The sequence below is a fragment of the Archocentrus centrarchus genome, chromosome 14 (assembly GCF_007364275.1).
Source record: "Archocentrus centrarchus isolate MPI-CPG fArcCen1 chromosome 14, fArcCen1, whole genome shotgun sequence".
Taxonomy (NCBI): domain Eukaryota; kingdom Metazoa; phylum Chordata; class Actinopteri; order Cichliformes; family Cichlidae; genus Archocentrus; species Archocentrus centrarchus.
Window position 1 is genome coordinate 11,007,692 of NC_044359.1, and position 936,043 is coordinate 11,943,734.

Consider the following 936,043-nt stretch of genomic DNA (forward strand, 5'->3'; position numbering starts at 1 on the left):
TACCTTCAGACAAGATGTGAAGCATCATACCCATTTTATCATCTGAGGAAAAGATACTCCACATCTGGATAAAAGATCATCCTCTTCACAGCAAGCCTCATCTCCTGCACTGCAGTCTGAGTAGCGTTAAAGCTAGTGTCCTTAAAAAAAAAGTTTTCTCTGATAAACTGATTATAATCTTACATCGTATGAGTTTATTCACCAAGTGTCCAACAATGTTGCACAGACAGGTTCACCAGTGCCAGCAAACAGCAGCCCTTACTGACAGAAAAGTTTAGGATATCTTCAACAACTCACCTCAGTATCGCTGTTATGGGTCACTAGTGCACTTCACCGACTCATCGTCCGGTATCGGACTCCTCCAGACTAATTAAAGGTGGATGCTTCTCACCAAACGTTGATAGCTGAGGTTAACAGTGGACTCGCAGCCTTCCAAAACAGGGAAAAACTCAGACGGATCCAGATCCGGGCCAAACAGTGGCAGAAATATGCCGGCTGGCTGCAGCCGTTAAGGGAATCAGTCTAAATTTAATGTATTGAGTTTTCTTGGTTGGCTAAAACATGTTTGTCCTATAGCAGCCACCATAGCTAGAAGTATACACTTGAATTGGGAGGGGTAAGAATAGAACTTAGTTGGCTGCACTCCACTGACATCTAGTGGTGAATATTTTACACACCACCTTTAACTTGCCATGAAATAATGAACAGACCTCACCACATTATTTAACTTCTTGTCAATAGTCTAGTTACTTTTGAGGTTCGGAAAATGGATACTGGATATAAAAATAGCTACTAAACATTTAATGCAATGCTTTGATTAAAAAAAAAAAAAAATTCGAATTAAAGCATAAAGTCTCACTTCAGTCATGTTTAAAATCCACTGATGATGCACAGAGGCAAAACTACAAATATGTCATTATCCAAAAACTTATGGACCCAACTGTATAATTCATACAGCTCTCATATGGGTGCTGAGGGTGCCACCCAACTCACAGTGCCATTCCCACAGCACCCCCTCTGACCGTGGAGCAAGTGTGTCCTCAGTCTCTGCTGGACAGTCTGATCCACTCAGGTTTACACAACGATAAAAGGTTACAAAGAAAACCTGCAAGCAGCACATCAAATAAAAGGAAAAGATGATTTTCAATTTGAAGTTTAATGTTAATTCCATGCTGTGTTTCAGTAAGAATACAGATGGTACTTGTGGCTCCGGTGAGAATATCCAGTAGTACAAATCAGATTCACTTTACACATACTGAACAGAAGGAGGAGGAGAAGGAGGAAAAGGAGAAGAAGGGGATAGAGGAAACCTGAAAGAGTCAAGGGAGTAAAGATTCAGCAGGCCTCTATTTCCCAAACTGTTTTTAGATAGTGCCAATGCAAAACTGCATTACATTACAATCAAAGAGTGTTGAGCAATCCCCTCCCACGCTCACACATATGCACATTTTGTCTGTTAAAAAGCCATTACCTAACTATCTGCCATTAGCAAAAGCACTACAGCCTCGCAGCACAATACTTGGTCCAAGAGTGGACAAGGAGAGAGGTCGAAGTGATGCTCGGAGATCGGGGGGGGGGGAGAAAAATGCGTTGAAGAAGCAGGTTCGGTAACCACAAAACATGTAAAGAGGGCACTTAGTTCTTCCTAAAAGCTTTGACGCATCCCTTTAAACCTCCCATCGCTGTTGTGTTTCCTCAATGTGACAACTGACGAAGCACGGACAAGATACTGATCATAAACACACACACAGGAAAACAACAAAGTATCATCTTTAAATAAACTCTTGCACGTGTGTTACAAATACAGGCAAGTGTACTTGGCAACAGATGATAACAGCAAAGTAAAGCAAAAATAAACAGTGTAAGAGGATGTGAAACAAAGGGATACAGGCTGGCAAAAAAACAAAAAAAAACAAAAAATTAATGAAAAGAGGAAAAACCCCGGGGTGGGAAACGAGGGCGATGACGTGCATACGAGGAGAAAAAGTGAGAGACGGGTGGAAATGGAGGGAAAGGTAGAGAAAGAGTGGGCTGCAGAGTAAACCCAGCTGAAAACTGTGCCTGGGGACAGGAAATAGTGCTGGGAGGAGAGAGTTAAGAGAGGAGGAGGAAGAAGAAGTGGAGGAGGAGGAGGAGGGCTTGTCTTGGGTTGTTCGGTCTCACTGGGCCTCATCCTCCGCATCTTGCAGTGCTTCTTTGTTCTGTTCTTCACCTGAGACGGAGACAAAAACACGAACAGTCACTGGGCTGCTGCCACCGCTAACCTGAAGAGCAGCTTGAACTGAAGCAGCATGGATATCCAGACCATCCTTAATAACACTACGGGGCAGTTTGACAGTCATGGACTAAACCAAGACCATAACATTAGAATTTTTAGGCTTCATCCATCTTTGGGAAACTGGCTGTAAAAGCAGAAAATGATCAAACACTCTCATAAAAGTACTTCACAGAGCAGAATATGTACTTAGTTTTGCTAGAAGTAAGATAGCAGCACTACTTTAAAGCCCTTTCCGCTCCAAATGGAATGAATTACAGTATCAGGGTTTGGCCCGCCCTGTAACCTACTGTCACCTTAAAGGAAATTAGGAGGTGCTGAACACAGCAGGGGTTCAGGACCTGGCAGCTCAAGTGTTTCACTCACATTTGAGACTATTTTACATTTCAAGTTTTTACCCAAGTCACCACAAACGCTCTGGCCACCCTTCATGTGCACTGCTGTTGTTGTCGCTGTTACTAAAGCTATTTTTCAAGTGGATCTAACATCGTCGGACTCAAACACTTAGCGATGATGTGAGAATATAATCATGGTTTTTAGGACACTCAAGCCTAACGTTAGGCAGCATAACATTAGCTCATAACCAGCTGTTACAGTTGGTTTGTTGTCAGACATCTGGAGATGGGAGGGTCACATGTGTAATCTGATGCCACCATTGGTAATAAACATGCATGCTTATGTGCTTTTTCTTATGTTAGAGCCCTGACGTCAGTTCAGTTGAGGTGAGGAGGAAGAGGATGAGCTGGAGATGAGAGAGGAGAGGGCAGTGGCAGAGGAGGCAGATGAAGAGAAGGAGAAAAATGTTGAAAATATGAATGTACAGCTCTAAAAGGGTCGTGTATACTTTGAAACAGCTATCTGTGATATTTAAATTAAAACTAACTTATAATTGACACTCCCCACACCCACCCCACCCAGACCAATCCTCCTGTTGTTCCCACCCTCACAGGAATGCTTCAAGCACAACAGCGGTTACGAGGACACTGTCACAGTTTATGCTGGAGCTGAAGCAAAGAAGCAGCAAAACAACTGAGACAGTGAACCCAAGTGAAGTGAGAGAAAACCTATTTTTAAAGTGGCTAACAGCAGCACCTGTTACTCCAACGGCTATCAATAGCTTCACAGATAAAAAGCTGATAAGAGTCCCTTATCAATCCGCCTGTTCAATGGGTTTAAACGTGAAGGAAAGCTGCTCCCACACAGTGACAAGGCTACAGAATAAAGAACATTTAGAAATAAAAACTATCTGTATGCAAACTGACTGCTAGCTCAGTTTGCCTCCATCTTCAAGCAGTGATGGATGCAGTATGCAGGGGCATCTCTGAAGTGGGGATGGCTGACTTTAGTGCATATGCTTCTATATAAGTTCCCCTCTTTAGGAGGGGAGTATTTAAATTAATCAAAACAAACGTGATTGAGTGAGGTAACGACTGTGTTCCACTAAACATCGTACAGGTCAGTTTTTATGGTGGAGTAGTTTATCACTGCACCCTGCTGGCTATTAGAAAGAATGCAGCTTTAAGCCACTTCTGCATGTGACACAGGAACTACAGCCATCTTTCAGATACAGTGTTTTTGTTGGTTTTTTTTGTTTCAGCCATGCATTTTAACAAGGTAACATCAGTCATGTGTCGACATCTGTCATGTAATGATTTTAATCAAATTATAAATTAAACTGAAATTCAGGTGAGCTAAAAATCTGAGCTGATATATATATGATCGGCTCATAAATGCTAAAAATAACACACAAACTGCAACTTTCACCAGTGACCGTCGACGTGCAGTCCAGTGGGTTCTGTGCCTTGCAAACGAGCTGGGGAAGGGGGGGTGCCTTGTGAACCTGTGCGACTGGTTGCTTAGAAAGGTTACCATGGAGACAGCACAGCCATCCGTGTAATGAAGCGTTAAGAGGCACAAATAACAAAAGGCCTGAGAATCCATCATGATTAAAATAGCAAGCGTAACGGTGCTCATTAGCACCGCGGCTAACTGGGATGTGAGAAAGCTGCAGGACACGGAGCAGCAGCCTCACATTGCAGCTACTGCAGTTTATGTCATGTCACACTTGAGCAAGGCTGCGTTCGCCGGCTTCCAAACCCCGACTCGCTCACACATATATCTGCTGTGATGCCCCAGTGGGCAGGATTTAGTGACACCGACGTGCATTTGTGAAGGAGCAGAGTGTCCGCAAGTCCTTATGGTTAAATTAGAAGCTGAAATCATTTGTATGGTCACAGGACAAAAGTCAGCTTGTGTTTCTGTAGTTCAGATTTCATATTAAAAGGTTTACACTCACAACAAGCCCACGACTGTTCAGCCAGTGGTTAGACTGCAGGAAGGTAGGAATCACTGATAACTGACAAATTCCTGCAACAATAGTAATTTTGAAGGGAAGTTTCCAGTATTTTCTATCAATTACATACTGTCGCAACAGTGGATGCTCATATTAAACCTGGCCTCTGGTTTCACATTATGAGGGCAGTGTATGTCCGGGTGATCCCTGTGAGCTACGAGTTCAGGATTCAGACTGCTCTAAATACTGTTTCCTGCAGTTTTTTCTACTCTTGGCTCTGTATGATGTCAGAGTTCCTGAGAGGGGGTGGCCAATCAGAAGAAAGTTTGCTTAAAGGGAGAGAAACTAAAAGAGCTGGTTTAAAAAACAAACAGTATAAGATAAACACAAATTATTTTTATCATGCAAAGCCACTCTTGTAGAGTCTAAGAATAAAAATACGGAGCATATAAGTATAAAAATTAATGGAAACTAGGTGCCCACAGGTACATGGTCTTTCTAATTTAGACGTATTGTCAAATTATTTTCAAATACATCTCGTAATGTTTTAAGCACCTAAATATTTTAAGAGCATAAAGATATAAACATGAAACCAACATATTAAGTTTTTAAAATGTTTACAACTCAAATGTGAACACATTTTATTTGCTTTGATAATTAATTAAAATAAAAATAACTAGTGGAGCAGCAGCTAAGCTGGGAAGCAGAGACGGGACTTGAGCTGTTCACTGAGCAGTATTTCAGCTTTGTACCGAAGCTTTTACTGACTTGCGGACACCCTGAAGACACTGAAACACACAGTGCTGAAAAAGGTGGAAAAGTTTAGTAATACAATGAGACAAATTACAGCTCTGTAATCCTAAAAGGCTGGACTTGGTGCTGTGAGTAAGTTAGTGAGGATTGTTAGGATGGTGAGGCAAGAGTATCAACTTGAAGTGGTGGATACAAAAAGAAAAAAAAAGCCCAAGACAGGAGGAACGACTTACAAAATACATCTCTATAATGGAGAAGAGAGAAGGATAGCTGTCCTTAAGAATCTACGGGGAGAGGAGAAGTTAGAAGATTTTGTGAGTACCGAACCTGAAAAGATTGAGCGATTTTATAGAAACCACAGGAAACCTTGAGTTATTCTGTTTGCTAGATTTTTTAGTATTTCTGGCTAATTTAAAGACCATCTTTCCCCTAAAGAGGCTGTATTAAGGGCAATTGATGGCTTTTTACCCAGAAATGAAGCTGATAGAGACGATACTAAATTACAGCCTGAAAAGCAAAGCTTCTCTCACCGTCTCCCTGCACATCTGAGGTCCATAGTGTCAAGTTGTCACGTAGCAACTGCATGATAAGCGTAGAGTCCTTATAGCTTTCCTCACTCAGCGTATCCAGTTCTGCAATGGCGTTGTCAAATGCCTCCTTCGCCAACCTGTCAGCAGAGAAAACGCGAGATAACGCGGTCACTCACAGCAAACTGCACACTTTACTTCATACAGTGAAAGCACAGTTGGTATGTAAAGTGAAGCCAGAGTGGAGGTGCCCCAAACTGCATTATTTTTAATGGTCAACAAGGCGGCGACTCCTTTGGCTGTGAAGATGTCCACAGGAAAAATATCTTCTGCTCCCTTCCCCTCTTCAGCAAACACTTTCCTGATGACTGTGGACTCAAATGCTTGTTTTGGTCGAAATTATGAAGTTAATTTTTGGTCATTATCAGGTCCACCCCCGTGTCAAAAACACCAAAATGGCAAAAAATATTTTTCTTAATTCAGGAACCCATCTGAACATTTATATATGCCATCCATTCATTCATTTTCTGCTGCTTATCTGGATCCAGGTTACAAGGGCAGCAGTCTAAACCCCAGCCACCTCCTCCAGCTCTTTAGAGAGGACTCCAAAGCATTCCCAAACCAGCCAGGAGACATAACTCCAGTGCATCCTCGGCGTGCCCTGAGGTCTCCTCCCAGTCGGACATGCCTGAAACACCTCAGCAGGAGGCAGCCTGGTCAGACACCCAAACCAACCAACTGGCTGGTGCCACTGTGATATTTTTTTAAAACTGGAAAACTATTCCTTTAATGATAAGATATGCTAGTGAGAGGAGGCCAAAAAAAAAAAAAAAAGAGAGAGTCAATATGTGGTTTAATAGCCAGTTCATAATTCAATCCACACATCTATAAAATTTAAATCTGTACTTTCTGAAGTGCTCTCCCATCATTACAAGTTAGAGCTAAAGAGGTGTATTTGTAAGAACTGGCTCCAAGCTGCAGGTTTCCTGAGAGTAATTAAGCTGCAGAAATATCCAACAGCTGAAACACGCACTCCTGCTTTCTTTTCATGTGGCATTTAAACCACGACAGAACAGAGGATATTAAAAACATGTGGATGTCATTTACCAAACTGGACAAATAAGAAACTGCAGCAGCTGTCTTATTCCCTAAAAACAGGGCTGAAATTGTCCAATCTATCCCACTGGATGGCTAAAGTCCAAAACGATGCCCCCCCTTCGTGTTTTGTCCTCTCTTGAAAGTCATGAAGGTCTGAACCGCTCGTATCATCTGACTCTTCTTACTTCAGCCCTGGTACAAATGAACATTACAGAGGTCGCATCAAACCTCTGTAACCCCATCAAAGATGCCACAGGACGCCCTGCTAGCCTACATAGAAACCTGTACTTCAAAAAGAACTCGTTCACTTACCTGCAAGCACGGTCCGGTGAGTTGAGGATTTCATAATAGAAAACAGAAAAGTTAAGGGCCAGCCCCAGACGAATGGGGTGCGTTGAGGGGAGTTCGATCATGGCGATGTCACTCGCAGCTTTGTACGCTACCAAACTGTTCTCAGCTGCCTCCTTCCTGTCGTTGCCTGTGGCAAACTCTGCCAGGTACCTGTGGTAATCTCCCTTCCTGAGCGACGCAAACACAAAGGCCGAAGGACACATCAGCATTCACACTACAGGGTAAAGTTACATTTAACTAGCCAAAGTAAATCAGGGGTATCAGTTGATATTTATAATGCAGCATGGGACAAATATACAAGGAATTTTTATTTAAATGAATAAAGACCATGTTAGGTTCACAGAAATGCATTTAAAAGACCGGAGCAGCAGGATCTAGAAACTTCTTTACTGTAAACACATGCCGTTTTGTTTACAGCTTAAAGCCTGCTCAGAGATGCATCTTTCAGGGAGCAGCTAAATGACTCTGCTGTAATGGGGTTTCATTTACTCCAAAGTTTTTGATATTCCTTGAATCTATTTTTAAAATTTAAAAGTGGTACTGTGAACCACTTCATGCTCGGTGATAGAGCTTAAAAATGCACCGGATTTTTCTGACAGGTCTATTTTTAAAAAGGTACTGAAAGCAAAAAAGTAACAATAAAAAAAGTGTTTACCACATAGCCTCAGCTCCACCTCAACCTATCATGGATTATTTTAAATGGGACAAGGCTGCACTGCTCTAAATAAGGCCACAAAAATGTCAAAAATACTAAATAATTAATATCTCATCATCAACTGTGATTAAAAGTTAGACTACTTCTCTTTTTGTGCAAGATGCAACAACAAAACTGCCTCTCAAAATGAGAGGAAACCTCCTGTTAGCAAATGTTAGCGTTAAATGGCCACGCTACTCAGAAATTAACATTTGCTTCTTTAATGATCAATTTTGGCACGAGCAAGAAAACATTAAGAAGCTGATATACACACACACAACAACAACAACTTAGAATCAAGAACTCCTTCTGAACATCCCAGAGTGACCCCAACAATCACACCAGCTTACATCATGAATTCACCCTGGTAATATTAAAGTGGATATTTAACATTTTACTACTAAAGCTTTGCATGGTTCATACTGTAGTATTTAAAAAAAATAAATAAATAAAGGAAAAGGTCCTTATTCATTTTTTAACTGGATCTCAGTGCAGCCCCTCAATTCATCCACTACTTCAAATTAGCAATTTTAACTCCTCCCCCTTTAAACCAACTTTCTCCTCACTGGCTGTCTCTTGCAGACATGTGGTCTGAAAAGCAGGTGGGTGGGGCTGAGCATCATCTCAGTGAGATGACCGTACTGACTGGTCATCTCACCGATCGGTTTGGCCACTAGCAGTGTGCCATGTCTGCAAACACTCGTTAACTGCTAGCTGAGTGGTAGTAAAACTTAAGAGTGAGACCCAAAATGGAAACAGGATGTTGGTGTCTGTTTCCAGTTTGGCACTTTTCACAGTTTCTAAAGTCAGCCATGCAAACTACAGGCAATCGTGGCAGCCTGTTAGCGATCAAAGCAATCACAAGGTGGTTTTTGCCAATTGGTTCTTCCTTAGCGACCGGTGGTTACCAGGGCGTCGCTGACTAATCTCTAGGCCTGTGTGAGCGAAACTTTAGCAATCCATTTCCCAGCGACTGACAATGTAGAGTCAAATGGTCACACCAGCCTAGAGACTGGTCTGTAACCATCTGGCAACCGTGGTCATGAGTATTAATAAGGAAACGTGTAACAGGTCCCCTTTAATATTAGTGCACGTTCAAAAGATAAGTGGGTGCCTACATTTTGTAGTAGAAAACCTTAGATTCTCCCGTGGTAGCAGCTAAGATGAGATGCTTGTCCAGTACATCCAGAATGTCATTGCAGATTGATTTCAGCTCTTTCTCAACCTGCAGAACAAAGAAAAACAGACAGATGCATCTGCGAGTGAGCCGTGAGGTCAGTCACTGCAGATCAAAATCCTCCTGATAATGAAACAGGGAAAAATTCAGATTTCAAAATGATTCACGACCGGATCGTTTTTGGTGCCCCACAAGCAAAGCGCGTCGTATTTCAGATACTTCCATTAGTACACTGTGTTCTCACACATGTAGCGTGTGTGAACTTTGAACTTCCTGGCTTTCACAATAAAAGCCCCCATTATATTGCCATACTATGTGATGGCTATTTATGGCAGATTTCAGTATTAAAATCTCCTCAAATTTATTTATTTTAGTTATGAAACAGATTGCTTAATGAATAAATATTTGTTGTTTATGAAGCTTATTTTGTGATAAAACAAAGAAGAAGTGCATCAGATCTGGGTTTAAAACAGTGTCTAACCGTTTTCCTGTATTCGCGGATCATCTTTAGTTTGTCTTCGCCTCCTTTGTTTTCTTCTTTCTGTTCGAGGCTGCTGATTATCCTCCAGGAGGCTCTTCTGGCTCCGATTACGTTCTTGTACGCTACCGAGAGAAGGTTCCTCTCCTCCACCGTCAGCTCCACGTCCATGCTGGCCACCTTCTTCATCGACTCCACCATTTCTGAAAGAAGCACAGGGAAGCAAAAAGCAAACATTAGACACTATTTGATCAGAAGCCACAAGCTGAACTTCTCTCAGCCCCAACAATGGATCCACAGTGAATGAGGCCAGAGCGTTTAAGTCCAGTTTAGCAGGTGTAGTTATTTGCACCTGGTTGTTCATTGGACTGAATACAAAATTATTTGCCCCGATAATAAATGGAAGCAATCGTGGGACTACTATGCTTTTCCTTATTTTAAAGCTCACACTAAGCACTCAGAGGCTGCTTTTTTTTTTTTTTCTTCCCTAATAAGTGATTCCTAATAAACTCCACCCACCTAAGAGATGGGCTCCAACCAGATTTTCTGAAAGGTGGGGAAAGGGTGCTGCATAAAGGCCCAGTAAAAGATAAGAAATAAGAGTCATTTTGAACTGTGAATCATACAAAGCTACTCTAGTAGATGTCAAAAAGAAAAATATGGAGCTAGAAATTCACATAATAGGTGCCCTTCACATATTTTCATTACATCAGGGTTGAAATTATAAAGAGCAGGGCTAAATAACAGAAAAGACAGATATTAAGTACCAAGTCTTCCATCACAGGCATTAATGTTCAGTTTTTCTTAATTGAAAACAAGCCCATCTTCATCCAATTAGCTGAGTCCTGACAGGTTTTTGTCACATTTAGTGATTTATTAATGGAGCACCTAATGTAGACATTTATCACCCACGGACACAAAAACTGAGCCAGGACATTAAACCAGAGGTCTGAGCTCACCAATCTTCAGTACTTTAAAACATTTCATGTCTGAGTCAGTGTGAATCACAGAAACCAGAGACACGGTGAGGAAAAAAAAAACAAAATGTAACGATCTGGCACTTATCTCAGGAGCAGTTCAATGTGCTGTTTCTCCAGGGATTCATTTAAATGAGACACAATGTGAAGCCTCTAATCAGAAACAAACACTGAAAATGAACTGGTTCTGCTTCAACTTAGAATTATATATCTTTAAAAAGAACTTTCAGTCAAAGAGTAGCATATCATAATTTACATAAGAAGCATCAAGGGTGGCAGGGTGAAGAGAGAAAAAAAAAAGAAGCCATTATTGTCTTCAGTACTAGTTGACTGAAGCCACACACCCCCATTAGAAACATCTAATTTAGCTGTAATTTCTTGCCCTGTCGCCCAGCCCTGCGCTGGAGGGAAAACACAAATGCCAGTCATTCAGCTTGTGACGCCACAAACGTATCATCAGAAAAAGGCAGCAGCAGCAGCTGGTTTACAAGCCAGGAGATGAAATATGCTGTTCCATGTGTCCGCTCTACCTCAGACTACTCTCAAAGCAAATCAGTGAGCTCCGTATGCCCCCCCCCCCCTTTTCCATTTTTTGGCCACAGCGGCTTTTCTGTCAAGTGAAGACAGGAAATGGGGAAAAGGCATTTTTCAGGAGGGCAGCGGCTGGTCCCTGACCGCCTGCCTCCATCATAAAAGATGTAGCTAACCAATGAGCAAAACTAGACCAAAATTTACAAAACAGAATGTTTTATTCAGTATGACCTGAATTGAGAAAATGAGAATATAAATTCATCAGCAAAGTGTTTACAGAGGTCCGAGCAACTGCAGGTACTGCCCCCTGGTGACCATCAAAAAGAATGCAGATTTAAGGCACTTCTGTTTTGGCTTCACCTCACAGACCCAGAAGCTACGTCCATCTTTTACACCGTCTATCTAGGGTCATTCTGCAAGTGCAGATGTGGTCAATGAGAGGCCCACGCAGCAGTGGACTATCACATCTCAGAGAACTGGCACAGTAGCCCAAAAGTGGACCAGGCAAGACACCCTGACTGACCTAGAGAGAAAGCTCTTTTCCTATTATTAAATGCTACTGGTGCATGAGGCAGAGCAGGCTTGATCCCTGGCTCCTCTAGTCTGAATGTTTAAGTATCCTTGGGCAAGATACTGAACCCCGAGATGCCCCTGATGCATCCATCAGAGTGCAGTTAAAGCACTTTGGCACAAGGTGCTCGTATGAGGGCTTAAATAGAGTAGAAAAGCACTTCGCAAGTACCAAAATCCAGTATGCAGCAGCCATTATCATATTTCTCTCAGTTTGTTTAAAATGTATGACTGCCAGCTCTCTGTTCCTGTGATGTTTTATTCCTTTTGCCTTCTGTTCCTCTTCCTCACATTCTTCAGTTGGAAGCTTTTTATACGCAGCAGCAGCAGCACCCCAGAAATACAGGCCAACCTAAAAATAGCACAAACACAGACACTGGTGTGTTTGTGTATACAATGATTAACCCATAAAAATGCATGATTAAACAGAAATTTATACTGATGGCAGGGACGTTTATGCACCCATGTACAAAAAAAAAAAAAAAGTCTGACACTTAACCAAATGGCTACAATTAGCCAAACTATTCAGAAAACTTTTGATGAGAAAGAGGTTCATTTACACACACACACACACACTGAACCAGACAAATGTTGCTGAGACACCCGTGTGTGTGTGTGTGTGTGTGTGTGTGTGTGTGTGTGTGTGTGTGTGTGTGTGTGTGTGTGTGTGTGTGTGCGCGCAGAGTGGACAGTTTAACAAATCAGAGGTGTTTCCACACAACTCCGGATATTTTCTTAAGCTACCCCTTCACACGGGAAGCACACAGCAGGAGGCAGCCCACTTCACACTGGGGCTCTATGGTATACTGGTCCTAACTTCACCCATGACACAAATACTGATAAACTGGAGGACAGCCAAAGTGCCAGCTGTGGTTTTCATAACACTGGTCACGGAGAGCCCCCTTCTTACTCACGGTTTTAATCATATAATGCAAGAATTAACAGTCAATAATCCCTCACTAATTCTCTTACACAGGGTAAACATCATGACACACCATAAGCTGAAGTGTAAACTAGGGCATGCTGGGTAATGCTAACATACAATCTGCTGGAAGGGGCTCCATCAGGTGGATGAACTTTGGAGAAGAGAGCAGACGCACTCCAAAATAAATAAGGGGAGCTCTGTCTGCTGTTTATTATTAAAAATGAGACTCGTTTCACTTCTATTCTGATTACACCGCATCAATTTCCACTTTGGGCAGGACTGAAGGCAGCTCCGCCCAAACTCAGTGACAGGAAACCACAGATGATATAAAACATGGACGTAGCTCCTGGGTTGAAAAAAAAAAATTGAAGGCAACGAGGAAGGGTCTTAAACCTGCCTTCTATCTGGTGATAGCTGTGGCTGCAAAAAGACTTCCAGTCCTTTAGAAGTCTACAGGAATATGGCTTTAAGAGCACTTTCCCTCTGAGTTTATGGGCTCAGTCACTCACAGTAAGTCCATCAATCCATTCTCTTCCGCTTATCCTGTTCAGGGTCAGGGGGGCTGGAGCCTATCCCAGCTGACATAAAATAAATAAAAAGGTCATATTTTGAAAACCTTGGTCAAACTACATTTCAAAAAGGAGGTTTATCCATTTTATGCTCACTGGCTAACAACTTGCCAGCAGTTTCCCTGTCAGAGCCGCCCCTCGTCCTCATGTGGTGAACGGGTTTATCAAACCTGGACTTCAGAAACCTGTGGTTAACTTTATACAGTACTCAAGGACAGGTGTTTTTACCTGGAAACTGATATTTTGAGTCACAAAATGAGGTTTACACACGAGCAATAACAAACCAATGTTGACTTTATTTTAAAACAGTGGCAAACAAAAAAGCAGCACAACATACAGCCTGCTAAGGACCCCCTCTCTCTATACCTGTGCCAATGTTTTTATTAACAGAGCATATGGTTATTTACTGTTCTGAAAGACTTCTATTTTATGACAATGAAACTGATAAATGTAGGGATTAGGAGTATAATGGATGTGGGGGGTTTTGGGGGTTATTTTTTGCAGAAACAGGAATTTAACAAAGACAAACAAAGGCAGGCCATACTAATAAGGCTTCTTTGTACATTTAAATTAAAACAGAAAATAGCTTAAGATTACTGAAATTCAGGTACTGGCACACCTGGACTTCTGATGAAGACTGCAGTTTAGGTGCATAACTAACATTTAATAGCGGCCAAGCTGAATACCACCTTGTAGGCCTTGGAGTTTGTCAACTACAGCGCCAACTGAGACCACTCAGGAGCTCTTAAAAAGTAGGTCCGCAGTAAAATTCCTCTAACGTGATTTAAAGAGCTTAATTACATGCAAGTTTTCCATTAGCCTCACTGCCACACGGTCTCCTTTAAGCGCTTGATGGGAACGATATGTTAGCAGTAACTGGGGCCATTTTCTGTGGGTTTTCCTCTCTTTATTGATCAGCTTCAGTGGAGCTGCGGGTCATATTTGCCGGGGTGTGGGCGCTCGACGTGGTTTTTCTGAATGGAGTTTGGCGTGACGGGGCTGAAGAAAGGCTAGCCAGCTAGTTAGCCGTTAGAATAGCTTGCTATCTGAGAAGAGAAGCTCAGCTCCGCGTTAACTAACACAAATGTCCGCTGGCAGTAGGGCACACCGCGGGGCACGCTTCCCAGCACGTTGGCTGCGCCTTTCCCGTGAGCTGAAAATTACATTTAACCGTATGCTGTTTCATTCGGCTGGGGAAACCTCCGCCATTTTGTCTCGTTTCACCCAACAAATCCATGTGAACTGCTTCACCTGCGTCTCCAAACCCCCTGCGCAGGGAGACAGAGGGGGAAAGAGGGGCCAGGCGGTCCGCAGCCACCGATATCTGTCCGCAGCCTTACCGTCATATCTTTCCGCTTGTTCGGCGAGTTTAGCCTGGTATACTAAGTTCTCTCTGTCCGCCATGGTGCTCGGATACTGAGGCTTTTCGGTGCGTCCCGGTGGAAAGGGAGTATATCGGCTGCTCTGCGATTTCTGGTGGTGGATCAGCAACAGCACTGTCGCTCCGCTGAGCCGAAGAGCCACCGGTAACACTGGCGTAAAGATGGCGTCGCTGCTCCATCCGGGAAATCCACGCAGCGGATTCATCCACGCCTACACCCCCGAGCTGAGTCAAGAAAATACGTTTAAAAATAAAATAAATGCAAAATAAAGGTAATGTTTTTAAAAAGAAAAACATAACATTTAAAAAGCCCCCCAAATCAAATTAAATTATAAAATTTTAATAAACTAAACGAAATGGGAATTAAATTAAATTCACTCAACTATGGGTAATCTGGAATCACCAATTAACCTAACCCCACTAACTGCATGTCTTTGGACTGTGGGAGGAAACCGGAGTACCCGGAGAAAGCAGACACGGGGAGAACACGCAAACTCCACACAGAACCCAACAACGGTGCTAACCACCACGCCACCGTGCTGCCCCTAATAAAATAAATACAAAATATTTAAATAAAATCAATCAAAAATAAAACTATTTCAACCAGTAGATTAAAAAAAAAGTCTCAAAGTAAACCACTCTTAGAGGTCACCCCTCCAAATTGTTATTTCAAGCCAACACATTTAACACCTCAACAATTCACTTGCATTATTTATTAATAATCAATCTGCGATTCAACATGCCGAGAAAGCACAAATAAGCAATTATATTATATATAGCTCAGCAATTAATCATTAGCTGAGCTAATGATTAATTTCCAACTATAACAAGTGAGACATTAATGTTGAATAAAACTATTCAGTTATGATGCTTAACTTTAATTTCAGGAGTTTGCTTATCACAGGAGCACTTCCACCCTTCATTCATCAACTAAACTTAAATTAATATTTCTCATGTCAAATATTGAAATGCGATTAAAATGCGATTAATTTCGATTAATTAATTACAAAGCTTGTAATTAATTCAATTAATTTTTTTAATCGAGTCCCACCCCTAATTAATTTAAGTTTAGTTGATGAATAAATCAATATACATAAGCTTAAACTTCAAAATTTTGTGTATTTTCCCACCAGTCTACTACACAGACCAATGAAGGGTGGAAGTGCTCCTGTGATAAGCAAACTCCTGAAATTAAAGTTAAGCATCATAACTGGATAGTTTTATTCAACATTAATGTCTCACTTGTTATAGTTGGAAATTAATCATTCTCTCAGCTGTATTCCTTGATGTTGAAATATGTTATGCTTGTTTTAACAGTTTATTTTGAATTAAAGACTTAAAATTAAACCACAAAAAGGAGAAAAAGTTCGTTCTCCGTTTAACCAGCTGCTGTTACACAGCTGTGCTTCGCACTCACGGTTGCTAGGCGACATGAGCTACACAGAGGTGACGGCAGCTGATATGAAGGCTAGCCGCTCACTTCCGGCCTTTGTGGTGTTCGTGGGCTGCGAAAGACGTGGGCCGGGTCCTTCACAGGATGCGGCCCCTAATTTGGACATTGTGCGTCGATATAATCTGTATGCCGGGAACTCGCGCACTGAGAAACGTTCCACGGTGCAAAGTGCGATTAAAATGCGTTAACATTTTTAACGCGTTAATTTCCCCATAATTAATTAATCGAAATTAACGCGTTAAAATCCCAGCCCTAATATATACATATATATATATGCATGTGTGTACATATACACTTTTTCTTATGGTCTTATTTGTACTCTACACTACACTATATCACTGCTGCTGTTCCTCCATCTCTAACCCGAGCCAGTAGCAACGTAATTTCATTCTAATATGCAATCATGTATGGTGTAATTTGAATGACAATAAAGTCTATGTCTAAAATGAGACAATATACAATTTTTTTATTAACTAATTATCATTGTCCTTTTGCTACTAAGTAAAATAACAGATTATATACAATAAAATGAGAATTCAACACAGCTCTGACCATTTTTTCATTTGCTGTAATATAGTTTATGATGTAAATCTTGGAATTTCTTTACAATTATGTTGTAATGGCCACCATGTGGGTTTCATGTTGCCAGTAGCACAAACTTCTTGGCTCATCTGTATCAGACACCAAGCCGTTATTAGTCAGGTAATCCATTTAAAATGCTCCAAAAGGCTCGAACAGAACAGACACAGATAAGGGCTCCTGGTTAACGCCCTGAAGCCGAGTTGAGGCCCAGCAGATGCCACTGGCTCCTGTCAATCAAAGCTTTCACGCCCCCAGCTCAATTATCCAAGTGGATGAGTTTAAAAAGAAAAAAAATAAATAAATAAATCAGCTCACCCAGTTTTTAATGAGGGTGGGGACTATCCATAGAGGCTAAAACTGCTCCAAAAAAATGAAGGGAACACTGGATCACAGTATAACACAGTCAGTTAAACTTCAGGGATATCAATCTGCCCCATTGGGAAGTAGGAATCACTGGGAATCAGTTTCAGCTGCTTCTGTGCACTTACGAGGTTACAGGACAACAACCAAAAAGATAGATGTTTGCCCTCTCGACTGATTTTTCTAGTTTTGCTACTTTTTTTTTTTAAATCACTGCTGGCATTTAAAGAAAGAAAAAAAAAGTTTCCAACCCTCCATTGTAGAGTGTCCACACTGCAAATTCAGCACTAATAAATCTTGAATGTAGATACAAATAGAATAACTTCACACACTGATGTAAGGCCCACCCTGACAGTTCAGTATATTTTTATTGACTGGGGTACATTAACAGATTACATGCTGCAGAAAATAAAAAGCTAATGTCAACTTCAAAATCGTCACCCTCTTAAAATAATGGCTTAAGTCATTTTTTTTAGGTTTTTCAGAAAAGAAAAAAAAAAATGAACCAAAACATTGAAAATATGATTTATAGGCAAAATTTAAAAAAAATGACCATCCATTATTTCAAGAGGGTGACAAAATATATTTTCATGCCATTTGACACAATGTATACAATCTCTTTAGAAAAATGTTTTTTTGTTTGTTGAGATCCTCTTCACGTGTGAGTGAAATGGCACAAAAATTATATACCCACTGTGGAAATTTACAAAGAAAAAAGGGCAATCAAACTTTATTTGGTATGGTTTTCTTGAGCTGCTGAGGAGATGAGGTGCATGTTGGTAGGCGAACAGTCTGCTGTGGCAGAGCCGAGTTACACTCAGGTGAAAGAGGGAGCTCTGTGCCACACAACACCCCAAAAAATCACTTTGCATGAATGCAGTACAAAAAAATAAAAATAAAAAAAAAATAATTAACTGATACCACAACAAAAATGGCCAAAGCAGAGAGTTAGACACCAGCAGCGAAACATCTTATTGATGTCAGATGACAGCTGGTGCTTTCAATTCATATTCATATTTCTCTATTCTAGTTCATGTGTCCTTACAAATAACCTTTAGAAAAATAAAAATCACTGTGATTTCACACCACATTTAATATACACTTTAAAATCACAGAGACAGCAGCAGCAGATTTCACACCGTTATCACAGCAGTCATTTAGCGTTGACTGGACTTCTGTAAGCTCCACGCAAGCACTCAAAAATGTCTCCTTTGGGATGCGGAAATATTGCATGAATTTATTAATGCAGCACAGACTGGGCTGTACAGACTGTGTATGGTTATAAAACATGACATTAATGCAGGTGTACAAAAATATTTTCCATAAATCTGAGTCAACAACAAAAAAAAATCTGAAGGAAAATTACACACATTGTAAACTCAACACAGCGTCTGCACTCATGTTTGTGAAATTGTGTCAAACCTCCCCACCGAAACACAGCTGCGATCATTTACAGCATTTTAAGAACTCTGTAGGTTTTAATCAATAAATGTGCCTTTGACTGCATCATTATTACAGGTTTGAAGGCATTTTGAGATTCTTGATTTACCTCCTCACAGTCGGCTTTCTTCATTTCAGAGGGGCAGTCTATTTTTGGTCCCGTCTGGCCTGTAATGCATGACGCCCACTTTTAGAGACGTCCGCCTTCTCTTGAATGGACTCCGAACCGGACTCGCCACATGATGCTTAAAGCACCGAGAAATGTGTGTGAAAAGCACATCACATCGTCTTCTTTCAGAAATCAAAGAGGAAAACTACCAAAAAAAAACCAACTGAGTTTTGCATTTAAAAAATTTTTTCTTTAGAAACAAAGAAGTCAAACTTCACTAAAAACAATGTGGAAAAAAAAAAAGAAGAGAAACTAGAGTTTGGGGAAAAATGTAAACAGTAATGTGCATGTAAAAAAGGATCTAATACAAATACAGAGGAAATTCCTTTAGTTTGTTATATTTGGTCATATTTGCCAACCTTACCCCCACCCTAATATAATAATAAATAAAGATTAATACTACCATCTATGACTAAATAACAAGACTACCATTGAAACCAGTAAAACCAAACTGACACTAAACTGAAAGTTGGAAACTCTCTCTGGCAACAAAAACATTCAAAACTAATGAAAAGATACTAAATTATCGCAACTCTGACACAAGCTACAACCTGTTTTTACAACCAGTATTTATGCACACAAAAAGCAGCCTGAAAGAGTTCCAAGAGTACAACAAAACCATGAGGCAGCTATCTCTTTGGGGAATGCATTTATGTAGGAAGGAGTTCATTCATTCAGGTGTGTCACAGGTGGGAAGTGTAACAGTTTTGGACCACGGCCTCTACAGCAGGCATGTCCACACTGAGCACATTACCCTGATACCCGAGCGACTGCATGCACGTTTTCTCGTGAATAAAGTAGAAATTGTGGCAAAGATGTTTGGGACACGCAGGCGAGGCTCAGAAAAGTCTTACATGATGCGGCATCTATAGTGGCTGAAAGCTGAAGCAGTCAGAGCTGCGCCTACTCCCACGGCAAAGTGGACAGAGTGCTGCTAAAGCCCCAGCACTGGGTGCAACAGCATTTCTGGTGGAAATCCAGCTCTCCATTCAGCGCCACCCGTGGGTCAAAGAGCCACTGGTAGTGCCAATTTTTTTCTCCACAATCAGTGGTCAATATTATATTTATTCACTGACAACTGAACTACCATCTTCTGAGCTAGCTATACTGAGAACTGGGTGATGATTTAGATGCAGCTCAAGTTTTTCAAATGTAGTTTTGGATGCTTTGAGCACAATATGGCAAAGTGGTGTTAAAGTCCATTATATCCAAGAGAAGGAAGACATCGCTAAAACTGCAGGGCTCATGCTGAAACAGTCTAGATGAGAGGTTCTCAAACTGTAGGGGTGTGGGCAACAAGGTGAAAAATACTTATGTATATTTTGGGGAGTCTGATGATGGTAGTGGACCATCTCCATTATTGACAAATATAAACTTTTTGTCCACAAAGTTTGAGAACCCCAGAAAAACAAAACATCTCCATCTGGTTTTGGGTTGCATGTGTTAGGAGAACATCGCCTTATCCTCCATCCCCTAATAAACAAACACAGAAGGGACATTTTATCTTTGAACTTCTAAATGTGGAGAAGCCCAAAGATAAAAATGCATTTGTGGGCGTGTCCTCGAGACTTCGGGCCGGTCACGTCCTACTTTAACTTCTCATCTTTTCCAAGAACACATAAGGCCGAGAGGATGCAGACCCTCCCTAGTAACCAACAAAAAACAAAATCTATGTGCAGCTGGGGTTCTTTCCTCACCGTCTTCCTGTTTGTTAAGCACTGACAGCAAAAATCATGACAAAGATGATAAAACGAGTTTCCGACTTGGTAAAAAATATAGGTTGCAACCAATCGTGCACCAATTTTAAGACTTGGAGAAGCACTTTTTCCTCTCATCCCATAAGAGCCCACAGACATTTCTCTTTCGAGGAAAATTTATAAAGCATTTCAAAAATCTTTTAAACTACAAACATATTTAAGAACATTTCCTTGACATGCGAAACTGACACCGGTGTCACAGTGGGTTCTTATGGGACTTATACACAGTGTTTTATCAGTCTCAATGCCATTCACCACATTTTACAACCATTTTCAAGTCGGTAATTGAAGAAAAACATCCCGAAGTTGCTCATTTCTCTCCCCGCTTCTGAGAACAAAGATGTTCTTGAGTAACAGACGAGTTTCTGGTTTCTATTTATATAACAGGCCTGTGAATGTTCATAAAAGCTTTATGCGTAATTATACCATGTGTGCTCAACTTGAGAAACAATAAGGTTACAGCAAATGCCATCCACGGCACCTTATGGCACAATAAAAGACATGAAAGGACACGTCTGTTTTAGCAGTAATACATTTAAAAATTTTTAAAAAGGTGGATTTTATCTTAAAAGCATCTCTGAATGACAGTGCCCTACCAGCCCACCCAGAGGACAAAAATAAAATCCCTCAACCTTTAAAGCATCCTCAGGGGATTGTTCCTTCCTCTGTGACGGGGCGCTTATTTTGTTCTTTCACACTCGCGTGTTTGAATAGCAATGAAATAAAAGGTGTACAGTCTCTGGCCATAAATTGTAAAAGAAGTTCAACATAAAGAGGGGAAATGTTTACAGTATTTAGCATGTAAGGTGTGTGTGTGTGTGTATATATATATATATATATATATATATATATATATATATATATAATATTTTCCACTTTCTGTACAACAAAAAAAGAGAGTGGGTTTGTAGTGTGGGGTGTAGTAAGGTGGTAAAGTTGTCTTTATATGAAGTATGTCCTTCTCCATAAGACAGTCATCAGGGAAAGTGTTTCACTCCTAGGTTCATAGTCTAGGACAAACCCCAGAAAGACTCACAGATACATGAATCTGTGAGAGAAGCAGAGTTTTATCTCCCGTGTGCAATCGATCGTTTCCCTCCTGCAGGTGTCAGTGAAAGGTAGTGGGCGGGGATGCACAGATACAACAGGAAGGAAGAGGAAGAGGAGGGTGCCTGCTGTGTATGGTGCAGAGCTCAATACTGGGCTGGAAGTATGTAAACTAGAGTTTGACTGATATCGGTCACCGGTGCTTATTATGCCCTCAAACTGTCTGAAATTACATTTTGTTAATGTTAATTTAAACCATTTTCACACATTTTCTATTTATTGCCTCAGAATCTCTAAAATTGTTCAGGTTCGGCAGTTTCTATCAACATGCTCAGAATCAATACATCCACGTAGCTTCAATGCCCCGCTGAGCTGAGGGTGGCTTTCGCACCTGCAATCGGGTTCTTTTTGGTCCAATTTTCGCTTTTCCATAATCTGGTTTATACCATTTGTGCAGATGTACTACGAGGAAAAGTACAGAGCTCCAACAGTCCAGCAGAGTGAAACAGTTTTTTGCTGGACAAGTTTGAACCTTGTACGAAAAGTCAGAATCTTGTGTGAACAACTTTCAATTTGTGAAAACGTGTTTGTAACTCGTGCGAGCCGCTTTTAATCTTGTGCGAGGTGAAGAGAAGTGATGCTACCATGTACGGGCATGTTTTAATGTCAAGCAAACAACTTAATAAATTTCACACTGCTGGACTTTTGGGCTCTATGTAGTAAAAAGATACGGACTTGCAGATCACAGCTTTAGTAACTGTTAGCCTTTAGCATTAGCTAAGCTAATAATGAGCATTACTAATATTGTTATTGACTGGATCTGATATTATATGAACTGTGCCTTTTAAGAAAAAAAAAACTGTTGAATCAGCACAATAACCCTCAGATGTCACTCACACTCTTATTCTTCCATAATTCTACAGATCAGACACACAGACTGATTGGGAGATGACTGCGAGAGTTCATTGTGATCACATGTATTTAACAGTTGTTCAGCTTTTGGATTTGTGTTCAAATTAAATATCAGTTATTTTAAACTGGAAAACAACCTGCACCAGAGTAAGACTGTAGTATGGGGTAAACACCAACCAGAGTGAAAGATTTAGCACCCTAAAACAATGTCTTACATCTGTTCAACTATCATCATACAAAAAGTAAGTTAAATAACTCATTAATTGGAATAAATTATTGACTTGCTCGTTTCATGGTTGCCTAACAAAGGTTAAATACACCCCTTTCTTGTGAAACGATTAACCGATCTTCCAGTGTCTTTCTGGAATAAACCGATAAAGTGGAAGCCAGCAGTGATTTTTGACAACGGAGGCAAACCGATATCAGTCCAACCATAGTGTAAACTCTTAGCATGACTTAAGTTCATCAAAAAGACATTAGGCGAGATCACCCAACAGTCACACCCAACATGTCAGCGTGGGCAAGAAACACTGACCACTTCAGCGCAGAGTTTCATACACTCTGTGCTTGCAGAAATCTTCTTCTATCCCAGCATGGCGAAGCTGAAAGAGACGGGGTGTGCTGGAGGTGCCGGGAGTGCCTGCGGTTCTCAGCTCTCGTCATCTGGATTGTGCTGTTCCAACAATCGAACGTGGGTGAAAGGAAAGTGGCCTCGTTTGCCTTTGCATTCACCCTCCCACTGGCCGTTCACGTTGATCTTGGTCACTTTTACCGTGTCCCCCACCTGTTAAATGACAAAAAAAAAAAACGTTGGAAAGTCAGGAATGTTGGACAATCCTTATACGTCCTCTTTCCGTTCTATATAAACTGGCACATGGAAGTCAACCTTATCAATACAAGCGTGACATCTGACTTGTATCAAGCCTGCAGAAAGAAAAGCATTGATGTAAAATTGATTGACCCATCTTCATTTTACAGCTGCAGAGAAACTATACAGGCTGGATTACAGGATTGATACGTTTCCATGTTTACCAGCTTTCATCTGATAATCAGATCTGGCCATTTGATTCACTGGATTTACTCAAACTGATACTGTGTTCATGTTGTGTTTTTCCTCCCAGCTGTGAGTGACACATTTATCCCACAAAGGTCATTTTTAGTGAACACAGAAGCAATTCAAATTTTTCACGAGAGTCAAAGAAACAGGCCAACAGGACAGAATCAGCTATGATCCCATCTGTACAGCTGTGTATGTGATCATGGATATAGTTCAGTAGATTGGCTCCAGATAAAAGCAACATTTTACAAGCTGGAAGGAGACAAAACTGTATTTGCCTATGACTGTCAACTTAATATCAGCTGATATACTGGCAGAATTTTTTACTCCTTAGCATCAGCCCCAATAATCCAGTATCAGGCAGATACTGTTAAAAACTGAGTGTTTTTAACAGTCTATATCTGGGCACTGACAGCACAAATATTCTGCTGACCATTCTAACAGCAGCAGACATTTATAAACAGTGTAATGTCATCTTATCTGCTTTATGTCACACGCAGCAGTGGCTTCTGTCTTTCCTGAGGACACTCAAATAAATAATGGATTTTAAAAGGGGGGCCCTGCTGAAAGCAGTTCAACCACAGACTGGGCGACATGCTATCACCCCCCCAAATAAAGAATTTTGACTTTGACTTGACTTGAAAGCTCTCAAAGGAATTTGCTGACATAACCACCAAAGTAGGGCTGAAACGATTTCTCGAGTAACTCGAATAAGTCGATTAAAAAATTTTTTAAAAATCCTCGAAGCAAATTTGTTGCTTTAAACGCTTCGTTTAAACTCTGCAGCTCAGGTGTCTCAGTGTAAATGGAGCATTTCACCCGCATTAGCAGCATTTAACTTCTCCGTCGTCGTCTTTTTGTGGGTTTAATGGTGGTGGGTAAACCAACTTATAGCTGCATTACCGCCACCTACTGAACTGAAGTGTGGCTCAGGCGTTAGAAAAAAACCCTCAGATTTTAAAAAGTTCTCTGAGGCTGCGACGGATTAACATTGAGTGGATCATCCCTGACATGTTTTCCACGCCTCCACCGCTCTCTGCCGTGTTTGTGTGTTGTCCTCGCTGTGCTGAGAATTTCAGCTGTTAGCTCCCAAAATGGATCGCACCACAGTCTGCTAGCACGCATTAGCACTAGCAATTGTTCTGTACCGGAAGGACCCCACCCCCCAACAAAATATTTTTTATACTTTAATGCCTGATAAGTGATTAAAAATAAACCTGCATTAGAAACGAATTTAGGAGAATGCTTGCATAAAGCATTACCACATTATGCTCATGCAGACCCCAATTTTTCAACAAAAACACTTAATATAACAGCCGCAGGTAGCTGTTTTATGTGCAGTCTGTCTGCACAAGCGCAAAGGGGTGGAGCCACTATAGAGACGGTGAGCTCAGGTGGAGCGAAAGGAAAAGTTTTCCTAGCATCCAAAACACAAGCTTTTTTTCCTGTAATCAACACTAAACCTTTACCGAGAAACAGCTGAAGGTCCTTCATCAAACACCTGATCAGCATATGTTAAGTGAAGAAAAGAGAACTTTGGAGCTCCTCCATCCACCCTGTTTGTTTCACACAGAGAAAAACTGCAGTACTGAAGTTAAAATATGCAGATGAACTGTTAATACGAAAAAAGGATTTCTTATCAGATTACTCGATTCATCGATGGAATCATCAATAGAATACTCGAATACTAAAATAATCGATAGTTGCAGCCCTACACCAAAGTGACCAATTATTCTCCCAGTGTTCCTCTATTGGAGTGCCATACCATTACTGTTCAGTATTTTTTATGATAAAAATAATCAGTCGCAGCCAGTGTTGGATTTGCTACCCAAAAATGTATTTATTGCATATTACTCTTTACCTTTTAAACAATAACGTATTACATATTTAGTCCCTGCAGAAAGTAATTTGTTACACCCTGTGAACATGCTAGTTAACAGAATAACACTAAACCTTTCACAGCACTGTCAGAGTAATGAGGACACACAAAAGATTTTTCTTTTGGGTGGTGAGGGACATGAGCTCACCCTGTAAGGAATTTTAGGTTCAGACTAATGAGTGTTTTTCACCATAAAGCCTGACTCTCAAGGGTGATCGCTGGCAAACAGAGACCCAGGTGGCAATGAGCTCGCACACCTTGGGAGAACCTGCACGGCAAATCAAAGCCAACCACCAACGGCCGCACACCACCAAAAGCAGGCCGAGGGAGAATTCCTGAGTAATCCAAGATCAAAGGCAGCTGCTAATAACCCCTGTGAGTTTTACCTCCTCTGGATAGCACATCTTGTCAACCAAAGGCTCTTTTTGTCTATTATCTTGGTTGAGCTCAACTACATGAGTGAGTTTGAGCAAAAAATAAATAAAAACTAATGGTTTTATCTGTATTACTTAACAGCTGAAAACCAAAATTATAACTGAAATTGAAATCTGATCGATAGCCCTGCCTTAGATTCAATATAAAAGAACATGTTGATTCTGCATGTGCTTTGCAGACTTTTGACATGTTTGCTGAGGTGGATTGCTGTTTCTGGACTGAGCAGTTCACTCTTTACTGTCACATTCTGGCCCTTTGTGCAATAAATTAGAAGTAATCATCGCTCCTTTGTTGTATATTGCGCTCTCATTCATGCCTTTGCTCCTGCAAATAAAAAGATGCGCTGTAAAAAAGGTTCTATCCACTCATCATGCAGATAATTGAACTTGTGTAGTGAAAGTAACAATATCATGTTTAATTAGCTGTAATCTGATTATTGAATTTAGTAAAGCATTATATTTGAGTCACAGACTAATGTAATTGTATGGTAATGCACCCTAGGACTGTGCTGATTGGATGATGGCATCTGGGACTGATTATGGTCAAAGTGAGTGGTGATAGCTTACCAGTCAAGACAATTTTTTTTAATCTCATTTCCCCATTGATGCTATAGGTCTAAGGTAAATAGGTAAAGAGCTAGCAAGTGTTATGACATAACACCATTTTAGCAGTTTTTTTGGGGGGGGCACGTTTGGGCCACACACTGTGCATTATGGAGGGTGGATAACATCCTCTGCTACCCAGTGTGGAAGCCATCTGCAACAGGCAATCCAACATGGAAATGACAGGATGACTGGACTATGGAGCAAACCACCCCAACCCTGATGATTGAGAACCACTGCTCTAGTCTTTTCAGTTATACATCAGCAGAAAGTAATTTAACAGCGTTGTGCTTCCCTGGACCTCAGTGGTAATGAATGTACAATGCAACATTCACATTAACCCAATGAGCTGCAGTGTGTGCGTGAAGAGAGGCCACTGTAAAGGATCTATGTCTGTGTTTCTGTGAGGAGCCATCTCCACAGTGAATGTCCTCATGTGCGCTGTCAGTGTGCATTTGTAAAGACAGTGTGTGTGTGCTCATATGCATGAGTAAGCCATTACAACAATCAGGACAATCTACACTGCCTCGGCTCAGACCCGTTCAAAAAAAAAAAAAAAAAACAGAGGGAGAGGAAACTGAGGGGGGAAAGTGGTTCACAATAAACAAGAGGAAATAATCACCGATAAGATTAGTACCTCCAGAGCCAGCGCCGTCTTGTCGTAGGCGTTGGGCACCCTCTTCTGAATCGCTCGGGCATAGACCGGCCCGTTCTGTAGGTTGGGGAGCTGAGTGTTGACCACGGGCTGAGCGTACTGGCCCGGTTCTCCCAGAGCAGTGGCCTGAGGGGAACCTGTTCCATCTGTGCTGCCTGCTACCCCTCCAACAAGCCCTCCCTGTCCAGTCCCCACAACCGCGGGACCCAGACCAGCAGCCGTGGGTGAGGCGGGCCGGTACCTTTCCACATAGGGTACGGGGATCATCCCGACTCGGCCCTCCTGGTTAGTAGCGTTCCACCACTGCTCCTCTGGCTTCTCCAGCACACGCAAGATGTCCCCCCTGCGGAAGGGGAGATCCTCATAGTCGTTCCCAGGGAAGTCAAAAAGCGCCCGGACATACTCGCCTTCTTCGGTCTGTTGGGGGACCACGCCAGTGGGGGAGCTGATGATGCCCGAGTGCCTGGCTCTGTTTACAGGCTCTATGAGTGTTGTGGTGTCCAGGTAGTGGATCTTGTAGAATTCCAGCAGACCTGGCAGCCCATCAAACTCCTGATCCCCAATCCGAAACCGACAAGGTGCCAACCCTGGTGGAGGAAATGAGACTGTTAGCTCGCTGAAGGTAAATCATAACCGAAACAATTAAAAAAAACAAACATACAAATGCCTTCAGCTTCAACAGATCTGCCCACATACTTAATTTTTATACATACAGATTGATATATATAAATAATATGATTTTTATGTGGGAGAAATAAATATATAAATAGTAGAGGATCCAGGTCAACTTACCATGTCATAATTTTAAATAAACTAAAGTCCTTCCAGAAGCAGGTCTGACCACTTTCCAACTCCTCCAGGAGGAACAGTTATTTTGAACTTTAATTTAAAGGGTCAGCATCTACTGTGTGCACGTGTCAGTGCACAGACACGACTGGCTCTTTCACTGTTATCTTTGCAGTCCCTTAAAAATTTATATTCAGTATTCTTTGAGTATCATGTCTCATTTATGAGTTTTCTCATCCCGATTTGCACCAAATCTGAATGGGTTCTTCCTCCCCTTTGACCAAATTTCCTGACTTTTTAATAATCCCTTGCTGACTCAAAGGAATGATACCCAATTCATTTTAAATCCAGGTCATTTAAGAACAAGTTCCAAACTGTCCAAACTCTTGCGTACTGCTCAACTATGACTTTTTTTTTTTTTAAACACATCTTCTCTGTTATCACATTGTGCTCAGACAATGTGATAACAGGCCTGAAAAACAGATAAAAAGTGCCAAAACTTGCAGTTCCCCTAATGGCAGACGGGTATCCCAGTATCAATGTTCGAATGAAATCAAAAGTGGCAACAGCAGAGAAGAAGGTGAGAACTGAGTTGTGTAAACTTCAAATATCTGCTCAGTCTATCAAGATACGGCCTATTTTACAAATAAGCTGTATCTTTGGTGTTTGGTTTATTTCAGTGTTTTATTTGTTCTGGAGCAAAACGGTTTGGCTGAGATTAACATTAAACTCCATAAAGGTATTTTTTTATTTAACTTCAGTGTCTCACTGGATCACTGTCAGCATGTTTTGAACAGCATCTTTCACTCATCTTTATTCCCTCACACAGAAATGTGTTACACTTGTTTTAAAAGCTTATTTTTGATCAAAACTGGTATTAAAAATACTTTAATTCAGGGAGTGAATTGAGAGCCTTTTTGCCTGGAGCAGAAATATCTGGACAGGTCTGTTGATGCTGTCCATAAAGATCCTGATATGAGGGCATCTCCAGAAAAGATCAAATTATGCTTTTAATATTTATTCAGCTGTATTTTATACACCAAGTGTCTGTTGTAAGTTATGCGAGTCTACTAGAATACAATAAAATCATTTTACCATCTGAGCTGTTTGTTTTTCATTCAGTAGGTCATGTACACATGTCTAATATTTCTACTGAAAGAGATTAAATGTATGCTTCAGGCATGCAGTGACTGTTGCTTAACTGTATGAAGCTTATCAGACACAATGAAACAGATCATATAAATGTCTTGATGCTGGAAGACAACTAGTAACGGTGCAGAGCTGCATGAATGTCCCACCAGTTTGTTGCCAGTTGCATAGATAACTCATAACTCATACAGCCTATTATTTGCAATTGTCAAAGCCATGGGATCTTCAATCAGATTCTAGATAATCGGGTGTAAGAGTACTTTAGTGCTCAGGCCTCCTGAAAAGTGGGCGTCACCCACTCAACACAGAAGGGGTTCATCTGAAAATGAGGCATAACATTTTCTTTTCCTATCCCCCTAACCTAACACCATTAGCATGTAATGTCATCAGATTTGGAGGCGGTGATTTCCAAAGTTGTGCTGATTTCATGCTGTTCTTATCTGGAGCTACTCTTCATTAGTCTGTTAGTTCTCCATCCTCTGGATTGAACATGGTCACTTCCAGCTCCAGAGTACCAACAAGGCAGTGACCAAATTACAAGTCCAGAAACAAACGGGTGACATCCTGGTGGACCATCTTTTCTATGCAGTCTATGGGTCACAAACCTGAGCACACTTACATTTGGGGAATAATGAACTTGACTCTGCACCAATAAAGGCAAACAGTATTTATCCATACTTCTCACTAACTTACAAATTTCCACAGTGGCCTAATACAACTAGAGAAACGCAAAAAAAAAAAAAAAAAAAAAGGGAAGAGCAGCAGAACAAGTTTCTGCAGGATGTTGATTCGGGAATGACTCAACTGTGAGTTTGTGTCACTTTGAGTGTCTGCCCTGATTCAAACAGCACCACAGCTTTGTAAAGTTTGTAATTTCAAAAGAAATGTGACTGCTGGCCTGTGAATCATTTTGCGTAGTTTCTTTTACCGTCTATGATGCCATCCCTGATTTACTACAGGGAAACGGAGACGCAGAAGCTCAGAAAGGCGACGATTGCGCAACAGCCTCGAGCACAGTGGCAGACCTGTAAGCATGGGTGTGTGTTTGTGCGTGTGTGCAACAGGGCCTGATCACAGACATTCCTGAAGTGCCAATCTGACCAGTCATCCCCCAGTTGTGACAGCAGAACTCCCCCCGTTCATTCAATCCCTGCAGCAGCAGAAGCAGCCCAAACCAGCTCACCTCACCTCTCTACCTGCTGCTAAACAGGAAACACTGCCTCAAACCCTCAGCAGAGGAAAATGTATTGCTGTTAACCAGAACAGTGGCTGAATGACTAGAAAGTGACTGCTTGTTGAAGATGATGGCTTATTAGGAGGACTTATACTCTCCTTTAAATAAAAGTATTGACCTTTATTTCACAGTAACTGGCTTTCGTTAGCCAGTTCAACCTTTGTTGAACTGAGTAAAAATATATGCTGAATTTATAATGGGAGCTTCAACATAACAGAAACGTTATGTACCTGTGGGTACTGTACATGTATATTTGTGGATTTAGGGAGAGAGTGTCATATTGCGCAATTCCTGAAGGGACTTCAGTGGTCAATGTGAAAAGTGAAGATTTTATTTAAAAAAACAAGTGAGAAGTTTATTACATACATGCCGAATATAGAATGAAGCTTTAAAAACTCATAAGGTGTGCTTGATTGGATAAATAAGAGCACATTTGTGGATTTAGCGAGATCTTGTTGAATTGGACGATTCCTGAGGTTTGTCTGGCGTGGCTTTGAGGAAACAGGAGATAGTTAAGTGTGTACGCCCCATGTGTAAAGTTTTATTGTTGTTGTTTTTTACAGAGTGAAGATTTTATTATTATATGAATGCAGACTTTAAAACTGAGCTTCAAAAACACTAAAAAAAAAGAAAAAGTGTACCTCTCTTTGGTAAAGAAAGGGTATGCTTGTAGAGTTACTCCGATCTTGTTAAATTGGACAATTCCTAAAGGGAGTCTGGCGTGGCTTGATGAGAGTGGGCTAAATCCTAGCAAAGCAGGTTTAAAATGAAAGCCCTCCTTATATTAGAGACAAGTCCAACGTTACCTGAGCCAGACGGCAGACTGTTACTGATGCTGCTGATGATATAATGGGACACCCTGGAGTTCTCCGACACGGACAGCACGTAGTCTCCAGGGCTGGTTATCGAGTCCCTCACGAGGAAAACACCATGTCTCTGTCCCTGTAAAAGGGAAACCGCCTCCTGGCGGCTCAGTCTCCCCCAGTACCAGCTAGCACGGTCTTCGGCATCAAAATTACCGGCCATGGCTGTGAAATCCGTCCAAGGCTTGAGGCCTTTTCCCCTTCGCCTCTCCCTATCCGCAACTCATACAAAACTTTGGTTGACTAACACTCCCGCTGGAAAAACGTTACAACGGGACGATTTTAGTAACGTCTAACCGTAACGTCAAAGGGTTTATCTCGGCGGAACGAATCCTGCACCACAAATCCAAATGATCTACTTCTTGATATTTAAAATAACTAAAAAAATCATAACTAACGTGCAACAAGAAACTCCAGGGCTGAAATGGCGGATCTAGGGAAAAGTTGACCTCATCTACCGGAAGGGATGCCCGGTCAATGGGAAGCGGTGCGTTCACGCCCCTTAAAAACATTGGAAATCTGCCAAACAATCTTTCTACTTCTTTTAGATTACAGCAACATTTAATACTGCTGCCTTCTGCTTATTTATTTGTCTGTTTCTTCTTTTATTGATTGCGTCCTCAGTCTCTTAGCTTACAAATTTTCCAAATATTCGTTCCTTAGAAATGTAAGCACTCAGATTGAAGCCGTAAAAGCACCACTGAAGTTCCAAAACGTTAATATTGTGAAAATCGTAAAATACAGTTTTTAATGCCCCTTTATTCTTATAACAAATAAAATTAACCACAAATAATTTTAAACAAAAATTGTAATCCCTGTCTTGAACTGGCTAAAATCAACTACTCACACATGGAAAAAAAAAAAAGCTCAGTCATTAGCCTTTTGCTCCATATTTGCTCTACCGGTAGATGGCAATGTAGTCTGGCCCAGTCCCCGATGATGTCCTACTACGTAGTAAAATTGTCTCCCGGTTCTGTTCCGCTGAATACAGTGCATGGATTAACTATGATTAAACACTTTTTTTTTTTTTGGAAAGCGGAGTTCAGTTTTACTAACCACACCCAGCTCTGACTAATGCCAGACCTGCTGAATCAATAAATCACTTAAAAAGAACTCGTCTGACAAAGTGAAGCAAGCTAAAAGATCTTAAAAAGCAACATGTCACGCTGCAATCTAAAGAATCAACTGAGAAATTATGTCTTTGACATCTGTTAGTCTGGAAAGTGTTACAATGCCGTTTCTAAAGCAAACCACGGTGAGAGCCATTTTATACAAATGGAGAAATCTTGGAACAGCGATGAACGTTCCCAGGAGTGGCTCAAAGACTCATCCAGGAGCCAGGTCAGAGAAGAACCCAGAATAACATCAAAATAACTGCAGGCCTCACGTGTCTCAGTTCAGGTCAGAGTTCACGATAGAAGGAGACTGGGCAAAACTGGCATCTCCAAGGAGAAACCCACTGCTGACCAAAAAAGAACACAAAGGCTCGTCTCATATTTGCTCTTAATGATCTCCAAGACTTTTGGGAAATCATTCCGTGGACTGACGAGGAAAAAGCTGAATTTTTTGAAAGGTTTGAGTCCCGTTACACCTGCATAAACTAACAGCATTTCATAAAAAGTACATCATACCAACAGTCAAACGTGGTGGTGGTAGTGTGATGGTGTGTGGCTGCTTTGCTGCTTCAGGACGACTTGCTGTAACTGATGGAACCGTGAATTCTGCTCTCTACCAGAAAATCCTGAAGGACAACGTCCGGCTATCAGTTCATGACCTGAAGCTCAAGCTCACTTGGATTATGTAGCAGGACAATGATCCCAAACACACCAGCGAGTCCTCCTCTGAATGGCTCCAAAGAAAAATTAAGGTTTTGGAGTGGCCTGGTCAAAGTCTGGACTTAAATCCGATTGAGAAGCCTATTACAAGAAAAGGACATCACTCATGTGCAGACAACTCCTCCTTTTATTACAGGTGATGTTTGTGTCCTTATTGATGTGAATACTACACAAGGCCGACTTCCTTTTATCAAAAACAGCACATTTAGAGCCTCACATGTCACAGTATGAGCTGCAGGAAAGCGTTTTATGAAGTCCACTACAAATGCTGAAGAAACTGTGGGAAACAGTTGAATGCACACACACACACACACACACGCACACACACACACACACAGTATAAAACTGATCAACATATTATTTGTGATTTGGCACAGACAGCTGAGACTTCCTGTTAGTTTGCGTCACTTTAGGCTCCTCATTCAAAGTGTTTAAAACACGTGTAGACTTCGTGACATGCTCTGATACAGAGTTATTCAAACTTCTTCAGGTGGTTGTAGAGGGACTGGACGTATGTGAACACACACATGGGATCGGGCTTGTCCCCCATCTCCAGCATGTCCTCCACCTCGATCAGACGCAGACAGTCAGCCTGCTCCCTGAAAGAGAAACAGAGCACATCCAAACATACACTGATGTTTTATTATGTTTTATGAGCAAATCACTGTAAATTTGTTCCTGTAAAATAAGAATGAACTTGTCGCTGTCGATGTCAGCATCATCTTTACTACTTAACACCGGCAGAAGCTAATAATTCATTTAAACAAACATTAAGCACCTGCCCCGGTCATTTTACTATATTTTAAGTACAGTAAGTAAAACTCTAGTGGCCACACCCACCAGTAATTTACTGTACTTCTACTGGGTGACCTTTACTCCACAACACTGCTGACGGTAATTATTTATCAGTTTCTCAGTTCATAACTAATTTATCAATTAGCAATGAAAAAGTAATTTCTTTGCTTTCATTATTGTCCTTTTATTCACAACAGACATCACGATGTGGAAACTGATGTTTCAAGTAGTCTTGAGACTCTTGAGTCTTGAGAGAGGATGCTTCACTCTGGTAACCAAGAAAACAGAGTTTCAAAAGAAGTGGAAACAGTTCTATTTTAATCCAAACCATGACCTTTTTCTAAAATTAACCCAGCATATTTTCTCATAAATGTATAACCTTATATTTCCAACTCAAGCCCAAGCTTTTTTTCCCTCTTATTTATTTTAAATGTTTAATCTTGTAAATTTAGCTTCATCTCGGAAGACTGACCTCCTCTCCTGGCTTCATAATTTATTATTCCACCTAAAATGGACCTTTTATCACAGTGAACACAATCACTTGCCGCCTCTTCTAGCCAGCTTACTCTGCGGTAGTGAAGGCCAGCTCTAAGTTGTGTTTGCGGTTTGCAGGGTCAAGAGAGTTGTATTCAAACTCCAGAGGGAAGAAGGAGTGGACCAGGGCGCAGAAGGCCATCCCATCACTCCAGCTGGACGAGAAGTTCTGGATGTCTATGTTCTGAGAGGTTACAAGAAAAAAGAAGAAAACAATCACTCATGTGTTTCTTTTTCATTGGTTTATTTATTCAGTGTTGACTCCCAGAGCAGTCCTGGCAGTATTTAGTAATACACAATGTATCTACCTGAAGAAATTACCAACCAGAAACCCCAGGAGCTGAAGACTGAAGCTTCCTGTGTGGTACAGAACATCCATGAAGTTTCTCTGTTAGTCTACTACTTAGCACTAATTAGCTGATATCTGTGGTTTGAACCTGTTTATGGATGAATCTTTTTAACCAAGCTTTCTGGCATCAGTTGATAACTTAGCACTCCACCTTTCATACAAATACAGTCCCTTCTGGCTCCAAAAAAAAGACTTCATAGTGCCAGCCAAAAACCCTGATGCTGGGGCTTCAAAATGAGTCCAAAGCATAGACAATATAAAAATTTTCCTTGAGGTCACCCGCTGATTTGTCATGTTTACAGAGATCAGGGCCGAGGCCTGTTTCTCTACAGATTTCTACTGAGGTTTTGTAGACATGTGACCACTGACTGTGTGACGTTAAGTTGTCTGCCATTGTGAAGGTGTGACAATCATGGTGACAGGATGAAGTGATGAGACCCCAGTCACAAAGGCTTAGAGACTGGCCTGCAACCATCTGGCAACCACCAGTTATGAGGGAAAAAGTATTATCCAACGAGGTGCTGGAAGTTGATGGCAGTTGCTGGGAAAATGATTGCTCCAGTCACACAGGTCTGTGGACCATTCCCCAACCATCCTGTCATCAATCAGTTGGCAAAAACCTTCTTGTGATTGCTTTGGGTGCTAACACGTTGTAGACAAACACTGTTCAATTGCTCTCTGAGCTGTAGTGAAACTGTGAAAAGTGCAGAACAAACCAAAAATGGAGACCATTGATCTTCAAATAAAGTTGCACCTTTTGAAACATGTTGGCTGCAGCGCTGAGGCACAACTTTTACTTTGAAGGCGAACACTCTCCATTTCCAGTTTGCTTCGTATTTTTTCAAGTTTTGCTACCACTCGGCTAGCAGTTAGCGAGTATTTGCAGGCAAACATGAAAAACTACAGGCAACCTGCTAGCAATCAAAGCAATCACTAGAAGGTTTTTGGTGCAGTAACTTCTTTGAATCTAAATTTACCCAGTGACAGCCAGCAACCTCCAGGAACCACCACTGCCAACCAGTTGGAGAACACACATTTTTCCATAGCAACCAGTGTTTGGATTGCATCCAACTCTCGAGCAATGACTTTATGCGAGGAATGTCAATAGGACTGAAAGGCTATGATCGCCTGGTGGCCATTAAAAAGAATGCAGGTTTAAGGTGCTTCACATTGTCTTTTAGACCGTCTGTGGTCCAGAAACCAGTGGGTGACATTGCGGTGACTACATCCATCTTTACATGCGGTCTGTGGAAATTACCATCCAATGACTTTGGGAGGAGCCTGCAACAGCCCACAACTGAAGCAGAGTGGTAGAGTATTATAATATTTTATTTTTCTCCAGTTGTCACAAGCAATGAAAAGACATGTTAAGTCTTAAGCCTCTGCTTTTTTATTTAATATAATTCATTACATTTAGTAATTGTTCTTTGAGAGAACATAAAAGTATATCCAGCAGCCATACCTGATAGCCAATGGTTTTGGAGCGACACCACTCCAACAGGATATGTTTTATACCACTGGCACTGGACACACCAAAGCTCTGAGAGCGCTTCAGTTTAGGCTTCGAGTCTTTTGGCCTGTTGGAGGCAAATGCAGCTCATTTTACAGCTGAAGAACGAGTTACAAAGGAAAAAACACAACACAGTTTATACTCTGTTACTTTATAGGCTCCGAGTTCATCCTTTCAAATAAAGCCCGTTTGGCTTGAGCACCATTGGAGCGTGGAAGTGTTTGCGACTTCATCACATCCTGTTTAAAGTCGCCCCCTGCTGGCTTGTTCGCTTTCCTGTGGAGAACCAGCAGAAAACAATATGAAGCATCAGGATGGGGTTTGAGAATGTTTGACTAAAGCAGCCATTCAGACAGAGTAAAGATTAAGTCAGATTAACCAGGGTTGATGGTCACAACTTACTTGTCTAAATTAGGTGAGAAGCCAGATTTTATGATTGATTTGGAGGGAAGTAATTTTTCTGTAGAACAAAAGGAGAACAAGTAATTAGCAAGAAAAAAAAAAGACAATACCAGAAAGAAATCACAAGCCCCTGTGATCTGTTATAAATGGGCCCGAAGAGGGTTTACCTGCAGACTGAGGGAAGCTCACACTTCTCTTTAAACTGGGGCTGGGTGTTTTAAGTACTGGCACTAAATTGATCAAATAAGAAACAGTTGTCAACCTTTAAAAATAACTAGAATAGGAACAAAAGAAGCAGATAACATAACTCACCACGTTTAAAGGGATATTCTCCAGGTTTTACTGCAGGTTCCTGCGAGGCTGAAAGGCTTAAAGACTGAGCCGTTAAAGCAGACGATGAAGACTCTGTGTTGGGTTTGGTCATGGCAGAAAGTGGCACGTGAGGCTTTACTTCACTGGTGTCTAAAGAAGAGAATTAAACATGTTTTAAAATGAGGGGCCAAACCGAACAACACTGCCGATACCGCAGCAGGGCACGCACCACGTCTAAATGGATATTCGCCTCGCTTTATCGTTGGTGATTGTGGCATCAACAGGTTTGGCACTGAAGCTGCACTCTGATCAGATTTAGATGCAGCGGGACCGTCAGAGCTGCTTTTGGTTAACGCTGTGAGAGGAAGATGGGGCAAAGCCTGAGACTCAGTCGCTAATTGATCCTGGGATACCTGGGACCTTTGTTCCTTTGCGCCACCTGCACAGGTGGAGATAATACAGTATTAAAATGAAAAGAACCTAAACTAATACAAAAAAAATTTAAGTGGCAAACAAGACATTCTCCAGTGTTGGGTTCATAAATCACTAAAAACAAGACAGGTCTAGGTCTTCCTGAACCATGACAGGACCACATACTTGTGAGTAAAACCAGGAAAAACTGGTAAGAAACAACAACAAAGATTGGTTGACAGATTTATAAGAATTACCAGACCAGAGGGGTCATCACATTAATGGGTTACTGGAGTATGTTGAGCCTAAGGTCAGAGTTTTCGGTGTCATGGAGGTTGCTCTCTTTTAGCTTTAACACATCACCATCGAACTTATACCGTACACAAAACCTGGTCTGGACCAGGCTACTCAACTCAATTCAGTTCACTTTCATTATATCGCACCAACTCACAACAACCGTCGCCTCAAGGTGCTTTATACTGTAGGTAAAGATGCTACAGTATTAGAAAGAAACCCCAACAATCACGCAACCCCCCATGAACAAACACTTGGCAACAGTGGGAAGGAAAAACTCCCTTTTAACAGGAAGAAGCCTCTGGCAGAACCAGGCTCAAGGAGGGGCAGTCATCTGTTGTGACCAGGTGGAAGTGAGGGGAAAGAAAAAGGAAAGTTTTAAGCCTAATCTTAAAAGTAGAGAGAGTGTCTATCTCTAGAGTCCAAACTGGGAGCTGGTTCCACAGAAGAGGGGCCTGAGCGCTGAAGGCTCTGCCTCCCATTCTACTCTTAGAAACTCAAAGAACCACAAGTAAGCCCGCTATCTGCAAGGGAAGTGCTCTGTTGGGTTATGTTCTGAGTTTCGTCTATAAAAGGCACATTTTCAGTGATTTTGTATGCTGCAAGTGTGACACAGATTCGCTTCTGCAGAAACACATTTTATAAATACAGCACGTTGAGCCATATCTTGCTAATGAAACAGAAGAAAGCCATGTAGTAAAGCTACAGCAGCACAAACTGGCACTGACATGGCAATTTGTGTGTAGTTGATGAAGAAAATACAAGATTTTTCCCCCCCCAAATTGCTGTATATAAATGGTATGACTTCTATTTTGTTTCATGCTCTGATGAAGGTCACAAGGCTGAAACGTTAGCATGTTTGTTGGCATGGCAAAATAATTTGGTGAAATTGAGATTTGTCACCTATTTCCCTGAAGTTCTGTGCTAGTGCTACCTATTGCCTTTAGATACTCAATGCTGGAGCAATGTGATTTTGGCTTAGCACCACAGATGAATGCACTGGGAACGTTCATCCTCTTCAGAGATTTCTTCTTCATCAGGCTGTGGGAGAGAATCAGGCCTGAATGCACTGAACAGCTTTTAATATTTAAGTGGATCATTACCTCTAAACAGCTATCGTGTTAGAAATAAAAGGCAGCAATTAGAGTGGTAACATAAATAAATCAAACAATTAATGATTTTCTGCAGTGCTGCTCTTTTGACCTATCTGCATCACTGGTGTCGCCTTCAGTTTTGTGCAGATGAAGAGTGAAATTACACATAAAACACTATTTTTCATGCTCAGAGCCTGAAACAGAAAACCTGACTTAACAGAAACAGTTGACGACCACCAGCATAATTCCCGTCATCTCTGAGTGATATGTTGAATGTACCGCACCCCTCTGTCACCATGAATGGGTGCAAAGATGGACTGACAACTTGAGAACTGACTCAAGAGTCTAAATGTAACCTTGAGCCAAAAAAGAAGTGGCTTATTTAGGCAGCAGAAAATTAAATTCCTCCAGGACCTCTGAACCTCAGTGACCTAAATCCCAGAGTATCTACAGACCGCTCGAACAAAGCCAGATTTTCACAAGAGTTAAAATGTCATAAAAGCATCTTCCAAACCTGCAGAGTAGCATCATAATAAATAATACTTGAGTTAACTGACCTCTTATAAAAGGATATTCCCCTGCTTCCCCTGCTGTAGATGGAGCAGGTTTGGCTGCCTCTGCACCGGCTCTAGTTGTCATGGCAGTGACGGGAAGATGAGGCTGGGGTTCATCAGCATCTGAAAAAAGAGACAATCTAAAGTCCAAATGGAACTGATGGTTTGAAGCATTATATTTGGTGAGTGCCTGCAGTCTTTGTTTGGAGAAACCTGGGAAGGCTGGTTTTGAACTAATGATGCTTTGCTAGAGTTAAAAAATTTTTTCTCTTTAGGCAGTATTTAATAAACAATTCGATTCAATTCTATTTATATAGTGCAAATTCACAACAGTCACCTCAGGGTGCTTTATATTCAGATGTCATCACTTCGTCTGGAAGATGATCCAAAACTGTCAGCCTCAGATGAGAGGAAATTTGTTAGGATGTTCAGGAACAACTCAGGAACCACCAAGGCTCAAGGCTGCCATGAACTGGAAACTGCTGGAACACCAGAATCACTGTCTACAGCAGGGCTCTTCAACTCCAGGCCTCGAGAGCCTCTGTCCTGCAGGTTTTAGATGTGTCCCTGATCCAACACACCTGAGTCAAATGGCTGAATTACCTCCTCAGTATGCAGTCAAGTTCTCCAGAGTCCTGCTAATGACTTCTATATTTGACTCAGGTGTGTTGAAGCAGAGACACATCTAAAACCTGCAGGACAGGGGCTCTCAAGGCCTGGAGCTGAAGAGCCCCGGGCTACAGTGAAGCGACTTTTACATCACCGTGGGCTGAGAGGGCGCCGACCAAGTAAGAAATCGGCACCTTTAAACTCGATTGAAATTTGCAGCTGCCCACATGGACGAGCCAAATGCCTTCTGGTTTGATGGTTAGACGATTGCTGTTGTTTTGGTACCAGTGGTACTGGTACACTGCACAAAGTGGATGGAATAATGAAGAAGGAGGACTAACTCCAAATTCTCGAACTTCAGTTCAACAGCTAGATGGTTGAAACTTGGACAGAACTGTGTGTTCCAACAGGACAATGATCCCAAACACACATAAAAACTGGGTTGGACTGGATAAAGCAGGCTAACATTAAACTTCTGGAATGGCCTTCCCAGATCCTCGACCTCAAACCTACTGAAAAATTGTGGACCATGCTTTAAAGCCAGGGTCATGTAAGGAAATCAACCAATTTAAATGAACTCTACCAATTCTGCCAAGAAGAGTGGTCAAATATCTCGTCTGGATTATGCCAGAAGTTTGCTGATGGCTACCAAAAGCATCTGGTCAAGGTACAAATTGCTATTATATAATATTAGCAGGGGTGTATGTATATATTTGAGCCTGTATGTATACTTTTGGCCCTGTGTGGATTAGAGAAAATCCAAAATAACTTGTGCACCCAATTCTTGTTTTCTAAAGTTATTAAAGATGTGTGCTGTACAATCAACCCACCCTGGACAAAGAACAGCTCAAAGGAATCATTAAAAGCCTCAAAATTACCACAACATTGATGCCTATGAGGGGATGTAAACTTCTGATTGAAGGTGTAAATACAATACACTGCAGCGCACACTCGCAACGTTCGATTTATGAATCTATGTGTTTATTTTCTTTTACACGTTCATGTTCATCTCAGTTTTAATGCCAAAATAAATCTCTGCACAAACAAACAACAACTTGGACCTCATGAGATGGAAAGAGATGGTTTAAAAAAAATGTATAACCGCAAGACAAAAAAAGAGGAAATGCATTTTAAAATGGGATTTTTGGATATTGTGTGATATGTACAAAACACTGCTGAGTGTAACGGGCATTTTCAGGGTTTATAGCAAAACATTTGGTTTTGTGGATATATTCTCCATTCTGGGTAATGTAGAAGTTTTTGGGATTTGTTGCCTTGTATTAGAAACTGTTGCAACATCAACGTAGCAAAGGGAACATAAAAATTCCATTTTGAGCTTAAAATCATTTTAAATGTCTTTATATAAATCTAAAGTGAAGTGTGAACTAATGAAAAGAGGACATGAACTGACGTGAACTGGGAGTTTCCACAGCTGAAGACTCTGAGGTGTGTTTGGTGATGGCAGTCAGAGGTCGGTGGGACTGTGGAGCAGCTTCAGCGGGCTGGGTCACGTCGGCGTCTGCAGAGAATACAAAGTCAAAAGTAAAATCAGCCCGAAGAGTCACCCTGTCTGGAAGTGGAGGTGATGCTGCCTACCTTGGTGTCTCTCTTGTGCAGTGGGGGCTACATGGGCGACATTTTTCTCTCCTCTCGCTTCAGTTCCCTGTTCAGTAGAGACGTGGAGGTCAAAACACCCACTTCTATTATTTAGGTCAACATTAATAAATGAATGATATCATAATAGCCTCAAAAAAACAAAGGCAATAAGATGATGATGTAATAACACTGAGCTGTGGAGAGGATGGATAAGGATTCCTGCAAAACACGCGTCCTTTATTGGCATCTTATTTCAGACCAATTAATGCCACAGTAACCTCAAATACAGTATACTGGTTCATAAAGAGGCTGGGCCATGAGGGAAAATTATAGTATCATAGTATTATTTGTACTTCAGAGTGAGGAGGTGGTCTGGTCAGACCAGTAAAACCAGCTCTGCTTCATATGGCTGTGACTGGAAATATTGTCTCTTGCATACAAATTCTGATCTATTCAAAGAGATTAAAGTGGACCTATTATGCTTTACCTTAATTTAAGATCATTAATATATTATAGCAGTGGCAGGTGCTCATACTGAACATAGCCAAAGTTTCAAATAATGAGGCCAAAGTGTGTAAAAGTAATTGCGGCGAGCCAAAAGCTCAGGCTTCAGGCAGCTTTATTTACCCTGTCATCTCAGACACACGCCTGCATGTGAGGGGCAGCCAATCAAAAGAGCTGTCTTAAAGGGGGAGGAGCTAAAACAGCTTGTTTCACAAGTGTCGCAATAAGGCCCAGTATGAGATCAATAAGGATTATTTTGCACCGTGAATCATGCAAATCTACTCTAGTAAAGTCCAAGAGTAAAGATACTGAAATTTAAAGCAACACTGAAGTGAAATCAGGAAGGGTGGGGGGGGGGGGGGGGGGGGGGGGGGTGAAGAGCAAATGATCTGCTCAATACTTAAGATAAGATAAGATAAGATAAAACTTTAATGATCCCACGACGGGGAAATTTGTGCATTACAGCAGCTCAATACAGAGAAAAAAAATGAAACGGATGAGTAAGAACAAATAACTAAACTAAAAACTAAAACTAAAATTCAATAGAATAAAATAAAATAGCAAAAAACTATACACATATACATAAGCACTATATACATAAATATATATATGTATATATATATATATATTTACATATACACACATATACACACACGTCAAACACTATATACAGATATCAAAATATTATATACATTTGTAGCCGGTAAGGTACACAGCATACACGGTATGCATTATATGGGTGAGTGTAATAAATAAAATGTATCTGACTGTATGGATAAAGTGATGGCAGTGTAGGTAAAGTGTCCAAGTGACTCATGACATCATGATGTGTTATACAGTCTAACTACTGTTGGGATGAATGACCTGCGAAAGCGCTCCTTCCTGCAGCGAGGATGTTTCAGTCTCTGACTGAAGGAGCTGCTCAGCTCACCCACGGTCTCATGAAGAGGGTGATGGGGGTTGTTCATGATGGATGTCAGCTTTGCTAACATCCTCCTCTCACCCACCACCATCACAGACTCCAGAGGACATCCCAACACAGAGCTAGACCTCCGCACCAGTTTGTCGATCCTGCTCCTGTCCCTTTCGGTGCATCCACCCCCCCAGCAGGCCACTGCGTAGAAAAGGGCAGATGCTACCACTGTGTCATAAAAGGTCTTTAACAGAGTCCTGCAGACACCAAAGGACCTCCGTCTCCTCAGCAGGTGGAGTCGACTCTGGCCCTTCTTATACAGGACGTCTGTGTTTGTACTCCAGTCCAGCTTGTTATTGAGATGAACACCCAGGTACTTGTAGGCGACCACTGTCTCAATGTCCTTTCCCTGGATGTTCACCAGTGCTGTAGGGGGTGGCTTCCTCCTGAAGTCTATGATCATCTCCTTCGTCTTGCTGGCGTTGATTTGGAGTGCGTAGTTCTCACACCAGCCGACAAAGTCACTGATGACCCCCCTGTATTCCTGGTCGTTCCCATCTGATACGCATCCGATGATGGCCGTATCATCTGAGAACTTCTGTAGGTGGCAATGGTCTGAATTGTACCTGAAATCTGAGGTGTACAGACTGAACAGGAAGGGTGAGAGGACAGTGCCCTGTGGCGCCCCCGTGCTGCAGACTACTACATCAGACACACAGTCATGGCACCTCACATACTGTGGTCTGTTGGTGAGGTAGTTGATGATCCATGCCGTCAGCTGCTTGTCCACTCCGGCTCCCTCCATCTTCCCTCTCAGTAGTGCAGGCTGGATGGTGTTGAAAGCACTGGAGAAGTCAAAGAACATGACCCTCACAGTGTTCCCTGCCTGCTCTAGGTGAGAGGGGGATCTGTGCAGCAGGTAGATGACGGCATCGTCCACCCCGATGCCAGGCTGGTAGGCGAACTGCAGGGGGTCCAGCGCTGAGCTCACCAGTGGGCGGAGGTGGTGCAGGATGAGCCTCTCCATGGTCTTCATCAGGTGAGAAGTCAAGGCCACAGGTCTGTAGTGGTTGGACTCCCTGGGATGTGTGATCTTTGGCACTGGAACTATGCAGGAAGTCTTCCACAGTTCAGGAACCCTCTCCAGATTCAGGCTCAGGTTGAAGATGTGCAGGACCACCTGACAGAGCTGGTCTGCACAATCCCTGAGCAGTCTGGAGCTGATTCCATCTGGACCCGCTGCCTTCCTGATCTTCGTCTTCCTGAGCTGACTTCTCACCTGATCAGCTGTGAGGTGGATGTGAGGCTGGGTTTGGGTGGTTGATGGGGCTGGCTCCGCTGTGGGTGAGGGTGAGGAGAGCGCAGGCAATGATGGCATTGCACCAGGAGAGAGGGGGGTCAGCATAGGGAAGGGAGCAGATGGGAGCTGAGGGGTGGGGGAGGTGGTCAACGACCCAGAGTCAAATCTATTGAAAAACAGATTCAAGTTGTTAGCCCACCCCCGGTCAGCAGACACTGTGGCTCCTCCATTGTCCTCAAAGTGGCCAGAGATTTTTTTCATGTTTCTCCAGACTTCTCGGACTCTGTTATGTTGGAGCTGTTCCTCCATCTTCCTCCTGAAGCTCTCTTTGCCTCTCCGGATCTTGTATTTTACATCCTTTTGCACTCTCCTCAGTTCCTCCTTGTCTCCAGATCTGAAGGCCCTCTTCTTCTCGTTCAGCAGGGCCTTCAGCTCTGGGGTCACCCACGGTTTATTGTTGGAGAAGCACCGTACCTTCTTGGTTGGCACAGTGTTCTCCACACAGAAGTTCATGTAGTCTGTGATGCAGTGGGTGAGGGCGTCGATGTCCTCACCGTGAGGCCTGCAGAGTTCCTGCCAGTCTGTACATTCAAAACAGTCTCTCAGGGCCTCACTGCAGTCCTCAGACCACAGTCTTATTGTCTTCTTGGTGGGGGGTTTCCTCTTCACAATGGGGGTGTAGGTGGGGTGAAGAATGACCAGGTTGTGGTCTGAGTGGCCAAGCGGGGGTAGAGGTGATGAGCTGTAAGCCTCCTTTGTGTTGGCAAACAGCAGGTCTATAGTTTTATTGTCCCTTGTGTGGCAGTCGACATATTGGGTGAAGTTAGGGAGAGTGGAAGAAGGTGAGGCATGGTTGAAGTCCCCAGAGATGATAATCAGGGACTGCGGATGTGCCGTCTGTAACTGAGAGACGGTGGTGTGGATGTCCTCACAGGCTGCTGTAGCGTCGGCCGACGGCGGGATGTAAACAATTAACACAATAACATGTGAAAACTCCCGGGCCAGGTGGTATGGCCGAACGCTAACCGCTAACAGTTCAATGTCTTTGGTACAGCGCTGCTCCTTCACAGTGATGTGTCCTGGGTTACACCATCTCTCATTAACGTACATCGCCAGTCCCCCACCTCTCCTCTTACCACTCTCCCTCATGCTCCGGTCCGCTCTCACCAGCTGAAAGCCCTCCAATGTTACGACTTCAGCATGAAGTTTTGAGGTGATCATCAACACATGCCGCTCACTGTGTCTGTGTTTATACATTTGCTTTGGCAACTTCACTCATTCAATTTCTCACAACACACAGCGACGGTCCTTTTGTTGTTCACAGCGCGGCACGCCGTGGAGCTAAAATTAATTTAAGGCCTTTATCGCTCATTGCAAACCTGCTGGTATGTGTGTGTGTGTGTGTGTGTGTGTGTGTGTGTGTGTGTGTGTGTGTGTGTGTGTGTGTGTGTGTGTGTGTGTGTGTGTGTGTGTGTGCTCACTTTTCTGCTTGTGTGATCTTCAGCTGTTAACAGCTGACAGCTTCTCCTTTAATGACAGCTGTGGCCAACAAACCCATGTTCCCACTGAGAGGCTATTTTAGATCTTGCAATCAGCAAGAGTTTCCGCTGCACTCTTCTTACATCCCAATATAACCCCAAATGGATGCTTTGGAAATCAGGGAGTTAGGTTGAGCAGTTCAAACAGCACCTAAGTATATCACCATGAAGCTGTGGCCTGTATTCACCCTATCTCCCACCCCGCAGCTTTCCAACCACAGGCAGTGCTCATAACAGTATGAATATCCAGTCCATCATCAGGTGGGAGATTAGCACCATGGTGATCTGCAGGCTCCACAGTAGCTGCTGTCTGACTCTGTCTGACCCCAGTAATCTCTGCAACCTCTGGATGAGTTCACCCCTACAAGCTCCTGCTTAGAAACATGCTTTGGCTAGATACAAACACACAGGCAAAGGCATGGCTATCCCTTCAGATGAAATTATAGGCTAAAAACTCCAGGTCAGCTGGGGCTCCAGTTTGCATGTTTTCCTTGTGACTGTCTGGATTTCCTCTGGGTCCTCCCTGAGTCCAGAGGCATGCATGTTAGGGCTAAATTGTGACTGAATTAGCTGTAGGTGTGGCTATGAGCGTGAATGATGTGTCTGTCTCTTTGTTAGCCCTGTGATGGATGGAGACCTGTCCAGTGTGTACTACGCCTCTCAGTCTGTCTCAGGTGGGATAGGTTCCAGTCCCCTGCAATCCTAGCTGCATAAACATTTAAGAAAATGGATGGATGGAAACAGCCCATCTAGAAAATGTGCAGCAAGCACCTGAATGCCTGTCGATCAGGCTAATGCACTCTATTTAACAACGGATTATAAGTCACCTCTGGAGATCCACTGAGCGCTATGTCGCATTTTATTTTCTTTCAGCCCACTGTTTTGGTTTTATAACCAGAGTTTAGTTCACAAACCTCATTTTCAGCCGCAGCAGGCAGCTGTTTTCAGTGTAAAAGCCGACAAACCTAATGCACAGAGTGAGCTAGCAATGAGGGCATGTTTAGATTCTTGAGACAATTTCAAATAGTGTTGCTTCCTGTCTGGTGGGTGTTTATAGGTGTTATTTCAGAGGTTGAAACAAAGTGTGAACATCTGGTGATGACAGCAGAGATTTCCTGCTGGTCATTAAAGACATTACATCATAAGGCATGCGGCTCTGGCTTCAACTCATGGGCAACACAGCAATACACAATATCTACTTAAATGACAGCCACCGTTTTGAGGACAGTCTCTCAGAGAGTTGGATCCTTTTTACTAACTTGAGGCTCCCTCCACAGTTTCCCCCTTAACCCTCTGGGGTCTGGGGTATAATTGGCTGTTTTTGACTACTTCTGAGTTTACCTTTATCGTTCACCTTAGAAACTGCTTAGCACCAATAGGAAAGGGGATGTTGTAAATTGTTTTGTTTTGTTTTTTGTTTTATTCACAAGCACTTCCGGCTATCAAATATCCAGTTTTTGCCTTTTTTCCTATATGAGGACAATATACAGGAAAAAGCACCGCGTAACTTATTGATCATTACTCTGATTTGACTTTTTACTTGGCCTATCAACACAATTTAAAAACTGGTACATAGTTTGAAGTCCGCACGCGGAGACTTGGCGAGACAGCATCCTGTTGTTACGTCATCTTAAGTCGGGGATGTAATTTGGGTGCACTGGTGTGTCCGTTGACCCCAGAGGGTTAATAAGAACTTTTATAATTTACCTGTTAGGATACAAGAAAGGCTTAAGGTTAGGGGTGGGGCCAACTTAAGTGATGTTGAGACTTTGTCACTGATTATCGTCACTTCTAGCGCCAAAAATCCAACATAACGGCAGTCCCCACCCACCCAACTGTGATGTCACGTTGGTTACCTCCATCTTTTAAATACAGTCTGTTTGTTAAAGTGGAAAATGATGGAGCTGAGAATCATTTGAGATCATTTTAAAACGGGGGGTGGGTGGGGGTGTTGAACTGTTATTCGTTGGAGTTTGGGGGGGGGGGGGGGGGGGGGGTCCAATATTTGGGAAAAGACCAGGTGACCTCAGCGTGGAGGAATGTTGGAAGGCTGTGTGCTTTGACAGGACAGCTGGCTGTCCCTCTCGGGGTGTGGGCTGGGGGGAGACTTTATCTCACAGGGATGTAGGGACGCAATTCAACTTTCCATTAGGAGATCTGAGACTTGGATTGGCTAGGAAACAAGATTCCTGAGTGATTAGAGGACAGACATTTATTTTTGTACCTGTCATCTGAGCGTGTGTGTGTGTGAGTTATATCAAACAATGCCCCCTCGTATGTGTGCTGTTACAAGCGTGTCGTGTAGCACGCTGTTCTTATTCGTATCCTTTTCATGAAGTCCACTACGCCCCTGATGGTGCATGATGTGATCACTTCACCATGATATGCTCGCTTGTTTGCTCGTGTTTAACCGTGTTAGAAGGTTGCAGTTGTTGGTGAGCATGCAAAGGCTCAGAAGAGCTGCAGCTCACTTCTGAATCGCAAACCCAAAAATACATGTGCCCTTTGGAGGACCTGCTGTCATAAAAGCAGGTCATGAGGAGAAGAGGGCTGATAAGGGGGTAGGGGAGAGTGTAAGTGTGTGTTTGTATTTGTGGTGGGATTCATTTCAAAAAGGATAACTACACAGATATTCAGCATTAATAAAGCTAAATGGTATTACACTGCTGGATTATATTAAAGTAGACCTATTATGCTTTTCCTACATTTCTGTCATATATGTACAGTTATAAAGTCTCAAATACTGAGATCACTGAATGTACGAGTAACCCCTGTGAGCCAGATTGGCAGAATTCAGTCAGCTCTAAACACTCCCTTTAAGACTATTTTTTCTACTCATGGCTTTGTATGATGTCAGCAAGTGTGGATATCCTAAAATGACCAGTCCAGACACACATGTCTGGCTCTCAGGACCAGCTGCTCAAACCTTCTGTTTGTGAGGGGCAGCCAATCAGAAGAAATCTGACTTCAGGATGAACTGAAAGGCTACACCGTATGAGATAAATAATTATTTTAAAGTCTGAATCATGCAGAGCCACTTTAGTAGCGTCCAAGAATAAAAAAAAATTGGCCTGCATAATCTGTCATCTGATCTTTTTAAGGGTTCTGTGTTTTTAACACCTGCAGACGAGCAGTTTTAATGATGCTACACAGTTATGCAATTTCTGTTAAGAAGCATCCGGCCATGTTCCAGTTTAGAGTGATGTTGCAGCAATGCGCAGTGACATTTTGGAAGGATCACAGCTCAGAACATTCACGTGGTGTGAGTTTGCTTAACATGAGATGTTGGACTGGGTCAGGTGTACCTGTTAATGACAGAGGTCTAACAGCACTTCCCTTACAAAGACGGACCTGCCAAACCCCCCATGTGAATTTTCATACACATGTAAATGAGCTGTCCCGCTAACAAACATACAAACCGAACCAATCACACAACCTTGTTGGTGGAGGTACTGCAAGTATATAACCTCTAAACAGTTATCGGCTAGGGATGAGATTTTTCTGTTCTAGAAGCTTCTTTCTTTCTGTTTGCACTCTTTGTTTTATCATCCAATCACCTTTGCGCAGGCTTTGGTTGCATGCAGGTAAACAGTCCATGTGGAGAGTGAGAGAAGAATTAAATTAGGCTAATTGCAACCTTGGAACCATTGGCTACCATACGACAAAGTTTATCTGGATTTATAAACCACGGCTGGATTAGAGAACAGGAAGCAGAGTTAAAAACCGAAGAAATTCTGTTTTAAAAGTCTTCACACTCACAAACTTATGCCTGAAGCCTTCCTTCTTGTTTTTGTTAATCATCTGAGACCACTGGCATTTAAGCTGGTGTTTCGGTGGTGACCAAGAACCCTTTCTGCATCTTTGCTGGATCTAACATATCTTATTTTCCATCTACATATTCATCTAACTCCTGATATTTCAGGTGTGGATATCTAGTGATATTCTATTCTATTTCAGTAGAATTACAGACTGAATACTCACATTAATCTCAGCATGTCTCTTTGCTCTCCATGGAGGAGGACCGGGGGCAGCAGCTTGACTCAATCCTCCACTGAACCCAGACGGTTCAGAGGATGCGGAGTGACCTGGCTGGTTGTTTTCAGAGTTAACCAGACCCCTCTGCTCCTCCTCGGTCTTATATTGAATCTGCACATGACCATTCTCTAATCTTTGCTCCTCAGCCTTCCCCTTCATCTCGATCTTCACCCCTGAGAGACCCTCTACCAGGTGGCTGAGGGCCTCCAGCTTCGCCCTGAGCTGCAGGTTCTCCTCCTGGAGCCTGGTAACCGCCTCAGCCAAAGGTCCATTGCAAATGCACAGCTCCTCGATCCTTTGCTCAATACGCTGCTTGAAAGCACTCACGTCCACGTGCACCTCCCTTACAGCAGCTTGCAGCGTGTCCTTGAACTGAACAAGAGCCTCGTTCACTGCTGCCTCCTGACCCCGTTCTGGAGCTTCATCCATGGCTTTTTCAGCAACCCTCACCAACCCTTGGCTTCAAGTCAGATAAGAAATGAGGGGCCTCAGCATGAAGCTCTAAACCAAACCTTCAACTTATCCTCTACTTCCTCAAAATGAAATGATCAAATAATTCTGCGCTCTCGTCTCACTCCTTCTAAAAATGTTTCAAGGACATCTGATGTCTTCCATGACAGTTTTTCCAGTAAAGACACAGGAAGGTTCTAAAGGAGGTTCCAAAAGACTTCTTAACAGGAACTCATTAAAGTCCCATCAAGCTCCATGGAGGACTTCTCTCAACACGAGTGTTCGCTTACTCTTCCCTCTCATCTAGTCAAAGCAAGAGCAGAGAGTTGTTATTTATAAGTCATGGAAAACTCGTGCACAATGACATCTTGGAAAAAGAGATTATGTGCTGCACGGGCAGATCATTTTCTCAGTGCGCGCAGGAGATGGGGAATGATCAAACTAACCTTTCAAAGGAATCCAGTTGAAGTGGCAAATAATTTTCTGCCGCCCTCCTCTGCGGCAGTGCATCCACTTTGGGTTTCCTGGACGTCTACCCCCCAACACGCTGCCCCTGCTGCTCAGCGTGGTGTCTGAGCTAAAAGTGCCTCCACAGATTGGGAGCAACAGGTTTGTGTCTGTATTTTGGGACATAAAGGGGGCGGGAAAAGATAAAACAGGAGGAGGAGCTGGAATTGTTCAAGTGTTTTATCTCTAGAGGCGGTGGTTGCGTTATCTTGGTGATCAGGGTCTTCTTGGGTACGTTTTGAAACTTTATTTAAATCATAGTTATTTTACTGTTAATGAAAAATGAAATGACAATAAGTCATGAGTAATGTTATAATTTACGCTTATGGAATGAGTTTGTGTAACTAAAGAAATTGTATGAATGTTGTAGGACGCATAGCTGATGAGAGACATATGCAACATTTTATAAAATGTATACTTTACTAAATCTAATATTTTTGTGATAATAATCACTGAGTCAGTGACCAAGATGAGCTTACAGGTAGAATCTCATCAATTTCTTTGTCTATGCTAAATGCATTTTTTCCAGATCATATATTTAATTTGAAAGACTCACCTTAGAAAGACATCTGCAGAGATTGTGGTTAACTTACAGCTTAAATGTGTCTTAATCGCTTTAAGTTAATCATATAGCCTGTCAGGCTCAGCTTATATGATACGCTATATAGTTTCACAGTATAACCTCAAAGAAATCCAGCAGTTTCGCTTGAGCCAACACCGCCTCCAGGTGACCGTGACTTTACAACATTACAGGCAAGAATGTGGAGAAGTAACATCCATCTGTGGTTAATCATGTTTCTGCTAAACATTTTAACACATTTAGAGACACAAAGGCAATGGGAAAAACAGAGACTTATTCAAAACAGTCTATCAAATCAAATTTATTGAATTTTAAAGGGGTCCTCTGAATTCACAAGCTGCAATGGTACATAACTCCTCATTTGATCTCATTTTCGGATGGGAAATTTCGTCAAAAAAAAAAAAAGGTCACACTACAAAAAAAGACAGATGCATCAATCCTGATATATATGTATGAAAAATTAGGACACTATCAAAAATAATACGGGGCAGGAAGTGTTAAAGGTTGTGAAGGTGCTGCATTTTAGTCAATCAAGAAGGGCAAGTGATATGGACAGAATGTTAAGATTTCAATCCAAACCTCCAAAACAGACACATCCAGCTAAACCGACAGACACAATGCAAACAAACTCAAGCCTATGAGAGATATTTAAATATTTGCAGCACTCATGAAATCCTCAAAAATGTGAAATATGAGAAACAATTTACATAAATGCCTTAATTTCAACAGGATCAAGTAACAAGGTGTATTGCCAGCATGCTGATAAATGCACACTTTTAGCAGTTTAACGTGAACCTGTTATGCTCTTCCATATTTTCTGTTACAAAGTGGATGCTCATATTAAACATGACCAAAGTTTCAAATAATTATATAATAAAACAGGCTTAAGTCTGCTTTTAACATTTGGTTTCAAGTAGTGTTTTCTACTCTTGGCTCTGTATGATGTCAGTGGGAGCAGATATCCCTAATATGGTTAGCAAAGAAACCCCGCCCACCTGGGAGGAGGGGAAACATTGGCTTACAGGGGCAGGCTGTAAAACTGCTTGAGACCCCATTATAAGACAAATAATAATTTTGAACCTTGAATCATGCAAGGCAAGAATAAAAAATTAATAATAAATATAGACTTGGAAATGAGTATCACAGGTCAACTTTAAACCAGCTGAAATGCTCATTGCATGAGACATTTTTTTGAGACCAAAATGGCTTAATTTATAATTTCTTTGAGGATATGAGGATGAAACAATAAACATGACAAATACAGCCACAACCTGTAAACACTGCCTGCCATCTTAGCTCTTTTTACTGAGTTTTTATGGATGTCACAAATAGATTTTTCACAAGGCACTGGAGACCAAGTTTGGTTCACTGTCCACAGATCAAAATCAGTCCCTGCAACAGTTTTTCTTTCTTTTTTTGTTTTTTGCAGTGTCAATATTCCAGCCTGTTCAAAATCTATACGGTTAAATGCATTTTATTCACATCTTATCAAAGGAAACAGCAGAATATTGTTTTCTAATGTTAAATGTACTCCCAATAAGCACACATCATCTAATATAACTTGAATATTGTAGTTAAAATTTTAAAAGCCCAGTCTAACTTTAAAACCAACATCTTACTTTAAACCTCCTCCAGCCCGACTACTGCTCCATCAGAAAGAGAAGGATCAAACCTGAAAGGTATGTGAAGATAAAGAAAGCAGCAAAAACTACATCCTGTGCCACAGTACGAGAAGAGACCCCACTGTCATCATTTCCATCACAAAAAATCCGTTAATTTGACCTTTAAATAACAGGAACATAACACAGAAATTGGTCACTGAATGCTTTGTCTTTAAATAAAAGATTAGTAGCTTGGGCTAAAGTGTTAGCATGGAAATTTAACACCGCTTGCAAAAAGATGTTTAAGGGTTAACAATCACTTATAGTCTACAGCAACTCAATATATAGCACTGCTGTGTATGCTAAATGATTAGCATAAAGTATTCTATCCCCAACAATAATATTTAGGAAAAAGGCTGCAATTATTCAGCACTTTTAGGACTATGCTGGCATTGGCTTATACCAGCGTTGGCTTATGCTAGCAGTAGTTTATAACAGTGTTAGCCTATATTGGCTTTAGATCACACTAGCATGAGCTTATGCTAGCATTAGCCTATGCTACCACAACCTTATACTAGCATTAACCAATGCTACCACTAGCTTGTAGGGGCTTATGCTAACATTAGACTTTGCCAGCATTATCTTATGCCAGCTAGCTTATACTAGCATTAGCATATGCTAGTATTAGGCTCTGTAAGCATTAGCATGGTCCAATATATCCAGTGTTGCTCACAGATGGATTTTAACTGTCCAAGTGCCCAGTTTAACCTTGGAACAGGTGTTCAGTGGTGTTCCAAGGTTAAACAACACTCTTACATATAAGAAATGAATATGATTTCAGTATTAATGTGTCCAAATAACATCAGTAATTATTTAACATGACTTCTCAGCCACTGTGCTAGAATGATTCAGCACACTGCTGCAAAAAAGTTTAGGGTCACTCTAAAATGTTTGTTTTTGAAAGAAAAGCACCATTGTTGAGTATCTTTTAGATCTGTTTAAAGCCTCAAAATGGCCAAACAAGAGGAGCTTTCTTCTGAAACCAGTTTGTAAAATACCAAGTCAATTCATTCAGTTTTCATACCACAGCGAAGCTGAACACAGCTGCCTTGAACAGAACAGAAACAATAGCTGTAGAGCAAAAGGATAAGAAAATCCATCTCTAGGCTGAGGAACAGACACCTCACAGATTCTTGGAAGTAATTTATATAATGATCAAGGACCCTAAAATGATAAAGCCTTGCATTATGTCTCCAAATCAGTGCACTGAATTTATTAATTTTTTTCACATTGTAAATAGTTGCAGTGGAAACTGGTTGCCCAGATGCAACCACTTTGATTGCAAGGGGATGCACAGGTTGCCTGGTGGGAAGCAACCTGCCTTCCATTAAACATCAATAATGATTTATGGTTAAAGGGGATCAACTGTGCTTTTCCTTATTTTCTATCATTACAGTGGTGGATACTCATGTTAAATTTGACCAGAGTTTCAAACATTGAAGCTGCTCTGTACACTCAGTTTCAGACAGCTTTGTCTACTCCTAAATATGAAAACACAAGCCCCACCCACCTGCTGTTCAAATTTATGAGGGGCAGCCAATCAGAAGATGTATAAAAGAAACAGCTCCTTTCAGACAGAACAAAAGGATTGTTTTAAACTATGAATCGAGCAAAGCCAGAGGCCAAGAATAAAGAAAACATGGAGCTAAAAATGAACTTTTCCTTCAAAAAACAAACTGACCCCAAAATGCTATGTGGTAGCGTAGAGGATTTTCTCCGATACATCCCAATGTTGGTGAGCTTATCGGACACAAAGAGGAGACTGGAGGGTAGTTAGGTTTTTAAGTGAGAAGTGGGTAACTTTAAGCTATAAGACAAATCACTTACAGTGTTTTATAACGCACTGAAGACAAATCTGACTACAGTCCCCGTGATTAACTAAAGTGCCTGACAGTCTTTGGTTTACCAACCCCTAGAAGCTGAAGAATCACAAGCCATGTCAGGAGGTATAAATCCAAGAAAAAAAAATCAAACAGATGCTTTTAAAAACATCACATAGAAAGAAACTGCACTCTCTTCTAGATGTGATCCTCTTCAGAATCAGTCTCACAGTTTCATCGTCTTACAATAAACCTCTACATTACTCACACACACACTATCCTAACAATTTCATCAAACCCTGAGAAAAAGAGGATGAATTTAAGGTCTTCTATATTAAGAGTCTAAAGAGAGAGAGTGAGAGATATGTATTTAAACTACTCATGATTTAGTCATATGGCAGTGATGCTCTTGAGCAATGGAAGTAATGTGGTTGCTTCAGTTTGAAAAAATAAAAGTCAATAAAGGGTGCAAGGAAGAAATTTCAAATGGTTAATAAAGAAGTTCTGGTGTTGAAATTGGGGAAAACTTTAAAGAAATATACTGGAATGTTTAAATATATATATATATTTTACATTTTTAAGTATTTGTCCCATGATTTCAAAACTAAGACTAAGTCTTATTAGTGCAGCCACTTAACTTTAGACTTCCTGTTCAGCTGAATGGTCAAAAAGCGAGTTCCTGATCATTTTGAAATCTACTAAAGTCCTCTTAGGACAATGTCAAGAAAATGACATTTATGCAAACTATTAAGACAGGCTCGACTTTAAGGGTGTTACACCTAAAAACACACAAACAAACAAACCAAAAAACAAACAAACACATTTTTTTGTTTTTTTACAAGTTCTGGCTGAAAATGGGATCAGGTGTTAAATATGTTAGGTTTCAATAATCCTGGTTAGCAGTCATCACCTTCAACCACTCCTCCAAACACAAGATGATGACAACAAATGTGTCAGTTTTTTTTTTTCCATGGAGGGTGGGGTCATACTGGCCAAAAACTTGAAATACAGTGTATAAATCTCAATGCAGCAGACAAACAGCCTTCAGAATGGACAAGCAGTGGATGATCCTGACAGCAGAGGGCAGCAGAGAGGCAGTGAGGGCTCATTGTGCTCTGCTAGCTGCACAGAAAACAACCAAGAGATGGAGATGAGTTCAAATGAAGGAAAAGAGCAGAAATAGTGAGAAAGTAACTCTGACTAGAGTGAAACCCACTGATTATGTCTGCAGTGAAAGAGGAGACTTTAAACAAAGACTGGAGCCACACTCATATCTATCAATCTCAGAGGTCACCTCGGGACACCAAGGAGATTCAAGTCCAGACCTTCTAAGAAGTTTCTTACATGTAGCACACATTAGAAAACAGTCCACTGAGACATTTCTCCCTTCTGGAAATACTCTGTTTGGTTTGAGTGTGGGGTGCTGCTCGGGCAAAAGTGTGCAACTACAATGACCCTCCATTGCCAGTCCTCACAGTGTAACTCTAGCAGACTCGATGAACCGTGTGCATTCTTCATGTGATAGCTGTAAAAGTTCGGAACCCTGAATCTGTGGTTCTGTCTTTAGCCATTTTGCACCAGTGTAAACACCATGTGTGCAAATACATACTGAGAAATAGTTGTAACTTGCATATGTCATCTGCACCCTCTCCCTAATAAACAGAGTTTTGCCTTTCACCAAAGAGAAATCACTAGATGTGTAATAAAAATACTGAGGTAGCTCAGACTCACTGCCTTAACTGGGGATGGATCTGAACTTCGGATTTGGAGAATCGTTACACCCCCCTACATGTAAAAAAAAAGTACCACCCAATGAACTGATATGAGGTTTTTACATTTTTTTGACAATTTCGGCTGCATAAATCCAGCATTGGTCTGACTCACAAACCTCACTAAAAGCAAGTGGGAGAAATTCAGCTGAAAGATGCAGAAAAGCAGCACAAAGAGCGAGGAGTGTTTCCACCAACAGTGGCCTGATCATCTGTGGACAAACGCACCCTGATGCACTCCAGCTAACCCTGACAAACAAGCCCATCATTCAGCCACCCGGCGCTCCTCCGCCTCTTCCTCATGCTGCTGGTCAGCTAACAGGCCGTGCACTCACGACACTCAGCGCATTTTTTGCCCCCTCACACTCAGGTTGTGGTGTTCAGACTCACAGAGGGGAAAATACATGCACTGTCATTACTAAGTATTAAATTGTGTATCTAATATGAACAATCACTTTGATCCCATCCCATAATCTAGATGACAACGGGCAAAACTTCAGATAAAACTGGTCTACTTGTACTACTGTTACATTATTTTTGTCATTTATAAAATGTGTCATTAAAAAAAAGGGGAATTTGAAACTAAAGATGCAAAAATTATGGACTAATACAAGGCTGTTTGCTGCATGCCTTAAAATCACTGCAACATGTCCATGTGCACTATAACAAACTAATAATCAATATGCAACAGATTAATAATTAATTAAAACATTAAAAAACAACTAAGACTCGATATAAGACTGAAATGTAGAGCAGGGTCTCAAGAGCACGTGAGTTTGATATGACCTGATGTCCGTTTAGTATACATGCACCATCATTTGTTTTGCATAGACTGAATTCTTTAGGAAACATGCATAAAATGCATAATATGCTGAATTTATTCCAGGGTCTTGATTGTATATTAAAACTTATCCCGCAGCATTTTTTTTTAAAATTCATTCTTCATTTTACCCAATAAAAAGGTCCTCTCTACTCTAGTCAATATATATATAGGTAATATTTAATGTAACTAAACCCTGATGTAAATCTAAAAAAAAAAAAAATCTTATGTGATGAATGCTCAATGCAGCCCCTGATATACAAATGCATATAAATCTCTGGCGCTTCAGAGAAAAAATAGGAAGTATCTGCCTGATCATTTGTGGTGAGTTTGCCCCGGTGAGCCACACTGTTCACCTCTGACCTCGGCCCTGAGTTCAGCTGCGAGCCATCTGACCTCAAACTCTCATCAGGCCTCACTGCACCTCCCATATCACCCCTCTGCGGTCAGATCGGACTGATTTTCAACCACAGCTTGTAACCACGAATCCCATCCCAAGATGCACTACATCAGCTCGGGCTGTCAGCATTGGCAGCTGCAATGCTGCAGTGTCCAAAAAAACCCCCTCGCATATAAAAACAACACTCACTGACACAGCAGGAACTCAAAAACAGAACTCTGAGATGATGTGATCATGGACTTCTGTGACTCCACCGACAGAAAAGATAAAGTCCAAAAAAATAGAAATATATAATATCAGACTTGATATGAAGTTGGCTGATCTCACCTGACAGTGCACCTCATTTAGGGCACATTTAAAAAAAAAAACAAACAAAAAAAAACATCACTCACTGTCAGTCCTGTTCTGGCCACTTGCACATGTCCCTGAATCTCAAATGTCCACAGGGAGCAAACATCAGGTTTTCTTTCAAACCGACCCAACTTTTGGGTCATGACTCGTGATGAGAGCGGGGCCTAAAGCTACAAACACAACGATTTCCACTGAAAGACTGCAGAGTCCAAAACCAAGTGTCTGAACCCCATAAACAGGAGCCACAGTTCCTTTAAAGACAGCATAAAAGATTAACACATCCACTGTAATGTCACCCACTAGTGAAGTTTTAGCGTCCAAGTTTTTTTTTTTTTTAAGTTCTTGTTAACCTCTTTTGGGGTTATTTCCTGTTTTACTTTGAAGGTCTGTTGTCTTTTGTGTCTTGTTAGTTTTACTTCCTGTCTCCCCCTGATACTTTTCACCTTTGTTGTCTGGTTTGTTTGGTACGTTTGCATTGGCGTAATGTTTGATTTTTTTTGCTACATCAACTTTCTGCTTTTCTCCAAAATTTAATTTGGTCACAGTTTTGACCCACTGGAGAAGATCCAGCACACATGAGGAACAAGTAGAAGTGGTCAGAACAGGACTTAAAGGGGGCGATTTAGGAATAACTGCATGAGAAGGTGACCTTGAAGAAGAGCTCGACCTTAATTTACACCAGGTATGATTTTTATCTGCTGAGGAGCTTCTCACTCGTGGCATGCATTTAGTGCCAGTTTGAGGAAAAATAATCTCAGGACAAGACCTTACAATATTATTATTATGTTGTTTAAAAAAAAAATTAAAAATTGTAATGGAGGGCTATTTCTTATCCAATCATGGTGTCACACTGTAATTATTATTCAGACCTCGAAAGCAACATTGGTCTTTATTTTCCTCAGAAATCTGAGAAAAATAAAAAAAAGGTTCCCTACAAACACTGATGAACTCAAAACCTGAAAATGAAGAGTGGAAACACTGTGATGAAGGTGAGAGAGTAGGTAATGCCGTTCTATATGAGAAACCAATCAACAGGTGAAAAGTCAGAGGCTATCACATTGACCGGGTAACGTGTAGCTGCTTTCAGATCTCAAATGTGGTCAAGGTGAAGCTTACATCCTCTCTCTGCTAACACTGCCTGAATTTGCATCCCACCCACCACAGGTCCCAATCCTTCCCATCAGTGTCACAAATAAAAAGCTTTGAAAGGAAATCCAACTATCTGACACGTTACTCTCCAAAACCAGTCATAACACCCACTAACACCCACTGTAACAGACCATCCCAATCAGCAGCTGTAAACAGTTGGAGTAAGAGACAGGATAATATCTTTTCTTTAGTTTCAGGTGTCTTTGCTCCCACATTTCACTCGCAGTGAGGTGAACATGACCTTTTTTTTTTCCCCCAGTAAATGTAGACAGACACGGTGAAGCACTTCAACGAGATCCAGGCTAGGGTCAAATCCCAAAAAGTTAAAATCACTAAACTTCAGTAGTAGAGTTAGATCGGAGGCGGAGAGGTCCACGTAGGCAGAGGAGCTGAAGTGTGCAGAAAATGCCCAGGAGTTGTGGAACAAGAGCAGGCAGTCCTGGTGTACTACAGTACAATGGTTGGGCTGAGTTGCGTTAGTAGCTGAGTGTGCGGCTAGAGCGAACGGTTGTGGTCCGTATATCAATCGTCCTTTGAACTGTCAGTGACGGCGGCCACCACAGGAGATGAGGCCGGGCTGCGGCTGCGCTGGTAAAGACGATAGCCCTTTCGGCAGAGTAGGACAAACCAGTAGACCTGCGGCGCCAGGATGCACGCGTTGCCCAGGTTGGCGGACAGCGGCAGGTGGAAGGGCACGCTGTAGAGAGGGATGCCGTAGTGGCGGCCGTACATCCAGTACATGAAGGGGAAGAGGGCGATGCGGCACATGAAGAAGGTGAATAGGACCATACCGCCATTGACCTTGTGCAGCCAACAGTCCTGGAGGCCGAGCTGGTGGAAAGACAAAAAAAAAGACAGGAGCAAAACAGGATGAAGAGATAGGTTCAGAGGAGCACTGAGAGGCACAGTGAGAACACATTTTCCAAACTACAATTATTTTGGATGACTCATCCATACATTTACATTTGGGTTTGTAAAAGAGCATACCTGTGCTCTAACGCGTGCCCGGAGCTCCATTAAGGATTACCCCAACTCCCTATGTTATGTTAACAGGTGCTTCTGCACTGATCTGACAGATCCATCCCATCCTGACTCAAAAAGCTTTGTGACAATGAGCACCTGATCCATTCGTTTCAGTTGTGCGTGGTTTATGACACCACATCAGCAGCAGCACGTTGGGTCTGAGCCGAAGCGCTAATGTAACACAGAAGAAGCTAACAACAAAGCGACAGCAGCTTGGAGGTACTTAACTCTGCCTATAACAGTGGCTCTTATTTATATATATGCAAATGTTTTTAATTTATCAGTCAGCTCCACATCTAGGATCTGTGCACGTGGAGCTGGGGACACCGAAGTGTTTCCAAACCAGACAAGAGATGTAATCTCTCCAGGGTTGAAAATACCTGACCTGTGTGATCTCCAGAAGGTCTCCAGGAGCCCGAAGCTAAATTTACCCATCCAGTAAACTTATATTCTTGGATGTACTTATTTGCCACATGTGATTTTATAAAGGTTAGAAAGTAATGTTTAACTTGAGCCTCACAGTGAGGATTACTGCTTATTCATTTAACACTGATGTAGATCAGTAATCGTTATCAGTGTGGATACATCCCTTATTCTAAATTGGTTGTAGGTGTGAACTGTTGCCTGTCTCTTTGTGTTAGCCCTGAGACAGACTGTACCACCCTCCCGCCCCCTGACAGATGGGACAGGCTCCAGAAAAGTTGTTGCAAACTGTATACAAGAGGGTTTATATGTTTGAACATTGCACCACTTCAGTTTTTAGTCAGTAACATTGGCATCATTTTGGTGTGATGCATATTAATGATTTGTAGGACTTTCCCTTTTATATCCTGATGTACTGAAACAGTCGAATGGTACACTGCAGGACCTGAAAGCAGAAATCTTGCAACATAAACTTAAAACTCTTCAGAGCATGCTTTATATACATTATTTACTTTATTTTTTATTTAATTAAGTCACAGTATCTACTTTCCAGTTTTATTTTATTATTCTGGCCTTTTGATTCTTTTGATCTATTTGATCCATCATTACTTTATCTTATTCACTTACTTTAAACTTTGTGCTGCTTGTATGAAGGAAAAAAGGTTAAATGCATGGTAACTAACTTGTATTTCAGAAAGAAATTAAAGTTTGTCAGATATAATTAAATGATAACACTAACTTCTGCAGGAAAAAACAAAAATCCCACACTTATTTTTCTCAGTCAAAGGGATAGGAAACCTGGAAATTAAAGATTCACGCATGATTTTTGTTTTCGGAAAGAGTTACATCCAACAACAAAGATCATGTGCGCGTCTTTAATGTGAAAGACTCAGTGTTCCCTTTCCCACACAACAGCAATCAGCACTGCTGATTGGAGCACTAAAGCAGTCTGAGAGGTTTCTGTTAGTGCTGACTAACTCCAAAAGATGGCAGCAGTGAAGCTTTGCTCTGTTCTTTAAGTCTGCCAACACCAGATGTCAGCAAAGACCCGAGAGTCCACGGTCCACTGGTTTCACTGAGCTACACAGTAAGGCTCTTCTATTCTTAGAAAAGATGGTTTGTAAGGCAGTCAGCCCTTTTACTAAAGTGTAGGGTATAAAGCTCTTTGTATAGCAAAACTAATGAACATTAGCTGAAACAGCTGAGAGGCAGGGAGAGCGAGCAGTGCCCGAATGCTGCTGACTGATGTGTTTTTTTTTTGGTGAGCCATGCAGCTTAATTATTGATAGAACAGTGACAAGCAACATCCCAAACGAAATGGAGATACTCAGGTTTTTGCTGCTGCAGTGCTCTGCAGGTCACCTGTGTAGGAACAGCTAAGAAAAAGGATAAATTGCTTTGTTTAGGCTGAACACAAGAGAAGTTAGGCTGGATGGCTGAAGTTCATATCATACATACACTGTACATTTGTGTGTGTCTGTGAGTAAAAGTTATATATACCTGAAATATAACCCCAATTCCAGATAATTTGGCACAGAGTGCACTGATTCATGAATCTCATAAAACCAGATTTTATTCACAATAGAATATAGAAAGCATATCAAATGTTTAAACTGAGAAAACGTGCTATTTGTGGAGGTCACAGTGAACATTGTATGTGAGATTTCTGATTTCCATGAAGATCTCCAGAAGAACATATATACTTAAGGAGAAATGATACCTATTTAATAAGGTCTGGGAATCTTTCTCGAACTTTGCACAGGATTTGGATTTAGGTCACCTGAACAATTATTTCATATAAACCATGCAATACTTAGTTATGTATACAGAATTAGGATCTAAAGTCATCTAATATTTAATATTCTGTTTACAATCTCTTTTTGTTTTGTTAACTAAATTACTTTATTGCTCTATATTACTCCCCAATATTTATTTTTCAGTGCATAGTTATTTTTATTTTATTTATTTTAATTTCAGATGAGTTTTTACCTTATTAAAATATTGTTTTGTATTTTATTTAATTTTGCTATAACAGTCTAGTTATTCTGTAGTGACAGATTTGTTTAACTTAATTTTTTAAAATTATTTATCTACCTTTTTTTGTTAATGGAAAAAAGGCTCTCGTTAAGCATTTCCAATATAGCACTGAAATTTTAATAAATATGAGATGACACCTTCATGCATTTCTTTAAATTATTAAATGTACTGATTATAAATTCCTGTGTTTAAAAACCAAAATGAACTAAATCTATGAACAAAGTGTGAAGAAACAACAGTCATGACTTTATATTCAGACCAAATATTAATTTGTTGGAAGAGATATCGACTGAAATTCAACTATGGCTAGGCTGTACTTTCCTGTAACACTAATCTGCACCACAAGATGGTGCTGTGAGCCAGTGTAAGTTTTATTTAACTAGTTAGGCATTAGGAGCATATTCATCTTTACAAGGGCACCATGGCAAAAGGAAATGTCTTTTAACCCTTTAATTATCACAGGCCCACAGAAATAAAACAATTTAAAGATTTTTAGTGAGTTTACTATGGAGTATTAGTATGAAGGAGTATTAGTATGAAGGAGAATTTGTATGAAGGGGTATTAGAATGGAGCATTAGTATGAAAGAGTAGTAGTATGAAGGAGCATTAGTATGAAGGAGCATTTGTATGAAGGAGTATTAGAATGGAGTATTAGTATGAAGGAGCATTAGTCTGAAGGAGTATTAGTATGGAGGAGCATTAGTATGAAGGAGTATTAGAATGGAGTATTAGTATGAAGAAGCATTAGTATGAAGGAGTATTAGTATGAAAGAGTATTAGTATGAAGGAGTATTAGTACGAAGGAGTATTAGAATGGAGTATTAGTATGAAGGAGTATTAGTATAAAGGAGTATTTGTATAAAAGAGTATTAGAATGGAGTATTAGTATGAAGGAGTATTAGTATGAAGGAGCATTAGTATGAAAGAGTAGTAGTATGAAGGAGCATTTGTATAAAGGGGTATTAGAATGGAGTATTAGTATGAAGGAGCATTTGTATGAAGGAGTATTAGAATGGAGTATTAGTATGAAGGAGCATTAGTCTGAAGGAGTATTAGTATGGAGGAGCATTAGTATGAAGGAGTATTAGAATGGAGTATTAGTATGAAGAAGCATTAGTATGGAGTATTAGTATGAAGGAGTATTAGTACGAAGGAGTATTAGAATGGCGTATTAGTATGAAGGAGTATTAGTATAAAGGAGCATTAGTATGAAGGAGTATTAGTATGGAGGAGCATTAGTATGAAGGAGTATTAGAATGGAGTATTAGTATGAAGAAGCATTAGTATGGAGTATTATTATGAAAGAGTATTAGTATGAAGGAGTATTAGTATGAAGGAGTATTAGAATGGAGTATTAGTATGAAGGAGTATTAGGGCCACATTGAGAAAAAAATTGTGCATTTTGAGAATAAAGTTAAAATTTCAAGAAAAAACTCGAAATATTATTTTGAGATTAAAGTCGTCATTTCAAGTCAAACAACTGCCGTGGCTGCTACACCCTCTACAAAATTCCTTGGGTAGATGAAGCAACTTGATCAGCTGCCTTATTGTGTTCTGTGATTCTACATATCCCCACTGTACTGCTCGAAGGTGCAACCATCGATATCCTTACATCCACCAATGCCAGTTTGTGTTTTTTCCTTCTGAGCAGATGCAGCTTTCTGCACCATCTCTGTAATGTTGTCATACTTATCACTACATCGTGTTTATGTACTAAAAGATTTTATTTACTAAATTGTTAATAAAACCAATTCTAAAGTATAGTTTCACTAACTCATCAACATTTTGGAGAGAGTATAGCAGACGTGGTGTGGCAGATGTTTGACTTGACATGACAACTTTAATCTCCACATTTTGACTTTTTTCTCAGAATTTTGATGTTATTCTCAAATTGCACAATTTATTTATTTTTTCTCAATGTGGCTCCAATACTCGCTCATAGTTTACAGGTTAGACTAACTTGGGGCCCTTATCTTTACAATGAAAACTATAAGGAAAGTATGATTTCAAACCCTGACAGGATTAGTTTGCTTAGTTAAATTAAAAGCAGCACTTGCATTTGCATCCATCCCCACTTTGATTATATTTAACCAAGGTTGTGAGCAAATTAGGCTCTTTATGACATATTATTAACATTTGGCTTTATAGTGAAACTTTTCATTAAAAAAACACACACACACACACACACACACACACACACACACACACACACACACACACACACACACACACACACACACACACAGTACAGTGGCTCACTACACGCCCTCTCAAATACAAGTGAAATGATGACAAAGGACTAAGAGTGGCGTGTTACAACTCTGTGCCTTCTGGTCAGTATTTCTTTTGATGATTAACCTGTTCTTTCTCCCCCCTCCTCAGTTATGAGTGGCCAGAGGGCACAGACTGGCTGTGTCGCCTCCATCAGCACCCACCTTTGTCTTCAGTTGCTTTCTGAAGCTAATCGTTAGTTTCAATCATTAGTTACTAACAGTCTTGTTTTCATTTGTTTTTATTCATTTAGTTTAACACTGGCTTAGGGGAGAAGTCTGAATCTGATGGCCCACAGTCTTGCTGAATCAAGGCCTTCTTCCTCTGTTGTCTGCCCCCCCCCCCCCCCCCCCATACTTATTAAATATCCATATTTTTGTTCAGAGCCATGGATTTTACTAGGGCATTATATCACAAATTCATTTAAAATTTTGTTTACATCCTGTTCACATTATACATGAAACACATAGAACAAAGATTCTCAGCAGAGGATTGAAAATCAGCTTCTGCTCCAAGTCATAGTAAAAATATACCAGATATATGGAGCCAGTGCACACAGGCCACAGCAGCACTGAATGATTAAAACATTTTGTAAAGAGGTCACAGCGAAGAGATTACCTTCAAAGAAATTCCAATACACCCAAAACTCTTTCTACTTGAGTTATATCCAGAAGCAAACAAATATAATAATAGTGAAGAAGAAAAGCAAAACAAAAGCAAAACAAAACTCCAAAGCTGCTCGTCAGTATCTTGAAGTCTACAAATCAAGACAATTAAGTCAAAGGTGATTTTGGTGCTTCCAGGTTTCAAGAGGAAAACTTGAAACATGAGAATCATCCTCAGTCATCAGCTAAAGGTTTGACACGAACATAAAAATCAATCTCATGTATGACTACACCTGCAACACAATACAGCCTCATCAAAAACATGTTTCTTGAGATATATTTATTAGGGTTCTCAAAGTAGATATATACAAATTTGTTAGTTGTGACACATGTATAGAGAACCCCCCCCCCCCCCCCCCCCCTTTTCCCTTCCCTCCTCATAACATGAACATTTTCGACAGAACAAATAAACACACAGCATGTCGCCCACTATCCAACGAGCATAATAATAATTAAAGCCGCAAGCGGCGATAATAGGCCCTCGCCGGCCGCCGCCCAAGCGCTGGTGCCGATTTGAACCGTGCTTTTCCGGCCGTGCCAGTTTTAGCCGTTTTTTTGGCTGCTACATGTGAAATTTTGAAATGGATGAATTGGCTAACTCAACGAAAAAGATGCCATTTTCCGGACTTTGCCATGGCAACGTCTTACATATTACATCTTTTTCACCTGTAGGTTTTATGTTCAGGGAGATGTGGAGAATGCGTGTACCAAATTTCAGGCATTTGTATGCATTTTTGAGAAAGCAAGGGTCATTTTTCCATCGCAGAAATTTCACATTTTTTCCCATAGGGATAAAATGGGACAGTTTTGGCATCGTCATGGGAACAGCGTCCAAAATATGACATAGGTGTGATTGACTTTTTTGATCAGGCTGACATCAGCAATCTGTGTACCAAATTTCATGTATTTCGGACAAACTAAGCAGAAACTTTAGTATGGGGGATTTTTCGCTTTTTCCCATAGGGATAAAATGGGGCATTTCGGGCGCCGCCATGACAACACGGTAGAAAGTAGAGTATGGGTGTGATTGGCTTTTTTGATCGGGATGATGTCAGGAATGTTGTCACAAATTTTGATGCATTTCAGACAAACTGAAATTCTGGACCTCCATACAAATTTTTGTTTGCTTCTGTAGGTGGCGCTATTGCAACTAGAAACTTGATTCCCTAATTGTGGGTTCAGGCTGGTTCAGTAAACAAGTTATTAAATTTTGAGGCTGATCGGCCAAAGATTGTGCGAACGAATGCACAAAGAAAATTGCGGCGAGACACAAAAACGAAGGGCAAATTTATGCGGTTGCCATGGCAACACCGTTAAATATTCTATAAAACCCCGAATAACTTTTGATGCCCCACTTGTGTAGATGATCCTGAGCGATTTTCGTTACAGTCGGTTAAACGCCTTAGGACAAGTTGATTCAAATACGAGGTGTGCAAAAATGGTGACTCGGCAAAGGTCAAAGTTCAATCCACAATGGCCGACTTCCTGTTTGTCAGGCGGCAACTTCATAATGTAATTTTTTGTCAGTCTTCATATGGTCTTTTTGTGACGCGAATTTGGTGGTTCTGTGGACAACTTTTTTTTCGTCCCTCCCATAGGAATGCAAAATTTCAATTTTCTAGGGGGCGCTGTTTCGCCACTTTTTTGAGTTTTTTAATGGCGCCAAAAAAAAACAAAATGTTTCACCAGACCTGGCTTGCATGGACAAATTGGTGAGTTTTCGTATATGTTCAGGGGGTCAAATTAGCGATCGTTTACTCAGAAAGAATAAGAATTAAAGCCGCAAGCGGCGATAATAGGCCCTCGCCGGCTGCCACCCAAGCACTGGTGCCGATTTGAACCGTGCTTTTCCGGCCGTGCCAGTTTTAGCCGTTTTTTTGGCTGCTACGTGTGAAATTTTGAAATGGATGAATTGGCTAACTCAACGAAAAAGATGCCATTTTCCGGACTTTGCCATGGCAACGTCTTACATATTACATCTTTTTCACCTGTAGGTTTTATGTTCAGGGAGATGTGGAGAATGTGTGTACCAAATTTCAGGCATTTGTATGCATTTTTGAGAAAGCAAGGGGCATTTTTCCATCGCAGAAATTTCACATTTTTTCCCATAGGGATAAAATGGGACAGTTTTGGCATCGTCATGGGAACAGCGTCCAAAATATGACATAGGTGTGATTGACTTTTTTGATCAGGCTGACATCAGCAATCTGTGTACCAAATTTCATGTATTTCGGACAAACTAAGCAGAAACTTTAGTATGGGGGATTTTTCGCTTTTTCCCATAGGGATAAAATGGGGCATTTCGGGCGCCGCCATGACAACACGGTAGAAAGTAGAGTATGGGTGTGATTGGCTTTTTTGATCGGGATGATGTCAGGAATGTTGTCACAAATTTTGATGCATTTCAGACAAACTGAAATTCTGGACCTCCATACAAATTTTTGTTTGCTTCTGTAGGTGGCGCTATTGCAACTAGAAACTTGATTCCCTAATTGTGGGTTCAGGCTGGTTCAGTAAACAAGTTATTAAATTTTGAGGCTGATCGGCCAAAGATTGTGCGAACGAATGCACAAAGAAAATTGCGGCGAGACACAAAAACGAAGGGCAAATTTATGCGGTTGCCATGGCAACACCGTTAAATATTCTATAAAACCCCGAATAACTTTTGATGCCCCACTTGTGTAGATGATCCTGAGCGATTTTCGTTACAGTCGGTTAAACGCCTTAGGACAAGTTGATTCAAATACGAGGTGTGCAAAAATGGTGACTCGGCAAAGGTCAAAGTTCAATCCACAATGGCCGACTTCCTGTTTGTCAGGCGGCAACTTCATAATGTAATTTTTTGTCAGTCTTCATATGGTCTTTTTGTGACGCGAATTTGGTGGTTCTGTGGACAACTTTTTTTTCGTCCCTCCCATAGGAATGCAAAATTTCAATTTTCTAGGGGGCGCTGTTTCGCCACTTTTTTGAGTTTTTTAATGGCGCCAAAAAAAAACAAAATGTTTCACCAGACCTGGCTTGCATGGAAAAATTGGTGAGTTTTCGTATATGTTCAGGGGGTCAAATTAGCGATCGTTTACTCAGAAAGAATAAGAATAATAATAATGAACAATTCTAACGATTCCAATAATGCGCCATTCCAGTCACCTTCATATATACGTTTTCGGAAACGTCTCGACCCGACGCACGTTGTCATGAGGTCCATTGTCAATGACGAGCGCGTTGCGCTCGTCATTGACCCACTTTCGTCGCGCAAGCTAGCTCATGACGCTAACGATTTCAATTATGGGCTGCTCCATTCACCCCCATATATACGTTTTCGAGAAGCGTTCGACCTGACCTACCTTGTTTGAGGGTCCGTTGTCAAAGTCGAGCGCTTCGCGCTCGACTTTTACCTTTTTCGTTTTTCGCGCGAGCTAATACAATAGGCTCCTCGCCGATCACTTCGTGAGGCTCGGGCCTAATAATGGAGAAGGCCAACGATTCCAATAATGCGCCATTCCAGTCACCTTCATATATACGTTTTCGGAAACGTCTCGACACGACCAACGTTGTCGTGAGGTCCATGGTCAATGACGAGCGCGTTGCGCTCGTCATTGACCCAATTTCGTCGCGCAAGCTAGCTGATGACGCTAACGATTTCAATTATGGCCTGTTCCATTCACCCCCATATATACGTTTTCGAGAAGCGTTCGACCTGACCTACCTTGTTTGAGGGTCCATTGTCAAAGTCGAGCGCTTCGCTGTGAGATTGTTGCGCTCGACTTTGACCCTTTTTCGTTTTTCGCGCGAGCGAATACAATAGGCTCCTCGCCGATCACTTCGTGAGGCTCGGGCCTAATAATAATAATGAACAATTCTAACGATTCCAATAATGCGCCAATCCAGTCACCTTCATATATACGTTTTCGGAAACGTCTCGACCCGACGCACGTTGTCATGAGGTCCAGGGTCAATGACGAGCGCAACGCGCTCGTCATTGACCCACTTTCGTCGCGCAAGCTAGCTCATGACGCTAACGATTTCAATTATGGGCTGCTCCATTCACCCCCATATATACGTTTTCGAGAAGCGTTCGACCTGACCTACCTTGTTTGAGGGTCCGTTGTCAAAGTCGAGCGCTTCGCGCTCGACTTTGACCTTTTTTCGTTTTTCGCGCGAGCGAATACAATAGGCTCCTCGCCGATCACTTCGTGAGGCTCGGGCCTAATTAAAAAAAAGGGGGGTGGTCCATGTTGACCCTTATGTAAATGTAAAGTTCAGGCCTGTGGGGTCAAGTCTGACCAAGAGTGGTTTCCATATCTTGAAGAATCCCTCACTGTTATCCCGTAGTGTGTAGGTTAGTTTTTCCAGTGGAAGAATTCTCAAGAGTTCCTTGTACCAGTCACTCAGTGTGGGGGCATCCTCTGATATCCAGAACTTACGGATGGCCTTCCTTGCAGCATGCAGGCATATTCCTATCATTTTAGTATTCTGTGTGTTCCTTGCACTGTCCACTTTGGCTGCCAAGATACAATAAATGGGTGATAATTCTAGGTTGTACCCCAACAAAGAGGTCACCTCATCCTGTACGTCACCCCAAAACTTCTTAATCTTTGCACATTTCCAAAACATGGGTGTGTACGTCCCAGACTCTAGGTTGCATTTACTGCAGGTCGAAGAACCCAACCCCAGCCTTCCCCTCAGTGCCGGTGTGATGTGGAGCCTGTGCAGTATTTTGAATTGTGTCTGTCTGTCTGCATTGCAAGTCAGAATATTATGTGTGTTTTTCAAGACTGATGTCCAAATATCTTCCTCAATATGCCAATCTAGATCCATTTGTCATATGGTCACAAGAGCAGTCTAAATTCAATCCAAGAGTCTCATAAACATGAGAGATAAATTTCTTTGATTTGGTCCTAGTAAGGATGTCCTCTAGGAACGATGTCTTTGGGGCCCTAGCCTTTTTATGTATAAAATGCCTTATCTGTAGAAAGCGGTAGAAGTGAGATTGTTGCAAACTATATTTATCTTTTAGGTTCTCAAATGATTCCATTACTTCTCCTTCAAAAAAATTTAGCGAGGCAATCTAGACCCTTATCTCGCCACACTTTAAACACTGGATCCTGATATGACGGGGGGAAATCAGGGTTACTCCACACAGCGGCTAGCAAAGAGAAGCGGTTCTTCAGTTTAAAATATGTCTTGATCTTGTTACATGTAATTAGTGTGTTCAGTACTCTATAATTGTTTTGGACCTCAGTTTTCGCCTTCTTATAGGTAATTAAGGGGCAGTCTTTTAGATTCAACATACCACAGTTTTGAGATTGTATTCCAATCCATGTGTTAGTACTATCTGGATTAACCCACTCTTTCAGGTATCTTATTTGAGCCACCCAGTAATACAAACACATGTTCGGGACTCCAACTCCTCCTTTCTCCTCACCCCTTTGTAGCCTGCCTAATTTCATTCTAACCTTTTTCTCCTGCCAGATAAAATGTGTAAATACCTTATTGAGATTTGTAAAAAAGCTGTTTGGAATCGAGTTTGGCAGCATTTCGAGAGTGTATAACATCCTAGGTAATATATTCATTTTAAGCACACTCATCCTGCCCAACCAGGAGACAGGTAAAGTTCCCCATCTGAGTAGGTATTTACTCCAGCCATAATTGGCTCCAGGTTGAGTTTAACCAGTTTTTTAAGAGAGGGGCCGATTCTGTCATGTCCTGGGCCGGTGGCCCAGTGTCTTATGTTTTCTTGGTATTGTTTTTGTTTCTCGGGTTATGTTTTGTTGTCTTTTGTGTTTGCCCTTAGTTAGTTATTTCTGGTTCCTTGTGTCTCCTAGTGTTGTATCTAAGGTCTGCGTCTCTGTCCTGAGTCTGTGTGCCAGTTCCCCATGTTGAGTCAGCATGTACCTTGGTTTGTCACTTCTTGTTTTATTTTGACAGTCTGGTTTTCCCTGTGCTTTGTGTTTAGTTTTGCTTCCCCTGTGTTATTAGTTTCATTTGCCTCACCTGCTGTGCCCTGCTGTTTCCTCTTACCTTGATTACCCATCGTGTATTTAAGCCCTCAGTTTCCATGTGTTCTTTGTCGCGTCGTTGATGTTTTCGTGCCATTGTGTTCCTGTGTTTCCTGTGTTTTCCCTGCGTCACCCTCTGTAGGATTTTTTGTATTCATTACCCCCCAACCTTATTAAACTCCTTTTAAGTTATGCCTATCTCCGGAGTCCTGCATTTTGGTCCATCCTCACCCGTCTCATCGCTGGCCATAACAGATTCTTATTCCAAGGTAAGTTATTCCCGCCGGTGACCAGTGGAAGGGGAAGTTACTGGGCATAGTAGAGCCCGTCACAGCCCCCACCGGCATGACCTCAGTCTTTGACAGGCTAACCTTAAAACCTGACACATGTCCAAACTGCTCTAAACATTCCATCAAGTGTGGGATGGATGTATCAATCTTATCTAAAAAAAAGAAGTACATCATCTGCATAGAGAGCGATTTTATGTATTCTGTCGCCAACCTCTATCCCCTTTATCTTGGTTTCAGTTCTTATAAGCTCTGCCAATGGCTCAATAGCCAGTGCGAACAGGAGGGAGCTCAGTGGACACCCCTGTCGGGTTCCCCGCTCCAGAAGGAAGGTATCTGAGCAATGGGAGTTGACAATTATAGAGGCTTTAGGGGATCGATATACTAATTTTACCCATTCAATGAATCCTTTCCCAATTTTAAATTTGTCTATAACACGAAAAAGAAAAGGCCATTCTACTCTATCAAAGGCTTTTAATGAGTCCAGGGACATCACTAATCCCTGTATGGCATTATTACGAGCGAACTGTATTATATTCATAAGCCTCTTGATGTTGTGGAAGGAGTTTCTTCCCTTAATAATCCTGTTTGATCAGGCTTCACCAAGCCAGCGATCAATGGTTCGAGCTTAAGAGTCAACACCTTTGCCAAAATTTTTGCGTCTACATTGATAAGTGAGACGGGTCTGTAAGAGGCCGGATCTTCTGGGTCTTTGTTTTTTTTCAAGATTAGACAGATGTTAGCTAGTGCCATTGTTTCTGGCAATCAATGTGTACCGTATTTTTCGGACTATACGTCGCTCCGGAGTATAGGTCGCACCAGCCAAAAAATGCATAATAAAGAAGAAAAAAACATATATAGGTCGCACTGGACTATAAGTCGCACTTTTTTTGGGGGGGGGGGTTTGATAGAATCCGAGACCCAGAGCAGAAATTCCATCTTGAACGGCAATTTAAAATAATAATGGATTAAAGAACAGGACGAACACGGTTACGCCTACGTTATGCTAACGTAGCACATTCAGCTACATGACGCACAACGAACACGTGTTCGGTATGTTAACGTAACATTAAGTTATTCAGATAACCATAGCATAAAGAACATACTAACAAGTTAACCAAACCATCAATCCATTGAATTCTTCATCCTCGGTGTCACTTCTAAACAATTCCGTACACTCCGTAGATGAAGCGCCGCTTCCTCTTCTGTGTCGCGTTAGTCAGACTCGTCGTCAGCTGCAGTTCCAGTTATTCCAGCCTTTCTGAATCCCAACAGGATGGTTTGTCACTGAAGCCCATGTTTTCTTGATCCATCCAATGACTTCCAGGAAAGTTGGGTGGCGCATTCTCCCAGTTGCCGTTAAGCTGTGCTCTCCATCCATCATCCACTGCGCCCACAGGTTACGCAAGACTGCCTTAAAGCTGCAGTTCACGGAGATGTCAAGTGGCTGGAGTATTTTGGTTCATGTGTTATAAATGTCACATATACGTCGCTCCGGAGTATAGGTCGCACCCCCAGCCAAACTATGAAAAAAAGTGCGACTTATACTCCGGAAAATACGGTAGTACCGAAGCTGTAGTGGAAGGTTTTAATTAGATCAGTGGTAAGATTATGCTTATATGCTTTAAACCATTCAGCTGGAAATCCGTCAGGCCCTGGTGATTTCCCACTGCGCAATAGTGTTATAACCTCCAATATTTCCCCATCCTGTATTGGCCTACCCATCATGTCTTGCTGGTCTTTTGTTAGTGTTGGCAGCTTAACTCAAGAAAGAAATTCATCCAGTTGCTCTTCCGTGCAGCGTGGCGGGGAAAAGCATCCTGTAGGGTACCACTCATCGCTCTGAGAGATCTTTTCACCTCATTAAACTCGCGTCTCTTCTTCTCCACAGCCGGCGAGAAATCCTCAAAGATGTGTATTTGGCTCCTGGACATGGTAATTTCACCCATGTTTCGTGACTTCTGCACAATCAGCTGCTTGTCCGCATAGTTGTGGAGGCGAATGTAAACGACCCTCGGTCGGGCCTGCTCCGCTCTCAGCATCGCGGGACTGCGGTGACATCTGTTAGTTTTAATCCGGCCGTTCTTCACTGTGAGGTCCAAAACTCTTGGAAGCCACGTTTCAAAAAATTCTTTGGTGTTGTCCCCCTCTGTGCATTCTGGTAGGTTGACAATCTTTATGTTGTTGCGCCTGGATCTGTTCTCCTGGTCCTCCATCCCATTGATGACCTCTCTCAGCTGTACCTCGGTGTGCTCCAGTTTGGTTCATAGCTCAGTCACTGTATCTTCCGTGTCGGATATTCTTTGTTCCGCGCCCTCCACTCTTTGCTCTATCACCTTCACATTTTCACACACCGAGTTCACTGACTTGGCTATTTGGTCGAGTTTTGTGTCCAAGCTGGAGCTAAGCTTAGCTGGTTGACTTATCTTGTCAACCAGGCTGTCTATGTCCTCTCTCTCCGCCATTTTGTCAGGCTTGCTAGCTTCTTGGTTCGACTGAATTCTTCGATTTTTCGCTCGCTGAGTTCGCTTACTGTCTGGCATCTTTGCCCAGAGTTCATGTAGTGACATATCTCTCAGCTTTGGACTGTCTTATTTGCATTAATCTGCCTCAAATGTGCCAAAGAGACACTGGTAGCTCGGGAGCTCCGCTCCTGTGCTCCTACTCTCTTCGCATCACATGGTACCCCCATCAAAAACATGTTTAAATACAGGACTACGGTATAATGAGCAGGCTGAATGTCAGTATCTTAAAGTCTGCACATCGAGACAGTTAAGTCCAGGTTTCAAGAGAAAAGGATGTTAAGAACTTAGGTGAACATAACGCTTGCATGTCAAATAATCTCAGATAAAGTTTCTAAAGATGTTAACGTTAGTAGCAGCCAGGACTGAAGGTCTGTATCCAGACAGTTTAAAGTGTAGTTAACTTTCTGATATCATCATAGGCGGCGTCTTTGACGTCAGTTAAAATGACTCTTTTCTTTATTCCCTGATTGCCGAGACTTGGCAGAACAATTTAATAAAAAATTTACATGACTTGGACCTCAGAGGGTTAATGGTGCTGGTGGGACACGTGCTAATGTTTGCAGCTTTATGTTGGAGTACACTGATTAATGCCCGGCTGTCAAACATACATCCCGCGGGCCAGACTTTGTCCGCCAAAGGGTCCAATCCAGCCCATTAAATGGCTTTGAAAAAAGTGGAAACTCTATTAAAAAATAGATATTTTCTGTGAACTCACATAATTTCTAGGTTTTTTTTAAATTATAAAGTTCTTTCTTTCTTATAGTGTAGGCCCAATGGGCTGTGCTTATGGATTTATTTGTTTTATTATTTTATAATTTTCTACAGCAATATTTCTTTATAATGTAGAAAAACATACATCTCAGGGATTGAATGTGCAAACTTCTTTGTACTTAAAATAAGGGGAAGAATTTGGTCTGATCCACTTAAGGTGAAACTGGGGTATGTTTGGCCCATGATTTGAAATGTGTTTGACACCCCTTGATTAACACATCCCTTGCACTGTATTTTCACTCCAGAAAAGGTGGATGACTACAATGCAATGCCGGGCAGGCCTGAGCCCATTTACAGCTGCTAACTTGCTCAGAGGTAGGTATTTGTCAAATAATTTTCCATCATAGCTGGGCACTAGTTGCTCTAACAGGTATCTGCAGCCCTATGATGTCTACAAATACATTTACTGCTAAAAGCTATGGTACAGAATACAGGGCAGATGCAGGACTTCAAGGTTTGTTTCAGGTGAATGCTCATTTGTACGTGCCATCTCACCTGAATAAGTATCTTCCCCAGGGACACGAAGGGTGTGCTGAGCTCTGTTACAAACAAGCAGCCGATGAAGAAATCCCCCTGGTCCTTTCTGAAGAACTGAGGAGCAGACAGAGCACACACAGACTGAGCAAACAAATGCAAGCATGGAAAAAAAACACACACACACACTGAGCTGATGTTCAAGGACAACTTCTTGAACAATCTCAATGGAAAATGATTCAAAAGACGGGGAAAATATCAGAGTTTACACTGACTAACACATCTGGACTGAAGCTACTTTTAGCCACCCTCGTGTTCATCTTAAAATTTTAATAAAACCATGAAATATTTCTTCAAAAGTAATATTTCACTTAAAATAGCCTTCAGTAGCCTTCTATAATATTTTTGTATATTTTTCATTCTATGCTCTATATTTAGTGCTTTATTGGGGTTCTTTTTTTCCCCCAGTACATTAAAGGAGGATGTTAGATCAGTGTGGATCTGTTATAGCAGGAAGACTCTGACAGGATTTAAACAGGATTTTTCTTTAGTTATCGCTCAGCAGCAGCTCTTTAAAGGCTCGGTGCACCTGCGACAGACCTAAATCCCCAAACGGCTCTCTGTGATCGCCCTCGCTTTCATGTGGTGCTGTTGGATAAACAGTCAAAAGGAAAACAAAACTTAGCAGATTTATTATTTCTTCACCTAATTTACTTCCTGGTGGAAAAGCAATAAGTCGTTTTGACTGAAGTGCAAAAGCCAGGATGGTGGGTGTGCCGAAAATCTGTTTGAATTTAAACACCGAAGATCCTGATTCCCACCTCAGCTCCTACCCACTCCGTGTCCCATTTAGGGATGCCACAAGAGCTGATGATTTGGCAAAATTCAGAAAAGAGGACAGTATTTGCTTCTCAGGTACTGTAGGTGTCTAAAATGCTATCTATTCAGAGAGCGAGTGCAGCCATCCGTCAGGCCTGCAGCCCTGGGTGGTGGCTTTGAACTGGTAACTACCACTGTACAAAACAAAGAACAATAAAATACGAAAATTACGTTTAACTGAATAGTATTCCTGGCACCGACTAGTCCCCACTTTTAACTATGGAATCACGCTGCATTTATATCTTACTATATATAATTTATGCTACTTGTTTCTATTATGGAAACTTTTCTGTGTATTTTTCTTTTTTGTGAAGAACCCTTGTAACCCTGAATTTGGTAACTGCTATACCAATAAACTTATTATTACTGTCCACCCAAGTAAAGTCTAAGCGTGATAAACACAGTCTTCAGAAATGCTGATTCTGGAGAATGAACTGCAATCACCACCAACCGTTACGTGAGTGCTAAGCTCTGTGCTGGAACCTCTTGCGGGAATAAAGCCTGTACTGTACTCCACATATACTGAGCAGGTTTCCGTCTGAATGTGGGTTAAAATCCACAACTTACACACAGTGGCAACTAAGTAAACCCTTTTAACTGATAATATTATATACCCTCTACATTTTTTATACAATCCCACAACCACAGAGGCAGATATGTTACTCTACCACAACTTCAGTGTGGCCAAAAAGGTGGGGGGTGGGGGTGGGGGCTGATGTCCTGTACATAACTAATGAATGAAGCTTTCAAATATTGACCAGCAGCACAGTGCTGTGTGGTTAGCGCTGGCACCCTAGAGTAGATGAGCCAGTCTAGATGGATAAAGAGACTCCAGGCAAAAGACAAGCCCTGTCTGGTAGTCCAGCTTTCTTTGTGCCGTCAATAAATAAAGCATGAGCCGCTGTAGACGTGGCTTTGCCATCTGGCTACAAAACAATGACAGAGACCACAGACGGGAACATTACACCATGCCTACCAGACTACCTGACTACCTCATCCCACCCCCAGCTGCCGAGAATGTGAGTGTGTTAACTTTATACAACACATTGTTTAAAACATTACTGTACCCATATTTCCCCCCTCAAACACCAACTTACACTGCAGGAAAAACTTTTGTCTTATAATGATTTCTAAAAAGCCGACTTTGAGAGTTTCAAAAATTGCATAAAGTGCACAAAGTGTTATGACCTTTAGATGTTCAGATTCTTATAGGTTATACAGTATCACCCAAAATGGTCACGAATATACTGCTAGAGTGATAAGGAACTGTAATCATCCAGAAGAAGAACAAGAAGTCCACCAACAGGTGGTCTGATGTTCTGGCGACTAAACAAGGGGGAAAAATAGACTAACCGACTAGTCTAAAACTAAGAAACACTCAGATATCAAGTTACATTTTAGGACTCTTTAATGGACAATGTCAAAAACTGTCTAAATAAAGGCATTTAAAACCATTAATCACATTCTTCTATAATGAATCGCACTTTAAATGCTGCCTAATTGTGTGGCATCGTGCATTATGAACACTGCAAGTTAGAAGAAAAACAACTTAAAATTAATTAATGTTAAATATATGAAAACACGTTACTGCAAACGATGTTTACACATCATTCAAATATGACAAAATTACATCTGAAAAAACAAATAAATTGCAACTGCAAAGCTAAAATCTAAAATAATAATACCAACATCCATCCATCCATTTTTTTATCTGGGGCCAGGTCGCAGGGTCGCAGCCTGAGCAGTGAAGCATAGACCTCCCTCTCCCCCAGCCTCCTCCTCCAGCTTACCCCCGATTCAGACTTCAGCGCTGGGTCTTAGTAGATCTATGACGTGACCTACGTAAGTGTCCAATGTTGTTTCTGATGTTTATACCTGTGCAGGTGCATTGCATGTGTTAATTACCTTTCAGTCGTGTGCCGGTGTTTTACATGCAGAGATGGCCGACAGAAACATAAAATGCTGGGACTTTTTCCGCTCCTGGGTCCTACTCTTTGCTATGGTCAGTTTTTTCACTTCTTTGTACAAACTTGGGGGAAGTAGCTGGAAATGCATGGAAGGGAATGACAGTGTTTCCCGGGAGGTGCACTTCAGGTTACTGTAAAACTTCAAAAATAATTAACAATAGGCCTGGGTGGCTAAGTGGTTAAAGCCGGCGACCACTTACATATGCCACGTTGTGGTGCGGGCTCAAGTCCCGGCCTGTCGCCAATTTGCCCGCATGTCTTCCCCTGTATCGCTGCCTAATTTCCGGTCTCTCCTCTACTGCAAATAAAGCTGCTGTGGCCAAAAAATAACAATATTAGACCTAATAAAAATATCAGGCCAAGATTCACAGAGTTATGGCGTTCTTCTATAACGATGTCAGGGCTGCAGCTCCATCTGATGGCAGATTGCTGTGTAACATTTAGGACAACTACTTACTACACTGGGCATCAATTAAAATCTTAACAATTAGGCTAACCGACTAGAACATCTGGTACCGACAAGTGACAGTAGTGAAGATTAGTCATCTAGTTGCGCACATCCCTATATCACATCACCATATTAATTAAAAGGAAATGGCTAAGTAAAACCAGGAATAAAATTGCTAAAATTGTAATAACTCAAAAAAAACAAACCACTGAGAATACTGTCACTTACTGTGTGTGGCATTAATATCGTAAGAACTAAGTGGTCTGAGATTTTTAGTAGCTCTATGGTACATTTATGGATGAAAATCCAAGATGACATCTTTCTCCAGGTCACAAGATTTTCAGAAAACATGACCTCATGACACGGTATCAGTTTGAACATCCTAGGTCACATGTTTTTGAGTTACTGCATTCGCAAAGTTGAAAAATAGCCGCCCATCCGTCCGCCAAGCTGCCAAGAGGTGGGAGTTCTGAAATGACGCCTTCTGTATTCTGACTTATCACTATTTTGGGGCTCAATTTGCTTTGTCTCTACTGAAACCCAAGGACTGCAGGACTGCTTGGTGATAGTGTTCTTATCTGGAGGATGGCATAAAGCGAACTGTCTGCATAAGTGGTGCCTGAAGCTTTATCACACATCAAATTCTGGACGGATATCTATGGGAGAACTCTGTAATAGCCAAACATGTTGCACTCATACAGGTTGCAGATGTTCATAACAATCTTTCCATACTAAATTTAAATATACATTTAACATTACTCATCAGGCTCACAGAAAATAGCCAGAGAAGAGGAACTACCATCACCAGCTGTCCACCTACTAGCAAAGAAACACTAGCCAGGACGGGGCAGGGATAGCTGGTTAGCAGCGATGAAATTTCAAAATGGGAACAAGAAAACTCCCCTCTAGCAAATAAATTGCAGGTGGCATTATTATTATTTTGGACAGATGAAAAACGTGTTACAAATACTAGAATTGCAAAACATACTCGAGACCTGGATGGCCACCCTAGTAACGTTTTTATATGGGAAAAAACAGATATTATCAACATGCCTTTTTTGCTGATGCAACAGGCTTCAAAATATCACCTGTCATAACAGGAACTGCACAGGCTAATAAAACCAGGCCCATAACCACAATGAACAATAACTGGACTCTTAAACTGATACATCTAAATAAAATACAATAAAAACTAGTCTTTTCTTCCTCCTGCAGGCAACTGTCCTTAAATATCCTAGTGAAGAAATTCTACCAGGTCATGTATTACACGGGTAGGCCAAAGTGGTGTGGCACCAACAATGAGGGAACCAGAGAAACAAAAGGGAGGCAAGGAAAGTTTAGAGAACAGAGAGGATGACTGCAGCTGGAGCTGAATAATGTAGGGTAATGTGATCTCATGTAGCCACTGTAAACAAAGGGTTAGGTTTCCACTGCACCTGGCCTGCTAACCTGGGATACTATTTGGAAAAGAGAGTGTCTATATTACATGTTCTGTAAAATCTGGAGTCTGGAGCCAAAAGCCTGCACAACCTAACTCAAGTGTTTATACCATTGTGTAGTCAAACATAGTACAAAGTGTCTTTGGTTATACGATTTGTCTCCAAACAGAAATTGCAGCCCCTAAAGAAGTTATAACAAACCCCTTGACATTTACTCAAGTATAATTAATATTTTTGTTTACTAAATGGTCAGAAATAGCAGAAAAGGGCATAAATCACCGTCAAATGAGGTAACAGACTTTGTCACCCACAAAGGTCTATTCTGAACCCTGAAAAATGGAATCATCAAAGTGAGTAACTAATGAGAAGATCAAGAACTTTTCCCAAAACCGGTTGCATACTTTTTAACCTTCAAGTGACAGAGTAGGGTCATACTGTGCAAGTCTTAAGCTGCCCTCATTTCTTTATGCTTTGCTTCCAAGGAGCCAGACTTTATTTATAAAGTGGTCTTCAGAAATAGTTCTCCAGGTTTTCTGAAGTTTTTCTTTGAACATATTTAGTCTTGTTCTCAGCTACTAGTTGCTTTAGTTTAATTCCTCCCTCAGTGGTCCATCCTCTTGTGTCAAGTCTCCTGTTTTAAGTTTCTTCATGTTCCCGTTTCCCCCGTTACATTATCACATGTCCTGTTTTATTTTGAGAGTTTGTGTTCATGTGTTTTGCTTTTACTTTTGCTTCCTTTGTCTTGTCTCCTGAGATTTTGTTCACCTGTGTCTTGTTCTCCCCAGTGTTCTCCACTTCCTCTACCTAACATTCTGTGTATATATTATCATTAGCTATGTCCAAATTCAAGGACCGCATCCTTCAAAGGACCCGGCCTACACAGACCGCAATTAAGCGATATCTTGATAAAACAAGCTGATATTTGAGGTTTACACATTTACATTTTGCTTCTAAACCACCAAAAGACTGAATGCATTTTATTTGGCGATATTGCAACCACAGACATCAGTGCTCTGCCTTTTAAGTTAAATAAAACAGTTAGAAATCTCGGGGTAATATTTGACCAGGAGTTTAACTTTGATAAATTAACTCTGTAGTCAAATCTAGCTTTTATCATCTGCATTTTCTGACTAAAGTTAAATCTTTTGTAAACCACACTGACTGAGAGAAGGCCATTCATGCATTTGTCAGTTCTAGATTTGATTATTGTAATGGTCTTTATATTGGTGTCCATCAGTCATCTCTAAGACAACTTCAGCTTGTCCAGAATGCAGCTGCCCGCCTCTTAACCAACACCTCTAGACGTGAGCACATTACCCGTTCTATTCTCTTTGCACTGGCTTCCTGTTCAACTTAGAATTGAGATTAAAATTTTAATGTTTGTTTTTAAAGCGTTAAATAGACTAGCCCCGCCATATTTATCTGAACTTTTAAGCCTTCCTGTACATGGGAGATCTCTGAGGTCATCCAGTTACCTTTTATTAGATGTCCCAAGAACTAGGTTAAAGCACTGGGGTTACCGGGCCTTTTCAGTGGCAGCACCCCAACTGTGGAACAACCTCCCTTTAGATCTTCGATTAACTTCTGACCAGAGAATCTTTAAGTCTAAAGTTAAGACTTATCTTTTAGACAGGCTTTTAATACCATGCAGTGGAATGGCATTTTCCTTATTTTCCTTTTTATTGTTGTTTTTGTGTATTTCTTCCGTGATGTAACTTTTATTGAACTTTTTGATGTAACTTTTACTGTAAAGTGCTTTGGTCAACTTGGTTGTTGTTAAGTGCTATATCTATTAATCAATCAATCAATCAATCAATCAATCAATCAATCAATCAATTCTTGCCTAAAAACATCTTAAAAGTTTATTTTGTGTCACAGAAACAGTCATATTTCTAACTTTTTGGCTGTTATCCTCTGCCATTGTGTTTGAGTTGTGCAATGAATCATGAATGAATCATGAATCATGGGATATGGTAGGCCACCTTTCAAATTTGAGAAAAGAAGGATGCATTCGTCAACCGCATTTGAAGGAGTCTTCGAATTTGGACAGCCTTCGTCGCTTCACTGTGACGTAATTGGCCTACAAATGCAGCCTTCAAAGGATGAATTTGGACACAGCTCATGTCTCCCCTTGTCCTCGGTCAGAGCATCTGTTCCCAGCCCCAGTGAGTTTTTAGTGTCATGTTTCCCAAGCTTTCAGTTCTCAGTATGTTTTTCTAGTGTTATGTTTTTGTAGTCCACACTTCTCAGTTCCCTTTTTGTACTCTCTGTTTCACCTTGGATGGAGTTCAACAGCCATTCATTAAATAGCTCACTTTATGTTAAATCCAGTCTGGCTCTACAGGCCTGTGCTTGGGTCCTCACTTCATTCACACTTCACAAGGTCACTGACCTTAACAAAATACTGACTGTCAAGCTCATGGTATAAACTCTGTTTTGTCTTATATACTGTATTTCCATTTATATTTACCTCCGCCAAGGAGGTTATGTTTTTGGTCGCATTGGTTTGTTTGTCTGTCTGTTTGTCAGCAGGATTACTCCAAAAGTTATGAACGGATTTCGATGAAATTTTGTTGAGTGGTTGGAAATGACAAGAGGAAGAAGTGATTAAATTTTGGCGGTGATCCGGATCACGATCTGGATCCAGGAATTTTTTTAAGGATTCTTCACTATTGCGGGATAGGGGGTTATTGTTGTCTGGGAAAGATGAAAGATTATTTCACAGTATTTAGATACACGTATTACAGCGTCAGTGACCCTATGGCCTTGGCGGAGGGGTTTGCGCTCTCTGAGTGCTTCTAGTTGTAGATGTTTTAATAAATCATTGCACCTATTTCCTAGGAAAATATAAGGCAATGAGCTCAAGACTTTAAAAAATACATACAGTACTGTCCTAAACATTAGAAGCTTTTATTTGATTATCTTTTTTCCATTTGACCATGGATAAACGATGTGCTGCTGCAGAAGCATTGATTTTCAGTAGTTCTGCACAAAATATTTTGTCTACATATCTACATGTTTGTTTAGATTTTGTTTAAACAGAGCACAAAGTTAAATGGATGAAACAGCAGCCTGCCTAATATGACTTCATGTGTTACTGATTAAACACACCAGATATTTTGGCTAAAATAAAATGATAATGTGACATATAACTTCTCCAACACTGCGTATGGTTGAAAATGGAATTTTTCTAGCATTATTGAAACAAAGAAAATTTGTTTTGTAAGAAGTAATAAAGACTGACTGAATAAATGTAACTCTGTTACTATAATGTGTGGGTGTTAATTTTTTTCCTGGTAAAAATTATTTAAAAAAAACAATTATTTGCATCTAAAGCATTTTAGAATATCTGCTGTAGATAAAGGAAGCAGTATAGGTATGAAAAACACAAACAGAGCCATTAATTATATTCATATTTCCATAGTTAAACTAGTTAGAGGCTTGATGTTAAACAGTGAGCTTGGGTTCAGCAGTTTGCCTGTCACAACTGCACTAAAAGCCTCTGATCTGCTGGCAGCTTCGTCCAATTCCATAATTAAATTCAGTGTATATTCACTTAAAATACTTCTTACAGGCCTTGGGTAGTTTTAAATGGTACAGAGATCATTGCCTGGCTGCTACTGTTCTTCTAACACTCATATTTCAGCAGAAAACAGCATACACCTATCGTTCTCATTTCACATATCCTCAGTTTGAAACCATTACAATTCAAGGATGCAAAGGACAAAAGAATACTTTTCTTTCTTTGAACAAATGCAAGCAATCAATAACTAATAGCTGGGTGTTCTTTCCCTCCCAGCTATGTATTCCCACTGGAAAAGCACTTGTTTTCCTCTTTATTCAAGCAGTAGTGTTTAGGGGGAAAATGCACATTAGAAGATAGTTGTTAGTTGAATACAGAGTCAAATCATTTTTGTCTCTGATTTGTTTTTATTTTAATTTGGTTTTAAATGTTTTCTTTTTTTTCAGTTTAGTTTCAAATACATTCCTGACTGGGCTTGTTTGTTTCCATTCAGTTTTTAATGCTATAAAATGTTTAGTTTTAGTTAAGTCTTCATTAATTTCAGTGTTAATTTTAGCTCTTGTTATTATGACATGAGTGGTGTTTGTAAGATCTAAGAAGTTTAAAAGCAATCTAAGAAGTTTTTTTTAATAGTATATGTTATATGTAGTATTTTATAACTCATGCACCTGTATACTGGGATTAGGGGCGTGGCCACTTTGTTCTGTCAAAGGCCAATCAAACTGATCAGACTCACCTCCACTATATCAAATCACTCAACAGGACCTCTCCTCTCTGTTGGTGCTGTTGGTTATTTTGTAGCATTTAACATGGCTTGCTGTGTTGTGGACCATCCAAGAAGTTTGTCCTTCAGTTCTGGCTTCAGTTCAGTGTATTACTTAGCATTAATTAGCAAATATGAGCACGTGTGCGTGCGTGCATGCATGCATTTTTGACCCGTACAGTTTATGGGTGCAGCCTGTTTTTCTAGTGTTAACTTGTAGTTTGAGACTATAATTACTTTGGCTGAGTAAGATCTGTTTTTTCACTCTGAGGGTTGGATGTTTTCTTTTAATAGTAGAAATTTAGCTCAGGTGCCACACACCCTATTCACTCCCAATAGTTACCATCATACTTTACTTTAACTCCATGTTACCAACATGGTGTTAAAGCTGCAAGCTTCTCACACTGCTTTAGCTAAAAGAAAAAAAAAAAGGTTTCCAAAAAAAAGCACCTAGCAACAACTTCAGTGACCTTTAGGACAATTACTAGTATCTCCCTACAAGGTTTCACCCTCTCATTGCTGGCATAACCCTCTCTCCATCTCTCATGCTCAGAGAGCACCAGAGATGGAAACTATTGTTTCACTCCTTATTTCCATTTATTGTAATTATTATTTCCTTTATTCTCTACCTTTTTTTTTTTTAAAAATGCCATATAAAAAGTTGCTGTTCAGCACTGGCTCAGTACAGCCTGTGAAAGGACTCTTAATTAGTTTAATCCACCTATTTGTAACAGAACTGACACCATCATTGTTTCTGTGGTTTTCTCAGTCCTTTCTCAGTTCCCTAAAGAGGAAGTAAAGCACTCTGCTTCACAGCTACACTGATAATGATGCTTTCAGACACCGCTGAAGGGAATTCAAAAAGACGCCAATGCTTGGTTAAGTATGAAAATGTTGTGTTGAAGATTTGTTTATATGTATGCTTGACTCCATAATCCACAAACAGCTTTAAGAGCATGCGCAGCAACTCTGAGGAACTGTTTACTGTACATTAACAAAGCAGTGAGATAACAGATGTTATGGTGGATTAGCATGATGACGCATGTTTTTGATTTTATGGCAAAGCTTTTTTTTTTAAATCAAATTACTTGTTTCCTCTTAATTCCAGGCAGAAGTCAATTTATTTCAACTGAGTTCTAAAAAGAAAAAAAAAAAAAAAAGGAACTTGTGGAATGAAATCTATTTTTTGCCACCACTTAAGTAATCATTAGGAGATAATGCAGCTTAAAGCAAGGATTGATTTGAAACCACTGCACAACATTAGAGTGCTCAGTAATAAAGCTTTACTGGCAGTGGACAGTTATAAAAGAAGACATGAAGAGAATAATAACCTCCTTCAAGATGAATCTAGTACCATAAACCAATGCCTGATTGAAAGCATATTTAACATCATTAAAATCACTGCAATATACTAAGAACACTGATTTCCTCATGTAGTTGATTAACCCACATCCAATGAAGGATTTTAATGCCCCCAACATATTCAGTTTGCTATTATGGAAAATAATCTTGTCATAGCATATTTGATTTTGTCATTTTTCCTTTAAAAAAATCATGTAAATAATAACAGTGTATCCCCACACAGACTTTAAAATAGTAGGGCAGGCTGCCCAAATATATGTGACCACTCACTTTTAGCCTTTTTTTTTTTTTTTTACTTGTTTAATCTCTCTGAGAGAACAGAGGCATGTGCAATCAATTTACTGGTGCCCTCACTCTTATTCTGAAAGGTCAGACTCTGCTAACCAGTAAGCTTCAGCCCTTCATGCCCTTCTCGTGTTTCCCTCCCAGGTGGCTTGCTCTTCTCTTCTGTTTGCTATTGAGGTAATCCTCAAGGCGCACCATTTGGGTGGATCATGACTTTGTGTCAAACATACATTATTAGTGGAACTGCACAACAAGTAATGAGTGAAATTTTAACTTAGTATATTAGTTCACAGCACAGGCCCTGACTCAGGGTGAGGAGGACATCAAAATTTGGGAGGGGAAAGAAGTAGATCATATTCTTGGATGAAGCAGACCATAAATGGTACATGGACTGGTTTTTATGTAGTGCTTTTCATGAGAACTCAAAAAGCTTAATACAGGATGTCTCATTCACACACAGATTCTACAGTTGCTTTCTATCTAACATTAACAAACACAATCCAATGAATGCATTCAGAGTTACTCCGGGTTCAGTATCTTGGATACTGCCCATTGCAGACTGCAACAGCCAGGGATCAAACCACCAACCTTCCGATTATTAGATGACCTGCTCTACCTCCTGAGCTACATCCACCCCGACTAACTACCAGTGCAGATGACCAAGCACGCTATGGAAAGCCACCCGTCTAATGATAAAGACCTGGTTAGGGTCGCCACTGTCTCCCACGCAAACAGCACCATGGCCAGTGTATGAGTGGGTCAGTCTTTACTGCCATTTCGGTGATATATCACTGCAGGAGCTCAAGAAGTCACAAATTACAGAGAAGAAAATGCTACAACAGCTTGAAAAGATGAGACATCCTGGGAAAAATGTTTGAGACCTCCACAGTTTGTTTTCTGTTTCTTCTTTTACTCCTACCCCAGAGCTGATGTGGATGTTTTTCTGAGTGGCAATGCCTATCCTTCAGGAGACAGCAGCAAGTCCAGTGTCAGTATAAATGGTTACGGGTTTGTGACAAGGTCACAGCTGGCATGCGCGACAACCAGTGCAGTGACCGTAAACAAGGCTTAAAATAGCACCAAGTAGGGCTGGGCGATATATTGAGCCGATATCGTTTATATCGCTATAGTCTATGTCGTGTTACAATCATACTTGTAGATCCACCAGTTCACACTGCCCTGCCTCTCCTCCCTCACCGCTTCACCCGTAAATCATGCAGGAAACGACAGCATGGCAGTGTTGCCAGCTTAGCGACTTTGTTGCTAGATTTAGCGGCTTTTCAGACCCCCAGGGGCCTTTTTTTCCCCCAAAAAGCGACTAGCGACAAATTTAGCGACTTTTCCCTGTGATGTCGGCAACTTTTGGAGAGTTTTGGAAACTTGAAATCTTCTGCTGTCGGCATGTTTTGTGCACATACAGCCTTCATACTGTGTCCATTCAGACACTTTGGCATCACCCGGACCCCCAGAAGTCCCTGGCTGCAGGCAAGAAGTTGGTTTGTACCGTAAGTCACATGACCTTAATAGCGGAAGTGGGTCTTTTTCGTGTGCTTATAGACACCACATTGAGTGGGTGGGCCCGTTGCTGTGATACGTCAGCGCATATGTCTATGGATTTACTGAGCTGGCTAGAATCCTGCTGACTGAAGGATGGAAGTTTGTTCATTCAGTCTGTTTACATGTTTTACATGTTTCGTTATTTGCACAGAGTACTAGATGTACAGGAGTACACACAGAAGGAAGCACTTTGGTGAAGTCTGCTTCACTGCAGACTAGCTTTTTAAAGAATCTGTCAGCCTTTGCTATTTTTGCTCTCTATTTTTTCTATTTACATTTTAATAGTACAGCTGTGAGTCTTTTGTTATGGAGGAAAAAACATTAATTTATTTGAGGAGCATTATTATTTAAATATGCCAATAGTTGATTTTTGAGCAAGTTCTCATGTATATCCACAGCTGTATGTTAATAAAAGTGCCTGTGTGACATTTAGAACATGTAGCTTTGACTCAGAAGTGCCTTTCTGTTTATACCTTATGGAAAGAAAAATATTCCTCCGTGAATCGCCACCTTATCGTGGTGGAGGGGTTTGTGTGTCCCAGTGATCCCAGGAGCTATGTTGTCTGGGGGCTTGTCCCCCTGGCAGGGTCTCCCATGGCAAACTGGTCCTGGGTGAGGGTCCAGACAAAGAGCGGTTCAGAAGACCCTTATGAGTGAAAAAACAAGGGAACAGTTTACCCTGCCCGGGATAGGGTTACCGGGGCCCCACCCTGGAGCCAGGCCTGGGGAGGGAGCTCGAGGGAGAGCGTCTGGTGGCCAGGCATTAGCCCGTGGTGCTTGGCCGGGCGCAGCCCGAAGAGGTTACATGGGCCCGCCCTCCTGCAGGCCCACCACCCGCAGGAGGTGTCGTAGGGGTCGGGTGCAATGTGTGTCGGGCGGTGGCCGAGGGCGAAGGCCCTGGCGGACCGATCCCCGGCTATCGAAACTGGCTGTTGGGACATGGAATGTCACCTCTCTGGTGGGGAAGGAGCCTGAGCTAGTGCGTGAGGTTGAGAGATACCAGCTAGACATAGTTGGGCTCACCTCAACGCATGGCCTGGGCTCTGGAACCAGTCTCCTGGAGAAGGGCTGGACTCTGTTCCAGTCTGGAGTTGCCCTCGGTGAGAGGCGGCGAGCTGGGGTGGGTATTCTTGTATCCCCCCGGCTTGCTGCCTGTACGTCGGAGTTTTCACCGGTGGACGAGAGGGTAGTTTCCCTGCGCCTTCGGGCTGGGGAACGGGTCCTGACTGTTGTTTGCGCTTATGCGCCGAATGACAGTTCAGGGTACCCACCCTTTTTGGAGTTGCTGGGTGGGGTGCTGGAGAGTGCTACATCTGGTGACTCCATAGTCTTGCTGGGAGACTTCAACGCTCACGTGGGCAATGCCAGTGAGACCTGGAGGGGCGTGATTGGGAGGAACGGCCTGCCCGATCTGAACCCGAATGGTGTTTTGTTATTGGACTTCTGTGCAAACCACAGTTTGTCCATAACAAACACCGTGTTCGAACACAAGGATGTCCATAAGTGCACATGGCACCAGGACACCCTAGGTCGCAGGTCGATGATCGATTTTGTAATCGTATCATCAGATCTGCGGCCGTATGTTCTGGACACTCGGGTGAAGAGAGGAGCTGAGCTGTCAACTGATCACCACCTGGTGGTGAGTTGGATCAGGTGGCGGGGGAAGATGCTGGACAGACCTGGCACACCTAAACGTATTGTGAGGGTGCGCTGGGAACGCCTGGCAGAAGCCCCAGTCCGGGAGATCTTCACCTCCCACCTCCGGCAGAACTTCGACAGCATTCCGAGGGAGGCTGAGGACATTGAGTCCGAATGGACCATGTTCCGCACCTCCATTGTTGAGGCTGCTGCTCAGAGCTGTGGCTGCAAGGTGGTTGGTGCCTGTCGTGGTGGTAACCCCCGAACCAGATGGTGGTCACCAGAGGTGAAGGGAGCCATCAAGCTGAAGAAAGAGTCCTATCGGGCTTGGTTAGCCTGTGGGACTCCGGAGGCAGCTGACAGGTATCGACAGGCCAAGCGGAATGCAGCTCGGGTAGTGGCCAAAGCAAAAACTCGGGTGTGGGAGGAGTTTGGTGAGGCTATGGAAAAAGACTTTCGGACGGCATCGAAGCGATTCTGGCAAACCGTCAGGCGACTCAGGAGGGGAAAGCAGTGCTTCACTCACACTGTTTATAGTGCGGGGGGGGTGCTGCTGACTTCAACTGAGGCTATAGTCGGACGGTGGAAGGAATACTTCGAGGACCTTCTGAATCCCACTGACACGCCTTCTGTAGTGGAAGCAGAGTCTGGGGATGAGGGGGATGACTTGACCATCACTGGGGGTGAGGTCACTGAGGTAGTTAAACAACTCCTTGGTGGCAGAGCCCCTGGGGTGGACGAGATTCGCCCTGAGTTCCTGAAGGCTCTGGATGTTGTAGGGCTGTCTTGGTTGACACGCCTCTGCAACATCGCGTGGAGATCTGGGGCAGTGCCATTGGATTGGCAGACCGGGGTGGTGGTCCCCATCTTTAAGAAGGGAGACCGGAGGGTGTGCTCCAACTTTCGGGGGATCACACTCCTCAGCCTCCCCGGTAAGGTCTATGCCAGGGTGCTGGAAAGGAGGGTGCGTCCGTTAGTCGAACCTCGGATTCAGGAGGAACAATGCGGTTTTCGTCCTAGTCGTGGAACGCTGGACCAGCTCTTTATCCTCTCAAGGATATTCGAGTGTGCGTGGGAGTTTGCCCAACCAGTCTACATGTGCTTTGTGGACTTGGAGAAGGCATTCGACCGTGTTCCTCGGGGTGTTCTTTGGGAGGTTCTGCGGGAGTATGGGGTGTCTGGCCCATTGTTGCGGGCCATTCAGTCCCTGTACAACCACAGTGAGAGCTTGGTCCGTATAGCCGGTAATAAGTCGGATTTGTTTCCTGTGGGTGTTGGACTCCGTCAGGGCTGCCCTTTGTCACCGATTCTGTTCATAATTTTTATGGACAGAATTTCTAGGCGTAGCCAGGTGGCGGAAGGCTTCTTCCTTGGTGGCCTCAGAGTCTCATCTCTGCTTTTTGCAGATGATGCGGTTCTGTTGGCTTCATCAGGGGGGGGCCTCCAGCTCGCAGTGGAACGGTTCGCAGCCGAGTGTGAAGCGGCTGGCATGAGAATCAGCACCTCTAAGTCTGAGGCCATGGTCCTCAGCCGGAAAAGGGTGGAGTGCCATCTCCGGCTCAGGAACGAGTTCTTGCCTCAAGTGGAGGAGTTTAAGTATCTCGGGGTCTTGTTCACGAGTGATGGGCGAAGGGAACGGGAGATCGACAGGCGGATCGGGGCTGCTTCTGCAGTGATGCGGACGCTGCACCGGTCCGTCGTGGTGAAGAGGGAGCTTAGCGTAAAAGCGAGGCTCTCGATTTACCGGTCGATCTACGTTCCTACCCTCACCTATGGTCACGAGCTTTGGGTAGTGACCGAAAGAATAAGATCGCGAATACAAGCGGCAGAAATGAGTTTCCTTCGAAGGGTGGCTGGCCTCTCCCTTAGAGATAAGGTGAGGAGTGCGGCCATCCGGGAGGGACTCAGAGTAGAGCCGCTGCTCCTCCACATCGAAAGGAGCCAGTTGAGGTGGCTCGGGCATCTGATTAGGTTGCCTCCTGGCCGCCTCCTGGGTGAGGTGTTCCGGGCATGTCCCACCGGGAAGAGGCCCCGTGGTAGACCCAGGACACGCTGGAGAGATTATGTATCTCGGCTGGCCTGGGAACGCCTTGGGGTCCCTCCGGATGAGCTGGAGGAGGTGGCTGGGGAGAGGGAAGCTTGGGCTTCTCTGCTTAGGCTTCTGCCCCCGCGACCCGGCCCCGGATAAGCGGAAGAAAATGGATGGATGGATGGATGGATGGATGGAAAGAAAAATAACGAGATATATATCGTATATCGCCATTCAGCTAAAAAATATCAAAATATTCTTTTTGGTCCATATTGCCCAGCTCTAGCACCAAGGAAGCTAAAGAGGCTCTTGTGTAAAAATAAAAAAATAAATCACTGAGAGAAACTTGGCCTATCAAATGCTCAATCTGAATGAGAGGCATATGAATACAGGTGTGTCTTGAAATTCTAGTTCCTCCCTTGATTATCCTTGTGTTAGAAATCCACTGCTCTTTATCCCACAGCTGCTTCCCCAGAGAGGATCTGTACTTCAGCTGTACAGTCTTGGGCTGCAGTAGGTGACAGCAACCCCTCGACTGCTAAGGAATCTGCTGAAATTTTGGAGCCCACTTGAACAATGATCTGCAGAACAAGGGCTACCACCTCCAGCTCCAGTACAGGAACCTAATATTTGAGGAGACAGAGACTGGAGGGTCAGCTGATTATATATATAAAAAATTAAACCGTGACATCTGAAAGAGTGAAGATGAACACCGGCTTTAGCACCATTGCTGTTAATTCCTTCCAGTATCCCATGTAGCAAGCTAGTAGTCTATCACCAACAGTATTTGCCTGTGTGACTGTTAGTTATCTTAATTATTCATCTGTGCTACTGACATGGCCTCATAAACGCTGTCTCAATCCCTCCCTCATTTTTCCCCATCAGCCCTCCTCACCAGTGTGACAGGCAGCAGGATGGTGAGCAGGGCAATGTGATGTAGGACCAGCAGGAACTCCCTGCGGACAAAGGAGTTTATGGTCCTCAGTGAATGCTGCTTGTAGTCCTCGTGCCCTTTGACGTGGTAGCGGTAGTAGTGACTGAGGTACATGGCAAAGATGTCGTACGTCATGTAGGGAACACCGTACCAGATGACAAAGTAGGTGGCCAGCCAGTGCCTGAAGAGGACAAAATACAATGCAAGTTATAAATGTATATGTCTACAACTAACAGTGGATTAAACCACATAAAAACTGATATCTTACATGAATGACAAAAATTTTCAAATATTCAAACAGTCACTTAACGATTAAAAAAACAAATAGTTTCTCACACAATTTTTTTGTCCTAAAAGAAATACATAATTTCCCTTATTTTTAGCAGCCCCTTGCATGATGTAACGTATGCACTGATAGCAGTCGCTCACTCAGGATTATCTTTAATGTTTTTCTTTAATTTTATTTCCTCGAGAAAACAGAATTTCAAATTTAACAATTGGCAAGTGTTAAAAAATGATTCAGCTTCAATAAAAAATGAATTACAGCAAGAAGTTGAGCCTGATACCAAAATGAAGGTAAAAACCTTTGATATGATTAATCGTTTATCCAGCTTATTTTCAGTCAGTTTCTTAGGTATACCTGCTCAGCTACTCATTTACAGAAATATCTAATCAGCCAATCACACGGCAACAATGCAGCACATTTAGGGATATGGTCAAAATGACCTGCTGGAGCATCAGAATGGGAAAGGTGATTTAAATGACTTTGACCGTGGCATGGTTGGTGGCGTCAAGACAGACTGGTCTTTCAGAAACCCCTGATCCACTGGGATTTTCCCACACAACCATCTCTAAAGTTTACAGAGAATGGTCTAAAAAGAAAATGTCCAGTTAGCAGCAGTCCTCTGGGTGAAAATGCTTTGTTCGTGTCAGAGGTCAGAAAACAATGGACTGACTGCTTCGAGCTGTAGCGGTGGTGTAATGGTGTGGGGAATATTTCCTTTGCACACTTTGGGCCCTTCAGTAACAACTGAGCATCATTTTAACACCGCAGCCTACCTGAGTATTTTTGCTGACCATGTCCCATCTGTTCACAAAGCTCGAATTTCAAAGTGTTTTCTTGCACATGACAATGATTTGACTGTAACTCTAATGGCCTCCACAGTCACCAGATCTCAGTCCATTGGACCACCTTTGGGATGTGGTGGAATGGAAGCGTCACATCATGACATCATGGATGTGCAGCTGACAAATCTGCAGCAACTGTGTGACGCTATCATGTCAACATGTACCAAAATTTCTGAGAAATGCCTGCAGCACCTTGTTGAATCTGTGCCATTAAGAATTACAGCAGTACTGAAGGCAAAACCCAGTTGCAAGATGTACCTAATAAAGTGGGCGGTAAATTTAGAAGAGAAGCAGAAGAAGAGACCTTGCAGAAATATCTCCGCAACACACGACACATTGTGATTTAATAGCACTATCGCAGTATTCGGTCCTACAAAAGTTATAGAAGATGTAAATGACATTTACTTTCAGTGGACATAAACTAAAACAGGCACTCTTTAACTTACCCGTCTGACATGCAAAGCATCCTAAGGCTTTAAGATAAGCTTGTGTAAGTACAGCAAAATAAACAGCTTGGATTCCTGCAGTAGCCTAATGAGTGCCTATTACTGTGATGGTTAATTATGTGGACAGAAAGACCCCTGACCTTCCACTGACTTCTTTAGCTTTTTAAGGTCAGTGGATGGAGATCAAGAACAGTAAGGCACAACACACAGCTCAGGGGTAATCAAGGCTACATGAGCTGATTCTGTAAAATAAAGTATATACTTTCTGTATTCAACAACAACAACAAAAACAAAAAAAAACACTCCTCCCCCACACATGCATACAACAGAGGATAACCTGCTCTCTTGCTATATAACTTATCATTGGTGTAAAGAGCATAATAACAGAATAGAAATAAAAATTTGACCAGCATCCCATACTTGTGTTTTTTTTTGCTGTTATGTGATTGCTTCAGTTTGCCTGTTTGTTATCAGGATTATTCAAACAGTTATGATCACATACTTGTGAAAATTTTACTAGTGCTGTAGCTCAGCCCTTTTAAAAATGACCAACTTTCCAAGTCAATCTGGATCTAGAGCCATGAATGTTTGGAAGGAATCTTTACGATTCCAAGATAGGGGATACTTGAACATTTTGTGTCTTCACTAAGTTGTGCATGGAGCAGAGGTCATTTTCAGCCTTGGCGGAGGTATGCAGGACTGCTCAGGCTCTCTCCTAAATAACAACAAAAAAAGCACTTAGCTTCTTATTTATTATAGATTACTACAAAAAAATGGCCGACAGCTCTGTGCATCCCTAGTTTTGTTTGTCTCTCAAGTATAAAGTATAGTAGAGAAAATATGTGTAGTGTTGCAGAGATATTTCTGCAAGGTCTTAATTTTGTAGCTTTGGGCATATTTCTCTTCTGTGCTCATCAAAGGTCATGGCTAAGATCTAAAATCAAACGCACAAATTGTTAAATGTGGGGAAAAAAACAAAAACAGTTAGACAAACAGTTTAGCCAAATCATATTAACCACTTAATTTGGAGCTAATGCTAGAGTCTGGCCAATCAGGTCAGTTTGAGCTACTTTAGCGTTGCTATTGTGCAGTTTATACACCAAGAACTGCATTTTCTGCAGCTGAGGCACTGAAGGCTAAAAGAAGAGACAGGTTGTGATGCAGAATATAAGTATTCATGGGTCTAACTCTGGAGCATAAGCCCCCGGGCTGAGTGCACGTCACAGGACAGCAGAACTGAGCAGCGCTGTGGAGGAATTAAGCTTTGCGGGTGAAGGGGAGGGGTGGCAAGAGATTAGCAGCCTGAAACTGGGACTGCCAGGGTCCGGTCGCTGACTCAGTGAAGGATTAATAGGCTGGCATTAACCTAGCGTCACACCTTCCTCAACTACACAGAGTGGCTAGTGCTACGCTAACAATAACTCATTGCCAGCTGGCTGATGTGGAGGCCGAATGAAAGCAACTGGTAGAATAAGAGAAGCAGGCAAACTGTTGCCCAAGGAAAGATACTGATCTATCTATCATAAAGCAAGTATTCTGCTTGCTGTATGCTGCAAGTATGCTGCCTGCTGCTAAAAAAAATAAATAATAAAGGAAAACTTTTTAATCAGAGTAAAGCATCAAGTCCACTAAACTTCTGGAATACTGATCTGGTCAGTTAAGTAGCAGAGGGGGTTGTTAACCAGTTTCAGCTGCTTTGGTGTTAATGAAATTAACAACAGGTGAACTAGAGGGGCAACAATGAGACAACCTCCAAAACAGGAATGGTTTTACAGGTGGAGGCCACTGACATTTTTCCCTCCTCATCTTTTCTGTTTTTCACTAGTTTTGCATTTGATTAGGGTCAGTGTCACTACTGGTAGCATGAGGCCATACCTGGATCCTACAGCGGTTGCACAGATAGTCCAACTCCCCCAGGATGGCACATCAATAATGTTTGCTGTGTCTCCCAGCAGTCTTAAGACCATACCATTGACTGGCCCCCATGCTTGCTAGAGGTGTAAGGGTTCAAGCCACAGTTCAGTGGACTGTGAACAGATCACAGTTCAGGGCACAGGTTTTGGTCCATCTGACACTGCCAGGTTGCACCTCAAACTCTCTAGGAGCTCAGTAATGCCCTCGTCCAGATCTGGAAGGAGACCCAGGACACCATCCATCGTTTCATTTGGAGCATGCCTCGACGCTGTCTGGCACGCATGGGGACATGGGGATACAAACTACTGAGTAGTCTGGTACCTACGCTGGGATTTCCCAGAGATCTTCTGAATTTTTTTTAATCAATTCCTGATAAAGCAGAACCATTTAAATATGACTTGGCATTAGACTTGGCTCTGATGCAACAATCCCTCCTGCTTCACAGGCTAGCACATTCAGTTTCAAGAAGCTCAGTTTAGCAAGCAGACCTGTTACGGTAATGGCTGTCACTCAGATGTGATGCAACAAACCATCCTCTCAACCTCTCTGCTGAAGTTTTAGGACTGCAATGTTGCTCTATTTTCTTGGTGACCAGCATGCAGTTTCCCAGTTACACTAAAATACCCAAATAACAGACTTTATTGCTGTGACATAAAAACAAGATGAAGAAAATCACAGCAGCTAAGGCTATGCTAATGACAAAAATGCAAAGTAATGCTAGCAGCCAAGTGAGCAGAAAGCCACAGAATAACCAAAATGGGCGCCTGGGTGGTGAAGCCGGCGACCACATACATATGCCGCATTGCGGTGTGGGCGGCACAGGTTCGAGTCCCGGCCCGTCGCCAATTTGCTCGTGTGTCTTCCCCTGTATCTTTCCCCCATTTCCTGTCTCTCTCCACTGCCCATAAAAGCCACTGTGGCCAAAAATGTGTAAAAAAAAAAGGTCTCTGATTAAACATGAAACGCTCTGATGGTGGTACTTCTCTTATCGTTTGCTGATTTGATTTAAAAAGGGTCACTTTAGACCATCATGTAAAAGTTATTGATTTATTTCTGTAGTCCCTGGCAACAAAATAACAAACAAAAAAAAGGCAGAAAAACATCAATGTGGCATATGAAACATTGAAGAAAGTATAAAAACCTCAGTGGTACCAACAGTTAATAGAACAATGACATTTCTTGCTGTTATGACAGCTTATATTTAAGACATTACGAATAATATAGCAGACTTTTGAGTAACCCAGAGGATTGGTGTGACAGAAGAGGTTGCAAGCGATAGGGTGAGATGGAGGCGATGACCTGCTTTGGTGACCCCTAACGGGAGCGGCCGAAAGAAGAAGAACAAGAGGACGACAGCTGCAAATGTATATCTGCTCTAATCTGATCTTCATTTCAACCTCACAAGCAGGCCGAGATCGTGCAGCTTCTGCAACAGATCATTAAGCAACTTGGTTCACCGTTAGCAGGCTGTCACTAACATTTATGTTTGAGTCAGTGAGACAAAATGAGGCCTGACTAACCACTGTTTCATTAAAGGGATTATTTACATGACGTCTCACCTGTCGTTAATGACGCTGCCGCAGCATGAAGACACGACAATGGCTCCTGCTGTGGTTGCCATGGCAGCATGGATGGAGGACACCAGTCTGCAAAAAGAGAGAATACTGTCACTTATACACTTAATGGCTTCAATATGTAATAGAAATGTGGAATGATATTAGCATGGCTGAAAACATGAGGAGAAAGGTAATATCTGTTCAGTTACTGTCCGCAGAGGAGACATTATGATTTTGGTGATTCTCTAGTGAACACATGGGCAAACTGTGGCCAAACGTCTGGAAGTGTCCCGTGGACATCTCAATAAGGCCAGTCACATCGTAAGAGAAAAACAAAACTTCTTGGCCTGGATAGTTCAAAACTTTAATTTCTTGGTTTATGATCAACATCTCTATCAATTCAGCTGTACTTTGTTTTTAGCACTAATTAGCAAGTGTTAGGATGCCAACATATTAACGCACAGCTGAGCCCAGGGGGTTTTGTGAGTCAGCATGGGCCTTTGGGGCGTGATATAAGCACAAGCAAGGTGTGCATATAGCTGACACCATGACTCTGTGTTACGGAGGTCTGTCCATTATCCTGTTAGTGCTGGCCATTTGATAAAGAAGATATGCAATTTATGCCTGATTAAATGACAACCTCCGACATCGCTACCACAGATGATTGCACCTATTCAAGCCAATGCTTGCAATCCCAGAAAATGGAGCATTTCAGAAACAGTTCTCTGATTCACACTGCTTAAAGGAGACATATCATGCTTTTAAATCCTTCCTTTTCATATGTAAATCATTCACTTGTGGTCTATATAAAGTAGAACTGCAATGCTTTGGTCTGAATTCCTCATTTACACCTGTTCTGAGGCGCGTCTTAGAGCAGCTCGTTTTGGTGTGGTCTCTTTAAATGTGGATGAGACATTTCACGCCCCGCCCCACTCCAGGTCGCAGAGTGTTCCGCTCCACCCCTTTCGGCCATTTTTGTGGTTTAATAGCAGCGATACGATTACCTAGCAGCAGAGAAATGGACACATCGAAGAGGCAATGTAAGGAATCGTGTGGGTTAATACACCCAACAACCGAACATTTTGACTCGACTACTTGCAACTTCGGCATAACTGAACCTGGACTACAAAATCACAGTGAGAAAAAAATGGCAGATTCACAAAAATGGTTAGCCAGAAGTCCATGTCCTTGTTTAGCAGTCCCACAGCAAATACTGTGACCTAATAGACAAGAAAACATAACAGGGAATAGAGAAAACTGAACAGACTGAAAAATATGACCCAAAAAGAATATAAAGATATCTACGCAGCACTCCTAGACACTCAAAGTACACACAAAAATGTATTTAAGGGCTAAAAAAGTGGATTTTGCATGATATGTCCCCTTTAAAATTGCATTGTGTTTACTTCTAACAAAAAGCCAAGTCAAGCTGCACAGAGCAGAAGAGGGGGACAGGAAGTTGGCTACAAGAACAGCAGAGAGAATCAGAGGAAATTAAAAATAAAAAACCTCGTACAGACATAATAGAGACACAATGTCAAAGCTGCCACCTGATGTATTTCAGGGGCTAATAGTCCTGTAATCAGCAGCAGTTAGCTCACAGACACATGAGAGTCCATAGCACTGAAAGAGCCCTGAATAAAAATTTATAGTAGAGTTTCATAACATAACATGGCAGCTGTCCTGACTCTAAAGAGCTTTCAGCTGTCTGGTAGTAGACATATCTACTTTATCTGTGATAAAGTCATAATAAAGATCCATGGAAGTATATTTATGGATTTTCTTCAATAACTACTGGATAAGGTGCATTAACATGGCAACTGTTCAGTTCTCTGCAGTACAAGTATATCCTCTATAAAATAAAAAGCTTTAAAAAATTATTTTGGGGGGCAAATTCAGAAAACATTTTTGTGAGACTTACTTGTTACCACTGAAACTGAAGTTATGGCTGTTCCTGGGCTTTACAATAATTACCCAAACTGCTGCCTTGTGCCAAGACTCATTTCTATAGGTCAGTGGTTCTCAAACTCTTTCCATCGTCCCCCACTTTGGGGATGAAATCTCTTCCCTAACCCTAACCCCAGTTTGAGAAACACTGCTATAGGCACTTTGCTTAGAAGATTACACCAGTGTAAAGTTCATATACTAAGTTAGCATTTATGTCACTGCACTTCCTACTAGAATCTTGTTTCTACAGTTTGGGCTTTGCCACAATTATGAATAATCTCAGAAAACAAAAAGGCAGATGTTGGTTTAGTTTTCTCTGATGCCAGGAAGTAAATTATTGGATCAAATAATATTCACTCTTTCAGTAGATTATCATATAACACATCCCCGTCTAACTCAAATTATACATATTTTTTGGCATATCAATATGATTCAGAGCTCTAGGAAAAGTCAGACCTGCAAGTTCAGTGTACCATGATGGGATTAGCAGCACTTGGCTTCAACTTTCCTAATCTATAAACAGACCCGTGACATAGGAGAACTTGGTACATCTTTATTTGAAGTGCCACTCTGCAGTCGAGTAACACATGCCTAACATTCACCAGCCTCACACCTATGTAAAGAGAAAATTTACAAACTTATGAGATGTGACTGATGTTTTATAGCTACTTGCACATATTTATGGCTAACTTAGATTTAAAACATTATGAAAAAATAAATACCAACTGTAATGTTGTGAATTTGATAAATGTTTTATTCACAGTCACAGAGAAATAAAATTTCTTTTCCTCCTCATGGTTCAACAGAGTTATTTTGTTAAATTTAAACAGGTCACTGGATTATATCACCAATTTATTTTTTATTTTTTTCCAAACTATGAATGACTGCTTTTGCTCAGAGTAGCTCTCTCCTTGGACGCTCTCCAACTTGGCAGCACTGACACTAAGCTGCTTTGAAAACACAAAACATGTCCTTTATTCCCCAGCAGTCACTGCGGCCATGATAGACAGTCCTCCATTTAACACACCGCTTTGTTGACTGATTTTCCTGATGGGTCTGTTTTACGTCCCCACCTACTCATCAGCACGATGAATGGAGACAAATACATGCTACCTAACAGGCTCTGTGTGTTCTGTCCTGTCTCACTATGCCCTCTGTTTTCTTTTCTTTCCCTTCACCTCTGAACAGAGAGTTCCCCTTCCTGTTAAAAGGGATTTTTTCCTTCCCACCATTGCAAAGTGCTTGCTCATAGGAGACTGACTGATTGCTGGATGGTTTTTTTTTCACCAATACTGTAAGGTCTTCATAGAATCAAGTGCCATGAGGTGACCGTGGTCGTGATTTGGCGCCACACAAACACACATGTATGGGATAATTACTTAGCCCTTGTTAATAATAGATGAGAGGCTTGAGTGAAATACAAAGGTAAATTATTTCTTAGGAATGGGGGAAATTAATGCTGCACAAACTCCAGGTTGGGGACTATTTTAATTTTTATTTTACCACCAAAAATTAAGGAAGTGTGCATATCTTAACAGTAATTATATCAAGGTATCTCAAAGGTCTGTCCTAATGTAGAGTATTTATTTTCTAATTTATTTATGTATCTTATAAGATATACAGCAGCTGATTGTTTAACCAAGCTTGTTGGTTTCTCATAAACTTCTTCAGTTTCCAAACACAAACAAACTAACAGCAACATTTGAACAGTTCAAGTTGGACTAGTTGACATAAAGATCTTCTACATTGAGGCTAGCTACAGAAGTATGATTAGGTTAATACAGAGAAAATTTGCTTAAGTCCAGGTTGATAGTCCCTGATGGGCAGAGAGAAATACCATCCTATGGCAGGAAGAAGACAGTGAAAACAATCAAACTTCAGCCAAGATAGAGTCCGAGATGAGCCCAACCTTAACACGAGGTTAGTCATTATTGTTTAGTCAACTAAGATATTAGTTGCTAGGAACAACTCTAATTCAGTATGACCCAAAATGTCTGACTAGTCCCATAAACTCATCAAGAAAGTCTTAACAGAGGTCGAGTTTGGGGGCTGTTTTACCTATAGACTTCTACAGGACTTTTCTGCATCCACAGGTATTGCCCCTGGTGGACATAAAAAAGAATGCATGTTTAAGGCACTTCCACACAAGTTTCACTTTTCAGACCCAGAAGCTACGTCTATTTCTTATACTGTCTGTGTATAGACCCTTTTACTGTCTGTAAACAATGATGATGTAGGTAACGATGCGCGCGCATTTTGGAAACAGAAATATGGCTGAGTTTAATAGGGTTTCAATCTACGAGAAGGGATTATCAAGAAAGATCGTGAAAACTACCTGCAAAAATGAACTTTGACCACCAGCAACCGACTCCCCGATCCTTGTGGTACATTAGCAAGTGGCCCAATATCCAGTGGCCAGATATATACGTGTATTTGGTGGAGAAACCCAGCGTATACAGAGATGTTATGCGCATACAAGTTCACTGGATGCTTACAATTATGTTGTTTGCGGCCGTGTACCGAACATCAATATCATGATACAGACTCAGAGTTTTGTGTCTTGAAGGCAGAAGTTCTTCAAAGTCAAAGACAAGGAAACAGGACCGCTGTGTATGAGGCTCGGGTCATTGTAAACAAGTCAGAGAACTACGTCCTTACAGCGAATTGTACCTGCATGGCAGCATAAGTACTTTGTTAAATTTCTTTTCTAGCTTGCTAAGAGTTTTTCGGCTGCAGATATTATTGATTTACAATGGAAAAAAAAAAATATACTGTTCCAGTCAAAAGTTTGGACACACTCAACCATTCACATGTGAGTCTGCTCATACTTTTTGACTGGCACTGCATATTGGAATCTATAGTGCAATTAAATATTAATTTAAAAATCAGGACTCTCTGAGTCCAGCGATGCCTCACCTGTAAATAGCCAGCCACACTACAGTTTATAAGCCAAATAGCCTACCAGCTAATGCTGTTTACTTTAGATATTAGTATTTATCTAAATCTGACATTCCAGTAAAACCAGAGTAGATAAATAACTTTACCTGATATGAAATGGGCGCTTCAAACAGGAGCATTTCTGATCGTGTCCTCAGTCCAATTTTTATCAATACATTTGATGGCTTGCAACCACAAGAGCCTCTGTTTTCTCTAAAACGGCCGTGATCCCGTGGGAATTCGGTACAACATCAGTCCACTTTTGGTAGAGTAGTGATTCTGACAGGCAAACACCCAACAGCCAGACATTTTGATGCTGATATCACTTTTAAATCACGTTTTACCGCTGTGCAGTCTCGTTGATATTATTGATTTGAACGGAGTAGCAGTCCACTTCTGTTGCCAGAGTGCGCGTGCATCCTTTGATGACGTAGGCCATAAAAGGGTCTATAGGGCAACCTGAAGTGGCTGAAGTTGAAAAAAGTAGCAATAAATGCCATTAATGCATGTTTCCTGGTCTCGATCATGAGCGCACACCTTATAATGAGAGCTGATTGCAAGTTCCCCTTCATCCACTGGGGTATTATTACACATGCATCCACAAAGCCCCAAACTCTCCCAGTCTGATTGACTAATGATTACCATTTGCACCCAGACATACTCAGATTTAGAAGGCCAAAAGACTGCTTTCTTTCATTTTTAAATGGTGTGCTACAAATGGCAGTGCTGAGAAACAAACCTGTTGTCACCCTTTATAGGCGAACGCGGCCACGCTACCAGCTTCAGCGAGCGAACGATAGCCATGTGACACGCAAATACAAAACCACAGGCCTGGGCTGAGAAAATTTAACAGGCCTCGCTCTCTTTCCTCCACAAACTCAATCCCCTCACCCCAGCCTAACTGCCTTCTAAGGCTGTATGGTCTCATACTCTGTCACAAGACTCAGTTGATACAGCCAGTTCATTGTGTGTCCGCCAGTAACCCCCTCTCTCCATCCTGCTGCTCAAAAGTTGAGTTCGATGGGGTGAGGAGTGTGCGGTGGGGAAAAAGGGAAAGAATGCTTTGTTGCCTTGTTCGGTAATGTTGTCTTTTCTTTCCTGCTGTGTCAGGCCAGCGAACAACCTCAGCTTCCCTTTCAGTGCAACCAGGTCTTCACACTGACTGTTTTGTTGCACATGGACTACTTGTGTCATGTTTTCTCTCTCTCTCTCTCTCTCTCTCTCTCTCTCTCTCACTCACTCACTCACTCACTCACTCACTCTCTCTCTCTCTCTCACACACACACACAGACACACAAAATCTGACAGTCAGGAGTGGTGTTTTCGTTCCTCCAGTAAATGGGCTACGTAATGTGTAGGTCCATGGGCACTGCACCAGAGCAAAAGAAAGTGACAAGAGAGGCAAAAAAAAAAAGCAAACAGGGTAAAGTGCATTTCATGGGAAGAAGGAACTCTCGCTCTCAGAACCCCTTAATTGTACAAGTGGAAGCTGGAACGTCACTGGCTGCTTGGTCGTCTATACAGGAAATTTTTAGTTTAGTGCATAAAGAGTGTAATGCAGCAGATTTTTCTTTTTACTGTGACACAGCGAAAGCGAATCAAAAGTCTAATGTCAAAGAGTAGAAATTTAAAAAAAAAAAGGCCGGGTGCTTCCAAGACAGGGACCAGGTCTGCCACAACTCAGTCAGCTGCTCTCTTCAAACCAAGTTTGGTGTATCAAGACAGCGATAAAACAGCAATCACTTTGCGATTGAAAGAGGTCAAGTTGGCAATTATATGCAATCAGACTGCATAATACAGGGATTAACTGTTATAAATCGCAAATCTATTGCTGTCTACATCATAGGTGTCTAGAGCCAGTGGCCAATCGGGAGCACGTGGCCGGCTGTGAACAGTCAACTTAATGTGCAAACACTTATGAGCCACGCAGAATCCACACATCGCAGGTGACACTGAAATGAACATATCTTTCACAAATATGTAATTAATTGGCATTTACAGCTAACATAAAGTTGATTGTTTAGGGATAATAAACATGTTAGTGGTACAAAGCATGATACAGGCAGAGGAACTAGATATTATTTCCATGGTTTAGCGATGGAGGACAAGTGCAACATCCCCTCAGGCACCGTGGCTTGTAAGAACGATCTTTTCCGATAGCTGAACATTTGTAAATGAGCAGAAGGGTTATTCAGGAATAGGCTTCGGTGTTTTCCAGTGCATAGCTAACTCAGCAGTCGGCCCAGACCGGAGCTCAGAGGAGGATTAGCCAGAGTGACAGCTTACAAATGAGTGCTGAACTGAGCTGTGCAAATGTGAGCCAGTCACAGGGATGCAACCCCCCACCCCACCCCAAAAAAACACAACACATACCATATCAATTAATACTAATGAGATTCAAAGTTATACAAGTTGCTAATGTAATGATTTTGTTCACATGGATTGTTCAACTCAAAAATTTACTGTGTGACTACTTTGAATGTTGGTACAAGAGTCCAACTGATGCTGGGTTTTTGTGGCTGATTTTTGTGGCCAAATTATAAGAAAGTATAATATAACACTGGCTGATATCAACATACATATCAGCCGATATTTGACAGTGTAAAGAAAAGGGAAAATTGTGAGGTTATTAAAAATTTTATCTACTCAAAATTGGTCTTTTGGGGGGTTTGACTAGTTATGCATACATGTGTATGCATAACAAGTCAAGGCCAAGAGTCTGCGTTGCCTTATTTAAATGTAGTCCTCTTATTTCTCGCCATTTGATAAATAGAAGTATATTTTATACATGTGTAAGTTAATACCACTTTATAATAACTGCTTAAAAATAACTGTCGGTCCTGATGATTTTCCTTTGGCAGGGAAAATCATGTTACTGTTTCTCAACTTTGCAGCAATGTTAAGGGCTCGGAGCACCTTACCATAAAAACACCATAGACCTGTATATAAAAGATGGAAATAGCAACCGTAACATCACCCATTGGTTTCATTTTTTAAACCTCAAGCTAAGTATTTTCAACCAAGGTTATTATCGTTAACTAAAACTAAGAACTAAAATTAGATAACTAAAAATTAATTTAGATAACTAAAATAAATTAAACAATAAAACTGAAACAGGAATGTGGAAAACTAAACAAAAATAAACAGTGGAAATAGCCTTAGTAGATAGCTTGGTAAAACTTTAATCACAGCTTGCTGATGAGACTTTGATGGACATGTTCATTGAGACTGACTTCAGTTCACGTAAAGGAAGCAGAAAAAACAGGAGAGTGATCTACAACTTTTAAGGAGTACTGCACAAAAGGACTCTTTCCAACAATCTGCAAGGACTGCATGCTAACACTGTGATGTTTTCCGATTACGGCTATACTGAGGTGAGTTTTTGAGGATATCCTGAACTCTTCTGTCAGTAAGCGCTGCTGTTGGCTTGCATTAGTCAAACTTTATTTGAAGTGGATCTAACATTGTTGGACTCTTAGAAAAAAACTACTCAAATCCCTTTCATGCATAGTGGTCACTACAGTGGACGGCTGTTCAAAGCTGTTCTCTTGTATATGCCTGTGTTTTGTTGTTATAGTTGCATATCAGTCAACACAGTGGATGCTTGTGCATCATCCCATACACTGCTACCGATTGGCCAGTCATGGGGAGTTGCTTTATTTATTTTTATTTGTTATTTGAATGTAATTAACAGAATCAGGATTCGTGAATATTAGCAGTAGTGACAGTCGATCTGAGGATGCAATATCATTTTCTGTTATTGGTGTGTTAAATACACATTTCTTTGTTGAAAAGTCAAACGCATGGTGTCCAGCTGAATGGACATACCGTATTTTCCGGAGTATAAGTCGCACTTTTTTTCATAGTTTGGCTGGGGGTGCGACCTATACTCCGGAGCGACGTATATGTGACATTTATAACACATGAACCAAAATACTCCAGCCACTTGACATCTCCCTGAACTGCAGCTTTAAGGCAGTCTTGCGTAACCTGTGGGCGCAGTGGATGATGGATGGAGAGCACAGCTTAACGGCAACTGGGAGAATGCGCCACCCAACTTTCCTGGAAGTCATTGGATGGATCAAGAAACCATGGGCTTCAGTGACAAACCATCCTGTTGGGATTCAGAAAGGCTGGAATAATTGGAACTGCAGCTGACGACGAGTCTGACTAACGCGACACAGAAGAGGAAGCGGCGCTTCGTCTACGGAGTGTACGGAATTGTTTAGAAGTGACACCGAGGATGAAGAATTCAATGGATTGATGGTTTGGTTAACTTGTTAGTATGTTCTTTATGCTATGGTTATCTGAATAACTTAATGTTACGTTAACATACCGAACACGTGTTCGTTGTGCGTCATGTAGCTGAATGTGCTACGTTAGCATAACGTAGGCGTAACCGTGTTCGTCCTGTTCTTTAATCCATTATTATTTTAAATTGCCGTTCAAGATGGAATTTCTGCTCTGGGTCTCGGATTCTATCAACCCCCCCCCCAAAAAGTGCGACTTATAGTCCAGTGCGACCTATATATGTTTTTTTCTTCTTTATTATGCATTTTTTGGCTGGTGCGACCTATACTCCGGAGCGACGTATAGTCCGAAAAATACGGTATTTGTAACTCCATGAAAAATAGGTTCATAAACAAAATTGTAATTGCATTTTTTTTCTTGCCTAAAGAGAAATAAAAACATTCAGAAAAAAAAAATCTTGACTAAGGATCTCATAATTCATGCATGAAAGGGCTACGACGTGAGAATCTAATCAAGCGTTTTATAGGAGGGAAAGTGTGATTTTTAGGACAGTCAAGCCTAACATTAGCTGACATAATGCTAGCTTATAAGCAGTTGTTGTTTATTGTTTAGCCGGCTCGTTCTCAGCTGTCTGGAGGCGGGATAGTCGCATGTCTAATCTGCTGACAATAAGTAACTGCAACAACACTGGGATTAAATGAGCATGTTTATGCGCGTTTTTGAGTCTGAAGGTGCAGGCACAAATTTTAAAGTCCTTTCACAGCACATGCATGCCCACAAGTTCTCTTCTACTCCACCTTTACGTACTACGTATGTAGACATTTTCTAGCCACATACATAAAACATGAATAGGCAGAACGTGATGTCAATCTTGGCCGCTATATTTAAGATGGTGGAGCAACATGGGAACTTCCACAAACTGGTGCCTGCCCCTATGTGTTTTAAATCGATTCATTCTAAGTTTACAAGAATGCATGAATTTGTTGGAAAATGGAATTACACACTAATCAATGTATGAGTACAGCATTTTTTTTTCCTATTTAAATCAACTAAAAAAAAGACTATCGTTAACATTTTCTCTTAAGTTTTTTGGCTGGTTTTTATTATTCCTTATATTGAGGGCATAATTGTTATTCTTTGATAGATAAATTTAAAAAACTGTAGCAAAAAAAGTAGTCAGAAATGCATAAGAAGAATCAACAGTACTGAACAAGCCAATCACAATAGTGACAGTACCAGGGGGTGCATGGCTTAGGGTCTCTGGAGGGGTTTGCGTACCTACAGCCACCATGCTTGACAGCTGGTGCAGTGTTCTTAAATTTGAAAGCCCCACCTTTACTCCTCCAAACATACTTCTTGTCATTGTGGTGGTAGCTTTATTTTTTCTCTCCTGACCATAAAACGTTTCTCCAGTCATTCGGCTTGTCCGGGGAGCTTCAAATTTCAGTTGAGCTCGAAGGTGTCTATTTTGGACCAGGGGCTTCTTTCTTGGCTGATACCCTCTCAGTCTATTATGATAAAACTGATTTCATTGTGGACAGTGATGCTGGTGTTCCGGCAGTTTCCAGTTTATGGCAGGCATAAGCTTTGGTGGTTCCTGTGTTGTTCCTGAACATCCTAACCTATTTCCTCTCATCTGAGGGTGACACTTTGGTCTTCTTCCAGAGCTCAGGAAAGTGGTGACACATATAGATAACTTGTACTTGTGTACAATTGTTTGAACTGATTATCCTGGAATCTGCAGTTGTTTGGAAATGGCACCAACTTGCGTAAATCTACAAATCTTCTTCTTCTTAGATCTTTACTAAGTTTCTTGGACTTTGTTCTAGGTATTGGTCAACCCAATCAGTGCTGTCAAACAAATCCTTTTTGGGCTTTTTAAGACACTGTAGGTCTTTCAGCACCACTTACTGAAAGATTTAAGTGAGTGTATGCGTATATCTGGCCTGTATGCATGTTAGTGCAACTTTATAAGCACATTATTATCGATTTCACAGGCATGCACCTAAATAACAAAGCACTCTGTGCGTTATGCTTATAAAGACTCTTAAAAAACCCGCTGTGGTATTTTCCTACAGGGACCCATAGTTTGGATTTGCTGTATCTGCAAATCACCGTTACAATGAGTCTTCGAGGATTATTGAGCCCAGTTTGCAGAAAAGCGAGCACAACAAAAACAAAATGTAGAAATAAATAGTAAGACACGTCTTGCATAAAACGACCACAGTGGATAGTCAATATAAATAAGTTTCCGCAATTTATTTAAAAAAAAAAAAATACAACATACCAACGAGCTAACGGGATGAGGGAAATGTTGGTAGCTACAGAGCGCGGAGTAAGCTAGGTGCTAGTTAGTGAGTTTGTGTTGTATAAAGTGGTGAGTTTACGCCGGTTTACCTCTCGCTGACCAGCACCACGTCGGCATCGCTCCAATGTTTGAAGACACACGGCAGGACCCTCCTGAAGGCGAAGAAGAGACCGGGGAAAACTACGGCGCCACACGCTAAAACTTGCAACATCCTGCTCATATTTTCCTCTCGACCCGGCCGGACACCTGACTCTCTCTCTCCCCTCCGCGAGCTTCGACCGTTTACGCGCGGCTATGAGGCATTTTTCACGCGGCCGGGCTTCGGTGTTTTTCACCGGGAACAGTCCACCATCAAGACACACGCTCACACTCACACATACACACGCTCACACACACACACACTCAGCTGAGGCTCAGCAGCAGCAGCACCGCCAGCGTCGAGCTAACGGCAAAGAAACACGGGCTTTCGGTCTAGACTTTCAAAATAAAACTCGACCGCCGAACTCCCTGTAAGGGAACCGTTAAAACGCAACACCCCCTTTCTGCTTTTACTTTGAAGGCCAACCTTTTCGCAGCATTTACGGTAAATTTAACAACTTGAAATTTAACAGTGCATCACTATATTTTTGCCTGTATTTTCAGCTTAACCTACGTCTAAATATTAATGCTTTTCCAACTGCCGTGTATGTGTTATAGCACATAGGAGAACTACCCCTTTTACTTTAGCGAAAGTAGTCACATCACAAAATCAAAATAGTTGCATAAGCAATTCAATTCGTTAGTTCTCCACTTGGGGGCAGTACAAGTGTTATATCATCACCAGGTTTCTGTGACTAATGTGTTAGAGCACTTGTCAGCAGATAGAGCTAAATTATCAGATGAGTAAGAGCCATGTGTAGTATTCACCCTCAACTGAGTGACTGAGTAAAACCGTGTGTGGCATTCAAATTCTTCTCTGTGCTCAGCAGCTCATCACTAACTTGTTGCTGATGAAAGGTGCCTTCTGCTGCTGAAAATGAGGGGTTATGTGGATGGGGAAAATCCTTAAAAACCCAATTAAAACAGTCTAAAGAGACACAGCGCTAACAATTAAAGAAAAAAAGTGGGGAGCTTCTACCACTGAATCAACACCTGTGACTCTGTTTCTGTATCTGGCCGCCTCTAACCTGAGGCCACCCGTCTCAGATACTGCTATCAGCTGTCAAGCCAACTCTCCCTTTAAAGTCAGTTAACCTGACTTTACTGGCTCTGCCAGGTAGCGTCTGGTAGCTGGTTGTAGAGTGTCTGGCATCAAGATTTTATCTGATCCTTTATTTCTGTTTGTTTAACTTCAATTCCATTGTTTGTTTGTTTTTTGTTTGTTTTTAAATTTGTAGCTCAGTTTTTAAAAGGACATATTATTTAAAGCCGGTTATTATTACAGAATAAACATTATTAATGTGTTTTTCCTTATTAAAAGCTCTTTGAGTTGAGTAGGTTTTAGAATTCTGCATTGGTTTCCAAATGGTTCATAATGTTTAGGTAAAAGTTTAAGAAAAAGCAGAGCACTCCTGTGCTGGCTGTTTATCTCCGTTTATTGCATATCTGAATGGCACTGTGGAGGGTGTGGAAATGCAGCCAGCTCAGAGGGAAAAAAAAAAAAAAAAGGTTCATTATGAGCACAAAGCAAATGGCGACGTGGCTTATCTGAATGCAAATTGCACGTGGTAGTTGCTTTTCTTATCATCATCATAGATGCACAAGTAAAACCTGAACATACTCATCTCTGTGGTTGCCTCACTCAAATGTAACATCCTGCCAAAAACATTACAATTTTATTTGCAAGAAGGGATTCAGTTCACTGCACACAGCTGCACATGCAGTCGTTAAAAATTAAGTTTTCGTGGGACTCGCTGTAGTCCTGAGAAAAACTGAGCCGACGCCATGATTTGGCCTCTGGAACCACCTGTAGGAGCAAGAACTAGTTGAACTAATCATTTTCCGTGTGAGGTTATCAGTCTCTCGCATCTTTGTGGAGGAATTTTGGTGGCTTCAGTTCATTGAGGTTTGAGGGCATTCATTTATGCACAACTCTCTTAAAGTCCCACTGCAGTCACGTTGAGGTCTGGACTTTGACCGGGCCATTGCAACACCTAAATTCTTTTCATTTTCATCCATTCTGCTGTAAATTTGCTGCTGTCTTTGGGATCACTGTCCTGTTGCGTGAGCCAGTTTCAGCCAAGCTTTTGCTGTCAGACAGATGGCCTCACATTTAACTCTATAATACTTTGGTATACAAAGGAGTTCATGGCCGACTCAGTGCCTCCAAGGTGCTCAGGTCCTGTGGCTGCAGAACAAGCCCAAATCATTATGCAAGTGGTCCACTTGCTGATGATCATTTAATCACTGCATTTGATTAGCAGCACCTCACTTTCTTAACTATGGAAACAGTAAGGGTATGCTTTTACAGCACAGATTTCCAGCTGGTATTTATCAGGCTGTAATAGGTGAAGTAATTTTACAGAATTGAGATTCGTTTAATTAAACAAGGTAAACACTGAAATCACAAAAACCTTAAGGCTTCATTTTGATGGTGTCGGGGAGACAGAGGAACTCAAAAAATGAGCTGCCACAGTGCTGTGTGAATGCTTGAGATGATTGTGATTGTTTTTATTACTAATTGATCTAACAGTTTTATGCTTGCGTAATTAGATAATAAGTGTTGTCTTGCTATAAAGTGTCGGAAAACAATGAAAAATGTCAGATCACAATTCGCCTAAAGCCACACGCAACATCTTTAATGTGTTCATGTTGTTCATTAACTTAAATGCACACCCACACAAGCCAGGAATAATTTCAGTGCCAAAACAGGTAGATGAATTATTAATAATGCTTTGGATATTGGACCCTTATCTTATTTGCCATCTACAGTACCAGTCAAAAGCTTGGATGCACTCACCCATTCATTTAAAATCACCTGAATGGGTGAGTGTGTCCAGACTTTTGACTGGTGCTGTATACGGGTCATTTAAATATGTACATCTGGATTTTTCCATGACAGATATCAATAACTACAATGAGGAGTGTATCTGGTGCCTTTAGATAAGCTGTAAATAACTTGACAAGTACCTTATCAGCATGTGATTCCTGATTGTAAATGTGACTGTTATGAGAGTTAAACTGTATCCTGGTGAAATCTAAACTCAGACTATGACTTTGTGTGTAACTGGCTGCCAGATAAATACGTTACATTGTTTCAAGAACAGGCATGGCATGACCTTTGTCAGAGAAGTATATGGTGCTTAGGTCTGACAGGAAGCACTGCAGCTGCGTCCTCACTGTAACTGTAATGAGGAACATATGTCATGAAACGTGTGCTGCAGTCATGAACGCTATCAGCTTGCTCTCTAAAAGCCGAGAGAGAAAATCTGAGAGGCAAAGAGAATTTAAAAAACATTTGTTAAAATATGCGGCCTATTAGTTTGATACCCCGTAAGTGAACCAGGGTTCAGTTTTCCTTGACATCATTGCCTGTCTTATCCTGTTACTGATATCTTGTCAAGGTAAATTGCCCCCAGTAGTTTTACAGTTTTGGAGGTGTGGTAAATTTGCTTTGAAATTTTTTCCTACGTCACTTTTTAGTATCCATTCGCAATGACACCAGACCACGAAAGATCTCACAATCTTTACTAATTCAGAATCCGTGGAGTGTGCCCGTGCCACATCAGGACAGGTGCTGGAGTAATTTCAGAGGACATATGTTAAACAGTATGGGTTAGGCCCATATCTTACCCTCATACACATGTGCAGACTGGAACTAAATTTACTGGAAGTAAATTTAGTAAAGGCTACAGCATGTCTCTATGGCACGTAGAGAGCAGAGGTCACATTCAAACTTTCCATCACTTCACCCGCTGGTGTTGAAGTCCTGTACAGCCTTCCTCCACGCCTGTGTCACTTGGATGTGGTCCAAGAGCAAATCTTCCACTATCTGTTTACAGCGTTCACTGGAGAAGATTAAACAACCATAATCCAGGCAAGAGTTTCCTGCAAATCGCAACTTAGAATGCAAAGTGTATAATACTGAAACTAACTAGAGGAGATAATACCCACACATCACAGTTTTCACTTTAATGGAAGTTTATTTAAACAGATTTGCTCTCAGGGGTTCCACAAGGGTCTGATCTCAGACACTCGTCTATTTTTTAATACTTCCTTCTGTTGGGTGGGTTTTATAGCTAAAGATAGTTTATTACTTTTATTCTGGTGACTCATTTAATTATGACATTTATTGAAGTAACAAAGTTATATTTATATGACACATTCTCCCCTGGTTACTACTGAGAGGCACTTTTTTAACAGGCACAGGTTTTTATTCAGTCATCCTTATTCAGTGGCTACGCCATCATCAGTTTACAGACCCCAGGCAAGTTGATTTTGATGGTCAAACAGAGACATACAGTGTATATGTACAAAATAGTTTTAAATCCCTCTATAGGACACTGTGCCTCACTGAAAAATTTGAATTCACAAAATGCTTTAAAGTATCAATTATTGAATTGAAAATGAGGCTGCCGGACCATTTTTATAAGTTGCGAAAGCCTTCAGAGTAGCTTGCAGAGCATGCGTGTCATCTAGCTGAATATTGTCGCTAACTTCAGTGGCAACTGCAACGATTTTAGTCCTTAACTCCACCAAGGAGGTTATGTTTTTGGTATTGTTTGTGTGTGTGTCATTCTGTCGGCAGACGCAATAGTTCAAAAAGTTTTAAATGACTTCTGATCAAACTTTGTAGGGGTGTAGAGTGGGGTTATGCTAATGAGCCATTAAAATTTGGCTTACATCCACCAAGGTCTTCAAGGTCGACTTAATGATTTATTGGTGGAAAATTGACAAAAAGCCTTATAACTTAGAAACTGATTCATAGTCTTACTTGCTTTCATTAACATGCTACACCCTGCTCATTTTAGTCTACAGAATCAAAGTGAAAAAACTGAACATTTATTGTTTTACAGGAATTTTCTACCCCTTTATTAGGTACGCCTCGCTAGTATTGTGTTGGACCCCCTTTTGCCTTCAGAGTTGTCTTCATTCTTCATGGCACAGATTCAACAAGGTTCTGGAAACATTCCTCAGAGATTTTGGTCCATATTGGCATGATAGCGTCGCACAGTTGCTGCAGATTTGTCAGCTCCACATCCATGATGTGAATCTCCTGTTCCACCACATTCCAAAGGTGCTCTTTTGGGAAGTTTAAATAAAGTACAAGAGAGCTGGCTAAGAGAGTTCAGGCTGTGTTGAAGAATATAGGTGGTCATACCAAATATCGACTTTCAAGCTCATGAGAATTATAAAAACTTGTTTTTTGCCTTTTATACTGCATTTCCATTTATGTTTGTGGATGTTTCAATAAACGGCTGCACCCATTTCCCATTTTCCTAGCAAAATATAAAGAAACGAGGGGAATCTCAAGAGTTCTGCACCACATATTCATATTCTCGCTGACCTTTTTTGTCTTTTGAAATGAGCCCACTAATAAAATTGAAACGAAAGTGGCGACAGGTAATGTGTCAATCTAAAAAAGTACAGGAACCACTTGATCGCTATCAAATAAATTTAGTGAAGACTACAACATGTCTCTATGAAATGTAGAGGGCAGAGATCACATTCAAACTTTACATCACTTCACCTGCTGGTGTTGAAGTCCTGTAAAGCCGTCCTCCACGCCTGTGTCCCTTGGATGCGGCCCAAGAAAAAAAAAAATTTTTTACTGTCTGTTTACAGCGTTCACTGGAGAAGATTAAACAACCATAATCCAGACAAGAGTTATGTTTCCTGTAAATTGCAACTTAGAATGCAAAGAGTATAATACTGAAACTAACTAGAGGAGATAATACCCACACATCACAGTTTTCACTTTAATGGAAGTTTATTTAAACAGATTTGCTCTTAGGGGTTCCACAAGGGTCTGATCTCAGACATTTTTTTTTTAAATACTTCCTTCTGCTCATAGCTAAAGATAGAACAGTTTATTACTTACTGGCCTGGCATCAGGGTGGATGATGCCATCATCTACCTCCTGCACCGAGCTCTGACTAATAATAGTATTATTATTAGGCCCGAGCCTCCCGAAGGGATCGGCGAGGAGCCTATTGTATTCGCTCGCGCGAAAAACGAAAAAGGGTCAAAGTCGAGCGCAAAGCGCAAAGCGCTCGACTTTGACAACGGACCCTCAAACAAGGTAGGCCAGGTCGAACGCTTCTCGAAAACGTATATATGGGGGTGAATGGAGCAGCCCATAATTGAAATCATTAGCATCATCAGCTAGCTTGCGCGACGAAATTGGGTCAATGACGAGCGCAACGCGAACACGTGGGTCGCGTCGAGACGTTTCCGAAAACGTATATATGAAGGTGACTGGATTGGCGCATTATTGGAATCGTTAGAATTGTTCATTATTATTATTAGGCCCGAGCCGACGAAGTCTCGGCGAGGAGCCTATTGGATTCACTATGCCACATACCCCAAAATGCGTTAAAATCCCCACGGTCGCATGGGACGCGGTCGCCAGTGACCCCTGACCTCATAGGGACGTGGGTCAGGACGAGACGTTTCCGAAAAGGTATGCGTCGGGGTGACTGGGAAAACGCCTAATTGTTTTTGCTCGAATTCTCCATTATTCTTTATTATTATTATTATTAGGCCCGAGCCGACGAAGTCTCGGCGAGGAGCCTATTGGATTCACTATGCAACATACCCCAAAATGCGTTAAAATCCCCACGGTCGCATGGGACGCGGTCGCCAGTGACCCCTGACCTCATAGGGACGTGGGTCAGGTCGAGACGTTTCCGAAAAGGTATGCGTCGGGGTGACTGGGAAAACGCCTAATTGTTTTTGCTCGAATTCTCCATTATTCTTTATTATTATTATTATTATTTTTCTTTATTATTATTATTATACTTTCTCTCTCTTTGAACCCAATTTTGACCCCCTGAACATGCGCGAAAAGTCACCATTTTTTGCATGGTGGTCAGGTCTGGCGAAAAATTACGTATTTTAACCCCTTAACTGGCAGCAAAAAAATCACCTGACAAAAACTACATAACACCCTCTGGTTATTATTGGCTCTGAACAACCCATTTCATAGCCTATTAATCGGCTGCGTCTGGTCCGCGGGCCGAATGAAGTGCATTTATATGGCAGGCTAGACCCGCCCATTTTGACTGACACCTCATTCGGCCAATCATGTTAAGAAATGGGTTTCCCAGAGCCAATAATACTCAGAGGGCGTCACGTAGCTTTGTCAGGTGATTTGGTGCAGCCAGTTACATGATTGGCCGAATGACGTGTCAATAAAAATGGGAGGGTCTAGCCTGCCATATAAAAGGGACTACAAACGGCCCGTCACCGGGCCCTTGCCAGTTAAGGGGTTAATGTCGCCACAAACTAACTCAAAAACACGGCTACACTGCGCCCCCTGGAAATTTCATTTTTCGGGCCCCTATGGGAGAGGCCAAATTCAAGTTTGCCCTAGATTCATGAAATTCTCGTCACACATAGATCATGTCAGGACAAACAAAAAATCCTCTTGAGGCACCCCTGCATGACCCACAGGAAATCCACCAGGTTCACTTGAAATTTGGCTTTCGCCGAGTCAGCAATTTCGCTCACCTTGTATTTGCGCGAACTTCTCCTACAGCATTTGACCCACAAACACCAAAATGGCTCAGCATCATTTAGAGACATAGGGCATCTAAAGTTATCGAAGGCTTCGTATTCCTTTCAATTATCTTGTCACACTAGGCCCCTGAAGTTGGCCTTCGTTTGACCAATAATTCCGGTCCTCTTTCCTGCCATCAATCGCACATGCTTTGCCCGATCTGCCCCAAAATGGAATCATTTATGAACACACCTACACTGAATCCATAAGTGCAGAAACCACGTCGATTGATGCCATAGCGCCCCCTACAGAACAAAATGAAAATTTGTATGGGGGTCCACAAAATTAGTTTCTCTGGTATGCATGAAAATTTTTGTACACAATCCTCAGATCCTCCTGGTCAGAAAAGGCAATCAGACCTATGCCCAATTTTGCACGCCACACGCGCCACCACACCGCAAATGTGCGTTGCGTTTATATGGGGAGCCAACAATTTACTTTCTCAGACATGCATGCAATTCGAGACAAACATTCTTTACCCCAGCACGATCAAAAAAGTCAATGACACCCATGTCCACATTCCCACAGGAAATCCGCTAGCTTGGCTTGAAATTCTGTTTTTGCCAATTTTGCACTGTTGGACACCTCGTATTTGCGCGAACTTCTCCTAGGGCATTTGACCCACTAAACCCAAAATGGCTCAGCATTATCTAGAGACATGGGGCATCCAAAGTTATCGAAGACTTCGTATTCAATTCAACGGGCTTGTCACACGAGGCCCCTGAATTTGGCGTTCGTTTGACCAAAAATTTCTGTCCTCTTTCCTGCCATCAATCGCACGTGCTTTGCCCGATCTGCCCCAAAATGGAATCATTTATGAACACACCTACACTGAATCCATAAGTGGAGAAACAATGGCGATTGCTGCAATAGCGCCCCCTACAGAAGAAACTGCAATTTTGTATGGAGGTCCACCGCATTACTTTCTTTGAAATGCATGAAAATTTTTTTACATGTTCTTCAGATACTCCTGATCAGAAAAGTCAATCAGACCTATGCCCTTTTTTGCACGCTGCAGCCGTGACCACCACCCCAATGTCAACATGACGTCACTATGGAGAAACCACTACCTTGTCACACGTATTGCGCAATCACTCACGCACTCTTTCTGCACTTTGCTTGCCATTTCCTTTCCCTTATGTACTGGACAAGACTTAATTTAGATTTGTGGATTCAGAGCAACAAGTGCACTAGTGCCCCCTACAGATGGAACAAAAGCATTAGATGGTGGGAATCACATTTAGGTTTTCTGAAATGCATGAAAAAAGGTAGAAAACTTCGCCACAGTCAAATAGATAGATTCAACAGTGTTATCATGTCCATCCTTGCCAAGATTTTCATCTTTTGCCAGTGGGGATTACATTTGGCAGAACAGGTGGCTCTCTGACAGCTTGAAGGGGGATCTCAGGTGGCTCGCAGGTGGGTTGCAGGCTGTTTGCAGGGCAGGTTGTTCGCAGGGAAGGCAGGTCGCAGGTTGCAGGAGCAGCGGCTCTCAGGCGGCATGCAGTGGGGTTTGCGGGGCTCGCAGGTGGCTGGCTGGAGATTTGCGGAGCTCGTAGGTGGCTCGCTGGGGGTTCGCGGGGGCTCACTTGCGGCTCGCGCTGGGTTTGGCGGTCGCGCAGGCAGCGAGGGCCGTAAAACGCCGCTTGCGGCTTTAATTAGGCCCGAGCCGACGAAGTCTCGGCGAGGAGCCTATTGGATTCACTATGCCACATACCCCAAAATGCGTTAAAATCCCCACGGTCGCATGGGACGCGGTCGCCAGTGACCCCTGACCTCATAGGGACGTGGGTCAGGACGAGACGTTTCCGAAAAGGTATGCGTCGGGGTGACTGGGAAAACGCCTAATTGTTTTTGCTCGAATTCTCCATTATTCTTTATTATTATTATTTTTATTAGGCCCGAGCCGACGAAGTCTCGGCGAGGAGCCTATTGGATTCACTATGCCACATACCCCAAAATGCGTTAAAATCCCCACGGTCGCATGGGACGCGGTCGCCAGTGACCCCTGACCTCATAGGGACGTGGGTCAGGACGAGACGTTTCCGAAAAGGTATGCGTCGGGGTGACTGGGAAAACGCCTAATTGTTTTTGCTCGAATTCTCCATTATTCTTTATTAGGCCCGAGCCGACGAAGTCTCGGCGAGGAGCCTATTGGATTCACTATGCCACATACCCCAAAATGCGTTAAAATCCCCACGGTCGCATGGGACGCGGTCGCCAGTGACCCCCGACCTCATAGGGACGTGGGTCAGGTCGAGACGTTTCCGAAAAGGTATGCGTCGGGGTGACTGGGAAAACGCCTAATTGTTTTTGCTCGAATTCTCCATTATTCTTTATTATTATTAGGCCCGAGCCGACGAAGTCTCGGCGAGGAGCCTATTGGATTCGCTATGCCACATACCCCAAAATGCGTTAAAATCCCCACGGTCGCATGGGACGCGGTCGCCAGTGACCCCTGACCTCATAGGGACGTGGGTCAGGTCGAGACGTTTCCGAAAAGGTATGCGTCGGGGTGACTGGGAAAACGCCTAATTGTTTTTGCTCGAATTCTCCATTATTCTTTATTATTATTTTTCTTTATTATTATTATACTTTCTCTCTCTTTGAACCCAAATTTGACCCCCTGAATGTGCACGAAAAGTCACCATTTTTTGCATGGTGGTCAGGTCTGGCGAAAAATTACGTATTTTAATGTCGCCACAAACTAACTCCAAAACACGGCTCCACAGCGCCCCCTGGAAATTTCATTTTTCGGTGCCCTTATGGGAGAGGCCAAATTCAAGTTTGCCCTAGAGTCATGAAATTCTCGTCACACATAGAGCATGTCTGGACAAACAATAAATCCTCTTGAGGCACCCCTCCATGACCCACAGGAAATCCACCAGGTTGACTTGAAATTTGGCTTTCGCCGAGTCAGCAATTTCGCTCACCTTGTATTTGCGCGAACTTCTCCTACAGCATTTGACCCACAAACACCAAAACGGCTCAGCATCATTTAGAGACATAGGGCATCTAAAGTTATCGAAGGCTTCGTATTCAATTCAATGGTCTTGTCACACTAGGCCCCTGAAGTTGGCCTTCGTTTGACCAAAAATTCCGGTCCTCTTTCCTGCCATCAATCGCACATGCTTTGCCCGATCTGCCCCAAAATGGAATCATTTATGAACACACCTACACTGAATCCATAAGTGCAGAAACCACGTCGATTGATGCCATAGCGCCCCCTACAGAACAAAATGAAAATTTGTATGGGGGTCCACAAAATTAGTTTCTCTGGTATGCATGAAAATTTTTTTACACAATCTTCTGATCCTCCTGGTCAGAAAAGGCAATCAGACCTATGCCCAATTTTGCACGCCACAGGCGCCACCACACCGCAAATGTGCGTTGCGTTTATATGGGGAGCCAACAATTTACTTTCTCAGACATGCATGCAATTCGAGACAAACATTCTGTACCCCAGCACGATCAAAACAGTCAATGAGACCCATGCCCACATTCCCACAGGAAATCCGCTAGCTTGGCTTGAAATTCTGTTTTTGCCAATTTTGCACTGTTGGACACCTCATATTTGCTCGAACTTCTCCTAGGGCATTTGACGCGCTAACACCAAAATGCCTCTGCATCATCTAGAGACATAGGGCATCCAAAGTTATCGAAGGCTTCGTATTCAATTCAACGGGCTTGTCACATGAGGCCCCTGACTTTGGCGTTCGTTTGACCAAACATTCCCGTCCTCTTTCCTGCCATCAATCGCACGTGCTTTGCCCGATCTGCCCCAAAATAGAATAATTTATGAACACACCTACACTGAATCCATAAGTGGAGAAACAATGGCGATTGCTGCAATAGCGCCCCCTACAGAAGAAACTGCAATTTTGTATGGAGGTCCACCGCATTAGTTTCTTTGAAATGCATGAAAATTTTTTTACATGTTCTTCAGATACTCCTGATCAGAAAAGTCAATCAGACCTATGCCCTATTTTGCACGCTGCAGCCGTGACCACCACCCCAATGTCAACATGACGTCACTATGGAGAAACCACAACCTTGTCACACGTATTGCGCAATCACTCACGCACTCTTTCTGCACTTTGCTTGCAATTTCCTTTCCCTTATGTACTGGACAAGACTTAATTTAGATTTGTGGATTCAGAGCAACAAGTGCACTAGTGCCCCCTACAGATGGAACAAAAGCATTAGATGGTGGGAATCACATTTAGGTTTTCTGAAATGCATGAAAAAAGGTAGAAAACTTCGCAACAGTCAAATAGATAGATTCAACAGTGTTATCATGTCCATCCTTGCCAAGATTTTCATCTTTTGCCAGTGGGGATTACATTTGGCAGAACAGGTGGCTCTCTGACAGCTTGAAGGGGGATCTCAGGTGGCTCGCAGGTGGGTTGCAGGCTGTTTGAAGGGCAGGTTGTTCGCAGGGAAGGCAGGTCGCAGGTTGCAGGAGCAGCGGCTCTCAGGCGGCATGCAGTGGGGTTTGCGGGGCTCGCAGGTGGCTGGCTGGAGATTTGCGGAGCTTGTAGGTGGCTCGCTGGGGGTTCGCGGGGGCTCACTTGCGGCTCGCGCTGGGTTTGGCGGTCGCGCAGGCAGCGAGGGCCGTAAAACGCCGCTTGCGGCTTTAATTATTATTATTATTATTATTATTATACTTTCTCTCTCTTTGAACCCAATTTTGACCCCCTGAACATGCGCGAAAAGTCACCATTTTTTGCATGGTGGTCAGGTCTGGCGAAAAATTACGTATTTTAATGTCGCCACAAACTAACTCAAAAACACGGCTACACTGCGCCCCCTGGAAATTTCATTTTTCGGGCCCCTATGGGAGAGGCCAAATTCAAGTTTGCCCTAGATTCATGAAATTCTCGTCACACATAGATCATGTCAGGACAAACAAAAAATCCTCTTGAGGCACCCCTGCATGACCCACAGGAAATCCACCAGGTTCACTTGAAATTTGGCTTTTGCCGAGTCAGCAATTTCGCTCACCTTGTATTTGCGCGAACTTCTCCTACAGCATTTGACCCACAAACACCAAAATGGCTCAGCATCATTTAGAGACATAGGGCATCTAAAGTTATCGAAGGCTTCGTATTCATTTCAATTGTCTTGTCACACTAGGCCCCTGAAGTTGGCCTTCGTTTGACCAATAATTCCGGTCCTCTTTCCTGCCATCAATCGCACATGCTTTGCCCGATCTGCCCCAAAATGGAATCATTTATGAACACACCTACACTGAATCCATAAGTGCAGAAACCACGTCGATTGATGCCATAGCGCCCCCTACAGAACAAAATGAAAATTTGTATGGGGGTCCACAAAATTAGTTTCTCTGGTATGCATGAAAATTTTTGTACACAATCCTCAGATCCTCCTGGTCAGAAAAGGCAATCAGACCTACGCCCAATTTTGCACGCCACACGCGCCACCACACCGCAAATGTGCGTTGCGTTTATATGGGGAGCCAACAATTTACTTTCTCAGACATGCATGCAATTCGAGACAAACATTCTTTACCCCAGCACGATCAAAAAAGTCAATGACACCCATGTCCACATTCCCACAGGAAATCCGCTAGCTTGGCTTGAAATTCTGTTTTTGCCAATTTTGCACTGTTGGACACCTCGTATTTGCGCGAACTTCTCCTAGGGCATTTGACCCACTAAACCCAAAATGGCTCAGCATTATCTAGAGACATGGGGCATCCAAAGTTATCGAAGGCTTCGTATTCAATTCAACGGGCTTGTCACACGAGGCCCCTGAATTTGGCGTTCCTTTGACCAAAAATTTCTGTCCTCTTTCCTGCCATCAATCGCACGTGCTTTGCCCGATCTGCCCCAAAATGGAATCATTTATGAACACACCTACACTGAATCCATAAGTGGAGAAACAATGGCGATTGCTGCAATAGCGCCCCCTACAGAAGAAACTGCAATTTTGTATGGAGGTCCCCCGCATTACTTTCTTTGAAATGCATGAAAATTTTTTTACATGTTCTTCAGATACTCCTGATCCGAAAAGTCAATCAGACCTATGCCCTTTTTTGCACGCTGCAGCCGTGACCACCACCCCAATGTCAACATGACGTCACTATGGACAAACCACAACCTTGTCACACGTATTGCGCAATCACTCACGCACTCTTTCTGCACTTTGCTTGCCATTTCCTTTCCCTTATGTACTGGACAAGACTTAATTTAGATTTGTGGATTCAGAGCAACAAGTGCACTAGTGCCCCCTACAGATGGAACAAAAGCATTAGATGGTGGGAATCACATTTAGGTTTTCTGAAATGCATGAAAAAAGGTAGACAACTTCGCGACAGTCAAATAGATAGATTCAACAGTGTTATCATGTCCATCCTTGCCAAGATTTTCATCTTTTGCCAGTGGGGATTACATTTGGCAGAACAGGTGGCTCTCTGACAGCTTGAAGGGGGATCTCAGGTGGCTCGCAGGTGGGTTGCAGGCTGTTTGCAGGGCAGGTTGTTCGCAGGGAAGGCAGGTCGCAGGTTGCAGGAGCAGCGGCTCTCAGGCGGCATGCAGTGGGGTTTGCGGGGCTCGCAGGTGGCTGGCTGGAGATTTGCGGAGCTCGTAGGTGGCTCGCTGGGGGTTCGCGGGGGCTCACTTGCGGCTCGCGCTGGGTTTGGCGGTCGCGCAGGCAGCGAGGGCCGTAAAACGCCGCTTGCGGCTTTAATTATTATTATTATTATTATTATTATTATACTTTCTCTCTCTTTGAACCCAATTTTGACCCCCTGAACATGCGCGAAAAGTCACCATTTTTTGCATGGTGGTCAGGTCTGGCGAAAAATTACGTATTTTAATGTCGCCACAAACTAACTCAAAAACACGGCTACACTGCGCCCCCTGGAAATTTCATTTTTCGGGCCCCTATGGGAGAGGCCAAATTCAAGTTTGCCCTAGATTCATGAAATTCTCGTCACACATAGATCATGTCAGGACAAACAAAAAATCCTCTTGAGGCACCCCTGCATGACCCACAGGAAATCCACCAGGTTCACTTGAAATTTGGCTTTTGCCGAGTCAGCAATTTCGCTCACCTTGTATTTGCGCGAACTTCTCCTACAGCATTTGACCCACAAACACCAAAATGGCTCAGCATCATTTAGAGACATAGGGCATCTAAAGTTATCGAAGGCTTCGTATTCATTTCAATTGTCTTGTCACACTAGGCCCCTGAAGTTGGCCTTCGTTTGACCAATAATTCCGGTCCTCTTTCCTGCCATCAATCGCACATGCTTTGCCCGATCAGCCCCAAAATGGAATCAATTATGAACACACCTACACTGAATCCATAAGTGCAGAAACCACGTCGATTGATGCCATAGCGCCCCCTACAGAACAAAATGAAAATTTGTATGGGGGTCCACAAAATTAGTTTCTCTGGTATGCATGAAAATTTTTTTACACAATCCTCAGATCCTCCTGGTCAGAAAAGGCAATCAGACCTATGCCCAATTTTGCACGCCACACGCGCCACCACACCGCAAATGTGCGTTGCGTTTATATGGGGAGCCAACAATTTACTTTCTCAGACATGCATGCAATTCGAGACAAACATTCTGTACCCCAGCACGATCAAAAAAGTCAATGACACCCATGTCCACATTCCCACAGGAAATCCGCTAGCTTGGCTTGAAATTCTGTTTTTGCCAATTTTGCACTGTTGGACACCTCGTATTTGCGCGAACTTCTCCTAGGGCATTTGACCCACTAAACCCAAAATGGCTCAGCATTATCTAGAGACATGGGGCATCCAAAGTTATCGAAGGCTTCGTATTCAATTCAACGGGCTTGTCACACGAGGCCCCTGAATTTGGCGTTCGTTTGACCAAAAATTTCTGTCCTCTTTCCTGCCATCAATCGCACGTGCTTTGCCCGATCTGCCCCAAAATGGAATCATTTATGAACACACCTACACTGAATCCATAAGTGGAGAAACAATGGCGATTGCTGCAATAGCGCCCCCTACAGAAGAAACTGCAATTTTGTATGGAGGTCCACCGCATTACTTTCTTTGAAATGCATGAAAATTTTTTTACATGTTCTTCAGATACTCCTGATCAGAAAAGTCAATCAGACCTATGCCCTTTTTTGCACGCTGCAGCCGTGACCACCACCCCAATGTCAACATGACGTCACTATGGAGAAACCACAACCTTGTCACACGTATTGCGCAATCACTCACGCACTCTTTCTGCACTTTGCTTGCCATTTCCTTTCCCTTATGTACTGGACAAGACTTAATTTAGATTTGTGGATTCAGAGCAACAAGTGCACTAGTGCCCCCTACAGATGGAACAAAAGCATTAGATGGTGGGAATCACATTTAGGTTTTCTGAAATGCATGAAAAAAGGTAGACAACTTCGCGACAGTCAAATAGATAGATTCAACAGTGTTATCATGTCCATCCTTGCCAAGATTTTCATCTTTTGCCAGTGGGGATTACATTTGGCAGAACAGGTGGCTCTCTGACAGCTTGAAGGGGGATCTCAGGTGGCTCGCAGGTGGGTTGCAGGCTGTTTGCAGGGCAGGTTGTTCGCAGGGAAGGCAGGTCGCAGGTTGCAGGAGCAGCGGCTCTCAGGCGGCATGCAGTGGGGTTTGCGGGGCTCGCAGGTGGCTGGCTGGAGATTTGCGGAGCTCGTAGGTGGCTCGCTGGGGGTTCGCGGGGGCTCACTTGCGGCTCGCGCTGGGTTTGGCGGTCGCGCAGGCAGCGAGGGCCGTAAAACGCCGCTTGCGGCTTTAATTATTATTTTTCTTTATTATTATTATACTTTCTCTCTCTTTGAACCTAAATTTGACCCCCTGAACATGCGCGAAAAGTCACCATTTTTTGCATGGTGGTCAGGTCTGGCGAAAAATTACGTATTTTAATGTCGCCACAAACTAACTCCAAAACACGGCTCCACAGCGCCCCCTGGAAATTTCATTTTTCGGTGCCCTTATGGGAGAGGCCAAATTCAAGTTTGCCCTAGAGTCATGAAATTCTCGTCACACATAGAGCATGTCTGGACAAACAATAAATCCTCTTGAGGCACCCCTCCATGACCCACAGGAAATCCACCAGGTTCACTTGAAATTTGGCTTTCGCCGAGTCAGCAATTTCGCTCACCTTGTATTTGCGCGAACTTCTCCTAGAGCATTTGACCCACAAACACCAAAATGGCTCAGCATCATTTAGAGACATAGGGCATCTAAAGTTATCGAAGGCTTCGTATTCAATTCAATGGTCTTGTCACACTAGGCCCCTGAAGTTGGCCTTCGTTTGACCAAAAATTCCGGTCCTCTTTCCTGCCATCAATCGCACATGCTTTGCCCGATCTGCCCCAAAATGGAATCATTTATGAACACACCTACACTGAATCCATAAGTGCAGAAACCACGTCGATTGATGCCATAGCGCCCCCTACAGAACAAAATGAAAATTTGTATGGGGGTCCACAAAATTAGTTTCTCTGGTATGCATGAAAATTTTTGTACACAATCTTCAGATCCTCCTGGTCAGAAAAGGCAATAAGACCTATGCCCAATTTTGCACGCCACACGCGCCACCACACCGCAAATGTGCGTTGCGTTTATATGGGGAGCCAACAATTTACTTTCTCAGACATGCATGCAATTCGAGACAAACATTCTGTACCCCAGCACGATCAAAAAAGTCAATGACACCCATGTCCACATTCCCACAGGAAATCCGCTAGCTTGGCTTGAAATTCTGTTTTTGCCAATTTTGCACTGTTGGACACCTCATATTTGCTCAAACTTCTCCTAGGGCATTTGACGCACTAACACCAAAATGGCTCTGCATCATCTAGAGACATAGGGCATCCAAAGTTATCGAAGGCTTCGTATTCAATTCAACGGGCTTGTCACATGAGGCCCCTGAATTTGGCGTTCGTTTGACCAAAAATTCCCGTCCTCTTTCCTGCCATCAATCGCACGTGCTTTGCCCGATCTGCCCCAAAATGGAATCATTTATGAACACACCTACACTGAATCCATAAGTGGAGAAACAATGGCGATTGCTGCAATAGCGCCCCCTACAGAAGAAACTGCAATTTTGTATGGAGGTCCACCGCATTAGTTTCTTTGAAATGCATGAAAATTTTTTTACATGTTCTTCAGATACTCCTGATCAGAAAAGTCAATCAGACCTATGCCCTATTTTGCACGCTGCAGCCGTGACCACCACCCCAATGTCAACATGACGTCACTATGGAGAAACCACAACCTTGTCACACGTATTGCGCAATCACTCACGCACTCTTTCTGCACTTTGCTTGCCATTTCCTTTCCCTTATGTACTGGACAAGACTTAATTTAGATTTGTGGATTCAGAGCAACAAGTGCACTAGTGCCCCCTACAGATGGAACAAAAGCATTAGATGGTGGGAATCACATTTAGGTTTTCTGAAATGCATGAAAAAAGGTAGACAACTTCGCGACAGTCAAATAGATAGATTCAACAGTGTTATCATGTCCATCCTTGCGAAGATTTTCATCTTTTGCCAGTGGGGATTACATTTGGCAGAACAGGTGGCTCTCTGACAGCTTGAAGGGGGATCTCAGGTGGCTCGCAGGTGGGTTGCAGGCTGTTTGCAGGGCAGGTTGTTCGCAGGGAAGGCAGGTCGCAGGTTGCAGGAGCAGCGGCTCTCAGGCGGCATGCAGTGGGGTTTGCGGGGCTCGCAGGTGGCTGGCTGGAGATTTGCGGAGCTCGTAGGTGGCTCGCTGGGGGTTCGCGGGGGCTCACTTGCGGCTCGCGCTGGGTTTGGCGGTCGCGCAGGCAGCGAGGGCCGTAAAACGCCGCTTGCGGCTTTAATTATTATTATTTCTTATTATTATTATACTTTCTCTCTCTTTGAACCCAATTTGACCCCCTGAACATGCGCGAAAAGTCACCATTTTTTGCATGGTGGTCAGGTCTGGCGAAAAATTACGTATTTTAATGTCGCCACAAACTAACTCAAAAACACGGCTACACTGCGCCCCCTGGAAATTTCATTTTTCGGGCCCCTATGGGAGAGGCCAAATTCAAGTTTGCCCTAGATTCATGAAATTCTCGTCACACATAGATCATGTCAGGACAAACAAAAAATCCTCTTGAGGCACCCCTGCATGACCCACAGGAAATCCACCAGGTTCACTTGAAATTTGGCTTTTGCCGAGTCAGCAATTTCGCTCACCTTGTATTTGCGCGAACTTCTCCTACAGCATTTGACCCACAAACACCAAAATGGCTCAGCATCATTTAGAGACATAGGGCATCTAAAGTTATCGAAGGCTTCGTATTCATTTCAATTGTCTTGTCACACTAGGCCCCTGAAGTTGGCCTTCGTTTGACCAATAATTCCGGTCCTCTTTCCTGCCATCAATCGCACATGCTTTGCCCGATCTGCCCCAAAATGGAATCATTTATGAACACACCTACACTGAATCCATAAGTGCAGAAACCACGTCGATTGATGCCATAGCGCCCCCTACAGAACAAAATGAAAATTTGTATGGGGGTCCACAAAATTAGTTTCTCTGGTATGCATGAAAATTTTTGTACACAATCCTCAGATCCTCCTGGTCAGAAAAGGCAATCAGACCTATGCCCAATTTTGCACGCCACACGCGCCACCACACCGCACATGTGCGTTGCGTTTATATGGGGAGCCAACAATTTACTTTCTCAGACATGCATGCAATTCGAGACAAACATTCTTTACCCCAGCACGATCAAAAAAGTCAATGACACCCATGTCCACATTCCCACAGGAAATCCGCTAGCTTGGCTTGAAATTCTGTTTTTGCCAATTTTGCACTGTTGGACACCTCGTATTTGCGCGAACTTCTCCTAGGGCATTTGACGCACTAACACCAAAATGGCTCATGCATCATCTAGAGACATAGGGCATCCAAAGTTATCGAAGGCTTCGTATTCAATTCAACGGGCTTGTCACATGAGGCCCCTGAATTTGGCGTTCGTTTGACCAAAAATTCCCGTCCTCTTTCCTGCCATCAATCGCACGTGCTTTGCCCGATCTGCCCCAAAATAGAATCATTTATGAACACACCTACACTGAATCCATACGTGGAGAAACAATGGCGATTGCTGCAATAGCGCCCCCTACAGAAGAAACTGAAATTTTGTATGGAGGTCCACCGCATTGGTTTCTTTGAAATGCATGAAAATTTTTTTACATGTTCTTCAGATACTCCTGATCAGAAAAGTCAATCAGACCTATGCCCTATTTTGCACGCTGCAGCCGTGACCACCACCCCAATGTCAAGATGACATCATTATGGAGAAACCACAACCTTCTCACACGTATTGCGCAATCACTCACGCACTCTTTCTGCACTTTGCTTGCATTTCCTTTCCCTTATGTACTGTACAAGACTTCATTTAGATTTGTGGATTCAGAGCAACAAGTGCACTAGTGCCCCCTACAGATGGAACAACAGCATTAGATAGTGGGAATCACATTTAGGTTTTCTGAAATGCATGAAAAAAGGTAGAAAACTTCGCCACAGTCAAATAGATAGATTCAACAGGTGTTATCATGTCCATCCTTGCCAAGATTTTCATCTTTTGCCAGTGGGGATTACATTTGGCAGAACAGGTGGCTCTCTGACAGCTTGAAGGGGGATCTCAGGTGGCTCGCAGGTGGGTTGCTGGCTGTTTGCAGGGCAGGTTGTTCGCAGGGAAGGCAGGTCGCAGGTTGCAGGAGCAGCGGCTCTCAGGCGGCATGCAGTGGGGTTTGCGGGGCTCGCAGGTGGCTGGCTGGAGATTTGCGGAGCTCGTAGGTGGCTCGCTGGGGGTTCGCGGGGGCTCACTTGCGGCTCGCGCTGGGTTTGGCGGTCGCGCAGGCAGCGAGGGCCGTAAAACGCCGCTTGCGGCTTTAATTATTATTATTATTATTATACTTTCTCTCTCTTTGAACCCAATTTGACCCCCTGAACATGCGCGAAAAGTCACCATTTTTTGCATGGTGGTCAGGTCTGGCGAAAAATTACGTATTTTAATGTCGCCACAAACTAACTCCAAAACACGGCTCCACAGCGCCCCCTGGAAATTTCATTTTTCGGGCCCCTATGGGAGAGGCCAAATTCAAGTTTGCCCTAGAGTCATGAAATTCTCGTCACACATAGAGCATGTCTGGACAAACAATAAATCCTCTTGAGGCACCCCTCCATGACCCACAGGAAATCCACCAGGTTCACTTGAAATTTGGCTTTTGCCGAGTCAGCAATTTCGCTCACCTTGTATTTGCGCGAACTTCTCCTAGAGCATTTGACCCACAAACACCAAAATGGCTCAGCATCATTTAGAGACATAGGGCATCTAAAGTTATCGAAGGCTTCGTATTCAATTCAGTGGTCTTGTCACACTAGGCCCCTGAAGTTGGCCTTCGTTTGACCAAAATTCCGGTCCTCTTTCCTGCCATCAATCGCACATGTTTTGCCCGATCTGCCCCAAAATGGAATCATTTATGAACACACCTACACTGAATCCATAAGTGCAGAAACCACGTCGATTGATGCCATAGCGCCCCCTACAGAACAAAATGAAAATTTGTATGGGGGTCCACAAAATTAGTTTCTCTGGTATGCATGAAAATTTTTTTACACAATCCTCAGATCCTCCTGGTCAGAAAAGGCAATCAGACCTATGCCCAATTTTGCACGCCACACGCGCCACCACACCGCAAATGTGCGTTGCGTTTATATGGGGAGCCAACAATTTACTTTCTCAGACATGCATGCAATTCGAGACAAACATTCTGTACCCCAGCACGATCAAAAAAGTCAATGACACCCATGCCCACATTCCCACAGGAAATCCGCTAGCTTGGCTTGAAATTCTGTTTTTGCCAATTTTGCACTGTTGGACACCTCATATTTGCTCGAACTTCTCCTAGGGCATTTGACGCGCTAACACCAAAATGGCTCTGCATCATCTAGAGACATAGGGCATCCAAAGTTATCGAAGGCTTCGTATTCAATTCAACGGGCTTGTCACATGAGGCCCCTGAATTTGGCGTTCGTTTGACCAAAAATTCCGGTCCTCTTTCCTGCCATCAATCGCACGTGCTTTGCCCGATCTGCCCCAAAATGGAATCATTTATGAACACACCTACACTGAATCCATAAGTGGAGAAACAATGGCGATTGCTGCAATAGCGCCCCCTACAGAAGAAGCTGCAATTTTGTATGGAGGTCCACCGCATTAGTTTCTTTGAAATGCATGAAAATTTTTTTACATGTTCTTCACATACTCCTGATCAGAAAAGTCAATCAGACCTATGCCCTATTTTGCACGCTGCAGCCGTGACCACCACCCCAATGTCAAGATGACGTCACTATGGAGAAACCACAACCTTGTCACACGTATTGCGCAATCACTCACGCACTCTTTCTGCACTTTGCTTGCAATTTCCTTTCCCTTATGTACTGGACAAGACTTAATTTAGATTTGTGGATTCAGAGCAACAAGTGCACTAGTGCCCCCTACAGATGGAACAAAAGCATTAGATGGTGGGAATCACATTTAGGTTTTCTGAAATGCATGAAAAAAGGTAGAAAACTTCGCAACAGTCAAATAGATAGATTCAACAGTGTTATCATGTCCATCCTTGCCAAGATTTTCATCTTTTGCCAGTGGGGATTACATTTGGCAGAACAGGTGGCTCTCTGACAGCTTGAAGGGGGATCTCAGGTGGCTCGCAGGTGGGTTGCAGGCTGTTTGCAGGGCAGGTTGTTCGCAGGGAAGGCAGGTCGCAGGTTGCAGGAGCAGCGGCTCTCAGGCGGCATGCAGTGGGGTTTGCGGGGCTCGCAGGTGGCTGGCTGGAGATTTGCGGAGCTCGTAGGTGGCTCGCTGGGGGTTCGCGGGGGCTCACTTGCGGCTCGCGCTGGGTTTGGCGGTCGCGCAGGCAGCGAGGGCCGTAAAACGCCGCTTGCGGCTTTAATTATTATTAGGCCCGAGCCGACGAAGTCTCGGCGAGGAGCCTATTGGATTCACTATGCCACATACCCCAAAATGCGTTAAAATCCCCACGGTCGCATGGGACGCGGTCGCCAGTGACCCCTGACCTCATAGGGACGTGGGTCAGGTCGAGACGTTTCCGAAAAGGTATGCGTCGGGGTGACTGGGAAAACGCCTAATTGTTTTTGCTCGAATTCTCCATTATTCTTTATTATTATTATTATTATTATTATTATTATTATTATACTTTCTCTCTCTTTGAACCCAATTTGACCCCCTGAACATGCGCGAAAAGTCACCATTTTTTGCATGGTGGTCAGGTCTGGCGAAAAATTACGTATTTTAATGTCGCCACAAACTAACTCAAAAACACGGCTACACTGCGCCCCCTGGAAATTTCATTTTTCGGGCCCCTATGGGAGAGGCCAAATTCAAGTTTGCCCTAGATTCATGAAATTCTCGTCACACATAGATCATGTCAGGACAAACAAAAATCCTCTTGAGGCACCCCTGCATGACCCACAGGAAATCCACCAGGTTCACTTGAAATTTGGCTTTTGCCGAGTCAGCAATTTCGCTCACCTTGTATTTGCGCGAACTTCTCCTACAGCATTTGACCCACAAACACCAAAATGGCTCAGCATCATTTAGAGACATAGGGCATCTAAAGTTATCGAAGGCTTCGTATTCATTTCAATTGTCTTGTCACACTAGGCCCCTGAAGTTGGCCTTCGTTTGACCAATAATTCCGGTCCTCTTTCCTGCCATCAATCGCACATGCTTTGCCCGATCTGCCCCAAAATGGAATCATTTATGAACACACCTACACTGAATCCATAAGTGCAGAAACCACGTCGATTGATGCCATAGCGCCCCCTACAGAACAAAATGAAAATTTGTATGGGGGTCCACAAAATTAGTTTCTCTGGTATGCATGAAAATTTTTGTACACAATCCTCAGATCCTCCTGGTCAGAAAAGGCAATCAGACCTATGCCCAATTTTGCACGCCACACGCGCCACCACACCGCAAATGTGCGTTGCGTTTATATGGGGAGCCAACAATTTACTTTCTCAGACATGCATGCAATTCGAGACAAACATTCTTTACCCCAGCACGATCAAAAAAGTCAATGACACCCATGTCCACATTCCCACAGGAAATCCGCTAGCTTGGCTTGAAATTCTGTTTTTGCCAATTTTGCACTGTTGGACACCTCGTATTTGCGCGAACTTCTCCTAGGGCATTTGACCCACTAAACCCAAAATGGCTCAGCATTATCTAGAGACATGGGGCATCCAAAGTTATCGAAGGCTTCGTATTCAATTCAACGGGCTTGTCACACGAGGCCCCTGAATTTGGCGTTCGTTTGACCAAAAATTTCTGTCCTCTTTCCTGCCATCAATCGCACGTGCTTTGCCCGATCTGCCCCAAAATGGAATCATTTATGAACACACCTACACTGAATCCATAAGTGGAGAAACAATGGCGATTGCTGCAATAGCGCCCCCTACAGAAGAAACTGCAATTTTGTATGGAGGTCCACCGCATTACTTTCTTTGAAATGCATGAAAATTTTTTTACATGTTCTTCAGATACTCCTGATCAGAAAAGTCAATCAGACCTATGCCCTTTTTTGCACGCTGCAGCCGTGACCACCACCCCAATGTCAACATGACGTCACTATGGAGAAACCACAACCTTGTCACACGTATTGCGCAATCACTCACGCACTCTTTCTGCACTTTGCTTGCCATTTCCTTTCCCTTATGTACTGGACAAGACTTAATTTAGATTTGTGGATTCAGAGCAACAAGTGCACTAGTGCCCCCTACAGATGGAACAAAAGCATTAGATGGTGGGAATCACATTTAGGTTTTCTGAAATGCATGAAAAAAGGTAGACAACTTCGCGACAGTCAAATAGATAGATTCAACAGTGTTATCATGTCCATCCTTGCCAAGATTTTCATCTTTTGCCAGTGGGGATTACATTTGGCAGAACAGGTGGCTCTCTGACAGCTTGAAGGGGGATCTCAGGTGGCTCGCAGGTGGGTTGCAGGCTGTTTGCAGGGCAGGTTGTTCGCAGGGAAGGCAGGTCGCAGGTTGCAGGAGCAGCGGCTCTCAGGCGGCATGCAGTGGGGTTTGCGGGGCTCGCAGGTGGCTGGCTGGAGATTTGCGGAGCTCGTAGGTGGCTCGCTGGGGGTTCGCGGGGGCTCACTGGCGGCTCGCGCTGGGTTTGGCGGTCGCGCAGGCAGCGAGGGCCGTAAAACGCCGCTTGCGGCTTTAATTATTATTATACTTTCTCTCTCTTTGAACCTAAATTTGACCCCCTGAACATGCGCGAAAAGTCACCATTTTTTGCATGGTGGTCAGGTCTGGCGAAAAATTACGTATTTTAATGTCGCCACAAACTAACTCAAAACCACGGCTACACTGCGCCCCCTGGAAATTTCATTTTTCGGGCCCCTATGGGAGAGGCCAAATTCAAGTTTGCCCTAGATTCATGAAATTCTCGTCACACATAGATCATGTCAGGACAAACAAAAAATCCTCTTGAGGCACCCCTGCATGACCCACAGGAAATCCACCAGGTTCACTTGAAATTTGGCTTTTGCCGAGTCAGCAATTTCGCTCACCTTGTATTTGCGCGAACTTCTCCTACAGCATTTGACCCACAAACACCAAAATGGCTCAGCATCATTTAGAGACATAGGGCATCTAAAGTTATCGAAGGCTTCGTATTCATTTCAATTGTCTTGTCACACTAGGCCCCTGAAGTTGGCCTTCGTTTGACCAATAATTCCGGTCCTCTTTCCTGCCATCAATCGCACATGCTTTGCCCGATCTGCCCCAAAATGGAATCATTTATGAACACACCTACACTGAATCCATAAGTGCAGAAACCACGTCGATTGATGCCATAGCGCCCCCTACAGAACAAAATGAAAATTTGTATGGGGGTCCACAAAATTAGTTTCTCTGGTATGCATGAAAATTTTTGTACACAATCCTCAGATCCTCCTGGTCAGAAAAGGCAATCAGACCTATGCCCAATTTTGCACGCCACACGCGCCACCACACCGCAAATGTGCGTTGCGTTTATATGGGGAGCCAACAATTTACTTTCTCAGACATGCATGCAATTCGAGACAAACATTCTTTACCCCAGCACGATCAAAAAAGTCAATGACACCCATGCCCACATTCCCACAGGAAATCCGCTAGCTTGGCTTGAAATTCTGTTTTTGCCAATTTTGCACTGTTGGACACCTCGTATTTGCGCGAACTTCTCCTAGGGCATTTGACCCACTAAACCCAAAATGGCTCAGCATTATCTAGAGACATGGGGCATCCAAAGTTATCGAAGGCTTCGTATTCAATTCAACTGGGCTTGTCACACGAGGCCCCTGAACTTGGCGTTCGTTTGACCAAAAATTTCTGTCCTCTTTCCTGCCATCAATCGCACGTGCTTTGCCCGATCTGCCCCAAAATGGAATCATTTATGAACACACCTACACTGAATCCATAAGTGGAGAAACAATGGCGATTGCTGCAATAGCGCCCCCTACAGAAGAAACTGCAATTTTGTATGGAGGTCCACCGCATTACTTTCTTTGAAATGCATGAAAATTTTTTTACATGTTCTTCAGATACTCCTGATCAGAAAAGTCAATCAGACCTATGCCCTTTTTTGCACGCTGCAGCCGTGACCACCACCCCAATGTCAACATGACGTCACTATGGAGAAACCACAACCTTGTCACACGTATTGCACAATCACTCACGCACTCTTTCTGCACCTTGCTTGCCATTTCCTTTCCCTTATGTACTGGACAAGACTTAATTTAGATTTGTTGATTCAGAGCAACAAGTGCACTAGTGCCCCCTACAGATGGAACAAAAGCATTAGATGGTGGGAATCACATTTAGGTTTTCTGAAATGCATGAAAAAAGGTAGACAACTTCGCGACAGTCAAATAGATAGATTCAACAGTGTTATCATGTCCATCCTTGCCAAGATTTTCATCTTTTGCCAGTGGGGATTACATTTGGCAGAACAGGTGGCTCTCTGACAGCTTGAAGGGGGATCTCAGGTGGCTCGCAGGTGGGTTGCAGGCTGTTTGCAGGGCAGGTTGTTCGCAGGGAAGGCAGGTCGCAGGTTGCAGGAGCAGCGGCTCTCAGGCGGCATGCAGTGGGGTTTGCGGGGCTCGCAGGTGGCTGGCTGGAGATTTGCGGAGCTCGCAGGTGGCCCGCGGGGGGTTCGCGGGGGCTCACTGGCGGCTCGCGCTGGGTTTGGCGGTCGCGCAGGCAGCGAGGGCCGTAAAACGCCGCTTGCGGCTTTAATTCTTTATTATTATTATTCTTTCTGAGTAAACGATCGCTAATTTGACCCCCTGAACATATACGAAAACTCACCAATTTTTCCATGCAAGCCAGGTCTGGCGAAAAATTTTGTTTTTTAATGGCGTCATTAAAAAACTCAACAAAGTGGCGAAACGGCGCCCCCTAGAAATTTGAAATTTCGCATTCCTATGGGAGGGGCAAAAAAAAAGTAGCCTGCAGAACCACCAAAGTCGCGTCAGAAAAAGACCATATGAAGACCGACAAAAAATTACATTATGGAGTTGCCGCCTGACAAACAGGAAGTCGGCCATCTTGGACTGAACTTTGACCTTTGCCAATTCAACATTTTTGGACACCTCGTACTTGAATTAACTTGTCCTAGGGCATTAAACCGACTAGCACCAAAATCGCTCAGGAACATCTTCACAAGTGGGGCATCAAAAGTTGTGCGAGGTTTTATAGAATATTCAACGGTGTTGCCATGGCAACCGCATAAATTTGCCCTTCGTTTTTGCGTCTCGCCGCAAATTTGTTTCGCCATTCGTTCACACAATCTTTGGCCGATCAGCCTCAAAATTTTATCACTTATGTACTGAACCAGCCTGAACCCACAATTAGGGAATCAAGTTTCTAGTTGCAATAGCGCCCCCTACAGAAGCAAACAAATGTTTGTATGGAGGTCCAGAATTTTAGTTTCACTGAAATGCATGAAAATTTGTGTCAACATTCTTGACGTCATCCTGATCAAAAAAGCCAATGACACCCATGCTCTATTTTCTACCACGTTGCCATGGCGGAGCTCGAAATGCCCCATTTTATCCCTATGGGAAAAAGCGAAAAATCCCCCATACTAAAGTTTCTGCTTAGTTTGCCCGAAATACATGAAATTTGGTACACAGATTGCTGATGTCAGCCTGATCAAAAAAGTCAATCACACCTATGTCATATTTTGGACGCTGTTCCCATGACGATGCCAAAACTGCCCCCTTTTTATCCCTATGGGAAAAAACTTAAAATTTCTGCAATATAAAAATGACCATATCTTTCTCAAAAATGCATAGAAATGCCTGAAATTTGGTACACGTATTCTTCATATCTCCCTGAACTAAAAACCTACAGGTTAAAATGATGTAATATGTAAGACGTTGCCATGGCAAAGTCCGGAAAATGGCATCTTTTTCCTTGAGTTAGCCAATTCATCCATTTCAAAATTTCACACATAGCACTTAAAAAAACGGCTAAAACTGGCACGGCCGGAAAAGCACGGTTCAAATCGGCACCAGCACTTGGGCGGCGGCCGGCGAGGGCCTATTATCGCTGCTTGCAGCTTTAATTAGTATTATTGTTATTATTATTAAGGTTAATCTTGTTTGTTGGTTTTATATATATATATATATATATATATATATATATATATATATATATATATAAATAATAGCAAATAATTACACTCAAAATTATGTCATGTGTATTAAAATGGCTGACAACAGGCCAAAAAAAAGCCTGCACTTTGTACTTATTTTTACTGCGCTACAAACTTCTTAAAGTACATTTAAAAAGAACAAAATGAATATATACAAAATACACTACTATTCCCTTTAAAAGTAAATACTGCCCAGAGAGTGAGGGCTGCACTCTCAGAGTGCTTCTTGCTGCATTTCTTTTGGAAGTGCTGCACTCATATCTGGATGAATCACATTTTCAATCAAACAGAAATTTAAGAAAATTAATTTCTGTATTTGTTTGTTTTGTTTCTTGCCTCTTGGGTAATCTGGGTAATGGAGCCTAGCTGAGTTTCTTGTCTACTCATTCACCAACTCCTTTGGGCTCTTGAGGGCCCAGACTCTCAGCCCCACTCGATTGTTCGTCCCTTCTTTATACCCGTTTAGATTCCTGCCAGTCACATGCCTGCTATCAGTACAGTCTAACATGCCTCACTGATCACAGTCAACAATGGGAAGCAGCCATCTGATAAGAACGAGAAGGTACAAGTCTGTGCAGGCAAACCTGACATTAATACAAGCCTACATGATGATTTGATCTCACTTTTAAGATTTAAAAAAAATACAAAGGAGCTTCCTGCCTCAGAATCATTCTGGAAACACGGCCCAATTATTTTGGTCAGTAGCCTCTAATGCATTAGTCTTTTTTCCCCCCTCGACTCCTTCGTTAAAAACAAAAACAAGAGGCATCAGTTTAAGTCAAACCTACTGTATCCCTCTAGCAAATCACTTCTGTGGCTCGTAGTGTGATGCAGAAACCATTTGTACTTTCTCCTTGTGGTGCATTAAAGCACTTAATGGTTTGTCTTCCTCACACACTCGCCCTGCTTAAATCCAATCCAATAATAGCAGATGACAGACATCTGAGAAGAAAGTCCAGATCTGCTGAGATGCTTTTGGATCTATCGCAGCTCATGTAGCTGACCCACTCTCAAAACTATCTTCTTTTCCCTTATTATTTAAAAACAAACAAACATATAGCTATGTTATTGGTTCATATGGATTTTTAATCATAATTTAGAAAATATGCTGTATAGCATAAATAAACAAGTTACCTCTCTTTCCTGCTTCTTTACCTCCACCTTAGCCTAGCAGCGTAACCCAAACCTAAATCTCTTATTTTCATTAACATGCTCATTTTAGTCGGTTCATCTGAGTCACTCATAATGTGATCTGCTTCACTTAAATTGCCCCTCCCCCACCATAAGATTAATTAGGTTACACATTTTTATTTAAATTTCCCACAGCAAAAGACATGACTTAAATTGGAACAGTGCAGTTACAAGTTAACCCAAATTAAGATATATTAAATGTAGAACAGCAGTCAAATAAAAACAAAGAAAGTGTGCAAATATAGAGCTATAAATAGCAAAAAAGCAGTGTGCAAATTAGAATACAGACAAAGAATTGAATATTTTAAATAGTTATATAAACAAAAACCAAGCTGAAAAAAATGCACGTGCATAAAATCAGTCATATAACAAACACCAGTGTATTTAAGTACTTATTTATTGGAATATTTAACCTATTATTTACTTAAATCACTGACTGCAGTGAAGTCAATGATCCAGTTCAGTGGAATCACCCGAGTTTCCGGTGGGTCCGCTCCACTTGCCCGCTGTCCACTCACCCGCTGTCCACTCGCTCGCCTTTTGTATTAGCAGCAGCAGCTAGTTAGAGGACTCATCTGATTCGCATTAGCGGAGTTTTGCAGTCTAAATCACAAGAAGTTAATAAAATAATTTTTATGCATACATAACACTAATAATTTAGTGTTAAAGCCGCTGACTTTGTGCCGAATGTGCCACAACCAGACCAGATTAGCTTCCTTAGCTTTTCAAAATTTTCCCTTTATGGAAAACTAGAAACTGTAAGTCAATCAATGGCAGCCTGTGTGAATCTCAAAGATACTCTTGTTTCCGTTTAATTTATATATTCCTCTACCATAAGGCTGTTATCAATACACAGCTGCATGTTTAAAGAGTAGGTTTTCAGGTTCACACATGAATATTAACAGCGGGCCTTTTTCACTGGCTCAGAAAAGGGGAAACTCTTCCCGAGCTGCATGGGTTTGTATTTGTTGTCCAGTGGCTGGTGACTGTGGGAGAAGGGGGAAAACAAAGTAGGCAGCTTTGAATCTTCTGCTCCAAATCGTGTTAAGGATACGCTGCTGTGCTATGGTGACCGTGTGTTTTCAGCAACAGTCTACTGGACAGCTCACCAAGCTGAACAAACAGAAGGCAGTGACCATGATTTAGCAGGCTGTGGAGCCTCTGTATTTAGACTTTCCAGCCACCACTGCTGTTAGCAAGTCTCTCAAAGAAAAAGTGAAGAAGCCAAAACTACATGAAGACCTCAAATGTGATTTTACAGGCAAGTACAGCTCTGTAGAAATGTGTACATTAGTATTATTATTAGTGGACCCATGAAACCAGAAAGGAGGTAAGAATTGCTTTATTTATTTATTTGCAAGTTTTCCTCAGAAATATACAACAAAGCAGACACAACAGGGCGTGAAGTCAAGGGAAAGCTCATGAGTATTGAATATTAATAGGAAACCAAGATAAAAGCTTCAGTATCAAACCCAGATTAATTTGTAACATGATTATGTAATTTTGCTCTTGCTTGTGAGGGGGAAAAAAAAAGTAATTCGTCCACAAGAGGTGCCGCTCAGGTAAACATGCCCAGTTATTTTAGGCAGATGACCTTCCTTCTCTTGAAGTTAGCCTCTGTTTTTGATGTTACCATCAGAACGGCCTTCTATAAAGGGCTTTGCTACATTTTTACCACATATTGATCACTTTTGTGACTGTTGAAGACGAGCAGCGGAAGTTAAAAAAGCAGACAGCCCTAAATTCTTCACAGGTTGGCTCCTACTGCTTTACTCTGCCCGCACTCCTAGCACCTTTAGCTTTTATATCCTACAGGAATTGATACTTCCTTATGTGTTTCTATATACTAAACATACATCAGAAGGTGAGCCATAAATAACCAATTACATCACCTTGGAAAGCATTAATATTCCTTTTTAATCAATACATGTTGCAACACTATTCTCCACACTGACCTCTGGTAACACAATAAATAGGTAAGAGGGCTGAAATGACTGGGTGGGGTGATAACAGGGTCATAAAAGCAGCTCTCTGACTATATCTGGTCAAGTGAAGGGAAGAAAGGCATCAGTGTGACACTCGCGAAGGTGAGCAAGTCAGCTTTCCTCCTGAGGCTTTCTTCTTGAATCGTCCCTCGACTGCAGTGGCGTCCAGGTAAATACTTATTAACTCTCCATTTAGACCACAAATATTGAGAGATTTTGCACTTTTTGTAATTAGATTTACAAATAAATCAATGATGTGTTGGCGATGCAGAGGCATCAAACGTAAATTAATATAGGAGCATTATATTGGCATTTATTTCAAATATTATTATTTTTTTGCCTGTTACAAAGATTATTCCCACACATCGTTCACACTCGCTTGATTGAAGCTACTGTTTTCTGTCTCACATGATAGGGCCAGGTGAAACCCAAATGGGGTCATAAACTCTATTCAGGAAGTAGAAGAAATAGAATAAATGAGTTTAAGAGGCATATCACTCGCTACCAAATTGAAAATGAACATTTTCAGACATGAAAGCATAAACGTTGCTATAATGAAAAGATTTTCACTCTGAGTGAAATTAACTCATCGTCACATTTGTGCTTTTGTGTCTTTCATGCAGCTTACAACCTGAGGAGTCTCTTTAACTACGCTGATTAATTCCCCGATTTCGTGGCACAATGAAACTGAATCTTCTACAGACTTTTTGCCTTCTCGGCACAGGTAAAATTGTACTTTTTAAAGCACCAAATACCCAAAAAATGATTTTTAAGAGAGCTTCTAACTTTAGACAACTAAAGGTTACAAATTTATTGTTATCCCATGGGAAGGATCACAAGATTCCTTTTTTAAAAGCATTTCTAACCAGTTTTCCCTCAAATGGTAGCTAACTACGCAATATTGGGCATTTATACTACAAACAACTTTGTTTAAATTCATAATTCAAGATGATTTTAAAAGAACTTAAAAAGATTTCAATGGTTAATTTTGTATTTCACTACAGCGACCTTTCATTTATTGGGAGCTGGATGTTCTGTTTCATGGTGTTAGCACAGAATCTGTGGTGGAAGAGTGAGATGATTAAAATCATATCATAGCACTTACTTTAGTGTGAGCAAGCTTATATTTGTTAAGTATCGAGATAAAGAAATCCCTTATGGTGGTGGTCCTGACCGACGTTAAAGCATTTCCTGGTAATCAAACTGAAGGTTCATGGGAGTCACGAAGACAGAGTCGTAAATGTTGAAACTATTATAAGTCTTAGTCATTCTTGGGCTTTTTAACAGAGCTGTTAGACCAAAGGTTGAGTTTATTATCTCTGATATTGTCCCTATAAGAACATGAAGCTGTAAACATGTACTGAACTCTAATATCATGACAGCTTGGATGATAAATTGCCCCATTAAAAACATTTTTGACACATGATAGAAAATGTTATGATTAAAAAAACAAGTCTAAAGTCAGCACTTGTAACTAGTTTCTGCTAGCGTCAAGGGAAGAGAGGAACCTTTGCATGACTCTGCCTTTTAACCTTTTGATTTTCCTAACAGTAATGCTGTGTGGAGCACAGGAGGGCAGCACAGTAACAAGTGTTCCAGCCAGTTCAACCACTGCAGCCATGGTCACCTCAAGTGCAGCTGCCTCCACCGCATCTATCGCAACCACAGCTGACATATCCAACATAACCACAGCCGATGCATCCAATATGACCACGGTCGACACGTCCAGCACCACTATTTCTGAATCAGTTGCCCCCAGTCCAACACCTAATAACGATGGAGGGCTTTCATCAGGTGCAATAGCAGGCATCACCATCGGCTCTATTGCTGGCGTGGCTCTAATCGGTCAGTACTACACATGAGCATGAATTTACTGCCATCTTTTTTCCTCGATCGCATATCAACTGTTATCCATTAACAAGGATGGTGCTGGGGAAGAGCCACAGCAACCGGAAGTATGTTTCGGAGACACAGAATCCTACTCTTACCAACCAGAGGCAAACACTAAAAGAAATAAATTATGAAAATGAACCAGAAGTAAAATGTATTAGTTATAGTTAAAGACTTACAACTATAACCCCTTGCAATGAAGTAGCTCAAAGACAAATTACATGTTAGAAAACATAATTGAGAGTTTTTATGCTGCAGTGCGTCTCACAATTTTGACCATTTAACCAATTATTTCTTATTCAAAACTTAAGTATGTGAAAATTATTACATAAGTTAACAGCACTCAATATAATTAATTTTAGCTTAACTTTTTAGCTAACTTTTCATTTTCTTTTTCTTTTCTTTTTGTTGATGAACTGATATATAAACAATGGATCACACTAATAAGTACTGTGGCTCTTTCTTAATGGAGTAGCGTACCCCAAGTCAAACCATGATTTGCGCATGTAGCACATTAACACATGGCTAATAAATGGCTTAAATGTGGTGTTGATATTCATATTTATCCTACAAAGAAGCTGCTTAAGTTTGGAAAACTTGAGTTCTTTAAGAGGCAAATAAACGAGTCCAAACTCTAATGGCTTAAAACTCCAAATCACTAAAAAAAAAAATCTATTTATCTTTATTCCAGGTGGTGGCGTCTTTGGTGCACTCAAGTACACGAAGAGGATCTAAGACCAGCGGTTGTATAACATGGATTTAAATGGTTATAGAGCACCAGATGAAACATGTTCTATCCTGAGATCAGACTTAATCCAGATCATGCTAAGTGGACAGAGAAAGGTTTAACTGTCTGAAAGGCCCAAGAAGAAATAAAATGATATATGTGTAATATATGTATATCCAAGATTATGGTATCATGGGCCAAGAGGAAGACATAGTAATTTCACCACTTAGCTGTTTTGATTGTGTCACTGAAAACCAGAAAATAATCCTTAGCTGATCAATAAATTTACATTATAATATGAAATGCATTTTATATATTTATATCTTTATTGACAGATTCTGCTCATCTAGTGGGTTTAAATGTATTTAATTTTATGACTGTATCTTCATAATATCCCTCACATGTTTTATGTTTTGCTTCAGTATGAAGGGTAGATTCTATTTAACCATAATAAGTCTCATTTTGTATAGAGACAAGGGTGCATACATGTAAGCTTTTGTGTTCTTTTATAAAGGAAAAAACATCTATGTAAGTGGATACATATATTTCTTTTTAAGCAAAGTAATTTAACTTTATTGATAACATTTTCTTAAGATTAATTTGGCTTTTTGCTCAGATGCTGTGATTTTCTAGTGAAAACCTGTGCAATTACCATGTATTAAATAAATAACTGCCTGTTCCACCCCTTTTCTTTATCTGCCCTTTATAGCATGATACAGTATCTAATTAAGGAGTGGCTCGAGCCATCTAGGTAAAATCCAGCTGTTGATTACGCACGTATTTTTTCTGTAGCTGAGTTGTTTGTTCAGTTTATGAATTTATGATTTTTCCACCCATCACGGGTTCAGCGCTTCAGTTTATTGTTGGTAAAGACAGAGCAAAAACCAATCACTGGAACTTGACTGAGAAACAAATATTTTGTCTAGGACTGGTTAAGTGTAAGAATTTTTATTTATTGACAATCAATCAATAAAAACTTTAACACACAAAAGAGGAAAACAACTTTAAATGTCTCGTTTTAGCTAATGTTAGCTAGCCACCAGCACATCTAAAACTTTCTGTAACAAAGTACAAAAACAAAAGAATCAACAAAGGAATCAAGCTATACTCTGAGCACTTTATTAGGTATATTATTAGGTATAACTATAATATTTGTGGTTCCAAAGCTGTGGTGCTAAATGGTAATAATAAAACTATCAGCAGGAGCCGCTAGGTATGAATGCTAGCACCTTCTTAGCTTACCATTAACACAAAGGCTGAAAAATTTTACAGCTAAACACAATGCTGTGCTTATTTATTCCACGCAAACACTGAAGGAAAAAAAACTTTGCTGTTTACATAATGCAGCTAATGGGTGACAGCTAGCTATCTGAATGTTTCTCTCATTCCACAGAAGCTGTTGAAAGCCACAAAGCCTGACTCAGCTGATTTTATTTACTTAACCTTTGTTTAACCAGGATAATGTCTGGGTTAAGATAGATAGCTGTACAATAAATGATGGACACACACACCAATAAATAGGATTCATAAATATACCACTGCACATAAGAAATAGTCTAGTAAAATACAGGAACAACAATAATTTAGGAATGATAATGCCAATTAAGTGTAAACTGTGAATGTAAGTTGTTGTCTCAGGCCAACACATGAGGGTAGTAACATTCAGGCAAAAGTTCCTGCCTTAAATTCCTTTGGTGTAACCTGAGGGTTGTACTACTAAGTGAGACTAACGAGTTAGTGAGCTATGAAAGACGCTCTGGTTACCTGGCAAAATCACTGCTGTAACTTATACTGAAACCATAAGAGTTTCATTTTAAAATCATCTGGAAGCACAACCTTTTTCACCAACTTGCTGTTTTAAGGCATGTTTTATGTGCAGTATAGATCCTCTGCACAAACATATTGGTGACACAGTTGGAGTTTTGGGGAAAAGGTGAGTTTTGTTTACCCAAAAAAAATGCAAAAAATAATTTGTACAAATTATACAAACACAAAACTAACCAAATACCTCACTCAGGAGTCAAAGAAAACAAACAGCATATTTAAAATAAATAACTTAGACAGTATATACTAGAGCTGTATTCAAAAGCACATCAGACGTCCCAACACCAGAGGAAAAAAATAGAGAAAACAATTTAACACCAAATATGTGAATTTAACAAAGCTGAACACAGAAAGGCTGACTACATGTATGCACTACAAATGGAACTAATGTATTTCAACAATGTCAAATAATATGATGATATGTGAACTCAAGAATTGTGTGCTGTTATTTATGTCTGTGTATGTGCAATGTGTATGAAACTAAGATAGCACAAATATGTTGTGTAATCGTATGGGGTGTCCGGCTGTTGTGTGGCTGTTTCAGAGCTCGAATGTACAAATAAACAAAAGCACTGAGAGGCACTCAAGGATCAAATGAACTAAAATTTAAATGTTTTTATTTTATGCTCTGTGTGCCAGGTTATCTGCAGTATTAATTTTTTTTTTTTTTTTGCAAGACTGTTGCATTTTACTGTTATATATTTTTTATTCTTTTAAGATTTTTATCACCATCATCATCTGATAATGTCTCTCGATTGGAGTCTCATAGAGAGCATCTCGTGAGGAAGAAGAGTCACATAAAAAGGGGCATGAGTGCCTACAGAAAGCTCAGCTTAACAGAGAATAATTGGTAACTATTACCATTGTGATACCCGTTGTCTCAAACTGGGGTTTTAGGTTTTGTCAAGCTAGCTAGTGCAAAGCATTACATTTTCTTTGTATTATACCCCCAGCTCCTTAAGATTTAGTTGATTTTGCAGCGATTGACAGGAGGGGGGAACCTTTTTCCAAATTCAGCGTGAAGCTTCAGGACAGTGAAATGGAATAAGTCTTGGGATGAAAACAATAACTTCCCATGCTTTTTATGATGACTGTATATAGATAAGTAAGAAAGACAGGAGAAAAGCAAGAATAGTCTTAAAAATAATACCAGTTTTTGAGTAAGTGCTTTAAGGTTTGTGCCTCACTGCTCCATGATACATGGTATCCAGTGTAAGCATGTGTATAAACAACATCACCACAATCTAGCACTGAAGCAACAAGGCTCTATCAAGCCTTAAAGGACAGACAGGACTAGATTTTAAAGTATAAACCCAGTTTCAGTTTTCTTTTGTGTGCTGTAACAGAAGGAGAGTCCTCATTCATTGTAGTATCCTTACTGAGATCCTGACTCACGTCTCAGAGCCCTGGACTGTAGAGAAACAATAAAAGGCTCGGTGGTTAGGTCAGTTTTTTAACCTTTTAAAAAAAAAAAATGCTTTAAATCAAGAAGATGATCCCCGCTGCTGGTTTACTCACTTTACGTCTGAGCGCGTAAGTGCAGAGGGTTTGTGTGTTTGGCTATAGATGTGCGTGTGGTGAAACCAAAAGAATCTGCAGCAAATTTTATCTCTCCAGTCTGACCCCTGACACCGAGTGTTGTTCCATGTTAACAAAATGTTAGCAGAACTTTAACTAGCACTGAGGAGAGATAGTGCTTCCAATACCACCTTAAGCATTTGATGGGAAGTTAATATTCAACATATAAAGGGTTATTTATTGCTTGAAATAATCAATGTCTTAGCATCTGGGGTATAACACGTCTTAAAGACAGCTGATATAAACCAAGAGGAGAGGACCGATACAACCTAAACAAAACACGTGACATTATTACAGGTAATTACAACGGATCTCTTTATTTTAAGTTGACACCAGTTAAAAGTAAAGAAACTAATGAACACTGCTAAATACAAAGACATAGCTTTGATATCAAACGAGGTGACCAGCGGCTCAAACTCACACAGTGTCAGGTTTGCATTTTAAAGTGGACTTCAGCCCAGGTGACTGCTTCATCATTTTATGGTACGGTCATTTGCTGTGGCAGTGTCAACACTGGGGGCGCTTGGTAACAACAGCTAAAAACACTGCTTCTCCCCATGCAGGCAAATAGCTTTTAAGACCCTGAGCTGTGAGATCAGTCCATATGGTGAGCACGACCGCCAAAAGGAACTGTTTGTATGTGGGGGAGGGAAGTGTCCTGCCTGTGTGTATGACAGTGGAAAGGACATTTTTACTGACTGTAGGGTTACATAATCTTGTGTTATGTTATGGGCTCATTTTTCTCAAATACAGCCCCATACATTTTATAAAAAAAAAAACAACAACCCCAATCATCAGTTGTTATACTTGATAACAAAGTTGCTCTGTTGTTGTTGATCATTTGAGTACAGCGAACTCATTGTTAAGAAACCAGTTTGAGATGATTTGAGCTTTGTGACATGGTGTGTTATCCTGCTAGAAGCAGCTGTCAGAAGATGGGTACACTGTGGTCATAAAGGGATGGACTTCATCAGCAGCAATATGCAGGTACGCTGTGGCCTTTAAATGATGCCCAGTTGGTACTAAGAGTCCCAAAGAGTACTAAGAAAATATCGCCCACACCATGACACCACCAGCAGCAGCAGCCTGAATTGTTGATACAAGGCAGAATGGATCCACTCTTTCATGCTGTTTACACCAAATTCCAACCCTACAATCCAAAAGTCAATTTAATTCAATTTCATTCATATAGCACCAAATCACAACAAAAAGTCACCTCAAGGCTCTTTATATTGTAGGTAAAGACCCTACAATAATTACAGAGAAAACTCAACACTCAAAACGACCACCTATGAGCAAGCACTTGGTGACAGTGGGAAGAAAAAAAAACTGCCTTTTTACAGGAAGAAACCTCCAGCAGAACCAGACTCAGGGAGGGGCAGTCATCTGCTGTGACTGGTTGGGCTGAAGGGAGAGAGACAGGAGAAAAGACACACTGTGGAAGAGAGACAGAGATTAATAATAACTAATGATTAAATGCAGAGTGGTGTATAAACAGAATTAAAAGAGGTTAATGAAAAGAACCCCCCAGCAGCCTAGGCCTAGTGCAGCAAAACTAAGGGGGTGGTTCAGGGTCACCTGATCCAGCCCTAACTATAAGCTTGATCAAAAAGGAAAGTTTTAAGCCTAATCTTAAAACTAGAGAGGGTGTCTGTCTCTGAATCCAAGCTGGGAGCTGGTTCCACAGAAGAGGGGCCTGAAAGCTGAAGGCTCTGCCTCCCATTCTACTCTTAAGCATCCTAGGAACCACAAGTAAGCCAGCAGTCTGAGAGCGAAGTGCTCTGTTGGGGTGATATGGTACTATAAGGTCTTTAAGATAAGATGGGGCCTGAATGTTCAAGACCTTGTGTGTGAGGAGAAGAATTTTAAATTCTATTCTGGATTTAACAGGGAGCCAATGAAGAGAAGCCAAAATGGGAGAAAGTCACAGCTGAAAACGTTCTGTTCTCCAATTATGGTGATCCTGCACGGACCACAGCCTGTTTCCCACTCTTAGCTGACAGGAGCTACACTCAGTGTGGTCTTCTGCTGCTGTAGTCCATCCGCTTCAAGATTTGAAGTTTTGTGCTCTTCTGAGATGCTCTTCTGTACACCTCAGCTGTAAAGAGTGGTTATTTGGAGTTAGTGCTGCCTTCCTATCAGCTTGAAGCAATTTGGCCCTTCTCCTCTGATCTTTAGCAACAATAAGGTATTTTCAGAACTGCCACTCACTGGATATTTTCCCTTTTTCAGCGATTCTCTGTAAATCCTGGAGACAGCTGTGTGGGAAAATCCTAGTAGATCAGCAGATTTTGAAATACTCAGACCAGCCCATCTGGGACCAACAACCATACCACGTTTAAAGCCACATAAATCACCTTTCTTCCCCCATTCTGATGCTCAGTTTGAACTTCAGGTCATCTTGACCATGTTTACATGTCTAAATGAACTGAGCTGCAGCCATGCCTGTTTAGATTTTTTTAAATAACATTTGTATTTATTAATGAAGTAAAAGCAACAATGACCAAACAGTCAACACTGGTATACAAGGGGCAATATACAGAATAACCATCTGTTCAGTAGTCAGAAATTATGTACATCAAAAACAGTTCAAGTTGGGGCACAAGATATGTTTTGGACACCTGGAGAAGTTTGGATCAAGATGGGAATTCCTTCCCAAATGGGTTTGATACAGTTCCATTTAGTTTTATTTTGGCTTTTGGTTTATTATATAGTGCTTTAGTGTTTATTATATAGTACACTCCTTTAGGATCAAAGAGATCGTTGCTTCTTTCCCAGAGTGGGGAGCAATGCCAGGTTTAAGCACCTGGTTGTACATGATTCTAGGGATGGAACGCAAATTTGATTATATGTTTACATATAATGACAATAAAGTCTTCTTAAAGGTCTTTCATCTCCCTGTACCACTCTGCTGGGAAGCCATCAGGTCCTGGTGTGTTATCGGCTTTTGAATGTGCTATTGCTTTTTTTTTTTTAACTTCATCTTCTGTTATGTCCTGTTATGACTTATTTTGTTCCATATCCACCCTAGGAAGCTCTGTGTGGTCCAAAAATTGTCTAGTCTCATCCCCATCTGTTCCCTGTTTAGATATTTGTGATACTCAGCAGTTGAACAGGTGTATACTTTTACTTAACCAATTTTCTGTTGTTTTTGCATTCAGAGAACATTTCATCCCTTTAGAATTATAAGGGTCTATCTGACAGTTTTGATAAAAGTGACTTATTGTCATATTCTTATTCGTTGAGAGATTTTTTCCAATTATATACGACTTTGGCTTTGACTTTTTATTCACAAAACAAAAAGGTTCTATCTGCAAAATCAAGCTTTAACTTGGTGTTATAAGGTTCTATTATTTAATATCTCAAAACTGGTCAGAATGCAGATAGAACCTTATAATTCTAAGGGGACGATTTTCTGTCAAATAACATTTCTGTTTTTAATTATAGGATAAAATCTGATTTAATTTACTGCAGTAGCATTTCTTTATCCATCTATCTATCCATCCATTTTCTTCCACTTATCCTTTTCAGGGTCGTAGGGTAGAAAAACCAAGGCGTCTTGCAGAAATTTCATAAGAAATATCAGAGATTCAATGTGTGGTTCAGATCAAACTGGGCTGAATATGACCCACAATGTAAAAAGAGATGGACACTAAATCCTCAACATGTGTTTTAGATTCAATCCAAACTAGTCTGCTCAAGGATGCTTTGCCATTAATCAGTAATTACAAATCAGATCAATCTATCTTTATTAAAAGCGATACACTTTTCACCTCTTCCTAAAAGCCCAAACTAGCTGACAGCACTACATGAAACAATCAGGAGGATAAACCTAAACAGGCTTAAAGTCAGTCCAGCTGACTCTGGATATTTGGAGGTTTGAACTCCCCTGAAACTCAACAAATCAGTGAATGAATAAATCTGCACCAAGGCTGTTTTCATTTAATGGATCATATCCAGTTTATAATAAACTGATAAATAGCAGTCCCCATGCATCCACAGCTCTTGTATGCTAGGCTAACATGGCACCGATCCCACTGACTGTGCTAAAACTCAGTTTGTGTTACAGTGGCGATAACACTTGGGCCTGCTCTGATAACTTTATCTTTGCTCCTCACAAACTGGCCGAGTCACAAACAGATCATCTGTCTGAACCCCTGAAACCTAATATCTCTCTCTCTCACACACACACACACACACACACACACACACAGAGCTTTTCCTTCAGGCGTTAACCAGCTCTGTGGCTCAAGGATAAGAGTCAAGGGGGGGAAGAATGGTGGAGGTGAGTACTAGAGATAAAACGGGGCCTTAAAAATTGTTTTTACTTTAGATGCTTTTACCCAAAACAGTAAAATCTTGTATACCCAGCTGTCACTGGGTGAGAGGCAGGCACATCCTAGATAAACCTTCCTCTTCCTAGGCATGAATGAGAACTGCATGACTGTACACAGCTCCCTCTAGTGGGGGAGGACCTATATCACATGATCACATTTAATGTGGGTCAGAGGTGCTCATTCAGCCTGTAGTTTTAGGCCTCTGGTTGTAGCACAGAGGGATTTCTTGTGTGCAGTTTTAATATATATATATATATATATATATATATATATATATATATATATATATATATATATATATATATATATATATATATAAATAACTCTTCTTCAACCTTTCAGTCTTAGCCCTCAGGCAGCGGTAACGCCGGCCTGATGGGAGCAGGGAGAAGAGAGAGTGTCCGGGGTGGCTGGGCTGTTTTAGGATCTTCATGGCCCTCAGCCTGCACTGCTTGGTGTAAATGTCCTGCAGGTTGGGGAGGGTGGTTCTGATGGTCCGTTCAGCCGAACGAACCACCCTTTTTAGGGCCATGAAGTCCTGCTTGATGCAGTTTCCCATCCAGGTGGTGATGCTCCCACGCATGATGCTCTCGATGGTGCAGGTGTAAAAGTTCCTGAGCACCTTGAGTGGGAGCTTGAAGTCTCTCAGCCGCCTGAGGAGGTAGAGACGCTGTCTGGCCTTCTTCACAGTGATGTTTATGTGATGAGTCCAGGACAGGTCCTGTGAGATGGTCACTCCCAGGTATTTGAAAGTGTCCACTCTTTCCACCTCAGCACCACTGATGACAAGTGGATGGTAGTCCCTCTGCTGCTTCCTGCTGAAGTCCACGATCAGTTCCTTCGTTTTGCTGACGTTGAGCAGGAGGTGGTTCTCCTGGCACCAGTTCTCCAGGCGGGAGACCTCTCTCCTGTAGGCTGTCTCCTCATTGTGAGAGATTAGTCCCACAACAGCAGTGTCGTCAGCAAACTTGATGATGACGTTGGACTCTGACGTGGCCTCGCAGTCATGGGTGTCCAGTGAGTACAGCAGAGGGCTGAGCACACAGCCTTGGGGGGATCCAGTGTTGAGGGTGAGGGAGGATGAGGTGAGGTGACCCACTCGTACCACCTGTGGTCTGCTGGTCAGGAAGCTATATATATATATATATATATATATATATATGTGTGTTAAGTTAGCAAAACAAAAGGGGAAAATTTAAGATAAATGAATATGATTGTTTTTTTGGGGGGGGCAATGTGTGCTGATGTACTTCATTTTTTCTTCTGAAAGAGGGCAAAAATGTTTGAGAATTGCTGCATTAAAAGAAATACTTCCCCTTCAAAAATCTTGCTTATTTTCCTCTGCTCTTAAGTGCTATTTATCCATCTAGATGTTTAAGTGAGAGTTGTCCGATTTGGGCAAAATCAGCCGCAGAAACACCCGTCTTATCCTGATTACAGTGGAAATAAATGGCTCTTACCTTGTGTTGTTCAAAGCAGTGGGAATAACATTTATTTCCAGAAATCAAACCGCTCAGAGCAAGGTTTGCAGATTTCTTTGAGCATCACAGGGCAAGTGCCATCTGACATTGTATTCAAGAGAATGCTGCATTCCTACAGCTATTATCTATAAAACTGGGCACAACAAAACTAGATCAGGGGCGTCAAATATGCAGCCAGACCACTGGTGGGTTTGCAAACTGTGGAAATTACATGGAAGTTACTAATTCAATATTTTCAATAACATGCTGTGTTGCTCCTGGGGGAGGTGGTACACTGAAAGTTAAAAGTATTTCTGGACCTTAAGAAGAGACCTTCTCCTGGCAACCCTTCCAAACAAGCCATACTTGTTATTTTTCCAGTTTTACTGTCCTGAACTTTAACGTTTAACATGCTGACTGAGGCCTGTAAAGTCTGAGATGTAGCTCTTGGGTTTTTTGCAGTTTCTCTGAGCATTGCTCGGTCTGACCATGGGGCGAATTTGCTGGGATTTCCATATTGTGGCATTGTGTTATAATACATACCTGGATGCTCCAGAACAGCAAAACTGCCAGACCCTCTGTTTTCATGGAGGTTCTCACACTTGCTGGTCAGTTAATCAAGTGCATTTGATTAGCAGCACCTGGCTGCTACCTTCAGCCTTAATTCATAGCTACTTTCAGCTTCTCCCTGGTCAAAAGGGGTCGTCTCATTGGGCAGGCTCGAGATACGAAAGATCATACCTGTGCTTGATGCGAAAACCCAAAGGAAAGCAACGTCACCGGCATATGGATAAAAATGCCATCCTCTTCCTCCTCATCTCAAGTATCATCTCCTGAACTGAAGTCAGGGCCTTAGCACATGAAAACATGCATATACATGCTTATTCATTCCTGATATTGTCGCAATTACTTATTGTCAGCAGATCTCCAGACAGTTGCCATTGAGATGGCTATAGCCCTTTTAATACCGACCCTGACAGAACATACTGCAAATGTCCCGCCGTTCTCGGACTTCCGGAAACAATTACCTTAATAACCCTATGTTGGGTCTGAAGCGCAATTTCTCGGCTTTCAGAAACCGTTCAAATGTTTCCGATAGGGGAAACGATTGCGTAATTACGGTAATTCATTTGATCTTACGTCTCAGCCGTGCTCGGTATTAACCTGCTGTTCACAGCAAGTAAGGGCAGGTAACAGGCCATCGCCTGATAATAGAGCAGCTGGTTATAAGCTAACATTATGTCAGCTAATGCTAGCTAGTGTGCTAAAAAATCACACTTTCCCTTTGATAAGCAGTTTGATTACATTCTCATATCATATGAGGTTTTATTCACTCAGTGTCCAGCAATGATAAATCCACTTCAAAGACAGTTTCACTATCGCCTGCTAACACAGGCTAACAGAGGGTAACAGCAGTGCTTACTGACAGAAATATTCAGCATGTCCTCAACAACTCAACTCAGTATTGCTGTCATGGCTCAGAAATGAGCTTCACTCCTTTCACAACGTTTTACAGCCTCCTCCAGAATAAATAAAGGTGGACGCTTCTCACCGGGCATCGACAGCTGAGGTAAACAGTGGACACAGCGGAAAAACTTCAGGGCACATCTGGTCCAGAGTCACTTTATCTCAGTACATTCACGACAGATGAAGGGTGGCCAGAGTTTTTGAGGTGACCAGGGAGTAAAAATGTAAAACTCTGCAAAATATTTAATTGACTGTTAACTGATCATATAATTTTTTTTTTACTAAGTCTTGATATTATTCAAATATGTTAAAATAGTCTGTTTTTGCTCTTTTTCTGATTTTACACACATCAATTTTATTTATATAGCGCCAAATCACAACAAATGGTCACCTCAAGGAGCTTTATATTGCAAGGTAAAAACGACCCCCTATGAGCAGCACTCGGTGACAGTGGGAAGGAAAAACTCCCTTTTAACAGGAAGAAACCTCCAGCAGAACCAGGCTCAGGGAGGGGCAGTCATCTGCTGCGACTGGTTGGGGCTGAAGGGATAGAGACAGGACAAAAGACACACTGTGGAAGAGCCAGAAATTAATAACTAATGATTAAGTGCAGATTGGGGTATAAACAGAGTAAAAAAAGGTGAATGAAAAGAAACAGTGCATCATAGGAACCCCCCAGCAGCCTAGGCGTATTGCAGCATAACTAAGGGATGGTTCAGTCACCTGATCCAGCCCTAACTCTAAGCTTGATCATAAAGGAAAGTTTTAAGCCTAATCTTAAAAATAGAGAGGGCTCCCAAATCCAAATTCCTGTACCTTTAAGGCCTGAAAAGCCAGATTGTTGGATGAAAATCAAGAAGAAACAAATCTTGATCTAAAGTTCAGGTAGCTCAAAGGTACTGCTCTCCAGCAAGTCTTAATCAGCAGGTGTGTTTGGATCAGGCTCCAAAAAGCATTAGCAAGGTGACTTTCTATTAGGGATTCTGTGTATTCAGCTCAAACTAATTCATTTGACTGGATCAGCAACCGTGTGCAACATGTGAGGCAGGATTTCTGCTGTGAAATGTGGAAACAGAATAATCACATGATGCAGGGTAAGTTAGTGATTTTAATAATTTACAGACTCTGAACCGACTTTAAGGGTTTAAAGTCGGTCACATATTTCCTGGAAGAAGCTGCTTTGGTATGTGCTTGGTACGACTTTTCCACATTCACTGTGCTGTTCATAAATACTGTACAAAAATATAATAAACTGTCCTTTCTGCACTGGTGGAGAGGTAAACCATAAAGCTTTTTTAAATTATATACATATGCACACCAAAGGTCTGACATCATATTAAATAGAATAAATTATATCTTGCATTTGGTGCATGAGGCCTGCTTCTCAAGTCTCTGTAATAACAATAAAGTCTTTAACATTAATAATCTATATTTTAAAAAAAAGAATCCACTCAAGTGGCCAAAAAAAAGTTTCAAAATGTCCTTTTTAGAAAAAAAAAAGAAGAAGAAGAAAGAAACAGGCTTGCACATTGCAAGCAGCATCACTGCTGTGCACTTTTTCAACAAAGGAAGATATATTTTCCCCACTGTTTCACTTCAACCCATCCTATGAGAGAAGCTCTACATCCTTCAGCGTAAATGAGTCTTCACATCCACCATTCAGTGTCTCAGTGCTCCATTTTCACAGTTTGTAATGGCAGGACTCTCTCCACTAGGTGGAGCTATCTCCCGGCAGGCAGTTTCTTGTTTTTTCTTTCCCCTTTCGGTCCAAGTTAAGTGCAGCTCATTGCTCCTCGAGGGTGCCTAAAGTCGGCATGTCTGATATTTACTGTGTGAGGGGGTGGCCAGCTCGTAGAAGAGGACGTAGGCATTGCTGCTGCGAACCTGGCTGGAGGACATCGGGCTCACCCTGCACAGAACACAGCATAAAGTTAAATATCCACACAATATGAACCCAGCTGCAGACATGAACAGACATGTCTACACTTTATCTGCATAGTGAGACACCTTTATACATTTGAGGTCAGCTTTATGCAGTTAAAATGAGGTCATTTTCATTTGACAGCAGGTATATACAGCTTAATTAGACTTTAAACCATTCTGCCAGTCTGATAAGATGATACTGAGGTAATACGATGATGTGAGAGCTGATACCTGGAGTCATTGTAGCTGTACCACTCCCCCAGAGCTGAGTTCTTGCAGTAGGCTGTGTAATGGCCTCCCAAAGCGTTTCCAGTGTGGTTGGACACTGCATAGAGGTTATACACAGGGCGCTCTGCAGGGAGAGACAACACAGCCATCAGTCAACAGTGGCAAAACTAAAACAGATCGATCATCCTCCTCTCATTTGGCAAATACATACCGCTGGGTTCTGAGGAAAACTCCCACAGGTCCAGATCCTTAAGAGGGAAGTTGACATAAGTGGAGAGCTTGCTAGCCCAGATGTTGGAGTCTGAGAATCGCTTCAGGTCTGAGGGAACACTGAGTCAAGGAACAAAACTGGTTCAAAAATATTTAACATGATACTTTACATGATCTTTATATTAAACCACACATTATGAAATCTATGTGGCTAGCAACTTAAGAAAAAATTAAATAAACATATGGGCAGTGGACAGTCGCTAGGGAAAAGTACATTCTGCAACCGGTTGGTGAGTGGTTGCTGCAGGTTGCTGGCTCCTGTGAAACTGGCCGCAAAGAGGTACATAGTGCTTGACCAGCCTGGTAGAACAAGCTACTAGTGGCTTAATGGTGAAGCCGGCGACCACATACACACGCCGCGTTGCGGTGCGGGCGGCGCAGGTTCGCATCCTGGCCTGTCGCCAATTTGCCCGCGTGTCTTCCCTTGTATCTTTCCCCCATTTCCTGTCTCTCTCTATACTATCGATAAAAGCCGCTGTGGCCAAAAATGAAAAAAAAAAAAAAAGTGTTGTTGGAGATGAACTTTACAAAAGTCTATGGGCTACAGAAGCAGTAGCCCTTAAATTAATCTAAACACTGGCTCACTAAGCTCAGTGACAACTAAATCATCCATAAATGTATTGAATTTTAATGAGTATCATTAAAATGCCTCTGTAAACATTAAACAAAATGCAAAGATGCGAGGAAAGGATACGGAGTACGAGGATCTGAGGGAACTTCTGGATGCTGAACCTCTTGGTGCATTTTCTTCTGCCTTTGCATTTAGTGCACGTCTAAGAAAGAGACAAACACAGTGTAGGCAGTGTAATCAATATGTTGCATCATCTTTACAGAAGAAAGTAAGACTTGGGTTATTTATGTACTGCTTCTTACTGGTCTCTCTTCTCCATCCAGCACATCTTCTTTTGTAAAGAGTCTCAAGCAGTCTTTGAGAGTCACTTCGCCCGTGCTCTTCTGTGGAGGCAGAAAACAGTCAGAAAAATTGCCCTACATGAAGACTTACCTAAAGCTTATGATTAACTGCTGCAACTTCTACAAAACTACAGGTTTATAGGCTTAAAAAGTAAAAAAAAATGTAAACATGCATACAGTTTTCAAATCCATGATATACACAGTGTAATACTTAAAGACTGTATTAGTGGCCACGTGTGTGTGTGTGTGTGTGTGTGTGTTACCTGTGCAATAGGGATGGAGAGATCCCAAAATGGATCGAACACAGTGGAGCGGAAACCACAAGCTGTGCAAGTCAGAGAGCTTTTCAGCTGCCCCACAAACAGATCTATGAGCAGGATGGAAGATTACATTAAACATTCATATATGTTTTAGGCTTGTTTAAGGTTATTATGCAGCTATGGCTCAATAAATCACACACACCCACTATTTTGCTGTCCTCTCTCGCCAAGTACATATTCCACATCCGCCTGCCTTTTTCATCATCCCTGTAAAGAAAACCAGCATAAATCAAACCAATGTTAAGTTTATTTGCAAGCCAGTCACCAAAAATTCAATTAAAGCCTCTTTAAGAGCCTTTGCATATGAGATATTGATAAATATGGGATTTGTTCACAAGAATTCACAAAGTTTGGGAGGTATTATGTTTTCTCAACTGCACACAAGACTAAAGAATCTTCAGGAAAGTCAATTACACCATAATTATAGATGATAACTCTATTGACCACTGCGGCCCGATCAGGCATGCAGGCAGATTATGAGTGACTTATTGATGATACAGGTGAGAGGTGTGTGACGTGTAGACTCACAAGAGGTGGTCAAAGTCCTCGACAGACACTTTAGGACGGATCGTCACCCGGTTGACCTCATTGTGGAGACCGTCCAATAAGAAGCGCAGGAATTCCTGAGCATCCTGTTGGCTGCCGAGGGACAAATTTTAATTTTAATATGCTCGTCAACCCTGCATGGCTTTAAGGTGGATTTTTAAAGAGCGAGGAAAACTCACTTGCAACCAACAAATTTTGGAGCACATCTCTGGACCTGGTTCCTGAATTCAGAGGGACTGACGGAGTCGGTGTTCACAGAGGTCCACAGGCGCTGAGTCAGCTTAGCAAACTCTGAGGTCACCGACATAGGAAGACAGAAAATTAGACTGCCGTCGTTCACATGTTTACGCAACTTGAGGAGGGAATTCCTTTGACTTAAGATCTGCTAAAATTACCGTCCATGAGAGCAGTGTTTGTCCTGCAGTTGTTGTTGAGGTCTGTGAGGTGGCCGTTTCTCAGGCAGTAATCTCTCAGCTCTGAAGTGTTACTCAGACATTGGAGGATGGAGTTCATGAAACACTACAACACACAGACAGAGAAACCCAGTAATTACCTAAGTGAAGACTCACCTGGTGGCTTTAGCTGGGCAAAGCACAGCGTGAGTTACATTCCAAGAACACAAAAGACACTCACCGTGTTACCCAGGTTCCTCAAACCCACCAGGCCCTGAAGACTCTTGTTCTGTTCACAGAAAGAGACATTTGATATGAATGATAAGGCTCAACATTAAAGAGTTACGTAACAGAAAATCTGAGCAACATTTTACATCAACTTTCTGAGGACTGTAATGATAAGTGCCAAAAATCTGTCTTTTGGCTCTGCAGGAAGCCCAAAAATGTATCTGCCAATGTTGGTCTTTTTTTGGATGCTACAAGCTGTTTATTTTTGAGGGCGCTGTTTCCTTTACTCAGTAGCACTGAGTCCAACCGCACACAACCATAATCACTGAGCCCCCAGCTCTATGATAGTAATCATCCTCTGGCCCTTTTTCTTAATACATATGGAAGTAGTTACCTTAGAAATAAAACTGTGTCCTCAGTGGTTTTGATTTAATGTTGGCAGTGTAATTCTTTGGCCCGTGTACAAGACCACAACATTAATAGTTCACACATTTTAAGCGCAGAAAGGTCCACATCCTGAGGGGATGGTTACATGTCCCTGCTTTGTCAGAACAAAACAAGTATGGCCTACACAAAAATATACTTTGCAGTAATCCAATAATTTCAAGGTTGAAAAATGTGACTATTCGAATCTATGAATGCAAACTAAATGATTTCTTCTTTTTTCTGCATCTGTTTCACATTTTGAGACACCAGGCTGCAGGTTCACGGTGCTAAAAAGAAGGCCACAGACATTTATTGCTCTTTCCTTGCTGCACCAGCTAACAGATCAGCTGGCACTCACACTCAGCTCAGTGCGATCAAACTGCTGTGTGACAGCAGCTTTGACAGATTCCTGAACGAGCCTCGAAGGACAGGCTGGCATTCATTCATTCATTCATGCTATGACGGTCGCATTGGTGGCATGGGTGCACTGTGGATATCAGCTACTGTTCCACCTGCTTAGATTAGATACCACGTTTTTTTGGGTGATGTCTCTCCCTGCACCCGTGACTGCAATAAGCCCACGAGCTCACACCAGCTGTGACATAACGCGAGCATGTGACACAGACCTGTGACAGAAACTCCTCCTGTGAGTGTGCAGCGTGGCGTTCAGCTGTTTGTGTGAAGTTCCACATCGCTGCCTGAAGTCACGGATCAACTGGTTTAGTTTTGGACATAACTGGTGCCACTGGTAAGGTGGCGTTAATGATCTGTGGCCCGTGACTGATGCAGGTGTCCACACACAAAAAACAATTTGCTGTGTATCAGCTGACGGGGTCATTTCACTGAGCGAGACTGCTGATGTGTGAGAACGAAGTGTTTATGGCTTTATTGACACTTTTTTACCCCCACAAACTAACCCTGGCTGTGAGGATGGAAAACTCAAAAATCCAAATATCTGCAACATAACTAAATGCTAATTTCACCCTTGCATGAACAGGGATAATGACTCGGAGCTGAAGCTGACGCTCGGTTCACCGTCAGCGTGCGCGTAAAGATTTGTGCCACCTGTGCTTCTGTCAGTGTGGCGCCCCCGATGAGGTTATTTCCGCAAGCTGCTCCTCAGCTGTCAGCAAAAGTGTCGATGCACGACGGTGTTGAGTTGCCCCTCGTCATCATTCTACACTCTTACTACGATTGTTCCCTCACTGAGCACCTGCTACAGGTCACTAACCTGTCAGAAGAAATATTTGTGATCTGGATGTGCTTTGTTGGAGTCTGTGTCTGATATTTAACTTTACTGATTGTTTTAGGAAGACGGGAGCTTGGAATCAGTTTAAGAAGTCTATTTAAGTCATATTTTGGTATCTGGTATCTGACCTGATGCTTCTGTGGCTTCAAGGTGCAACAAAATGGACCAAAACTGACTTGAAACCTGATGCTCTTAAGTATTAATCCTCTAATAATATATTTTTAGTCAGTGTTAAAGCTGCACAGGATGCTGGTATTTTGGGTTCTGGGTTACATCTGGATATCTGAAGAACAAGAGGATATAATAGCCTCTAAATCACGTAATTATTGAGTGACAATTTAATTGAATTGTATTTATATAATGCCAAATCACAACAGTTGTCACCTCAAGGTGCTTTATATTACAACATTAGAGAGAAAACCCCAACAATCAGATGAATCTATGAGCAGCACTTGGCAACAGTGGGAAGGAAAAACTCCCTTTAAACAGGAAGAAACCTCCATCAGAACCAGGCAAAGAGAGGTATATAGTTTGGCCAAATTTTAGAAAATTTCTTTTTATAATTATTATGCTCGTTGGATAGTGGGCGACCTGCTGTGTGTTTATTTGTTCTGTCAAAAATGTTCATGTTATGAGGAGGGAAGGGAAAAGAGGGGGGAAAAAAGGAAAAGAGGGGATTTCTCTATATATGTGTCACAACTAACAAATGTGTATGTATCTACTTTGAGAATCCTAATAAATATATCTCAAAAAAAAAAAAATTCAAGGCTTTCCTTTTTCTTTTTGGTCTGGTGTAATACTCCTGTGGCATATTTCTTATCTCACCAAACAGATTATATCTGTGTTGCAGCGCTTGAGCTGAGCAGGAAGCGTGTATCTGATTACAGGTTGGTAATGTTTAACATGAACAAATCTAAGCATATTTGAACAAGGTAATGTTATTTTTTCATTTTCTTCCTCTTATGTGCCGCTGTGTCTTTATGAGCACGTTTAGCTGAGAGCTTTGGTACCTCATCATTACTCATTTCCATCCTTCAAAATAGAAGTATGACTATATCAGCTATTAACATTTCCTTTGCCTAAAATCTTTGTGTTTCTTTTCTTCTCTGCAGTATTTGAAGGTGACCATATGGCGTGGGCCCCATCTACTCCCGTGCTCCGGTGAGCACCGGACGGCGGGGTTCGGCACACGCAGCAGGCAGCTTTTGATTTAAACAACCCATCCAAAATATATAAATATATATCAGTGGAAGTGATGCGTTCAGGTGAAACAGAGCACGCCATGCTGGCTGGTGTGACTTCAAACAGAAAAGAGAGAGAGCGAACGCAATGTCCTAAACCAGCGCTGCATGCCTGCCCATATAACATGTGATGAAGCAGGCAGCGCTCCTGCACAGGCACCGTGCCAGCTCTGCTGCCACTCACTTGGAAACAGTATAAACATAAATCATTGCTTCATCAAAAGCAGGGCTGGGACATACTCAAGTAGAAGTACTGGTACCTTCCTGAAACCGTGCCAAGAATAGGAAGTGATTATCAAAAACACACACATTTAAAATAAACTATAAGTTATTAGATCTTTTGTTGTTTGTTTGAACAGTCAGATTCAGCTGTTTGCAGACAGCTGTGAAGAGCTGCACCCTGGAGTGGAGCTGGAGATAAGCTGCTGCTAACAGCTCCCTCTGGCTGTACTTTGACTTTGAGCTGAAGGCTAAAGTCAGCATGCTGACATGTTTGAACTAATAATAAAAAAAAGCTCAAATTCAGATCTTCAGTGCCATTCCCTGCTTAGACTGGATTGTGAGCATGCTGGTATTTGCAGACACAAAGTAAGGTGGATAAACTGATCAGATGTAGATTTATTTCCAGCTACTCTGATATTCTAATGATTCAGGTCCTGAAAAATATATGGATCTGCTGCTTTTCCGAGTGATCACGAACTAAATGTGTTTGGATGCAGCGCTGTCAGTCATGAACTGAGTCATGTAGTAGCTGGGCTTTGGCAAATGGCAATGCCATCATTGCAAACAATTAGCTGAACAAATGACAGCACTACATTAAAACTCTGAGGATCATCAGAGAAACTGGGAAGAGTCTTCTGAGTAAACCAATAATATCTCCTATCAGCGAGGGCTGGATGTGTACCTGGTGACCTCAGGTGGACACCGCAGACCCACATGGACCCACATGTGCGGCTCTACGTGTGAACAAAATGTCCTGTGCAGATGACAAGTAGACAGTCTGGGTACTTTCCTTATCAGCAGCTCTCCTTCCTATTACACAACCAGTGCCACACTTGAATCGTTAATAACGATGCAGAGGTTACGAGCAGCCCCGTAACCCCTCTGCACTGTGTTCCTGCCTGTGTGTGTGTGTGTGTGTGTTACAGCCCAGTACTTCTCCACTTCAGTACCAGTGACCAACTAAAGGTCAGGTTCAGACTTCCACCTCTTCCACTGGCTCTCATTGGCTTTAAAAGTTTAATGAAAAAAGGCTCAAGAGGTGATTCAACTAACTCCTTTAAGGCCTGCAAATTTCACCGCCTGTCTCATTCACAAATTTAACTGGTTTGCACCATCCTCACATATCTGCAGTCTATTTTACTCTTGTTGTCACAGCTCTCCTCGTTTATCATCAGGTTTTTATGCTTAATGCATTATTACTCACACTTTTATTGCTATATCGGTACAGAAATATACCTAGCTGTTACTCTCAACTACAAAAATAGCCTCCTCAGGGCTCAGGCCCCCCACAATAATAAATCATGGTGACACCCCTGGAAAACCAGTTTAGGACTACATACAAAGGCATAAAAAAACTTTTTCTTTTTTTTAATTTTCAAAAAGTCTTTGAGAATCAAAATTAAAGCCTGCAGGAAGAGGATGCTTTGAGACAGGTGAGGCAGGTGCTGCACTCACCTTGGCCTGGGTGATGATCAGACCCATGAAGGTGGACACCAGCACGGACCGGGACAGCGGGTGGCTCCTGCGCCTCATGTCCGGTTTGTCATAGGGGAAAGCGGCCGGCTCCTCCGGTACCGTCACGGTGTAAGAGTGTCGCAGAGAGGGCATGTTCGCGCTGCCGAATGTTGTCCGATACAAAGGTTGCAGTGTCATCCAAAAGACAGCTGGACACGCGCAGGTCCTTCACTGAAGACGGGGTCAGGTGTAAGTAAATGGATGCTGAGTTCACGCGCGTGGGATCCCGCTGTGCGTGCGCAAAGTCTGCCTGTCTCTTCCGTCGCTCACCTGCTCGCAGCTCTCCGGTGTTGTATCAGAGACAGCGTGAGTTGGAGTTTTTTACTGCCTGCCCCTCCCACTCCGAAACGACTGACGCTGCCTTTACGTGCTGTGGGAGATCTGAAAGCTATCGACTTGGCGCATCGGCAGGTCTGAAATGATGTCAATAAACAGCAAAAAATAAATTCCAGTACCCTCAATAAAGTCATGTATGCAAAAGCCTGTGGAAGGAAGTATATGAAATATCAAAATGCTCACTGTGAGTGACAGATATATCACAGACATACAAATTCCATACAAAATCAGCCAGATCATGCTGGAAAAAAGCCACATTTTGGTTTTAGATTTAGACACTAGGAGCTGGTGTATAATTGACCGGGTTGCAGTTTTTAACAGGCGGTTTTACAGCCGTGTGAATTTCAGTGATATCACCCGTCCTTTAGTAGTTATGGAAGCTCAATAAACCTGGAAAAAAATTAACTCAATTTAAAAAGCAGTGTACTAAGAAAATATTCACTGCATGAAGATACATTTTGCATGGCTTCATTTATGATGCTAAAGTATATCTCAGATTAGTTTATTCTGATGGGGGTGGGAGGTGGACCATGGACACATGGACCATATATTACTATGATACACGCACTGTACACCATCATAGTAAGCTACATTATTCTTAAAGATATCATTAATTTCCAGTTCTAAAAAAAATCAACCAAACAAAAAAAAAAAAAAAAAAAAAAAAAAAACTGGAAGACTTGTTTTTACGTAACTATTAACTTGCATCTCTGCTGTTAATGCGTGACTTAAAGTGTAAATGAAAAAATATATTTTACTAGAAATGCTATTTAAAGCTGAATTGTGAAACTTTCCAATAACGCTGGCGACGCTGACGCATCACTGCAGAGAACAGCAGTCAGCGAGTTGTGTGTCTAAACAGGTATTTTTACATGACACAGGCTGCTCTGGACAACGTTATTGGAATTTGAGACGTTTTTGGAGCAAAAGATTTGATAGTTACTCATTTTTATAGACTGAACTAGTTTGGCCTTAAACACTAAAACCATCTGAGAGCCGGGTTACCCATTCTCTGCAGCTCTGTGTTGGTGCCTTCTGAGAACCAGCCCACATTTTGCAAGAACTGAGAGCCAATTTTTAGCACAAGTGGGGTCATTTCTGCTTGAAGAATATTGTGGATGGCAGAATCTGTGGGCTGCAGCTACCAATCACTGGTGAATTTATTTATTTTTTGGTCCTGGCAGTCTTTATTTGGTAGAAATTACAGAACCGGTTCTACATCGGGCACCATCTGCACCAAACTGGTGGAAAAGTGGTAACAGAAAGAAAACCACTGGATTAACCCTGACACTGCGCTGTTTGTCTTCTGTGCTGTCGTGTTTTTATGTTACAGGTTTCATCCATATGGTGACCAGTAAATATATTTATCAACCATACATAGAGGTATAAAACATACAATAATGATTAGAATAGTTCACCACGAGCTGGATTAAAGTTCAATTACCTCAAATGTAAGAACATAACCTGAACATTGTTTCTGTAAAAAGAGTTATTTTGTTACAATAATATCAGAAATCAGTGAATAAAAAAAACACCGTAACCTTAAGGTTTTTTTTTTTTAAAAGAGGTGAATATCTTTTAATATCTTTTACACTGAGTATATATTATCTGAGAAGGAGCTTAAAATTTTATTGTCAAGGCCACAAGGGTAATGTTTGAGTACTCTCACCACTCCATTCAGCCTATCAGTGCTGATGATTCAGAATCAGCTCAAAGAGCAGCTGGGCTGCGGTATCGTGTGTCTTGATGAAGGACAACAGCAATGGCATAAAGTAGGAGGCAAAGATAAATGTATTTCACAGCTCTGTAACACATAACAGGGAACAGTTTGCTGCTTGCACTATTAGAGAAAAGAAGCAGTCCTGCTTCACCTGCAGGATTTCGTGGATAGAAACTATTATAAAATCTGTTGGCAAAGAAGTAAAAGCCCTCATCAGCTTTATTCTCCAAACTCTGCCCCTTGCAGAGTCTTCTGGCCTTGACTTTGTTCTTTAGATTGTGGTCCTGATTTGACACAGAAACAGCTGATAAGAAGCTTGTAAACCTTAATAAACTTCTGTCTATCATTTCATCTGCTGGCTGCAACAGCGAGAGCATTAAAATTGTGGAGCAAAGTCTGGCGGCGTCACAGCCTCGTAATGCCAAAATTAGCTGATGAATCAGATTTTATACATCTATGTAGCATTGTATAAGGAAATGGTGAAACTAGGTCTTTTAGTCAAAGTTAGTGTCCTCAGGAGTTTATGAATATTGGCTCCAAATTTTATGAGACTATGACCAGCTACTGCTTTGTAGCACATAACATCCATACGCGCAGCCGAGTCCCCGTCATACTACCAAACCATGGAAAACAATGATGTGCATAAAGCACCAGTGAGGCAACAGCAAAGCAAGCCCAGCCAGAAAACTGAATGAGGGAACTGCTTTTGACCAATGCCATAATTAAACACCCACATACACAGAAGAGGAATGAAGCTTCGTCACATTCCTGTCATGGATCATTGTCACTACATGTTCAACTGGATACACTTTCTTTGGGTCAGGCTAGCTTAGGGGAGTGGTGGCCTAGAGGAGAAGAAGAGGGTTTATGAGGTCTTATGACTGAGACAACTGAGAGGTTGCTGGTTCGAACGGGAAAAATTTGGATTTCCACCCTTAGATGAACTGAAATGGATTGAAAACTAATAACCATCTGGAACCTTCAGGAATCTGAAACCCGTGAGGGAAAAGCCCCAGAGAACCCTCAGACTGGCACTGGAAAGTTGAAGTGATCCCTGTCTCCTCTCTCAGTTTCACCACTGTGCGCCCTTGAGCAAGGCTCTTAACCCCCCAAGTTGCTCCCCGAGCGCTTTCTAGCTGCCCCCTGCTCCACATGTTGTGCTGCATGTGTGATGGCTTTATTGCAGAATCTGAATTTCACTGCATGTATGTGTGTGTGTGACAATAAAAGTTGTTGTTCTTGGCTGCGGGTTTGTCAGGTCAGGCAGAGCCTGTTTAAGTAGCATTCTATGAGAGGGGGAATATCGGATGATAATCTGTAAGATATTTTCTTGTCATTGTTCACTGTTTCGTGTCACAGTCCTGATGTAGCTTGTTTAAAAGACAAAACCTGGAAGAGATTTTTTTTAGTTTTAGTTTAAATTATTTTGGTGACCCTTTAATTGATTATTTTTGTAGTATCTTAGTTTTTCCAGCGTTGTGGTCCCGACACACTCGCCTCACAGCTGGTTACAGAAAGACCAGTGCTGTTTGTCCAGTTTGGACTGATGGAAGCTTAGAAATCCAATCATCCGAATTTTTGGTTCTACTCCGCCACGCAGAAACAGACACTCCAACACTCCTCCAGATGTAATCCATTTTGATTCAGCTCTACTGAGTCTGATTGAGTTTGTACTGTTTCTGTATCCCTCATAGGCAGCCTTACTAGGGCCCAAACAGCTGCCCAGAAACCAGGTATCCCCAGGTCATATTTGGGAAAAATCCTGGTATCAATATATACGCCACGCCCACACAGTGCAGCCAGGAACGTTATCTTCCATCCCCACGGCAATCCATAACGTAGCCAGCCGGGTATGTAGTCGGACCAGAGGAAAGAGGGTTCCCCTTCTCCCAATCTCCTCATGATGAGAATTTGATCATCAATAGTGTTGAGAGGCCAACTGACCAGATCCATAATTTAATTTCCAGTTCAGGGATGTGTAAAGGGACGCTCTAAGCAGCGACGCAGCAAAAGCAGGGTAGATAGGGAGGATGGGAAGAAGAGAAAAATGTATCCGTCTCCACCGAGAGCAGGAAGGAAAAAAAAAAACAACAACAACAATGACAACTGACTTGTTGCCAGTTAACCTAATCAAACTTAGCACAAAAAGTAAATAAATTTGTGTTTGGTTGATTATTTTGGTTGATTATACCATTGTTGTAACAATGCTACTTGGCAATAATTCTTATACTGTTAGAAAGCCTGTTTATTTCCCCTTAAATGTAGCCACGTTGATATGGAAAATACATTTGTGGTCAGATCTTCTCTGCCAATGGCAAATGGCTTATTCTGCTATTGACTCTTGTTTGGTGGCATCTATTGGATTGGATTTATTGCACATCGCGGATCGTGGGGTGTGGGTAACATAATTTCAGTTCTCCGCCTGTCTTGTACATTCGGCAGCAATTGACAATAAAAGTTGAGTTGAGTTGGATGATTGAAGTCTGAAGAAACAAGAAACACTGGGAATTTAACAGTTTATTCATTGAACAATCAGGGGCCTCAGCAGCATGTGGAAGGACCATATACAGCCTGGCACCTCCTCCTCCTCATGTTGGTCACACACTGCTGTGGGATGGCATCCCATTCTTCAACCAGCATTTTTCACAAGTCAGACAGTGTGGTTGCGTTGGTCAGTCTGGCACGAACAACACGGCCAAGTTGATCCCACAAGTGTTCAGCGAGGTTAAGGTCAGGACTGCAGAAAGGCCATCCCATCCTCTCCACTCCCAAATTCTGGAGGTAGTCTCTGATAAACCTCGCTCTGTGGGGGCGAGCGCTCTCATTTTGTTGCATAGAGTTTGGAAATATGGGATTGCCGCTGGTTGCAGAATTTTGATATCTCCCTGCATTGAGATTCCCCCAATCATTAGATGCCTGGGTATAATCCACACACTCAATGCTGCTGCTCAACCCACAAATGTATTTTCCTTACAAATGTGGCTCCATTTAAGGGGAAATAAACAGGCTTTCCAATGGTATAAAATTCATTGCCAAGAAGCATTGTTACAACGAAGAAATAATCAACCAAACACAAATGTCCTTACTTTTTGTGCCATTTAGTTACCAAATGTTTTTTTTAAAAAAGGTGTTGTAGTTTGGCAGGATGCTTCCATCTAACTGTATTTGATTTACTTTAAACCTGCAGTAGATTATTAATTGTTAATGCTGCTAATCAATAAAGGAATCTTAAATTCCTTCTGTAGAACAAAATCTCTTTGCTAAGCATCAAAACATCCTCATATCTCAGTTTGGACTGTGGTGAACTGATCACAGTGGGAATTACACTTGATAAAGTTCAGATAACAGTCATGGGCTGAGCACTGTGGTAATCATGCCTGAAGGCTGTTATGCAATGAGCTGGAGTACATGCATGCCATAAAAATGAACTAACTCACAGAAATGCAGGTTTAATGTTGCTATTGTTTCACCATGAGCATAAGAGAGCTGCCTTGACAGTTCTGTCCCAAATAATTATATGAATCAGTTGCAACAAAACAACACCCTATTTTTTTTTTTTTTAATCACATTAGTCCTGGTTAAGCACTTCCACTTTGCTCTTGCACGCCCAGGCGAGGCCTCTGTGCTTGAGGAAATCCATTGAGTAATAGTCATGTTTGAACAAACCCAGGGAATACTTTCCGTACACTCACTCACTTTGCTGCTTTCAGCAAATCAAGGATGATAAAACACCATCAGCTTTACAAAATAAGTAACAAATGCATGAAGAATTGCTTTGGCAGTAAAAACTGGTCTGTAGATGGTGAGTAAGAAGGAGAGCCTGAGTGGAAATGTAATATTTTACACTCACCGGCCACTTTACGAGGTGCAACTGTTCTTCAGCCAATCACATGGCAGCAACTCAAGACATTCAGGCATATAGTCATGATCAAGAGGAAAATCAAACTGAGCCGCAGAAGAAAGGTGATTTACGTGTCTTTGAATGCAGCATGGTTGTTGCTGGGACTGGTCTGAGTATTTCAGAAACTGCTGATCTACTGGACATCTTTAGGGTTTATAGAGAACGGTCCAAAAAAGAGAAACTATCCAGTGAGCAGCAGCTCTCTGGGTGCAAATGCTTTGCTGGTGCCTGAAGTCAGAGGACAATGGTCAGACTGCTTTGAGCTGATAGGAAGGCAACAGTAACTCAAACATTAACACTTACAACCAAGGTATGCATAAGATCATCTCTGGGTCCACAACACATTGAACCTTGAAGCAGATGGGCTACAGTAGCAGAAGACCACACCGAGTGCCTGTTCTGTCAGCTGAGAAGTCATATATGTCAAATTCATTCAAAATATGTTAGTTGGTTAGTTTTAGGGACAAAAAAGTGACCCTGTTACGTACTAAAACTACCAGGTTCATGTAAAGCTCTGTCCCAGCTTTGTGCTGCAGACAAGAAATACACTAATGCAGAGCTGCTACGAAGCTACTATGAGCCATTAATTCCACTTACTGGATCAATATTGGATGTGATTTGTTGCATATTTTCATGCTCAGAAGTGTCTGCATTTTATTTAGACTGCACGCAAATCCAGTTGACAGAGTTCTGACATTTCTTACAGCCACTGTAGCTGCAGACTGTCACACAAAGAAAGGGCAATTCTATAAGCCACATTATGTCAGAAAGGTACGAATCACACAGTTTTTGACCAAAAATTATTGACACAGACAATTTACTACCCCCTGGACACTACCATCCTCACCAGTTTCATTAGATAACTTGGAAAATCCGCACTGCTTTGGATTTTTTTTTTTTTTTTTGCCAGAATTTGTGAATCCATCAATCAGTTCATCCAGCCAGTTTCACTTCAAAGCAGGGTTGCAGGTTGCTGGAGGCACCTGTTACACCCTGGACAGATCACTATTGATCACAGGCAGAATATGAGCACGCCTCTGGTAATCAAAAGAAGGCTTTAAGCACAGAATATATTTAGTGACAATGGGAAACAATTTTATCTGGAAGAATGATTCATGAGCACACGCACACACCCAGAAATAAACACACCTACAAACTTACATAAGCATTGATACAGAATAGGCTGAGTAAGGGAGGGAAACTAGGTCTTAGACTTCAACTTTGTTTTCACTACCAACATGTAAACAGAGGACATTTGTATGACATTTACATAATCGGTGACCTTACTGACCTGCATATGGCAGAGCAGGACTGAATGGAGTCGGGTTGAGCGCCGGTCTCACGCATGTCCTAGCTTGTTGTCTGCTTATGTAAAAGCAACATTATGGTTTACCAAATTACTCTTATGAGGAAAGTTTAGTTTTGAGTATTTACTGGGCCTTTAAATCAGCTGTTAACTGCAGTTTCTGTGTCTTTTCAGTTTTGCTAGCTGCTTGTGTGAGGACCTGGTTGCCTTAAACTGAAATTGTCTCCTTATTGGAAGCATTTCCTTAACGTGGACTCTTACATCAAAGTGCTCGTGCTGTGGGGTGAGTGTAAAGCGTTTGGCAGCTCCTCAAGTGTTGTTGGCAGCGCTTCACTTTCCTCTCAGCTCAGTTGTTACTTGGACTGTGTGAAGAAGTGCAATTGCTTTTCATTGTTTTCAGTTTAATCATTTTTGTATTTTAAATCATGGTCTGAAACACCAAAAATCCCACACTGGATATTTTTAAAATTTTCATTCTGTGCAGCATGTGTGTGTACAAGCCTTAAAGCCACCGTTCTACTGGGCAGGCACAGGGTGTTGCAAACATTTACAGGAAGTGTGCTGCAGGATCCACTGGACTCACAGGGTGACAGAATAATTTAGCAGCAGGGAGCTGGTAGGCACACCGAAACAACCTTAAAGAGGACCTGGTATTCTAATTTCCATTTGCATGCTTTTGTTCTTGGACTCTGTTAGCGTAAGCTTTGCATGTTTCACAGGTCAAAATAATCCTTGCTGATACTTGGCTTCTGATTGGCTGCTCCTCATAAACAGAAGGTTTGAACAGGTGGTTGGGGAATATATTTCCTCACACATTAGAGATTTTTTTTTAACTTAAGTCCTCATTAAGAGTATTACTTTGTGAAGTGGGTATGGATTATTAGGTTTACTTACGCTTTAATATTCTGGTTTCTTCCCTCAGCTTGTTTCTAACAAAATTTCTATGTTTGAAGAGTAATGAAATACTGCACCTCTGGTCTAACTGTCACTTATGACATCATCGTTATTATTCAGTATAGTAAACACTTTAGCCTCTTAGCATCCACCAGGGTTTAGGGTTCGGTTGCACTTTAGCCATACGCAAAGGTGTTAGCTTCCAAATCAAGACTCATTTTGGCCTCACAGCTGTGGGACAGATGTGGGCCTAACCCTGTCACTAATTCTAATCATGCCCCTCAGGACCTGGTGGATATTAAGAGGTTAATTGAATTTGTTTTGCCAGTAGCTTTTAACAACCCCAACTGTTTACTATTGTAACTTTTCTTAGTCTTGTGGCTAATTAAGCTGATTAATTGATTACTTATCACTGTATATTTGACCCAGCTTCAACTTCTTTCTCAGTAACAGTCAGCTGCTGCGACATGTCACTGACAGCCGACAGATGACGACAGTGAACAGAAATCCTTCAAAGGAGCGACTCCAAGCCTGTTACACTGTGGAAAGAATTCAAACGGTACAGTCATGAGTGGATGACACATCATTTAATTAGAACTGGAGCTTGTTGCTAGGAGACGGCAGCTTGGATCGGATGTTTACCGAGTGTCAGATACTGAAATAACATACAAATAACTTTACAATGAAACACAACCAATCGTGCAGGCTTTCAGTTCATTTCAGGTGACAAATTCTGCTTTAATGCGCGGGTGCGGCGCAGGGCTGCACGCTCTGCATGAAATAAAAACTGACTCACACTGACTTTGAGAACTTCTTCATTTATTTATAGAAAGATGATGTTGCTCTCAAAGAATACAACACCTTTTAGTCATTTAGTTTTAAACAGCAAAAAAAAAAAAAAAAAGAAAAGATACAGATTATTAAAAAATAGACATAAACCACCAAACCGACAAGGACTGTACATTTGTACACAGAAGGCAGCAACTGCTCTATTTGGTATCTGTGTAATTGCACCAAATTGTCAAATATCAAACAGAGTTTAAGAAGTCTGAAGAATTTGTAAGATGTGGGGTCACCAGTTATTGATATTAAAACCCTTAAAAGCAGCTGATTGTGAGCTATATTTAAACTATGCAATAATTCTTCCACTCCTCATGGGAAGAGTGTTTGAAAACACATTGAAAGGGAGGAGAAGACTGAAACTGGTTAGTTTAGAAATGACTGAAATTAATCGTCTAACTTACAGCCCCTCTGCTCATACTAACATAGAAAGGTAAAAATACACCAATAAGGCAACATCATTAAAACCACTTGCACGAGTGAAGTGAAAAATATTGATCAACTAGTTAAAATGAAATATTCTGATGGGAAACCTTGGGTCCCGTCCTTCATGTGTTGAAGGCTGACTTAGCCTGACTCAGTCTACAAATTCCTGTTTTTCTTTCTTTCTTCTTCTTTTTTTCTAGCATTTGGTTAGATTCAGGCAACAAAAATACTTCTTTAAGTTTAGAAAAGATTGTGTTTTTCTTTTCATAACTTTCCAATCCATGCTAGCTCCACTCCAAAACACGAAGCCAAAGGATCTGTCCGACTGCCGGACAGCAGAGGGCGTCCCCTGATGTCCCGTGTTGGTGTGAGTCAGAGCTGCACACAGCGTTCAGCAGGTGCTTTTAATGTTGTGGCTGAATGACATTTTAAACAGTATTCATTTCACAAGGTGCTCTCTTCACACATAAATCCTCATTTTATTCAGAAACTCTACTTTACAATGCAGTGCGCCATTGTTTACATTATGAAGTAATCATCTTTTCACACAGTTATCATTTCACATAATCCTTAACCTTCTTTGCTGTTGTAGGTTTTATTGGTTTAGAGAAATAAATGTCGTAATTAGGAAGTACATATATAAGCACAGTCGCACAGGCAGAAGGAAGGATTTGTTTGTTTCTGGGTAATACTTGGCATTGTGACACACCTGACAGTGTCAGCTGTCAGTTTCTTAATGAAATCTGTACAGTTTCACCACTTTCTTAAGAAACGGCACGTTCAAATGTCACATATAACAACTTCACCTCTTCCTGTTCTCTCAGGCTTCTCATCAAAAAGTTACACCTGAGCGGTATAGGCCAAAAAACAGCGTTATCGTTTGGCGAACCCAATCCTAGTGCTAAACACAGGCTGTGTAATAAACATGGACGTAGTGTTGGGGTCTGAACAGTGAAGCCATTGCAGCTTAAGGTCTAATGGCCAGCAGGGGGACCACTCTCCCAGATGGTTTTATGGCCTGTTCAGAAGTTTCAAGACTTACTGAATTTAATTTTGCAAATTATGATCCCCATTAGAGTCAAAACCGACCATAAACCACAGCATGCTTTATGTCAGGCCCAACTTGAGATTAACAAGCCTATGAATGAACAGTATACTCAATTTTTCAGTTAGTTCCACCCCTCACTCTTCATGTCCAGTATCATCACACCAAGATCCTCAGCACGAGGCTATGCCCATCTTTTATTTATAGTTTATGGTATTGATAAATAAGCTTCTTTCCCATTTGGATCCAAATGTCATGCCTATATGAGATTGCAGACTGAATGTCAGCATAATAACTTTTTGTTGTTGTTTGGTTCATAGGGTTTTTTTTCTAAATTAAAATTTCTCTTTTCATTTTTTGTTTCATTTGACTAACAGTCTAAACTATAAGAGAAAAAACCCTCCACTGAGAAGCTCAAAATGTCATTAATTTACAAATTAATAATGAAAAATTGCAAGTAGTTATGGCAACCAATTAGTTGACGTTCTCTTACCAGGTGATTGAAAAGGTCGCAACCTGGCAACCTGCTTCCAAACAACCGTGGTCTTAGACTGACAACAGTCACTCTCACTCTCTTGCCAACACACTGCAATCAATCTGAGTCAGTCTGCAACTTGTCTGCAACATATCTCTTTGCAACAGGGGACTTGCCAACTAGTTGCATTCTGGTCATTTTCTATGTAAAAGCACGCTTGTTGAGCACCTATGCCAAGTTGCTGTTAAATCGCTGTCCTGCAGCAACTACGTCACCATTTGTGGAAGAATATTTGTTTCAAATCTGTGAGGTTCTGGCTGGACTCTGAATGTACGTCGTTAATGTGAATTTCTCTTTAATGCGAATTTGATTTGAATACGAATGTGATTTGCAGCAGATCACATAAAATCACACAATTATCACAAACAGATTGCATGTAATTACCAATTTTACTCCATTCAATTGCAAACCGACTCCCTCTTATCACCGTTTTGATGCACCAAAGTCATTTTTAAGATGGCAACTCGCTGTGAGCGGTCAAAGACCTGTTCCCGTTTTTGAAGCAATAATTTCAAAGGCAGTGAAATCTTAAGTTCATTGCACACGGCTGCAATAAGTTTTCCCCAGTGTGACTAGAATAATATCAGGCATAAATACAAAAAGATGGAATCACATTTTAGTTTCTGCAAATTATTGCAATTATGTTTCCTTCAACTAATCAATAACATTACTGCTTATTGTTTTTTTTTTTTAATTTGGCCACTGTCTTTCCGTAACTGTCACTATGTGATTTTAACTGTTTTACATTCATATTCCTTCAAGTTTATATGTCTAGGATTGGAAAAAGATTTTCTTTGGCACCATCTGGTGGTAGCATCCATAATATGTTAATTTCCTACAAAGAAAAAATGTTATAATCAACTTAAAATAATCTACACATAGTGGCTTTAAGTGAGTGATAAACACAGTCAGGTGTCCTGATAAATAAAGGAGCAGATGGGGGTGAAGAAAAACAAAGTGGTGAAACTGACTGGCTGTCCATGTATCTAGAAAGCTGACTTAACTTTTTTTGTATCAATGAAATGTAGAGACAAAAATTAGTCAGTGTACAGTAAATTCTGTCTTGACTTACTGACTGAAACACAACTGATCTACTGGCTAATCAATGATGATACTTTGTGCATATTCAAGTCTTTTTTGTGTGTGTGTGTGTTTGATCTTTGTCATTTATTGCCTTCTCACAGCTCACAGAGTGTTAGGAGAGGAGAAGAGTATGAATATGAGCCAGACACATGGAGATCACAGCGCTGACGCTCAGGACAGGAATCTCAGGTGTGACTTTACTGCTTGAGCTCACAGCTGGAAAAAGAAAAGGGAGTGATGCTATCATGTCCGCATGGACCAAAATCTTAGGAATGTTTTCAGCAGCTTGTTGAATCTCTGCCACAGAGACTTAATTATGAATCGGACAGCAAAGCATGTCCAAGCAAGGTTTACCTAATAAAGTGTCTGCTGAGTGTATATACAAGAGCTAAACTGTGCAATTACAATTCATTGGCTTTGGTTCAATTACTCAAATCACGTGAAACTTGATGAATACTGTAAACTTTTGAGAAACGTAAAAATACTTTCTTGGGGACACTGATTTAGGATCTGTTTCTATTTTTTTAGGGCTGATATTGCCACTGTTTAGGTCATACTATGATTCAATACGGCAAAGAAAAAAAAAACCCTAACAACCTTATAATCAGGTGTGTAGGATATATATTCATATGCTGTCCTTACCCCGGCAGCTCTTCCCATCTCTTTGCAGCATCCCAGTCACACAGCTGCAAATGGGCCCAGTGACCTTACTGGTGCAGATTTGCTCACACCCTCCATTGTTCTCCTCACACCAGTCAGCCTCTGAAGAGACATCAGAAGTTAAGTTCTAGCTTTTTGTTTTGCCAGAGACCCCTTCAGTAAAAAAAAAGTCAGTCACATGTATTTTACACAATGACTATAATAAGTAGAAATTCTATTTATACTTAGACAGAAGTGGAAAGAAAAAAAAACTAGCTGTGAGCTCTTAATACTTATAGTCACCTCTCCTTCTTATGGGTCCCACTGACAGTATGTGCTCTTTATGATCACTGTCCTCTGAGTACATTCTTCTCTTGTGTGGGCAATTCTGCGCATACAGTTCATTGATACGTTAATACACAAACACACAGCAGGCTGCGTTCTTATTTTTAATTAAAAGTTTGTCTTGATTTTCTCACCACTTTGCAGGCATTTGTTTCTGAGTCGCACAGAGAAACGTCACAGTGCAGGTGGACCTCGTCGTAATCCCCGATGAACTTGAAGACGGTTACGTGGAAGCGGCAGGTGAGTGATACGCCGTTCTCTGCCATGCCGATGGTGTTGTCCTTAATGTTTGGGCACCTAGAATAGGCAAGATATCAAATATACTGTAGCTGAGAAGCCAGCTGCAGGACGGGTGAGGCAGAAGGCTCAACAAAAGGTGGGCTTTGAATGTGGATAATTTAAACATCTAAAATAAACAAAGTCAAAAAAGGGAGTCGAAACATTAATCCAAAATGCAAGACACAAAAGGCACAAGAAAAACCAGTGCATGCATTGGATATTTAAGAAGTACCAGCAGGAACATAAGAAACAATGAAAACAGAGAGGAGGGCAGGACTATTTATACACACTCAAGACTAAGTGGGAGATTGGAAATAGGAGGGGAATGAAACACAGGTGAATAGTCAGACAGGGAAGATGCAAAACTAAACCAGGAAATGAACAGCAACCACTGACCACTGACACAAGGAGAAACTGAAACATGAAGGACATAATAAACACAAGTGAACTAATTCAGGGGGGACACAGAAAGACAAAGTTACAATGACCAAACACAAGGAAAGGAATTAAAACTGACTCAGGACATAAACAAAGTGAAGCAGGAAGTAAACAAAAGACAACTACTCATAATCACAGAGACAAGAAGACTCAGGGACTAACATAACACTGAGGGAATAACTATATCGGAGAAACGGGAATCAAAGAATAATAGCAATAATATCACCAGAAATAAAATTTACAACTAGAGTAATAAAAACAATTAAAACACAAATCCAAAAACACAAAACAATAAGGAAAGAATCAAAAACAACACAAAACCTTTGGACCACAGCAGTTAGAGTGCTTTATCCTAAACACCTTAAGCATTTTATTTACCTCACATCCATAGTCAATTTAGAATCACCAGTTAACCTACAGTAACATGCATGTGTGAGGACTGTGGCGGAAGCCGGAGTACCTGGAGACAACTCGTGCCGGCACAGTGAGGGCACAGATGCACAGAAAGGCCCCAGACAACCAGGAGATTCAAACTATAAGCCTTCTCGCCATGAGGCTTCTGAAAATGGGGGACTAAGTAAATAAAATTGCTGTCATTGCTAAAAAGTTAATGCAATACTTTTGTAAAACCTCTTGAATTGAAGCTGAAAGTCTGCACTTCAATCACATCTTGACTGTTTGATGTAAAATTGTGTCATTGTCCAAAAACGCTGGACCTGATTTCCACTTGGTTTGACTTTAAACATGCAACAAAAGTCATAAAGATCTACAGTAGCTTCAGCCAGGGGGGAAAAAAGAGTCCTTCTACATTGTGGTTTACACCATCTCTATCTCAACATTATCCTGGATTACATGAAAAGAAGAAGGCTACAGAAAAACTGTACCAAGTTCTCCAAGATCATTCATCTACCAGAGTGGTTCCCATGATCAAAAGTGCTGCGACCCACTTAAAAACCAGAAAATCCCATGGGGCCCCCACTTGAAGGCCACAGCCCACACTTTGGGAATCACTGATCTACCAAATACCCTAAAAACTGTGCATTTTTAACCACAAGTGATAAAATCTCGACTTTTCCACTTTATTTTCAATAATTTTTGGTCCCAGGACTAGAAAACCCCTTTATCTTACCCTCTCTCAATGATGATATAGCGGAGTCTGTCACTGCTGTAGCGGGATGGTGTGGCCCAGCACATATTCACTATAAGGATGAGCTGGTTTTCATCCGCTCCTTCCACAAAGACGCCTACATAGAGGATGTCCCGAGTGCTGAGCACCACCTCCCCTTCTCGATATGGATGACGGTATGAGGAGTTCTTATACAGAGCCATCTTGGTCACAAAGTTTCCTTCCTGGGTCGGTAGGGTGAGGTTAATGACGCTGGAGGACAGAAGAAAAAGAAATGATGATCCAAGTGGCCAGCTGCCATGTCACACTGTTGCTGCAAATTTGTGTTTTGCTCTGTCTGACCTGAGCATGGGTTTGAGGACAGTCTCCAGTGAGATCTTCAGGTCCAGCTCATAGGCGCAGGAAAACTCCACGTTGATGGTCTTGTCTCTGGTGATGATGTTCCCAGTGTTGTTCACACTCTCTATCCACACAGTGTTCTTATACATGATGTGTGTGCCATTGGACTGTCAGAGACAAAAGGGAGGGGTTATTCTGGGTTCTTTTTTTTTTATTTAACCCATACACAGAAAATATTAAAAGTGTAGAGTCATGAAAAAAGAAAGCACACCCTCTTTCTGTTTTAAGATTTACATATCAAGACATAATAAAAACTCATCTGGTCCTCAGCAAGTCTTACATTTAGTTAAATATAACCTCAGATGAAGAACAAGATGACATTGAGAGGGTAAGTAGCAGCCAGGTGCTGCTAATCAAATGAACTTCATTAACTTGATCATCAGAAAGAGTAACCGCCCCTATGAAAGCAGAGGTTTTGTCAGTTTGCTGCTTTGGAGCATTCAGGTGAGTGTCAACACAATTCCAAGGAGAAAAGACATCAGCAGTGAATTTAAAGAAGCAATTATTGCTGCCCATCAAACTGAGAAAGATTATTCACAAACACAGTTGCCAGTCTACCCAGGAGTGGACAATCCAGCAAATTCACCTCAAGGTCAAACTGTGCAATGCTCAGAAAAACTCCCAAAAAATCCAAGAGCTCCATCTGAGACTCTCCAGGCCTCAGTTAGTATGTTAAATGTTAAAGTTCATGACAGCACAGTTAGAAAAAGACTGAACAAGAATGGCTTGCTTGGAAGGGCTGCCAGGAAAAAAACCCTCTTCTGTCTACATGGCAACACAACTTAGGTATGCAAAGGCACATCTGAACAAACTTCAGGAACAATGTCCTTTTGGACAGACAAGAACAAAGTGGAGATGTTTGGTGATTATGCGCAGTGCCACATTTGGTGAAAACCAATCACAGCATCAGCAGAAACACCTCATACCAACTGTGGTGGTGGATTTGAGCTTGTTCTGCAGCTACAGGAACTGGGCACCTTGCAGTCATTGAGTCACCCATGAACTCCTCTGTATACCAAAGTACTCTAGAGCCACATATGGGGCTATCTCTCTGACAGCTAAAGCTTGGCTCAAACTGGGTCATGCAACAGGACAATGATCCCAAATACAGCAGCAAAGCTGTATTATAAATACAGCAGAATGGCTGAAAAAAAGAATCAAGGTGTTGCAGCTGGTTCACTCGCGGCTTCTGCATTTTGGTGTCATTTTTGTGAAAGAAATCATGACATGGTGTAATATGTCATTTGTTATTGTTCATCTGAGGCTGTATTTAAATAATTTTAAGACCTAGGAATAGTAAAACCTTAGATCTGAAAGTGGGTGTGCTTTCGTTTTCACGACTGTTGGTAAGTAGTTAGTTTAGCTTGGCACAAAAACAGGAACACAATGTGTGATTCACTGAGTTTTAGCATGGAAAGTGTGTTTTTCTCCCCCTTGTTCAGGCCTCATACTAAGCTGGGCCAAACAGATCCCTACTTTAACTTTGTACTGACCTGTACGATGGAGCCACAGTGTCCCTTAGTGTTGTTGATGTGGAAAGAGATGAAGTCCTCTCCCTCAATGCCAGTGCAGTGCTCGTCGTTGATCCTGACGTCTTCCCGTTCAAAGCCCAGCTGGAAGAGCTTACACTTAGAGATGGAAACCTCCATCTGAGCATGCTTACAGGTCACCTCTGCTTGGATGATGTCATCATCACCTGAGAGACACCAACACAGAATACATGTTTTTGCATGCTTCTTGGCACACAGCATGCATTTTACCGCACAACATGGATCCCCAGCCAGAACGGAACTGAGGATGATTCTCTGTGTGGTATTTGATGACAGCTATGACAATAGCGAAGTTAATGTAAATGCCAAAAACTGAAAGAAAGGAAAAATATCACAAACTATACATGAACACTAGAAGGGGAAATGGAACTAAACTTAGCACAAAAAGTAAGGAAAATTTGTGTTTGGTGGATTATTTCTTTGTTGTAACAATGCTTCTTGGCAATAAATCTTATACTATAGGAAAATGCATTTATGAGCTGAGCAGCAGAGTTCAGTATGTGGATTGCACCCATGAAAAACTTGCCAACTCTTCTCTGCTGCTCAACCCACAAATGCATTTTCCTTACAAACGTGGCAGCATTTAAAGGGGAAATAAACATGCTTTACAACAGTCTGGGATTTACTGCCAAGAAACACAATTTCCTTTTGTGCTAAGTTAATCAAGATATATTTTTTTTATTCAATAATTCAATAGCTCTAAATACCACACTCATTTTAAACTAACAAAACAAAAAAACAAAACAAAAAAAACCCTCCTTAAAGGGATTAAACGCTGAAGTATTTCTCTGTAGCTTTTAAAATATCCGGCTAAACACGTAACAGTCAGAGTATCTGATATTTACAACTTAGTGGTTGGGGTTGGATGAAGCTCTCACCTTCAGAAATGGTGGGTAACTCAGGACAGCCACACAGGTCGCCTCCGTTCTCCAGCTCACAGGTGAAGTTTGTGCAGATCTCTCCTGCACAGGGGTCATAGATCCATTCTGCTAAAGACAGGTCCACACACAATGTTAGCTGTCACACACACACACACACTGGCAATCTTAACTAATCAAGTTGATTATATAAGAATTTATAATAGATGAGACCCAATACTTTTACTTTTAGTTGACCTGGTAAATTTAGTTCTGCTCTGTTTTAAACAATGGGCACTGAATTCAGTCTGAGAGAGGCTCACGGTGCCCTTACAGCAGTTCTCTTGGGTGATCCACTTGGTGGTGAGGGTGCCCATGGCCCGGCAAGCTTCTGCGTAGGCCGCCAGTGATCCACAGACCTGAGCCTTGCGATGATTGTAGCAGCCGTCCAGGTAACAGGACTGGTAGAAGGGACGGGGATCCAGCAGGCCGTGGCACGGCTGGAAGAAGCCCTTGAGCTGGGTGAGCTTCTGACAGGCGTCTTCACTCTGCAGAGCCAGGACAGCTGTGTTGTCGCAGGACTGAGCCAAAGCCACATACTGGGTCTCATCGCAGCTGGAGGAGAAAGACCAGCATCCAACTGTCAAAGTTATTAGGACCTGAGTAATGAAGGTGCAAATGCCCCACTGGAATTGCTTTGCCTGCTATTATTAAGAAAATGATGCACATTTGAGAATCATTTACTTAGATACACAAAAAGTGATGTTTGTTAATATCCAGCGCTTGAGATGATTCTTGCTCGCAGGAAAATCCTCGAGGTGTGTGAAGGTCTGATCAACTTTGGCTTTAATTTTCTTTATTTGCTATTGCATGAGCATCTTTGCACTAATGGTGTACAAGATGATTCAATCAGAGTAAGTAAAAATGAGAAATACCACTCCACTATTTGAGCCACTCTGCCAATAGTGTGTGCGAGTGTGGGAGCTTCATCTTACCTGTTCTGCATGCCGTTGGTCTTCCAGCTCTGCGCCAGTTCCAGTGCGCTGACAGCTGGCTTGCCCCTGGAGGTGATGTAGTCATCGCTGGGGTCCCCGTTGAAATTCCCACAAAGGCCACACACCTTGTTCTGGAGCCGCTGGCCCATTGTGATGCTCAGGGTGTTAAAGTGGTTGTACCGTACCTGGATGTCCTGGGGTGTGTCGATGACAATGAAACCTTCAGATGTGGACAGGCGTGTCATCAGCCCTGTTACAAATGGTACAGATACCGGTGTGCCATTAACCTGGGAAGACAGGGGAGGCGCAGGCATTCAGATTTTTGACTCAGAAATCTAAAGCCAGCATTAAAACCTGACACACGACATGCTAAATTCAGGCATTTCTTATCATACGTAAGGTTTGACCACTATGGAATCTCAGATTTTGGCAGGCAAAATTTGTGCAATAAACTGTAAAATTGGCATTATTTCCTTACAGTAGGGGTTACAAATACTCCACTGCTATTAAAATACCCAAATATCCCTTTAAATATCCATTCATCTCTTTTATTAAGTGCTAATTTGCAGCATCTCTTTGAAGCTGGTTGGGCCGCCTCAACTCATGCAGCAGCTATTTTGGTATACCATGACCATATCAAAAGCAGGCCAGTTGGGTAATGCAGTTTCAGTGCAGTGTCAGGAGGCTATGCCCCGCCCTCCCTCCCGGGGTGAAGAGTGTTGTAACATGAGACCTGCCATTGGTCACACGCTGAGCTCAAAAAGCTGTGTCCAAACAGCAACTTTCCCACTGGGTTGTTGTCTCAGTAAAACAGTACAGTACAAAGTTGCAGGTGCACTCGTGCCCTCAGATGTTAGCTGTCACTCTGCCAGGGGTGTCTCTATATGGCGGCAATGAGAGGCATTCCACTAGGGGAAAATCTGTGCAGCGGGATCCTTGACAGTGCCTTGCACATTTGCTAGGTTCCACCAGCTTAATGTGGCCTTGGGACCCAAGCTGTTCTAGCCAGAACTAGCTTCAGCTGTTCTGCTGTTGGCTGACCAGGAAGCTGTTCCTTGTGACACTGCTGGTAGAAGGGAATGAACCTGAATGGAAGTTACGGAGGTAACTATGGTTCTGTGAATTCCCGGATCACTGCAATTCCTGCTGGCCACTCGGAATGTCTCAGTGCGAGAAGATTCCATGATTATTACTAAAGATTATGTGACTTTGTTTACATCAAATATTGACCTGCTTGGAGCACAAGGAGACACATCCACATTGTTTAGTCATTGGCAGTCATCCAGGAATTCACAGAATCACGGTTACTTATAAATTACAGGACACCCGGCTACCCCCATGGAACCTGTTTCTGACAGTTTGGTCAGAAGTATGCACGAGTACCCCACTGGAGGTAATTTTGTTGGACACTGGCAGTGCCCCTCCTGCTACTCATCGTGCAAGGGAACAGATACGAGCCATGCTTCTGGGTGGATGCAGTGTTGTCGTCCTGTCCAGCTCTCCTCATGTAACAGCAAACCTTCTGGCAACGCCATATAACCTGAATGGGATCCAAGTGCTATCTCATGCTACCAGCAGTGAAAAGGACACTAGCAAAAAAGCAAAACTAGAGAGAAAAATCAGTAAGGAAAGATGAGCAGAGAGCAACGGTCTGTGGCCATCACCTGTAAAACCATTCCTTTCTGGGGGTTGTCTTGTTCTTGCCTCTCCAGTGCACCTGCTGTGATTTGCACCAAAGCAGATGAATTTGGATTTAAAAAGATTTCTGCTTCCTAATTAGACACATTGATATCCCTGAAATTTAACTGACTTTGTGTTATACTATGATGATACACTCTTTCTTTTCTTTTTGAGCAGTATATATAATTATGTAGATATATGACAGAATTTTTTTTTTTTTATATTTTTGGCCACAGCAGCTTTTACTGACAGTGGAGAGAGACAGGAAACGAGGGGGAAAATTGGCGACGGGCCGGGATGCGAACCCTCGCTGCCCGCACCGCAGCACGGCTTGTGCATGCGGTCACTGGCTTTACCACTAAGCCACCCAGGCACTGACAAAATCTTTTTATTATTTTGACCTAGTAACAATAAAATAAAGGACAGAAATGAAAGACAAACGGAGATGGAACATTTAAGTAAAACATGTTTGGGGTCAGTTAGACCCCAAAGAGCTCACAATCCTTGTGAGTAATGAAAAAAAAAACATGTGATAGCAGAAATCAAAATATTTCATTTCATAGAGTTTCAGAGTTAAAAATAAAACATACCCAAGGCACTACTTTAAATAACAAATGGCTTTATTCCCATGGTATGATCACATTTACCCCCGCCCCAACAAAAAAAACCTCACCAAACTTTCATATCTGGGTAAGAATTTAGTAGCTTGTATAGCTGAATCTTTGTTTCCTGTAGTTCAGGGCTGGAAGTGTGAAAATGAGTCAGCATGTAACTGCATGAATGTTGGTAACACCATGTGGCAGCATTTTCAAACTTGAGCAAACAAACTAAAGATGCAAACTAAACAGGTTTTTGTTTACACCTAAACTGGAAATGCTGTCTTTTTCTCCTGGGTGGGATTCAAAAGCAACGTGTCAACGGCATCACCGATGGGCAGGAATGTAAATTTGGCTGATTTCACTTTTATAAACGATATCACTGAGTGTTAGCATTTAACAAATAAGAACTGAGACAGCCTGAAGCTAAGATTATGACAATCTGAGCCTCTTCAGTGCATTACAACTAATGCCAACATGGTTCTTAAGGCAGTTCATAAAACGATGTTAATGTTGGCTCACTCAGATCAGGCAGGATTAAGGCTCATTGGGAGCTACAGTTTAAGGCAATCAGTCATTAAGTGCCTCTGTGACTGCACTTACAGCCGAGCGATACGGCCTAATAGGCTATTAGTGCTGAGGTAATTGGTAAATTGGGCTGCAAGAACTTTTTCAAGTATTCAGGAAAGAGAGCGAGACCTGAATCTGATCTGTTTGTTCAGCTTAATAAAGGCTTCTTTGACTGCAGCCATATGGGCAGCAGAAAGTAACTCGATCACATAAACACAAAAATGTCCTGACTGAGGCAATTTCTCCATTAAAGCTGGATTAAAAGAAGAAGAAATAGCACAGTGCTGCTCAGTCTCACTAATGAAAAGTTGAATTCGTAAGCAATAAAAAGCAACCTTAGTATACATTTCATATTGTGATGGCTTCAGTCAAGTTGTTGGCTACACATTTCTGTGTCAGAGTTCTTTATTTTACTTAATTTATGACTCTCTTTAACTATGTTTTGGCATATAACATTATTCCATGATCATATTATTGTTGTTCACAGTGCTGAGCAAAGGTGCATAGGCATGCTGTTTTGGTCTGGTACACACCAAAGGTGCAGAGAAAGGGTGTGAACTTGAATACAACTTGAATACAACAGCATCCCATGATTTAATATTTCATGTTAGTTAATGATTCTGAAATACTGGTAACAGCCAATAATGCTTTAAAGATTTTAATCATCATCAGCAGCAGCAGCAGCAGCAGCAGCACGTCAGCCATTCTGTCTCATCAAGACACTGATGAAGAAAGGAAAAGATTCAGATAAAGTATTTGAGAAGTTATGTCAAATATGGGAAAAAAAATTATATAAACTTTCCCTCTTAATGTTTCCAGTTGATAGAACAGTTAGTGCAGAGTGGCTCCATAGTGTAGTAATTTACATATTCATATAACAAGTGAAAGATTCCCAAATTCATCCTGGGAAGACACACAAATCCCTATTGGGTTGCATCAGGAAGAGCATCTGGTGTAAAAAATCTGCTAAATCAAACATGCTGATCTACCTGCTGTGGCTGCAGCTGGAAGCAGCTTTATTACAGTTGGTGCAGAGGCTGTAAAAACTGGCTCGGTGCTACACCGCAGCCTCTGTATCTTCCTCCTATCAACAACCCAGGACACTAAGCTACAGGGGAAACGAGGACGTTCACTAAAAAAACTCAATCAATTTTCTTTTCCTTCTTTCTGCTGCTCTTTTAGGGGCTGCCATAGTGGGTTATCTACCTCCATCTCCCCCATTTCTCCTCTGTCACACCAACCCGCTGCAAGTCTTCTGTCACTACATTCATGAATCTTCTCTGCCCTCTTTTCTTCCTGCCTGGCAGCTCCATATTCAACATCCTTTCCCAAATATAACCCCTATTCCTCCTCTGCACATGCCCAAACCATCTCAGCAGCGCCTCTCTAACTTTGTCTCCAAACTGCTCGACCTCACATGTCTCTCTGATGTACTCATTTCCAATCCTGTCTATCCTGGTCACTCCCAGTGAAAATCCTAGCAAAGGAAAGTAAAAAGATGATTTAATGTTAAGCTATAAATTATTTCCAGAATTGTTTCATGCAAACATGTTTTTTTTTTTTTCAGGTAGTACACTCACTGCCTACAGAGAGATATGCAGTGTTTTTAAATATGACTGTGCAAGAGTCAACAGCAATAAGGCAAGCCAACATTATTCAGATAGCCCTGTAAACACTATACACATGTCAAAGTTTCAGAATTATAAAGCTACACAGCATGTGGCTGCCCACTACAAATATTGTCTCCTTATGCTTATTTCCAGCTAATGGGCAGGCATGATTGAAATGGGAATACCATGACCTGAAGTGGAATGAGGGACAGGTGTAAAATTAGCTGATATGGCTGACAAGCAATCTGTTTACACATATTGCGTACACCAGCATAACGTTTGGATTTTTGCATCATGTTTTTGGCCACCTGACAAATTTTCTAGCTCCATTCTGGTTGCCACCAGCTTGTGGGAAAAAAAAAAAATCTTAATATTTTAGTTGTTAGAATGTCTGAAAGAAAGAAATAGGGGAGAAAAAGATACTCCTCCAACAGCTGGATGAATCTAGTCTCATCTGTAATGATTTAGATCTGTGTGATTTGTGTAGTTAGGTTATTTATTTTACCTTGACAGTGCTGCCAGAGATGAGTATATTCTCCTCATTGATGTACAGGTAGACATGGGAGATGGTGGTGAGGTTGGGCGTGCTCCATTTATCAAAGTTAGCAATGAGCTGGAAAGAGAGGTCAGGCAGCTTGCGACAGTTTGTGGACAGGACGAAGGAGCACGAGGCCGGCAGTCGCAGCGACGCCCCATCAAACGTCCTGAAGACTCCGCCGCCCGACGCCACGCAGTGCTGGGAGCGTCGCGCAAAGCAGCCCCGCACTCCGTGCCGTAGGGTGCACTCCTCCTCCGCCTTGCATCGCCTTGGATTGCACTGAATCAGGTTTCGTCCGATGCACTGGCAGCGTTTGGTGCAGTCGCTGTTCCAAAACAGCTGCTTGGGCTAAAATAAAGAAAACTGTTAAGATTAGAGCAGAAACCGTTGATGCACTGGTTAGCTGCAGATAGTGTTTTAATTGTTTTATCGAGGTTAATCGCCTAAGCTAGTAGCGGATGAAAAAAATGTTTCTATAGTATGATTCTACATTTGTGATGCGCTTTTGCAACACGGGGTTTTGTGTTGTGAATAATTACACTTATTGGTTGATCCAGAAAAGTTCAGCTCATTTTGTTCCATATTATTTCTATACTTTACAGCCCCAAATGACACACTGACATAAAAACATTTATACTTTATAATTTATGTATGCAAAATGAGTTCAATTTACACGTTGAGCTGGGTGGGAGACTGACCTCATAGTATTTGGCATCAGTGTAGCAGCCACAGTTCTGAGGCAGGATGCAGTTCTTGCCGTTGAGCACGTATCCCTGGTCGCACTGGCAGCCCTCCACGCAGTCCTGGCTGCAGTCCCTTTGGCCGCGGGCTGGGGCACACTGGGGCGGGCAAACTGACATGCAACTGGAGTAGTGGCTGTTAGGTGGACAGCTCTGGACTGGGAGCAGGCAGGTTGGCAACGATATTAGCTAACATTTGCATTTACTCCACTCTTCATTTAGCTGGTCTTTGGTTTTCATGGGTAAGAAACAGTTGGTCACAGCAAGAGCTCGTGCAGCCAGACAGCAGCTATTTGGAAATGTATTTTTTCTATATTATTATATTATTTCTGAGTGTAAACGAGGAGAGGTGCACTTAGAACCTGGTTACCTGAGCTTAGCATAAGGATCCAGAGTAAAAGAAAGTCCCTATCAACATCTTTTGAAAGGGACTAATTAGCATGATGTAGCACGTTTGCTTAGCACATGAATATACAAACAAAATTGCTGTGTTGAAACTTCCTGTGTGCTTCATTTTATAATTATGATTAGGGCTGGATCAGGTGAGTCTGAACCATCCCTTAGTTCTGCTGCAACAAGAATTTTTGGTGCTAGAAGTTTTCTGGAGTCCATTTGTAGTCCATGTGCTGCTAACCTGTCATGTCTGAGCAAGCTTCCTTTGCATCCTTTGCATGCTGAAATCCATCAGATAACTATTGTTTATTGTCTGACAAAGTTTCACCTTTTTATTTTGGTTTTTCCATTTATCTGTATGGAAATCTTGTCCTGGATATCTGCTTCCTATATCGGCTAAGTCAGCTGTAGACCGCAGGGTACAAAACCTCCAACATCAGCAAACTAGCCTGCGGGTTCACAGATTGCTCCACTAAAGGCTCAGGCTGCTGGACGACTGCCCATGATGCACTGAGCGTTTCACCTCTATTTCCCTGTTTTCAGCCAGCATACATTCATATGCTATTGTTACATATCTTTTTTTCTCTTCACTCTCCCCTCACTAGAACCAGCAAATGAATATAGCTGCCTCTACTGGAGAGTTCTTCCTGTTAAAAGGGAGTCCCCCCCCCCACTGTCTCCAAGTGCTGCTCACAGATGATTGTTGGATTTCTATATCTATAATGTCCATGCAAATCTAATTTAATTAAACTGGATGAATTTGCTTTAATTGTAGAAGATTATCTCTAGTAAAGATGCAGACACATCTCAAACTTAAAATGATGTCTCTGATTTTAAGAAAGAAAATGTATCTCGTGTAATATGATGGGAAAAAAAAAAACTCCACTACTGCACACCAACCTGAGCATCTACTCACCACACGGTGTGTCGCTCCTCCAGTTGGTGACAGACACCCCCTGGATCTGACAGGTGCTGGCATAGATCTGCAGCCAGTTACAGATTGTATCGTGAGTTCCCTGGTCCAAGCAGGTATCCTGGAGGCAGCTTTGATAAAAGAATGCTGGCGCCACCTTGCTGTGACAACGTGCAAACACGCCTCCTCGATCGACAAGTAACCCACACAGCCTCACTGCCTCGGGCTCCACAAACACATAAAGTCCGTCTCCGATGTGGAAACGTATGCCTGCGCTGACTCCGTTCGCTTCATTGTCGGTGCCGACGTTCATGTTGGCATCAGCCGCCATGAGAGGGGTGTCGTTTTGGACGCTTTTCTCTCCCAGGCCACAGCGTGGGCAGGAGTCTCCGCAACCCACCTGGCAGAAGGTGTCCCTCTCTGCCCAGGCCATACCCCAGTCAGTGGTGGAAAGGGTGGGTGGGGACAGGGACACGCCCTGGCAGAGGCCACAGGTGGTGTTGTAGAGGTCGCGGGGTAAAGTCAACAAGAGGAGTGTGTTCCAGTCAAAGGCCACCTTCAGGCCGAAATCTGTCTCCAAAATGAGGTGCATGCCAAAGGTGAAGATATTGACCTTTCCTGGACCCAGCCTCAGGGGTAGATACAAACGCTCCTTATTCACCTGAGTGAAGAGAGAGCATGTAAAACTGGTGCTACTTTAAACAGGCTCAACATAATGATTATAACACAAACTCATTCCTACAGGAACAACTTCCAGAAGTAGAAGTTTGACTCTCTAATCTGACTGACTTGCAAATTTTCAAAGTATGTGGGGAAACCCAGGCGATGAATAGATACTATTAAGACTGACTGAAAGAGTGTCTGTGAATTCCTCTCAATCTAATTGTCTAAGTGAGAGAGAGCAAAACAGAGAAAATTAAAGAAAAAGTGTGTGAGCGAGTGTGTGGGTGGATGTGTCATTTCTGTTCCTCCTCAGATCTTTTAGTCGGTTTGTGAACCCGGTCCAAATGTCGCTCAGGGTCGGAGTTTTGTCTGAGCCAAATCCAGCCTGATAAAAGATGCCCATTGAAATTAGATCCACCTTAAGCCAATCAAAGAGGAATTCACCCTCTGCCTGGTTATTCTATCGGCTTGATTAGAAATAACATGTCCTCACACATGCAATAACTACGACCTTCACAGGGCAAGAAAAAAAAAAAAACTGTTAAAGATGACCTCATTCCACAGGCATTCTCATATGTGAATCTGGTGCTTACCGTGACGGTGTTTTTGTAGCTTCGAGATGCTTCAATTTCATACTCGTAGACCTCCAGCACAAAGCCCCTCACCCAAATTGCTTGGCTTGTGTCTCTATCCTCATTACGAACTGCCAGTTTAAATGGAGGAAAGGTTCTGCTGATGGTTGTTTGCTCCCTTCTGCATCTGGTAGTGACCATCCTAAGAGTGCAAGAGCTCTGCAGCTCAAATGGCACACCACCAAACGGCAGAAAATGTCCATAACCGGCTGCCACGCACACAGCCTCAGCGCGTGGCTGGCAATAATACAGGCTGTCATTCTCCTGGCAGTACTCTTCAGGGTGACACGGTGCGAGCTGACAGTATACACTGTTGTCAGAGCCATTGCAGTAGCAGCGTTCCTGGCACTCCCAGTCTGTCCAGAAAGTCTGATTAGTGGCCAGCTGGCGCCCGTGGTACATGCACCCACAATCGCTGCGTGCCACGCACAGGCCATCCTGCAGTGCAAAGCCGTCTTCGCACTGACATCCCTCCTGACAAGGCAGGGGGCACGGCTCTTCGGGTTCATCCAAGTTGGCACAGGTCAGAGGGCAGGCACTGGTGCACTCATCAAAATGACTGTTCGCTGGACAGGGAAGAGCTGAGACAGAAGAGAGAGAGGTCAGGGAAAGCAAGATTGAAGCCAAGAATGGCTGACTGTGTTCAATGTTTAATCAAGCACCTTGTGTTTTAGGTCGTCCTCTTCACGTGTAGTACAAAATACACTGTGTCTCACATCAAACTAAGACTAACAAAGGCAGCAAACTACACTGGCATCAAATGAAAGCCATGTGTTGAGCCCTCCATCTATCCATTTACCTAATCATTAATACATTTCAGGGTCACGGGGGGGGATTGGAGCCAATCCCATGTGACTTTGGCGGTGAGGCAGGTTGCCCACTGGACAGGCGGCCAGTCCATCAAAGGGCTGAACTGATGGTTGCAGCCTGTGAATCCAAGCTGATGCCTTTTTAGAGCTATCTTTTAAAACTTTAAGGCTTGAGAGACAGTGGCGGAGTAACACAGAGGTAGATATCTGCATACAGTAGAGCAGAACCTAATACTCACAACAGTTACAGGCGTCACTATACATGATTATTACTGAAACAATATCATTGTTACCGGCTTTTCCAACAGCTCCAAATAGGTGAGATGATAGAAAGAATCGTCTGCCACAGAGGAAATTAAATATTGAAATAGTACTGGTGGCATTTTTGGATCTATTCCAGAGACAGGAAGCAGGGAAAACACGCTAATTAAAAGTACGCCTCGCATCAAATTCATATCAGTGTCTTTACAGGTTTTACTTGTGTAAATAGAAATAAATAACACCTTTGATGTGTTGTACAAAAGCTTGCCCATCTACTGGGGCTAGATAGGCACGAGACAACTCGCAGTTGGGAATTGTTGACGTTACCACTAACCTTATGGGACAGTCCACAATTCTCATGCAAAAAATAGCCTAATTACCCATTATGAAACAATTCTTTCCACAATGCTGGTGGTAAAACTCAAAAATAGTGTATGGCAGTGCCACAACAGTAAACAGGAGGGTCAAGTGTGTTTCCAGGGGCATATGAAAATAAGTTTGTACTCTGATAACTCTGACAGTAACTTCTAAACTAAATTACTATGGAAGCGCATCTCAGATATACCCACATACAGCACAAACACAAAGAGCATGTCTTTAGTTAGGTTGGTTTTTTAAAGGCATGGTCAGTCTTTGTTGTTTAAAAAAAAAAAGGTTAAAAACGGGGTGGCACAGCAGAGCAGTGGTTAGTACTGTTGCTTCACAGCAAAAGAGGGTCCTGGTTTCAAAATCACCAGCCAGTTGGGGCCTTTCTATGTGGAGTTTGCATGTTCTCTTTGTGCCTGTGCAGGTTCTCTCCAGGGACTCTGGCTTTCTCCCACAGTTGAAAGACACCCTGTGATGGACTGGAGACCTGTCCTGGATGTACCCTGCTTCTTGTTCTCTGAAAGCTGGGATAGTCTTCATGGATGGATTAATAATAGTAGGACAGGCTCCAGACTATTTATTCCATCTGCTTACTAAACACAGTCTTTAATCACAGGTCAGAATTTGTTAGCTGTTCCTCTTACACGATTATAGACTCGGGAGTCTGTGACTGTGGTACCAAGACTTTGGAACAATCTTCCACTCCAACTGCATTTAGCCGACTCTCTGGACTCCTTTGTAATGCTATTAACAGAACTTTATTTTGCTATTATATTGTTAGATTTTTAAAATATTTTTTTGTAGAATGCTTTGCGACTGCTTGTCTGCAAAAAGCGCTTTATAAATAAACTTATAAAGTAACTTATAAAGTAAATAGTAACTAAGTATTAAGTAACTATTTAATTACACAGTTTATGGATCTGCAGAGATGATTTCCCTTTTTTAGCCTGAGCTTGATGATAAATGACGTGCTAGTCTTTCTAATGACCAGCAGGAGACAGCTTCTCCAGTTTCAAAAAGAAAGGCTGTTGTATAGAAATCTGTGGAAAAATGGCTATTGGTGCACTTTGTCTGTGACCTCAGTAATCACTTTCCTGTGAGTTTATGGCCTCAGTTGTTACTTTGAAGTCTCACTGAAGTCAGATTGTAAATTATGATCCCCATTAGCCTTAAAAAAGCAGGACCATGCAGGATGTGATTCAGGGTGGCCTTGATTTTCCAGTCATTTAACTTGTTTTGCGACATCACACTTCAATCCCATCCAACTTTTACATAGATAAAAAAAAACCCAAACTGTTACTCACGACAGTTGGTGGCGCTCCTCCATGAAGCAAGTCCTACTTGAGCATCCTGGCAGGCGGTGGCGTAAGCTTGCAGCGAAGAACACAGGGCTGAGCGGTTCCCTTCCCTCACGCACATGTTGTACAAACAGTTCCTGAAGAACGGCGAGGGGTTGACCACGGCGTGACATGCAAGAAAGGAACTGTTCCCGGGGTCGTTGATGTTGCCGCACATCCAAGGACTCTGGTAGAGACGCAAATCTGTGCACATGCGATACAAGTCATCACAGTCCCCGTTGCAAGTAAGATCATCAGCAATGGACCGCCAGCCCTCTGTGAACTGTTCAATAGACTCTGCCTGGCGTCCATTTGGTAGGCGAAGGTCATCAGTTGCATTGCTATTGAAGACACCACAAAGACCACAAGTAACATTGTAGAAGAGGGTTGAAAGGGAGATATTGAGGAATCCTTGGTGTGTGTAGTGGACACGAAGCAGACCACGGGACTCCACCACTGTTGCATTGCCTGGTGCTCTGTAGATCATCATTGTCTCCATTGGATGGACATATGGGAGTGACACTGTTTCACCATTCACCTGCAAAACAAAAAGGTGGAACATGTTCTAGTGGTTCTCAATCTCTTTCTTGTTTGACTTACATCTAACACCTTGTCAAATGGACTCAAGAAGCCCTTCATTAAAACCACCTTTCATGTTCCAACATGGATTTATGTGAACTAGTAAGTTTGTCAGGGGCTGGCAGCTCTCAGGCTTGTGATGTTTCAAACATGCTTTTACCTTCACGCTCTCATGCTGTCCAAACAAATCTCAAGCCAAATATGAAAAAGATCTTGGTGATTTTTCAAAAACTTATTAAAAACAAGATTTGTTAAGATCACTTTTTTAGTCTTAAAGGCCGTTACACACCGGACGCGTTGCATATTTTAGAATAAATTGTCCTCATAAAACACACAAATTCCCGCAGTTTCATAGGATCCAATGAGTACATCTCCAAAACAAGCGAGCTGCTCTCTCATTTATGAATGTGGCACGACAGCAGGGACTTTGTAATTTACTCTTGTCATGGGTTCGATCAAAATCTAACTGAATATTATAAACCACTTTTCTACAACAATGACAGACACACTTTGAAATCATTTGCTACACAAGTTCAGGTGCTTCATACAGCTGTCAAAACTAAAACTGTACATCTAAAAATTAATTTAACAGAATAACAGAATCTATCAGATTGTTCTGTGTCTTAATGTCAGAGTTAAGTCTTAATGAGGTTGATAAGTCTGTTAACTTACACAGCTTTCTGTCCTGACTTGAAATAGGCAAAACTCAATTAGTGTGGTATGACCTTTTACCAGGCTTGCTGAGAACAGTGCATTTAATACTAAACTATGCAGTGCACTTCCTCTCCCACACACTATCACTCCTACTTTAGCTGGAGCAGCTGTGTGTTTAACCTCTTCATATTTTTTTTATAATATTAAAGCAGTATCATTCTTTGTGAGACTGCAATTCACGTGAACCTGCTTGTAAGCTAGACTGGGAAACCCTGGGCTAACTTAGCCAGCTGTCAACCAGCTTTAGGCAAGGATTATACTTTCCACGTCCTAGGGTCTGCTCAGCTCAGAGTGACATCATATGATGAGCGCGAGGGTTGGTGCAGATCAGGGTTATTATAGTTAACGAAAACGAACGAAATAACGAAAACTGAAATTGAAAAAACATTGTCGTTAACTGAAATAAATAAAAACTAAAATTAAAAGGAAGAAACGACAACTAACTAAAACTGAATTGTGAGTTTACGAAACTAACTAAAACTAACTGAAATTATAGATATTGTTATTTTTTCAAAAGTCTTGTGGATTGATATGAAATCATTTTTTTCCTCTCTCCGAGTTTAAGCTCGGAACGCCGTCGGGCAAATGGGTGCGCATGTGCGTGCGTGCGCACACCGCGCTGCTCCTCAGAGAGTCCCATGTGGTGTTTTTTTTGTTTTTTTTTACTATGATAGCACAGATAGCAGCGAGTGTCTTGTTGTGGATGATGTTGTGGATGATGTACGGAACACTTCTTAGTCAGGAAAAAAAACACCAACATCAAAGTAGACCTGAGAAGCGCACACAAGGCAGCTACGGAAACCGCTCTCATCCTACAAGGCAACCTGGCCTCCACCTCCAGAGAAACGTGACTACTCGTCGGGTCAACGCAGCCCACAACGTTGTGTTTAGTCCTTGTGCGTTTCCGGCTACTTTATCAGTCAGATAATAACAATCAGGACTAATAATCAAAGCATCAATATAAGGACTCACAAATGTCAGCAAATTCCTGGAGGGAGCTGCTGAAACTATGGGAATGGACGTGAAGGAATGAAGAAAGTGAAAAAACAGGGACAAATATGTTTGCACCCTAAAAACTGAGCACAAAGAGCGAGGACCAAAAAACCCCCAGCACACAACCACAAGGTAATTAACACACGCAATCCAGCTATACATGCATAAATGCGGACATGAGGTCGGACACTTCCGTAGGCTACATAGGCCGCAAAGACCCTGCAAGTCTAATCAGCGAGCATCTAACCAAGCTAGCTCCAAAACAGAAGCAGCATCAGGTGGAGAGAACATCAGGATGCAGCTGGATTTGAGCTTTGACTCCTTCAAGGAGTTTGTTTTTGTCAAACACCACATGTAGCTGTTGTTAATCTGCTGCCCTGAGGCTGAACTTTATTGGGAGTTTATTGTAGAATTTATCGAGTTTTGGAGTTCATATTGTTAGCAGTTTCTCCCTGTTGATGTTCATGTGTGTCCTTAATATTACACACATTTAGCATGTAGTTCTGCTGTCTGTGAACAGTTGGTTGCTGAATTTATTTCTTTAAAGGGTATCTTTAAAGCGTACCTGATTAAGTATGAAAATACTAAAACTAATACTGAAACTAACTAAAACTAAGCATAAAACCAAAAATAAAAACTAATAAAAACGAGCAAAACCACTCTGAAAACTAATTAAAACTAACTGAATTAGAGAAAAAAAAGTAAAAACTAACTAAAACTAAACTATAATGTAAAATCCAAAACTATTATAACCCTGGTGCAGATGTTTTCATATCTGTTTTTTGTGGCCACGTGCACTCATCCGCTGAGAATTTACATGACAATGTACGAACTGCACACACGCCCCAGGTGGCAGAGTTCAAGCGAACTTTAAATAAGTATAACAGAAATGACATTGCAGACGGTAGGTCTTCAGCTATCTGTGTCTGCAGCAAAGTACAGTATAACTGGGGCCTTATGTGACCGCTTAGCCTCACTGCTGATGTTAGGGTAAGTGAAGCCAGTTAACGGAAAGATATCCCGGCTATGCTGAACGTGCCTTGTAGAATACAGTTCAGATAGACACTGTTTCACAGTGTTATGGGACATTTTTCCCTTGTTTTCCCATTCTTATAGCTATTTCTTTTAGCTAACAATTTCCAGCATATTTTAGCTAGCTGCTGCAGCAGTTAATGTTTCTTCATCCATGATTTTAGTTCGGAATTCAAACTGAGCTAGCTAAAATATTGCAACCTTTTTTTTTTTTATTTGCAGTTAGCTGTTTCAGCTATATATACATTTAAATGTGTTCATTCATACTGTTAACTTACAGTTCAAACTGGTAATGCATTCATTTACCAAATAGTTCAGAGTTGATTCATTTTTCTTAACAATTTTAACTGTTAACCACACATAACCTCTTCTAACCACCCATTTGTTTACATTATGACTTCTTCTTTCAGCTCTTCCCTTTAGGGCCTCCATCTCACCCTATCCCTACCACCTTCCTCTGTCACACCAACCCTCTGCATATCCTCCTCCATTACATCCATGAATTTTCTTCCTTTGTCTTAGGCCATCAGTAGCACAGTTTCCACCAGCACCCTGTTGGCCAACAGCACCGGAAGCGGTCATAACCTGGACCCAACTGATCCGGTATGGAAATCTTCCCAAAGCTGGGCTCATTTGTTCACCTTATTACAAGATCATTTAAATAATTCATGTATTTATTTTGGCTGTTTATTTCTACTGCTAATGCTTATCCATGTCTTTGAATGAATCTTTCTGTTTAAACCTGAACTTAAGTCACAATTCTAGCTTTTTCAGTTAAAGGGGAATCTGTCCATCTGTCCCCTGGTGGTACTTTCCCAGCTGCCAAAAGCAGATAACCAGAAGGTTTTTGTTTCTTATTTAAAGAAAAACAAACAAACAAACTAACCTTTACTGTATCAAAATCCACCCCTCCCATCTGTGCCTCCAGGTTAGCCAGTGCAACTACCACAGGCCTTTTCCAAGCAGGACCTTTGTTGACCAGCCTCCTGCCTATCTTCACTTCCACCATTGAGCCGTTTGCTGGCACAGGAGCACACAGCTTCAGTAAGTAGTAAGAGCTGTCGTCTGGGAACTGCAGGAAGCTGCCATCAAAGGAGGATGTCACTGAGTTCTGGGTGATTGAGCACACGCCTTCTCTTCGAGGGTAGCAACCCAGCAAGCCAACCTCTGCCACACACACCTCACCCTCCTTACAGGACTCATTGAAACAAGAGACTTGCTCAGCAGGCCCACAGGTACAGCGGAGGGTACATTCGCCTTCTTCACCGCTGGGACCTACCCAGAAAGTCTCATTAAGGTGGTAATAGAGGCCATTATGCACACAGCCACAGTCTTCACGCAGTACGCAGCGGCTGCCACTGAGAACGTAGCCTGGTTCACACTGGCAGCCTTCAGTGCAAGGATGAGCACAATACAAGGGGGCGGTGAGGTCTGAGCAGGAAGCTGGACAGGCACTTGTGCACACTTGATACTGGCTGAACTCTGGACATGACCAAGCTGAGAAATATCAAGGGAAAATAAAAGATTTCAGATTACACGTGGTCGATAAGTACATTTGTGTAAATTGATGAATTTCAGCAAACTGAATCTCACCACAGAAGGTGCGAGATCTCCAAGGTCGTATCGTGACACCAAGGGTCTGGCAGGCTAGAGCATAGGCCTGGATTGCCTGGCATAGAGTAGTGATATTATCCTTGTTGCTGCACATGTCATATACACAGCTGTACACAAAGGCTGTAGGATCCACTACAGCTCTGCAGTCCCTGAAAGGTCCGTCAGTTTTGTTGATTAGCCCACAGTAGTCAGACCGAAAGTAGAAGGCTTCTGTAAGAGGGTCGCACACACTGCAGTTCTGTGCACATCCATCTGTACACCTCCAGTCCGTGTCCTCTGCTCTCCAGCTGCCCCCCAACTCCACCACGCTTTCTGCCAGAGAGCCATCAGGTAATACAGGATCATCGGCAGGGTCATCGTTATAGTTACCACAAAGGCCACAAGTGTTGTTGAAGTAGGAGCTGGGTAGGGAGATGGATGCATAGTGTTGGCCATCGTAAGTTACCAAGAGTCCAAAGTCTGTTTCCAAAGCAATGGCAACCCCAGATTGGTACACCCTGATAGCACCAAGCTGGAGTTGGACTGGTAAAGTCTTCACTAAGCCATCCACCTAAAGACAGACAAACAGGAAATTTTGGTAAGGGAACAATGGATGCAGGTAGAAATCATTGACCAGTAGTCTTACACTGCATATCCAGGTAGGTGTATCCAGGAGGGAAGCAGCTATGTGTTTACTGTCTACATCCATAGATTCTCACCTGGACTGTTCCAGAACTTCCTTTTGGCAACATGACTCGGTGACCATACACCTCCACTGTGACATCTCTAAGCCAGGAAACAGAGGCAGCTCCACGGTTCTCATTTTTGGCCTCTACACTAAAGAAAGGCAGTCCCACCACCTCCCAGCAGGGCCGAGCCAGCAGGTAGGTGCAGGTGCCCTGGAAGTGATAGAGGAAGCCGTCGAAGGTGTGGTAATGAGGATCCCCGAAGACCACACAAGTGCTGGTGCGAGTGGGCTGGCAGTAAAAGGCTCCTTCCAGCTGCTCACACGTTTCAAGCTGGCCACACGGAGCCTCTTGACACTGCACCTCATTATCAATGTCGAGGCAGCGGCACCGCTGTGAGCACCTGTCAGACAACCAGAAGATCTCTCCCCGTCTGTAGTAACGCCCTGGAAAGGATGTAGTACAAAACACAGAGGTAGCAGTAGAGTAGCATTTCACTGACTACTTTTAGTGTAAACTGGAGTGAAGAAGCTGCAGCTGCGTTGCAGAAAGTCAACCTGCATGCACATTATCAGTGTTTGATGTTTGACTTGCCATTGTAGCTGCAGCCATTGGCAGGATTTATCAGCTCAGTGTCTACACGGAAGAACCATCGCCCAGGAATATTTACATTAGTTGTCTGTTCAATGTTCACTACGTCATTTGACCGTGATCCCGGCAGGTTGAAGAAGTGGCCGATATCTCCACCATTAAAACCTGACTGAAAAGGGGACAGTTGTGACAGATGTGAGGTCAAATGTCCTTGAGATAACTTCTGCATCCGAAAGCATTATTGTTCATATGAAATTAGGAGGCACAGTGAGAATACCTGAGCTGTTGTCCCACCCAGTCCTGTTAAAGGATCTCCACCACTGGCTGTTCCTGTACTCCATGTGATTTCTCCATAGTTGAACATACTGAAGAACGCCACGCCATCTGAGATGAGTACAGTTTGGAATGTGTTCACCTTTTAATCAAACAAAAGGATTAAACAGACTTTAAAAAGGAGAAAAATTAATATACATGAAAAAAACCCTGTAGAATAAAAGAGAGTCATTTGATCATTTAATATTTGCAAAACAACCTGGCACCTCTTGAAAAGAAAGCTTGCACGCACACAGGTGGGTGATTTTTGTGAATTGCATGGTAGCTGAACTGATAAACCATTAATAAATATATTTGAAAGGGTTTGGTTCAAATGTACAAAAATGTATGTGACAGTTTTGGCTGGTTAAAAATATTCTGGTGTAAGTTCTAATCTATGAGCCCCTTTGGTACGTACACTATATGGACAAAAGTACGGGGCCACCTACACAACACCTGCAGGAGCTGCTCAACCATGGGAAACCATGCATGAAGCTCCAGAAGGTGCACGTGTTAATGCTAGAGGAGGTTTGGCACGTTGGCAGCTTGAGGACCATAAAATGTATGCAAACACGTGCACAGCATTACATTTAAATGGCCTCCCTGAGCACAGGTGAAGAGCATAACTTACAGTAGCATATTAGTTCTTGATGATACTTTACTTTATTGATCCCACAATGGGGAAATTACAGTTAACAGAACACCCATCCAAGAAGACAATCAGAACAAACATGGGGAGATAGGTGAACTGTGGCCATGCTGCCCCCCTTCTGGAGGCGCTGCCATTAAAAAGACAGAAACAATAGTGAAAACATATAACCTTCATATTTATGAAGGTTTTTAAATTATAGCAACCAGGTGGCAATTAGTGAAGGTTGTAGATGTATTTTATATACAGTATTAAAGCCTGTGTACACTACAACAGATGAGGAAATGCTGCATGTGTGGGATTTTTCCCTTTTGACTAACTAGTTCTTATCCAGATACTGAAAGAGAATGACCAGAAGAGTTTACATGACAACTATGCCCAAGTTAAAACTTTACCGGAGTTGTCTGGCTTCCTCCGTAAAACGTGACTTGGTGCCATGTTGCAATAAAGACCCAGTTGGCAGTAAAAGTGGGCATGTTTTTAAAATATTTCCGGACATCTTGCGTTGCTCTTTCCAGAATTTCCGGCTCGGTGGTCTCCCGGTAGTACACGTCTCCGCGGATGCCGTTGTGCACATCTGCCCAAAGTGGAGCAATAAATGATCTGCTGTCACTCAGGGGAAAAGCCTCTGGTGTGAACTGGCTAACCTGCACGTTGAAGGAGATTACACCATTGTTGTTGACCTGTGAGAAGAAAGAATGGGATATTTGTTTGAGCAGCACAATGCAGCATGTTAGTTTATGGTGATGACTGCAGGAGTTGGTGTTGAAGGCTTACATAGATGGAGCGGTAGGGGATATTGAAGAAAATAAAAGGGTTGAGCAAAGTAACTTCGGGAGAGCTTCCATCATCCATCTTTGGAGTCTCTAGATCCCTATGGCCAGGTCCATATGGATACAGGATATCCTGAGTGTTGGCTTTAAAAATAATGTAGAAGAGCTCATTAAACTTTAAAAAAAAACTGAGGAAACCACTATAGAGGATGGTTTGCTGCAGAGTACAGGGTAACTTAATATTTATACATCTCATACCTCTCATGTGTGCAAAGATGCTGAAGAGATGGAGTAGAATGACTGGACAGCCTGGTCTGACCATACTAAAAAAACAAACAAAAAAAAACAGAGAAACAAACGTGAAGTCATGTTACTTAATCTGTGCTGCATTTTCCTTAAAGGTAATGAAAGGCAGGAAGACATGAGTCATAGGACAACTTCCCATAAGCGAAGCTGTGAGACAAAAGAAGTGAAGAGGTAGAACCATCAAACCAACGTCACGTTACTTCTTTAAAAATCAGGCTCCCAGGTCTCCCCTGAGGAACCCTGAAAAGGCCCTATTATGCATGCCAGAACAATGTGTCAGGATCACATTTGCCTTAACGTCCCTTGTGAGCCTCAAACAGTGGACCACAGGCCTCTCTGTGCCTCAGTTCCCTGCAGCTGACAGGACTGGCCAGCTCTGCTCCAGAGTTTCTGTGTCTGAAGCCGCGAGGCTGCTTAGGACCTCATTACCACTTCTGTTTGGGACCTATCCATGCCTTGTTGGCTAAAGGGAGAGGAGCATAAACACTGGGGCACTAATGGCTTTAAGTGAGTAGGTTTGAATCGCTGAGGTCCTTGGAGTAGCCCTTAGGGACCTGGCTTGGCAAGTTTCCCGTTGGCAAAACCACATGTACAGCCAAACTGGCAGAGTGTACAGTCATCTTATAACATTTAATCTTAATTGTTAAATAAACTGAACTGAAAAAAAAGAGAGATACTGACTGTATATTCAGTGGGTTTAAAAAAAAAAAAAAAAATCACAGCTAGTGTTAAAGCTTAAGCTGATTCCTTCCAGATATCACAGGTTTCATGAGACATTAGCCTTTCCCAGGCAATGTTCAGTTCAACTGTACACCTTTGATGCTTTATTAGAAACTTATTACCAATTAGCTGGCCTGCAAGTTGCAAGAGATAGTTACTTTCTAAGCCCGTTGGACATTTACTGATTAAAAAATTATGCATCTGTTTCATTTTAAAGAGGATTTAATTGATTTCTCTGGATAAACATTGTTTGAGGAGGTTCATATTGTTCCAGTCAACTTGGTTTGGCCACTCGTACATAGTTTAAAAGTTTGCATATTTCAGTAGTTGGCAGTTAAGTTTGTAAGGCAGTGCTTGCTGTAGCTGTGTAGGTGCACCTATATAGGTGCATTTATTGGAGCACTTCAAAAATATTTTAAATATAATTTAAAAGGAAACGATATGGTTTCATCTCATTATACATGAATCATGAAATGAAAAACTATGTCAGAAAAACTTGTCCGCTAATAGAGTAAAGATGTAAATCTGGACCATCTCTGTCTGCAGTATTAACCAATGAAATTAAGGAAACTTACTTCTTTTCCCTTTTTAATACAGCAGCTGGACTTTAGTGTGATCTTGGAATATTTATGTAAATCCCAACGACCAAAATCTTAACTGCTGAAAAGATGAGACGGGACTTTCAGCATGTAACTGATACACAGAGAATGTGAGACCAATTCGGGAAATCTCCCAAATCTCTCTCAAATGTGTGAATTCTATTCAGGCACACATTTAATTGTGTTCAGGTGTGCCAAGGTTAGTGGGGACTGCTGAGAGAGGTCTGCTGTAATGTCATCAGCCTCTCATCACACATTGTTAACAGAAAGATTTACCACAAGTGATCTTTTCACTCCTGTGGCTGACCATCTTATCTGACTGGGATTAAGTCCTTTTAGTGGCTTTTAAGGTGGCAATTAAGATAAAGCCCGAACACGACACTAAAAGGTGTTTATCTCTTCATCTCTGCTGTCACACTCAAAAAGAGACACTCATGTTGTATCGAAGAAACATTAGAAGCTAATTCACTCAAGGAGGCTCATTATTATAAAGATTTATAGTTAGATAGATATGATTGTCTATATAGAATAGAATAGAAGGCCTTTATTTGTCATTATACAGAATCCACAATGAGATTGGAAGATCAAACAACAACCTAAATGTTTTTACCTGCTTCATTCAAAGAGTGAAAAATAAGCTAGTGGCAAAAGCAAAAATCACATTTTAGAGTTCAATCTAAAGTTGTTTAAGGGGGAGGAAATAAAGGGAAAAACATGCATTTAAACTAAAAAAGTTTGTAACCCTTTAACGTGTATGCAATACTGGAATCAACCCCAGTAGAAAACCAATAATCCCAACAATCTTCCATAGATAGTGTTATTTTCTAACTGCCCCCAAAAACAACTCCTATGAGATAAGTAAAGTATAAAATGTACTAATTGAAGGCAGTATAATTTCCTTGCTCCACCACAGTCGGGTGACAAATAAAGAAACTACTGATGAAATGGAGTGGAGGACAAAATGATGGACTCACCTGCCTTCAGGAGATGGACATCTAGCACCTCACTATTCTAACCTGGCAGTCTCCACAGAGCAGTCTCCCATCCAGCGAGTGATGGAGGGGGTAAAGAGAGGCAGTTGAAGTGATGAGCAGCTGGATGTCCTGATGGAAGAGCGCTTCTTGTACACGTCCGGCTCCACCGCAGAATCAACAAGAAGCCGGAGGTTTTTGTTCTGCCTAAACCGGTGATGTCCTCGAAGGAGTAAATGAGATTCTGCGGAAGGGGCTTTGCCTAAAGGAGCAGGTGCAAACTTTACCTGGGATAGTGTTCACCTTAATCTGAGATCAGTGTTTGGGGACAGGGGGAGGGTGGGGAGGAGAGGGGACTTGAGAGGTGGGACAGCTGAGGAATCCGAGGAAGTGAGAGAGTGGAAACAGAGCAATGTGCAAGAAGGTGAGAGGGGAGGTCAGAGGTGGAAAAACAAAAGAGAATTACTGTATCGAGACATGTTTTAAATACCGCTGAAAAGGAATGTTTTGTACAAAGAGAGGCTCTCATGGGATGAATAAAGCCTTTTGGGCAGGATCGGTCATCAACAGCAGCAAAGTGCCAATTGATGATAAAATGTGTCTCTGGTGGACGATTTGGTGGAAAACACTGTGGCTTTTATGTTTTTGGAATGAATGACTGACCACCTGAAGCAGCAGTTCAAAATGTTGCTCTCTTTTTGTGCCAATAGTGTAAAATAGTGTAAAATAAGGTCGGCTCAGACGCTGCCTTTGCATCGGGACTCAGTTGTGGTATGGCCTCACTAGAGTTTACTCAGTACAGTTACAGCTCAGGGCACCTGAGCACACAAGCTCACCGAAGTAGTACAGTCTCACTCTGGGGGCATTTATGGACAAAAAACAGAAACACACACACAGTCTGAGACCTAGCTTTTTAGCTCCGTGGCAGGTAGAATTACAGAATTAACATCAGTCACTTTGGATACTCTGTGTATCCCCCCCCCCCTTTTTTTTTTTAATTAGGAACAGCCTCATTTACAGGGTTATACAAGACACTTCATTTCCATAGATGCTGGAGAGATACTGAGGGGAAATCTCAGGTGGATCCATGCTGATAGGGTCTGGGAAGGAGAGGGCAGTCAGTTGGGCCTTTGTTGCCATAGGACAGTGGAAGTAATTGGAGAGGCAGGGAGCAAGATGTGTGAAAGGCTCCAGGACTGAGGGCAGACCCCGGGCTCCCATTAAGCAGCACTGAGACTCTCTGCGGAGGCTTCTTTTATACCTCCCACGTCTTGTTGTGTAAATGGTCACATACTCTTAACCAAGCTGTGAAAGAGAATGTCATACAAAGAGGGACAAAAAAAAGTTAACAGTTACAGGTGACCCAGTGGGCTGAGGGCGCTTCCTGACCTAGGGTTTGTGTTTTGGGAAATGTTGTAGATGGAGAAGTTGGAAAGACCTAGATGGTCTTGTGATTGAACTCTCCCTTTGCTTACAGATAAAGCTTCTTCTTTTTCTTCTGTATTCATGGGTGATCATCTGATGTTTGCTCTGTTAAAGGGGAAAGTGTGTCAGATTTACACATCACAGCAAGGAGTTCTGGGCCCAAAGAGCACATTAGCTTGTAATATGTGAGCTGATTACAAGCATGCAGGTCTGAGACATCTTATAGTTTGTCTTCTTGTAGCATTTACACAAGAATGCAATGAAATAAAGTTTGTTTAGATTTTCTAAATGTCATTTAAAAGACTATATGGGCCCTATTCTTATATCACACACGGTTTATGATCTATGAGTTGTGGGTGTGGTGCGACAGGTCCTGACTTCAGATCCTGGACAAGTGCCCAAAAATGTTGTAGTCCCCAAATCCATGACGGCATATACCATAACGATGCCAACATGAGTCCCCTGCACTTAAAAGAAAAGTTAATGATTCAAAAATAATTACTTGCACCAAACTGAGCACAGATGGCAGAGATGGGAAACCAGCAAAAATAACTAAAAGAGGGAGAACACCTTAACCTGAGTGTTATTCCCCTCTGCAACCCCTATTCTTCTTCTTCTTCTTCTTGTGGTTCATTTTTATTGGTGTTTGGCAAACCACGAAATGGTGCATTACCGCCACCAACCCCTACTCTCCTTGCAGTGGCAGTGCAAGAGGCTTCAGGTGTTGTCTGGGTTTAATTGCTGATTGACTACACATGATGAGGTAACAGTATAATCCATTTTTCTTAAAACTCTGGTGACAGCCTCCACATTATGTTGCAGCTTTTGAACCAGGTTGGAACACAAATTATACAATAAACAAAACTAATAAAATCAAATTCAAAGACAAGACTGCCGTTAAACCCAACTCAACTAATAAATAATAAAACTGCAAAAGCAACTAAGGATTAAGGTTGGAGCTGGTACAGCGTTACTGGCTTTATGTGTAGGTAAGCCTCCAGAGACATAGCACTAAGGGAGAGGGGAGGAACAGAATGCAGGTTAATAATGGATAATCTGAAGACATAGAAAATGATCAAAATGAGAATGTACTGCCATACTTAGTACTTAAGTGTGCAGTGTGTAACATGTGAGTAACTTGGAAGCTGTAGTAAGGCCTCATCCATGCAGACCAGTTGGCAAGCTGCTTCAGGTTGCTGGGTAAAACTGAAATAAAAAGAGGTATAGGGTTCTGTACTTCTTGAGATTGCATCGGCAAATTGCTGTGGTCGCCCCTAGTTTGCAGAGAAACTCATCTGCAAACACTAGCCAACTACTCTCCAAGCGGCAGTAAAATTATGAAAAGTGCGATGCAAATCAGATATGGAAATAGTTCTCCTTCAAAATAAAAGTTCTTTTTCACAACTGCAGCCAACACGTTTCAAAAGACGAAACTTTTACTTAGAAAGCAAATGGTCTCTGTTTTTAGTTTGTCACACTTTTCACAGTTTCCCTACCACTTGGAGAGTAGATGGTGAGTGTTTGCAGATAAGTTGGCATCTTACATGCAAACTTTGGGGAACCACAGCAATCTGACAGTGACCAATGCAGTGTTTGTGACCAATTTCACCCAGGACCAGCCAACATCCACTCACCAACTGATCAGGCAATACATATTTTTCCCCAGCGACCTGTGGTTGCTAACCAGCCTTTAGGCCTGCGGGACTCGGGCTTTAGCAATTGATTTCACATAGTGATTGCAACTGCTTCTAAATGGCCAAAATAAAAGAAATAAGGAAACTGATGTAACTTCACAACATAGTTTTAATGCAGTAATTAGTCTCAAACCTTGGTAGCTAGAAATATTTAAGAAACATGAAAAAATTACTAGAAATAAAATATATAATAATCTTTATGATACTCCCCAGTACATTACAGCCTTGATATTCACAGTAGATCCTGCTGGCTCCTCTTGGTTACACTGTTGCTTACAGATGGCAAGAGCTTAAATGTCATTTTTTTGCAACTGCCGAACTGAATCAAAGCTATGTAGACTTGAAGATCTGTTTTCACATGTGCCAGCATATATCTTTTGGTTTTTCATCAATAGCATAATCGAGGTTCTCTGAGATCCATTGTCATTCTGGTCATTGTTCAAACTCAGGTGCTTTCAGCCAATTGCTTCAAGTGTTTACTGGCTGACTTCCCCAGCCTCCTTCAAATCCATTCATGAGTTCCTCAGTACGAACAGGTTAGAAATGCAACTGAATGTCCCAAACATGCATAAATTTCATTTTTACCGTGCTTAAAGTTGGTTATGAGACATTACGTCCATCAAAGGAGTGCATTGTGTGGGAACAGGGTCAAAGTATCCAGCATCACAAGTTTTTGGAGAATCCATCAAGCCTGACCTTCACATAAAAAGGTCCTGGACTGGATACCCACTGAGCTCTGTTTAGCAGTCACCTAATCCTTGGAGTGGGTCACTTTAATTCAACCCCTTATGCCCAGCAGTTGGCTCTGCCCTGCCCTCCTCTCCCTTCTTTCCATTGACAATAGTGGACCTCCTTCCAGTAACCCAAACCTTCTTACCCCAATGACTCCTTCACCCCAGCAAACAATAGGCCCTGTTTAGCCTTCCTGCCCTTAGTCCCACTTCATAATGCAATGGGGCAAATCAAGGGCAGATCAGAGTACCAACTGCACAGCCAAGCCCTGTTTACACAACAAGGTGCTTTGTGGGATGGATGCAATTCAACTGCAACAATCCTTAAACTTCAGCTTAACACCAGTTAGAGTATGTTCATACTCTCGGGATAAAATAAGATCGCAGAATGCTTGTTTATGCAACACTAGTCAAAAACTTGCTAACTAATGTGTTGTACTTGTTTACAATATCCATGTTTGATTCTATCCAGGAATTCAATATCCAGTGGGTTGATTGGCTGATTTCCATGTAGAATCCCCAGCTGCACAGCACTCAGCAATGCCTGTGCCTACAAATTCAAGTAATCCTTTTTTTTTTTTTTTTTTGCATTTTTGGCCACAGCAGCTTTTTATCATAGTGGAGAGAGACAGGAAATGGGGGAAAGACACAGGGGAAGACACGCAGGCAAACTGGCGACAGGCCGGGATGCGAACCCGCGCCGCCCGCACTGCAACGCGGCATATGTATGTGGTCGCCGGCTTCACCACTAAGCCACCCAGGCACCCCAAATTCAAGGAATCCTCATTAGAAATGTTTCACACAAAAGATTTTTTTTTTAGGTGAGGCAGTGATTACTGTGGGCAGTGAATAGCCCACAGGTACCCGAATTCATAGTGACTACTTACTAAAGTAAAAAGATAAGAGCAAGGGCTTTAAAATGGGAAAAAACAATAAGAAATCTACACATGGTGAGTTACACGAGGAAGACGGAGTTGACCAAACTTCACCTGCTAACAGCACCATTGAGGATAATGACATGCTAGCAGATGAGGTGGAACAAGCTAGCAAAGTGAGGACTTTATACTTAGAGAACTGAGAGAATTCAGGAAAGATAAGGGTGTGCAGCTGAAAGTAATCCAAGAAGATATAAATAAAGCAAACACGAGAGTGGAGGGGGCTGAAGAAAGGATAATGAATGCTGAAACTCGATTACAAGTAAACGAGGAGGCAGTAACAGAGATGCTCAAACTACATATTGAAATGGACATGAAGCTGACGGACCTAGAGGGACGTCCAGAAGAGAAAATATTAGAATATATGGCATCAAAGAAGGAGCAGAAGACAATGCCCCATCTGTGATGGTGTTTGTGGAAGGTCTATTGGGGAGCAAACTGGAGGTGCCAGATTCTCGAGAGTGCATTGTGCTCTAGTGCCAAAGCCACCATCAAATGTGGCACCAAGATCCATCGTGGCCAAAATGGCCAGCTACAGGACAAAAGAACAAATATTAAAACTAGCTTGGCAGAAACGTGGGTTTGAGTATCTGGGAAACAAGGTTAGTCTGGATCATGATTGTGCACCTGAAGTCCTGAAACAGCAGAGGTGAGCGGAGGTACCCTGTTATATGGCTTGGTGGAGGAAGTGACTGGTGACCTGGCAAAGAGGGGATTCCCGGTAACGGTCATCAAACATCTGGAGACTCTAATGGAGCAGATTTATCGTCTCTCATGGCACAGAGAGAAGACAAGGGCCTAGGGAATAAGGAGCGGACCTGGGACTACAAGGACAGACTTAAAGTGTTTAGATGCTAAGATCAGGAATAACCACAGTATACAGAGAATCTGTTAAGTAAATGATCCAGTGGTGAGTGGATGTGTTTTGGGTTTTTTTTCCTCTTTTTGCATGTGTGTGGGTGTGTTATTGTTGTCGCTCCTTTTTTCTTTTTCCTTTTTCTTATGTTGAGGAAGAAACTGTTCAAATATGGATGTGCACCTGTAGGGAATTTTTTTAATTTTTTTTAAAAAAAGGAACTGAGTATGGCAACAGACAATGAAAATGTTCGGGTGTTCCACGTATGCTGCCAAAAGAATGGACTCTAGCCGGATGGCAAAGGAAGACCCTTTCCCACCAGCAGGTGAGAGAGGCCCCCCTTTGAAGCCCCCCTTCTTTCGGGGCTTGTCTAGGGTCATATTGGGGACCCCACATTTGGAAGTCAACTTATTTGTTTTGTATTTTACTTTTATTCAAGGATGATAAAATGATTCATTTGTTGCTGTGGTTCTGTGCAGTTTTAATGTTGGTATAATGTTTGTTTATGTATGTTCGGGAAAGGGTGGATTGCACAGGGGTTGGCCACATTCAAAATATCCAGAAGGTTAGAGTATGGTCAGTGGTAAGGTGAAAGTAATATCTTATAATGTGAATGGTCTGCTGAATCCAGTGAAATGTAGTAAGATTGAGAAAGGAACAAGTACACTGAACATACAGGAAACTCACCTAGACTTTAAAGAACATGAGAAATTGAAAAGAATGGGATTTACAAATGTTTTCTCCTCCTCTTACAAATCTGGGTGAAGAAGAGGAGTTGCTATCCTTCAATCAGGTAAATTACACTTTGAAAAAGTACTCGAGAGAACTGACAAGGAGGGACGGTTTATATTAGTCAGGGGAAACATTGAGCTGAATCCAGTCACGTTGTTAAATATATATGCAACACCAGGAAGTGACATCCATTTCTTCAAGAAAATTGCTGATTTGATGATAACTGAGACAGTGGGCATTCTAATCTGTGGGGGAGATCTGAAGATCACTTACAGCTGAAACTAGACACTTCTAATGGGAAAGCACAGAGTACGAAATCACTAGTTAAGAAAACCAATACATTATTTGAAGAGGTAGACTTAATCGATATATGGAGAGACTTGCACCCTAAACAAAGGGATTACATGCATTAGTCCACAACCCACTCATACACAAGAATAGATTATTTTATAACATTCGGAAAAGACATAGATAAATAAACACCTGTGAAACTGGAACAATAGATTTAAGTGATCACGCACTGGTATACCTTTCTGTTGATTCCATCCATCCATCCTGTTCAGGGTTGTGGGGGGCTGAAGCCTATCCCAGCTGTTATAGGGAAAGAGGTGGGGTACACCCTGTACAGGTTGCCAGCCTGTCGCAGGGCTAACACAGAAAGACAGACAACCATACACACCTATGGACCAATTAACCCAACTCCAGTAACTGCAGGAGGAAACCCACGCAGACACGGGGAGAACATGCAAGCTCCACACAGAGAGGCCCGGGCCAAGGTGGATTCAAACCGAGACCTTCTAGCTGTGAGGCAGTAGTGCTAACCACCATGCCACTGTGCTGCCTTCTGTTGATTTAAACCTACAAACAAAAAGAATAAATAACTGGAAACTAAATTCAAGTTTACTCAATGATCCTCATACAAAAGAACAGATTAAAAGCGAGATCCAACTCTATTTAGAGACGAATGACACTGGGGGAAGCCCTGAAGCCTGTCCTGAGAGGGAAAATTATAGCAATATTTTCTTACAAGTAAAAGATGAGAGAGAAAGATCATTTTCTGGATTCTCTGGAATTACCAAAGTTAAACAAAGAACAGAATAAAATAATGATTGAAGACATAACAGAAAAGGAGCAAGCTCAAATTAAACAAATCACTAGGGTCATATACAGCAGAATGGTATAAGGAGCTAATACCAGTGATGATTCCTATATTGAATTAGGTTTTAAAGAAGGTGGAAACACCACCCAGCTGGAAAGAAATAATACTGGCAATTCCAAAAGAAAATAAAAGATAAATTAGAAGGCGGATCATATAGACCAGTATCAGTTCTGAACATAGATTATAGAGACTCGAAAAGCACCTACCTAACTTGATACACAATGATCAGACAGGCTTTATATGAGAGCGTCAAACGCAAGATAATGTATGACGGACATTACAAATAATTAGTCACATTCAAGAGAATAAAATAGCTGCAATGGTAATTAGCATGGATGCGGAAAAGGCATTCAGTTCAGTAAACTGGAGTTTCCTTTATCGAGTTCTATGTAGATTTGGTCTACATGAAACAATAATTAAAACAATACAGGCATTGTATAACAAACCTACAGCTAGAGTTAAAGTTAATGGCAGCCTCTCAAGGAGGTTTGTTTTGGAAAGAGGCACAAGGCAGGGTTGTGTGTGCTCACCACTATTATTTACATTATATCTTTTACTCAATATATAAGACAAAATAAAGGGTATAAATGTCCATGGGAAAGAGCATAACTTAGCTTGATTTGCAGATGATACTTTAATCTTTTTGGGTTAACCAACAAGCTCTCTATTAAGTTAACACAGTCATTTGAATATCTTGGTCATCTATTGGGATATAAAATGAATATAAATAAAACACAGCAGCTTAAATACAATAACATCCCGCCAGAAGAAATAAGGAAAAGGTATCATATAGCATGGCAAACAGAATGTCTTAAATATTTGGGAGTTATAGTACCAGAAGACCTCGCAGAACTATTAGAATGCAAATACTCACCAATACAATAGAAAATTAAAGAAAATATAATGAGATGGAACCTAATTCTTCAGCTTTAGCTCAATAATAGATTCCATAAAAATGAGTATTCTCCCCAAATTAATTATATTTATTCCTAAATCTACCAATACAAATAGGCCAAAAACAATTGAATGAATGAGAGAAACTCTTGTACAGATACATATGGCAGGGAAAAAAGCCTAGGATTTGATATAAAACCCTACAGTTGGCAAAAAGAAATGGAGGATGGGGGCTTCCCTCTTTCAGGGATCACTAATTAAGACCAACGATATGCTGGTGTAACCCTTCATATGATGCTCAGTGGAAAAGGGAAATGGGTGCCTGACCCCAATTCCCATACAAGCACTTATAGCTGATAGCAACCTTCAAAACTTCATAAAAAACAGAAAACTCATGGATCAAGCTGACCCTTAAAATATAGAAGGCAGCAATAACAAAATACAAATTAGAAGAGGATACAGTGATTCTTAAGTGATATGAAACACAATTTGCCCCAAATAAATTAGACACAAGATTTAGGACTAATGGCCTTATGTATGATAATGAAGGGAAACACACTATTAAGTTTTGAAATAATCAAAGAATAATATTCACTAGAAGCACAGGCTTTCTTTCGTTATTTACAGATGATATATTTTGTAAGTGATAAAATAAAACGTGTCTGAATCAAGCAAACAGCTGCTGGACCTGTTTAAAAAGCCATATGGTTCAAACAAAGACAGTGGTATTATTTCAGGTCTTTATAAAGGGCTTATGTACATGAATGCACACTCAATCCTTTATATAAAAACAAAATGAGAAATGGAGGGAGAATTAGACATAATGGAGGAAGACTGGATAAGAATCTGGGAGTATCAATGGAAATGTAACAGCTCACTGAGATGGAGTGAGTTTGGCTGGAAAAGCCTGATTAGATTTTAATCACACCTTACCAGAAATCTCATAAAGGTAACTCTCCAGCTTGTTTTATTTTCTGGACTTGTGCCTGAAGGATGGACAAATATTTTGTTAGCAGCAGGTAAAAAGGCTCTCACCAAAAATTGTCTTTCTTAGGAAAGCCCAGCTTTGAACATGTGGATGGAAATTACAATGAGTATATGCAGGATGGAGAAAATAACCACGGATATAAAAGGACCTGTTTGTTTCACGATGGAAGAAATTGATGGACTACAGAATACCACGCAGGCCTGTAATTAACTTTAGTTACTGTACTATTTACAGGATATATATATATATATATATATATATATATATATATATATATATATATATATATATATATATATATATATATATATACACACACACACACACACACATAAAATACAGCTTTCTAACTAAAGGACCAAATGCCTCCTTAGATGCCAGCCCTTGACAAGGTGTTCCTGATGCGGACAGTGTGCTGAGGAGTGGGTAGTGGTGGGTGGCAGAGATATCCTACACAGGATTAGTGCTGTGTTGCTGGAAGACGGGGCGAATAAGAGGGAATGCACCAGAAACGCAACACCACCTGACACATATGGAATGGACTTTTTGCAGCTCAACAGAGAAAGAGAGAAGGTCTGCAGGATTCCTCCAATCTTCTCCACAACCAGGCATTAAGAAATGGAGCTGTGCACGCTGATCACGTCTCTGTTTAGCTTGTAACACGAGCAGTGTGCCACTCTATGCTTCGTCTTTCACTGAGAATGTTGAAATGTCAACATGTAAAGAGGCCTATTCATTTATTATTGAATTAATCTGAATATTTGTCAGTTTTTATACTGACCACTACTTTTTTGCACCAGTTGGAGTGTTGTGTCCACATTTACTTCCTGTGATAGCGAATGGAGGCATAGGCTGATCAATAAGTCTCACCAGTACCTCGGTCCACAGTGAGCTCAAACACAACAGTCACTGGTATGTAGTAATGATGCTTAAATGGTATTAACACACCACACTTACACAAATGCTTTTTCTTCTCTTGCTGTCCTCATGTAGCAGACCACAGTGGTGTATCAGGAACACAGAAGAAAAAAGAAATAAATTAAAGGCCTCTGTGTGTGTGTGTGTTTGCAAATTTATGAGAAAAAAGGCAAATGTAAAAGAAAAAAACAGCACATTTATGGTAAGAAACGAGAACTGTGTGAGAAAAAAAGGCAAATGTTCAAAATGTGCCAAAACGGCAAATTTCTGAGAAAAAATCTGGCAAATAAAAAAAAAAAAAGAGGCAAATTTGCCAATTAGAAAATTTGCCATATTTTTGTAAGGAATTCACTGAGCTCCTGAGAGCAACCCATTCTTTCACAGATGAAGCAGTCTGCATGCCTAGGTGCTTGGTTTATACACCTGTGGCCATGCAAGTGGTTGGAACACCTGAACTCAATGATTTGGATGAGCGAGTGAATACTTTTGGCAATATAGTGTATAAACACACCATAGCAGTGTCACCACACTGCAAGAGGGTCCTGGGTTTGAATCCACTGGTCGTCTGTGGAGTTTGTGGGTGCTCTGGGTACTCCACAGTACAAATACATGCATGTAAGGTGTTAGCTGCAGGTGTGAATGTGAATGGTTAACCTTCCAACAGACTGGCAATCTGTCCAAGGTCACCAGCTCTTCCTATGACAGCTGGGACAGGCTCCAGCCAAAATGTGAACCTGAACAAGGGGAAGAAATTGAATGAATGGAGGTGCATTTGATTAGCATGGATGGAGACTATTTGCCTGCCTGAACTATAAAATGTAACGAAGCAATTAGCTGGAATAATCAACTTTTATTTATTTTATTTAAGAGAATTGAAAGCACCTTTATACAGTACAGGCATAGAAACAGCATTAAGATCGCAATAATGCAAACAAGAATTAAAAGTGCACAGAAGAAAGAAATACAGAAAGCTTACAAAATATAAATTAAAACACCACACTCTAACCAGCACAAGGCAAAGTGTATTTTAGGACATATTTTTTTTAAACTTCTAAATCTGTAAGTAAACTCTGTTTTGGTATTACTGAAAGGTAGAGATAAAGGTGACGGGAGCAGTTAATATTCTAGAAATGCCATAATTACAAATGCCCATAAACAATATGGTTTCCCTGAAATGACACGTCTCATACACAACAAAATATTTAAAGATACAAAGAAATACCAGACTGTGCAAACAACCCAACACCTCCCAGTGATTTAAAACAAAAAAAAATTCACTCATCCCAGCACTTCGCAAGAAGCCACTCATCATAACATAGATTAATGCAAGTCAGTAAAACAAAGAGATCTCCAGTTATCTACTACACAAAGAAAAGCAGTCAGTCCAGATGGCGCTGTAAGGCTGTCTCAGGACAACTGCACCCCAAACATATGCTCACATGCCTTATCCGAACATGCTCAAGAGAAGCATTTTGTACTGGAAGCTCTAACTAGGGGCTAAAGCAGACAAGAACTTCATCTTTAGCCATGATTCCAACTTTACTTCACTTGCTACCAAAGAACACATGAAAAATGCACCATTATGGTTATGACACGTAGTTTAAATGACTACACCTGTAATGCGCCAGCTGGTAAAACACAGCAAAGAGCAGCCAAAGCCTTAAAAGCTCTGTAAATGTTCAGGTGATAAGATGCTCCTGTTTCTGGACTGAAAAATTCCTGTTGATGATCAGTAGATGAGAATGTGCTTGTGTCAAATTATGCTATTTCTTTCATCACCAGTGCGATTCAGTGGAAAAGTTCTCAACACCAGGTGCTGCGAAACAGCACAAACTAGAAGCGAGGGGTCTGTGAGACCGATGTAAAGCAGAGAGACTCGGGTGGACCGGCGAGGGCCAAGAAACTGTTTAGTGAACCCGTTCTAACCTAAATGCAGCGGAAGTGTCTGTGACACAGCAGCTGGTGTGTGGTTACCATACAGAGCAGGCCTCGACGCTTCTCAGCTGCTTTAGCAAGGTGAGAGAGCCGCTCCATTCATGCGCGGGACAGCCAGAAGACCTGCCGTAACTTGAGCATCAGCACTCCTTCTTTTCTCTGTCCCAGACCAGAGCTCACCTCAAACGTGTCTCATCTTTCTGCCAGGTCGTCTCGACTGAGAGGTATCCGTGTGTGTGCGTGCGGATGACTCCCCCTTCCCCCAAATACATGGCATTTATGCATCAGCTCGGGGGTTATCCCGGGATTTTTAACTACGCTCGCGGGAAAGAGTCTGATCTGGGTAACAAGAAGTAGTAGGGAATTATTTGTGTTGCTTACCTTCAGACTTTCCCTTGAGGAAAATTAAAAAAAAAAAAATCTAACCTTCTCTGCCTAAATAAAGGTTAGAAAAAGATCATCAGAAAAATATTAATAAAATGTAAATTTTTTGTTTATTTTTAATGCAGTGCAATTGTGGATGGTACCAAATTTACAAAACTCTTGGCACGACAAACAAATCGAGAGTCCATGTTAAAGCCTGATTCGTCGCTACATGAATATGGGCCCTTTTTGTTTTTGCCACTATGGTTGCTTTTAGGAAGCGTAATAGGTTGGAATAATTTTAAGCCAGACTATATAAAGTTTACTGCTGCCAGTTTATAGTAAACAAGCTTCAACTCTAATGAAAGAAAAGTCACTACGGAGTCACAATGTGCACTGAAAAGGAGTAGAAAGCATGACTTGAGCTGGCATTTCTGATACCCAATGAATGATTTCTATTTGAAGTTTTGTCACCTAATTTTAATATATTAAAATTTTTTTAAAAAACCCAACTAATTAGTCCCCAGTTTGGTACCAGTGGGTAAGGGAAGCTTTTTAAATCTATAAACGCTTTAATCATAAAGTGATTTTAGTTCTGAAATTCATGTGCAATGTGCGCATTTAATTAATAATAAGGGAAGAAATTTTTTTCATTAAAGAAAGTATTTGATTTGTACGAAGTAAAGTGTGATCTCAATGTTCTACAGCCATGTCCCTAAAAAAAAACACACCTGGTGCATTTGGCCGATCTCGCCCTCAAGGTCATCTTAAACCACCTGCACATGCTCTCCACGATTTTACGTTGAACCTCAGAGAGAAAACTGAACTGACTTTCACGTTTAATGAGAGCTTCTCTGGCTACAATCCTGAGACCAGTCAGCAGTTTTCAATCCAAGAGCCCGCAGTTTTCCAGCCTGAAAGTGACACATCAGGTGAAAGGCGCAAAGAGTCAAGACTGCTATCAATCCAGAGGTGCACGAGTGGAAGACCCTGAAGGGGAGACGGGCCAAAGTCAGGTATGATTTTTTTGGTCATTAAGGGCACGGTCCTAGAACTTTTTGATCGCACCTCCTGCAACATGTTTCATGCAAACTGCAGTTGTAGCTCAAGCCACATGAAGCATAATAATTTGTGACTTGCATTCAAGTCTGTGTAAATGTCAAACTACTATGTGCAAATATACTATTGCATAAATGTGTTTACTATTTTGTTTGGGCACCAAACCTCTTTACATTCAAAAAACCCAACCATTCAAAAAAAAAAAAATAAAATAAAATCAAATAAAATAATTTTCTAAAATCCCTCCAGTCCCAGTCATCCAAAGCTAGAAAACCTCCCGACTCAAAAACCCGAGGAGCTGCAGCGGCTTTTGTCCCTGGGCACTACCAGAATCTCATCGCCGTCTCGAATGCTGTAAGAATGGAGGGCCCGGCTGCCGCACTTCAGCTCCTCCGGTCCGAAGACTGAACTCATCTCTTGGTCAATGTAGAACAGCCTGATCCCATTGATTGGCAGCTGCAGCAGAGCCTTGAGGTGTTTCTTTAGGTCGCCCACTGTTTGCTCCAGACGGAGGCTGACTGTTTCCACCCTGTCACCCCAGCGAACAATCACCATGGTGCAGCGAGGACTCAGGTCTACCTCTGCCAATGGAGCCAGATTGCCATACTTGGACACAAGGATACTGTACCTGTGACAAAGCAGAGCTTGTGTTTTATTTGCTATTAGATCAACTGAATGACTTCAGAGACATGATAAAAACAAAGATATACAAACTCAAGGAATCCTCATTAGAAATGTTTCACACAAAAGATGGGATTTTTTGGGTGGGGCAGTGATTACTTAGAATCTAGCTGCGGTAGTGAGGTTTCCAGGTTCAGTATCACTGAATGGAGCCCTAATCTAAAAATTATCTTCTGCATCCACATTTGGCAACTGAGGCCGTGATGCTGTAATAGCAGATACACATCTAGAAACTGTTCCAGTGGTCATGGACAATATACAAATCTGACATAGCGTCTGAAAAGTGAAGCCAGTGCCGAAGTGTCTCAGGGTGTTTTCATACCTACAGTTCATTTACTCTGAGCTGTATCAGCTGATGAGTTTGTAAACTTGCAGCTTTTTCCCCCGGCTCCGTTTCTTTTCACACAGAAAGTGAACCAAAATGTGTCACGACAAACCACGTCAGAGCAGGCAGTCCGCCTACTGGCCAGATCTGTCTGGGACAGGAGCAACAAAGGGGAATACAGGAAGAAGGTGCTGTGTTCTGGAATAGTGCACAGCAAGTGAGCCCTTGGTTAATTTTACAGCTAGCTGGTACAGCTTATGTATTCTGCACATTTATGGCGCTCTGCCACATCCCAGAATGCAAAGCACACTGAGTACAAGAAGGCATTTAGCTCAAACTTGCAGCGTACACTTGGTTGGATGGAAGCCAGATCATGTTCTCACTATAAATGGACTGCTCTGGAATTTTTCTGGAAGCAGATCCAGACCACCGGACCCACACCAAAGGGGTCTGGGTACAGCTGCTCTGGTCTGTACCCAAGTGTAATTACCATGGTCACATCCGCACAAACAAACTGCAACAAGGAAGAAAAAAGACCAGAATTCAATTTAAATGGAAATGGTGTGAAAACACCCTTGAACCTGCACTCTTTATTACAGCCACAGGGGGGCGATACCCGTGGTTGCCAAAAGACTTCTGGTCATATAGAAATCCACCATGGTGCTGCAGGTACTCTGCTGAATTTATTTACTTATTTTGTAAATTTGCCCATTCTAAATTTCATAAAGGAGGATTTTCCAGGGTATACTCAATTAGGGCTGCAACTATTGATTATTTTAGTAATCGAGTACTCTACTGATTATTCCACTGATTACTTGAGTAACCGGATAAGAAATACTTTTTTCATATTAACAGTTCATCTGCATATTTTAACTTCTGTACTGCAGTTTTTCTCTGTGTGAAACAAACAGCAGTGGATGGAGCAGCTACAACGTTCTCTTTTCTTCACTTGCTGATCAGGTGGTTGATGACCGTCAATTGTGTCCCAGTAAAGGTTTAATGGTAGTTACAGGGGGAAAAAGCTTCTTTTGGATGCTAGAAAAACATTTACGTCTGCTACACCTGAGCTCACCATCTCTATAACGGCTCTGTCCCTTTGCGCAGACAGACTGCACGTAAAACAACTGCCTGCTGTTATCAGTGTTTTTGTTGAAAAACTGGGGGCTGCAAGAGCGTAATGTTGTAATGCTTTATATTCACAGGCATTCTCCTAAATACATTTCTACTGCAGGTCTATATTTAGTCACTAATCAGGGATTAAAGTATAAAAAAATATTTTGACGGGGTAAGGGTCCTTCTGGTACCGAACGATTGCTAATGCTAATAGCAGCGCTTGCTAGCAAACCACAGTTATAGCGATCTGTTCTGGGAGCTGAAGTAGAGAAAAAATAACAGGTGAAATTCTTAGCACAAAGAGCACAACACACAAACATGGCAGAAAGTGGTGGAGGTGTGGAAAAACATGTCAGCGATGATCCACTTTGTGTTAAAGGGAATCTGTCACAGCAACGGAGAACTTTTTAGAATCTGACAGGTTTTTTAACTCCTGATCCACACTGTAGTCCAGTAGGTGGCGGTAATGCAGCTCTAAGCTGGTTTGCCCACCGCTATTAAACCCACAAGAAGAAGATGATGATGGAGAACTTTAATGCTGCTAATGCGGGTGAAACGCTCCGCTTACACGGAGACACCTGAGCGCTGCAGATTTAAAGCATCGAAGCAACAAATCTGCTTTGAGGATTTTTTATAAAAGAATTATTCGAGTTACTCGAGGAATGGTTGCAGCCCTATACTCATTGCCTTATGACTTGTGATTGACAAATTTTTAGCCAATAAAATCTGCCACGCAGCTCACATGAAGGCTTCAAAATGGGACTTCATAAACCGAGGACCACAGGTTGGTCTATAAATCCACCCTGCCCTCTTATGGAAATACCAATTACAAGAGTGGCTTTTCAATCTTAATCACACCTTGTTCAATCATCCATTTACAAATTTAACAATAAGCTGTATTAAATAAAACTTTAAACTAGAGGCTGAGAAGATAAACTCATTGAAAGAGCCTACTGAGGTCATAAATCAGGTTAAAATTGGGGTAATTTTCTTATAGACTTCTATATGAACAGACAACCTCTTTGCAACCTCTGCTGGCCGTTCTGAAGAATGCAGGTTTAAGGCTGATCTGCACTGGCTTCACTTCAGACCCACAGGTTATATCCACTGTTAATGCACACCTTTCCTTTTTCCCCCTTATGGTGAAGTATAGACCTAAAAGAGTAAGTATCTTTGAGACACTTCAGTGGTCACCCCAGATGAAAAAAAAATGACTTTAAACTCAGGCTAATGAATGCATAAGCTATGAGAGTTTAAGAGGCAGAGAAACAGAAGTTTTCTTGCCACTTGCTTGCCGTGAGAAAGCTCTCAGCTATCTCAGGGGAACGCGTGTTCGAGATAAGGCCCCAGGAACGATTAAATAAAATCCAGGAGAAAAGGCCTGTGCTTTCAAAGCTACTGTAACAGCTGGGCCAATCAAAGCAATTTCACTTCCCTCCCCAAAACTCCTCCACAAAGACGCTGCCCTGGCCCAGGGTTTTCTGGCCAAACTTGTGGTCCACCCTGGGAATTCTCCTCTAAGGCCACAGTGCACAAAGTGCTATTCTAAGGGAAGCCATTTACCTAAGAGGCTTCATTTAAGGTGGTAATCATGGTATAATGGGGAAAACAATGCTGCAGGTGATAAGAAGTTGGCATTCCTGTCATTTCATCATTCTTTGATTACTGCAGAAGAAATCCCAACATTACAAAGGTAAGAGACACCATCTAGCTGAGAGGTTCTTTTAGGCATTTCATCTTAACTCATTCTCTCATTTCTCCAGTCATTTAGTTGAAAGATGACCAGCTCAAAAAGTTAAAATGTCGATTTTCCCACTTCTCTCGCTGAGACTGTGGCTCTGTTTAGACCCACTGATTGCTAACTTCACCGGATATGCCGACTCTCAGGTTTCTTTTTTAACTCTTGCCTCTGCTCTGTCTCGCCACTAATGCTTCCTGTCCCGTGCTTGTTTCTTTTGTTTGTTTTTTTTAAAGAAACTGTTGAGATGTATCTATCTCTGTTAGTCCAGTTTATGGTTTGAGAACACGTTTATAGTTACTCAAAGCCAGGCCGTGTCAGATGTGTTCACTTGAGAGGCTGTGACCCACCTGCAGAGCTCTGATCTCTTGGGGTAGCGAGGCCGCAGCCTCATCCGAAAGGAAAGGGGATAGCTGCGCGTTCATTGCTTACTGAGTGTGTCCCACACCCCAGTAACACCCATGTGCACATGAACAGTCACGGTGATCCCCAACCCTGGACCTACACTGGGAACGTGGCACCGAACCAAAACCACAAATGCAACAGTTGACGAAAGAAAATAAAAATCAGCGAGATGGAAGTGAGCACAAAGAAAAAGAAGTCTTTAGATGGTTATGAATGAGGTTTAACATAAAAAAAAGACGACAACCAGAGTTTTTCCACAGTTAATAAAACAATTTATAGCTAGGAGTGCTCTGATAGCTCATGTGACATCAGAAAACAAATCAATCTCTCAAATTAAGGCTTCAGGCTGACAGAGGTGTATACATAAAAAAAAAAAAAAAAAAAAAAAAATCAACCTGCTACCTGGTGTATCAGTTTTCCCAATCAGAGAATTCCCAGCACAAAGGACTCATTGAGCAGGGAGAGAGTGGCGGCATTGTCTCCCAAAGGTTAGTTTCCCCCAGTCAGAGACTACACCTTCCTCCAGAAATCCCTCCCCAACATTCTGCTGAGGTTAAGTGGAATGCAGTCAGTGAATTATTTCACCCCCATAAGACCCCCCGAGGAAGGTTTTCCAAAAGGGTGGGAAAAAAAAATCATATAGAATACTGAATGTGAATTAAGGACAGAGATGGAGGGTGGTTACTAATGTTACCAGGTGTTATTAGAAAACATAACTGGCATTTATGTTTTCTAATTGAAAGCCGGTGCGGACACCTGGCGCTCCATATTCGAGCCATAAGTAACGACTTTCAGTATGAATTTTACTCATTTAAATGTTGCAATAGCAGAAATGATGAAACAATCTGACGGCAGCCACTGAGTTTAGAATTGAGTTTATTGATTAACATAATATACAACATATTTTTTTAAATCATTATTTTAGTCATTTCAATCAATTCAATTCAGTCTTAAAATCAATCACAATTCACAGGTTACTGCCTGTAAATTGACAAATGTGACCTCGGCCACAATTTGCGTGTAATTTTGACTAAAATCTGAGGAAGAGAAGCGATTCTTATGAATTGTGGGTGGCTGACAGACACCTCGCCATCAGTCCTTTAGCTGGATGAGCTACAAATGAAAAAAATATCCTCTTTCCTGCTTTTGCAAATTTGCAACATTTACCATCTTAAATACTTGGGCTCAACCATCCAAAGCAAAGGACAGTGCACAGGAGAGGTGAAGAAGAGAGTGTTTAGGGCAGGGTGGAGCGAGTGAAGATGAGTGTCTGGGGTAATTTGTGACAGAGGGATAGCAGCGAGAGTGAAAGGGAAGGTTTACAGGATGGTGCTGAGCCCTGCTTCGATGTAATGGAGATGGTGGCTCTGACACAGAGACGGGAGGCTGAGGTGGCAGAGCTGAAGATGCTCAGATTCTCACTGAGTGACCAGGATGGAAAAGATGCACACGTTTTTCAAACCCGTTTCTACACTGTGCTCACACTCAGAGACAATAAATTCTAAACTCCTGTGTAGGTCTACTAAGTAAAATTGACAATAAGTTACAGTAAAAAAATATCAATAACTACCCACTCACATGAGGGGATTTTTAGCTATTAAGGATTAAATAATTATGCAATGAAGCAATTAAAAACAATAAAATGATGAAAACAAGTGGCAGTCAGTGGGATATCAGTGCATAAAGTTTATTTGAGATTTGTATGAAGCATCCAAAATGAAGTCTCATTTTTAAATGATTATACTTTAGTTAATGCATTCCCTTTTATATTTATATAATAACAGCCTACAAATTAGATCAATTAATATCAAATGACCTTCTTTGTGGCACAGTTGGGACATTGGTGACCAGTTGCTTTAGATTAAAGAATAAGCTGGTTGTTGAATTACCTTCACTTAGCCTAAACCAAACCAGGAAACTTTATAACTAATATTTAACTACCACTAGTTAGTTTAACTTTGGACTCTCATATTGTTGTTATGATCAATATGGCTATTTTGGAGGGTGTGGTTGTGGTGCTGTTAAACTGTATTGCACCACATTAAGAGGCATTTCTCAGAGTTACCGTATTTTGCGGATCATAAGGCGCATGATAAAACATATGTAGAGCGAAACAAAAGCGTCAGGTAAATTGAACTTTATTCAACTCATTCACAATAACTCAGAATATTGTTCAGTTGTAAAAAATACAGAAAAATACACTCACATTTTAAATCATTCATCTTCCACAAATCCATCAAATTCCTCATCTTCAGTGTCTGAGTTGAACAGTTGGGCGATTTCGGCATCAAGCATGCCAGGTTCCCTCTCGTCATTATCCGAGTCAGTCTTGTTGTTGTTACTGTGGCATCGCCTGGACCTCTCTTTGGCCCTGAGGGGGACAGCACACACACCCCTGGACCTCGATTCGTCCTTTAGCGACTTCTGGTGACTTTTGAGACAGCCAACAGCGAGTTTTGTTGCACAAAAGTTGGCAACAGCGCCGGCCGCTGATCGCCAGATTACGCACAAACATCCGGGCCAGCATAGATGAAAACAGGCCAAATCCATCATTGTTTTCTGCTGTTTACTGCGTACGGTTTCCATTTTTGGAACAATGCTTCTACTTATTGTTGAATTTATCTCCGGCGGCTTCGGCTGCTTTCCACACCTGCTGCGCCGCACTCACAGCTTGTTCCTGTCTAATATCGTCAGTAGAGTCATTTTGTGAATCGATGATGGCCTATTTTAGAGAATTCAATGAGGCTTTTGAACTGATCTGCCAGACCGGAGGAAATATCGCTGCAGACCACGCACTGGTGTGGATGCCTCGGCCATCGGCGATCAGACGGCAGCGCTCAACTATTTGAAAAGCGTACGCTGGGTGTTACCCCCCCTCCCCCCTGTTGTACGCTTTGTACTATCTGGAAAATGTTGGTATTTGTGAAGCATCCCTTAACAAAGTCACACTAAAACATTGACAGATTTTTGAGCGCAGTGTACCACATAAAATTGGTTCAAGGTTAGTTAGCACAACAAGAATTCATACATAAGGCGCACTGCCGATTTTTGAGGAAATTTAAGGATTTTTAAGTGCGTCTTATAGTCCGAAAAATACGGTACTCGAGCCTCAGTGACGTAAAGGCAGTTTCACAGCATTCTGTCATTTTCCATTAATGGGGAGAAACTGTGATTCTGTCTAAGTAAAAAAAAAAAAAAAAGATTAATATTGTTTTTGTACTTTTTTGTTGTTGTTTCACTTTTTTTTGGTATTAAAGTTGGACATTAAACTCACCACATCAAAGTCCTTTAGGCAGCAAGTCTCACCTGTTGGCAAGGCATCTAAAAACAACTCCAGTTGCTTATTTGTTTTGAAGAATTATTTAAACTCATTTTAATTTCAAAGGTCACGAGGACACAAAAGCTGCAAGTTTGAATCACCAGTCAAATCTGCTTTTGAAAAACATCTGGACCGTATACTTCTACCACCATCTCTGCAGAATTCTCCCATAGACTTTTATTCAGGATTATTTGTGCACCTTGACACATCTTTTATAATCTCTGACCACACACTTTATTGCTTTTGATGACATGTAAAGTCCAGCCATCCAGAAACTGAACTCTGACACAGCGCTGATAACATTTTCAATTATTGTTGTTACAGTTTTTACTTAGCGCTGTGAATGATTGATATCCAAGAGTAAACGCCTTCGTTACAACTGGGTGTGAACTGGAAAATGTGTGTGGATGACACTGTACCTCTCAGGGCGCTCCTGTTCTGGACAGTCCTGGTAGTACCTGATGAAGAACCTCTCAGCATCCTCTCTCTCACCATTAGACACAGCACCCCCATTCAGCACCATTACAGAGGGCAGCCTGAGGGGAGGTGCAGTGTTAAATGTGTTCACAGAGTATTTAGATGATGATGTTACTGAACAAACAGGCATCTGGCTTCAGACTTACTGTGCTAGAAGGAGGCTCCGTCTCTCCTCAGTGCTGTAAGACTCCAGTAAAGGAATTCCTTTTGCTTTGACCTCCACCAGCTTGGGAAAGAAATTCAGCCTTTCAATGTCTGCCCATTTCCTAAGACCTGAATTAGATTACATTAGATTAGATTAAATTTATAATAATAATCAGTGATGGCATAGTTATCTTGAAAAAGTAATGTGATTTCTGATTACTCCTCTAAAAAGTAACTTAGTTACTTTACTGATTAATTAATTTTAGAAGTAACTAAGTTAGATTACAAGTTACATTCAACAGCTGCCGGTGTTGTGCCAAAAAAGATTGCCTGTATTTAAACGGCTGTAAATGACTTGTTGACCTATAATCTGTGAAACATATCTCTCATGAATGATATCAGGTCATTTTGAGTGAGAAACAGCATTTTTATCACAAGGTAGAAGCTGCACTCAGTTTTTGGCAAAGTGACTTTAATATCTTTGTTTTTTATCAAGGTAAAAACTGTCATTGACATTAAAAATGTATTTTAAACCGAAATCTGGTTCAGAAGGCTGTAGAAATCACAACAAATATAACATCACAGTTCTATGAAGATATTTTAAGTGGCCAAAAATCACTGGATTGATTATAATGTAGGTACAATAACACAGACTCCTAAAGATTCCTGCAAAACAGGTTATTTCTGTATTTTATATATAAGCCCTTCATAAATCATGCTGACTGCACTCTATTTACCAATATAAGCGAAGACATTACACATAAAAGCACACAGAAACATCGGAATCACTTTATGGCAGACGATTGCTTTTGCCCCCCCCCAAAAGAATAATAATGACAACCATGAACCGAGGGCGAGTCAGCCGTGTTTAAGGGCAGCATTTCCTCTACTACATGCGGTCCGACCAACTTCTTCAGCTCTCCCTCACTTAGTGGTTTTGTACCAAAGTCCAGCTTTTGTTGTTTGGGTGCTGGGGGGGGCCTTCTGCATTAGCTGCAGCTCTGCTTCACCACCTGCTGGGACTCGCTCTGTAAGTGTGACTGTGCCGTGCTGCGACTCCAAATGTTTCTTTAACTTGGACGTAGTGCTTTTGAAGCTAGATAGCACTTTGTCACCAGCACAGAGTGCACCACTAACCTTGATATTGTCATCTTTAGCTGACACAAACTCACAATAGTGCCTGTATTTCCAGCTAGAAATCGTGCATCTCTCTCCTCCCTCCATTGTTTACGTTTGTGTCACTGTGCTGTTATTGTCCTCATGATGAAAACAGGCGATTCACTCCTCCGTGAATCGCCACCTTATCGTGGTTGAGAGGTTTGTGTGTCCCAGTGATCCAAGGAGCTATGTTAAAACGGGAATTAATTGTCGCATCGACCAGACGTCACTCCCCGAGACACAAGAACAAAGCAAAAATATATCTTTGTGCTGAGGAAAATGACAAAAACAGTAACGCACAGTGACTTGGATGAGTTACTTTAATCTGATTACTGGATTGCAAATAATAACGCGTTATATTACTCGTTACCAGAAAAAAGTAGTCAGAGTAACGCGTTACTGACATCACTAATAATAATAAAAAACATTAAAACCAGTTTAGGGGTATTTATTCACACATTACACTGACAGATAAAAAAGTGCAGCTTTTACTCTTCAGACCTGAGTTGTTGAGGTTGATGCTGCGAAGGTTGGGAAAGAGACTCTCCAGTGTCTCCTTGGTGTCTCCCACAGAGTCCACACTGTTATTGGCCAGCACCAGTGTGCTCAGATTGGGGTACAGCAGCCCAAATTTCCTCACTTCCGCCCAGTCCTGCAGCTGGTTTTCTGTGATCTGCAGCAGGCGTAGCGACGGGCAGGACGTCTGGGATTCGGACACGGTATTGTAGCCGTTGAGACACAGGAAGAGCTCCTCCAGCCTAGAAGATGAGGTGCAAGGAATTTTTTTTTTTTAAATCTAACATATAAAGCAGGTAAAGGACAAGACATTATTCAGTTAATATGTGCATAAGACCAAAACTGTCTTATTTGTCACAACATTTTCTGACTTTTCTACCCTGTCCTGAATACAAGGCAAATTATAGGCCAAATCATTTCCTTAAGCTGCCAGTTTGTGTGGCAGCTTAAGGAAATGCTACTAACTGTTGAAGCAGGTTGTTCTGTGTGGAGGGCTGTAACCAGGGTTGGTTTCTCTTAATGCATCATGTGTAGCATCTGCGCTCTATTTACAAGAAGAAAAGGCTACAGTTCTGAAGAGACTAGGTCCTAGAGTTGCAGTATCATCAAAACCAGAAATTTGAAAACTGTAAAGAACTTTATTTTATACATCTCTTCTGCAGGAGTGACTGTGCATATAGAAATAAGGAAGATGAGGGTTGTATATGTGAAACAATGAAAAAAACATAAATAACAAAATACATAATTAGTCTTTCACTTGAAAATAAAATAGCACAAGTGAAAAAGTTACTCACTACCAACCACGCCTCTGATTCACTCCTTGTGGCTAAACCAACCAATTATTATTCCTCACGAGCCATGAGTCAACCTGACCCCCTAAACACAACCCAGTGGGAGAGGCCGTGGTCATAACTTCGTAGAATTCCCATAGTCTTTTCAAAGTAAAAGCCATCTATAGTGTCACACATTGATTCGTACCAGTTTTTTACCGTCTTGTTTTGAAACCTCAGTGGCCACATTGCTGGCTACGCCGTGTCTGTGTGTTCAAGATAACGAAGGAACACGTCACTAATCTGCTCACTAGCAGAGTTTTGGTCAGAAATGTTATATACAGTCACTTTTTACAGTTCTTTGAAAAACTAAGTACATCCTATGATTCAGTAGCTTGTAGAACCACCTTTAGCAGCAATAACTTTTATTACTTTGTTTTGTCAGTCTCTCCCAACACTGTGGAGACTTCGTTGCTTCAACTCTCTTACGTCCCTTTTCCACTAGCTACACAGCTCAACTCGATTCGGTTTTTAGGGTTTTCCATTAGGTGGTACTACCTGGTACCAAGTACTTTTTTAGTACCTACTCAGTTGGGGGTCCAAGTGAGCCGAGTCGAGCCAAAAATGTGACGTCAACAGACCGCACGCCACTGATTGGCCAGGGAGTGACGTCACTAGATGAGTCATGAGTGTGACTCCTTCACAAGAATCAAACCTGCCATTTTTGAAACCTGGCACTTAGGGAGATAGCTACACACTAACCAACACTGCGGTACAATGATGAGGTGCAGGTGTTTTTGTGGCTTGGTGGCTGACGACAGAATCTAGAGCTAGATGAAGCAACCATTTGTGTTTGTGCCAATACATCACATGAGTTTTGGGCCATCTTGCTATAATGACCTCACCCATATGGTACTCAATTGTAATGGAAAACGACAGAAACAGAGTTGAGTCGAGCCGAGTAAGTAGCCTGGCTGAGGTCTGGACTTTGACTGGGCCTTTGCAATACCTTGATTCAGCCTTTCTGCTGAAGATTTGTTGGTGTGCTTGGGATCATTGTCCTGCTGCATGACCGCATTTGGGTCAAGCTTTAGCTGTCAGACAGATGGCCTCATATTTGACTCTAGAATACTTTGGTATACAAAGGAGTTCATGGTCGACTCAATGGCTGAAAGGTGCCCAGGTCCTGTGGCTGCAAAACAAGCCCAAATCATCACACCACGGTTGGTATGAGGTGTTTGTGCTGATATGCTGTGTTTGGTTTTCTCCAAACGGGTTGCTGTGCATCACATCCTAACACCTCCACTTTAGTCTCATCTGTCCAAAGCACAGCAGTCTAGAAGTCTTGTTTGTTCAGACAACTTTGCAAACTGCCATGTTTTTTTTAAAGAAAAGAAGCTTCCTCATGGCAGCCTTCCAAACAAGACATACTTGTTCGGTCTTATTTCTAATTGTGCTGTTTAACGTGCTAACTGAGGCCTGCAGGGTCTGAGATGTAGCTTCTGGGATTTTTGCAGTTTCTTTGAGCATTGCACAGTCTGACCATTCAGTGACATCAGACATCCATTCCTGGAAAGATTGTGGGATCGTGTGATCACACACCTGAATGCTCCAGACCGGCAAACTGCCAAAACTTCTGCTTTTATAAAGGTGGTCACACTTGCTGATGATCAGTTAATCAAGTGCATTTGATTATCAGCAGCTGGATGCTACTTACCCTCTCAAATCCTAAGGAAGCAACAAGGGTGCAGTTTTTTTTTTTTTCTTTTACAGAGCGACCTGTGAAAACTTTTCCTGACTATAAATCTGGATATACAGACGATTTGACAAAAAGCATTTTTTTTTAATAAAAAAAAAAAAAAAAGTAGAAAAACACTGGCACAAACATAAGCATACACAAACTTTTCCATGCTTCGTCACTTACTCTGGTGTGTGTTGTGTAAGCGTGTGAACAGTGTCCCAGCTGATTTGTGTGTTAATGAGGACCAGTCGCCGGACCCTGGAAAAAACCTCGGCCATGGTCGGCTCCAGATGCACGCCGCTTAGTGGGTTCATGCTCAGGTTGAGGAAGTCCAGGTGAGGGATGCTGGAAACGATGGTGCCAATCTGGCAAAACCATGCACAGAGTTATAAATAATATAGGCCCAGTTTCCCGTACAGGGATTATGTCTAATCCTGGACTAAATACTTTTTCCTATTTTGGTCTTCACTGACTTTTTCCTTTTAGTCTAGGACCATGCTTAATCCATGACTGGGAAACCGGCTGACAAAGTTATAAAACTTTCCAAATAATTTTTATTTTAAAAAACATTATTTTTCCAGCCTACCTACATAACTCGAATATATATAAAACCTTTTTTTTTTTTTTTTTTGCACTGTGTTCACATTTTCCTTCATTCTGATTTTAGGCCAGATACATAATGCATCAGTAATATCTGGTTTAGTTTTACATGGGCTTTAAGTCCAGATTAGCTAGCTCCTTTGGCTTCTGGATGGCAAATAAATGAAAAGGGGGCTTGCTGCTAAACCCTGTGTGAATGACAGGAGTTTAATGAATTAAACGATTTGTAGCCTATTTATTTATTTATTGGTTAATAAAAAAAAAAAAGATCAGCCAACCCTACCTATTAATAAATGAGTACTCCTTCTGGAAGCCAATTAACCTGAGAGGTACTAGGTGTTCCAGCTGGCACAGCAGGAGGGAGCTCTTCCTCCAGCCAGCACCAGGATCCTTCAACCCTCAACACAAAGCTGTTGCATACACTATTTGTAAAATAACAACATGGTGTAACTCCAAGGATTTGTTTGTTTGTTTTGGCTTGACAGGATGTTTTGGAAGAGTGACAGGCATGCAGCACAACCCAGCCTCCAGTGACTTTTATTAATTACACAGATTCAAACACACAGACTCAGATTCAAACAGTGACCTGCACTGGTATGTTCTGTATATTGTACAGCAACTGAAACCAGCATATACACTGAAAATGCACAATACATGCTTTTTAGCTAAATTACAGCTAGCTGGCTAACCTTGGCTTGCTTCTTCACTCGCAGTAAAGCATGCAATGTGATATCTGAAGCAATGTTCATTTGTTTTTTGACCATATGTGTTGGGAGTCTGTGTAGTGCAGGGCATTATTTTTAATACATCAAAATTACTATCAACTGTGACCAAGCAAATTATATTTTGTGAAAAAGTCCCATTTCACATAAAGTACTGGTCTAAATTTAGGCCTTTTTCACTGCAGACAGTAGCATAGAGGCAGCGCTCCAACTATATTGTTTCAAACAAAAGCCAGGTGGTTCTGCTTTTATGAAAAATTTATGTAAACTAAACTAAAACTCCAAGAAACCCACCTCTCCCCAGTCGTTCAGCTGATTGTGGGACAGGTCAAGCTCTACCACGTGGGCACAGAAAGCTGCGATGTCTTGCCTGTCGCCGGCTTTACTGATTCCACTGTCATTCAGAACCAGTGCGCTGGGCAAGAAGAGGCGGTCTGCAAACAGGAAACTCAAGTCAGTTCAGCCCTTCATTCAGAGCTCTACACTGAATTTATCACAAGTGATAGCACTGCTCACGCGGCATAATCGCAGCCCTGAAATAACTTCCTCTATAATCCATCACCTTTGACAGGGGACCCCGGAGGCCGGGGCAGAACGACCACTCCTACACCTTGGCCATAGGGGAAGTTCTCTGGGTTATACTTGTCACTGAGGACTTGGACGAAGGTGCGCACTTCATCTTCATCAGAGGACTCCATGGTTCCAGCCCTGAACAGGTATCCATGCAAGAGAAAAAAAAAGAAAGGCTTTTAGGTTGTGCAGCTTGTGGAACCATGATGACAGTTACACCGGGCCCCGGGTCAGCTGTAATATTTTACACTTGCCGCTTTTTCCACCGACGGGGTTCCGGTGCCGGTGCCAGTATTTGAACTGTTCAGCGGTTTTTCCACCACGAACGCACTCAGTGCTCGGCCGAAAAACAGGTTCAACTCGGGCCCCGCAAGCTAGCTGGTCTCGAACCAAGAAGGCGTGATGAAAGCGGCAGAAGGGCGTGACTGCCGTCTCAACATAAACTTTTCTACCATATTACATGTGTATTACATGAGAAAAGCGAAGCGATTTTCACGGCTGTGAATTATGTTGGGCTCTAAGGCTGAACTTGCTGCTTTGTATCAGTTCATATCACAGATAAACGGACACAAAGTGCGTACGTGTCGTCTTGCTCGTATTTTCTGTCTGTGTTTACCTCAGTGCTGCACACAGATGCTGCAGTAGTTTGGTTTGGACCGTAAAATGTGTTCGCAGCACAAGAAAGGGGAGCGTGTTCTCCCACGTTATTGCGCTTTGGTTTCCGTTTTCAGACGACGACCCGCCCACACTCATACATAAAGGAGCGGTTCGCAAGCGCGGTGGAAACGCGGGCCCGTTCCTAAGCTTTTCACCGGTTCTTTTGGAAACAGCATGGGCACCGGAACCCCAGTGGATATATATATATATATATATATGTGTGTGTGTGTGTGTGTGTATACATACACAGAGGTGGCATAAGTACAGACATTCTGTGCTCAAGTACAAGTACTTATGTTAAAAAATACTTTGGTAAAAGTTGAAGTACTGGTTCAACTTCTTAAGTAAAAGTACAGGCTCTGAAATGTACTCAAAGAAGGTAAAAGTAGCAGGTTGTATAAATGTTGAATTCAGTAAATGAATCTCAGCATCAGCAGCTTTGATTCAAACTCATCTCTGCTGCACTGATGTAACCTGTAACTCATGATCACAGCCTCTGTGCTCCAGTCCAACATGGAGCTTTACTATAAATACAGTACAATAATCTGACCTGTTTTCATACTATCTTTGAATTACACAAAGTCAGCATACCTAAGTTTGTCCTCAGTCCTTACCTTTAAATTTAACCTCTATTCTTCCTCTCCTGTCCTCTTTCTTACATCTTTCTCCCTGAGTGAGCGTCTCTCTCTAGCTGGCAGACACACTGTGCGACAAACTGGAGACACTCTGTGTGTTTGCTCATATTTGTTGAGCATTTTCAAACATTGCATTTAAAATTACCTGACACGTTACTCCCTTTATTTTTGCTAGCTAAGATGCTGAAGTACTGCAAGCACAACTACGGATGTCTGCACTTGGTCTGACCCACTGTAACCCCTGATTATAGCACTATAAATGATACATTATTATATGGTTTTGCCTCCTTAATCTCATTGTATGCGGTAAGCCCCGGTGATGGAGGATACGCCAGTAGGATTGTCTCTTACATGTTACTGTTCCTCCATTTAGGCTCAGATCGTTTGATGTCTGACGGCGCACTGACCGGAAATTGCAAACTTTTCTCAGACGTTAAACCTAAAGTAACGAGTCTGTTTTGAAAATGTAAGAAGTAGAAAGTACAGATATTTGTGTAAAAATGTAGGGAGTAAAAGTAAAAAGTCAGAAAACTCTGACAGAGCAGATTAATGCTTTTTTCTTTTTTTTGCATTTAAATGTATTTTAGAAATAAATCATCCTCATAAAACACACTGTGAAAAAAATGAAGTCGACATCAAGCGATGATATAATGAGGTCCTGATATTTCTAAACATGAGGACGAAGAAACGAGAAAGCAGCAGCAGGGAGGGTCACAGCCTGTGATACTTCAGGCTCTCAGGGGGCAGTCTGAGCTCTTGTTGGCAGAGCTGGGATCACATCTGAGGCAGAGAAATTATTTCAGAGAACCCACTGACCCGGACCAGCGTGTAGTTGTGTGCCTGAGGTAACGCTATATTATTTTACTGTTCCTACATCACTGTATTGTATTATATATTAGAAATCAACCTCATCACACAACCCCTTATAAGCAAGCACAAAGCAACAGTGGGAAGGAAAAACTCCCTTTTAACAGGAAGAAACCTCCAGCAGAACCAGGCTCAGGGAGGGGCAGCCATCTGCTGTGACTGGTTGGGGGTGAGGAGAGGGAGATAGGACAAAAGACACACTATGGGGGAGGGAGCCAGCATTTAATAATTATATTAATAGTAATGGGACCGGGTTTGCCCTCTTGAACAAAGACACACCTGTTAAGTGAGGTAACAAACTCATGACCATAACTACATGCAGAAGAATCATGCTTATGTGCAGACTCCACACCACCACCTGACAGTTCTGATGGTACTCTGCTACACGTGCTGCAGATGGTGCCGTGAGTGGGCTCTGAGATGCTCTTTTATTCCTTTGTAACTAATAACGCCTTGAAGCGACTGTTGTCATGATTTGACGCGATATACACTGTACTGCCAAAAGTATTTACTCACCCATCCAAATCACTCAATTCAGGTGTTCCAGTCACTTCCACAGCCACAGGTGTATCAAACCAAGCACCTAGGCATGCAGACTGCTTCTACAAACATATGTGAAAGAATAGGTCACTCTCAGGAGCTCAGTGAACTCCAGCGTGGTACCGTGATAGGATGATATCTGTGTTACAAGTGCAGTCGTGAAATTTCTTCACTACTAAATATTCCACAGTCAGCTGTTGGTGGTATTATAACAAAGTGTCTTTTGTCTTTGTTCTATATTCTTCTGTGCACGTGTTAAAGGATAAAAAGGTCTAAAAATAACCCACAAACATCACAGAATTAACTACAAGTCACAGATGGCAGAAACGTGAAAAGCATAGCAGCACTGACAAGAGCAGGTGCACGGCTGACAGCGAGGCGCTTCCTTAGTGAAGGCACCTGTTCCTACTGAAATCCATTTTCTGCTATGATTATAATTTCTGTTGCCATTCCTGCTGTAAAATGATTAGCTGGCTGAGCAATTATTTAACTAAATCAACAGAAAATGTAGATTTTCTGTGGGCTGGTTTTAAATCAGTAGGGGACAAAAACCCAGCGGGCAGGATTCGATGACCTGTAAGCATACATCAATCAATGTTACTGCCAGAAAGAGGAAACAAAAAGATTCAAACTTATAATAATTTGCCTCAGTTTTTCCTCCTTTCTTGCATGTTGCAGTATCCAAAAATGCTCTGTTATGTATAGTTTTGTGATACAATAACATATATCCTCGACCTTGCCTGTCCACCCAGCACTCACCGTCTCACTCAACCCCGATCAGCCCTATCAGTTTCAGATAAACGCCGTCTGATCATCTTAAACTCAGCCCACCTGAAGTTGTGTGTTTGTGAAAAGACTGAGCGTTTCATCCGGACTCTGTCTGATGTTTCTGTCATAGATCGTTTCTCATTACACAGATCCCCCGATTCTTACCTCTGATGTAGCAGAGACCAAAGGAAAGACTGCTTTCACCAGCACATCAGATCACATGCCTCGGTCCCTGCTGAGAGAAAATGATGAGAAACAGAGTCAGGGAAAACTTATTTTTAAGCTTGCAGGCATAAAATGCCCCCGGACAACCGAAAAACTGCACAGAAAGACAGGCTCGACTCCACATCACAGGCAGTGAAACTTGCATTACGTGACAAACAAAGGCAAGGTAGGCTGACAGCTGAGTTCCTGAGATGAAAACAACTGTTTATGTGGTATAACTGGGGAAGCAGTCAAGCCCAGTGCACGGAAATCAAGAAGCTGTGATGGACGTATGTCAGACTAACCTGCTCTCAGTGCTTTATGCAGAAAAAACACAGACTTTTAAAAGCCTGGCATAATCTGTTTCTTTTTTTCTGGAATCTTTTTGTTTCAAAAGTTTCTTCTAGATCCTTTTGTTCAGTTCGGCACAATTGGCAGGAAGTTGGCTTTTAAAACAAAAAAATTAAATATTACCAGCTGCTCGCTGCTGCCAATAGCGGTGCAGTTCCACCTGTAATGGTACCAAACTGCCAATAAAGAGTACGTTTTTCAGACAATAACAAACAACCTGAACTGATAAATGTTACCCGAACTGAACGTAAACCCACAACGACTTGTAAAAAGGTCAAAGCTGTTACTGTAAAAGTTGCAGACGCTTGCTGATAGGCGAAGCTATTTTAAACCGACATATTTTTAACAGGGTACGGGGAAAACGGTGTTCTGGTCAGATAACGAGCGTCGATTCGGGGGGGCTGCCTGCTCACACCGAGGCCTAGCTGTGCGATGTCGCTCGTTTAAGGATAACAAACTGTAAGGCGACATTTAAACAGTGCTACAGGGTGTGTTTGAACATTTAAGCACAACACGAGCCAACGACACAACTGTCAACCTCGAAAAAGCGTGCAACACGTTGGCTGTAAATTCACATCGGTAAAGACATTTCGGGGACTGCTGGGGCAAGGTCACTATCAGGGCCTCCAAAGTTCGCTACACAGGTAACTGCTCGTGCTGTATTTTGGAAGTGATACGGTACATTCTGAGCGTGCAGCCACTCACCTTCCGCGGAACCCCCGTCTGCGGTCTGTTTGTTTTTGTTGTTCTTCGGTTAGTTGACAGCTTAAGACACGCCCACTTTACCGGAAGTTACGTAGTTCAAATGCGGACTGGAAATTATTTTTTTCTTTAAAATCGAATAAGCAAAATATACAAGACATAAAAACAAGGAATTAACGAAATAATAGTAATAATAATAATAATAATAATAATAATAATGATAATAACGTGACTGTTACTTTGTCATTTACGATTTGAATCAGCAAAATAAATTTCACTTCAACAGATTGAATAGGTTGCTTTTACAGAGAATTTTTGAATAACAGACACAGTATATTTATTACCTTTGCAGCAAAGGTGAAAATGGCATAAAGTATTTGCCCCTTTCCTGTTTTCCTTTTTTTTATATATATTTGTCACACTTACATGTTTCAGATCATATTAGACAAACCTAATTAAACAAAAAACGCAGTTTTTCAATGATTATTTCATTTACTGAAGGGAAAAAGTTATCCAAACCGTAAGTGCTCCCCTTGTTAAATCATTAACTAATTCTGATTGTATTTAATATAAAAATTTCTTTGCTGATTTGAAACATGTAAGCGTGACAAATAAGCACAAAAAAATCAGAAAGGGAGCAAATACTTTTTCACATTTTTTTTTTAAACTTAAAAAATATCTTCTGTGTAAAGTCTATGGTGACTACTAAAGCTTCAGTGCTCCTGTATTTTAATTTGCAAAAACACTTAAAGACATGTGTAAAACGATACTTCACTTATATGTCAGGGTGCAGATTTATGATTGTTATATGACAGTGATTTAACTTTTCATTTGCACATCAATCACTTCCATTAATGTTCATCTCATAATTTTATTAAATTGCATTTAATTAAACTGGTTTCAAGCATTCAGACAAAAAAGTCTCAATCACTCAGTATGAGTAACCTTTGCAAATGATGAATCCTTTGAACTTTAAAATATGAAATTCCTTTTTCTGCTCAGAAAAAGGAATTAAATACAGTTTGTGTATTTTTAACCATCATTGGCTTAAATTTTTTTTTCTTAGAGTATCATTTGCAACATAAATATTTGTCACAGGAAGCAACAGGCCTACATCATGTTGCCACTAGATGGCAGTCTTGTATAAATCAAGTATTTTGTGCTCATGTGGCCCAAGAGAGGTTTTTGAGTTGTGTGCAGCCCTCAGGGTCAGTTCACCCTCCTCTCTTTTTTTTAATACAGGGCAAAAATATGTGATAAACAATCCCATATACGAAGACTTTACCATCGAAAAGCAGTGGTTAAAGAGGTGTTTAGATCCTCAAGATAAACTACCAGTATATACATAAAAAAAAAAAAAAAAAGACTCCATGCAAGTGAAAGCCCTGCATTTAAAACATCAGGGTAAATCTACTTTGCTGCAGGGAAACTGAAAAAACGCATCATTATTAAATACAGACTGTGGCATAATGCTGTGTCTGTAAAATGTTGTTTGTTTGAATCTGCTGTGTGACCGGGCCTTTGTGGGCTTAAATTTCCTCTCTGTGGCTCCCTGTTTCTTCACTTTCCTTCCCACAGTATAAAAACAGTTTAAGCTAAGTGAGTGTTTGCTTCTACAAAATGTAATTTTATCATCATGCCACGCAGCGACTCATCCCTCATGGGATTATAAGACAGCTTTAAAAATTAATAATACACCAGATTGTGGTTTTCCAACAAGAATGTGGTGGAATATCCTTACTTCAGAAAAAAAAAGGGGCAATTGGATAAATAAAGTAATCATAGCCATCGTTATCGCTCATTCATTATTGACAGACGGCTCTCTCATCAAGCTCCCATGTGCTATATTAATACAAAAAATAGCTAATCTTACAGTTTAAAAAAAAAAAAAAATTCCACCCTGGACAAATTTCTATTTTTTCTTTGTTAGTGTATAAATTCATTTCAGTAAGAAGGTTCCAGGTTTTTTTTTTTGTTCAGAAGTAGCTCTTTTAATTCATCAAAGACAAAAAGTTGTATAATTTTCAATAAAGCTGTATGTAATTTCCCAGTATGTTTTCCAGGAACGTTTAGTCTTGACCACATGGTGCAGACATATTGACACTCCTGTGTTATACCAGCTCTATGTGACATAAGCAGGGTGTACCTCACTGCTCACCCAGGCCATCTGGAGCAGTCTTTGATCCTCAAGAATGAGAAGGTGGCACATTTGACTCTGATCCATCAGTGTATGTGTAGCACTTTTTAGCACTGTGAGGCTGAACATTGGTAAATACTGGAATAATGCAAAAACACAAACTGCAGAGGTTTAGTTTTGATTTTTAACTTTGTCTGAGCAGCGGCTTAGACTGAAATACTGCTCCAGCCTTCATATCTATATTTCATGAAGTTTAGTACAGACATTTTTGGGTGCATGCAGGAGGATGTTGACTTTGCTGTTTCTATAAATGTCCTCTCATTGTCATTATTCTCTCTCTCAGTATGAATTATAATAACTATAACTATAACCCCAAACACCTGCTAACATAGCTGCGAATTCTACACCTTTATATTCCTGCCGACACACCACGCTTTTAAATTGATCAAAATCCGTGGTGCTTAAAACCGTGTTATCTCCTTGTGCCAGGAGCTGTTGCGCATGAGTCTGTCCAAAGTCCACCCACGGCTCAAATAATGCAGCTGTGCCAGACAGCCAACGAATTACAGACATATCCAAAAGTTTTGTTGACCCACAGAGCAGTGAGTGAGCTGTCTGTCCATGGAGAGCAGCTGTGGGAGTCGCGCAAACAACAGGGGGGAAAAAAAGCAGCTAACAAACATGGTGTCCCCATCTCTCGCCATCTCTTTAGTTTGCCACATTCAGATCATAACCTCGAGGTTCACATCATATCTTCCAACGATAAATATCCCATCCAAACAGAAGCAGCTGCAGCTTCTCTAACGTAATTAACCCCAAACATTTTGGAACAGTTGGGAGAATTTTTTGGGAGAAACAAACTGTGTTTACAGTTGGTAAAAAGATTTGTACCAATTTGTGAGTAAGTCATGCAGAGCAGCTCCAGCTACTTCTGCAGACTTTATCCTGGAAGAACAATATGTAATTTGATATGTTTATTGTTACTTTCCTGATTTATATGTCACAATATACTTCTAAATAGCTTTTGTATTTTACAGCTTTGCAGAGCAGGAACAAGAAGACAAACAGTTACAGCTGCAGTCAGAGTTTTACATCCGTTCGTCATGAGCATGAATGTTGAGGTAATTAACTCACTCAGCGAACAATGTAACAAAATATAGTGCTGACCTGGTTAGCTGCCTGTGTTTACAATCCCTATAAATGATAGATTTGTGTTACATATCAATCTTACATTGTCCTTCATGATGTTTTACTGTTTCTAAAAGGTGAATAAACTGAAAATAGGAGCCACTTCACTCTTACACAGATATCCTAAGGTTATAGGTGTCATGTCCTGGGCCGTTGGCCCAGCGTTTTGTGTTAATTTATTTCCTGAGTTTGTCCTCCCTGTATGTTTGTCATGTTCCCAGTGTTGTGACTTGTCTGCGTGTTCCTTGGTTTATCACTTCCTGTTTTATTTTGCCAATGTGATTTCCTTGTGCTTTGTGTTTAGCTTTGCTTCCCCTGTGTAATTAGTTTCATTTGCCTCACCTGTTGTTCCCTGCTGTTTCCTCTTGCCCTGATTACCCATTGTGTATTTAAGCCCTCAGTTTTCATTTGTTCTCTGTCGCGTCGTTGATGTTTTGTGCCCGCATGTTCCTGTGTTCCCTGTGCCTGCCCTTCGTCTCCCTGTGCCTCCCTTCCAAGGTTTTTGTATTTGTGTTTCCCCGTTGAAATAAATCCCCTTTTTAGTTATGTTTGCTTCTGGAGTCCTTCATGTGAGTCCTTCCTCGTCCGTTTCCTCCCCGGCCATGACAGAACGACGCGACCATTACAAAACCCCCTCCGGCTCCAATTTTTTCGACGGCACTCGTCTAGCGCTGGGGGGCCCGGCGTCTTTGAACAGTCCCCGTCATCGTCACTCACCTGCCTCCCCTTTCGCTGATCCCTCCCTTCCTCGGCAGCCGCGGAGGAGAGGGAGTTCCCGGCAGCAACGGCGGAAGGCACCCCGAGACCCGAGCGGTATAACGCCGCGGACCGCTTCACCACTTCACACCCAATCCTCCGTTTCCGTGAGTAACACTGGCTTCAACGCTACTATGCCTGCGGACAATTATTCCCGTCACCCCCCTGCCTTTCCCCTCCCTGAGGTGGCAAAGCAGACCATTATCTGTTGGGTGGATTCACTGGTTATGGACCTTCTGGCTGACCCATGTGAGCAGGAACAGCAACAGCTCACGGCCCAGCTGCAAGGGCTAGTCGATGATTACCCTTGGTTATTTGGCTCTCTGCATGGGTTAGTGCAGGATTTCTTAACCTCCACCCTTCACCTACAGCAGTCCCCAGTGTCAGCTCATTCTCAGTCCCCAGTGTCAGCGCATTCTCAGTGCCCGGTGTCAGCTGTGTCTCAGTCTCCCCAGTCAGCTGTGCCTCAGGCTGCTTCCACGCAGTCAGCTCCTCTCCCTAGCTCGCAGTCAGTCTCCTCGCAGTCAGTCTCCTCGCAGTCAGTCTCCTCGCAGTCAGTCTCCTCGCAGTCAGTCTCCTCGCAGTCAGTCTCCTCGCAGTCAGTCTCCTCGCAGTCAGTCTCCTCGCAGTCAGCTCTAACGCCCTTAGCTCCTGCTCTCTCTAGCTCGCAGTCTGCTCTTTCTGTCTCCCGGCCTGCTTCCACGCGGCCAGTTTTGACGTACTCAGGCCCCTCTAGCCTTCAGTCGGTTTCCCTAATGTCTGTTCACCCTAGCACTCTGTCAGTTCCTCCAGTGTCAGTTCCTCCAGTGTCAGCTCCTCCTCAGTCGCAGTGTTCCCAGTCAGCTGTAGCTCCAGCTCCTCCTCAGTCGCAGTGTTCCCAGTCAGCTGTAGCTCCAGCTCCTCCTCAGTCGCAGTGTTCCCAGTCAGCTGTAGCTCCAGCTCCTCCTCAGTCGCAGTGTTCCCAGTCAGCTGTAGCTCCAGCTCCTCCTCAGTCGCAGTCTCAGACCCCTCAGTTAGCTCCAACTCCCTCTGCTCACCCTGCTCCCGCTCCCTTGGCTCCAGCTCCCCCTGCACCCGTACCTGTTCCGCGGGTGGGGGCAGCCACGGACGGGCTGACCTCTGCACCCGTACCTGTTCCGCGGGTGGGGGCAGCCACGGACGGGCTGACCTCTGCACCCGTTCCTGTTCCGCGGGTGGGGGCAACCAGGTCCAAGCCTTCGCATCGGTTTTCTGTGTTAGCTGCAGCAGCAGGGTCTCAGTCAGCTCTAGCTCCAGTCGCTCTCCCTCGCCTTCAGTCAGCTCCAGTAACTCTTCCTCGGTCCCCAGTGTCAGCTGTTTCAGTGCCCTCTCAGTCAGTTCCCTCAGCCCCTGTCTTAGTTCCTTCGGTTTTGGTCCCAGTTCCCTCAGCTCCTGCTCCTTCTGTAGCTCCAGTAGTGTCAGCTCCCTCTCAGGCCCCAGTGTCAGCGAGCTCTCGGTCTGTCTCCACGCAGCCAGATCTCCCTAGCTCTCGGTCTGTCTCCACGCAGCCAGATCTCCCTAGCTCTCGGTCTGTCTCCACGCAGCCAGATCTCCCTAGCTCTCGGTCTGTCTCCACGCAGCCAGATCTCCCTAGCTCTCGGTCTGTCTCCACGCAGCCAGATCTCCCTAGCTCTCGGTCTGTCTCCACGCAGCCAGATCTCCCTAGCTCTCGGTCTGTCTCCACGCAGCCAGATCTCCCTAGCTCTCGGTCTGTCTCCACGCAGCCAGATCTCCCTAGCTCTCGGTCTGTCTCCACGCAGCCAGATCTCCCTAGCTCTCGGTCTGTCTCCACGCAGCCAGATCTCCCTAGCTCTCGGTCTGTCTCCACGCAGCCAGATCTCCCTAGCTCTCGGTCTGTTTCCACGCAGCCAGATCTCCCTAGCTCACAGCCCGCTCTCTCTGGCTCCCGGCCTGCTTCCACGCAGCCAGTCGTCTCCCGGCCTGCTTCCACGCAGCCAGTCGTCTCCCGGCCTGCTTCCACGCAGCCAGTCGTCTCCCGGCCTGCTTCCACGCAGCCAGTCGTCTCCCGGCCTGCTTCCACGCAGCCAGTCGTCTCCCGGCCTGCTTCCACGCAGCCAGTCGTCTCCCGGCCTGCTTCCACGCAGCCAGTCCAGTCGTCTCCCGGCCTGCTTCCACGCAGCCAGTCGTCTCCCGGCCTGCTTCCACGCAGCCAGTCGTCTCCCGGCCTGCTTCCACGCAGCCAGTCGTCTCCCGGCCTGCTTCCACGCAGCCAGTCGTCTCCCGGCCTGCTTCCACGCAGCCAGTCGTCTCCCGGCCTGCTTCCACGCAGCCAGTCGTCTCCCGGCCTGCTTCCACGCAGCCAGTCGTCTCCCGGCCTGCTTCCACGCAGCCAGTCGTCTCCCGGCCTGCTTCCACGCAGCCAGTCGTCTCCCGGCCTGCTTCCACGCAGCCAGTCGTCTCCCGGCCTGCTTCCACGCAGCCAGTCGTCTCCCGGCCTGCTTCCACGCAGCCAGTCGTCTCCCGGCCTGCTTCCACGCAGCCAGTCGTCTCCCGGCCTGCTTCCACGCAGCCAGTCGTCTCCCGGCCTGCTTCCACGCAGTCCCCTGCACCTCTGCTATTCCTCGAGCAGCCCCTGCTGCTCAATAAAGCAGCAGTGTGCCCTGTTCCGCGGTCCCAGCCTACGCATCCGGTGCCTCACTATGTAGGCCCCGTTCAGCCCATGGGCTCAGCTCACTCCAAGCCGATGGGGGTCTCCGCTCATTCCGAGCCGATGGGGGTCTCCGCTCAGTCCGAGCACTCCGCGCCAGAGGGCCCCGCTCAGTCCGAGCCAGGGGGTCCCGCTCAGTCCGAGCCAGGGGGTCCCGCTCAGTCCGAGCGCTCCGCGCCAGAGGGTCCCGCTCAGTCCGAGCGCTCCGCGCCAGAGGGTCCCGCTCAGTCTGAGCCGATGGGGGTCTCCGCTCAGTCCGAGCCAGGGGGTCCCGCTCAGTCCGAGCGCTCCGCGCCAGAGGGTCCCGCTCAGTCCGAGCCGATGGGGGTCTCCGCTCAGTCCGAGCGCTCCGCGCACGAGGGTCCCGCTCAGTCCGAGCCGATGGGGGTCTCCGCTCAGTCCGAGCGCTCCGAGCCAGGGGGTCCCGCTCAGTCCGAGCCGGTGGGGGTCTCTGCTCAGTCCGAGCGCTCCACGTCACCCGAGGGTTCCCCACCAGAGCCCGGGGTCGCCCTTCTCCGCCGCCGCATGCCCCGCGGTCGGCCTCCAGTGTCTGCTCCCCGTCGCCGCCGCCGCACGCCCCGCGGTCGGCCTCCGGTGACCCCTCCTCGTCGCCGCCCCCGCTGGGAGCGCGGTCGGCCTCCAGTGACTCCCCCTCGTCGTCGCCGCCGCCGCTGGGAGCGCGGTCGGCCTCCAGTGACTCCCCCTCGTCGTCGCCGCCGCCGCTGGGAGCGCGGTCGGCCTCCAGTGACTCCCCCTCGTCCTCGTCGCCGCCGCCGCTGGGAGCGCGGTCGGCCTCCAGTGATTCCCTCTCGTCCTCGTCGCCGCCGCCGCTGGGAGCGCGGTCGGCCGCCAGTGATTCCCTCTCGTCCTCGTCGCCGCCGCCGCTGGGAGCGCGGTCGGCCTCCAGTGATTCCCTCTCGTCCTCGTCGCCGCCGCCGCTGGGAGCGCGGTCGGCCTCCCTCGTTGGGATTTTGCTTTGTGGCCCCTTGGCCTCTGCGGCCTCCTGAACTGTGTGTTTTTTGTTTTTGGATTTCCCACTGACTCCCCTGAACTGTGGACTGTTTTTTCCCCTGCTGTTTTTTGTTTTGTCATAGCTCCTGGACTGTTCCTTGTTTCGGCCCCCTGTTTTGGACATTGGACTGTCTCCGGCCTTGTGCCGTCGCCTTTTGTTCTGGTCCTGTGTTTTTGTTTTCTTCCTGTCCGGGTTTGATTTGTTTTGTTCACGCCCTGTGCTTTCTGTTTTGCTCCCTGTCTTTGTTTTTGTTTCGGGCCCTCCCTCCTGGTCCCCCGCCTCCCGCCCTTGTCTGGTTTTGTTTCTGGTTTTGGCCGTCGGGAGCCGGCCTTTGAGGGGGGGGTACTGTCATGTCCTGGGCCGTTGGCCCAGCGTTTTGTGTTAATTTATTTCCTGAGTTTGTCCTCCCTGTATGTTTGTCATGTTCCCAGTGTTGTGACTTGTCTGCGTGTTCCTTGGTTTATCACTTCCTGTTTTATTTTGCCAATGTGATTTCCTTGTGCTTTGTGTTTAGCTTTGCTTCCCCTGTGTAATTAGTTTCATTTGCCTCACCTGTTGTTCCCTGCTGTTTCCTCTTGCCCTGATTACCCATTGTGTATTTAAGCCCTCAGTTTTCATTTGTTCTCTGTCGCGTCGTTGATGTTTTGTGCCCGCATGTTCCTGTGTTCCCTGTGCCTGCCCTTCGTCTCCCTGTGCCTCCCTTCCAAGGTTTTTGTATTTGTGTTTCCCCGTTGAAATAAATCCCCTTTTTAGTTATGTTTGCTTCTGGAGTCCTTCATGTGAGTCCTTCCTCGTCCGTTTCCTCCCCGGCCATGACAATAGGGCTGCTGGTTTGCTGTGTTTTTCATGTCAATAAATCCCATCAACAACAACGGGGCTCAAAGGCACAAATATATAAAACATACCAGGATTTGGAAACATAGGTAATACCTGTTAATACATTATAATGCATATGAAAAAAGGCTTTACCAAAAAATAAAGCTGAGAAAATAAGCAGCAGACTTTTATCACTCATGTATACTCATCACAACCTTTTGCAAAGGCACAAAGTTGATTTTCACGCACTTTGCTGCCTGATTATTTTTAACGTGCTTCTATGATATGGTAAAGATCACAAGGATTTCACAAGTTTCAACAATCGCTATTGGAGAATAAATAACAATTTTGTTTTGCCACTGCCAAAACTTTTGACCACGACTGTAAATGGGCATCTTTTTGTGTGTGTGTGTGTGTGTGTGTGTGTGTGTGTGTGTGTGTGTGCTGAGGGAAGCATAGCTGTGTTAAAGATGTCTGACAATATTTTATATTTTTCTTATTATCAAATGTTTGGTTCCAAAATAAAAGGGAGCTGAATTAGTAACAAATATTGTGCGTTTTTAAAGCCCGATAAATCGCATTCTCTGTACAGTACTGTGCAGTAGTCTTGAGCCACCCACCCCTCATTTCTTTATATTTTGCCAGGCAAATAGGAAAAAGGTCTATGAAACCTACAGTGTATAAGGCACAGATGAGTTTTTACAGTTCTAATAAGCTTGAAGGTTAATATTTGGTACGACCATCTTTATTCTTCCGCACAGCCTAAACTCTGTTTGCCAAGATTTCTTGTAATTTCTTTATGTGGGGTTCAGAAATAATTCTCCAGGTTTCCTGAAGGACATTCAAAGCTCTTCTTTAGGTGTTTGCTGCCTTTTGTTATGTTCTGTCAAGATGATCCCACAATGCTCTGGGCACTGGGGAGGCCAACACATGACTCAGTGTGTCATTGTCTGTTTTACCTAAGTTTATTTTTACTGCATTGGTGGTGTGTTTGGGATCATTGCTGAAAAATGAACCTGTTGCCAATCAGACTTTTTCCAAATGGTATTGCACGGCAACCCGGTGGTTGTGCACGGTGAAGATGGCTGTAGACACTGTGTACCTCTCTCCTGACCTCCTCCATACATATCGATGAAGATTTGAACCAAAGATTTCACATTTGGATTCACCTCTCCATCAGACCTTCTGTCACTGACTTGCAGTCCAGTTCTTGTGTAGTTTCAAACACCTCAGCCTTTCCTCCCAGCTACTTTTCCTTAAGAATGGCTTCTTGACAGCCACCCTTCCACTGAAACCATTTCTGATAAAGCTTCAGTGAACAGTAGATGGATCAACTGAAGGCCCAAATGCAACTCTCAGGTCCTGTGTCAGGTCATTGCTGGATTATTTTTCAATTTCTTAATGACATGACTTTCAGATACTTAAGGACATACTGCGCACCATGCTGAGACGTGCAAAGTTTTCAGCTAACAGTTTTTTGGGAATCATCTTGTTGGTGAATGCTATCGAAAAAAAATTTTATTTAATTCTGTCAAACTGTGTTATCTTTGGCATTTTTCATAGATTCAACTAAAGAAAGGCTGCTAGTAACAAAGTGCCTAAAGAAGCAATTTAAAATTGGTTCTTTGTTGTGTTCCTGGACTGAAAATGAGTGAAAAAGCAGCCAGTGCTTGGAAAAACTTTGAAAGACCTTCAGAAAGCCTGGATATTGCTACTGCTCAATGCCACTTTAAAAAAAACTGCAGGTCTGGCTACTTGGAGGGCAGTACAATGGCGCGGTGGTTAGCACTGCTGGGTCCTGGGTTTGAATCTACCATCTGGGTGGGGCCTTCTGTGCTGAGGTTTGCATGTTCTCCCCACGTCTCCCACAGTCCAAAGACATAAAGTCAGTGGAGTTTGGTTAAATTGGCTGAAGAAGTGGAAGAATACGGATGGCTACTTGGACCTAAATATAAAGAAATGAGGACTTAAGACCTCCCCACAGTACTGTATCATCTATGTTACAGACCTCCTTGACTGACATTCCACAACACAGGGTAACACTGAGACTGATCATGTTAGTTTGCTTAGAAATAGCTCATAAAAGTACAAATATAGATCACATTTTGAGTCTTTGAGAGTAATTCTGTGCAAAGTAGAGGCCAAAATACTTACAAGATACTTCTTAAGTCTGCATGCTGTTCTTGTTTCAGTGTTGTCATTCTGTAGCAAATATGAAAAATATGTAAGGAGGGTTTTAATATTTTATTATGCACCAATTAACTAGAGATGAACAGGCTCCCAATTTTTGGCATGCAACTTCATGTTTGCTTGTTCATGTCACTTTCTTGGAATGGTGAAATACACATTAACATGTTCTAACACCACAAGAAGCGCCTGGAAAGTGTTTTTTTTTAATTACCAGTGCTCATTTGTTATATTGTAATTTTACATTATAAGGCAAGATGCTGAATATTAATAAGTGTTTATGGAAACCATGCATAAAAACAATCTAAGCAATATATTTACAGTGTTTTCATTACATCCATATTCAGCCCTATGGGCAACAATGACTGCAAACCACTCACTCTGACTCTCACTTTGCTAGTTTACTGTTAGCCATCAGCCTGCACACTGCAGCTAAAATACTGTTGGTGTTTCAAATTGTCGAGCCTGCTCTTCAACACAAGTGCTAACCCAACTTTTTTTCTTAACTTGCAGCTGTAGTTTATCACCAGATTTGTTGAGGCACAAACAAAAAAAGCTCCCTCTGAATGTGTCTGACTCTAGGACATTTTGAGTGAACCATATTAATTGTGTGATTCACTCAGCTTGGTTTAGTTGTTTCAAATTAACTGGCTTGTGTGGCTTTAACAAGTGCACATTTTTGAGTTAAACCTGCTCAAGGGGACTTTGTTTAAAAAGATGACACAGATATATTAATTAATTACATTGGAAATAGGTATTTTTAATTGATTAAATAACTCATCAAGTTCATTTTTTTCAGTGTGGAGGAAATAGCTTCTGCATTTGGTGGCGTGCCTTATCACGTGTGCGATGAGCTGCCTCAGAATAGAATAGCTAACGAGTGAAGGACAATAGAAGAAGCTACGTTGGCTCCTATTTTTTTCTCGCATTAATATTGGTGTTCATTCTGAATAATGAACCTCTTCATGAACTGAATCATCTGTAAACTTGTAGTTAATCTTCAGTTGCAGCCCTAATACCGACTATGGAATGGAGCAAACATCAACCACATGCTCTACACGGACGACATCAAGCTGTGTGCCAGGAGTAAAACAGATATTGATTCACTGATCCATACTACCAGGATCTACAGCAATGATATTGTAAAGTCATTCGGACTGGAGTCTGATGGTAACAAAGAGAGGGAAGGTAGTAAGAACTGATGGGATTGCACTACCAGTAGGCAACATTTGCAGACATTGAGGACAGCTACAAGTACCTTGGAATCCCACAGGCAAATGGGAACCATGAAGAGGCTGCTAAGAAAGCTGCAACCCCCAAGTACCTGCAGAGGGTAAGGCAAGTCCTGAAGAGTCAGCTGAATGGGAAGAACAAGATCTGGGCAATCAACACCTATCCCCTGCCAGTTGTCAGTTACCCTGCTGGGATAATAAGCTGGCCAAAGGAGGAGATGGAAGGGACTGACATCAAGACAAGAAAGCTCCATACCATGCATGGAGGGTTTTACCCCAAATCCAGCACCCTGAGACTGTACGCTAAGTGGAAGGAAGGAGGCTGAGAACTAGTGAGTGTCAGAACCACTATCCTAGACGAAACAACAAAGATCCATGAATACATCAGCAAGATGGCCACAAAGTATCATGTGCGGTAACGCTTTCTTTTAAGGCCCGCCCTTAGGCCGTAGCTATCCTGTAAGTAAATTTTAGTTATGTGAAATTACGCCGTAATTATTTTTACTATGGCTGAATTATTTTTTAATTCTGCCGTAATTATTTTTAATTCCGCTGTAGTAAAAATAATTACAGTGGAATTAAAAATAATTACGGCATAATTCCACATAACTAAAATTTACTTACAGGATAGTTACGGCCTAAGGGCGGGCCTTAAAAGAAAGTGTTACATCATGTGCTTAGTGAGTATGTCAGGCAGCAGAAACCAGAGAAAGAAGAAGAGGAAGAACAGAACCATCATGGAAGAACGGGCCTCTGCACGACATATACCACAGGCAGATAGAATAAGTGGCTGATATAGAAAAATCCTACCAACGTCTGGACAAAGCTGGACTGACAGACAGCACAGAGGCACTAATCATGGAAGGACAGGAACAAGCTCCGAGAACAAGATCGATAAAGTTTGACCCAAGGTCAAAATGGACACGCCCCCAAGGGTGGTTGAGAATAACAGAACTAAGATCCTGTGGGACTTCCAGATACAGACAAACTTGTGATGGCTAACCCACCGGACATCGTAGTGGTGGACAAACAAAGGAAGAAAGTCGTGGTGATAGATGCAGCAATACCAAGTGACGGCAACAGAAAGAAAGAATATGAGATGCTCGACAAATACCAAGGGCTCAAAGAAGAGCTAGAAAGGATGTGAAGGTGAAGGAACACTTGGGGCAGTGACCCCCACACTGGAAGAGTGGCTCCAACAGATTCCAGGAACGACATCCAAGATCTCTGTCCAGAAGAGCGCAGTCCTGGGGACAGGTCTGGGAACAGCTAAGATACTGTGCAGGACCCTCAAGCTTGGAGGACAAAGACCAACCACAGGATGAGCTAGAATTTTTTATATATTTTTATATGGAATTTTTATATATATATATATATATATATATATATATATATATATATATATATATATATATATATATATACAACATCCCATAAAGGAAAAAAAGCTTTAGATAAGAAAAAACAACATGATTAAAATGAAGAATCCTGATTGCCAAACAAAACAGCACCACATAAACATCTTCTGACTGCAGTGAGTCGAGCTTCTAAATAAAGATGCCTGCTGGGAATTATGAGAGGCAGCCGTCAAGATCTCCCACTGTGGCTGAAATGCTTACAAGAGAATTCATGCCCTGGATGTCAAATAGCGACTCCTAAGGAAACAGAAGCTCTTTGGCAACTTATCTAACATTTCACCTGTGGATACATCCTTTTTTAAACAAAATCTTACATATCAATTGAAGTGTTTCATAACTGTTTATCACGAATAAGTGCCAAGTGGTACACGGTGGTTCTGAATTTAGAAACTACTGTAAATACATCATCAGGTGATTGAGCTGACTTAAACAAGACCAGCACTTTCTCTAAGCTATAAAAGGAAATGATGTCATTGTGAATCACCTGCAGACATTCTGAGAAGACTCACAGAACTGACCTGGGTAATATTAGGCTAATCCCCATGTTGTTATTTTAGGGCAGGGATTAAATTGTAAAAGCATGTCATACATGTGTAGATGAATCAATGGGACGAGGCCTACAGGAGTTCAATTTATGAGTGTGTAATAAGAGTGTTCAACAACTTAAACATTGTATGGCACTGCCTGCTCAGGCAGAGAGATCAGTCCAGAAGGAGTGAGGGGGGGGTGAGACAGGATAAGAGGGCGTGGTCTCCTAATCCAGATCCTCCTGATAAGTGCCAGATTAATCTACCAGTACCTCACTATCTGCAGGACAGAGGGAATATAAACACAAGCAGGGGCATCCAAAAGCAGACACAGGCTCATACAGGTGGATAAACATCAAAAAAAAAAAGCCAGAAGACTTTTGGTCTTTTGCTTCTGGATTATTACCAAAACAAACTGACAAAAGGGACACCAGCTCAGGATTATGGCGCTCCTGAAGTCAGGCTGGTTGTGGAGACAGAGTGAGTGAGAGCTTTTATTTTTGCTCTGTTTTGATGACTTCACTGTTATGACTCAGGGTCTTCTTATAAAAACTAGTGTTAATAACTTATAGGATCAATTATTTGACCTGAATTAATGTACAAAAACGTGTAGGTTTCTTTTTCGCAGCCTCACTTTGGTTTTATTTTTTGAAAAATGAAGCTTTACTAAAACAAAAATATAATTATAAGACAAAGTTTGTCTTGTAATTAAAATATTAATTCTTATTAGTATTGTATTATTAGTATTGCATTAGTATTTTCTTTTCTTTCTTTTTAAAATCTGTTTTTAAGTAGATTTTAAGTATGAACAGCAACAACTGGACTATACAAGTATGTATTTGTGGCAGTAAACACATTACTTACATTTACATTTTATCGCACCTTTTTTGGTAAATGTCAGCCTGTTACTGCATAAAAAGCACAGTAAAATTTATTCTAAACCTTTTGCATTGTTGCAGATTATACTTTTGTGCCGAGTTTCTAAAAGACTCATCATTTCCTTTTTAAAGCTGCTCGTGGAATACAGCATTGTTTCAAAGTGCTAACTGCTAAGCTAGATGCCTCACGTGTCACAGATGGCCAATACTGGATGGATTCATAACAAAATTTTGGAGTTTTCAAAAGCTGTCGTTCAGTCATTCTGACTGACAGTTTAAAATTAAAAATACAAAAAAAGGGTAAAAAAGATTTTTAGCATCCTTTGAAGAATTGCTGCAATGTCACGTGCCAAGCAGGATAATTTAGAGAGGAAAAAGTAGTAAAACTACATAAAAAAAAATACTTGTTACATATGGGTCAAAATTTATGTTGACACATTTTAATCAGTGAGGGGCTAACATCAGCTAATGTATCAGCCCAGCTTGTTTGTAAGTCTGCTTCTAATCAGACCTAATACATCTGAGGTGTTTTTCTTACGTGTCTTGACACTCAGCATTTTCTAGAAAACAAAATCTGTACCAATTATAAAACTCTACCCTTTGTAACTTATAATCTCATTATTTGTTCTTGGCCTTGTCTTTAAGTGGCTTATCGAGGAGAGTCAATAGGGATGCACCTGGTGAGGGGGGGGGACTACATTCAAAACACACATTTTTATTTTACAAAATGTGATGCAAAGGTTGTAACAAAAGGATGTTAAACTGAGGGTTCCTCAGCACCCTTCCAAGCACTAATGCTACATTGTGTTTCACGTGTGTCCTCTTTAGCTTCTGTCCTAAAACGCTGGAAGCTAAACTGGTGTGACCTGTGGATCGATGGGAGCCTTTGCTTCTACAAATCAGACAACCGGCGAGAGCTGGAGCATCGCGTCAGTCTGAAGACGGCATGCATAGATGTGCAGTCCGGTCAGGAATGTGGAGGTACGCCACGGGAATATGAAACAATTATGACTAGAAGTGACCTTCACTACTCCTTCACCATTGGAGATTCTACATAAAAGGTAGATGCGTGGAAGTGCTTTAAATCTGCAATTTATTTAAAGACCATCACGGGGTGACTCCTCTGTTAGTCAGACTCTACAAAAGTTTATGAGAAAACAATTAGATTTCTCACTTTTTTATGACCATAGGCATAAATATGGTGCCAGAAGTGAGCTTAAAATGCAAACTCATCAGCTAATATTAGCTAACTTGGTGAAAATGCTGCATCCAAACATGCTTCTAACTAGTGCAAAGTGCTTCTAAGTAAGATAGAAATAAAATACCATTATTTTAATACTAAGCAAATTTATTCAGCTGCAGATTTTTCACATTATTTTACACAGCATTTTTTGTAATTTTATGTATTTAAGAGTAATGGGAAAATGTAGAATTTCTAGCGTTTTACAGTGTACCATTTGAGTGTGCAGCGTTCTCGGTCTCAGTTTAATCCAGCACTCGCTTCATACCCCTGATGACAATGGGGGGGTGCTCAAAGCTGAACTCGAAGCTTCAAAATAGTACAAATAAATAAAACCTATATACAGCGTATGTTTATCATACATTTGCATTTCATGATTGCACTCCACACAGCAGATGCTTAGATTACCTTATGTCCTGCTGTGCTTCCATGACAAAAACATATATTCTCACAGTAGGGATGATAGCAATCAAAAATACAAATATACAGTAGGTTTTACCTCATTTATTCTCACTTTTTGTTCACCGATTTCCAGAGTATAATTACTCCTTTAATTTTGCTGTAGGTGTGACTCCACCAGAGAGTAATCCCAGGGAGAATCTCATCGTGGTTCACCTCATGCACGCCTCAACACTCAACCTGTGCGCCAACAGTGAAGATGAATCAATGTAGGTATTCACACTTCACCCCATTCTTCCCCTACTGACTTCACAACCATCCATCAGTTCCTCAGTCCCGTTTATCTATTTTTCAGAGCATGGAAACTGACTCTACTACAGACCAGAAGAAACCCGGTGAGTCTGTCATGTTCTCCACGATAGTCCAAACATAATCAGTGAGCTCTCTGATAGCGTGTCCACTGTATGGCTAAAAGCAGCGTTTTGCTTTTTTACCATAGGTGTTCACATATGACCCGTATGATGACTCCTATCAGGCTGTCCCGCTCAACAGCTACCACACTGTCTACATCACACCTGGAGTAGGACCAGGTAAGATGTCATAGTTTAACACAGAAAATTAGACTTATTATAGTACATACATTATAGTATACACTACTCACAAAAAGTTAGGGATATTTGGCTTTTGGGTGAAATTTCAGGACGAGATTAAAATGCATTCAAACCTTTACAGGTGAACTTAATGTGACCTTCTCTAAGCTTTTGAAAGCACATGTCCAACTGTTAAATGTTTCAGAAATTTTTGCACAAGTTGCTGTTCTCTAACGAGGAGCTTAATGGCAAAATTCACAACAGGTGTTTGATCCTCGAATCGACCAATAAATGTCCTGGTTCAATTGTTTCAATAAATTGTTTGAGATGAGGAAATCACCAGTGCATCCTTCATGATATGATATCACTGTAGCAAGAACTTTTTCCATTTTCCATAAATTTCACCTGAAGCCAAATGTCCCTAACTTTTTGTGAGTAGTGTATATGCATAATATAAAAAAACATAAGGCAAAGCATAATAGTTACCCTTTAATTTGTACTTTTGGGACAATAAAATTAGGTAAATAAATTAAGTTAATCAGGTATTTGCCAATTGAAGCACTTTGAAGCTGTATTTGACCCTACACTAGGAAAAATTTAAACAAGTTTGCCAGTGCTGCGGTCTGTACCAACAACAACAGCATTGATTTACATTTATTATCCTCGACTCTATCCTAACAAACATACGCTGAACCGGGTTATGAGGGTTCTTTTCAGAACCTTCTAAACAACAGAGAGTCTGAATCTGGGAAGCAAACATTTCAGCAGTAATCTAAATAGTTGTCACTAACACACAGCCACTATGGACACTACAGTATGTTCAATAAAACATCACAAGAACTGAGCACCTGTGATGTAACCAGTATGTAACCTGGTAGCAAGCTGTCATACACTCCTGATCAAAATCTTAAGACCAGTTAAAAAATTGCAAGAATTTGCATTTTGCACTATTGGATCTTAAGAAGGTTCTAAGTAGAGCTTCACAATGCTAAAAGAAGAAATCGGTGCAAGAGACAAAAACTTTTGAGCAGGGAATTTATTGAAAACTGCATTTACCATCAAACATGATTTTTTCAGCTGATCAAAAGTTTAAGACCACAGCCTTTAAAAGCCAAAAGCTGTGGAAAAATTTGGGTTCCATGTCATTTTCTGTCAAGTCTTTACACTGTCAAGACCTCCTGATGGCAAAGGAAAAAAAAGCTCACTGACTTTGAACGTGGTAGGATTGTTGAGCTGCATAAGCAAGGCCTCTCACAACGTGCCATCGCTGTTGAGGTTGGACGCAGTAAGACAGTCATTTTGCATTTTTTAAATGATCCTGAGGGTTATGGAACAAAAAAGTCAAGTGGTAGACCCAAAGAAATTTCACCAGCGCTGAGCCCCAGGATCTGATTGGCTGTCCGTCAAGACAAGGGACGATCCTGTACCCAAATTAAGGCCATTACTGGTGCTGACTGCAGCCCAATAACCATCAGACGGCATCTGCGAGGGAAGGGCTTCAGAAACAAAAAAACGTCTTCAAAGGCCACGTCTTCTTCAATGCCACAAAATTGCCCGTTTGGACTTTGCAAGGGCGCACCCAACATGGGACATTGAAAGGTGGAAGAAAGTTGTTTTTTTCCCCCACTGTTTACCTCCACACACCAGCTGAATGTGTGATCTAATTGAATTCTGAGTGTTTGATTTAGGGCACTTGACACTCCTGCTGGGCAGTGCTTTAAATCAGTAATGGATTGACTAGAACAAAGCAGCCTTTTTTTAAACGAGCAGTGCTTAGACTAATAACAGTAATTGGTATGCTAATCATTATTTTTGTTTGTGATGCAACTGTTTCATACTTTAGCAGGACACAAGTACACACTCTTACTCTGCAAATGAGCCAAGCAGCAGGCGATTACATCTGAGTCCCAGGGGCGTAGGAATGAGTTTCCTACTGGGGGGGGACACATATCGGAAACCTGACAGATCCATAAATACTCTGAGAAAAGCATTAAAAAAAATGCTATTTGATCTTTTACTTTCTTATTTTTCAAATGTTTCTTGGAAAAATAGTGTTGTGTACACTTACATGATTGCATGTATAATTTACATATGTATATGTTTTATCATATGTGTATAATCGTAGGACGTGGGCAAACTGGCTTGATCACAATTAATTGTTACCAGTGCACAGATAATTGTTACCAATTCACAGATAAATGTTACCAGTGCATACTTACCAATGCACAGATGTTACCAATGAACAGATAAATGTTACCAGTGCACAGATAAATGTTAGCAATTCACAGATAAATGTTACCAGTGCACAGATAATTATTACCAGTGCACAGATAAATGTTACCAGTGCACAGATAAATGATACCAATGCACAGATAAATGTTACCAGTGCATACTTACCAATGCACAGATGTTACCAATGAACAGATAAATGTTACCAGTGCACAGATAAATGTTAGCAATTCACAGATAAATATTACCAGTGCACAGATAAATGTTACCAGTGCACAGATAAATGTTACCAGTGCACAGATAAATGATACCAATGCACAGATAAATGTTACCAGTGCACAGAGAAATGTTACCAATACACAGATAAATTGTCCCCTTAGTATTAGAAGGTTCTGACATTTTTGACGAAACTGAGTTATTGTCATATACTTATTTGCTGACCACTACAATATGTAAGAGATTTTTTTCAAATATATATACTTTTGGGCGTTTTATTCACAAAATAATAAGGTTCTATCTGCAAAATCAAGCTTTAACTTGGTACTATAAGGTTCTATCTGTAAACCAATAGGCACTTGAAATGTTCACAAGAGAGCCAATCAGGCTGCTTCTTTTTTATAATGTTGGTGCCCAATGTCAAGCAAAGGAGCAGAGGAGATGCTAGAGAAAATGTTTCATGGTAAGCTGGGGCTGTTTACAAGACATCTAAAGCTTGAGGATTTCAAAAATGAGGTGACAACAGACAGAAGTCCTAATGGCAGGAAAATTCTTAACTTGTGATTTCTTTTTTTTTGATTGCACTGAGCTGTTTCTTTGCACTGTTAGCTACGAAGCTACTGAGCCAACGCTAGTTTTGTATTGTTTGTCTGTGGTCAGTGCTAACATAAAAAAACAAACAATGTAGTTGGTAATATTGAGAATAGTCAAAGGTCATAATATAAGTTACCTCACATATAAAATATTATTGATTGAAGAATGACTTCAGATTTTAATATATTCTATGACCTAGCAGTGGTACCATGCTAATGAGCTCTGTCTATTTTTATTTCTGTCATCAAACTCCAGAAGAGCAAGTAAAAGAAAAAAACACCAGAAAAGGGACAGCAAAGAAATTGTTAAATTTTTCCTGAATAAATACAACCGAAAGAAAACAGTTCATTGTCATTTTTATAGCAGAATGATTTTAATTAAAGATCCAAGTTTTAAAAATCTACCTTTTAAGTGGGATGAGTTTTTATTTGGATTTTTGTACTTAGTGGACATGGACTCAGAATCTAAATGTTTGTTCAGAATTTTAAAGAATGCTTTTTCAGGTAGATTGCAGCTTGTAAAATTTAAAAAGATCTAGGCTAAATGGGAAAAAAAACCAAAACATTGTGGTAAATTATCCAGAATTAGTTTGACTCTCTGCACAAATTTTATTGAAATTTGAGTTTGTTTATATGTCAAAGTATACACCACCTAAATTTATATCAAATGTTAATTTTGTTCTATTTATTTATTATAAATTTTATTTTTACTTGTTGGTTTTCATATAATTATATGTTGAGTTATCTTAAGAAAAATTTGGAAAAATAAGGGATGGGAAAAAAGAGGGCTCAGTCTGCCAACATGAGTTTAATGAAAAGTTTGATTTTTTTTTTTTTTTTTTAATTGTACAATTTTAAAATTGTGTAATAGATGTTGTGCAGCAAGGCAGCATGGTGGTTAACACTACTGCCTCACAGCTAGATTGACATCTAGGTCTGGGTTCAATTCCACCTTGGCCCAGGTCTCTCTGTGTGGAGTTTGCATGTTTTCCCTGTGTCTGTGTGGGTTTCCTCCCACAGTCCAAAGCCACGCAGTTACTGGGGTTAGGTTAATTGGTCACTCTAAATTGCCCATAGGTGTGAATGGTTGTCTGTCTCTCTGTGTTAGCCCTGCGACAGGCTGGCGACCTATACAGGGTGTACTGTGCTTCTCACCCTATGTCAGCTGTGATAGGCTCCAGACCTTCCCCCTCACGACCCTGAACAGAACAAGTGGAAGAGAATGGATGGATGGAGATGTTGTGGCATTGAAACATTCAAAGATAAAACTTTGTCAAGCATCATCTTCTTCTAGTAAAGGGAAGGGAAATGTGTCCGTAAAAACAGTTTGCCATGAAAGAAGAAATTTTAAAAAATGTCACAGAATTCATTAAATTTGATTTAACCATACTTGTGGACACTCTATTATATCTTTAATTTTATGGTTTAAAACTTACTATAAGTTAACTATTTTTCATTCCTTGAAAATCAGTAGTAGTTATCACATTTTGCAGATAGAACCTTCTAATTCCAAACAAAAAAGGAGTTTTTAGAATTAGAAGGTTCTATCTACATAATACTTGTTCAAAAAAAAGAAACAAAAAAAAAAAACATTTGCACATTTAAAAGGATTTTGATATTACTGATTTAGAATACATATAGGGTGTGTTTCATAATCATGTGTGAACAAGACTTATTCCATGTGTAATTTTTGCTATACAGAGTGCAAAAACTTTAAAGCTCAATATCTCAAAACTGGTCAGAACATAGATAGAACCTTATAATTCTAAGGGGACAAAATGTTACCAGTGCACAAATAAATGTTACCAATTCACAGATAAATGTTACCAATTCACAGATAAATGTTACCAGTGCACAGATAAATGTTACCAATTCACAGATAAATGTTACCAGTGCACAGATAAATGTTACCAGTGCACAGATAAATGTTACCAATTCACAGATAAATGTTACCAGTGCACAGATAAATGTTACCAATGAACAGATAAATGTTACCAGTGCACAGATAAATGTTACCAATTCACAGATAAATGTTACCAGTGCACAGATAAATGTTACCAATGAACAGATAAATGTTACCAGTGCACAGATAAATGTTACCAATGCACAGATAAATGTTACCAGTGCATAGATAAATGTTACCAATGCATAGATAATTGTTATCAGTGCATAGACAAATATTACCAGTGCATAGATAATTGTTATCAGTGCATACACAAATATTACCAGTGCATAGATAATTGTTATCAGTGCATACACAAATATTACCAGTGCATAGATAATTGTTACAAATGTATAGATAATTGTTACCAGTGCACAGATAAATGTTACCAATGCATAGTTACCAGTGCACAGATAATTGTTACCAGTGCACAGATAAATGTTACCAATACATCAGTGATGTGCAGTCAGGGGAGGCAGGTGAGGCACGGCCTCACCTGTCATCGTGGAAATATAAAATTAAAAAATAAATTAAATGGTTATATTCATTCAGTGATTTGTATTTTAAAGTTCTTTTCCATTTAACTACGCCATTTTTAGATTAGTTTTTTCAAAATCGCTGAATTTTCGCATTTGCCGGTCAAATACTAAGAGACGAACGGTGAGGCACCAGCCCGGCGAGCCGCACCACGGATTGCGCAATCCGTGGTGCGGCTCAGTATAGTCATTGCCAATGACTACTAACTGTGCTGGCATGCTATGCAGTGAGACCGGATTACTTTCCCTTTGCATGTGGCTATTAAAATGTTCTAACACTTTTACTATATGAACTAAATTTCTATATTTTAGCTGGTGTATATAATGCACAGTTTTTTTTTTTGTTTTTTTCATTAACAACTGTATGTGTGTGTAATGCATTCTTGTGTTGAGCGATCATGAAACTGCTGCGAAGAGACACTAGGTGAGGCACGCAGTTCTCGTGCCTCATGGTAGGGGGCGCTGGTGATCCCAGGGACTCTACGACTCCTCGGTGGCAAGCTACCATAAACAGTTTAGCAAGGCCAGTTAGTTTTTCCTGTTGCTTGGCCTTATGTTCAACATGGAAGATTACATAACTCAACTGAAAGAATTTTCTAAACTGGACTTTCAATCGAAGCAGAAGATAATAATTAAAGGAAGACCAACACCGGAGCTAAAAGGTTTGCTTCAGACTATGTTAATGTTAAACAAAACAACTGTTGCCAATCAAATGGTGAATAAGCTATATGTTTGTAAATCTGATGTGATGACGTCAGTGCCTCACCAGTCACGACCCTCACCTCACGTCACTGCAATACATAGTTACCAGTGCACAGATAATTGTTACCAGTGCACAGATAATTGTTACCAGTGCACAGATAATTGTTACCAGTGCACAGATAAATGTTACCAATGCATAGTTACCAGTGCACACATAAATGTTACCAATGTATAGTTACCAGTGCACAGATAATTGTTACCAGTGCACAGATAAATGTTACCAATACATAGTTACCAGTGCCCAGATAAATGTTACCAGTGCACAGATAAATGTTACCAGTGCACAGATAATTGTTACCAGTGCACAGATAAATGTTACCAATGCATAGTTACCAGTGCACACATAAATGTTACCAATGTATAGTTACCAGTGCACAGATAATTGTTACCAGTGCACAGATAAATGTTACCAATACATAGTTACCAGTGCCCAGATAAATGTTACCAGTGCACAGATAATTGTTACCAGTGCACAGATAAATGTTACCAATGCATAGTTACCAGTGCACACATAAATGTTACCAATGCATAGTTACCAGTGCACAGATAATTGTTACCAGTGCACAGATAATTGTTACCAATGCATAGTTACCAGTGCCCAGATAAATGTTACCAGTGCACAGATAATTGTTACCAGTGCACAGATAATTGTTACCAGTGCACAGATAAATGTTACCAATGCATAGTTACCAGTGCACACATAAATGTTACCAATGCATAGTTACCAGTGCACAGATAATTGTTACCAGTGCACACATAAATGTTACCAATGCATAGTTACCAGTGCACAGATAAATGTTACCAGTGCACAGATAATTGTTACCAGTGCATGGACAAATGTTACCAGTGCACTAGCATAAAGTATCATTACAAATGTATGTGAGCTTGGGGGCCCCCTGGTGGTGGTAGCCGCATATGTCGCCTATGCCTCAGTCCGGCTCTGTTCATGGCAACGATCCCGACAGACTGTTTTACCTCATTCAAGAGTTTCTGACTCCTGCTGCTGTCTCCCACCTCCCAAACACTCAGAACCGTTCAGAGGAAGGCAGAGAGTGCATGTTGTGCCTTCAAAATAAAAGCACGCGAGTTAAAGATTTCAAAATCAAGTATTTTTCTCCTCTGCTGTGTAATTTTTGGTTGGGACAAATGCGCCTGTCTCCAATATTGGGGGGGACACGTCCCCTCCATCCCCCCCGGTTCCTACGCCTATGCTGAGTCCTTTAGATACTTCACTTAAGTAGTTTTTGATGTTTGGGGACATACTAAATTAAACCTGGATAAAGTTTACTTTATCTAGTTTCCTATATGTTTTATACTTTCACCCAGTACTGGGTTGGATGCCCTTTTGCCTTCAGAAATTCTTTAGATCTTCATGGCACAGATTAAACACAGCACTAGAAACTTTCTCCCTGAGATTTTGACATCCTAGCATCACACAGTTGCTGCAGTATTATTAGCTTCACAGTCATGATGTGATCTCCCGCTCCACCGCATCCCAAAGGTGAACTGCGAGATTGAGATCTGGTGACTTTGGAGGCCATCTGAGTACAGTGAAGTCATCGTCATATTCAAGAAACCAGTCTGAGATGAGTTGAGCTGTCTGACATGGCAGGTTATCCCACTGTTTCCAATTTTGTTGAGCCTGTGCAAACTGTAGCCTTGGTTTTTTTGCTCTTAGCTGACAGAAGTGGCGCCTGGTTTGGTCTGCTGCTGCTGCTGCTGCTGTAGCCCATCAGAGATGTTCAGATTTCAGAGATGCTCTTCAGCATACTTGAAATGTAATAAGTGGATCTTTGAGTTACTGCTACCTTACTATCAGAAGTCTGGGCATTCTCCTCTAAACTCTAGGATCAACAGGGCATTTTCACCCGGGGATGATGCTCCCTGGGTATTTTCTCTCCCTCTTTGCCCATGCTCTGTAAACCCCAGGGATGGTTGTTTCTATGCTGTATATAAATGTTTATTCAGATTTGGTCATGTGCAAGAGAAATTTTATTTAATGAATTTGTGCCAAGGCTTGCTTAGTCCTCTAGGGGGTCCTAGAAGCAAAGCTGGGGTTTGGAGCCGTTTGCCTTCATGTTTTTTTGTTTTGTGCTTCGTTTATGTATTTTCTTGCAGTTTAGACACGTGCACTGTAGTAATGTTTTGCACAGAAGCCTATTAAACCTTCAATAAGGAACTCCTGTGTTACATTACGTAACACAGGAGCTAGGATTTGAGACAGCTAGGATTTGAGACAAGCCAACACTTAAATTCAGGACCAGGATGCAAAAGGCCTTCGCCAGTAAATAAGTTCAGTTCATCGTTATTGCAAAATCCATCTGAAAAACATCTGAATGATCTTAAAGGTGTGGATTTTTATGACAACCCCGAGCCCTCATAAGTTTTCTTAGCACACAAAGCAGCCATCATGTTAACCCCAAATGGTAAATGTGTCTTCTGCCTTTTTTTTTTTTTTTTTTTAAAGGAACCCACCAGGTGGTTGTTCAAAGGGACCCGTTTGATGGAGTGGTGGAGCATCTAGCACTGGGAATGCTAGCAGGAATGGCAGCAGGGGCAGCCATGCGGTCCTTCCTCTGGATGCCCTTGTTTTTCTGCTGAGATGACTGACATTACTGACAGGACAGCAAAGCCTGCCTGTCACCAGAGCAAGGGAGTTGGACATCTAACAGGCATGTGTAGAACAGGCTTTTACATCACATTTGCTGTGATAAAAAGCTGCTGCAGTGATTCTTTTTTTTTTTTTAATATGAGCATATAAAACTTGGATTGTCATTCTAAATGTGTAAAATACTGATGTTCTGTTAGATGCTGGTGGTGCACAAGGTGCCCTTTGTTGTCTGTGCTTTGACAGAGTGGCTGAAGAGCAAACATTACTCTTTTAAAGTGTACAGAATCACAAGTTTGTTAGCCAGGAGACCGTGGCTCTAGATGTTTCGGAGATTTTTGCGCTTTGTTTTCAATTGTTTCATTTATTTATTTTGCTTTAAACTGTTAAATTTAAGCACCAAAAACTACTTGTTTAGATTTATGCATCAAAGCTCTTTATTAGATTTGGGAAACCCTGCATGCTTAAAAACGAACTCCAAGAACGCCGAGGTGTCCGTTGCACATGTCAGTACGTGACGAGCTGGGAATGAAAAACCAGTCTCACTACTGCTATAAACCTGCTGTGTGGCTGCACGGGCAGCAAAGAACACCTTGTGTATGGTTTTGAAAATGCAGGGAGTTTGACAAAACAGATGCAATGAATGTATATGTTTCTTTTTGATTTTAAATGCAGCACGCTTTATCCACTTATGAGCCTGTACAAAGCAGGAAGTTGGTTTTGCATGTGAATGTTCGTTTACCTGCTGAATTTTTCACTCTGTGTAGTTTGTAAGACATATTGAGATTTTACTAGAAAATAAGCAGACATATTAAAATAAAATGCTGTTAATTATAATGAAGCTCACTTCACTGTAAAACAATCCGAGCTTGAGGCCTTCATTGGGAGCTGGGACTGACTCAACTGCCTGAGGATGGGCAGATGACGAGTTCAGTAGCTCACACTTTAAGTTCAAAGTGTTTCAAACTACAACTGAAGTCCAACAACTATGGAAGCCCGTTTCCACCAATGGAAAAAAAAAATGGATGGCAAAAAACTTTTTTTTTTGACATCCATAAGTTAAAATTTCAGGTTTTTATCTCAAAATTTTGACTTGCTTGAAATTTTGAGATAAATTCTAATTCAAAACCTAATTCAAACTTCTGACAACAATTCACAAGTGAGGAAATAACTTGAAATTTTGAGTTAAGTTATTGAAGTGAAAGAAAAAAAAAGGAAAAAAAAAAAAAACAGTGGCAGAAACAAGTTTCCATAAACAACAATCTAAATCTAAATTATAACAGAAGGTGATGAAGATCATGAGATGTGACATTAAGGTTCAGAAAATATTTATTGAATATTTATTTATTGAATAAAGTGCATTTTTAATTTATTATTTTTGTTAATATTTCCAAAAAGCCACAAATCATTCTACTCTGTATCAACACACTGTGACTGATGATAATCTCAGCATATGGGCTGTGTGAGCCACAGTTTCATGATCTTCCAGTGCAAAGTGAGCACAGCTGATTCACTTTGGCTCTACTCTGATTTCTAACCTGTCAAATAAAACTTGTGGTGATAGCGGACCGCTGTGAAACCACCCTCAGGTCTGGCTTCTGACTGAAGCAGCTCCAGTAGCTCCAGCCTTCTGAAGATCCTCGAGTCTCTCTGCTGTGTGATTCAGTGGTTTGCAAAAAGCACTTACACTACAACCCCTTCAGTTCAATTCTCACAAAGGCTTATTTGGCACATACATAAACTCCAATTATTCTCCTGGAATTTAGCAAGTTGTCTTTACAAAAATAGAGATCACTTTATGAAATTAATTATCACTCTTACTCCTCTTTACATGCGACTCTTTTCTGAGCCCGTCCATTCACTTGCACATTAGCCTTTAGTCCATCATCTCCTAACTTTCCCTCTGCTTGAAGTTTCCGGATCAGATCGTGGGGACCCTTCCCCATCAGAGCTGATGGGTGCCTGTAGGAGCCTCCCAGGCGGTCCCACAGAGTGAAATATTGACCGTAGTTGTAGTCAAAGAAAAGGTGGTGGTCGGTGTGGTGAGCTGAGCCATTGATGACGCTCGTTAAAGCTCCGGGGACGCGATAGTCGCCGTCGTGGATGGAGATGGTCCAGATGTTAACGAATACGTAAAGAGCCAAGTAGAGCACCTTGTGGAGGGGGAAGAGGAATGGGTATATGTGGTAGGGCAGTCCTTGCAGGAAGCCGTCCACTGGATGAAAAGCGTGGCTGGCAAAGGGAGTGGGGATCTTCCATATGTGGTGCGGTTTGTGAAACAGCTGTGGTTGACAAGAGAGCAAAGAGGTCAATAAAGTTTAATAGCATTTGAAATATTGACAATTTACTTGCAGTAATCATGCAGTCATATTAGGTACATCCTCAGTGTTCACATTAGGAGAACAGAATTCCAGCTGATACTTCCACATCATTCCATTTCTACTATTCAGCAATTACAGTGTTGATGTGGCAAAAAAACTAAACAAAATAAAGCACTTTCCCTGTGCTCACCTTGTAAATAAGTTTATGGTGTAAGAAGCGGTGAATCCAGTAGATACACATGTCGGTAAAAAACAGGAATGAAATCATACTCAGGAAAAGGCCGGGCCAGCCTGAAAGCACAGAGGTCAGATGACCACCAAAAACTCGGGTGTGTTCGCGGTTTTAAGATTTTAAAATGTTAAAAAGCTGCTTCTTCAACTCACCCAGGGGAGAATCAGAGACGTTGTTGTACAGTTTGCTGTAGCCTCTGACCTCAGCGAAAAACAAAGCCACGGTGGGAACGCTGATCCAGGGAAGAGAGGTCATTGCATATCTGATTTCTCGCCATACCTGATTCTAAAAAAGGAAATCATAAAAAAGGAAAAAAAAAAAAGTATATATTGTAAAAATGAAGAAAAGAAAGAAAAGTGGTGAGTTTCTGTTATCAACTTTGAAACATCACCTGCTAATCACAGCTAAATTATGTAAATCACACTCTGCACCTTACAGCTGGTATTGTTAGTGTTCGGTGTTATTTGATAGGCTTAACTCACTGGTGTTGTAACTGTTCAATCAGTAAAACACAGAATATAAAACCCTTTGTCAATACTAGCTGAGAAAGGCTTGGAATATTCTTTTTTTTTCTATAAATCCCAAAGACAAAAAGCAAACAGTGAATTTATTCTACTACTAAACTCACTCTACATTCCCAAAGCCTGTTGTGTGTCATTTTTCTGTGCTGGAGGCCCATCTTTCTATCTAAAGCCTGTTAAAAACACATCAGCAGTAGGGTCTGCTGAGGCAGACTTAAAGGTTTATGGTATCTTTGCAGTAACAATGTAACTGATGATGAAATGGTACGAAATAGTACCCATCAGTCACATCGGCAAACTTTCTCAAGAGCTTTGCAAACACACAAAAATAAACAAACTATCATCAAAAAGTGAACTACGGCTGGGAAAACAACAGTACACATTTTATTCACTCCTTTCAATTAGAATACAAACACTGTTTTCTAGAACAGATAATTTTGTGCAAATTATGGCTGCTGTCATATTCGTAGGCTCCGAGGTTTCCTAAACTCAGGAAACTACAGATTAATATCTTTATGCATTATTTTCTCTTTGAATAGGACTGAAGTGCAGCTCAGCACACAGTAACAGACACTTCATTTGTCAGTCACCTTTTTACACATAACCTTTTGATTAGCCGATCAAAAACAGTAAAATGTTGCTTGTACAGCTCATATTAAAAAAGAGATGTTTATTTATCTATTAAGAAAAATTCTCTAAAGATTAAGATCGACGTGCCCAAGAAGGCAGAAGAAATGTAACAATCTGAAACACAACCACACAAATACTGTCACACAGTACAAAACAGGTGAACACAATATCCAGATCATAGGCAATAAAATATTAAGACCTATGAGGTACAATATCAAATCATCAGTGCAACTTTAAGAGCAGTTGTGCATTTTCCTGATACTGATGTAGCCTCATTTCTTTCATCCATCCATTCATTTTCTTCTGCTTATCCTGATTTGTTGCAGCCAAATGCAGGCTTCCTCAGACCTTTATGTATGTTACCATACGTGAGAATATTATTCACTCAGCTGCACCATCAATAAAGTGGGATGAAACATCCTCATATAATGAGAAGGAACTCTGAAAGTTTATCGAGCACACTACAACAAAATGCACACAGCACTTGCACAACACTGCAGTTGTACTTTATTCCTTCTAATGGTGCGTTCACACCAAATTGTGAAGCAAAGCTTTCATTCTGCATGATTACATGCAAAGTTTATGCAACGAGGCAAACTGGCGCAGAGCGACACAAACAGAAGAGAAAGTGTTTGCATACAAGTTAAAACATTTCAACCTTGGTGAAAAATTAGCTTATGCTTATGAGATTCTCCTGACAAGCATGTGGACGCTGATCGAGTGCAGCCGGAGCGGTTTTATAGAGAGGCAAGAAAAAAAAAGGAGCGGTCCAATAATCATGGCTCTCCAGTGCGACTGTATTCATGTCACGCTTGGTGTGAGAGCATCATAAGAAAACCTCATCCTGTTGCCCTAAATACTCACTTGTGCACAAAAAGTATATTAATCTCCAGCTGAAAATAGGCCACAGAGGATGCACTTCCTATAAAACTGGAGTCACTTTTCTCATACAATAATTTGTTCACTTCTTTTCTGAAACTCGTTTATAAATACGTGACCAGTTCACATGTTCAGGGAGTATGAGTAGATCTGGGCGATATGGGGGGGGATCTGTCAATATTGATATATATAAATCAAATCACTGTTTCTGTCAAGCGTAAAGGTTCCTTTTTTCCTCCGAAAACTAAAATCTTTTTTTTTTTACTTTTTTTTTTAATTATACAAATAAACTAAAATCTTAATTCTGACCAAACCAAGGAGAACATAAACTAACACACTCACTCAATTGTGGTCCAGTTACGCTCCAAGGCCAAAAATAAACAAACACAAATTTGTTTAAAAAAGGCAGCACTGTCTCAGTGAAGTGGACAGCGAGGCTCATATAAGCATCAGATGTGCAATTTGACCACAAACTGGATGTGTTGGTGAAGTGTGGCACAGCTGCTCAGCAGTCTCTCTACACTCCAGCTGGGGAAGCGCTGCCTGAGACAAATGTTTACGGCTGGTAACGAGGATCAGTTACTTTAATCAGCTGCTTAAATCTGACGTTTTCAACTGTGCTTCCTGGCACCATGTGGTTTTTTTTTTTTTTTTTAAACAAAAAAAGGAGGCTGTTGCGTTTGCGATGTCACTGTGTCTCTTTGTTTTTTGTCACAAGGGTGAAAGTGTCTGGGACTGTAAAGTCTTGTGTTGCTTGTGTATTGCATTGTGTAGGTAAATGGTGAACTGTGCACTGATGCTAAAAACCATGTGTGGTATTACCCGTCTTTGTGGGAAAATGTTTTTAACACAGTTTGCGGCGCATGCTGCTCTGCTTCTTTGTCACACTTTAAATAACCCAAATCTCGCCTCTCTTCTTGTTTTGAGCCTCGAGTTGGGGCATCGTGTTCGGTAACGCCGTAGTTTAAGTTTTCATTTACATTTTCTGTTGTCACTCTGTCTTTCAGCTCACTCACGCTCCTAACATGCTGGTGCGTATGGCTGCAGTAGCCCTAACATCAGCACATGTGCTGCTGCTGCTGCTCCTCCTGCTCTGTTGTTTTATTAACCAGTATGAGAGGACTAAAGGGTCTGAGCACATTTTCAGTCCAAAAAAGCACTTTGGTTGAAAACAAAATTGAAAAAAAAAAACCCTCAAAAAAACAAACAAACTGTGAGTAAAATTCCTTTATAAACACTTTCTTCTGTGTAACACAAATTCAAATACAATGAAAGTCCAAAAGTGTGTACCTGTGCGATTAATCTCATTCAGACTTAAAAGATACACCAGATGGGCCCAATCAAAACACTACATATAGGTTTGTAAGTCTGTTAGGCAGTAAATGCATTGACAACAATACAAGCAGTGAAGTCAGTAACATAAACAACTATAAAATACAGTTAGTTCAAAATAAAAATGCTATTAATTCTAGCTTCTGAAGCCACAGTGTGTACACTATAATAATTTGCAAGTGGTCCCATAAATCTGAGCACCCCTTTGCAGATACGAAGGTCAGTTGATTGCAGGAGTTTAGCTCTGCCAACACTCAAGTTTATTACCGCATCTGTCATAAAACAAGATACGGGCTTCATACCTCTAAGAAGTGTGGGTGTTTCATCAGATTGTGGTCGAAGATGAAGTAATAGCTGATGGCTCCCAGGCCGAGGTACAAAACTGCAGCTCCGAGGTTCGTCACCACCAACAGGCTGATAATCTGCCGCAGGGCCCCGTCCTCAGGCCACGATGCAGGGTACACGTACGGCGTGAAGACGTAGTAGTCGGCGACATTCAGCACGAGGTCCATGGCTGAATCTGTAAAAGTACAACACACACATACACACACACACACACACACACACACACACACACAGAGAGAGAGAGAAAAGAAGACATAAGAGCACATCCTTAAAGTCACCATTCTCTTTTTCGTGGTGGTTAATAGCCGAGTTATTTATAGGTGCAGTTCTGGTAAATAGTGAGAAGAGATTTGGGCCCTCTGATCCCTGGAAAGAGTCCAAATCCCAACACTGCAGCACTTTCAAATCTCGTCACAGTTAATTTGATTTATTTGCAGTTTTCATTTCGATGCCTGATGTTGATTTAATTTGACAAAAGTCTTTGGATTCAAATTTATATCAGTTTCGGTCAGATTTTTGACGAAAGCATTTTAATCTAGATTTTTTTTTTTTTTGTCAGTGTCAGTGAGACTGTTTACTCTCATTTATTCACTTTTAATTTCCCATCCATCATCTTCTGTTTATCTGAAGTCAGGTTGTGGTAGCAGACTAAGCAGGGGTACACTAGACAGCCTTATTCTCAGCAACACTTTCCAGTTCCTCCCTGTGGTGTTGACAGGCCACATGAGACATACAGTCTCTTCAGTGGGTTCTGAGTCTTCCCCAGCATCTTCTCCCAGTTGTCTGTAAAAAAGTGCCCAAACCACCTCAACTGGTGTCCAAGCTGCTCCCCCAGTCTCAGTTCATTTTCATATCTTCTAAAATTTACAGCCATCTTTGAGTGATGCAGAAACAGAAAAGTAGCAGACCGTATGCCACTCGTGGTTTAGTAGCATATGGCGATTCATATAGTGGCATGCTGTTGCTGCCAGGTAGCAAGTTGGTGGCATTCTATCAACACCTGCTGCTGCTTGATGCTGATCGGCCACTCTTGGCTGCCAACTGAACATATTCAGATTTAACACCAAAGCTGCTACTTTCTAGTTTCAGTCTGAACACGCAATGCAGGCAAGCAAATGCACTTAAAGTCACAGAATGTTAGGCTATCATTGCCTTCCTTGTAGTTGGGTTACATGTTTTTGAAGCCAGTGCAGGCATAACTAGTTTTCCAATTAATATCAGACAGGAAAAAACAAAAAAACAAAAAGCTGGATATTCATTATTTAAAATAATATACATGCAGGATCACAACAGCAGATCAGTGAAAACTGACACATGTAACAGCAAGAGTGGTGGGTTTGTGCCGGGAGTGAGATGCCAGTGAGAAGTGGTATATGCCTCTGGATTTGGTGTGGTAGGCCAGTGACAAATGGCATGCTAAATAATTTACCATACCTTCTTCATAAGTATTCTTGTACATATTAAGTTATATGTGATTTAATGTGCGATTATGTTCAAAAGTATTTACTTGTCTGCCTTCACACACATATGAACTTGAGTGACGTCCCATTCTTAACCCATAGGGTTTAATATGATGTTGGCCCACTCTTTGCACCTATAACAGCTTCAACTCTTCTGGGAAGGCTTTCCACAAGGTTTAGGAGTGTTTATGGGAATTTCTGACCATTCTTCCAGAAGCACATTTGTGAGATCAAACACTGATGTTGGATGAGAAGGCCTGGCTCACAGTCTTTGCTCTAATTCATCCCAAAGGTGTTCTATCAGGTTGAGGTCAGGACTCTGTGCAGGCCAGTCAAGTTCTTCCACATCAAACTGGCTCATCCATGTCTTTATGGAGCTGCTTTGTGCACTGGTGTGCAGTCATGTTGGAACTGTTCCCACAAAGTTGGGAGCATAAAATTGTCCAAAATGTCTTGATATACTAAAGCATTAAGAGTTCAGTTCGATTAAATTTTATTTATATAGTGCCAAATCACAACAGTCAATTAAACTTAGTTCCTTTCACTGGCACTAAGGCGCAGAGTCCAACTCCTGAAAAACACCGCCGCACTATAATCCCCCCTCCATCAAACTTTACACTTGGCACAGTCAGACAAGTACCGTTCTCCTCGCAACTGCCAAATGGAAAAGCGTGATTCATCACTCCAGAGAACACGTCTCCATTGCTCTAGAGTCCAGTGGCAGCGTTCTTTACACCACTGGATCCAATACTTTTCATTGTGCTTGGTGATGTAAGGCTTGGATGCAGCTGCTCGGCCATGGAAACCCATTCCATGAAGCTCTCTATGTGCTCAAGAACAGCACATAGAGAGCTTCATGGAAACCCATTCCATGAAGCTCTCTATGCGCTGTTCTTGAGCACATAGAGAGCTTCATGGAAACCCATTCCATGAAGCTCTCTATGTGCTGTTCTTGAGCTAATCTGAAGGACACATGAAGTTTGGAGGTCTGTAGTGACTGACTCTGCAGGAAGTTGGCGACCTCTGCGTACTATGTGCCTCAGCATCAACTGACCCCACTCTGTGATTTTATGTAGCCTACCACTTCATGGCTGAGTTGCTGTCGTTCCCAATCACTTCCACTTTGTTATAATTCCACTAACAGCTGACTGTGAAATATTTAGTAGTGAGGAAATTTCACAACCGGAGTTGTTGCACAGGTATCATCCTATCACGGTACCACGCTGGAATTCACTGAGCTCCTGAGAGCGACCCATTCTTTTACTAATGTTTGCAGAAGCAGTCTGCATGCCTAGGTGCTTGGTTTGATACACCTGTGGCCATGGAAGTTATTGGAACACCTGAATTCAGTGATTTGGATGGGTGAGCGAATCCTTGTGGAAATATAGTGTATACGGTTAGACTACACTGTTGTGAATTTGAAATTGTGTTACATTCCACTGTTATGTAACCCAACAAGAGAAAGGACAATACTGTCAGTCTTTGCATCATGGATGGAAGCAACAAACCACCTGAGAGTGGCATATGCCACTGCACTAGCTGTGCCATCGGCCGCTTTTCGTTGGTTAGATAGGTTAGATAACACAGCGTGACTGTCACACAGATAACGGTAATGAAAGGCGAAACAACGGCTCAGAAGCCACGGGTCGCTGAATACGTATCTGCATTGTCCGGCTTTAACATTGTTTCAGTTTCAATCGAAAAGCATCGATAAAGCGTTTCGTCACAGCTCTGATTCTCTCCTATTTTTTTCCTCAATTTTTTTCTAACAAAATTAAGAATGTCTATTTTGATTCATGCTAAATTAAAGCGGAATTGGCGCACACAAACAAAGTCAACTCGGGAAGTTTTGCCAGGCACATACATGAATGCAAAAGCGGGACTGTAACTCGTGTCAGACATACGCCTAGACACGCTGCTTATTTTTTATTTTAATCGCATTAACAGACACCAAAAAGGCTGCAACAGAGTATAATATACGTCAGCTGCACTGCCATACTATTAACATAAAGTTAGAGCGACAATTGTAAAAAGCACTGTACCTTTTCTTGGTTGCAGTTATTCCGGAACAACAGTGGACTGTTTACTCACCTAAAGTCGGGAAGACGACCAATCAATATCGAGCTTCTCAAGAACGTCACATGAAAACACACCAATGAGCGACGAGTTTCTCATCACGGCAGGCTTGTTGTGTTTCCCCATTGGCCGGTTGAAGGATCTGCTCATGGCGTTACTGAATGAGTGCAGAAGGTCCTGCTACAGCTGGATCATCAGGACAGGAGCTGAAACACCCTAAAAGAAGTCTGACCTGAGCCACGAAACGTCCCGATTGTGCGCCACTGTCACACACACAGAAACAACACTACAAAACTTCATTTACAAATGTATTTACTGAGAGTCTTCCAATGTTTTTCAACAGAGTGCACTTCCCTTGTAATGAACGGACAGATTACATAAACTTTGGGAGACATCGCTGCAATTCGGCATCCCCCAGCATCCACCCTGGCTTCCTTTTTCATCTCCCATTCAATAGTCTTTCTACGATTAGACCAGTTTGCTTTAAGACAGATTCTTTATGCAATTTTAGAGCACTGATAAATTATTATGCTGACATGCCGAAATAAAGACAACACATTAAAGGAATTAAAATTAAACCCTGACAGCTGCGCATTTTAATGCAGTTGAAAAGGAAAATTATATTCCATGATGTATGTATTAAGTTTGGCTTACTGGGATGCTAGAAATACCTCAGACTGAACAGACTGCCTTTAAAATGACAACTTTCCCAGCTTCATACTCTTGTTGTTTGACTGTGATATAAGATAAACTACAGCTACTTTATTGCCCCAAAGGTGGGAAATGACTACAGCAGCTACAAATAAATAAATAAACACAGTAAACACAATATAGCTTAAATAAGCAAAATGGTGTAAAACAAATGTAAAAACTAATGTGAAATAAAAATGATAAAGTAAAATAAATACACATCAAAAAAATCTTAAAGAGTAATATGATTATATACTAAAGTAGAATATCTTAGTTTCAACAGAAAAATAATTAACAGTGCCTTACCAGTTGTAAGCCATTTTTAATCCTGCCAGAAATCTTGGGTGAATATTTTGCTACCAAATTAAACTTCCAAATGAAAGTTTGGTGTTGATGGTGACAAATTGCTTTTTATTTTGCCATAAAAGTGATGCCTCGGTGGCCACAAGATGTCAGCGGTGCTCTAGTGTACAGGTGAGAGCAGCCCCAGCCGTGACTGATATATTACTCATGACCACAGGCACTGTGGGAATATCCAGAGATTTTATGGCTGTACCACCGGACATTAGTGTATTTTAGTGTAACACATGGATTTATTATTGGACACTATTACTTTCTATGTGAAAGTATAGGACTATTACAGGAAAAAGCAGTAAAATTGTTATACTATAACCCTCCATAAAAGCTTTTTAGGGTTGATTATATTATATTATATTATATTATATTATATTATATTATATTATATTATATTATATTATATTATATTATATTATATTATATTATATTACATTACATTATATTGTATTATGCACAATACTCTGCGTTTAAATACACCACGAATAAAGACTAGAATTTATGCATCTCTTCTTTACGTTGTGATTTTCTTAACATTGTTCTTTACTTTCTTTATCCAGTTTTCCACTCCTATTTCATGACATGCACAATCCTTATTTGTCAATATAATGATAAATAACATCAACAAAAAAACTTGCAAGGTACTGTGCAAAAGTCTTGAACCACCCCTCACTGACGTGCATTTATGAACATGTGCAAACACACATAGAAATACATTATATGAGGCAAAAATAGAGTTTGTACAAGTCTAACAAGCTTGAAAGTCAATATTTGGTGTGACCACCTTCATTCTTCACCACAATCTGAACTCTCTGAAGCAGCTTTATTCTCATTTCTTTAAGCAGTCTTCAGGATTAGTTGTCCGGACTTCTTGAAGGACATTCAATGCTCTTCTTTGGATGTTTCTGCCTTTTGTTCCGTTCTCTGTTTAGATGATCCCACACTGCTTCAATAATGTTGAGGTCTGGGCTCTGTGGAGGCCAATCCATGACTGACAGTGTTCCAGTTTGTGAAGCTGCTGGATCAAAACCTCAAATTATGAACTTTTCTATGTTCATAATTCCATCAATTTTGACAAGATCCCCAACAACCCCAAACACGACAGAGCGTCTGCTGTGTTTTACAGATGGCTGTAGACTCGCACTCTTGTACCTCTCTCCTGACCTCTTCCATACTTAGTGATGTCAGTTTCTACCAAACATTCCCAATTTGGATTCATTACTCCATAAGACCTGTTGCTATGGATTTTAGGTAGAACTCTTGTATAATTGGACATACCTCACCCTTCTTGACAGCCACCCTTCCACTGAGCTGGATCTCCAGCTTTGATAGTAGCTTGTTTTTACTGATTTTAAAACACTGACATGCTTCCTGGTTCTTAGTCAGTGTTGATGTTGATCTTCTGCTCATTTACAGTTCCCAAGCGTTGTGTGCAACCTCTTTCATTGGGTCTGTTGTCACAGTAGGATTCCACCATGTTGTCAGTGTCTTGCTCCAATAGCCAACTTTCTCATCAGATTCCCCAACATCTGATATAAATTCATTATTTTATATATAGGACCAATTCCATTGTTAAGTATCCTGCACGTATGGGTAAAGAGAGTGTGTATTTGAGTGGAACTCTCTCTACTTCAGAGGGAAGTTGGTGTTCTGAATGCACCAAGAGTTGTCTAATAGTCTGTGAAGGCATCTCCCTCTGTGTGCAGAAAAACACGCACCAATCAGGGTATCTGCAGAGAAGCAACCATCACGCTGAGCTCCAGATAACCTGCTGTTCATCATCTGTGGATGTGTCACTTTGGGAAATGTAATCAAAAACTGGAGAAACTTGCTGCAACACAGTCACAGTTTAGCATTTCAAGTCATAATATATTTGATTATCTTGCCACTTCACTGGTTACAATTCATGTCTGCAGCGAGCAATTGTCATTCTCACTATCAGTCATCAAAAACAGTGGTGGGGTGGCTGTAGCTCAGGAGGTAGAGCATGGCATCTACCAATCGGAAGGTTGGCGGTTGGATCCTTGGCCGCTCCAGTCTGCGTGCCAAAGTACCCTTGGGCAAGATAGTGAACTCCAAGTTGCGCTCCGATGCATTCACTTTGTTAGGTATAACAAAAAGTGCTTGTATGGGTGAATGAGGCATGTTTGAGTGCTCAAGCAGAGTAGAAAAGCGCTATATGAGAACCAGTTCATTTGCCATTCTTTTTAATTATTATAATTGTTTTTACCCAGAAAAATTCATCTAACACTTTGCAGCAGCTCCCAGCTTCACACTGGTGATGCTGCATATATAAACCTGAGTGCACCTGAGCCCAAATTAAATGGACATATTTCATCCTGACGTACGAGAGCCACTTAGTGACACCTCCGCATACGAGTTTCAGGTTAAAGCACACTCCAGATCATTCACAGAAGAACATGCTACCAAACACTTGTAAATAATAAGAACCGCAATCCTGTTTTTATTGACAAAATTAATGCACGTCTTGATCATCCTCGCCGAGAGATTGGCTGGTTCAGACTTTCCTGCGCATAAACCATCCAAACTGTCACGAGAACCACTTCACCTCCTCTTTTGGATTTGGTTACTGTGGGCCACAGCTGCTGCTGTTTAGTCAGTTTGGGGCTGTGGCTGCATCTGCTCATAAATAACACAGTCTCATAAAATTTAATGAAATGAGAATTAACTATGACACACAGATTATGCTGTATGAATACTGCAAAAATCATTTTTCTCTACTTTGAATGGTTTTATGTGACAAAAGCACAAAGTGGAGGCAGTTTTTTTTTTTTTTTTTTTTGGTCCTTATCGTTCATAATGCTGCATATTACAACTTTGGATTAAAGCTATTTTTTTTTTTAAAAACAGCCAGAGGACAGAAATGCTACAACAACCCTGGAGGAAAGAGTCTTGACATATCATAACGGCACTGCTCACATCCCATCAAAGCATTGCTGGCATTCGAATTCATAATGCATTCACAAACTGAATCTTCCAGCTGAACCAGCCGTTCTGAATCATTATTGTTGCGGACCAAATCGGGCTCATTTTGCTTTGGAGCCCACTTGAAGAGAGACTCTAAGTGCTATTGTCAGCTCCGCTGTTTAAAAGCTATCTGAAAGACTGCACAAGCCTCAGAAACAATCATGTTGTGATAAATCAGTTACCGATTGGTGGCTGCTGAGCTATTAACCTAATAAACAATGCTTGTCCAGGCCAGCACTAAACTATAGGAAACTATCCCAGCAGCAAACTGTATTTACTACCAAATAAAGTGCTGTAACATAAAAATGATGCTTATTGTCATTGTCTCTACACTGGAGCGCCCTCTATTCACCTGTTGAATCTCAATTAAGTACTCAGTGGTGCTTTAGCCCCGGTTTGGTCTGCCAGCTTCAGAGGGAAATGTCAAACACTTTGGCTTGCAGGACATTTGACTGCTCGTTCTCGGGCCAGAAAACACATTTCCGTGAATTGGAGCAGTGTGCGAGCACAATTTTACAGCACATATTTACAACATAGGATTTTGCAGAGCCCAAGGACTTTGTATGCTGTGTGAGCAGGCCCATAATTAAAAGCACTTTGCAAATGAGCTCGTGATAAATGTTACAATTAAACCGTGTTAAATGATATACAGGTCTTCTTCTGTCTTTTTCTTGTTCTGGCTGCTCCCGTTGGGGGTCACCACATGAGATCATCAATTGCTATCTCTTCCTTTCCTCTCCATCTTCTTCTGTCAAACCAGCTTCTCTCAGCACATCCATAACCTTCTTCTTTGGCTTTCCTTTTATTTCTTTTTGCGAGGGAGCTCCATCATTACAATCCGTCTCCCAGTATACCCAGCATTTCATGCCCAAACCAACGTAATCTCTTTTGAAGCTTGTTGCGTGTATGCCTTCCTATCAGTTCAATGATGAACTGGACAAAATCTTAATACAAGCAACACATAGATAAGTTCAATAACACAGGAGCCAGTATACTGACTTGATTAATCTAAAAATCCAGGAAAGACTGAATGGCCCACTTCTGCTTAAGAAGCCACAGCAAACAAGGAATGATGACCCACAGGTGCGATACCACCTCCAGGTGTGTAATCAGGGATCCAAGTAAACCCCACCTACAGAAACACCAGTGCAGGGCTCCTGCATGCTGCTACACACACACACACACACACACACACACACACACACACACACACACACACACACACACCACAGAGGAGAGAGAGCAAAAGGGGAAAAGAAAACAAATCCAGGCACAGAGAACTGGCAGTCCATGATATTAGTACAGTCTGTATTGTTAGTATAGTTTGTATAATTTATGCCTCCATTGTTTTTATTCTATTTCTTGTGCATATTAAGCTGCTGGATGCCCTAATTTCCCTCAGGATCAATAAAGTATCTATCTATATATATATCTATCTATCTATCTATCGATCTATCGATCTATCGATATGTGCAGAGAGTAGGGCCTTGTTAAAAGGTAGGCTAAATAATACGCTTCTCCCATTTTAGTTTATACACTATAATAAACAAAGCCTTCTATGAACTTGTAAGGGATTAATATTTATTAAGTTACAAAATATTGTCTACTTAGTTAACGAAGTATCAGCTTAGTCACCTAATCTCTGGGGAGTTTTTCTCTGCCTTTTCATGCAATGAAGCAGCTGTTTTGGTGCAGATTGTACATCTTTGAACTATCCAGCCTGAGCTTCCCCTCTGATGTACACATTCCTAATCCTGTCCTTTTCTGTCACTACCACTGCAAATCTCTGTATCTTTAACGCAGCAGCCATTGGCTCCACCTCCTGCTTTTTTCTCCAGCTGCACTGTTACCCATGTAGTTTGGCTGCTCTTCACATACACTGTATAAAAGATGGACATGGCCACTGGGTCTGATAACTGAAGCCAAAGTGGGATGGCCAGCAGGAGATGACTCCTGTGATTGGAAAAAAGACCTCTGGTTGTGTAGAAGTCTATGTGAAAAAGCCCCCCCCACCCGGACTCTCTTTGCTCTGTGACCTTAGTAAACACTCTCCAGATGATTTTATTGACTCAGTCATGAATTTCAGGTCATATTGACTAAAAACATGAAGATAATTTTGTAAACTGTGGTCTTTTTTGTAGCCAGAAAGGATATCTGACTGGTATGCTCACACTAAGTTTCACGCTCATTCCTCACTTGTGGTTTCAAAACACTGCGATGGAAAAAAATGTTCAGATTGAGGCTTCATAACAGGATTTAACTAACCTATGTGTAATATTAAGGTGGCTACACCCATCTTATGCTGTCTGTACTCCTTTACTTCTCTCCTGCACCTTCTTTCTTCAGACAGTTAATCTCAAGCACTTAAACTCAACCAACTTCACCATCTCTACGCCTTGCATCCTAACCATTCCACCGTCCTCCCTCTCATTCACACACATTTTCTGTCTTGCTCCTACTGACATTTCATTCCTCTTTTCTCAACCTTTCCAGGATCTCCACTTTCACTACAGATCATAATATCACCTGCAAACATATAGTCCACGCAGGCTCTTGCCTGATCTCATCTGTCAGCCTGCTGATCAGCACTGCAGACAGGAAAGGGCTTAAAGCCAACCCTTGGTGTAATCCCACCTCCACCATGAACCCATCTGTCACTCCTACTGCACACATCACCACTGTGTCACGTTGCTAATACATATCCTCAAAACACTCTTATTTACATGACAAATACAAGGTTTCCTATTCTGAAACCTTAAAAATGTTAAAGTGATAAAAGTAAGCTTAAACTAAATGCGGTCTTGTGTTAAAGTTACACCTTCATTTGTTGCAACACTTACTAATACTAAAGTTGACTGGTTCTCGTTTCTTTTAGAAAAGAGGTGTAAAAGTTATGTGAAGTGCAGCAGCTCAGTGCATGAACGTAAAGCATCAATTTTTTATTAACTCTCTGAGGGCTAAGACATCATAGGTGATCACGCTAACACCAAGCTATCAGAATATGTAATTTTTGCTCTCTTTAAAAAAAAAAAAACAAATATCTGGGCAATCAGAGGACAAAGACATGCATTAAAAACCAATAGTCCTTTTTGCTTGTCCCCAAAACATAGGGTTGGGGTTTAAGGCTAGGGTTCACTTTGACCTAACCTAACTTAATAGCAAGAGGTACCTTGGTTAACGTGCATAGTGTATGAACATGCACTAGCTCATGTTATGTATGTATGTGTGTATGCTGATCAATGCCTTGTTAAAGCACATTACTCTCATGAGATCTGTAATCTTTAAAGATGGGTCAGGTAATGGGAGCAATCAAGTGCCTGCAGCAAAAGTGGAAAAAAAAAAAAATCTATTTTTCATTCATTCAGGCAGTTAAAACAAATAATTGTTGCAGCCAAAACATTAAAAGTCTAAGGTGCAGAGAGCATTTTCAAGTCCAGCTGTGTTCTGCACCAAATCAGTCTAAACTCGTGTGTCAAGATCCTGAGCATCCCAACTGGAAACATCGCAAAGCGGGATGGGATGTGCATGGTGTAAGGCTCTGCAGCGGGTGATTAACACTCCACAGAATATCAGCGACACCAAGGTGAGGTGTCTGCAGAGAGCCCAAAGGACACTAAAAGACAATACTCATCCGGGCCACAGCAGGGTCACCCTGCTGCCATCTGGTAAGCGGATGCAGAAGGTTCTGCTGCTGCATCACCAGATTTCAGAGCCATTTCTTTCCTCAGGCTGAGAGATCACTGAAATCATTCTGCACACTTTAATCTTTTAAAAAGTTTTTTTTTTTCTTTTAAATTTAGTAGCATGAAGAGTCTACATCTATGATCTTGTTGTGTAACCTTTTGTTTACTCTTGTTAAAGAGAAAATGAACTGCACTGTTACTGTTAAAGACAATAAAAAAGCATTATTGTAAAGAAAAACACAATATGCTATAATATTGTAACCCACTTTAATTTATTCTCTTATAAATAGCAAGAATTCAGTGTATTGAAGCTATTTATTTATTTTTTTTGTTAATATTGCTTCATCAGCCCTGGTCCACAGATGACTAATGCCACTTTCAAATGAAACTTGTGCGACTGTGTTTTCAACATGAGAGGTCAAGAGCACGATACTCTTCCTATTCAGCCAGTTTAAGTTGTGAGATCGCTGTTGCTAGGTGACTGACAATCAAAAGTGAACTTTGCCTCGTTCCCCTTTCAAAGATGGTAAATGAAGCGAGCTTTCTTACATTTGAGAGTCAAAGGAAGAAACATTAAAAACAAAAGGTAAGAAAATGTCATTTTCAGAAGCACACGTAATTCTTGTATAAATTAACACAACAAATTAACTCATGGCATCACATATGATGCCATGAATCCAATCACCCTATGCGAAAGCACCATAAGCCTTCCTTAGCATTTTTCAGCATGCTGTAGATTATTATCATTAGTAAACTTTTCAGTGATTGAATTTTTCCAGTGATGGGAATGGGCTCTTCAAAATATTCACAGTCCACTGAATTAAGCGCCTTAAAACATATTTAAATGCAAATTACCTTTCAAGACACAGCATGCTCCACCCATTCCACTTTGATGATTTAAGTTCACTCATCACACAGGTAGCTCTTTCATCTCTTTGAAGCTATCTATTTGTAGATCCTGCACATCCTGAGAGGTACAGTCTGATGTAATTCTTCCTCACAGAGAGGTAAAGGAAGGTGCTTTTTTTTGAAGGGGGTTCTCTCAAGCTTTTTAGATGCTTTGCTTGCTTTCCTTTGTACTCTTCTAACAGTGAAGGCCAGTTCACAGCAAAATATGTTGGTTTTTGTTTTCAGTCCAAATTGGACGAGCAAATTAAATGAAAATTGTTACCATTCCTTTAGACAGGAAAGGAAGCCTTGGACTTTTCATTCATTTGAAATATGTGCTGCCAACAAATACCAACTGAAACTGAAATTAAAAGCACCTGAAAGAACATTTATATTATGGTTATCTTTGCTTGCTGTTTGCTACCATAGACTGTATGTTCTTAAAAGTTAAAAACGAAAAAGAAAAAAAGATGAACAAAAAATATGTACATTCATATCATGTAGGTGAAAAAAAAGTGATGTGATGTGATGAATCTGGCCACCAAAATGTGTGATTTTATATAATAATATATTGAAAACTGACTTTGCTGATTGCTCTCGTATTTGATAGTTGAACACTATTTACTGCTCCCTGATTAGCTCCAGAAGCCAGTCGGTTTCCTTGAACTTCAAATTGCCCAACTTTATAGCAGAAGTAAACATGTTTACAGCCAGGTAAATGCAAAAGTTTTGGTCTCTGTAAAATATTTTCACCACCATGATCAATGCACAGGAGGTGGATTTATTTTTTATATAGGCAACCCATTTAAACTTTATCAAATAATAGCGAGTTGCTAGCTGCCTGTCATGAACCTCTTTACTGTATCTGTCATGTTTGTCCCTTTTGGATCATTTTAATGTAATCATGAGACAATTATACACTGGTTTGATGTGTGGTAAAATCCACTAACAGACCCTCCCACAAATCTGTGTCATCTGTGGATGCATTTTACTTACCAAGCTAGCAAGAATTAGCTCAAAATTTAGGCTTCAGTTACGCAAGCCTGGAGTCTGATTAGCAACCATCTGGCAACCACTGGTCACTAGGGAAATATGTGTATTCCCTGACCAGTTGCGATTGTGAGTGGTTGCTCGAGGTTGCTGGCAGCCCTTGTAAAATCAGTTGCTTAAGCCTCATTCACACAGGCCTCGAGATCAGTCAGTGAACCCCTGGTAACCTCTGGTTGCTAGAAAAACTGAGTCTTGCTGCCAGTTGACAAGTGGTTTAGAGGTTGTGGCCAGTCACTAGTGACTAGCATAAAACTGGTTACAAACAGGTATACAGTGCTGTACTAAAAGCTTCCTTGAGATTGCCTTGGTTGCCAGCAGATTGCTGCAATTCCTCGCAACTTGCATGGCAGGCACTGATCTGGCTGCAAACGCAAGCTTCTCGCCAAGTGGTAGTGAAACTGTGAAAAGTGCAACACGAACCAGAAATAGACCATCCGCTTTGAAAGTTGTTTCCAAAGAAGCTACTTTTACTTTGAAGGCAAATGTTCTCCAGTTCTGGTTTCCATTGCACGTTTTCAAATTTTACTACAGCTTGGAGGGTAAATGTTGAGTGTTTGCAGACGAGTCTTTAATGTAAACTACACGAGACCGCTGCAGTCTGCTTGTGACCAAAGGAGGTTTTTGGTGCAGCACCCTCTATTTGACTCATTTCAATCAGCATCAGCCAGAAAGCTCTAGCAACCACTATCAACTGGTTGGGGAATAAATATTTTTTCCCCTTATGACTGGTCATTGCCAGACTCTTGCTGACTGGTCCCTAGGTCGGTGTGACTGAGGCATTAAGAAGCAGAATGCAAAATGTGAGGCTTCAAAAAAAAACAAAAAAATAAAATGAAATTTCCACAAACCCAAAGTGGCTAAGAAGGTGAGGAGCTCAGTCACTCAGGAGGGTCTCAGAGTAGATCACTTGCTCCTTTAAGTGGTTTGGGCATCTGACCAGGATGCCTCCTGGGCGTCTTCTAGCTGAGAGTTTTGGGCATGTCCCACTGGGCGGAGGCCCCAGCACAAAGCCATGAGGATGGATGGCTGGATGGTATTTTTTAGCAAAGTTTAAAATACACCATTTATTTTCATATACTTTATCAAAACACAATAACAACAACAATAATGATGCAAACCAAACGAGATGATTCTTCTGATTGTGTTATTGAAGCAAATACTGCTTGTTGTGGTTTGCTTCATCTCATTTTCGCCAAAAGACACTTCAATTATATAAGAGTCACAGATATAAAGACAGAACGCACACAAAGGCAATCCACAGTGCTGCAGCATCAGGCACCAATTCTTTCTGTGATGCGGTTTGGTCAGTTTACAACAAAGGGTTAGGATGAAACAGGCTAATTTTGCTGTCATGGCGGCCCTTTTCCCCGTTTTACAGCGTGAAAGTTAGAGCCTTCTTTTGGTTAGATCTGTAATCACTATCCAATCTGCCTGGAGGAGAAAAAGAAATTTAATTTGACAAGGAGGTAATGAACCCATGCAGCCATTATCTTAGATAACCCATTTGAGAGACTGGTTGAGCACTGATGAAAATTCTATTAAACATAGCTGGCTGATTTCTCTATTTTGTTCAGTGGCAGAAAAGCCTTTTTTACCCTTGCCAATTTACTTTGAACTCTCAGAGTTGCCAAGGATCATTATATCAAGGAGCTTCAAACACTCACCCTTTACTTAATGATTCAAAGGCAACAACCCTAGACTTTGGGCTAATAACCTCTGTGATGCATACACAAGATACCTAGGCAAGTGCGGGACATACTTTTACTTTCAGTTTCTTTGCATTCAAAGCAGGATTAATTTGTTAGATACAGGTTTTGAAGATGTTTTGTTTTTAAATGCACTTTGACTCTCAATTAAAAGCTGATTCCGCTTTGCTTCACTTTTCAGCAAACCTAAAATATCCATTCCCTCCCTGTGGTCTATAAGTCCACAAAGTAGATCTTATTGTTCGATATGCACTATTTGGCATCTAGGAGGTGTAACTGCAGGCGCAACTGCCATAAATATGGTAATACAATACAAAAAAACTCTTTAATTTCTTCAATTATCAAAGCTATTTCTTATATGTTTGTTGTGTTAAAGTGCCCTAACAAAATCATTTCCCAACTTTGGGGTAAATAATGTAGATCTTACCTTCACACGACCCTCATCAAAAGCTAAAGACAGCATCAATTATTTCTACAGATGTTTACAAATTACATATAGCATATCTCCATCCAGGTGTCACCCTTGTCATAGTAATTATCAGAGAGGAGGTAAAGAAAGAAGCTACAAAGAAAGCTGAGCATCTCTACTTACCTTATAACATTTGCAAATACCCTTTGACAGTGCTCGATATGACTCCGTGCATACTTTAACTGTGGCTTAATCTAGGGGAGTGCAAATAGACTTAAAATTACGTGGTAATGCTGTAGTCAATATCTCCTTAATTACTCTTGATAAGAGAAAGTGATACAAATTTTCTGTAAATGAACTCTTTTTAAACTATAACAACTTGGTGGCATCTTATTTGTATTTCCCATCATTTCCCCCACCTTACCAAAGTCTTGAGTGGGAGGATGCCAAAAAAAGAGGGTGATTTCACGAAACATATTTAATGAATGTGACATTGTTATCTGAATCACTGTCACAGGCACAGCTGGATCATCTGCCAGTGGGCTGTGTGTGCGTGCTTTGTGTCTATTTGTGCAACAAAAAAAAAAGAAAAATGTGATGTTTCAACAGTGAGAATAAACAGTTGCCTGTATTTGTACCATAGTGCCCCCCCCTTTTCTACTTACCGTTACATTAGAAAGAACACTTAAGTTTTAATTAGTTTGTGAAAGTTTTCATTGTTTTAGTTTTTTCATTTGATTGTGTTTGAAAGAAAAGTAGAACTTTTATCAACTTTGTGTTTTCTAAAAATATATTTGCCAAATACTACATGTTAAATGAAGCTGTATTTTGGTTTTAGCACTAATTAGCAACTGTTATCATGAAAATGTGTGGGTGGCGAACATAAGCTTTGTGAACATGAGCAAGCTGATTGTTTTGTGTCCAAGCATCCTCACAAAGCTGCGAGTGTACCTGCAGACCCCTAATCTGGTAGCACAGTGCTACAAGATTAACGCCATCATCCGATAGCGCCGGCCTGTGAAAGTTTCCTGGCTAGAAGCCCGTCTTCACTCTCATCAAAATACAAGAGAAAGTGATGTATTTCCTTGACAATATGATTTAAAAAAAAAACATAAACAACACAGGCTGCTGGCTATAAATTGCTAATGCTATCCAGTTTTATTTCAAGTGCTAATGCTAATATGTGACTCACTTGCCACTGGGACACAAACTTCAATACAAGAGCAGTAAATTTAGGTCAGAGTAATATCACGAACTAAGCACCTCCTATTACCAGTTTTAGTTCACTTCTTATATGAATAAATACATTTATATAAATATGTACTAGGTATACTTGCAAGTAATTTCACAGTGAATGTCTGTTATAAAACCTGGAAATGCTTTAAAACACCTGTGTGGTGCACAAGCAATAGTGTAAGAAACCAAGAACTAAGATTTTATAAGCGGCTATTCTGAAAATCTAATTTTTAATGAGACTAAAGATAGCAGATATAGTGAAAGACATAAGGCTTTAGCAGGAAGAGTCACTTAACATGTTCAAAAGTCAGTTTTAAACAGGTATATTTCCCTGTTGTAAGCTAAACCATTTTAAACATATCTATAATAGCAGTAAGTGGAAGATTGAGGTCCCGTTTACACGAGAATGTTTTCAAGGTGAAAACTGTAAAGTTTTGTTGTGTTTTGAGTCCCTAAAAATGGCACAATTTGAAAACGTTTCCAGAGTGGAGCATTTTCTAAACGCTCCGTTCTCTGTCTCTGTGTAAACGGTAAAACGCTACTCTCTGAAAATAGGAGGTACTGGCACATGCATACAATGGTTGCAACTCCTATACCCACACTTCCAACTTGTGTATTTTAGCATCTCTTGCTCTTCCATGTGAACGGGGATCATTTTTAAAACGTTTCCGTACTTTTTGAAAACAAAAATGGAAAAACAATACCGTTTCCACTGGATTATTCTGGTGTAAACGTGGTCTCAGAAAGCTAACACCATCATGTCTGTGAGAGCGATAGCTGACTACAATAGCTAGCTAAGATAGCATTTGCTAACACATTGCTATCATTAGTTTTACAGCTAGGTATAGGGTGCTAAAATAATAACTTTGTTTACTGCAATCATTCATTCATGAACTATTTCCTGTTGTTTATATGGGTTTAGTCAAGCACTGTCTTTATTTAATTTTCTTTAAGTTTTTTTTTTTTTTTTTTACATTATATGATGGTTACAGTGCTTTGATAGCGACTATGGTTTTACCAAGTTCATTTCAGTTAAGTAAAACTAATTGTCAAATAGCCTTGGAAAAAAACCCCCAGAATTTATTTAAATAAAATGTTTATGTGCAGCGTTGGCATTATGGCAAGCTTTGGGGGTTCAGACCTTTTCAGAAAGGTCACTATGCCCCCCTCAGCTGAATTCTACAACTATAAGTAAGTCACACTAAAAGTTTTTGCAGCTCAAATTCAAGTTAACTCTTTGGTTAGCAGTAGCTTGGTGCTTCTGCAGGAACTGCTGTAGCGAGCATGACTGAGGAGGATGCTGACTTTGGGGCAGATGTGCCTCTGGAAGTCAGACTTTGGGAAAAAAAGATCATCCACAAGCCTGTGCAGCTAGTTTTAAAGCATCATCTCACTTGCACATTGCAAAACAATTGGAAGCATGAAGCCAACTAGTATGTGGTGACTTCAATGATGTACTTCTACACCTAGAGAACACATATTTTCTGCTTAGTCCACTTTGCAATATAAGACAGATATTTTTTTGTACTTTTATAACTTTTATATGCAAGCGTATTTGTAATCATGCATACCAGTTCATCATGTGGTTTAAAGTAGCTTGTTTATGCTTAAATTTGTAGTGTAGCCCACAGGACTGCCTCTTGCATTTCTTTTAAATGTAGATTAACTGTTCTTGCTCTGCATTTGAGTTTATAAGCTCTGTTTTGTGGACACAGTGTGTGTGAGTGTGTAAAGCACAAAGCTGGTTGCCTGTCCAGTTCATATGCTTTGGTCCCAGGCCTGTATATGCATTGCACTATATGCATTAATTCACGTGTTTTTTATTTAAATAGTACAATAAAATTGAATATACATTCCTGTTCAGTACTTGTTGTATCAATTTGATTTAATATCAGTTTAGGTAACAAGTTAATCAAGATAACTCATTGTACTAAAGTCATTATGGGAGCAAATAAGAGGCTGCTTTATTGTATTATTTACTGAAGTTTCTGGATCAACAGCAAACTTTAAACAGAAACTGAATTCATGACACCAAACTACAGCACAAATATGATGTTTGTGAAGACGTTTTTTGGTCTCCTCACTTGGCTGCTCAACCTGTTCAAACCTGAGATTAGACCTTGGCTAGGGGCCTCACAGCATGAATGTTCAAATTATGAAATGGTAAAATCTGAAGCCATGTGTGCTCCATTTAATATTTATCAACTCCTGGATGCATGTCAGTATTTATTTGTTCCTTGCCTCCTTGTATATTCATGACATGAATAATGCCATGTATGTTAATCAGATGCCAGACCAAGAGCAGTGTCTCAAAGCATCCTTCTGGAAAATCAATCATCTGCACGGCTCCTTAGCATCAACCAACTCTGCTGCTCCCCAGACAGCACAGCTGAGAAGTGTACCGTCTCCTTTTTTCATATTGCTGGACTAACCACAGGCACTGATTAGCAGCATCCCTCCCCCCTGATAGATGCTTTGTGCCTGATTTTAATGAACTGCTTTGCATTAGCGAGCGCTTCTCCCCTCCCTGTGCACTTGCCTTGACTTGCTCCCTTGCAGTCCAGCAAACCAGGGCAGAGATACTGTGGAAAAAAAAAAAAAAATAGTCAACACATCTATCAGTAAGCAGTGGGCCAGGCACACTCTGAGCCAAGACAGAAATATTGACAAAATGTCTGCTAGCCATCTTATTATCTTGCCCAGGGTTGCAGTTGGCAAAATAGCACATGCTGGAGGCAGCGGCGGCACTGATGGTGGAGGGGTGTGTGTATTTCCATGTGTGTGTTCTGCCGGTAGAAAGAAGCCAATGTTTGTAGAGCTTGCAACCCTGACACCCTGTTGTTGTACTGCTGGGCTTTGAGTGCTGCACCATCATCTGTGGTATTAGTGTTTCTGGCTGTGATAGTGAGCTAGAAGCAGATACCAAATGAGAACACATCTAATAATGAATCATTCACTCACTACATGTCTGCTCTTGGTATGAATTGATGGTATATTGCTGTGGCAACATGAGCCAAACACCAGTTGCTCAGCAGAGACTATGTCCAAAAATTTAATGAAATGAGCACAATGTCATCATTAAAGGCTGTAATACAGGAGATGGGTCAGAAACAGAAATTTGCTTCATGCTGAGGATAATGCAGTGCAGTGGAGAGTAAAGGCCATTTCATCTCATTCCAAAGAATATTTGTGTTTATAATAGCTGTTGTCCTAGAAATTGCATGTTACTAAGTTGTTTTCCCAAATATGTTGTGGTGACAGATGTAATACTACATTTATTAACTTTTCTGACAACATAGGTACAGCCTGATGTACATCTGTGGTTAGTTTTAGACCAAAAAAAAACATGGATTAAAATGTTGAACATTATGCCTTCTACACCCTAAAGACAGATCTTTCTGCTTTAAGAACAAAACTGGTTTTGTAGGAGGCCCTAGTCATATAGGCCTAGAGACCAGTTGGTGACCCCCAGGCAACCTTTGGTCACTAGGGAAAAAATGTGTATTCCCTGACGGGTTGTTGGCAGTTGCTGTGAAATAGATTGCTAAAGCCCCAGTTATGTGATACTGGGGTGGCTGTAGCTCTGGAGGTAGAGCAGGTCACCCACTGATCTGAAGGTCAGCGGTTCGATTCCTGGCTACTCCAGACTGTATGCCAATGTATCCTTGGGCAAGATACTTAGCCACAAGTTGTTCTCCGATGCAACTGTTTGAACGTGAATGTTAGATAATAAAAAGCACTTAGCTTAGATAATCATGGAAGTGCTTGTATGAATGGGTGTGAATGGGGTAAATGTAAACATGTTGTGTAAGTGCTTTGAGTGCTCAGACAGAGTAGAAAAGTGCTATGTAAGAACTAGTCCATTTACCATTCATGCACCGGGGCCAACTCAGGGTTCAGTGTCTTGCCACAAGGACACTTTGACATACAAACTGGAGAAAGCGGGGATCAAACCACCAACCTTCCAATTAGTAGACAACCCACTCTATATCCTGAGCCACAGCCGCACCTGACAGTTTGATGCCAGTCGTTGGGTGAAATCGGTCAGGTATATAGTGCTGCAACAAAGACCTCCTTGCAGTTGCTTTGGTTTTTAGCAGATTGATGCAGCTGCCCTGTGGCAATCTGCTAGCGATTGCAAGGATATTTTCAGAGCAGCACCTGTGACCAGTCCTTGTGGTTAATTTCACCTATGGTAGCAACAGCCTGCAACCTCCAGCAATGACACCTCACAAAGCATGAAACCAAATACCAGAGAAAGCTCTGGAAAATGTCTTGTGTTAATATTATTAACGCATATTAACTTCTTTTTGATTGACTTCCTGTAAAATTGATCATAAAATGTACATTTCTTCACTTTGCTGTTTGAGTTCCATCATATCTCAAAGACTACAGATATGTGCCACTAGTCAGCGTGACATTTAAATGTTGCTACACTAATTTTATGTTTTGATGATTAGGGTTTTGTGTCTCTTGGAGTTTATTAATATTTGATTTCTTGTGTCTTAGTTTATTCTTGCCTCCACAGTACGCTCCTGTGTCCTGTTGTCAAGACTGTCTTTGTGTTCAGGATCTCCCTGTTAAGTTACTTCCCGCCTTAATTTGTTAGTCATCTGTCTCCTGCCTTGATGTTAGTCTTACTTCCTTTATCATTGTCTTAATTAGTTTCAGCTGTGTCTTGTTATTCTTATGTTTACACTTCCTGATTACCTCCTGTGTGTATCTAAAGCCTCAATTTGCATCTGTTCTTTGTTGAGCCATACCGTGTTTGCCTTTATGGACTCTTATTTGCTGCCTTTCAGACTTCTTGCTTCAACTTAATAAAAGGTTCGTTTCTTTGTTTATCAAGTATGACCCAGTAGTTTGCATTTGGATTTCTTTCCATGCATGTGACATGCATCCTTTTATTAAATTAACTGTTGGTTCTAAGATTGTGTACAGCCACCCACTGCTAGCCAAGGTGATATAATCGAGCAGGATGTAAAATAAGACAAACAGTGCTCTTCTCTACGATGACTAAGAGCGACTAAGTAAACAAGTGTAACTTCTCTGGCACAGCAATGCATAACCACTTTTCAGTATAGATGTCTGGATGTTACCCTGGAAGGAAAGAGGGCTGCTGGTGCTAGCAGTGCTAATGTTAGCTACAGTCTGCAGATGAATCTGATATCATGCGTATGAATGGCACAAAGTGCTGCATGAGTAGTGTTCATATGGACAACGTTTAACCTCATCCAATAGATTGTGCTTTTCTGACTTTTAGGACTAGTCGATTCGTTTTTTTTCTCCTGTTTAATCAGCCAGTGGATTAGCTACAGGGAGCATCACTATTAAAGACCTCGCAGCACCAAGTCATCCCAATACAGCACTACTCTCCGGATGCAGGCTTACTTGTGGTTAGAGTTCCCAAAAGTATAATAGAAGGAAGAATGTCTGGCCATCGTTCTCTGGCACCAGCTTGCAGTTTGGCTTCAGGAAGCATACACCTTCACTACTTTTAACTTTCCTTTTTGATAAAGCTTATAGTTGGAACCGGATCAGTGATCTGCTCCATATCTCAGTTACGCTGCCAAAATCCCACACTGCTGGAGCATCTCCCTCGATGCAGTGGCCACACCCCCTCTGCTCTCCTTTCTTTTATTCCCAGTGATACTGTCTACAATATTGCATGTCATTAACTTTGTGTCTTTTCTTTCCCTGCACTGTTCGGCATATATCGCTGCTCTGTACCTGATCTGCAGTTACTGCACCCATCAACCTTTTACAGTAAGTGTGCAGCTGGTGTTGCCTAAAACAGTGGATCAAACTTGCAACAGGCTACACGAGGACTGTTTTAAGATATGAATCCTTAATTTGTCACTGCCCATCAAACCACATACCAAACATTCCAGCTACACTAATGTTTTTCCAAGCTTCTCCGAAGCTTTTGAGTATTTAATCAGTTTGCTATCCTAAGATTTAGTTAATGTTTGCTGTCATGTAGCTACCTCTTAAGAGAGTCAAAGTTCTATTAAACAAAGTAAAGAACTGTCAGATTAAAATCTTATGTGCACCTAGTTTTCAACTCCATGAAATCCAAACACATTAAGATAATCTGCTGGAGAATCTCGCACTGACTTGACACGAGTTACAGCACAAGAGGCCATTTATTAGTGACAATAGTTGATATTCTGTTAATCCACCTGGATAAAAAGAAGACCTACGTTGACATTTTAAAATTCATGTTTCATCATGTAAAAAAGAACACATTACTCACTCCAAATGATGTAGCTACCAACATCTGAATGTGGTGACTACTGTGAGTAACATACAGTTTGCTCCTCCTGACTTAGAAGGTATAATCATATTTCTCACTGAAAATTATTCTCAGTTTGCCAGCTAGTAGAAGCATAGTCATTGATAAAAGCAGCATATACAGTATGGAAAATGTTTGAAGGACTGGCTTTGTGTTATTTCTCACAATGACCCTGGGTTATGAGGAAGTGCAGCAGAGATGCCCTTCACACTGAAAGGACTTCCTTGGGCCACAATTTAAAGGGCACTCTTTTTTTTTTTTTTAAATGAAATGTTTCTTTCCTTCTCCTTGACATCTTGCTTGTTACTTTCATCAAAAAGAAATAGAGGTAAGAAGAGGTCAAATCAACATCCAAACAATGGAAGGGTGAGGTGCAGAAGGTTCTAGAAATGGCAAAGGGTGTACAAAGTAGCCAACGTTTAAGAAAAATGTTTGAAAAGGCTCTTTGTTCACGAGTTTCAATGTGTGTTTTGCTGATAAATCCTTCAACAGCACACCCCACAAACGAACTGGCTTAGTAATTGAAAAGGTGGCAGCTAAGTCCAAGGGCTGTTTACTGGCTGAATGGAGAAAAATGTGTGCTGACGGATGAGATGCAAATTATATGCACACTGTAAGTTGGAATCTTAAATAAATTAAAGTATGACAAATGACAGAAAATCTGATAGTATAGCAAAGAAACTTTGTAGAGAGCTGCATAGTTTTATCTAAAAGACTTCAAGTGGATTTACGGGATGTATGACTCAGGTATGAAGAAAAAAAGACAAAAAAATATTCAAACCTGAAACTGTGACCAACTCAAATTCTGAATTTAGCACTCCAAGTATTAAAGTAGGTTTATTTGGTGAAGAGAAATAACTAGTGGTTTAGTGATTGTGCAGTGACAAACACAGGTAGGTAAAGACAATCTTTAAAGATGTATTGACACAGAGCATTAGCCAGTATGGATACAAAGCATCTGCAACAATCTTGGCTCTGCAAATAGTGATGCCAGTTTTCCCCCCATTCTGTCTGTTGGTTGGTCCAGGCTGAAATATGTCAACAGCTATAGGATAGATTGCCAGTTTTCCATTGCCCACGGGGTGACTCTACTAATGTCACCAGCAGTTTGACATGTTTGGCTTTTAGAGAAAACAATTTCCATAAAATTTAAGTCCAAACATTCAGAACAGATTTATTTCCAATTTATCTCTCTCTCTCTGTGTCTCTCATTTTCAAAAATAAACCTAACAAGGACTCAGAGGTAAACCTACTTTATCTCATACATTTCGAGAGACACGCAAGCTGGAGCTATTTCTTGATGGACCAAACTCTACCCATGCAGCGCAGCAGATAAATTAACATTACAGGGAAATTGCTCACAGGTGGATACAAGTATCAAAATTGGTACATAAGCTCTGTTATGATTGCTTTTTTGATAAAGACTGTTAGAAAATTGAAAGCAGCCATTAGAAAAAGTCATGATGGTGGTGATTTTCATAATGGCTATTGACAAAGGCAAGAAAATATATATATTTATTTAATTACTGGATTACATGTCCCTCTTTTTTTTTTTTTTTTACCAGATAAAGTAATTTGTGTCAAATCATGCACTTACAAAAGTGCCTTAATAAGTCTGAAATTACTCCATTTTTTTTTTTTTAATAATTCACTAACAAGATGCAGTGAATTATTATTTGTAATACAGATAATATCAGTGTGTGTGGATCAGCTTGCAGTGTAAAAAGGAAAGAGTAAAGAATAAAGTCCTATAAAAGTCGCAGTCTATTTACCACAGACTAAACTAGGAGAGTGTGGAAAAATAAACTTACAAACTTACAAACTCAATAGTGTTGTTGGATGAGTTACACGTGTCGGCCAATATACCAGACAGCTGGGTCGGTCACCTGCATCAAGAAGATTCTTTTTGTAGCCATTTGAAAACCTCAGGAAAGGGTAGTAAAAGTGCTATATTAATTACAGTCATTTACCACGGACTAAACTGGGGGAAGGTGGAACATTAACTAACTAACCTTAAAACTTTAGTTACATGAGTTAGCAGTGTCACAAGGGTAGCAGTGCAGTGGGTAGGTGCTCACCAGAGGGTCACTGGTTCTAGTCCCCGTCTGAGCGCATGCTGTTGTTGTGTCCCTGGGCAAGACCCTTGACCCACATTGCCTGAGTGTGAATGTGGTTGGAGGGGCCGTAGGTGCAAATTAGCAGCCACGCTTCTGTCAGACTGACCCAGGGCAGCTGTGGCTACATTAGTAGCTTACCACCACCAAGTATGACTGAAGTGTGAATGAATAGTGCATGAAATAGTAAAGCGTCTTTGAGTGTCTAGAAAAGCGCTATATAAGACTGATGCATTATTATTATATAAGAAATAGCTGGGCAGCACAGTTGTGCTTTGGTCACCTCACAGTGAAAAGGTTCTTGGTTTGAAACTGTCCAAAGATGTGTGTGTCAGGTTAACTGGTGATTATTAAAGTTGATGTGACAGTAAGTGTCTTTCTGTGTTAACCTGTTCAAAAAAAATGGAATAAATAACTGGTTTAAAAAAAAATTGAGGACAGGATGTGTTAACGTGAGAGAGCTGAGCCTGGGATAAAAGGGTTTCCATGCATCAAATGCATACAGTTAAATTAATTGCACAGGAATAAATTGGGACCAAATGAATGTTAAATGTCCAAACCTTTATAGTCTTATCAAAAGGGTACTCCTCAACCTCCACAGCACTGTGTAGCTAACATATGTGTCCCTGCAATAATTTAGTTTTACTTGAAACAAAGAAGCTCTGAAGAAGTTTTTAAGCTATAAATTTGACTTCCTTATAGTCAAAGCTCACAAATCGAGAGTAAAACCTTCTGAAAATTATTCAGAGGCTGAAATTCTGCAGTAAAACAGATGTTTCCTAAGACGGACATTTTTAAATTTAGAAACTTCAAGTGACTAATGGGATTTTTCAAATTACTGACTCCAGAGGGACAAACATGCAAATTTTGGTGCTTGTATCCACTTTTGATAGATTGCTTCAGCTATCTGCTGCACTAATGCTACCAAATCTAGAAACTTTATGTGGATGGCAATTAAAAGCATGAATACTGTTATACAGCTCATTTCGAACTTGGAATGAGTCACAGGGTGTTTGGACATTAAATAAGCCATTGTGGAAAGATGATTGTAGGCGTTCACTAAAGAGATAAACAGGCATAAAGAACAAAAATGACTCATTTTAAAGGAAGAGCAGGACAGCATCTGGTGTTAGAGGAAGTGCCGTCCACATATTGCTCCCATCTATACCAGAAGTTTTGCATTGGGGAAACTTTAAGTCACAGTCAGCATTAGCTGATTCAGCCAGACTCAAGGTACATATGTAAACAGTGACAAATTAGAGGAAAAACCTAAAACCTTGAACCCCCCCCCCCCCAGGGGGATCTAGTGGCTTCTGTTGAGCTCCAGTCAGAATTTTGCTGGCATGGTTAAGGGTCCACTGCAAATCAGCACAAAGTTTTTCTGAGGTGCACATTTTTGAACTCTCAGCACCCCCCCCCCCCCCCCCCCCCCACACACACACACACACAGCACCCAGGCAGTGGCAGGTGAAAAAAAGGATGAAACTACAGTTGATTTTAGAACAGCAGAGGAAAACCGCATTAATTAGGGAAATGTGACCTGAGTGCTTCTCAGAACTTCCCTGTTTCCTGTGGAAGCCAGTCACTTGAGATGCCTTTTGGGAAGCTGCCAAACGCTGCAGGGATAATTGAAAAATTTAGGGCCTGTTTGAGTCCCTGAACAATGTGGAATTACTGTCCACACACTACAAGGTCCTGCTGAGAGTTGAGCAGTCACTGTGTCCAAACGAGCATGAGAAGACGGCAGTTATTGATTCCTAATGTTGGAAAAAAGGGGGTTTGTTGCAAACACTCCAGTAATATGATACAGAAAGAAGGAAAGGATATCAAAGATGCTGCTTTAAAAACATTAAACTATAAGAAAAAATAACAACACACACACACAAATGACTACAGACAGTGGTTATATAAACAGCAACTGTAACTTGGAGCAAGTAAGAAGTTGTTCTGGATCAAGTGTTTATTATGCATAGAGTTACTTCTCAGTGTGATATATATATATATATATATATATATATATATATATATATATATATATATATATATATATATATATATATATATATATATATGAATTTGCAACAGTCATACAAATACAGATAAATGCTTTCTGCCATTGTGTTTAAGCCGCTGATTCTTTGATAACAGCTGAGTTTAATCTTGTTTACTTTTGAAGAAAGCTCTAAGAGAGATGGAGAGTAGGTTTTTGAGCCACCATCCCCACGAATATCAGATTAAAGTGAAAGAAGTAACAACAACAACCAGAGAACAAACATCTTGATTTTGTTGTTTCTTCTTATCAGGTCCATTCACTGAGTCAGACTTGGCAATCTAAAGCTGGAATTAACAATGATGTAGCAGCGGGGCTCGAGGGATACCGCTGTCAGTCAGTCAGTCAGCCTAGCACTTTGGTCAAGTCTGAATGAGCTTCGCAGCTTTTGGATGGACTGCAATAAAATTTTGTGCAGATGTTTGTGCAGAGAAGGACTCCCGGTGGTTCTCTCTGTTGCTACTTGTAGGTCGGCAGTCTTGCTTCGTAGGGCAGAGGCTGACAAACTTCTCAAACATTACTCCGTGCTCGCACACTAGTTGGCTGCGCTACAGAGCAGCAGAAATGGTTGGTTGTGTTGTGTTCGTGTCTTATCGGCATGAATGTTTCCTTTTTCGTACAATTAGGTCCATAAGTATTTGTAGTTTTGTCTCTGTACACCACCACAGTGGACTTTAAATGAAATTACAGACTTTCTGCTTCAATTCGAGGGGTTTTACAAATATTTTACATTTTTTAGGAATTACAGCCATTTAAAAAAAAAATAGTCCCCAATTTTTAGAGGCTCAAAAATATAGAATTGGATAGACTGACATTTTAAATATAAGGTTTGAGTTTAATATTAGGATGAAAAAAATGAAAGCGTTCCACTTAATACATTAAAAACTCCAGATTTATTTATTTGATCAGTCATAAAATAATAAGGGAACAGGCCTCACCCGGCCTCATAGAAACTGCTCGTCAATATTGAGCCTCTGCAAATGGAGCATTATGTATAAAAACGGCTGTAATTCTTAAACAGTTCATTCTTTTGTTAAAACCCTTGAACTGAAGCTGAAAGCACTTCAATCATAACTTTTATTTATAATCCAATGTGGTGGTATACAAAGGAAAAATATTACTTTAAAAATGTATAATGTGCAAATACTTATGGAACTAACTACAGTATATATGCACTTTAATGATACAACACAAGTTACAAGATTTGTAGCAACTTGTTTTGCGGACCTGCTGGCTGTTCACTGCAGACCTCTGGCTCTTGGGCTGAACTTTGACAACCACTGCTGTTAGGAAGTGTGACTATTAGAAAGTAGTATAGATAGTACACCATAAAGTCCCTTTTTTTCTTAGAAAGATAAAAACCTGCATTCAGCTGCTTCCTTATTAACATGGAGCTGCCACAGTGGCTTTATTTGGTGAATTTTTATGCCAGGTGCCCTTCCTGATGCAACCCCTGAGGGATTTGTGTCTCCCTCCGGGATTAGTTCTTATTAAACGTGATTGTCATTTTGTGAAATGTGGTCCCATTTAGAGATGATGAAGCAGAATTTTGCTTTAGGACAAGTGATTCATAAGTCGCCACCCGAAGGATGTGGATAGTGTCCAGGTTCTTAGTCAGAGCAGATTCTCCAAAAAATGAAAATGATGCTGGCCAAATGCCAATCTCAAGGCTTCGAAACAAAACAATGGATGACATCATGACTACAACTTCTTCTTCTGCAGACTCTGTGTTCTTGATTTATAACCTCATGTCTTTGTATATGTTTCTAAAACCTCTAAAGTTTGGGATAATGTTTGATTTTTGGTGTCATGTCAGAATATTGGATCCCACTGTAAAAGAATAACTATTTTTTTGGTCCTATGCTTAACAATGTTAAAAAAATGTGTGGTGTTCAACTTTACATCGGACAGTGTGCAGCAGGACGCTGCATGTATTTCAGTTCTCCGCTGTAGGGTGTCATAAAACCAAACACACTGCACATGCAGTACAGATAGCAGTGCTTACTGCCAGCCAAAGCTGCAGCTCTTGAACAATTACTGTCTGAAACAGACACACTGAAGCAATGCAGTTGTATCCCAAAGGCTGGAAAAATGAGCATGCACCTGGAAAGTTGCCAAATTAAATCCCAAGACTGCCAGAGACAGTCTGGGAGGAGAACATGAATGACTGGTGCTTTCTGTGTTTATATAGCAGACAATACAAATAAAGCTTAGGATGAATTGGACCTACTGTGAAATTTGATTGGGATGAATGGACCTTGATGTTCTTTCTCTCTGTCCCCAATCTCTTTTAATTTACTGGTGTTGTGGAGGATATGGTTCTCATCATTAATCAGCAAGACAAATGAATCCTCAGCTCGGCGTGAGAGAGTGAGAGAGAGAGAGCGAGAGCGCTAGCAACACAGAAAGGAAGAGAGGTGGAAAAAGAAAGGAAGGGGTGGGGTATATAAATCAAGTCTGCTTTGATTAATTCACCTTGGTCTAGAGGACATGGCTAATAAGATCCATTAGATCGATATACAGAATTCTCATGTTTTCAGCTGTATGTCAATAAAAAAAGAAACAAAATCAGCTAGATCATTCAAAATGGTTAATTACACCCAGGCTAATGAAAATCTTTACATTTAGTGACACCAATTAGTAATGTTCAGCTCAAATTACAATCATTTCCAGAGTGGGTGATTATCAGATTGAGGTTATTCTTTCTGTGACGTTCTGGTAAAAACTATCAGTAAGTAATAAGCAAAAAAGACAAAGTTAGTGCTGAACTTTCTCAAATGTCAATCAATACACCAAATTTTAGCAGGAGGAGCTGTTGTTCATTTAAACTGATCAAACTGAAGATATAGCCGTCCGATTTTTACCTGTCCCTCACCCTAGATTACCCCCCCCCCCCCCCATACATTTTGTTCCTTTGTCCATACTCTTGATATAATATTTAATCCATGTGAAGCAGCAGCCACTGCTGTGCACTACCTTATCTGTCCACTAAAGGGCACTCTAGCGCCTGTTTCAGAGCAAATCTGTGCGTCAAAGAAGTAGAGGCACTTCAGATGGAAGTCTAACAGGCAGGAGGAGGGCTGCAACATCTGAACAATTTTTTTTTTTTTAAATGGTCAGAATATATACACTGTGTTTAAAATCTACAACCCATGTTGTTTTTCCTTCCAGCTGATAAATACAGTGAGTTTAACGCTGACAATGTGTTTTTAGTGGAGACCCCTGAGCTTTCTTAGAGATAATTTCCCTGATCTAGACAATGCCGAGCGTTAGGTAAAATATGCAATAGGCATTAAGGAAAACAGAAGGGAAAAATGGTTCAGTAACTGCTTTTAATTAAAACAAGATAGTTTATGGTATATATTTAACTGCTACAGCAGATTATTACTTGCATTGTTTATTTTTAGCTGCTTAGTCATTTTGTAATTTTTCTAGATGGTTACACACCAAAAAAAAAAAAAAAAAAAAAAAGCAAAAAAGAACGGTTCTCACTCACACACAACAGCAATTAGGAATTCTCTTTTTGGAGGGATATAAATGAGCGTTTAAGTGCTGAATGACACATTTGGCTAACCATGCTAATGTGTGGAATTGCATCTGCTTAAATAAGATTCCTCTTCAATTAGAGCAGACAGAGTAGCTCAGATTTCCTTCATTAAGAGAACCCTCAGGACAAAATGCTGACAGCTGACGTGTTGTTGGATTAAACTTGACCCGAGGGTTAGATACTACCCCAACGTCATAAAAGCTTGGCTTGGAGTTCCTTCTCCATATTCTACAACAGCAAAAGTGACTTGTCATGACTTATATACCATTAAAAGTCCCTGTGTAACAAAAACAGATAGACTTCCTGTGAGAAGGCACACAAGGAGCCTTACAACCTTCGGGACCGTTTAGTTTATAACCCCATTGCGAGGAGCAGAGATATATTAAACCCACAGGCAGAAGAAATCCATGGATTAAACACGGATGTTCAAGACCGTGTCAGCTGTCTTGAATGCCATAAAGGCAGTTCAAACACACAGATGGCAGTGACTGAACTGTACAGTCTTATTTCATACCTGTGACCAAGACCATTTGGCTTAATTTAGACATTCAGTGGGTGAGCACATGTTCAGTCTAACACAACACACCGTGTAATTGCTTTCAACTCTAAGATGTTCATATGTTTTGTCTCTTTAACTGCACCCACACTTCCCTTATGTAAGGGGAAGGGGGGAGACACTGGGTGCAGTGCAATATAATTCAATACAACACCAACACGTATTTCAGGCTCCATAATAAACCTGCTCAGACACAGTATCAGCACATTTAGAATATTTAGTTTTACAAAGGTCATATTTGCCACAGGGCTGTGCTACTCTATGACTTGGTTCTTACTGATGTAACTATGATTCTGTGAGTATAAGGATATAGGCTGCGCAAAGCATATCTTGCAAACACCATGCTTTTAATAAAATATATATAGAGACAGGATCATAGGCAGTGAAGCTTTTCTTTTGAAAAGCTGGAAATGCAATGTAACAAATTGGTGTAAAAAACAGAGCAAATGTATACAAACATCTTTGAATACAGTTGTACAGTACATTGTAGATGCTGATGCCTTTAAGGAAAAAAATACCAACAGCAAACTATTGTATATTTACCATATTTATGGTATAATCCATGTTTTTCCTTTGATGAACTTATAGCCCAACGGGAATGTAAATATCTAGCCTCAATTCATTAGTGGTGTTATGACTATTATTTCAGCAACAAAGTTCAAGAGAGACAAGAAATCAGGATGCATCGTTATCTTTTAAATAATAAACTGTTTACGGAAATTACAGCAGAACACACACACACACACACACACACACACACACACACACACACACACACACACACACACACACACACACACACAATAACTGTACAATTGCAAAAGCAGCTGACAACATTTTACCATAAACTTATACTCTATACAGCACAAAGGCCGACAGTAATTTTTAACAATAAGAAACTTATTGGAGATTACATACACGCTGTAAAACAGCAGTTAAAAGCTGGTGAGTTTAGCTGCTTTACTCTCGTATAACATTATAGTTTTAATTTATAGTATGAGGCTTAAATGAATGAAAAATTTCTAAAATCCTAGGCAAATGCAATTTTGATTTGACCCTGTCAGGGATAAAGATAAAGGACCTAAATGTAGGTCATAAAGGCAGACAAACAGGAATACGGTTGGGCACATGGATCAGAGAAAAACATGGTTAGCAGATAAAGAACATAATACTGCATTACAGGGAGAACTGAGAAATGATTTGTCACAGAAAAAGAGGGGGACAGGACTGTTTATACACCATGGGCACACAGTTGAAAACAAGTAGATGTTAACATAAAAATAAAAAGTTATGAGGAAAATAAATACTCAAGTAAAGTACAGATATATGAAACATGGACTGATTTCATTAACAAAGTATTTGCATTTTGTTACTTACTGTTAAGATCGTTGGGTTGGCCTGGTTTTGTTTTCATTTTCTCTATTTTCTGTGGTCACTCTCAGGTAAAGTTGCTGGGCTGGCTTGGTATCCCCGCTCCACACTGGGGCGGAGTTTTCCTGACGAAGTTATCCTTCCCGCATCTGTTGAGTATGAAGCAATCAAGCAACAAATATATCTGGTACCACAGCTCTTCATCATCACCATTATGCCTGCCTGGAATCTTCCCTGGAAACCTGTTTGTTCCAGTCACCACTCACGTCTGAGCTGTGGATGCCACCAGCACTGCTCCATTGTATTTACCAAATCCTGCGAAGAAAGGAACTCTCCTGCTCACACCCTACCTGCCAGCTAATCACTCGTGTCGCCTCATAACCTCTGGAAACCCACCAGCCACCTCAGTAAAGCTCTCGTTCACCTCAGCAAAAAGTAAGACAATCCTGAATATCCAAAAGACTTTGTGCCATATCCATACCACCCTTGAATCAGCATTAACAAAGCTCCTGTCTGCTCCCCTGAACCGAAGCCATCAATTCACTCCTTGCTATAGTCGTCATCTTACCGTCACTCAACTCAAGAAACCTTTCAAACTAGTCAACAGTTGCTGAGTCTGCTCACTAAGTCCAGTTTAAATCAAACTATGACAACCACAAAGTGAAACACAGCGAGAGACTCAATCCCAACAAACATTTAAACAGCAAATAATCGTCGACTGGCAATCTGTTCTCAAAGTCTGGTCATGGCTGAAAAGTAGTTGGAAAAAGAAACCCAAAAATGTTTTCCTTCATCGTAATGGAAAAAAAAAAAAAAAATCAAGATGAGGTGAAAAAGAAGTTCATGAGGCCTTAAAGGAGAGCCAAGAAAATCTGATTGCTCCTACACAAGGATGTGTCATTATGTAATGGAGGTTGTTAAATGTTGCTTCAGCAGTGAATGTGGAACAGGATTATCTTGCTTCCTTTTGTAAACGTTGGTCCAGCATATCTTGCTCAAGGGGATAAGAAATTAAGCAGTGAAGCACTGAAGCAGAGTTTTACTGGGTCTTACGATAATTGCCACCGAGATACTTCTGTAATATTTCACTTAGTCAGAAACCTCTCATTGCAAGAGCAGCATTTGACCGCAACCCTGCTCACAATCAGCTGAATCCTGCGGGGGATTTCTGTGCTCAAGCAAGCTTTTTGTTAAAATACAGCAAAATTAAAACATGAAATTAAAAGTGTTCTGATCATGTAGAGGTCATGAAGATTCAGCAGCAGATATGAAGGCTTGCACAACTCTGCACTACTAACATCAGTACATCAGTATGAGTAACGCTGAATGTTAAGATAATTGTTCTGAAGATAACTCCATAGTGTACCTTCATCAATGATATTGAATAAATAAAGCTAAGGGCAGGGCCTTTGCTAGATTATATATATTTCCTACTAAAAGCTATTTCTCTCACAGCTTTCTGATCATTTAGGAATTTTAAATGAAGCTAACAAATTCAATAAGGAAGATCTGAAGTCACTCATCGGCTTTCCCGGGTGCTCGGCTGCAAGTTTATTCTTCACATCACTTCCATTTTCACATGCTGTCTAACTCAAAGCTCATCATTGCTCTGGTCCAATCATCTTTTTGTCCCCCGTCTTCAAGTCAGTCAGCGTCCACTCTGCGCACTTTAATTCTCACTGATTACCTGCCATTCTCCCTTACAGACCCACCTCCTCCCCATCTCCACCCAAGTCACTCAGTGCTCCATCCAAGCCTCTATCTTTTTTTTTCCATTTTTGGCCACAGCGGCTTTTTGTGACAGTGGAGAGAGACAGGAAATGGGGGAAAGATACAGGGGAAGACAGGCGGGCAAATTGGCGCCGGGCCGGGGCGCAAACCCGGGCCGCCCGCACCGCAACGCGGGTTGTGTATGTGGTCGCGGCTTCACCACTAAGCCACCCAGGCGCCCAAGCCTCTGTCTTTATCTTCACCACCGCCAGCGTCTAGACTTCAGGGCAGTCCTTTCCTAATTCCTATCACCATTCTGCCACGATGGGCCATCACAGTCTAGCTCAGGGATCCTCAAATCCGGGCCTCGAGGGCTGGTGTCCTGCAGATTTTAGATGTGTCCCTGATCCAACACACCTGAATCAAATGGCTGAATTACCTCCTCAGTATGCAGTCAAGTTCTCCAGAGTCCTGCTAATGACTTCTATGTTTGATTCAGGTGTGTTGGATCAGGGACACAACTAAAACCTGCAGGACACTGGACCTCGAGGCCTGGATTTGAGGATGCCTGGTCTAGCTTAAGTGAATTCTGTATATCAGTAAATCATGTTCGTGAGGCCGTGGTTGTGGTTGAATAGCTGGTTTCTTAGGAAGGTTCCTAACTGTAAGGTGACCAGAAAGCAACTGTGTGGCAGCCATTGCTGTAACTTGCTAATGTGCAGCTACTGTATGTTTTGAACGTTCAACAATTCCTTAAACACAGAGCTGGACCGTGAATCTAACGCTTCACTGAAGAACAGCTTGTTAAAAAGCTGTTGCCTTGTGTGAAGCACTTTTTTAAAGGGGGTTTAGAAAAGTGCCCCATGATGATAATAAGCATTATTAAAAAGATCAAAGGGAAGTGCAAGTTGCATTGGTTATGTCATTATTTTCAACACTGCTTTTAGGATTTTATGATGATCGTTAATGAATTTAACTTAGAGATGCTAAAAGCCTTAATGAAGGGAGAGCGAAAGTGGAACTCTTCAGTGGGAAGAGAAGTGAGTGGACAGCAGGGTGACGGCATTTATTAATACAGACATTTCCTTTCATTGTCACAAGGATTTAAACAATTCTTTTGGCATTTCGTGAAGTTTGTCTGGATGCAGCAGGAGAAATATCAGTCAGTCATCCAAATGACTTCTTCAGCCTCAGTTGCCTGCAGCCTTCCCCAAACTTATAAACACTGCAGATTCATAACAGTCGAAATCGAAACAAGCAGTTTTATGATCATTAATATGAAAATTGTCATGACCATGTGTAGTGTTCACAGAGATTTGGGGAATGGGTGCAATCATACAGTAGCACTGGGAGATGGTGAAAGATGTACATTTCAGCCCCCTCATGAATGGCCTCCTTAACTCCACTCCATGTTCCACCCTGTCCAGGATGTGCACATCCTCACTGATGACACATTTATGGTAAACGGGAAAGTTCTTATATAGTGCTTTTCTACTCTACCTGAGCACTCAAAGCGCTTTATACAACAACTTTGCATTTACCTGCTGACACACACATTCATACTCCGACGGCTGGGGTTCAGCATCTTGCCCAAGGATACTTTGGCATGCAGACTGGAGCAGCCAGGAATCGAACCATTAACCTTCCAATCAGTAGAGGACCTGCTCTACTTTCTGAGCCACAGCCACCCCGTGAGTTAATTATTAGAATAATGAAATATTTTTCACATTTAAAAATGTTGCATCCAGATGAACTGAATCAACTTTTTGGGCTTTCATGACATGGATTATTGAGCGTTCACCAAGCTAGTTACATTTATTAATTTGTGTTTCTGGAATTTTTTTTTTTATGTGTGTGTGTGTGTGTGTGTGTGTGTGTGTGTGTGTGTGTGTGTGTGTGTGTACACAAATTTGCCCCTTTAACTTTTGCTTCCCTCAACATGAATTTGCACGACTGAGGCCTATGCGTTACAAAACAGGAATCCATCTTATCCGAGTAACTTCAGGCTTAACCTTGATTGTCTAACGCTGTGTGGCAGGCAGGATAGGACCCCCGAAATGCAGACTCCGGAAACAGAAGATCAACTCAAAAGCAAAGCTTTATTGCTGGAAATTAAATTATAAACAAGAAGCAGACCAGGAACTAATTGCACTGGGGGCACTAACTATGAGGAGAACGCCAGAGACAGAGCTGAAAACAACGACGCAACAAAGGACACGGGAAACCTGAGACAATAAATACATGGAAGGATGATCAGGGAACGGGCAACAGGTGGGGGGGGGGGCACAACTGAAGGTAATCACAGAAACGAGTCCTGGGGCCAATTCCAGGAAGCAGGTTCAACAAACTCTGAGTTTAAAAACAGACTGAGTTTCCCGTTCCAGAACAGCTGATCAGACTGAGTATGTTCACCATGAGTAAGGAAAGAAAGCCATCATCAATGGAGCTCCGACACCAGGATTCACCATGGCAACGGGTAAATAAAGAGCGGAGCCTCCATTTTAATCCGATGGATGGAGGATCGCACGTGTCAGTGTGGAGCATGACATGTAATCAGCCTGACCCACTCTGTCATTATCATAGACAGAATAAAAGTTTGTTATCAAATATATAATTTCTGTTATAATGTCTGCTGTCATCATTTACACAACTTGAACCTCCATCAGATGAAGCTGAATCCTGATTTTACATTTGCTTTATAAAATCTAATTATTCAGCCTGACGGACAAACTGCAGGAGGCAGAAAGTGAAGATAAAAATGTGGAGAAACAGCTCAGACTGAGTTTACTGCCCGACCTGTGTGTTAGAGACTGAGACAGCAGCAGACCCCGGGGCAGAGCTGACCTCAGGTCAGTTTTTATTTAATAAAAACTGTTTTTGCTGCAGTTAACGACAGTTCAGTTTATGGCCATTTAATTGTTTAAATAATCATACAGTAAAAATGAGATCTATTGATGGAATAGCACCCTCACTTTATTCATTTTTTAAATGGAGAAATTCACTTTTTCTGCCATTACTGAATAAAAATGCGTAATGAGATTTAGAGAAAAACTGCTTCAGTGTTTCTAGCTTAACTGTTTCCAATCTGATCTAAGATCAGCTTCATTGATAGATGACGGCTCTCTGACAGCCACAGCATTAGTGTTTCACACTGAGTTACTGTTAGAGGTCAGAGGTCAGTCATAGTTTCATATTTAGCTGAAAACATGCAGAGCAGCTTTCCAAGTCTGTAATGAATGTAAAGTTTTATCAATAAAGTCAAAAAATGTATAATGAATGTCTCAGCTTTATAGGTTTCAGATATTTCAGGACAGTTTTGGGAGGATGAGACATTTTAATTAAAGAATGCAGATTGTGTCGGGAAAATGAATCCATTATGAACGGATCCGGACTGGATGAGCTGGGAAATGACTGGAGCTTGAGCTGGATCTGGGCCTTATGAATCAGTGATCCTGATCTGTTTGGATCCTCCTGCTCTGCAGGTGGACTCGGACACAGTTTGCTGATCCCTTATAGAGCTGATGATCACCAATTTAGGTCATTTTCAGTGAAAATATGTGGAAATTCATACTCTGAATTTCAGACACCGGAACTTTCAAAATGTTGTTTTAAGTCACTTTAAATCCATTTAGTTCAGTTTTCAAGTTGTAAAATCATTTCAGCCTCATCTTCACTTAAACATTCCCATCATCTCCAGGATCCCCTTCAGGTCAGGGGATGTACAGGCCTACAGCACAGCCAGGGCCAAGCTGAGGAGGGGCATAAAAAGGGCCAAATACCACTACAAAAGGAAGGTAGAAGAACACTTCTCCAACTCCAACCCCCAACGTATGTGGCAAGGACTTCAGATTTTTACAGACTACAGGACCACCCACCCCTCCCCCGCCTCCTCTGATGTCTCCTTCCTCAACGAGCTCAACAACTTTTATGCTCGTTTTGAGAAGGGGAACCCAACAACTGCAACAAAGGCAGATGTGACCCCAGACCACCAACCACTGACCCTCTCCCTCACCGATGTAGGAGCGGTGCTGAGCAGGATTAAAGTCCACAAGGCAGCAGGTCTTGATGGCATCCCTGGACGTGTTCTCAGAGCGTGCTCTGGGGAGCTGGCAGGAGTGTTGACAGACATATTCAGCCTGTCCTTGGCCCGTGCTGTGGTACAGACCTGCTTCAAATCCACCTCCATCATCCCGATACCCAAAATCTCCAACCCATCAAGTCTTAATGACTACCGTCCGGTAGCCCTCACCCCCATCATCACAAAATGCTTCGAGCGGCTGGTCCTAGCACATCTCAAATCTTGACAGCAATGAGGCTGCCTACAGGGAGGAGGTGGATCGTCTGGCTGAGTGGTGTGACACCAACAACCTGCTGCTCAACACAGAGAAGACCAAGGAGCTCATCGTGGTCTTCAGGAGGAATGCTAACCCACATCCACCCATCTACATCAAGGGGATGGAGGCAGAGCATGTGAACAACTTCAAGTTCCTGGGAGTTCACATCTCCGAGGATCTTACCTGGATGACCAGCTGTTCCAAACTGGTCGAGAAGGCTCACCAGCACCTCTTCTTCCTGAGGACTTTGAGGAAGAACCATCTGTCCCCAGACATCCTGGTGAACTTCTATTGCTGCACCATCGAGAGCATCCTGACCAACTGTATCACAGTCTGGTACGGGAATTGGTCTGCCTCGGCCTGGAAGGCGTTGCAGAGAGTGGTGAAAACCGCCCAGTGCATCACCGGAGCACCACTTCCTGCCATAGAGGACATCTACAGGAAGCGGTGTCTGAAAAGGGCTAGGAAAATCATCAAAGACTCCAGTCACCAAGCACACGGATTCTTCACCCTCCTGCCCTCTGGGAGGCGCTATAGGAGCCTCCGGACTAGGACCACCAGGTACCGGAACAGCTTCTTCCCCACAGCTGTCACACTCCTGAACAATGCTTCCTGACATCTGAACTACATAAACAATCATGGACTGAACATGCACGCACACACACACACACAGCCATCCATAACTGAACAACTGGCATATACTTAAATTAATCTGTAACACATGTAACATGTATAATCCTGTTCACAGCCTGTACATTCACCACAGTTATAGCTTGTATATACTTGTAGTCATGGCGCCTTCACAACAATGTTGTATACCGTGTACATTCACATTATATTTATGCTTACAGTTTTGCTAAAGCACTTCTGGATGGATGCAAACTGCATTTTTTTGCCTGTACTTGAGACATGTGCAATGACAAAAAAAGTTGAATCAATCTATCTATCCATCCAGACATTTTTCCATCAGGGAGCTTTTCCAACACGACCAATGATTGATCCTTGATCACTGATCAGTGTGTTCTGTGTCTAAAGGTTCATCCAGATCAGTCTGATGTAACAGTGATGCTACAGTAACTACAGTAAATGTTTCAGAGGAACTGACTGACAGTCTGACAGCTGCAGCTGCCTCATTATAAATCCATGACATCATCGCTGTCTCCGTCCTTACAGCCTGTTGACGAGTGAATGACTGTAAAAGCTTCATGTTACGGACAAAATTAACGAACTAACGTCTAACTGGGATTTCAGTGCTTGTAGAAACATAAAACGTCTGCAGATGAATTCGCTCCTCTGATCGCTTTGCAGCGTCTTTATGAATGAGGAAATGAATGCGAGTGTCAGACAGGTGGTTCAGGTGCAGCAGGAGGGGAGGAGTCAGAGAGACACTCAGAGTTTGTTGGATAAAACCTGTGTGTCCTAATAATAAAGCTGTGATATTAATAAGTCTTTTAACTCACACAATTGGCATTTTTTCCAGTTTTATTTCTGCAAAACTTTAATATAGCAGCTGTTTTCCGGTCGCACACATATTCATACAGAGCCTGAACACAAAACTACTGTGCAGAGCTTTTCCTCTCACACTGCTGATTTCTCTACAGCAGCTGTGTTACTTTCATTCTGTATTTTGTGTGTAACCTCCATGTTTTTCTACTTTTGTAGTTTATTCGCCCTCTGTAAAAGCAGCCACTCAGCCGCAGGTACAATACGCAGTGTGATTGGTCAGATGTTGCCAAAGCTGTTCCTAACATGTTAACACGCTCACACCTACAGTAGTTTGGGAAGCCGTAGGTTAGCTTAGCAAGTTGATAAACAACTTTGTGTGACAGCTAATCCTGATTGCCAGTGTTACGGTAAATGAATCCACATAATGGAAAGATATGCATGTGTTTTTTTGTTTTGTTTCAAGCTTTTATTTTCGGTTCAGTTTGGTTTTAGATTCTTTCCTAAATGGATTTGTTTCTTTCAGTTTTCATTTGATCCGGTGCTTTACTTAGTTTTATTCTTTCAAATTATCATAATCACAACCAGATCCAGTCTACAGTTTTTGGGTGGCCAGCTAAAAAAAAAAAAAAAAATTCAGCAGGCAACCTGTGGAAGATAAAGACAAGGTTGCTAATTTGACTCCCTGCTCTGATGATGGTGTCTCTGAAATGACTGTTGAGGTTTACATGACCTGACAAACCTAAATATAATAAACAACTTGACTAAACTTTTATTAACAACACTTATTTGTTCTAGTCAGTATGTAGCAGCCGTATGATGCTTTCTCACAGGCTGCTCAGCAAAGGAATCAACATCAACCGGCCTGGTTTACCCGCCTGATCAGAATGTGCTGAACTACAAGAGAAACTGATTGAACAGTAATCGACCGATGATTAAATTAACTAGTCTAATAACGTGAGGCTCTGGATTTGTGATTTTCAGGAGCTATAAGTCACATCCATCCATTTTCTTCTGCTTATCCAATTCAGCGTCATGCAGGACTGGAGCCAATCCCAGCTCAGTGTGAGAGGCAGGCTGTATCCTGGACAAGTTACCAGTCTGTACGAGGGCTAAAACACACACACACACACACACACACACACACACACACACACACACACACACACACACACACACACACACACACACACACACACACACACACACACACACACACACACAAGCATTCACTCACTCAGTCACATCTACAGTCAATTATTATAATTACTGCAGTGTCTTTATCTTATAATATAAAACACCTTAAAGTGACTGTTTGTTGTGATTTGGTGCTATATAAATAAAATTGAAGTGAAAATTGAATTTAGGATTGCCAGTTAACCTAATCTCATGCATGTCTTTGGACTGTGGCAGGAAGCCAGAGTATCTGGAGAGAACCCACACAGACATGGGGAGAACATGCAAACTCCACACAGAAAAGCCCCAGGGTGGATTCAAACCCAGGACCTTCTTGTTGTGAGGTAACCACTGTACCACCGCACTGCCCCTATAAGTCACAATCATAAAAAAAATGAAAACAATCAAAATGTTTGAAACATTTCATTTTATATGTAATGAATAGATAGTACATGAATGTTTACCTTTTTGGCTTTTTCATATTAGTCACATCTTTTGAAATTCACTAGCATATTGAACACAGATCTGGCAGAAAAATGGGGGGAAAAGAGGAAGAAGAACTAATAAAAAATAAAACAGGTAGTGAGTCCATGCTGGAAGTTATGAAAGACAAACAAAACACTGTCTGGTACTTGAAAGCAGCCCGTGCCCCTTCCTCCTGCACATCATCTTTGCCAGTAAACTGACATCGCCAGCCAGGGTCAGCGCTAGGTCATAAAGACTGGACGGGTAACCGGCCTAGCTCATCTCATTTGGCTGTTTCATAAAAGAAATAATCTATGACAGAGAGATCCAGAGAGATGCTCAGTGACCGCCCAGCTGTCACCGAGCAATATCAAATCAAAGCCAGGCTTTCTTCATTCATAATCTAATTTATTTAACACATTTTATATGAACACATCAACAAGAAATTGGGCTCAAACATCAGCCCCACGTAGGTTTTTGATGCAGTATAATGTACAATATACATTTAAAAATGCCCACCTGAAAATCAAAATGACCCACTGAGCACAAATTGCAGCTGAAAACAAAGCAATCATAACAAATGCTGAATGTCACAGAGCAATTTTCTGGGGGAGTCAAATAAATAGAGGTGCCGTTCTCCCCGGTAAGTGGCTATTGCTCACAAATCCAACAATGACAACAACTCAAACAGAAGGGACTTGTGGCTGAATGGAAGTTACATTTAAACTATAAACAAGCGTGCGTGTGACAGAAGGGTAATGCATTAAACAATGTCTGAAATCAAAAGTGACTGAAAGTTGTTTTGTTTTCGAGATATTGCGACAAAGGTGGGCACGTTTTCAGGTGAGTGGATTTAAAATACAAAGGAGAACCGGCGAGAGCAAAGAGGAAAGCGGGCAGTGTCTCAGTCATTATCCTCTCTCACTAGTTAGCCAACACAATCAATACCAGCTTCATGTCAATGCATTAACTACAAACCAACAGGTGGTGCCTTTACTGCTACACCTGTGATCAATGAGGCCCACGGACTGTTTAAAAAAAGATGGATGCAGCTAAGGCGATGTCACCCATTGGTTTATACACTCTGCAATTTGAAGCTGCAGCCATGTTTGTTTGTGCAGGCAGAAAGGGTGAAATTATAAGAATCTATAGTCTATGTATAGGAGAAAAGTACTGACACAGATACCCAGTAATTAGTGCTGACATGTCAATTCAGTGGCGGCTCCAGAAATATTTTTCTGCAGGTGCTAAGGGGGGGGCTAAGCATTTTACTGAGGGTGCTATGAAGGATCGTTTGTTCTTTCAGTTCTCAACACACACAGACACAAGCTATTTTCTTGGGGGTGCTGAAGGGGGTGCTATGACTTTTCCAGGGGGAGCCATAGCACCCCCCTTGCGCCGCCACTGCGTCAATTAAAAAAAAAAAAAAAAATACTAGAGTTTCACTCACTAAAACTGAAGCATTGGCTGCACCACATGCCGGCCTATTCAGATAATCAACTTAAATGCTCTAAAAAGGTGCCACCAGCACAAACATGGTTGATGGTGCAGTGATGGTGCAGGCTGAGCAGGCAGCGAAAGGAGCGTCAATCACCTCTGACTTTAAGCCTTTACAAAATCCAAACAGGCACAGTTGTTATCAAGTGGGAAATTAGCTGTAAAAATTGTGTTTGCATTGAGACCATTTTTTGGTACCAGACTGTGGTTTTTCCCTCAATGTGAGAATTTTTACATGGGACTGACTTACTTTGGGAACCATTCGTGAAATGGCCGTTACAGAAACTGCACTTTTTGGCTTCATTTTTCAGACCCAGCAGGTTCCTGTTTGATTAGGAGTAAATTTCAACAACTAACAAGCCAGAGCTTAAAAAAAAAAAAAAAAAAGTTATGAATACCATCACTTATATATGCCATTTTCTTTTATTAATGTCATTGCCACTGTGTGAAAGGTCACCTGAGCTGTTATTTAAAAGAAGCTGAGTCTTCGTCGTGACCAAAGTAAATGTTAAATACATTTTTAACATGCCTGCAGCCATGTTTGTTCTGTGTTGATGGAGGGAAGTGAAAGTACTGAGTAGAAAAGGGACCGAGCCGGCCCTCATGCCCTCTGTCACCACACAGTTACTAAATAAGCCTGAACTGAATAAAGCATGTTCTCAGGTTAAAGCAGTGATTTGGTTTTTGTTTTTTTAATCCAGCTGTTTTCCTTCAGATTTTATTTTAAGATCTAAAAAACTACACAGGTCTAGACCTTGGTGAATTATAGCTTGCTGCTGGTTAAGGTACCCTGCAGTTACATCAAAGCTGCAATTTGGCTGAAATCCAATCTTTGGGCAGTTCAGTTTTACAATATTCTGCAAAGTTTTTGAGCAACCCCTCATATCTTTATATTTTAAGGAAATAGGAAAGAAGTGCAGCAATTTATATGAAACATGCAAACATACCAGGAAGTACAGTCTATAACGTGTAATTCTAACAAGCTTGGAAGTCAATATTTGGAAGGACCATCTTTATTCTTCAACATAGTCTTCAGGAATAGTTCTGCATGTTTCTTGAAGGACATTCAAAGCTCTTCTTTGGATGGTTCTGCCTTTTGTTCTGTTCTCTGTCAAAATGATCCCACACTGCTTCAGTAATGTTGAGGGCCACGTTCTGGGGAGGCCAATCCATGACTGATAGTGTGTTGGAACTGTTTTTGTGTTGTTGTCTCTCCGAGCCTGTGGGGAGGCGCAGGTTTTCACAATGCGCTATGTTGGGCTGATTTGTAAATAGAAGTGAACGGAAGTAGTTTTTCTCAGGAGGTAGAGAAAGCGTGGTGTGTCTCTGCCAACCCAAAGCCATCCGCTCCTTCATATCCCTTTGAGTGGCAATATGAGTAAATTTCAAGGTTGTATGTGTTTGTAAGATGTTAAGCATGTGATTACTGAAATAAGTTTGAGATGTTATGCGCTATGTGTCGATATAGTGAGATCCGATCTGAATTCCTGTAATGTAACCGCTAAGTTGGAAATAACCCTTTAACGCACCTTGTACATAGAAGAAAATGCTATTTGATTCAAGCAAACCTATTGTCATTTTTTTATTGTATACTAAGTGTTTTCTGTATATTGGTATCTTTCAGTTTCACACTTTTTACATTTTTTTACATTAACACGTGCCTGTTCCTTGGAGGAAGTGATGTAAGAGAGTTTAGCTGGCTGTGAATCTCAGTATAGGACACAGGGTCACATTGAGTGCAACAGTACAGATAGTGTTTTTCTATCCATGCATGCTTTCACTGTATTGGCAGTGTGTGTTTGGGATCATTGTTATGATCAAAAGTGACAGAGTTACCAATCAGACACTTTGCAGATGGCATTGCATGGTGGATCAACATCTAACAGTACTTTTCTGCATTCATATTTCCATCAGTTTCAACAAGATCACTGCTGGCTGAAATGCAGCCCCAAACTGTGACAGAGCCTCCATCATGTTTTACAGATGGCTGTAGACTCTCACTGTCGTGCCTCTCCTGACCTCTCCTGACCTCTCCTGTACAAATTGGCAACAATTTGAACCAAAAATTGCCAATTTAGATTCATCCCTCCATCAGACCTATTGCCACTGATTTTCAGGCCAGTGCTTGCATAATTTGGTACCCCCTTTCTCCCTTGCTTAAGAATGGCTTCTCGGCAGTTGCCCTTTCACTGAGATCATTTCTGATGAGGCTTCAGTGAACAGTAAATGCATCAGCTGTCAGGTCTTTTCTCCTCCACGTGGTCAGTTTCATCAAATTTTTTAGGGAGAAGTTTTCAGCTAATGGCTCTTTCGGAATCATCTTGTTGGTGCAAAAATTCAGTTATTTGTCTGTCAAACTGTTGCCTTTGGCATCTTTCATATATTTAACTAAAGGAACGGAAACAAAGGATGTGTTTTTTTTTTTTTTTTGACAGGCTGCCAGTAACAACGTGTCCAAAGATACAATTTACAACTAGTTTGGTGCTAATTTATCTATTGTGTGTAGACAACACTGGTTCATCTCTTGAGTTAGGTGCCTTTTTTTATGCTTGAGTAATTCATAGGTCACTGTTAAGTGGCTCAAGAAAAATTTATCTTTTCTACTTATCCTGTTCAGGGTCACGGGGGGGGGGCTGGAGCTTGTCGCAGCTGCCATGGAACAAGAGGCAGGATACACCCTGGACAGGTCACCAGTCTGTTACAGGGCCAACAACCATTCACACTCACATCAAACCTGTGGGCAATTTAGAATCACCATTTAACCTAATCCCACTAACTGCACTAACTTTGGACTGTGGGAGAAAACCCACGCAGACACAAGGAGAACAGAAAGGTCCCAGCAAGATGGTGGATTCAAATCCAGGACCTTGTTGCTGTGAGGCTGAAGTGCTAACCACCGCACCACCGCGCCGCTTAAAAAAAAAAAAACCTTCCTCTGAAAACGGTTAGCTATAAGCACCCGTCCATGTGGACAAATTTGTTTCCAAATCTACAAGCATGTCTACATGTTCAAATGAATCTTCAAGGCAGCTATAACTGATGCTGTGCGATTTGTAATGACTCATGAGGTAGCAGCAGACTGAAGTGTGGCTTGCTGCTAGCAAAACTTCAAAAACATCGAGATTTTCATCATGGTGTGTTTTATTATGGTATGAGTAATTTTCAGTACATCAAAACGCAAGACACTAAAAAGCCAGACAAGATGATTAATACCAAAAAAAAAAAAAAGCTAAAGCTTGTTGAAGAAGTCCTACAAAAAAAATCCAACAAGAGAGGAAAAAAAAAAACAAAAAACCCTCAAAGCCTTAACTTAAGGAGACAGGAAGATTTTAATCAGAGACTGGTGAACAACATAATGGGAAAGGCAGGAGTTTATATATACAGATGTAACTGGTTAATAAAAGATACACGTAGAAAGTAATGAAACAGGAAATGACTATAAGGACATGAAAGCACGTGCAGAAGAAAAAAAATAGAAACAGGATGAAACAGCAGGGATGGAGAAACTAAAAGAACAGAGGAAAAGAATCAAAGAACTATGGAAACTAAAGGATCATGACATTATACGCACATTAACATGACTTTATGCTTCATTTTTGTTCAAGAGGTTTTGCAGCCTATCCTGTCCTGGGAAATCAAACACTGCTAAAACCACTGCCCTCGTGGTGCCAGGGCCTTGACTCACAGAGCCATGGCACGGAAGAGACAGATCTGTTTTTCCCAACTCATCACACAAGTGTTAGCCTTTACCCCTGCAGGATGTAGGTCATCAACAACAGACCTCCAGAGTCCTCTGCCCTGTGCCTTTGCCTGTAGCTGGCTCCAAGTAAGGCCCATTTTCCTGGTATTTGTCTCAAGGTGTCTCGGCCAGGTGTTTCTTGGCCAGCCTCTCCCTCTTTCCTTGGGAGTTCCACTTAAAGCCCTGTTGAGAAGTTTGACCTTGGTTTTTGTAGCGTGTGCTCAATCTATCCCCACCTTCTCCTTCCAGTTTCTTTTTTTCTGCTGGCACTTTTTCTACAGGTTGCTGATCTTGTCTGGCCATGAAATCTGAAGGATTCTTCTCAGACAGTTGTTGATAAACTGAGAGCAGTCTGTCATCCTCCATGTCTCAGCCCCATATAAAAGCACTGATTTGACACTGGCGTTAAAGAGCTGGATTTTTGCTCTTTGTGACAAAACTCAGAAGCTCCAGGTGTTCTTGAGCTGTACAAAAGCTGCTGCTGTCCTTGCTTTGACACCTGCAGAGGTGGGAAGTAACGAAGTACAAATACTTCATTACTGTTCTTAAGTAGATTTTTCAAGTATCTGTACTCTGAGTATTTAGTTTTCTGACTACTTTCTACTTTACTCCTTACATTTTACACAAGTATCTGTACTTTCTGCTTCTTACATTTTTAAAACAGACTCCTTACTTTTTAAACACGTCAGAGAGAAGTTTGCATTTCCGTCAAACATCAAACGATTTGAGCCTAAACGGAGGAATACAACACAAAAGAGACGATCGTATCCTCATCACCGGGGCTTATAGGGTACAAAGGGATTAAATACGCAAACACATATAATTATGTCTCATTTATAGCGCTATAATCAGGGGTTACAGGGGGCCGGACGGAGTCCTTAAGTTGAGCTCGTGGGACATAAACAGCTTAGCTTAGCGCTACTGAAGAGGAGTGATCATAAAGGGAGTAACATGTGGCAGGTAATTTTAAGTGCAGTGTTTCTAAATGCTCAACAAATATCAGCAAACACACAAAGTGTGTGCAGTTTGTCACACAATGTGTCTGCTAGCTAAAAGAAGAGCAAAGAGAGAGAGGACAGGAGAGGAAAACGAGAGGTTAGAATTCAAAATAAGGACTGGAAAACAAACTGAAGTATGCTGACTTTGTGTAATTCAAAGATTGTATGAAAATACTGCAGTTTAGTGTGTAATAAACAGATCAGCTTGTTGTACTGTATTTACAGTAAAGCTCTGTGTTGGTGCACAGAGGCTGTGTGATGGTCAGAGTTACAGGTTACATCAGTGCAGCAGAGATGAGTTTGAATCAAAGCTGCTGATGCTGAGATTCATTCACTGAATCCAGCATTTCTACAGCCTGCATGCTGTCAGTGTAGGGGATGGAGATCAGCTCAGATAGCTGTGAAATACTGGGTTACATCTTTGTGAATTCAGTTCATCCACACGGAGCAGTAAACCTCAGAGCAGCAGCAGCAGGTCAGCTGATCACAGCCTGCACACCAACATCATTACTGGAGCTCACAATAGAAAGTTATGATTCTTCTCCCCATGCAGAGCCACTACAGCTGATCTTAGGGTTCCTCCACCCCTCTACTATGGAGGGACACAGAGAATAGAGCTGTGTTTAAATTCCCTGTATCACTTTGTGTCCTACATAACAGATTCAAGCTGAGTGCATTCATTAGAATTAAAATTTAGATTGGAATAACATTTCTATTCTCATGTAATATATAATAAGGTTCAGTTAGCTTTACACAAAAATAGCAGGTAGAAACGTTCTCCAGAGAGCTACTTTTACTTTCTTACTTTGAGTACATTCCAGAGCCTGTACTTTTTTACTTTTACTTAAAGTAAAGAAGTTGAACCAGTACTTCGACTTTTACCTAAGTATTTTTTAACACAAGTACTTGTACTTCTACTTAAGTACAGAATGTCAGTACTTTTGCACCTTTGGACATCTGCATCTTTGCCCTCCATGCTCGCTAATGCTACTTCTAAGGTAGATGGATGACTCCACATCTTCCAGGGCATTTCCTAAGTGACTGGCTCTGCACTGGTTGCACTGGATTCCTACTTGTGATGAGGCGTTCATCAGTCATCACAAATGGACACTTGTAAATGACCCATTGGGGTTACATTAAGTGAACCAGGTGGGTTGTCAACTGCAGGATTAATGTTGAGATTAAAGTAAGTGTGGATTAAAACATACCCAATCATCTTTTCCTATACTTAACTGTGATGGGTGACAAAGAAAAAAAAGAAAGCAGGTGTAAATGAAAGCGGGCCAACGATAGCAAAGTCCTAAACAGTACAAAAAGATTTCCTGATATGAATCCTAACCACCCCTCCACTCTCCAGATGTTGTCTTTATCGCTCTTTAATAGAGGGCAGCTTTCTGTTGGTGTCTAATATTGCCACAGCTGGTGTGTCAAGGCACCAATGCCAAACACCACCCTGTGATGCCAGCAGCATCTGACAGAAGTACCTGACATCCTGTAGGGTCTTACCTTACAATATAAAGTGCCTTGAGGTGACTATTTGTTGTGATTTATGTAAATAAAATGAAATTGAATTGGATAAGGTGTTAGGGTTTTATAATATATTACCATATCAACTGTTTCTGCTGATCATCTTCACTATTCTGAATTGTAACACTAAATAATTCAGTTGCTTTCAGCTGTGGAGCTCTCAATGGTGACAGAGAAATTAAGTAGGGAAACAAATGCGAATCCTTCAGTTGGGAACAATGGTTAGAATGTCAGTGGATTACCCACATTTATATATCTGTCTGTATGAATATATAGATTGATCGATGAGAGATATAAATACTGTATCCATAAAATATAGTTACTCTGTTAAACGATGATCTGGACCACAGCTCTGGTGATGTTATCATCATGCGGTTGCTTCTTGTCAGACTACCTTAACATTATCTTTGTGTGTGTGATCATGATTTATGATTTCCTCAGATGTTCTGGTTGTTTTGCATGTTTGCCTGGCTAAATTTGTTCAAAGTATTTTTGTTCTAATTTGTTTCCAAGATGCCATATCCTAAAATAGTCTAATTTAAATCTCCCATGATGCATGCTGGGGTTTCGTCTTGTGGAAGAGTGAGTAGAAATGTAATGATGAGAGAGTGGCACTAGTTAGAGAGAAGAGGTCAACAAAGGGAAGTGAAGGTTGCTAGGAAAATAAAAGGTTCAGGAAAGGGCAGAAGGAGAGAGGGGAAAGGTGAATGACCGCTAGAGTATTTGTTATGCATGTCTACACTGGCTGTGCAATAAAGCACTGCTTTCTCAGCGAAGAGAGCAGAAGAAAGATGGTTATTTTTTTTCTTCCTTTTTTTCTTATCTTTCTCTGCCTTGGGCTCAATAAGAACTAATCAGCCATGAAGGAAATAAAGTAATGTTCTCTTTTCAAGGAACGCTCACAGTAAAGCAATCACACATAATTGTGAGCATCTTTTTTTTAGATTATGCAGACCAATGAACAAAAGTTTTTATATTAATATTAAATATGTATAAATTCATGAATAATTATTGGTCACCCTCATAACAACTTCAAATACACATGTTTAGAGGCCTAATGTGCATGTGGTGCACGTATTAAGGGAAAAGGTCAGAAGGTGCCCTGCAGTATCTTCACGATGCCATTGTTTTCATATAGTTCAGGGTTTTTTTTTTTTAATAACTTATTCCATTGTTCTCATTTTGATCCATGAATCACACAATCCAGTTTCTTAGGATGTAAATATTTAACCAAATTGTAAAAATATTGATCAGTAAATTTTAACTGAAAATATTCTGCCTTTAGAATTTGTTTTTCCACATTAAATATGTATAACCATCACAGATGCTTGGACGCAAATATCTAATCAGCCAATCACACGCCAGCAACTAGACGCATTTAGACTGGTCAGGAAGACCTGCTGAAGTTCAGAAAGGTGATTTAAGGTCAGGAGAATGGCCAGACGGCTTCAAGTTGATACAGTAACAGTAACACGAATAACCACTTCATACACCAAGGTATGCAAAGAGCATCTCTGAATGCACAACACACATTGAAGCAGATGGGCCACAGCAGCTGAAGACCACACTAAGTCCCTCTATCAGCTAAGAACAGAAATTAAAGCTACAATTGCATGGGCTCATGAAGCTAAAGAGATGACTGGAAAAAATTGCCTGGTCTGATGAGTTGATTTCTGCTCACATTTTGATGGTAGGGTAGAATTTGTTGCAAACATGAAAGCATGGATCCATTCTGTCTTGCTTCTAATGGTTTGGGCTGCTGCTGCTGGCGGTGGTGTAATGGTGTGGGGGATATTTCCTTGACACACTTTGGGTCCCTTGGTACCAACTGAGCATCATTGAAACAACATAGCCTACCTGAGCATTGCTGTTGTCCATCCCTTTATGACCACAGTGTACCCATCTACTGATGGCTGCTTCCAGCAGGATAACGCACCATGTCCCAAAGCTCAAATGATCTCAAACTGGTTTCTTGAGCATGACACTGCATTCACTGTGCACCACAGTCACCAGATCTCAATGTCAGAGTGTTGGCTGTGTGGCAAGGTGGGACCCAAACACAGACAAACTTAGCTTGAAATGTAGTTTTAATGCTTGAATTTACAAAAATACAAATTCCGAAGGTCAAGGCAAGAGCTACATCCAAAAATATGAAGGCCTTAATTTAAAAAAAATAAATTAATAAATTAAAAAAAAAAAAAAAAAAAAAAAAAAGGAACAACACCAGAAAGAGCACACAGCTTACAGGAGAACTGAGGACAACGCGACAATGAACTACAGAACACAGACCTTAAATACACAGACACAGCCTGGGATGGACGAGGCACAGGTGGACATAATCACACAACGAGACAAGGGGCAGCAAAGCAGGACGCAAGACCGGCAAAATAAGACGAGAGAGAAGACTGGGAAAACAAATGTAAACTTGACATCACAGGGGAGGCAGACACCCTGAGGAAAAAGACACAAGAGGACTCAAAAGGGACACAGAGAGAACTAAACTCTAAAAGCTATTGGGAACTAAAGGATACCTGACTAAATGGAACCTAAAACAACACACAGGGAAACTACAGGAAATGAAACTAAACACAGACACGGGAGCAAGGCAGGAAAACAGATGCAGGGAAGACAAGAACAAAGGGAAACCAGACTAAAATACAATAACTAATAAAAGGATTTCAGAAACCATAACAGGACTAAGGATCTAAACTGTAAAGAAACACAGCAGAAATACAACAATAAAAAAAAGAATCTCACAGAAAAAAGACAAAACGCTGCGTAAATGGCGCAGGACCATGACACTCAATCCAGTAGAGTGCCTTTGGGATGCAGTTCTGAAGGTAAAAGGGTACAATCAAGGTGTGACTAACGGAGTGCTAAATTAGTATTGTCATAGTTTCAGCGAGATGCAGGAAGTTAAACTCACAAAACTGATCTTTCATAAGGTAGTATGCAAAAGTCCTAAAACAAAGCAAAGAACCCAGAGGACACACGGCAGGAAAACAGACAAACAGCACAGGAAAGACAAACACACTGAGGACAATCAGGGAGACAAGACACAACTGGGGAAAACAAGGTACAGGTGAAACTAATGAATGGCAATATGATGAAGGATGAAGTACAAGAAACAAGGGACTACCAAAATAAAACAGGAAGAAACATAACAGGGAAACACATAACTTGGCAGGAAAAACTGAAACACAAGGAAACAACAGAAACTACAACACAAACAGAAACTAGATTTCCAAATATCAACAACTAGGAGACTCATAATAATAAACAAAAAAAAACAAAAAAACAGATCAGTAATGGATAGTAGTGAAACTAAGAGGCTCAATGAAACACACAATCCAAAATATGTAAACATCTTAACAACAAACTCAGAAAACATCAACATGAAAAATAATCTATGGACTCAGAGACAAACTCATCCATAACAAGCAAATATCAACTTTCAGACAAACCGTGGTTTTCTCCTAACCTTAAGGAAAGGGCCAATCTCACATTATCTGGCATGTCACGATTCCTTAAAAGAAAAATAATAGAGTACTAATGTAATTTTCAGCAGACAGATTTAAATATGGAGTAAAACATATAACTAATTACTTACTCAATATGCATGTAAAAAGGATTCATAAAAGCATTCTCTGCATAATGGCGACCTGGTCTGATTGCAGAGCAAAGACAAGTAGACTTAATTGTTGACCTTACAGACAGCCTAATTTCCCCAGTAGCCTTAAGGGTTGCCATTACCACCAGAGTTTATAGCTCTGCTCTTTCCTGCCCCTCACCATCTCGCAGTTACTAAATCATTCATAATCACTTCTTGTTCACCTGTTGATACAAGGCTGCAAAGGTTTGCTTTACAGAGCCTCCTCATGGCCTTCTAATCTTAATGGCCTCTGGGTAGGTGCTAACAACCAATCCCCTGAATATATGCAAATGGTATCAAGGATACTTTTTTTTTAAACAGAGTTCATTAATCAGAGTCAAAACACTATATGTGATGACTCAAATAATGTCGCCGCATGTAATGGATATTACCGTGTACAAAACATCATCAGCGAGGACATGAATGTTCGACTTTGCTTTATTAGGACGGAGCCATTTGCGAACAGAGTCTGTTAAAGTGTAATGAATAGGATTTCTTTCTTTTGATAGTTATTTGAAGATAGTGAGTAATGATTCCATAAGAGATCAACTGACACACGCATTAAACATGAACTCAGAAGTACATTTTCTATGACTGATAGCCTGCCTCAGGTCTTGACTTTCTAATCAATAGCAGTATCACCTTTACTTATTTAAGATGTTGGCTCATTATGTACAGCACTTGAGGTATAATGAGAGCCTGGGGCAAAAATGTAATTAAAAAGATAATATCGTCTTCTACTCAAGTCATCTACTGAATACTGAATATTACAGGTCTGTTAACGTCTAAAGTAAACCTGAATCTCAAACATTAAATATGAATGGAGGACTACATTTCTATGACAGCTCACCTCACACCAACTCTGTCTGTGCTGAGATCAATGGTACTATTTCCATATATTTCAGATGTTGATTCAAAAGACTCACTTGACTCAACAAGCACAGAATCCGAGATTGATTTTTCAGAGTATAAACCTCGCCAAATGTGTCAAAGCTTTCATGGTGCTCTCAACATATTACACTTTATTTGTGTTAATTGGGAGTACTGATTTTATACTCCATGTTCACACTGGTTTATGCACGTGGTAAAGATTTCATATCGCCTCCACTTGCCAAGGCTTTCACTTTCAAAGAACGAGTGGATGTGCAAAGCCATCCTATTACACCTACCTTTGTCTCAATCAAAATACACTTGTGATATTCATCAACACTGCTCAGTGAAGCTGAACCTGTGTGGATAATTACGCTTTATGAGACATTTCAAAATGAGACTAAGTGTAAAACCCCCTCCACTGTTTCCTGTACTCGAGCTATGTTCATTGAACAACGTCGGAAACTCCAAACATCCAACTTGAATTGCATTTCTCACTAGAAAAACATGAAATGGTTACTAAAAAAAAAAGAAAAAAAAAAAAAGAAAAAGGCTGTTTCTGTTCATGGACACATCACGTTGTTCCTTGGAAGTCAGCACGATGATGTTGTCCAGACACATTTAAGATGCAGCACCTGACAACCAAGAGAACAGAGCTTTAAAAGAAGCAGTAACTGTTGTATTTAACCCAAATTCTTTTTTTAAACATATCTAAGTTGTTTTTAATACAACCCAAAAAGTGACACATTTTGAGACAATGACATATCAAAGAAATAATATAAATGATGTTTGAAAATGAACGACTTGTATAACCTGAACATGAAGCAGCGAAACGATTCCGCAGTCACCCTTCAAGTCCAGATATGGAATTTTCCCTTTTAAAAGCAAAAATATTCATTTTGTGTATATGGGACACGAATCAGTACCTATAAGACCAGGCAGATGAAAAATTGTGTTTAGGAACATGAAAATGATGGTGGGAAATTTATGTTCATGAACACGCACACATGCATGTGCGTGTGTACACACACAAAAAGAAAAAATTGTATCCAGAAAAAAGTCACTGGACTAGAGGTCATGACTATTTTGAAAACTTCTGTGAGACTGTGCTGTACAGACTGAGTCTGTACTCCCTGAGGCCTCAGTCAAAGTAAAACAAAGTCCATTCTCTTTCAAAGTAAAAGTTTTGCCTTTTGAAATGTTTTGGTTGGCACAACTTTTACTTTGAAGGTGAACATTGTCCATTTCCATTCTGAACTGCAATTTTTTTAAGTTTCACCACAGCTCGTAGAGTAGTTGGTGAGAGTTTGCATACAAGTCGGTGTCTACCTTGCAACCTATGGGCGACTGCTAGCAACCAAAGCAATCTATGCAGACATTTTTTCCCTTTTAAAATTTGAAAATTTCAATTTTGTCTACAGGTTTATGATTCAGAATGTATTTGACTTGACAAATGAAAAATCATGTTGAGGAACACAAAAATAAGGGGAAATTTAGCTTGAGGGAAAAAAAAAGACAAAATTCATGTCCAGAAACAGGAATTAATACATTAGAGGTCATGACTATTGGTGCTGTCTTTGGACTGCACTGAATAGTTACACATGCATGAAGGCTTACTTAAATTAGGTATGCTAATCAACACTAACAATTGTACAAGCTCAATAACAAATAGAATATTTAAAAAAAACTGTAGCTAAATTACATAAATTACTCTTCCATACATCATATTTCAAATTCTAGCAAACAATCTTTTTTTTTTTGTCAATTATCCATGAAAATCCACCAGAACATTCTAAAAATTGCTTATAATAAGTTTTTACCTTTGACATTACACCTAAAATGTATTAAATAAAAATAAAAAACAATACCAACACTGATTATTTTGGACATTAATATCTTTTCTCTTTTATTAAGACAAGAACTCTTCATTGTTTTGTAAAAATGTCTATTTATGAACCAATACAAAATGTGTATGGGAATGTGGAACTCCTCTTCTCCATTAATACACATTAACATTTCCCAAGTACAGCAGAGAGACAAAAAGAATCAATCTGAAAACAATGACTGGTGAAACAAAACTTTTTGGGAATCAAAAGGCGGTGGTGTGTTGAAATTGACAGAAGTACAGCCACAACAAGTTCTGATCCTGCTTCATTCCAAAAAACATTGTACTCTTTATGATCTATGTTAGCACAAAGCAATACTTAACACATCTTTTACAGTGCACCAAATATTAAGGAAAATACATAAAACATGTACAACATATAAGCAAAATATCTCACCATTTTTGCTTTTGGACCTAAAATTATTTGTTGTAATTTATTTAATGAATGCATTGTACTTGCTTTTATGTCATTGATAGGTGGGGCCTAAATTTTGCATTCTACCTGAGATGCAGTCACATCAGTCAGCAAGGCATGAACCTGAGACAGGACATTAGCAACAGAATTTAATGGTCCACTTTTTTTTAAACTTCAATGGGTATTTAATGGAAAATAAAATGATATGTACAATAACCTTATCATTCTGCTATGCACTTAAAATCCTGAATAATTAAGCACATTTAAATATTTCTTTCCAGTTTCTTATTTTGGAAATTTGGGAAAAAAAAAAAAAAAAAAAAATCTTATTATAAAGTAAAGCATTTTGAGTAACACTCCTGGCATTCCAATCTGCAAAAGGTTTAATATTCACAAATAAAATATTAATGTATCAGCCTTAGGGAGAAGACAATATTCAGTTCTATTCCTTTATTGGCAAGTACATATTTTGAAGTCTGATCTAAATCAAAGCTGCCACATGTCACTGAAGCAAAATAGTGCTCACTGGAAAATACAAATCACACAATATCAGTCTTACAGATGAACGTGACATCTGCTCTGTGATTCATAAAGCAACAATAACAAGTCAATTAATAGTTTAATCAGACACCAGACCGTGAAACATTTACCTAATCAGTTCCCCACCCCACCCCCACCCACCCGTCTATTAACAAACACAAAACAGTGTCGTCAGCATACAGTGTTAATCTTGTGGTAAAATTACTTCGTGAGTCCAGAACTTCTGAAAATTAACTCAACAAGAAACAGATGGAGAGAGTTGGACACATCTTTGATTTTTGTCTGCAACATCTCTCCCGTAACTCCCCATCTACAACTACTACATCCAAAACTAAAAATATATCCACACCTCCTCCCATCACACTTCCTGTGCTCTAAAATCACCCCGAAATTAAACATTTTTAAATGCACAGATGGTCAAGAAAGCATAATTTGCACTGTGAATTTCACAAGAGCTTTGTCTAATGCCTTTGGACACCCCAAATCTAAACATGGAACGGCTGAATGTTGTCTTCATGCATGACCATGAAATATTAAAGCTATCACATTGGTAATGTGTCACAATACGAGTTGCGCATTAAGAAAATCCAATCAAATGCTTTAACATCACAATGAAGCGTTAAATCATAGTGAGTGTACACATGGCAAGCAACACCTTTAAGTACGAAGCCATCCATAAATGCTCCAAATAGTGGTGGATTGGAAAAGTGGTGTTCAGCAACACTTTCAGTTGATTGATTCAAAAAACATTTTTCCTATCAAAATTACAAAGAGTAATTTTAAGGGGGGGAAAAAGGTCTGACAGGACTGATTCATAGTAATTTTGAAACATAGTTACATTTTATTACAAAACCCAAGGGAATCAAAGAGCAGGTTTGGGAGCTGTTATTTGTCTATGCTTAACAGTTTTTACATCAGATTGCTGTAATTTTACTTACTGTCATAATTCAAAAATCATGCATCATTGTATGCGTATGTGACATTTTTAATTCTCATCAGGTGCCTTCTCAATGCATAAGCATTGGGATTATTTTGCAGATTTTTTAAAAATGCATTCAGTGCAAGGCTTAACTGCACCAATTTGCCAGGTGCAGCATTTAACAATACTCACCTCTACATTTCTGATTGTTTATAACTCCAAGGTACAGAAAATGTAAACCTAATGGCCACGTGATTAGGTAACCCTTGTTAGCAACACATTGGGCCCTGTTTGCCTTCAGAACTGGCTTAATTTTTCATGGCATAGATTCAAGAAGGCCCATATTGACATGATAGCTGCACACAGTTGCTGCAGCTTTGTCAGCTGAACATCTATGATGTCACTTTCCTGTTCCACCACATCCCAAATGTGTTCTGTTGGCTTGAGATCCTTTGGTTTGCCAAGTTCAAGAAACCAGTTTGAGATGATCTGCTGGAAGCAACCATCAGAAGATGGAAACACTCTGGTCATAAAGGGCTTGATAAGGTCAGCAGCAATACTCATGTAGGCTGGCTGTGGTGTTTAAACAGTGCTCAGCTGGCAGTAAGGGGCCCAAAGCATGGCGTGAAAATGTCTCTTACACGATTACACCAACAGCCTGAACCGTTGACAGAAGACAAAATGGTTGTTTTCATCTTGTTTATGCCAAATTCTGACCCTACTATCCAAATGTCGCAGCAGAAATCGAGACTCATCTGAACAATTTTTTTTCATTGCGTACCCCTAGTTTGCTGTTCTTAGCTAATTGGAGTGGCACCTGGTGTGGTCTTCTGCTGCTGTAGCCCATCTGCTTCATGGTTCAAAGTGCTTTGCATTCACCGAAGTTCTTCTCCATACCTTTGTTGTAATAAGTGGTCGTTTGAGTTACTGTTGCCTTCCTATCATCTGACCCCCTGCATTGACAAGGCATCTTCACCCAGAGAACTGCTGCTCACTGGATATTTTCTCCTTTTTAGACCATTCTCTGTAAATCCTAGAGATGGTTGTGCGGGAAAATCCCAGCAGATCAGCAGTTTCTGAAACACGCAGACCAACTCATCAACCATGCTGTGTTCAGAGTCACTTAAATCAATTTTCTTTCCCCATTCTGATGCTTGGCTTGAACTTTAGCAGGTCATCTTAACCGTGTCTATATGCCTAAATGCACCGAGTTGCAGCCATGTGATTGGCTGATTATTTGCAGTACTGTACCTAATGAAGTGGCCAACAATTGTATATTATTCTTTTCAAACTTTGCTTTTGTGACCAGTGTTCCTTTTTTACAGTCAATAACAAGTAACATAAGTAACTTCATCCTCTACATCCTCTACTCTTTATCCTTTACATTGCAATGTATATCAATAAACAAGCAAACATTGGTATCTCTGATTTTGCACTGAAATAAAATGAGTACTTTTTCAACAGTAAATGGATGACAGATTAACATTAAAAATAAAATAATTAACTACCACCTTTTCCTTTACTTATATTATTTAGTTTGTCCACTTGACTCTAGTTTTTTAAAACTTCAGAACAGCTTTACTTAAAAAAAGAACAAGAAACAAAACAAAACATGGGCATAAATGAAGCTCCAAAGTAAGACTGGAAAAACTGCTGCTGTCACTGTTTGGTTCATGTTGAGTTTGTCATTTGTGTTGAGAAATGTTCAAAATGTGATGTAATATCATAACAGAAAAAGCCATGAAATAAATAAGCTTTCAGTGTTTCAAACTCTTCAAAGTGTACACTGTAGCTGAGACCTCCAACTTTATCCACCCACAGCTGTCACATGGAGAAAGGATTCATTAAGCATGTTGCTTGCTGTGCGAACACATAATAATGAGAAACAATGTCACCGGTAAACCCACATTGCTATGATTAACACCAAGGAGCACAACATGTGTATTATGTCATCTTATAAACAGTTAATTACTTTTGGCGTCCTCGGTGCTCCCAAACTAACATAGCAAAACTGATTCTCATTGGATTTTGGCAGATTGTACATAAAGCATAATAGAGAAGCAAAAACAACAGGAGCTTATATGCAAAACTAATATTTTGGAGTTCATAAATTGATGAACTGGAGCAAAACTATACACATTACATGGGCAAAAGTACCGGGTCACCTACTAATTACACCTATGCTGATGTTAATGTCAGAGGAGGGTTGGAGCTCTGTAACTTTGTGGCTGAGTTCCTGTGGTTCCAGTGCTTCCTCTTTCCAATAATACCACTTACAGCAGATGTGGAATGTCCAGGAGGGATGAAATTTCACAAACTGACTCGCTGCAGCGGCGATCCTATTACGGTACCACGCTCAAATTCAGTGAGCTCTTTAGAACGACCCAACTTTAACAAATGTTTCTAAAGGCAGACTGCATGGCTAAGTCCTTGATTTTATATACCTGTGGCAATAACGGGACTGAAACCTGAATTCAAAGATTAAGAGGCTGTGTGGCCCAATACTTTAGTCCATGTAGTGTATCGTTAGCCACATAGCACAATTAGCTAAGTCATTTTTAGGCTAAATTGAGATATCTGTCTAAATGACTCTATAATTTTAACAGAGCATAGTTAGGCGGATATCTCAGTTTGGCCAAAACATCAGCAATCAGCAATTCTGCTATGAGGTTAATGGTATGTTTGGATGGGGGTGAATGGTTTGTCTCTCAGAACATTCCAGTTTGAAGACACGCACTTTCCATAAACATTTCCTTACTTTACAGTTTGACAAAACTGACAACGATGAACGTGATATGGTAAAATTCACAAAGGTACTCCATTGTAATTCTAGTAAGTTGTAAAAAATATTTCTTAGTAAGGATTAGTGTACAATACAGTTGTGATTCCATTGGGTTGATTTACATTGGATTGTGTGTCTATGAGATAATGTGAACCTGCTAATGGGAGGACCTTGACAGCTATGTATTGTGTAGCTTATGTACCCATTAAATGTAAATTAAATTTAAATGGGCTTCAGTCTGGAGTTTTATTAAGGCTGGCGTTCTACTTGGAAAACTTGCTGTATGGCATACACTACACCAGCAATGTTAGCTGCTGATTGGCAAATATTAACACCAAATATTTTTTCCAACAGCCTTTTATTACCGAGGCATCTTGACTAAGGATGTGTCAAAACAATTTTAGGACAATTTACATTTTCTTACTGTCTCATTTATAATAAAAAATATTCTAGGGTGAGAGCAGATGGAAATCAATTGAAAACCAACATTACAACTCAATAAAAGCCGGTGGGAAGACAGGCTTTCCATTCAGTCAAATAGAAGAAAAATAATACAGAGCAGAGGAAGAAATCAAAATAATGAAATGGCAGCGCAGCGAGGAAAAAAAAATAATGCACTACTTCTTTTCACTAAGGAATGTAATGCCTTAAAAGACAGTAATACAGAAGTGTATCTGCTCTGCAAAAACAAACCGAGGTTTTTAAATTTCAAATTGGACCGGCCTGTTCAAATGGGAACATCATTTTATATTAAGCTTTCTGCCATTTTTTTTTAGTTGTGTTTCTTTTTGTGGTGTCATGTGTGGTCCAGTACAACAAGCCTGTTTCTCATTTATGTCCTTTGTACAATGATATGTAAAGCATTCCATGCATTTTTAGAGCTGTCAAAACTTCAGGGGAGAAAGAGAAGAAAGTAATGGCTTGAGACAAATCACAGTATACTGGAAAGAGTTTTTGTTATGCAGGAGAGGATCTGCTTGTGCAGACACATTAAGAGAAATTAATAAAGTGGCTGTGTAATTTTACCCTCATACAAAAGCCAACGGCACACTGATAATTACGAGGTGGAAAGATGAAACGGGAAAAGGGGAGCAACAAGGTTATGCAAATGATGATCAACACAAATGCAAAATATGGGTAGAACAAAAAAATTTAGAACAAGGCACAGAATTTTCTGCAAATGGTTGAACTAAATAAAATTTGTACCAGCAGTTAGGGAGGTGTTGAATGGTGAAGCTCTCTACAGTGATTTCTGGCACACCCTCCCACCCTCTACCCATCCCCTTTCTGTATACTGAAAACCCCAAACCCTAACATTTTTAGCCTTTTTTGATTTCGATTTTTTTTTAAACACACAAAACATTCCATCTACATCTGCAGACTAGACTAGACAACGGCTTAAAACCAGGCCTTTTTTTTTTTTTAAATGCCTCGTCTCTTCTACCCCTCAACCCCTCTACTGATCCAATTCAAACCCCTCTGTCAACCCCCACCTCTTTCCCCTTTCCCCATCCCAAAAAACCCTTCAGTGTCCCAAGAAGGACACTGGAGGTGAGGGGTCCTGTTTGAATTAGATGTAGTACTCCTTCTTTTCATCAGAATTGGTGTGGCCACCCTCAGCATTGATGATGGCTGTATCTGCATCCGCTGCGTCGTCTGCTCCTTTGGCTTCATGTGTGAAGTAGGTACCTGAGGAGGAGAGGATGGAGGACAGTGTCACGAACTGGATAATAGCCTGCTGCTCAGATGATACAAAAGATTAAAATGTGGCTCTCCATCTCTCAGCACCCAATTATGCAAATCCTTCACTGTGTGACCATTTACATATACCGAACACCAGCAAGCTGCAATATTCAGATTACACAGCATTTCCCCTCGTTTTCCTTTATGATTGGCACATGAAAATCAGGGTTTCAAAATGATCTTGAGTGTCAGGGAGAGCGTTCCTCACACCTTCAAATTAACCTTGTCAAGTTCACACAAAAAGGGACTCGCCAGCCACTTCAAAACTAATTTACAAGAGTTATTCACAGCCTATCAAAGTAGAGGTGATGATGACAATATTTTAGATAGAATGAGAGACAGTAGTGCCACATAAAAAGCACAAATGCTGTTTGAAAACAAGGTGCTGTAGTGCTGTAAAAAAAAAAAAAAAAGGCTGTCTTATAATCCTGTCCTGAGAAAAGAAAGTGCACTCTCTTTCATTTCTCAGGTTTTATGTGTTTTTTCAGGACATAATAAAAAAGTAATCTAGTCCTTAGCAGGTCTTAAATTGATTAAAATACAACCCGAGATGAACAACACATGACATATTACAATGTGTCATGATTTATTTAACAGAAATTAAACCAAAAAGCAGAAGCAGTATGTGAAAAACTAAGTACACCCCATGATTCGTAGCTTTTAGAACCATCTTTAGCAGCCATCTTTTTAGAGAGAAGAGTTTTTCTCCTGGCAACTGTTCCAAACAAGCCATTCTTCTGTCTTTTTATAATTGTGCCATCATGAACTTTAACATTTAAAATGCTAACTGAGGCTTGAAGTATCTGAGATGAAGCTCTTGGGGGTTTTGTAGTTACTCTGAGTATTGCATAATCTGAGCTTGGGGTGAATTTGCTGGAACATCCTCTTCACCTTATCTCTCCTTTGGTGGAAGCTCATTTCTGCCTATCGTATCCACAATCTCATTCTTTCAGTCACTGCCAAAAGTTCGTGATCATAGGTGAGGGTAGGGACGTAGATCAACCAGTAAATCGACAGTTTCGCTTTTATGCTCAGTTCTCTCATCACTGCCGCAGCTCCAATCCATTTCTCAATCTCCTGCTCCCTTCTCCCCTCCCTCATGAACAAGTCAGCGAGATACTTAAACTCCTCCACGGGCAGCAACTCATCCCTGACCCGGAGTGGGCACTCCACCCTTTCCCGGCCGAGGACCATGGCCTCAGACTTAGAGGTGTTAATTCTCGTACCTGCTGCTTCACACTCGGCTGCAAACCACTCCAGTGCAACTTGGAGGCCACCACCTGATGAAGCCAACAGAACAACATCATCCACCCCAGGGGTCCTGCCATCAAGGTGTTGTCTAACTACCTCAGTGACCTCAACCGCAGTGATGGGTGAGTCATCACTTTGAGGTCCTCAAAGTATTCCTTCCAACACCTGACTATATCCTCAGTTGAAGTTAGCAGTGCCCCACCAGCACTATACACCGTGTGAGAGGAGCACTGCTTTTCTCTCTGGATTCGCCTGATGGTTTGCTAGAATTGCTGTTCTTACTGAGTTCTCACTAAACTCCTGCCACATGTATGCATGTTTTATAAATATATATATATATATATATATATATATATATATATATATATATATATATATATATATATATATATATATATATATATATATGCTTAATGTGTCTCAGTTTGGGTAGAAGCAGCTTGGTTTGAACAGTAATATTTTGTGGTCCTCCAACCTTATCTTCAGTTAATACAAATCTGCTGCTTCGCTTACTCTCAGGGTCGCTTTAGGTAAGTGTGATGTTGAGTAATTATTGGAAAGTTTTTAATAGAGATAGTTAAAATTTGCCTCAGACAATAATTCTTTTCTAATTCAAATTTTCCTGAGTGACTGCTGCAATCTCACATCTCAAATTTCCTCTGCATAGGTGCAGCAACCGAATGACACCCCAAAAAAGGAGAAAAACCTCCCTCCTTGTGATTATTATTATTATTCTGTCATGAATATTTATACTTGGCCTCTAGGCACTCTAACTTGTAAAATGTTTACCTCTCATAATATACACAATTAGTCAAAGTGGCCTGAATTTTATTTGCACTTGCATCTTATTGCTGTTTTAAATTGAAAACATGTTGGGAATCACCCAAGAGGAAAACAGCATTGTGACAATAATTCTCAAGTGAACACTAAAGGATAATTCCAGTTTATTACAGCTTATATTTCATTATTTTGCCATCAGTTTCAATAACAATGCACGAGCCAAAGTAACTGCTGAGATGTGGAACCAGCAAAGATAGACTTGTCAAGATTTGGCTGATCTCACAGGCTGTAAAATGCCAAAGGTTTAGCAAGATTGTCCAAATTATTTGCAAAATAGGCCTGAAGTGGACCTGCAATACTTTCCCCTTGCTTTTCTGTTTTCCTTACAAAGGTCAAATCCCACATTGGGTCAAAGTTGAAGAAGTTGGTCTGTAAGGTGTAATCAATGTTTGGACAGTAATTTCAAAGTTGCTTTCTCCTCCAAATATTCTATATTGCCAAAAGGATTCACTCACCCATCCAAATCATTGAATTCAGGTGTTCCAATCACTTCCATGGCCACAGGTGTATCAAACCAAGCAGCTAGGCATGCAGACTGCTTCTACAAATATCAGTGAAAGAATGGGTTGCTCTCAGGAGCTCAGTGAATTCCAGCGTGATAGGATGCCACCTGTGCAACATGTCCAGTGGTGAAATTTTCTTGCTACTAAGTATTCCACTGCCAACTCTTCGTGGTATTACAACAAAGTGGAAGCATTTGGGAATGACAGTAACTCAGCCACAAGTGGTAAGTTCCAGTTCCAGTGAACAGAACTCTTAATGCTGCAGCATACAAAAACATTTTGGACAAATTGATGCTCCCAACTTTGTGGGAACAGTTTGGGGGATGGCCCCTTCCTGTTCCAACATGACTGCACAAAGCAAGGTCCAAGACATGATGATCAAGTTTGGTGTGGAAGAACTTGACTGGCCTGCACAAAGTCCTGAGCTCAGCCTGATAGAACACCTTTGGGATAAATTAGAGCGAAGACTGTGAGCCAGGCCTTCTCTCCAACATCAGTGTCTGACCTCACAAATGTGCTTCTGGAAGAATTGTCAAAAATTCCCATAAACACTCCTAAACCTTGTGGAAAGCCTTCCCAGAAGATTTGAAGCTGTTATAGCTGCAAAGGGTGGGCCAACATCCTATTAAAACCTATGGACTAAGAATGGGACATCACTAAAGTTCATATGTGTGTGAAGGCAGACGAGTGAATTCTTTTGGCAATGTAGTGTAAGTTTGAGCAACCTGGGGGTGTTGTTTGTGATTCCTCTGATTGAGGAATAAACTAATAAACTAGAATTGTAATAAACTAGAATTATCTTTGAAAATCTGCCCTGCTACACTTGGCTAACCAACAGTGGGGCTGCATCACATGGTTGTGTGCTTGGTCTTCAGTGTTAATAAGTCACATTAGAGTCAGTCATCTAGACAGAGGACATTTTTGTGGGGAGATCTGGCAAAGACAGACAAGAGCACTTATATGAATTACTGGAGCTATTGCAAACCTCACTGCCTCAAAGTTTAACTGTACCACTAAGATCTACCAGCAAACAGCTGGCATGTTTACATTAAAATTGAGCTTCTGAACACAAATGTGAGGAACAACTCGAAGTTCAGCATGACTATAAAATAAAAACTCATTTCCTCTACACTTTTAATTTGCCTCATTTACTGTACTTCCTCTCTAAAAGCGGTTAATGTACCCAATTCCATTTCCTCCTGCATAAGAAACATCAAAGTGTGAAATGTGTTATAGATTATAATTATTTCTCTGTTATGAGGGCGTCATACAAGATTTGTTATAGTATGCAGCAGGACTGCATGAAAAATGTAATTTTACTCATCATCAGTAACCCGTAGCCCTAATAGCTGTCTTTCCATCATTTGGATAGCATCCATCCATTGATGTAATAAGTCGTTTTTGCAGAAACAAAGTAAAGAGGCTACACTTGACAAACTGCCTGCTGGGATAGATAATACTTAAGAGGAAAGCTGCTGTGAAATAGCAGCTATTTCTTAAAAAAATGATACACACATGCAGCACATACACTCACAGCCCCCTTTTAGGTACACCTTGGTAATAGCAAGTTAGACCCTATTTTGCCTTCAGAAGTGCCTTAATTGTTTGTAGCATAGATTCAACAAGGTGCTGTAAATATTCCTCAGAGAATTTGGTCCATATTGACATGATAGCATCACACGGTTGCTGTAGATTTGTCTTCTGAACATCTATCATGTGACTCTCCTGTTCCACCACATCCTAAAGGTGCTCTACTGGATTGAGATCTGGTGATTGTGGAGGCCATTTGAGTGCAGTGAACTCGTTGTCATGATCAAGAAACCAGTTTGAGATGATCTGAGCTTTGGGACATGGCTGGAAGCAGCCATCAGAAGATGGGTACACTGTGGTCATGGAGGGATGGACATACTCAGGTAGGATGTGGTATTTAGACAATGCTCAATTGGTACTAAGGGGCCCAAAGTATGGTGTGAAAATAACCCCCACACCATTAAACCAGCAGCAGCCTGAACCACTGATACAAGGCAGGATGAATCCATGCTTTCATGTTGTTTACACCAAAATTCTGACCCTACGCTTCAAATGTTAGAAAAGAGTGTTACCCGGTGTGGTCTTCTGTGGTTTCTTGCTTCTGCAGAAAAAAAGCTCTTCTGCAATACTGTACCTCGGTTGTGTCAAGTGGTTAGCTGAGTTACTGTTGCCGTTGCTTTCCTATCAGCTCAAAGCATTCTGGTCATTGACTTCTAGCCTCTGGTATCAACAAGGAACTGTCTGCCAGAGAACTGCTGCTCACTGGATATTTTCTCATCTTTGGACTATTTTCTGTCAACACTAGAGATGACTGTGCAGGAAAATCTAGTGGATCAGCAATTTCTGAAATACTCAGAACAGCCTGCTCACACCAACAACCACGCCACATTGCTGTGATGCTCAGGTTGAGCTTCAGCAGGTCATGTTGACCATGACTACATCCCTAAAAGCATTCAGCTACTGCCATGTGATTGACTGATTACATATTTGTACTAATGAACAGTTGTATCTCACAAAGTGGCCGTGAGTGTACTTAATAAATAAAATGTAAACATATAGCAAATACTTTGTCCTTGTTTTTAGACATTTCCTATATCATGTGTATACAGAAAGTATACGCATGATATACTTTCTGTATACACAGAAACTATAATGTATACAGAAAGTATACTTTCTGTATACAGTATTAAGTTTAGTCTGCTGTTTTATTTTTTCACTTACTGTGTAGTGAATATTTACAGCTGCTGTACATAGTTTCATATAGGTTAACAGGCTGAATCCACTGTGAAGTATATTTATATGTATTTATCTGCAGCATTCCAATAGTCTGATAAGTAATATATTTATGCATATTGTAAACATGTCAGTACAAATATAAATGTGTCATTACTGGTTATAAAACTGTGGTTTTGGCTCTACTACCTTTGTGTCTTGCAAAGTAGCGACCCAAGACAATGAGTAGACAGAGCATGGCAAACACGACCACAGCCACCACTCCTCCAATAACTGCATGGTCCACTGTTCTGGGTGCTCCCTCTCCGGCTCGTGAATCTGAGTGGGAAAGAAAAACAAAATCAATAACAGTACTACTAAAACTTCTCCTCACACTGAGGCAAAAGCAATCAGTCACCAAAATCCCTACCACACAGTCTGCCAGTTACAGTGACTGAAATGTAGATTATACTTAATGCAAGGCATTTAAATGTAGGAACTTTGGAGCTGCAGTGCCTAAAATGCACTGTGTTAACAAAACTGAAGCTTTGGGCTTAACCCATATACTCCAGTAAATCCAGAGCTGTTCGGTCAACCATCATGACTGTGCTTCTAAAGAAATGAATCTATTACTGCTTTACTTTTCCTGACTGATGCCATTGGAAGAAATAACACACATAGACACAAATGTCGGTAGTCTTGAGCAGATATTTCATGTACGTGTCCTTTGGTGGAAAAACATGTTGACACTGGTCCTTCCATAATCATATGGAGGTCCAGAGGGGTGCACTGAGAAGCAAGTTTGACATAGCAAGTGTTTCTTTGTGTTAGCCCAGTCAGGCATAATAGGTATCACAAGGGTGGTTATCAGCTTCCTTTGTTAAAGCAGGCTTTCTGCTTCAGGCTCTGCATGCGTTCACATAAAAGGGGGGCGTTTGACGCATTCGACATTTCTTCTAAATGGACCGATCAAGACCAACCAACTTCAGTCAGAAGGAACAGTACAGGGAGAGTTATGAAGAATATTAAAAAGTTATTATGGCAAAAGGAACAATGGCGCTGCAAATAAGGAGAGAGAAGGATCGTTAATCTTTTAAAGTCTTGACTTAATATATATATTTACCTCTTAGTACACGCTTATTTTTACCATTTTTTTTTAACTTTGAAATTTAAAAATCAAACTTCATGCGAGAAAAGGGATCTCAGATCACTAAAGTAGGCAGAATCAGGGAAATCAAATTCAATTTTTGACCAAATCATATTACTACACTGCTTTGTTCAGTGATAATACGGCTTATATGACTCAAGGTTGCATATGTAGAGAATCTACATTCCACTTAGAGCACGTTGTCAGGATAAGAAATAGTGGAAAATAGTGATGCTTACAGCTGACATTAAGACTGAGAACCTGCTCTGGAGCAGGACATACGGATTTCTATGTTACCAACACCAAACCCCAATTATAATTCAACCAAAATCTTCCAAGTTATAAGTCCAAATCTCGTGGATTTGGTCTAAGTCCTGATAGTTGGTAACTCTAACCCTACCCTATATTTTGGAGAACTATAATAAAGGCAAAATGTACTTTTTTAGAAAAAAGTTTTTCATGCGTGTCATTTACTGTGATTATTTTCTTTGTTCCCTAATTGCCAAATTGGGATTGCCTAGGATTAGAGGTAGGGTTAGAGTTGGGGTCATCACCAAAAAGTTAATGCAGTGACACACATTGTGTGTTACACTGTGCAATTTGTGTTGTTTTGATTGTTCCATAGTTGTACTCCCACAAGATTTTTTTTTTTACTGAGTTCAGTCTGGCTCCTTTGTCTCTTGCTGACATTTTAATAACCACTGTACAAAATTGCCACAACAATAACTGTTTGGATTGCAATCAAGAATTGATTAAGAATAACCATAGTCATACCAGACGAGAAATCATTCAGTATTGTACCTTTCATTAAGAATGTACTTGCCATTGTTTGTGTATCATTGTGAGGTTTAATGATTAGAAAAAAAAAGGCTTTAGATTTTTTTATTTTTTATATGCAACCATACCCACAACAAAACAAACTTTCACAAATTATTAACAGAGTGATGATAGCTGATAACGTTTCAGGGCAGCAGTTAGGTTCCCCGTGACTGGAAGCCCCCTGAAGCTCTCGGTTGTAATGCTGTGTGAAAGCTATTGATCATGTGTAGGGATCCATGACAACCTCAAGTTAATATCCATTTGCCGATGTGATTGGTCCTTCATGGGACAAAGCATGGGGATATTTTCCCCTCTCACATTATGTTATAGTTATAGGAGGGTGAGTGGCTGCTGGAGAGAAGATTCACATGGCTGAATGCTGCACTGAGATCTGACCCGAACGTCATTCTCATTCATGAAGCACATTTGTATTCAACATAATGTACACATTACAGGTACATTTATGTGCTTTTAGCTTATTTTGATACCATTATACCAACCTTCATTTCCACACTAATGTCCCCCCCTTTTTTTTTTACACATCTACTGAAGTCTGGAAACTGAACAACGTCCAGTTCTTAGCATTCTGTTCACGCATGAAGCAGACCTTCCGCCCCACCATCCATTAGCTGAAGTAACTCACTAAAAACCCCTCCACATGCTTCTCCAGCCTAGTTCTACACGGGGGATTTGCTGAGTGAGCTCCAGAAAACAGAAAGAGCCTGGCTGCAATTGATTAACGAATAATAGAAACAGAGAGAGAAACATCATGGATACCATCCCTACACACCTGCATTACCCAACCTGAAGGAATGAAGTAGGGAGTGGGGAGGGCAGTGCAGTGCTACCTGTCAAACTCAACAAAACATTACCTGATAGATCTAATAGGTTATTTTGACTTCAGATTTTCTTTTTTAGTGCTGGGCAGATTCAATTAAACTGAGCAGGAATCCTTCTGACATCCAATTCTCTCTTGTCAGGCTGCAAGAGCTTTGCTTTAACACACTTTCCTATTACGATGTTAATGTGGGCTTTGGCTTTGAGGGAGGTGAGATTACGTGTCTGTGGTGTGGTCAGGTTGGTGGAGGTGGATCGGACGGTTGCAGAGGATCAGTCGTGATTGCCTATATGAAGGTTTTCCTCTTTAAATTAATTTAAGATGAAAGGAAGGCGGAATATCAAAGTCTCCGCAAGTCTTTGAATAATATTATATTGCTACAGTACTTAGAATAATAGGCCCCGCCTCATGGATTTACATGCATAAAATTAAGTCTTTTTCCTTACAGGAGGTATATGTGTGTAAACTGTGGTCTGGCACTAGGAGGAAGATTTGGGGGTTTATAAAACAGTAAAGTTTTTACGTTTTTAGAGCAGGCATTTTCTTAATATGTAAGTTTTAGCAATTTTATCTTGCTTTGTCAAAGTACTAAGAACCCAGGTTGTGACATGTTCAAAAAATATCAGGTATGCACCAGTCAGATATTTAAATATCAGTGCAATACAGACTCAAAAAGCTAGTTCCAGTATCCGTGACAAAGGGCTGATGTGTTCTATTTCTCCAATGGCTCAGTCAAAGGAGGATAAAAATAGGACGGTAGCCTCTTTGCGACTAGGAAAAATCTACAGTTACACAGTAAGTGCACTGAATTTTTCCACATTTAGCGCCCACTTGTAAGTAGTTGTGGTGACTACCTGGCCAACCAGAAGTTGAGCGTGCAATACCCTCAAACTCTGGGTAACCACTTTTGATTGTAAGACATTTGCAGAGCTTCCCTGGTGGAAGGCCACCTGTCTCCACACAATCATGGCCCAACTCGAACCGACTGCAATCACTCACAAGGTTTGAAAATGATTACCATTTAATTTATAAAAGCGGACAGTTTGTCAATATGTTGTAATCAGTCTGTGTTGATAAGAGCAACTGGTTGCATTCTGGTTATATTCATATATAAAAGCAAGGTTGCTGAGAGTCTGTGCCATTTTGCAGTTTAGTTGCCACCCTGCACCAACTATGCCACTATTTTTGGAGCAGTTTCTGTTTCTTTTGTTTCTTTAGGTTCTGGCTGCACTCTGAATCTAAGTTCTTAATATATATTTCTGTGTGTATAGACGGCAACCGATTTGCAACAGATATCAACAGACTTGCAATTTTTACAGGTGACTTAATCGTGCTATCATCACAAACAGACTGCGTGCCAACTTGACTGCATCCAATTGCTCGTCCTCATTAGTTTCACTTGTTTCTAATTGCTTCTACCTGTGTCTTGTTCCCAATCCTCAATCACTCCTGTCATTTGTTATACAGTCTTGTCTTTCCCTACATGTATGTTTTGTTAGGTTGATTCCCTCTTCTTATTCCCTTTGCTTCTTTGTGCATGCCTGGACTTTTGAATTTATAGCTTTCCTTAGATTCAACTCTAAGGAATGTTTTCATCAGCTATTAAAGCTTGCTTTGGTTGAATTATTCTGCCTCCAGTGTCCTGCATTTGTGTCCTCTCATCTGTGAATCATGACAGTCGCAGCAGCATTGAATTCTTGGTAGAATGACAAAGCCAACAATTTTTGTCTTAATCAAACCAAAAAGCAGAAAAATGTTCTGCTTTTAATGAGGCCTGTTTGCAAGCCAAAACTGTGTTAAAGTGCTGTCAATTTCTGGAAGCACTCAGTCCCAGTGATACCATATAAAGCAATTTGCATGTCATACCAGTGAGTATCACTTATGAGCAATTACTGTCACCCAGTAAAACATAGTACATTTGCGTTATTATCTCACATTGGAAGTCAAACTTCAAATTGCATGGGTCATTGTTTTAGCAATCAAAGGAGTACAAATTCAAAACAATTTCAAGTTTTGCCTTTCCATAAAAGTCACTTCCATCATGAATAAATAGCATCTAAGATTCACATCAAAATGGGAATTGTGACAGTCTATTCCCTGTAGCGCAGCACTTTGTATTAATTACAAAACAAGAGAAAAGCAAAACCATAGTTACAGTAAGCACTTCCACAAACAATAATATCCCAAAGCAACCACAGCCATTTAAAAATCATATTAAAGAGCCAAGGTACAATCTAGCTCTCAATCCGACCAAAGTTCATCTACAAGCAAGTCATAGCACTGCCTCTAGGGCCAGCACTCAAAATAAGATTAAAAAACTTAGATTTCCCTGCAACTTGTACTTCTACTACATATGCACAAAGTTAAACAATGCTACAGCTTCATTTATCATCCATCCATCCATCCATCCATCCATCCTCTTCTGCTTATCCAATTCAGGGTCTCTCTGTGTTAGCCTTGTGACAGAATGGCCACTTACTTATAAAAAAACAAGGTACACCTACACATATTGTATATCCTTGCATCAATAACAAACAGAGACATACGCCTGTCACCAGACAGCTGGTTCTTTGGCCGCAGAGATGAAACAATTGCCATCTTTGCCTTTATCGAATTCTCCTTTAGTTATTGATTCAAGTGCTTTGAGTGCTACAGTATGCCTCTCTTTTATAATGCCTCTGATCCATCTGATGCATATTATGGAAACAGTGTTCAAATTTCCCACACAAGATGGCCCCACCCAGTCCACACAGCGATGGTTACGCCTTTGTATAATTGATACAATGGTTTTGATACCAGGGATGTGAAAAGCTTGTATTAGTTGTTTCTAAAAGGAGTCCGAAGTGAACTTGAATGCTACACATTGGACACATTAGCTCCTATAGCAGCGCCACTAATGAAACCGGCAGAATCTTTTAAATCACTGGTAAAGCTGTTTAGTGTGTTGATGAGGCCAAATGGGTTATTAAACTGCTTAATGTAGCTTTACTTGGTTGCTGCAGCATATTCTAAAAAAGAAACATTCATCTCAGAATGGAATAGCAAGCAGAGTTAGCAAACATCATAAGGAAAAAAAATGTAATCACTTCATAAGCTAGAGTACTACTTTACGTTTAGAGGTTACGAACCATATACTATACTGTCACCACAGAATGTAATTATAAATGGTTGATCAGGAGTGGTTTATCAAAAAATGTATCCACATGGCTAAACTGAGAATCCAACTGTCAATCAAATATGGCCATTTTAGAAACATCCACCTTATTTGGAAATGTGAACTATCTCATTTCATAGGACATGTTGACAGAGGCTTGATGTGAAACAGAGGAGATCTCCTAATTGGATCTTCTAATCTGCTAATTAAGCATTAGTGATTTCACTGGTGTGCCCATACTGCCTGTAGATAGAGGGGCAATCAGAATAACAGCAGTGCTATGTGGGTGGGGTGTCATAAGAGCACACTGGCTTGTCAAGATCCACTTCCATTGCCAACAACACTCTCGGTTAAAGAGTGAATGTAATTAAAGTCCCAATGAACCCATTCATTGAACCTATTTAAAAATGTCAGTTAAATCTTTTGCCTCTCGGGTAGTGCACTGCACTGCTTACATACAGAGTGACTTGGCCTAAGAGTTATTGAGTCTTTTTCAAAATGCCAAAAAAGGGTGTCATTTTTAAAAAGACACAATGGTAACGCCATTTGAAATACTGAGCAGATAAAGAAAGTAGCTAGACGGTCATCTAAAGTTGAAAGTGAAATGCTCATATAAAACTTTTTTTTTTGGCTTTAATGACCTTGGCTGACTCTGAAGCATGTTTGTGATTCAAAAGTCCTCATTACTTTTGATGTATGCTATAGTAAATGAAAAAAACTAAAAGACTAGAGGAGCTAAACTGCATATATTGTTCAAAAAAATACTCCAGCAAGTCAGCAGTGCACTTCAACGAAGTAGGAAGGCTTGTTGGCAAGCTTAAAGGAGACAGAAATGAAAATACAATGGTCAAAATTGACACAGTAGAGCCTGAGATATCCTGGCTGTTATTCCATTGTATGGGCAGGAATCCAAAAATAATGGATCATACATATCTGCAATATAACCTTTATATTTTCATGCATTCCACTACTAACTGGGAACCCTGATGGCACTTTCGGGGACATTACCAACTCCACATAATGGACATAATGAACAGACAAAATGTTCTGATGCCTATTGGTGCAGGCAACACATTTCAGACAAAGATCTTAAGAAATTTCTTCAAAAGGCAAAGGGATCTGTGGGAACAGTGTAGTGATGACCACTTGAGAATTGAAGTAAAGTTTATAAAAGCTGGGCCAGTACCAGAGAAAAAAAAAACTCTATTATATTGAAGGCATCTTAAGGGCAGTACACACTGGCAGTGTATAACCTCATTCAAAAGAAATGTGCCTATTCTAGCCCAGATCGAACTGGTTCCACCATTTCCACCATAATAAAAAACTGGTACCAAAAAGGTTGCATCCAACCTCAAAATTCAGAACCACAGACAAAATGTTTTTGGGAAGTTTAACTGCAGAAATTCATTGGAAATTGACTGGGAGATGTGGCTCACAAAGTGTGTTCATCATGATTTTCTTCCCATGGAAGTTGCTGCAGGTTCTGCAGGTAAAACTATGCCTGTTTCACTAACTGCTACATTTAAACTAGGGAAAACAATGGTTGGACAATGAGGCATGAAAATAATTACTGCGACTGTGTACAACCAGCTTGAGATTTCTTTGCTTTTGAAATGGCTGCTTCAAAAACAGGGACCACGTCCGCAACCACTCAGTCAGTTGCTGTCTTCAAAGTGATTTTGGTGCTGCGAGATGGCGTTAAAATGGCAATCAGATGGAGTCAGTCTGCTATCAGTTTGTGATTGGATGGGTTCAAGGTGGCAATTACATTCAATCTGTTTGTGATAATATGGCGAGTAACTGTGATAAATCAGTGAAAATCACAAATCTGTTACAAATTTGTTGCAGTGTATATACACAGAAACATTATATTAAACCAAAATTCATATTAACTACTTCAATTCAGAGTCAAGCCAGAACCTCAGAGAAACAGAAATTCTGATATAGAAATTTCTCCAAAAATAGTGAAGTAGTTGCTGCAGCATGGAGATTTAACTGCAGAATGACATACATGTTCAGCAGCCTTGCTTTTAATATAGGAACATAAACAGAATATGATAAATTAGCAACCAGTTGAGTTGAGTCTGATTTTGCACAGACGAGTTACCCTCATCGCTGCAAACTCACTCAGATTGATTGCACTCTGCTGGAAACATGTCTGTGTTTATAAATCAGATGGCGATTATTTGCAAACCTTCGCCAGTCTGTCTGAGAGTAACTACAGTCAGTCTGAGTTGCACTGAGATTGGAGACAGGTTGCATCCAAAGTGGTTGCCCAGAGGATGTGGGTGGTAGTTGCAACTACTTGCAATCGATCGTCAAATGTGAAAAAATTGTTTCTACTGTAGTTGCAAGGAGGTTGCTCTCCTATTGTTATGTTCTTTTTTTAAGGCAGAACTACCTTCCCTGTCTGTGTCCTTCTATCAGGATATAAGCTGCAACACTTTACAACAGCAATAATTTAAATAGAATTGCACCTTTTGGCTCAGGTATCTTTGACCAACTCGTCTGTTTACTTGCATGCCTGGTAGTGGTAGGGTCACCAAATGATAGAAAACTCTGCATTTGGCTGGTATTTGCTTCACCAGTCACAGTACTGATGTTGAACTAGTACTTATGCAAAGATTTTAGAAGAAAAATACCCGTGCTACAACAGAATGCATGTTGTACAACCAGCATGCAACCAGGTATTCTATTTTTTACCCTTTTGTCTTCAGTCTCACATGCTGATATAACATCAGACAACAGGCAACGTGCCTGGCTTCGCTTAGTGATTGTGACACCTGTCATCAAAGGGGCTGTGTTGTGGACAAAAAGCTGAAATTGGAATTTGCCAGTAATTGAAACTAAACTACCCAACCATGACAGGGTTTCTGGTACTGCTGCCGTCAGGACCTTAAAAAACAAACAACTTCCAAACGAATCACAGAAGTGTACAGGCGGGTTACAAAGCTTTCAAATTTGTCCTTTGGAAGTCAAAAACATATTATTTCTACACTCAGCTGCACCTGAAATGTCATGTAACTACACAGCACAGTTGCCAGAAATCAAGCTCTAACATCATTTTACCGTATTTAAATAAGACCGTGCACAAGCAACAGTGCCATTTATTTTCTTTAATTTCTTTTGACAAAAAGGTGTAATTAGTAGTTATACTCAGGCGTTATCTACTGAAAATAACACACTCCCACTGTTCAATTTAAAGTCTCTTTCTGGCACACACTTCTGGGCCCAATTTTAAAATAGAACGCTCAAACCCATCTGAAAAAGAAACTTGCTTACTGTTTAAACAGAGTACTGAATATCATCTAATTTACACCTAGGGCTGAGATGTGCGTGGGAGAGTAAAATGAAACAAAAGAAGCTGGTATTCCTTTTTTGTGGTATTTCTTGTGTAATGTAAACCTTTGTCCATGTAATGAATTCCATTTTCTGTGTCAAACAATATAGTCACGAGAAGGAAAGCAAATGTTCCAACTCCTTGCAAAAATAAGCCAACAGTGCATTACCTCCTTAGAAACCTTGCACTTTTTTTTTTTTTTTAATCTGATGGAGCTATTCATCATTTATCTAATCATGGCCAGTCTTCATCCAAAACGTAATATAATTATGGTCTATAACTGTTCTCAGGATATTAAGCTGTATCTAGGCCACGGCTAGCTCAATAAACACCTTCTAATAATGGCTTTTAGTGGTCTCAGGAGTGACTTATTCTAACACAGTGAGGACTCTCTATGGCTCCCAAGGCCAAATGAGTTTGCAGCTTGTTGCAGAGATGCACATCAGTCCTGTTAATGGGGACACTGTTTGGGGAAAAAAAAAAAAAATCTTAGTAGAGATTCTTTCCATCCACCAGATTGCTCACTCTTCTTTCACATGTGATTATCACCCCCCCTCCGCCAACACTCTCCTCCCACCCCGCTGTCACTGTGCGGTCTCAGCTATCCCAACAACTGTTGAAAATCTCATGAAGAGTTACTGGATGCTCGTGGTTGAAAGGTGGCCAGAAGCCGGGTCTCTGCACATAAGCTTGTGTCTGATGTGTCTTTTAAAACTTAACATCTGAGTACTCCTATGAATTAGAAAACATCTCTGACTTTGACAGAGATAAGGTCAAAATAACTCAATGACATATTTATTATAAAGAAAATGCCAAGATGTAACTCAACATCAAAAAACATAAGACTACCTCCCACTAAAGAGAAAAACTCTTGTCAAGGTCAAATTCACAGAAATAGGAGGTCTTGAAATTAATGGAGTGCTGAAGTCAAGTCCTTTGTCTCCTCTGCTCTTGGCATATTGATAATAACAACAGAAGAGACTCTGTGTATCCTGGTGTTGTGAGACAGAATAGTATCAGTGAAATGACATCGGGGGCTTTGTGTGGATCTGTGTACACAGCAGACAGAGCCCTGGGTGAAGGAACTGTGCCAAGAAAATGAAGGGCTAATCCTGGAAAAGAAGCCAAGACAATGGCTACATTTACATACATGCAGTAAACAGACTCTAAAACAGTCTCTGGTCAAGGCTGTACTGAGAGATGAGGGGTTTACATAAATCCCTCATAGTTTACCTCTTTGACTCTGCCTCTGAAAAATTAAAACAACACATTTAAGGATATTTCTCCTTCTTTGTAAACATAAAATAGGTTTGAGTGCCTTTTGGAAGACAAATTTTATCAGTATACAGGCTGGTAATATAAGCCCAAAGGTTAATGTTTGGTTAAGTTTGGTTGGCTGGAAGTAAAAGTTATTCAAACATGCATAAAATGCATTTTGTGCACAGCGGTGCAGAATCTAAAGACAAAATCACAAGACTTTGGGTAAAGATGGATGCCAAGCAGTGTATTTCTTTGTTATCACGGTCCCTAATGCGTGCCTCGTCATGCTGTTCTTGCTGTCTTTGAGGAGCAGTGTTGTGGCACAATCTCTGTGAGGTGTACAGTAGCAATGCTGACAAAAACCTGCCATGATAATAAAATCCTTTAGCGAGGCTGAGCGCATGGTGTCGGCCTCTAATCCAAGCCTCACCTCAAAAGAAATTCAGACCGGCTTACATGCATGGATGGTGTTAGGAAAAAGAGAATGAAAATGTGCTGCATTTCACACACAGTGCAGCTCACACTGTAGCCAGATATTGTATCGGTGCTGCTAAAAGTGAGTAAAGCCAGTGGCAAGGGATAATCTCAGATACTGGGTTTGTCTCATTTGCATAAAATACTAAGTTTACAGCCTGTTCTCATTCTCAACTCATCACATATAGATGCTTGCCCAGTATGTGACTCATAGGCATAGACGTTTTAATGCACTGGGTACCCCTCCAGTGTCATTTTTCTATGTGCAGGGCAGTCTGACTAACAGAAGCCTGTCAAGGTCTGAAATAGCTGCCTAGGGTGTCAAACACTGCCCATTTGTCAGAACTGTTGGTGTATTAGTGATACACCCATAGTGTCCTTTTTCACTGATCCTTATTGTGGCATTCACCAGAACAGTCACATGGGTCTCGTACCCAACTCATCACATATTGACACTTGTTGATGAACTTGTTGTCATACACTGCTCAAAAAAAATTAAAGGAACACTTTTTATTCAGAGTATAACATCAAGTCAATTAAACGTCTTGAATATTGATCTGGTCAGTTAAGTAGCAGAGGGGGTCGTTAATCAGTTTCAGCTGCTTTGGTGTTAATGAAATTAACAACAGGTGCACTAGAGGGGCAACAAAGAGACAACCACCAAAACAGGAATGGTTTTACAGGTGGAGGACACTGACATTTTTGTTTCCCTTCTCATCTTTTCTGATTGATTTTTCTCTAGTTTTGCATTTGGCTTGGGTCAGTGTCACTACTGGTAGCATGAGGCGATACCTGGACCCTACAGAGGTTGCACCGGTAGTCCAGCTCCTCCAGGATGGGACATCAATACCTGTCATTGCCAGAAGATTTGCTGCGTCTCCCAGCAGATTCATTATTAGAACATATTACTATGTTTTGGTCCATCCGATGCTGCCAGGTTGCACCTCAGCCTGTCCAGGAGCTCAGTGATGCCCTGGTCCAGATCTGGGAGGAGATCGCCCAGGATATCACCTGTTGTCTCACTGTCAGGCATGCATACAAGCATGCGGAGGCCATACAAACGGTTGAGTACCATTCTGAGTTGCTGCAATTAAATTTCAGCAGAATGAACTTCAGCCTCTGTAGGTTGATAATTTTCATTTCTATCAAACGATGTGGCATGCTTTCATTCCTAACACATTACCCAGTCCATATCAATATAGATATACGGCATGATTTTTTTTCCATTGAGATTTGATGTGTTTTCCAAATGTTCCTTTAATTTTTTTGAGCAGTATATTTAAATCCACTGGGTAGGAGTATTTTCTTTTGCTAAACATAACCCAAATATAATACGTTTCTTTCAGTGCCAAAACCAAATGAAACACAGTACAAAACACTAAGCTTCTAAACTGATCCCTTCTTTTTTTTTTCAATTGTGGAAGGTATTGGCTCACACAGGCCTAGAGACCTGCTGGCAACCATCTGGCAACCTCCAGTCCCTAGAGAAAAATGTGTATTCCCTGCAAGGTGAAGCTGTATGCAACGAGGTATACCATGCTGCACCCAAAGGCTCCTTGTGATTGCTTTGGTTGCTAGCAGATTGCCAGGAAGACCCCAACAAGCTGTAAAGGAACTTCAAAAAAGTAAGACATAAAAAGGAAACAGTGAATATTCACCTTCAAAGTAAAGGTTGTGCCTGTAATATGTTGACTACAGCATTAAGCTGCAACTTTTACTTTAAAGGCGAACATTCTCTGTTTCCTTTTTGTGTCATTGTAACCCAGTAGAGAAAGCGTCCCCTTTTCTCTTCTTTTATTTATATCAATACACTTGTACTGTTTTATTTTGAAAAACCTTTATTTTGAAAAGAGGAAGTGTGATTCCCTCGTCTTAACCTTACTTCCGGTCTCGCTATATGCGGCACTTTGAACTGAAGGTGGCAGGCTGTAGACCCGCTGTGCTGAACTTTATCAGTCATATTGTTGATGGAACAGGAGCTAGAGAGGCTGTGTGGCTGACCGTCGCCGTGTCCTTATTGATACCTCATCTTGGCTAGGTTTGATTTGCTGATTAAGAAGTTGGATTGGATTGCTGGATCGCATCCTTGGATTCTCTCCGGACGGAGATGGCGAGCCTATGCCCAGAGCAGAACTGAACATTGGTCGAGGAGTCCCCTTCTTCTCTTCTGTGTTAACATCTACGTGGTAACAATACAAACCACTGACTGAAAAAAGGAGCTGAACTTGAAAGACAAACATATTTTGACTTGACTAACGACCAAAAGGACAAAGCTGAAATACTGAGCTCAGTAAGACTGTGTTTTGATTTTGATATGCCGGCTTGTTGTTATTATTATTGTTCTGATTACGTTGTGTTGTTATTTCATTTTTGCTCAAAATAATAACTGTCTTTTGCTCATTTGCTGCCTCCAGCCAATTCATTTCGCACTCACCTTGATTCCATTGTACTCCTGCCGAACCTAGCATCTGGTCTAAGATAATTGAGTTGTTCTGAGGTACTTAATAAGTCAGGGGTTACAAATATAAAATGGCGAGCCAGCCAGGAGACTTTTTCTCTTTTTTCCTGACGTCGCATTAAGCTTTAACCTACTAAAAATGGATATTATTGAACGTAAATCTGTTAAGGTCCCCAATGCGGTGATAGTGAGTGAAATGGCTGGAGATGAGCAAACTGAGGAAGTGGCTGAGTTCTTGAAACAGTTTGGGTCAATCTCACGAGTCATAAAAATAGACGATAGTAAATCTAAGTTCTTCCAAAGTGTTATTTTTGAGTACAACTCAGGTATTGCCATTAGTGCTCTTGAGCCATTGCCATGTACCCATGTATCCAACAGCGGGGATAGTTATAGGATACAATCGCTTGCCAGTGTTTACACGCACTGTGTGGGAAATGATACGACCAAGTCATATCTCACTGAAATCAAAAACCTAGCTAAGATGAGTGGCAGAGATTTTGCAGATGTCTTGAAGGACATGATGTCACAGATTGCTGAGTCAGTCAAAGAAACTGGACACGATCACACAGAGTCAATCAACTTACCTGAGAATGCACCAGCTTCTTCCTGGGTCGAGCCTCAGCCTGCAGCAGCTGACCTCAGTGTTCAAGGTGCACAACAATCGAGCCAGTCAGATCACACTGCGAGTACCCCAGCTCATAGCATGACCACCATATCTGCACATGATTTAAATCCTCCAGAAGTGCAGCGTATGGTAGTTGAGCACATTGTAAAGAGAGAAGATTATGCAGCGCAGCAGTTTTCACAAAAACTTAGAGCTTTTTCTGGCAAAGACCCCCGGCCAACATATGAGCCAGATTATGACACATGGCGTTCCAGTGTGGAGCTACTCATGAGTGACTCCTCCGTTTCCAAAGTGCAACAATCTCGAAAGATCCTTGAGTCGGTCTTACCCCCAGCAGCTGATGTAATTAAGCATTTGAACCCTAGCAGCTCGCCTGCAGAATACCTTAGGTTGTTAGACTCTGCCTATGGGGCAGTTCAAGATGGCGGGGAGCTGTACGCCAAGTTTCTAGACACATTCCAGAATACAAGTGAAAAACCATCGTCTTACTTGCAACGTCTTCACATAGCTTTAACTCACGCTGTGAAGCGGGGCGGTGCCTCAAGCCATGACTTTGACAGACTTCTCATCACCCAGTTCTGTCGAGGGTGTTGGGACGATCCCCTTTTAACTGCGCTTCAGCTAAAACAAAAGCGAGAAACCCCACCAACTTTCCCTGATCTGCTTCTCATGCTACGCACTGAGGAAGACCAAAATGCTGCCAAAAACATGCGAATGAGACAACATTTGAGCAGTACCAAGCAAAAAGTGACATCTCACCTCCAAACCATCAAAGACTGCTCAGATCAAAATGATAGCACAACTACCTTAAGCTCAATTCAAGACCTCTCAAAACAAGTCGCAGAGATCCACTCCCAACTAGTAAAACTGACGGCAAAATCAAAAGTACAGAATGAAAGAAAGACACTAAATACAAAGCCAAAAGAGAAACGAGAGCCGGGAAAGGTGACCAAGGAACTCACAGAACGAACAGTCAGAACTTGGAGTTCACCACCCAAGCCGTGGTATTGTTTCCAATGTGGAGAAGATGGTCACATCAAGCCAAACTGTGAAAATGAACCAAACCCAGTTCTAGTTTCTGAAAAGCGCAAACTGCTTAGAGAGAAGCAGAGGAAGTGGGAGGTTGAGAATCCCTCAGCCGTTAAAGGACGGTTAAACTAAAAACAGTCCCTATTGCGGGGCAAATGGGGGCTGTAGGCAGTCAGTCATGTCCCACTAAGTACAAGCAAAGAGCCACCCTTAAACAGTCTGTCATCAAGCCACAGGGGTATAATCTGCCCAAAGGATTAATTGGCTCTAAATGCACAGCTGTAGTTAACATTTCTGGCATTCATGTGAATTGTCTTCTTGACTCAGGATCACAAGTGACCACTGTTTCTGAGTCCTTCTACAAACAAAACTTCCCAGATCAAAACCTTAACCCACTCCATAACCTTTTGGAAGTGGAGGGTGCTGCAGGACAGCTCGTCCCATATTTGGGCTATATAGAGATGTGTATTACCTTCCCAAGAGACTTCCTAGAGGTAGAGGTTGACATACCAACCTTGGCTCTTGTTGTTCCGGATGCTCATCCGAACAGTCAGACACCGGTGCTAGTTGGAACAAACACACTCGATGTCCTTTATGAGAAGTTTTTGGACATTAAGACCATTGGTTACTTACCTAGTCTTTGTGGGTATAGAGCACTGTTGAAGACCCTAGAACTAAGACGTACACAAACCAAAGATGGGAACATTGGATTAGTTACCCTGTCAGATAAGTCTGCAGCTGTAGTTCCAGCAGGCCAAACAGTAATATTGGAAGGATCTGCAAACATTCACAGTGCTGTAACTGACACATGTGCCATGGTTGAGCACCCCTCTCAGTCTTCCTTGCCTGGTGGTTTGTGTGTTAAATCTTGCTTGATAACACTCCCTTCACGAGCTCCACACAAAGTACCTGTAATGATTACAAATGAAACAGAACAGGATATCACCATTCCTTCCACTTGTGTCATCGCAGAACTTGGAGCTCTCCATTGTATTCTGTCCCAGCACAGTGTCAGTAGTGGAGGTGAGTCGACCACAACCAAAACACCGATGAGTTTCAACTTTGGTGACTCTCCGATTCCACCTGAGTGGAAAGAGAGGATAACCAAGCAACTCAATGACATCACAGAAGTATTTGCATCCCATGATCTTGACTTTGGGTGTACAAGCCAAGTGAAGCACGCCATCAAGCTTTACGATCCGACTCCCTTCAAGCACCGAGCACGCCCTATACACCCTCAAGACCTTGAGGCAGTGCGTAAACACCTACAGGAGCTGCTTGCAGCAGGTGTGATAAGAGAGTCACAGTCACCCTACTCGTCTCCCATCGTTGTGGTGAGAAAACGAAACAATGATGTGCGCTTATGCATAGACTTTCGCAAACTTAATTTGCAGACTATAAAAGACTCTTACGCTCTTCCAAATCTGGAAGAAACGTTTTCAGCCCTGTCAGGATCTAAGTGGTTTACGGTCCTTGACCTTAAGTCCGGATATTACCAGATTGAGGTAGAAGAAACCGACAAAGAAAAGACCGCATTTGTAACACCACTTGGATTCTGGGAATTCAACCGAATGCCACAGGGCATAACCAACGCCCCAAGCACGTTCCAGCGACTCATGGAGCGCTGCGTTGGTGACATGAACTTGCAAGAGGTTCTGGTTTTTTTAGATGACCTCATCATCTTTTCAGATAGTTTGGAGGAACATGAACGGCGACTTATGCGGGTGCTCCACCGTCTTAAAGAGTACGGGCTAAAGTTATCGCCGGAGAAATGTAAGTTTTTCCAAACAACAGTCCGGTACCTCGGTCACATAATCTCTGAACACGGTGTTGAGACTGATCCCGAAAAGATTCAGGCTCTAAAGACCTGGCCACGACCCAAGAATCTTAAAGAACTGAAATCTTTTTTAGGATTCTCAGGGTACTACAGACGGTTCGTAAAAGGCTACTCGTCCATAGTACGTCCTCTAAATGACCTCACGCGTGGGTACCCACCACTCCGCAAAAACTCAAAGTTCAAAGATACCAGACAGACCTACTTTGACCCCAGACTGCCATTTGAGAGCCAATGGACCACAGACTGTCAAAAGGCTTTTGGTTCTATCATTGAAAAGCTAACCTCAGCCCCGGTTTTAGGCTTTGCAGACCCAAAGCTGCCTTACGTACTCCATACCGATGCCAGCACCACCGGGTTAGGGGCGGCACTTTATCAGGATCAGGGAGGCCAGCTCAGGGCCATAGCTTTTGCCAGCCGCGGGTTATCAAGGAGCGAAGCACGTTATCCAGCTCACAAGTTGGAGTTTTTAGCACTCAAATGGTCAGTAACTGAAAAGTTTCATGATTATTTGTATGGTGGACAGTTCACAGTGGTTACCGATAGTAACCCGCTTACATACATATTGACCTCTGCTAAGCTAGATGCCACCAGCTATAGGTGGCTTGCCGCGTTGTCAACCTACAACTTTAAGTTGCAGTATAGAGCGGGTAAGCAAAACCTAGACGCAGATGGGTTGTCTAGACGTCCTCAAGGAGAGCTTGTAAATGATGTCCAGTCCCAAAAAGAGCAGGAGCGTGTAAGCCGGTTTGTAGAGCGCCATCTAGCGGCGAACGACACCACAGAGCTCGTGGATAGTGATGTTGTCCAAGCCATTTGTCAGAATCACCTTGTCAAAATCAGGAGTGACAGTCATGATAGTGGTGTTACACTTGTGGAGTCACTTACCATCTCTGCAGAAGCGATCCCAGACATCTATGGTTCAGAGGAACACCCTGGTTTACCAACTATTCCTGCCTTGTCCAAATCAGAAATAATGGACAAACAAAGAGCAGACCCGACAATCAGGCAAGTTACTGAACAAATCGAACATGGTGTAACTCCTCCACCAACTGCTAGGAAAGAACTCCCGGATCTTCCTATTTTGCTCAGGGAGCTAAATCGACTGGAGATGCATGATGGGGTATTATATAGGAGGAGACAAGATGGAGAGCAAGTGACGCACCAACTCGTTCTTCCGGAGGAGCTCAGAGCTCCAGTACTCCAAAGCTTGCACAATGACATGGGCCACTTAGGTTATGACAGAACACTTAACCTGGTCAGAGCACGATTCTTTTGGCCTCGTATGGCGATGGAGGTTGAGCAGAAAATAAAGAGATGTGATCGCTGCATACGAAGAAAGTGTCCCCCTGAAAAAGCAGCTAAACTGGTTAACATAACCACCACACGACCTCTAGAACTAGTCTGCATGGACTTTCTTAGTCTGGAACCAGACAGCAGCAATACGAGCAACATCCTCGTAATAACTGATCATTTTACTAAATTTGCTCTTGCGTTGCCTACCCCCAACCAGAAGTCAAAAACGGTTGCCAGGTGCCTGTGGGACCAATTCATTGTTCACTACGGCATACCTGAGCGCCTGCACAGTGATCAGGGTCCTGATTTTGAGGCAAAACTAATAAAAGAGTTATGTGAGATCTCAGGCATTAAGAAAACACGAACTACCCCATACCACCCACGGGGTAATCCCACTGAAAGGTTCAACAGAACATTGCTTAGCATGTTAGGAACACTTGAATCCAAACAAAAGTCCCACTGGAAAGAGTATGTTATGCCGCTGGTACACGCGTATAACTGCACACGCAATGACGTGACAGGGTTTACTCCCTACGAATTAATGTTTGGCAGAAAACCCAGATTGGCAGTTGATCTGGAGTTCGGACTTCCTCTCAACAAAGATCAAAAAGTGACACATTCGCAATATGTTGAAAGTCTCAAGAAACGGCTAGAGGAAAGCTATGCGTTAGCTTCAGAGAACGCTCAAAAAGTGGCGGACAAGAATAGGACCAGATTTAACCACAAAATCACTGTTTCTGAACTTGAACCTGGGGACAGGGTTTTAGTTAGAAATGTGAGGCTGCGTGGTAAGAATAAACTTGCTGATAAATGGGAGGCAGACATCCATGTAGTTGTCAAACGTGCTGGTGACTTACCCGTCTATACGGTTAAGCCTGAGTCAAAGCAAGGTCCCTCCCGAACTTTACACAGAGACCTTTTGCTTCCCTGCAATTGTCTTCCTGCCGATGCAGCAGACACATCTGAACCAGAACCGATTCGCTGTTCCAAGACACGTCGGACTGCTGTTTCACGAAATAATGACCATGAACAGTTAACCGAACTTGACGATGAACCTCTGCTTCGATGGGTTGAGGAATCCCCATGTGAAGAGATAGCCAGATTTACTACTGTGCACGAATATCCAAAAATTTCTCAAAAACCGGACGTGACACACCCACCTGATTGTGACTTATCTGAAACCACTGCCAATGCAGAACCAAATATGGAGAAAGATCCAAATGGAGATGAACCTACGGATTGCTCACTTGTAGGAACCCAACCGGATGGAACCAATACTGGAATTGACGACCTAGTGGAAAATGAACCGATCACCATGCTGGATGAACCTCCTGGAGATTCAGTCGAAGATCCAGTAAGCCAATCAGTTGAGGTGCCTGATGAAACAGATAGTATTGATCCCATTACAACTCAACCAGTACGACGATCGGAAAGAACCAGACAACCTCCTAAAAGACTTGATCCTAATTTAGGAAATCCATTAGTGACGGTCGTGAAATCTCTGTTTCAAGGGTTGAGTACAGCCTTCTCCGAGTCCCTTAATAGTCACGAAAGACAGTACTGGGTACACATGCAACGGGACGTGCATGACATTTAGCAGGGGAGTGACTTTAAGTTCCACTAAAGCTTGGAGAGTAAAGGAGTGTTTGCAGACAAGTTGGCACCTTCCATGGAGGCTAAATAAATAAAAGCAATCATAAGGAGGGTTTTGGTGCTGCACCCTCTTTGAAAACCACTTCGTATTGCGACCTCCAGGAACCACTCACTAACCAGTTGGGGAAAGCACATTTTTCTCTAGTGACCAGAAGTTGCCAGGGGTTTGCTCACTGGCTTCTAGACCTGTGTGACTGAGGCCTAAAAGAGGACTTTTCTGGCATCCAATATTGCCTCCAAAAGACATCTTGTGAATACCAGCTGCATGCAGCAGAATGGCAGAATACATGTGGTAATCAAGTAAATGACGATGAAGCTTGTTGTAGATGGAAAAACATTTGCCTTGTTGCATTGTGAAAGTGTGTATTTTAGTCCAGTCATGATGTTTTCCTAAACATAACAGTTATGTTTCCGCTAAAGAAAAGGAAAAAAAAAAAAAAAAAGAAAGCAAAATGAAAATATTGAAATTGGCCCCTGATAAGGTTCAAGCTCCCCTTTTGTAGTTAGAAACCATGTGATGATGTCATGTGCCACCACACCTGCTAGCGTAGTCTTATTTGTTGCTATGCTGCCTCAGTTGTCAAAATGGTGTTTTGGTGACAGCATTATGGAAAATGATGTTAGAGGGGTCCTACTAAGTGTGTTAAAATGTGATGAGAAGGGGACCTGACCAAGAGTCAGCATGTGATGGGAGTGAGAATGTCCTGGAAAATAACATTTATTGGTGAATTTTAAGATCTTGCAGTGACAGATCTCTGGGTGCGCGCACTGCAGAATTAAACAGGGAAAACATTTACTCTAGCTTTGCTTGCCAAAACTCACACTGAAAGCCAAGTGAGAGAAGCAAGTAAGTGAAGAAAAATGCCACAACAGAGTGACCAAAGCCTTTAGAGAGACCTCGGGGGCTGGAGCTGCAAGCTCCATTTAGAAAAGGAAGGAGGAGAAGGTGCTGTACACCAGCTATTAATAATCAATTTCAATTTCCTCTCAGATCTCATTTTTATTTTTTGAGTATTAAATAATAGATATAGAATGTAACCCGAATTCCACACTACTGAACAAAGGTGTTTCCCTACAAAATCCAGCCAGACTCGAACTTTTCTTTCCCCACCCTACATCATCCGTGCCGATGCTGGATGACTCAAACTCAAAAACAGTACAACTGTCTCAGATGAACGTTTCAAGACTTAGCTGCTGTCATGGCAACAGTAGGCCTACATGCAAATTGTAATAAGAGCATTCAAAAACAAGGAACATGCAGGTCAAATGCCTTGGGATCATATTTTGTACCACATTTCCTGCTCACCACCTGTTTTCTCTGTCTGCTAGGAGCCTGGAGTATTAATCAAATTCTGGAAATTAAAACTTAAGCAATAAATTCAATATAATTTATTATCCCATGATTTATATGAAATCCAAGATAAATGACTGGCATGATATCCAAGAAATATGGCATCACTGAAAAAATACACGAAGCCAAGACAAGTTATTTTGTGCTAATTAAGGAGGGTTGTGTCTGCCCTTTGTCTTTAATGAGCAATACTCAATGCTGCATCTCGTCACTCTGCAGTCTAGTGACATGCTCTCTGTGTCCTGAGTTGTGGTCCTGATAATAGCATCTGACTATGGGCCTTAGCATTTACAGCTTATCTGCACTGTGATAAGATCCTAATTTGCATATTAGTTAGAAAAAGGTTGCAAACTGTCAACCAGCACAATGATTCTGAGGTAAAAGGAAGCAATGAGGGACACTTTCAACGGGTGTCTGTGAGCTTTATCATGACACATGAAGACAGCAAAAGGCTTATCTGTGGGCTACCCCTAGCCCAATTAAATATTCTAATATTACTGATACAGTAATGAAGGTAAGCAAATTCAGTGAATAACTAAGTAGTAGGTTACTGAAACCCTATTTAAGGGTTTCAGATATTACACAGAATTAATCCTTATGTTGTAGATGACTGTGAGACTTTTCCTCTAACCAGTGAAGATGTTGATTTTCAGTGAAATTTCTCCACAAAAATCAAACAAACTGCTGCAAAACATCCGTGTCTCTATGCCACAAACTAAGCTTTACTGAATCCTCAACTTTTCCTTCAGCTGATCAAGTGATTATCTTTCATTACCAAATACCAGCACAGAAGTTCATTTCGACTTTGTGTTAAGCAATAACTTGCTTAACTAAACTAATCAATAAGTATAATAAATGTACACTATACACTCAACAGCCATTTTATTATGTACACCTTGCTAGTACTGGGCTAAACCCCATTTTAGCCTTCATAACAGCCTTAAATCTTAGTTGCATAGATTCAACAAGGTGCTGGAAACATTCCTCAGAGATTTCGGTCCATTTTGGTGTGCCATTCAAAGTGTGCCATGAAAATATCTCCCACACCATTGCACCTCCACCACCGCCAGCAGCAAGAGCTTAAATTGCTGCTTCAAAGCAGGATGGATTCATACTTTCATGTTGTTTATGCCAAAATCTGACCCTACCATCGGAATGCTGCAGCAGAAATCAAGACTCATCAGCTCAGGTACATTTTTCCAATCTTCTATTTTTCAATTTTGGTGAGAATGTGTGAACTACAGCCTCAGTTTCCCCTTCTTACCTGATAGAAGTAGCACCTGGTATATTTTCTGCTGCTGTAGCAAGGTTTGACATGTGTGTTTAAAGAATCCTTTCTGCATTTACATACTGTATGTAAATTTCTGTTCTCATATAATTATAAATTCAAATGCTATTGCAGTTACTGGCTGGAAACAGGAACCATTAAGAGACTACATGAACCAATATGAATATAAGGTAGAATAATGCTATCTTGGGCAAAATGTGTACCACTGTAAGGGAAATTATTACTGTTTCAATTACACTGAGACAAAAGTCAATAAAATCCTAGCAAAAACATTTCTACACCAGGTGTGAACAATTATTTAAGCCATTTAGCTCCATTCACTCCAATTCATTAAGAGCTACACTATATTGCCAAAAGTATTCACTCGTCTGCCTTCTCGTCTGCCATCCCACTCTTAATCCATAGGGTTTAATATGATGTCAGCCCACCCTTTGCAGCTATAACGGCTTCAACTCTTCTGGGAAGGCTTTCCACAGGTTTAGGAGTGTTTGTGGGAATTTTTGACAATTCTTCCAGAAGCACATTTGTGAGGTCAGACGCTGATGTTGGAGAGAAGGCCTGGCTCACAGTCTCTGCTCTAATCCATCACAAAGGTGTTCTATCAGGTTGAGGTCAGGACTCTGTGCAGGCCAGTCAAGTTCTTCCACACCAAACTGTCTCATTCATGTCTTTATGGAGCTGCTTTGTGCACTGGTGTGCAGTCATGTTGGAACAGGAAGGGGCCATCCCCAAACTGTTCTTACAAAGTTGGGTGCATCAAATTATCCACAATGTCTTGGTATGATGCAGCATTAAGAGTTCCTTTCACTGGCACAGTCTCCTGGCAACTGACAAATCCAGACTCGTCCACTGGAGTGCTGGACTGAAAAGTGTGATTCGTCACTCCACAGAGCACTTCTCCACTGCTCTTGTGCTTTACACTGCATCCGACGTTTTACATTGGGCTTCATGATGTAAGGGCTCGATGCAGCTGCTCAGCCATGGAAACCCAGGAGAAGGAGCTGCTGGTCTGTAGGTTAAATCTTTAAATAATCTGCTTGAAAAATCTGTCAAAGCTACATAATTTCTGAAAACATTTCTTTTTTTAGCTTTCTATAGCTATTTATAAATTTCCATGGTTAACAAATTAAAGAAAGTACATACTGAACGTTTGTATAATGATGTACTGTATACTACATAATGCCTTTCGTTTATATAATCTATAACAATAAGGCAGACATAATGCAAACTTACAAGGTTTTCACATCATATTATACTCATGTGTATACAGGAATATTACTACATAATGCACCCATACTGCTTTGAGCAATATTGCTGAGCAGTAAGTATGGCTTTAATTTTGCTCAATGATGAGTCTGTACTACTTATGGCCATGAGTCACCCCTGACCAACATGTTAGACAATGCTCCGCCAATCAGAAGTTGGCTGCAACCTAGAATTGATTATACTGTTACTATAAATAGGCTCTTTACATAGAAAAATCTGCATTCCCTAGTTTCTCACTATTTAGCAACTATTTAGCAAGTCAGTAGCTAGTTAAATTTTATGGCTCTGCTCCTTCTGGTTTTGGAGTCTGTAGACCAGAATGGTAAAACAGATGTCCAGACATATTCTATTCTATTCTTTTCGTTTCTTTTCTTTTCTTTTCTTTTCTTTTCTATTCATATGGTGCCAAATTACAACAAACAGTCGCCTCAAGATGCTTTATATTGTAAGGTAAAGACCCTACAATAATTATAGAGAAAACCGAATGACAACCCTATGAGCAAGCCTTTGGCGACAGTGGGAAGGAAAAACTCCTTGATCAAAAAGTAAACTTTTAAGGCTAATCTTAAAAATAGAGAGGGCGTCTGCCTCCCAAATCCAAATTGGGAGCTGGTTCCACAGAAGAGGGGCTTGAAAGCTGAAGGCTCTGTCTCCCATCCTACTGTACTTTTACAACTAAGCCAGCATATTACCCTAATAGAGCAAAGCCAATATGGGAGAAATATGACAGTATGGCAACAATATCCTCCTGCTTTACTTTGTGCAGGAGGACAAAAATAGGTAAAGACAGGAAGTAGCTACAATGAAAAGGAGAGGCAGGGAACCACAGCACCCCATAAACCAGGTCTGTTTCTCCATGTAGGACAGCTGTGGCACAGGAAGTAGGGTGGGTTGTCCACTAAACTGCATCACTGGCAGTTAGATCACACGCTGAAGTGTCCTTGGGCACGGGCATGGTAAATCTGCCACCATTGGTGAGTTAGTATGTGTGATTGAAGATACACATTGCAGTGTTTCACAGAAGCCAACTAAGGGTATCGGGAGCCAAATATGTGTGAAGACCATCTACATTTGCATTTATTATTAGTTTCATATTTGCAGATATGATACCTAGATGCTGCACAATATACACAGTTTAAAGGGGAAAAAATAACACTTTTCCATATTTTCCTTACTTTGTGTCACACATAGACTGTTAAAATGATGGATGTTCTTATTCAGGATGACCAGAGTTTCAAATTATGAGGTCAAGTTATCCTTCAAACGGCTCTGAATGTTCAGTTTTTTCCCACTCTTCGATATTTATGATACCATAGAGAAGGGATATCCTTAATATTGTCATGTTACACAGTTCTGGCTGTGTTCACAGCAGCTCCATCTACCTGCTGTTCAAACCTTCTGTTTTTAAGGGTGCGACCATGCAAAAGAAAATTGCCTAAATGGAGCAGGTAAAATGTTTGTTTTACAGTGTGGATGAAATGAGGGGCTGCTCAAGCCCCAGTGTAAGGTGAGCAAGGATTCATTTATTAATGGAAATACTGTAACTGTAAATTCTAAAACTGCACTATTAGAATCTAGGGATAAAATATGTAGCTAATAGGTCCCCTTTGAGATTATGGTTGACTATAATCATGCCCCCAGCTGGAAAATAACCACTTAGCACCTAAATAAAGAAGATAATTCAAACCTGTACATATATTTCTGTAAATGCAATTAGTAAAAATGGGTAGAATAATAATCTAGGACATATTACATGAGCATAATAGCACTGTTTTTGTCTGTAATTACACTGACATTTAATGCTATTTTTATACATTATCATTATAGCAAATATGCTAAACTTTTCCTACAATAGGTTTAAAAGGGGCTTAATGTGGCAGCAGTTACTGTGAGGCTGCTCCTGTGTTGCAGGTGTTCTCACTTCAGCAGGTAGCAGACCTGGGCGACAGATGGGGATGATTGACAGTTTGGATTAGTGTGAAATAATCTCACTGATGTGTGCACATCTGGTGGTCCGACTGGTGCACGCATTAAAAACAAGCGCATTAACAACATGATAAAAAATAAATAAATACATAGTATGAATATTTCCAAGTGACAATCACAAAAAATAATTTTAATGAAAAATAATTAATGCAAATGTTTGAAACACCAGTGCACAAGAGCATAATGCAATATTTTCACATAGCACTTTATCAGTTTTGCAATGAAACAAGAATGTAGCACAATGTTTTTGATGGAAGAAGGACAATGGGTCAAGTGGCACTGACATTTTATATATATATAGACTGATGGCTCTATGACTTAACTGTTACTTGCTATTACTATATTTCTAAAATAATGTCTGTAGAGCTGTGCCACTGATTGGCATTCTAAAAAAAAAATTACTCCATGCAACTATTGCTCAATTAAAAGCATCACATCTCTGTCACAGCTGAGAAGAATAACCACTGATTACATTTAAAGTATTTCAGCACTTCGCTGTTTATTTCATCATAAAAAGCCAGACAGACAGAACCTTAGAGGTTAACTTTCACTTGAGGAAAGGAGTGAGTGTAAGTGTAAGTAAGTTTGTGAGAATATATATATATATATATATATATATATATATATATATATATATATATATATATATATATATATTTTTTTTTTTTTAAATAGGACGAGGGGGCTGTTTGTCACCTGTCACACTCAGTTGTGTGCCTAAAACTAATTAATGCAGCATATGTGCCTCATTTGAAGAAAGCCCCAAAGGCAGGTTCAAGCCACTGAGTGCCAGCCTCTAATACAAATGCATCTATCTGTAAAATATACACACACACACACACACACACACACACACACACACACACACACACACACACACACACACACACACACACACACAGAAAGTCTGTAATTGACTTCACTTGATCAAATCAAAACAAACTCATGTTATTGTCGAGATTGTTAAGGTTTTTTCTCAATTGATGAACTACATAGTTTCCATTGCTTAAAACCATAACACAGTCCATCATCCCTGACAGGTGAAGCGAAGTACATTAATCATCACATTACAGCGTGATGTTCTGCTGGGGAACCTTGAGTCTTGAAAGTTACTTAAACATGTACCACAAAACTACACATTGTCACAAACTGATCACACACACTCTCATGGTGGCAGCGGCCTCCCTCAGCAGGACAATACCCTCCACCAGACTGCACTGTCCCTTGAAGATCATGACAATGAGCCAAAGGCTCACCGATCCGCTTAGGGCCCAACTCAAACGATCTGCTACTAACATCCTGCTGAGAGGCACCACAGGACGCCACCAGGAATCTTGTGTCCGTGCCCCCGTTTTGTCGCGCTCCTACTCTGTAATCATGCTGAGACAGAACGGTGAAGGTTTGCAAATAACTGTTGTCAGATTTATAAATGCAGACAGATGTGCCAACATGTTCCATTAAATCTGAGTCAGTTTGCATCAATGAGTGCAGCATGTCTGCGACGTGTCTCTTAGGGACTATTTAACTGGTTGCCAGCTGGTTGTATTCTTATTATCTTTCTATATAAAAGCAAGGTTGCCGAGTGCCTATATGATTTTGTAGTTAAATCAATATCCTGCAGCTTCTTCATCACTATTTTTAGACGAATTTCTGTGTCTGTTCTGTCTATGTCTATGATTCACATATGGTGAATAGATTATTTTACATGTATTACTTGTCTGTGACATAAAAGATTGGAATAATACAGAATGCAAAATGCACAATGTTGAATTTTACCACTACTGTTGGTGCAGCTGAGAACTGCACTGGTTCACCATTCTGGTTCTTCCATTCTTGTCAAAAGTAAGGTTACATCCATCCACCAATTTTCTTAAATGTTTAACTTTTCCAATGCTAGCTGTCAGAGGGCGAGAGAGGAGTACACAACTAAACACAACTAAAGCCAGTTTAGAAACAGGCATGTATTTGGACTGTGAGAAGGAATACCTGAGAACCCATCCTGGCACAGGTGCAAACCCAACACAGAGACGTCCCAGCCAGCCGACCTTCTCACCATGCTCCCCAGGTAGGCTTACATTACAGGTCTCAGGACAATCGCAACTTGCTGACATTGGTTCCTCTCATGGTTTGAGTACAGATAGACAATAATGCAACAGTCCCACCTCAGGCCTATCTTTTTCTTATTTATCTTCATATATTTTGCACCTTAATCACCATGGAAAGGCACACTGAAATAGCTAATACCACGTCCCATTTTAATGACATCAGTGCTATATCTGACGTTTTAGGGAGATCTTTTCAACTTATATATGCAAGTTTATCTCTGACTGATATCAAAGATTCACTGCAGTGAGTTGCACTTATTCCCGCGGTACATTATCTGTTCACATCTGACTTAGTTATGACTCTTAGAAGAATTCTAATTATAAACCACATCATCATTATCAGGCCAAAATGTTTTTTGAGTGAGCACAATCATCAAACTGATGCTGCATCAAAAACTTGCCACAGTGTCCCTTTCACCTACCAGTATGTTAAGTAGTCGGTGATGTTGGCAGTGCCATCTGTCGCTTTGATAGTCAGTCAACCCGAGATCACCTGTGTGCGGCTGTCTGAAGTTTGCAGCGACCCGTTCCTCGTGTCAAAAGATTTGGAACTCTGCCAAATTTGAATACACACGTCTGTCCAAATGATTTCCATATTCAAGACACACACGACACACGCGGATTCCACAGATCTTTCGGCAGGTAGCTGCCGGATACAGTAGCAATCAAATTCTGAAGTCACAATCGCTACATTTGTTACACATCAGTACCTGATTAATCTGGCACACCGTGTCCTTGTCATTTAATGAATGCCTTGTCTCTTTAATGACATTCAAATGTGACAGCTTAGTCCTTGGATTAAAGAGAAAAGTTCTGTGCTTCACCCACTGCAATCCCACTGTGAGCAAAGTGGCCATTATACTGCTGTATTCCTCTCCCCTATTAGGTCTCTGAGCGCAGCTCAATTATCCCTCTACTCTCACATGCTTGCTGACAGCCGCGTTGGCAGGTGTGTCCTTTCTAGACGTGCTCACCTCTCTGGATTGGAAATTAGTCAGTGCACCTTAGCCATCAGCAAAAGCAACTGACATCTTCCACCAGCATGCCCTTTCATTAAGAGTGAGGAGATGGAAGTGAGATGAGAAGAAGAAATGCTGCTGGAACATCTAACAGCAAAAAGCTGCCTCTGAACTGTCAACCACTTTTGTGCATTTCTAAGAAACAAACTGTACGCAGAGAGTTGATTTACCTCATGCAGGTTACATGATGAAAAGAAATCCACCAGAAAGAAAAGATCTGGTTTTCAGGTGTGGTGTTCATGAGTACGATTCTGGCAAATATATTTAAATAAATCCATTTCTTTCTTTTTTTGAGAGAACAAGTGGCCACAAAGAAGATGAATGTGCTTTTTTTAAATAAAAATCCCTCAGAAATTTGAAGGGAACCTAAAATGTAATCATATATGATTGTGTTTGCAAGTCAAATATCCATCAAAGGTTGTTTCACACCCGACTGAAGTCCTCTGTTGTTTATGAAGCCGTTTTTACTCGGACAGAATTTTGGTTGAGGTTTTGAAATAGACTTGTTTGTGCTGTCCTGGAAAATGAGCTGTTATCATTTTAGCCAAGTCTTTATATAACTCTTTTTTTTTTTATAGTTTTTGTTTCACATGAGCGGCTTCAACTCTGCGGGTCTCATGAGTGAAATGACTTCATACCACAACAACTTCGCAGAGCCAGGAGTGCAATGGAGTTTATCCACATGCATAATAAAGTCAGTCATTATGTCTGAGTTTTTCCAGTTCCTGGGTCTTTCTCTCATTTCTGAGCTAAAGCTTAATTTATAAGAACAAAACGTTTCAACACCCACTTCTCCAGTCCGCTGGTAGCTCATCTCAAACCCTCTTCTTTTCTCTGCTGCATGTTTAATTTGTTCCCTCCTGCCCTCCACGCCTCTTCCCCTGTACCTTGCCTATTTTACAGGGAAATGTACAATCTTGGGAAGAGCCTTCTAGTTCAGCAGCGTCTCGGCTTCCTTTTTCTTTTAGTCACGGAAAGCGGGACATCGCCATGGCAACAGCCTTTTAAGAGAATATAAGGAATGAGGCGGTCAGTGTGGACAAAGTCAGAGGCTGTTAGAAAGCTGCAGCCTCTGACTTGGCGTCACACCCTCGGCCTGGAAATATAAGCATGGATTAGCACTTTTTAACTCGGTTATTGGGATTCACCAAAACTCTTAATTTTTACTTTTAAAATGGCACTTGAAATGAGCAAATGTGATTCGCTTAGCTTTCCGAAGGGATGTAGTGATGCAAAGAAACCTGAGACTCGGAGCATGTTGAGCGAGTCATGCAGGCCAGATTCAGCTGATTCAAGTTAGCCCAAACAAAAACTCAGATTGCAGCTGTTACTCTAAAAGCTAAATATAGGACACATCGCTAATGCTTAGAAGTATGATAAGTCAGACTTACACGCACACGCATGTTAGATATTTAGCATGTGAAGGAAAAACATATTTTATTTGAATTCCCTTGCCAACAGATTGCCAGATGTCTGTTTGATTACCTGTTTTTTTTTTTTTTTTATGTCACTTTCTCCCACACAGGAAAGAGGAAAAAAGAATCGCCTTCCACCGGCTGTCATGAGTACAGTAGCTGCATTTCTTTTTCTTTGTGTTAGTTTCCATCACACTCTGCTTAAATCTGCATAGCCTGTGGCTCTGTGGTGACTCGTAATTTTCCCAGCTGGGTGTAGGGAAAGCAGCAAAAGACTGTGACAGGTTAATCTGCACTTGACCCAAGATGATGGCCTTCTCTGCTTTCTCTTCACAGCTACTGGGTATAAGCCAGAATTTCTAAAAGGGTCTGTCCTGTACTATAATGTTTTAAAACTTGAACCAGGGAAAATGTGGAACACTGTCTCAACATGACGGACAAGGGATAAACTTCCTGTGCAGCCTCACATAAAGAGGGACACCTGGTCCAGCCCAACCTGCATACAAAATGCACTAAATGCACAAAACTTGGATTGCTTTTCTTTTGTTGTATAAACACCTGCAACACTGGGAGAAACCTGTCATTGCCGCTGCTCTGAAGTCAGACATTTAATACCCGCATTTATGTTAATAATGGAATGTGCCACTCATTTTGATTATATGGATCACAGAGGTGAGGTTAAGTGATTTTTAATGATAGATGAGGTCTGGGGCACAGAAAAAACAATTTCACCCGAGTACTGGCCAACAGATACAGGTTTTACAGTAGCTGCAGGCTCTAATCTCCTCCCTTCCTCACAGCAACGCTGTGTCTTGTTTGGCAAGTGGCTGCATTCATATACTGTAGCACTTCTATACAAGTGTCTTACAGTTCTCCTCTCATTAACTCACACACAAACACGCCACACTTGAACAAACTACCAACAATATGGAAAGTAAAAGACAGGTTTCATACATTCATTTAGTGCAAAATATGAGAAACATTCAGCACTGTAAATGCAGCTGAATGACGCTTAATTATATCAAGCTTATCTGATATCTTTTCTAAAGATGAAGCTGAGTTTACAGCTGCATCAGTCCTTGGTGAAATTTATCTTTTTATAAGTAAAGAGCATAAAATTATGCAACAGCTAGAGTGCACTTGGTCAGCATTCCATCCATCATCTTCCGCTTATCCTGTTCAGGGTCCGGTGGGGGGGTGGGGGGGTGGGTGGGGGCTGGAGCCTATCCCAGCTGTCATGGGGTGAGAGGCGGGGTACACCCTGTACAGGTCACCAGCCTGTTGCAGGGCTAACACAGAGCGATAGACAGCCATTCACACCTATGGGCAATTTGGAATCACCAATGAACCTGACCCCACTAACTGCAGGTCTTTGGACTGTGGGGGGAAAACGGAGTACCCGGAGAAAGCCCACGCAAACACGGGGAAAACATGCAAACTCCACATATAAAGAACCTGGCCAAGGTGGAATCGAACCTACAGTAGTTAGCACTTGCTGTGAGGCAGCAGCGCTAACCACTGCGTTGAAATGTTATTATCTCGAGCCTACCTATTGTAATGCTGTGTCCTGGAGATTCATTGAGGGTGCAATTATAACTACGTTTGAATTTGCTGACTTATCAGCTTCCGTATTCACTGAAATTTAAGTAATCATAAAGTAATTTGCTATTTACTGAGCAGATTCCTGCATTGAGAAATCAGGCTGGACACGCGCATGGATGGTTAGCTAGCTAGATCTCTGGACTGTGCAAGTGTGTAAAGAAGGTGCTTGACTGATGTCTGTGACTTCCCTGTTTGCTTTACACGAGCTGAAGTGGAAAAGCTTATTAGAATAATTTCAGAAAATGTTAAAACTGTATTTAAAATGATTTCAGCATTAGTTTAAATTCGACTGCTCAAAGCTTTTGCAACAGTTGAAGGGTTCTAAGGTAGAAGCAAAGCGAGCGAGCAGAGGATTTAATTCGGGATTCTGCAGAGATGCTATGGAGCATTAATCTGAACAAGACTAATATGGGCACAACAAACACTTGCAGTTAAATGCTGACCTGGGCTAATCATATAATGTCCTTGTTCCACTATTAGAATAAGGCTGTTATTAGTGGCATTCATTAAAAACCTGGTTTTACCTTTGAAAAAGAAAAATTATTCTGATACAGAAGTTTTGTGTCTGCCTCTATTTGTGGTCTATACAAACTCCTGAGGGAAATTTCAGGCTCTTTAGCTGCCAAAGCCTCTGTTATGTTCACCAGCTAGCTGCTACTGTGTATTTTTAGAGCTTTTTCCTTAAAAAAAAAAAAAAAAAACCCTGCCTGCTGCTGCATCAGGCAAGAGTGCTGAGAGTGAACCAAAACAGTTACAGTTTCAGGCGTGACAGCTAAACAATGAACTGAAAGCCCTGCAAAGATGAGGACAGCAGTTTCAGGTGCTGTAAGCACATGCAGAATTGATGGTAAGCTTAAAGTTCTTTGGGAGATACTGAAGTAATACTCAGCAGCAGCAAGAGAAAACTTTTGTCATTCAATATGAATGCTACTCCCACACACTGGGCTTCTGATTTTAAAAGGAGAATCCCTGAGATATCTTTTAATTCATTTTTATTTATACAGTGCCAATTTACAGCAAACTTAAAGTCACTTCAGGCAAGGTAACCCTTGAGAATCCTGACAATCAGATGATCCTCTTTGATTAGCACTTGGTGATTGTGGGAAGGAAGATCTCTCTTTTTAACAGGAAGAGACCTCTGGCAGGACTAGGCTCAGAGACCGATTTGGGGTTGAGGGAAAAGAGGAGATAATAGGGAGGAAGAGAGTTAATGACATGCAGCTGCAGCATGCAGGAGACAGGAGTGGGGAAGAAATGTTCACTGCATTGTGGGTTCCCCAGCAGCCTGAGCCTATAATAGCATAGCTAAGGTATAGCTAAGAGCCTGCCCTAACTATAAGCTTTATCAAAAAGGAAAGTTTTAAGCCTAATCTTAGAAGTAGAGAAGGTGTCTTTCTCCTGAACTCAAACCGGGAGCCGGTTCCACAGGAAACGGGCCTTCTGTTCCTTATGGGTACCATAAGTAAGCCTGCAGTCTGAGATGAAATCCTCTGGTCTTTAAGATATGATGGGGCCTGATTATTTGAGACCTTTATGTGAGAAGAAGTTTAAATTCAATTCTGCATTCAACAGAGAGCCAATATGAACTCTTTGTCTCTGGATCAGCTGAAGACAGATATACAGCATGCCTCTCCACCTGGCTGGTATCTTGAAATGGCCCCTGGGATATTTTTGGGCAGCGATTTTGAAGCATTACCTAAATAAACTTTAATTTCAACCAGGACATAAAAACTAGAGAATCAGCTGTCAAATCTGATTTTTAAAATACAATTTTAAAAAATTAGGGGCGGGACAGTGGTGGTACCCATAAAGTGTATGGTGATGCTAGTAAAGGTACGATTTACCTGGTATTATACATTTCACTTGCTGAAAAATATACTTCAAAACATTAAACTTACATTTAAAAAAATAAAAACATTTTGGAGGTGTTGCAAGAATCCATGCAAATCATTTATAGTACGGTTTATTATTTCATGTTTGTAAGGGGAGATAAAAAATTAAGGAAATGTACTTTAGAACTCAACTCAGAATTCATAAACTATGCTAATTTCAGACTGCTCTATTTTAAATCAGAAATATGACTAAATTGAAGCCACTGAAGTGATTTCTTTTATGCTCTTAGCAAAACTACCAGTAAACACAAATATTATATTAATGATGCACTACTGCAGTTAATTACAAACATTTAAAAAAATGATTATGAGCTGGGATGAACATCTGGGGCAACCATTCAAAAACTCGTAAATGCTAAAAACACATCTTTCAGAAAGGAGAACAAAGCAGCTGTGGCCTCTTCAGTACAAGCATTCAGCATCATTTACAGGAAGCAGACCTCGCGACTGCTGAGAGGGGAAGTCAACACAACTTCAGGAGGCACTTTATTGGCCCCAGATCCCAGCAGGATGACAGTGATCTATAACTAATAGTGATAATAAATCAACATGAATCCTCTTGCTTCATGGTCACATTTGACAACATTACAAAAACATGTTAGATATCAAGATGAATGCAACATTTTAAGCCATTTCCAAAGCATACAGTAGAAGTATTCGTTTCCCCTTAATGTGAATTATTATGCATTCAGGTGTGACAAAAATCTAATAACCCAACTATTTTTCGCTAATTAAATCCATAACTGGAATCTGAAAGAGCAGCAGTTCTGATATAGATTTGCCTCTGATTACTTCTGGGCATGAAATATAATCAAACCAATGAACAATATTAATTAAGATAATAAAGCATTTACAGAAACATTTAGAATTATACCTCAAGGCCTTTTTTTCTGTATAATTTTGATTGTTGCTCGGCACAAACCAATAACTCTCCTTCAGAATATAAAGTTTGTGTGGGTTCAACACAGAGTTCTGACCTTTTGACCCCAAGGCCCAACACTCATAGAAATGAAATCTATACCTTCTTGGAAACCTGCTGTCCGACCCGTCTTTCGCCCTCTGCTGGATCATCGGGCACTAATATTTATAGTGTTTCCAAATTTTCAATATGAATTTATAATATTGTTTCTTCCAGTAGTGTGCAAAAGTCTTGAGTCACCCCTCATTTCTTTGAAATTAATTGTTCAGCATAAAAAAGGCACCTAACTGAAGGTATGAACCAGTGTTGCATCTACACAGACAACTTTTAAATTGTATCTTTGTACTGTGTTACTAGCAGCCTCTCAAAAAAAACCATAATTTGTTTCCATTTATTTAGCTGCACCTAGCACAAATGCCATAGAAACCAAAGTTTGACAGGAATAAAATTGTATTTTTGCACAAACAAGTTCATTTTAAAAGAGCTGCCAGCTGAAAACTTGTGTCCCTCAGAAATTTGAGGAAACTGGAGAAGTAGAGGACAAAATAAGAAGTGGCAGACCTAAAAAAATCTCTCTTCAGCAGACGAACAGTACCTGAAAGTCATGTCCTAAGAAATTGGAAAAAATCCAGCAAAGATCTGACAAAGGACCTGAGAGATGCATCTGGCTCTTCAGTTGATAGATCTACTGTTCACTGAAGCCTTACTAGAAATGGTCTCAGTGGAATGGTGGCTGTCAAGAAGCCATTATTAAGGAAGGGAAGCAGGGAGAAAAGGCTGAGGTATGCCAGATTACACAAGCACTGGACCGAAAATCAGTGGAAACAGGTCTGATGGAGGGATGAATCTAAAGTGGCAATTTTTCAAATTCAAATTGTTGTCAATATGTACAGAAGAGATCAGGAGAGAGGTACAACAGTGAGTGTCTACAGCCATCTGTAAAACACGGTGGAGGCTCTGTCATGGTTCGGAGCTGCATTTCAGCCGGTGGTGTTGGAGATCTTGTCAAAAGTGACTGAACAATGAATGCAGAAAAGCACCATCAGAGTTTGATCCACCATGCAATACCATCTGCAAAATATCTGATTGGTAATTGTGTCACTTTTCAGCATGACAGTGATCCCAAACACACTGCAGTAAATGCTTACGTGGATAAAAAAAACATACACAATCAGTCATGGATTGACCCAGAGCTCAGACCTCAACATTACTGAAGCGGTTTGGGATCATCTTGACAGAGAACAGAACAAAATGCAGCAAACATCCAAAGAAGAGCTTTGAACGTCCTTCAAGAAGTTCGGAGAACTATTCCTGAAGACTGCTTAAAGACGTGAGAAGAAAGCTGCCTCGGAGAGTTCAGACTGTGCTGAAGAATAAAGGTCTTCACACCAAATGTATAAATTATACAAACTTTGTTTTTGCCTTATAGACTGGATTTCCATGTATGTTTGCGCATCTATCAATAAATCACTGCACCTACATTATTTCCAATTTTCCTAGCAAAGCATGAAGAAATAAGGGGTGAGTCGAGACTTTTGCACAGTATTGTCCGTCATTTAATACTAAAATGTTGTTGAAAACGGAAAAAATAACTTGGTATGGCAGGTGAGGCTGGTTCATCAACCCAGAGGCAGTATCTTTAGAAATTTCAACCATTGTGTGTCTTATTGACTCATTTGCTGTGTGACTGATGCCACCGTAAGATTATTAAACAAACTTAATTACCATAAACAGGTCATAAGAGGCCTGTTGCTCTTATTTTTTGTTCTTCAGCCCACTAAGATGGTCATTAGAAGTCTGCGAAGTGAGATTCAAATTTCTGCAAAATGAACACATGCTTAACAGAAAGCTCGTGATAACGCCTTCATGAATTTGTTCACACAAATTATGAAACTGCAGCCACAAAATTAGGAAAAAAGGGGCTGCAAATTAGGCAAAATTAGAAAATGATACGTATCACCTTCATTCAAGTAAATGAAAACAACTAAATGAGGTCTATTTTTGCCCCAACACACAATATCATCTAATGCTGCTGATATAATCGGCCCTGGTCTCAGTGTGGGTTATATTCCTCTGTGGCACCTTCAGGGAAACTCTATAATTGGTTAGTTGGTGAAACCATTTTGCAAATGCAGCTGAAGCAAGAAGAATTAGAAGGGTTTTTAGCTTATGCTACAACTGGCTGTATGCAACGGTAAAATATGTTTGACAGTATAACTGCAATTAAAGTCAAATGTAGCCCGACTGTTACTTGGTTCTATCATAAGACAGAGCAGTACGGCCAACATAAACCTGACACAGCACAAAGCTGACATTTCCAGGCTGGGCAGCCTGGCACAATGTCTGTTGTGTAACAGTAAAAACAGGCAGGCTGCAGATACAAATATACACACACACACACAAAAAAAAAGAGACATAAAGAGGAAAGTAGAGATACCAACCATGAGCTGCAGGTTCAGTGCTGGGCGCAGTGTCTGAGCACACAAGGAGAGGACATGGCAGTTGTGGAGGGAGGTGTGGAACAGGAGGAACAGCATGCAAATAAAGAAGAATTTGGGGGAGGGGGGAGAGGCAGGGAGGGAGCAGGGCAGGGGGAGAAAACAAATGACACCCATAAGCAAGCATTCAGAAGACCAGAACATGACAAAAGACATAAGACTTAAGGGAAATCAAAGGGAACCAAAGGCAGTGCAGAGATAAACACAGGCTTGCATTCACACACAAAAATACACTTTGCACCGTACACACTGGACGCTCAACTCAGAGGGGAGCGCGGCTACTGCTCGAGGAGATATGGAAGAGACTATTATCATGTGCTGTTGGCAGCTTTGGTGTGCAGGAACGAAAGACTATCAAGGGGAAATAATTGTGCAGCTGTCTTGATGTATCAGTTTATGACTTGGAAAACATTTCACCAGCAGTTTATGAAGGCCGTGTTTCACACGGCAAAGAGTTAAGTAAAGCAGAAACAAAGTAACGGAATTCATCGCTGAAATAAGTCCGCATGGGTGAGATGTACCAGACAGATTATCGCCAGCCAGCTCTCATCACTTTAAGCTTTTTCAACACCAGGTTTTAAATTTAAATGCACTTTCCTGTAGTTGTGTGCAGAGTGGTGACCCTTCATTTTAGCTCCACTACTAGTAAATCCAGCTAAAAGGATCTTGACCGGGACTGCATAAAATTTGGACTGATAAGTATCAGCTTGCATTTTTTTTTCTTTTTCTTTTTTTTGGGGGGGGGCTTCTGCACATGTTTGAGTCTGCCATCAGTGGGCTTCAGATGCTGTTAGATAAACTGACAATCACTGTCTCAGCAGATGTTACACCTGTCCTGTTGTAAAGCATTTGCTATGAAGCATGACTTCTTCGCCATTTTGGTCAGCAGCACTGTTGCTCAAGAGGAACTGTACTGTGTCAATATTGTGGCTGTTAGTAACACCCTTTAGTCAATTTTTGTTTACTACAACATTATCCAGTTTTGAAAGATGCACTGACATTTTTATTAGCCTCGTGGTGACTAATAGAATTTGCACAAATGCAAATATTTAAAGTAAATTATGTGTAGCTTTTTTCATATGGCTTATTAGGTTCAGATCATTGCTGCAGATTTAAAATACTGCAGTGACTTAAGCCATTGCAACTCAGTATTTGAGATCCTTCAGCTCAGTGCATTTAGAAATGCTGGCTGCTTTGATTAGGCTGCTTTTATATTAGACCCAGCCAATATGTAAAACAGACAGATTACAGCCAAGGCTCGTGTAGCTTCAGTGCACACTACAGACTGCTACACCCCACTGTATGATCGGTGAGACAAAAACAGTTCCCACTTTCACTCCCATTTAAGCCACCAATTACATTTCTTTAACCATGTCAAACTGCAGTGTGTTTTAAGAGGCTGCTTTGCGTGAAAGTGTTCAATGTGTCACATTTGAGAAGATTTAGAGCAGGGGTTTCAAACTCCCGGCCCGTGGGCCACTTCAGGCCCCCGCCCCCCCTGCTTCCAGCCCGCGAATTGATGTCAAAAGTATAATACAATTTGGCCCTTTAAGTTACTTTTTTAAAATTTTGCTTTCCCCTTCAATTAAGACAACCATTTGTTGTGTAATTTAAATCAGATATCCCCAGGTACCAGCGCAGAGGCCATCTGGTACTGGGCCGCACTGAAACAGCTGAACGACGTTTTATTTTGAAAAATGGGCGGATTCACTCCATTAGAGCTGTCTGTGACTCACTCTTGACACGTGTCACAACCTTGTGTCGGTCACATGATACATTTGACCTGTGGAAAGGCCTTTACACACCAGATGCGTAAATTTCGTGCGAATGTTTCGTGCGTTAAAAATATTTTTTGGACTCACCTGTTGTCAATGCAGCCGTTCACACCGACGGCACCATTTCACAGGATGAATTTGCGGCATTTATTTTTTGGATCAAGTTTGAGTTTTCTGACTTTCGCAAACAAACATCTGACCAATCAAAGCGCTGCATTTAGCAACATGTGAGCTTATAGCAGAAAACGTGCACCCATACTAGCTAAAAGAAGAGCTGCTGTATTTCCAGGGAGAGAAAAGAGAGAGCAGCTCACTCAGAGATGGAGAAAGATGTAAGAAAGAGGACAAGTGAGGAAGAAGAGAGGCTAGATTTAAAGGTAAAGACTGGCAAAACAAAATGAGGTATGCTGACTGTGTGTAATTCAAAGATTGTATGAAAACAGGTCAGTTTGCTGTACTGTATTTACAGTAAAGCTCTGTGTTGGACTGGTGTTCATGGTCACAGTTACAGGTTACATCAGTGTAGCAGAAATGAGTTTGAATCAAAACTGTTGATGCTGCGATTCATGCACTGAATTCAACATTTATACAAGCTGCTACTTTTACTTTCTTTGAGAACATTTCAAAGCCTGTACTTTTTTACTTTTATACTTATACTTAAGTAAATAAGTACACAAGCACTTGTACTTGTGTATATATATATATATATATATATATATATATATATATATATATATATATATATATATATATATATATATATATATATATATATATATATATATAAAAAAAACACAGTGGCCCCCTGCTGAGATGACAGAACCAGCTGTGGCCCCCAGGTCATTTGAGTTTGAGACCCCTGATTTAGAGCCTTTCTGGTATAATATTTTTCAGTTTTGATTTCAGTACTTACCTGCAGCCTAACCCCATTTCTGCAGTGAATGTGTACAGTATCATACTGCATGTGGAACATTTTTAGAGAGGATCTTAAGACACTTCCCATTTACAATAATCAGTGAAAATGGCTGCACTGGGTGTGAGAGGAGGATAAGTGGTGTGTAGACCCATCTGCTAATATGTATTTTTTTATGTGCCTGGTACTTTTACTCAGAAATGGGTCTTAAAATGTTAGGAATTTTAAAATTAAACTACTAACTTACAGGAAATCACGCTAGCATCTGCGCCCTGTATTTCACTGCGACTATGAAGGTCCGCTGCAGATGTAGCCAATCAAAAGATAAGTTCAACTCCACATCTGTTCTGCGAATGATCCGCATCTGATTCACAGCCGGTGCAGCCACGAGGAAAAATGCAGCACTTTACTGAAAATGTGCATTTTCTATGAGAAGTGCTTTTCTGGAGGAATTACCCCTAACACTGGTCTATCTTTACTATTCTGAAGAAGGACGCTTCCATTCATACATACTAGGTACAATTCTTTCTTCTTTTCTCTCTGCAGAGATGTGACGGTGCCGGCGAGGCGTTAATACAGACAGACGCTATTGTAAGTTAGAGATTCGTGCTCAGTGCTAATGTGCAGGGAACAACAGACCAATGCCACGCCTCAGCTCTACTGCCAGAAGCTATGATATAGAGAGCAATTTCACAAGGTGAGACTACACAGAGTCCATCTTAGAATTACTGAAGTCTCAAAGGAGCCATTCTTTGCAAGGTCCTTGAGTAGTTGAGACATGTCAGTGCTAAATAATACCCCAGGCCAGTCATTAGACTGACAATGCATATTTGGTCAAGGCACAGTGCCTCAGTATGATCTACACATTACTTTTCTAATTGCCAAAATAGTACTTTTTTATATTTTGATCCTGCGTCTAGAGCTCTTCAAGCTCAAAGCCAGATTAACAAGGTAGGCTGTTAAATGTGGACTTACATTATCTAGCTTTATGGGAACACACAGCTTTCTCATTTTGTACTGCAAACAAACAAACAAACATAAGCGTAAAGTCCTGCCCAATCAACTTCCTGATTACAGAATCCTGTCATAGCAAAAGGATGCTGGATTAGTTTTAAAGTGACAATTAGATTTGCACATTTATATGTTGACAGAATGACATTACTTTCTACAGTTATTAGGAGATATGAGAAAAAAAAAAACCCTGGTGTTAATATGACAAGTAGGATGCTATTTCACTAATTGTCAGTGTTGTCAGGTATTTGCAGTTGTTCTGACACTGTTTGAGATGCAAGAGGATTTCTGACAGGTATTAGTGGACCTTAGCAAAGTCCGTCAAGAAGCAAGTCCCGCTACTTGGCAGTTATTTCAGGCTAACAAGACCAAGCTCCTATCTGAATAATGGAAAGAGACAAGTACACGATCAGCGGTCACATTTGATGAAATTAGTTTTAAAAGTGGTGGCTGTGCTCCAACATTAATCTTTCGTAAACTGCAGGTAGCACTTGTGCTGCACGCGCACAAAGATTCATCACGTCACATCTTCATTCACGAGCGCCGGAGTTATCAACAGCTATCTGCTCCTCTCACCAGAGCAGTGAACGAATGCCACGCTTATCACATTATGGATACTGCTGAAGTAAACAAACAAACAAAAACAAAACAAAAGAAAAACACAGTCTTGTAGGGAGAAAACTGTTATGTACTTGCACATTATATATCATCATTCAGCACTGATCTTTACGATGTTGAGTCATAAGATAATTAACTATATATGAGACAGTAAACTAAATAAACTTTTACCTGTGAGTTTGAAAGTACTATTGCATGACTTTTTAAAAAAAATGCAGTGCAAATCTCTCTGGAAATACAGGCATCTCAAAATAGGACTGAAGGTGTCACGGTCACCTGTGCGGCAGGCGGGAGATGAACTCGAAATGCAGGACTCGGGAGACAAAATGTAAACTCAAGAGCAGCTTTAATGCTGAGCTCTTACAAAACACAAAACAAGTGCAGGTCAGGAACAGAGAGTCCAAAACTAAGATGCTTCTAGAAAACCACAGAACTAGGAGGAACACAGCCGTGAGGGCGGACGCGAAACAAACACAGGATAATGAGAGGATAGGAAACAGGTGGGAACACAGCTGGGGATAACTAACATAATGACTCGGGAGGAAGTTTAACCAGAAAAAAAAAGATACAGGGATGAACATTTGCCAAAATGAAACAGGAAGAGAGTCACAGCAAAACAGGGAGACAAGATTAAGCCAGACACGGAAACACGAGGGAGGCGGGAATGAACAGGGATTCAAGGAATAACACAAATCAGACTGAAACCAAGAAGAGAAATATGAAAATATTAGGAAAATATGATACTAGTAGAAGGCAGCAAACATCTCCTGTAGCGGACAGCGTCGGTAATCTGAGACAGGGTTATTTTCAGTGAGTTTATTTATCTATTTATTTTACAGAAGGCAGGGTTAGCAGGTGGAGGAGAAGCAGAGGGCAGAAGCTGATTCAAATTTTTCAGGATCAGTCCGTTGCTGGCACAGACTCAGGTTCATGGCTCTTTCAAGAATCAACTCTGCTGCGTTGAACTCTGATCATCCCCAGTGCCTTTTGGAACACCTTTTCAGACTCCAATAAGTATCACAGAGGCGTTTTTGCTGACTGTTGGTGAAGAAGTTCAGAAAAACACTCTGGCCCAAATCCAGGCTCTGACACCGACAACACAGTCAGGCAAGAAAAACAACACGTACATGTACCTACACCTTCACTGTGATAGTAAGTAAAGACGCATGTCTCCACACGGTTGCATTGCTTCCACGCAAAAACAAAACTGGTTGATGTGTTTCCCAGTTCATCACATGTTTGGTGCTGTGGAACTCTCCCACAGATTTCTACTTAAGATTCTCTGCATTACAGTGTCTCTCGGGGTAGTCTACTTTGTAAATGTTCTACATGGCTGCAGCCCCCCAAAGCAGGGGGTAATTTTCTACTTAAAGTTTCTAGATTTGTGGTGGTGACTACACCTGTTATGAACAGTTTATTAACAATAAAACAAAATCAAATGTCACATTATGCTGCATTTTCATTTCTTTAAAAAATGTTTATGAGGACCCGAAGGCAGAGGCAGGTCTGCTGTATTATTATCTGCCTTAAGTTCGCCTGAAACACAAAGCAACAAGGAAATCTAGAATATGATCCAATTCCTTTAATTGACTGATGTCCATGAGAGAGCACAGGGGGGGAAAAAAATACTTGTATAGTCGGAGAAAATGGTGAAATGGCTTAATGGAGTATTTTTATTTTATACCTTTCAGTATAACAGCAACAGCAGTGGATCAGAGCAGATCTTCCTATGAAGGGTTAGATCAAAAGACGATAATGGCCTCTTTTCATAACATCTCTGCCACCGGAGAAGAAATTTATGCACTAGTGTTCACTGGCATCCAAATGTAAAATGAAGCCTCTGTCACTGTGAGCCTCAGCCAACAGAAAGGCAGCCTGACCTGCTAACCCTCATTACACTGTGGGTGGCAGCCATGTGGGACCATTCAATATGTCTGCTGCTGAGTGATTGCCCGTACATTTTTGAGCAGGCTTTCTTTTGAGCACTCCTCTTTCTCCATCTCTAGCTTCGGGTCAACTGAGACATCGTCAGTGTCCTCGCTGACATTCACGGACATGATGAGGACATGGCTTCGTGACTAGTTGTCATGATTCCCACAAGCCCTTTGGTGACTCACTGTGACATGAAATCCCGCTCAACATGCAGAGATAACTGCGTGCCAATCATAATTATATTGGTAGAAATGCATTAGGGGGAACCCCGCAGTACAGAAAAATGCCAACATGCTGCTGGGTGTCCCCGCTGGCTGTTAGATTACTTTTTTTGTTGGATCCACTGACCTGGCGTCTCTACTCTGGCTTTAGTTTGTGATTTCCTATATTTCCCAGAATTTTGCCATCCCCCATGGAGCTCTGCTGACAGAGAAACTTGGATCTCTTTCTTTTCAACAAAAGATTTTGCTCTGTAATAACAGCTGAATGTCAGTGACAAACAGAAAATCCAGGAAGAAACTCTTTTCCAAGTCAGCCTTGAGGTACAATAGTATTATATACTGATGCTTATCACTCAGGTCTCAAGTTTCTGATCACTTGTTTTATTCCTTCCTGGAACGGAGGCAAATATAACACAGTAACAAAAGTGCATCACGATATCTTTCTGAGGTTGTTTTTAGGGATGTGTGAAACCTTAAAAACCACGAGATTTTGTAAACATTAGCATTTTAACAATGCCACTGAATTTGACACATGATTCTTCAAAACAATAAATTATGAGAATTTTGGTGAATCCCTAACTTTTCAACTAGCACCATCATGAAGTCAGTAATTCTCATTAACCTCAGCTGTAGCATGCTTGACTATACTTTAAGATGACAAGGTAAGATAAGAACTTTATGGTGGGAAGAAGGAACTACCTTTTAACAGAAAGAAGCCTCCAGCTTAGGGAGGGCAGACATCTGTCATTCACTAGTTGGAGGTAAGGTGAAAGGGAAGGCTTGCATGCTAGCAAGCATGCTATAGGCCTACATAGAGACAGTATAAAAGATGGAAGTAGCTTCCAGGTCTGAAAGCTGGAGCTAATGTGGACGTGCTTTAAACCTGCTTTCATTTTAATAGCCACTAGGGGGCGTTACCTGCAGAGTTCCAGTCCTTTAGTCTATGGGAAAATGCTATTCCTGCATGACTTCAGTAAACATTCCTCACGGGTTTATGGGCGCAACTGTTAGTTAATAACAATATTTCATGTTGAATGAAATTTAAGTTATTCTTCTTCTTACAGCTGCTCCCTTTAGGGGTCGCCACACCGCATATCCTTCATCTCACCCTCTCTGTATCATCCTTTTCTGTCACACCAACCCTTTGCACCCTTCTTCCTCTTTTACTTTAAGTTCATTTTGTAAATTTTGGTTATTCCAAGCTTTAGAAAAGATGTTGATTGAGGATATGCTCTTATAGACTAACGAGTGACTGACAAGCCGACAACCCATGAGTGCGCAGTTTCACAGTTAGAATCCACCCACTTGTGACAGCCAGGTTCACAATACCTATGTGCATTTTTATACTGTCTTTGGCTGTATATCATAAGCTGTTAGCATGGCTATAGAATTCAGGATTATAAAACCCAGTTGCTTTAATCTGATAGCGTCAGACATAACAGTGCGTATCAGTCTATCTTCTGTCTCCTTTATGTTGTTTGATAGTAAAAGATTCAGCCTCAAGACTCCGGCCTTTATGACCGGATCACGAGGTGAATCCATCTTTCAATTCAACATTTTATATACTGTATATAAAAACCACTAATACAATAATAGAAATACAGGATTTATTTACATAATTTCACAGTTTTCCAAACACATGTTAACATAGCGCATGCAGTTTAAGTGCTGTAATCGAGGCTATTTTGAATACGAGTATCCAGTATACAGTCATAGGTTGCACAACTGTCTTTACTGGTGATACTTTTCAAATATGGTGTAGCAACCTGATTGCCTCCTGGCCCTGCTTTACAACTTTCATCTCCTTTTGGTAACTATGAAGTGCAGTAATACCTCTAAAAGGCAATATACCCCTACATTAAGAAGATATGTTGGACTCCAGACTGGTATTTTCCATGATACTGAGCACTATAATTCCACTGAGGCTCCCTAATGTCACATGACGGCAGTTATTGTGTTTCTATTGACCTTAATCAAATTAGTTATAGCTGGCTGGCTCCAATTTTAAAATGGATGAGAACTCAAACTGAACAAAGTGGTAACAATACTACACATTAGTATGTGACAGTACATTAGTATGTAAGGATGTGCTGGTGGGGAGAGTGGAAGGTTGAGGCACATCTAAATTCATATAATTCTTAAGTCATTTCACCAGATGGTGTTTATGTATTTTAAGACCCTGACAAATGTAATGAATATTTGTTTCTTTTCCCTTCCCATGCCTGTTTTGATGTTTATTCAGTTTATAGTGCGAGTTAAATGAATTGGTTGTCAGCATTGTTTATGGTCTTTCATAAATGCCTGATTGTTTTATTTGCTGTAGCTACACATTTATTATTCATTTCCTTCATTCTTAGCTTAGGAACAATTATTCATTGTTGCTGTATCAAATTAGGAAAAGATTAGTCATAGTTTGTTGATGGGAGACATCATAGTGTGGAATACAGCAATATATTTGTGGTTTTAAGGTCAGTTTGTGTTTCTCAAAAGACCCCCTTGGCCCTGACTAGCACTCTAAACATAATACACTGCTGTCCCTGAAGAAAGTGTGCAGCTTAAAAAATTGCTTTAGTCTACCCTGACATTGGCAGCAAGAAGAATACAGCTAGCCAAGCACATGAGGAAATAAGGAAGGATACTGAAGACAAAGAAGCAGAACCATTTCTGAAAAGACCTTTAAGTCTAAAAAGATGACAGGTGACTATATGAGGAAATTACTAATAAATCCTAATTGCAGGAGCTGGTCAGCAAGATATGTCCATTTAGACATTTATTTAGTGGTGAAAACAGTAATTTAGTCATTTTCCCATGTCACTTTCTAAACCCTGCCAAGCACTTAAAAGCCATGTGTTGGGACTCTAACAGATTTTTTTTAAAGTTCTCTATTCTGTCTTTCTAATAGGAAATTGCTAAAAAAAAAAAAAAATCCAATCCCACTCTGATAGATTCATTTGGCAGTGGGTCTGTGATCTGTGCGGCATACTGTGGGTAAATGAAATCAACTGGCAGAGCGTATTATGGCCATATGAGTCTGCTGCCTTCAATCTATATACACAGTAATAATGGAATGCCCCTGATAGTTGAAAGCAAAGAGAGGACATCTGGCAGAAACTATAAGTGGGTTGTTTCAACCTGAAAATATTGGCCCTGCCGACATGAGGTTGGCTTTATCAGGTGAAGCCCACGCATCTCAGCCTAAGTTCTGCTCACCGGGGACTGAAATAACTTGCCAATATACTGTACAGTGTTTTTTTTTTTTTTTTTTTTTTGAGCAACTGCAGAGACTGTCGATGATCACAATTCTACTTTTTTTTTCAGTAAGAACCTGAGAACCTGATTAGGATGTGATTTTCTCCAGACATTGTTTTGTCCTTCTTAAAAGGTGGTATTAAAGTTGAAGGCAAAAGTGAGAACTAGTATTATATACGCACACATAAATACCCAACATGATGTGATCACAGCTGAGCCTGCATTTGCTTTCAAAGAGTCTAAGGTGATACTGAAAGCTCCACCAGTTAAGTCCCTTTGCACAGCTGTAATACAATGATTTGCAAATGGCTCAAACTCTATATTTACTTGAAAATACTATAAAAGTTGTAGATATTTTAAAAATCTATCTGGTTAGAGGCATGCATTAAAAAAAATTCTCAGTTTCTTGGTTAAAATCATGACTTTCTTTCTTTTACAACTCAGACAGCGTATTATTTTGAAAATTGCTGTATTTTCTCCAAGATCAAGAATGAAATTCATGTCGTGCCATTTAATAAATTTACAGTTATCAGAAAGTTAAAGCATGATTTAAGCTTATTGCAGCTTTGGTCCTATCTGCATAGCTTTGCCAATCTTTGGATATCATATCTCTCAATGATTTCTTGTCTATTTTCCTTTATTATCACTCTTTGTATTGAGTAAATTGCCTTAAAGCTCAATATGTGACCTGATTGAAAGCAAAAGGATTATGCAGTGAATGCAAACTCCACACAGAAGGACCCCAGCCAGAGTCAAACCCAGGACCCTTCTTGCTGTCAGACAAGGTGCCACGGTGGTACAATACCTCTGTACCACCATGCCACCCACAGTGTGGAGTTTCTTCCCATTTCTGCAGGTTAACTGGTGATTTTAAACTGGCTGTAGGTGTGAATCTGAGGGTTAATGACTGTCTGTCTTGATGTGTTAGCCCTGCAACAGAGCGGCAACCAGTCCAGAGTGTACCGTGCCTCTTGCTCACAGCTGGGATACAGCTGGGATACAGCTGGGATACTGCTGGGATAGACTGCAGCCCCAATGTGAACCTAATTTGGACAAGCAGAAGAAAACCAGAAGAAAAAGGATGGACAGTCCAGTGCAAATGTTCAAAGGCACCTACAATGTTATGTTAGATTACTTTTCATCCTTACCATCAGGAGGCTTCTGATCGGTCCCAAATTCATCTTGGATGTCCCTTAATATAAAGCCATGGTCTTTAGAAATGACCTTCAGTGGCATGAGCCCTGAACTCAGCATCGCTACACTCAGCTGTGGTTTTAGTAACATGAGCAGAGATTCAATTAAGGGCTTGGGCTACAACTTTTATTTTTTTTAATTCACTGACTAATTTGATCATTTTGTGCAAGTAGTAGTAGTTTTTTTTTTTGTCTTATTATTTACCTTTAAAGTAAATATATTATTCACAGCAGGAGCATAATTATTTTGCAAAGCAGCAGAGATCTCACTTTGAATCAGTCAGGATTGCTATAATCAGAACAGGCCAGAGCAGACTCCACACTCCTTGATCTGAGGCAAAGGAGCTATCAATCAGCCTGCATAGATAGGTATTCTCTTTAATCCAATCAGATGGCATAATCAAGCACAATGCCTGTGATTTCTGCCAGCCTTGTGAGATTTGTTCCAATTGAGCGGTCTGTCAGAGAGGCTTTGATTGCATTTGGAGCTCAGGCTGATTTCTGAGACGAGGCATAAAGTGATGTTTTCTATCTGCACCCTTTGGAGATTTATAGTCACAATAGCCTCGAGTTCTGTTGTTGAAAGAGTGAGATAAAATTTGCTTATTTCAAAAGGGTCTAATTTGCAACTGCTCATGTTCCAGTTATTGTTCACCCCTAGTGTTCCCTGCTTTCCGCAACCCACCTAGTGTATGATCTATAATTGACTTTCTGAATGAGAGATACGTACGTTTCAAATAAAAAGCAGCTCTTGTGTCTGGAGTAAATGCTACAGACCTATCAAATTCATAGAACTGCCATAGTAATATTTATGTTCCATCATTTTCAGCCTCTCATAGATGTTTGCTTGCAGCAGCTCTTTATGTCATGCCAATTAAGCTGATATCACAGTGAAGTGTCACATTGCTGTTTCCAACTATAATGACTGCAGATCTGGTGTGAATTATTGTGGTGTAGAGGTCTAATTTGAAAAATGAAATCATTTGCAACATGTTTTTATTCTTTCTTTTGAAACCCTGTGGAGAACAAAAAGCAGGGACCACCACCCGGTTGTTCCCACTGACAACCGAACAACATGACGTACTAAGCCTTGGCTTACTATTTGTCCAAAAACCATCTTCAAACACCCACTAGGACACACTTGCAAAGTAAAATAAACAAATAAATGAAATAACATGTGGGGGCACCTTGCTTTGTACCTTGGAGTACTGTAATTGCTCATAATTCATAACTGGGGTGGATGAGGTTGTCTAAAATCCTCCAAAGCCTATTTTTTATATTTCATGTTTCCGTGTTAAACAGTGTTTAAAGAGCTTTTGCACATTGTATTTGTGTATGTAAGTTGTAATTTGCCATGTTAATGCCTCAGATTGCAACCCTACAATTGCTAAGCTGAAAAAATAGTTTTAAAGCCAGAGAAAGATTTAAAATGGCACAATCAGATGCACTTGTTAAATGGCAACTGAAGCAACACTGTGATGTTTTTGTTTTGTTTCTTTCTTTTTTCTTTTTTAGTATCTGCTTTTTGCAAAGAGGAATAATTTAAAATTCTGGGAAATATTCTTTCTCTTGTATAAATGGGATTGCAACATATCAACTTGATGCTTTTGTATTAAAATCAAGTGTAGTGCTGGTCTCACTCTGCTCTGAGAAAGACGGCATATAAATGTGCTTTTTCAAAATGTGGAACTCTTCTTGATGGGCCCTTCTTCCCTTCTTGTCAGGTAGCGGCTGTTATGCACAATTCAACTTTTCTCGCTATGAATGAGATGTTATTGTTGTGAAATTAAAATGATAAAATGTTTTTTATAAGGTGTTATAGGTGCATAAATGCTGCAAATGGGTCACTTTAGCCTGTTGGTAAGAGGTTGCTAGGCAACACAATGATGCAATAATATCTGATATAAGTAAGAACCTTCTGGGGCCTAAGATGTATCTGTGTGCCAAGTTTGGCTGTTCAAATCCTGATCATTTAGGGAAAAATGGGTCATTTTAACCCATTGCCAGATGGCTGTGTCGTGGTCCCTGGGTCTTAGACCCTTGGTTTTGAATTTTCTGTTAGTTCTTTATTCTCTGTGGTTTTGTGAAGTGATTTATGTTCAAGTCCTGTTTCCTGTTTTGTTCCCTCTGAAATTTTGTTTTATAATTTCTCTGTTATTTATTATTTTCTTTCCAGTGGCTTGCTTGTATTTTGCATACTAGTTGATATCAGTTATTTTAGGTTATCCTTGGGTTGGGTTTCTGAACTTCTTGGTTAGCCAGTATTTAGGTTGCTGATTACTGAGTTGTTGTCCCCATGCATTTACAAGGAGACATTCGGGTTATCCTTTGGCTAGTTCCCTTTGTATTTCTGTTTGGTTTCCCCTTCTGTCTCATCTTTGTCCTTCTATGTTCACCTGTCTGGCCCTCCTATCTTCCCTCTGTGTCAAGTTCATTCTGTTCCCCCTGTTCTGTTGAATGCACTTCCTGGTTTATTTTGGTAACGGTTGTTCTCTTGTGTCTTGTGCTGTTTCCACTTCCCCCGCCTCATTATGTCTATTGTTTCCAGCCGTGTGTCCTGCCTGTTATCTCTCCCCTCCTTATCCTATGAGCGGGTGTACTGTTTCTGTCTCCCCCTGTTCATTGTTGTGTCATCCCCTCATAACTATGTGAACCCTAGCTCTGTATCTCTCTGGTCTGAGTTTCCCGATGAATCTTTATTTCCTGGCGATGTCTAATGTTTTGGATTCCCTTGCTCAGTTCCCCGTTTATTCCTGTATTTTGGACTAATCGGCATTAAATGCTCTTTTTGAGTTCGACTCCTGCCTCTGCATTTGGGTCACCATTAAACAGCTCACACAACCAGCAGGCTGCCAGGCAGGATGATGACACCATATCTGACATATATAAGAACCTTCACAAGCCTGAGCTGAATCAGGGTTATTCAACTCCTGATTGGCTCAGCCAAAAGGTTAATTTTAGCCCACTTATAGTTGGTTGCCAGGCAACACAATGACATCATAATATCTGATATAGATAAGAACCTTCAGGAGTCTAAGATGTACCTATGTGCCCAGTTTGGTTGCTCAACTCCTTATCGTGTAGGAGGAGTTGGCAGCCAAACAAACAAACAAACAAACAAACAAACAAACACACACACACACACACAGATTTTGTGTATTACATTAACATTTGAATACCGCCTTTTAATTTGAAGATTGTGAGTACCTGTTGCAGCCTCAGCCATTAGTTTCAGCTGTTAAATGATGGGTAGACTGTACTGTTAAAGTGTATAACTTGGTAAATGACAGAAAGTGCATGACTTCAACCCATGGGTGAAATAAAAAATATGTATAATGCTGCCACTGTGGAATGAAAATGGAAATATACATGGAGGGATCCAGCACACTGGGAGTAGGGAGTACACACACATACACATGCACAAATAAACAGGTTGCGTGAGGGTGATACTGTACCTTGATTGACTTCGGGGTAGGAGATGGTGGTGGTGATGATGGTGGTGGTGGTGGCTGTGGTGGGTTTAGGGGTGGTGGTGGGAGCATCTGGATGAGGGGACAAATACATGACAAACAAAAGGGGGGAAACAAATAAGTATAAAAGCCATGAAGATAAAATAAAGTCACTGTGAACACTACTGATACTATCGCGGGCCAGCAGCTCTTTGTGTGTCGCCATGTGTGGGTGATTTAAAGGTCTGCTGCAGACTTTTTGATAAATTAGCTGGATCGCAGTGCATTAAATATCTTAACACAATGATGATATGTCAACAGATCATCTCGTCCCACCCGAATGAGATGATCAAAGATCTTGTTGGGAACTCTTCTCTTTTATGTCTATTCACAGGCATTACACCATGACATGAAAGATAGCAAGCACATGTTTGTTAGAAGTGATTAAATGCCTAATGAATAACAAGTGCTAGGGTTGTACTTATGCTGTCATTGTTATGCAGTGAGGAGTTTTGACAAACAAATATGCCTGTGCATTCTTAATTTCTCGGAGGAGAAGAGCACAAAATTAGTGATGATATTAGGCCAAAATTAAAAAAAAAAAAAGATAGATGCAGAAATTCAAACATAATGGCATAATAAATGACAGTGCACAAAAACCAAAAGAGAGGATTAACACACACACACACACACACACACACACACACACACACACACACACACACACACACACACACACACACACACACACACACACACAAAATAAATGAAAGGCATCAAGCTGGGCCATTGAGAACAACGATTTTGACCACAGACCATTTTTCATCCCACAGCTTTTTCCTTTTTACTTCATTAGCTGGGTTAGACTCCCCACCCTGACAATGACCAAGGGGAGATATCAAAGTGACATTTTCCCTGTTGGAGTGGCAGGGCTGCACTGATATGAAGCCACTGGGATTGCTGCTTGGTAGAGACCTCCTGTGCCGCTCTGATTGCCTAGCAATGGGCTGAAAAACCTGTTGGGGTTATTAAAAGGTGCTGAAAAAATAAATAATTTGTGGCTGTTGATAAGGAGGAAGGCTAGTCTACACTTTAATGAAGTATAGTGTTATAAGAATGATTGGAAAGAAATGTTTATGGGCAGAAGGAGGGAGGAGAGGAAAGTTAAGTAGAGAAAAAGGGAAGGAGACAGAAGAAGGGTTGGTTTTAATGGTTGCATGAATTGTATAGAGCTATTTTTACCTTTAAGTCAATGTACATGGATGCTGCTACAGCTTTGCGAATTGATATATTAAATTACATTTATTTGCTTTCAGAAATTTATATATATATATATATATATATATATATATATATATATATATATATATATATATATATATATATATATATATATATATATATAACAATACTCAACAACTGTCAACAAACCACACGGAAACTCACAAACAGTTGAGACTTAACCCACCAAACGAGCATTTGTGGCAGAGCCAAAGTGTTTATCTTTGCCAAATGCCTCAACAAAAACTAAACTGGTGCACTTCAAATGTTTCTACATAGAAATCATACCACTTGTATTAAACAGGTTTCCCCCCCCCCCTCTTTTAGTCATGTTTGCTCTAAATAATAATACACCACTGTATTAGATAACTGCTCGTATTGTGTTGTGTCCCATTTTAAGGTTTCATTATGAACAAATGGGCTTGGGACAGAGTTGTGTACTACACAAATGACAGGAAACTGAATACTGAAAGAAGGATTAACAGACTGGTCATTTTATTCTTGTCAGAGCTGCTGACCATAGTAAACTCTGATTACCATACAACATACAGGACTGTGCAAAAGTCTTGTGCCACCCTTCATTTCTTTATATTTTGCTATGAAAACACAGGGAAATAGTGATTTACTGAAAAATGAGCAAACCGAAATGGAAATACAGTATATAAGGCATATAAGGCAAACACAGAGTTTCTACAAGTCTAACAAGCTTGAAAGTCGATATTTTGTGTTACCACCTTTATTCTTCAGCACAGCCTGAACTCTCTGAGGCAGCTTTTCTGTCATTTCTTTAAGCAGTCTTCAGGAATAGTTCTCCAGGCTTCTTGAGAGACATTCAAAGCTCTTCTTTGGATGTTGGCTGCCTTTTGTTCTGTTCTTTGTCAAGATGATCCCACACTGCTTCAATAATGTTGAGATCCAGGCTTTGGGGAGGCCAATCCATGACTGATAGCATTCCATTGTGTCTTTTTCTATCCAGGTATGCTTTTACTGCATTGCATCATTGTCATGCTGAAAAAGCCATTGCAAATCAGATGCTCTGAAGATGATATCACTGTGATAGTACTACTATTCTTATGGTGACAATGCCTTGAACCAAAAAGTTCCCATTCAGAACCTTCCCTCCATCAGACCTGTTGCCACTGATTTTCAGTCCAGTTCTTGCATAATTTGGAATACTTCAGCCTTTTCTCCCTGTTTCCCTTCTTTAAGAATGGCTTCTTGCGCACCAGGGTGGCTCAGCGGTTGAGTGGACGACCACATATGTCAGATGGCAGAGCAGATGGCGCAAGTTCGAGTCCCAACCTAATCGCCATTTACTGCGTGTCTTCCCCCATCTCTCCTCCTGCTTTCCAGTCTCTCTCTCTCTCCACTGCAAAACACTATCAAAAATAAAGCCACAAAAGGCCAAAAAGAAAAAAGAAAAAAGAATGGCTTCTTAACAGTCATTCTTCCACTGAGACCATTTCTAATGAGGCTTCAGGTAACAGCTGAAGGATTAACTTAAGGGCCACATAATCTCAGGTCTTTGCTGGATTTTTCCCCATTTCTTAAGAATGTGGGTTTCAGGTACTGCACATCTGCTATAGCTAGGTTTTTTTAGGCCTGCCACTTCTTCTTTTAGCCTTAACTTGCCTAGATTCCTTAACTTTTTTTTTTTTATGATACACTGCACACCACATCAATAATATGCAAGTATTTTGGATAATAACTCATTGGGAATCACCTTGTTGGTGCAAAAATGCTATTTTATACATGTCAAACCGTGTTACCTCTGGCATTTTTCAACTAAACAAAATATGTGTTTTTCCAGCAGGCTGCTAACAAGATACCCTTTAAATTTGGTTCTTTGCTAAATTGTGCAGACACAACACTGGGTCATTGCTTGAGTTAGGTGCTTTGGTATCCTTGAACGATGGGTGGGTTAACAAACATAAAAATCTTTGAAAATGGTCAAGCACTAGGACTAGAGTGAAAATGAGTGAAAAAGCAGCCAATGTCCAAAGAAAAACATTGAAACACATTCAGAAAGCCTGGAGACCACTTTACAAATTTACAAATTACAAGACAGTCTTGCTCCTGGAAGTAACCCATTAATATAAATGGGTAAGTGTGTTCAAACATTTGACTGGTACTGTATAAAGAAATGTAGGGAAGTTTACAACTGTTACACATATATATATATATATATATATATATATATATATATATTAGGGGTGGGACTTTAACGCATTAATTTCGATTAATTAATTATGGGGAAATTAACGCGTTAAAAATTTTAATGCATTTTAATCGCACTTTGCACCGTGGAACGTTTCTCAATGCGCGAGTTCCCGGCATACAGATTATATCGACGCACAATGTCCAAATTAGGGGCCGCATCCTGCGAAGGACCCGGCCCACGTCTTTCGCAGCCCACGAACACCACAAAGGCCGGAAGTGAGCGGCTAGCCTTCATATCAGCAACCATGAGTGTGAAGCACAGCTGTGTAAAAGCAGCTGGTTAAACAGAGAACGAACCTTTTCTCCTTTTTGTGGTTTAATTTTAAGTCTTTAATTCAAAATAAGCTGTTAAAACAAGCATGACACATTTCAACATCAAGGAATACAGCTGAGAGAATGATTAATTTCCAACTATATTAAGTGAGACATTAATGTTGAATAAATCTATCCAGTTATGATGCTTAACTTTAATTTCAGGAGTTTGCTTATCACAGGAGCACTTCCACCCTTCATTGGTCTGTGTAGTAGACTGGTGGGAAAATAAACAAAATTTTGAAGTTTAAGCTTATGTATATTGATTCATTCATCAACTAAACTTAAATTAATATTTCTCATGTCAAATATTGAAATGCGATTAAAATGCGATTAATTTTGATTAATTAATTACAAAGCTTGTAATTAATTCGATTAATTTTTTTAATCGAGTCCCACCCCTAATATATATATATATATATATATATATATATATATATATATATATAAAGAATCTTTAATAATTGGTTCATTTTTTGGGTTTTATGCATTTTCATGAATTGTTTCAGAAAACTGTTCATTGGTATTTGTATTTCAAAATGTAAAATGTAAAATGTAAAAAAACAAAAAACAAAAAATGATATGGTTTCTTAAAAAGCTCCTTTAGCGTTTGCACCATGACAACATTCCAGCTGAGTTATTTGTTGAACTAAAGGTTCAGATGTAATGTTTGCTGCTATGTATTTTTACTATAAAATGAACTTACATTCCAAAGATACATTAAAAATGATTAAAAATTATCCTGCTGTTTGTGATGTCTTCTGTAAGGGTGCAGAGGTTGTTTACCATATAAAAGGAATCTGCCCTGAGGACAGAAGCTGTTCATGGAAACTTCATAAATTCACAGTTGTTAGTTGCACTGGGTGAAAAGTGGATCAACCATTACAGTACACAGCAGCCCCTCAGAACCCTTCCTGAAACAAATCTGAAAATTCAAACGGAAGTATTCAAACTCTATGTATGTTATAGTTTTAATCTATCCACAATTCTGTTATTTAAAGACAGCGTTGATATAACAAAAGACTGTACAGACCAATGAGCAGACAAAGGGAGAGAGAAATGATCCATTGGGAAGTCAGCTGGCAGGCGAAGCTTGAACTGATGAGTTTCACACATGCTTGAGAGCCAACAAACTCCAGCTTGGGGGTGGTGCTGTCTAATTGGTTTTATCCCATCATGAACTGTGAGGGTCCAGCAGATGTTTGGGATCATCAGTGTCAACAACTCATTAAAAACTTAGCATTACAAAAAAGATTCAAAGAAACACTGGCGAGACTGTCTGAACGTACACTACATCTCTCCTTATTGGTGGCTAGCTGGTGCAATGTATCAAAGAATGCTGGAGCTCATTGACTTTCAAATGTGACAGGCTGAATGTGTTTTTCCTCCCGCTGAGTCACCAGGCCTTGTTTACTGATGAGGCTTATGAATCAGTGTTTCTGGTTTGAACGAATGAAGCAGGACTGCAGGAAGCCCTGAAATACAGCATGACAGGAATCATTCCTGCTAAAGCCAGTGAGTTAAAGAACTCCGTGTGAGCACCAGATGAGACAGGAACTCTATATTTGCACCGTAATAACACCAAACAATAAAAAAAAAAATCTGGAAAAAAAAATAGCTCCAGACTGATTGACAGTATATAGCAGAAACATTTAAAAATTTGCAATTGTTTAAATAAAACAACAGTAATGTCTCACATAATGAGAATGGTTTGATTTTAAATGATATGAAAATCATTCGTATAAATATTATTACTTTCTCTGTAATTATTGTAGGGTCTTTACCTTACAATATAAAGCACCTTGAGGCGACTGTTTGTTGTGATTTGGCTCTATATAAATAATATTGAACTGAATTGAATTATATATTAACCTACGTACTGGTGCTACCCTTCAGAATCACCTGGACCTGGTTATAGCTGTGCATATTTATTATTACTTCCTTTACTTTATTATTACCTTCACCTCCCAAAGGTTTCTATCATTTTAGAAAGCAATTTCAACTTTTTTTAAACAATCACATCTACAACTATTTATTAATTTTAGCATTATTTAGCAAAAATATACAAATTATATTCACAATTTTTCCAATTTGTCCATTTATCCATTACTTTCAGCCAGAAACTTACATATTATTTTATTTATTTCCTTTATAAACCACTTAATTTAACCAGTAAACAGCTAATCCATTACTTCAGTTCATTCTTACTTCATGACTCAAAATCAAATGGCAGTTTCAGATTTTTACAAATTAATTAAACTAATCTCTTCCAAGCACTCTGGATGAGTTTGTAAATCACTGGCTAGTTATACTATACTACTATATCATAGTATAGTACAGTGCAGTAAAAATAAAACATCAATATTCATCCATCCATCTATTTCTTGACACTTATCTGGGTCTCGAGGTTAGCAATCTAAATCCCCAGACCTCCCTTTTCCCGGCCACCTCCTCCAACTCTTCTGGGGGAACACCAGCTTGTTATCAAGACAGCTACGAGATGTAATCTCTCCAAGGTGTGCAAGGTCCTGCTTCAGGGCCCCCTCCTGTTTGGACTCGCTCGAACGCCTCACCTAGGAGGCACCCAGGAGGCATCCTAGTTCCTTTTGATGTAGAGAAGTTCTAGTCTGACTAACTCCTGAATGACCAAGTTTTGCTCTCTGTCTCTGAGGGAGAGCCGAAACACCTTCGGAGGAAGCTCATTTTCACTGTTTGTACCCGCAATCTCATTTTTCCGGTCACTCTTCAGAGCCCGTGAATTTTTCAGATTCCAAAGATATAAATGTGTATAAAATATTGGCCTACTGTGTATCTTTGAACTGTGAAGTTTGATTTCCATTTCCACAGAGAAGTTACAAAATATCTAAAAAGTAACTATTATGCCAAAGCATTTCTTTTAAGTATGACGTTGCTGAGCTCAATGTATATCGGATTTAAAGCCTGAGATTCTGTTACAAAGGCAAAAAGGGATTTTTGCTTTGAGGAGATCTAAAATTATTTGCCATATTGGGTTCTTGAGAATGTGTTTATGCACAAACATCTACAAATATAGCAAAATATACTTTGGTATTGGTTAATAAATGTTATGGGGTATTTTTGAGCAACAACACTCGATGAGCACCTGTCAGTCTTTTCCATGTGAAACTGTGTGTAAGTGTAATTATAGAGTGAAAGCCACTATCAGTCACGATCCATGCTTGTCTGTGGTGACAACCTTTTAAAAAATATCTAAAATATTGCCTCCCATATATCTTGTTATGTCTTAATAACAGACAGAAGGGATTCAAAACATAAAGTCAATGCAAATTTGTTTTGGAGGTGATGAATTACTTTTCCTCCTCAGAACATTTTACATCTGCAATTTCACTTCCACTCAAGTGCAATTTAAGCAACTAAGAGCACAGGCAGCTTGAGCAGGGTGTTTTGGGACACTCTTCAAGGCGTGCTGGATGCGACTCTAAGAGATAACAGTGATTTGTGGAAAAAAACTGCCATGCAATTTGAAGGCGAAGAAGTGTAAAGCAACTAGAAGGATGACTGAGAGCAACAGGGTCACTAAACATGCTGCTAGTGTGCAATAAAATCCAGTGCTGGTGAAGGAGCAGAGAAGAAGAGAACTCAGTTATTGGGTAAGCGGCAGCCTGTAAACAACTTAAAACCCCTCGGCGTTGGGTCTCACTCGACTGTGAAAGGAAAACCCTGATGGTTGTGTTTTCTTACCCTGTGAAGTATGAGAGGCAGTGAGAGCTGGAGCCGTACAGACTGCTCTCTTTTCACTGTTAACATTGTTAGTGTCAGCCAGTCTCACGGTGCTCTCCATCACTTAGGGTCACAATATTTAGGACTCAAATGTATTAGAGGAAATGCTGGCTATATGGCTGCATTAGTTTTGGCTGTGGAGCACAGGGAGTAATGATGGTGGAGGTACAATGAAGCTGTAATGTGTACTTTAAGGCCCTAGTTTGACAGAGTGGCTGAGAATTTTCATTATATGGAACACATTTAATTTTTTTTTTCATGAAAACGTCTTGTGCATTGCTGTATATTCTAAAGCAATAACACTGGCAATAGGTTACATTTGTTTCTATTTTTTTGGCCTGGTATTACTGTCGTCATCATTATTATCCTGCATAAATATGCAGAATCTTATGATATAATGAACTTTAGTGAAAGCTTGGCGGCAACAATACAGGGCTACAATTAGGATGCATTTATTTATTTATATATTTTTTGTGGAACACTTTAATCTAACCTGTTAACAAAAGGCTGCTTGCACACATGTAAATCAGTTTATTTGGTCTACACCAGGGAATCACAAGATATCTTGTTGCTTCTTCCTTTAAAAGCTATACTAAGATCCCAAACAGGGAACTAAGGACTGAATAGAAGCCCATGCTGCTCTTCTCTGCTTCTCATGCACATATGAATTGTGAATTGCGTATCAAATACATTGGTTTGAACCAAGGTATAACTAACTAAGCATTACCGACTACAGGCCTAAGACTAAGATCAAAAATTGCTTCATTTGAAACAGTAGTTTTGGTTAAGCTGTTGTTGTTGAGCTCTAGTAGTAAGCTAGTGCTAACTTCTTTTCATTATTTCAGTCAAAGCTGAGTAATAATTGTAATAACATGCTGAGCTGCTGTTATTTTTGCTCGGCTTTACTTTTAAGACTCCAGCAAAATCAGTATGGTGGTGATGTTTTCGACTTCTAATGAGTTTAAACTAAATCCAGTATGTTTGCGTGCATTAATTTGTCAGAGAAAACCAAATCTCCAGTCAGTTATGTTGGATGAATGCACACTCACTGGACCTTTTCTTAGTTACACGTGTTTAACTGCTCATTAACACATATATCTAATCAGCCAAACACATGGCAGCAACTCAGTGCATTTAGGCACGATCACGACGAGCTGCTGAATTTCAAACCAAGCATCAGAATTGGGAAGAAGCGTGATTTAAGTGACTTTAAATGTGGCATAGTTGTTGGTACCACAGACTGAAGAAACATGCCTGGTCTGATGAACCTTGATTTCATTCAGGTGGTGGAGTCAGAATTTGGTGGGAACAACATGAAAGCATGGATCCATCCCCTTGTAGCTGTAGCTGGCAGTGGTGCAATGTGGAGGATATTTTTTTGGCACACTTTGGACTCCTTAAGATCAGTTGAGCATCATTTCAATTCCACAGGCTACCTGAGTATTGTACCCATCTTCCAGTGGCTACTTCCAGCAGGATAAAGCACCAAGTCACAAAGCTCAAATCACAGACTGGTCTCTTGAGAAGGACAATGAGTTCACTGTAGTCCAATTACCTCCAAAGTCATCAGACCTCAATCCAGCAGAGCAGCTTTGGGATATGGTGGAATGGAAGATTTGCATCCAAATCTGCAGCAACTGTCTGATGCTGTCATTTCAATATAGACCAAAATCTCAAAGGAATATTTCCAGCGCCTTGTTGAATCTATGCCATAAAGCATTAAGGCAGTTCTGAAGGCAAAAGGGGGTCCAACCCTATACTAGCAAGGTTTACATAATAAATTTAGTTCGAAAACTCTGCCAGAGCTTCATAAATTGCACTGGAACACAAAAAATATATAATTTTCTATGATGTGAGAATAACTTGCTATATTTTACATACTTTACTCATTATCGGGAGGAGACAAGCTGCACCAGAAACATCTCTGTGCTACGACTAACAAGTTACTTTTTTTGTTGTGTGCATACACTTTCACCGTGCATTGCTTATACTGACCTGTAAATCATAGTCGTAACAGCTAACAGTTGATTGGTGATTTTTTTTTTTTTTATAGCAATCTAGATTTTGAATACATTTCAAAATAATAATATCCATCTATGAAATGATTGGTCTATTTTTTTGTACCATCTCAAATGAATCTTAGCAGTGTTTGGCAGCAAGCAGCGGAATGCTGTGTGGAATACTACTTTCCAGGTGGTCACGATCCAGTTATTTCGTTTAACTGACAGCTCTCACAGTGTGACTGGCAGCTATCGCACCAACCCAAACACAGCAAATTAAATGGGCATATGCACCAGAGTTCATTTCATCTAAACTGAATACACACACACACACACGTACAAATCTACGGTCAGTCTGACTCACTATTTTTACTCACTCCTATTGCCTATAGGGGTCATGTTTTTGTGTACAGACAAGCCCTCCTTACAGCTACTGCTGATGTAAAAGGTTGGCTGCGGAGATGCTTTCACGGTGCTGATGGTGTAGGAGCAGCAGGTGGCGTGTGTGTGTATGTGTGTGTGTGTGTGTGTGTGTGTGCATATGTGTTGGAAGGAGCTCTGAAACATAATATGAGAATCAGCTTCTGACAGCTCTTCCACAACATCCTGTCTTCCCATTAGCAAGGCGAATATTTGGCACGATTGGCTGCTGAATTACTGTAGACATTAGGAGCGTGGGGCCCACGGACACATCAAAGTCATCAAAAGACTAGCTCTAAAAGGATGGAGGTCTTCTGTGGTTTTAATGGCGGATGTCTTTTTTTTTTTTTTTTTTTTTTTTTTTTGTGCAAGGCTTTTAGTTGCCCACATGTTGCACCATGATTATCTTTGTGTTTCTCTCACCAGGGGGAGTGTGGGTGGATAAGAGAGGCCGACTTGCAGCCCTCACCATGGGGTTTTGTTGGTTAGGAATACTGAGAGAGACGCACAAAATGCCAGCAACAAATACCACAAAATTTGTACTGAATGCAAACTTGTGATTTATGAATTTTGCAACTGAAAGTGACAAGATGGAGTAAACTTTTACTCCTTTTACAAACACACCTGCATGTACACAGTAGCACTACTACTGTAGCCACATTCCAGTTTTTGTAAAGCAGGAATGCATCATATCACTATACTAAACTCAGTAATCACATTAGAGTTGCAAGTATGTTGTTTCTTCTGTTACAATTTGGTGCAGAATAGATATATAAAAAAATAAACATGAGCATGATTTTAACATGAAAAATGCATTTTATCTGACTACTGCTAGATTAAAACACATTTCCAACATCATATTTTCCTACAAGACAAAGTATTTTGTCTGTTAGCTATTTAGTATAATGTCTGTGTCAGATCAGATCGCTGCTACCTATCTTGACTTTTTGCCAAATGAAAAAAACGAGTCTTGGAAAAGACCCTGCTACCATACACTAATAACTATAATATAGCAGGTGGCAGTGAGCCATTTCCTGGTCTGCAATGGTACCTCTCTTGTTTTATTGTACTCATCATTAGCACAGCAGCTCACCCTGCTGTAAATAACGTCTTTTCAGCTGGTGTCCATCAGGCACTGAACTTGTATTTCACATCCCACATAAAAAAAAAAAAAAAAAAATCACACAAGCCTTTCCACTCTGCTAATTCCATCTGACAATAGCAGCCAAATTATTTCTCTGCATGCTCAGGGTCTACCAAAAGGGATAGTGAAGTCATTTTGGTCAGGGAAAATGAGCACATTAGAGTATAATGCCTTGCTCGGGGATAAAATGTTATTGGTACCAACAACACAAAAGGCATGTTGAGATAATGTTTATGAGCTTGACAGAAATACATACATACAGAAGAGGATGCTAGACAAACATGGAAACAATAAAAATGAGTAAAACTGGTGCAAGTAGGTTGAAGCCAGTATTGTGTAACCCCACGTGTGAGGACAGGAGCTCCTGTGCTTAACACCCCTCAATCAAAGATCCCAGCTGGGGTCTGAAAAATAGAATGCATCTTATTTAAAAGTACATTTTTTTTTCCTTACCTGAATTGATATCATTTGTTGTACAGATTATAAAGCCATTTAAGGCAAATCTTAAGGCACATAAATGAAACTGACGTGAGTTATAATAGGAATAAAAATACTCTGCAGCCTCAGGACCAGTATATTAAAAGTGAAATGCAATAATTCAACTGGAGCGGATGCAGTGACGTTTACTTCCAGAGCAAACCACACATTGAAGGGATCTGAAGCGCTTATTTTTTTTTCTCCAGTTGTCAACCACCTTTTAGCACCCTGACATGACTTGCAGGAACCTTATTATGCTCAAGACCATTTTCAGAATTTTAGAAATCATTCAAACTACCCAACGGGCTTTAAAATATATTAAGCCCATTGGGTAGTTTGAATGATTTCTAAAATCATTCAAATGAAAATAAAAATACATATAAATGAATAGTTATTAATTCAACTATTCGTTTATATGTATTTTTATTTAATCTCTTTAAAAAATTGTAAATGGAGTGTAGTGAAAGCTGTTGATAGAAATATAATAAGTCTATATAAGGCCGCTGTACTGAAACAGAGCCCCTTATTTCAAAGTCAGTCTGCATGCTTTGGATTTTGCCAGTCAAGTATTCAGTATGCTACAAGTGCTAGTAATGAGCACCAGTGTTACCAGCTTACCAGTCTTAAAAATCATTCATCATTCTACATATAAATTATTCTGCTGTTTATGTTCCTGCCTCTAAAACTTGTTCAAAAAGGCCAAAGGGCTGAAGATTTTCAAATGTTAATATAACTCAGGCAGAGAACAAGGAAGTGACTATTTATACTTTATTACGATTCGTCCTCTGAAGGAAGAAAGAAAGCCTCAGAAAATCAAAATGGAGATATGTTTAGTAAAATAGATAATAAAATATCAGTGGGCTGGTGAAAGTTGAACATACCGTAGACATAGAGGATGTAGTCGTCATAAGACTCCCCAATGGAGTTGGATGCCACACAACGGTAGGTTCCATTGTACGACTTGTTTAGATTTTCGATGTAGAGGTCGGCGCCGGTGATGACTGCGTGGGACGGTACGTCGTCGTCCACCTTCAACCAGTTCACCCGCTGTGGCCTGAAATGGAAACACCAGAGTTCACACCAGTAAGCTCTCAGGAATAAGAAAAGAAAATTAAAAAGGTGAAATAACTTTAAACTATTGTTTTGGCATCTAAACCCAAAGTACCCAAATGGTGAATGATCAAAACATGGATCATTTTGTTATTCTTAGATCAATAATACTACTGCTAGACCCTAAACATGGAACAGATGGTCATTTCCTCCTGTTAGATCATATTATGCGGAGGCATTGTTCTTCCTCAGCTAGCCTCAGACGGTCTCATAGCTCTTCTTGTTGATCTCTTATATTGTTCTTAGCATATGTAATGGATTTGCTATTATACTGGATATCCTGTGTAAAATTAATGGGATTCATAAGAAGAATAAGCAACTCTTAAAATCATCTTTCATCCTGTTTGAAAGTGGGAAAAAGCCCCAGCCCCCTACATAAATTAACCATAATTGAAAATACTACAAAGTGCAAAGTCCCTCTGTTACAATTAGAGCAAATGTAAGAGTAGGATGAGCTTTGTGATATATTAGATTAGGCTGGTTTGTGAGCATGGCTTATTTCTCTTTGAAAAACCTTTTCATTAAATACTTTAAATGAAATTCTCTTTCCTGAGCTTGCAAACCAGAATCTGGGCAGGTTTGCTTGATTAAGTCACCCATGTCTATTTATTGATCCTTTAGTTAGTTTGATTAGTAATTATGTAAGGTGGAAAATGAAAACACATCATAATTTTCCACCTATTCATTTTTATCTGAGTAAAAATGAAAAACAAAATGTAAAAATGCAATTTTCATTTTCATATATGGATATTTCAGTATATTCTATGACTGTATGAACAGTGAAACTGGACTACTCTATATTCCTTTTAGTTTTCTTTAAAACATGTAGCATATGTAGTATTCACACTTGCACAATATATTTGGAAAACTGTAAGTGAACTTTGATCTTCAGTAATTTACTATTTTATTTCAAAGTAATTAGATTTTTGTATATAGTGACAGTTCATGAAATAATCACAGAGATTCATGTTGACACATCCAAAGGCCACCAAGAACTTCATGTTTTGAGCTCTAATGCACTTTTTTATATTATAGGTACAGGTGCATTTAATTTTGTGCTTTGGGCTATATAAAAATGAGCAGGTTAAACAATGCTCTGCAGTACGCTGGAGCGACCCACTGTTTCCATTTATTGTTCAAGTTCCAGGATCTTTTTCGCGGTGCACTCAGCATCACTGTAGCAGCATTCAAGCCGCCATTCTTTGTTTCTTCTTTTTCAAGGTCAGTTTGTTTTTGTTTTACAAATGGCAGTATGTTTGGGGCATGCTGCATTGAAGCAGAAACACTCTAGACAACTAGGATTTTATTTAAAAGAGGAAGAACACCAAAGTTTTCTTGTCACAATCTCATGTTTGTCTGTTCACCTGTTTTATTTCAAGGCAGTGCCTTTTTGTTTTTAGCATGCAACTCAGTCAGTCAAAACAATTTAACATATTATGATTGTTCTAAAGCACAGATATGTTTGCAGGTCCTTTTAACACGTGAAAACTTTACAGTACCTACATGTAACTATTTTTGTATTTTCAAGAAAAAAGGGTAAATTATGGCAGTTCAGACCATAACAAACCAAGACATATTGAAATGACATCTGTACCTTTGCATACCACTGAAAGTAACAATAAATGTGCAGCAGCCTTGTCTTGAAATTGCAGGCTTTTCATGCTTGTATACTTAGAGAAGCTCTGTAGGTGGCTGCCTACCAAGCCTCTTTCTTTGTTCTCTTTTCTACCTTGACTGAGGTTTATAGCAGGGTGACAGATTCCATTTTTATGACAATGAGCTCAAAGTGCCCAGAGTCACAGAGGGTGAAGAGAAAAGAAAAAGACAAAACACCTCTATTTTGCTGCTGCAACTTCCAATGGCCACTGCCAGCTACTGTTATTTCCCCTGAGCGTGTGCTGATGGTCTCTCTTGTTGCATTTTGTTGTGGTGTTTTAACTTGTTTCCCTCCATTTGAAAACATTTGGTGTGAAGGGAGCAAGCAAATGGGAGGGGGGTTAAAAAAAAAAAAAAAAGATGAGGCACAAAAATCTGGGAAAAAGAAAACACGAGATACCAGCTGAAGTTCAATAGCAAAACAAACACAAAAACCACAAGTGTTTCTAATGGCTGTGGTGGATGGCTTTAAAGAGGGAGGTCCGCATCTACTGCAAGTGTTCTCTAGGTGAAGAAAAATGTAAATAATAAAAAAAAATACATTTAGAAATATGACTCTCTTTCTCAGATGGTGCTAGAAACATAACCTACTGTAGAAGAAAATGTTTCTATAGGCGCATCAGATGTTGTGAGTAGGGAAAAGTGAATCTAGGAAAGGAGGTAGAGACAGACGGAAGAGGAAAGATGGGGTTGCAAGGAGAGAGGAAGGGCAGGCGTCTAGAATACAAATGGCTGCCTGCAGTCGGGGCCCCCTGTGCTATCTGCTGGTAATGACTGCACAACTCTCAGCAGCTCTAATGAAAATGACTTCCAATTCCCGGCTCACTGTATTGATTGTGTTTTCATCTTTATAAAATGAATACGGGTAGTGAGCTTGTCTCTATGCCAAGTATGAAAACTGGGGGGGGGGGATTGGGGAGGGACATCCCGGAGTACACACTATTTTGATCTGTGTGTGTGTGTGTGTGTGTTTGCCTTTACCTTTCAGAGTCTCACACAGACTTTTGGAGCCTCAGATAGGAAAGTGTAAAGTGAGATTGGTTCTAACTTTGATTCATGGTTAAGACTGGATTATGACTGAGGTTGAAACCAATTTAAAGTTTGCACCTTCACATTTGTGTAGGCAAACGTGAAGGTGCCTGCATGGTTAGAGCACACAAAGATTTACTGTGCAAAAGTCTTGAGCCACCCCTCATTTGAAAAAAATGTATATTTTGGTTCCAAGGAGCCAGACTTTCTTGTAATTTTAAGAAATTGCCTTGAATGATAGTTCTCCGCGCTTTGCGAAGGTCTTTCGAAGTTTTTCTTTGGACATTCAATGCTTTTTTTTAAAAAAAAAACAAACACATTTTTAGTGCAGTCAGAGGAAGGCTTGTTTTGTTTGTTAGGCCACTTAACACTGACCTATGAATCATTCGCGCATGAAAATTACACCCAACTGAAGGAATGAACCAGTGTTAACATACAATTTTGCAAAGAACTATCTTCAGGAACTTTGTCATTACCAGAAAAACAACAAAAGAAGCAAAACAAAAAAAAACACACACAATTTGTTCCCATTTTTTTAGTTTAATCTACAAAAATCCCCAAAATAAATGCTGACAGGCATAAAATTTTATTTTTACACCAACAAGATGATTCCCAAAGAGCTATTAACTGAAAACTTGGCATACAGTATCTCAGCCTGATGTGCAATGTGTCCTTAAAAAAATGTGAGGAAACAGATGATGTTCAACATCTGAAAGTTACATCCTTAAGAAATAGGGAAGATTCCACCACAGACCTGGAACGGGACCTGAGAGAAACATCTGACCTTTAGTTGATCCATCTAAACTCTCATCAGAAATGGTCTCAGTGGAAGGGTGGCTGTCAAGATGCTATTCTTAAGGAAGCAGGGAGAAAAGGCTGATGTATTTCAAATTACACAAGAACTGGGCTGAAAATCAGCAGTAACAGATCCTGTTAAGCGATAAATTTTTGGTTCACTGTCAAAATGTAGAAGAAGCCAGGGGAGAAGTACAAGAGCGAGTGTCTTTAGCCATTTGTAAAATACGGTGGAGGCTCCATCGTGGTTTGGGGCTGCATTACAGCTGGTGGTGTTGGGAACATCTGGAAAGCATCTGATTGGCAATGGCATCATTTTTTAGCATGACAATGATCCCAAACACGCATACCTGCAGATCGCTTAAAGAAATTATAAGAAAGCTGTGTTGAAGAATAAAGGTCATCATACCAGATACTGACTTTGAAGATTGTTAGAAACTGTTCTTACATGGAGAAATTAGGATGAATTATGTTGGCTTGCATTTTTGCTTGCTCAGACAGTCTAGACCTCACTGAGACCTCTAAGGATGAAAACTAATGCCAATCAGATTTCAATAATAACCACCAATGACTGATCTTTCATATTCCCTTAACAGAATGCTTCCCTGAAAAAACAAATTTCATACACTTCAACTTTTAACTGTCCTGCACAGAGGACAGCTGTAGGTTGTTTGCGCTGACGCCAGCACACACCAGTGACCTCATCTCAGGAAGAAAACTGAAACTTTTTAACCCACGACTGCAGCACAATTCACTTTTTATCTTCATTTACAAGCTCAGTATGCTCCAAGGTACACAGGCTCTATTTGCCACTTACACAATTATTAAGTTCCATTTGTCACTAACACAATTATCTGTTTGTATGTCTGCCTTCATAAATGCACTTGCTGACATTAGTGGCGAGTGATACACGTAAACAACGACCCTGCTGGGAGCAAACACAAGCGTTCTCGGTCTGCATTAAAACCCATTATAAATGTAGTGAATCCAACATATAAGCTATATTTGTATGCTAAAAAGCAAACTACAAATTTTCAAGCTACTTCTCAAGCCGAAAGATTCCAGGAAACATTAACTTTTCATAGTGTGTTCTTTTTTTTTTCTAAGGCTGTCATTTACCTTCGAATTTAAACAAAAGAAAGACCCGCAAGTTAGCCGCATTACTGTTTGTAATGTAAATTTCATAACAGCATCTTCATCTCATGATTGTGTTGTTCTGTTCAAATTTGAACCGGCTTGTCAACAAACTAATTTGATAGATTTCAACAGCACCAACTACAATTTATTGATATTTGAACAGTTCAGCAGATCTCCTGCTGGAAGCTCTCAGGCCTGCACTCAACCCTGCTCTCCCTAATGGTTTCATTTGCACTCCATTACATCTCATATCACAAAGACCTGTCATCTAAACAAACCAACACCTGGGTTTGCCGGCGATGCAGGTGAAATAATAGCCTAATGAGCAACAAGCAGGAGCTTTCAGATGATAAGGCTAGACATTTCAAAGGACTGATTTGCACTGAGTCACTGCAAGTTTTCAAAACCGTGAGGACAATTAGTTGAGGACTGTTTTCAGTTCTCAGCTCTGTGTACCACAATCATTTAACTTTAATCGCAAAATTGACTTCATGAGTGCACATACAGTTGAATCCATCAGCATACTGTCTCTCAGCCTCATACACATTTACTAGATACCTTCAAAATATTAACAGTCATCATTTAGAAAAAAAAGCATCCTGTCTATTCAGCTCTTTGCCTACTGAAATTCTAACTGCTAGACATTAGGACCCACTACCCTCACTATTATTAATGCCCTTCTGCTCAGTCCTTTTAAAGTAGCAGTAATTAAATACCTGCTCAAAATATCACACAGTAATTCTGATATATTTCATAATTACAGGTCAGTTTTCAAATTTCCCCTTTCGAAGTCTGAAAAACGAACATAGAAGCCATTCAATTACGTGATTATATATCCAGTAATGGGTATTTAGACCAGCCAGGACCCAGGTCCTTATCACATTCCAGTCACAGTTTTTCTTCCTGAAACTGTACTTTCACAGCTATTCTATCCATCAGCTGAACTCCGGCGGCTAATTAGAAGAACTCTCTGCTCTCTGGGAGATTAGTTCTAGAGCCAGTGTTGAGTACAACAACACACTTTGCTTGTCGGCTTTATGTACCAATCTTAGCTTCTTCTTCCACAGAGCTGTGACTTGACATTTCCAGGTTTGTTATTTGTCACCAAAAACTAAGTCTGCATCTATGAGGCAATGCTCATGAGTCCTAAGGCCAGGGCAGGGCACAGATCGTCCAGTTATAATTTAATGTTGGGTAGTGGCATTCATGTGGATGGTATTTTGAACAAAACAGATTAAGCACACTCCACATGGCAATAGTACTGCCCGTGGAACCGGCCTGTATCAGCTGGACAATGTGTCCCACCAATTAGCAATTAGTCCACCAAAAGATAGTCTGACCAAAAGGTCAGACTATTGACCTGTCCTTCAAACTCACTAGAAGGCTGTCTGCAGGATGTACCATAGCCAAGCAGGCTCCACTCCACAACCCACAGGCCCAAAGGAACTGCTGCACCAGATATGATGGGACACCTTTAAAGGTTATCTGTCAATGCAGGAATGGACACCTGTGAAAGGGGCCCTAAACAATACTAACCGGGCGGTGTTAATATTGCAGCATAAAGAGAACGGGACTGAAGAGATGTTCCTGAGGTACTCTGGAGATTTGAGAGATGCTTGGTTGTTCCAAATGGGGTAGACCGTGAAAGTGTAGTGAGTACAATTTAGACAAAAAAATGCATTACCTTACACCATTCATAATTATGTTTGTATTGGTGTAAAATCAACTGAAAATAATAATCACTGTTTTTGAGACCGTTTATATCTACAAAGGGATGAGGTCTGCTGTTATGGATTTAGCTGTTTTGCAGCAACACATTTTTACAGTAACCCAAGATGGACAACACCAACAGTATCTCCACAGAGAGTGTTTTCACATTTTTTGTATTCATCGGGCACTGTAGGTTCTCCTACACATATGGAAAAGGACGGTTATGTGGGTTTTCATTTGGTTACAGTCTCCAAGTTTTCTGCCAGAAGCCCTTCTGGAGTTTACAAATAAAATTAGATGATCATCACTGTCACAAAGTGCCCTCAAGAAAAAACAAACCAGATTTTTTTTCAGTGTCTGGTAAAATCAGATCATTAAAAGTATGATTCCATTGCAAGAACTAAAACAAAAATCAGGAGCCACTTAACAAAGCCGTGTCGATGACTCACTGCCATTGAAAATATCACCGTAGCCCCTTAACTGGCAAGGGCCCGGTGACGGGCCGTTTGTAGTCCCTTTTATATGGCAGGCTAGACCCTCCCATTTTTATTGACACGTCATTCGGCCAATCATGTAACTGGCTGCACCAAATCACCTGACAAAGCTACGTGACGCCCTCTGAGTATTATTGGCTCTGGGAAACCCATTTCTTAACATTATTGGCCGAATGAGGTGTCAGTCAAAATGGGCGGGTCTAGCCTGCCATATAAATGCACTTCATTCGGCACGCGGACCAGACGCAGCCGATTAATAGGCTATGAAATGGGTTTTTCAGAGCCAATAATAACCAGAAGGCGTTATGTAGTTTTTGTCAGGTGATTTTTTTGCTGCCAGTTAAGGGGTTAAAAACCTATTGTAGCACACTCAGAATTGTGCAAAAGTCTTGAGTCACCCCTCATTTCTTTATGCTTTGCTTCCATTTTTACAGTAGTCTTGAGCAATAGTTCTCCAGGCACTTCTGAGGGTCTTTCAAAGCTTTTCTTTGGACGATGGCTGCTTTTTCACTTATTTTCAATCATTTTAAGAGGAATGCTTTTGTTGTGTCACTTAACACTGACCATTCATTCATTCATTCATTCAAGCACAAAAAGGGGATGAAACAGTATTGTTTCTAAATATGAACAATTTAGCAAAGAACCAATTTTAAATTGTATCTTTAGACATTTGCAGCCCTTTGCAAAAACAAGACAGTTTTTCCATTTGTTTAGTTGAATCTATGAAAAGATAACAAAGTTTGACAGGCATAAAATCGTATTATTATACCAATAAAGTGATTCCCAAAGAGCTATTAGCCAAAAACCTGTCATATTCCAGCATGGTGTGCAGTGTGTCCATAAGAAAATTGATGAAACAGGACAAATGGAGGACAAAAGAAGAAGTAGAAGCCCTAAATGCTACAGCAGATGAACAGCATCTGAATGTCATGTCCTTAAGAAATATGAAAACATCCTGCAAAGACCTGACACAGGACCTTTGAGATGCATCTGCCCCTTTGTGGGTCATGGATTGGCGTCCTCAGAGCACAGACCTCGATATTATTGAAGCACTGTGGGATCATCTCGACAGAGTACAGGGCAAAAGGCAGCCAACATCCAAGAAGAGCTTTGAATGTCCTTCAAGAAGCCTGGAGATCTATTCCTATCCCAGCGGCCATGGGGCAAAAGACAGGGTACCCTCTGGACAGGTTTCAGGGCTGACACAGAGACACTGACAACCATTCACACTCACATTCACACCTATGGGCACTTTAGAATCACCAATTAACCTGACCCCACTAAAACTGCACATATTTCCCATTTTCTGAGCAAAATATAAAGAAATGAGTGGTGGCTCAAGACTTTGCACAGTACTGTACGTTAGACATAATCTCACTCATTATATGCACAGACAAAGCTTGTATATTTTCTTTTCAATATAAAAGCCACAGACACGTACTTTGGAGATGTGTGCAGTAGTTTAATGTTATGTTTGCACTCAAAAGAGAATAAAAACTCAGACAACGATTTAACACCGGCATTATGAGATATGTCAGTTTAATGAATGAGAAAGTGGACAATTTAATTTTTTCACAGTCCTGCTCAGTATCACAAAATTTATAGTAGCCTTGCATTTTTACCTAAACTAAACCCACTGCTGCTTCTGAGTTCTCTAATCCAGCAGAATATTTTCTGTCTGCTTTTCACCATTCACTTACATTTTGCGGTCTAATGCTAACTACAAAGGGGAAAGTCTTTGGACTCGTGTCCTTTTATAACTTCAAAGGTGCTGTGTAACTATGAATGGCCTGGCAGCCTGAGATGAAATTAATGCATGATACTGTGAATAGCAATATGTACTCTATATTTGCATGTTTCATAGTCCAACAAAGTATCCAATAAATGACAACCTAATTGTGCTTTTGTGTTTTGTTTTGATTTTTTTATGTTTAGGTTGAATGTACTGTCTGGGTTCATTAGATTAACATTTTCTTTTGAATAAATGTGCCAATGTGCCACATTTACAAATTGTAACATAGACAGCAGGAGGTGTTTTTGGTGGATGGTGGGCGTACAAAGCCATTCTCACACAAAAGACTGGGTTTTGTATCCAGACTCCCATCTGCGGTTAGGTTTAGGCAACAAAAGCACTTTGAATTGGGTTTTGATTGAATGTAAATAAACACATTGTGTGTCAAGTCACTGTTGTTTTTTTTTTTGTTGTTTTTTTTACTTCAAGTACACCGTGATCTTTCCTCAGTTTCTTTTCCAAGTAATGTGAGTGCTGAAATGTAACTATAAAAATGCTGAATAGTGTTGTAGTCAGTACAAATGGATAATGTGGAACAAGAAAGAATATTCTGGCAGAACAATCTAATATCTAATACTTTCATAATTTTAAGGTTTTAGCAGCCACATTTTTTTAAATGACCTAAATTACCAAAAAGCAGCGGCATATGAAATATGTTTTGTGTTTGCTTCATATACATACAGTCTAAAGTCACCCATCATTTACCAGGAAAATGGGAAATTGGTGAAAGTGTCAGTTCAGTTTAATCTGGCACACCTCTGATGAGGCTTCAGTGAACAGGAAATGGATCAACTGAAGGGCCACACGCATCTCTCAGGTCCTGTATCAGGTCTGTGCTGGATTTTTTCCTACTTTTTAAAGGACCTCTTAGTTTCCTGAGATTTTTTTTAATCAGCAAATTCCACACCTGTCTGGGATACGCAAAAGTTTTGGCTGATAACTCTTGTGTATCACCTTGTTGGTGGAAAAATACTATTTTGTGATGCCAAACTGTGTCATCTTTGGCATTTTTTAATAGATTCAGCTAAAGAAGTGGGAAGAAAGTATGTTTTTTCACACACTGCTAATAACAAAGTGCCTGAAGATATTTAAAACTGGTTCTTTGGTGCTTTATTAATGCTTGAATGATTCATAGATCAGTGTTAAGTGGCTTAACTAAACAAAACAAAACAAAAATCCTCTGAAAACGTTCAGGTACAAGGACTCAACTGAAAATGAGTTTTGCACAGTACTGCACTTGTAGTACTAACAGTAAAAAGTGCCACACAGTGGTACTGGCTTTTGTAGACAGAATTAATGACAGATTTTGAAATGTCTTTTATTGTGAGCTTTGCATGTGTACATGCTTTTTAATGTCACCTCAGACTAACTGCTGCTGTGTTCATGATTTCTCAACAGTAAAAGGAAAATAGTAAAAGACAGATCCACTCCCCACAATGCACTGATAGCATCTCAATGAAGACACTGATGCGCATCTGTAAGCAGACAGGCATACTTCTCTCACCATCACTATTTTTAATAAGTTAAAATGTGTGTGTGTGTGTGCGTAGATGCATGCCATACTGGGGTTTGCCTTTGGCTTGACACGACAGTTCCAGGGTCTCTCCTTCCCTGGTCAAACCCTGAGGATATTCTACCACGATCTTAACTTCTGGTTTGTCTGGGAAAATGAAAAAAACACAGACATAGTATTAAATATTCAGATATCATAAGTGGCAAGATATAGGTTCTTTAGGATGAATTATGGGCTGCAATAAAATTCTTTGTAGTATCACATTAGTTTAAGGACCCCCCCCCCCCAAAAAAAAAAAATTTAAAAATCCATATGTATCAAATCTGTGATTTGTGTTGAACTTGAAACTGCTACATCATGTGACATGCAGAACAATGAAGTTGCATGCCAATCAGCTATCCTGACTTCACACATTTATATGAAATGAGGGTGAATTTCAAGCACTAACCAAGCAGCAAGCAGATCACATCCAATATCTTGACCATTCAAAGCTTAAAATGAGTAATCAATTCATATCAGAACCAGTGAAGAGCAGCAAGGATGGCTACAATGGTATTGTTTAACAAGTTACAGTCTTTGGGTGTTTGGCCTGCCTTTTAAAGTGCCAGAATAAAGGGAACTGCAACAGTGTGAATGGCTTTTGAAAATCTGCAAATGAAATTGACAACCAAATATTGGTTAAATGTCTTAGTTGGTGCATAATTTCAGTCACTAGACTATCAAATCAGGATTCCAATGGGAGGCCATCTGCCCAAAAGCTAAAGTTTTGTTGAAATTGGGTCATGCAACAAGACAATGATCCCAAACACAGAAGCAAACCTGTACAAGAAAAAGAGAAATAATCAATCAAAGTCTAGACCTCAAAGATCCTGAAATGCTATGGTGGGAACTTAAGAGAGCTGTGCACCAATGGATGCCATAAACCTCACTGAACTGAAGCAACGTTGTGAAGAAGAATGAGCGAAAATTGCTCCACAATGATGTGAGGGACTGATAAAGTCATAGAGAAAATGATTACTTCAAGTTATTGCTGCTGAAGATGGTTCTACAAGCTAATGATTCATGGGGTAAACTTTTCAAGGTCCTGTGAACATTTTCTTTTCCACATGACTGTAACTATATTCTGTAAATACATACAGTGTACTTATATTAGATTTTCCCAGAGTTAACTTGTATATGGTAAAAAAGAACCGGGTACCCCCAGTATAGACTCCTGGAGAACCCCACAAAACACAGAAGTGTGAGATTAGGAACCATAACAGATAATTTTTCCATTTAATGCCTCCTTCTCATATTAATGCTAAACAGTGGCATGTTAAACACTGCAGGGGTAGACAAACAGTTGTTAGTAACAGTCAAAACATTCAGAGCACCCATTTGAAATAGCTTCTGCTGTTATAAACCAAAGGGGAACTGTGCCTGAAGAGCGGTTCTTAAAAGGTGTAAGGATTAAGAATACCGTAAATACAGCAACAAGAACAACATCCACGACCTGCCTCAGCAGTGTTCGAGTGTCAGAGGAGGTGAGGTCGTGTTTAAGTTGCTAAAAGGCAACGTTATTGTTGAGCTGAGCAGAGTTATTAGAGCTGAGCCACTCCGTATCTTCCTCCAGGGGGATTTGACTTGACATTAAGTAAACAGCTTGTGCTTACAGAACATCACACCAGTTACATGTGAGCATATTTTTGGTGGAACTATAAATGAAAGCAGACATCCAAGCATAAAGCATTAAGGAACGATAGGTGGGCACTGGGCAGGATCATAAGTAGCTCGGCATGTTCAAAGATACTTCCTGTTAAAGTTTCAAACACACTTCAGGAGCTGCTACAACTAAAAAAAAAAAAAAAAACAGCGTGTAAGAATGCTGCTCTGACAGTCACCGTTGCGCTATTCTCCGCACCCGTGGAGTTTTGGTCGTTTCCGTTGCACCGACTGTTGCTGGTGTTATCAAAGCCTTGTTTTTTTCACCTCGGGGTGAGAAATGACTAAATGTAATGTTTTATTCAATCTATCAAATGGATCAGGGACCGAATTCGTTCTCGCTACGCACTGAATGGGAAACGGAAGCGCTCGTCTCACTTCCAACCTTTTGCTAAGGTTTAAAAAGACCAGGTATGTTTTGGTTGCTGATTACACACAATGAGGTGTCCTACTGAAAGAAAATAATGGAAGAAGCAAGGGCAAAGAAGATTTGCCTTTTTATCTCAGTGTCTGTAACTAAATTTCACAAAAGGAAAACATCATACCTATTTTTTTTTTTTTTAGCATTTTTTGTAAATAAAGTGGATGACACAAATATAATTTATCTGAATGTAAAAAAAAAAGAAAAGAAAAGAAAAGAAAAGAAAATAACAGCTTTAGTGTGCATGAGTATGCTTCCCCTTGGAAAAAGTAAAGTTTTGTTCTTGCTTTGTATTATATTTGTTTTCTAACCTGAGATGGTATCGAGAAATACACCTAGTAATGAGCTATTTTATTTCAGAGTAAGGTAATTACAATTTACGAGTAATAATGCAAATTTTTCTTGTTCTTTCCATCTTTTTACCACCTAAATCCACTGTTTGGCACTTGTGTTTTTAATCAGACGGTAGACGGAATGATCGAGGCTGAGTTATGACTTCAAAGCTGGCGTTAAAGTTCCACGCTGCTGTCCGACCTTCTCGGCAATAAACAACACGTGTCTGGCTATCCATCTGTCTAAATCACACCCTGTCAGTGGCTGGCTTTCAGTTTCTGTGATGGACAGCAGATGGGCAAAAAGCCAAGTCTTCTGCTCAGTGGGCATGCTTGGATTTAGACAGCAACCCTTTGGTTTTATTTCCACTCCAGGCGCTACATGGCATCTTGCAACTTTTTCTTTGCTCACGACGTCATCTGACCTTGTCATCTCTGAGCCATAAACATGAAGGACACCAGGCATCTGTAGGATGTTTTGATAACCTGAAGTAGTCATAGCAGAGCTTTCTTGTCTTTGTTTGATAGAAAAATACTGTGCTGCCAGATCTGGATGCTGCCACTTCAGTGGAAATGAAATAGTGTCTACCATATGCAAGAGAGCCATTATCATTATGCTAACTGAATTATTTGCTTTATTGTGTGCCTCACCTCATAAGCACTCAAGACGGCACTATCCATCTCTCGGCAGCCAGCTGACCTTATGGGAAAAACAACCCGGCATCCGAGCAAACAGCTTGCCTTCTTATACACATAATCATTAGTGTCTTATTTAATTATGCTGTCCCCTGACAATGGGCTTTTTTCCCTTCGCCTTTTCTTACTACACAATACTCTCCATTCCACTCGCAAATTGCCTACACAGTGGGTGAATGAAATGTAAATCAACTAGTGCACAGCATCTAATCAGTGAACAAACTCGCATGGCACTGGAGAAACAGCAGCAGTAGGCTTTATTTTAGTTTTGTCATTCATAATGTTCTTACCAGATATTTAACTGAAGGGTGCAGTTTTTAGATATGTTCATGGGAAGGACATGTAGTATTAAAATAATTATAGGGGAAATGCAGCCAGTTCAGTGGGGTTGTGAAAGGTATGTGTATCGTCAAATTTGTGATGAATTAGCTAAATACTCTCATTTGGTGTATTTTTCAGTATTTAAGAAATACAAAAACCACAGTGTGAATTTTCCAATCAGTTTTCTGTTAGCTAATGGCTCAGTCACACTAGAGCAAAAAGGAGACTGCAATCTCCTTGCAGCTAGAAATACTTGGTAAATTTTTTTCATGTTTGGCAACAAAGAACAAGTAGCTGTGGCAATGAACTGTTGCACACTCCACCTCTAGTTGAGCACTTTTGATTGCAAGATGATTGCACATTTCACCTGGTGAGAGGCAACCTGTCTCCAAACAATCAGAGGAAGACTTGGATTGGCTGCAATAACTGCAGACAGACCGGTTAAGGTTTACAAATAATATCCATCTAATTTATAAACACAGGCAGACTTCCAACATGCTGCGATAAATGCGAGTCAGTGTGCACAGATGAGCACAACTCATCTGCAATGGGTCTCTTTGTGATACGCGATCCACTCAGCTAACTGCCAACTGGTTGCATTCTGGTTATATTCCTATATAAAAGCAAGGCTGCCGAGCACCTAGGTCATTCTGCAGTCAAATTGTTGCCCTGCAGCAACTACGTCTTTATTTGTGGAGAAATTTCAGAATTTCTGTCTCAAATCTTTGAGGTTCTGCTTTGAATCTAAATGTAAAGAATTAATGTGAATTTCTTTGTATGTAGATGGCAACAGATTTTTGTTGATTTATCACACTTAATCACCTGATAATCACATTACATTAACCAGTTGCAAAGTAATTGCCAACTTGACCCGAATTCAATCCCAAACTGATAGCAGACTCACTCAATCTCACCTTTTCATTGCTGTCTTGATGCACCAAAGTCACTGTGAATATGGGAACTGACTGGGTGTGGTCACAGAACTGGTCCCTGTCTTCAAAGGGAGGAGGGGGGGGGTGTCTCTGACCACTCTCTAAGCCTGTGTGACTGAGGCCTGAGGGTATGTTTATAGTATATTTCCAGTGCATTTTAAATTTGCACAAATAAAAGACAATAATTCTTCAATTAATTAAAAAAAATGTTGGTCATTTGTTTTCCTTAAGAAAAACAAACAAACAAAAAAAAACAAAACAAAAAAGGAACATACAAACGGTGGATTTTGTGTATCATCATGTCCCTCAGTGCTCAATTAGTAAACATTTAATTAATTCATACCAGTTGACTGTTAGTCCTTAGTCAGTACACAGAGAAAGAAATTTCCCCCTGAAATAAACAACTGCTAATAAACTAATGTCTCCTTCAAATGCACTAATAAACTGTTTAGCAGAGTTCAAAGAGAAGGTGGAGGGCATGACTGTCTATGTCTGCTTGTTACCCACTACAGTATGCAAAGAGCATGGCGGCAGCAGCAGCAGCCCCTGCACGAAGCTGTGTGAGGCACTGAGCCGGGCGGTCCGTGTGAGTTCCCTGTTATCAGAGGCCAGCAAAATGCCATTCTGCCTCTGTAGATGAGCTGATCTCCTCCTCTCATGCTCAGAGAGAAAGGTCAGATAGTGACAGAAGAGATTTTATTTTTTTAAATGAAATGCTAGGACATGCCAGAGGCTAAAGACATAAGGTTACAGAAACAATAAATAAATAACTATAACCATTCGCTATCAACAAAAAGATCTAAACTTCCAGTCTAGAATTTTAATTACTCGTTACATGCGGCTTCATAGTCTTATTTATGTTGTGCTATTGCAAATATTTGTTTGTGATGCCAAGTAATTCCTTTATATTGCAATTAAGTGTGCCCCTGGAATCAATTATGAGCCACATATTTTTTCTTCTAGGTTTTAGGGAACATTAAGTTGACTAAACAAGGTCAGATGGTTAGATGGATAAACAGTATGTTAACCTACATGATAACAGGGGCATTATTTTAGAAATTAATGAACAGTGAGTATGTGTGTGCCTCACATATAAGTCCAAACAGCACATCTAAAGCCTCTTTCGCTTGAGGAGGTAACCTGAAATTCACTGGGTATGTTTTGTGTGCATGTTTCGTGTAGGCATCTCTAAGCCACTTGTTATTTTTGGTTAATATAACCAATGTGGCAGAGAAGTACACATTGGAAAAAAGGCTAACTGAAGTGGGATACAGCTCAGAGGGTGTGGTGGTTTAAAAAACGCTCTCTGAGATACTAACCTCACTGGTCTTAACAGTCTAAACAGCCGTGCCAATTACTGTATGATGAAAAGAGCTGCACAACTGGAACTGGCTTCTCCAGGAAATTATATGGTGTTCTGGATAGTGCACTGTGTCACGGTATGAACACCAGACACCACAAATGTGCAGATGGTTAGGTAGTATTTATTTGGCCTTCAATAAATACTGAGAAGAAGACCCTAACCCTAATGAGTGCTGATTACCCATATATATTCATCAGTAGACAAATATAAAAACAAATGGTTTATAACATGGAGCTGAGCACAGTGCCACTTTAACTTGTCCGTGTAGTTTCAGAGCCCTCTGTGGACAAGCAGCATTGTACATGAGTGAACATTTACATCTGTCCATCCTCAGCAGGACCCTGAGGTCACGCAATAAGGGCCTGCTGACTCATCATCATATAGGACTGAGAACTAAACATGAAGAAGCTTCTCCCTTTGAATTTGAGATCTGTGGGTTTGGTTTTTAAAAAGCAGCTAAAACCTTTTTTTTTTTTTAATTTGAGCTCGTTTAACTTTTAATCTTTATTTATCTATTTTTTTTAAGCATTTTCTGTGTTTTGTGATATTTATCTTGAAAAGTACTATACAAATACATTGTTACTTTCTAATACATCAAGGATATTTGTTTAACCTGTATGATGATATATCAGCCTAACTTTTGAAGTGACACAAACCATAAAAAAAAACATTAAATATGTTTGCATCATTACACCATGACTTTTGTTATAATAAACATTATAATACCAAACTATAAGCGTCTGTGTCCACAAAGAGCTTTGAACTGCTTCCTGGTCCTTAAGGTTCAGCATTCACAGCACTTGATGTCCCTTATTTAAAAAACCCTCATCATTCATAAATTAAACACAACAACAACAACAAAAGCAAACAAACAGATTTTCCAGTGTAATTTCTCTCCCACTGTCCAATCAAAATCAAAAAGGAGGCCAGACTTGAAATATTAACACTATCAAAGGTGAAGAAACAACTGATTCTGGCTGTCACTGATTACCCTGTGATTTATGATATAACACTGAGCTAATATGGTGTTAGCTAACCACAAATGTTCACAATGAGGAAGTGTGAAAGTGCTAAAAGATGTTTTTGGAACAACAATAAGGGTGTAAGAGACAGTGTCCTAGAGCGAGACTTAAGAGAGAAAATAAATTGCAGACAGTATTTAATCACTGATGGTAAACTGATAGAAAAACTTTACACATAGTATGAAGCACATGTGTATAACAGAACAGATTTATTAATAATTATGTTTATATTTTATTATCTTTTCCACTGTAGCTGTACATCTGTAGCAAGTAAATTTAACACAAAAAGTAAGGAAATTTGTGTTTGCTCCATTATTTCTTTGTTGTAACAGTGCTTTTTGGCAATAAAACTTATACTGTTGTAAAGCCTGTTTATTTCCCCTTAAATGGTGCCACATTTATAAGGAAAATGCATTCGTGGGTTGAGCAGCAGAGGTGAATTTGTGGGTTGCACCCATGAAAAACTCACCAAATCTTCTCTGCCAATGCCAAACTGCTTATTCTACTATTGACTCTGTTTGTTGGTGTTTATTGGACTGGATGACTGATGTATGAAGAAATAAATATTGGCAATTTAACAATTTGTTAAAATTTCATTTAACAAACAGGAGCCTCAGCAGCATGTGGAAGAACCATAAACAGCCACAACAGCCTGGCACTTCCTCCTCATGTTGGTCACACACTGCTGTGGGATGGCATCCCATTCTTCAACCAGTACTTGTCCCAAGTCAGCCAGTGTGGTTGCTCTGCCACAAACAGCACGCCCAAGCTGATCCCACAAGTGCTCAGTGGGGTTGAGGTCAGGCACGCAGGCCATCCCATCCTCTCCACTCCCAAATTCTGGAGGTAGTCTCTGCTAACCCCGCTCTGTGGGGGCGAGCGCTATCATCTTGGAGGACAGAGTTCGGTCCCAGACTGTGGAGATATGGGGTTGCCACTGGTTGCAGAACCACAGCTCAATATCTCTCTGCATTGAGATTGCCTCCAATGATGACGAGCCTCACTGTCATCACCTGGGGTACCAGAAGCTCCAAACATGAGTCAGTAGCAGAATAAGCTGTTTGACATTGGTAGAGAAGATTTGGCAAGTCTTTCATGGGCACAACCCACAAACTGAACTCTGTTGCTCAACCCACAAATGTATTTTCCTTACAAATGTGGCACCATTTAAGGGGAAATAAACAGGCTTTCCAGTAGTATTATTCCAATAGTAAGATTTATTGCCAAGAAGTATTGTTACAAACACAAACACAAATTTCCTTACTTTTTATGCTACATTTATTTGGTTTGCCATTCTTAAAATGACTGATTATAGATTAGGAAAAGAAACACTGCTATAAAATATTTATTTTCGCTGCACACTTAGGATATTTTCCACACAAAAAAATAATGATAATAAGTTCTTAAATATGCATCTATTTGCATTCATCTCCTACATCTGCAGTTTACTTCCATGCTTTTTAGAAAGAGGTAAGGTTTCTGGCAGAAGAGAAAAATAACCTTCAAATCTAATGCTGGCACGCTTTTATGGAGGAAACTAAACACATCACTTCTACATTCTTCTTCTTTCAGCTGCTCCCTTTAGGTATCGCCACAGTGGATCATCTGCTCCCATCTCACCCTATCTCATGCATCCTCACACACATCCTCCTTCGTAATATAGCCATAAACCTTTTCTACATTAGTAACCACATAGGAAGAATCTTTTTCCAATGGCAAAACCTTGCACCAAAGTTTCAGTGGGTGGTGCGGGTGGGCTTGTGGAAAGTTTATGTCATTTAATTAGTGGAGATAGAACTGTCTACTGTGTTACACTCCAATTTCCCCTTTTATTCATTATAACATGCATAATTTTCTTTCAGTGTCACTGCCACACCTCATACATTAAACTTTTAGCTAGGGAAAAAAGTAGGAAATCTATTCCATTTAATTAGCAGGAATGGAACACTCTTCTCAAATCTGGACCATTTTTCTGAGTTAAGCTGATGAGTTACACAGATGATACTGCATAGCATTGTTCAAATATCCATGCTGCTTTCTAAGCAGAAGTACTTACACTGCACCTCCAGGTATTTCTGTGCCTGGAAGTCCTTGACTGCAGGGTGGTCAACGATGCAGACCACAGGTACGCCATCATCGTCCCTACTAACGGTGAATGTCAGCCGGCTGGTTACTGTATACATCTTGTCGTAGGTCAGTTCAACTTTGGGCTTGCCTACAGAAAAAAACAAAGACAAGACCCATCACCGTTGGGGATATAGTCCCATGATTAATGAAAATATAAAATAAATGTAGAAGTCAGGATAACATTACAGCCGCATTTCAGAATAGAAAACCCTTCAGAACTATTTCCTAATTTGGAGGCTCCACCCTAAACTTTTATCCAAATACTTTTAGTCACCCCTGGGTTAGTAAAGATATCATTCATATTCCAGCAAACCTATGTTTTCAGTATTAACCATACTCATTAAATCAAAACAATTTTAAGCATGCTGTAAGAGACTGATATTCTGATATACTTTTTGGTAACCACATCCTAAACAGACATAAAAATATCTACTGTAAACATTAGAGAAAGTAAATACTGCACTCTTGTACAGTATGAGGGTGTATAATATATAATGAGTTTCTATTTATATAATCTATAACAATAAGATAGATATAATGCATATTTACAAAGTATTCACATCATATTATACTCATGTGTACACAGGAATATTATTACATAATGCACCCAGACTACTGCTAATCTGCTGATATCAATGTATAACATCACTATAATAAAACAACTATCTACAAATCATAATGCAACCAGGTTGTTTACAATTGAACAATATTTCTGAACAGTAGATATGGCTTTAATATTGCTCAGTGATGAGTCAATCTATACTACTTATGGCCGTGAATCGTCCCAGAGCAACATGCTAGACAATGCTCAGCCAATCAGAAGTTGACATCATAGGCTAATCAATAAGGCTGTAGCCTAGAACTGATGTTGCTATAAATAGACTTTCCCTACAAATTTGGGATTTCCCAGTTTCTCACTATCTAGCTACTGCCAGCTGTTCAGTGACATAGGTCAGTTACTAGAAATGGGGAATCTCCATTGGTCCAGTAAGTATAGCCAATCACACAGCACAATATTAGGCCAAGCACATGATTAGGCTAAGCCAATCAGGCATGAAAAAGAGGCTGCATGTCATTTGCATATATTATCATTGGATTAACGACCTGAAATGCTCCATGCTGCTAACTCTCCACTTCAGAAAAATACAGCCAAAGTGTACAAAGGATACTAAACATCCAAGAATATGAAAATCATGTTGCACATCTTTGAAGTCTAAAGAACACATATGCCAAATTTCATGGCTCAACTCCTTGTGGCATCGGAGTCTATAGACTGGAAAGGTAAAACCTCACAGACAGACAGACAGACAGACGGAATGATGACAATATCTTCCTGCATTATTTTGGGCGGGAGGATAAAAACTAGCTGAAGGAAACACAGGACTACAGGTACAGTTTGGGTTATATCTACCCTAGGTTGCAGTAGGCAACAGGTGGGACAGTATTTATACTGTGGGAGAAGCAGCTGGAGGAAGCTCACATGGAAATGTACCATTTAACCACAGCATCCATACCAGGACTTTAGTTGCTGTGAGCTAACAGTGCCAAACACTGAATTCCCCTGTTGGTGTCATAAGTTGCAGTTTGGTTTAAATAGAAATTGCACAGCTTGCCGTCCTAATCATTTAAAGGACTCCTCGTACTCTGTTGGTTGGTTGATTATCCTGCTGGAGGGATCAATTGATTTTCATGTATGTTTTGCACAAAAAGGTCATATAAGGAAAGCAGAGCTCCCGAGCCTTAGGCTAACATTGCAAAGAAAATGTCAATAATTCCTATATGCTTTTATCAATCCATTCATTGGGTAAATATTATCAAAACTTATTTTGGATTTCTTCCTTACTGCAGTCAAAGCTTTATTTTAGGCATCCTTGATTCTTCTCGCAGTACGTTATGAAAAACTTATTTTGCTGACCACTCCAGTGCAAGTTTCACAAAATATCAGTGATGACAAAATATCAACGCAAAATAATGACAGCTTGACACTCAAGGCTACTGGAAAAAAAAATATATATATATATATATATATATATATATATATATATCAGGGTTTGAAATATTAAGAACTGACAAAGAGCCATTGTTTGGCTGCAAGGGGGAATGTCTTTCTTCCCCTGACCTTGCAAAATATTTACAGTGGGAGTGAAAAGAATGTCCTTGAAAATGGTGCGATAAGGTGAATCAGCTAAAAATTGCCTGCTGTCAGGGGCGACTGTGCGACTGTGAATCACTCATTAGGCTTTATGAAGCCAGATTTATTGTGTGTCCACCTTTTGTATAGCCAGATCTGAAGCTTAGTGTCCCTCCTCTTATTAGTGGCTGCTCTTTAATATCACACAGACAAAATGTTCTCAAATGCAAAGATGGGGACAACTTCATCATACAAAATGAAACGCAGAGATGCAGAAAATGCTGTGCAGTATAGCGACAGAGAAAGATTGATTCTTTTTATCCCTTTGTCCTACTTCCTCGCACTCATTTGCACAAGCCTGTTTGTGTCCCATCAATAAAACAAACATCTGAGAATCTGCAAAAAGAAACGCTGGAAAAGTAGAAACTCTGTGCTAATATGAACATTTGCATCCATCAATTCATATTTTAGCTGTAAAATATGTACTTCGTGCACACTCCGCTCACTCTTCTGCAGCTCAGCCACTGGGGTGTTCCTGTCACTGTGGTGACAACTGTCTTTTTGGAAGCTGGGAAAGCAAACGTGTGTGATGTGGATGGTGTAAAGGAGCAGGTTGTCATGAATAAATACCACTAGAGGCTTCAGATGTATGCAAGCACCTGAAATGGGAACCTGATGGGGTCTGCTCAAATCAAATGTCTTTTGAGATGCATGAAAGAGTAGTGAAAAGACATCTTCATTCAAGTCCTGGGTATCTGAACATTTTGCCTTACATTTCAGAATTTATATCACAATAAAAATAATCTACAAAAGATGTTCACAAAGGCAGATACAAAGGTGTGTAAGTAGGAGGTATATTTAGAATAATTTTAGAATAAATGGTTTCTGAGATGATTAATGAGCCGCCATCTTATTTCCTCCCCATCCTCCCTTTTATACCATCTGTCATTTCCAACACTCCATAAAAGTCATTTCCTGACATTCTACTCCTGGATTGGCACATCCGAGCCACTCTACTTTTTCCTGTATATATATCACCAAGTGTGTGCTATAGGAATGAAGCAGTATACACGCAGCTAACTTCCTGATCTTTGTCTTTAGCTCTGTCTGCATTTTAAGGCAGGGTTCTTATCCAGGATATAGTTTAGGAACAGTTAATCTGACAGACGTCCGTGACCAATAGTAATCTTTCTTCTTCTTCTTCTGGCTCTTCTGCTCACCTTTAGGAGTCACCAGAGTGAAATATCTGCCTCCATCTCACCTTATCCCTAGGATTCCTTTCTGTCACACTAACTCCTCTGCATGTCCTCCTTCACAACATCCATGTGCCGTTTCTGCCCCCCCCCATCCTCAACAACCTTTGTCCAATATATCCACTATCCCACGTCTTTATATGTCCAAACCATCTCAGCCTCGCCTCTCTAACTTTGCCTCTCTAACAGAGCTGTCCCTCTGATGTACTCATCTAATCTCGTCCATTCTGGTCACTCCCAATGAAAATCGTAGCATCTTCAGCTCTGTCACCTCCAGCTCGGCCTCCTGTCTTTTTGTGGTTTTACTACCATATTGTAAATATTCACCTTTCCACCTGTCTCCTTCTCATTCACACACATATGTTCTATCTTGATTCTACTTGACTTTCACGCCTCTTCTCTCCAGTGCATACCTCTACTTCTCCAGGCTCTCTTCCACCTGCTCCCTACTCTCTCTACAATATCATCTTCAAATGTCATAATTTACAGACTCCTGCGTGACCTCATCTGTTAAAGAACACTACTACTACTACTACTACTAATAATAATAATACCTTTATTTATATAGCCATTTTTAAAGTACTTCACAGCTTGGATGAAGACATATACAGCATAAAGATGCTGTGATGTGTCATATATTTGGCCTTACATTGTGTACTTTTGGTGTGTACTATAACCACAGGTACTATAACCTCAAATTCTGGTCACCACTGGATTTAAGGCGAGACCACGGAACAGTCAAAATGGCCCTGATCAGACCAACTGCTGGGAATGGTCAGCTCCTTCCAGCTGCTCCTTTATTCACAAGGGGGAGCTCCGCATATTTGAGTTGACAGATTTTGATGCTGGGTGGCCTTCCTGATGCAATCCCAAAGGAATTTGTGTCTCCTCCCAGGACTGATCATTTGCTTGTGAGGTAAATGTATAAACCACTGAACAATGGAGTCACTATTTAGGCCTTTGACAGTAAATTATAAAATTTAATAATATAAAATTTTTGAATTTCATTGTAAGCCATATGGAGGCAAGAACAAGGTTGATGAGCGAGTGCTGGCTAGTTTTTTATTTTATTTTAGTTTTTTAGCAGGCTAGAGGCTACACTCTGAACCAGCTGAAGACAGGAGGATAATAATCTTGACAGGAGTTGATCAAAGCGTGGACCGTAAGTTGCTGCCCGATTGTATAGGTTTGATTTTTGCAGTGTTTCTTATGTGAAAGAAAGAAGACTGGATGAACTTGGAGATGTGAGGTTTGAAATTCAACTGCTGGTAAAGAAAAAAAAAACATAATAGTACATAATGTATCAGAGCAGGGTTATATAATAGATGCAGCATGCTTCCTCTGTTTAAAGTCTTGCCCTCAAAGACCAGCACAGCTCATGTTTTGTTAGGTTAGCGGCACACATCTGTATATTTTAATTTTATCTTTATTGTCTTGAAGAAGAAAAAAATTGTATGGAAGTCATTTGCCTCTGATGATCTTTAAATGCCCTCAGTGCTCTCTGACGTCGTTGCTTTGCCATGTTTGATATACAGAAGAAACGAGAGCATACATAAATACATACAACTGAAAATCTGTTTTAATCTCACTCAATGCAAACCTGCATTAAGAAACAGTGATTTATACATATAAAGGGTGCATTATTAATCATAATGGTGTGTTTTAACTGGGATTTATTCACTTAAAAAAATCTACTGAGAAGGTGACAATTTTTATTAGACTTTTATAGAACTGAGCAATAAAAGCCCTTTAAAAGTAAACAGGTCTCTGTATGAAAATATCATTTGTGTTAAGCACTGAACGCACTGAGAGAGATCAGCTCTGGAGTTGTGCCAGCAGAAATGAATGTCACTAAAAGGCCTTGGAAGGTCAAATAAAAGCTGAAGAGCCATTTTAACTATTTTGTGGATTCATCCATAAAACTCAAGTGGTCCGCCTTTTCCTGTACGGATATATTTCATTTTTTTTTTACTTTTGCTGGCAGTATTCTTGTGGAACAGAAAGGGAGTAATGTCAAGTTATATAAAATATATGTCTCTCACATTCCATCACTTACTTTTCCTAAAATATCCTTTTATCCATTTGTCCAGTCTTCCTACTGGGGCAAAGCAGGGTAATTGAAATCACCCTGTGGTAGTCTCTTAACACTTGAGGCTAATGGCTGCTCTGGTCCCTGTCAGTCAATGAAGTGCCCTGCTGACTGTTTTTCTATCACCCTTCTTCTCTTTAGTTTTAAATGAACAGAGAGGAGTGACCTGCACTGCAAGAAACCCCCCCCCCCCCCCCCCCCCCCCCCACTCCTTTTCTTTTATTTCCATTGTTGTGTAAGCTTAAAAAACTGGAGATATTAGTGTCAGGGCATATGTTAATAAAGCACTAAACAAGCAGGATAAGAGCAGGAATAAAGAAAGGGATAATGGTGAGATAATGGGTCTGTGCATATTTGGAAAGATGGTAGGATTTAAATTGGCAAGCATGACAATTGCAACCTTTAAATGATATTTAAGAGAGTCTGATTATCCTTTAAGGTAATTAAGTTAAATTCCGGAGACATTTAATTAGAAATAAGTCTTCCAGGCAAGGACAGCCAAAGGCGCTTTAAGTAATTCTGTTCTAGTGCTGGAACTCTAACACCCTGGGCCATTCTTTTTTTTTTCTCATCTTTCATTTTCTTGCACTCCTTTGTCTTAAACATTTCCAGCATCAGCAGAACAATCCCATATTTCATTTTCAGACCAATTTTTTGCAGCATCAACAAAAAAAAACTATGAAGTAATTTCAATTCCAGCTAGCATTAACATAGCGGCTAGCATGCACGGTTGACAACCCTGCGATCAGCGGCATGAATAAAATAATGTCAGTTATGCTACAATCATCATGGGCATAAATGTCATGCTAATTTGGGGTGTTTAACAATTTCTTTGCACTGTTCGTTGTCCAGAGTGGAATAATTGTACAGCACACATCTGTAATGACTTTAAAACACAAGAACTGGATGCACAAGTTGGAGTTGATTTTGGATTTTCTCTAATCCACACAGGGTCAAAAGTATACAGACAGGCTCTAATATATACACATACCTACTTAAATCTTTCAATAACTGGTGCTGAAGGTTCTAAAATGTCTAATAACTACTCGTTAGTGATCATGATTGACTACAACCGATAGTTTCTCTTTGCCAGAATAAAAAAGATTTGTTTGACAGCACTTATTGGATTGAGCAATACTCAGAACAACAGGAATGTCCAAGGAACTCAGGGAAGACCTACGAAAGAGAAGTGTACAAAAGTTGGGAAGATCTCTTGGAGCCATTTCTAAAGGACTGCTGATTTCATGATCATCAAATCAAACAACTGCACGTAAGTACAAGTTATTCAGTTATGTCACTTTGGGTCTTCTTCCAGACCTTGACAAAGTGTTGCCATCAGATGAGAGGAAATTGGTTAGGATGTTCAGGAACAACCCAGGAACCACCAAAGGCCAAGCACAAGAACACGGCACCATCTGTCAAACATGGAGGTGGTCTCATCATGCTCTGTGGCTGTTTTGCTGCCGGTGGTACTGGTACACTATACAGTGAATTGAAATTTAGACACAACTGTGTGTTTCAACAATTATCCAAAGCACACATCAAAACTGGTTTTGGAATGGATGAAGCAGGCTGACATTAAGCTTATGGAATGGCCCTCCCAAAGCCCTGACCTCAACCCTACTGAAAATTTTTGCATTACTCTTAAAAGCTGGGTCAGTGTCAGGAAATCAACCAATTTAAATGAACTGCACCAATTGTGCCAAGAAGAGCGGTCAAATATCCAGCCAGAAATATAACAGAAACATGTTGATGGCTGACAAAAGCATCTGGTCAAGGTGCAACTTGCAAAGGACATTTAACCAAATGTTAGTGGGGGGGTGTATGAATATATTTGAGCTTGTATATATACTTGTGATGCTGTTTGGATCAGAAAAAAATCCAAAATAAATTCCAATTTGTTTACCCAATTCTTGTTTTTTTTTAATTATTAAAGAAGTATGCTGTACAATCATTCCACCCTGGAAAAAGAACAGTTCAAAGGAATCACTAAAAGCCCCAAATTACTGTGACATTCATGCCCATGATGAGTGCATGTAAACTTCTGACCACAACTGTATGTATAATAATAAAAGATGAATTATCTGGGACAGCCTGCAACTGTTTGAGGCTGCTTCAGCTAGCAGCACCTTTTCACCTGTGGCAAAAATTGATAAAAGCAAACAGCATGCTCCAAATGCAGTGTTGTGACAAGTGAGCCATTAAGTACACCTGAATTTTGTGCTGCTGCGAAAAATTGTATCTAGCAGTTGTAGAGCTTCACAGAGTGCTGACCCTATTCTGTAAATGTCAATCCATTCCCAACAAGTGTGAGAAAACAACATGCCTGTGGGGTTGGAGGGCGTTTAGCATTACACAAATAATTTTTCTGTCATTCCACAAAACAAACAAATGGGCATTGTTTGAGAGCTCAGTTAAAGAGGTTGGGAATACTTGGTGAAAGCAAACAATGACACAGCACAGCGTGTTAAATAAAAAGAAAATGCTGAATGGGAATGGATTTTGTATGCAGAGACTGTGGCAAGCTCCTATTTAAATGAGTTACTGGAAACCCTGAATCAGTATTTCACAGTGATCAACAGCCACAGTGGTCACTAGTTTCGCTTTCCCCATTTACAAAAGCAAGTATGCAGCTGCAAAACACCATTAGTTGGTGTGTTTTAATGCACTTACTTAAGTGCACACACAAGCTTTCTGGATAAATGCATTTCTTCAACATCATTAAGTAATATGTGTAAGTTTAGGAAAACCTGGATCTATTCATTGTGGGTGCTAAATATATATATTTTTTAATGTATAATTAATTTTTAACGTATAATGTAATTTTTTAATGTATGTGTTTCTGCTCAGTAAAAACATCAACAGAATCTGCACAGTTCACATCCATTTTTAATAGCGCCACATTTTAAGGCTTCAGTGATATCAGTGACCAAAACACCACTGGCTCTGGGTATTTATTACCCAAAGACTTACCAGTACTTGCCGTACTGAACATAACTAGCCTTTATTGTGATGTTAAAAGCCAGCTGTAAGCCAATCCCTGACCCTGTTACAATGGAGCATTCTTCGGTTTGAGCTGACCACTAAAGGTTTTATGTGCCTCAGTATGGAGGCGAAGCTGCTCTGGGCCTCCAGCACAGCTTCTGATTCGGACCTTTGTTTCAAAGTCTTTACAAAGCTTACTGTCTGGGCTCTGAGGTGGAGCTGCTTGGCAGGAGGCCTGTTCACCCCTGAGCTCTGCACAGAGTTCTTAAGCTCAGCTACCTTTGATGAAGGCACGCAGGTTGTCAGGGTGCCAACAGGCCTCAGCCGTTACTGCGCATGCAGATTGCTCTAATGGAATCCATTCAAAGTCACAGCAGAGCTCCCTTTAAAAAGTAACGGCATTATTATGTGCTCAAAAGAGAAGAAATGTGCCTATAAATTGAATTTTTGTTTAAATCTATTTGTGAAATCATTTCTTAAATGAGAACAGCACAGCCTTCCTGACCTCAGCAGCAGTGTTACAGAAATATATTCACAGTCACTGATCTCACTTTTTGTCTCTAGTAAAGTTTTAGTCAATGGAAAGGCCAAAATCAACTTATACGCAAAGACGACTATGACCAAGTTAGTGTCATTCAACATACAGTGCCTTGCGAAAGTATTTGGCCCCCTTGAACTTTTCAACCTTTTGCCACATTTCAGGCTTCAAACATAAAGATATAAAATTTTAATTTTTTGTGAAGAATCAACAACAAGTGGGACACAATCGTGAAGTGGAATGAAATTTATTGGATGTGTCAAACTTTTTTAACAAATAAAAAACTGAAAAGTGGGGCGTGCAATATTATTCGGCCCCCCTGTGCGTTAATACTTTGTAGCGCCACCTTTTGCTGCAATTAGAGCTGCAAGTCGCTTGGGGTATGTCTCTATCAGTTTTGCACATCGAGAGGCTGAAATTCTTGCCCATTCTTAATTGCAAAACAGCTCGAGCTCAGTGAGGTTGGATGGAGAGCGTTTGTGAACAGCAGTCTTCAGCTCTTTCCACAGATTCTCGACTGGATTCAGGTCTGGACTTTGACTTGGGCATTCCAACACCTGGATACGTTTATTTGTGAACCATTCCATTGTAGATTTGGCTTTATGTTTTGAATCATTGTCTTGTTGGAAGATAAATCTCCGTCCCAGTCTCAGGTCTCTTGCGGACTCCAACAGGTTTTCTTCCAGAATGGTCCTGTATTTGGCCCCATCCATCTTCCCATCAATTTTGACCATCTTCCCTGTCCCTGCTGACGAAAAGCAGGCCCAAACCATGATGCTGCCACCACCATGTTTGACAGTGGGGATGGTGTGTTCAGGGTGATGAACTGTGTTGCTTTTACGCCAAACATATCGTTTTGCATTGTGGCCAAACAGTTGGATTTTGGTTTCATCTGACCAGAGCACCTTCTCCCACATGTTTGGTGTGTCTCCCAGGTGGCTTGTGGCAAACTTTAAACGAGACTTTTTATGGATATCTTTGAGAAATGGCTTTCTTCTTGACACTCTTCCATAAAGGCCAGATTTGTGCAGTGTACGACTGATTGTTGTCCTATGGACAGACTCTCCCACCTCAGCTGTAGATCTCTGCAGTTCATCCAGAGTGATCATGGGCTTCTTGGCTGCATCTCCGATCAGTCTTCTCCTCGTTTGAGATGAAAGTTTAGAGGGACGGCCGGGTCTTGGTAGATTTGCAGTGGTCTGATACTCCTTCCATTTCAATATGATTGCTTGCACAGTGCTCCTTGAGATGTTTAAAGCTTGGGACATCTTTTTGTATCCAAATCCGGCTTTGAACTTCTCCACAACAGTATCTTGGACCTGCCTGGTGTGTTCCTTGGTCTTCATGATGCTCTCTGCGCTTTGAACAGAACCCTGAGACTATCACAGAGCAGGTGCATTTATATGGAGACTTGATTACACACAGGTGGATTCTATTTATCATCATCAGTCATTTGGGGCAACATTGGATCATTCAGAGATCCTCACTGAACTTCTGGAGTGAGTTTGCTGCACTGAAAGTAAAGGGGCCAAATAATATTGCACGCCCCACTTTTCAGTTTTTTATTTGTTAAAAAAGTTTGACACATCCAATAAATTTCATTCCACTTCACGATTGTGTCCCACTTGTTGTTGATTCTTCACAAAAATTTTTAATTTTATATCTTTATGTTTGAAGCCTGAAATGAGGCAAAAGGTTGAAAAGTTCAAGGGGGCTGAATACTTTCGCAAGGCACTGTATTTGCTGTGGTTTTAGGTTAGACTTTATGCTAGTATTTCAGCTAAAAAATAAAATATTTTAATTGTTCCAAATGCAAAGAGAGAAAGGAAATAAAGTAAAAATTACTGATACGTAACAGATCTAGATTTTTCAGTATTCAGCTGCCTTAATGCAAAACTGTTGACTTTCTCAATTTCTGGGCTCTTACTTTCTCCTAAAGGATAACAAGAAAGAGATTGGCCGCATAGCAGACAAAAAGAGCAATTTTAACAATTTAACTTCATTTGGGTTTTAACAGGTGAGCAAAATTCTGGGTTCATTATGATTTCTTAAGGCAAAACTCCATTGAAGCTGGTATATAAGCAGGATTAACAATGTGAACATCTGAAAACAAACATGTTTATGATTTCTTTGCACACGTGGACTTGATGGATAGATACATGTCATTATAAAAGCTATTTTAGAGATGAGAGATCGTGATAATGTTCACAAAACCCCCCCAAGTGTGCCCCCAGTATTTTTGTACCAAAGGAACCTTAATTTTGACCTTCATACACAACATGTGTATATATTTTAGTGTGTTAAGAAGAGAGGACAGGCCTTGACTGTTGGTTGGGATTTTCTCAAAGTCACTGTTCAGTGCCTACCTGGAAGCTCTTTATCTCCTTTCATCCATCTGATGACAGCAGCAGGCTTACTGCTCATGGCAGTGCAGGTCATCTCTGTCTCATTGCCCTCGCTCAGAACCTCATCCCGGGCCTCAATGATGGGGTTACCTGGAGGAACTATGACATGACACACAAACAGAAGTCTGTGAGCACTGAGGCAATACAGTACGCCCTAAAAACTGCAAGCTGAGAAGAAACCGAACGAATATTAGAAGAGAGGCTTTTTTTTTTCTTTTTTTTAAAGTTGGCCAGATGAAATAAGACTTTAGTAATTAGCTGAAAATACATAAAACTGAAAGCAACATTGTGATGGGCCTGTTACACCTTGTTCAATTAACTTATATATTGCAGTTATTTATTGAATGTATACTCACCAGCCACTTTATTAGATACAACTCTTCAACTGTTTGTTAACGCAAACATCTAATCAGCCAATCAACCTGCTGAAGTCCAAACTGAGTCCAAACTGAGCATCAGAATGGTAAGGTTGTCAATATTTCAGAATCTGCTGATCTCCTGGGATTTCCCTACACAATCAGGGAAGCAGTTCTCTGGGCAAAAATGCCTTGTTAATGTCATAGGTAAGAGGAGAATGGCCAGACTGCTTCAAGCAACAGTAACTCAAATAACCATTTGATGTAACCAAAGTATGCAGTTACAACACACTAAACCTTGTAGCAAATGGGCTACAGCAGCAGAAGACCACACTGAGTGCCACCCAGGGGGAAATTTTCTTGGCACACTCTGGGCCCCTTAGTACCAACTGAGCATCATTTAAACACCACAGTCTACATGAGTATTACTGCTGACCATGCCCATCCATTCATAACCACACCATACCTATGTTCTGATGGCTGTTTCCAGCAAGATAACATGCCATGTCACAAAACTCAAATCACCTACTCCGTCACCAGATCTCAATCTAATAGCACACCTTTAGGGTGTGGTGGAACAGGAGATTCAGGTCACAGATGTGCGACAAATCTGCAGCAGCTGTGTGATGCTAGCATGTTAATATGGACCAAAATCTCTGAATGTTTCCAGCACCTCGCTGACTCTATGCCATGAAGAATTAAAGCAGTTCTAAAGGCAAACCTGATCCAACACAGTATAACAAGGTACATCTAATGAAGTGACCAGTGAGTGTATTTATAGTTCTATATGACAAAAATTAAAAAAAAAAAATCTGACAAAAAATAAGCTATAAAAATACTGACAACATAAAACAATGAACACAAAGTAGAAGAAAAAATGTCATGTTATCACTTCATCATAAAAACTGTAATATTGTTCAGTCACAGTTAAAAGTTCGAAGATTCAATTCCAACATGTGCTAATAAAGGTATGGTTACTTATATACACTTAGCACAAAAAGTAAGGAAATTTATGTTTGGTCGATTATTTCTTTGTTTTAAAAATGTTTCCTGGCAATAAATCTTATACTGTTGGAAAGCCTGTTTATCTCCCCTTACATGGCACCACATCTGTAAGAGAAATGATTCGTGGATCGAGTAGCAGAGTTGAGTAGGTGGGCTCCACCCATGAAAAACTTGCCAAATCCTCTCTGCCAATGCCAGTGCTGACAATCAGGCGTATAATCATCGGAGGCAAGCTCAATGCAGAGAGATATCGAGAGGAGATTCGGCAACCAGTGGCAATCCCATATCTCCACAGTCTGGGACTGAACTCTATCCTCCAAGATGACAGCGCTCACCCCCACAGAGCGAGGTTATAAGAGACTACCTCCAGAATTTGGGAGGGGAGAGGATGGAACGGCCTGCTTGCAGTCCTGACCTCAACCCCACTGAACACTTGTGGGATCAGCTTGGGCGTGCTGTTCATGCCAGAGTGACCAACACAATCACACTGGCTGACTTGCGACAAACGCTGGTTGAAGAATGGGATGCTGTCCCACAGCAGTGTGTGACCAACATGAGGAGGAGGTGCCAGGCTGTTGTGGTTGTATATGGTTCGTCCACATGCTGCTGAGGCTCCTGTTTGTTAAATAAATTGTTAAATTGCCAGTATATCTCGCTCATTCAGACTTCAATCATCCAATCCAATAAACTACACCAAACAAGAGGCAATAGCAGAATAAGCCGTTTGGTATTGGCAGAGAAGATCTAGCAAGTTTTTCATGGGCGCAACCCACAAACTCAACTCTGCTGCTCAACCCACAAATGCAATTTCTTTACAAACATGGCTCCACCCTAATGGGAAATAAACAGGCTTTCCAACAGTATAACATTTACTGCTAAGAAGCACTGAAATAATAAAGAAATAACTGACCAAACACAAATTTCCTTACTTTTTGTGTTAAGTTTAGTAGGGGCTGATCTCTAAGTTTAAGTAACACTCTGAAAATAAGTAAAAACTAAGAAGTTATATTTTGTGACATACATGAACACTTTGACTGTATATTTAAAGCTAAATATAACTAAGCTCACCACATTGAGCCCTTCACACATCTATACAAATGCAGTTTCTTAATGCCATAAGATGTCGCCTTCCATAAACTAATTGCCATTTAACTGACTCCATTCTTACAATAACACTGGGCGTTTGTCTGTATATGCATGTATATGTTTGTGTATTTTGTTACTTAGCACTGTGATGTCAGCGTAGGCCTCCTGCGGGGGGTCTGTGTACAGCTGGCAAACATATCGCCCCTCGTCTGACAGCGAGACATTAGACAGCGACACCCGCAGCTCGTTGTCTGAGAAGTTCACAAGCTGAAAGCGAGAGTCTTTCAGTGCTGAAGGAGAAAAAAAACACACACACACAATACAACTTTAATGGCCTATGAACAAATACTGGGAGTATAGAGAGTGATAAGTTTAAAGATGGCTATAACAGCAAATATACATATTCACTTTTTACTTTAAGTCATTTATAGTCTGTACTGTAAGTAATTGGACTATGACACATTTTTGTCATCTGTATAACCCCACTTTAAATTTCAGCCAACATGTGATTTCATAAAGTTAGCATTTTTCATGCGATTGAAAAGGTAAGCAGCACCGATGGAGCCATTTTCCACTATCCTGGCGTTATGAACGTGTGTGATATCCCTTTCTTACTCACGTATGTGTGATTTCACCAGCGGCCTTTCAAACGTCTCAACTACTGTTGAGACATGAAAATTAATGAAAATGAAAATTTTTTTTGTTTGTTTGAATTAATGCGTAGCCCAGCAGGTAAAGAAAAGTGCCCTGGGCTGTAGGACTGCAGTTAAAAATTGTATTTATTACTGCATTGATTACTTACAAATCAATGCAGTTTTTTGCAGCATCCAACAGACCAGGGTGTTGTAATCAGTTTGACTGTGTGTGGCCAATGCTCAACATTTTGTTACCTCATGAGACAATCCATTAAATCTTTTTAATCTAAAAGGTAAAATATGAAATGCCTGGCCCCCTCTCAAAGGAATCTGGGATTAATGTATTATCAATATACTGTATGTGTACATACAGTATATTGATAATACATTAATCCCAGATTAATGTATTATCAATATACTGTACTGTATGTGTACATTTACTGTCTATTGCTTCATGCCAGCTCCACTGAAGCTGTGTCTTCTTCTTTCAGCTGCTCCCTCTAGGGGTCGCCACAGTGGATCATCTGCCTCCTTCTCACAGTCTTCCTAGCATCCTAATCCGTTACACCAACCCTCTGCATCCTTCACGACATCATGAACCTCATCTGTGGTCTTCCTCTTTTCCTCCTGCCAGGAAGCTCCGCCTTCAATCTCCTTTGTCCAATACTCAGCCGTCTCAGCCTCGCCTCTTTGCCTTCAAACTGATCGACCTGATGTAGTCCTTTCTAATCCTGCCCCTCCTGATCACTTAAAAGCAAAAAGATGTAACTCTGCCACCTCCACCTCCATGTACAGCACTGCCTGCAGTCTTTTTGTTGGTGCCACTGTCTCCAAACCATTCCTTCATTCTTTAAATATGCAAACATGCCAGATGAATGGGAAATAAAGCATATGGTAACAATTATTTCATATTTTAAATTTCAAAAATGTTTATCAAGCTGCAACAAACAGCTTAGGAATAAAAAAAAACAATTTTAATTTTGTTACTTTAGAAGAATAATACTATAATAAAAATTGTTTTTGTCATTACAGGAAGATTCTTTGAGTTCTTTTGGTTCTACAGTAGGACAAAACAAAGCAGTCCAAGCATTTTCGGGGCGTAGGTGTAATTCTGTCAAAAGAAATATTTTTCGAATTTGTACTTATTTATGTGGACAAAAGCGAGCCAGTCATTTTTGCTTTCACAACCCCGAGCTTCAAACAAAGAGAAAAAAAAAAAGTGAGAAAAAAAAAGCTACACCTCGATCTAATTAGTCAACAATCAATCACAGAGCCGAGCGTACAACACCGTACGCAGCACCGGAAAACAGAGGAGAGAAAATCAAATCACAAGGCGCAGCCGAAACTTTGTTACCCTCTTCTATTTAATCAAAAATACAGTCATGTTCAGACGCGCTGTGGTCGCTAACAGCACTGCTCGTATTAACAGCAGCCTCATCCTTGGCCGTCCTTAAGTGAGCCAACACAGCAGCTGAGAACAGTTCCATAAATCCTGTCTCTTCCTCATCTGTAGTCACTTTCATCTTGCCTAACCTTGTTTGCCCACCTACCTAAGCACACTCTATCAGCTCTAATGTAGAATGACAACATGTAGTTAAGATGAAAGCCTACCCATCTCCATCCTCACTTCGATGTGCTGATAAACTCTGCTCTGACTGACAGCAACTCCAGGTTCTCTGCACTCTGCACTCTCTTAGATCTGTGTACTTATCCTCTGGCACTCTTTTTTCTAAAAGCTTAAAGTATTAAACATGGAGACTTCTGAGACAACACACCTCATGAACAGACATGAATAGCTATATAGAATCTCTGGGGTCCATTATAATTTTACATGGATTCCAGGGCCATACACTATCAGGGTTTAATGCTGAGAGGTAAACATGGAGCAAGCAAGAGGCTAAAACTGTTTTTGTACATCATTATTCAGGAATATCAGACATGTTTAAAATAATACCACCAGGCTGACTGGAGAGTGGGGGAAGAAAAAAACAAAACAAAACAAAATTCTGCACCCAAATATACATCTGTGCTTTTCTTTGGCCAAAAAGAAAGCCTAAAACCACTGACCATGATGCTGGATAATCTGAACAAGATATCAATAAGATGCTGCTGTTATCCTAGCTCTTCTCCTTGACGTTGATTATTCTGACAGAAAAATCCTGCTCACAACACTACAACAAATGGCTAAGAAGCAGAGCAAACAATCCAGCAAAAAAGTAATGATGCAGTCCAAAAATGTAGCGTGCAAGGAAGTTATTTTCCATAAAAGCTGTTATTTCTTCTGAATACATCTTTCTCACCTTTGCCAAAGGAAAAAAAAAAAAAAAAGCAACTTATACACTTAGTTCTATTAGTGACGCTATTAGTTTCTTTTGTTTAAGCACAATGAATCCCTTATTGTAGCAGATGAATAATGTGCCCCTAATTAGTGTTGCTCATTCAAACGCCTTGTTAGCCCTCATTAAAATGAGAGGTCAGCATCTAATCCTAATGATTTAATTGAATTAAATGTTCCCAGATTCAAATAAACCAATGCTGCAATATAGAGATGCAAGAAAAAAAAAAAAAAGAGCCTGCAAAGTGTTTTCAGAGGCAAAGCTGTTCTTGAGGGAGACATGTTCATCCTTTTTTAGATTACTTTCTTTTTAAAAAGGAGGCTTTCGCATTAAGAAGCAATGTTTTTGTGTTTCCGAAAGAAGACCAGTCGACATTGGCGTACAACCAAATATTTTTAGCATTGTAACACATTGCACTCTGATGAAGCACAATGATTTAGGAGTTTAGAAAAATGCAAAAAATCAGTAAAAGGGCTCTGGGGGTCACCAAAAGCAAATTTTGAACAAGTTCTAAATTGCAGTGACTATGAGGATATAAAACATGAGGTTATCAGCATAAACCTGTGCTTTGCAGTACGGAGTAGTAGCAGGTGCAAATGCATCATTTATTCTGCTATTTGATTTCCAAAGGTGCTGATATCAGTTTGAAATGTGCAGAAGACAGCCGAGTGCGTCATCACAACTTTCAAGAAGAGCTACAGTGTAACACAACTGTAGAATTCAACTAATAAGGTCACGTGTGTTGTGCTGTCTGCTCAGCGTTCCTTTTCTTTGTCAAAAATCCCTCCAACCAGCAACACGCAGCTCCTCAGCAGCGTTTCAGCTGTCAGCCAGACAGTTCCTCCTCTAAGTGCTTTCCTTGAACTTTTTACACAACACAAATTAAATTCTGCTTGTGGTCAGTAGTGAGTGATATATCTGTCATATCGGTTTTAGTCCACATTGAGGTAACCCTCTGAGGTCTAAGTTGTCATCAGTGATGACCGTAACCCCAGGCTATGAGTACAAAAACAAAGGAAATAATCATTTTAATGAGCACATATCAAAAGCTATTTACAGTTTTTCCAAAATAGTGCTTTTTGTTCATCTCCAAAACACAGGGTTCGGATTCAGACCTCGGGTTCAGATTCAGGACAGTGCCAGATTAGTTTGACAAAGGCTTGCAGCAGCAATAATAATCACACTGTGATGGGAGGTGGCCCATTTTTGTTATTATGTTATTGTTTTTTTTGTTTGTTTTGAGGTTTTTTTTTTGCATGACTACAATGATCACATCATCAATAGCAGAGCAGGAAAATTATGCACTGTTCTGGGAGCAAGGACACTTAATGCTAAACTTGGGGGAGACATGTATGGAGGGGTCAGTGTTACCCACACATGGAGCCATTTTCTCTCACTGCCTGTATATGGCATGGTGTGGAAAAAACAAAACAAAAACATGCAAACAAAATAATTGGTAGCATCATATCATATTGGTTGCCTCGCTCTGAGTTGGGAATTAGAGAAAGAGAGTCAGTAAGCACAACTCCATTCCAGCTGACCAAATAAGAGGTGCTAGTGATTAGCAACATAAAAATATGTCATCAGAAAATTAAAAATCCTGTCAAATATGCAGCAAGTACACCCAAAAAAAAAAAAAAAAGAATCCTAGATATATGCCTGGATTCAGAAATGCACCACCAGCCAAATCATACTTAGCTAAAACTCTAAACATCCCATGACGTGCATCCTTAGGAGCATCCATAAATTAATGAAAAAATCTTGTGCGGCAACAATTTGCCGAACCCGTGCCAATCAGATATAATCCATTCTATAAAAGCATTTCTCAAAGATCTCTTAATCCTCTTATATGTCACTTCTAACTAAGGTGTTGTCATATAAGCATGAGCTGAATAAATACTTTCTAAAAAATAATGAAAAGAAAAACTGAGGCACTTTGGCAAGGACAGCTCCCCATGCTCAAGGTTTGGGACAACAATACTGCAGGCTCAAAGAGATGCAAGGGCATGTGACGGAGAACAGCCTGGTTAACACAGCAGGACTGAACGCAGTGGTACATTTCAGAAAAAAAAAAAAAAAGACAAGGCAAGCCAAGAAACACTGCAGACGGTCCTTTTATTGTAACATCACAGCAAACTGGAATACATATTTCACTTTTCTTTGTGTACCAGGCAGAAAAGAGGGTGACCTTTTATCTTCATGCTCTTTTTGTCCTGTTCTCCTTCTCTTGTTCTATCATATCTGATAGCATGGCAGGGACATCACAGATGCCCGACAAAGGTAATTGATAGTCAGGGCTTTGGATAAGAGATGTCTGTCCAGACTCTGAAAGGCTGTAAATTATCTGATGTATCTGTTTTTGCAGTTTATGGTGATTGAGCTAATTTAAAAGCAGTGATAAGAATGTACAGTAGAGCCATCCTGAAGTTCAGCCAAGGAGACTTTAAGAGGAAGCAGACTTTCCATCTCCCTCTTAGAGTTGCTGAGCTCAGAGCCACTGGGCATGCTGATTAGTGCTAACTAACAGCATGGTGGCTTTAATGAATCCTATTCATCAGTATGTTGTGAGCACTTTAAGTAGTTGTTTATAGCAATGTGGAAAACTATAGGCTATTATTCTGACTTAGCCTGCGGGGATGACGGCCAGTATTTTGGGGCTTCCAGTGTAGGCTGACTTCCTGCTCCATAAGCCAGTCATTATTTACAAATCTGGTTATTGTTTATAAGCACATATAGTTTCTGAGAACTCAATAGACGGTTAAATTGTTGGTGGAGGTTAGTCACTTGTATCAAAATTGCATTTCCTGCATGTTACCAGCCTGCTCAAATGCAGATGATGAATATAGCTCGATCTATAAACTGACAATAAGACACAACCAGAAGGCTTATGGTACCAAAAATCCTTCTCCTCTTAATAGAGATCATCTGCATACTATTGTTACTGTGATCCTCGCTCCACTCCACATAAAGGGAAACTAGTAAAAAAGAAACAGCAGCAGAACTGTTCAGTGTCAACAGTGCGTGCCAGAGCAATAAACAATGCTACATTAGTGCAGTGTAAAGCCAAAATTGATAAGACTTATAGGCAGATGAATTGAAGTCTTTGAGAGAGCCAAATCGATCGGTCATCCCTCCAAATCACTCTGCTCCAAACTGCTGTTTAAAAGCACTACTGTAACTCTCCACCCCAGAGCAAAGCCGACCACTGCTCTCTAGATTTTGTCCTTCTTTTATGGTGCAGACACAGGTTTTAGCTCACGGATGCTAAGCAGGGCAGGAATAATTAGAATAACTTTCAACCTACGTGGGGAACACGAGTTTTGAAAGATGAAGCTGAAAAAGTCTGAACTTGTTCTGTAATGTTCACAGCAGACCCTGTACTCCTGAAACTGCAGTCCAACTCATATTACCAGTCAGCACTTATACTTCTAAGTGCTAAATGTACTGTGCATGTATGGCACAGTACATTTAGCACTCATTTTAACCTGAACAGGACAAAGTGCCTTTCAAATGCCTCTTACACACACCGATGGTGTTGGAGAATTTGATGTTACTCAAGGGCACATGGGAAGGGATTTCTAATGTTCCTTAACTGTTGTTGCCACAAAAGTTTACTTTTCAGGAACATGTATGATTTACTAAAACTAACCAATAACACTTTTCTCCTGTTATGTTTTCAGGCTTGAACACCAGGCAGGTGTTTTTGTGTGGATATTGATTACAAAACTATTCTATGCATGAACATATACATTTGAAGGTGAGCTGCTTTGTTTACTCTCAAAAAAAAAATAAATCAGTTGTCTGTTTCCTGTGTGAAATCCAGGACCCCTGCTCTCACAGCTCCGGGGCTTTTGCTCTTTTCTGGTTTTGAATTTGAGCTGGGATTCTGCTGAGGTTTTATGATTACTGCGGGTGTTTGTAGTTGGGATTTCTGTGTGTGGCCCTGCTTTGATTTCTGTATTCTAATAGATTTATTTCCTGGGACATGTCACTGTCCCTGTCCCTGATTCCTGTTTTACCTTTTGGGTATTTTAGTTTCAGTTTTGCAGCCTCTGTTTTGGTTCATGTCTTGGTTTCCCTCCATGTCTGTTGTTTTCATGTCTCATACTCCATTCATGGCTCTATCAGTCTTCTTTGCTTATTTCCTGTTTTACTTTGGAAATCTGTCTTCCTTGGTGTCCTGTGTTAGTTTTGCTTCCTGTCAGTCTTCCCTGGTTGTCTTCACCTGTGTGTGATTGCTTTCGCCTGTGTCTCATCACCCTCGCGTTGGGCGTTCCCTAATCAGCCCTCTGAGTACAACACTCCTGTCTCTTCCTTTAATCTTTGTCACAACATGTTTCTTCCCTGTTTCCAGCCCTGTGTTATTCCTTGTTTATTCACTTTCTGGACTTTGTTATTTTGGACTTTCTGTTATAAACTATATTAAAGGCTCACCTTTTGTTGATGAGAGTCAGCCTCCTGAGTCCTGAACCTTACACTAAACATATTGTCACACCTGCAGTGTGAAGAGATTAAAGTGCTCTGGTGACCTTGGAGTCTGCTACGCTGCCATTTCTCAATTGTCCACTTGAACGCACAGAAAAATAAAGGTCAGAAAGGCGAGTTATAAGCTTAAAATGTTTATTCACACTCTTTGCAATTGAACCTTGACATCATTTTCTTCACTTTTTTTTTTTTAGTTTTTGCTGAAGATGGTTATCTTCAGTTACTCAAACACAAATTTCCTGTTTTAAAGTTTTCATAAACAGCCAAAAATGCATTTAACATTTAAATCCAATCCAATAAAACTTTATTTATAGCACCCTTTACAAAAAGACAACATACTTGAACAAAGTGCTTTCCAGTTAAAAAAACAGCAATAAAATATAACACAGATAACAATAATAACAAGTGGCCAAAATGAATAAAACTGACCAGAAACTGGTATTAATTTTGAAATGCCTGAGAAAATAATCTCTAGTGTTGGGGCCAGCCTAACATGGAGGGACAATCCCCCCCCCGGTGTTTCAGTCTGTATATGTGTAAAAGGTCTGCCAGGTAGGTGGGAGCCAGGCAGCTCTAAACTTTAAGAGCAAACAATACATTTTTAAAACGAATTCAAAAATGGACGGGCAACATTTAAATGTGAGTAAACTAGAAAACAAGCTGTGAAAAAAATCTGCCTCAAGCTGCCGTGATCGCTGCATTGTAATGTAGCAGAAAGTAAAGGTAAAATTAGAGTGGATGTGACTTAAAAGACTTAAAAGTTAAAAGAAACTTTAATACAAAGCAGAAGAAGACTTGGCTGTACACATCTTCCGCTGCCTCTTTCTCCCCTCTTCACCTCTGCTGACTGCGTGATTTTAATTCATCTTGCTTTTTCTTTCCCCTCTCTTGATTAATCTTCATTCTTTTGCTGCATTTCATTTGAATAGTTTTTCTTCTCCAGCCTTTGCCGAGGATGACTCCCATCCAGAGAGAGCGGGAGATGATGAGTGTGCCTCGCCTAAGTGGCGGCAATCAATTGTGATTAGTGGCTGCTGCTACTTTTTGAGAGGAGCACATCAAAGTTTTATTATTGGGTGTCAGAGTGGGCGAGACAGGGTGGGGCGGGGGTAATTACACTCTTATAACCAGCCTCCTCACCACTCTTGGAGGTGAAGTCCACGCTTTCTAGCTTTTGTCACCGCCTAAATCCAGTCTATCGGAGTGTTTGGAATTACTCCAAGAAACAGTCATAGTTTCTCGTTGTGACGCAGCTGACCCCGTTGTCATTTTCAGCTCAGTAATATATTTATGTTTGTATATATTGTATATGTTTATGTAATCATCGGTATTGTAAACTGTTTTTTTTTGTGAATGCCTATAATGTTCAGTGTCTCCTGAAACTCTAAATAGAAAACCACCTGGCAACACGATCGCCCTAAAAGGATGATAAGATGATAATGTACATATAATGATCTGGCTCTCATATTTAAAGACAGATGCACTTTGTGAAGAGCTGCTTAAAAACTTCAGAGCCAAGAGTGCTGAAAGACTTGCGAGGCAGCTCGTCTCAGCTGGACTCTGTCCATCTGCGTCTCCTTGAAATTAACAAGCTAGACGTATCTGTCAAACGTGAAAATAATGAGTTACTTCTTAACCCTGGTAACACTAACCCTGTACTTTGGAGAAAAACAAACAAACAAAAAAAAGGCAAAACTTGACATTTTTGGAATAAATGTGAGTAGTTTTTGTAGTACGTCAGTTACGAACGGTATTTTCATTGCAAAGACTTGGAAGAAAAATTTACTAAAAACCAAAAATGACCTGATCTGATTGCCAAGAGCTCAGGTTGTGTGTTTTGTTTTTCACTGGCCTTCAGTATTCTTGATTTCATGAATGTGAAGTGAGATTAACATTAGTACAGTATTTGTATAGTTATTTGTTAATTTTACTGTATATTTTCATAACATTTAACAAAACTGAGTATAATATGGGTCAGTATCACTAGAAGGTTAAATGGTTACAAATCTACTTGTCAAAGAAGAATGAAGAAAAGTCATTTGAAAAAACAGAATGTCTCCATCTATTTTTCTTCTGCTTATCCAGTTCAGCTGAAGCCTATCGCAGCTGTCACAGGAGGAGAGGCGGGGTACACCGTGGACAGGCAGCCAGTCTACTGCAGGGCTAACAGAGACACCGACAATCATTCTCACTCACATTTACACCTATGGCCAGTTTAGATTCTCCAGTTAACCTAACCACATGCATGTCTCGGGACTGTAGGAGGAAGCTGGAGTATATGGAGAGAACCCATAAACATGGAAATTCAGAAAGGCTTCAGCTGGCTGGTGGATTCAACCTCAGGACCTTCTTGTTGTGAGGCAAGGTCACCATACTGCCTGAACTAAATATCAATAATGAAAGGTCTCTATATATATATATATATATATATATATATATATATTCCATCAATTAATTTCATCCTATTTTATAAGTCCATCTTTTTCTGTAAGGACTGATTTGATCCTCCCGGTCATAACTAACACCCGCCCGGCAAAAATCTGAGGACAGTTTTTTAACAGGACTCACTTTTCAGCTGCATTTTCCTGGGTGGGTTTTCTGCCTTCCACCTTAAAATTATTCAAAGGTGACTATCTGTATTTATGTTACGTTGACAGTAAGAAAAGGGTGGTTATACATAACAGGCTTGATTCGTCCTGCTCCCTTTTCATTCATGGACTGCATATAAGTAGGTTGAGTTAAAGTATATTGTTTATTTAGTAGAATTCGTGCTGGAAATTATACACTGAAAATAGTCACACTGAATGTATCAATGTAGCACAGTACTTGACTGTTCATTAAGCATTAGGGTACACTGATAATCCCATTTCCTGATGGAGATTACTTTACCATTTTGTTAGCTCCGTATTTCAGCTTCACAATCAATGTGATGGTCCTTGATATGCTCATGCTTGACAATACATGCTTTTTTCCCATCAAATATGAGCAAACACCCTACACTTCAGTTTTGCAATATAATTTTGTTGCATAGGAGTGTTCAGAGTTTATTCACCTGGCCTGTTAAGATGCTGTCACAAAAGCCTTCTACCATGAACCTTGCTAGCCTCCTGTGGAAATATCACCTACTGCTCAAGAAGCTGCAACTCTACCGATCCCCCACAAGAGAACAAGGTTACGTGTGTGAGTGCTCTTCTTAGCACTTTTATAAAAAGTAGCTGGGTAGGTGTATATTTGAAGTAGAATGTACTGTCTTTGCCTTACTGAGTGCCAATGGAAGCGTGTGCCTGTAGTTTCATGAATATAAGCATTTTGAAATAGAAAAAGGAGGACTTGGCAGCCCAACATGCACACCTATGCAGCTGTGACATTAAGTTTTATGGTACTGATGAGGTGTCTGTTTAATTAGTCAAAGAATTGGTGGATTTGGTTAACATGAAGGGAGAATTTTGGCATATATTATAGGGTTAGCCTACAGATTTTCACTAATGGTCCCAGCAGACCTCCTAATTATCAATCTATCAATGTCAATTGGGGAATAATAAAAAAAAAAAATACATCAATGTGTAATTTTAAAAGCTAATTCGCAGAATGAGCATTTTCTTTCTAATAATAGTGAAGTTATCATAAGATAATGCAAAAAAGGCCCAATATCTGAGTTTTACTGGCACACTGCTCACCTATTTAAAATCTTATCAGCCAACTGAATGGCAGTTATCAGTTATTATCATCCCCAGATATCACCCATAAGTGGGCTCCTCTGGCTCCTAGTAGACAGTTATTACCTCATTCAGCATCAGTCACTCTGTCCTGCTGAACCAAAGTAAAGGACAAAGTGCTTCAAGGTTAAAATGGCAACAAAAATCTGCACTGGGCGACGAGGGAGGAGGAGCGTCAGCTGTCTAACGTGACTCTGAAACCCATGCTTGGGGTTTAACTTTTGTTGTTATTTTTTTTCTTTTTAAATTTACTCACTCTTTCCTTTTGTTTTACATGAAATTTGGTTAGGTTTAAACACAAAGACAGAAAAATACCCCCACCTTATAAAGCTGCTGGCTTACGCCAACATTTACCTGCTTTACATGACTGCTGGAGCTTTCCTACATAAATTTGTGACATTGTGTGTTCATCAGTGATTGCAATGAAATGCAGAGGAGGCTGTCTTCTGGAAATATGTATGGGACTGATAACAACTGATAACAGCCTTTGAATGGGCTGAAACCCCCCCCAAATCAGGTGTTTTGTTGCTGTTGTCAACGTATATTTTTCTATAAAACAGAAGGCAGTTTGAGTAGAAGCCTGCCAGCTGTGTGTTTACTACTGCTGACTTGGAATGCGAGCACAACAGTACTCACATAAAAATACCATTGTTTCATTGAAATATCACCATGTGTGCAAACACTGTCATAAAGGGTCATATGCTTTACTATTCACTGAAATGAACAACTGCAGATTAGAGTGAAATACCCGGCGTTCTTATACTGCTCTTGAAACATCTTCAAACTGGTTTTTATAATTTAAAGTAGCATTGGGAATGGACTTCAGGTGATCATCATCAGGGGTTAAGAGGACCCCTGACAGTGGCTGTTTGACAAGGAGAGAGGGCTTCATGAAAGTCACAATCTAGTTTCATGCAAACTAGGGTTTTTTGACAGAAATAAGAAACCAAAAGACTGTGGCCTGTTAAAGTCTCCTAGTACTATAGAACTATCACACTAACATGCTGAAATAGCCCATAAAACGCAGAAAACAAAGTGTTTTTCATCATCTGATAAAAAGCTGCAGAGATAGGGATGTAGAATGAAAAGCAGTGTAGTACTTGCATCTCATGGCACTCGATTCCACTTGAATAAAATTGATTAAACTGAGTACAAAATGTTTACAGAAAGCATCAGAGCTGCCTTTGGTGAACATAAAGCATAACAGAAGGATGACCAATAGTCAGGCTCGTATGTGAAAGTAACTGAAGCCAGTTTCAAAGCACTCTTCTTTTTCTGTTTCTTTACTCCCTCTTGCTTTCCATCTCACACTCAGAAAGATAATCCACCATTGCGAATTCAGACTGCGATGGCAGATGTGATATTCTGAAGGGGGCAATGTTGTTTGGAAGCTGCCTGGTGGAGGTTATGTCATAATGAAGCAGTGCAGCTGCAGCGAAGATGCCTGGGAGGGATCACAGAAGATCAAGGAGCCTGCGTCAAAGACGAACACCTTGCCCTTGACAGCCAGCTTGTGGGAGTCAGCGCACCACGGCTCGGCACAACAGCAGATAAATACCGAGTTCAGTTTAGCATACGCATTAGGGCTTTCTGCAAGCGTGCCCTTGTATAGTATATAGAAGGTGCATTTTGAAAGGCGATGAATGAGGATGGTGTGGTAAATGTGAAGGGAGGGCCTGGCACTCCACCTCACAGAAGGCTTGAAGTCTCTGGTGAGTCATAATGTGTAAACCACTAAATAATGAGTGCACATAAACTGTGTTTGTGTTGTCTTAACCGAAGAAAAGGGTCAAACCATAAAAGCAACCGCAGCTGCCCACCAGACACTAGATCTGCACTACATTTGTGGAGAATGAATGATGTATGAACATTTTCTTTTTTCAACTTAGAAATAAAACAGTGAAAGTTCTGGGAAACTGTATGTGTGTACTGTTGCATCATAAGGAAACAAAGTAAACAGAGCCCGAACTATGTATTGGTGGGGTTGAAATATCAACCGATATCGGCCATCTGTCTGTCCACCAGAGGGCACTCTGCAACTTCCCTGTTGGTAACACATGTTTGGAACGCCACAAAAAACCACCAGCTGATCCAAAGGGAGTTGGGCAGAGTGTAAATGAACCATTCACATGACTTGTGGCAGTAAAACAAGATGATTTTTAAACTGGGCTGTCATAGTATCTTAGCAAAGACTCATACTGTAACTACACATAACAAATGTTTGGGAAACACCTTCTATGTGAGGCATTTCAGGCATATCCAACTGGGTGGAGGTCTCAGGCCAGACAACCTCACAAAACAAACCACCCAAATATATCTAGCTGCTATCTTTGTAATGTTATATTTACCCACTCTTGGGGCCACACAGAGACCTAAAGACTTGTTGGTGACCCCTTGGTAACCAGTTGTGATTAGGAAAAAATGTGTATCTTTGACTGGTTGGCAAGTGGTTGCTGGAGGTTGCTGTCTGTCGCTGGCTGAAATTGGTTGCAAAGAGGAATGCGGTGCTGTACCAAAAACCTCTTTGAAATCGCTGTGGTTGCTAGCAGATTTCAGTGGTAGCCCATAGTTTTGACAACTTGTCTGCAAACACTTGCCAACTAATTGCCAAGCGGTAGTGAAACTATGAAAAGTGTGACATAAACCGGAAATGAAGACCTCCCTTCACCAAAATAAAAACCGCACACAGCTGAAGGAAGCAGTTGCAGTTAATGTGTGTTTGCAGACAAACACATCTGGATTTGTCACTGTCTTCTCTGCCAAATACAGGCGGCTGTGGTAATCTGCTAATAACCAAGATAATCACAAAGAGGTTTTTGGTGCAGCACCGTGTACGTCTTTGTGATCAATTTCACCTAGCGACAGACAGTAACCTCCAGCAACCACTTGCCAACACATTTTTCCCTAGTAACTGGAGGTTGCCAAGTGATCACTGACTGGTCTCTAGGCCTGAGTGAAATTAAAATAATTTTATTTTTTTATTATTCTTTTTTTTATTTATTTAATTTTTTTAAACTTTTATTTTACCAGGTAAAACGTTTGAGAACTAGTTCTCATTTACAAACATGACCTGGCAAAAGAATTTTTTTTTTTTTTAAATGTGATTCCCACTCACTGCAACATTTTTATTTCTTTTTGTTTTATGATCATTTTAGATACCACACTTGTCTCCTGTTAGTATGGCAACATCACTTTGTTGAAACCCACAGAGACAAAGATACTTGAAAAATAAATAAATCGTGTTATTAATGCATTATATTGTTGTTCCAGTAGGAGCAGTTATTTATACACCAACCTTTTGGAAATTAACAACCACAAAATGATCTGTTTTTCCTTTTGTTTTTAATTAAAATCAGACTCATGAACGTTAACTGCAACTGCTGTCGCAGAACAATTCAGAAATAAGAACCGTGAGGAAGACACGGAGCGTTACTTTCTCTGCTCAGACGCTCTCTCAGCTTTTGCTTCAAATGTTAGAGAATGTATCTTTGTTCAGTGCCAGTGAGTAGGAGTAAGGTCAGATACACACACTGATACACACACACACACACAAATCCAGTGTTGTACGGGTCAGCCTAAGAGCACAAGAGGAGGTGAGAGGAATAGTTGCCAAAATAACTTCATGTCACTGGTGAAGCCACTGACTATGTTTTTCAGGTAATTTACAGTGAAGCAATGTTCATGTTTGTCCTCTGACACATTTAACTTGTTGTTTTGATTACTCAGGTAAGACATCAAGCACTGTTGTGATTGCACTGAATGCTGCTTGTTTCTGAAAGGGATTCATGTGTGACAGAGCCACGCGTCTCTGTCAGCACTGATGGCTGTCCGTGGAAAGCAGAGGACTCCGACACCAGAAACTACAGTTCATGTCACAGCTCACATATGCATACATTTACATTTTTTTTTTTTTAGATTTGAAGGTGTAATATCAGGACAAGGTCTGCGTTCAGCCAACTACATAAACAAATTTGATTAAAAATGTTCTGATAAGTGTCAACTGTCTTGTGAATCCTCAGAACAGTGGTGCAGCAATTAGCACTGTGGCATCAGCGTATGAAGGTTCTGGGTTTGAACCTTGCTGTGGTCTTACAAAAGAAAGACCAAGTCTGTTCTCCATAAACCACAAAGGTATAAATAATTATCTCCTATCAAGGGACTTTCTGAGATTGTAGGTTTGTGCTATTAAAATAGCTTGTTAGGGTTGGGAAAGATTCATCTTTTGTTTTAAAAAAACAAAACAAAACATCAGTATTAAGTTGAAATAAGTTGGAGTGCACATCACAATCTTTCCCTAAACTTAACCAGCTGCACTGCTCGGGGCAGAAGTGAAGCTAATTTTCAGCTCAGGAGTTTTATGCTTAAAAGCAGCCCACTTTGAAGGCAATTAGAGGTTACAGTTCGGTTCTTATATCCCACAGTTTTTCTTATTGATGTGTTTCTTATCAGTGTTGCTCGTTTGGGCTATTGTAGTCTCACTGCTCACTATCTGCATCCCTCAACATCGGCTTCATCTGTATTTAAAAACTCAGAAGGCCACGGGCTCTTTGGCTCTGTAATTTCATGGACAGTCAGAGCAGCTACTGATTAAACAACTTTGACCCGTTATTTATTTCAAATTTTGATTTTAATGTTTGATTTTTATATGCAGCTCAGTGAGTATAAATGTGCTGTAGCTGATATGTAACTAATATGAAACTGATATGACATGATATCCAATAACTGCATTTTTCCTACTTTGATTGACTTTTGCTTTGACTCTTCAGTATAAACATCAATCTAACATCTGTGTGTGTGTTTTGTGTTAAGCTACATCACCTTAATTTCATATAAATTGTTGCTGTTGTGATTCTGCCTGTCCTGTGACTAATTGCTGTGCCATCATTGCTCTCAGCAGGGGACTGCATTTGTACAGAGGCTACAAAATTATTCAATGAGGGAGACATTTTACTTCATGCACACATTGTTCCATATATTTCTCTAGAGATCTCTTTTTCCCCCCTTTCAAATTACATTTAAGGCAAATTCTATGTAATATTTAGCTGCATAATTAACAGGCTATTTGACTTAACTGGGCATTTTTCTTGGTGACAGTTTGACAACACCATATTTAATAATAATTACCAGACGTCATTGTCTCTCACCAGTGGCTGCGTGCTCATTTGTTCTCCCGAACAAGTGTCTAAGATGGAATGGCTAAGCTGTATGAGCTGGACCAACTGTAATGATTTAAGAGGGGCGAATTCCCTCAGGTGGTAGCAGCCATTTGATCTATTGCCATCCAGAGTCTGTGGTGTCACAGCTGTAGAAAGTGGAGCGTGTAGCCTGCTTTTAGAGCAGACTAACCAACATGATGAATGTTAAATCTAATTTGCAGAGTTTATTAAGTGACCTCAACATAATTGCACAAAATGTAAACATGGTGTAGCTGCTAGGAGCAGATATTGTATGGAAGACAAGCATGAAAATTTTGCAGATATGGTCCATATTATCTTCTTTCTTTTTAAAGGCTAATAGATTTACTTGTAGATCAACGTACATTTCAAAGACGCGGCTTAGAAACTCTGCAAACTGCTAAGAGCAATATGTATTTTAAGAGCACAGGGGCTTAAAAAAAAACACAAAGAAACTGGCACAACAGAAGAGAGAACAGAATATGTCCAGCTAAACACAGCTAATTAGAGCTGTGACACGATAATTGGGGAGGATAAGAATAAACACACACAGGTCATTAAATGTTTAGGGGTATGAGCTGCTTTTATTAAAGCAGACATGCTGAGAGCTAAACACGGTGGGTTATATTAACTTCATTCTGCATTAATCTGGGTGCAGACATGTGGGTCAAACTTAATGTAGCTTCCCGGAAATGCATAAAAAGAATATTAATTAGTGTCACACAACCTCGGTGCTGGCTCCTTTTTTTTACGATATTTGGTACATCACATGCAAATTCATCACTGCGTGCAAAATGAACCAATATAAATCAAACTAATTAATAAATTATTGACACTGATCTGACCATATAAAATGGCTTCATAGACATTTGATATCAATCACATAAAGGCAGTATTTAAGGAGTTCTCCCTTGTAGCAGATAGTGTTGCGACTGCAGCCACCCACACTTTCTAGAAAGACAATTACAATAAAAGTAAATTACATTTTTATTTTTATTAAAGCATAACGCCAGCTCACAAGGGAACAACATACCTTACTTTTATTTCTAGGATGAAGATGTTTGCTGTTAAAGCTGCACTGCACCTGTTAAAGCTCAGTTCAAATGTACAGCTGGTGAGTGCAATGGGAGAAACTGGAAAACTTTACATGTCTAGGCATTATTCATAGACAATCAGACAGCCAATTACACCTAAACTGGCTTCTAATGTCCACGTCCAATATAAGACAATATAAGCTCAAATTTCAACAGAAGGAAATGCTGTAATTTAAAAGAAATATTAGGCTAGATAAGCATACTGTATACAGTATATGGTAGATTCCTACATATCAAACAAAAACCCGTCTGCACTGATGGTGTCGTTTGCAGTGGACCACCCTTTTTTTTAAAAATCCACATCTGTAAATCTCTGTGTAGGGAAGAAAGCGACGCTGTTCCTTCTCCGAAAGCAGCTGCAAACTTTCCAGTTTGAGAGTTAATAAATAAGTGAAAATGACCCGGCTCTGTAATGTGTGATGCAGGCAGCAGCCAGGTGCGTAGCTGCAATTCAACAGTGCACTTCTCATCTCTGTGGGGAATTGATGTCAATGCTCAGGTGGGTTTCACACAGCACTTCTAGGATTTATCTGAGTCTCCTGACACACTGAATCTGGATAATTTCTCTTGTATTCAGTTAAGATACTTCACTCTGAAAAAAATGGCTTTTTTGGCTTAATGAAGATCCACGCAGGATCACGAGTGCTGAAAGTGAAATCGGTTTCTGGTTTGACTGATGCTGCTAGAGGCAGGAACATGTACACCAGAGGGCCGGGGGGGGGCGGGGGGGGGGGGGGGTCCTCTGCAAATGAACTAGCTCATAAACATAATCAAGTTATAATTATGAACAAACAATCTATTTTAATATTAACACTCAATTATATGTATATTACAACTGGATACATAATGTGTGCAGCCAGTTTCAGCAGTCGATTGCAGTCTTGATCCTGTGTTTTTCTGTAGAAAATGTGATGGTTAAATCTAGTTTAAATTCATCTAAGGGAATATCTACCTGCTCACGTTAATGGGAAAGCTTATCCATTTCAGGATGATGTTAGGGTGAAGAAAGAGTAAGGTGTCTCCAGAACACAAACAGGCTTTCATCAGTTAAAGATGGTGTTCGTCAATTGTTGGACGTGACTGGGACACGATGCGATCCAGCCAACCATTTCTAACGGCTGAGAAACACCGACTCTTTGAGAAACTCCAAGTATTGCTTACTTAGGTGAAGGGTGAAGTTGATTAATGCAGCAGTGACCAGACACCAATGACCCGAAACATGTTAGTAAATCTAATACTGAAAAAAAAAAACAAAAAGGAGTTTTTGGAGTAGTTGATCAGTCCTGACATAGTCAGAGACCACAATCCAGAGAGCCGGTCTCAAGTTCACTCAGGCACACACTGCAGAAGGGGGATCACTTTGAGGGCTAAACATATGTGATTTATTGACATGCTTTAATTTCATAGAGAAAACAAAAATATCCTGGATACTATTGTTGTATGTGCCAAGATAAAGGCCTCAATAAATAATAATAAAAAAAAAATCTACAAACTGCCCAACCACTGTACCTCCTACTCTATGATCATGTAGTTTCCATGTGTCATACAAATCTAGCCTTCTCCCATGAAAATATTGCTTTTTTTTGGTAAACTTTCCCTTGAAACCTGTCTTCATACTGTACCTCCATCACTTTGAGGTTTGGACCTGTTTTTATGTAGCTGCATGACTCTTATCAGTTTAGCAACTTTCAGAAGGCTCTGTCCGCTGTCCGTAGCCCCATATCTCTGCTGCTCTGTCACTCCAAAATGACAACGCAAAGTACATGAGATTGTCTCGTGGCAAGAAGACAGGCCTCGCCTTTTACTCAGTAAAGACACACCGAGTCTACCACCCCTCTTGAAATTGTCTGCCTTCAACAGTAACTTCACTGGTTTGCTGTTCTGTTTCAGCTAGCTCGTTAGCCTTTGCGCAGGTGATCAAATCCAGCATGTGGTATGAAGGACGTGCTTTATAAAGACAATGCATGCAGAAAGCCTGACCCTGTGCTGGAATACTTTAGAACAATAAAGTCCAATCAGCTCGTTAAATTCATGTTGGTATCGCATCATCTCCATGGACAACTCTCTTTGGCAAGCTGGATTGGAATGTAAAAAAAGCTGAAATTTAATACTGAAATAAGCATCGGCTGCTTCAGTAACTGATTTCCCTGTACTCAAAAAAAGAAAGACTCCTTTCTGAAGACCACACACTCAAATACACAAAATATAGCCTAATTAATAAAGAATGGCAGTGAAGTGACTCAAGGTTGTGTAACACTCACGCCTCATGTCTCTGAAGTAGATTGTCTGTCTGTTGGGGTTAAGCAGCTGGATAACGGAGTCATCATTGTTCTTCACCCGACAGCTGATGATTGCCATCTCTCCCTCCACCACGGACACATTGTCTGTCACCAGGTTCTGACTCACCACTGGACAAAACAAAGACACAGAAATTACCACTGCTGTTTTGGCAAGCAAGCAAAATAAAGGGAAATCACACAGAGGTAAAAAAGACAGCTGAGGTTATAGGAAGGGCCTTTTTTCAGGTGGGAAATAAAATACAAGATACTTTTTATTAAATATCATTTATTGTCAGATGTGCTAACTAATAACACACTTGAAGGCTCAGGTGTGCTAATAGAAAACGTGCAATGTGGGGTAAAAGAAATAAGTCATACTGCTGTTAATGAGAAATCAGGGCAGGAACAGTGCTTGGCTCAGAGGAAACTGTAAGACAAATATTTATTACATGAGAAATTTAAATTAAAAATGTTCTTATATGCTAGACATATATGCAACTGAGGGCTCACAAGTTGTGCAGACTTTTAGGACACACTTTTACACATAAGGATTTAAGTTCTCTGGATGCTGGAATATCAAACAGGTGCTGTGTAATTCTACTCTTTTGAGCAAGTGTTGTATTATAATGCAATATTTAATGAGGCAACATTCAGCAGGTGGTGGACCAAGCCCACTTAATATGTGTCCATGGGAATAAGCAGAAGTGAGAAAGCCAGGAAAGCCCACGGGCTGTGAAGAATTGGTCACAGCCGTCATTGGTCATCAGTAGCCAGTAGATTGCTGCACTTCCTTGTTTCACAAACAATATCTCTGCCTGAAGAATGAAAAATGGATTCTTTCTAGCTACTTGATTTGAAAAACTACAGTAATAACATCCCAGACTTTGCTGTGGGGTAGCGTCTATTGTTGCGGCTGATGCTGGACCTTGAGCGGCTTTGGTTTATTACTAAATGATCACCACAAAACCAACACTTGGCAGCTCGTCGGCGCTGGCTGCTAGTTATGTTCATCCCCGCAATATTTTTATGTGGCGAGATACACAAGAGCACATGCTGTAGGCTACAAGGAACCATGGACAGATAATAACAGGGAGGCAAAGCATAGAAAAAGTCAAGAAATTAGGAAAACCGATAACGATCTTTTCAAATACTCATGAAAGCCATGTTTTTGTAACAGAATAAAACACTTTCAGATAGAGGTGTGGAAGGTTCTGCAGTAGCACACATTAGTCTAACTGTGAACCAGGGTTATTCTAGTTAACGAAAACGAAGGAAATAACGAAAACTGAAATTGAAAAAACATTGTCGTTAACTAAAATAAATAAAAACTATAATTAAAAGGAAAAAACGATAACTAATTAAAACTGAATTGTGAGTTTACAAAACTAACTAAAACTAACTGAAATTATCGATAAAATGACTTTCATTTACTTGTTTTTTTTTTCAATTTTTTAAAATTTTTTATTTTTTTTAAGCCTTGTGGATTGATGTGAAATCCTTTTTTCTGCTCTCCGAGTTTATGCTGGGAGCTCCACAGGGCAACTGTGTGAGTGCCTGCGCCACGCTGGTCTGCAAAGTAATGGCTGCGGTCTACCGAGAAAGCGGCAGAGTCCCGTATGGAGGTTCTTTGAGTACAAGAGCACAGATAGAATCGAAAGTCTTGTTGTGGATGATGAAAAATGTGTGGAACGCTTCTCAGTCAGGAAAAACCAGCAACATCAAAGTCCACCTGAGAAGCGCACAACGGCTACCGAAACCGCTCTGATCCTACGAGGTAACCTGGCCTGCGCCTGAGAAACGGGACTACTTGTCGGGTCCATGCAGCCCAGAACGTTGTGACTAAACTGCGTCCTTGTGCGTTTCCGTCTACTTTATCAGTGAGAGAATAACAATCAGGAATAATAATCAAAGCATCAATATAAGGACTCACAACTGTCAGCAAATTCCTGGTAGGAGACTTCTGAAACTATCAGGATGGACGTGAAGGAATGAAGAAAGTGAAAAAAAACAGGGACAAATATGTTTGCAGCCAAAAAACTGAGCACAAAGAGAGAGGACCAAAAAAGAAGTCCCAGCCTGCACTGCATATAAAACACCTGCACACGACCACAAGGTAATTAACACACACAATCCAGCTACGCAAGCATAAATGTGGACATGGGGTCGGCAACTTCCGTAGGTTGTGTACAGAGGCCGCAAAGACCCTGCAAGTCTAATTAGCGAGCATCTAACCAAGCTAGCTCCAAAACAGAAGCAGCATCAGGTGGTGAGAACATCAGGATGCAGCTGGATTTGAGCTTTGACTCCTTCAAAGAGTTTGTTTTTGTCAAACACCACATGTAGGTGTTGTTAATCTGCTGCACTGACGCTTAAGTTTATTGTGGAGTTTATTGTAGAAGTTATTGAGTTTGGGAGTTCATGTTTTTCTTTGTTTCTCCCTGCTGATGTTCATGTGTGTCCTTAATATTACACACATTTAGCATGTAGTGCTTCTGTCTTGTGAACAGTTGGTTGTTGAATATATTTCTTTAAACGGTATCTTCTGTCAAGTTTTCATTACACAATAGTCACTTTTGCGCCTTGAATCTTGCACCTGATTAGGTATGAAAATACTAAAACTAATACTGAAACTAACTAAAACTAAGCATGAAACCAAAAATAAAAACTAATAAAAATGAAAAAAAAAACACTCTGAAAACTAAAACTAACTGAATTAGAGAAAAAAAGTAAAAACTAACTAAAACTAAACTATGATGTAAAATCCAAAACTATTATAACCCTGCTGTGAACTAACATCAAATTACTTTGATCAAACTTGTTTCCTAGAAATTACAATCTACTGCAACACTAATTACATTTTTAAGGAAGCATAATTGTATTCAGATTAGGCTTTCATTAACATAATGAGGAAATGTTTTAACACATCTGGTAAATGGGAAGAAATGCTGATAGTGAGTTTGAAATGTCATATCTTGCATTACAATATCCACTTATGGTGAATACATGATTGTTAAACTTGTGAAGAGCACTTGGTTAAAAGGCAGCGGTGCATCTGAAAACACAGCCACTGTCCCCCAACCTGAAGGGATTTTGTTGCTAACAAACAGGCTTTGGTGTCACCACTATACAGTGGACATGCAACACCTCCAAGCAAGTTTGATGCAGTTCATAAAAATATCTTGTCATTAATTAAAAAAAAAAATGCATATGATTATAAACCAGTGGGTGATTTTCATCAAAACGTAATTGGGCAAAAGTATTGGGCTACAACTCTTAATCTTTGGATTCAGGTGTTTTCAGTTCCATTGCCACAGGTGTATAAAATTCAGCACCTAACCATGCAGTCTTCTGAGTTTGAGTGTGGTAAAAGGATGCTAATGCATGTCACCTCCCAGATATTCCACCATCAGCTGTAAGTGGTATTATTGCAACGTGACAGCATTTACAGTAGGAACCACAGCAACTCAGCCACCAAGTGGTAGGCCGTGTAAGGTTACAGAGTGGGGTTGTTGAGTGCTGAGGCACATGATGCATAAAAGTCACCAACAGTCTGCTGACTCAGTAACTGCAGAGCGCCAAACCTACTCTGACACTAACATCAGCACAAAAACTGTGTGCCAGGAGCTTCACAGCATGGCTTTCCATGGCTGAGCAGGTCCTGTAGGTGTAAGGTGTAGCATCTGGTGCTTTTGTCCATGTAGTGTATACACTACATATCTCCACTATGCATTGTGCGTTTAAGTCAATATGACTGACAGCACAGCTAAAGCCAACTTAAAAAAGCACATCAGGGTTATCAAGAATAACCGTAAACTTCAGATTGAGTACATAATCAATTTCAGCTTCCATCCACAGCAGATGTAGGAAGACATCCAGAAATTTGCAGCCTGAATCCACCAGCAACAATGCCAGGCTGGCTGAGGAACTCAGCAGTTCCTTTGCCAGGTTTGACAAGGACAATAATGAAGCCAACCAGGCCTGACCAAGGACAAGGGCCTGAGGAGGTGCAGGCCCGTGCTGACCAGTTTACAGGCATTTTCAGTGACATCCTTCACCTTCAGTACTAGTCTTATTAATTGCAGTATTCTATCATCACACATGGCTGTCAACCTGTTTATTCATTCAAACATTATTGTCAAGGCACTAAAGTCATCAGCTTGTGAGAAGATGAACAGAACCCGGCAGGGTGGTGCGCTAATAACAATCTAGCCACCAAGACAAATGATGATTTTATGCACTTGAGAAGAACTTTATGGACAGTGCACAGCACGATCTGTATTAACGGTAAGTAACAGTGCTTAGTATAAAGAGCCAGGCTTCTGCCCAAAAACTTGGTTAACTTTTCCAGCTAGACTTTAAAAGTTTAATAATACACTTCACTGAGACTGAGTTTAAAAAGGGCTTCAAGACAGCAGTAGACATTACAAGACAGCTGCACCACTTCCTTCATAAGAGCACCACTGACACTGGGCCTATATACAGTAGAAAGCATATCATGAGCAGCAGCGAGCAGTGATTGCTCCATCTGTGTGTTTATACAAGGAGCATTGAGGCTGAGTGTTGACTATAGGTCACCTGCATTTTGGAAGCGCTCGGAGCCAAATGTGGTACTTGTGCAAAAGTAGAAAATGGAGTAGAAAAAATGAAGTGAAGCCTGTGAAGTAGTTCAGCTAGTTCAACTCGAGCTTAATACACACCCACTCTTTTCACATCATATACCCTCATATGATGTGTGCACACACCCTCATATATGGTAGTTTACTGAAGCTGCAAAACTGACATGCACTGAATTTCTGTCTCCTGTTTTTGACCCCCCTCCATCCCTACAGAATCCACCTGTAGCCACCGAGGGGGTATTTACTCATCACTCTCAAATTTCTATATGTGATATATCCGTGGGGAGTGACGAGCTTGAAGCCTTAACTATATTCTGCTGGAACCTTGGAGTGAAGCCTTTTCTTTTTCTTTTTAAATCAGACACATGTGAGATGTAAGACTCAAAAAAAAAAAAAAAACAGGGCCAAAACTCCTTATGTGCTGACACAGTTAAGGACAGAACAATAAATACTTCATGCAGCTTTCTGCAGAGTAGCTGTGGGTAGCCTCTTTCTAAAGTTGTTACTGTACACTGGTGAACTCAGATGGACTCAGTATAGATACTCCACAATTAAAAGCCTCTGGGGAATTTGCAATACCTGATCAATGTTTACCGATAGATTCACAGAATGTCTGAAACCATGCGTGCAAAATTTGCTGATATACCGTCCAGTACTACCTACACTATTTAAACAGTACTCTGTTATTTATATCATTATACAGAATATTTGTGTTCCTGTTGGCATTGTCAGCAAGGACACAGGCTGCAGAAATGCTTTTACTACACTATGACACACTAGACCGGATAAAACAATAAACTGTCAAACCTGATGGCCAACATATGTGCGACCAGGCCATTTTCAACCTGATATTGTGCAATCTGAGACCATCATCACCAGTCTCTGCTGGCCAATGATGCTTTTGATTAGTTTTAATTTAATTTAATGAAGGATCACACTGCAGCAGCATTGCAGCTAATAAATATGACAGCTATTATAAACAGTTTAATAAGAGGCTACAACTTCCTAATGGGGTTGGGAGTTTCTAGTAAATTATTTTTATAATTATTGAATTTATGGTTAATTCTAAATGAGCGCTGCTGATAATGTGCTAAATGACTGCTGTGTATAAATACATCACATCAGTGTGCAGGGCTAAACAAATGTAAAATACATGAATAAATGCAGACCGCTATTGTTGGGCCGCTATTAAACACAATACAAAGAGGCTGCCGTTTTGCCATTATCCTGATTGCAGTTTTGAGAAACTTGCAGATAAAGTGTGTGCAACCCCCCCCCCAAATCCCACCCCACATACTTCCCTCCTACATGGTGATGAAAATAGAATCACAACTATACCTGCTCGGTTCCTCAGTTAGGCTAAAAGGGCCGACTCAGGGGTGTGGGGGTGAGAAGTGAAGGAAACTAAAAGAACACAGGAAACATCAACTGCTAATTTGCATGCCTCAGTTGTCAAGCACCTCTAAATATCCCTGCCATTTAGAAGACAAGGAGGATGAGGTGGGAAGAGAGAAATTGCATCCTCTGATGCTGACAGATAAGGATAGACAGCTTAACAAACGAGATTCAAATCAGCATCCCTTGGCGGCCTGAACGCAGCCCTAAATAAATGAACCGCACTGTCTTTAATATTCAAGACTGAAGCTCATTTTTCAGAGATGTGCAAAGGTGGGTGGTAGGGTGGGCATCTGGTTATGATAATACTACTACTACTTACATACTGCAAAATGCATTTCAAGACATCCAGTGAAGGTTACAAGGCAGCAGCAGGGTGCTGCAAGGTGCCTGCTATGTTGCGTTGTAAGTCACTGGAAGTAGCAGAGAGGACTTCAAACAGTGGCTGTCTTGTCAGCTGCTTAATTGTTCCTGTTGTGCAAAATAAACAAGTCTGACATGCTGGAAAACGGTGCAGGGAGGTGGAGGAGCTTTACACTAATTAATGGCCAACAACAACCATGTGCCACAGCCACCTACGACACCACCAGAGGAGCTTCAGTAAAGCTCTTCCGACATTGCGGTGGACAAAGGCCGTTAAAATCTGCAGCATTAAGTTTTGCCCACAAAGTTTTTCTTTGCTTTTTTTGCACAAATATTTTGAGATGCAGGTGTGTCAGAGGCCACTGTGAAAACCCAGAAAAATGAACAATATCAAATAATAAAAGAATATTATTATTATTATTATCACCATAATACTAACTTTCAGAAGTTTAGAAGATATTTAATGTTTTTTGGTTCCATGTTTTTCTCAGACCTGACTTTGTTAGGTAGTACTGTAGTTCTGTTTTGATCATTTTATCGTAATCGTGTCACCCATTTGTGCCCAAAACAGCTGTTCGGGTGTCACCATGACATATGCATCACGGTGTCTTCAGGTGATCGCGGAATAAATATGCAGATTGGGCTGTGAGCTTCTCCTGTACCTGTGAAGGATTTATATAATGTGCCTGTAAGCCCTTTTAGATGTGTGATAACTCATCAAGAAGTGTGACAAGTGTTGCAGCATCACGCTTACCAAGTGAGGGGTAGGAGTAAAGGACTAATGATACCCTGCCTTCAAACAAAAGTCTCACATTGAAGCTTTTAGTGAGGTACATTTAGCTACCACTGACAGTCCTGCAGCACAGTATGACAACAGTAGGAGATAAACTCTCATAACTGAAACAGACATTATGATAATGGCACATCAGAGCTAGTGGGAGTGATATGTAATTGCTAGCCTCAGCTGCACTTAATGCATTTCCTCCAAATGTTTAAATCTATCACTTAATTTGCCTTTTCCATTAAAAAGGAGCTTGTGCTATTTAGACACAAATACAAAAGCACTATTGCCTTCCATTTGCCCGCTGGACAGATGAAGAGACCAACAGTCTAACCAACAGCACAACCTGAGCAACCAGCAGAGAGAAGTCAAACACAGGTTAACACTAAACAGTTGAGAGGCACCACGGGAAAGTTACAAAGCTCATTTCTTGGTCAGTCTCTCAGCTGTGTTAGCATTCAGCAAAGCCCGTGAGTGCACAGCTTTCCTATTTCCAATGCAATATATGAGATATACTGGGAATGCTAGAATAATCTGCATGAATCTAGACCAGGGAACCCACCACTGCACAGGCATAAATCACTGCTTTATTGACCTGATATTCTCAGGCTTCACAGTCTGCAGCAGCTGCTGGAAAATCTAATATGATTATAGGATAGCATATAATAATGACTGGAGTGCTCACTGACAGTGATGAAATACTGTATGATAGATTTCTCCTGACTTGGATGTATCCTATAAATCCAAAAGATGCTGGTTTTCAATAATTACATGATAACAAAAATCAACTTAAAGGTTCTATCGGAATGAAAAATATAAATGAGCTTTAATCTGCTTTGTTTTATCAACACACCTTCTCTTGGGGACTGATGATAATTTCTTAAATATCCAGTTGGTCTGCTCCTAAATGATTAAATATTTTAAAAGGCTGTTTAAGAGTAACATTTTAAATGGAAAAATTAAAATGTCTGACAATAGCAGCTCTAATTTTAGCTTCAGCGTTACTGAGGAGGGCAATCTCACTGCTGGCTCATCACATACCAGCGATGAATGCACTCTCTATCTACTTTGTGTAATTTTAAATGTACAGAGCAGTCCCAGAGACTTTAAGGAAAAACCCTCAATGTCTGAGACAGACTCTGCCAGTGTCTGAAGTCACAGGGAAATGTTCTTTGCTGGTGTCATCACTGTTGCTGTGGTAAAATGGTGATAAAGCTTGTTAAAGTTGTGGTCATGTTATTAATGTCGTGAAAGGATTCATTTTTAATCCAAACCATGATCTTTTCCTGAACTGAACCAAGCAGTTACTGAAAACAAAAAGTGAAAAAAGCAAGCTGAACAACAACAACAACAAAAATCCTGCACAGAGCATGAACTTGTTTCTTCTGGGTAAAAGTCCTGTGAATAATGCCCACCCTGTGTGCTTCCTAATGCTACAGTGGTTGGTAAGCATGGTATGACCAAAATTACTGTGACAGTGTGCAATAAACTTGACAGGGAGCAGGTCAGTGACCACCTGCAGTCAGTTGTGGTCTTCAAAGCAACTTTATTGCACTAACACAGCGATAAAACAATTACATGCAATCTGTTTGTGATAATATGCTGACTAACTGCAATAAATCAGCAAAAATCTCAACTTTGTTGCCGTCATCACTGATTTGATTGCAACGTGATGGCAATCTGTCTGCTTTATAAATTAGATGGCAATTATTTGCAGACCTTCATCAATCTGTCTGAGAGTTACTGCACTCAGTCCCAGTTGGACTGTGACTGCTTGAAGAAAAGCAGCATGTGCAATCACCAGCTGGGCGACCAGCTGGTTGCTGCAACTCCTTGCAATCATCCACCGAATGTGGAAAATTCCAATGCAATCACCAGGCAACCACTGATTTTTCCTTAGTCGCATTATTGCCAAGTGTTAGTAGCGTTAATGCAGATTTTTGTAAGTTTTGAATTTTCTCATCTACCAATAAGCTAGATCTAGAGCGCAATCTGCGGTGAAAAATGATGCTGAAAGGGCACCCAGCATGCCAAAATGTGAATCCAGGCCCTGACCAAGCATTACTATGTGACAAGTTGGGAGTGAAAATGTGTGGTACTGGGACACTAAATATTGTATTAGACCACTGTGTGCTGAAATGGGTTCTTGTTGTAATCTGCATTAGCACAAATATTTGTACTGACCTACTACCCACCCCTTGGCTCTATCAGGCTAACTATTGCTTCAGTGAAAATAGAGAAGATACATAGTTATTTGGAGTATATTTGGAGCATGTTAACATAGTCCGATACTGCTGTGCCTGATTCTGACACCCTGCTGCTGTGATGATAGACATGCAGCGAAACTATTGTTTCTAGGCAAGATCGTGGCTGAAGCAATGGCTGTGAACTGGGAGGAATATATTGGCTGTAATGCATGTAGATGTGTTTCACTTGGACATGAGTTTTTGTATTTATCTTTAAATTTCTGTATTTGTGGTATTTTGAGTTAATTTTGAGTTTTGGATTATTGCAGGGATTTCCTGGTTGGTTTCTTTGTGGCTGTATTCTCACTTTTGTCTTTAGGTGTTCTTAGTTTTGTAATGAGTTAATAATGCATTTATTGTTCATAAGTGTCCTTCCAGTACCATTTAAGAGTGTTCCCTCAACCTGTCACTGTATTATAATTGGACTGAGCGAAATGTTTCTCGGAATGGGAAGTAAAAAAAACATCATGAGAAAATACAACGTTTACTTCGAGGTACTGACAGATAACATGCACAAAAATTCCCACTGTGCCATTCCAGGGGTTATTAAAGCACAGTTTGGACATGGAGACTTGAGCTTTAAATCAGCACTGCATCAAAACACACTCAAATTGAATATGGGCCACACTTGGAGAAAAATATTTTTACCACAGGGGAAATCACCTGATCATGATTCCCTAATGAACTAAAAATTCCTTAAGTCTGATGTATTCCCAGGTTACATGTTACCTAAATCATTGTCAGACATTACAGATTTCACCACAGCAGTGGTGTTTTAACTGCATAATAATAGCTCCACACGGCTAAATAGGATAAGCAGGAAAATCTTAGCAACGACCTGAACAGTCTAGACCTGGACAAGTCTAGAAATACATGTTATACTGTGACAAATACAAACACATATGGTTAAATTGTTAAAATTTCTATCCAGTAACATGTACTTCTAATATTTGCTGCTTTGTCAGTAGCCAGCAACATATTTGGCCCATGGCACTGAAAGGGGACGAGATTTAAGCCCGCTGCCATCCATGTCAAAAAGTCAGAGCAGCCAATCCTAGATTAAAGTTGTCACACATTGACACTCCACAGTTCACTGTGCAAAGCTAGCCTCAGGCCAATATTCACTAGTACTGCAATGGAAGGGAAAAATGTCATGTTCCATTTGCTGAGGCTAACAGCTGCATATTTCCATTTGATTCAGTAAGAATTGTATGCATATTAAGTTAGGTCACACAGATGGCCACCATGACAGTGACAAAGATTATCATGGGAAAATTAAACCCACTGTAATGCAGATATCAAAACACAATGGCAAATTATCTTGGATATGTTCTTTGATTCACTAGCTGAGAACTGGTTTGTAGATTTGGTTCTGTACATAATGACACTTGTATACTAGATTGAAAGATAAAATGGTTGCTGAAATATTAAATATTAATCCAAGAATCAGTCTGTCAATGTATCATTTTTTTCTCATATCAGCTCTCCCTGTGGTGATATTAGTAGTAATAGTATTGCTGTTGCATTTTTTATCAGCTCCAGTATTAAACATGCATTTATTAATGCCTTGTTTCACTCAGGAACATGATGCAACATACAGTAATCTTATACAACACGGTACATTTTTTCAAGTTATATTTTTAACATCTGTGTGCCATGACGCTCTCTGCACAGCTTGTGATCACCGCAACCAATTGAGAGATAGTAATTTCCCTTTGACATTCAGAAGGACTGTGTGCATCTGAGTGCATGCTTAGTGAACAGCATACAATCATTTTCTTCTATTTTCTTGGTGGGGTCCCTACTGATAAAATGACAAATCTTTGTGCACTGGCCCATACAATATGTGTGTGGGAGAGTGTGCTTTTGTGTGAAGCACAGAGAGCGATGGTGTTCGTGTTTCGCCCATATCTGAGCGCAGGCAGTCCTGTCTGATTACATGTTTCCACCGACGTCTATGAGCATGTTTGATTATGTCTCTGTGTTAAAAGCATGTAGATGATTTCTGAACATGTGTATAAGTACAACACTATCAGCTCTTAAATCATTATTTACAACCATAATCAGTACAACTCATCGACACTAATGAGGTTTAAGGAAGTACAGCAGATCGTCTTCAGGCTGGGTTTGACCTTCATAAAGGCTGTATGCTATGCTATATTCAAATGATAATTTTGAGTTAGATTTTCTTAAAAAGCACAAAAAGTGAGGAAATTTGTGCTTGGTTGATTATTTCTTTGTTGTAAAAATGCTTCTTGGCAATAAATCCTTTTTATATCTGATTAAATGGTGCCATATTTGTAAGGAAAATGCATTTGCTGGTTGAGCAGCTGAGTTGATTACGTGGGTTACACCCATGCGTTCAATTGGGTTGAGGTCAGGACTGTAGGCAGGGCATCCCATCCTCTCACTCCAGTTCTGGAGGTAGTTTCTGATTCTGTGAGGTGACGAGGATAGAGTTCAGTCCCAGACTGTGGAGATATGGGATTGCCACTGGTTGCAGAATCTCATCTTGACATTGAGATTACCTTCAATGATAGAAAGTCTGATTGTCAGCATGTGGGGTACCAGAAGCTCAAAACAAGAAAATAAGCAACACCAAACAAGAGTCAATAGCAGAATAAGTTGTTTGGCATTTTCAGAAAATACTTGGCAAGTTTTTCATGGGTGTAACCCACACACTCAACCCTGCTGCTCAACCCACAAATGCATTTTCCTTACAAATGTGGCTCCATTTATGGGGAAATAAACAGGCTTTCCAGCAGTATAAGATGTATTGCCAAGAAGCATTGTTACAACAAAGAAATAATCAACCAAACACACTCTTCCTTACTTGTGGTGTTAGGCTGTTCCTGTCACTAGTAGAAAGGAAAAAATAGGAAAAAAGAAAGTGTTCAGCAGGACAAGAAATAGAAACACCTCCATGTTTAAACAGATAATACAGCTTATTGTTCACTTTGGTGATGGTGGCGCATGCAGATGCTTACAGTTTTATATTTTCTGCTTAAAGTGCTACTTTTTTTGTTTTTGCCACATTTTGCTGAAGCACATATTATTTATCATCACCGATGACAGAAATACATTGATCAGTGTTGGAAAATGAACTACGGGTATTGGATTAAGGCAAGAACACTTTCAGATGTTCTCTCCCCTCCATTCCCACCAGCAGCCAGACCAAACATCACTGCAGGCAGCGTGATCATCCCAAGAAGAGAACCAAGCAAAGTCTGCTTAGATTTAGGGTTATTCCTCTACTTGCCCTGTTGTAGTAAAAATAACATGGCTGGAATAAAAAGTATTGTATAAGCAGTTATGACGGATGCATGGATTAAAGGAAATTAGAGACAGTTACCACATTTTTATCTTAATCTGGAGTGGGTTTTTAAGGCCATCCAGAACACCACAGGTGACAATGATGAGGTGATAAGTCAGAGAGTCCAAAAGACACAAAAATGCAATACCACCATCTGCCACTAACTGTTATTTAGTTACTGAACTAAATTAGGTACAGCGGGGAAAATAAGTATTTGATACACTGCTGAATTTGCAAGTTTTCCCACCTACGAGAGGTCTGTAATTTTTATCATTGGTACACTTCAACGGTGAGAGACAGAATCTAAAAAAGTCACATTGTATGATTTTTAAATAATTAATTTGCATTTTATTGCATGAAATGAGTATTTGATACAATAGAAAACAGAACTTAATATTTGGTACAGAAACCTTTACAGAGGTCAGACGTTTCCTGTGGTTCTTGACCAAGTTTGCACTCACTGCAGCAGGATTTTGGCCCACTCCTCCATACAGATCTTCTCCAGATCTTTCAGATTTCATGGCTGTCACCGGGCAACATTGAGTTTCAGCTCCTCCAAAGATTTTCTATTGGGTCTGGAGACTGGCTAGGCCACTCCAGGATCTTGAAATGCTTCTTATGGAGCCACTCCTTAGCTGCCCAGGCTGAGTGTTTCGGGTCATTGTCATGCTGGAAGACCCAGCCACAACCCATCTTCAATGCTCGTGCTGAGGGAAGGAGGTTGTTAGCCAAAATCTTGTGATACATGACCCCATCGATCCTCCCTGCAATATGGTGCAGTCGTCCTGTCCCCTTTGCAGAAAAGCACCCCAAAGTATGATGTTTCCACCCCCATGCTTCATGGTTGGGACGGTGTTCTTGGGGTTGTACTCATCCTTCTTCTTCCTCCAAACACAGCAAGTGAAGTTGATACCAAAAAGCTCTATTTTGGTTTCATCTGACCACAGGACCTTCTCCCATGCCTCCTCTGGATAATTAAGAAGGTCACTGGCAAACTTCAAACGTGCCTGGACATGTGCTGGCGTGAGCAGGGGGACCTGCAGGATTTTAATCACAACACAGTGTGTTGTCATCTTTGAGACTGTGGTCCCAGCTCTCTTCAGGTCATTGAGCAGGTCCCCCCGTGTAGTTCTGGGCTGATTCCTGACCTTTCTCAGAATCATCCTTACCCCACGAGGTGAGATTTTGCATGGAGCCTCAGACTGAGGAAGACTGACAGTCATCTTGTGTTTCTTCCATTTTCTAATAATTGTACCAACAGCTGTTGCCTTCTCACCAAGATGCTTGCCTGTTGTCCTGTAGCCCATCCCAGCCTTGTGCAGGTCTACAGTTTTGTCTCTGGTGTCCTTAGACAGCTCTTTGGTCTTGGGCATGGTGGAGAGGTTGGAGTGTGATTGGTTGAGTGTGTGGACAGGTGTCTTTTATATAGGTAACAAGTTCAAACAGGTGCAATTAATTACAGGTACTGTAATTAGTGCAGAATAGAAAGAAAACAGGTCTGTGACAGCCAGAATTCTTGCTGGTTGGTAGGTGATCAAATACTTATTTCATGCAATAAAATACAAATTAATTATTTAAAAATCATAAAATGTAATTTGCTTGATCTTTTTTTTTTTTTTAGATTCTGTCTCTCACAGTTGAAGTGTACCTCCGATAAAAATTACAGACCTCTCCATTCTTTGTAGGTGGGAAAACTTGCAAAATGGGCAATGTTTCAAATACTTATTTTCCCCGACTGTATATTCATTTTTGTATATATATATATATATATATATATATATATATATAGCTACAGTGTGGTTATACATACTTTAAGTTGCAGGATTACTGAAATGATCAGGACAGCCAAACTTAAATAAAGGACAAAACTCAAAAATCCTAAACTTAACATCCAAAGTAAATGGTTCTTGTCTCAGTATAAAATTAATTAGCTACGAACATTGCCATCAAATATAAAAATTTAAATGGAGTAATCTGTGATATAACATTCAAAGTAGAATACATACTTTTCTGCCTTTGCAGAAAAGTATGTATTCTACTTGCACAAATTCTCTAAACACTATAAAGCATTATGGATCCACTTTGAACAGCAATCTTTCAAGAGAGCTTTTAGAGACAGAAATGCAGAAATTCTACAAAATCTGTAGGGTGTCCCAGTATTTGCTCTCAATACCCCATACACACGATCATTATGTCAACTGGAGAGATATGTGGTAATATTAAAAAAACCAAGAAGCCGTGATGCTGTGCAACTTGAGATAGGAGAAATAAAAATGTTCATGGGTGCATTGAACTGATAACTGGAAATCATCTTTCTATACTGATGTAGTTTGGCTGCTTTTGATGTCACAATAATTATCTAAATCAATTTATTTGGAAGCGAGAAAATAGACTGTAAACCCAAAAGTAACCAACAATTCCCCATAGCTCAAAAAACAAATGTGTGCATGTAGCTGCAGGTTGGTAAATGGGCTGGTACTTATAGACCATTTTTCTACACTGAGTGCTCAAAGCGCTTCTATGCTTTTAAGCACTTTCTAACTATCCCACATACTCAAAATGCTATTGCCCTGAGAGCTTTTTGGGTTTAGGTATCTTGCCCAAGGACACTTTGACATCCAGACTAGATGAGCTGAGGCTCAGATCATCAGCTTTCCAATTAGTGGACAACCTCCTCAGCGACAGCAGTGCATACTTTGGGTAATAATTTCTCTGTTGATCTGTTTTCTTTTATAACCTACTTTATCCACACTGGAGGTTTGTTCTTCTGACCCCCTGCTTTCCAGACATCTTTTTAGAGACAATGTTCCCAATGTTCCCAGACCGTGTAATTACTTTGTGGCATGATAGAGACAAGGCAAAAAATAAATAAATAAGAGCAAACCTATGACTTTGCTTTTCAAAATGTATTTGCAGTGAGTAGAGTTTGGAGCTTGTCATTCCAACCAGCACTTACTGTGTGAATGCTGTGTTAGTACAGCCGACTGACGGCTAGAGGCAGCCGAGAAAAGGTCAAGATCCTTGTACAGCCTGACCACTTCAAACAGTGGAATCCCTCTTGGCAAGGATTTGAAGGAGGCAGTTCACTTAATCTGTCTGTAAACCACTGCCGTTCAGAGGGAATTTCAAAGATCTGACATACAGGATTTATGGGAGATGATCCCATTGGTCAGTTTAGAGATGAAACTTAACAATCATTATGTTGTTGCTGCTTGTTTAATGCAGCAGCAGGCACAGAGATTGCGTGTGATGCTCACAGTGCAAAAATCAGATATAACAAGGTAGTATGCAACTTTTAAAAGAAAGACACATTGTTATAAAAATGAAGTATTGATTTTGAGTGTACAGAGAACACTTCAGTCTATTGAAGGTGCACATTATATTCACAACTGAAGAAATCAACAGAATTATATAAATAAAGAATCCCTTATATTCTATTGAATTTACCTGTTACAGAATTCTCCTTTGTTGCTGAATAACTACAGAGGTGTTCACAAATTTGCATTGTTCTAATAATGAGGTTTTTTTTTTTTTTGCTATCTTATTATTTGTTTATGAGTTATACTGAGCGGTGAACAGTTTTATAGAGCCTTAGTGGGTGGCACATTACGATGCATCACCAGCATGAATGTCATTAACTGAAAATACACAGCTGCAGTTTCTCAAATTCATAATCCTGAGTGGAGTCAATTAATCCTAACAGCAATGGTGCCATTACAGAGGTGAATGAATATTTTCACGAAGACACGGCCCTGAATTTGTGAACGATTTAAAGTGGGCGTATTATAACATCTGACGTCCCCCCACACACACACACATACACACACACACACACTTTGCAATTCTCATTTGTCTCCAGAATGTGTATTTCAAGTTTTAGATCAAGATCAGATTCTCCTGAACAGATATTTTATCCAACATTGAAATACAAAGTGTGCAAAAAAAAAAAAAAATTGCCAACACGACAATGCTACTTTTATTTTTTAATTGCACCTTTGACTGCAATGCAAGCTGCATACCATCAAAAGTGTTTTAGTTAATCTTAAAGAAATATAAGATCTCCCATTTACTTACCTGACTTATACATGGGCATAGGCTTTGGAGTTTCAGAATCTCAGTTCTCATTTTCAACCTGTTTATGAAATGAATTAGGCCTCAGTCACATGAGCCAAAAGACTGATTAGGAACCACTGGTCACTAGAGAAAAATGAGTATTTTCTGACCAGTTGATGAGTGGTTGATAAAGCGACTGGATTTTGTTAGGTGAAACTGGTTGCAAAGAGGTACATGGTGCTGCACAGCCGATTAAAATGTTATCAGTCCATTAAATGCACGTTATCAACAATTATCAGACCCATAGTTAAGGGCCAGGAGGGGTCATCTCCACCTCCAAGCCAGCAAAAAGGTTGTTATCGTCGTTCTAATCGAGGATCACTGTTCTGGTGTGTCGTGGACTGGAGTGGATGTCTGGAGTGGATCTGGATTCCGCTGTAATTAGTGATAACGGCCTACTGAGACGGCTAGCAGGTGCAGGAGGGCCAGTCTGAACTACACTTATGGGACTGATAACTGTTAATAAAGTGCATTTAAGGACTGATAACATTCAAATTGGCTGAATTAGAGTGGTAGCTGGATGCTGGGAGGGACTACAATGAATCCAGACCCACTCCAGACACTCAGTCCAGTCCACGGCTCACCGAAACAGTGTTCCTCGATTAGAACGATGATAACAACCTTTTTGACCGGCTAGGAGGTCGAGACGCCGCCTCCTGGCCCTTAACTATGGGTCTGATAACTGTTGATAATGTGCATTTAATGCAGTGGTTCTCAAATAGTGGGGCGCGCCCCCTTTGGGGGGCGCGGTGCGATACCTGGGGGGGCGCGTGTGACCCTGGGGAACAGGCTTTTTTTGGGGGGGCCGTACTAGTATAAAGTGTAATTGCGCATCCACTACAGTAGGCGGCAGTGGCGCTGTCATTGTTACTTCTGTCACGTTTGCGACAGTGCAACATTTTACGACTTACAAGACAACAGGTTTGCCTTGGTTAGCAGTGTTGAGTCAACAGAAAGCTCCGACTGCGTTCTGCCTATAGCCTCCGTTATTCAACATAACAACCCCCAACATGAAAAAGTTTTTAACAGGGATGAAAAGAAAAGCGGAGAGAGACAAAGATAATGAGACAAAAGAAAGTCACCCGAAAGCTAAGACGAAGAAATACGACGAAGCGTATTTAGCGCTTGGCTTCACTGTCACTACAGTTGGAGAAGAGGAAAGACCGGTGTGTTTGCTGTGTCTAGTTGGTCAAACATGTTTACAGTTTAAACAAGGATTTATTTATTTTTAATTTCAGGCAATGATGCACTTAAAATCTTTTCTGTTGCAGACTTAAAACACGATTTAATAAAGTTATTCTTTGTAAGTTTGACCATATGTCTTTCTTTTTTTCTTTAATTTTAATAAGGATAAAATGTTATGCAGAGATGGATAGTCACAGTGGGGAGTGGGGGGCGCGAATAGTTTTCTTATTGCTAGGGGGGGCGTAACAGAAAATAATTGAGAAGCACTGATTTAATGGACTGATAACATTCGAAGCGGGTGGTGCTGCACTGAAAACCTCCTTGCGATTGCCCGTAGTTTGCATCAAAGACACTATCTTGTCTGCAAACACTTGCCAACTGCTCTCCAAGCAGTTGTGAAACTGTGAAGAGTGAAACAGAGAATGACCACCTTCAAAGTAAAAGTTGCGCAGTTTGAAATGGTTTCAGTGGTAAAGCATAAATTCACTGTGAATGCAAACATTCTCTATTTCACTACCACTTGGTGGTTAGTTAGTGAGTGTCTGCACTCAAGTCAGCATCTTCCATCTGTGGCAACCTGGTAGTGATCAAAGCAGTCACAAGGAGGCTTTTGCTCCTGTCCCTTTTTTGCAACTGGTTTTACCCGGTGACAGCAAGCAACCGCCAGCAACCGCTCGTCAACTGGTCAGGGAATACACATTTTTCTCTAGTGACTGGTGGTTGCCAGATGATCACTAAACTGTCTGTAGGCCTGTGAGCCTGAGGCCTTAACCCTGCTGGTAGTGCAGCTTGCTAACAAGAAGGTACATTTATGCAATACAAAAATCAATGGAAATCCACAAATTGCTTTCCTCTCCAGTTTGGGCAGGACTTGGGCTCTGTCGTTAAGGCCAGCTCCAAATGTGCAGATTCATTGTGTGTAACTGTTGCTGCTGCTTCCCTTGCCACTTTCAGGAAGAGAGGCGTGAGTGACCGAAAGAATCAGCTAATGGGAGCAGCACAGCAGGCACAGTTGTCCACATTCTGTCACTTCTAAGCATAATCATTTTAAAAATAAAATATTTGGTCAGATGATGTCATGGTTTATTAAATCAGTATTTTAGCAGTGTGGAGCAGCAGACACAGTGTCTTGGATAGCAAAATAATCATAATCAGCCATGTTTGTGTCACAGTTTCTTAGTTATTCTATTGTTTGACAAAAGAAAGAGAAACTCGTACAATGAGAACAGCCCTACTGAGAATTGAGCTGTAATAAAATACAGTATGTGAGCACAGAGTAGGAAAGAAAATTCAGTTTACTTTAATATAATTTAATACAGTTCAATTCAATTTCATTTATATAGCTCAAATTCACAACAACAGTCACCTTGGGGCATTTTACATTCTAAGTGTCTTACAACATTATAAAGAGAAAATAATTTCATTTGAGGTAAAAGGCTGAGAAGAAAGCCAGCTGCGCTTAAGCTGCACTGTAGCACAAAGCAACATGAAAACACAGTAATCTACAACCAGTCCGCGATTACTGGCTTCAGATCACTCTTAAAGTTTTCAGACTACTGACTTTCCCCTAGCATTACAATCATGACATAGCTGTTGCCTGCTGACATACAAACTAAACATAACGGTAATGCAAGTCACTGTAGCTGCACAGTGGCTAACACTAAGGATTTCAGTGCTGTTGTGTATAAATAATCTACCAGGTCTTCAGTTTTTCAAATAGTGTACACACAGCCTGTGCTTTCTCTTGCAGGCAACATCAGATAACTGGGCATGCTTTGCTTGCAGACAAGATATTTTAGAGTTAGAGGTAACAAAAACTTCTTCGCCAAGGAAATACCAATGGTGGACTGCAGCTGATCATTTGGCGTTTAAGAGCTCAGGTCGGAGCTACTCAAGCAGAGGCTTTGCTTAGTCTCTCCTGACATCAGAGGAGACTGCAAATCTGAGCATCTGTTTAGGTACTAATTCATGCATAAGGGAAAGAAAAAGGGGAATGGTCTTTTTCATGTGGGTCTGTTTTTTCTTTTTGTTTGTTTTTTTAATATGTTTGAAAACAGTAAAGATATCCCAACACACTGCTGTACAGCATCACATGCCTTTTAAGAAAAAAAATCTTACGAGGATCACAAAAGGAAGTGTGCATTGAGATCTAGCAATTATAACACTGGCCAAACTACAGACAAATATACCTGCCAATAAAAAGTTGCTCAGTCTGCAGCAAACACATGCGTGTGCTTCAAAAGGCGCCTCAGAATACTTCAGCTTTTAAGCTTTTCTCAGCATCAAAGTGAAGCCGGTGATAAAGCAGCACATCCACCAGCGCACAGCAGAAATACCAGCTGTGGTTAAACTGGCAAACTCCACTTTGCAAACAGTCAACAGATGATCAAGAAGCAGGTTACTGATGTGTAGCACAAATCAACTCTTCCATAGGGATTTCTGATTTATTCATAAAAAGATATGAAGGCAAATATTTTACTGAATTTAATTTAAAGCTCTAATCTTATTAGCAGAATTAGATTAATATAAAATGTAAATAAACTAATAAATTATACTCTGATTTGGCTACAGTGAATTAGCTTCAACTGTCGTGTACACCTTAATGACTCAACAATTATACAGAGTTTGAAGTGTATTTTATACAGAACATTTTTACTTTTACATTAATAAAGGTTTATATTTACAGAGCCTAGGATTTAGGCGAATATACTATTTCCAGGACTGTAAAAAGTTGATAATGAGTATTTGATCAGAGCATTTGTTCACTGTTTATGGAAACAGTGAACAGTCATTTTACTAATAACAACAGATCTGAGTACCCGCCAGAAACAGCTCTGATAGTTTCTTTGCGAACACTATTAGGATTTGTAAATAAACAAATATATAAACTTATCAAATTAAAATAAAAAGAAATGAAATAAGGAAAATTGTTCCAGAAATATTTTAGCAGTGATAACAGATGACAGACTGATGTGTGGCCTCTTCCTGTGATCCGCAGCTCCAGGGCAGAGAGCAGAGTGATGGAGCTACAACAAACATAACTAAAGTTAATCTGCTGGTTAGCTGCACACAGATAACCGCATAGCGTAAAAATTTAGCATAAACAGCACGAAGCTACTACAGGGATGGTGTGTAATATCGTTATAAGACTCTTTAGATTTGCACAAAATGACAGGAGCAACCTTCACTGTTTTATCAGACAGCAGATCAGAGAGTTGTCACATTGTGCTGTACAAAGACAGACTATCACAGCCTCTTCTCCTGCCCACTCCACAGACACAGTTCACAGAACCTCTAATATTATCTCAATGAACTATTATAGCAGCTCTGCAGCCAGATGTGTACAGTGTTTGTATCTTTGTTCACATTTTGGAAAATTCCGTTTACTCAGTTGATTATGAAAACTATGATGATGTGTGCTCCTCATTATGATGACTTTTTAAATCAAGAAGGTATGCAGTAACCTGAACTGTCCATCAAAGTGACCAATCGCACTACCCTCCGCCCAAACTCTCAAAAGTCAGGATTCAATACAAAATGCAGTTTTTAAATTATGATTTCTTATATTAAAGGAAAAAAATTAACTTTTTCACATAGGGGTAGACAGCTTTTTTCCATTAATAAATAAAATGGTTCGATGATCTGAAATATGTAAGCATGAAAAATATGCAAAAAAAACAAAACAAGAAATCAGGAAGAGGGCAAATACTATTTTTTTTACAGCACTGTTAGTGTCTTATTATAGTATAACACAAAAAAGTGCATTTTTGAATGATTCCTCCTGCATGTCAAACACATCCAGAAAAATATTTGTATATATATTTATGAAATAAGATATATGAATGCCACTTGAACTTTTTCACTTTGAAATCTACCACTGTTTGTTGTTGCAAAGTTATAATGGAGATTCTTTTTCAGTGCCAATATATTCCTTTCCAGTCTGACATTGCATTATTCAACCATGTAATCCATAATAGACCAAAGCAAAAACTGGTGATAGCAGAAAGCCCCTTTGAGATTCATTCAAATGTAAGATAATGCATCTGAGTGAATTGCTAATAAATCACATGGCTTTAAAGTGCCAAAGGGAAAAAAAAAATCCCACGCAAAGCCTCAAGAGCCTCAAAATGTGTCACAGTTATGGCAGCGGTAGATAGAACTGTAAAACTATATTTGCTGTGCTGCAAATAATAAAATATTTAAGTACCATTAAAATTTGACCAGATGATGTCTTGAGATGAAAAGTCAGAGAATCAAGAACAACAACATGTTTACAAATCATCCTCTGCAAAAGGAAGAGGATCATTTTTGAAAAGTGGTGGACCAACTGACCAAATGTAGCTGCTGATAATTAATCAGCCACACTTGTTTTAATTTTACTTAAAATATAAGTCATTAAAACACAGCTATGTTCTGATCCCCCCACCCACACACACACACACACACTCACACACACACACACACACACACACACACACACACACACACACACAGAATCTGTAGCTCTCCCATCCTTTTGTGGAACACTGGATTTGTGACACATTATGTAAGAACCGGGTGTGAAGAGCTTTGTAGGGTGTTACATGCTTGCAGTGAGCATGTAAGTGGCTTTTGTGCAACCACTGCTGCTGTATGCCACACATAAGCCTAATGAGTGCAACTCAAGTTGTAACAATGCAATGAAATAAGAAAAAAGTATTCTAAAGCTCTAAGTGTGCCGCTGTGTTGTTATTTACACAGAAAAGTCTTATTTCTTCCCTTCATTTGCCTTCTGTTATCTGATGTTTAACCACTACTTGTGGGTCTGCATTTTTTCTCGTGCTTTTTTTCACCAGAACTTGCTGCTATTTAGAAGCAGATGTAAGGAAGTTACACTAATGTATTGCCTCATCTCATAAGATTAGGGAAGCTGCAATGCGATGAAGTCTAAATATATGTCAGTTCAGTGCAGTTACAGTAATGAAAATTACAGTCGTTTGGGAAATTCAGAAATTATGGCATAATTATTGATGAATATGCAACAGCTGTTACACAATGGCTCTTTGACTGCTGTTGTCACAATGTAACTAAATGAATTTTCTAAAGACTTCAACAAAGACTCTAGGCTTGCATCATCCTAAGGCTACAATATTCTGTACAACTGACCATCAAGTCATGAAGGGAATGATTATTAGTAGTCTAAAAATGTAATATTTGTTGAGATATGTCTGTAACTTCCATAGGAATTGCTTGCAGCTGTAAAGTTTTTTCCCACAGATTATCAAAGATGTTATTTTAAGTAATCACCTGAAACGCTGTTTCAATCATACCAGTTGTCTCTTGATGTTTTGTTTTTGCTGGTTTTTACTATATAGAATAAGTAACAATTATTCTGGCTTCAGTCACATTTATTGTCTACATTTATTGTAGTGCTTCTATCATGAAAGAGTGTAAAACTAATGATTTAGGAAGCAGGAGGAGCTGGTATAGGCAAAAAGACAAAATCCCTCACAGGACTACTAGGTGAAGACTTTCAGATTATAAAAAAGATAATATATTATTATAGTGGGACTAAATAAAGGGATAATTAAGATTCTCCCCCTGGGATACATGAATGATAATATTAAAAACAATATTCAAGATAATAATTATATATAATAATAATAATAATAATAATAATAATAATAATAAGATAATAATAAGATAATATCAATCAAGATAACACTTTTGTCTGGGCTTGGAAGACACAAAGAGTCCCCAAAACAATATTCAATTCAAATTTCATGGCAAACTCTATGACAACATCTATGATGTACAAAAGACAATAAAATGATCGTCAAAGTGAGTGATCATCTCAGCAAGAGACTGAAGCTTTTTCGTCACACTAATATCAGCTGAATTACACTTACCAGCCAATTCTTTAGGAATACCTGTTCAAATATTTCCTCACAAATATCTAATCAGCCGATCTCATGGCAGCAACTCAATGCATTCAGGCAAGTAGGCATGGTCATGATGACGTGCTGAACATCAGTGTGGAGAAGAAAGGTGATTTAAGTGACTATGAATGTGGCATGTTTGTTGGTGCCAGATGAGCTGGTCTCAGTATTTCAGAATCTGCTGATCTACTGGAATTTTCCTATACATCAATCTCCAGGGTTTACAGAGAAATGCCCGAAAAACACAAAATAGCTGGCGATCAGCAGTTCTCTGGGTGAGTGTCAGAGGAGAGTGGCCAGATTGCTTTGAGCTGGTAGGATGGCAACAGTAACTCAAATAACCACTCGTTGCAACAAAGGTATGAAAAAGAGCATCTCTGAACACACAACACATCAGACCTTCTGCAGCAGCAGAATACCACACCGGGTGCCTCTCCTGTCATATACTGTAAGAACAGGAAACTAAGGCTACAATTCACACAGGCTCAACAAAATTGGACAATAGAAGGTTGGAAAAATGCTGTCTAGTCTGAGTTTTGAGTTTTGATTCCTGCTAAAACATTTGGATAGTGTGGTCAGAATTAGGCAAGAACAGAATGAAAGAATGGCTCCATCCTGCCTTGTATCAGTGGTGGTGGTAGGGGTACAATGATGTGGGGGATATTTTCTTGGCACACTTTGGGCCCCTTAGTACCTACTGTGAGTATTGTTTTAACACCGCAGCCAGCCTAAGTGTTGTTGCTGGCCATGGCCATAATTTTATGACCACAGTGTACCCACAGGGTTCTGTGCTAGAACCAAGTCTATTTACATGTTTCCCTTCGGCAGTATTATTAGAAAGCATTGCATCAATTTTCATTGTTATGCAGACGATACTCAGCTTTATCTATCCATGAAGCCAGGTGACACACATCAATTAGTTAAACTGCAGGAATGTCTTAAAGACATAAAGGTCTGGATGACCTCTAATTTCCTGCTTCTAAATTTAGATAAAAGTTGTACTTGGCCCCACAAAACATGGTGTCTAACCCGATACTTACTCTGGATGGCATTACGTTGGCCTCCAGTAACACTGTGAGAAATCTTGCAGCCATTTTTGACCAGGATATGTCCGTCAATGCACATATTAAACAAATATGTAGGACCGCTTTTTTGCATTTGTGCAATATTTCTAAAATTAGAAACATCCTTTCTCAGAGTGATGCTGAAAAGCTAATTCATGCATTTATTACTTCTGGGCTGGATTATTGTAATTCATTATTATCAGGCTGTCCTAAAAGCTCCCTGAAAAACCTTCAGCTGATTCAAATGCTGCAGCTAGAGTACTGACAGGGACTAGAAAGAGAGAGCAGATTTCTCCCATATTGGCTTCTCTTCATTGGCTCCCTGTTAAATCTAGAATAGAATTTAAAATCCTTCTCCTCACATACAAGGTCTTGAATAATCAGGCCCCATCTTATCTCAAAGACCTCATAGTACTGTATCACCCCAATAGAGCACTTTGCTCTCAGACTGCTGGCTTACTTGTGATTCCTAGGATATTTAAGAGTAGAATGGGAGGCAGAGCCTTCAGCTTTCAGGCCCCTCTTCTGAAAGGCCCCAAGTAAAGGAAAAACTTCATTGATTACCTACAAATAATGTACCATTAATGGCTCAGTCACACTAGAGCAAAAATAGGACAGCAATCTTCTTGCAACTAGGAAAAAGTCAGTGGTTGTCCACTGAGTGAGCACGAAACATCCTCAAACAGTGTGGTAACCAGGGTGATCACTGTCAATCGCAAGGCAATTGCACAGGTCGCCCTGGTGGAAGGCCGCCTGTCTCCAAACAATCGCGGCTCGACTTGGAGTGACTGCAGTCACTCTCAGACAGACTGGGGAAAATCTGCTACTGCTATTTGATAATTCATAAGCACAGACAGATTGTCAACCCACTGCAATTAATGTGAGTCAGTCAATAGGGAACTCGACTCAACTAGTTGCAATCTGGTTATATTCATGTATAAAAACAAGTGTGGTGAGTCCCTGAGTGTCATATTCCAGTTAAATTGCTGTCAATCTACACTGCTCAAAAAAATAAAGGGAACACCTAAACAACACAATAAAACTCCAAGTAAATCAAACTTCTGTGAAATCAAACTGTCCACTTAGGAAGCAACACTGATTGACAATCAATTTCACATGCTGTTGTGCAATTGGAATAGACAACAGGTGGAAATTATTGGCAATTAGCAAGACACACTCAATAAAGGAGTGGTTCTGCAGGTGGGGACCACAGACCACTTCTCAGTACCTATGCTTTCTGGCTGATGTTTTGGTCACTTTTGAATATTGGTGGTGCTTTCACACTCATGGTAGCATGAGACGGACTCTACAACCCACACAAGTGGCTCAGGTAGTGCAGCTCATCCAGGATGGCACATCAATGCGAGCTGTGGCAAGAAGGTTTGCTGTGTCTGTCAGCGTAGTGTCCAGAGACTGGAGGCACTACCAGGAGGCGGGCCAGTACACCAGGAGACATGGAGGAGGTCGTAGGAGGGCAACGACCCAGCAGCAGGACCGCTACCTCCACCTTTGTGCAAGGAGGAACAGGTGGAGCACTGCCAGAGCCCTGCAAAATGACCTCCAGCAGGCCACAAATGTGCATGTGTCTGCACAAACGTTTAGAAACCGACTCCATGAGGATGGTATGAGGGCCCGACGTCCACAGATGGGGATTGTGCTCACAGCCCAACACTGTGCAGGACGCTTGGCATTTGCCAGAGAACACCAGGATTGGCAAATTCGCCACTGGCACCCTGTGCTCTTCACAGATGAAAGCAGGTTCACACTGAACACATGTGACAGACGTGACAGAGTCTGGAGACGCTGTGGAGAGTGATCTGCTGCCTGCAACATCCTTCAGCATGACCGGTTTGGCAGTGGGTCAGTAATGGTGTGGGGTGGCATTTCTTTGGAGGGCCGCACAGCCCTCCATGTGCTCACCAGTGGTAGCGTGACTGCCATTAGGTACCGAAATGAGATCCTCAGACCCCTTGTGAGACCATATGCTGGTGCGGTTGGCCCTGGGTTCCTCCTAATGCAGGACAGTGCTAGACCTCATGTGGCTAGAGTGTGTCAGCAGTTCCTGCAAGATGAAGGCATTGAAGCTATGGACTGGCCCACCCGTTCCCCAGACCTGAATCTGATTGAGCACATCTGGGACATCATGTCTCGCTCCATCCACCAATGTCACGTTGCACCACAGACTGTCCAGGAGTTGGCGGATGCTTTGGTCCAGGTCTGGGAGGAGATCCCTCAGGAGACCATCCGCCACCTCATCAGGAGCATGCCCAGGTGTTGTAGGGAGGTCATACAGGCACGTGGAGGCCACACACAATACTGAGCCTCATTTTGACTTGTTTTAAGGACATTACATCAAAGTTGGATCAGCCTGTAGTGTTTTTTTCCACTTTAATTTTGTGTGTGACTCCAAATCCAGGCCTCCATTGGTTAATAAATTTGATTTCCATTGATGATTTTTGTGTGATTTTGTTGTCAGCACATTCAACTTTGTACAGAACAAAGTATTCAATGAGAATATTTCATTCATTCAGATCTAGGATGTGTTATTTGAGTGTTCCCTTTATTTTTTTGAACAGTGTATGTCAGTCTATGAGGTTCTGCCTGGACTCGGAATGTAAGTAGTGTAACAGTCGTAATTGTGTGGTGTCTCTTTATGACAGTCTAAGCTTTTGTTAGTGATGTCACAAGTGTGTGCCACCACTCCTCTGTAGAGAGCGTAGGAGAAATGTTTTAGCAGACAGATGCATGGATCGAGGGGACCTCTATTTTTCTATCTCCCCAACTTTTAGTAATGCTACAGGTTGTATGAACTCTGCTTACTTCATGTATGATAATGCAGCAGCCGTTCAACCGGGCTTTAAAGGTTGGTGAAGAATATGTTTATTAAACGACAACACTGGAATTCCCAGTATCAGTGTGGTTGTGCATTTTTGACTGTCTGCTAAGTACGTTTGTTGCCTCGTCTTCACTACCGAACACAACCCAAACATTACAGTAGTTATCAAGAATTTCTGTGTTTGTAGACAGAACCAATTTGCAACACACAGTTGTGATTTTTGATGATTTATCACAGTTAATTGCTGTATTATCATAAACACATGACACGTAATTCCCAACTTGATCCCATTCAATTGCAAACTGATAGAAGACTGACGCCGCCTTATTGCCATTTGATGCACTCGAGCTGCTTTGAAGACGGCGATTGACTGTAAGAGGTCGAAGACCTGGTCCGTGTCTTCAAAGCAACCATTTCAAAGGCAATGGGAGTGCATTGCACACAGTCATAATATTTTTGATCATGTCACAGTCTCCAACCATCCCAAGTATGAGTGTAGCATAATGCAGTTTCAGTTCTACAAACAGTAAAAGTAAAAAAAAAACAAAAAAAAAACACAGCTGTAGGTGTTTCGGAAAGTCAAATTGGAGTATAATTAAAGAATATGGATCATTTTAGTCTAAAACATTATATTGCTTTTACCTGAAGGGACTCATTTTGGCCCTTATAGCCTCATTAAGTTAAGTTCCACTATCAGGATGTGCACGATGCTTCATTCATCTCTGACATGGTTGAAACCATAAAGCAGGTGCATCATTTTAAGATATGATTTCCTACAAATTAACATCTTAAACAGGCTTCCCTCCCTTCTATTTCCACCTCTCCTCCTCTTTCCTCTTGCCTTTCATGCCCCTCTTTGCTCACAGGACACAAAGGGGAGGGACTGAACTGGAATCAAATAAAGAAATCAAGAAGTAAACAGAGGAATGCCGAGGGAGGCAGGAAGGGTAGCTGGGAGGGATGGATGGAATGCGGCTGCTTGTTGGTGTCGCTAATGATGAGGAAAATGGAGGGTCATGTGGGAGCCATGGCTGGATGGAGAGGGAGGGAGGTGGTGTAGAATAGGAAGTCAAGATCATCTGAGTGGTGGGTGGATGCTTTGTGTATATGTGTATCATCGTGTATATGTGTATCATCCTAGAATGTTTTCTGTCTATGTGCTCAAGTCGTGTGTGCTGACACGTGTTTATACTACATGGTGGCAGTACATGCCTTTACTTATGTGAGTCAAACCAGGTTATCCATGAGTGAGAGCCTGTGTGCCTGTCGAAGTGTGTGCGCAAGCAATGTCTATGCGCATGTGGGAGTGAAGGGGGCGTCAGCCAAGTGATTAATGCGTCAGAGAGGCAGCTGTGGTCTGGGCTCACTCATTTGGAAATATCTTTCAAGGAAGAAAGGCAGAGCGGGAGAGCAGTGGGGAAGAGGGAGGAGGAGATGTTTCTATATCCCCTGGAAGATAAACAAAAGTAAGCTGAGAGCCTTTCCCGGGGTCAGCGAAGGAAAGACAGAATTACAGAATAGGGGAAGAAAGCAGAGGGCACTGCGGCATCCTCTTGTCTATCATATCATGATTCATTGGTGTCTACTTTAAGCATCAGTGCCTCTTCAGCTAATATTTTGTGAATGAAATAACGACTGGGACTAGGGGTGGAACAAAATATTGCAATACAATATCACTGTGCTTCCACTTGTGACAGGTATTGATACAGTGGTGCTAAATATCAATATTTTATTCTCTTTTTTTGCTCAAAATGGATTACCCTGCCAGTTTCACAAACCAGAGTCAGTACTTCATTACTTCTTGTGGTGGCGCTTGCTAAATAAAACACAGTAAACTGAAGTTTACTTGCAGTGAAGAGCAAGAAAGTCACAGTGGAAAATGGCACGCTGAGGAGATGGAAGAGAAGCAGAGAGCTAATTAGTTAAGTGGCACATTATCAAAAACTGAATAATAACAATAATATAATATTCATGCTGGCATAACAATGCAGGGATTAAAGTGCTTTTTGCAATTTTTAGGGTGTTTGCTCTTCAGTCAGACAGATGTTCTGATATAGTGAGTATAAGAGTAGTGCTCTATTGTTATACAATCGTTATTGTGGGCAAACTATTTTGGTAGTATTGTCTTCCTCTTTTTCTGGTAGATTAGCAATTTGAAATTACTCCAAGCCTCATCAAAAGCTTAACTTAAAAGGTAACCTCTAACAGATGTATCCTAAAGATGCTGAAAAATATAACTCTTTTTAAACCTGCTAATCATTTGGACTCGTCAAATATTTCAGTGTCAAACCTTAAACAAAATATTTCTTGCACGACTGAATTCATTCATTGTGGAAGAATTTGGGCCCACTCTTCTTTACGCCATTGTTTCGGTTCATTGATGTTTGTGATCACTGACTTATGCAAAGCTCTCATAAGGTCCCACCACAGCATTTCGATCAGGTTGAGGTCTGGACTGTGACTGACCGGGCCTTTGCAACACCGTGATTCTTTTCGTTTTCAGCCACTCTGTTATAGATGTGCTGCTGGACTTGGAATCATTGTTCTGCTGCATTACCCAATTTTGAAATAAAACAAGCTTTAGCTGTCAGACAGACGGCCTCACATTTGACTTTGGAATACTTTGGTATACAGAGGAGTCCACAGTCGACTAAGTGACTGCAAAATGCCCAGGTCCTGTGGCTGCAAAACAAGCCCAAATCATCACCCCCTCCAACACTATGCTTGACAGTCTTGTTCAATCATTTCCTAACTGTACTGTCATGAACTTTAACATTTAACATGCTAACTGAGGCCTGGAGACTCTGAAATGTAGTTCTTGGGTTCTGTGCAATTTCTCTGAGCATTGTACGGTCTGACCTTGGGGTGAATTTGCTGGACCGTCCATTCCTGGGAAGATTGTGGCATTGCATTAAAAACACACCTGAGTGCTCCAGACTAGCAAATTGCCAAAACGTCTGCTTTTATAGAGGTCAATGCCTGCTGATGATAAATTAATTAATTAATTGCATTTGATTACCCTCTTAATTCCTATGGAAACACAAATGATGTACTTAGTTTTTCAGAGGACTGAATAGAGCCATGTGGAAATGTTCTTTTTCCCATGGCTGTAACTATAATTCCAGTCCCTTTAAAATATATTTTATAATTACATTAGACAATTTCCATAAAATAAGCTTGACTTCTGACAATGTACTTTTTAAATGTAATTGATATAAACTGAACTTGGCAATTGGTTACCCCATGTGAAATGAAAAAAAAAAATGCAACCATCCAAAATAAACTTCCAAGAAGTATTTTCCTTTTGGGGAAACTGCATAGACTGTTTACTTGGGCATGTTTATACTGCAGTAAGGTCACCTCCAAACTAAGACAGAGTGCAGACGGAAACAGCTTGTACTGTAGACCTACTGTGTGTACTGACTGAACCATTTTAAATGTGCAGCCAGTCATGTGGATATTATGTTGAGTCAGGCAGCTGCAGAAAAGCGTGAGAAAGCAGAACAGGGATATCTCACCATCAGCTCCTGACACACACACACTGGGTGAAGACGGTTTACTCTTCAGGCCCCATGATAAGTGACAAATAACTGATGACAAAGGTGTCTTCTTAAGAAATCTGAAATACTCAGCAGTGCAATCTTTCTGTGTGCCTATATCATGACACAAAATTAAGACCAACAGGAAATATAATTAAGTATAACTGAAATATCACTGAATATAATTCAATTATGCCTTTTTTTTAGTAAGTTGATTAAAATTTGAAATGACAGGTTAACTGCAAAACATTGATAATCTCATTAAAACATAACAAGACTAAATGCCTGCAAAAAACTGCACAGGAATGGTCTGAGGTTCACATCAGCTTGCCCAAGGCATCGCCCCAGCCTCGAACCCTTGGAGATTAGCAAACTGAATAAGCATTTGCAGGATGGGCCTGAAAAAGCCAAAACCATGGAGGTCAACTCCAACAGCCTACAAGAAAAAAGATTCACCAGTGACCCAGCAGCATATACTAAAGGATACAGCTAGAGTATCCACAGGCTTTGGTAGTTTGATTCCCGGCTGCTCAAACTGGTTTTGGAGATATGGAACATCACCTCACTGTTGATGAGACAGCAGTAGAGAGCTGAACCCGCCACTGCCTATGTCTGCGTGGTGGTCCAGTGAGGTTTTTATCATGGTCATGGAACACTGAACCACCTCTGTACCTTCTCCAGGATACCCGAAGGTGCACAGGTTTCCCCACCAGTCTACATGTGTATGGACTTGGAGAAGAGATTACACCACATCTCTGTGTGGAAGGGGTATCGGGTATATTGGTATAAGCTTCTTGGTCCCTGTAAAATGTTCATGAGATCTTTTTTGACAAAGTTGGCAAAAATTCAGTCATTCCTGGTGGGCACTGCGAGAGCTTCCCTGATAGCCTTCTTGGACAGAATAAAAAAAAAAAATGGATAGATGGATGTTGTAAAGCATTGACAGGTGGTGCATTGCCACAGCTGTATATATTGTGAGGCATGCGTTACTCTACAACAAATTAGAGAAACAGGCTGAATTGTTTCAATTTTGTTCCACTGCACTTTTAAAACCCAGTTTACTAACATGGCTATATACCAGTGTTGACTTAAAATTATGCTAGACTCAGTGATTGCTTAGAGAAAATCCAATCCCCCTCCCCCCATGGAAATCAGTCAGAATGGAGGTAATGTCAGACTGAAGACAAACATGTTCAGGCTTAGGATAGAACAGGTTAGAGACACAAATTTGTTGCCTGACTGTACCCAACAGATTGCCATTACACCACATTGCCACCAACATCAAAGCACTTTCTTATCAACAGGTAGACAAACTGTCATACTGTATGTTGGCTGGCTAATGTCAGAAATGCAGCTTATGTGTACAGTAAGTTCGACAAGGAAGAGCTGTAATCACTCGTCTGCTTTCCTGGGTGTTCTGCTGCAAGTTTATTCTTCACGTCAATTTCATTTTCACACGCTGTCAAACTCAAAGCCGTCCTCATTGCTGTAGTCCAGTCATCTTTCTACCCACCTTCTTCAAGCCCATCTGCCTCCACTCTGTGTACTTCAAATCTCACCGCTTACCTGCCATTCACCCTTGCAGAACCATTCATGCTACCCACCTCCTCCACATTTCTACCTTACCCAAGTCACTCAGTGCTTCATCCAAGCCTCCATCTCTATCTTCAGTACTGCCAGCGTCTAGTCTACTGGGGAGTGCTTCCCTAATTCCTATCATTGCTGGGCTTCCATTCTGCCACGATGGGCCATCGGAGTCTAATTGCCAACTACCTTAATTGAATTCTGTATATTAATAAATCATGTTCAATTCCACCTAATGATCTCTGCTTATTGAAAAACTATGGACAAAAACTGTTTTCATCTCAACTTTCTGCTTGTGTGGACTACATTTGAGATGCAGGATGAACATGATTTTGGACAAGGATCCAAAGTAGCAGTGGTACATCAATCTTTCATCCTATCAGAGAAATAAAGAAACCACAGTGAACTAGTTAGATGAAGACCTTTAGCAACATGCACCATCTACAAGAACGAGTGGACTTCAAGCACCTTCAGTCTGTTATTGGCAAAACACTGCTTGCTATGTATACACCACAGCTGTGACTGCAGCTGCTGATGGCACGACTTAATGCAAGTACTGCAGCCATACTGAAAAGCAGCCGGAGAGACATTTGTTGTTTTTGGAACTCCCACAATCCTGAGTTGTGGCTGCTCTACTTATAAATACAGTAAGCACAATGAACAACGACCAAATAAAATAATATTTCTGACTAAACACTCACTTTTATAGCAAGAAATAGCAGTGTTAATGATGAGTGAAATGTTTCAGATAGTGTGCTGCTGGTCTGTATATGGAAGAAATTTATTAGAAGTAATGTTGTACAAACAATACAAAAAGCTTTAAGGCCCGTGGTTCTCAAACTGGGGAATGGGATCATTTATAGCACTGGGCTGAATTCTTGAAGTCATTCTACAGGCATTACATCCAACCAGTGAACTGAAAGGGTGGAAACCTTGTATTCCTGTGGTAGTTCTCTTTGAGCTCAGCATCAAGGAATCCTTTCCATATTACATGCACTGCAATAGTTTTATTCAGTGTTAATAAAGAATAATAGTGATTCACATAGCTCTGAAGTTCTAAAGTTTATTACGGGCTAAATGCAGTGTAAATGCAGGCATTGTGAATATACCACACAGCAGAAACTTTGATGTCCGTTGGGTTTTTCTGATTTTGTTTCTTCCTTCTGGCAGGCAGCTGTGAGAAACAATCAATACTCCAGCACTATAAGTTTTGTTTGCTACCCTTTTGTAAGTACATTTACTAAAACTTATGCTTCTCTTGAGGGTTTCTTTGTTCTAGTTTTACTTCCTCCATTATGAAACAAATAGCTCATGAAATCACACTTTGCTGAGAAGCCACCACAACAGTGGCCATAATGCTACAGTGCTGCCACAGTAACTACTCTGCAGCCATCAAATCAATTTAGGAAACACCCTTGTTTTATTTCTTTCCTTGTGTCTTACTTCAGGACATTCCACACAGCCAGACTGTGACATAAAAATATCTGCTATAAAACTGGTTTATATTACATGAATTTGCTATGATCAAGAATATTTTTAGATGTTAATCATTTAGAGATCTCAGATCTGTTTGGGGTTGAAGAAGCAGAAAAAAAAAACTTTCCTACTTTTTGTAAAATTCATTATATGTTTAAGTATTTACATGTTATTTACATATTCAGATACTAAAATTATGATTCAGTTTCTGTTGATTTAAAATAATGAGTTAACATTTGTGTTGGAATTTTAGGACATTCCTGAAACAAGTCGAACTTGAAACAAGTCGCAATATTTGGACATGGAGATTCCGTTCTTCATCATCTATTTATTTACCCTTTTGAACCAAAGAAAGTTCTTAGGACTCGCTGGCTGCAGTTATATACACATATTTCTTTTAGCCTGATTGTTTCTGATTGATTATGACTGTTTGAAGTGAACACGATCTTTGACTTAATACAATCTGGTGTTTACATCTGCCAACACAATTAACTGGCGCAGCGTTGAATATGTCAAGCATTGGTTTTTCTCAGTGGCTATCTTCTCTTTGACATGTGTTTGATCAGTTCCCTCAAGACATATAGATACATATCAACTATTCAGCACAGTAACTGCTGTAATTGCCATGTTCTTAATTCTTTTTGTATTATAAACAAACTCTCCACAAAGGCCTAGTTCAAATGGGAAACTGTTAGTTTTTCCTTTTTTTATTTTTTGAAAGAGGAAGTACACTCACTGACAACTTTATTGGGCACACCTCGTTAGTCCTGGGCTGGATCTCCTTTTACCTGCAGAACTGACTTAATTGATTGTGGCATCAATTCAACAAGTTGCTGGAAACATTCCTCAGACAATTTTGACTTGATAGCACCACACAGTCACCGCAGATTTGTCAGCTGCACATGCATGATGCAAGTCTCCTGTTCCATCACATCCTAAAGGTGCTCTACTGTGTTGAGTTTTGGTGACTGTGGAGGCCATTTGAGTACAGCAAACTCACTGTCATGGTCACGAGACCAGTTTGAGATGATTTGAGATTTGTGACATGGTCCATTATCTTGGTGGAAGCAGCAACAAAACTTACTGTAGGTAGGCTGTAATGTCCAAGGCTAAGTTGGTACTAAGGGGTCCAAAGTGTGCCAAGAAAATATTCTCCAGACCATTATACCATCACCACCAGCCTGAGCCATTGATACAAGGATCCATGCTTTCCTGTTTTTTATGCCAAATTCTGGCTGTACAGTAATCCTTCACTTATCGCAGGTGTTACGTTCCAGGACCACCCGTGATAAGTGAAAATCCGCGAAGTAGGGATGCTTTATTTATTTTAACACTTATACATTATTTTAGTAGTTATACACTATTTTATGTTTGTATAAACCCTCCCCACACACTTATACACCAAATATATACATTACTATACAACACGTACTACGCATGTGAAAAACGAGTACCGCAAAAACCCACGAAACAGCAAAAATACCGCAATAAATATTTTACACTAATATTGATTGAAAACCCACGAAACAGCAAGTCCGCGAAAAGCAAACCGCGAAGTAGCGAGGGATTACTGTACTATAGGAATGTTACAGTAGAAATCTTTCAACTGTCTAATTTTGGTGAACCTGTGCAAACTGTAGACTCAGTTTCCTGTCCTTATGTGACAGCAGTGCACCCAGTGTGGTCTTCTGCTGCAGTAGCCCGTCTGCCTCAAGGCTGATACTCAGAGATGGTCTTCTGCATACCTCGGTTGTAATGAGTGGTTATTTGAGTTAATGTTACCTTCCAATCATCTCAAAGCAGTCTGGCCATTGTCCTCTGACCTCTAGCTGATGCTAGAAGTCAGAGGTTTCTCTCTACTTGCTGCCTTTGGGCTCAATTCTGCAGAAGCATGGAATTTCCTTCCATTGCTATGCAGACAACATTTAAATGTATATGTCCTTAAAGAGAGGTGCCTCCTCGATTAAATCATTATTGCTATGTTTGGAGGACATTAAAGCATGGATGGCCCTTCATTTTTTAAGCTTTAATGGAAATAAAACAGAAGTGATAGTGTTCTGTCCGAGTAGCCTGCAGGATTCATCTCAAATTGACCTGGGACCCTTAGCCCCTTACTTAAAGCAGACTGTGTCTAACCTGGGCTTCAAACTTGACTGTGAACTGAAATTTGATCGCCAGGTTGGGGCAGTAGTCCGCTCTTGCTTTCATCATTTAAGACAATTAACTAAGGTTAAGCCCCTCCTTTCTAAGCAGCACTTGGAGTTGGTGATCCATGCTATGATCACTACTAGGCTCGACTACTGTAATGCCCTTTATTTTGGTATCAGTCAGTCTTCCCTCAGACGACTTCAGCTGATTCAAAATGCTGCTGCTCGGCTCCTGTCTGGTGTGGGAAGGAGGGAGTGTATTTCTCCTGTTTTGGCTTCTCTACACTGGCTACCAGTTCACTATAGAGTCTGTTTTAAAATTCTTTTATTTGTGTTCAAATGTCTTCATGGTCTAGCTCCATCGTACCTGTCTGAGCTAATAACTCCTTATCTCCCAACTCGCTGCCTCAGATCAGCTGATCAGCTGCTACTTGAGGTCCCAAGATCTAAGTTAAAGCTCAGAGGCGATAGAGCTTTTAGCATTGCTGCCCCTATTTTATGGAACAATCTCCCTTTACATATCAGGAGTGCCCCATCATTGTCAACTTTTAAAACTTCTTTAAAGACACATTTTTATTCACTGGCTTTTAGTATACTTTGAGATCTTATTAATTTTGTATTTGCTGTTTCATTATTGTTGTTCTTGTTGTTTTGCCCTTTTTTATTGTACAGCACTTTGTTGCAGTTGCTGTTTTTTTAAAGTGCTTTAAAAATGAATAAAGTAAAGAAAGTAAAGTAAAGCAAGACATCTTCACCCAGAGAACTGCTGCTGACTGGATATTTTCTCATTTTTGGACCATTCTCTGTAAACCAGGCCTATTCAATTACTTTTTCTTCTGGGCCAGATTTGAAAATTTTGAGATGCCACTGGGCCGAAGACTTATATTATTTCTTGAGGTTTAACTCTAAATATGCTAACACCTGAACTATTGATAAAAATAAATAAAGGAATTCACAATAAAGTCTTTATACTGCATCACTTATTGATGAGCAAAATAATTCAAGGGCATTGCAAATTTTAACATTTGGTCCAAACCTTGACCAGAATATTTTTAACAAGGCATCTATTCACCACACATATGTTTAATAAAAAAAAATGTAATAACAACTTTTTGCAACAGTAAAGTCTTCTATAACATTTTAGATGTATTTGTAAAAGTGCATTTGTTGAACTAGAAAGACCAACTGATGCAGTGCATTAAATATTTCAACAAAAGAAATTGCACCAAGTGAACACTTAATATCTGTAAAATTAAAGGTTCTTCTGCATATTCAAAGTAATGCTGACTTAATGAGTTCAGTCTTAGAGTTCAGTCTTTGGGGTAAAATAAACAGATTTATCAGTCCAAGCAGGGTTAAAACGGCGATTTTCATTGTCAATTTTACGTTTTTGACCTGTCAGTGATATATTTTGGCGGTTGTCGCACTTGGAGAGAGTATTCTGGGCTGGCGTTGCTAGTGGTGTGTTCAAGTACAAGAGGAAGGGCGGGAATTTTTTAAACTGTCACAGCAAATATGATTTAAATGCGTTTTTGCAGCTTACGTTGGGTCAGTAAGGGGGTGGGCCAGTCAAAGGGGGTTCGCGGGCCGGATGTGGCCCCCGGGCTGCTAATTGAATAGCCCTGCTGTAAACCTTAGAGATGGTTGTATGGGAAAATCCCAGCTGATCAGCAGTTTCTGAAACACTCAGACCCACCTGTCTGACACCACCAGCCATGTCGTGTTCAAGTCACTTGAACCACCTTTCTTCCCCATTCTGATGTTCAGTTTGAACTTCAGCAGGGCGTAAGTTGCTGTCATATGATGGGACGATTAGATATTTGCATTAAGAAGCAGTAAATTGAATTTTAAATCAGTCTTCCTGTTTATTCTTAAACTGATCTGACTGGAATATGATGTTTCATGTAAACATAGCCACAGCTCTCCAGAATTATTGCTATAAGAGGGACGGACTTACTGCTGTGTTCTGACTGATTGCTCTGTTTTTGCTGGATGTTGTGTAACTGTCAAGCACTGCACATAGTCATTTATTATTTTACAATAATTTCATTAAGACAAACCATTTAATCATCATAAAACAACAGCCTACTACTAGATAGTACACATTATTGCATCTACTAATCAAAGCATGAATATTTAATACCACCACATTATATAAATATCAAATTGTAGCTGAATTATTAAAAAAAAATCCCTAAAAACTGATTTGTTTTATGCACACTTAATCATCTTCCTCTCAGAAGACACAAGCAGCCAAAGATTTTTTGTTTTGCTTCAAGGAAAATTCCTGACAATTTCTCCTCCTTACTTTCTGTTTTATGCATCTCAAAATGAACACCATTTAGCAAGATGATGACAATATAAGCAGTTATATGCTGAAAACAATATGGAAACATAAAGTGCATAAGCATCTGTTTCATTTTAAAGCTCTTTATAATTACCTTGTGATAGTGATGAGGTTATGATAGTTATATTGCTCACATCAATTTTTTTTACATACAGTATGTCTAAATTAAAGTTCAATCACCAGTTTCTTTTATCAGGTAGAGATAGGGAGCAACAAGGGAAATGTCTATTTATCTGGAAATGTCAACGATAATTACTTTAAACAGGCACTGCCATGATATTGTATCTACATTATGACAGATTAATTAGGAGATGAAACAGTTGAAACAGCTGTGCCATTTTCCTTAACGATCAAGACGTGTTTGTGGTCAAAGTTCAACCATTTAGATTTTATTACGCTCTCAGTGCATCAGCTCACATCACAATAAAGCCCTGGAAGGCTTTGCTGAATCAAGCAGGGGACAAAGCAACCAGAGGTCTAAAACACTGGAAGCATGGGTTATCATTCAGACTTTATTATTTATGAATGATTAGTCAGTAGTAGCCATTCTGGAGTGTTGAGTTGGGTTTGCTTTAGACTTGCAAAACCTCATGACAATACAATAATTACAATGACCATCTCTGGTTTTAACCTTGTGACAATCTGCTTTATCTGTAGGTTTTCTTCCAAGGTAATCCAATAATCCTGCACATACTCAAATCAAATGTTTGTATCTAACACTATGTTAGATATCTAATGTAACCTACTTTAATTTGAGCGAATGTAATGTTCTTCCTCTGCCATTTACTGCTGTTAAAAAAATCTCTGCCTAAAACTAATATAATTTGGGGTATTTAAGATTAAAGACAGACAAGGTCAGGACAATGGAAAGAATAGAGGGATATTGTTGGCTTTTTGTGCTTGTTCACCAGAAAGTTGAATCATTAACTTCAACTTTTTAGTGTATTCCAAGTAGATGCAGCTGCCTGCACAAAAGCCCTTTCACTGAGCTCTGTGCATACTCTCAGTACAGGCAAGAGCAGGGGGTCTCAGTGTGAGCTGTAATTTTTTTATGGGGTGCAGTTCCTTTACCTTTTACGTCTTATTACAGTCTCTTCTCCCTGGCATAATGCAGAGGCAGTTGTAGAATGTATAATTGAAAGGTCTGAATGATATATTATCGCAAGGATGCACCAACAGTGATAATCTGGAATGATACTGGCTCCCGAGCTTGTTACTGGTCCCACCAACCTGCAGAGTGTTTACGACTGTATCGCTTGTTGTCTCTCTGTCCTTCTTTCCTCTCTTTGCTCTACCCTCACCCCAACCGGCTGCGGCAGATGGCCGCCCTCCCTGAGCCTGGTTCTGGTGTTCGGTTTGTTCCTGTTAAAAGAAGTTTTTTCCCTCCCCTGTCACCAAATGCCGGCTCAGAGGGAATCATTTGGTTTCTGGATTGCCCAGAGGGGACTGTTGTGGGCTGAATAAATGAACTGTATTAACAAACTGACCGAGTGCTTGTGCATCAATGTATTGATAGTATTTTTTGTTTGTTTTATTGTGGTTCTTTATTATCCAGTGTGTGCCAGAGGAGAACACAGAAATCTTTGTTTAATAAAAAGCAACAAGACTGTTTCAAAGATCTGAAAGTGACACAGCAGACAAATACTGGCCACTGCCATCATTTAGTCATTGCCATTTTATTTACCAAAAGGCAAGAGATGGCAGCCACCATGATGGATGTCAACCAATGCTGATGATCCTCCAATATATTCTTTTTTTTTTTGCCACAACGGCTTTTACAGGTAGTGAAGAGAGACAGGAAAGATACAGGGGAAGACACGTGGGCAAATTGGTGACGGGCCGGGACTCGAACCTGCACTGCAACGCGGCATATGTATGTGGTCGCCGGCTTCACCACTGAGCCATCCAGGCGCCCAATCCTCCAATATATTCTTACTTGTCTAAATTAAGAACACTTAAATGGTAAAATTTTGACAATTTTTTTTTTTTTTTCTCTGTAATGCTGAAAATGTTAATATTTTTCAGTCATAACTTATTTATATTACCACTTGAGAACTTGAATTCAGTTATTAGCTGAATAAATCAGAGTCAACGGGAATCAACGTGAGTCAAAAAAAGAGAAAGGTTTACTGAATGAACGAGCTGCATGCCTTGCTCACGGTATGGCTCTAAGCAGCATGTATTGACAAATGTAGATTGCAATGCATTCAACTGGGGACTATTGACATTTCAAGAGCAAAGACACATCCTTGTGGCTGGGAAATTTCTTGGTGCAGTGAAAGATGACCTTGCTGAATACATATTCTGTGGAAACGCTGATAGAGCTTCAGTAGCCTGGGAAATTGAACTTGTCTTATAAAAGGAAAGCATACAGGATGACAAGCAAACAGTGTATACGTGTGATTGATTCAGTCATTAATCTGAGCTGTACTCGGTGTGTTTGCGTGTATATGGGGCTGCAAAGGTACAAATGCATGTTTGTATGTGTTCAAAGAGCCCGTCTGTGCACACATGGATAAGACTCCTTTTGTTTAACTGCTGTCCCTCAGCCCACCTCTATCCTTGCACGTCTTCCATTCTATTGATTGGCATACAGAACAAATACACGAGTCCCCACTGCAGGTAAAAAGAACTCTTGTCTGTAGTGGTAGGTAAACTAAGAAAACACTGTGACCTTTGACAGCAAGAAATGTTTTTCTTGCTGCCAAGTATTTCAAAAGGTTATGGTTTACTCCAGTAAAATAAAAAAAAAAGAAGCTATTTTTAAATGATTATTCTCATGCAAAATGTCTCAGTTCTTTAGTTGATACTACTACAATTTCTCTTCCTTCTTCTTTGGTGGAGAATACTACTATAGCAATTTTGTACAGCTGATAAGTAATATGTTTGTAGTATCAAGTATTGAAAGGAAAAACATTTTCATGCTTGATTCAGTTATTTAGGACTCAGTCACATAGGATTAGAGATTGGTGGGTGACCCCTTGGCAACCACAGGTGTTCCCTGGTTGCTGAGGGTTGCTGGCAGTTGCAAAGTGAAGCGGTATATGGTGCTGCACCGGAAACCCCCACTGCAATTGATTTAGTCTCTAGCAGACTCAAGTGGTCGCATATAGCTTGTGTGGAAAATGCCGACTCGTACACAAACACTCGCCAGCTACTCACCAAGCGGTAGTGAAACTGTGAAAAGTGCGACACAAACCGGAAATGAAGAACGTAAACACAAACGGCCTCCATTTCGTGGCACAATTCGCCGAGTAAATGGCGAGTGTTTGCAGACAAGTCTTTCATGCAAACTATGCTAGTGACCAAAGCAATCACAAGACTGGTGCAGTACCTTCTTTGGGACTAATTTCACCTAGCAACTGTCAGCAACCTCCAGCAACCACATCCCAACCCAACTCTCTAGGCCTGTGTGACTGAGGCGTAACTGAGGGAAACTGTGATCTCATAATGGTAGGTCCACCCTATAGCAAACACTGTTATGTGATACTGTTTGACTGTAACATCATCATGTAGTATTCAACAAGAAATCAAACTAGCAACTGAGGCTATCATGAAAATGTTTACTGCTGGGCATTTCTAAGAATGCAAGTTTAAGGCATGTTTACACTTTAACTTTTCAGACCCTGAAATGAAGTCATTTTTTTTTTACTTTATGGGCTATATATGATGATAATGTCAACAAAATTAGAAAAGCATATTAATACACCCCCCCCCCCCATGTCAACTTGTAATTGAATTTGAAAACTCTATATCTGCCTGCTTAGACTACATAGGCAGTATGACAGCTCTCAAAAAGCTATTGTGAGGAGCATGCAAAGTGTTTGAAGTTGTTGTTTTTTTAAATAGCTATCTGTTCTTGGGTTGTGAACCAAAATTACATTATTTTACTTAATTTCACAGAGATCTTGATTCATAATCATTAAACACTGAATTTATCAAACAAACCTAAAATAAATTCAGACCACATCTCTTCCACTTTTGGTTGCTCATTTTCCATCTTGTTGCTCATATTACATTTTATTTCAATTTGTTTGTTGTAAAAAAAAACAGTTGACACACAAGGAGAGCACTTATTCCACAGCTAAAATAAAGCTATGCTCGAGTGAATTTATTAAGTTCATTAATTTAAGCCAAAAGAAGCCATCTGGAACATTTGCTGAGTTCTTTAATAGACTCATAATTAACCAAAAGTGAATAATTTTACAAATGGAATGTTAAAGTGACTTTGCAGGCCAACAACTCTTGATTTATAACTGCAAACATTAATGTTTGTACTGCTGGACTAAAAGTGGCATTGCTAATGAATGCAAATTTAGAAATTTCTAAAACTGTATTTCAAACGTGTTGTTAAAACCTTAAAATCTTTAAAGGATAAGGCTGGCAGCACTGTGACATGCCTTTTTCTACCCCTCTGAAGTACTGCAATCATTGGCAAATAGTTCAAAAGGGTAAGCGAGCCAGATTTGGCAGCTTACAGACTCATTTGGCACTCCCACTATTTCAGTCCACGCAATGGAATGCAACAGAAACATAGATCTAAGATGAACCTGAACACCAAGAAGACAGCTTATTAGAGTGTCCCAATTTGAACATGTCAAATATTTCTTAAATTGTGACGGTTTTAGAAAACACTAAAAAAGATGCAACAATATGGTCAATATATTTCTGTGCTGGGGATAAAAAGTGCCCACTGAGTTGGCTTTCACAATAAAATCCACAGAAATGGATGGCTGTCATTTGCATCGCATGCGATTTGTGTTTCTGAGAGTCCACCACTGTTTGGTGGCAACAGGACAGGTTTGTGACCGAGTACAGGCCTGTGAAGGACTGGGCTCCGTCCAATCAGCCCCTAGGGAGGATCTCCTGCTCTTCAATTCTAATTCATGTACATATAAATAACTGTCACTGGGACTGCTAATTGGATTAAAAGGCTTGGTAGAGGAGAGATGGTGAGAGGGGGGAGTGAAGACGTTAAGAGAGGCAGCATGGCATGATTTACAGCATCATTTTTTTGGAAAGGTGGCAATTTTTGAACTAAACCCAATTATTGCTGAGTAAAATCCACTATGTTTTAAAAGGAATTGTTGAAGCAAAGCACTGAACGAACAGAGAACAATTCCTCCAAATATTACCATGCAGTCTTTTCATTTAGCCTCACAGTATTATTTGGAGCCTCAGCTGGGAGACTTTCCAGTAACCATTATTCATGTCCTGATAAGTTAGGACACCAAAATGATTATATACCACAGTGTGACTATATGATGATGTAATACATAATGAATAAACACTCTCTAAGGCAGCAGGTCCTGGACATTAAAATGTCAAAGAAAGCTAAATGTTGTCTGAAAAGTGTCACCAGTCAATTGCAGTCTGCCGTGCCTGAATCACTCAGGGATCTCAAACAACAATAAGCAATGTCAGATAGAGCCTTTAAGATTGGCTGTAATGCCTAACATTACTCACATTGCTCATTCAGTGGAACAGCAGTTAAATTATTTGCTTGCATTTCATATAGTTGTTGTTGGAATATTTGTTCAAAGCAGACATAATATTTTTGCTAAAACTCAGATGGTACTTATTGTAATCTGCAAATTAACTGGTGGTGCAATTCACTGCAGACTGCTGAAGAAAAATGATTTTTAGAAAAATAGATTTGTTTTAATAAGTTTCCTGTAGCTCTATGGGTCACCTTATTAAATAGGCCTGTAACAAATAATAAAAACAGCTTATGGCTCATGCACACTGGAGTAAAACAGGAAGGTAACCTCTTTGCAAAAATGCAGTGATTTTAAGTTTTTTTTACATTCAGTAACCGATTGTAAGTAGCTGCAGCAACCAACTGGTTGCCCAGTGGTGGACCACTTTAAATTGTAAGGTGATTGCACAGGTCACCTGGTCAGAGGCAACCTGTCTCCAAACAATCTGTCTGCAATCACTCTCAGACACACTGCCAAAGGACTGCAAAAGGTTGTTTAGGGTTCTAGCCAGAAAAAATTCACAGAAATATCAGGGGGGAAGGCGGGGGGGGGTCCCCTCGGTACCAATGGATGACCGAGGGGTGGGGGTTCACAAACAACCACTTGCTAGGTCTAATGGATGCGCTGCTAGCTAACTGTGATGATAGCTATCTGTTCTGGTAGCTAACAGCGGAGATTCTCAGCCAGGCGCGACGGTACCTCAGCAAGGCCAAGCGATTGGTGCTGGAACTCTGGTTGCTGTTTAATTTATAAATTCAAACAGACTGCCAACACATAGCAATCAAAAGTCAGTCTGTGCCGATGAGTGCATCTAATCTGCGATATGTGTCTCTTTGCAAGAGGGGACTCTACTCAGCTGGGTGCCAACTGATTGTATTCTGGTTATGCGAATTTCTGTGTATGTAAACGGCAGCAGATATGCGATTTTTGCCAATTTATCACAGTTAATCGCTGTATTATCACAAACAGATTGCATGTAATTGCCAACTTGACCCCATTCAGCTGCAAACTGATGGCAGACTGTTTTACACTCTCCAAGAGGCATTAAATATAAAACATATTTAATATACAGGTTCTAGATTGTTATGATGATAAATTGGACTGCATTACATTCTAAGGTTTTCCCCACAAAATGAGAATTGAGGAAAATTATAAACATGTTTGAGTTAAATGAAATCCAGTTCAATGGCACTATTTACAGTAATCAATTTATAGATTAACATTTCTCGGACTGCGTTAATTATACTGTAAAATCTTGATAAATGATGAATTTGTGACTGATGCATTTGATTGTATAGAAAAAGTGGCACATATAAACAAAAGGACACCCAATTTTTCACAGTTGCTTAAGGCATTTGATATCACAATAATAATAATAATAATAATAATAATAATAATAATAATAACTAAAAGAGATATTAGAGAGCACATGATCCAGTAAAGCTAATGCTTATTGCCTTTCCTCCAAGTTCTAAGAACGTTATCCAGATCATTAGAATTTAATGGGTTCTTCCTGTGCCCATATTCCCCCTCATAAAATCCAGCCTGATAGTTTTTGTAGTCTTGCTGATGACAGAAACACAGAAAAACAAACGGCACCAAAAAAATAAATAAAATAAACATCATCATCATCATTATTATCATCATCATCATCATCATCTCCAAGACTTACCAGCAACTTTAACATGACCTACAGTATAGATGATGCTAAGCTGTTACCATGGGCTACAGAGGAAAAACTGATTAAACAGCATAACACAGATCTCTGAGTGTGTTTTTCAGACACACCTGTCTGGATTTTGTTTAGTTTGGAAGAATTTTTGTAACTGTACTGACAAAAAAAAGGGGGGGTGGGGGGATTTGAGATTTGCTGTTAACAGCCACACCCTTGTACTCCTCTGTTTCTCTTCCAAAATAATTGTAATATTTCACCTTGCATGTAAAAATGATTAAGAAATTGATTACACACATTTGATTTGGAAGGCACATCATTATCTCTAGAATGAAACCTTAATAGGTAATTACGACGATGCAACAATGAAATGTAATACCAACGTCGGGAAATTTAGATCCTGTTATCGCTTTTAAATCAGTGTCACTAACAACAAATCTGACCCATAGATGCAGTCAGTGGCCAGTGAGTGAGTGTATGTGTGTGTACAAATGTAGAAAACAAAAATTGGAGAGTCCATTTTTTCCCTCACAAAAGGTTTTATTTTAAATGTTATTTTCTTCCATTTTGAGAAAATATTGTTGAAATAAAACTCTTCAGATCATTGAGTTCTCTCAGCATTATGTGGTTAAGTGCAGTGTACACTAAGGCGCTACAGTTAGTGCTATTTAGAACACTGGCAAGCAACTGAAGACATCAGTATCAATGACAGCAGCACTGGTATTGGAAGAAATGATCTGTGGAGATCGCAAGAGTGAGGCAGACAAAAATCTAAATGTGAGCATGAGAGATATGGAGAGAAAGACTGCAGACTTGAAGCACACAGTGCAAAAATACTAGATGAAAGAGGAAGCATGTGTTGAAATGAAACAAAAGCTTGACTATGGTGGGAGGTTGCGGTCAGGAGAAGGAAAGGAGATGTGGGGGAGGCTTACCTGGGTCCTGTGCAGCTCCTGTGTTTGAGGAGGAGGGTAGGTGAGGAGAAGCAGGAAGGAAAAACAGAAAGGGAGGTTAGCATTCAAAGCCCCATTTAAAGTTGATTTGCCAGTGCATAAAGGTGCATGCAAGTAAAGTACAGAACCAATCAGGTAAAAATTCAGATAAAAAAAAAAATCATGCTTTTTAAGAAAGAAATGATTAACGAACAGAAAACATACACAAATATTAAGATACATTTTTAAAACATTATCCAATGATTGAACAAACCTCTAGCTTGCATAGCTATGCCATACAATAAAAATACCGCTTTTACCTTTTACAGTTTAAAAGACTGGAATATGGATTGAATCAGATTAGAATAATACCATATTTAGAAAAGAATTACATCACAGGCAACAGTGTGAGTTTGCCAAGGAACCGGCAGAACATCCAGGAAGCTCCAGCTCCCAGCCAAGAAACAGTCGAGCACATAATCCCATACACAAACACATTTTTTGTCTTTTCTACAAATTAATCAAACTATATCATTTTATAACATGCTAGGTTCTTATGTTTTGTTCTGTGGAGTGAAAAAAGATTCTCATAAAAGATCATTTGTGAGACTGCAAATCATAAACGTTCACACACACACATACACAGCACTGTTGTTTAAAAGATCAAAGATCATTTTGACCTACTATAGACCAACAGTACTGTGCAAGCCTTGAGTGGCACCACATTTCTTTATATTTTTCATCCAACTGTATTTTTAAATTGTCAAACATTAAAAATGCACCTGCAGTAACTCAAGGGATGAACCAGTGTTGTGTATACATACAAGAGACAATTTTACAAACAATTTCAAATTGTACTGTGTTACCAGCAGCCTGCCGCAAACACACGTAATTGTCATAATTTCTTCAGTTGAATATATGGAAAATGCCAAAGATAACACAGTTTGACAGCCATAAACCAGTATTTTTGCACCAACAAGGTGATTCCAAAGAGCTATTAGGTGAAAACCTGGCATATCTCAGCACGGTGTGCTGTGTGTCCTTAAAAAACAAAGTGCAAAAAAAACAAAAGAAAAAAATAAAAACTGGACAAGTGGAGGACAAAATGAGAAGTGGCAGGCCTGAAAAACTATCTGCAGCGGATGAACAGCACGTGAAGGTCATATTCTGAAGAAACAGGAAAAACGGCACACAAGAAGGCTTTACAGAGGTTAATTAACAACGTCCAGAAAATCATCGGCCACCCTCTCCCATCTCTGAAGGACCTTCACAGCACCCACTATCTCAGGAGGGCATGCAGCATCCTGGGAGACAGTACACACCCGGGACACTGGGTGTTTGAACTGCTGCCCTCCAGCAGGAGATTCAGGGCTCTGAGGGTGCAGACTAATAGAATAAGGGACTCAACTTATCTGGAAAAGGCCTGATACAGGACCTGAGAGATGCATCTTCAGCTGATCCATCTACTGTCACTGAAGCCTCATCAGAAATGGCCTCAGTGGAAGGGTGACTGTCGAGAAGCCATTTTTAAGGAAGGTAAACAGGAAGAAGAGGGTGAGGTATGCCAGATTACACAAGAACTGGCATGAAAACCAGTGGCAACAGGTCTTCTGGAATGATGAATCCAAGTGATACATTTTTGGTTCAAATCATCATCAGTATGCACGGAGGAGGTCAGAAGAGAGGTACAACAGTGTTTACAGCCATCTGTAAAACACGGTGGAGACTCTGTGCTGGGCATCATGTCAAAATTGACAGAATTATGAACACAGAAAAGTACCATCAAATTTTGGTCCACTAAACAACACCAGCTGGAAAGCGTCTGATTGGCAACAGCTTAATTTTTCAGCACGATAACGATGGAACGCTGTCAGTCGTGAACTGGCCTCCCCAGAGCCGAGATATCAACATTATTGAAGCAGTGCACGATAATCTTAGCAGAGCACAGAAGAAAAGTCAACCAACACCCAAAGAAGAGCTTTGAATGCCCTTCACAAGAACTATGCCTGGAGAGAACTGACAAGAAAGCTTGCCTAAAAGAGTTCAGGCTGTGTCCGTCCATCCCCATCCATCCCTATCCATCCATCCATCCATCCATCCATCCATCGAGAGGTGTGGTACACCCTGGACAGGTCTGTCACAGACTGTCACAGGCCATAAAGGTGGTCATACCAAATATCATTCAAGCTCATTACAATAGTACAATAGTACATATTTCTCAAGAAGTGAAGGGTTGCTCAAGATTTTTGCATGGTACTGCAGTTTACTATACAACAGCCTTACACAAGTACCTTTTTATATGCATATACAGTATGTGTATATTTATGTACTGTTTGTGTATTATAATAACCACTCAGCTACAAAATAAGCCTATCTCTGCTGGTGGGCCAGTTAAAAAATTAGAGAAAAACACCCACTTTTAAAATAAATAAATAAACCAGCAAGCTTTATCAGCCTCAACTGAGACATCTGTAGAGAAAGAGCAGAGCTGGGCTTCGGTACACGGTCTGGCATACATTTAGACCCCCATCGTTGAGGAACGATCTTCAGCCAAGTAAGCATCAGGATTCCAGCTATGAGGCAGCTTTTGATTAGAAAACCTATTTCCTCTTCAACTTTTGCCAAATTTCAATCATGGTGATATTCTAATTACCATTATCCAGATCAAGAAAGCGAGGCAAAGATTGAGTGGGTGTGTGCAAGCGAGGGAGAAGAACTGTGAGAAAGAGGGGCCTTCTTTGCATGTAAGCAGGGAAAATAAGAGGGAAATGCAGGGGGAAAAAAAAACAGCTCTCTGATATCCTGTTACACAGCTTTGCTGGTGGTAAAGATGCTTGTTGGTGAGTCATTATTATATTATTTGCTTTTTTTGTACTGTAAATATCTGGACATGTTTATCTGCAAGCTGAAAGGTTTTATATGTTCTAAAGAATCGAGGGAGTATGATGTGTCATCCAGCAGCATAGTTAAAAGAAATGAACATGAACTGGTGGCTTAATTATTAACTGTTTAGTGTTCAACAAGCATGACAAATTGAAATTCACAGAACTCATCATTTCTAGGAAAGTTAATTTTCACTTTGGTAGCTGTCAAACTTTTACCAAAGGTTTAAATCAAAGCTTTATATGAAGCAACCACCAAAAGAGCTGACTGACTCTCAGCATAGCAGCAGGTGTGTCCTGCTTAAACATTCAGCACACTAGTACTGGAGTAACAAAGTTGTTGAGAGAACCACATATTCAAGCCAGACCACCCCTGAGTTTAGGTTCATGCAATGGGAGATTACCCAGCAATAGGGGAGACATGGAGCAGCTCTCCCCATGTTAAGCAAATAGAGAGTGGGCAAAAAATAACTGCATGGTGCTTTGCCCCTTATGGGTCTTGTGGGAGCCTTCGCCATCCCACCTCAACCCACAACCTCCGGAGGTGAGGTTAAATGGCAAGCGCTGCAGAGATGCATTAAACATGAGTCATTTGGACAGAGAGCTAGATGCTGGACCACTCCAGAGATGATAGGGACATTAACCAGGGTTTCACCAGGGCCTGAGCTGCATTTAATGAAGGTCTCCACTATCTCCCAATGTCTCTCTCTACATTTGACTCAGAGCCAGGGAGTTAAGTAGTTCAAGATAAACACTGCCACTACTCTTTCTGGCTCCAGTTGTCTGATTTTCTGCCTCTTCCCCTTGCTCTGTACTCACTGTGCAGCCTGACAACTTATTATGGTCTGTTTGCAGTGAGTGTTGGTCAAGAGCAACTTGTGAAATTCTTATCAAGAGTAACGCCAGCGGCAGTCATGCAGAAGCGATTTTTTTTTCTTGTAGTTCTGCTGTCATAAAAATATTATGATAAAATAGATTTTTTTCAGTTTTTAAAATTTCAAATTTTGTCTTGGTACTATTTTCACATCAAATTTAAGGGTTTCCATTCTACTTTTTTCTACATTTTATAGGCCTACTGACTCTTAAAGTTTTTTAAAAATGTGCAAATGTGTGGACACACAAGTGACTTAGGGACAGCAGGTGGCGGCAATGTGCCGCATTTAGTTTAAATCTGCCAGCAGAATACAAAAGAAGAAGCGCACCAGTCACTTTTTTTGAGCTAATGTAATTAGCCTTGCATTGCCAGTGATCAGCCAGTTCGATAAGTTTCCAGTTTCGACATACTAGTCGCTAGCCTCAGCATATTAGTGTCCACGGTTCATTCAGTAGTAGCTGGTTTCGGCAAGGATATATCCTCCTCTGGCTTCTCAGTAGTTGGGCCATTTTAAATGGTCTGGTGTAGGTATGTAGGTACTGCTTTCTCCCCGACTAAGGTGTCACTCCTTGCTGAATCAAAATCTCCAGAGAAGACCTCGCGAGCACCAGTGTGGCCAGTTGTGGCCGTGTTGTGAGCTACAAGTGAGTCACCATTATCTCCTGCTTGCAAAGGAGTGTTTTACCTTCTTAACTGATCTTTAATTTCATCCTTTTCCCTTGACCAGGATTTGCTGTCATCTTTTGTTCTTCCTGTTTTCAGTTTTTGATAAGTATGCTGACTTACAGTAGCTGCCTCTCTGTGGTCAACCTTCTTAACAAAATCCTGTTTTATTTGTGAATTTGCCGTCCTGACTCTTTGTTTCACCTGGACACTTTTAGTGTTACTCCACTCATCCTGTGGAACAATTTAGGGAATGCAACAAGGAGCATTCTAAGAGGATCATTAGGGGAAGGAAGGAAGGAAGAAAGAGAAAGAAAGAAAGAAAGAAAGAAAGAAAGAAAGAAACTTAATACTTAATGGTGCCAGGAAGGAGGGGTCAAGCATCACCGGGATCTTTAGGAATCAAATTTGGCATCTTGAATATCCTCACAAAAATAACATAATATTTTTTTACACTGTAGAATACAAAATGTTGGTGCATCTTAAAAATATATACCATATAATGTGCACATGTTTTATATATGACTGCAGCTGTAAAGTGAGTAAAAGATAAAATATCCCAGGTGTTATAAGAGTGGTCTAAAAAAAAACATGTCACAGCCAAGCTTTTATCTGCATTCATCAGGTGAGGGAGGCCTGGACACTGTTCACTGGAAACACAATAACAATGGCTTCCTTCGACACAGCACAACCGCAAGCTTCCAAGCACGTCATCTTCAAACGTGGCTCTTGGTTAATGGCCTGGAACACACATTCAATGTCTATCAAAGAGGGACGCTGCTGGGATGGATGCACATGCTGACAACCTCGCTCGCTCGCTCCTCAATCACACAAACATACTAATGCTCTATCTCCTTCACACTCCTACCGCCATCTAAACACATACACGCACACACAGACACATGCAGAGAGAAGCCCTCCCTCCAGTCAGTATAGCAAGCAATAATGTGTTGATTAAATCTGTGATCAGCTGCCTAAGGGGCATGAAATTGGACATGATGAGTGTGCCACATTAAAAACTAATTATCAATACCACCAATCCTATTGTCTTTCTTTTAAACCAGTCACAGCACTAAATCAAGTGTGGAGAATGGAACACTATGTGCTCTATCACAATGAGTTTAGGGGTTACAACCATACCTGGGTTCTGGTGCTTTCAAAGCTTTTTGATAAAAGACTAAATTATAATTTACTGCCTATAGCACTTCCTTATTGTATTTCAAACTCGGTGAGACTTGGCAAAATATGCTTCCAGATGGGAACCTGCTGATTAACAGGAATGCTTTGCTTTTTTTGAAAGTAAAATTGAAAAGCATTACCCTATTTTTGTCCTCCAAGACACAGTTTACATTTTTAAAAATAGCTTCTAATTGCCACATCTCCGTGACCACTGCTGAAACCACCTTCCTGACATTTGCGCTTTCCCCAACCTGATCCCCAGTCATTGCTGATAGTCACTGCAAGTTTCTTTAACCCTTTCCATGATGGTACTGTAACCCATTCTGTGCTGCATATAACATATAATTTTACCCTGTGTTGTTTTTAGAGGTGTGATTTTTGCCTAGGGTGCAAGAGGTTCTGATTTCATATCCCCAATGAGTGCCCGAATATGTGATGGCCCCCAAATCCACAGTAAAAGGAACCCATAACATGTGGGATGCCACAACACTGCTGCAGCTGAAAGTGAGTTTAATAATACAAAAATATTGATTTCTCAGAAAACTGAACACCTAAGAGAGATAGGAGCTCCAGCTTAAAGAAAGAATAGACACAACCTTGAACCAAACCACCCAATGGGCGAATCAGATTCAAGCTTCAATCGACTACATTTCAATTTGTAGTCACAGTTTGGCTGGAGCCTATCCCAGCTATCATAGGGCAAGAGGCGTCCATGAAGATCACCGTTTATGAAGCGTCCACGTCTGTTTACTCTGGAGGAGGCTGGAAAATGTCAGTGAAGCTCACGTCTGTCCGATGACAGCAATACTGAGACGAGTTGTTGAGGATTTCCAGGACTTCCCTGTCAGTAACCGCTTCTGTGTTTGCCGCAGCTAGCTGCTGTTAGCTGGCGTTACTGAACCTTTCTTCGAGGTGGATCTGATGTTGTGGACGATTCGGACACTGAGCGAATAAACTATCATATGATGTGAGAATGTGATCAAACTGTTTATCAGAAGGAAAGTGTGATTTTTAGGAAGCTCAGGCCAAGCATAATGTTAGCTTGTAATCAGCTGTTATTGATTAGTGTTGTTGAAGTGATCATCTGCCAAAAACTGATTTCTGATGTTTCTCTGTTTTTTTGTGTTTTTTAAATGTGTACTGTCTTTGTTTATATTAGTAAATAAACTGTAGTCAAGAGGATTTATGAAGATATGACCTGCTTTGCAATTATCTTTGTATCTAGATTAAATCAATCCAGTCCTTTTTGGCTACTTAAACTGTCTTTATAGATCTGTGATGTTTTATGTGTTAAAATTCCTCTTGTCCAGATATGTCTTTAAAAATACATTTTTAATGTCAATGACACTTTTTAGCCTGATAAATAAATAAAATATAAGTCATATAAGTCACTTTGCCGAAAGTGACTCTAGCTTCTACCTTATGACAGGAAAGCTGTTTCTCGCTCCAAAGGACTTTCATGAGAGACATGTTTGTTATATGTTTAACAGATTATAGGCCAAAAAGTCATTTATAACAGTTTAGATACAACCAATCATTTTCTGGCAAATACCCCAAATCTCTTTTTGGCAGACGATCACTTTTTAGCACAACGCTGGCTCCCTGTCAGCTGTCTGTAAACAGGATGGTCGCAGGTTTGAGCTTCTGAAAATCAGTAACTCTGACAAAAATAAGCACGACATGATAAGGTGCTATATAGATATACCTCTCAGGTGATATGTAGATACTGATTTCTTTCTTTCTCGTCAGTCTCATCAGAAGAGGATTATTTTGTCAGCTTTTTTTTCTGAGGAATGTCGTGCTGCCTTGAGATTTACTTTTGAAACAGTAACAGACCCCTCAGGTGACGTTTAGTAGACACACTGATCAATTGATCATTAGTTATTTCCTTTACTCAATTTTTATTTGTTTTCTAGTCAAATTTGACTTTTAGGTTCATCGAAAGTTATTTTTTTATTATTGTTTTCAAGGAATAAAGAAGTTCTAAGTAATTTGTTTGTTTTTAGTCTCATAAATCATCATTTGATCCAGAAATAACTATTTCATATATGCAAATGAGCCAAACTGAAATGAGTCAAACCGAAATTCACAGAACCGTGGCTTTCTGTATCGCAATATGAATTGAACCATGGATTTTTTTTACTGTTACATCCCAACCACTCGCCTGACCTAAATCTATCTGAACACCTCCGGGACATTATGTTTCAGGCTATCCGCTGCTACCAGGTTGCCGACTATCAGAATATCCAGGAGCTCAGTGGTGCCTTGGTCCAGATCTCAGAGGAGATCCCAGGAGACTGAAAGTTCAGTGCAATTCGATTTTATTTATATAGCGCCAAATCACAACAGCAGCCGACTCATGGCGCTTTATATTTTATTTAAGGTAAAGACCTTACAATAACTGCATAAGAAACCCAAGACTATGTAAGAGGACAGAGAGTCACCTTGCCCTCTCCGGGTACTGAGCCTCCACAGTCAATACACACTAAGGAAGAGGAGACAGAAAACTGCTAATGAACAATCAAAAGAGACAAAACACTGGAGAAGAATATTCTAGTGGACAAAGGAATATTTAACAAACCCAAATCTGACCAGAGTTTCACCAAAGCATTGTCACATCTTACGTAAGTTTTTAAACTGTGACTTTTATCGGTTTTGGAAAGAGTTTGTACCATCCGCAGCACCATATCCCACTTCTATGTGTGAGTCTGAAGCCCAGTTACAAACAGATATTGAACACTTAATTTAGAGTACTTGCTCGCACAGTACCATACACATCAGTTCAGATATATAGGTTTGTAGCTTTTGTGCAATCTCAGCAGCATCTCCATCAGAGATTGTACAATTGCGGCAAGCCCGGAAGGTGAGCTTTTGTCTGTGTTCAATTTAGACTGCAAGGACGTATTAATTAAGTGAATACCACATGATAGTGTCCTCTTCACCAAAAGTTTCTCACAGGGCAAATTCATTTGCTGTTTTACGGTGTGTGTGTTGCACTGTGCGACTCTCAAGTCATCCAGTTCAAACAATCACTAGAAACATGAAAATCCAGCACTGCAGATCCCCTCACAGCGCCTTAAGCTAGCAAAAAGACAAGACATATCATGGCAACACTTGACTCTGAGCAGAATGCTGCTAAGATAAACTGATCCAATGATGGAAGTGGACTGACAACGACAGATAACTGTCAAATACACTACACCTTACAGGACACTGTGCATTGCCTAGGTCTCTGAAAAGCCATTTATCAACCTGGGCATCTTGGTTTGCAATTTCATACCCTGTTCACACCATTTGGAACACAACCTCCAAAATAACCCACAGGCTGTCTCACATATGAGTAAGGAAAGACAGAGTGAATGGCAGGCTAAGATTATAAAGTCAGAGTAACGATATTTTAAGAACAGTTATCGGTATCACATCATTTAATTGACTCTGAGTCATACAGCCGCCATCTTTTTGGGCCTTTCTTTCTGAAATGATGCTTTCAAGGTGGCACCTGCAATCATTGCAAAGAGACTTGTAATGCATCTGCAAAGTATCTATATTTCACTGCTGACACTGTGCTGTGGGACAAAATCTGCACTTGTCTCTTCCCACCAAAAGGATTTCTACTCAGTTATGCATTGAACTGGAAAGCAGTTGTCATTTGCTGTAACCTAAGAGGTATAAACATAGCTTTTTTTTTCCCTCCTCCCTTCTCTCCTTCCTCCTTTTTTTTTTCCTCTCCTTGGATGCTGCTCATCCATCCACTCACCCTTTACCTCCGGCTGTCTCTGGGACCTGGTGATTAGAGCACTGGGTGCTGTCCTGCTGATAAGGCTGAGAAACCTCCCTCCCTCCACTACCAGTGGCTGTGTCCTCAGGGTGCAGGGAAAAAAAAAAGAAAGCCTAGGGTAATGTCCCCAACTCCCCCCAATCCTCACGCTTTCTCAGCATTCACCAAGTCATGGGTGGTGGATGAATGTACAGCCTTGTGCATCATCTGACTTTGAATAGATAGGCCTGCATTTTCATGAACGATAAGCGCAGCCAGAAAAATGAGGAAAAGTAATACAGCTTAGTGTTTAAGAGTGTAACATTATGCATCAAAAGCCCTTTATATGAGTGAAATTTTACATTTTGAAGTGTGTGTTTACAGTGCCATCTGGTAAATTGTGTACACTTAGCACTGGGAATGTAGGACAAAAGCAATGCTCAAATGTGGATAAGCTTCATTTCATTTCATTTCAGTTCATGAGAGCTGCTATTGTCTCAATATCCACCCAGCTGCCATAAAAAGGATAATAATATAGCACAGGTGATTCACACTGAGAGTATGATGTAATTGCAAGTTGTTAAAAACTATAGCTCTGAAAACTTGCTTTGCAATGCCAAAGGAAGGGTTAGCACTGTCACTTCACAGCAAGAGCGTCTTGAATTTCAAGAATTGCTATTTTGTCAACAAAGAAATTGGCACAGTTGCCAATGTGCTTGAGGCTGAGTGCCAAAGACTGAAGTCATTCTGTGAGGGACGTATTTTGGTGGTTTATATTACGATTTGTCTACACAAAAGCAGATACGAGTTACAAGCTGTGCGACCCCAACAGAAAACAATCAAATACCTAATTTTGCAGACTTCAGCTTTAATGCTATTTTTAGTTTAGCCCCTTGGAAGTCTGGATCTGGCCATTTGGAAGGGCGACTTGTACAAAGATGAACATCAACTTCTGTGTCAAGCAGTCCCAACTCCCATGTCAAGGCTTATCACTGCTGATAAGAGCTGTCTCTCAAACTACGACCTAAGAGTTAAAAAAGCAGGTTTTAGTGAAAGGGCCTGTAGTGTAGAAGCCTGAAAGCAGAGCATCAGGTCAGGAGTATATCTGACTGTTTTATTCCACATTCACAGGGTTGCACACAATGGATGAATCTGACAGGTTCAGAATGCAGAATTCTACTGTACATTATGTGGTGTGTGCTCTTGACCTGGTTCCCAACAGCTTCATCTTCTCTCAAATAAATACAAATTGAATAGTCATCATTTTAATACAGTGAGTGAGTGTACATATCACAGATGCACAAGTGCAACTGGTCAGCATGGGACTTCCAGGGAGAAATCAAATTTTAGCAGCTGCACCGGAAGCAGTACAGTGTTGCTACCTTTGACAACACACCAAAGAAAAATGTGAATCGAAACAAAAACAGCAAAAATATGTAAAGGTTGTGCAGCTGGGCTGCAGGGTCTTCTGACTGAATTCCAAAGCCCACCTTATGTAAGGTTAAAAATGCTAAAACAAATTTAAGTAGCAGAAAAATTCAAAACTAAAGAAGAAGTAATTTTCCAGTGACCAACAAAATATTTCCATAGCTAAGCAATTTCTTCTGATGGACTGATAAGCAGAGCAAAATCTAATCCTCAAGGTGTTCTGAAGAAAAAGACTTGCCCTAGCTTATCTCTGGGGTCAGAGAAGGTCCACGGCCATTAATTTTAAATGAGTGGAATGGATTTGTGGTAATCGAAACCCAGTGGCTCCAGACAGCACTGGGACTTTGTGGTGTGAAGACCACCAAACAGCAGTGTGATAACTTAACCACTGAGCTGTATGAAGTGGAGGAAGTCCAGAAACTGATTTGGGTTTTCTGCTCCCCACACGCTATGAAAGTCTTCAGAGATACTGTAATGCATTAGAAATCTATTTGGAGGCACTCGAGTGTAACAGGGCTGAAGACGTCAGGTAAACTCTCGCTTTTGGTCAGAATGTTCTCCGTCTAATTTAAGACTCTTTTTCTTAGCTGGTAAAAAAGTAACCTTGGGTGGGAAAGAGCGGTGGCAATTATAATCATATCAATCAATCGTATTCATATCAAACTGGTCAGGTACTTTGGCATGGAGGACACTGTGATCTCCTCTACTTGTCAGTTAGAATAAAACCTATTCCTGATGTTAAATCTGCTCACACTTGTGGGTTTAGACAGGGTGTGACAAAGTAGCCCCAAACATAACACTGTTTTTTCTTCTTTTTTTCGCCAGAAGACTGCGGAGCTCATAAATGCTACTGTCAGCTTCCACCTCGTGAAAAAATTGTGTTGTTTGCTCTATTATTTTGTAGACTTAGAATGTAAGAAAACATGCAGCTTGTTCCCAGGCAGCAAACTGTGAATGTAAGAAAACACACTGAAAATAAGTGTCGCATATTTTGCATATGCCACCATAAGGCAGCCTATTATTTGAGACATTTCTGATGCATTGTTTTGATACCCATCCAAAAAAAAAAAAAAAAAAGGTTCACGCTAGTGAAAAGAGGAAATCCAGATTACAATTTTGGAGATGGATGTGACTACTGCTTTTTATATTAAATGGTACAGAGCGTAGGCATTGAGTGGTTTGATACTTAATGATGTGCTACTAGTTTATTTGCTCTCTAAGAGCACATGAACTCAAACTTTCTACTAGTTTTACCATTATGTGTGTTAACTGGAGGCAAATAAAAGAAATAACTGCTTTATATATATTTTTTCTAAACATTTAAATTAAAGTTTATGCTACATCTTGAATCAAGACCTTCTCCAGATGGATATCTGAATCTGGATTCATTTTATTGAGGACACAAAGTTTGATTTGTATACATGGCATTGTATGTTAAAGACTGCTAACTACTTTTCAAGTCCATTCATTCTGTCCATTACCTTTACCTGCATCTTAGTTCAGATCCAGGACCAGGCAGCATGTCCTGGCCTGAAGCCTATCCCAGCATTCACTGCACGAAAGGTAGAATCTCATGTGTCTAGTTTGATTTCTTGTTTCTATTCATTTTTATATCACTGAATGACAAGTCCTTTTGTAATGGGTATATAATATATGTGTTTTTGTAAGCTGGAGGTAGTAACGCTGTATTTTTCCAGATTAACAGGCACCACTTTGAGCTATGCAGCTCAAAGGCTATTACACCAGTGCTCATTCCCTCCTACCTTGCTTTTTACTTAATTGAATCGGCCAGTCCCCATATCAGATATTCCTTAACAGAATACTGAAACCTATCCACCCTTTTCCTAATACCATTAGGGGAAGTGGGAGAGCAAGATGGATGCTTTAATCCTGCTGGTTCAGAGCACACAAAAGGAGAGCATGCCCTGCAGTCAGACATTAGCCACAACATTCACTGCTGAGCCACAATATTCTTTCGAGCAGAAGACTTGCCCTGTCACCGTCTGACCGAAAGCTACAATAACAACAGCTCATTTCCTGCAGACAACGCACCATGTAAATAACAGAAACAGTAGCTCATTCCACTGCTTGTTAAATGGGAAAAGAAATAAATTACTGCAACACTTTACACTGTGCAGCACCTCATTTCCATGATGTCTGCTACAGTATTTTATGAGTCCACAGGGGTCCAAGAAGCAGTGCATTTATGCCATCTGTTCATGAACCTGGCACATATACAGGAATGCATGTCCAATTTGACACAATGTTGATGCAGATGAATGAGGCCCGGGGAGGCCCCCTGCTGCTGAGGTATTCTTATTTCCCAGCCTATTTTCTGCTGTGTCAAACTGCAGCTAAGCTAAGGTGAGGTCCATTATTTCTGGCCAGCTCAGGCACAAAGTAATCCTCTTATTTGGGAGGTCAGCGCCAATCATTATACAGAGGGGTGCCATTACAGTGTACACTCCAGTGAGCTGATTTTCCCCTTACATAAATATATGACTCAAGGGACTGCTCTTATTCCCCTCTCTAATTTATCCCTCCTGCTTCTACTTTGCTCTCACCCCCCCACCCCCTCTCTGACCTTCTCAAGCTTCTTTTTTGCTTTTTACCTTTTCATTTTTCACTCTCCCACACTTTCAGCTAACATCCGTCTTTTCCCACCCTCATTTTTTTTCAGGATGCCCAGAGTGGCGTATAATTGAATCTGCAGAGAATGCATGAGCAGGAACAATTAGCTCAGTCACTCAGAATGTGAATATAGCTGTACAGTAGGATAAACAGAATAATAAAAAAGGATAGAAAGCCGGAAGATAAGCCTGAACTGTATGGGTGCCAGAACAAAGAGAAACGCATCGCACGCAATGTACACACCATTTTGCTCCCCACCATCGTCTCACAAAGCTGGAACGATTTCATTTTGCATCGGGTGCGTTGTCTTTACAGACATACTGTCCTGCTTACCAAACACATGACCGCTAAGTTATGACACTCTTCAAATTAATGATCCCATGTATTTTTCATTGGTGTGAAGTGGAAATCTAAGTGTAGGGGAGAAAACCTAACTTGAGAACAAACTTAAGAATCTGCAGCTGTCAGTGTCTCTGAGACTGTAATGCTCAACTTTAACAACATTTTAATGGAAAACCCTCTAAAAGACAAAGAGTTCATTAAGTTGTTCAGCTGTTTGTGCCAAATAAAGAGGTACCAAGTACATTAGTTTGTATTTGGGATGAAGGGGTAGACTGAGTAAATAATATTGTAATTCATAATGTGATTGATTTTTAAGGCACCAACGTGTACTTGGGAAGTTTTCACAATTTTCAGGCAGGCTCAGTGAAGACTTTTGTGAGGACCTGTCTTCAGTTTGTAATTTTCTGTTCTGCCCCTGAGTGGACCTCAGGCATGTCTGCCTGCTTGGTGATAGTGCAGAAACCCAGTGTGGACAAGTAGGTGTACGGAGGAGTTTTAAAGAAGACTCTCTTTGGAAGAACATGCATCAGAAAGGGAATGGTTATTCCTGCTATGACATCTCTTGGTATCTCTCCTAAACAAGCTTCCTTGTAATTTCTTTAAGCAGTCTTCAGGAATAGTTCTCCAGGCTTCTTGAAGCACATTCAAAGCTCTTCTTTGGATGTTCACTGCCTTTTGTTCTGTTCTCTGTCAAGATGATCCCACACTGCTTCAATAATGTTGAGGTCCGGGCTCTGGGGAGGCCAATCCATGACTGATAAGAGTTCCATTATGTGTTTTTCCATCCAGTTATGCTTTTACTTTATTGGCAGCATGTTTGGGATCACTGTCATGCTGAAAAATGAAGTTGCTGCCATGCTTTCCAGGTGGTACTGCATGGTGGATTAAAATCTGTGTTCATAATTCCATCAATTTTGAAAAGATCTCCAACATCAGCGGCTGAAATGCATCTCCAAACCTTGACAGAGCCTCCACCGTGCTTTACAGATGGCAGTAGACACTCACTGTTCTCTCTCTCCTGACCCGCTCTGTTCACGATGTTTTGATCCAAAACAATCTTACATTTAGTTTATCACTACATGAGACCTGTTGACACTGATTGTCAGGCCAGTTCTTGTGTAATCAGCCTTTTCTTGGGAACAAATTATCTGCGTTTGCCACAGGCTTCAAATAACTGCTTTTTTACTTGAAGCTTTTTTTTATTTTCAAAAACAAACAAAAAAAAGGCTAAACCCCTGCTGTTGACGACGGTAGCACTTGTGTTTTCGGCTGGAGGCTCCTTGCTAGAGAGATCCATAAACACAAGCTGATTTACTTTTATAGACTATGTGGTTTAACAGCATGATAACATTTTTTACTGGCAGAAACACCATCTACATTGCTCAAATCACCATCACAGATGGGATGGCAGTCTGGGTCAAAACCACAAACTAACAAGAGCCCCTCAGTCCTGCCCGGTAATATAAGTGCAACAAACCATATCTCTGCTGAATTTATATTATGTAAAATGGCCAAAACACAAATAGACAATTTTCTTCCAGGGCAAGAAAACTAGGGTGAAAAAAAAAGAAAATCTCCTCTGTCCAAAAATATATATTTCTACTTTGTGTGGGGCTGACACTAGCAAAGATAGGCCATAAATAGTTCATAAACACCAATTACCTCAAGAAGTGGGCATGAAGAAAAGAGCAGCCATTTCAGCCAATTATGAGGTTTCTCTCTCAAAGGGTGAAGAAAGATGACTCTTCTCTTTCAAGCCTCCCACTGAAAGAAGAAACCTCTGTCATGTTTTGGAGCCTCAATAATGTTTCCCTCCACCTTCATGTCAGGGATGAAAGGCCCCAAATGTCCTTTGAGTGAAAGCCCCAGAGGACTTAACATGCATCAATAACATTTCCATCCTTGAAGATGCTTGAGGGGGACTACACATAATCTTCCACACAGACTTTGAGGCTCTGCTCACTTCCTGAGACTTTTATTTACCCCAATCTCAAAGGTCCTTCCTCGCTATGCCAGAGATGGAGATAGAGAGAAAGAGAAAGAAGACCAAAAGGAAACAGAGGGAGGGAAAGGCAGAGACAGACAGCACATTGTGCTGAGTGTCGCCTGCTTAAAATAGGACAGCTGCCTCTTGAAGGAGCCATCATTCTTCATAGGGGTAGCCTGTCTTCATTTCCTCCATCGGCAAAGCGCACGGGGCTTAACACACTTACGTCTGAGGATTTGCTGCACTTGAAGGTGGCAGCAATTCCCCAGACTGCAGGAGGAGGGAGCACTGCAAAGCCACACCAAAAAAAAAAAAAAAAAAATAGAAAGCCAACTGCTTTAGAAGTTGAACCAATGCAATTTCCTGACCTCCTCCTTTTGCTAAAGCAAAGTTTCATTGAGTCTACAATCATTATTGCAAATGATTTTTGATATGTTTATAATGCACAATTAAGGTATATTTAAAAATGATTTTAGTTTTTTTATTGAACAGTATTCAAGTAAAGTGAAAAAACTGATAAACAAGTATGAATATGCAGTGCATTCCCTATAGAAAACAATAATGGTATGCATTCAAAAGGGACAAAACCAGCAAAGGGAAAGCTCTGGGAAATGAGGGCTGTTTTTACAGTCTAAATAAATTATGAAGCAATTTGGGGCCTATTTTTGTTCTACTTCTACTGTAGGAAATGAAAACCATCGAAGCAAAAAGCTCCTCTCTTCAATGCTGAAATCAATGAAGTAATGCCAAGTTCCCGAGAAGTTTTAAACATAAATTTCACACCCTAATTTGTGCAGTGATGTATCAGTGCAGCGCTTGCTTGCATTTCCCTCATTTCCAGCCCCATTGTTCTGCATCTTTTATGTGCAGCAACTCAGTTTAATCAATATGGCAAAGAGCACAACAAATCAAAGCCAAATTCAGCAAGTGAGCAAGGAAAGTTTTTATCACATACAGATTAAGCTCGCCATAAATTATTCATCCAGTGGCTCGACCCCTGTCCAAACTGTCCCTGAGACATCGCGTTCTCGGATGGGGCAGTTGGATCCGATCCAAAGCGGAATCTTTAATTGTCAGCTTTTGCTGTAAGTAGCCATGTTCAAATGAAGGTTACAGGTATGACATTCAGCTACAAAGCAGCGATTATGAAGAAAAGGTTAGCTGATATTGCCGCGGTCGGTCGCTCAAAATGACACAGTGACTCATCAGCAGCTGGGCCGTTAACAGCGGCGATGGGGATTGTAGAAGAAATATTATTTGTGCGAGTTAATTAAAGAGCATGATCAATAGACACCTCAGATACTCACTACAATGGCAGGAAGAGCAAAGGCAGGCTTGAATCCCTGACTGCTCCTTTACTTGCTTCAAGTGAGAGCGTAAGATGGTAATTCAGAGAAGATATTCAAGAAAGTGAAGCACTTAGGCTCAAAATTTGGGGACAGTGGCTTCTGATATCCTTTCATATTGGACTGATAGAATGACCTAAAAAAGAACAGTCAAATGGTAGGTTCTTCACAAACCAGTGGCCCCTTTGAAGAGGGATGATATCTGTATCCCTACTCTGAGTAAGGCTAATTAACTCGTTGACATTTTGCCTTGTGGCACCTCCTGGCACCAAGTGCAAAAAGTATATAGCTTTGAACCATTACTTAAATAAGCCAAAACTCTTTCCACGTTCCTTTTCAGCTAGGCTTTGTGTCCCTTAGTGTTGAATCCGGCATTTTTACTTTTTGCAATTCCATCATTTCGGCAACGAAATGAAAATCCGGCCAGATAATAATAAGAATGTCAGAAAAAAAAATAATAAACAGACATGGTCCTAACCAGCCCGTGAACACCATATTGTGAGGCAAATTACTGTTGAGATGACTGCACTGCCAGATGTGGCTCTCACACTGCAGGATCACAGAAAAAAAGCCAGCATATGCTCCACTCCGCGGATAACTTAACTGGTGCAGACCTCCAGTAAGCCGATTGGAGAGAATTCCCTGAGCATATATGGCCTACTTCATACAATATGGTGAGGGTGTGCTTGGACAACAATGATGAGCCAACATGAGTCATATGACAATCTGTGATAAATTAACCAAGACTCTATGGTGCAATATATTGTAGCAGATCAAGGGAGCAAGCAAGAAGTGTGACACATATCCTGTGATGTTACAAAGATCCAATTTGTCTTGGGCTGTTAAGAGTTGCAGTATTATTAATTGTTTAACCAGGTGGCATAAGCATGGGCAGTTTGGCAGTTTTTGTAGCTTTGTTTAAGGTTGTTCAAGTGATGAATTCCAGCTTTACAATTTTAGCAACGGCTGAAGAGGAACTGCAAACAGTCACTTGAATAGAGTGTGTAACCTACAAAGAATGAAACCCATTAAATAGCCAGCTGAAACATTTAAATTTGAGACGGAATACAAAACAAAGTATGGATTAAGAGCACATTCCTCTCTGACTTTCCTGCCATATTTCTGCCCATATGTTGAATCGATCGAAGTGTATCAGCTATAATACGGAAATTTTGCGAGTCCAGGTTTTCCTCGTGCAGAAACAATCTTTCAGGAGTCCAACACGCATATGCATTTATCATGGTTAATACTTGATGTCAAGGGAACAGCAGCAGGCATGATCATCCAGATCTGAGACTTTTCTTCATACCACTTCCTATGATAAGCAGAACGCACACACAGACAAAACAGAAGACGCCAAAGTGATGACAGTCAGATCACTGTGCTTCATAAAGGCTCCACCAAGCGTGACCCCTGGCAGCCTTCCCTGAAATGGTGAGGCCGCATCAATATTTTTCACAAAGTTTATGTTGTCTCCTTGCAGAATCACATTTATGGATTCTGCTCTGTCACGGCAGGATGGTTCATCCGCAGCAAATTTACATTCATGCGAAATACAACATTTTGTTGATATTACAGGTCTATAAGCCATATTGTGATATTGTGACCCACTGATATGATTCCGTTAGACGCTTGCTGGAGTTCGGAACTGACACTCCCAACTATAAGTACTGTACCTGTATATGACTTAAAGGTTTTCACTATCTTCAGCTCACAATACTTCAACCAATAAAACACTCAAAATATGAAATAACAGCCCAGTGATTCACTTGTTGGAGAATCATCAAAGCAGAGAAAAAGCTCACAAAAACAGCAAACAAACAAATGTATTTCTTTAACAGTTCCTACAGTTGACTCTGTGTTTATGACAGACATCTGTGTTTCCTCACAAAGCTCTCACACATTGTTTCTCACTTTCTTTTGTCATCCAAGATGGAGATATGTACAAACACAAGTGGTGGAAATCCAAATTCCCTTTTTTTTAAAATCATGTCCACACTGAGATCGGCTTTACTCATCAGGCTCTGAGCGAGTACCTAAACCCTTTAGTGCATCTATGTAGAGGTAGATTGTATAAATGATACTTCTATCTACAACTTTGGATTTTTTGTTTTTTGTTCTGATAGCTATTTGAAGCCATACACTATGTATAAAAGATGAACATAGGTTAATGAAATCACAGAGGTGATGAGAAAGAGGCGGCTCTGACTGAACACTGCCTGCTCATATGGCACAAAGCAGGCCTCCTCTAAAGCATACCCTACTTGACTATCCTTCTGGAGACTAAAGGAAAGGATTAGATCTTAGATCAAGTAAGCAACAGAATCACATTCTCACAGTTGTCTGTACAAAAAGAGAAAAGAGAAGGCACCCGATTAAACCTGCAGGTTTATTGTGTTCCCTTTTCCAGACCCACAGGCTGTATTCATCTTTTATATACAGTCTGTTGTTGAAGGTAAAATTAACAGATTTGAGTTTCACTCAGTTCTAACTTGTGTTGTTGTTGCGCTCAAGTGGGGACGACCGCTCAAGTGGTCTGAATTGCAAGTAAAAGACTGAAGGTCCCCACACATTTAACCCGTAGTGTATTACAGCCAGCTGAAGACCAGAATAAAGATGAGTGTTTCTAGAGACAGATATTTATCAATAAATATATTTACTATAATGGTTCTGTAGATAGGTCTGTATCGATCTGTTCAGAAAACAAGAAAAAAAGGGGATTGTATGGTTCAATAAGTTATTTGACACCATGACTTAATGTTTGCTGATTAATGGATCAGGTCTGAGTAACTCAGTATGATTTTCCTTTTTTTCCCCTTTAAGTGGACTTGCAACTATCTAGCTGCATCATTCCTTTAAGTTTGCTGCCATGCTTTGTTGGATTTTTTGGGGGGGGGAAATTTGCTGTCATTTTTCATGGATGGAGTTTTTGGATCAGGGAGATATCATAACCATCTTTAACCCCATGAAAAAAAAGCTATGTTTGACTGATGGTTTTGCAGCGGCTATCATTGTGCACAACAATCACTGAAAACACTGGTTATATGGGCAACATTTCAGAGGCTAATGATAAATACAAGTGTTCTATCAACAGTGCACTTCCAAATGAATATTGCTGAGGTCTAATCAGGTTTGAGTGGCTGAAGTCAGTGGGTCATTTTTAATTTGCAATTTTATACTATTGAAAAAGTCCCATCAAATAACTTGCGGCCAACTCGCCGCTGACAAGGCTGCGGATGGTGGGACTTGGCTGAGTTTACCTGAGGTTTCTGATTATATGAAATTAATGGGCTTCTGCTAGCTTGTCTGTTAGGTTGAAGTACTTTTGTTGGGCTGGTATTTAGCTTTTCAAAAAGTCAATTAAATTTATTTTTTTTGTGGATCTGGCTCAGCTCTTCTGGCTGTGTGTTAATTCATTTTTTGGTCATGCTCATCTCGTAGACAAAGAGATGTTGACTGTAGGCACTCAGTGTGTAGAAGCAGCCAGAATGAGCAACACTGACTGTCACAGATGCTGCCAATCGAGGCTGTCCACACAGAGACTACTGTACACCTGCCATTCTGGCATATTCCGCATCCTACTCTAATTCAATTTACCACTCAAAACCATATCAGAGCCTGTCACATATCTTCTCAGCAGAGAGGCAGTTTCATCAAGAAGGGTGCTGTAGAGACTGTCTGAGGTGTATGTGCACGTGTTGCAGAATCTAGTGCTAACTTTGACTCAAAAACATGGGGAGGGGGGCAATATCGAAGAGCTTTGGATTTAAAGCGCTACTTACAAAGGCATTAAGATTGCAGGAATTGATAAAAACCATGATTCCTGTTTCTTTTGTTTAAGGAACAAAAAAAGAAAAAAAAAGAACTGACCACTATAATGAAAGAGGCTCTCTGAGGGCAACACAATTAGTCTGCAGTTGAATGAGTAAAGTTTGTTTTATTACAATTAACCAATTTAAATTACAGAGTAAGTGGGCTATTAGAAAAATCTAATAAACATTTGGTACAAGACTGCTTAGGGAAATGTGCACAGCTGAAAAAGACTTTTGAAATTTAAAGCACAGCACTGTCTAGAGCAACGTTTTCAATGTGGTCTTCTGCGATAATGGGGTCTGGGCAGTGACTTGGCAAGGTGACGGGTGATTTGGGGGCGGGGGTGGAGGGGGTGGGGGTGGGACGAGTTGGCCAGCACTCACAAGGACAAAGCATTGTCAATTGCGAATTTAAATAACAATAGAAAACATTCTAGAAGCTGTAGTCATGTAAAGATAAGCTACTGCAAATATCTATATCATGGGGCGAAACATCTGTGTCTCTGTGTGTGCTGAAGTTTAGACATTATTGGAGAAATCTGTACTCTCTCTGCTGAGGAAAGTTAAGTCTTTTCTCATGGGATTGCTGTCACAAGTCAAGCAACAAGTACTGGAATCTTGCCTTGCAAATGTCCTGAAGGCTCACAGCTTACTCACCTGACATTCTTGAAATCACACAATAGGGAGGAGGCAGGCAAACCCAATAAGGTAGTACCCACGCATCAAGATCAACCTCAGAGAAGGTGCATATGTGAACTGTCAATATGCTTCCGGATGATGAGAACTCAGTGGAGCCTTTTGCAACAGCTGTTCATATGTTCAAATGTGGTCTGGTCCTAATACAAGTAATATACTGCTACACTTATAATTAGTCATTAAATACGAGCTTCACCGCACGATGTTGTGCACATCAAGATTTGAGTTGTTCGTAAATATTTACACCCTCTAACTACCAGGTGTTACTGCTGCATAGCAAACATTTCCAAATGGCAAATCTAACGTTACCCTTCTAATTATGAAACTCATACAGAGTGATGAGAGAAGGACTGTTACTGCTGATAACTGGCAGTCAAAAGAGCAAAACACGATGGTCCAATCAATCTGAAGATTAGCTGATTATGGTCATAGGCTGGATTGAGAGACACGGTCACTGAAAGACAACCGGAGACGACCAGAAATTTACAGCAGAACTGAGTTTTCACAGTCTAACGACTGCTGCACTAAACATCTGCAACCAGCTTATCAGAATACAAAATTAAGTGATGCAAATATGATGCTGCAAAATGCTTTTTTTTCATTTCAGAATCCATAATTCATTTCAGATTTAAGGTTGAAAACACACACACACACACACACACACACACACACACACACACACACACACACACACACACACACACACACACCAGCTACTTTTTAAATAGACACATTGATTTTTTTTTTTATATCTACAATTCATCAGGCATATGCTTCACAATCTGGCATGCTTCCAAATAATATGACTCATTATATATCACAGGACTATTACGACTCTGAATACTAAACACACCATATGTACATTGCAGGGTTTTAACTTGGTATATACAGGTATATACCCAAGGCATTACTGTAAAGTAAGGCACAGTAAGGCACTGGGTCCTGCGCAGTCTCTTAGCTGTTCCCAGGACTGTGCTCGTCTGAACAGAGATCTTGGATGTCATTCCTGGAATCTGGTGGAGCCCCTGTCCCAGTTGGGGGTCACTGCCCCAAGTGTTCCGATTACCAGTGGGACCACTGTTGCCTTCACCTTCCGCATTCTCTCTAGCTCTTCTCTCAGCCCTTGGTATTTCTCGAGTGTCTTGTGTTCCTTCTTCCTAATGTTGCTATCACTCTGTACTGCTACAACTATCTCTACAGCTTCCTTCTTCTGTTTGTCCACCACTGCTATGTCCAGTTGGTTAGCCATCACTAGTTTGTCTGTCTGTATCTGGAAGTCCCACAGGATCTTAGCTCTGTTACTCTCAGCCACCCTTGAGGGCATATCCCATTTTGACCTTGGGACTTATGCCCTGCCTGCTAGCATCTTGCACCCTGCTGTTTTGTGCTGGATTGTCTCAGGGGCATCTCTGCAGAGCCTGCCCTTGGGGTCTCTCCTGGTGTGGTAGACCCCAGCCTCTATCAGTCTTGTGCTTAGAGCTTGTTCCTGTGCATCAATCATGGCAGCAGTCTTTCAGTCCAACTTTGTCCAGCCATTGGTAGGAATTTTCTATATCAGCAACTTACATTGTTCACCTGTCACTGAGAGTATACCTTGGATGTTTCAGTGGAGAACATCTGGTTTATTCTCCTGGCTTCTATGTCTCTGGTATACCTCTTCAAGTACTTAACCAAGGCTTTGAGTCTTTGCTTGGCAGTTTCTAAGACCTCAGGTATGGACAGCTTGTTGTACTTTTTAGGTACCCCTTTCTTCAGCTCTGATAATTGGCTAACTTCCCTTCCTGTAGCCTTAATCATGGCCTCCAGTCTCCTTCTCCATGGAGCTCCTCGTGCCCGTTGTTCATCTTTTTGCCAAGTATCTGAAGGACCACTGTTGCTGTGGTATAGATCAGCTAGTTGATTTCAGAGATGGTTGCAGTAGAGATTGTCCATACTGGTGTGTTCACATCTTCCACTAGACTTTCAGAGGGCCTTGGTAGCCTTGGAAATCTAATCTATGTTAGACTAGATGAAAAGTCCCACATCCACTTCATGTAACCCCTTTCACTGGGATTACATGTGTAGTAGCATTTATATATTTGTGTGTGTGTGTGTGTATACAGTGTACTTATCACCTATAAATATTCCTTACAAGACATGTCAGTCAACTATTAACATGCAAACTTAATTCTTTGGTGTCAATGTAATTAAAACAAGTTCCTTCATTCATTCATACAATTTGTAAGCACAAACACATGACATGTTTAGTTAGTTTAGGTTAATTACATGAATGTCACAGCATCATGAGTACTAAATCAGAACGGCAGTGCTGGATAAACATATCAAAGCATTTTAAATACATTGATGTTGGAGGCACAAAATGCTTATTAAATCCTATTTTAATTCAGCATACTGAACCAGCCGCCTGACTAACTACAGTGTTCAGATTCACAGTGTGACTAATCCATATTAATCCAACATGACAGCTGGAAGCTCTCCAAAATCAATATCTCTGATTGATTGCTGTCCAACTTTCAGTACTAGAGCTCATACTCCCAGAAAATGACCACCAAAAAAAAAAAGACCCAAATTATTTAGCCCTATATCACAATAGACCTTTTGCACAAATATTTATGTTAATTACTGTAAACACAGATGAATGCTATAATGCAATGTTGATTGGATAAACATTAAACTGCTTTGATCCAAGTGAGCTTTAGTGTTTCTGCTCAATAATCATCATTTAGTTTCATTTTCTGACTCCCAAATTCTGATCACGACACCGTTCCCTGGGCACAGCACACACAGAGACTTCCTTAAACACAGACATTTCTCTGGCTTCCTACTGGTCTAACTCTGACACCTGTCACATGTGTTTCCTGGTGTGGCTAGTACAGTGATAAAATGGAAGCATTAAAATCGAAAATGTGTTTCACATCCTCACCAATTCTTGGCAGCCAAAGTCTTGGCAACATAATGTTTGTCCTAACTCACAAAAAACAGTCTTCTTTCTGCTGCTATCAAAGCTCTAAATCAGCAATGGTTTGGGGCTAAAATTTTGGGCCCTTTTGATGGATACATTTGCTGCATCCCCACTTAAATTTGTTTGGCAGCTTTAGAAAATGCAGCGAGTTTGGTGTGCAAACATATTGTAGCCTTTCAACTGGCAAAGCATGAAATGACAGCCAAGGCCGTTTGGGGAGCCTTCTGTTTGCAGACACAGCGAGGAAGCAACAGTCTGAACGTACCAGCAAATAATGCTTGTTGTGCATTTCAGCAACGGCGCGGACCCATTCCATTTATATGGTTCGCATTGTATCAGCTAAGTGCTCACAGGTGTCCTGGCATGTATTACACTGATAACTTACTTATCCACTTAAGAGCTAATGACTAAATAAATGTAGTGTATTTCTATATATCGTGATACACCATATGCCAATAAAATTTGTTGAGTACATAACCACTGTTAGACAATAACAAAAACTGTATTTCAGTGTTAAACATTGTTAATGAGCAAACATTTCAGTGATAATTACCAAGTGGTCAATAGTCCTCAGTGTTGATTAACATACCAATTAGTTGCAAGGGTCTAAAAAGTATTCATCTATCTTTTTATGCACTAGAAGCTATTTGTCATTGCCTGGAAATCATTGCTGGCATCAATACAATAATTAGGTCCGAAGCATTTTTTTATACATGCCCAGAGACAGACATTAAAGCTGGAAAAGCCAGACAGCTTTTTGAGTAAAACAAATTAAAATAACTAGTAAAGGACAGAGGACAAGTAAGTTAAACTAACAGTTGGCAAATCACTTAAAACTTTGAGGGGTTTTTTTTGGGGGGGGGGGTGTTCTCATTTTGAATCTGAATTTGAAAATGTGTCTGAATCACTGGAATTTTTTTTTAATTAAAATGTACTGGAACATCGCAGCTAATTAGGTTACCCGGCAACAAGTCAGCAAAATGACTGGGCATAAAAAGGGCATCCCACAGAGGCTGAGTCTTTGAAGATGAACTGGAGGAAGAGTGCATGGGCAAATTAACAATTAAAGACTAACCACCTTCCTAATGTATTCCAACAGCATGGCTCCGTGCTAAAGTACAATTACTAAACTGATCTGCCTGCAGTCCAGACCTTTCATCAGCTGGAAACACTGCTGCATTGTGAAACACCATACATCAGCAGATCCTTGCATATGAGTTGAGGCTAAGTTTTATGCTTGAGTGACCATCAGAGTCATTGACCAGGGCCATGAAGAATGGCAGTCTAATATCCAGCAACCCTGTAGATATGTGCCTCCTCTTTTTTTCCCCATTAATCCCATCTGTTTTCCACCAACCAGTGTCAACAACTTGAACAAATGTAAACTTGACATCTAAACAGCCACTTAGTCCTCAACTCTACAGACTGAAGGGGCTTATTTGTGAGAGCAGCGAGATCCATTGCTTCCCCCTTGGAGAGCTACCTGCCAGCAATCACACTTTCTCCCTGTGCCACAGATGTCTCCCGATGAAGCGCTGTCCTTGAAATGCAGTAACAACACCCTGTCTCACGAGCCAACATGTGCCAGCAGCAGAGAAACTTTAGATGGAAGAAATAAGGCTCGTGGTGACATTTTTCCCAAAACCTGCAATCTAGCTCAGCTATGATGGCCATGTGTGTGTTTGAGACTAGACTCAGGGGAAATAATTTTTGTTTTAATGGTAGTAGAAAACTATTTCACATGACCCATTTGACAATTGAGTAAATTGGGTGGTTCAGGGCTTAGACTTAAGTGACAGATAATCCAATCTAGCCAATTACGATCATACTGGGACTGTCCTTGTCATAATACAAAATGCACAAAAGCGCTGCTTGAGATCATATCTGCAAGGACATCACAGACAGCACATATGCTTTGATATGCATGTGCTTTTATAATGAGCAAATGATATCTTTGTCTCTGTGTGTGACTTTCATGCTCATGGTTACATTTTTCCAGATTAGATTATTTACTTTTCAGCGAGAGAAAGTCATGGTGGTCACAATGAGCCCACAAAGAAACGGGTGCTGAAGTTCTTATGCTCATTAGGTTTCATACTGCAACTGGACTCTGCATATCCTAGACAATGATAGAAATTTAGGAACAAATAAACAGCCTTTTTCTACTCTGCTTTTATTTTAATAAGGCACTTCACTACATGGAGTTGGACACAAGCTGACACATCTAATTTAACTTTAGCCTGGCTTTTGAAAGTATGCAAAATCACACAGAGTCCTGTGGTCGATCTCATTTACACCACAAGCTAACCACACTCCAGAGTTTGCTTGGCAGCTGATCAAGGCTCACCTTTTCAGGTTGATTTTGGTTTTTTTTGAGTTTGGCTGATACATTTCACACTACAGAAAACAATCAAAAGATGCAAATAGCAACCTGTGAGGGAAATCTTAATTGCAACTTTAGGCTAAGAGAAGAGTGCGTGGTGAAGGAATGGGAATGAGAAATGGGAATACATGTTAATCAATGAGTAGCTCGGTTTAAGCCAGTTGTGAAGCTCACCTTCTGGGAACAGCAAGCAGCTGTGATTTCCAGCGTGCTTTAAAGAATAATGAGTTTTGTGAATTGATGTAACAATCACCTCAAGCTGAACCCATTTACCCATAAACCTACAGAGACTGGTCAGCAATTTACAAAGTACGGTGCTTACAGCCCTGTAGGTACCTTGAAAGATGTGCAAGGACACTATTCTAAGTCAAAGAGGTTACATAAAGGTGAAAAAGCAAGTGTACCATTAAAATTGATCTTGATTTGGGTCCAGGGTCCACCTAGAGTCCTCTGCTTGCTTAGCCAAGAAAAAATGATCTTCTGCTATTCAGTTCAAGTGGAGCTTAAGTTTTCAATTTTAGCTGTCTTCTTTGACCTCCATGTGCTGAAGATGCTCTCACATCCAGCTCCATAATACTGAGTGAGGTGATTAAATATATCTTTTTAGGTTTAAGTCTCAGCCTTAATTCAATATACATGCACAGAGTGTTGACTTTGCATGTATTTTAAAGCAAGAGAAACTGGTTATCTTAAAAACAAATCCATCCTTTTAGCCTTAAAAACAAAGCGGGGCAACAAAGGGATAAGGGCAGCAAACCACCTTAGGTGTGATGCCATAGATCTGACCCATACACTAGTGTATAATCACTATAGGGCCCCGATAAGCTGCTTTGAGGGCCTGAACAAATTTCGCTCCCCACACTCTACCCCATAATAATCCCCTGTGTCCTAGAGACGAGTTTAAATTGCAGTACGGCTGCATGAATGGCATTAAAATGCAGCATAAGTGTAAGTAAAAAAAAACAAAAAACAACAGCATTCAGCCAATTTTAGGCCACAAGTAACATGTAACTGCTGTAGCTTTATGTCACTCAGCACAACTGGTTATTGCAAATTTATGTAAGCTATAATTGATGTGCTAAATTATATTATATTGAAGAAGCTGGAAATTAAGAGACATAATTGATAATTATTAATTATGTCTCTTAATTTCCAGCTTCTTCAATATAACAGTTTTCACAGGATGCCATTGATTTCCAGGGAAGTAGTCAGATTTACAGGCTTTTACATGGATTAAACTCATATGTAACAACATTTTATTCATTTTAACTACTTAACAAACAATTCTGCAGCACATCAACATACATGGTGTTACCAACCCATGAAGAAAAACAGTGTTTGTCAGTTATTTGTGAAGACGCATAGCAGATATACTGCAGGAAATCAGTGTTTAATATGGACTGCTAGCTACACAGCAATTCATCTTTTGATCTTTTTTCTTTTTTTTTTTTTTTTTTTTTACATTTAATAAGCTTGAAAAAAGAGCTCATATATGTCTTCCATGCACACACTCTGAACTCTTAAGTTGAGTCACCAGACACTTTATTAGGTAGAGGTTACTGTGGCTCAGGAGGTAGTGCAGTTCTTTTATTAATTGGAGGGTTGCTGGTTCAATCCCTGGCTGCTCCAGTCTGTATGCTTAACTATCCTTGGGGAACATACTGAACCCCGAGTTGTTCATTGGAGTGTGATTGTGTGTGTATGTGTGTGTGAATGTTAGATGTAGAAAGTGCTTGTGAATATGTGAATGTGACATGCTGTATAAAGCGCCTTGACTGTTTGAATAGAGTCGAAAAGCGCTACATAAGAACTATTCCATTTACCTGTTCAGCTGCTTGTTAACACAAACGTCAGGCAATCACACAGCAGCGCAGATTCTGCTGTGACATTCGGATGTCAAACAGGGTCAAAATGTGGAATATTATAAATATGAAAGCATGGATCCATCCTGCCTTGCATCAAAGGCTGCGGGTACCAGGTGAGAATTCTTTAAATGCCACAGCCTACCTGAGTATTGGTGCTGACCATGCCCATTCCTTTATGACCACAGTGTACCCATCTTCTGATGGCTGCTTCCAGCAGGATAACATGCCATGTCACAAAGCTCAGATCATCTCAAACTGGTTTCCTGAACATGACAGTGGGTTCACTGTATTCAAATTCCTTAATCAGTCCTTTGGGATGTGGTAGAACGGGAGATTCACATCATGTATCTGCAGCTGACAAATCTGCAGCAACCATGTGAGGCTGTCATGTCAATATGGCCCACAATTACTGATCTCTTTCCAGCCCGCTGGTGAATCTATGCCGCAAAGCATTAAGGAGAAAGGTGTCCAAGGTGTACCTGACAAAATGGCCAGTGAGTGTATGGCTGAATCTTTAATGAAAGGTTACAGTGCATCTTCATAAGATGCAATGAGTTATCTATTTCATTTTGATACAGTGACTCTCAGTATCTTTCATGTTCAGCAGCCAAAAAGCCTAATTATTACTGTTTGTCACAAATTCTAGCACAATCTCAAAGTTGCTTTCATTTAAAAGGAGGGGAACCTCAGAAATGCAGAAAAAGACTCAAGCTGTAACAGAAACACAGGAGTAAATATGAGAAACTGTTTGCATGAGAGAAAGGAAGAAGAGAGTGAAGCCACCCTATGGCCAGAGTCAATACAGATTTTAGTATAACATAAATAGTCTTGGATCTGTTGCATCCACACACCGACAGTTCACCAGACAACTATCGATCAAATCCCACCAAAGGCAGAAATATAGACTAGATAACAGCAGAATTACAGAGAGAGCCTAAATCAGACTTTCGAATGTTCAAGGGTTTAGTTTAAAAAAAGCATAAATACATAATTATGATTATAATGGAACCAATAAGAACATTCAACCAAAGCCTGAAATTCAAAAAGGGATAAACCTGTAAAACATGCAGTGAAACTCAAAACATTGTCTAAATTCTGATTGATGCATAAAACAACAGAGGCTTCAATCGCTGTGAAAAGCGAGAGGTGAGATGAGTATGAAATAAGTAATCAATCAACAGGCTACAGGCAAAATTATTACTGAAAAACAGGTGAAAATGTTGCGTCTGTATGTGTGTGTGTGTGTATGTGTGTGTGTGTGTGTGTGTGTGTGTGTCTGTGTACTGTAACAGCAAACACTCAGATGATGAAACATCTAATTATGTTTGAAAATACTGTTTCAAAATGAAAGATGTGGTAACGTCCAGGACGCTACCTGGTTGTCTCCTAAACCTTTTTAAGAAGGAGAAGCAGTGAGACAAATGATGGATTGACTAGGACTATACACACAAATACACATTATTACCATACTGAACTAACAGCCCTTGAGCATAATACCACACACACACACACACCACAGACTTATACTGCAAGGTTAGCGAGAGTATCGCGGAGAATAAAACGTTTGCACAAATAAGCTTGCTGACTGGCAGACTAAGAGACATGCACATCATCGCCGTGACGATATACAGTAAATGCTTGCCTGTACCTGATGCCCCTGTGACATGCTATGTAAAAACATCTCATTTTCATCTAGTTTTCCAAAAATTCCTGCTATTTAATTAAATCCTCTAACAGTGAAACGCTCCCTGTGCCACTTGCTGCAACTGCAAGCCCAGACCTGATTGATCCGTCCTGCGCTTGCAGTTGGAGAGGTGTTCGTTTTATGACTTTCTGCAACCCCCTTTTCCCTAAATATCAGCACCCATGGGCATTCGCTCACCGAGGCCAAAAGTTATTCTTTTTCAACTTCATCCAAAATGTGCCAGGCTTGTTTCGATGCTGATTTGGAAACTCGTGAATTTTACAGTGAGAATGCAGCAAAAGGTCATAAGGGGCATATTTATGGAGGTCCTACACCAGAGTACAGCAGCACTCCACCACTCAAAATAATACAAAATCTTACTGAAGGTCTTTTTTTTTTTTTAGCAAAATACTTTAAAAAAAAAAAAAAAAATTCCTTTTAAAGCACTGCTATGAGCAGTTCTCAGGGAAAGTTTTCTCTCTCTTCCACATCTCAACTTGACCGCCCCCAATCCCATGAACCGCAGTGAACTTCTTAATTATATTATGAACTAAACCAACAAACTGAACTTATTGGGGGGGGGGTATTTTTTTTATAACCTCTAAGACATAATTTATACTAAATTATATTTCAGAGTTCTATGTACATTGCTGATGACTAGTGGGAAAAGGTTTGAGGATTCAGAGTATTTCTAAGGTTTCTGACTTCTGACAGTACCAGAACGTTTGCATAGGGGTGGACAAACATACCACTATAAACTACCAAATGGTTTTGCCTGACACATTTTTGCAAAGAAAAAAAAAAAAAAAAGTTAATTGTGGTTACATCACCAAAAAATGTGACAATAAAAATTTCACAATGCAGCCGGTGTAACTTCTGTGGTCCTCAGCATCCTTAAATCCACAGTGTACAGGTCACTACTGATGGAACTCCGAATGATTCTGCAGCTAATCCTCGGTAGAACCTTCGACTTCCTTCAAAGGAGCCTCCGTCAAAAGAGACAGCCCTTAAAATGCGACACAGCCGTGGTGTGATGAAATCTAATGGTAAAGTACGCTCAGTTTGAAACAGGTTTAGATTTTCTCCACGAGGCTTTTCAGACCTAGTGGAGAAAGCTCATAACATGCAATCAAAAGCAATCAAATGCAGAACCCCAGCACAGAAGCCTCACACAGGTCTGCCATAGTGGGGTCTAATTAAAACTACAACCCCTAAGGTATTCTTTCCCACTTCTGCCGTGGATGACTGCTGGGTGGGGGGTGCTAGGGGGGGTGGGGGAGTGTGGGGACCCTGTGAGTGCAAAGACAAACAGACTTATTAAGCCAAACAAGCCTATGGTGCTGCTTGATAAATGACAAGATGGGTAAAGAAGGCATTTGATGCTGGAATAAAAAGGGGAAAAAGTTCTCCACCAGGCAAGCCACTCTGGATTTATAAAAACTGGCTTATTAATGTTCAAATGGAAAGGCCTGTATCTCCATTCAGATATGCTCCCTAATGGAGAAGGGAAAAAAGAGAAATCTTCACTCTCGGGGCAACACTCTGGAGAGGAGAATTCTCTTTCTAAGCCTCGACTGGCACCAAACCAGCGTTATAATTTGAGACTTAATCACAGAAAAGGATGCAGAAGAGTGCAAACAAAATGTGCTATTTATTCTGTTGCAATTTCTTCAGTCTTTGGAAAAAATGAAATTATTCCACAATGTGAGGAAATTGGCATGCTGCCAGACATTTGTCTGCAGAATAAGAATTCGGCAAGCACAAAGCTCACTTCCCTCTGTGTTCCCTGTTAGCTTTAATACTTTCTCTGCTGTGGCCCTGATTTGGCCAGCTTGACACGAACATTAGTCTTTCAAAGTTCAATCAGTCATTTCAACTACTTCCTGGTGACAGGCCGAAGAGAGAACAACACGGCCACAAATCAAAGGTGAGTAGAGAGCCCCTCTTGCATGAGCTGGCTGAGGATGTATTGCTAGAGGCTTTGAAATGCAAAGGAGGAGAGGGATGTGTTTACATGATGACATTGTGTTTATCCATCAAAAGCAGACTGTAGAGAGCGGCAGTGTCGTTGCACTGTTTGGAGACGGCGGATGACTGAGCACTCTGCGTAGCCTGGGTGGCACACTAATCTAACAGTAAGGCCCCACTGGTGATGCAGGGCAATGCTCGTATTTGGTGCCACATCTTTTTCAACTCTGGTTTTCCCCATTTTTCCACCCACAATGCAAAATTCAGAAGAACGGCTCTCGTTTTTTCTTTTGTGATGATCACATGGATGCTCTCTCGTGCACTATTTGCACATTTTACTGAGTTTATGGAAAGAATGCTGAGAAAAATACAGTTTTCTTTCTCATTTGTATTCTTCAGTCGTACTTCTCCTATTATTGAAGAGGTCTTTGTTTTTACCCATAAACTAGTATTTTATAAAACAAAAGATAACTGCTACCTGCAGTTATCTTGTATGTTATTATTATTGACTTATATGCACAAGAAAATGACGTGAAAAAATTCACTCTCAGTTCATGCACCTTAAAGCGGAGCATGTTGCCACACAACTTTTAAGATAGGCAGATAAGGTGAGAGAAAGTGAAATAGACAATCCCACAAAGCCCCCCCACGTGACTCTGAAGATTATGAAAAGGCCGCCGAAATATCAGGAGGTTTACTCTCTAATAACAAACATCACAGTGCTCAGACAGATATCATACCAGGTGGCGAAAAATATGCAAATATCGGCCACATGCTCTAAAGCTGAACTCCGGGTGGGTCCTAGCTCATATTAGTCATGACTCGCTGGCAGAACGTACAGCCTGAATACTAAAGTGCAGCTTGGACAGATGAAGAGGCATATGAAGAAACACTATATTATGATGGCGATCTTATCGATGATACCCAATATAAAGTGGTATATGATGATGAGGATTGTGATTGCTTTGTGTCACAGATAGTCATGCTGTCTTTACAGTTTTCAGTGGTATTCAGATATTCACTGGCAGCAAACCTTTAGATTTTAGGAATAACTCATAAGTCTGCTGTTTGCTACCTTATTTGCTCTGGGGTTTTGACAACAAGCAAATGGGAAACATAAATCAACTTCCACGATAGAGCATGATTATGAATGAGAAAAACATACCAAAGCGAAAACAGACTTTTGTCACTGTCAGCAGCGTTTTCTCTGAGACAGTGGAGTGCCCTATATTCATCTGTTCAGGCAACTTAAATAGCAGAGAGGACAGATGGGGAACATTTTGAAGCTTTTACTGACAAACTACAGTGTGTTACAAGAAGTGTTCTTATGTTCGCGTCTTACCACCTGCTGTGTAATAGTCTCAGAAACAAGGCTGTTCAGGGAAGATGCTGCTGACCTAAAAGCCTATCAAGGTGAAAATTTGCTTGCTGGTACGGAGCCCCTTAGCTCAGCGGAGTAAATCCATAAAAGAGATGTAGGAACCTCACCAACAGATTATGGTTTACTTCTTTGTTTTCATCTTTTGATAGATTTAATGTCCACGGTGAATCTCGCTTGTTTTCCCTTTAGTTTCTTATTTTTTGTTTAAAAATAAGTCAGAGAGTGGTGGTAAGTTAACAACGAGGACAAGTGATCTGAATCCCAACTTTCCTGTGTAACATGTCCTGTAAATAAAGGCAGAAGCATTTAATCCTCATATTTTACTGAAAATAACATACTGAAATGTTGAAAGTGAAAGATTTTTATGTTTTTTTTTAATCAGTTAAATCTCATTGAATATGCACATGTGTAACACATGCTCCTACTAATACAAAAAGTTCAGGGAGGAGCATCACTGTGTTACATCAAGGGACCAATTACTGTCGTTTTAAAAGTGAACCACTCTCCCATAATTGCTACAGTTAAAGAGGCAAAAGTGAGAAGTTTCGGACACGCGCGGTGGCTATATTGGTTACAGGATGTGGAATATGGAGCAGCCAGGTAAGAGGAAAAGAGGAAGACCACAGAAAAGGTTTGCAAATACAGGAAAAGCTGACGTGCAGATTGTTGGTGTTAAAGAAGAGGATAATAGAGAAGCAGATGACCCACTGTTGTGACTCCTGAAGGGAGCAGCCAAAAGAGGAAGAACTGATGAATGTAGGATTTTCTATCGTTCAGTTGATCCCATACAGAGTGGCAAACCTTTACTAAGCTTGATTTCTGAGACACTAAGCCTTTCAGACTCTATTTTTATAACCAATTTTGTTTATTTGTGGGTTTAATTTATTTATTTAGAAATTTAAGTTTGCATTTTAGTGCCTTATTCAGTCTGTATCCACAAATTCTCCTCTTGGTCTTTTATTAAATCATGGAATAAACACTAATTAGTGGTCCTCTCTGGTGTTTGCCATTTTATGAAATGACCTCTGCTGAAGAACTCAAGTATGATATTTGGTGCACCCAAAAGTCATATTTTCTCAAACAGTCACAGAGCCTTAAGTTACCTCGAGTTTAAGCTTGTATTTGAAGCAGGCCTTTATTTCTAAATCTCTCTGATTACTGTCATTGGTCAGATTTAAGTGCAAGCTATAGTTTTGATCCACGCTTTAGTTTTACATAACAAATTTGCGAGTGTGCACTTATTTTTTAGAAAGTCAAACAACAATAATATTTTCTCCAGCTTTTTATTTGAGTAAACATTGTAATTTAGATTAAGATTCCCCCTTTAAAATGCAGCAGCATGAGGACTTCTGATTGACAACAATACAACAACAACAAAAACATTTTTTCTGAAAAAAGTTATAAAGATATCCAAAGACACATGAATACATTAACAGACTGCATCACATAAACAGACTACAAGTATTCAAATTTAGTTCTGTCATGTATTCAGCACTATAAATGTTATATTTGACAGCTGCAGGAATGCTTTGCAGGCCACCCTTTAAAGCTCTTATTTAACATAAAGGCATCCAGATGGTCTAAGTGTGATCTTGGCATGAGACTCATGGAGGTTGATATGTGTAAACAACTAGCAGTACTTCTCAAGATTTCTGAGAACTGGAATCGGTATTTTCATTATGCTCCCTCATACTGGCAACTGAGCCACTCAGCAAACAAATGCATCCGGAAGAACATCATCCACCGCTGGATGTTTTTGTCCGTCTGTCATAAATTACGTGACTACAGAATGTAAAAATGTCACATGATAAGTGGATAGCCTAAAGCAAAAAGCCCACATTAAATTCCAGGGCTTCTTCATAGATGATGCATGCCATGTACTGACACACACACACACACACACACACACGCCTTCACACAACATGCTTTCATACAAAGATAAATTGATAATATGTAATGACATGCTTGTTAAGGTACTCCCTTCCTTCAGAAGGAATTTCCCCTGGAGGATTAAGTGTAGCGTGTAAATACACTGACTTGCTTTCAGCTGTACGGTGTGGAAAAGTAGGCTAAAGTCTCTGTTCTCTCACTGACAATTTAGTCCAACATTTATGTGTGACAGGGAGTGTGCATGACGTTAGGGCTGCCAGGCCCTGTTAATTTGACATATTAAGACAAGTTAATTAAGGTCCATCTTTACTTAGTGATATTTGCAACACTGCAAAAATATCAAACAACTGCTTAGTTGTCAGCTGAATGTCAGAAAATAATAAATATTCAAAGCGTCGCATAAAATTTGATATCCCACTACTCAGACACACATGGTTAGTATATATATTTATTATATGGATTATTCTAGTTAAACAGCAGCTTAAACATATAACCCTAATAGCCACGTTGTTTGTTCCTGATATTTATTTTTAACTGCAAGCATCCCAACACTAATTAGGTGTCAAGTAAATGTATTTAATCAGCTCCAATAAGGGCTAATGTGCTTTGTTTTGGCAGCATCTTGACTTTGCCCAAAGCAAAAGGTCGTTTAAAAATCCATGCCTTCGCATAAACATGACAGAAAAGTGGACGACACGAGAGGGATCCAACCAAATGGTACATTTGAAAGTGAGATATAGTCTTGACTTTAAAACAGCAGGGCACAGAGTGTGTCCAAATCCCAACCAACTGTAAAGTGCTCTAAGACAAGCTGCTGATTTTGGGTTAAGCACAAATAGTAAGAATTGGTATGTTACAAGAAACAGTGACAAAAGCAGCCTTTGCTAGTTCGCATAGATATAATAAAGTCACAGAATTCGTGTCAGGTTGTCAAAGTGTCAGTGACACTTTGACGTGATACTATTTTAAAAACTGCATTTGTAAATGTGTGAGTCAAATGATATATTCAAAGATAAAGCATTTAGACAGAAGACACCGTGCTTAGTACTTATTTGGCTTACAGCTGAATCTGATTAAGTTAAAGTAATCTGTATTTTTTTTTTTTTTGTATTACAGATGTTTTGTAGGCAATTTTGCTAGATCTAGATTTATACTGCCTCGTGGCACAGAGGCACACCTTTGCTGCATCATGAGGTCATCACTGTAGCTCCGTAGGAGAACTCTTTGAATGAAGCCTTATTATTAAGATGACCCTGATCCCACCACTTAGTGGACGAATGAGTCAGCGCACAGTGTGACCTCCTTGAAGCCTGATGATTATCTGTGACTGTGAATATCAAAGAAGTGAAACAGCATGCCACTCTTTCAAGCCATGAACCCCCTTATGAAATTATCCACTCAGATTTTACTGTTGTACATTTCCCCATTTCAACCTTGCACAGATGCACTGAGGTTTTTTTGGACCGTGCTCACGATATGTTATATAATGTGATTTTTAAGATGACCCTCTGACTCACAGCAATCACTCGTGTCACCGTCTCGCCATAACTGATAAGAATTTTTTTGTCTAAAGATGACATCGTTTGTGGTTTATATACTCAGAATAATGCTAGAGCTGTCGACCACATTAGCAATGAATTTGGTATCTTTACCTTAGGTCTGCAGAGGACCATTCTGGCATATTTAAAGTGTGATCAAGAAGTTATGGAGTTAAACTCATTACAACTTTCAGCACAGCTGCTAGTTATAGATCACTCTGCTGAAGTTCCATACTGTCTCTTTGCACATGTGCCTCTGTGATGAATGTTGGATCTCCTCTAGTGCATGAAAACAGTGATCTTTCGACATGACTTTCATCCGGGCAAAGGTGATGAAGTTGGATGGAGGCCAATCTGATAAAGAAGGGTGGATGGCGAGCAAAGAGCTGGATATGCGCAGCCAGAAAATTACAGTTTTTTTTTTAAATTAGCTATGAGCAGGTATACAGTGCCACAACAGCATGCTCCACTGATCATTTCCAATGAATGCTGTCACTCTGAAAGTTTGCAGTCTGATCGTGAGAGCAAATCCATAGTACGCAACTTGTGAATGTGCTCCTCATCTGATGCACTGTGCTTGGGCTTGGAAAATTGTGCATATTGACACTTCACATAAAATTGGAGTCAGTTTGACACAGAAGTTGAAATTTGCTGATTGCACACTTTTGAGGCCCACCGTGAAACTAAAGGGCCTGCAGTACTGCACACCTGGTAATAGTCTCAAGGTGCACAAGAGGATAAAGTTGAAGGGGAGATCAGCTGAATTTAAATCAGGAACATTTACTGGAACTTTCTGACCAAATCTCATATTTTCAGCCAAAATCTTCCATTTAACAAACACTGTGTTCTATGACAAAGTATGGTGGAGCTACCTTATATTGGCTGGATCTGCAGAGACTATCGTGGGTATACATGATCCGCAGATGATGAACCACTTTCATTTTGGACAACACGAGATTAACTGTATCTCTAACACTACCCTTAAAATTTTTAGGCAGACTGCCACGATGACAAGAAAACGGTAATCAGCACTCAAACGGCTTCTAGAGTTGTATAAATATATCACCTTCATATCCCTTTATTTAAAAAAAGAGAGAGTGATCGTACAGACATGATCCAAAAACTCATAAACTAATCCATCATTAATTCAAAGGTTACCGCATCATTGGGGATGTTGAAAGAAAAGAACTTTGATGGATGTGGCATTTTTCAATTGCACACACCTATGGTGAGCATGCCATCTGGGTAATCAGCAGTCAGCATGACCTCCCAACTCCCACACATCTGACCATCATCACACAGTACAGATCTGCCAGCCCACCCGCCCACACAAGCACATTCTTGTACTGCGATCATGAAGAGGACCTTTCGGTGTCTGTGTTCAGACAGCCCTTAACCCCAGTATAATGTTGAATCTCAATTCAAATTAGCATGTCTTGTCGCTCTGGTATGTCTTTACCAGGTGCAGTAGTGTAGCCAGTATTGTATTTCCCTTGTGAGTCAGTGTGCGTGTACTTGGGATCACAATGAAAGCTAAATTTGAAGATGGGAATGATCCACTCCATAAAATGCTGAGTATTGATGTAATGATCTAATAATACAGTACAGTAGTCATTCCAGAGTACTCATGGGGGAAAACAGCAACATGTTTCACGGTGTCACCGCTTGTGTGATCCTATAACAACATGAAGCCTGTGGCACATTTAACATTCCTTTCATGACCGCAGGCAAGAATTCTCTTAAACCACAGATCAAAACTTAACACACTCGTGTCCCAATAAAAATAGCAGCGCGTATGAATGTGCATATGAATTTGCAATTATTCCCATCACAGGCAACTTTAGCAATCATCTCCTATCCTGCAGGACCTGACAATAGGCGAGCCTGTCTTGGTGATAAGAGAAGATGGGAGTAAAAGCCATTTTTTTGAAGAACTTAAATGATTCACTGCAGTGGAGAGAGATGAAAAGGGGTAGCTGCAGGTGTGCATGAATACTTGGGCCTTTTGGTGCCCGCTGTGACTAAGCAGAAGTAGTCCTGACATGATAATGACATAGCACAGCCAAGGGCTTTGGCTGGCCAAATTCTAAATATGGAATGCCACAAAGCAGCATTCTCCACTTGAGGGTACAAAATTATCTTTAAGTAGAGGGTTTTGGAAAATAGTTAGGTTAGATTTCTTAGTGTAAACGACCAGGATTTTTAAAGATCAAGTATTCCATCAATCAGATATTGAAACCCAGAACTGCAACTGGCAAACAAATTGTTTAAATCAGTCATGGGGATGAATAGGGTTTTAAGTTCTGGTGTCACTGAGTGTACTGGCAGAAGGTTTATTTAACTAAATTCAGGAGACCCAAATTAACCTACATAGGCATTACATGTTGGGTTTTAAAGACTTTTTCTTTTTTTTTTTTTTTTAAACAGACTTTGGAATTAAATTTCAAATCATCTCTGCCATGACATAAAATTAGGAAAAAAGATAACATCAGTTACTTAGAGTTAGGGACGCTATTTTATTTATTTTTCATTTTTGTGGTTTCGTCAAGGCTCAACACAGATTCTTGTAGGGCTGCAACGATTCATTGACGTTATCGATGACGTGGACTACAAAATTTTGTTCCGCTTATCAGGTGATTTTAAGGTAAGGAGAACATAACGATGGTGGAACAGAGAGGAGGGTGGAGAAAATGAAAGAAAATGGAGACAGACTGTCAAAGGTGTGGGAGCATTTGCTGGAACCAAAAATAAAGCTGAATGCAGACTGTGCAGAGCAGAGCTTTCCTTCCACGGCAGCATCACTGCAATGGTGAGCGTTTAAAACGCCGGCACCCTGGAGCTGTGACCTCAGCTCTGGATGGGTACGTTAGTGCATCACTGATACCTGTTAATATTTGTACAGTGATGTTTCTGTTAGTTTACCTGTAGGCAACAAGCTCTCATGGATGATGTTTGCTAAGCACCGCCATTTCAGTGATGTTAGCTAACGAGTGAAGGACAATAGGAGCGGCTACGTTGGCTTCTATTTTTTTCTTGCATTAATATTAGCGTTCATTCTGAATAGTAAACCTCTTCATGAATTGAATCATCTGTAAACTTTTCAGTTGCTTTGGATGGAAAAATTTTTTTGATTTAATTTGAAGCCTCATTTGAACCTTTGGACAGAGGCCATTTTTATTCATTTGCACATTATATTTTCATTAAAACACTCCATTCACTTTAATATGCATTGTTTATTTGATATTTAATGTGATGTCACATTAATGTTAAAAATACATTTGATTAGTTTCAACCTCGTATTTTTATGAGTCACTGTTTTAATTGTGAGAAGAGAACAACAAGGTGATGTTAACAGGTGGGCAGGCTTAGACGGGTGAGGTAACACTGAAATAATCATTGATTAATCGATAAAATAATTGACAGATTATTCCACTACCAAAATAATCTTTAGTTGTGGCCCTAATCATATGCAACAACACAATCTTCTTTGAACTAAAAGAAGATAGCTTACCAGACTAACTGTCTAGCTCTAATTTCCAACACCACTTCCTTGATTCCCACTGTGCCAGGTTTAAAACACTTTCTGCACAAAACAGAGTGCAACCTCGCAAACATTGCCTCATAGCGGTTTCAGCTATGTTTAATTGTTGGTCAAATAGAGAATTTTTGCTTAATTTGATGTGCCCCATGTTGTTGCTACTGTAGCTATCAGCCATTGTATCTGCTCTGGGCATCTGCCATCCTTACATTTAGTACTTAAAAAAAATGGAAGTTACTAATTGTTTTGAGGTTATTTGAATTTCACTTAATTAAATGTACATTTTTTATTTAAAATTGCAATGTCAAAAACAAGACTTCCTGCTTACCATGACATAGCATTTACAGACAACTGATTTTAATATTTTAATTAAGAATTTACGTTTACTTTAATGGTTTTGGACCTGCAAGATTCCTGACATATCTTTCTATAATACCTGAAAGCACTGTCTGTCTACACAATCAGGAAATGAGCAACCATCTCAGGCCTATTAAGGTTCTCATCTGTATCAGATATTATGGCATTATCATCATGTTGCCTAGCAAGTACCTAAAAACAGGTTAAATTGACCTGTTCTTATTATTTATTCACCTATAATGCCTTATAAAACAGTTCACAACACTATTATTTAATTTGTCTAAAAAACTTTCATTATTCATGATACACTGTATCATATCTGTGATTATACTGTATCATGATATCTATCATGTTCCCTAGAAACCACATCACAATGGGCTAAAATGGCCCATTTGTTTTGCATTTATGCACCTTATAAAAGCATCATATCATTTTCAAGGCCTACAGCATGGGTATGTACAAGTTCTTAAAAGCACTAATTCTTATCAGATAAATGAGACTTAAAAATAAATGAGTAAATAAATCTTTTTTTCTTCTTCTTTTTTTAAAATTCACAGAATATTTTGATGCAATTCAGCTGCAGTGAAATCCCAATCATGTTTGTCACTGAGATATTATGGCAGAAAGAGTCATTAAATCAAAAGTGATATTTATTGTTTGGCTTCCTGCCCTTCGATACCATAATTTAATTTCACATACACACTGGATTATGGTGGATTACGCTGTAGGTAACTCAATCATACAGCATTTATACAGCATATTACAGCAGTTTATTAATAAAAAAAAATCATTAATCCCCTCTTATCTCCTTCTTCTTTACAATTTTGTTTTAATTACAACAATGTTGAAATTTTAAGCTGAATGCTTGAAATTGAAAATGCACCTGGCTAAAAGTTAAAAAAAAGTACACGTGAAAAAAAAGCAGGCTGAGAAACAATTGCCGCCTTCAGTCAGAAAGCTCCATTGTGTGCATTCATGGTGCCACTGCTTTGCATTTTATATGTGCAGTAAATCCTCAACAGGAAATTACAAGAAAGACCTCCTATCTCATTCCCGTAACAACTACGCAGGGTGAGCAGGCATGTTCTTCACATGTAAAATGTATGATTACAATAATTTTTTCAACAGTCACATGAGACTTTGGCTGTGGAAATAGTGGTGTGAGATGGAGCGCAACAACACTGATGAGTGAAGAGGAGAAATCAGGCCCTATGTCTTATCTACCTTCACCAACCAGCCAACAGCAGATACCACATTGCAAGACTTCTTAGGCAGCAAGAACTCAAAGGAGTTACCTTGATTATCACTGATCTGTGAATGGAAGAGCAACTCTTTCTGGCAACCATAATGACCCGGGGTTCCTTTCGGTAGCACAGAACAAAACTCATGTCTTTCATCATTAAAGTGTGCTGGAGATTTGAATTCAACTAAAATGCGGCATTGTGCCAGGCAAGAAATCTGCATGTTATCCTGAAAACTCCCCGAGACAAAACATAGCACACAACGGGTGCAAGAGCGGAGAAATAAGGCTTGCTTTCCTCTTTGAAACAGGTCAATTCTTTCCTTGAGCACTGAAACCAGAAAATTATCTTTCGCTGGCACAGTGATATGTGCAATGGTCGAAGGGTCATCACTGTTTTCTTTGTAAGCTTTGAAAGATATGCGAGACAACGAATCATCAGATGATTCCCAGATAAGAGATAACTCCCTTGTGCAGCAAAAAGACAATAGATAGCATTGTTTTTCCACCTTTGGTCATAATCCAGCAGTGTTAGCTCGTCTCATGAGATGCCCTCTATGCTTTCTAGATATAGCACTGCTGAAAAGAAGAGAAGTGCACAGCAGTTACACAAACTTTAAGGAGAAAATGTTTAAAAATGTAAATGTTTTATATCTCCATATTGTTTCTGATGTTGTAATAAAGTTGCTACAAAGATTACATCATAATTTTTCTTCCTAAGGCACCGAGTTAATTTGATCTCATTAGCAAGAATATGATAAGGACGCCACAATAATAACTTCTGGCAATTCAAGACAGAAGATTTACAAAAGAATCACTCACTGATGGGACCGTAAGATGGATCTGAATGTTTCATATTTTAATGTTTGCCCAATACTGCATGTCTCTGCTGTATATAAACACTCAGATCATCCAGAATATTTAAAACCAAAAGGCCATGTGAATAAAATGTATTCACTTATTTAGAATGCAAAGTTCTGCTGGGAAAGCACGGGTACCGGATTCATGCAGATGTTACTTTGACACGTACCACTCCAGAGGTTACTTGTCCATGGACTGACTGGCCAGAGCTGCTTCAAAGACACCAGGGCAATGTTAAGCAAGCGGTTTACATGTGGCTGAGTGGTACATGTTTGTTGTGTGTGTGTTTCCTCAAAATAAATGCAGAATGTTTTAGCCAGCTGGGCACAGATTATTAAGAATTAATGCTGATGAGTGCCCGTGTCCCAAAACTACTTTGGAAGTTACTTTGGTGGATTGGGCCTGCTGATGCAGCAAATCAACCCTGACAAATGAATCTCCTATGTCTCCTCTTTCATCAGTGCGGCCATTTTAATTTGGTATAAGACCAAGTGATATTAGATTAATTCTGATGTCCAAAACAGTTTACATTTTTAATGTAACTATATAAGCTCTGGTTCACTCTTTACTCTGCCGTATCTGCTAAAAGACAACAGCAAAGTGTCGCAAATGTCATAAAACTAACTGTGTTATATAAAGTATTTTAGATAAAACTTCTGAGCCTGCTGAGACTCAGTAGGCTCAGATGTTGCACTACACTATTGCAATTATAAAACCATGAGAAAAGATTTTGTATTCTAAAACAGACAAAAAGACTGGCACTGTGTCCTCGATTGATTGTTTTCTCTTGTGCCCAGGCTATAAAGAACACTGGGCCACACATGCAACATGTGCATAAAGCTTTATGGTTTGCCATCAATAAAAGCAGCCGTTTCTACTCAAAGTTTCCTGCAGATGCGGTGAGAAATAATCCAGGGCCATATGTTGGTTTTCCTAGAAATGGTAGAAGCTGTGATTTGTCTGTTTACATATGGTGGAGATGGAAGATAAAATGGCTGTTGCCACAATGACTTTAGAGAGTTGTACAACTGTGGCTCATCTGTATAATGAATTGCTGTACAATGTTTTTCCATCTCCTCAGTCTTTAGACTCAGGAATCCATCCTCTTATTGGTACTTGAAGCAGCGTACCTATAGTACACAGACAGCACACAATTTTCTCAGGCATGGCTATTTTCATGGCACTCCAGGTATTTTTTTTTTTTTTTTTTTTTTAATTGGCAAACTCCCTGAATGCCAGCTGTTAATCTAAACATACTTCACACTTGGATTTCAGAACTTCAAGACTGCACAAAAAAAAATAAATAACCATATCAGACTGTTGAGTCCTTTACACCATAAACCAAACAATGATTGACTCATATAAATTCTAAAAAGGACTAAGATTATTAGGTTATTCAACTGAAAGTACAGAGGAGTAAAACTTGGCATCCACCACGTAGTAAGTGTTAAATATTGGGAAAATGGGCGATTTGGCACTTGAACACTAAAGGGGGAGACCAAAACGTAAAAATCTGAGAGGGTGACAAATAAAGTGAAACGATATAAATAAAACAGTGTTGCGATCGATCCAAATTCTCAAAGAAACCTGTAAGATGAAGGATGTTTTTGAGAATATTGATTTACCTGAAACTGCTGCACTTCTTATCGCACCCAACAACCCTCTATTACATCCTAATCCACACATTTAATGGCAAATAACTGAACCATTTTTAGAGTGGATTCTGCTTCGAGGTGCTCCATCACTTCCAATACTCAGGCTTTCCATACAAAACGTGAAAAAGCATTTCTCAGAACACGACCGTGAGACCACCAGCTTTTATCAAGCCAAGCCCTGTCTTTCATCTCTCATCTGTGAAAAATAAATGCAGTTGCATCCCAGTGCGTGATTGGAGTCTTCGACTGGTCATTCAGCCCTGAACTGCTGCATCAGGAACAATGGCTAAAGATAAGTAAGACTGGTTGGAAGTGAATAGTCCTCATCACTCTTCCATAACCTCCAGTGCTTTCAAATCAAATGGGAATTCACAAGGAGTGAGTAAAAACTGTCAGCAAACTGCTGCAAGGATTCCTGGTTAAACTGAGAGCAGGCGGTGGCCAAATGTATGTACCTAAAGCTAATTGGCACTTATATCACACACTGTAGCCATATCAGCTCTACAAAGTGATCCTGAGTGTGCTTCTCATACACCCATTATCACACCAGTGCCACTGATGAGAGTTTGGGGTTCAGTGTCTTGCCCAACCTTGCTATGAAAGGACAAATCGCTTTACTATCTAATATATTATTAATATATTAAAACTGAAATGCCAAATGATGAGCGGGGAAAGGCCCCTAAGGACAGCTGTATCTACTTTCATAAAGGTAGACGAAAAGAGCTCCTTTGCTTTAAATTAAGAGACTGCACTCTTATTGTGCAAACCATTCACCTAGAAGTTAGCTTAAGCAATAAACCACCTTCCACTTCAAAGCCGAGCTTTTCAAGCACCTTTTCACTGGATCAGTTTAGCAATGTGGACTTTTCTCAAGTTTGTTCCTCACAGATTTCTTGCTCAACTTTGTCGTATTGTACTTTTTTTTTTTTTTTTACAATAAATGCTGCTGTAATTTTCAGCCATCTGGACTGGTATGCCTTTCAAACATTGCCCACATTTTTCCAGGCCCCAACTATTTAACTGGCTTCCAGAGTTTCAGAGTTAGCATTTGCATCAGAGTAGCTTCTGTGATAAGAGTGTTGGAAGGCATTGATTTTATGCCACAGTCGGTCTATTCTGGTATCCTTTCAGTCTTCGTTTTTCTCTCACTGCTGCCTCCTCTGTGCCTTTTTTCTGCTTTGGATAGCACTAAACAAAGAGCCACATCTGCTAAACATTAACACCGGGTGGCCACCTTATCGAAGCAGCACACTGAACAAACCCTTGGTATGCCATAATGCAAAAATTATTTAGGGTATATGTTAGAGATATAGGTTTACCTTGACATAGAGGAGTCTTTGTGGGGCTGATTATGAGTATTCAAATATCTGGAGATTTTTTTTTGTTGGGTAGGTGGAAATATATGCATTGTGCATGATGCTTTGCCTCGCTTCATTACATTTTGCCACTCAACAGCTAGCTCTGCACGGTATTTAAAAGATAAAAAATAACATAGCTTCCCAGTCTGAAAGCAAGCTAGTACAGAAGTGCCTTTAATCTGCATTACTTTCCAGTAACCAACAGGAGCAACTTCTTTAGCTGGAAAAAGAAGTCAGGTGATGCAGAAGTCTGTGAGAAAATAACCCTGCTGCTTCTCTGATGCACAACCTCAATAAACACTTTTGTAATGAGCTCAGGGCCTAAATTGTTTTTAAACCAGCATGACATTCATTTTGCAGATTACAGTCCTACAGTATCGGTGATAAAGTGGGGTGTGCTTTAGGGAAGGCCTGCCTGTTGACTGACAAGTCAAATACTCGCGGGTGTCCTTGACTTCTCATCAGATCCACCTCTCAGTTCTAGTTTCATAAAGCCAAGGCCAAAATACTCAAAATGGGGCTTCAAAATGGGACAGTGCAATATTTTATATGGAGTCTACGCAAACCAAAAAGCTATGGGGAGTACTGTTCTGCCAGCTCTCTCGTCAAAGACGCGCACGTCTCTGTTCAATAAGTGACCGAAAGGAGGGAGGAGCAGCACTCAGGAGCGAGATGTTCGTACATTTTCTCACTCCTAACTTCCTCTCAGCTGATCAGTCCTCACGTTAAAATGAATGGGTGGGCATAGAACTGGCAGCAACTGTGATTTTTTTGACTGAACATTGTGAGAGAAACATTATAAACATTACATTTATAGAGTACATGACAAACAGTGAATATGCTGAGAAAGGAGCAGTCTGGCTGCTGAGGAGAAAGAGAAGGGGAATGGATGTAAATGGGCAAAGTTAAATGGAAAGATGGGAGTGGGGGGCAGGGGAGGATGGAAAGATGGCTGAATGAATAGAAAGATGGATGGAGGTTAGATGGCTGGTGGGAGGTATGCTATATATTGGCATTGATCCACAGGAGGGGCCATCAAAGATAGAGTGACATTTATGGTGCCGCTGACTGCAGTGGTGGGCCCTCAGCAGCCGCTGCAGAAAGCTGTGACATTGTCAGGTGTTCTGGGAAAACTGTAGCTGCTTTTGACTGCTGCTGTGACACAGACATTTTCTCTATGGATTCTCAGGTCGAGGGTTGAAGGGTCTTGTTAGCTGCAGAGGGTCATATATTTGGTCTTTATTCAACAAAGAATTGAAGTGAAATGAACCTTTTATTGCGCCCAAGAGAACTTAATTTTCACATGTAATGAGCGCACACACACACACACACACCCACACACACACACACACCAAAGGAAATATGCAGCAAAAATAAGAAGAAATCTTCAATTTGAAAGTTTTAATACATTTTAATGGCACTCATGCTCCTTTATGGGAATAAAATAGTAGCAAGATTTTTTTTTTTGTTTTGTTTTAAATCAGAAAGATAACCAGGCAGATATATATATACTTGTGCATGGATGCATATGTTTCCACCTACTTTTGTGAACCTGCCTCAATCTGATCTGACTTTGCCACGACCCCAGGCAACCTTCCTACTGCTCTCTTTGAATTTGCTTCTTTCTGGGCTACTTTGAGCTTGCTGAATGATTTGCTTTAATGCTGCGCCTGTGCTCCCACCAATCACATCATGTGCTGCTGTACTGGTAGCTATAAAAGAGAACATAATGTCGGAATGTGACTGCCTCGTACACAGTTTAGACCAGCAGCTTCGGAATAAGATGAATGCATGAACAGTGCATTAATAAGGTAAAGAGAACATGCATTTAAATACTTTGCTTATTAAATGATGTCTTACATTTTATTTTATTCCATTTCCACTTTAGAAAAATTTTTGTATATACTGGATTGCGTGACAATGGCATGAAAGACAAACGGCACAATTTCTCACAGAAATATAAATTAATGTAGCTCCTGTGCTATTATCTGAATAGCAGCAGAGACAATGGAGCTACTTTCATTCCTGTAGTGCAAAAAGGTTACACTGGGAAAAAAAATGTACACTGGATTTCGGTGACATGAACGTGAACCCTACAAGCCCCTAAGTAGAGTTTACAGTATGTAACAGCATCACTGCTACAGGACCGTGTGACCAGTGGGTGGCACAGACTAGCTTTTCATACCCTGTTACAGTGTAAGTAAAGTGAGGCTAGGTTACAAAAGTAGCCCACAGTTACTGTGAAAAAGTATTTGCCCCCTTCCTTTTTTTTTTTTTTTTTGCATATTTGTCAGATCATCAAATAAATGTAAATATTAGACAAAGATAATGAGACTCAAACCTTCCAAAAGGTTCAGCTTCTGTCTGATAAGTGCACAGAATATTTTCCCAAAAGTCTTAGGGGATAATCAAGATGGTTTTTGACAAATGTGAGACGAGCCTTCGTGTTCTTTTTTGGTCAGCGGTGGTATTCTCCTTGGATGCCATTTTTGCCCAAACTCTTTCTTATCATTGAAGTGAACCCTGCAGTTCTTTTGATGTTGTTCTGGGTTCTTTTGGGACCTCCTGGATGAGTCGTCAATGCGCTCTTAAAGCACTTTTGGTAGGCCGGCCGCTCCTGGGAAGATTCACCGCTGTTCCGAGTTTGCTCCATTTGTGGATAATGGCTCTCATTGTGGTCCCCCTTCTAAGGCTTAGATATTACTTTGTAACTCTTTCTAGACTCAGCTGTTCTTGATTTTCTTTAGATGATGGTATGATGTGTTGCTTTTTGAGATCTTTTAACCAAATTTGAGGCACTGACAGGTTTTATATTAAGTGATGTGTTTAACCACATTTAACTCTTTTTTTTGGAGGGGGGGGGGGTACTTTTTCACATAGGGCCAGGTAGATATCTTCTTTCCCTTAATACATAATCATGTAAAAACTGCAAAGCACTACTCTGGAACTGCCCTCTGTGAGGACAGTGTAATAAAAATCTTTCAGGAACTGCAGGTGAAAAAGTATATATACTTTTATTATGGAAATACTTGATACGGAGGAGAAGAGAGATAACTGCATGTGCTACATTAAGCGTGATCATCCTGTTCTAAAGTTTTCCTTGCACTCAGTTTTCTTCGTATCGTGCTCGAGATGGGAAATATAGTGAGCTTCTATGCTATCAACAAGCAAACAGGCTGTCCTTCGTAGAGGCAAAACAGAACAAAGTCAGATCATCCTGCTGCGAAAGGCTCCACTGGGCCTTCCCAAAAATAGTGAGACTGCACCAAACAGAAGGGTCAACTCTAAAATAAAAACACACCACAGGCAGAACAAAGCATAATGGAGAGAAGAGTCATTATTATCCACACGGGGCACAAATGGAGTTTAAGATAGAAAATATTGATATGACTCTCAATCTCACTTAAAAATTATGTACCAGTCTAAAATGAGTTGAAAGAGTCAGAGGAAGCTGGATGAGTCACGTAGCACTCACTCAGAAGCATCAGATCTACAACATGTAACGAGTGGGGTAGCACCTGCTAGCAACAAACACTTTTTTATGCCAGCTTTCTGCATCTGAGAGTATGCGAGGATGGGTTGAAGGGCCCTCAGCGTTGTTAAAAAGAGGGTAAATGTGAGGCTCCACGAGAATGTCACGCAATCCAATGCAAGCCAATCTGTCGCGCTCGCCTGGACTTGTCAACACATGCGCCGCACTTCAAGCAGAAAAGAAAATAGAACATCTTCTCATCAGCAGTGACTCAGAATTAAGCTTTAATCTCTCCTATAGACAGTATGCACTGGTATAGGATGAGTGCATAAACACATGAAGCTCTGTCTGAGTTATAAGAGTTCATCCCTTATCTTGTAGGTATACACAGAGACACATATTACCCGCTACTGCATGTGTCTGATTTGTGTTCTATCACCGGCAATCAGAAAATGATTGCAGGGAGAGAATGGTGGGTAAGAAGCATGGCTGTTCAGCATTCCCAAACAGCCTTTGCTGTCAAGGGCACTTACACACTGCATAGGTGGATATGTTTATGTGCACGCACACACACACACACACACACACACACACACACACACACACATTCACAAACACAAATAAGCTGACAAAAATAATATGTTTGTCAAACAGACTCAATGCGGTATTTTAGTCGAGTTTTAAATCTGCTGCGAGGGATTTATTGGGTTTGTTCTTGAAATCTTTGTGTTTGTTTTTCTCCCTCCTAAATTCCAACATCTCTAAATCACAAAGATTTAAAAGTCGTACTAAATTCTCTCAGACTTCAGGGGCCGCTGAAGCAGGTCATCTAATTACAAGTGCAGCTTTCCTCAAAATTTGCAATACGCTAAAATTTAGCAGCGACAAAAGATTTTCTACACAGTGCCTCATTTGTCAGATTATCAAAGAAAGGAAGACCATCAATATTTAATTTGATGCCACTGCTGCCACCAAAGCAGACAACAAACAAACAAACAATATTCTGGCGTTATTTTCAGTAAATGTGTGCTGGAGGGATTTGAGCTTATTCATAAAAAAAAAAAAAAAAAAATACCCTCTGCCACCTTCGGCAGATCTTATCCAGACGAAAGGAAATGATAGAGTAAAATGTCTTACTTATTGTGCAGTGGGACTCCAAATGGAATACTTCTATTTCCACACTTCAAAAGAAATTTATTACAGATCCTTCGGAAAGAGACCTTTACTATTTTCCTCAATTAAACTTTTTTTTTTTTTTAAACATCCAGTGCCCGTCAACATGTTCCAACCTTTGAATACTGAATTGTCATTACTACATTATTACAATTACTGATCAGTCATGGGTCAGACTAAACTAGTCTTCAGATTTGATGTTCATTTTCATGTCAACTAAACACCTGCACTGTTTCGTGACTCCATCTTGCACATCTGTAATGCAAAAACTGGCTCCGGCTACACCAGGTCCAAATATTCTGATGAAGACACACACACGCTGATCGAGTAACATCAATGCCAGCCACACCATTGCAGTTGGTAACTACATTATCATCATGTGTGGGCCTTGTGTGTTTTCCAAATTTGGCCCCTAGGTCTGTTCCCCAGGAAACCCTAGCAGCAGCAGCAGCAGCAGCATAAGAAAAAAAATACAACCAAGCAACAAAATGCTGCTATGCATATCCTCCAGGTCATTATGTGTGGAGATGACACTACTTTAATGGATCTGCTAACAGAGCTTGAATTTCTTATTTCCTCTGCTTCCTCAACAATTCCCATCTTGAAATGGATGATACGAAAGAAAAAGGAAGAGAATCGAGGGGAAAAAAGCTGCCAAGATGTTTATGGCTGATACTAAAAATCTGTTAAATTATTTAAAAAAAATTAAAAAATTCTGTGGGAACAGATCTTAGCAACAACTCTAATTTTAGGCACATTTTCACAACTTTAATGATAGTAGACAGACACAATATAAAGCATTCTATGCATAACAAGAGAGAATATCAATTTCCATCCTCTTACTTTACTGGCAGAATGAACTAATATGGGAATTTAGCCGCCACACTAAAACACAGAGTAACACATTGTGTGTGACTGTTAATACAGGCCAAAGGGTTTGTTATTACTACAATAAAAATGGGCAAGGACACAAATTATATGTGCATGTTGCTATACAGCAAATTAAGTGTACAGCAAAGTGGCAGTTCTTTGTCTCTCATCCAAAGAAAACCAAGCAAGCAAAACATCTGTGAAAAATCTGTGAAATTGACTCGTACTCATGTGTAACAGTGGGTTTTATATTTATATGTAAATGAAGTGTTATTGTAATTACTATACTCTTTTAATAATATTTTTGAGATGCGTGCTTGCGATACAACTGGATTTTGAAAAAAAAAATGTTTTAACATCAACAGCAATTTATTCTGTTTTCTTTGCGAGGTTTGCATTTTTCATGAAAGCGCAGACGCGAGGGAGGACAAACACGGATTTAACGTTTAAGGTGGGCTTACAGGAGACTGCAGATTGAAGAATTTGTGCTCCTCTTATTAACTAAAATGTGTCTTGTGTCACAAAAAGAGATTACCATATAGTTTCCTGTTCTTTTACTAGTGTAAAACTGTGGACTTTCTCTGTGTCACTGATTTCATCTTATAAAATGACTCTTTGCACCGTTGGTGTAAAAATAACGCCTGTAAAGGGAAACCAAGACATGCCTCCCCCGGAGCCCTTTCTTTGCACATGATCCTCGACGGCCAATAAGAGACTCAACATCACAGGACATTAATGGTCAGTCAGGCTTGGCCTCAGAGAAGAAAAACGCCTGCCAGATTGGAATCCCTCACCCTGATGCACAAATGTGCACGCACACCAGGCCGAACCCTCCCATTCTCTGACCGCACACCGGAAATGAGTGATGAGTCTCCAGTTAAGATCAGTGGGAGGCCCGGGATTGAACAGGACTGCATTTTGTCACGCTAACACCAGAGGGAACATTTGAAACAGGATGACACCTCATGAATATCAAATGGCACCCCGCTTTTTAGCGTGACACACTTCACACTTCCTGGAATTAATTATCGGTGGATAATGTGGCAGCGATGTGGTCGACCACCGCTCCAAGTTTTCAAGGTGTTCTGAAAAACTTTTTGATGCTGGTGAAGTTGGACAAGGAGAGGGAGATTGTTTTCAATTTCTGAGTTAAAATAGATCCGGAGCACACTGATCAAATGAGGCGAAAATAGCAAAATGTGTCATCACAATTAGAAAGACTGGACTTCTTTGAAAAGCAGCTACTTAAGGCGATGTACTGATTTTTCAAATCATATGTGGAATCTTTTCAATATCGTGGCTAATCTTTATACTCTGCCTCCTCACTGAATCTTGCACTGGCACACAGAGAAGTAGATTAACTCCAACAATGGATGGAGTTACTCTTCCAACATATTGGCTGAAAAGCATCCCTGGACTCCATTTCTCAGTTCTACTATCCACGTCTGTGTATTAGCTGAGTTCATTAAAATAAAAGGCGTTCGAGAGTCACACCCTGGCCACTTCATCACTGCACGGAGAGGGAGAGGGCAAGGGATAGCATGTGTAAGTGTGGCTATGTGTGTGTCTATGCATCCCAGCCTGCTTCAAAGGCACCCTCTTGGACAAGATCAGTGGTGTGACCCTGTTCCAAGCTGGATGTAGGCTGGCAGGTTTCTGGAGTGGAGACGAGCCTTTAATCTGGGACAGATGAGAGGAGACAGTATAAACACACACAGAAAGAGAACAGATAGATACATAGCTAGGAAAGAATGATGGGATGCTTTCAGAGAACCTGCAGGGTGAAGCAGGCGTCCAGCCAGTGGAGGGAAGATAGGCATCAAAAGACTTTTGAAAGTAAACCCATACCCCCCCCCCCAAAAAAAAAAAAAAAACTATTATAGTTCAGTGTGAAATGTGACTAAGGGTTCACACACACACACGGAAGAGTACTTTTGTGGCAGGGACTGCCATGGTTGTTGGCATGCAGTTAGAAATCTGCAGTGAGGGACCCGACGTTTGTGGTCAAGATACAGATGCAAGCAGAGAGAGAGCAGCTGCTTTCATATGTTGAGTAGAAATAAGAGGGAAAAAAAATGTTGAGATGAGAATGAAAGCATGTCACGAATAAGAGAAGAAGAAGAAAAGATTTTGAGCCTGAGTGAGGAGGAGGGAAGGCAAGTCAATGCAAAACAGTACTTTGCGTGTGTGCGCATATGCACGCGCGTGTGTGTCTGTGCGTATGTCCTATGACAGAACGAAAATAGAGATAAATGGAGACGCAACAAGCCTCCTCTACTGCAGCAATTGTGAGTCACGGAGGAGTCTGTGTATGTGTGTTAGGGAATGCATTATCCATGCATGCTGTGTGCATGTATAATGAACAATAACCACCCATATATCACACGCTATCTATATTAACAAAGCGCGTGCACACACACAAACGCACACACACTTAAAAGCAGCCATGCATTTGAGGTGACAGGTTAGAGCGAGACAGCGTGTAAACATAACGTTATAAATAGTGATGTAATGTTAGTGCAGATTTTTTTTTCCTCGGTGGCCCTGCTTAGGATTCTGTTGCACTCGTGCCTTTGCTTCTATTTGCCTGTGATGTTTACATTTCTGCTTTGCTTTGCCAAGTGGACAGGTGTGTGCTGCCAAAAAGTTTCACTGAATACATATTTGCAAATGGTTTGTGTAAAGTGTACACACCATGCTAATGGGTAACAAGCCCACAGCTGGGCATAGCAAATGACTTCCAGTGGACAGTAGGGGAACGAGAAACTATACTTAGACAGCAGTTTGAAATTTTGGAAAACAACTGCATTAGGTAGAGAGCTCAGGTCGTGAGGTTAAGTACGAAGGCAAGCAACAGCTGTCTGAGTGTTACAGATATGAAAAAAGTCAATAAATAATAATCCATCTATTGACGTCTGTGCAGCTCAGAAAAACACGAGGTCTCTTGTTTGCTGAATCCTTTCAGAGACAGAAACTCGGGTTGATGAGTAAATTATTGCTTTTCTGAACTGGCTGAATAAACCTACAACCACCAGAGAAGGAGTGAAAATTCAGCGACATATTAAAGACTTTTACTGTGTTTGATAGTCTTACCACTCTGACCACTGCGCAAAGCCTTCTCCAACACATCCCAAAGATTCTCAGTGGGGTTGAGGTCTGGACTCTGTGGTGGCCAATCCATGTGTGAAAATGATGTCTCATGCTCCCAGAACCACTCTTTCACAATTTGAGTCTGATGAATCCTGGCATTGTCATCTTGGAATATGCCCCTTACCATCAGGGAAGAAAAAATCGATTGATGGAATAACCTGGTCATTCAGTATATTCAGGTAGTCAGCTGACCTCATTCTTTGAGCACATAATGCTGCTGAACCTAGACCTGACCAACTGCAGCAACCCCAGATCATAGCACTGCCCCCACATGCTTGTACAGTAGGCACTAGGCATGATGGGTGCATCACTTCTCCTGCCTCTCTTCTTACCCTGATGCGCCCATCACTCTGGAACAGGGTAAATCTGGACTCAGACCACATGACCTTCTTCCATTGCTCCAGAGTCCAATCTTTATGCTCCCTCTTTATGCAAATTGAAGCCTTTTTTTCTGGTTAGCCTCACTGATTAGTGGTCTTCTTAAGGCTTCACAGCTGTTCAATCCCAATCCCTTGAGTTCCCTTCGCACTGTGCGTGTGGAAATGCTCTTACTTTCACTATTAAACATAGCCCTGAGTGCTACTGTTGTTTTTCTTCGATTTGATTTCACCAAAAGTTTAAGTGATCGCCGATCACGATCATTCAGGATTTTTTTCCAGCCACATTTCTTCCTCGAAGATGATGGGTCTCCACTATCCTTCCAGTTTTTAATAATGCGTTGGACAGTTCTTAACCCAATTTTAGTAGTTTCTGCAATCTCAGATGTTTTCTCTGCTTGATGCATGCCAATGATTTGACCCTTCTCAAACAGACTGACATCTTTTCCACGACCAAGCGATGTGTCTTTCGACATGGCTGTTTAAGAAATGAGAAGCAACTCATTGCACCAGTTGGGGTTAAAGAACTTGTTGGCAGCTGAAAGATAATCACCCATGCAGTAATTATCCAAGAGGAGGCTTGTACCTATTTGCTTAGTTAAATCCAGGTGGCGACTTTTTTTGGCCAGGCAGTGTATATAAATATGAACATACATTATATTAGCTAAAATTCCTTCCTAATGCGTTTTACATATATTTTTTTCCACCGTAGTGGTGTAGGAGGGCTTTGTCTTCTTTGGTGTATTTTATAACACAGTTGATTAAAACTGAATAATACGGATCTGAAGATAATGCATTGTGTCGTGTAGCCTATAATGAAATACAAATACAAATGCAAAACTTTACAGAGCCACACAAAATGTGTGTGGATATCCTGAAGCAAATTCAGGATATGGACTGGATATCTCAAATTCCAAAAGCTAGTCTCGATAGCCGGGGATCGGTCCGCCAGGACATCCACCCTTGGCCACCGCCCGACACACATTGCACCCAACCCCTACCTTGCCTCAAATACTTTTAATATTTTAATATTCGATCCAACCCCAGAGAAGCGGAAGAAAATGGAGGGATGAATGGATGGATTTTATCTTCATCTGACTAGGATGCCTCCTGGGCGCCTCTTGGGTGAGGTGTTCCGGGCATGTCCTACTGGGGGGAGGCCCCGGGGTAGACCCAGGACACACTGGAGAGATTGTACCTCTTCGCTGGCCTGGGAACGATTTGGGGTCACCCCGGACGAATGGGCTTCTCTGCTTAGGCTGCTGCCCCCACGACCTGGCCCCAGATAAGTGGAAGAAAATGGATGGATGGATTTTATCTTGTGTATTAACATACGTATATACCGAATTAAAAACATTTTCCATCTTTTTTTTTTTTTTTTAAATGGTTATCCAATTCAGGGCAGGAACCTATCCCAGCTGTCATAGGGCAGGGTGGGGTACCTCTCACCATATGACAGTGATGTTATTACCACAAATGTTTAAAATTACTTTTATATATAATCCTCCTTAAATTTTGGTCTCACAAACATATTCTAGATTGCAAAAAACTATTGAACAGAATAATTTCTAGGGGATTATGTGAATTTTGCCGGCTAATTTATGTTGCTGAATAAAATAGTATTTCCTCTAAATTACTCTGCTATATGAATGAAGTGATGAATTTGTTTCTATTAATTAAACTAACAGTTTGTCTGTCCTTTTATGTAGACGAGCTTACATAAAAAATAAAAAATGTCTGAGTTATAATTGATGAGCTATCCTCAGATTGTTCAGTAAGAAGTATTTTTTAGAACTGGTAACAGCTCATTCAGGAAAAAAAAAACAACTTTTCTCTATTTTACTGTAACATTTCTTACTATTAAATTGTCAGAATGGCACATTTATCTTTTAAACTGCATCTGAGAAACAATTTTTGGTATGGGCTTGTATTTTTAAACTTGAATACGCTGCTTTTGTGTTGTATTAAACAGCACGAGTAAATTGCTTGAAAACTCGGCAGAGCGAATCTCCCTTCAGACTCTGGAAGATGTAAAACTCTCCTTCTAATTCCACGATTTTCCCCCTTAGCCTGTAATGACAGACATGCTAAAATAAAATTTTTTACTGTTTGTGAAGATTTGATTCTCATGTGAATTAATATAATTTCTGCAAATCAGAAGCACTAAAATCCACTTTCTTGTTTCAATTTTCAAATGATTCAACTTTAGTTACAACTTATTTCACTTTGGTTTCAACAGTTTTTTGATGAATATTGCTTAAATTTTCATTTGCATCGCCTGCTTCTTCCTGTATTTTGTTCTGCAGCCTTCAGAGACACGGTTGATTCAGGTGTCATCCTGTAACTTGTACAATCATCCATTCTTTTAAGTATCTTACAATTTCAAACTTAGACTTCCTTGGTGTTTTCACTCAGGTTGATTAATCGTCTACATATTAATGATTATATACACATTTTAGGAAAAGCTCCTTTGGAGCTAGTCACACCTAATGCTTTCAGTCCTGCTTTGATATTCTCTTATGCCCATAAAATCCCTTCCATAGAGAGAATACTGGGCAGTGGAGTTATAAAAGTTTGGTCTTAGATTTATGCTGTGATTGAGAGGCAGCGGTTAAGCACGTTACACAGAAACTCTGTTCATTATCAAGAAAAGCAAATAAATGAGTAAAATAAAGATATAAAGTGTTCTGCGCCCTCTGTATACTATAACTGTATAATGATTAATAGGAGGTTTCATTCAACCAAAGGCTATTTGGACTCCTTCATAATAGAGTCATTTTTCAGAAGCACCAGGAACAAGGAAATGTCTGTTTAGGAAGGACCAGATGCAGTAAGAGTAAACGAATGTGATGGCGCCTCAGTCGCTTCAGCATCTGAACTCTTTTCTTTAATGCTCAGCGCCTTTAATTTTCCCTTCATGCTCTAACTGTCCATTTTTACTTAGTGGATTATTTTCTGTGATGATGTTTCTGTTCACATTTTCTAAAGAAGTAGACTTTTTACTTTTTTGAAGTATATTATTTACAAAATTAAAATGCCCCCCCCAAGAGCAGATGACATTATGAACACTGTTTAGAGTAACGTGTTTAAAACAAGGGTTATCAATATGTTACACACACGCGCAACTGACTTGTCGATCTTTAAGTGCTTTCCAAAACTTTTAGTTAAAACACAAGCTACTGATAATACTGTTCTGGAGACTAGTTATGGATACGCTGTTTCCTATTTAAAAGGTTCCCATGGCTAAATCACACACTCAGGCCTTTGCATCGTGAAAAAACTGCAGGAATTCCAGTGCATTTTACAACAAAAATCAGAGCTGACTGCTACTGTTTGCTGAATCTTAGTGCACACAAAACATTTTTTTTCAGCTTAGCAGCTGCAAATATTCAGTACAAAGAAGCAACAACCACAGAGGAGTTGCAGGAATCAGCTTACATAAGACATCAGTACGGGTGAATATACATTTTTTACCTTGCTATTCCCTTGGATTGATAAACACTCAAGACAACCACACATCACAAAATCACATCCTACTGTTGATCTGTTGATCCATCCATCCATCCATCCATCCATCCATCCATCCATGTCCAGTGAGGCACATCTCATTTAAAGCCTGGAATGCGTGTTATTCCTTATCTAACTAAGCCAGTGATTAAAGGACATCTGACCACAAAGCTACTATAACCACAACACAAAAACTGCCTTTTCTGCCTACTATCAAATCTGGTATTTAGTGACATATTTAGCACATTTACACATCTAATTTTCTTTTACTGCTTTGGACCTTCTGAAAATGAGTTTGGGTTTGAAAAACTAGGGCAACTCAAAGCTCTTGTCAAAAATGTGTCAAACGTATTAATTCAACTCCCAGATGCCAAACGTGCATCAGATCGGACGTCTAGTTATGTTTCCTTCGAACATGATAACAAAAACATTATTTAATGTTTTTCAAAAAAATAAAGCATCGGAGGATAACACAAAAAACAGCATTAGAAGCAGAACAGTTGATGCAAACAAATGAGTAAAACTAGTTAAAAATCCCACAAACCCCAAAATGCAACAGGTAATAAAAGATTTATGTAATAGTCTTAAAAATGGACTAGCCATTATACTATTTTATGTTAACAGGGAATAACATTGTGTATGTAATAGTAAACATAAATAAACATAACAACTACCATAGTTGTGTTCTCAGCTTGTTCCCGTGGCCCACTTATTCAAAATAGTGTCTGGAACAACACAAGGCTGTGGGGCAATTTTGGCACAGTGACCACAGTCCCGGGTTTCTCTTTCATGTCCTCCTGCATTATTTTTTCTCCCAGAAAATGAAAGTAATTTGTACTGCCCACCAACTTTATTATGAATAATCATAAATGAAGAACCGAAAAAGGTTTTAAATACTTCTGTGCTGTCGCACCATTTGTCAGATCGTCTCTAAAGCACATTGGACACACACACACACAATCCACGCACTAGACACAATTTCAGTCAATCTGTCACCGCAACCTGGCAACCCACAACATATGTCTCAAGGGCCAAGTGTGCAGCTGCTCTTTGAGCAAGCAGGCAGGCCAGGTTAATGGTAAATGAATTATCTGGCTAACTTAGCTTCAGACAAAATGTCAGAGACTAAAATGTAGCTGCAAGGTTAAAAACAATGAGACTAAACCAGGCGTGCCAACCTCATTTCAGTTCACGAGCCGTATACAGCTTCAAAAAAGCTGGAGCAGTAAAATAAAAGCAAAATCTGTTTAAAATAAATAACATATAAAACAATAAGAATCAAACACGTCCAATTTGCTCCAGAGTATTCTAATGGTAGGTTTTAGTACATTCTGAAGAGGTTTACCTTTAATAAACCACCCCAATGATGAACTGTCTGAGATATCTTAAGAAAAAACACTTAAACAATATTTTTGCTCATTTTCCACATTACATTGCCGCTGTAGTCAATCAAAGAAACCACCAGTAAAGCTCCGTGGTCTTTACCACATTCAGAAATAAATCTGTAAAATTACAGAGTAAGTACTGGATCTCATCAGCTGATTGCCTGCACTGAAAAACAGGACATTTGCTGATAATTCACTGAAAATGTCTTTTTCTTTTCTTTTTTTTTTAAGTGTGCACCCATTGTTACCAAAAAATGTTTTTTTCACTAAATACTAACTGTATAAAACATCTAATTTTATTTATATTTAATAGTTTGCTAACATTTAATTACTTAGGTGTAGTTTGGCAAACCCGTGGGAAGAGTTAATATGAAGGTTGTAAAAATGACTGATTCAGACTAACATTTCTGATTCTCTGATGTGATCCATTTTTAAAAAGAAAATACAGTGACTACTCCAAAGTTCATGCTCTCCTCTTCACATTTTACAAAGTCACCCAGTGTGCTGGATTGGACCCTTTAGCGGGCCAGTTTTGGCTCCCAGGCCACATGTTTGACATCCATGAGCTAAACACTTCCCAGGAGAATAGTGACCATAACCTCTGCAAATTCTGAAGCACTGATTTTAATAAAAACTAAATAATCAAGGAAACTTTTACAATTAAATTCACAATTATGTTCATGAAATAATAAATTATGCCTTACAGTCTGTGATAAATTGTGTTTGTAAACAACAACAACAACAATAATAACAATCTTCCCATTTTTGAAAAAAAAAGCTTTTTTCCTCATGCATCTCAAGATCTACAAACACAAATCAGCTGACTGCGCATTATTAGAATCTGGAAGCATTAAATCTAGTAAACAAAAAATTGAACTAAAGCACTGAAGCGGTAAATTATGTGCCATTTGTGCAGGGAACCACAGAAAGTCAACAGACTCAACCAAAAAGGACTCCAGTGTATATGCTCTGTAGGTCCTAAAAAACAAAGCTTATTCATATACAATACTTATTGGAATGAAAAACTCTGAAACATAGTTTTATAATTATCTAAGAAAAATCAGGGGGAAAAAAGTCTGTCTAAGGACAATGGAAAAGTGGGCTAGTGTGAGCCACCAAAAGCTCATATCAGAGCTATGAAGACTAGTAAGAAAACATAAGTCCTCCTTTATTGAAGACTTACAGTCTTGCTTCTGTGAAATGACGAATGAAAATAATGAACATACAAGAAAGTGTTCAAAAATGTCAACAATTTCAGCACACGCACGAGTAATGGCTGAGTCATTGATGCTGATCAAACCCAAATCCCATTAATGCCTCCTGGCGTCTTCTGCTGAAAATAAGAATATTCTTTAATATTCCCCTTCTGCCGGGTAGAAAACAAATTGAGATTCCTGGAAATGGAAAGAGAAAGGAGGAGAAAGAAAGAAGAGAGTGTACAGAGAGAGAGAGAGAAGAGCAGCCTGCCACTCATCATCCAAGGGCCAGCGAGCATGGTTGAAGTCTGCAAGGCATAGGTCACCAGATCCATGTTTAATGTGTGTGTGTGTGTGTGTGTGTGTGCTTGTAAAAATGTGCGTGTGTGAGATGTGTGTGCTACTCTCACCATTGTGGCTCATCTCTGAGCATCACTGCAGGGGCTGAGGATGTGTCACATCAACCACAGGCCAGTGAGCAAGTCCAGGGAACTGGGCTCACTTTCTGTGTGTGTGTTTGTGTGTATGTGTGTCTCTATGTGTATGTGTGTCCATATATGTGTACACAGGTAGGTAGTTGTTCACAAAATGAAAGTCCAAGAGTTTAGAGGCTTGCATTTATTTATTATTTATTTATTATATATATTATATATTTATTATATATTCATTCCATATATAGAATTAGGTACTTTGTCCACACTGGAATTGGTAATGATATGATGCAGTCTGTGTGCTACGCTGGTAGCTCTGAGTACAGCTGCTGTGCATGTAATATGAAACATAACATGTGGTGGAGTGTGTTAAGTGTGACAGACAGTAGCTGTCACCAACTCCCCCACAACGACAGCATCGCCATCTCAGGCCGGCAAACATCCTCATTAATCTCCTCAAATTTACATGATGCATGAAAAGTCCTGGGTGTTATGTGGTCTGGCACATGCAGAAGATGGCATATGATCACGAGTTTAGTACCACGGTAAAAAAAAAACTCCAAGTACACATCTTTCTAGTTTGTGTTGCATGCAGATATACACAAAACCCTTCAGCCCTTAAATGTGTCATCATGAAGCCTAACATCTAATTATTCCATGTTCTGTCTTATACTAATTTTAGCTTCTCACGTGAAGTTATTTAAAATTGTGTGTGTCAAACAGAGCTACAGGGCCTACAACAGTATGCTGTAAATCAGAGGAATATTCACATCTGGCTAAGGAGTCATCAAGCACTATCTTTTGATGCCTGAACAAGTCATCGTGAATTATTACAGTTATATGATGATATATTATTCAGAAAAATAATCTTCTAATGAGAGGGTGAAAGTACAGTCTAAAAGAGAAGTGGACAATTTTATGGACAACTTTATTGGATAAACGTATGTGATTTTCTACTTTGATCAATTTTGAGCAGTTAAACAAAACTCGAGATTTATTTTTGAAATGGTTTAAATCTTAGCTAGCAAACAGAACTATCTCAGTTAGCTTTGCTGGCTCTGATTCCTCCTCTGCCCCCCTTTTATGTGGGGTTCCACAGGGCTCAATTTTGGGGCCCTTGCTTTTTTCACTTTATCTGCTTCCACTGGGATCCATTCTTAGAGAACACATGGAATCGCCTTTCACTGCTACGCTGATGATAGCCAAATCTATGTGCCATTAAAGAAGAAGGATGGATTCCAAATTAAATCTCTTCTTGCATGTCTTGATGACATTAAAGCTTGGATGGCCCTAAATTTTCTACATTTTAATGAAAAAAAGACTGAAGTGTTGGTGCTTAGACCCAGTAGCTCTTGTGAGCCCCCGCCCCAGGTTGACTTGGGCCCTTTGGCCTCATATGTTAAGCCCATAATTAAAAATCTGGGCTTTATAATGGACAGTGATTTTAAATTGGATAGTCAAATCGGTGCAGTAGTGAAGTCTAGCTTCTTTCACTTAAGACAATTGACGATGGTAAAACCTATCCTTTCTAGGCAGCATCTAGAAACAGTGATACATGCCTTTATTACATCTCGGCTTGATTACTGTAACGCACTTTATGTTGGAGTCAGCCAGTCTTCTCTTTCACGTCTCCAGTTGGTTCAAAATGCCGCTGCGCGTCTCCTGGCTGGAACACGTAAAAGACAGCATACTACACCTGTCCTGGCTTCACTCCACTGGCTGCCTGTGCACTTTAGAATCCATTTTAAAGTCCTTGTATTTGTTTTTAAATCCTTAAATGGCCTTGCTCCACCTTACCTTTCTGAACTTCTTTGCTCCTATACTCCTGTCCGAGATCTCAGATCAGCTGATCAGATGCTGTTACGCACACAGAGATCTAAGCGGAAGCTCAGAAGGGACCGAGCTTCAACCCAGCATGAGACATTGATCTTATCCATTTTAATGTTTTACTTTTCTTTATTTTTTTTTTTTTTTAATTGTTTGTTTTCTTCTGTTAATATTTTTATTTATTTGGTGTACAGCACTTTGTATTTGCTGTGGCTTTTTAAAGTGCTTGATAAATAAAGCTTGATGATGATGATGATGATTTTTAAAGAGTGTCCCGAAAACCTGAAATCTCTTTCTTTGCTCTGTCTCCATGCTCTTTAAGTGTGCAAGTAATAAAATTGTTGCTTACTCTGTTTAAATCATGACTAAGCAGCCTTAAAGCTCTTAATTGCTCTGAGCAGAATCTATTTTCAATTATTTATTCAGTTCTGCAGTTGATCTAATCTAATCCTTGCTAATCTTGGCTAAAGCCATGTCAGCAGCATGTCGAATGTGGCGAGATGTGTGTGTACGTGTGTGTGTGTATGACATGCAGTGTTAATGTAGAGTAGAGTGGGCTACTGCTGTGGAGCTGTATTTCTAGAAAGCAACATGTATATGGGTGTTTGTGCATGTGTATGCGGTTTATGACTGCAGTCCATGCCCACACACGTTGATGGATGAATGTGAGCTTGCCTTTTGTGTCACACCTCTAAAGCAGGCCTATAAATAATAAATGACTGTCCATGCAGCGGAGACATGGCAGCGTGAGTGAGATAGAAAAATAGAGTGGCCTTGTTAATACACCTCCACCCAGCCTGCCAGTCAGCCAGCTAACCAGCCTGCTCAGGGGACAGATAATGGCTAGCTGTGCAAATGGCTAATGCTGCTGTATTATGATGAAGCCCAATCACATACTGGGACACCTAAAAGAGCAATAGCTTTATTAAGTATCCGTTAGGTGTATATATGCTGGAATAATAAAGAGAACCATCGTCGACTTTTATTCCATCTTTTTAATTTTCGGGCGTACGTGCAGCAAATTGGGAACCGAAAGCTATCTTATGTAATGAGACCAATTTGTACTTAATGTTTATTGGATCCATAAGTAGTATCCCGTGCTAATTTTCCAATCAGTAGTCAGGGTGAAAAAATAACACTGGCAAAGGGCAAGGAAAATAAATGGAGGGGCAAAGACAAACATTATTCCATTTTCCTATTCAATAATGCTGCTGCTGAAATCATTCATGACACCAATGCCATGAAATTAATACAACATCAAGTACATGCTTCAAATCAAAAGCAGGGAATGTGCTTGCTGACCCCCCCACCCCCACCCCACTGCAGGGATAGTTAGTGTCCAGGCACTGCTCTGGAAGCCTGTCACCATCTGCCACAATGCTGGGTACTGTATGCCTTTACTCACTTGTTTTACTGCACATGTCAAAAGTTTACACTAAAAAAATGGAGGAAGGAAGTGAATGAAAAGTTTAAAGCATAATGCCAAAGTTTGTTATGTACCTGCGAGGTTAAAGAGAATTAGGCTAAACCAGGAGTGCCAAACTCATTTCAGTTCACAGGCTGCATGCAGCTTTATTTGACCTTAAGTGGGCCAGAGCAGCAAAAATAAATGCAAAATAAGTTAAAAAGTAAAACAAAAGTAAAAAAATAAATCCACATTATTCCTGTTTCTTCTAGAATAGACACATTTTTTTGGACATTCCAAAGATGTTCACCTTTATATAAATCACCCAAATGATGAATAGTCTGAGATGTCTTAAGAAAAATAATTGCAATTTCAAGAATTTTGTCTCCATTTTTCCCATATTGCAAAGAAATGCTGCAATAGTCTATCAAAGAAAACCATCGGCATTGCCACTTGGCCTTTAACACAGTAAGAAAGAAATCTGTAAAAGTACCGAATGACAGCAAATGACCTGGACTTTGTTGCAGAACTGAAAAACATGACACTTACTCTTAATTCACAGAAAAAAAAAAAAATTTTTAAATTGTTTTTTTGTTTACCATGAACACACTGTTTTCAAAAAGGGTTATTTAATAGAACACTAACTGTATAAAACATCCCATTTTCTTTGTATTTAATGGTTTGCTATTACTTACCCAGGTGGTAAAGTTTATGTTAGTAAGAAAGCTGTAAAAATGACTATGATTCAGAACGTTACAATTCTCAGTACGTTACACAGAAATTGGAGAATTCTTTGTTGTTGTTTTTTAATATAATTGATTGTTTTTATATAGCTAAAATTCAAAGTAAAAACAACTGACCATGTCACCATCTACAGCAGGGCTCTTCAACTCCAGGCCTCGAGAGCCCCTGTCCTGCAGGTTTTAGATGTGTCCCTGACCCAACACACCTGAATCAAATGACTGAATTACCTCCTCAGTATGCAGAGTCCTGCTAATGACTTCTATATTTGACTCAGGTGTGTTGAAGCAGAGACACATCTAAAACCTGCAGGACAGGGGCTCTCGAGGCCTGGAGTTGAAGAGCCCTGATCTACACAGTGCTAGGTTTGCACATATCCAAATGGCATTAAAAAAAAAAAAAAAAAAAGAGGAATAATGAAAATTTAAGGCAAACTGCAAAAATGTGTTATGCTTTGCTGAGGTTAAAACAGGTTGTCACATTGGGGGGGAAAAAAGACATCTTTTAAACCAGCTTGATGCTGCTGTACTTGCCTTTGCTTCTTCTTTTGTAGAATTAATACCCTGCTGCCAGTCACGGTTAAAGGGCTTGTCAGGGTTGTACATAATCACTCTGTCCCTGGCTCAATTCTGAATAGGGGCCTTTGAATGCATTGTTGAATGTCACCCCTGTCTGCGCCATAGTGGTAAGAACCATGATGATCGTGAAAGATTAAACTGATTTTTTCAAAAGAGGCTGCGATCTATCAGAGTTCACATGAAAGGAAATACACACTGAGTCATATTTTTACATATTTCAAAACAATTGCAACAATTTATTGGAAGCACCTGTGAATACTTTGAACACAGTTGGTGAGGTTAGAACTGTGTTAAACTACTTCTAACTTGAAAGCCACTTACTTGTCAAACCAGGTTTTGTTGAATAAGGCCTGAACAATCATGGCTGTCATACTTCAATCATCTGAATGTTTCAGCACAAACAGACAGTTTTTACAAAGCTCTCTTCCAGCACCCCAGATTTCCCATGGCTGCCATGTGACGCCAAAGCTGAGTTGACACTGATTTACTTGAATATCTCCTCCACGCAAAATATTACATTCCCAAAGTGTGGAGCAAGCTGTCAGAACTATCTTTACCAGCAGAAAAAAAAAAAAAAAAAAATCAGCAAGAGTTCAAAGATTGTAATAAGCAGGCTTTCAAATGCAGAAACAAGTCTGAAAAGCAGCGGCAGGGAAAAAAAAAAAGAAAAACGAAAGTGAAACCCAGTGACGCGCATCATTTGGCAAGATGACAGCTCCTTAGTAAAGGGAATTGGCACCGCTGTTTTTAGTGGGTTCCCCGCCGAATATTATTGCCTCTGCTTCATCTCAGTCGTTGTTGTTCTCAGTCACTTTGAGCCAAGTAATTGTCAAAGCTGAGCACCTTTCAGCCTGCAGAGAAGGTCATACCACTCTGTCAGTAAACAGCAGAGCATTTTGAATATCTAATGCCCCCCCCTTTCTCAATATAAAGACAACGCAAGAAAAAGTAAAGCTGAGACCGTTTCAAATGTAGAAAGAAATTATTCATTTCAGTGCAACTGTGGGGAACAGAAACAATCTACATCAGATTCTGAGAGGTCTTTAGATGCTAATTTAGAAGGATTTGGATATGTGGGAATGCCGGCCGATCAAAACAGAGCAATCTAACCAGCCGAAGCGCAGCCTTGGCAAGTTTAAAAAAAAAAAAAAAAAAAAGGGAAAACAAAGAAGATGCTGGATTTCTTACAGACTAGTGGGCAGAAAACTCCAAAGTGACTGACTCACAAAGTATCAGCCAAACTGTGAAGAGTATAATGTTTTGAGGCCCTGTGATCTCATCTTAAACTAATGCCCACAGAGCAAAGCTCAAAAGGGGTCGGTGCACCGCCTGTGCATCACTGAGTTCTACATAAAAAGAAGAGCTTCCGTGGAGAAGCTATGAAAGCAATTCATCTTCATAAAAAAAAGTAATTGATAGTGATGTATGGTGTGTCTGAGCGAGGGCCAGAAATGTGCTTCATATTTCATACTTTGTTGTTTGTTTACAGCTCCAAAGATGTTCAGAGATATTCGGAACATATAAATACACAGTGAGGCTATTTCAGGTAAGTAGGCCGGCACAAATAGACTTGTGATGTCTTTAAATCTTGGAGCGAATGCCATAATTATTGACTGACATTTCCTATATGCCATTATGACTCTGAGGCAGCACTACTGTGAATAAAACACATAAGTAAAACAAAAGCAAATGCAACTGATGGTGTGCGGCGGTCACTATTGGCCCCAGCGGTTCTACTACTCATGTAGTCCTGCTCCTATTTTGTGGCTCATTTGCTGGCATATTGCAGCTCTGCAAAATCACCAACTAATCCAGCTGGGGGAGGCCGGACCACTGGCCAGTTCCCCTTCAAAACAAGAGCGGCTATACCCGCCTGTGAATAGATGCAGCTTTTGTCAACCTATAAATCACAGTGACATACATAATATATAAAGGTAAAAAAGACAATCTCACTTCCCTACCTGAAATATGAGCATAGCTCTAAACATGGCACACACACACACACACACACACACACACACACACACACACACACACACACACACACACACACACACACACACACAGTACTGCTGACACAGGCAGAAATAACAGGGACTCATATTTTCTTGTGCACATTGAAGGCATTGTGGGATATGCTAGCAATTAATGGCTAGGGCTATTACACATGACATGATCTGGCCAGGGTTTCGCCAACCAAAAGAAAGAGATGAAGTGCTTGACCTTACGCTGTCATTTTGAAAAGCTAAGCAGAATGAGCGGCACACAGGCCTTTAAAGAGGAGAAGGGTCACTGCCAAGTCGCATTTTGTGCTTATCCGTGGCCCAACAGGAAGATTCGAGATGCAAGGGTACTTTATTCCAAGATGAGAAATTCAATCAGTGTTTTCCAGCAAGTCAAATACAACAAGCTTTTTCTTCTTGCTTATCAGCAAGCGTGTTCAGAGCCGCTGTACTCTAAAGTCAATTATTTAAATCAGCTGGTCTTTAGTGAAAAAAAAGAGAAAGAACTGAAGACCCCAGCCTCTTTTGATTTATCCTGGTATCAGAGCCCTCCATGGGTCATTTATCAGCTAAATGGCTTTTTGAATCCATACTCTAAAGTTCATTACAGCGATTAAAGATTTATTCAGTCATAGTTATAGATAATTCATCTGAGGCCTATTAAAATGCCTTTTTGTCACTGCACCATGAGGTCGTTTTTAAAGGGAATGGCAGATGCAACCAAGTATTAGATCCGGCCTGCCCGGGCATTTTTCAATCTCCTCCAGTGGACAAAGGTTTCAAACCACAGCGGGGGCTCCCAATTTGACACATGGCTCTCACTGAAGATGAAAGGTTCAGCATTTCTTGAACTATTCAGCACCAAACTTTTCTCAAGTGTTTGAGTCCTGATGAAGAGCAGCTCTTCATTGGCTATGCTTTTTATTGTCAGAACAAATGACGCCACGGGACAGCGATACAAAAGCACGTCAACATAGTCACATATGAGTTTGCATGTAGCTCGGAAAACATGAAAAGGAAAGCTCACACGGGCATTTTAAATGAAAGCGAAACTTCGAGAGCTGCAGGTTCCATACCGATAACACGGCAGCATTCATCCAGCCGAACTGCTGTGAACAGACTCCATGAGCAAAACGACTATTAGCAACACCAACATTAAGAAAACAGTGATTAAGTTGTTCACATCATTTACTAACATGACATCTAAATACACTGCCTTATAAACAACTCAATCATATGTAAACAGTGTTTTAATTGGTCTGTGCCAGTGCTCTCAACAATTAATTGTTAACGAGATTCTTTTTTTGTTTGCTTGGGGGGCGGGCATAAAAAATTAATTATTCTGATGTATTTCCAGCGCACAAGAATAAGAGTATCTCCACTGTAATATCCCTATGGGCGTCCTATGGGTGGTCTTGAGCAATAGTTCTCCACAGTTTCTGAAGGTCTTTCAAAGTTTTTCCTGGGACATTGGCTGCTTTTTCACTCATTTTCAGTCCAGTCCTTGAACCCCCTGACCATTTTCAGAGGAATATGTTTTGTTTTGTTTTTTTAAGCCACTTAATTCTGACCTATGAATCATTTAAGGCACCTGATTCAAAGATTGAATCAGTGTTGTGTCTTCACGTGACAGACTTAGCAAAGAACCAATTTTAAATGATAACTTTAGGCATTTTGTTACTTTCGGCCTGTCACAAAAACACATCACTTGTTCTCATTTGTTTAGTTGATTCTATGAAAAATGCCAAAAACGCATAAAGAAACCAACAGGGTGATTCCCAAAGAGGAAAAAAAATCTGGCATATCTCAGCATGGTGTGCAGTGTGTCCTTAAAAAGTGGAGGACAAAAAAAGGCTCAGGCCTAAAAAAATATCTACAGCAGATAAACTGAATGTCTGAATGTCTTTAAGAAATTTCAACATTGCTACACCTGTTTCCCATTTTTCTAGCATAATATAATAAAATGAGGGAAGACGTCAGCCTTTTGCAAAGTACCGTAAATAGTAAAAATGTCTATTTAGATCCATCAACACCTTTATTTCATATTTTATTGCCTGCCTTCAAAGGTAGAAACGTTGTGGAACAAAACATACCCAAGCTTTAATTTTTTCACAAATCTACATGTTTGATTCTCACTGAACATCCTCATTTTTTTAAGACTAATTATCCAAGTAAATTCTCAGTGAGATACATTATAGAGGTTATGTGTATCATTGCAGCACGATGATACGAACTTCTTCATTTAGAGGCCTTTTGCTCAAGCCTTGTCATGACTCCAAGTCCACATTGTCTTGTGCTAAAAAAATTGGCTTTGCTGCACTGCCTTTATTTTCTTCCTCTCACTACATCCGTCTCTTTGGACCAGTAAAAGCATCTGTTTGGAGTTGCTTCCTGTTGCTGAACCGATTACATTCTCCCTTTTAACGAAGCCAGTTTGCTTGGAAGAGAAGCGAGGTCCGCATTTCCAGCAGTCTCTGTGTGGTTATTTGTTTCAAATGGCATTGGTCTCTCATGCCCAAATGAAACAAATTAAAGGAATAAACCCTCCAGAGTTCAAATAAACCTCTCTAAACATGCCTGCTATGAAATCAACCATCAACAAACATTTGCCTTCTCTCACTGTGCTTTCCAAAGTCCTCTGACATGGCCGGGACTACTTCGGCCACCAGGGAGAATTAATAAGCCTTGATTTCCATTCTTTCCAAGCGTCACGCTGTGCTTAGTGTGCTGCAGAGGAGGGCTAGACTTCATGCAGTGAAAATAGGAAAGGGAAAGAAAAGGGTCTGATGGTGGCGAAGACAAAGAGAACATAGGAAGGAGGGCGTCTCCAAATAAACTTTATAATCCAAGTTATAATTCAGTGAGTTTTTAACATGTTCTGAAAGAAAAAAAAACTCCCCAGTGTAGCTCTGAGTGCCACATAACCGCAGAACAACTGCGGTTTCCTTGTATGCCAAGGTGAATGGTGTGATTTAGCCCCTCAGTGCCTCAGAAAAAGGTATCTCTGATATCTGACCTTTGGTGATGGTAATTTAAGCTGAAGCTGAAGACTCAGGCAATATCTCCACTGACCACGCTCTTAGTATGCAGGTTTTTTCCACTTTGGAATATCTCACAGACCTTTACTAACCTTTAGTTTTTCAGTAGGGTTGAGACAGGTGTACAGAGTGGATAAAAACAAACCCTGCGTATGTGCATGACTGCTTTGGCTAGGAAGGAAAGAACAAGGGATGCAGCAGTATTAAGAAGTAAATACAGGATATGATTAAAACAAGATGTTCTTTGGTCAGTAGTTACTGAACATGATGTGAGAGAACTAAGAAACATTGCAAAAAGGCATTTACACCAAGACTTACAGACAGTAACAGTGCTGATTCAAAACTATATAATTAAGTATAATTAAATACAAACTAAGTTGATGAAAAAGATTATCAGAAATGCTCTCAGTGGAAGGGTGGCCTTCAAGAAGCCATTCTTAAGGAATGGAAAGAGTGACAAGCTCATATGAATTGTACAAACTCTGTTTTTGCCTCACATACAGTATTTCCATGTATGTTTAATTCAATACATCGCTGCACCTGCTTCCTATTTTCCTAGCAAATGCTACAGCTTCTAACCAATCCATAGTCAAAAAACACTGCGTACTTTCCTTTCAGGTTTTTTGTTTTTTTTTTTAATGTGAGAGCGCCTCGCACCGTGTAAATACGGTTAGATTGCACTAATGTCTTGTAAGAAGAAATGGTTGCAGATATGAGCATTTGTATTGTGTATGCATGTGCTTCTCTGTGTGCGCTCATTGATGGGATGGAGGAGGAGCGTCCGTCTGAGTGTGCACGCAAGTGTCCATATGTGCCTTGTTTGTGTGCCATTCTCCATTAAAGCTGCAATTGCTCAGCGGGCATGATTTTCCACTCTGCTGAAAGCAACACTCACCAGCGCCTCACCAACACGAGTCATCAGCTCCCATTACGCCTCGAAAAGACTTCAATCACTCGGCTGATGACACTTTGAAACTGCTTTTTCTAACAAAATATTTCCCATAGGGACCTCAGATATACTAACACGCATAACATACAGTACTGGTGACTTATACTGAAGGCGTCACTATGTTGCCATATTTCCCACTGTGGCTAACTCTCATGGACACCCACACCTTCGACTGTCCAGCTCTGTCCATTTTTGTATTCCTTCCATTCCTCTCACTTTCTCCCTTCTGCCTCTCGTGCCTGCACCACACTGAGGGAGAGAACACTGCTGGTAATTAGTGGTCTTGATAATGGGGTAAGGCCAAGGAAGGTTGCCAATAATCTGGCCTAATTACTCAGATGTATGCCAAAGCATTTGTCTAGGACAGGGTGGCAGATAATGGCTCTGGCAGGTGCTGCCAGGGATGTGCCCCTGGTGACGTGAGCTTTTAATGACCACTGAATTGTGCGAATGCGTGTGTGTGTGCAAATGCATGTCAATATTGCTGGTGAGACTAGTCTTAACCACTAGGGCAGAGTAAGGGAAAAAAAGAAAAAACAGATTATGCCAAGACATCACATTATATTGTTCCATAATTGCTTCTGCAAATCCTGCTATCAATATTTCACAGTGGCTTCTTTCGGATGCTTCCCTGTCTAGATTACATTTTTCGACAGCAAATGTCTGAGATTTAAAAGCAATTATATGACAATTTTAGTCTCGACTAGTAGCTCCTAGAGGCTGCAATATTCATTAAACCCTACAATATTAAGGTGTATAGTTTTAGAAATGTTAATTTGCCAGGGGTCCGGTGGCAAATCCTACAGTCATCAAAATTAACAGGGTTCATGGTTAGCTTGAACACTTTCAGCAGTCCTCATCCAAATTTGACCAGTATGTGTCTGCAATCTTTACAAGTGCTTTTTAAATGCTTTTTCCTCTACAAAATAGTTATGGTTTACTTTGTTTATTTATGTTCTTTTCTTTAAAATACCCGTACTACCCTTAGAATTAATTAATTTCCTCAAGAAATTTAACAGTGATTTAATCCCCTCTTAACATTTTTTTATTAACTTCATAATTTGAGTAGCAAGGTGAACCAAAATGTATTCATGCATCATGTATTATATGAGCAGACCTGTTGCATGAATATGAATATCAGAACTGTAGAGGAAGCATGGATCTTAGTAATTTTTCTAATTATTGTTTGGTTTAAATAACAAAGGGCATAACAGCATATCCCATTTCTGAAATGGAATGAAATTTGAACAAAACTTCTTCACTCATATATGTTACACTGCGCACCATCAAGCATAGCCTTAGTTCGGGCAGGCCACAAACTCGGCTGCCTTTCTGATGCCAGCCATTATCAGCTGATGGCTCAGCTGTTACAGTGACACACTCAACTGGCTCTCTCATAAGGGCATGCTATTTAAGCTGCTTTAGCCTGCCTATGATTGCTGCCCATCTGCAAGCTGCTTTGCAACCCACCTGCACTCTAACTCCTTCTTTGATGATGTATCCAACTTAATCAGTATCACATGTGATGTCATTGGTATTTGATGTGTTCTGTAAAGTGATCTAGCTGCTACTTTCAAGAGAGTCATGCCACTAAATATTAATCACTAAAACTTCTTTTGCCTACAAAGGTTTTGTGAACTCCTTAGAAATTCAGTCAAATAGCAGTAGCGTGATCCTACAGGGAGTAACCAATACATTACGTGACATCTTTGTTTTACTGTTTTTCTCATCCTCCTAAATTAGACCACATGAAATAATAACACACTATTGAATGTGAAGTCCTGCTGTTCTTGCTTGGAATATAACATTATAATTCAGATTCAAACCCAGAACCATCTTGTTATGATGCAACAGTGCTAACTGCACTGCCCTGGTCATATTTTTTGATACTTGAAATTCAATATGTTGCTTTAACCCTTACTTGAAAGGATAAGCACTACTTTGTCAGAACAATGCTCACAATGAATCTACTGTTGGTTATTAAAATGGTTTGAAGAAGGTCAAAGATTGTCTTGCAAACACACTCCAGAAAGCGGCAAAACCAACAAAACATAAACACTTAAACATCATCAGGAATAATGTGAGGACTTGGTAAGAAAAGACGACACAGCAAGTGATTACTTTCTATTTCAAGTCAACAGTAATCAGTAATCAGCCCGCATGCAGTAAGCACTAGAATCTTGAGAGCTGAATAACAAGTACTCCCAAAAAAGACAAACAAAGGTTTCCTAAGTACAGGAGACATTTTGTGACCTGGGAGCCAAAGGAGTCAAGAGAGTTTGAGTCAAGCAAAGACAATAAACACCCTAAATGTTTAACAAAAAAGCCCTTATGAGCAAAAAAAGCCATTTACTTTTAGGTCCATATGGCTCAAACCACTAGCATACAGGACTGCCGGATGAAGCCTGTCTCATTGGACACCCTAAATTTTTTCTTTGATCAAAATCACAGTGAATCACAGTCAGAAGGTTTCTTTTTTCCTCTCCAAACCTGATGGCATCATACGAGGATGTGCAAGGAAAAGGCAATGCAGGAGGACACAGCGGGAGTTCACACAATGAAATAATCCACACATTGTTGACTGACACTCACCTAAAGGAGAGGAAAAAAAGAGAACAGGGAGAGAAAATATTAAATAATGGATTCCAGCTGCAATATTGACAAGACAAGAATCACAAAGCAAAAATCATGGGAAGGTAATTACTGTGAATGTTTGAGAGGGTTGTGCAGAACAGCTCATACTAGTTCATGTGACTAAGGCAGACTTTCTTTGTTCGCACTCCTGACCAGCTTGACTCATACTCAACAGAAAGAAGGGAACTTGCTGACAGGTACGGGTGCAATTAAATCCATGATTTCACATTAATATTCAAGGTTACCTCTTGCACAGGTGCCTAAAGTTGGCCATTGGGGGGTGGGGGCTTGATTACAGTATGCATTCATAATACAAAAACCTTCCTGTCCTTACCTTTGGCTTGTTTAGAGCCTGATTGATCATTTGTCTTTATACTTTCATTGCCTCGTTGGACTTTTTTTGTGGTTATGTTACTTCCCAGATCTCAGTGTTTAGTCTAGTGATTCATAATTAACACAAATGGCAGCCATGGCTAACAAAATGTGGTTGTAATGAACCGTTGTGTTTTTAAGATTTTCCTTATACAGTGATCACAATCCAGTAATTAATTTATTCATTTTCACTTTTGTCAACCAGATTTCCAGTAAAAACATACATTTTCATTTAAAAAAAAAAAAAAAACCTTCAGATGTCACTGAATCTGCTTATTATAATATTTACTTAACAACTATAGGTCTAATTATTTTCATTTGTTCCAGTCAGTAATTATGATTTATGCAGTCAAAACACTTGTGACTGCTTGATCTTCTAAAATCCGCTTAAGATTCAAATACCACAGTTATAATACTGGCCTGTTACATTCCCAAAGGTTACTGCATAACAGTTCTCAAAGAACAGATGGTGTTGGAGAAAACGGGCAAACTAAAGACGATCATTCTAACTACTCCAAGGACCACTGTGCTAATTAAAGAGTGATAGACTAAAAACACAGCTTTCCCCACTGCTAACAAAGCCCAGTTACAATTAAGGCCCTGTTCTGTATTTGTTATTCATACAAAACACAGTACGTCCTAAAGCACAATTATCAAGGCTAAATTGTATTGGACAAAACTTTAAGAGGAACACTGAAAATGTCTCGGAAACCATCACTTCAATGCCATCGTAGCACATCCGGTTCATGATCCATCACTGTCCATGTGTTGCTTTAAAGTGTGAAGTATAGAATTAAAGTTACGAGTTTTGTTGTCGCTGGCTAACTGTAACACAGAAACTGAGAATTAAAATCCACTGAGAAGTCAAGAATGCCTGCAAAGAGACATATGTCTACTATGTCCTGATATTTACATTTCTTCGGGTGATTTTCATGTTTCACGAAAGAGAAAATTTTAGGCACATTTGGTTTTAGTTATAACCGTTAGCATTTGTAAGCTCGTTTAGGCGCTCTTAAGGGATCCGGAAAGATATGCCAGAAACTCAGGCTGCCGTTCTGTTGGAAGTTGTCTTCATACACACAAAACCACAGGTATATCACTTCCTTGGTTTCCTATGGATGGGCATTACAATCAAAAGCAGTGCACTATGCCTTTCTTGCTTTGTATATTCTGGAACATTAGAAATAAGAACAATAGCTCTGGAGTTTAACCAGATTATATTATTGATCCAGAGTACATTTTGCACGCAAAGTAATGGCAGCCTTCATAGGTCAAAATATAAATTTTGACCTTTTAGAATTTAGAATTTTTAGGTCCAGTACTACAAACATGTATTCGTCACTCCACTCAGCTATATATAAAAAATACATAGAACTTGAAGCTGAAGAGTGCCAAGCAGCCAAACTCAGAAACTTTGGAGCCAGTAAGACTCATGTCAACACTACAAATGAATACATAGCAGAGCCAGAGAAGTCTGGTGTTTGTTTGTTTCTTTGGTTTTTTTTTGTTCCCTCTGATCATGACCCAATAACAGCTGCATTCTCAGGCATTCATATTGTCTTCACCCAGGATAAAAACTGTCTTGTGTTGCTCTCTTCGCTGACCTTTCAAAAGTCTTTGATACTGTTGATCATAAAATCCTTCTGCAGAAACAACAATCTGTAGGCCTATGTGAAGCCAGGGTTAACTGGTTTCAATAGAAGCCACACTGTTGTTGCTAATGCCGTTAAATTATGCCATTTTACAATCAGAAATGGAGAGTCTCAAGGATCTGCTCTTGCTCCAATATTGTTTACTTTAGACATTATTAACATAAATATTCCTCTGACCATCCTTTAGTTAAAAGTTAAATGGCACCCTTGCCAACTCTTACACATACCTTTAAAAAGGTCAGTTTTAATTAAATACTGAATATCTTCTTTCAACTGTTACAAAATCGTACAGCCAGCCTTCACACTGGTCCTTTACAAAGGAGAGGCTGTTATGCTGCTCCACCATCACTCTGGCAGTTAAAGCATGTATGTCATGGTGCCTTGTTTTTCATTGATAATGACAAAATTGATGCTCATCCCTGTTCTTTGTATCAAAAGTCTTCATTGACTTACTCATGAGGAAAAATTCTGTGTAGAATTCTCGAAACCCTCGAACACCTCATTACCTCCGCCAAGGAGGTTATATTTTTGGTAAGTTTCTTACAAGTGTAGTGTGCATTGTCAACATATAGAAAGTACCGTATAAATGTCATGTCACATTTGACTTCTGACCTCCTTCAAGGTCAATAGATTGTCAAAGTGATAAGGTCAAAGTGATAATAATGCCATATACTGTAGAGCTATTTATTAAAGCTATGTTTCTTATTGCCATTGTTTGTATCAACAACCTATATTCACGTAGGAAGTGATATATGAGGATTCTAAATATCGCTCTACTTTGGACCTCTGACCTCTCCTTCAAGGTCAAATAAGGTCAAACTGTCATAATTATTTTTAAAATTATTTTATTTTTAAAACTATGCATAAAATTCTACTTCCTTTGTCTATATTGGCAACATTTACAGTTTGCATCAAAATATGTCACATTTGACCTCTGATCTCAGTTTTACATTTCACATCTGCCTTTCTTTCAAGTTGCCCCCAAAATGTGTGAACCTTTAAAGAAAGTATTGCCATGGGAACAAGAATGAGCTGCCTAGTTAGTTAGAAATATACTGTAGTGTAATATTATATAATAAACTCAAGTTATTCATGTTAAGTCATTAACAAATCAGTACCTATTATATATTACCTATTCCTACATAATTGTGCAATCAAAGTAAACGTGCTACCCTTATTTGATTTTTGCTGCACTACAGACTTCTTAGAATAAATTTAAAAAGAGCAACAACAACAAAAAAAACAAACAAAACATAATGCAAATATGAAAAATATAATATTATCCCCTTGAAAGTAAATACTGCTCAGACAATGAGCTGCCTTGTCGAAGGTTTGCGCTCTCTGAATGCATCCTGTTTCTGTATAGTTTGCTTCTAAGTAACCCAGTTTTCTTGTATTTTATGAGTGTTCTTGGCTTTCTGAAGGGTTTTTATGTTTGTTTATTTGTTAAGCACCTTAACAGTGACCTATGAATCATTCAAACATAAAAAAGCAGCTAACTCAAGGGATGAACCAGTGTTGTATCTACATATAACAAACAACTTAGCAAAGAAATTATTTTAAATTGTGGCTTTAAGTACTTTGTTATTTATTATTTGCTCCCATTTCGTTGGTTGAATCTATGAAACATGACAGAGACAACACAGTTGTGGAATCACCTTGTTGGTGCCAAAATACTATTTTATCCATGTCAAAGAGGCATTAGCCAAAAACTTGGTACATCTCCACATGGTGTGCAGTGTGTCCTTAAAATATTTGAGGAAACTGGACAAGGGGAGGAAAAAGTGATAGGTCTAAAAAACTACCTAGGGCAGATGAACAGTATTTGAAAGTCGTGTCCTTAAGAAACAAGAAAAGAATTAAGAAATCCAGCAAAGACCTGACACAGGACCTGAGAGATGTATCTGGTTCTTCAGCTGAGAAAAAACTGAGGTAAGCCAAATAAGACAAGATCTGGACTGAAAATTAGTGGCAACAGGTCTTAGTGAGTGATGAATACAAATTTTAAACTTTTGATTCAAATCACTGTCGATATGTATGGAGGAGGTCAGGAGAGAGGTGAAACAGTGAGTGTCTACAGCCCTCTGTAAAACACGGTGGAGGCTCTGTATGGTTTGAGGCTGCATTTCACTCAGTGGTGTTGGAGATCTTGTCAAAACTGATGGAATTATAAACGCAGAAAATTACTGTACCATTAGATTGTGATCCACCATGCAATACCATCTGGAAAATGTCTGGTTGGTAATTGTTTCATTTTCAGCATGACACTAATCCCATACATACTATGTGCAGCAAAAGCATACCTGGATAGAAAAAAACATACAATGGAACACTATCAGTCATGGATTGGCCTCCCCAGAGTTCGGACCTTAATATTATTGAAGCAGTGCAGGAGCATCTTGACAGAGAACAGAAAAAATATTGACTTTCAAACTTGTTGTTGTATTTTCATTTATATTTGCACTTGTCAATAAATCACTGCACCTATTCCCATTATCATATACAAATTTCTAGTGTCTTAAGATCTGATCTACTTCACATCTCTTCTCTCATTTAAATCTAGTAACTATAGTTCATGCAGCCTATACCTAACCTAATGCCTAACCTTAGATATTCTTCAGGATATTTACTAACCTTGGCAAAAGTGTTTTCAGGTGCTATGCACCTTTTAAACAGAATAACACAGCCTTTAAACTAGAGACCCACTATCCCAATAGGGATCTTAAAGCTTTGTCATCTGATGTGTATTTTTAATGAGTCTAGCAACATTTTTTATACATTCTTTTGTTTACTGTCTTGTTCTGTTTTTTATATCTTCTAATTCTGCTATTATAATGTTTATTGCTTTCAGGTTTCACAAATAATAGCTCAATGGAACTGCTTCATTAAATAAAAATGAACCAAATTAAACAAAGCAAAAATAAATATAACTACACAGTTGTCACAACATTTTAAGAAAAAAGCTTTGAAACCCATGAGATGATGTTGCAACTAATACTCAAGAGTACTGCTGAGAGAAATAACTCAAAAGATATAGTTTTGTAGAAAATCTATATCTTAATGTTGCAAAAAATAAAAATAAAGCACAAAAGGTGAACATGCTATTCATGTTGATGGATTACCTACATCAAGTAAGCTACTCACCTTTAAGAGTAAATTTTCATATAATGAATTAGTCTAGGACAAGCACTCTCATCAAATGCTCTGGTTAACTTTACAGTTTTTGAGAAATAACATTTAATACTACATGCTCAATTGAAAATCCACATGAGGTGAACTTGCTCCTTGGTCCATGGATAATAATGAAGGGTGGGATGCAAAGTGAAGTTTTCAGTGAAACTTTTATTTCAACTGGGTTAATGGGTTAGGGTGAGTCAAAAGATTCTATAACCCTCCAGCAAAATATCAAATTATTTTTTTAAGGGAGTGCTATTAGGTGCTGAAACAATTACTGCAAAAAAGGCTTTTGATCATAATTCATTGCTTCAGTATCTATCAAAAAAAGAGATTCACTGGTTTCACTTTAGACCTCAGTCTCACAGGCATAAAGACTGGTCAGTGATGCCCTGGTAATCACTAAAGAAAAATGTGTATTCCCTGACCAGAGGTTGCAAGCAGCAGTGTTGTAGTCAAGACCACCTAACCCGAGACAGAGTCAAGACGAAGACCAGAGTGTATCGGGTCCGAGACCAAGACCGAGGGAAAGCGAAACCAAGTCAAGACCAAGACCAGTGCCTCACGCTACATGACACAATAAAATGTGAAACATAATCAAAATCACTTCTCATTCCCATAAAAACACCTAGATATTAAACACTCAGAGCTGAAACAGCCAGTCTCGATAGCCGCGGATCGGTCCGCCAGGGCCTCTGCCCTTGGCCACCACCCGACACACACTGCACCCGACCCCCTACAACGCCCCCTGCAGGTGGTGGGCCTACAGGAGGGCGGGGCCATGTCGTCTCTTCGGGCTGAGCCCGGCCAGGCACCACGGGCTAAATACCAACCACCAGACACTCTCCCTCAAGCTCACTCCCCAGGCCTGGCTCCAGGGTGGGGCCCCGGTAACCCTATCAGAGCCAGGAGGAGGATCTTAGCCAGAGCCAGGAGGAGGTTCTTAGCACTGTCAATCACTCCTTGTGTATGTGCTGCTCAATGTACTAATGGCGGAGAAAAAACTTCCAGGAAAACTGTTTATCTGCCGTCATCGGTGGCCATGCTAACTAGCCTGAGGATACATGACAGGCTCTACTGTCAGGGAGAGGCTGTAGCATGGCAGAGAACAAGGGGGCGAGTGTGAGCAGTGCACACACAAGCATGATTGACAGTGCTAAGACCCTCCTCCTGGCTCTGATTGTTTTTTTCTGTCCGAGATGTGTATTTCTGCAGTTAGTACTGGGAGCACTGGGAGAAGACAGAGGAGCGCAATCTTTTTTTGGATTTGAATCAGTACATTTTGCATCCAATAAAAGCAAGGATATTAACAAGTAAATAAATTGGAAAACATTCTGGCAATTTAGTGATGTTTCCACAGTTGTGGTCTTGACTAGTCGTGAAATAAAATCACGAGTCCTCAATGTCCAAGACCGAGTACAAATGCGGTCGAGTCCAAGACAAGACCGAGACCATCAAAAGTGGTCTTAAGTACTACAACACTAGCTAGCAGTCACTGTGAAATTGGTGCTAAAGCTCCCGTCATGCAGACCAAGAGACCAGTCTGTAAACCCTCTGACAACCACCAGTTACTAGGAAAAAATGTGTATTCCTCGACTGATTAGCGAATGGTTGCTGGCTGTCAAAGACAGTCCATCCATCCATCCATCCATGCACACTAGCACCTTTTTCTATGCTTAAGTCCTATGAACTTAACACTCGGCCACTCGAATGGATGCACGGTGCACCCAGTGCATCCATTCAGGGCTCTGCATCTTAACCAAAAATACTTGGACATGCAGACTAGATGAGCTGGGTATCAAACCACCCACCTTCTGATTACTAGACGATCCCCTCTACCTTCTGAGCAACAGCCACCTCCAAACTGCTGGTTTAAATCTGGCAGTCCAAAAGTTCATCTGTCTGACCATGGCATGCAATTTAGTCACCTAACAGGCAAGCTGGCTTGTGCACAAGATGCTAGAAGTACAACATATGGATGGGCAGTTTGTTCACTCAGCCAGTTACCTAGAATGAAACCAAGCATCCCATTAGTGGCGCGATGCTTGTGATTATTAACAGAAATGGGAAAAGAGAAGGATGTGAAAAGGGAAAAAGGAACATGTAGAAATGAGTGGTTTTTAAATAAGGAAGCAATCTTTTCTGTCCAGCAGTAATATTAAGCAGACAGGTTGTTCCTCTGCTTTCGCATTTGTCAATTTTTCTATATAATGTGTCACACAGGGACTACTTTTGACAGCACTGCATAGAGCAAGCCCTGAAGAGTTTAAAAAGGGGAGAACAAAGATCTCAAAGTCCTAGAAATGTGGAGGGGGAACTTTGTTAAGATGTTTTCTGCTTGACTGGGTCACATGTCAACTTAAAAAAAAAAGTGTGCAAATCACATCCTATCAGGAGTGTGACACTGCTAGAATAACAGCTTTGAAATTCATTGTAGGTGACAGGCAAACAAATGCTCAAGTGTGGTTACAGCTGGGAACAGGTGTGTGTCAAGCTTCAAGCTGGCTCCATTTATTTTCTCATCTGACACGGTACGCTAATAGTGAACCTTGTGGTATATTAAGCCACAAAAACGCCTCATTCCATGCAACACCACACTGTATCTAACACAATTAAACATCATCTCAAATTTTATTAAATTTAATTTACCTGCAACAGAGCGTGAAGCAGCAGGAAACAAGAGATACATGACACGCAAAATGGTTTCTATCAAAATAAAGTAAACATTGTGAAGGTTTTGAACCAAATAAAAATAGCATTCAAAACACAGTCAAAAGCAATACAAAAAGGGTGAATGGTGTAGCGGCAATGCTATCCGACCTGTTACTGTACAGTTTAATATCACCCAGCTGCTTTAATCGAATGAGAAGGCAGATCTCAGCAGCCTGACTGCTTCCACTCTTTGACAGCTCAAGGCTGTCTTGGAAACCTCTCGTGATTCATGTCCTTTGCCAGGCTGCTGAATTGCCGTTGCCACTTGCCAGGTTGCTGTTGTGTCTTTATTCAAAGGGGTGGGGGATGGGGAGGAGACAGACAGAAAAAGAAAGAGCCGTATTTTATTGAGACTTTTGTGACAGGATAACGGAAGGATGCAAAATCTGATGAACGCCTTCCAGCTGACAGCACGCATGTGTCTGCATGTAGTAACTTCCTGAATGTCGGCTTTCATGGAAAGGCACAAGCCAAAAACAGGATTACTCCATGTCTTGGCAAGATTGAACACAGACTTTGGAGGAAAAAAAACAGGGGGGTTAAATTTACTGCTGCAGGATAGTTCTACTCAGTGTTGCATTTCTTGCATCTTTGATGTTTGTTCGAAACATGAAGCAAGGCTCTGAACAGACTAAGAGACAAAGCTAAATAAAATAAAATAAAAATATTCATTTTAAAGCAGTTATTTGGGGACCAGTAATTTTTAAGATTTAACATTTTAATATAGCACAGGTAGATTTAAAGCATCGCTGGCTCATTTTATCTGATCTTTTGAGGTACACGTGCAGCTACAGTACTGAATAAAATTATACTTTAACCTTCAACACAGACAATTATTTGATTCTACAGTTGTTACATGGAAACGTTGTAGTGCACCTGAGAGTGCTACTTCACCGTTGTCCATAAATATGGTAAGACAATTACTACTGTTCTTCCTTCAGTTCTAAGTAATGACATCATACTGGCAGGTGGAAATAATAATCTTACATTTACTTCCGAATTATTCAACATTCTTTTCACTTGTGAAATGTTTTGCGAATCATAGTGGCTCACAGCTGGTGCAGAAACAAGTCCACAGCTGGTGTCCACAGTGGAAAAAACAAATCAAACCACCACTGACATTTTGTACATCAGAAATAAGGTGAAGTAATCTTCAGCTACCTTTTAGTTTAATGGGCAGCATGTAAGTTGCCACAATGGCGGCTACATAACTACCTACCATAACTAAGGCCAAAGTGCAGATGAAAAGAATACGACTTTTTAAACTAATCCCTGACCTCACCAAAATATCACATTTGATGTCATTTAAGCCAAGTCTCAAGCAATGTGAGACTGGGTTAAAAACAACATATAATCCAGAATTCTCACATTTTCTCACAATGTTGGAGCGTATGAATGAACAAAAACCACGTATATTTATTGTCTGTGTCTTTGTACTTAGAATGATCCCAGAAAGCCACTCTTCAGTGCATGCTGTTGTGTTTACCCTTCACACAGTATGCTATAAATTGGTGTCACTAGTAAGTTGTTTACACTGATTAAGGAACCACTCATAAATTTATATTTTCTGTTGAATAAGATGCTAAATCACCATGCAGAGCAAGGAAGTCAATCTGATTTAATATTGTGTGTTCCAATTTCTATTTTCAGTGATCAGGAATAAGAACAAGACTTCACAAGATCATAAGTGGAACATACCATGGCTTCCTCCTCCTCCTTCTTTGCATGTTCACACTCCTGTATGCATACTAATGAAGATATTAATTGGCTGTCTTGAGATCAAACTTAAATATGTATGTGCTTGCCATGGGCATCAGAAGGTAGGCTTAAGTACATTGGCAGCATGTCTGTGATCCATGCAACTTACAACATGTATATTGTGAGGATGAAAGGTATCGCTGTTTGGTTCTAGGTTAAGACGTCTTTATTCTGTGGGTCATTCCATCTCAAATCAGCAAATTTTTAGAACATTTTTTGTTCAACCATTTCCAATTTGAATAAAAAATTTATGGTCTAAATTTTGAACATATATGTATATGTAGTGTATATTTTAAAAATATGGTCTTTCGGCCCACATTCAGGCCATTTGTTCGCTCTTTGAAATCTGAGGCCATGTTTGATGCTGTGAACAGCTCAAAAACTATTAAAAATCCTGAAATTTTCACTGGTCTTTCTTATCATCAAAATGAATCAAGATCTGTAAATTTGAGCAGATACATTACAAAATGTCTGAGTACTAGGTAATTAAAATCTGAAAAAATAAATAAATTCAAGCCATCCTGTAAAGTCCAATATTTAACCAATATTCAGACATTGCCTCAGATATCAATGTACAAAACAAAAGGCCTGAAAGTGGGTCATATATATATATATATATATATATATATATATATATATATATAAAAAAGTACTTGACTCTAAATAGGTAAAATTTCACAGCACTTATATGTTTTTGTAACATAAAAATTTTATGCAAATTGGAGAAGGCCTGTATTAATTTGAGATGACCCCTGTATGTGGTCAGTCATGAGATCCCATCTAATTTGCCCTTCATTTCATCTCTGTGATCATTATGCTTGACCTTATAGTCGTCCATCACTACCTTAATAAGGTTTTCCTTTACTTTTTCAGATAATCTTGCACTCCGGCTGCAATGACAATGGCTTGTTGCACCACACACATCTTCAAAATTATTACAAAGTATTTATATACCAGATAACACTGTATTATGTAGAATTACAAATAAATTGGAAAAAGAACTTAAAAGAGACGGGTTTATGGCTGCTTTTTTTTTTGCCTACTTACTCATGATTAAGACCATGGCTATTTTCACATTCAACCATCAGTGGGATCAAGAGATGCTATCATGAATGTAACCGGTGGTTACACTAAAGAATAGGAGGGCCAGTTAATACATTGCTAGAAAACATCTAAAAGTCTCTGTCCAGTCTTGAAAAAAAAAAATTGGCAGGTGAAACCAACATTAACTTGTACCAGAATGATGGGAAGAAAATGAAAGGAACAGCTCAAGCAAAACACATTATCTCTGAAACATGGTGGAGGAAATGTTATGGCACGGGAATGCATTACCACCAATAGAACTGGGTTATTAGTGTTTATCCATGATATGACTGCTCAGATTCAGCAAATACTACATAACTACTTTACAGTGCAAGGGGATAATGACCAAAAGCATTCTGCAAAAGCAGCCCAAGAATTTCTCACGGCAAACAAATATGACATTCTTCAATGACTAAGTCAGTCACATGACTTCAACCCAATACAGCATGCTCTTCAGTTAATGAAGACAAAACTGAAGGTAAAGAGACCAACAAAGAAGCAACAACTGAAGGCAGCTGCAGTAAAGGCCTGGCAGGGCACCTCAAGGAAGGAAACAGAATTTGGTGATGTCCAAGGGTGCAACACTTCAGGCAGCCACTAACTGCAAAGGGTTTTTATACAAGTACTAAAAATTATTTTTATTATTTAAAATGATGCAAGTTTTTCCACTTACATTTGGGCCTCTGAAGACAGGAGACTTTGAATAAAAATGGCTGTAATTGCTAAACAAAAGTATTACTACAATACTTTTGCAAACCTCTTGAATTAAAGCTGCACGTTTATAATTCAGGCACATTTTGATTGTTTGATTTAAAATCCATTGTGTTGGCATGCAGAGTCAAAATTAGAAACATTGTGTGATTAGTTTTGAACCTCCTGTATAGTCGTGATGTGGCTTTTTGGGCTCTGAAGATGCCAAAGTTTTCCACTGATGCCAGATCTGGAACAGACGCTTTAAAGTTATTAAAGGGAAAATGTCAGGGCTGGACTATTTCCAAATATTCCAGATGTACGGTTTAGCAACTGATATTGATAGACTCAATTAAAAAATTTGATAAAAGTATAACTCCAAATGATATACTTTTAAAAATCCCTTTAAACCTGCAACTTAAGTTGTTTAAAGCATTATTATAGATCATTTTGAAAAATGAAATGTCAAAGACAACAGAGCAAAGTACACTCCAAAGGCAAAGGTCTCACTATGTGACCGAGATTTCATTTTAGTTCCCATAACAGTCGCAGGCTTGTGGCTTTTCAAAATGGGCCTGATGTTTTACAAAAGGAGACATAGTTGCAGAGATAAAATGTCAGTTACCATTTTAAAGTACATAAAGCCAAGCACCCGTCACTTCCTTCTGACATTTATGCCATCTGAAGTTATGCGTTCTACCGCTGCCAAACTTTTAGAGAACGATCTGCACACAGAATCAAATATCTGTACCTTCCCCGTGTTTATGTGTCAGCGACTGTACTGTTGACGCCATCTGCATCACAATGTTGCATATTATCATGTCGGGTTATTTTCATTCTGAATGCTCTTGCTGGTTTCTTCTCTCTGGACAATGGCTCTTTCCATTTTGTCATCAGTACAGCTGTTTGTAGTTAATGTTTGCCAGCAGCTGTAGTATAAACACACACACACACACACACATAGAGGGCCAACATAATCTCCAACAGTCGAACCCAAAACCTGATTAAAAAGCATCCTTTCAACAAAAACATCCACACTGTGATGGAACCTGCCTTCATCCAATTTCCTTCTTTTTTGTTTAGTTGCTGATTTTATTTTTTATTTATTTATTTTTCGCAGGCTCTGATATCTCCCACCTGGATTCATGAATTGCTAATATGTGTCAACATGAGCCAGCAAACATAACAGAAAACACAACAATGTCAGCAATCCAACAAAATTATAATGAACTAAAATAAATAATTAAAGAAAGAAACCACTGGTTATTACAATAAAACAGCTGCGTTCAGGAAAAAAAAAATGCAACCGTTAAGGTTGATAGCAAAACAGAAATCATTACAATGTGGGGAGCTTTAATAAGTTAAACATTTACACACTCAACCTGAAGCTAAATATCAGTTTTTAAGTGCCTCAACAAAGCATCAATTAAGTGTGTGAAGAACATTACAAATGCCACAGCTATAGAGACTTTTAGTTGAACAAATGTTAGCGTGATACTATGCTAAATACAGATGATTTCCATGGCAAGTCAGTACCACATTTACACAACATATAACTCCTGAAAAACAACTTTAAATAATCTGATGTACCACTTTCCAGCCCACCGAGTACAGGTTTGGTAAGTTTGACTCAATCCAAAACAACGACACCTGCACAAATAAAAATGCACATCGTGTATCTGTCGCTTCGACTTTGCATGAGAGCTCATGGGTAATGCCCTACTTCCCTGCAGGTGATTTTGCACATACACCCAACAGTTACATGCTTTCCACGTGAACAGTTGTTCCCTTCATCCCGCCTCAGGCGGCAGGTCTCCTTGGCTGACCTTAAGTTGGACTGCCACAGTTAGTTTGCATCACATACCTTATGAAGCAGACGGGTTTATGGCTCCAGTCGAGCCAAGGTACATTTGCGGGGGGTGTAGGAATATTTATATACTGCAATAACAGGTCCCTATATGCAGGGTTATTACAGGTCCATTATCAGGACATGACTGTTCACTTCAGATTTTACAGTTTTCCAAGAAGCATAAATGTTTTCACGTCTGTATGGTTTGAGTGAAAGCTTGAAAACACGCATGAGGTGAGAATTTTCTGAATGTGTGGATGTGGAAGGTGAAAATGATGGATGGCTCTGAGGTCTTAGTAAAACATAAAACATGGCTGTTTTTGGAAGTTTTGAGAAACAACAGTTGTTCTTGTGAGTCATAGTCACGCACAGTCAGGTACCAGCTCCAGCTCTTTTTCTAAGAATGACAGCGTCAACACTTTCCTTACCTCATGTAACATCTCTATCTATAAAATTGTATTCTATGATTTAATCAACCTCTTTGCTCTATAAACGGATGTGCCCAGTTGCTAAATGTCATCACATAAAGTATACCCTGCTGTGGACCAATATGTAGGACCTGATAATCATTTAACTACATAATATAGTGTGTAAATACAGTAGGTAGCTGTGTGGATCTGGATATGCTATTGTCTTGATAATCACATTGAACATAGCAAGCATTTTTATTATGCGAGTTCTAAATGCCCAGTGTAGTAAATCAGTCACAATGAGGAAAGGATATCCAGACGCAGATTGCATTAGATGCTCAAACAGATCACATACCAGGTAAAAATTGGATTAACATGTCCCTGAGCTACTGGATACATGCGGCTGGAACTAATATCAGTACTCTCAATCTGATTCCAGGGTTGAAGGCAAAGAAGAATAAACAAAATGTTCTTTTAGGAAGGTAATTTCAGCTTTTTCTTTCTAGTAAAAATGCTGTTGGAGACATGGAGTTATCTACGCAGCGTTATTTTCTCTGGGCCCCTGCATCCTTCTGGAGCGTGGATTCTGTCACCCCTGCCTTTGTGAGACTTATAATGTCACAGTACAGACAAGAAGCCTCTCTGGACCCCCTCCTGCTCCCACAGCCACCCTTCCCAAGCACCCACACATAAACCGCCACAACATCAAACTCGCATTCCATTTGCTGGAAGATACGGCTGTGTTTTGCAGACAATGTCAGCCCCCCCGAGCCTCTGACCTGGCTGACAGCTTTTGTGTTCAGGATCAAGTATGAGGCTGACGAGTGTGTCTGCGGGGCTAACTATGATATAGCACTGCGCTGTCAAAACATATTGAGGACCAAATTCCTGCATGCTGGCCCACAAGGGTAATTGGCTGCTGCCTAGTAGGTGTGCTGTTTAAATAAAATGGGCCTCATTTGTCAAACTGCTTTCTACCATTACACAGAGCGGTGTTAATGTGCCACAAAGTCATTTATGCTGTAATTTTAACAGTACCTAGGAATTTACAATGAATGTATGATGAATCACTCTTTTAGCATCTAATTATATTTTTAAACATATGTTTACCCATATTAAATTTTCAGAAAAATGATATGTAAGCTTACTGAATCTCAGTTTTTCATGTACATGTTCATATAGTGCTAAATATTATAAAGAAAAGAAGTCATACCTAAAAAAGACTAACAAAACAACATGAAAAATGAGCTACAATGTTATTAAAATAATGTGATCAGACGTCAATAGAAATTCTTCATTCTAAGGTCTGTATGACGGTTTCATAGAAGTAGATTTTTTAAGAGCTAATTGATAATAATTGTAATCTTAACACACTGTCTCCTATTGGCAGCTGTTCCAATTGTGATACCGTGCTGATAGTCCACCGTAAAGGCTAAAGCTGTGCCAGAATTTCCCAGTCAGACGTCTAGCACATTCATACATCCTCTGACCGCATCCAATGCATTCTGGAAAGAACTACATGCATTCAGCCTTGTCTCACTTCACAGGCCCATTTTCAATGCACATTGAGCTGTATGTGTGTGAATGCCAGTGGCCTGCGGACTGACACCAACTTTCCAGACGTCACACGCCCAAGCTGGTGACCCATCCCAGCTCGCAGGTCTTCCATCCAATCTACCTGTCACTTCTGCCAATGACAAGACACGGAGAAATGGATACCGAAACGCCGCTGCATATTGACAGTGGCAGCTGCAATTCACAGGCAAGAAGCGGCTTATCTCCAGTGAGCAGCTTCCATTTCCTTTACGTGAGAGAAAAAAGAGACAGCCTGCGACCGAGTTGGGGACAACGTGTCCAGACAGAAGTCTATATTCTCTTCTCGTCTACCCGCCCTCAGCAAGAGCATAATATTTGACAACTCTAAATGTCTAAGGCAGTAAGGGGCAAAAGGTGTCAAAGCAAAAGGCCAAAGCAGGAAGGGATTGGATCAGGCTTTGATTTCAGAAGGTTTACATGTAGACCTTCCAGGTTTTTACTCACCAGTGTCACTAAGAAACCCTGAGCCCTCTAGGGTTTAAGTGCACAGAACAACCACCAAAAGGTTGCAACAACTCCATTTTATAATGGACTTGACTTTCTTCAAGTCTCTGAGTTAAATAATAACTTCTTAAAATTAAATAAAACATTACTAGCCGTTTAATACTTTAAAAACAATCCATTTACAGTACTGTGCAAAAGTCCAGAGTCACTACTCATTTCTTTATATTTTGCTTCTAAAGAGTCCTGTATTTTTTGTGGTCTTGAGCAGTAGTTCTCGAGGCTTTCTGAAGGTCATTCTTTCAAAGATTTTCTTTGAATATTGACTATTATTTCACTCATATTTAGTCCAGTCCTTGTAGCTGACCATTGTTCATGTTTTTTTAAACATTGACCTATAAAGTATGAAATATGTTCACGTTTATTTTGTTGAATCTATGTACCACACCAAAGATAATACAGGTTGACAGGGATATAATTGTATATTTTTTACTAACAAGATGATTCCCAAAGAGCTGTTCTATCTCAGCATCGTGTGCTGTGTGTCCTTAAAACATTTGAGGAAACTGGACAAGTGGAGAGCAAAACAAGAAGAGGCAGGCCTAAAAAAAAAGCTCAAATTAGCACAAAAAAGTAAAATTTATCTTTGGTTGATTATTTCTTTGTTGTTCCTGGCAATAAATCTTATCCTGTTGGAAAGCCTGCTTATTTACTCTTAAATAGAGCCACATTTGTAAGGAAAATGCATTTGTGGGTTGAGCAGCACAGATGAGGATGTGGGTTGTGCCCATAAAAAACTTGCCAAATTTTCTCTGCCAATGCCAGTAGCTGTTTTTCAGGCTCTTAAGACTACCATGACCTGGATGACTGAGAACCTACACAGACACATAGGCAATTTTACAATTTACTCATTTAACAAACAGGGGCTTTAGTAGCATGAGAAAGAACCATACACAGCCACAACAACCTGGGACCTCCTACTCATTCCGGTCACCAGCTTAGTCACAGATTGTGGGACGGTATTAAGAACATCAAACAAGAGTCAACAGCAGAATAAGCTGTTTGGTATTGGCAGAGAAGATTTAGAAAGTTTTTCATGGCCGCAACCCACATACTCACTCGATCTTCAACCAGCATTTGTCACAAGTCAACTAGTGTGGTTGTGTTGGTCACTGTGGAACAAACACCACGCCCAAGTTGATCCCCCAAGTGTTCAGTGGGGTTGAGGTCAAGACTGCAGGCAGGCCATCCCATCCTCTCCACTCCCAAATTCTGGAGGTAGTCTCTGATAAACCCGCTCTGTGGGGGCGAATATTGTCATCTTGAAGGACAGCGATCAGTACCATATTGTGGTGATATGGGATTCCCACTGGGTGCAGAATCTCAATATCTCTCTACATTGACATTGCCTCCAATGATGACAGGCTTGACTGTCAACACCTGGGGTTCCAGAAGCTAGAGCCAATAGCAGTATAAGCTGTTTGGCATTGGCAGAGAAGATTTGTCAAATTTGTCCTTAAGGAACAGGATAAAAATCCAGCAAAGACCTGACACAGAACCTGCGAGACACATCTGGTTTTTCATTTGATCCATCTACTGTTCAATGAAGACTCATCAAAAACGGTCTCAGTGGAAGGGTGGCTGTCAAGACACCATTCTTAAGGAAGGGAAACAGCAAGAAAACATTGAGGTATGCCAAATTACACAAGAACTGGACTGAAAATTATGGGCAACACGTCTTATGGAGTGATCTTGAAATTTTGATTCAAATTGTCACACAGTGGAGGTTCTGTCATGGTTTGAGGTTGCACTTCAGCTGGTGTTGTTGGGGGATCTTGTCAAACCTTATCGAACTGTGAACTCCTGTGAAATCTAACTCCTGTTAGATTTTGATCCACAATGGAATACCATCTGTAAAATATCTGGTTGGTAATTGGTTCATTTTCAGCAGGGCAAAAATTCCAAACACACTGCCAATGCAGTAAAAGCATATCTGGATGGGAAAACACACAGTGGAGCACTATCAGACATGGACTGGCCTCCCCAGAGCCCGGCCCTCAACATTATTGTGTGTGGGATCATCCTCACAGTGAACAGGACAAAAAGGCAGTGAACATCCAAAGAAGAGCTTTGAATGTCCTTCAGGAAGCCTGGAGAACTATTCCTGAAGACTGCTCATAGAAATGACAAGAATATATAAGAATGTAATGTAAGAATATATACTGTGTTTCCAAGTAGGCTTGCTAATCTTTCGCTCATTAATTTTTACTGTAGTTCACACAAATGCATACATGGAAGTATGTATTTGGAAACAAATACAACAACGTATGCTTCTGTGTCTGTATGTTTCTTATCAAAAATTTTGAAGAACTTTATGTTATGCATATCATGTTATCCTGTTAAATTAGCATCTAATAACACTATAGATGCACAGGATTGACAATAACCGCTTGAAATTCCTCATAAAGAGTTATTCAGTGTTGTGAACTGTCAACTGGTTCAGCTGCTAGTCAGAGGAAGGCTGTGCGCTTAGAATCAGAAAACTCTGTACAGTACACTTTAAGCAAGTTCTCACTACTAGAAATCCTCTTGTTCAGTTTAGGTGCAGGTGCTGTCTGGATAAAGCATCCCAGTGTCATGGAAGCGCACAACTTCCTCTCACTCACTGCAAATCCAAATTAGATTAGGTTTTCTCACATGAGCACAATCAGACATCACAGAGACTTTGTGCAAGGGAGCTGGCAGGGTAAAGACTGTTTTAGGTCCAATACTACTGCACTGTAACAACTCAGGGCTGTACTGCATGTGTGAAAACAGCTATACTTAATGCAGTATGATTACTCACACATTCATGGCAAAGTGACTCAGAAAATCTGGCAACTTTTGTTTCAACTAATGTTTCAGTGTTTCTACATAATAGGAATAATTTTGGTAGGCAGACTGAATGAAAATAAAATTACCGTATTTTCCGGACTATAGAGCGCACCATACTATAAGCCGCACCTACAAATTTTTTGGAAAAAACTGGAAACGTACATATATAAGCCGCACCGGGCTATAAGCCGCTGGTATCTCCGCCGCTCTCGGTTTTCCACAATTACTCGGCACTCAGCAGAGGGGGACAGACAACCCCAAATTTGAGTTATAACAAGTCAATTCACCATTGATTCGTTCACGCCGAGCTTACGTGCAGCGGCTCTATTTCCCTCCTGTAGTGCCAGGTCGATAGCCCTCAACTTAAAAGCGGCATCATAGGAAGTTCTTTTTGTGGTTTCCATGATGAGGGAGTTTGAAAAAAATCTCTTTTGTGCCTGCTGCTAGCACTTGTTGGCGCTTTCTTCTTTGATTTCCAACTTTGACGTCCCATGATTCATATCCTGCTAAAGAGCCCCCTGGTGGTTAAAGAAAAATCCACAGAAACGCCGCACCGGGCTATAAGCCGCATGGTTCAAAACGTGGGAAAAAAGTAGCGGCTTATAGTCCGAAAAATACGGTACATGCATTATGTATATGTATGTATGCATCCATGTATGTATGCATGTCTTTCCTGATTTCTTTCTGGGCAGTTCCAAATGTCAAACTTCATACATTTCTGCATTACTGTTCCTTGTCTGCATCTAGCAGAGGACACGGCTATAATGCAGAGACGAAGCTGGAAAAAACATCCTTCTATTCATCAGCTGATAATAACTTTGAAGCACGGTGACAGTATGGACAAAGGAAAAAGGAATCCTAAAAAAAAAAAATAGAAAAATCATAATGCATGTATTTGTCCCTCACTGATTCCTCGCAGTGGGTGGCTAATCCCAACTGTTCAATACTGCCATGCTGAAATGGCATCCTTGATTGATGTGCCAGCTCCTCATATTTTTTACTCCCACTGACAAATAATACACAATTCCACTGCATTAGTGAGCTTCTTGTCATCCCCAACATATAATACACCCTGGACCATGGTATTAGTTTCTGATTTATTTATTAATTTTTCTTAAGCTGCTGGCAGAGATAAAAAAGGGAAAAAAAAAACATGGCATGCAGTAAATATTGTTGAATTAAAGCCTGCACAGAAGACAAGACTCCTCTTACATCTTCCTTTGCATAATGCAGTGAGGTGGGGTTCTTTGTTTTGTTTTTTTTTTCCCTCCCAAGATAATCATATTATCTGCTGTGGGTTGCATGCACTTGCCAAGTTGTGCTCTCAGCTAAATCCACAATTGATCTTTCCCCTTTTCTGCCTTCCCTTTATTCCTCCATCAGTCTCTTTCTCCCTCTCCCTCCATTAGCCCCCCTTCCCATCTCAGGCAATCACTCAGGCCTGCAGAGATGGGAGGAAAAAGGAGGGTAGGGAGGTGGATATTTAATCAACTGACTTAGCTTTGCTGGTGCCGAACAACAACTCCTATCACAAGTGGGATTTAGCAAGTGATCAGCATGGAGCTACTCTCAGTTTGGGCTATTGATCACACATACCCAACTGCAGTGCTCTACTCTTCTAATGAGGCCAATCCACAGATTTAGAAACTTTTAGATATGTGGGCATGAGCTAATTAATGGGGGAGAATAGAAAATGTCCTCTTTTTTTAGTTTTCATGTTCTAAACTTTACCCTACTTTTCTTTCATGTCACAGAAGCTACCTCTGGCTTCAGGGACAAATAGTTTGAGCCAAATGAGTTCTGCATCGGACCAATTTAGAAGCGAGTTATCAGTAAGTCATGAGGTTAATTGTATAGCTCGGATGAGAAAAAGAGTAGATTTGGCAGAAGTTTTGCCAAAAGAATGCTGTATTGCCTTTGATTTACATCATACAGCACTGTAAACCAAACCATCTGAGGTGTCTGACAGACTGGTACAGAATCTGGATGTTTTACACCATTTCTTAAGTCAGGGTAATGCTAATTGAGCACTACACTACAAAAAGATGTCAGGACACTATAGTGACAGGACCGAGAAGACAAAAAGGCAACAGCAATTGGCTCCCATGTTAATTGTCTCTTCAAAGCAGGATGGCACATATTTTAGCAGTGTCAAACTGCGCTTGTCACATTTTTTTTTTTTTTTTTTAACCCAATCAGGCCTCAGATGTCTTCCTATCTGCCGAGATCAAATGACACAACATCACTTTGAGACAAGAACAGAGCCACAACCCCTGCCTGTATATCAAACATGGAAGTGGGATAAAAGCATGCAGGGCTTTCATCTTAAAAGAAACTTGTTGAAGGGGAGCACCACTGTTAGCAGAAAGTCTACAGCTGTCAGACAGCTACTCCCATCTTTCCCGCCCATGCGTTATAAAATGACAAAAGCTGCAGACCTTAAGCCAAGGCAAATTGTTCTGTTGCAGTGAAACACAGTGACAAGGCACAACTAATGTCTTTATCTGTCAGGATGGAGAGCTTCACAGTTTGGCAGGCTGGTCAGTCATGTGAACTTTGTCACAGTAACAACTCAGTCAGGTTCATGAGTGCAGGTTTGCTTATTGTCGAGAAAGCCATATTTCAACTCAAATAGTGTGCGCCCTGCAATCTGAACATTTGACACTAGGATCCAATTGGCTCCCATTATATTACTGTTTTTTCTTTTATGATGAGCCAGGCAGCACGGGCATATTTTACCTAATGTAGAAATGCGTAAACAAATGAAAGCATGAATGAAAGCACTGAGTGAAATTGATGCTTTGAAAGAGCACATTTTTCTTCCCCCGTCAGTTTGAATATTGTTTTTTGTTTGTTCTTTGCATGCTCTCAGAGAGTTCAGCTGCTGTGGTACTGATAATCTGGTAACTTACACAGGCACCTTTTATAAAGCATTTTTCCAGCCTCACTGATCAAAGTACACACACTCGTGTAGCACTTTTTAATACTCCACTTCCATACATTGCTTTTCCTGACAGAGAGACTCAAAACCTGCTGCTTTGGCTACAGTAGTTGTGTTGCTTTCAGGCTGTATTCATCATTTAACCTCTTTGTATTTGTCAAATATTACTGCTCAGTTGTCCTGTGACTGGTCATATGCTGCCAACAGCGCTGCTGTTTCGTGAACGCACTCGTGGCTAGATTGGGAAACCACGGGTTGGCTTGTCGAGCTGAAAACCACCTCCCTGTGACTCCGTAGCCTGACTGGGAAAGGCCAGTGAAGCAAGATAAGGGAAACATGTCCTGGGTCTCCAACTGAGTAACCATCAGACTTTTCAAACACGCTGTGTTTTGGGATTCTGATTTTCAAATAGCACCACTGCAGATACGCGCATACTGTAGTGGTTTACACATTCGCTTGGCAAGTGAAAGGTCACGGGTTTGTTTCCAGCTGAAAACACAAATCCCTTCAGCGTTCCTTCAGGAAATACATCCGACATAAAAACTCTACTAAATCAAACACGCGGAGCTACCCACTGTGGTGACCCCTTGTGATAAGGGAGCGTTCAAAAGTAGAAGTTATGCACTTGTTATATGCATGGCAACAGTATGGCTGAGTGAGGCAACTGCTTAAAAAATGTATTTGTCCCTTTCTAATTCCTCAAAGTGGGTGGCTATTTTGAGCTGTTCAATACTGCCATGTTCAAGTGGCATCTTTGATTGATGTGCCAGCACCTCATATTTTTCCCTCCTACACACAGATAATACACAGTTCCACTGAATTAGTGAGCTTCTTGACATCCCCAGTATAAAATACACCCTGGGCCACTGTATCAGTTTCTGATTTATTTAAACTTGCAGCACATGGGATCTAGCAGGACAGGTATACAACTTCAAAACTTCTACTTTGCATAAAAGAAATTGCAATCTGTAAAGAGCATGCTCACATTTAATGAACTGATGAACTTTTTTAAACTACAACACTGGTGAGGATGTAAAAGTAACAACAACAAAAAAAGAAAAACATTAGCATCTCCACGGGGTTGAAACAAAATACACTTTTACTACTTAATTACTGCTGTTCACCACTGCTTGTAGTTGCACGAATGCATAATGCTCCTTCCAAATTCAGCTTCAATACAATGTGAACTGCTTTTGATACATTATAAAGTGATGTTAGTAAAAGAAAAACCACATTTGATTTCAAATGATTTATTAATTTAAAGCAACGCACACAGCGAGATAAGGTCTCCCACCGAGTAACCAAAAGACTTTGTGAATGACTGCTTCTGAAGCACTTTGATTTTCAAATAGCACTTTTCCACTCAAGCACATGCTACATGTGCTAAAGGAGATCAAATACTGTAGTACATTTTTCCAAATTTTACTCCAGATCACTGACTCATGTTTAACAATGCTCTCCTTTGCTGTTCCGGGCTGATGCTAACTTTTTATACAAAGCATAGTTTGCATGCATTTATTCATTCATGGGAGGAGAGCCGAGTGGCGTGGAGTAAAGACATCATTATTTAACCCACATGCAAAGACAGGTGATGTCTTTCATTTCCCAAGTGCAGTAAGACCTTTGGGGATTACCCTGTCCACATATTGCCTTCCTGATCAGATAAAACTCTCAATGCCAAATGAAACATATGCCTCTAACTTTGAAGGACCAAAGTTCTGTGTTGCGGCATATACAAAAATCACAAATTCACAATAGCCTAGTTTGTAACTGTATCTTAAACAAATGCTAATAATTGTTTGTCATAGTTAAGTTTAGTTACACACAGCACTGCATCATCTAGACCCTTAAAAAGAAAAGGTCCTGATATTTGATTGAGATGTCAAAATCACTGGATGAGAAAAAAGTAAAACAAAACACAATTTATGCAAATTTTTTTTAACTACTGTTCATCTTTAAGTAAGCTTCCTTATGAGTCAGTTCAGACAGGTCATGCAAAGTCACGGGACAGAATGGCACAATCCGTACAGCTGCACATGTGTGTGTTAAGCCCCGCCTTAATGAACAAACTGGGGCTATTCAAGCTGTCATGTGCTGCTCACTATCTTACTGCCAGTCGTGCTTCTCACATTAAGTTTTTTTCCCGTCCACTAATTTGTATGCACATTTTAAATCTGCACAAAATAAATGGAATCAAAATGAAAGCTTTTACACTTGCTTGAGGTGAAAGAGGTGGCATAATAATGAAACAACTACATTTGCAAGAGTACTGGAAAGAGAGTTTCAAAAAAAAAAAAAAAAAAAAGCACACATTGCTTCTTGTTTTTGCTGCGATATGATTAAGGGTGACGGGGGTGGAAGCAAATACAGGCAGGTCCTCACCTACTCTTGTTTCTTCTTGTTTTATCATTTGCAGGTATTTTTCTTTTTCATCTTCTTTGAATATTTTTGCCTTTGGACTGTCGATGGCGTCATTGCCAACTGCATTTCTGGCCAAAGACGAGAATTTGTGACACATAGTCTCACATGGAACTGCCAGCTACTATCTTTCTGCCAGCTGAGAACTTAAGTGGAAGTGCGTAACACATGGGAGGCTCAGTTTTTTTCCCCGTGAAGATCCCACATTGGATTATAGCTACCAGGCATATAAATCTTGGGTGTTGCTTACTGAAAATTGGGCCTCTACTCACCCATGTGTTATACAGTTGCATAATTCTGCCACCGACTGTGCCACCCCCATATGGTGGGAGACACCACTGTCACTGTGGAATATGTGTAAAATGAAAAGGTAACTGAAGGTTACATGAGCGAAAACTGAGAAGTAATGCAATATGCTTCCGTGCCACAACGTTAAATGAGGGTAACACTTTTGTCTAAATCACATACAAACAGATAAAAGAAAATTTAGGGAGAGATTAAATGGTCACCAACTTCTTGATAAATGGTTTGTTTATCAGGATAGGATGCAATATACGGGTTCATCACATTGGTATCATATTTTGAGAAGATATAATTTGGATAAATTATGCAGCCAAGGGTCAACATACAGTGAAATACACTATCCATGCCTCCCAAGTAGTACTTGTTTGGGCCACAGGTGCTGACTGCTTGCTTAAGTGTATCGGGTTAAACAAACAGGCTGGAGTGTTTCCCCCAGTACCACAGTATCTGTAGTGAGACTTTTCTCCTGCGCTGACACATGAGGTTTGACTACTTTGGATCCAAAGGTGCATTGTTTTGATGGACAGAGTTGTAAAAATTCCATCATAATTCCCTATTACATATAATTACATTTAATTTAATTTGAGAAACATATTTAATACCATTTAATTTCATCACAAAAACATACAGAACAGTGTCTGTGCTTATGAGGTCGTGGAGATAAAAGCTGAATTGACCGTGTGGTCGCCGACTCCATCTTATTGTGGTTTTGATGCACCGAAGTAGCATTGAAGACAGCAAAGTAAAAAAAAGTGTTTGCAGACCTGGTGCCTGGCTTCAAAACAACCATTTCAAAGGCAACAAGACTGCAAGAACATTGCCCGGGGTCGCAATAATTCTGGTCGTGTAGCATCAGCAATGCTGCCTAAACGTGTGACTTCCTGTTGCTACAAACAGTCGCTTTACGGAGAGGATATCCAGCATTGCAACGTTAATTTTGTGTCACCGAGCAGCGTTGTGGACAGTATCACCCTCAGTGTACTAACTTGTCAAAGCAGCAGGTATTTCCATCGCTGCTTAAAGAAATTAGTCAGTGACATAAAATCGTTGGCTAACGTGGCTTCTGCCATGGACATATACACCACAGCTTTTTTTTTTTTTAATTAATAGTGCAGCAAATAAGAATTGCTGGTAGTATTTAATTAGTTCCAAACTCTCCTAATACTGGGATGCATCATCAGTGTCTGTTCTCTCATTCCTGATTTCTAAAGAAAGAGCTCACAAGCGCATCATAAGCAGCATGGTTCGGGATTATAGATGAAAATATGAACTCAATAAAGATGCAGAGAAACATCTTGATGCATGGAGTATGTGCTTATGAGTCAACGAACACCACGGTGCCTTGGCAAAACCATGAAGGTTCAGTAATTTCAAGATACTCTTATGATCCTGTCTCTATAATGTAAAGTGCTACGAACAACACACATACACACACCAACAATTACTCTGATGATGAATCGTGGCAAGACTCCCTTCACTAATTTTAGGAAATCAGTTGGGAAAAGAAAAAGTTAGTTGGGGAAAAAAAAAAAAAGTAATTTTTGGCATTCTACATCTGTCAGTCTGTGTTTTAGCCTGATTAGTGTGCGCTAATTGACTCTGCTAATCACACCCCCAGGTGAGAGAGAGCGAGAGAGAGGCACTAACAGGGATGAGAGAATGTGAAAGAGGTGGAGGGTGATGGAGAACATTGTGAGCTGGTAAGCTGCAAAATGGTGGAACAGCTGTTGCGGTCTTTTATGTGGAAGCCCAGGAGAGCTGTTCCATTGGGTGTTAGTGCGTTGCAGTGCCACAGTTTACTGCAGAAAAACACTGAAGGCTCAACTCCTGAGTGCTGCTTTTGCAGCTAACCTATCAGATCCAGCGCATTATTGCAGGTACTATTTTATGAGTGAGACACCACGAGGAAACAGTCCTCAGAGCACAAAGATACTGACTGACATCTGTCTAAATAATACAATATAATGATGCCAACCCCTACCTATTACTGTTAGAAAAAAAAGAGAATGTGAAGACCCTAAGCACTTCTGGTTAGCCACATTTAATATAGGCTGAAAAACAAAACTCAGAGTCTCTTTAAGACATTTTAATGATTTTTTTTGTATGATTATTTTCACTGCTTTGCATTGCAAATGTCAATCAAGGGCACATTTCTTAAAGTGATTTTGATTAATTGTGTGCATGGAAAAATGAAAAAACAAAACACAGAAAGAAATGTGTTTAGTTCCCTTAGGGGGGAAAAGAAACGTCTATATTACTAAAACGTGAATGCTACAAAATGCGACAAAGTCGATAAATTGTGTTTGTACATGTTTTGAAAAGTGACAGCCAGTGAAAATATCAGGTTCGTGTTAAGATAGCAGTGGTCCTCAAATTAATATACAAACACAAAGGTCATGTTTCAATCACTCCTGCTACACTGTTTTTCACCGTCTGAGGTTTGTTGGTGCTCTTTGAAGTGTGTCGTCTTCTTGGGCTCTTTTCTTTTTCAGTGGTTTAAAGGAACTGAAACTTTTTCCTGATAAACCAGCTCCTAATTTTCACATACAGGACAGTGAGGGGTAATCTCGATACACATTTGGATATGCAGAAACTGCAGGCGAGGGTCGAGATTTTTTGTTACCAGATGCTTTCTGATTTCCGTTTGTAGTCCGCTTGTCAACCAAGTGCTTTGGACCGATTTCGCCTTTTCTTGCATGCAGGCAAACAGTCCGTGCGAAAAGCAAAAGAGGGATAGCGTTTGGCAAAGTGCATTGAATAACTGTCAGCATAGCTTCATAATGATTATGATTTTTTACTGACTTTTCAAGAAATATTTCTTTGCATTCATAAATAATATGTACCAAATGAAAATGGCACCTTACTTGTAGACAAGTAATTAGTTAGCATTTGTGTATGTAGGTAAAACTACTTTTAATGGAAGCCTTGTTACTGTTAATGACAGTTTTCATTAGGGATGCCCCGATGCGACATTTCGATCAAGCTCACTTCTTTGTTGTTCTGTGTTTACTTTGCTTCATGACAGCAGCAGCTACAGTAGCGACAGAGCGACTGCAGCAATAGAGCATAGGTGGACAGGACAAAGCACAGAACAAGAAAGAGAGAGAAGACCAAATGTAATGACATGCTGCAGTGGTATACAATCACATGATGAGTGAAAAGAGGTGAGTGGAGAAGAAGGGCTCGGTGCATTGCATGAAGTCCTGCAGCAGTCTGAGCCTACAGCAGCATAACTAATGGAGGGTTCAGGGTCACCTCATCCAGCCCTAACTATAAGCTTTATCACAAAGGAAAGTTTTGAGCCTACACTTAAAGGTGGAGACCTGGGAGCCGGTTCTACAGGATAGAGGCCTGATAGTTCTGCCTCCCTCTCTAGGAACCACAAGAAAGCCAGCGGTCTTGTTTTGTAATGCATCTGTCTGTTTGTTGTGAGTGGAGGAAATAATAAAGGGGGCAAAAAAAAAAAAAATGTTGCCAAACCCACGATGACTTAAAGCTTTCACTAAACTAGAATGGTGTAACCACCGCTGCTCCACACAGCCAGACAGGAGCTACTCCTGTCTGCAGAACGACACTGGATTGTATCACAGTTTCGCTCTCCGCTTCAAACCATTACACTCCTCTAAAGGTTATGAACTGCCATAGCCACACTGCAATAGTTAAAAGAAGGGACAGCTGCTGAACTACTCTGGCGTATGCTAGAAATTATGTAAAAATATGCAAATAGCTGGTTTAGCTGTCCAAATGTCTAAACAGAATTTATGACAAACTGAAGGACTTGAAATCAGGTCTGTGCACACTGATCAAGATGTATGAAGCCAAACTGTGCAAACAGACAGCTTCATAAATTCAACAAAAAGAACTGCAATGGATTTTTCTGCCTTTGTATGTCCTGTTAACTTTAAGCAATAAAGCTACAAAGGGATTCATGCATCTATCCCCTGGAACCTTTGTCTGGTTTTCATACAGAACGTTTGATATTGTTTGATATTTTAGGAAAAATGACTCAATGCCGAGCAACCACAGGACTGGCAGCAGTTTGCCGCTTCCTGTACTCAGCATATGCGCACCTACGCCAAATAACTAATGGCCACGTAGAGTCCCTGAGATGTAAGGGATGCTCAGAGTCAGATGAAAGATCAGGGTAGAACATCTGTGTCATCTGTTTCCTGCCCACGCTCATTTCTTTATTTTCCCTTGCTCTTATGAAATCATTTGTTAAATATGTTTTTTTGCTGCCTGGCATCCAAGAATTATTCCCCTTTCCAAGAGCACGAGGGAATTGTTTTTTGTCCCCCCCCCCATATGCACTGGTTTTGTTTTTTCTGCCTGAGTAACTGCTTTGTCTCCAGGTGCTTTTTTTTTTCTTTCTTCAACGCCCACTGAGATGCATTTATGCACACACGTAAACACACTTAAAGGCAAACCAGCTAATGAAATGTACTTCAGGATTTTCCAAAAAATTCACACTCCACAGGGAAACTACTCACTCCTCCACAGGATGTGTCTGACATGACCGCTGCCAACATCTAGACATGATTGCTTATTGAATATCATGCTCCTTTTTATCTGAGAAAACTAGACTGACAGTCATGCAGGCGTCAGTTATTCACTTCTCCAGATGATGCTAGACTACACTTTTAACAACAGCAGGCCAGAAAAAGCTAAAATCAACACAATTTTCTATTGCAGGAAGACTTTCTTCAAGCTTTAACTTGGGAAAAACTCTTACTTTCCAGAACGCCATCTTTGAAAAATGGCCATGAAAATCTCATGCAAAAACTAAAAAAAATAGCACAACAGTATTAATTCTGAATCCAGATCAAAGGCAGAGCCTGTAGCAGGTCTTAGGGTTTAACGCAGGTACGTATATCAAAGATTCCACCCCAAACCCTTAATTCTTGTCTATGTTAGCATGTAAGATTAAGTTAATCTAATTATTTCTTTTCAAACCTCAGCTTTTCTACAGGAGGTGCCCGCTGTACTCACGGTACAGCGAGCACCTCTTGTTTCAGATATGTTTGAGCTTCACCTGACATGGGCCAGTGGACAAGCTCCATTCTTCCCACAGCCTGGGCAGTAATAAAGGTAGCACAGGCCACAGTGACAGTGGGATGAGGCCACTGAGTTGTTAGAAAGAGGAAAAGGAGGAGCACAAATGCCAGGAGGTTGGTGAGGGACCAGCTGGGAATTGGAAGTGAGTTTGGCGAGGTGCGAATGGAACCTCGGCAGCGACTGAGGTTTCCATTGCACTTGACTACTCTTAGCTGAGCCAACCAAGCATGGAGGAATGAGCAGTTGGGGGGGGTGAGGGTGGGCAGCTGCACTCTGTCTGGCTCTGCTGGTTCTTCTTCTTAGCGGTTATAAATCCTCTCACTACTGCAGCCATGCTCATCATTTTTCTTTCTTCAGGCAATTTCAGGAGGATTTCTCGCGTGTTTGTGGTTTTATTAAACATTATGGGGGTTTCTGCATAATGCTCCAAACAAATCTGTACACTGTTAAAAAAAAAACAAGGAAAAAAAAACAAAAAACACATTTTATATGATTCTCAGCAGCAAAAAAAAAAAAAAAAAAATAAGATTTTTCCAGGGCTGAAAAAGTCTTATTTTTAATGGCTCTAATATTATTATGGAATGGACAAAATATTGGGGCCAAAATGTTTGGAAAATCCAGGGGGAAAAAAATCCACCTTCTGTCACATTACTGCATCTTTAAAAAAAACTCAATATGCTGAGGAAGGGCTGGTTAAACATGTTTAAAACATACCATAACAATCCATAAAGATTCCAGTAAAGGGCTTTGTGATAGCAAGTAGAGCAATGAAAATGCTCTAAATCTAGCCTTTAAAAACTAGAACTGCTGCAGTTTCCTGTCACCTGGAGAAATGAAAACGGGTGAATAACATTAGTTGATGCTGTTCCCAGAGGAACAGGACACCAAAAGCACTACCAAATGGTTTGCTGACCATGTTATTACTGAGCTTGACCGGCCATGCAACCTGCACGACCCCAACCACATAGAAAAATCTATGGGGTATTGTAAGGAGGAAGATGAGAAACACCTAACCAAAAATACACTATGAAAGCAACCGAGGCTACAATAACACCTCAGAAGTGCCACAGAATGATTGCCTCCATGCCATGCCACACTCACGGAGCCCCACCAAAGTACTGAGTGTATAAATGGGCAGGCTTTTCAGAAGCTGAACAATTCTGTTTTGTAAATCGTTTTTGACAGATTTTAGAATATTCTAATAATTTGATTTACTGGATTTCTGATTTTCCTGAACTACAGGAGGCTGCAGTGATGAAGATCTGGAGCTATGAAAAAAAGTAGTTTCTCTTAAAGATAAAGAAGACCAGGTTAGTCAAAAAAAAAACATGTCAGAAGGTTTTCTTAATGACGCCATGTTCAGGAAACTTTCCAGTGAGGCAAGGACTTTTTGATGATTAATATTTGTATACAAATATTCTGGTGGTTAGGTATGGTCAATAAATATGATTGATTGGTAAAAATCTACTAAAATTTAAACCAAACTGCTTGCTAGTGCTAATGGCTACCACTACCTATCTGTGACGATAGCGATGCAGAATATATGCATTTAACTCTTTAAGGTCAGTTATGAAAAAAATAAACTTTTTCACAAAACTCTAATTTTTATTAGATACATTCATAAATCTATCTATTCGGTCCTTTTTGCACCCAGTGGAGTCGCCCCCTGGTGGTCATTAGAAAGAAAATTACCACATTAGCATTAGGGATGCGCAGATCTGATATTCAGTTTTGATACTTTAATCCCTGATTTGTGACTAAATATAGACCTGCAGTAGAAACGTATTTAGGAGAATGCTTGTAAATATAAAGCATTACAAGATTGCGCTCACGCAGCCCCTAGTTTTTCAGGTGAACATTGATGACGCAACAGCAGCAGTCAGCTGATTTACGTGCAGTCTGTCTGCACAAGCGGAAAGAGGCGGAGCCGGCGCGCTCAGATGGAGCAGAAGGAAATGTTTTTCTAGTGTCCAAATGAAGCATTTTCGTCCCTGTAACCTCCATTAAACCTTTACTGGGAAACAGCTGGAGGTCCTTCATCAACCACCTGATCAGTAAGTGAAGAAAAGAGAACTTTGTAGCTGCTCCATCCACCCTGTTTGTTTCACACAGGGAAAAACTGCAGTACGGAAGTTAAAATATGCAGATGAACTGTTAATATGAAAAAAGTATTTCTTATCCAGTTACTTGGGTAATCAATATAAATAAAATACACAATTGCTAAAATAATCGATAGTTGCAGCCCTAATTAAATTTGCAACATGCCATAAGCATCACCTTCTCACACAGAAGCAACAGGATTCAGGTGATAGTTATTGTTGTAAGTAAGTAAAGTTTATTTATATAGCGTTTTTCACAGACAGAAAAGCGCTGTGCAATAATTAAAACACAATATCACAGAAAACACTATGTTAAAAACATAACATTACAATATTAAATGAAAAAGAATAAAAATAAAGTCAGAGACCAGAAAGCCTGGTTAAACAGAAAAGTTTTCAACTATTTTTTAAATGACGCCACAGAGTCAGCTAAATGGAGCTGGAGTGGTAAACAGTTCCAGAGCTTTGGTGCCACTGCCTAAAAAGCTCTGCCCGCCCTGGTCCTTAGTCTTGTATGTGGGACAACTAAAAGACTTTGATTTTGTTGTGTGAGAGACTGTTAACTTCTTTTTTTTTTAATGTTTTTAAATGCCTGGATCAATTTTAAATATCGGATTTATATCGGTATCGGCCGATATCCAAATGTAAAGTATCAGTATCGGACATAAAAAAGTGGTATCGTGCCATCCCTAATTAGCATCAGTTTACACTGGCTAGGAGTTAAGTCTTTCATACACAGTTTATGGGTATGACATGTGGCTATACTTACATTATGGCTTTTCTGAACACCCAAGAAGTTAAGAAGCTTTAAAACCTTCCTATTTACCACAAAGCACACATGTTGAGAGTTGGGAGAACCAATGAACAGTGCAATACATAGTTTCAGTTTTCTGTTTGCAGGCCTTTAAGTTCAGATGATTGATAATTGCCATACTGCAAAGATTTTATCTACAAAGTCTTGAATCTTTGACTTACTCATTTATTATTTACCTGAGAGTTTCATGCCCATTAAAGTCCTAGGAGTTCTCTCCATGCTACTACTTTACAGTACTCCTCTGAGCACCTGGGAAATTAAGCAGAAGGCACCACTGCCAGGAACTGAACCCCTATCCCATTTATTTATGGATGGATGTTGCAAAATGCTGCATATTGCAGATTTAAAGAATAACACACTCCACTAGATTACTTTTGGCGCATGGGTGAAAGTAGAAAGAATACGCAACAGCCTCCCAGTGTTCACACAGTCTGGTGCAGTCAGTCATCTCCGGGAGATGATAAAATATACACCAGCAAAGGTTCTGTGTGCGGCTCTGTGTGGGAGGCAGCCAGGAAGAAGTCATCATTAAGGCAGAGAAATCAACAATAAAGTCTAGCACAAAAATATTTGCTCCCACCCTTGATCTGTTTTTCAAAGTGTAGAATGCACATTGGTTGGTGGCCCAAAGGCCTTAAAGCACAGCAGAATCAAAGTACTGTATATTGTCCCAGTCACCAAAAAAAGAATAAAGAAAAAACACAATTCGAGGTAAACAAAGTACAAACTTGGTTCTAAGCTGATGACCCAGTGTTATTTTTTTTTCCCCTAAAGCAATATTCTATTGTTGCATAGGAAAAACAATCATTAGCAAAAATTATTAAAGTGTTATTGGAACAAAGATGCACAAACACTCCAAAGGAAGAATACTGCAGTTCTCCTTCCACTGCACTGTGGAAGAAAGTAGGATCAACATTTTCATGTGTTTTCATATATTTGTACCTTTTAGGACTGGCAACACACTGCTGATGAGGCCGATACATACCAATAAATATTTTCTTCACTGAGCTACCAAACCTACCTTTTACTCACTCACACTTGGATATCTTATGTCAACAATTAATCACATTTTATTAGTTTGTGTATTCATTTCTCATCCATTGGCTTTGAGGCCAACTAGTATATCCAGCTCTTTACCTGCCTTCAGTACCTCAACATCACATCACAGACTTTTGCAGTAATTCACAGACCTGGTGTTGTGCTCATTCACAATGGTTTCCCTTAGCTGGATGCCAAAAAACAGCCCCAGTCAATCCCAGCTCTCTAAGAAGAATTATGAATGCAGTTGTTGTGGTCTTGCTGTGCCAGAACCAGAAAAAGGCAACAAAAATGACAACAAATGTGAATGAGATCAACCCAGCTGTGCAAGCTGTTGAAAAGCAAAAAGAATAACACTCCATCTTCCAATGGTGTAGCATGTTTTTGATCAATCTTAAAAACATCACAGTTTGGCAAAACCATTCCCAGAAACCACGGAAGGATTTTTCAAGTTATATTGATATTTTTCTTCGGAGTGACCCACTACATGTTTTTATTCCCATTCTCAGCATCAGAACTAAGAGTTGCTAAAACCATGTAAGTGGTCAGTTGGGTAGAATAGGATGAAGTTTACATTTTAGCGATTTAATTTCCAATGGGATGAAGACCACGTGAGTGCTTTAATAAAACCAAATGGCTTTTTAGTTGTTAGTTTGCTTTTAGTGCAGTGAACTGCCCAGAATGTTATCCTGTTTTCTACATGCAGCATGCGCAACTCTGATCTTTGCAGGGATGCCATGCTTCCTAATTAATGTCTGTGTTTGACTACCATGTATTTGTTACAGTTGGGGAAGTGACAACGACTATTTGTTGAGCCAAGCGGGGGAGCAGAGGCTAAAAACAAGGTATGGATGGGAGAAAGAAAGAGCAGATGGGATGGTGTCAGGGAGTGCAGAATGAAGCATACCTTCATCCATCATGGCACGTGTGCATGAAACACACACACACACACACACACACAGGAAACACACACACACATACAGAGTAATCTCACTATTGAGGCAACAAAGCACAAGAAACAGTTGAGGTTTATAGTCTGTGTCAAAACAGATTCACCGGCGAATGCAACATCTCTGCACAGCAGCTACTTACAGTCAGAAAGACAGTAAGCTCCACAGTGAGAGGAATGCAGACTGTGCAGGAAGTACTTTTCATAGCCAATTAATGGATATATGATCATGTTTTAAAACATTTTTATTTTTTAATGCATGCCATAATAATTTAGAGAGTATTCTGATCACAACAGTTCAGAAAAATCTCTGTTTTCCTGGCAAGCAAAAGTTAGTGGGAGTGCACTGTCTGATTCTCCTCACAACATTCAGCGATGGCTCGCATTCTTTCACTAACTTTAAACAAGTTGTTTTAATTGCCTAAGCTTAACCACTCCAGGTCACTTTCAGATTATTTCATGGGCAGCTGCCATTTAATTAGTTGTACACTGAAAACATTTTTCATAAACAGTGTCAGTTCTAGTTCAAATTGGACTGTGCACAGAGGCATGGTGTGAAATCCAAGCGGACAGCCTTAGGGAGGTTGACATGGTAGCAGTCTTTTTTTTTTTTTTTTTCTGCCATTTGTTTTTGTAAACCAGGACTTCTTCTGTGTTCATATACATAGTATTTAGTCAGAACCACGAGAGTCAAAACAAGATGGTTAATTCTATCCGCAGTTGCATTGCAATACAGCTTGCAGACGAGCTGCAAATGTGAGCAGGCTAAATCGCCTTAAAATGTGCTACATAACATTTACTGTTTGAGTACATAGAAGGGTTTCAGCTGACATTAATATCTGCTGGGAATGCAAGCGAGTTTAACTTTGCGGCCTGGCTGAACAAACACTATGCCCAGTTCACTGTCCAATACTTAACTGCACAGGTTGTCAGATCAAAGGCTACTCTGAATAGAATCCTTCATTATTTTGTGTTAATCTATTAAATGATGCCTTGCTCTAAGGCTCTTAAATTTAACTTTCTAGAGTGTATCCATTAATTGTCTTTTGTGATTTAAAATTTCATATAGAAAACAAGGATGCTGCTCAAAGAAATGAAAGGACCCCTTTTAATCAGATCATACAGTAGCATGTGTAGCATCAAAAGGATGAGCACCGCCAGAGCCCTACAAAATGACCTCCAGCAGGTCACTGGTGTGTCTCTGACCAAAGAATCAGAATCAGATTGGTGGCCTGAGGGCCCAGCGCCTTCAGGTGGGCCCTTTGTGGAGCCCAATTGGCAATTGCCATAGAATACCAGAATTGGCCCCTTTGTTCTTTTCACAGATAAGAGCAGATTCAGATGTGAAAGGGTCTGGAGAAGCCATGGAGAACGTTATGCTGCCGGTAACATTGTTCAGCATGACCCGTTTGGTGGTGCGTCAATGATGGTCTGGGGAGGAAGATCCATGGAGGGAAGCACAGACCTCTATGGGCTAGGCAACGGCATCCTGACTGCCATCAGGTATCAGGATGAAATCCTTAGACTGATGGTCAGACCCTACGCTGGTGCAGCGGGTCATGGGTTCCTCCTGGTGCACAACAATGCCCGGCCTACAGCAGAGCACCTCTGGGACATTATGTTTTGGTCCATCTAAAGCCACCAGGTTGAGCCTCGCCATTTTGAGTTGATGCAGTGAAATTTCAGCTGAATGGACAAGCTTGCCACATCATTTTCTTTCACTTTGATTTATGCAGTGTCTTTGAATTCATCCCTCTGTAGGTTAATAATTTTCAATTCTATCAAATGCTGTGGCATCCTTTTGTTTGTTCCAACACATTACCCAGTCCATCTCAGTAGAGATATCCACCATGAGTTTTTTTTTAATCCCATTGAGATCTTATGTGTTTTCAAAGCATTCCTTTAATTTTTTTGAGCAGTGTATAATTGCTGTGGCACAAAAATCACAGAATTACCTACATCTGTTTTCTTTTCTTTTGGCAGAAAAATGTCAGGCACTTGCAGTTTGTTCTTTTGTTTTCCATTGGTTTTTTTGTTTTTTGTTTTTTAATGTGAAAAGAATGGCTTTAGACGCTGGCTGGGGAGCATGGACAACAACATCAAGGAGCAAGAGCCCCACCTGTGACCCTGCAGGAACCAGCTCTGTGTTGGGTTTGGAGTGTGATGTAGGCCTGGCTGCCCCTCTGAATTCCCTGCCGGGGACGGTGGGGATTAGCTGGAAAACTGTCTGAGAATGACTAAATAAACAATGAAAGCAACAGCAAGAGGGGAAACAAAAGACAGCATGGGCATGACATTGTTTTTTTGAACTCTATACTGGATTGCCAAGGTTATAAAAGGTGACAGCACAAAGATTTGAAAGCAACTTTCAAAGAAAGATCTATTGACTGATGCCTGGATGTTCCTAAAATGTAAAATATTTCAAACTACTGTGGAGACACTCCAGAAACTGCTGTATATAAATGCTAGAAATAAGCAATACTTATGAGTGTGTTTTCTACGTTGAGACAAGAGAAAAATTAGAATTTCCATCCAACCCATTCACCAAATATCTACAAAGAAAGCCAAGAGCCTTATAGAAAATTGGGTGCATAATGCAGCAATTCACTTCTCATTTCTGCTCTCCACATATTGGACGGGGCAAACAGGATGGTAATGGAGTTGATGTCTCCATGCTCCAACTCACGCTCATTTGTTATTTATTCATGAGAAAGCAAGCAGGGTGCCTAGCTTAATACAGTTTATATTATTCGCTCACTCATGCCAGCTAAACTCAAGTATAATATAATTTCAGTTGAAAACTTCTATCCTCCTATTCTTGAAACACAACTTCATTCAAACTTGTAAGTCAAATAAAAGGAGAAGATTCTTCTGAGTGTGTAACAAAAGCACGACAAGGTCGAGCATGGAACTCATCCAACCCTACGTGCAGGAGAAAGCAGAGACATAGCTGAGGATTGCTCTCCCGGTGCTTGTGTGAATATACGGAAATAAGGCTAAGTGGCTTCATCTGTCAAGCTGTATCACTTTTGTTTTTCTCCTTTGTTCATACGCCGAGCATCAATTTTGCCCGAGAATGTGCTATATTTGAATTATTTATAATTCAAATATATTTATATTTGCTACGTTTCTGCTCACTGCAACAAATCTGAATCAAACCTGAAAAACCATCAGCTAAAGTTTTTGCACCAAGGGTATCAAGCAATTAACAAAAACCCTCGCAAGGATAGTCAACCTTTAACAAAATATGACTAAATAAAAATAGTTAGTATATTAACAACGATAAAAAAAGCACCAGAGCTACTTTATAACCACAGTCATAAATGGGAACGCAGTAACAATGTTACATTAAAGTATGACAGTGTAAGAAATCATAGACTTATATGGATGCATCACTCACTGATTTCTGATCACCTGTTTTGGTACCTCTACTAATATTTTAAGGTCAGTGACCTCTTGGTTTTCTGTAGCCAGAAGTAACCAGGAGCGCCAGGTCAGCAAGCAATCATTCAAACACCATATGGGTAATACATGTTAAGTAGTGCTGGAACTAAAGGTTATTTTGGTAGTTGAATAATCTGTAATTATTTCATCGATTAGTCAATGAGTCAATGATTATTTCAGTGTTACCTCACCTGTTCAAGCCTGCCCACCTGTTAACATCACTTTGTTGTCTCTCTTCTCACAATTAAAATAATGACCCATAAAAAATATGAATTTGAAACTAATCCAATGTATTTTTAACATTAATATGACCATCACAATAAATATCAAATGAACAATGCATATTCAAGTGAATGCAAGTTTTATTTTTAATGAAAATATAATGTGCAAATAAGTAAATAAAAATGGCCTCTATCCAAAAGTTCAAATAAGGCTTCAAATTAAATCAAAAAGATTTTTCCATCCAAAATATGCCACAGCTCATTGCAGCCCTAATGCTAAGTAGCAAAAAACTTCAAATATGAGATTCTGACTGACCATAAATGAAGTACAAACTTCTTGGACAGAGAGCACCAAACTGTTAACTATATTATTTGTCAGCTAAATGCATTAAAAATGCTTCAAGAGGCAACAACACCTCAAATGAGGTTGAGAGTAGAAAAGGTCACGGCTTTGGAAAAATTAAATAGTTGTTAAATGAACCATCAAACAACGTTAAATAATGAGAGAGGTAAAGCCAGCATATCACAAGTCTGTCACAACTATAGTATGTGCAGTCATTTGAGATTGGAGTGGGGCTAGGGCATTACGGTGGGAATCTACAATCGAATTTTCCCCAGTGAAAATCAAAAAGTATTTTTGCTCCATCCCTAATTGAGAGGTCCATCCATCCATCTATCCATCCATCCATCCATCCATCCATCCATCCATCCAATTTTCTTCCACTTACCCTTTTCAAAGTCCAGTTCATTGACTCAAAATAGTGGACCTGAAGCCTCAGTCAAAGCAGTTAGACCCTTAACTTTAATTTTAAGAGAATTTTTTTTTTTTTTTTTAAATGTTATGAAGGTAGAAATGAGTAGAGCCCAACTGATATAGAATTTTTAAGACATATATCGATACTGGTGATTTAAAAAATCTGATATATCGAACAATTTTGGACAAACTACAACAACACAACATGATTTACGAGTGTTCCTCCCCACTCTTCTTTACATTTTTACATTTCATTTATCAGCCTTTATAAATGCAGAAATCAATATATCAGGAAATAATTACTATCAGCCAATGCATCAGTACTTTAGGGAACTGTGGTTTTTGGCATTTCCACTTTTGGCTTTATTGTTGAGCTCACCGCTGGCAGAGAATACAGGCAGCTATACTGTACATTTAGAAAGGTTGCCCTGAACTGTGTAAATATGAGCACTGGATCAACAAGTCGTCTTGTAGACGTTGGTAAATGTTTGGGAAAACTTTGCATTACAACTGAAAGTATTTCGTCCAGTTCTTTTGAAATTCAGTCTGATTGCCTAAATGCTGTGTCTTGTCCATCGTTTTTTTGTTTGTTTGTTTGTTTGTTTGTTTTTTTGTGATTGTTTAAAGCAATGTCATTGCTTTTTTCTTTTTTTCTTTTTTTTCTGCAGTAGCAGAAATTTCTGTTATTATATCTGACAGACATAATGGGGGAAAAAAAATATCAAATAAGTGTGAATAAAAACAAGCAGATCTTTTTGTGTATTAAAAAATAACACAGAGAGCTCATTTGTTAGAGTGATTCTGTCAAAGAAAAGTCTGCCAACTTACTCCCAAACACAATTTAGTACCATTCTCCCATCTTGGAACAGTGAGGGTGGACCACTTAGCTACTGGTGTGCCCTGTCCCTCTAAAATCATCTGTGTTTACTTAACCTTTAGGAAGTCCTCATTAGTCAGCTCATTCCAGAGGACCTATTAGGTTGTCAAGAGCGAGATAAATTAACAGCAGGATCATTGATTTGACTTATGCCTTGAGCTGGGATCACGTTGGCCGGTTAGTATGCACATCGTAATTAGTTTATCAACAAGAAGGGACTTTTCTTAAGTGATTAATCAGGAGATCTCTCTGACTCTGAAAAGTACAAGCATGAGCACCAAGTGGAGTGAAGAGGAACCTGATGTGGGTAGACGGTTGTAGCTGGTACTGTCCAAAAAACAGATTCCCCGGGACCCTGGGAATAAGGTCAGTCCATTCTAGGACAAAAGAGCGAGCACCATCATGTCACACAGGTTGAGTGGGTGGAGATCTTCTAATTCTAACAACATAATAACCCCATAACCCAGTCGAAAAGATAAAACACAAAACTACATAGAAAATATTTTGTCTTTTAGGAATGGAACTTGTTAGGCAGTCAGTGTGCTCAGAAACGAAAAAACAGGAAAGTCAGTCTGGTCCAAAACATTGAATCTGGTTTCCTGACATAAGGCCCCATCTTCAGAGAATACTGCCTTCTGAGGTGAGTGCTGGAGTTAAAAAAAAAAAAAAAAAAAGTTTAAAAACCTTTTCTCTATTCAGAGTGCTTTGGGCATGAAAAATGAAGAGAGTAATGTGTTTTATAATTGATTAGATATCATTAAGCATCACAAACAAAAAGACAAGCCTCAGCACTGCTAATGGTAAAATGCCTCAGGGTGAAGAGTGCCTCCTCTTGTACATTTACTCAGTGACAGAAAAAAAAAAAAAGAACTTCGTGGATTTTAGCAAATTTTTGCTTAAAGAAGTAAAAATGGGCTTCAGAGATGCATGGGTTAGGAGGCTGTGACTTAAGCAGCAAAGGGAAAGAAAATGACTTTTGCACCACATGTACCTGGAGGATAACCATGCACTCTTTAGGCATTTGATTAAAAGACTACCGTTTGTCATGCAGTTGCAAACCCAGCTGTTGCAGCGCATGCTGAGTCACAGCATATGGAGCGGGCGTGGGGACAAGAAGGGAGGCCGAGCGCCAATAAGTTAGAATGAAGAGGAGAGATGCACGCTGCTGGGATCTAACACTTTCATCCAATAATGGAATCTCATTACCAAAGTGAGAGCTGTCCAGGCAGACCTAATGAAGCCCCACATGGTGAAGGCTGGCCCCTTCACACTGAGACAAGGGAGGGAGGAAGGAGGAAGGAGAGCTAGTTGGACTGACAAAGAGTGAGTGCAGGAGAGACATCAAATCTATAAGTAGGAGGAGATGTGTCAGCGCTAAATAAATATGGGGAAAAGATGGCAACAGATACAGGGCAAGGGGGGTACAAGGAGCAAAGAGATGAGGCTGAATAGAAAGAATATGAAAATCAATTGAAAGATAAATGATGCTGCAACTCCCAGAGGAAAACAGTACTCAAAAAGACACTCCAGAAAGCATATGGACAAACACTAACATCCAGGCTTTTAGTGCTAATTGATAGATGGCTACTACAGGTTGCCACCCACTCTCTGTGGAGAACTTCAATTTTTTTCCTCTCTCTGAGCATGTCTGACAGGGCAATCTCTGCATGCTAATTGGCTAGTCGAGCCACTGGGCCACATGGTCCCACTGTCCATCCCCGGAGTGCTGTCATCCTGTTGCGGCTGACAACAGCTACTTTTCCTCTTTGGTGGGAAGGTGCATGGCAGTTGCCAAAGAAAACAGGAGACACTGCCTTCCCAGTAGACACTGAGGCCCTATGTTTCAATAAAGGCCACTAAAAATAACCTGCAATTCTACTATGGAAGCCTGACACTGTGGTCACTGTCGACAGTGCATCCAGCTGAGATGATATGGATGACAAGAGCAGGGGCATGACCATAACGTTAGGAATTTATAAGACCACCTGTGGTTCAAAGTGTGGTCATATAAACCAATTAAAATATATGAGTAAAGATTTGCTTGTTTAAGATATTTTAACTGACTTTGCACAGCTAAGATGAGCAATCTGTCCCTCACAATGACTCAGGTGAGAAATAAGCTCAGAAATATCAAGGCAAGGAAAGCTCCAAATCCAGATGGTATCACTGCCCACCTCCTCAAGTCCTGCGCAGACCAGCTATGTGGGTTAGTTGGACACATGTTCAACTTGAGCTTGAAGCTAGGTAAAGTACCACAGCTGTGGAAAACATCTTGTGTGGTACCTGTGCCTAAAACCCAGCAGTCGAAGGTTCTAAACAGCTACAGACCAGTGTCACTGACTTCACATCTGATAAAGACACTGGTTAGTGTCACTGGTTAGTTCTCAAACATCTTCGCCCTCTGGTGAACTCATTGATGGACCCACTTCAGTTTGCCTATCATCCTGGAGTCGGGGTGGATGATGCTGTTATCCATCTGCTGGACAGAGCTCTATATCACCTGGAGAAGCCAGGGAGCACTGTCAGAATCACCTTTTCTGATTTCTCCAGTGCTTTCAATACCATTCTGCTGAGTTTTCTGAGGGACAAGCTGGAATATGTTGGAGTAGGTTATCACTTGTTAAATATTTTAAATACTTCAATACTTTGTGATCATTGGCCTCATCACAAACGATGAGGACAGCGAGTACAGAGGACTGATCTTGGACTTTGTGGATTGGTGTTGGAGCAGCCACCTCCAGGTTAATGTGAGGAAGACCAAAGAACTGGTGGTGGACTTCTTCAAGTGCAGACATTCCCCTCCATCAGTCAACATCCAGGGAACACATATTGAGAGAGTGGACTCGTACAAATACCTGGGTGTTCACATAAATAACAAACTGGACTGAACTGACAATGACTTCACCTACTCAGGAAACTGAGGTCATCTGGAGTACAGGGGGAACTCCTAAGCACTTTTTATGACTCAGTGGTGGCATCAGCCATTTTATATGGAGTGGTCTGCTGGGGTACCAGCATCGCAACAGCAGACAGGAAGAGACTGAACAAAATCATAAGAGGACTGGCTCTGTCTTAGGTTGTCACTTAGACCCTGTGCAGGTGGTGGGAGACGGGAGGATGCAAGCAAAACTGGCAGCCATACAGGGGGACGACTCCTACTCCATGCATGGGACTGTGGCAGCACTGGGCAGCTCCTTCAGTGAGCGACTGCTTCATCTGAAGTGTGTAAGAGCGCACTATCGTAGGTCCTTCCTTCCTGCTGCTCTCAGACTCTATAACCAGCACTGACCCACAGCAGGGTAGTTACCATCTTATTCATACACCTAAAGTTAACAACAAGTGCAATAATGTTCATATGCAATACAACAACTGCAATAAATGTGCAATAATCATTCATTTTTACTAAAGGTATATAAATGTTTAGAGATTTTTGTTGTAGAATATTTTAGTATTTTTCCTCTCAGATTTTATATATATTTATTCTTGTTTTTCTTGAGTGTTCCTTTGCTGTTTGCAACACTGCAAATTTCCCACAATGTGGGACAAATAAAGGATTATCTTATCTTAAATAGGCAGTCATCTCAACGGGTTCTTTACTCAATATTTTTGCCCAAGATGAAACTGTCCATAAAAGTCATTCTAACTCCTTTTTCTTAAAACAGTATGACTTTTTAAAGAAAATCACCATTCTGAAGTCATTTTTTTCATGGATGACTTCTGCATTGAATCTATGTAGAGCCTACGAAGTAGCCTGTGCAAGTGGCAGATGCTACTTTTACCATTTACCACCATTTATACCTGTGTAAACTGCTTCAACAAGACGTGCCCTTACATTTCCAGAGACATTTCTTTACTACCACTGGGCTTTAAATGTGACACTAAATTGACAAAAATACATTCGTTAAGCCTAGACTGAGAACTGGGAGACTAACCACTGAAAAACTTGTGACTTTATCAGTCTTCAAAACAGGACCGCTGTCTCTCTGTGTTCAGTATTGCTGTAACCAGTGTGTCACCTTGTTTAGCGTCTGACAGAACAGCGATATTTGACGACCTGTGATGAGAAGGCGTTTTGGTCACACATGGTCATACGCGACTCTTCTGGTCTCCAGGGTGAAAATCTGTTTGATTTGTGCATCTACTCCTGCCTCACGGGCATTCATTCTGACAGAGAGACTTTTGCTATAGAACAGGGCTTTTCAATTAGTGACCCGGGGGCCACATCCAGCCTGCTAACCCCCTTTGACTGGCCCACCCCCTGACTGACCCAACGTAAGCTGCAAAAACGCATTTAAATCATATTTGCTGTGACAGTTTTAAAAAATTCCCGCCCTTCCTCTTGTACTTGAACGCACCACTTGCAACGCCAGCCCAGAATACTCTCTCCAAGTGCGACAACAGCCAAAATATATAATTGACAGGTCAAAAATGTAAAATTGACAGTGAAAATCGCCGTTTTAACCCTGCTTGGACTGATAAATCTGTTTATTTTACCCCAAAGACTGAACTCTAAGACTGAACTCATTAAGTCAACATTACTTTGAATATGCAGAAGAAGCTTTAATTTTACAATTATTAAGTGTTCCCTTGGTGCAATTTCTTTTGTTGAAATATTTAATGCACTGCATCAGTTGGTCTTTCTAGTTCAACAAATGCACTTTTGCAAATACACCTAAAATGTTATAGAAGACTTTACTGTTGCAAAAAGTTGTTATTATTACATTTTTTTTTATTAAACATATGTGTGGTGAATAGATGCCTTGTTAAAAATATTCTGGTCAAGGTTTGGACCAAATGCTAAAATTTGCAATGCACTTGAATTATTTTGCTCATCAATAAATGATGAGATATAAAGCCTTTATTGTGAATTCCATTATTTATTTTTATGATTTAGTTCAGGTGGTAGAATATTTAGAGTTAAATCTCAAGAAATAATATAAGTAGGGATCTTCGGCCCAGTGGCATCTCAAAATTTTCAAATCTGGCCCAGAAGAAAAAGTAATTGAATAGGCCTGGTTTAGAGGATGTCTCGTGGCAAAACACTCAGACATTGTTGTGGAAGACACTGTTAACTGAGCCATTCTGTTCAAGGCTCAGGTATGAGGATGTATTGTCATACAAATAGGTTCCAGATGAATTTAATCGTAATGTGTAGGTGTGAAAAACTATCTAAAAACTTTTACAACACTCTTACACTTTTAAAACAAACTATATCTTTACCTCACCCACCGATAAATTGAGAGGTTATTTTTTCTGTAGCGTTTGTCTGTCTGTTTGTCCGTTAGCAGGATGACTCAGGAAATTATGAAAGGATTTTGATGGTGGTGATCTGGTCAAAGGTCAAGGTCACCAAAAATGTTCTAACATTTCAAAATTCCCTAACTCAAAAAAGTTTTGAACTAAAATTGATAGAACTTTTTGGAAATATTCCCAAGAATATATGAAGGTCAAAGGTCAAGGTAACCAAAAAAAAAAAGTAATAATTAAAATCCCTATTTCAAGATTTGTAAAGTTTAAAAATTCATATCTCAGTTAATTTTGAAATCATTATTATATACACACACATATATAATTCATATCTTGGCAAATCTTTGGATGCTATTAAGGTACATAAACTGAATCAAATACATCCAGAGTATATATGCCATTATCTGTTCATGTAGATCTTTTTCTTTTTTTTACAAATATAAAATCATATTTTACAATTTTTTAAAAGCCAATAAAATGAATTTCTACTCTTTGTGATCTAGTTATTTATCTTTTGCAGCGTAGTATCAACACAGAGATAATTTGGGGTGGGCGAGGTATGCGATCTACTGAGTGCCCGTCTAGTTACTTAAGTTTTTCCAAACATAAGACCATTTACATCAGTGCTCTTCAACTCCAGGCCTTTTAAAAAGACAAAATGAGAAAAATAATCCCTTAACACCAATCCTACTGAGGAGCTATTGTTACTGCTGGTACTACTGTGGAGCTGGTGAGGAGCTACTGTTCCTGCTGTTGTGAGAAGACTCTTCAATAGATTGCAAAATGCCACCAAAGAAAAACAAAAACAGTGGAATGGAAGAGGAACTGGATGAAATTAAAAAAAAAAAAAAAAATCACTGAACTTCATGTCTGGTGAAATCACTGAAGTAGCAACACAACAAGTAAAGCTATTAGGACTACTGGAAAAAGTAAATAAACTGGAAGACACGGTCAAAGAAAAAGACAAAAAAATAAAAAAAATTAGAAAGAAGAAATGAGGATCTGGAACAATATTCAAGGGTAAACAATATAATCATACAAGGACTGGATGCAAAACATCGAACATATGCCAGATTTGTATCAGCGAAGAGGGAGAGGATGCACCAGGTGAAGAACTAGAAACACTTGAACAACAGATTATAAACTTTTTTGAAAGCAAAGACATATCCATTCAGAGTAGTCACATTGAAGCCTGTCATATACTCCCTAAAAAGGATAAGACAGTAAAACCTGCCTTAATTGTCTGATTCTGGAACAGGAAACATAAAATTGAGTTCATTTCACAGTCTGAAGGGTATACTGAAATGAGCACTTGATTCCTAAAAATGTAGAAAATGCAAAACATGCATGTATTCTTAAAAAACAAAACAAAATTAAAGCAACATGGACCAGAAATTGCAAGGTGATGACACAATCTAATGATGAACTCAAAGCTGTGATTGTAAAAGATCTCAAAGATTTGGATAAATATAGATAAAGCAATATCAATGCTGCTATATCAAAAGTGTAAACATAACAAAATAATAAAGGTCTGATGTAATGAAACAAAATAAATAAAAATGTCACTCAAGACTTCAAAAGAGTTAAAAAATAGCACACATTAATATATGCAGTATAAGAAATAAAATATGTGAAATAGAAAATTTATTATTTTCAGATAACGTTCAAGTGCTGGCAATATCTGAAACCCACTTAGACATTCGAGGACTGTTCGGCAATAAATGGATACAATATATTTTGTAAAGATAGAAATGCATATGGGGGAGGAGTTGCCATCTATGTTCAAAGTCATATACATGTAAAAGTAAGACAAGAATTCATACTGGACCGCTTCATCTAAAGTAGTTAAGCCACTAATTATTGGCTGTTGCTATAGACCCCCAAATGCAAAAACTGATTAATTAGATCATGTTTGTCAAATGCTGGATCTTGTCACAAACACAAACATTGAAGTGTATTTATTGGGAGACCTGAATGTTAATTGGTGCTCTTCAAACTGTCCCATGAAATCAAAACTAATAACTGCATCTGCTGCTTGTGGTCTAACAAAAATCATAAATGAAACAACTAGAGTAAGTTACAAAAGTGCGATAACCAAAATAGCAACCTGTATTGACCATATTTTTACAAACATGTCACATTTCTGCATGGACTCTTCATCCACTCTTGTAGGTTTTAGGAACCATAATTTAATAAAAATACTAAGGAAAACAAAAATTCCTAGAATTGGTCCAAAAATCATCAGAAAGAGAACATTCAAAAATTTTAATCTTGCTGAATACATAGAGGAGATTAAAAATGTTGATTGGACAGAAGTGTTTGCAGAGACAGATTCTGAAGATGCATTTCAGATATTTGATGTTATTAACTAACATTGTGAACAAACATGTACCTGTAAAGAAGTTCAGTGATGTTTAGAGCAATGCATGAATGGAATTCACTACCACACAACATTAAGAAGCAACTGAAACTATACTATAAAAATAAATGAAGGTGTAACATTTTTTACACAAGGGAAATCTAAAATATCTCCCTATCTTAAACTAAAGTCTGTGTCTTTCTTAAAAATGATGGAAAATAGAATGTGTTATTTGAATACTGTGTCTGTAATGATGTTTGCTTGTTTTGTTTGTTTGTTTGTTTTTTGTAAATGGAATTTGTCTTTTGTATGTAAACTGACCCCTGGAAGAATAGCTGATGCAGCACGCTGCTAACGCTAATGGAAATCTCAATAAACATAAACATACACTCACTAACAGAAAAGGGCCATAATGAAATTATGTCTAAGAGAAGAGAACAACTACAAGCAATCATGAAATATAAAAATATGCGTAAATAAATGTAAAAAAAAGTTTAAAAAATAAACAAAACCCACCAACACAGAGAAGAGTGCCATTAGTAAAGTATATAAAAAGTGGGCTAATTTAACCCATGGGAGTTTGAAATTACCTCTATAGAAATTTACATTTAAGTATCACAAACAAGCCACAGAAGGTGATGTATTATCCGTGTAGTGCCTAAAACCAGACCAGCATTTGTTGAAGAGGTGTAGTCTTCTTTGGAGATTAAACATATTTTTTTTCTACAGCCAGGAGACGTCTTTAACTTGACAGCAGGGCTGTGCCATTTGATATCATACGTAAGAATACCAGTTTAAAATTTTACGTGACATAAAGTGTCATAAACGATACCCTCCCCCAGGTATCGGACGGGTGCTAACTGCTGCGCCCATTTGCTAATTACCCCAGCCCAGTGCAGCGTAAAATGTATGTGAAACAAACTGTAATGTGCACCTTTAAATATACCTGCAGAAAAAACTGTCACTTGAAGGCAGTTATTAAAGAAGAGAAAGGAATCTGTCATTTTTGTCACATCATTCAGCAAGTGAAAAAAAAAAAAAAAAAACACTGCACACGCTGTCTTTGAAAACATATAAGTAGGCTGACAAGTCTGAAATGGATTGGCAGTGATTTTAAAAACAAATCTTATCACCATCTGTAATCTCACTTTACTATGTTTGACTGCCATAATCCAAAAACAAACACGAATACAACACAAACAACAACTAAATCCCTATTCTGGGCCAACTTTGTCTTGCATAATCCCCAGTGGGAAAACCTCTCCAGCTCATTTAGCCTCTCTAGTATCAATTTATAGCACTGCCATCCATTCCAAATCAAAAAAACACACCAGAGGGCCCCCCCCACCCACCCTTACTCATACCCCACCTCCCAAATAAGATGTGAAAACATCACACTGACATATAGCGGCGGCCAATATTGTGACATTTCATCATTTGCTTTGGAATGTCTAACACAGAAAACTATCACTTTTAGTTGTTGATCTTAGACAATGAATGATAGCCGCTGTAATGCATAATCCAGTAATAATAATAAAGATACTGATACGTCTTACTGATGTAGCACAGCAGCTAAACACTGATAAACAACGATAAAATTTGTTGCCTGTCTCTGTGTGTCAGCGCTCCGACCAGAGTGTACTCCTCCTCTATCACAGGGCTGGGATGGACTCCAGCCTCGGATAAGTGAAAGTAAATGGATGAATGGGAGGACGGATGGATGCCAGATGGTTGTCCTTGGAAACTAGCTGGAAAAGGACACTTTAAAAATACCTGGCAGGTGACTTGATGAATCATACATTTCTAGGAGAGCGCCAAAGTAAAAAGCAACACCTACAAGACCCCAAAGAGCTACTGTACAAAATCAAGCATGCAGCCAGTGTAGCTAGCTGTGTAGTTAGTAAGGAAAATCTGAACCTAAAACCATTCACACTAACCTGTTTACAGGCCACCATTGTTATTGCTCACGTCTAGCCGCCAGTAGTTTCTCACAGAGCCATTTTAGCCAATGACTAACCAAGCCAAATTGGTGGAAACAGATATTCTATAGGCTCACCAGCCAAAATGAGACCACTGTGCTGATAAACCTGAGGAGAAAAAAAGGGTGCAGGACACACAGCATTTGCTACAGCTGATGATCCTCTGTTAGCCATCAGGCATCATTAATGGATTTGCATGGTATAATTTTGAATTTCCCTACCCAAATTAAATAATGATCCCATTTTATACCAGTGCGTTCGCCACAACGCTCCAGTCTCATTTCAAAAGCTTAACATAGACCCTTGGCATTCATTCAGTTTAATGTGACAGCTTGACAGTTTGAGGATGCATACCCAAGATACCAAAGGAAAAAAAAGCATAGCCTAAGGGTTAGTGCTGCACCTAGTCAATCAATGCAAAGTTTTTCATGCCATGAGGGACTGTTATGCTAATAACCCACAAGAAAAGAAAAACAACTTTAATCATTTCTCGTTTATTTGATTAATTGTGCCACCCTTAAATTTGATAAAATGCTACATTAACTTATGTCCACATCTGTGTTTTAATCATGCTATTGAGATGGATGAGGTGTTGTCTATGTGACAATGACAGTGTCCCATATAGCTTTAGAAAAACCGCTCTGAATAAGAGGTTATTTTCACCTGGTGTCAGCACTTTCACAAACCCTGATTGCTTGAGAATAATGGCCACTTTGGCAACTGTCAATTTTCCTCTAAGGCAAATTGTTGATGCTGTGTGATTCGCTGAAGCTGTCATTTCCTGGTTGCCTATTTCAATCAGGGCCACCTTGCTTACTTCATTACAAAGATGGGCAGACAGCTCAGTAGCTGGAATTATCTAATCTACCTTCCTGAGTTTTCTGATTTATTCAGTAGTCCAGATTTGTGCTCTAATTGGAAGCAAGAACTTGGGTCTGAAGTACTTGTTTACTGTTTACATACAGTTATCTGCTTATATCCTTAAAATAGGATTTTCTTGTGAATAATTTACCTCGATATTATTAAGTGATTTATTTGAATAAGATTAACTTATTCTTAAGATCGTCCACCTACCTTGGCGGATTGTTTTACTTGGCATATAAAAAGTAAATCTTTGCCTGAGACTATGGTGCTTTGTGTTTTTAACAATGAAACCAAGAAATTTCCTAAGAAAGAGCAGCGGCAAAGCTTCAAGAATGAGGATAAAATTACTTCTGAAAAGAAGGACTTTGAATTAGAAACACTTCACATTAGTTTGGCGCATAAAGTCTCATGCCCAAGACATATGCATTAATCCAAGGGTCAGTTCTGCTGTTAATACTTTGGGACCAGCCCAAGTACCAATAAGCCTTAGCTGAAGAATGCTGTGCATTAGAGGCTTAGCGCTTTCTTTCTCAAACTCTCATCAGGGCCATTTTCAGGCTAGCTTCACACTGAGTGCCAAATGGCAGAAAGCAAAAGGATGGTGAAGAGAATGGAACACGCAGCCAGCCAGAGCCACATATTTTTATTCTGGGAAGCTGCTGGACCAAACCTGAGCTGAATAATCATGAAATATTAGACTACAACTCACCAAGCTGACACAAGGATGACTCCAAAGGGACATCCCTTGGACTTCTGCTGTATCTGAACATATTACAAGGCAGCTGTTTGCTTTAGACATACAAACTTGATCAGCAGAAAGGTACCAGCTGCTCCCTGGCATCCATGAGGTTGCAAAATCAATAATGCACCAACAGAGATGGATCACTGGCCCCACACCATTCAACATTTAAGAGAAGTCTCCAAGAGATAGTAAGAAACAGTACCGATCCATGGTTGATCGTTGATTAGAACTCCTCACATCATATGAGATTTAATCATTCACTGGAGCCCTGTGCAGAGGTGTCTAATTGACTTTTATGGGGCATGTCTCTCCAGACAGATCAACCTTGAAATTACAGATCGGAAAATGAAGCCTTGAACAAAATGCCCACTTGGACTGAAAGGCTATGTAAATGAGGCCAATTGGTTTTGCAATCCTCAGCCTTGAATTGGCAGTGGCAATGGCAATTTTATTTATAAAGCACTTTTCATTACATGCAAACCCAATGTGCTTAACACAGAAGATAGAAACATAAAAACCCGTGTATGTTTACGATGCCTCAAGGCAGTGAAAATATAATAAAACCTAGAAATAAAAAAAATACCCATTGAGTGTAGGCCTGCGTGAACAAAAAAGGTTTTGAGTCTGTTTTTAAATGTATACATAGTTGTAATTGATCTCAGGTCAGCAGGCAGCTTGTTCCAAAGAACAGGACCACAACAACTGAAAGCACCTTCAAAGTATTTTTAAAGATAGTTCTATTTTGCACAGGGAGCCAATGAAGTGATCTCAGCACCAGAGTAATATGATCAAATGTTTGCATACCTGTAAGGACTTGAATGAGTTACAGTCATCCTACTGATATTTTAGATAATCTGGAAAACAGAGCATTACAATAATCTAACCTGCTGGTTTGATGTGTACAAGAGCAGATAGTTTTTTGAAGTCTGCTTACTGGGTTCCTGTTGGTTGCTGGTTAGATGTTAATTATTACTTTAATATGAGAAAGTGGTTTGGGAAAGTTATATAGTGACTTATTAGTAACTGTAGACCGTGAGGAGTTCAAAGGATCAAAAATACTTGGATTTATGTTATAAGATGAAAAGCTTCTAATATGAAAATTTATAATGTGTACACAGGATCCTATCTGGAATAAGTATCTGGAATAAGTGGGGACTGATCAGGGCCAGCATTAAGACCCAGATTATGTCAGTAGTAGCAGGACTGGCCAGACTGAATGGACAGTGATTAATTGATTTCACCAGCAGCTATAGGAGTACCTGAGTGGATAATAACAAGTTTTGTTCTGAGTTTGAGAATTGTGCTCCTGTTGTTGAAACTACTGTATATAAAGCACATTTGAAACTCATTCTCTGTATTTATTCTTTACTTACCTTTCTTTTAACTGGACTTTCCTTCAGTAAAATAATTCTAAAGATAGTCGGTCAGTAAACACTGTTCATGTTAGGGTAATGGGGTCATTTTTGGCTTGTTTTTTGAAAGAACTACTGCTGATCACTACTATCACTCTTCAAATGTTTTTCCACAAAGCCCCGTTGCTTTTAACTCTAGAACTCCCAGGATTTTTAGAACTACTAGAACTCCCATAGGCGGCGGTCATTCTGACCGCCTATGCAAGTTCTAGTGTAGGTTCTAGATTCAAAGTAGATTCTGTAGAATATCAAATGTTCACACGACTAAAGCACCTACATGACAGCAGAGACAAGGATGAGAATTGAGACTAACTTTCACTCTGTTAACATGATGATAAAGTCTCTCATGAAGTGGATCAATGCAAAAGATGCTGGATTAAGAAGCTGGTGACATTATACAGTCCAAAACAGTGTCAGTCCTCTGAGTTGGTGCTCAACCAAAAGGAAGGTTTTTGTCACATTACTAAATCTCACATTTTGTCCCATAAAGTGTGTATCCTCTCTAATCAGTACTGCTACTACGATGAACTCACAGACCAGTCAGTCCATGGCTGGAACATGCCTCAATACTGAGATCACCTTGAATATCTGAAAACTCAAAACCAAAATACATAAACTGATTAAATTTTCCTGTATCTAAGCACATTCTCTAACTAAAATAAAGTTCCTACAGAAGTAAAGAGGGACCTTTTTTTTAACACTGCTGCAGGTCTATGACACAAAAAAGGTCCTTGACTCCAAGTCAACCACATTAAGATTCTTAGAGGAGACATCACTCTGTATGAGTCTTCATATTTGTCAGAATTCGCACCACTCCTTTCAAAACATTCTCTACACATTTCCTGCGATAACCACTTTACTACAACACAATGGTTATTCATCAAGTTGGTCACAATGGATAGATGGAAATATAATAAAATAAATGAAAAAGCTGATGGAAACTAAAAACTGTAACTTAAGGCTGTCAGCTTGTCCATTAACAACACAAAGTCTGAAGATTTATTTTCTTGGACCTGATAACTCAAATGAAAGCACAAAAAGAGAAGTTTCACTTAAGGATGATTAGTAAGAAGTGGTAGAAAATGTAAGTGGACTGTATAAACAGTACTCATTGCGGTTGGTGGGGCTTTTCTTTTTTTCAGATTCTTCTGCATTTTAAAGTCAATAAGCTCTATACTACATTTTTTATGTCAGAGTTCTCCCAAAGAATTTTAAGAAACACTCCAAAGCTTTTGAGAGTTTGAATGTCTAAAAACTTGATTTCATCCCTTTAAAAGCTGCTTTCGGCAGCTTTAATAAAAGGTTCATTTTGGCTTCTTAACGATCCAACTCTTGCTGAAACCAATTACCTCTTTGGGACACCTATGAGACAATTATGATCGGGGCGTTTTAGTTAGGATAATTAGTTGATCAGAGGCCTAATCGGTTATGCTGGGGTAACACTTTTCATAAATAAAGATGAGTAAACATGCACATATGCTAATACATATGTTAACTAAGAGGAGCAATCGCTAATTTCCCCTGTCAGCCTGTTTGGCTCTGTCAGTTCACAGCTGTAAATATGAACTGAAAGCTACAACCTTGTAAATAAAGGCTGAACCAAAAAGATAAGTGGAAGAAGACAAAGAGAAAAAGTTGGAAACCTTCTTTTGGAGATGAAAAGGTCTTTCATTCTTAGGATGATAGGTTGGGTAATGCATACAGAAACAGAGATAAGAAGAAAATAAGGACTTATATGCTATGTTCAGGAGTAGCTACAGAGTAACTTAATCAGGATACTGTAGAAAGGATGGAAAAATAATGGCCAGAATTAATGCTGAAGGCAGTAAATGCATACACGTGAGACAACATCCAAAGGACACTGTTCTAGAAGTCTTCTGGTTTGTTCAGATACAACTTTGCAAACCTAAGCTGTGTTGCCATGTTCTTTGTGGAGAGAAGACTTTCTTCTGGAAATCCTTCCAAACAAGTCATACTTGTTCAGTCTTCTTCTAATTGTACTGTCATGAACTCTAACATTTAACATGCTAACCGAGGCCCATAGAGTCTGAGAAGTAGCTCTTGGGCTTTTACAGTTTCTCTGAACATTGCTCAGTTTGACACTGGGGTGATTTTTCTGTGAGATCCATTCCTGGGTAGACTGGCAACTGTTCTGAATGTTTTCCACTTGTGAATAATCTTTCTCACTGTCGAATGATGGACTTCAAATTGTTTGGAAATGCCCTTATAACAACTGATGGGCAGCAGCAGCTGCTTCTCTAAGATCATTGCTGATGTCTTCCCTCTTTGGCATTGTGTAAACACACAGCTGAATGCTCCAGACCAGCAAACTGCCCAAACTTCTGTTTTTATAGAGGTGGTCACACTTGCTGATAATTAGTTAATCAAGTGCATCCGATTAGCAGTATGTGGCTGCTGCTAATCGGATGCTTTTTATGGAAGTAGTAAGAATGAACTGAATTTTTGCTTCTCCGTCTGCATTTAGACTTAGTCTTTGTTAAATAAATAACGACACAGCGTAATATGTCACGTGTTGTTATTTAGCTGCGGCTGTATTTACATAATTTTAACACTTGCTGCGAACAAGATCATTTTTATTATGTTTTGATACATAAAACCTTAGAACTGAAAAAGGATGTAGCTTTTTTTGTTGACTAGCTTTAAAACCATCTGAAAAACATAACCATTGTTTTCTTCTGTTTAGGCCATCATTTCCAGTTGTGAGTTTCAAGCTGAGGGGCTTGTTTGGTCCGAGGTGATATGAATAAATTGTACCGTTGAGTGGCTTGTTGCTGCCGCTATTAACCATGCAGCAGAAAAGAACTGGCAGCAGTCACGCAGGATCCTCGTCCCTTCACTGCGTCTGCCAGGATGTTCTTTAAGCTAAGTCATCCTCTTTGTCTTGTTTTTTGTTTTCACTTGCAATTTAATGCGCAAGATTACTGATATTACAGGCATGAGAAAACAATTTCATTTGGAACAAAAGACAAGACCATTGATGCACAACAGCGAGAGAAGATAACAGACGGCTGAAAGTAAAATTTCATTTTCAGATTAGAGACAAGCTGTGCAAAGGCCTCTATAAAAAGCTGTCTCACCAGATGCCTTTTTGGGCAAATCCTTGATTTGATTAGCTTTTAAATGCTGTTTAAAAAGCCTCTACTGCACAGAACACAATTAGGTTTTTCAAATGGTGAACTAGTGATCCCCTCTACAGCTTGATATCCGCAGGCTTATCTCCTAGTTTATTACATTATAGTGGGAAAATATTACTGTAATTATACTGTAAATAGAAGCCATAATTGGAAAGGGGGCCACCCAGTGATGTGCAAGCTGAATTAGTCTTGCAAAACTGTAGTCGGCTGGTGAAGGTGAGCATTTTTCTGCATCAGCGGAAAAATGACGGCACAAGTACAGTGGTAACGCAAGAGAGCCATTAAAGGGAATACACAACTAGATCCTCAAATGAATGAATGCACTAAGTAGATCTCAAGACAGACAGCATTAAAGTGTAAAGTGTGGCTTCCAAATAACGCTAACTTAATTAAGTTCACACTAAAGAGAGCTGAAGATATGGGGCAAACTCATGAGAGAAGATGGATTTTAAATACATTAAAAACTGCCAGAGTTGATATTTTTGAATCTCCCTCAAAAACACATTCAAATGTCCTTTGAGTTACATAGGCTGGAACACACTTCTCAACCCATAAGTGTGACAGCCTAAAGCTACAGTATGTTAGTCTGTGTTCAGCAATGGCCCCAGTGAGCTCCTGTGCCCAGACAATGAAATAGATTATTTGTAATATTCTTCCAAAATGAATGTACAAAGAGAGAGAGAGAGCACATTTTCTCTATACTGGCTTATATCTTCTTGGGCTCTCTGTTAAATCTAGAATCAAATTTAAATTCCTTCTCGTCACATAAAAGGTCTTGAATAATCAGGCCCTGTCATATCTTGATAAGCTTGATATCTTCGGTGCTGTGAAAAGTATTTGCCCCCTTCCTGATTTTTTTTTTTTACATACTTGTCACACTTACATGTTTCAGGTCAGATAACTTGAGTAAATACATGCAGTTTTAAACGATGATTTCATTTATTAAGGGAAAAAAGCTATCCAAGTCTACCTGCACCTATGTGAAGTAGTAATTGCCCCCTTGTTAAATGCCCTCCCTTGTTGAGCCCCAAGGATTTAGGGACAGTTTTCTGTGGACCGATTAGAAATAAATTGAATTTTTTTGGAAGGTTTGCACCCTGTAGGCATAAAACTAACAGCATTTCATAAAAAGAATATCATGCCAACACTCAAACATGGTGGTGGTAGCGTGATGGTCTGGGGCAGTTTTGCTGCTTCAGGACGACTTGCTTTAATTGATGGAACCATGAATTCTGCTCTCTACCAGAAAATGCTGAAGAGGAATGTCCGGCCATCAGTTCATGACCTGAAGCTCAAGAGCACTGGGGTTATGCAGCAGGACAATGATCCGAAACACACCAGGAAGTCCACCTCTGAATGGCTTAAAAAAATAATAAAATAGAAAAAAGAAGGTTTTGGAGTGGCCTAACAACAAGCCAGCATTTTAACAAGAACTATAAAAGTGTTTTTGCATACTGCTATTAAATTAAAGTTGCATACAATGTCCCCAGCAGGTGAAGCCTTTCTTTCAATAAAAAGCTGCATGTTCTCAACTAGTTGTTCAGAACAAACACCATATTTTTAGCTTGCATGACTCATCCTTAGTAGAATGCTCACTTGTTCTTATATTCTAAGGTGTTTATCATATTTATTCCCATGACTGTAAAATAGGTTTTAGAAATGAATGCATGTTCAGAGGCAAAACACAAAGATGTAATGGCACATATTTTAGCATTTGTTGGCGAGTAAAAATAAGGGTTTCACTGGACTATGACAAAACCCACACTAAGAGAGTCAGCTCTTTTGATGTTACAGTGTATAGAGACCCCATGCTGATGGCATGTTTATTTTGCAGCTCCTCGAGACATCATTTCTGCAGACTTCTAAGGCTCTGTTCACAACTTTTACAAAATCTTTTTCCCCCTCAGAGAACGAGAAACCTGGAAGTGGGTGCTTTTTGATGGTTCGTCTGCAGACAGAAACTAAATTGGGAAGAATCAGAGAAGTTTCACTCTCCTTCACCACATCTGCAAATTAATGCTGCTCTTGTCATGCGTTCCTGCCGTGGCTGCTTAAAAACAGATTAGCTTCCACCACAGATTGTTACAGTAGAGTTAAATCAGAAAAAAAAAAAATCTCTAATATAAACTCAAATTATTCCTCCACCTTTTTATCTACATCTTGAAATCCTAACAGTTTCTGTTGTTTTTCACATAGCACACATCTCCTAAGTGAGGGAAGACAGTCTGATATATTCCCCACCGGGGATAACAAAGTTAGCTGTAAGTGCTTGTCTTCAGTCATGTCAACTTCCTCCCTATTGCCCCTTTCCTAACAGCCATCTCTACCTTTTTTTTTAAACTGTACTTACCAAAAAAACACATGCAAATACAATTGCCAGCGGGCAAACGTCCCCTGTTAGGACTTGCGCTCACTGTTTTGTTTGTTTCAAAGGTTAGTGTTTGACATAATGTGTGGGGGTAAAACATGCTCCAGTTAAGGCTACCTTAATCTGTCTTTTCTTCTGGGAGGCTTAATGAATGTAAAAAGAGGAGGGCGTGCTATAGCTAGCCAGCCTGCTGGCTCCATCACATGTAATGATTCTTAACCCTTGTCAGAATTAAGGGTGCAAGACGCTGTCAGTCGGCTGGTAAGAGGTGAAGGCCTGGGTAATGAGAAAGTTGGATGGTGGGAAAAAAATCCAAATAGCTCCTTATTCACACTGGCTCCTTCAGACCTACCTAGCATGTAAAGGAGAAAATGAATTGGATTCCCACACACTGCATTGCTTCATAAAATGTAGTGGCAGGAAAAGCCCAAATGAAACTCAGAGGAGTGCAGTGCTTCTCTGAGTCTGAAGACAGACATCCTCATTATGGTTGTTAAATGCCCTTAAGAAGCCGTAAACAGGTCTCCTGTTTATCTTGTCTGAGAGGAAGTTTTCTAGACTTGAGAAAATTGTAATCTCCTTGCGATTACTTTGGTGACTAGCAGGTTATCACGATTGCTTGTAGTTTTCATGGAAGACACCAACTTTTCTGCAAACACTCACACACTAATTGCGGTAGTGAAACTGTAAAAAGTACAAAACAAACTGGAAATGAGACCATTTCAAAGTAAAAGTTCAAATAAGTTGGTTCTGCAGTAAAGACAACTTTTACTTTGAAAGCAAACATTCTCTGTTGGCACTGCCCTTTTTTAAGAGGCTGGACTTCTTTAAGTTTTTTTGAAGGTGTGTCACGTCACATCCAAGAGGCTTCGATTCTAAAACCAAACCCAGGCACCTCAACTCCCACTCACACCTTACTTCAGGTGACCTCAGTAGGGCACTTGATAAAGTGGGGCAAGGACTCAAAGTGGTTTCACCTGGAGCCAAAAAAAAGGCTCATTATGCATTACTACAGCCTTCTTCTGCTTGTCCACCACTACTATGTCCAGTTGGTTAGTAATTACCAGTCTGTCCATCTGTATCTGGAAGTGCCACAGGATCTTACCTCGGTCATTCTCAACCAGCCTTGGAGGCATATCCAGTTTTGGCCTTGGGACTTCCAGACCATACTCTGCACAAATGATCCTCTATACTATGCCATCCACTTGGTTATGATGTTGCATATATGCCCTGCCTGCTAGCATCTTGCACCCTGCTATTATGAGCTGGATTGTTCTTCTATCTGCCAGTGGTACATGCCGTGCAGGGGCCTATCACTCGACGATTCTTGCTCCTCTTCTTTCTTGCATTAAAAAAAAAAAAAAAATCCTGGCCAGTTGGACCTTTACTGTATGTTATTTCCATCCTCCTAAGGGAAATAACATATGATAGTGACATACCTTCCAACAAAATAACAGCGATACTAAAAAGCTGCAGTTAAAAATTAATATTTCTCACTTTTCATAGTTAAATAGTTATTACATAAACGTCTAAGTTTATGATCTCTTCACTCAAAATTTGTGGTAGAATGTAACCAAGCAAATTAATGCAATCAGTTAAACTTACTGTATGGCTTGTGCTTTATTCTCACATACCTCACCAGCATATCAAATTGGACTTGCATTGTGCAAAAAACATGCAAAACATGGACTATTAGAATCCAAAACATTTAGAATTGAGAATTTTTTGATCTCTAGTGATCAACTGTTTCATTATCAGAAATACTGTTCTATCATTAAATAAAAATGTTGTTAACAATTATATGTGTAAGTCCCTTGCTCTCTACAGTGCCCATAAGATGACACAACATTTATAATGATCACAATAAAACCACAGCTGATGCTTCCACATAACACTATAATTAAACCCTTATCTCAGGATAACAGGCTTTAGAAGTTACAAGTGAGGACCTTGATGAGATAATTAGGGGATTACAAGATAACAACTTGATATCTCCAAATAACATGATTAAGCGATGATATAAGATGGAATTGCGTTAATAACCTTCAACCATAAGCTATATGTGCTTTTGATGCTAAACTATGAAGCTGGAACTATGTGACCTTATTTGAAAATGAGCTGTTTTGACAGTGGTATAAGGTGGGAAAAAGCACAGCTGTTGGAGCCCTATTGCTTAAATACAATATGGGTAAATTACGAATCTGGAAAATGCTGAGAATCAGCAAGGAAAATTGTTTATTATCCTTGGTCAACTGCTGGACACAAGCATTAAAGGGACTCTGCTGGTAGTCTCCAGCAATTTCACTATACCTCTGTCAATGGCAGGATTGTGAAGTAAGGCTCTGTGTCCCTGTGGACAGCTAGAAGCAGACTTTCAACTTAAGTTTCCCTGGTAACAAAGCTGTTGAGCCTTGAGCTCTTACAGTACATCCCCATTTGCACTTTGTAAAGGTGAAGGCACAGGATTTGGCTTGACAGTAGGGAGTCATGTGGGGCCCTGGCTAGAAGAAGCAATTTTGACACATCAGCAGTTGAGCTGTGAATGGAAGGTTTGTGTCCCTGAGATGCATTGCTTCTAAACTCTAACCGTACAGTGCTGTGCAACAATTTAAGCACCCTATCCATCAACTGGTGCAATCAGGGAAAAGCCACAGGTTCAAAAATCATTCTGTAACATGCAAAACAACCACAAAAATACAGTAGAGTATTAAACTAAATGAGTGTTGGGCAATGTGTTAAAATCATCCAACCAGCCACAGTCAGTCAAAAACAAAATTGCCAATATAATCCCAGAGGTGTATTTGAGGTCACTCTTATTTTTAACTAGACAAAACTAACAATCTGAAGGACCTAGGTGAACTAATGTGATGAAGGAAGCCTTGCAACCTCTAAAGAAGCCAACAGGTTATCTAATGATCAGGGTGCACAATCTGTAATGTGGGAGGTGTTAGTAAGGAGGCAGCTTGTTATCTCAGAAAGTCATAAAAGAGACTTCCGCTGTTGATTCTATAGTATTTAAAACTGACCTTACAATGCAAGCCCTCGGCAACTCCAGCATGATAAGAATCTGTGTCAGCCTGTATAGAACTCTGAACTCAAGCTCAATGCAACATTGGAAGGAGGCAACTCAGTTTTAGAAGTCTGTTGTTTAAAGATTTCAAGGTGGTGATAAGAAGATAGCTTAAGACACCTGCCAGCTTATTTAGCATAATCGCTTTTATGGCAGTGTAACTACTAGAGAAGCTTACTGCCAGTAGTGGTAGTTCAGCCACACCCCTATGCCATATGATCTGCATAGTGCAACACATGATGGTCCCCCAGAGCCCTTTGCAGATCTACTCCTATACAGCTATGTATAGCTTTTTAATGAGCAGGTTGAGATGTAATAGGAAGTGGTGAGGTTAGGTATCCTTTCAACATCTACAGTATGTTGGCCAGATTTATTTCAAAAGAACTGTCCAAATTATTCAGAGTGCACTTGGCTTAGATCCCTAATGTTCACCAGACTACCACTACATATCTTTTGATCAACCTGCATTATCCAGGTAAGATAACCAGATACAATGAACACATTAATGCAACCTGAAATTGTGGGTAAATATGAGAGCAAAACAGAAAACTGCAGCATAAAGCTTCAAGGCTGCTTTTTGTGCTTCTGTTTGATCTCTAGTCACTTTGGCCATGATCCAAAAAATACTGTTATTAGCATATCACTCACCACAGTGCACTTGGCTGTGTCCACACCACAGCAAGGTCTTTACTGCCCCATAGCAAACATGACCATGTATCTGCATGTGGTTGATAAGTTGATGATAGGGATCTGCACTGGCAACTTGTTAGGGGAGATAAGGTTTGCTGATGATGTGCATTATGAAGGTTGCATCTAGAGGTTATAGTTTATTAAAGAGCCCACAATTACTTTTGTTTGTTTTTTTTTTACTTTTATTTATTAATTTCCTGATTGAAAACTATAAACACAGCATTTTAAAATATAGAAAGCATGTGGCCTTTCAAATGATCGTGCACTTTCTTTGAGCCGTCAATGATCCCAAGCCAACACAAACAAGAACTAACATGCCCAGAGGTTCACGGTCCCACGAGAGAACTAATGTTGTCTTTACTAATCAGAGTGTTGAAGAATAAGCCAGAAGAGTAACACAGTGAAAAGAGAGCCAGCAGAGTGGTTCCCCTGGGCTGCACTATGCAAGCCAACTTTAGAGGAAATCACAAGATTCAGACAAATACCTGGAATTAAATAGTGAGTTTGACTGAGGCGGTTTTAGAGTAAAGATGTTGTGTTTCTGTTTTAATTAAGAGTTTAAAGCTTTTTTTTTTTTTTGGTCTGGCGCCCTAACCTGAAGAAATAACCTATTAACAGAGAAAACTGATGCAATGACAGGATATCAAACCTGACAACACTGAACTTGGCACTGGTGTTGAGGTAACTGATTTCCTTGCCAGGAATGTGAAATTGAAACACACACTCACACATATTAATTTTTAATCATTTTCAGCGGAAGTACTCATGTCAATAAAAAAAACAAATAAAAAAACAAAATCTCTTGCAATACATATACAATGCTTTGCAAATGTCTTGAGCAATGCCTCATTTCTTTATCTTTTGTGTGAAAAATGGGAAATAGGTGCAGCGATTTATTGAAGCCTGCAAACATATAAAGAAATACATATACTGTATAAGCCAAAAAAAAAAAAAAAAAAGAGTTTGTACAATTCTAGCAAGCTTGAAACTCAACATCTGATATGACCACCTTTATTTTTTAAACAGTCTGAACTCTCTTTGGCAAGCCTTCTTGTCATTTCTTTAAACAGCCTTCAGGAATAGCTCTCCAGGCTTCTTTAGGGATATTCTTTGGATGTTGGCTGCCTCGGCCTTTTCTCCCCATTTCACTTCCTTAAGAACAGCTTCTTGATAGCCACTCTTCTAATGAATTTCTGGTGAAGCTTCAGTGAACAGTGAAGGGGCCAGATGTGTTTCTTGGATTTTGTTTCAGGTCTTTGTTGGATAGCTTTTTATGCCTGACACTTGTGTTGTACTCCACTTGTCAAGTGTCCTCAGATATTTTTAAGGACACACTGCACACAGTGATGAGATATTTTAGGTTTTTCGCTAGCAGCTTTTTGGGAATCACCTTGTTGGTGCAACACAACCATTTTATGACTGTCAATGGTGTCATACAATTTCAAATTGGTATTTTGCTACACTATATTGCAAAAGTATTTGCTAATCTGCCTTCACACCCATGTTTAACAGCTTCAACTTCTGAAAGACAACCCCACACCATACCTACATTATAATCAATCCAGAGCTTTGTGGCCACTTCAAATATCTTTATAGAACTGTGATGTTATATTTGTTGTGATTTCTGCAGCTTTCTGAGCCAGATTTCGGTTTAAAAAGACATTTTTAATGTTTGAATATATAAAAGTCACTTTGCCAAAAACTGATGGCAGCTTCTACCTTGTGACAGAAATGCTCTCTCTCACTCAAAATGACCTGATATCATTCATGAGAGATATGTTTGATATATGCTTCACAGATTATAGGTCAACAAGTCATTTACAGCCATTTAAACACAGGAAATGATTTTTTGGCAAATAAAGAAATTGCTGTTTGGCAGACAATAACTTTTTGGCACAATACCAGCCTCTACTACATACTGTAGTAGAGGGCTTTTCAACTTTTTCAGCTCTCCCCCATTTACTGGTTTGTACCGAAGTCCAGCTTTTGTTGTTTGGGTGCTGGGGGGCTCCTGCATTAGCCGCAGCTCTGCTTTGCTCCACCTGTTGGGACTCGCTCTGTAAGTTTGACTGCGCCATGACTCCAGATGTTTCCTCATATTTGACAGTGTTTTTGAAGCTATATAGCACTTTGTCGCCAGCACAGAGTGCACAACTAACCTTGATGTTGTCATGTTTAGCTGACACAGACTCACAATAGTGCCTGTATTTCAGCTAGAAAACACGCATCTCTCTCCTCCTTCCATTGTTTACATTTGTGTCGCTGTGCTGTTATTGTCCTCATGCCGAAAACGGGACTTAACTGTCGCATCTGCCAGACGTCACTCCCCGAGACGCAAGAAGAAAGCAAAAATATATCTTTGTACTGAGGAAAATGATAAAAATATTTCACGTTTGTAGAAGCAGTCTGCATGCCTGCATGCTTGGTTTGATGCACCTGTGGCCATGGAAGAGACTAGAACACCTGAACTGGATGAATGAGTGAAAACTTTTGACAGCATAGTGTAAATCATCTGTTATGTGTAGAAACAACACCGGTTCATTCCTTGAGTCATGTGTAATTTTTATACTTGAATGATTCTTGTTAAGCTCTTTAAATGTTTGACCAAACAAACAAACAAACAAACAAAAAAAATAGATCTGAAAATGGTCAGGTATGAGGAGTGGACTGCAAATGAGTGAAAAAGCAGTCAATATCCAATGAAAAATTTTGAACGACCTTCCGGAGGACTATTGCTCAAGACTGCTTTCAAAACTTACAAGAAAGTCTGTCTCATGGACGTTAAATATAAAGAAATAAGGGGTAGCTCAAGACTATAATATAATATAATATAATATAATATAATATAATATAATATAATATAATATAATATTGTAGAGAAAACCCCAACAATTAGATATCCCACTATGACCAAGCACTTGGCGACAGTGGGAAAGAGGAAACCTCCAGGAGAACCAGGCTCAGGGAGAGACAGCCATCTGCTGCAACTGGTTGGAGGTGAGGGGAGAGAGACAGTACTGTACAAAATAATTTAACAATAAATATCAGGTCAATTCAGTGTGATTTGAACTGTGTGTGTGATGGATTAATTCACTGATAATTTAAAAATTGACCTGGCATTTATTTAACCTTATGTTCAGAAACCTTTATTATTCAACATACTAAATATTCTCCAACAATGAACTTTTCACAGTACAAAATTATTAAATCATAATGAAACCACAATAATTAAATAAAGTTGCTATAATTAATGTATGCACTGTTTATTCCACGGAAGAAGAACCAAGGAAACAAATTGAATTATAGCTGAGAATAGCTAATTATTTCTGATCCACAATGATTCTCCTGAATTTGTTTGCCTCATGCAAGAAGGTGCTTAATGCCAAAGTGGCATTTTAATAAAATTAAACTTATAAATAATTGTATTGTGTATCATGCACACATGAACGAAGTGTTACTTAGAGATGCAGTAATAGGAGCAGTGACTTTTTGGTGCCACGTCTCGTGACTGAAATAGTGTGTGTGGGAGTTGGCATCACATTTCAAAATTAGCGGCTTCTGAAATAGAAGTATAAGAGCCACTTTATAAGAAGTTTCATATAAGGTTTAGTTAAAGTTTATTACTCATTGTTAGTTCCTGAATAATTAAAATATGAGGCATAAAGGTTTGTAAATGTGCATTTGACTGTTTTTATTGTTGCTCCTTTTAATGTAACAGATGACGTCAGATGGGGGGGAAGGACTGGAAGGCTGCATTAGGCACGGGAGAAAACAGTTTTTTTCTACCGTGTGACTATGGTGTGATAATTACGAAATAAACGTTTGAGAACTGAAACAAAGTCTACTGTCATACGCGTCAGGATCAAGTTTCTGTGCTAGCAGCCCAGAAGCGGCATGGAGAAGACAGAAGAAACGCCGCTACAAGAAGCATAAAAATCCATTAATCCTTTCTTTACATTTTAATCTTGATTTTGTATTGTTCATTACTTCCTTCTACTTTAACATCTTTCTAAAACATATATTTGCTTTTAGTGGTTAAATTTATCTCCTATTATTTTTTTCAAACATAAGTACAAACTACAAAAACTACTGTAGCTCCAAATTCAAGGGCAATAGGCTAATTATGTGTGGGAGGTTTATTCAGACTTTGCAAAGCAGTTTCATTAAAAACATGTTTTTCATTTGTAGCATGGAATCACCTTTTTGTAAACATAAAGGCTTTGGCCAAGGGTATAAGTTTGTCAGTTAATTTGTTTGCCAGAAACTTTATTATTGACTATGTGGAAAGCAAGCAGAAAGAAGTTTTTTAAAAGGTCATGGTATAATGTATCATTAAGTTTACTGATGATGCGCTGCTTTCTCCTTTATCAGTATTATTGACAGAAAAATGTTGGAGAAAAGTGAGTGTGCAGGCTCTGTGAATTACTGTACCTGCAGTTACTCGCTGAGTATCTGTTAACAAGCCAGAAATTAAGTCTCCAATGTGTATAAGGGAACACGCCCTACACTAGAGAAAGAAAAAGCCACATTTATACACATTTAACATGAAATAATGTACATGGGAAAAACCTGCTCTATGTATACTGGATATGAGCAAAAATGTTTGTTCCAAAATGGAAACCAAATGGTTGACTATGTATTTTGCTACAATTTTTCAGTTCAGCTGACCAATCATGTTTGAGCAGGTTTCCATTGCAGGTAAACATTCTGTGTGGAGACCAAAAGTGTGACTGTTTTTGCTGAAAAACAATATCAAAACAATGGTATGGTATCTGAAGATTCAGCTCATTCCTAGCTTTTTGAAGCTAGTGCAATGACTGAAACTCAACTAAAACTGCCAGCAACTGTGAAAGTGTGTACAATATGGTTACCCCACTTACATCTGGTATTAACATTTTGTACTTGGACAATGTATACAGATTAGGCCTTAGTCACACATGAAGGAAAAATGTGTATTCCCTGAGTGGTTGGCAAATGGTTGCTGTCAGTTGTTGCGGCACCCAACATGTTGCACTTTTCAAAGTTTCACTGCCACTTGGAGAGTTGTAGGTGAATATCTGTAGACAAGTTGGCATCTTCAACGCAAACTGTGGACAACTGCAGCAATCTACTATGACCAAAGCAATTGCAAGGAGGTTTTCTGAGCACCTCTTTTGTGACCAATTTTACTCAGTTTCTGCCAGGTACAAATATAATCTGTACCATATTCTGATCTCAAAGAAACTGAAAGTTCTCCTAACTATCCCTGTTACTGCTAGCTCAAGATGATCTCATAAGAGCTTAAGGTAGTAGTTTTAATCTTTGTAATGGAAAAAAAAAAAAAGTTAGCGCTTATACAGCAGCTTTTCCTTGATGTGAAATGTGCCATGTTTGTTGACAAGTCAGCCAGGCCTGGCTAATGAATTTACAAACTGAGGTCAGACTACATTGCGGACACAAGGTAGCAAGAAGGTAAATGCAAAGATCTCTGCAATGGATGGCCAGCTCCAAATAGCATCCATATAGAGATCACGTTATTACCAGCTGACAATGAGGAAAGTAAGTGTATCCAAAGGCGCTCCAGACAATTTGGCACTGAAACAGCCCAGAGCATTTTGTAGAACATGAGCCAAAGTCTGAGCCAGTGAGAGTGAAATGTGGAAAAAGGAAAGATAAGGAGGAGGAAAGAAAAACAAAAAACAAACAAGTGAAATATTCAGGCAGTTTTGGTGCAGCTCGGATGCTACAGTATGAGAAGAGAAGAGGGGATGAATCCATGAATAGTGGGAGGAATACAAAATCAGCAGGTGGAGTCTGCAATCACATGCGCGCTTCTCATCGCTTTTAAAAGCTGCAACAGGGGGCCTCTTTCTAACTTGGCCCTTCCCACTCCCACTATGTCACGGAGTGTAACTCTGTTTGTAGCCACAGTCACAGATGAATGAAGCACTCTTCATTAAGATGTTGGATAAAATCACAGTGCCAGGCTCTTCCTCCAGTGGAAACATATAGAGGAAAATATAGCTTACTCCCAAGCTTCTTTGGCAGCATTTTTTAATGCAATGCTTCACAATCAAATGACTGTACTGAGTAGTTTCTAGATGAAAGAAAAGTATTAGGCTAGTGACAATGCCCCCAAATTTTTTGACATACCCCTACCGGAGGTAGAACTAAACCCAACCACATTTTTCCTCATCTCTAAGGTCTCCCCTATATGAAATGGATTCTTGGCCAAAAATATTTTACTGCCAAGATGGTTAAATTGATAGATATTGTTATATAAGAGTTTGTTGCTCTATAAAAAAGCCCTCCGTAAAGCTAGGACATGTTACTACTCATCATTAATTGAAGAAAATAAGAACAACCCCAGGTTTCTTTTCAGCACTGTAGCCAGGCTGACAAAGAGTCAGAGCTCTGTAGAGCCGAGTATTCCTTTCACGTTAACTAGTAGTGACTTCATGGATTTCTTTACAAATAAAATTTTAGACATTAGAGAAAAAAATTATTCATAACCATCTCAAAGATTATTCTTCATGTTCGGCTGCTTTCAGCACTGCTGGTATTTGTTTAGACTCTTTGGCTCCAGTTGATCTTTCAGAGTTAACTTCAGTAGTTACTTCCTCCAAACCAGCAACATGTTTATTAGATCCCATTCCTACTAGACTGTTCAAAGAAGTCTTTCCAATTATTGATGCTTCAATCTTAAAAATGATCAATCAGTCTTTATTAGTTGGCTATGTACCACAGACCTTCAAGGTGGCTGTAATTAAACCTCTACTTAAAAAGCCATCACTTGACCCAGCTGTCTTAGCTAATTATAGGCCAATCTCCAACCTTCCTTTTCTCTCAAAGATTCTTGAAAGAGTAGTTGTAAAACAGCTAACTGATCATCTGCAGAGGAACGGTTTATTTGAAGAGTTTCAGTCAGGTTTCAGAATTCATCACAGTACAGAAACAGCATTAGTGAAGGTTACAAATGATCTTAGAGCCTCTGACAGTGGACTCATCTCTGTTCTTGTCCTGTTGGACCTCAGTGCAGTTTTTGATACTGTTGACCATAACATTTTATTACAGAGATTAGAGCTTGCTATAGGTATTAAAGGTACTGCACTGCAGTGGTTTGAATCATATTTATCTCATAGACTCCAATTTGTTCATGTAAATGAGGAGTCTTCTTCACACACTAAGGTTAATTATGGAGTTCCACAGGGTTCTGTGCTAGGACCAATTTTATTTACATTATACATGCTTCCCTTAGGCAGTATTATTAGAAAGCACTGCATCAATTTTCATTGTTATGCAGATGATACTCAGCTTTATCTATCCATGAAGCCAGATGACGCACATCAATTAGTTAAGCTGCAGGAATGTCTTAAAGATATTAAGGCCTGGATGACCTCTAATTTCCTGCTTCTAAATTCAGATAAAACTGAAATTCTTGTTCTCGGCCCCACAAATCTTAGAAACATGGTGTCTAACCAGATACTTACTCTGGATGGCATTACTTTGGCCTCCAGTAACACTGTGAGAAATCTTGGAGTCATTTTTGACCAGGATATGTCATTCAATGCACATATTAAACAAATATGTAGGACCGCTTTTTTGCATTTGCGCAATATTTCTAAAATTAGAAACATCCTTTCTCAGAGTGATGCTGAAAAGCTAATTCATGCATTTATTACTTCTAGGGTGGATTATTGTAATTCATTATTATCAGGCTGTCCTAAAAGCTCCCTGAAAAGCCTTCAGCTGATCCAAAATGCTGCAGCTAGAGTACTGACAGGGACTAGAAAGAGAGAGCAGATTTCTCCCATATTGGCTTCTCTTCATTGGCTCCCTGTTAAATCTAGAATAGAATTTAAAATTCTTCTCCTCACATACAAGGTCTTGAATAATCAGGCACCATCTTATCTCAAAGACCTCATAGTACCATATCACCCCAATAGAGCACTTCGCTCTCAGACTGCTGGCTTACTTGTGGTTCCTAGGATACTTAAGAGTAGAATGGGAGGCAGAGCCTTCAGCTTTCAGGCCCCTCTTCTGTGGAACCAGCTTCCAGCTTGGATTCGGGAGACAGACACCCTCTCTATTTTTAAGATTAGGCTTAAAACTTTCCTTTATGATAAAGCTTATAGTTTAGGGCTGGATCAGGTGACCCTGAACCATCCCTTAGTTATGCTGCTATAGGCCTAGTCTGCTGGGGGGTTCACATAATGCACTGTTTCTTCTCATTCACCTTATTTACTTTGTTTATACTCCACTCTGCATTTAATCATTAATTGATATTAATCTCTGGCTCTCTTCCACAGCATGTCTTTTCTCTCCCCTCAGCCCAACCGGTCGCGGCAGATGACTGCCCCTCCCTGAGCCTGGTTCTGCTGGAGGTTTCTTCCTGTTAAAAGGGAGTTTTTCCTTTCCACTGTCGCCAAGTGCTTGCTCATAGGGGGTCGTTTTGACTGTTGGGTTGCCTCTGTATTATTGTAGGGTCTTTACCCACAATACAAAGCGCCTTGAGGCGACTGTTTGTTGTGATTTGGCGCTATATAAATAAAATTGAATTGAATAAAATTGAATTAAAAAGGCCCATCAAGGCCAAACTGTTATACTCTCTTGTTGTTTCCTGTCCTACTCACTCATCTCTGGTGATTTTACCAGTACAGTGTAGTATATTGCAATGAAATGCAGTATATTCTTTCAATTGGGACATATCACACATTTTTAAATGACTATGCATATGTGGTATGGCTGGATTTAGAAAACAAGCACTATAATTCAACAAGCCTACTGTGTTATATGACAATACATGCAGCATAATAAAGTTTGGGACTGGAGACTCAATTTTCTCAATACTTTTCAGTTGGGGCACTTCATACATTAAGTGACTTAACACCCTGATTATGCAGGTCACATTTACATATTTGGTATTGATGGATTCAGCACAACCTCACCTTTCCAACAAGCCATCATATGTGTTTCTATGACAATCCTTGGCAAAGCAATTGCAAAGTAAATGAAAACATTTTGCAAAAATATTTTTTTTTCCATGTTCGCCTATTTTAGGTATGTGTTCCAAGGTCTCTATCTACCCCATACTTTAAGATATTCACATCCAGTTTTTTCTAGTGGGTAAAGCAAAATCCTGACTGCATACATGCCTATTTTGAAAACTCTCAGGCCCATCCATCCATCCATCCATTTTCTTCCGCTTATCCGGGGCCGGGTCGCGGGGGCAGAAGCCTAAGCAGAGAAGCCCAAGCTTCCCTCTCCCCAGCCACCTCCTCCAGCCCATCCGGAGGGACCCCAAGGCGTTCCCAGGCCAGCCGAGATACACAATCTCTCCAGCGTGTCCTGGGTCTACCACGGGGCCTCCTCCCGGTGGGACATGCCCGGAACACCTCACCCAGGAGGCGGCCAGGAGGCATCCTAATCAGATGCCCGAGCCACCTCAACTGGCTCCTTTCGATGTGGAGGAGCAGCGGCTCTACTCCGAGCCCCTCCCGGATGGCTGCACTCCTCACCTTATCTCTAAGGGAGAGGCCAGCCACCCTTCGAAGGAAACTCATTTCTGCCGCTTGTATTCGCGATCTTATTCTTTCGGTCACTACCCAAAGCTCGTGACCATAGGTGAGGGTAGGAACGTAGATCGACCGGTAAATCAGGAGCCTCGCTTTTACGCTAAGCTCCCTCTTCACCACGACGGACCGGTGCAGCGTCCGCATCACTGCAGAAGCAGCCCCGATCCGCCTGTCGATCTCCCGTTCCCTTCTCCCATCACTCGTGAACAAGACCCCGAGATACTTAAACTCCTCCACTTGAGGCAAGAACTCGTTCCTGAGCCGGAGATGGCACTCCACCCTTTTCCGGCTGAAAACTCTCAGGCCTTGTGTTATTAATATACATCAGTTTTTGTGGGTTAACCCCCATGCAGACAGACTGTATTTGGGCTCTTTTTTAGTTTTGGGGTATATAACAAGATCTATCAATTTAACCATCTTGGCAATATTTTTGGCCAAGAATCCATTTCATATACGTAGGGGAGACCTTAGAGATGAGGAAAAATGTGGTTGGGTTTAGTTCTACCTCCGGTAGGGGTATCTCGAAAACTAAAGCACTTTTTGGTCGTTTGTCACTAGGCTATATGTTTTATCCTTAACACAACGTAACGTTTAAGCTGCTCATGCCTGTCTGTGAATAAATGCACAGGTAGGTGCATAAAACTTGCACTTGTACAGTGTGCATTTCATGAGCACAGCGTTGCACACTGTCAGTAAGTCAGTGTGTCTTGTGGTTGGAGGGCTTAATAAACCTATTTCCAACTCCCATTAATTGGTTTAAGATGGCACTTATTGGCAGACCACAGAGTGGAAGTGTGTAGGAAGAGGGTGCAGGGGTTGGTTTGAGAATGGCCCGCTGAGGGGGCGCTGGGTCCCTGGGAGAGAGAGGAAAAACATTCACCTTCATGAGGCTCCTCATGATCCAAAATATTATTAAAAACCACCCCAAGCATCAGTATCTATCACCCCAAATATGCTCTCAGTTGAAAAGTTAACAGACAGTTGATGTATGTTGCTGTTCAGTGGCAGGAATATTACTGTTGCTGGGAGCACTGTGCAAACAGTTAATGTAATATAATTAATATGTTTAAACTCAGAGGCCTTTCTTCTCTTTTATGTCTTGGAAGCCTACTGTAATAAACATAAAAATAAATCAATATCAGCTGTTATTTATCCAATTGGAGAAGGAAAATGTCCTCAGAGTCTTCATATCCCTTGGATATCAGTTTGCATTCATAAAAATGCACATGATTCATTTTGTGGTGTTACTGATTATACAGATAATCTATCATACCCATATGCCACAATTACAAATATTTATAAGCATGGCTAGACCTGGCAAAACTGAAGACTCTTGGTACAGTATAACACTTGGACATAACACCATGCTGTAGTTGAAGTCATATAATATATTTATTAATATTTATTGAAAAAATTTTTTTTCAAAGATGTGATGGCGCTCTGGACTCCCCCCGAGGACAGCTTCATTTGTTCAGATCATTTTACTAATAAAGTTTTGAATTTCCATAGGAAATAGTTTTCTAATGTAATGTTAGAAAAAAAAATCAGTCATAGATCCAGACTGATCCTGCCATCTTTTTTGGGAGATTTAAATAAATATCTTTAGTCACTGGTGCCATGTCAGCCTATAAAATTACACCCGGCTCCTCTCACAAATCAGCCTGCGGATGAAACACGCACATCGTCCCTGGTGCTGTGTGCACGTGTTTAATCATCTGCAGAGAAAACGTTCAACTTTCTGCTGAACATGTAGCTCACGTTTCCAACATCAGTCGCTACTATATCGGACTACACTAATGTTGATGATATTACAGGTAAAAATCTTCTTTGAACATGTCAAAAAATGTATTTTTGATGATGTTTGATTAGTTCTATCAAAGTACATCAGGTTAAAAAATGTAACAGTCAAGAATGACTACTTTTTTTGAAAGCCTTTTTTAATAACTGTCTGCCACAATATGTTTTGGAAAATTTCCCCACGTCCCCTAATTAGTATTCTTCTGATTCAGGGTAAACAGGTACGGGGATAAAAGCCGACTTGTACTTGAAGAAAACAGCCCAGTGTCCTTCGTGCAAAAAAGAAGTAAAAGCTGTTTACCTAAATGAAGTAAAAATACACACAGAAAATCACACAGATATCATATTGAGTCTATTCTCTGCGTTAACAAATTCAGTACCTGCGTACCACGATTCCTTATTATGTGACACGAAGAAGAGCTGTATGTCTCAGTTAATTCAGTGGCAGAGGTCCAATTAATTGAAAAAGCTACTATATACTGCTTTCTCTGCACTACTGAAGCAAGTAACACATAAAGTAAATAGTAGTCTGCTGAATAATACATTATATTTTTATTGCAACTTGTAGGCTGTAAATAGCAGGCATGACAGCTTGAAATGAAATCTAGTTTGCAGTTGTTACAGTCCAAGCAACAAGAGCTACAAGATACAAGAGCTCAAATACAGCACCGCCCGTGGACGACGCCAATGCCTCCAAAGAAAAACAGCAGACAGTTCGATTTTACTCACTGTTTTAACTGTCTAATCGCTGTTTTAAACATAATTTAATGTTACAGAGACGTCATATTCAGTTTTCAGAGAGATCTGGGCAAGAATCTTCACAAAGTTTGAATAGAAAAAATGATTTCCAACTTACTTCTATGGACAGTCTAAGTAAAGAGAGCAGTGAGGAAGTGATGTGAGACACTTTATAGTGGGGGAAAATGGTAATAGGGAGAGGAAAATGCATCTGAGCTTAGTTAGACAACTTAATTAAAACAATGTTGATTACTTCGTCAAATGATGGCAATTTAAAGGCTGAAGAAGGGCTCGGAATGAGGGGAGATATAAGAGGCTTAGAACTCTGCTGATTTTCATTATTGTGTTAGTTCTCCATGAGAAAACAGCTAGCCACTAAAACGCTTTCCCTCAGCTAATTGGAGTTATTTTGAAAATACTGGTGCAGATTAAAAATCGGTATCTTGAGGCTTTTCTCTCTGACCTTGGTTCCTGAATAGGAACTGAAACAGCTGAAATCCATAAAAAATGATGACCAAGGACCGACCGTGAATAAAAGAAAGGACATTCATGTACAGTATTATAGCCCACATTTTACATCTGTTTAGTTCAACTGGCTACAGAAAAACTTTACAAACTGAAAGTACACTGCATCATTTGCCTTGTGATTAAATTAAAAGAACCACGACAATAACAATGTTAAATATGAATACACTTCAAAATTAATTATCAGACATGCCACTGAATGTGTGATTCAAAGTTTCAATTTTACTTTTCTCAGTTCAACACCACCTCACTGTGGATCATCGGACAGAAATCAAAACCCCTCAGGCTCTGAAACATTTCATACTTACATATAAATTATATTAGTGTTTTGGAAAAAACTCTAGATCAGTCTTTAATAAAAATCACATCATCAGCACTATAAAGGGACATCTGAATGGCTAGGTTAACCTTGGAAATCCATATACAGCAGCTTCCCAGGGTAGAAGGACGAGTCTAATGGGAAAGTTCTCCCTCCATTTTCTACCCCACCATCCTCCCCCCAGCACCCCACCTCCAAGCATTTTCAGAGCATGTCAAAGACCCTGAGAGGTTAATTATTTGGTGCATGATCTGTTTATTTATTTAACTCAGACCACGTTCCCGCCGCTCTTATCTATTCCTTCACAGCATGTCAGGAAGTGGGCTGAATCCTAATAAACGAGATTCCTTTACAGCTCTGAGCTTAGCTATTAAAAGTAGTGCAGCAGGTTTGGGGAGTGAGATCTCAACCGAGCACAGAGACATCAGCCAGCCATCTACTGTCATCACCGCGCGAGACTGCAGAGACCTCCTCTAGTTAGTACAAGTTAGCTATTGGCAAATACCTAAAATGATGTTTGTGAATATACGCTGAGGAAACTCTTCACAGGCTAAAGTTAGCTGCCGAGAAATGACAGCAGTTCGCAAATGCTGTGTTTTTCTTTCACTGCTAAAGACGCTCGCTCGGTTTCATCCAAAGCTGGGAAAAAAAAAATAAAAACACTCTAAACTCAAACAGCGTTAACGGCGTTTGACCTCATACCAAGGTTTCCCCACATCGCATTCTTCTCAAGACCGACATTGAATCATGACACTCAGAGAGAACAAGACAATTCTGATAGTTTTGCAGTCCTAAGCAATGTATTACTCCATCAGCAGGGCTGTAAAAACATCACCATGTAGTGTGTGGGTGACAGTACTTAGTGGGTAAAATGCTACTGGAAAAAATAAGAGAAATTCTATTTCAAGAACACCAAATTGTCTGATGCACAGAAAGGAAAAAAAAAAAACATGTTATGGCATTGTTATTCAATAATCATCCACAATTTATGTTCAAGGCCAGTTTTCATTATCCCACCATTAGACAATCAAGAAAGTACAGGTATTTTTTTTAACAATCGGGAGCTGCTGCACTTGATCAGAAGTAAATCTGAGTGCTCTTGGAGCCAACACCAACAATCTATCAGGTACAACATCCTTCGCTTTTCCATCTGCAGCTAGAGCTTTCATCCTTTCTGTTCATCTGCCACAGCAAAGTGTAGAAAACACAGACCAATATCAGTACACTCTGCCTCAGAACATTTCCAATCTTATGTAGCCCTCCAATCCACACTTCTGTTAACCTCCAAATGCCCTCCACCATGCCCTAAGCCGATGTTCATCCATGTGAGGAACTACTCCTTGCTTTCCAAGCTAATGCATTATAAATCAATTAGGTTCTGCTATGGAACCAATCTCTCTAATATTTTCCCTCCGACATCCACCGAAATCATAATGAGGGTTGAGCTCATTCATCTGAATGGCGTAGAGTGGCACCAACGCTAACAATATCACAGATCTCCTGTCAGGGTGACAGGGTGCGCATATATAAAAATGTATTAATATATAGGCCTGCAAATAATATGTCTCAATTTTTCATGATCTGTATTCATAGATTAATTTTAAGAGATATGTGACTATGCATCTGCTTACAGGGAAATTAAAGTTAGAAGCTAAAGGCTAGGTGACATAGCCCTCATTCACAAATGTGTCTCACACAATATCAGTCAAAAGTTTGGACACACTCACCCACTCGTATGAATGGAGTGTGTCCAAACTTTTTAATGGTACTGTATGTATTAATTGAAATTAATACATAGTGAAATTAATCATTTCTACTTTTAAAAGGTGAAAAAGTCCACATTTGAAGAGTGGAGGCATTCACCAAAATCTGAGTGATACAAATCAAAGATTTTCACATATCACTCATATTATATTGAGGGAAAAAAAAAGATTACTCGGTTAGACTGAGCATTGAAAACAATTCAGTTAAGAATTCGGTGACACATCCCCCCAATAAGTCTCAAGTGAGTAAGTGCTGTGGCACATGTCTCTAAAAGCAACCCCCCCCCCCCCCCCCCCCCCCCCAAAAAAAACCTAATTTCAAAAAATGAGCTTTTTTGCTTCACTTTGAAAACAATAAAAAGTCCTAATAATGGTTTAAATAATGGCAAAGGAACCTGCTGTCTAATCCCCTCTGTAAGTTGTTCTCATGATGGAGCTGATTTACACACCACAAAAACTGACAGCACTGCTTTGACAGGAGACCAGGATGTCTACCTTGGCAATTTATTTAGCTGGAAAAAAAAAAAAAACTTCCATTTTCCATTACCGCTTTCAAACAATTTTTGAAGCAAATAAGCTGAAAAGTCCACAGAGACTTCAATAGTTAAAGCACTGCCGAGTTGAACTTGACACCTTTAATGGGACACACAAACCGCAGCAATATGTATTGTATTTGAGCCACAAAGTGCTTCAGTGTTAAGAGAGTTATAGTTAACGCCATCATTTATAAAGACAAGCATTGGGGAGCCATTAGGCTTGTCCTGTATTTGACTTTGTGAGTAGCGGGACATTTAACAACGCACAGGAGCCTGAGCAGGTGCCAGAGTTATTATTCCAGTGCCCTTTTAACCACAAGCCACATTTCTCATGTTAACACACTCACACGCACTTACAGAAAGGCGACAGACCAACCCACCCGCATTCGTTCGATGTGATAAGATATTCTGCATGACAGCTGTGGGTACAGAGAGGAAAAGGATATGTCTAGGGATTGGCTAAATCCAGTGTGCTATAGGCACAGAACACATAATAAATCCTATTGGCTTTAAAAAGCATCTTGCTCTCCTTCATCTCCAACAACCTTCTCGGAGCGAGTAACAGCAAAAGCATTCAAAAACCTCTAGCCTGCAGCTACTTCAACTCCAATTTTGACTCAGAACTTATACCAGAAACTAAAGGCACTTTGGTCAAAATATTGTCTCCAGAGGTTAAGTTAAAACACCGCTTGTTACAGCAGGGTAACACTTTATGCTACCTCATAAGGTCTTTAAAGACAAAATCCTCCCTCTGGTATATTTACACTGTTGGAAAAAAAATGTGTAATATTCAATGTATTTCACCAACCTGTTGTATCTAATCTGTAGTTTTCACTTGAGAGCAGGTGTTTTGTCACCCAGGAATGTTCTCCATTTCCAGGAAATATATAGTTTCCACAAACGTTCAAGTTTCCAGCAGTCCTAGATTAGTAAGTATTGTGCAAATTTTGCATTGGTTGAAAACCCCATTAACAACCATTATTTTAACCAAGAGAACGCAAACTCCCAAAAATACATATGTAATCGTGCAGTTTTGTTCACAGAGCTATTGCAGGAACAGAATTTGTTCTTAAAGGCAAGCTGTTTACAAATATTCTATATGCAGGTCTTTTTCTGAGGGAGGACAGTCTTGCAGTACTGATGCCCAATGGATAGAAGTACAGAGCGTTCTATTCCTCCACAGATAGGGTTTCAGCTATTTTCCTCTGTAATTTTTTGGACTTTGTCACTCTCCCTTTTTCTTTTGGTTTAGCTGCACTGTAAAAATTAACACCCACTAGATTCTTTAAATAGTTAGAAGGATATTTGCAGACAAAGTGAGTTTGGCTCCACCATGATAATGCTGTCAATGATTAACTGTAAATTGTGAAGATATATAAAAGAGGTCAATGTAACATCTATAAATGTGCACATGAAGTTCAGAGATAAGAGCACACACAGACTAATAGAGAGATGAGAAGAGAGGTGAGTGAGACAGTAATATCCTGTTACTGGATAGAGTGTGTGCAGGCTCTAAACATTTCAATGCATCTGCAGAGCAAAATTATGGGCTAATTAGCAACAATAGGCTAAACTGCATAATCTTTGCTTCTCTCCCTTTTTAGATGATGACCATCAGAAAAATGGTTTCACCATTTGCCATGCGTGCAGCACCAAAAATGCTTTGAAGAAAGACTGAAAATATGTGCACTACAACATGTATACTAAATTCATGTAGAGCGATTGTTGAGGTTGTGGGATGAAGGGAAGATGCTGCAGATTTGTTTGTCCCTCTTTCAAGGGCATTCAGAACAAGCATAAACACTTTAGATGAAAGACCTCCAAATTAGATCCTCTGGTGAAAGCCTGGTCACTTTGCACTTCCCCTGGAAAAATTACAAACTCTGTGACTTCCTTCATGATGGCAGACCAAATCGATTTACAACTCACAAAGGGACAATGAGTGAGGGGGCACGAAACAAGGGAAAGAAGTCTCATTGACTCGTGCTTAACAAAGCAGGGGTTTTTTGTTGTTGTTGTTGTTTGTAGGAAGGCAAAAATTACAAACCAGTGGACTACACTGTATTTGAAGTTGGTGGCAAATGTAGCATGTTAGTGCATACACTGCTATTAAGCCCCTATCCTGTTGGAAGAGTTTTTTTTAACCCCTTTCAGGCCTGTAATTGTTGAATATCAGTGCAACATGTTGAGAAAAAGAAATGTACTTTTTGATTCACTTAGATAACAAAACCTAACATCTATTATTAATCTTCTGCATCCCCCCTTTTTTTTTTTGCAGACCCTGCAATGTTTGTGTTTTGCTGTTTTCTTTAAGAAAATTCCAGTTGCGTTACAAATGTCTTTATGTCATGTGTTCTTGGTTCGATATCCGCTAAGTAAGAGAAATACAGTACTCCATCAAAGTTTGAAATGGCCTAGAAATGCAAGACATTTTTTTTTTTTAACAGCGCTGTGTGTTGTTGTGTTGTGTTTGAGCCATGCAGCTGTCTCTATAAGTCTCTGCCAATATAAAGACAGGATTCCATTAGGGAATCGATTGAATTTCTCTTGGGACAAAGTGATCCTCAAATTCTATTTAAATCTGTGACAGCTTCATAACAAAATCAGATGTGCACAGGCTCCCCGGAGAGACGCACTGTAGCTCTTCATCTGTCTTTACGAGCGCCCTCATTGGTTAAGTATTACCTATGAGTGTGTGTGTGTGTGTGTGTGTGTGTGTGTGTGTGTGTGTGTGTGGGGGGGGGGGGGGGGGGTTCTTTTATCTAAACGGCAGTCACTTTTCTTGATAGGCTTGTTTGATTGATGAAAATAATTTAACCAGAGAGATAAGAGCCAATACATAAAACTAGCAGGGTGCCGTAGCAGGGATCGAGGCACAGGCACAATTGTTTTTTAATCTGGTGGTGATGAGCGAGGTCACCAGCAATGATTAAAGTTTACGGGGGCCATCATAGACGTGCAGGTGCTTGGGTTTTTCTGTTTGCACCTTGATGAGATGAAGGGCTGGGAGCATGCAGAATGGAGTGCCATGCTGCACCTTAATCCATGATTTACTGCCTTTGGCATTCATTGATTGAAAAGAGCAGCACATGGTGGCTGATCTGCCTAACAAGGACTGGGTAAAGGGGAGATTAAAGAGTGTGTGTATGTGTGCGAAGCCTGTGAAGTGAGCCGCCACCTGCACACCCAAGTCATCTAAGTCACTGAAGTTGTGGAGCAGACAGCATGCTGATAGGAAGAATGAGGGGAAAAAAGCCAGAGCTGAGAAAAGAGACTGAGTAAACATGCCAATGGTTTGTGCTATGCAGAATGTTCCCTACTGAGCTCCTGTTTACACATATAATGACTGCGATACGGACATGCACATTTCCAAAGAGGCTCGCCCACATACAAAGAAAGCGCACACAAAGACACACACACATCCAATTAGGCAGGCAAGCTTGAGATAGGCATGCTCTAAAAGCTTACAATCAGAGAAGACTGACTTAATTAAGACTCCTACATACGTACTGTATCTCTGATGGCATTTCATCTCATGGAAGAGCCCTCTGGCTGCACTGAGCATCTGAGCTCACCAGGGACTTTGAAACAACTTGCAACACCAACACATCAACTCTGCATTCCTCGATGGAGTCATGATGAGATACAGTGCCAGAGATCAGTTTTCCGACTTGCCACACTAAGTGCTAAATGCTTTTAAAAATTTTCTACATTCTACAAAAAGAAAGAAAGAAAGAAATATGATGCCCCATGTGGGTGATTCCCAGCACCACCGCAGGCTACACTGCCACAAAGAGAGCTGCGGAGATGCGCCCCGACCCAGTTGCTAATTGCTATCCTCAAACTGATTCTCCAGCCTAGGATCACAAAATCTGTGGCCTGGGCCAAGTCTTTACGCACCATTTCCTAATTTAATGAAACAACTAAATTCAACTCAAATATGTTTCTAAATGAACACACAGCCTGCTCTCTGACAAAAATGACAGTCATGATAAGTGGCAGCAAGATATCCAGCAGAAGTGTCCCTCTGCAGCTGCACCCTGTTCAAAATAAGAGCACAAACTAAGGCCTCAGTGGAATTATATAACTTCAAATAAAACTGAACTCTGCGGAAAAAAGGAGCTCAACTATTGATAGTAGAAATGCACAAGGCAAAGCTACACTCCCTTTGTTTTGTTTGGTGGGAACTTTATTATTATAAGAACTGTAATCATAACACTGGTAATATGAATACCTCTGAAAATGCACGTCTTTGGTCTACAGCAAAGTTATCTCAAGAGGGTGAGCGCTGTGTCACTTCTGTGAGCTTTAATATCCTCAGATAAACTACAAAGGACTAGAGTAATTGACTTCATTAGAGGAAAAAAAACTAGACCTTAAAATAAATGAAAAACTTGAAAAATCCTATGAGGCCCTGCAAATTAAGCATTATTCCTGATATTTGCCAGTGTACAAAATGCATTGGTGTCATACAGGAAAAATGGTGGGGACAAAGTATCTAAGATAAGATAAGATAAGATAAGATAGTGTTTATTTGTCACATGCACAGTTATACACAGTACAATGCACAGTGAAATGTATTTTGTACCTGCAACCTTATATACACACACATACAAATAAGAAGAATAAAAATAAAAAAAAGTAATTCACACTATACACTATACTCTATATACTATACACTATACACACTTTTTAAATTATGATATTTACACTGTGCAATAATGGTCCAGTTAGGGCTCAGAGTTGAGCAGACGGATGGCTTGTGGGTAAAAACTCTTCTTCAACCTTTCAGTCTTAGCCCTCAGGCAGCGGTAACGCCGGCCTGATGGGAGCAGGGAGAAGAGAGAGTGTCCGGGGTGGCTGGGCTGTTTTAGGATCTTCATGGCCCTCAGCCTGCACTGCTTGGTGTAAATGTCCTGCAGGTTGGGGAGGGTGGTTCTGATGGTCCGTTCAGCTGAACGAACCACCCTTTTTAGGGCCATGAAGTCCTGCTTGGTGCAGTTTCCCATCCAGGTGGTGATGCTCCCACGCATGATGCTCTCAATGGTGCAGGTGTAAAAGTTCCTGAGCACCTTGAGTGGGAGCTTGAAGTCTCTCAGCCGCCTGAGGAGGTAGAGACGCTGTCTGGCCTTCTTCACAGTGATGTTTATGTGATGAGTCCAGGACAGGTCCTGTGAGATGGTCACTCCCAGGTATTTGAAGGTGTCCACTCTTTCCACCTCAGCACCACTGATGACAAGTGGATGGTAGTCCCTCTGCTGCTTCCTGCTGAAGTCCACGATCAGTTCCTTTGTTTTGCTGACGTTGAGCAGGAGGTGGTTCTCCTGGCACCAGTTCTCCAGGCGGGAGACCTCTCTCCTGTAGGCTGTCTCCTCAGTGTGAGAGATTAGTCCCACAACAGCAGTGTCGTCAGCAAACTTGATGATGACGTTGGACTCTGACGTGGCCTCGCAGTCATGGGTGTACAGTGAGTACAGCAGAGGGCTGAGCACACAGCCTTGGGGGGATCCAGTGTTGAGGGTGAGGGAGGATGAGGTGAGGTGACCCACTCGTACCACCTGTGGTCTGCTGGTCAGGAAGCTGTGAACCCACCTGCACAGGGATGGGCCCAGGCCCAGGTCCAGCAGCTTAGAGACCAGCCTGGAGGGAACTATGGTGTTGAATGCTGAGCTGTAATCTACAAACAGCACTCTCACATAGTTCCCCTTACCAGTGTCTATGTGTGAAAGGGTCTTGTGGAGGAGGAAGGATATGGCGTCATCTGTGGATCTGTCTGGCCGGTATGCAAACTGTAGTGGGTCGAGGGTGGTGGGCAGTGAGGAGGTGATGAATGTCTTGATGAGTCTCTCAAAACACTTCATCACCACAGAGGTGAGCGCTATGGGCCTGAAGTCATTGGGGCTGCTGGGGTGTGGTTTCTTTGGGACAGGGACTATGATGGACTTTTTAAAGCAGGTGGGAATCACACACAGTTTCAGTGAGAGGTTGAATATCACTGTAAACACAGGTGCCAGCTGTTCAGCGCAGGTCTTAAGGACACGTCCGCTAATACCGTCTGGTCCAGCCGCTTTCCTGGTGTTTACACGTCTAAACGCCCTCCTCACGTCGCGCTCCGTCACAGTGAGTGTCTCCGCCCCTCCGGCCGGGAGCGCAGCGGGCTGTCGGCTTCCCGACTCAAAGCGCGCAAAGAAGATGTTGAGTTCATCAGCCAGAGAAGCGTCGGCACTCACCGGGTGTGTGTGTGGTGCTTTGTAGTCCGTGATGGTGCGTAGTCCCTGCCACAGTCCCCTGGGGTCAGACTGTTGTAGTTGCTGTTCCAGTCTGCGGCCGTAGCGATGTTTTGCCTCTTTCACCGCTCTGCGGACGTTGTATGATGCAACCTTGTAGTCCTCCATGTTCCCAGAGGCGAGGCCGGAGTTGTAGGCAACGGTGCGGGACCTCAGGGCGTCGCGGACAGATTTATCCACCCACGGCTTCTGGTTGGGAAAAGTCCTGATGGTCCTCCTAAGTGAAGTGTCTTCAACAACTTTCCCAATAAATCCCACAACAGTTTCCGTACATCTTTGATGTACATTTCATACATTAAAGACAGGAAAAATTCAAGTAGAACAAACGCTGATTAACACATAATTATTATTATTTTTTACATTTCCCGGAGAACTCTGCACGACTCCGTTCAAGAAAAATCTACATTCTGGGGCTTGGTTCACCCACTGTCTAATATTTCTTGCAGTGTATGGATGTCTCTTGCATGGGTCTTTTAGATAGATGTCCAATATCAACAAAGTCCAAAGCTAGCTAAGAAGCTATAAAAATGGGTAACAATAAAATACTGTTACACTGTATTGGCTACACTAGTACATGCCCATGTTACAGTATTGTTTGGCAAATTATATACTTAATCATACTGAGAAATGTAAAAAAAACAATGATGGTAGGTGGTGTTTATATAAATAAATATAAAAGATAAATATGGGACTGACTGTATGTTTATATACAGCAAAATGTATTTACATATGGTTATGGGACCATGTAACCAACCTCTACATGGAGGAAGGGCAAAGTAAAGCTCATTTAAAGGGATGGCACCTAGCCACTGGTGCAGATATGTGGATGACACCTGGGTCAAAATCAAAACCCAAGAAGTAGAAGCCTTCACTGTCTACATCAACTCAGTGGATAAATACATTAAGTTCACCAGGGAGGATACCAGCGATAATCAGTTACCATTCTTGGACTGTGCTGTGCTTAATGAGGAAGGTGGAAGCCTCAAGTTTACCGGAAGCCCACACACACACACACACACAGACCAGTACCTACTGTTTGACTCCCACCACCCAAAGGAATACAAACTTGGGGTGACCAGGACCCTGCAACACTGAATGGAAAATGTTCCCTCTGAGGCAGAAGGGAAAGAAAAGGAGCACACATGTAAAGAAAGTTCTCAAAACACATGGCTATCCCAACTGAGCCTTTATCAAATTGAAGATGCACAGGAAAGAAGGTCGGACACCAACTAGGGAGAAAGAGAGCGACAAACGGAACAACACTGTCATCCCTTATGTAACAGATTTTTCAGAGAAACCCAGGACAAGCCATACTCTAAGACCAAAAACTGGTTCATCCCACGGACAAAACTCCCCATCACAAGCTGAGCAACATAGTGTAGTTTAGTGTGCAGTGAGGCGTGCTCGGACCTCTACACTGGAGACACCAGACAGCCACTCCACAAACGTATGGCACAACACAGAAGAGCCACCTCAACAGGGCTGTACTTTTGCACCTTAAAGGATAAAGGACACTCTTTCGAGGATGCCAACGTTCACATTTTGGACCAGGAAGATGGATGGTTTGAAAGAGAAGCAAAAGAGGCCATCTACTGTATGTCCATTGCGAATGACCATGATTTAGGGCTGGGCCATATCATATCATTCACAATAATACCGGTAAAAAAAAATCTTGCCCGGGAAAATATATATACACACACACATACAGTAAAAGAGGATTTCATAACTTTACTTTCATTATGCCTGCCTATTGACATGCTGTATGGTTTACCTATATGTCAATAACAAGCACGTGACAAAAATGCACATAAAGGCAAACTGGAAAAAAGGTAGTTTTGTCAGCTGGACTAATTCACATGGCTTGAAATTCCACTGCCTTCAGCACATTTATACAGTTATCTATCCAACATTAAACTGTACATATAGTCCCTAAGTAAACAGCAAACTTGCTATAACTTAATGTGTCATGTAATTTGAAACAATTTGGAGATATCAAAAATTTGTAGATTCAGTATTTGCTAAATTAGATATTATTGTCATGAAATAAAAATTATACAATGCTTTTATTAGGTGTTATGTGGACATAAGCATTAAGTAATGTGATGTCATAATATCTGATACAGATAAGAGCCTTCAGGGGCCTCAGCTATACCTGTGAACCAAGTTTGATTGCTCAACTCCTGAGTGTGTAAAAGGAGTTTGCAGGCAAAAAAGCAGAGAGCCAGAGATTAAGTGTATCAGATTCCAGTCTTTTGAAGTCATAGATAGGTCTTACTGTTCCTACAACAGCCACCTACTGAGAGACGCCTGTCCTGAGTCTGTCCCTTGAGCCAGCCAGGGGCAGAGCTTTTGGAGCTCGATTATAATGTGCATGTATGTTACTGAGAGTCACAAATCATGGCTGCATGAATGTCAGTACCATAGAGTAAAAGGTTAAAAATTTACATGCTTCACATAATATTTTAAAACAATATATTGCACCATATAAGTGGCCATGCTCTGTCTGTTGGTCAATCCACTACTTTGGTCTATGAAAAATCTTGACAAGCACTGAATACTGTACATTGCCATAATCTTGCACATGTTTGCCACAGGATGATATGTAATGACTTTGATAATCCTTGACTTTTCATCTCCAAGCCTTCAGCAAACACAGGCTCACAGAGCAACTAGCATGACTTGTAGCCTTAATTCACATTTGTGTCCTTTGATATGTTAAACTCATTTCATTCATGTGGATTCAGTTCCTAACTTGTGATTTTGAAAGAAAAATGTTTTGCATTTACCTTTACAGTGCATAGTGTCTTTTCACTAAGCAGCACACAATGAACATAACTCATGCTAATGTAAAGTAATGCCTTTACTGACACAATTTAACCCATCAAATGTATTTTGGTTAAAAAACAAAATGCTCCATATAAATTCTTCACAATTAGGTGAACACTGTGTGATCTGTGGGAAAGCCAGTGAGTGCTTTGCTGGTTTTACTGAAGAAATGTATAGAAAGGTCAGAAACTGGCAGTAAACTTCTGAACCTCTCAGATTTGGTGAAGAGGAAGATAAGTGGATATCTTGACATTTCTGTATTTTTCCATTGCCTCTGTGTCTGAAACCAGCATGCAATTGCACAAGAATTCCCACAGAAATGCTACAGATACTGGCTTGCAATAAAAAGTGCTGTCAGTCCATTATCGGTTTTCTGGATCTAAGGCAAGTTATTTTAGCTAACCTCAAAGAGCAGACAGCTGGATAAACAAAAGGATTTAAGCAACACATTAAATCCATGAGAATTCAATTTGCCATCGTTTTAATAATCTGTATTCTTGGGCTGCTTATCCAATTGTCCATTTGTCAGAGGCTAGATTTTTATCCAGTTCGACAGTGATAGAAGCAGGCAGAGAGCAGATCATTTACCACTCTTAACCAGAGCTCAAGTAACATCTGTTCCTAGGATTGAAATAGATTGGGTTGCATTTAAATCTTACAACATATGCAATGGAGTCCAGGCCTTTCTGGAAGGATTTTAGATCAACATGTTTAAAATGAAATGTTTAACGGCAGAGAGGAAACATAGGTGGTCATTTAAACATGCAAACTGAGAGGTCAGATCATCAAATCCTTAAGTCTATCATCTAATTCGCTAACATGAGCTGACAACTACCAATGTGGCACATGAAATTTGATCAGTATTCCTCAGTCTTTAAATCATGAACCCAAAAGCTGTGCAACTGGTGTTCAATTTTTAAAGCTGCGTCTTGAAACAGTCTGCCACACAAGAAAATGTCAAATCAGACAATCGCTTTCACCTGCAGTGACACTGCGTGGGGGGAGGGATGATTTGGATCCTGTTCATTCAAACTGTTCTTGAAGCCACTTAACACCTCTGTTACTGTTTCAGAGTAAAAACACCTGTTACTAGATAAAAGAAAAATGAATCGGACTCAGAGCTTCAGAAGACACACAAAGAATCATAGAAATATTCTTACTGTGTGTCAAACACGTGTCTAATTGCTGACATAAGAATTGCCTACAAAGGCAAGTTGTACAGCTTCTTCTTTCAACTTGTTTAACTCTAGCTATGCACCAGAGCTGCTGTATGACAATATGCAGTTATGAAGGGCATCTCTGAAGAAATGTTACATGCACAGTTTGCAAGTAACGGTGCAGCTGCTAGGCTGAGAGAAAGGAGCAGCCGCAGTCCTCACAAGTTAGAACATATGATCCAAGATGCTGTTGCGTGTTACAGAGCCGAGTTATGGTCACATGGCTACTGATCTCAGTTAATGTAACTGAGCTGCCTCCTTCCAAATTTTGTGACTTGCAGATGCGGGTCTTTTGCATCTGCAAATCAGATGTGGGTAAAAGAAAGCAATGTGCTCCACAGGAGAGCACAAAAATTCCATCATCAATGCAAACTGTCTGATATGTAGGAATCTACTGTACTGGAATATTTATTTATTACTTTTTAAATTGACCGCAATTTGTGCTGTTGAAATTTCAGATTATTTTATATTAAATTTTACTGAAGTGAAATCACAACAAATAGTGTTAAGTTAAAGTGGGATTTAATGCCGGTATGTTAAATGTTTGTATAGTTACATTTGATTGGATCACCTCTGTCTGAAGAAGAAAACATGAGACTGAGACTATTGTGCATATTAATTTTTTTAAGTTAAATATTGTTATCAACACTGTGGTTATATGTTTACATTCTGAACTTGTCTGAGTTACATAAGTTCTATAAATATTCTGTAGAATCAATCGCCAAACTTCATGTGGCCTTCACATTAGCTCAAGAATAGTGTGTAGAGAGCTTCATGGAATGGGTTTCCATGGCCGAGCAGCTGCATCCAAGCCTTACATCACCAAGCACAATGCAAAGTGTTGGTTGCAGTGGTGTAAAGCACGCTGCCACTGGACTCTAGAGCAGTGGAGATGTGTTCTCTGGAGTGACAAATCCATCCATCTGGAAATCTGATGCATGAGTCTGGGTTTGGTGGTTGCCAGGAGAACGGTACCTGTCTGACTGCATTGTGCCAAGTGTAAAGTTTGGGTGGGGGGGTTATGGTGTCGGGGTGTTTTCAGGAGTTGGGCTCGGCCTTCTCATCCAACATCAGTGTCTGACCCCATAAAGGCACTTCTGGAAGAATGGTCAAAAATTCCCATAAACACACTCCTAAACCTTGTGGTAAGCCTTCCCAGAAAAGCTGAAGCTGTTATAGCTCAGGACATATTAAACCCTATGGATTAAGAATGGGATTTCACTCAAATTCATGTGCATGTGAAGGCAGATGAGCTTTTGGCAATATAGTGTATTATTCTAAAGCAATGCTTTGTATGTCAAACATGTTACCAAAGGGTCTTAATCAATGTGATGAGCAGGGAGTCAAAGTGTTTTTCACATCTATTTAAGATACAAAATAGAGAAGAAATATAGAGAGAAGTCAAGCTGGGCTGCAGAGCTACCACATTACATTGTTAAAATGTCAGGGAAGAGGAGACTTGACGCTTTAGCACAGGATGAGGGATGAAACAATAGCATTAAGTGAATCTGGTTTAAAGCCTGGCAGATGTGTCATTGTCATTTTTCTTGGTATTTTCTGAACTGGCTCTAAGCTAATGCATTTGCAGTCAAAGTTACTGAAATGATGAGTTTTGTTTACTCCCCCATCCTGTTGTTTCATATCCATATTCATCCAAAGTTTTTTTTTTTTAATAATCTTTTAAAATACTAGCATTCCCTTGAATAATACAATTAATCAGCACAATGAGGTGAAAAAGAATATCTGCTAAATGCTTGAAAAATTCAGTTGTCAGTGGTAGAGGCTGATATTAGAAGTGTCAATCCATAGTGGCTTCACACATTCAACCTCATATCTTAAATGCACATACCACTTTGAAAATGACACATTACTAGTGGTTGTTATGAAAGATGTGCTTTGTTTCTATCAAATGCAAAGTGGGAGGCTTGAAATGGAAAGATGTTCTTTTTGCAGCAGAATGATGCAGTGCACTTAGGATAATTATGTTCCACTGAATTTTTACCCCATCGATACATCAAATGTGACCATGCATGCAGTACCTCTATACAGACACATGCAAGCAAGCATGGGCAAGATATATGATGCCTGAGGTAGCAAGCATGAAAACATACATACAATTAGTTTTTAGTCCTTTATGTTTTTATGGGATGAGGTTTTTGATATTCTTTATTCCACTGCTGCCCCCAAAATACTGAGTAAATGTACCACTACTGCAGTTTAGCTGTAGTCATTCTGGTACAGTCTATTCTGATTGCATGAAATTGAAAATATATTTACTCCTACCTGAATAACATCTTTAAAAAAAAAAAAAAAAAAAAAAAAGTACAGTGCAAGCTGTTTTTAAAAATTCTTAGCATTTTTTAAAAGTAATATTAACTTGCAGACAATTTCCAGCTCCACATTTTTAATCCTACTAGCTTTCTATATAAGTATACTGTCACTTTTGCAGCCCCTCAATTCATTTTCTATTTGAAATAAGCTGTTTTAGCTCCCTTTTCAGCCACCATCCCTTTAATCCAACTCTGGATTCACTGACAATAACAAAAATATACTCAGTGCAGAGTCACACAGGACTTATTTGTGTATTTGACCGTATTATAACATAAATAGTTACACAAACTGTTCAATTACAGTCAAATCAGGGATCGTGAAAAAAGCCACTTTCAAAGTGGCACATTTATTTACATCTTGGTAACATGTCAACCCTGGAGATTAGAAATTCTGGCAGAGCAGAACGTCAAAACATGTCAAATTCTAGACTCCGTTAATTGAGTTAAACATAATGAATGTGTCAGTGCTGTTTGCCATAATTTGCCTCCTTTAGTGTTCATGCCAGTTTAGAACAGAAGAGAAGATAACAAGAACCATCAGTCTAGACTGCCATTTATTCTTCATTTATATCATGCTTGGCTTTCAATACATGCGTTAACTACTGGATGTGGAAATTTGAAAGCTACTTCTTCAGTTAAAGGAAATGCCACAAAGATCCACATTTTGTGAAATGCAGTGTGGGGTTATTTGTTGCACTGAGATTTAAATGCTACTGGTTTTAATTGTCCAAACAATTCAATTCAATTCAGTTCAATTCAATTTTATTTATAAAGCACCAAATCACAACCATCTCCTCAAGGCACTTTATATTGTAAAGTAAAGACCCCACAATAATACAGAGAAAACCCCAACAATCAGACGACCCCCTGTGAGCAAGCACTTGGTGGCAGTGGGAAGGAAAAACTCCCTTTTAACAGGAAGAACCCTCCAGCAGAACCAGGCTGAGGGAGGGGCAGTCATCTGCAGTGACTGGTTGGGGGGTGAGAGTTAAAGAACACAGCAGAGAGTCAGAGATTAATAATAATAAATAATTATTAATTGCAAAGTGGTGTATAAACAGTGACTGAAAAGAGGTGAGTGAAGAATGCTTAGTGCATCATGGGAAGCCCCGCTGCAGGTGTGTGTTATCTGTCTTCAGGGATAGATAAAGCTGGATATCATCTACATCATGAAAATATATATATATATATGTAATGCTTTAATAATATTACATAAGGGAAGCAAGTATAATGTAAATAGAATTGGTCCTAGTACAGAACCCTGTGGAACTCCATAATTAACCTTAGTGTGTGAAGGAAACTCCCCATTTACATGAACATATTGGAGTCTATTAGATAAATATGATTCAAACCACTGCAGCGCAGTACTTTCAATACCTATGGCATGCTCTAATCTCTGTAGTAAGATCATTTGTAACCTTCACTAATGCTGTTTCTGTACTGTGATCAATTCTGAAACCTGACTGAAACTCTTCAAATAAACCGTTCCTCTGCAGATGATCAGTTAGCTGTTTTACAGCTACTCTTTCAAGAATCTTTGAGAGAAAAGGAAGGTTGGAGATTGGCCTATAATTAGCTAAAACAGCTGGGTCAAGTGATGGCTTTCTAAGCAAAGGTTTAATTTCTGCCACTTTGAAGGCCTGTGGTAATTAGCCCATTAATGGACACAGATTGATCATATTTAAGATTGAAGCATTAATTAATGGTGGGACTTTGAGCAGTCTTGTAGGAATGGGGTCTAATAGACGTGTTGATGCTTTGGACAAAGTAACTACTCAGATCAATCAGAGAGAGTCTAAATAAATCAGTAGTTTTGAAAGTTGCTGTTCATAATGATACATCTGTGGCATAGTAATGAAATGATTTTTCTCTAATTATTAACATTTTATTTGTGAACAAATTTATGAAGTCATTACTAGTAAAAGTTACAGGAATACTCGGCACAACAGAGCTCTGACTCTTTGTCAGCCTGGCTGAAAAGAAACCTGGGCTTGTTCTTATTTTCTTTGATCAGCGATCAATAGTAAGATGTCCTAGCTTTACGGAGGGCTTTTTTTTAAAAGAGCAACAAACTCTCACTCATTTAGGTCTTCTAAATGAATGAGACACTATTTCCTCTCCAGCTTATGGGTTACCTGCTTTAAGGTGTGCATTTGTAAGCTGTATCAGGGAGTGAGCACTTCTGATTTGAGGCTTTTTTCACAGGAGCCAAGCGATATAAATAAGTACAAAAAGAAAGCAACAAGGAAGAGTAAACTGAATGAACCAGCTGAAAACCTTATTTTTGAGGCTTTATATACCAACCCTGCACCAGACTGAAAACAGAGTCAAAATCAAGACCAGGGCTGCACCAGGCCAGTGACATCTTCCATGGGACAAAACTGAGCAAACAAAACCAAACAGCCCTCCTCTGGAGCAATACCCAGACCATGTTTTTTTTTTTTTTACATTCACAGTGTTGTGCACAGTTAATTCATTCCCCGAGGTAAGAATGTAGCATCTAGCATCCTGCTGAGCATGTTACACAACTCAAAGCAGTTTTGCTACTTTACATTTATTCTGTAGAAAATAAGTAAAAATCAAAGGCTGTCTGGAAATGTAGGAAACTCTGACCCTAACCCTAACTGCCCTTACCGTTCAAATAGTTGGCACTGGCTTGAGTTGTGTAACACATCAAGAAGTTACTCTGCCATCTATGAAAGTTTTCCCTTCAGGTCAGTCTGTGTGAGTGCAAAGTGAATCCACACAATTCTCACAGATCACAGAGGTCCAGCAGGACTCACCAAACGCTAAAAACATTAAACCATGTCACAAGGCAGACTGTGCTTTGCCTCAGTGATCCAAAACAGCAAAGCTGGGTGCACCTTCTTCTTTCTACCATCTCCTCTTTGTCTACTGATGGCTTACTGGGTGGAGTGGTTCAGTGTGTTACAGGAGGGAATTCATTCCATTGTGTTCATACTGCTGACTTGGGCAGAACCAGACCTAAGAGCATCTCTGTTACGAACACACTGACTCAGTGCATCACCTTAAACACTCTCGCCTCACATTTCAGCTGCATGAAACCTTCACTGGGCTGACAGCAACAGGATGCACGCTCGGCCAATCCCTCCTCCATCACCACTACCAACTGAGAGCAGAGAAAGTGCTTACCTAAGGGAAAAGAAAAAGAGAGGATGGGGGTTATTCAAACAGCAGCATAATGCTACTCTCAGCAGCCTTGTGCTTTTACATTGCTTTTTTAAAATTATCCACACAATAAATATTGTACATGTTTCACATATAAGTTCATATATACTCATCACTAACACCAGAACAGGGAAATGCTCATCAACAGACTGATCGCTCTACATGCTTCCACGTGAAAGCGCATTAGTACAAAAATACTGAGAATGAGCCTAAAAAAGAAACATAACACGACACAATCACACTGATATTACAATGAGCTTTATTAACAGCCGAGCAATTTGAGAGCTCAAGTTAAATAGGAAAAATGGTGGATGTCAAGAATATGGTAAATCATTCATCATCTTCTGGTAACATTTAATCTATTTTTGTTCCACTGTGTGAAATCACAAACTTCCTTTCTAACAGTATCAAATTAACACAGTGCAGCATTTAAACTAACGACACAACATGCAGCAGAACAGAAATATCACCAACACATTTCCAAAACGGTCATAGGGCCAAAATATATCAAAATCTTAAACCAGAAAGAACTGGAATCTTGGTTCTAATTGTCTCTTTTGTCCTCTGCATCATCGTGACAAAAAACAGAGGATTACAGAAGTTGAAAATTATGGAAAAATTAATGAATCGTGATTCAGAACTGTATCAACTCTTCAGTCAGTTTTGAACCTAATAAAATAAAAATTTATGAGACAGGCTCAGTGCATTCTAGAAAATTCTTATTTCATTTGTTCTAAGAAATTACACGAAGGTACATAAGATGCTTCTGTGAGAGAACTAAGCAGATCAGGTCTTAGGAAGAAAATATTAAAAATAATGGTTCAATCTCTTTCATAGATTCTCTTAACTCCAGAACAGTTTCAGATTATACAGAGACATCCAAAGATTTGGTCCTTCTCCCTGAACCTCTACCACAACTTAAGAGGGCTTTTTTTTTTTCTTAGTTGGTTATTGATTTCCTTAAGGTCACAGTTAGATGTACACTATGGTGAAAAACAAGTTCACAACAAATATTAACTCCATCTGACATCAACACAGTACTTTGAAAAACTCCATAACTCACACACACACACTATACTACCAGTGGACCTGAACCTGTGAACTAGTATTTGTAAAAAGGCGTGATTTCCCCGAGGCTTAGGTGTTCAAAGCCAAAACATTACTTCAGCGCTTAAGTAAAAAGCAATGGCCTCCAAAAATGTGCTATGCAAGCACTGCACTTTAGCTTGCAAACTGTTAAAAAATCTAATGGAAGCAGAAATATTGACAGCAAGTCTGTAAGCTTATTTTATATGTGAGCTCTTCACATGTGAGAAATGATTACTGTAAATACTTACAAATCTAAATAATTCACTACCAACTATATACCATGCCCTTTGACGTCATCCTTTGTGTCACATGTATTCACATGTGATTATAACTTACATCAGTAACCAAATGATACTGCTCACACTTATTGACTTGACCTCTTAAGATGAGTGTTGAGGAGGCGAAATCAATTGTTTGTCCACACTAAGATTCAAAGTTCACGGCTTCTACACCTCAACTGCTTAAATTTTTACAGGCAGAATTTTTGTTGAAAAATATGATGTCTTTCACACTGAAATGGCACTCATAATATCTGTAATTAATTAAAGTACTGCTGAGGGAGCTGTTGATTCATCTCTATTGTGCTGAGCTTGTGTCAGAGGTAGTTACGGCGGTACTGCAGTGCCCACTTGTTAAGTATTTCTCATACTGAAGCTCCCTAATGTCACAAAACAATTTAATGCTGTTCATCACACCAAAACATTAGAACTGAGCCTGAAGTTTGCAATTCAGAATAAGATCAGTTTGTAATGCTGTGGTAGCTCCTAGCTTGCTATTTGTAGCTTCTTTCATTAAAGGTTGAGAAACACGACTTATCGCATCGTGAAAATAATGTTACTAAAACTGCTTTGTTGTTTGAATACTGTACCCTGCACCTGTTCGCAAAAGTCAGCTTTAAAAAGTCATCATTAAAACTAATGTGAATGTACTGTAGAGATACGCCGATCGATGTTGACTGCAATCCGATGATTTTCAGCATTCTCGACCGGTCTGATTACACTGGTCAGCAAAAAAAACCAAAACCTTTTTGTCTGCTACCTGAGGAAAAACAACTGATTTGTACTAATTTGGGTATGCTGATTCCAAATATGCAAACAGAATTTCTCTAGCAAGATCTTGAGTTGCGTAACTATGCCAATAAATGCCAATCACCAAACTCGACGTCAATGATTTTATTAGAAAAGTACACCATGAACAACCCAACCAAAATCAATCATATGAGGAATCTCAAACTAATACAGTCCACAGTTAGTCTGCCTAAACAAACCAAAAGTGTGACAAACTCTTGTTCTTGAACTTCACTGAAGTTTCACACTGTAGAAACCAGCAGCAGTCACCCATCATGTTTGCATTATAGCGCCCCTGGTACCTGGTCTCCATTTCAGAAATATCTTAATCGAACCCTTCGCCGTGCTCATCGCTCACATCGCCCAAACTGTGTGGAAAGCAGCCAAGATGAGAGTGAAGGAAGTGGATCTTCAGTGACATTCTGCAGCCCATGTTTGAATGATATGAGCATGTCATCAACTAGTTCTTCATAGTTTGTGGCTGTCCAAGAAATTCTGTCCCACCTGAACAAATGATTCCCACACTCTTAGGTCAAGGGGTCTGAGCTAAGATGGAAATCTTTGTCTCTAATAAGCTCACAGATTTGGGGTCCATCAAAGATACCAGCTTTAAGTTTGGCATCACTTTGGACGGCCCCAGAAACACTATTCATCACTTGATGTAGCACTAAAACATTGTTTTTATTTATTGATAGATCAAAACAGTCACTATAAGAAATGGCAAATTTCTGGCATTGTTGATCCTCAATATTGGCAGTTTAACTTTAGTTGATTGAATTTTAATGACCATATTTGGATTCAGCACCCCCAAAATCACCCAAATTATTGCTAAATTCTGTTCAATTTCAAAATTAGGAAATCTTAGCATAACTCAAGAACCGGACGTGCTAGAGAAATTCTGATTATAGATTTGGAGTCAGCATACCTGAAATGCCTTATATCAGGTATTATATCAGGTAGCAAAATCATTGTTGACCAGTGTTACGAGCCGCTCCCTTTCATGCATGCGCAACAGCCACACACTGTTAGTGAGTGGGGAACCACACATGAAAACAATCTAGACAACGACCATGGGAAAGAACACCACACAAGTTACAGAAGATCAAACCACTACCAAAATAAAACAGGAAATAAGACAAGAGGGAAACAGGATCAACTTGACACAAGGACAGAGGAAGGCCAGGGAACACTGAAAGACAAATGCCAAAGACACACAAACCTCAAAGTCACAAGTAACTAAAACTACTAACTAAAACTAAAACAGAAGATTCAAATAAAGGAATACAAATGCAAGAAAACAAATAAATAAGACAGCAACTCATTGGATAGAAAACCAAACACTAACTAGAACCCAAACACACAATCTAAAGATAATCTAACATACAAGACTTGAATAACAAGCTAAAAATATACAAGGACCCCTGTATGAATGACATGTTCCCATTCATTTTCTTGGCTGCTTGGATAAATGTTAAAATAATAACAATAATAATAACATGTGGATTAATTACATGTGAATAACAAAGACAGGAAGCTTAAACTGTGTGAAGGGGAACCTGATGTCAAAAGTGATTAGATTATTGGGGTTTTCTCTCCAGTATTGTAGGCTTTGCACTTTACAGTATGCGGTGACTGCTGCTGTGAATTGGTGCTGTATACATAAAAGTGAAGTGAACTGGACTGAGGTTAAGATGTTTTAGTAAGTGGAGGCACAGCCTTTCCCGTACCTTGTTCCTGAATCAAGATTGATGCAAAGTATTTAACACTCAGATTAAAGCTCTCAGATCATGAGAGAAAGAATATCTGAGCGTGACTAAAAGCCTGTCTAAGGCCTACTGGGAGGAATACATACAGGTTTGGAAGCACGCCGCCTCTCTTCAGTACTCCCAAATGTATTTTTCCCTCAGAGGAAAAGGTTCAGTATGTTGCCTCTAGCTAGCTTATAAAATCAGTCATGGGTCATGGCTCCTGGGATGTTTTATTTGTGTCTATATTGCATTACAAAGCTTATCCCAAGAATCAATGGGAAAACATGGAAGGTTAATCTGAATGAATATGTCAAATTACAGGACAGCTTCATCTTTGTAAATGATCTGCACTGGTATTCATAATGTTTTTCACAATGTTGCCAAGAAGAGGTGATAAGACAGGTGATTGCCAGTTAATGTAAACAGTATAGTATAAACAGAGGGAGGGTTGCAGCCAAAAGGAAAAACAGAAGTGTGTACAGATGTTGATTTTTTTTTTTTAAAGTAAATCCTAATTACCCTAAACCAACCATAACATCTTTTACTGAATGAATACAGACTGAATACAAACACTGATCAGCCACAACAATAAAATCACTGACAGGTAACGAGGATAACATTGATTATCTCATTACCATGCATTGTTGTGTTAGGAAACCTTTGGTCCTGTCACTCATGCAAATTATATTTTGACACAGCGTCCAAACTCCTTACATCATAACTGATCATCTACAGGATTTGCCAGATTCACCTAAAATCCGCATTACCCAAAAAGATCTGCTGCTCATATCCTGGAGCCAGATAGCACAGGATACCTCCCCCCAGAGGACCCATGCCCATGTCCCAATCTGCAATGGCAGTGCTGGAGGGGGGCTATAAATATTAAACAGGTGGTTTAATGTAGTGTGAGCGGGTGGAATACTAGGTTTACATGTTAAACCTTATCAGAAGACTTCATTACTTTTGGTCAAAAGTGCTCATTAAGATTTTTCAAATGACAGACCACTGACATAAAGGGAAAGGCCTGCACACAGTTAGGCTCCAATTTATTCATTTTATTTGATTCTTTTCAATCAGCAGAATCTTCTTCAGGCTTGTGAAATGCTGCCATAAAAGGATGTTTTAAAAAAGAGAACTCAATTATTAAATTGAAGCGTCATGGTATGCAGACCTTTCCCTCCTTTGAGACCTTTCTTGTATCCTGTAGTGACATTTTTGTGCTGCACCTGAATATTTTTGTTGTGGCAAACCTTGGTCTCTTTACAGATGACTGACATGCCAGATTTCCACAGGATCAATAATGTAGATAACCTCTGGCAGCGAAGCATATGACAGGTAGAGCCATACATTACAAGTCCTATCAAATCAGACTTTAAGGGAAGTAGGGAAACTAGAATGACAGTGTCTTCAGAGGTGCAGTGAACATGTTAGGCTGAAGGCTTGTCTTTCAGGGAAACATTCTCCGAATGATGTCGATGGCAGAACCCCACTCTGGATTAGACCTGACAGGAAGCTAGCCAATTAAACATCACTTCCATCTGCCCTTTTCACTGCCCACGCATTCTAGGCTGCTCCTCTAAAGTGGGACTGCTTCAGTCACAAATGATTTTCAAGAGACGAAACCTGTTAAGAAAAATGACTCTGAACTGTAAGCAAGCCATTAAATAAGGCACGAACCCCTCCTAAAGCCAGCAAATGGCTGTCCAAATGTTAATTTGCTGAACAGCCTGCAGATGATGCAGAACATGGCTTTCACCTTCCCCTGCCATACATAATTCATGCTATTGACTGGTGAGGCAATGCCACTTTCATGCACCAAGCTCACAAAGTGGTGCCACTTTCACACAGCAACACAAGCCAATGAATCCACACCAACTGTGCAGTAACACTTAGCACACAACTGATGTTGGCGTGTAATGTCCAGACAAGACAGGCATGCTCACATTTCTGTCATATTGCTTAACAAAGACAAGCATGCACGTGCTGTCACAAAACAACTGAACCCACAAAGAGAGCCTCATAACAGATAAAAAGAGCCAATAAGAAAGAAAATTAATCTCTTGTGCACTTAATTTCTGAATTTATAATCACCGACCATGACCAGTCATTCATTACGCTGTATACAGGAGCATATAACTGAGAGCTGCCATAGCCTACGAAGAATTATTCATGGTTTAAAGTGTCAGTCCCACAGGGAACATTAAATATAAATTTCTGTGTGCTGCTCAGTCTGACCCACTTTGGAGGATCCAGCAACGACTGCCACAGAAGCAGCTTTTGGCTCCTCCTCAAAACCAAAAGGACTGCTGCCACTACAAAGCCCCCTTTGATTAACCTCACTGCCAAAAGGCAACTACCATATGACTCCTGCGTTTCTCTGGTAGAAGGAAGACTGACAACAAAACAGCGAGAAAATAAGTAGCCAGCGAAGAGTACAAAGTGTGGACAAGGGTGCGTCTAAAAGTTGCACTGGCAGCATTTCAACATGGAATTTGCTGCATTGAACACATTCCCGAGTTCGAATCTGACCAGATGGCTACGATCACAGGAGTGAAATTTATCTCTGGATCCTGAGGAGGAGTGATAGGTCTTGGAAACAATGCACATTGTAAAGATTTGCAATTCTGTCTCTGAAAGCCAAGATACAAATGAATATTTAATCTTGTGGCATGAAAATATGACACATTCGAGATATGTGGGAGAGTAGCTGAGTCTGTTGCAAAAGCATGACAAGTCAGCTTATCCATCTTTGTTATAAGCTTCAGTAACAAAGCTGTTTAATGAAAATAGTTCAAGTAGCGTGCCAAAAGAGATGGAAACGAGTAGACAACATTACAAAATAGAAACTGCTGTTTAATTAAATGAAATGAAATTGCAAACTTCCCAATTTTAACTTTTGCCCAGATTTATGTTTGCATTTGTGCAGCTGGACAAGTCAAGTCAAGTCAAGTTTATTTATAAAGCACATTTAAAACAACGACGTTGACCAAAGTGCTGTACAAGATCTGTAACCCCAAGGACTATACTAAATAAAAATAAAAATATATAAATAAATAAATAAAATAATAAAATAAAAATAAATAAATAAAAACATTAAGAACAATAAATAACATAAGAAAATTAAAAATTAAAACGTTTAAAACAAGTACCATAAAATACCATAAAACAATCATCTAAAAGGAGGTAGCACTGCAGCCAAATGCCAAGGAAAAGAAATGTGTTTTTAATAGAGATTTAAATGTGTGTATCGTCTGAGCTGTGCGGATATGGAGAGGTAGATCGTTCCATAGCTTTGGTGCTGCTGCTGCAAAAGCTCGATCACCTCTCTGTTTTAGTCTAGTTTTAGGCCTCTGTAAGAGCAGCTGGTTCGATGACCTCAGAGCTCTTACAGGGGTGTGACAGTGAAGCAGCTCAGACAGATACAAAGGTGCCAGTCCGTTTAAGGCTTTAAAAGTAAGCAATAAAATCTTAAAATCGATTCTAAAACGGACAGGGAGCCAGTGAAGGGATGACAGGACTGGGGTAATGTGTTCATGCTTTTTTAAACCGGTTAAAAGACGAGCTGCCGCATTCTGGACTACCTGCAGGCGGCGCACAGATGATTGATCTATGCCAAAGTACAGAGAATTACAGTAGTCCAGGCGGGAAGTAATAAAAGCATGAATAACTTTTTCCAGGTCCTGCTGTGGGAGATAAGGTTTTACCTTGGCAATGACTCTGAGTTGGTAAAAACTGATTTTGGTAACAGCACTTACTTGCTTCTCCATTTTAAAACTACTATCTAAAATGTGTTGTTGCACGCACTTGCATAAAACACAAAATCTAAATGGAAATCTGAATGGACACCTGAGGTCACCTGCTATTCGTATTTGACGTTTGACGTTTTAAAACCTGAACCTCAAACATCTCTGGCTGATGAATTCTACCTGTTATTTCAATATCTTCTGGAGGCACCATGTGTTATTTGGCTTCCACATTATGACTGATATTTAGCCATGAGCATTTGATCATTTTGTTTTATCAGTTAATTATCATTTTTATGTATAAGCCCTGGTATTATTTTACTCATACCATGAACCCTGTAAGTTGATAAAGGTCTTTTTCAACAGTGTCCCATGATTCTGCCATAATTTGAGCAGCACGTTAATTAGGTCCTTCAACTCATTTGTGGACAGGCCCTGCACAAGATAATGGCACAAGGGCAGCCACAGAGAGAACATGACCAGGTGACAACACCATAAGCTATGCTCCTGAGGGACAACTTGTTAACTGAAAAGCTCATTAAAGCAAAATTTAAATAATTCTTTCAGCATGTCAGAAACGTCCTTTCTGAGTTAAATTTAATTTCTTTCCGAAGCCGTCATGACATTTGGAGTTTGTTCTTATCTGCGCCTGCAGTGCAGCCCCTCAGGAGAACTTTAAAATCACTCACCTGACACCTTGCCTGGTACTCCTCATGTCAGTATTGCCCCCCCCCCCCCCCCCCCCCCCTTCCCTTCACTCTCTGCTCTTCACTTCTCACTCCGAGAGCAAATTTTAAGACAAGCGGTTTGATGTTCAAAGCAAAAGAGCTTGAAAGCTTTCCACCAACCACCCAGACTTCCCCTTCAAAGTAAAACATAAATTGGCTCAAGAAAAATTATTCACACTGGACACAAACATGAGAAGACTTTTTCCCTGTGGATGTGGCAAGCTCACTGCAAAAAAAAAAATACAGAGATGCCTAAAAATGGTGTCTTCTTATTGGGATGAAGACAACATCACTGAGAAGGCGAGATTAATCTCTGCACATAACCTCCTTTTAGCCCTGTGCACCCCCAAGAGTTTATTCATTCTGACACAGTTCAGAGGATAGCACCTTTTGTCTGAACCCACCCATTTTTCTACTGAGAAAAAGTTCTGGAACACGTGACTGACAGGTGTGTTTTGTTGCCCAGGTTGATTATTCAAATAAATAGCATTGAATGTCTACGCTCAGTTTCAGATTTGGGTTTTGCCTGTGCAGACTGTGCATTTATAGTTAGAGGAGTAACCAGCATGAAAAACGGAGAGCTGTCTGTGGGTGAAAAACAAGCAATTGTGACGCTGAGAGAAGATGGAAAATCAATCAGAGCCACTGCACAAATATTGGCCATAGCCAGTACAACTGTTTGGAAGGTCCTGAAGAAAAAAAAGTCATCACTGGTGTACTAAGTAATAGATGTCTAACAGGTAGACCAAAGAAAACAACAGCACCTGATGACAGAAACATTGTAAGTGCTGTAAAGAAAGGCCCTAAAATAACTGTTAGTGACATCAGCAACAACCTCCAAAGGGCAGGACTGAAGGGATCACAATCTACTGTTCACAGAAGACTTCATGAACAAAAGCACAGAGGCTTCACCAGAAGATCCAAAGCACTAATTAGCAAGAAGTGCAGGAAGGCCAGGCTGGAATTTGCCAAGAAGTTCAAAGACAAGCCTCTGGGACAAAGTTTTATGGACTGATGCGACAAAGATGAACCTTTACCAAGGTGATGGAAATGCTAAAGTTTGGAGAAAGAAAGGATCTGCTCATGATCCCAAAAATACAAGCTCATTTGTGAAACACAGTGGAGGGAATGTCATGGCTTGGGCTTGCATGGTTTCTTCTGAGACGAGCTCATTAATCTTGATGATGTCACGTGTGATGGCAGCAGTACAATGAACTCGGAAGTCTACAGAAAAATTTTGTCTGTCAATTTAAAGAAAGATGCAACCAAACTGATTGGGAGATCCTTCATCATGCAGCAAAATAATGGCCCAAAACTACAAAGGGGGTCATCAAGGGCCAGAAGTGGAAGGTTTTAGACTGGCCACAGGAAAAATGGGTGGGTTCAGGTGCTATCTTCTGAACTGTGTCGGAGCCAGATTTAAATATCTGGTAACAAGGTGGGCAGAAGCAAGTAATATATGGAAATGGCAAATTATTGGGTAAAACAATGTAGAAACAAACATATGCCTATGAGGCAAAATCAACTGGTAACAGTACAGTAACAGATAACATTATGCCAGTTTGTCAGTGTCAGTTTTATTTGTATAGCACATTTAAAAGCAACAAGACTGAACAAAGGGCTTTACATGTTAGTTAAAAAAACAAAACAAAATAAAACCATAGATCAATAAAATACAATAAAAGACAACATAAAAATGAATACAATAAATGTGACTATGACTGCTGTTGCCCTATGATAGCTGGGATAAGCTCCAGTTCCCCTATGACCCTGGAAGAAGATGGATGGATGGATGGATGGATGGATGGATGGATGGATGGATGGATGGATGGATGGATGGATGGATGGATGGATGGATGGATGGATGGATGGATGGATGGATGGATGGATGGATGGGACTCAAACTGAACTTTAATTAAAAGCCAGGGTAAAAAAAAAAAAGTGCCTTTTAAGTTGGGCTTTAAAAAACTGTATAGACTCTGCAGTACGAATATCAAGTGGCAGGTTATTCCAGAGACCAGGGGCTGTGACTGTGAAAGCTCGATCCCCTCTATGTTTAAATCGAGCTTCGGCTGCACTAAGAGCATCTGGCCGGATGATCTCAGTGCTCTTTTGGGGTTAAGTTGAGCAACTTGATTAAATAGCTGGGTGGCATACCATTTAAAACTTAAAAATAAGTAAAAGCATCTTAAAATCAATACGAAATAGATAGGGAGCTCGAGTAAACCTGTTAAAACTGGAGTGATGTGATTATGCCTTCTAAGACTTGTTAAAAAACAAGAAGCAGCATTTGGGACTAACTGCAAACACTGAAGAGATGACTGCTGAAAACCCAAATACAGAGACTTTCAATAGTCCAATCTAGAGGTGATGAAGGCGTGAACATGTTTTTTGAGGTCTTTTAGAGGAAGATAGGATTTTGCTTTGGCAATTTCATGTAAGTGATAAAAATTGGTCTTCCAACTGTGGTCACTTGCTTCTCTAATTTAAAATAACCATTTAAAAACACTCCAAGATTTCTAACAGTCAGGGAGCAATGAGAAGGAAGAGAGCCAAGGGTATTAGTCCAAAGGGATACAGCTTCCAAATACATTAGTTTCAGTCTTGTTTTTATTAAATGCTTCTTTGTCATCAGGCTGTGTACCAGCCACATTCAAACTTGCTGTTGTGCAGCCAGTTATTAAAAATATCGAAATCCAAAGTTGTTTTGATCAACCTCAGACCTTTGTAGATACTCTTGGTGTTCGTGAAGAGTTCCAGTCTGGTTTTAAATCTTGCCATAACAGAGCCTATCCCAGAGCGAGAGGCAGGGTACACCCCGAACAGGTTGCCTGCTTGTTGTAGGGCTAACACAGAGACAGACCATCCAAATTTATCTTCCTATAAAACTCGATGTCACTGTCCCACTGCAGCCTCTGTTTAGCTGTCTACATGATGTCAAGACTGGTTAATGAAAATTAAATACTAGGTCCAATAATGTGAAGAGTTTCCTTGAGAAGATTAGAGCAGAGGATATCTTGAAGGGAATCAGAAGGTCTTAAATGATAGACTGCTTTCTTTAGAATGAAAAAGTCATAGACTCAAACTGCTGAAAAACAGCATTTAGAATGTGACGACTTCAAAGCCGAAATTTTATGAGCAAAGTGTTTCAAAACATTCTCATAAAGTGTAGAGGAAGCCTCCATAGAAACAGTATCACAGAGGTTAACAGCAAAGTTAAAAAATATGTTGACTATTGCTAGAAATCATATTAGACAGAAAAGCAGATTTTCAGCTTTAACATTGTTGTAGAATGCCAAATATTTACTTGGTTATTATTACTTTGGTCATAATTTGTGTTTCGATATTATTACCTTCTTTTTTTCCACCTTATCAGCCCCTTATTATTACCAAGCTGCAATAGAAAGCCTAGAGTTAATAATAATATATATATAAAAAATTTGATTCCATATTTTAACGTTTCTAAATCTATCATAATAAACTTAACTTATATTTTTCTCTGAATAAAGCAAACATATCTCAGCAACTTCCATCATAAAATTATTTAAAGTGACTCTTACTATAAAGCTTGTCTTTAACTGCCTTAATAGTATACTTTAAAATTCCACAATTCAGCCACATGTTCTGGACACTCAGGTGAAGGGGAACTGAGTTGTCAGCTGATCACCACCTAATGGTGAGCTGGATCAGGTGGAAGGAGAGGATGCTGGACAGACCTGAATGTATAGTGAGGGTGTGCTGGTATCACCTGGCAGAGGCCCAAATCCGGCCCCATTCTGGCCGTGGTTGCAGTCATGCGGACTCTGCATATAGAGCTGAGCGTAAAAGCGTCTACGTCCCTACCATCACATACGGTCACGAGCTTTGGGTAGAGATCAAAAGTACAAAATTGCGGATACAAGCAGCAGAAAAGAGCATCCTCCAAAGGACGGATGGCCTCTCCCTTAGAGATAGGATGATGAACGCGGCCATTCGAGAGGGGCTCAGAGTAGAGCCGCTGTTTCTCCACATCAAAAGGAGCCAGTTGAGGTGATTTGGGCATCTGACTAGGATGCCTCCTGGGCGCCTTTTGAGTGAGGTATTTCAGGCATGTCCTACCAGGAGGAAGCCCCAGGGCAGACCCAGGACACACTGGAGAGATTTTATCTCTGGGCTGGCCTGAGAATGCCTCGGTGTTCCCCCAAATAAGCTGGAGGAGTTGGTTGGGGAGAGGGAGGTCTGGTTTTCTCTGCTTAGGCAGCTGCCCCCGCGACCCGGCCTCGGATAAGCGAAAGAAAATGGATGGAGTGACAGGGACACAAGATTAAAGGCTGAAGCTTGCTAGTGCCTATTAAAATTAGTGTTCCATGCATTAGATAATATGAATGCACTGAATATAAAAAGGCAATATAATGACACTTCATAATCTGCCCATTTGACTTTTAGATTTCTTGTGTATAATCATGAAATCCATTTGACACAGGTATTGCACAGGAGGAAAGTTTTTTGGATTTGGGATATTGTTAATTTGTATTTATATTAACATTCTCATTAATCTTGGTAGTTAAAGGGCCAAAGTGTTCATAGACTAGAACAGCCATTCATTACCAGGACATGGAAAAGAATAGTGTAAAATAATTGAGTATTGAGTATTTCTTTATTTGTTTAAGAAGGACAACACATATTGACAAACATCTGTAACAATGTAAAATATGCCAGATTATAGCCTTAAGGCTAATTTCCATCCGTAGTCCTCCTAACAAAACTAATATCACCTCATTTAAAATATACGTACATGCTTAAAAAAAGTACATCACTACATCATCATCATTAAAAAGGACATATTTCAACATCATTACATACCAAAAAACAAAGCAAACAAAATTTCATCCACATTTCATCATAGGTAAATAAATAAATATAAATATTTCATTTCCCTAATTTCAATCAATAAAATGATTAAAAAAAAAAAAAAATCCAGTTGAGAGGGAAGTAAATGCATCACCATTAATGTGGTGGCATGATTATGGAAACCCTATGAAATCTGCTACAAAATAAAATGTAATAATCAATGTGTTGTTCCTGCAATGGTTAACTAGAATAGTGTATTGTATATATACCATATTAATCTTTTAATCATATGTGTTTACATTGGAATGGATACCTACATGTCTTATTTCCCATAATACACATAAGCCAGTCTACTTTTCTGTTATTGGCTGTTCACATTAAAGTAATAGCAAGCTTTATTTTTTTAAAAATGCAATTCATGAAAGCCTCTTCCACATGAAATCTTTATGGAATTTTTTCCCTCGTTTTCATGAAATCCTTGATGGTTACCAGAAAGCAGAAATCAAAATTCCTCTTTCTGCAATTTCATCTCTTTTATGTTGTATTAAAATTGTGTATTTGAAAACAAATCCATTGTATCCTTTTTTTTTTTTTTTAAATCAAATTCCTTTCAAAAAATAATACAGGCATACACCAGTATGAGCATCACTGTTTTTTGTTTTTTTATGAATCCAGAGCTCCCCAGATCTTGCATATAATAAGATGTTGACTTTGTTGTGTATTCACAAGCCCTTGCTAATATAACAGTTATTTGTAAAAGTATGTGTAAACTGAGCAAAATACTATACAACTTGCCTCAGGAAAGTGAGGCAGTGTTGTGTTTCAAACACAATAGCAAGAAGCATCTCAAGCAGATACAGCTGATGAATGCAATACTAGACATAGCAAACAAAAGAAGAAGCTAAATGTGAAGTTCACATTCCCGTCGCTCCCGAGTCTGAATAGGAGAAGAAATATGGTTGTGTTATAAAGCTCAAAACACCCTCTGCTCTCTGTGATTCACTTACATTATGTTTCTATATTCATTATCTATTATGCACATGAAAAAACAATAAAAAGTATTAATGCAGAGGTTGGCCAATATGTTAATAAAACATTATGAGCAGTGTACCATGTCAATATTATACTTTTATATAATAAGTATTTATGATTTCCAGTGTTTTTAAATGAAATGGAACCATAAATGTGTGAAAAGAGATTTAAAGAAATGGAGAATGTGTTTACAGTCTATACTGACTGTAAAAAAAAAAAAAACTGAATTCACAGAAACTGACACAGTCAGCATAACATTAAGGTGTCTCCACAATAAATGAATTTGTAAATGCTAGTGATGCAGTCGTAATGTGGAAGAAGATGGATGGATGGATGGATGGATGGATGGATGGATGGATGGATGGATGGATGGATGGATGGATGGATGGATGGATGGATGGATGGATGGATGGATGGATGGATGGATGGGATTATCAGTATCAGTATCGGTCTTAAAAATCCTGTACCAGTCACGCTCTACAAAGAGCACAGCAGAGACCACAGAGCTGACATATAATTAACTTTTTTCCATAAAATGTATGTCATTTTAGACAAAGAAATCAATTTTTTCCAGCTTGATAATTCATGCCTTATTTTATCTCTGTGCTCAAACATTACAGTTAAAATTCCGTACTATCACCACCATCACAGAGGACCAAACAAATTCTTATCTCTGTCTTACTACTTTTTTCTTCTGATAGAACTTTTAAGTTGCTTTAATCAATATGGATAAATATAACTTCAATGGATCAGCATGGTCCTATTTTTTTTTTATGGTGGTAGCCAATTAATCCCTTTTAAATGTTATGATTAAATGATATGTAATGGCACTGACAACAGAGACGCTCTGAGGAGATAACTAACCGCGGGGTGACAGAGCCTTTGGTAAATAAATAAATAGCCTGACATTTACATTAGAGTTAGCTTGACGGTCATCATACATGCACACACAAACACGCGCTTCATCATCAGAGAAATTATTTAAGAAAGATCCACTTCTGAGGCACTACTTCTACATTATCAACATACAGTATGATATAGAGAAGATGGACTAAAAACAAACATCTTACTGTGACATTAATCTTTTACCTGTGAGGGTACAATGAAAATAGAAATTATTTTCTTGGCCAAAGCACAATCAGTAAATGCTTATTATCCATTGCACACTAATAATTCTGACATTCAGCTGCACGAAAACCTTCTCATGCCTTGAAACAACACAGGCACAAAAGGCATGAGTGAACACGGGCTGCACGCCATTAGCCCTATCAAAAACCTTTGCAAATTCATTCTTTAAGCAAACTGTTTTCATCAGCTCTCATTGTAGACGGTGTCCTGCCATCACAGCCTCAGTAAAGAAAGTTTGGACTTCTGCAGCTCCACAGAAACCACCTCATTTTCCCCACCATGGGAGATTCGCCTTTGTCCTGTTTTGTCCCCATCTCCCTCGAGTCTGTCTGTGCAACCTCTTTCCCTTTATGCTCGTACGTGTGATGCAGCCTAGATGGCTGGAGGTCAAGAGTGGCAGGAAGTGTGGGTGTGCGAATCTCACCTTGGTCAGCCCAGAAACTGGAACATGAGCACACGATGGCATTTGATATAATTGATAGAGGAGGAGATAAAAGAAGGCAGAACCTCCCTTGAGAAATGGTAGAATTTCCTCTAGTGCAGCATTGGATGTAATGGTTTAGGGATAAGTGATGGCAGGAGCTGGAAACACGTAGAAAAAAATGCAGCTAATCCAGATGACAGCAATGACATCACTGTCACAGCAGGGAATTGTCCACAACACTTTGATTTAGCTCAGTGTGACCAAAACCATTCACCCCCCACCCCCCCCCTTTAAATTCACCTTTGGCCACTTTGCTCTCAACGAAGGTCAAGAAATGTAAAGTACAGCGCATGTACAAACTGTACAGCCTAACCTAGCAGAAAGTGGTGTTAAAAAGATGCTAAACCTGAACTGGACCCATTAGATAACTGCATGAAAGAGAATATCTGACACAGGGAGGATAAAGGGAAGCTCGGCCAAGTTCCGTGTCACCTTTTCACTACTAAAACTTCTGAAGATAAACGATGTTATGCATATTTTGGTTTATTAGTCTGGGAAATAATTCTAGGTAACTAGGTTTAACTTGTAGCTTAATAAATGAATGAATAAAGCAATTGGATGACAAATGGGCAACCTCTCCTCTGCTACATGTCCTCTTGTCATTGCCAAACTCACTCCTGCTCTGCTGCTTTCGGTGCCCTGTTTAGCTGCACTGAAATGAATCAAAGGAAGGATGATAAAAAGTTTCCATCTTTCTTTCTGTGTTCAGCCACATCTGGTCAGATGCTGGATAACTGAAAAATCACTGGAGGACAATTTGGATGAGATTTCATCACTGCAGTGATGAAATCCAATTGCAATAAAAACAAGACACAAACTCTTGCTTTGAAACACTCACCTCTCATCATTGCTTTTACTGTCAATCTCAGTAGGTGATTTTATATTTCCTGTGTCCCTTAATGGCTTAAATTACCTTTTAATTCTAGTTCGCAGCCAGCAGAAAGAGACAAGTGAGGCTTCCAGCTGAACAAGGCTTAAAAGGATAGTCTGGGTTCTTTGAAGTAAGTTTGAATGAGGTACTTGATGTATTACCTACAATAGATCAGGGTCAGAATGTCCTCATTTTGGAGAGGCTGACAGGAGTATCTGCATGTAAGCTACATTTATGTATATACCATATGTACCAGTATGACAGGGTCAAGAGCAAAATATATGCAGTCGTGAAAAAAAGAGGTTTTCACAGGACTCTATTTAATCCTGTGAAAAACTCACCTTGATTACACTGGTCAACAATGATTTTGCTACCTGGAGAAAAATACCTGATATAAGGCATTTCAGGTATGCTGACTCCAAATCTATAATCAGAATTTCTCTAGCAGGTCCGGTTCTTGAGTTATGCACATGTTAATATTTAGCTAATGTGTGGCTGTACTGGCGCTTCTCACACAAATGTAGAGTGTGCTAAGATTTCCTAATTGTGAAATTGAACAGAATTTAGCAATAATTTGGGGTGCTGAATCCAAATATGGTCATTAAAATTCAATCAACTAAAGTTTAAGTAACAATATTGAGGATCAACAATGCCAGAAATTTGCCATTTCTTATAGTGACCGTTTTGATCTATCAATAAATAAAAACAATGTTTTAGTGCTACATCAAGTGATGAATAGTGTTTCTGGGGCCGTCCAAAGTGATGCCAAACTTAAAGCTGGTATCTTTGATGGACCCCAAATCTGTGAGCTTATTAGAGACAAAGATTTCTATCTTAGCTCGGACCCCTTGACCTAAGAGTGTGGGAATCATTTGTTCAGGTGGGACAGAATTTCTTGGACAGCCACAAAGCCACAAACTATGAAGAACTAGTTGACGACATGCTCATATCATTCAAACATGGGCTGCAGAATGTCACTGAAGATCCACTTCCTTCACTCTCATCTTGACTTCTTCCCACCCAATTTGGGTGATGTGAGCGATGAGCACGCTGAAAGCTTCCATCAAGATATCTCTGAGATGGAGACCAGGTACCAGGGGCGCTATAACGCAAACATGATGGGTGACTGCTGCTGGTTTCTACAGTGTGAAACTTCAGTGAAGTACAAGAGCAAGAGTTTGTCACACTTTTGAATTGTTTAGGCAGACTAACTGTGGACTGTATTAGTTTGAGATTCCTCATATAATTGATTTTGGTATCTGTCTTTTTTTTTCTTTAAGATATTTTTTTTGGTTTTATTTGATAGTTTTCCAGTGGAGATGGGCAGGAACGCGGGGAGGAGAAATGGGGGAAGACATGCGGCAGATGGCAACAGGCCAGGACTCGAACCTGCGCCAGCCGCACAGCCAAGCGGCCTTCATGGTCGCCTGCGCACGCCCTGAGCTATCCTGGTGCTCCATGCGTGTCTTTTGTTCACCAGTTGTATGTTCATGGTGTACTTTTCTAATAAAATATTTGACGTCGAGTTTGGCGATTGGTATTTATAGGCATAGTTACGTAACTCAAGATCCTGACGTGCTAGAGAAATTCTGTTTGCATATTGGGAATCAGCATACCCACATGAGTAAAAATCTGTTGTTCCTCAGGTAGCAGACAAAATGGTTTTGTTTTGTTGACCAGTGTTATTGTAACTCTCTGTGCATCTCACAGTCCTCCTTACCCAACTTCAATTGGTCTCCAACACAGCAGCTAGGCTGCTAACAAGAACTAGCAGGCGTACACACATCGCCCCTATTCTTGCTTCCCCTGACTGGCTTCCAGTGAAATTCAGAATCCACTTTAAAATTCTATTATTAACTTATAAAGTACTACATGGCCGGGCTCCTGTGTATGTAGCCATATTCAACATCTAATGCGTGTATGGAAGTGTGTATATTGGAATGAATCTAAGACTGCATGTTGATTTTGTGTCAGTATTCTGGAACATGTATATTTATCTTTAATGTGTGGCTTTTATTCAAACTGTGAAGCACTTTGTTATTGTGTTTTATAAAGTGCTATAGAAAAATTATTATTATTATTATTTAGCCACTTAATAAAACATCCAACTAAAGAATAAATATCAGCCTAAGTCCACGCTTAATATATTTCTGAAACTTTAGTTTGCATTCAGTCAGTGCTTTCCAACAGGAAACTGAAACCATCCATCACACTGCTACAGTCATTTCACCCCGTAGAACGTGGGAGCTGCTTCTCTACTCGTAAACTGTTAGTTTACATCTGAACTAATCAACAAATTCCCACAACTGCACAAAAACAACAACAAAACAAAACAAAAACAGTGATCGACTGATCAGCAGAGCACCCATGTTTTGCTAATTAAAATATGCCACTGCCCATATACAGGGACCTCATACCGCTCTGCTTCAAAGCACCTACTTAGCATTTTTTATGAGTTTACCACCTGATGAAAGCCATTTTTTAATTTTCTGGACCTAAACTGGCAACTGCCTGAAACGAATAGAACTGCACACTGCCAGTGGAGGAAGTCTGACCTGCCACTAAGACACAATAATGTCTCACAGGTAAGCCTTTTTCCTTGAAGCATGACCATCACAGGGCTGCAGTACACAAAAACACACTGACATATAGTGTGGCATTTTTATTTACAGTCTAAAAGCTGCAGTGCAGGGGAGCAGGAAAAAAAAAAAAAAAAAAAGATCAAACGATGACAACAATGATGTCCTAAAATTTTCACCTGAAAAGTACCACTGAGTCGACTTGCAAACTGCAAACAAAGACTAGGTGAGAAGGAGAAAGTGGGCAAATACAGATACTCAAGGGATACAAGCCAAAGATAAGAGGAGTGCAGCTAGTGTTTGAGAGTACAAAAAGAGTCAACAGATAAACAGATAAAAGGGTAGACAGCTGTGCTGTTGACAATTAAAAGAGAATGATGGAAGTGAAGATGTGGGGTGAAGCTGGTAAACTGACAGCTGACAGCATAAATATAAGCTACATGCACTAACTCTCATGGATGTATCCTCAAGGAGAAACACGGGATCGTTCGGGTTTAGATATTCTCGGCCTGCCGGCTGCAGTCCTGTTTGCAGCAGGGTGGGATAAGTTCATGTCAAGTATCAACTCAATCAAGACGAGTCAAAGTGTACTCCGAAGAAACTTGAAATAACTTTAAGCCCTAAGTCAACATGTTTAAGTCAAGTCTACATGGAATCTGAAATTAACAAAGTCTTCATGTGAATGTCTGAAGTCCAACCTGAATGCCAAGGATGACAGCATTTGATCCATTTCTGCTCAAAACTGTCTCCACTGTGGGTTTTTGCAACTTGATGTCTAAAGTGAAATTCTTTAGGGAGTAAAGTCAAGTCTGTTCAGGTTACATTTACTCACACACTTTCTCGCCTAAATGCATTAAAAAAAAAAATCTGATAATTTTAGCTACACTTTTACAAGATGTAAGAAATCTATTAATCTAATGCAAAAACAACAACAACAAAAACAAACCACAATCCGTTCGGGCATGCTCCACATGCAAACATGAGTGAAACAAACTGAGGGGCTACAAGCCCGTCACAAACACATGAAGTGGTTAAATGTTTGTGAGGTCATTTCTGCAGACCTCACAAACCTAGTGAAAATAGAATGTCATTTCCTAAACCACATACAGGAAAATAACAAATTCAGTAATGTGCATATATAATCAGACAACTTAATTTCACAGCAGCCAAATTTTCAAAAGACTCTCTGGATGATTGAACGATTTACTTCTAAGATTTCCTTCTTTTCTTTTCTGTATCTTTTCCCCTCACAGACGTCTACTCTGCAGTGGTTTACCGCTTTGTACTCCTGCCTTTTGTTTAACCTCTTGATTTTCATTTGGACGACTTTGTGTTTATGTGCACATATCTGGGATCAACCTTCCTTAGAACCTTGTTTTTGTTCTTCAAATAAACTTTCTGACACAGAGTTTTATTTTTTTTTTCCTACATTTTCAAAACATCTGAACCCAAAAGTCATACAGAGCTGTTTCATTTTAAATACACTAGGTCCAATATAGTTACTACACTGTACAGATTCAGGATTACACATATACACATCTTCATAGGTAGTTGCCTATGAGGGTCAATGGAGGTTATTGTTAAAAATCGCAACCATTAAAATGACCACGCAGATTGTCTCTTAACACAGAAAGTGCTTTAAATATCTCATTTCAATCAAAAGCAGATGGGCTCTAGGAAACTGGCAATTGACATATTTTTTTATGTTAAAACGCATGTTGTTATTTGCTGTAGCATATATTTGGCGAGACATGCCATGCAAGTGAGATATCACGTCAAGATTTTCAGAGAAGTCTGACTGCAGAATATTTTGAAGCTGTCAAAAAACGCAGTTTAGCTCCCTAAGTCAGACAGCCAGGGCTTCCTTGTACAAACTGCCACTGTATACTAATGCTCAGAGAGAAAAATCTGAAATTAAGAATGCAGAACTGCAATGTAGTCAGAAGAGATATTGTATTGTGCAAAAAAACTGTACATCTGTCTATTATCCCTACACTGTTGAGTAACTGAGAACTATGTTGCAGTGATAAAATCATATATCACTGGGGTACAGTGTGTTATATTGAACCGGCTTCCCGTATTGCATTAGGTATGTTCATGAGAAGTTGTAGAACTGAATAAGTCATGAATAAAACTATGTATTGTAATAGTAAAAATAAATCCTCTGTTTAAATAGGTTATCTCACTGAGATCGAGATTGCAATTTAACCACATTCATCTTTTATATTCATCTTTTCACCTGCTTTTTGTTTCAGTAGTTAATACATGATTTTTGATTTAAGACTTTTATGTGGTTTAACTGGCTTTTAAACTGTTATCGGAGTGGCTGCAGACCTGCTCTACCTCCTGGTTGTGGCTCAGGAGGTAGAGCAGGTCGTCTACTAATCGAACGTTTGGTGGTTCAATCCCTGGCTGCTCCAGTCTGCATGCCAAAGTATACTTGGGCAAGACACTGAACCCCGAGTTGTTCCCAGTGTGTTCAGTGGAGTGTGGATGTCAGACAGAAAGCACTTGATGTAGGAAAAAGTGCTTGCATGAATGTGTGTGTGAATGGATGAATGCAAACGTGTTTTATAAAGCTCTTTGAGTGCTCAAGTAGAGCAGAAAAGTGCTATACTAGTTACACTAGATATACTAACTAGTCCATTTACCAGATGGGCTTGTCTGAGTATTTCAGAAACTGCTGATCTACTGGGAGTAAACCACACAGCAATCTCCAGGGTTTACAGAGAATGGTCTGAAAAAGAGAGAATATACAGTCAGCAGCAGCTCTCTTGGAGAAAATGTCTTGTTGAAGTCAGAGGACAATGGCCACACTGCTTTGAACTGACAGAAAAGCAACGGTGACTCAAACAACATTAGTTATAACCAAGGTATGTCAAAGAGCATCTCTGAATGCACAACATGTTGAGCCTCGAAGCAGATGGGGTTCATCTGCAGAAGACTGCACAGGGTGACACTCGTCAGTTAATTCACATTGGCTCACCAAAACAGGACAATACGAGAAAGGAAAAACGCCGCCTGGTCTGATGACTCTCAATTTCTGCTGCGACATTTTGGATGGCAGAGTTAGAATTTGGCGTGAACAACATAAACGGATGGATCCATCCTGTCTCCCTTCAACAGGTCAGGCTGCTGCCGGTGGTGTAACAGTGTGGGGGACTATTGTCTTTGCACATTTTGGCATTGTTTAAATGTCACAACCAACCTGACTATTCTTGCTAACCATGTCCATCCCTTTATGACCACACTGCACCCATCTTCCGATGCCTGCTTCCAGCAGGATAATGCACCATGTCACAAAGCTCAAATCTCTCAAATCTCAAAACTGGTTTCTTAAACACCACAATGACTTAACTCACTCAATGAACTCAAATGGTCACCATATCTCAATCCAATAGAGCACCTCTGAGATGTGGTGGAATGGGGGATTCGCATCACAGCTGTGCAGTTGACAAACCTGCAGCAACTGTGTGACGCTATCATGTCAATAAGGACCAAAATCTCTGAGGAATGTTTCAAGCACCATGTTGAGTCTATGACAAATGACAGGAGTACTAGCAAGGTGTACCTAATAGGGTATCTGGTGAGTATGTGTATATGTATACCAACTTCAACTGACATTTCGACTTTCCCAAATAAGTTAACAAATTACAGTTCAACAGTTTCATTCATTTGCAATAAATGTCTGCTGAGAGTTCCTGTTTATTTCAGTCTACTTACATTTTTGCTGATTTTACCCCTCACTTAGCTGACAGTTTAACTACAAGCATTAATACATTTATCTATTTAATTTAGCACACTATCTAATCACAGCAGTTTTTAAAAACTTCTAATGTCTTCTAATGTTTGCTCAATCCTAACCAAATCGCACACAGTGGATCTGTAGCAATCGATCAAGTAGTAGCAAGTTTGAAGGTAGTAACGAACCCCATTTTAGATGTCTTAATTAAAAGCCTGATTCATTTAGCACTGACAATTTAAAGACCAATTTAAAGACACACTTAAGAAGCTAAGAAGTCTGCAGCTAATTTGATAATGTTTTTTCTCCTTTCCTTCCTTTCCTCTTTGGTACAGAGAAAAGCGAAGCAGCCAAATCAGAGCTCTTGGTTCAGAGTATCAACCGATGAAATATGCAGCTATTTCAGGCTTTATAAAGGGGATGTGGGGAGAGTAGCAAATAGGCCAAGAGTCATTTGAAAAAGTGGACACAGAGATTACACAAGTCCCAGCTGTCAGAACGCCAGTGAATCAGCACACTCCAAAATAAAAGCTGCAGAATGTGACAACAGGGCTGCACTTGACGGACACGTGTTGACAGGCATCGTTGTCGGTGATGAGCAGAAGGATACCCACAGTCCTCTACTCTTTGGCCAAAAACTATCCAAATTGGCTGACCTGTCAGTCTGGTATGCCCATCCACAAGACTGGAATCATGAGCCAAGCAACATTACCCTTTTAAAACCGGCCACTGAGCTGCTCCAGTTCATTTTCAGTGGGTAGCCAAAGTCATCTTGTAGCTGGAATAATCTCCTCTGAAGCACACAAGTCAATATAAGGGCAGCCTCCACAACGGTAAGGCAGGAATGGAATTCATTTTAATGGAATTGATGAAAAACATTATGTGTGACTTGATTTTGAAATTGACTAATTGTTTAATTGCTTTGTGTAGAATTCATGCTACTGCAATGCAAATTTTAAATATTTTCACCCTTATCTCTCCTATCAGCCACTGAGAAACCGGACATGTCAGCTTCTGTGGAAAAATCCAGTCTTCTGTAAGACTTATAAAAATAAAAATAGAAATAATTATTTATTTATTTTTTGGTCATGGAAAATGCAAACAGCAGGACGAGCTTTTTTGTCAATAATTAGCCGTCACTTCAGTTTGTTTGGGGGCACGGAGACGGAGACTATGCTGTAGTCACGCGAGACTTTGTGAATCTCGGCAGTATCGTTAATGGCGGCGTGACTCTATCAGCAAACATTTGCGTGATTAGCCTTTTTTTTTCTCGCCAATTTATAACTAGACAGGCTTAAAACTAAAAAATATAGGTAGTTTCTTAGCCTAACTTAAATTATTTTCAACAATCTGGAGGACGGTGGAGAGGACCTGGATAGTTTGCTGCGGTACATCGACGGGTGTTTTGAGCGAGTCGTCATGGGGAAAACAGACAAGACGCCGACTCCCTCCACCAGCAAAGCAACGCCGTCCACAAAAAGAAGCCGCCCAGAAGATTCCCCAGAGGCAACTTCGCCACCCACCACCAATATTGTGGACATTCTGGAGTCCATTAATAACAAATTGTCCAGCTTTGACGCCCGCTTGGCCCTGGTTGAAATCCTTCACAAGGAGTTTCAGGCCCTGCGGGAGTCAGTCGAGTTCAGCCAGCATCAGGTGGAAACACTGGCTGCTGAAAACGCTGTCCTCAGAGAGTCGGTGAATTCCCTCACCGAGGAAACGACCCGGCTCTCAGAAGAAAATAAGAAAATTAAAGAATCGATTATCGAGCTTCAGGCCCGCAGCATGAGAGAAAATCTTGTGTTTTCAGGTATCCCGGAGAAGGCAGAGGAGGACCCGGAGGCTACAGTGAAGGAATTTATCCAAACTCACCTGAAGCTCCCGGAGGACGCCGTGAAGACCATCGCCTTCCATAGAGTCCACCGCCTGGGAGGGAAGCGACCCGGAGCACGCAGACCCAGACCGATCGTGGCCAAATTCGAACACTTCAAAGAAAAAGAGCTGGTGAAGAGCCGCGGCCGGGAGCTGAGAGGGACGGACTTCAGCGTCAACGACCAGTTTCCAAAGGAGATTCTGGAGCGACGCAAGGCCCTATTCCCCATCCGGAAGAAGCTCATGCAGGAAGGCTCCCGGGCTGTCATCGCCGTGGACAAACTGTATGTAAACGGACAGCTTTACCGAGACAAAAACACCACGCCATGGCTCAGCTGATCGATCAGGTGATCTGTGTCCATATTAACGTTCTTTTCTGAGTTTTTTTTTCAACTATCTAAACAGTACCATTAAATAGTCTAAATCTGTCTAAGTAGTACCATTAACGCCGACGAGTCAGCATAGTACCGTGATCGTTTGTTTGGTTGTTTGTTCTGTTTTGTTTTCCCCTCATCTAATTTCATTCTTATGTCACTTAGTTCACTTTTTACACGTCTTTTTTCTTTCTGCACTCAGCAATATGTTTACGTCACTTACAATGCTACAGTTTACTACACTAACATACAGCGCAGATGCACACACACCAACATACAGCGCACATACACACGCACACATCAATATAAAGGGCACACGCCAACATACAGAACATATGTACACACACACACACATCCTTAGTGAGCACACAACAGTCCATCAGTTAGTTTAAATATGAGCACACTCAGATTTGTCTCATGGAATGTGCACGGAGCTGGTTCGAGGGAAAAGAGACTAAAAATTTTTAATCGGTTAAAAGACTTAAAAGCAGATGTTGTTTTTCTACAGGAGACACATGTGTCCAAAACATCTGTGCTCACTCTTTCCTCTCCACAGTTCCCTCACACGTACTCAGCCTGCTATAACTCCAAACAAAGAGGTGTAGCTATATTGATTAACAAGAAGATAAACTTTAACATTAGCAACAGTACAATAGACCCTGAAGGTAGATTTATAATACTTAATTTATCTATACAGAATACAGATTTATGTATTGCTAGTATATATGGACCAAATGTTGATGACCCCTCCTTCTTTCATGCTTTGTTCACTTCACTCTCAGATCACTCTGACACCACACTTGTAATAGGAGGAGACTTCAACCTGGTACTTAATGCAGATATTGACAGGCTCAGTACAGCAGCGAGTCAGAGGAACTGGCAGTCTGCAGACATTCTTAAACAGTACATGAAGGATTTTGGACTTTGCGATGCTTGGCGTTCACATCACCCTACTTTGAGAGATTATAGTTATTTCTCACAAGTACACAAATCTCATTCCCGCTTAGATTACTTTTTAGTTAGCAGCTCCATAATGATGGATATCACAGACACTCAGATTCACCCTATCACTATTAGCGATCATGCACCGGTGTCTATGTCTCTGACACAGAAAAGAGTCACACCACCAATCAGGAACTGGAGATTTAATACATCATTACTTAAAGAAGAAGATTTTATTAATTATTTCAAAAAGGAATGGTCAGCATACTTAGAATATAATGATATTCCAGGAATATCACCATGTGTTCTTTGGGAAGCAGGAAAGGCAGTAATGCGGGGCAAAATAATATCTTACTGCTCGCATAGGAAAAATAAAGAAAAAGCACTTGTGTTAGAATTAGAACAAAAAATTAAATCTTTAGAAACTGCTTATGCCGCTTCACCACAAGAACATACAATTATCAGCCTGAGGAAACTGAAACTGGAGCTAAATGAAATAATTGATAAAAGGACACAATTTATGTTGCAGAGGCTGCGTTTGGAAAACTTTGAGCATTGAAATAAATCTGGAAAATTCCTGGCCAAGCAATTAAAACTGAATAAAGAAAAAACAGCTATTTTTTCTATTAAAGACTCGACTGGTATTATTACTCATGACCCACAACAAATAAATAACTCTTTCAGAGACTTCTATGAAGCCTTATATTCACCACAGATTAACCCATCTGATACTGAAATTGAAGAATTTCTTAATAATATAAATCTACCAAAACTAAATGACAGCCAGGCTGCAGCTCTGGATTTACCTCTTTCATTGTCTGAACTTAGTGAAGCCCTACAGCATCTCCCAAATAATAAAGCCCCAGGCCCAGATGGTTTTCCAGCCGAGTTTTATAAAGAATTTTGGTCTGAGCTAGCTCCCATTTTTTTCAGAATGGTAACTCAGATTCAGAATGACCACATCTTATCTCCAACCTTAAACTCTGCTAACATTAGCCTGCTTCTTAAACCAGGCAAAGACCCCACACTCCCATCCAGCTACAGGCCAATCTCTCTCATTAATGTAGATCTTAAAATAATTTGCAAAGCCCTTGCCAAAAGATTAGAAAGTATTACTCCATTTATTGTACATCCAGATCAAACAGGCTTTATCAAGGGTCGGCACTCAGCCAATAATACACGTCGACTGATAAATATAATAGACTATTGTTCTATTAACAAATTAGAGACGACAATCGTGTCTTTAGATGCAGAGAAAGCATTTGATCGGGTAAATTGGAAATTCTTACTAGCAGTTCTGCAAAAATTTGGATTCGGTTCATCCTTTATAAACTGGATCAGAACACTACACAGCTCTCCGAATGCGCGAGTTAGGACAAATGATCTCATTTCACAAAGTTTCAGTCTGCAGAGGGGCACTAGGCAGGGCTGCCCACTCTCTCCCTCTCTTTTTGTAATTTTCATTGAGCCGCTAGCAGCAGCAATCCGTCAAAATGCAAATATTAAAGGGATTCAAACTGAAAATATGGACCATAAACTTAGCCTTTATGCTGATGATGTATTACTTTTCCTTGGGAATTCACAAGGATCTCTTTTGAAGACTATCACACTGATAGATAAGTTCTCATCTATATCTGATTACTCTATCAATTGGAGTAAATCAACAGTTTTGCCTCTGAATTGTAATTTCAAGAGAACCTCTAGGACCCCACTAAAGTCAGGAAATATTAGATATTTAGGCATAAATTTTTCCGCCAGGCTCTCAGACTTGGTACGATTAAATCATATCCCCTTATTAAAAACAATAGAGGATGATCTCACACGTTGGAACAGTTTACCTATATCACTTATGGGGAGAGTTGCTGCCATTAAAATGATGGTTTTACCAAAAATTAATTATCTATTTTCATTGATCCCTAATAAACCTTCTATTCCTTGGTTCAAGTCACTAGATTCAAACATCTCAAAATTTTTATGGAAAAACAAACCGTCAAGAATAAGCTTAAAAACTTTACAAAAGCCAAAACACAGTGGAGGTCTAGAATTACCAAACTTTTATTACTATTTCTTAAGCAGTAGATTGCAGTATATTTCAAAGTGGATCAAATCCAACTCATTAGACAACCCATGGCTGGATCTAGAACAGGCGTTTTGTGGAAAAATAAAAATCTCAGATTTACCTTTCATTAGTTCCAGTATTAAACATCATAACTGCTATAAAGTCCTTAGTATAAATACCTCTCTGACAGCCTGGTGGGAATTTTTAAAAATAACTAAGTCTTCACTCATCCCCTGTAAACTAACACCCATTTGGAACAATCCAGATATTTGTCAGAAAAAGAAAATGCTGAATTTTCCGTTATGGCGTGATAAGGGTATAAATAACTTAGAACATATTATCCAAGATGGAAATTTTATCACGTTCCAAGAACTTATATCAAAATATAGAATTGACAACGGTAGATTTCTGGAATATCAACAAGTTAAGTCCGTCCTACAGGGAAGATTTAACCTTAATCAATTGAATCTAGAAATGCCTACTTGGGTAACAGAATTTCTTAACCTCTGTACCCCAAAATTGTTATCAAAATTATATAAATTATTAATAAAAACTGATGATTCAGTTTCCCTCCCAATTACAAAATGGGAGCGTGATCTTTCTGTCAACCTGGATCAAAATTTATGGACAGAAATATGTTTAAATATCTTCAAAATGACTAAAAGACCCCAAATACAACTTGTACAATATAAGATTCTCCATAGAACATACTACACTGGACAAAGGATGTTCCAAATGGGCCTTACACACTCAAACATATGCACCCACTGTACAAGCAATTCAGAGGATAATCATCTACACGCTCTGTGGTCTTGTGTACCAGTTCAGAGATTTTGGCAGAGGATTTGTGAAGATCTATCCACATGGTTTAGCTGTCATATCCCAACTTCCCCCAGACTATGCATCTTAGGTGATGTCAGTGAATTAATTATGGAGTTAAATATATCACACATAGTTCTTACTGCCTTGTGCATCGCTAAGAAGATGATCCTCATGAACTGGAAGACAAAAAATAAACTATGTATTACTCAGTACAGAAATTTATTAGTAGATCATGTTAGTTTAGAGAGAATGTCTGCTTCTTCTAAAAACAAATTGGAGGAATTTGACTCTCTTTGGTTCCCACTGCTCAGCTCCATTACTTAGTGGGGGTGGTGGGCTGCGGGCTCTGCTCCTGATGTGCTTTGTGGGGGGGTGGGGGGGGACTCCGGGGGCCTGGGTAGCTGGTAGCCTCCTGGGGCTGGGGTCCTGGGGCGACCTTCTGGTGATGTCTGTGTGCCTGTCCTGGTTGGTGGTGGTGGGGGCTTGGATGGTGATGCCTTCGGTCCTGGGGTGTGGGCGGGGTGCTTGGGGGGGTGGTGCCGGCCCTCGGTCGGTTGGCTGGTCTTCCCTGTATGGCTTGGGGGCTGGGGTCTGGGGCCCCGGCACTGGGGCCGCGCCGGCTCCCGGTGGGCCCCCCCTGGCGCGGGGGGGGCCTCTGCTGTCCCGGCCGCGCCGCCGGGTGGGGTGGGTTGGCCTGACGTCGGGATGTCCGGTCTACGCTTTTGGGGCCCTGGGGTGCCTGCATTGCAGGGGGGTGGGGTGGGGGATGGGGCCGCGGTGGGGTGGTTGGGGGGGACTGGGCACTGCATTTCCATGCCCAGGCCAGTATGTCCTGTCGCCTGTTTGTGTCTATTGTTGAGTGAATGGGCATCTAGGAGGAGCGGGCCGCCCTCTGCGGTGGGGGCGAGGGCGCCAACCTCGGGTGCTGCAGTGCTCCGGGATGCTGTCACCGCGGCCCCGGGCTCACCTCCCCCTGCCCTGTGCTGGGGTGTGGGAGGTCGGGGTGCCTATTGAGCCAGCGGCCAGCTGGCTCTCTTCTTCCAGGATTTTTCCTGGTCATATGCCCCCCCCCCCCCCCTCCCCCTCCCCATACACAAACACACACACACACACACACAGAATACACATCACTCACAGATGTAGGATGGAGAGGCCACGTGGAGAGCTGCACCACCACTTGCCTCTCCGTTTTAATTGCACTTTAGTCATTATAACTCACAACACATACACACTTACACCCTGATACACATAGGACCTTTGGGGCAGGCATGTTACTCAGAGGTTGATGAGATGGGCCGCTGAGGTGGCCCCACTCGGATCCTCGTCACTGTCTGTCTCCAAATTTTATTTGCACTTTAGACATGGAGGGTTTTGGGGGGGCAGTATGGGCAGGCGCTGACGACCAACAGTTGGCGCTTGTGGCATAACTGTCCCCTCAATTTTAACTGCACCCTATACACCTCATTCACTCACAAACATTAACACATAGACCTACAAGTTGGGGAGGAGGAGGGGTGGATGGGCCATCTTACACCCCGATTTCTTGCGTCTCGCCCGGGGTAGGGGGCGGGTGGTTCCTTGGGGACCGGGCTGGTGGCGTCCTGGGGTCGCTGTTGGCCCTGGGGGGGTTTCCACTTGCCCCGCCTTCAGAGGGTGGGTAGCTATGGATGAATGTGTGTCTTTGTGTATTTGTCACCGTCTCCGTGAGTATGGGTGGGTGAGTGAATGTGTATGTATGGCATATCTGTGTGTGGGTAAGTATGTATGGGCATGTATGAGTATCTGTGTATAAATGTGTACACGGGTGTCTGGGTGTGTTTGTATGTATGGCTGGACCTGGGTCTGGGCCTTGTGCCTTGCCTCCTGGCCGCTCCTTGCTGGTTGCCTCCTCCCCCCTACCCCCCTGGGATGGGGGTGCCTCGGGGTTCCTGGGTGGGGCTGGGTGTTCTGGCGTGGGTACTGGCCTGCCCCCCGGGGGGGTGCGGTGCGGGGCTGCGTTGGCTTCTTCGGCGTGGGGGGGGGCTCTGGGGAGGGTCGGGCGGTCCTTGGGTGCCGTGGGCCCGGGAGCCCTGCCGCCGGCCAGTGCAGGGGGCTGGCCGCTGGGGGGGGGCTGGCTTCTCATCGCCTTGGGTTCCCTGGAGCCCTCGCTCCTCGACTGGGGGGCTCCGTCTGAGACCACCCTCTCCCGTCTGCTGGGGTAGGTGTGCGGTTGTCTTTGGACTGAGTGGCCGGGGGTCTTCCTGGCCCTTGGTGGGCTGCTGGTGGCCTGGGTTTCCGGGGGCTTTCCGTACCTGCCTCTGGCTTCTGATGGGTGGAGCTGCAGCGTTTTGCCCTCATTGGTAAGTACGTTCCATGACACAGACACAAACATGACACAGACACAAACGCCCACTCAATCACAACTCAACAAAATTGTTGGTGTGCGTAACATGCTTTGTTAGTTTTGTTTTTCACACACAAATTTATTTTTGCAAGTATTGATAGTATTTTTTTTTATATGTTAAAGTGATGAAGTATCTGATTAATAGACTTGTGCTCTTTCCCCTTTTTTTTTTTGCTCCCTTTCTCTCTCCCTTTTTCTTCTCTTTATTTTCCTCTTCTTCAGCCTGTCAGCTCTGGCTGTTACATAGTATGTGGAAAAATAAATCAGATAAATAAAATAAAGGGTTAAAACAACAACAAGAAGAGCCTATTGAGAACCTATAGAGCTCATCTTGAAATAGCAAATATGTTTGGCACAACAACGCATTCAGATCACAGTTCTGCTTGCAAGATCTACCAGACATGACAGGCTAAAAAAAAAAAAAAAAAAAAAAAAAAAAAAAAAAAAAAAAAAAAAAAAAAAAAAAAAAAAGAAATCTACTTTGCAGTTGGATTTAGCATTATGGAAATATTACTCTTGACACTCATAGTATTAGCCCGGAATTATCATATCATTATGAGCGTTCAGATATTGCTCTAAATTGGGCCAGTTCAGAAACAACATACTGATTTGGATTAAGTAAAAGCTCCCCCCCCCCCCCCCCCCCCCCCCCCCCACCCCACCCCAGTCAGGAACAGCAAGAAAGGGCAGATCCAAGAATATCACTCTTCTTTGTAGACTTTCTTTTTTTTTATTCAGCCACACTGGAGGGTTTTCGCATGAACAGCCTGTTTATGGTCATGCTAAAGCATCTCAATCTGATTTAAGTCTTCAACTTTGTCCTGCTGTATGACCCAAGTGAATTTTAGCTTCAGGTCATGGACTGATGGCCAGATAGTCTCCTCTAGGATTTTCTGGTAGAGAGCAGGATTCATGGTTCCATCAATAATGGCGAGTCATCGAGGTCCTGAAGCAGCAAAGCAGCCCCTGACCATTACACTACTGCCACCATGTTTGGATGTTGATGATGATCTATTTATGAAATGCTGTTTGATTTATGCAGATGTGACAGGACTCAAACCTTCCAGAAAGTCCAACTTTTTTCTCGTCAGTCCACAGAATGTTTTCCTAAAAGTCTTGGGGATCATCAAGATGTTTTTTGGCAAATGTGAGACAAGCCTTTGTGTTGTGACCTGCACTCCTGGAATAATTTCAGTAGGCTGGCCATTCCTGGGAAGGTTCACCACTGTTCCAAGTTTTTGCCTTTTTGTGGATAATGGCTCTCACCATCAATCATTTTGTTTCTTTAGATCATTGCATGATGTGCTGCTTTTTGAGACCTTTCAGCCTACTTCACTTTCTCTGACAGATTCTAGTTCAATTCTATTTCTATTTTTTTTTTTATTATTCAACGGGTATGATAATGATCAGGTTTGGGTGTGACAAGTAAAATTTAACTCAGCTTTCTGGGGTGTCAGGGTGGCTCAGAGGTTGAGCAGACAACCACATACATACGCCGCGTAGCGGTGCGGGCCCGAGCCCCGGTCTGTCGCGACTTCCTGTGTGTCTTCCCCCGTATCTCTCCTGCCAACTTCCTGTCACTCTCCACCGTTAATAAAACTGCTGGGGCCAAAAAACAAAACTAAACTCAGTTTTAAGAGTTAATTCATGATTTAACACAAGGGGCAATTACTTTTTCAAACAGGGTAAGTTGTTTCCCTTAAAAAATGAAATCATCATTTTAAAACTTAAAAATATTTGATCATCTGAAGCACAGAGAGCACGGTGGTGGGGTGGTTAGTATTGCTGCCTCACAGCAAGAAGGTCCTGGGTTCAAATCTTCCATCTGGCTGGGGTTTGCATGCATTTCTGTGTGGAGTTTGCATGTCCTCGCTGTGTCTGTGTGGGTTCTCTGGCTTCCTCCCAAAGACTCGTAGTTAATGGAGTTTGGTTAATTAGTAATTCTAAATTGCCCACATGTGTTACATGTGATGCACAAATAGGTGTCTGTCTCTCTGTGTTAGCCCTGAGACAGACTGGTGAGCTGTTTTGACAGCAAATTTTGATTTAGTGTTAGTCATAATTTAGTCATCTGAATAGTTTTCGTTTTAGTCGACGAATTATCGTAAGAATATAGTCGACTAAATCTACTGTCGATTCAGTCGACTAAAATATAAAGGGTATAAAATGTAAATGTTTTTTTCTTCAGTTTCCTTGAATTAGTCATTATACACACACAAAATTAAACATTTATTAAAAGTTCAGGACTAAGATTAGGAAAGGCTAATCCACCGTGGTGTGGAGATTTTCTCTAAACACAAACGCTAAACTGGGAAAAACACTTTACCCTGCATGACATTAAAATGCTTACCTTTGCATGGAGATCTGGGTGACTGGTTTGCAGATGTTTAAGATTTGTCATGTTTTTGCCTGAGATAGTCGCCCCACATGGTTTACACATCGTTTTGTTTGTCACAACGTCAAAGGACAAATGTGTCCATACATCAGCTCTTCTCTTTCTCCCTGCTGACATTGTTTACGTAACTTTGTCCTTCCCGGGTTTAGAGCAAATTTGTGCAACTGTGCGTTTGATTGGATGTTTTCCTAACTTGCCCCGCCCTGTCACAAAATTCTAATTGGATGTTGTCCCCGCCGAGCATTTTCGTAACGTTTTCATTTGTTGACAACAGTGTCAATTAATCGTTTTTATCCTTTTAGGTAGGTTTTATTAAGTTATCGTCTCGTTTTCATCATGAAAAAAAGGGTCGTTGATGAAAACAATGACGAAAATATTTCGTCAACGAAATTAACACTGCCGGGTTGTACCCTGTTTCTAGCCCTATAGCAATCAGAAAGGGGACAAATACTGTACTGATACACCTGCTCACCAATGTGTGTTCCCTGTCACATCTGTGGTTTATTGAGGTTGATCCATCCTTGCATGGGAAGCAATGAGCTTTCCTGACACCTAAGATTAATTTTTTTTTTTTTTTTTGTCTTTAATTTTAAGCCACAAAAGCCCAAAGTATGCTGTTTTTGTTAACACTATTTTTCAAGATTTTTAAGTAGCAACTGAGACCTGATACAGGAAATAAGTCTCCCCATGTTACTAAATACTCCTGCTAGAAGATGCAGAGGGGTAAAAATGCAGGTGAAATTCTTCCATTAACCAAATGGACTTTGCTGGCTAAAGTAGTGCTTTCCCAATATGTGGTGTGCTTGGTATGGAGGGATTCATGCCAGTTTTGGTGCTTTAGACTGTTCCCGTCAGTTCCAGAGACACAGCAAGGGTCCTAAAGAAGCTTCATTTACTCTCAGCAGGGCAACAGAAGGGAAGTGAGTTCTGCCAGATACAAATGGTGTACCCATGTGAGGAGATAGGAAGCGCTTCAACCAAAGGTCAGATTCCCCAATTCCATTTGTTCTTCTTTTTCTTGTCCTCTTCCTTGCAATGGCTTCAGCAGAAAGCAGAAATATAGAATCATTTCATTGCCATTATCTGTATTATGCACAACACAGATAGATGTTTTGTTCCTTCCGGATGCCCAATTTGTGGGAATGAAGGCAGGGAGTAAAATCCAGTCCTTTCATCTCTCGCTTATTATCTTTTTCATTATGATCAGTGTGCTAATGATTCCAACCACAGAGCATGTTAATGGTACCTCATTTTAGCGAATGAAATATCCACCATGAAAAACCGTAAAGGAAAAAAAATTTGGCCTCAGGGCAATTTGAGACAGTTTCTGTTTCCTCAAACCGAGGACTGAAAGCATTCGTTCTACATATCCACAGCCATGGAATTTGCTGATGGTCTTTCATGTCTTTGTATGCAGTTAAAAGGCATGATAGCATAAGTAGGAAAGTTAGCTTAGCCTTGTATAGTTACATTAAGGCAGCTGAAGTGGGAAAGTGGTGTGGAACCGAAGCAAAATGGTCTTAGATTCATATACTTACAGCACATTGCTATTATTCTGATATTAGTTTGGAGGCTGGTAGGACTCAAACAGTAATAACACATGAAGCTTCCATAAAAAAAATAAATAAAATAAAAATGGCCCATAAACTATGAGCTTAGCCTTGTCCAAAATTATGTTATCCATCAATGTCCAAATCAATGCATAGCTTGAGTATTATTATGTTACTGGTTTGGGGTCTAGAACAGAGCGTCTCAAAACTGGGAATTCTTTGCTGCTGAGCGGCAGCCAGTTGAGATGCTGAAGCTGTCCAGAACCATTGGCAGCATATATATAAGGGAGCAGATTGGCTGCAGGTAGGCTAGCCAGCCCATCTGAACTAGCTGGACATGTCCCTGAAAAAACCCCATGCTGCTAATCCGGAAACCCTTTGATCAAATTAAAAGATGGGAATGGACGAGGTAAAAATGTGAAAATCTGTGGACCTTTTCCAACCCTCGAATAATTCTGCAAATATGGTTCTCCCTTTGTATAAATAAATCTCTGGATTTGTGTAAAGGTTTATTTCCATTGAAGTGAAACATAGCTGAGCAGCATGGATCCTGTAAGAAAATAAAGAATATTAAATCTTATGTTCTCAGGGTTTAAACTGAGTGCTTCATACATGTATGTGAAATGTATGAGAGAAGATGCATTGATAAAGTCACTGTAAGTGGTATTCATGATTCACTTTGGAAGTTGTAGATTAGTTAGTATAATACTAATAAATGAACTGTCATTACTAACATTATTTAATACTATATAATAAAACATAAATATAAGCAATATCAAATGCATTTTTTTTTCATTTATTTTTTGCTGACATTTATGGTTGAGCTGCTCTGTGTGTGTGTGTGTGTGTGTGTGTGTGTGTGTGTGTGTGTGTGTGTGTGTGTGTGTGTGTGTGTGTGTATGTATCATATTGAACAAAGCTAAGCAGAAGTACTGATAAAGAATAATTCAATAAATAATACTTTGAGCTTCTTAGGTGACTATTAAAACTTGATTTGTCATAGCTCACTTTGACAACTGAAATGTCAAAAAAAAAAAAAAAAAAAAAAAAAAGAAGAGGCAGCTTAGCTGTTAGTGGGAATTTGAGGTAAACAAGTCCTCTTGTGGTTAGGATTTGAAGCCAAGCCTGTGCTTTTCTGCTCCTGGTTGCCCTAACACAGACTGTGAAATTAGCTGAAACAAATTAATGCTATGAAGGGAAACAAGGGTTGCTGAGCAGAATGTGGTATTAGTCAAAAGATGTTTGGCCAAGCTCGTTCTTGGCAAATTCCCTCCAAGCCAGAGCTTGTGCAGTCATGGTATTAGTTCCTAAAAATCTCAATGGGACCAAAAGAAATTTTGATTAAATACTCTCCCTAATGCCAAATTTACCGAGCGTGTACAAATAACAGAAGACAAGCTGCTGCTGAATGAACGTCTGACCCCCCTCAGTAAAAATGTAAAGGCCACTGATGGCAACCTTCTGGCTACAATATAAAGACATTAGCTGTTTGGCTTTTCTATACTGAGAGCAAACATTAGATTCAATTTGGTGTTTTGTGCATCCTTGAAGAGAGAGAAACCATTTGCAATTTAGCAGTACTGACTATGACTTCCAGCAGTATATATTCGTGCCCTAATGCCTGACCTTTCAGAAGCCTCTAGAAATTAGCTAACCCTCAGTTATTCAACACAGGCATTAAAAAGTAATGCCCTTGCACTTTGAAGCAACCCTACTGGGGAAACTGCAGGCAATGTCTACTCTCTTGGGTCGCATTTTATTAACCGTCAGTGACTTTCTGAGCACCTCATCTCACTCATCTCTTAAATGGGATGTGAAATATCTGGACAAGGGAAAGCACTCCATGTACAGACTTCATGTAGTTCAGTGAGACGTGTGGAAAACCATCTAAAAAAAGGAAAAGTAATAATTAAATATTATTTTCTATTGATTAATACAGTTCTTTCTAAGCAGCCAATGCATGGCTCATCACTGGTGCAAGTGAACAAAGGTGGATACCATAAAATCCATAGCTGACAGTACCTGCATGACAATCATCCATAATAAATACCTGAGGCCAACATATCAAAAAGCCACCACATCTGTCAGACTGTGGTAGACACAACCAACAACAAGCTCCTCGAGCCCCACAGGGCTCAACTGAGAACTGAAGGCTGATCTAGGCAGACAAGTCAAGTTCCCTGAGGAGATTATAGTAACATGGAGACACAACATTGTCGTACTCTTTTGATCCTCCAGCAGGTCATACTACTGTTCGGAGGGGGGGTGCTGGATACAGGGAAAAGCCAACAAAAGATGCCAGCGAAGTCTCTAGGTGGCTGAGTGGAGAGCTGTGGGGGAGAGCACGTTCTTGGCCCAAGTTATGGCTTAATCAACCCCAGCTGGGTCATGTGAGTGAGGGAAAAGATCCAAAACTCACCAGGATGCCAGGAACATCACTGATGAGCTGTCCAGGTTTGCATTGCAAAATGTGTCAAGACAAACGTTGTGTACTAATTCATGTGAACTTCCAGCCAGTCTTTTTTCTTTTTTTTTAAATATCAAACAAGTATTTTGCAAAAACAAATAAAGTACGAATGAACGACATTCAAGACATCCCAAAGATTTACCATACAAACTTTGCACATTAAAAGATTTTACATTTATCATCAAATTCTAGAAAAAAATAAAATAAGCAAACCTGTGTGGAAGTACAGGTGCAAAAAAAGCCTTAAATACAATTTTAAAATACAAAATCAGTAAACAACTGATACTTTTTGTCATGTTGCGAGTTAAAAAGAATTAAGGTTTCAGAGCGGGTCTGTTTACGCCACCGATATTTTTAGTACACTGGCATCCGCTTAGGTTTGAGTGACATACATTTCATTGTCAGATGCTGTAAGCATGGCTTTGTGGCGATATCAAAATACACTTCAATCTCTTGTGACCACACAGTGCCAGCTCCACATGCTTTCTACTGGGGCACCAGGAAGTCGTATAATAAGAAAAGGTTCTTTCCTACAGACCCTATGTAGACCCCCGATTGTTACTGATAGGACTCTTAATGCATCTCATCAGCTCACAGGCAGTAAAAGTTAACTTCAAAGTTAAATATAGCTGAACATTCAGATTATTGTAAAGCAGTTAAAAACTACAAAAAAACAACAAGAAAAAAAAAAAACTTTTGCATGTCAACATGTTTGAAAACACTCGGCAATAATTGGGGTCAGGCTGATTTCCCTCCATGGCAGTTGTCATTGATTTTAATGTTACGTTTGTGAGAGTCAAAGTACATTAAGAGCGTTTAAGTTGTTGAGTGCAAAAAGTTCTCTCTTTGTGTAGGTGGTGTTAGAAAGTTATGATACTTGAATGTGAGCTGTAAATAGAGTGTAAGCCATCTGCTTAACTCGACGGACTAATTTATGGAGCTTTTGCTGAAAGACAGACAAGAAAGTATTTGTGGGGTAGCTGCCTTTGTATGTCACTGTCAGAGGATTGCAGTGAGCAGCATTACAGCAGGAATTGATAAATGAACACTTTGGAATCTAAAGTAAACAGGCACGCTAATCTATCCGACATCTTCTGAGACCCCCCACCATCTCTCACAGTATGACTTCCATCCCTTGCTGTAATTAGCTCATTTTGAAATGACATGACAGCAAACAAACTATGAAGTGAAAAATGATAACAGAAGAGTAAAAAGTTAAAAAAAAACAAAAAACATTTCCATAGGGACCTGCAGCTTATCGGTATTTCAGTTAAACATGCGTCTGCACGTTAATGCTCTGAAACACATGCTGAAATTCAAATCAGCACATCATAACTGCATACATGCACGCCTTAGAGTATCGACTCTGAATGGAGGGAAATAAATTATGCAGCATTACAAGACTTTTAACAGCATGTTTTGTGCTGAAGTATGAACTCTGAATGGCAGAAATCAAAACTGTGTCTTATCTCATGAGTTTAAAACGCATGTTTTATGCTAAAGATCCAGAATTTTAAATTAATTTACATTAAACTATAATAACAGTCAAGCTCCAAGGGGAGGTTAGTAAGAGTGTGACTATGAAGCAAAGTTTAAAAAGTTCTAAATTCATATTCAATCCTTTGACATACAAACCCTAGCGTGTGAAGACACAGGCGACAAAGGCCTGCTGATCGAACACTCTCTCTAACAAATTACCTATGCTACTGACTCAACATGTTTAATCAGCGATACTGCAGGTTCTCAAACTTTTTATTAAAGGTCTTCATGTGAATTTTGCATAAGGTCAGAGGTCTCAAACGATGCCCGTAAGTTCTGCATAATGTAACACTAATTTAATACATTCAACGACCCGTCGCAATGAAAGAAATGGCATAATTTGCCTGCAACCCCCGCCTTGAACCTAGGCACACTGTAAGAGAATTAATTCCTGTGCTTTTTTTTTTTTCTGTAAATTTTTCTTGTTGCTGCAAACTTTGCTATTATAAATGCAACATGTCAAAGGAAGGGTGCAACCATAGATAGTGCAGTGCCGTCTCACAGTCTGACTCATGTCACAAGCTGTGCGTGAGTCCACGGCAATAGATGCAAGGGAATGTTCAATTAGATAAGCAACACTCACAAATAATGGAATATGATATGATTTGAACTAATTGCATTGTGATTAAATAAAAAAAAACAGGGCTAAAAAAGTTATTTGTGGTGCACCCAAAAAAATAAATAAATAAACTAAAAGCAGTGGTTTGGCATATCAGGGACCAACATAATGCAACTATCATAACAGGGACATCTGAGATGTTTCATTAATAACTGCAAGGTTATACACAACACAACAAATGCTTCAATCATTCCAGTAAGATGCAGAAACCCTGAGTGAACCACTGTCAATTATAAATTTTAGTTGAAAATGTATTAAATTTTGTCAATTTGGGGAAAAGCTTATAGGTAAATGAAGTAATGAACATAAACAGAAAGTTAATTAACTGTGTCATTATCACAAATTGTGTCATTTCTGCTCTCCTTCCTCTTCTTGCCACATGCTTGGTTACTACTCCCTGTACTTCAGGAACACGTTGGTGGCACATAATATTCTGCCCACTGCCCAAACCTTTGGTCACTTTGAGCTTCAAATATGCACTTAATTTGCACTTGTTTGTGTTTGCTGTGATATTACAAAATTCCAGCTCCAAAGCAAAATTTAAAGGTCAGTTGTGCCAACAAGCATTCCCTTGTGCAAATGCGTTGAGCTTTCTCATCTGATAATTCTTCACAAAGAGCCAAATCTGGCTCAACCACTCGCTCCTGCTGTGAAACAAGTCTAAGGGAGTGATTAAGACAAAAAGGAGAAAAGAAAAAAAAATCAGCACAAGTGATGCAACAGTCAGACTCAAGTCATTACTGCCCTGCCTATTTTCCAACATTGTACTCCTTATCCTGTCAATGTGTGTGTCTTGAGTGCTTTACACATCAATCACGCTGCAAGAGGAAGACTTAATACACAAGGAAGATGACTGCAGATGAGATTTATCACTAAAATAAATAAAATAATAGGCAAAAACACTCCCGGACGCCTCCATGTGAAGTGTGCAGTTTTGAGCTGACTCACTGTGTCCACAGCAGCATGTGAAGTAGATTGCTTGGAGCAATATGCATGATAGATGTACATGAAAAAGCAGGCCAAAATGATTTAAGTATTGAACTTTCACATCTTACTGCCTAAGACAGCTGACTGTATTACACATGTGCTCACGAAACATCTCAAAGCCTGAAGACGTCTAGACAGGTAATACAGGGGGAGCAATATGGATACTCTTTCTGTCTTGCGGAGACAGGGGAACACATACAGTAGTCTCAAATGAGCTCTCTGACAGCCAACTTTCATAGTAAAAGAGAAGAGCAGTGGGGTGAAACATGGCTCGAGGCAGCACTTAAAAAAATCTAGCAATATTTCTTTTTGAAATATGGAAAGCTCAATATGTCCAACAAAGCTCTCCCTTCAAATCCTCTCTCAGTGTGAGAGATAAGCATGCCGCAGCTTTTAGAGATGACAGTCAAATGTATTATGCTTTAACAAGGGAAAGAGGAAGCTGGCTGAGGCTGATGCGCCATTTCGTCCATTCAGGAACAGATTTCCCTTCCTGTTTTACATACTGTAGTCACATCAAATTTCCAAACCAGGTTTGGACCAAGAGAAAGTCACAGTGGGAGGAAGCCACGTATGGTGCTGAGTCTGAAACAAAAACTGATGAACTGCCTTTGTGCATCTTCAAAAGAATGCTACAATGTTTTTTGATTTCACTAGGTAGGCAGATCGTGCCGCCTCTCGCCCTATGACAGCCGGAATAGGCTCTAGCCCCCCCATGACCCTGAACAGGATAAGTGGAAGTGGATGGATGGATGGATGGATGGATGGATGCATGGATGTATGGATGGATGGATGGATGCATGGATGCATGGATGGATGGATGGATGATCGTGCTCTGTTCTGTAAGTGGAATTTTGTAAAAGTGCAATAAAATTGACTTTGGATTGTTAAATACTATGTTGAAACACATTGTAGGTTCTTAAAGCACTGCCAAAAACACACTGCTATAATGATGCCATGTTATCAGATACCCAACTACAAGGATCCCACCCACAGTGCCATTCACTGAAAAATCCCACCATTTTCCCCATTTCATAAATGAAGTGACCTGAGCAAGAGCCAAAATTAAGCAATGAATAATATAATAAAATAAAGTACACTTCACTGGTAAAATAGTGCAAAATATTTAAATACATTAAATGGATGTTGTTTAATTTAAGTTTATTTCAGATTTTTGTTTTTTGGCCATTAGTTCATCTTTAGTCCCCCCCAGAAAAAATTAATATTCTGTATAAACACTGTAATTATAACCATGCTGTAGCATTGGTCACTATGATATTATTTTCCAACTGACCACCACCAGTTCAACAACTAATACTTGGAGAAATATTCATGAGGGGAGATGGTACCAGCTTCCTACTAGGGGAAAAAAAAAAAAAAAACACACAAGAGAACCACAAAAACCTAACGAGTGATCGGCTCAGTCTGCAGCAGATCTTTTCATGCTGGCATTACAACATCGCTCATTTTTCCATTAACGTCTCAGTGACAAATGCAGTTGAAACAGGCCAATGTTTTCATAGAAATAGAGAGGTGGGATGACATACAGTCACCAGCCACTTTATTAGGTACACCTGGTTAATGCTATCATGCATTTAGTCATGGAGCTAAGACGGCCTGCTGAAGTCCAAACCGAGCATCAGAATGGGGAAGAAAAGTGATTTAGGTGAGTTTGAATGTGGTGTGGGTGTTGGTGCCAGGACACTGTTCATCTACTGAGACTTTCCCCACAACCATCTATAGGGTTTACAGAGAATGGTCCAAAAAAAAAAAAAGGAGAGAAGAGAAAATATCCAGAGAGCAGCAGTTCTCTGGGAGAAAATTCCGTGTTGATGCCAGAGGTCAGAGGAGAACGACAAGACTGCTTCGAGCTTATTGGAAGGCAACAGTAACTCAAATAACCACTCGTTACAACCAAGGAATGCAGATGCACATCAGTGAATGCAAGACATGTCAAACCTTGAAGCAGAGCTACAGCAGCAGAAGACCACACAAATCACACTGGCTCACCAACACTGGACAACACAATATTGTAAAAAATAACTTTTGCCTGGAACCAAAATCTCAGGAATGTTTCCAGCACCAAAAGGGGGTCCAAGCCAGTACTGGCAAGGTGTACCTAATAAAGTGTCTGGTAAGTGATAGGCCACTCTGATGATTTAAGTGTGCTCTCTCGCACATAAGGAATGCAAAACAGTTTCAAAAAAAGCCTCCAGTCTCAAATTACTGGGAGGGAGATGAGAAGCATTCTCCTTTTCTTGCATCCACTTATTTTTGATCTGATATTGATTTGATTTCATTGATTTGAACACTGGGTGAAGGGTGGGAGGAGGAGGGGTGAGGTTTGTGCTCTTGGTAAGCATAATTCTCAAAAAAAAAAAAAAAAAGTGTTTCATTTGCAAATGCAGATTATTTTTTAATAGCTCGCTTTGAAGGAGCTTGTTCACACTATAGGTGTGGTTTCACTTTGACACCCTACCGCACTACTGCCAAACTTCTCTACCTTCCACAAACACTTCCCAGACTTTTCTCACAAATAAGTGAGGCGGCTTGCCATCTGTTCATTTCTTATCCAGGAAAAAAGAACTGAGTCATGCAGAAAAATACTTAAGATATTTTTCTTGGATTTTCAAACTTCAAGACTTTTTTTTTTTTTTTTTTTTTTTTACCTGCACTTGCTGTCAGTCATAAAAACATCTATGTCAGTGCATTTGTTTCATATTCATTATCTTCCTTTTAAATATTACTATAGATATACTGTTATGTGCCTGAAAACAGTGCAGTAACCTTTCCTTTGAGTGTTACCAAATGTGCAACTTCAATATTTGCAGATGCGGTTGTTTTTCGAATAATGGAGTTAAACGTCACACAGCTGAACATTAAAATCTAATGCTCTCGCTTCGACTTCTCGGGATCCCTGCTGCGAAGCGTGGTCGCCGCTCATTCCCTTGGGGTGTATCTCATTTGCTAACTGTGGCTTCCTGTCCTCTCATTTCCCCTCATCTCATCAGAGAGAACTGCCGGCAAATTGTTTACAAATCACACAACTCACTTCCACATAAATGTAATATTTTCCCGTAGAATTTAGAAAATGAACACCGTGCAACCAAGCAACAACTCCAGGAAATTCTGCACTTATATGATCTCTGTCAGTTATTTCTTCTAATATTCAGATCCTAATACATGCGTGACGCTCACTGAAAACATGTTTCAGTATTATCTTTGGGGGTTTTTTACGTGACAGAAAACAGTTATGAACTTGACAGACAGCCTGCAATGTTTCACAGGTTATTTATTACCACAGCAAAAATAAAATAAAGAGAGGTGTGAGTTAGGAATTGATATGTGGGAATTGTGTTTCAAAATTCAATCACTTTACCCAAAAATGGAAGCGGTCTCCTGGGGCCAGTGAGAGGAAAATAGGCTTCAGACCCATTTACCGAGTCATAATCCTATCAATAATGAAGCAGCACTGACATCTTAGTGAACACGCCCCGCTCTCTCAGCTTTTCGAGGAGAGCTTTTTTTTTTGTTTGTTTAGGGTTCAGACCTGGACCTTCTCTTACTTTCTTATATTTTCTCTCAAAGATCTTCAGTTTCTGTTTGTCTGGAACCTGAAGGGAATCATCCAGCACGCATCATTAGGGCAGAAAAACTGCCAGATTTTCATTCCGGTAAAAAAAAAAAAATTACAGCACCTGACTTGATTGATTAAGGCGCTTTGAGTCTAAGAAACAGGTTTAATCAGTGAAATCAGCTGCTGCAGTGTTTCGTTAGAATGAAAACTGCATACTTTTGATGAGAAGCTTTAAGCAAAACGAATCTGGGCTCTCTCTTTGTAGAGCAGTTCAAACAACAAAGAAGGACACTGAAAATTGTGAGGAAATGTTCAGGAAAGAAGAGAAGTGTATCTGCCGGGATTAACATTATTATGCCACAGCACTTTATTCCCCCTTTAAATTTAAATCAGATTTGTGCAGGTTTTATATGTACATGGATCACCTTTTCTTTCTAAACTGCTACTGTGAAGAAGCACTCATCAAAAGGCTTAGTCAAAGGAACACACACTCCCAGTGACTTAGTTCACCCTCCACAGCGCCTCTTTGAAATGTGCCACTGTGCAGCCGAACAAAGGTAATAATGTCTCTCTTCTGCTGGTATCTGGGTCGAATGAGATCAATCAGTCTTTGGGCAAAGAATCAGCATGTGCCATCGCTCTTTTGTCACCAGTGTCGAGATGTAGGTGGAAGCAGGGATGAGCCTGATGTAAATCAAAAGATTTTCAGTTCAGCCAAAGAGACAAGGTTCAGACACTATCAGCTCTGGCCATCAGCGACCCTCAGTCCCTGAACAATGAATCATTATGGGGCTCGCAGAGGCCTTAATAGACTGACTGACAGATGAACTTGGAAAGATGTCTGTGTTTTTGTGTGTTCCGAATGATGGTGAACTGTGGCATTATTTGACAAATGGGAAGCAGTGACTCATGGATTTGATTTTCCCCGTGTGGGAGAACAAAGGTGATCCCAGTTTGAGTTTCAAAATAAAACACAGGCTTCATTTGACGTGCGGATCTGAGCCGAGTCCACAGCTGACTCCAGGGCAAATGTTACGCTAATTGGTAAGAATACTTCAGTGCAGTGATTTAGTGTTTTGTTTTGTTTTTTGTTTGTTTTTTTCCTTTTCTTGGGGGGGGGGGGGGGGGGGGGGGTCTATTCAACTTCTACTTCACTGCTATTCAAATAAGCTTTATAAAAAAGAATAAAAAAGTAACCAAACGAAAAGCAGCACTGCCTGATATGATATGGCTGATGCTGCTTATCTCTGCACAGTTCACCGTGTTTGTTGTTGCAGAATGATATGCTGATTCTTACAGTTAGTCTGAATTTCACTTTAAGGTTCTTGAGAAGTTCAAAAAGCTGCTGAGTCATTGCTTTCGCTTGGCTTGTTGGCTGTGATTTTACTTTCTGGACCAACTCTGCAGTGATGAGGGCACAGGCATTATAGGGACTCTGATTACAGTAGAAGAACTTTGACAGTGTATAAACAAGGACTGTATAACATTTTTACAGCTATTACACATAAACAAAGGCATATTCACACTTCATGCCTGATTACAGTAACCTCTTCCCTGTCAGCTTGCACTCCAGACTGGCTGCAGCAATGCTTTAGAGATAAGAGGAACTTTTCCTTTAGCAGTTACAGCAGTTTTGTTGATGTAGCACCTGTTTATTTTTGGGCTTATTTTTATCTGTTGTAACTAGGGAGTGTCAGAGACCTCTGATTTTAAGGTCTTTTTTTTTTATTTTTTTTTATTAACTACAGTATGACTACAGAGGCACTTTCGCTGCATAACAGGAAGAGTGAGTAGTGGTATTGCAATTGGATTAAATGTAAATACATGCATGGACTGGAAACCAGGAAATATTAATCAGCAGTAAAGCTTGGGTGTTATTGAAAGAAAAAGCAAAAGAGGACCTTTGGACTCCTCAGAGCAAAATCTAAAAAGGTTCGTTATCAATTTGCTGCAATTTCTTTGTGGAACACCTGGGAATGGAGACTAGGAGGAAAGGCAGGTACCTCATTCAAAAACCTCAATAAGAATGTTTGATTATTATCCCTAAAAAAACTGATCAGCATGATCAGTAATAGTGAATGTAGGCAAAGACGAGACAGGAAGTCACCTGTTGTTTTTGCCACTCTGAAGCAAACTTCAGGCTCTATGAAAAAAAATATGCTTCATGCAATCACAGTCCGCTTTGCACGGATAAATAAATGGGTTTGTGATCGATTTTCGGTTTTCTAATTTGCTTTTCACAGACTTTAGCTCACCTCTGAAGTCTGGATTCACGCAGCGCGGCTAATTTGCAACGCACTCATTTGAATGTTTTCCAGCTGCCTGTATATTTGCAGTGACATCAGGACATGCAGCTCAGCACCGGAGTGACGGGGAAGGAAAAAAAACTGAGATTTATTGATTAGATTCACTGGATTTGTTTCAACTTCACTGCGATTGGTGGTGGCTGTGACTTTATTTTTCAGTTATAATAGTTCGTGCAGTAGATGCTTTGTGTCAACACTCAGTTCATTGTGCCATTCTGATGCGCTCAATGTTTGCAGCTGCTGTGAGTGAGGTAGAGTTTACCAGCTCCAGATGAAACGGACTTAGAGAGACATCAAAATCAATGTTTGATGAAGAGGATGGCACCTTTGAGGGGGATTCCTGGTCCAGCTGGAGGCGGTCTAGTCACGGTTCCAGAATAAAGCTACTGATTTGGCCTGTTGTTTACATTTGTGTTTGCTATTTCTGCTGTGTTTTAGAGAAGATTTTCGTCTTTCTTCCTAAAGATAACTATATTTTTGATATATGCTTATTGCTTCCGTAAAACATGTTATTACTATTGTTGTTGTTAATATGAGGACGGGGTTAAACCAAATGAACCAATGACAAATGAATTTTCTTAAGTCGTTCGCACCACACCGTCACCATCCGAACAGGGTGTGACAATTTCTGCAAATGTAGGATGAAAACAGGCTAAATGAATTTTGTGGGAATTCAGGGTGCTGAAAATCCTGTGCTTGCTTGTTTGTTTGTTTTTTCATGCAGCAAAATGAACACAGCTGCTCCGGGGAAAGCCCAAAACAAAACAAAACAAAAAAAAAATGTAAATTTATCACAATGACCATTCTGCGCATGAGTGTTGGAAAAAAATGGGGAAAATTCCAGGCTGTGAGGAAGTTTGAGACCACTGCTGTTACAAATCTTTTTTTTCCCTTAATATAGAAAAAAAAAACAAATTAATTTTGTTAATGCTGAATGGTGTTTGCTTCTGTTTTGCATCTTTCTGGCACAGTGAGCAATAATACACAACTGTCTCTCTCCCCAGTTAATCACAGGGGGCAGTTCATCCAAACAGGCATTATCAGTTTGGTAGTATCTCTTCATGCGCAGTGTTTTGGTTTTATTTGTCAAGGTTTATAGACATGTGTCCCTGGGTTTTCAGCTTCCATCCTGAACAAGTAGGGATTTATGAAATCTTCTTTCACTGGTGTGCCGCTCACACCAATGAAAAAGCATTTAAACATTTTAAGAGCAACATACAATGGAGTTCAATAGAAAATCCACCCAAACCAGTCTGTCTATTATGAAATGCTGACAATGTATTTGTTTCTCTTGTGAAAATGACTCTATTATCAGTAAATAAAAAAAAATAGATCAATTTGACTCAATTTTGCTGGTGTGGAAGGAAAAATCTGAGACAGATGTCTTGAAATCTTGAAGTAAAAACCGAGCTGGAGTAGGAGGAGAACTCCTACGTGGCGCTCTATGAGGGTCCTTGATGAAACTCATCATGTGGAAGGTAAAAATCAGGTGAGTGAAAGCAGTGAAATCAAACATTTTCTCGCAATTATGTGTGTTTATCGGCTAGAAAGTCTCCCTAAATGACTTTCAGAAGAAATTGTACCACTTGGAAATTGATCCCCTAAAAAGTGCAACAGAAATCTGTGTGGCTCACAGGCAGGAAATACTGCACGTGGGCCTGGCTTTTACCTCATGTTTAGATATACGAGTATCATAACTGCATTTGGCAACTTTCTTTGAAACTAGTAACCACTTGAATTTGGGTATACTAATCAACAGAAATGCTGCCTGAGAAATAAACAGTGTGCTTACCATCTGGGGAGAAAAAAATAAATAATTCCGAAGTCATGACTCCTTTGAAAAGACCAACTGCATCGCATATATTAAACATATAAGATAAAATAAATTACTCCTAATCTCCCTTAAAAGTCAGGATGAAACAAGGCTCTTCCAGCTTTGCAAGGCTTTAACAGAAAAATAAAATGAATGCAACACATCAATACACAGTAACAGCCAAACGCTTGGAGGCAGCAATCACGACTCAGCACTTCAGGAGACGATAAAAGGAAAAAGTGAAGGACACAACTCTGATCAAGGAGATTTTATCAACATACTTGCTATGTCCCACCAGGAACATTGTGTAATTTGGATGATATTAATCTGTGCAGATGAAGGAGCTCCGAGAACTTTTCAAACGCAGCCTGGAAATTCCATTACTAACTTCTACACACTTGCATAATCAGTTTGGGAAACATTGCAGTGCCACGTAGTTTCATGACAGGTCTAGGACCCAATCACAAATGAATTTCGTTCACACCTGAACATCACAGCAGGGTGCTAAAAGTTCTCCAAATGTAGGCTGAAAACAGGTAAACTAAGTTTTGTGGGAATTCCTGGGGCTGAAAATCCTGCATTTGCTTGTTGTTGTTGTTGCTTTTGTCGTGCAGTGAAATGAACACAAATGCTTCAAGGAAAGCCCTAAAAAATGTAAATTTACCACGATGATCATTCTGTGCACGAGTGTGGAAACAATGGAAAGAAATCCCAGGCTGTGAGGAAGTTCGAGACCACTGCTGTTACAAGTGAATTTTTATTTATTTGCATTGTAAAAACCCCAAATTCATTTTGTTAATGCTGAATGGTGTTTGCTTCTGTTTTGGATCTTTCTGGCACACTGAGCAGTAATTCTCCCTCAGATACACAACTGCCTCTCTCCCCAGTTAATCACAGGGGGCAGTTCATCCAAACAGGCATTATCAGTTTAGCAGTATCTCTTCATGCGCAGTGTTTTGGTTTTATTTGTCAAGGTTTATAGACATGTGTCCCTGGGTTTTCAGCTACCATCGTGAACCAGTGGGGATTCATGAAATCTTCACTGTGCGATTCACCCCACAGAAAAAGCTTTAAAAAAATTTTAAGAGCAGCATACAATGGAGTTCAATAGAAAGTCAACATAAAAAAGTATTAGTCTATCTTTATTATGAAACATTGACAATGGATTTTTCAGGTGAAAATGACTTTATTATCAGATTAAAAACAACAACAACAACAACAACAACTCAATTTTGTTGGTGTGGAAGGAAAAATCTGAGACATGTCTTGAAATCTTGAAGTAAAACCAAAGCTTGTAGCACAGCTGCTGCACTTCATAGTAGTGGTGACTGTTTCACCTGGCCTCTCTCTGCCTCAAATACATAAAATATATGACTGTTATGATGAAATCTGGATTATAAGTAATAGCGAGCAGAAACTAAAATGTCAGTACAGTAGCAACTCCAAGTCAGAGTATTAGTACAGAGGCCTGTGCTGTGTTAGCATCTTGAAGCATGATAGGAACTCTGTTACTTGGACTGTCAATATCTTAAAATCAGCACCACCAGCTAAAGAGGTTTAATCATTTTTACCTGTTTTTCCGTGGCTGCTTGGAAGCCTGGGGTTCAGATGAATGAGCTCCCACTATAACAACCCTCAACTTTGGCAGAGGGAAAAGGGCCCTAAGTGGGAGCTCAGTCACCATCACAGTCTTACTTCACCTCAGCCATTTAGCACATAGCATAGACGTGCTATTGCTGGTGGCGTGACAGGCCATCAATACAAACAGACATGTACTAATGGCAGTGGGGAAAGCTACAGGGCTTCCAGCAAACAATATGTGCTTCTAACGAAGTCAGGAGGTACTGCATATGATTTTTTTTCCCCCCTTTCTGGAAAAATCAATAGATGCAGTGTGTTTCCTAAAAGTGCTGTTGGAAATGTTAAAATTAGGCTTGAGTGACGGACAAAATGTGAACTTAAGCATGCAGATAAGTGGGAGATGCTTTGGTAATCAATGTCAGCAATTGCAGTTGAGCAGTGAAACTAACAGAAGGATCTACAGTATCAGTAAAAGCAAGAAATTTCCATTAAAAACTCAACTACCAAAGGCCCGAGGAATTATTGAGCAGAGGACAGATAGCCTGTCACCATGTAACAGCTACAGCTTCACTCAAACCCACTTTATAAAGACTGAACAAACACTGCTGCTTACCCAGGCCAAACTATTGTGTACTTGTATTTGTTGCAGAGACTCCACTAAGAAATCCGCTTTTTCCTTCAGCAGTCTCATTTGGTGCACATCAGATATCCTCTCCTCTTTCACTTGGGTAAACAATGGCAGGGAGATGGAGACGGTGACTCAGTCCCAGGTGGATGGTGCAAGTCAGTGCCATATGAAAGTTTAATCAAAGGAGCAGGAGGCAGTAGTAAGTCTCTCAGGAGAGAGGCACAGAGCCACCAACCGGGAAGCCTTGGCAAGAGGGCTCATATCAAATTTAAAAGTCATTAGGATTGCTAATAACAAGCATTGGCCAATGCCATGAGCCTTGCTTGTGAGAACACAGCAAATGAAATGCTCCTCCTCATCTAAGGTCCCACAGGAGAGGCCAGAGAGAGGCCAGACCTCGCAGAGATTTCCATAAGCATTTTTAATAAAATCCGGCATAATGAAAGATAAACAGCTGGGAGGCAGGATGGCATGATATTTATTAACTGTGGACTTCTTGCCTCCCCAGGTATTTCTCCTCTCTCACTGGACCCTTTTTTTTCAATAGAGACTGCAAAGTGTTTAATCTAGACTGATAAATTCAGTCATAAAAATTAAAACCAGTGAACAACGGCAGGCTTTGTGAAACAGGACATTTGTTAGGAAAATATTAGTGATTTAGTGAAGCTTTCGAACACGGTGTTGCACTTAGAAGCCCGGACAGGCAGTTAGGAAGGATGTAAGAAATGACTGAGCTGAGCTGTCAGAAGGTCACAATTGACCTTGCACTGTTTGCTGAATTTACTGACATCCCTCATCACAGATTGTATGATTGCTGCAAGCAAGAGGGTATGAAATGTGCAGTGCAGTTTGCTACATTTACCACCCGTGTGGCCCAAATGAGGGTATGGCAAGACAAACGGCCAATTTGGTAGCAGTGAAATATCCACCCCATCACCTGGTGTAGGAGGAGAACTCCCACGTAGCGCTCTATGAGGGTTCTTGATGAAACACATGATGTGGAAGGTAAAAAAAATCAGGTGAGTGGAAACAGAGAAATCAAAAGTTGTCTCGCAATTATGTGTGTTTATCAGCTAGAAAGTCTCCCTAAATGCCTTTCAGAAGAAATTGTGCCACTTGGAAACTGATCCCCTAAAAAGTGCGATAGAAATCTGTGTGGCCGACGGGCATGAAATACTGTACGTGGGCCTGGCTTTTATATCATGTTTAGACACACAGTATAATGTAAGCATCAAAACCGAACTAGGATATTTTGCCTAAAACAAGTAACCACTTGAATTTGAGCATATTAATGGACAGAAATGCTGTCCAAGAAATAAGGTATGCCACTAGATGTGGCATACCTTGGTCCATATTGACATGATAGTGTCACACAGCTGCTGCAGATTTGTCGGCCATGATGTGAATGTCCCGCTTCACCACATCCCAAAGGTGCTCTCTTGGATTAACATCTGGTGACTGTGGAGGTCACTGAAGTACAGTGAGCTCATTGTCACGCTCAAAATCTTCTATCATCCAGTTTTGGTACCCCATGTGGTCTTCTGCTGCTGTGGTCAAACTGTTCCACGGCTGAGCATTCACAGATTCTCTTCTGCATACTTTGGTTGTAATGAGTGGTTATTTGAGATACAGTTGCCTTCCTATCAGCTCGAAGCAGTCTCACCATTCTTCTCTGACCTCTGACCTCAATAAAACATTTTCACTCAGAGAAATCCAGCTCACTGTATTTGTCTTTTTTGGACCATTCTAGAGATGGTTATGTGGGAAAATCCCTGTAGTTCAGCAGTTTCTGAAATATTCAGATGAACCCATCCGGCACCAACAACCACGCCATGTTCAGTGTCACTTAAATCACCTTTCTTCGCCATTCTGATGCTCGGTTTGAACTTCAGCTGGTGGTCTTGACTGTGCCTGCATGCTTAAATGTATTCCACTCCTGCCATGTGAGCAGCTATTTGCATATTTAGATATCTGCATTAACGAGCAGTTCTAGCTAGTGAGTGTGTAGACCAATGTCTTGGTGATGTGCATAATCTTTCTGCACAATTCATGGTTATTATATTGATTTCAATAAACTAATTAAACAAAAAATGGGCAAATCGTCTTGTTTACAATCTATTTGTGGGCTCTTAATAGCCCCATCTCTGTTGTACCCACATTTTACCTTTCTGTCCTATTCTTTTTTCCTCGCAGTGTAATGATAATTAATAGCATACAAAAATGGTGGCATGGCAAAATGACAGACATAAGAGAAAAGTTGTCACAATCCAACCTTATTCTTTTAGTTATCAAGTCCATGAGTTAATCCACATGCAGGTAGTAACATTATCACTGACCTCAAAGCCACATAAACGTAACCGAATTTACACTAACTAAACACATTATGGCGCCCGATGGTGAAGAAAAGAAATGCTTATTATAAGCAGCAGTGCTGTATCAAGTGGGTTTATGTCAACAGAGCAAGAGAAAAATGGGCAATTGCAGAATCACCGTGACGAGAGGGGGGTGTGGGGGTGAGGGGCTCGATGGAAGCAGGTTGAGCGTGAAGTGATGGATGATGCAATTGTGAATTCACCTCATTAGTTAAATAGTCCCCTGCTTCCTGTGTGATATTTGACAGTGAATTCAAACATTAGCAGGATGTATGAAAGTAATTTTTTTTAAATCCTCAAATTCTGTACTCATTTTATAAAAACAGTCCTCATAAAACATCATAATTCTTCACTTTTAAGCCATCACCTGATTTACACAAGCAGTACAGGAACAAAATAAAAACAGTGTTTACAATTCCCTGTGGAGCGTTAACATACATACTTAATGATAAGGCCCATTTAACAGGTGCACTGAGGGAGGTTTCCATAAAATCACCAATAATACTTGCATGATTAGCCTATATGTTGTGTCCTACAGGGCTTCTTGATTATTTTTTTTTTAAATCCACTCACCTAAATTAGAGCTTTGGCTGTTTTAAGTATTACTCAAGTATAGTTGACAGGAAGGAAGGGAAACACAGTAATTTGAGATGTAAAATCTCACAAGAATTCAACTTCTAAAACCTCATAAGTATCTACAAATTATTCTCAAAGGAACGTTCAATTTCAATAGCTGCATACAGTGAATCGGTGTAATATTTTCAGGCCCAAATCCTGAACCCTACCATGTACTTCAAATTACAGCTCACCCGCAGTTAACCTGACAGGACTTAAGGGACTTAACTGTTACTATTTAACACCAAACTGTAAAAGACACATTATTATAGTGACAGCTTACACCTCTAACAATTGTGAAGTCACATACTGTACTTCCTTTTTTTTTTTTTTTTTTTTTTTTTGCATTTTTGGCCACAGCAGCTTTTGTCTGCAGTGGAAGGAGTCAGGAAATGGGGGAAGGATACAGGGAAGGGCACACGGGCAAGCCGGCGACAGGCCGGGACTCGAACCTGCGCCGCCCACACCGCAATGCAGCATATGTATGTGGTCGCCTGCTTCACCGCTGAGCCACCTGGGCGCCCCACGCATACTGTACTAGTACTATCAACTGATTATTTTTGTTTGTTTTCTTCCTGGCATGTGTTGTAACAAATTAGTGTCTGTATCAATCACACACTGAATCAGTCTGTTACAGTAACACAAGGGAAACCAACCAAACCACAACCAAAATGCAATCGTGTGGGATAAAGTTGCGACCTTGTTGCCATTGAAATCACTGCTATGAAGGCGGGGGCCGGGTCTGCAAACATTTACAGCCAGCTGTCATCTTCACAGCAACTTTGGTGCATCAAGACAGCAATAAAACAACAATAAGATGGAGTCGGTCTGCTACCAGTCTGCTGTTAGTCTGCTATCAGTTAGTGATTGAATGGGATTAAATTTGCAATTGCATGCAACCTGTTTGTGATAATGTGGTAATTAACTATGACAAATCAGTGAAAATCACAATTGCAAATCTACATACACAGAAAGCCAGAGTCCAACCAGAACCTCATAGATCTGAAACAGAAATCCTGAAATATGTCTACAAATACACAGTTGCTGCAGGACAGCAATTTCACTGCAAAATTAGATACGTGCTCAGCAGCCTTGCTTTTATATAGGAATATAAGCAGAATGCAACCAGTTGCTAAACATCTAGGTTGATGCCAAGAGACACGTTGCAGAGAAGTTGTGCTCACTGACACAGACTGAAACATGCTGGCAATTCTATCTGAGAGTGACTGCAGTCTGAGTTGGATTCCAACTGTTCTGATCAAAAGTGGTCACCACAACTGCAACTACCAGTTTTCCTACTTTCAAGGAGGCTGCCATCTTATTCTTACCCCAGTGTGACTGATCCATAAGCCATAAGAAAATGACCCCTGTTTATGACCTCAGTAAATGCTTTCCTATTGAACGTATGGTCTGAATTATGAGTTGTATGTCTTAATTAAGGATGAGGTTAATTATATTAGGGCCATGAGTAAAATTTTGATGTGGATGTGTGTGTATATATTTCTAGGTTTCCATTTTGTTTTTGCTAATATGGATGCACTGGAATGCAAAATAAGCAATAATTGAATTTAAAAAAAGCCTTAGTTCTTTAAATCATTTGTGCTGCATAAAGAGCCACCTTTTTCTGCACACACACAAACACCCCCCCACCCCTCAAAAAAAAAAGAACAATTTCAATTTAATGCCTTCTGCTCATCCTTCAGATCCAGGCATCTGATCCACTTAGCTACAAAGTTAATTCTAATTCCTCAGTCCCATAGTGAAGGTAAAAGTCCCACCTTGCTTGGTAGAGCTCAGAGATAATATCACAGGTGGCTCAAGCAGCAGGGGAGCCCCAAATCTCTATTATCAGCCTGAGGGGAGAGGCAGTGAAAGGAGGAGGCAGAGGAGACTGCAATATGGTGAGTTTAGTTTCACCTGGCCTCACAGTTTGACCTCTGGACCATGTGTCAACTCCTCCAGAAGAGCTTAAAAATAATTAAGGAGCAAAAGTCTTCAGAAAGGGAAGTAGTTTCAGATAATGACAGGCATGCTAAATGCTCAAAACTGTACTACACAGATTTAATGCAATGGGGATGCCGGGACTCTTTAAAAACATGTTAAACATCAACTAGAATCAAAGAGTTGATACAAGCTCATTATTGACATCTTTGATGTAACTGATGAGAACAAATGAGAACCTTTGATGGAATCTGAAATATGAATACAAAAAAAAAAAAAACAAAAAGAAAAAGTCTTTGTTATGTTATGTGCCACTCTGCACCACAAAAAAGCTTCAATGTATTTTGCATCAATTGTGTCAATCTCTGAAAATGTATTGGAGGGATAAAACAGTTCCTCCAAGAGTTACTCTCTCATTCGGGGTTATGATGATGGTGCTGCAGAGCGCTGTCTAACTGCTTAGAGTCTCCAATAGGTGTTTAAATTGGTTGAGAGCTGCTAACTATAAAGGTCAAAGCATTTTTATCTCTCGCTTTATGGATGACACTGTCATCCTAAAAGAAACCACTCCCATTAGTATATAAAAGTTATTGGATAAAAGACTCAGAACCCCTCTGTATTGATTTGAAATGACCCTTACAGGATAAGTGGACCCAAACCATGTCAGCAAAATGCTTCACAAAGAATAAGAAAGCCACCCCACCCTCACCCCACCCTCACCCCCCTAGGAGCATGAGTTCATTTCATTTTTCATCTTTCTACATATTGATTGAGAAAAAAAAGAGTAAATCCTCCTTAAACATAAATACAAGATTTTCTAGTGTAACAGCAACCACGGGCCAGAAATAAAAATGTAGCTGATAAAACTGTGTTGACAACCATACTGTATAATACACATAAACATAATAATAAAAGCCTTTCCATCCATCCATCCATCCATCTATCCATATTATGAACCGCTTATCCAACTCATGACTGTGGGAGGAGCCTAATTCAACTGATTTCAGGCAAGGAGAAGTACACCCTGGATAGGCATATAATTAGATAATATTATGTCTATACATTTAAATAGATATTTTATGTGCACGAAAATCTATCCATTATGGTTTTAATATATATTTTTTTTTTAATATTTTGAATTTTTCTTTTTTGTCTTTGAGTCAGGCTGTGCCATTTCACACCAACCTTGATAAGACTGGTATAAGTTTTTACGTGACAGAAAGTGTCATCTCATTATGTATTATTCTATATCTTTATATAGTGATGTCATCCATTTACCTTCCCTTGCATGCACAACAACCCAAACATGCCTGAGAGTAAGAGCAGCATGTCGGCCTCCAATAACGATTTAATGGTGGCTGGTTGTGGTGGTTGGGCTACAAGAGGTCAGACCACCAGCGAAGCACAGGGCTATGCACGAAAACTGTTCCCGCTAAAAGTGGAAATAACAACTTTTTGAGGCAAAAACCCACCACTGTGTGAAACCAGGCTATGAAGGCACACAACGGGATACTATGGGATGTGTGGCACAAAAGCTAATATACTGAGCACTTGCTAGTTACACACCATATGGCAGGGAGTACAAACCATGGATAGAAATTAGGTAGCCTGTCATCAATGATGGTAGCTCACTCGAAAAGGAGGTTCAAGGATGAATATTGGAATATTAAATGCTGAGGTTATATCACCCACCCCTCAAAGTGGCCTGCACAGCTTAAGAGCAACTGTATTTAAAAGTAGCTCTGCACAGGCTAATAGATATTCTTCCCCCGACTTCACAGTTTTGTTTTGTCTGTGAGCAAAAATTAAAAATGTAAGAATTTTTGTTATTTTTTCAGTATTATTGTAATGAAAATGCACAGATAAAGTACAAAATAATCTTAAAAAGCCTGAATACTAGTCGTGAAGAGTAGTCACATGTTAACACACATGTTGAATTATTTATATCTATTAGTACTGTTGATAGTATATCATTTATACTTAACAGGCTGTATCACTTTCATTTTAAATTTTGTGGCTCCTTACATTTATTTTCGGTTAAAAATCTTTTCAAAAAGGCTGCCAATCCCGTTCACAGATGACTCAGCAGTTTTCAGCCTGGCATGGGCAGCCACAGTTCATCCACCACAGAGTGGAGACTGGACTCAAAGTTAGGTTGTGGCCCGAGGACAGCAGGAGAAACAGCACAGACAGGAACAGATTATACAATGTTGCAATGTCTGCTCTGAAGCTGATTATTTATAATAGTAAATGTACTTTGTATATAAAGAAAATACATATTAATAACCATTTAAGTACAACTGGAAATTAAAAAAAAAAAAAACCTTGTCACATTGAGAATCGGGAATAGAGAATCAGGAGTAGATTCCACTGTGGAAGCAGTTGTTAATGATACATCATTTCTATTTTTTTATGAGTATTAAATTCTTCACCAAGGAACAAACTATTTTTCCTGAAGGATTTTTTTTTATTATCTTGCTGCTGAAAATCTGTTTCTAATAGATTTGACATGAGCTGGGCCATTGGAGATCTTACAGTGGAAAAAAAAAAAAAAAGTATAAAAACCAATGAGAGCAAAGCCAGGAAGGAGGTGTGAGGGACAAATAAGAAAGAGGAAGAAAAGCGTGGATGAAACGAAAGAAGGCCAGAGGGGAAGCTGGAGCAAAAGAGAGAGGCAGAGAAAGAAAGAAAGAGAGGAGGGGAGATGTCTCTTTTTTTCCGCTGACCCCCTTCCTCTTCTCCACCGCCCTCCACGCCCCCTTCCCCTCTGGGCAGCCAGGTGGCCAGGCTGGGCACAGACGGCCCTCCTTCCCTTCTCCATGCTGGCCCTGCTGGCCCTTCCAAACACAAAGCAGCAGTAGTGGGAGGACATCAGCCAGACGTGGTACAAAGAAAGGATGGACAAGCAGTGTTTGAAGGCCTAGCACACACTCACCTTCGACACAATACACAACACAGAGCAGAGCACAGCCCAGAAAGTTCAAGGAGGTTTTAGGAAAAAAAAGAAAACAGTTTTCAAGAAAATGACAAGTGTGCATCCATGGGGAATTTTACATGACTAATGAATTGCCTGATTAATTGGGAAGTGATTCTAACATTAAAATTAGAAATAATATTAAATTATTATTGGAATATTTTGGTTAACAGGTCCTTAATATCCAAAGCTCATGCAGTGGTGTACAGAACATGTATTGCCCACTAGAGCTCAACCCAATGCTGGTCAACTGAAAACTGACAATTTAGCTGTTTAACCCTTTATTTACCATGGGCCCGCCAGCTGCCATTTGCGGGCTACCTGCAACAGCGTGAGTGAAATTACCGTAATATGTTGGCTGTGGAGCACAACTTCTCAGCTTTCAAAAACCATTTTGATTTTTCCAAGGGGAAAATTGCTGTGTAATTATGGTAAACGTATTAAAATTTTTGAAAATGTTTAAAATTTGTATAGAAAAAAGAAAAGTAAAAAAACTGAAAATCTGCCTGCAATATCCTGTAGACCAGGGTTCTTCAACTTCAGGCCTCGAGAGCCCCTGTCCTGCAGGTTTTAGATGTATCTCTGCTTCAACACACCTGAGTCAAATATAGAAGTCATTAGCAGGACTCTGGAGAACCTGACTGCATACTGAGGAGGTAATTCAGCCATTTGATTCAGGTGTTGGATCAGGGACACATCTAAAACCTGCAGGACAGGGGCTCTCGAGGCCTGAAGTTGAAGAGCCCTGCTGTAGACCTTTGCCTAATGAAGTTTCTCAAGAATTGGCCAACAAAATTACAGATTAGTAGTGACTGAAGTTAAAGATCAAGCTACAGTATTTCTTGTAAAAAAAAATAAATAAATAAATCAAAAATTCATAAAAAAATTTGAAAAGTTACAAATCAGAAATTCATCTGCAGTATTTTGTATGCATTTGCCCAATGAATACTAGCAAGTTTCAAAAGATTCAGCCAATAAATAAAGGAGGCTCCAGCCTATGAGCCTTTTTGCTGATATCACATTAAAAAAGAAATCTGCAAATTTTCATCAGCTTGAAATGTTCTCATTTTCCCTGATGTTATTTTTGAAGAAAAATATCATATTTTATTTAATGTGTTGCGGGAAAAGTTGCTGTATTGTGGCCATACGAATTCTTATTGCTGATTAAAATATTTTTGGTTTTAGACTGTTCAATAAAGGTTAATCCTGTTTGGCCCACGACTTAGACTGTGTTTTCAATTTTGGCCTGTCCTGTGATTGAGTTTGACACCCCTGCTCTAAATACCAACCTGTATGTTCTAAATGAACATACAGGTTGGTATAACATGCCATGAAGGATCTGCCCTTGATTAGCTCAGAAATTTGTCCACCACAGAACTGGAATCTTCCACACTGGTGATTGGCTCTACAGTACTTAATATCACCACAGCTCTCCTGTGCTCTATGAAAAATCAAATATTACTGACAAATGTACTTAACACTTTTTTTTGCTTATTTAATCTGATAATCTACAGTTATTCACATTTCCAAGAAACGGCATTTCCATGTATATGAGGGAATTGTACATTACTACTCTTGTAGGCTGTGCAGCATTCAATCCACCACCCACACCCTGCACCAGCGACCTTAGGACTACCGTAGCAGAGGTCTTGGTCAATACAGCTTACTTGAGTTGAAATCATATTTTTCAGCTTTAACAGGGTACAGTGTACCCAAGGCTACCATCTGTACTTTCGTGGCAGATGTCTCATCTACTTCATCATCTAGGAGTCCTTGGGCCTTTAGGGCCCATGCTGTCTCTGTGTCGGAGTGAACACAGCAACCCATTGAGCCAGTGTACTATGGACAAATTGGAGGACAAAACTGAGAGGTCATCTGGATGAATGTGAACAAAGCTCCATTCACTAACACTGTTTATATTCAAAGAAACATAAAGATGAATGGAGGGAAAATTAATGCAAGCCTGTGATTTTGCTGCCATGTTCTGCATAATGTAATGCAGTTACAATGGATTGTGTTTGAAACCGGGACATGGATGGGCTGTGATGTGGACAGTCATTATTGAGAAAGGCTAGAAGGGAGCTGCCAATGATGTGGTGCGGCCGGCCTCATACACAAAGTCCCCAGCAGCAGCGTTTAACCTTTGCGGCCCTGGGCTAATTTGCTGCGACTCGCCCTGCACACAATCTCCCCAATAAAAGCTGCAGTCTGAAGCCGAGAAGAATAGGTTTGCAGCAGAGACTGTAAGGCAACTCCGGCGATCTGAGAAACCACTGTTCAAAAGCAAAAAAAACAATTGCAGTCTCATTGCATCAGTTGGATGTTGGGTCCACGGGAACATTGCTGAAAAATTCGTCATCCCTAAACCAACAAGGTCCTCAAAAGTTAAAACCCAAACAATGCTCTATGAAGCGATTGATCTTTGCAGCACAAACACCATTTTTGAATAAAAAAAAAAAAGGAGCCAAACTCATTGTAATTCAAGAGACAGTGAACCACTGGGTTTCCTCTTCTCTCCATTTAGTGCACTGACTTAGCTAAAACACATTTCACTGGATTAATCTGTTCCGCCTGGAAGGTGAAGATAAAATGTACTTCAGGCCAATATCAGCAGGAAGGACAAGGAGGGAGGGATAATCACATGGAGCAAAACTGTATCAGAGACATTGTAATGATAATTATTTATCGTCCCCTGTCAAGGTCAGGATTCTTTCCTCGAGTTGGGAAAACTTTTGGACTTCATACAGAACCTTCATATTTCCTGCTTGCTCATTTTCCCTACTGCTTAACGAGTATCTGAATGGGAAAGGTACTTTGGAAAAAAGAGACAAAAAAAAACAACCCAGAAAGCACAAGGTCGACAACAAGCTTTGTCAGTGACCCCGATGAATAAAGGTCTAGATAAAGAACAATGATTAATTGGTTCTGTGCATCAATGCAAGGCAAGGACAAACCAACAACCTACTAATCAGCAGCACAAAGACAACATGCTCCCACCCCTTAAAGATCGCTGTTGGTCTTTTACTACATCTGTCCAGGCACACACACGCATTTCTCTGTAGTCCTGACATTATTCAAGACTCTTCCTCACATTTTATACCCATCTGAACTTATCTTCCATGCCTGGAAGGAGTTAAGAGAAATTAAAATGATACAAGCTTACAGAGACCCTTTCCAGTCTTGTTTAGGGGTGAGAACGAGCTGGCTTCATTTCCTTTGACAGTCAGCGGGAAACAGAGCAGAGGGAGGAGGAGGAGGAGGAATATTTTTAACCAGCACCGCTACCGATGAATCACCTCAGCACCCACTATCTCCAGGGGGCATTCTCTGTTGGGTGGGGTGAGAGGTGCTTGTTTCAGGATGGAGGAAGAGTAAAGCCAAACCACACTTACCTAGAGAGAAAGAGAGAGAGAGATAAAATCCATAAATCATATGACATATAAAACAATATATGTACTGTAAAATCTAATGCAGGACTTTCAAACAGAAAATAAAAAACGACACACACAAAGATAAAGGAAAAGGAGCTTCTCTGACCTAATAGAACTTTAATACACTGCTAGACAGCTACACACAGCTACAGTGGGGGAAATCATTTGATCCCCTTTGATAAATTACAGATACTCCTGATCTTAAATCGTTATGTGTATAAAACACACCTGTCCACAAAAGCATTTTCTTCCATTCCAACCGTTCCACCACCATGGGCAAGACCAAAGAGCTGTCTAAGGACTTCAGGGACAAGATTGTACACCTGCACAAGAAGCTTGGTGAGAAGGTGACAATTGTTGCTGCAATTATTCAGAAATTGAAGAAAATTACTATCAGTCGCCCTCAGTCTGGAGCTCCATGCAAGATCTTGCCTAATGTGGCGAGGATGACCATGAAAAAGGTGGTGGATCAGCCCAAAACTACACAGGAAGAGGTTGTTAATGATCTGAAGGCAGTTGGGAACACAGCCACCAAGAACACCATTAGTAACACACTGCACCGTAATGGACTGAAGTCTCAACGCACCCATCTTAAGTTTGCCAGTGAACATCTAAATGATTCAGAGAAGGCTTGGGAGAAAGTGCTACGGTCAGATGAAACCAAAAATCGAGTTCTTTGGCATCAACTGGACCTGCCGTGTTTGGAGGAAGAGAAATGCTGAGCATGACCCAAAGAACACCACCCCCACAGTCAAGCATGACGGTGGAAACATTATGCCTTGGGGCTGTTTTTCTGCTAAGGACACAGGACAACGTTACCACATTGAGGGGTCAATGGACTGTAAAATCTTGGACGAGAACCTACTTCTCTCATTCAGAACATTGAAGATGGGTCACAGATGAGTCTTCCAGCATGACAATGATCCAACACATGGCTAAAGTGGAATGCATCATGGCTAAAGAAGCATATTAAGGTCATTGAGTGGCCCAGCCAGCCTCGAGGCCTTAATTCTACAGGAATTCTGTGGAGGGAGCTGAAGCTTCAAACTGCCAGGCAGCAGCCAAGAAACCTAAAGGATTTAGAGAGTTTCTGTGAAGAGGAGTGGGCCAAAATCCCTCCTGTGATGTGTGCAAACCTGGTGACCAACTAAAAGAAATGTCTTACCAGTGTGTTTGCCAACAAGGGTTTTTCCACCAAGAACTATGTTTTGTCATGTTTTGCTTGGGAATCAAATACTTCACTCGATGACATGCAAATCAATTTATAACTTTTATGTAGTTTCTGGATTTATTGGTTGATATTTGATTGATATTCTGTCTCTCCTTTAAAATGAAACTACCATAAGAATTAGAGACTGGGCTGACTAAGCAAACCTACTGTACAAATTCAGCAGGGGATCAAATAATTATTTCCCGCACTGTACATACAGCACCTGTTTGGTCCTTTACAACAGTGTTATCTTGCAAAAAACTTTAGCTGGAATATAAATGTTAAAATTAACTGTTGCTGTGAACAGGTGCATTCGGTCAAACACAGTAGTTTACATGGCTCGCTGCTCAACAAGGACAAGATCCAGTTGGACTCTAAGTAATCTGGAAACCCATCAGTTAGTCTGCTGACTTAACCTCTGGGGGCAATAGCCAATATTCCAGGGCTTCTAGTGTAGATGAAAATGCAATCTCTCTTACACTCTCCACCCAAACTGTTTATATGCATGCAATCAAAACCTACTCAAACATGATTTGGGAGTAGAATAAGGACTACAAGTGGACTACAAATAGAAACCAGAAAACTACCATGATCTGCTTATCCTGCCCATTGTGCTTTACTGTGGCTGATGCTCTGCTTTTGTCGTAAAATATTTGTTTCTCAGCAGAAGACCAAAGCAGAAAGGTGCATATATACTCTACACTGGCTATCTACAGATAGCCAGTGTGATTAAGAGCTTTGAACAGGAGTATGCGGAACAGACTCAGTCTGTCATGTTGGCGCTATGCTTCTCCAAATGTACACACAAATGCCTTTACAGACACAGATAAGGACATAATGGGTAACCATCGATTGAAGAGGCTCGCACACAGCCAAGTACACACCTCTCAAATCTTAACTAAGTGTTGTGTGGATCCACACCAACAAGTAAAGCAAGCCAATTGACTCCACTACTGTTAGGAGATAGGTTCAACGCGCGTATAAACAACAGTAAATGTGCTACAGAAAAGTAACAATAAAAGGAAAACAAAATGAATGCATCATGTTTACTTCAGGGCATCCTAAATAATTGCAATTTTATCTGGCAGTGTGAAAAATATGAACCTTCTAAGCCCAGTGATGAAGATCTGTCTCCAAGTAGATTAGAGATATTTAACTTCTGGTTAACACGTGGACCGTGTTTAGCAAACAAACCAATAATATGAGACATAGGAGCTCATTTACAAACACCAATATCTGATATAAGGATCAGTGGAACCCACACTTCTGAAAATGAAATACTATGTTGTATATTGCTGTGTAAAAATCTGTAGTACTTCAAAGTACACATTCTTATCATTTATTGGTAAAAAGAGATGCACTGCAGAAAAGTTCATTTAAAGGCAAAGCCATTGACTTTTAATGGCACTTTACCACCAAACAAAAGCTATGTACGTCACATCAATCACTCAGAAACCATTTTGTATTGGGGGGGGCTTAAACATATCAATGTCAGCCTTGCCTGAGGGGAAAAAAATAGAAATCAATAATTGGGAAGTAAGTACAAAGCATTGTATTTACAGACCATAATATGGCTAACATTTGAGCGTTATGGATCGGTGTTGATTTATTTTTCTTGCAAGAAGAAAAGAGAAATAAGTGCTTTTTTATTCAGGTGTAGCATTCATGTTTGAGTTCCACTCACGTGTCTTAAAATGAAAGCACGACTGCTAGAAAATTGCTAAAGAGTTAAGAAGAGACTGAACTTAAGGTATTAATAAAAGGTAAGAAAAAAAATAAAACAAAAACAACTATTTAGAAGACAGTATTTCAACTGGCGCCTAGAGACTCCTTGACAGCTCTTATTACACAGCGGTAAGCCTTTACTATATAAGTTGAATGAAACAATCAGCAAAACTAATAAATATGCAACTTCTATCATTTTCTGTAAGCATCACGGTGAAATCGCTTATGTCAGATGTGAAAAAGCTTTGCACTGCATAAAAATTGGTAATTTTTTCAACAAATTATGCTTTTATACAGAGAAAGGCAAGTAAACCTCAAAATGTATCACAATTTCAAATCCATGAAATTAGGATCATGTGTTCCAGATTAGGCGCCAATGGTAAAAAATTATCCTATCTAAACCTACAGTATGATGTATAGAGTGTGGTGTTTGCTGTACTTGAAGCGTGTGGTGTCATTATGCCAAGCTCTGAAGAGCTCTCCAAGTCAGAGGAAAAAAGGTTAAGGATACCTATGAGCATGAACACATCAGGAATCGCTGGTTACTGCAGTGACTATTTAACAGATCTGTGAAGTATGAGAGAGAAACTCATTCTGGTTGTTTCACTGTATGAGGGACCGGACAGCCTGCAGTCGCTGATTCAACAATGAGTTCTGAATCATGTCAAAGAACAGTCAAAAGGAATGTGAGGAGAAATCTGTCAAGGAGTTGAAGCAGAACCAGAAGTGCACCTTTTAACGGGATATTAATCCAAACCACACTAGCAAATCCTCTAAGGAGTGGCCTAATCAAAGCCCGCATCCCACTTAAATGTTAAGGAATGAATTTAAAAAGGATGGTAAATAAAAAAAGGAAAAAAACACAAATGATGTGGAAGTGTAATCAGTTATTTCCACAAGCCAGTCTTAAGAGTTTGGTGGAGAAAACTAGCTTCTAATGCCAATAGTGCACATATTCTTTTTGACAGAAGAATACTGAATCTATTCATATTTTTGTTTTCATGGTTTTGTCTACATGCACAATTTTAAAGGTCACCTGAAGCTTCTTCTTAGCCGAAGAATGTCAAAAACTACAACAACTTCCACAGAATGTAACTTTCACATGGCTATAGCTCATAAGACTAGGATCGTTTCAAACGAACTGCGCATGACATAAGCAGTTTGATGGGTTCTTTAGCACTAATGCATTCGCTGTTTAATGAAAAAAAGCCCTGTGTACAGGATGAAACTGCATTCACTAGGGAAGAAAACAAATCAGCTTCCTCCAGATCAGCAATGATATTATAACATAGAGTGTTGTGTTTTTATACAATAAATATTCATTTGGCACAAATTCCAAGTAAATTTGTCACCATCCCATACTCGGCATACTGAAGGTTCCAAGTACTAGTTGTCTCTCTCTTTAAGTGGAAGAAAGTCAGAACAGATGACAGAGGCAATACTGCAGTGGAAAACACCACATCCTAATCCTCCTGTCTTAGCTCACTCCTTTGACAGAAATTCTATCCATCCGATTTCAAGCGAGCGTAAAACATGGTTAATCGGTTGTGTGGCCATCTATCATGCTGCCAGCCACGTGACCTAACTGAGGAGAAGGTTGGGATTTGCCAGAACAAGTTGGCAGGACATGTGCACGAGTATGCATCGCTGACTTTTCCCCCACTATACGTGCGTGATACCCACAGCTTCACATTTCGCAAGTGATTTTGTAAAAAGTTGATCAGAGCGAGATCTTCTCGGAGCACTGAAATATTTATCTGCTTGTACCAAACACATAGAGTTAAGCCATGAATTTTAAGGTGACGTGTAAAAAAAAAAAAAAAGTTCTCCTCCTGTTTCATTTATCATTAATAGGCCCACAACCCACATGCACTGTGAGCTACCCCATACAAAGAAGCTTCTTCAGAGCTCCTCTTTGTATCACTAAGAATGTCCATCTAACCTATGATGAAGACTCTTTTTGTGTCTCTGTAGCTCAACAGGGAAGAGCTTTGTTTTTATAAGATCTGCATTATGGCAGATGCCACACCAATCTCCCTGTCAATCCTGGGTTTTATCTTCCCCTCAGATATTTCAGGGAGCTTCCTCCCTTGAGAGGATTTCCAGACTTTCCCAACAGATACAGACTCTCTGCCAGTATCAACATGGGGGACATAAATTAGCAACACAGAACACAAAACATATTTTTCTTTTCACGCTCCAATGATAAAATCTCATCCCAATGTTATCTGTACCTTCGATTTTGAATTTGCTTTGGATCTGAACCAAAAAAAATGTCACCTCGCAAGGTGTAACTTTGAGTTGTGCTCGGTGTCTGCTTCTTCTGTCCCTGAAAATATCTGTGTAACATATGTTTCAGTGTGGAACAGGCCTCCAAGGAAACTGGAGGCATTTAAGATGATTTAGTATTTTAAAAGTGACCGTTTTATGAATTCCTAGCAATGCCGTACTTTTATTGATATTGTATTGGCAATAACTGCAGCATTGCCCACTATTATCCTTCAATTTCAAGATAGAATGACATCTCTCACTTTGTCTACAGCCTTATGTAATCTCAATAAAGAGTGTGCTGCCTGAAGAGCTGTCAAAATAGAGGCTCTCATATATATGCAAATAGGTAATAAATACAATCTGTTGTGCTGAGTGCATGGCTTAAATAAGCAAGTTAGGGCAAAGGATGGATGGATGGAAACCCCAAACAGTGCTGCCTGCAGTTATGTGGCAGTTGGCAGGGAGCTCTCTGTCTCTTTTCTACCCATGGCTGTATTGCCCCAGTCAGTTGCATGGCCAATCAATGAACAGCACTTATTTTCTCAACAGATGGAAGGATACTGTTGCCAAAATTTTCCAGTGCTGCCCCTATGACCTCATGAAGCTCCCTGAGCGGGGGCCCGTCTGCTGACTCCTGCTGTGACCCTCTCCCAGGGTCATATAGGGTTGGTTTGCATGGACTCAGGAGAAGTAGCTGCCACTGACTTATAGTTACTGAAATCGATTATATGCAGGGCTTGTATACAGTAAATCTGTGAATCTTGAAGTTACTGTGGTTCATTCCCACTTCAGGTTATTCAACAAATGCACAGTATGAGGGTAAATGATGCTTATACTATTAATAAGGACTCCGTCAGTTTTCAAATGATTAAAAGGGCACCGTAGCTTTTCAACATTGTAATAATGCCTTTTTTTTTCTTTTTTTTTTTTAAATCAGCTGGGGGTATGTGTTAGCCCTGCGACAGGCTGGCCACCTGTCCAGGGTGTACCCTGCCTCTCACCCCATGAAGCTGAGATAGGCTCCAGCCCCCCCCACCCCAACCCCAACCCTGAAAAGGATAAGAAGAAAATGGAGGGATGAATGGATAATTCAAGAGTAGTATAAATGAGAAACTATGATTTAAAACTTACTTCACATACAAAGATAACTCATCACTCTTTCCCTTTGTATTCCACATATTGTATTGGTTAAAAAAAAAGAAGAAGCTGAGGTCCGTTTCTGTGCATGCAGAATATCCAATTAGAAAGTCACCTGTTCGGCTCATTGCTGAGTGATTTCAAAATTTTATATTCCATCTCTTCTATGTGAATGTTGCAGCTCTCAACAAAACTGTCCTTGCTGATTGTTTGTTAGATTACAACATGTCACCTAAAAGTTAAGAATCACTATTTTTTTTCTTCTTACTTTTGTGTTATTCCTTGACTTTAATCTTGTTTTCACTTCATATTTGATTAGGTTTGGACACCAGTATTGCATTAACTGTTTTACAGTTAATTGGCTGAATGACATCAATTTTTAAACACAGTCCCGTATTTTCAGAGGGTCAAAAGTAATTGGGCAAATTAACATCATTTTATATTTAAAGTCTGCCTGAAGTCAAGAGCCCATGGACATTAACAAATGCTGCATTTCCTCCCTTGAGATGTTCTGCTAGACCTTTATTTCAGTTGCTACTTGTTTTTCTGCATCCAGTTTTGTATTTAATAACTGAAAGGCGATCATGTTGAGTGCAGATGACTGATTTGGCCATTGAAGAATATCCCATTTCTTTACTGTAGTAATGCCACAGCTATGGTTGAGGAATCACACTTGGAGGCAGGAATTCTCTTCACCTGATGTGCAATTTATTTACAGGTGCTGGTAACAAGGCAGGTCAGACAGGTGATATGAACGACAAAAGACGCAAAAACGATACAAAAAAAAAACTTAAAACTGTTCAAAAGAACCAAAGAAAACTCAAAAAAAAAAAACTAAAGCAAAAATCCCAAAGGCTAAGCCCACGGCTACTGGGCCCTAGCCAACACTCTAGGCCTGCAATGCCACCCTCACTCCCATCAGGAGCTTCAACCCAGGCTTTTAAAAGCCCCTCCCCAGTATAAAACCTCACAAGCATTTACCAATTAACTCACGCAATTAGCGATTTTTACACCAAGAGCAAAACAAAGCATTCCTTTTATACAGCAAACCAGTTTGTTTGCTGTGTCTAAAAGACTATTTAACAAGAAAAAGAGTGATCAATTCCCCTTCTGCTTTCTTACCCACTTAGTAAGCTCCAACCCCCGCCCCCACACACACACACACACACACACACACACACACACACACACACACACACACTATAAAAGGTGTGGAATCTTCCACCTCCTGTTGGTGGCAGCATGGAGCAGAGCATTCATCAAACATTTTGGTAATACTGATAATTATAATAAATGGTTTTGAATGTGTGGACTGTATCTTCATTTTTACAGCATTTTTATAGCATGAAAATAACGACAATGTTAATATTTATACTTAATTACCAAAAATATGCATCCTATTGGACCTAACTAAAATTCAAAGCAACCCAATGAAGGAATGGTCCACAGTAGCCTTGGCCTCACATTCACAACTAAAACATCTATTTTTTCCAGCTAGATGTCACAATACTAGAAGTTGTCATTCCAGTGTGTTGTAGGGCATAGTCCTCTAGGGGGCAGGGGTTACCCCGTGACATTTACCTTTAGAAATTATTGGGCTTCCTTTACAGAATGCTTTGGGTCATTATCCATCTGCACTATGAAGCGCTGCCCAATCAGTTTTGCAGCATTTGGTTGAATCTGAGCACAGAGTGGAGCCCTGCACATGTCACAATTCATCCTGGTAAACACTACCGACATGGTTTCACTGGCAGCCATACATCCCCATGCCATAACACTGCCTCCACCTGCCTCCAGCCTCCACTTTGTTTGACAGATTACGTGGTATGCATAAGATCATGAGCTGTTCCTTTTTCTTCTCCGTGCTCTTTTCTTCCCATCATTCTGGTATATATAAATCTTGGTTTCATCTGACCAAAAAAAAAAAAATGTTTTCTAGAAGTGTGCAGGCTCTTTTAGAGCTAAATTAACTTGGCCTCTATCCTTCAATACAAAAGTTCTGAATGTATGTTGGCAATTCTTTCCCCCCACTGTTAATATAGCTACATTGTGATGAGCTTTTTTTTTACTCTCCCTAAGTTGTGAAAAACAGTGGCATTTAAAACTTCAGCTAGTTAATTCATCATCTCCAGCATAACTGGGTTTTTTCTTTGTTTTTTTGCTCTGTAAGCAACTTGTACCTGAAATTAAACACTGCAAACACTATTGCACTTCCTTTCTATTCCTCCCATTCACTGGTGTACTTAATTTGCCCACAAGTAAACCAAAAGAAATTGATATTTCATATGCAAGCCACGTAATTGTAATGGAGTTATAGGGCTCTTGCATTATTAAGAGCAATGCCAGATAGAAAATGCTAAGTACTCATATTATTTACTTATCCAGTCAGCCACTTAAATTATTGACACTCAAGTTGATTTAAAATGCATTTAGTGCTTAAACACAGCCAGGACTCCCCGCTGTATGCAAACTCACCAAAAGAAAGAAAATGACAGAAGAACTGTATTGTTTAGAGAACAAAAGCTTGTAGCCTGGGAAGAACCCTAAACAAGCACATTACAAGCCAAATTTTGTATGCCTACCCTGCAGGAGTCACTATTACACAATACTGCTTGAGCATGAAGTTTCTGTCCCATTTATACCCACGACTGCTCCCTGTAAGGCACGCAGAGCCATCTCGAATATGTTGATTTATCTTGCTTCATGGAAAAAGTTCAGATGTCCTGATACTGCTGCTGACCTCTTTCATATTTCAAAGGTCTAATTTCTCTCGACTTTTTAAACCGACTGTGTGTGACTGCACACAATACAAAACATTTTTTAAAAGGCTCCTCAATCACTGCTTAATTCATGGTAGTCTAAATCTGCACAATGTTTAAGCACTCAGTTTTTTCTTCATTTTTAGTGTCTTCGTTTTTATGGATATAAAATATGAATCTCTTTGTAATTAACTGGTCTCAAACGTTCTCCCTGTTTAGCACTCACAGTCGAAGGAGCTAATCAAATTAATGATAACCAGTGGTTCTGTATCAAACAGACTCCTGATGCATATGTTGCTGAGCGTGCACATCAAAAGTCTCTGTTTCTTTACAATCACACACTCATTAACTTTTAATCCCAGTGTAGCAGCCTTTGTAAGACGCAATGTTATAAGCATTCTTTAGCCTACCTAGCCTTCTGAGTTTTACGAATGAAAGAGAACCAGCTTCCCATGCAGGCAGTGAAAAAGTGTTGTTTGTGTCTTGCGTGTCACAGGCCAGGGTCTACAGGTTTTACTGGTCAAATCTCCTGCAAAGTTCCCCCAGTGGTATGAAACAGCTGTTACAGTGTGATGGGCCCAAAAAAAAAAGAAAAAAAAAATATGCAGGGCAGCCTACAGTCCTTGTAACACTGCCTCTCATAAACCCCATGGCCTAAAATAAAACTGCTGATTAATAGCTTGTGCACATTAAAAGCACGATCGGGTTTGAGAGTGCCAACTGTGCTTTTGGCTCCAGTCTGTGCTGAAATGCAAGGCAGCTCTGTGCAGATTGAACAGGGCACAAGCAGGAATGTGGTGTAATAAAGACAGCGTGTGCACACTATTAATGAAACAGCACCAACGGTACAGTATGCTATCTATAATATGGATTTCTAAATCATACAAATGCAAATATATAAGTTGAATGAGAGTGAAAGCTCTGAAAGCTGAGGATCTCTTAAAGCAAGCCCAGTGGGGTTTTACTAGGGGAAATTATTTAGGCATGAACAGTAATACAGTCCATTACATTTTATAAACTCAATTACCTCAAAAAGGCTGACTTCTTGTAATGACACCAGACTAACCTCTGTAGATAAACGCAAGATTGAATTACCTTGACAGCAGAATGTGTGGATTTGTAGCAACTGGGTTTGGTTTAGCTTTATTTTCCCAGTGGGAAAGGAAAATATCATGAGGGAAATAAGTATGTGTGGTTATGTTTAAATTCTACCTAAAATACGGATGAATCTAGGGGCTCATGAGATATAAATTTCCAGCTGCTTTAACTTGCGAGTGGTGTTATTCGTTGTTGTGCTTCTTTATGGCATCGGATAAAACAAGGATGCTGCTGCCTGATTTGTGCCCTCGGCTGTTTAGATGTACATATGCGGTTGTTCAATTTGTGCACAGGGACTAAAACTGTCCTAGTAGCAGTGAATATCTGCGAGTAAAATAATATAATTTGCTCATGAGCATGTTTTATCACACTCATGGCAAAAATCTAAAGCCCTGCTTCAAAAGTTGCATCATCCCGGTTTCTTGTCTGTTCCATTTCTGTCTATTCAGTGAGAAACGGATGCGCAGCGAGATAAAAGTCTGCCTCTTCATGCTTTTCACTGAGGCCTGGATTGCTCAAAACTTCTCCAATAGTGAAAATCAACTCTACTCTCTGGTGTCTACAAATCGACATATTTAAGCTAGGGCCATTCAGTATCAAAACCCATCTGGGTTTTTTATTGGCAGCTAGAGCTTGGGAGCCCTTTAAGCAATGAACATGGCAGCCTGAGGCATGGATCGAGGGCTGAGAAACTCCCAATCCACAAGTAGAGGCTGCAGTCACCTCCAGGAGAATTCTCCCGAGACCAGAGAAGGGAGGTCCTGAAAAGGTCCTGAGATTTAACAGAAAGTGCCAGCAATGATAAAGTATACTGCCAAAAAAGAAGAAGAATTTACAACTTGCTGGGCCCACGCTGTACCCACGGGGAGTAAATGAAAACAAGGTTAATGCATTCGGCTCTTATTACCCACGCTGGAAGACAAGCCATCAGCTGTGTCGAGAGGCAGAAAGGCAAGAAATCAAAACAGCAAGTGATATGCTGGCTGGTATACAATAAAAATCGTGCAACCACGGAAACCTACTAGGCCTGCTCTTTGGTAATGACTTCTAAAGCATGGTGGAACGACTTTGTTTCTACAGTGAATGAACCCAGACTGAAAGGTCTGCACCAATGTACTCTTCTAGTAAGTTTATTGACTTCTATGTTTTCCATGACCCTTGATAGCTGGTAGAAACACAGTTGGAAAAATGTCCCAACAAAAACAAAGAATGTTTCCAGGCTCCCTGTTGGCTAGTCAACCATGGGTGATTGTTTCCAGATTACAAGAGTGCCAAGAAGCCCCCTGTGACCTACAGTGTAATGGGATGGGTCTTTAATCTCCTGTTTTGTTCCCTAGATAGTGTTGTCTTAATAAGTGGCGTGTCTGTGTTTGGATGTAATACCCTCTCTAATAAGACTTAAGCTCCCTTCTCTTTGGATGCCAGCTTGGAGCTCTAGAGTGTCGCAGTGTGAGGTCAGACAGCTTGATTCCCAGATCTCACACACCCAGATGGGCGACTACGACCAATTGCTCCCGTGTCAGTCACGCTGACCCGTCAGCTTCGGGCTTAAACAGTGAGGCGGTGGCAATCCTGCTGGCCAGCAGAGGTCCACTGGTTCAGTATGGCGAATAATCTCTCAACAAGGGCTGCTGCTCCTGTCTAATGCGCCTATTAGTCATACGGGTACATTAACAGTTAGAAAAAGTAATGGAGGAGATTTTTAAACTCAGTTGGACTTTGCCTTTATTGGTCTAGAACAAGTTCATCATTATGTATTCAATTTATAATGATAACGAATCACTGGTAAAAACATGGCTATTGATATTAAAACAGATCTTTGTGATTTTTCACTGTATAATGGATATAAATCATCTGTGGAAGGTACCTGTGCCTCTTTACTCTCGTCTCCATTTATGGTTTAATGCGGCTACTGGTGTTAAATCACCTATATTTAAATGTGCTTATACATTGCTAGAAAGTAAATAGTAAAGGAGACAAAACGATGAATTGATCTCAAATTAATGGAATTTGGAGTTTACCAGGACATACTTACTTCTCGTCTTATTTGAAAAGTCTTTAAACCGCTTGCTGCCAGTTTTGTGACATCAACATATAAAAATGTAACAGTCACAATAAAAAGTTGGTAAGTTCAAACATCAATGAATGCAAAGGTGGAATGACCTCTTTACTTTCGCCAGCAATTATTACCCGGCCCATTTAACACAATCTGCACGAATCAGTGAAAGTGAATTCATCCCCCAAAGCGGCTCTTCCCATAAAACCAAATACCCCGACACAGCACCCAACCCCCACCCCCCCCCCCCCCCCCCCCCCCCACACACACACACACACCGACCCCTTACCCCAGCTGCACCCGGGAACAAAGCCCATTATTGCTCCTCTGAACATAGATGCTGTGACAGGTAAATGTTGTCTCTGAAGAAAATGTCCCATGATGACAACATTCACTGCAGGGCGACTATTATCCCTGATTCATCATTCTCATATACTGCGGAGGTTTGCGTATTTCTTGCCTGCAGCTTATCAGCAGCAGCCATTCTCTCTCTGCCTTGTGCTCCTCTTTCTAGCTTTCCCCTCCTCTCCTGCCTTTTTCCCTCCGTCTGTCCTGCTTCAGCAAATCCCACCAGCCAAATGATTTACCCCAGAAATCTAATGGAAGTGATTTGACTTCCGATTAATAGGGCTGACATAGGCAAAACACCAGGGCAGTATACTACTGTGCCCATTATGCTAAACACAGGCTGCATGAAAAGAAAGCCCACGGGGCTTTAGGTTGTTTGACAACAGCAGCTGGTGAAGTAAACACAAAACACATTTCTGAGTGTCACAAAAATGTGATATCAATATTTGATACTTTGTGATGCCAGTGCAGCACTCCCAATTAAATCACGCATCTTGATGTAATAAACGCAAGGATATTGGTTTCAGTCTTGACACTTATTATTTCCACTGTTTTGTCACGGCAGCAGCTTCCATTTTGATGAACGCCACTGAAAGTGATAATTGTGCTTCGGGTCGGTGTCTTCCTGTGAGACGAGGATATAATTCAATGCTGTGGGATCAAATCGAAGATGTTATATGAGGCCTAAGACCCAAGATAATTAAATTGGCATTATAACACTTCAGTGAAAACTTGTAGTATTTGTGCTCCTCGGTGCTTTTCATTGCTCTCCCCCAACATGGCCACAAATATTATTCTATCAGGAGTTCATAACTCTCCACTCGATTTATAGACAAACTGTCTACATCTGCCCCAACATAAAGCCTGATCCCTACATTGTTCTGTTCACACTATATAAATATTATATTGTGTTTTCCTAGAATCAGGACATGGCTGCCTAGGGGACATTCTATAAATACACCCTGACAGGCTACATGGCTTTTAGGGTCCTCTGTGTATTCACTTGGCTTGCTTGGAGTAAAAGCCTCTGTGTTTCTGCAGCTCTAAGGGATGATCTATGTGCACCAGCCTCACTGTGATTCGATCTCGCTCAGAAGAGGGCTTTTTTTCATTTAAAAGTGCCAGCATGTCCAAGGTTTGTTAGAAGTAGAAGAAGGAAAATGTGGTGAAGTCCTCCGTGAGGGGGTTTGCCAGAAGAGAACCACCCTGGGGTCTGCGGTCTTGCAATTAAAAAAAAAATGCTAATTCAAGCATTAATGGCAACCGATTGTAATTCCAGTCCTCACTGCATAGAGACACTGGCAGTTATCCTCCTGCAGAATATCGAACACATACAAACCCAGCAATCTAGAACTAAGATTAGATCCATGAGGCCTATGCAACCTTTCAAATATCACAGACAGCTGTCATGACAGCACAACGAAAGGTTACAACAAGGCTGGCAAGGCTGATTTAAAATTTTGCAGTAGTAAGATGCCATTCTTCAGCACCCGTGGTAGCGGTGCTGTGAGGTTTAGCTCCTGTGCTGTGGGGGAAAAAAAGCTCCCAATTAACTTCATATTAACTTTTTATGGATGAAATAAGAATCCTCTTTTGGCAAAAGTGGCGACTGACTGAAATAAAGGCAATGCTTCCCAACTTCTTAAATTTATCTACAAAAATAACATTTGAAATCCTGTGGGACAATTAAAAAGACCAATGGCTCATGTGTCAGAGGTGACTAACGCGCTATTTCCATCCTTGTAATCCAAACAGCAGAAACTGGAGAAAATTCCCAATCCACGTGGCATATGCCAGACAACAATGCTGAAGATCGAAATGGCACTTGTGAAATTCTGATGAGCAAGTCAACACAGCATCACATGGCGCTTCATCCTCAGCTCACTCACACACTCACTTCACATCATTTTTATTCATTGAATGAGCGTGCATGCCAAATCCCTCTTAAAGTTCAAGTAACCAAAACAATTCAAATGCCATGCTTTTTTGGAGTCTTAGTCAAGCAAGGACCTTTCCATTACCGCTATGAATGGGAGCAATGTCACTTTTGCCTCCGAGCACCAGCCAAACTAGGGGGAAATAATTCTGGTACGTATAAGCAGAAACAAAACAGTTACTGGCACACAATCACAGCTCACTGCATACCCCCACAAATTATTTAATTACCGGGCCCCGGTTGAGTATATATTTAAGCCATCATTATCTACCGAGTGCAATTGTTGTTAGGAGATACTGCCACGGCACATAAAATGGTACTCAAAAGAACAGTCAAAATTATTCCTCCTTTTTGCTCAACCCCATTCCGGGAGTTTTATTTTCAGGATTTTGTTAAGTCAACAGCCAACACTGTGAAAAAAGCAATTCACAAAGTTTAAGGACATGCAGCAGTTTTCTATTTTCTCCCTATGTGTCATTCCTCAACCTACCATAGAGAAACAGACAAAATAATGTGGAAGATAGATTCCATAAAAATATCTAAAGGAATCACTGCATATGGAGTGCTCAAATTTCAAAAAGAAAGGCTGACTCTGGCGTTCCTCACTTTCTTCTAGCCTAACATGTATTATTTTCATCTTGGAGTCATGTGTCTGCAGAGAAGTATCTTAAAAACTAGAATCATTTATGTCGTTACTTTGTTTTTAAGTACCAGTGTTCCACTGACCTTGAGCTTGTGACACACCTACCTAACATATTTTTAAAGCTCACAGTACCCACTTACTGTGGTCACTGAATGTTTTAAAGTAGTCATAACAGGATGGACCTTTGATTATGTTCTAATTTTGGAGTCAGAATGTACTAGTAGCTGTAGATAGTAGTTAGTGAAGCCCAACCAGAATTTTGATAGCAGTGCCAATATTTGGGGATCAGCTGATACTTTTTTCTTTCGGACATGAAACATAAACAGATTTCCCTAACATTTGTTATGTGTAGTTATGAGTCCTAACTAAGATAATGTGATAATGTAGTTTTAAAATTATTTGTTTTCTTGTCACAACAAGTCATGGATTACTCATTTACATTCTGCCTGATACTGTTTAGATCAGCTGATTTTGTTTGTGGTGTTCCAAACAACTCACCTACAGGGAAGTTACAGAGTGCCCTCTGATGGACAAATGATGCAACATCACCGCTCATGACGTGTTGAAGGGTGTTTCTCCCGTCTCTTCTCTACCTTTTTTAATTTCCATTTATCAGCCATTATAAATGCCGATATATCAGCAAATAGCTAACGTTGGCCGATATGTTGGTCCCACCAATAAATTAGTCAGGCTCCAGTTATTAGTTGTCATTTGCATAAAATTAACCAATGCTTTACTTTGGCTTTGACTTGCTGGTTAGATGTTGTCACCAAAACTGCTTGGTTAGATTTAGGAAAAGATCCTGAGGATACTAGTAACCCTGTATCGCAAAAAGTGACAAGTTGGGAGTGACAACCATCTCATTTTTGCCATAACCTGATGCATCATGGCACCACTGACAAAGGACACCATGTGAGATGCCACTGGCACTGACAGAACAGCAGTAAGTGATGCCCTGGGAATGACAACAGGCTGAGTTTAGAGTTGCCAATTAACTTCAACCTTAACTTTTAAGGACACAAACGTCTCCCCAAACCCAAAAAAGCACCAGGAAAAAAAAAATGAAAGCAGCTCCACTGTGCAACAAAAATGGAAATTCAATCATTTCCAATGCACATTATTCAGAAACAAACTGGTCAAATTTCAGAAATTCATATTCTAGAAGAGTACTTCACACTAGAGAACTCTGCATTAACATTACATTTGTGCTTCTCTCAGCTTGTCAAACTTGATAAACAGTGTGAACACTGAAGCACATCTGCCCATGATAGAGATTTCCTCAAGAGATCAATGACCTGTTTCAGAATCACCTACACTGTTAAAGCTCATTCTAATGATCCAATGCCAAAGTACAGCTGTCTCATGATTTTTTTTTTAAATACATGCATAATGATGATGCTTAATCTATTACTGAATTTGCTGAATCTCAAACTTGTGTCCATAATTTCCCAGAACTGAAATCCTGCAAACAAACTCTGACAGATAATGAATAATTCTTACAGTTTGGAAGCAGATCTGGATGGTGGTGGTGGTAAGAGCCAGGAGGCACCTCTGAGGCGAGGCTTTTCACGTAGTCTTCAAGCGCCCCATTCAGAAAATCTTAAAACTATTATAGTACATGTAGATGCAGTTAAATACCACATTCTAGGAGCTGGCTGTATTAAATGCATCTCAAGGTCAACAAAAACACAGAAGGACATCCAAACAAACCAAAATACAAGTAATGAAGATGCTGACTCATTTTAAAACATATAACTTTAAGGACACTTAAGTTAAATGTCATTATATCATATTAGTTACATAAAACTGTCAATTCAACCAACTGTTATATACAACTCCTGCAATGTGCTCACAATTTCTGATTTTAAAAACTCTTCCTATGTGATGTCAGGTTAATAGTAACACATACTGCACAATTCTATGTTGTTGCCTTCAGTTTCTATGGCGCTTTGTGCAACTGAAGAGGTTTACACAGGTTTTTTTTTTTTTTTGCTGTTCACGTGCATGCCAATGAAACTATCTAGCTATGTACATCAGTCTTCAAAAAGGTACAACAAATTAACCAAGCATAATGCAAATGCCACTGCAACCAAACACCCCAGAGTGCTGTACATTCTTCTTTCATTTAAAGTCTAGAGCCATCAGCATAAATACGACTGTTATTTGCAAATATGCAATGTCTATTAAAAATATTAGGGTCTTAGGAAACATGATGCAACTGCACCAAACATTATTTTTCACATACACTGACAGTATAAGAGATGGATGTAGCTACCATGACATCACTTGTCAATCACAAGTCATTAATCAATGAGCATATCTCAGATAATCCTCTTTTCTGAATGACGGTTTATTCAGTATGACACAAAATGAGTGATAGAGCCCAGGACTGTCAGGGCTGTTTTCTTGTCAACTTCTATAGGACGGGACGTATTTTTCTAACCACAGATGGCAGACCTGATGGTGACAGAGAATGCGCTTTTAAGGCACTTCCATGCTGGATTAACTTTTCAGAACTGGAAACGATGTCTTTTTTACTGGTCACACAATCCAACACTGAACGGTTACAGGATAGCTTGTTGAACCACCTTTACCGGCAGTAACTTCATACAGAAAATGATTGCTTCATCAGTCTCTCACGTCATTTTGTAGGAATTTTGGTCCACTCTTTTCTACAGTGTTGCTTTAGTTTATTGAGGTTTCCAGGCATTCATTCATGCACAGGTGTCTTAAGGTCCCACCACAGCATTTCAGTGGGGGTTGAGGTATGAACTTTGAATGGATCTTTGCAACATTGGCATTCATTCTGGTATACAGAGGAGTTTGTGGATGAGGTGCCCAGGTCCTGCGGCTGCAAAACAAGCCAAATAATCACCCCTCCACCGCCATGCTTGACACTTGGAATGATACGTTTGTGCTGATATGCTGTTTGTGTTTTTAGCCAAATGTGGCACAGTGAGTCATGGCCAAATAGCTCCACTTTGCTCTTTCTATTCAAGTCTGTTCCAAAGTCTTGTGGTTTGTTCAGATGCAACTTTAGAAACCTAAGCTGTGCTGCCATGTTCATTTAAGGAGAAAAGGCTTTCCCCTGACAGCCCTTCCAAACAAGCCATACTTGTACTGTCTTTTTCTAATTGTACTGGCATGCACTTTAACATTTAATATGCTAACTAAGGTCTGCAGAGTCATGTAGCTCTTTGGGTTTTTTTCTTCTTTTTTGGGGGGGGGGTTTGTCCTCTGAGGTTGTATTTACCAAATTTAATACCTCATAAGGACCAGATTATTTTCTTTTATCCTGTGTAAAACCTTAGAAATGAAAGAGGGTGTACTTTCTTTTTTACACGACTGTACGTGAATAAAATGGATTTTGAGTCTATTCTTCGTGGCACACTGTATGCTGTAAAAGAACTTGGATAAAGCTTCAGATATGATCACACTTTAGCACCCATTTTAAAGTGCGAGCTGTAAAAATCTTTTGTATGTGTCTCACTAAGCTGATGGGGAATTTGGAGGCCGTCCTATTATCTGAAAGCCAACATGGTTGGTGCCAGCTCCTGCAGACTAAATCAGCAGCAAGGATGGTTTTACGTTAAGCACATTGACTTAGACTTTCCTGCACGCATTTGAATCATTTATTCCAATGCACGATGTGTTAATAAGGGCTCCGTGTTCATTCCTGGTGACACACAGTTTGATAGTCTATTTGTAGATTATTGGTCCTCCTGCATATTTTCCAGGCACCTTGGAACAGTCCCGCTGTGAACTAGGGCCATTTTTCCTGAAGCTTTTTAATTAATCACATGACAGTGTTCCACAACTTGGGGATTTCAGCAAGTATGAACTACTTTAACCTCAAGCAGTCACACTCTTTTACTCCGAGACTGAAAATATTACACTGAACTACACCGATCAGTTTGAAAATAATTTCCATTTGGTGTTTTAATCCTGCTGAAAATCATTCCATCAAAAGTTCTGTTTAATTCATTCTGCTTTACAACTGTTGCAGTTACAGCTGTGCTCCAGGTTATCTACCAATTTCAGGTTTAAGTCTGACCACATACTACCTTATTTTTCATACACATTACAGACTAACATAAAGTCAAAATAGCCAAAATATGTTAACTGGTCAAAGTGGCTGACGTAAGCAATCTACTCACACATCATAATTTGCAATCTCACAGATACAACAGTTTTCTTATTTTTGTGACACTATCTTGGCTTGCTATGTTGAAATATTGATACCACAAATTTTTTTTAAAAAAAGACACAGCTGGTGTGTGTGGGATATAGAGCCTGACCAATTAAGACTAATACCGATATTTGCTCATTTTAAAATCCAATAAATATGCTGATAATTTTTTGCTTTCAGGCACAGGAAACAAACAGATTTTCCTAACATTTGATATGTGTAGTTTTTTTATGAGTCCTCAGATAATATGAAAATACAGCTAAAAAGAAGTTAATTTTATTGTCACAGCAAGTCGTGGATTACTCGTTTATGCTACGCTGGTTGTTGTGTTTGTGGCATTCCAAACATGTGTGTTGCAAACAGGCAGGTTGCAGAGTGCCCTCTGGTGAATTAACTATGCAACATCAACACTTTACATCGTAAGGTAAAGACCATTAATAACAGAGAAAACCCAACAATCAAAATGACCCCCTATGAGCAGCACTTGGAGACAGTGGGAAAAAAAAAACTCCCTTTTAACAGGAAGAAACCTCCAGCAGAACCAGGCTCAGGGAGGAGCAGCCATCTGCTCTAACTAAGAGATATGTAGTGGTTTTGCCTTTTTTTGACAAATTTCATGAAATCATAAAGCTTTATTGTCACAAAATTACCTTTCACACCCCTGTATGTAATGTTTTTTTGTACCATTAGGCAATTCTTCAAATGAATTATTTGAGGAGACAACTGAACAGGAAAAATATGTGAATTCAAAATAATTTAGAAACTATTTATGTAATATTTTTAGTACATCCATAGCTTCTGCATAACTTTTGGGAAAATCCAGGCCCTTACCCTGACAACTGCATGATCAAGTATATTTATTGTAACAGCTCAAGAAAGTCTGTTCAGTGATAATTACACTTCACACAAAGTAGCAGAAACCAAACACTGACAGAAAACCAACCAAAAAAACTGATTTGTCTTTGAAAAAAATTAAGAAAAAAACAAGAATTTTCAATCCCACTGACACAGTGGGGCTGACCCCCAGAGAGAAGAACATCTGCTGAGAAGAGCTGATTTGCATCTGTTGGGTAAAGTGAGCTGCCTCAGGTCAAAATGTGGAGATGTGACTCGCACACTCACTTCGATGCTATAGTGGCAATTTCTTCCAAGCATATGCTAAGGATAAACTGAAGACTGTGTATGTTTTCATTTGAAAAATATAACAGGAGAAAAACTTATTTGAATAGCTACAAAATTTGTCTGGCTTAGTAATGCATTAGACTTGGTCTTTTTCACATCATCAAATGCCCTCAGGGGACCAATTAAAAATAATATGAATAATATTGCTTTTCCCCCATTGCACACACAATGCTGCACCACAGCCCATGCGCTTTTATGGATTAATCTAAGAATGGAAGAAATAAAAGGTTTAATCTGCCTGCCATTATTAAAAGCAGAAGCCTTCATTCCCCTGTAGTTCCCTGAAACACCAGATCATCTTTAGAAAATACGTCAACAGCATCAAACCGAGTGGAGGGTCGTGCTTAATAGCATCCCAGTGTGTTCATGTTCATTACCGCACAAAGGCAAGGGTAAGTTCAAAGAGATCAGAGAGGTGAGTGTGCCTCCCACACCCTTTATTTCCCTAGAAAAACAAAAAAAATAAATCCATTTACAATTGTGAAATTCAATTTAGTTCTTGGTTCAAATGGTAAAAATTAAATAAGAAGAAACAAAGTATCTCTGAAGAGATGAAAAAAAACCAGCAGCAGGATAGCGGATAAGGGTCCCATTACGCACAATTTGTTATTCAATAAATCATTAATGAGTTCTATGAATAGCAGTTGTTGATGGACAAGAGTTAGCACAGAAGGCAGTGTTGCTGATGCATCAAAATCTGTGCAAGTATTGGCCCAAGCAGCCATGCATACTTCACAATACAATGCATAATGTATGGCTTTTGGGTGCTGACGTGCTGCTAGATCTTGGCTTTATGGCAGCTTTTCAACTCCTCCTTAATGAAGAGCTTTGGAGTCTCTCTGTATGTTTTTTCAGCATATATGCCAACAACCATAAGATATGTAAAACAAACAGAGGATGTTAATATTTTTCAGCTGATGGTTAGTGTTAAGTGCCAGCAGATGGGTAAAGATAAACAGATAAGCAAAGGCGCATGTTACACTAGTATAATCAAAAGGTTCATGAGTGAGCTTAATAAATTCAGTCAATGTCAGGAGAATCAATCCAGATATTGTCCGCGGCTGCCCTTTTCTGACAGCAGGAAATAGTCTGCATCGGCCATGTTCTCACTACTGGAATTGTTCTGTTTGATTTAGGGACGGGTGCTGCCTGAGTAGAGTGTGCAGGGGGCACGGTATATTCACTAGCTCGCTTTGAATTCACAGCACAATTATCTGCTCTATTCTCACACGGGCTCAATTGGACTTTGTAATTGGGAGCTGGCAGGTTAAAGACCACTTGATGTCCGATCACAGCGAGCTGACATTTATGCTCTCACATGCAGCACCTAGAAAAGTTCAGGGCTGCAGTTCAAAAAGCTCGTGTTAGTTTGTCCCAGGAAACGAGACGACAGGTTTCACAGGATGAATTCAGCTTAATTAGTTTAACTTGTATCTCTGCTGGTTGATGTAATATATGTTCAGATACTGTAATAAATTTATTTGTAATGATAATTTTACCCATCCTAGCACTGGCGTTGATACAGAGTTGATGTTCACTTATGCTCTACAGTCCTCCCTGTCTCTTTCTCTTTTTTTGATACAAAAAAAAAACCAGACATGTTTTGTTTTGTTTAACCGTAAATGAATAACTAAGGTTCTTTATTATCATGATAAGTGACCCAGTTCTTGTGGCGGGAAAGGGTAAGTCAGTTGTGTTACCTTTAAACTGTCTAAACCTCTAAACAGGTCCCTCTTGCACATGGGACTACCTGTATAAATAAATGTTGAATAAAAAAAATTTAAAAAGCCACCTTAACACTATAACTATAACATTTTTAGTCTGTAAAAAAGCAAAAAGTTAAATGTGAAGATGGCTTCCAGGAAAGTTTCTTCCTGTCTTCATCAGGCAGCCAAAGCTGTGTATTATTAATGTAATTAGTGTTATGCCATTAATGCCGATAACTTACCCAAGCAGCAAATACAATGATTAAAAGAAGAATGAATCTGTTACTACATTATCTCTACTCTCCATCACTCTCCCTTTTGGGCCAGATGATGCATTACTATGGGAGTCTAGTTGTCACCCTGGCAACTAGCATGGTGCAGGCAACCACCTTAGACAGAAAGCCCAGCGGAGACTTCGCTCTTCCCTTCCAATTATCATTCATCTGTGTGCAGTGACCCTCACAAGACTTTCAGCAGTGTTGTGTGGAAAAAAAAAAATAGGAAATCTAACAATGCCAAACAGATAAATAAATGGCCTACATAAATAAATAAATCCAAGAGGCTGGGCAAAAAGAGAGATTGAGGCCAAGGGAACAAATTGCAAGGTGGGCCAAAGTTGAAAGATAGCGACATCAACAAACTGAAAACAGTTGGGAGAGAAGGCCGGGGGAACATATCTGATCACCTGTGAAATTGGGCCGCAGCGTAAAAGACATGTCAGAGGTCTCCATATGTTTCTCTCAGTAAATAAGGCTCAATCGTTAGTAAATCCAACAGTATACTCAAAACAGACATGAGAGCTATTTATATTTAAAATCACGATCCCATTATTATTTAGACATTTCACTTTGGCAGGTGACGAGAGCCCCTGTATACTCCAAAATGGATTGTTAAATTCTTTAAAGATCTCAGTTTAAATTAAAAAAAAAAACAGTAAGAGCAAAGCAGGCAGAAGACATAAGATGTAATTAAACAGAAATGACATGAAGCTTCAAGGCTACTGCTGAAAGTAAGCATGGCAATCACAGCAGGGGTGGACCCCAACACAATACACAAGGAGGCAGAGTAAATGCCACAATTAAACATCTTTAATCCAAAAACAAGCCAATAACACATGTGGCAAACAATCCAACTGAGAATCAAGCAAAAAGGCTAAATCTATGAAACATCCCAGCAGTTCATACATGAGGAGATCAACACACACAGGTAAAAACAAGAGGAATGCTCGAACATTTAACCACTAAGAGCACAAGACAATCTGACAGCTGGGGAGTACACCAGCCAGGTACACCTGTTCAACCGCTCAATAATGCAAATATATAATGAGTCAATCACATGGCATCAACTCAATGTATTTAGGGATGTAGACATGGTCAAGATGACCTCCTCAAATTCAAACTGAGCATCAGAATGAGGAAGAAAGGTGATTTAAGTGACTGAACATGGCGTGGGTGTTGGTGCCAGTAGGTCAGCAGTTTCTGAGTATTTCAGAAACTGCTGATCTACTGGGATTTTCCCACAGAACTGTCTAAGGTTTATAGAGAATGGTCTGCAAAAGAGAAAATGTCCAGTGACCAGCAGTTCTCTGGGAGAAAATGCTTTTTTGATGCCAGAGGTCAGAAGAGAATGGACAGAGTGCTGACAGAAAGATGGGACCTCAAATAACCATTTGTTACAACCAAGGTGTGCAGAAGAGCATCTCTGAACACACAACACGTCAACCCTCGAAGCAGACGGGCTACAGCAGCAGCAGAAGACAACACTGGGTGCCACTCCTGTCAGTCAAGAACAGGAAACTGAGGATTCGCCAAAATTGAACAATAGAGATTGGAAAAATGTTGCTGTCTTGATTTCTGTTACAACAGGATCAGAATTTGGTGTAAACAACATGAAAGTATGGACTGATCCTGCCTTGTGTGTACAGTCCAGGCTGGTGGTTGTGGTGGTGTAACGGTTTGGAGGAATATTTTTGGCCCCTTTTTGGTACCAAGTGAGCATTGTTAAAACTCCACGGCCTACCCGAGAATTCTTGCTGACACTGTCCACGTGCTCATCTTCTCATGGCTGCTTCCAGCAGGAAAATGTGCCGTGTCAAAAAAAAAAAGCTCAGATCATTTCAAACTAGTTTCTCATGACAATGAGTTCACTGTATTCAAATGGCCTCCATACTGTAGTTACAAGATCTCAATTCAATAGAGCGCTCTCGGGATGTGGTGCAATGGGAGACTCATCCCTGCCTGGATCTGACAAACTGCAGCAACTGTGTGATGCTATCATGTCCATATGGACCAAAATCTCTGATGAACATTTCCAGCATCGTGTTGAATTTATGCTGCAAAGAATTAAGGCAAGTGGATGGAGACAAACTGCCTAATTACAACACACGCATGGCACAAAAAGAGCAGGAAACAGAACAAAGGCTGGAAGTAGAACTGTAACTGAAGATGGACAAAAAAACACAAAGTGACTGAAAGAATAAACAGAAATCTGTCATTGGGACAGTAAGATGTTCAGAATGATTACCATAACAGAATTATTGAATCCAGTCTTGATCAGGCCATATGGGTGGAAACTGGGTGGACCAAATCTGGAAAAGAAACGGACTAATCTTCTGACTGGCAGCAAAGGGTAATTTTTCTGGGCTTTCAGTGCAGCCAGTGAACAGTCAGGCCATGATTTCCTGTTCTTCTCCCAGTTCTGGTTTATAAATCCATAAACACTGAAAAAAGGATAAAAATGATAATAAAAACAGGAAAAAAAAAAATCTTGTCCCTCGTTTACAAATTCTGCATCGTCATATGCACGCACGTTTTTAGTGAGATAAAGGTGAACATGACAAGGGATGCTAGTGGCTACATTATAGCTTCCAACAAGTGAAGCCAAAATGTCATAAGACTGGCCGATGCTATTTTAGTGCTGATGACGCCACTTTTATCCAGATTTTGCGCAGCAGTGTTTGGGAGTGTGACATCATCACCACGCCTCTACCAGCAGGTCCGTTTCTGAGATCTTTTGTTTTTTTCATTACATCGATCATCTTTGAGGGGACAGTGACAGGCTGACTGTATCAATGAACCTCAAACAAAACACCTTCAGTTGTAATGAGACAAGAAGTAAACTGCTAAAATTTGGGGACATATCAAAACAAATAAAATTATACATTCTACATGTCAGGTGTGTTCACTCTTGGTTTTACATCTTTTGTATCTTAGGTTTACCTCCTAACAGTGACTCATATCACTGACATTACTAATACTAGCGAGAAAAAGATTTCATTTTTGTAAGAACTCAAGTTAAGACAGATTAAAAAATAAATAAATAAATCAACTTAGTGGCCTTAAGAGGAAGTGTACCTACAGGAGCTCTCAAGTGATTTGAGAATAAAGTCATGGTGCTTGCCACTTGGGACAAATGGAAACAGCTAGCTGATGGTGTGTGACTGGGAAGATATTTGTGCACCTGGACCCTGCTGCCTCAGCAACAGTGCTATAGGACAGGCATGTTAAACACCACATAGAGCCCAGAGCTCTCACACAGGTCTTTCTCAGGTCTGTCTCATCTCCAGTTAATAAAAACCTGTACTGATAAGCCGAGAATATGCATTACAGTACTTGGGGAATCAGCCATTTTGCTTTAAGACAATACCAGGCCAAAAAGAGCAGTTCAATTTCCACCTTCATTAATCTAATCTGAAATTGAGAAATTATTTGATAATGCCACTACTGCTATGTTGCATTAAAAACTCTGCCTTTACGCCTTACACTTGCGTGCAAACGGGCACATTACGCATCACAGAAGGATGCTAAGGGATAAAGTAAGTAAGCACTATTTGGCGGGACGCAAAAAGGTATCTTTCATTTTAGGCTGACATCAGATTCAGCCTTCAGATATACTCAGTTTCTCCAGCCTTTGTATGAAAATGCCTCTGCAACAGCACTCCTTCATTCCCTCCCTCACACTCTCTATCCTTCCCCCTGCAGCCTTCCAGACAGATAAATGGGAGGGGGTCAGACTGAATGAGGTTTTCTCGAATGATCCTACTTCCACACCAGCAAACCAATTACCATGACTAAGATAAACCCCTATAGCACCCCCCCAACCCACCCCCACCTCTTTCCAGGCAAAAAGAGACAGCCATTGTTGTGGCTCTGCATTTCTGCCACTGCCCCTGGGGGTGGAAAAAAAGCCAAAAGTCAGCCTGTAGTCACTTTAATGCCTCTCCAACATGACATGGACACACACATAAGCGCAAACCACAAAACATATAACTGAGTTTTTCCCCAAAAAATAAATAAATAAATAAAAAGTGACATTTTCCATCCAGCCACTTCATTAGCATTTTTCCTTCTGTATCTTAAAACTGAGAAATGTCACGACCATGCCTGTGGGCTATAAGTCGCAGTGCCGTGTGATGAGTCGGTCTTGTTTTGGTGCCAAACTCTGGGGCAAAGACCAAAGCGGCCTTGATTTAAACTTCTTGCCATACTTTTGCTAACTTTACAATTAATGCCATTATAAAGGTGCCTTGTTTGTTTCCCTAAAATGTTAACGATGACCTGTGACTTTATATGAGATGGATTTAGTGCTTTTCATGTGGAACTTGAAGAGCCAAGTAAAAATATTCTATGCAGTTCTGGCTCAAGGAGCACTTTCAGTTACTTGCATGTTTTTGCACTGATTGTGCTGACTCTTTTCCTAGTAAGGGCTTTGAAAAAAATACATATTTTCCTTTAAAAAGCAAAAAATGAAGCTGTGGTGATAGGGGTATACTATCAGTAAGAAGATGAAAAACCATCCAGGAACTCCAGTTTGAGTGAAATATACACTACTGTCACACAGACTCTTACAGCTCAGGAAAGTTGTGGGGCCGTTACAGTCCAGTGGGCATGTCCCTGTGGGATTATGGATGTGCTCAGCATTTTTCATGGAAATCCCACTCGCTGAATATGAGATTTTGCAGCTGTGATATTTCGACCTGATAATGGCTGAGAAAGGTCAGGGGGGTCATGATCCTCCAGGATCTATAAATATCCAAGGCAAATTTCACTGCGATCTACCCTCGAGAATCAGAATGATGCATGGATGAACAAACCACCGAAAAATAGACATCATTACCCTCAGTCCCCACTGGTAGCATTGAGAAAACAAGAAAAAAAAATATGTGATGTTTCCTACAGATATGTGGGTTAACATTAAGAACACTAATAGTAGCACAGCTTAAGTGAAATACGTGTCAGGTGGGCTTTGGTGTCTTATTTACCTGCCTCAGGAGCAAAAATATCCAATGGCCTTGTAGCTGAGGGAATCTCAATTTAAAAACAAATGGATATCACTGACAGCCACTGCTTATTGTGGTGCAGCTAGCGAGAGGTGCCCCAGCCTCTTGGCAGGGTTACTGCTGCTTACAATACAGATACACCCCCTCTGTTCTCAAGGTTAAACTGACCTGAAGACTCTATGTGGGCTGGTGGGCACTTGGCCACACAGTGTTAGCAAAACATGAGGCCTAATAAACCAACTCATCTATCTTTGTTGAGTCCTGCCACATATAGTTTGTCCAGGACAATGCTAATGCATAATAATGATTAAAGCAGACTGGAAAAAAAAGTGATAGTGTGAGCAGTGATGATGAAACTTACTGGTATGATTAAGCCATACTTTGAGAGGCTGCTTTTTTAAAACAGGGGCAATAAATTGTATTTTTAAATAGACAAAGCCATGATTTCTAAAAAGAATCTTTAGAAAACCTGAACGAAAAAAAAAAAATGGGCAAGCATATAATTAGTCTTTAAATATAACAAACCTGTTTAAATACCTGGAACATTTTCTGAGACAAAAGCAGTAAAAAAATAAGATTTGTTCCTATTCCAACATGAGTCTTATCATTAGTCCTCAGCGTTATGTTGTGAACAATGCAAACACATAAGGTGCAAACAAACCTTTATCTTAGGCAAACAAGATGAGCTAAGGGGCACAGTCAAACACTTCCTGGAGTGCTCCTGTTGTGCATTAACAGGTGCAAGCCGTGAGTCTGGATTACGTGGAACATCCCACCATCGATACTGGATCGCGTCTGTTTTGAGACCAGCTGCAGGCGCTCAATTGCTCATTTGGATCATGGAGCAGAAGCAGCTTCGTGCTGAAGTCTGTGAGGATCTCTGCCAGTAGATCCAAGACGACCCTGCTGTGTGGACGATCATCAGTAGTGACGAGCATCGTTAGCACTGGAAGAGCCTGCAGCCTCCAAGATTCTTCCAGATGGAGAATCCGGTCGGGAGCACAACCAGGTGCACACCTGCTGTCCCGCTCAACATTCACAAGCATTTTGCGTTGCGAGTTCACCCCTGTTCACAGACAAGGGTCAAACAATCAATGAGTTCTACTGTAACATCCTGAGCCGTCTAAGAGAGAACATTCAAACCACTGACGATGGCAGCTGAGTGCAAATACAAATACACGTATTTTATCCAAAATAAATCAGAATTTTGGCCTCCCAAAAGTAGAACACTGCTGGCAAAGCAAATTTAAGGATGAGAACTGATGTTGCAGGGTGAAAGGTCACTAACTAGAAGATGGTGGTGTTGCAAGTTTGACAAGTGAAGTAATTGATCATGAGGGACTCCACTCATTGTTCCCTCTAGTCCCACACTGCAAACTGAAGAAGGTGCTGAGCAATCCCGAAAAGAAGGAGTCAGCAAGATTCTTTGCAACCAGCCAGCGTTTCTTGTATTTATACTCCTGCTCCCCACCCCCCCCTTCTCCCTAAAAAAAAAGGACATGCTGTGTAAGGGGTGTAATCCAGATGCCGTGACAATGCTTTTCTCTGTGAGCCACCAGGGATGTGATTTTTTAAAAAAAAAAAAAGTTTGTCTTTTTCATGAACTCAAAGTAGTTCTGATATGCAGTTGGATAAAGAGGAAAATTCCACAGCTGTTTTAGATGTGTAGATCATCTGCTTGAGGTCTTTACATTATCTAGGAGGCAGGAAAGCTCTACAGCCTGCCTTTTTGGCACCTGAGACCTTCATTAGCAATTGTCGACATGATTTAGTGCTCACCCGCCCCGCTCGCCTTCCATTTGGTTAAGATCATAGTTTAGTAAGCACGACAAACTCCGGTTGAAAAGCTTAGGCTTTTTAATTTGACAACAGCTCATAAAAGCTAACAACCTCTCTGGGTAGCATGGGATTAATAAAGCTTCCCGCGAGTTCAATCAAGATTATCTTTGACTCTGTTCAACTTTTGATGCAATATGTCAGCCAAAGCTGCAGTAATGGGCACTGAAGCCATTGGCTTAAATTCAAGGTCAACTCAGTGAACAGTGATTTGTCTATCACTTACTGAAGAGATGGCTTGACATTTGCACTCGATTTGATACAATGACCGAATGCAGAGGCACTGTTAACCTTGGAAAAAATGTTTCCATTTTCTCCACTTTTCACATAAAATGATTCTTTGAAGGGAAAAAAAAAGGGTTTTGCATTAATCTAAAAAAAAAAAAAAAAAAAAAAAAAAGCTATTGCTCTTCTTAAAAAAAAAAAAACAGATTTGTGGTATGTGTTTGCTAATAAAATTTTAACACCTCGTTATTTTATTAAAGACACAACGATTGTTATTTTCCAGCATCCAACGCATCCCACGAGGCCCGACGAGCCTGATGGGAGGTAGGGGCTGAATGAAATGAAGCATGAAAACAATCCGCCCTTAAAAACCCGCTCATCTTTAGGGAGTGAGTGTGCTTAGCTGACTGTTAGTATAAGTTCCCGATGATTACATTTTAATAAAAGCAAACATCAAGCAGCCATTTCATGTAGCATTACATAGATATATCCATCTGAAATATCCAACGATCTGTCATACATAAGCTTGACCCGTCAATAGACATTTCTTCCAGAGAGTCTTTTCCACTCGTATGTAACTGTCAACACTTCTATCCTGCTTCAAGTTCCTATTGAAAATTGCTCCATCTGTCAATTAATAACTGAGAAGCAGTTTCAGTGACCCCACTGCCTCACACACCAGCACAAATCTACAGTGACTCCAGCCAAGGTGAAAGTCATTGCAGCACAGTGACTCAGTCTCAGCTGGCATCACTGGGCAACTAGGGCACAAATACTCCTCGCTTTATGATGCCCCGCGGCTCCGTTTTTATCATCACAACTGCAATCTTTGTCGCATTCCCTCAGAAGCAGACTTGAACAAGTACGCTTACTACTCTGAGAGCACGCTGTAAAATGTTAGGTAATCCATAATGTCCTCTGCTCCTTGTCCCAAATGCTGGTGTCAACTCTGATGGCTCCCTGAGCTGTAGTATGGCACCCTTTCCTTGCTTGAAAGGAAAGGAAGGAAGGTTAATCTACTGTGAATAATGCTTTATAGGGACTGTAATGCTAAACAAAGGTCAGCTTCCTACAAGAATTTAAATAAATCCATCTATGCACAGGTGGGGAAAAAAAAATGTGAGGAAATGTGGTTATTGAGGAATATTGATTTTTGTAGGTGGGGTTCCGAATGGGGGTGATATTTTCCCAGTCATTTAGCTTGCTACATAACCACACCCATAAGAAATGGCAGAAGAGAAGGATGGTGACAAGCCTGGATGAGACTGAGACAGGTTGTTATTAGTCTACTTACAGGCATAACACAACTGTGTTCTTGATGGGCATGACATGCTATGTTAACATCTCTCAGTTAACTGAAGAAAAAAAAACGTGGACGAGATGACAGACCTGTGATTAGGTTAGATTTAGTATATCAGATTGTATCACACGAATGGAGCAGGACTTAAAGACTGAAAATCTTGATTTCAGAATGTGCCTGCTTCCCAAAACGTGTTGTGAATTCCACACGTGGCGACAAACAATTTTACCTACATAATCAGCAGAGCTTAACAACTGTACAAGTCTAACCATGTGCTTTGGTACTTTAGTAGCACAGCACAGGAGCTCTACTGGACTAAGCAGCGTTATGCCTGTGTTGCAGAAACCCCCAATTTCATTGGGTAATGTATCCCATCAATCCCTGTCAGAGGCAAATGCACTGTAATACATTTTGTATTGGATGTGGTCACTCTATTAGCCCCTTCAGCTTTACATAACCCAGCCATGCTTTGATCTGCAATGGTGCGTTAGGGCAGACATGCATGAGTTACTGCTCCAGCATGAGCCTTCCACAAAATGGCAGCAGTGGAATAGTGGATGGCCCAGCCTGGTCGTATTGCACGCATCTCCTTTTATTGCACTGAAACTCCACTTTTCTTTTTTACACCAATGAATACTCATACTGAAAGAAGTGCAGTTTGCATAATCTGCACCCACCAGTTTCCTCTTATTTTTCATCTTCTTGCAAAGTTTTTACTGCTGTGGCACTTCTGCACTGCCCATTCCAGGCATCAGCACTTCATCAGTGTAACCACATATGTGTCATATTTTTATATATTTTATAAGTTTGTTTTTTGGGCATTTGTAGCACTCAGCAACGTTCGCTCAAATTACAAAACACAATGTTTATTAAAGGACAAAAAGGAATCATGGGAAAACTTCCAGCAAAGAGAACCAGTTTCATAAAACGAGGGGCTTCTCTTTTGCTCGTTCATCAATGTTGTCCTGTGAGCAGTTTGTCCAAGTGTCAAGATAATAAGTAAATTAAATATTCTCACCTTTATTTTGGGGATACATTTATAACAGAAAGCCTGTTGTGGAACTCGGGAGGTGACGTTAGAAAGATATGGGGCATTTACCAAGCAACAGAGGTTTGAAGTAGACAAATTAAAGATGCATTATTGAACAGAAGTTCATTGTGGATGAAGTTAGTAGTGACGTTTTTAGCAGCCCTTCTAGTATAATAATAGCTTTGCTAATGCTGTCATGCTTAAAAGGTCCTAATAGACCAACTTAGTATGTTTAAAGTGAACATGTGACTAAAACTAAATGTCAATGCTCAGTTCCAAAGAACTTTGGGCCCATTTTAAATAACTGCTTTCATTTTTTAGCCCAGAAGCTCCACATCCATGAAACTCATTTGTAGGTGCAGCGACAGCGAGCTGATAAAACCCACTGTAAAAGCCCATACCTGCAAGGTAGGCAGACAAACAAAGCTAGCAAGGGGACTGGACGTTTAGTCACTCAAAAGCCAAAAATTTTCCCCAGAAGATGGTGCAGAGCAAAACAAAGCCAAAACGAGGCTCATTCAGTATTCCACACCAATGTCAGATTGGCTCTTTTTTCATTTTTCATTTTTTTTTTCCTTTTTGCACTGGACGCGTAATCATGCAGTATTTGCCAACCTGTTTACCGTGACTATACTTTCAGTGCCATGCTAGCAGGAAAAAAAAAAGAAAGAAAAAACTCCTGTTGAGTAACACAAAAAGATGATATTAATATTAATTTATATAAATTAATATAGTTTTAGCTTTAGGACTGAACCTTGTTCCTTTCTTTTGCTCTGCAGAACAAACGTAATCCCCCCCCCCCCCCCCCCCCCCTGACTGATGTTCCTCATGTTATCATCTTTATGATTCTTGTTCCTATTCTTCCTGTGCTTCTGGATATCTTCTGTCACTGCTGGCTCTGATGATTTTGCATTTTAACTGCGATGCCCTTTTATCTCAGGCCTTTGTGCGATTTTGCTGGCTCCATTACCTTTTCTCAACAAGCCCATTGTTTGCCAATGTTCTAATGTCTGAATTCGAGTTGTTCATCTATTGTTGCTATGCTGTGTCACTAAATGAGTATGCCTCGCTGACAATGCACCACATTCTGCATATTTGGTCTTCTCAGTTTAAGGATAACAGCTCTTGCCATTCACATGCAGACTGGTGACACAAGGATACTCTTCATTGTCCTTGCCTGTCACAGAGCACTAGTTCTCTTTCTATTAAAAAAATTCTACCTTCTCCATAAATGCAGAACCTTGTCCAATTCTCCATTAAGACAAAAACAAACATTCGTCTTCTTTCACAGTTTTGAAGTTCTCCAGACTTAACAAAATGTTAGCAATCTATTAAAGAAAACCCATCACTGCTTGCCAAGTTACTCGTAAATCCTCTCTATTTGTTCCTGCAGCTCCATTCGACACTTTCTGGGCAACTCTTACATCTGCCTTTGTGATTTGGTTGAGTCTCAGCCAAGCAGAGAAACTGAGCATGCATTAATAAACATGCTCTGTGATGTTCATCATAATAGACCTTTTTAGGAGTAATCTGGAGTAAGAAAGGTTCATTATTGGGGGAAACAGCACAAATAAAAAAAAAAAACACATAGCCTGCATCACTGGTGCACAACTTCCTCAAAAGCACCACACAACATTTTTATACTTTTAAGATGGAAAAATTGCATTTATATAAACAATTTGAAGAGATTTAAAACAAATCAGACCTGCAGGAAAAGCTTCTTCGCTCTGGTTAAAAGAAAAACGTAGAGCAGGAAAAGTGGGATTTTTCATCTTGCATGGTAGCCTGACTTGTAGAATTACCCAAATATCCACTAGTTTGAGAGGCTGTGCATGTTTTTCGTCTTTTCTTTTTTAATCTATTTTTTTCATGCATCTACTCTTTTTTTTTTATATTTTCATATTTTTTTCATTTCATGTATTTTATTTTTCACATATTTTTGCATTTACTTTCTTTTTTTGACTACATCTGTTTATTCAGTCTTTCATTTATTTACTTATCTCTATTTTCTAGGCATGAACTTCAGTTACCTGGGTATACTGCAAAATCCATATGAGAGGTCATCGCTGTGTAATGTGATCATGTGACCAACAACATGTGAATGAATCCTAGATGTGTTCAAAATATCAAACCATGATGCAATAAATAGGTAACATTCTGCAGCGTGTCAGATGTTGAATTTTTTTTTTTTCAGATGGGAGAAATTTGCCATCTAAAATTATCAAAGGAAGTATTTTAACCCGGGAACTTATCTCTTCCTAACCACGTCGGCCAAAAGGTTCCTATTCAAGAGAGCAAATAGCACGTGGAATCAACTCAAAATGTCATCAGCTTCAATCTTTAGAAAATGCCTTTGAAACTAATATGAAGCAAACGAACCTTAAGACACAGCAGAGGCCTCAACCAGATTGGACTGACACTGTTGTTTTCCCCATTTAAGAACTATTAACTAAAATTATCTGCACCATTATTTTATGCAAGCTATTCTTCTCTCCCCACTGCTAGCTGCACAAATGCAATGCATTTAATTTCACTTAATTTTATGGTACGCAGTAAGCTGGCATTTATGGCAAGGAATTATAAAAAATTCATGGTGGGGAAGTGCTTATAGCAGTTTTATTACTACGGTAGCAGTTAAAAAGAGCAGACTTGCATTCTAGGGATTGCCCTATGAGATTATTATCTTCATTATATGCTGTATTTAAACCAACACAGAAAAGAGATGCTCATCTAAGTGCATCTGTATATGTCAAAGATGATGCATTTTTAAAGCAGGCCAGGGGATCAAGTTCACAGTCGGTTTCACCAAAACGATGGCCTCAGCCAAAAAGAACGCATTCAGTAGTTTGAAGTGATATTATAACCAAGTCCCAGATTGGATATTCATTGAAATGGTGCTTATTTGACTTTTTTATTTTTCTTTGATTTTCTTAAATAAATCTTTAAAATATAACAGATTTTATATGTACGCAGGACTTCCATGACGTAGAAAACGTAGCTCTAGATTTTATTTTATTCACACAGAGACAAAAAAACATTAATAAAGAAAAATCGTAAATTTTTAACCATCTTACAGATTTTAAATCTACATGAGTTATAGAAATGGAACAGATATGAGCACCTACCTGTTGCTTTAAGTAAACATACCAAAAAAAAAAATGGAAATTACTTTTTATAATTTTCACACAGCATCACAATTTTTATTATTATTATTATTATTATTATTATTTCTGCCGTTCAGACACACACACACACACACACCAAACATGAGACATGTGTTGTGGTCCTTTGTGAATTCAGTGCTTGGCTTTTGCTCAGTCAGTATAAACCTCTGATCACCAGGAATATATTTGGGTATATATTTACTAGTGAATACCTAAGTACTAGATTAGCAATAAAGAAACTGCAGTCCCAGCAGTTAATCATTGCATGGGGACTGGGCTATTGCTGCAGGTCATGCCAGAGCTTCCTTCCGCACAGTCCCATTGTAATCGCCTGGATGCCAGGTCAAAATAAGTCACAGACTAATGATGAAGCTCGCAGTTGGTGGGCCTCAGTGGCTTGGCAGTCCTTGACCAGCTTCCTTCTTATGTTGATTTATCCGATAAATTGCTGCTCTCTGCCATTTCACATGCCGACATGAGGGCAATTAGAAATGTGCGGCAGGGAACCTTTGACTCTCATTAACTTAAGCTAGGAAATTTAGGACAGGAGCAGAAAAGCAGTAGATACCTTTGCCTTTCCTGACAAACTCTACTGTCCCACTCCATTACAGCAGAGACATGTCCCTTTCTATATAGGTTGCCAATCAATAACCTATTGGTTTGGCCCAAGTGATGTTATTGCTTTAGTTGCACTCCCTGGACTTGGATGAAGATGATAAATTCAGAGGGACTGGAGGGTGTCAGGGCAATTAAGTCGGTTAAAGTAAGCTCAAGTGACGATTCCCATGCTAAACAGGCAAAGCAAACGACCTGAAATAACCCTCACACTAGTGGCTTTGTCCGGTAGACTCAGCGAGCGCTCTCAGGAAGTCGTCTCTGTGCATAACTTTTCCCCCCGCAGTGTTACGGTAATGACTTAGTACAAGACCCAGCAGCACGTCAAGCATGGTGAAAAGTGAAGCACTGATTCCAGCCGCTCGCCTGTTCTCCAGACACTGGTAATATTTATCCCAACAAAGAGTGAGTGATTGAGGCACGCAGCACACTAATCCCCCAATGCAATGAAATGTCTTTCCCCACAGCGGAATATTCTCATGCAGTCTACTAAGTTTCCACTAATCCACAGATATCACTCTGAATAAAATGTGCCTTTGAGAGAAAAAAAAATAACTTTATATATTAAAACACAGCAGCCATCTTCGCCCCCTTTTTGTGGCCATACAGATGATATAAAAACTCCTATTAAAAAGCTGATTTGTCAAACAATAGGTAACCAGTACATAATTTAAAAGTGAGAGAAAATGCTTTGCTGGATGCAGTAAGCCAGAGTGTGTGAGAGAGAGAAGATGATTATGATGTCGGGCAGCAGATGTTTGTCCTGTACTGTACATGCTCGTCACTGTTCACCGAGGCTCATTTACTCTTTTCTTTGTCCAGCAGGAGGAAGGGTTTCATTATTTATTCAAGCAAAATAAGAGCACCGGGAAACCCAGAACATTTTTAAATCGAATCAGACCAACAGAAAATTCTGACGTGCTGTTTGAAGCCATTTTAATGCTAATTTTATGCTGCACTGCTTGGAAATAATTGCTGTCAAAAATGCCACAACAATTTAAGAAGCGCTTTTTTGGGGGGGACTCTGGACATATCACATTTTACAATCACACAAAAAATCCTCATGCCTCTGAATGCATCCTGGGATGCATAAAGTAACCTCAGGACTGTCCTGCAGTACAAGACAATCAAACCTTTTAGGCTCTGGAGGCCCACAACTTCAAATCAACCACAGAAAGTGTAAAGCTGAGTTGATGCTGGCGCCGTATGGATTACACCACTTAAAAACTAACACGATTATGATCAAGCAGTTTTGAGCTTTACTTCTTGTCCTCGCTGAAGCAAAGAGCGCGGGGGGGGGGGGGGGGGGGGGGGGGGGCAGTTAGATGCAGATGGTTCGTACTCTCGGGACCAGAAATATGCTCAGTGAATTTCAAAGCAATCTGCTGATTACATTTAGGTAAGTCTTGTACTCAGGTGCATAAAACTCACTAATTATCTTATTTTATAGAAGATTTAATGTATACTGACATAAAATTGTTAATGGAAATTAAATTTTTTAATATATGGCAGTAGTGACCAAATCTAATAATTTTTTTTTTCCTAATTCGAAGCAAAGGATGAGACACTCTTTCCAATTTCCCTCGGTTTGCTTTAGTTTTAGGTTGTTCTCTACACATGAACATTACCACTGACATTCCTCCTCTGTCTCTGAAATCAAGTGTGGATCGAAAGCCTGTCCTCCTGTGCCTGTTCGGGGGTTCAGCTGTAACTCAGCAGGAGAGCTGCGAGCACTCCGGCCAAGACTGCCATCCCACTTTCAGACGTTTGTTGCAGCGTCTGTCCATCTTTGGTTTTAGATGGATTAACACTCGTTGGGGAGGCTAATAAGTTCTTGTCAACTCTAGAAAGTTGAAATAAAAAGAATGCAAGTAAATTTGGTAAACGAAATTAATACCACTTCTCTTTTTTTTTTCTTTTTTTTTTTTACCTTTAGATTATTGGGGGGAGTGCTGATTCTGCACCCTAAAGGACATATAAAGCACTGCATTTCCCACCACACACTGCTGTGTTTTGTTACACCCTCTCAGCCTAGTAAAAAAAAAAAAAAAAATCCCCATTTTTAAAACTGCCTGTCCTGATTGTAACAACCAAGTCCAGATCTAATCTGATGACATAATCAGAGGTTGTTTTCACAGATTTGACAAAGCTCCTCTGCAGGCACAGCAAACATTACACAACTGTTTCCAGGCTCAGCAGGCCTACACCTGATTTCTCAGCTAACATTTAATGTGCACAAACTGGGGGGAATTTACCTTTAACAGTGTTCACAATGTGAAAGCTATATCTGTGGTTGCATAACAGCATGTTTCCTATTTATGGCACTGCAATAATGCCGTAGCATACCATAAATTCCACTCATTTGTGCCAGCTGTGGATTGTAATCTATCTGTGGGAACCAGCAATGGAATTTAATCCCACAGGAAAGGAAACTCTGGTCCAATATGGATACCACTGCATGGAAACTTCTTCCTGAAGTAGCCTCATCCTCTAACAGGGTTATGTTTATTGAGCTTTAAACAGAACCACCCTGCCTTTTCCCTCGTAATTATTTTAGAGACCTTTTCCCAATATGCTGCTGCTGATGGCTCTCAATGAAATATTAATTCCACGAGTAAAAATGCAGGCTGTTTTACCCCAGGAGTTTAATTTTATATCTTCACTAGGCAGATGCTTTCCACCACGGCTTGGTCTGTGCAAGAAAATGAAGTGAAATGTTTAAGGTTTAACTGTGCAATAAGATAGAAGATGAAAAGTGATGGGATATGGAGTACTATAAAAAGGTGCTACAACTTGATATAAGGGTATTGTGAAATTGGCTAACAAAGCCTTTTTTTTTTTAACGTACTTTAAGCATAAATATTAAGTTACAAATCAACCTTGAACAATAAAAAAAATCAGGAAAGCGCTAAAGTAATGTTGAAATAATGACTCAATTAGTTATCACTGGAAAGAGCTCATTCATATTGTACTTCTCATCTTATGGTTTTAAGTCAATAGATTTTTGGAGGAAAAAAGAAATGCCTCAAGTAATATTACTGTGAGAGCCATCCCTCACACACTGTGCCAGCCTTTACTTAATGACAGCTCCTCTTTGTACCAAACCACAAATAATAAGCGCCTGTTGTTATCTGGTCTCATATCTCCTAAAAAAAAATAAAAAAAAGTGGTGGCTTGTCCTCAAAAACCACCACATACACTGTCAGTAATGAAATGGCTCTATTCTTACTGGGATACTGCACAGCTAAAGCTTTCTACAGCGTGGTTCCATTATGCCAAAAAATTTAACTGCTCAAAGTTAATAGAGGAATTTTGTGTATTTGTATTAATATTTGCAGATCATTGATTTTTTTTGTTTTGTTTTTATTCACTGATTGATTAATCTTTCTCGGGATGTATAGTTCTGTGTGGCTGGCTCCACTGGTGCAGAGCACAGTGCCGCTGTTTTTGGTAGTTTTCGGTTTAAAATGGCTGGAAATGGAATGTCTGTTTTTGGACCTACTGGTCAGAAAACAGCTGTTTGGATGCAGTTGTTTTCATACGCAAGGTGTGGTGAGAAAAGCTGTTTTTTTTAAGTGACCTTTTAGGATTCATTAGACTTAATTATTGGTTGATTACATTAGAATTTTTTAATCTTCAGTGCAATGCTTAAATATATTGGGTTTTTTTTAATCACCAAACAGGAGAAAGGCTTATGGACATTATGAGATGAATAACATGAATAATATCAAATAAGTATTCAAGTATTACAAAAATGCATTTTTATATTTCCTAGAGGAAAGAAACTTAAAATGTAATACACAACTGTGTCTCTCTCTCTCTCTCTCACACACACACACACACACACACACACACACACACACACTGTGTCTCCACAGAGAGCCTACAGGTGGTAGATGATAAGGCAAAACTACTTCATGGAACGTCAACATCTGTCAGTATGCCTCTGCCGTTGCAGCATCCATTAACGTCATCTCTCAGCATTCCTCCATCTAACTGACACTTAAACAAGGACATTGGCGAATGGAACACGCCATCAGTGAGTTCTGCTCAGGTGAAATGTCAATCATTTCATCATAATTATCCCCTCGCTCCATGAAGAAACCTTTCCAGCCAGACACAAACTGCTGCGACACCCTGTGTGACAACCAAGCAGATCGACAGTGCTGAGAGTCAGCCTCAGTTAATCGCAGACCAACTCTTACACCACCTCGAGTTAACACAACACGTACATTTGCTGGCTGTGGCATGCCCTGGCTTTTATGCAAATACACTGTGTCACTGGGTGAGACAAACTTAACTCCTGGACAAGTACAGTTATAGCACCGGGACTACATCTTCTGCAGCTTCTGTATCTTGGGTATTGTAGTCGTTCCATATTGTAGCTCATGGAACGACAATACCACAAATCACGTGCTGTAGTTTCTAGGCATTTGTCTATTTTGGCTTTATTTAATAAAACAAACATCAATCTTTCCAAAGGAACTGTTCCAGTTTCTACCAAAGAAATCTGCTGGCAGAAAGCCTTTATGGAGAGTATATGTATGCAGATCATGATACTAGTTTCAGAAAACCAGTACCCGTACAACTTCAGCACAGTGACAAAGCAGAAATGCAAAAACTGGCAACAAAAAATAAAATGGTCATTTTTTGTTGACGAAGACTTAAATCTGCAGGTGAGAAAGCACCAAACGCACTTATTGTTTCTGGAAGGACTTGCCAGTTACGACCCGCATCTCTCTTTGAATAAATATTTCATGTATTAACATTGGGCATGACTAAATACTGAACGAGCCGCCACTCAACTTCCTCAGATGAATATTTATGAAACCTGGTTACACGATGGAGAGTTAATGCCTGCTGAATGTTAAAGCAACTGCAAACCCACTTAAAAACTGTTTAGCCCACCGGCAGCTTCAGGACTAATTATCAGGACTTATTATTGTGACTGACACTCATTCACATATGACTTTGCATATGGCCAGATTTAAGGCATTGTTAATGAAGAGAGGTAAGGTAATGCTTAGGTTAGTATTAGAATATGGCTCAACAGGCTCATATCTCTTAAAGTTGTTCACGTTGGAAAATAAAGTCAAAGTTAGGATCTGAGTGACGCAGAGCAGCATCGGGAAAGGTCGTGCTGCTACAAGATTCCGCATGCCGATGAGAACAATGATCATGGCCACACAAACTTAGTCCTTCATTGAGGGCCTCAGTTGTGAAGATGTTCTTTCAACTTGTGCTCGGCATGAATGCTGCAAAGATGTGCTGTGGTTTATTGCTCGGGGTGTTGAACAGGCTGATGCCTGTCTTGAGTATGTAATTGCTGTGCCTGACTTGCTATCAGGCTTACTGCAATAAAAGGAAAATGTCATTTTACCTAGACGCCTAACATCTGCAACCCGATACCACGTTACAAATAAAAGTGGAACAAATTACATGTAACACATGAATTTGCATCATTAATCAAGATTTTTTTTTGGTTTGTTTTCAACAATTATCCAAATATTTCCTTTAATTCACTTTTCTTGGTTGAGCTGAAATAAACATCCCAGCAACTTGTTTACCAAAATGTTCTCAACTTTGAGTTGTTCCATCATTTACAAGCATTTTCTCAGTTTCAAAAAGTGAAGCTATAGACAATTTAAGAGACATTTTGCACTCCACTGGGGAATAAAGTGCTATAACACATTATTCCAAGCCTTTTCCTCACACATTTTGTAGGCGAGGGTGTAATATTTTTTTTTCCTATGTAATATTGTGTATTAATTTCATTTGTAAAGCTAGCCTTATGTCTGGCTACTCAGCAGTAGCATGAACTAATTGCACAGCTTGTCATGGATTAATATGATTACAATGACACCAGAGCAATCTTCATCAGCTATGACAAAAAAGTGCCACTTTTATACCTATCACAAAAATGGGATGATTAAAGGAATTGATAAGGTTATCATCAGGAGTTATTATTTTTCAGCATAACGGACAATTTGGAACTATTTCTTCTATGCCAATAAATATATCTCTTACTCTTTACTCTAACTCTATCTGTACTCTGAAAGGTATGAATACCAGGATGATATAAGATGTGTTTAGTTAGTTAGTTAGTTAGTTAGTTAGTTAGTTAGTTAGGTAGGTAGGTAGGTAGGTAGGTAGGTAGGTAGGTAGGTAGGTAGGTAGGTAGGTAGGTAGGTAGGTAGGTAGGTAGGTAGGTAGGTAGGTAGGTAGGTAGGTAGGTAGGTAGGTAGGTAGGTAGGTAGGTAGATAGATAGATAGATAGATAGATAGATAGATAGATAGATAGATAGATAGATAGATAGATGCCACAAATACACTAGTATAGACCTTCATAAAATACCTCTTTTGCCAAATGCATTTTTCCTTTCAGCTGCATGCATGTAATGTATTCCTTCATATAATTTTACTCTTGATTTTTCATGGTTTTTAATTTGCAAAGAAACACATAATTACAAGTAAGAGTAATTTTCCTAGTCACGGTCTGGGTGCCACTAATATCCCTCAAACTCATAAATGTCTGACTTATAACTGAACCAAATGTAGCATAAAATACTCATTTCAAAATAAACTCCAAACTGAGCTTTCACCACAAAATTAGTTATTTTTGACAGTCTCAAAAAAAAAAAAAAAAAATAGTGACAAAATGTCATACAATACGGCCTATACTGATTTTTATGGGCTGAGCAATGGGTAATGTGAAGTAGGACAATCATGCTGAAGCTGAACATCAGTTATGTCGCTGACCTTTTGCTATAATAGCAGTAAAGGAGTACGAGTCATTTCATTAGGCCTGTGATATCAAACAGTTTGGATATTTTACACTCAGTAGTGTGATGTATGAATGATTGCTGTGTTTCTGCAAATGGAAAGGTCAGCACTGAGGCCGAGTCCTTTTTTTTTTTTTTTTTTAGGAAATAAAGTGCTTGGCCAAGCAAACGAAACAAGACCGCAATCAGAATGTTAATAGCGGAGTGAAGCACTGCGGCAGGCACTGAGACAGTCTGAGTGTCTGAATGTAGCGCTGGGGTTGGTCTGGGCATGAACTGGAGCAACTGAAAAGTAAGATGATGAGAGCCAACATGACCAGCCCTGCCATAACCTTGGCTTCATACTGCAGTGGACCAATCCATAAAACCATTCCTATCCAAGAGTCACTGAAGAAAACATAGGGGGCAAGAAGACAGCTGGCAATTTCGATGCAATTTGAGTGAGGTAGTGTACGCTCAATATCTTCTTTTTTCCTTCCTGGTGGCGAGCCAAAGCACCATCTTCTCTGTGAACTCTAATGCTGTTTGCCAGGGCAATCAATAAACTGAAAATATTCAACTGCCGACATTATGAGTCACTTGCAGGCCAAGACTCTCATACCACAGTTTTCCAGAAATGTCTATTTTTTACTTTTTTTTCTGCAAAATATTTAAATTTGTGTATGTGGGGATATTTTTAAATAAGCTGTGAAATGAGAACATGCCATTTATGTGGCTTTTATGCTGCTTTATGCAACTCATTTCTTCCTTAAAGCCTTGCATATACAAGGTGCGCTTGTGTGCAAGGCATATCCTTAATTTTAGTGACAAATGTTTCCAGAGCCATCGCTGTCCTAAATTAATCTGTTTTTGTTCTTACCTCTTATAAATGTACTCTTAAAAACTATTAAAATACAAAGAACTAATAAGTGTTGTGCATCAATAAATACACTGATAAGAAGTATCAAAAAAGACGAAGACCTTGTTGCTTGACTGCAGAAAGACGAGAGTACCCCCATCATGCCAGCTATAACCTCAGCACCCTCCGATTTCTTGTGAATGTTTTCTAGCTGGACATTTTCAAAAAGGGAAGGAAACTGGAAAAAAAAATGCTTTTCACATATGGCTTTGACTTAGAACTGAAGAGCAGACTCATTAGAAAATAATACAGATATATCTGTGTACTAGAATTCAACCTAAAAGCACCTAGGTGGGATTTTTGTCTATGTCGTCCACCCCCATGTGTGTATAAATTGCCCGTTGCAGCAACAACAAATTATGACTGCACAGCAAAGCTGAACCACATTATAGCATCTGCTCAGTGTAGCGTAGGAGAAGTCATCTGAAAGATGCTAACACCAGTACTTAGTGATGTGAGAGAACCCATCGACCCCCCCCCCAATCTCCAATTGCATGACCCCTAGAATATAGATGTCACTGGTGTGAATCAGCAAATCTAATGTCACCGTAGTTTTTCCTGCAGGAAGATTTACTGTCATGTGTATGCAGTGGTCACAATCATGAGCTCGCATTCATAAAGACCGAACGTATGTCAGCCATACACTTTATCAGAGAAAATGAGGTCTGTTGTAGTGGATTGGAGACTTCAGAAACAAATTTTAAAAGCTCATTTTCTTATGATCACATTTTTTGTTTGCTTACATACACAGCTGTATTAATATGTTCACTGTGCCTCATAAATTATGGAATATGCACCTTTTTTTTTTTTTTTACATGCCTGTTACTTGCAATTTTTTTAGCATTTTGTGGAGCTCCTATAAAAAGTTACAACCCCGTAGAATGGTTGGACTGTAAGCAAGACTTTTACTTCTGCCAAGGAGGTTACAGTTTTGGGATCATTTAGATGTATGTGTGTGTGTGTGTGTGTGTGTGTGTGTGTGTGTGTGTGTGTGTGTGTGTGTGTGTGTGTGTGTGTGTGTGTGTGTGTGTGTGTGTCAGCCATTGATGAAATTTTGTAGGGGTATACTGTGGGGTCATGCTAGCAATCCATTAAAATCTGTCTTACATCAAACAAGGTCTTCAAATACAACTTAATGATTTATACTTAATTATTATATGTATATTATTAACATATAGAAGATTACTCTGTAAGGATTTTAAAAAATGTTACATTTCACCAATACATTGGCACCATCCCAAATCTCTGGGTAGGATTGGCTCTCTGGGTAGGTGGTTCCCATCTTCAAGAAGGAGGACCAGAGGGTGTGCTCCAACTATCAGGTGATCACACTCCACAGCCTCCCTAGGACGGTCTATGCCAAAGGCTGGAAAGGAGAGCTTGTCCATTAGTCCAACCTCGGATTCAGGAGGAACAATCTGGTTTTCGTCCTGATTGTGGAGCACTGGTCCAGCTCTTTATCCTTTCAAGGATATTTGAGTTTGTGTGGGAGTTTGCCCAACCAGTTACCTATGGTCACAAGCTTTGGAGAGTGACAGAGAACAACAAGCAGCTGAAATGAGATTCCTCCAAAGGATGGCTGGCCTCTCTTAAAGATGGGGCCCAGAATAGAGCCACTACTCCTCTACATCAAAAGGAGCCAGCTGAGGTGGTATTCTGGGGATGTCCTACTAGAAGGAAGCCCCAGAGCAGATCCAGGACATGCTGGAGAGATTAGATCTTTCAGCTGGCCAGGGAGCTCCTCGGCGTTCCCCCCGGATAAGCTGGAGGAGGTGGCTAGGGAGAGGGAGGTCTGGGTTTCTCTGCTTAGGCTTGTTTCACTTGATATTTATGACTACATATTTAAACAAATTTTACTAATAAATTGAAATGAATGGTACACATGTGCTATATCCACATAAAACAAAAATAATACTAAAAAATAATTATACTCAAAATTATGTCAAGCATATAAAAATGGGTTTCAGCAGGGCAAACAACAAAAAACTGAACTCTCTTTACTCTAAACAGAGCCCCAATTCCTTTTTTTCATCAAACATTTTTTATTCGGTTTGTGTTTCTAGATTTCACTATGGGTGTCCGGATTTCACATTTTGTGAAAATGTGGCTGTTTGCGATGCAAAGAGCATTTTTATACTCAAATGATTCTTTAAATGAAGGTCACGGTAGAGGACCATGGGAACATGCTACCTTGAAAAAACCTCAAAGAAAAAAAACAACAACGCACAACCATATTTGTACCACATTCCTGCATATACACACTTAACTGTAACTCTACACAAAATTACCGTATAGACATCTACCCACGTGCTCAATTCTTCTTAGGCAAGCTGAGAAGATTTTAAAGCAAGTTCAAATACAATACAAATACAACACACCTATGTGAGAAGGAGCTAACAAACTAATCCTCTAGTTTTCCACTCCAGTGTCCAAAAATTACAGTCTGAAGTGACTCGTTTATTATTGCTGAAGTGGACACCGCACAAAACCTGCTTGCTCAGACTCCTCCCTCCTGTTGTTCAAAAAAGCCTTCTTAGATTTCCTTTGAAAAGCCACCAAACTGCTCATACAGTGACACTAATGGATTTCTAAAAGGTTTTTGTCACTGTGATTCCAGCTACAGGGTAACATTTGGTGAGTCTACAAGTCAAATCGTTGGAACTAACTCCCATCTTTCAGCCTATCCTTCCTCATAATGCTGATGGCTTCTCAGAAAAAAATGAACTGTACAGTTGCAGTCACTCTTCCTGTTTGCTGATTCATAGACCAATTTGCTCACTCATCAGTAACCTAATGTTTTCATTCGATAATGCAGGAAGGTACAGCAGCTGCTAGTTAAACATTTAATGAAATGTTCATTAGCTGTCTTACAGATCCTAGCAACTGAACAGATACCATGGTATAATAAGGTAGAAATACATTTAATTTAGTTATGTTCTAAGAATGGTTATATTAAAACAGCCAATGTAACATCCTAACAGCTCATTCATCTCTCATGCTGGCTATCAACAGAGCCTGAGCGTGACAGCCCAAACTGAGCTTGAAGCCTGTTGAATGAGTACAGTGGAGCAATTTTTCCTGATAATCGGTCCACTATAAAGCAATGGTTTAGAAAATTCGCTGACCCTTGAGCTTCCAGCCTCTGGCAATCGTGTCCAGGAGCCAGACATCCTCTGAGCTCACGCTCGAACAAAGAGTTGGGATGACGACTGGAACTGGAGCATGGTAAAGAACAATGCCAGTGACCTGACCTCCCGGACCCTTCCATCTCTCCACCCCCCGATGTGCCTTGTTTTTCAACCCTATGTGCTGTGATGCCTCCCATATCATGAATGAGCTGCATTATTCCCATTTACCTAATGCAAAATGCAGCCATGAGTTATCTTGTCACTAGTGTTCTTCAAACTCAGCCTTCTTAGTGTACAGCCCACTCTCCTCTCTGTAGCCCTTTAAGACCTATAATAGAACAAGTCTGCCAGACCATATCTTTATACATGCTGTAGTACCAGCTTATGGAATATTTAAACTCACAATACATCAACAGATTCTTCAGAACCATAATTATAATATGCAAGAAGGAAATCCATAGTAACTGCATAAAGTAGCTAAAAAGTGCGCTAACCCCCAAAGAAATTGAGAACCGTTTTGTGTATCTACATTATTTACATCTACATTATAGTAGAGTGACTTACTATACAATGTAGATTGAGGCTATTTCAATAAAATTTCATTAAATTAAGCTTGAATTTAAGATAAGCATTTTTGCCACTTCATTTCCAATCTTCCCACTGACTGACACCCATCATTTTTTCACTACCATAAGCCAAGTATTTTCTGGCAGAATGTTTTCAAGTCGAATGAGAATATGTGAGCCTCATGCTAGACACAGTGTAGTGAGTGTCCATCATAAAATATAGCAAGAAATATTTTACCTTATGGGCTGAAGGGCTAATCCTTCCAAATTACCAGTTTTCTACTTAAATTTAATGCTTTAAAAATGTATCTCTGGCAAAAAAATCTCGCTATTATTTGCTCTGTGAAAGTACGCTAATGCCTAATGACTTTCTCCTAATTATGGTTTATTGTTTCTAAATCGTACTCTCAAATTGTAATTTGCTTCTGCACTTCTGGCATCAAAAGACTGATCAAAAAAAAAAAAGAAGAAGAAGAAAGAAATCACTGATTAAATATGGTTTACTTGAGTTCATGTTGACAGGGATATTACAAGGTGATTTATGACTTTCAATCACACAAATGCATAATCCAGTTTCCTGCAAAAACATCTTAATTGCGCTCACAGGTTCACTGAACCTTCGCAAAGATTGTGAGATTACACAGTTACACATGATGGGATTACAAAAGAAAATTATCATAGTTTAGACATAATAGCAAAGTCACTGGAGGGTTTACTTCAAAAGCTGCCATGAGCCCTTGTCTCTGACTTAATTGATTTCGGTGATGCTTCATAATGAATGTACATCAAGGGTTGTGATTTACCTCCTGTAAAGCATTGGTGAACCTGATCCACACTGTTGAAAATACAATTAGTCTTGTCAATCTATTTAATTCCCTTGTTCAAAAACAATACCTGTGGGGTTGCACGGTTTAGCTCACTAACAAAAACATATAGCAGGGCTGCACAATTAATCGAATTTGAAATCTCGATCACGATTTTGGCTTCCCGCAATTAAATGAGCACGATCGAGTGCTATTTGAAACGCAGAGAAAAAGCAAATCTAGCGCTCCCCAAATCAGCACCTGACCACATGTCTGCATGAGCCAATCACAGCCTGAAGTTTCCTGGACTAGTCTGGAGGAGCAGTATTACATTAAAAGACAGGTACACAACAAAACTCAAATGTTACAGCAGAAGGCGAAGAACTTGTCCCTCGAAGGAGCTGCACAATCGTGAATCCATTTCACCTGACTGATTCATATCTCGTTTGGCTTTTCGCTAGTGTCTTCGTCACTACTGGTACTGCTACTCCAGGATGGCACATCCATAAAGTAGGTCACAGGAAGGCTTGCTGTGTTTCCCAGCACAGTCTCAAGAGTCTGGAGGAGATACCAGGAGATGGGCCGTAGCACGAGGAGAGCTGGACAGAGCCCAGAAGCAGAACCAGTGTGTGTTCCTTTGATGAGAGCAGGTTCACACTGAGCGCATATGACAAGCATGAAAGAATCTGGAGATGACACTGCAAATGTTATGAAGCCTGCACAATCATCTGTGAAGACAACGGGGTACCACTGGGGGACTTGTCCATTCTGGTGTTCTCTGGTGATGCCAATCAAGCTGCACAGAACTCAGCTGTGATTATAGGCCCCACTAAAGGATCGTGGAGTCTGTGTCTGATAGTTTAGTCAGGAGCATGCACATGAATGGCCCGCATTTGTAGGGCTATGTTCTGGCAGTACTCCTGGTCCTCCTCACACAAAGGAAAAGGTACTAGTCCTGTAGCTGAGCTGAAACACTTCTACTGCACTCCCTGTCCAGCTCTCCTTGAGTAACAGCCTGTCTCCTCCTGTATTTCCTCCACACTTTTGAGACTGGACTGATAGAGACAGCAAACCGGGCACATCCATACATTCCACAAGGCACCCCAACCTGAACTGATGGACACACATACATACATGATGGGCTCGGTCACACACACACACACACACACACACACACACACACACACACACACACACACACACACACACACGACAGACACACAACTTAATGTACAGTTATTTTATTACTGTACTACATCCTTGCACGATATTGCAATTTGCACTTACTCTCTTTCCACACCTTACCTTGCTGCTAAAATCTATGTTAATAAATGTAAATCAGTGTAGATCATCCATTGTCCTGTCTCCTTCCTTTATTACTTCTTAGAATAGGAATGTTTCTGTATTTATTGTAGTGTGTATTTTTTGTTTTTACTGTACTGTGTATCAGCACTGTGTACTGCATCTGTCTTGCTCTTTTTGCTCTATGTAGCCCCCCTGGTCCCTGGAGGAACATTGCCTTGTTTCAATATGTACTTGTACATATTTAAAATGACAATAAAACCTCTCAACTCAACTCAACTCCTGGAGGAGCCTGCAGGAACCTGTGCAACCTGAATGAGCTGCAGGTACAGTCTCATGCTACCTGCAGTGACAAGGACACTAGCAAATAGCAAAACTAGAGGAAAATCATTCAGGAGGGATAAGGAGAGCGCAATGGACTGTGGCCACCACCTGCAAAACCACTCTCTTTTTGGGGTTGTCTTTTGTTGCCTCTCCAGTGCACCTGTTGTCACTTTGATTTTCACCACAGCGGGTGAAATGGATTCACAATCATTCACGGTTCCTAACTGGACAGATTGATATCCCTGAAGTTTAACTGAGTTTGTGTTATACTGTGATGACTGAATGCTCCCTGACTTTATTTGAGGTGTACAACAGATAAATAATCTAGCATTCTAGTTATTTTTTCCATGTTTGTTTTTCTGTGCATTAAATAAATTAAGTTTGGGCTGACTATGTAACTATTATAACTATATAATATTTTTATTTCATTGCTCTCGCCAAGGGCTGAGGCAAGGACACAGTAACAGGAACAGTGAAGAGAGAACGGACACAGAGGTGTGTGTGTGTGTGTGTGTGTGTGTCCAGAGTTTTTTTAGGTGATAACAGTTTTATCTTATGGGTTGCCCTTGTAGTGCTGCACTGTAGGGCCAGTGCCTAAGCATTTCAAGTAAAGGCTGCAAGCTGAGCTCAGTGAGTAATGTCTGGCTTACTTATAGTTGATGTGAATGGTGACACCCAAGTATTTTTTAATATTTATTGTTATAATGGCTTCATTATGTACAAAGCTACCCAAGTGATCATTTACCTCATAATGCCTTGAAATATCTTATTAGCGGTCATAATATCGTTACATTATCTGGCCAACTCCACACCAAGCAAACAGATCAGTATCCCATTAGAGCATCAGCTGTGGTATGCCTGAGTTTATCTGCTTGGTGGTTCAGGATTGGTATATAACTACACAACCCCCTAATTTCCTGAAACTCACTGGAAACAATTGCTTATTAATGGGAAATGGCCTACTGCAATGTTAACTATAGACAGTTTGACTCCTGAGTGATCCTTTAAAGCATTTGAAAATTCATAATATCGCCAGCTTCCTGCCTGAGCATGGTTCAGCAAAGCTGCTTTAACTCCAAAGATGCTGCCTGGAAGCGGGCCCAGCTCTCCAAACCTACAGATTGGTTTATCACTGACACAACTTAGCAGCAACTGAAATCAGGCTGAACCAAAAGTAGCAGCTGGATAATTTAAGGAACAGCTTTTCTCAAGTGATGTGACCCCTAAAAAGTCTGGGCAGACTGAAAGAGAAGTAGAAGGAACTCATTCCAGTGAAACACTAAAAGTGGGCATGTTTTAACACAGCGAAGTGTTAAAAGGAACTATGAACAGAGTTGATATTAATCTAGTTGTCCCTTTCATCCGTCCATTTTCTTCCATTTATTCAATTCAGGCTTCTGGGGGCACCGGAGCTTATTCCACCTGTCGCAGGGCAAAAGGCGGGGGTACAACCTGGACAGGTCGCCAGTCTTTCACAGCACTAACACAGAGACAGGACATTCACGCTCACATTCACACCTAGAATCAGCAATTAACCTAACCCCATGCATGTCTTTGGACTGTGGGAGGAAGTTAGAGTACTGAGAGAGAACCCACCAATAAATTACTTATATCTCATTTATATATATTTAAATCAATTCTACACAAAGAAAATGCTCAAAAAAGACTAAAAATTGGAGATTTTTAAAAATGTATTAGTTTGACAGTCACCCACAGAACAACCCTCTCATTCCTTTGCTTTAAAGCTAATGTCATTTATAGCTTGCAGTCTGTTTAGCAGCTTCCCCATACTATGCACAAGAGGAGTAAAAATCCATTAGTGGGTCAACAATTGCAGATAAAATAAATGTGGATTTTCTTTCATTGGAGTTAACAACACAGTATTTCACAAAAAAAAACTTTATTTCAAGGCACTTTGTTTGCTGCTTCCAAATGATTTGCTGATGAAAGAGAAAAGGGAGTTTTTCAAGGCTCTCAGAGAACCAGTGCTCCATTTACAACTACTGTCGTAGGAACTTAGCCAATATTTTACTGTTGATGGAGGCACAAACTTCCATTTAAGCTCTGAAGAAATCAGATCCTCATAATGCCTTCCCTGGAGCCGCGCTGTTAACCCCCCATCAGTCAGACCTTCTGTAACCCAGGTGTTAAGTGTTTGTAGGCATGCAAACAAGCCGAATCTTGCTCTCCATAAAAACAATTTATGGAGCACAAAATTTAAAAAAAAAAAGTTACCTTTTCATGTTGCCTAATTTATAGGCAGTGCTTTCAAAAATGAAGTTTTGGAATCATGTTCCTCAGAGAGGCAGCAAAAAAAAAAAAAAAAAAAAAGGATCCCCCCCACCCCCAGTTATGAATCAAGAGCTTTTTTCAAAGCACTCATTTATCACGACTGAATTGGATTGGATATTATTAACAAAAAAATGGATACAGCATAGTTTCCATATTGTCTGGAGCCTACCAGGAAAGAGATAGTCAATTACAATGAATATGAAACTTTTTTTGTATCATTACATACACACACTACTGTGCAGTATACATAATATTTATTTCTCAGCCAGTGGCATGTGCATGAAAATATGGTCCTTTTACATGCAAAACAACCACATCTTACATGCACAAGCACACACAAGACTACTGGAGGTTCATTGTCTTGCCTTGCTGTTAGTTTCAGAACTATGTTCTTTATATTTTTTCTCCATTGAATGTGGTTATTTTACCATTATGGTGCCAGCCATCTGGCTATTATGTTCACACTTGTTTGATATAATAACCTCTCTACTGAATCACACCCTGTTGCGTGCTTTCTTAATACAACACAAACTACTTCATAAAATGACCACTATGCAAAAGACAGCTGACAGTGATCATGTATAAACCTGGTATATCTGGGCATACGTTTTCATCACCTATTGAGGCCTTACCATGAAAAAGATTATCCAGTAATAAAGATACAAAACCAAATAAATACTATGCTATAAATAATATTTACTAAAGCTTTTAGTTTCATACATACATACAGCATCTGGACTGCCTGCTAAAATATGAAGTCCTCAAAAGCCAATGCTCCCTTAGGCTTTTTTTTCCTCATTCCACTTCACTGGGCCGAGACTGGAATGAGTTGCATAAGACTCCAACTGGACAAATTAATCTGTTCCTGTTTTTTGAGGCTGCCATCAGAGACATTAATCCAGATGCATGCTGCTGCTCTCCAGTTTAATAACTACCCTGACAGTCAAAGTGCTGTTGCACTGCTTGTTTTATTTCTTTTAAACTAGGTCTTGCCTGTGTTTGCTTGTGCTGTTTGTCAGTCATCCACATGCTTCCTGCTCACCAGCTGTAATCTGTTGTGTCATCTGCCTTATTTATTTATTTATTTATTTATTTGTTCTTTCTCAGTTCTCCCCTGCTGCCTGCATTTTGCCCTTTGTTGTTTATTCCTGGTTATTAAATGTTTTTTCATCATTCTTGTTTTAATATGACTGTGCATTTCTATTAAAATCTATTTGCCTTAATTACCTTCACATCTTAAAATACAGTTTGTGTGTTTGCCTGACTTTACAGATTACAGATGTAAAGACACACTGATACACAGACAAGAAAAAAAGTTGGTAAAGTAGTGGGTGTTCCTGCGCTTGAAACAAATGATAGTCCAAGGTTCTCCTCTCCAGGCTACTGAAAAGTCCAACACGTGTCTCCAGCAGGATAGCACACAATTCCAGCTGCCTTTCAATGACCAAGGCCAATAGGAAACCTTCTTCTTTGACCCTTTGTACAAGACTGCTTTTCAAAGTAAGGCCCGTGGGATGCTGATTCATCTCGCCAAACAAAGCTGATGGACAGAAGCAATGAAATACTTATTTTAAGGCTGAAATACCTTACTGTCAGCTGAGCCACTAAAGACCAACACGCATGCATCTACACACATTGAAGAATCATGATGGAAAATTAAACAGTGGATTGAGGTTCCACTTCATTTTATATCTGAACCCATGACGGTGGCAGCTAGCCTCAAATCCAGCAGTGAACCTTTTTGACGGGCAAACTAAAGCTACTGAGCCTCCGAAGGTGCTCATGAGGGTGCTTCCAAAGCCTGCTTGTTTATTTGTGCTGATTCAACTCATTTTGCAGCATCTCTGTCTTCTGAGAGTTTACGAACCTCAGTTATGAGTTATTATTTTTGCCTATAAATAGGAACATTAGAACATTACTAACTTTGTTTAAAAATAAATAAATAAATCATTCACAAAAACAACATTCAGTTCAGTTTTAGACAAATTAAAAGAAAGAAAGACACAGCCTTGAATTGTAAACTAATCATATATTTAAAAAGATATAGAATGAGGACTTCAATAGTAATGAAATGTATTTTTAATGACACTATTAAATTATTATTTTAAAAATAATAATCTCGGTTATTATAAAATCACAGATATAAATCAGTCCATTAACTATAGCAGCACAGCACAGTGTGCTAAACCCAGCCTACATCACAGCTCACAGTTCTAGCCATGTAAGAAGAGGATGCAAACTGGGGATGAAGGTGTGGGGGTGGCTGCTCAGAGAGGTTGCATGTTTGATTTAGTGCAGGCTCCCATCAGCCCCTGAGAGCGCTGGATCAAGCTACCACACATTTACAATCACAGATTGAACAACACACTGCTGATACACAGAAATTGGCACAGTATCACAGTATCTCCAAGCACTACGCCGGGTTTTTTGTTTTTTTTGTTTTGTTTTTTAAAGGGCATATTTAGACATATAGCATGCACACAGACACAAAACTAAAAGATGGCATCTCTGCATACACTCTCACCCACAGCTTCTCTCTGTGAGAAGACTAAATGCAGAGGAACTGTTATGCAACTCCAGCTGTTTCCACCACTCAGTTAATACTCTCTCAGAGGAAGTCTGCACAGCATTCAGCTCAACGCCTTCTACCCTGGCAGGGAGCGACAGCTCTGGGCCTGCAGCTACTGTCACCACATTTCACAAATGCCTTCATTCAATTTACTGCCATGTCGACTTCATGAATATTACTGTGGTGGTGGAAAGGCATTTGCCCTGTTTATGACATGACTTTTTTGGGTTAACGTCATATCCATGGAGCAAATCCCTCAACACAGTTGAGCTATAGGAAAGAAGAATCGACATCTGAATAGATGTTGCAGCACAATGTTAGTTTTATGAGTAGTTGACCATTTAACATGCTTAACCCTCTGGGGTCGACGGACTCGCCGGCGCATCCAAATGACATCGCCGATTTGAATCGAAAGTGCGGACTTCAAACTACCAGTACCAGTTTTTAAATTGTGTTGATAGGCCCAGTAAAACCAGAGTAATGATCAATAATTTACCCCGCGCTTTTTCCTCTATACTGTCCTCACGCTTGATGCACGTTTAAAGACAACATTGATGGCAGGTTTTGCCGGTCATGCGCCTCTCTGTCTTGTGGGGAACAGGAACTGTTTTTTGGAGTGGCACAAATCATTTGTGTGGCATCTTATTGTCTTAGGTTTTTAAGATTGACAACTTATATTTGTATTTTAAGTTGTAAAAATAGTTCGTTAAACATGTTTGTGGTTTTCACAGTTTAAAAAAAAAAAAAATCGAACTTTTTTCTACTCGGATTTCATGTTTTTGTGTGATTTTAGGTCCAATGTGTTAACACAGTATGTCAAAATTTAAAAATTACTGTACAGTCACACATGAGGCTGTGCACAAACTCCAACTGATTCTTTTACTCCTTTTTGTAGTTATTTACTTTTTCTGCTTTATAATGTGCTTTTTGTTTTTCCTAACAAAGTCCAATATATACTGCGTGGACATCCTTTGTTTCATCAGTATGACCACATATATGTTTATATACATATTAACAAAGATAAAAGAAAAATATTTATTATTAATAGTCAACAGTCATCACTGACATGGTTAGGACCTGGCCTTGTGTCATGAGAGTTGATCATCTACAAAGTAAAAGGGTCAGGACTGATGACAACTAGCTATTCAAAGAGTAAAAAATGTAGGCGCAAGGACCCAAACCCATGACGCAGAGACAGACTTGAAACAAAACCGCAAGATATTTTATTTGGGCTGATGCAGAGTCCAATACAGAGTCCAAAAGGAGAAGAAACAGAAATCCAAAACAGTAAGAGTACACAGAGGGAATCGCATAGAGCACTCAACAGACAGCGTGACAAAGGCTAAGGGGAAGACAGGACTATTTATACACAAAGGGTAATCAGGGAAGAGTAAACAGCTGAGGAGATGAGACACAGGTGTAGACAATTAATAAAATTCAATAAAACTAGCAGGAAGCAGGGCACAAGAAACAACTATTAAAATAAAACAAGAAACAACCCAAAAAATAATGACAGGAACTCACACTGAAACGTGGTACAGAAGGAACACAGCTAGAATAACAAAGAGCAATAATATTACAAAACTGAAAACTCATCACCAGAGTAAACGTAACTTAGAAGTCAATACAAGCAGAAGATTCACAATACTAGAATAATAGAGAACAAAGAGGACTCTGAAAATACAATAAACACATAAATCTAAACTTCATAGACAAGAAACAACAAGAGAATCAAAATAGTGACTCAACCTTGAACATATTAACTAAAAATTCAAGACATAAAATGAGGCTTAAAACCAGCAACTGTGACAGAGACAACTGTTGTGTATGCATGCTGCGAGGAAGTAGAACTCAAATCAAAAGCCTTTAAAAATTTAGATTAGGCTGGATACATTTTACCAGATTTCAAAGCATTTCAATCAACAAACAATAACTTGTAATATTAAAAAAAACAACAACAACCACATATAGAACACAGTGATGCTACACTGCTGTTTTTGTTTTTATGGCATCATCCCAGTTGGGAATTGCCTTTGTTGTGGGAGTTGATCATAAACTCTTGAGATTTTCTGGCTTGCAAAGCAACAGCTTGAGATCACCTCAGCTACTCATGCAACATGATCAGACGTGGAAACATCCACAGCATAACTGTAAATGTGTATGAGCAAAGAGTATCACTCAGATTTCTTGAGAGTTTCTACACAGATTTGCTCATGAACAACAAACTCACTTCACTGATAAGCTGAGATAGTAAAAGTTGATGTGTTTGTGTTGGTTCAGTCAACATCACTTTAAGAGTGACAGTATGTGATTCCACAATATATCAACAGACATATAAATTTAATTACACTGCATAAAGTTTTTTTTTGAAGATATTTAGTTATATTACCATCCATTGGAAATGTAATTAATAGCAGTGCTTGTATCACAAGCATTAGAAGTTAAATTACTCCACAAATCTGATTTTGATATTAGAACTAGCCCTCGAGCTTTATCCTGCATGCACAGGACTCAGAATACTGTGGCCCAGCACCACATTTTTGCAGCGATTGGACTCGTTTAATTGCCCTTATATAACAAAATAAAGTGGATGATTAGCTGGCATTGATTTCTGTCCTCTCATGGCACCCAGTGACATTTCCTTCCACTTTTTATTTTATGTTCTGCATTACCTTCTTTTAGTGTTTTATTCCTGCCTAAGCCCCAAATGCTTAGAAAGCAAACAGCCCCACACTAATACAACCCTTCATCTTTTATTATTTTTTTTTTTTTTTTTTTTTTTTTTTTTTGGTAGAAGCAGCAGGATACTGACTGCAAAAATTATGGATTTCTTTGCAAATGGAAATAGCAAATATAAGCTTGGGAGGAAAGACAAGGAAAAGGGGCAGTAGATGACTTGAGAGAGACTGAGGCCCCTGAAAACTGAGGTCTTGGTTTTTTTACAGATTAGAAGATCAGTCCAACCAGCACTTCCCCTCAGGGCCCAGCAAAAGGAGAACTGTGGAGGAAAAGCTTTTATTCTGACGCAGCTCTGCCAGCATTTCCATCCCAGAGCTACGGATGCTCAATCTCCTCTCTGAACCAGCTCCCAGATATCAGGCTTTTCTGCTGTAATGCAAACTAAATCTCTAATTACAATTTTTGGGCTTGAGTAGCAGAAGTCATAATTATGGTACCTCTTATTATGCAAATTAATTGACTGATTCCAAAGAATTAATTACCTCTTGTCCCAAGTTTGATTAGCAAATGAGAGTTTTCAGCTTCTATTTTGATTTGGTGTTTGGATTTCTTTTTTCTGTTTGGAAGAATGGGATAATAAGGAAACAAAAGGTGATGCAGATGCAACATACTGGGTGAATGGGAAATTGAATATAATATTTACTGAGAAACAACAGCAGATGAGCACATGGCAAGCCAGTGGGAAAAAGTAGCCAGCTAGCAGATTTCTAACCCCCTACCACCACCACCACCACCAACAACAACAAACAACTCCAGTTGAGGCTGTAAAAGCTGTAGTTTGGTGGCTTTCATTGTAATACCACAATTCCATTGCATACACAGACAGACAGACAGACAGACAGATAGATACAATGCACAGTGAAATGTATTTTGTACCTGCAGCCATATATATATATATATATATATATATATATATATATATATATATATATATATATATATATATATATATATATATATATATATCTATATATACATATACCTATACATATATATATATATATATATATATATACATATACATATATATATATATATATATATATATATATATATATATATACATATATATACATATATATATATACATATATATATATATATATATATATACACATATACATATATCTATATATATACACACACACACATACACACGTAATCATAAGTATTGAAGATTTCACTGAGTTTGCCCACTGTTAATTTGCAATGAATTATTCTGAAGGATAATTATAGTTCTTGTGCAATATCTATTTTTATTTTAAACCATTTCGGTTCCTAATTGATTAGGAATGATCAGTTCAACAGTTCATGCCATAATAATGGTAAATGGATACTTTAATAAAAGCTTCAATACACTCTTATTTAATGAGAATTTTTACTTAAGAGAAGGCACTGTTATTATGAAATCTGCAAAATGATTTTGCCCTAATTTGGAGGCCTTGCTCTGAACTTTTATCCAAATACTTTTAGCCACCCCTGGGTTACCTTGGGTGGCTAAAGGCTAAACTGGTCACCTGTCCAGCTCATGGTGGATTTAAAAAAGAAAATCTGGAATTTTTTTTAATATAATTCTTTATACAGTTTGAATTAATGTATTATTAATAAAGCATTTCAAATTTAACTTTAGACAATAATACAAAATCTTACTAAATACTTGCTGCAACGAAGAAACTACAATTAATTCTAACTTAATGTAATTATTTTTAATCCCTGATATTTTTGTAAAATTATGCTAAACTGGCCAATGATACATCAGATAAAAATTGGACATTTTTTAACAGCTGATTAAAGAAACCCATTTCCTGTTACAGAAGCCCCCGTGCAGAAAGCCAGGTCCATAAATATTCAGTCTTCTCGGTTTAGAACTGAAGAAATTTGTGCGGTATGGAGCACTGACCTCAACCCCATTGGGATGAACTTGAATAGGAGCTGCAATCCAGGCTTCACTGCCCAACATCAGAGGCAGAGCTCTCTAAAGCTCTTCTGGCTAAATGTGAGCCAGTCTCAGCAGCCAAAATCTCAGAGTAAAGGTGGTTATAGTGGCAGATTAATGTCTGTAGTCTCGGCATTGAGCTGTTGAACAATTAGCTACGGCTGTACTTGTTCAAACTACCTGAAATTTATGGCCAAGTGGAGGATACTGCAGTCTTTTTAGAGCTGCAGACACTCTTGATTATGCATTTAGTCAGTGACATACAGTACTTAATGACCACAGCATATGCCTCTGCCTTTTTCTCCAGCTCTATATCATTGCTATGATGGGTCAACAGTCTATATTCAAATAGAGCTGTATCACCTCACCCCACCTGACATTATTAAAGGTAGCCCACCTCCAAGAAAGCGTGAAAAGAGTGGTCCTAATCCCTGCCTTAGCTCCGACTCGCTGCCTTCAGTTCATCGCCAGCAGGATTCAAAACAAAGGCCTAGCAAATGAAATGCATGAGCAGAGCAGCAGTGCACAATGTGGTCCACCTGAATAGCCTGAAATGAACTTGTCTTGACAAAGCCAGGAGGATGAGAAAGGGTCCAGTCAAAGCTCCTGAGGTCTGATTTGCCTTACTGAATGAGAAACCCCTCAATGCCAGACCCGACTCGTACTCATGATTCACCTAAAAAAAAAAAAATTAGACACATGCTTTCTATTCTTCTCCAGTCATTATCAGTAGATCACAACTGCAGTGAGAATTAACAGTTTAATTGGTTCTGTTAAACAGACAGAGACAGGCAATATAAGAACTATTGAGCTGAATTCAATGAACTGCCGTCTTCAGTGTTTGAACCAGTGGACAAGGTCAATGTTTCGAGTCTCACCAATAATGCAGGTTGCAAAGAGAATAGACAAGTGTCAGACTAAAACAATCCAATCCACATCACACTTCAGCCTTTGGGTTTGTTTTGCAATAAGTTTGCCGTTGTCATTGGCAGTGCTAATTACGAGGGCAGCAGCTATACTACAGGATAAATTTCCACATAACAGCACCCTAATTTTGTCTGCCGGGCATTTAAATTCTTCCTTCCTATGGAAGATAACAGGAGCATACGAATAGCAATTAAATGCTGCTCAGCCTTGGTGAGATTACACTCCTGAGAAAGACAGCCAATAAGGGCAGGTTTATTGCCTCTGAGAAGTGAGAGGAAAGACAGTGTAGTAGAAAACAGGAACTATTGCACAAGCTGCAACAGTTTGTGTAGATTTTTTTTAAACATATTTACCAAACTTAGCATCACTTTTGGATTGTTTCTAAAAGATGGGAAGTTGTATACAGTATAGATTACGTTGGCTGTAAACTGGACAATGAACTTGAAAGATCATATATGAAAATTTGCAAATCTCAAAGTCAAGTTTCAAACTAAAGACAATGTTATTTACAGTCACTGCAACACATAAAATTGCAGTGGCTACAGGTAATGGTACCTTATAATAATAATAATAATAATAATAATAATAATAATAATAATAATAATATAATAACAACAACAACAAATCAAATAGTCACACTAAAAACACTTAAGCGGGCGCCCGGGTGGCTTAGTGGGGAAGCCGGCGACCTCATACATATGCCGCGTTGCGATGCAGGCAGCGCAGGCTCGAGTCCCGGCCTGTCGCCAGCTTGCCCACGTATCCTCCCCCGTGTCCTTCCCCCACCCCCTGTCTCTCTCCACTGTGGATAAAAGATGCTGTGGCCAAAAATGGAAAAAAAAAAAAAACCTTAAGCATGATGAAACTGCTTCTTGTTATTATATGATGTGAGATTGTAGTGCACATGCAGACTAGCACCAACAACACTAAACAAACCCAAAGTGCTGAACTAAGACACCTGAAGTTCATCCATCACGCTCACAGTGAGAGTATGAAAAGGAGAAACTACTGCAGCTGTAAATAACAGCAGTGCACAGCAGCCTAAAGATTTAAACCTAAGGTTCACTCAAATACCTTTTTTCTCATTTTTGTATATTTGTATAGGATTAGTACCCTGTGTGAGCAGATATCCAAAGCCAAGGTATCGTAATGGAACTGGATCTGTGCATCCTTCCAAAGAACCATTCATTGGGACTGTGGAAGTAAACACCCACAGAGAACATACAAACTCCCCAGAGAAAGGCCCCAGCTGACCAGCACATTCAAACTCAAACCCAGAAGGAACAAATGCTTTGAGGAAAACAATTCCTAGAAATTATCTTCTGCAAAATTTTTGTGTTCCCTTACAATAAAGCAGGAAGCTTAGTGCCAAAGAGTCCGAAGATGGACATATACAACAACACCACATTATAATACACAAAAGGTCATCAGCTGACGGCGTCTGAGCCTTTACCCATGCTTTGAAGCTCAATAATACAAAAATCAAGCAGGAAATACCACCTGGTTCCTGCAGTTTTGGACAGAAACCTGACCTCACAGAAGGTAGCAGTTAAATGTCTCTTTTACAGTGTTTCAGCAATGCAGTACCTTTTCATCACACAAATTCATTTTTCATCACCAGGGACAAAATTTGCTGGCATGTTGTCACATATAAGCATCTAACATTTTATGACTAAGTATCCACACAAGCTTGGCCCCTGATTTTCTTTGATAAGGTTCATCTTAGTATTGTTGCTTTTTTGTTTCCTTGAAGATGCTCCTCATTCCACACACTTCATTCCCTTCAGAGGTAAATAGTGTTGCTAATATAATATTTAAATATATTTTTAAAAAATGCTGCTTGACATTTGCTTTCAGGGTTAATGGTAGCAAGGATGTAAAAACAATGATGGAATTTAATCAGAGTACAGCAAAAATGGCAATGCGATTATGTAAGTTTGAATGGAGTCATGATTGGATTGGACTGTCAAGGTTTTTCAACAAAAAAAGATTGAAGTAAAGAATGCGCTGCTTTCTTCTCCCATGTTATGGGTTGTTCCTGAATATCCTAACCAATTTCCTCTCATCTAAGCGTGATAGTTTGGGTCTGAATTTAAAAAAAAATAAATGTGTTAACAGTTGAAAAGCAATGTCAGTAAATGAGATTTAGCAACAGCCAAACAGCAAAAACCAAATGATCAGTCCATTACTTTGTACAAACTACAGAATTTTTACAGTTAAAAATACTTTAATTTTAGCACTTTTCTAATCTTTCTTTCACCAAGTGTGTAGTCAAGTTAAGCAATTCAAACGTCGCCGACACAACATATTTCGGATGTCCTGCTGTTCACAGACTTCTGGCAACAATTACCGTAATAACCCTATACTGTCGCAGAATTGCGTGCGCTTATGCAAACATGACGGCAGCGATACACTCAGTGTTAAAAGCTGTTAATAGGTGTATCTGGCTCAGTGCTGAGGGGTTAAATAAGATTCAGTGTTGGTAAAAAACTGTTTATATGCAAATGCAGCAAAAGGTAATGCTAACTTTGCAAGGAACGTCATGGTAATTTTAGGCTTTTGATTTAAGGTTCCAGGGTGGAATGACTGTACAGCACACATGTTGAATGACTTTAAAAAACTAGAACTGGATGCACAAGTTTGAATTTAGTTCAGATTTTCTCTAATCCACATAGCCAAGCCAACTTTATTTATAAATAACCCTCCAACTTAAAGTTCTCATCATCATAAAACCCAAATTTGCGACAGTAGGCTTTACTTACTGTAATAATGGGCCCACGCCCACAGGAGGAGACCCACCAGTGACAACAGGGCCAAAAACAATCACCTCTGTCTTTTTTACGTTAAAATTCAGGAAATTTAGAGCCATCCAAGGTTTTATTTCGTTGAGACACTTAGTTAGGATCTGTACACAGTTGGTTTCCTTGCGTTTTAGGGTCAAAAGTATGTATGCAGGCTCAAGTGTTTACATACACCCTCACTACTATTTGGTTGAATGTTACTTAGCAAGTTGCACCAGGTGGATATTTGACCACTCTTCTTGGCAGAATTAATGAAAATAATTTTTAAGCCTAGTCCACAAATTTTCAATAGGTTTGGGAAGGCCATTCCAGAAGTTTAATATTAGACTGCTTTATCCGTTCCAAAACCAGATTTGATGAGTGTTTGGAATCACTGTCCTGTAGAAACACCCCACTGTATCCAAGTTTCAACCAATTAGTTACTGATTTGAGGTGAAGTTGAAGAATTTGGAGGTAGTCGTGCTTCTTCATTATTCCATCCACTTTGTCCAGTCAAACAGTACAGCTGTCTAAGCTTCGAAAGCCTCACCAAAAAGCTCAATCTTTGTGTCATCTGGCCATCAAACATTTCTCCAGAAGGCATTTGGCTTGTTCATGTGGGCAGCTGAAAATTTCAGTCAAGCTTTAATTTACTGATTTTGGAGCAGGGGCTTCTTTGTTGGTCAGCACCCTCTCAGGCCACGGCAATGTAAAACTCACTTCACTGTGGACAGTGATGCTGGTGTTCCCAGGAACCACCAAGGCTTGAGCCTTGGTGGTTCCTGGGTTGTTCCTGGACAACCTAACCAATTTCCTCTCCTCTGAGGTTAATACTTTGAGACTTCTGCCGGACGTCAGGCTGTTCTCGGGCACCTGGGGTCCCGCCCTTGGTTCGAGCTGGGATAGCCAGCCTCTGGCGGGGTCGACTGCCCATTGTCTCTGGTTCTTGGGGCTCTTGTCCTTTGGCTGTGGGAACCCCAGCTGGGACATCCCTCCTCCTTCTCTGGGGTTGGGTACCTCAGTTATCATCAGGATGTGTGGTCTCAGGTCTTCAGTGCTCTTAGGGGGCTGTGGGAAACCTGGGTTTCCTGAGTCTTTGTCCATCTCTGGGGGTCATTGTTGTGGCTTTTCACCCTCATTATCAAGTATGTTAATGATAAACACACACAGTGTGTGTTTGTTGTTTGTTGTGTTCTTTTAGGTGCCATTTCCTGATTTTTTTTGTGTGTGTGTTTTGTTAGATGCAGCAGTTGGTGACTACATTACGCACTAATTCTTGTTTTTTTAAAATCATTAAGGATATATGCTGTGCAATCATTCCACCCTGGGAAAAGAACTGTTCAAAGGTATTATTAAAAGCCCAAAATTACTATGATATTCATGTACATGATGAGTCTATGTAAACGCCTGACTTTACAATTTCCCTCAAACTGCGTTACAGGATGGTCTCTTCTTTAAATAGCTCTGAAAATAATGTGTTCTGCTGCTGGAAAGAGGTACAAATTGAATGAAAAGGAGTTTCTGTGATTCCACCTTCAGCTGACATATTTTACCTTACCAAACAAAAGCAGCTGCAACAGATTTATGTAACAAAACAAATGTCAGTTACACAATCTTCCAGTACGTTTATAAATTAGCCAGATAACAATAAAGTTTCTTTTTGTTTTAACAAAGAGAAACTTTTCTTGTAACTACTTGGGCCTTTCACTGCTTATACTGAGGTTGGCTGATGGTTATCCACTGTTAGCGTCTTCAAACTAGGTGAGGGTGATTTAAATGTCTCACTGGGGTTGCTGTTACAAATGTTTTTGTGGTGGTTCTTTGGTTTACTTTGGCAAACTTTATATCTTCCTCACCGACAAAGAAAAGTTTCCACAGCTACATGCTAACCACATGTTAGTGAGTGATTATGAGTGCGCGAGTGACTATTTGCCTGCACTGGTGTGCACATGTTGCACGTGCATGAAAGAGAAAAAAATTCCCAAATCACCCACTCCCTACCCAGTCAATTGGTGCAACCCTTACTGTATTTAACATTCATAAGCGTTGCTCTAACAAATCTGAATCCAGACACTACAATATAAACTGGCAATGCACACAAACACCTGTAGCTGGTGTTTGTATTGTGTATTTATTCAGGTGACAAACAATGGGGGAAAATATTCCATGCATCCATCCTCTTCCACTTATCCAATTCAGGGTCGCTGGAGGGCTGGAGCCTATCCCAGCTACCACAGGTTGAGAGGTGGAGTACACCCTGGACAGGGGTCCAGCCTGTCGCAGGGCAAACACAGAGAGACAACCATTCACACTCACATTCCCACCTATGGGCAAATTTAGAATCACCAATTAACCAAACCCTTTTCTTTTAAGAAAATACCCAAAGCACCTCCGGCATTGTCGTTGAATTCAAAGAGAGTAGATTTAAGAAGGCCATGGATGGATGGATGGATAGTTTTGTTGTGGGTGCACCTGAGAGATTATCGGGAATAACACCCAACACAGAGGGAAAAACGTCTCGCTCTTTTAAACAGCCACAGACTAGTTGAAAATATTAAAATACAAACTTGATTTCAATCCCTGCTAACTTTGTGATACTTAGAGCCACTTGGATTACTGTAGTTGAAGCATACAGCTGTGGAAGAGGAGCAAGTATTATCTTTGACATTGCCCAAAGGAAATAACATGAGTTCAACTGTACAGCTGGATGAAACCATCAGAAGAACATTCTGCTCCCATTTTGATATACTGAAGCCTCAAGTCTTTCTCTCCATTTATACAGCATAAATTCCATTATTACAAGAATTCAGTCATGTCACACTTATCACTCTGCTCTTTCTTCTGTGCCATTTGTTGTTACTTGCCATAAAATCATCATAAATACATGTTTTAAAACAGACAAGGAATTCAAAGAACACTGTCTCTACATATTAGCTTTAAATGAGGAGATATTTTTGGACACAACTAAGCAAATAAATGCTCTGAACACTACATGCCAATGTGAATACATCATTCCACATATAAAAAAAAATCAACCAAGATCAACCAAAAATGATGTTCTTGTTTGTAATAGTGATGAGGATCCAGATGCCCACGGATTTTTCACATTCACAAAGGCCAGTGGGAGTTACAAGCTCTCAACACACCGCTGAATATTGTTCTGTTTTTCCAAGTCAGTAATTTTGTTCAACACCTAATGACTGTTTTTATGAGCGCATAAATGCCACTTTGGTGTCTGCGATTCAGAAATCAAGCTGAGAGGTACTGTTATCATCAGACCTCTACTTTTAGTGGTCTGGTGCATCTTCAGCTCCTGTTAGGTCTGGATCAATGCATCGCCAATCCTTTCCCTGAGAGGATGTATCGATTTGGTTCCCCAGACTGACCAACCTCTAATCTCTTGAAACGCTGTGGCGCTCCGCCTGCTCTTTGGGGACACGGTATCCAGCCTGAGCTGAGGCCCAGTGCGCAGCACAAAAATACATCTGTGTCTGAGAAATCTATTCACTGGTGCATCGACAGTCTGCGATGTGAAATGTGTTCAATATAGAATGCGTGCCCTCCTGCAGAACCACTTCAGGCAGCTGCTTAGGGTTCCCATGAAATAATTTTGCACACAGAGAATGGTTCAAAATGAACCGTGCAAATGTCATTGGAAGGATTTGGTATGTTTTCAATGCTAACTGGTGCCAAAGGACATAAAGGTTTTTTTTAAGTGCATGGCAATAAAGTTGTTCTCTCCCAAGGAATAAATTTTTCAATACTTTCATTTTGCCAGATAAGTGTTCTGATAACACAGCTCAAAGACACAAATTCACTGAGCTACCCATGGTGCATTTTAACCAAGTCAGGATTTGTGTCATCTTTTTACTTCCATTTCTGCCACATATAGGTTACCCCCCCCCCATCATTTTATAATCTCACAGAGACCTTACATCCATAAATAACAGTGTCTTCTAATAGGCTCATAAGTGGCATTCTATAAAGCTGACACTACGTGAAAGAGAGCAAGCAGCATCGTGCTAATGAATGTGCACACAGTGCTCCATTTTGGTGTGTAGAGGGGGCAGGTGCTAAGCATCATCGCTGTAGCTGTATTTGTGTCAGCTCACCTGTCGGAGGTGAGCTGACACAAATACAGCTACAGCTAAATCATGTGTTATCCAGCAGCCATCCTGAGCTCACAGCCGTCAAGACATTTTAATTTTACTGTTTGTAAAAGTCTGATCCGTTTATGACGGTCAAAAATATTTTCCATGTATACTGTCTTTCCTAATTTTCTGGTTGTTATCAAAGGAAGCATTTGTGACACAGATGAATGCGCTGTTACTATATGTGTGTGAGTATTTCTCGTAGGGCCGTGCAATTAATCGACTTTCAATTTCAATTTTGGCTCCAAACGACCACAAAAACAGTGCAATCGACAAAAAGTATACCCAATATTTGCAGTGTTGGCCTGAATATTTCTGATTTAGTCTGAAGCTGTACGTGTTTTGTTTGCTCTGGGCTATAATGGGCCAGCCTGACTGGAATTAAATGAACTCTGCATTAATTTACAGGATCTTTCAGTATGTTGTGGCAGTGCATTAAAATTAGGGCTGCAACGATTCATCGATTAACTCGATTAAATCGATTCTAAAAATTTATCGACACAAATTTACTATGTCGATGCTTCGTTTAAACTCTGCAGCGCTCAGCTGTCTCGGTGTAAGCGGCGCTCCTCACTAGCATTAGCAGCATTAGTGCTGACGTTTTTTTGTGGGTTTATTGGGGGCTGGCAAACCAACATAGAACTGCATTACCGCCACCTACTGGACTGGAGTGTGAATCACTCACGTATACACAAGCACACATTCTAAAAAGCTCTCCGTCGCTGCGATGGATTTCATTTAACACAGAGTGGATCATCACTAGAGTTGCCACCTGTCTCGTAAAATACAGAACCCCGTATGTTACGGGACTCCGTGGAATACGGCTCTGTAACATGCCGTGTTCCGTACTTTACGGGACGGGTGGCAACTGTCGCTGACATGCATTTCCACGCCTCCACTGCTCTCTGTGTGTCTGTGTGTGTTGTGCTCGCTGAGAATTTCAGCTGTTATTTTTGTATTTACTTCAGCTGTAGCTACCAGAACTGGTTTGCTAGCTAGCGCGGGCCATTAGCACTAGCGATGGTTCGGTACCGGAAGGCCCGCCCCCCAGGACCGAGGGGCTCCGTCAAAATATTTTTTATACTTTAATCCCTTATTAGTGACTAAATATAGACCTGCAGTAGAAACGTATTTTCGAGAATGCTTGTGAATACAAAGCATTACACCATTACTCACACATGCGCCATGGCTCCCGCAGCCACTAGTTTTTCAAACACTCATAGCAGGCAGCGGTTTTAACTGCGCAAGCGCAAAGAGGCGAAGCTGTGACGGTGAGCTCAAGTAGTGAAAAAGGAAACGTTTTTCCAGCGTCCAAAACAGCAGCTTTTTCTTTTAGTAACCACCATTAAATCTGTGAAACAGCTGGAGGTCCTTCATCAAGCACCTGATCATCAAGTGTTAAGGTGAAGAAAAGAGAACTTTGTAGCTGCTCCATTCACCGCTGTTTGTTCACATGGCGAGAAACTGCATTACGGAAGTTAAAATATGCAGATAAACTGTTAATAAAAAAAAGTATTTCTTATCCGATTACTCGATTAATCGCTGGAATAATCGATAGAATACTCGATTACTAAAATAATCGTTTTATGCAGCCCTAATTAAAATATAAGCACATTTATTTGGTCCTAGTTCCTTTTAGTAACTGGTATTACATTTCTATTTACTTCAGCGGGCGTGCACACCGCACACTCCGCCACCAGCCTGAATTTTTTTTTTTTTTCCCCTCTGGCTAGATCACAATTTGCAACCTACCAAGGGGCACGGCCAGTTTCGTTCACAATCTGTAAGTGTGATCTCATTATGACCCTGTTCACGCTTGATTTTGCGGGGCAAAATAGCAACCAGCGTGAAACCGAGGGGGAAGCAGAGGAAAAAGGGAGCTCAAAGGACCATTCTGGGCTTCCTGTTAAACATAAAATCCCAGGAGCTTGTCTTGTTTCTTGTCTTTGTAGACTCACAAGGATAACACACTGACGTGTTGCTTAAGGAATGTTTATTAACGATAGCTGCAGGTAAACATGCATCTTATGTTCAGAGCATCTTAACACAGACTAGAAGGATCCACACTCCCTATTGGCATCAGGTCACATGGTCCAATCAGAGTCAGGTGCCTTCAGTGACCTATAGGACCAACCATTATCACAGAATATTACATCCATAATATTATCCAACTGTTCACCGCCATGGAATTAGCAAGCTGGCACGGGATTGAGCGTTTAGCATTTGCAAGCTAATTAGCATTAAAAAGCTAATGCTAATGATTTTTTTTTTCTGGCTAGAATCCTTTATTTAGCCATTTGTTTCTTATTTATGTTGTCATTTATTTATATATTTTATTTTGTATTTATTCAATTTAGTATTTATTTATTTTCAAGAGATTGTAGAAGTGCATTAGATTTCAATATATTCACTGTTCTTTAAGTGCAATAAATGCAGTGCGTTTACAAAGTCAATGAGTAATCGTGTTACAGTTTTTCCTCAAATGCCAAAATACTAAACCCTGTTGTCTGAACCAAATGCTCAGTGCCCTGAACCCATTTGTTGAAATGGTCACATTTTAGCAGAACCTTAAGCACTTTTCACCTTGTTAGACACGACTTGCAAACATATTTTCACTCGCTAAAACACATTTTGCACTGTGATGCACTTCAGTTGCATAACGGTAAGCACAGGTAGCAAAAGTGAAACTCAGCGAAAGCACAGCTGTCTCAACTTAAACACAACAACTCAAAATTGATCACACATGTGGCTAATGATGTGAAGAAACCAATATAAGCAAGTACAAGGAGCCCTGGTCACTGAGGTTTCACTGTGGACAGAAACAATCAGAGAGCAAGAAGAGGAGGAAGAGGAGTAGATACTGTAGCTATGCACTTTTGTTGTTGTAAAGTTTTAAAGTGTGTGTGTGTGCTATATTATATATATAATTTTATATATATATATATATATATATATATATATATATATATATATATATATATATATATACATATATATATATACACATACATAGCACACACACACACACACACACACAGTCGAGGATTTCACTGTATCGCGGATTTTTTTTTAAAATTACTAATTCTGTTCCACGGAGTTTTCACTATATTGCGGGATTTTGCAGTATGTAGGTATTTCTGTAACACATAACTATGTTCATCACTTGGATGAAGACATCAATTACGCCTACGCCAATAGTGGAAATAGAAGTTACGGCCAAGGGCGGAGATACTGCACCACCTTCATCGCCAGCAGTACTGCACAGCTACATAATTCATCATCTTCATCATTCAAGTTGTAATAAGAGAGTGGGAAAGGTTTATATGAGCGTGGGAAGGGTTTATGAAGCCTTACAATATATATAAATAATAAAATAAATAGAACTCCGCTACTTCACGGATTTTCACCTATCGCGGGGGGTCTCGGGAACGTAACAATTAGCCTGGTGACAGGGAAACTGTATTGTATTATATAATAAAGGTGCTGCAGCTCGGTAAGCTTTCACATGGACTGATTCATAAATATTCTAATAAAATTACTTTGTCAACAACACTGACAGCAAATCTGGACTCATAATCACTAATTCGTGATTTTGGGTTTTATTGTACTACGTAGCTTCAGGTTTCATAGAAGTTAACTTTTTCTTTCCTCAAATACACTGTGGCACCACTCCATCTGGACAATTCAAATTAAAAAAAAAAAAAAACTCTGGCAGCAGGCAACCAAATGCTAATCTCACCTAAGCGTTCAAACAGCCAGAGTTGTCCCTGAGTGCATGAGAGTGTGAACAAAGCCACAATTTCTTGGAAATGATTAATATTTGATGAAGGCTAAGTGCAGGGAGGGAACCATAAGGTTTGGTTTGCTGTTTGAGTAAATGTGAGCAATCGTATGTGACTGTGAGAAAAGGTCATCTTTGTTTTTCATCAGTGCAGGTGACCTCAGAGGCTTTTCCCTCTTTTGTTTATGGCACATTTACAGCATCTCTTCCAAATGGTTTATTTAAAACCCACAGGGTGCAATGTGATTAATTTGTTTCTAGCGTGGCACTTCAAGTAGGGCAATAATAATCAATATTCAGTGATAAGTTACAGCAGTGAAACTGGAAGTTAAAGCAAACTCAAGCTAAATGCAGTTACACAAGAATATAACAATATTATTAATTAAATCAGGAGTGGTTTGATATAAAGTAACCCTCTACGCTCCAATGAAGAAAAATCTCAATGCTAAAAGTCTCATACCACAATAGAAAGTGCTTCAGCCTTGTCCAACACCTTTGGGATGAACTGGAACATTGACAGCAAACCTGGCCTTATCGTCTTACATCAGTGGCTGACTTCTCTAATGCTTTTGTGGCAGAATGGGAGCAAATCCCTGCAGCCAGGGTCAAAATATTGAAGAAAGCCCTCCCAGAGGAGTGGAGGCTGTTAAAGCAGCACATGAATGCCTGTAGTGCTGAAATGTCATTTTCACCAATCATATATAGATGTAACATTTAGAGGTCTACATACTATGGCACAGCCTAATATAGTGTAGATGGTACATGAAACAGCTTTGAACTTGATCTATTGAAATGATCTAAATCCAAGAAAGCATATTTCTGGAGTTTGTTAAATATTAAGATATAAATGTATATTTAATGAACACTTTTGCTTTTAACTGCACAATGGACACTCTAACATATCTTAATATAGCATCAGTTGGCCATAGTATTGAGCCATTTATTAAAAGATAGATTTCAACCTGGGAAGGAGAAAAGTCAGCCTGCATGAAAGGGGAATGTTTGCCCGGGTTTCTGCAGTGAATCTCTGTACAAAAATGCATCATGCATAAAAGCAAATCAAATGAGCCGCAGAGTTTTTTTTTTTGCAGCTATCTCTGGAGCTATAAAGGAGGTCACATCACCTAGCCCATGTCTGATTTTTCCTTAAATGTAGTGACCTCTAGGGCAACCCATTCTCTGTATTAAGCGAGAGAAAAAGGCATCTAAACATAGCCGCTTCTTAATATACTGGCTGAGGTAGAGACTTTAGCTTCAAGCATAAATTTTGGAAACCACATGAGTTCTGTTGCTATGAATACTGAAGAAGTTAATACCATTTGGTAAGATCATAAATGTATCAATATTGCATGGTATTCTACTTTGGAGTCAGTCACATTGCATTTTTGCAGTCAAATTACTACTTAATTTAAAGTGCTAAAACATATGCTAATTGAACCAAAACAAGAAGCTGAAAGACGCTAAAAGATGTTGATTTTCAGTGGAACCGGCAGCGCGGAAAACCTTCTTCTACCATACTTGTCTAAAAAGTCAGGATTTTCATGTGCTTTACAGTGGAGGCACCCTGCCTGGCATGAAACACCGTGCATCTGCAGCATCACCTGAAGAAATGACACACATTTCTTTTAATCAGATATTTTATTGAGCTACACAGCTTCAAGGAAATTGAGCAGTGTTGCTACATCTCACAGCAAAGTAAAATATTTAATGACTAAGGTGATTTAAACAGTCATCAAGGGAAGTGCTAAGGTATTATGGATTTCAAGTAGAAAATCTTTGTCTCTAAAGGCTATTAAATATTCAAAAACAAATACATTTTTACAAAAATGTACTGCAGTCGCAGTCATTCAGAGGCAGGTACTGAAAACACCATGACGAAGTGCACTATTTACTCCATACGAGAACATTATGATGCTACACTGATGGGGGTGCAAGAAGGGAAAATTACCAGGCTGCCTCTCCACAGGCCTGAGTGATTATTCCAAAACACTAGTCTGGGTGCACCATAATCCCCTTGGTTCTCAGGGGTTTCTGATTGTACTGCCATACATGCAGGAACTTTAATAAAACAAAACTTCCAAGGAAGCCTGCACTGAGGGGCTGTGTATGTCGGAGGGGAACCAGACATAAATTATCAGCGGTCTAGCAGCTTTTGAAGTTAGAACACAGACTTTCATTATAAAAAGATAATGCATAGAACGTAAACATTTTCCCAGATAGGGAATCCAGTAGCTGCCGGGATTTTACTAATACTTGGAAAGTAATTCAGTCAATACTAACTTGACTAAGAGCCCCAAATTCACAGAAAATAAATAAGTAACGTAAACCTATATGGAATAAAGCAATCAATCAGAAGATAAACTCAGTGTCCTTGATGGTAGCTGCAGCACTGTTGGTTACTCATGACTCAAAGGGATTTGGAAGTAGGTTTGCTCAATAAAATGTCTTTTTACTGACAGCATACAGCACAGTTAAAAAAAAAAAAAAAAAAAACTTATAAAACTGATAAACAAGCCTTTTAAAAGCAAATACTCTAAATCTACCATCGTGATACTAAATAACAGCAAGGTCAAGCAGCACCCACACGTACTCCAGTACTAAGACGGTTCATGATACAACAAGCATCAAGTACTTTTGAGTGGACTTCAAGAAATTTCTTCAAAAGTTCAATTTCAAACCTTAAGAGCCACATTTACCGCCTAAATAAAAAGCCACAAAAAAGTTCTAAATTCTCCCTTTTTTTTTTTCCCAGCTTCCTTTAGACACCGCCCAATTGTTCCAACTGCTCTTTAATTTCAGTGGGAAACACACTGTCAGTCTCTAAGCCATGGTAAATTACTGTCTGGAACAAGCCCAAAATCATATAGGAAGTGGCTGTGTCAGCTTTTGCAAAACACTGGTTCTTACTCCAGCAGCTACAATCTGTGTGACATAGCAAGCATCTCCATTTGACTAATGTGATCAGTGAGGGATATTCAGTTTTACAAAAGAAAATATGTAGTGAGAGCAATTTTTTTTTTTTTTAATTCTATAGTTGTGCAACAATCTGTTTCTAGATTTAGAAAGTCTTGTCAGGATAACGGGCCTTAATTAAAAGACAGAAGTGCCAGAGGTGCAGTGAATTGTTCTGCATTTTAAATGAACACTACCATGTGTTTGAAACGCCCACTCTATGGGAGTAGATGAAATAAATTAATCAGCATTCATCTATGTGTGATGCAGCGCATATTCGGTATATTAGCAGAAATGTGGGCCAACCACATGAGGTCAGGGACAACCTGAGACTTCTTATTCTTTCGTCTTCTTTTTTCCATTCAGCAAAAAGAACAGATGCTTTTAAATGTTAAAATAGAAAAATGGTTCAAATGCAAGGAATGAAAAGGAAGATGAAAATAATAATAAGCAGCCATTAGTACTCGATGTTTGCAGTTTTTGCAGTATTTATGTTTGCATCAATACAAAAAATAAATAACCACCAGGGTATGCACAACCCTACACAAAAACTAATTCATGCAACAGCTTTGTGATGGTGGGCTCCATTTCCACCATCTTTAATAAGTGAGGGATACAGTAGGTGAGGACTTTAAGATCTCAGTACGCCTGTCTCCTGCTGATTAACTGTGGTCATTTTGATATTTAATTAAAAACACAAGTACTGAAAGCCAAAACGTCTCCGCTTTGTCATTACTGCTTACTAATGAGCCACTGTCCCCTAAAATCACTGCCATTAAAAAGAAACCTTTGAAATACTAGAAAAAAATAGAAGAACTCTGAAGGACACTGTGACTTGAAGTCTTCTAAACCTCTGCACAGACCACTCTAACTGAACCATGTATTTAATTCTAGCAGCTTTAGAGATACATGTTGCCTTTATAAAGTTTTTATCCACTTACTCGCTTTATTTTATGACTGCCCAAATGATATCTGGCACATTAAGAGAGACTTCATAGCCTTACATTACACGAATTGAGAAAAATGTGTTATTCAGGACTTGTTTTACTGTGGATCGCAAGAGATCAACTCTTTAAAAAAAAAAAAAAATTTGCATTGTTGGGCCTGCTGTCACCTTTGCCACTTTTCCACCAAAATGTCCCACAGTTGTCATTTATCCAAACATTAATATGACAAAATAGAAGGCTGACTGACACGGCCGTTACACTCAGCCTTTGCTATTTTTGCTCTGAAATGACCCTCCCTTGTCATCTTTCAGCACATTAGCCTGACAAAATAGAAAGGAGATTGAAGTGGCACCATCTGTGGATGACAGAGGACGCAATGAATTGATTTTTACTGTCTGATGTGCCTTCTTCTCTTCTTTTTTTTCCCCTTTTTTTTTCTTTTGAATGTTACTAACCAATGACAGCACAGCTTAACAAAAATAAGCTGCAGCTTTCATTATCACATTTCGTTTTTAATTATAATCAGGCGCAAACTGAACAACTAGTCACCGACTGACAACGAATTCTTTCAGTCGTGATAAGTAAATGCTACTTTGGAAAGAAAAGCTGAATTAACCTTGACTAGATTACAGTTATACTATAAAGATGTTCCAATCAATCGCATAATATCCTGATTTGAACACACTAGCAGATTTTAGAATTGAATTTCAGTGACCCAGTACTATTCTGTGGATTATTTGCAGTGACTTTCACAGCAGGCAACCATGTTACCAATGTGATGCATCACTAGTGTGAGTAAGAAGAGATGTGGTGTTTCTAAGGAGGGTGTGGGTGATGACACTAGGCTTTGTAAGTGCAATGTCAGACTAACTAAAAGGAAAAAGTAAACAAGACAGAATTTTGACGAATATATAAAAATAATGACATCAACAGAGGTCCAACAATGGCTCATATGTGAGGTTTGGTTATAATTTTTTTGGCTTTGACTGTATTAATTGTGTTATTTAATAAAAGGATGTCTGATTCTTTTTTGAGTGAAATGACTTCATCTATAAGATTTAATGGTGTTCTTTGGCTTCCAAAAGGCATCGGCTGAGCCTTCAAAGGTAAAGTCACAACCCAATCTTTCTGGTGTGGGAGGTAAAATAATGTATGCAGAACAAAGTACCATCCTCCGCTAGCACTGCACAGCAGGTCAAAGTTGAAATGAAGGATGTACAGTGATGGGAATTTTCTAAGTAGCTATATAGGAGGCGGTAAGCAAGCATAATGTCTCAGATTTCAAACTGACAGTCTACAGGGTTGGAGCGTGAACTACCAAAGTCTCTTTGTGTAAATTGACACAATCACTTATATATTGTGGTCAATCATGTTTACTGAACTAAACATACAGATGCAAAATGTCCATTATGTAATTCTACACTGCAACCTCTGACTGTTATGTACATATGACGAGCATTTCAAATTTATTTCACTTTCCCATGATGATTCACACAGGCTACAAATGTGATTGGGGCAAGTTTAGACAGCTTATATATATATATATATATATATATATATATATATATATATATATATATATATATACACACACGTAATAAAAAGTACTTGTAATGATGAGCTTACACTGTACTGTCAGCCCATTCACTGGCAAGCCCAAGACCCATTCAGACAGGATTAACATTATGGGGAAAAGTGGGTAATAAAATATATCCTAGGTAATTTATGGCATATTGGTCATAACTTACACAGCAATTCATAAGGAAAAAACATCAAAGGAAACAAAACAGGCAAATGAATATTGGTATTAAAATAACCCAGAGTCAGTTTAGTGTGCATGCATGTTTATAGCACAAACAGGAATTTCTAACACTTCATTTGCAGAATGGTACCAAATTTCTTTTGCAAAATGGAAACAAATAAAGGCTAAAATCAAAAAGAGACAAATTAAAAAAAGAATTGTCATTAAATGTAGCTGCTGTTTTCAATAACCCACAAAGAGACCAAAAGAATATTCCAATTTATTTCAGACACTAAGGGAGGTATTCATTTTTTACCATGCAATTACAACAGCAAACTTTTTGGGAGCCAACGCTGAAGAATTACTTTCTAATAAATAACAAATACTGTATCCAATTAAGACTTTCAAAATGTCAGTGGCCCCTGAAACGCATGACGCAAGGCAACTTTTTACTTTCCAAGTACCTCTAAATTGCACATGTTGCATCATCATTAATGGTAACTCAAAGAAGGAGTGTTAAGATAAGACAAGATTGTGTTCAGCAATCAGCAATGAAGAGGGAATTAAATTATCCTGGCATGTCAGGTTAACTCTGCAGCGCCAGACAACCAATCAATACACAGACAGATTGCTAGACCCGCAGCTTCTCATCCTCAAAAAAATATTCTTATGCGGATTAACTGCTCCTTCACCCATTTTCATTTTCAGTTGAGAAGGTACTAATCTGACAGCCAAGTGAAGCCCAACAAATACTACACACTTCAAAGCAGCAAGAAACCGCTCTGGAAAAGGCCGGGTTCAAACATTTCCTTTCATTTCTATTTTCAGCTGGAGACACATACCCTGCCCATGGTATTTTTAACAACTTTTAGTAAACCCTCACATATATATAGTTTCTTATGATGTACCGACTGAACGTTTCAGCTCAAAGTTGTGTTAGGAGTTGATATCATCAGTCTGACATCTTGACTTCATCATTATTTAATCTCTTGGTTTTTTTTTTTTTTCTTCAGCTGCAGTCACAACTGTAAACACTTTGTCTCAGTCTGACTCATTTAGGCTACGTTTAGTTAATGATGTACTACATTTTTGAACTTTCAAACAGAACAAAGTGTATTGGGGTTGCTCTGAATAAGAAAATTAGATATCATTTATTAAATGCTGGGCTGAAGAAAACACAAGCAATCGCAATACTCACAACTCAGCCGCACTCTGAAAGATCTCTGAATGGATGGATGGAGGACAACAATTTCAGCACAACCGTGTGTTTGTCCCAAGGCCAAACCCTCAAAGAGCCATGACCTAACAACAGGTCTAGGTTCCGGGTACTGACGTCCATTAAAGCTGTTTGGGAGCAAGGTGTGAAGGCACTTTGGACAAATTGGTATCTGTACACCACAGCAGGCTGTGATGTCTCTCTGAGTGCTTGCTGGATGTGTGTCTACAGGAGAACTTGCTTTTGATCATTGCACAATAAAATGAAAGCCACAAATAAGAAATCTAAAATATGTTCGGCTATCAAACAACACAGTATAACTATATTAAACTATTAAATCTGCGAAAGGTTTTATATTTATCTTTGAAGAAAAGAAAACGACCCCAGCACAACTATGCCATCCAACTAGAAGGTTTAGTAAGAGTTTTGTTGCTATTGTTTATAAAGAGATTCATTTAAAATATTCATACTCCTTGAATCCTACTTTGTGTCTTCTTTAAGCAACAGCACACAAAGACATGCACGGGGAACTGAATTCTAAGTCTTTGAGATCCGAGCCGGTAACAGAGCAGGGGATTGTTTGTCCTACTTGCTGAAATAGTGCAGGCCTGATTAAATGTGTTCCACGAAATCAAATCGACTGGTCACCTATTTCCATTTATTATTTTGCCTAAAAAACAAGCACCCTTTGCACGTGTAAGGCTTGACTAAGACATTGGTTTGTAACTTTTGTAAATGTAAAATAAACAGTGTTTGTATTTAAGTCACTCCAAACCTACTGGTGACCCACGATTTAGCTGGACAGCCCAGCAGATCGACCTGTTGTCCCGATCCATTTGTTTGAGTCAATGTCAGAATAATATCATGTATAAACAGTGTACAAGTACAAAATTAGAATCCAGTATTCTGAGGCGAGCCACCATGTAATATACGTTTTCTGTCCATGATCTGTTGTAGAAGACATGGTGTAAAAGTTACAGTATAAATCCTAATAAATAAAAAGCTACTTGTTTTTAACCAATCGCCCCCCCTCAAAAAAAAAAAAAAAGGAGGTTTTAGTAGGCCAAACTACAGAAAGCCTTTGCTTACAGCAGGACTCAACACAAGCATTCCACCAAAGGTGCTTTGTGAGTCAGGAAACCCCTGAGTTCACATTGAAAATCCTCTTTATAGTCTTCATCAAAGAGGTGTTTGCTGCCAATTCTTGCAGTTCTAAATAATGACAGATTCACTGGGCGAAAGAACTTATTTCCCATGCCAACTTCCCATTTTTTCCTATAACTCTCAGTGAAAGGAATATACAGTTATTCTGCCTGAATAATGACTAGTAGTAAACAAAATCATGGAAGGAGGTGCTATTCTTTTCCACACCAAAGAGAATTAGCCTGTGACACTAAGTAGAATTAAGTGGTGCTTTACAGTGTTACAATCTATGATTCAGGCTCAAAGGAGTGCCCTGTTGTTCTGTAGCAGGTAAGATTTTCCTCTGCATCATCCAACTAGGACACCAGGAAAATGAGATTGTGCTACTGTACAATATTTGCCTGGCAATAGTGCAGAAAATATCAGTCAAGACAGAGTGACAATAGATGAGACAAAGGACGGGAACCGAGCACAGTGGGGAGACACAATCCAGTTCCACTGGAAACAGTGTAACAGCCTGAAGGGTCTCATCAGGAGCAAATTCACTGAAATGTAATACAAGCTGGAGTGTTATGTAAAATGAAAGATGGAAGAACCCAGATCACTCAACCCTTGTGTGCTCCTGCAGCTGATGCATACCTGTATTGTATTCAGAAGGGCATTCATTTCCCTTCCGATGATTACAAGCGAACACCAGCTGCATTGTTTATTTGGCTGAAAGCACAAATGATCTGCATTGATTCCTTTTTCATTCATTGTTGAACCCAGCTATTGTAAGTATGATTGCAGGAAAAATGGGCCCAATTACAGCAAAGCAATGCCTCCCTGTGACTCCACGGCACAGCAAGATGATGAAGTCCTCGAAGTCGGAGGAAAGGGGCGATCAAAGACCCCTTATTGTCTCTTGTTAATTCAAAAACTGGAGTGGAAAAAAAATTCTTGCTGTGATTGACAATGGTTCACTTAGGATTTCAAATTAGATTAGTCAGTCATACAGCTTTACTGTTACACTGTCCTTCATATGACCCTCCACATTACGGCTGAAACGACTCATCAATTTATTAATGAGTCGACAACCACAAAAACCTTCATTTATTGGCCAATTGTTTTTAGTCATTTCTCCATGAAATTGTTCAAGTTCTTTCTGATTCACCATGTTTGCCAAGTTGGCAGTTTTAAAACTGTTTTAGACAGCACAGACTACAGCCAAATTATACCACAAAAATTACAAATAAACTGCTGTTCAAAGAATAGTAAGAATAAGAAATACCTTATTTATCCCATATTTGTTATATATCTGCTAGGGCTAGGTTTCGTCCATTTTACGCCTCTATTACCATTTTCTGACACATTACACATGAAATAATTCTTCACAATATTTTGTTCAAAATGAGTTCTGCAGCAGTCACATTGAATTAGGAGTTATATAAACATTAAACACCATGTTCCATTCCTTTTCATTTATGCTAGTATGTTCTCATTAGTTTCATCCATCTTTGTTGAGACATGGTTATTGTTGATATTCATCCCACAAATAGCATATTAGATACTAATAACCATGACATTGTCCATAATTATCACTTATATTACTTCAATCCTGACACTACCAAGTAATACTAACTGCCTCCAATATGTGGCTCCGGAATAGTCAGGTCCAATTTAATAAAAATTACTTGACTGAGCCATTTTCCTGTCAGCACCATATTGCGAGTCAACAGTGGAAAAAGATCAGACATGAGGGGAAAAAAAAAGAACAGGAACTTGAGCATTGCCTGGGCAGCTCCACCAGAAGCCACAAATGTAGTTCAATTTAATACACACAAGATGGATTTAGCCTGCGTTTCCTGCAGTGCTGTCAAATTCCCTGGGGAGACTTCCAAAGATCATGGTATTCGCAAATCCTTTAGTGCCTGTTGGTGCAACAGAAGAATCCAGCTCAAGCCATACAAAGACCCACTTCCTAAACTAAGGTCTCTTTTTGACAGAAGCTCCACAATCCAGGCAGTTCTTGGAGAGCATAATGGACTGCTGTCTACAGCTTCCAAGAATGTCTCTGGCAAGATTGGGGTATCCAGGGGACCTGGACCGAAGTACTTCAAGAGGACAAGCCAAATAATTATGTCTGTATAAAAACACACATTTGTATGATTACTGCACTATGAATTTAAAAGATATGTGAGTCTGTGTTTGCTTTTTGACTATGTTTTCTTCCAAAAAATTATCATTAAAAAGTTGCTTGAAGATCCCGGCCTTTGCACGGCAAGTCTTTAAGGGACAGAAACAGTGAAGAGGGCTGGAGCACTAGCGTAACCTGCTGCTAGTTTTTCTTCTACATCACACATTGTTGTGAAAACAGTTAACCACGATTGTCCGCCCTTCCTGTTCTACTTAGAAATAGGTGTCCACTTCCACAACTGGTTAACAGGATACCTAGTCCCTTTAGACAGTAGTCCCCATAAAGCATTTAATAATGCCCCAGGACAATGATCCTGAACACACAGCAACTAAGTTGTGGGGTTTTTTTGTTTGTTTGAGAATTACTAAATTGTATACAACCGCTTAAACAAGTCAGTGGCCTGTCAGGAGGACTGGACCTTCTCCATAACAATTTTGCTGTCTTGTCCATTCACATGTGTTTATATGTGTGACTAAGCACAGCCCAGCCAATGACTGCAGGTACTGTAACACAGACAGGAGAAAAAAGCAGCAGCATGTGATGACTAAAAGCCATTTTTTTACCCCCCAAAAAAGGCCATCCTGCTCAATGATGACAGCTGCACTGACTATATTTAGTAAAGGTTCAAAATATTACCAGTCTCATTTCTCTCTCAATGGAAGGAGTGAAGAGAGGAAGAGGAAATTGTCAGGAAGAGGAAGTGCTCATCCTATATGCATTTAGCACAGATGACATTAAAACTGGAAATTATTCCCACTTGTATGCAATTATGTGGGATTTTATCAGAACACAATCACAGAAGTGGTCTTCTGTTGAGTGGATCTTGGTCATCAACATACATCAGTTGCCGTAGCTGTGGAGGCTAATAATAAAACACAGGCCAGCCAGTAAAGATTCAGAGGTAAACGCTCATGTAGCGTACCACTCTACCCAACAGCGTGCAGTCTATATTTATTATGCAATTACTCTAAAAAGCACAATCTAGATAAAACCTTAATTAGGGAAACAATGCTGGGAAAAATAGTACCAAAGAGACTGCTTTAGTTTTGAGCTTCCGCAAAGTTAGGAGGCTAAAATAAGAAAGACATTACATGATAAATTATTAGAAGCTGAGATGTTCTGATTCTTTTGTCTTAGCTCAGGTCAAGCTCCAAAAACTGCTCATGTGTTTCACATTCCAAAGCCACAGCTTGTAACGCTGCTTTTCCACTCCAAGACCGAGCTGTGAGAAGACAGCGTACAACAATTTTAACAGCCTGAGTAGCACAGTAAGGTGATTTATGTGCACAAAGTTAAGCTGGTCAGGGCATAAAGTGGAAAAAGTACCATGTACATGGCATTTTTTTCCCTTTTAATCCTTACAGAATGGAACCACAGTCTTGCAATGTTCCTCTTGGAGCTGAACACAGAGGAACTACTTAATTTAGTCTGCATTTGTTTTTAGTACACGCTTGCTAGAGGCCTCAGCCAGACAAGAATCCTGCAAGTGAAAAATAGCTGCAGTCACCACTGAAGCCTGTTGTGCATTAACAGCAATTAATATGAGCACATAAATATTCAAAGATCACTTCGATTTTACTCATTTCACTTGTTTCACACCCAGGTTGTCAAACTGTCTACAGCACAGTCTAATTTGATGCATAGGCCACTTTCTGGACAGCATATTGTGGCATACGCCCACCCCCACCAATCCCCTCGAGAGATCTGAAATCGGATGGTGCTTACTTGACATCCCATCAGTTGGCGGATCACTAACAAGTAGGCCATAAACCTTTTTTCTCCCTTTGATTACACTAAGTGCACAGAGGCCAGATGCGACCCAGCCCAGTCATCTGTTGGCTTGCCAGTAGAGTCACTGTAGACTGGCAGAGGCAGGAGGAGGAGGAGAGGGGGGGGGGGGGTCACTTGGGGTCCCCTCCCTTCAGGAATAAAGCCATTGTTCTTCATTAGAGCTAGAGAGGCTGCTGGAGGGTACAGACGGTGAAGAAGTCCATTTACACACCTGTTTTCCAGCACTATGGCTTGACTCTGAGCCAAACCACACTGTATGATTCATCTGTGCTTGACGCAGCTTTTCTCTGTAACTGAAATTGACCATAGTTGGTTTGAAGTAATAACAAAAATGACCAATTTCATGCAAAACGTTTTCTTTAAAAGGAAAAAAAATGAAGTATTTAGTGAAGTAATTCTGCCCAGGCTGTAAAAGCAGGTAGGGGTTTGGGTTAACAGCATTCTGAGCATTTATAATGAAACTCTGCAGTCATGTCAGCACCGGTTGGAGCTCCTCAGTGCATATACTGTCACACACAACAGTAAAAGGTTTTTTTTTACAACCAGTGAAGGCGATCACAATTGAACTCTGTGGCACATAATGCAAATGCAGTCTCATCCAAGACCAAGTCTACAGCACCAGCAAGGAAACAGCTGAATGGTTGCAGAAATTACTATTTAAAACTAATGCGTGAGCTATTCGTGGATCGAACATATCCAGCAATGCAATGATTTTCTTCTGTGTGTCTTTATGTTCGTGCCAAACAACAACACTTATTACTGCATCGGGTCTACTTAAGGTCAGCAGAGATCTCATCTTCTGCTGAGAGAGCGACATGCTGATCTGCTAATCACAACTAGTGTATTATCTCAGCAACTGCTAGAAAGATGTAAAGTTCAGTGTTAATCACGCATCAGCTTCTCACTTTGTGCCTTCAGGTGAACTTAAAGTGGGGACTTTCTATAAAACCGCACCTACAAATGCTTTTCTAAAACAACCAATAAATCTTTGGTGAGGAGCAGAACCGATTCAGTGGCAGGATGCATGGAGATAACATCTTAAACGAGCCATTACATGAAAGGCATCAGAGGTCTAGTGCATATTCAAATGCACACTATGGCTTAAAGCTACTAAAATACAGTAGCTCTTTTTCTTTTTCAAGTGTACACCATCGAGTACCAGAAAATGCCATGAAACTACCTCTACATACATAACTAATGCTCTTATCCTAGCATAACCATTACCCAAGACTAAACGTGCAGTTAGGTTTAAGAGAAGTCATGTTAACATGTGTGCTAACGCAGTCCTTGCCCTCACCTGCACAACAACACAGTAACATAATTGAGCAAGAATTAAAGCAGCGATGCTTCTCACTGTAGCTGAAGGACTGCCTAATCATGTTTTCAAGTCTCAGCAAGCCTATGGGCAGGGCGTGCTGTGTTGGCGCTCTTTAATAAACACCTGTACAGCACCATGCCCTTTTGTTCTAAGCCTGTAATCTGCATTACAACTGGCCTTACTAAATACTTCTGTACAGAACCACAGAGGAACTGCATAAATATGAATAAATGAAAAATACATTTTTACAATACCAGCATGCATAAATTACAGCAGGACACAAGATGTGCATCTGCGTGGAACTGTTAATTACTATGGGGCTGCATGATTACCGCTGATGTTTCACTCGGTGTTCGCTTTACAATAAAAGATCACCTCTCTCACTTTCCTGAAAATACAGAGGTGGTCATTACAGTGCTCAGGTACAGCCTTTTATTTTCTAAGACATGGTGACATTCAAAAAAAAAGTACTTATATGAATAGCAAAGGATTGTGATAAATACTATGAGCACAACTTAATATTGATGCCTAGTAAATATCTACTGTCTGCTTGAGTCACCTGGAATAACTTGTTCTGACTTATTGTTCCACAGAATGAATGTTATCTCTCAAAGTACATCTGTTTCACAAGATGATGTGGGAATAGAGCACAGAGATTTGTACTATCTTCTAAATCTTTTCTTATAGAATAGAGCTGATTTCCCAACAGTCTGAGTTCAACCTCTGCAACAGCATAAAACTTGTAGCTGGAGTGAAATGAATTGATGCAGCCTGCTATTAGACTGGCTACACTGCATTACCCCTATAGTTCCTACGTGTAGAAAACGCCACTCTTTAATGCTTAACCACAATGAGAGCTTACAGTATGCAGCTCGGGGTAAATAATTGATGTGCTTTGTGCAAGTGCGCCCTGAGCTTTGTTTGAAATCAGTGGAGCCATTTCCACGAAGGTAAAAGCAGCACTGCCCACTGTCCACAGGACAACAAGCTTTGTTTGCTGTGCTGTTTGCTCTTAACTGACTTGAGGAAAAGTGTTTGTTTTTTAACCGTGTGTCCTTTTTAATGGCTAAAACTGGATTAAGCCTTGTGGATAATCCACAATGTGACAAACGAGGACATCTGCGTTCCTGTCATTTCCACCCCCGGAGGCATGACACTCAGCATAAACAGGGGTTATAGTCTACAGCAGAACAGCTTCGCACTAACTTTAAGTTAGCAGTGATTCATTGCATAATCGACTTGATGTAAATACAGGCTCCGGCCGGAGGTGGAAGCGGCAAAGCAAGTGCTTCCACCACAGCTTCAGCGTATCACTGTTCAAGGATAAATAACCCCGACGGGAGCGTGCATCTCTCAGTATCTCACGACCAGCCCCCCCCCACCCCCAGCTTTAAACACCGACTTCATGCTGACAACAACCAGCCACAGCACTTTATCTCTTCTTACTAAATAAACGTGCGTCCGTTTTTCCGCAGCCCGCCAACTCGCAAACATCGCTCCCAACATCACCAAGCCTTCAAAAAAAAAAAAGGAGAGGAAGAAAAAAATCGTGTCGCAGTTTTCGCCCAGCTTTATCTGTAACCTATCCGCTTCTTTAAAGCTTCTGACTCAGATTACTACACCCGGACGAAAAGCTTTGATGTTTTCATGCATGGTTCCACAGCAAATCCAGTCCCGGTATTATGAAAACACAGCCCAGAGCGCGACTGCAAACTCGCTGAAATTCATCTTTTCTTGTTTACCATTAACAGTTATCGCGCATTCGGCGGTGATCTGAGATATCGCCTGTACCGCTCTCATACTGCTTTTCATTTCGGCATACAGCTGAAACACCGAGCGGCACTTGTTTCATAGAAAAGACAACTTTTATAGCGGATTAGTCGCTCTCCAGACGACATCCAGCGGGATGGCCGAGAGTGAACAGATTCGGGGAAAAACGGAGATTAAATCGGGGGAGGGGATGGTGGGGGGAGCGGAGGGTACTGATTCATGTGAGGCCGTTATTTGTCATAAAGTCCCAATGTCATTAATATGTGAAGAGTCACGTTTTCATGTATGCGAATCTCAGTTCCGTCCAATTAAATGAACAGTTTTAAATACAGTTTGTCCTTTCTTTTCCTCCAATTGCACGTTGTCGGTGCTCCTGCTATTCCACTTCAACGCACCGCTGCTTTCTGCGATTTACAGCGTTCTGAACACGTTATACAAGTAACCAAAGCTAGCGGACCGAGTCACCAAACATCAGCCTCAGCAGCTCCGATATACACCCTCATGTCCCTGCAGCGACAAAAGACCACGCGATTTGTTTTCTCACATCAGCATATTTTTTTTTTTTTTTTTACATTTAAGAGTTGCCAGCTGTGTAGCGCCAAAGCGATTCAGCCTATATCCTAATGGTGAGCTGACCAAAGTGATGTATTCCTAGGGCAACGCATCTGTAGCGCCTGTTCGGATACATACACACGCGCATCGGCTTCTTTCTTTACAGTAATTCAACTTTACGGAGAGGTTTTGTTACTTCTTGCTCAACAGCATCACAGTAACATCCAAACGCTCTGCTGCGCTCGTTCAAAAAATAAAATAAAAAATTGCCCCAAAACGCTGTTAAAATTACACTCCTTCACATCCACATCCGCGGAAATCTAGGAACAAAGTGCGGCTTCCATTTAGGAAACAACCAAAAAGTCCTACCTTTGTGAAGAGCCGCTGGAAACATGAATAAAAAGAGAATAGTCGCGAGAGAGCCGCTGCGAGCGTTCGCCATGTTGGACACCTGCTTCAGTATGGCAGAGATAGAGGCAGCTTCACCTATAGCTACAGCGGGACTCACTTAATGAGATGCGAGAAAAGGGAGGGTACTATTTACCATATTCATTTATTACCAGTTTTGATAAATAGTGTTATTTGTAATGAACGTCTCTCGTAGCCTACTGCATAGTTCCGTGAATATGCTTTTTAGGGGGAAAAAAAGTGCTTTTAACGCTGTGTTCTGCTGGAGAGTTGGTTAGTAGAGGGGCTTGCCTGTAGGTGGTATTACTAGATGGACATTTTCTTCACAATGGGAGCATGTGATTAAGACTTTTTCATTTGCTTTTTTTTAGGCATTTCAAAACTAGACTGATCTTGTCACCCAACTGTATGTAATAATTATGAAAAGCAGGGCTGCTCATACTGTTTTTCAGGCCTCAACGCCCCCAGTTCTTATGAGCCTCAAGATTTAATGAGGAAGGTGGGGTCTGTAAATAAAAGATGGACGTAGCAGTCGTCACATCAGGGAGGCTCAAGTTTGGCATTTTGGCTGGCACAGTCTTGGTAAGTGCTGCAGGAAAGAGCAACAATTTTACACTTAATTTTACACCCAACAAATCATTCAAAAATTCCACTGACTGTGTGTCACAGTCAGTGGGATTTTTGAAGGATTTGTTGGGTAGATGGCTAAAATAAAGTTTGTGGGTCACTAGGTTTAGTCATTTTGTTCTACAACATAAGGAAATACTCCGCTAGCTTACTGCTGGTGTTTTAGTTTGGGCAGTTTCTCTTCAACATCAATAAGTTGCATTAATTTGTGAATTACTGAATAACACTGGAGAGTTTACTTCCCAAACACCAGTGACATAAGCGTATGCAGTATAAAAGGTGGATGTAACTTCCAGGTCAGAAAAGTCAAGTCAAGGCTGAAGTGCCTTAGAAATGCACTCTTGTTAAAAACCACCAGGGGGCGATACATGTGGACAACGAGACCTTTCTGACTTGAACTCTGTGAACACTTTCCTAATGAGTTTATGGTCTCCATCACTCATGTTGGGTCAAATTGAATAAAAATGTAAGTCCATTTTGTAAATGTTGCTCATATTATGGGATTATCCAGGGCAAGCCAATGAGCTTTCAGTTTTACATTAAGCCCCCTTCCCCCACCCCCATCTAAAAAAAAAAAAGACTGCAATTCAGAAATTGTCATCTCAGTTTCAAAATAGGTTTCAATGTGTGACATCACTGCAGCTACATCCATCTGTTACACTGTCTGTCGAGATAATCCTAGCCTTTTGTCAAGGGTGATGCTAACTTCTGGGTATGCCAACAGAAATATGTAATCCCTGCAGCACTCTGTTATTTACACCTGTTACTAAACAAGCAGACAAACAAATTCTTTATTTTTGTATTTTTTGCATTCAGAATTAAACAATACTAATATCCTTTTATGATTCCCATCTCTTTTGTGCATGCACCCATTCCTTGGAAGAGTTTTGAGCATAGGTTGTATGTAAAAGATGGATGTAGCTTCCATAGATTATTCCAGATAAAACACAAGCATTCTGCTAATGTATGCAGATCAGTTGGTTAAGGATTTATGACAGGACACGCTAACTTAATGGCACCTATTTCCAAATGGTAACAATAGCAGATATTAACATCATAGTTAAATCAAAGAAAAAACTACTTACTTTATAGTTGATGTGGGCCATTGTCTAATACGTGAAATCAAAATGCCATAAATCAGCTCATGGTAGCAATTTTGCCCCACAGATTTTTGGGTTTCAATTCGCTGACTAGCTGGGGCCTTTCTGTGTTCAGCACATTCAAAAACCTGCATAGGAGTGTGTTTATGGGAATTTTTGGCCATTCTTCCAGAAGCACGTCTGTGAGGTCAGACACTGATGTTGGAGAGAAGGCCTGGCTCGCAGTCTCCGCTCTAATTCATCCCAAAGGTGTTCTATCAGGTTGAGGTCAGGACTCTGTGCAGCCCAGTCAGCATGAAATTGTCAAAAATGTCTCGGTATGCTGAAGCATTAAGAGTTCCTTTCACTGGAACTAAGGGACCGAGCCCAAATCCTGAAAACACCCCCACACCGTAATCTCCCCTCCACCAAATTTTACACTTGGCACAATGCAGTCAGACAAGTACCGTCCTCCTGGCAACCACCAAACCCAGACTCATCCATCAGATTGGCAGATGGAGAAGTGTGATTCATCAGTCCAGAGAACACATCTCCACTGCTCTAGATTCCAGTGGTGGCGTGCTTTACACCACTGCATCCGATGTTTTGCATGGTACTTGGTGATGTAAGGCTTGGATGCAGCTGCACAGCCATGGAAACCCATTCCATGAAGCTCTCTATGTGCTGTTTTTGAGCTAATCTAAAGGCAACATGAATTCTGGAGGTAGTTTGTGATAAATCCCACTCTGGGGGGGGAGCGTTGTCATCTTAGATGATAGAATTCAATTGCAGACTGAGGAGATATGGGATTGCCACTGGTTGCAGTATCTCATTTTGATAACTCTCTGCATTGAGATTGTCTCCAGTGATGACAAGCCTGACTGTCAGCACCTGGGATACCAGAACCTCAAAAACAAGAGTCAAGAGCACTATGAGCTGTAAGCATTGGCAGAGAAGTTTGGTAAGTTTTTCATGGGCACAGAATAAGCTGTACAACCGGCATATTCAACTCTGCTGCTCAACCCACAAATGCATTTTTCTTACAAATGTGGCACCATTTAAGCATAAATAAACTGGCTTTCCAATGGCATGAGATTAATTGCCAAGAATCATTGTTACAACAAAGAAATAACCAACAAACACAAATGTCCTTACCTCTTGTGTTTAGATAGTGTAGTTATTTTCCACTTTCTAGTTTGTGATATTTTTGTGATAATGATTAGTAACTAAGACCAACATCACTGAGACAGGCAAACAGATGAGAGTTTAGGGTGGGATGAATGAGCTGGCTAAGAAGCAAGTGTTTTGTACTGGAATTACAAGAGGGTCAATGACAGAGCCTTGAGGCGCACCAAAATTGAATTAGACAGTAGAGAAACAGGCATTTGCTATAGCAACTGAGAATGTTGTGTTTCTGAGGTACAAATGTAATACATGGAGGACAGTTCCTTTAATACCAAACCAGCTTCCTAGATGGTTAAGGGAAATGAAATAATAGTGTTAGAAGCAATGCTCAGATCTAAAAGCACTAGGAGTGTGCAGTCACCTCTATCAGCTGTTAAAAGTAGGTCATAGAGAGAGATGTCTCTGTGTTATGGAGAGATCCGCAGCCTGACTGAAAACCTTAAAAAGGCCACTATGATTCTTAAAAGACATCAGCTGGCTTGACTTTCTCCAGCACTTAATCTGATAATTCATCTGCGGTTGTTGAGTAACAAAGAGCCAGTAAAGGCTGAAAGATGTTAAAGAGCTGTTAATAATTAAAGAATAGACTGATCAGGAGCGGTGAATATGTTGATCTCTGGTAGATTATTTCATTTGAGAAACAATTTAAAATAGTTCTAAATTGTTAATAATTTAAAACTGGAAGAGTAAAGCAGTAATATTAAGGTGGATAGATTTGTGGATCAGGAGCAATTTGAAACCAAAGGATATTCTCTCGAGACTAGATCATCAACAGATCTACCATTGAGAGCACTGAATGAGCCTGGGTTTGTGACTGATATTTGATATATTGTGTCAAACAAGTATGCAAATCTTTATCATTACCACTAAGAATTGAAAGGTCATATATGTCAAAAGAGGTTAAAATTCAGGATTTAATGGTAATGTTGACCAATTATAAAGGAGTTTGGATGCAGAGTCATTATTAAAAATGCAGCACACTTTTGACAGGATGATGTCCTAAAACAGTGCTTTAAAAATAGAAGCTCTGTGATCTAACACAAAGAAATTTACTAAATCAAAGTTCTTCAGTCATAGGCCAGAAAAAGTGAAGAGCTAAGTGTGGGGGAAGTATTGTCTGTCAAAATGCAGAAACAAGGAAATAGGACCCTGAAACACCTCCTATAAATAGCTAAACCAGTACTTATCTTAGGGGATGAAGGCAGGTGGAAATGTTTTCTGTTAAGGTGGCTAAGTTTACTAAGGTCAAACATGTCTCAGTTACTATAAATAAGAATATGCAAATAATTTGAGAAAATCAGATCAACAGTTGATAATGATGTGACCTCGAATTCAGAAGGCTGTGTTGTTAAGTTGCTCAGATTTGCCAGCACAATGATGTAATGTAGGTTATAAGTATTAGCTTACCATCAAGGCCACTTGGGATAGTATAGCTTTTTGTTACAGATGAGTGGGAATCTACATGCAGGAGTCCACTCAAAAAGTAAACAAAAATAATTTCTTAGTGCTATTGTAAAAGGAAGTGTTTGAATCGGGAAATTTATATGGTCAGTAGAGAGCACTGGCACCATCCAAACAGCATGAGGAACCAACAGGACTCTTGCCTTCTCCAAAAACAGGAGCCACAAGTGGGGATTGAACTGCACGGGGCTGTGGAGGAGATTCTTTTCAGGATCTTAATAGCATCCCCTTTTCATCACAGACAATAACACCTGGGACTCAACAAGTCAAACCTGTTTCTTGTTCTAACATTTCTAATGATCCAGCCACATATAATCACAGTTTTTCTGTGGAAGTGGTGCTTTTTGGACATGTGGGCATGTGCTGGTGAATACCACAGAGACCAGAAACTGGACCTGAAACTTTTTTTTAATAACAAAAAACATTCAGGAACCACAGTGTCTGAAGCTAGTTAAACTATTTACTTAGTGCCATTTGACGATCTAAATCTCAAAATTCAACTCCATAACATGCTTAAAATCAAAAAGAATAAATAAATAATCCCCTGCAGTAGATTCCTACACCTCAACCTAAAAACGTCTTTGTTGGTGGCATGTTGATCCTCTTTTATACACATCTCTGCAAATGGAACAGCGGTTGACAACCAATCTGAAAATGACTTGGCGCTGTAATGTGTGCTACAGCGCTGCAGACTGCAAGTTCTAAGTTGTGATTATTGCAGTGAATGATGGTCAAGTTAGGGTTTGATCTTTTAACATAGTGTGTCTGCACGCAACAGTGCCCATACATTTTCATCAGCGGTATCCTTCATATTCAGACGGTCTAGCACAATATCACATATAGCAGCCTTAGTCCATGACTGCAGCTTAACATATTGAAATAAGAGGTTACAGTACACATCAAAGGCCTCAGTCACGCAGGCCTAGAAACCGGTCAGTATTCAGTGACCCCTTGGTAATCTCTAGTTGCTACGGTAAAATGTGAATTTCCCGACTGATTGGCAAGTGATTTCAGGAGGTCACAAAGAAGGTGGTGCACCAAAAACCTCTTTATGATTGCTTTGGTCACAAGCAGCTTGCTTGCTGACTTGTTAGAAAACACTCACCATTTACTCTCCAAGCTATAGCGAAAGTTGAAAAAGCACACCAGGAAGCAGAAATGGAGAATGTTTACCTTCAAAAAAAAAGTTGCGATCAGTTTCACACTAGTGACTGCCAGCAACCTCTAGCAACCACTCACCAACCCACCGCAGAATACGCAGTTGTCCCTAGCTACCAGCTCTCGACTGGTCTGAAGAAGCTTTAGCAGCTGATTTCAGAGTGCCTACCAGCACCCTCCAGAATCCACTCGCCAACTGGTCGGGGAATATAATTTTTCCCTTGTTACCGGTGGTTGCCAGATGGTTGCCAACTGGTCTTCAGGCCTCTGTGACTGTGCCTAACCTTTGAATATTTTATCATGTTCTCTTAAAATAAGATTGCATGATAAAATTTTCAATATCCTGTTGCTTAGGCTGGGTACATAACATACTGAATTTAGTATAGTATATTAGCAATATTTAACCTAATGACCTTTGGATATATACAAATTATGCCCACATTATGTTCATGTAACTGTGCTCTTACATATGTGTTTATATTTGCCTGTTTCATGTGGCTGCTTTTGTTGTTTGGTGTCAGCACTGTTTCAGTGTGCCATCACTTTGATTTTACAAGTCTCTGGAAGTGGAGGATACTAGAAGGATGGATCATTTTCCTCTAAAAGATATTTCCTAGTTTGGCATTTCAATGATGGTAGTGGAGAGCACTGTTAAACAAAATCAAAAATCTCCTGTGGGTATTCAGCTGGGTTGAGATTTATGATAAAGAAGACCATAGTGTTTGGTGAAACCCTTCAGTGATCCCTGTGGATGCTGGCATTGTCATCCTGAAAGAGACCATTCCCATCAGGAGAGAAATGATTCATCATAGGATACAAGTGACCACTCAGCAGCTCAAATATGGCCCGGTTGTAGATATTTGCAGAATGAAACATTCTTTGGATTGTGGTACAGGCAAGTCCAACGTAGGCTGGTGACTGTTGTTCTTCTGTAGACAAGACCAGACCAAGTGTGCGTTTGGCTCAGTCCGACTGTTGACTAAAATCCACAGAAAGTGGATTTGCACGATCTGTTCCCCAGCATTAATTGCTTTTCTTACAATTAATTCACACTCTCCAAGAGCATTTATACTTATATACTCATATTTACTTCCATCAGCCCTTCAGTATACGAATCTCTACTGCCTATTTCTTTGTTAATATGAGGAATCCTGCATAAGCTGAAAGACAATGTTACAAGTAGCTTTCTAGAATTAAAATGTTTTTGTATGAATTACTAGAGATCTTTTATTCTAAGGGGGAAAGTTATCCAAACCAGGAAGCAAAATGCCTCTCCATAACATAAAAGAGCCACTGAGTCTCCTGTCAGGGGTTTATGTTTCCCTTCTGTATATCGCAGAGATCACTCCTGCATGGACTGACTGTCATGATGACTTGTTAAACCAATTGACCAACATTGCCACCTATTGGTTCCAATGCTCACAGGGAAAGCCAAGTAAAAGAACCTTCAAGGCTGGGATCACAGTGGATCTTAAAAATGGTTAAATGGACTGTGACGGTGAAATTAAGGCATGTGTTTCAGGTAAAAAAGAAAAAAGTGGGGTGGATAGTTGGCAAGCATAAGCATCCCCAAAGTAAGAGCATAACCTCAAAACACACACACACACACACACGCACGCAGACACACACACACACGCACACACCTCAAGGTATCAGACACAGTGAGCCAAATGCACACATACAGATAGTGTGGTGGTGCAGCAGACAGGAATCTTTGAGGTAGTACTGGCTTCACACTGGCTTGTTTCTCTATCAGAGATGCTCGGGCTGAGGCAGGACTAAAAACTGGTGCTGGGGAGCTACATAGTGCTAATTTTAGTCACTTGACAATGAGAATTGATAGGCTATGACTTGTAATTTGAAGGCTTCCACAGCCACTGCCTCCTTTATCACACAGAGCGATTCCAGATAAGGAAAACACTCTGATGCCTGGAGAATTTTTGATTCCCTGGCCAGTAAAGTATAACCACTGTCCCCGAGGACATGAAGGATTACATGATGAATGATGTAAGAGGATAAATAATAAAAGTTGATTTAATGACTGAGGTGTGGGTGGATTCTGCAGCCTTGAACATTCTCATTTGGGAGAATATTGATACCAATATTTTATGTGAACTATGAGTTAAATATCCAATGTGTTAGTATCATCAAGCCTTGATGAGTGATAATAAATGTATGCCATGCTCTGTGCTCAGGTCCGAACAGTTACTTAATGTGAGCGCAGATTCAGATATTTCATACACACACACACACACACACACACAGGGTCCACAGGAGGAAACACAAAAGGATGAACAGAGGTTTGATTGAGAATCAATGATAGCCACAAGCCACAAATTTTTATAGGGAGGAATCTAAGATATGAGACTCAGGTTTTGGGGGGGGGGCACATCTTTACAGCTTCATCACCCCTCCTGTGGCTCCTGTAATGAAGGAGAACGAGACAAAGCAGAAAAGAGTTTTGAAGGCAGTGAAAAGTGTTCGTAAGGGGACAGAAATGAGTGTCAAAGAAGTAAGTAATGTATACACTGCACAGAAGTAATATGTACAGCATTAATCAATCAAGTTATGCTACATCATAGATATCCTATGATGAATAGAAACCTGCATAAGTGTGAAAATACACACAATACACTAAGGCACTGCTCGACACAGTGTCAAAAGAAATAATTATGAAGATAACACAAAATACATTTTCTGTTACCCAGCATTGCTGTGCACCACAAAAATTTAGTGGTAATTCTGTTACATGTTATTTTTCTGTTTTAATCATATTTATTCAGTATTGCAATGGATTTATAATACATAAATTCTTTGAAACAAACCCCTGGAAGATGCTTTGTGATACTTACTAATGCTGGGTTTGCCGTACAAAGGTTGCGGGGCATTAGTAAAGGGTCCAGGCATCACAAAGTGTGTGTCTTGCATGTCTAAATGAAACCACAGCTGGTAATCACAAAAGACTACCGACGAAGGATATTTAAGCCAAAAGAAATATTCACATTGAAGCATCTTGGTACACACAAAGGTGCTCAGAGAACAGCCTTCAGCTGTTAACAATGTAGATTGAAGCAGTTAGCGCACGGGGCTGCATTGGCATTATGATCAACAAAAGCTACTCCACTGAGCCTTCTCTGTGAGTTTCGTTGTGCTTGAGAACAGCTTCTCAGTTTGGAAAAAAAAAAAATCGATTTCTGCTGCTCTAGTTCTTTAGGCAACTTCTATTCAAGAGCCACTTACTAAAACCCAAATTTTACCTTTTACATCACTCATTTTTATTATTGCCACTTACTGCTATTTCATATCTTGTTACATATGCTGCTTTCTTTGTCGTAACTACATTAAGTTTTAAAATGTCGACCGAGTTCGTGCAGCCGTTACTTTGACCAGGTCTAATGTTAAAAAACAAACAAACAAACAAACAAACAAAAGGTTTATACCAAAGGTTTGAAGGTAAACTGAGATGCAAAAATTAAAAAAAAAAAATGCTGCAACTACTGTTGCTTCTCAAGGATTGTGCACAGTGGGATTTCATCACACACACTTCTGTCACACCCTTTTATTTTTTTTTTTGAAAAGCTGACTTTGCCTTTGTACTATTCTCTCGGTGCAAGCTGAGATGGAGAATTCAATTGCCTGCTTTATCTGACAAGGACTAACTCAAATTGTGCTGCTGTGTCAATACAGAGTGCACACAGTGTGGCACCACCAATTGTATCAGTGGCTTTGACGCTTGTAGAAACACTTTTGAATGAATTGCCACAATAAGAACATTTACATGATAGGTTTCTCAGGCATAGGCCCAAACCACCATAAAACAAAATGAAAGAAATTAATACAGTTCATCAATGACAATTAGAGCTTTTCATTTTGTCAAGGTTCAAAATATTGGCTGGACAAAATAGGTAAAAAAAATCCAGCTAAAGGAGAGAAGAGTACACTTTTAGAGAGGTTGAATTAAAGCCCCAGTACACATTTATAACCTTATAAAACTACAAGTGCAGCCTACATTTACAGGAAATCGCTATATTGAGTTGGTTAAGAAATTCCAGAATATTTCATTTTCAAGACCTGAACCAACAGTTTGTTTTGTTGATTCTGGCGGACCTTCCTCCTTCTTTGGGTTTGTTGAGGCAGCTGTGGGAGTTTCATGTGCATATCCTCAGCTAAGTGTTCTGATCAAGACAAACCATCTGGTGCTGGACTCAACCTTCTGCAGCTCGACCTGGCATGGCTGTGTCCACCTCCCTTCTGTGCTTCTCAAAAGCCACTCGGTTTATCTACCCTACTGCTTTTATGGCTCATTATAAGTCGAAAGCTGAAATCTATGAGCCACCATTGCTGATAACTCCTGTTGTGAAAGAGTTTTAGTATCTAGTTAAACAGAAGCCAAACAGTTTGAGAGAGATTTGGCAAGATGTAAGTTTTGCTGAATCAATCCAACTTTGTGGACATCACAGGTGGTCTGAGGAAGTAAGGGTACCAGCAAATTAAAGTACCTTTAACAAGAAACAAAATTTTCTTTGGAGACAAAAGTGAAAATAAACTTTGTCTTGCTTTTCCTGAACCTTCTACTGTTGTCTTCTTTGATAGCTGTGGATTATGCAGTTCATTGACATTCTTACCAGTTGATTGTGATTTCCTATTCAGGCCTTTGATCCAGGCCAGATTTAAAAATTCTGTTTGTGAACCGTCCATACCTTTGGTCTGTCGAGCGCTTGGCAGGATTGGAGGCTGACAAGCCAAGCAATCGTCACCTCCCCTTGAAAAGAGCCAGGGGTGGTGTGAGGTTCATAGTGTTCAAAGCACCTCTCTCCTCCTTCATCATTATGTGGGATGATGCCAGTGTATCCACTGATATAGATGAAAACATATATTCCGTAGTTATAAAGTCGTCACATTCATCGTTCATCATATATTTAACATGACTCGTGTTATTCGTTTCTTTATTTACCGGCTCCATCAATTATCTCATGTTATGCTTCAATAATGAGGGTAAGTTGCACTCACTCTATAGGAGTTTAATATAAACGCAAATATACACAAGTACCATTTTCTCCACATGATAAATATTAATGTTAGTTAAGCAAATGTGAGCTGAATCCCTTAGACTCAACTAGATTTCTTCCCAATTTTATCCTTTGGCTTTGTTTCATCTATAGTGATGCGTGGTTTTTCATCAAGATTTCACAATATTTCAAATTATTGCATGCATGCTGTCTTGGGAACAAGGTGAAAAGGGCACTATTCTCATCAAATTGCCACAGAGTTTTAGCAGTACTTTCTTTAAACAAAAAAAAAGGCTTTTAGGTAATTTATGGATACTCAGTTTTTAAAAGACAACACATTGGCTTAACGCTTTTGATGCAAGAATGGACTGAGGACACGAGAAGAAATATTAGATTTATATCTTAATATTTGCAGTGTGAGGGAAACATTGCATTGGCCAAAATAGATTTTCTTTTTCCACAAAAGTAATAAATTTGTTTTCACATGTCCCATCCAATCACTGTATGGTTTTGAAGATGGATAATCACTGTTTCCACTAAGGTGTTGTGATACAACTGATGTGATTTATTACTGTCAGCCAAGTTTAAAAAAGTCATTGATAATTCAGTTTTTTCTGTTTTTTTGGTCTCATTTCCTGACATCTTTGTTACTGTACTGTGCAAAAGTCTTGTGCCACCACTCATTTCTTTATAGTTTCCAAGGAAAATGAGAAATAGGTGCAAAAATCTATTGAAACATGTAAACATAAAGGGAAATACAGCACATGAGGCAAAACGGTCTGTACAATTCTAACAATCTTGAAGGTTAATATTTGGTGTGACCACCTTTACTCTTCAACACAGCCTGAACTCTCTTCTTTAAGTAGTCCTCGGGAATAGTTTTTCAGGCTTCTTGAAGGACATTCCAAGATCTTCTCTGGATGTTTGCTGCATTTTGTTTTGTTCTCCATCAGGATGATCCCACACTGTTTCAATAATTTTGAGGTCCGAGCCCCAGGGAGGCTAATCCATGACTGATGGTGTTCCACTGTGTGTTTTTCTATCTAGGTATGCTTTTATTGCACTGAAAGGGAAGTTTGGGATCATTATCATGTGGAAAAATGAAGCCAATCACATACTTTCTACATAGTATTGCATGTGGATTAAAATTTGATGGTAATTTTCTGTTCCTAATTCCATCAATTTTGACAAGATCCCCAACACCACTTGTGAAATGCAGCCCCAAACATGACAGAGCCTCCATCATGTTTGACTAGTGGCTGTAGACACACACTGTTGTGCAGTTCAGCAGACCTTAGGTTGTTCTCCCTATTTCCCTTGAGACTGTTTCTGATTAGGCTTAGTGAGCACTACTTGAAGGACCAGGTGCATTGTTACTTTGTTACTGGTAGTAACAAAGTGCCTGAAGATACAATTCTTTAGTTAGGGTCAGTTAAGTTGAATTATTTTATTGATTATTTAATCAGTTATATTAAAACATATTTGAACATAGTCTTTTCTGTCTGGCTGTGTGTTTTATAGACAGAAGCCATTAATTTATAAAATCACTGTTGGATGCAAGGCTATGGGAAGTAGGGTGTTCCAGCAACCCTGGAAAATCCTAAAGGACCTGCATGTCCATCAATATAACAGTGCTCTGATCGCCATAGTTAGTAGTTAATAGATAGTTTGTGGCCTTTAAAACATCCAGTGCAGAGCTGCTATTGGACATTGTTTGTGTAAACTGTGTAATCTGATCACGACTGGCTTTGTCAGGAAATAACAGGGTCTGATGGGGCTCTGATAAAGAGTAAAATGCATGTGCAGTGTTGCCTTTGCTGTTAACGCTGACAGTAAACTGGGGTCAACGGTTAAAGTTTTTTCATTCACGTTTACAGTGCAAGTCTGGCTTTCCTGTGTCAACTCACACTACCATCCCCACAGCACCCTCTACCTGAAACATGCTCCCACAGGCATGCCCTTCAGTGTAAAGTGCAGAAGCAGAAAATATGATGAAAATAAGCAAAACTGAAACATTTTGAAATTAGTCTGGTAAATGTGCAATTGGTCCAGCAAGTGACTGTTGTCATCAAACATCCATCCATCCCATCTTTTTTTAATAACCTGTCATGGTGTCTGGATGGTATTAACTTGGATCACTACTGTGGTGTTGGAGTTATTTTTGACCACGATATGTTATGTAACATACACACATTAAACAGATATCTAAGACTGTTTTCTTTCTTCAGCACAATATCACTAGAATTAGAAACATCCTGTTTCAGAGTGATGCTGAAAAATGAGTTCATCCATTTGTTACTTCTGGGGTTGGACTCTTGTAATTCTTGTTCTAAAAGATCCCCAAAAAGCCTTCAGGTGATCCATAAATGCTGCAGCGAGAGTACTGAGCCTAGAAAGACAGACCATATTTCTCCCACATTAGCTTCTCTTCCTCAACTCCCTGTTATATACAGAATAAGATTTTAAATCTTACACATACAAAGTCATCATACCTTAAAGACCTAGTATCACAGTATCCCAATAGAGCACTTTTTTTAAGGGTGCAGGCTTACTTGGAGTTCCTAAATTTTCTAAAAGTAGAATGGGAGGCAGAACCTTCAAGTGGTTTGTCTCCTGTGGAAAAGGCCCCGTTTGACTTCAGGAGACAGACACTCTTCATCCTTTTAAGATTACAGGCTTAAAACTTTCCTTTTTGATAGTTAGGGCTAGATCAGGTGACTGTGAGTCAGCTCTTAGTAAACTGAGTTCTTCATTTCCAGCACTGCTAAGTTCTTGCTCATAGGGGATCTTGTGATCATTGGGGTTTTCTGTTGTAGGGATTCTTACTTTACAATTGCAGCCTACTCAGTTACCCCAGTGTGAGAGGTGTAGTGAAACCCAGAGAGGTCACCAGCGTCTCCACACATTGCCCTGCGAACCTGTTCTGAACATGCTAATACAGTGCGACTTGCCTCTTTCCCGGTGTCAGCTAATATAAGCTCAAGTATAGCCAATGAATGAATGGTTGGGGTACTTAATGGTTCTTGTTGATTTAGTACATTCTTAGCAGTCTTAAACTGCTAAACTGGTTGAGGGTTTTCTTAATGGACTCTTTGCACCTGTTGACCCACAGTCTCCCCTTGGTACACTACAGTGCCAAAAGTATTCACTCATCTGCCTTCACACGCATACTGTATGAATTTGAGTAACATCCCATTCTTAATCCATAGGGTTTAATATGATGTTGGCCCATCCTTTGCTGCTATAACAGCTTCAACTCTTCTGGGAAGGCTTTCCACACAGTTTAGGAGTGTTTAGGGGAATTTCTGACCATTCTTCCAGAAGCACATCTCTGAGGTCAGAGATGTTGGAGAGAAGGCCTGGCTCACAGTCTCCACTCTAATTCATCCCAGAGGTGTTGTGTCAGGTTGAGGTCAGGACTCTGTGCAGGCCAGTCAAGTTCTTACACACCAAACTCACTCATCCATGTCTTTATGGACCTACTTTGTGCACTGGTGTGCAGTCATGTTGGAACAGGAAGGGGCCATCCCCAAACTGTTCCCACAAAGTTGGGAGCATGAATTTGTTCAAAATGTCCTGGTATGCTGAAGCATTAAGAGTTCCTTTCGCTGAAACTAAGGGGCCGTTCTCCTGGTAACCACCAAACCCAGACTCATCCATCAGATTGCCAGACGGAAAGTCTAATTTGTCACTCCAGAGAACACTCTCCACTGCTCTATAGTCCAGTGTTGGCATGTTTTACACCATTGCATTGCACTTGGTGATGTAAGGCTTTGATGCAGCAGCTCAATCATGGAAACCCATTTCTGAAGCAGAGGGTTAAACTTTATGATGTAACAATGCCTCTCAATTACTATGTAATAATATTTTTCTATTCTCCTATATGCATTTTTATGATTAATAATAGCTGAGGGTACACTGTTAAAATGTTTGTCAGCTATAAATATCTGACAAATCTCACAAGGGGCAAATTACAGGTGAATCAGTGCCAGGAAGTTATTATTTTTTCCCTTTTAAGTTTTAGAAGTTTACAGCTTTCCTCAAACTCTGCAGCTGGAGATGATACACATGATGCCAGCTGATCTGAAGGACTTAAAAGAAAAATCCACCCTCAGATAACGTTAGTGCAAAATTTTAAATGGAAAAAAAGTTATAAGTCTTTGATACCGAGGGCACTGACACTCGAGGATGGCCATCTTCCTTTGATGTTTACCATAACTGAACTGTAGCTGCACTGGAAATATCTTAATGCAGAATCACATCTGAATCTGTTCTTGGCTTTCTTATTCATCTTGTAGACAGGTAGTGTTTTAGGAAATATAAAAAAACAATCATTTCAGTTGAAGAGTGCATCATAGCAAATTAATTTTAAAAATATGCACAGAATATCTGAATGTATAATAATAGTAATTAAAAAAAATCTGTGGTTAAGGGCTATCTGGCAGGAATAGCGGTGTTGACTGGCAGGTGATATAATTCTAATATTGATGCAGAACTGGGATTTCTGCCACAGCACAACTGCTATTTATCCATAAGAGAATCATATCGGTGGTTCTAAATGTTTTAGCCCAATTAGTAAATTATAAATCAAGTGCACAAATGTTTGTTTATGACTAACCATTTTCATGCTATATTTCCCTGCAGCAAACTGTGGAAAACCCATGCAAGGACTTCAAACCCGATTTATCCCAGAGATTAGCAGCAGTGAACACAATGTGTATTTTTTTTGTGTGTGTGTGTGTGTGTGTGTGTTTTTTTTTGTTCAGTGAGCTCAATCTTGTAAAACAGCTGATTCTATAATTCTGGAACTAAATAAGGTTCACAAAGGTTGGAGAACTAGACGTTCACTGCAGTGACTTTAGATCTGACTGGCTTAATTTCCACTTTATTTTCCTTTGAACTTCTTAAGGTACTATACTGCAAGCTGTCATTTTAAGACATGTCCTTACCGTATACTATGTGTTGAAAATATATTAACATGGATCAACATTATTGACATAAACAAGCTGTAAAGCATATTTCCTATTCTCATATTTCTGTAGATGATGTAAAGATGAGCCTATACTGTATAAACTTCCCAACTTGGGGATTTGAATCTGTCTTTTACATATGCACTCAGTGAAGTGGAGCATACTTGTTTATTCCTTGTAAAACCTTTTTTTTTTTTCTTTTTTTTGTTGTTGAAAGCACTCGGTGTTAAAAAAAAAAAAAAAGATGCCTGTCTGTGCTCTGTATGGATCACAATCCTTTCAGTCTCATGTGGTGTGCAAAATAAATGAGGAGGAATGCAATCAGCTCAAAACTGCTTCCAGATTAAAGCAAGTCCCAACAGGCAGGATAAGCAGTGTACAATTTGACCCCTGAACCCATAATAATGTTCTGAAATCCCTGCTGTAATCGACTACAAGGTCCTGACAGGTTGTTGGATCGGCGTAGCTTTCCAGGAAAGTCACCACAAGGGCTCTTCACCTAATGAAATCTTACAGCTTTCTTATTGATTTGCCTCTGGTACTTTGGAGTTGTGTGGAAAACAGGGAATATGCACAGCAATGCATATTGGTTTCCTTTAGTGTGGGCATAAGTGTTATTTCTCTTCCATCACACTTTCTATAATGTGGAGTTTTTAACTTGCACAGATTAAAATTGACACAACAACTTATAATAGAAATAATGTTTTCTTAAATCTGATTTGATGATGAAGCCAAACTGTTATCTACTGACTGGGAGTGTTCCAGGACAGGATGCAATCCCTGTCATTTGTAATATTTAAAATGATATGATACAGTGTACTTTAACACAGCTTTGCGTTTTTCATTTTTTTGTGACAGTGTACATAAATAATTGTTTGTAGATACTCTTAGCGAAAGAGTCACCATGCATTGTTTAAGAATGAAGCAAAGCCCTTGATCCCTTTTTAAATGTGACTTTTTAAAATTCCCCAGAAAACTTTATTCCTATGTGCTTCCTTCCTGTGGAATTTATTTTTGCTTGTAATTTGCTTTTGCCCTTTAGTTCCTCGAGCACAAAGACAAGTCCCAAGAAAGAGAAGAAAAATATTTGCTTTTAATTAGACTGACAGTGAGGCTCTTTCTGTGAAGAAAATACACTTCTTTTTTGACATCATGGTTCTGAACAGATAAATTTAGGAAAGACAGCAGTTTCAATCAAATACTTAAAACAATACTTTTATGATAAAAATGTCAGTCAGTGTCAGTTTCATGGATTTGTGCAAGAATGCAGAATGGGGGCTAGTTCTCTATTTCAGAATAAGAAAGTATAGGTGTGGATGACCTGCAGAGGTGGCAAAAGAGCAGACATACTGTACTTAAGTAGAAGTACAGGTACTTGTCTGAAAAAAAATATTGATTCAACTTCTTTACTCAAGTAGAATTGAAAAAGTACAGGCTCTGAAATGTACTGAAAGTAAGAAAGTAAAAGTAGCTCTTTGGAGGACGTTTCTACCAGCTAATTTTGTGCAAAGCTAACTGAACCTTGTCCTATATTAATCTAATAATAAAACATTATTATTACATCAGAATACAAATTATGTTTCAATCTAAATTCAAATGAATGCACTCAGCATGAACAGTGCTATAGAGGACATGAGCAGAGAAAAAGAAAGAGAATTTTAAAAAAGCTCTATTTGCTGTCACCTATGTCATAAAGGATGACTCTGCCTCATCATCTAAACAGTACAGTCAGGAGTTACAGTGGGATTCAGCAGGTTGGGGGTGGGATAAGATTGGTTATAGTGCCTCAGTGTGGGGAGAAGAATCCCAATCTATCGTGAGCTCCAGTAGATTTTTTTTTGTGTGTGTGCAGGGTGTGATCAGCTGCTGCTGCTCTGAGGTTTACTGCTCCTTGTGGATTTACACAACTGAATTCAACTAGCTGTAACCTAGTATTTCATGAGCTCTTGTTGCTCATTTCATTTCCTATACTGACAGTACACTGTTTATACTGTCTTTATACTGACAGTATGCAGCTGGTACAAAAGTTGAACTGAGCAAATGAATCTAAGCTTCATCAGCTTAAACTCATCTCTGCCACACTGATGTAACCTAACAATGAGCATGAACACTGTGCACCAGTCCAACACAGAGCTTTACTGTACATTCACCACAGTACAGCAAACTGTTTATCCTGCACTAAACTGCAGTATTTCATGCAACCTTTGAATAACAAAGTTATTATACCTCAGTTTGTTTAGCAGGATGTTTCACAAAATGAAGTTCTTGGATCTGTACATAATTTTAAGAGAATGGATCCAATAACTGATTGAAAAATGCAAGCTTTAAATTTCCAGTTTATCAGATGTCACTGAGCAGTCCTTACCTTTAAATCTAACCTCTCTGCTTTCTCTCCTCTCCTCTTTCTTCCATCTTTCTCCATCTCTGAGTGAACTTCTCTCTCACTCTTTCCTCTCCCTGGAAATACAGCAGCTGGACCTTTTAGCTAGCAGACACGCTGTGTGATAAACTGCAGTCAATTTGTGTTTACATCTGTGTTTTGTGTTATTTGTTGAGCATTTATTTGAATTTACTTGCCACAACATGTTACTCCCTTTATTTTTGCTCCTCTTCTGCAGCAGTAGCTAGATGCTGGAAGTACCGCGACTGCAACTTATGGACCAAAAACGTAATTCCGGATCATTTCGGTCCACTTTAACCCCTGAGTATAGCACTGTAAATTTGGGTTTGTATGCGATGAGCATACAAGGCATGCAAGTGTGTGTGTGTGTGTGTGTAGGTACAGGTACAACAGCATAGAATAGAAACACATACAATGTAATGCTATCAGTCATGGACTGTACTGTAAAGTATGCAAAGATATGCCAGTAGGGCACCAGAAAAAACATTACCAACATCTGCATTATGTAACCAGTTTAATGACATACATTTCATTTAAAACAAAAACAACAGCTTATAATACTTACAATACTAATACTTATGTAAAACTGAGTGAGAGAGGGGAAAAGAGAATATGGTTGGTGTTGAGTGTCAGGAATAATTGTGCTCAAGTCTTATCACATATGTATATTCTTTTTCCCACCCCAGAAGGGCATTGAAGCTAGAAAGTCAGTTCTAATGCTTGAAAGCTTTGAATAAGGTACAATGAAAGGAGGCACATGTCAAATGGAGAATCAGTTCACATTTATTCGAGTTTACAGTACTGAATCCGGTTATGATGGATTCATAGCAGGCTCAATTTATCATAGAAGCTTTGGTTTCATCCTCTTCAATGACACACATCCGCTCTTTCAGCATCTCTAATCGCTGTGGGAAAAAAAACAAAAACAAAAACGTGGAACAGATATATCAGCAGGCAGCTGTGCTTCTGGAAAGGTGGTTGTTACCTTTGGAGCAGGTTCCAGTCAGTGTTTCCCATTTTCCACATTCATTTCTGGAGCTAACTTTGTGATCAAAACGATAGTAAATGAGGTTTGCTAGGGGAGAAGGAGGTTATAGAAAGGTGAATGTCTCACTTGCAACACTTCAGAGTAGGCATGGAGAATGATAGAGATTGAGATATAAAGCTGGCAGGCCTCTGTTTTCATTGGCATGCTGTCAGTGTTGCCTCAGTCCCTTTTTTTTTCACATAGGTACATAGTGACTGTTTAAAAAAAAAAGCACAGAAAGTTTCCAAAATTTTATCAAACCAAAATCAATATATTTGCTGAGAACTTTTGAGCAGGAGGAACAAAAATACAGGATACAGCAGCACTATAAGTACACACGTAATTATGGATTCAAAAGACTAACATTTTCCTCCAGTGTTGGGTTGAGCAATCTAGGATAGTAATTTGGCTAGGTATGCTGCCCAATACTTACAGATGAAACTGGATAAATCCAGCTCCCCTGCTAACTTGGGCACTTCCAGAAAAAAAAAGAGTCATGCATAGAACAGATTTGTTCAATAAAAAGGAAGAACTTAAGTTGTCTAACTCTTTAAACACAGATTAGTTAGTTAGAAGAAGAAGAAGAAGAAGAAACAGCCTTTATTGTCCCACAGAGGGGAAATTTGGGTGTAACAGCAGCCGCAGTTATTATAAATATAAATAAGATATAATAATTCACACTATTAAGAAAAGAATATATATAAAATCAACAAACAATATTAACCTTAATACTACTAATAATAATAACACTATATACAATGTGCATGATGTACCGGACTATTTACAGTATATTATATATTATCCTACATTGTGTAGGCTATTGTGGTTTTTGTTGGGAGCAGTGATGGTTATAAAGTCTTACAGCTGCTGGGAGGAAGGATCTGCGGTAACGCTCCTTTGTGCATTTAGGATGCAGCAGTCTGTCACTGAAGGAGCTCTCCAGCTCAGCAACAGTTTCATGCATGGGATGGGAGACCTTGTCCATCAGTGATGTTATTTTGGTCAGAGTCCTTCTGTCTCCCACCACCTGCACTGAGTCGAGAGGACATCCTAGGACAGAGCTGGCTTTCCTGATGAGCTTGTCTATCCTCTTCCTCTCAGCTGTAGACAAGCTGCTGCTCCAACATACTGCTGCATAGAAGATGGCTGATGCCACCACAGAGTCATAGAAGGTCTTCAGGAGTGTCCCCTGCACTCCAAAAGACCTCAGCCTTCTCAGCAGGTAGAGTCTGCTCTGACCCTTCCTGTAGAGCGCATCAGTGTTATGAGTCCAGTCCAGTTTATTGTTTAGGTGAACACCCAGGTACTTATAAGAGTCCACTATCTCAATGTCCACTCCCTGGATGTTCACCGGTGTCCGTGTGGTGGGTCTGCGCCTGCGGAAATCCACCACCAGCTCCTTGGTTTTAGCGGCGTTGATCAGGAGGTGGTTCCGCTGGCACCAGTCCACAAAGTCCTGAGTCCACTGTCTGTACTCTGAGTCATCCTCACCTGTGATGAGGCCAACTATGGCAGAGTCGTCAGAGAACTTCTGCAAATTGCAGCGTGGGGAGTTGATGGAGAAGTCTGCAGTGTAGAGGGTGAAGAGGAACGGTGCCAGCACAGTTCCCTGTGGGGCCCCCGTACTGCAGACCAGCCTGTCAGAGACACAGCCCTGTGTCCTCACGTACTGTGGGCGGTCAGTGAGGTAGTCCAGTATCCACTCGGAGATGTGGTGGTCCACTCCTGACAGTTCCAGCTTGTCTCTCAGAAGTCCTGGCTGGATGGTGTTAAAAGCACTGGAGAAATCAAAGAACATGATCCTCACAGTGCTTCCAGGCTTCTCCAGGTGGGTCAGAGCTCGGTGCAGGAGGTAGATGATGGCGTCATCCACCCCGATGCCAGGCCGGTAGGCGAACTGCAGCGGGTCCAACGAAGACGACACCATGAGGCGTAGATGGTTGAGGACCAGCCTCTCGAGGGTCTTCATTAGATGCGATGTCAGGGCTACCGGCCTGTAGCTGCTGAGATCCTTTGGATGTTTGGTCTTTGGTACCGGTACCACACAGGAGGTCTTCCACAGTTGTGGTACTTTCCCCAGCTTCAAGCTCAGGTTGAACATGTATCCCATGATGCCACACAGCTGATCTGCGCAGCACCTCAGGAGCCTGGAGCTGATGCCGTCTGGACCAGCAGCCTTTCGCACCTTGATCTTATGTAGCTCCTTCCTCACATGATGAGTTGAGAGGGACAAGATGGAGGTGGGGGATGGGGGTTGTGAGATGGAGTCCTCAGAAGTGAAGGGGGTGGGTGATGGCTGAGAGCTGAGAGGTGTGAGGTCCCAAGAAGAAGAAAGGTTGGCAGTCATTAAAGATGGTGGGGCTGACAGCAGGGGGGACTGGGCTGGGGGAGGGGTGGGTGGCTGGTCAAACCTGTTAAAGAACTGGTTCAGGTTGTTAACCCACTCTAAGTCTCCCACAACCCTAGGGCTTGGTTTGTGGCCTGAAATTGAGTTCAAACTCCTCCAAACCCCACTGATGTTGCTCTGCTGTAGCTGGTCCTCCATCTTCTTCCTGTAGATGTTTTTTCCATCCCTGATTTTCCTTCTCAGATCCTTCTGCACGGCTCTCAGCTCCTCCTTATTTCCTGATCTAAAGGCTCTCTTCTTCTCCTTCAGGAGAGCCTTTATTTCAGAGTTGATCCAGGGTTTGTTGTTTGAAAAACACCGTACCCTCCTGGTGGGCACAGAGTTTTCCACGCAGAAATTGATGTAATCAGTGATGCAGTCCGTGATGCTGTCAATGTCCTCCCCATGAGGGGCACAAAGCTCTTCCCACACAGTGGAGCTAAAGCAGTCTCTCAGAGCTTCTTCAGTCTCCTCAGACCATTTCTTCACTGTGTGTGTCACAACTGGTTCTCTGTGTACCAAGGGTTTGTACACAGGCTGGAGATGAACCAGGTTGTGATCTGAGCCCCCCAGGGGAGGCAGAGGTGATGAGCTGTATGCCTCCTTGATGTTGGCATACAGTAGATCCAGTGTGTTGGTATTCCTGGTGTGGCAGGTGACATACTGGGTGAAGGTGGGGAGAGTGGAGGACAGGGAGACGTGGTTAAAGTCCCCTGAGATCAGAAAGAGGGCCTGTGGGTGCTGTGTTTGGAGTCTGCTGGTAGTAGCATGGAGGACATCGCAGGCTGCAGCAGCGTTAGCAGAGGGCGGCACATACACAGTTATCACAATAACATGTGAAAACTCCCGAGGAAGATAGTGCGGTCTCATACCAACAGCGAGCAGTTCAATGTCCTTACTGCAGAGCGTCTCTTTGATGGTTAGATGTCTGGAGTTGCACCATCTATCGTTTACAAACACAGCCAGACCCCCGCCCCTCCTCTTACCACTCTCCTTGGTTCTGTCGGCACGGATCAAATGAAAGCCGTCCATGTTTATGTGTGAGTCCGGGGTTAGCTCGGTTAGCCACGTCTCCGTCAGGCACATGAGGCTGCTCTCCCGGTAGCTCCTTTGATGTCGCGTTAGCGCCGCCAGCTCGTCCACTTTGTTGGGAAGAGATCTCACGTTTCCCATGATGATGGACGGGATGACGGGCCTGTACCTTCTCCCCTGGCAACGACGACCTATGCCCGCACGTCTCCCGCGTCTCTTCCTTCTCAGTTCGCGGGGAATATCGAGTCGTTCAGCAGGAGTAGGCACAGCGGAGCGCCCGATGGAGATCAGCTGGTCCCGAGAGTAAACAATAGGAGCGTGGCCACTCTCGCAGTCTCCAAACATAAACACCATAAAAAGGGTAAATAAAAACAAAGTTTTCCAGAAAAAAGTCTGCTCCATCATGAGGAAAAAGAGCAGAAGATACAGAAACACAAAACCACATCTAATACTAAACAAAATGAGAAAAAACACGGAATTAGTGCGGAGCTGCTGAAACTGGCTGCCTGCTCGCGCGGCGCCGGAAAAGTTAGTTAGTTAGTTAGTAAGTAAGTAAGTAAGTAAGTAAGTAAGTAAGTAAATAAATAAATAAATAAAAGCACGGTGGGGCAGTGGTTAGCACTGCTGCCTCACAGTTAGAATACCATCTGGAAGGCCTGGGTTCGATTTCACCTTGGCCCAGGCCTCTCCCTCTCTCTGTGTGGACAGTGCATGTTCTCCCTGTGCTTGAGTGAGTTTCCTCCGGGTACTCTGATTTCCTCCCACATTCCAAAGACATGCACTTACTGGGGTTAGGTTAATTGGCTACTCTAAATTGCCCATAGGTGTGAATGAGAGCATCAATGTGAGTGTGAAAGGTTGTCTGTCTCTCTGTGTTAGCCCTGTGACAGACTGGCAGGGTGTACCCTGCCGCTTGCCCTATGACAGCTGCTCCAGTCCCCGGAAGCGAATGGATGGATGGATAAATAAATAAATAAATAAAAAGGTACAAAAAGCAATCAATCATCTTGACTGTGTTCATTCCTCCAGCCAGAGAAGTCGGCATTAAGGACCAGTACCACACCTCTTGTTTTGTGTGTACTAACAGAGTTTTGAAATTATGTTCATAGAGATCCTCAGAAAAGTAGGTGAGATCTGTGGCATAAATGAAAGAGAAAGAAGGGCCTTTGGAGAAATTCACTTCATAGCCTGAAATGTTACTATAAGAATGTAATATGTCAATGAGAGCTGATAGGGAATCCAAAGGACTTGATAAGTACATTAAAAGGTATATTAACTACATTAAAATCTACATAAGTGACATCGTATGTATTTTGTTGCATCTAATCACTCCAGTGACCCTTTCTTCCTCTCTTAAGGTAATTGCTAAGGGTTCTATAGAGAAAATCAAGCAGGAACAGTGAAAGACAACAACCCTGCGTAGTGTCGCAGTATAGTAGGAAACAGCTTGATGTTACTGAGTTGGTGCACAGCAAGGTCAGAGGTGAAGAGTATATTGTTTTGACTAGAGTATAAATGGTGAACTGAATCCAAACTTTTACAGGACAGTAAACAAATATTCCCACTCAACCTGGTCAAATACCTTTCCAGCATCTAGAGAAATTACAACCTCTGGTTGAGTGAGAAGAATACAATATGACACATTATAGAATGATTGTCTACTTGGTATAAAGCCTGTTTGAGCTGGGGTTATTATTTTTGGGATCACAATGTCTAGGTGACACGACTTTAGTGAGAATTTTATAGCTGAGGATGAAACCAGCTGCAGCTGTAAGGGTCCTTACATTTATTGAGTCAAACCACCATGACTGAGTCATGGAATAGGGTAGTTCAGTAACATCCATCCATCCATCCATCCATCCATCCATCCATCCATCCATCCATTCTCTTCCACTTATCTTGTTTAGGGTCGTGGAGGTCCTGGAGCCTATCCCAGCTGTCATAGGACGAGAGGCAGAGTATACCCTGTACAGGTCACCAGGTCTCTAATACAGAGAGACAGACAACCATTCACATTCGCGTTCACACCTCCTAGCAATTTAGAATCACCAGTTAACCTAACCCCAACAAGTGATAATTTAGACCAAAAATCTTATAAAATTCAATTGAGAATCCAAATGGAACAGGTGAATTGGATTTGGATTAGAAGAAAGAGCAAATTTATTAACTGATTCTTGTATCTGTTGGGATCGGTCAGCAAGACAATGGGCACAATTTTTTTTTCTATCATGAGCTGAAATGAAGCTTTATCTGTAAAAGAATCCTGAAATGGTGAGTTGGAAAAAAGTAGTGATGGATCAAGACCCCATCAGCATTGGGATACTACATTTTCTCAGAAGCTTTTGAATACTTGGACAGGGGAATGGTCCGAGATCACAATAACATGGCGTTGACATTTGGAGAAACAAAAGGGAGAGTTCTGCTTGAACAGTGGATGAGTGAAAAATGTATATTGTTTGGAGGTGAGATTTACATTCTTCCAAGGGTCCGATAATTAATAAGAATCCGTAAAAGACAAAATTGGAGTAGATGCATTGCTAGGAAACTTGGGATTAAATCAATCTATATTCAGGTCTAACACCAAGTTAAAACCACCCCCCTAGATAGATTTGAAAAAAGTTGCCAAAAAATAAATAAAATAGGTCGTCCCAGATTGAGTTGTAGATGTTGATAAGGGTTATGTTCCAAATAGTTTCCCCAGAACCATGATAGAGCTGCCCTTGCTGTTTTTGTTAATACAAATGAAACACTCTTCATAATCAAAATGGCCATGCCTCTGGATCTATCCCTGCATTTGGAGTGGTATATTTGGACTATCCAGCTTCTCCTTAATTTTGAATGCTCATTGGCTCAAAGGTGAGTGTGCAGAAATATAATCTCAGACCCCAAGGATTTCAAATGCAAGAAAATCCTGCTGCATTTTAGGGGATGGTGTAGCCCTTTGATATTCCAGCCTATGAAGGTTGAGTTATTAAGCCCAGTCATATGTTAGACAACCTGAATATAAATGATTAGAAATGAAGGCCAGAGAAATACATAAATGAAGAGGTAAAAATAAAAAATTCCTGAATCTGTGCTGCTAACGTTCCAACATTGAGTCCAAATATGCACAGGGATAACTGCCTAATTGTCTGCTAAGCACAGCAGAGCATCACAAAAAAAAAGAAACTATATAATGATAGTACCAGTAATAACAAAGGCACATGTGGACTGGCTTAAAAAGCCAAAATGAAAAGCCACCGGCCTCTCCATCACCTCCGACACCAGCGAAAACTGTTCATGTCACAAACTTATTTGAAAGTTATAAAAACCAACTCATCATTTACCTGAAAGTTGAACAGTCATGAATTACACCCTGTAATATCCAACCTGAGACCTGCTTTAGTGACAAAGACCAGGTAATGTGGAATATATTATTTACAAGTGAGTGAAAGATTACTTACAAGACTCCAAGTTGCTAAAGGACTTATTTTAATAGACACAAAACTACTGTCACTATTGTTAAAATAGTGTGATGTTTTGCGAGATGAACTTCCTCTGTGTGGAGAGGTTTTTTTTTTCTGTAATCCAGTATGAGATTCTGAGTTGGGCTGGTTAGAGAATGATGAACCTCACTCCCTTCGTCCCATGTAGCTGACGTCTGATGTCATTGAATGCAGCGTGCCCTTTGGCTGTTTTAGCAGTTAAGTCTGGTAACACAGAGATGATCATATCTTTCAGCTTGAGCCGCTGTTTTGCACAAGCAAGGTGCAGAATGTTTGCACAACGATGGGTTGATGTGAAAAAGAAAAAAAAAAAGCAACAGAGCAGGCAGTAAACCCTTACCATGATGGTGACCCTGTAGGCATGGAGCTCCAGAGCCGGAGGAGTACAGGAGGCAGGGAAGAGAGGACAAAGCACAGAGTACAGGAGAAAGAAATGCCGAAGTTAATGACAGGCAATTAAGGCATGCGAGCAAGCAGATGGTTTATGGAAACCTCAAATGAGACTTCTTGGACCTGCCGTATCATGAGGGGGAGATTGGGAGGAGAAGGCTTACATGTTAGCAAGAGTGAAAGGCAGAATGACCAAATTAGAGTAAAATTTCAAAGATGGAAACCAGCAACTGATCTGCTTGGAGAGTGCAGGCACAAAGATCACTGGACCTCTCCACCCACAGTGGGAAAAAGGCAGAATGGTATGGAACAGAGAACAAACATAAGCATAAGCTTATTTTTTTAGACTTTTTCCTGGATTTATAATTCAGGGATCATATTATAAGTGCTGTTGTGGAGAGAGACAAAAACAACAACTTATTTTGAACTGCTGCTTGTTTGGGGCTGATGATTACTGCACATAGAGAAAGCTTTATACTCAGGTACAGTATCATTGCCAAAATTTTAAAGGACTAAGGCCAAAAGCCTAATTGTGTGGAATAACAACAATTGATGAGAGGGCTCAGTGTACCTGAAGGCTTCCATGATAGCAGCTGGAGCTCATGAGCAGACTAACATAACACTACACTTCCAACCGAGGTGAAAAGCGTTTCTACACCACTGTAAACAAACAGCTTGGCTTGTAATGATTTGATTACTATTATTAGATTTAACTGTTTATAGCTTTTATTAAGACGCTGAATGTAAATGGATTCAACAAGGGAGCCAAAGCTGTGTTTAGAGAGAATAAAATGCTATTGAGCGCTATTAAACCCCGAATCAATCACAGTGGTACCGAGGTGCTGCAGCTTTTGAGTGCGATAGTCTGTTTCAAGACAAGAAATACATTTTTTTTTTTGGTAAACATTTCATTTTGAACATGCCTGAGAATTTAAAATGGCACTGAATATGGCAGAGGGAATATAATAACTTGTTCAACAGCCAAAAAAGAGTTTGGACTTGATTAGATGTATTTTACAAAATGTGCTCTGTTGCACTTGTAACCACATCGGGCGCTGATTTCACTCATACGTTTATAATAGCACAGCCAATTAATGAATTTAACTGAGTCCGAAATGGATATAATTTATACATATTTATTTTCTAAATGGTAATTGTATGCTGCATGCTCTGAGTGAGTCCCATATTGTTTGTAGAATAGTATAATATTTCTATAATATCAATTAAATTAGAAATATAATTTATGTATGATTTCAAAAGTGAGGCGAAAATGTTTGCAGGAGGAGCACCCTAATCCAACCTCTCTGTTCCCTTCGTGGTGGAGGATCATTGGTACTCGGGAGGCAACAGCAGCTTCAGTCATGGGGTACCAAAACCCCAACATCACTGACGGAACCTGAGAGCATCGCTGTGGTGCTGTTTTTGTGTTTGCCTAAATGTAACGGTTATCATGATGATGTTTGAGAGTAGCGGTTTGCTCATCTTCATTCTAAAATATTGCTCTTTGTTTTTAAATTGCTGCTGCCCAGAGTGCCATCGGGAATTTCCCAACTTTTGTAATGAATAAAGTAAATGTTATCTTACCCACTCAGTTTGGAGCCCTGCACAGGACGCTGCTCAGAAGTACCTACTACAGAGCAGACACTTTTTTTTTTTTTTTCAGTGAGAGCTCAAGCAGTCGCAGCATGCATAAAAGTGCAGGGTGCCCTAAAATTGTAGTCAATTTTCGCAGTAATACCTTGATACTGTTTCAGCCTTAATGTGTTTTTCCATGAATTGCATAGCAACATAGTTACCATTAACCACTAGAGATGTAGCAAAAAAATAGGAGCATCTAGATTCTGCGTGACAGTCATGATATGCTTTTACCTCGTGTTGATGTCGCAATGAGAAGTCCACGAGGCACAGCTGGTGCTATATTTGGAGTAATTGTGACACTGCTGTGTCTGAATACTATTTTATTTGTTGTTGTTTATGTTAAAGCGCATGTTTTTATTCCAGTGCTGACTTACACATTTCAATCTCATGTTTATACCTTGGAATTTTCAACTGTAGTCAGACTGGACTTTTTGGATAGTAACTTTTCATATTCCTTTGTTTGCTTCACTGTTTGTGGATTTTTAAAAATGTCACCATATTTGAGACATTGTCAAATACTTTGGTAAGTAATTGTTACAACATGGTGGTATCTTTGATTGATATTTGATTGATGTCAAAATGTGAAGTTCAAACCAAAGCTGTAATTCTTTAAATCTCCCAAACTTCCAGCTCTGCTGAAGCTGTGGCATTTTCCAGTTGTGAATTTGGAAAAAATGGTTTAATGCTGAATAAGAGATACAATTCATACTATTCAGTATTTACACTGCTGTAAATATAGCTGTAGGTTGAAATTCTCTTCACACTTAGATTGTGAATTGATTCCGATGTGACTGTTTGATGCATCAAATTTATTTTTTTTTATTCATAAGAAGCATGTGTGTTTCGGTGTTAGCACTAGTTATGATAAAAGAGAACGAGAAATACAGACAACAAGGAAACTCCTAACAGATAGATTCACTCATAATGTCTCACACACACACACACACACACACACACACACACACACACACACACACACACACACACACACACACACACACACACACACACACACACACACACAGACACACACACACACACACGCACACACAGTAATACACTGCAGGTAAGCAAACCCATGTTTAAGAGGTATAATGCATTAATGACAGTGCAACTATGATATGACTTCTCGATCACAAGGACCGTGCAGTCACGGGAAAAAAGAACGTTTTCACAGTTCTCTATACAATCCTGTGAAAAACTAAACACATCCCATGATCAGATGTAGAACCACCTTTAGTAGCAATAACCTGAAGTAATTATTTCTGTATGATTTTACAAGTCTCTCACATCTTTGTTGAGGACTTTTGGCCCACTCTTCTTAACAGTGTTGCTTTAGTTCATTGAGGTTTGTGGACATCTGTTTATGCACAGCTCTCACAAAGTCCTGCCACAGCATTTCAGCTGGGCTGAAGTCTGGACTTTGACCGGACCACTGCAACACCTTAATTCTTTCCTTTTTCAGACTTTCTGTTATAGATTTGCTTGTGTGCTTCAGTTCAGTGTCCTATTGCATGACCAAATTGGGCCCAAACTTTAGCTGTCAGACAGATTTCCTCACATCTTACTCCAGAATACTTTGGTGTACAGAGGAGTTCATACAGTAGTCAACTCACAGACTGCAAAATGCCCAGGTCCTGTGACTACAAAACAAGCCCAAATCATCACTCCTCCACCTGCATGCTTGAGAGCTGCGGTGAGGTGTTTGTACTGATTTGCTGTTTGGTTTTTGCCAAACGTGGCACTGTGCATTATGGCCAAACATCACTACTTTGAACTCATCTGTCTGAAGGACATTGCTCTAGAAGTTTTGTGGTTTGTTCAGACGCAACTTTGCAAACTTTCCAAGCTTTCTCCTAGCAACCCTTCCAAACTCTTCCAAGCAATACTTACACACATGCTCCAGACCAATTGCCAAAACTTCTGCTTAACAGCAACTGGCTGCTACTTATCCTCTTAATTCCTATGGAAGCAGTAAGGGTGTGTTTAGTTTTCCTGTGAAAACTTTCTTTTTCATGATTGTACCTGTGATTTAGAACTACCTTCTACTTACGTCTTCCTGGACTGGATCCCTAAATGCAAACTGAGTATTTAACTGAATTTTTTTTCCACTTAGCATAATTGTAATAAAAGGATTTTATGGTCTTATGCAGACCCGTCGCTATGGGCGGGCCCTAAGGGGCCGTGCCCGCCCACTGATACACTTGGGCCCGCCCTGGCCCACCCACCCAAGCCAGATCACTAATCAAGCTAATAATAGTGGTGCCCCCCGTTCGATTTCATAAGCCCCCCTTAAGACTGAGATCTGGCGACAGGACTGGTCTTATGCAATAGTCTTTGTACACTAGTGCATTCCCCCTGTTCTACTGCCTTTTCTACTGCTTACTTTTGGCAATTTGTGCCAATGAAATGTGGGACACTGCCTCAATATGTGGGACAATTTGATAATGGATAAAAATGCTGTGCTGTCCCACATAAAGTGGGACATCTGGTCACCCTACCTTCCACTAGTCCAAATGATCTAGCTGTTTATTAACATATCAGCTTTATTTGTAAAGCACTTTAAAATAACCACAATGGACCAAAGTGCTGCACAAAAGAATAAATAAAAGACATCATAAAGAACAACTTACCAGCTCATATGAGGCATAAAATACACATAAAATACAAATGAAATAAACAAAAGCCATGAAAAATGCCAAGAACAACAGACATACAATAAAACAAATAAAGATGAAATGAAATAAATCTAATCAAATCAAATAAACGTCTTACAAGGAGTCAAAAGCCAAGGAGAAGAGATTTTAAAAAAGACAGAAGAGAGCCTTATCTAATGTGCAAAAGCATTTTAGGAGCTGCAATAACAAAACGACAGTCCCCTCTGAGCTTACGCTTACATTTAGACACACTCAGGCTGATCAGCTGACCTGAGAGAACAGGTAGTAGTGGCACCAAAAACCATCACTTCTGAAACTGACATTTAAAAACATGAGAATCATCCAGACCTTTATGTCCTCACGACACTTGAGCAGCAGTCTGACAGAGTATGCATCATTCATCAGAATGTAAATCTGACTTGTCCGCTTAACAGTGGAATGAAATGCTGGGCTTCTTAAGTTTGGAGCCAAGTGGCAGCAAATAGAGAGAGAAGGGGGCCTGAAACTGAGCCCAGTGGGACCCCACATGAGACGGGAGCAGAGGAGGATAAAAAACTCTTAAAAGAGCTGCTTCAGTGCTGCGAGAGGTTATGAAACCATATTAGAAAACCTCTTGAATGTTATGCTCTTCCAGAAAGCCCATTAATTAGTTGTAAACTATCTTTTTGAGGATTTTAGAAAGGAAAAAAAACAACTTTTTTTTAAAATTAGTGGATATTTGATTTTTGTGCTTCTTCCTCTCTGTCTTACTTCTTTACTTTTCTGTTGATGCTTCTGGTTCAGATTTGTGGCTCCACCCACCTGCTGTTTGTGTTATATTGCTTGTTGTTTCTCTGTTCTTTTCACTATTCACTTCCCCTGTCTGTGTATAAAGTCTTCTGTCTAGATTTTAGTAATATCATGTAATCAAACAATGTAAAAAGCCCTAAGATGACTGTTGGTGCTGTAATGAATTTGAATTGAATTTTGATAGCACACTGTACAGAAATTATCCAGAACCAATTAGCTACTGGAAGGTGGGTAAATACTGTCTATAAATGCAGTTTGTAATAATATACATACAGTTTGCGAGTTACTAACACTCATCCGGTGCACAGCTGTTGTCTACGGTACTGTGGCTTTGAAGGAAGTTTGTTAGGTTTGTGAAAATAACCACAGAACGGCATTATGTTATCTCAGCTTGGTTAGGGGAGCTCACAAGAAGCATCACCCAGCTGCATTCCTGTTTGTGCTAATTAATCTTCATTTTAGCATTACTCAGATGGAATTCTTTTATGTGTTTTTTTGCACATGAATCTAACACATGGAGAGGCCTCTGTGTGATGTGTATTTCCACTGTAATCCAGATGGCTTTTTATTACATATGCTCATTATTAGTGTGTGGAGACATTGTTCGATGATTGTTTATATGGATTCATTTTCTCCTCTCCGCCTTCCACTTCTTGTTGGTTTCTGCAGCCCCTGGAGCTGCTGCAAGCTGCATCCCCAGGGGTTTAGCCAGATTGAGTCAAGTAAACGGTTATCTAGGATGTGCACAGCTTTGTCATAATTGCCCCCCTCATGAGCTCACCACTGCTTTTATTTCACATGCTAAAACCTATTAACTGCTGCATATGTTACCATGCCCAGCCTTTATTGTGCAACTTTGAACACTGATGCCAATTAGCTGGGCCTGCTCTGGCCTCTCCTGGTGACGCTGTTAGGAGCACGGTCCTCAGAATTACGGCTCGTTAGCTCATTTGTTTACCCTAGAATAATTTCTAGATTTACTCTTGGGAAAAGGGTTAGTTGCTTTCTCATTTAATTTGACCTTTTTCCAATTAGTTTTAAGGAGTGGAGTCCAACCCCTAAACTGAACTTATAAATGCTGCAGTATTTGCTTATTTGTAATTGGAGCTATTTGGGTTGGATTGGAAATATATGCAATGAAAAATATTTATCTATATTTATATGGACACATCAAACAATAAGAAAAGCACACACAAACTCTGAGATGTCATCAAGGTATTCTAGATAAAGCCAAACACAGCCATTCATTCAAAGTCAGTGAAGTAAGTCATAAATTTGACAGAACAGGAGTTGGTTTGTGTCCTGTATGGGGCTTTATTTTGTTATGTTTCCAGTTGTTTTCTACTTTCGCTGACACTTGGTTTAGGCACCAAAAGTTACTTGGTTAGATTTAGGAAAATATGCCTCCTTGCAACATTAACACTGCAGGAATGCGATAACCCTGCAAACATACTACTGTTTTCTCACTATCTAGTCTTGATTGGAAAGTACTTCCCAAGAGAAAGTTATGCCAATTCTTGAATGTTCTCCGTAAGGATTTTATAGGAAGGTGATGTCTGCGTACTTCAATTCTTTTATGACAATTACTTTGAACAAAATGAAAAAAAATGTGGGCAGTATTCATGAAACGCTAAGCTGCCACAAGTGAGATTTTCACTTGTAACTTTAGGCTCTGCATCCTGCTGAGCTAACTGATCAAAAGAGCATGTAGGCTGCACTGCAGGGTTCTAGCCTGCTGAACTTAATGTTACAAGTTCACCCTGCAGCACGCAATGAGACAAAATTCTTGCGTTTATATTTGTTTTGTTTACATTTGAAATAAAAAAAAAAAAAGATTTTTCCTTTAATACTACTGTTATGTGGAGCAGACCTTATGCGACTGTCTCATCACAGCCATTGCAGAATCAAATAAGTTGTCATTCAAATGTAACAAAAGAAGAAAAAAAACAAAACAAAACAAAGACAAGTGCATTTTTTTTTTTCCACTGTAATCATTATTTGTCAGAATTGACTGGACTAGTCTACACTGAGGAGATAACGATGTTTCGACCATGTTTGCTGAGAGATGTCTTGGCACCAGTGCCAAGGGACACATTGTGCATATCTGTGATATGCCAGCAAGTTTGACAAAACAGGAGTATTCAATCCCCTGGGAATGAGAACAGCCTGGCCCACACACTTATAAAATTGATGCAATTTCTTTTTTTTTTTTAAATCCCCAAGTATTGATGTTTTCACATCACCTGAGATCCTCATGAGGCAAGAACTACACTTCTTATACCGTCTTTCTACACAATAAGGTGCTTAGATATTGATTCATAAAACAAAAATAATTAAATATCTTGCAATAAATGCTTTTTTTCTTCATGAAATAAAAGAAGAAGGGAAACATAACCTCATAAATTTTAGATTTCTCACTGCATCAGTGACGTTTCATTGCCATCGTGATGGTAGTCAGTTTACAAATACTTTTATTTAGTGTCTCTTTAGGCTGCATTTCAGAAAGTGCAATTTAATTTGGGATTGTGTAATCAGTTTTAAATCCCAACAGTAAAAGGAGTTGAAACTCAGCTGCAGCTTTAAAGTCTATGTGTAACAGATCTTTTTGTTTTAAAAGGTGGAAAGTAATCCTCCTAATTGCATTGTCTCTATCACAAAAACAATGAAATATTTTTACTTGATAATAAATATCTGTCTGACTATGTCACTCTCTGATACACTATGGAAATATAGCCCTATAACATTCAGATTGTTAGATTACTAAGAGGTCTAACCCTATGAAGAGTGAAAGAGAACAGGGATTTGACAAATGACACCACAAGTTGTCTCCTTATGTGGAACGGAGCATGTTAACCTCTTCTGCCTCGACTGAATCGCATTGCCTGTTCAAGGTCCTCCGGGAGTGTGTGTCCTCCTTTGGCATGCAGTGCAGTCCTTCGCTGACATAGTGATACTTTCTTGTCATTGATCATATGCTAGAAGCAGGGCATTGCTCTGGTTTCATCATGCTTGCTAGACTCTGCTTGCTCTACTGGCTAACATATCTAAGGTCATTATACTGTACAGTCAGGACTGGGACTTTTTAAGGCCACAACTTCACCTCAGGAGGACATACTTCCCCTTTTCAAACAGCAAAACTTGTAGACTGACCTGGCCTCGGTACAATATTACTTATGAGTTGCCTGTTGAACAGCCGTAGTGACATGACTTGATTTTCTACGTTTTTAAACAAAAATTTCAGTCACGTAATCAACACAGAGAGCAGTAAATAAATAATAACAAATACCAAACTGTGTTACATAGTGAAGCCAAGCCTGGTTATAAGTATTATTAATCCTCTTCACTGTTATTAGTCAAGAGGATTATGAAGCTTTGATTCCAGTGATCGTGAGGAAGGTTGGATTCTAGCAGCGTTAGCACTGTTTTATCTGATTAAGAGTATCGAGTTAGTCTCACATTGTGTGCATTTCAGATTTTTTTTTTAACCTTCTGTCCTAATCTATTAGCAAGTCCCCAACACATCTTTGCCATATCCTGTAACATGAAGAGAATATTGGATTTCTTATATCAATGGCAAAGAGAAAGCTGGAAAAACAATGTTATTCCTGCCTTTGTTTGTTTTTAGTTGATCCCCATCACTGTCATAGGCCTGGCTGTGCCTCTCCCTCATTCCCAGTGTTTGTTCTGTTTCTCTGCTTCCTTGTATTTTTTGTTGCTCTTCTGTTTGTCTTTAGTTTAGGATCCGGATGAATCTCAGAGCCTGTGTTTCATTTGCCCTGACAGAATGTGCCCCCTCCCCAGTTCAAACAAACTTCTACTCTGTCTTGCTCCTGCCAGGCCAATCCCAATTATCTAATAATCGGTTTTAATACGATGACTGTAATCTCAGTTACTGCTTCTCTCTCTCTCTCTGTGTCTGTATGCATGCCTCTAGGATGGGTGTGGGGCTCCATTCCATTCCTGCTGCCTATCCATATGTGCATTTGTAACTCACCCACCTCCTGCAGTGCTCTACTTGATCTGCACTCCTTTCTTGGGCAGATTGTTCAGTCTGCCAGCCTAAATTCAAGTTCAGTCAGTCCTTGTGTTGTTTGCATCCCTGTCTAATCCTGTGCTTGCCTTTTACTTGTCCAGCACCTTACCAGTCTACCCTCCAGCCAGCAGCTCAGCTCTTTCAGCTTGCCACGCTTCGTTCGAGTCAGTCATTGCGATCTGCTCATTCAGCCAACTGCCTACCAGCCAGTCACTTGCCTGCCATGGTCCAAAGTGAACTCCAGTTCAACTCACCATCACTTCACTTCCAAAGTAGGACTCAAACTGTTTTAAAACTGTTGCCAGCCTTTGTTCTGGATTTAGGGCCAAACATTAACATGTGCCAGCTTTTCAGTGCCATAATACAGAGCTGTGATTGTGACCAACAAGTCACACAAAAAATGGCTCTACTATAGTCAGAACTCAAAGATAGAGGGTGTAATTATGGAAGGTGCAGAAGAAAATGAGGATGCATGTTCTAAACACTGAACTTTACAAGTATTAAACCATTACCAGATCAAATTTCAAGCTTGCCATTCCAAGTCCAAATCAGCATTTGATATTTGGTATTTTTGTTTATTTCCAGCCTAATGATTAAAATTGATTCTTGGTCAAAGATTTTACCAACTCTTTAAGGTTTTTGCCAAGTTACAAATGGTGTCTACAAAAAATCTAGATTCAAGTCAGTCTCAATCGCTTATTCCCTTAAGTCTCAAGTCTTAATTTCAACTCAAAATATAAATTAAATCAAAATATTGAGAGCTTGTGGGTAATTCTGAACTTTGAATCAATTCAAGCATCCAAGGAAAAAATACATGTGTGGTTTGGACCCCCCTTTGCCTTCAGAAGAGCCGACATGGAAAAGATTTGAAAAGATGCTGGAAACATTTCTCAGAGATTTTGGTTCATCTTGACAGGCTAGCATCACGCAGTCGCTGCAGATGTTGTGATTCCATGATGCAAATCTCCTGTTACACCATACACATGACTGTGGACACGATTTGAGTTTCGCGAACTCGTCATGTTCAAGAAACTGGTTTGCGATGATTTGAGCTTAGTGACATAACACATTATCTTCCGTGAAGCAGCCATCTGAAGATTGGCACACTGTGGTCATAAAGACATGGATATGGTCAGCAGCAATACTCAGGTAGGCTGTGGCACTGAAACAATGCTCAGTTGGTACAAAGGGGCCCAAAGTGTGCCAAGAAAATATCCCCCACAACATTACACTGCCACCAGCAGCAGGCTGAACCACTGATACAATTCATGGTTTCATGTTGTTTATGCCAGATTTGGACCCTACCATTCAAATGTTGCAGCAGAAATTGAAACTCATCTGATCAGGCAATGTTTTTCCAATCAGCTATTGTCCAATTTTGTTGAGCCTGCATGAAATGTAGCCTCAATTTCCTGTTCTTAGCTGATACGAGTGGCACCCTGCATGGTCTTCTGCTGCTGTAGCCCATCTGCTTCAAGGTTGGACGTGTTGCGTGTTCAGAGATGCTCTTCTGCATACCTTGGTTGTAACCAGTGATTATTTGAGTAACTGATGCCTTCCTGTTAGCATGATGCAGTCTGGCCATTCTACTCTGACCTTTGGGATCAACAAATATTTGAATTTTTTTTGGACCACTGTCTATAAATCCAAGAGATGATGTGTGGGAAAATCCCAGTAGATCAGCAGTTTCTGAAATACTCGAACCAGCAACAACCATGCCGTGTTCAGTCACTTAAATCACCTTTCTTCCCCATTCTGATGCCTGGTTTGATCTTCAGTAGTTCATCTTGACCATGTCTACAAGCCCAAATGCACTGAGTTGCTGCCACATGTTTGGCTGATTTGATATTTCCGTTAACAATCAGTTGAACCAGATGAAGTGTCCAGTGAGTGAATAACAGCAGACATTCCTGTGCTGGTAATAGGACTAATTTCAAATCATGTTATTCTGAAAATCAAACAAATGTAAGATAAAAACAAATATACTGTATATTTCTGCATTGTCTGATCTGAGAACACTAAGAGTACTGGCATAAAAAGCAGCAAAAACTGCACCAATTTCTAAATTCAGCTACTACTGTGCAACTTCTAATCATGTAGAAACTGTAGGTAGGTTCTTATTTCAATAGACTAAAAAAGAAGAAATAAAGGAAATAATCAGGCAAGTCATCTTGGGAATGAGTGTTCAAGAGTGGCAGTTATGAGTTCCAGGAGACAGTCTCTTTCAACAAAACTAAAGTTTTCATCTTCTGTCAGTCTTACTTTTCTTTTCCAGGCCAGAAGGGGCCCAGAACAAAGCAGATTATTGTGCTTTAATTCTTCATTCAACATGACACAGACACACTGGGGGAAAAGGGGTCTGTGAGTAAGGTTGGCTTTGCACATCCAATACCTGTTGACACAGATACTTTTCCAAGTTCACCCTTTATTTTAATCCTTTCACTCTTGATCTTTTCTTTTCAGGAATAGATCACCACAGTAAATATCAGTTTGGACAAAGGAGTTATTGCCATGTTTCTCCAAAGCTTTGAATCTAACTTTTTTTTTTTCTGCCAAAATGTCAAAGGAATGTCTCCAGTTGAATAATGTTCTTCCAGCTGTTTAGTCTGGGCACAGACATATGTGTGGTTCCCATGGGAAAATATGTTGACCTCAAATACCACACATAACTTTTTCGGCTGCATAAGGACAGGATTGTGCTGCCAGTGTGTAAATAAGTAAAGCAAGAATTCAACCAGGAATGCTTTCAAGATTTCCCACTGTTTTTAATACACAAATACTCACATTTCTAAAACATGTGAAAAATGTCAGGCGGGCTTAGATGTCAGCGCTTTCTTTAGAGTGCTTTTGGAATGAGAAGGTAAATATTCCTTAAGTGTGACTTTTCTCTCCCTCCTTTTGCTCACCTCAAAAGGACATTGTAATTACACTCAAATTAGTACGGTCTCCTAAATAGTAAAGCAGCAACTCCAATAGTTTTGTAAAGATGAGCTTGTCTATAAAATGAATCTCAGCAGTGTCGCATAAAAACCAGGCGAGGTGAATGAGGCGATGGTGGGAAGCATTCAGTGGGCACAATAGTGGAAAATTTACTGTAATTTAGATTCCTCAGTCCTTTCACCATTAGAACAATAATATTCAGGTTGAACATTTGCAAAGAGTTCATTTAAATTTGACTTTGTACCACTGAGGTATGGAAAATTCAAAGAGCATTAAAATCACTCTCAATCTCTATAGTTATTAAAAATCACGGGATGTCCTGAGGTCCCATTTAAATAGGGTATTAAATTAGAATAATAGAGGTTTGATATTAGATTTACTGAGCAGTGGACTGCCTGAATTTCAGACAATCTTTCAATTCACTCTCACTTTATATATCTGATCATTTTATAGTTGGGAAATTTGACTGTTCGTGTTATAATTTATATAAAAATGATTTTTTAAATGACTAATTATTACATTCAATGCAATTGTGGCCTGAAAGACTTTCAGCAAGAAAATTGGTTATTAGTGGTACGGGCAGTAACAAGTGAAGTAATTTGAGTGCTTGTAATGGAGGTGTTTGTGCACCAGGGTCCCTCATTTTCACTCGTCTTCACACATGCATTGTACAGTTTCTGAATATCAATTGTGGTGTATAAATATTAATGGTAAGTAACAGTGGTTGGCTGGGGTAGTATACAAGGTTTTTTGACCCTCAGAGAGCAATGTGAAGCTTTAAAGCTAGAGTGTGAGGCTAAAGTGGGGAGTACTCTAAGGAGAAATGGAAATTGGCAGCGCAGTGACAAGGTAAGAGCACATTATTGAATATTTCTTAGAAACTTTATGGAGGTATCTAAATGTAAATCACCTCTGGATCAAACAGACATTTTGTACTTTGGTTTTATGGCATGGTGGGTCAGGGACAGCAATATTACATCCTGGCAAAAAGGTCCTGGGTTTAAACTCCACTAGGCCTGTGTGGACCTGTTTTCTGTGGATTTTTCAGGGTCTTCATTTCTTTATGGTCATGTCCTACCACCCCAAACGAAACTGACGTATGCTTGTCTGCAGCCATTTCAATGGTCTGAATTATAACTGTGATTCAAAAACAACTAAACACACCAGCAGTAATCTCTACACACCCCAAGTTCATACACTAAGAAAAACAGTGCATCCAAACCATACACTATATCAATAAACCAATTAATTTTAAACACACACACAAAAAATGAATTACTAATGTAAAAACATACATCATATCAAATGTTTCTTTATATACTCAAATTAGAATAGAGTGCTCCAAATACAAATGATAAAACAAAAGATTGACACTCAGAAAAACCAAGGGCCTTTGAGGGGTTGATCCTGTTTCTTCTAACTGATATGACCTGCCCTGTTTGCCCTTGTTCTTCTAATTGCACTGATGGATGAACATTTCGTATGTGTCTCTGCAGGTTGTTTGTGGGGCCTGCTCGATATGAAATGTTAACTTTGCAGTCTACACTCTGCCTGTCTATCAAATTAAAATGTGTCCAAACTTTACTACATTTTCTGTCACTCATTTTCCTCAGCGTTCCAGCGTGTAGCCTCTATGTAAAGCACAACTTCCTCTGCTCTTTCCTGTCTCCAAGCAAACTTCGCAGGAACCTCTCCCTCCCTGGTGTTTGTGTACTCACTGTGCAGTGTGTCCGTGGCCCCTCTGCTCCTGCTCAGTGTAAACAGATGCTGCCACCCATCTTAACCAATCACGTGCAGCTTCCACAAAAGAAAAAAAAAAAAAAGAACAAAAAGCAAAAAGAATCGGATCACAATCAGGAGCCGGCTCCCGTCGTTCACTTCAAAGAGCCGGCTCTTAGATCCGGATCGTTCATGTTCGACCCATCACTAGTTCACAATTTGCACCACGATCTCACGATGGTCCTGTTCATGCTTGATTTTGTGGGGCTACAGAGAGCAAAATGGCAACCAGCGTGTGAGGGGGAAGAAGTGGGAAAGGGGAGCACAAAAGAACAATTTTGGGCTTCCTTTTAAAGATAAAATCCCAGGAGCTGTGAGAGGCCTTGTCATGCTCACCACGTGATGACGGATACTCAATGTAGGAAGTGCTTTTAGCAGCTGATCGGATCAATAAAACATAATATTTTTGTTGTGTACACTTTTTACATGATTTCTGCAAACTCATTAGTGGAAGGAAACAGCGCTCTGGGACACCCTGAATGCATGATATGTAAGTGTAACTCTGCTGGTTTATATGCAAACAGAATTATCGTTCTATCTAATAAGGCCTGAATTAGAGTTCTGCGTCAGTCCTACATAACCGGAAATCCCCTCTGAACCTGCTGTAACATACAGGTAACCTGATGTGCACCTCTGGAGAAATCCACAAGGATTGCAATTACCTCGTAAATTTCAGAGCTCATTTCAGGCCTATCTGTTCACCATCGCTCAATTAGCAAGCAGGTGCGGCATTTATTGTTTAACATTAGAAAGCTAACGCTAATTAGCTAATGCTAGAGCTGGCTTATTTGAACTTGAGGTTGACATTTCCAGCGATATGGATGCCTCATAGACTGAACGGAATTTTAATAGCCAGATCTCAGTAAAATACCATAAATTTCCAAATTGGGGTGCAAAATGTAAAAAAAAGAAAAAAGGTGCAAAGGAGGTCTGTCAATCATTAAAACATATGTTGAGATGTTACTACTTGAGATGTGTCCAGAACCTGCTTAAAAGATTCTGTCCATACCAATATGTATTTTTTGTTTTTAAATTTTCAGTTTTCCAGATTGATGTGTCTTTTTCTCAGTACTGCAGCTCTGTTGACTGATGAGGGAGAAGCAGACATATGGGTAGTATGAGGCTCTGTGCTTGCTCCATAACACATGAGACAGGATTTGCATGTGAAAGCGCACGGCAGATTTGCACTGTGCCTTCCTTGAAATTTGCACTCACAGTCTGTGTTTAATTAGTGCCTGAGTTATAGCAGAAGGTCTTTACAGAGTCAGAACATGGGACTGTGGTCCCGTTTTGTGAGAGAATAGTTAGTTGCAGCTCAGTAGTGGGATTATTGTGAGATACCTAAGCTTTAACAAGAAAATGAGACTTTAAGGATGGCAAAGACCTTCTCACTGATCAAGAAGACTAAAAAAAAAAAAAAAAAAAAAAAAACTACTGAGGCTGCAGTTGTACTGCACCTAAGAGAAACTGTACTGCACACAGACACGATAGTAAAACCAGAGCTACAAACAAATTCTGATTTAAACATCAAAATATAAATATTAATGTACACTAATGTAAAAATAGCCAAGGGATTGTTAAAGATTTTTAGGGATAAATTATATATATAATATATATAGTCAAATTAATTAAGATAAGCAATTCAAAGCAAGGAAATGCTAGAAAACGGAAGATTACCCAGTGCGCCCATAATGAAAAGGCGAGGAGAACGGGCCCCTTGTCTGCAATTACAACAATAATGTTTATTTTATTTGCTTTTTCATGTCACTAAAACTAATTTCACAGAAACTGAATTTGTTGAAAGCAGCATTTTCACAAAGGCATGATATTGCTCAATTAATTTTGATAGTGTAATTACTGTAAACAATGAACCAATCACTAAAAGGAACAAGAGCCTCAAAGGGATGGTACAATTATTTTTAGAACACATAATTTCATCTTCGCTGCTCTTCCAGATCCCAAATCTGTGCAGACTAGACTGCTTCGATAAAGTCGCAAAGAAATGTCAAACTTTGAGAGACAAGTTCAGAAAAGATTTTGCACAGCACAGATATCTTGTTTAACTTCATCAAGAAGCTGTCCATAAATGTAAACACATAACTCAATGTGCACGAGTTGCAAACTTCTCTTCAAGTACCTGGTAAAAGTCTGTTTTGTAGCCTGCAGGCACTGGTTGTTCATCAAAGGTACAAGGCCTAAAGCGTAGTTGGTACTGAAAGATGACATTTCTGAAAAATATACATCAAAGGCTGGTTAGAAAGCGAGAGCGATAAAATGAAAAATAGAATTCCTGCATTAATGAAAGTTCCTTCCCAATTTTTTCTTTTTTGTTTGCTTGTATGTAATTTCTATCTGAGGTCTTAGAACGCACATAAACAAAAAAATATAAAACATATGGGGCATGAATTTTAGAACAGAGGTATACATTAATATTTTACAATAATAATTAATCACATTTCTACGTGCAATAGCACAGAGCCCAGTAGACTTATCACTCTCCATTTCTCTTTCCTCCCTCGTCAGCATTGATTCGTGCTGCGGTTTGACTGCCACATCATTAAAGCAAAGGATGGCAGCGATCTCTTTGCCACTGGTTTGACTTTTGTCTCAGAAAATATTTCTTTCCAAAAAGCCTCCATATACTGAAGGGAATCAGTTATGACATCCTTTCACTTTTCCCTATAGTTCCAGCAAACAAAGGCAGTAAAACAGTTCACTCAAATGCCTCTGCACTCAGCCTTTCAGTGATCAATAAGATGAACAGTGTTGTTAAGTGTTAATATTAGCTTTTCAAAACTTCTGGATGTTTCTTAAGGTTTAGAAAGGGGAAGGCAACTTGGAAAACAAATTCATTATTCACATCTAAATCCCCCCCAAATAATCTGAGCAGTTATACGTTTGGCAGCCGAGGGCTCATTAGCACAGCTTCATATAGCATACCTTTTATTGCAGGGTGCCATGTCTATTAGGTTTTATGATTTGTAATGTATTGGACTGGTATTTTACATGTGCATTACATGTAAAGAGTAAGCAAACAATAATGAGACATCATAACCATAGTAAACCTAGCAGGACGGACAAAGAACTCCTCAGTGACAACAAGAAGTAGTTCCAGGACAGATGACACGACCCTCACGGAGCCCGGGCCTCAGCGACACTCAGGGCTTACACAAAGAAACAGAAGTAGTTATTACAACCTAAATCTACACAACTGCAAACATGTTCAAGAAAACCCTTTGCACACTTTATACCCAGTTTTTGTTGTAATTCCAAGGAATAAAAGGAAGTGAAGGTCATTCAAGGCTCAGTCAAGTACCTCTGTTTGTCTTACAGATCACTGAAAGACTGCTTATTGAAAAAAATGTTTTAAAGATTCGGAAACAATTTGGGGAACAGAAGAGGGAACAATTCATTATTATTTAAATCTAAAATGATTTGTGCAGGTATGTACTCGGCAGCGGAGGATTCATTAGCACATCTTCACACAGCACATATTCCAATCTGAGTGCGCAATGTTCAATATTCTGTATTCAATAAATGATTCTTACATTAATTTCATGGCTTGAGAAAAATATCCCTCATGCATCTGGATGCCATCCTCTGCTGTGGTCTCTCAAACATTAAAATAAAAACAAAAGTCAAGTAATTATGAATATGTTTGACATTTTGAAACATTTCTTTAGTGTTAATCTTTGAATTCAGCTGTTTTTAGTCCCATTTACACAGGTGTATAAAATCAAAGACCTAGCCATGATGTCTGCCGTTTCAAACATTTGGGTTGTTCTAAAGAGTTCATTGAATTCAAGCCTGGTACTGGGATAGGATGCCACCCTTGCAACAAGTCATTTGATAACATTTCTTCCTTCCTTGGCATTCCACATTCAACTACCACCTACAGAAACTACAGTCAGAGATCTGTCGATTACAGGAAACACATGTTACAGAGCCAGAGTCTTGGAAAATCAAGGCCGGCTAGATTAGCCAGGCCTGTCTCTAAACTTATAACTCTAAAAAAAAAGATCTTTCCATTCTGATCAGTAAAAATATTCCATACATTTACAAATCATCTATAGTTGATATAGTTGAAGGGTGTTTCATCATTATAAATGGGAACATTAACCAAAACAGAATATTAATAGCCAGTCTTTATGGCTGCCCATCTTTTTTTTCCACTCTCTTTTTTTCTGAACTAGGACAATTCAGAAAATTCCACTGTCAGGGTCCTGGGCTGGTGGGCCAGTGTTTTGTGTTCTTTTGTTTTGGTCTGTGGTTGTTTTCTCGTTATGTTTGGTGTCAAGTCCTCGTCTCTGTGCCCTTGTCCCACTTCCTGTTTTATTTTTGGTATGGTTTGTTTCTTGTGTAGTGTATTTGGTTTTGCTTCCCCTTGTCTCGTCAGTGTCATTGTGTTCAGCTGTGTTACCTGCTGTTTCCGCTTTCCCTCTTTATCCCGTGTTGTATTTAAGTCCTGTGTTTTCTTTGCTTGTTGTCGCGTCGTTGATGTTGCTGGGCCATTGTGTTTCCCTTTTTCTTGCTTCCTTGTGTTCAGCTCTTCGCCTTATCCCCAGAAGGATTTTGTATTTTGTTTCGTATCTCTCCTAATAAACACCCTTTTAGTTATGTCGTTCTCCGGAGTCCTGCATTTGGGTCCATCTCTGCCCGCCACACCGCCCGACATGACAGAAGCTCTGTTTCGTTTTTCTTGGGTTGCGCCTTTTAGTGTTTCTTATAGTTTTCTCAGTTTGTTGTTTGGATGTTCTGTTTAGTTTCCCTTCCTGTTGTTTCTTTGTGAATGTCTCACTGCATGAAAAGTGGGGTTTTCGACAGTTTCTTGCATGTAATATTGACGCGCGCCTTGAGTTTTAGGGCTCTCAGCAGGAGGCTTTGGTCAGAACAGTAAACTGTAGGGAAACTGCCGTGGACTCTCTGTGTCAGTGCTCCCTCAGCTCCCCCCTCTCCTCAGGTCTAGGGCAGACTTTCATATGTAAAGGAGGTTTCTGTGAGTCATACAAATGCAAATCAAGTACTCACCAGGGGTCACCAGTACTCACCAGTGGTCTACCCCTCCCAAGTTGTAACCAACATATTTTTATTTCTACAGCAAAACATTCAAACAAGACTAATCTCACAAGAAATCATTCTAATTTATAAATTTGAATTATCTAGTTGGAAATATATTTTTGGAAGTTTTGAGCTTTTGTCCCTTTTTCCAATAAGGCTGTGAGCTTCTGTCTGTGAGCTTCTGTCTGTGAGCCTTTGTCATGGAGTTTTTTGTTTAGTGACTGAGGGAGATAAACAAAGGCTATAACTTGATTTTGGTGACACTACAAGCATTATTTTCATTGAAAAGCATACTCAGTTTTCAGTCTAATTCACTGTAACAAAAAGTCTGTCACACCATCATCCTCTCCTGTGCAGTGGCTTCCCAGCTAGCATTGAACATTCAGACAACATCCCATGAACGCTGCTATAAACGTTCAGTGAATGTTCACATGCATCAATGACATTAAAGACTACCAAGGCAGATGGAATACGAAAATGTATAAACTTTTATTTTGCTATACATGGATGTACATAAGAGATATCAGCAAAACCTTCATGAGAAAAATGTAAATGTAAAAAGGTAAATTAAAAAAAAAAATAAGGAAAATTTTAATGCAACAGTCACCTTCTCAGTTGTCCTGCTTAAACAGACAGTTGATGTGTGAACAACACATCTTCCAGCTCATAGGGGGTCATTTTGACTGTTGGGTTTTCTCTGTATCATTGTAGGGTCTTTACCCACAATACAAAGCGCCTTGAGGCGACTGTTTGTTGTGATTTGCCGCTATATAAATAAAATTGAATTCACTTGAAATGAAATGAATTGAAATCCGTGTGGCAGCTTCCTCGCCTGTGATTGGACAATACAGATCACGTGCGGGATCACGCTGAAGGTCTGTAGGACCAATCAGTGCCTTCCTTCTCTTCCGTTCAAACTGAATGGCGGTTTTTGTCTACGCTGCTTTCCCGTTACGACAATGGAGGACGTCGTCTATATTTCAACACCCCAGAAGCTCCCGGTGAAAGCGGGCCTCTCTACCGGCCAGCCTCAACCAGCCCCGCTGCAGACGAGAAGACGCTGCTGGCTGCAGTGAGTGGGTTATCGACTCAGTTACTCAAGTTTGCACGAGCGCGACTGAAAGACAACATGGAGTCTATTGTGTAGAGACTCGATGCTTTGGACTTTAACAAAGCCTCACCTACAGAAGGACTCGAGGAAAAGACGGCAGCAGGATCCGAAAACTGCGGTAAGACTTGGTCGTTTCTAAAACAAAAATACTAAGAGTGGAGGAATGGTCACAGTAAGCTGACAGACGTTTTGTGATTTGGTTTCTTATTTTTATTTCATCTTACAGGAAGCAGTTCACGGCCTGCACAACTCTGAATCCAATAAAAGCCGGTATGATCCTCTGCAGAGGTAAGAATCAGAAACAAAGCAGCAGTATTCAATGTGTGGAGGAGAGAAGAACTTCAAATGTTTTTACTCTTATTTATTTTCACGTTTTTTTCCACAGACTGTTCGCCTCACAACGCGAGTGGGTTTCTAATGCGTGGACAGTGATATAATTGTGTGTAAGTATCTATTAGTGTTGTATGTTTGTGTGTGTGTTTTTTTGCCTGAAGATTGTTTATGTATGCACTGTGTTTACACTGTGTTTATTTACAATGTACAAAAGTGTTTTCCAGCTTCTTGAAAAACCTACAGACGGTTCGCCGCAGCTTCCGCTACAGTCAGCCTCACGGTCCGGAAAAGGCGGCAGCCATTAAAAACTCTGCCCGGTGTCGTGCAAGAAGGAAGCCGGTAAGACGTATTGGATTGTTTTGTTGGTCTGCTGTATTTGTGTAGTTAGCTTGGAAATGCAGTTTTATTTTTGGAAAATATTACTTATTGTTTTTTTAACTTTATATAAAATCTGGCTTCTTCTGAACAACCCAAAATGTATATAAAAAGCAGTGGCGGGCCGTGCATTTCACACCTAGGCCTTCAGTAGTGATCCGCCTGAATCACTCCACCCTCAATAACTATTTTATGGCAATAAAAACATCTTTTTGTGCAGAAATGCAGTAGAAAGAGCTGTTGCATCGCGGATTGAGAGCTCGTGTAGCCAGAATAAAAGCATTTACCGAAGAAACAAACCCAAGGTGCACAAGTCTCCTTTTACTGCCGCTACAGCTGCGACACATATAAAAATGCATTGATTGATTCACCTTTATGTCGTGGAGCTTTGCTTCCCTGCACACTTGCTCGCTCAGCTGATCCGCTCTGGTGTCCCCGAATGTTTTGCTTCTAAGTGTCCGGCAGTGCTTTGGTGTCTCGTTGCTGCCTCGGTTAGGCAAGTCAAATTTACAAACCCAGTGTGGCTCCAAACACCATGTCGATCAGTGGCAAACAACACGCACTCCCAGCTATACAATTTGCAGTGTTCCTCGGGGCCTGTGAGCCGGTGGTACCGCTCGTAATTAGTGGACTGAAAGTGGCGGACACATCCTTTTCCCGGTTGTGACAGGCTTGCTAGCTTCGGAGTTGCCCGACCTTTCTTAATGATGCCCAGTTTTTCTTGAAAAGTCCGTCTTGAAAATGGCTTTGACAATAAATCTGCAACCAAATCCATTTCTTCTCCTTCAGCCATTGTGGGTTGACAAACAGCTATAAAATCAACACAACTATATTTTTGCTTGTGTAGCTGGCTACAGATGCAGTTTGCTAGCTCTGGCTAGTACACTGACTATCCAATAAAAGTGTATGAATATGCTGACGTTACCGTACGCCTGCTAGAGGGCCTCGGTGTTGCCAACTCATAATCTGATTGGTTGATCAAACTGTTTGATCGGCACTTATTTTTGTGCTACAGGGCCCGCAGAACTGATAATGAAGGCCTCCAGGCAGATTTCTTTGACCCTGGCAACAAATGATGGCTGAAATGTGATTGGTTAAATGGTTTAATATGAAAATACACGTCTGGAAACAGCGCGACCACAGGAAAAGCTGTGAAAGGAACCGTACAAACCATTTCGAATAATTTAACAAGTATTGATGGACAGGATATAATTAACATCATGTGATTCAGATATTTTTTAGGCCAGCAGAGAAGGCCTTGCAGGCCCTGACGGCCCACCACTGCAGTGAAGGTGAAAATAATTAACATTGAATGTTTACAGTTTTAGCAGCTGTAACATTTGGGACCTAAAGATAAAAAATGTATAATCAGTTTAAAGGTGCCTCAAGGGTTAATGACCAAAATCACTGAAGTACTTTTATCAGTGTTAAATGTTTTCAAAGTACTTGTTCATTTGTCTTTTATTCACAGGATGCAGGAGTTGGTACTTTGTCACATAACCATTGTTTTTGGTGACAAAGATGGGCTGATTAATTTTTTTTTTTGCATTCAGGGTCTTGACTTTGAATGCACACATAGCAGATAAGAGACTCAAACTTTAAGTGTAGTTTCCTGATTTTTCACAATATTTCATACAGTTTCATAATGACTTAATGTGTGCTCTGTGTCAACAGCTGCTGGAGGCAAGGGCGAGTGTCCTGGCAGTGGAGGAGGTTGCCTTCTGGGACGGTGTCACCACTGACCTCATGTTGGATGAGGAGGATGGCGTCTCAGAGGGCGTGTCGGGCTGGATTAAGACCCCCAAGCTTCCCCAGCCAGGAGCTCAGTGACCTCTGAGCCAAACTGCAACACTGACTAGAAGCTCACCCTAAATACAACACTGTGCACCATAAGTGTTTGTATGCTGGACCATGCTCTGAGAGAAAGCCACCACCACATGGCCCAGAAGTAGCAAAGCATTATATGTCATAATGTTTTTGTTTTCTTTATATATATATAGATTATATGATGTGTGTGTGTGTATGTGCATATTGCTTTATAAATAAAACAAAAAAAAAAATTCAAACTTGTGCCTCACAATTTGTTTCTCTTAATTGAATTCCTTTTAGTTGAGGTTATTAGCATGGCCTGAATACAACATAACATACAAGGTATATCACAGAAATAGTAATTAAAAATAATTTTTATTACTGGGTTATTATTTATTAGGGAGGGGCTTACCCAGGCCTGTCTTTATAAAGGCCAATGGGGGGGACAGATCTACCAACCAATCACATGTGAATACTGAATTGTGATGTCATTTTTATTATCCAATGACTGAGAAGCCACGTGGGTCTCTTGCCGCTGCTTCGGCTTGCAGCTGCTTTTCATATGTAAAGTGGAGTCGTTAACACCGCGCGCCTGCCGGCTCCCCCCGTACCTCTACCCCCCGCTGCTTCTGGTGGTACGTAAACGACCATATCCGTCTCAGGCGAACGAATATGCGCTGCCCCGTATGCTGACGAAAGCTGACGATAACTAGGTGCGCCCGCGTCAGTATACGGGGACGGATATGCCTCTTTTCGTGCAGTGTGTTCCCCTTTGTCAAGTTTCCTGTGTTAGGTCTGCGTGTCTTTTGTTCACTTCCTGTTTTTATTTTGGTAGTCTCGTGCTCCTTGTGTTTTGTGTTGTGTTTTACTTCCCGTGTTATTAGTCTCATTCATTTCACCTGTCGTTCCCAGTCGTTTCCACTTACCCCTCGTTTCCTCTGTGTATTTAAATCTCAGTGTTGTTTAGTTCTGTGTTCGAGTCTTTGTCATTTTTTATGTCTAAGTTGACGTTTCTGCTGTGTCTTTAGTGTTTTCAAGTTTTGGGTTTTCTTTGTGTAGCTGGCTTCTGATCAGCCTATTTAAGTTAAAACGTTGTTAATAAAATCTAAAGTATCAACCCTTCTCTCACCTGTGTCCTGCTCAGAGGTTGCGTGCTGAACCCACAGCTGGATCATTCATGTGATTTCAACTCCCAGAAATCTTCACACTCATCAACAATAATTCAACAATATATCTGAGTGTGCGCTGACATATTGGGAGAATACACATGATACACTGTAGAGAATGCTCTTATTTTTCACCCCATCATAAAGAACTACATGGGCATAGTTTACTTTCTGGTTGATAATTCATTCATACAAAAGGTCCCAGAATCCAGCTTCATAGTATCATTATCTCTGTCCATGCCACAGTCACACTGAAATTACAAATTGGGAACTCGTTTTCATCCCCTTTCCAGATGGTGCTTTAATTCTTCATTCCTAAAAGACCCTGACTTTATACAGTAATCTTTCTAGACAGTACACCAGATTTATCCACATGTATATTATAGGAAACAGCAAAAGTGGTCCTGATAGGGAAAATAATTTCATACGCTTCAAAGAAAAAAGAACAGTTTTGACTGCAAGAGGTGATGAGACTGGACACCCTGGCCTCTCACACGCCTGCAGACATCATCAACAAACAGCTCCTCAAAACCAAATATGAACTTAATTGTCTCTTGAATAAAAACAGTGAATGTGATCTTTTTAGTCTCCGGCAACAACATTTTGAATTTTGCAATAAAACTGCCAAACTGCTGACTAATTAGATTAAAAAATAAATAAATAAAATTTAAAAAATGAATAAAGAAATCAGAAAATATCTCATCACTTAAACAGAAGATGCCTCTGGACAAATCACACAAGACCACATAAATGAAAATGTATTATTATAGATGCTTCATCAGTTGGATCCAAATCTTACACTGCTCAAAAAAAATAAAGTAACACTTTGAAAACACATAAGCTCTGAATGGGAAACAAAATTATGCTGGATATCTATACTCATATGGTAATGTGTTAGAAATGAAAAGATGTCACATTGTTTGAAGGAACTGAAAATTATCATCCCACTGTACAGAGGGCTGAATAAGACACCAAAGACACCCCGAAAATCAGAGTGAAATAATTATGCAGCAGGCTAGTCCACTTCAAATCAAAATCAAAGTTTATTTGTCACATGCATGGTCATACAAGGTACAACTAGCAGTGAAATGCTTTGACGACTACCCTTACACTATAGCACAAGATGAAGATATAAATAGAATGATTTAAAGAATATAATCAAGAATGTAATCAAAATGTACACTGAGATAAAATCAAAGTGGAATGATTAACAAAATATAGTCAAAATAAAATATATAACAAAAGATATACACTAGAATATACATACTATACACTTACCACTATACATACTATACACTATACACTAGAATGTAACAAATATTTAGAGTAAAATATGTATACAGGGTATGTTGTGGGAGGAGGTGCAGGGTGCATAGTCCCTGTTCCCTGTGAGGATGCTTTCAATGGTGCAGGTGTAGAAGTTCTGGAGTACTATGGAAGGCAGTCTCTTAGATGTCTGAGGTGGTAGAGATGCTGGCGAGCCTTCTTAGCAATGGAGCTACTGTGGCAGAACTACAACAGGTCCTGCAAGATGTGTACTCCAAGGTACTTGAAGCTGTCTACGCTTTCTACTGGGGCTCCATTGGTCTGTGAGGTCTGTGTGTCCCTCCATGGATAGGCCTCCCTAGACTATCACTGATAAATCATCAAACTGGGCATGGTGAATGATGTTACAGGCAGCATTACATTCTCCACAGCTTCTCCAGGCCGTTTCATGTCTGACACATGGTGGACTGGCCAGTTCTGGTGTTGTGTGGCAAATGCCATTCGGGCATTACTGTACCATACAGTGAGCAAAGGGCCCACTAGAGGACTTCAGGCCCTCATGCTGTCCATCAAGTCTATTTCTGATTGTTTGGTCAGGGACATTCACACCAGTGGCTGCTGGAGGTCATTTTGTAGCTCTGGCAGTGCTCATCATCTTTGTGTTCCTCCGTGCACAAAGGAGCATATATCAGTCAAGCTGATGGGTTAAGAACCTTCTACAGCCCTGTCCAGCTCTCCTAGAGTAACTGCCTGACTCCTGGAATCTCCTCCATGCTCTTGAGACTGTGCTGGGAGACACAGCAGACCTTTTGGCAATGACACGTATTGATGTGCAATCCTGGAGGAGTTTGACTACCTGTGCAACCTCTGTAGGGTCCAGGTATCACCTCATGCTACCAGTAGTGATACTGACACTAGCCAAATGCAAAACTAGTGAAAGAACAGTCAGAAAAGATGAGGAGGGGGAAAATGTGAGTGTCCTCCACCTGTAAAACCATTCCTGTTTTGGTGGCTGTCTCATTGTTCCCCTCTAGTGCACATGTTGTTAATTTCATTAACACCAAAGCAGCTGAAATTGATTAACAACCCCCTCTGCTACTTAACTGACCACATCAATATCCCAGAAGTTTAATTGATTTGATACTCTACTTAAAAGGTGTTCCTTTATTTATTTATTTATTTTTTTGAGCAGTGCATATAACATTCCAACAGCATCTGTAATCAGTAATGGAAAAATACCTAACCCATTCCATTTAAACAGAGGTAGTAAACAAGGATGCCCATTATCACCATCTCTTTTTGCACTTTTTATTGAACCTCTTGCCTCTGCCATAAGACAAATTAACATATTCACAAAACCAGTCTATATACTGATGACATCCTTCTTTAGAAGGATGATTTACTCTGATCAGCAGCTTTGGTAGGGCTACTCAGTCAATGATCCAAATCTGATATTGTGCTTTAAAACTATACAAACTAGGATACCGGGACTGGGGACCTATACTGTAATCATACAACCCAAGTCATTAAATACTTTGGAATATATGTTCCAGCTAACCAAAGGATGTCTTCAAACTTACTCTATTGCTTCATGAAGCCCTTGACAGATGGAACCAACTTCCACTTTCTTTAATTAGCTGCATCACCACCATGAAAATGACAATATTCCCCAAAATAACCTTTTTTTGGTCAAGAGTTTTGGTTAAAAAAAAAACACAGGATTAAACTGACCAAACTTTGAAAACCTGAAAATATGGTGGTTGAGATGCTCCAAATTTCTACAACTATTTTCTCTCCCATCAACTTCAATATATCTGACAGTGGACCAACAACCTAAACTCTGCCTGGCTTGACATTGAACAGACTATATGTAGAAACCAGAATAAGCACCCCAGTCTTCCTCTGTTTTACTTCTACAGTAGTTGACTTATCTTTATTGACCATAAACGCCTCAAATTTTTATCTTAATAGCTTTAACCATCACTTTAAAAACAACAAACAATTTCTTTACTTAACTGGAAAGACAGAGCAAAATAATTGAAAAATCATTTGTTCAATTTTCTAAACAGATCGTGCATATTTATTAAAACTGATTTCAACTTTAAAAAACAGCTTGACCCAGTTTGAAAAAACAGGGTCTCTATTCTTATGTTAACATCCAGAGTTGATTCCTCTTATCATACCCAGCACGGGCTTAGAACAAAAACATGACAATAAATCACATGCTAAGCATGCCCACCATGCAATATACATACAAGCAATCCACTTTATCCCCTTTACTCTACTATTTCTGTTTGCTCCTATGTTTAATGTGAAATTGTCTTATTGTCATCTGTCTTTGTTATCTTTTATTTATCTGTGTAAAAAAAAAAAAAAATCTAAGTAGTATTGCAAAGTGGCATTTACTGACATTAACATCAGCACAAAAACTGTGCACTTCATGGCGTGGGTTTCCATGGCCAAGCAGCTCCTGTGGGTGTAATGTGTAGATAGCCAAGTACTGTTGTTTAAATAGTGCATTTCCTTCCAGCGTTATAGGAGAGCAAATATAGCATATGCTGTATGTTAATTTGACCATTCAAAATGAATTTAACATTTTTGAATGTTGTTTTATCAAGCATATGGCACTGTGCCTCAATTAAGCTCCTTAATTGACAAACTAGAAGGCTAATCTTCCTACACAAAGCACACAGAATGAGGGGAATGGTGAGTTAAACAGGGTAAAGCATAGGTTCAGAAGCACATTGATTGAGAAGTGTCATTAGCAGGTTTATGCACTCATGCAAGTGAGCATGTGAAATGTGTGAGTCCTCACAGTTTCAACTTTATAAAGTTATAACATGCCTTGTATTCATTGTTCTACTGCCCCTAGTAAGGAATAATAAAAATGATAAACCTTTTAGTAATTTTCTTACACACAACAATCAATGCATAATAACCAACAAGTAGTTTTGAGTAAGTAATATTTCCATAATTCATTAATGAGTTTGGATCAGATATCCTATTAATAAAGAAAGGAACCCCACATTTAACAGCAGTTCTTCATCTTACTAAAGCTATCCTGTGCCCACTGTGGGTTAGAGCTGCCTTATTGTTACTCCCAGATCTCTGCTCTACATGACACGATGACCTCATGATTTATTACAGAGATCACAGGAAAAAAAAAATATGAACAGAGCCTGAAAATAGCACGGACATGGACATGGTCTGTGCTTTCACGGGTACTTTGAAGTCATTTCCTCATATATATGTATGAGGCTACTGAAATAGAAGCATTTGTAAATATAAATGCTTATTTTATCAAACTAATGCATATCAATCCTGTGTTATAGTCTGCTGTGCTCATAACAAAGTGCACTGACTTGTTTGATTCATTTTATGGGCACTCAGTTCAACAGCTGAAATTAAAAATATCTTTGCTGCAGACATCCATGTGTCTCTTTACAAACCACTCCCAGGAGCAGTAAAAATCTAATGAAAAATACTTCTGTGACGGCTGGGTTTTATGGAACACCTATATCATTCAGTTTTTATTTAGATGAGCCTGGCATTGAGGTAAAACACCAGCAAATAGTTTTCTGTGTTGCTCCACCAATGCTAAAGCTAACTATACAGTTACTCTACATGGACATTAACAAATAACATCAACCTGACAATACATAATGCCATAAGCTACTGTGTGGACACATGACCACTAACCATGTGATGTTAACTTGTCTGTCATTTTGGATGTGTGACAATCATGGTGACAACACAGAATCAATGAGGCCCTTGTCACACGGGCCTAAAGATCCGTCCCCAACCATCTGGCAGTCACGCAGGCCCACAGACTGGTCAGTGACCCCTCGGCAACTGCCTGTTGCTAGGGAAAAGCATGTATTCCCCAACCAGTTGGCAAAAACCTCCTTGTGATTGCTTTGGTCGCTAGCATATTGCTGTGGTTGTAGTTTAATGGAAGTGTCTGCTAGCAATCAAAGCAATCACTAGGTGGTTTTTGGTGCAGCACCTTCTTTGCAACCAATTTTACCTGGCAACAGCCAACAACCTCCAGGTACTGTACCACTGCCAAGCAGTCAGGAAATACAGATTTTACTCTAGCCAATGTGAACACAGTGTCATGTGAGAAACCTCACATGTCATCTCCACATTATCCATCAATTTTGCATATACAACACATATTATTTAGGCCTGAAAAGCTGAGATGGTAATGTATTTTGAGTCAGGCAGTCAGATAATCAATCCTTTCATTCAGTACTCCAGTGCTCCAATGATACCAGGAACGAGGAATCCATGTAAAAATCCAAAATAAAAAGTTTACTGAACAAACCTAAGGGAATACACAGGCAGCTATATAGCAGCCATGCAGGGAAACAGAAACAGTCAGAAAGGTAAAAACACTGCAAAAAATGAACGAACACACACACACACACACAGATATAAGTGAAATAAAGTCAGTAAAAAGGCTGAGGCAATTTGGCAACTGGGTGGTGACCTGCTATGTGATACATACAGGCTACTGAGATGACGGATCTACAGTAGAGGTCACAGGTGTAGTCTAAAAATCTGAACACTCAAGTGTATGAACAGTTAAGTAGATAAATAGATATGGATTTCACTGTTGATGAATAGTTGGCAAACTTTGCTGCCCCTTACTGAATACAAAAAATTCACACCTCTCTGACCCCTGTTTTTGTAAAAAGCAAAAAAAATTCAACAGTAAGCATTGCCAAATACAAGTCAGAACCCAGAAATCATAAAGTAAGATCATCAGTTATCATGAACTCAAGGCATTTGTACAGGGCCTGAAACTGGGACTGCAAGGATTGCACACAACATAATAAATTTCTGTAAATCTAAGACTTTTGTTCAACTCAACAAGTTCACTAGTGTTGGACAACTTGCTGGAAATGATGCAAAGGCTGACCAACATCTGACTCGGGCATTACCTAGTACACTCTCCCTCCCTCTGTCTACAGGGGCCTTCCTCTGCTGGCATATACAGACAGGTTTCAAAGACAGGAACTTAAAGGCGTGCAGACGTGGACTGCTAGGTAAAGTGTATCTGCATCAATTTGTGTTAATCTGCACACACACACACACACACACACACACACACACACACACACACACACACACACACACACACACACACAGGTTTCAGTCTACTTAGTGTTGTACAGTGAAATGAGCTGTCCACTTTGTAAGGCGCTGGTCCAGGTGTGACAGAGGAAAAGGAAAGAAGAGAGCGTACCATGGACACAAGTGAAAAGTAAGTCACCAAAGCAACAATACTGATACTGCTTAATGCGATGACCTCAAAGAGGGAAAAATGAGAAAGGATCAAGAAATTGCAGCAATGCTGTAGTTGAAAGATAACAACAACAACAACAAAAAAGTCATGCAAATGTGACACTAATGCTGAGATGTAGACTGAAATTTGAACATGTCCATCACAAGAGATACACCAACAGAAACTAGGGAAGTTAAAAGTTTAGAATATAAAATTTACTCAGTTTTTCTTTCAGCATATAAAAGTTTGATTTTGTTTTAATGGTCTTATGTAATACCGTCTGTATACTCCTGTATTCCATTTTTTTATTGCAACTTCTGGTTAAATTGAACTTGAACTGCTGTTTGGTAATCATCCTTGGGTTTCAGCAGAGCTAGATCTGACATCCCCTTTTTTTAAGCCAGTTTTTCTGTGAGATGTTTTTATATTTTAATTATTTATTTGTTTGTTATTTGCTAACCAAAGCCAATAAAAATATAGAAAACTGCCTCAATCTGCAAGACAAAGAGTAAATATGCTGTGTAGTCCCACAAAAAGTGGGACATCCATTCACTCTATTTGAGGTTATCCCCCACATTCCCTGCCCTACCCCCTCTCCAAAGTGTATACATTCACCAGAGACTTCATTAGGCTTGCCTTTCTAATACATACTTCATGGCATAGATTCAACAAGATGCTGCAAACATTCCTCATTCAATTCAATTCAATTTTATTTATATAGCGCCAAATCACAACAGTCACCTCAAGGCGCTTTGTATTGTGGGTAAAGACCCACTGCTGGAAGCAGACAGAAGAAGATGCATAAACTCTGGTCATAAAGAGAGGGACATGGTCAACACATGGTAAACTGTGATGTGCCAACAATGCTCAGTTGGTACCAAAGTCCCCCACACCATCAGATCATCACCACTGGTACAAGGTGGAATAGATCCTTACTTTCAGGCTGTTTACACCAAATTTTGACCCCACCATCTGAACGTTGCAGTAGAAATTGAGACTCATCGAACATGGTAACATTTTTCGCAGTGTTCAGTTGTTCTATTTCTCAGTTGTGGTGAGCAAATTGTAACCTGTTTTTAGCTGACAGGAGTGGCACCTGGTGTGCTCTACAGCTGCAGCCCAACTGCTTCAAGATTCAACATGTTGTGCCTTCAGAGATGCTCTTCTGCATACCAGTGAGTACTTATTTGATTTACTGTTGCCTCCACACCACCTCAAAGACATACTGGCCATGTGGCTTTTTTTTGTGGACCATTCTCTGTAAACCCTGGAGACGGCTGTGGGAAAATCTCAGTAGATCAGCACTTCCTGAAATAGTCGGACTAGCACATGTGGCACGCTACATTCAAAATCACTTAAATCACCTTTATTCCCCATTCTGATACACAGTTTGAATTTCAGCAGGTCCTCTTGACCAGGTCTACATGCCTAAAGACATTGAGTTGCTGCCATGTGATTGGCTGACTGGATTGGATTTTTTTTTTTTTTTTTTAGATTTTAGATTCGAATCTTATCTTTTTCGGTTGGAGAGCGACTATAAAAATACTGATAACCAGCCGGTGCATTCAGCCTAATATTGTGTAGATCACCCTTGTTCTACCAAAACAGCTCTGGCCTGTTGTGTGATGCCCGGCACCACGGCACTGACCGTGGAGTCCAAAATGTCAGGTGAGTTGCTTGATGGGGCCTCCATGGATCAGCCTCGTTCCAGCACATCCAGGAGATGCCACATCATGCTGGGAGGTTTAGAGTCTGGATCGGCTCTTTGGACTGTTGTGTTCCTCAAGCCTTTTCACTGCCACTGGAGAGTGAAGCGCTCGTGGGCACTCTGGTTAGTCTGCTAAGTGATACATCCAGAAAAATGAGAAAGCTGAAAGTTTACCAGCAGAATGTTACATTGTAACAAGATCATCGTTGTTATTCACTCCAGCAGTTTTTAATGCTGTGGCTGATCTGTGTGTTTATATATTTTTCTTTCTTCACTGTGTTATGCTTTGGCCTAAAGTCATATCATTACCAGCTACTAAAAATAAATATAGAAAAGTATAGAAATTGAATACACCTTGTGATTTCTGTGCAGATAAGCAGTTACTGCTACGACAGATTAAGGACATGTTTTGCTTTACAGTGTTAGCCATCTGCCACAGTGATTTCTCAAAGCAGCGTTTAAGTCTCTCCTCAGTCTTTTCAAATTCTCCGTGCTGTATTGTGTCGTAGCAGAGAAACGACAGCACAGTTCCATTTGCTACTTCAGAGAGAACTACATCAGTCTTCTGGTAATGCCTCCGCAAGGATTAGAACTGAGGGAACAATTTCCCCTAAAGGACCCATGCTGTTTTCCCACAAGGAAGATAATAGATGCAGGCAAAACGTCAGGAATTTTTCATTCCTCCTGCAGACAGCTGTGCTGCTTCCAAACAGCTAGGCAGCCAGTTAGAGTGCTTGTAGCCTGGGACAGGTGGTGTATCTTTTGGCGTTTGACTGCCACATCACTGAAGTGAGGCACTAAGTGTGCCCCTTTTTTTTCCAAAGAAGGGCAGAGTTCTCTGTCATACCGCTCTGACTTCTGTCTCCCAAAGGAATTCAACCCAAAAAAGGCTCCATGTGCTGAAGGGAACCAATTCTGTAAAACTTACAGTTTTTCTTCTAATTTCAAAGAACTATAGGAAGTAAAGCAGGACATCCAAGTGCCTCTGATTGTTTTATTGACCACTGAAAGACTGATTGTAATTGTATATGTTTTTCAAAGCTTTCAGAATGTTTTTAAGATTTACAATGATTTTGGAAGCAGAAAAGAGAATAATTCATTATTATTTAAATCTCCTAAGTGTTTGGCAGCTGAGGATTCATTAGCACATCTCCACACAGCATATATTCCAAACTGGTGCACTTGAAGCACTTTTTTTCTTGTGTATTGGATTGGTATTTTAAATGTGCATTAGATGTTAAAAGCAAACTAACATGCCTTTTCTCACTACTTCAATGATCTCAACAACTCTGGATCAAGATGCTTTGGACGCAGCGTCTTTGATGAGTGGCATGAAAGATGCAGAGCAAGAGGAAACCGATGTCCTTGTGCAAGAAGCACCAAATTACCAAAAGCACATCTCAGGCCCTACAAATTAACCCGCAAAGTTCAGCTGATGTCAGATTAGCTAAATTTGGTTAATTGTTGCTCTGGCCCCCCCATCTAGCAGCAGCCCAGTGTGGGAAAAGATTTAATGACATAAGAAGGAGAGCCAGAAATAGCCTGGCAGTAAATTGTAGGGCAGTTAAGCACGGGGTGCCTCACAAAAGCATCAGCACTAATGTCCGTACCCTGAGGATGTAGAGGTTGTTTGAATCATGCAATTCTTCATGTAAAAAAATTCCATAATATCTACAATGATACATACTAGGTAAATATCAGGTGTTTTAACAGCATTAAGACTAATTGGGAGTTAACAGGATGTACAGTGGTGAAACAATTTATTAGACCAGCTGTTATGAAAACAAGAAAACACAAATATTTTAGAAATCTGTCAAAAAAATTGCTTAAAACTAAAACTCACTAAATTTGCAGAACTGAATTCATGTTTTTATCCCCAAATTTGAGCCACCACACTGGACTGAAATTCATAAATTCACCAAGCATAACATTCAACCAGTGAATTAATTTCTTCTATTCGGGAATGCAAGTAACTAATTTTGCATTTTAATTAAAAAATAACAATGTACTTTTTTTTTCAGCTTTGTTGCAAAATACTCAATTTGAAAACCCACAGATGACAAACAGTAATTATATTTTAGCATTAAAATGATCATTTTGATTCAAGATCTTGAGCGTACTGGTGGATTAACCATCACAGAAACATAAAAAAAAAATTACCAGTGTTTATGCCACAGTTGCCCTATTTATTCAGATCAGCTGTGGCATAAACCTGACATTGGGTGGTGGTCTAATAAATTTGTTCAGCACTGTAAATGTTAAACAGCTGGAGAGCTGAATGGTCAAACTGGTAAGTTTCCCTTCTATCCCCTGTCCCTTCTACTTGTTTGTGTATTTTTTCTGAGTGGGAAAAAAGGGCAAACAGATAACACCACAAATTTCAGCTGTTAAACTCTGCACTGTGTTTGTCACTACCAATAATTTAAAATATAAAAACAAATATAAACAATTTTTTTCCATGATTCAAGGATTCTTTATTGTCATTTGCATCAGTCAAAAGTGTATGTCCAAACTTTTGACTGGTCCTGCACATGCAGTGGAGCAAAATTTTGTCTTCAGGTTCCAGTGTTGCCCTTGTAATGACAGTTTCCAAGTATATTAATGAGAATAAATATAAAAAGAGAAAAAAAATCAACTGAATAAATCTAAAAATAAACAAATCTAAAATAAATATCCTAAGATGTGGAATAAAGGTAGTGACACGTGGTGCGACAGCAGCGGCAGCATGAGCACGTGCAAAGCAGCACATGAAGACAGCCTGAGACTTTATGTCTCTAGTGAGGAAAAAAAAAAGGATGTTCTATTGAACATAGGACAATCATTATCCTAGATTACCTGCCCTCACACATGCTAATCACATAAGAAATGTGAGATGATCTCAAGAGAGACTTTCCTGCTAAATGTTTTTCTAATGGCCCTCGTTGTATCTCCTCCTCTCTTCCTCTGTATTCCTTTTGTCTCTTGTTATGTTTCCCTGCCTGTCTTGTTGTCTCTCTGTGTGTGAGTCATAGGCGTGGCATTCCCTTTCACCTACGCACCATGCATCATCTTCTCATCACAAACAGTGCCCATCATTTGCTACTACATTGTTCATGTTGGTAGTTATGTTCGGCTTTTATGCTTGTTTCCCTACATGAGAGTCTCATATTTTTTTTTTTGAGTTTTGAACTAATTCTGTCCTCCCCTGCTCGGATTACTTTACCGCCTCACCTTGCTACCCAGCCAGGCTTCACCTTCTCTGCATGTCTGCAGCCCCATTCGCCTGCCTGCCCGCTCCCAAGTTTCAGCTCCTCTGCTTAGCCACAGCTTCATTCAAATCCTTGCCGGCTCTCACTGTCTGCCGCCGCCATCAGCCACCGGTATGTGGCTACAAGCTCTGCCAGCCATGCTTCCCCTTCCTGGAACGCTCTTTCTCCATAGATCTAGGCTGGATTCAGCTACAGACAGGAGTTGAGAAAAATTATTTTTGATTTTGCTCACCCAATGAAAAAAATAGCACAGAAAATACCAGCACTGTTTTCATCTTCGGATGGGGTTGGCAGCCTGCAGCCTACCCCCCAGTGCTGCCCACAGGATGTGCTCCTTTCTTCACATAACCAGACACTAAGGAAATAATTATTTGATCCCCTGCTGAATTTGTACATTTCTCTCTTACAAAGCAATGAACTGTCTGTTTTATGGTAATTTCATTTTGATGGAGAGGCAGAATATCAACCAAAAAAATCAAGAAAAACCACATTACATACAAACTGCAATCAATCAATCAGTCAATTACAGATACTCCTGATCTCAGCTAATTATGTGAATAAAGCACACCTGTGCACAGAATCAATTTCTTCCATTCCAACCTCTCCACAAACATGGGCAAGAGCAACATCAGGGACAAGATCATGGACCTGCTCAAGGCTCAAATGGGCTACAAGACCATCAGCAAGAAGCTTAGTGAGAAGTTGACAACTGTTGATGCAATTATTCAGAAATGAAAGAACTATAAAATGACCATAAGTTGCCTTCAGTCTGGAGCTCCATGCAAGATCTTGCCTCATGGGGTGAGGATGAAGGTAGATTAAATAGACTGAAATCTTGGAGCACCTGGAAGGTCTCCCAGCTCAAGAAGGTACATGTACAGGCCCGTCTTAAGTTTGCTATAAACTCTGTGGCATCGGCTCAACCCGCCGTGTTTGGAGTGAAAGAAATTTTGAGTATGACCCAACGAACACCATTCCCACAGCCAAAGGTGGGAACATTATGCTTTGGGACTTTTTTTCTGCTAAGGTTACAGGATGCCTCCACCGCACCGAGGAGCTGAAGCTTCAAGCTGCCAAGCAGCAGCCAAGAAACCTAAAGGATTTAGAGCGATGACCAACGAGGGTTTCTCCACCAAGGACTAAATCGTGTTTTGCTTGGGGATCAAATGCTTATTTCACTCAATGACATGGAAATCAGTTTATAATTGAAAGGGGTGTTTACAACTATGAACTGTGAGCAAGACACAAGTAAAGCACACTCTTCTCTCTCTCTCTCTCACACACACACACACACACACACGATCCCAGTGTTTGTTTAAAAAAAAAAAGTCACACTCAGAAACAAAACCTGCTCTAAAATGTGTAGATGAGTCATAATGTTGTTTGTGTTATTTTTATTCCTGACATAAAGCCTGAGTTTCTGTGGAGTTCCAGTTTACCTGTTGCAGCAGCGTTTGTGCTGGTAAAATGTGTTGTGATGCCCCCGCTCTCCCACGCATTTAACGTAATGTCATAAACTGATGTGTTTTGCCACAGTTATGGTTGAGAAAAACAGCTATTACTTTTGTTAAATGCATTTAATTTTTTTCTTTTCTTTTTTGCATCTTTTCTGACTGGCTGCAGGAAACAGAGCGTGTGTGTGTGTGTGTGTGTGTGTGTTTGTGTGTGGTGGGGGTGCATAATGGTGTGTGTGATATTCTTGTCTACATTTTATAATTGGATTACATGGAATGAGCCAATAACCATAAAAATAAGCTCCTTATCTAATGGGCACTTTTATTTTACCTCTGAAGACTTTGATTCAGTGGACATTCATTTATCAGGATAGGCTACGTTTGCCTATCCTCATCCTGCCCAAGCTGTACATCCCAACAAAGCAGGTTATAACTGCCATGGATCCATCACACATTCACCTGCATCTACTCTAAAAACTCCTGTAAAAAAAATGGATAATTTCTGTCCATGTGTCCTGCTTTTGGGTTCAATGTCATAACATTCATAAACCTATGAGGATTCTCTGAACCCGAAATGCATCTATATGCACGTAAAAACCTGATTCCTCTGGGAATTAACAGACTGACTTGTGGTTTTGTTCACAAAGCAAGAGTGAACAGAGTTTCACAGGGAGGCAAATGCAGCAATATATTAACAGCTATTTTGGATGTAAAAGCTCAAAGAGCCAGAGTTTGGCAGGTGATGTCCTTCAGGCCTTTATAGCTCAATTTTATTCAAGATTTCAGAAACCATTCCTTGTCGACTTCGAGAGATCTATTGATGTTGACACATTTTGATTGAACAGTGTAACATCACAGGAGTCCATATGTGAACTGTTGCTGTGAGATACAAATGCTGCAAAACACCATGGGGTGGAAGTCAATATTTCTGCAAGGCTATGCTTTTGATTTTGTTTTACACCATACAGCGAGAGCTATGATAGTCCACGTTTTTAATGCTTGGACAGAGTTTCATCAGACGGATGGATATATGCTTTTTTTTCTCTCTTTTTACTTTCAAATGTTTAATTGATACTGTGGAAATCTATCAGGCAATAAGAGGTAATATCAGAATTTCATTTGTTTCAGGAAATAGACTACAGATGCTGATCCTGAACATGGTTCATCTGAAGGGAAAGCGGACATATACTCCCAGAATAAAATGTAGTGAAGTGAAAATGGCTGGAATGACATGCCCTAGCATACAGTGATGCCCTCAAAGTACAGAGGCAAGCCCCTGTGCCACCACTGCTTACTCATTAGGAGTCTATAGGGAGGCTCCATCATCACATAGAGGTAATGTGATCTGGTAAACAAAGATATAAGTTTAAAAAAAACATCTATGCCTCCTCCCAGAGAGAAACAGAGCGCAAACAGCCCTGCAGAGAACTGAAGAATATGTTTTAATACTTGAAAGTCAAACTGAACATCAGATGCAATCCATCTTGCAGATTCTGCCTGCAGTAGCAAGGTTGCTATATAGCAGTTTATAGTATAGGTGCTGTCTATGGTTTATATTTCTCACTCAGTGTTTGCTTATCTAGTATTTCCAAGCACATGGCATGCATTTTTATGGCTGTTTTGATTAATGTTAAGCTATTCTGGCATTTTACAGGAATATCAGCATTCTGTCTGCTGAGTTAAAGAACTGATATGGGAGAAAATGCGCTGTATGGACAAGCTGTGTACAAGTGTAGGAATGCCCATCATGTCTGCACAGTAGACTTTAATTACTTAAACCATTTCTAGTGATGAAAGCTGTTATGGAGGAATGGAGTTCAGCTAGATGTGAGAACAGGGGCTCTAAAAGTTTTGATGACCACGTGCCACTTTCAGACGTCAGCATATGATTGATGGTACAACACACAGTTTTAGTTAGTGTGTGTAATGTCATGATTCAGAGCATGGGATGGTAATTTAGCATATATGACATGATTATTGTGTTGATTTACAGAATATTTTAACCTGAAGTGAGTTTAATTTGTTCAATCCAGTTAAATTTGTCAGTCTTAGAGGGTGAGATGGAGGCAGGTGATCCACTGTGGGAACCCCTAAAGGGAGCAAGAAGAAGAAGACATTTAGTTTTACTGGAGTTAAAAGAGTTTAAAAGAAATGAATTGCATACACAGGTGCAACTGATCAGTCTATCAATGTCACCTGAACAGGGCATGCACAGTACAGCCAGCAGACTCTGGCCCGCTATTGGCCCTCTGACTTCATTTTGAGAATCCCGTCTGTTGACCCGTAGTGTTTGTGCAAGGGTAGGTCAACAAACCTGTGGATATTAACAAAATCAAACTATGCAATAATTACACTTAGAGGATAAATTGCGAGAATCTGTACTCCTTTACTCTAGCTGGGAGAGCTGTTTCAATGAAATTTATGTGAGATGAAAGAGAGCTGCGGCAAGTCCTCATCATGTCAGAGTTACTGCATTTACATGTTTCTGTGAAAAGCCTCTTGCATTGTAAATGGCACTCAAATTGCTGCTCAGGAAACTTAGCAATTTCTAGTGCTTGAAAAGTTGAAACTGCAGAAATATGGATGCCTATAGATGACATTAGCTAAAGACTGCTGTTTCTGTAATTAACTCAACTTTAATGAGAGTGGGGATTATACTGGCAATGCACAATATTTTAATCCCCACATGACCTATAGCTATACAACCACACTGACGCAAACACAAAGACTCCTGATAAGGCATTCATTTAAGAATCTGAGGACATAAACATGACTGGACTTGAATCTTGTTTTGTCATAGAAAATATGAATGTTTGATTTGATGCCTGTTAAAAAGTTTTAGAATTGCAGTACATAAAGTATTATTAGGCCTTTTTTTTATACTCTACAACCCATTCTGTTTTTCATAGCATAAATATAAATGTTGCGAAAATAATATAACTAATGTTTGCATGTGCAACCATGGGCATTTCATCAACTGTTAATGAATAAAGCTACATTTGTCTCCACTTTCTCTATGATAAGATTGATTTGCTAATTATGCAAAAGGCTTTAATTAATAAGTAGATATGCAAACTGAAGGAAGAACTCATTCTGAGTCATGTGCCACTGCTACAACACCCATCATTCCATTAACAAAAATGTTTATGAGGGGATGATAATTACTGGACCAATTAAGTTAATAAGCAGAATAGGTGTGGTGCGGCAAGAGCATCAGTGTGCTGTGTGCAGTTACCCATGATACTGGTGCAACATGCAAAGGAATGGCTCTGCACTAGCAGGAAATTCTTGTTATTGTTCAAGTCAGGGCTTTAATGTTTAATTAATGCCCTTATGCTCCAGCCTGCTTAATGCCTTCGCCACTAAACTGGCAAATGCTAATTCATGAAAATATTACCCTGAGGCAAAAATATGCACAAACATACGAAAAGGAAAAAGTGCTGCAGAAAAAAATGATTCGCAAAGCAAACTGGGTGTGGAATCCCAGTCTGATTTAGTTTTCTTTAATTTTCTTTGACTGAGAAACGATTGTCATTCATGGCAAAGGCTTTTCATTTCCATTTATACAAACCTCTGTTTGATTTATGGCCCTTGGTTTATCTTCTGCCTGCAAATAGCAAAGCTCTCCATGGTGTTAGGATGCTAGAGCTGAGCCGGTCTGCAGTTGTGTGAAAGAAAAGGAAGAGTTACATAAAACTGTGTTCTATTATTAATATAACTTCCACATAAAAAATACAATAAGATAATGTATGCTGCATGCAGTTAACTCCATAAGTTTTGTATTTGTTTGTTTTTTGTTTTTTTTACTTGGGGCTTCCCCTTGATTATTTGATTTAAAATCAAGGGGAACATCTGGAGCTGTGTTTATGATAATTTCAACTTCAGTAAATGGAAAACAGCCTTTATATAATATTTATCAACCAGCTGATAAATATTTGCTGGCAGTATCTAAGTGAAACCGGCTGCACGCAGGTTTATGACACTGCACCAAAAACCTCTTTGCAATTGCTTTGGTCACTAGCAGATTGCCACAGGTCCCTATAGTTAGCATGGAAGATGCCAACTTGTCTGCAAACACTCGCCAACTACCCACCAAGCAGTACTGAAATGCAAACCAGAAAATGAGACCGTTTGTAGCAACCAAAGCAGTCATGAGGTTTCTGGTACAGCACGCTGTTTGGCCAGTGTAAATGGAGTATACCTGGATGGATGCTGAGGTGTAAGGCAAAGCAATGCCCAACCAGCAAGTGCTAATTAGCTAAAACTAGCTAACCGCCTACCATCAATCCCTAAATCTTCTTACATAAGGCCACACAAAACTCTAGATGGTGGTAAAACATTAGACAGATTAAATGAATGAGGAATCCACTACTAACAGCCTGAGTTGCTGTGGGGAAAGAGCACTCTGTGTGAAATGCGGCGATGCTTGAGATTCAGAAGAAAGCTCTGTAAACGAGTTCCATATGTTGGCATTAAAAAAAAAAAAATGTTGCTTACTATTCAAAAATTCAAAGCACTTTGTTTTATCCACTCATGATGCAAACTCAGGACTGATGTTAATATTTTATTGTGTAAAACCTGTGCAGAGACTCAGACTGTATTCACAGGATTTACAAACTGCAGACTGGTTGTAAAGTTGTGTTTATAAGCTTTTATAAGCAGCACCCTCAGGATGAAATTACTTCCACTCATGTTGCTTTCTGTATCTTTACTTAGCTTTATTTCCCCCAAATGCTCTAATCTAAACCGTGTTAGTTCGACATATTTATAGCTGCACTAATCAACATGGCAGTTTCTAAATTTGTAGAAAGAGTGAATGCTCTCGAGTTCGATGTTCAGTTGAAGCGGATCAAGAATGAAGACCAGATAGAGACTTAGGAAAATCAATTGTACTGTGAAAAAGAAAGCAATCTGTCAGACCACATAACTACAGCACAGTGATTTTAACACATCCAGTCAGGCAGAGCATGTTTGAAGAGCGGCTTGACTTGCTTTGCTATAGAACTGCACTGGTCTATCAGGGAATCTCTCCATCACAGAGGCTCTACAAACAAGAGTTTCTGTCTGGCGCTTGTGCTTAAGCATGTGTCTACTTTTTATTCCAAATCCAGATACTTTGGAATCAGTGCAGCACACACTCAATGAGGCAGATGCAATCTTTCACTAAAGTAATTGTTAATCAAACTGGGGCGAGTTTGAGCAAATTTCAGTGTTGTGGTTATGAGCAATGCTTTAAGATTAGTCATTCAAGGAAAAAAAAAAAAGAAGCTTTTTATTAGTTGGGGAGAACTGAAAATGCCGTGTAGTTCCATAAACGCAGAGACACGGGCAGCCCGTGGAAGCATGATGATATGGACCATTAACGGGGTTTCAGATGACCTTTGGCTTACATTTTCACCAGAAGTCAAACTGTGAAACGTGCAATGCAAACTGGAAACAGAGACCTTTCAACTTTGATTTTAAAGCTGAACAGTCTCCGTTTCCAGTGTGCGTCGCACTTTTGCAGGTTTCATTACTGTGTGGCAAATGTTTGCAGACAAGTAGGCATCATCCACGCAAACTAGACTGTGTGACTGGAGCCCAAGATGGAAGATATTCTGTCAGGATGGAATGTAAGCTTCAGTTAACTGTGCATAACTTTTGTGACTCAATTGTCCAAAAGAATCATCTATCCTAGGGAGCAAAGTGGTCTGTTTTTCTAATTCATCCACTGCAAATAGAATCAGAGCATAGACAGAGAGCAATAAAAGCAGCAGAAGCCCGTGGATCATTGTCGCTTCATTTAAAATTGATTAATTGTAACTTTATAGCAAATAAAATTCGGTCATGCTTTGGCGGGAAATAAATCTAGATTTAATACCATTAATTCAACTGATATCATTAAAATAATTTTTTTGTATATTCTTAACTCTTAATTAATTAAGCTTGTACCATTTGTGTGTTGTCTGTGTGGAAAAAAACTAGCTCATATTTCCTACTTTTGTCATGCAGTATCAGCTAGAAAAGACAGTACAAAATGTACCATATGCAAATCCTTCATTCGCGCCAAATAATGATGCTTTGGCAGGCACTGTGTGAATAATGTGGTGATGTCACTTACTTTACTCACTATGAGCATTTAATGCACAGATGCTTCCAAAGCAGAGAACGGAAGCTCTGGTACCAGCAGTACAGGCTCTGTGTTTCGCTGCAGTCAGATTGCTCTGATATCATGGCGTGACTGCCACCAGTTGGACACTGCAGAAAATGGTCAGTCCAGCACAGCTCTAAACCACCTGACTCAACCAAACAGAGAGCTGTATCTGTACGCTGTCACGTCATGAGAATAAACTGTCAGCCATTAAAGGAAGGTGACAAGTCTCAAAATCTAACCTTTTGATCCTAAAATTAAAACCCAAAGTGATTTGAGACATAGCATTCAATTCAATTTTATGTATATACCGCCAAATCACAACAAACAGTCGCCTCAAGGCGCTTTACATTGTACGGTACAGACCCTAAAATAATTACACAGAAAGCCCAACAGTCAAAATGACCCCCTGTGAGAAAGCACTTGGTGACAGTGGGAAGGGAAAAACTCCCTTTTAACAGGAAGAAACCTCCAGCAGAACCAGGCTCAGGGAGGGGCAGTCATCTGCTGTGAAGGCTGAGGGGAGAGAGACAGGACAAGAGAAAACACTGTGGAAGAGAGCCAGAGATTAATAATAACTAATGATTAAATACGGAGTGGAGTATAAACAAGTAAAAGAGGTGAATGAGAAGAAACACCCCCAGCAGCCTAGGCCTATAACAACATAACTAAGGAAGGGTTCAGGGTCACCTGATCCAGCCCTATCTATAAGCTTGATCATAAAGGAAAACTATTATGTACTACTATGTATTAAAACTATCTTACGGATCCACTTATCCACTTACCTGATCTTTGTGGCTAATTTTATTCCACATCCAGTATTAACAGCCTTTGCATGACTAACTCCCCTAATTACTGCTACTGTCATTTTACTCAGGTTCACCAGTTCTCGGCTGAGTACAAACGCAGCCTGCTGTTCCCATGTTACCATTTCCCTCTGTGCTACTTTCACATACTGTAAGTGTGCACGTATCTGCAAACAAAAGCGACAAATATCAAATCCTCAAACACGTGTTTTACGTTAATGATGGTGGACCACTGATGGTTTTTGTCACAGGTCACCTGAAAGGCAGAACGTTTGCAGTTTTGCTATTTCCAGTTTTTTTTTTATTTCTTTTTTAAAAACACAGACTAATCTCTTCAATCTTGAGTGGCACACCAGTATTTGACTCTGTCCTGTTTTTTTTTGCACACAGCTTCTGCTGCCTATTCCTGATCAAACCTGATATCCAAGGAGATTGGAAGAGAAGGCAGTCTTTACCTTTGCTATCTGTCAGCTTAATCCCCAAGGAACACAGCTTCATTTTCTCTCAGCACTGTTTTGTTAGCCACCCTTAACTTCTTCCTCCAAGCGCTCTTGGTGTTTCATCACTCCTAATCATTAAAAGTTTCTTAAATCCTTTCCCCTCTTTCAAATCTTTTCCCCTTGTGGAAGTGGTATTTTTTTTTCCATCTTTCTTATCCAACAATGAGATTATTTGCCATATTTTCTTTTCAAATAAAGCAGCACCTCGATCCTAGTCAACCGGTACCTTTAAAGCTCGAAGGGGATCACACAGATGGTAGCGTTTCCACATCTTCCTCTTTATTCAAAGAGCATAAGTCAAAAAGCCTCTATAAACCTCCAAACAGGAGAGAAAATATTCATAAGTGGCTAAAACATCTCTCAAACTGTTGGTGGCAACAATGAAGCTCAAACAATCAAACGGCATTTCAAGGCCAGCTAATGCAGCTATCTGAAAGAAAGCAAACATGTTCCTTTTTAAATTTGTCAACTTTTCTGACATTTTATATATACACACAGTAGCACCAAATTACAAATCAGAGGTACAAGCCCTTTCACCACACAGGGCCTTTGTTATGATGGTGGAATAATAGTTTTTTTTGAATAATCATAGCTGAACGAGCCACGGTTAGATGGCTGAATATCACATTTTTGGAGCCAACCAACCACCCTGATCAAGTCCTTCTGTGGGCCTTGTGGCTCCATAACAATGTGAAACTCTTTCCTTAAACTACTTCCTTCAAATATTCCCTACACCATTACATTGTCACCACAAGCCTAAACCAGTACAGATGAAACGAAGCAGGATGGATCCGTGCTTTCGTGTTGTTTAAGCCAAATTCTGGCCTTACCATCTACATATCACAGCAACAAAATGAAAACAAAACAAAACAAAACAGATTCAGACCAGGTGTTTCCAATATTCTATTATCCTATTTCGGTAATCCTCAGTTTTCTGTTCTCAGCTGACAGAAGTGACGCCCGGAGTGGTCTTCTGTTGCTGTAGCACATCAGCTTTAAGGTGCCTTCAGAGATGCTCTTCTGCGTACCTCGGTTTATTTGAGTTGCTGTTGCCTTCCTATCAGCTCGAAGCCGTCTGGTCGCTCTCTTCTGACCTCTGGTGAAGCATCTCTACCCAGAGAACTGTTGCTCACAGGATATTTTCTCTTTTTCAGACCGTTGTCTGTAAAATGTAGAGATGGCTGTGTGGGGAAAGTCCCAGCAGAAAGAGCAGTTGAACAGGTGTACCTTAGCTACTTAAAATACCTTTTGTTATGGGCATAATCAGTGCTACCCTTGTGGATGTGACTAAGCTAACCAGTTTGTGAGGCATTAAAGTTGTTCTGTTACACATTTGATGGTTTCACTAAAAGGAAGAAAAACTCAAGTAAACATTGAATAGACTGTCCTAAAGTTCCTAAAGAACCATCATAAGCATCATAGTTGGTCATGTGAATCTCTGGTGTTTCACCTTGTAGGCAACAATTTCTTTACACAATCTTATCAATGTAAATAAAGTAGGAAAATTAAAGTGTGTTTTTATGAACAGTGAGTATGTTTTTCCTTTTAAAGTGGTCTTACTGAGTATTTGACCTGAGCTTACCCTCCTCACAGACTCACTCATGGGGATTCTGTACATGAAAAGTACATTTATAGTCACTTCAAGTCCATTAGCCTGCTGAATTCATCTGAAATACAAACACAGAGGGTTGTGTAGCGATTCCTCGCTTTCTTCTGTCCTCAAAACAGAAATATTACCATTTCTATGCAAACAGGCAAGTTGTGTACTACTCACAATTCATAAACTGAACTTCATTTTTGGAGCTGCGTGACCCTTTAAATAGCACCCATAAATTTTGACAGTGGCATATGAAAAGTCCATTTAAAGTGTCAATCAAATTACATCACACATACCTTTGTGAAGCTGCATGAGATGATGCAAATAAACAAGGTCCATGTTCTATTTCTGTCAGTCATCTGTCTCCCTTTACTTCTCACTGATCAGAAGGTTTCACGATAAGCTCTGGAATTTTTTTTTTGCCCCCTTCCGCTTTCAGACAAGCAACAGCAGCATCAGTTGTTGAGTCTCACAGCATCCGCTCAGCTTTCCGCCGCAAAATTCTCATTTGAATATGAGAAAATATGCGGGGCTCCAGCCACGGTCCAGCCTGTGATCTGTGACAGGGTTCATGAGTCGCTTAAGCATCTCTCCTCTCTAAGCGAGTTCAGCACAGAGCAGAGGGTGCCGTGGCTCAGGGATGGCGCTTTGAAGAAAGAATGAGACATGTTCGTTTAAGACTTGAAACCCTCTTGTGGATCTTCCGCCATTTACTCTCAGCGCAGAGAGTGAAACCTAAATGCTGTCATTTGCATATATTTCTTGTGGAGAGCAGAGAGAAAAGTGAGAAACACTTTGGGGAGTATTTCAAATTAGGAATGTGTTTATTTCCTGGACTAGCCTGTTTAGCATTAAACGAAATCCAATCTCTGTTTAGACAGCAGCAAATTAGGCACAATTAATTTTTTTTGTAGTCCTGGGTATTGGGATTAGTCCAAGCTGTTTATATTCATCCCTGCTCACTGATGCTCTGAAGTAATCCAAAAAAAAAAAAGGACGCCGCAGTGTTCATGTGCACGCTAACAGATTTACCGCACGGTGACGGGGGATTAAAGACGTTCGGCATGGCCGGGCCCAAGAAATGATGAGAAGTTCTTCGTCAGAATGTCTCGCGCACATCCAGAGTTCATTATCTCATTGAGGTACTTTCTTCAAGAAGCACTGCTGTGTTTTTCAAGCCAGTACACTGCTGTTTCCTTCATTATCCAGCTTCTACCTGTAAGAAAGAAGATCCAGTTTGCTCTCAGGCAGTTGTTAACTTTTAGTCTCACACATACAGAATCAGCATCAATTATTTAAAGTGAAGTAGAAAGGTGGTTAGTGCAAGAGCGTTTTTGCTGGCTTGGCACATCTTTTAGGATGATCAAAAAAGTTCTCATTTCTTAATGTGCCGTACAAGGAATGAATGCTTGGCACCTGTTTCATACCTAATGTGTGATGTACAGTAACTGTCAGTATTATGCATGTAAGGGTATAAGTATAGTTAGATAAGATAAGATAAGATAGATAAGATAGTGTTTATTTGTCACATGCACAGTTATACACAGTACAATGCACAGTGAAATGTATTTTGTACCTGCAACCATATATACACACACATATAAATAAGAAGAATAAAAATAAAAAAAGTAATTCACACTATACACTATACTCTATATACTATACACTATACACACTTTTTAAATTATAATATTTACATTGTGCAATAATGGTCCAGTTAGGGCTCAGAGTTGAGCAGACGGATGGCTTGTGGGTAAAAACTCTTCTTCAACCTTTCAGTCTTAGTCCTCAGGCAGCGGTAATGCCGGCCTGATGGGAGCAGGGAGAAGAGAGAGTGTCCGGGGTGGCTGGGCTGTTTTAGGATCTTCATGGCCCTCAGCCTGCACTGCTTGGTGTAAATGTCCTGCAGGTTGGGGAGGGTGGTTCTGATGGTCCGTTCAGCTGAACGAACCACCCTTTTTAGGGCCATGAAGTCCTGCTTGGTGCAGTTTCCCATCCAGGTGGTGATGCTCCCACGCATGATGCTCTCGATGGTGCAGGTGTAAAAGTTCCTGAGCACCTTGAGTGGGAGCTTGAAGTCTCTCAGCCGCCTGAGGAGGTAGAGACGCTGTCTGGCCTTCTTCACAGTGATGTTTATGTGATGAGTCCAGGACAGGTCCTGTGAGATGGTCACTCCCAGGTATTTGAAAGTGTCCACTCTTTCCACCTCAGCACCACTGATGACAAGTGGATGGTAGTCCCTCTGCTGCTTCCTGCTGAAGTCCACGATCAGTTCCTTTGTTTTGCTGACGTTGAGCAGGAGGTGGTTCTCCTGGCACCAGTTCTCCAGGCGGGAGACCTCTCTCCTGTAGGCTGTCTCCTCATTGTGAGAGATTAGTCCCACAACAGCAGTGTCGTCAGCAAACTTGATGATGACGTTGGACTCTGACGTGGCCTCGCAGTCATGGGTGTACAGTGAGTACAGCAGAGGGCTGAGCACACAGCCTTGGGGGGATCCAGTGTTGAGGGTGAGGGAGGATGAGGTGAGGTGACCCACTCGTACCACCTGTGGTCTGCTGGTCAGGAAGCTGTGAACCCACCTGCACAGGGATGGGCCCAGGCCCAGGTCCAGCAGCTTAGAGACCAGCCTGGAGGGAACTATGGTGTTGAATGCTGAGCTGTAATCTACAAACAGCACTCTCACATAGTTCCCCTTACCAGTGTCTATGTGTGAAAGGGTCTTGTGGAGGAGGAAGGATATGGCGTCATCTGTGGATCTGTCTGGCCGGTATGCAAACTGTAGTGGGTCGAGGGTGGTGGGCAGTGAGGAGGTGATGAATGTCTTGATGAGTCTTTCAAAACACTTCATCACCACAGAGGTGAGCGCTATGGGCCTGAAGTCATTGGGGCTGCTGGGGTGTGGTTTCTTTGGGACAGGGACTATGATGGACTTTTTAAAGCAGGTGGGAATCACACACAGTTTCAGTGAGAGGTTGAATATCAGTGTAAACACAGGTGCCAGCTGGTCAGCGCAGGTCTTAAGGACACGTCCGCTAATACCGTCTGGTCCAGCCGCTTTCCTGGTGTTTACACGTCTAAACGCCCTCCTCACGTCGCGCTCCGTCACAGTGAGTGTCTCCGCCCCTCCGGCCGGGAGCGCAGCGGGCTGTCGGCTTCCCGACTCAAAGCGCGCAAAGAAGATGTTGAGTTCATCAGCCAGAGAAGCGTCGGCACTCACCGGGTGTGTGTGTGGTGCTTTGTAGTCCGTGATGGTGCGTAGTCCCTGCCACAGTCCCCTGGGGTCAGACTGTTGTGTAGTTGCTGTTCCAGTCTGCGGCCGTAGCGATGTTTAGCCTCTTTCACCGCTCTGCGGACGTTGTATGATGCAACCTTGTAGTCCTCCATGTTCCCAGAGGCGAGGCCGGAGTTGTAGGCAACGGTGCGGGACCTCAGGGCGTCGCGGACAGATTTATCCACCCACGGCTTCTGGTTGGGAAAAGTCCTGATGGTCCTCCTAAGTGAAGTGTCTTCAACAACTTTCCCAATAAATCCCACAACAGTTTCCGTAAACTCCTCGATGTCTCCGCCCGCGCTGCTGCGAAACATGTCCCAGTCGGTTGAATCCAACGCACCCTGCAGTGCGGCCTCTGTTTGATCAGACCACCGTGTCACTTCTCTCACAGCAGGGGGTTCCTGCCTGAGCCGTTGTTTGTATTTCGGCATGAGAAGCACAGAGGTGTGGTCAGACTTCCCAAAAGGCGGAAGAGGCTTTGCTTTGTAGCCATCTTTGAATGGAGAATAGCAGTGGTCTAGGGTCCTCTCTCCTCTGGTGGGGCAGTCGATGTGTTGAATCAACTCCGGTATCAGCTTTTTCAAGTTTGCACTGTTAAAGTCCCCGGCTACGATGAGAGCCGCATCACGCTGGTTAGCCTGATAGGTGGAAATAGCCTCATGTAGCTCGGATAGTGCAGTGTTTGTGTCCGCCTGAGGTGGAATATAGACGGCGCTGAAGATGACCGAAGTAAACTCGCGGGGCAGGTAGTGGGGACGGCATTTCAGGGTTAGGAGCTCCAGGTTAGGTGAACATGATTGTTTCAGAAGGACAACATTCCTACTGTCACACCAGTTGTTATTAATCATTAGGCACACACCTCCTCCTCTTGATTTTCCAGACTCACTCGTTCTGTCCGTGCGATGAACACTGAAGAACTCCGACGGCTGTACGGCGTGGTCCGGTATGAGGGGAGTCAGCCATGTCTCCGTGAGACAGATGATGTTGCAGTCCCTTATGTCCCTCTGAAACTGTATCCTGGCCCTGAGTTCGTCCAGCTTGTTATCCAGTGACTGGACGTTAGCCAACAGGATGCTCGGCAGTGGCGTTTGGTGCGCTCTGCGCCTCAGCCTCTCTCTTACGCCGGCTCTTTTCCCTCGGGGCCTTGTCCGTGACCTGGGTCCTTTGTTTGAGCTGGCCCACTGGAAACGCTGGATCTCCCGAGGCCAAGTCGGGTCGGGAGAAAAAGGTGTCAGAATACAGCCAGAGTGCTGTATTCTGATATTAAAAAGAGTCTGTCTGTCATACGTGATATGACACAGAGCAGGCGGAGTTATAAAGTCCAAAATTAGAGCTAAACCTAATATATACAAACAAAGCGTAGGAGCAGGTACGACGGCTGCTGACCTCACCGGCGCCATCTTGGATTTTAAGCGGTTGTACCATAGCATGTACCATAGTTGTACCATAGCATGTGTCATTGTTGTTTTGTTTTTTTTATTGAAGTGATTTTAAATTTATAACAGATGTATCACTTTTAAATTGACAAAGATTTGATCTTCTTCACAGAAATTATTAATGTTTTCAGCCACAAATTCACACTGCATGTTTAGTTTAATGAAACTGTAAAAAAAAAAAAAAAAATGAACTACAGTAATTTTTGCCCCCCCCCCCCAAAAAAATAATTAGCATTACAGCATTGCTTTAAAAAAAGAAAGAAAGACAAAGCAACTTAGCATCAGTATATTTCTGTGCAGAAAAACAGTTTGTTTTTTTCTCCTACACAGTTTTGCAAATTGTTTATACCACCTCAATCCACAGAAGCAGGATCACTCACTCTGCATAATACACGCATCTCACAAGGAACACTTAAACCTACTTTCACCTCCGAAGCGCTGGAGATGGTAAACACCACATGGCTTCAAGTGCAGCTCGGATTGGATGCGTTCACCGTGACATTTCTATTCTTATCTATTAATCACCCCTACAGATTATGGATGTTGTTGCTTGAAAAGTTCCTTGCTTATGTTGATAGGTTGGATTTTTCACCACATGCAAACACACTTTATCAGCAGCTTGGGGAGCTGATCATAAATTTAAACTTGACCTAGTTAGAGAGGAAATGTTTATTATCTAGAAATCTGTTCTTCACAGCATAAACAGGTTGCACAACACATTTTGTCATTGTGTCGGAAAAGAAGAATGAAAAATTGAGCTAAATATACACTGTCAGCTATGCAGTAATAAAATATATATATATAAATATATGTGGTGCCATGAAAATGTTTTGCTCCCTTCCTGATTTCTTAATTTTTGCACTTTTGTCAGAGCAAAGAAATTTTAATATTAGACAAAGATAACCTGAGTAAATACAAAATGCAGTTTTTAGATGATTTTCATTTATTAGGGAGAAAAAAAAACCCATCCAAACCCACCTGCCCTGTGAGAAAAAGTAATCAAGCATTTACAGTAACTGGCAGTGAGTCTTTCACGTCACTGTGGAGGAATTTTGGCCAACTCATCTTTGCAGAATTATTTTAATTCAGTCACACTGGAGGGTTTTCAGTCATGGACGGCCTGTTTATGGTCACGCCAAAGCATCTCAATCTGATTTAAGTCCGGACTTTGACTAGATCACTCCCAAACCTCAGTCCACAGCTTATTTTCCCAAAAGTAATGGGAATCACGAATACATTTTTTGGCAAATGTGAGATGAGCCTTTGTGTTTTTTTAGATCAGCAGTGGTTTTTGCCTTGGAACTTTCCCATGAATGCCATTTTTGCCCAGTTTCTTTCTTATTGTTGAATCGTGAACTCTGACCTTTACTGAGACACAGGAGGCCTGCAGTTCCAGGTTATTCTGTGACCTCCTGGATGAGTCATCAATGGAGTCATTCTGGTAGGTCGGCTGCTCCTGGGAAGGTTTCCTAGTTTTCTCCAATTGTGGATAATCTCACCATGGTTCGCTGGAGTCACTTAGAAATGGCTTGACTGATAGATGTCAGTGACTTTGTTTCTCATCAGCTTTTGAGTTTCTTCGCATCGTGGCAAGAAGCGTTGTTTTTGAGATCTTTTAGCCTACTTCACTTTGTCAGACGTGATTCAGCAGGTTCAGCAGTAGTCAGGCCTGAGTGTGGCCAGTGAAATTGAACTCAACTTTCCAAAAAATTTAATCACAGTTAATTCATGATTTAACAGGGAATGCAATTACTTTTTCAGGTTTTTAGGGCCAGGTAGGTTTGGATAGCTTTTTTTTTGCCTTCAGTAAAATCATTTAAAAACTTTTGTATTTATTTGGGTTATATTCTATATTAAAATTTGTGTGATGAAAAACAAATATGGAAAAATCCTAGGAAATACTGTTCAGAATAAAATTCAAGTTCATCACATTGATTGCATTTCTCCCAACAGAAATATGCAGAATGTTATTACAAATGATCTGTGTTAACATTATTTCAAATAACGTCAATATTAAGTTGCCGACCAGCAATGCGCTTGTCTGCGAGTGATTGTGGTTCCTACTGCGATTGATTTATAGAGGGATAGACATCATATCAGTTCAGTGCACACTTTTCTGCCATTTTTGTGTTAACTAAAAAAGAGGTATGGCTCTATGACTCTGAATCCTAGATACGTAATCCAAACAACCCAACCCTCCCGTGTTTGATGGGATACTCTCTCAAAATCATTACATTACCAGCGTCCATCTCCATTCTTTGTCAGGGAACTTTCTCTGAGCCTGTTTAAAGGTTGAGCTGCTTTTCTCATTGTCTGCTGCGTGTTCGGCGGGATGCTGATGTTAGGAAAATGTCTACAATCTCGTCCCATATATGACCTTCTAGTGTTATGTGACCAGCAATCATCATCTGATGCATTTGCTGTGAGTTAGTAAATTTAGATTCTGTTACACTCACTGATCCCGAGGCCAGGAATGAATCAATAGTTATTGATTTGTAAGCTGCTGGTCTTTCTGTTTGCAGCACCAAGTCATGTACTCACAAATAGAGTTTACACATGTTAATACATCTTTTGATTTTCTCAATACTGAAATGGGTCAGGGGACAGCATTATGCCTTTATGTTTTCACCAGTATGCAGAGTTGGGCTTACGTAAAGAAGTTTAATCCTGTCGTAACTTATCGGATTAATGAGCCCAATTGAACAGTTGTTCAAATAATATTTGTAATACAAACACACAACTTACAACAGTTATTTTCAGGAGGATTTGATAACTCAGCCAATTTATTTGTCTTTTAGACTTTTTTAAAATGAAGATAGACATTGCCACATCAAAGCACTTTCTATCTAACATTCACATTCCGAGTAATTCAGGGTTCAGTATCTTGCCAAAGGATACTTAGGCATGCAGACTGGAGCAGCCAGGGATTGAACCACCAACCTTGCAAATAGCAGATGGCCTGCTCTACCTCCTGTTAGTAACCATGATTTTTGCCTCACTATACCTTAGCATACAATCACAAACCTCTCCCTGTCGCTAAATATACACACAAACTCATGATTACTCATTATTTATGCATGTTTTTCATTTTATATTCATAGATTTTATGTTATATTCTATAGATGCTTCTGTCTCTGCTCCTGAGACGTGTCAGCCTCATCCATCGCTTTGTGAGAAAGAAGAGTAGGACTCAGATGTTGATCTGGGGGAGGATGGTAATGGGCCTTCACTGATAGACAAAACTTGAATTTTTTTTATTGTTGTTATTGGGGTTTTTTCTTTGTTTTTGTCTTGTTTTGTCCTCTCTGGATGATTAGTGCTATGTGCAGTCAATCATATGGTAAACTGATATCATTCTCATAATATTGGAAACCCTGGAATCCTTGCTGTGAGAAGGCAGAGGGTCTCTCATGACAGATAATCTTCTGTACCTTGTTTTTCTCTCTGTGAGACGCGCAAGCTGAGACGGAAACAATAAAGTCGGAATTGTGACTTCATTTTCGGTCTTTGGTCTTTAGAAACATAAGTCTCTAGCTGGAATAAACCACCCAAAAACAAATCCGTCCATGGAATTCACTTTATTTCCAGCATGTTCACAAAACCTCCCGACTTTAACCATGCCATGGTTTGCAGTGCAGAATCTGGATATTATTTATATTTTGGTGTATTGTGTACACAATCGACCTGTCCAGTGGCACGCTGTGCTTGAAGTAGTGCAAACATTTAACTGTCAGATGCTTGTTAGACATTCCAGTGTCCTATATTTAATTCAATTATTTTTCCATGTCAAATTGTCAACAATCCAGACTAGGCCCTTATTGCTGTGGATATAATCAGATCTTAATTTGCATTCCACATGCATTGTCTCATGTTGCATTTGCATTCCTTACTGGTTGTTAGTTCCTGCCATGCCATTACAGGAAAGACAGGGCATTGCAAATAAGAGGAACTTAGCAGGTTTTCTAGGATTTTTCTGAAAAAGATTTTCTGGGATTGTTTAACAGCCTGGCAGGCTGCCTTCCTCCCTCCCATGATAAATCCCTCCATCTCTTGCATGATACTTTCTTTACTCTCTCATTCCTGTAGAGGCTTCTCCACTGATAGAAATGTATTCTATATTTGATACGCTGGAGGATTTCCAAAATTACCTCATAAGAAACAATTTTTCTCTTGTTTCTCTCGTCTGATGGAAGTGAACGTGGTTTCAAATTTGGATCTCGAAGCATTTTGCTGTGGGAACACAAATTAGAAATACAACACATATTTGAAGAACAGTAGTTTTGAGTGTGCGTTATATGTGATTATTTTCTTACAGTAACTGGCAAAACTCATAGATAAGTGAAATAGAAGACTCAACTTATTTTAAAGGACAGCAATGAAAAGTTAGCAGTGACCGACATGATTTTGCACTAATGCATTTGAAATTTCAGGCGATACAGCGAGTTAGGTAATGTTCAAAACATCTTTTAGCTCTGTTTGTGGCTTAATGGTTATATTGTTTTGCAGAGAAGATTGATGCCTTACTTTGTCTTGACCTTCCCTGTTGTCTCAACAGGTAACACATCACATTAAAGTAAATTAAAATGCCATTTAATTGTGATTCTAAAAAGAGAAGGACAATGGGAGTCCACCTTGTCTTAATGCAGCCCATGAGGAAGATCGTGCAAGTATTAACTAATAACTTCAAAGTTGTCTGGTAACCTCAGAGACAGTATAAAACTTGAACATAGCAAAATGCAACCACACTGTCATTGGCTAATGAGTTGTTAATCACAAGTCATTAGCCAATGAGCGTGCAGTTTCACGCTCAGCTCCGCCCTTCGTCTCCCATTTGTTGCAAACAGCGTGGTGACGGTGGAAACGCTCATCTCGAGGCTTCAAAACAGGACTTCAAAAATCAGTGGGTTACTGCAGCTATCTGTTATTTATGGGTAATCCCTGGGCTTAACCGAGCCTAAAGTTGGTGATCTTGGATAACTCGTCATATTGTTGGCAACCGGCTTAAAGAAAAAAAAGTCTGATCATGACTACTGTAATCTTACTACTATCAGAGTACGCGACTTCTTTTCTGAAACTGGGAATGTCATAAATAATCTAAAAACAGGTCAGTCAGGTAAATACTTGCCTATAACATAGTTTGGATTAAAGGGTTAATCTGAGTTTTGAGATGTGTGTTTTTTACATATATGACTACACTGGTAGAGAATGACATCCACAGCAACTCATCTAATGTGTTGAAATTAAAACATGCATACTTCCACCCATATGATATACAGAACATGCATAAAAGCATGAACTGGAATCCCTGAATGGTCCTCCCTACAGGCCTTCCAGCCTGCAGGCTTTTGGAGCTCATTCTGCATAATCTCATTCTGTATAATCTCTTGCAGAACTGTAAAGTGTAGGGCAGCTCGTGACAAGCCAGTCAAGTGGACATTTTCATTCTGAGTCTGTGTACATACAAGCTGACAAACAAATATGGAATAATCTTTAAGTACAAATTCAGTGCAGACATTAAACAATGAAGAATTTCAGAGAGCATTTCTCAAAAGAGCAGAGAGGTCATTGATTCACAACATAATAGAAGGCTAAAATCAAACTAGAATTAAATGTGGCTTCACAAAAGCAACACAAAGATCACTGATTGTTGAGAAAAATAGATTGTTTTTTTTCCTTTGCTACTGCTGGTTCCTCGTTTTGCGAGGTCAAGCATCCCTTACGCATGGCTCAATGCTGCAATTTATTCACACAATAGCAAATTAAGGGGTCATAAAGGGTCAGCATTATATAATTGTAAATCCCTTCTTACCGAACAACTCAAAGTATACAAGGGCTACATGACGGACTTTTAAAAGGACAAAAAAAAAGTGTCTTAATATCACCAAGTGAGTGCTGTCTTCTTCATATTTATGTCCTGCTGGATATTTATCATTGGTGTCTTGTATCTGTCAAGCCATATTTTTTTGTTTGTTGGTTATCTGCCTGTTTGTTTTGTTTGTTTTTATTAATATCTCAAAAACGGTCATTTGCATGGCAGTCCTGTATAAAGCAGAATGAGCATGTGGACTAAATATACAGAAGCTCAAACTAGTTAATAAGGTGCACCTGGAGAGAGAGGCAGCAGGGGGAACTAATAAATGAGCCACAGGTGTGTGAGGTTTACTTTGGATTGAACGTACTAAATCATGGCACTAAACCTTTGTGTGGAGTTTTCTTCTATATGCATCTCTGTAGATCTCTGAAATCTGGATTTGACCAGTAACCAGCTGCTGCGCCACATGGCTCAGCTGGGGTATGAACTCAAGTACAATATACTGTGTATGCAACAAAGTTTGCAGTCAAAACTGACAGAAACGTATACAGTACTATTCAAAAGCCTTGAGCCACCCCTTATTTTATATTATGTTATATTTAATTTTCTATTTTGCTCACAAGGAGACAGACTTCCTTGTAGTTTTTTAAAGTAGTCTTTGAGCAATAGTTCTCTGGGCTTTCTGAAGGTCTTTTGAAGTTTTTTTGGACATTGGTTCCCTTTTTTGTTACTAATTTTTAGTCCAGTCCTTGTACCTGACCATCTTCAGAAGAATGTCTGTTAAGACTGAAAAAAGGCAACCAAAAAAAGGCACCTAAATCTAAGCCTCTTGCAAAACCACAAAATCTGTTCCCTTTTGTTTACTTGGCTCTCACAAAAATGATAATGATACAGCTCAACAGGCTTAAAAATAGTATTTTTGCACCAACAAGGTGATTCCAAAAGAGCTGGTAGCTGAAAACTTGGCGTAGCGTCCAGTGTAGCCTTAAGATTAAAAAAATCTGAGGCCACTGGACATGTGGGGGACAAAAGAAGTGCAGGACTAAAAAAAACAAAACATCTACAGCTGATGAACCTGACAGATGTATGTGGCCCTCCAGTTGATCCAGCTTCTGTTCACTGAAGCCTCATCAGAAATGGGCTCAGTGGATGGGTGGCTGTCAAGAAGCCGTGCCTAAGGAAAGGAAACAGGGAGAGAAGGCTGAGGTATGCCACATTACACAAGAACCGGACTGAAAATCAGTGGCAACAGGTCTGATGAAGTGATGAATGCAAATTAAAGAAAAAAAAAATTGGTTCAAATCATCATTAATTGTCATAATACAGCAGTGTGGCAGGCACAGTTTGGACCCAAATGCAGGACTCCTGAGACAGAACATAACTGAAGGGCAGATTTATTAAGGAACGTCTACATAAAAAAGTACAAACAAAGGCGGCAGCCAAACTGGCACTAATACTCAAACTGGGAATCACAGGAAACCACAAAGCTGAGAAACACACTTCCATGAGGGACAACATGACAAAGAACAGAGGGAAAACTCAGGGCTTAAGTACACACTGGGGTAATTAGGGAAACACAAGGGTACACGGCTGAAACCAATCAGGGAAAACAAGACAGAGGAGGCAAAAGTAAACACAACACACACGAGACGCAAAACTAACAAAATAAAACAGGAAGTAACAGTATCACAAACAGAGACAAAAACAGAGGTACAACAGTGAGTGTCTACAGACATCTGTGAACCACAGTGAAGGCTCTGTCGTGGTTTGGGACCAGTGGCGGTGGAGATCACGTCAAGATTGATGCAATAACGAATGCAGAAAATGGCAGCCAACGTCTAAAGAAGAGTCATTCAAGGAGTCTGGAGAACTATTCCAGAAGACGAAGCAAAGAAATGATGGGAAAGCTGCCTCAGAGACTTCAGGCTGTGCTGAAGAATAGAGGTGGTCAGACCAAATATTGGCTTTCTGGCTCATTAGAATTGTGCAAACTCTGTTTTTGCCTTATACACCGAGTTTCCATTTATGTTTGCACATGTTTTTTTTTAATAAACCTTCACCTATTTCTCATTTTCCAAGAAATGAGGGTTGGCTCAGGACTTTTTCACAGTACTGTACCTGTATATCATTGCTGACTGTAGACAAGAAATTTTAAACTTCTGCTCACTGCTATCATTTAACTGTGCATCCGTCTCATGTCCCTTTAACATTTACCATATCAGAACATCAATAACAACAAAATGTTCCATAGATGTGCAAGAATTTCATCTGTCTCTCTGCCCTTAGATACCCATTCATTCCTATTAATGATCCAGACATGTCTTGACCTCCAGACCAGTACTTAACCTTGCCTCTGGTTACGCTACTTCATCTAACCCCAAACCCAGCAAGTTTTATATATAGAAGGACACAAGGACTGAGAAAGTATCAATACTTCTTGAGATGTCATTTAGGTTATTTGGATGCAGTCCAGCAAGAGGGAAGCAAACCACAACTTGTTCCATGTAAGAATACCTCTTACTGAAAAGAAAGACAATAGTTCTGACAAACACGGCCTGAAGGGCGAAGGAAAAAAAAGTCTGTAGGCAGAATCCCGGAGTGGCATGGCTTTAGGCTACAGTGGTAGACTGGGAATCAACAATGATTTGAAAAAAGGATGAACAGAAGAGGAATGCTTGAAAATAAGTTTGAGATCATTTGCAGTTATGACTAGAAAGAAAAGGCTAGAGAATGAAGAAAACTCTAACCAGCAAGTATAACCTATTATTAATTAATTTAAGCTAGTGATGCAATCCCATGACAAAACCTCAGCCAGACCAGTATGCAAAGTACAGGTCCTGTCAAAGGTAGTCCTGCTCGAGTACAATCCACTTAACGGCACATAAGAGCTCTGTGTATCAAATTGGCTCCCTGTGCAATGGTTAACGAGTCAAAAAGATTTATTAGTGAGTAGGCACAAGAAAAAGCTGTTATTGGATTCTGGGGAATAACAAATGCGAGCAGACATAGGCCGGTAATTTATAGTCCCGCCAGAGTTGGTCTTCACGGTTGAAGACATAAAATTATATTATGATCTGACAATCAAAGGCATCACGAGCACGATTTAAAAATTACCTCCTCTAAGTCATATTTTTCCTTGAGGATTTGGACAGTTTCGGGTTTTATCACTCCCTGTGCGTCACGTGTGCTTGGTTTGCTTGTTTAAATGATCCCAGAAGAGGTCGCTGCCACTGATGTGTCCTGGGATGTTAGTCTACTTTACATGTTTAAAATGTGCCTGTACTGCAGTACAGAGAAATGTGAGCCTCAGTGGAGGTAAAAGGACAAGGCAGAAGCAAACACTTGTTTTAACACTGGTAGACATGCATGCTCCAAAACAATATTAGATACCTAATAGAATATTACCCTTAAAATCACCACTAGGACACACTGAAATATAAAAAAAAAAAAAAAGACTCGAGCTTCCTGAGATAAAACCAAAGCAAAGTGTTCGCTTTCATTTTGTGGTAATCCTATTATCTATGAAGCCTTTTTACAAGGTTAACAGCTCAGCAACCACCTATCTCAAACAGATTTATCACATTCGTATTATTTCGGTTGTGCTTGCAGTCTCTTAGTGAGATTTCAACAGAGAAGTTGAATTTTGTGCTTTATTTGAATCAGCACTGAGGGAGGTTGAAGGCGAGCAGCTGCAGAATTGTTCACACTTAGAAGATTCGGCGTTAAAGAATTTGTCGTTCATGTGCTTATTGTCATGGTTGTTGTGCTATTAAACTTAAAATATCCTTACAGTATGCTGTCAAGTTATTCAGCTCCAACTTTTCCTCTTTCGCCACTGATAAAACTTAAACTTGGGAGAAGTTGAGAACTTCTTAAGCAGAAGAGAAGAGACATTCCTCCTACACATTTTGCTTGAGAGTAACTTATCTGAACATATCTGTGAACATTCAGAATCCCCAGATGATCACTCCTCACGGTTTTAGCAAACCACTGACCCTTTGTCCAGCATTGATATCAGGTCCCGGCCAAGATATTGGTGATGACCAACATATTGATGTGGAAAAATACTGTATTTTCAAGTTGTGTTGAATGTTTGTGGTCCCTTGTTAATCAAGTCTAATACTTTTGACCCCTTGTTATTCTATTTGGCATCACTCTAAGGACAAGCATTCATGCTCTGCTTTGCGCTCAAAAAGACCGCCTTGTTTAGCATGCAGGATTCCACATTTCACTAAATAGTTTATCATGTGTGCAGTGGACCCCGGTCCTAACATGATTTCAGTTTTTTGTCTTGTTTTCCTCTTACTGCAAGGTAAACGCTTAGAGTGCTTGTTAGACACTATATTGCCAAAAGTATTGACTCCTCGGCTTCCACACACATTTGAACATATGAACAGCTTCAACTCTTCTGGGAAGGCTTTCCACACAGTTTAGGAGTGTTTATGGGAATTTTTGACCATTTTTCCAGAAGCACATCTGTGAGGTTAGACACTGATGTTGGAGAGAAGACCTGGCTCACAGTCTCCGCTCTAATTCATCCCAAAGGTGCTCTATCAGGTTGAGGTCAGGACTCTGTGCAGGCCAGTCAAGTTCTTCCACATTAAACTGGCTCATCCATGTCTTTATGGACCTGCTTTGTGCACTGGTGTGCAGTCATGCTGGAACAGGAAGGGACCATTCCCCAAACTTTTCCCACTTAGTTGGGAGCATGAAATTGTCCAAAATGTCTTGGTATGCTGAAGCATTAAGAGTTCCTTTCACTGGAACTAAGGGGCCGAGCCCAACTCCTGAAAAACACCCCCACACTATAACCCCCCCTCCACCAAACTTTACGCTTGGCACAATGCAGTCAGATAAGTACCATTTCCCTGGCAACTGCCAAACCCAGACTCAACCATCAAATTGCCAGACGGTGAAGCGTGATTCACTCCAGAGAACACGTCTCCACTGCACTAGAGTCCAGTGGTGGCGCGTTGTACACCACTGCATCTGACGCTTTGCATTGTGCTTGGTGATGTAAGGTTTGGATGCAGCTGCTCGGCCATGGAAACCCATTCCATGAAGCTCTCTACACACTGCTCTGGAACTAATCTGAAGGCTACATGAAGTTTGGAGGTCTGTAGTGACTGACTCTGCAGAAAGTTGGTGACATTTGTGCACTATGACCCTCAGCATCCACTGACCCCACTCTGATTTTACATGTCTACCACTTTCTGGCTGAGTTGCTGTTATTCCCAATTGCTTCCACTTTGTTATAATCCCACTAACAGCTGACTGTGGAATATTTAATAGTGAGGAAATTTCACAGCTCCACTTGTTGCACAGGTGTCATCCTATCACCACGCTGGAATTCACTGAGCTCCTGAGAGCGACCCATTCTTTCACACGTTTGTAGAAGCAGTCTGCATGCCTAGGTGCTTGGCTTATACACCTGTGGCCACGGAAGTGACTAGAACACCTGAATTCAGTGATTTGAAAGGGTGTGTGAATACTTTTTGCAGTATAGTGTGAAGAGTCTGAATCCACAGATAATTCCAAGTGGAGTGCAGCCATCATTTATTTTCCTGCAACTGCATATGACAGTTTCTGGTGTTCAGTCCATAACCTTCCAATGAAATTCCTCTTCTTTCTTTTTTTTTAACTGGGCACTGTCCTTTTTTAGCACAGGCCATAAACTTTTTTGAAAATAATAACTACACTATGCAGACTTGTTGGGATGCATGATGGTATAAGACAGGTATGTGGGGAATAACAACCACATAGGACGACATAATTCAGGTTAGGTTAAAAGCAGGAAAGGGAATGACACTCTCAACCATTTAATTTTACATGTTAGGATTGGTCTAAAAATTCAGGCCAGCCACACCAGGAACTGAACCCTGAGTCTGAAAGACTAAACACCTGGTTGAATTTGAACTTTACTTTTACATTAGTTTACACCCCCCCCCCCCCCCCCCCCCCCCCCCCCCACACACACACACACACACTCACTCACTTGTGTTTGTTGGTTTTCTTTTTATTTACTCCAATAGGGAGATCAATCAGAATGTCTACTTGTACACAGTGAAGTGAAATGAGAAATAGTGGTGTGGGTTTCACATGCAGTGAATTTTATGAGCTGCACCGATGCAGTAAATCAGATATGAGGTTGAACCACAAGAATAGTTTGATAAAAGTTTGATAAGAACAAACAAACAAACAAACATAAAAGACAAAGAATCCAACAAATACAAAATTCTCAAACTTACTCTATCGTCCTCACTGAGACTTGGAAATGTAGGTGTATTACAGAAAAACAGTCTTGGCCTGAAAAAGGGAAGTCATCCAAAAACATGAGATGAATGTAACAGTTTGGACCAGCAGAATTCTCAAGTATTAAGTATTATCTCAAGTATTATTCTGACAATTACTGTGTCCAATCTCATTGATAGAACCATAAGCAGAACTTGTGGTTAATAATTTGAACCTTCATGGTCTGTTTTTTTGGCTGCCCCTGTTTGGTGGTCTTTGCATGCGATGCCTTAAGCTCTCAGGGCAAATGAGAGCTCTCTCAAAAATCAGGTTCATGCGGTTTAAGAGTGGTTTAGAATTCATGACATGCTTCATTGCAGTGTGAGTGCTGAAAGGATGTGTTTTCATGACCCCTTTGAGCACAGTGTTGTGATTTAGGTCTTATTGGAGGAAAGGCCTTCACGCAAACCGGCATTACATGTAGGTCTACAGTTAGGGAACGCTGACATTTTGTACACAATCAATAGGTCTAAGAAACAGTGAAGCATGTTCAGATAAAAAGACACATTTAAAAGAAGAAAACATTGTTTCTCTATGACATCCATGAAACTATTTGATTACCCATGAAACTATATGATTTACATGCTTCTGATTATGAGGGAAGACAGACGGGAATAAGGGATAACAGAAAGGAAACGGAAAGAAAAAAAATTTGACTTCACTTCTTAATAGACTTAGGGAATAGACTTGGAGGAAAGTGGGCATTTTCAGACACACTTACTGGATACCAAAAGAACATCCACTAGGCTACCTGCTTCAGATCTAGGATTGTGCAGTCAGTCATTTTAATTAGTCATCCTTGACATGGCAGCGATGTATCATGTGAACAGAGTCTGCTTGGAAGAGCCAGTTGTTAGCGATAACAGCAACCATGCCAGGGCTTGTAGTCTACTGTGAGCTTTTCAGGCAGATAGAAAGTGAGTCACGGCTGGTAAAGTGAACATAATTAACCTCAAGGGAGCAGGACGGGAGGCAATAGCCTCAGCCCCTGATCTCAGGCTAGGCAGCCTGTAGGGTGAAGGAATCAGTAAAGACCATTTGTTTGTGTATGTACAATGCATATATGCAGTCACAGCTAAATAAAATACCTTCATTGTGAAAGACCTTTTCATTTTCTCTGTGCTAATATAGAAAAACACAAATAGAGTTACAGCCTGTAAACTAAAGGTAAGCTACTGATCGATGTCAACAGAAATGTATTTTTTGTAGGAAAATAATGACCTCTGAAAGTTTAAGGAGGAGGAATTTTTATTCCTTACAAACCAAAGTATCTCCAGCTTTGGGGTTGGCCATTGCTCAGGTTGACCTCTTATTTACTTGGAGGTATGATCTCTGTTCCAAGTGTCACTGGGCCAGATGCTAAATCCCAAGTTGTTCTGGATGGCAGGCAGCAATTTGCTAGTGTAAATTAGTGAATAAGAAACACACTGTAGCATGCTCTGTAGAACTACAGTTAAGGTTAAAATTAACTTTTATATTCAAAAGTAATTGCATGTAACACTGGTGACTTTGTCACCCTTTAAAACAATGTCAGCTCAGCTTCCCACTAGAATAAATGTCACGGCACACAAGCTTTTCTGGTAGCACCAAGACATTTTGCGCCAGGTTTACTAACAATGCAAAACCCACTTGTGGGATTAAAAAGCTACTGTTGGCATTTACTAAAGGTATGCGGCATCACCCGTCTTTACGACTAAATGTGTGAGTGTGGGTATTGTTGCAGTTGGTATTATTGCACATGTATTTGAAGACGTTTCCCTTTCAGAGTGCAAAATTTAGGGAGAAGAATACTAAGGTTTGTGGCACGCATATTAATGCAAATTTAACACAGAAAAAAAAAAAGCATGCCTTATTTTGGTCTGATGTGGTTGAGACTGCTGCCCCTTGGAGTGCTCATTTATTTGGTATGAGAGAGGGAAGGGCTGTCAGACGGAATGCATAACTAGTGCGGGTGGACGGCTCAAAGCTGTGAGCGCAGTAGCAAAGCTTTTGCCCTGTCATGTAATTCTGGTGAATCCTCGACCTGCATGCTTACGGCCAAGTTCCACATATTTCTGGTCCTGGGCGAGGAATGGGTTTGCAGTGTTTCAGGCTTTTAGTCAGATTTGTACACAGAGACTGTGTGTGTGTGTGTGTGTGTGTGTGTGTGTGTGTGTGTGTGTGCTTTCTCTCTAGTATCGGAGCTGTTACATACCAAACTGGAAAGTGTCCTTTTTCTGTGGTTTTGAGTTTTTATAACAGCATTTCCTCGTTGGTTTCTCAGCTTTGAGTTCATATCTAGTTCTGTTCATGCTTTTATTTTGGTTTGTGTTTTGTTCCTTGAGATCCTGTGTATTCCTGTCTCCCTTGTGTTTCCGTGTCTTGTTAAGTCTTGTCTCCGTGTTGTCTTTTGTCTCTATGTGTGGGTTATATGTTTGTGTCTTTGTCTCCGTGTTAGTTATTTCCTGTTTTTGTTTTTTTTTTGTTTTTTTTGGGGGGGGGGGGGGGGGGGTCTGGTCTCTTGTCACTAGTACTTTGTATTTAGTCCCACGTCCCTTGTCTTGTCTTCTGTGATTAGTTTCAGCTGTTCTCCAACCTGTTTCCTCTCCCCTTGTTATCTGGTGTGTAGTTATTGTCTCCCATTGTCCTTTGTTGCGTCCTCCCTTATGGTTGTGTGTCTTCCTGCTCCATGTTTCCAAGTTTTCAGTGTCTGTGCCCCTGCCCTTCTGCAGAGTTGGACTGTTTAAGCTACAGCATTAAAGCTGATTATGAGTTCATTCCCGTCTCCCGAGTCCTGCATCTGGGTCCAAATCCTGCCTGCCACACAGCCGTTTATACGAAGAAATGTCTGTCAAATGAAGCAATTATTGTTTTGGCTTCTTCTGCAGATCTTGCCAACTCTAATACACAGACTTCAGGTTTACATGGTGGAATAACTTGTCCAGACACAGACCATTATTGACATGATGTGGCTGCATCTTTGTATATACAGTAGCACATTGTCTGTGTAGGTTCTCAGTCATCTAGGTCATGGATGGTAGTCTCTGGAGTTTGAAAAAAGGCAGCTGGACTTCAAGTTTATTGAAGATGTTTCACCTCTCATCCAAAAGGCGTCTTCAGTTCTTCAGTTAGCAGATCACTTTGAGCACTCATTAGGACTAGAAAAACTATGCTTTTTCACTTTCTTTGGTATTACTCTAATATTTTCATTTGTGTGTGTGTGTGTGTGTTTTTTTTTACTCACTGTTTCCTCAATTTTCTTGGTTGCCTGGGTGACATGTCCCCCTCGAAGGATGCTCAAAATCAATTGTGGCGGGCACAAAACATCCTAACAGTTGGAATACAATATTTTCAAAGTCTTGCTGGCTGTCAGAAATTTAAAAAAAAAGGACAATTGTGTCCTTGCACATGTTCAAAAAGATTACATTTTCCGGCTGTCTGTCACGCTGTGTGTTCTTGAGCAAGACAGTGAACCCCAAGTTGCTCCTGAAGGTAGGTGTGCACCTTGCATAGCAACTAACTGCTATGATTGCTGCATGTGTGCGTGCACTGAGATTTCTTTAAAAAGGCTGTAAGCACAGTCACATAAAGAGGTTCACACGAAGACAAAAGTGGTCAGCTGAAATAGAGGGGAGTTTTAAATGGTACGGGTCAGCCTGACCCATTTCCACTTTCAAGCTGTCTGAAATTCTTGCTGCTGTCTTGCTTCAATTGTTCCCTGTTTAAACAGAACAAACAAGGCCTTTGTTTGTATTTTTGATGAAGTTTCTTAATAAATCTGCCCTTGAGTTACATTCCATCTCAGGAGTCCTGCACGTGGGTTCAAAACCTGCCTGGCACACTGCCTTTTTATGACAGCTATTCTCCCTTCTCCTCTCTAAAATTCTATAAGTTTTATGAAGAATCTTCCAATCCTGTAGATGTACCTCAGGAGGAGAAGGAAAACAGAGGGAGCTTCTGGAAGAGTTTAGAGTCAGGAAACTTGGCTGCATTGTACATAAAAGTTTTTCATCAAGTGGTGTAACGCAGGAATTTTGTACCTCCAGCGTTTTGTGAGTAACCGATGTTGCTTAAGGCTAATGCTATGGAACCGATGAGGAGCTCTTATTTGACAATTTGGGCTCCTTCGCTCCTCGTGTCTGTTTCTCGCATCTCCTATGCTGACTGCAAGGGTAGCACAGTGATATGTTAGGATAATGAAGGAGTGAAACAAAGAAAACAAAAGAGGGCTCAGACTGGAACTGTGACAGCATGTCACCCCCCCCAGGACACTTTGAAGATGCCATCTTGTGTCACGTGCAGCATTCGAAAGTAGGTTAATTTCCTATAATGTGTGTATTCTTTAGTGTTTTCAGTTCAATACTTCTTTTCTACTACATTTTAAACTGATTTTTTTACTGCATTTATTTAATGGCTGAATCTCACAGTGCTTTCACAGTCTTTCTGCAGCTTTTAGGTGTTAACCCTTTTCATGACTCGACCTTTCAAATCTGAAGGGCCATTTGTTTACACATTTACACGGTGTACTTGAGTCACTGCCTAAGCTGCAGCTTTAAAAAAAACAACCTTAAAATCATTCCACAGGAGCACCCTCAGATGTAAAAGTTTACAGGAAGGCAATTTATCCCCATGTGTGCTGCCTTTGTAAGCACTGTAGCAAGATTGCACTAGAATGGGTATCCATCCAGTGCGTGTGTGGCCAGTAGTTAGTAACCATCAATCATGCCTCTGTGTCTATAATCTAATCTCCTTATCCTTCACATCTACCTTTCTACAAAACGTTGTCACTGGAAAACGGCGTCCTAGCCTATCTGCAACTATGTAGGTGGCAGAACATCACTAAATCCACACTCCCAGCATATTTATATGGTTTCTGTTCTCTTCCAAACATCCATCAGTCACATCACATTTTCCTGTCCCAGAAGGCGAATCTTGAGCGCATTTCAGTCTGGATTTTAAACAGCAGGACTTTCCATCCATTCTTCACTATCAGCGAAGAAGCACTTTGAGAGTCATGAATGAGATGCAGTGAAACAGGAGCAGTTCTGTTCAGTCACACTTACATGGTGTGATGTACTACAGTGAGCGCCTCTGCCACATCTGTGTGGGCCACCCTGGTGGCACAATTCAAAAGTGAAAGAAATTCCACAGTTCCACACTGCAGAGGTAATCTGTCACTGGGGGGTCTTCACACCATATTTTGCTCCACTTTTTTGAAAAATCCAGTACAGCATGCTGTACTGAGGCACTGTAAGGTAAAGATTAATTTAATGACTAAATGTTCCAGCTTTCCAAACACAAAACAAACAAACAAAAAAATGACAAAGTTGTATGTCAGGGTTAACTCAGTCATCAAATGCTTGAATTTGTACACCTGATGGAAAGCTCTCAAAGCTGCTGTTTGCTTCTGCAGACCAATCATATTTGCTTATATTAGCAGTAAGTCAGAATTCTGAGGAGGTAAGTGCAGGTCATCTAGTTATGCCTCTCTCATTTGCATAATTACATTTTCTAACTTGTGGCCAAATTTTTATGTTTCACTTATAATTTATGCTATGCATACCGTGTAAGATGTGTGAAGATGTATTTGTAGTTCACGTGGCTATCGCTGTAGTCCTTGCTAGGTCACATGTTGCTCAGCACTAATTACTCTTCAGTTCCAGATGAAGTGTGTAATAAAATGGATGAGCTACTGTACATGACGACAAAAAGCGGTCATTCACACTCCAAGTGTGAGTTTTTGCTGCTCGCACGTTCTACATAATCATTAGACATACTTTATGTAGATTGAAGCGACATTTATGAGCTGTGGACATGATAGGCCCATGAACTCGACAATTGGTCCTCTGGTTCAAGAACACATAACACACACCTCATTTGTATGTCTTAAAAGACCATTTCTTACATATCTGACTTTATTTTTATTTTTTTTATTTGCCAGCAAGCACAGAGGCACAACATAAACATTATGCTGCAGCCCCCCCTAGTGTGACATCAGTGCAAATACAATAAATATGAGCACATAAGGAAAATGAATGACATCTTTAGAAAATGAGGAAGTCATAAAAGAGCAAATTTTACACAATAGTAGCTTTCTATATTTCTGAGAATTTTTCAACAATCGACTTCCATCTTTTTGAGTTTATTTTTGCATATTTCTTTAGAAAAATGCATCTACGTTGTGTTAAATGAGCCAAGAAGGAGTAGTATAAATGTACCCCTCCTCTCGCCCCATGACAGCTGGGATAGGCTCCAGCTTCCCCCTGGCAACACTGAAGGGGATGGTGTGGATGTATTTGTGTGTTAAATACATTAAACTTGGCATGAAATAACTGGACTAACGCAGCCACTGGGGAGGTCACAAGTCAATATACTTCTAGTGTCAGTCCCAAGCCTGGAAAAATGTTTTGTGTCAGGAGGGGCGCCCAGCATAAAATCCCTGCCAAATGAAATAAGTAGATCAGATGGATGAACTGCTGTAGTGACCTGAAAAGGCTGATGTAGACAGAAACCTGACACCAACCGTATCCAAGAGCTTTAAGATTTGAATTCTAACTTGGCTTCATTCCTTTATATTATACTACCTGCCTTTTTAATTGATGTTGTGACTGAAAAGAAACCATGCTTAGATCTCTGCTATGGCAGCAGCTGGTTTTGAAATGACACATTTGACTGGATGAGCAGAAGAAAAATGGATACATTGGGACATTTAATAAGCGCTATGCTTTTAGTTGGAAAGGTCCCATTTCTTTTGTGATGATGAAGCATAAGAGAAGGATAGAATGCATCTCCTGCCTTTTGAAAGCGTAAGTCATTCCCTCTTTATTGTTCTACTATGTTGCGGCAGACAAATTAAGAACATTAGCACTCCTTTTTGAAAAATCCTTTTCAAGTATGGCAAGGGTGTGCCTGACAGTCTTTTCTCTTTGGCTCTAAACAGGATCCGGCTACCTCTGAAATCATGTCACCGTGTACTCACCAAAGGGTCAGCCTTACATCCTGATCAAACGCATCCTGCAGCCACACAGAGTCAGACGGACGGAAGCTTATCCTGCACCACCACCTAGAGGAGTGCTTACAAAACAGCAGCCACCAATTCAGAATGAAATACCATCTCATGGTGACTCCAGCGCAATCACAGATCTGCATGTGCATACAAGTATGTCGTGACAGAACAAATGATGGGAGTGGTTTAAATATATCTTACAACTATTACTTATTACTTATTAATCTTTCCATGGATTCATACAAGAACACAGTTATATTTAAATAACACATCTGGAAGCTATGTGTTACATATAACTTTAGTTTTTGCTTATGCTCCATCACTGCTCCTTTTCTTTTAATTTCCACATGTTCTCTTGGTCTTTTCTTTCAGTTTACAGAAGAACTGATCATCCATCACTATCAGGTTATTGCTTTTATTACTTTCATGTAAGTTTCAGACTGGACAAAATATTTAGTATATTTAGTGGGTCTCATTCTGAACTAAGTAGGTCTTTCTTCCTTGATGTTATTGTGCACCAATTCCAATTTTTTAATTAAATAGATAAATAAAATAAAAAGGAAAATAAGTGAGATTTGCCATTTTGATCCAGTTCCCCATTACAAGTATATTAGGAAATGCTGGTTATTTTTAGGAAGTTGGTGTACTCTTTGAACACCTTTAAACTAAGGTCTATGTCCAATACAAACTGCAGAAGTGGTTGTGTTTTGGTTCATCAGTTTGATGCTAGCCTGACTGTGACAGATAAACCTGCAGTAATTCAGCAGAATGCCTGAATTCTTCAGGACTCGATGGCTTTGGTAAGTCAGTTTAGTCATTCTGCCTGTGTTGATGATTCTCAGTCAGAGACAGAGCGTGAACAAATCATTTTGTTGGACAGGAATGACTAAACATGTCCCTGGTAAGCTCCCTGTAAGAGACTGGAGGTTGTTCTACCTTTAGAGGATTGACTGCATTGAAACGAGGCTTTCTCCTGTTAATGCATTAAAGACACTATCTTTTAGCTGATCTATGCTTCTCTGAAGCATCTAAGGCTTGTTTTATATGGCATCAGGTCAGCCCCTTTTCTTTTAATAAGAGCTGAGGTTTGGGAGAGTGCTACCCAGTGACATAATGAACTTTGGTGGTGATAATAAGGGGCTGAAGAAAGAGATTAGGTTTTAATGAATCACTTACCAAATGATAATGGCTTCCTGAGGACTGTCATTAAATGCTTTAATGACGACTTTGACCGCTGCCATCCACGGGGCACCACAGAATAGTCCCTGGTGGAATGCTGTCATTAAGACCTGATTTGAGAAATGTCCTTTACTTTTCTTTATGTAGCAAACAGCAATGCATCAAAGTCCTATAGTGCAAAAACCAATGTGCTGATAGGCTGTGGAAACCTACAAACCCAATTCCAAAGAAAAGTTGGGAAGCTTAAATAAAAACAGAACACAATGATTTCCAAATTTCATAAAGACATTTTACCATTTCATTAAAAATATTTGCTCCATTTTAATTTGATGGCAGCAATGTGTTTAAAAAAGTTGTGACAGGGGCAACACAAGGCTGGGAAAACAAGCAGCACTAAAGTGAAACAGCTGTAGGAACATGTTTGCTACTAATCAGGTTAATTAGCAACAGGTCGGGAACATGATCGTGTATAAGATGGGCAGGGGCTCACCAAGCTGCAAAAAACGGCAACTACAAATTGTGAAACAGTTGTTGAACAGACTTGAATATCTCATCATCTACGGTACATAATATCATCAAAAGATTCCAAGAATCTGGAGAAATTTCTGTGTGCAAGGGACAAGGCTGAAAATCTGGACTGGATGCTCGTGATCTTCAGGCCCTCAAGCAGCGGTGCATTAAAACGAAGCAACATTTGCTCCCATCAAGGTTACGGCTTTTTCAGGGAAGGCCTTACATATGTCAGAAAGACAATGGTAAATGGTTACTGCATCTATTACAACAGCATGGCGTCTAGTCTCCTAGACATTCGTACACGTTTGCAGACTGTTGTTGAAAGAAGAGAGGATGCTGTGCAGTGGTAAACATGAACTTTTTTTTTGAGATCTCTTGCTGCCAAAATGGCCTCGTTTTTGTTAAATGGTACATTTTGTCATTTTAAACATTTGATGCTTTCTGTGTTCTATTGTGAATAAAATATGGGGTTATGAGATTTTCAAATGATTGCATTCTAGTTTTTTGTTGTTTTTTTACGTTTCACAAAGCAGCCCAACTTTTTCACAATTAGGGGTTGTACATACTGTATCTGAGATTTAATAATTTGCATCTATTTTCTTCCACAAAGTTTAGTAAAGAGATCAGCGTGAATTACTATAAGTACAATTATTACAAATAATAATGCCCAAATCAACCTTAATGAGATTAAAGTATACATATTGTGCTTTCACTTTTTTTCTGTCATATGTTTACTGCACAATGGTAGACGCGTGGAGGTTGAAATAATGAGGTCGGTGTATGTAATCCCTGTGAGCCAGAGCTAAGCCTTCCATTTGACCCTGTTGGATCTGCATCATGTCAAGGAGAAGGGATGCTGCATCTTAAATACAGCGTGAACACCTTTGCTCTCCCTGTGCCAACATGGGTTCTCCTTGGGTACTACTGCTTCCTCCTGCACGCCAAAGACATGCAGATGAAGATAACTGGTGATTCTAAATTGGCTCTAAGTGTGAATGTGTATTAGCCCGGTGATAGACTGATGACCTGCCCAGGGTGTAATCCGCCTCCCACCTTATGCACTCCCACAACCCTGAATTGGATAAGTGGTTAGAAAATGGCTACTTTAGTGAAGCCCGGGGATAAAATATAGAGCTGGAAATGAATCTAATAGATCCCCCTAAAATTTTAATAAACTGGTACCAACGTAATCTACCAAATGCTTTTAAAGGCAAAAAGACCAACTGGGAAGCTGACCAGCGAATCCATGTCAGTCATTTTTACCTACTGTAATGGCAAAGTAAATACCTTAAGTCAAACTGACTTGAAAGTCTGACTGTGAGGATGAAGCCAAAGGTGACTATTCAAGATGTCAGGGAGCAAGAAATTTGAGAATCAAATCTGTGACTTTCTGACAGTGTGATGACACGTTAACCACTTAAAACATAGTGACAAGCAGACAGAAGCAAATACTTTAACCTTGTCTATGGGATACCATTGACTCCTGGTGAGAAAGTAAACACAGCCATGAAAACATATCAGTGTCCTATAGAGACTGACACCAGGATACAGAATTGCAATATCTTCTCTTGCAAATAACCCGGACGCCCTTGTCAGCCTGACTCAGATCAGTATCTTGAGGGACGTCTCACAATAGTGTCTACATCTTGGCCCGATGCCTACATAATAGAGGGCACATCAGACCAGAGAAATGCCAGACATTCGGTGAAGTGGAACTAAAAGAGGAGGCGGTGAAGACGGACTGAGAGGAGAGGGGTTATTTTGAAGTGTGGGCTGCCTGAATTACTGACTGACATTTAGTCTCCATGACAGTCTGCTGACAGCCTGCTGCTGCTGCAGACCGAGATGCCCCTGTTGTTCCCGAGGAAGCCACAGGGATGCCTGGACTCAACAAAAGTTTTGAAAATTCTCTAATTTCTTTGACTTCCATGAGGAGTCGCTTGTTTGATGCTTCTTTCATTTCTGCATCTCAGGCTTTAAGTGTTGCAATTTTTCTTTCTTTGTTTTTTTTTTTTTTTTTAGACATCCAAAATAAGGAAGCTCTCGTGTTATCCATGTGTCACAGCATTTCCAATTCCTCTTTTAAACAAAAAGCAATCCTTTACCCATATGAACAACAAAACTCACAACCACTGCCACTGCCAGTAGATATCAGGGTAACATCTAGATAGGACACTAAGATAGAAAATTCAAATTTCACTGATCCACTTCCTGGTAGAAGTGGGTGATGTAGCCTCAAAATTATATAATGACATAAGAAAATTTGCAATGAAATTTCTGGCAATATATAAAAAAAAAAAAACCTGAACATTTTACTGATACTTGTGGCTTGTAGGCAGCAGCATTCATAAGTGTAAGTAACTGAAGGGCATTTTGCATTGAGCTACAGCCACTGACGACACACTCACACAGCGTAAGTCAAATGCAAGCACAAAAGTAACCCAGGTATTGTTGTCCCTGGAAATTTTAAGCAAAAGTGTGACACTTCAGCTAAATAACTACCTTGTAAATCTTCATTGTCACACGATAAAACTGAAAAAAATTTCTGACCTCACTGACATGCTGCTCTTGCTCTCAGACGTGCCCAGTCTTGTTGTTTTGTGCACTAGAAAATGTAAATGCATTGTGTTGCTATAGCAATGATATGGCAATATGACATTTTCAGGGCAAGCACAGTAAGCAGTTCTTCCCCAGTATAATCTAAAAATACACATCAATTAAAAGTGACAGTGATCTCTCCTTATTTCTCAAACAGCATTCTTCCCATTAATCACCTCTCTGTGCCTGTTCACATCCATCCTGCAAATTACTAGCATCTATTGGCTTTTAGCTATTGCCTCTGGACTCCAAGCCTCTGGAATCTATAGGTTCAGTCATTTTCATAGGAGTGTCCATGCCCCATTAACAAGGGCTTGAGCTTGTCAAGCAGAGAGGCCAGTGGCTTCTTTTGGTTGTTGGTTGCATTGTGGATAAACCTGAGGTCTTTGACAGGAAACCATAGTGCTAGACACACTGTTCCTGGCTCTGCTTTCATTGAGATCAGACTCAATTTGACCATTATTATGCATATGTGGCAGGGCAGGTTGCTCTCTCTCTTTGCTCCGGCTTCTTTCTCACTCTCACTCCTTGCTGTTGTTGTTTTGAGTGGAGGCGCACCTGTGGGGTAATTGTGGGGTGGCGTCTCCTTCGGTATAAATTCACCCAGGCTGTGGGTCTTGTTTATTAATCACTCTTGCTCAGTCACTCAAGTGTTTGGCAGCAACTCGGTCAAATCAAGACCTCTACATCGGGTTTTACGACAGCTGTAGTTAGGTTCTGTTGCTAGGCTGGTGGTTGTATGTGTGTTAAGTGGCTACTTGCCTACGCTTGTGTTTATAACATGGCCGGCGCCATCGTGCAGAGGACAGCGATCATTATCAGTGGTTGTGCTGCCCCGTCCGTTCGCCCTGGTGAGTGGTTTGATGACAGCATGCTTGCCATTATTTAGTGACAAAGTTATGTTAGTGCGCTTTTACTCTTAGGGCCGCTTTGGCTACATAACCAGCAGCAGTGGCTGTTTCTGGAGATCTGCTGTCTTGCCTGTAGAGGATTATTGTTCACTTTGTTCCTGCCTACAATTCCAACTGTGCACATTTTTTTTTTCCAGCTCCTCAGCGGAGACAGACACACTTTTCTTCTCTCCCCATCCCTTCCTTTTTTTCCTGCTTTGCTGCTTTAGAGCCTCTCTTTACAGAGCTTCCAAACTAGAATTTATAATTATGGATCTGGTCAGCTGGTCCCTCAAAGCCATTATTTTGATCAAATTTTCACCATGAGGAGTTTGGGGAAAGGAGAACCCTATTCCCTCTTATCCAGTTGACATTCCCGGCTGGCTACATTATGGATTCCTGTGTGGGTGGAAGATGATGTGCCTGGCCGTACTGTCGATGGAGGACATACACATTCGGCTTATTGACTCTAGGATTTCTCAGAATTGGACCTGGGGACACCTGGCTTGTCATTACAATTCAGGAAGTCTGGGCAGCTGTTGGGCCTTGGTAAGACTGCTTATGACGGGTTATGCATAAAGGTACAGACTCAGACTCGGACTCAGTATATATAGAAAGATTAGATCTTGGAGAGGTACCTGTTTCTACACGGCAAAGGATTGAACAAGAGGATTTGGATGATTGGATTGGATTTTTTCACCACTGAGTGGTACCAGAAAGACTAAAGGCTGTCAACAAATTGATCAGTACAAAACAAGTCGTAGAATCAGGAATTTGGCTCCCTGGCGGCCTTGGAATGCTGCTCATCTCAGTTTTCTCCTGGATGTTTTGTAAACAGATGCTCTACGCCCCCGCCTTCCTGTCTTCTTCTGATCTGTGTTGGACTGATCTCCCTTGTCCTAGCTGCTGATGACCATTTTTCCACCTCTTATCAGAACTGTTAGCCAAGGAGGGGAGTTTGACTCAGCCCCACAGTAGCCCGATTCCCCCCTCTCGCCTCCGCTGTCTCCCTTCAATCTCTGCCCCTCCCCACCCTACTGCTCCCATGCTATATGCCTTATGTGCTTACTGTGCAGAGGTTTTTTCAACCTCATTCTGTGCCCCATTATGGGGCAAATTATGAGGTGATTTTTTTCCTCACCTGCCCTATTATTTCACTTTGTTTTCCTCTTATCTCTTAAATGGCAGCACCTGTGAGGGCAGCAAAGCCACGGAACACGTAGCTCTTACTTGTCTCTGTCTTTGGATGAGTGTTCTGAAATTCTGAAATGCTGTTATATGTTTTGACATGTAACAACAATAATTTGGTTCTTAATTGATTCTTGATTCTAAATATATGTACAATGATTTGGTCCTAAATTTATTCTAAATTGATGTACAGCACTTTGGTCAACTGTTGTTGTGTTAAATGTGCTATATAAATAAACCTGACTTGACGTCTATTTCTATATTGCCTGGGGTTGAAATTCCCCTAGGTGTCCTTGACCGCATTGTCACACATGCTGATATGGGTGGAAATGGGAAACAATAGCAAGTAACATTTTAAATTATCTTAACAGGTAATATCTACTAATAATACTTACCATGGCCAACATTTGTGATAAGATGTGTAGTGTGAAAAATGTTAGCATGTTGGCAGGGATAAACAGGGGACATTAACTCCTGCCATGTCAAGTTTAATGAAACAAGCTGCAGTAGCACTTTCAGAACAGCCTCTGATAAATCACTTGGTTGAATGTACTAAGTTTAAATAGCAGTTTTGTTAATAAACCACCTTAATTTTTTATTAATACACTGCTCAAGAAAATAAAGGGAACACTTAAACAACACAATATAACTCCAAGTAAATCAAACTTCTGTGAAATCAAACTGTCCACTTAGGAAGCAACACTGATTGACAATCAATTTCACATGCTGTTGTGCAAATGGAATAGACAACAGGTGGAAATTATTGGCAATTAGCAAGACACACTCAATAAAGGAGTGGTTCTGCAGGTGGGGACCACAGACCACTTCTCAGTACCTATGCTTTCTGGCTGATGTTTTGGTCACTTTTGAATGTTGGTGGTGCTTTCACACTCGTGGTAGCATGAGACGGACTCTACAACCCACACAAGTGGCTCAGGTAGTGCAGCTCATCCAGGATGGCACATCAATGCGAGCTGTGGCAAGAAGGTTTGCTGTGTCTGTCAGCGTAGTGTCCAGAGGCTGGAGGTGCTACCAGGAGACAGGCCAGTACACCAGGAGACATGGAGGAGGCCATAGGAGGACCGCTACCTCCGCCTTTGTGCAAGGAGGAACAGGAGGAGCACTGCCAGAGCCCTGCAAAATGACCTCCAGCAGGCCACAAATGTGCATGTGTCTGCACAAACGGTTAGAAACCGACTCCATGAGGATGGTATGAAGGCGTCACAGCCCAACACCGTGCAGGACGCTCGGCATTTGCCAGAGAACACCAGGATTGGCAAATTCGCCACTGGCGCCCTGTGCTCTTCACAGATGAAAGCAGGTTCACACTGAGCACATGTGACAGACGTGACAGAGTCTGGAGACGCCATGGAGAGCGATCTGGAGAACATCATGTCTAACCAGATACTTACTCTGGATGGCATTACTTTGGCCTCCAGTAACTCTGTGAGAAATCTTGGAGTCATTTTTGACTAGAATATGTCCTTCAATGCACATGCAGGGGTTGGACAATGAAAATGAATCACCTGGTTTTAGACCACAATAATTTATTAGTATGGTGTAGGCAGTGATGTCAGTAACGCGCTACTTAGTAACGCGTTACTCTAATCTGACTACTTTTTCTCGGTAACGAGTAATCTAACGCGTTACTATTTGCAGTCCAGTAATCAGATTAAAGTTACTTATCCAAGTCACTGTGCGTTACTTTTTTGCATTTTCCTCAGTACAAAGATATATTTTTGCTTTCTTCTTGCATCTCGGGTAGTGACGTCTGGCAGATGCGACAGTTAAATCCCGTTTTCAGCATGAGGACAATAACAGCACAGCGACACAAATGTAAACAATGGAGGGAGGAGAGAGATGCGCGTTTTCCAGCTGAAATACAGACACTATAGTGAGTCTGTGTCAGCTAAAGATGACAACATCAAGGTTAGCTGTGCACTTTGTGCTGGCGACAAAGCGCTATCTAGCTTCAAAAACATTACGTCAGACATGAAGTAACATCTGAAGTCACGGCGCAGTCAAACTTACAGAGCGAGTCGCAACAGTGGCGAAGCAGAGCTGCGGCTAATGCAGGAGCCCCCCAGCACCCAAGTGGGGGAGAGCTGAAGAAGTTGAAAAGCCCTCTACTATAGTATGTAATAGAGGCTGGTATTGTGCCAAAAAGTGATCGTCTGCCAAACAGCAATTTTCGGTATTTGCCAAAAAAAATAAATAAATAAAAATCATTGCCTGTATTTAAACGGCTGTATATGACTTGTTGACCTATAATCTGTGAAGTATATATCAAACACATCTCTCATGAATGATATCAGGTGATTCATGACCACTCAAACTGAGTGGTAGATGCTCCACTCAGTTTTTGGCAAAGTGATTTCTATATATTCGTTTTTTTTTTTTTCCCGAGGTAAAAACTGTCTGACATTAAAAATATCTTTTTAAACAGAAATGTGGCTCAGAGGCTGCAGAAATCACAACAAATATAACATCACAGTTATATAAAGATATTTGAAGTGGCCAAGCCACTCATAAATCATGTTGACTGCACTCAGTTTAGCAATATAAGCAAAGACATTACACATAAAAGCACACAGAAACATCTGAATCACTTTATGACAGACGACCACTTTTGGCACAAGACCGGCAGCTGTTGAAAGTAACTAATAAAGTAACTAGTAATCTAACTTAGTTACTTCTAAAATTAAGTAATCAGTAAAGTAACTAAGTTACTTTTTAAAGGAGTAATCAGTAGTCAGACTACTTTTTCAAGGTAACTATACCATCACTGGGTGTAGGGCCTCCTTTTGCGGCCAGTACAGCGTCAGTTCGTCTTGGGAATGACATATACAATTCCTGCACGTCAGAGGGATTTTAAGCCATTTTTCTTGCAGGATAGTGGCCAGGTCACGACGTGATGCTGGTGGAGGAAAACGTTTCCTGACTCGCTCCTCCAAAACACCCCAAAGTGGCTCAATAATATTTAGATCTGGTGACTGTGCAGGCCATGGGAGATGTTCAACTTCACTTTCATGTTCATCGAACCAATCTTTCACCAGTCTTGCTGTGTGTATTGGTGCATTGTCATCCTGATACACGGCACCGCCTTCAGGATACAATGTTTGAACCATTGGATGCATATGGTCCTCCAGAATGGTTCGGTAGTCCTTGGCAGTGACGCGCCCATCTAGCACAAGTATTGGGCCAAGGGAATGCCATGATATGGCAGCCCAAACCATGACTGATCCACCCCCATGCTTCACTCTGGGCATGCAACAGTCTGGGTGGTACGCTTCTTTGGGGCTTCTCCACACCGTAACTCTCCCGGATGTGGGGAAAACAGTAAAGGTGGACTCATCAGAGAACAATACATGTTTCACATTGTCCACAGCCCAAGATTTGCGCTCCTTGCACCATTGAAACCGACGTTTGGCATTGGCACGAGTGAAAAAAGGTTTGGCTATAGCAGCCCGGCCGTGTATATTGACCCTGTGGAGCTCCCGATGGACAGTTTTGGTGGAAACAGGAGAGTTGAGGTGCACATTTAATTCTGCCGTGATTTGGGCAGCCGTGGTTTTGTTTTTTGGATACAATCCAGGTTAGCACCCGACCATCCCTTTCAGACAGCTTCCTCTTGCGTCCACAGTTAATCCTGTTGGATGTGGTTCGTCCTTCTTGGTGGTATGCTGACATTAGCCTGGATACCGTGGCTCTTGATACATCTCAAAGACTTGCTGTCTTGGTCTCAGATGCGCCAGCAAGACGTGCACCAACAATTTGAACTCTTTTGAACTCTGGTATGTCACCCACAATGTTGTGTGCATTGCAATATTTTGAGCAAAACTGTGCTCTTACCCTGCTAATTGGACCTTCACACTCTGCTCTTAATGGTGCAATGTGCAATTAATGAAGATTGGCCACCAGGCTGGTCCAATTTAGCCATGAAACCTCCCACAATAAAATGACAGGTGTTTCAGTTTCATTGTCCAACCCCTGTATTAAACAATTATGTAGGACTGCTTTTTTTTGCATTTGTGCAATATTTCTAAAATTAGAAACATCCTTTCCCAGAGTGATGCTGAAAAGCTAATTCATGCATTTATTACTTCTAGGCTGGACTATTGTAATTCATTATTATCAGGCTGTCCTAAAAGCTCCCTGAAAAGTTTTCAGCTGATTCAAAATGCTGCAGCTAGAGTACTGACAGGGACTAGAAAGAGAGAGCATATTTCTCCCATATTGGCTTCTCTTCATTGGCTCCCTGTTAAATCTAGAATAGAATTTAAAATCCTTCTCCTCACATACAAGGTCTTGAATAATCAGGCCCCATCTTATCTCAAAGACCTCATAGTATCGTATTACCCCCAGTAGATCACTTTGCTCTCAGACTGCTGGCTTACTTGTGGTTCCTAGGATACTTAAGAGTAGAATGGGAGGCAGAGCCTTCAGCTTTCAGGCCCCTCTTCTGTGGAACCAGCTCCCAGTTTGGATTCGGGAGACAGACACCCTCTCTATTTTTAAGATTAGGCTTAAAACTTTCCTTTATGATCAAGCTTATAGATACAGTAGGGCTGGATCAAGTGACCCTGAACCCATCATGAACTGAGTATTTTTCATTCACCTCTTTTTACTGATTATACCCCACTCTGTATTGAATCATTAGTTATGACTGCCCCTCCCTGAGCCTGGTTCTGCTGGAGGTTTCTTCCTGTTAAAAGGGAGTTTTTCCTTCCCGCTGTCACCAAGTGCTGCTCATAGGGCATGTGTCAAACTCAAAGCATGAGATAATTTAATATGGCTATACTTAATGGCCCACCGGTAAATGACGCTCCCACCACTTACACGACAAAACCCACTATGCACTGCAACAGCTGCCACGTAGGTCAAGACCTGTGCACAAACCACGTTGCCAGTGACACATTGACCAGTGGTCAGTGGATAAAAACACAGGCGGGAACTTTTTACAGTGACATTTAAGCTAGACTGACCCCCCCCCCCCCCAAGTGGACTTGGAAAAATAAGCGGGAGGCAAAGGACCTGTTGGTTGACATTGGAGGTAAACCCTGTGTCTTTTCCCCTGCCTGCGATGTGGAGGGAAAAGAGTAAAATTGTGGGATGGATGTGTGAAAAGATGGAGAGGGAGACCTGCGCAGCAAAGTCCTGCAGACAGAACGTGTCATAAGCACCGTAACAGACAGTGAACTTTATAAGAGTAAATCACCGGCAGTTTCGGTCTTTTCTGGAGGAAATACCTTCTGAATGTGGTGATGCGTCTTATCATACAGTACAGGTGCAATGAACTGCCTGTGGAAACTTGTCAGTTCATGAACAGGAAGGAAAGAGGAAATTGGAATAAGAGAGAAACTAAATAGCTTGTTGTTTCTTGTTTCTGGGCTTTTTTCTAATATCACATCAAAAAATAAATTTGCAAATTTTCACCAGCTTGAAATGTTCTCATTTTCCCTGATGTTATTTTTGAAGAAAAATATATTTCATTGAATGTGTTGAGGAAATAGTTGCTGTATTAGGGCCATTCAAATTCATATTCCTGATTAAAATATTTTCAGTTTCAGACCATTGAATAAAGGTTAATCCTGTTTGGCCCGTGATTTGGCTCGTCCTGTGATTGAATTTGACATCCCTGTTATAGGGGGTCCTTTTGACTGTTGGGTTTTCTCTTTAATTATTGGAGGGTCTTTACCTTCCAATATAAAACGACCTTACACTGAGGCGACTGTTGTGATTTGAGGCTATATAAATAAAACTGAATTGAATATATGTACATATATTAAAATGAAAGTTTACTTAATTATAAGTTTCCATTCCTGAAAATATAGAAGGAAAAAGTGGATCTAACTGCAATTGAGAAGATACAAAATTATATGTAGGAATATTTGTCAGTGGACTCTCTTAAACATCAGCTTTTTTCCTCTAATGTCATTTTATAATGGTAAAATATTTCCAGCATTAAGATAGATTGGGAAAAAGTATATGAAAAGCACTAATTATTGGCATGCATCCATCATTCATGCACGAGGTCATATCACTGCAAAGCTCTAAACAAGAGCAGCTTCAGTATGGTTTTGACATGCTACAGGCTTCAGTGCTACTACAGAACCAGAAACCGCTTGGGAAAATGGGGGGGGGGGGGGGGGGGGGGGGGGGGGGTATATAGACAAGGAAAGAAAAAATAATTAGAACACAGAAGAATCACTCAGTAGAGGAAAATGCACTTTAAACAAAAATATGCATAACACTAATGAGGTAATAAGAGCTGGCCAAGCAAGTAGCCTTAATGGATGGCAGGTGTACAGATGGACACATTAAGCATGACCAGATCAGAAATACAAAGTCAGGAGAGCAGCTGCAAAGACAAACCTGGGTGTACTGTATAATAACAGGCATAGACAGCACTGTGCACACAGTGGATGCACATACAGTTCTGTGCATGCTACAGTGAATGCTTGTATATATGTATGAGTTTCTTACAGCTGCACTCGGAATAATAATGACAACATCTTGGCAGCAGGAAGCATCAGTGCTTTGTGTGGTTTTTGTTTGTTTGTTTTTTTGTTATTCAGGTGAAATTACAGAACTTGCTGGAAGTCCTCTTGGTGTCCAAATATTCAGGTGGAGGTGAACTGTGCAGATTATAGAAGCAAAAAGTCTCGATGTTCAACTTCTCTTTAAGACACACATGAAACTAACTCACCTATTGTCACCTACCTTAAAACATGGTTTATTATTATTATTATTAGTAGTAGTAATAGTATTAGTGATGTAATAAATAATCTAGAGGAAACCCGCTGAGAGCAATATCTGTCTTACAAGAATACAAGTAACAAAATCAAAGCATGTATCTAAACAATTTACAATAAAAACATATTCATACAATTAAGCAGTAAATCAATTAAAAACAATAAAAGCAAATACAATAAAAGCCATCAATAAAAAAGATAACATCAATTGAAATACAGTAAGCAAATTTGCTTGGCAAAAAGGATTAATGAGTTAGATTTTGTTGTAGATTTTGTGGTGCACAGGAACCATTCAGATGCTTCTCACAGTAACCTCACTCTATTTTCCACCTTGAATCATTAAAGTTAGCGGGAAAGAGTCGGTTAATATACTATCTAAATTATGCCCTTTTGCCCCACTACAATGAAGCACCTCTTGCGTGTCGCATTTTGATTTGCTCCTGTCCCTCTCTCCCAGGCTTGCCTGTTACTTTACCTGACAGCTCTCTTAATCCATCTTATTTTACGCGTGTATTAATCACCTCAAACAGAATCCGGTCGCTGGAAGAAAAGCTTTCCTCTCACCTCCTGTGGATTAGCCTCTTTTCTCTGTGTCAATCAGTGATACACTTGTCTCTTGCTGTTAGTGTTATGGTTCTAACACTAGAGTCATTTTTTGATTTCATTATATTATGCATCACTGCAGCTGGTGAAGAAACAGTGAATAAACAGGATTCATTTTTTTCCGTATCACGACCTGTCTTATACGTCTCGGAGAAATAAACTGTTTTGCCAGATCTGTTGCAGAGCTTTTCCTCTTTTCCTTGGGTCAATATGGTCCTTTAGAGCATATGAGATGTCTGTTTAAAGGTCGTCTCATGCAGTCTGCACATCAAGAGTCATTTTTTATTTGCAGGCTTGAAATCGGTCAGAGGTCAGGTGTCTGGAACTTTTGATGGCTGTTACATCCTACGTTCCAATGTTATCTTCCTTTCTGCCGTGAACTGTTTGATACAAATAAAAAGTGCCCTCCTTCTCTTGAAATGCTGGAGAGGTTACGAAGAAAAAAAAAACACATCTGCAGAGAGAGAGGCACTTTTTAAAATCCGCTAGTGCCATTTGTTCAATATATAACCAGAAAGCCCAAGAAGGTAATGTTCATGCACTTGTCTACTCTCTCCAACTCATATACAGAGTACGTATAGTTTTGGAAATGGAAAATAAGTTTCATTGTTGAGGAGGATGGAGACTGAACAACAAAACATCAGAATGTCTTTGTTCTAAGTTGAAGCAAAGGAAATTGGGTCGTTGGGGACATATCGCAGTGTGCATGAATTGGCTAAATTTTAACAATGGCTTAATATTTGTCTGCAGAGCTGACATTGTTACCTAAGGGTGGCACTACAGAGAGCTCACAATATCTATTTATTCCAGCCCGCACTCATTCCCAGAGGGTTGAGAACAGCTTTTTTGTCAAAGCCGTTGGAATTTCAGAGATATGCACAAGGTCGTCACATGCGGACGCTTGTACAGAATCCGCTGGCTTCACATTTAAACGTACGAGGTAATAATTATTCTCTCTACACATGGAGACACACAGGGGAAAAGAAATCAAAGTTTCAAACGGGACGTGAATTGTTTCATTGATGTCAAACTTGATTCCGTGGTTGCTGTGTCACGGCACATTTGCCAAAGGGCACCTTGTGCATATCTGTTAAACCACCGGCAGACTGGCGGTTTTTAACCCACTGGAATTAGAACGCGTTGTTTGTTCTCGGTAAAGTGTGAATGTGCTCAGTAAATATAAATGCGTCTTACACAGCCTTCACAAGCCGTGTCACACAGGAATCATAGTCTGCCTTTTCAAATCTAAAATACAAAAGGTTGACAAGGCTGTCTCAGAGCAACCAGTGTGTACAAGAATGGGAAGAAACTTTAAAGCCATCAGGATATCTTTAAATTCACATAAAGATGAGTTATGTGCAGAAACAGGATAGGAAGAGATATGCTGTAAGAATACAGTATAGTTCGGATAGGCATTGTCTGTGCAGCTACCATACCCTGTCAAAGTTCCTGTCTCAGCTCTTTGTTGTTTTCATCTTCCCCCTTGCCTCCTGTCACTCTGTTCACCCACCAGGGGTGCTTTTCATTATGCCAGCATGTCTCCTCTTACTTCTTTCACTTGCATCTCTTCCTTAGCTCCTCCCAGTGAGGATGTGAGTGAGAGGTGCGAGGGAGACGTGCAAGGACTCCGGAGCTGAGGCAACAAAAAATGAGAAATCCTTGCTTTCAAAGTCAGTTCATGACTTAATGATAACATTCTGCGCAGCAGGATCACCCATCAAACAGATGTCCACAGAACTTCTTCTCTTACAGGCCCCTAAAATACATGAAACCTTTATTTAGTTAGACATAACTATGAATTCATGTATTGTTGTTGGCAATTTTAATCATTTAATACCTATTTTTCTATTTTATTTTGAATCAGTGTTAGAGTTGGAATTCTTTAAGCAGTTTACGCTGCATTGTTGCGTAAGAATCTTGATGTAAAATGTAAAACAAAGAAACTAAACTGCAGCTTTGTGTGATGTTGCAACACACACAGGAAATGATCCTGTATGAGTTAACAAGCACTGTGACAAAAAGCTGCGTCACCTGCGTGCAGTATATGGCCACGTGTGCATTATTTATGCATCGTGGCACAACTGCTGCACACCATCCTCCTGGGTTTCCTTGCTCGTTGCTCCTCCAGAAGCCTCCTCTCTCCTTCTCTGTGCACCTCATCTCCTCAAGGTGCAATTAGGGAATTGGGATGTCCTTCACAATGTCAGAGGGAAAACTTTACCCAGCTTTAGAAAGGAGAGAGGACATGATTAAGTATGAGCTACCCTTTAAAAAAAGCACCCCAGATGTTGTTAGACTTTCCTCCTTGTTGCAGTCACCTGACCTCCACACCCACCTGACCTGTTTCTCATTCCACAGTCACCCTCAGTATACATATACCTGTCATCTTTCCTAGGCTTAGATTTTTTTTGTTTGTTATTTGGTACCTTTTGCTGTTCAGCTCTTGCCATCTGCCACCCATTTTCTAGCTAACTACATGCATAAGCCTATATTTTCATTTTAATAAAGCACTAAACTGTTCTTACCTGCCTGATTTGATCTGCATTTGGATCCTTCTTCCCATCCATGCCATGCAAAATATAACCCACCCCCCACCAACATGCATACACACACACACACACACACACACAAAATAACGAAGTGTTCTGTTTGCACATTAGTATAACTGCAAATATAGATATAACTGCTGCTTCTGCTCTGTTCTGCAGTCTTTACACCAAGCTAAGCTAACTTGCTGCAGGTGGAGTAGTCCCCATACACGCAGGGATAGCATCAGTCTTCATATTTAACTCTAAGCAAGAATTTATTTAAATGTAAAAAGCATTTCCACACTGAGCATGACCCAAACTGATCCAAGTTTTGATTAGGAAAAAGTAAAATGGAAACAATCAGGCAATTAATTTGTGTGAATGCAACAAAATAAAAACAGATGGCACTTTTCAAAAAACCTGCTCTAAGTAAAATTTACTACGATACGGATTTTAAACATACAAACATTAAAAAATCAGTCTGCATTAATCTCAGATGCATAAATGTCAGGAGGTTCTGTGTGTGCAGTCAGAAAAGATTAGGACAATTACTCCTTTTGTGGCATAATGTGTAGAATCTGCCAGCAGTTAAATGCATTGCAGGTGGCAAAATGTTGGCTTTTGTCACACAGCTCACAGGCTGACAGGAGAGTGGTTCTGAAGAGCTCCATTTTTTTTATTATAAAATCTGACACGACACAGTCTGGATCAAAGAACACAATGGAGAACACATTTTCAGATTTACCAGTCAAGTACAGCCAGCGTTTAAGACTTGTGTGTGTGTGTGTTTTTGTGTGACAAGAGAGAGAGTGTCACATCCTGCTAACATGCTATGCTATGAGAAATAAACTTGGAAACATCTACACGCCAGTCTACTATAATATGTGTTATTACAATTAAATTCAGGTCATAATCCTACAGATGGAGGTTTTGCACCATTGGCTCCCCATCCAAGCACATCCGCCAAGTGTCTGACTGAACTGTTCTGAGAACAGACGATAAATCACACAGATAACCTGATTCTGCTGCAGCTTTTAAGCCCTCACGTACTGAGCATCGACAAAAAAAAATCATCAGAGCCTCACCTGTCGTTATAGACGCCACACAATGATTTATGTAATACTCGAATATTTTTTTTTTTTTTGCTGTTTATTTTTTCCAGCTGATTACGTTCCTCTTATGAAGACATTTTCCAGCCAACAAAACATATGATTTTATTATCATTATTTTATTGTTCTCATTTTTCACTTAAAGCACTGATGCGCCTTCTTCTGCATCAGTGATTGCTGAAACAAAAAGGAAATCGGTATCACAAAAGGTGAAGAGTCGTCCTCTAACTGAAAGCACAACAATACCATGGTCACCACAATATTTTCTAGCAATGTTCTACCATGTGGGTTTGTTACTCGTGTTTTTACATATGCAGGAGAGATGCTCAAAACAAAAAAAGTGCTACATCAGCTGTCCTGGCCTCCATAATTCCCCATTCCCGTTCCCTCAAAGCCACAGGTGTTTCAAAGATACACAAGCTGTCCTCTCATGCGATGGAAAGGCAGGTTTCACTCCCATGGGAACAAGTACAGCATAGATGCTTGTATTCGACCCAGTGTGTCATATTTAAATGCGCTAGTAAAGAATCATTTTTCCAGTGTGCAGCATTAATGTTGTGAGCCTATTTTCTTCCCAGTAGCAATCTTCCTAAATATAACCAAGTATTTTCCAGTTCCTAAATCTAACAAGTGAGGAAGTAGAAGAAGAAGTACTGTAAAAAAAAAAAAAAAAAGTTGTAACAGAAATAAGATGCAAGCAAAAACAAAATGCAAATCACAAAGTTTCCAAATGGGACACAAATCTTGGTCTTCTGACTCATGCATAGGACTTACTCTGCTCCATCCAACCTGCTAATGAGGTCTTTAAAATGGGAATGTTGTTTCTTGGTGTCCAATACTGCTGTAGCCAGTGTATCAAGGCACCACCGGGATAGGACGCGTTGCGAGCATATCGGATGCACAAGGTGGCATCGGACAGATCAGCAGTATTTGGTGCCCTGATTTGAGAACGCAGTGTGGGATGAACTGGACCACAACATCAAAATGTTTTTCCAAATGTCCTTTCAGTGTGTGACTAAATAGATGGCACATCTCAGAGTTTGAAGTAGGCATACAATGCATAAAAGCTCCTACAGTTAAAGAGCTTGATGTCAGCTTTGCTGGGTATATTGTTCCTTTACAGTATATGAAGGAATGTGTAGTTTATCATTTTTTTAATGATTTGTACCCTGTTGTCATCTTTGATAACTGATCTTGTGCAAATAAGGATATAAAGAATCTGCAACTTTTCTTTGCATTAAAGCTGAAATAAACTGCACACTTTTCAGTTCAAGGAGACTTTGCCTTCACGCTGCAGAGGGTGTCCTATTTTCAGAGGAAGTGTACTAATTAGGCTAGAGTGTGTGTGAATTTAAGCATATCTTTGTGGCCGCAAGATGAGACTGATTTCCTCCAGGCTTCTGCTCAGGCGTATGCCTGAGACTACACAAAAGAACCCTTATCAGTTATAGCTACCTTATACACATGCTTCACATAAAACTGTTTTTATTTTCCTCAGATGAGCACACACACACACACAAATAAAGACACACGCACACATCCTACAAAGCTCTGATAAACCCGCTGCAGGCTACACCAGCTCTGGCAAGCCCACACATTTTAGCAACTACCTGCTGCTATACATAGAGAAGTTTGCTAAAGACCCAGATAATTTTTTTTTTTTTCAGAAATTAATGAAAACACAAACAGCTAAAATGGAGGGAATTATTGGCCTTATATTCATTCTGTGGCTAGAAACATGGCTCCAAAGAAGCATTTTACCCTGCCTTCACAGGATGTCTAAAAGGTCACTTCATGTTAAATGGACCTGACAACAGTGCATTAAACTATAGACTCTTTCAATAGGAACACACCAACTACAATGCAAGCTTCTCACATATCCATCTTTCCAGGCTGATACAGCTTCCCTGTTGCAAATGGTAACCAGCTCCTCCACAACATGTGAGCAGATCGTCAGACCACAGAAGCAGTGCTAACTATATAGAATGGAAGTAGTAGACACTTTATACAGGTTAAACCAATCTTAAATAACTTGCAAGGAGCTGTCAGTGAGTTGATTCAGTGAGGCCTGTTTCGTTGCCTTATAGTAAGTAATATATGCATTAGTGCACAGAAAACAAATGAAATAAAAATTCAGCTCTTAAAAAGGACATTAAAATAAGAAAACAAGAAAAGAGTTTTTCATTAGATGAAATCAGCCACGCCATCCTTCAAAGTTCACTTCCTGTGTGCGTTACTACTTCTACTACTTCCACCCAAGTAGAGATAATAGGAGGGAGAAGCTGAAGCTCGCCTGTCAATTTACATGGTTGTACTCTCGTCTTACACAGAGCCTTTGCAGAGCTTTGCATGCCATCATCCACATGTTGTAGCTGTGTACTGTCACATGGGGGCAGTGTCAAAAATATCTGGAAGAACCGCTCTATGAGCTACTCTTGCTTTGGGGTAACTGTGGCTCAGAACGTGGAGTGCATCATTCACCATTCAGAAGGTCTTGATCCCTGACTCCTCCAGCATTCGGAGCATTCTTAGGCAAAAAAATGAACCCAGAGTTGCCCCTGATGGAGTGTGTGTGTGTGTGTGTGCGTGCGTGTGTGTATGTTAGAACGCATAGGGTATTAAAATGAATGTGTGTGACTGAGTGAATGAGACTTATAGTAAAAAGCACACTGAGTGCTCAAAGTATGGTAAAGTATGTCTACACAGCACCCGTGTAACTTATGGTTCCAAAAAACAAAAAAACCCAACCTGGCTGCAGCCAAAACACTGCAACTTGAAGCGTATTCCAAAACAACTGGGTGATATTGCAGTAGCTACAATCATCTTTTATACTGCCTGTGCACTTGTTCTCTGTGTAGTCAAAGAAAGGCAAACAAACACTGTACTATGAATTCTGCTTTAGTTAGCTAGCTGGCTAATAGCAACAGTGTTTACACAATAAGGTAATAAGCATTCAGATGGACAGAGGAAAGCAACTTGCCAGATTTACTTTGTGAAGCTCTCCTGGTTTAGTCACACCTAATAGAGGAGGAAGTGTCAGTAATTAAATATATCTGTGTCCCAGCACGTGAGGGTGTTAGGGAAATGAAACAACAGGTGCTATATCTAGCCAGGCACTAAACTGAGAGGTAGGATAATGATGATGAGGAGGAAATGTGGATTGTGGTGCAAGATGAGAAATTGAGAAATTCCCATGGTAGGTTTCTAGAAAACTGAAATCCATTAGTTTTAAGTGGATTCAGAGTAGCCATAAAAAAAAAAAAAATCCAGCAGAGGAGCAATGCACAACCTAGCCAGACAGTAAAATACGGCGCTCTGAATAAAAGCACACAGTGGACAGAAAACAGCAAAGCAGCGACCCAGGTTGGGAAATGCAATTATCTTTTTACTGTAGAAAAAAAATAAAAGCTAAATAGAGAATGTTAATCTGTGTGGAGGTGGAGTTGGCTATTGGTACTCCATAGTCCAATCTCCTGAAGATTTCAAAGGACAGGTTTAAATTAATTCTCTCTCTCACATAAAGTAGGTTGAATGGGTTGTGTCTGTGTAATCATTCCACCTCATCAGACTGGCTGTGAAGCAGTACTTTTGTAGAGCTACTGCACTAAATCAGGTTCAGCAGAAGCTTGATCTGTTTGAATTAGTCATATTGAGTGGCTCCCTCACACATCAGGCTGTTTAAAGCTCACAGTGGTGGTTCTTGTTGCACCTTTGCTGCTCCTGCTTGGTAGCAGGTTTGTGAAATCTAACCAAAGACTAAACGCGACAGTACCTCAGCCAGGTGCAGTGCTGGGCGATCAACCACTGGCTAGAACCCTGGTTTTAGTTTTTCATTTAGTTTTCATTAACTAAAATACCAATTTGAGGCAGGTTTTTTTTTTTTCAGTACTTTTTTCAACAAAGTGAATTTCCAGGAAATACGGGAGCAGGTTGCACACATTGAAGCAAAATAGGAGATCATTAAAATAAATGCATGAAAATGTAGTTTTGACAGGTTCATGAAGGTCTTTTTTCAGGATTCAGCTGTGATTGTTTTAGGGGAATGCATTGAATTCACTGATGAGGTAAGGTAGATGGAAGGATTTAGAAGCAAAGGGTCCAACTGCGGAAAAAAGTAGTTTATGTGGCGATGCTTTCACAGTCTGTAGTCTCATCAGCATTGTTTCCAGCAGCAGCAGCAGGAAAGATGCTTTGAGCAAAGAAGCTCTGATCACAGCTGCAGCTTATCTGCCCGACACCAAATGGCAGGCAGACAAATTAACATAGCTGAGCATTTGGAGTTGTACTCCCGAGTATGTGATCTGACAATAGAGTGACAATTGAACTTGGCATACACCAGGTGGGCATGAACACAGTTTCAGATCTGTGCTAACTTTTCTTCTATCTGCTGAATGTGGTGATTGTGCGTTAACAAGTTTGACATAGGGCAGTTTCATGCCAGTGCCGTGTTATCAGCTTGTTCTCCTTTTGTCTCTGGAAATGCACAGTGGCATATACAGCTGTGGTCAGAAGTTTACACAACTCATCACAGGCATGAATGTCATGGTAATTTTGGGGCTTTTGATGATTTCTTTGAACTGTCCTTTTTCCAGGGTGGACTGATTGTACAACAAGAATTAGATGCACAAGTTTGAATTTATTTTGGATTCTCTCCAATACATACAGGCTCAAATACATACACTCACTTAAATCTTAATAAGTGGTGCTGAAAGTTCTACAATGTCCTCTAACTTGACAAGGCCAAGACCTATTAACTCCTCGTTCACGATCATGATTGACTACAGCTGGTTTCTCTGGTTTAGTTTCTGTTTGCCAGCATAAAACAGATTTGTTTCCCAATGTTCTGATTATTGGTCAATCCAGTGAGTGCTGTCAAAGTCCAAGGAACTCAGTGAAGCTCTACAAAGGAGAAGTGTATATTTACATAAGTTGGGAAAGTCTCTTGGAGCCATTTCTAAAGAACTGTAGATATAGATCATCAGTTCAAACAGTTATACATAAGTACAAGTTATTTGAATGTGTCATCACTGTGTAAAGGTCTGGAGAGAGACCCAAACCCTCATATGAAATTAAATTGGATAGATAGATAGATAGATAGATAGATAGATAGATAGATAGATAGATAGATAGATAGATAGATAGATAGATAGATAGATAGATAGATAGATAGATAGATAGATAGATAGATAGATAGATAGATAGATAGATAGATAGATGCACAACAAATAGAATCCAAACAATGAATGTATAAATTATACAAACTATACTAACAATACAGACTAACAAACTATATTAACTATACAAACTGTACTATTATACAAACTGTACTATTACACATACTGTACTAAGCTGTATGGGGTAGTGCTCTTAAAACAAAACTAAACAAAGAATGCAGGGATATGATCGAGTCCAGCAGTGCAATATACATGTACATATACAGATGGATAGACATCAGTGCAGAGGCAGATGTGAACCAATGCAGTGCAGTAATATACAGTAGTAAAGTGATAGTGTCTGATTTACAGAGTAATGATGATTATATGTTAATGTCCCCCGAGTGAAGCATTGAAAAGTCTGATGGACAAATGATTTCTTAAATCTGTCCGTTGAGCAGTTCTGTGAGAGCAGCCTTTCACTCAACATACTCCTCTGTTTCATTATAGTGGTTTATAATGGGTGACTGCCATTGTCCGTGACAGAGAGCGGTTTGTCCAGCGTTTCTGGATGTTCAGGAACAATCCAGGAACCACCAAGGCTCAAGCCAGCTACAAAATGAAAACTACTTGAACACCAGCATCATTGCCCACAGTGAAGTGAGTTTTCATCGCCAGGGTCCAATCAAGTAAGAAGCCCCTGCTCCTAAATTGACGCCTTCAAGCTTGACTGAAATTTGCAGCTGCCCACATGGAAGAGCCAAATGCCTTCTGGAGAAAGGTTTGATGGTCAGATGAGACAAAGATTGAGCTACTTGGCCGCAATGACAAGAGATATGTTTGGAGTAGTAAAGGTGAGTCTTTCAAACCTAAGACTGTACCAACTCTCAAGCATGGTGGTGGTAGCATCATGCTCTGCAGCTGTTTTGCTACCAGTGGCACTGGAACACTGCACAAACTGGATGGAATAATGAAGTAGGAGGGCTGCCTCCACATTCAACTTCACCTCAATTCAACAGCTAGATGGCTGAAACTTGGACACAACTCGGTGTTCCAACACGACAAGGATCCCAAACACACATCAAAACTGGTTTAGAATGGATAAAGCAGGCTAATTAATAACTAAGCTTATGGAATAGCCTTCTAAAAGCCATGACTTCAATCCTATTGAAAATTTGTGGTCTATGTTCAAAAGCCGGGTCTGTGCCAGGAATCCAATTTAAATGAACTCTGTCAGCTCTGTCAGAGTGGCCAAATATTCAGCCAGAATTATGCCAGAAACTGGTTGATAGCTACCAAAAGCGTCTGGTTGAGGTAAAACTTGATAAGGGACATTTGACCAAATATTGCTGGGGTGTATG

At 40.4% G+C, this 936,043-nt stretch overlaps 11 protein-coding genes across 22 annotated transcripts; 2 read left to right on the forward strand and 9 right to left on the reverse strand.

The window, feature by feature from the left end:
* Positions 1-1,137: 1,137 nt before the first annotated feature.
* On the reverse strand, positions 1,138-14,777 carry LOC115791701 (14-3-3 protein epsilon). 2 transcript variants are annotated; one of them, XM_030745908.1, is made up of 7 exons: positions 14,559-14,777; positions 9,650-9,849; positions 9,110-9,216; positions 7,259-7,465; positions 5,852-5,988; positions 5,555-5,605; positions 1,138-2,212 (listed from the first exon to the last, which is right to left on the reverse strand). In XM_030745908.1, exons 1-6 carry the CDS (start codon positions 14,620-14,622, stop codon positions 5,598-5,600), a joined length of 723 nt encoding a protein of 240 aa, XP_030601768.1. In that variant the 5' UTR covers positions 14,623-14,777; the 3' UTR covers positions 1,138-2,212; positions 5,555-5,597. The 2 variants fall into 2 exon arrangements, with proteins under 2 accessions (XP_030601768.1, XP_030601767.1); XM_030745907.1 differs by lacking the exon at positions 5,555-5,605 and having other exon boundaries at positions 14,559-14,774.
* Positions 14,778-21,240: 6,463 nt separating this feature from the next.
* LOC115792051 (adapter molecule crk-like) lies at positions 21,241-31,438 on the reverse strand. The gene is made up of 3 exons (XM_030746412.1): positions 30,923-31,438; positions 26,930-27,534; positions 21,241-23,103 (listed from the first exon to the last, which is right to left on the reverse strand). Exons 1-3 carry the CDS (start codon positions 31,140-31,142, stop codon positions 22,969-22,971), a joined length of 960 nt encoding a protein of 319 aa, XP_030602272.1. The 5' UTR covers positions 31,143-31,438; the 3' UTR covers positions 21,241-22,968.
* A 1,521-nt stretch (positions 31,439-32,959) lies between these two features.
* LOC115792443 (smoothelin-like protein 2) lies at positions 32,960-50,591 on the reverse strand. Its single transcript, XM_030746978.1, has 13 exons — positions 50,461-50,591; positions 49,511-50,317; positions 41,275-41,341; positions 41,090-41,197; positions 39,073-39,192; positions 36,946-37,155; positions 36,717-36,866; positions 36,572-36,634; positions 36,405-36,462; positions 36,153-36,278; positions 35,955-36,069; positions 34,176-34,327; positions 32,960-33,413 (listed from the first exon to the last, which is right to left on the reverse strand). Exons 2-13 carry the CDS (start codon positions 49,991-49,993, stop codon positions 33,287-33,289), a joined length of 1,779 nt encoding a protein of 592 aa, XP_030602838.1. The 5' UTR covers positions 49,994-50,317; positions 50,461-50,591; the 3' UTR covers positions 32,960-33,286.
* Positions 50,592-51,384: 793 nt separating this feature from the next.
* Positions 51,385-109,323, reverse strand: tlcd3a (TLC domain containing 3A). Its single transcript, XM_030746979.1, has 5 exons — positions 108,948-109,323; positions 97,419-97,505; positions 92,333-92,552; positions 75,569-75,664; positions 51,385-59,902 (listed from the first exon to the last, which is right to left on the reverse strand). Exons 1-5 carry the CDS (start codon positions 109,076-109,078, stop codon positions 59,594-59,596), a joined length of 843 nt encoding a protein of 280 aa, XP_030602839.1. The 5' UTR covers positions 109,079-109,323; the 3' UTR covers positions 51,385-59,593.
* A 31,243-nt stretch (positions 109,324-140,566) lies between these two features.
* LOC115792594 (uncharacterized protein in LEU2 3'region-like) lies at positions 140,567-144,051 on the forward strand. Its single transcript, XM_030747189.1, has 4 exons — positions 140,567-140,681; positions 141,136-141,236; positions 142,064-142,357; positions 143,094-144,051. The coding sequence occupies exons 2-4, from the start codon at positions 141,194-141,196 to the stop codon at positions 143,135-143,137; spliced, it is 381 nt and encodes a 126-aa protein (XP_030603049.1). The 5' UTR covers positions 140,567-140,681; positions 141,136-141,193; the 3' UTR covers positions 143,138-144,051.
* A 10,873-nt stretch (positions 144,052-154,924) lies between these two features.
* Positions 154,925-163,551, reverse strand: LOC115792322 (ubiquitin carboxyl-terminal hydrolase 2-like). The gene is made up of 12 exons (XM_030746806.1): positions 163,208-163,551; positions 158,628-158,675; positions 158,390-158,513; positions 158,174-158,285; positions 157,977-158,087; positions 157,591-157,655; positions 157,392-157,495; positions 157,090-157,170; positions 156,911-156,989; positions 156,158-156,265; positions 155,950-156,070; positions 154,925-155,704 (listed from the first exon to the last, which is right to left on the reverse strand). Exons 1-12 carry the CDS (start codon positions 163,403-163,405, stop codon positions 155,599-155,601), a joined length of 1,257 nt encoding a protein of 418 aa, XP_030602666.1. The 5' UTR covers positions 163,406-163,551; the 3' UTR covers positions 154,925-155,598.
* Positions 163,552-172,361: 8,810 nt separating this feature from the next.
* tecta (tectorin alpha) lies at positions 172,362-201,093 on the reverse strand. Its single transcript, XM_030746265.1, has 22 exons — positions 201,016-201,093; positions 200,634-200,921; positions 199,555-199,692; positions 199,281-199,446; positions 198,720-199,132; positions 198,001-198,571; positions 197,294-197,904; positions 193,057-193,627; positions 190,278-190,897; positions 189,025-189,682; positions 187,674-187,873; positions 186,943-187,323; positions 181,982-182,268; positions 181,321-181,601; positions 181,008-181,118; positions 180,073-180,275; positions 178,523-178,686; positions 178,184-178,432; positions 176,472-176,634; positions 176,296-176,380; positions 175,996-176,115; positions 172,362-175,569 (listed from the first exon to the last, which is right to left on the reverse strand). The coding sequence occupies exons 1-22, from the start codon at positions 201,091-201,093 to the stop codon at positions 175,466-175,468; spliced, it is 6,462 nt and encodes a 2,153-aa protein (XP_030602125.1). The 3' UTR covers positions 172,362-175,465.
* Positions 201,094-214,811: 13,718 nt separating this feature from the next.
* LOC115792027 (tubulin-specific chaperone cofactor E-like protein) lies at positions 214,812-236,379 on the reverse strand. 7 transcript variants are annotated; one of them, XM_030746372.1, is made up of 10 exons: positions 236,303-236,379; positions 235,208-235,277; positions 234,251-234,336; positions 231,568-231,713; positions 231,300-231,439; positions 229,867-230,048; positions 227,158-227,414; positions 225,501-225,627; positions 225,297-225,413; positions 214,812-217,924 (listed from the first exon to the last, which is right to left on the reverse strand). In XM_030746372.1, exons 4-10 carry the CDS (start codon positions 231,701-231,703, stop codon positions 217,579-217,581), a joined length of 1,305 nt encoding a protein of 434 aa, XP_030602232.1. In that variant the 5' UTR covers positions 231,704-231,713; positions 234,251-234,336; positions 235,208-235,277; positions 236,303-236,379; the 3' UTR covers positions 214,812-217,578. The 7 variants fall into 7 exon arrangements, with proteins under 7 accessions (XP_030602232.1, XP_030602234.1, XP_030602233.1 ...); XM_030746374.1 differs by having other exon boundaries at positions 235,208-235,274; positions 236,303-236,341; XM_030746373.1 differs by lacking the exon at positions 236,303-236,379 and adding an exon at positions 235,552-236,003.
* Positions 236,380-250,546: 14,167 nt separating this feature from the next.
* plekhb1 (pleckstrin homology domain containing B1) lies at positions 250,547-263,092 on the forward strand. Its single transcript, XM_030746000.1, has 6 exons — positions 250,547-250,738; positions 251,965-252,117; positions 252,942-253,044; positions 253,131-253,170; positions 253,275-253,365; positions 262,111-263,092. The coding sequence occupies exons 1-6, from the start codon at positions 250,702-250,704 to the stop codon at positions 262,242-262,244; spliced, it is 558 nt and encodes a 185-aa protein (XP_030601860.1). The 5' UTR covers positions 250,547-250,701; the 3' UTR covers positions 262,245-263,092.
* Positions 263,093-263,604: 512 nt separating this feature from the next.
* On the reverse strand, positions 263,605-272,212 carry sc5d (sterol-C5-desaturase). Of its 2 annotated transcripts, none has more exons than XM_030745999.1 (5): positions 272,063-272,212; positions 268,469-268,686; positions 264,957-265,089; positions 264,763-264,863; positions 263,605-264,533 (listed from the first exon to the last, which is right to left on the reverse strand). In XM_030745999.1, the coding sequence occupies exons 2-5, from the start codon at positions 268,676-268,678 to the stop codon at positions 264,069-264,071; spliced, it is 909 nt and encodes a 302-aa protein (XP_030601859.1). In that variant the 5' UTR covers positions 268,679-268,686; positions 272,063-272,212; the 3' UTR covers positions 263,605-264,068. The 2 variants fall into 2 exon arrangements, with proteins under 2 accessions (XP_030601859.1, XP_030601858.1); XM_030745998.1 differs by having other exon boundaries at positions 263,607-264,533; positions 272,014-272,073.
* A 53,167-nt stretch (positions 272,213-325,379) lies between these two features.
* On the reverse strand, positions 325,380-816,535 carry cadm1a (cell adhesion molecule 1a). 4 transcript variants are annotated; one of them, XM_030745614.1, is made up of 12 exons: positions 816,436-816,535; positions 499,986-500,003; positions 452,958-453,104; positions 433,394-433,546; positions 430,771-430,908; positions 419,338-419,496; positions 410,544-410,640; positions 400,139-400,311; positions 387,651-387,737; positions 373,227-373,259; positions 336,226-336,354; positions 325,380-330,625 (listed from the first exon to the last, which is right to left on the reverse strand). In XM_030745614.1, exons 1-12 carry the CDS (start codon positions 816,506-816,508, stop codon positions 330,507-330,509), a joined length of 1,326 nt encoding a protein of 441 aa, XP_030601474.1. In that variant the 5' UTR covers positions 816,509-816,535; the 3' UTR covers positions 325,380-330,506. The 4 variants fall into 4 exon arrangements, with proteins under 4 accessions (XP_030601474.1, XP_030601476.1, XP_030601475.1 ...); XM_030745616.1 differs by lacking the exon at positions 373,227-373,259; XM_030745615.1 differs by lacking the exon at positions 499,986-500,003 and having other exon boundaries at positions 816,436-816,526.
* Between the last annotated feature and the right edge of the window lie 119,508 nt (positions 816,536-936,043).

What these genes read in the sequence shown, in the direction of transcription:
- LOC115791701 (XM_030745907.1), bottom strand. Translation starts at nt 14,622, where the DNA reads ATGGCGGACAGAGAGAACTTAGTATACCAGGCTAAACTCGCCGAACAA. An exon ending in ACAAGCGGAAAGATATGACG is followed by an intron (nt 9,850 to 14,558) that starts GTAAGGCTGCGG and finishes TGCTTCTTTCAG; the next exon opens with AAATGGTGGAGTCGATGAAG. An exon ending in TCACCGGACCGTGCTTGCAG is followed by an intron (nt 5,989 to 7,258) that starts GTAAGTGAACGA and finishes CTCTGCTGACAG; the next exon opens with GTTGGCGAAGGAGGCATTTG.
- LOC115792051 (XM_030746412.1), bottom strand. Translation starts at nt 31,142, where the DNA reads ATGGCCGGTAATTTTGATGCCGAAGACCGTGCTAGCTGGTACTGGGGG. An exon ending in CAGTCTGCCGTCTGGCTCAG is followed by an intron (nt 27,535 to 30,922) that starts GTAACGTTGGAC and finishes TTCCTCCACCAG; the next exon opens with GGTTGGCACCTTGTCGGTTT. An exon ending in AGACGGCGCTGGCTCTGGAG is followed by an intron (nt 23,104 to 26,929) that starts GTACTAATCTTA and finishes GTCATTTAACAG; the next exon opens with GTGGGGGACACGGTAAAAGT.
- LOC115792443 (XM_030746978.1), bottom strand. Translation starts at nt 49,993, where the DNA reads ATGGATGAAGCTCCAGAACGGGGTCAGGAGGCAGCAGTGAACGAGGCT. An exon ending in ATGAACTCGGAGCCTATAAA is followed by an intron (nt 36,070 to 36,152) that starts GTAACAGAGTAT and finishes TGCCTCCAACAG; the next exon opens with GCCAAAAGACTCGAAGCCTA. An exon ending in CTGGCCTTCACTACCGCAGA is followed by an intron (nt 33,414 to 34,175) that starts GTAAGCTGGCTA and finishes TTTCTCTTTCAG; the next exon opens with GGAGCAGGCTGACTGTCTGC.
- tlcd3a (XM_030746979.1), bottom strand. Translation starts at nt 109,078, where the DNA reads ATGAGCAGGATGTTGCAAGTTTTAGCGTGTGGCGCCGTAGTTTTCCCC. An exon ending in TCCTGCTGCCTGTCACACTG is followed by an intron (nt 75,665 to 92,332) that starts GTGAGGAGGGCT and finishes TCTGCTCCTCAG; the next exon opens with TTCTTCAGAAAGGACCAGGG. An exon ending in TGGGGAAGATACTTATTCAG is followed by an intron (nt 59,903 to 75,568) that starts GTGAGATGGCAC and finishes TCTTTCCACCAG; the next exon opens with CTCGGCCTCCAGGACTGTTG.
- LOC115792594 (XM_030747189.1), top strand. Translation starts at nt 141,194, where the DNA reads ATGAAACTGAATCTTCTACAGACTTTTTGCCTTCTCGGCACAG. An exon ending in TTTTTGCCTTCTCGGCACAG is followed by an intron (nt 141,237 to 142,063) that starts GTAAAATTGTAC and finishes TTTTCCTAACAG; the next exon opens with TAATGCTGTGTGGAGCACAG. An exon ending in TGCTGGCGTGGCTCTAATCG is followed by an intron (nt 142,358 to 143,093) that starts GTCAGTACTACA and finishes TCTTTATTCCAG; the next exon opens with GTGGTGGCGTCTTTGGTGCA.
- LOC115792322 (XM_030746806.1), bottom strand. Translation starts at nt 163,405, where the DNA reads ATGACACTGCAACCTTTGTATCGGACAACATTCGGCAGCGCGAACATG. An exon ending in TGGATGGAGAAGAGAGACCA is followed by an intron (nt 156,990 to 157,089) that starts GTAAGAAGCAGT and finishes TCTCTTTCTTAG; the next exon opens with ACGTGCACTAAATGCAAAGG. An exon ending in CCCTCAGATCCTCGTACTCC is followed by an intron (nt 156,266 to 156,910) that starts GTATCCTTTCCT and finishes GTGTTCCCTCAG; the next exon opens with ACCTGAAGCGATTCTCAGAC.
- tecta (XM_030746265.1), bottom strand. Translation starts at nt 201,093, where the DNA reads ATGGATGATGGAAGCTCTCCCGAAGTTACTTTGCTCAACCCTTTTATT. An exon ending in GAGATCTCGCACCTTCTGTG is followed by an intron (nt 197,905 to 198,000) that starts GTGAGATTCAGT and finishes GATATTTCTCAG; the next exon opens with CTTGGTCATGTCCAGAGTTC. An exon ending in GAGGAGCGCCACCAACTGTC is followed by an intron (nt 190,898 to 193,056) that starts GTGAGTAACAGT and finishes CTTCTGTCTCAG; the next exon opens with CTCTTCCCTGTCCAGCGAAC.
- LOC115792027 (XM_030746372.1), bottom strand. Translation starts at nt 231,703, where the DNA reads ATGGAGTCCTCTGATGAAGATGAAGTGCGCACCTTCGTCCAAGTCCTC. An exon ending in CATCAACCTCAACAACTCAG is followed by an intron (nt 225,628 to 227,157) that starts GTCTGAAGAGTA and finishes AATCTAATTCAG; the next exon opens with GTCTTAGGAAATGGGCAGAC. An exon ending in GAACAGGAGCGCCCTGAGAG is followed by an intron (nt 217,925 to 225,296) that starts GTACAGTGTCAT and finishes GCTTTGTCACAG; the next exon opens with GTACAGTATCCTTGTGTCCA.
- plekhb1 (XM_030746000.1), top strand. Translation starts at nt 250,702, where the DNA reads ATGGCGCTCCTGAAGTCAGGCTGGTTGTGGAGACAGA. An exon ending in GTCCGGTCAGGAATGTGGAG is followed by an intron (nt 252,118 to 252,941) that starts GTACGCCACGGG and finishes ATTTTGCTGTAG; the next exon opens with GTGTGACTCCACCAGAGAGT. An exon ending in CACACCTGGAGTAGGACCAG is followed by an intron (nt 253,366 to 262,110) that starts GTAAGATGTCAT and finishes TTTTTTTTAAAG; the next exon opens with GAACCCACCAGGTGGTTGTT.
- sc5d (XM_030745999.1), bottom strand. Translation starts at nt 268,678, where the DNA reads ATGGACCTCGTGCTGAATGTCGCCGACTACTACGTCTTCACGCCGTAC. An exon ending in AACACCCACACTTCTTAGAG is followed by an intron (nt 265,090 to 268,468) that starts GTATGAAGCCCG and finishes TTCCTTTTTTAG; the next exon opens with AATCAGGTATGGCGAGAAAT. An exon ending in ACCATAAACTTATTTACAAG is followed by an intron (nt 264,534 to 264,762) that starts GTGAGCACAGGG and finishes TGTCAACCACAG; the next exon opens with CTGTTTCACAAACCGCACCA.
- cadm1a (XM_030745614.1), bottom strand. Translation starts at nt 816,508, where the DNA reads ATGGCGAACGCTCGCAGCGGCTCTCTCGCGACTATTCTCTTTTTATTC. An exon ending in CTACTTCAGAGACATGAGGC is followed by an intron (nt 433,547 to 452,957) that starts GTGAGTGTTACA and finishes TTTCTCCTTCAG; the next exon opens with CACTGAAAGACTCTCGCTTT. An exon ending in GAAATACCTGGAGGTGCAGT is followed by an intron (nt 410,641 to 419,337) that starts GTAAGTACTTCT and finishes TCATTTTCCCAG; the next exon opens with ACAAACCAGAAGTTAAGATC.